Genomic DNA, 1,153,433 nt, shown 5'->3' on the forward strand with positions numbered 1-1,153,433 from the left:
CCCGCAACTGCTGGCGTTCTTGTGTTTCATTATTTGGTGGGCGGGTAGGACCTTTCTGCCGCCCTGTGGGCGGCCTCCTCCGTCCTCGTCAGGACTACAAAGATGGTAGTGTATGGATGGACCGCTACTTATTTCTCATTGGTTTCCGGACCACCAGCATGTTGGCAGTAGTTACTGCCACCGTTGGAGGGGCGGGGCTTAACACTATGTTCATAATGACCACCATAGTCTGATTGGAACCATTGATATAGCCACTGAACATGTGTTACCATTGGCTATTCTCACTTTTGACGCAGTGAAGGCTTTTGATTAAGTGAATTGGCAATATCTGATGCTGGTACTTTGGCACCAAGGAGTTTGAGGTTCTATGGGGGAAGTGATACAGAGAGTTTATTCCTCCCCCATACCACGAATTCTGGTTAAAGGCTCTTTATCTGTTTCTTTTGACATCCGGAGGGAACTGTGTATGGGTGTCCGCTTTCCCCATGCCACTGGCACAAAGTCTAAGGTTAAATTCTGAGATACTCCCCTTCAGGTATGGGGTCTAATTAGAAAAGTGGTATTATATACACATGAGCTGATTATGTATACCTTGGATGCTACCCAGTCATTACCGTACATAGAACAAGAGTTGGCCTTTTGGGAAATTCTGAGGGTATTGAATTAATGAAGCCAAGACAGAGTTAATGTCTTGGAACATGGGCTGTGACGGAAGAATATTAAAGAAGGAATTAAATATTTGGGAACAAGTATGGTACGGGATCATGATTGTCTTGTTGAAAGGAAGCTGGAAATGCTGAGGAACAAGGAGGATAAGTTGTTGGTTCATTGGTAGTCTTTACCTTGTACAAGTTATGGACAAGATAAACTTGTAAAAATTACAATCATGCCTAAGCATAACTTCTTATTTGATAAAATCCCATTCACCTTTAGGAACAACATTCTCAATAAGATACAAGGGAGATTATGATCTTTTCTTTGGGCTTCCAAAAGTATTTGGTTATCCTGGAACAAACTAAGAAGGAAATTAGACGATGTTGGTTTTAAACTTCCTGATATTCAGTTGTATGTCTGGGCATTTCCGTTAACAAAATTGGGGGCTGTTTTTTTCATTCACCAGATGAGTCCTGTTTGGGGGTCCTTTATAAAGCCATTATTAGAAATGGGGTCTTTGGTTAGCAGTCAGGCTACCCCCTGTCCAAGCAAGAACCCTCTCTCTACTGAGGGTAAGTCACACACAATCCAAATTATCCTGGGCCCACCCTCTGGTAGCTTGGTACTGAGCAGTCAGGCTTAACTTATAAGGCAATGTGTAAAGTATTTGTGCGATAAATCATGCAATAACAGTGCAAACACCACAAAAATACACCGCACGGGTTTAGAATAGTATAGAATATTTATCTGAGTAGATTTAAGATAAAAAAGATCATGATTTGATAACTACAAGTTGAAATATCATTTTTGTAATGATAAATAGAGTCTTTTAGTCCTTAAAAACAAGAATGGTCTCTTGCAAGCGCAAAGTACCTAGTTTGTGTCTAAATTATCTGCACTGGACCCTAGAAAAGGAGATGTGTGCCAAACGGGGAGGTGTGCGTCGGTTTCTGTGGACGTACACAGACAATGCGTTGAGGCTTTTCCACGTAGCAAGGGCTTTGTGTCGATTTTCACCGTGCAGACTTGGATCCTCTTCTGGTTGCGGGGTATTTGGACACCCCGGGGACAATGTGGAGAAATCCTGGGTGTACAGGACAAAGTCACAGGAGCTGCGTCGATCCGGTGGGTGATGCGGGGAAATTATTGCCACACTACAGGCGCAGTGTCGATGCCTCTTGCAGGAATTCAGGCTGTGTCGTTCTGGCTTGGCGATGCGTTGATCCAGTGGGTCATGCGTTGAAGTTCCGGTCGCAATGCTGGCGCTGCGTCAATCTCCAACCAGGGAGCCGGGCTGGGTTGTTCTGGTTCAGCGATGTGATGATTTTCTCACCACCGGACAGGCTGTGCTTCGATTCCGGCAGGATGTGCTTCGATTTTCGTTGCACAAAGAATTCTTTGCAGAGATGAAGTCTTTTTGGCTCTGAGACTTCAGGAAACAGGAGGCAAGCTCTTGGAGGGCACTTCTCAGCAGAGCCAGAGGTCAGCAAGGGAGCAGGGCAACAGCAAGGCAGCAGTCCTTTACAGCAAAGTAGCCAGGTGAGTCCTTTGGGCAGCCAGGCAGCTTCTCTTAGCAGGTTGCAGGTTCTGGTTCAGAGTTTCTTTCCCAGTAGGTATCTTGGCAAGACGTGTCTGAGTTTGTAGGGTCAGAAAAACAGTTTAAATACCCAAATGTGCCTTTGAAGTGGGGGAGACTTGAAAGAGTGGCTTAGAAGTGCACAAGATCCCCTTTCAGTACAATCCTGTCTGCCAGGGTCCCAGTAGGGGGTTTGGCAGTCCATTGTGTGAGTGCAGGCCACTGTCCTTTGAAATGTAAGTGTCAGGTCCTCCACCCTTCCAGCCCAGGAAAACCCATTCAGTATGCTGATGTGTGCAGGTGTAACTGAGCATCATGTGTTTGTGGTTGTCTGGGTGAAATGCACAAGTGAGCTGTCAACAAATGCAGCCCACATGTGGATTGTAGGGCACAGAATGATTTAAGTGTAGAGAAATGCTCACTTCTAAAAGTGGCATTTCTGAAATAGTAATATAAAATCCAACTTCACCAGTCAGCAGGAATTTGTATTAAAATGCTGGCCATACTAAATACAAGCTGTTTACCCCTTTCTAATCAGAATCTACCACTCCAACAGTTTATGAGGGTAGCCTTAATGTTGGCCTATGAAAGGAGCAGGCCTAGTAGAAAATGAATTTGGGAGTTTTACACTACCAGCGCATAAAAACTACATGTACATGTCCTACCTTATACCTACATAGCACCCTGCCTTATGGGTAACCTAGTGCTTACCTTAGGGGTGACTTATATGTAGAAAAAGGGGAGTTTAAGGCTTGGCAAGTACTTTTAAATGGCAAGTCGAATTGGCAGTGAAACTGCACACACAGGCCTTGCAATGGCAGACCTGAGACACGGTTAAGGGGCTACTTATGTGGGTGGCACAATCTGTGCTGCAGGCCCACTAGTAGTATTTAATCTACATACCATGGGCACATGTAATGCAATTTATTAGGGATTTACAAGTATATTAAATATGCCCAATTGGGTATGAGCCAGTGTTACCATGTTTTTAGGGAGAAAGCATATGCACTTTAGCACTGGTTAGCTGTGGGAAAGTGACCAGAGTCCGAAAGCCAGCAAAAATGAGGTCAGAAAAAGAGGAGGAGGAAGGCAACAAGTTTGGGGTGACATTTTAGTGAGAGCCACTTTCCAACAAGAGTGAAAAGCAAGGAGAAAGCATACAAAAATGGTGAAAAAAGAAAGGAGAAAGCAGTGAAAACGAGAGAGAAGGAAGAAGACACAAAATACAGGGGAAACATCAAGGAGAAAGCAGTGAGAACGAGGAAAAAGCAAGGAGAAGGCATACATAAAAAGGGGGGAAACACAAGGAGAAAACAGTGAAAATGAGAGAAAAGCAATGAGAGGGCACACAAAAAAATGGGGGAAAAGCAAGGAGAAAGCAGTGAAAACTAGGGAATAGCATGACGACAGCACACAAACACGGGGGAAAAAGCAAAGCAAAAGCAGTGAGAACCAGGGAGAAGAGAGTACACACAAAAACAGGGGAAAAGCAAGGAGAAAGCAGTGAGACTGAGAGAAAATCAAGAAGAAGGCACTCAAAAAACAGGGGAAAAAAAGGAGGAGACAGTCATAAGAGCGATGCACCAGCAAGGGGACAGCTGGGCCTCGTACCTGTTCAATGGGGTCGCACTGCAGCCTCCATTATGTAGGTCCTTAAAGACCTACTAGGTCCTGAAAGAGAGGTGCAGTGAGGTGGTGATGGGGCTAGGCTTGTGGTGGGAAATAACAAGAGGCAGGTGGGAATGGCAATGACTGAAACGGAGCTAGGAGGGGAGCACCATATGTACTAAGATATGGCGCTGTTGCTCTCTCCTCCAGGGCTTGCGGTCATGTACCACCCATGGTATGCTCATTTGGTGCAAAGTAGGACAAAGGGGCATATAGTGGATATTGCCATTATTTTAGGAATACTTTCAATGCAAACTTAGTTTTGAACTGGAAAAAAATAACAAATCAACACTGTGCAGCTGTTTGCATCACTTTTAATGACACTGCACCATGGCAATGTGTTGATTAATAGGTCCCCAAATATACCAGTGATCCCTTGGACTGGTCACAATCCTAATAGATATGTTCATCTAGTAATTTCAAGTTTCTTACTTTGAAAAGGTTATCAATCAATCAATCAGGGGGTTCTTGTAGAGCGTCAGCTTGTCACCCGGGGGGGGTTTCCAGGTGATGGTATGGATCTTTGAGTCCTGCCTGACTGGCAATGGTGGTTGAACAATCAGGTCTTGAGATGTTTTCTGAAGTCCTTCAGGGAGGGGGATGTGCACAGGTGGTGGGGGAGGTCATTCCTGGATTTGGCGGCAAGGTGGAAGAAGGAATGGCCTCGGAATCGTTTGCGAAGGATGTGGGGAACGCGAGTCTGAGTGAGGGTGGCAGAGTTCTCCGATCAGTTGGTGGAATGTGATGCAGTTGTTGATATTGGTGGGTTCTGCATTGGAGAGGGCCTTGTAGGTCTGCGTGAGGAGTTTGAAGAGGCATCTGTGCTGTACAGTGAGCCAGTGGAGGGCCATGAGGTGGGTAGGGATGTTGGTTCTTCTGGGGAGGTCGAGGATGAGTCCTGCTGTGGCGTTCTGGATGGTCGGGAAGTGGTTCAAGAGCTGCATCATGGTTCGGCATAGAGTGTGTTGCCATAGTCAAGGCAGCTGGAGATGAGGGCCTGGGTGACTGTTTTCCTGGTGGAGATAGCAATCCATTCGAAAATCTTGCAGAGCATGTGGAGGATGTGGAAGCAGGCAGAGGAGACAGCGTTGATGTGGTGCTTCATGGTCAGCTGGGTGTCTAGGATGATCCTGAGGTTGCATGCGTGGTTGGAGGTTGGGGCTGAGGGAGGGGCCCTGGGGAATGCCACAGATAATGGCTTTGGAGGTGGGAGGCAGATCCTCTGTGTTCGGCCGGAGAGGATGGAGGAGATCCAGTCGAGTGCGTTGTCTTGGATGCCAGTGCTGTGGAGGATGAGGGTGCTGTTCCCCTGAGGTTGAGGAGGCATCTGATGTCATTGGTTGCTGCAATCAGGGCGGTCTCGGTGATGTGGTTCGGCCGGAAGCCAGATTGGGATGGGTTGAGCAAGTTGTGTTCAAGGTAGTACGTGAGCTGGTGGTTGATGTCCTTTTCCAGGGCTTTTCCATGGAATGGGAGGATTGAGATGCAGTGATAGTTTTTGAGCTTGTTGGGGTCCACTGAGGGTTTCTTCAGATGGAGTTTGACCTCAGCGTGCTTCCAGGCATTGAGGAAGGTGGCTGTAGCAATGGAGGTGTTGAGAATTTTTGTGAGGGGTGCTCCGAATACTTCTTTTCCTAGGTTGTGGAAGTGGTGCGGGAAGGGGTCTGAAAGGGATCCAGAGTGAATGGAGGTCATGATGGTGATGGTGTCTTTGGTAAGTGGTCATCTGGTGGGGGTGGGTTAGTGGGTGGTAGAGGTCGGTGGGCTTGGGATTGAAGTTGCTGTAGATGTCGGAGATCTTGTGGTGGAAGTAGTCCAATAGCTTGTCACAGAGGGGTTGGGAGGGGTGGATCATGTACTCAGTGGCAGAATGGCAGGAGAATTCAAGGACAATCCTGAAGAGTTCTCTGGCGTGGCTGGCGCTTGCCTCGATGCGGGTGGTGAGTGCTTTTTTCTTGGTCTTCCTGAGTCTGTGGTGGTATATGTTGAGGGTGGACCTGAAGGAGTCAAGGTTTGTGGGGGTTTTGCTGGAGCGCCAGTGTCTCTCTAGTTTCCTGCAGTGGCATTTGAGGTTCCAAAGTTCAGGGGTGAAACATGTGGCTTGCTTGGTGGGTCTCTTTCTGGTAGTGCTTTTCAGGGGGGTGACTGTGTTGACGGCAGTTGAGAGCTAGTCAGAGAGGTTCTGGAAGCAGAGTTCAAGGGTGTCTGTGGTACTGGGTCTGGTGTCCTTTAGGGTGGTGATCCAGAATGTTTTTGTGACTTTGCCCCAGTTGTGGCACAGGAGGGTAGGTCGATATCATTGGGGTGTGGTTAGTTATTTCAATAAAGTTATCCTCCATCATTAATCACTTGGATAAGGAGAATTTGTTGGGGTGTTCCATGAATTACATTAGGAAATATGTTTTTTTCTGTACTAACAGTATTGTGGTAGGTTGTAATATATTTTTTTTCCCTTAGAGTGTGTATCTGGTTTCATTATCATTTGTGGTGTTGGGATACGTCATAAATTGTCATGCTTCATGCAGTTTATATCATTAGTTAAAATATGTACTATATTTTGTCATAGTAAATTATGGATGCGTCATCCTTAAAAATATCACAATAAGACTTAAAATCTATGGAGCAGTGACGGCAATTCCCATCCTCTGGCACTGGAGTGTAATATTCTTTTCTGTTGTAGCTACATTGAAGAAGGAAGGGAGTAGATGAAAACTGTAATAAAAACATAATTAATAGTCAAGAACGTGATGGAAACTTTGGTTATTTCACTAAATTGCTGTCTACTATGCAAGTCTCCTAATTTTTTAACTAGAGCATGTGAAGCAATTCGAGTGTTAAGTGTTAACCAAATGAAAATAGTATTTTCGAATCCCTGAACCTGTGTGTTCATCTAGATATTTGAAACTGTTACAATATTTAGGATGCAATGTAAGTGACCTGTTCAAATGCATTTTTTGCACACAAGCACATTTGTTCTTCAGTACACATCCGTTTGTGGTATCTTTGTGTGCTCCCTGAATAATGATAATGATTATTATAAGTATTTTGGCATTTACTGGGCCTGGCCCTTTTTGCAGGGCCATCCCCAAGCTGTTTGCCCTCCTCCTCCTGTTTTTCTGACCTCTTTTTGTTGGCTCCAGGGCTCTGGGCACGTTATCACTGCTGATCAGTGTTAAAGTGCATGTGCTCTCCCGTGTAAACTTGGTATGATTGGCTTACATCTGATAGGCACATTTAATGTAACTGTAAGTCCCTGGTACGTTGCGATCCATTATGTTCTGGTAGTGAAAAATAGCCTGTTTGGTTTGCCACTGCTATGAGTGCTGCCTCTCTCATAGGTTTGTATTAGGAATGCCCTTGCTTATGTTTAAGTGGTCTTTCCTGATCTATGAGACGCAGCGTGGACACATTTGGTGTGTTTGGAATGGTAGTGAGAAATGTTGCTTATAGGTGTAAGTGGATTTTTTATTACCATTGTAGAAATGCCACTTTTAGAAAGAAGGCATTTCTCTGTGCTTATGACTCTTGTGCTTTGTAGCCTGACTCCAAATCCACGTCTTGGGTAGGGTGACAGCTGGGCTTTGTGCTTACTTTCCAGACAGCCGTTACACAGGGAGGGTGGAGGTGTAACAGGATTACCTCTGCATATTGAATGGTCTTCCTGGCTGGGAGAGGTGGGGAGCACTTACATTTGTATAGGCAGTGTCCTGCCCTCACACTAAAGGCTAATTTACCCCCTATGGATTTCTGGAGCAAGGGAAGGGGTTGAATGAGGGTGTTGTGCACTTCTAAAGGTCCTTTGAAGTGCCCCCTGAGATCAAAAATAAAATATTGACACTGCATGGACCTGGAACCAGATGCTGCCGGAGGGGGACTGTTATGCTACAAGGAACCGCCATTGGACTGACATTGTTGTGCTGACCTGTGGCAAACGTAGCCACAAGAAGGGCCGCCAGTACGCCTGCAAGGACCCTGGTGTGCTGGCCTGCTGCTTGCCCCAACTTTGTGTACCATAGTTGTATCCAGGGGCTGAGTGGTGTGCCCTCATTCCCCCCGTCCTCTAATTTTCTACACCAAGTGGAGCACTTAGCTAGCGCGGAAGAGGCTCTGGAGATTGCCTAAGGGTGGTGGAACCTGAACGTTTCCCTAAACAGCATGTGCTTGGTTTGTTTTCCTGGGCCCCGCCAGCTCATGGCCAAGAGTCCAGGAGGCGCACGCTGGGTGCTGTCCCCTGTATCTTTAGAGGGTTGGAGAGGAGGAACCCCGTGGCAGCCACAAAAAGGTCCTGATGAGCACTGCAGGAGCCACCAGAAGTGTTCTACTGTGCACAGCGAGGGGCACACTCTCTGGTTCACCTGGGGCACAAGCAGGCATCCCCTTTTGGCGCTGGGAGTGCTCTGCAGTATTCTGTGTGCGTGGACACCAGTGGTCCACTTCAGAGCCCAGGCAGGGCGAACAGAAGGAGCACCCTACGCGGGAAACCGCAAGAGATTTCCCCCCTGTGTGGAGGCCAGAGCAGTGCTCTGGAAGGCCCTGGAGGGCTCCAGATGCTACTAGGCAAGACGCCTCCCCCCACTGAGAGGAGCTGCTGCGGATAGAAGCCACACTGCTTGGACATGGGCAACAGGCTTGCCTTTGGGCAGACGCAGGGAGACTAAGAGAGATCTCCCCACCAGCAGAGAAGGTGTGTGGCCCACCACCTGTGGGGACATTGACCGTGCAGATAACAGGACGGGGTGGCGACCCTTGATGGAGGTCCCCAATCCTGTTAGTACTATTTTGAAAAGTATTGCATTGATCATAGTAGGAGCGCGGGAGCTCCAGTCCTGGATAGGGTATGTTGTTGTTTACTCCCCATTGTGTGGGTAGAGCGCAGGAGGATCTGTACTTTATGTGGTGACTTTCCATTTACTGTATACCCTCTAAAAGAAGTGCAGACATGCTGCAACTTTCAGGTGGAAGGTGGTGATGATTCTTGTAGAAACTGCATTTCACCATTGTATTTATGTCCTCCTTGTTATGCTGCATTATTTTATTACCTGATTCCTGTTATATGTTGCACTTGCCATGTTGGGATGACGAACATAGTTTCGGGTCCTACCTCATATGCAGGAGGAGGGTGTGTTTATTATGACATGCTTTACAGGAATGTTTCCTTCTATGTGCATTCATGATGATATTCTGATTAGTGCCTGCTTGGTACTGTATTACTAATTCATGTAGTTTTGGTCTATAATGTTTTGTGCAATACAGTTTATTTTGATATAACTTATTGTGAAGTCTCTTTTGTGGTGTATTTATATTGTCACTTGGTTTGCTGCTCTGGCCAGGCTACCAAAGGGGTGAGCCGGGGTTATCTTGGGTACCCTAACTAGAGTGGTGGTTTCTGCCTGACTGAGCATTTCTTTCTAACAGCATTTCCCTGAATTTTCCAAAGACATCTTATTTCCATTGCTTTCCATACCCAGGAAAAACTGTATTTGTGTCTGACCTCAGACCAAGGCCTTGATTATACACATTGCACCAGTAAGGGTACACTTCCACTCCATCATTTCCGGATTTTGTAGATTGTACTTGTTCAATTTTTACTAACATTTAGGTGCAATAATGAATAATGCAAAATGTCATTTTTATGGACTGACCCGTTTGACAGCAACAATTGCGCAAACCAGAGGTGTAAGATTGCACTAGCATCAGTTTTTGTAATATAAAAAACTGACAACACGGTGCCTTGCATAAAACTGGATTTTGGTGTAAGTACGGGCCCTGGCTGTTTTGTAAGATTACACACTCTCGTATATTCTAATTTCTTAGTCAATAAATACCCATAAAGTGATGGAAAACCCTACATGTCTATTTTAATTCGTTCATTTTTTCTAACTATACTTAGATTTCCCTTCAATGTAAATTTTAAAAATAACCTCAGCGTCTTCCACATGGTGCAAATACAAAGAAAGGGTAAATTGGTCTGCATAATAAATTCACGTCTTCGACGACCTTCCAGTATGAGCAGAGGATGGCCGACTAAACCACTTTACCAATAGTTAGTAACTGAGACTATGGAAAGCCAGGCCTATTCCAGAATTTCACCCTATTGGTGGGATTCCACCTACATTTTTTTCAACTTATACCAATAGCCCATGATAGACGCTTCCAGAAAGGCACGTTAACCCCCAAGTGCTGTTTACAAATATTGTTTACTATTACAGGAACTAGCTGTGGTGAAGCAAAGAGAAATAAGTTTGTCCTGCATGCATTTCTACTTACATTTCCAAGACATTATAGCATTAAACTGACACTGCATAATTTATGCACAAAACATGAATCTTTTATTGCCCCAGATTTCTAAATCAAATGTGCGCAGAGTGTGCTGGGGTCAGAATCTGCTGTAGGATGCGAGCCAGCGAAAGCAGCCAGTCCCTCTGCTTGCTTTTTAGCTCAGCCATTGACAAGATACAAGGATGTTGCTAAGGCGTAAAAGGTAGAGGGGAAGTGTATGAATGAAAGGCGCTTAGAGATCTGCTTCTCTTCACACACACTTTTTATGGTCTTAGGTTAATGCTACTGGATACATTTTACACCTAGAAGTTGCATTACGCAGGTGCCACTATTGCAGGCATTTATATTGACGGACACAAATAGTATTTTTGCAATAGCTCTTTGGCGCTGTTGCTGTTTTTGCACTTGTCAATATTGTTGTAAATTCACACTGTCACCAGTACAATTTACTTAACCCAGAGTTCTAATTTGATTTATAAATATTTATGGGGCGCTTGGTTACACAAAAAAAGGTCTTCCCACCGCTATAGACAGAAGCGATCGAAACTGAATCCGCTTAAGCAGGCACATTGAAACAATCAAGTCTTCCGACTTTTTCTATAGGAAAGTCGTACAAGGAGAGGGAGAGACTTCCAGAACTTAGAGGCCATATAAGAAATACAGGGCACTCCTTGCCTTCATTTGAGAAGGTCGGGAATCAAGGCCAGTTCACGGCTGGAGAATCTCGAGGCTCTGGTAGGGATATAGCCATGGACCAGATATCTCAAAAAGGTAGGTCCATAATTGAAAAAACATTCTGGAAGCTAAGCATAGTGCTCTAAATTGATTGCGTTCACCAGTAGGAAGCCAATGAAGATCAGAATAGTAATTAGAGACTGACCGTCCTTTAGGGATGCAAACTAACATATGCAAAGTTGTATTTAGGCAGAATATCGGAAGCAAAAATATCATGGGGCAAAATATGTATCAAGAATGTCGAAGACAAAAATAGCATGAAGGTAAGTTTGAATAGGTAAGCAGTTTTACTATATATATATATCTCCACATATATATCCCTTGAAGATCTATCTATCTATCTATCTATCTATCTATCTATCTATCTATCTATCTATCTATCTACATTCAAGGTGCGTACATGTGGAGTTAAGAATAGTAAATCTATACTCACCTATTTGCACTTACCTTCACGATATTTTGGGCCTCAATATTTTTGACATGATATTGTGTCCACACAATATTTTTGTTTCCAATATTCTGTCAGAGATCCATGAAAAGTAGAGATGTCAGTGCACGACTGCACTACCTATAGTGCAGTATATTTAATAAGTAGTTTTGTCTAACAAAAATTACCTTTCACATCCAATGAAAAAAATAATAATTGGTAAAGTCAATAGGTATTGACTTTCAATGGCATTAACCAAACTTTTAGCTTTGCCAATGCTTTTTGACATTGCTGTTTCAGCAAAGACATTGTGATGTGGAGGCCATTTTCTTGTAATATGCAAAGACATTGTAATGTGGAGGCCATTTTCTTGTATTATGCAATTGTTCCAAGTTTGCAGATGACCATCTTGGCCCAGCAAATTAAAAAAATATTTAGAAAAGTGAGGTAGGAGCTCTTTTTTAAAGGACCAGGGCAGCAGAAAAATTCAGGGGATTATGCACTGACAAATGGAAAGTTCAGGAGGGAGCAATGAAGGAGCAGGTTGGGGTGGAATGAAATATGAAAAAGTAAGCCAATGAGATTGATGAGAAAAGCCAACCAATGGTACGCATTGGGCTGTCTCATACTCATTGGTACCTTCCACAGTAATTCTTCAACAACAGACAGCGGTCTGTAGGCAAAACCTGAACACTGGAAGAATGCAATTTGCCTGTGAAAGTATTGCCTCACATTCTAAAGTCATGGCAATTATGTGGACCATATAAGAGGTCCCGTAATCAGGATACAGGTAGTTTTTCTGCACAGCACAATGACAAATGCCTCTAGCAATTGCTGGGAGATGTAGTGCTAATAAGAAGGTCCAGCAATTTCACAACTTTCCCGGTAATTATCAGACATTTCTCCTGGAGCTTTAATTGCGACCAGATGCAATCTTTTTAGCAGTTGCTTTATAAATATTTTATCACCTCAAAATATTCATAATGTAGAAAAATGTAATGGCATCCCTGGCATAGGCTTTTCTGCTCATGTGTCACTATGTCCATTGAATGGGCCTGTTTCAACACATTTTTCCTAAATTAGTAAAATTACTGCTCTCTTTCGATCTCCTTGCCAAATTGTTAAGACACACAAGTATCAACCCTTGTGTGATTCACTTACCAATATATTCTTTATTATTTGGAATAAATAACACACTTAAACCAGGTCAAAGGGGTTGCAGGTGAGGCAAAAGAGAGAAACAAACAAAATGGGGAAAGAAAGAGGAAGAGAAACGTAAAAAAGCAGTGACAAAGGCAGAAAGCAGGGATGAAAAAGAAAGTGCAGGAGTAAGTTAAGGAGAAAGTGCCATATGGTAGATTATAGAGGCATAAGATGTAAACAGGGCTTTACAGCCATGGTTATTGACATTCCAATTTTCTATAGGCTGACTGCTTCTGAGAAAAACAATCAGCCCTGTCATTTATTTCACAAATTAAGCACTGACATTACCACCTATTCAACAATATTTTTTCAGTAATGAACTTCTAACCTTGAAGAAACTTGCAAGGAGGTCAAACGATATGTCAAGACTGTGCAGATATATTTGCTGTAAATCCTGACTAAATCATGGGCCTTTGTCTGTGTATAAGCACAATTGTGAGGTGAAAAGAAAAACTATTTTGAAACACAAGGGCAAAACCCAATTGCATGGACCCCTCCCCTTCTCTATGGTCACCCCATATTTGTTGCATTTGATGGACCTGATTTTTACTTGTATTATGACTCTGTGTACTGTGAAACTGAAATTCAGTGCCACAGTGTGTGTGCTCTGTCTCTTAGTGTACTGTTATATATGTTTGGTCCAACTGTGTTTTTTAACTTTCTAGTAAGCCCATGATAAGTAGACACAGAAAATGGAATGAAGGAATGAAAGTTAAATGTAATGTGTGGGCTGCAGTGTATATTTAAAAGTTAGATATGTGGCTCAAGAGAACACAATTGGTTCTGGCTGCAGGCTGCAGTTAAAAAGTACAGCTGTGGCACATAAAGAAATGTTCCTTTGTCATAAAGTCAAGCCTTCTTCTATATATTAGCTAAGTCACCCCTAAAATATGTTTTGTAAGCCCACAGGACTGGATGTTTAATATATAAAGATGTGACTAATGAACAATGGAAAATGTATGTTCCACAGTAAGCAGTTGCCAAAAGTTGTTAATCACTGTGTAAGGGCCACTCACCATGCTCAAGCACCAATTTCGCAAAGGTAGAGAAAGGTTACAATTTTAGGCTGGGCTCCAGGAGATGGGGTCCCCAGGGCTAAGCTTGGTCTGGGGAGAGGGGCCATGTGCCCCCCAAAAATATTCAGGCTGGGCACCATGGTATGGGGTCCCCAGGGCTGAGATCAGCCTGGGGAGGTGGGGCTGTGTGGGGTTGGGTTGTTATAGGGGTTGGTCGAAGGGCCTGGTAGCAGTCCAGCTGCCATCACAATGGTGGCTGGATTAATGTATAGTAATGAAAATAACTTTACATTAAAAAACCCTTAGAAATTTGCTGAAAAAATAAAAGTTACATTTAGGAAAAAGAATTTATAAAAACATAGATATTCACTTAAAAAACCATAGGTTACAGGGATGTTATAGTTAGGCTCATATTTTAAATGTACCAAACCATAGAAATTCATAAGTTATAATTAGAGTTATCTCAAGTAAGTCTAACTCGTGCCCGAAGGTAACTATAACTCGTGCCTTCGCCATGCACTGCTAATTAACCCACAAATTATGGCACTCATGACACCTTTGATGACATCATTGATAATATCAATGTAATATTTGCAGAAAATGTTTTGATGAAAAAACTGTTCATGGCGAGGGCACGATTCTTGTTGCACATGTCAAGCGGGGCCTGAGAAAAAGGGGGCTCAAAAAACTTTGTGTTTCTCATGTTAATTCCCATGGGACCAGCCCAAACCAATGGGCGGAATTACACCAAATTAGGCAGAAAGCTAGCTGCCAGTACATAGATTGTGCTTTTTGTTATTTGGTGTAAATCTGTTCAGTAGTTTAGGAGATATTTAAGGAAATTTGCAAATTTTCATGAATACACGGACAAAATTTGAAAGAAAAACCACAGACTCATTCATACACTAATTCCTTCACTCATACATCCACTCATACATGCACTCAGAGGCTCCAGCGCCCACTCACACACTTACTCAGACACTCATGCACCCACTGAGATCCACTCATAGACTCACACACCCACTTTCACACCCACTCAGACACTCACACATCCACTGACAGAGAAAGGGCCTTTGGCCAACCGGTGCTGCGCATGGCAAAAGGCAGTGCGTGGCGTAGGCTTGGGTGGTTATAAGGACTGGCCTTGTGACCAACTCCCGCCGAAGGCCGAGCACAGTGGGGGGTAGAATAACGTGTAGTAATTAAAATTACTTTATATTAAAAAACATAGAAATTTACTGAAAAAAACAAAGGTTACAGGAACGTTATAGTTAGCTTCTGAATTTACTTGTACAAAACCATAGAAATTCAGCAGTTATACTTGGAGTTCTTTCAAGTAACTATAATTCGTGCCCTAAGATAATTAGATAATTCGCCATGTAGAACTAACTACTCCACATATTATGTAATTGAAGAGATCTTGTATGGCATCTTCAATATCACTGCAACGTTTGCAATAACATAATTGATAAGAAAACTGTGCATGGCAAGGGAGCAAGTTATAGTTATCTTAGGGCGCAAATTATAGTTACTTGAAAGAACTCTAACTATAACTGTTGAATTTCCATGGATTTGTACAACTAAATTCAGAACCTAACGATAACGTCCCTGTAACCTAAACTTTGCCTTTGTTTTTTTTTTTAAGTGTGTGTGTGATTTCATATATATATATAGTGAGAAAAAGCCTCATTTTTACATGGTTAGCTCCCACTTTTTGCCTGATGTTTGATGTAACCTAAAAGTTGCAGTGCCCAGGGCCCCTGCTAACCAGGTTCCCTGGGACAGACCTCTCTTCCTCTAAAACTGTTGTGATGCCTTGGCACAATTGGATACACCCCTAACTACCACTATGAGTCCCTAGTAAATGGGTACCTATGTGCCCAGGGCATGGGGTACTATGGGTAGGCCCCTGAGGGCAGCAGCACCGATTGTGCCACCCTCTAGGGCCATGCATCCAGATGCACCCAGCACTGCCATTGTAGGCTGAGTGTCCTGGTGCAAACCTAAAACAAAAACTCGACATGGCACACTGCCTGTGTGCCCTGTCCACCATACACTGCATTTACTATGGGTAAGGCACTCCTCTGGCAGGCCTTACAACCCTAAGGCAGGGAGCTCCATAATATATGTGAGGGCAGAGCTGCATGAGCAATATGCCTCCACTGTTGGACACTGGTCAACACGAGTTTCCCAGCTACATGATGGCCACTCTGAACCCTGGGTTGTTTGGTATCAAACAACTCAGAATGATAAATCCAAACTGGTACCAGTATTGGATTTATCCCTACATGTGCCCAGGGGTCACCTTAGAGGTGCCCCCTGCAAAAGCTAACTATCCTGGCAAGATTGCTGACTGGTTCTATTCAGCACGCCATCTTCAGTTAGCCAATATACAAACCTTAGGGAAGAGCCCTGTCCCTCTGGTTTGTAAAACAATGCCCTTCATGGGTAGAGGAGCTAACACCCCCTCCCTCAGGACTGTGCACTGCCCTGGTGGTGAGCTCCAAAGGACTGCCACCCTTGAAACTCGACCTCCAGGCCTGCTGCAAGCAGCAGATGTCCTCCCCCTTTGTAAACCCCCACTTTTGGCAGGAGCAAAGGTGGGAGGGTAGGAGGAGTAGTCCCAACTGGCCTGCACCACCCTTAAAGGTGTTGCCTGGGAGATGAACCCTCCATTTCATTTTCTTCCATCTTAGATGGAAGGGAAATAGCCAATTAGGTTTAGGGAAGTGACCCTTCCCACAGGAAGTGGTCACTATATGGATGTAGCCACCCAAAGGCAAGTGTTCCCCTTAAAAAACCCACTAAATTCAGTATTTAGCGAGCCTCCCTGGACAAAGAAATTAGATTCAAAGGACTCAAAGAAGACTAGCCCAAAGAAGATCTAGACCTGAAAACTGTGGACCTGCTGCACAAAGAAAAGGTGCCAAACCCTGCCTGCTGCACCCAGGACCCGACAATCACCGCTGCCAAGGAGCTGGACACTGGGCTGACCTCAAGAAACACAGAAGACCTCCAGGCTTCACCAGTTACCCAAGATCTCCTTCAAGAGTGAATATACCACTCTGCAACAAACCAAGAACCAGCAACCCAGTGAGGGTCACTTCACTGACTGGCTGATATCTCCCAAACCGGAAGTCACAGCCAGACCCAACATCACACTGACGGCCACAAGGACATACACTACAAGTGTGCCAAGTTTGGTGGCACTGTGCCCTCTAGTGGCATATCGTACTAATACCCTGGGTACTGGTCAGCTGACATTGGTCCCCAAGAAAACCAGCTTGCCCAGAGCTGAAAAATGACCCGGAGGAAGCCCTAGTCAGGGGACTTCAGGAACACCCTAGACCTCCCGCCAGAGTGCCCCCGTTGTCCTGTAAGTGACTGACAAAGAGACCTACCTCCAGCTCCAAAGGGCTCCTTTGCGCACAGCCTCTGGCTCACCGATTCGCTCTGCACCTGGCTGCCCTGTGCCCTGCAACCAACTGTGCCCCAAGGGCCCCTCACCGCTGGCGACCTCGACACTTTGTGGTAGTTTATGCTTTTTCAGTATTCACAGACATGCACTTTAATAGTAAGTTTAACAAGTGTGGAGACTCTGCATTCAGGGTAGAGAACTCTGCACATACAACATCCTATCCTATACATGATGTGTGACCAGTTTGGCAGTAGAGCCACTTATCACCAGAGAGAAAGCCCTGAACATCAATTGACAACTCATGATGGTGCACCAATGTCCTCCTCAAACATTCCTAGTTTTTTTCCCTCTGTTCCTTTCTTTCCTCTATCCAGGTCACCTAGTTTTCTTTTTGTTGGTCCCGCTGGCTTTGGAAAGAAAAAGAGAATTACAGAACAAATTTAAAAAACAAGAAAAGAAGAAAAAAAGGTTCTTTTAAGAACTACCTACCTATTTCAAACAAGAAAGAGCTAGTGGTCATTTCAAAAGGTAAATGAACAGAGAATTAGATATGTGATATAGAATTGAGTGCTGTGGTGTACAGTGGAGTGTAGTATTGTAGGCATAAGTGTTTTTAGGTGTGTGATGTGTGATTGTGGGCCATTAAGTGAAGTCCTGTTCAGTGGAGCATGTTTGTAAAGAATGTTAAGAAGCTGAATACAGCAAGTAAAGTGTTTGTGGCTACAATCATGTATAGAAGTAGTGTGTTCCAGTATTCAACACAACTTACAAGAAACCTACACACAACTGTAAAAAGTAACACGTTTATATCACAGTAGCACAGTGAGATCTGATTTTATGTGTTAAAGAGAAATATAGTTTAATCCAATTTTGCTTTTCATATTTATTTGTTTCTCAGATATTAGTTACATGTATGTCATCTTTTATGACTTTTACAGATCAAGATAATCATACATGGTCATCATAAAGTACTGGGGAAAAACAAATCAATTGGATTGTGAAAAAAACACAGAGATTCTGTCCATATTCAATTGGTACACGTATGTATCTAACTAATCCGATATATGGAAGAACATATAATAGAACATTAACTATAGTATATTTCTTCAAATGTCATCAACCATATGAGGCCACATAGTGGTATATTTACTGAATTATGTAAGCCCAATTCAGTTAAACCTTTTTTATTTTTCTTATAACTGTAATATTATGACTCAGAATTAATGGTATTAAAAAAAAGTTGGTAATAGTCTTGCAACTTTTTAGACAGCCTGTGCATAAAAGGAAGAATGGTGTATTCACATTCTGTCTAGCCTGTGTTATTTTTTAAGTAGATAGTATAGCATCCTGATATAGTAGTCTCTCTATGATGAAAAATTGTATTTGTAGTAGTAGTAGTAGTAGTGGTAGTAGTGGTAGTAGTAGTAGAAGCGCATCCTGAAACAGAAATTTGAGAAGCAGTAAAGTTTGAAATACACATTAATTTTTCTGTCATTCTCCCCACATCTTTGAATCATAAAAATTACATATTTTCTTTACAATTGTTAAATGAAGGGTTGAAACTATCTTTGACTTATAGTTTGGACAAAAGTGTGATTGTGCAGCCTTATATATCACATTTTAAATGGAATACATTTACAATTAGGGATTACTATATAGACAGATCTATCAAATAAAGTAACAGTGGAGCTTGAATGTAGGCAATTTATGCATTCATGTTCCCAAGAGTAGTTTACTCAAAAGAGGTTAGAACTTGGTTACATTTCATCAGCTATGATTTGTAGAACAGTCATTCAGAATTACTGAGCATCTTGTTGTTGAATGATAGAAACCCAATAGCACCTATGCAGATATTTACATGGGCTTGATTCACAAATGCAAACTTAGACCAAAAGTCTAAGTTTAGACCAATAGTCTAAACTTAGACCAAAATTTTAATTTTACTTCTCAAAAGTATAAATACTTTTGATCTAAGTTTGGACCTTTGGTCTAAGTTTAGACCAAAAGTCTAAACTTACTCCAAAAGTGTAACTTTACTATGAGTAATGTTGGAAATGGCATTTCTGCAGCATCATCCCCAGAATTTTTGCCTTCCTCCTTCTCTTTTTCTAACCTCATTTTTGCTGGCTGTAGTACTCTGCGCACTTTACCACTGCTAATCAGTGCTAACGTGCATATGCTCTCTTCTTAAAACACAGTGACATTGGCTCATACTCAATTGGACTATTTAATTTACTTATAAGTCCCTAGTAGAGTGCACTATATGTGCCCAGGGCCTGTAGATTAAAACCTACTAATGGGTCTGCAGCACTGGTTGGGCCACCCACTTAAGTAGCTCCTTACCCTTGTCTCAGGCCTGCCATTGCAAGGCCTGTGTGTGCAGTTTCACTGCCAATTCGACTTGGCATTTAAAAGTACTTTCCAAGCCTAAATCACCCCTTTTTGCAACGCATAAGACACCCCTAAGGTATGCCCTAGGTAACCCATAGGGCAGGGTGCTGTGTAGGCAAAAGGCAGGACATGTACCTGTGTAGTTTACATGTCTTAGTAGTGCAAAACTCCTAAATTCATTCTTAGACTGATGTGAGGCCTGCTCCCTTCATAGGCTAACATTGGGGCTGCCCTCATACATTGTTTTGAGTGGTAGCTGCTGATCTGAAAGGAGTAGGATGGTCATATTTAGTATGGCCAGAATGGTGATACAAAATCCTACTGATTGGTGAAGTTGGATTTTATATTACTATTCTAGAAATGCCACTTTTAGAAAGTGAGCATTTCTCTACACTTAAATCCTTCAGTGCCTTCCAATCCACGACTGGCTAGGTTTAGTTGACTGCTCCCTTGTGCATTCACTCAGACTCACCCCAAACACAGGATACTCAGCCTCACTTGCATACATCTGCATTTTGAATGGGTCTTCCTGGGCTGGGAGGGTGGAGGGCTTGACACTTGCATGTCAAAGGACAGGGGCCTGCTCTCACACAAAGGACTGCCACACCCCCTACTGGGACCCTGGCAGACCGGATGTAACTGAAAGGGGACCTTGTGCACTTCTGAGCCACTCTTTGAAGTCTCCCCCACTTCAAAGGCACATTTGGGTATAAAACAGGGCCTCTGCCCTACCTCATCAGACACTTGCTGGAGAAGAAACCTGAACCAGAAACTACATCCTGCCAAGAAGAACTGCCTGGCTGCTCCAAGGACTCACCTGTCTGCTTTCTACAAAGGACTGCTGCCTTGCTGTTGGCCTGCTGCCTTGCTGAACTCTTGTCTGGCTGTGAAAGTGCTCTCCAAGGGCTTGGATAGAGCTTGCCTCCTGTTCCCTGAAGTCTCAGGACCAAAAAGACTTCTCTTTTTCACTTGGACGCTCCGTGCGCCGAAATTTTCGACGCACAGCTTGTTCCGCAGCGAGAAAAACGCCGCACACCGACGCTGATCGAAGCGACGCCTTCGGGACGTCCGGAACTTCGACGCACGGCCTCTCAAGGACAGCGCCGCCCGACCTTCAGAGGAGAAATCGACGCGACGCCTGCCGTGAGAGCAAAACTTCGACGCACAGCCCCGCAGAACGACGCGCAGCCGGAAAACAAGCAGGAGGATCCACGCACAGACCCAGGACATCTGGTAATCCCCGCGATCCACAGAAAGAGACTGTCTGCACGCTGGAAAACGACGAACGACTTCCCCGCGTGAAAAATAACGACGCAAGTCTGTGTGTGCTGGGGAGAAATCGACGCACGTATCTCTTCTTCTGCGGCCCTCTGAGGAGATTTTCCACTGCAAACCAGGTACTTTGTGCTTGAAAGAGACTTTGTTTGCTTTTTAAAGACTTAAGACACTTTATATCACTTTTCAGTGATATCTCTACAAATTCACATTGCAACTTTATTCGTTTTGACCTACAATTATCCTGATAAATATTATATATTTTTCTAAACACTGTGTTGTGTATTTTTGTGGTGCTATATGGTGGTATTGTATGATTTATTGCACGAATACTTTACACATTGCCTTCTAAGTTAAGCCTGACTGCTCGTGCCAAGCTACCAGAGGGTGGGCACAGGCTAATTTTGGATTGTGTGTGACTTACCCTGACTAGAGTGAGGGTTCTTGCTTGGACAGAGGGTAACCTGACAGCCAACCAAAAACCCAATTTCTAACATTGGTGATCAGCGGTGAGGATAGGACTTATATTTGTGCAGTGGCATACAGTAGCTAAGTATTTCACTACCTACCCACAGCTGAAGGTCAACTTGATTTTTATCTCTTTTTGCAAATTCGTTTTTTTCCTGACAATTTTCAAAAACTAAATCCTCACTCAACATGTCTCTGACTGGGTCTCAAATAGGAGACTTTGACCTAGTCCTGTTGGATACATATACGGTCAAACAGCTAAGAGGGTTCTGCAGGGCAATGAGGGTACCCACCCAAGGGGCCTCCAAAAAGGAGGACTTTCAAGTGGCGCTGAGGGCCTGGGCAGAAGCCCATTTAGAAGAGGATGATGAGGAAGAGGAGCCAGAAAATGGCCCCTCAGAGGATTTGTTGCTATCTGTGGATGATGTTACCTCTGCAATTGCGCCCCCTTCCAGACCAGGGAGCAGTGTCTCTGTGCAAAGCCTGACCGCAGAGGAAAGGAGAGAGGAAAGGGAGTTCCAATTGCAAATGGCAAAACTGAAAATTAAGGCTCAACAGGAGGAAAGAAGGGCAGAGAGAGAATCTAAGCAAGCTGAGGCTGAAAGAGCAGCCAAACAGAAACAAGCTGAAGCTGAAAGGGCAGCCAAACAGGTGGAAGCTGAAAGAGCTTTGGCTGAAAAGAAACTATTGTTGGCTCATGAACTGAGTCTCAAGGAGATGGAGATCAAGGAGAGACAGTCTGAATCCAGCAATAATGGTGGCAGCATACAGACAGGACCTGCTGGAGAAAAGAAGGTTCGTATACCCAAAAATGTGGTGCCCAGTTTTGTGGTGGGAGATGACATTGATAAATGGTTAGCTGCTTATGAAGTTGCACTAAGGGCTCATGAGGTTCCTGAAGGGCAATGGGGGGTAGCTATGTGGGGTTATGTGCCGCCATTGGGGAGGGACACACTTCTCACATTGGATCAACCTGACAAAACAAATACCCACTTCAGAAAGCCACTTTACATGCCAAGTTTGGGCTGACCCCTGAGGGATACCGTCAGAGGTTCAGGGACAGCACCAAACAAACCACACAAACATGGGTAGATTTCTTTGACTTTTCCAGTAAGGCACTGAATGGATGGGTGCGGGGCAACAAAGTAGATAATTATAAAGGGCTATATGACTTGATTCTGAGAGAGCATATACTCAATGTTACCTATACAGAGTTGCGCCAGCACTTGGTAGATAGTAAGCTGACCGATCCCAGGAAGCTTGCTGAGGAGGCGGACTTCTGGGTTAGCACCAGAGTGTCCAAAAAGGTACCTGGGGGGGGCACCCACAAAGGTGGTCAGGGTTCCCAACAGAAGAAAGAGGGGGGAGATAAACTTACAGATAAGGAACTCTCAAAAGGCCCCCAAAATAATTCCCAGGGAGGGGGTGGCAACCATTCCTTTTCCAGATTTGGGAAAAAGCCAGGGACATATGATAGGTCAGGGAAATCCAACCCCAAATGCATGGAGTGTTACCAGTATGGTCACTATAAAGGCGACCCCCAGTGCTCCAAGAGGGCACCGTCCACTACCGGACAGACACCTGGGTTGACTAGTGTAGCACTTGGGGGGGAGATGGACCCAGATAGCTTTGGAGAGCAGGTAGAGATTTCCCTAGTGTCCCTGGGAGAAAGAGAAATGGTGCCCAAAGCCCACATGCCCCGAAATACTTCCAAGTACAGGCAGTGGGTCATCATTAATGGGCAGAAGGTGGAGGCTCTGCGTGACACAGGAGCCAGTATGACTACTATCCAGAGTCAGCTGGTGTCAACAGAGCAGATAGTACCTACTACATTCCACCAGGTCATAGTCGCTGACAATCGTGAGAGTCACCTACTGGTGGCTCTGGTTCCCTTAGAGTGGGGGGGGGTCTCTGGTACTCTGAAAGTAGCTGTGAGTCCTGCCATGCCTGTAGATTGTCTGTTAGGCAATGATCTTGAGCATACTGCTTGGAAAGAAGTGGAGCTCAGATCTCACCTGGAGATGTTAGGGTTACCTGAGTGGGTCTGCATGACCACACGGTCCATGGCTGCCCGGGAAGGGAGTCAAGGGCGTCTGGAGCCTGGAAAGATGGCCCAGACAGCTGCCAGAAGGGAGGGCCAGGGGCGCGGGAAACCCGCCTCCAATGTTCCCACGGTGGTAGACGAGGCCCCTGAGGAGGAGGAGGCCCCTGAGCCAACCGGGGAGGACATTGCTGCCCTGGGTAACCTACCTGCACTTGCTGGCTGGCAAGTAGAAGGGGGGCCAACCAGGGAAGCATTCTGCAAGGCGCAGAAAGAATGCCCCACCCTTGAGGGTCTGAGGAAGCAGGCCACAGACCACGCAGCAGGTGACACCTCTGGTGCTCACCATATTTACTGGGAGAATGATCTCCTTTACAGTGAGCGTAGGATTCCAGGTCCTGGGGCACACCGTGTGCTGGTGGTCCCCCAGTGTTACCAGAAATTCCTACTAGGCCTGGCTCACGACATTCCCCTGGCAGGACACCTGGGCCAAGACAAGACCTTTAACAGGCTTGACACCCACTTTCATTGGCCCAGAATGAGGAAAGCCTCAGATAACTTCTGCAGAGCTTGCCTCACCTGCCAGGCTAGTGGGAAGGCAGGGAAACGGCTTAAAGCTCCCCTGCTCCCACTCCCAGTCGTTGGCACCCCCTTTGAAAGGGTGGGCATCGACATTGTTGGTCCTTTGGACTCCAAAACTGCCTTGGGCAGCAGGTTTATCCTGGTTTTGGTGGACCATGCCACCCGCTATCCAGAGGCAATCCCTCTGAGAACAGTGACTGCAAAGGTGGTGACCAGAGCCCTGTTGGGAATATTTTCCCGTGTGGGATTCCCTAAGGAGGTTGTGTCTGACAGGGGCACAAACTTCATGTCTGCATACATGAAGACCCTGTGGGATGAGTGTGGGGTGACCTACTGGTTTACCACCCCTTATCATCCTCAAACCAATGGGCTTGTTGAGAGATTCAACCAGACCCTGAAAGGCATGATTGGTGGCCTGACTGAGGCCATGAGGCGTAAGTGGGACGTCCTCTTACCCTGCCTGCTGTTTGCTTATAGAGAGGTGCCCCAGAAAGGGGTGGGGTTCAGCCCATTTGAGCTTCTCTATGGTCACCCTGTCAGGGGACCCCTAAGCATTGTTAAGGAGGGCTGGGAGAAAGCTCCCCAGGCCCCTCCCCAGGAAGTGGTCACCTACATGCTGGCCCTCCGCAAACAAACCCAACGCTTCTGGAAGCAGGCCCAGAGTAACCTCGAGGCCAGTCAAGAGGTGATGAAGGAGTGGTATGACCAGAAGGCCACTCTAGTTGACTTCTCACCTAGAGACAAAGTTTGGGTGATGGAGCCAGTAGAGCCCAGGGCTTTCCAGGACCGCTGGACTGGCCCCTTTGAGATCAAGGAGCGAAAAGGGGGGGCCACTTACCTAGTGGACCTCAAGGCCCCTAGGCACCCCCTAAGGGTCCTCCGTCACAACCGGATCAAACCTCACTTTGAGAGGTCTGAGGTCAGTATGCTCCTAGTCACAGATGAGGGCAGGGATGAGGAGAGTGAACCTCTCCCCGACCTCCTCGCTGTCAAAGAAGGGGATGGGTCAGTGGGTGGTGTCATTCTCTCTGACGCCCTGACTCCAACCCAGAGAGGGGACTGCTATGAGCTGTTAGAGCAGTTCTCCCCCCTGTTCTCCCTTACTCCTGGACTAACCCACCTCTGTGTGCATGACATTAACACATGTGACAGTTCCCCTGTAAATAATTTTTTTTACAGGTTGTCAGATAAGGTGAAGGCCAGCATCAAGGAGGAGGTCTCCAAGATGTTGACTTTGGGGGTTGTTGAGAAATCCAGTAGTCCCTCGGCCAGCCCTGTGGTATTGGTTCCCAAGGCTACTGCCCCAGGTGCGAAGCCAGAACTCCGGTTCTGTGTGGACTACCGGGGTCTCAATTCAGTCACCCGGACTGATGCTCACCCCATCCCCCGAGCTGATGAGCTCGTTGACAGTCTAGGCGCTGCCAAGTTCCTGAGTACGTTTGATCTTACTTCCGGGTACTGGCAGATTAGCCTGACTGAGGGGGCTAAGGAAAGATCCGCTTTTTCCACCCCTGATGGCAATTACTAATTCCGGGTGATGCCATTTGGGTTGAAAAATGCCCCCGCTACCTTCCAACGGTTGGTTAATGGGGTCCTAGCTGGTGCCTTCTGTGCAGCTTACCAGGACAACATAGCTGTCTACAGTTCCAGTTGGGAGGAACACCTGCTCCACCTCAAGGAGGTGCTTCAGGCTCTGCAACAGGCAGGCCTGACTATCAAGGCTAGTAAATGCCAGATTGGGCAGGGTTCCGTGGTGTACTTGGGACACCTATTAGGTAGTGGCAGGGTGCATCCTCTCCAGGCCAAGATTGAAACTATCAAGGCCTGGCAACCACCGAGAACACAGACTGAGGTGAGAGCCTTTTTGGGCCTCACTGGATACTACTGCAGGTTCGTCAAGGGCTATGGTACCATTGTGTCCCCCTTGACAGAACTCACTTCCAAGAAGTAACCTAGGTTGGTGAATTGGACAGAGGCCTGTCAGAAAGCTTTGATTCTCTGAAGGAAGCCATGTGCACGGCCCCCGTGCTCAAGGCCCCTGACTACTCCCAGGAATTTATTGTGCAGACAGACGCTTCAGAGCATGGCATAGGGGCTGTTCTAGCACAGCTGAATGAGGAGGGCTCAGACCAACCAGTAGTCTTTATTAGCAGAAGACTATTACCACGGGAACAAAGGTGGAGTGCTATTGAGAGAGAAGCATTTGCTGTGGTCTGGGCACTGAAGAAGCTAAGACCCTACCTGTTTGGGACTCACTTCCGGGTTCAGACAGACCACAGGCCCCTCAGATGGCTCATGCAGATGAGGGGTGAGAATCCAAAACTCTTGAGATGGTCCATTTCCCTACAGGGGATGGACTTTACGGTGGAACATCGCCCATGGGTTGACCACACCAATGCTGATGGTCTCTCCAGATACTTCTGCCTTAGCGATGAGAGCTCCCAGGATGTTCGGTAGCTCTCCCCACTTTCAGCTGGGGGGGACACATGTTAGACCTGACATGCCTTAGGGTGGTCACCCCTAACTTTTTGCCTGCCTCCCTCCACTTTTTGGACCCTGTTTTGCTGGCTTTTAGACTCTGCGCACTTTACCACGGCTAACCAGTGCTAAAGTGCATATGCTCTCTCCCTTTTTAAACATGGAAACTTTGGATCATACCTGATTGGACTATTTAATTTACTTATAAGTCCCTAGTAATGTGCACTATATGTGCCTAGGGCCTGTAGATTAAATGCTACTAGTGGGCCTGCAGCACTGGTTGTGCCACCCACTTAAGTAGCCCTCTTAACCTTGTCTCAGGCTTGCCATTGCAAGGCCTGTGTGTGCAGTTTTACTGCCACTTCGACTTGGCATTTAAAAGTACTTGCCAAGCCTAGAACTCCCCTTTTTCTACATACAAGTCACCCCTAATGTGTGCCCTAGGTAACCCCTAGAGCAGGGTGCTGTGTGGGTAAAAGGCAGGACATCTACCTGTGTAGTTTATATGTCCTGGTAGTGTAAAACTCCTAAATTCATTTTTACACTACTGTGAGGCCTGCTCCCTTCATAGGCTAACATTGGGGGTGCCCTCATACATTGTTGAAGTGGCAGCTGCTGATCTGAAAGGAGCAGGAAGGTCATATTTAGTATGGCCAGAATGGTAATACAAAATCCTGCTGACTGGTGAAGTCGGATTTAATATTACTATTGGAGAAATGCCACTTTTAGAAAGTGAGCATTTCTTTGCACTTAAATCTTTCTGTGCCTTGCAATCCACGTCTGGCTGGGCTTGGTTGACAGCTCCTTGTGCATTCACTCAGACACACCCCAAACACAGGGTACTCAGCCTCACTTGCATACATCTGCATTTTGAATGGGTCTTCCTTGGCTGGGAGGGTGGAGGGCTTGCTCTCACACAAAGGACTGCCACACCCCCTACTGGGACCCTGGCAGACAGGATTACAATGAAAGGGGACCTGGTGCACTTCTTAGCCACTCTTTGAAGTCTCCCCCACTTCAAAGGCACATTTGGGTATAAAACAGGGCCTCTGCCCTACCTCATCAGACACTTGCTGGAGAAGAAACCTGAACCAGAAATTACATCCTGCCAAGAAGAACTGCCTGGCTGCTCCAAGGACTCACCTGTCTGCTTTCTACAAAGGACTGCTGTCTTGCTGTTGGCCTGCTGCCTTGCTGAACTCTTGTCTGGCTGTGAAAGTGCTCTCCAAGGGCTTGGATAGAGCTTGCCTCCTGTTCCCTGAAGTCTCAGGACCAAAAAGACTTCTCTTTTTCACTTGGACGCTCCGTGCGCCGAAATTTTCGACGCACATCTTGTTCCGCGGCGAGAAAAACGCCGCACACTGACGCTGATCGACGCGACGCCTTCGGGACGTCCGGAACTTCGACGCATGGCCTCGCAAGGACAACACCGCCCGACCTCCAGAGGAGAAATCGACGCAACGCCTGCTGTGAGAGCGAAACTTCGACGCACAGCCCCGCAGAACGACACGCAGCCGGAAAACAAGCAGGAGAATCCACGCACAGACCCGGGACATCTGGTAATCCTCGCAATCCACAGAAAGAGACTGTCCGCGCGGCGGAAAATGACGCACGACTTCCCCACGTGAAAAATAACGACGCAAGTCCGTGTGTGCTGGGGAGAAATCGACGCACATGCCATTTTTCCACATATCTCTTCTTCTGCGGCCCTCTGAGGAGATTTTCCACTCCAAACCAGGTACTTTGTACTTGAAAGAGACTTTGTTTGCTTTTTCAAGACTTAAGACACTTTGGGGGTCATTCTGACCCCGGCGGTCATGGACCGCCAGGGCCAACGACCGCGGAAGCACCGCCAACAGGCTGGCGGTGCTTCCGGGGGCATTCTGACTGCGGCGGTAAAGCCGCGGTCAGAAAAGGGAAGCCGGCGGTTTCCTGCCGGCTTCCCGCTGCCCCAGGGAATCCTCCACGGCGGCGCTGCAAGCAGCGCCGCCATGGGGATTCCAACCCCCTTCCCGCCAGCCTGGTTCTGGCGGTTTTCACCGCCAGAACCTGGCTGGCGGGAACAGGTGTCGTGGGGCCCCTGGGGGCCCCTGCAGTGCCCATGCCACTGGCATGGGCACTGCAGGGGCCCCCTAACAGGGCCCCACATAGATTTTCAGTGTCTGCGTGGCAGACACTGGAAATCGCGACGGGTGCAACTGCACCCGTCGCACCCCTTCCACTCCGCCGGCTCCATTCGGAGCCGGCATCCTCGTGGAAGGGGGTTTCCCGCTGGGCGGGCGGGCGGCCTTCTGGCGGTCGCCCGCCAGCCCAGCGGGAAACTCAGAATGACCGCTGCGGTCTTTTGACCGCGGTACGGTCTTCTGGCGGTTCCCGCCAGGCCGGCGGCATCCGCCGCCGGTGGGGGTCAGAATGACCCCCTTTATATCACTTTTCAGTGATATCTCTACAAATTCACATTGCAACTTTATTTGTTTTGACCTACAATTATCCTGATAAATATTATATATTTTTCTAAACACTGTGTGGTGTATTTTTGTGGTGCTATATGGTGGTATTGTATGATTTATTGCACAAATACTTTTTACATTGCCTTCTAAGTTAAGCCTGACTGCTCGTGCCAAGCTACCAGAGGGTGGGCACAGGCTAATTTTGGATTGTGTGTGACTTACCCTGACTAGAGTGAGGGTTCTTGCTTGGACAGAGGGTAACCTGACTGCCAACCAAAAACCCCATTTCTAACAACGCTGAACCGGGACGAAGCAGCGCAACTTCGCAAGGAAAAGATCGACACAGCGCCCGCATTGCGACCGTAACTTTGACGCGCGGCCCACCGGATCGACGCACAGCCGACCCAGGACGACACAGCTGAGCTTCCCGAGAGGAATTGACGCAGGGCATGCCGTGCGGGAGAAATTTCCACACAACTGGATCCAAGCAGCGCCTGTGACTTCACTCTGCAAGCCCAGGATTCCACGCACAGACCCCGGGGTGCCAGAAAAACCTGCAACCCGTAGCGGAACCAAGTCGGCGCGCCGGAAATCAACGCAAAGCCTTCCCCTGCGTGGAAAATAATGACACAAGTCCGTGTGTGAAGGGGCGAAACCAACGCACACCTCTCCGTTTTCCATGCATTGCCTCCTCTGCAGTCCCTTGCGGAGATTTTGAACGCGAACCAGGTACTTTGTGTTTGCAAGAGACCTTTATTGTTTTTAAGAGACATTTACTTGTTTTACAAGGACTTCAGACACTTTATATCACTTTTGTAGTGATATCTCAACATCTACTTATTGCATTTTAATCTTTTTGACCTGCATCTTATCAGATAAATATTATACATGTTTCTAAGCACTGTGTGGTGTATTTCTGTGGTGCTATATGGTGTTATTGTATGATTTATTGCACAAATACTTTACACATTGCCTTCTAAGTTAAGCCTGACTGCTCAGTGCAAAGCTGCCAGAGGGTGGGCACAGGATAATTTGTATTGTGTGTGACTAACCATGCGTAGAGTGAGGGTCCTTGCTTGTACAGGGGATAACCTGACTGCCAACCAAAGACCCCATTTCTAACAAGTAATATTAGGCTTTATTTCTAAACCTAGACTTGTGGTCTAAACTTAGGCTTTTGGTCTAAATTTATCTTTGTGGATCAGGCTACATATCTCCAAAGCCACTTAAAGAGTGTCATATTTAGTTGTGTGATGCAATTTGTACATAAAGAGGTCTCAAACGTGCAGAAAGTTTGATGAACATGCTGCTGTATTACGTATTACACTAATGCTAAGTATAAAATCAAATACACAATAATATGGCTATAGAAAATAATCCCATTTTGGTTTTGAAACCGTTCTACCATCATTTCCATGTGGTTATTTTTTTTTTTTTTTTAGGGGGTGGGTGGTCCAACTCTTGTGTGGAATTGTAGGTTGATTTAATTTTGTGTTGAAAAAAAAGCTTTGGTTTTGTAAAAATTCAAATTTGACCAAGATGAGGAACGTATGTGTTTTGCAAAGGATTGGATTTTCACCCACAGCTACTGTCTGTAGTAATTCTGGTGTCATCAAAGTTGATACTATACAATACTGTTATTTTTTTAGCCGAGCCACAGCAACATGTGCAGTTCCCTTTTTGAATATTGTAGATTCAATGTTAATAATTGCATAATCTATGCTTAGTTCTTGTGATTTGTGTATTGTAACCACATAAACCAAATAAAGAGGAAACTGCTCTCTTTGAATATATAAACCTTTCATAAGTAAGAATCCTGCTGTACATCAAGATTGTATTTGCTCTTCAGTGCAGTCAAATTTGACCACAATAAATTCAGTGTCCTTATTCTTTGCGGACATAATAAAGTCCACTACAAGTCCTGTGGCTCCATTGTTGAGTAGTTATTCTACATGTAAATTGTGAATAAAATAATGCAACAGTTTTTACGCAAATGTAAATCCTTCTCTAATCATGCTGTATATTAAACAGAGTTTTCATATTTTTCACTTTGGTAGCTAAACTATTGCGAATAGGTATGTTCAGTCTGTGAGTCAAAACTTTATCCTTGCAAGAGAGATGTGCAATTACTTCGTATTAGAGATGTAGCATTGCATTATTTAATTCAGCACATTCTTGAAGAGTTGGTATAAAACAAACTGCAGGTTGCGATTGGGAAAAAAGAAAATGTACAATGTCAGCAGCTGAATGAATGTCCTGAAAAACAATGACATGTTTCTGTGACAAAGTCCCCCTTTTGGCCCTGATCACCCCCCTTTTTTGACTGATACTTGAGGTTACTGACTCTGATTGTGCCATGGGATTTGCTAGCCAGGCCCAGGGCCAGTGCTCTGTTTAAAAAGTATTTGCAAATTAGAAGTAATTATAATTGGCTCTGATTCCCTACCTGTAAGTCCCTAGCATTTGGTACGGCATTTAGGTTTAGGGACCCCAATGGTGTTACAGCGCTTATAGGTGCACTGCTATGGTGTCTGGATTCATTTTAAAGGCAGCCCTGCCTTGATGACTGCTTTTAAAATAAAATTAAGCTCAAATTCGATTTTGAAATTTAAATGCTTTGTACTACCTAATTTTTACATATAACTCACCACTAAGGTATCCTCTAGATGCCCCAAGGGTAGGGTGCAGGGACATTATAAAAGTTGTTTTATGAGCCCTGGCAAGTGAAAAACTGCCAATTTTGTTTCCCCCATTACAGTGCATGAGCTCCATAGGCTAATAATGGAAGGCAATATTTAAAATGAACAAAGCCTTACTTTTTATAGAAGTGAGATAAAATTATCAATCAAGGTATCAAATTAATGGAATAAATCCAACACCTTGCCAATGTTGGATTTTTTATAACTATTACTGGGAAAGAATTTTAGAACTCTTTCCTAAAGTTAACTAAAATCAGCCCTTTTGTAGGCGGTGGTTCTCAGCATCCCACCCGTCAGGAATGCCTACCTGTTTGACAGCCCAGAAAACTAGATAAAAGTGTAAGAGCTGGCCAGCAGCTCAGGTCCCTGCTGGAAGAAATCAGGAGAAGAAGGCCTGATCTGTTGAACTTCTGGTCTGCACCTTCCTGATTGGTCAGCCTTTGACAAGCTGAGCGAAGCCACCTTAATGAGGTGTGAAGTGGCCTGGGATAAGACAGAGTAACCATATGGTGGGAGGCGAACTTCAGCAGCAAATGCCAGAGCAGAAAGGGAGCTGGGTGGACAAACTGGTCTTCAGAGGAGGGAAAGACTATTGGGATAGGACACAGACCTCCCCCATTTCCTGCACCCCCAGACAGATGTGAGCACCTGTAATTAGATAAGGAGAGGACCTGAAAGGGGAGTATAGTTAAATGTTAGCCTCACTTGTGGTTGGGCTTAGCCAGACCTGAATTTCTAGGAGAGGTTTTCTCCATCTTGAATTTTTGAAAAACACTGCTTTCTGGGATTGAAATAAGTCACACTTCATGGGAAGTAGTCATCATAGAAGGTGGCTCTCTTTATCCCACCTGTCAGGGATGCCCACCTGCTTGAAGGCCCAGAAAACTAGATACAAGTGGAAGAGCTGGTCAGCAGCTCAGATCCCTGCTGCTAGATACCAGGAGAAGAAGGACTGACCTGTTGAACTTCTGGTCTGCTCCTTCCAGATTGGACGGCCTTTGCCAAGCTGAGCCAAGCTACCTTAAAGAGGAGTGAAGTGACCTGGGCCGAGAAAAAGGAACCATCAGGTGGGAGGATAACTGCAGCAGCAGATGGCAGAGCAAGAAGGGGGCTGGGTGGCCAAACTGGTCTTCAAAGGAGGGAAATACTATTGGGATAGAACCCAGACCTCCCCCATTTCCTGCACCCCCAGACATATGGGAGCCCCTGTAATTACATAAAGAGAGGACCTGGAAGGGGATTGTAGGGAAATGTTAACAACACTTGTGGTTGGGTTTAACCAGACCTGAATTTCCAGGAGAGATATTCTCTATCTTGAATTTTTGAAAAACACTGCTTTCTAGGATTGAAATGAGCCACACTTTGTGGGAAGTAAAAAGTGGCTCTTTGCATCCCATGCATCAGGGATGCCCAACTGCTTGACAGCCCAGAAAACTAGATATATGTGGAAGAGCTGGCCAGCAGCTCAGATCCCTGCTGGAAAAAATCAGGAGAAGCAGGACTGACCTGTTAAACTCCTGCTCTACACCAAGAATAACTGCACTCTGAAGGACTTCTCTTGCTGCACACTCTGGCCTTCACCACAAAATGGACTTTGCCATGCTTTTAAAGATCCAGGAGTAGACTCCGTGTTAGAAACCGGCACAAACTAGCTACCAAGAGTCCCCTGTATCAGGTCCTGCAAGAAGAATCCAGCTGACAAACGTCCCGTGGACTTTTAAGGATCTGACAAGGTGCATTGTGGGAATTATAGTCCCAACTCCCAAGAAGCAACTCAGAGCTTCTGGAACCTTGGACTTGGTTTGTGGACACTTCATTAAAGCTTCATAAGGTGATTGACCCATTGTCGAGAGCCAATCCGTCGACACTGAATCCCGACCTGGCCTGAATTTCACGATTGCCCCGCTAAAGCTTCAGAGCTTTTCACTGCTGACAAGACTTCCAGGAGTTGACTGAAGCATCATGGTGAGCCAAGCCACTGTTGTCAAACTGCAAGTCGGCCTGAGGAGGAGGCCCACTAAATGTTGAGAGAAAAAGCTATGAAAAAAAGACAAAGGACCCGATTACAGTGATGGCAGTAAGGGAACAGCCATTGCTTTTCAGCAGTCTTCCCTCCCGCTTCCCTGTCGGTCTGACCACTGGAATCCAAAGTGAGCGGGAAGACCACCTCAAGACCGCTGCTGCCACTGGCATTTGTGCTCCTGTGGCAGGAGAGGTACAAGCGGGACATGGAGACAGTCCCACCATTTTTACTGCCAGCCAGATGACAAACTGCCTTTCTGCTGAACATTCCCTGGAGGGGATACTGCCATGCATAAGTTGGTGGAAAGGCTGCATATGCCCTCTGGGACTTACTCATGGCACCTTGGCACAAGCAAAAGGCCTCTCTCAATGAAAAAGCTCATAGTCATACAAAGATCATAATGGAAGCAAGAGAACAAAGCAGTTACCCCCCCTAAAAAATAAATCACCAAAGCACCAACAATCATTACCTATCATTAAAGGTTAAAATTTAAAAAAACATATTTTGAAGTGGGAAGCCTAAAAGGCACTGGTACACATGTGAAGCACTCCAATACCTGCGGTTTAGGTTTGTTTCACCTCTGACAGCTCTTCACAGAGAACATATGGCCGACTGGCTGGAATCACAATGTGGGCATGTCCAGCAATCAGCTGTCTTGCCATAATTGCATTTTGGCTTGCAGCAACACATACTGCTGTCATTACTCCGCCGCCGTGCACCTGCAAGTCCTGTGGGAAAGTCTTAATGTGGCAGGTGGGGAGGCAGCCTGCTCAGTATAGTACTCGGTCCCACTGTGACGGCATGCGTTAAAGCCACCCAACTCATAAGTGGGCCCTAAAGTCCAAAGGTAAAATTTTGACCAAGGCCTACCCCTCAATGTGTCCAACTTGGGCTTTATCGCTGTCAGCCTTGAACTTTGACTTTGTCCTGGTCAGGCGCAACCATATGGCCATGGGCGGCACTTGTTGCTTTTAAGCAGTAAAAAGCACATTTTTTTATTTAATCTTTAAAAGTTCATATCATCGATCCCCTACATTTGATTTTTGACTTTTGGTGTCATTTTAAAGATAAAACTATGGGGGTCATTCCGACCCTGGTGGTAAAAACCGCCAGGGTCGCGGATGACGGAAGCACCGCCAACAGGCTGGCGGTGCTTCCTGGGCCATTCTGACCGTGGCGGTAAAGCCGCGGTCAGAAAACCGGGTCCGGCGGTTTCCCGCCGGATTTCCCCCGGTTGCCCAAATCCGCCATGGCGGCGCTGCAAGCAGCGCCGCCATGGGGATTCTGACCCCCTTCCCACCACCCTGTTTCTGGCGGTTTTTACTGCCAGGAACAGGATGGCGGGAACGGGTGTCCTGGGGCCCCTGGGGGCCCCTGCACTGCCCATACCAATGCCATGGCATGGGCAGTGCAGGGGCCCCCTAACAGGGCCCCAGCCTGCTTTTTACTGTCTGCCTAGCAGACAGTGAAAAGCACGACGGTGCTACTGCACCCGTCGCACACCTGCAACACCGCCGGCTCCATTCGGAGCCGGCTTCAATGTTGCAGGCCCCTTTCCCGCTGGGCCGGCGGGCGCTAACTTGGCTAGCGCCCGCCGGCCCAGCAGGAAAGTTGAAATGGCCCCAGCGGTCTTTTGACCGGGGAGCGGCCATATGGCGGTTACCATATGGCGGGCGGCTACCGCCGCCCGCCGCGGCTAGAATGAGGGCCTATGTTCTTTAAAAAAAAAAAATTGTTGGATTTTTATTTTTATTGTGTGTTATGTCTTTCTTATTTAGTGTTTTGTTGATATGAAATGCTTTACATCACCTGTCTCCTAAGTTAAGCCTCACTGCTTGTGGGCCAAGCTACCAAAGGTTGAACAAGGCTAATTTACTGAGATCTGGGGACGCGCTAAAGACTTGAGAGGGACTACATATCCCAAGCTGCTTTGAGGCCCCAGGAGGCGGACATTTTCACGAGCACCTGCACCCACTTGACACCAATGAGTGCTATAAAGCGCGTGGAGGCACTTCGCGGCGCGGGACGCGATAAAGCCTTGAGAGGGACTACATATCCCAAGCTGCTTTGAGTCCCCAGGAGGTGGCCATTTTCACTAGCACCGGCACCCACTTGACACCAACGAACGCTACAAAGCGCGTAGGGGCACTTTGCGGCACGGGACGCGCGCGCGGCCCTTGGCCGGGCAAAGCCCGGGCCAAGGGCAGGCCCCGTCCCCACCCATCAGAGCCCAGAAGAGGCTGGTCTGGGCCACCCCCCTAACATTGACCTTTCAAGTAGGCATCACTGACCCTCGCTTTGTTTACTATTTTGTATACTATACCTGCAGGTTGCATTGTTATATTAATACTTTACAGAATATTTTATCACCAACCACAGTCCTAGATGGGTAAAAGGAAAACAATAGAGGCTGGGGCAGGGGCAGCGCTAAAAACTAAGCGGAAAAGGCACAAGCATGCAGCTAGTAACTGCGTTATGGACAGAATTGACACTCTTCTTGATGAATGCGAAGGAATTTTAACCACTTCTCAGGGAAATGACTCTAACAGAATTGGGGTAGAGTGCTCCCCAACCAAGAGGAGGGCAGGCCCAAAGAAAATTGCTGAGATATTTTTAAAACGTGGACAACAGGACACAGCTACAATAGGGCAGGGAGAGGGCAGGAATGTCATCACCCACGCTGTTCCATCTTCAGTGAATAAGCCACTACTGGGCTCTAACGACCCCATCCTGTCAACAACCGCTTTAGCCCTTTAATTAATGCCCCAGACCCACATGATTACCCCGACCCAGGTACCATGGTGGGTGGGCTAGTAGCCACAAACACACACCTAACTCACATAAACACACAGCATATTCAATGCATATAAAAACTAGAAAGGGAGGTATCAGAACTCAAGCTTATGGTTAACTCCTTAAATGCAATAGTAAAGCAGCTAATTCCTCCAGATGCCACGGCCACCATGAACTACACCCAAAGCCCAGTTACAACCCTATCAGGCATCTCAATGAAGTTGCCCAAATTACCAGCACCCAGTTGTGCTGGCCTCCTCTTAGCCGGCGCTAAGACCAAGAACTTCTACCAGCCTCCTTCGCACAACAGCTTAGGCGCAGGAAATGCATTAGACAACTATCACAAAATCCCAAATTCATGAGCGACGCTGCCCCAAAATACCCTGCTCAGCCTGCCATTGATCGGTTTCAATGAGGAAATTTAGTTCTAATGGTCAATGTTCCCAAATTAAACTTACCGACACAAAGGGAAGGGGCAGACTCTATCAGAAACAAGGCAATTGACTGGATCCGCCACGTAAGAGGCTGTCGCTCACTAATACGTGAGGATATAATTAATGTAGCAAAAAGGCCTGACCCGGGGACACATTTTGACATCTTAAAACTGACACTTAGGCACAGGACCATGGTGGACAATTTGGTGACCCTAGATGCAAGAACAAGTCATCCAGGATACTAGCGCATCCAGTTCAAATAACCTAGGCCACCTGAGTACCACGGGGTTTGCCCCAGCCACTGCCTAGCAAACAATTTATCTGCCCTCAGTGAGAACGATTGACTTAAAGTTCAACTGGAATCTATCCTGAAATACCGCGCAACTCACATATATCAACTGTCTCTGGGTCGGCTGCAGTCTTCAACACTGTCATTGCAAGTACTCATTTTCCCCTCATGACATATCCCCCCAGACCTCTGACAACTTACTGTGTTAACACGACAACATTGCATCTCTCACCTTGCAGGAATATTATCCACCAAATCATTAACCAATAGCTAAGCGCGCAAGCACTTCCCCCATCAGGGCTAGGCCAGCTCTACCAGAGGAACATCGCCACTTACCCCAGGTCTCACTGGGCAACAGCAGTATTGATCCCCCTCCCCCCACTCAACTTCACCTGCCAAACCAACCCCTGGTAGCCAATCCTGTAAATACTAGGCCATTGGACAGGGCAGGTCCTCCTCTCACTGGGGTACAACTTGTCTCATGGAACATGGCAGGTTTGAAATCTATCCTCCCTCTTCCATCCTTCACCTCTTTTATCGAAGAACACAACATATGCCTTCTCTCAGGAGACATGGTCAATTGATCCACTTTTTTGAACAGGCTATTCAAATTTCTATATCCCTGCTTTGCCCAGCACCAGGGGCAGGCCTTCTAGGGGCTTGACCACCTGGGTCAGAACATCACTTAACTGTCATATATCACAGTTATCCACTGATTCCTCCGACCTGTTAGGCCTTCGCCTATCATCTGGGCCTGACACTGTTGTGAACATTTTTAACATCTACACTCGAGGGGTCGGGGGGCCAAGTCTCCAAAGCCGTTTGTGTCCTGGCAGCCTTTCTGCAAAACTGTCCCCGCCATCATAAAACCATTGTGGCAGGTGACCTTAATGTCACATTCGAACCTCTATACTGGGACGATCTCAGGTCCACAGACTAGGAGGATCAAGCTTGGTCTATCCCTGCCCTGACTATCCCACCAATCAAGAGATGGACTCGGACCACTGTCCAAGTAAAATCATTGACCATGGAATTTGGGCTCAGTGCATTAAATGGCAGAACCAAATCAGATGCCAAAGGCCTTCACACATTCAACAAAACCAAGTACACCAGTAGAATCGACTACTGTTTAGTCGACATAAGATTATGGTCCCTAGTCATCGACATGACGATCATAGAGAGAACTGAAAGTGACCACAATCCTCTCTCTGTCCATATGCTAGCTCTGGCTAGCTACCCGCCCATGATTAACTCCTCAGCAACAGCACCAGATGGCATTAGTCTGGTTAATGACAAATGTCACTGTAGCCGGTTGTCTGAGAACACGGCTCCGGCATCCGAGTGGCGCTGTTCGCGTGGCCGCGACGTCAGCGTCACTCGTTGCCCTAACAACCGGGAGGTTGGCGCTGGCACCATGACCCCGGACTTCCGGGTCCCGGGGTCGTTAAGAAGTGAGGATGGGCTGCAGGCGCGGTCGGAGGACCCGGAGGCAGAGAATCCGGACGCGGAGGACACAGGCGCGGAAAACAGCACCGAAAGGAAGAAAGAAGACCTGGAAACACAGCTGTTTCCTGGGACGCAGAAGAATCGGAGGACCCGGAACAGAGTGAGGACAAGCTCGGAAGCCGCCACGTCCCAGGAGTGGCGTTGCTAAGCAAGGTACGGTCCTTTCTAAAGGACAACCGTCTGCTAAAACGGGAAAAAGGGGACAGGAGGGGAGAGGGCAGGGACGGTGAGGAGGGGGTTGGAGAGGGGAGCAGCTGGGAGGGGACAGGAAGGTGAAGGGAGAAGAAAGGAATAGGACAAAAGAAACAATTCTATTTAGACATAGAACTACCCTAAACAAGTCTCTAAACGTTTAGTGCTATTCTATAAGGAAAGACACAGAGGGTGACTGTCTTCACTAAAAAAAATCCCTACCTGACCACACTCTCACGCGGGATCTATATCTCTCTCTCTCTCTCTCTCTCTCTCTCACTTCCCCTTCTTATCTATCATTAGTACGATCTATATAAATACATACCCTGACTTACCTTCCCTTTCGTTCCTTTCTGGTTCGTTGGGGAGTCTAACCAGAGGATCGTCGCCAGTCAAGAAGGGAGCTGGCGAGAAGACCGAAGAGAGAGATTACGGACTAAAAGACACTAAAACCCTGTGAACACTATCTGACCTCTAAATAAATACACCCTATCACTCACCTGAGTCTCAGAGGTCTTCTTATCACCTACCCACTGTAACAGTCACCTAAAGTGGGATAAGATTGTGGCTTGGCCCGCACTCATTAATGCAGCTACTAACACCTTAAATACTGCTTTAATGGAACTAGAGGAGGGTCCCGCAATCCCCAACGAGGAAATAAGTTTAACCCACACCTCATGCTTCAGGGACATCGTGGCCGACTTCTCAGTATCCACAGCCTATGATGGCAAGAGACCTAAGGGTAGGAATCGCTGGTTTAATAAAATGTGATGGCCCTCAAACAAGCATTTAATCCAAGCCATCAAATCCAAGAATGTCAACGCAATCCGCTTAGCTAGGAAGTCCTACAAGCTAGCCATACGCAAAGCCAAGCGTGACTAAGATGATAAGTGATGGACAGCACTCAGCGACGCTGCACGCAAAAGGAATTGTAGTGTGTTTTGGTCCCTGGCAGCGCGAGGCCCAGAAAGCAGTGGATGGAACATAACAACTAACATCGCCCCAAAAGACTGGCTAGACCATTTCAGTGGGCTGTACTCCTACGATCATGATAGCCCCATTCCTGATCACATGGACCCTTGCTTAAACATTACTTCAGCACCCACTACTCAAGTGCCTCATCTGTTTTCCCAAAAAGACATAGGCCCTCATTATGACATTGGCGGTAAAAGCTGCTTACCGCCGTGCAGAAGACCACCACCACGCGGCCGCGGAATTTCGCCACAGCTATTATGACCTACAGTTCGGAATCGTCCAAAATTCAGACACCCACACAAGTCCGCCACTCCAAAGGTCAGTGATAAACTGGCGATATCAAAACCTCCACCGTCACGCCAACAGAAATACGCCCACACTATCACGACCCACGAATCCACGCGGCGGTCTTTCAACCGCGGTATTCTATTGGCGGTACACACCAACGCGCTCAAATAAACACACATCTACAAAACACAGCCACATTGAACAATTCGAAATACACACACCTGATACACATACACACACCACTCCCACACACTCAATACAATATAAAACACACACCCACATCACCCACAAACCCTTACGACCACAAATCATGAACAAAAGCCTGAGAGAGACACCACCATCAACAACACTAGCATCCACAGATACACAACACCATCACCCACATAACTTCCATGCACCTCACACAACACACCACTACATATCAGCACACTTATCACCCCACACACCACCCCACACATCACCTACACCACCCCATGGCACGGCAAAGACACCCCAGGTTCTCGGAGGAGGAAATCGTCCAGGTAGAGCCACAGCTATTCGGATCACAGGTGCAGCACACCTCCATTGCAGGGAAGATGGAGCTATGGCGATGAATGGTGGACAGGGGCAACGCAGTGGGACAACACCCAAGAAATCGGGAGGACATCAGGAAGAGGTGGAATGATCTACGGGGGAAGGTGCGTTCTGTGGTCTCCAGACACCACCTGGAGGTTCAGCGGACTGGCGGCGGACCCCCACCTCCTCCCCCACAACTAACAACATGGGAGGAGCAGGTCTTGGCGAATCTGCATCCTGAGGGCCTCGCAGGAGTAGGTGGAGGAATGGACTCTGGTAAGTCAAAGCTTTACTATTACATCCCCCACCCTACCTGCATGCCAGCACATACCACCACCCTCACACTCACCCCATCACTCCTACTCCTCACAAATGTCCCACTATCACAAACCACACATCCCAACACCAAGCCCTGCATGCAACAACAAAGCATGGACACCCATCACTAAAGCATGCCCACTGCACATACCCATACACCCCTCTAAACCATCATCACACAAGGTGCCACACAGGAATGCTAGCACTGGGGTACACGGTCACCCACCCATTGCACACCTTGACACACACAGATACAATAATTATGCTTTTATACCCCTGAAGGACCCCTACCCAACGTCACCGGACAGGAGGGTTCACACATGTCCACACCACCAACAGAATGTGATGACAGCACCTCTGTCCAACTGGATCTAGATGACCAGCCCGGCCCATCGGGGACCTCGGGACAGTCGGTTCCCCACACCCAGTCACAGGCCACTACAGAGCTTCCCCCCTCTGGAAACACCAGCACAGCATCTACCCAGCGGGCCCATACCTCCGTCCCCAGGACACGTCAATCAGCAGTGTGTCCAAAACTACAGGGAACCCAGGCTAGCCCACCACCCCAACAACAACAGGGACCTGGGGGCAGTGGTAGTGGGCACACAGTCCAGGGGACGGAGGCCCAGGAACACAGGGGAACTGGGAGGGCTGCTGTGCGACAGGGGGTGGACAGGCCCAGGGAACCCACTCTCCACGAGGCCCTCTCCTCCATCATGGGAGCATACCAGCACTCCCAGGAGACAATGGCAACGGTACTGGCCAAGTTTCAGGAGACCCAGCGCCTCCAGGAGGAACAGTATATGGGCTTCAGGGAGGAACTCAGAACCATCAATTCCACCCTGGGCAACATAGTAGGGGTGCTGAAGGAAGTACTCAACACCAGGAGGGACACTGTGGCACTACAAGGGGTCCCTGACACTAGCCTGGACGATGAACTGCCCACCACCTCTGCCGGCGCTAGTGGACAGGAGGCACCGCCACAGGACCACCACACCAGCACCCCACCCCCTGCAGATGGAGAACCACCTCGCAAACGGTTCCTGAGATCCAGGACAAAGACAGAGAACGATGCCAAGACCCCCGCCAAGAAATGAGACCACCCTCATAGTCATCCTACAGTCCCACTTTGTCACCCTGTCCATCATCAAACTGACCTAGCTCCACTTCCTATGCCCATTTGGGCAATGCACCTGTGAGACTAATAGACTGGACTCTGCCATGTACATTCCTCCGCCATCACCCCTCACCCCTCACCATTTTACAAACCCCTCCAATACTGAGCACTTAAATAAACACCCTTGAAACACACAAAAATCTGGAGTCTGTATGTGATTTCGGAATACTGTATTAGCAATAACTGTGGCAAAAAGCTTTTTCATTGGTAATGGCAACATACGTATGTCACACAGCTCTAGTCCATGAGGAATCAAAGCAGATGTCACACAGTGGGACCCACATCTGTGAAATCGTAAGGAAAAGTGACAACTCAGTGACCATACACTGTGTGAAAACGACAGACAGTAGAGAGGTGGTAGTGTTTAAGTACATGTAGTAGGCAGGTTTATATTCTTACCTGTGTGTCTCTGGAAATATTGCTGGATCACTGAGTCCCTGTTGTCCATGTCTTCTTCCTCTGCTTCCTCGTCTTCACTGTCCACAGGCTCCACAGCTGCAACAACACCGCCATTTGGACCATCCTCCTGCAGAAAAGGCACCTGTCGTTGCAAAGCCAAGTTGTGAAGCATACAGCAGGCCACTATGATCTGGCACACCTTCTTTGGTGAGTAGAATAGGGATCCACCTGTCATATGGAGGCACCTGAACTTGGCCTTCAGGAGGCCGAAGGTCCTCTCGATCACCCTCCTAGTTTGCCCATGGGCCTCATTGTAGCGTTCCTCTGCCCTTGTCCTGGGATTCCTCGCTGGGGTCAGTAGCCATGACAGGTTGGGGTAACCAGAGTCACCTGCAAATGGCAAGGGACAACTGATAGACACACACTAACCTGGAGGGATATCCCCAGACCCAGACAACCATTCCCACTGACTAGCTTCCAGGTGCTCACCTAATAGCCACACACGGTGCCTCTGGAGTTGACCCATCACATAAGGGATGCTGCTATTCCGCAGGATGTAAGCGTCATGCACTGAGCCAGGGAACATGGCATTCACATGGGAGATGTACTGATCTGCCAAACATACCATCTGTACATTCATCGAATGATAACTCTTCCGGTTTCTGTACACCTGTTCACTCCTGTGGGGGGGGGGACCAAAGCCACATGTGTCCCATCAATGGCACCTATGATGTTGGGGATATGTCCCAGGGCATAGAAATCAACTTTCACTATAGACAAATCCTCCACCTGAGGGAAAACGATGTAGCTCCGCATGTGTTTCAGCAGGGCAGACAACACTCTGGACAACACGTTGGAAAACATAGGCTGGGACATCCCTGATGCTATGGCCACTGTTGTTTGAAATGACCCACTTTCAAGGAAATGGAGCACTGACAACACCTGCACTTGAGGGGGGATTCCTGTGGGATGGCGGATAGCTGACATCAGGTCTGGCTCCAACTGGGTACACAGTTCCTGGATTGTGGCACGGTCAAGCCTGTATGTGATTATCACATGCCTTTCATCCATTGTCGACAAGTCCACCAACGGTCGGTACACCGGAGGTTGCCGCCATCTCCTCACATGTCCCAGCAGACGGTGCCTATGAAGGACAACAGCGAGCACAGAGTCAAACAACTCAGAGGTACGTACCCACAGCTTACACAGAACATCATTCATACTCAAAAAGTGGCCTGTATGTGTGTTGAGTCTAATCCTAGGTATGTGTGGCGCAGTTGAAAATGAAGCCATGTGGGTCCCTGAAATGGCGGCTGCCTGACCTCTAAAGTGGGACAATGGGATGTGAGGTAACTGCGCTGGCGTTGTACACTGTCGCGGTAGGCGGTCGAAGACCGCGGTGCAATACTGCATTGGTTAACATTGGACCCTATGGGTCCCAGGAGCCAATGACGATGTACGCCGCCGGTGACGGTACGCACCACGCGGACGTGACCGCCATTTTCTATCTGTTCAATCAGTCGATACCTGATCTTCGACAGGAGATGACCTACACTGCAAGTGCTTCTGTGACCTCGGTCTGGAAGAGACATTGGCTCGAGTGTCTGGGGAAAGGGCCCCTGCCTTCACATCGGAGGAGTTGGAGAAACTCGTGGACGGGGTCCTCCCCCAGTACACGCTACTCTACGGTCCTCCAGACAAACAGGTAAGTACACTGGGTCATGATGTATGGCTATTCCTGTGTGGAGACGGGTGGATGTAAGAAGGAAGGGGGGGAGTGCGGTGTACATGAAACGTCCCCCCCTTTTTGTGGTCTCCCTGTTTTTGTGTGCATTAGCATCATCAGGCGGAGGAGCAGTGGCACCGGAGCACCAGGGGGCTGCATCCCACATGGCCATGGAGGGCCACACTACGGAATCGGACTTCACCAGTGGGACGGAGGGCGAGGGGAGCTCCACGGCGGGGACAGGAGCTGAGACCAGTGACACGGACTCGTCCTCTGATGGGAGCTCCCTTGTGGTGGCGGCAACATCTGTGCCCCTCCCCATCTACAGGTACAGCCGCCACCCCCCCCTTCCAGCACCGCCCTCCCAGCAGCCCCTCAGCCTTCGCCCCGTGCCCGCTCACCCGGGAGGGTGGACATCACCTTCGCCCCAGGCACCTCATGCCCTGCCCCAGTCACCCCTGCTGCCCTCAGTGAGGAGGGCATTGACCTCCTCAGGTCCCTCACTGTTGGGCAGTCTACCATTTTGAATGCCATCCAGGGTGTAGAAAGGCAGTTGCAACAAACCAATGCATTCCTGGAGGACATTAATTCTGGTCAGGCGGCCCTTCAGCGAGCTTTTCAGACTCTGGCCTCACGCAAGAATCACACACATGCAGACACACCAACATCCACTGCATCCACTGTGTCCCTCTCCTCCTCGTCTCCCTCCTTCCTTCCTCCCTGCACTACCTCTACAGCCACTACATCCCTCTCCAGCACACCCACCACCACACCCCGCTCACGTGCAGTCACCACCCCCACTACCATTCACACGTCCCCTGTGTCCTCTCCCACTGTGTCTGTGACGCCCCATCCCAAGATACACAAAAGCAGGCACACACCCACCCAACAGCCATCCACCTCACAACAGCCTCCAGCGCATGCACCTTCACCCAAAGTCAGCAAACGAACACCTCCTACAACCACAACCTCTTCCTCCACTCCCAAACCCCCTCCAGCTACCCGTCCCAGTGTGTCAAAAAAACTTTTCCTGTCCAACCTTGACCTCTTTCCCACACCTCCCCCACCCCGTCCGTCTCATAGGTCCTGAACTTGCACGTCTGCCACAACATCTCTGGGACCAGCGGTGCCTGTAGTCACCGGAATCTGGAGTGCACCGGCCACCAGGGCAGCCAGTGTGGCACGGAGCCACAGCACAGACAGTCCCCCACCTGTGAAGCATCAGAAGTTGGCCAGTGCCCGGCGGGAGAGGGGGAAGACTCCAGCCACCAAAGCCACTCCCAGGGGTCCCGGTGGGAGTGTGGAGTCAGCTGTGATACCTTCCAAGGTGGGGAAGGGCCTCAAGAAACCCGGCAAGTCTGGGAAGAGCAGCACGGCGTAGATGACCGCAATCATCCCCGCTGCCCAGGAGGCCACCACCAGCACCAGCCCAGCTGCCCAGGAGGCCACCGCCACCACAAGCCCAGCTGCCCAGGAGGACACCGCCAGCACCAGCCCAACTGCCCAGGAGGCCACCGCCAGCACAAGCCCCGCTCGTCCATGAAGGACCATCAGCAAAAGCCCCGCTGGGCCATGAAGGACCGCCAGCAAAAGCCCCACTGGGTCATGAAAGACCGCCAGCAAAAGCCACGCTGGGCCATGAAGGTCCGCCAGCAGCTGAGTCCCTGCAATGGAGACCACTGTCTCAAGCACCGCTGAACAGGGCACCGCCATCTCAAGCACCGCTGAACAGGGCACCGCCGCCTCAAGCACCACTGAACAGGGCACCGCCGCCTCAAGCACCACTGAACAGGGCGCCGCCGCCTCAAGCACCGCTGAACAGGGGACCGCCGTCTCAAGCACCGCTGAACAGGGCACCGCTGTCTCAAGCACCGCTGAACAGGGCACCGCCGCCTCAAGCACCGCTGAACAGGGCACCGCTGTCTCAAGCACCGCTGAACAGAGCACAGCCGTCTCAAGCACCGCTGAACAGGGCACCGCCACCTCAAGCACCGCTGGCCCATGAGCGCCAAGGGCACTGATGCTACTGAGTCCGTCACGGGCAGAATGAATCACTCTGCCCCCTCCAGAACCAGTGGAGAGATCCATCCACTACCTCTGTCCTTAGCAGGATGAAGCACTCTGGGCACCAAGCCCCCTCCAGAACCAGTGGAGAGATCCATCCACTACCTCTGTCCTTAGCAGGATGAAGCATTCTGGGCACCATGCCCCCTCCAGAACCAGTGGAGACTGTTATCCACTTGAGAGATTGTGGCTTTGCACTCCTCAGGATTGAACAGTGGGCAAATCACCCACTGTAGAGACTTGAGAGACTGTGGCTTTGCACTCCCCAGGATGGAACAGTGGGCAACCCACCCACTGTAGAGACTTGAGAGACTGTGGCTTTGCACTCCCCAGGATGGAACAGTGGGCAACCCACCCACTGTAGAGACTTGAGAGACTGTGGCTTTGCACTCCCCAGGATCGAACAGTGGGCATGTGGCCCCCTCGTGGATTTGGCGTTGTGCACTCAACTGGCTGAGGTGCCCCCCTTCCCCTCCCCCTGAGGTGCCTGTTTAGTTGCTCTCTGATGCCCCTGCAGTGTTCTCTCTGTCATTGTCGGGGATCTTGTATGGGCCTCTCCCATACCGTGTGGGCCCAGTGTTCCACTGACTTAATTGGAGCACTACCTGGACTACTATGCTTGGTATATATTTTGTAAATGGTGTATATATATATTTTTGCCTACTTGATTTTAATATATTACAATGGTTACACTCATTTTCTATTGTCTTTGCATTCTTCCAGGGGATTTGGGGGGTGTAACTGTGATGTATTAAAATGCATTAGTGTGTGTGTTGTAGTGGGTGACGGTGGGGGTGGGGTTGTTGCGTGTGTGTGTCCCTATTTTTTCCCTCCCCCCTCCCCTGTGTCGTAGGTGCAGTACTCACTGTGGTCTTCGCCGCCGGCATTCATGCTCCTGGTAGAGGAGCAGGAAGACTATCGCAGGTAGAATTTGGAGTTCCGGGTCCATGGTGTCTTCGTTCCTCGTGGGGTGTGTAGAGGTGAGCGTTTTCCCTTCGGAATTCCTGTTTCCGCCATGTTTTTATCCGTGGTGAATCCGCCCCGGAAAAGGTGGCAGATTGGTGGGTTGTAATAGTGTGGGCGGTACATTGTCTCCCGCCTGTTTGTTGGAGGTGTCCGCCGCGCTGTTTGTTTGTACCGCCGTGGCGGTCGGAGTGTTAAAGTGGCTGTCTTTGTTGGCGGTTTCCACCACGGTCGTAATTGCAAATGTTTTACCGCCGGCCTGTTGGCGGTCTTACCGCCGCTTTAACACCGTCTGCCAGGGTTGTAATGACCACCATAGTATATTCCCTAGGCACTATAAAGCTTGACAGGGCCCCTGGCTTGGATGGTGTTCCAGCAGACCTGTTCTCAACTGATATTTCAACCTGGTCAAAATACATCACCATCATAGCCAATGCAATAGCATCTGGGGCGCCAATCCCTGAGTCTTGGAAATGGGCTATTGTTGTCCTGATCTTTAAAAAGGCCGACAGATCACTCCCCTGCAACTACAGGCCAATCAGTCTAATCGATTGTGCACAAAAAGTGTTCTGCCACTGTCTCTTGGGGAAGATCGAAGACTGGATGACTGAATATGATATCCTTAGTCCCCTCCAAGCTGGTTTCCGGAAAAATATATCTACCACAGAGCAAGCCCTCAGGTTCCTATTTTTATACTGGAAAACAGTGCTCATTGGCAATGGGAGCTTATATGTAGCTTTTGTGGACCTAAAATCTGCATTTGACCTAGTACCCCCGCAACAAACTATGGGATACTCTTTCCCGAATGGGAATTCCCGAGCACATCCTAGCACTATTGATACGGCTTAACGAGGGCAAACTATGCATGCATCAGGTGGGACAACAAGGGGCAACTAACTGATAGAATCCAGGTATCAAGGGGTGTGCGGCAAGGGTGTGTCCTTGCCCCCACCCTCTTCTTCTTGTATATCAATGACGTCCCCTCTCTGCTTAGAGTGGAGGCTGACGCACCATCACTTGGCACACAAAAAATCCCTGTCTTGCTCTTTGCAGACAACACTCTCCTGATATCCAAGACCTCTAGTGGATTAAGGAAACTCCTCACGTGCTTTGAGGAATTCTGCTCCATGCGGGGACTTGAAATCAACCCCTCAAAAACAAAATTAATGACCCTCAATCCCCATAGATCCTTTAGAGGGAAGTTCACACTAGAGGGCACCACGCTTGAGAAGGTGGGCACCTTCAGTTACCTGGGTATAGCATTGACTGATAACATGTCTTGGAAACCACACATGGGAAAGCAAGCTTTAAAACTAAAGCAAACAACGGAGGTACTAATAAAGGATTTTCACCTCTCACATACAAAACCACTTCGCCCAGCAATCCAGATATACGAAGCCCAGGCTGTGACATCAGCGCTTTACAGGGCTGAACTATGGGGCTATGCTAAAAATCAAGATATAACCATCCCTGAAAACAACTTCCTAAGAAACCTTGTGTCCCTCCCACCAAGCGCCACACTGTTCCCTCTTTTTAAGGATCTTGGTATGAAACGCATTGGTCACAAAGCCAGGCTATGCCCTCTTCTGTACTGGCGGCGTCTCTGGACTACCCCAGAGCTCGAATCCTTCACTGCAGCCCTGCAGGTCATTTAAGAAGCTGGCCATCTTCATGGCATCCCCTGGCTTAGATACATCAAGGGGTTACTCTACTCACTTGGGCTTAGAGAACTCTGGAATTCACCAACCACCTACTCCTTTCCCTCAAAAAGCGAACTTAAAAAACTGTATTGGCACATGGTAGACTCCGAAGATCTGGGGGCCGCACTTCATACTACATTATCTTGTGACTTTGTCAACGTAAAAGAGACATGTAAGTACAAGGCTTTCTGGGACATAATCACGGTACCAAGGGAAAGGAAACTGTACTTTCAGTTCCGCATTGGCACGCTATCACAAAGACCTTTTACCAGCCGTTGGTCACACGAAGAATCAACTACTTGCCCAGCCTGCAAAGCCCCCATTGAGAACCTCCCTCATGTCCTATTTGCTTGCCCCACGTACACTGCCTCACGTAGAAAATGGCTGGCCCCGGCATGCAGACTGCTGGGAGTTCACAGTTCTGAAATAGCCCTCCGAATCCTCAGGTCAGACACTTGGCCAACATTAGAGATCGCCGTCGCCAAGTGCTCGGAGCTAGTTGGATTGTTTGTCTGTTTAATTTTTCCAACAAGATTGTTCGATCATACCATGTGAGTGTATTTTATCTTTATTTTATTCTTATTTTATCAGCCATACGTATCTTTATATTTATTTAAATTGTGTATTTATTTGTATTTATTGCTGCTATGTGCTTTTATGGCTCTTGTAGCCAAAATAAAGTTCTTTTGACTGATACTGAGATCTTGACTGGACCTTATTTGTGATTGTGGCTTTATTACTAAGTGTAGGCACCTACCTGCCCTTACTAATAAAACACTTTCCAACAACAGTTAAAACTGTATATTAACAAATAATTATTAAAACTCTCTCAGACTTCTATATCTATACATAGACTTCCATAAAGACTTAACCACAACTTGAAAATTGATAAACTGCTAGAAAACAAATACCACAAGCTAGCAAAAATATTTGTCAGTATACATAAATTATTAAAAAACAATACAATCACCAAAATATTGAGTAAAAATAAACCTAACAACATCAACCACTATGAACTACCAACAATGAAACATTTAAAATCAAACAGAAAAGAAAGCATGTGCTCCACATTAGAATATCCCCAACAGAAAAGCTGCAAAACCATGTAAAACATTACAACAAAATATACATGTAAGTACACAAAATAAAAGTAATTGGACAATTTTGATGTAAATAGTAAACATAGAAACTTTAAAATATTGCATGTATTTATAATTTTACTCTACTTTCAGATACAATGACAGATTAAGAAAAGGTCACAGAAAGGAAAGCAGTTACTTAATCACATGGCCTAAGCCTATAGCCAAGAGAGTTCATCAATAGAAAATATAAATTGAAAATGTATCAAATGTATCAAATATTATTCTAATGCATGCTTTGGGAGGACAGCTTCAAAAGATGATGCTCTAATTCATATAAGAGAGCACAACCCCTCTCCAAATGTGACAGAAATAGAAGTAAGGGAGATATTTCAGGGTATAAGAGAGGAAAACACTAGCTCTCAGGAACTCATAGCCAAAATACGTAAAGATATACTGCCTGAATTCCCCGAACACACAACAGGCCAACATCTACTTATACCCACTTTAAAACATTTAATTGCATGAACTAAAAAAGCTAACCATGATACTCCTCCTACCCTAGAGGATACCAAAACATACACATACCTAAACATTTTATGTTAAATGGCACATTTCCTTTTACATGAAAACTGAAATAATGAGAAACACATTCTAATATCCTCTACATAAAATAACGTACTAAAACCTAGCCATTGTCAAATGTGGATGATGGATGGAGTGTATTGTGAGTAAGCATTGACGATCCCTTTTGATTCCTGATGGACTCTGTAGAACTGTGAAGTAAGTGTTCAGGTGTGATGAATAGATTTCTTGTTTAAAAGGTTGAGTTTCCAGTTACACATAAAGGAATAAAGACATGTAAGACACAGCTCTGCGTGTGGTATGTTCATTTACATGTGCATTGGCTGGGGAGGATGCTACATCTGGTGATGAGGTAGGGGATAAGTATCCCAAAGATTGACTGTGCTCTCCTGGAGAATTTGTCGTGGTCCAGCAAAGTGCTCGAACGTGCTACAAGTGCCTCAGTCGAAGTATATGTTGGCATATGAGGAGCTGAAGCACCACTCCAGCATTGGTAAAGATTTTAAAGATAACAAAAGTTTTAGTCAGAAGTTTACTCATCATGAGCCACAAATGTACTAATAAAGCCATGAAAGAGGTACTGCCCCACTACACAACAGAGAACTATAAGTCATATAGTAAAACAGTTATGGAGTAATGTTAAAGACAGTCCATTGCAAAGAAACGCTACAGGCAGAATCATTCAGGTACAGAAAATTCAGTGACCAGTAAAAGCCAGGTGCAAGAGAACGCTGTGGGCAAAAGCAGGTGAATTCAGAAAAACAATAGAGGTGGTGATCATCAAATATGTAGAAAATGTGATCACTCTTACCAGAACTGAGCCAAAACAGCCATACAACTTCAGCACCAGTTGCCATGACCCAAATGGAAGCACAGGGGTTGTGCTTACCAAGCTGTCAATCCATTAAGAGATACCACCAAAGCTGCCAGTCGGGGCTCAGCACAACTCAAAAGGTCTTCAAAAAGTTGAAAGGCCCCCATGCCCATGAGGAAAGGAGAATGTGCCACACAGCCAGAGAGTGGTTGTGATGACCGTGAAGTCAGAATGTATCAGAGGTGGCTTGTGTGAAGCAGGTCCTAGCGAACAGCAGACAGTGCAGCAAGGGGCTCTATTCTCAACATCAGTAGGATGCACAAATGGCTATAAAGTTGCTTCCTTCTTGAAACCACCTCCTCCTTTTGACACTGCAAAAAAGCAGAATATTGTGAATAGATGGACTGCCTGGATAGAAACTTTTATTAATTTCTTTGAGGCCCTGGAAGAAACAGATAACAAAAAGATTGTCAAATATCTCAAGAATTTTGCCGGTGAAGGAGTAAAAGAAGTAATAAAGAATAAAGAAACTGCCACGAACTGATGAAGGTAAGTGCCAACAAATCAAAGAAGCTTTAATTCTCAAGTTTAATCCAATGTCTAATGTTGATTACGAAAGATATATTTTCGGTCAGGAAAGACCGAAGCCTGGTAAAACAATCGACAGATTTGTTGAGATACTTGATACACTCATCAAACACTCTAAGTTCAATGAATTCAATGATGAAGACGCTATATGGCTACGAGTTATCAATCGATGTTTGTCAGATTCTTGTGGACAATGGCTGCTGGGAGAGACCCTCAGTTTGGAGTGAGTGCTCATGGCTGCCAGAGCTAAGAGATGTACTGAATGACAAGCTGCTGACATGGTGGTCGGAGGTGCCAAAAGTGAATCATAAATGAACCTGAAAAGTAAGCAGAAACACAAGGCTGAAGGACACAAAGTGAAGTTTCTAAAGAAAAAGAAACTGTGCTCCTGATGCAGACTTTTGCTTCCACACAAAGGTAAATGTCCCACCATTGGACAAGTATGCAAAGCCTGTGGGAAAGAGAACCATTTTGTAATGGTCTGCATGGTGAAGAAAAAACTAAGTGCATCATGCTGAGAAAACAAAATAGCCGACTGAAAATTCCAGATGTGGCGCTCTAGTCATGACTACAAGGCCAAGCAGCATCATCAGATCTGGCAAATTTGATACTAAATAAAGTTGATTGTCATCTAAATCTTCATCCAATAATTCTTTAGTTTCCTTGTCAATTGACAGTGAGAAAGACCATTGTGCAATGTCATTGTTTACCTCAGAAACATTTACACATATCAGACTGGCAACATGCAAAGAAGAACATGAGTCAGAAGAAAATGACACAGTGAAATCACACAAGTCATTCAAACACTGGCTAAAAATCACACTATAAGTTAACGGATGCTCCAAACCTTTTGTTATTGACAGCAGTGCGTCCAAAAACATTATGCCTGAGGAGAAATACCATGAGTTATCTCCATTACCCCATCTCACACCGTCAAAGACTAGGGGCCTCATTACGAGTTTGGCGGTCCGTGCACTGCCATGGTGGCGGTGGGGGTCCAACTACCATTGGCTTGGTATAGGGAAAACTGTATTACGATCCTGGCAAGGCTATGGTGCAAAGACCGTCACAGTTCTGCCTGCACCACCAGGCAGCACAGACCAATGTGGTGATGAGGTAGGACAAACAATCGGGTGGAGCCAGAGTTTCTGCCGGACACATTATGATGTTGCACACTGCCAATGTGACCATGGCAGTCCAACCATCACATCCCGGCAGGAGGAAAAAGGAGAGTATAAATAGAGCAACTCACCTGCAGGCAGCGTTACACTTCCGCCATGGAGCCCATCACATATGTCCTGCAGCTGCTGCTGCTCATTGAAGGTGCCCTAAAACCATGCCGCCGTGGATGTAACCGATGGTAAGAACACGCGCCTACCTGTGGCATTAGGCACAACAACAGATCATCATGCCGTCATCCACATGATATGGGGGTCATTTTACAGGCACCAAGTTCATGTGTCAATGTGTCCACAGTCTGTGTCATTCACAAAGAAGGACACTTTCACAGTCATTAAATGCCCCCTTTGGGCAGGTCACTCACACTGCACTGCCACACTACACAAAACCACACATCTGCACATCTAAGGCACAGGGAAAGTGAAATGTACACAACGTTATGTCACACAACAGCAGCAACACAGCAAAATCACATCTACCAATACAACTGACACCTTCACAGTGCACACATGCCATGGACTGTCATCAGTTTCAACACACATATGCATGGATGTGTCATTTAACACAAACTCCACTCCCATTAAACATCCCTATAATGGATCCACACATCACCCACATTGCAACAAAAAGAAAATGGGATGAACAACAGTCAGAAAAACAAATATCTGAAGCTCCCTATGCAAACAACACCTGCCCAATAGTAGTAGGGCATCAGGAGCACTCCGGAAGGTTGCTGCCCTGAGACACATTACACTTTGCACACAACCCTAAAAAACATTTGCATAGAAACTGGCCCTTCATGTATCTCAGGGACAAACAATACTAGAGCCAAGTGAAATGTTTATCTGCATAAAGTGGAAGTGCAAGTCAAGAAAGCACATACAACAGCAACACCATGGGCCACACATCTAGATGAAGTAGCTGCTAGGTACACACAGCAAAATGGACACATGCACAGTAAAATGGAAAGGAAGCTAGCACAACTGAACGCTCTCCAAGTCTGCACGAAGAAAACTCAAGCTGCCACACATGAGACGAATCTACAATCCATATCAGAGGGACACGTCTAACACCATACTTGCTGACATTGGACCACAGAAAATAAAATACTTAACATACCAAAGAGAACACAATGTTATCACACCCCAATTGCACTAACACCCACATATTCATACAATCAACATCAACCTATGTCTTGGGGAACACCAGCACTGCAAACAAAGTCCGCTATTGTAAACAACAGCAAATGGATCAGCAAGCAGGCTGAAACACACACAGCTGTAGGCAGACAACACAAGTTACTCAGGAACAAAAATAAAGTTAGACAAGAAATTGCAGGACAAATGTGTACCCAAGAAAACAACAATTTGGGTTTATTGAAGTAAAATTGCATAATAGCAAAGGCCATTAGCCAGTCCATTTTAAAGTCTTTGCATTTGGGATGGGTGGGTTTGGGAGGGGTGGACTGTTTCTTAGGAGGGGTGGGCTTCTTAGGGTGAGGGGCACGGGTGCTTGCAAGGGGGTAGGCATGACAAGGGAAGAGTTGGATATGGAACGGAAAGGATGTGTTGGTATGTGGGCGGGATCCTCGTGTTTGGGAGTGGGTTTGGAGGTAACAGGGGAAAGAGCAAGGTCGAAAAGGAAACTGTACTTCGGAACACAGGGATGGTCATCAGAAGGGGTTGGGGATTTTGACTATGAGGGAGTGACAGTCTTGTGTGCGGGTGTAGATGTCTTGGATGTATACATGTGTGAGGTATGTTTTTATGTGGGTGGTGTCTGTTGCATGTGTGAGTGTGGGCATTTGCGTGTCTTGTGGGGCTTGGAGGTGAAGGTGCTGGGTGATGTAGGAGTGATGGATATGGTTGTGTCTGTTGAGGTGATGTCTGTGGATATGCTGGATGTTGTAGATGTTTGTGTGTCTGCTGGGGTGGTGTCTGCAGGTATAGTGGATGTGTTAGATGTCTGTGAGTCTGTTTGGGTGGTGTCTGTGGGTATGGTGAATGTGGTGTATGTGGTGGATGTTTGTGTGTCTGTTGTGGGGGTTTCAGCGGGTATGGTGGGTGTGGTGGATGTGTCACTGGCTGTTGTGGTGGTGCTTGTGTGTATGCTGGAATGGTGTATGGGTAGGTGGGGGTAGCGGGCATGTCTGGAGACGTGGTGACTGATATCATGTTTGTGGGTGCATTTTGAGTGCCTGCGTGCCGGTGTGTCTTGTGATGTTTGTATTTATGTGTGTTGCTTATGTGTGTTGAGGTAGGTGCGTGCAGATGTGTCTAAGTGCTTGGGATAGGTAGGGGAATGGGGAATTTTGATTGGGAAAAAGGAGGTGGGGGAGGAGTGTGGGGGCAACTGGCTGCCATCATTGAGGAGACCAGAGCCTGAGAAGATCTGTATAGACCAGACATTGAACTATGAATCCCTTCCAGGAAAGCATTGGTCTGCTGAAGTTGACTGGTGGGCATTCAGAATGGCAGGCTGAACCACAGAGAAGCTCCTCAGGAGGTCAATAGACTCCACACTAAGGGCAGCAGGTGTGACAGGGGCTGGTCCAAACTTGTCTGTGGCAAAGGAGACACCCATCCTCTTGGGTGAGCAGGCATGGCCAACTGGGTGGGGAGCAACATAGAGGATGCTAATAGAACTGGGAGTGGCAGACAAAGATGGTACAGGAGAAGGTCCTGATGGGTCTGCCACCACTAGGAAGTGGCCTCTGCAGGTTGAACCTGGTGATGAGAATGTAGATCTGGCGGCCTCTGTGGCACTGCCTGCACACTCCAGGCCATTTGGTCCCTCCGTGTTGGTGGTGACCTGACCGGAGTTACCATGGCCAGATGCATACTCAGTTGGCTGTGCCCTGTCTTTTTCACTTGTCTGGGATGATGCTGCAAATACAAAAAGGAAAGGGCTCACCACATGTTTATGAATACACTTGAACAACAGCTGTGATTAGCAAACATTACCATGACATCAAGAAGGCCCCAGCAACAAAATGTCTCCTACATGTACCATACCAAATGCATGCATGCCATCTGAACTGTCAACAGTTGCCCACAGGAAAACGACCATTAAACACTACACACATATGTGGCTTCTGAAGGGTAAACTCCTTAGGCCTGAAAGGACTAACACAGTCACACTCTGCAAGATTGTCTCACTGCATAGAATTCCTATATGCAACTTCCATAGTACAGACTTCACTATTACACTTGGGTGACAATGAAGGGGCTGGCAATGTGCAAGGAAATGAGTCATAGTTAGCACATTTTGAAGACGTGAAAAAACACACAATGAGGTAATAATATTGTACATTCCTTCTGGGTTACAGTATACATGAAATCCGAAGATTATATACAAGATACACAAAACAAATGTTCACTAGACTAATATAGAAATGTTCATCAGTCTTATAGAGAAATGTGCAGGTCCTGGGATCAATTAAGGATACCTAGATAGTTGCAAATAGCACAGGATACGCACATTGTAACACCTTCCTTGCCAACACAATGGATACCCAAATGGTACATGGCATATTGTACTCTATGCCAGCAGACATTTGCCACAAACTGAATGCGCTTATTTGCAACCAGAGAAAGAAAGCTTAGCAGTTGTTTGGGCTTGTGATCATTTCCATGTGTTCATCTAGTAACAGATCACCAAGCACTACTCACCATCTTTGACAATCCAAAGGTCAAGATGCCTCCTAGAATTGAACACTGGGGCTTGGGACTACAGGAATATGACTTCACTATCATGCACCAACCAGGGAAGGACTAAAACCCTGCTGATTACTTTTCAGAAGTTCCACTACAATGTCAAGGTACCCCTTCCAAAGCAGCTGAAGCCTGCATTAATTTCATCATAAAGTCGAATACTCCTGCCGCTATTTCTTTGGAACAAATTATTACTGCAACAAGCAAAGGCAGTGATCTGTTTATACTGAAAGACATTATTGAACATCACTCCTGGAAACAGCACACTCAACATCTCACACATGACAATGAGTACCAGAAATTCATAAATGCAAGAGATGAATTGTCCGTTACTCAAGCAGGTATTGCCTTACGAGATTCGAGACTTGACATACCAGAGTATCTGCAACAATAATTAATTGAAATAGCTCATGAAAAACATCATGGAACTGCTGCCACTAAAAAAGCTCTTTGTGACTGAATTTGGTTTCCTCATCTCGAAGGAAGAGTTGAAAGAGAATTGAAAGCCTGCCATTTGTGCAATTATTTACCCTGAAGATAGAAAAAAAAACTGTTGATTTTTTTTGTCCACTTGACAATGGACATCACCTGATAGTGGTTATTGACAAATACTCCTGTTTTCCTTTAGTGGGAGGTCTCTCATCAATTATTAAGGGAAAAGTAATTGAGAGACTAGAACGTATTTTTGCAATATGGGGAGTTCTATAAATTGTAAAGTCTGACAATGGTCAACTTTTCAACAGTCGAGAATTTGGGGATTTTCTTGATTATCTCAATGTGAAGTATCAGAAGAGCACACCTCTTTGGCGACAAGCAAACAACATTGTGGAATGTTTTATGAGCACACGTAAAAAGACTGTTCAGCGTACTAAGTTGGCGAAGCTCAGCCTGAAATCATTTCTACATGCTACTCTTCAAGGTTACTGATCGACACATCATTCAATCACAAGCAAAAGTCCTGCCACCTTGATATGTGAGAGAGTCACGGCGACACAGATGCCCTAATGTACCAACCAGCGATCTACAAAAGATAGTGAACTTCGTCAAAAGGATTTGTGCCTCAAAATAAAGATGGAGATGTATACTGACAAGCATTGACCAGCCTAAAATATTGTGTTCAACAAAGGAGATCGAGTATTGGTGATGCAACAGATGAAATGGAAATCTGATACTCCTTTTAATGTTGAAGCATTTGAAGATATAAACAGTAAGGGACATATAGTGACTGTCCACGGTCCTGGAAAGTAAATCACATTAGATGTTTTGCATTTCCAGCCTTTATCTTGTCATTCACCAGTTCCTGATGTCAGGGATGAGACTGGTTTGAGTGAAACTATAGAACACCCTTTGACTGTTTCTGTCCCTACATCACCAGTGTCAGCCATAGACACCACTATAAGTTCTCCACAGCCCCAAAAGACACAGGGGGTCATTACGACCCTGGCGGTCAGAGACCGCCAGGGGTAATGTGGCGTCCGTACCGCCAACAGGCTGGCGGTACGGAGACCCGTATTACGACTGCGGCGGTAGCGCCGCGGTCGCACCGCCGGGGCCGGCGGTTTCCCGCCGTTTTAGCCCCGGCAGTGATAATCCGCCAGGGCAGCGCTGCAAGCAGCACTGCCCTGGGGATTATGACCCCCCTACCGCCAGCCTGTTTCTGGCGGTTTGCACTGCCAGGAATAGGCTGGCGGTAAGGGTTGTCCTGGGGCCCCTGGGGGCCCCTGCACTGCCCATGCCACTGGCATGGGCAGTGCAGGGGCCCCCTAACAGGGCCCCGGGCAGCTTTTCACTGTCTGCATAGCAGACAGTGAAAAGCGTGACGGGTGCTACTGCACCCATCGCACGGCGGCAACACCGCCGGCTCCATTAGGAGCCGGCTCCTATGTTGCGGCCTCATCCCCGCTGGGCCGGCGGGCGTAAACTTTGTTTGCGCCCGCCGGCCCAGCGGGGATGTTGTAATGGGGTCCGAGGGAGTGCGGGCGCATTGGCGGCCGCACGGCGGTTACCGCCCGCCCGCCAAGCTTGTAATGACCCCCACAGTCTGGGCGCCTAATTAAAGTTCTGTGAAGTCTCATAGAGGAGCTATAATGTGTATAAGTAAAAAGGAAGAAATGTATCTTTTTATTCATCAAAGGGGGAGATGTTGTGTCTTGTGAGTTCACAATGACAGAACACTTTTGGTTCTTGGTGGACTCTGTAGATTTAGGGGGTCATTACAAGTCTGGCGGTCAATAGATTATGGCAATCGTGCCGCGGTCGGACTGCCAGCACCACCAGGATCAGAGATCCCGGTGGTCTGGTGATTGTGGCGGTCCTAATCTGCACTGCCCGGATGATTACGACCTCGTTCTCCTCCAGCAATTTCATGGCAGTAGCACTGTAATGAAAAGGCTGAAGAGAACAAGAGCAGGGGGCTCCAGGGGGGCCCCTGCTCTGCCCACACACCTGGCATGGGCAGTGCAGGTGTCCCCTTGGCCCCTTTGCAGAGAGTAAACATTGTGAGGGGGCTGATGCACCCTACATCCTACAGTATTACCGCCAGGTTGATTATGAGCTGGAGACAATGCTGTAGAGTGCTTCCCGCCAAGCCAGAGGGGCTTATTTATACTTGTTTTGCACCAAATTTGCGTCATTTTTAGAGTCGAGCCTGCGTTGCATGCGCTTCCGCATGCGTATCGCAGCAAGACTCTTTTGTATTTAGAAAAGGGCTCAGAGCCCTGTCAACTTCACATCAGTGTTTTTTATTGGTTCGTGGACTTGCCTAATAAAATCTGCTTCCTTTCATTAGTGGAAGGCAGGCATAACTCATTCCTTTTCAGGTGGCTAGCCCTCCTCGAGCGCAGCGACCAAGTACAGAAAACATGCGAGGCTCGCTGTTTTCCATCAGGTTCGTGGACTTCTTTTTCTCTAATTTACGAGCGCGATCTCGCTTGGCAGAAGTCGAGCGCTTTACAGAGTTAATTTCACTTTTTCGGGTTATGTACATAAATGCACTTTTGCCCGATAGGTGAAAAGTCGGGTTAGGAGTTTACAACCCGATCAGCTCTAACATGAGCAAACGCGAGACCCGTTGCATTGTAAATGCTTGTTTTTTAATGCATATTCAGTGCAAAACTAACTCCATATTTATATTTGGTGCTAGACCAGTCTAGCGCCAACTTTATGGAGTTAAAGTAATTTTTGGGATGTGGAAACCTACTTTGCGTCAATGAGATGCAAAGTAGGCGTTCCCATGCAAAAAATTACTCTATGGCCTTGGCACCATATGTATCCCCGTGCTAAAAAGACACAGGGGAAGAGGAGGGGCCAAATAATGGTGCAAAGCTTGCTTTGCACCATTATTTAATGCCTGGGTCAGGGCAGGCGTTAGGGGGCCTATGGGCCTCTTTTCATGGTGGAACACCATGGAATAAGCCCACAGGTGCCCTCCACAGGCCCCAGAGACACCCCCACCCACACCATAGGGACAGCAGATGATGGGGGACCTCATCCAAGGTAAGTATAGGTAAGTACAGGTAAGTATTTCTTTTTTTTAAGTGCCTTTGGGGGCCCTTAAATGGGCCCCCCTACATGGCACTGGGTGCAGTTGCCATGCCCAGAGGTCCCTGGTCCCCTGTGCTGGCCATTGGGGTGGTGGGCATGACTCTTGTCTTTTCTGAGACAGGCGTCATGTGGTATAGATGGTTTTGCGTCAGAAAATGAAGCTAGGCTGGTTAGAGTCATTTTTTTTTACTCTAACCTGCCTAATGTCATTTTTTGGTGCAAACCCCCTTCTTCCATACCGCCAGCCCTACCCGGCTAACGTCATTTTTTTTTTCCCGCTAGCCTACTCTAGCAGCTACACATAGATGGTAGGTTTCTTAATCCTTTCTTTTCTTGAAAGACAGAATTACAATTCACATAACCCCCAGCAACACTTCAGACCACCGCCTTCTCTCTTCTTCTCTCACCTTCTGCCACTCCCTGGAATCCTAGTTCCCAAAGATTCCACCTTTATCAACATTCCACCTTTACAGTGAGCAAGACCCTACACCTACCCTTTGCACAGGCTTGCACCATTCCATAAATATGGTGCCCGGCTGGTGCCCAGAAATGGTGCAATCCGGTGCTAAACGTTTTGGTGCAAAACTGCATTAGTGCAGTTTTGCACCAATAAGTATAAATCAGGGCCTCAATGGGATGGGCAAGAAGGTAGCCACTATGGCGGCAACCTCCCATCAGAGGTTCAGCAAACAACCTAATCCATCCACCGAACTCGTAATGAGGCCCTAATGTCTAGAATGTTGAGTTTACAGTACACATAGAAGTATAAAGACATGTAAGACATAGCTATGTGTGCGCTCTGTTCATTTACAAGTACCCAGGTGGGGAGGATGCTACAGATGGGACCTTCAAAATGTGTCCCAAAACATTCACTCAATTAGACACAATACATGGTGAGTATCAAAACACAAATATTCTTTTTTATATATTCCCTACTGACAAATAACCAAAGCAACACTTACTATGACCTCCTAAAACATTCAGCATAAACAAATAACTACTACCCCCAAAAAAGCAGCATAGACTTTGAGCAAGTCATGATTCACAGCCATACAAGACTGATATTAACATTTCAATCACAGCATATGAAGATAACTCCAACAATCTGCACTGTGTTGAATATTCTACAAACAGCGAATTTGCATTTGAAATAAAAACAATGATAGCAGTAGCCTATGGTCCTGTCACAGGTAGAAAACCATTAGAATTTACTAATACAAAGCTCTTTCTACCAACAAAATTAAGACAAACTAAGGGCTTCATTGTGATTTTGGCGGTCAGAGTGAACTGAGCGTTAAAGCCGACAGGAGGATGCTGCCGTTATACCAGTGGCCTCCTTCCCAGTCATATTACGATGTTTCCACTGGGCTGACCCAGTGGAAACAGTGCACAACAGTACCCTAAAAATGCACACTGTCTGGTGGTCCGACTGCCACCGCTGGATTGGCGGTCTGAGGACTGCCAGGCTTGTAATAGGGCCCTAAACCACCTAATGAATTATTTTGAAAACCCTTAGGTAGGCAGACTGCATCACCCCAGACACATACGTTAACCCAAGTTTCAAATACAATGGTAGAAAGTCTCTGACAACACCTTAGCACAGGAAACCAAAACAATGCAATGGAAAGATAACACAATGCCTTCCAATCCACAAAAGGCTGAACCTTATCTACACTCTATACATTTATAGAAGCATTACAGAAAGAGCAAAATTACCAACAGCTACGAATAGAGCAATCTGTTAGACAAATTTCCCCTAAACTTAGCAAACAAACCAAAAGAATGTATGACATGCACAATTTAAAATCAAACTCTCCATGAGTAACAACTGAGTACATTACCTAGAAATGATAGACAAGAGCATATTATTATAAAAATATATATTAACCTACAGAAGTCCTAAAATATTACTACACAATCTAAGCCAATACAACTTATCAATTTTAATGTTAAACAAGTAAAAAATGTTGTTAAAAATAGTACTAAATTGTAATGTTACACTAATAAATAGTATACAATATATACAATTATTTAATGTATGCTTAAAAACATATGTTAATGTGATATTGAAAATATGTATATAAAACAATGTAGGACATGTTAAAAATGGAAAATAAAAGGAAAATATACAACATACAATAGTAATGACATAGAATTTATATTTCTAAAGATGTTTTTATTTACTTATATTTATATAAATGTTTATTTATTGGTTGAAATATGTATGTTTAAATTTTTTAAATCAAACAAAAAAGTTTGAAAACATAAACAAATTGTGGAAATTGTGTTATGTCTTTATTCTCTAAAAAATGTACTTAAAGATGTAATTGCCAACAAACATACAACTAATTATTTTTACTACACTTAGAAACTCCAACAATGCCACTAAAATAACACAAAATATTTCTACTACATACAAATAAAAGTAAAATAAAGGATTTCAAAGCAAACTATAAAATGTAACAATCGGACTCCAACATAAACCATTTTTAAACATGTCTTAGACACTAAAAAGGGGTCATTTACTATTCCCACTCAAATATAAACCAATTTCGTGAAGGTGATGAACACTAAAAGACTGACACTTACTATTCACACTCCAATCTAAACCAATTTCGGGAAGGCATTAGACACTAAAATGCTATCATTTACTATTCCCTCTCCAATGTAACCATACTGGGGGAAGGAGTTGAACACTAAAGAGGTGAACTTTACCATATACACGTCAAGCTAAAACATTTTAAGTAAAGTTCTATGTACACAATTAACCCGGACGCCCGCACAGCCTCTCTGGTGCGGATCATGACCAGTGGCTGACACCAGGGAGGGGTTTGAAAAATCCTCCGGTACCTCAGACCAGAGGATTTTTTTCTTATTTAAACCCCCATCGGGAGACAAGGAAGAGCTTCTGTGTCTCCCCTCAGCCCCCTGCCTGCACCTTTGTGAGGTCCGCGCGCTGCAATGTGCGCTGATGTCACACTTGTTTTCCCCACCGGACTAAGAAGCAGCAGGTAAACTGGTGCGGGTCATAACCAGTGGGCGACACCAGGGAGGGGTTTGAAAATGTCTCCTGTGCCTTGCCCCACTAGACAGCAGGGATTTCACTTTGTGGGGGGGGGTCAGCCCCCTTTGACAATGGGCCACTCACCCCCCCCAGGGTCATACTTAAAAAATATAATGTGAATTTACCCCTGGGACAAAAAATTATTTTTTAAAAAAAATAATGAAATTGACAGGTGTTCACCCGTGAGCAGGGCTGACCCCCGTGGGGGCAATTGTTTTAACAGCTTAGTAGTTTCCCTGGGGGCACTATGGCAGTGGGACAATAGCGGGTTAGCACAACCCAGAGAGCAGGTGCCTGCGGTGGCAAGCACAGAGAGAGTGTTCTCCTGGGAGCTCCCCAATTTAGTTTAGCCCCAAATTTCACTGCCCAAATCGTATTGTGGAGACATCAAAATTATCACAAAACAACCTGGTTTTGTAAGGCATGCACCTGTGTTTCTGGTTCTGGGCTCAGTAGATATATAGGGAAACCTACCAAACACAGACCTGGGGGAGTCAACAGAGGTGTGGCTTGTGTGGATTCCCCAAAGTTTTCTTAACATTTCTGTCACACAAACTACAGGAATATGCTGGGATGTACAAAATTCCTACCACCCAGTGTTTCCCCGCCTGTCCTGATAAAAATGCTACCCCACTTGAGTGCCTGTACCTAGTGCCTGCGTCAGGAATGGATCACCTCAGGGTCAACAGTTGCCCTCATGTAAGGACCAACATTGACCGTTGTGTGATCTATTCCTGACACAGGCACTAGGCCTATCCACACAAGTGAGGTACCATTTTTATCAGGAGACTTGGTGGAATGCTGGGTGGAAGGGAATTTGTGGCTCCTCTCAGTTTTCAGAACTTTCTAGCACTGAAATGTGAGGAAAAAGTCTTTTTTGTCAGATTTTGAGATTTGCAAAGGATTCTGGGTAACAGAACCTGGTGAGAGTGTCACAAGTTACCCCATCCTGGGTTCCCCTAGGTGTCTAGTTTTCAGAAATGTCCAGGTTTGCTAGGTTTCCCTAGATGCCAGCTGAGCTAGAGGCCAAAATCCACAGCTAGGCACTTTGCAAAAAACACGTCAGTTTTCTTTGGGAAAGTGATGTGTCCATGTTGTGTTTTGGGGCATTTCCTGATGCGGGCACTAGGCCTACCCACACAGGTGAGGTACCATTTTTATCAGGAGACTTGAGGTAATGCTGGGTGGAAGGAAATTTGTGGCTCCTCTCAGATTCCAGAACTTTCTATCATCGAAATTTGATGAAAAAAGTGTTTTTTGGACAAATGTTGAGGTTTGCAAAGGATTCTGGGTAACAGAAACTGGTGAGCGCCCCACCCTAGATTCCCCTAGATGTCTAGTTTTCAAAAATGCACATGTTTGGTATGTTTCCCTCAGTGCCAGGTGAGCTAGAGGCCAAAATCCATAGCTAGGCACTTTCCAAAAACATGTCACATTTCAATGTCAAAATATGATGTGTCCATGTTGCGTTTCCTGTTGTGGGTAGTAGGCCACACAAATGAGGAACCATTTTTATTGGAAGACTTTGGGGAACACAGAATAGAAGAACAAGTGTTACTGCCCCTTGTCTTTACCCACATTTTTTCCTTCCAAATGTAGGACAGTGTGCAAAAAAGTCAATTTGAGAGATGCTGTGTAATTCACATGCTAGTAGGGGCACCACGGAATTCAGAGATGTGAAAATAACCACTGCTTCTCAACATCTTGTCTTGTGCTCATTTTGGAAATACAAAAGTTTCCTTGATGCCTATTTTTCGTTCGTTATATTTCACCAAATGAATTGCTGCATACCCGGTATACAACAAAACCCCATTGCAAGGTGCAGCTCATTTATTGGCTCTGGGTACCTAGGGGTCTTGATGGACCTATAAGCCCTATATATCCCATCAACTAGAAGAGACTAGGAAATTTAATGGTATTTTGCTTTTTAAAATCTGCCATAGCTGGAAAAAGTTATAGAAGAAAACATTTACAGAAATGGCTCCTTTTTTCACCTTAATTTCAATATTTTTTTTATTTCAGCTGTTACTTTCTGTAGGGAAACCTTGAAGGATCTACATAAATTACCCCTTGCTAAATTCAAAATATTGTCTACTTTTCAGAAATGTTTAGCAGTCTGGGATCCAGCATTGGTTTTAAACCCATTTCTGTCACTAACTAGAAGGAGGCTGAAAGTACAAAAAATAGTAAAAATGGAGAATGTCTCAGCAAAATGCCAAAATTGTGTTGAAAAATTTGGTTTTCCTATTCAAGTCTGCCTGTTCCCGAAAGCTGGGAAGATGGTGATTTTAGCACCATAAACCCTTTGTTGATGCTGTGTTCAAGGGGAAAACCACATGCTTTCTTCTGCAGCTCTTTTTCCAATTTTTCTGAAAAAAACTAAATTTTAGCTGTATTTTGCCTAATTTCTTAGTCTCCTCCAGGGGATCCCACAAACTCTGGGGACCTTTAGAATCCCTAGGATGGTGGAAACAAAGGATGTACATGCGGCATGGATAGGTTATGTGGATAGAAAGTTATGAAGGCTTAAGTGTAAACTACCCCAAATAGCCAAAAAAGGGATCAGCACTGGTGGGGAGGGAGGCCCAGCAGCTAAGGGGTTAATACTTCATACCCACACACAATTTGTAACTATAAAATATAATTAAATATAATCTAATTACCCCAGATATTACACCACCCATGATATTTTCTATGACATCATTGATAATATCACTGTAATATTTGCAGTAAAATTATTGATGAGAAAACTGTGCACTTATCTGAACCTAACTGTATCGTCCTTGTAACCTTTGGTGTGTGTGTGTATATATATATATATATATATATATATATATATATATATAAATATATATATATGTATATGTAGATATATATATATAGATATATATATATATATAGGAAATTAGCCTCTTTCTAGCTTGGTTACCCCCACATTTGGCCTGTTTGTCAATGTGTTTTACTGTGCCTACTGGGATCCTGCTAATCAGGACCCCATTAGTTATGCTCTCTCCCTTAAATTATGGTTGTTGCATACTGGTAACCCAGTATTTCACCCATAATTGGCATACTGGTGCCCTGTTAGAAGTCCCTAGTATATGGTACTGAGGTACCCAGGGCATTGGGGTTCCAGGGGACACCAATGGGCTGCAGCATATCTTTTGCCACCCAAAAGGAGCCCATGCAAAGGCTTCTGCAGGACTGCCATGGCAGCCTGCATGAAAAGGTGCATGCACCCTTTTCACTGCCATTTACATTGCACTAGGTCACTTATAAGTCACCCCTATAGCAGGCCCTCTAGCCCTGAGGGCAGGGTGCAGAGTACCTGTGTGTTCGACACCCCTGCACTAGCAGAGGTGTGCCCATGACCTCCAGGACCATTTTCCCAGACTTGGTGTGTGCGGGGACGCCATTTTATGCATGTACTGGACATAGGTCACTACTTATGTCCAGCTACATAATGGTAACTCCGAACATAGGCATGTATGGAATCAAACATGTTGGAATCATACCCCAAGGCTTTTGCAAACATTGGTTGTATGATTCCATGCACTCTGGGGGCTCCTTAGAGGACCCCCAGTATTGCTATTCCAGCCTTCTGAGGTTTTCCAGGCAGCCCAAGCTGCTTCCACCTCTCAAACAGGTTGCTGCCCTTCTGTTGCATGAGTAGCTCAAGCTCAGAAAGGCAGAACAAAGGATTTCCTTTGGGAGAGGGGTGTGTTACACCCTGTCCCTTTGGAAATAGGTGTTACAGGCTTGGGATGGGTAACCTCCCCAAGCCGCTGGAAATGCTTTAAAGAGTACATTTGGTGTCCTCCTTGCATAATCCAGTCTACACCAGTTCAGGGACCCCCAGTCCCTGCTCTGGCGTGAAACTGGTCAAAGGAAAAAGGAGTGACCACTCCCCTGTCCATCACCATCCCACGGGTGGTGTTCAGAACTCCTCCAGGGGGTCCCTGGGTTTTGCCATCTTGGATTCAAAGCTGGCAGGGAACTCTGGGGGCATCTTAGTGGCCAGTGCCAGCAGGTGACTTGAGGATCCTCCCCTCATAGGTGCTTACTTGTTTAGCTGACCAATCCCCCTTTCAGGGCTATTTAGGGTCTCTCTCTTGGGTGGTTCTTCAGATTTGGATTGCAAGACTCCAGCAGGAATCCTCTGCATCCTTTACTTCACCTTCTCAACGAAGAAACTGCATCTGGACCCTCCAGAAACTCTACAAACTGCAACAAAGAAGCAAAGATGACTTCTGCAACATTGTAACATCAGCTCCTGCCAGCAGCTGCAACTGTTTCCCGGTCGTGCATCCTCATAGGACAGCCTGTCTTCAGCCTGCACCAGAAGAATGAAGGAATCTCCCTTGGAGTGAAGGAGTCACTCCCCTGCTTCAGCAGGCACCTCACTGCATCGACAACAGGCTGCGTGGATCCCCTCTCCTGATGAGCTGCATGGATCCCACTTCATGGGTGGTAGACTGAAGTAGTCCCAATGGTCCTTATGTCCTACTGTCCAACTTTGGTGGAGGTAAGAGCTTGCCTCCCCACGCAAGACAGTACCCCTGTGCACCATGTTTTTTACAGTTGCCAAGGCTTGTTGGCATCCTTCCACAGCGTTCTCCGTGCACCGTGCAGCTCCAGCCCCCAGCACTCTATCCTGCGATGCACATCTTCCTGAGTGGTTCTCTGGCGGCGTGGGAGCTTTTGTCGTAGAGCTGCATGGGCCTCCTTGTGCACCTCCTTTGTCCCTGTGGTGTGGGACTCCTGTGCGCACTGCCTGGTCTTCTGTGTACTCTCTGAGTTACTGAGAGCCCCCTCTGCCTCCCCCTCATGGGTAGAGTCCACCAGGTCCCTCCTGGTCCCGGGCAGCGCCATTTTTCACTAACCAAAAGCTTTGCATGTGGCAAGGCTTGTTGGTGAAATCCAGCAACACAAACCAGACTTCAAACTACCATCCGGCGTGGGACATCATCTGCACCAACAAGGAACCCGCATCTGTCTTCTTGGGTGCAGTACTGACTGTTGTTCTTCAGCAGTGGTTCTTCTTTTGCACCTTCAGCCAGGTTAGCAGGGGCTCCTGTTCTCCCTGGACTCTTCTGTGCTTCTTGGACTTGGTCCCCTTCTTCCACCGGTCTTCAGGAACAGGAATCCACTGTTGGTGTCTTGAAGTCTATTCTGGTTCTTGCATAGTCTACTTTCTCATGTTCATGTGTGCTCTAGGAAAGTTACTGTGTTATACTCCTGCTTTCCTGGGCTCAGGGGTGGGTTCTATAACTTACCTTTGGTGTTTTTTAACACTCCCAGCACCCTTCTACACACTACACTTGCTTAGGTAAGAAACTGACATATACATATATCTATCACTAAAAAACCAAAGGTTACAGGGACATTATGCGTTTTTTCAATTGAGTTTGCAGTGTATATACAACAGAAAAAGAAAACGAACAATGCCATCAGCAATGAACATTTTCATATCTTATAGTACAGTAAATGCGCACATTGATCCAGTTCTCATTGAAAATATTTTATATTAAAACAGGTGAGTCAATCAATTGTCTGCAGAGCAGGTGGAATGATATTGGGATACCCCAACTAATTTCCACTGAAATGAGCCCAAATATCTCTGGGGTGAGAAGTGGCTTGCAGTTCCTCTGTATAGGTTTCCAGGGTATCACTACAGTATGCCATGTCTTGCAACCATCATGCATGTGAGCATTGTCTCCAGTGCAGGGTCACTTGTTTTTCAGTCAGCAAAAGCGCCAGTGCCACAAATCTGCACCCATGTGGTTGAAGTGACATAACCAAGTCCAGCAGCCACATCTGGATTGTGCATTCAACAGAATCTTCTTTCAGAGCGCATAGATCATTTACCACCCACCCCCGGAATCCTTGAAAGTGAGCACAATCCCAAGCAAGGTGTAGGAAATGCTTGTCCACCTGCCCACAATGGATGCAGCAAGCGTCTTCCCTGAGCCCGCTACAGTGCAGCCTGGAGAGTGTGTTATACATCTGATGGAGATATTTCTGTGCAGCCTGGAGATATTTAAAATGTATGATACGCAAGTTGCAGTTTGAAGTGAGGAGCCCAGTCAGTGTACAGCATAATACAGTCTTCCTGTGTCAAGGCTGAGGCCAAGTAAGCATTCCACTGTGCCAGTGCCCTATCCTTCAGTGGTGGGTTGTCGTCCTGTGCAGCCACATACAACTTATTGACCCACTGGTATTGGCTGGATCCAGTTAGCAATGTTTGTAGTGCCTGGAGGTCATGGAGGGCCTTGTAAAATGTGTACAAGGAGCTTTAAGTTAATTCCCTTCTCAATAGGGAGCCAGTGGAGGTCTCCCAGGTGATTGGAGATATGTTTGCAGCGAGGAATGTCCAGGATGAGTCTGGTTAAGGCATTTTGGATGTGCTGTAATTTCTTGAGGTTCTTCTGGGTGGTACTGGTGTAAAAGGCGTTGCCATAGTCGAGTCCGCTGGAAACCAGGGCATGGGCTACGGTTTTGTGGTAGTCCTTTGAGATCCATTTGCAGATCTTCCGGAGAAGTCAGAGTGTGTGGAAGCAGGAGGATGTGGCTGAGTTCACTTGGTGGGTCAATGTGAGCGATGAGTCCAGGATGACGCCGAGGTTGCGTGCGTAGCTATTGAAGTGGGGGGTGCCGAGGGTTGATGGCCACCAGAAATCGTCCCAGCCTGATGTGGATGGTCCCAGTATGAGGATCACAGTCTTGTTGGAGTTGAGCTTAAGGCTGCTATCTTTCACCCAGGCGGCGATGACTTCCATCCCCTTGTGGAAATTCTTCTTAGCAGTAGTGGGGTTATTGGTCAGTGAGATGATTAGCTGGGTATCGTTGGCACAGGAGATGATGTTCAGTCCGTGGTTCCTGATGATGGATGTGAGCGGAGCCATGTAGACGTTGAAGATTGGGGGGTTCAGGGAGGAGCCCTGTGGGATTCCACAGGTGATATTCGTAGGTTCTGACAGAAAAGGAGGGAGTCTGCCTCTCTGTGTTCTGCCAGACAGGAATGATCCTATCCATAGGGCCATTCTGCAGTTGCCGGCTGCGTGGAGCCTGGAGCAGAGGGTGAGGTGTGAGACTGTGTCTGATATGTCCAGTAGGATGACGGCTGCTGTATGGTCACAATCAAGGAGAAAGTGGATGTCGTCTGTGATGGCGAAGAGGGCAGTCTCCATTCTGTGATTGCTACCAAAGTCTGATTGGGAGGTGCTTACGGAGCTGAGCGTTGATGGTGTGCTTAGTCCAGGGTTCGGCAGTCAGTCCTGGAGAGCCGGGTCCATACCAGATTTTTAGCATATCCACATTTATAAAAATGTAGAATTCTGAAACATCTTGTTTCTAAATGTGGATATGCTAAAAATCTGGCATGGACTCGGCTCTCCAGGACCGACTTTGCAGCACCCTGGCTTAGTGTAACCAGTCCATTGGGACAGGCAAGAGGGGGTAAGGCATCAACTGCAAATTTCACGTCTACCAATCAACCTACCGTATGTCCAGTAGTATGCATTAAAATGTCAGGGTCACTCTTTGAACCGTCTTACCGAAATCACCTCCCATCATCCAAGGTCATTGAGCCAGCTCCAGCTATTGATTCATGGAAAGCCCAGCCATCAGCAGTGCCTAAGCCGCAGCAGTCCATAGTGTTGCAGTTGTAGCTCATAGTTAGTCGCAGTATTGTTTTCAGAGATACGGTGTTCCCTGTGTAGTTGAAGTAGTTTGCTGATGTCTTCAGTCGTGGCCTGTGGTGAGTTGAAGAGCTTCATCTTGCCTTGGTGTTCTATCCTTAACCTCGCCAGGTATAGCATGGCCATGGGGGGGCCCTGGGAGGGGGAGGTGCCAGGGTCCTGTGGGCACACTCCACAACCAGCACGGAGGACAGGGCATCAGTCCCAAATATCTTGGTCAATAGATGCTCAACGTATAGCTCCATGCTCTCAGTGTTTGTTGTTTCTGGGACGCTCATGATCCTCAAATTCCTTCACTTTGACCACACCTCCAAATTTTATTTTTGGCCTCGATGATAACCAAAACCTTTTCCATATTGAGGAGCTTGCCAGTCATTGTCTATATGCTATCTTCCATATTAAAGAGCCCCTGTTCTGCCTTTGTTTACCGCATGGCATGTTGTTCTAGCTTGGATGAAATATGGTCCATACAGAGATTGAATTAATCTTTTTACAGTCTCTAATGTGTAGACGCTGCTCCTCTGGAGCATTTCTTGGACTTGAAGATGAGCCTGACCTGTGACTTCTCAACTTTACCAATGGTTTCTATCGGTTATCAACAGTTTGTCTGCTGTGATGTGTCAGGCATCCGTGTGCACCCACACAGAGGGGGAGTCAGTACCACAAGTTTGGGTCACACTTGACAGCATGATCAAGACAGTGCTCCACCATCAAGTCTCCATGGAGTTCCATCCAGTGATGTGTGAGTGGGGGGAGCACTGTGCCTTCATCGCACAGCGATTGCAGATAGTGTCCAAAGCACTTTCCAGCTTCTTCTTAATGTGCACTGAAGAGCAGCATTAGGTGCCAGCACTCGTTTAATCACGCATTTCACCCTCAATCCAGGCACCCACGTCCAGCCCGCCAGATGACTGCCTCAGCTAGGCCTCCCAGCCAGGTCATCCACAGCCTAATGCTCTCGTCTATGCAGCTTGTTGATATTATCAGCTCTAGGGTATCTGTGGCTTCAAGCATGTTGGCACCAGGGCCCAGTTCACCACAGTTTGCATGCTTCTCCCAACTGCATCAGTTCACTTGAGCGATGAGGCTGTCCCTCAGAACCCCGCATCAGCCGGGGAGCAAAAGAATATGCAAGGAGATTCACCTCGTGGCTCCAAGCGATCCCCAGGTACGTGGGCTGTCCACGATCTGCCAATACTTGCCTCATGGGTCTTCCTCAAGGCAAAGACGCAGTCTGCTTCACACTGCCTCTCACTGCTGCTAGACCAATGTGCAAGGGGCCCTCTCTCTCTGGGCAGACCCACAGGCTGTAGAGATTATATAGTGGAGTAAGCCTGTTCTCTCTCACACCAGACCTCCCTGCAACTGCAAGGAGAGCGCGCTAGCTGCTCCACTGTGCCTTTCTTCCTCTCCGCAGTCACCGGTATCCTCCCATTCTGGGGCAGCACACGTTCATTGGCAAAGCCACTCCTCCAGCACGGGGTTCCCCTCCAAGGCCTGTCTGCAGGCTACTCGTTTCGCAGCGGGCCCTGTGGTCTTTTCAGGCATGCTGTTCCAATCACCACGGTGCCAGATCCCTGCCCATCATTTTGTATCCAAGAGTGCAGGCCGTCAGTTCTCATCTTTCAAGCTTGTACCAGAGCTGCGGCACCAGTAGTCACCAAGCATGCATTTAGAGCATACAGTTTGGTATCTCTAGCGCTGACCATGCAAATTATTGAGCGAGAGCCACCAGCTTGTAGGATGATGCCAGATTAATTGCTCACAGCTGGCGGAGCTGCACCACAGCTAAATTTATATGGCTTTGTCTACGTAAAAATGTGAACCTAACTATAACGTCCCTGTAACCTGTGTTCTTTAGTGAATTTCTAAGGCTTTTCTTAAATTGTATTTCCTAACTATAACATCCCCTGCCCCACCCCTCCTTGCCCTCCATAGTCCAAGCCCATGCCCCTGTTTCCTTGTTACTGCCCTGTGTGGCCATTGTTCTGCCACTGCCCTTCCTGCCTGGCCTGAACAGTTAGTTTCTTTCCCTATCCACCTCCGTATCCTCTGTTGTCTGAGTCAATGCACCAGCCCCTTCCCTCCTGCCTTACATGGTCAGATTTGCTGCCACTGCCCTCCATTAAGCTTTATGTCCCTGCCCACTCCTCCTGCTCTCAATTGCCAAATCCTATGCCCCATCATTGACCTCCTGCTTAGCCTCTGTGCTTAGCTTGGTGCCCTAACCCTCCTTACCCCTTCCCTCCAATGTCTCTGTGCTTGACTCTTCTCCCTCCTTTTTGCCCACCATGTTCCATGGGCCTGCCACTTGCCTCCTATCTACTCTGAGCTACTATTGAGCTGCCATTACCTATCCCACCTGCCTAGCATGGTCAGGTGACTGTCACCTGTCCCGCCACCTCCATCCTGCCAGTTTGAGTTCCATCCCCAATTCCCTTCCTCCTGTCCTCCATGGTCCCTTTTTTGCTTCCACTCTCTTCTGCCCTCCATGAAGTGTTGTGCTGTAACTGTTCCTCCTGTCTACCCTGTGAAGGCCTTTCGCTTGCCCTCTCTTGTCTGTGTCCAGCCCCTACCCATCCCTTCTGACCTCCATCGTCTTTTGTGCATGCCCCTGCCCCCTCCCACCATGGCTGTTGTGCTGCCACTAACTCTCCCGCTTGCTTGCATGGCCTTCTCTGCTGCCAAAACCCCTCCCACCTATCCTGTATGGTCAGCTTGCTGCCCCAAGCTCCTCCCATCTTCCATCCATTGTCTTTTTGTATGCCAATTATAGTCATTATAGTATACTGTTGCCCTCCATGGTGTGTTGTGCTTCCAGTGCCCATCCTGCCTACCTTCCATTGTCAGCTTGCTGCTCCAGCCCTGCCCTCTTGAGCCTTGCCCTCTGTTTCCCATGTGCAAGCTCCTTTCACCTTCTACCTGCCTTGTCTGGTCTGTTGTCGTGCCACTGCCCCCTCCCTCCTGCCCTTCATGGTCCATAATGTTGCACCTGTCCCTCCTGCCTGTCCAGTGTGGTCAGCTTGCTTCCCTTGCCTCCTTCCCCTCTGCTCTCTGTTGTCCATGTGCATGGCCCTGTCCCCTCCCTATTGCTCTCCATGGTCCGTTGTGCTGCACTGATGCCCTGCTTGCCCTGCTTGCCCTGTGTGGTGTATTGTGCTACTGCAACCCCTTATGTCTGCCCTGTAAAGTCAGTGTGGTGCCCCTGCCATTCTCATTCCTGCCCTCTCCTATCTGAGTCCATCTCCCTACCCCATTCCTCCTGCCCTCAATGGTCCAATGTATCAAAATTGCAAAATTTTTGAACTTGGTAATTTGGAGATTTTGAAAAACAAACCTGATTTTCCCCTATTGACTTACATTGAAAAACAGGAGATTTTAGGCAGGCAACAAATAAAACAAAGCCCATTTGGGCTTATAAATATCAGGAGTCTTCTGTCTGAATCAGATGTTTTGGCATGCATGGTTGTAATGCCACTACCTCTTCCTTCTGCCCTCAATGGTCTGTTATATTGCCACAGCCTCTCTTACCTGTTCTGCTTGGTTGGTTTGTTGACCCTGCCCCCTTTCCCCTGCCCTCCATTGTCCGTTGTGCTGCCACGGCCCCTCCCACCTGTCCACCATGGTCATCTTGTTGCCTTTTCACCCTCCTCCTTGCCATCAAGTATCCGAGTCCATGCCCCTGATATCTGCCTCCCCACAGTGTTTTAATGAACAACTAATTTGCTATAATTCTATAAGTATTACAAAAGTGTGACATGCCTTACGTCATCTTGATATAATCAAAACTGTAATACCTAAATCATTTTCTTTAGAAATTATAAACATTATAGGGTCTTATTTCCATTGAAATTATGGCTATTGCTCTAAAAAAATAAAATGAGAACATATTTTTTGAGTTCTCAAATAGCGACAAAACGATTTAAAATTATTTGCTACCTTGATTTTTGTATCCAGTTGATCACTTGATTATATGTTACACTTAAGGGACTGAGGCTCTCATTATGTCATTGGCAGTAAAAACCGCCTACCGCTGCGGCGACGGCCGCCAAAAGACCGTTGCCACAGCTACCAGCCGTCCGCCGTATTATGACCACAGCCGGATTTCCGCCAGAAGGATGGTGGAAATCCGGCTGTGGCCATGCTGGGGGATGGCGGTAAGGTGGCGCTGCTGCCAGCAGCAGCGCCACGGCAGTAGACCACTGCGAGCCGTATTATGATCAATAATACGGCCTGGCGGTGTTCTGCTGGTGGACGCTGCTGCTTGAAGCAGCGCCGGTCCCGTCTCCTGCTGGAGGACCCCCTGACTACAGGTAATTTGGGTGCTCCGACAGGGAAGGGGGGTGTTATGTGTGTGTGGGTGTGTGTGTGTATGTCTGTGCATGTGTGTATGCAGGTGTGTGTTGCATGTCATGTGTGTGGATGCATGGATGCATGTCTGCATGTATGTTTGTAAGTGTGTGTGGATGTGTGTGTGAATGGATGTATGCATGCGTGGATGAATGTTGGAATGGGTGTGTGTATGCATGTGTGCATGTGTGAAGGGAGGGGCGTGTATGAAGCTGGGTCTGGAGAAGAAGGGGGGTGGGGGTGAAACCTGGGGAGGGGGCGGGGAAGACTCCATCAGTGACAGGGGAAATATTCCCTGTCACTGATGGTGCCTACCACTATGGTTTTTGTAGCAGTATGGATGCCACGAAAACCATGGCTGTAGGCAGGGTCATAATCCCGCAGGCGGGCAAGTGATGGCTCCACTCTCCAGCCCGGCGGTTGTTATCGCCGTGGCGGTCAGTGTGGTACATTGACGGTTTGGCTTTTGCCAAACCCCCAATATCATAATGTGGAGAAAAGTACCACCAGTCTGTTGGCAGTACTTTCCTCCATATTAACGCCAACCACCAGGGTCATAATGAGGGCCTTGATGTGGTATTATGGTCAGAGCTGCAGACTTTGCAACTGGAAAACCAGGTTTAAGTTTCTGCGTAAGCTCGATATCCTGTGACTCTGGGAAATCACTTAGGCCCTCATTACGACCCTGGCAGACGGCATTATTTTGGAGAAAGGTACTGCCAACAGTCTGGCGGTACCTTTTCCCAAAATACGACATTGGCGGTTCGGCTGAAGTTTCAGTCTCCAGCCAGGCGGGCGTCACAATCCCACCCTTGGAATTATGACCCCTCCCGCCGCCATGGTTTTCGTGGCAATCTTACTGCCATGAAAACCATGGCGGTAGGCACTATCAGTGCCAGGGAGTTCCTTCCCTGGCACTGATAGGGGTCTTCCCCTCCCCCTCCCAAGAGTCCTTCCCCACCCTCCCACTCCCGACAACCCCCGACATACACACAACTACACGCACAGACATACACACGCATGCATACATTCATACACACACACCCTGTCCACCTTGAACTGCCATTGCTTCCCTTCCTATGTCCCCTTGGACAATGCACCTGTGCTACCAATAGACTGGAACTATACCCTGGACTCTCCTCCATCATCACCCTAGCCGAATGCACTTGTCCCTCAACTTCTTAGCACTTAAATAAACACGCTTTGAAAAAATACAAGTATGGAGTATGTCAAATGATTTAAGTATGTATTCGATTAAACAGGTTCAAACATTGCAATTCAAATGTACAGTAATGTTCACATTGGAAAGACCTGTAGTTGGCTGCAGTTATCACACCAGGAGCGATAGTGGGGCACCTACATCTGCAAAATGAGTTACCAAAGGGTACAGTGAGTGGGCATAGAAGTGGGTAATAATAGCATGCCAGTAACAAAGATAAACAAGAAAATCTCAATGAATGATGAAGTAACACCGTCCTAACTGTGTGCCATTGGAAGTATTGTCTGATCACTGCAGTTCTGTTGTCCTCATCCTCATCCTCTGCCTCCTCATCCTCACTGTCCACAGGGTCCACTGCTGCCACACGGCCATCTCCAGCCTCCTCCTGCAGAAAAGGCACATGGCGTGTCAAGGCAAGGTTGTGCAACATGCAGCATACCACGATTATCTGGCAGACCTTCTTGGGTGAGTAGCGCAGGGATCCACCTGTTAGATGGAGGCACTGAAACCTGGCCTTCAGGAGGCCAAAGGAACGTTCTATTATTCTTCTTGTACACCCATGTGCCTCATTGTAACGTTCTTCTGCCCTTGTCCTGGGATTCCTCACAGGGGTCAGTAGCCATGATAGGGTGGGGTAACCTGAGTAACTGGCAGATATGGAGGGGCAACATTTAGCCACACACTATCCCATATGGCCTACACCAAACCCATACACCAACATCCACTGCATGGGAGCTCACGTATTAGCCACACCCTGTGCCTCTGTAGTTGGGCTTGGCGGCCCAACAGAGATCAATCCAGGCTCTGGTCTACTCTCTGATGGCAGCCATTGTCCCTGTTTCCACCCTCCTCCTCCAACTTCCTCTTCCCAATCCCATTCCCCTCAACCCCAACCTATCCCAAGCACACAGGCAGACGAGCATGCACACAGGACAACACACAAGAGTGGTTCAGGCAACCACAAGCACCACACATCATCCCACAGGCACTCACACAAACACCATCCAGATGCAGACATACCAACATCCACTGCCTCCACTGTGTCCCCCTCCTCCTCCTCCACCCCACTCCCAGTTGCATCTGCACTCACACCTGCATGCACTACATCCCAACACACACCTCACTGGCAGACACCACCACAACAGCCAAGCACACGTCCCTGTGTCCTCTCCCACTGTGTCTGCCCCCCCTTCCCAAGGTACACAAACGCAAGCACTCAGACACCCAACAGCCATCCACCTCACAACAGCATCCAGCCCATGCACCTGCACCCAAAATCAGCAGACAGACACCTACCACAACCACTCCCTCTTCCTCCACTCCCAAACCTTCTCCCTCTTCCCACCCCAGTGTCCCTAAGCAGCTTTTCTTCTCCACCATTGACCTCTTCCCTACCCCTCCCCCGTCCTTCAAGGCTGGCCAGGGTGCCAAAAACCCAGGCAAGCACCTCAGCCACCCAGTCCACGGGCCTAGTAGTGACCACACCCACTTGTTTTGGTGCAGGATCCAGGGCACCAGGCTGCCTCAAGGAAAGTGTGCCTGCCCCAGCTGCTGCCCTGAAGGCCAAGGTGCCTTCCCCAGCTGCTGCCAGGAAGGGCAAGGATCCTGCCTCAAGTGCTGCCCTGAAGGGTAAGGTGCCATCCCCAGCTGTTGCCAGGAAGGGCAAGGAGCTTGCCCCAAGTGCTGCCAAGAAGAGCAAGGACCATCCGCAGCTGCTGCCAGGAAAGGCCAGGGGCTTGAACCAGCAGGCAGGAAGGACTAGGGCCCTGGTGCTGGGACACAGTCGGAGCCCCCAACAACAGCCATGGTTGTGCAGCCGTCCAAGGCTGCAGGGGATGGGCACGAGCTTCCCCCCACAGCCACTGCCAGCAGCAGCAGCACCACCAGCAGTGGGCAGCCATTTGAGGATGCAGGGGATGGGCAGGAGCTTGCCTCCACAACCACCATCAGCAGCACCACCACCACCAGCAGTGGGCAGCCGTCCGAGACTGCTGGGGATGGGCTGGAGCCTCCCCCCACCACCACCAGCAGTAGCACTATTACCACCACTGAGCAGCCGCCACTGCTGATGGACGGTCTGTAGACCTGCCTTCATGGGCTGTTGTGCGGCCTGCCCCCTGCAAATCCTGTGGGTATGACACCCAGTTGTGAGACTGTGACCTTGCATTCCACAGGTTCTGAAGCACAGGGCACTCTGCTTCCTCCAAAATCAGTGGGTATGACACCCACTCACCTTACCTCCCCTGGATCTGAAGCACAGGGCACGCTGCCCCCTCCAGCACCAGTGGGTATGACACCCATTTAAGAGACTGTGTCCTTTCACTCCCCTGGACCAAGCACAGGGCATGTTGCCCCTTCCAGAGACAGTGGGGAAGACACCCACTCAAGAGACTGTGGCCTTGGACTCTCCAGGACCAAGCACAGGGCATGTTGCCCCCTCCAGAGCATCTGGGCAAGTCACCCACTTGAGAGACGGTGGCCTTGTACTCCCCAGGACAGAGCAATGGGCTCCTCCATTCCCTGTCCCCCCGAGGTGCCTGCCTATTTTCCAACTGATGCCCCTGCAGTGTTCTCTCTGTGTTGGTGCAGGAGACAAGTGGGGCCTTGGACTTTGTCATGTGGCCCTGTGGCCCACACACATTGAGGACTGGGCAGTGTCCCTTGAACTGTACATATGTATATACCTTTAGACTGAATGTTTGTATTTTTACTGTATTTATATTATTACACTCACTTTCATCTATTTGTTTTGTCCTTGCACTATTCCTGAGGGGACAGGGTCAATATGTTTTCTTACTGCATCTGATTGTGTGTATGGTGTTGAGGGTGGGGTTGTGTGTTGTGCATGTTTGTGTCACTCTCTTTTTCCACCCCCGCTCCCCTGTGTGCTAGGCGGCTGTACTCGCCGTGGTCGTCTTCGCCGTCTATGGTGTTCGTGGTGGAGCAGGATATCAAATATCATAGGAAATATTTGCAGCTCTGGCTCCATGGCGTCGTGGTTGTTCCCTGTGTCTCCAAAGGTGAGTCCTTTCCCTTCTGAGCTCAGTTTCTGCCATGCTTTTGATTTCGTTGGTAACGCCCCAGAAAAGGTGATGGTTTGCAGGGTCTTAATATGGTGGGGGGAACATTGACTTCCGCCTGGCTGTAGGCGGCTGCCGCCGTGGTGGCTGTTGTTTCCGCCCTGTCCGTCATTGGGGTAAAGTGGCTGTCTATCTGAGATCTTTCCGCCATGGTCATAATTTGGCTGTAGTTACTGCCAGCCTGTTGGCGGTATTACCACCACTTTATCACCGACCGCCAGGGTTGTAATGAGGGCCTAGGTGTTTTGCATTCTTCTGTCATTGGGACGCCTTTCGGAGGCAGCCGTACACTTGATAAATGCATTGTATGGCTTTGGGTGATGACTGTGCTACATTTGGGCTCTTTTATCTCTGGTGACCATCTTGGGAGACTTATTGTTATGAAGCTCCCTAATCTCCTCATTTACTGCAGTATCCTCAGTAGAAAATGCTTTCAGTTTTCCACTTTGATTCCATCAAGATGAGAGGGCGGATGTGCCTCGCTTTTGGTATAAATTCAGAATGTTAGCACTCTAGTTGCACATTAGAACACTGCAGTAAACTATCAACCGGGAAGTTAACTGGCAGTCTGCTGCTGGTGTTGACAGTACATGTTTCAGTCAACATTTCCGAATGTTTTAATGCAATAGAAGACGAAAATAATTGAGAACTCACTTAACCCCTTCTGTGCCCAGGACGTAATGGTTACGTCCTGAGGCACAGTGCTGCTGTGCCCAGGACGTAACCATTACGTCCTGTGCACAGAGCCCAGAGGGAGCGCTAGCGCTCCCTCTGTGGGGTTCCTTACACCCCCCCAAGTCAGGGATGGAAGGGGAAGCCCTTCCCCTCCCACCCCTGACCCCCCCAACCCCCCCTGTGACGTCAGCGCGCGAGCGCACGCTGATTAGTTACAGGGTCTCCCCCATCGCGCTGGAAGCAGAGCTTCCAGCGCGATTGAAAGAGAAATGCTTTTGCATTTCTCTTTCAATCCCATGGGGGAGGCCCCGAGAGGCTTCAAAGGGAAGGAAATGTATTTCCTTCCCTTTGAAACCCCACTAGACACCAGGGATTTGTTTTTTTTTTTCAATGAAATTGGCAAAAGGGAGCGACCCCTTGGGCAAGGGTCGCTCCCAGGGGGGGCATTTTTTGGGGAAGGCCTTTTCTCCCCCCCCTGGGGGCAGATTGGCATATTATTAGGCCGATCTGCCCCCAGGGGGGGCAGAAACCTCTAGGCACCAGGGAGCTTTTTTTTTTTTTTGTGATGTTCTCTTTTTTTTTAGGTGGGGAGCGATCCCTTAGGCAAGGGTCGCTCCCCTACGGGGCAATATATATTTAGGCCATTTCTGCCCCCCTTGGGGGCAGATTGGCCTATTTTGATGAGGCCAATCTGCCCCCAAGGGGGGCAGAAACCATTAGACACCAGGGAGTTTTTTTTTTCTCGCAAATTTCACGCAACGGGAGCGACCCCTTGGGCAAGGGTCGCTCCCAGGGGGGGCATTTTTTTGGGAAGGCCTTTTCTGCCCCCCCTGGGGGCAGATCGGCCTATTATTAGGCCGATCTGCCCCCAGGGGGGGCAGAAACCTCTAGGCACCAGGGATCATTTCTTTTATTTTTTATTTTTGTTATGTTTTCTTTTTTTTTTAGGTGGGGAGCGACCCCTTAGGCAAGGGTCGCTCCCCTACGGGGCAAATTATATTTAGGCCATTTCTGCCCCCCTTGGGGGCAGATTGGCCTATTTTGATGAGGCCAATCTGTCCCCAAGGGGGGCAGAAACCATTAGACACCAGGGAGTTTTTTTTTTTGCGTGAATTTCACACAAGGGAAGCGACCCCTTAGGCAAGGGTCGCTCCCTTGGGGGGGGGGATTATTTTAGGCCATTTCTGCCCCCCTGGGGGGTAGATCAGCCTATTTTGATTCAGCTGATCTGCCCCCAAGGGGGGCACAAACCACTAGGCACCAGGGATTTTTTAGTTTTTTTGTTTTACAGATGGGGAGCGACTGCTTGGACAAGGGTCGCTCCCCTGGAGGGGTAAAATGTATTTAGGCCATTTCTGCCCGCTTTGGAGGCAGATCGGCCGATTTTAGGTCAATCTGCCCCCAAGGGGGGCAGAAACAACTAGGCACCAGGGATCTTTTTTTTGCGCCGTCACGCAAGGGGAGCGACCTTGTAGGCAAGGGTTGCTCCCCGGCGGGGGTGGAAGGGGATATGGGGGGGCAAAATTATTTTAGGCCATCTCTGCCCCCCCTGGGGGCAGATCGGCCTATTGGTATTAGGCCGATCTACCCCCAGGGGGGGCAGAAACCTCTAGGCGCCAGGGCAAAATTTTTTTGTGGGTTTTTTTGTTTGTTTTTTTTTTTTTAGAGATTGGGAGCGACCCATCAGGCAAGGGTCGCTCCCCTGGGGGGCAAATTGTATTTAGACCATTTCTGCCCCCCTTGGGGGCAGATTGGTCGATTTTAGGTCAATCTGCCCCAAGGGGACAGAAACCACTAGGCACCAGGGATTTGTTTTTTGTCGCCAATGTCACGCAGGGGGAGCGACCCCGTAGGCAAGGGTCGCTCCCGGGGGGGGGAGGGGTTCGGGGGCAAATTTATTTTAGGCCATTTCTGCCCCCCCTGAGGGCAGATCGGCCTATTATTAGGCCGATCTGCCCCCAGGGGGGGCAGAAACCTGTAGGCGCCAGGGCAATTTTTTTTGTGTGTTTTTTGTTTTTGTTTTTGTTTTTTTAGAGATGGGGAGCGACCCATCAGACAAGGGTCGCTCCCCTGGGGGCAAACTGTGTTTAGACCATTTCAGCCCCCCTTGGGGGCAGATTGGTCGATTTTATGTCAATCTGCCCCCAAGGGGGTAGAAACCACTAGGCACCGGGGATTTGTTTTTTGGTGCCAATGTCACGCAGGGGGAGCGACCCCGTAGGCAAGGGTCGCTCCGAGGGGGGTGGGGGTTGGGGGGGCAAATTTATTTTAGGCCATTTCTGCCCCCCCTGGGGGAAGATCGGCCTATTATTAGGCCGATCTGCCCCCGGGGGGGGCAGAAACCTGTAGGCGCCAGGGCAAATTTGTTTTTTGTGTTTTTTTGTTTGTTTGTTTGTTTTTTTTAGAGATGGGGAGCGACCCATCAGACAAGGGTCGCTCCCCTGGGGGGCAAACTGTGTTTAGACCATTTCTGCCCCCCTTGGGGGCAGATTGGTCAATTTTAGGGCAATCTGCCCCCAAGGGGGCAGAAACCACTAGGCACCGGGGATTTGTTGTTTGGCGCCAATGTCACGCAGGGGGAGCGACCCCGTAGGCAAGGGTCGCTCCTGGGCAGGGGGGGTTTGGGGGGGTGGGGCCGGCTGAGCTAGAGGTCAAAATCCACAGGTAGGCACTTTGCAAAAAACACCTCTGTTTTCTGTGAAAAAATATGTTGTGTCCACGTTGTGTTTTGGGCCATTGCCTTTCGTGGGCGCTAGGCCTACCCACACAAGTGAGGTACCATTTTTATGGAGAGACTTAGGGGAACGCTGGGTGGAAGGAAATTTGTGGCTCCTCTCAGATTCCAGAACTTTCTGTCACCGAAATGAGAGGAAAAAGTGTTTTTGGGCCAAATTTTGATGTTTACAAAGAATTCTGGGTAACAGAACCTGGTCAGAGCCCCGCAAATCACCCCATCTTACATTCCCCTAGGTCTCTAGTTTTCAAAAATGAGCTGGTTTGCTAGGTTTCCCCAGGTGCCGGCTGAGCTAGAGGCCAAAATCCACAGGTAAGCACTGTTTTCAATGAAAAAATTTGATGTGTCCACGTTGTGTTTTGGGCCGTTTCCTATCGCGAGCGCTAGGCCTACCCACACAAGTGAGGTATCATTTTTATCGGGAGACGTGGGGGAACGCTGGGTGGAAGGAAATTTGTGGCTCCTCTCAGATTCCAGAACTTTCTGCCACAGAAATGTGAGGAACATGTGTTTTTTTAGCCAAATTTTGAGGTTTGCAAAGGATTCTGGGTAACAGAACCTGGTCCGAGCCACACAAGTCACCCCATCTTGGATTCCCCTAGGTCTCTAGTTTTCAGAAATGCACAGGTTTGGTAGGTTTCCCTAGGTGGCGGCTGAGCTACAGGCCAAAATCTACAGGTAGGCACTTTGCAAAAAACACCTCTGTTTTCCTTAAAAAATTTGGCTGTGTCCACGTTGCGCTTTGGGGCCTTTCCTGTCGCGGGCGCTAGGCCTACCCACACAAGTGAGGTATCATTTTTATCGGGAGACGTGGGGGAACGCTGGGTGGAAGGAAATTTGTGGCTCCTCTCAGATTCCAGAACTTTCTGCCACAGAAATGTGAGGAACATGTGTTTTTTTAGCCAAATTTTGAGGTTTGCAAAGGATTCTGGGTAACAGAACCTGGTCCGAGCCACACAAGTCACCCCATCTTGGATTCCCCTAGGTCTCTAGGTTTCAGAAATGCACAGGTTTGGTAGGTTTCCCTAGGTGGCGGCTGAGCTACAGGCCAAACTCTACAGGTAGGCACTTTGCAAAAAACACCTCTGTTTTCCTTAAAAAATTTGGCTGTGTCCACGTTGCGCTTTGGGGCGTTTCCTGTCGCGGGCGCTAGGCCTACCCACACGAGTGAGGTATCATTTTTATCGGGAGACGTGGGGGAACGCTGGGTGGAAGGAAATTTGTGGCTCCTCTCAGATTCCAGAACTTTCTGCCACAGAAATGTGAGGAACATGTGTTTTTTTAGCCAAATTTTGAGGTTTGCAAAGGATTCTGGGTAACAGAACCTGGTCCGAGCCACACAAGTCACCCCATCTTGGATTCCCAAATTTGTGGCTCCTCTCAGATTCCAGAACTTTCTGCCACAGAAATGTGAGGAACATGTGTTTTTTTAGCCAAATTTTGAGGTTTGCAAAGGATTCTGGGTAACAGAACCTGGTCCGAGCCACACAAGTCACCCCATCTTGGAACTGAGAGGAGAGTTCTGGCTCCTCTCAGATTCCAGAACTTTGTGCCACAGAAATGTGAGGAACATGTGTTTTTGTAGCCAAATTTTGAGGTTTGCAAAGGATTCTGGGTAACAGAACCTGGTCCGAGCCACACAAGTCACCCCATCTTGGATTCCCCTAGGTCTCTAGTTTTCAGAAATGCACAGGTTTGGTAGGTTTCCCTAGGTGGCGGCTGAGCTACAGGCCAAAATCTACAGGTAGGCACTTTGCAAAAAACACCACTGTTTTCCTTCAAAGATTTGGCTGTGTCCACGTTGCGCTTTGGGGCGTTTCCTGTCGCGGGCGCTAGGCCTACCCACACGAGTGAGGTATCATTTTTATCGGGAGACGTGGGGGAACGCTGGGTGGAAGGAACTTTGTGGCTCCTCTCAGATTCCAGAACTTTCTGCCACAGAAATGTGAGGAACATGTGTTTTTTTAGCCAAATTTTGAGGTTTGCAAAGGATTCTGGGTAACAGAACCTGGTCCGAGCCACACAAGTCACCCCATCTTGGATTCCCAAATTTGTGGCTCCTCTCAGATTCCAGAACTTTCTGCCACAGAAATGTGAGGAACATGTGTTTTTTTAGCCAAATTTTGAGGTTTGCAAAGGATTCTGGGTAACAGAACCTGGTCCGAGCCACACAAGTCACCCCATCTTGTAACTGAGAGGAGAGTTCTGGCTCCTCTCAGATTCCAGAACTTTCTGCCACAGAAATGTGAGGAACATGTGTTTTTTTAGCCAAATTTTGAGGTTTGCAAAGGATTCTGGGTAACAGAACCTGGTCCGAGCCACACAAGTCACCCCATCTTGGATTCCCCTAGGTCTCTAGTTTTCAGAAATGCACAGGTTTGGTAGGTTTCCCTAGGTGGCGGCTGAGCTACAGGCCAAAATCTACAGGTAGGCACTTTGCAAAAAACACCTCTGTTTTCCTTCAAAGATTTAGCTGTGTCCACGTTGCGCTTTGGGGCGTTTCCTGTCGCGGGCGCCAGGCCTACCCACACGAGTGAGGTATCATTTTTATCGGGAGACGTGGGGGAACGCTGGGTGGAAGGAAATTTGTGGCTCCTCTCAGATTCCAGAACTTTCTGCCACAGAAATGTGAGGAACATGTGTTTTTTTAGCCAAATTTTGAGGTTTGCAAAGGATTCTGGGTAACAGAACCTGGTCCGAGCCACACAAGTCACCCCATCTTGGATTCCCCTAGGTCTCTAGGTTTCAGAAATGCACAGGTTTGGTAGGTTTCCCTAGATGGCGGCTGAGCTACAGGCCAAACTCTACAGGTAGGCACTTTGCAAAAAACACCTCTGTTTTCCTTAAAAAATTTGGCTGTGTCCACGTTGCGCTTTGGGGCGTTTCCTGTCGCGGGCGCTAGGCCTACCCACACAAGTGAGGTATCATTTTTATCGGGAGACGTGGGGGAACGCTGGGTGGAAGGAAATTTGTGGCTCCTTTCAGAATCTAGAACTTTCTGCCACAGAAATATGAGGAACATGTGTTTTTTTAGCCAAATTTTGAGGTTTGCAAAGGATTCTGGGAAACAGAACCTGGTCCGAGCCACACAAGTCACCCCATCTTGGATTCCCCTAGGTCTCTAGTTTTCAGAAATGCACAGGTTTGGTAGGTTTCCCTAGGTGGCGGCTGAGCTACAGGCCAAAATCTACAGGTAGGCACTTTGCAAAAAACACCTCTGTTTTCCTTCAAAAATTTGGCTGTGTCCACGTTGCGCTTTGGGGCCTTTCCTGTCGCGGGCGCTAGGCCTACCCACACAACTGAGGTATCATTTTTATCGGGAGACGTGGGGGAACGCTGGGTGGAAGGAAATTTGTGGCTCCTCTCAGATTCCAGAACTTTCTGCCACAGAAATGTGAGGAACATGTGTTTTTTTAACCAAATTTTGAGGTTTGCAAAGGATTCTGGGTAACAGAACCTGGTCCGAGCCACACAAGTCACCCCATCTTGGATTCCCAAATTTGTGGCTCCTCTCAGATTCCAGAACTTTCTGCCACAGAAATGTGAGGAACATGTGTTTTTTTAGCCAAATTTTGAGGTTTGCAAAGGATTCTGGGTAACAGAACCTGGTCCGAGCCACACAAGTCACCCCATCTTGGATTCCCCTAGGTCTCTAGGTTTCAGAAATGCACAGGTTTGGTAGGTTTCCCTAGGTGGCGGCTGAGCTACAGGCCAAACTCTACAGGTAGGCACTTTGCAAAAAACACCTCTGTTTTCCTTCAAAAATTTGGCTGTGTCCACGTTGCGCTTTGGGGCCATTCCTGTTGCGGGCGCTAGGCCTACCCACACAAGTGAGGTATCATTTTTATCGGGAGACGTCGGGGAACGCTGGGTGGAAGGAAATTTGTGGCTCCTCTCAGATTCCAGAACTTTCTGCCACAGAAATGTGAGGAACATGTGTTTTTTTAGCCAAATTTTGAGGTTTGCAAAGGATTCTGGGTAACAGAACCTGGTCCGAGCCACACAAGTCACCCCATCTTGGATTCCCAAATTTGTGGCTCCTCTCAGATTCCAGAACTTTCTGCCACAGAAATGTGAGGAACATGTGTTTTTTTAGCCAAATTTTGAGGTTTGCAAAGGATTCTGGGTAACAGAACCTGGTCCGAGCCACACAAGTCACCCCATCTTGGATTCCCCTAGGTCTCTAGTTTTCAGAAATGCACAGGTTTGGTAGGTTTCCCTAGGTGGCGGCTCAGCTACAGGCCAAAATCAACAGGTAGGCACTTTGCAAAAAACACCTCTGTTTTCCTTCAAAAATTTGGCTGTGTGCACGTTGCGCTTTGGGGCGTTTCCTGTCGCGGGCGCTAGGCCTACCCACACAAGTGAGGTATCATTTTTATAGGGAGACATGGGGGAACGCTGGGTGGAAGGAAATTTGTGACTCCTCTCAGATTCCAGAACTTTCTGCCACAGAAATGTGAGGAACATGTGTTTTTTTAGCCACATTTTGAGGTTTGCAAAGGATTCTGGGTAACAGAACCTGGTCCGAGCCACACAAGTCACCCCATCTTGGATTCCCCTAGGTCTCTAGTTTTCAGAAATGCACAGGTTTGGTAGGTTTCCCTAGGTGGCGGCTGAGCTAGAGGCCAAAATCTACAGGTAGTAACTTTGCTAAAAACAGCTCTGTTTTCTGTGATGTGTCCACGTTGTGTTTTGGGGCATATCCTGTCGCGGGCGCTAGGCCTACCCACACAAGTGAGGTATCATTTTTATCGGGAGACTTGGGGGAACATAGAATAGCAAAACAAGTGTTATTGCCCCTTGTCTTTCTCTAAATTTTTCCCTTCCAAATGTAAGACAGTGTGTAAAAAAGACGTCTATTTGAGAAATGCCCTGTAATTCACATGCTAGTATGGGCACCCCGGAATTCAGAGATGTGCAAATAACCACTGCTTCTCAACACCTTATCTTGTGCCCATTTTGGAAATACAAAGGTTTTCTTGATAGCTATTTTTTACTCTTTATATTTCAGCAAATGAATTGCTGTATACCCGGCATAGAATAAAAACCCACTGCAGGGTGCAGGTCATTTATTGGCTCTGGGTACCTAGAGTTCTTGATGAAACTACAAGCCCTATATGTCCCCGCAACCAGAAGAGTCCAGCAGACGTAACGGTATATTGCTTTCAAAAATCTGACATTGCAGGTAAAAGTTACAGAGTAAAACGTAGAGAAAAAGTGATGTTTTTTTCACCTCAATTTCAATATTTTTCTTTTTCAGTTGTTATTTTCTGTAGGAAACCCTTGTAGGATCTACACAAATTACCCCTTGCTGAATTCAGAATTTTGTCTACTTTTCAGAAATGTTGCGGTTTCTGGGATCCAGCGTTGGTTTCATGCCCATTTCTGTCACTGACTGGAAGGAGGCTGAAAGCACAAAAAATCGCAAAAATGGGGAATGTCCCAGTAAAATGCCAAAATTGTGTTGAAAAATTGGGTTTTCTGATTCAAGTCTGCCTGTTCCTGAAAGCTGGGAAGCTGGTGATTTTAGCACCGCAAACTCTTTGTTGATGCCCTTTTCAGGGGAAAATTCACAAGCCTTCTTCTGCAGCCCATTTTTCCAATTTTTTTGAAAAAACGAAATTTTCACTGTTTTTTGGCTAATTTCTTGGCCTCCTTCTGGGGAACCCACAAAGTCTGGGTACCTCTAGAATCCCTAGGATGTTGGGAAAAAAGGACGCAAATTTGGCGTGGGTAGCTTATGTGAACAAAAAGTTATGAGGATTAAGCGCGAACTGCTCCAAATAGCCAAAAAAGGCTCGGCACAGGAGGAGGAAAAGGCCTGGCAGCGAAGGGGTTAAAACATGGTATAATTTACTTTCTGCAGCACTAACCACAATTAACATGACAAAATGAAACCTGTAATTTTGTTTCTTTCTAAATTAATTGTTTAAGTTGTACCAGTTTGATTCAATCAAGATGGCTTCAGGTGTGCCACACTTTTGTCATATGTCAGACTGTTAGACCTCTAGTTATTCTTTAGAGCACTCTGGGAGGCTGCAGTGAAACACAAGAGAATCAACAGAAAGATCTGTTATCACCCTTTGTGCGTTCTTCTTTTTGTCACCCTCAAAACCCACCATTCACTACAATGTATTTCAATGGGTTGCTAGCATGTGTATTGGTCCTAAGATGGCTGCCATCACTTTCTGGTTGAAGTGCTGACAGCCAATCAGATCTCACCATGAGATCTGTGTCCCAATATACAAATTTATTTTTCCTTTAATTTCTCAAAAACTACTGAATGTATTTACACTAAGTAGCAAAAAGTGTGCTTTCTAGACCAAGAGCTACCTTCCTGCCAAATTTGGTATAATTGCGTTCAGCGGTTTGGGCTGCAGTTGTGTTTAAAATCTATATGGGAATTACATTGACGTCCCCCACTCCTTTTTCTTGGCCCCCACTTGACGCAGCACCGCAAAACTTTCCATGCACCGTTTTTGGAAAATTTCATAAAGGTTCATCAAACAACACCAAAGATATGACCAAGTCAAGTACCGTTTTTCATATGGAAACAAGGTCATAACTATAACTACCTACTGATGACCACTAGTAGGTAATATCTATCTATCTATCTATCTATCTATCTATCTATCTATCTATCTATCTATCTATCTATCTATCTATCTATCTATCTATCTATCTATCTATCTATCTATCCAGACAGTTCCAAAGATGGATCCATGGATCAAAATGCTGTGATTAACTGGCCACAACCGAAATACTTCTCTTGATATCACTATTTCAAGACAAAGGGGATAGTCTCCATGTGTTAAAAATAATAGAGGTCATACAAGGTGGCAGGGTGAGCACACATAACCCCACCACATAAAGAAGGGATCCTCAAATGACCCCCATGGCTTTATATTTAAAAAATCGATTGACAGGGCAGGGTTGATGCATATCTATTGCTCACCCAAGGCACGCTTCACAACCCATTCCAGACAAACCGAAGGTTTGCTAAAATGGCTTCGGATCAGTGAACCCCAGAAGAAGAGGCATAGGTGGGAGAAACATGCGTGATCACACTGCATGCAACTGCTGAAGACTAGGTGCAGGGTTTTGCCACAAGCTGCACATGCCCAAAGGCTGTGAGCTGCAAGTGTTAGTCAACTATGGAGTGTGAGCACATATAAGGAACCCAGATGGCCTCCAGCAGAGTGATGGGCACAAGAGGTTATTGTGATTCTGTTTATTTTTCAGTTCTGAGGAAGGGGTCTGTCTCCGAAACACATACTTGTGTCAAATCATTTAAACTGGAGTGGAACCGACATGTGAATGAGACTTTTTGGTATTCTTATTATTGCCTACTGGAGTACTCAATAAATGTATTTATTTATTTATGAATTTGTAGCGTGCGGCTGATACTCAGAAGACGGTGTCCTGATATTGGGAGACAGCAAGTAGACAGGTTTAATTAGTCACTTGAAAAATCAAAATTTTCAGATCTTTTCTAAAGCGGCGGATATTGGATTGTAGGTGTGTTCTACGTGTTGTCCAGTAGATAGGAAAGGAAGTGACCACCTCTTCTGACACACTTGATGCAAGGGATTACCGCATTTTGGAGGTTGGCTAAAGCACAGTGGAAGCCACAATTTTTGTTGTTTCCTAAAACAGTAGGGTCTGGTATTATAAAGAACACTGTGAGCAAAGCACAGGCTTTTAAAAAGGACACATTTACATACAAGGGCCCAGTGCAAATCCCTAATATAGCCAGAAATCTGGGAGGTTAAGAATAAGGGGTGCAGCTAAATTCTTGATTGTTAGAAGGCACTGAAGGAGATGATCTGATATGCCTCAGTAATCCATTTGTGATATAATCATGCCCTGGAGCATAGTTTTCTTTGCTCAGGGGACAGTCATACTCATTTTATGAGGTATTTTACAAATATCAAAACACATGGCAGCTATTGTAATTATTTGATTGGACATGGTGAGATAATGATCAACAGGTATAGGAGCAGCACCCAAGCTTATGGGCCAGCAGGCAACACATTGTTCATGTTTTGAAATGATTATTGTTTTCAGATTCATTCTAATATTGAAAAGACTAAGGGCCTGATTACAACTTTGGCTGTCCTGGGACCACTATGGTGGCAGCCAGGAATTCCCCCTCCACCACAGTGTTGGTGGTTTGACCACCAGATTACAATGTGTTCAGTTACATAAATGAAAGTCTGCCGCGGGCCAGCCAATACCACCTGCAAATCTAGACAGAAGCATTGGCAAGATAGGCCAATGCATCCGTCGGAGGGTGAACCGTCAGTATAACCACCAGTCCAATTACAAGGTGGCATTCTGCTGACGTAACTGTGGCAGTCCAACCACCACATCTGAACAGGCAAAAAGAGAGGCATATAAGGCTGAAACTCACCTGTGCTCAGCTTCACACATCCGGTGCTGGCATGGAGCCAATCGCACACACACTTCAGCGTCTTGTGCTGTTAGATGAAGCCCAAAACTGATGCTGTTGTAGATGCAACTGATGGTAAGCCAAACACTTACCCATTACCAGCAACTCCACAGCAAATCGATGCCCTGCCATGGGGTACGCGATCCATGGCCCAAACATATTTTGTGTGCCCCTGTTCAGAGTTGTACTCAATGCATGACAAAATCACAGCCCTATGATGCCATCTTTGGCCAGGTCACTTACACTGCACAGCCACACTCTTCTAAATTGTAACTGTGTGCACAACCAATATTCTGGGAAAGTGATGTGTTCGTAACACTGTGTCACACAACAGCAACAGATCGTCAATATCCCACCTACAAATGTAAGTGACAGCTTCACATTGTTCACATGCCAGGGCCTGGTGTGTTATCAAAGATACATTTGTATGGATGTGTCATAAATTCCACCTTCTCTGCTAAACCTCTGTTATGGACTTTCACGTATCACCCACAGTTAAAGATAATGCAAGGTAAATGGGATGCAAAATAATCTGTGTGAGAAAAATTCAAAGGCCATAATGTAAAGAATCCCCGCAGAACAGGAATGCCTCTACCAGGGTGAACCTGGAACACTGGTGCCCTGGCCCACATATCACTTTGCATATCCCTCTAAACCACTATCTGCACAGGAATGGTGGCTTGATGTACATCATGGACAATCAATAGTATAACTAAGTGCCATACATATGTGAGAAATGTGTGAGTGCAGGTCTTGAAAGCAAATACAGCATATGCTCTTTATGTAAATTGTTTGGTTAATTGATTTATCCATGATTGGCATATTTGATTTACTAGTAAGTCCCTAGTAAAGTGCACTAAAAATGCCAGGGCCCGTAAATCAAATGCTACTAGTGGGCCTGCAGCACTGGTTGTGCCACCCACATTAGTAGCTCTGTAATCATGTCTTAGACCTGCACTGCAGTGTCTGTGTGTGCAATTTTCACTCTAAATACGACCTGGCAAGTGTACCCACATACCAGGCCTAAACCTTCCCTTTTCCTACATGTAAGGCACCCCTAAGGCAGGCCCTAGGTAGCCCCAAGGGCAGGGTGCAGTGTATGGTTAAGGTAGGACATATAGTAATGTGTTTTACATGTCCTGACAGTGAAATATTGCTAAATTTGTTTTTTCACTGTTGCAAGGCCTGTCCCTCTCCTAGGTTAACATGGGGGCTACCTTTAAATATGATTAAAGTGTAGATTCCCTTTGGGAGAGGATAGACATGTGGAGGTTGGGATCTCTGAGCTCACAATTTAAAAATACATCTTTTAGTAAAGTTGATTTTAAGATTGTGTGTTTGAAAATGCCACTTTTAGAAAGTGAACATTTTCTTGCTTAATCCATTTCTGTGACTCTGCCTGTTTGTGGATTCCCTGTCTGGGTCAGTTTGACAGTTAGGCTGGTTGCACCTCTCACTAGACAGTGACACAAAGGGAGATGGGGTGTAGTCTGCATTCACTGATGAGCCATCTGTGCTGGGAGGGAGGGGAGGAGTGGTCACTCACACCTGAAAGGGCTGTGCCTGCCCTCACACAATGCAGTCTCAATCAATCAATCAATCACAGACATTTATAGAGCGCGCTACTTACCCGTTAGGGTTCCAAGGCGCTGGGTGGGGGGGACGGTATGGAGACTGCTACTGCTCGAAGAGCCAGGTCTTGAGGAGTCTTCTGAAGGCGAGTAGGTCTTGAGTCTGTCGTAGGTAGGTAGGGAGCGTGTTCCAGGTCTTGGCGGTGAGGTAGGAGAAGGATCTGCCACCGGAGGTGGTTCGTTGGATGCGGGGGACGGTGGCGAGGGCGAGGCTCGCGAATCGCAGTTGGCGGGTCGGCGTGTCGAAATTGAGTCTCTTGTTGAGGTAGGTGGGGCCGGCGTTGTGGAGTGCTTTGTGTGCGTGGGTGAGGAGCTTGAAGGTGACCCTTTTGTCGACGGGAAGCCAGTGGAGCTCTTTGACCCCTTGTATCCAACCCCTTGGTGAGTGTCTGGGGCCTGGCCTGGGCAAGGCAGGATTTCTCAATCAAGAGAGACTTTGCTTTGAAGTAGGCCTCCTTCAATGGAGAAAATGGGTATAAGAAGGGCACCCAAAACCACAGACTTTTGAAAACTTCTGGAAACCAAGAGGAACCTCTGCCTGGAAAAGAGCTGAAGAGCTGAGGAAGAAGAGCTGCCCTACCTGTGACTGTGCATTGTGGAGCTATCCTGCAGTTGCTGCTTCTGTCTGTGCTAGAGGACATAGACTGGACTTTTTGTTGCTTTCCTTCTTGTGAAGATCTCCAAGGGCTTGATTTAGAGCTTGCCTCCTGTTATTTGAAGTCTCAGGGACAGCAAAGACTTCTCTCTGACAGCACCTGGAGCCTCTGGAGAGACTCACACCCTGCCAAGTGGTGTCCATCCAGTTCCTGGGGCCCTGAAAGGAGAAGCTGGCAGCCCAAGAGTAAGAAATCCATGCACAGAACGCCGTGCAGGAAAAAGATTGACGCGACTCCGATCTGCGGCTGAAAAATCGACGTGCCACCGGCTTCGTGGCTGAAAATCAATGCTTACCTGCAACGCGACCAGAACATCGACTCCCGGGGCTGGAGAAACTACGCACAGCATCGCTGACAGAGGCTGGTGAGATCGCAACCCGCGCTGCATGGTTTTCGGATCATCTTGCGGCTGGATTTCCAACGCAAAACTGCAGAGCGTGTAAAAATGATGCACTGCCTGGTAGGACCCGAGAGTGCTGACTGGATCAATGCATCGCTCTCCTGCAGAGAGAAGAAACGACACACGCCGACCCGACCAAAGGAGAAACAACGCAAGGTCTCGCTCATGAGTAATATTGACGCATCACAAGCCCTTTTTGACGCACACTCGCCCGTACATTTTCACGCTAACAGCATTAGTGTGTGTTTAAAATTACATGAAGACTCCTTTTGCATTTTTTGTGATAACTTGACTTGTGCATTGTGGATTCTTGTTGTTTTGGTCTTGTTTTGTTTAGATAAATATTTTCTATTTTTGTAAACCTGTGTTGTGTCATTTTGTAGTGTTTTCATTGAATTACTGTGTGTGTTGGTACAAATACTTTACACCTAGCACTCTGAAGTTAGGCCTACTGCTCGTGCCAAGCTACCAAGGGGGTAAGCAGGGGTTAGCTGAGGGTGATTCTCTTTTACCCTGACTAGAGTGAGGGTCCTTGCTTGGACACAGGGTAACCTGACTGCCAACCAAAGACCCCATTTCTAACAAAAATCAACACATTTTCATTAAAATGTACAAAGTATGACAACTGAACACCCTACATGTGTGGATAAAGAAATCCCTATCTTGGACCCATTAAACAAATGTCTAACCTACATCACAGGGAAAAGGGGAACCCAATTGATATTGACACTGGCCAAGCCAAGATGAAATACTTACCATATGAAATACCACCCAATGCAATGTCTGCCCCAATAAGATTACATCCTACATATCCATCCATTGTACATGTCCCCTTATCCTGGGTGACTCCAGCACTGGTTCCAAGGTCGGATCATACAAACCACATCAATTGTATCATCAATCAGGGTGAAACAAACACAACATTAGTCACACATCCCAAAGTATCCATGAACTTCAAAATGGTAGAAAAGTAATGACAGGACTAATGTTGAAGAAAACTAGCAACCCCTTTTTAAATTTAAACAAATAAACACATATAGGTAAGGCCAATGGCCAGACCAATAGTATTATAGGGGGACCACCACACTGCTGTGCCACTTAACTTGCTCATTGGTTTTTAGATGGGTGGGTTTGGTTTTGGGAGGGTTGGCCCTGAGTTTAGGAGGGAAGTGTTTTTTGGGGGCTTCTTAGGGGCATGACTGGGTTCAGTGGGGGGTCAGGTGTCACACCAGAGGACTTGGATGTGGAATGGATGAGTTGGGGTGTGGCTGTGGTCCCTTTGACTTTGGGTCTGGGGTTGGTTTTTACAGGGGCAAGGGCAAGTACAAAGATTAAACTTTCTTTAGCCAAATGGGTAGGGTGTGTAGGAGGGGTCAGGGGTTGGGAGGTTGAGGAAGTGGAACTGTGTGTTGTTGGTTCTCGTCTGTGTGCCTCATGTATGATGTTTGTGTTTCGTAGGAGTCTGTTGTGTGGGTGAGTCTGGGCATTTTTGAGTTTCTTTGTGGTGTGTGATATGAATGTGTTGGGTATGCTGGGAGTAAGGGATGTGTCTGTTGGTTTGGGTTTGGTGTCTAAGGGTATGGTGGTACTGGTGGATGTGTCTATTGGTGTGGATGTAATTTCTGGGGGTATGGTGGGAGTGGTGCCTGGGTCTGTTGGTGTGGGTGTGGTAAAAGGTACACATACCAACACATGTAGGCACAAATACAGTTGGCAAGAGTGATGTTACCCAACTCATGTATCTGTACATTCCCTGCTTACCAATACAAATTATTGCTTAGTGATTGCACCCAATGCACTATGTGTCATGTCACATGGATAAGGGACACCATCACATTAGACATGGTAGTGAGGTACCAACACTCATGACACACTGAAGACAAGAGGCCTGTTGGGTACAAATGTCACCTACAACATCAAACAACATGAGCAGATTGTTCACTGTACTCAGCCATGTGTCTGCTCAATACAGCAGATTGGTAGTGGACTGGACTCTGTTGTGTACCTCGTCATTTGGACAATACGCATGGCACTTCAGCATGTACCTACTACTAAACCTACACAAACATCAACTCTTCTTGTGCATCGTGCATGGGCCACATCCAGTATTTAGGGGGAGGTGGCTGCTTCCAACACATACATTTGACAATGTAATATGCATGAATCTGCCCAGGACCCACCCCATTGTAGCTGCTGTGGTTCCCTCAAACTCCCATCAGGCTCCAGGTAGGCCACCACCAGTATGCGGGCCATTAGATGGGTCAGGGTTCGGCGTGCCCCAGCTCCACATTGGGAGGACAGCCACAGCTGGACCTCCATGATCTTCCAGGCTCAGCATTTAAGGTCCTCTCAAATGTTCCAATAATGGACATTTGGAGAGCCATTCCACCTTCCGGGGAACAGTTCTCCAGATGACTTGCTTCTTATTGGTGTTGACCTGTATGGATACAAGAGACAAAAGAAGAAATCATAAATGCATAATTTAGGATATGTGTTTGGTTGACATTTTGCAGACATCTAGCACAAGCATTTCTGATATGTTAACACACTACATGCAGAACTTGCACATGCTGATAAGTCCAGGGACATACATACACACTTTTGTAATCATCTGCTGACTCAGTATTTCAATAAAAAAGGGGATTCCTGGTTGGCTTACTTTAAAGGTCCAACTTCATCTGCTGTGTCCTAAACATAGATTTCTGTTCTACTTCCTATGTGTCACATCTTAGCCAGAAACCCACCATTTCTTTGATCCTGTGGCTGATCAGCTGTTCGTGCACAGTAAGCGGCTGGGTTTTCTTGCCCTACTAGTCTCTCTGTACCTTGTTGTCTTGGTTATCTTTTTCTAATTTGTGAGTTGTTTTGTTAAGTTTATCTCAGTCTGTTTTGCGATGTCACCTGGGGTCTTGCACAGTCACTCTTTTTTATCTTTACGCCCTGAAGATGGTGGCCCCCGCAGGTTTGCCCAGGTGTCCCACCGAAACGCGCATTGGCGCAAAACAGTGGACTTGAAGAAGAAGGGCATTCAAATGGACTGGCCTAATGGGCATCTCTATATGAGTGCAATATATTTGTGATGCACCATCATCCATTGGGAAAATAATAGCAGAGGAAAATGATAAATGAGATAAGTATACTTTAAAAGAAAGTTTGGCCATGCATATGCACCCATATTGCACATTAATGGAATATCAATTGCTGCCAAGAAGGCTAGTCCAATGTTGTAATTATGACTGGATGTAAATACCTTGGATCAAATAATTGTTTTTAGGTTTGATGAGTGAGGTTATGGCATTTTAGAGTGATTTGAGGTATGTGTGTAGTGAATGATAGGGCTATTTAGTGTCTGAATGGGTGTGTGCAAGATACCCAGTGAGCTAGGTCACAAACATTCAAATTTGCTTTGCAATATAATGATTTATTGTTTTTTTGGTGATATGTATGAATACTGCTTTGAATGGTGAGCTTTGTATGTGATTGAGTATTATTACATAGCAGCATGATTTATTAAATTCATGTTGAGCATATTGACAAACCATATTGGGTTCATATATTGTTCCATTCCTATCTTGAAGTTGGCCTAAGTGCAGTGCCAGTTTGACCTGCTAAGATAAAGAGTACATTGTTATTTAATGGAAGTGTGGAATCTATATCCAAATATGTATTGTCACAGTGAGTAGAGACCAAGGAAAATGTTAATATGCAGGGTTTCATATTGTGATATATTTCCATGGTATTGTAGTTGTTGATAATATATCTGTGGAGGTTGTAAAACCTATTAGGATTGAACAGCTCAATAGATTTGCTGATAACTTACATTTTAGATTAAGGAAAGAACATGACATCTAATAAACAGGTAAGGCAATACAGTGGAAAAGTAACATGTATTTGATCATTCCAAGGCCTAGTTGTATAAGATACAGTTGAAAACGCAACTTGGTTGTATGTGAAGCAGTAGGCATCATGTGAGCAGTGCAGAGTCAATTGGTTACCTGCCACTTCCAATCGACTGAAGCAGCTTCATACCTTACAACAACTTGATGTACACAGTTAGTAAGGTGTCATTCATGGCATCAATAGTGTCATCTGTAGTTACCAGGACAACATAAAGCTAGGTAGGCATACGCGTCTCTGAGTTAAGAATGATGTGCAGATTGTTCAGTCCATGATAAGTGAACATCAGTTGTGACATGGCTAACAAATATCTTTGTGCAAGTGCACAATGGCTTCTTGTTTGAGTTACAGAAAGAGTACCTCATGGTTGTTGTAGTCATGTCACTTTAAGACTCCCAACCCTAGACAAATGGTGAACTCTATGATGAATGAACATCAGTTGTGACATGGCTAACAAGTATTGTTGTGCAAGTGCACAATGGCCTCTTGTTTTGAGTTACAGAAAGAGGGCCCCATGGTAGTTGTAGTCATGCCATTCTCTCTACTTCCCAACACTTGACAAATGTTTAGTCTGACATACCTGTTGCCACTCTGCAGTTCAGTTGGACCATACATTTAGATTTTGACACATGCCATGTGTCCTGGGATGATCTTTTGATGTTAAAGCAGATTCAGACCCCATTCCAACATATGGCATGTGCTGAAGATTGATACATGTGATGTTATGTACGACAATACACAGGTTAGGAAAGTAGATTAACAACACAATGGCAAAATCTGAGATGTGAGATTAAAGGACATTGATGATTTGTGACAGTATTTGTGGTGTGACTTACCAGACTCCACTACGTCAGTTATTCCTGTCAAGCCCTCAGGATACAAGATGGCCAATAACTTCTTCTCCCAGGGAAAGATTTGCAAAGGTGTGCTGGGAGGGCCACTACCAGTCTTGAAGGACTCCAGGTGTTGCCTTCAGACCAGGGAACGCACTTACCACCTCTGGTCATCCCACCTCTTCCTAATATCTGCCTTTGTGAGCAAAGTGGTATCTACAGCATTCACTTTTTTTACTATCCTTTGCCACATTTCCATTTTCCTACTGAGAGAAGTATGTTGAACTTGAGTTCCAAACAATTGTGACTCTACTCCTATGATTTCATCCACCATGACTCTCAAATCATCCTCTGAAAAACATGGCTTTTTGGGGTGTGACACGATCGAAATTAAAGTGTGTGACAGTAACAAACTAAATAAGACAAGTGATATTTGGGAGAAAAAAATGAAAAATTAGAAGAAGTGTGTGAAAGGTTTCAAATAGGATGGGAGAATGTGTATCGCAGCTAGAGGACAGTGAGATCCCTCGCGGTGAAGAGGTCGTGGGCCTGCAACAGGAAGTAGTCCACCTCCGAGAGTAACAGGACCTTCTTCAGATGGGGGTCGAGGACTTGGAAAATCGCTCAAGGAGACAAAATATTTGTATGCGAGGGGCCCCGGTTGCCGCTGAAAAAGAGGACATTGGGGGCTACGTGGTTGATTTGTTTCGCTCCTTGCTTGGCACAGAAGAGACACAGGAGGTAGTCCTGGACCGGGTGCACCAAGTTGGGCGTGCTGGGGCCCCTGGAGACCGCCCCCCAGACATTTTAGCCTGTCTCCACAATTTTGTCCTTAAAGAAAAGATTCTACAGCGGGCCGTTAACCTCCAGAGTGTACGCTTTCGAGGGCATGAACTCCAGCTCTTTCATGATTTATCTGTGTGGACTTTGCAGAGACGGAGAGAGTTCAGGCGGATCACTTGAGGGCGCACAATGTGTCCTATTCTTGGGGCCATCCGTTCCGCCTGGTCTTCTGCTGGGAGGAACAGCTTCGGCAGGTGAAATCTGTTACGGAGGCTGGCCGCGTCCTGGGCCTTGAGGATATAGGCTAGGAGGCGAGCGAGGGGGCGGTTCTATCCACTGGGGGCCCTCCTCAGTGGCGGAGAAAAGAGAAGAAAAGGAAGCTGCAGCGCCCGACGGCCTCGGAGTTGAGATCAGAGAGAGAAGCCGCTTTGAACAGCGTGGCCACCGGTACTTCAGCCTAGTTTGGACACCCGGGAGCGCCCAGGATTACTACAGGCCGCAGTCGTAATAATATGTTGATTGTCGCAGAGGGTCGAGGCGACGGGGGCAATGGACCGATACACTGATATGCTGGGATATACTGCCCCGTGGAGATTTTTACCTCGCGATGATGTACGATCGAGGACTTTTGTGTCATATGCACCTGTTGTGCTTTTTGGTTGTTTGCTGTTGGTTTTCCCTGCGATGCTGGTCCTTTGAGAAGGCATCCTCAGGCCTGAGTACTCTAGGCGGTCTAGATAATATTTTGGGTGGTAGTCCTATGTTGTGCTCTTGTCTCCTCTGCTTGCTTTCTTCAGTATAGGCTATGACAATCAAATGTATAAGCTTAAATGTTAGGGGGCTAAATAACCCTACTAAGAGGCTAGCCATCCTCTCAGCTTTATAGAGATACAGGAGTCATGTATATCTTTTGCAGGAGACGCACCTTGTCCTTAAAGATACCTACCGCATGTGCTCTAAGTGGTTTCCCAGGCAGTTCTGGTCCTCGCTACCATCAAAGCATGCAGGGGTGGCAATACTTTTATCACGCTCATTCTCGGGGGAAGTGAAATCCAAATTGCATGAGGTTCCGGGGAAGCTCTTGGCCATGAGGATTCGATTGGGGGGTTTCTCCTTCACGATCGCTTCCCTATATGCACCCAATTCCCAACAAGAACCCTTCTTGAGACAGTCTCTGACTCCGCTGCTCCAATCCCCTGATGGTTCTGTATTGCTGGGGGGTGATTTTAATTTGGTGATGGATGGGGACCTGGATCGCTCAGGCCAATGGTATGGTCAGACTGGGTCTTTGACGGATGCAGGGCGGCAGTGGCTGAGTGAGCGTGGTCTGGTGGCTGTGTGGAGGAGTGCGCACCCCACGTTGAGGGAATACTCCTTTTACTCATCAGCAACCAAAACATACGCTAGATTGGACCTTTTTCTGGCATCCCAGGAGCTTCTCCCCAGGGTTAGAGACTCGGCGATTGAGCCACGGGCTTTGTCGGATCATGCTCCGGTAACAGTTGAGATTCACACGGACATGGAGAGGGTCAGTCCATCGGGATGACGATTTAGGGACTCAATGCTTCAGAACGGTGCAACAGTAGAAGCGATCCGAAGGGCAATAATAGATTACCTTAGCTTTAACGACAACGGGACAACAAGCATTGCAACACTGTGGGAGGCACTGAAGGCTGTCTTGAGGGGTGAGGTGATGTTGCTTTCTTCTAGGGACAATAAGGCGAGGACTCGACTCAGGGGGGACTTGGAGCAGCGAGTGAGGGTGTTAGAGCGCTCACATAAACACACCGGTGCTCCTAGAATATGGCGAGAGCTCGAGAAGGTCCGAAAGCAGCTGAGGAGGTTGGATTGGGACAGGGCAGAGTATGTGGTAGTCCGCCTCAAAGAAAAGTATTATGTAGGAAGTAATACGTGTGGCAAGCTACTGGCGCATAGGTTGAGAGCACAGCGTGCAGCATCACTGATAAAAATGGTACGATTCCCCTCTGGGGCGGAGGCGCGCATGAGCGACCAAATAGCACAGGCTTTTGCAGAATTCTATCAAAATCTGTACATGGCTGAGAAGCCCAGTGACTTAGCCCCAGAATCCTTCTTAGAGGACATAGCAATCACTCCTTTGTCTGTGACAGAATCAGCCTCGTTAGACCAACCTATAAGGGCTGAGGAGCTTATATCTGCGATTGCTCGGTTGCAGACCGGGAAGTCACCTGGCCCCAATGGTTTTTCTGCGCTTTTTTATAAATCCTTCTGTGCGGAACTTGTTCCTGTTCTTGTGCGACTTTTTAACTCCTTTAGGCAAACTGGTGTGCTTTCACCTAGTATGTTAGACGCTACTATCGTTGTTATCCCGAAACCGGGGAAGGACCCAGAGGAATGCGCCTCATACAGGCCGACCTCCCTCCTGAATATCGATGCCAAACTGTTCACTGGCATTTTGGCACACCGTCTCAACTATTATATGCCGGGGCTTGTGGACCCCGACCAGTCGGGAATTATACCTCATAGACAGTGCAGCGATAATACCAAGCGATTGCTCCACCTCTTGGACAAAACTGAATGTTCCCGTAGGGCGGCGCTCTTCCTGTCTATTGAAGCTGAGAAAGCCTTTGATAGGGTTCACTGGCCATACCTGTTCAGGGTGCTCGAACGCTTTGGACTGGGTTCAGGATTTATGACATGGATTTGATGCATTTATTAAGAGCCTCGGGCAGCGGTCCGGGTTAATGGGATGCTCTCTTTGCCATTCGCCGTCCAAAGAGGTACCAGGCAGGGGTGTCCGCTTTCGCACCTCCTGTTCGCGCTTTACATGGAGCCACTGGCGCAGAGGCTCCGGGACAACCCTCAGATCACGGGTATGAGGTTTGGGGGGGATGAGCATCTCATTTCGCTATACGCGGACGAGGTCATCCTTACTTTGGCGGAGCCCATGACCTCACTGCCGGCGCTAATGGGTGTTATAGAGGAATTTGGGCAGGTTTTGGGGTTCCGAATGAACATGCTTAAATCGCAGGCTCTGGGCAAGTTTATCACTGCGGAGCATGAAAGGGACCTGAAGGCACGTTTCCACTTTACATGGACCTCTTCGGGGCTCCCATATTTGGGGATTAAGCTAGGCTCCACAGTTGCCAGTACAGCGAAGTTGAACTATTCGAAACTAACGCGAGAGGTGCAGCGCGACTTGGAGTCATGGGGAGGCTTAAATTGTCCTGGCTGGGCAGGGTTGCGGCAGTGAAAATGACCTTCCTACCACGTATACTTTATCTGTTCCAGGTACTCCAGCTGAAACCCCCCCGCGAACAATAGCGTCCATCCAAACGGCGGTCTTAAGATTTATATGGGAAGGGAAGGCGGCGCGAATATCACTGCAGGTTCTGTATCGTCCTAAGAGGGAGGGGGGCTGGCGGTCCCCTGCCTCCTTCGATACTTTCAGGCAGCACAGTTGCGTTTTCTTTTGGAATGGAGCTGACCGTCTTCTGAGAAGCATTGGTGCTTCATGGACCAGGCAGTGGCTGGCTCTCACATATGGAAGGAACCCTGGCTTAGGCGCCGTCACAGGGCACAGGGGTTGTATATATCACCGGTTACGGAGGTTACGATGAGAGCGTGGGATCGGGTGGCCGGCAGGGCGGGTTTGACGACCTTCCCATCCCCAATGACTCCACTGGGCGCGAACCCCGACTTTGGCCCTGGCCTACAGCCGGAAGCACTGCGTTGGTGGTATGAGAGGGGCTTCAAAAGGGTGGGATACTTATTTGATGAGCAGGGGGTTATCCCCTTCGACCAGCTGAGGGAGCAATATGGCCTAATCGAGGCCGACAGGATGATGTACTACTAAATAAGACACTGGGCCCTGCTTCCAGCCAATAGGATATTAATTGATAGGCCGTTAACCCCGTTTGAAAAATGGATTCTAATGAAAAAGGGTGATAAGCGTGTGGTTTCTGAACTCTATGTCCTCTTGCGGGGAGGCCCGTTCAACCAAGACTAAGGGTCAATTGAGATGGGAGAAGGAACTAGAGAGGGAGCTATCGGAAGATGAGTGGGAGAGTGTTTTTTATAGGGCGCACCACACAGCTTATAACTCAGCAGGTACAGAGACAGCCTATAAAGTAGCCTCCTCCTGGTATTACACCCCAAACAGGATCCATGCTTGGAATCATGACAAATCTAGTCTTTGCTGGAGGGGGTGTGGGGGTGGGGACTCGCTTGTGCACTTACTAAGGCATTTTCCCAAATTACACCGGTACTGGAAGGACATAATAGACACTGTGGACAGGGCTTTTGACACTCAGATCCCTAGATTTCCTGCATATACTTTGTTGGGTCTCCCCAACCCGCTCACTTTTCCCCTAAGATCTTTGAAGGGTCGGCAGATGGCCTTAGCCTTGAATGCTGCTGTACAGCTATTGCTATCAGTGTGGGGGACAGAGCAGATCCCGTCAACAGTCTCTTGGCTGCACAAGCTCTGGTTTATCCTCGCTATGGAAAAGCTTACCCTGACTTCACAGCTGCGGAGTGGGGACTTTAGGGAACTTTGGCAACCGTTTTTGTGTATTTTATCTGGGGAGTTTTCAGAGCTGACATGTCCAACTTATCTGAGGGTTCTGAATTTGAATTGATTGCCGGGGAGGTTGCCTACGAGGGGATGTTTATTCTGGACTAGAACTATATTGTAATGGAGCCAGAGATCGTTTGATTAATGCATTGTCAACCACCATTGGGGAAACATAGTTGTGTTAAGAATTTAATCTTCTTCTTTTTTATTGTTTCGCATGGAATAAGCTAACTACGTGCCTTTTGGCAATACGGTGATGTAGCACATGTGCGATGTTCTATAATTTAAAAATGTAATAAACAGATTTGATCCATAAAATAGGATGGGAAAAAAATTCTGACTTATGAAACAAAAATTGCAATAAGTAGCGTTGTCTCCATCTTGCTGTGCTGCAGAGGAGAGGCAAATTATCATGGTCTGGTATGGGGTGTGTTTTATAATGTGATTTGTGGCTGTGTCCACTTGGCCAATGGATGTCAGCTGTGTTGTTTTTGAATTCATCCAATGACTACACTTCTGGTGCTTTGCTGTGAGCATGTGAGCATATTGTGACGGCTGACTGCCGTCAGCTTACTGCAACAAGGTGGCCACCATGTCAACCTTGTTTTTGTAATAGGCTTTGTGATTGGTTACAGCCATGACGGTGATGGAATACTCATCACAAACACTGCAGCCCACCGCACCGCTGGCGGGTAGCAAAATGTCTACGTGGTTGGTGGTTTAACCTGCATACATCGTGATATGGTTGCCTGGAGACCACTGGTGCAGCGGTCCTCTTGGGACTGCCACTGCAGTGGTCTGTCAGTCCGACCACCAAACTTGCAATCGGGCCCCACATAAGTGACTAAGGTGTTGCCATGTTTATGCACTTAAAATCTAAAGAAATTTGCAATATTTTTGACTATCCCTATTTATTGATATTCAATTATAGAATGGTTTCTCCTCAAGCCTTATTCATTTCATCCTGGTGATGACCTTCAAATCACTACAGGGTGAAATGCCATAGTCATATATGGTTAAAAGGCAGATTAAGGTGTTTGATACCAGAGACATTCTAAATGGGCATTTTCTTACCCCAATAACCTCTGCAAACTTTGTAACTGTCTATCATTGTTCTCTTTTTACTGTCAAATGTTTCAACTGATATTTGCAGTCTAGATGCTTCACTGATGTCTCTTTGTTCACAGTACTCTTTGTGGTTCTAATAATTATGCCACATGATTCATTGACTATGCTTAAATGCTATGTCATTGGAGCATTGTGGTATTTTATAAACACATATGACCCTGGTTCCACAACGGGTTTATGGTACTACCCCTGCGCTCTCAACACTCTGGAAACTTAACAGGGTCAGATTCGGGACCACTGCAGAGGTGCTGTTATTATTTGAGACTCCAACCACCAGATAATCAGAACCACACGATAACCACATTTTGTAGACGGCTAGAGTCAGGGGAAGGTTGCTGTTTTCTAAGAGAGCATTGGGCTGTGGGTCCTGGTCTCCCTAAGAAACCTTTACAGTGCTTTTCAGGTGTCAGACCAGAATGACTTCTGTACTCCCTGGAAGATGTGGAACAAAAAAATATCTCAGGAGAGGAACTAGCAGACCAGAAGGACCTGGGGCCGATTTTGAAGACTTGGGTGAGGAGATTGTTTGGGCCTGTATATCACTGCGTTGTGGGTATCCTGGAAGCTTTCTTTAGCAGGTGAGAGCTTAATAAACAGCCAAGAATAAATTATGTGACTTCTGAAAAAGCTAGGGTTGAACATTTGGAAGTGGCCCAAAAGTAGAGGGGTGTTGAAGTTAATCACTCCCTGAATGTTGTGTCCTACGCAACACAGAGAACTCCTGTAAATTAGGAAGCATTTGAGTATACCTTCCTGCCATCTACGTTCCCACACCCTCTCAGCATATGTGAGACATAGTAGTTTGATATAAACTGTTTTGTTTTGTTGGTGCTAGAGGTGCTGCCATAGATTCCTTAAGGTGTTGTACATAGACTAGTACTGAATTGTATCCACTCACTGTATCTTATGAGCATTTTTTACATTTTTTTCCGAAAATCATAAATACTGACCTCCTTTCTGATTTTTGTCATTTTGGTGCTATTTAATTAAATATATTTTATATCAATTAGATTGAGAATTGTGCGCTTTGACTGTATTTCTTGACTATTGTTCAGTTGTCCTTAAATATTTTACTCTAATTTTTCTGAGGAAAGCATGTTGCAAAGACTCATCCCAGTACATCTACTGTGCAAGGCCATGACACGTACATATGTAATAAGAAAGTACTAGGTAAAGCTTTGAATGCCATAGACACATATCAATAGTGTTTAAAAAGTAACTACAATCTTAGGGTGTGAGTAAGAATGAAGGTGTCATTTGTTGCATCCCATAAACAACCATACCTCAGGGTACGTTATTTATTGGGTGCAATAAATAGCACCTATTATGTGTTTTCAGGAGAATGCACTGCATAATACAGTAAATTGACCTGCTAAAATGTAACGAAGGTTGAGGTAGTTAATGCAGCCGATAATCATTGGACATGTTAAATATCTCCCATTTTGTAATTCCAACACATGAACAAGCAGGGGAACACACCAACTCACTCTTATCCTTAGGTCCTTAGGGACGCCCATCTGCCCAGTGACTGTAAAACTTCATTTCAACCACAATGCTGAGATAATATAAGCAACCAGTATTTATTTAAGCATGTTCTAATCTGGCCAAAGTCACACCTGCCATGTGGCTGCATGTGACGTATGACACATTGAGGAAGTGCTAACTTTTTAGCCACAACCTCTTTTCACTCCAGGAAAGAGACTAGTTTCTTTCTGCTTGAACTATATCCTTGCTTCCATTTTGGACCCAAAGCCTCATTTCAAACTAGATAGTGAAACACGCACGTAATTGGAACACCTGAGACGCTCTCCTTCAGGTTGTTTGCTCTGGATCTAAAATGTTGCAGCAACCGATGTGTAATAATTACGCCATGGGGCATGCGGCGTAATTTCGGGAATTACCCTCAACACTATAACGCAAAAATCACAAAATTGCTTGAGCTTGTGTCGGCGTCATGGAAATTTTGGACTGGCCTAATTATGAGTCCGTGCTTATTAATCACCGCCCTCAAAGTGGCGAGGTGTATTTAAAAAGCCAGGTCCTGAAAAGGTGTCTCGCATGACAGCATCGCTGGCCGCTATGATGTGCATGCGATTAATAAATAATAATAATAATAAAATAGTGCTTGCGGTAAACACTCTCTAGTGTTGTTTTTTATCGGCCACAGCCTGGCGAAGTGCATATCTGGAACAACAGCAGCAGGAAAGAAATGTGGTTTTCTCTAAACTGCTGCTGGGGGCAAGTGGTTGAGCGGTAACCGAAGGCAAGAGGAAAGCGAGGCACGCCTAGAGCAGTTGAAGAAAACAACAGAAAGTTTAGACGGGGGCATGTTTGCTGCCTAACATCATGCTCTGGGGCATTTTTGCTTGAAGACGGAAATTTGTTTTTGTAAACGAAAAATGTAAATATTCTAACGTTATTTAAATAGACTGCAGGCTCTATTGTTGCATTTTATTTTAAACGATCCTTAAACACAACAATTGCTGCCTATTTGAGTTACATATGGAGCATAGACAAACTGACTGTTAAGATAATAAATCTACACCATTTTTTGTAGTTTACCCTTTAACGGAAATGTAGTTTGTAAAGTTGAAGCTCTACACGCACGTTTACATTTATGTTTGTTTAAATGCTAATTTCCAAGTTATTTTGAAGCGTTAATTTATAGAAATTTATTTTCATATTACATATAATGTTTACTATTTTGCAAACACTGTTGTAAGCTGCTTCTCCACAGCAATTTCCACAAATCACACCTTTGTAACAAAAGGTTTGAACCTTTCATTTGGGTATTGCCTCTTTAAAGGATGTTCATAGCGAGGCCTCCGATCTTCCTCTTTCACAAGGGAAAGTTGTATACTTACATCTTTACACCTTTTGGCGTTTGGTTGTGTCATGTCGCTAGCAGACACTTGGTATGGCCTATGGCCTTAACGTGCAGTTCATTGTGTCTACCAACACCGCTGACTCATACTTCCCCAACACCATCATCTCACAGGCTTCAGCCACAATATGCATCCTCTATACCTCCTCCGATATACACTCACCATGGCGTATTTCAGTGAATTTAACATTATAAACTCAGACCAAATTTATCAAACTTTTATGCAATGCAATGCAACGCAACAAGGCACCTTACCATGTGAGACTCCTTCAAGAAGGACCCTATCTGGCAGTTTGTGACAGATTGTTTCCTTGAAGAGCGAGGTCAGTGCTGGTTTGCTTAGGCTGGCCTTTGTCTAGAATGGCATGGGTGGCAAAAAAAACATGGAATAGGGCCTGGGTGATAGACAGTGACTTAGACTAATTCAAGCATTTTATCCATCACCTTGTTGTTGTTGCAGCTTATGCCCTAAGTGCGACAAGTATGCCCAGACATGGGTCCTATGGTCACTGTGTCATAGGACTCAAGCTATACATCACTCATGAGATCTAAGTAGGTTGAAACTGGTTTGGGGTTGATTATAGTCCTTTCTTGAGGGGTCCTCACATGGCTGTTCAGGATGGACTTTTCTCATGAGGGATAAAACTATGCGTGGCAGGGGAGCGAGTTATAGTTACCTTACAGCACAAGTTATAGTTACTTGACAATTAATGGTGAATTTCTGTGTTTAGTTACTTTGGGGGTCATTTCAACCCTGGCGGTCAAAGACCGCCAGGGCTAAAGTGGCGCCCGTACTGCCAACAGGCTGGCGGTACGGGGACCCATATTATGACCGCGGCGGTAGCGCCGCGGTCGCACCGCTGGGGCCGGCGGTTTCCCGCCGTTTTAGCCCCGGCGGTAATAATCCGCCAGGGCAGCGCTGCAAGCAGCGCTGCCCTGGGGATTATGACTCCCCTACCGCCAGCCTGTTTCTGGTGGTTTGCACCGCCAGGAAGAGGCTGGCGGTAAGGGGAGTCCTGGGGCCCCTGGGGGCCCCTGCACTGCCCATGCCACTGGCATGGGCAGTGCAGGGGCCCCATAACAGGGCCCCGTGCAGCTTTTCACTGTCTGCATAGCAGACAGTGAAAAGCGCGACGGGTGCTACTGCACCCGTCGCATGGCCGCAACACCGCCGGCTCCCGGCTCCTATGCTGCGGCCGCATCCCCGCTGGGCCAGCGGGTGTAAACTAGGTTTGCGCCCGCCGGCCCAGCGGGGATGTCGTAATGGGGACCACGGGAGTGCGGACGCATTGGCGGCCGCACAGCGGTTACAGAGCCGCCCGCCAATGTTGTAATGACCCCCTTTGTCACTTAAATTTTCACCTAACTATAATGCCACTTTAACCTTTGTTTTTTTATAATGAATATAAATGTAGGTAATGTTAGTTTGACCTTAATAGTTGTGACTGTATGTGCATCAAGCATTGTACACAACAAAACAGAAAATTATGTAATATACAGGGAAGAAACTCAATGTAGAAAAATCTTGAAATGGATACTAAACAACCAATACATTTGCGATCACATGACAACACAACAACATAATCTTTGTTTCTACACTTTGTATGTTTTGGAAAAATCCTCTTATGCAATCAGTCCTTTTACAGATACGGTACTTATGCTAAACATGGTTTACCTGTGTCAAGCAAAGTCAGCGTGCAATGATTATTATACACCAACTGCCATGAATGAATGCAGTTTATAAAGTGCACTGCTACCCACGCTGGCTGTGCTACCAGTAGATGGGACAGGTTAGCAGATTGGTTCAATCACTACTGTAAAATGAAAGGTCTTATGCTTGTTTTTAAATGCTAGTGAACTGCTTTGTTGTCAGAGGTTTGAAAGGTAAATGATTCCATGTCTCAGGTGCGAAATATGCAGATAACCTTCCTACCCTGTGGACACAGCAGAACCTCGGTACCCAATGATGGCAGAATATGAGAGGTGAGCAGAACTAAAGAAGGTTGTTTAAGCATACATGGGTCTAGATAGAGACAATACAGGGCTCAAAGGGAAAGATAGTCTTAAAAAGCACAAGTCAAATGTTATGTTACTTTCTTTTCTCTTGCCCCATTATTTTAACACAAATGTGCAATAGTTTGTCCTCAGTAGAAACACTAAAGCTCAACTGCAACATACCCAAAAAGAATATGGATGAATAAATTGAAGTAAAGTAAGCACAACATATGCCACCAGAGGGACAATGTGCCAGGGAGCTGAGCACTTAGGCAGACGACTATAGGTGAACATGGCTATCATTCAAAGGCAAGATAGTGGTAAGTTACTGTTAGACCTGACAGCCTTAGGGTGGTCACCCCTAACTTTTTGCCTGCCTCCCTCCACTTTTGAGATACTGTTTTTGCTGATTTTTAGACTCTGAACACTTTACCACTGCTAACCAGTGCTAAAGTGCATATGCTCTCTCTCTTTAAACATGGTAACATTGGATCATTCCCAATTGGGCTATTTAATTTACTTAAAAAGTCCCTAGTAGAGTGCACTATATGTGCCCAGGGCCTGTAGGTTAAAAGCTACTAGTGGGCATGCAGCACTGGTTGTGCCACCCACTTCAGCAGCCTCTTAACCTTGTCTCAGGCCTGCCATTGCAAGGCCTGTGTGTGCAGTTTCACTGCCAATTTGACTTGGCATTTAAAAGTACTTGCCAAGCTTAAAACTCCCCTTTTTCTACATATAAGTCACACCTAAGGTGTGCCCTAGGTAACCCCTAGGGCAGGGTGCTGTGTAAGTAAAAGGCAGGATATGTACCCGTGTAGTTTACATGTCCTGATAGTATAAAACTCCAAAATTCGTTTTTACACTACTGTGAGGCCTGCTCCCTTCATAGGCTAACATTGGGGCTGCCCTCATACATTGAGTGGTAGCTGCTGATCTGAAAGGAGTAGGAAGGTCATATTTAGTATGGCCAGCATGGTAATACAAAATCCTGCTGACTGGTGAAGTTGGATTTAATATTTCTATTTTAGAAATGCCACTTTTAGAAAGTGAGCATTTCTCTGCACTTAAATCTTTCTGTGCCTTACAATCCACGTCTGGCTGGGTTTAGTTGACAGCTCCCTTGTGCATTCACTAAGACACACCTCAAACACAGGATAATCAGCTTCACTTGCATACATCTGCATTTTGAATGGGTCTTTCTGAGCTGGGAGGGTGGAGGGCCTGCTCTCACACAAAGAACTGCCACACCCCCTACTGGGACCCTGGCAGACAGGATTGAACTGAAAGGGGACCTGGTGCACTTCAAAGCCACTCTTTGAAGTCTCCCCCACTACAAAGGCACATTTGGGTTTAAAAACAGGGCCTCTGCCCTACCAGCTCAGACACTTCCTGGAGAAGATACCTGAACCAGAACCTGCATCCTGACAAGAAGAACTGCCTGGCTGCCTAAAGGACTCACCTGACTGCTTTCTGTAGAGGACTGCTGCCTTGCTGTTGCCCTGCTGTCTTGATGCTCTCTTGCTTTGCTGCAGAAGTGCTCTCCAAGGGCTTGGATAGAGCTTGCCTCCTGTTCCCTAAGGTCTCAGGACCAAAAAGACTTCTCTCCTGCAACTGGAATCCCCATGCAACGAAAATTCGATGCACCGCCTGCCAAGAACGACACACAGCCTGCTCGTGGTGAAAAATTCACTGCACACCGAGTCCGGAACGACGCAGCCCGTCTTGACAACAGAAGATCGATGCAGCGCCAGCGACGCAACCGGAACTTCGATGCACAGCCCTACTGGATCAACGCAAGCCGACTCAGAACGATGACACCCGACTTCCTGAGAGGAATCGACGCAGCCCCTGTGACTTCTCTCCGCAAGCCCAGGATTCCACGCATCATCCCCGGGGCATCTGAAAACCCTGCAACCCAAAGAGGATCCTAGTCAGCATGCCGGAAATCTTCGCAAAGTCTTTCCCGTGTGGAAAATAACGACGCAATTCTGTGTGCGAAGGTGCGAAACCAACGCAGACTCACCGTTTTCCGCCCATCTCCTCCTCTGCGGTCCCTTGCGAGGATTTTTCAATGCAAACCAGGTACTTTGTCCTGCAAGAGACACTTGTTGTTTCTAGGAGAACTTAAGACACTTTTTATTGCTTTTTACAGTAATACTTTAACTTTAAAGACATTTGATATCACTTTCAGTGATATCCCTACATTTGCTTATTTCATCTTTAATCATTTTGACCTGCATTTACCCAGATAAATATTATATATTTTTCTAAACAATGTGTGGTGGATTTTTGTGGTGTTATATTGGGATATTGTATGATTTATTACACAAATACTTTACGCATTGCCTTCTAAGCCTGACTGCTCAGTGCCAAGCTACCAGAGGGTGGGCACAGGATAATTTGGATTGCGTGTGACTTACCCTGACTAGAGTGAGGGTCCTTGCTTGGACAGGAGATAACCCGACTGGCAACCAAAGACCCAATTTCTAACAGTTACTTTACAAATATGACAGTAATTTTAGATGACTTTCATGAAAAACCCCATTGATATGTGTCAGCACCATGAAAATTGCTTTGCAAAGTTATAGCGGTAGTGTCTTGTAGACTATGCCTTTGCCATCACAAGATAAAAAGCCTATGAGTCATCTTCAACTCAAGAATGAGTGCCAACTCTCAGAAGTGCTATAACTAAAATCTTCAGCCCATGCGCGCAGAGAGTAACCAACTTCGCATCAGAAAAATACCCTTCTATGTGCACCCACTTTCCGTATCAGGGCGTGCCTTTAACATATCCAATGTAAAGTGCTTCATGTTTACTCATAACAAGGTAAGGAGCATTGTATGGCTTTAAACACGTTCTGATATGGAGGAGAGAGTGTGCAGAGAACTGAGAAGAGGAAAGTTTTATTACTGTGTTAATATATTTATGTACCCAGGTGTTCCCTCACATGCATATATTTACTAAATCAGACAAAATACGTATCTCGACTTTTTGTGCTTGTAAAAGGTTAGCTTTACAAATAATATAAGTTAACCTCAATATGTACTGCTATGGACAACGTAGCCAATTCTTAATGCAAAATGCTTGAAAGGTATTCAGTCCTCCCCTGAAACATCTCATCTCTAGATCTACGAACTCATTTCATTCCTTAAGTTTCTTTATTTCATCCTAGCTAATTATGCTCTGGTGGAAAACATCAATGTGTTTGGAAAGGTCACTCTAACCCACTCCAGAAGTGCATATTTAGCACACGTCAGTTCCCTTTAAGACGTTCCTCACTCCCTATTAAACCGAATGTGACATTGAGATGAGTGCTGCAAATGCCCTTAGCAGTTCATTTCTGAAAACTAGACATGTGTTACTTTTCAAAGAAACAGTCTATATTATGTAATTTAAATAGAAGTAAAAAAAAAAAAGGCACTTGGAATAATTGGCGTGCCCAACATCTCAAAGTTTTTCACATTTTTTTACTTGTTTGATCCCCGTATGCTCTTTGGACCAGGAAAGGAAGATTTCGTATAACCAACCCATTGCCCTTCTGGGAGGCTCACTGACATTTAAAGGTTGCTGGTATTTAGTTTAATAAAATCTGAACTAATTAACATTAAAGCTTGAGAGTTAAAATGTATTAATCAGACTTTTAATGAGCTTGTTAGCAGAAGCCTTACTGGTTACAAATAAGATATTAATGTTAATGTAATACATTCTGTTGTTAGCCTTTAAACTTGAGAAGTCTTGACCACTTGTTATCGAAGTTTCTAAATTATTCCGCTTGTTGAGATCTAATAAAGAAACGTATATTTTATTTTGTCTGTTGCTACCCATTTCCTAATCAGAATAAACTTCATGAAATAGTGTGTTGTCATACATGATGCTTTAAATTAGGATTTACTGCATAAGGTAAAGCAGGGTGGGCGAGGAAGGAAACGTAATGGTAATGGAAATGGCACTTGTTTCTGCAGGAATTGTTACCTCAGATTTGGAAAAACATAGCTATGTTTTGGTGCCGTTTGGTCCCTAAAAGAATGGCGAGTACATAGGGATGCCCTATTGGTACGGATGGAGAAGAATATAGAGCAGGAGCCATCTTACTCGTTGTGAGATCAGCAGCATTGTGTTCACTGGAATAGGACATCTGCTACAATTTGCAACTAGTCGAAAACAAGGAAATTGCAAGACAAAATTACCATCATCTGAAAGCTGGTGGTCACCAAGTGCAAGATATAAAAGTGTGAGTGTGTGGAGGGGGGGGAATAATGCCAATTTTCAGAATACCTGCACTCTGTGTTTTGGTGAGGCCAGTGTTCACTCTAGAAGCCCACAGAGCATAAGGAGAGAAAGGCAAAGATTTGTTGGGGCTGTGGGTAGACAGAGGTGTACAAAAACAAAGTACAGATAAAGACCTTCATTATGATTGGCCCAGTAATTGGGCCAGATTTCCGTAGCCCTCCAGAGCTATCAATACCAGGAGTAGCAGTAAATCCAGGGATGGGAAACATCTGGCCCATTAGGCATTGGAATTTGAGGATCCACTAAGCTATGGGTGATCACTAGGGGAATCAGTAACTCTAGGTCCAATTTCACAGGGAACTCGTTATTTCCTCCTACTTTTATGTGGGAACACAGGGCATTAGTTTGAGTTTGGCAGAGGGCGTTACTCCATCACAAATGTCATGGACATCCTGTCTGACATATCACAATCTCATTACAGCCTATGGAGATCATAATACAGTGGATGGGATGGAGTAACCTGTCTGTAAATTCTAAATCAGGCCCTTAGACCATTTTCTCCAGCTGAAATCTTTGAACGAAAGTTAATAGATCTGTGGTGTACCCCCTTATCCCATAATTCACATAGGGCCATTACCTGCTGCTACCAACCCCTTCCGAAACAGGAGGCCTCTCATAATGAGGGCCCATGTAGCAGGCCAAATCTACTACTCACAAATGGTGTGTTTTCCCATCTCCTTGCCTCAGAAAGCTACTAGGGGATAATGGCAACTGCAGGGGAGATATCACAAAGAGCTCTTTCAGATGTTTTGTAATTTTTTGAGCTCCTTGCTGTCCAAAATGTAGTCAATCATATCTTTCACAAGCAGCCTAGCTGATCTTAATGCTAATGTAGAATTATAATGCAGTGCTCAATTCTCTAACATGATTGAATGTGTAGCTGTCACTTGTTGCTGGAAAGGCCTCTACTACAGGGTTATCCCTAAGCATTTTGACTTCCTCCTCCTAGTTTTCTGACCTTCTTTGTGCTGGCTTTAGATCACTGGGCATTTTACCACTTCTAATCGGTGCCAAAGTGCATGTTTTCTCTCCCCTAAAACATGGTATGATTTACTTATACCTGTTTAGCATATTTATTTGACCTGTAAGTCCCTTATAAAGTGGTATACCATATTCCCAGGGCCTGTAAATTAAATGTTTCTAGTGCGCCCCTAGTACTGATTGTGCCACCCAGAAATAGCCTTTCAAACCTATCTCAGACCTAACAGTGGAGGGCCTGAGTGCGCAGTTAACTGCCACCTTGACTTGGCATTTCAAACTTCTTGCCAAGGCCTAAACTCCGCTTTTACTACACCTATATCATCCCCAAGGTAGGCCCTGGGTAGTCCTATGGGCAGGGGGCTGTGAATGTAAACGGTATGACATGTACCATTATCCTTTACATGTCCTAGTAGTGGTAAACAGCCTATTTAATTTTTTACTACTGTGAGGGCAGTTCCTCTCTTACATTAGCATTGGAAATTCCCTTATATATATATTCTAAGTGGTAATTTCTGATCTGAAAGGAGTAGCATTGACATGTTTGTTATGTTAGTTGGAAATCCTGCTTACTGGTGTAGTTGGATTTTACTTTTTTATTTTAGAAATGCCACTTTTAGAAAGTGGGCATTTCTCTGTGCGTATAACTCTATGGCCCTCGTTACAAGCCCTGGCGGTGAGTGATAAAGAGGGGGTAAAACTGCCAACAGGCTGGTGGTAAGTACTGCCAAATTATGACCATGGCAGTGACAACTCCCATAGACAGCCAATGTACCACACCAACCGCCAGGGCGTAAACAACACTTACCATGGCGGAAGCTGTCAACAGCCAGGTGGAAAAAAAAGTACCGCCCACCATATTAAGACACTCAAATCTGCCAACTTTTCCAGAACGGTACCAACGCCAACAAAAGCCTGGCGGAAAAAGAGCTCAGAAATGGAAGGACTCACCATTGGAGACACAGGGAAGAACTACGCAATCATGGAACCCGAACTGCAAATCTTCCCGATTATCTTCTACGTTATGCTCCACCTGGAACACCAATGTCGACGAAGACGACGATGGTGAGTACAGCCACCTAGCACACAAGGGAGGGAGGGAGGAAAACGAGAGTGACACACACATGCACAACACACACCATTTACACACACACCATACACATAACCAGCTGCACACCTAAACCAATGGCACACGACACACGGCACAATAAAACAAGGACCAGATTTCGGAAGTACTGAAAATGTATTAGCATAGCAAAACCCACCACATGAACCAAATATATACAAATGTCCATAAAGAGCCAATGCCCAGTCCAAAGTCATAAGGGCGCACAAGGCCACAGAGCACAGTCCAAGGCCCAACTTGTATCCTGACATAATTCGGAGACAACACTGCAGGGGCATCAGTTTGCAAGTGGGCAGGCACCACAGGGGGATGAGGGGGCACCTCAGCTGAATACGGGAACTTCCCCACTGGTTCTGGAGGGGGCTCCATGCCCATTAGCCTTTGTTGGGGAGTGCAAGGCCACAGTGTCTCAGGTGGGGAACATGCCCACTGGTTCTGGAGGGGGCTCCATGCCCATTATCCTTTGCTGGGGAGTGCAAGGCCACAGTCTCTTGAGTAGAGAACATGCCCTCTGGTTCTGGAGGGGGCTCCATGCCCATTTCTCAGTGCTGGGGAGTGCAAGGTCACATTCTCTGAGCTGGGGAACATGCCCACTGGTTCTGGAGGGGGCTCTATGCCCATTTCTCAGTGCTGGGGAGTGCAAGACCACAGTCTCTGAGCTGGGGAACATGCTCACTGGTTCTGGAGGGGGCCCCTTGTGCAGCAGTCCCTGACGGGTGGCCTCTATGTTCACTGCTGGTGGTGATAGCTGCACTGCCTCAGCTGGTGGGGAGGGCTGCTCTGTGGCAACAGGTGATGGTGCCTCCTGGCCTGCCTCTGCTGGCAGTGAGGGCTCCATGACCACAGGTGGTGGCGGTGGTGGTTGTTATCTGTGGTGGTTTCACCCTCCCAGCCTCTGATGAAGTTGAGGGCTTCATTCCCTCCATGGCAGGAGGTGTGGGCACTTTTCCCTTCCTGGCTGTAGGTGTTGTCGGCTCCTTCCCCTTCCTGGTTGTAGGTGTTGTCGGCTCCTTCCCCTTCCTGGCTGCAGTTGTTGAGGGCTCCTTCCCCTTCCTGGCTGCAGTTATTGTGGGCTCCTTCCCCTTCCTGGGTGTAGTTGTTGTGGGCTACTTCCCCTTCCTGGCTGTAGGTGTTGTGGGCTCCTTCCCCTTTCTGGGTGTTGGAGTGGAATCCCACATAGTCCTGCCTCCATGACTAGGAGGTGCCTCCACTGTCCCTGTGGAGTGTTTGGCTGAGGTGCTGGGCTGGCTGGGTGGCACCCTGGTTCTATGTGCAGGACAGGGGTAGGGGTAGGGAAGAGGTCAAGTTGGGCAAGGAAAAGCTTCTTAGGGACAGTGGGGTGGGAGGATGGAGGAGGGATGGGAGTGGAGGTTGAGGGAGTGGTTGTTGGAGGTGTACATCTGATGGACGTGGGTGCAGGTGCATGGGCAGTGTGCGTGTGTGAGGTGGACGACTGTTGGGTGTCTCAGTGCTTGCGTTTGTGTCCTTTAGGAGGGGGGACAGACATGGTGGGAGAGGACATAGGGTACAAGTGGATGGATGTTGTGGAGGTGTCTGCTAGTGAGGTGTGTGTGCTGCTTGGTGTGGTGATGCTGGTGATGGATGTTGAGGCAGTGCATGCAGGTGTGAGTGTGGACGTGACTGGAAAGGAGGTGGAGGAGGAGGAGGAGGGGGAGACAGTGGAGGTAGTTGATGTGGTTGTGTCTGAAACTGTATTGTGTTTCCGTGAGTGCTTGTGGAATGAAGTGTGGTGCTTGTGTCTGCCTGTGCCACTCTTGGGTGTTGTCTTGCCTGCATGCTCATCTGTATGTGTGCCTGGGATGGGTTGAGGTTGAGGAGAATGGAACTGGGAAATGGTAGTTGGAGGGGGGACGGTAGAGACAGGGACAATGGCTGCCATCAGTGAGGAGGCCAGAGCCTTTATCGATCTTAGTTGGGCTACCAAGCCACCGTGAATGCCAGCCCCTGGATGGCATTCACAATGGTTGATTGCCCTACAGAGATGGATCTCAGGAGGTCAAAAGCCTCCTGACTCAGGCCAGCAGGGCTCACTGGGGCAGGGCCTGAGGTGCCTGGGGCGAAGGAGATGCCCACCCTCCTAGGTGAGCGAGCACAGGCAACTCGCTATGGGGCTACTGGGAGGGCGGTGCTGGTACGGTGGTGGAGGCTGTACCTAAATTTGGGTTGGTCAGAGAGGTGTCTGCCACCACCAGGGAGCTCCCATCGGAGGAGGTATCTGAGTCTGTGTTGTCTCCTCCAGTCTCTGCCGTGGTGCTCCCCTCGCCCTCCGTCCCACTGGTTCCCTCGGCGGATTCTGCCTCCTGGGTCCTGTGGAATGCAGCTCCCTCTGTCGACGGTGCCCCTGCTCCTCCGCCAGATTATGCTAATGCACACAAGGAAAGGATGACAAAACAAGAAAGAGGGGGGAGACAAAGGATATACTTGGTCAATGACTGCACCAACACCACTATTGGCATGCACATCACCGTCACACACAGGAAACAGGCTTAAGCACTATGCATTGTATTACCAGTGATATGGCTAGTCACTAAGGCAAGATGGGGACCACACACTGCCAACTGCAGCACTCCTGGGACCCACGATGCCCTGGCTGAAGTGGACTGCTAACAAGCTAGGTTACCTGTATTTGCCATGCACCCATTACCTTTCATTTGACCCACACTGCAATGTCTGGCCCGGCCTTAGGGGCACCCACTAACACACATCCACCACCCGGGTACCACCCCACCAGCCAAAATATTGTATTGTATTGTGATAGTATTTATATAGCGCTTACTACCCCTGACAAGGCATCGAAGCGCTTTTCAGCGAGTAGCACGCTGCTCTGGTACCCAACAAGAATCAGTGATGGATTAGTATCGGGAAATATTAGTACAATTTTAGTATTATTATGAGTTAATTTGAGCCGCGGATATGAGAGTTTGTTAGTTAGATTGACTGGAGTAATGGAGGGGTGGAGGAGGAAAGAAATCCAGAAGTGTTAATTGGGAGTATATCCCTCATTTACTCAACCCAAAGGCTTGGGATGAGTAAAGAGGGATGGAGGAGGGAAGAGTCTGTGGAAGGGTTAGGGAGATCATAGTAGCAGGGCAAGTATTGATAACTGAGGGAGAATTTAGTAGGGTTATGTGGGAGCTCATGGTAGTAGAGTGAGGTTTGGTGAGTTAGATGTGGAAGCGGAGGGAAGAGCTTAGGCAGAGTTATTTAGGAGATGAAAGTAGCAGAAAGGATTTGGGATGGGTCAGAGTGGGAATGGAGGATAGTTTGATAGAGACATGACATATGATGATGGGTAGATAAGTGTGATAAGATGAGAGCAGGGATTCATAGATATCTAGTATAACAACCCACCCAGGAGCCATGCAATGACCCACGAACATGCCAAGCACAGAAACAACATATACACATACATACATACATATATATATATAAATATATATATATATATACACACACATACACACACACACATACAAACACACATGAATACACACACATATGGACACATATATGTACATACAATACATAATTAGACCATGGGTAAATATACTTAGTCAAACAGATTTAAAGAGCGTGTGTGTGTATTTTATTGTTATGACATAGTAGTGATACATATTTTCTAAAGAACTATACATAACTAGAAATAGACACATAATCAGAAAAAATATTTATCAACATAGGCAAATGCAGTCCATAGTTGTTTGAATATGGTGGTTATGAAGGAAAGAGACAACTCTTGATTAATTTTCTGAAGACAAATAAGTTATCTGTGGCTCTTATAGTTGGGAGTAATGAATTCCATAGTTGTGCTGCTTGAACGTAGAAGGATGTACCACCAATAGTGTTTTTCTTGTATGGTGGTGTTCTAAGGCGGGGTGCCAATCTTGAGCGGTGGTTTCTTTGTTGGATGTATTTGGTTATTTTGTTTCTGATAAAAAGCGGTCCTGTTCCATGTATAGCTTTGTGGGTGATACAAAGCAGCTTGAAAGTGCATCTTCTGGCAACGGGTAACCAGTGTAGTGCTCTCAAGGCAGGGGAGATGTGGGCTTGCGGCTTTACATGTAATAGTAGCCTGGCTGCGGAGTTCTGGATGCGTTGTAGTTTTTTCATAATAGATAGAGATGATCCATGGTAGAGGCCATTGGCATAATCCAGTTTGGATAGTACAAGAGAGATAGTAGCTTGCACCTTGTGTGGAAATCCGAGATGGGGAAAGATGCGTCGTAAAGTCTTCAAGGTGATGAAGCTTGTTCGTGCTAATTTGTCCACTTGGGCATTCATAGTTAACTTGGAATCCATGGTGATTCCAAGGTTTTTAACTTCCTTGGATAATTGAGGAGGTGGTCTGAGATCGTCAGGCCAGACGCACAGAGGGTCATAACTTTTCCAGTCACCACATATGAGTATTTCTGTTTTGGAGGTATTGAGTTTGAGATGGCTCCAGGTCATCGACTAATCAATGGCTCTGAGGCAACTGAAGATTTGTGAGTTTTCAATGTTTTTGGGGCATTCTAATTTAAGTAGTATTTGTGTGTCATCTGCATAGTTGTAGCATGTGAGATGGAAATCATTGATCAGTTCTGGTAAAGATATCATGTAGATGTTGAAAAGCAAAGGTGAGATGATTGATCCTTAGGGGACCCCTGCTTTTGTGAGGTAGGGTTCGGACGAGAAGGGGGGCGAGTGGATGATATTAGATCTTTTTTGAAGATAGGAAGTAATCCAGTCAAGAGCAATCCCTTGTATGCTGGCTTTGTGGAGTCTTTGAATTAGGGTGTCATGGTCAACCATATTAAAGGCAGCCGAGAGGTCCAAGTGGAGTAGTGCAGCAACTCCATTGCGGTGGACTGTGTTTTTAAGATCATCCCAGATTGTTATGAATGCCGATTCAGTGATTCTTCCTGAGCGGAGTCCAGTTTGGAAGTCTGAAAGTATAGAATTGTCTTCAATGAATTGTGACATCTGGGCCAATGCTGCTCTTTCTATCAATTTACCCAGGAAAGGTTCCTTGGTTGTAGATGGAGCATTTTGAATTCTGTCTGAGTATCACCTTTAGCTTTTTTGATTGATGATTTGTATATCATGTTAAGTTTGTGTAGCTGCAGTTTGTCTTGACTGTTGTTTGTTTTGAGCCAGGTCTGCTGCAACTTTCTGATTTGTTGCTTTATCTTTTTAAGTTCTGTGTTCCTCCAAGGTGTTGGTTTTCTGAGTGGTATTAGGATATCAAAAGCTTCCTGTAGCCACTCATAAACTTTTGGCACAGAAGTAATTGTATCTAGATCAGTGTAAGCTGTTAGTTGTGATTCTCAGTCATCCAAATTGAGTTTGCTCCATGATCGATAGGTGCATGTATGTAAGTAGTTGTGGGGTGTGTTGATTTGTGGAGTTCTATGCCGGAAAGTTATCAAATGGTGGTCTGACCAAGTGATTGGCATGATGCTATGAATAGTGACTAGTTCAGGCTTAGCAAAAATGACATCTAGGATTTGTTCAGCGATGTGTGTGGGATTGTGTACAATCTGATGTAGGTTCAATGCGACTAGGCCAGTGGTGATAGCTTTTGGATGGGGCATATTGGGTTTGTCAAACCAAATGTTTAGATCCCCAGGAATGCATAGGTTGGAGTATAGTGTAATAAGGTTTGAGACTGTGTCTAGAAAAGCATCTGGGAATGTGGAGTTGTTAGGTGGCGGTCTGTAAAGGAGGAGAAAGTTACAGGAGGAAGTTGGAGTAGGGTGGTATCTGGTTAGGAGGGCTTCACAACCTTGTATGGAGATGTCTGTTTTACTGAGGTTCATTGCCTATTTGAATATAATAGCTAGTCCACCTCCTCTCTTGCCTATATGGTTTTGTGTGATGGTTTGATAGCCTGGAGGAACGGCTTTGTGCAACACTGGGGCATGTCATCTCCCAATCAGGATTCAGTTATGAATAGTAAGTCAGGTTGTGTGTCTGTGAGCAGGTCGTAGATGTGGTGATTGGTTTTTTTAGAGTGATCAAGCATTTATGAGCTGGCAGTTTAGAAAAGGTGTGTTAGTGGTAGTGTTGTTTTGTTTAGGAGAAGGGTAAGTAGTATAATATGAGCTTGAAGCTGGAGCAGGAGAACTGTTTGAGGATCACAATAGTCTTGCTTTTCAATATAGTGTTCCTCTTCCAGCAGGTTAAGGAGGCATTTTGTTGGGTCTGTGTGTGTGTGTGGTGGACTTGGTGGCTGAGAGAGCCATAAAGAGTGTACTGTTTTTTGTAGGGTAGTCTTATTATGTACTAGACAAGGGGGTGCGAGGTTGCTAAGAGTGTCATGTTTTTTATTTTGTTTGTGTTTGTTTAGTGTGGAGGGAGTATGAGTTAGGGGTGGTGGAGGAGCATGTGGATCATGATGTAAGGCTCTAAATTGTGCAATGGAGGAGAGGCGAGTGAATGAAAGTTGCTGGGTTGGGGTGCTTGTGGTAGGTGTTTGTGAAGAGTGAGAAAGAAGGGGTGAAGATAGGATGGATTTGTATTCTTTGTGTAGTCCTGAGGGTGGGAGGGGGTGTGACGATAAGTGTGATGTAACGTTGTGTTGATTTGATGTGCTGATGTGTGTGGTCTGTATTGTTTTTGTGGAATAGTGAGAGGGGATATTGGTGTAGTTGTTTTTGGGGAGGGATTTGTATGTGAGTTAGTGCTGGTGAGTGGAATTTGAGTGTTAGATGGGGTGTTGATGTGTTTTGGAGATGAATGTACGAGGTGTATAAGAGGTGATTGATGTGTGTCAGGGGAGTTAGTGTTAGTTGTGATGACTGGAAGAGATAATATGTGTGGTGGAGTGAAATGTGGGGATTGTATGGTTGTGTGTAATTGGTGAAGAGAGGGGAAGAGTGTTTGTAGATGGTGTGTTTGATGGTGTGTTTGAAGGCTGGGTTTAGGCATTGCTATGGTGACAGGTGGTCTGTGTGGAGCAAACAGTGGATAGTGTTGTTGGTTAGTATGAGCAGAGAGTGTGTATCTGGAAGGTTGGGAGAAATGTATGCTGCAGTTTTGTGTTGTGTGGGTGAGGGCAGGTTGTTTTAGTGGGAGGGGACAGAGTAGTGTTTGCTGGGAGAATGAAGGTGTTTGACTGTTGTAGTTGTGGAGGATATGTGTATATGTGTTGTATAAAGGGTAGTGTGTTGGGTGATGGGACATTGCAATCTGGATGTGGTCAGTTTGTGATGCATGAGTTGGATGTCTTTACAAGATATGTGTTTGCATGTTGAGGGATGTGTAGGGGCTGAAACCATTTCTGGCCAATTGAGAATTGGGCAGCATTTCTGGCCCTACGTATGATACCCACTGTACTCACCCCCTTGTGGCTGCTGTGATTCCCTCACCACCGCCAGTATGCAAGCCATCAGGGGGGTCAGGGCCCGACGGGCACCCCTTCCTCGTTGGGAGGCCATCCCCAGCTGGGCCTCCACGGTCTTCTGTGCCCAGCATCTCAGGTCCTCCCACTGTTTCCGACAGTGGGTGATCCGCCTGCCGTAGACCCCCAGGGTCCGCACGTCCTTGGCGATGGCATGCCATATTCCCTTCTTTTGATGGGCGCTGACCTGCAGAGGGAATACAGACAGGAGGACACCATTATACAAACTGTCCAGCCTGTCTCACAAATGACCCACGATACTCGTTTCCATAACCATTGGCACACACATAGCCCAGTGCACAACATGTAGACATTTCCCCAACCCCCCTCTTACATGATGCGTGCACACACATCTCCATGCATCCTTCCCACATGCATCGTGCCCAAAGTGTACTCACCTGTTGGTCTGGAGGCCCATACAGCGGTCTGTACTGGGGTAGGACCCCATCCACCAGTTGCTCCAACTCGTCCGAAGTGAAGGGTGGGACCCTTTCCCCGGTCACACGGGCCATGGTACGTTCCAGACACAGGTCACAGCAGCACACGCAGTGTAGGTGTTCTCCTGTTGAAGGTCAGGAAACAAGTGAAGAATCATATAGAAAATGGCGGTCACGTCCGTGGCGGCGTACACCGTCACCGCCGGCGTAGATCCCCATTGGCCACTGTACTCCATAGAGCCCCATATTATCCAATGAGGAATTGCACGGCAGTGCAAGACCACCTTCCGCCATGACGCCCAACGTTAGCGGAATTACCTCACTTCAACCGGTCCCTCCATACAGAACAGGCGGTCGCCATTTCAGGGGGGGGGACAGGCCTATCGACAATTACTGCATCACAGATTAGATTGGCACATACTTCGCCATTTACACTGTCCCAATACATAAGTGCACAATGTGGACTCCAGTTGTGGTTTTGATGTTCCAGTTGTGACACCCTACTCACTCTCGTGTCCATTAGATACCTACCGCTGCGGATGAATAGGAGATGGAGACATACCCCCTTGTACAGTCCTCTGGTGGACTTGGCTACACTGGAGGACAGGCACATAATACTGACCTTTAGACTGGACAGGGCCACAATCACAGAGCTGTGTACCCAGTTGGAGCCTGACCTGATATCAGCTATCCGTTATCCCACTGGGATCCCCTCTCTTGTGCAAGTTCTATCAGTGCTCTATTTCCATGCAACTGGTTCTTTCCAAGTGACAGTGGGCTTGGCAGCAGGCATGTCACAGCCAATGTTTTCTATCGTGTTGGCAAGAGTTTTGTCTGCCCTGGTGAAACACATGTGCAGCTACATAGTTTTCCCCCAGGTGGAAGTTCTGGCCACTGTGAAGGCCGGATTCTATGCAATGGGACATATCCCTACTATTATTGGTGCAATTGAGAGGACACATATTGCGTTTGTCCCCCCGCCAGAATGAACAGGTGTTCAGGAATCGTAAGAGTTTCCACTCAATGAATGTACAATTGGTGTGCCTAGCGGACCAGTACCTCTCCCATGTCAATGCTAAGTATCCTGGGTCGGTGCATGATGCCTTTGCTCTGAGGAATAGCAGCATCCCAAATGTGATGGCCCAACTACAGAGGCACAGGGTGTGGCTAATAGGTGAGCCTTTGTCCCCACCCACTCTATGTTAGTGTATGCCTCTGGTGTCAACCCCATAGGATTGTGTGTGGCTAAATTTTGTCCGTCAATACTTGCAGGTGACTCTGGCTACCCAAACCTATTGTGGCTGCTGACCCCTGTGAGGAATGCCAGGGCAAGGGCTGAAGAACATTATAATGAGGCACATGGGCAAACCAGACGGATCATCGAGAGGTCCTTCGGCCTCCTGAAGGCCAGGTTCCGGTGCCTCCATCTGACAGGTGGATCCCTGTACTACTCACCCGAGAAGGTCTGCCAGATAGTAGTGGCATGCTGCATGTTGCACAACATGGCCCTCTGACGTCATGTACCTTTTCTGCAGGAGGAGGAGACTGGAGATGCCCCTGTGGCAGCAGTGGATCCTGAGGACAATGAGGATGAAGAAGCTGAGGATGAGGACAATAGAACATCAGTAATCCATCAGTACTCCCAATGACACACAGGTGAGGCAGTGCAGATTAACATTTCTATGACTATTGGTGTATTCTGTGTGGCTGTGGCATGATGGCATTCACTTCCTTTTACCTCTACTTACTGTCACCCATGGGTTGCCATTTTGCAGATTTTGGTGGTATACCAACTGTGTACTGATGTGCTGACTACAGCCAGCTACAGGTCATTATTTCTATGCTCTCACAATGTACAGTACATTTGCAATGGATGTAACTGTTTCCAAGAATACACATTTTCAACACATGCCATACAAGTAGTCGAGTTGTGTCCAAGGGTGTTTATTGTAGTGCTAAGAAATTGAGGGGAAAGTGCAATGGAATGGGGTGATGATGGAGGAAAGTCCAGGGTATTGCTCCAGTCTGTTTGTAGCACAGGTCCAAGGGGCCATAGGAAGGGGAGCAACTACAGTTTAAAGTGGACAAGGTGACAGTGTGGGACACAAGGGGGACAATCAGCGGAGTCTCATTTCCTAGCGGTGGTCCTGGTAAGTGTCTCTGGCTTCTGTCTGGGTCGCAGGGAACGTCTGTAGGCTGGTTCACCTTCTGCAGGGGGAGGGATGCTGGTGGCCTGTTGGTCCTGTAGCGGGGCCTCCTTCCCACTAGCGGCAGCAGAAATGGAGGGCTGGTCGATGGACTGGCTAGTGGTAGGGGCCCGCTGGTGTGCTGTTGCCTCCCTCATGATGTTGGCCATCTTTGCTAGCACCCCTGCTATAGAGATCAGGGTGGTGTTGGTGGCCTGCAAGTCCTCCCTGATCCCCTGATACTGTCACTCCTGCAGCTGCCTGTTCTACTGGACGTTTCTAGGATCTGTCCCATCATGTCTTTAGAATGTTGGTAGGCTCCCAGGATCTTGGAGAGTGCCTCCTGGAGAGTCGGTTCCCTGGTCCTGTCCTCCCCCTGGCACACAGCAGTCCTTCCAGTATCCCTGTTGGCCTGTGCCTCTGTCCCCTGCCACTGACCCCAGGTCCCTGATTGTCTGGGGGGTGAGGTGTGGCCTGGGGTCCCTGTACAGGTGGGCACACTGCTGGGGTGTTGGATCCTGATGGGAGAGGTTCTGTGGTGGTCTGTGAGTGGGTTTGTGTGACCGGCTGTCCAGTCGTCCCTGATGGGCCAGGTTGGTCATCCAATTCCAGAAGTCAAGAGTTAATGTCATCGCTAGGGGCATCTTCTGTTTGGGGACTGGATAGTCGTGGTACCTCCTCTCCACTGACATTGGCTGGGGTACCTGTGGGGATATAAGTGATGTATTATGCTTTATGTGCATGACATTTTGTACATCCCTGGATTCCCCTCTGTCGTTGCTGTTGCCCTGCCACCTTTTCTTTGTGTATGGAGATGTCTTGTGTGATTGTTAGTTTCCATGTTTTGTGCATGCTTTTGTGATGGCTGTCCATGCAGGGCTGGGAGGGCTGCCCATGCATTGGTATAGCATGCCGGGCTTGGCATTGGGGTTGGTTATATGTGCAGTGCATGGGATGGAGTGGGGTGATGGGAGTGAGGGTGAGGATGTGAGATGGCATGCACGTATGGGGGGATGATGGGTAGTAAATGTTGCTTACCAGTGTCCAGTCCTCCAGCTACTCCAGCAAGTCCCTCAGGATGCAGTAATGCCAGTGCTTGCTCCTCCCATGCTGTGAGCTGTCGGGGAGGAAGTGGGGATCCACCGCCAGTCCTCTGTATGGCAGCTGGTGCCTTGCTGCAATGGAACGTTCCTTCCCCATAGGACGTTCCACCTCTTCCTGATGTCGTCCCTTGTTCTTGGGTACTGTCCCACGACGTTCACCCTGTCCACGATTCTCCGCCATATCTCCATCTTCCGGGCAATGGAAATCTGCTGTACCTGTGCTCCAAACAGCTGTGGCTCCACCCTGACAGTTTCCTCCACCATGACCCTTAACTCCTCCTCAGTGAAACGGGGGAGCCTAGTGGTGCCATGAGTGTTGTATATTGTGTGTTGGTGAGAGTGTGTTGAGTGATGTGGTGGGGTGTGTGATGTGGGGTGCGTGAGGGATGTATGGGTGTCAGTGCTGTGTGTGTGTAGTTGCCCCTGTGATGTTGGTGGCTAACTCTTGCGGTCTTTTGGTGTTGGCAAAGGGTTGTGGGTACTGTGGGTGTGTGTTTTATAGTGCTTTTGGTGTGTGGGTGTGGTGTGTGTATGAATTTCAGGTGTGTGTCTTTAGTATTGGCCAAAGTGGTGTTGTTTTGTTTGTTGGTGTCCATTCTGAGCGCGGGGGTATGTACCGCCAATGGTTTAGTGCCATTGAATGTCTGCCGTGGTGATTCGTGTGTCATAATGTGGTGGGCGTTGTTTTGTTGGCATAACGGTATGGGTGTTGATACTGACAATTTAGCACTGACCTTTGGACTGGCAGATTTGTGTGTGTGGCAGTATTCTGTCAGATTGGTGTGTGTTTGTCATAATATAGATAACGGATATCCGCTACAGCGGCGGTATGTTGGCGGCCGTCAGCGTGGTGGTAATCGGGATTTACCACCATTGTCATAGTGAGGGCCTATGTGCTCTTCAGCCTGATTCCAATCTATGGATAGGGCAGAGTGACAACTATACTTTGTGCATATTTTCCAGACAGCCACAACACTGGAGGGACTGGGTGTGACAGGAGATACATCTACATTAATCTGCCTACTTAAAGTCATCTTGGACTGGGAGAGGGAGAGATTGTTCAATCCTTACATGTCAACAAGCTGTGACCTGACCTCACACAAAGGGCTGATTTACCCCCTACTGATGTCTGTAGCCAGATTTGGGTTGAAAGGTGTTTGTGTTACACATGAAATGGTTCCTTTGAAGTCACTCCTTACATCAAAGACAATTTTGTCTATAAGTACTGAGGCCCTGTCCCCATGTTTGTAGAGCACTTTTGGAAGTGGGACAGAACCTCTGTCAGAAGGACTGATGCACTGCTTAAAGGACTCATCTGGACTGTTCATCTGCTGTTGCCCTGCTGCCTGCTATGTACTGGGTGGACTAAAGGATTAACTGGATTGCATTTTTTTGTTGCCCTACTGCCAGCTGCTTCCTTACTCTGCTGTGCTGCCAGCAGGAACTGCCATTTGAATCAGTGACTCTTATGTGCTGTCCAGCCTGCCTGCTTGCTTTGTGTCCTACACCTAGTGTTCTTCAGGGGACTGTTGACTGGCCCCTGCTCCCTCAGAGTCTCTGGACCAGAGTGGTTATCCTGGGATTCCGAGGCTGATAATACTGGCCTGGAAAATATCTCATTGTGAGCGCTTTATTTTCTCCCAGCAAGGGGAGAAGTGCTGATTATTGCTAGTGTCCTCTTCAGAGCCCAGCACGTGGTGAGAACTTTGCAAGTCACTTCCTGTTCACCACCAGTGCGTAGTGAGTGCTTTGTTTCCCCCAGCTAGTTGTGAGTACTGCCAATATCTGAAGAGGATGCCGCTGACTCTGCCTGGCCCGGAGAGTATTGTAGTCACGGGCCACATCCTAACTGGCAGCGGCCTCATTGGGAAAGCCCTGGTCTGACCACCACCACTCCGATGGCAGCAGTGCTGCATAGCTGTGTTGGGGCCCCCACTGAGGCATACCTGTAGGAGCAGAGCATGACAGCATTGGAGTTCCCAGATTCGCACCCACTCCCAGCACACCACTAAGTGGCTTTTACCATACTTTCCCTAAAGGGAGTGGTCACAGTCTTTCAGTTCAGAGGAATGGTGCCGCTACTTTCTAGTGTGACACAAGCGGCTCAGGCTTACTGATGATCTCAAAGGCACCGGACCTAGTTTCGTGCAGCCACGGAGTTCCCTCCACTATTATCCTGGTTCTGGTGTGGACCATCTCAGGACTACCGTAACGGCCGTAATAAGAGCACCTGTGCTTTTGTGCTCCACCAAATAGACATGTTTCCTAAAAGAATGACAGAAGTACTGTAACCCCACTAGTAGTAGTGCAGGGGTCCCGGTGTGTATGTCTCAGTGATCTGCTGATGGCAATGTTTTATGCTTGGACTGCTCATTGTGAGTCTTGATGATTTATAGGTTTTCCTTCCTCATCAAATCTGCTACATGACCTGCCTTACTGTTACAGAATTACGTATAATATCAAGGTGACGGCATACAATGCACAATGATTATGGTTCACAAGCTTTACTGATGCATTTATACCTGGATGCTATAAGATATGTCAGTTTGTCATTGTAATTTACATCATCCATTGTCAGGATGATGTAAATTACTCTAGGAGTTGTACATTATGTACAGTATTTATGGTTTATATAATTTTGGCCTTACAATATAGCTACAATATAGCAACATATTTTTAGATCCTCTTTTGTGGTGTATTTGTTGTGCCACCGGTATGAGTGTGTTGTGCAAATGCTTTGCACATTGCCTCTGGGGATAAGCCTGACTGCTGTGTGCCATGCTACCCAGGGGTGAGCACAGGTTGTCTTTGGGGTGTGACTTACTTGCCCTGACTAGAGTGGTGGATTCTGCCTGGCTCAGATGCATACACTAGCCACCCAGAAACCACATTTGTAATGCTTGTGTTTTAATATGCCCACATGCAAGCAATTAGGCCCTCCTTACATGTTAGGTGGGATAGAGTGAGCTATTTAACACGCATGGTAAATACAATTACCCCATAGTAAAGTATTTTCAACATCTGGTAATAAACTCTTTTTCCAAGCTTTAAACTGGCAAATGAGGCATAACTTGCGAAATCAGTATTTAACACACCAAACTATGCATGTTTTTGTTCCTCCGTGAATTTCAACAAGTTTGACCTGTTGAAATCTATAAGGTGAAAAGTGCAAGAGTGTTATAATTATCACACAACTGATTATTCCCATCCCTCAGCAAACAAGTCTCAGTGATCAGAATTTGGCCATGCACTTTTAATGAGGGTATGAATATTTGTACAGAAATCGGAGAAAAAAAAATGATATCCAATTTTTTTTTGCAATCCTGCTTGCATTATCACTGATTTACTGGCAAAATGTATGTGGATTAGGACACAAGCCACCCCCTCACCTTTTTGCAAGCATGAAGAAGGTCTGCCAGGCTGAGCAAAGGTCAATCTAATAGACACTCTTCATGTTTGAGTCAGGCAGCCAGGTGCTGTGCATGAACCAAATGTGCAGGTGCCTGGCTGCCTGAACCAAACTTTAAAGGATTGAAGATTACACAGCCCTGTGGGCATGACTTCCTCAGGCTACTAAAGCACTCAAAGGTCTTCCCCCTCATGACAAATGGGTGTGTCACAGATAGACTCAGACATGGGTGCTTGAGGTTCATGTCCTGAAGTGTCCAGGACCAACTGTCTATCACAAATGCTTCGTCACAGAGTGGGGTGGGGTCAGCAGTCTCACTGATCCCACCCCACTCTGTGGCCCATTGGCTGACCCATAAGAAGGTGAGCCAATAAGAGGAGGCAGCATTCCTGATCTTTTCTGAACTAGAGAGGCTTCCCTTCCGACATCTGAGATCAATGATGCGGCCTGGTAAGTTTTTTTAAATGCTTGGTGTGTGCATGCATGTGTTTACGTATGAATGTATGTTGTATTTGTGCATTTGTGTGTGCATGACGTGAAAGGGTGTGTGAGTGTGTATGTGCTTGTGAATAGTGGGTGTATGTGTGCATGCCCAAGAATGGATGGGTATGAGTGAGTGTGCATGTAGATGGGTGAGCGTATGTGTGTGCGTGTAGCCTGCTGCCAACCTGCTCAAATTACTGCCTGCTATTGTCGCGTCGGCTCTCATTATCCTAATGAGACTACTGGATTTTGAGCGGCAAGATCGTTCACAGTGTGGGGGACTAAGTCTGACCCACAGTGAAGGACACTTGTCACTCTAAATCTGGGTTTTGCTCCGGCTAACTAGCAGTGCCTCATCTCCCCTGTATGGAAGAGACGATTGGGCAGCCGAGCACATGACATCTTAGCACTTCCCAGGGAAGTCGTGGTCACTCAGGTCACAACCGGTTCTCTCATACACAGTACGGTCTCATATATAAATGACAAAGGCAGTTTAAGTTTTAAAGATTGGTTTAATAAAACGACTGCATTTTAGATAGCAAAGCGTGAGCTGCAAGAACCAGAACTACACAACACAGTAGGATACAAATAGTAACAATGTGAGTGAAGCACAAGAATAAGGCTATCATAGTGCCGGTAGATTATTTTCTCTCTTAATTATATTTCGAGCACAGCATGTGAAGCTCTAAGCCTGCCTTTCAGGTTCCCCCGGGAGGACATCAACCCTCATACCTGAGAAATGGCCTGTAATCTCCATCAGCATCTGCAACGGGGCATTCAGCATCTAGTTGTAGGTTCCTGGCCAGAATCTCCCTCTTGACGTGTACTAGGACTAGGAAGTGTTTTTATAACTAACACGCAGATGTTCTAAGAAAAATGTCCGTACGTAAGGATGTCTATTTTCTACGAATACTGGAGGCTAAACTTCTACCACGTTTACCGGCAATGTACCAGACTGTAGCCTTGACTGAAGCCCAGGGCGATCCAGAATGCATTATTTGAGAACACAGTGATGAACTAAGCTAAACAGTGTGATAGAAGAAATTAAAACAAGACCATAAAACTGGTTATTGTAAAATAACAGTGCAAATTTGAATAAAATATATCTAGGGCAAAGTGCACAGCGGCCTAGTATGCTAAACTAACGTGCATGAAGCTATATTAAAAATGGCTACACTACACCCTCCCCTTGTTGGTAGAAAGTGGTTTAAGCCTAAGCTAAAATGCCGAAGCTAAAATATATGTAAAACCCTACTTATTTTAACAACTTAAGAGGACACACAAGCATACTATTTGGCAATTTTAAAATAAGCATGCGGCCAAAAGCCGAATTCAAAGGAAAATGTCAATTTAGGACAGTTCCAAATCAAGCATCAGTCATGGAAAGCAGGAGATTCTCCACCTCGGCAAATGACAAAACCGGTAAATCGATGCCAAAAACTATCAAGGAGCAGGTGTGTTCCAGAGCCCCAGCGTCAACCAAGGAGGCATCCCGTGCAGAGCCTATGAACAAGTTAATGATAACTTCCTCCAGGAAGGGTAGATCGTAATCAGCTTCACTGAGCAAACGCAGCCGCAGCGCGCATGTCTGGGAATGAACCCTCAACGAGAACATCAACAGATCAGCATCAATCACTGAGGGGCGTTGCTGTGAGATAAACTTCCAGTGCATGTTCAAAAGAGCACCAACGGCACCGAAACACGGGCTGCACACAACCCAAAACCGGTCTGTATTACAGAGACCTGTCACACCCCAAATGTTCCAGGAGTGTTGCTACAAAGTGCTGCATCATGCATTCATGACACAGCTGCGCTAATGGGAGCGCCCTCATTTGTCCTTGTTGCGGCGGGACAGCCATTGCGGAAAAACAACAGCAACAGCAAAATGCCGGCTATTAAAGCCAAAGTTATTGGAAATCCCCCCAAAATGCTTCTGAAAATTGAATGAATAGCAGAAGGTGTTAAACCGAATATGGAGGAAAAGGTGTGAACAAAACCAATACCACCAGCTTTAAAAAATGTGCTAATCCAGCCGTGCTGGACGCATTAAATATACGTCCCACGAGTTCACCAAAGTGTCTTGGAAAGTTTGTATTTAACAGGGACTGTATTTCCGCCGATGACCTTGCCACCTGAAGTGCGTAGGTCTTGCGTGCAGATGTAAGGGCCACATGCTTCTGAAACAATAAAGCCTTCAGTCTACTTAACTTGTCACAATTCACCTTGGAAGTAGCAATATGAGGCCAAATATCTGCTACCTCCCTAATTTTAGTGGGGGGAAACAACACGTTCCCGTAGCATGTAACGACCTTAGTGACCGAAACAACGTAAACTATTCCGGCCCGCATGCCACAACAGTCTTCACTATTGAGGAGGACGTAGCTGCCATTTGAAAGTACCTGGAACGTGCGTTTAATCAAGGGGACCGGAACTCCCTCCTGATAGCAAGCCAAGTTCACAACCGAGGCATTACATGCCCCATGCAAGGACAGCTGCTTACAAATCATCGAATGGCTGACTGAAATCTCACATTGACTGCCGCTAAGAAAGACCTCTTTCATGCCATTGAGGCATTTGTACGAGAAGGGAAGCTCCCACACCTCATGGATGTAACTATCTCCCAACTTTTCATATCTGCCTACCGGAACATGTTTCAAACAAGAAGTGAAGTGTGACGTAGAAATAGGCAGATTAATAACCCCGTGTATCAACCACTCTGCTGAAGGAATCTCGGCCATGGTAAAAGGCAATTTTCAATCTTTTCAATGTTAAGCATGACATAATGCGCCTCCTTTTTAGCCATTAGTTGTTGTTGTCGCATTAAATTAAAGGAAAAAAATATTTCCCTGGCACTGATGTGCTGCCACGGAACGCGACCCGCCTTCAATGTCTGAAGTGTCCAACCCAACTGCATAATGGACCTGGTCTGACCCTGTCCATAATATAAAGAAGACATATCAGATTGTATAATGTCTTTGGCAGAAGAAACAATGTTGTTAATTGTATAAATCCGGTCGGACAAGGTGTGAATCCCATTATCCACAACAGCTAATGCCTTTTCCATATTTTCCTGATCCATCTGCCTTAACCTGGCTGCAGCCTCTTGCTGTGAAAGTTCCATATTTCATTGTATACCTCATACAAGAAACGCTTCCTACGTGGTATCTTTGGGCCTGACAAAAAATCTTGTAAGTCAGTGTTGTTAGACAGGAGACTGAGGTGTGTCTTAACCGCATCTAGTGAGGATGATTTTAGCCACTGTTGGCACAATTTTCCTACACTATGGCCCTCATTCCGACCCTGGCGGTCGGTGTTAAAGCGGCGGCCAACCCGCCAACAGGCAGGCGGTAAAAAAAATGGAATTCTGACCCTGGCAGGAACCGCCAACACAGGCCGCCACTTTAACACTCCGACCGCCACGGCGGGGCAAACAAACAGCGCGGCGGTCACCGCCAACAGACAGGCGGCAGACAATGTACCGCCCACCCTATCACGACCCACCAATCCGCCACCTTTTCCGGGGCGGGAGCCCCGCCGATAAAAACACAGCGGAAACAGACCACGAACGGGAAAACGCTCACCTCTATACACTCCACGAGGAATCTGGACAGCATGGAACCTGAATTAAACATCCTACCAGCGATTGTCTACCTGCTCCTCTACCAGGAGCACGAACGCCGCCGCAGGAGACAACGGTGAGTACTGCACCTACGACACAGGGGAGGGGGGAGGAGAAAAGATTACGGGCACACACATACGCGACACCCCCCCCCCCCAAATCCCCACACACCAATGCAGAGCAACAAGACAGATTTACACCCCCCAAACCCCCCGGAATAATTCAAAGACAAAATAAAATGATCATTAAAATAGAAGTATATTAAAGCATATTTGAACTTAAGTGAAATATGAGATTTTTGAAACATATAAATCACAACATGAACAATGTATACATTGTCCAAAAGTCCGGCACATATTGGCTACATGCCATTGTTCGTGGGCCAATGTGCATAAACACATGGGCAAAGCCCACACACGAGACCCGATTCCATTGGAGAGAACACTGCTGGGGCATCAGATAAAAAAAACACAGGCACCTCAGGGGGAAGGGAAGGGGGGGCACCTCAGCCACATGAGTCCACGACGCCAGATCCACGAGGGGCCTCCATGCCCACTGTACCATCCTGGGGAGTGCAAAGCCACAGTCTCACAAGTCTTTTCAGTGGGTGGATTGCCCACTGTACCATCCTGGGGAGCGCAAAGCCACAGTCTCACAAGTCTCTACAGTGGGTGCTTGACAGGAAGGGCCCAGCGGAGCGGTGCTTGAGATGAAGGGCACAGGGGAGCGGTGTTTGAGATGAAGGGCCCAGCGGAGCGGTGCTTGACAGGAAGGGCCCAGCGGAGCGGTGCAGAGACGGCGGGCCCAGCGGAGCGGTGCTTGACAGGAAGGGCCCAGCAAAGCGGTGCAGAGAAGGCGGGGCCCAGCGGAGCGGTGCTTGAGATGAAGGGCCCAGCGGAGCGGTGCTTGAGATGAAGGGCCCAGCGGAGTGGTGCTTGACAGGAAGGGCCCAACGGAGCGGTGCTTGAGATGAAGGGCCCAGCGGAGCGGTGCAGAGACGGCGGGGCCCAGCGGAGCGGTGCTTGACAGGAAGGGCCCAGCGGAGCGGTGCTTGAGATGAAGGGCCCAGCAGAGCGGTGCAGAGACGGCGGGGCCCAGCGGAGCGGTGCTTGACAGGAAGGGCCCGGCGGAGAGGTGCTTGAGATGAAGGGCCCAGCGGAGCGGTGCAGAGACGGCGGGGCCCAGCGGAGCGGTGCTTGACAGGAAGGGCCCAGCGGAGCGGTGCTTGACAGGAAGGGCCCAGCGGAGCGGTGCAGAGACGGAAGGGCCCAGCGGAGCAGTGCTTGACAGGAAGGGCCCAGCGGAGCGGTGCTTGACAGGAAGGGCCCAGCGGAGCGGTGCAGAGACGGAAGGGCCCAGCGGAGCGGTGCTTGACAGGAAGGGCCCAGCGGAGCGGTGCAGAGACGGCGGGGCCCAGCAGAGCGGTGCTTGACAGGAAGGGCCCAGCGGAGTGGTGCTTGACAGGAAGGGCCCAGCGGAGCGGTGCAGAGACGGAAGGGCCCAGCGGAGCGGTGCTTGACAGGAAGGGCCCAGCGGAGCGGTGCTTGACAGGAAGGGCCCAGCGGAGCGGTGCAGAGACGGAAGGGCCCAGCGGAGCGGTGCTTGACAGGAAGGGCCCAGCGGAGCGGTGCAGAGACAGAAGGGCCCAGCGGAGCTTTACAGGAAGGGCCCAGCGGAGCAGTGCAGAGACGGTGGGGCCCAGCGGAGCGGTGCTTGACAGGAAGGGCCCAGCAGAGCGGTGCTTGAGATGAAGGGCCCAGCGGAGCGGTGCAGAGACGGCGGGGCCCAGCGGAGCGGTGCTTGACAGGAAGGGCTCAGCGGAGCGGTGCAGAAATGGAAGGCCCAGCGGAGCGGTGCTTGACAGGAAGAGCCCAGCGGAGCGGTGCTTGACAGGAAGGGCCCAGCGGAGCGGTGCAGAGACGGAAGGGCCCAGCGGAGCGGTGCTTGACAGGAAGGGCCCAGCGGAGTGGTGCAGAGATGGCGGGGCCCAGCGGAGCGGTGCTTCTCACGGCGGGGCCCTGTTCAGCGGTGCTTCTCACGGCGGGGCCCTGTTCAGCGGTGCTTCTCACGGCGGGGCCCTGTTCAGCGGTGCTTCTCACAGCGGGGCCCTGTTCAGCGGTGCTTGTCTTGTGTTCCTAGGGAACCAGCTCTGGGCAATCATTCCCGCTCAGTCACCATCCGACCTATCGCTTGCGGGGCCCTCCTGTGCTGGACTCCTGGGCCCCTGGGTGTCCTCCGTCACACCCCAAATGGGGCTGGTGGGGCCCTCCTGGGCAGCTCGCCTGCTGCCGGACTTCTTCGCCTTGCTGCCCTTGCCCTCCTTGGAAGAATATCTAGGGCCCTTGCCTCCCTTGGAAGAATCTCTGGGGCCCTTGCCCTCCTTGGAAGAATCTCTGGGGCCCTTGCCTCCCTTGGAAGAATCTCTGGGGCCCTTGCCCTCCTTGGAAGAATCTCTGGGGCGCTTGCCTCCCTTGGTGGATGGGCCAGGTGACGGTGCAAGGCTGGTGTCCTTGGGGGCAGCCGTCTCAGGCCTGTGGCGCCGGCCCTTCCCTTTTTTGCTTCTTTTCCCAGGGGGTGGGCTGGCTGTCCCCTTGCTGCTGGCCGATGTTCCTGCCCTAGGAGCTGGTGGACTCCAATAGCCCTGAACGATGGTCCTAGTAGGTGCAGGGCTTGTGGTGGCTGAGGTGCTGGTTGGAGTCTTACGAGATGGAGGGGGTGGGTCAGTTGTTGGAAAGAGGTCAAGGTTGGAAAGGAAAATCAATTTAGAAAGACAGGGACGGGTAGTTGTAGTGGGTATGGGAGTGGAGGAAAAGGATGTGGTTGTAGGAGAGTCAAGTGTGCTGTCTTTGGGTGCAGGTGCTTGTGACGGAGGCTGTCGTGAGGTGGATGGCTGTTGGGTGGGTGGCTGCCTGCGTTTGTGTGGTTTGGAAGAGGGGGTGAAAGACACACTGGGAGAGGACACAGGGGACGTGTAAATGGTAGTGGGGGTGGTGACTGCACGTGTGCGGACTGTTCTGGTGGGTGTGGTGGTGATGGACGTACTGGCTGATGGTGGTGTGCATGCAGGTGTGAGTGGAGACGTCACAGGGAGGGAGGAGGGAGACGAGGAGGAGGGGGACACAGTGGAGGCAGTTGGTGTTGCTGTGTCTGCATGTGGATGTTGCTTGGGTGAATGCTTGTGTGATCTGTGGTGCTTATGTCTGGATGAGCTGCCCTTGGGTGTTGATGTGTGTGCAGGCTGGTCTGTAGGTGTGTCTGGGATAGGCAGAGGAACAGGGGAGTGGGACTGGGTTGAGGAAGTTGGAGGGGGGAGGCTAGACACAGGGACAATTGCTGCCGTCAGTGCTGAGGCCAGAGCGTTGAACGATCGCTGATGGGCAGCCTGACCCGAATGAATGCCCTCCAGGTATGCATTGCTCCGATGCACCTCCCTTTCTACCCCCTGGATGGCATTCAAAAGGGTAGACTGCCCAACAATCAGCGTCTGGAGGAGGTCAATGATCTCCGCACTGAGGGCAGCAGGGGTAACTGGGGCAGGACCTGAGGTGCCAGGGGCGAAGGAGACGGCCGGCTTCCTGGCCGAGCGGGCACGGGGCGAAAGCTGAGGGGCTGCTGGGAGGGCGGAGCTGGTGCGCTGGGTGGCGGCTGTACCTGTTGTTGCGGTGGGCATGGATGTTGCCGCCACCACAAGGGAGCTCCCTTCCGAGGACGTCTCGGTGTCGCTGACGTCTCCACGGGTCCCCGTTGTGGAGCCCCTCTCGCCCTCCGTCTCACTGGTAAACTCGGAGTCGGTTGCAGGGCCCTCCGGGGCCATGTGAGATGCAGCTCCCTTGTGCGCCGATGCCACTTCTCCTCCGCCTGATGATGCTAATGCACACATGAACAGGTAAACCACAAAAAAGGGGGGGGAGAAGAAAGGAAGGCATGTTGAGTGCATGCATTGGCGGCACCGTTGGCAGAGAGGACAGACACAGAAGCCCCCTGCACTACGCCGCGCACTCGGGGTACACTACTCAATGATAGTGACTTGGCCTACAAGTCTATGGAGGACAAATGCACACATAGGTGAGCCCGGGCCATGGATAGCTGTACTTAGCACCCTACAGAGGTGGGGGGCGGGGGCACAGGGCCATGTCTAACGGAGGGGCCTAGCCTACAGAAAACGCCCTGGCCTAGAGAGAGCCACAGCCCTCCTCCCCCACCCAGATGCCTCCAGTGTGCGCTAATATAGCGGAATGTGCTGATACTCACCCCCTTGTGTCTGCTGTGATGTCCTCACGCGCCCATCCAAATCGGGGTAGGCCACCGCCAGGATCGGGGACATCAGGGGGGTCAATTGACGACTGGCACCCCTCCTACGTTGGGAGGCCATCCCCAGCAGAGCCTCGGCGGTCTTTCTGCTCCCACGGCGGATGTCCTCCCACCTCTTGCGGCAGTGGGTGCCCCGTCTGTTGTGGACCCCCAGGGCCCGGACGTCCTTGGCGATGGCACGCCAAATGTCGATCTTCTGATGGGCGCTGACCTATGTGACATGTACAGGGTTGAAAAATAAATATCATCACTTTTCTGCATGGTCGATGTGCGCGGCCCTCCCTCCCCAACCTTGCCATGTGGCACATGCTCTCATCTGTCATGCGTTGCACTCCTCATTCGCTCCCCTCCCACCATCTTACATCCACCCCACTCAACACAGGCATAGCCCATACTAAGTGCTCCCAGTGTACTTACCTGTTGGTCTGGAGGACCGTAGAGTAGCGCATACTTGGGGAGGACCCCATCAACAAGTTTCTCCAATTCCTCAGATGTGAAGGCAGGGGCCCTTTCCCTAGTCGCAGCAGCCATTGTCTCTTCCACACCGAGTTCACAGCAGCACTTGCAGTATAGGTCCTCTCCTGTGGATGATCAGGTCTCGAGTGATTAAGCAAGTAGAAAATGGCGGTCACGCCCGCGGCGGTGCGTACCGCGGCGCACATCGTCATTGGCTCCTGAGACCCATAGGGTTCACTGTTAACCAATGCTGCTTAGCGCCGCGGTCTTCGACCGCCTACCGCCACGGTGTGACACGCCAGCGCATTGACCTCACATCCCATTGTCACACTTCACAGGTCTGGCAGCCGCCATTTCAAGGGCCCACATGGCTGAATTTCTACGGGGTCACACAGGCCTAGGCCTTGCATTGCCACTCATACAAGCCATTCAATGCATAGCGAATCGTGTAATGTGCAAGCTGTGGTTACGTACCTGTGGGTTGATTGACTCTGTGCTCCATTTTTTCCTTCCTAGGCACCGTCCACTGGGACTTGCAAGGAGATGGAGGAATCCTCCCGTGTACAGACCGCTGGTGGACCTGTCGACAATGGAAGAAAGACATGTCATACTTACATACAGACTTGACCGAGCCAATATACAGGAACTGTGTGCCCAGCTGGAGCCAGACCTGATGTCCCCCATTCGCCAACCCACAGGGATTCCCCCTCTGGTGCAGGTTCTGTCAGTACTCCATTTTTTGGCAAGTGGATCATTCCAAACAACAGTGACCATATCATCAGGGATGTCTCAGCCTATGTTTTCTAAGGTTTTGTCCAGAGTGTTGTCTGCCCTGCTCAAACACATGCAGAGATACATCGTTTTCCCTGAGGTGGGGGATTTGCCTACAGTGAAGTGTGATTTCTATGCCCTTGGACATATTCCCAACATCATTGGTGCCACTGATGGGACACATGTGGCTTTGGTACCCCCCCAGAGAAAGTGAACAGGTGTACAGGAACAGAAAAAGTTATCATTCCATGAATGTCCAGGTGGTCTGTTTGGCTGACCAGTACATCTCCCATGTAAATTCCAAGTTCCCTGGGTCAGTGCATGACGCGTACATCATGCGAAATAGCAGCATCCCTTATGTGATGGAACAGCTACAGAGACACCGTGTGTGGCTAATAGGTGACTCTGGTTACCCCAACCTGTCGTGGCTACTGACCCCAGTGAGGAATCCCAGGACAAGGGCAGAGGAACGTTACAATGAGGCCCATGGGCGAACTAGGAGGATTATAGAAAGAACCATCGGCCTCCTGAAGGCCAGGTTTAGGTGCCTGCATATGACAGGTGGATCCCTAATGTACTCACCAAAGAAGGTGTGCCATATCATCGTGGCCTGCTGTATGCTTCACAACCTGGCTTTGCGACGCCAGGTGCCTTTCCTGCAGGAGGATGGTCCAGATGGTGGTGTTGTAGCAGCTGTGGAGCCTGTGGAGAGTGAAGAGGAGGAGGACGACGGGGACGACACAGACAACAGGGACACAGTGATACAACAGTATTTTCAGTAGCACACAGGTACGAATCAACCACGCCATTTTACATTTACTTAAAGTCTCCTGCCTCTCTACTGTCTGAGTTCCCCCCCAGTTCCTGTAAACTGAGTTGTGACTTTCCCTTCTGTTTTCAGAGCTGTGGGCCCCACTGCGTGACCTCTGCTTTGTTTGCCCATGGACTACAGCTGTGTGACAGTGGTATGTTGTCATCTCTATGTAACTGAACATTTTGGCACCGTTATGTCTAATACATTGGTTCAAAATACAAGCAGACTCCAGATTTTTTTAGTGCAAGAAGTGATTTAATTCAAGTGCTAAACTTAAGGAACATGATTGTAAAACGGGGATGGGTGATGGTGGAGTAATGTCCATGGCAGAGTCCAGTTCTCAGTCGCACAGGTGCATTGTCCATATGCCTGTGGAAAGATGGAGCAGGGGCAGTTAAAGGTTGGACAGGGTGACAATGTGGGACAGTGGGATGACATCAGGGGGTATCGTTTGCTGGCGGGGGTCTTGCAATCCTACTCTGTCTTCTTGTGAGATCTCAGGTTCCACTTGCGGGGTGGTTCTTCTTCTGCAGGAGGTGGGGTTCTGGTGGCCTGTCGTTGTGTGGGGGCCTCCTGTCCACTAGCGCCGGCGGAGGTGGTAGGCTGTTCCTGGTCCAGGCTAGTGACAGGGGCCCTTTGTGGTGCCACATGGTCCCGCAATGTGGTGACTATCTGGGTTAGGGCCACGACGATGGTCCCCATTGCGGAACTAATGTTCCTCAGTTCCTCTCTGAACCCCATGTACTGTTGCTCCTGCATGACCTGGATCTCCTGGAACCTGGCCAGTACCGTAGCCATCGTCTCCTGGGAGTGGTGGTATGCTCCCATGATGGAGGAGAGGGCCTCTTGGAGAGTCGGTTCCCTGGGCCTGTCCCCCCCTGTCGCACAGCAGCCCTCCCAGTTCCCCTGTTTCCCTGGGCCTCTGTCCCCTGGACGGTGTGCCCACTACCACTGCCCCCAGGTCCCTGTTGTTGTTGGGGTGGTGGGTCAACCTGGGTGCCCTGTAGTGGTGGACACACCGCTGATTGACGTGTCCTGGAGACAGAGGCATGGGCCTGCTGGGTGGGAGCTGTGCTGGTGTTCCCAGAGGGGGTTAGGTCTGGTGTAGCCTGTAGCTGTCTGTGGGGAACCGACTGTCCCGAGGTCCCCGATGGGCCGGGCTGGTCATCAGGGTCCAGGGAGACAGAGCTGCTGTCATCACTGGGGGTCTCTTCTGGGGGTGGGATGGACATCTCTGGACCCTCCGTGGTGGTGTGGTGGCGTTCGGGTCCTGCAGGGGTATAAGAGTATGGTTATTGCTTCTGTGTGTGGCATTTCGTGTAATGGGTGGGTGGCCGTGTCCCCCAGTGCTGGCATTCCCTTGTGGGGGCTTTTGTGACGGTGGCTTGTGGGGGTGATGGATGTGTGCAGTGGGCATGCTTTGGGGATGGGTGTCCATGCTTTGGGGACGCACGCAGGGCTAGGTTTTGGGATGGGTGGGATGTGATGGTGAGCCATTTGCAAGGAGTTGGTGTGATGGGGGTGGGGGTGAGGGTGGGGGTATGATTTGGCATGCAGGTGGGGTGGGGGGAATGGAGTAGTGAAGATTTGACTTACCAGAGTCCATTCCTCCGCCTACTCCTGCGAGGCCCTCAGGATGCAGGATGTGCAAGACTTCCTCCTCCCATGCTGTGAATTCTGGGGGAGTAGGTGGGGGTCCGCCGCCAGTCCGCTGTACCGCGATGTTATACCTTTATACCATGGAACGCACCTTCCCCCGTAGGTCGTTCCACCGCTTCCTGATGTCGTCCCGATTGCGTGGATGCTGTCCCACGGCGTTGACCCTGTCCACTATTCTGCTCCATAGCTCCATCTTCCTGGCAATGGTGGTGTGCTGCACCTGTGCCCCGAAGAGCTGGGGCTCTACACAAACTATTTCCTCCACCATGACCCTGAGTTCAGCGTAAGAGAACCCGGGGTGTCTTTGGGGTGCCATGGGGTGGTGTGGATGAGGTGAGGGGTGGTGTATGTGTTTTAGAGTGTGGTGAGTGTGGTGGTGTATGGTGTTTTGTGCGTGGAAATTGTGTGGGTGATGTTGTGATTTGCCTCTGTGTGATGGTGTACTCTTTGCTGTGCTCTCTCTCTCTGTCCTTCACTCGCAATTGTGGTCGTAGGGGTTTGTGGGTGATGTGGGTGTGTGTTTTATATTTAATTGGGTGTGTGGGAGTGGTGTGTGTATATGTCTCAGGTGTGTGTATTTTGAATTATCCAATGTGGTAGTGTTTTGTAAAGGTGTGTGTATTTTGAGCGCGGCGGTGTGTACCGCCAATGGAAAACCGCGGTTGAAAGACCGCTGTGGGGATTTGTAGGTCGGAATGGCATGGGCGTATTTCTGTTGGCGTGACGTTGGAGGTTTTGTCATCGCCAGTTTCCCGCTGACCTTTGGTGTGGCGGACTTTTGTGGATGTCAGGTTTTTGGCGGTTTGCCAGTTGCGGGTAAGAATGACCGTGGCGGTTTACCGCGGCCGCGGCGGTGTTATGGCGGCCTTCTGGCCGGCGGTAAGCGACTTTTACCGCCGAGGTCAGAATGACCCCCTATATGTTGTAATTATTTCAGCATGTTCTGGTGATATATAACGAGGGTCTGACCTACTCGTTCGGAAACCCCCCGAGGAGGTGACAAAACGTTGATGACACCCGTTGGTATCTATTGGCCACAATCACCACCCGCCTGGACGTGTCAGTGAAGCATTAATTGTACCATTCTGGACCCACTCATTAAGCTCATTGAAAGTTGCATTCATATATTTTTGCCAGTTATGAAATTTTGCAGGGGCCGGTATACTGGGCATGTTTAATTCTCTAATTGTAGCTAAGCTTAAGCAACTGGTCTGTTGTACTGTTTCATTAAAAAAAATAATTTGAACGGGGATGAGACATGCTCTAAACAATGTTTCTCTACCCTTGGTTTGCCAATTGTTTGTTCCCCAAACACTTTTCAAATCAACATTTTTTGACCAATATTCATAAACTTCAATTGATAACCGGGAAACAAAGGAGTCCGAATATATAAATTTTGTGTTGGTCAACAACATATGTTTATCCCTAGCCGGAGTTATCTTAAAATAATATGACTCAGCATTTTTTTGATGATGCCCAGAAAAATACGCAAATTTTTCAAAATACATTTTTGAACTCCCTTGCGGGGGAGTTGGGCAATGTTCCCATTGTGTATATTCAAATATCGTTTTTGGACTGCTCGCTTTATGTATGAAGTGGTGGCCATAATAATTATAGCAAAACATGTCACCATAATTGTCTTTAAACCGGTAAACATCTTCATTTTCAGAAACAGTATAATATTGCAATTATGTCATCATTGAATGAACCGTTTTAACATCCCAATCATCAGATACAATGCCTGGTATAACTATATCGTTCATGGATAACTTTAACACATACGGTATTTGAATTATTTCAGTGGGACCATATATATCAAACATTACTTTATCCCACACAATTCCATCTGGAATTGGCACTGCAGAAATGTTCACAAAGGACAAGTCTCTTCGAACCTTATGTGATGAAAAATGTGGTTTCAATACCTCCTCCACCTGCTCAACCGCTGATCTCTCGGGAAGAAAATGACCATGTATTAACAGAAAAAAGGTAATGACAAGCCCAATCCAAAGAAAAAAGGCTAGGACAGTCAAGGAAAGCCACACATAGTTCCATGGAAAAATGAAATATGTATCTTTAAGCCAATGTATCAGCTTACGTGCACCTGACAGGTCAGCAGTCGAAGAGGCAAATGAGTCCAATAGACCGTCGTTGTAGTCAGCAAAATAACCAGAGGCAGTTCGTGCAAATGGCGTTGCCATAGTCAATGGAGGAGTTGGTGTTTCCTGTGGTGGTACACAGTAGACAGCACCATCCGTCTCGTATGTAGTCATAGTGACTTGATCAAATGTTTCTAAGTTGCTTGTTGTTAGTGGAACCAATGCATGATCATCATCATCCACCCTCCCCAAGCTCGGAGAGGCATCAGTGTTGGTATAGACAACTTGAAGCGGAACTTCTTCTCCAGTAGTGAGAGGGATTCGGGAACTATTGGACGTTCCTCTCGGTCGACTGTGTAGAATCGGTCACATGTTGTAACTTGACATTGTCAATAGAAACAAAGCAGTTTTCTTTGGCACCTGGCAACGGTGGTAAAATAACAGTTCTGGTTCCGTGTATCCCCAACACAGGGACTGGTGCTCGATAAGAAGGGCCAAATTATTTTTTCACTGTGACCTTTTCACGCACAAGATCCCCCACTCTGGGAATCCAGCTGGTAGGTGTTACTGGCACATCCTTAATTCCTGTGGCGGCGGCACTTTTAGAAGAGTTATCTTCACGGAACTGCTGTAATTCCTGTATAATAGTGACACAATAATTTATGTCAAAAGGTGTTTCCGCCGCCTCCACACCAGGACCATCAAGATCCCGGACAAACATTTGTATTCCGAACAGGCACTCATATGAAGTACGACCCCCTAGGGACCTTCTAGGCAGGTTATTTAGTGCTCTCTGAACTCCATACAGGTGGGTTAGACAACTACGACCCGTACCTAAGACTCTGGCCGTTAAGGATTGCTTTAAATCGCGTTTTAATCGCTCCAAGACAGAATTTCCCTCAGGATGAAATGGAGACGAGTACTGGAGCTGGACCCCCAACTAAGCCATGGTGTCCCTGAATGCCCTTGAGGCAAAAGCAGGGCCCTGGTCCGAATGGTTCTGGTGTGGACCATCTCAGGACTACCGTAACGGCCGTAATAAGAGCACCTGTGCTTTTGTGCTCCACCAAATAGACATGTTTCCTAAAAGAATGACAGAAGTACTGTAACCCCACTAGTAGTAGTGCAGGGGTCCCGGTGTGTATGTCTCAGTGATCTGCTGATGGCAATGTTTTATGCTTGGACTGCTCATTGTGAGTCTTGATGATTTATAGGTTTTCCTTCCTCATCAAATCTGCTACATGACCTGCCTTACTGTTACAGAATTACGTATAATATCAAGGTGACGGCATACAATGCACAATGATTATGGTTCACAAGCTTTACTGATGCATTTATACCTGGATGCTATAAGATATGTCAGTTTGTCATTGTAATTTACATCATCCATTGTCAGGATGATGTAAATTACTCTAGGAGTTGTACATTATGTACAGTATTTATGATTTATATAATTTTGGCCTTACAATATAGCTACAATATAGCAACATATTTTTAGATCCTCTTTTGTGGTGTATTTGTTGTGCCACCGGTATGAGTGTGTTGTGCAAATGCTTTGCACATTGCCTCTGGGGATAAGCCTGACTGCTGTGTGCAATGCTACCCAGGGGTGAGCACAGGTTGTCTTTGGGGTGTGACTTACTTGCCCTGACTAGAGTGGTGGATTCTGCCTGGCTCAGATGCATACACTAGCCACCCAGAAACCACATTTGTAATGCTTGTGTTTTAATATGCCCACATGCAAGCAATTAGGCCCTCCTTACATGTTAGGTGGGATAGAGTGAGCTATTTAACACGCATGGTAAATACAATTACCCCATAGTAAAGTATTTTCAACATCTGGTAATAAACTCTTTTTCCAAGCTTTAAACTGGCAAATGAGGCATAACTTGCGAAATCAGTATTTAACACACCAAACTATGCATGTTTTTGTTCCTCCGTGAATTTCAACAAGTTTGACCTGTTGAAATCTATAAGATGAAAAGTGCAAGAGTGTTATAATTATCACACAACTGATTATTCCCATCCCTCAGCAAACAAGTCTCAGTGATCAGAATTTGGCCATGCACTTTTAATGAGGGCATGAATATTTGTACAGAAATCGGAGAAAAAAAAATGATATCCAATTTCTTTTTGCAATCCTGCTTGCATTATCACTGATTTACTGGCAAAATGTATGTGGATTAGGACACAAGGCACCCCCTCACCTTTTTGCAAGCATGAAGAAGGTCTGCCAGGCTGAGCAAAGGTCAATCTAATAGACACTCTTCATGTTTGAGTCAGGCAGCCAGGTGCTGTGCATGAACCAAATGTATAGGTGCCTGGCTGCCTGAACCAAACTTTAAAGGATTGAAGATTACACAGCCCTGTGGGCATGACTTCCTCAGGCTACTAAAGCACTCAAAGGTCTTCCCCCTCATGACAAATGGGTGTGTCACAGATAGACTCAGACATGGGTGCTTGAGGTTCATGTCCTGAAGTGTCCAGGACCAACTGTCTATCACGAATGCTTCGTCACAGAGTGGGGTGGGGTCAGCAGTCTCACTGATCCCACCCCACTCTGTGGCCCATTGGCTGACCCATAAGAAGGTGAGCCAATAAGAGGAGGCAGCATTCCTGATCTTTTCTGAACTAGAGAGGCTTCCCTTCCGACATCTGAGATCAATGATGCGGCCTGGTAAGTTTTTTTAAATGCTTGGTGTGTGCATGCATGTGTTTACGTATGAATGTATGTTGTATTTGTGCATTTGTGTGTGCATGACGTGAAAGGGCGTGTGAATGTGTATGTGCTTGTGAATAGTGGGTGTATGTGTGCATGCCCAATAATGGATGGGTATGAGTGAGTGTGCATGTAGATGGGTGAGCGTATGTGTGTGCGTGTAGCCTGCTGCCAACCTGCTCAAATTACTGCCTGCTATTGTCGCGTCGGCTCTCATTATCCTAATGAGACTACTGGATTTTGAGCGGCAAGATCGTTCACAGTGTGGGGGACTAAGTCTGACCCACAGTGAAGGACACTTGTCACTCTAAATCTGGGTTTTGCTCCGGCTAACTAGCAGTGCCTCATCTCCCCTGTATGGAAGAGACGATTGGGCAGCCGAGCACATGACATCTTAGCACTTCCCAGGGAAGTCGTGGTCACTCAGGTCACAACCGGTTCTCTCATACACAGTACGGTCTCATATATAAATGACAAAGGCAGTTTAAGTTTTAAAGATTGGTTTAATAAAACGACTGCATTTTAGATAGCAAAGCGTGAGCTGCAAGAACCAGAACTACACAACACAGTAGGATACAAATAGTAACAATGTGAGTGAAGCACAAGAATAAGGCTATCATAGTGCCGGTAGATTATTTTCTCTCTTAATTATATTTCGAGCACAGCATGTGAAGCTCTAAGCCTGCCTTTCAGGTTCCCCCGGGAGGACATCAACCCTCATACCTGAGAAATGGCCTGTAATCTCCATCAGCATCTGCAACGGGGCATTCAGCATCTAGTTGTAGGTTCCTGGCCAGAATCTCCCTCTTGACGTGTACTAGGACTAGGAAGTGTTTTTATAACTAACACGCAGATGTTCTAAGAAAAATGTCCGTACGTAAGGATGTCTATTTTCTACGAATACTGGAGGCTAAACTTCTACCACGTTTACCGGCAATGTACCAGACTGTAGCCTTGACTGAAGCCCAGGGTGATCCAGAATGCATTATTTGAGAACACAGTGATGAACTAAGCTAAACAGTGTGATAGAAGAAATTAAAACAAGACCATAAAACTGGTTATTGTAAAATAACAGTGCAAATTTGAATAAAATATATCTAGGGCAAAGTGCACAGCGGCCTAGTATGCTAAACTAACGTGCATGAAGCTATATTAAAAATGGCTACACTACACCCTCCCCTTGTTGGTAGAAAGTGGTTTAAGCCTAAGCTAAAATGCCGAAGCTAAAATATATGTAAAACCCTACTTATTTTAACAACTTAAGAGGACACACAAGCATACTATTTGGCAATTTTAAAATAAGCATGCGGCCAAAAGCCGAATTCAAAGGAAAATGTCAATTTAGGACAGTTCCAAATCAAGCATCAGTCATGGAAAGCAGGAGATTCTCCACCTCGGCAGATGACAAAACCGGTAAATCCATGCCAAAAACTATCAAGGAGCAGGTGTGTTCCAGAGCCCCAGCGTCAACCAAGGAGGCATCCCGTTCAGAGCCTATGAACAAGTTAATGGTAACTTCCTCCAGGAAGGGTAGATCGTAATCAGCTTCACTGAGCAAACGCAGCCGCAGCGCGCATGTCTGGGAATGAACCCTCAACGAGAACATCAACAGATCAGCATCAATCACTGAGGGGCGTTGCTGTGAGATAAACTTCCAGTGCATGTTCAAAAGAGCACCAACGGCACGGAAACACGGGCTGCACACAATCCAAAACCGGTCTGTATTACAGAGACCTGTCACACCCCAAATGTTCCAGGAGTGTTGCTACAAAGTGCTGCATCATGCATTCATGACACAGCTGCGCTAATGGGAGCGCCCTCATTTGTCCTTGTTGCGGCGGGACAGCCATTGCGGAAAAACAACAGCAACAGCAAAATGCCGGCTATTAAAGCCAAAGTTATTGGAAATCCCCCCAAAATGCTTCTGAAAATTGAATGAATAGCAGAAGGTGTTAAACCGAATATGGAGGAAAAGGTGTGAACAAAACCAATACCACCAGCTTTAAAAAATGTGCTAATCCAGCCGTGCTGGACGCATTAAATATACGTCCCACGAGTTCACCAAAGTGTCTTGGAAAGTTTGTATTTAACAGGGACTGTATTTCCGCCGATGACCTTGCCACCTGAAGTGCGTAGGTCTTGCGTGCAGATGTAAGGGCCACATGCTTCTGAAACAATAAAGCCTTCAGTCTACTTAACTTGTCACAATTCACCTTGGAAGTAGCAATATGAGGCCAAATATCTGCTACCTCCCTAATTTTAGTGGGGGGAAACAACACGTTCCCGTAGCATGTAACGACCTTAGTGACCGAAACAACGTAAACTATTCCGGCCCGCATGCCACAACAGTCTTCACTATTGAGGAGGACGTAGCTGCCATTTGAAAGCACCTGGAACGTGCGTTTAATCAAGGGGACCGGAACTCCCTCCTGATAGCAAGCCAAGTTCACAACCGAGGCATTACATGCCCCATGCAAGGACAGCTGCTTACAAATCATCGAATGGCTGACTGAAATCTCACATTGACTGCCACTAAGAAAGACCTCTTTCATGCCATTGAGGCATTTGTACGAGAAGGGAAGCTCCCACACCTCATGGATGTAACTATCTCCCAACTTTTCATATCTGCCTACCGGAACATGTTTCAAACAAGAAGTGAAGTGTGACGTAGAAATAGGCAGATTAATAACCCCGTGTATCAACCACTCTGCTGAAGGAATCTCGGCCATGGTAAAAGGCAATTTTCAATCTTTTCAATGTTAAGCATGACATAATGCGCCTCCTTTTTAGCCATTAGTTGTTGTTGTCGCATTAAATTAAAGGAAAAAAATATTTCCCTGGCACTGATGTGCTGCCACGGAACGCGACCCGCCTTCAATGTCTGAAGTGTCCAACCCAACTGCATAATGGACCTGGTCTGACCCTGTCCATAATATAAAGAAGACATATCAGATTGTATAATGTCTTTGGCAGAAGAAACAATGTTGTTAATTGTATAAATCCGGTCGGACAAGGTGTGAATCCCATTATCCACAACAGCTAATGCCTTTTCCATATTTTCCTGATCCATCTGCCTTAACCTGGCTGCAGCCTCTTGCTGTGAAAGTTCCATATTTCATTGTATACCTCATACAAGAAACGCTTCCTACGTGGTATCTTTGGGCCTGACAAAAAATCTTGTAAGTCAGTGTTGTTAGACAGGAGACTGAGGTGTGTCTTAACCGCATCTAGTGAGGATGATTTTAGCCACTGTTGGCACAATTTTCCTACACTATGGCCCTCATTCCGACCCTGGCAGTCGGTGTTAAAGCGGCGGCTAACCCGCCAACAGGCAGGCGGTAAAAAAAATGGAATTCTGACCCTGGCGGGAACCGCCAACACAGGCCGCCACTTTAACACTCCGACCGCCACGGCGGGGCAAACAAACAGCGCGGCGGTCACCGCCAACAGACAGGCGGCAGACAATGTACCGCCCACCCTATCACGACCCACCAATCCGCCACCTTTTCCGGGGCGGGAGCCCCGCCGATAAAAACACGGCGGAAACAGACCACGAACGGGAAAACGCTCACCTCTATACACTCCACGAGGAATCTGGACAGCATGGAACCTGAATTAAACATCCTACCAGCGATTGTCTACCTGCTCCTCTACCAGGAGCACGAACGCCGCCGCAGGAGACAACGGTGAGCACTGCACCTACGACACAGGGGAGGGGGGAGGAGAAAAGATTACGGGCACACACATACGCGACACCCCCCCCCCAAATCCCCACACACCAATGCAGAGCAACAAGACAGATTTACACCCCCCAAACCCCCCGGAATAATTCAAAGACAAAATAAAATGATCATTAAAATAGAAGTATATTAAAGAATATTTGAACTTAAGTGAAATATGAGATTTTTGAAACATATAAATCACAACATGAACAATGTATACATAGTCCAAAAGTCCGGCACATATTGGCTACATGCCATTGTTCGTGGGCCAATGTGCATAAACACATGGGCAAAGCCCACACACGAGACCCGATTCCATTGGAGAGAACACTGCTGGGGCATCAGATAAAAAAAACACAGGCACCTCAGGGGGAAGGGAAGGGGGGGCACCTCAGCCACATGAGTCCACGACGCCAGATCCACGAGGGGCCTCCATGCCCACTGTACCATCCTGGGGAGTGCAAAGCCACAGTCTCACAAGTCTTTTCAGTGGGTGGATTGCCCACTGTACCATCCTGGGGAGCGCAAAGCCACAGTCAAACAAGTCTCTACAGTGGGTGCTTGACAGGAAGGGCCCAGCGGAGCGGTGCTTGAGATGAAGGGCACAGGGGAGCGGTGTTTGAGATGAAGGGCCCAGCGGAGCGGTGCTTGACAGGATGGGCCCAGCGGAGCGCTGCAGAGACGGCGGGCCCAGCGGAGCGGTGCTTGACAGGAAGGGCCCAGCGAAGCGGTGCAGAGACGGCGGGTCCCAGCGGAGCGGTGCTTGAGATGAAGGGCCCAGCGGAGCGGTGCTTGAGATGAAGGGCCCAGCGGAGCGGTGCTTGACAGGAAGGGCCCAGCGGAGCGGTGCTTGAGATGAAGGGCCCAGCGGAGCGGTGCAGAGACGGCGGGGCCCAGCGGAGCGGTGCTTGACAGGAAGGGCCCAGCAGAGCGGTGCTTGAGATGAAGGGCCCAGCAGAGCGGTGCAGAGACGGCGGGGCCCAGCGGAGCGGTGCTTGACAGGAAGGGCCCAGCGGAGCGGTGCTTGAGATGAAGGGCCCAGCGGAGCGGTGCAGAGACGGCGGGGCCCAGCGGAGCGGTGCTTGACAGGAAGGGCCCAGCGGAGCGGTGCTTGACAGGAAGGGCCCAGCGGAGCGGTGCAGAGACGGAAGGGCCCAGCGGAGCGGTGCTTGACAGGAAGGGCCCAGCGGAGCGGTGCTTGACAGGAAGGGCCCAGCGGAGCGGTGCAGAGATGGAAGGGCCCAGCGGAGCGGTGCTTGACAGGAAGGGCCCAGCGGAGCGGTGCAGAGACGGCGGGGCCCAGCAGAGCGGTGCTTGACAGGAAGGGCCCAGCGGAGCGGTGCTTGACAGGAAGGGCCCAGCGGAGCGGTGCAGAGACGGAAGGGCCCAGCGGAGCGGTGCTTGACAGGAAGGGCCCAGCGGAGCGGTGCTTGACAGGAAGGGCCCAGCGGAGCGGTGCAGAGACGGAAGGGCCCAGCGGAGCGGTGCTTGACAGGAAGGGCCCAGCGGAGCTGTGCACAGACAGAAGGGCCCAGCGGAGCGGTGCTTTACAGGAAGGGCCCAGCGGAGCAGTGCAGAGACGGTGGGGCCCAGCGGAGCGGTGCTTGACAGGAAGGGCCCAGCGGAGCGGTGCTTGATATGAAGGGCCCAGCGGAGCGGTGCAGAGACGGCGGGGCCCAGCGGAGCGGTGCTTGACAGGAAGGGCTCAGCGGAGCGGTGCAGAAATGGAAGGCCCAGCGGAGCGGTGCTTGACAGGAAGGGCCCAGCGGAGCGGTGCTTGACAGGAAGGGCCCAGCGGGGCGGTGCAGAGACGGAAGGGCCCAGCGGAGCGGTGCTTGACAGGAAGGGCCCAGCGGAGTGGTGCAGAGACGGCGGGGCCCAGCGGAGCGGTGCTTCTCACGGCGGGGCCCTGTTCAGCGGTGCTTCTCACGGCGGGGCCCTGTTCAGCGGTGCTTCTCACGGCGGGGCCCTGTTCAGCGGTGCTTGTCTTGTGTTCCTAGGGAACCAGCTCTGGGCAATCATTCCCGCTCAGTCACCATCCGACCTATCGCTTGCGGGGCCCTCCTGTGCTGGACTCCTGGGCCCCTGGGTGTCCTCTGTCACACCCCAAATGGGGCTGGTGGGGCCCTCCTGGGCATCTCGCCTGCTGCCGGACTTCTTCGCCTTGCTGCCCTTGCCCTCCTTGGAAGAATATCTAGGGCCCTTGCCTCCCTTGGAAGAATCTCTGGGGCCCTTGCCCTCCTTGGAAGAATCTCTGGGGCCCTTGCCTCCCTTGGAAGAATCTCTGGGGCCCTTGCCCTCCTTGGAAGAATCTCTGGGGCGCTTGCCTCCCTTGGTGGATGGGCCAGGTGACGGTGCAAGGCTGGTGTCCTTGGGGGCAGCCGTCTCAGGCCTGTGGCGCCGGCCCTTCCCTTTTTTGCTTCTTTTCCCAGGGGGTGGGCTGGCTGTCCCCTTGCTGCTGGCCGATGTTCCTGCCCTAGGAGCTGGTGGACTCCAATAGCCCTGAACGATGGTCCTAGTAGGTGCAGGGCTTGTGGTGGCTGAGGTGCTGGTTGGAGTCTTACGAGATGGAGGGGGTGGGTCAGTTGTTGGAAAGAGGTCAAGGTTGGAAAGGAAAATCAATTTAGAAAGACAGGGACGGGTAGTTGTAGTGGGTATGGGAGTGGAGGAAGAGGATGTGGTTGTAGGAGAGTCAAGTGTGCTGTCTTTGGGTGCAGGTGCTTGTGACGGAGGCTGTCGTGAGGTGGATGGCTGTTGGGTGGGTGGCTGCCTGCGTTTGTGTGGTTTGGAAGAGGGGGTGAAAGACACACTGGGAGAGGACACAGGGGACGTGTAAATGGTAGTGGGGGTGGTGACTGCACGTGTGCGGACTGTTCTGGTGGGTGTGGTGGTGATGGACGTACTGGCTGATGGTGGTGTGCATGCAGGTGTGAGTGGAGACGTCACAGGGAGGGAGGAGGGAGACGAGGAGGAGGGGGACACAGTGGAGGCAGTGGGTGTTGCTGTGTCTGCATGTGGATGTTGCTTGGGTGAATGCTTGTGTGATCTGTGGTGCTTATGTCTGGATGAGCTGCCCTTGGGTGTTGATGTGTGTGCAGGCTGGTCTGTAGGTGTGTCTGGGATAGGCAGAGGAACAGGGGAGTGGGACTGGGTTGAGGAAGTTGGACGGGGGAGGCTAGACACAGGGACAATTGCTGCCGTCAGTGCTGAGGCCAGAGCGTTGAACGATCGCTGATGGGCAGCCTGACCCGAATGAATGCCCTCCAGGTATGCATTGCTCCGATGCACCTCCCTTTCTACCCCCTGGATGGCATTCAAAAGGGTAGACTGCCCAACAATCAGCGTCTGGAGGAGGTCAATGATCTCCGCACTGATGGCAGCAGGGGTAACTGGGGCAGGACCTGAGGTGCCAGGGGCGAAGGAGACGGCCGGCTTCCTGGCCGGGCGGGCACGGGGCGAAAGCTGAGGGGCTGCTGGGAGGGCGGAGCTGGTGCGCTGGGTGGCGGCTGTACCTGTTGTTGCGGTGGGCATGGATGTTGCCGCCACCACAAGGGAGCTCCCTTCCGAGGACGTCTCGGTGTCGCTGACGTCTCCACGGGTCCCCGTTGTGGAGCCCCCCTCGCCCTCCGTCTCACTGGTAAACTCGGAGTCGGTTGCAGGGCCCTCCGGGGCCATGTGAGATGCAGCTCCCTTGTGCGCCGATGCCACTTCTCCTCCGCCTGATGATGCTAATGCACACATGAACAGGTAAACCACAAAAAAGGGGGGGGAGAAGAAAGGAAGGCATGTTGAGTGCATGCATTGGCGGCACCGTTGGCAGAGAGGACAGACACAGAAGCCCCCTGCACTACGCCGCGCACTCGGGGTACACTACTCAATGATAGTGACTTGGCCTACAAGTCTATGGAGGACAAATGCACACATAGGTGAGCCCGGGCCATGGATAGCTGTACTTAGCACCCTACAGAGGTGGGGGGCGGGGGCACAGGGCCATGTCTAACGGAGGGGCCTAGCCTACAGAAAACGCCCTGGCCTAGAGAGAGCCACAGCCCTCCTCCCCCACCCAGATGCCTCCAGTGTGCGCTAATATAGCAGAATGTGCTGATACTCACCCCCTTGTGTCTGCTGTGATGTCCTCACGCGCCCATCCAAATCAGGGTAGGCCACCGCCAGGATCCGGGACATCAGGGGGGTCAATTGACGACTGGCACCCCTCCTACGTTGGGAGGCCATCCCCAGCAGAGCCTCGGCGGTCTTTCTGCTCCCGCGGCGGATGTCCTCCCACCTCTTGCGGCAGTGGGTGCCCCGTCTGTTGTGGACCCCCAGGGCCCGGACGTCCTTGGCGATGGCACGCCAAATGTCGATCTTCTGATGGGCGCTGACCTATGTGACATGTACAGGGTTGAAAAATAAATATCATCACTTTTCTGCATGGTCGATGTGCGCGGCCCTCCCTCCCCAACCTTGCCATGTGGCACATGCTCTCATCTGTCATGCGTTGCACTCCTCATTCGCTCCCCTCCCACCATCTTACATCCACCCCACTCAACACAGGCATAGCCCATACTAAGTGCTCCCAGTGTACTTACCTGTTGGTCTGGAGGACCGTAGAGTAGCGCATACTTGGGGAGGACCCCATCAACAAGTTTCTCCAATTCCTCAGATGTGAAGGCAGGGGCCCTTTCCCTAGTCGCAGCAGCCATTGTCTCTTCCACACCGAGTTCACAGCAGCACTTGCAGTATAGGTCCTCTCCTGTGGATGATCAGGTCTCGAGTGATTAAGCAAGTAGAAAATGGCGGTCACGCCCGCGGCGGTGCGTACCACGGCGGTGCGTACCACGACCGCCGGCGCACATCGTCATTGGCTCCTGAGACCCATAGGGTTCACTGTTAACCAATGCTGCTTAGCGCCGCGGTCTTCGACCGCCTACCGCCACGGTGTGACACGCCAGCGCATTGACCTCACATCCCATTGTCACACTTCACAGGTCAGGCAGCGCCATTTCAAGGGCCCACATGGCTGAATTTCTACGGGGTCACACAGGCCTAGGCCTTGCATTGCCACTCATACAAGCCATTCAATGCATAGCGAATCGTGTAATGTGCAAGCTGTGGTTACGTACCTGTGGGTTGATTGACTCTGTGCTCCATTTTTTCCTTCCTAGGCACCGTCCACTGGGACTTGCGAGGAGATGGAGGAATCCTCCCGTGTACAGACCGCTGGTGGACCTGTCGACAATGGAAGAAAGACATGTCATACTTACATACAGACTTCACCGAGCCAATATACAGGAACTGTGTGCCCAGCTGGAGCCAGACCTGATGTCCCCCATTCGCCAACCCACAGGGATTCCCCCTCTGGTGCAGGTTCTGTCAGTACTCCATTTTTTGGCAAGTGGATCATTCCAAACAACAGTGGCCATATCATCAGGGATGTCTCAGCCTATGTTTTCTAAGGTTTTGTCCAGAGTGTTGTCTGCCCTGCTCAAACACATGCAGAGATACATCGTTTTCCCTGAGGTGGGGGATTTGCCTACAGTGAAGTGTGATTTCTATGCCCTTGGACATATTCCCAACATCATTGGTGCCATTGATGGGACACATGTGGCTTTGGTACCCCCCCAGAGAAAGTGAACAGGTGTACAGGAACAGAAAAAGTTATCATTCCATGAATGTCCAGGTGGTCTGTTTGGCTGACCAGTACATCTCCCATGTAAATTCCAAGTTCCCTGGGTCAGTGCATGACGCGTACATCATGCGAAATAGCAGCATCCCTTATGTGATGGAACAGCTACAGAGACACCGTGTGTGGCTAATAGGTGACTCTGGTTACCCCAACCTGTCGTGGCTACTGACCCCAGTGAGGAATCCCAGGACAAGGGCAGAGGAACGTTACAATGAGGCCCATGGGCGAACTAGGAGGATTATAGAAAGAACGGCCTCCTGAAGGCCAGGTTTAGGTGCCTGCATATGACAGGTGGATCCCTAATGTACTCACCAAAGAAGGTGTGCCATATCATCGTGGCCTGCTGTATGCTTCACAACCTGGCTTTGCGACGCCAGGTGCCTTTCCTGCAGGAGGATGGTCCAGATGGTGGTGTTGTAGCAGCTGTGGAGCCTGTGGAGAGTGAAGAGGAGGAGGACGACGGGGACGACACAGACAACAGGGACACAGTGATACAACAGTATTTTCAGTAGCACACAGGTACGAATCAACCACGCCATTTTACATTTACTTAAAGTCTCCTGCCTCTCTACTGTCTGAGTTCCCCCCCAGTTCCTGTTAACTGAGTTGTGACTTTCCCTTCTGTTTTCAGAGCTGTGGGCCCCACTGCGTGACCTCTGCTTTGTTTGCCCATGGACTACAGCTGTGTGACAGTGGTATGTTGTCATCTCTATGTAACTGAACATTTTGGCACCGTTATGTCTAATACATTGGTTCAAAATACAAGCAGACTCCAGATTTTTTTAGTGCAAGAAGTGATTTAATTCAAGTGCTAAACTTAAGGAACATGATTGTAAAACGGGGATGGGTGATGGTGGAGTAATGTCCATGGCAGAGTCCAGTTCTCAGTCGCACAGGTGCATTGTCCATATGCCTGTGGAAAGATGGAGCAGGGGCAGTTAAAGGTTGGACAGGGTGACAATGTGGGACAGTGGGATGACATCAGGGGGTATCGTTTGCTGGCGGGGGTCTTGCAATCCTACTCTGTCTTCTTGTGAGATCTCAGGTTCCGCTTGCGGGGTGGTTCTTCTTCTGCAGGAGGTGGGGTTTTGGTGGCCTGTCGTTGTGTGGGGGCCTCCTGTCCACTAGCGCCGGCGGAGGTGGTAGGCTGTTCCTGGTCCAGGCTAGTGACAGGGGCCCTTTGTGGTGCCACATGGTCCCGCAATGTGGTGACTATCTGGGTTAGGGCCACGAACTAATGTTCCTCAGTTCCTCTCTGAACCCCATGTACTGTTGCTCCTGCATGACCTGGATCTCCTGGAACCTGGCCAGTACCGTAGCCATCGTCTCCTGGGAGTGGTGGTATGCTCCCATGATGGAGGAGAGGGCCTCTTGGAGAGTCGGTTCCCTGGGCCTGTCCCCCCCTGTCGCACAGCAGCCCTCCCAGTTCCCCTGTTTCCCTGGGCCTCTGTCCCCTGGACGGTGTGCCCACTACCACTGCCCCCAGGTCCCTGTTGTTGTTGGGGTGGTGGGTCAACCTGGGTGCCCTGTAGTGGTGGACACACCGCTGATTGACGTGTCCTGGAGACAGAGGCATGGGCCTGCTGGGTGGGAGCTGTGCTGGTGTTCCCAGAGGGGGTTAGGTCTGGTGTAGCCTGTGGCTGTCTGTGGGGAACCGACTGTCCCGAGGTCCCCGATGGGCCGGGCTGGTCATGAGGGTCCAGGGAGACAGAGCTGCTGTCATCACTGGGGGTCTCTTCTGGGGGTGGGATGGACATCTCTGGACCCTCCGTGGTGGTGTGGTGGCGTTCGGGTCCTGCAGGGGTATAAGAGTATGGTTATTGCTTCTGTGTGTGGCATTTCGTGTAATGGGTGGGTGGCCGTGTCCCCCAGTGCTGGCATTCCCTTGTGGGGGCTTTTGTGACGGTGGCTTGTGGGGGTGATGGATGTGTGCAGTGGGCATGCTTTGGGGATGGGTGTCCATGCTTTGGGGACGCACGCAGGGCTAGGTTTTGGGATGGGTGGGATGTGATGGTGAGCCATTTGCAAGGAGTTGGTGTGATGGGGGTGGGGGTGAGGGTGGGGGTATGATTTGGCATGCAGGTGGGGTGGGGGGAATGGAGTAGTGAAGATTTGACTTACCAGAGTCCATTCCTCCGCCTACTCCTGCGAGGCCCTCAGGATGCAGGATGTGCAAGACTTCCTCCTCCCATGCTGTGAATTCTGGGGGAGTAGGTGGGGGTCCGCCGCCATTCCGCTGTACCGCGATGTTGTACCTTGATACCATGGAACGCACCTTCCCCCGTAGGTCGTTCCACCGCTTCCTGATGTCGTCCCGATTGCGTGGATGCTGTCCCACGGCGTTGACCCTGTCCACTATTCTGCTCCATAGCTCCATCTTCCTGGCAATGGTGGTGTGCTGCACCTGTGCCCCGAAGAGCTGGGGCTCTACACAAACTATTTCCTCCACCATGACCCTGAGTTCAGCGTAAGAGAACCCGGGGTGTCTTTGGGGTGCCATGGGGTGGTGTGGATGAGGGGAGGGGTGGTGTATGTGTTTTAGAGTGTGGTGAGTGTGGTGGTGTATGGTGTTTTGTGCGTGGAAATTGTGTGGGTGATGTTGTGATTTGCCTCTGTGTGATGGTGTACTCTATGCTGTGCTCTCTCTCTCTGTCCTTCACTCGCAATTGTGGTCGTAGGGGTTTGTGGGTGATGTGGGTGTGTGTTTTTTTTTTAATTGGGTGTGTGGGAGTGGTGTGTGTATATGTCTCAGGTGTGTGTATTTTGAATTATCCAATGTGGTAGTGTTTTGTAAAGGTGTGTGTATTTTGAGCGCGGCGGTGTGTACCGCCAATGGAAAACCGCGGTTGAAAGACCGCTGTGGGGATTTGTGGGTCGGAATGGCATGGGCGTATTTCTGTTGGCGTGACGTTGGAGGTTTTGTCATCGCCAGTTTCCCGCTGACCTTTGGTGTGGCGGACTTTTGTGGATGTCGGGTTTTTGGCGGTTTGCCAGTTGCGGGTCAGAATGACCGTGGCGGTTTACCGCGGCCGCGGCGGTGTTATGGCGGCCTTCTGGCCGGCGGTAAGCGACTTTTACCGCCGAGGTCAGAATGACCCCCTATATGTTGTAATTATTTCAGCATGTTCTGGTGATATATAGCGAGGGTCTGACCTACTCGTTCGGAAACTCCCCGAGGAGGTGACAAAACGTTGATGACACCCGTTGGTATCTATTGGCCACAATCACCACCCGCCTGGACGTGTCAGTGAAGCATTAATTGTACCATTCTGGACCCACTCATTAAGCTCATTGAAAGTTGCATTCGTATATTTTTGCCAGTTATTAAATTTTGCAGGGGCCGGTATACTGGGCATGTTTAATTCTCTAATTGTAGCTAAGCTTAAGCAACTGGTCTGTTGTACTGTTTCATTTAAAAAAATAATTTGAACGGGGATGAGACATGCTCTAAACAATGTTTCTCTACCCTTGGTTTGCCAATTGTTTGTTCCCCAAACACTTTTCAAATCAACATTTTTTGACCAATATTCATAAACTACAATTGATAACCGGGAAACAAAGGAGTCCGAATATATAAATTTTGTGTTGGTCAACAACATATGTTTATCCCTAGCCGGAGTTATCTTAAAATAATATGACTCAGCATTTTTTTGATGATGCCCAGAAAAATACGCAAATTTTTCAAAATACATTTTTGAACTCCCTTGCGGGGGAGTTGGGCTATGTTCCCATTGTGTATATTCAAATATTGTTTTTGGACTGCTCGCTTTATGTATGAAGTGGTGGCCATAATAATTATAGCAAAACATGTCACCATAATTGTCTTTAAACCGGTAAACATCTTCATTTTCAGAGACAGTATAATATTGCAATTATGTCATCATTGAATGAACCGTTTTAACATCTCAATCATCAGATACAATGCCTGGTATAACTATATCGTTCATGGATAACTTTAACACATACGGTATTTGAATTATTTCAGTGGGACCATATATATCAAACATTACTTTATCCCACACAATTCCATCTGGAATTGGCACTGCAGAAATGTTCACAAAGGACAAGTCTCTTCGAACCTTATGTGATGAAAAATGTGGTTTCAATACCTCCTCCACCTGCTCAACCGCTGATCTCTCGGGAAGAAAATGACCATGTATTAACAGAAAAAAGGTAATGACAAGCCCAATCCAAAGAAAAAAGGCTAGGACAGTCAAGGAAAGCCACACATAGTTCCATGGAAAAATGAAATATGTATCTTTAAGCCAATGTATCAGCTTACGTGCACCTGACAGGTCAGCAGTCGAAGAGGCAAATGAGTCCAATAGACCGTCGTTGTAGTCAGCAAAATAACCAGAGGCAGTTCGTGCAAATGGCGTTGCCATAGTCAATGGAGGAGTTGGTGTTTCCTGTGGTGGTACACAGTAGACAGCACCATCCGTCTCGTATGTAGTCATAGTGACTTGATCAAATGTTTCTAAGTTGCTTGTTGTTAGTGGAACCAATGCATGATCATCATCATCCACCCTCCCCAAGCTTGGCGAGGCATCAGTGTTGGTATAGACAACTTGAAGCGGAACTTCTTCTCCAGTAGTGAGAGGGATTCGGGAACTACTGGACGTTCCTCTCGGTCGGCTGTGTAGAATCGGTCACATGTTGTAACTTGACATTGTCAATAGAAACAAAGCAGTTTTCTTTGGCACCTGGCAACGGTGGTAAAATAACAGTTCTGGTTCCGTGTATCCCCAACACAGGGACTGGTGCTCGATAAGAAGGGCCAAATTATTTTTTCACTGTGACCTTTTCACGCACAAGATCCCCCACTCTGGGAATCCAGCTGGTAGGTGTTACTGGCACATCCTTAATTCCTGTGGCGGCGGCACTTTTAGAAGAGTTATCTTCACGGAACTGCTGTAATTCCTGTATAATAGTGACACAATAATTTATGGCAAAAGGTGTTTCCGCCGCCTCCACACCAGGACCATCAAGATCCCGGACAAACATTTGTATTCCGAACAGGCACTCATATGAAGTACGACCCCCCAGGGACCTTCTAGGCAGGTTATTTAGTGCTCTCTGAACTCCATACAGGTGGGTTAGACAACTACGACCCGTACCTAAGACTCTGGCTGTTAAGGATTGCTTTAAATCGCGTTTTAATCGCTCCAAGACAGAATTTCCCTCAGGATGAAATGGAGACGAGTACTGGAGCTGGACCCCCAACTAAGCCATGGTGTCCCTGAATGCCCTTGAGGCAAAAGCAGGGCCCTGGTCCGAATGGAATGCCGCAACTGCATATGTACCAACAAAGACTCGCAAATCTTTAATAACAGTCCGAGCGTCAGCCGAGCGTTGTGGCCACACCCACACAAATCTGGAGCAAGAAGCAACAGCGACTAGTATATATTTGTATGCACTATCAGGTGTTAATGGACCGCAATGATCCAAGTACACACATTGTAATGGTCTATTTGAGATTAAGAGGGGAGTCTGCGGCTGGCGCTTAGCTGTAGGAACTTTAATTTGTTCACAGATGTCACAACTAAGGACATACTGCTTAGTTTCTTTACAGAGACCAGGCCACCAATAACGGGCCTGCGAGAGTGAAATTGTAGCCACCACGCCTGCATGTGCAGATGCCACCCCTTCATGCGCTGCTTTAATCAATTGTGGTCTTACAACTTTATTGGGGATGTCACATACGCCTACGCCTGGAATTTTAACTTCAGCGTTCAGCATACTTCCCATCAAGTATTGATATTTATTAGGAAATCCTTTAGGACAAGGCGTACCATCAACCGTAGCTTTTATGGCAGCCATAATGTCTGTGTCTGGTTTGGAACTCGAACGAGTCACTGCAGCTACAGTGGCAACTGCCACTGCCGACTTTGCGGCTTCATCAGCCAAAGTGTTACCAGCAACGTGTATCCCAACGCACTGGTGTCCAAGTGTATGCACAACATGGACATTGGGTAGCGTCTCTTTCAGGTCTGCTACCTTCCCCCACAGTAGTGTGTGTTTGATGGTGTTACCTTTTGAATCTCTGAACCCATTCAAGCGCCAGCAATGCAAGTATTCATTAAAAGACTGGACGCCACAATATGAATCACAAACAATCAGTGTGAACTGTGTCAGATCTGTATGTTCTAGTGCCATTAGCAGAGCTTTTAGCTCAGCCAATTGTGCTGTACAATCCCCTAAGCTCTGTGTATAGGTATGTTGGGGACAGAATTTCTTCCCCTCCATATTGCCACTCACGACCGCACATGCAGCAGAATATTGATGTTTGGTTCCAATCGCTAGTTGCGCAGAACCATCGGTGTACATGAGTACATGATATTGATCAATAGGCAAGGTGTCAGCGGGAACTGGATATTCTACTTCATATTGAAGAAATTCATGAGTTTGTTGCTTTGGGTCGAAAATGTAGTCTACATCAGTGGCCGTTAAAAACGTAGCCCATTGTATCCAATGTGGATGAAGTGCTTTTGCGTTCGGGACGCTAGCTTTCGTCACAGCCTCAACGTCCGGAATAGTAGAAATGACAATGATGCGTTTTCCTTGGGCAAGAGGTCTTTCTTTAATAACAGCCATCTGTACAGCAGTGAGAATTTCCTCTGTGGGTGCAAAGCGTTGTTTAGCAGCAGGGGTTGTTCAGCAGCACAATACAAGTGTGATTTGTATGCAATAGGGACTGTCTCACCTTCATTAAATGTGACATAAAAAAAACCAATGGCCCCAGCTATCACCCTGATGACCAAATGTGTCTTATTGTCCTGTGTGTGTAAATGTTTTGCTGCTAGCATATACACCTGTAACTCTCGAAGAGTATGTGTATGTTCAATTGTCCAGAATTTGCTTGAAAAATCAGGACGTATTAATTCATATAAAGGTTTTATGCGTGTAGCATAATCAGGAATGTCTGTTCTGCCAAAATTTTGAAAGCCAAACAATGATTGTGGTTTTTTAATCATATTTAGTGGTTGCAATTGTGCAATTTTTTCTAAAAATTGTGGCGCTAGGCTCTTCCCTTCATTCGACAGCTCATATCCCAAAAACAGGACACTGAGGAAGGCAATTTTTTATTTTTTTAAGTTAAATTTGTAGCCGAGGTCGGCAAACCCTACAACAATGCGGGCTACCCGTCTTAAATGTTGTAGTAACTCGTCATCTGTGAGATATATATCGTCCAGATATGACAATGCTTCAGGGTCTATCTCGTGTAAAATAGCAGTCACACAAGCTGAAAACAGTCCTGGGCTGTTCTTATACCCCTGAGGCAAACAACAGAATTTTTCTGGGAGCCTAGTGCGCTAAAGCTTGTTAAGTCTCTGCTTTCAGGCGCTATATTCTGGCAGAGGAATCCATTTGAGATATCCAAAGTCGTTTTATATTTTTTTCGCACACTGTTGCTCATTAGTGCAGTGCTATGCGAATTTTGTATAGCATAAGTACATGTATGTCCGTTTAAATGTCTGTAGTCTAAAACTATTCTGTATGAATGGTCCGGTTTAGCTACAGGGAATAAGGGGTTATTCATCGGTGAGACACAGGGTTCAATCACCGCCTGGTATTCTAATTGCGTAAATATTTCTCTCACCGGTGCCCTCGCTTCATGTTTTATGGGATACTGCGGTTGTGGCTGAGGTTCACCTTTAATGGGAATTACATGATATGGAGAATCCCTATCCCACCCTACGTGATTTCTATATAACGCAGGTGCTTGTGCGAGAGCTCATTCTATAGAATAGGACTCAGCGAGTTCCTCTGGATCAAGGGGCGAGAAGGAAGGTTTAATAACCTCCTACCCAGCTGGGCAGGTGTGGACAAAATCAGGTGGCCAATCTTGTTTGGCCAACAAAATGTCATATATTTTAACTACACGATCTCAGAAGATTGCATGTTCAATGTCTCCTTCCAATTGTAGAGTTACTACTTGTATTAAGTCATCAGTTGCTTTCACCTCCAGATGCTCTAGAAGATTCTGGCGAACTATTGTGACCTCTGCTGCGCTGTCTAGCAGTGCTAGAACCCAGTTCTTGTTCTTCAAGAGAACCCTCTTCCTGAGTGGCATGTCTAACTGAGACATCTGCCACTTTTTTTCTTTTTAAATTGTTGTTTTTGTTGTACTGGTTTCTCTTCCTTCTTAACAGAAATCTCCGAAGAGCGTTGTGATTACTGTCTCGGTTTCACGTACTCTGTCATCCGCTCTTATCGCCCACCTCTCTCATTTCTTTTTTCCGATGAGTCCTAAAAGGAACAAGATTGGCGTGTATCAGTATATTGATATCTATCAGGCGTTTTTATATTCTCTCTATTTCTGAGATTATACCAATTCTGTGGGGTCTCCGTGCGTGGAGATTCTCCCCTTTCTTTTTTAGGTGTTTGTTGTTTTTTCTCCCAGCGTTTCTTATTACCCTCAGGTTGTTGTTTACTATTGTCTTTATTAATTTTACCCTGAAATTGAGTTTTTTTTGGTCTAGCCCCAAGGCTATCTTGACCGATACTGGAATATGTTTCCGCTATTATTTTAGGCAGTTCCCGCTCCTGATCTTGTTGCGGAATGTCACGAAGATGCATGCGCACTGCAAGTGCAACTGCTTCCCTTTAAGTTTCCTTAGGATAATTGAAGAAACTGTGGCAAAGTTGCCCATCAGTTGCATTCCTAAATCTAGGGCCGGGGCAGCCCCGTATTCATCTTGATTTTGTTTAAGCACTTCCGGTAGGTTGGCTAGTGTCGGTGTACCGTGTGCCATTGTATATAGTGCGGCAAATACCGTGCCCCATGTATTACAGTGTTCAACTGTGGGAACCATCCCAAAGGGCAAGCACATAGTTAATATTCTATGTTTATCCTGAGGTCCCGTATGGGGAAATACTGCCTCCAGCGTATTAATTTTTTGTGCTAGCCAAAACGGAGTCTCCTCTCCTTTGGCTGGGACTTTACCCATAATAGAGTGTACAGTCACCAGATTTATACCTGGTGTTACTGCATGTGGTTGTGCTGGACCAGCACGTGCTGGGTTTGTATTTAGTGTCTGCATCACAAATTGTACTAATCGTCTATATATTGCTGTTAATTCAATATATAAGCGTCGAGCCTCAGCTACCGCCATATTCGCAACCGCAGGATGAGGTGTATATGTGGCCAATAAAGGCCAGGTAGGACCATCATTACTTAGTGGACCTAACCTTACTGGTAATATTGTATGGGGTAGGGCGCCAGCAAGCCAATTATTATGTTCTTGATAAGACAGAGGTATCTCTAAGTATGCCTACGCCCTGTACTGCCCAGGTGCGTTCGCAACTGTATATGTATGAAATGTATTTGTGTTCTCATCAACTGCTGGAAATGTGACCCAAGAGTAAAAAAGCTCTGTTCCATAGGCTGCGTGAGCATCCACCACAGTGTGACTGGACCTCCCTGTGCTGTAAGTCCATGTGCTAGTAAATGTGTCGTAAGTGGTTGTCTCTTGTTAAGAGCTATTTGTACAGCCTGGGGATTCGCCATTATATAAGCACCAAGGGTTCAGAGAAAGCACACCAAGACAGGGTTTTTTTTCCTTTTAAGGTTCAAGCTGAAACAACCACCCGCTGTAAAATAGGGTTACCTATACGACGGTGGTGGAAATCCTCAGTACCACGGACGTCTCCGTAAACGGAACTGAGGGGTCATTGTATAAAAATGAGACCGAGATATGCCGGTGGACCTGAAAATTAGAGCCTGACCAAACGTTGGGCGCCATGTCGCGTAGGCTCTCATTATCCTAATGAGACTACTGGATTTTGAGCGGCAAGATCATTCACAGTGTGGGGGACTAAGTCTGACCCACGGTGGAGGAACCTTGTCACTCTAAATCCGGGTTTTGCTCCGGCTAACTAGCAGTGCCTCATCTCTCCCAAATGGAAGAGACAATTGGGCAGCCGAGTGCATGACATCTTAGCACTTCCCAGGGAAGTCGTGGTCACTCAGGTCACAACCGGTTCTCTCATACACAGTACGGTCTCATATATAAATGACAAAGGCAGTTTAAGTTTTAAAGATTGGTTTAATAAACCAACTGCATTTTAGATAGCAAAGCGTGAGCTGCAATAACCAGAACTGCACAACACAGTAGGATAAAAATAGTAATGATGAGAGTGAAGCACAAGAATAATGCTATCATAGTGCCGCTAGATTATTTTCTCTCTGAGTTATATTTCAAGCATAGCATGTGAAGCTCTAAGCCTGCCTTTCAGGTTCCCCCGGAAGGACATCAACCCTCATACCTGAGCAAAGGCCTGTAATCTGCATCAGCATCTGCAACGGGGCATTCAGCATCTAGTTGTAGGTTCCTGGCCGAAATCTCCCTCTTGACGTGTACTAGGACTAGGAAGTGTTTTTATAACTAACACGCAGATGTTGTAAGAAAATTGTCTGTACGTAAGGATGTGTATTTTCTACAAATATTGGAGACTAAACTTCTACCACGTTTACCGTCAATGTACCAGACTGTAGCCCTGACTGAAGCACAGGGCGATCAAGAATGTATTATTTGAGATCACAGTGCTGAACTAAGCTAAACAGTGTGATAGAAGAAATTAAAACAAGAACGTAAAACTGGTTATTGTAAAATAACAGTGCAAAGTTGAATAAAATATATCTATTGCCTTTATGAACAGCTGGTGAGGGGAGATCTTGAAGATAGTTATTGGCTAGGTAAGTTGTCACACAGCCTCATGCATATATACTTCACAGCATGTCTGCACTGCTCAAAAGGTTACAGGTCTTTTCTACAAGCAACAGTCCGTATGCAGTTCACCCATGGATTATGATCCAATTCCATAATTCATGGAGCCCAAGGGAGTACAGATGCAAGATTGCACATAAGTTCACCATATCTGTGACAGAGCAAACACTCGGACTGAGATCATTGCGGTGAATTGCAGCTCATCCCCAGAACCTTCTATAAAAACAGAAACCTGCACAATGTTGTGCAATATAGTAAATATAAATAGCTTGCCACAGGACCCTGAGGATAATGAAGAGAAGGATTCCTCCCTCTCCAGAACAACCTGGACAAAATGCTACTAGGGCCACATGGTGCAAGTGTGAGAAAGTGCTTCTTTTGATATGGTTAGCCCCCACTTTTTGCCTGGTGTATGATGTGGTTTTAAAATCATAAGTGCCCTGGGCCCTGCTTAACAGGTTGCAAGGGTCAGATCGCTTTGCCAAAACTGTTGTGATGCATTGGCACAACTAGCAACATCTTTAGCTGCCACTATAAGTCCCTAGTAAATGGTATTTAGGTACCAAGGGCATGGGGTGGTAAAGGTAGGCTCTGAGGGCAGCAGCACAGATTGTGCCACCGTCAGGGAACCTGCATCCAAGTACACTCAGCAATGCCATTGCAGGCTGAGTGCCCTGGTGCAATCCTAAAAAGCAAACATGACATGGCAAACAGCCTGTGTGACCTGTCCACTACTCACTGCATGCAATAAAGGTAAGCCACCCCTTGGGCAGGCCTTCCAAACTTAAGGCAGGGTGCACTATAATGCAGGTGTGGGCATAGGTGCATGGGCAATATGCCCCTACTGTTTCATTGCCAAACCAGGGACATAGTAAGCGTACAGAGCAGTCATTTTAAATGCATGTGCTAGTCACTGGTCAGTACAAGTTTCAGCTCTACATGATGACCACTCTGAACTCCCTTATCAAACAACTCAGAACAACAAATCCAAACTGGTACCTGTATTGGATTTATTGCAAAATGTACCCAGGGGCCACCTTAGAGGTGACCCCTGCAAAGCTAACTAGCCATGGCATGGTTGCTGGCTGGTCACAACCAGCCTGCCATCACCAGACAAGATGCTGGATCCCTGGGGTGAGGGCCTTTGCACTCTGAGACCAGGAAGCAAAGTCCTTTCTGGTCAGAGTGTTACACCTCCTCCCCCAGAAATGTGTACTGCCCTGCCTGTAAGCTTCAAAGGGTTTGTCGCCCTTGAAACTCAACCGCCAGCACTGCTGCTAGCAGCAGATGGCCGCCCCCATTGCAAACCCCCACATTTGTCGGGAGCAACAGCGGGAAAATGACCAGGAGGAGTGACCACCCCCAACCTGCACCCACCAGGCTCACCTTAAAGTCTGCTTGTGTAGTGCATTTTCCAAGTGAATAGTTGTGTAGGATGTTGTGGTTGTGTCGTGTGTGGGTGAAGTGTCAATAGTGTATGTATGTTGTGTCATGGATGTACGTCAATGTGTGTGTGCGACATGTACGTGTTGTGTGTGGTGGAATGGCAATGGATAATGGTGTGTACGTGGTGTGTTGTGTCGTGTGTGATGCAGGGGGGCACATTTGGTCTAGTTACAGTGTGTGTGTGAGTGTGATTTACCTCTATTCTCATTATCTGATGTTGATGTCCATTGAGTCCTGCGATGTTCTCCCTCTATCAGCAAACTGCCACCATTACACCTCCTGTAGGACTGTAACATATAAATATGGAGAGCCGACCACCGACGACTTGACGCTCATCTTGGGTCTACCACCACGGTGGTTTGGCGGTAACAGCACCAAGATCTAAATCAGGCCCGGAATTATGTCACTCCTGATACTTTCAGGGTTTCCTTCCCCAACCGCTGCTAGAGACAGGCTGCTCATATTTTTTTTAATCATCTTTATTGGCGTTTGCAGTTTTGATTATATTTACAGCGTACAGTCACCCAAACAGAACAAGCTTGAAGGGAAAACAGAAAAAAATAAGGAAGTGTACTCCTGTCACCACTGTCGCAAGGTGGAGTGGCCTTGAGATCCCATAAGTGCCTGTCCCTGATGTTGATACTAGTACCCCACGGGCAGTGAGAAAAACTCAAAAGAAACAGTGTGTAACAAAACCAAGTTAAAATACTGACCACGTGTTCTCGCCTTATGAATTGCAGAAAATGCGCTGGGACCCCTCCAAGTTACTGTTTTCCATAATGTCCATGTCTCCTTCTATCACCCACTATTAGAGGCCTTCCCACGCATATTGACTCGGAACTCCACTGTCATGTGGACTGCCCTCCAATCTGGGGGTATTTCTGGTGACTCCCAACCATTCACCCTCCCATTGGTGCAGCACCTGAGAGGAGGTGTGGAGCTGGATATACCTCTATGACGTGTTTCTCGTGGTTGGTGTTCAGGGTAGTCAGTTACCTAACCTTACCTCCAGTTGAATAACGTACACATCCCATAGCGTTATGTTCTCCACCTGTCCTGCTTGCCACAGGCACACTTGTATGGTTGTGAGGCAGAGCAATACTAATGGGAGGCTGTGAGGCTTCCCATGTCATTGCAATACGGTGTTTATACTGAATCAATGCGAAGTCTTTCATGCAACATTCTAGCTTATCCTTTTTATTCCTAGGCATACATCCCAGGAGTTAAAGGCCTGGGTCTGGAATAAGTCCTGGCTGTGGAATTTGTTCTCTACTTACAAGGTCTGACATATGTGAAATTATTTCGGTCCAGGCCCTCAGTGTGCTCAGGCATTCCCATGCTGTATGGTAAAAAGATGCTTTGGGTGTACTTCACCTATGGTACATTGGTAGCGAGCCTGGGAGCATCTGACTGATGCACCTTGGGGACAAATATGTTTGGTGTGGGTTATGAAACTGCAGGAGTTTAAATCTGCGGTTTCGAAAGATTCACTTGGTGTACCTCTCATCTCTGTCCACTATTTATCCAATATCTTGGTTTGGAAACACTGGGCCCATTTGGCCCTTACTTCGTCACAGGTTTTTGCCAGGTGCTTTTACATAGTGGTGTATGGAAATGTAATGGGCCTGCACCCTCCGCTATGCATCAGCAGGCAATGCAGCGCAGCACTCGTAGGTGGCTTTGACACATGGCAGTCAGTGCATGCACCGATGCACCATACACCTTGAAATGTCCAGGTCTACGACAAAAGTTTTCGATCTAGTGTGTAAGTCTGCATAGCTTGCTTTGCTCATAAAGATCCCGTCAGCTATCGTCTATGGATAGTTGTCGAATTTGGTATCTGGTATTGACCATAACGGAAGTGAAGTGGAATACCAGCTTAGGTCACCTTTGGCCCGCAGATATTACGACCAACTAGCTCTCACAACTGTGTAGATTCTTGGCAGCTGCATCATAGGGCGCCTGACTTTGAAAAGCCACTGCATGATTCAGTCGTACCAGACTGCGTGCATGAGTCTTTTGCATTGCGGGATGTCAAGAGCTTCGAACCAATGCATTGGCCACTGCAGTTGCACTGATGCATAGTAAAACTCATAGTTTGGGGCATCCAATCCTCCCTCCACGAGTGGGAACTGTGTCTTGCAGATTGCCCCTCTCTTGCACCCCAGTTATGGTAAACAAGGAGCATTTCAGTTGGACTGGGAGTGCGGAAAACAGACACAACAGTCGTGGAAGGATAAGAATTTTGGTGATGGCTAACCGCCCCACCAGGGAAAAGGTAGTGCTCACCAAAGATGCAGGGACTGCTTTGATGTCACCAGCACGCTTTCCAGATTATATTGCACCAGTTCATCATTATTGTGATATACGCGTACCCTGAGATACTTAAACGTATCAGTTGCCCATGTCAGCCTAAAAAGTATGTTGGTGGTACTTTGAATAGTATTGTTCTCACCACATCTGGCCAAAGGAACAGCACACTGTAGTCATTACTTAAGCTATAGCATTTATATTTTGCATCATTGCAGGGAAGCCTTCCTAAAAGATATTGTTACTTTGTGGCTGATTTCATACAATGCCTTATGCTGCTCTCCCACAGTCATGGATGGGAATGAGAATTCTCTTTGCGGGGATGCTGCCACAAGTGTGGAGACTCCCCTACAACGGTGGGGACTCCACCATGAGTATGAGGCTCTTTGTGAAATAGGCCCAGCATCTTGGATTCTATTTTTTAAATTTGTTCTAGTGATGCTGTGCTGACAAAAACTCCCTTTGTTTTTATGCTATTGTGAGCGTTTTCTTAATGTCTCCTTGTTGTCAAGGTGTTAAAAAGGATATTGTGCTTCGTTTCACAGTTCATGGGATGGTATGTATTTATATGGTATGAATGTATATGCATGTACATGCTACTTCTATAGCACAAATCACTTGAGTGCTGTACAGAGTCAAACACAATCATAAAACCAATAGAGTTAGAGGATAGGTAGCTAGATTGTAGAAAGTTAATGAATTGTGAATCAATGTCACTTATAGAGGTGAGTTGTCAAAATCTTCGTAATTTAGAGCAGCATTGAGGCAGTCCTCATGAATATAGTGATGTTGCTCCACATCCTGGGGGCATTGATAGAAGAGGCTTTCCAGTAGTGCTGACTTCCACAGTGCCACCTGCTACTGCACCATGGCTCCCTTCTTATATGGAGACAGGATGATGTTGTTTTCTGGCCATGATTCTTACCCTTCTTAAATCCACAAGTGTCATTGCCTCAGATGTGCTCCTTTTTTCCTGTTACCCTTTCACACGCTTTTTAAAAAACATATGCAAAGATATGCTGATATTTTTGTCAATAACAGTACTATGGCCATGGACAGGTGTGTACGTATGCTATACAAATACGCACATCAAAAGTTTACTATTTTTGAATTTCTACATCTTCTTTAAATGGCATGAACTACCGATGTGCCTATCTCCCTTGTAGTACGGACCACATGTACAATGATGCATTGTACTAATAATTACACTTAGGGGCAACCCAGTATTCCCCTAGGAACTGGGTACAGACAATGTCTCACTTAAAAATGCTCCTAGAGGAATTATTTACATATAGTATGCATACATATGTTCCAGAATTCAATTAATGAATAAGACAACTCCGTACTGTTTAAATCCAATATATTACTCAATAGGATTCAGGATGTTCAAAAAAATATACAACAATTCCAACAAATGTCCACTTCATAAACAACAACACTGTATATAACCCCTCTAGATCATAAGATTGAATCACAACTGCAGACCCAGAAAGGGGTTATAACCCTCCTCATGACACAGTTCTGCACAATAATTGCCTGGTTTTCAGTCCCAGTTCAAGCAATATCATGGACTTTCAATTCAGCTTGTCAAATGAGAAGGTAATGTAGGCGTTTCGGCCTGTAGTGGCAGTCAGAGGTCTGTCAGACCATCATCAGGACTCAGTGTTGTTAAATAATACAACAGGTTGCAAAAATAGGCTCTGTAGCAACCTACAAGCCCAAGTAAACAAATCTTTTAAATATGGGACCACTAGTGTCTGTCTCCATCCACATCTGCTCAACACATGCTTGTCAGAATCAGGATTGGACTGGAACATATGTACGAATACCATATCTAAATAATTTCTCTAGGAGCATTTTTAAGTGAGGCATGTATTAATAGTCATCTAAAAATAAACAAAAGCTTGATTTATGATTTGCTGCTGTGGTTTTGCTAAACGCACGCCAAATAATGCATCATACGTTTTACCCACTTGCTGAAATCGGAGTTGTTACAGAAGTTTCTGTCACACCTGATACAGCATCTGGCTGGAAATTTGACTCTGAGTTCCTCGTGAGTTGTGGGCGGGGGATCAACATTCAAGACTTCTAATGTTGTAGAAGCTTCCTTTCTTCTAGTGGCAAGTTATTTTTACTTTACAGAAAGCGTCAAAACTCCTTTTGCGAATCCGTTCCACACTCCTGTTAGTAACACCGACAGCATTGATCCTCTATTGTTTACAGATCCATATCTGTCTTTTTCTCGCCTGAGACACACTTACTGCGGTCTTGCCAAATAAGCTGTCATTTTCAGCTACGCACTCTTCAGTGAAATGTCTAATACCTGATTCATACTGTCATCGTCCTGTGGGTTCTGACTATCCATCGAGCAGGATACAGGAGGATGGCAGCGAATTACAATTGAAAATTTTAGTTGTGCTTGTATTCTGTGCCTTGCTGCTTTCCACCAGACCACCTCCTCATTCACTATTGCACATATTATGAGAAAGAGTGCCATTCACAATTCATGATTATGTTTCACTATTCTGAAATAGAACATTCTTAGACGTCCGTATTTCGAGTCAGGGTTAGTTTGTACGTGGAATTTTGCAATTTCTTATTAGCAAATTGCTATTTCCCTAATAAAGATTCATGTTTTGTACACTAAGCCCTAAATCTCGTGCTGTGAGAGGGGATTGACGTACTAAAGTGGGAATACTTTCTTCTCCTATCTTCTCTGGCTTTGGAAACATATGTTTTATATTGTGAAGGGCAAGAGGAAATTCCTGTCCATATTGGGACTAAGAGGGGACACACCAAAACGTGGGAGGGGTTTCTTCACAGGGAAAAATATGTTCTTCAGTGACAAGAAAGAATAAGAAAAGGTCGGAAATACATAACAAAGGAATGACAGAATATACCAGCACATTAATAATAGGGTTGTGCGAAATATGTGTAATTTGCTTTTGTGAAATGATATAATTTTCAGCAAAAATACGTGAAATTACAGGTAAAGACACCAATTTCAAATCCGTCATTTAGTGCTGTATTTTAATGCAAAAAACATCCTCTTGTCAAATACGCAAGGACGCATATCCCGGTAAAATAGTGGAGTTCTTCCATGGAGCACCATGCACGAGAAAGGTATATAAGATGCAGGCCCACAGGTAGATTTAGGGAACGAGGCTGGTTGCTAAAAGGATGCAGAAACAAGAATTTCTGAGTCAGGCCACTGGCACAGTAAGATACGTGGAAAAACGTTTCATGCCTTGGTGTAGTGTTGGTAGTAGAGAATGCCTATCGTTCTCGAATGCCGTGCGCGGGGAATTCCACACGCGCTTGTATGTGTTTGAGGCATTCGAGAACGGCGGACGGAGCAACTGCACGTCTCCCTTTTTCATGTATCTAAAGAAATAAAGTAATTCCCCAGACTCACTCGGTGTTGGAGATTCTTACAATTGGCGACGAGGGAAGAATTAATCCGATCGCGTCATCGCGATGAGTGTGCTGCACAGTGGAAAGCCACTATTCCGGTGAGTCAGGGGCTGTGAAGCATTTTTGCTGCAGCCGAAGATCGTCTTTTCCACACTGTGAGTCAGGAGCTGGGCAACATGTTTGCAGCAGTCTAAGATCATCGTTGAGTGAAGCAGTGACTGTGTGGGTGTGTACTACTACCGCGACTGCCTCCAACTGATACGTCATTCTGTTTCTGCGGCCATTTTGGATTGGTCAAGACGTGACCATGCATCATTTCTGAGTGGCAGCCATTTTAAGTTGGGACAGTTCTACTAACAGAGTGGCAGCCATTTTAATTTATGCGTCATTTATGCGGCAGCCATTTTAAATTGGGACAGTACGAATGCCTCAAACACATACAAGCTCGTGTGGAATTCCCCGCGCACGGCAGAGTAGGTAGGGGCCCATTGTAAGCAATGGTATGACCCCTTTAAACCCCTGCTCTGTGCAGGCATTAAAAATAGCTGCAAAAAATGGTGCAGTGGAATCTTTTAGATTCCACTGTGCCATTTTTGCGGTCCTCCTAACGGGGGAATGCTCCCCTTGCATACATCATGCCTGGTGCAAGCATAATGTGGCGCAAGGGGTTACAAAGTGGTGCAATGAATGCATTGCACCACTTTCTAAACATGGTGCGGCGTATTTGGCCTCATTGGGCTACATTAGCGTCATAAAAATTGGCGCTAGTGTGGCACAAGGAGGCGGTAGGCCCTCTTAAATCTGGGACGAAGTGTGGTGTAAAATGCCAATTACTCTGTGTGCATACTGAGCTAAGGGTGCAAGGCGGGGCTCAATAATACTCAAGCAGATGAGGTTTTGTATGGTCCCTAACACTCTCGCCTGTGTGAGCATAACTCTGTATGGAAGAGGTAAAGGACGCCTGCTAGTTATCCAAAATAGTACTATTTTTCCTTTGGAGTCTCGAAAATCTCCGTAATTATGAAGTAACATGATAACAACGCAACACATAGAACACACCTACAGACCGACACAAGACAACAAAAGAAAATAACAAAACCTCACTACTACACAACAGTAAAACACAATTATAGAATACTGCAACAGCACAACAAAGCAGAGTAGCAAAATAGCAAACAACAATATCACAGTTACAAAAACACAACATAAAACACAACAAGAAAAGGCAACATGAATCACCACAAAATACAATAACATAATAATTCAAAATAAAACAGTACATCAAAATAGCACCAAACAGCACAACGCAAGGAAAAAAAATAACAACTCAAAATTATAATACATTTTTATAGCAGTCAGATAGCATAACACACCAAGACACACAATACAACTGCACAAAACAATATACCACAAACAAAAACGCAAGCAACACAACAAAGCAAGAGCAAAGTTGGACACGAATACAGCATACAACAAGAAGTACAGTAACACAACAATGTAAGAAAAAACTCCATAAACCTCAACCCTCCATTCTTTCACCTCCAGAACTTCCACTTATCTAGTGTACATTTACTGTTCTAAGCTCCATGACAATACATGCATTGGAACTATTTTAAACACCTTTGTGGACGTGCAACATCTAACTCAGAGAATTCAGAAAAAGACTACATGCCATGAATGAGGCCACCTAAAGAAAAGCATGCCTTTACAGTACGTTATTGAAGAGCAACAATAACTATAATCTGGTCATATTTTAACTTAATAGAAACAGAACTTCCATACGTGATGCAAGTGATCCAGCTCAATGCAAGTGGAGTTGTGCTGCATCTGGTGGTGTTGAACTAGATTAAGGTTTCCAGTGGCTATTTATCTGGCACCTTAAAGGGGCATGTATAGCTGTATAGCATGTCTCTTCAGCATGCTTTGCAACTCTTTATGGTTGAGAGTGAAGAAGTGTGTTTGTGCAGTGCAGTTACAAAGTAAACTGGCCTGGTCTAAGTATGTGTAGGAAGTTGGCTCTGTATGTGCTATTTCAAAGTAAGGAATAGCATGCACAGAGTCCAAGGGTTCCCCTTAGAGGTAAAATAGTGGTAAAAATAGATAATACTAATGCTCTATTTTGTGGTAGTGTGGTCGAGCAGTAGGCTTATCCAAGGAGTAGTGTTAAGCATTTGTTGTACATACACATAGACAATAAATGAGGTACACACACTCAGAGACAAATCCAGCCAATAGGTTTTTGTATAGAAAAATATATTTTCTTAGTTTATTTTAAGAACCACAGGTTCAAATTCTACATGTAATATCTCACTCGAAAGGTATTGCAGGTAAGTACTTTAGGAACTTCAAATCATCAAAATTGCATGTATACTTTTCAAGTTATTCACAAATAGCTGTTTTAAAAGTGGACACAGTGCAATTTTCACAGTTCCTAGGGGAGGTAAGTATTTGTTAGGTTAACCAGGTAAGTAAGACACTTACAGGGCTTAGTTCTTGGTCCAAGGTAGCCCACCGTTGGGGGTTCAGAGCAACCCCAAAGTCACCACACCAGCAGCTCAGGGCCGGTCAGGTGCAGAGTTCAAAGTGGTGCCCAAAACGCATAGGCTAGAATGGAGAGAAGGGGGTGCCCCGGTTCCGGTCTGCTTGCAGGTAAGTACCCGCGTCTTCGGAGGGCAGACCAGGGGGGTTTTGTAGGGCACCGGGGGGGACACAAGCCCACACAGAAATTTCACCCTCAGCGGCGCGGGGGCGGCCGGGTGCAGTGTAGAAACAAGCGTCGGGTTCGCAATGTTAGTCTATGAGAGATCTCGGGATCTCTTCAGCGCTGCAGGCAGGCAAGGGGGGGGTTCCTCGGGGAAACCTCCACTTGGGCAAGGGAGAGGGACTCCTGGGGGTCACTTCTCCAGTGAAAGTCCGGTCCTTCAGGTCCTGGGGGCTGCGGGTGCAGGGTCTCTCCCAGGCGTCGGGACTTAGGATTCAAAGAGTCGCGGTCAGGGGAAGCCTCGGGATTCCCTCTGCAGGCGGCGCTGTGGGGGCTCAGGGGGGACAGGTTTTGGTACTCACAGTCTTAGAGTAGTCCTGGGGTCCCTCCTGAGGTGTTGGATCGCCACCAGCCGAGTCGGGGTCGCCGGGTGCAGTGTTGCAAGTCTCACGCTTCTTGCGGGGAGCTTACAGGGTTCTTTCAAGGCTGCTGGAAACAAAGTTGCAGCCTTTCTTGGAGCAGGTCCGCTGTCCTCGGGAGTTTCTTGTCTTTTCGAAGCAGGGGCAGTCCTCAGAGGATGTCGAGGTCGCTGGTCCCTTTGGAAGGCGTCGCTGGAGCAGGATCTTTGGAAGGCAGGAGACAGGCCGGTGAGTTTCTGGAGCCAAGGCAGTTGTCGTCTTCTGGTCTTCCTCTGCAGGAGTTTTTCAGCTAGGCAGTCCTTCTTCTTGTAGTTGCAGGAATCTAATTTTCTAGGGTTCAGGGTAGCCCTTAAATACTAAATTTAAGGGCGTGTTTAGGTCTGGGGGGTTAGTAGCCAATGGCTACTAGCCCTGAGGGTGGGTACACCCTCTTTGTGCCTCCTCCCAGAGGGAGGGGGTCACATCCCTAATCCTATTGGGGAATCCTCCATCTGCAAGATGGAGGATTTCTAAAAGTTAGAGTCACTTCAGCTCAGGACACCTTAGGGGCTGTCCTGACTGGCCAGTGACTCCTCCTTGTTTTTCTCATTATTTTCTCCGGCCTTGCCGCCAAAAGTGGGGCCTGGCCGGAGGGGGCGGGCAACTCCACTAGCTGGAGTGTCCTGCTGGGTTGGCACAAAGGAGGTGAGCCTTTGAGGCTCACCGCCAGGTGTGACAATTCCTGCCTGGGGGAGGTGTTAGCATCTCCACCCAGTGCAGGCTTTGTTACTGGCCTCAGAGTGACAAAGGCACTCTCCCCATGGGGCCAGCAACATGTCTCGGTTTGTGGCAGGCTGCTAAAACTAGTCAGCCTACACAGATAGTCGGTTAAGTTTCAGGGGGCACCTCTAAGGTGCCCTCTGGGGTGTATTTTACAATAAAATGTACACTGGCATCAGTGTGCATTTATTGTGCTGAGAAGTTTGATACCAAACTTCCCAGTTTTCAGTGTAGCCATTATGGTGCTGTGGAGTTCGTGTTTGACAAACTCCCAGACCATATACTCTTATGGCTACCCTGCACTTACAATGTCTAAGGTTTTGTTTAGACACTGTAGGGGTACCATGCTCATGCACTGGTACCCTCACCTATGGTATAGTGCACCCTGCCTTAGGGCTGTAAGGCCTGCTAGAGGGGTGTCTTACCTATACTGCATAGGCAGTGAGAGGCTGGCATGGCACCCTGAGGGGAGTGCCATGTCGACTTACTCATTTTGTTCTCACTAGCACACACAGGCTTGTAAGCAGTGTGTCTGTGCTGAGTGAGGGGTCTCTAGGGTGGCATAAGACATGCTGCAGCCCTTAGAGACCTTTCCTTGGCATCAGGGCCCTTGGTACTAGAAGTACCAGTTTACAAGGGACTTATCTGAATGCCAGGGTGTGCCAATTGTGGATACAATGGTACATTTTAGGTGAAGGAACACTGGTGCTGGGGCCTGGTTAGCAGGGTCCCAGCACACTTCTCAGTCAAGTCAGCATCAGTATCAGGCAAAAAGTGGGGGGGTAACTGCAACAGGGAGCCATTTCTTTACACAAGCCCCCCCCAGCCTACAGGCCAGGAGACTCAGCCCAAGCTGGGAGAGTCTTCCTAGTCTGTCAGGCGAGGAAGAGTAGGAGAAATAGGCTGGTTAGTTGCAGGGCCTACTCTGCCTTACATCCTTCTGTTCAGGTCATTCCCTTTGGGGAACTGACCCACTTCCACAGTGATAGGACCTAGTCTGAATTGCCTCTTGTCTGCCTCTTCAATGTCTCCACCCATTCTTTCTATTTTGGTCTTAGAGGTGTCCACCTCTGCTAACCTTATCTTGGCCAGGGTCACCCCTAGCTTACCCAGAGAGGTTACCCAGAGCTGGAGTAACCCCACCATGACCAATAGGGTCAGGGGGCCTAACTTGCTATTTGGCATGGGGTCAGACCACCATGCTAAGGATAGTGCAGCCATAAAGGCTAACACCCAGCAGAGGCCACTGACAGCTGTCAGTGCCCAGAACCACACCTTTAGCTCTTCACCTAAAAGGGAAGGGGCTAAGTTACAGGCTTCTTTGGGTTCAGGTTGCCTGTCTGCTGTATTGGAGTGGGGGGTTACCACATCTTGTAGTAAACACCCTTCTTCCACTCTTTCTTCTGTTAGCTGAGGAGCCACCCACTCAGGTTTAACAGTTGCCTGACTAGCCAGGACTTCTTGTGGGTCAGGTTGGACTTTATCAGGGCCATTTTTGGAGTTCTCCCCGACTGGAGCAGAATCTCCTTGGCTTGCTGTAACCTTGGCTAAAGGTTGTCCACCCTTCCTACTCTGTTTTCTTTTCTTCTTCTTCTGGGGCCTGCTTGCATTTACTGCAGAGGCAGGACTTCCAGAATCCTTGGGAGAGGACTGGCACTGGACCAGTTCCTCTCTTGGGCTCTGACTAACCTCTGGGTAGTCATTTCCAAGGAGACAATCAAGGGGGAGGTCTGTACTGACTACTACCCTTCTCCAGCTAAGAGTGCCACCCACTTCTATGGGTACTAAAGCCACAGGCCTCTTAGTGACCCTGTCTAGGCTAACTCTTACCCTGGCAGTCTCACCTGGGATGTACTGGTTTGAGAGCACCAGCCTGTCATGCACAATAGTGTGACTGGCATAAGTGTCTCTAAGGGCAGTGGTTGGGATTCCATTCACCAGTAGGTGGTGGAAGTGTCTACTTCCCTCTGGAATCTCCAACTCACCTGTTGGGCCCTGTTTCCAGTTGAAGGCTAGGAAGACCTCCTCATCTGAGGAGTCATCTCCCATGGCTACACTGGTTACCCCAGGAATTTTGTTCTGGGGTTTGTTTTTGGGACAAGAAGTGTCCTTGGTGTGGTGCCCAGACTGTTTACAGTTGTGGCACCAGGCCTTAGTGGCATCCCAGTTCTTACCCTGGTACCCACCTTTGTTTTGGGTTGTGTCTTGGGGCCCACCCACCTGTTCTGGTTTTTGGGGGCCTACAGAGGACTCTTTTTCTTTGTTTCTAGTGTTACCCACTTTCTCCTGGGGAGTTTTTGTAACCCCTTTCTTTTGGTCACCCCCAGTGGAAGTTTTGGTTACTCTAGTCTTGACCCAGTGGTCTGCCTTCTTTCCCAATTCTTGGGGAGAAATTGGACCTAGGTCTACCAGATACTGATGCAACTTTTCATTGAAGCAGTTACTTAAAATGTGTTCTTTCATAAACAAATTATAAAGCCCAACATAGTCACACACTTCATTTCCAGTTAACCAACCATCTAGTGTTTTTACTGAGTAGTCTACAAAATCAACCCAGGTCTGGCTCGAGGATTTTTGAGCCCCCCTGAATCTAATTCTATACTCCTCAGTGGAGAATCCAAAGCCCTCAATCAGGGTACCCTTCATGAGGTCATAAGATTCTGCATCTTTTCCAGAGAGTGTGAGGAGTCTATCCCTACACTTTCCAGTGAACATTTCCCAAAGGAGAGCACCCCAGTGAGATCTGTTCACTTTTCTGGTTACACAAGCCCTCTCAAAAGCTGTGAACCATTTGGTGATGTCATCACCATCTTCATATTTTGTTACAATCCCTTTGGGGATTTTTAGGATGTCAGGAGAATCTCTGACCCTATTTAAGTTGCTGCCACCATTGATGGGACCTAGGCCCATCTCTTTTCTTTCCCTTTCTATGGCTAGGAGCTGCTTTTCCAAAGCCAATCTTTTGACCATCCTGGCTAACAGGGGGTCATCTTCACTGAGAGCATCCTCAGTGATTTCAGAAATGCTGGACCCTCCTGTGAGGGAAGCAACATTTCTGACTATCATTTTTGGAGACAGGGCTTGAGAGGCCCTGGTCTCCCTATTTAGGACTGGAAGAGGGGAATTGCCCTCCAAGTCACTAATTTCTTCCTCTGTGAAGTCATCCTCAGAGGGGTTGGCTTTTTCAAACTCTGCCAACAGCTCCTGGAGCTGAATTTTGGTAGGTCTGGAGCCAATGGTTATTTTCTTTATATTACAGAGAGACCTTAGCTCCCTCATCTTAAGATGGAGGTAAGGTGTGGTGTCGAGTTCCACCACATTCATCTCTGTATCAGACATTATTTTGCTAAAAGTTGGAAGACTTTTTAAAGAATCTAAAACTGTTTCTAGAATCTAATTTCAAACCTTTAACAAACTTTTAAACTCTAAAAAGACAATGCTAAACAGGGACTTAACACACAAGGCCCTAGCAGGACTTTTAAGAATTTAGAAAAATTTCAAATTGCAAAAATGAATTTCTAATGACAATTTTGGAATTTGTCGTGTGATCAGGTATTGGCTGAGTAGTCCAGCAAATGCAAAGTCTTGTACCCCACCGCTGATCCACCAATGTAGGAAGTTGGCTCTGTATGTGCTATTTCAAAGTAAGGAATAGCATGCACAGATTCCAAGGGTTCCCCTTAGAGGTAAAATAGTGGTAAAAATAGATAATACTAATGCTCTATTTTGTGGTAGTGTGGTCGAGCAGTAGGCTTATCCAAGGAGTAGTGTTAAGCATTTGTTGTACATACACATAGACAATAAATGAGGTACACACACTCAGAGACAAATCCAGCCAATAGGTTTTTGTATAGAAAAATATATTTTCTTAGTTTATTTTAAGAACCACAGGTTCAAATTCTACATGTAATATCTCACTCGAAAGGTATTGCAGGTAAGTACTTTAGGAACTTCAAATCATCAAAATTGCATGTATACTTTTCAAGTTATTCACAAATAGCTGTTTTAAAAGTGGACACAGTGCAATTTTCACAGTTCCTAGGGGAGGTAAGTATTTGTTAGGTTAACCAGGTAAGTAAGACACTTACAGGGCTTAGTTCTTGGTCCAAGGTAGCCCACCGTTGGGGGTTCAGAGCAACCCCAAAGTCACCACACCAGCAGCTCAGGGCCGGTCAGGTGCAGAGTTCAAAGTGGTGCCCAAAACGCATAGGCTAGAATGGAGAGAAGGGGGTGCCCCGGTTCCGGTCTGCTTGCAGGTAAGTACCCGCGTCTTCGGAGGGCAGACCAGGGGGGTTTTGTAGGGCACCGGGGGGGACACAAGCCCACACAGAAATTTCACCCTCAGCGGCGCGGGGGCGGCCGGGTGCAGTGTAGAAACAAGCGTCGGGTTCGCAATGTTAGTCTATGAGAGATCTCGGGATCTCTTCAGCGCTGCAGGCAGGCAAGGGGGGGGTTCCTCGGGGAAACCTCCACTTGGGCAAGGGAGAGGGACTCCTGGGGGTCACTTCTCCAGTGAAAGTCCGGTCCTTCAGGTCCTGGGGGCTGCGGGTGCAGGGTCTCTCCCAGGCGTCGGGACTTAGGATTCAAAGAGTCGCGGTCAGGGGAAGCCTCGGGATTCCCTCTGCAGGCGGCGCTGTGGGGGCTCAGGGGGGACAGGTTTTGGTACTCACAGTCTTAGAGTAGTCCTGGGGTCCCTCCTGAGGTGTTGGATCGCCACCAGCCGAGTCGGGGTCGCCGGGTGCAGTGTTGCAAGTCTCACGCTTCTTGCGGGGAGCTTACAGGGTTCTTTCAAGGCTGCTGGAAACAAAGTTGCAGCCTTTCTTGGAGCAGGTCCGCTGTCCTCGGGAGTTTCTTGTCTTTTCGAAGCAGGGGCAGTCCTCAGAGGATGTCGAGGTCGCTGGTCCCTTTGGAAGGCGTCGCTGGAGCAGGATCTTTGGAAGGCAGGAGACAGGCCGGTGAGTTTCTGGAGCCAAGGCAGTTGTCGTCTTCTGGTCTTCCTCTGCAGGAGTTTTTCAGCTAGGCAGTCCTTCTTCTTGTAGTTGCAGGAATCTAATTTTCTAGGGTTCAGGGTAGCCCTTAAATACTAAATTTAAGGGCGTGTTTAGGTCTGGGGGGTTAGTAGCCAATGGCTACTAGCCCTGAGGGTGGGTACACCCTCTTTGTGCCTCCTCCCAGAGGGAGGGGGTCACATCCCTAATCCTATTGGGGAATCCTCCATCTGCAAGATGGAGGATTTCTAAAAGTTAGAGTCACTTCAGCTCAGGACACCTTAGGGGCTGTCCTGACTGGCCAGTGACTCCTCCTTGTTTTTCTCATTATTTTCTCCGGCCTTGCCGCCAAAAGTGGGGCCTGGCCGGAGGGGGCGGGCAACTCCACTAGCTGGAGTGTCCTGCTGGGTTGGCACAAAGGAGGTGAGCCTTTGAGGCTCACCGCCAGGTGTGACAATTCCTGCCTGGGGGAGGTGTTAGCATCTCCACCCAGTGCAGGCTTTGTTACTGGCCTCAGAGTGACAAAGGCACTCTCCCCATGGGGCCAGCAACATGTCTCGGTTTGTGGCAGGCTGCTAAAACTAGTCAGCCTACACAGATAGTCGGTTAAGTTTCAGGGGGCACCTCTAAGGTGCCCTCTGGGGTGTATTTTACAATAAAATGTACACTGGCATCAGTGTGCATTTATTGTGCTGAGAAGTTTGATACCAAACTTCCCAGTTTTCAGTGTAGCCATTATGGTGCTGTGGAGTTCGTGTTTGACAAACTCCCAGACCATATACTCTTATGGCTACCCTGCACTTACAATGTCTAAGGTTTTGTTTAGACACTGTAGGGGTACCATGCTCATGCACTGGTACCCTCACCTATGGTATAGTGCACCCTGCCTTAGGGCTGTAAGGCCTGCTAGAGGGGTGTCTTACCTATACTGCATAGGCAGTGAGAGGCTGGCATGGCACCCTGAGGGGAGTGCCATGTCGACTTACTCATTTTGTTCTCACTAGCACACACAGGCTTGTAAGCAGTGTGTCTGTGCTGAGTGAGGGGTCTCTAGGGTGGCATAAGACATGCTGCAGCCCTTAGAGACCTTTCCTTGGCATCAGGGCCCTTGGTACTAGAAGTACCAGTTTACAAGGGACTTATCTGAATGCCAGGGTGTGCCAATTGTGGATACAATGGTACATTTTAGGTGAAGGAACACTGGTGCTGGGGCCTGGTTAGCAGGGTCCCAGCACACTTCTCAGTCAAGTCAGCATCAGTATCAGGCAAAAAGTGGGGGGGTAACTGCAACAGGGAGCCATTTCTTTACAGTATGTAAACCTTCCGGCTCCTCTTGTAGCACAGCACCTACCAAGTTGCTTCACGGTCAACTCACTGCACCCTTCACTCACAAAAAATGGTGGGGAAAGAAAGGTAAGAGGAAAAGAAGAAGAGGGCAATGGGTAGAGTGTTTGAATGGTGGACAGAAAGGGAGATGAAGAGGGTTGGAAGACTTAAGGCCTCAATACGACTTTGGTAGTCTGTGGACCCCCATGACAGTGTTGGCAGTCCGGCCTCTGTGAGGTTGGCGTTCGGACCACCATATTATGACTCATGTGGGCCAAAGAGTAAAGACCGCCGCTGTCCTGCCTGCACCGCCAGACAGCACAGACCGCCACAGTCACAAGCCAACACAAACAGGCCAGTGGAGAGTGTTTGCGTCAGACACATTATGAGGTTGCACACTGCCAATGTGACTGTAGCAGTCCAACCACCAGTTCTCAGCAGGTGAAACGGGTTCCACCATGGACCCCATTACACCTGTCTTGCCACTGTTCTTGATCATCAATGAAGCACAAAATCTACACCATCATTGGCATAAGCGACTCTAAGTACACCAACAACACACCAATATCACATCTACAAATACAATTTTCACACTCCCATTCCTTACATTCCATCGACTGTCATCACATTCAACACACATATGTGACGTGGAACACAAACACCACTCCCAGTTAATTGCCCTTCAATGGACACACATATAACCCACATTGCAACACAATGGAAGGACAATGGAATGCACAATAGACAGAGAGACAAATATACAAAGATCACTATTCAAACAATACCTGCATAATAGGGATGGGGCCATCTGGAACACTCATGGAAAGAGGCTGCACTGGGACACATATCACTTTGCACATGCCCCTTAAACAACATTTGCACAGGAACAGGCCCTACATCTATCTCAGGGACAAACAATACATGACCCAAATGACATGCCGATCTGCACAGTGTGGAAGTGCAAGTCTATGAAGCGCGTGCAACTCCAACTGCATGGGACATACCTCTACATGAGATAGTTGCAAGGTACACACAGCTAAATGGGCACATTCACAGCAAAATGCAAACAAAGGTAGCACAATAGAACACACTCCATGGCTGCACAAACAAAACTCAAGCTGCCACATACTATATGAATCCATAATCCATATCAGGGGGACAAGTCTAACACAATACATGCTCACATTGGATAACACAAAATGAAATACTTACCATAACAAACAGAACACAATGCCATGATACCACCATTGCATTTACCCCCACATATCCATACCGTCAACATATACCCTTGTCATTTCTGTGGCAAAGCAGACACCCACCCTCTTGAGTGAGTGGGCACTGCCCACAAAGTCAGATACTGCAAACAACAGCAAATGGAACAGCAATCAGGCTGAAACACACACAAATGTAGGCAGACAACACAAGTCACTCAGGAACAACATAAAGACAGAAAAGGAATTGCAGGACAAATGTATACCCACAACACCCAACTGTTTGGGTTTATTAAATGTAAATTTTGTAAAGTCCAATGCCATTGGCCAGTCCATATGCTTCTGCATAGGGACATCATTGTGCTGTCACTTGACTCCTAACTGCCAGGGAACTTCCACAGGAAGGGGCATCAAGTGGGCAGGCAGGCACCTTGGGGATCATTTTTAGCGGGGGTTCTATTGGGAGCGGTGGGTTTGCTCTTGTGTTTGGGGGGGTTTCTTGAGAGGGATGGACTTCTTCGTGGGAGGAGGGGTATGGGTGCTTGCAGGGGTGCAGTTGTGAGGGGAGGACTTTGAGGTCGAAGGGAGGGTTTGGGAGGTGTGTCTGGGCCTCTTGGATTTGGGATGGGGTGGGGGCAACAGGGGAAAGGTCAAAGCCAAACAAAAAATCTTTCTTAGGTACACAGGGATGGTCAGCAGAAGGGGTGGTGATTTGGAAGTCTAGTGAGTAGTTGTCTGATGTGTCGTGGATGTTGTAGGTGTATGTGTGTGGGGGTATGCTTGTTTTCAGGTGGTGTCTGTTCATGGGTAAGTGTGTGTGTTTGTGTGTCTTGGGGCTGGGAGGTGGAGGTGCTTGGGGATGAAGTAGCAGATGTCTGTGTCTGTTGGGATGGTGTCTTTGGGCATGCTGGATGTGGTGGATGTCTGTGAGTCTGTTTGGGTGGTGTCTGTGGGTATGGTGGGTGTGGTGGATGTCTGTTTGTCTGTTGGGGTGGTGTCTGCCTGTAAGTATGCTTGATGTCTTGTGTGGACTGGTGGGGGTATAGGGTGGTGTCTGGGGAAGTGGTGATTGATGTTGTGTCTGTGGGTGTCTGTTGTTTGCTTGCATGCCGGTGTGGTTTGTGGTGCTGGTGTCTGTGCGTGCTGCTCTTGTGTGTTGAGGTGGGTGCATATGGATTGGTATAGTGTGCTTTGGGTAGGTAGGAGAATGGGGGATTTAGATTGGGAAGAGGGAGTTGGGGGGACAGAAGGTGGCGGGTGACTGGCTACCATCAGTGTGGAGGCCGGAGCCTAAAAAGATCTCTGTAGGCCCGGCATTACACCATGAATGCCTTCTAGGAATGTATCAGTCTGCTGGAGTTGGTTTGCCAATCCCTGCATGGCATTCACAATGGCTAATGACCCACAGAGATACTTCTCTGGAGATCAATAGCCTCCTCACTTAGGGCAGCAGGTGTAACAGGGGCTAGGACAGAGGTGCCTCTGGCAAAGCAGACACCCACCCTCTTGAGTGAGTGGGCACAGCCAACTGGGATGGGCAGCAACAGGGAGGGCAGTGATAGAATGGGTGGTGGCGGAAAAAGATGGTTCAGGGGTATGCCTCGATGGGTCCACCACCACTAGGGAGTGTCCACTGGTGGAAGATTCATATGATGATGTTCTGGTCTCCTCTGTGGCACTCCCTCACCCTCTGGGCCACTGGGTGCCCCTGTGTCTGTGGTGTCTTGACCGAAGGTCCCGTGGCCAGATGCGTCCCCACTTGGCTGTGCCTTGTCTCCTTTGCTTGCCAGAGCACACCTCTGTTACCTGTTGTCATACAATAGTAGGCCAATGCCAACTGCATTTCCACAGATCACACACAAGGCCATGCAGACTTCTATTTGTCAATTACATGATGACCCAACAATAATTTATGATGCTCCAGAATCCTGCCATGTTGCGGAAAGAAATACAATAGCCTGGAGAAGGTGACATGGAAATACTCATGTCACACTGTAGGCAGTAGGCAGTTTCACAATGCACACTTCACCAAGTGATATGTGTGCCAATAAAGTCAGCCAGTCAATCTTTCTTTGTTTGGTAAAAACCATAAAACACAGTACAACATTAAAAAAGTATAAAATCATTTAAAAACATTAAAACACAAATACATTTCATATACAATCATACATTGGTGATAGCAATTACTTCCCTACCAAACCTCTGAGTTTTACAGCAGCAGAAATTAACTTGCAAATAATTCAGACACATATATTTTCAGTCTGTAAAAGCTAAAGATAAAACAAGGTAGTCCTACACCTCCTGAAATTCAGACTTTTTAACAACATTATTAAAAACTTTTTTCTGGGTTCAAAGTATAAAGTGCAAAAGAAGGCAAAGTACAAAATAGACTGAGAGGTGTAAGAATTACAGGTGCAATGATTAAGGGCAGACTCAGAGTATAAATACTTGGATAAGCTACTAACAAATGAGCAATGCCAAACATAAATCTTAGCAGGAAAAACCTTTGGTAAACCTCCAGTGGATACAACAAGTAAGGCTCAATAGAGTCCATGGTAACTCCGGGGATATAGCCCCACTCCTCTTGCCTTACATAGCAGTCACTCTGCGTGCTACAAATCGACCACGTAGATCTTGTTTCAGCTGGTGTCTAGAGACTGAGACCAAATTTGGGGAGAATCAAAACAATCTACTCTACCTCATGTCACAAGGTGTTCCTTCACATAGCTAAGCCAGGGGATTATTTGAGCTTGGTCTAATAGTAAGCAATCTTGAATTACCTCCAGACTGAGAGAAGTCTCCTCTTTGGTTCATACAGAATGTCATAGCATTATAGGAGCCAGCGTAATGCGATCTTCCAAAGGACAAATACCTAGCTCCTTCTGGCACAAATAACCTGGAAGGCTATTAAGGACTGAGAGAAGTCTTCTCAAAAAAACATTTTCTTTCATTTGTAGTTTTGAAACATCCTTATAGCCCCACACACCAGCCCCATAAATAACGGTAGAGCCGCAATGTGCCTCATAGATAGCGGTCAAGGCATCCAAGGACTTAGAGCCTAACTCTTTAGAAAATCTGAAAAGGGCAGCCATAGTTTGTACCAAGCATCTAATATTGATGAGATGACACCAATTAATTTTATTGCCAAAAGGGAGGCCTAAATAAGTGAACGTTTGAACCTCTATACTTTTTTCACCCTGGATATGGTATGACCTCAAACGGGCATCACCTGTGACTATCACTTTGGACTTGACCGAATTCGTCTTCAAGCTCAGATCATCCATAAAGAACACAGATTTATTTAAACGTTTTTGAAGGCCAACTCCTGTTCTAGACATCAATACATAATCAACTGTGTAAAGAAGAGCAGATAATTTCTTAATGCCCACCCTAGAGGAATCTGCTTCTACCTCTTTCAGCCAGCAGTTTAGGACATTATTACAGAGGCAGAATAAAAAAGAAGCAAACACACCCCCTTGCCTTGCATCTTAATAGGGTCTGTGCATTTCCCTTCCTCACCATATCTAATGTGACCTGTGACATCCTTGTGTAACTTTGCAAGGTAAAAAAACAGGGCTTTTTTAATGCCATAGCTAGCATTTTGTTCCAGAGCTTGCACCTATTTACCCAATCAAAAGCAGAAGTCAAGTACATGAAGGCAAGATGTAGGCGATCTTTCTTGACCAAAGTATATTTACTGATAATTAAGTAAAGGTTAAAACACTGCTCCACTGTACCCAGGCCTTTCCTGAAACCGTATTGAACCTCAGAGAGGCAGCCTTGGTCTATCATCCAGGATTCAAGCCGGCTCAACAAAATTCTACCCAAAACTTTACTTGTGGAGTCAATAAGCGATATAGGACGATAGCATTGGGGGTCTGCCCTGCCACCTTTTTTGTATAATGGCACACTTATGGCGCTAGACCAAGGCTTGGGGGGAGGGGCAATGACAACTGCAGAATTTAGTACATTAGTTAATATAGGAGCCCACAAATCAGGTTTATCAACAAAAATGTCAACCAACACACATTCAGGCCCTGGCGCCTTATTTCTTACACACCGCTTCAGGGCACATATGACCTCATAAAGATCAAAGGGGTTTAAGGGGCTTACCTCACCCAAGTTACTCCCATCAAGCATTGAGAAATGTTCCACCCATTTTATCAGGGAGATAGGTGTATTATGAATATCAGAGAAATAAGGAACATTCACCACTTCCCAAAGGAGCCAGGTATACTTTCTTTCAGTTGCAACATTTAGCCTTTCCAAGGCTTCTCTCCTAATCAAGTCCTTCCTCTCGGCAATTGCTAATTTATAATTGGCCCTGCAAGCTCTAACAATCTCAGAAATGAGGTCACTGTGGGCTTTTAAGCACCTTGTGTCGAACCACCTTTGGGGTTTTGGGCCTTGTGACCAACCCTCAGTTGTTAGAGTCGATGAAACAGTGTGTCAGATTCCCTCAGAAGCCTGCAAAACAAGTATAGGATCAGCATCAGAAACATGTCATGAACTCTGCCCTATTCCACTTTAATAGATCTCTCAGGACTGCCTGAAGATCCAGCATTGTCCATTTGCGTAAGATCCCCTTATTCTGCTGAAAGGTAAGTGGGCAAACACTGATGGCATCTTGTTGCCCCTCCCTTTCTTTAGCAAGGGAAATTGACAATGGCGATGATCACTCAAAAAGTTAGTTAAATTAGCAAAATCATAGGCCATAAGCATGTAGTGTAATGGTAAAGCAATAAAATCAATTAAACTGCTCCTCCCCCGGCCAAAGTAAGTGACATCCCCTAAAGTACTTGGACCTGCAAATTCAATTGCAATGAACAGTGACAACTTGTGTAAGATAAAATTAAAAATATCTCCACAGGGTGTATGTTCAAAATGTATAAAATCCTCTGAGTTACAGAAAATTGCCCCACATATGGCACTCTTGGCAATCGAGCATAGTCTGCAATGATAGTCCCCATCCCAGATTATTATATAATCCAAATTGAGTTCACGCACAAGTTTATCAAGTGTATGATCAAGAAAGGCTGGTCACACAATTATGGTGATAAAAATTGATTACAACCAGAGACTCCCCAGAGTTTACTCAAAATCTAACAATTTGAAAATGGGAAGAGTTAAGAAACATTTTAACAATTGTCAAGCTCACAAAAGTTGAAATCAAAGTAAATAATCCCCCTTTGTGATGACCCCCACTAGAGGGCAAGGCCGGGGTATGGATTGAAAGAAACCCATTAATAAATACTGAATCACGTGACCAAGGCCCTCATTACGAGTCTGGCGGTCTTGAGACCGCCAGACTCGCTGTGGCAGTCTGATCACCGCGGAGCCAGTGGTGAAGTCCACCGTATTACAAGTTGTGCGGTTTGGCTGAAGCCAAACCTCCTCAACTCTGACTGGCCTGCCGGTGCGGTTGCACCATCACGGCCTGCGGTGATCCCCTCCAATCTGGCAGCAGGCCTCAGGCTGCCATCTGGGTTATGAGGTTGCACACTGCCAGACTTTCCGTGGTGGTCACCCCGCCACGAAAAGCCTGGCGGTCATGCATCCATTGACAGGAACATTCATTCCTGTCGCCAGCACACACACACGTCACCACACATGCACACATCCCCACCCGTCCATACACTCACAGGCACCTCCCCACCCTTTCACGCACACATGCATTCACACAGCCATTCAGCATACGCATACATGCACTCTGACACACCCACTCACACGCCATCATCCATACAGACACCCTCATACAACTGCACATGCATGCACACACATATAGACATACACTCATAGACACGCACGCATTCAGCACCCCCTCCACAAACACACGCACCCAAACACACCACAGACCCCTCCCTCCCCTTTCGGACTCCCACTTGCCTCTTCCATCGAGGAGGAAGTCCAGGAGGGGATGGGTCCTGGTGGTCTTCTCTCTCTGCCACCACCATGGCAGCAGAAAACTGCTGAACCGTAGTGCGGCTCATAATATGGCACACAGAGTCATGTTGTTGTGGCGGTGCCGGCGAGGGAACAGCCTCTGCACCACCAACTGCCAGAACGAATGATGGCTGCTCTTCACCTCAAAAATGGGAGTGAGCAGCCACGACTCGTAATATGGCGGTCTGCTGACCGACATCACTGGTGGTTGAATGGCGGGTTCAGCTTTGTCATAGTGAGGACCTTAGTCTCCTGTAAACATACAATACTATAATTCAAAATAACATCATGCCATTCATCATTGTCCAATTTTCTAGAAAGCCCAGCCACATTCAAAAACATACAATTATAACTAGCCTTAGAAACAAGGGGGCTATGGGAGAGTGCAAGCATTGACACCACAAAGATGTCCACACCAGTGTCCAAAAGGGCAATGTCAGAATAGGGTGGAACAACCATTCGAAGGGGCAAAGTTTGATCATCAATAGAAGACAGGTACTCAATAAAGTTGCTTCCGTCAGTGGATCACCCTGCTGAAAAGAGTGTGAATCTAAGATTAACTCACTACCTCCTGGGGCAAGAAGATTCAGTACCTGTGCAGATTTACCTTCAGAGAGTCAATTGGTTTCTTCTATATCAGCCAATGGCATAAATCTATTACTAAGGGGTAGGGAAAGATGTATGCAATTAGCTTGGTGAAAATGACTGGGAGCCAAAAGCCAAATACGTCTTAGGGGAGCCTGTAGGATTTATAACAGGTAAAGGCCCCTGGCTTACAGGGGGACAGAGAGGAATTCAAGGCCTTTTGTCTCGGGCAGGAATATGTGAAGAAAAAGCTAAATTAATATTCCTGTTAGGATTATCAGCCATGTCTGGAGTAATAGCCCACCTCCAATTTGTGTCTCCTCTGAATACCACAAGTCTGTGCAGTGCCTTCAGAATATTGTACTGCAGGAGCTAGAGTGGTCTGTCATGTAAGGGGGTCTATGGTCTGACCACAAGCACCTTTACCTAAAGTGCGAGTACTCCCTTGTACAGACTTAACAATTTGGGATAATTTAGATTCAATGGAAGAAAGACGATCATAAACAAACAATAGTTTGGACTCAAAAAGTTCACTTAAAAATTATTTTGTTGAGGGGACCCCACTTGGAGAGACCATAGAAATAGCTGATGTAGGAAAGTTCTCCATTTTGCCCTGGTTAACCCCAAACTTTTTGGACAGGTACTGGTGGTTACTGACTCTTGGCTGTGCCCTAGGTACTGCTTACCATTCCCAGTGCTCTGTGTAAAGTGGATATGTAAATTAGGCAAATTATAATTGGCAACATTAACCTACCTATAAGTCTCTAGTATATGGTAGGGCATGTAGGTTTAGGGACCCCAGCATCGGTAGTGCCCCCATAGGTGCACTGCTGAGGTGCCCAATGTCATTTTAAAGGCAGGCCTGCCTTGCTGGCTGCTTTTAAATTAAAGTTACATGTAAATTTGCCTTTGGAATTAAAAGTAGTTCCAAAGTCTTAAACTACCTTATTTTTACATATATGTCACCCCTACGGTGTGCCCTATGTGCCCATAGGGCTGGGTGCCATGTAACTATAAGCAGGGACCTTATAAAAATAGTTTTATAAGCCCTGGTGAGGTAAAACGGCCAAATTCGTTTTTCCCTCATTTTAGTGAATGTCCTTCATAGGCTAGAATGGTGAGACTTTATTTTAATTTCAAAAGTCCCCTTAAGTAACAGATACAACAAGTTGGTATCAAATTAATTGTTATAATAAATCCTACAACTTCCATTTGTGGGATTTAATATAACTCGTTCAGGTAAGGAGTTTTAAACTTTACCTGAAAAGTTGCCAACTTCAGCCCTGCAGTTTGTTTGCTGATTTGCTCTCATTGGCCAGCCTCTGGCAGCATGGATAGGCTTCCTGGATGAGGTGTGAAGTGGCCTGGGTCAACACAAAGAGATGTGCCTGGGGGAGGAGATCTCCCCTCAGCAGATGGGGAAGTAGGAAGGGCTGCCAAACTGGTCTTCAACGGTAGGGAAGGACATTTGGAGCAATCCAGCAACACACTCACATCCTGCAAACCCAGACAATTAGGTGCCCCTTTGATTAGATTAGGAGAGGGCAGGAGAAGGATGTGTTTAGGATTTTTAGCCACACCAGAGGGTGGGCTCAGATCAATGTAACCTCCAAAAATCACTTTCAGCCATGATGGATTTTTGAGGAATGTTGCTCCCTTGGGTTGATTTTTTTCCACCCTTCCCAGGAAGTGGTCATCACAGGGGGAAGGATGCTGCCCCTGATTAGAGAACCAGGACCTCCCTGTTTTTCACCCAGGAGCAAGGATAAAACTGGCAGACCTGCACCCACACCTCAGATCCCTATCAGACTCCAACAAGGAAGAACTACAGAAGAATAAAGGACTGCCCTGCTGGACCCCTGACCTGCACCTGGACACTGCACACTGGAGGACTGCATCACTTGCACACTTAGGCTTCACCAGAAGAAGGACTTTGCCTGGCTTCAACTGGTTCAAGGAGAGACTCCCTGTTTGCTACAGGTAAAAACGTGCTAACCAGAGTCCCCTGCACCAACTCCTGAAGAAACTGACCAGCTGACCACTGTCCAGTGGCCAAAAAGGAGTTTGCACAAGGTGCATTCTGGAATTTCTAGCCACACCCTCAAGGAGCATCTCAGATCTTCTAGAACCTTGGGGTGAGCTGTGGTCCTCAAAAGAACCTTAAAGGAACATCTGGAAGAAGATCCGGAAGTTTGGAGAACTTTTGTAAAAAAGCTCCATGAAGGGACCGACCCGCTGTAGCAACTCTAGCCAGCTTGCCTCAACAACGAGACGGCCTGACTTGCAGGTTGGTCCCAGTGAAGAAAATCTCTGAAAAAGTGACTAAGTGAGAACATAGGAAGTTGATCAGGACCTCCTAGGCAGTGTATCCGAAGAGGGCTCCAAGGACGTCGGATCATGATCCAGGTTTGCCCCGGTCGAAGGATTTTCACCAAAAAAAAACGACAAAGTCAGAAGGTAAAAATCTCCACCGAGGGCTCCGGCGACGCGTATCCAAGGAAGAGTTCCAGGAGGTCGGATTGGACTGGCGACTTGATCCTGCTGATGAAAATCTCCAGAAAAATGACTAAGTCCTAAGGTAAGCTTTTGACCGAGGACTCCCGCGGGCTGTAGCCGAGTCGGGCTCCATTGCGGGCAGCCTTAAACTTTGACTTTGCCCCGGTCGAGGTGCGACCAGATGACCAGATTGGCGCTTTTTGTTTCTATGCGCTAGAAAGCATTAATTCTTTAAAAATTCATATCTCGGGGTTCCCCTTATCCGATTTTATTCCTTTTTATGTTATTTTAAAGCTAAAAATATTTCCTATTTGTATAAATTGATTTTGGATGTTTAAACTGTTTCTTGTGTTTTATTTAATTACTGTTTTGTGATACTTGAATGCTTTACGCTTTGTCTCCTAAGTTAAGCCTTGTGGCTCGTTGCCAAGCTACCAAGGGTTCAGCTAGGTTTAATTTACTAATACCTAACTGGACCTAAGTGGAGGTTAGTGGCCTATTGCTAAGTGTAGGTACTTACCTGCCCTTGCCAATAAGCCATTTTCCAACAGCTGAGTTATCCATTCTCTCACAAATATTCAAAGAATCCAAGGCATGCACTCCTGAGGCCCCAGAAAAAGGCAAGTTGATCCTGTCTTCTGCTCTGGGGACACAGGTAGAGTTACCATCCACATTAGGGGCAGAGATGGTGATATATGGTGTTCCGTAGTTAATGAAAGATGCCTCTCAGTGAGTTTTATTTCATTAGTCACTAAATCCACTGCCCTCACTAAGAAATTATCAATAGTTGTATGTTGATGTGGGTGCAACTGCTGACTGTCTGAAGCGCTCACCACATTTGCATTCCTTTTATACATGTTGTCTGGGGACATAAATTATAAATACTTAAAGGAAGGAGTTAAACTAAGCATCTAACTTACAGATAGCTCCCTATTTCCTATGAGGAGGAAACAAGGAGAGACAAGGGCAGACAGGCTTACAGCCAAGGGAGTGGACACAGCCCGGCCTCTAAAGAGCTATGACGGGCTAAGACAGGCATGGTTCTTCACCCAGGCATGCAGAGCAGGCCAGCAAATTCCCTTTATGTGACTATGGCATGTGTGGCGATGCTAGGTGGCTCTCCTGCTGCGCCACTCACAGGAGGTGTATTTCTGACCCTCCTGGCATCAATAACAGCGTCCTGTGCAAGGGGGCCAGCACTTTCCTTTTATACGTCTCCAAGCGCATGTGGTGATGTGAAGCGGCCATCATGTTGCGTCGCTCCTGGGAGGTGTACTTCGGCCCCCAGCCTCAATGACAACGTCCCAGCCAGCAGGGCCAGCAAATTCCCATTATGCTCCTCCGGAAACGTGTAGTGATGTGAGGCGGCCCTCCTGCTGTGTCGCTCCTGGGAGGTGTAGTCCCGGCCCCCTCGGCCTCAATGCCCCAATAGAGTCATGGAGGCAGTACTAATAATGCACAGATAGATGAGAGAGATGTCCCCAAAATCCACAACACAATAAATCAGCAAGCCCCAGGGCAATCACCACAAATGTCTGGCACCCCTTACAATGACATACTCTGAGTCATCAGTAGCTGCCATTAGTCCCTTGGATGTTGGAGAGGCCCTGAGATTTGCAAATACTTGTTGAAGGCCCGCAAAATATTGCCCAATTGGAAGCGATATCATTGTCTCCATTATGGTAATGCACCACAGATGTCTGTCTGTGGATGAATGATTGTACCCAAACATGTGATTTCAACAAAACTGTAAGTCAACCCATGATGCATGCCAACAGTCAGGTTACTAATCTTCCCCACTACACATATGCAGTGCACTTTGCTACATGCTGCCACATCAATGGCATAGAAATGCACATTGTGGCTCAAAACTCTAGACCTACCTGCCATGTCCCTCATTTCTACTGCAGTTGTACATGCCAAATGACATGCTGTGATGCATGAGGGAATAAGTCAGCCAATAAACAATTTTGACACTCTCCGGTATGTGGCACAACATGAAATGTAAACCCGATGTAACTGGCTTATTCCACACACAGGTTGCCATGCATTTATATGTGAGGGAATACAGACATCATCCCATCAACATAGGTAGACAAATCATGAAACAGCAGCTTAAAATGTTTTGCTAATGAGAAAGGAACACTCTTGACATGCAGGCACAAGGAATGTTGGCAACTGCAATGTCACATAATTCATGTCAATGGACATTCTCCACTTACCATGGGAAAGTTGATCTGTAGCTGCACCCAAACTACAATATATGCTCTGTCACATGTATGATGGCCAGCTTCACATTACAGGCTGCAGTGAGGCACCAGCACCCATCATACACTGAAGACGACTGGCCTCTGGGTGGCAGATGCCAATATACTCATTTACCTAGACACATGGCTGAGGACAGTGATCCATCACTTCTTTACCTCTGGCCTGTAACAGTAGTAGTGGTCTGTTGCATAGAATTTACACACACAAATAGTCCTTGATTGATTACAGCCATGTCGTACACAGCCATGTCGTCCCTGGAGAGGAAGTGTTTTGTGGATTGATCACAGTTGTATCCTAGGTCCCTGGACCAATAGGAAAGGCACATCAGTATACACCACATGACAAGTCTACAGAAACAATCATTCCTCTACTGTGTTACGCATGGCTGATCCCTAATTGTCAGGGGGAGCTGTCAGAACCTACCACAATCACTTGGCAATGTGACAGGCAGTAATATGCCCTGTACTCACCCCCTTGTGGCTGCTGTGCTGTCCTCAAACGCCCATCAAGGTCTGGGTAGGCCACCACCAGTGACAGGCAACTTGCCCACGTTGGGAGGACAGCCCCAACTGGATCGCTGTGATTTTCTGGGGCCATCGTTTCTGGTCCTCCAACCTTTTCCTGCAGTGGGCCTTCTGCCGGCTGTGAACCTCCCGGGCCTGCACCTTCTTGGCGATGGCTCTCCATAGATTCTTCTTTTGATGGACGTTGACCTGCATGGATGCAAAAGACAAATCAACAGATTATAATCACTAGTTTCACTACATATGGTTGAGTCCCATACATATCAGTAACATTATAGGACTTTTCTATCTGTCAATACTACCGGATTGTGAAACACAATAAGTACAGGGACACGACTAAATATATATTTCCATCTGCAGACTAACCAACTACCCTGCTCAGGGCCTACAATGACTAAGCAATGACTAAGCAAGCTGACTGACATCAGGTAGGTCAAGCTCTGCAACCTTTACTGTGTAGTGAAACGCTACACACCTATGTGGCTTCTGGAAGGTAAACTCCCTAGGCATAAACAGACCAACACATTCACAATCTGTGAGAATGGCACACTGCATGCAGCCACTATAAGCAAATGCCAGATTGCAAACTCCAACATTACACTTGAGTAACAATCAAGGGGCTGGCATGGTGGATACAGAAAGTGTCGACGCAGACTCATGCCACTTCACATCTGCTGTGTACCTGTACCACAGAACAGTCCTTTGGACACTTGTGTCCTTCCTACAGAGATGGTATCCAACAAAGACATGCATTGTACAGTTTCTGCTTTGTGGCCAAGCTACTGGGTCACATATCATGGCCTCCCAGGAATCAACACATTGTCTGCACTGTGGGACTGTCAGTTATGCAATATGCCTGTACAGGACAAATATGATCTGCATGAAGGTGACAACAGAGCTGTGGGAGTAAGGGATACTTCATAAGTCCAAGATACACATTGACAATGATGCTAAATGCATATATGGACTAGATGAATGATTTACCTCTGAATCCATTCCTATTCTAGTCAAAGGAATGAGGCAATCAGGGCAGGTTTTGCCATCAGAGCCTCATACTGGCCACATGACAGGATCTGCTGATGACCATGCAGTGGGCACAGTGCTACATTTGCATACTCACAGCACCTTTCCCATAGCCTAGACTAGATCCCATACTGGGAGAGGCATATAGCAGGCCCTGGTGTTTGCAGGCTAAGCTGACAGAACCAACATGACACTCTATTCCCATCACTTCCATGCATGACAGTACATCATTTAGCCAACATCAATTTGTGGCAATCTGAAGGCCAGAGCCCCTCATGATATGCCTTCCACATTACAGTTTAGCAAGGGCAGATGTGGGTTGAAAGATCTGTGGCACTATACACATTGCTCACATGACTCTCAACTGGCTCATACAGTATGCATACACAGCTCATGCTGTCATGCATATACATGTTGTCTGACATTTACAACAATCATGAGGAAAGATATCCAGTGGATGGCAGTAATATCTCCTTACCTAGTTATGTGCATCCAACACAAGGAAATTCTAGGACCTCAAAACCTCACACAATACAATGCAACTGAATTTAACATATAGCACTGGCCACGAGTATCTGCACATTGTCCATCTGATTGATGCCACACAGACTGTAACAACAGGCACACAAGTAGTCTGACTGGCACATTCTAGACTGTGAGGATGGAAAGGATGGTGAAGTACATATAAAACTGTACACACAAGTACTTTCCTGCTCCTCTGGTGAGCCATTGAGCTGGTCATACAGGGGTAGGACCTCAATAACTAGCCTCTGCAGCTCCTCTGGAGAAAAGGCAGAGGCCACCTGCTGGACATGGCATGTTTGTTCCCAGAGGTGGCACACAGTAGCTGAGGTCATGGAGGTGTTGCTGGCAGCAGTGTCAGGAATCAAGTGAGTGAATCTGCGGAACATGGCGGTCCCGTCCGCCATGTATGCAGTCATCATTGCAAGTGGGCACAGTAAATGCCCATGAACACCACTGGCAACAATGTTAGCCTATGGCTGTGTCTGCTACGGTTGCAACCGCCTACCGCCATGACGACTTCCGCTGGTAGTCACAGGCAATTCCTAATGTCCAGTGGAGTTGGTCAAGCAGCTGCCATTTTGGCAGCCTGAAATGCTGTACTGAGCTATATAAACTGCATCACTCCTGTGCAAATGGAGTTTTGACCTCACAAGCATACTTATCTTCCCTTGTTATGTAGGTCCTAGTATTCAAACACCATTGCAGTTAGTATGTTACAGGACACATATGACATTTAACAGTGGAGCACAGTCCACCACCTGTCATTTTTGTTAGTAGGGATATCCAGTCACATTTCGAAGGACAATTGTGTCGTACATCTTTGAGTTTGGTATATATTTATGTTGTGACCACATGTGTGGAAAACCATGGTGGGCCCTTATGACTCTTGTACTATTTGCAGTCATAATGTGTGCTGGTTGCCATATCTATCCAGACAGAAAAGCCTTGTCACATGATATCATTGACATGCATCTTGTATGTTGGTGTGGACACAGGGGCTAGTGTGAAAAATAATGTCTTGTCATACATAGGTACCCAGGGAGAGGGAGGATGCAACACCCTCCTGTCTACCTTCCACTGCCAGACCTTCAGACCATGGAAGAATGCCACATCAGACTGCTCTACAATCTGAATAGGCAAACAATAGTGGACTTCTGTCGTTAGATGGAGCCAGATCTGATGTCAGCTATTAGTTATCCAACTAGCATACCAACAATTGTACGAGTCATGTCAGTATTGCACTTCCTAGCCACAGGATACTTCCGACCTACAGTGGCCCTATCTGCTGGTATGTCCCAACCTATGTTCAATTTGGTATTGAAGGATGTCCTCTCAGCAATGTTGAAACACCTGGACAGCTATATCCAGTTTCCCTGCCATGAAGATTTAGCCCATGCAAAGGCTCACTGTTATGGTTTTGCACAAAACACACATGTGGTGGGAGCCATTGATGGCACACATGTTGACCTGGTCCTACCGCAGGCCAATGAACAAGTATATCGCAACAGAAAGAATTTCCATTCCATCAAGGTGCAAGTTGTATGTCTGGCGGATCTCTACATTTCACCTGCGTGTGCCCATTATCCGGGTTCAGCCCATGATTCCTTTATAATGCAGAACACCACTATACCACAGCTGATGTCACAACTGTGCCCAGAGAGGGCCTGGCTGGTTGGTAAGTCACATCTGTCCTGTTTATATGTGTGTGCAATGTCAGGTGCTACAATCATTAAGGTGGTGATTCTAACCCTGGCGGTAAAAACCGCCAGGGCGAATGACCGCGGTAGCACCGCCAAGAGGCTGGCGGTGCACCGCTGGGCATTCTGACCGCGGCAGTTCAGCCGCGGCCAGAAACGGAAAGTCGGCGGTGTACCGCCGACTTTCCGCTGCCCTTGAGAATCCTCAACTCCGCCGCCATGGGGATTCTGACACCCCCTACCGCCCTCCTGTTCCTGGCGGGTCTCCCGCCAGGAACAGGATGGCGGTAGGGGGTGCCGCGGAGCCCCTGGGGGCCCCAAAAAGAATTTCAGTGTCTGCCTAGCAGACACTGAAATTCGCGACGGGTGCTACTGCACCCGTCGCACTCCAGCAACTCCGCCGGCTCCATTCGGAGCCGGCTTCATCGTTGCTGGGTCTTTCCCGCTGTGCTGGCGGGCGGCCTTTTGGCGGTCGCCCGCCAGCACAGCGGGAAAGCCAGAATGGCCGCCGCGGTCTTGTGACCGCGGTGCGGTCATTTGGCGGTAACCGCATGGCGGGCGTCGACCGCCGCCCGCCGCGGTTAGAATCACCGCCTAAGTGTGTGACACGTTGCACATGTCACATTACTTAACAGGAGGCCCCCACATATCCAAGCCTTCCTTGGTTGTTGACACAACTAAGGAATCCAACTATGCCAGGGGAAGTCTGCTTCAGTGACGCCCATGGAAGAACAAGGCAGGTAGTGGAGTGTGTTTTTGGGCTCCTGAATGCCAGATTTAGGTACCTTGACCAGACTTGTGGAACCCTTCTCTACGCACCCTAAAAAGTGTGTCAGATCACTGTGGCATGCTGCATGCCCCACAGCATCACCCTGCAGAGGAATATCACATACATCCCAGAGGAGAGGGAGCCTGCAGTGTCACTGAGTGAGAATCCAGAAATGCCAAGTGAGGATGACAGTGGTGAAGAGGAAGGAACTGACTGGGGTGAAGACCTCATCAACAGCTACTTTTCATGAGTGTAAGTGTGTCATGTGATGTAATGACTGTGACTGAACAATGAAGTTGTGAGAATGTGTGGAGTTGCTTGAAGGGCTAGTGTGAGACTTGGAACCCTTGGCGTGGTCTCCCCCAACATTTTGCCTCTGCTTCCCAGGTTGTTTCTGTGTGCTGGTCTCCGTTTTTGCTGAATTGTTTGCTCTGGACACTTTACCACTGCTGACCAGTACTGAAGTGTAAGTGTTCTCTGTATAAATTATATGTGTAAGTTGGCTTATCCATGGTTGGCATATTTGATTTACTAGTAAGTCCCTAGTAAAGTGCATTGGAGGTACCCAGGGCTTGTAAAGCAAATGCTACTAGTGGGTCTGCAGCACTGGCTTTGCCACCCACATAAGTAGCTCTGTAATCATGTCTCAGACCTGCCACTGCAGTATCTATGTGTCCAGTTTTAAACTGTCAATTTGACTTGGCAAGTGTACCCACTTGCCAGGCCTAAACCTTCCCTTTTTATACACGAAAGGCACCCCTAAGGTAGGCCCTGGGTAGCCCCATGGGCCAGGTGAAATGTATGTTAAAGGAGGGACATCTTGTGATGTGTTTTACATGTCCTAACAGTGAAATACTGGCAAATTTGTTTTTCACTGTTGCAAGGCCTATCTCTCTCATAGGTCAACATGTTAACATGGGGGCTGCCTTTAAATATAATTAAAGCTCAGATTCCCTTTGGGAGCAAATCGAAATGTGGAGTTTAGAGTCTCTGAACTCACAATTTAAAAATACATCTTTTGGTAAAGGTAGTTTTTAGATTGTGTGTTTGAAAATGCCACTTTTAGAAAGTAGGCATTTTCTTCCTTAAACCATTCTGTGACTCTGCCTGTTTGTGGATTCCCTGTCTGGGTCAGTTTGACAGTTGGGCTGTTTCCACCTCTCCTCTAGACAGTGGCACAAAGGGAGCTGGGGTGTAGCCTGCATATCCTGATGGGCCATCTGGGCTGGAGTGGTCACTTACAACTGAAAAGGCTGTGCCTGCCCTCACACAATGCAGTCTCCAACCCCCTGTTGTGTGTCTGGGGCCTGGGCAAGGCAGGATCCTGTGAACAAAAGAAACGTCCCTTTGAAGTAGGCCTACTTCAAAGGTAAAAAGGGATATAAGTAGTGGACTGAAAAAACCCTGAAAATCAGATTACTTCAGGAACCAAGAGGAGTCTCTGCCTGGGAGAAAAGCTGGAGAATGAGTACTGCCCCTTTGTCAGTGACCGTGCTTTTCTGAGTTAGCCTGCAGTAGCTGCTTCTGCCTGAGAGAGGACAAAGACTGACTTTTATGTAACTTCCCACTGGTGAGGAATCTCCAAGGGCTTGATCTGAGCTTGCCTCCTGTTGTTAAAGTCTCATGGACATCAAAGACTTCTCTCTGCCAGCACCTGGACTCTCTGCTGAAAGTCCTGCCCTGACAAGAGGTACACTCACCTGTCTCGGGCCCTTTAAAGGTGAAGCTGGTGGAAAAGGACAGAAATCCATGCAAAGACTGCCGTGCGAGGAAACTTTTGACGCACCACCAGCAATGCGGATGTTCAACGACCCACCGCCGGTCTCATGGCTAAAATCGATGCTCCACCTGCATCGCAGCTTGGAGATCGACGCATAGCGGCTGGAGAAACGACACGCAACACCTGCAGCGGCTGCTGTTAATGATGCAAGCCCCACACAGTGTGGTTTTCTGACACCATACGACCAGATTTCAACGCAACATCGCTAGGCCTTAAAAATTAACACAAAGCGTGCCCGGACCCAGGGTGCCCATCTGGGAATCAAAGCATTGCTCTCTTGCGGGAGAGAAGAAATGACACACATTGATCTGACTGAGGAGGAACGACTCAGGGTCTCGCTTGTGAGTGAGAAATCGATGCATCACCTTGCTTCCGAAGTTAAGCTTGCCTGTTTGTGCCAAGGTACCAAGGTAGTGAGCGGGGGTAAACCTAGGGTGAGTCTCCTTTACCCTGACTAGAGTGAGGGTCCTTGCTTGGACAGGGAGTAACCTGACTGCCAACCAAAGACCCTATTTCTAACAGTTAGCCTTTGACTTATTTCCACCTTGATTATGTTGCTTTTCATCACAATGTAATTACATTTCCAGTAGCTTGGAATGTGATTTGTGTAATAGGTATGTTTTCAAGCCTATATTCCTTGTTTAGTCTCTGTACAAGTACCTTCACCATGACATTTTCCTGTGGGCATTTCAAGAATTGTGCCATTGGCAGGTATCTGATGTTGTTCTGACATACAAAGTGGATATGGATTCCAGGTAATGTAGGTCAAAGCTTTGGGATGTATGAGACCTGTGCCAAGGCAGCTTGGGTAGAAGGTCAAAAGTGCAGATTAGACTTGTTTTGTGTGCTGTTTTGGGCCATTTGCATCATGTGTGTCTTCATCTGGCCACGAAATATGTAGTCATCAATTGTGAGCAAGTCATTCATCCGTCACATTGGCTAAACACTATTCTTGTACGACCTGTAGGTAGCTGTAGATGTGTTTCATCATTGCCTGTGCCACAACACTGATGTATGTTTGTGTCATACCACCAGATGCATGGTCATTGGGTTATGATGGGCCTGTGATCAGGAACTGTTGTACTGCTATCTGTCTGTATCTTGGATTATATGATGTTGGATTACTTTGGTGTGGTATGTGATAAGGCTCAAGCTGCTGACATCATCCACTTTAATGTTTGCCTATTCTACAGGACAATGTCTGACAAATCCCTCCCTTCCTTGGTCTGGGGGGCTGTACCCTAGAATATGTACTTTGACTGAGTATGAGTCGCACATTATTATGTCACAAAGGTCCAGACGTATGGACAACCTACTTGCTGTACACTGGAATATAATGTGTGACCAGACACTTGTACGTATGTGTTTGTGTGTAATGGTTGTAATCCTCAGCAGGACACTGTGTACCTTTGACGTATCCCTTCTTGCACAAGTAAGTTTTCTTTATCATATGGTTCATATGGTCTTACATCTCTACGTAGCAAAATGTTGAAATTAAGCAAGCAGACAATGCGTTTGTGATGGGTTAATTAATAACAGTGCTGATGCAGTAAATACAATTTTGACAGAAAAGAAGAAAAAGAATAAAGTGAAGGTCTCAGTTATGGTGAATAAAATCATTGTGGTAGATGCCACACCACTGGGAGTCCAATTAACTGATTGGAACTGATGGGTAGTTCAGGATCAGTCAACAGAGTGAATGTGTGGCACACAAAGTAGTTCATTTAGGAAGAGGTCACTTGCTGGCAGTGGTGGGTATCTTGTCATCTGCACCTCCTGGATTCTTCGCCAGATGTCCCTTCTTTTGCATGGTGGGGGATCTGCTGCTATGGAGACAGGGGTGTCTGGGACTTGTTCCTCTGGCAGGGCCTCCCTTCCAGTGGCTGGCACCGATGAAGAAGCGCTTGGTGTTGATGCACCAAAGGATGGGGTAGAGTTGTGTTATAGAGCCCTGCTCAGGATGGTGTTAATTTCCCTCATCACCCCTATTAGGGAGGCCATGTTGGTATTGTGAGCCTCCCACTGGAGCCTCCCTTGATAGCTGCTGTATTTCCTGGAGTTCAGTTACTATCTGGCCTATCATGTATTGGGAATCCTGATAGACCCCCAAGACATGGCTGATAATGTCCTGGCCGGGGGCACCCCCAGTGGCCTCACCCCACTGGCCCACAGTATTCTTCCTACGCACCCTACCTCTACAGGCCTGTGCCCATGCCACATGGTGCCCTATCCCACTAGGTCCTGGACCTTCATTGTCAGAAGATTTGTGCTGCAACTAGGGATCCAGGACTGGGTGCATGAGATGATAGACACTGTGCATGGGACACAGGTTGGGGGGTGAATGGTTGCCTGTGATTTTGAGGCAACCAGGCTGGGAGGTGTTGATGTGGCCACAGTGAGAATCACTACCGGTGTCTGACCAGGTTGCTTAGATGGGCCAGAACCATTTTCCATGTCCAGATGTCCAGGAGTATCTCCTTCACTGAGGGCTTTATCCATGGGGATAGTGGCAGTCTCTTATGTGGCCTCTGTGTGCCCAGTGGCAGCTTGACCTGTTGATGTAAAAGATACAATGTTACTGGTTGTATTGTGACATCTGCCTCCAACAATTTAGTTCTACATTCAGTATAGACCTCGTTCAAAGTTATTTTGTAGTTAATCTTACGGTGGCATGTAGCCATGATATTGGTTGTATTGATCTGACATTTGTGAAGCATGCCAATTCCATCTAAGTCAAGCAGCTATTAAAATGTGCAGATCATTAGCCATTTGGGGGATGGCCTGTGAATGCCATATTGCCACCAGTGGAGGGAGGACAGTGGCTCAGCAAGATATGCCTTTAGCCATTTTGAGGCCTAATTGATTGTGATGCAGGCAGACCCAGGATTTTGTTGTATACGTGACTGGAGTCGTCATGTGGTCAGTGCATTGTGAATGTGTCTGCTGCCAATACCATTCTGGTGGTGCATCTTGAGGCCTTTGGGATCATTGTTTTGCACACTGGGTAAGCTGTCCTTCCTGTGCCAGACAGTTTCATCTTCGGTTAGCTGGTCAAGATGGAGCTGGGTGGCCAGACACGTCTCTGAGTTGAGCATGATCTATATCTTGGCCCCTCCCAGGTGAATAAACTTCAATTGAGCTTTAGCAGGCAAGGGTATTTGGCAAGTGACCACTGCCTTGTGTTTGGAGTTACTGAAACAGTGCCTCCTGGGAGCTGAAGTCATGTCAATGTCCATGCTACACACACACTTGACAAATGGTATCCTCCCAGGTGAGTGAACTTCAATTGAGAGTTCATAAATAGATAGATTTGGGCACGTGAACATTGTTTTCGTAGTTGCAGTTAAAGACACAGGCCTATTAGGCTTAGCATTCCGGTCACTCCCTCTACTTCCCACCACCAGACACATGTTATCCTCCCAGATGAATAAACTTTATTTGAGGGTTAATAGACTGGCGTATTTGGGCATGAAAACAATGGGCTTGCGTTTAGAATTGGAGAGCCTAACCCTCCTGGCCTTAGCAATCATGTCACTCCCTCTTCTTCATACTCTTGCTAAATGTCATCCCCACAGGTAAGTACACTTCATGTGTGAGTTACTAAACAGGAGTCTTTGGAGAAGAGGACACTGGACTGGTGATTGGAGTGACGGTAAGCGAGCCTCTTGAAAGTTGCAGTCATGTAACTCCCTGTACTACACACACTATACAAATGGTATCCTGCCAGGTGAGTACACTTCAATTGAGCATTCACTAACAAATGTATTGTAGCATGTAACCACTGTGCCAGTGTATGTAGTTACAGGACTAGTGCCTGCTGGGAGTTGTGCTAATGTCAGTGCCTATACTACACACACTATACAAATGTTATCTCCCCTGGTGTGTACCCTTAAATTGATATGTACAAAACTAGGGTATTTGGAGAAATGACCACTGGCCTGGTGTTTGGAGTTATAGAACAGTGCCTGCTGGGAGATGAAGTTATGCCAGTTCCTATACTACACACACTGTGCAAATGCCATCTCCCCAAGCGAGTACACTTCAAATGTGAGATGCACAATAGAGGTCTTTGGACAGGTGAACACTGGGCAGGGGGGTTGAATAACAGTAAAGTAGGCAAAAGGTGAGCTATGAGCATCCATGACATAGCAATTTGGTGACATTTTTAGTGTTGTGATTTACCAGACTCCACTCCCCTAGATATTCCGGTCAAGACCTCAGGATGCAGGATGGGCAAGACCTTCTGCCCAAAGGGAAAGAGATGTAATGGGGAACTGGGAGGACCACCACCAGTCTTCTTGCCCTGCAGCTGGTGCCTGGAGACCAGGGAATGGACATTGTCCCTGAGGTCATTCCACCTCTTCCTAACATCCTCCCTTGTGTGCAGGGTGGTGCCTACAGCATTGACTCCATCAACAGTCCCACATTTCCATTTTCCTACTGAGAAGAGTATGCTGGACTTGTGCTCGAAACAATTATGGTTGTACTCTTATGATTTCATCCACCTGACTCTTAACTCATTTTCTGTGAAATTGAGATGTTTTAAATATGCCATGGAGGAAAAAAAACAAATAGGTGACAATGACTTACTAAAGAGGAGAGGTGTAAAAGGGTGTGACTGGACAAAGGTGTGTGCAGGGTGGTGTATGGGATGGTGAAAAAAGTGGTGCCTAGTATCTGTCTTGTGTGGTAAATAATTTGCTCTCATTTGTGTGTGTTGCAGTGTAAATACAAGGAATTGTGATGTGTGAAGGTGAATGTTTTATAGTGTCCTTTGCATGTGAGTCCAGTGTGGCAATATGTGTCAGCTGTGTTGTTGGTTGACTGCCATGGTTGTCCGTCATGGTGACTGTGTGCTTGTAATAAGGCTAGTGGTTGGTCGCGGTGCTGTCAGCGCTAGAGGCCCACCTATTTCCAGGCCTTTGCACTGCTGTTGGTCTGCCTTTTTGGTTAACAGTCAACGGTTCTGCCTGTATGACTCATAATAGGGCGTTCTGGAAGACCGCCAACATTGTGGTCTTTTCAGGGCTGCCAACATGGCAGTCTGGCAATGCGACCCCCAAACTCATAACTAAGCCCATAGAGAGGAAGAGAAAGAGAATAAACAAGAGGCAAGCAGAAAAGTAAAAAATATCAGAGGAGAAGAGAGAAGTGAAGGAAAAAAGAGTGAAAGATATACAAGAGATAGATGAGAGAAAGGACAGATTGGTAGATGGCGAGACATTGAGAGAGACGGAGAGAGGGAAAGTGAACTAGTTCCCCGAACAAAGAACAAAGATCCCTCTTTTTGGATGTATTATCAACACTGCTGAATTAGAATATTGTTGCAGCACTTTTTTACATTTCTCTCAAGACTCATCCAGAGCTGGCGTTCCTTATGATATTTCTGGGAAATTGTTCTTTGTCACAAACATTTGGTAGAGTGTTCTTTATTTGTGTTTTCTTACCTTGTGGGATCTCCTCCTCACTTCAGTGTCACAGTGTCCTTTCCTTATGATCTGCACTCAGCCGAACAACAGGCCCACCTTCCGACGTCACCAACTCAGAAAGCTAATATAGCACAGAGTTATGGTGAAGCCAGTCGGGGGGAAGGGAATTGGGGTATGGAACAGCAGGGAGAGCGATCTGAAAAGGAAAAATGGTTAAGCATGTATGTATATACTTGTTCATAACAGCATTAACATTCAATTATACATTTAGATAAAGGCGTCTCCGTGAATGCAAGTGTTGAGACCCTTATGGAATAAACAAAGGCGTCTCCGTGAATGCAAGAGTTGAGACCCTTATGGAATAGACAAAGGCGTCTCTGTGGTTGCAAGAGTTGAGACCCTTATGGAATAGACAAAGGCGTCTCCGTGTGTGCAAGAGTTGAGACCCTTATGGAATAGACAAAGGCATCTCCGTGGATGCAAGTGTTGAGACCGTTATGGAATAGACAAAGGTGTCTCTGTGTATGCAAGAGTTGAGACCCTTATGGAATAAACAAAGGCGTCTCCGTGAATGCAAGAGTTGAGACCCTTATGGAATAGACAAAGGCGTCTCCGTGAATGCAAGAGTTGAGACCCTTATGGATTAGACAAAAGTGTCCCCGTGAATGCAAGAGTTGAGGCCCTTATGGAATAGACAAAGGCTTCTCCGTGAATGCAAGAGTTGAGACTCTTATGGAATAAACAAAGGCGTCTTCGTGAATGCAAGAGTTGAGACCCTTATGGAATAGACAAAGGCGTCTCCGTGAATGCAAGAGTTGAGACCCTTATGGAATAGACAAAGGCGTCTCCGTGAATGCAAGAGTTGAGACCCTTATGGATTAGACAAAAGTGTCCCCGTGAATTCAAGAGTTGAGGCCCTTATGGAATAGACAAAGGCTTCTCCGTGTATGCAAGAGTTGAGACCCTTATGGAATAAACAAAGGCGTCTCCGTGAATGCAAGAGTTGAGACCCTTATGGAATAGACAAAGGCGTCTCCGTGAATGCAAGAGTTGAGACCCTTATGGATTAGACAAAAGTGTCCCCGTGAATGCAAGAGTTGAGGCCCTTATGTAATAAACAAAGGCGTCTCCGTGGATGCAAGAGTTGAGACCCTTATGGAATAGACAAAGGCGTCTCTGTGGTTGCAAGAGTTGAGACCCTTATGGAATAGACAAAGGCGTCTCCGTGTGTGCAAGTGTTGAGACCCTTATGGAATAGACAAAGGTGTCTCCATGGATGCAAGTGTTGAGACCGTTATGGAATAGACAAAGGTGTCTGTGTGTATGCAAGAGTTGAGACCCTTATGGAATAAACAAAGGCGTCTCCGTGAATGCAAGAGTTGAGACCCTTATGGAATAGACAAAGGCGTCTCCGTGAATGCAAGAGTTGAGACCCTTATGGAATAGACAAAAGTGTCCCCGTGAATGCAAGAGTTGAGGCCCTTATGGAATGGACAAAGCCGTCTCCGTGAATGCAAGAGTTGAGACTCTTATGGAATATACAAAGGCGTCTCCGTGGATGCAAGAGTTGAGACCCTTATGTAATAAACAAAGGCGTCTCCGTGGATGCAATAGTTGGTAGAATCATGATACTTCAGGATGTCATGAGCATTAGACAAAACTTGGCGTGGCCCTTCTCTGAATCATGGAACAAGAACAATTAGTAAAATCGTGATACTTCAGGATGTCAGGAGCATTAAACAAAACTGGGCGTGGCCCTTCTCTGAATCATGGAACAAGAACAATTAGTAAAATCATGATACCTCAGGATGTCATGAGCAATAAACAAAACTGGGCGTGGCCCTTCTCTGAATCATGGAACAGGAACAATTAATAAAATCATGATACTTCAGGATGTCATGAGCATTAAACAAAACTGGGCGTGGCCCTTCTATGAATCATGAGAACAAGAACAATGAGCAAAATCATGATACCTCAGGATGTCATGAGCAGTAAACAAAACTGGGCGTGGCCCTTCTCTGAATCATGGAACAAGAACAAACTGAGACCTCTGAACCTTGAGAAGGCTAGAGCTTGGACCTTGGACATACTCTGAACATCAATTATGCAATTACTATGAATTAATAAACATAAAACGTTTGGTCTCAGTCTAGAAATTCGCAAAGACTTAAATATGTATCTCACATATCATCAAAGACTTAAATATGTCTCTCACATATTATGCTTCCAAAAACAATGAAACTATGATTTGCTTATCTTTGAGATGTTTTCACATTTGCCACCTAGGCCTAAAAGTTTTAGTCATGTAAACTGAAGCGCTTTGAATGTCGTGCCAAGTACGCTTTACTCCTGTGAACTGAAGCGCTTTGAATACCATGCCAAGTGCGCTTTACTCCTGTGAACTGAAGCGCTTTAAATACCATGCCAAGTGTGCTTTATTCCTGTGAACTGAAGCACTTTAAATCTCGTGCCAAGGGCGCTTTACTCCTGTGAACTGAAGCGCTTTGAATGCTGTGCCAAGGGCACTTTACTATGTGAACTGAAGCGCTTTAAATGTCATGCTCGGGGCGCTTTACCAGTGTGGCCTGAAACGCTTTGCTCATTATGCTAATGGGCGCTTTACCTTTTGGAATTAACGACTTCCTTCAAACTTGGATTCAGCAAGGCCTTACCACTAAGAGTACGACCTACTCATTTTTTAATGCACCATGGAAACAAGGATACTTCAGTTGGATGACACTCTGCCATTCAGGAACTCTGCTCTTCTCCAGAGAAATCCCCACGAGGTCTGGCTGCATCAAAGTCTTCAAAATAGTGAGCAACTTGCTTTGGTGTGGCTGGGCTTTATAGGCCTGCCACACCCCAAGATGGCTGCTGCCTCTAAAAACATGGGAATTGTAGTCCCTTCATGGAATAGCACTGATAAGTGCATCTTGTCCACCAATGACCTCAACCTGCAGCTCTATGAGCTCTGCCACAGAGCAGACGACGTGATGGCCACCTTTGGAGCAAGAGGGGATGACAAGTGGTGTGCAGAAAGTGCTGCAGAGCCGCGCAGCAGAGTTTTGGGCGGGACCTGGACAGCGCATGGTTCTATTCCCGCCATTCAGCTATTCAACAATAACATGGGATTGACAATGATAGTGTTCTTGGACATGCAATATTGTGATGGGTGCTCTGGCAGACTATCATGAAACACAAATATTCTGTGTTACATATTGTGGTGTCAAAAATAATGTGGGACCAAATGTTGCAGGTAGGAATACCTCATTTTACCATTTTTTAATAGTGTTGTTAATAATATCAGTGGTATTTCAATATAACTTACATTGGTTTTAAGTGTATTTGTTTCATGTTATTTTTGTAATAATATATTGCATTTCTTTAACATTTGCAATGTTTTAAAATAATTTGGGGAGAGGTATGTTTGGTGTATAGTTGAAAACAGCTGGAGGAACAAATGCATATAGATTTTTATACGTTTGCTATAACAAACTGCAGTGTGGTTTATTTTTTAATTTTATTTTTTATTTTAAAGTATTATCTATATTTAAATTGATTCTGTTATTCAATGAGTCACTGTAATTTCGATATTAGGTTTAAAAATATATATAAATAGGATTTCATTTTTTTATATTTATATTTAAGTTGTTATAAGGGTATTTGTTCAATTCAGTATATGTTTTAAGTAGTTTCCTGAATACTCTATTAGTATGTTTTTGTGGATTAAAATGTTTAAACACTTTTGTTCCTAGTTATTTACTTCAAAAAATATTTTTATTTTAGTATAATATTTAATTTAGAAACAATTTTATTTCACTAATATATATCATTGTGGTTCATAATAATAATAATAATAATAATGTTTTGGTGATGTAAACTCCAAATTTACATTTTATGCATTTTTTAAATAGATTATTAGAAAAATATTTTTTGTTTTACTTGTTTGGTTTATATGTTTTTAAATTTGTTTTTGTTTAATTTATTGAAACTGTAATATAATTATGTTTATAATGTATTATTAAAAAAAATGTTTTTTGTTAAAACTCCAAAAGTAGCACATTTAGGGGGTCATTACAACATTGGCGGTAAAAGGCGCATACCGCCGTGCAGAAGACCACCAATACACCGCCGCGGCCGCGGTAGACCGCCACAGCTATTATGACACACATCTCGGAATCCGCCGAAATTCAGACACCCACACAACACCGCCACACCAAAGGTCAGTGATAAACTGGCGGAAACAAATCCTCCACCTCCACCTCCACGCCAACAAAAACACGCCCATGCTATTACGACCCACGAATCCACTCGGCGGTCTTTAAACCGCGGTATTCCATTGGCGGTACACACCGCTGCGCTCAAAATACACACACATATACAAAACACTGCCACATTGGACAATTACAAATACACACACCTGATACACATACAAACAACACCCCCTCACACCCACCACTATATAAAACACACACCCACATCACCCACAAACACCTACGACCACAAATTCTGAAAGAAGGCCAGAGAGACAGCACAGCAATTGATAACCCCATCACACAGAGGCACACAACACCATCACCCACACAACTTCCACACACAAAACACCACACACCACTACACTCACCACACTCATCAACACATACACCACCCCACACATCACACACACCACCCCATGGCACGCCAAAGACACCCCCGCTTCTCCGAGGAGGAGCTCAGGGTCATGGTGGAGGAAATCGTACGGGTAGAGCCACAGCTATTTGGCTCACAGGTACAGCACACATTAATAGCCAGGAAGATGGAGTTATGGCGCAGAATAGTTGACAGGGTCAACGCTGTGGGACAGCACCCAAGAAATCGGGAGGACATCAGGAAGAGGTGGAACGACCTACGGGGGAAGGTGCGTTCCACGGTCTCCAGGCACAACATTGCGGTACAGCGGACTGGCGGCGGACCCCCACCTCCTCCCCCACAACTAACAACATGGGAGGAGCAAGTCTTGACCATCTTGCATCCTGAGGGCCTCGCAGGAGTCGGTGGAGGATGGGACACTGGTAAGTCAAATCTCAACTATCAGATCCCCCACCCTACCTGCATGCTATCACACACCCCCACCCTCACACCCTCCCCTATCACTACAACTCATCACTAATGTACCCATAACACAAACCACACATCCCAACACCAAGCCCTGCATGACACAACTAAGCATTCACCAAAGCATGCTCACTGCACATACCCAGAACACCCCCCCAACCATCATCACACAAGCCCCCACACAGGAATGCTTGCACTGGGGTTCACGCACAGCCACCCATTGCACACCATCACACACACACATGCAATAATCATGATCTCATGCCCCTGCAGGAACACGAAGGACCGTCACCACACCAGAGGGTCCAGACAACACCACTCCACCCCCAGAAGAGGCCCACAGTGACAAGAGCATCTCTGCCCTACTGGATCTTGATGACCAGCCCGGACCATCGTGGGCCTCAGGACAGTCGGTTCCCCTTGCACAGGCACAGCCTAACACCGACCTTCCACCCTCTGGTAACACCAGCACAGCACCCACCCAGCGGGCCCAAACCTCCCTACCCAGGACAGGTCAATCAGCAGTGTGTCCACCACTACAGGGCACCCAGGGTAACCCACCCTCCCAACAACAACAGGGACCTGGGGGCAGTGGTAGTGGGCACACGGTCCAGGGGACGGAGGCACAGGAACACAGGGGAACTGGGAGGGCTGCTGTGCGACAGGGGGAGGACAGGCCAAGGGAACCAACTCTCCACAAGGCCCTATCATCCATCATGGGAGCGTACCACCACTCACAGGAGACGATGGCGACGGTCCTGGACAAGTTGCAGGAGACCCTGCGGCTGCAGGAGGAGCAGTATTTGGGGTTCTGCTCCGCCCTGGGCACCATCGTAGGGGTGCTGAAGGACATACAGCAGACCTTGAGGGACACCGTGGCACTCCAAGGGGCCCCTGACACTAGCCAGGACGATGAACTGCCCACCACCTCCACCAGCGCTACTGGACAGGACGCCCAGCCACAGGACCAACACACCAGCACCCCACCCCCTGCAGATGGACAACCACTACGCAAGCGGTCCCTGAGATCCAGGAACAGGACAGAGCAAGATGGCAAGACCCCCGCCAGGAAATGAGACCACCCTGATTGTCCTCCCACTGTCCCACTTTGTTACCCTGTCCATATTCGAACTGCCCCAGCTCCACTTCCTATGCCCAGATGGGCAGTGCACCTGTGAGACTAATAGACTAGACTCTGCCATGGACATTCCTCCACCATCCCCCCTCTCCATTTTACCACCCCCTCCAATAATTAGCACTTAAATAAACACCCTTGAAACACAAAACAATCTGGAGTCAGTCTATGATTTCGTACTTTGTATTATCAATGACAGTGTCATAATGGCTGTACAATTGTAAGGCTAACATACCTATGTCACAAATCACAAGCCCTTGAAGGATGCAAGCAGTTGACACGTAGGTTATCACACCTGTGAAACCATAATGGAAGGGTACAACTCAGTTAACAAATTGTGATTGAAATAGACAAACAGGATAGAGGTAGACGTGTGACAGTGAATGTAATGTAAAATCTGAAAATGTTCTCACCTGTGTGTCACTGGAAATATTGCTGTATGACTGACTCCCTGTTGTCGTTTTCTTCTTCCTCAGCTTCATCCTCATCACTATCCACAGACTCCACAGCTGCTACAACACCGTCATCTGGATCATCCTCCTGCAGAAAAGGCACCTGGCGTCACAAAGCCAAATTATGGAGCATGGAGCAGGCGATGATGATGTCGCACACCTTCTTCAGTGAGTAGAATAGGGATCCACCTGTCATATGGAGGCACCTGAACCTGGCCTTCAGGAGTCCGAAGGTGCGTTTGATCACCCTCCTAGTCCACCCATGGGCATCATTGTACCGTTCCTCTGCCCTGGTCCTGGGATTCCTCGCTGGGGTCAATAGCCAGGACAGGTTGGGGTAACCAGAGTCCCCCAATAGCCATACCCGGTGCCTCTGGAGTTGACCCATCATATCAGGGATGCTACTATTCCGCAGGATGTAGGCGTCATGCACTGAGCCAGGGAACATAGCATTTACCTGCGAGATGTACTGGTCTGCCAAACAGACCATCTGGACATTCATGGAATGATAACTCTTCCTGTTCCTGTACACCTGTTCACTCCTGCGGGGGGGACCAGAGCTACATGGGTCCCATCAATGGCACCTATGACGTTGGGGATATGTCCAAGGGCATAGAAGTCACCCTTCACTGTAGGCAAATCCTCCACCTGAGGGAAAATGATGAATCTCTTTACGTGTTTCAGCAGGGCAGACAACACTCTGGACAGCACGTTGGAAAACATAGGCTGGGACATCCCTGATGACATGGCCACTGTTGTCTGAAAAGACCCACTTGCAAAGAAATGAAGCACTGACAGCACCTGCACATCAGCGGGGATTCCAGTCGGATGGCGGATCGGTGACATCAGGTCTGGCTCCAACTGGGTACATAGTTCCTGGATAGTGGCACAGTCAAACCTGTAGGTGACGATTAAATGTCTTTCTTCCATTGTCAAAAGGTCCACCAGCGGTCAGTACACCGGAGGATTCCCCCATCTTCTCATATGCCCCCGCTGACGGTGCCTACGAAGGACAACAGCGAAGAACCAGTCACTATTCCTCCAAGTATGTACCCACAGTTACACACAAGACTACACCACTCACGAAACCCTTCCTGTATGTGTGTTGAGTGTAGGCCTAGCTATGTGTGACGCAGTAGTAAATGAAGCCATGTGGGCCCCTGAAATGGCGGCTGCCTGACCTCTAAACTGGGACAATGGGATTGTGGGGTAACTGCACTGGCGTTGCACACCGTTGTGGTAGGCGGTTGTAGATGGCTGCGCAATGCTGTATTGGTTAACAGTGGACCCTATGGTTCCCAGGAGCCAATGAACAGGTGCGCCCGCGGTGATGATGCGCACCGCCGCGAACGTCACCGCCACGGTCGTCACCGCCATTTTCTAACTGTTCAATCACTAGATACCTGACCTTCGACAGGAGAGGACCTACACTGCTAGTGCTGCTGTGACCTCGGTCTGGAAGCGACGATGGCTGCTGCGTCTGGGGAAAGGGCCCCTACCTTCACTGCACAGGAGTTGGAGAAACTTGTGGATGGGGTCCTCCCCCAGTACACGCTACTCTATGGTCCTCCAGACCAACAGGTTAGAACACAGGGAGCACGTTGTATGGGCTAGGCCTGGGTGGAGAGGGCTGGGTGGAAGAGGAAAGTGGGCAGAGTTGATTGAACATTAATGCATGCGAATGAATGGGCCACATGGCCAGAGTAGGGAGGGGGCCACTCACAACGACTGTGCAGTTCGTAATGACTGTTCCTCTTCCCTTGTGCATGTCATGTAGGTCAGCGCCCACCAGAAGAGGGACATCTGGCGTGCCATCGCCAAGGAGGTCCGGACCCTGGGGGCCCACCACAGATGGGGCACCCACTGCCGGAAGAGATGGGAGGACATTCGCCGCTGCAGCAAGAAGACGGCGGAGGCTCAGCTGGGGATGGCCTCCCAACGTGGGAGGGGTGCCCGTCGCACCATGACCCCCCCTGATGTTATGGATCCTGGCGGTGGCCTACCCGGAGTTGGATGGGCGCTTGAGGACATCACAGCAGACACAAGGGGGTGAGTACAACCTCATTCTGTGGACTTTGCGTGCAGTGGAGGTGTCTGGGTGGGGAGGTGGGCTGTGGGTGTCCCTAGGCCAGGGCGAGTTAGGTAGGCAAGGCCCCTCCGGTTTGTAGGCCATGTGGCACTCAACCCCACCTCAGCAGAGTGCCAAGTCGAGGTATATTTGCCCCTGTGGCATCCATGTGCGCAGATGTCCACCATTGCCATGTAGGCCATAACCCAAAATTTGCGTGTGCAGGACCACGGCGTAATGCAGGGGGCTGCTGCGTCTGTCTTGTCCGCCAACGGTAGCGGAATACCATGCACTAAAACTCTTGTTCTTCTGTCTCCCCCCCTTTTCCTGCTCTCCCTGTCCTTTTGTACATCAGCATCAACAGTCGGAGGTACAATGGCACCGGAGCATGAGGGAGCTGAATCCCACATGGCCATGGAGGGCCACACTACGGACTCTGAATGCACCAGTGGGACAGAGGGCGAGGGGAGCTTCACGTCGGCCACTGGATCACCAACCAGCGACACGGACTCGTCCGCCGATGGGAGCTCCCCTGTGGTGGTGGCACCATCTGTGCGCACCACTTCTACAGGTACAGCCGCCACCTCCCCTACCAGACCGCCCTCCCAGCAGCCCCTCAGCGCTCGCCCCGTGCCCGCTCACCCAGGAGGGTGGGCATCACCTTCGCCCCAGGCACCTCAGGCCCTGCCCCAGTCACCCCTGCTGCCCTCAGTGAGGAGGCCATTGACCTCCTCAGGTCACTCACTGTTGGGCAGTCTACCATTGTGAATGCCATCCAGGGTGTAGAACGAGAGTTACAACACGGTAATGCATTCCTGGAGGGCATTCATTCTGGTCAGGCTGTCCTTCAGCGAACCCTGCAATCTCTGGCCTCAGCACTGATGGCAGCCATTGTCCCTGTGTCGAGCCTCCCCCCTCCAACTTCCTCCACCCAGACCCAATCCCCTGTACCTCAGCCCATCCCAAGCACACCTACAGACCAGCATGCAGACAAGTCAACACCCAAAAGTAGCTCAAGCAAACATAGGCACCACACATACCACAGGCACTCACACAAGCATCACACCCATACAGATACAGCAACATCAACTGTCTCCACTGTGTCCCACTCCTCCTCTTCTCCCTCCTCCCTCCCAGTCTTGTCTACACACACACCTGCATGCACCACATCTACAGGCACCAGGAATCGCACCAGGACACCCAGCACCACAAGCCACTCACCTGCACTCACCACCTCCACTGCCATTTACACACCCCCTGTGTCCTCTCCCAGTGTGTCTGTGACGCCCCCTCCCAAAGTACCCAAACGCCGGCAATCACTCACCCAACATCCATCCACCTCACGACAGCCTCCTGTACCTGCACCTGCACCCAAAACAGCTAAAGTAACACCTCCTAGAACAACCTCCTCTTCCTCCACTCCCAGACCCCCTCCAGCTACCCATCCCAGTGTTCGTCAGAAACTGTCCCTGTGTAAAATTGACCTTTTTACCCCCAAACCCCCTCCAATTCATCAGTCCCGTCGTAGCGCCTCAGCCAAAAAGCATCCAATACCAGTGGTGCAAGTTCAGGGATTGTGGAGTGCACCGGCCACTAGGGCAGGTAGTAGGACCCGGAGCCAAGGCACTGGCAGCCCACCCCCTGTAAAGGCTCTAAAATTGGAGAGTGGACAACGGGACCGTGTTAAGACTCCTGGTGGGACAACAACTGACCTGGGTTCGGAGGGGATTGGAGAGTCAGCTGTGACTCCACCAAAGGTGGGGAAGGTCCGGAGGAAGTCTTGCCAGCCTGTTGTGAGTGTCACGGCGGAGAAGTGCGCCATCATTTCCGGCGGTCTAGACACAACCGCCAGCACCGTCGTCACTGGTCCAGAGACCACCGCCAGAGTCACAGCCCAGGAGGGCCCAAGTATCGTCACTGGTCCAGAGACCACCGCCAGAGTCACAGCCCAGGAGGGCCCAAGTATCGTCACTGGTCCAGAGACCACCGCCAGAGTCACAGCCCAGGAGGGCCCAAGTATCATCACTGGTCCTGAGTCCACCGCCGGTGTCACAGCCCAGGAGGGCCCCGGGTGCCACAGCCCCTCTGGGCAATGAAGCCACACACCAATGTCCGTACCAGAACCGCCATGGCAAAGCACCGCTGAACAGGGCAAAGACCGCTATGGCAAAGCACCGCTGAACAGGGCAAAGACCGCTATGGCAAAGCACTGCTAAACAGGGCAAGGACCGCCATGGTGAAGACCGCTGAACAGGGCAAAGACTGCTATGGCAAAGCACCGCTGAACAGGGCAAAGACCGCTATGGCAAAGCACCGCTGAACAGGGCAAAGACCGCCATGGTGAAGACCGCTGAACAGGGCAAAGACCGCCATGGTGAAGACCGCTGAACAGGGCAAAGACCGCTATGGCAAAGCAACGCTGCACAGGGCAAAGACCGCCATGGTGAAGACCGCTGAACAGGGCAAAGACCGCTATGTCAAAGCACCGCTGAACAGGGCAAAGACCACTATGGCAAAGCACCGCTAAACAGGGCAAAGACCGCTATGGCAAAGCACCGCTGAACAGGGCAAAGACTGCTATGGCAAAGCACCGCTGAACAGGGGAAAGACCGCCATGGTGAAGACCGCTGAACAGGGCAAAGACCGCTATGGCAAAGCACTGCTGAACAGGGCAGGCACCATGTAGGAATGAATGGACCGCCACATCAGGCATCCTTATCCCATGTGCAGCTGGGACAGTGACAGGACAGGAACTTTCACATGGAGACTCATCCAGTATGGGCACCAGTCCCACCCAGTACCAGTAGAGAACTGCATCTACTTGAGAGACTGTAGCTTTGCACTTCCCAGGATGGCACAGTGGGCAACCCACCCACTGTATAGACTTGAGAGACTGTGGCTTTGCACTCCCCAGGATGGCACAGTGGGCAACCCACCCACTGTAGAGACTTGAGAGACTGTGGCTTTGCACTCCCCAGGATGGCACAGTGGGCAAGCCACCCACTGTAGAGACTTGAGAGACTGTGGCTTTGCACTCCCCAGGATACGTCAATGGGCATGGTGCCCCGTCGTGGATCTGGCTTTGCATTCATCTGGCTGAGGTGCCCCCCCTTCTCATCCCCCTGAGGTGCCTGTAGTATTTCTATCTGATGCCCCGGCAGTGTTCTCTCCGATTGTGGTCAGGTGTCGTTTGTGGACCTCGGCCATGCATTTTTGGACTGTTGGTGCACGGACATTGTTGTGTACATATCTGCACTACTTCTCGTATTGTATATAATTATGAGTGATTTTCTAATATATATCAGTATATTTATGTATGACATGTATATTGGCACATTATAATGTTTGACCGAATTTCGCATTGTGTTTTCATTCTTCCGGGGGGATTGTGGGTTGTTCTTGTGATTTTTGTGAATGCATTGGTGTGTATGTTGTGATATGCGAGGGTGGGGGTGGGGGTGTTTGGTGGGTGTCCCCCTAACTTTTGCCTCCCCCCTCCCCCGTGTCGTAGGTGCAGTACTCACCGGTGTCTTCTGCGCCTACGTAGCTGTTGTTCGTAGAGGAGCAGAAAGATAAGGGCAGGGAGTATTTGCACCTCGGGTTCCATGGAGTCGTCGTTCCTCGTGGGATGTGTTCAGGTGAGCGTTTTCCCATAGCAAAAGCTGTTTAAGCCGTGTTTTTATCCACAGTGAATCCGCCCCGGAAAAGATGGTGGATTGGCGGGTTGTAATAGTGTGGGCGGTATATTGTCTCCCGCCTGTCTGTTGGCGGTAACCGCCGTGCTGTTTGTCTGTACCGCCGTGGCGGTCGGAGTGTTAAAGTGGCTGTCTTTGTTGGCGGTTTCCGCCAGGGTCATAATTCCCTTTTTTTGTCCGCCGGCCTGTTTGCGGTATTCCCGCAGCTTTAACACCGTCCGCCAGGGTTGTAATGACCCCCTTAATGTGTTATTTCTTAGATATGTAGAAATGGATTCATCCAAAGTAATATTTTTAGCAGAATGTGTGTTAGAATTTTATGTGGGCAGGAAGTTATAAACCTTCCGATTTCAACACTTGTCAAGTGTGGATACGTTTGGAATGAGAATAGTAAATTTCAACCCCAATGCTGGTTTGGAGTGGGAATAGTATACCTGACCTGTCCCTGAAAAAAGTCTCACACTTTCCCCAATGTGGTTCTGTTTGGAGTGAGAATTGTAAACCCGACCCTTCTCCATCTTGCAAGTAAATTTGAACCCCCTTAAAGTCCAACACTTTCCCCAACAAGGTTAAGGACCTCATTACAAGGCTGGCGGTACAAGGACCACCAGCCTTGCAGTGACAGTCAGACTGCTACAACTGTGACGGTCCGACAGCCACATTACAACCCTGGTGGGTGGACGAGCCATGAGACCGCTTTCCCACTAGGAGCATTTCTCCTTATGGGGTGACAGCGGGCTGAGTTGTACTCAGCCAGGGCAGCGCTGAACAACTCACCTTACTGCCAGCCTTTTCATGATGGTCACCCTGCGATCGAAAGGCTGGTGGTAAGGGTTTGCTGGGGACCACAGAAGGGCCCCCGCACTGTCCATGCCCCACTGCCCAGCACCCTCGAAATGCACTCTGTTTGTTTTGCAGACAGTGTGCATTCCGAGGGTGCTATGTGCTACTATATTGGCCTCTGCTCCCTTAAAGGAGCTGAGGCAAATATTGTAGCCATGTTCCCGATGATCAGCCCGGTGGGAACGCATATTACAATGTTCCCACCAGTCAGCCCAACAGGAACATTGTAATACACTCGGGGAGGATGCCACTACCATGGCATCCTTCCAGCGATTTTGGTGGTCCGAAGGTGGTACCACCAAACTCATAATTAGGCCCAAAGTTTGGAGTGGAAATCATAAATCTACTCCCCCCCCCCCACACACAAAAAATCCTACACTTCAACATTTTCCACAATGTAGTTACATTTTTAGTGGGAATAGTAAATCTGACATCCCCACTCCTCAAACTCCAACACTTTCCCCAATTTGTTTAAGATTGGAGTGTGATCTGTAAATGTGAACCCCTACAAAATCCAACCATTTCAGCAAAGTTTTTATTGGGAATAGTAAATTTGATATCCATAGTGGTAGCATTTGATTGTATTTTCTTTTTGCACCTTAAAAAGTTATAGTAGTTTATGGTAGAAAAGTTGTCTTTCTTTATAAACCTATTTATGAAAAGTTCACTTTTTATATTTTCATAATATATGCATTGTATAAATACTAATATCTACATATTATCGGTATATTATTTTACAATACAAGATGTTTCTATTTTTTATTAACAAAAAAACATTATTAACTTCAAAATCATTACCATTACACATATGATACATTTATCGTGTACAGAGATTTTCCTTTGTAGTTATACCATTTTTTAAATGTATAGACATTTTTAACAAAGAAATCTTTTTTTCATATTTTTAAATAATATAAGTTTAAAATTAATAGAACATTTTAGTTGTATCAATATTTTATAATATGTAGAAATACATTTTTTGCATGTTTGGCCAACATAGACTGTTTTGGTTAACATTTCAAACATGTTATTTATTGTTTCATAAAATGTAAATAATAAAATACATTTGTAATTACACTATTCCCTTGGAATGTATGTCATTTTTATTTAGATTTTTCCAACTCTTTTCTACCTTTGGGTATGTAGTCTTTCTTTGTCATTTTCAGCTGTTCAGGAGGCTTACTGACACAGTTTTCCATTACTGGTCTCCGGTTCAGGTAAGTCTATTTTCACTTATTTTGTAAGGGTTTAGTGGCAGAGAAAAAATGTAAAATTAATATATATTTTATATATGTAGTCTATGTATTTTTTATTGTTTTTAATTTTTTTCTATTGTGGTGTGTTTTCTATGAGGGCTCTAAGGGCCAGATGTATCAAGGTTTTTTGTATTCGCAAGCGGTGCGAATGCCCATTTGCAAATGCAAAAAGCCAATTCAGAATGTATGAAAGACATTCTGAACGCAATTTTAGGGAATCACAAAAATAGCGATTCCTTAAAATTGTGACCCTGTTTAGAGAGTCGCAAATTGCGGCTCTCTAAATAAGAAATCGCAAATAAGGATTCCTTATTTGCGATTTCTTAGCACATGTATGAAGCCATTCCTAAATGCAATTTGGGCATTTAGGAATCGCTATTTACCACCAGGTTGAACCTGGTGGTAACCATGTGCAAAAATAAAAAATGCATTTAAATTGCATTTTTAAAATGTACATGTAAAGCACTCATGCACTTTTGGCATGTGTGCACCTTACATGTCCCCCCAAAATTTTTTGGGGTGCAGCAGAGGGGGCCTTAGGCCCCCAGCACCCTGGGGTTTTGGATTTCCAAAATTGCAATTTCTGGTTAAGAAATCGCAATTTTGGAAATGCAAAAAATTCGCAGATATGGGCCAACAGGCCCATAGGTGCGAATGGGGACAGATTCTCTATTTGCGATTCGGTAATATCATTTGGGATTTTTAAGAAATCGCTGTTACCGAATCGCAAAAATCATACATACCTTTTTGCATTTCTGAAATAGCGATTTCTTAAAAATCGCTATTTGAGAATCGCAAATCGGTTATATGATACATCTGGCCCCTAAATGTTGCTTGGGAGGGTTAATGTTTTGTACTGTAGAGGGTTTCTTCGGATGTTGGACTTTATTTTTAACCTGGGTTTTATTTTTTCCACTGAAAAATACTTGGTTATTTTTTAGCCAAACTTATTTCCCTTTTTCCTTGATTTTTCAGTTTTCTACTAATGTTTAATTTATTTATTTATCTATTTTTTTCTTATTTTGCATTTTTGGATGGTTCCCCTAGATTACTGGAGTCATGTTGAATGTTCTATTTTTGAATAGTTTATTTTTCTTTTTTTTTTAGGATCTTTTTTAATGAGTACTGTTTGAGATTGTGTTTTATGATCATCTTTTCAATACCAGGTTATCAGGTATGAAATCATATTTTTTTTGTTTTTGTTTTATTTATTTATGTTATTCGTTGGGCAATGATAATTTGTTGATGTTATGTATGTTGATTTATTGTGTCTACCTTTGACTTTTATTGTAATAGGAAATGTGCACAGGAAGGAGTAAAATGTTTGGTTATATAAAATATAGTATGTTACTCTGGGTTGTACATTGTTCTTAACTTTTTATTACTGTAATTTTGATTATTAATCTGAATATTTGCGTTTGGAATTATATATTTATTTAGAGTGGTAGTTTAAAATTATTTTAATATTATTGAAAAGTAAATATCAAAGTGTGAGTTTTCGTGTTTTAGGGAGGTAAAAGGTACTGCTGCTTGGTGTGGTTCTTTGAAAGTAGTAATATTAGTTAGTAGTATTGCTGTATTATAGTGTTGCTGTAGGCTTTTGAACTCTGAGCACTTTACCACTGCTAACCAGTGTTAAAGTGCATATGCTCTCTGTGTAAATTGTATGTAATTGGTTTATCCATGATTGGCATATTTGATTAATAGTAAGCCTCTAGTAAAGTGCACTAGAGGTGCCAGGGCCTGTAAATCAAATGCTACTAGTGGGCCTTCAGCACTGGTTTTGCCACCCACATAAGTAGCTCTGTAATCATGTTTCAGACCTGCCACTGCAGTGTCTGTGTGTGCAGTTTTAACTGTAAATTCGACTTGGCAAGTGTACCCACTTGCCAGGCCCAAACCTTTCCTTTTCTTACATGTAAGGCACCCCTAAGGTAGTCCCTAGGTAGCCCCAAGGGCAGGGTGCAGTGTATGGTTAAGGTGGGACATATAGTAATGTGTTTTATAAGTCCTGACAGTGAAATATTGCTAAATTCGTTTTTCACTGTTGCAAGGCCTGTCCCTCTCGAAGGTTAACATGGGGGCTACCTTTAAATCTGATTAAAGTGTAGGTTCCCTTTGGGAGCAGAGGGACATGTGGAGTTTGTGGTCTCTGAGCTCACAATTTAAAAATACATCTTTTAGTTAAGTTGATTTTAAGATTGTGTGTTTGAAAAAGCCACTTTTAGAAAGTGAACATTTTCTTGCTTATACCATTTCTGTGACTCTGCCTGTTTGTGGATTCCCTGTCTGGGTCAGTTTGACAGTTGGGCTGGTTGCACCTCACACTAGATAGTGACACAAAGGGAGCCGGGGTGTAGTCTGCATTTCCTGATGAGCCATCTGTGCTAGGAGGGAGGGGATGAAAGGGCTGTGCCTGTCCTCACACAATGCAGTCTCCGACCCCCTGGTGAGTGTCTGGGGCCTGGCCTGGGCAAGGCAGGATTTCACATTCAAAAGAGACTTTACTTTGAAGTAGGCCTACTTCAAAGGAGAAATTGGGTATAAGAAGGGCACCCAAAACCACAGACTTTAGAACACTTCTGGAAACAAGAGGAACCTCTGCCTGGAGAAGAGCTGAAGAGCTGAGAAGTGCTGCCCTGCCTGTGACTGTGCTTTGTGGATCTATCCTGCAGTTGCTGCTTCTGCCAGAGTAGGAGGGCAAAGACTGGACTTTGTGTGCCTTCCATCTTGTGAAGAAATCTCCAAGGGCTTGATTTAGAGCTTGCCTCATGTTGTTTGAAGTCTCAGCGACAGCAAAGACTTCTCTCTGCGAACCCCAGGAGTGTCTCTAGAGAGACTCCTGCTCTGACAAGTGGTGCCCTATCCAGTCCCTGGGCCCTTGAAAGGAAAGCTGGTGGAAATCCAAGGAAATCGATTTCGGACGACTTTGGACCGATGCCGCTGCTGAATCCGGTAACGCCGCCTGCAACTGACTCCGTGATCTTCGCTGGAAAGCGACGACCTTCGCAGGCCTGACGCTGCTGCAGCCCCGCTGAAGTCTGGGACTCCATGGAAGTCGCCGCACCACGACGTGACCAACGCCGCTCGAAGTGCACGGATTTAACGTTTCGCACAGACGCCGCGATCCCCGACTTCGCGCATTGACTTGTTTTCACTCCTCACCAAAGGTACTGTACTTGGGGGGTCTACGCAACTCCGTGTCCGGTGCCGCTGGTGTTGGGTTGTTGGGAGCGACTCCGTCACGATGCCATGTTAACACCTCATCGAAGCATTTTGTGTTTCTAAGCACTATTTTTGAGTTTAATCTTTAAAAATTCATGACTTATATATGTCGGATTTTTTTTGTTTTGGTCTTGTTTTGTTTAGATAAATATTTCCTATTTTTCTAAACTGGTGTTGTGTCATTTTGTAGTGTTTTCATTAAGTTACTGTGTGTGTTGGTACAAATACTTTACACCTAACACTCTGAAGTTAAGCCTACTACTCTGCCAAGTTACTAAGGGGGTAAGCAGGGGTTAGATGAGGGTGATTCTCTTTTACCCTGACTAGAGTGAGAGTCCTTGCTTGGACAGGGGGTAACCTTACTGTCAACCAAAGACCCGATTTCTAACAGTTCTATTGTGGACAATTTCACAGGGACAAGCCAAGCATGCATAAAATGGGTAAAGCATGAACGTTTGACAAGGTGATTTGTAGAGCATACGCAGAATTTAACACTTTTCGAACACAGCACTTAGATATTGTTTTTAAATACCTGCCATTTCGCAAAATTAGATAGAGACCAACACATTAATTGGGCCAACAGGCATCTTCTTTCACCATTTTGTATTTGAATTTTGAATAACGGATGTATGAATGGCCTCCCGCTCCCGACAGGGAACATTTCCAACACTCACAGACTTGGCTGCCAGTGGAAACTGATATGAGACTTTATCATGACTGTTTTGACAGTCCAGTCAACCTAATCTATGTATTTGTTCCCTGTGGTTTGTCAATTAAATTGTTTACCATAACACTAGAGCAACACTCGGCGAGCTCTGTCATCTGGTACCCAAGAAATAATGTCAGCAGCTAAACAGGAGAGGTTAGGGAGCCTGGATGGTCTGGGAATAAGAGCTGCGTCTCATTTATGTGAGTTTTTAGAGTTTAGCCTTTCTTAGAATGTATTCAGGTTAGGAGCAATCTGCAATCAATGCAGATAAAACCATCAACGTGCAGTGTGTCTGAAGGGAAGTGCTGCACACATGGTGGGATGTAGAAGTACTTTGGCCCATATTTATACTTTTTTAGCGCCGCATTTGCGTCATTTTTTGACGCAAAAGCGGCACAAAGTTGCAAAATACAATTGTATTTTGTACGTTTTTGCCATTTTTGCGTCAATAAGCGGCGCAAACGCGGCACTAAAAAAGTATAAATATGGGCCTTTATTTCGAGGTACTGTGTAAACGCACGGCCACTGGCACCAGAGTGCAGGGAGCAACTGCAGGCTCCGGAACACTGGCTCAGTATTCCATCTTATTGGAATGTCCACGAGTGGAACATTCCCAACAGGGACTTAGGGCCAGATGTAGGTAGCTGTTTGCATGTCGCAAACTGCGAAAAACGCAGTTTGCGCCATGCAAACAGCCTAACACGATGCTGATCCCCAAATTGCGAGTCGGTACCGACTCGCAATTTGGGGATGCGACTCGCAAATAGGAAGGGGTGTTTCCTTCCTATTTGCGACCGCATCGCCATGCTGAGTTGCTTTGTGACCGCGAATGCGGTCACAAACCAACTCGCAGTTACCACCCACTTGAATGCCGAAAAAAAAAAAAATCAGAGCAGGCAGTGGTCCTATGGACCACTGCCTACTCTGAAAAAAACAAAACCAAATGGTTTCAGAAACTGCTGTATTAAAAAAGCAGTCACAGACATGGAGGTCTGCTGTCTCCAGCAGGCCACCATCCCTGTGAATGCATGGACTCGCTATGGGGTCGCAAACTGCGACCCACCTCATTAATATTCATGAGGTGGGTCTTTGCGACCCCATAGCGAGTCACAGAAGGTGTCTGAGACACCTTTCTGCATATGGTTTTGCGAGTTGCAATTTGCGAGTCGGTCAGACTCGCAAATTGCAAGTCGCAAAATTTTACTTACCTACATCTGGTCCTTAAATTCATATGGTAATTCTGTGCCAAACATTCAACGAGTGTCATTTATTTCACGACTTTACGATTGACGGCATCGAGCCTTCCACGATAAGTACCAGAATGTGCACACTCAACACAGACATGACAGATCTCGTCTCTCAAAAGCGCCAAAAAAATAGCAGCCTGGTTCTGAGCGCTGGGTAGTTGTACAATTACGAGGCACGGATATTTGCTATTCCTTTTACCATAGTCAGGTGAATGAAATAGTGCACAGAAGGTTTTTTAATCCGTCGTAAGAAAACTTTGAAAAAAGAAAATATATAGCTTTAATGACACAGAGAAATGCTCCATTCAATACATAAAAATTATTTTAATGTTTACAAAATATAGACACATTCAACCTTGCAGGAAGAGGGTTGGCGCTCTACGTTCAACCTTTCTGGCCATAGGTCGAAGTAGCTCATTCACAAAATCACCGCATTTTTTATTTCACCCTGTGCCACGTTTGGGTCTTAAAATATCAGTTTAACGTGTTTAAATATTTTAAACAGGATGTCTAGTTCTCTGAATTATAATCAGCTGCTTGTTTTCAGATATTTTGATTTTTAATTTTTTAGGCCATACGTATGTATTACAGTTTATTATTTTTGCTGAAAATGAAAACGACTTTCTGGTACCAGTTAGGCAAGCAGATGTGCAAGGACCAATGCCAAAAACAGGAGCACGACGATTTAAGTCTCTTCCTCCTTTTAGATGCATCTCAGGAGGTCCATAGTGCCAATAGCCTGAAACGGCGCAAGCTCTTATGCGGAAAAAAGCCCAAGAATCTATAGAAACGTTAAACTATCAATGAAAAAGTCTAAAACCTTAAAAAAGCTACTTGACAATTTGTCACTCAACTTCAGCAAAGCTGCGGAGGGAGAGCACAATGAATTAATGAATAGCAACAAATCCCCATGACAACATGTTGGTTCATTAAAATTTTATCAGCATTCTTCCGAAGAAAAAGCAGGCCTTCTGTTCTGTGTTGAGCTTCTCTGTACAGTGGTGTACAGCCAACTCACAGTATGCTGTTGCTTCAGAATTAGTTCCTATGGAGAGTGGGCTAGAGAGAGAGAAGAGAGCATGCATGCTACCCTCCTGGGTGCCACAATGAAGCACTGCCTGCATTTCAGAGCCTTCTATTCCTTAAACATTAATAAAACATTCCCCATTTGCTTTCCTTCGGAATGTGCTAATTAGTAAAAAAGTGAAAACGCCTTAAATTTAATTTTGCTAGTATTGAATTAGTTTTCGACTAAAAGCGCTATAGGCAAAATCCTGTAAGTGCAGCAGGATGTCACATGATGCAGGTTGCACCTTGTTTTGTGACCTGACATTCGCTTGGATGGCGGTCTTATTTGAGATTACGCAGGGGATCTGGTGTTTGTGGGTAGTCTTAGAACATGCATCTCCAGGGGCTGAGATGAAATATGCACAGGTGGGTATTGGAATCTGTTTAGCTGCTCCCGGTGCTGTAAACACACTGCAGCTCCTGAATACTCGAGAATCTCGGAAATCGCAGGCGAAGTTGGCAGGAAATTTGCGTAAGCCTCATAATTTCGCCAGCCTTTATTTGAAATACTTCGCCAGTCTTGCAAATCACAAGTGTAGCAATTGGGCTCCCCTCGTTTGCCCCTCTTGAGTTTTCTGCTTTTCGATGACCCAATTTTGTAATTTTATTGTGAGTCTCACTAGTGGAGTCTCGCTCACTTTAAATTGTATGAAAATGTATTGAGATTGCTAGCACCTAGTGTCCTCCTTTGAAGATAAAATATGCTACTGCGCAGCTGGGCTAGGAAGCTGTGGATGGATTGCATGTGCAGGCTGAGAATGTCACACTACCATGTAGCTCAGCCTAGTATATGCACACAAGTAGACTGTGACAGAAGGGACCCTTCAGGGGTTGGTGCTGAACTGGGGTAGGCTTTATAATGTGAGTGGGCATTCATAGTGTACTTCTGTAGTGATTATTGAAAAGTCTAGGTGCTTCACTGAATTATACATTATGGTCGAAATGTGCACCAACATACAGTTTCACCCTACGTAGGCCTAGAGATTCCTGTGAAGTAACCAACCTAGGGTAAAAATGTACCACAAGTGCAGATAAAATGTCACTTTGGTCTTATGAGCATGCCTTCTCTCATTTCAGTATTTTCCAGAATTCTTTGGCATAGCTCATAGTTAGATTCCAGGCCTACTTACTGGGCCAAGTTAATTACAAGTTAATTACTCTGCTGGCCATCAGAAGGATAAATCTCCTGCAAAAAGGAGAGATTGTGGAGTACTTTATGGACCTTGGAGAGATGATGCTGAAGGAATACACAGTTGGAAGGAGAAGTCAGCAGACTACACTGAAAGGATGGATTAAGGACTGTTGTACTCCAGCTGGCACCCACTGGCTAGGAGATTTTCTCCAGGGCCAATGGTGCTGATCCCCTTGCACCCTCTGAGGAAAAAGCAGAGGAATAAACATGCTGGGGTGAGACCACCGATGATTCCCCTGGAGAACTGTTAAGAGCTAAGAGAATCTTCAGTACCGAAACATATTTTAACACAGTACAGCAAGATATGATGATGAGATTGAAAAGGAGAGGTTACTCTGATGCAACATTAGAAGTTGCCAGAAGAAAAGTGAATTCACGTTCCAGAGATTCCCTTTTATTTAATGCACAAGAAAATAAAAGGAAAAAAGGGGAAGATGGGACTAGGAAGTTATAGGGTTATAACGACATATAATACTGCACATGTACAAGTTAGAAGGATATTGCAAAAACATTGGCATATGTTGAAAAGTTATCCTGTGATAGGTGCACAAATAATGAAAAGACCACAGTTGACTTACAGAAAAGGTAAATCTATGAAAGATGTATTGGTAAAAAGTGATCTTAAACAGTAAACAGGTAACACTTGGCAAAAACAACAAAATGGATTTTACAAATGCTCCAAATGCAAAGCGTGAAAAAATGGAGAGACCATTAAATCAGTGGTGATGGGACAAAAAAACAGCCCATAAGATCAGGGGACGATATACATGTAAAAGTGAATTTGCATATTCTGAGATGTAGCTGGCCTAAAATCTATGAAGGAAGTACCAAGTTACAAACACATAAATGTGTTTTACAACATTTTAGAGCTATCCAAAATAAGGAAGAGACCTATCCAGTTGCACGCCACATCTACGAAACACATGACGGTAAGGTGGATGAGTTAAAATATAGTGTGATTGATGGGATAGCTAACGATATTAGAGGAGGATATAGAGAGAAGAAACTGAGGACCCTGGAATCAAGATACTTAATAGCATTTGATACCAAAGAACCAAATGGACTGAATAGTAGTGAGGAGCTTTATATACATTTGTATTTAAACTAATATATTTTTAGATGAAGTGAGAAGTAGGTAAGCAAATGGATAAAGATTAGAAATTTATTTGGCAATCACCCATTTCACATTTCATATTTTATGTCTCTGGCAAATCAATGTAAATAACTATGTAGTAGGTAATATGATTAAATTAATATCTATTATATTTATGGAAATGCCTTGTGATACCAAACGAAATGGCAAACATATATTAGTATTGAATTTATATAAGATGTGCTGACAGTCAACAAAATACATACTGGTATGTATAGATATTATCATTTATAAATATCGGACACTTTTTTAATAAGCAGAAATATGATAGTGATTAAGGGTATAAATTAAGTTTAGGGAGAAGGATAATAGTCTTGATCTCCATAATACATTTAAGAATATGTTATTGGATAATAAATATTAATTGGTCAGGAAATGATCTCAATGTAAGCAAGAAGGATTTCGAATGGGTATTATGTGGCTGTCAACATTGTTATCTAATTTGTTTGGTTTTTTTACGTATTATATTTTTTGTGGTAAAATGATTGAAAATTAATACAAATGACATAGATATTAATTTAAGGAATATGGAAACTGGCAAAGATTAATGTTTGAGTAAAAATAAAAAGAAAGGCCTCTCCGATATCTGTATTCAACGTCATTGAGTTGAATCAGTCATGTGATATATAAGGAAATGAAACATGGCGACCATCAGGTTGACAAAGGCAGAAATGCCGAAACGGGTTCCTGCGTGTCAATAAATTTGGGGCCAGATGTAGCAAACGTTTGCGACTCGCAAACGGGCCGATTCGCAATTTGCGACAGTGCAAAATCGGAAATGGGATGCCAAAAGCCCATTTCCGACTCGCAAAAAGCGATGGGACCCGTTTGCGAGTCGCATCCGTTGCGACCCCATTTTGCGACCCGCAAATTGCAAGTCGCAATTTGCGAGTCGCAAACCTTATGCAATTGCAACTCGCAAATTGCGACTAGTCGCAAAAAGCCCAGTTTGCAAGTCGCATTTACCACTAACTCAGAGCAGGTGGTAACCATTACCAAAGTATAAAAGGAGACCCAGAAGGCATCTGGGTCACTCAAGATGGCGGACATATACCTGATAGCAGTGAGGAGGAGAGTCTACGCAGCCCAGCAGAGGAGGAGGAGGGGCCACAGACAGGAGAAGATATATAGAACAAGGCAGACCCTTTTCCAGCAAACTGAAGAGGAGATCTATGATAAATACCGCCTTAGCAGCGCTGCCATTCTAGAATTAATAGATTTACTAAAACCACAGCTAGAACACAAGACTCTGCGTGGCTGCGCCATCCCTACGCATGTGCAAGTACTATACGCACTGCACCTCTTGGCCTCAGGGAGCTATCAGGGGGTCATTGCCGTGGCAGGTGGGGTATCCCAAAGTGCAGTGTCAAGGTTCCTCAGGGCATTCCTAGATGCCTTAGTAGCGCACAGGTCTCAGTTCATATACTTACCAAGGAATGAGGCAGAAATTAACAGCACGAAGCTGGACTTTTACCGCATTGCCCACTTCCCCCATGTCACTGGATGTGTAGATGGGACACACATTCAAATATGCCCCCCGCTAATCTGGAACATATTTTCCGCAACAGAAAGTGTACCCACTCACTCAACATACAGGTTGTTTGTGATGCCCATTACGTCATCACGGACATCGTAGCTAAGTTTCCAGGCAGTACCCATGACTCATACATTTTTAGACATAGTGGGATACATCAACGCCTGGAACGTGGGGAGTTTGGAGACGGATACCACCTAGGTAGAGCTGCATACACCTTGCAGACATACACACAGGTCACTGTGCACGACTATCTGGACTTACTAACAGTGTACTTTTGTGCCCAACAGGTGACAGTGCATATGCTCTAAGGCCATGGATCATGACTCCATTTTTAACACCCAGCAATGATTCAGAGAGGCAATACAACAGTGCGCATAAGAGGACCAGGAACCTCATAGAGCGCACCTTCGGACTCCTGAAGGCAAGATTCCGATGCCTCCACCGCAGCGGAGGCGCCCTCCAATACACCCCCATTACCGCTTTCAAAATTGTGGTTGCATGCGCCATCCTCCACAACATAGCCACCCGACGTGGGCTACCTCTCACCCCTGCAGACCCAGATCCTGATGATGAAGAGCAAGAACAACCACATCGCCATCATGGGGATAGGAGTCTAGCTAATCAAGGCAGACTGAGACGGGACAACATTGCAACGCAATATTCTGGACGGTACGTGTCAACTCCCACCATTCTCACCTATTAACCATTTGTTAAGTGGAACAAAAATAACTGTTTTATTAATGTCATGAAGAAACTATATACAAGTTGAAATTGTCCATGGGCAGGAAAATGCCAACCAGTCATGTGGCACATTAACGCCATGTGCCACATGAATCTGTCCTGGCTGTTATCTATGATCTCCTGCCCCTCCTGCCAGCCTGGCTGGTCCCTGCTGCGTCCATGGTGCTGTGCCTACCACTCCTCAGCACCCTACTGTGAGTGGCAGAGACACTGCTCACTGTTGAGCCCTCCTCCCAGGTGTATTTGTTAACTTCCTGGCTGTGATGTCATCATCATGTGCCAGGAAGTGTTTCCAGGGTGTTCTGGTATGCTTTCTGGAGTGTTCTGCTGCATCTGCAAGCAATTTTGAAGGTATTCGCAATTTGCGACACCCACTCGCTAATTGCGAGTTCGTTTTTGCACACTCGCAAACAGCGACCTCGCAAACTGCGGACTCGCACACAGCGTTGCGAGTCCGGCTGCGAGTTGCAAAATCGGATCGCTTTTTTTTCTGGCATTCCAATTTGCGACTCGCATTTTGCGAGTCGCATCAACTCGCAAAATGCGAGTCGCAATTTTAATTTTTGCTACATCTGGCCCCCGGTTTTATAATCCTTTGCATGTGGAGTGCCGTACTTCTTGATGTAAGAAGAAAGTGTGCACATATAGACGCAGTGGCATAGAGAAGTGAATATATATATATATATATATATATATATATATATATATATATATATATATACACACATATATATATATATGTATATATATATATATAATAATAATATTAATGTATATCATTATATATATAATATATAAATAATTATAGACTATATATGTATAGAAACATTCCCATGTGGGAAACTGTATGTTGGCAGCACAATACAAAAGGCTAAAAAGAGGGTTCTTGAACACATCAGAGCAATTCGCAATTTTGATCGAACATACCCAGTGGCAAGGCATTTCCATGACAAACATAATGGGTATGAGAGGTTGTTGAGTTTTGCAGTCATTGATCAGATCAAACCCAGTATTAGAGGAGGTAATAGAGAGAAGAAGATGAGGATTTTGGAATCAAAATTGATTATTAGACTCAACACCCTAAGCCCTGGGGGTTTAAATTCAAGTGAGGAGATGAATGTGCATTTAGGTTAATTGAAGCTGCTGGACATATGTATTTATATATATACTTTTCGTCAGTCATTTTAATCACATTTCATTTATTTATTTTTGTGGGAAACATTTTTTTGTGATAGATGTGACAGTGTGGGTGGTGTTTTGACATGTGGTATGGAGTAAGAGGCACATATTTGTACACATGCATAGGAATTGTTGAATATCAATATAGGGCTGTCAAGGTATACTCATGTACTAAAGTGTATTTATGTGTTTAGGAATACAATGTTATCCGATATATATCATACTTTACAGTCTTGGATTATCTTTTGATATTTATAGCATTTAAAATATTTGAATATTTAATATCTAATATGAAGGTCAGTCAAATGATTATAACAAATGATTATAACTATTCAAAGGTCAATGAGAGAAACTAATGTGGATATTTTAGGAATAGAATGTTATCCAGTGAACATTATGTTCTTTTAAAAATTGTTTAGGACCATTTTGGATAGTAATAATATTTAATATTTTATATTTATATTTAATATCGTATATTTAATGAATGCATAAAATTGTCTTGACCATTTGGGTTACTAATGATACTTAATATTTAATATTTTATATGCAATATGTAGGCTATTTGGAGGATTATATAGGAATTGAATTAATGTACAAAGAGAGTAAATGATGTGGATAATTTTGTAATTGTAAGATCAATTTTGGTACAGCTTATGGGCTATTTTAGACATTCCAAGATGGTGCTGACATTTGCACACTATGTGGTAGCTGGGTGATCTGAAAGTCCTTCTTTTATTTTTGTCCTTATGTGCATGTTGGGTGTGGTATATAGTTGGTTTGTGATACACTCTCAATTGTGACGTGATCAAGGCTATGGCTGAAACGCGTTGTTCTGGGAGGAAGCATTGGTGAATAAAGTGTTTTGGACCTCCACTTGGTGTCCGGGAACTCTCTATATGTAACAGGAGGATTGTTGGTAATAATATGGTCGCAAGGACTGGCCCCATGTCAGGCCCTGCGGACAACCTTCGCTGCACATGGCCAAAGGCTGTGCGCAGTGGTGGTTGGATTTACGTAAAGTAATTAAAATTACTTTTTGTTAAAAAACCCTATAAATTCATTGAAAAAAACAAAGGTTATAGGGACTTTATAGTTAGGAAATAGAATTTTTTTAAAACATAGAAATTCACATTAAAAAAAACTAAAGGTTGCAGGGACTTTATAGTTAGGTTCTGAATTTACTTGCACAAAACCATAGAAATTCAGGAGTTATAGTTATGGTTATCGCAAGTAACTATAACTCGCGCCCTAAGGAAACTATAACTCATGCCACATACAAATATATATATATATATAGATATATGTATATATATATATATATATATATACATATATCTATATATATATATATATATATATATATGGTCATCAAAAGAACCCCGACTTATCGAGGCTCATACACTGCGGTCTTGAAATGGGATCGGGAATCCCATTAATATTTAATCAAATTTTCTTCATCCACTAGGACAAAAGTCAAGACGCAAAACGGACAATTCGAAAAATATATTAGAAGAAAATTTGGTCTTCCTCCCAACGCGTTTCAGCCGTAGCCTTGTTCACGGATGGGGGAGTACTACATACAACAGAAATAAATACACATACATAGACATAAAAGAAGGACTCAAGCCACCATACAAACATATATACAAGTGCAATAATGAGTGCCATCTTGTAACGGTTACCTAGACCATAATATCTCAACAAATATGCATTACAGTTTAATTGACTTTCAATATATGGATACCTAAAATTGTATATTCCATTATTCAATAGGCAACTATGTAACCATATAGACTATACTTGATAATCCTATTAGATTTAATACCTCTATCAAAACTAAATATAGTGAGACCAATAAACACTCACATAAATCTTAGTGTCACAATTAATTTTAAAACCAAATATTTTTACAAAATTAATAAAAAAATATCAAGAAAACTCCAAAGAACCTCAGAAAAATCCAGTAAATCATTTTTTAACTCATAGGTGGGTGTTCATCTCTTCACTCAAATTTAACCCGTTAGGGGACAGAGTCATGAATTTGATAATATATTTCGATTCAAGAACCCGTAACATTTTCTGTCTATCACCACCTCGTGAATTAAGTTTAATCTGATCACAAACCAAATATGTAAGTTGTCTTTCATCACCTTGATGTACTTCATGAAAATGTCGTGCTACCGGGTAGCTCCGATCAAAATTACGTATGGCTCTTACATGTTCTAACATTCTCTTTTTTGCTTTATGGATCGTACTGCCCACGTATATTTTGTCACATGGACATCGTAAGCAGTAGACACAGAAATCTGTGTTACATGTATAAAAGCCCTTGATGACATATTCATCTTGACCAACGCCCCATGTTACAATTTTAGAGTCCTTGCTGTATCTGCATGCTTTACATTGATGACAACAGAGACAACCTGAGATTCCAGATCTTCCACTCTCAGGTTTAATACTGCTAAGCACCATGTTGGGACTGAGATTGTCCCTAAGTGACCTACCCTTACGGAAAGTTAATGCAGGACTATTGCCCACATACTCCTGTAGATCCTGATCTGTTTGGAGAATATGCCAACTCCTGGTAAGTGCTCGCCTAAGATTGAATGTTTGATTGGAGGAGGTCGTAATAAATCTAATCTTCTCGTCAGGTATATTATTTTGTTGTGTACGGTATAGTACTTCAGACCTTACTGTTCCCTCAATTTTCTTTACAGCTTGGCGAATGGTATTATCACTGTATCCTCTTTCACTAAATCTTGCACACATGATCCTACATTCCTGTTGGTACATTTCATTAGTGCTGCATATTCGTCTCGCTCTCAGGAGTTCACCATATGGTATACTCCTGATCAGGTTAGGAGGATGAGCACTCCTAGCATTCAACAGACTGTTGCCTGCTGTTTTTTTCCTATATAATCTGGTTTGTACCAAGTTATTCTCAACATTTAGTTCAACATCAAGGAACTGGATAGATGCACTGCTATGCTGCTCACTCAATTTAAGATTGTATTGATTATCATTCAGAGTTGTCACAAAGTCAAGTGCTGAATCCACATCTCCTCTCCAGATGATGAAAATATCGTCTATATATCGGCACCATAGCACCACATTGTCATCATAATTGGCTATACTGGAGGACACCTGCTCCTCCCACCAGCCCATAAATAAGTTTGCATAACTCGGGGCAAAACATGTACCCATCGCAGTTCCTTGGATCTGTTTGTATATTTGGTGATCAAATAGGAAAAAGTTGTTAGTAAGACAGTACCATATCATATCGCAGATCATTTCAGTGTGCATAAGATATGATAGAGATCTTGCTCTTAGATAATGTCTAACTGCTTTGATACCCAGTTCATGTTGTATACAAGTATATAAACTTGTTACATCCAAAGTCAAGAATAAGTAATCTTCCTCCCAACCCAGACCATCCATCATCCTTATGAATTGGGTGGTATCCTTCACATAAGAAGGTAAACATTCCACAAAGGGTCTAAGAAAGAAATCAATATACCGTGAAGTGTTCTCCAACAACGAACCAATTGCTGACACAATCGGCCTGCCAGGGGGATTTTGTTTGTCTTTATGCAATTTAGGCAAGAGATATAATACTGGGATTCTCGGATGGTCACATTTTAAAAAAAAGGTATTCATTCCATTCCAATAAACCCCTATCTCTCCAATCAACCAGTTTCCCATGGTATTGGAGACTGGACATTTTCAACTCCGCCTGATTGGCATAGATATAACAGTTGTGATCACTCAACTGACGTGTTCCTTCTCCTAAGTATTGCATCTTACTGAGAACAACAACGTTGCCCCCTTTGTCAGATTCCCGGATGACAATATCTGGGTCTTTCCTTAAGCTGTCTAGAGCCATTTTTTGTTTTTTTGAAAGAATGTCATATTCAACATTTTTAGAACCAAATCTCATCTTTCTAAATTGACTTATCATATCTTTTTCAAATACTTGAATATATTCACTCTGAATTGGTGGTAAAAAGATTGATTTCGGTCTAAATGGACTGGGACATGATATTTCTGTTTCTATACCCACATTCAGTAAATTTACATATGGATCATCATGTGCATTAATACCATCATCCAATACAGATAGTGTATGTAACAGGTCAACATCCGAGATACAAAGATTACTGATATTATCAGTTCTTTCCAAACAGGTTTCAGTCATTACTTTATTTTTATACCATTTTTTCAATTTTAATTTTCTTGTAAAATGAAATAGATCAATCCGAGTCTGTACATAGTCAAAATTATTAGTGGGGCAGAAAGACAGACCAAGGGCCAGGAGACTCTCCTCCTCATTAGTTAACATTCTATTGGACAGGTTGACTACAGTCATTGTGGAACTCTGCGCGCTCTTGTAGTCATTGCTGTTGCTATAGGAGCTTCTTTTCTTTCTTCGTGCCTTCGCTGCACGGTTCCTCTTCCTCTGCCTCTCTGTCCCCGTCCCCTGCCCCTGGGTTGGAAATCCTTCCTTTGTTCTGTCCTTCCTTGGTTTAAAAGGCGAAACTGTTTTAAAAAATTCCATCTATTGGTGCTAATATCCACATCCCGATTCTTCTCAACTATGGTCTCGGGTGCATCTGAGAGACTCCCATCAGATACATCACTTTCTTCTGTAAGTCCCAAATTGATACCAGAGTTTCCAGCAGCACTCACAGGTATCGGATCCTTGTAGTCCTCGGTATACATATGATCGTATTTATGATGGAAGGTAAGGATCCTCCCTGACTGGTAGTCTTTGTAATCCCATATGAATTTCCTCTGTTTTTTCATGGTGATCTCTTTCTCAAATTTGCAAAGTTTCTTATCCAAGTTACCCTTTACTTCCTCATAGGCACTTTGTGATACTACAGTGAGAATGGCTTTGATGGTTTTATCAATTTCCTCTATGATTTTTTCCCGGTCTTTCGATGCATATTTGATCAAGATCCTCATCATGTTAAGGGAACTAGTCTTAGAGTTTTCAGCCCATTCCTCCAGTAATTCTGGGTCAGGGTCTTCATATGAGGGAATTGTATAAATACGTAAACCTCTTGGAACACGTTCAACCTCAATATATTGTTGAAGAGACTCAATCTCCCACCATTTTGCAAGTTCTTTCCTCATAAGTTTCTCCAATTTATCATACATGAGTTGTATTTGTAAACCTGAGCCTACATTAGAACCTCCTTGTAAACCATCTCTGTCATAGGTCTGCTGGGTGAAGAACAACTTACTGGATTTTTCCTTTCTTTGAGCTTCTAATGAGGAAGCCATTCTTTCTTGTATATTACCAAGTTTTAGAATTTTGAAAATGTCCGTCTGTGGGCACCAATTAGAATAGAATGAAATATAGTATTCAAAGGCCCACTCCGTACCACACACAATCTGTCTGCACACACAGTAAATATCTCCTAACTTAAAATGTTATAATAAACTAATTTTGTAAGGATTGTCCCAATTTGGAATGTGTGCAAACCTAACAGATGTTTTCTGACACAGTTATTGGCTCTCAGCATCCGATAATAGAATCCTAATAAATCGCCACCCTCAAATAGCAGTCTGTGGATGTCCGTTATAACATATTAGTTTAACTTCATTACCGTTAAGTCCAGGCTTGATGCTCTCCGCTCCTTCGTTGTTTCATATTTCGAGCCGATGATCAGTGATTATAGATGCACCTCCAATTCAAAATAAGCGGTGTCAAGGGATCGGCAGCAGTCGCGTGCCTATCAGCACCAGCAGCCGTAAACCTCTGTGGTTCCCACGTTACCGCTGCACGCTTCTTCCCAATCAGAAGCGCATCCGTTCAGTGACTTCGCCCAAGATGTCATCGGCAACCATAGTTGAGAAGAATCGGGATGTGGATATTAGCACCAATAGATCGAATTTTTTAAAACAGTTTTGCCTTTTAAACCAAGGAAGGACAGAACAAAGGAAGGATTTCCAACCCAGGGGCAGGGGACGGGGACAGAGAGGCAGAGGAAGAGGAACCGTGCAGCGAAGGCACGAAGAAAGAAAAGAAGCTTCTATAGCAGCAGCAATGACTACAAGAGCGCGCAGAGTTCCACAATGACTGTAGTCAACCTGTCCAATAGAATGTTAACTAATGAGGAGGAGAGTCTCCTGGCCCTTGGTCTGTCTTTCTGCCCCACTAATAATTTTGACTATGTACAGACTCGGATTGATCTATTTCATTTTACAAGAAAATTAAAATTTTAAAAATGGTATAAAAATAAAGTAATGACTGAAACCTGTTTGGAAAGAACTGATAATATCAGTAATCTTTGTATCTCGGATGTTGACCTGTTACATACACTATCTGTATTGGATGATGGTATTAATGCACATGATGATCCATATGTAAATTTACTGAATGTGGGTATAGAAACAGAAATATCATGTCCCAGTCCATTTAGACCGAAATCAACCTTTTTACCACCAATTCAGAGTGAAGCCATTCAAGTATTTGATAAAGATATGATAAGTCAATTTAGAAAGATGAGATTTGGTTCTAAAAATGTTGAATATGCCAATCTTTCAAAAAAACAAAAAATGGCTCTAGACAGCTTAAGGAAAGACCCAGATATTGTCATCCGGGAATCTGACAAAGGGGGCAACATTGTTGTTCTCAGTAAGATGCAATACTTAGGGAAGGAACACGTCAGTTGAGTGATGACAACTGTTATGTCTATGCCAATCAGGCGGAGTTGAAAATGTCCAGTCTCCAATACCATGGGAAACTGGTTGATTGGAGAGATAGGGGTTTATTGGAATGGAATGAATACCTTTTTTTAAAATGTGACCATCCGAGAATCCCAGTATTATATCTCTTGCCTAAATTGCATAAAGACAAACAAAATCCCCCTGGCAGGCCGATTGTGTCAGCAATTGGTTCGTTGTTGGAGAACACTTCACGGTATATTGATTTCTTTCTTAGACCCTTTGTGGAATGTTTACCTTCTTATGTGAAGGATACCACACAATTCATAAGGATGATGGATGGTCTGGGTTGGGAGGAAGATTACTTATTCTTGACTTTGGATGTAACAAGTTTATATACTTGTATACAACATGAACTGGGTCTCAAAGCAGTTAGACATTATCTAAGAGCAAGAACTCTATCATATCTTATGCACACTGAAATGATCTGCGATATGATATGGTACTGTCTTACTAACAACTTATTCCTATTTGATGACCAAATATACAAACAGATCCAAGGAACTGCGATGGGTACATGTTTTGCCCCGAGTTATGCGAACTTATTTATGGGCTGGTGGGAGGAGCAGGTGTCCTCCAGTATAGCCAATTATGATGACAATGTGGTGCTATGGTGCCGATATATAGACGATATTTTCATCATCTGGAGAGGAGATGTGGATTCAGCACTTAACTTTGTGACAACTCTGAATGATAATCAATACAATCTTAAGTTGAGTGAGCAGCATAGCAGTGCATCTATCCAGTTCCTTGATGTTGAACTAAATGTTGAGAATAACTTGGTACAAACCAGATTATATAGGAAAAAAACAGCAGGCAACAGTCTGTTGAATGCTAGGAGTGCTCATCCTCCTAACCTGATCAGGAGTATACCATATGGTGAACTCCTGAGAGCGAGACGAATATGCAGCACTAATGAAATGTACCAACAGGAATGTAGGATCATGTGTGCAAGATTTAGTGAAAGAGGATACAGTGATAATACCATTCGCCAAGCTGTAAAGAAAGTTGAGGGAACAGTAAGGTCTGAAGTACTATACCGTACACAACAAAATAATATACCTGACGAGAAGATTAGATTTATTACGACCTACTCCAATCAAACGTTCAATCTTAGGCGAGCACTTACCAGGAGTTGGCATATTCTCCAAACAGATCAGGATCTACAGGAGTATGTGGGCAATAGTCCTGCATTAACTTTCCGTAAGGGTAGGTCACTTAGGGACAATCTCAGCCCAAACATGGTGCTTAGCAGTATTAAACCTGAGAGTGGAAGATCTGGAATCTCAGGTTGTCTCTGTTGTCATCAATGTAAAGCATGCAGATACAGCAAGGACTCTAAAATTGTAACATGGGGCGTTGGTCAAGATGAATATGTCATCAAGGGCTTTTATACATGTAACACAGATTTCTGTGTCTACTGCTTACGATGTCCATGTGACAAAATATACGTGGGCAGTACGATCCATAAAGCAAAAAAGAGAATGTTAGAACATGTAAGAGCCATACGTAATTTTGATCGGAGCTACCCGGTAGCACGACATTTTCATGAAGTACATCAAGGTGATGAAAGACAACTTACATATTTGGTTTGTGATCAGATTAAACTTAATTCACGAGGTGGTGATAGACAGAAAATGTTACGGGTTCTTGAATAGAAATATATTATCAAATTCATGACTCTGTCCCCTAACGGGTTAAATTTGAGTGAAGAGATGAACACCCACCTATGAGTTAAAAAATGATTTACTGGATTTTTCTGAGGTTCTTTGGAGTTTTCTTAGATATTTTTGTATTAATTTTGTAAAAATATTTGGTTTTAAAATTAATTGTGACACTAAGATTTATGGGGGTGTTTATTGGTCTCACTATATTTAGTTTTGATAGAGGTATTAAATCTAATAGGATTATCAAGTATAGTCTGTATGGTTACATAGTTGCCTATTGAATAATGGAATATACAATTTTAGGTATCCATATATTGAAAGTCCATTAAACTGTAATGCATATTTGTTGAGATATTATGGTCTAGGTAACCGTTACAAGATGGCACTCATTATTGCACTTGTATATATGTTTGTATGGTGGCTTGAGTCCTTCTTTTATGTCTATGTATGTGTATTTATTTCTGTTGTATGTAGTACTCCCCCATCCGTGAACAAGGCTACGGCTGAAACGCGTTGGGAGGAAGACCAAATTTTCTTCTAATATATTTTGGAATTGTCCGTTTTGCGTCTTGACTTTTGTCCTAGTGGATGAAGAAAATTTGATTAAATATTAATGGGATTCCCGATCCCATTTCAAGACCGCAGTGCATGAGCCTCGATAAGTCGGGGTTCTTTTGATGACCATATATATATATATATATATATATATATATATATATATATATAGATATATGTATATATATAGATATACATATATCTATATATATATATATATATATATATATTTGTATGTGGCATGAGTTATAGTTTCCTTAGGGCGCGAGTTATAGTTACTTGCGATAACCATAACTATAACTCCTGAATTTCTATGGTTTTGTGCAAGTAAATTCAGAACCTAACTGTAAAGTCCCTGCAACCTTTAGTTTTTTTTAATGTGAATTTCTATGTTTAAAAAAAATTCTATTTCCTAACTATAAAGTCCCTATAACCTTTGTTTTTTTCAATGAATTTATAGGGTTTTAAAAAAAAAAGTAATTTTAATTACTTTACGTAAATCCAACCACCACTGCGCACAGCCTTTGGCCATGTGCAGCGAAGGTTGTCTGCAGGGCCTGACAGGGGGCCAGTCCTTGCGACCAACCCCCTATAGCCACCCAATCCCGCACCACATACAGCTTTTGGCCATGAGTGGTGGGGATTGTCCACAGGGCCTGGCATGTGGCCTGGCCCTGTGGCCTACCCCTATGGCCACCCAAACCCATGCTACACAGGGCCTTTTGCTGTGTGCAGCAGGGGTTGGCCGCTGTGCCTGGCTGTAAAGCCTAGCCTGTGACCAGGCCCCACAGCTTACCCCCTATACCTCCACAACCTCATTCCACTCATCAAGTGCTTCTTTGTTCGGTGGAGATGTGATCATATACCTGTACATCAAGAACATGTCTTTAAAATCGTTGCGAAACATGCACATGGGGCTTTTTAGTAAGCTGTCCAACATCCTGGGAAAATGGCAGAAACATGGTGCATACCACTAATGTATATGGGGTGGGGCCAAAAGGGTGCGGCTTTTAGTCTATTTTTTATACTTGTAAGTTTTAAAAAGGGAGAACACAATCTCTGGTCTCAGCTGCAGATGACAAGAAAGAACCCAGTTGTCAGTCACTACATGAGATGTTGCACTTGAAAAAAGCAAGGTTGCAAACACCTCCATCAATCTTTACAGATAATTTATCTAGATGGGAATGTAGAGAAAAAAACACTTGCTTTGCCTTGACCATGTGCAAGTAATTTGGATGATTAATACTTTACAGAAGTGGAACTTGGGCACCTGCTTTGTTTATATCTGTAAGTGCTTCCAATTGAGGTTTGATTTCTGTGAAATAAGCATCATACCAGAATGGATCTTGCCCTGCATATTTATCCAAGAAGAGCCCACCGTTTTGTGCAGAATGTCTTTTCAACTGGACTACTTTCTGCCGGCTAATTAGAAACTGCTACCTGCTAGGGAAAATGTATAGTGCATCTCCTATACTACAGCTGGTAAAGGATGCAGAGGAAATGTCTCCGGTGCTCTTGTGTGTCTGTAAGCTTGCCAATGTGATGGTTCCTCAAGTGTTTTCTTCAGACAGCTCTTTGAGGTGCAACTGCAGTGAGGAAAACACTGAAGTGTGTTTTCCCTGAAGCTGCACCTCAAAAAGTTTTCTTTTCATTTTTGTCGGGGACTGTTGGTGGAGGCTCAAGCTGCCGTGATCCCAGCCAGCTCTTTGACTCCTGTGGGAGCCGACATTGCTCCCACACACAGGAAGCTGCTGGAAAAGCAGCTCCCTGCATGTGGAAGCAATACTTTCATCTCTTTCCCTGTCCACAAAAAAAGATGAAAACTGCTTCCAGCAAGCAAGAGAATTTTGACAGCTCGTGTTTCCTGGAAGCGGAGTGTTTGCGTTATCTTGGCAGGCGCTGTCACAACTCCAGCAAATGCAAACAGCTACCTCCAGAGGGTGGGCACCTTTGGAGAAAGCAGGAGCCAGTCCTAGGGGGTGGTGGTCCCCAAGGCCATATATGGCTCCAGCAGGAGGCCACGGGCCCCCCTCCTTTGTTATGCAAGTTGCCGGCATTGGGAAGGTAGTGGTCCCTGGGGCCATATATGGCCCAGGAGGGGGTCACATGGCCCCTCTACCTGCTTTAAAATTATATGGCCGCCAGTAGGTAGTCATAGTTAAGGTCTAGTTTCCATGGGAAGAGTGTTTGTTTGACTTGGTTATATCTTGGGTGCCTTTTAATGAATCATTATGACATTTTCCAAAGAAAAGTGTGCCCACGGTATATGGAAAGGTTCAGGGTGATCCATTAAATGGAGGTTGAGAAAAAGGGGGGCAAAAAAGTGTGTTTCCCATTTTAATTCCCACTAGGATTGTGAACACAACTGCAGCCCGATGGTCCAAATTTGGCAGAAAGGTAGCTTTTGGTCCAGAGAGCACACTTTTTATAACTTGTGCCTTCAGATAACTATAACTCATGTCTTCACCATGCACTGCTAATTACCCCAGATGTTACAGCACTCATGACATATTTTATAACATCATTAAATTATCAATGTAACATTAACGGTCAAACTATTGATGAGAAACTTGTCCACTGCTGGGGGGTAGGTGTTTTAGTCACCTTAGGGCATGAGATATAGTGACTTGAGGAAATCATAACTATAACTGCTAAATTTTTATGGTTTTGTGAGAGTAAATTCAGAACCTATCTAGAATGTTTTTAAATATATATATATATATATATATATATATATATATATATATAAAAGCAGCACAAGACAGATTATTTGAAAATGCCTCGAAGTATATAAATTACTTTCTTAAACCAGTAGTACAGAACCTTCCTTCCTATTTACAGGATTCCACTAATTATTTTTAAAGAGGATGTTTGTTGTGGGATTGGGAGGAAGGGGTTTTACTAATAACATTGGATGTAGCATCCTTGTACACGAGTATTCAACATATTGATGGTTTGAGAGCCACAGAATATTTTCTGAGAGTAAGACCAGCAAGATATTTTAGACAAAACAAAATGCTTATAAATATGATGGAGTGGTGCCTCATCCATAAAACTTATTTTTCAACAATGAAGTGTATGAACAGCAACATGAGACACGTACGAGGACCTGCTTAACCCCCAGCTATGCAAATTTGCATTTAGGCTGGTGGGAGGAGCAGGTCCTTACTAGTCCTCACTTGGATAAATAGAACTCACCTATCGTACTTTGGTTACGTTTTATAGACAATATTTTTGTGATTTGGGAAAGTAGTAGGAAGAGTGCTGAAGAGTTTATTGAGGACATTAATAAAAATGTTTCAAATGTGAAATTTTTGGGAAACATCACTGAAGAGGAAGTTGAATTTTTGGATGTACGAGTGACAGTCAGAAATAAGAAAGTAGAGAAAACAGTCAACAGAAAACCGAATGCAATAGCATTGTTCATGCTACAAGCTGTCATCCAAGGACACTTGTCAACAGCATTCCATGTGGTGAGCTGTTGAGGATAAAGCACATTTTTAATACATCAGAGAATTATGAGAAAGCCAAAAATGATGTGATACAATGACTGAGAAGGGAAGGCTATGGGGAGGAAGTGTTAATTGAAGTTTGTAGAAAGGTTGATACAACATCTAGAGAGAGTATATTTTTCGAAAGGAAGAATAGAAGATCAAGTCAAACACCCCAACAGATTCATTATAACATATATTAGTGAACATCAAGGAGTAAGGGCAGCTCTTCAAAAACATTGGCATCTATTAAAGACTGACACAGTAACAGGAGAAGATATAAGCAGACATCTACAGATAACATTCCGTAAGGGGAAATCTATGAAGGATATGTTGGTGAGGAGTGATATAAAACAGAGGAAGAACAAACAAAGAAGATGGATTTGAAACATATACAACGTGTAAATGGTGTAGAAAAGGTGAGAACATTAGGCAGGTTGAGATCAGAGGGAAAGTGATGCACGTGATAGAGGGCCAATACAATTGTAAAAGTGATTATGCGGTGTACATGTTGAAATGTAGCTGCCCCAAAATATGTAGGGAGCACAATATTGCATGTTCACAAGAGCAGTCCAGAAATAATGACCATAGTTACCTGGTCGCATTACATGTCAGTGACGTACATGCAAAGAAGATTGAAAATTTGAGATATAGGTCCTCATTATAACCCTGGCGGTCGGTGTTAAAGCGGCAATAAAACCGCCAACAGGCCGGCGGTAAAAAAAATTGAATCACGACCGTGGCGGAAACCGCCAACATAGACAGCCACTTTAACACTCTGACCGCCACGGCGGTACAAACAAACAGCATGGCGGACACCGCCAACAGACAGACGGAAGACAATGTACCGCTCACAGTATCATGAGAGGCCAATCCGCCACCTTTTCCAGGGCGGATTCACCGCGAACAAAAACACGGCGGAAACAGGACTTGGAAGGGGAAACGCTCACCTCTACACACCCCACGAGGAACCAGGACGCCATGGAGGTGGAACTCCATATTCTACCTGCCATTTTCTTCCTGCTCCTCTACCAGGAGCACGAACGCTGGTGGCGAAGACCACAGTGAGTACTGCACCTATGACACAGGGGAGGGAAAAGAGAGTGACACACACACGCAACATGAAACACCCCCACCCTCACCCACTACAACACACACACAAGTACATGTTGATACATTACATTTACACCTCCCAACCCCCCCTGGAAGAATGCAAGGACAAAAGGAAATGAGTTGAACGATTGTAATTAATAAAAATCCAGTACTCATAAAATATATATATACACATTATTAACAAATATATACACCAAGAAATCAAGTCCATGTACTGCACATACATAGTCTGTGGACCACTGGGCCCAAAATGCATGGGCGAGGCCCACACAAGATACCCGACCAAAACGGAGAGAACACTGCAGGGGCATCAGATTGAAATAAAACAGGCACCTCAGGGGAAAGGGAAGGGGGGCACCTCAGCTGGATGAGTGCACGATGCCAGATCCACAAGGGGGCTCCATAACCATTGATGTATCCTGGGGAGTGCAAAGCCACAGTCTCTCAAGTCTCACAAGTGGGTGGCTTGCCCACTGGACCATCCTGGGGAGTGCAAAGCCACAGTCTCTCAAGTCTCACAAGTGGGTGGCTTGCCCACTGGACCATCCTGGGGAGTGCAAAGCCACAGTCTCTCAAGTCTCTCCAGTGGGTGGTTTGCCCACTGTACCATCCTGGGGAGTGCAAAGCCACAGTCTCTCAAGTCTCTACAGTGGGTGGGTTGCCCACTGCTGTATCCTGGGGAGTGCAAAGCCACAGTCTCTCAAGTGGATAACAGTCTCCACTGGTTCTGGAGGGGGACTGGTGCCCAGAGTGCTTCATCCTGTGCAGGACAGACGGAGTGGATGCAGGTCTCCACTGGTTCTGGAGGGGGACTGGTGCCCAGAGTGCTTCATTCTGTGCAGGACAGACAGAGTGGATGCAGGTCTCCACTGGTTCTGGAGGGGGACTGGTGCCCAGAGTGCTTCATCCTGTGCAGGACAGACGGAGTGGATGCAGGTCTCCACTGGTTCTGGAGGGGGACTGGTGCCCAGAGTGCATCACTCACCCCGTGCCGGTCCCTGTGCGTCACTGCCCCTGCCACTCATGGGCTAGCGGTGCTTGAGTTGGCGGTGCTTGCCCTGTTCAGCAGTGCTTGCCCTGTTCAGCAGTGCTTGCCTTGGCGGTCCTTGCCCTGTTCAGCGGTCCTTGCACTGTTCAGCGGTGCTTGAGTTGGCGGTCCTTGTCCTGTTCAGCGGTGCTTGCCCTGTTCAGCAGTGCTTGCCTTGGTGGTCCTTGCCCTGTTCAGCGGTGCTTGCCCTGTTCAGCGGTGCTTGCCTTGGCGGTCCTTGCCCTGTTCAGCAGTCCTTGCCCTGTTCAACGGTGCTTGAGTTGGCGGTCCTTGCCCTGTTCATCGGTGCTTGCCCTGTTCAGCGGTGCTTGCCTTGGCGGTCCTTGCCCTGTTCAGCGGTGCTTGAGTTGGCGGTCCTTGCCCTGTTCAGTGGTGCTTGAGTTGGCGGTTCTTGCCCTGTTCAGCGGTGATTGAGTTGGTGGTCCTTGCCCTGGTCAGCTGTCCTTGCCCTGTTCAGCGGTGCTTAGGTTGGCGGTCCTTCATTGCCCAGCTGGGCTGTGGCTGGCGGTCCTTTATTGCCAAGCTAGCTGTGGCTGGCGGGGTCCTCCTGGGCAGCTGAGCTGTGGCTGGCGGGGCCCTCCTGGGCAGCTGGGCTGTGGATGGCGTGCCCTCCTGGGTAGCTGGGCTGGTGCTGGCGGGCCCTCCTGGGCAGCGACGATGGGGCTGGTGGGGCCCTCCTGGGCAGCGACGATGGGGCTGGCGGTGGCGTCCTGGGCAACAACAATGGGGCTGGCGGTGGCGTCCTGGGCAGCGGCGATGGGCCTGGCGGTGGCATCCTGGGCAGCGACGATGGGGCTGGTGGTGCCCTCCTGCCCAGCGGGGATGATGGCGGACTTCTCCGCCGTGCTGCTCCTCCCAGACTTTGCGGGTTTCTTCTGCCCCTTCCCCACCTTGGGAGGAGTCACAGATGAGTCCACACTCCCCCCGGGACACCTGGGAGCAGCTTGGGTGGCTGGAGTCTTCCCCCTCTCCCGCCGGGCACTGGCCAACTTCTGGTGCTTCACAGGGGGGGGACTGGCTGTGCTCTGGCTCCGTGATACACTGGCTGGCCTGGTGGCCGGTGCACTCCACATACCTCTGACAACAGGCACCACTGGTCCCGGTGATTTTGTGGCTGAGGTGCTAGTACGGGACAAACAAGATGTCAGGGCACTCATGAATCAAAAGCTCAATCCTTTGTAAATGTTTTTAGTCCAATATTAGTATTTAGTGCCAGTATCAACACAATGAATTTCGCTGTCGGACCGGGATTCGTGAAAGAAACAGAACTCAATTTATTCTTGAGATAGAAAGTTCATCACAGCAACAATAGCCGTCCTTGAAACAAATATCCATGTAGCAACAACAGCCAACACGTGTTTCGTCCTATGAGACATTAATCTCAAAGACTTCATCAGGGCTGAAATAAATGAAAACAGTGACTACAGTTGTAGTACACACTCATCCAAATTTTAAAAGATCAAACCCTTTACACCGTGATACTTGTGTGAACAAAACAATGCAATTTGTGACTTATGTGACAAAAGAAAAAAGATAATTTATAGAACAGGACAGGAGGTCACCATTGAAAAAATATAATTAATTAAACAAAATAAAACATCACCAAGACCTTATGTGGATCATATTCATGATCAAGTGGTTGTCATGATACAAATGTGCATGTCCTCCTTTTAAAATGGTCTAAAGCCGTCCCAAGTGATCAAAGAATAGAAAAAAGAAACGTGAAAGCATACCAAGTAATAATAAACACACCTATAGTGACCATAAAAGAGCCTTAGTTCCTTATACTACGCCTACAGTAACAGCCAAAACATACCTTTGCTAAAACAACTTAACGCTAGTGAGTCCAATCCTTCAACCAATTCGAGTATCTGGAAAGTAATAATATAAACCCACTATAATTCCTACTCAATGTGCACCTCTTGAAATAAAAATGCCAATAAGTGACTTAATTAGAGTGTGGCCATAAGGCCCAGACTAACCTTATTGTGTCAGAATAAATGATAAGCAAGTCGTATTGAGACATAATGTGTAGAGCCACCTAAATAAAAGTAAAACAAAGTAAACGTTAATGTGGTAAAGAATTTGCACCAACATCTTAACTCTATACTTCAAAGCTAACTCGCTGTTTCAATAGAAAAGTTCCAATGACCCTTATAATCCCCATAAAACACTCACCTATCAATCATGAAATTTAAACGATGAGAAACCCGCGTTCAAATAATCGCGCAGCGTTTTGTTGTGTCGGTGTAACAAGTAAAAGCCGACTAACCGGGGAAAGCTCTATTTAAAGCGTCCCCTCGGACGCACTACTTAGAGAAATAGAAAACGGACATCAACCGCCACGCGGGTGCCATCTTGAAGTAGTAAAAGATCATTAACATCGATGGGAAGTTACATAAGCCCTTTTTAAGTGCTGGCACAAAATGTATAAATACCCAACACTCTAATTAAATTATTATCTCCTTAATTCATAAAAGGCAACCTGAATAGATACTCCATTTAATACGTCTGATCAGGCGCTCCTCTCAAAGAAAACAAAAAACGGACATTTAAACGTCACGCGAGCGCCATCTTGAAATAGTAAACAATAGTTGTCAATCGATAAAATTAAGATAAGCACTCCTATGGACTGGCACAAATTGTAAGTATCAAACACACTGCTTATGTAATTGTCACCTTAATTTACAACCGACAACCAAACTAGGAAATCCAATCAAAATATCTACTAGGATGCTTCTTGAGTAGAAATCGAGAAAAACTTAAAGTACGACGCCGGAGACAGAATTAGTAGAGAAAACACTAATGTGTTTGAAATAGAGAGTAATATGAAATGAATTGGGACATGCCACATTTGTGCCATGCACAAACCTTGACCTACAATAAAAATAAAAATAAAATGTCAATAGTAGGGTATCAATATAATGAAAGAGAGGTTCACATAGCTTAATGGATATTGAGTTAAATACAAGAACATAGACATTATATGGGACAAACAGGCATACATAGTTCGTAGAAACTATAGATCTAACATCAATATCTATAGGCAGAATCCAAATATCAATGTAATTAAAATCACAATAGTAATATACAATAACTTCTTGAACTGAAACAAATATTTGGTTCAGTATCCTATAGAACACAAGATAAAAAGCACTTAATAAATCCATAGTTTTATGTAAAGAACAATTTTTGAATAATATAAATATCACATTAATCCCCTAAATAATATTCCATTTCAAAATTGGTGTGAGACCCTCCTCCACCGCTCTAAGTTTTAGGATCCAGTAGCATTCCTTTTTCCTGAGGGCTAACTCTCTATTGCCCCCTCTGGGGTCTTTACCTATGTGATAAAATCCCAAAAATTCGAAGTCACATGTATGATCCTGTTTTGGACATTGTCTCATGTGACTTACTATAGGGTATCTTTCATCATCCTGTCTTAGGGCTCTAAAGTGTTCACTTGTCCTTACCCTAAGTGACCTAATGGTACTGCCTTCACAATAAAGGCCACATTTGCAAATGATCATATAGACAACAAAATTACTGTCGCATGTGATGTTATGGTTGATGTTAAACTGTACTCCGGTAGAACTCATGAACGTAGAGATACCTGATTTGGCCCATCTGCACATGCCGCAATGTCCACATTTATAAAAACCTTTACTATGGCTAGTAAACCAGTTTTCATGTTTTTGTTTAGTGCGATAGCTGGGGCATAGAATATTCTTAAGACTTTTACCCCTTCTAAAGGTAAAAACCGGGGTATCAGGGATCACCTTCCTGAGATTAAGGTCTGCTGTTAATACATGCCAATGTCTATTCATACATTTCCGCAGTAGAGTAGCTGTTTTTGTATAATTGACTATACAGCGGATATTACTATCCCTTGGTCTAGATTTTTGATTCAATGTGTCTGATCTTTTTAAACGCATCACCCTTCTGCGATCTCTGTCAATCACCTGAGAGAGATAACCCCGTAATTTGAATCTGTTACTCATGTCCTCAATGCATTGTACAAAATCCTCTTCTAGGCTACAGTTTCTCCTTGCCCATACCATTTCACCATATGGTATTGAATTGATTTGATGTACTGGATGTGCACTCGGTGCATGTAGAACAGAGTTGCATGACGTACTTTTTCTGTACAAACGAGACTCTACTTTATAATCATGAATGAAAAGTTCCACATCCAGGAAGGCAATACTGGTAACACTGTGTTCTGAGTTGAATTGAATATTAAAGTCATTAGTGTTTAAGTAACTTATGAAATCATTAAGTTTTTGTAAATCACCCGTCCAGATCATCAGACAATCATCTATGTATCGACCCCAAAATAGTATATCCGAAATCCAAGCACTACCCTCTTTACTCCAAATCCTGTTTTGTTCAAAAAATCCCATAAAGAGGTTAGCATAGACTGGTGAGAATCTAGATCCCATTGCCACGCCTTGCTTCTGGCGATACCAGTCATTTTTAAATAGAAAGACATTGTTATTCAAAATCAGATCTACCTTATTCATTAACATGTTAGTGTGACCGTACAGGCTTGCTGGTCTCCTATGAAGAAAATGATGCAAGGCATCCTTTCCTTGCTTATGGTTAATACTGGTATACAGGGAAGTAACATCTAATGTTACTGGGATCATCCCTGATTCCCAAGTAATGTCTGCCAGTATGCTTAGAATATGCTTAGTGTCTTTAATATAGGACGGTAAATTCCCCACAAATGGCTGTAAAAAGATATCCACATACTCCGAGAGTCTCTCCGTAGGGCCACCTATACCTGAAACAATAGGTCTACCTGGTGGGGATATAGGATTTTTATGTATTTTAGGTAATGCATAAATACAAGTGTATGAGTTGGACGGGGGGTGGTGGGAAATAGGTTAAGGGTGGACAGGAAAAGTTGTTTGGAGACACTGGGACGGGTAGCTGGAGGGGGTTTGGGAGTGGAGGAAGAGGAGGTGGTTGTATGAGGTGTAACTTTTGTGGCTTTGGGTGCAGGTGCATGCGCTGGAGGCTGTCGTGAGGTGGATGTATGTTGGGTGGGTGTGTGCCTGCGTTTGTGTATCTTGGGAGGGGGCGTCACAGACACACTGGGAGAGGACACAGGGGACATGTGGATGGTAGCGGGGTTGTGACTGCACGTGAGCGGGGTGTGCTGGTGCGGTACGTAGTGGCTGTAGTGGTAGTGCATGCCGGTGTGAGTGTAGACGAGACTGGAAGGGAGGAGGGAGACGAGGAGGAGGGGGACACAGTGGAGGCAGTGGATGTTGGTGTGTCTGTATGTATGTGATGATTGCGTGAATGCCTGTGGGATGTGTGGTGCTTATGTTTGCCTGAGCTTCCCTTGTGTGGTGAGGTGTGTGCAGGCTGGTCTGATGGTGTGCTTGGGATAGGCAGAGGTACAGGGGATTGGGTCTGGGTGGAGGACGTTGGAGGGGGGGTCTAGACACAGGGACAATGGCTGCCATCAGTGCTGAGGCCAGAGTTTGAACGGTTCGATGAAGGGCAGCCTGACCAGAATGAATGCCCTCCAGGAATGCATTTGTGTGTTGCAACTCCCTTTCTACACCATGGATGGCATTCAAAATGGTAGACTGCCCAACAGTGAGGGACCTGAGGAGGTCAATGGCCTCCTCACTGAGGGCAGCAGAGATGACAGGGGCTGAGGTGCCTGGGGCGAAGGTGATGCCCAGCCTCCTGGGTGAGCGGGCACGGGGTGAATGCTGAGGGGCTGCTGGGAGGGCGGTGCTGGAAGGGGGGATGGCGGCTGTACCTGTTGAAGTGGGGGCACAGATGTTGCCGCCACCACAAGCGAGCTCCCATCGGAGGACGAGTCGTGTCACTGGTTGCAGATCCTGTGACCGCCGTGGTGCTCCCCTCGCCCTCCGTCCCATTGGTGTATTCAGAGTCTGTAGTGTGGGCCCCCATGCCCATTTGGGATGCAGCTCCCTCGTGCTCCGGTGCCACTGCTCCTCCGCCTGATGATGCTAATGCACACAAGAACAGGGAGACCACGAAAAAAGGGGGGGGAAACAGAAGAAAGACATATTGAGTGCATGCATTACCGCTACCGTTGGCGGACAAGACAGACACAGCAGCCCCCTGCACTACGTCGCGCTGTTGGGCTCTACAGTGCAATTCCTGGGAAATGGCCTATAAGGCTATGGACGACATCTGCACACATAGATGACACAGGTGCATGAATAGCTGTACTTGGCACTCTACAGAGGTGGGGTTGGGGGCCACAGAGCCATGCCTTACGAAGGGGCCTAGCCTACGGAACTCGCCCTGGCCTAGGGAAACCCGCAGCCCTCCTCCCCCACCCAGACCCCTCCACTGCGCGCAAAGTCATCTGAATGAGAGTGTACTCACCCCTTGTGTCTGCTGTGATGCCCTCAAGCGCCCATCCAACTCAGGGTAGCCCACCGCCAGGATCCGGAACATCAGGGGGGTCATGGTTCGACAGGCACCCCTCCCACGTTGGGAGGCCATCCCCAGCTGAGCCTCCGCCGTCTTCTTGCTCCAGCGGTGAATGTCCTCCCATCTCTTGCGGCAGTGGGTGCTCCGTCTGTGGTGGACCCCCAGGGTCCGGACGTCCTTGGCGATGGCACGCCAAATATCCTTCTTCTGGTGGGCGCTGACCTACATGAAATGTACAGGGGAAGAAGAGAAGTCATTACCAACTGCGCCGTCAAAGTGAGTGGCCCCCATCCCTACCCTTGCCATGTGGCACATGCACCCACCGTCTTTCATGCATGCAGAACTCTGCCCCCTTCCTTCTTACAACCAGCCCTCTCCACACAGGCATAGCCCATTCAATATGCTCCCTGTGTACTTACCTGTTGGTCTGGAGGACCGTAGAGTAGTGTGCACTGGGGGAGGACCCCGTCGACGAGCTTCTCCAACTCCTCCCCAGTGAAGGCAGGGGCCCTTTCCCCAGACGCACGAGCCATTGTCTCTTCCAGACCGAGGTCACAGCATCACTTGCAGTGTAGGTCCTCTCCTGTCGAAGATCAGGTATCGAGTGATTCAACAGATAGAAAATGGCGGTCACGTCCGCGGCGGTCATGTCCCCGGCGGTGCGTACCATCACCGCCGGCGTACGTCGTCATTGGCTCCTGGGACCCAAAGGGTCCAATGTTAACCAATGCAGCATTGCGCCGCGGACTTCGACCGCCTACCGCAGCTGTGTCCAACGCCAGCCCAGTTACCTCACATCCCATTGTCCTGCTTTAGAGGTCAGGCAGCCGCCATTTCAGGGGCCCACATGGCCTAATTACCAACTGCGTCACACATACCTAGACCTACTCTCAACACACATACAGGCCAGATTTTGTGTATGAATCGTGTTCTGTCTAGACTGTTGGTACATACCTTTGAGTTGTTTGACTCTGTGGTCGCTGTTGTCCTTCATAGGCACCGTCCGCTGGGACAAGTGAGGAGATGGCGGAATCCTCCGGTGTACCGACCGCTGGTGGACCTGTCGACAATGGAGGAAAGAAATTTGATCATCACCTACAGGTTTGACCGTGCAACAATCCAGGAACTGTGTACCCAGTTGGAGCCAGACCTGATGTCAGCAATCCGCCATCCCACAGGAATCCCCCCTCAAGTGCAGGTGCTATCAGTGCTCCTGTGGCCATGGCATCAGGGATGTCCCAGCCTATGTTTTCCAACGTATTGTCCAGAGTGTTGTCTGCCCTGCTGAAACACATGCGGAGCTACATCGTTTTCCCTCAGGTGGAGGACTTGCCTACAGTGAAAGGTGACTTCTATGCCCTTGGACATATCCCCAACATCATAGGTGCCATTGATGGGACCCATGTGGCTTTGGTCCCCCCCCCACAGGAGTGAACAGGTGTACAGGAACCGGAAGAGTTATCATTCCATGAATGTACAGATGGTATGTTTGGCAGACCAGTATATCTCCCATGTGAATGCCATGTTCCCTGGCTCAGTGGATGACGCCTACATCATGCGGAATAGCAGCATCCCTTATGTGATGGGTCAACTCCAGAGGCACTGTGTGTGGCTATTAGGTGACTCTGGATACCCCAACCTGTCATGGCTAATGACCCCAGTAAGGAATCCCAGGACCAGGGCAGAGGAACGCTACAATGAGGCCCATGGACGCACTAGGAGGGTGATCGAACGCACCTTTGGCCTCCTGAAGGCCAGGTTTAGGTGCCTCCATATGACAGGTGGATCCCTATTCTACTCACCAAGAAAGGTGTGCCAGATCATTGTGGCCTGCTGTATTCTTCATAACTTGGCTTTGCGACGACAGGTGCCTTTTCTGCAGGAGGATGGTCCAGATGCCGGTGTTGTGGCAGCTGTGGAGCCTGTGGACAGTGATGAGGAGGAAGCAGAGGAAGAATACATTGACAACAGGGACTCAGTCATCCAGCAATATTTCCAGTGAAACACAGGTGAGAATACATTCCTGCCTACTACAAGTATTTTTACACTTCTACCTCTCTCCTGTCTGTCGATTTCACCCAGTGTATGGTCACTGAGTTGTCACTTTCCCTTACGATTTCACTGGTGTGGGTCCCAACGTGTGTCATCTGCTTAGATTCCTCATGGACTAGAGCTGTGTGACATAGGTATGTTGACATTACTTTTTCCTGGAAATTTTGTCACTGAAATTGCAAATACACTATTTCAAAATCACAGACAGACTCCAGATCTTTTGGTGTTTTAGGTGTGTTTATTTACATACAAAATATTGGAGGGGGAAGTTAAATGGTGAGGGGTGATGGCGGAGGAGTGTCCATGGCAGAGTCCAGTCTATTTGTCTCATAGGTGCATTGCCCATATGGGCATAGGAAGTGGAGCTGGGGCAGTTCCAATATGGACAGGGTGACAAAGTGGGACAGTGGGTTGACAATCAGGGTGGTCTCATTTCTTGGCGGGGGTCTTGGCATCGTGCTCTGTCTTGTTCCTGGATCTCAGGGACCGCTTGCGGGGTGGTTCTCCATCTGCACGGGGTGCTGGTGTGGTGGTCCTGTGGTGGTGCCTCCTGTCCACTAGCGCCGGCGGAGGTGGTGGGCAGTTCATCGTCCATGCTAGTGTCAGGGGCCCCTTGGAGTGCCACAGTGTCCCTCCTGGTGTTGAGTATTTCCTTCAGCACCCCTACGATGGTGCCCAGGGCGGAGCTGATGGTTCTGAGTTCCTCCCTGAACCCCAAATACTGTTCCTCCTGCATGCCCTGGGTCTCCTGAAATTTGGCCAGGACCGTTGCCATCGTCTCCTGGGAGTGGTGGTATGCTCCCATAATGGAGGAGAGGGCATCGTGGAGAATGGGTTCCCTAGGCCTGTCCGCCCCCTGTCGCACAGCAGCCCTCCCAGTTCCCCTGTGTTCCTGGGTCTCCGTCCCCTGGATCGTGTGCCCACTGCCACTGCCCACAGGTCCCTGTTGTTGTTGGGGTGGTGGGTTATCCTGGGTTCCTTGTAGTGGTGGACACACAGCTGATTGACGTGTCCTGGGGACGGAGGTATGAGCCCGCTGGGTGGGTGCTGTGCTGGTGTTACCAGAGGGTGGAAGGTCTGTGGTGGCCTGTGCCTGTGTGAGGGGAACCGACTTTCCCAAGGCCCACGATGGTCCGGGCTGGTCATCTAGATCCAGTTGGACAGAGTTGCTGTCGTCACTGTGGGCCTCTTCTGTGGGTGGGGTGGAGATGTCTGGACCCTCCTGTCTGGTGACGTTGGGTAGTGGTCCTGCAGGGGTGGAAAAGCATAATTATTGCATCTGTGTGTGTCATGGTGTGCAATGGGTGGGTGACTGTGTACCCCAGTGCTGGCATTCCTGTGTGGGGGCTTGTGTGATGATGGTTTAGGGGGGTGTATGGGTATGTGCAGTGGGCATGCTTTAGTGATGGGTGTCCATGCTTTGGTGTTGCATGCAGGGCTTGGTGTTGGGATGTGTGGTCTGTGATATTGGGACATTTGTGAGGAGTTGGAGTGATGGGGGTGAGGGTGAGGGTGGGGGTATGTGATGGCATGCAGATAGGGTATGGGATGTAATAGTTAAGATTTGTCTTATCAGAGTCCATTCCTCCACCGACTCCTGCGAGGCCCATAGGATGCAGAATCGCCAAGACCTGCTCCTCCCATGTTGTTAGTTGTGGGTGAGGAGGTGGGGGTCCGCCGCCAGTCCTCTGAACCGCCTGGTGGTGTCTTGAGACCACAGACCACACCTTCACCCGTAGGTCGTTCCACCTCTTCCTGATGTCGTCCCGATTTCTTGGGTGTTGTCCCACTGCGTTGACCCTGTCGACTATTCTTCGCCATAGCTCCATCTTCCTTGCAATGGAGGTGTGCTGCACCTGTGCTCCAAATAGCTGTGGTTCTACCCGGATGATTTCCTCCACCATGACCCTGAGCTCCTCCTCCGAGAACCCGGGGTGTCTTTGCCGTGCCATGGGGTGGTGTAGGTGATGTTTGGGCTGGTGTGTGTGGTGATAAGTGTGGTGATATGTAGTGGTGTGTGGTGTTTTGTGCGTGGAAGTTGTGTTGGTGATGGTGTTGAGTGCCTGTGGATGCTAGTTTGTGGATGGTGGTGTCTCTCTCTGGGCTTCTTTCGGAATTTTTGGTCGTAGGGGTTTGTGGGTGATGTGGGTGTGTGGTTTATATTGTATTGGGTGTGTGGGCGTGGTGTGTGTATGTGTATCAGGTGTGTGTATTTCGAATTGTCCAATGTGGTGGTGTTTTGTATAAGTGTGTGTATTTTGAGCGCTGCGGTGTGTACCGCCAATGGAATACCGCGGTTGAAAGACCGCTGCGTGGATTCGTGTGTCGTGATAGTGTGGGCGTATTTCTGTTGGCGTGACGGTGGAGATTTTGTTTTCGCCAGTTTAGCACTGACCTTTGGTGTGGCGGACTTGTGTGGGTGTCTGAATTTTGTCGGATTTCGAGATGTGGGTCATAATAGCTGTGGCGGAATTCTGCGGCCGCGGCGGTGTGTTGGCGTCTTCTGCATGGTGGTAAGCGCCTTTTACCGCCAATGTTGTAATGACCCCCTTATTATTCTCAAATAGTGGCCAGGCACTTTTAAATTATTTGATCTCTTTATGTTTTTTCGTCCAGTTGATCTCTTAATTATTTGTTACACTTAGGGGAGAGGATATGGTATTACAGCCAGAGTTGCAGACTTTGTATCTGGGGAACTAGGTTTGAAATTCGGCATCAGCACGACATTGTGTGATTCTCGGAAAATCACTTAATCTCCCCATGCCTAAAACCAAAATTAATGTGTCCTTGTGCAATGTAACTGAGGCTCATATAAAGCACTCCATTAACTTTGGGTAAAGTCTGCAGACACTTCTGTAATTGGGCTATACTTGGGCTACACTTGGGTGATATGTGTGCCACATTTGGGCCCTTAATTCTCTGGTGGCCATCTTGGGAGACTTATTTCCTATGAAGCTCCCTAATTTCCTTCTTTACTGCAGTATCCTCAGTAGAAAATGCTTTCAGTTTTCCAATTTGATTCTATCAAGATGGCGTTCAGATGTGCCCTGTTTCTGGCATAGATTCAGAATTTTAGTATTCAAGTTGCTGATTAGAACACTGTAAGCTGCTGATCACCAGGGTGTTATCTGCCAGTCTGCTGCTGGTTTTTAAAGTGCATGTTTCAGTTCGCATGTCAGGATGTTTTAATGGACTAGAAGAAAAATATATTTGAGAACTCACTTAAAAAATGTTCTATTTTTTCTTTTTACGGCACTAACCATAATTTCTATGACAAAATAAACCCTCTCCTTTTGTTCCTTTCTAAATTAAATATTTTAGGCTTTACCAGTTTGATTCAATCAATATGGCTTCAGGTGTGCCACACTTTGGCATAATTAAGCCTGTTGGTGCTCTATGTGTCCTTTAGAACACTCTAGGAGCCTGCAGTAGAACACAAGGGCATCAAGTGGCAGGCTGCTCCTGTTAGAAGTACAGGTTTTACTGAGCATGTCAGACTTCATTCTCATACGGCTAAGAAAGTTACTGGCAATTTATTGAAAATTTGCTCTCATTTTAGGTTCTGGAGCGCCTTTGATAACCTTTTGAGAAAATCATGAGAAACCATTTTCCTCTGAAGGCTTCTCCACAGGGTAAAATCACCTTAGAACACATCACAATTCCAAAACATGAATATGGTCCCATCAACAAAAGATTTATATTGTAACTAAAATCTCTTGCCACCCTTTATATGTTCCTCATTTTGTGACCCTTAACACCTGCTATTCACAGCAATGCATTTCAATGGGGTCCATGTCCCATTGTCTTGTAATGGCTGTCACAGAATGCTATCTATCTATCTATCTATCTATCTATCTATCTATCTATCTATCTATCTATCTATCTATCTGTCTATCTATCTATCTATCTTCCTATCTATATGTATCCTCCAGGTTCGGTCCTAATATGGACAGCTCTGGCGCCCTTCCGGTGTGCGAGCTCCCTGCAGTGTGACCCAGCTGCAATAATATGTGAAACATGTTGCGGTGAAACCACAAATTAGACTGCAGTCTCACTCCAGCTCTGCAGTTTGTAGTGTGTTTTTTTTTGTTGCTAGCAAAAGATAAAATACCAAATCATCGCATTTCGGTCCAAAAGGTCCTTGTTCACAGAATAATTGTAAACAATCCCACTATCATTTTTTAAAAACCTTGACTACGTCATTTCCAGTTTCCGATAGTGGGAAATGTAGTTTTAGCTATCCCCGCTAACGTAATGTCATTGGCTTTTCCTTCTATTATTCTCTTGATAGTACCCTTCCCATATCAGAAACCTGTTTAAAATACAAACATCATTTTTGATAATAAACGAGGCAAGGATGTTTAAATTAAACATTTGTGCAGATATCCATTGCCAACTTTTGCCCCTTATTATTACTTTTACAATTAATGTTTCTATATTCATCATTGCACATGAGTTACATCGTTGTTATCGACAAGTTGATACTGTCTTTCAATCTTAATTCTTAAATTTGACATCATTGATAAATTAAACCATCATTGTTTTCAAATTCATAATGAGATCAATTTAATGTTCTTCATTGCATTTTTGCCCTCCAGTGGGCTTAAATGAATAATTAATAAATTAAACCACCATTGTTTTCAAATTCATAATGACATCAATTTAAAGTTCCTAATTGCGTTTTTGCCTTCCAGTGGACTGTGCTTTATAAGACCCTAGTGGTCAATTGATCAGGTTCTCCCCTGTAATCATATATATTTACAGGTTCATGGGCTTTGCAAATGGACATGTAGCCTCTCATCTTGATTCAATCCAAGGGGTCCTCATTAACATTATGGGGGTCATTCCGACCCCGGCGGTCAAGGACCGCCGGGGCCAGGGATGCGGGAGCACCGCCAACAGGCTGGCGGTGCCCCGCAGGGCATTCTGACCGCGGCGGTTTGGCTGCGGTCAGAAGAGGAAAACCGGCGGTCTCCCGCCGGTTTTCCGCTGCCCTGGGAATCCCCCATGGCGGCGCAGCTTGCTGCGCCGCCATGGGGGATTCCGACCCCCTCACCGCCATTCTGTTCCTGGCGGCTCCGACCGCCAGGAACAGGATGGCGGTGAGGGGTGTCGTGGGGCCCCTGGGGGCCCCTGCAGTGCTCATGCCAATGGCATGGGCACTGCAGGGGCCCCCGTAAGAGGGCCCCACTTTGTATTTCAGTGTCTGCTTTGCAGACACTGAAATACGCGACGGGTGCCACTGCACCCGTCGCACATACCCACTCCGCCAGCTCCATTCGGAGCCGGCTTCCTCGTGGGGAGGGGTTTCCCGCTGGGCTGGCGGACGGCCTTCTGGCGGTCGCCCACCAGCCTAGCGGGAAAGCCAGAATGGCCTCCGCGGTCTTTCGACCGCGGAGCGGCCATTTGGCGGCTCCCTCCAGGCGGGCGGCGACCGCCGCCCGCCGGGGTCAGAATTACCCCCTATGTATCTCGACTCCCTTTGTCTCAGAGTTTGCTCCCTATTGCCACCACATTCTGATTTCTCTATATGGTCAATGACATACAATTGTTTCCAAACAGTGTCGTGAAATTTCTTCATATGTTTTGCCACTGCATTGTTCCTGTCCTAATATGTTCCAGTATCCGCTTTTTATTTGGCATAAATCTATTCAGTAGTTTTTGAGAAACTAAAGGAAATCAGAATTTGTATATGTAGAAACGCTATATCCCTTGCGAATACTACTTAAAATATCACAGGTCCGTGTGACATAAGGAAGCAATGTGATTGGCTTGTCACAATCTGTGGAGAAAGTTCCACCCACCATCTCCTCAACTAGTGCACGGCCCCAGGGTTAGGAAATAGGGTCTGTAAATAATAAAAAAAGGTTGAGGTAGAAGTAGTTTCACCAATGAGTGTCTGAGGAACCCCTTATGAGTTAGAAAGGGTTCTAAACTCTTTTTTACCCACAATCGTGGAGTCAAGACTCCATCACATCCCCCAGTGTAACACTGCAACGGAGTCGCAAACCCTGGTGAAAATACAAAATGCACATTGATACACACGCATTCGCTGATAGACACACAAAAATAATAGAAATTCACTGAAAAAAAACAAAGGTTCCAGGGACGTTATAGTTAGGAAATAGGAGTTTAAAAAACATAAAAATTCAATGAAAAAAAAAACAAAGGTTACAGGGACATTATAGTTAGGCTCACATTTTAAATGTACAAAACCATAACAATTCACCTGTTATAGTTAGAGTTATCTAAGGTAACTATAACTCATGCCCTAAATTAACTATAACTGCACTCTCACCATGCACTGCTAATTACCCCATAAATTACAGCATTCATGACATCTCTGATAACATCGTTGATATTATCAATGTAATACTTGCAGTAAACTTTTTGACAAAAACTGTGCATGATGGAGGGCAGGGCAATATTAGTAGTGGCTTCCTCTGGGCAGGAGCATTGCCAGCAACCATTGTATGTAGGGAACTGCCTGGGGCCACTTTGGTCATTGGGCTACCCCATGGCCCCCAGCAAGAGTATGGTGGGTACCCCAGGTGGGCACTAGGGCACCCGTCATTTACAAATGTGGTCCCAAGGGATGTGAATCCCAGGGCCAATACTGGCTCAGGGAAGCAAGCTGTTTAGTCCCCTTTCTCATTTTAAGCAATCTTGGCCCCTGGGGCCTTAACAGCCTCAGGGAGGAGAGACGCATGGCCCCATCCCCATCTTATATCATTTTGGCCAGGGGGTTGGCTCTCCAGGATCTTTAGAGGCTCAGCATGTCCCAATGCCACACCATATCAGCTGCCATGATCCACGTCTGGTTCAAGAAGAACGGGCAGCACGTCCAGATTTCCAAACCAATTGTGTTTTATTTAATCTCATTCTCCAGTGCAGGAACAACACGAGTGGCGAGCCTTCGACTGGCCATAGAGTTGCTCTCCCTCCAGAGTATTCATAAAGGAGAAAAATCCCATCCTCCTAACACCGATAAATAACATGCAAAAACATCAGGAAACACCATACAATACCATTTCTAATCAATTCTGCCATATTGGAGAAACCCATAGAATATAAACAACTAGATGTCATTCAAGATTATTATCCAATGTGTTTCCTCTAAATTGTATTACATATTTACCTATCACTCTTAGAAACCTTCCTCTCATTCTTATCATTTACTTCTCTTGATTCCTAATATGTACTTTTCATTTATTTATTTAATTTGATTTTACATGCTCTTATATCTTTATTATCAATTTACATTTTACATTTTAAAACATTTCTGAAATATGAAATCATGTTACCAATCATACCCACTGTTGTTCTCTGTATTCATATCATGTGTACCAGCTTTGACAATCACAGTTGATAAAGTGCATGTGCCAAATATAAGAATGTAGAACTTCATATCTCAATGGGTCATTAGTAATCAATGCATAGGGGCCACCACTAACTTGTGTTTGTAAAGTACCAAATTATTTTGATTTCTCTTAGGGTCAACCCATCATATTACATTCTCTATAACAGATTCACAATTCATGAGCACTCTTTTCTTACTCTTATTCTTTATTTCCTTTGAAAAAAGATCTTTACTACATTCCAATATGCATTAGTTTTGAAATTTGAATGTACACAACTTTAACACCATTTGGGCATCTAAGAACATCAATAACGATATTCATATAAATATTCGTAGGGGACCTAGCACCTTTTGCTTGTAAAGTACACACTTATCTGGTCCCCAACCACCATATTTACTTATTCAGGCATATTAATTATTTATAAGCATGTATACATTTGGCCAATTCAAGACACATCAGAGGAATTTCCTTATGAGGAAACAGGTACTCAATACCCCTAAGAATTGACAACCTCCAAAGTAATATATACAATAAAATGTAAGGCACAAAGAAGCACTAACTTTAACGTTAGAGTGCAATATGCAGTTACGTGCAAATCACACTAATGTGCAATATGCAAATAAGTGCAACTGCAACTAGAAAGTGCAGCAATGCAAGGCATGCTCAAGCCCAGGGCTTTATACATTTTTCCGTTTGATAAATCTGCCCTATGATTTTTGTACATACCTAATTCAAGAATTTGTTATAACATAGTACCACTTAAAGAATCTGATAAAAATCAGATCAGTGAAAAACATAAAATCCTATTTCATCATCTTGTGCTGAAGGCCCTCCCCCCCCTATTTACTGAGGAATTCCCAAAGCTTCATTCTATTAAACTTTCAGGAAATAGAATACCTACTAATGACGTCCTAATAAACTTGCACTCCCTGCAATACTAAAGTTATGTGCAAATCGCAGTCAAGTCCAGTGTGCAAATAAGTGGAGCCACAACCATAAAGTGCAGCAGTGCAAGAACATGTTCAGGCCTTGGGCCTGCTGCTGAGGTCCCTCCTCTGTTCATGTTCTAATAAACTTTCACTACCTACAAAACTGAAGTACAAAATGCAGCTACATGCAAATCATAGTAAAGTACAATGTGCAAATAAGTGCATCCACAACCATAAAGTGCATTGTAGCAGTGCAAGAACATGGTCAGGCCTCATGGTTTACACATGGATCCACCTTGTAAGTCTTCCCTGAACTAGTACACATACCAAATCGAAAAAATGCAAAAGTACCACTTGGACAATCTCATAAACAATCAATTACAAAAAACAATGAGACTCATTTCATCATATCTTCAAGTTAAGTGCACCTGGAGTTCAGCATCTGCATTCAGACCCCAAGGCACTTCTATGCCTATCTTGATGATCCATCTTGACTCTGCTTTTCTTAACGCTAGTTCCTGATTGCCTCCTCTGGGTGATTTCCACATTTTCTGTATTCCATAATAACACAGCTCAGACATATTTCTATCATGAAATTCCCAAATATGTTTGGCCATGGTGTAAGCAAATTCCCTGTTAGTAATTGCTCTCAAATGTTGTATTATACGTAGTTTTAATTTATGAACAGTACTTCCTATGTATCTTTTTCCACACATGCACTCTAGGATGTTATCCTTTCTCTGATCTGCTCAGGTTTTCTGTTGTGCCATGTAAAAGACGTTCTATTTTGCCCATGGTCACATGCTTTGCATCTACAGTTGCACCAAAAACCTTTCTGATTTTCTATCAGACAATTTGAGCCTTTCTTATCCTCATGAAACTGCTCATTAGAAGGTCACCCAGGGACGCTGTCTTTTTATATGTTTTTGAAGGATGTTCTGGCAAAATTTTGTTCAGGTCTTCATCCATCTTAAGAAGTTTCCAGTTCTCCTCGATTAGTCTCTTGATCTCATAACTAGACCCAATGAAGTCCATATTGTACGTAATGTCTGTCTTCTCTTGTTCCTTGTTATTATGCTTGACTTTCGGGACCAAAAGCTCTGTTCTTTTCTGCGGCCTAGCCCTTTTAATACCTCTTCCGGCACTGATATCAGATATCCTCTCCTCAAAAAACTTTGAAACATTTATTCTGCTTCTTTGGGAAATTCATCATTCTCGGAGCAGTTTTGTCTTGCCAATAAGAATTTGCCAAACGGTATACTCCACTTTAATGCATGTGGCTGTCCACTGTTAGCATGTAACAAGCTACTAGAGCTGGTGGGCTTCTTGAGAAGCTTCATACAGATTTTAGTTCCCACAATGTAAACCTTCACATCAAGGAAAGTTATAATACTGATAGCTACTTACAGTTAGGACCATGTTTCCATTGAAAAACCTTGTTTTGACTTGCCTATATCTTTGGCGCAATTTGACAAAACATCATGAAATTTTCAAAAAAAATGTGTTCTCAAAGAATCTTGTTGCACATGGGAAGATTCGGGTTTATCCGTCAAGTGGGGACCAAGAAAAAGGTGGGGTCAAACAATGTGCAGTTCCCATTAGAATTACCATAGGGATTTTAGACATGAATACAGTCCGTACCGCTGGACAGAATTACACCAAATTTGGCAGAAGTTAACTCATGGTCCACAAAGAGTGTCTTTGTTATTTGGTTTAAATCTATTCAGTGGTTTTTGAGCTTTTAAAAGAAAAAGAAATACAGATATCTAGAAGCGCTAAGGATTTGCGAATAATAACAAGCTCATGCAGGGATATGCAGAGCTCTGACTGGCTGCCAATACTTCAACCAGGAAGTGTTGGCAGTCATCTTGGGACTCGGCTTCAGCTGAGTCTGGTTTTGTTCAAGTAAATTCAGAACCTAACTATAACATCCCTGTAACCTTTGGTTTTTCAAGTGAATTTCGAGTGTTTTCGTAATTCTATTCCTAATTATAATATCCATGTAACCGTTGTTTTTTTCAGTGAATTTCTATGTTTTTTTAATGTCAAGTAATTTTCATTACTATATGTTAACTGAACCACGGTCGCACACAGGCTTTGGCTATGCGCAGTGGGGTTTGGCCACAGGGACTGGCCTATGCCTCAGCCCTTGGGCCAACCCTGTATAACCACCCATCCCCATGCTGTGCATGGCCTTCTGGCATGAGCAGTGGTAGTTGGCCAGAGGGCTTGTTGCTCTGGGTTTGAGAATACGTGTGAGAGGATGTCTTTTGGTATGAGAGTGGCTGTGAGAGTGTCTGTCTGGGTGTGAGAGTGGGGGATGAGGGGGTCGATGTGGGCGTGAGAGTGTCTCAATGTGCTCCAATAGATGAAAGATGTGTTCACCTCCACAAAGCATTTCAGATAATTTTTCAATATGGACTTGCATTGTAAACACACTTGCTTTGACTTTGCTAAGTCCAGGAGTTAGGATCTTTTGTCTTTTCTAGAAGTGGAGCTTCTAGAAACTGCTTCCTGTGTGAGGTTTAATTTCTGTGAAATGAGCATCATGGCCCGAATAGAAGCTCCAACAAGAGTTCATAGTTTTTCACAAAATGTCAATCCAACTGGAACACTTTCTACTGGTTAGTTAGTAAGTGCTACCTTGTTGGTTGAATTGCCAGTGTGAGGGTGGGGGGGTCATGCAGCCCTCCCCCCCCAGGTTGATCTCGGGCCTGGGGACCCCATCCCCTGGACCCCAGCCTTCATTAAATGGAGAATTGGGGCCACACAACCCCGCAGTCAATTATAGCCCTGGAGACTCCATCCCCGGGGCCCAGCCTTTTACTTCTGCGCAGCCCCCCTCCCCGGACGATTTTGGCCCCAGGGACGCCATCCACTGGGGCCAAGCCATGTCACCTGGGTGACCCTTAGGGCACCATGCCACCATCGTTGGGGACAGCTGGGGTAGCCTGAATGCCTCCACAGTCCTTGACAGCTTCCCCCTTCCTGTCAGAGCTGATATGGCTGTCACACACAGGGAGCTGCTATACATGCAGCTCCCTGTCTGTGAGAGCAATTGTTTCCTCAGTTTCCCTGCCCCATGTCTGTGGGCAGGGAAACAGAGGAAACCTCCACTCCCAGCAAGCGAGAACTATTTGACACCTCTTGCTTGCTGGAATCGAAGTGTTTGCTCTGCCTTGGCAAGAGCTGTCAAAGCTCCCACCAAGTCAGAGCAAACAGCTATGTCCCAAGAGTGGGCACCCCTGGACATAGCAGGAGCCGGCCCTGGGGGGTGGCAGTCCCCAGAGCCATATATGGCTTCACTTTTGAATTTACCCCATGGAGGTGTGGTCCCTGGGGGCCAGGGTCCATGATGGTCCCCTTCATTATTTCAATTCAACCCCAGGGAGGTGGGGGTCCCCAGGGCTGTGGGAGCTGCACAGCCCCCCTTAATTTGAATGAATAGCCCCAGGGAGGTGGCGGTCCCTAGAGCTGTGGTGGGGCCACACAGTCTCCCTTACTTGTTATTAATTGCACTGGGGAGGTGGTGGTCCCTGAGACCTGGGTCTGCAACGGACCCCTTAATCTTTTTCTTACTGCTCCAGGGAGGTGGCAGTCCCTGAGACTGCAGGGGGGTTACACAGACCCTCCTGCATTAAATCAATATTCAGCCCCAGGGAGGTGGCAATCCCCAGGGCTGTGGGGGGTGCAAGGCCCACCTACTTGCAGTAAATTGCCCCAGTGAAGTAGTGGTCCCCAGGGTGTGTGGGGGCAGCCAGGCCGCCTACATATTATTTAATCAAAGCTGTAGGGAGCTGGTGGTCCCCAGCATATAAATAAGCCCAGCAGGGGGTCCCATGTGCCCCTCCTTTATTTTTTACATGCCCCCGGGTCCTGGCCCACCAGGGGCTTTAATAAAACATGAACAGGAGACAGCACCTTTTTTCTTTTAACACTTTTGCTGCCCTGCGGTCAGGAGCAAAATTTGGATAAGTTGCCTTGTCCGCATCAATGCGGATAGGGAAACAGATCAAGAGTCCGCTCCCTCGGCTGGTATAATTTTTAAGGTTCCCGGCCACTGGGAGCAGACTTGGGGGCATATTTAAGAAAAGTGGAGTTGCACTTTTCCTGCGGCCCTTGGTGCCCCTCAGTTCCCCCTAACGCTGTCGTGTGTGTGCCATATTTAAAAAGGGGCGCACCATGGCGGTAGTTAGGAAACTAGCATCAAAATATTTGATGCTAGTTTGGCGCCTTACAGGATTAGCGTAAAAGTGTTGACGCTGATAATGCGGAACAGCTAAAGGCCCATTTAAAACAATGGAATCCTCATTTTAACACCTGCTCTGAGCAGGTATTAAAAATGCAGGATGTCTTTGTGCCATTTTTTCAGCCCCCCTAATGGGGGAATGCCTCCCTTGCATACAGTATGCCTGCCGCAGGCATAATGTGGCGCAAGGGCTACAAAGTGTTGCAATGCCATGTATTGGGTCATTTTGTAAATATGGCACTGTGGTTTTGGCCATCTAGAGTGAAAAAATGATGCTTATGTGTCATTAGATGGCGCTAGACCCACTGAAATCTGGGCCATGGTGTTTGCTCCAGCTTGGTTGGAGATTAAAACATGCTTCCGCTAAGAGTGAGCAAACACAGGTTTCCATCCCCGTACTGCTGTGGGCAAGGAAACTGCTATCTCCTGTATGTGGGCTCACCAGGACACAACTACTGAGCCAGCCCTGGGGAGGGCAACCCCAGGGCCATTGATAGCTCAGGGAGGGGGGCAGACAGCCCTCCTTCCTTTAAGTAATCATTCCAGGACATGGGCTCCCTGGTCCCTTTCAAGGCTTAGCATGGGGGACCATGCAGCTCCTCCCCATATAAATTAGTTTTGGCCTGAGTGGGGGCTCCCCAGGGCCTTTAGAGGCATGGAGAAGGAGGCTACAGGCCCCCATCCACATGTAAATAAATTGGTCCCAAGGATTGGTTTTCCAGGCCTTTCTGTGCTTAGGGAGGGGGGCCCAACGAGCCCCTGCCATATAAAGTAGTTTCAGCCTTGGGGGTGGTCTCCCCGAGGTCTCTGGACGCTCAAATTTCAGGCTCCGTGAGTGGGCTCCCTGCGGCCTCTGGAGGACATAAACATAATACATGCAGCCAAGCTGTAATTTTCCTTTTTTATCCTGTGGGAGTCCCGTGGAATCGTGGCATTTTTTGCTGATTTTACCTCATCAACATTCTTGCCCTCGATTTTTGGCCATACAATATTTTGATACTAGATATTCTGTCAGAAGACCAAGATTAAAGTTGTAGAGGCTTGAGTCATTCTTCATTCTAGAGTAGTGGACTAATTGATTTGTTTTGCTATCTTCACTCATTGAAAAAGGATTTAAACCAGTCTTTCAGTAAAGATGACTAGTTTGTATGGTAGGATGATGTCAATGTATAAATTGACCTTGTCCCCAGAAGGGCCGGAGGTGGTGTGTGATGAGCAAAATAGATTATAGAGTGACAGAGATTTTGCTGAGTGTAGATAAGTTTAAACTGCCAACATAAATACTGATCTGACAGATAAGTCCTGAATTTCAGATGGGATCTTCTAGTCTGCAGCTCTGGAGTATATTATGGTGAACTGTGATCTTTGCAGTAGAATGCTGGTTCCAGGATACCATAGGCAAAAGAAGGATTAAGGAGGGGGTGGCTCTATGATTCAGCAGTAAAGAAGCCACAATTTTGAAGCTGTAGCTATCTCAGGCACAACTCCTCCGCTAGGGCGGAGGAGTGTCGTCTCCCCGCGAGTAGCAGCAGCTGCAAACCTTTTACCAAAAGAAGATAATAAACTATATTTATTATCATTTTTGGGTAAAAGGGGCGGGCCCACAGACTGTGACAAACACTCGGGCCGGCCAAACACAAATGCGCAGTAGGCTCTCTCCAGCCTGGCACTGTGTTGAAGGGCTGGATAGAGCAGGCACAAGGCTCCCAGTCTGCCTGGGAGTGCCCTGGCTGGGCTCTCCCAGCAAATCCTAATGCTGCTTTGAGCCCTGCAGCCTGTCTGCACAGGAAAGGAGCAGGTCGGTGGTGATGGTGGCGACCGTGACGATTCAGGTAATTTTTTTTTTTTCTTTAATTAATTCCTACCCACCTGTATGCCCTACCTGTATGCCCGCCTCCCCACCCCTCTTTAGCACGGCGAGCCACCCCTAAGCTACATAAATGTTTGTTCTGGTTCCTTAAGCTCATTCAGTTATTTTTATCATTGTTTGTGGACAATCCAGGAGCCTTGGTTTATTATTGACTAAAGTAGAAAATGTAGTTAATCTTACGTTGTGATTTATTTTTCACTTAGAATTATTAGACCGTCTTTCGTACCCTCTTCTCACTTTCAGAACTATTTTCAAACATATTAAATTAACATTAGCTATTATTCTAAACTATGTTATGCTATGCAGCACTATATTTACAGAAACCTATGAGTAGCCCTTCAAACATTCCTAAAGATAACTGTCCAAAGATTATTGTTTGTGCATATGCTGCATTCTATAATTTTCCTGGTTTGTTGACTTCAAAAGAAATGCAATAAAAATGGAAAATCGGTAGTTCCTTTACCCTACTCCCTTTTCTCACAATGAGACCATTTCCTCCTTGCTTTTCTTCATGGTGAAAGTTTTAGGAAGTTACTATGAATTAATAAAACCACTAGCTTGCTTAAGCCAAGCCAGCTTTGAACACGTTTTATTGATCTTTCAGGTGAATCTATTGTGCATATTATGCGCCAAGCCTGGATCACCATCTTCAAACAGAATTGGAGACACCTGTAGAGAGTTCTGCTGGCGGAGAGGCTTTCTGCAAAGCCAGCAGAGCAGAGGTGAAAAAAGGAAGAATAATTAACACTTCAGATATTAGAGACCTGGACTCAAGACAGCTAAAACAATAAAGGATGAAGAGAAACTGACATATGGTGTGCACTTGTGAGCTGTTACGGTAATGAAGGTAATACATATATGTTCTATCATGTGTTTATTACGCACAAATGAGAAAACAGAAGGAATGTACTTGTCGAGCTGTTACCAGAATGTGCAGTTGCTTTATAATATTGTCTTCTCCTTGCATTGGAAGAAATTATTTAAAGAGTTCGATCATACTGTTATAACATGTGGTAAAAAAAAGGCAGTTCCTAAATTGGCCTTTTAAAATGTATGATCTTATTCCAGTGACTAATATTTGGTGCAGAATTAACCACTGCTGCTCTGCTGCATTCTTTTCCCTAATCCTTTCACACAATTGCCAAGTGAGTTAATGTCGGATGTGACAGCTATACACAGCCCTTGCTAATAGCCAAGCGAGCATTGCATTCTGTAACTTGTAGTTTTGTTTTAACATTGCAAGAGTGACCTAAAAAACAGAGAGTTCTAAGTACTTTTGACTGTAAAGGCACAATGGTCATGTTTGGCATAACCCAGTTGCACTTGACTTACAACTGGGTTATGATAGAACAAAGGTGTCCAGTGTAGGTCCAAGAGGGCTGGACCCGTACTTTATTTTCATTACAGTCACTGATGATGTAAAGTGTACCGTTCAGAATAATTATATTTAGAGTTGTCTTAAACAGGGATCCTAAACATCTGATATAGATCTACCCCACTGGGACCCAGGTCTATTTACATTCTCTGGTGTTAGCAATGTTATAATGTTAATGGTAACAACATGGTCATATTGATTCCTGTGAAAAACGTATAGGTTCATCAGGATTTGGATGCTCAATTTACATTTAGGCCTTTTTCTGGAGATACATGTTTTTAAAATAAGAGAATATAGACGTGTTTGGACTAAATGTATGAAAATTGTTGTGATCTGATCAGAACAAAACCGGCACCTGTCTGCAGTGCTCGTGTTTTTGTGCTATGTTTAAGTGTGAGATGCGTTCTTTTGTCCAAAATGGGTACGAGGACGTACTTCATGCCAACATTTAGTGCTAAATGTCGGGTATGCATTTTGAGTAAAAGTGTAATTTTGCAGTAATTTACACAGTTTTAACATAATCACATAAAAGCAAATTATACAAATTTCACACACCCCTATGCAGTTTGCCCTGTCAAGGGTTTTCAGGAACTGGTGAAATTAATTCACATATACATTTTTAACACCTCTGCTAAGTTGCAGCCTACAAAGGGCCAACTGTCTGATATTGCTACACAGCAAATGCATTTTTGTAGTGCATTTCGCGAAATAATAAATACCTGCCTATCCATTTTTGAATGCAGTACATATTCCATGTGGTCAATATAACTGGGTTTTTGTTGAGCAAAAACCACAATCTCTGTCAGAGTGAACCACAAATTTCCTAAATTAACCTGTGCTTACTTCACTGGTAGCTTGCACAAACGTAGTCAGACTTAATATAGTTGCAATATGTGAAGTATTTATTTAGCACTCAAACAGTAATAAATTGAATCAAAAAACACAACACAAGAAAATCCCCACACCAGTTTATAAAAGTAGCATACAAAGAGTACAATTTAATAAATAAAATGAGACCAAAATGGCAAAAATGTAATCATTAGACATGGAGATACGTAATTATAAATATTTAGGCAAGTATAGTGAGAGAGCATAACTTGGCTGTGCCATCATGCATTGCAGAAGTGATATTAAAATGTAATCAACAATATATATAACAGGTGTTCTAATGTATTCATGTTATCGTGGTGCATCAAAAAGTTATATTTCCAAGGTGCACTTATAAGTAGAAAGGTAGAAAACGTGTATGTGTGTTTTGTAATGACACTTATCAGCTGGAAAATAACACATGTATGCATTCATACTCAATATATTTGATTATGCTATCATAGTTAAATGTCATAAAAAATAATTTATTGTACTTATAGAATAGAATTTTTACGTATAGATATGTATTTAAGTGTGGATTGAATTCCATGTTAAATTGACTTGAGTTAAGGCATGAGATGTTTTACTATGTTTAACCTTCAATGTGGAGTTTTGCTAGTGTTGTATATTCTTTATTTGCAAGTGCATCTACGGAAGTCTACAGTTAATAAAAGGCTTGTTATTGGTTTGAGATTAAGAGGCATGGGATTGTATGTTAGCAAGGAGGAGAAGTGCTAACAAAAGGCTATGAAGATGAACTCCTTTCTAAGCTCATGGGCATGGGAGGAATCCAAGGTGGTCCAGATGTGTGGTTTGTGAGGTGAAAGCCTAGTGGGGGTTGTAGGTTTCAGACTGTGTGGAAAAGTACTGGTGATGATGATGTAAACTCTCAAATCTTCTCCAAGGACTAAATCTTTTTTTTGTTAGTTAGGTGAGGCAGACATTTTTACCCTTTGATTAGAGCGGATCCCTAGAAATGTCAGAGGGGTACAGAACTCTCTACTTTACTTTGGATGAAGTGGCTTTGTGCTACACACTTCTCTCTCTTGGAGAACTTCTACTGAGTTTTCTGTTATGCTGATACTTTTGATTAGAATCCTATTGCTTACCTGTCAAGAGAAATCGTCAGGGTTTTCCTTAGCTTAATTAACATATTTAGATGTAATTAGTTTTCAGATGATTAGACAGGAGGATCCTAATTTGGACTCTGATCATCAAGTACATTTCATTATCTTTTGTTGCTGCCACTGAATTATTTGTATGCTGAACATACACTTTGATTCACCTTTGGTAATTCTGTACTTTTACAGTATGCTTTTGAGATTCATTTACAAAAGTCTGCCTTTGAATTTCTAATAAAACCTTTGAACTTTAATTTCCGTCTCTGAGATTCAATGTGTGACTGAATAGGTTACATTGTATATTGGCTGAACATATTGTTATGTTTCTCCTTACTCCTCGGAACTCCTAAAAAGATTAATCAGAACTAGAAAAACTAAAAAATGGGCCAGATGCATTTTCAATAGCATCTAAAAGCACAAAAAGCCACTGGTGGTTATCTGGTTGTGCTAGTCTAAAAGAAAGTTGTAAGTTTAGGCCAAATGTGATGGAGTACAGGCTGGATACAGGGAACAGGTTAGCCCAGCTGAACAAGTTACCGCCTCAAAATCGGACTCAAAGAGTCCAGTTTGTGGTGAAGGGGGCTGCAAGCAACCGGGAGATCAGTGTGGATAGTTGTCACTTTAGTGCGAAGAGATGGCCGGGGGTTGTGGATGGTCATTGCTGATGCATGAAGATCCTGTTGGACGTCACAGGAAGTTGATGCTGGACCTTGGTGTTGGCGGTCAACATGTGCTGCCAATCATGTAGAACAAAGTGCAGATGTCACGTTTCAAGTCTTCGCTGGCAGTCGCTGTAGTATGAACAGTCGAGTCTACCTGAGCTTGGCATTGGTGGTCATCGTGGGAGGCAAGATCCCAGCCTCAATGGGCACATTCTCAGTCACAAAGAGACCAACACTTCAGGATTTCCCATTTCTCTTCAGAGGAATGCACTCTTATGGCAACCAAGGGCCCAGGACCTGGGGAGGCTCCTCTTGGGCATCAAGGACTCACTCTAGCAGAGACCAGCAGGGCTCAGGCAGGATCAGTTGAAGCAGGTCATCTGGGTAGTTGTAGGGAGCCTCTGGAGCATGTTATGTCTCTGTAGCTCACAACAGGTAAGCCTGCTGACCTTGGAGTCACTCTGCCTGGGCTGAAGGAAGAAGGTCCAGTCTTCCTTCACAGAAAAGCAGGCAGGGCAGAGCTCAAGCAGTAGAGCAGCAATCTGGCTAAAGGGCAGTCCTTCTTCTATAGTATCCACAGGTCCACAACTCACTGAAGAGTAGGTCTGAGGGTGCTATTTTTATACTTGGTGCCATCTTTGAAATGGAAGAAACATCTGGAATCTTTCCCAACAGATGGTTCTGGAATTGCCTTCCTACCTGTCCTGGTCCCAATATGTCTTGGGTGACAAACAGCTAGTTGGAAGAGCTTTATGCCTGTGCTAAGGCTGTGCATAGCTCTGCCTTCTTATCCTGGCAGGATCACACATTCTGCCAACCCCTAGTCCCCATTTGTGTTAGTGTCTGGAAGAACAAAATCCAACTGCCAACTCATGTGACTTAGAATACAGGCTGCAGACACCAAATTATTAAGAAATTAAAAAGTCAACTTTCTAAAAGTGCCTTTTTCAGGACTGTGACTTAAAAATCAACTTTACCAGTATAGAGGATTTTAAATTAGAATTTTCTAGGCTCCAAACCTAAAATTCCTACATGCTCCCTAACAAAAGTTGTCAATATTATCCCATGGGAGAGGTAGGCCTCACAGTAGTGAAAAATGAACTTGTGAGTTCTTTACTACCAGGACATGTAAAACCTAAAAGTACATGTCCAACCTTTTAAATACAAAACACCCTTTCCTGTGGGCAATTTAGTGCCTAGTTTAGAGGTAACTTTTATGTATTAAAAAGAAAGGCTTAGCCCTGTGAAAGGTTTACTTTTCAAAGTCAAAATGGTAGCTTAGAACTGTTAACACAGGCTGCACAGTCAGGCCTGAGACATGTTTCAACGGGCTCCTTAAGCAGGCGACACAATAAGTGCTGCAGACCCACTAGTAGCATTTAAATGACAGACCCTGTATATATCACTTTACTAGGGACTTTAAGTAAATTAAATAAGCCAATCAGGTGTAGGTCAATTTTACTGTTTAGAGGAGAGAGCATATGCACTTCAGCACTGGTCAGCAGTGGCACAAAATGGGGGGATAAGGCAAAAGGTTTGGGTGAAGACTACCCTAAGGCTGAAAGGTCCAACATGTGTCCCCCTAGCTGAAAGTGGGGAGAACTACCCAATATCCTGGGAGTTACCATCACTAAGGGTGTAAGAACCTGGAGACCATCAACACTTGCATGGTCTGACCCAGGGCAGTGTTCCACCATAAAGTTCATTACAAGACTACCTCAGCAGCTTAGGAATCTCAACCCTTGTTATCATGAGCCATCTGAGCATCCTGTGGGCTGTCTGAACCTAGAAATAAACCCCAAACAGGTATACTCCCAGCTTCTTCAGTGCCTAGACCACAGCAAAGGCCTACTTCTCAATCGTATTCCACCTCTGTTCCCGGGGAAGAAACCTCCTGCTGATGAAGGCAACAGGTTGGTCTAGGCCCTCCTCATTTAAATGTGCTAAGACAGCCACTGTGGCACAATGAACTCCTTGGAGAAGTCAGGAACCTTGTGTACAGGTGATGTACACATGTCTTCCTTGCAAGAGTCAGATGCTTACTGACAGTCCTTGGTCCAAGTCACCTTTTTGGGCAGTTTCTTAGAAGCCTGCTTAGTTAAGGGAGCAACAGTGGTGCCATAGCCCTTGTTAGAAATGGGGTCTTTGGTTGGCAGTCAGGTTACCCCCTGATCACGCAAGGACCCTCACACCGCAAAAAGAATCAACACACTCCAACCATGTTTGGAATTCCTTCTTCTTATAGGACCTAAACCTATCCTTATACTGATCAAGGCTGCAACCATACCTTGTGAGTAGGGTGTCCTTCATGATAGAGTAAGTGAGCCCTTGAGACTCCCCTAAGGATGTCAGGGTATCCCTCCCCTCTACCTCAAAATTCATCCACAGACCCGCTCCCAATGAGCTTCAGGGACCAGATTAATATGGAGAGCAGACTCATGCCCCTTGAACCACAAGAATATGTTATTCTCCCTTTTGTAATCCTTCACAATGTCCTTAGGAATGTACACCATCCTCTCAGGCTGCACTGTGCTATTGCTGCCACCATCCCTACTGGACTGGCTCCTCTGATCCAGCTCCCTCAAGCTGAGCTCATGAGCCAGCAGTAACTTTATCTCTTCTTTGGCCATCCTCATTTTCTCCAACTGCAACTGGTGAGCCCTCTTTGCCTGTCTGTCCTGTAACTCTTGAGGTGTCAGCCTCTTGAATGAAACACTGATACCAGCCCTGGAGACTCTCTCCCCCTAGACATAACAGGTCCACCCACTACATCATTGTATACACTCTGAACCTCCTCATCCTCCTCATTCTCATCCTCATCCTTTGTATGCCCCCCAGCTTCCTTAGCTGTCACCCAGGCCCTCGGTGCCTTTTGCAGCTCCTCCTTCCTGGTAGAGCTCTTAATGGGACTGGCAAGATCCTTACAGAACTGTTTCAGTTGAGCAACTGTGTAACTCTACAGTTTCCCTAACTCCAAAACAGCTACAGTTGGTGCATTTCCAGATTGGGGCATGATAGCAAGTAAAAAGTGAAAAGTTCCAAAGCAGAAAAAGAGTTCCCAATAGAAAGTTCAATAATCAATAAAAGCACACCAACAAATATGAAAGTAGGAAAAAAGTCTAAAAAGAGAAAAAGAAAAATTGCACAGACAAGTAGTATGTGGCCATGTAATGGTCTGCACTGAAAACAGTAGTGTACACTTAATCACTGTATTTCAAGAACAAATACAAGTCCAATCCCAACCGCTGATCACCATTGTTAGAAATTAGGTTTTTAGTTGGCAGTCAGGTTACCCCCTGCCCAAGCAAGGACCCTCACTCTAGTCAGGGTAAAGGAGAATCATACTCAGTCAACCCCCGCTCACCCCATTGGTAGCTTGGCATGAGCAGGCAGGCTTAACTCAGAGATAATGTGTTAAATATTTGTACAAACACACGGTAATACAGTGAAAACACTAGAAAATGGGCACCGTACCAGTTTAGAAAAATAGGTAATATTTATCTAAATCAAACAAGACCAAAGCAATAAAAATCCAGGATACACAATTCAATATCCTGAATATCCTGAATATATATGATTTTTTTTAAAGAATAAGAGTCTTAGGCCCTCATTATAACATAGGCGGCAAATGCCTCCCATCGCCAAGACGACGGCCGACAACATAACGTCGCCGTGGCTACCGACCGTCCATGGCATTATGACCGTAGACAGAATACCGCCAAAAGGCTGTCAGAATTCCGTCAATGGTCATGATGGCAGACGACGGTAAGGTGGGGCTGCTGCCAGCAGCAGCGCCATGCCAACAAAACACAGCCTACCGAATCATGTTCCATGATACAGCCTGGTGGTGTTTTGCTGGCGGACGGTGCTGCTAGCTGAAGCGCTGCATCCCGTCTCTTGCCGGAGGACCCCCGCAAGCAGGTAAGTTGGGTTCTCCGACAGGAAAGGGGGGTGGTGGGTGTTGTGTGCGTGAGTGGGGGTGTGTGTGACTGTGTGTGAATGCATGCATGCATGTGTAATGCATGTGTTCATGAGTGGGTGTGAGTGTACGTGCATGTTGTGTCGTGAGATTCCGTGTCTGCTGGATGTGTGTTCGTGACTGTTGCTGTGAGTGTGTATGAATGCATGAATGCGTGGGTTAATGTGTGTATTCATGTGTGTATGGGTGTGTATGTATGGGCGTGTATGTGTGTAAATGTTGCAGGGGGGTCAGGAGCGGGTGGGTGAGGATTCTGGATAGGGGGGCGGGGGAGACCCCTATCAGTGCCAGGGAAGGAATTCCCTGGCACTGATAGTGCCTACCGCCATGGTTTCAGTGGCAGTACCAAAACCACTGAAACCATGGTGTTGGGCAGGGTCATAATGCCATGGGTGGCCTAGTGACGGCCTCTGGGCTGGAGAGTAAAGTCTCCAGCCTGGCTGTCATTACCACCGTGGCGGTCAGTGTGGTACATTGGCGGTTTGGCTTTGGTCATAATAGTGTAGGTAGGTACCGCCAGCCTATTGCCGTTAATACCTCCACTATTCCACCGACCTCTAGGGTTCTAATGAGGGCCTTTATCCTTAAAAACTGTGAGGAGGCTGTTGTTACACAGAGTACCTGGTTAGCATTAAAAAAATAAAGCCGCACAGGTGAGCGTGTGTTGAAAAAGACCAGCGATTTTCTATTTCTTACTCCTGAGGCCGTGTGTCATTCTTCCTCCGGTCGGGTCGGCATGCATCGATTCTTCTCTCCAGCAAGAGAGCGATGTGTCGATCCCCAGATGGGCACCTCGGGTCCAGGCAGGCTTTGCGCGGATTTTTCTCGCCGCAGGAAACTGCGCTGCATGGGGCTTGCGTCGTTAGCAGCAGCCACTGCGGGTGTTGCATGTCATTTCTCCAGCCACGATGCATTGATCTCCCAGCCACGATGAAGGTGGAGTGTCTCTTTTAGCTGCGGACAGAGGTGCATCGTTTATCAGCTGTGTTGCGGGTGGTGTGCCAAGAGTTTCCCCGCATGCCTGTCTTTGTATGGATTTCTGTCCTTTTCCACCAGCTTCACCTTTCAAGGGCCCGGAGACAGGTTAGGGCACCACTTGGCAGGGCTCCCAGCAGAAAGGCCAGGTGCTGGCTGAGAGAAGGCTTTGATGTCAACAACAGGAGGCAAGCTCAGTCCAAGCCCTTCTCGAGATTCTTCATCAGTGGGAAGTCACACTAAAGTCAGTCTTTGTCCTCTCTCAGGCAGAAGCAGCTACTGCAGGCCAACCCAGCAAAGCACAGCTACAGGCAAAGGGGCAGTACTCCTCCTCCAGCTCTCCAGCTCTTCTCCCGGGCAGAGTTTCCTCCTGGTTCCAGAAGTAATCTGATTTTCAGGGATTTTCAGTCCACTACTTATACACCTTTCTGCCTTTGAAGTAGGCTTACTTCAAAGGGAAGTCTCTGTTTTTCACAAGATCCTGCCTTGCCCAAGCCTGTCCCCAGACACACAACAGTGGATTGGAGACTGCATTTTGTGAGGGAAGGCACAGCCCTTACAGGTACAAGTGACCACTCCTCTCCTCCCCTCGAGCTCAGATGGCCCATCAGGATATGCAGGCCACACCCATGCTCCTTTTGTGTCACTGTCTGGAGGAGAGGTGCAAACAGCCCTACTGTCAAACTGACCTAGACAGGGAATTCACAAACAGGCAGAGCCACGGAAATGTTTAAGCAAGAAAATGCCTACTTTCTAAAAGTGGCATTTTAAAACACACAATCTAAAAACAACCTTTAGCAAAAGATGTATTTGAGATGTATTCAGAGACCCTAAACTTCAAATTTCTATCTTATCCCAAAGGGAATCTGCGCTTTAATAATATTCAAAGGCAGCCCCCATGTTAACCTATGAGAGTGATAAGCCTTCCAATAGTGAAAACCTAATTTGGACATGTAAAACACATGAGTACATGACCCACTTTTAACATACACTGCACCCCGCCCATGGGGCTACCGAGGGCCTACCTTAGGGGTGTCTTACATGTATAAAAAGGGAAGGTTTAGGCCTGGCAATTGGGTACACTTGCCAAGTTGAATTGGCAGTTTAAAACTGCACACACAGACACTGCAGTTGCAGGTCTGAGCCATGTTTACAGAGCTATTAGTGTGGGTGGCATAGCCAGTGCTGCAGGCCCACTAAAAGCATTTGTTTACAGGCCCAGGGCACCTCCAGAGAACCTTACTAGGGACTTACTAGCAAACCAAATATGCTAATCATGGATAAGCCAATTCACACAGATAATTTATACAGGGAACACTTACACTTTAGCACTGGTCAGCAGTGACAAAGTGCCTAGAGCAAACAACAGAGCAAAAGCAGAGTCCAGCACACAGAAATAACCTGGGAAGCAAAGGCAAAATGTTAGGGGAGACTACGCCAAAGATGCCAAGCCCAACAGCCCTTAAAAAACCTACTGTGGTATGCTGTGATGCCTAGCAAGGCTCTCACCTCAGTCTGAGTTTTAAGAGGTTGCCAGGCGAGGATAATCTCAATCTTGTCCTGGAGGGGCTGCACCTTGCCCTCACTCACCATGTGGCACAGATACACCATGGTACTCTTTCCTAGCTAGCATTTACTAGCCTTGATAGTCAGGCCCACCTGTTGCAGGGCCTGAAGCACCTCCTAGAAGTCGTAAAGGTGTTCCTCCCAACTGGAGCTGAAGAGAGCTATGTCATCTAGGTAGGCACCATGGAATGCCTCCTTCCCAGTGAGGAACCTACTCACTAATCTCTGAAAGGTGTCAGGGGCACTCTTTGAGCAAAAGGGCATCACACTGAACTGGAAGTGTCCCTTTGTCTTCGAGAATACAGACCTTTTGTTTGCTCACTCGGTCAGAGCAATCTGCCAGTACCCTGGTGTGAGATCAAAAGTACTGAGGAATTGCCCAGCCTGTGTATGACTTCATTAGCCCGGGGACGGGCTGACTGTCAGTCTTGGTGACTAAATTGAGTCACCTGTAGTCTACACCTGTAGTCTACACAACCTAAGTTTGAGGAGTGGTCCTGATTCTGGGTACCAGCACCACTGGGCTGGACAAGAGACTTTTGGAGGAATCAATCACTATTAATGCCAGCATCTTGGAGACCTCCGCCTTGATACTGGCAGCCCTCACTTTATTCAACAGCCTGTACATTTTGTTTTTGACAGGCATACTGTCTCCAGTATTTATGTCATGGGTACGCAAATGTGTCAGCCCAGGGCTGAGTGAGAACAGAGATGAAAAGTGCCCAAGTAACTTTCATCAGCCATGCTGCAGTTCTGGAGCTAAAGTTAGGGAGAGGTTAACACCCTCTACTGATCCATCATGCTCCTTGGAAGACAGGCATTTAGGGAGAGGTTCACTTTCCTCTCCCACTCCATCATCTACATGGTATTTTCGGCCCTCTCAAAGTGGGACTTGAGACGGTTTATATGGAGCACCCTTATGAGGTGTCTAAGGGTCTGGAGATCCACCAGGTAGGTGATATCCCCCTTCTGCTCGTTTCCCTCTTGTGGTCCTGTCCAATGATCTTGGAGAGCTCTGGTCTCAACATGTTGCATGACCCACACTTTCTGACCAGGCTGAAACCCCACCAGAGTGGCCTTCTGGTCGCACCAGAGTTTCATGACTTCAAGATGGTCCTTAGCATTTTTCCAGAACCACTGCATCAAGTTACAGAGGACCAGCATGTAGTTGACTACATCTGGATGGAGTTTCTTGGGAGCTTGCTTCCACTCCTCTCTCACAAGGCTGGGAATTCAATTAACTAAACATAGGCTAAACCCAACTCCCCTCTTTGGCATATTCCTGTAAGCAATTCTACAGGAATGGCAAAGGAATGTCCCACTTCTGCCTCATCAGCTTAGGAAGGGCAAAAATCATGTCTTTGAGAGTCTTTTTGAATCTCTCAACAAACCTATTGGTCTGGGAGTGATAGGGTGTGGCGAACTTGTAGGTTACGCCACACTCATCCTGCATGGACTGCATGTAAGCAGACATGAAGTGGGGGCCTCTGTCAGACACTACTTTCTTGGGGAAGCAAAAGCAGGTAAAAATATCCATCTGTCCCTAGCAACCACAACTGCAGTCACTGACCTTAGAGGGATGGCCTCGGGATACTGTGTGGCGTGTTCCACCAAGTCTACAATGAAACTGTTGCCTAATATGTCTTGGAGTCCAAGGAACCAACAATGTTGATGCCCATGCTCTCAAAGAGAGAGCTTATGACAGACAAGGGATTCTTTGAAACCTTAAGATTTTTCCTGCTTTTCTGTTGGTGTTGCTGGTGGGACAAGACATACAGAACATATCTGAGGCTATCTTCATTCGAGATCAATAGAGGTGGTGTGTTTGGACCTCTCATTATGGTCTCATAGCTCCTGTGTCTCTAACAGCCTTCACCCTGTGCCCATTAATGGTTACCCACTACCTATACTTAGAGGTATTTGAAGACATATGAGCTTTTGTCACCATGTCTCCCCGAGCTACCTGGAGCCCCCTCCTCCCAAAGAACTACATTTGCCAACCCAGGTGTCTTCCCAATGGTGGAGGCTGTGCCCTCTTGGGACATTTGATATCTCCCTTTGAGTGGCCATACTTGTAGCACTCAGTACTCTGGGAGATGAGCCTCTCTGTCTGCTTGTCAAAGAATCACATCTTCTTTCAATCAGATTGGGCTAGTTACTATAGATCACTTGGGAATTATTTTGGGGGTCTTCAGAGAACTCCTTATTTTTAAGATTTTCTCCCCCATCTTTCTTCTGGTGACCACTAAAACCTTTTTGGACACTGGTGCTAACTCAGAGATCTGCCTCCTTAGCAAGCTCCCTGGGTTCAGAGAGCTTACTATCAACATGGAGCTGGCACAGCTCTGTAAAAGGGATATTAGAGATATGCTTTCTTAGTATTAGATTACACAACCCAATAAAACTATCAACCTTGCTGTCCTGGACCAAACCATTCAGCGCCTTGCTGGCATAATCCAGAAAATCCACCCAACACTGATTCTGTATGTTTTGGCTATCCCTGAACCTAATGCAGTACTTTTCTGAGGTAAGTCTAAACTTGATGAAAAGGGTGGTTTTCATTGGGATGTACTTTATCTGGTCCCCTACTACTAGTGTAAGCAGGGTATCCCTTCTTTCTGTAGGCATATGTTCCCTGAGTGATGCCGGCCAAAATTCTTCTGAGACCATGTGCATCATAAGCGCCACCTCATAGGCTGAAAACTACTTGTCTATGTCATCCTCTACCACAAAGCTGGGCACTAGATCTTTAGATATGTGGAAATTCTTGTCCCCTTCAGAAACTGGGGGTATGCTGCCACCATAACTGCTGGAATCTGCTTGTCTGGCCTTGATATCCTGCTCTTTGAGGCTTGTTTAATGAACCAGTCACTCCAAGGCCAGTTTCATCTCCATGATCAGTTTCTTTTCCTCCATCTTGAGCTTGACCATCTGCAGCTGAAACTCTCTCTCTGCCTTCCTCGCCCCCAGCTGTTCTGGGGACAGGTCATGTAAAGATACACTGCTTCCCACTCTGTCAAAGGGGTTCCAACCCAGGAGATGAGATAGTCCCCTCCGCTGAGTGCTGCATCTCAGGGCTGGTATCCAAGCCCCACTCCTACTCATCCATACCATCCATATCATCCTCCTCATTCCTTACAGGACTGTTTGAACTCAACCACAGTGTAACTTTCCAGGTTGACCAGCTCAAATTCCACTACTGCTGGTATGGTCACAGACAGTTACATGAAATAAGAGTGGGTTTAGGAAAAAAAAGGAAATCAGGAAGAATGTAAAAGAAACTCAAATGGTCTCAAATTATTTATCTTAAATGTTAGTGTAACACAAAATCACTATATACCCATGCACATACACAGGTCTTGATCTCACCACTGAACCTTAATGTTGGAAACTGGGTTACTGTTTGATGGTGATGAAACCCTACTGAAGCAGTAACCACAATCTCTGTCAAGGTGAAGCACATGCAAACCCTAAATTAATCTATGCTTAAACAGCTGGTATCTTGGCACAAAAGCAGGCAGGCTTAACTTAAAGGCAATGTGTAACATATTTATGCAGCACTTCATACAGTGACAAATGGAAAACACAAAACAAGAAAAATCCCACTTCAATTTAGAAAAATCATTTACAATTTAATAAATCATGTGACACCTAAACAACCAATCAGTAGAACCTGAGATATGTAATTGAAGTGAAAATAGTACCTAGAAGCGCAAAGCACCAATTGTGGTTATCTGGCCTTGCCGGACCATGATAAGTCACAAGTTCAGGTCAAAGGAGATGGAGCCATGACCAAGATGCAGGGATTAGGTTAGGGCCTCTGAATAAAGTATCTTAAACCATGGCAAGATCCTGTTTAAAAGGTGCATCTTGTGGTGGTGGTTCTGAGGTGCAGCGGGGCTGCGGAGCTGCGATGTGAAATACTACATCATCATTGAGAAAGCTCTCAATACAGGGCTTGCAATGTGAAGTCCAGCATCAAAGATGTGTTGTGCACCAGCAGTTCTGGAGAAGCTGCAGGGTTGCAATGTGGAGTCCTGCATCATTGTTGAGGATGCAGTTGATAAGGGGCTTGTGATAAGAAGGCTTGCATTGAGGGTGCATTGTGCAACAGTGGTTCTGATGAGACTGTGGGCTGCAGTGTGAAGTCTGGTGTCAGGGATGCATTGTGCTACAGCAGTTCAGAAGTGGCCACAATGATATGCATCACATTGCATCCATTTTGATCACAGTATTACAGGTGGGCTGGCAGAGCACCCTCAGGCCCTCTTCCAAGTGTGCAGGAATGGGATGGGACCACTGGTGGGAAATACACACAACAATTAGAGTTCAGGTATTGTGTTGAAGGTGGGTGGAGCCTTTTCTGTCCCTGAGGCTCTGGTCAGAAGGCCAGGCAACTATCCCTTGGAGTTGCTCTGTTTGTCCTGGATTCAAGATGAAGGTCCAGATATAATAAGTTGATATAATATTTATTAAATGTAATAAATTGACCCAATATTATCATATGGGAAAGGAAGGGCTCACAGTACTGAAAAATGAATTTAGCAATATTTCACTACCAGGTCATGTAAAAGTTAAAATTACATTTCCAACTTTTTAAATAGACTGCCCCCTCCTCTCTGGGCTACTTAGGGCCTAGCCTAGTGGTGACTTACATGTATTCAAAAGGAAGATTTTTGCCTGGCAAAATGTTTATTCTGCCAGGTGAAAATGGCAGCTTAGAACTGCACTCACAGGTTGCAGTGTCAGGCATGAGACATGTTAAAAGGCTACTTAAGTGGGTGGTACAAAAAGTGCTGCAGACCCACTAGTAGCATTTGATTTAAATGTCATGGGTGCATGAAGTACCACTTTACTAGGTATATAGAAGTAATTAAATGTGCCAATTGGGTGTGAGCTAATTTTACCATATTAAGAGTAAGAAAGCACATGCACTTTGGTACTGGACATCAGTGGTAAAGTGCACAGAGTCCTAAGACCAACAAAAATGAGATCAGCAAAAAATGGTGAAGTGATGTAAAAATATTGGGGGAAGATCACCCTAAGGGCAGCCCCCCGGACAAAAGCTAGTACCAGCTATAAATGTTGGACCTACAAAGCCACTCATCAGAACACTCCTGCACCTGTAGAAGTTACAGAAGAAGAATGGTGCTGCTAACCTTCAACCTAGCGTAACTAGAGTGACTCTAAGAGTTAGTTGGTGGACCTCCTGCATGCGCCACAGAGACATAGCAAGATCCAGAGGCTCACCTACAATTGTCCAGTTGACCTGATACAACTGGACCTGCAAGGGCCCTGCTGTGGCCTCTGACTGGGGTGAGTCCTGATCACCAAGGGGTGCCTTTAGCTGGCATCAAAGTTCACTATGACGTGTCTAACTGTGAGTTCCATCAAGGCGGAAGCAGGACCTTGCATCGCAGCACATCTCAGTTCCTGATCAAAGGTTTTATCAGAAGTGATGCAACTCGACCAAACTCAACATAGGACTTTGCATGACAACACTGCGCTTCTCCTGAGCAGAACATACAGCGAGCGATGTGAAGCCTATCATCAAGGACATAAGGTAAAACTGTCAGCATGACTAACCTGGTCCATGTACCTGACCCGCACTCCATCATGGTCATACTGAACTTGTGAATTTGTCCAGGTCCGCGGCAACCAGATTCTACAATTGTTTGCTTCTTAATGCTAGTTTCACTTAAAACTTTAAAATTCAATATCTCCACTTCTACAGATTAGATGTATGTCATTCTGGAATCACAATAGTTATTAACATTTATTCTACTTTCCAAATCAGTTTGCAGTTTTTCTTGTACTGTGTTTTTACTTTATTACTGTTTGTGTGCTGCATAAATCCTACAAGCATTGCATCTAGGTTAAGCTTGACTGCATTGCTCCAAGCTATCAGAGAGCTGGGAATGGGTTAATTCAGTGACTTTTGCTGTTCACCCAGACACGGATTGTGGTTGTTGCCTGAGTGGTGTTTCCACCCTACTCAACCAATAACCCATTTTTTACAGGTGTTTGGCAGGCAAATTATTTATCCAGGTAAATTCTCATCCAATCTATATGAAGATGTAACATCATGTTGCATAATAATGTTTGGTTAAATGCTGCCATGGCAAAATCAGGTGATTTGCTATGATCCTGCGCTATGCCTTCACATTTACATGAGCTTATAGATGTCAGTTTGCTGATTATAGAACTCCTAACATATGATTTAAAAATATATGTTAGAGTCTTATGACATGGTCAACAGCACTAAATCTGTATTTGGCAGCTTCCAGAAAGTACTGCATCAGAGATTTAGCTTGGTATAACTAAAGTATGAGGTAGTCAAGAAAGCAGTTCAGCTGAAGTTAGGCATAGGTTATCAAAGGTCAGTACCAACTGTAGAGATTCTCCAAAATAAGCTACATTGGTACAGTATTCTTTCCCTTTCATAAACACTCATAGGCATTGACTGAGTGCTGCCAATCTATTAGATTGCAGAGCAGTAAGAAAACTTTGTGGGCTGCATGATCTGGAGTCCACATTTGGAATATCAGCATTATAATAGGGCAAACATAATTTCTTTTTTACCCCTATGAATACTGTTAGGTTTGCAACCATGGACAAAGTGGAAGAAACATTAACCTTTCTATATGATGTATTCACCTTCTTCAGTCACGTAACTGATAAAGACTATTGAAACAGGAGAGGTATTCACAAAAGATGGGTCTTTCATATCTTAGAAGGCTCAAGGCCTTTTGGATGTGATGCATCAGTACTGATGAGGGCAGGACCAGCATCTCAGAATAACTGGGAGTGTCAAGAAAATGTATGATTGGAAGTGGATTGAAGCAGTAAGAGGAAGGAAAATGGGTAAAGTTAGTCATGCGTGGGACACATCAAACGAGGTAAAGCTGAATTGAAATATAAGGAGTGTGATATGTGTAGTGTGGTAAATTGTGATGGGAGGCACCACAAGGAATGTTGGGCAACCCGGGTAACAATTGTTAAATGCTCTGACAATCATAACAAACAAGTCAGGTCAAGTCAGATGTACGAAGATTTGGGTGAAAAGGAAGCATGGAATGGCATGGATAAGCAGTAGAGGGAAGGAGAAAAGCTAGGCAGAAAAAAGGTAGTGAATTCCCTCTTGACTTATGGTGTCTTATCTTATGTCACTTCTACCTACCTCTTCCTTTTTATCCTTCATCACATTTTTTCAGTCTTCATTACATTTTCTATTATATTTTCCATTGTGGTACAGACTGCCTTTCTATACTGGTATCATTTTGATCCTGTACATCTCATTATGTGTCCCTCTGTATACTGTTGTACTGTTACATTTGTTAGTTCGAGATTAAGACCCTGGCCCTAGATGGAGCCCAGTTTAACGTGGCCCAAGATGGAGTGTGAGGATATCTTTTCCCAGACTGTTGCAATGTATTAACTGCATTCCTAGGGCTGGAGGGTGTTTACCCATATACTGAAATAAGGAAGATAGAGCCAGGGCTACCTTTGGAAATTCTATAACAGGCTAGTTGTTAGTCCTTCTGGAGCACTGCCACTTGACAAATGGTATGGGACTGTAGTATCTGTTTTTAAAGTTGAGAAAGTTCCCAAGTAGGGCCTGACTTTTATACATACCTGATTACTGTTCAGTAGGGAAACGATAACCAGGTGTAGAGACATTGCACTTCATAGTCCCAATGTTTAAGTTAATCCTGATTGAAGACAGGCCCATCTCTACCTGCTCATAGGCATCATTTAGACTCTGGAGGGTAGCCAGCTAGCTGACTAGGTCTGGAGTTTCCCAGGCCTCTGTCCCGAAGGTGCAGAACTACCCACCATACCGAGAGATCAAAGACCGCCTGGTAAGGATACTATGGCAACGCGTACTTTCAGCATATCTGCAGAGTGAGCCCCATGTTTTTCTTCTGCCCCCTTCTGCCTTCATTGTTGTTTTTCTAATTAAATGTACGAGAACAATCAAAAAATTAACTCAAGCAACACAATTACAAACGGAAAGTATCACATATGAACCACAGCTAAGTGAATCACACAATGAATGTAGGCAAACACACCGTTCAGATTTTTGTCTCTCAAACGCACACTCATTGACTTACAGACTAACCTTAAAAATAACAAAGGGCCACATGTACAAAGACTTTTTATGGTTGCAAATGGCCAATACACAGAATCGACCCGTTTGCAATTGCAAAAAGACCTTTTTACATGTACAAATGCCTATTTGCGACCCTGTACCCTATCACCAAATCGCAAAGTGGGATTGCAATTCGGTATTAGGAAAGGGCGTGTTTAGGTTGTCCCATCCTAATATCAAACTTTATTGGGTTGTTTTCCTACCAAAATGTGTCAGAAAACAATTGCATTTTACCACCTACTTTAAGTAGTGGTAACCCATTTGCAAATGGGAAGGGGTCCATAGAGGACCCCTTCCTCTTTGTGAATGTTTCTAAAAACACTTTTTAAGATCAGGCAGTGGTCCAATGGACTACTTTTGAAAAATGAAAAAAAAAACTTTTTATTTTTTTAAAAGCATCCTGTTTTCCTTTATGGAAAACTGGCTGCAGTTCTAAAAAAATAGATTTTTAAAAGCCAGCATAGACATGGTGGTCTGCTGACCCTAGCAGGCCACCATCTCAGTGATTTTAGAAATTCTCAAAAGGCCACAAACGGAGACCTAACTCATTAATATTGAATGAATGGCTGAATGAAGGAATGGTTCTTATATGGCATGTGGCTACTCCAAGGGTGTGTAGGTGCGTGGCAATTAAAGAAGGTGAAGAAGTGGCAGGTTCTTCCTGTATCGGATCGCCTAGTCCCTATAGTTTGGATAGATACGTTTTCAGCACTTTTTTGAACCTTGTTCCATCAGTGACTGATCTCTCCTAGCCAGCCATCTGGTTCCACATGATTGCAGCCCTGTCCATGAAAGGTGAGCCACCCCCTCGCCATTGTTTTTAAAAAAAGGGGACTATTAGCAAGCCCTCGTTATTAGAACGCAGCAGCACCCTGGTCTATACTCCTTAATCCTCTCATTCAATTAGAATGGTCCATTGTTGTGGCGGGCCTGATGGGTCAGAGTCAGTGTTTTGAACATGATGTGCTTGTGGGCTGGTAACAAATGCAGTTTTTCTCGAAAATTAGATACAGGAGAGTGTTTGGATAACTTATAGAGTAGGCAGACCTCCATGTCCTGGACCACTTGGAGACACTGAAGTAAGTATTCTGGGAAACCCAAGTACAGAACATTATCACAGTTCAGCCTGGGTAAAATCAGCATCCTGACCACAATGATCTGAGATTCATGAGGCAGAAGGCACAAGAATTTCCTGCACGCTGCTCTAGGGACTATTTGGAAGCATGTATTCATTTAGGGGTTATTTGGTAGAAGTATTCACGAAGTAGGTCTGGTGTCGACCCACTAGGAATCTCAAAATGTGTCAAAGACACATTTATACATTGGTGTCTGTGATTAACAAATAGCGAATCACAAAAATATGCTATTTGGTAATAGCAAACATTTACTTTTGTACATGTGGCCCAAAACCCACAGCAATGAAAATAGCACCACTTAAATAGTCTAGTCTGCTCCAGACGTTAACCAACCCCAACTGAAAAGAAAAAAAAAAGGAATTATGTTGTTAAATAGAATAGCGCAGGCTACAAAAACCTTTTGGTTGAAACTGTTACATGTCACTGCTTTGCGGTGGTAGTATTATGTGCGACATCTGCATATAAAAACTCACTACAATAGTACATATATCACCACAATAATACCACACAACAACACAACATACAAAAATAAGACACCAACACATTGAAGCAAGAGAACAAAAGCACAATAACAAAACACAGTACACCAACATAATATAACAACAAACACTGCAGCAACTAAACCAAAAAAGCTAACCACAAAGCACAATACACCAACAGATAGCCAACAACATAAAACCAAATTCGTAACAAAATAAGAAAATAGTAAGTTACAATATATCAGCATTACCACAAAACACACCAGAATACCAACATAAGACAACACAATGGTTGCAATGGTTAGATTTTACTTTTTGTTGTGAGACACAATTACGGCTCCCAAGATGCCAAAATATAGCTCTTCATCTTTACATTAAACCCATGAGCCTGAACTCGTGTCAAAAGTTAGAACATATCAGGTATACTTTGCTTAATGAGGCCATGTGCACATCATTTTGTAAGTCAATAACACAGACATTCAAGAATCTCTAGAGAACAAAATGTTTCATACTTTTCCAGTGCCAGTGCCAGGTAAATATGTGGCAGATAAACTTCCAGATCAACTACTCATACACATTTATTAACTCTCTGTTTAACAAAATATAATTCCCAGTTGCATGCCATCAGTTCTAACTAAACCAAAGCTCTCTCAGGTTGTAAAAGTGGAATCCATTTCATAAAAACATGTGAGAACTGAGCAGAGAAAACAAGGATTCCAGTAAGAGTATCTCACAATTGAGACGTTTTTGCTGCAATGATGATTTTTTTTCTCCAAAGCTGTCAATTAGTTTTTGGACCCAAGGAAGGAGAGAGACAAGGTCAGTATGTCTTGCAATGGTGTGAGCTACAAAACTCAACCAAATTGGAAGAATATTTTTTTGGATGTTTTAAAATGGAGCCCTAAGAATAAAGTAATACACGTGCAGGGCAGTTCCTTTTAATTCACACATTTTTTCCTTTCCCACTCTTTAGCATTCACCCACACTGCACTGTCACACCAGGGCTCCATATTAAAAAGTCTAAAGAGCTCCTTCCAATTTGGTTGGGAATTCGAGCCCACACCACCGACATAGTTTTTCTGTGATGTGAGGCGGAACCCTATGACGAAGCATACCACCTTTGATGGATGAGGATTTTCGTCCTTAAAAAAGAAGTCTACAAAGACTTCTGCCCTCTTTAATTGCACACATGTAGTACTATAGACCCGTGTTTCTTGTTGTGATTTTGATTATTATTGTGGGGAGCTGATACCCGATGGTCTCAAAATCTCAATTTTCCCTTTTTTTGTTGTAGCTAACTGCTCCACCACTCCATGTTCATGACCTGTGAAATACAAAAATCCTCCATTTTATGAATTCCAGTCTCTAGATTTGAAGGACCAATAAGTGGAGTCCTAAATTTTTGTACATCCCTATGTGTGTCTATAGTTCATTTTAATTATCTTTTCCTTTCAATAAAAAACCTCCCCTAGTTTAGATTATATAATCTCCCTGCTAGTTCATAGGGTAATTATTTTAAAACCTGTTAATATTAATTTTATAATGTAAAAAAAAAAGCATAGTGAGTGCAAAGTTTTCTGTAGTGAGCCTTATGAAATATTACCACATGTAGTATTCTAATTCGTCAAAATCTAGAACAGTGCACTGCAGTTTTATTCCACAGAAACAGCAAACCTTGTACTTGCCAATAATACAAGTGAGTGCTGCTCACAGGCCTCTAAAAAGGGTGCCTCAGCTTGAGCCCTGAAAGAAGCCTTCTCCTCCAAACCCAGTACGAATTCCCCCAATTTCCCATATGGCTAGGTGAGTCTTGGGAGGGTGATGAATTGACATTCCGGAACAAACACCATCACAAGTTTTAAGATTTGATTATCTGGTGTCATGTACGAGAGAAGCACTTTCATAATCATTCAATCGTGGATTCAGAAGTGGGATTTGACTTGATATATGAGTAATGTAAAACAATTCTAAGGAATTTACTATGATTGCAAAGAGTGAAAAACAAAGGTAGACATGTCAAGCAATGAAATGAAATCAAGGCATATCAAACATTAAACGTCCTTGTTGTATTAATCAGGATTGTTATATGAGTATGAGTATGAGCTTATATTTAGAGACTTTAGTTCAAGTAGTCAAGTCTCTAAAAGCTTACTTTCTTACTGAAGAATTGTGGAATTGGTAAAATCTTTTAAATTCCTCTGTGTTTGTCAAATCTTCACCTTAGCTACGTTGAGAAAAGGTTTATTGAGAAATGTTATTCTTCTAATAGAAATTAAGGATCAACATAAAAAAAACATTTAGGAATTGCGATTTCCTAATTGTAATTCTTACTGAATCTCATTTATGAAATCGCAATTCGTAATGTAAGAAAACTCAAAAGTTTCCAATAGCAATTCCTAATAAATCGTATATCAACCCACCTCATGAATATTAATGATGTAGGTCACAATTTGCAACCCATTACGAATAATAGCCATCACAGGAACGGTGGCCTGGTGGAGTAGCAGACCACCATGTCTGTGATTAGTTTTTAATAAAGCAACATTTCTTTTAATACAGCCCATTTTCCTTAAAGGAAAATGGGATGCTTTTAAAATGGAAGCCCAATTGGGCTGTTTCCAACCACAAAAATGGTTTGAACATATGGCCTTAAATATGATACGTGAACACCTTCTAGGTTTTGCTTTTTTTAAATGCTTGCAGAGGATTTTTGATTTCCCATCCAGGTGTATGTTAGTGTTATTTGTAGATTAGCAGTATACAAAACAGTGATGGATGGAATACTTGAATTAATCTCAATCACTGGTAATAACTCAGGGCAACATCCCAATCCATCGTTATTTTGCACACCATGCCACCTCAGTTTGGACCCAGCTATATGCAAATCAGTCTTGATCCTGCTCCAATAGGAACAGTCCAGCCCAAACTGTCAAGCCAGTTCTTCCCTGAACTGGAACACAAGCAGCCCAGAACGGGTGTTACCCTAGTTATGGGTACATCAGCTGGGTACAGCTTGGTTCCAGTGACACAGTGGGTACGAGACCCACGTCTGGGCATACCCGTCTCACTTAAGCTGACACAATAAGTATACAAAATAGTGATGGATGGAGTGCATGTATTAATCACAGCCACTGGTTATCACTCAGGCTGCATCAAAATCCATTGTTATTTTGCACACCATGCACCTTAGTTTGCACCCACCTATATGCATACCTGTCCTGGTAGCCTGTGTTCCGGTTTAGGTACATCAATTAAGATGTTGTGAGGTAGTAATGTAAAGGTTTGTGAATCCTACAAAAAAATGTCAGTAAAAGCTTTTTGGAGTCATGAGCTTTTGAATTATCCACACACAAATACTACAACAGTGAAATCATTTTTATTAAGTTAGGAAATCATTTGTGGTGCTATTCCTGTCATAGCTTTGAAAACGTGTGCAAATTAATTTCTATACATTTGTGAATCTCCAAATTGCCTCCTTTTATTTGCATGGATTACATTTGGCCACTCCATTAACATTTTTGAAGCACAGACGTTTTTTCTATCTGCTTTGCCCACCTTAGAAATCTGTGTTCTTTACCCTTGCTAAAGAGGAGTAGAGTGCCTGTGTTGCCTTTTAAACATGGTTACATTGGCTTATTCCTATATGGTACATTTAATCTTTCTGCAAGCCTTTGTATAGGATGTAAAAATTGCACACAGGGCCTGAAAATTAAATGCCACTTGTGTACTGTAGCACCTATTGGATAATTCACTATAGTGCAAATGTGGTTACAGACCTACCCTGTGCAATATGACTGCTGCAATGTAAAACCTGCAGTGTGACATGTTAAAATAACCCTTTTGACAGGTAATAATTCCCTGTTTAAATGTTAGTAATCACCCTTATTTAAGCTTTGTAGCCCAAAAGACATGGTTACCAAATCCCTACAATGACAAAGGTCCAAAATGCTATGTTCATTCTCATCAACACCTGCCCCCACAGGATCTTCAACCTTGGAAGAAAAGAGATCAGCTGCCAGCTCACCACCATCCTCTACACATCATTAACCATGGCCATATTTCCAGAAGGCTGGAAACATGCAGAGATCAGACCCCTCCTCAAGAAGCCCCTGCAGATCCCTAGCCAGCTCCAGAATTACCACCCAATCTCTCTGCTCCTATTCCCGGCCAAAGACCTGGAGAAGGCCATCAACCTCCAACTCACCGAACACCTGGAGAGAAACAACCTGCTAGACCCCTCCCAATCAGGTTTCAGAGCCAATCACAGCACAGAGGCAGCTCTGATCACTGCAATAGACGACATAAGCACCCTACTTGACAGAGAAGAAGCAGCCGCCCAGATCCTGTGTGACCTCTCTGCTGTCTTTGACACCATTTCCCATCACATGCTTATCAACCGACTATGCCAGATTGGGATCACAGACAATGCAGTCAGATGGATGGCAAAGATTCCGCCTCCTGCCCTTCACCGCACAGGTCAAGCACATCATCTGTGGCATCCCTCATGGCTCCTTCCTAAGCCCAATACTCTTCAACGTCTACATGACACCACTTACAGACATTGTGATATCACACGACATCAACATCATCTCTTATACAGATGAAACACAGCTTGTCCTCTCGCTCTCAACAGACCTCACCCACCAAGATGAAGACCAACTTCCACAACTGTATGAAGAACGTATCTGCCTTGATGAAGGACAACTGCCTGAAGCTCAACACTGACAAAAAGGAGGTTCTAATCTTTGGCAGACACTCGACACTATGAAGCAACACCTGGTGGCCAGCAGAGCTCGGACCGACTCCCACACCGAAAGGTCACACCCACAACCTCAGCATCAATCTCAACAGTAAACTCTCCATGAAAAGCCAGGTAAACGTTGTTTCCCCACTCCGCATGCTTCACAAGATCTTTAGGTGGCTCCCCATTGGCATGAGGAAGACAGTGATGCAGGTCTTCATCACCAGCTGATGTTCTACTGCAATGAACTCTACATAGGCACCAACACCAAAGTCATGCAAAGACTACAGATGATCCAGAATGCAGCTGCCAGACTGCTCCCCAACCTGCCCAACAGAACCCAAATCGCCAGCAGTTGAAGGAACTCCATTGGCTTCCGATCCAGAAGAGATGCCCTCCATAACCAAGGACCTGCCTAGCTGAACCACTGCCTTTACCTCCACCAACCGACCCGGAACCTCCGCTCAGCACACATTGCCCTCGAAAAGAGACTATGCATAGGCCACTGCCGCATTGGAGGACGCTCCTTTTCCCACCTCACTGACAAATCCTTGAACTTAGGTACACTGAAATGAGGGACACAACCATAATTTACATATGGCAATTAAAATCTGCAACATTAACATATGCAACACACAATTTGAACATTTCCAACAGTGTTGAATCTGATATAGGCACAATTGATGTTTTTGGGTTCAAGTCCAATTACAATTGGAAGAAAGCTTTGTGAATCAATGCCTCTGTGCCTTTTCCATGTACCCTTCTATCTGTTTCAAACATCTTCAACAAGAACTGCTTAAACAGACAAATTCACGAACATTCTTACCCTGGATAGGTTTGGAGATTTGCTTCTGTCAAAGGAGGGAGTAACTGTCAATCCATGGAGAAGGGAACAGGCCCAAAACTGGTGGGTATGTACAAAAGAGTTTTGTTTATAGGAACACATTTTTTCACATGGAGGAAAAGATTGAAATACGTCAGAAATCAAAATAGGGGAAGAAGCATTGAATATATAGAGGCAACTGAAAGAAAGATCTCACAATCAATTTTGTTTATTATTCACAGAATTAGAACCAATCAGGGTCCTGATGAGAACCCAAAAGGAATAAAAGGCTAGAAACGCATCGATGGATATACTTGGGGAGTTCTTTTTATGGATGTATGTTGTACAATAGACAACCAAAAACGTTGTACGAATTGTTAAAGTCTATTGTAAAAGGAGAAGTTTAAAATCCCCAATGAACATTGAGAGCAAGAGGAAATGCACTAACACCTGTAGTAATGACATCCTCTTGATTTAATAGTTGGCTGATCATAGGAATAAAAATCGATGTTTGTCATTTTGTGGGGTTTTATGTCTGAATTGTGTTTTTTGAATAATTTGGATGTAGTTCAACAGATATGTGTATGTGTTCAAAGTATTTTTGAATGTCATAAAATAACAAGTGAATACATATACAGGTCAAGAACATTTTTTACTTACATGTTAATATTAAATTGATATTAGTAGATTACAGCCAGGATAATTTGTGTGTTATGAAATTAAGGAAGCCTAACCGGGCTGGATCACATAGGCCCAACCCCTCAATATGTCACTTTCTAAAAGTGGCATTTCTAAAATAGTAATGTTAAATCAGACTTTACCAGTAAAGAGGAATTATCCTTACCATTCAAATGATGTGAAACATGATGTAGCTATTCCCATCTGATCAAGAATTACAGCTTAAAGATATATTAAGGAATTTCCAATACTAGCCTATGAGAGTTTTTCACTACCAGGACATGTAAAACTTAAAAGTATATGTTCTGCATTTTACTTACATAGTACCCTCTCCTATGGGCTACCTAAGGCTTAATTTAGGGATGACTTATATGTAATAAAAGGGGAGTTGAAGGCTTGGCAAGAGGTTTTAAATGCCAAGTCAAAGTGGCAGTGACACTGCATGCACAAGCTCTGCAATAGCAGGTATAAGACATGTTTGAGGGCTACTGGTGTGGATGGCACAATCAGTGCTGCCTTCCCACTAGTAGCATTTAATCTGCAGGCTCTGGGTATATGGTATACCACTTTACAAGGGACTTACAAGTAAACTGGATATACCAATTGTGTATCACCAATATTACCATGTTTAGGGGAGAAGCACATGCACTCTAGCATTGATCAGCAGTGGTAAGGTGCTCAGAGTCCTAAGGCTAACAAAAGGATGGAGCAAAAACAGAAGGTAAATGGCAAAAAGTCTGGGGTAAGACCACCCTAAGGATGCCAGGTGTATCACATATTTAGACTCTTTTGCGGTTTTCTTTTTTTACGTTAATTCCATGTGTATAAACTAATGAAGTCTTTCAGAAATTATGAATGCTTTGATTTGGACTAAGGCTCAGCCTAGGATCAGTAAGAAAGCTAAATTTGATGTGTGAGGAAAGTGGATTATCTCTTCTAGATTGGAGAGGCTACTATTTAGTGGCGTTCCTAATAATTAATTACATGCATCACAGACTCAACAAATCTGAGTCATTCAATAACTTTTTGTTAAAAGAAAGAAAACTGTAAATTGTCTTTACCCGGACTCCCATCAATTTAGTCAAGACTCGTAAATTAGTGAGCTATCCAACACTAGCCATTTTTAAGCAGAAACAGAAACAACTAAGGCGGTTACCTCAGATTCCAGACACTATTGCAGAAACCACCCCTTAAAAGCATATGCCCGGAAGTTTGAGAGAAAGACATAAGCAGATGGGAACATTTTAATTTCGAGAAAGAGGGCGATTGATTAATTAATGACTATCATAGTACTTGGGAAGCCTCGTTCAGGCTAAACTTCCACTACGAAGGACTCAAAATAAAACTTCCTAAAAGTTGTCGTAATCGAACATACAAGGGAAGTAACTTATGTTTTATTTGGTCCTTTTTGCAATGAAACAAAGCTAGGTCAGTGGGTACTGATAACACGTCCCAACTTTGATGATTTACTTACAAGGGGACTCGTTTTAGGCCAATGAACCTTTTGACCCTGATTGGAAACTCCTCAGGACGAGATATCTTTTTAACATCTCAAATGATAGATCAATAGTCTAATCAATATTCGCAATAACTAATCAATCAAACTGATCAACAACATTTATTAAGAATGAAACACACCATGACCTTTCAGCCATGAATAACCACACAAATCTAGTATGATTTTGGATATTTATTCCCTATTAGTTACAATCTACTAGCATATTCATTAGTCTCAATATCAGTAGGCACATCAACAAAACTACGATATGGCAACCCAAATAAGACTTTATCAAAGCATAGATCATGAACGTTAGAACAAAGCACGACGTCAACATGAATCAACTTTTGCAGAGTATCATTAGTACATTATTCAACAAAGCAAAGATTCAGTCATTTGTAAATTTGCACCCGATTTTAGTGAACTCCTTAACTAACCTCTAATTAGCATCAGCATGTTGGGCTTCATGCAAAATAATTTAGCAACATGAATTTGGAAAACATCTAACTATGGTCGGAATCAAAAGAGCAGTTGGTACCTAGAAAGAAAAGGCAAACAGACAATTACAATTTATCATCAGATAGTTACCCATCCAAATAGGGCAGCATACAGTGTCAGTCTTCGTCCTCAGGGCATCAGTCGATTCGCCATCAGCCAGAATAAACAGGTAAGTCTCAGCAGGGTATAGAAAAAGGCTCTTCCCGCAAGTAGGCAGAAATATATATATACACCATGTACAAAATATATACCAAGCATAGTAGTCCAGGTAGTGCTCTAAGAAAGTCCGTGGAACACTGGGACCACACGGTATGGGCGAGGCCCACACAAGATCCCCGACCATGACGGAGAGAACACTGCAGGGGCATCAGAGAGCAACTAAACAGGCAACTCAGGGGGAGGGAAAGGGGGGGCACCTCAGCCGCTTGAGTGCACAATGCCAAAATCACGAGGGGGCCACATGCCCACTGTTCCATCCTGGGGAGTGCAAAGCCACAGTCTCTCAAGTCTCTACAGTGGGTGGGTTGCCCTCTGTCCAATCCTGGGGAGTGCAAAGCCACAGTCTCTCAAGTCTCTACAGTGGGTGGGTTGCCCACTGCCATATCCTGGGGAGTGCAAAGCCACAGTCTCTCAAGTCTCTACAGTGGGTGTGTTGCCCACTGTTCAATCCTGGGGAGTGCAAAGCCACAGTCTCACAAGTGGATGACATTCTCCACTGGTTCTGGAGGGGGCATGGTGCCCAGAGTGCTTCATCCTGCTAAGGACTGAGGTAGTGGATGACAGCCTCCACTGGTTCTGGAGGGGGCATGGTGCCCAGAGTGCTTCATCCTGCTAAGGACAGAGGTAGTGGATGAAAGTCTCCACTGGTTCTGGAGGGGGCATGGTGCCCAGAGTGCTTCATCCTGCTAAGGACAGAGGTAGTGGATATATCTCTACACTGGTTTTGTAGGGGTCATGGTGCCCAGAGTGCTTCATCCTGCTAAGGACAGAGGTAGTGGATGTACCTCCACTGGTTCTGGAGGGGGCATGGTGCCCAGAGTGCTTCATCCTGCTAAGGACAGAGGTAGTGGATGACATTCTCCACTGGTTCTGGAGGGGGCATGGTGCCCAGAGTGCATCATTCACCCCGTGACGGACTCAGTTGCATCAGTGCCCTTGCCGCTCATGGGCTAGCGGTGCTTGAGATGGCGGTGCCCTGTTCAGCGGTGCTTGAGATGGCGGTGCCCTGTGCAGCGGTGCTTGAGACGGCGGTGCCCTGTTCAGCGGTGCTTGAGATGGCGGTGCCCTGTGCAGCGGTGCTTGAGACGGCGGTGCCCTGTTCAGCGGTGCTTGAGATGGCGGTCTCCATTGCAGGGTCTCAGCTGCTGGCGGTCCTTCATAGCCCAGCGGGGCTTTTGCTAGTGGTCCTTCATGGCCCAGCGGGGATAGTGCTGGCGGTACTTCATGGCCCAGCTGGGCTGGTGCTGGGGGTGGCCTCCTGGGCAGGTGGGCTGGTGCTGGCGGTGGCTTCCTGGGCAGCTGGGCTGGTGCTGGCGGTGGCATCCTGGGCAGCTGGGCTGGTGCTGGCCTCCTGGGCAGCTGGGCTGGTGTTGGCGGTGGCCTCCTGGGCTGCTGGGCTGGTGCTTGCGGTGTCCTCCTGGGCAGCTGGGCTGGTGCTGGCGGTGGCCTCCTGGGCTGCTGGGCTGGTGCTGGCAGTGGCCTCCTGGGCATCGGGGATGATGGCGGTCTTCTCCGCCGTGCTGCTCTTCCCAGACTTGCCAGGTTTCTTGTGGCCCTTCCCCACCTTGGAAGGTGTCACAGCTGACTCCACACTCCCACCTGTACCCCTGGGAGCGGCTTTGGTGGCTGGAGTCTTCCCCCTCTCCCGCCGGGCACTGGCCAACTTCTGATGCTTCACAGGTGGGGGACTGTCTGTGCTGTGGCTCCGTGCCACAATGGCTGCCCTGGTGGCCGATGCACTCCAGATTCCGGTGACTACAGGCACCACTGGTCCCGGAGATGTTGTGGCTGAGGTGCTAGTTCGGGACCTATGAGACGGACGGGGTGGGGGAAGTGTGGGAAAGAGGTCAAGGTTGGACAGGTAAAGTTTTTGGGACACACTGGGACGGGTAGCTGGAGGGGGTTTGGGAGTGGAGGAAGAGGTGGTGGTTGTACGAGGTGTACGTTTGGTGACTTTGGGTGAAGCTGCATGCGCTGGAGGCTGTTGTGAGGTGGATGGCTGTTGGGTGGGTGTGTGCCTGCGTTTTTGTAGCTTGGGAGGGGGCGTCACAGACACACTGGGAGAGGACACGTGAGCGGGGTGTGGTGGTGGGTGTGCTGGAGAGGGACGTAGTGGCTGTAGAGGTACTGCATGCAGGTGTGAGTGTAGACGAGACTGGGAGGGAGGAGGGAGACGAGGAGGAGGGGGACACAGTGGAGGCAGTGGATGTTGGTGTGTCTGCATGTGTGTGATGCTTGTGTGAATGCCTGTGGGATGTGTGGTGCTTATGTTTGCTTGAGCTTCCCTTGGGTGTTGACGTGTGTGCATGTTGGTCTGTAGGTGTGCTGGGGATAGGCTGAGGTACAGGGGATTGGGTCGGGGTGGAGGAAGTTGGAGGAGGGAGGCTAGAGACGGGGACAATGGCTGCCATCAGTGCTGAGCCCAGAGTCTGAAAATCTTGCTGAAAGGCCGCCTGACCAGAATAAATGCCCTCCAGGAATGCATTGGTTTGTTGCAACTGCCTTTCTACACCCTGGATGGCACTCAAAATGGTAGACTGCCCAACAGTGAGGGACCTGAGGAGGTCAATGGCCTCCTCACTGAGGGCAGCAGTGGTGACTGGGTCAGGGCCTGAGGTGCCTGGGGCGAAGGTGATGCCCACCCTCTTGGGTGAGCGGGCACGGGGCAAAGGCTGAGGGGCTGCTGGGAGGGCGGTGCTGGTAGGGGGGGTGGCGGCTGTACCTGTAGATGCGGGGGGTACAGATGTTGCCTCCACCACAAGGAAGCTCCCATCAGAGGACGAGTCCGTGTCGCTGGTGTCAGCTCCTGTCCCCGCCGTGGAGCTCCCCTCGCCCTCCGTCCCACTGGTGAATTCAGACTCCATAGTGTCGCCCTCCAGGGCCATGTGGGATGCAGCTCCCTCCTGCTCCGGTGCCACTGCTCCTCCGCCTGATGATGCTAATGCACACAAGAACAGGGAGACACAGAAGCCCCCTGCACTACGCCGCGCTCTTGGGCTCCACTGTTCAATTCCTGGGATATGGCCTACAAGACTATGGACGACATCTGCACACATAGATGACACAGGGGCATTACTAGGTGTACTTGTCACTCTATAGAGGTGGGGTGGGGTGCCACATGGCCTGCCTTACGGAGGGGCCTTGCCTACGGAACTTGCCCTGGCCTAGGGAAACCCACAGCCCACCTCCCCCACCCAGACACCTCCACTGCGCGCAAAGTCAGCAGAATGAGAGTGTACTCACCCCCTTGTGGCTGCTGTGATGCCCTCAAGCGCCCACCCAACTCCGGGTAGGCCACCGCGGGATCCTGAACATCAGGGGGGTCATGGTGCGACGGGCACCCCTCCCACGTTGGGAGGCCATCCCCAGCTGAGCCTCCGCCGTCTTCTTGCTCCAGCGGCGAATGTCCTCCCATCTTTTCCGGCAGTGAGTGCTCCGTCTGTGGTAGACCCCCAGGGTCCGGACGTCCTTGGCGATGGCACGCCAAATCTCTTTTTTCTGGTGGGCGCTGACCTACATGAAATGTACAGGGGAAAAAGAGAAGTTATTACCAACTGCACTGTCAAAGTGATTGGCCCCCATCCCTACCCTTGCCATGTGGCACATGCATTCACCGTCTTTCATGCACGCAGCACTCTCCTCCCTTCCTTCTTACATCCAGCCCTCTCCACACAGGCATAGCCCAGACATCATGCTCCCAGTGTACTTACCTGTTTGTCTGGAGGACCGCAGAGTAGCGTGTACTGGGGGAGGACCCCATCCACGAGCTTCTCCAACTCCTCCGATGTGAAGGCAGGGGCCCTTTCCCCAGACACTCGAGGCATTGTCTCTTCCAGACTGAGGTCACAGCATCACTTGCAGTGTAGGTCCTCTCCTGTCGAAGATCAGGTATCAAGTGATTGAACAGATAGAAAATGGCAGTCACGTCCGCGGCGGTGCGTACCGTCACCGCTGGTGTACATCGTCATTGGCTCCTGGGACCCATAGGGTCCAATGTTAACCAATGCAGCATTGCGCCACGGTCTTCAACCGCCTACCGCGATGGTGTACAACGCCAGCGCAGTTACCTCTCATCCCATTGTCCCACTTTAGAGGTCAGGCAGCCGCCATTTCAGGGCCCCACATGGCTTCATTTCCAACTGCGTCACACATACGTAGGCCTAGACTCAACACACATACAGGCCACCTTTTGTGTATGATTGGTGTTCTGGGTAAACTGTGGGTACGTACCTCTGAGTTGTTTGACTCTGTGCTCGCTGTTGTCCTACATAGGCACCGTCTGCTGGGACATGTGAGGAGATGGCAGCATCCTCCGGTGTACCGACCGTTGGTGGACCTGTCGACAATGGAGGAGCGACATGTGATTATCACATACAGGCTTGACCGTGCCACAATCCAGGAACTGTGTACCCAGTTGGAGCCAGACCTGTTGTCAGCAATCCGCCATCCCACAGGAATCCCCCCTCAAGTGCAGGTGCTGTCAGTGCTCCATTTCCTTGCAAGTGGGTCTTTTCAAACAACAGTGGCCGTAACATCAGGGATGTCCCAGCCTATGTTTTCCAACGTATTGTCCAGAGTGTTGTCTGCCCTTCTGAAACACATGCGGAGCTACATCGTTTTCCCTCAGGTGGAGGATTTGCCTACAGTGAAAGGTGATTTCTCTGCCCTGGGACACATCCCCAACACCATAGATGCCATTGATGGGACCCATGTGGCTTTGGTCCCCCCCCACTGGAGTGAACAGGTGTACAGAAACCGGAAGAGTCATCATTCTATGAATGTACAGATGGTATGTTTGGCAGACCAGTACATCTCCCATGTGAATGCCAAGTTCCCTGGCACAGTGCATGACGCCTACACCCTGCGGAATAGCAGCATCCCTTATGTGATGCGTCAACTCCAGAGGCACCGTGTGTGGCTATTAGGTGAGCACCTGGAGGCAAGTCAGTGGGAATGGTTGTCTGGGTCTGGGGATATCCCTCCAGGTTAGTGCGTGTCTAACAGTTGTCCCTCACCATTTGCAGGTGTCTCTGGTTACCCCAACCTGTCATGGCTACTGACCCCAGTGAGGAATCCCAGGACAAGGGCAGAGGAACACTACAATGAGGCTCATGGGCGAAGTAGGAGGGTGATCGAGCGGACCTTCGGCCTCCTGAAGGTCAGGTTCAGGTGCCTCCATATGACAGGTGGATCCCTATTCTACTCATCAAAGAAGGTGTGCCAGATCATCGTGGCCTGCTGTATGCTTCATAACTTGGCTTTGCGACAACAGGTGCCTTTTCTGCAGGAGGATGGTCCAGATGGCGGTGTTGTTGCAGCTGTGGAGCCTGTGGACAGTGAAGACGAGGAAGCAGAGGAAGAAGACATGAACAACAGGGACTCAGTGGTCCAGCAATATTTCCAGTGAAACACAGGTAAGAGTACAGACCTCCCTACTACATGTACTTTAACACTACTACCTCTCTACTGTCTGTCGTTTTCACCCAGTGTATGGTCACTGAGTTGTCACTTTCCCTTACGATTTCACAAATGTGGGTCCCACTGTGTGACATCTGCTTAGATTCCTCATGGACTAGAGCTGTGTGACATAGGTATGTGGACATTACAATTGAAAGAGCATTTTGTCACTGTAATTGCTGATACACTATTTCGAAATCACAGACAGACTCCAGATTGTTTTGTGCTTTAAGGGTGTTTATTTAAGTGCTCAATATTGGAGGGGGTAGTGAAATGGTGAGGGATGATAACGGAGGAATGTCCATGTCAGAGTCCAGTCTATTAGTCTCACAGGTGCATTGCCCGAATGGGCATATGAAGTGGAGTTGGGGCAGTTTAAATATGGACAGGGTGACAAACTGGGACAGTAGGATGACAATCAGGGTGGTCTCATTTCTTGGAGGGGGTCTTGGCATCGTGCTCTGTCTTTGTTCTGGATCTCAGGGACTGTTTGCGGGGTGGTTCTCCCTCTGCATGGGGTGGGGTGCTGGTGTGGTGGTCCTGTGGCGGGGCGTCCTGTCCACTAGCGCCGGCGGTGGTGGTGGGCAGTTCATTGTCCATGCTAGTGTCAGGGGCCCCTTGTAGTGCCACAGTGTCCCTCCTGGTGTTGAGTACTTCCTTCAGCACCCCTACGATGGTGCTCAGGGTGGAGCTGATGGTTCTGAGTTCCTCCCTGAAGCCCAAATACTGTTCCTCCTGCAGGCGCTGGGTCTCCTGAAACTTGGCCAGTACCGTTGCCATCGTCTCCTGGGAGTGATGGTAGGCTCCCATGATGGAGGAGAGGGCCTCGTGGAGAGTGGGTTCCCTTGGCCTGTCCGCCCCTGTCGCACAGCAGCCCTCCCAGTTCCCCTGTGTTCCTGGGCCTCCGTCCCCTGGACCGTGTGCCCACTACCACTGCCCCAAGGTCCCTGTTGTTGTTGGGGTGGTAGGTTATCCTGGGTTCCCTGTAGTGGTGGACACACAGCTGATTGACGTGTCCTGGGGACGGAGGTATGGGCCCGCTGGGTCGGTGCTGTGCTGGTGTTTCCAGAGGGTGGAAGCTCTTTGGTGGCCTGTGACTGGGTGAGGGGAACCGACTGTCCTGAGGTCCCCAATGGGCCGGGCTGTTCATCTAGATCCAGTTGGACAGAGGTGCTGTCATCACTGTGGGCCTCTTCTGTTGGTGGTGTGGACATGTGTGGACCCTCCTGTCCGGTGACATTGGGTAGGGGTCCTGCAGGGGTATAAAAGGATGGTTACCACATCTGTGTGTGTCATAGTGTGCAATGGGTGGGTGACCGTATACCCCAGTGCTTGCATTCCTGTGTGGGACCTTGTGTGATGATGGTTTAGGGGGTTGTATGGGTATGTGCAGTGGGCATGCTTTAGTGATGGGTGTCCATGCTTTGTAGTTGCATGCAGGGCTTGGTGTTGGGATGTGTGGTTTGTGCTGTTGGGACATATGTGAGGAGTTGGGGTGCTGGGGGTGAGGGTGGGGGTATGTGATAGCATGCAGGTAGGGTGGGGGATGTAATAATTAAGATTTATCTTACCAGAGTCCATTCCTCCACCTACTCCTGCGAGGCCCTCAGGATGCAGAATTGCCAAGACCTACTCCTCCCATGTTGTTAGTTGTGGGTGAGGAGGTGGGGGTCCGCCGCCAGTCCGCTGAACCGCCTGGTGGTGTCTTGAGACCACGGAACGCACCTTCCCCCGTAGGTCGTTCCACCTCTTCCTGATGTCCTCCCGATTTCTTGGGTGCTGTCCCACTGCGTTTACCCTGTCCACTATTCTTCGCCATAGCTCCATCTTCCTTGCAATGGAGGTGTGCTGCACCTGTGCTCCGAACAGCTGTGGCTCTACCCGGAAGATTTCCTCCACCATGACCCTGAGCTCCTCCTCCGAGAACCTGGGGTGTCTTTGCCGTGCCATGGGGTGGTGTAGGTGATGTGTGGGGTGGAGTGTGTGGTGATAAGTGTGCTGATATGTAGTGGTGTGTAGTGTGCGGTGCGTGGAAGTTCTGTGGGTGATGGTGTTGTTTGCCTGTGGATGCTGTTGTTCTTGCTGGTGGTGTCTCTCTCTGGCCTTCTTTCGGAATTTTTGGTCGTGGGGGTTTGTGGGTGATGTGGGTGTGTGTTTTATATTGTAATGGGTGTGTGGGAGTGGTGTGTGTATGTGTATCAGGTGCGTGTATTTCAAATTGTCCAATGTGGCTGTGTTTTGTAAGAGTGTGTGTATTTTGAGCGCGGCGGTGTGTACCGCCAGTGGAATACCGCGGTTAAAAGACCACCGGGTGGATTCGTGTGTCGTGATAGTTTTGGAGTATTTGTTGGCATGATGGTGGAGGTTTTGTTTTCGCCAGTTTTTCACTGACCTTTGGTGTGGCGGACTTGTGGGGGTGTCTGAATTTTGGCGGATTCCGAAATGTGGGTCATAATAGCTGTGGCGGAATTCCGTGACCGCGGCGGTGTGTTGGCGGTCTTCTGCACGGCGGTAAGCGGCTTTTACCGCCAATGTTGTAATGACCGCCAAAGTCTCTCAGAAAGGCTAAGGGTGATGAAGAATGTCTCGATAATGGCAGGATAAGAATAGCAGGATAATGGCTGGCTTCTCCTTGTGTCACGTTGTTATATCAAAGTTGTCGGACAAGTCCCTAATTTCCCATTGGGCAATATTTGGTGCATCGTTATCTCTGTCCAATAATCCATCGCACACCTTACTAGAATTTTCACCTAAGACACTTCTCATGCAGTTTATTGGCTCCTGTGATTGACGTCGTCAACGGGTAGAATGTCAGTTAAGAAAAGTTACACTTGTCGCTCCAGTCAGTAGTTCCATTGTCTTTTACCAGTTTAGGCGACTTTGCACCTGTTGCGAATTACATTGTTGCAACCGACAAGAATGTCTCCTTGAGCAAGTTGGGTCCCATGAGAAAGAATTTACTACAGCTACACACATATCTCTAGCTTCTGGAAAAGTACAGCATTGTGTCCTTCAGGGAAGCAGCACATTGCACGTTAGAAAACACAGTTAATATGAGACCAGGCAGCTAGGCCCAGACCCTTGCTAACTAGGCCAAGTGAGTAATTTAGCAATCCTTAATACATAACTCTTAGTGCTAATACAAAATCATACATGAATACATCATTAATTCCTTATTAGTCAGTTCCATTAGTCATCGTATGTCAGAGTCACCAGATCCTCGGGGTCTGTGCACATTCCCAACACTTCCACGACAAGACAGCTCCAATACTCTGCTTAGATTTATCACAGAGTCTAAGAGAGTCCAAGTGGGGAAAAGGGGATTAGGACGGGAACAGCTGGGAAGGAGACCTGTAGGAAGCAAAAGGTTAAAACATAACATCAAAATTACATCTCATGAATTCAGTACCATGCTACAACTCTAAGATTCGTCTTTTCCAAAAAACATGAACAACCCTAGAATAGTCCTAAAACTGACTAGGCTTTAGATGACCGAATACCTGAGGAGGAAACAGGAAAAGTTAAATAGGACTTTCAGATTCGAGTACTTTCTTTAGCATGAGAATCAGGAAACACTCTGAGCAATTTCTAAACAACCATATGAATCTCCTTTTAAGAATACATATCAGGAACACACAGCATTACATCTAGAATTCTGGTATTGTTGTGTTCATCTCAGAAAAAACATTGGGAAGTGAATTGCGCACATTGCAGATTTTTATATGAGTATTAAACACCATAAAGGATTGTGCACCATGAAATCACACAACGTAGATTCAAGGAATAAATCACGCAACGTGTCAACTTGAAATGCTACCAAGAAAATGTCTTAGAATAGTAGCGCACAGTAATTTACATTATTTATACACGAGGAAAGAATTGCACGTCTTGCCGATTCAAATGCCACCATACAAATATCAAGAAATGGTAGTGCACAATGAACAACATGAAAAGCACTCAGGGAAAGAATTGCGCGTCTTGTCGATTCAAATGCCACCATGCAAATGCCAAGAAATGGTAGCGCACAATGAATAACATGAAAAAACACTCAAGGAAAGAATCGCGCATGTTGCTGATTCGAATGCCACCATGTAAATGCCAGAAAATGGTAGCGCACAATGAACAGCATGAATTACACACGAGAAGTGAATCGCGCGTTTCGCAGATTCGAATGCCACCATGTAAATGTCAAGAAAAGGTAGCGCGCAATGAACAACAAAGTTAAATGCTCATGAAACGAGTTGCACGTCTTGCCAACTCGTAAAACATCATGTAAATGTCAAGAAATATCAGCGCGCAATGAACAACCATGTAATAACGAAGTCAAATCTTTATGGAATAAATTGCGCGTCCTCCCTATTTGCAAACCACCATACAAATGTCAAAAAATGGCAGCGCACAAGTAATCTGTTATTCATTTAAGAATTAAAATCAAGAATACGAAAATTCTTAATTACGGTGTTGGGAAATGTCCAAACACCGTCTTACCGCCTGGAAACAGTGATCACCGATGAGAGATGAGTGCAGAAGACTGGAAAATCCAAATAGGCCGCCGGGACAGGAGCTCAGGAAGAAGCTGCTGCTCTGCACCGGGACCTCTGAATAGTGAGCACTGGGATTTGGGCTGAATCTCTTTTATAGAGTCTTGGCCCCGCCTAGAACCACACCCAGGCATGTTGCAGGGAAAGTCTCTGAAAGGCCCTGGAAAGGGACCACACCCTGCCACACCCTAACTCACTCTGAATGTCTGCAGCAATACATTGCAAATGTACATTATTTATAAGCACCTTAAAAATGAATCTTTTGGATGGAATTCTGCAATGCAAAAGGTTAAACAATAACATATCATCACAATGCATAAATTACATTATCTTGCGAGTGTTGGGTTTTTGCATTCTAGATGCGCGCACTGTCCTGGTGTTGACATCGTATACATTGGTGGCCACTCCCCGTGGGCACATTTCAAACGTGTGCATTTGTATCACATTTATGTGGTTTTATTAGACATTACATTGCAAACTTTTTCATTGTTAATATTGATTATAAAAGTCACACTCCAACAATCCCTCCTCTGATGACTCTTGTCATCCACACAAACCTTTCCTTCACAAGTTATTCATCTTCTGAATTCCTTCATCTCAATTTCTTCCCCCATTTTTTTTGCGTCTAATTTTTCTCTGAACAATTTCTCCCTTTTCTTTTCTTCCCTCCTCTGATTAGTTTTCGCCCTTTTCGATTTAATTATTTCACTAATTTTGCATAACAACCATAATCCAAGTAGGCAAGCCAAAACAATTAATATTCCCTGTATTATTTTTGCCAATATCCCATGTCAAATGTTACTAAACCAGCTTCCCACTTTAGCAAGTCCCTTTCCAACCTTTTGCCAAACACCTGGTTCTTTCAGTTCCTTCAAATCTGAACTATCTCTTGTTAGGTTAGTAAGCATACTTCAGATCTCATTACTATTGTCAGGTATGTAGGCACAACAATGTAGCTCATTAAGCATTTTACAGACTCTGCCATTTTTTGCTAAAAGAATGTCTAAAGCAAGCCGGTTTTGAAGAGTCATAGCCCTCTCCGCAGCAAGTTCAGTATCCATCAGGAGTATAGCCCCTGTAAAATTTGTCAGCAAGTTATCCACAATAGTAGACAACTTTCGAATCTTTATGGAGTTCAAGATAACTCCCAGTGAAGGAATTATTGCTCCAAATATGTCTCCTACTACACCAGCAGCAGTGTCTCTCCTTTGTCTAGTACGATGTAATTCAGACAATTTCAGAAACCTTTACAAATCCTCTAACTGATATATCTTTGGGAAAACTATCCCCAAATAACATGTCCCATACCATCCCTTTGGAAGATGGTAATAAGCATTAAGTCCACAGATATAATAGATCCCAGGGATCGCTGGAACCTGATCATTTAACATGAACGTCCACTTACTCTGAAACAAAAACACATGCTTACATTCCACAAACACATTGTCCTAATATGACTTTGGTCGCGTTATGCAAAGCTTTCCTACGTGTAGTGTATCTAAAGCTAATTTCCCTTGCTCCCTAATTACACTATAGCTCTCACTATTTACAAAAGCCCGCTGCTGCAATCCTTTCTCCAATTTCCCCTTCAACGCCCTTCTTCTATCTTCTGTGTGATCTAAAAAGCTTTTCTCTACAGGTGTAAGCAAACATGTCAGATTATTGTGATGTGCATAAGATGTACTAATTGCTAATGTCGCCTCAAAGAACCCTTTCACTAACTTCATGTTATAGTATTTCGCTACACTATTCAAATCTCTACGATAGGCACATAAGAGAACACAAGATCATTATTAGAATAAAAGTACTGAATCTCTTCCTGGTTATAGAATCGGGTTAGTAGCAAACTACAGCTTATCCCATAAGTTAGAGGCAAACTATGATGGGTAACTCTCTCTTGTACTGAAACAGGAATTTGTGTTCATACATAGAAATCTTTTGCATCCATAGTGTCGACATACTCACTCAGCAAGCAATAGAAAACATTAGTAGATAGTTCCCCTTTTACGTTAGTTCCCTCATGCAAATATTTTGTATCCTGATCGAACCTCTCCCAAGGTGTTAGTGTAGCGGTCTCAGGAATTGTAGCATTGTTAGTTTCATTCTTATCCACCAAAGGCATTTCCAAAATCAGAACTATAATGAATATCACACATACAACGCCCAAAGCAACAACCAAACATTTACAACACCTACTTCCCCTATTATCATCTCTAGTGCTAAGCATGATCTGTAAAGAATCAGAAAGTAAAGTGCTATAAGTGCCAACAACAACCAACTTAGGATGGTAAACGCTTTTTCTTCTTCTTCTTCTATTTTTCCCAGGAAGTTAAAGCAAGCGAAAGTCTTTCTGCAGCAATTATTTACAGCTTCCACATTCACTCCCAGGATCCTTGTCAATTCCGGTTAGCAGCTTGTCAAAATCAGTTTTCAAAAGTCAATTCAGGGTAATAGTGTCACATCCGGCGGTTTTTCATCAGTCTCTTTTCTCGGTTTTCTTTAACTCAACCTTTCACATTAGCACAGTCTCTTTTCTCTGGCAAGACTCAGGTACCATAGTATTGACCTGGGACTTCTCTATCAAAACAGAATGCCTAGAACTCATGCTGCCACTCAGCTGATGTGGCGTATGCCCATTCAGGACCTGCGTACCTTCTGTTTGCTACTCTCTTTCTTTTCAACTTGTGATCACCCTGCAACTCTCCTTCACTCAGATCTTCCTTCCTTGTTGTATCAACTTCTTCCTCTATTGTATCATCGACAACCACTTTTCCTTTTGTCACTTGCGATTCTGGCCACTTATCTCCTTTCAGCGTCTGGTCTGGTCATTGATCTTCCTTGTGGCAGCTTGTTGCCCTCCTCTGACTCTATGGTGTTTTCTCTTGATGGACCTGTAATTTGCTCAGGAGTCTGAACACTCTGACTCTCTTCTGCCTCAACTCCTTCGCATTCTGGGTCTGTCAGGGGCTCTACTTCAATACCACATCTGTTTGCTTCTGGGAGAACCTCTCTCTGGGTCTGTCCTCCTGGCGCCTCAGTTGAGATAGGCCCACCGTCACCCCCCTGGGTCTCGTCTCTTATTGGAGTGACCAAGCCGTCCTCAACGGGCTCTCCTTCTGTCTCAGTTCCCCTTGGATTACTCTCCGGCCCCGAGACTTTTCTGGAGCTGTTATTTTCGACAATTCAATTTCCTCATCAGTTGGACACATCACCTTTTTCGTGTGACTGGCATGGATCCAGTTTGGAATTCCTGCACACTTCACAGCAGTAGTAGTTGTCAGTATTACTTGATATGGCCCCTTCCAACGTGGCTCCAAACACTACTTCCTCACGTGTTTCTTGATGCCAACCCAGTCACCAGCTTTCAGATTGTGACCTGGATCATTTATCGGTGGCAGTGTGGTGGCTTCCACCTGGTGAGAGAAAGAGCGGACCACGTCAGCCAGACCCTTGCAGTAGTCCAACACCATATCATCCGTGATATTCACAAGAGCATTTGCAGGCACTGCGGGCAGTCTCATAGCTCGGCCCATGAGAATTTCATGAGGAGACAGTACTGTCTTCTTGTTGGGTGTATTTCTCATTGACATTAGAACTAAGGGCAACGCATCAGGCCACTTCATATTTGCAGCTGCGCACATTTTTGCCATTCTCAACTTCAGGGTACCATTCATCTGCTCCACTAATCCTGATGCTTCAGGGCGGTAACTACAATGCAACTTCTGTTCAATGTTCAAAGCTGCACACAATAGCTTAACCACCTCGTTGTTGAAGTGACTTCCCCTATCTGATTCTAAAGAGATCGGAAAACCGAAACATGGAATCAATTCCCTAAGCAGCAGCTTTGCTACTGTGAGACTGTCATTTCTGCATGTAGGGTAAGCTTCAATCCAGTGACTAAAGATACACACAATCACCAACACGTATCTCAGACCTCCACACACAGGCATCTCAATAAAGTCCAATTGCATTCTGCTAAATGGACCTCCTGCTCTCCCAATGTGGCTCAAATTCACCACTGTCCCTTTGCCCGCATTCATCTGCTGACAGATGATGCACCTGTGGCAAATCACTTCTGCGGCTTGTCTGAACTTTGGGTTAAACCAATCAATCTTGAACAACCTGTTCATGGCATCTCTCCCAATATGTGCTTGCCCATGTTAAAACCTTGCAAACTGTGACAGAAGACTGTCCCCTTGTCTGAAACCCACAAATCATCTGGTCTCTGTACACATTGCATCTTTAGCCAAGTGCGTTTCTCATCTCTGCTGGCACGTCCCTGCAACAATTTCAATTCCTCCAACGTGTCAACCAACCTTAATGCGTAACCTGTTCATGTCTCATTTTCGGTTTCAGGTAACAATTCCCACTGATCCTTGAATGATATGCAGTTCAATGCGCAAAACGTTGCGACTTGATCCGCATATCCATTTCCCATTGAAACAAAGTTGTGTGATTTCACATGAGAGCTGCATTTCACCATGGCAATTTCATGAGGCAACTGAATCGCCTGCAACAACTCCTTAATTCTTTCTCCATTCTTCACTGGAGAACCAGAAGAGGTCAGGAAACCCCTCTGTGACCACAGCTGACCAAAATCATGAACAATTCCAAATCCCTATCTACTATCAGTATAGATAGTCACTTTCAAATGGGCAGCAGCATGGCAAGCTCTAGTAAGAGCAACCAACTCGGCCACTTGAGCAGAATACACTCTCTATGCCAGGAAGCTCCCAGGATACCAGTGATTGTACACATAGTCTCTCAGCACTCCTACTGAGTCTCTCAAGCATGAGCCATCAACAAAGAGAATGTGGTCATTTTCTTCCAATTGGGTATCTTTAATATCAGGTCTCGGTTTGGTGCACATTTCTGTTACCTCAAGACAATCATGTTCTACATCATCAGCATCTTCAACCTCTGTATTTTCATTTGGAAGCAAAGTTGACGGGTTCTGCACTGTACATCTTTTTAAAGTCACATTTGGTGACCCCAATATAATTGTTTCATATTTTGTCAATCTTGTATTTGTCATGTGCTGCGTTTTGGTACAGGTTAACAAAATCTAAACTGAGTGTGGGACCATAACTGTTAAAGGATGTCCCATCACTATGCCTTCACACTGTGTGAGGCTTTGACCAACTGCTGCTACTGCACGCAGACAACCTGGTAAGGCTGCTGCGACCTGGTCCAAAGTAGCTGAAAAATATGCTACTGGTCAGTTTGCACCTCCATGGACCTGTGCCAGGACAGACAAAAACATGCATCTTGTTCATGCCAAAACAGGACAAAAGGCTTTGTGTAATCAGGCATACCTAAATCTGGAGCCCTGCACATACACTCCCTTAGCTCAATGAGTACCTTCATCTCTTTCCCAGACAAAGTTATGACATCCGGCCCATCCTTAACCTCCTTAACCGTCAGTCTTACTAATGGCTTGGAGATGACTGAGAAGTTCGGGATCCACTGGCGACAGTAGCCCACCATTCCCAGAAACATCGTAACGTCTCTCCGTGTCATTGGGGGACTCATCTGCAATAGGGCGGTCACTCTTTTGTTGGATATTTTCTTTGACCCCTTCTCAATTAGATGACCTAGGTATTTCACCTCTTTCTGACAATATTGCAGCTTCTTTGGGGACACCTTATGCCCATTCTTCCCCAAGTGGTTTAGTAAGGCAATGGTATCATAATTTCAATCATCTCTTGTTTTGGATGCAATCAACAAGTCATCAATGTACTGCACTAGAGTCGATTCAAAAGGCAATTCCAATGACTCCAAATCTTTCTTCAATGTCTGATTGAAGATTGGTGATTCCGAAAACCCTTGAGGAATTTGACACCAACTGTAGACCTTGTCCAAGAATTTGAAACTGAAGAGAAATTGTCTGTCCTCGTGAAGAGGCATAGAAAAGAAGGCTTGGGACAAATCAACGACTGAGAACCATTCTGCATCACATGGAACATGGAACATGATCACAGCTGGATTTGGCACCACTGGGCAACATTTTAGTACTATGTCATTGATTTTCCTCAAGTCTTGTACAATTTGAACTTTCCCACAAGGCTTTCTCAAAGTCAAAGTCAAAAGGAACTTTATTTCGGATACAAGAGCCATAAAAGCACATAGCAACAATAAATACAAATAAATACACAATTTAAATAAATATAACAATACATATGATGATAAAATAGAATAAGGATAAAATACAATCACACAGTGTGATGGAACAGTCTTGTTGGAACCATTGAACAGATAAAAATTACCCTCTAGCAATCCAACTAGCTCCGAGGAACTTGGCAACGGCGATGATTAGCATTGGCCTAGTGTCTGATCTGAGGATTCGGAGGGCTATTTCAGAGCTGCGTACTCCCAGCAATCTGCATGCCGGAGCCAGCCATTTCCTACGTGAGGCAGTGTACGCGGGGCAGGCAAATAGGACATGAGGGAGGTTCTGAATGGGGGCTTTGCAGGCTGGACAAGCGGTTGATTCTTTGTATGACCAGCGGCTGGTAAACAGTCTTAGTGGCAGCGTTCCAATGCGGAACTGAAAGTACAGTTTCCTTTCCCTTGGGACCGTGATTATGTCCCAAAAAGCGTCATACTTGCATGTCTCTTTTAGGTTGACAAAGTCCCAAGATAATGTAGTATGAAGTGCGGCCCCTAGATTTCGTGATCTACCATGTGCCAATACAATTTGTTTAGTTTGCTTCTTGAGGGAAAGGAGGAGGTGGTTGGTGAATTCCAGAGTTCTCTGAGCCCGAGTGAGTAGAGTGACCCCTTGATGTATCGTAGCCAGGGGATGCTGTGAAGATGATCAGCTTTTAAAATAACCTGCAGGGCTGCAGTAAAGGATTCGAGCTCTGGGGTAGTCCAGGGATGCCGCCAGTACGGAAGAGGGCGTAGGCGGGCTTTATGACCAATGCATTTTATACCAAAAAAGGGGGAACAGTGGAGTGCTTGGCGGAAGGGACACAAGGTTTCTTAGGAAGTTGTTTTCAGGGATGGTAATATCTTGGATTTTAGCGTAACCCCATAGGTCAGCCCCGTAAAGCGCTGAGGTCACAGCCTGGGCTTCATATATCTGGATTGCTGGGCGAATTGGTTTTGTTTGTGAGAGGTGAAAGTCTTTTATGTGTACCTCTGTTGTTTGCTTTAGTTTTAAAGCTTGCTTTCCTATGTGTGATTTCCAAGACATGTTGTCAGTCAATGCTATACCCAGGTAGCTGAAAGTGCCCACCTTCTCAAGTGTGGTGCCCTCTAGTATAAACTTCCCTCTAAAAGATCTATGGGGATTGAAGCACGTGAGGAGTTTCCTTAGTCCACTAGGGGTCTTGGATATCAGGAGAGTATCATCTGCAAAGAGCAAGACAGGGATTCTTTGTGTGCCAAGTGATAGTGCGTCAGCCTCCACTCTAAGCAGGGAGGGGACGATGTCATTGCTATACAGGGAGAAGAGGGTTGGGGTAAGGACACACCTTTGCCGCACACCCCTTGATACATGGATTCTATCTCTTAGTTGCCCCTTGTTGTCCCACCTGACTCGTGCGTAGTTGCCCTCGTGAAGCCGTATCAATAGTGCTAGGATGTGCTCCGGGATTCCCATTCGGGAGAGAGTGTCCCATAGTTTGTTGCGAGGTACTAGGTCAAATGCAGACTTTAGATCCACAAAAGCTACATATAGGCTCCCTCTACCAATGAGCACTGTTTTCCAGTATACAAATAGGAACCTGAGGGCTTGGTCAGTGGTAGATATTTGTTTCCGGAAACCAGCTTGGAGGGGACTAAGGATATCATGTTCAGTCATCCAGTCTTCGATCTTTCCCAAGAGACAGTGGCAGAACACTTTTTGCACACAGTCGATTAGACTAATTGGTCAGTAGTTGCAGGGGAGTGATCTGTCGCCCTTTTTAAAGATCGGGACAACAATAGCTCCTTTCCAGGACTCAGGGATAGGTGCCCCAGATGCTATTGTGTTCGCTATGATGGTGAGGTATCTTGACCAGGTTGCAATGTCGGTTGAAAACAGGTCTGCTGGAACAACATCCGAACCGGGTACCCTGCCACATTTTATGGTGCCTAGGGAATATATTATGTCATTTTGAGAAGACAGCTGGGGCACTTCAGTGGTGGGCGCTAAAGTAAAGTTTAGGCAGGGGTCAATGTGAACAGGAGTGGGGCTATCATGGTCGTGGGAGTACAGCCCACTGAAATGGTCTATCCAGTCTTTTGGGGCAATGTTGGTTGTTATGTTCATTCCACTGCTTTCTGGGCCCGCGCTGCCAGGGACCAGAACAGACTACAATTCCTCTTGCACACAGCGCCTCTAAGTGCTGTCCACCACTTATCATCTTGGTCACGCTTGGCTTTTCGTATGGCTAGCTTGTAGGACTTCCTAGCTAAGTGGATGGCGTTGGCATCCTTGGATTTAATAGCTGGGATTAAGTGCTTATTTGAGGACCAGCACATTTTATTGAACCAGCGGTGCCTACCTTTAGGTCTCTTGTCATCATGGGCTGTGGATACTGAGAAGTGGGCTGCGATATCCCTGAAGCATGAGGTGTGGATTAAACTTTTTTCCTCATTGGGGATTGCCGGACCCACCTCTAGGTCCATTAAAGTAGTCTTTAGGGTGTTATTAGCTGCGTTAATGAGTGTGAGCCACAACCTTGTCCTACTTTAGGTGTCGTTTGTCGTTAACCAGACTAATGCCCTCTGGTGCTGCTACTGAGGAGTTAATCGTGGGCGAGTGGTTACCCAAAGCTAACGTATGGACAGAGAGAGGATTATGATCACTTTCAGTTCTCTCAATGATCGTCATGTCGATGACTAGGGGCCATAATCTTATGTCGAATAGACAGTAGCCGATTCTGCTGGTGTGGTTGGTTTTGTTGAATGTGTGACGGCCTTTGGCGTCTGATTTGGTTCTGCCATTTTATGCCCTGAGCCCAAATTCCATGGTCAGTGACTTTACTTGGACAGCGGCCTGTGTACATCTCTTGATGGGTAGAATGGTCAGGGCGGGGATAGACCAAGCTCAATCCTCCTCGTTTGTGGACCTGAGCTCATCCCAGTCTAGAGGTTCGAATGTGACATTAAGGTCACCTGCCATAATGGTTTTATGATGGCGGGGACAGTTTTGCAAAAGGGCTGCCAGGACACAAAGGGTTTTGGAGACTTGCCCCCCCTTGACCCCTTGAGTGTAGATATTGAAGATGTTCACAACTGTGTCAGGCCCGAATGATAGGCGAAGACCTAACAGGTCGGGAGAATCGGTGTGTAACTGTGATATACAATAGTTAAGTGATGTTCTAATCCAGGTGGTCAAGCCCCCAGAAGGCCTGCCCCTGATACTGGGCATGGCAGGGATATAGAAGTTTGAATAGCCTGTTCAAAAAAGTGGCTCAATTGACCATGTCTCCTGAAGAAGGCAAATGTCGTGTTCTTCGATAAAAGAGGTGAAGGATGGAAGAGGGAGAATAGATTTCAAACCTGCCACGTTCCATGAGACAAGTCGTACCCCAGTGAGTAGAGGAGCTATCCTGTCTAATGGCCTAGTATTTACATGATTGGCTGCCAGGGGTTGGTTAGGTAGGTGAGGTTGAGTGGGAGGAGGTGTATCAATGCCAATGTTGGTCAATGAGACCTGGGGTAAGTGGTGATGTTCCTCTGGTAGAGCTGACCTGGCCCTGGTGAGGGAAGTGCTTGCATACTTAGCTATCGATTCTTGATTTGGTGGACAATATTCCTGCAAGGTGAGAGATGCAATATTGTCATGTTTGCAAAGTAAGCCGTCAGAGGTCTGGGGGAATATGTCAGGAGAGGGAAAATAGGTACTTGCACTGACAGTGTTAGGGATTGCAGCTGACCCAGAGTCGATTGATATATGTTGGTTGCGTGGTTTTTCAGCATAGATTTCAGATGAAGCTTTAAGTCAATCGTTCTCACCGAGGGTAGATAAATTGTTTGCTAGGTAGTGCATTTCCTGTGCCTAAGCTGTTGTGCAAAGGAGGCTGGTGGAAGTTCTTGGTCTTAACGCCGGCTGAGAGGACACCATCACAACTGGGTGCTGATAAATTGGGCAGATTCGTTGCGATGCCTGCTAGGGTTGTAATTGGGCTTTGGGTATAGTTCATGGTGGCCGTTAACTGTTTTACTATTGCAATTAAGGAGTTAACCATAAGCTTAAGGTCTAATAATTCCCTTTTTAGTTCTTGTATGCATTGAATGTTCTGTGGGTTTATGTGAGTTGAGTGTGTGTTTGCGGCTACTAGCCCATCCACCCTGGTACCTGGGTTGAGGTCATCATGTGGGTCTGGGGCATTAATTAACGGGTAAAGAGGTTGCTGCACTGGATGGAGTCGTTAGAGCCCAGTGGTGGCTCATTCACTGGAGATGGAGCAACATGGGTGACAACATTCCTGCCCTCTCCCTGCCCTATAGTGGCTGTGTCCTGTTGTCCACGTTTTACAAAAATCTCAGCAATTTTTTTTGGGCCAGTCCTCTGTTTGGTTGGGGAGCACTCCCCCCCAGTACCGTTAAAGTCATTTCCCTGAGAAATAGTTAAAATTCCCTCGCATTCACCAAGAAGAGTGTCAATTCTGTCCATAACGCAGTTACTAGCTGCATGCTTGTGCCTTTTCCGCTTAGTTTTTAGCGCTGCCCTTGCCCCAGCCTCTATTGCTTTTCTTTTACCCATCTGGGACTGTAATAAAATATTCTATAAAGTATTAATATAACAATGCAACCTACAGGGTGGCACAGTATTAGCAATAATGCATAAAGCTAGGGTCAATGATGCCTACTTGAATGGTCAATGTTAGGGGGGTGGGCCAGCCCAGCCTCTTCTGGGCTCCGATGGACATGGATGGGCCCGCCCTTGGCCCAGGCTTCGCCCGGGTGCAGCCTGCGCGCGGCCTGCACAGCGAAGTGCCCCCATGTGCTTTATAGCGCTCATTGGTGTCAAGTGGGTGCAGGTGCAGGTGAAAATCGCTACCTCCTGGGGCCTCACAGCATCTTGGGATATGTAGTCCCTCTCAAGTCTTTAGCGCATCCTGCGCAGCGAAGTGCCCCCACGCGCTTTATAGCGCTCATTGGTGTCAAGTGGGTGCAGGTCCAGGTAAAAATGGCCGCCTCCTGGGGCCTCAAAGCAGCTTGGGATATGTAGTCCCTCTCAAGTCTTTAGCGCGTCCCACGCAGCGAAGTGCCCCCACGTGCTTTATAGCGCTCGTTGGTGTCAAGTGGGTGCAGGTGCAGGTGAAAATGGCCACCTCCTGGGGCCTCAAAGCAGCTTGGGATATGTAGTCCCTCTCAAGTGTTTAGCACGTCCCGCGCAGCAAAGTGCCCCCACGCGCTTTATAGCGCTCGTTGGTGTCAAGTGGGTGCAGGTGCAGGTGAAAATGGCTGCCTCCTGGGGCCTCAAAGCAGCTTGGGATATGTAGTCCCTCTCAAGTCTTTAGCGCGTCCCGCGCAGCGAAGTGCCCCCACGTGCTTTATAGCGCTCGTTGGTGTCAAGTGCGTGCAGGTGCAGGTGAAAATGGCCGCCTCCTGGGGCCTCAAAGCAGCTTGGGATATGTAGTCCCTCTCAAGTCTTTAGCGCGTACCGTGCAGCGAAGTGCCCCCACGTGCTTTATAGCACTCGTTGGTGTCAAGTGGGTGCAGGTGCAGGTGAAAATGGCCGCCTCCTGGGGCCTCAAAGCAGCTTGGGATATGTAGTCCCTCTCAAGTCTTTAGCGCGTCCCGCGCAGCAAGGTGCCCCCACGGGCTTTATAGCGCTAGTTGGTGTCAAGTGGGAGCAGGTGAAAATGGCCGCCTCCTGGGGCCTCAAAGCAGCTTGGGATATGTAGTCCCTCTCAAGTCTTTAGCACGTCCCGCACAGCGAAGTGCCCCCACGGGCTTTATAGCGCTCGTTGGTGTCAAGTGGGTGCAGGTGCAGATGAGAATGGCCGCCTCCTGGGGCCTCAAAGCAGTTTGGGATATGTAGTCCCTCTCAAGTCTTTCACACGTCCCGCGAAGCGAAGTGCCCCCACGCGCTTTATAGCACTCGTTGGTGTCGAGTGGGTGCAGGTGCAGGTGAAAATGGCTGCCTCCTGGGGCCTCAAAGCAGCTTGGGATATGTAGTCCCTCTCAAGTCTTTAGCGCGTCCACAAGGCTTTCTCAGTCCCATTATAGGTGAATTACACGGACTGCTCATCACTTCTTTCAGGACCCCTTCCTTCACAAAGTCTGCAATTATCTGCGTTACCTATATAAGGACATCTTGTGCCATGTGGTACTGCGGTACCTGGGGAAACACAGCATTTGGCTTTACACTGACCTTAACTGGTTCTACTCCTTTTATCAGTCCCACTTCCTTTCCTGTCATGTCCCACACTTTCTCCTTTACTGTCCCCTGTAAATCCGCTGGCAGATCAGTCACTGTGAACATTGGGAAGAACCTTATCAGGGGGTATTCCTCATCTGTGGTCTCCATCTCAGGCTCTAAGATCTGTCCGTCATCCCCTTCATCATCACTGTTTGTCTGCACCTCAATCCCTTCATTGGAACAGGTGATAGAACACCTCGTCTTGCACAATAAGTCTCTTCCCAGTAGGGACACGGGAATTGATTCACAAACCACGAATCGCTGCAATCCCTGAAAGGTGCCAATCTCAACCTGGACTGGATCCGTGATCGGGTTAGTCAAAAGCTGATTTGCTACTCCTACCACCTTTATTGTACATCCCGAAAGGGGCAATTTCGGAACCTCTGCACTTCTGACTGTAGAGCGTGTAGCTCCTGTGTCAACCAAGAATGAAACTTTGTGACCCATCACTTTCCCTTGCACATAGGGCCCTGTTTGATCTACCTCTAGGGACGCAGCAAGTCAACACTCCTCGCCATCTGAACTGTCATCCAACCATTCATCGTTTATTTCATTCTCACCACGCAATGGTAACTGTTGTACTGCATTGTTTTGACTCATTCCTTGACCTGTGACCTGTTGAGGAAGCATCACCTGTTGCTGTCCCATTGGTGCTAAGGGCAACTGCATTTGCTGTCTAGGTACCACGGGAATCTGCTGTTGCACTTGTTGCATCTGCACTGGTTGTACACGTGGCATTTGCACTTGTTGCATGGGCTGGAGACCTTGCATCTGACCCATGTTATTCTGGAAGTTCGGATTTGTACCCCTCATTCTTGGTCCTTTAACATTTTGGAATACATTGACATCATTGCTTTGTTGAACAACACCCTCCTGCACCATTATCGGGCACTCCCGCTTCCAATGTCCAACGCCCCCACAAGCATGACATGGTAACACCTTTTTCATCCCCTGTACATCATTTTGAACCACTATAGTATTCAGATCTGGACCACGATTCACAAAACCTCCTCGACCTTTGCCTCTTACTTGCGTCTGAAACATCCCATTTCCTTGCGGCTGTTGCACCATCTGTTGCAGACCATTTCCCTGCATCCCTGCTTGCGCTGCCTTAATTTGCATCACCATCACCTTCTCCTTCAATTTTCTTTGCTTCAACTCAATCTCATCACTACAGTATTTTGCATACTGCAATACCTCATCAATCGACTTTGCTTGCCAACAGATCAAATGATTCTTAATCCTCTGAATAATTTCTGGTCTCAACACCTCAACAAACCTGAACACAAGGTGATTCATGTCCTTCGCCTCTATAACCTCTGTACCACTGTAGTGCTTGAACACTTTCAACAATCTCTCATAGTAGGTGTGTATCAACTCTTTGGCTTCCTGTGCCGTTCGATCAATCTTTTGCCAATCAATATTTTGCGGCGACACCTTCTGCTTCAAAAACTCAATCACCTTATAGTAGTACCTCATTACATCAGGAGACTGTGCTCCTGTAGCCCTGTCCCTGGCCGGTTCCGCTGTCGGACAATCAACACTTCTCTTGCATTCAATCCACAAAACAGCTGGAACTATAATCTCAAACAGGGTATTCAGGTCTTCCCAAAGACACTTTGCAAGCTTCACAAACCTATCTGTCTGCTGATACCACTCTATCGGCTTCTCTCTCAACCTGGGGAAGTCATTCGTGAATGACAGAATGTCACCTCTAGACCATGGTACATGGACAAGAACCCCTCCAGCTGTCTCTCTCATGGGTAGCATTTTTATTGTACCAGTGTCAGGCACTGATTTCGCCTGCTACTGCTCCGAGCAGTCACTTTTCCTTTTATCTCTTTTCTTGGTGCATCTGCCTTCCCATTTCTCTAAGGCTCCCAAAACCTGTGCGCTCTGCAGTATTTCTTTAAGGTGTGCCTTCATCCCAGTGGACCTCATGTGATCAAAATCTTTAGGCTCAAAGTCTAACCTGTAACTCCTCTTCAAATGTTTAGTATTGTCTAAGTCTATACCGTATTTATCTGCCAAGTTTGCCAACCTCTGGTGCACTTTGCTCACTTCTTTAGTTATCTTTGGGCACAAATACCTCAATTCTGCTTCAGTGTTTGACTCTAGTCTGTTCACTCTCATGCTTCCTTCAACTAGCTCGGCTGCTTCCATGCCCAACCCAACAAAATTCAGGTACTCTTCTCTTTCCGACCACTCTGCTGTCGCAGGGGTAGTCTGTGGTGAATTCAACTTGTCCAACCATTCATTAATTTGCTGCGCTGTCAACCCTTGCAATGAGATATTACCAGCCTGCATCATCGGTGTCTGTGGTACATTCGCACTTGAGATCTGCGGAGTCAGCAGTCCCAAACCTGAGTGTCTCATGGTATCTGGAGGAACCCCTATCTGACTGAAGTCTAAAAATGATGTAGATCTGTCTATTGTCTGTTCCACTGGAGTTATTCCTTGGGGGCTCCCCACGAACCCTCCTCTTGTCATCTCTTGGGTCATTACTCCCTGATCGCATACACCAGACTTCGCCTGTGCATATAATGGTACTGGCGGACCAACTGTAATCGGTAAGGACATGGTGACTGGTGACTGCCTGCTTCCCAAACCCTGTGGAGCATTAACCCCCATATTCTGGTTCATTGTAGGTGCTGTGGTTAACTGTGGTCCCGTGACCGAAGTATAATTTGGAACCATCTGTTGCTGTGCCTGAGGCAGTAAAAGTGGAGTTGGCTCAATATGCACTAATTTTGGTCTTGTATATGCCGGATCCGACGGCACCATCAAGCTCATAGTTGTCTCTAATATTGGAACATAAGGGTAGAGCCTTTGAACTGATGGCGGCTGCAACTGTGTCGGCATCTCTGGAGCAGTAGACACACTATTCTGTACTGGAGCTGGTGTTGAAACTTTATTTACCTGTGCTGTATTTGTTGTTCCCTGGTTCTGTGTCGAATTTACAGGACCTGCACTAGTACTTGGTCTATTATCATCTAGGGCATATGGCGGCTGTCGATTATGTAGCAACTGATTTAGGAACTCATCATCATCGGAGTCATCTGCCTCTGCCCAGGACTTTTTAGTCTCCTTTTCTTTGCTAGACCCCTTATCTGTTTTACAAGTGGCTTTTCTTCCTTGAGTTCCAGCTTCTTGAGTTATTGCCGGAAACATCCAACTCCATCTATTATCTCCCTTCTCCACATTCTGTGTTCACTATCCCACCTAGCCTCCACTAGCATCTTTTCTGCCTTCCTCATTCTCCTCTCAAATTTCTGTTGCCGTTGTTGTATGGCCATCAGTTCCCAAATGGCTAATGCCTCAAACTGTGCTGGCCTCGGAGGTGGCTTTTGCTCATTCAACGCCTTGCGCAAATTTTCCAAAATCATTATATTGAACGATTCATGTTCCAGAAACGCCAAACACCCATCTTTCTCTGTTAATTTGCACCACTGCTTTAGCCAAAGACATGGCGCGACTCCCCTCTCCTCCATTACGGCATAAGCTGGAGTATCCTCTGGCGGTGTAGGCTCCCCCACACTCGCAGTAATGTACACATCTCCCCTCAAAGCGCTCCTTAGAGCTTTGAAAAACTTCATTTTTGCATCTTTTATTTTGTTTACAATTGAATCAGGAAGTGACTTTAATTCCCAGAACTCTCTTCGCCTACCTTCTCAACTAATTGCCTCTCACGGACGGCTGCCAATCCGTGCGCGACCCTTCTCACCAGCCGACCATTGGAGCGTGGCTCCAATGACATCACACTCACAGCGGCTGACAAAGTCTTGCGGCTTGTCTTCCTCACTCTCGATTTGCACAAAACGAATGCAATATATCGCGAGCACTAACAAAACTCAAATTTGCCGGTTTACTACAGGAAGGGTAACACAATCGCTTCAGAACTTTACAGAGATTTTGCTTTTAGCCTCGGCCGCTACTCTCTCCTTCTCAGATCCCCCATTCGCAAGCAAAATTCGACCCGCAAATTTTACTATTGACTTGTCAATGGTTCGTCCTAGTGCACTTTAGAACTCACCAAATCTCCATCAAAAATGTAATTCGCTCACTATGGCTCAAACTTGACTCGTCAACCACGCCCGATTGACCTATTAAACTGCGCAAATTACAACATAAACCATCAATATACTCCGGAGTCTTAGACCACGCAGGGTCCGTACATCACCAACAACCACGTGGTCAATTTTTTAGCACAATGCGCCACACTCACATGAAGTTCGCCGACTTCCCTACTCTTATACTGTAGTGTATGCACACTCCTACTAAAACATTACCTGGCCTAAAATTCTCAAAAACCTCACAATTCACCTGCGGTATGCATAAGCTGTGCAAGCGCAAACCCTATGTCACTCACTCTATTACTAGAATGCCGAGAACATACCCCAACTCACTTCGGCAAACTCCGAGATTCCGGGAAAGTCATTTGGGACTTAGGGGCACATCGTCTCTCCAACTTGCATTATCTCAAAAACAATTTCCAAAAATGGTCCCTCATCCTAGGGCCCCAAAGGGCCTAAACCGTCCTCTGCTACCAGAACTGATAACGCGTCCCAACTTTGATAATTTACTTCCAAGGGGACTCGTTTTAGGCCAATTAACCTTTTGACCCTGATTGGAGACTCCTCAGGACGAGATATCTATTTAACATCTCAAATGATAGATCAATAGTCTAATCAATATTCACAATAACTAATCAATCAAACTGATCAACAACATTTATTAAGAATGAAACACACCATGACCTTTCAGCCATGAATAACCACACAAATATAGTAAGATTTGGGATATTTATTCTCTATTAGTTACAATCTACTAGCACATTCATTAGTCTCAATATCAGTAAGCACATCAACAAAACTACGATATGGCAACTCGAATAAGACTTTATCAAAGCATAGATCATGAACATTAGAACAAAGCACGACGTCAACATGAATCAACTTTAGCAGAGTATCATTAGTACATTATTCAACAAAGCAAAGATTCAGTCAGTTGTCTATTTGTACCCGATTATAGTGAACTCCTTAACTAACCTCTAATTAGCATTAGCATGGTGGGCTTCATGCAAAACAATTTAGCAACATGAATTTGGAAAACATCTAACTATGGTCTCTATCAAAAGAGCAGTTGGTACCTAGAAATAAAAGGCAAACAGACAATTACAATTTATCATCAGAAAGTTACCCATCCAAATAGGGCAGCATACAGTGTCAGTCTTCATCCTCAGGACATCAGTCGATTCGCCATCAGCCAGGATAAACAGGTAAGTCTCAGCAGGGTATAGCAAAAGGATCTTCCCTCATAAGGAGGAGAAGTACATAACAGGCAGGGGGTAAGGCGAGGATGGCTTAAGTAAAAGACAAAGGGGATCATTATGACCCTGGCGGAAGGCGGAGAAGGGGCGGTAAGACAGCCAACAGGCTGACGGTCTTTTTTTGGGAGTTATGACCATGGCGGTTACCGCCATGGTCATCCGCCGGTTCTCCGTTCCACCTGCCAGGGCGGAGACGAACGCCGGGCTGGAGACCTGGGTCTCCAGCCCAGTGGCCGTCACTGTACCGCAGGCGGTATTTTGACCCGGCTTACCGCCGTGGATTTCCTGCGGTTGGAACCACCATGAAATCCATGGCGGTAAGCACTATCAGTGCCAGGGAATTCCTTCCCTGACACTGATAGGGGTCTCCTCCACCCCCCACCCCCACCTCGACTCCCTCCCCTACAACCCCCACCACCCCTGCCACCCCCCAAAAGTGGCAGGGCCCCCCTCCCCACCCCGACCCCCAACATCACAGAACTCACACAGACACGACACGCAGGCACCACCAACACACACACGCACACACACCGACATACATGCCTACATCCACACACACAGTCAGACACGCACACCCACATTCATACATACACGCACACATCCATACAGACATACCCACAGACATACACGCACTCATTCCCAAAACACGCAACACCCCGCAAGCATACACGCATTCACACACCCCCTCTACATACACAGACGCACACCCCCATGCACCCACACAACACCCCTCACCCCCCTACCCTAACTGACGATCGACTTACCTCTCTCCGGGAGGGGATGGGAGCCATGGGGGCTGCTCCGCCGACCCCACACCGCCAACAGAACACCGCCACACCGAATCACAGGACGTGATTCGGTTGGCGGTGTTCTGTTGGCGTGGCAGTGAAGGTGGAGCAACCTCCACTTCCCCGCCGCCCGCCAGTATGGCTGTTGGCGGCTCTCCGTCGGAAAAAGGCCGGAGAGCAGCCAACAGTCATAATACGCCGAGCAGCAAACCGCCACTACTGGCGGTCTTCCGCACGGCGGTCCCTCGGCGGTCTTGTAAAAAGACTGCCGAGGTTGTAATGACCACCAAAGTCTCTCAGAAAGGCTAAGGGTGATGAAGAATGTCTCGATAATGGCCGGATAAGAATGGCAGGATAATGGCTGGCTTCTCCTTGTGTCACGTTGTTATATCAAAGTTGTCGGACAAGTCTCTAATTTCCCATTGGGCAATATTTGGTGCATCGTTATCTCTGTCCAATATTCCATCTCACACCTTACTAGAATTTTCACCTAAGACAGTTCTCATGCAGTTTATTGGTTCCTGTGATTGACGTCTTCAACGGGTAGAATGTCAGGTAAGAAAAGTTACACTTGTCGCTCCAGTCAGTAGTTCCATTGTCTTTTACCAGTTTAGGCAACCTTGCACCTGTTGCGAATTACATTGTTGCATCCGGCAAGAATGTCTCCTTGAGCAAGTCGGGTCCCATGAGAAAGCATTTACTATGGCTACACACACATATCTCTAGCTTCTGGAAAAGTACAGCGTTGTGTTCTTCAGGGAAGCAGCACATTGCACGTTAGAAAACACAGTTAATATGAGACCAGGCAGCTAGGCCCAGACCCTTGCTAACTAAGGCCTAGTGAGTAATTTAGCAAACCTTAATACATAACTCTTAGTGCTAATACAAAATCATACATGAATTCATCATTAATTCCTTATTAGTCAGTTCCATTAGTCATCGTATACATTGGTGGCCACTCCCCATGGGCACATTTCAAACGTGTGCATTTGTATCACATTTATGCGGTTTCATTAGACATTACATTGCAAACTTTTTCATTGGTAATATTGATTATAAAAGTCACACTTCAACAGTATCCTGGCTACAGACTTCGCAGAATAATTTTGAAGATGAATTGTGTGCTATACAGAATAGATGGCTCAAAGAAACACATGCAAATGTGACGCGGAAACAATGGGCAGAAGCCGTCCAACTTATTTGCAGAGGGCTGAGAACGGCAATTGCATTCCCAGTGAATTGGGTGTTATACCCCCTCACGCTGCATTCTGCATAAGTGGAATTCCAATGTGCCAAGTCTGTGTCCCAGGTGCTTGGAGCGCAGCGGCTGAGTTCATATAGTTTGGGTCTGTAATAGGCTAAGGACATTTGTGGGGGGAGGTGGCTTGGCGTGCATGTACCTTTCACTGGGGAGCGAGATCACTTCGGATATGGATGTGATTTTTCCAAGCAGCTCTAAGCATTCGAGGATTCAACCAAGAGGCGTTTGTCTCTGGTGGTTCTTTACAACATTATTAGCACGTTCTGTGGTTACTACCAGTCGGAGGTAATCAGAACCATTGACATTCTGGTCTTGGTTAAGATGTTGAATAATGTTTACACCAAGGAACACTTGTATGCTAAGAGGTTTTCTATGCACTTTATAACTGATTAATATATTGAATATACTGTAGTTTACTCAACATCCCAAATTTGGAGGACTAATTGCTTATACTTACCTTGGCTTTGAACTCAATTAATTATATTCGTTTCTATGAGAGATTTGTTTAAATTATTTATAGCTGGAGACCATCAATAAATATAAAAACAACAGTGAGAGTGTGTTTCATTGCATTGATTGATTCATTCTGGGCAGAATTGTGTGGATGGCGACCAGTCAGCAGTACTGCATGTGGTATATAATCCATTGAGAATGATTATCTATTCTTAGGACCTGCTGCCAACACGCGCACGTTCTGGTGTGTCTACGTCTGCAGAAGAACATGTACTTCAGCTAGCTGAACATAAAACCTGAGCATAAACTTCTACCTTTGGCCATTTTCAGTAGTAGATGTAAAAACTCTAAATGTGATATGGTGTGATCTTAGGCAGGCTGAGAGACCGCAATTGTGAAATGACAAAAAAGTGGGGGACTATTCATTTAATTTGCTAATCAGGTTATTTCTTTTAAATCTCCCACTGACAACATTGTGATTTAAACAGAGATTGGCATCAGCAGATATTTCTTCCTCTGCCGGTATCCCATCTGGTCCAGACCAAACAAACAGAAGATTTATTCTGTCAGTGGGTTCATTTGGCATTCCTTTTAAAGTCTCAGAAGGAGCCTGTACCTGTCAGTCACCAGAGCGCTCGGCTTTTGGTGGCTGGGCTCTGTTGCTCTCTCTGATCTAAGACTTCTAAGGAGGTTTGTGTGCACCCGCTCCACCTGGGAGACCGGTGCCCAAGCCAAGTTCATTTCCATAGTCTTACAAAAATCTCCAGCAGGATTTCAAACATCTGCTCGCAAGGAGAGAAACAGACTTGAGGTGCAGCACGAATGCAGAGAGGGCGACCACATCTGTCATGCAAATAGGAGAGTCAATAAATATCTGGATTCAGAAACTGTGAGGAGATGGAGATGCTAAAAATACTAGTTATTAAGAATGTGCAACCCTTTTAACATTTAGCCTAGTGTGTCAAATATTATCTGGCTCTAAGAGAATTGTTATGCAAATTTCCGCAGAAAGAAGTAGCAAACTCCCTAGGTGAGACGTATATGTTAACCAGCAGGTAGCGATGAAGGCTGTTAATGTCTCATGAATTCAATGTAAGGTATCAATTGAAAGGTGAGAGTTGTCGAGGGATTGTAAATGTCGCCAGAGAATGAGGGTAAATGTGAAATATGCCAGACTCGTTTGCTTATATTTGCATAACAGCTTCTGGCATGTGCCTGGTGCAATGTATTAACACGTCGGTGCCTAGCAGGAGTGATTGTTGGAGTATGAGGTAGCCTGCTACAGTGTGCACCTTGACTATCCACCCCAGAATACTTATGGGACACAATCTTGAGGACAAAGTATTGAAAAAAATATCAACAGTTAAAGCAAGTCTAGATTTTCTATATCTAAATCCTCATATATGTACCTAGGCAGTACATATATCTTCGTGGTGGGTAAATGTGGAGTTAGGAATACTAAATACTTCCCTATATGCACTTACCTTTTAATATTTTTTCCTTTGATATTCTGTCCTTGATATGCTTCTGCGACAATATTCCTGGGGTCAATATTCAGTATCATAAAACCCGGATACATAGGACAAAGCAATAATGTCTACCATTTGTATATTATTCACTGTCACACCAGTGTGAGAGGTGTATTCAGAAACTGTCCAACTGTACGTAATGACTTCTAGGATCAAGTGCAAAAACTTTTCTAAGGTCTTAGGTAAGAAAGGTAAGAAATTTACACATTGATGTTTTCCTCCAATAATTGGAATAGATTTTCGACTTTCCAGAGACCTAAAATATGTTTGAGTGCTCATGGAAATTTATGCAAATATAATCCTGCTGCCCTTCAGGTGGATAATCTGTAAGAGTATATGTGGCATGTAGAAAAGTGGATTATTAGTAGATGGGGGTATTCACTCCAAGTTAGTAATAACACCACAATCACTAAGAGGTTCAGTCAACTCTCAATAAAGTAATCCTTGCTCAACCCTTGGTAGCTTAGCAAACAAGCAGTCAAGCTTAATTTAGGACACAGGAATGTGTAAATCATTTAATAACACCAAAACAGTGAATAAGTAAAAGACACAGCACAATAAAAATCGAAAATCAATTTATAAAATAGAAAATATTTTATCTTTAAAATTACACCAAAACAGTAGAAATGCACCTTACCGAACTGGAGATATGATTTTTTAAAGATCAATTAAGAAATTGTGCATTCTTGCAGCAAAAAGCATGGAGCGCCTCTTGCAGATATCTGGTCGTGCTGGATGGGGACAAACTCAAAGTTTTAGGCTGACTGTGATGGAGCGTAAATCAGATAGTTTGAGCCCCAGATCCCACTCAGAAGTTTACCTTCAGACTTAGCACCTTATTTAGATATTGGTGGATGGATTACTCTGTCACAACAGTGACAGATATCCCTTCAGCTGAAATATAAACCCCATAGAACATAATGGGATTTAGCTTTCAGCGGACAGAATATCCATCACCTTTTGGACCGAGTAACCCTCCCACCAATATTTAAATCAGGCCCTTGGGCCTGATTACGATTTTGGCAGATGGGATACTCCGTCTTAAACATGACGGATATCCCGCCCGCTGTTATACAAGTTCCATAGGATATAATGGAACTTGTAATATGGTGGACGCGATATCTTTCACATTTGTGACGGAGTATCCCATCCGCCAAGGTCGTAATCAGGCCCATAGTCTTTTTCTTGGAGCTTTTCTTTCCATGTCGAGTGCTGCGGTTCCTCGGATAAAGAGTTTGCTTCGACGAGGGTGGCCTGCTGCAGCACAATGGCTCGGTGAACTTCTGGAAGTCTTTGTCCTCAACGCCAATAGTGACGTGCTCCAGAGCTTTCAGTGGGACAAAGCAGCACAGCAGATCAATTTGAGAGTCGATGATTATGGCTTGACTGTTGACATCGAGGCGGTCTCCTCCTGGAACTTTTCAGCAACACTTTGTAGAAAGTTTCCAAACTTTCAGATCTTGGGGGTCATTACGACCCTGGCGGAAGGGGGAGAAGCGGCGGTAAGACCGTCAACAGGCTGGCGGTCTTTTTTTGGGAATTATGACCATGGCGGTTGCCGCCATGGTCATCTGCTGCTTCTCCGTTCTGCCCGCCAGGGCGGAGACGACCGCTGGGCTGGGTCTCCAGCCCGGCGGTCGTCACTATACCGCTGGCGGTATTTTGACCCGGCTGACCACCATGGATTTCATGCGGTTTGGAACCGCCATGAAATCCATGGCGGTAAGCTCTATCAGTGCCAGGGAATCCCTTCCCTGGCACTGATAGGGGTCTCCCCCACCCCCACCCCGACCCCCTCCCATACACCACCCACCACACCTGCCACCCCCCAAAGGTGGCAGGACCCCCCTCCCCACCCGACCCCCAACATCACAGAACTCACACAGACACGACATGCACGCAGGCACCACCAACATACATACACGCACACACACCAACATACATGCCAACATCCACACACACAGTCATACACGCACCCCCACATTCAAACATACACGCACACAACCATATAGACATACCTACAGTCATACACGCACTCATTCCCAACCTCACAACACCACCACAAGCATACACGCACTCACACACCCCCACTACATACACACACGCACACCCCCATGTACCCACACAAGAGCCCCCCACTCCCCCCCTAATGGACAATCGACTTCCCTGGTCCGTCGATCCTCCGGGAGGGGACGGGATCCATGGGGGCTGCTCCGCCGACACCACACCGTCAACACCACCACGCCGAATCACAGGATGTGATTCGGTGGGCGGTGTTCTGTTGATGTGGCGGTGGAGGTGGAGCAACCTCCACTTCCCCGCCGCCCGCCAGTATGGCTGTTGGCGGCTCTCCGTCCGAAAAAGGACGGAGAGCTGCCAACAGTGATAATACGCTGAGCGGCAAACCGTCACCACTGGCGGTCTTCCGCACGGCGGTCCCTCAGCGGTCTTGGCAAAAGACCGCCAAGGTCAAAATGACCCCCCTTGTTCCTTGAGGGTTGCTCTGGAGAGATAAGTATCCAATAGCACCAGTCAAGGGTTCAGAAACTCTGGGTTGCCTCTTGGAGGTTAGGACTCAATCTCCCTCAATGCACCTGTGCAGTCCAGAAAAATCCAGTTGTAGCTGGTCAGCTGGAATAGTCCTCTCTTTGACTGCTGCAGGTGACTTATTCCAGCACGTTTGTACCTGTTGATGCTCATGGAATCCACTTCTTTTCCTTTTCCTTCTTTCTCTGAAATTCTGAAATCTGAAGGGTGCCTGCATCTCTCTCTTATTTATCCTCCATTCTGTGCTGGCAAGAAGGCAGGACACCACAATTAATAAGGGTAAAGTTACCTCCCTCTGCTATGACCACTGCTTGCAAAGTGTGGCATATTTTTGACCCAGAATGCACCATTCTCACAAAATTCAAAATGGAGAAAATCTCTCCTTGGTGTATGTGTCTGTGTAACCCAACCCAGAGGTGTAGCTAACACCTCACTACACTCCCCTTTCAGCCCCTCTCCTAATCTAATTAGGGGGGCTGCCATCTCACTGGGGGGTAAGGAAGAGGGTGGCAGGCCTCGATGCTGTGACATATGTTCTCCTGCCTTTGAAGTCCAACTTATCTCACCAGCCCCCTTCCTCTCCTTGCCTTTTCCAGGAAGCAAATCTCTTCCACCAAATGACTGCATTGGTTCAGCCTGAGCCTTTTCTCACATGCCCAGGGAGCAGCTTGGCTAAGGCTGTAAAAGGCTGACCAATCAGAAGAGGCTACTATAGGGCTGCTTTGTGTAACCTCAGGATAGTAAGTTCTAAAACTACTTTCCTGTAATAGTTATAATCAATCTGACCTTGGCAAGTTGTTGAAGTTATTGTAAGAATTATTTTTATACTTTGAGTGAGAATTCTAGCTAGCTCCAATCAAAAATTTGACTTATTTCTTTTAATGAAGACTTTGAATGTTAGCCTATGGGGCTAGCAGCACTACAATAGGCAAACATGACTGTGCTGTTTTTCTTTACCAGGGCATATAACACATATTTTATGTTGTTCCTGTTGGGAATAGAAAAGTTCTAAATGGGTATTATTGAACTTTAGAAATACTTTTATTTCCAAAGTCCAATTTGGGAAACACGGGCCTGGCTTTAAAATGACACTAGCCAACACAGCAGTGCACATCTAAGCACATTAAGACCACTAGGGTCTCTAACCCTACATGCCCTACAATATACTAGGGAGTTACAGGTAGGTTTCATAGGCTAATCAGGATCATACCAATTACCATGTACCTTTAGAGGAAAGAGCACTGGCCCTGGGACTGGTAAGCAGAGCCCAGGGCACTTTTAGAGCCAGGAACCACCAGCATCAGATAAAAAACTGGTGATGATCGGGGCAAAAAGGTTGACTTTACAACACAACAGAAATATGTGTTAATTCAATAAATCACTTTTGGTCCACGCAGGAGATGGCCTAACTGCAGAAAAATCACCTTTCCTGCTCTCCCATTAAATATTAATGTGTTTTCATGTTTGTGTTGCACTCTTACACCAGTTTTTTTATAACACTACTGCCATGAGTCTTCCTTAGCATATGGAATCTCAATTTGAGAACAAACTGGAGTTGGTACCCAAATTGAGATTACAACATGTGTAAAATCAAAGCATACAGCAGTATTTCCTGACACAATTTTTGCCAGGTTAGACTTAGCATAATTTGATTGGGAAAGTGCAACATTCTGAATTTAGCAAAACAGAATGGACAAAAAATGTGATATTATACAATAAGCTACTATTCCAAAGAATGGAACTCAAAATGGGGAGCGAAGGCCATACCTGGGATTCACCACACCAATGATAGTGTATTTACCGGGTGTGGCAATACCTCCCATAAAAACGAGGACTTCAAAATGCGGCCATAGGTGTGCTGTAGGGCTCAGATTTATTAACGTTTTGCACTGGATTCACATTACTTTTTATGGAAACCAGATGAAAAGTGTTATGCCGGGATATTCTATCCAGCTCAAATCAGGATTTGTGTTGGATAGTTTCCCATAGTGAAGCTAAGTTGTGCAAGGAGATGCTTTGTTTTACTTTGCATCGAGGTGAGGGGACATTGCATGGATGGTACATGGGCAAATCTTTGCCTACAAATATTTGTGGACAAAGATTTATGCCAAAATCTTACATCTTCTTAAGACAGGTTTAATACGGAGAAATGATTTAATTTTCCCTCGTCTTTCCTACTTCGCATGTGTGATGTATTGTGCAGCACACATACAAAGCAGGAAAAGTGTTCAACAATAGTTTTTGTACTGCAAGAATGGCCGTTCAATACAAAAACTATTTCTTACAGACACACGCGCACACACACTACTACTCACTTACCCTCTAACTGATTGCTGCATGCACATCATGCACATGTGTGTTGTTAGGTTACACACATGCCAAGAGGAGCCAAGGAAATGTGTGTGAGACTGCAGGCTTTTTGTAATCAGCACAGAAAAGCTTCTGAGATGAGTAAAGTGGAAAGGGACGCCCTTAACGTTACTAATTACAAATTGAGGGATGTGCTCAAGTGGAACAGAGTGCTTCCAATTTTCCACTAACATAACATGCATTTGTAAAGATCACCTTCACCTCTTGGGGTATCTTAGAACTGAACAACAGGTGTTTATTGTTACTAACTCAATGGTACACATTTTGGGGGGTGGACATAACTTAAATAATTTGCTGTAGCATAATTACATGGAACTACCACAAAATTGCACAAGATTCTGTGGAATTGTGCAAGATGCATTTTGTACTAGGAAAATAGGGCCACAGCAAAATAACATGAACGACAGCATGAGCAGCTGCTTGTTCTATCTAAATTCATTGTTTCTGTGCTTATTTTCCTCCTCAATTACACTTCATAATTAGAGTAGCCACAATTGCATAATTATTGGTAATTCCATGTCAAAGAGTACTGTGAAATTGCCAAAATTATTCCAATTACTCTGGCGTAGTTAAAATTACTTCCAGGTCTACTTATTTTATCAACTTTAGAAGGATGGAGGGCTGAGTAGATCCAGTTGGATTTGAGCCTATGGTCATGAGTTCAAATACAGATTTTTGGAATGGATGAATTAGTCTACAGAGCCACCAATTTTGTAAAGATTCTGGAATGTTGAAATTAAAAATTAATATACGCTTTGATATACTTTTCTTTTTATATTTGGCATTAGTCTAAGACACTGAACATGATTCTTCTCTGTTGAACTCCTTTTCCTCAGACATTTGAAAGTACTTTCATACACTTTAATATGCTTCTTCTGATTTGAAATGCCCTTACATATAGTAGCCACGTGAGATGCATCAGCAAATTGGGAGGATCTGGAGTCCAACATCTCCAGGTGTTCTAGTAGCACTATCCTCTCAATAAGCAGAATTATTCCTCTGTTAAACAGGAAAGGCTCAAGTGCTTGATAATTTTTTATAAAACTGGCCTAAACTCACCAATATTTAAAATATTTTGGCTCCTGCAGTTATGACACCTCATGTCTGAGAGAGTGGTCTCCTTTTAGAGCTGTTGATAGTAACTGGTTTCTTTATGGATCTCCCTGTTTGGTTCCTATGAGAAATCAGGTTGTTGATTGGGGAGCGGGTGAAACCCTACACAAGCAAAGCCACAATCCCTGTCAGGGTGAACCATAAAAAGTCACTAAATAAACCAGTGCTTAACCCTCTGGTAGCTTTGCTACAAAGCAGTCAGGCATAACTTATAGGCAATGTGTAAAGTGTTTATGCAACACACATACAGTAATACAGGGAAAGTACAACGCAAGAAAAGTCCCCTACCAATACAAATAGAGAAAAATGCAATAAAGTTATTTGACACCAACACAATAAAAATCCAATTAGTAGAACCAGACATATGAAATTTCAAAGATTTAAGGTAAAATATAGTGCATAAAATCCCAAAGCCCCACTTGTGATTCTCTGATCATGCAAGACCAGATGCAAGTCACAAATTTAGCCTCACCATGATGGCGTGCAGCCCAGATACAGGGACAAGATTAGTCCTGCTAAAAAAGTTACACTCTAAAGTTTAACGCAAAGAGTTAAGTTCACCGAGGAGGACGCCACGAGGAGCAGGGAAAGAGTCATGGATGGTCAATGTTGTAGTGCAAACAGCAGGTTTGGTGTTGCGGATTGTCATCTATATAGCACGAAGATCTTTTTAGGCATCGCAGGCGGTTGTTGCTGGAGCTTCCCATTGGACACCACTGCGAGTTTTCATTGCTGTAGTGTGAAGTTTGTGTGAAGTTCAGATCTCGCTTTGTCAGTCCTTGCTGGCTGTTGTTCTAGAGCAAAGAGTCAGGTTCACTGGTCTTTGTGTTTGTGGTTGATGAGAGGGGCAAAACCTTAGTGTGAACAAGGCCCATTTCAGTCAGAAAGAAGCCAAAATGTCAGGATCTCTCCTTTTTTTAATGAGGAGCTCTACTGATGCCACACCAAGGGTACTGGACCTGAGCGAGAACTTTTGAGGATCAGGAACTCACTCCAGCAGAGGCCAGAAGGCAGGCCCAGTTGCCAGTCCAGGTAGCTCCAGTGCAGCAAGTCAGCTGGGCAGTTGCAGAAGGAGCTATGGAACGTATTATGTCCCGGAAGCACAGAACAGGAGGTTAGTCAGCTGACCCATGGAGTCACTTAAGGCTGGAATCAGGGGTGCAGGTCCAGTCTTCCTTCTCAGACAGAAGGGTAGACCTCAAGCAGCAGGGTAGTCCTCTGGCTGCAGGATAGTCTTTCTTCTGTAGTATTAACAGGTCCAGTAGTATACTGAATAGTAGGTCTAGGGGCTTCCTTTTATACTTTGTACTCACTTTGAAGTGTAAGAATCTTCTGGAGTTTTCTGCCGACAGACTTGTCTGGAATTTATTGCCTTTCTGCCCTGGTCCCAGACGGTCTGGGAACACAACAGGGTAGTGTAAAGCCCTATGTGTGTGAGCTGAAACAGTGTCTTTCAAGCACTAGTGTGACAGGTGACTTCACCTCCCCTGGTCAAGCCGGGTTCTCATCTTGCCAAAATCTGAACCCTTTATTGTGTGGCTGTCTAGAAGGGATATATAAAGACCAACTGCCAGCAGTACTTAGTCATGTGACTCAGGAGCAGGCGGCAGGTACCAATTGAAAGTGACAACTTTAAAAAAGTGCCACAGTCAGAACTGTGATTTAAAATCTTACTTTATCATTAAAGAATATTTTAAATTATAATTCCAGAGACACCAACCATGGCATTCCTACCTGCTCCCAATCAAAAGGTAACACTTGTTTAATGTAATAAAGAAACCCAATTTTATCCTATAGAAGAGGTATGACTTGCAATAGTGAAAAAACAAATTGAGAGTTTTTCACTACCAGGACATGTGCAACTTTAAAGTACACGTGCAACTTTTTTAATACAATGCACCCTGTCCTATAGACCTTGGGGTGATTTATAGGCATTAAAAAGGAAGGTTTAGGCCTTGAAAAGGGTTTATTTTGTCAGGTCAAAATGGCAGTTTAAAACTGAACACACAGGCTGCAATTGCAGGGCTGTGACAGGTTTTAAAAAGGCCACTTTAATGGGTGGCACATTAGGTTTTGGAGGCACACTTGTAGTATTTAATTTATAAGCCCTGAGTTCATGTATTTTCACTTTACTAGGGTCCTACAAGTAAATTAAAGGTGCTAATTGGGTGTAAGCTGATTTTTCCATGTTTATAGGAGAGAGCACAATCACTTTAGCAGTGGAACATTGAACAGAGGCATAAAGCCAACATAACAGGTTCAGAAAACAGAATGGTTAAAGGCAAAATGTTTGGCGGTGACCCTGCAGGGAAAGCTTATTTTGATCTGCATGTCTCTTACTGCCATAGGCTGCTGTACTTGGAGGGATGCCTGGTTTCTTACTGGTTCTGAACTGGACAAGATAAGGGCGACCCCTTCTAGTAGCCACAGTGCTGCAGAGTGGAAAAAACACCAGGGCAGACCGTACCCTCCAGAAGGAGTCCCAGAGGGAAAACCCAAGTAATGGGAAAAAAGCTCTATCACAGGAACTCCTGAAAAAGAGGAAAAAACAATGAAAAAAGGCAAAAAATAGAAGTCAATTCTGCAGGGAAGAAGCAGGAGCACGTAGTAAACTGGAAACAGGAGCGAGGATCACCACCAAGACGGAAGTGTTTGCAACGCAAGGAAGGAGGGAACTGCAGTGCTTATATATCATGAAACAGGAAGTGACAAAACAGGAAGAACGTACAACACCATCTTGGATTGGGAAAGACCACATAGAAATGAATGAGAAAAAAGACTAAGTAGGAAATGAAAAGGAAGAAGACATGCTGGGAAGACAAACATCAAGGAAGAAGACAATATGGAAGACCAATAAGAAAAAAGACGTGAAGATAGAAAGAAAAGGAGAAAAAAGAAGAAAAAAGATAAAGGACCTAAGTAGGAAGGGAAAGTCAGGGAGGCTGCCAGGGGCAGCAGCGCGACCTGGAGCACGAAATGTGCCTCCTGGGCGACACCACAGCAAAAAACAGCAAACAAGCACAAAACAATGGGCTGCAGCAGTTCTGGCGGCCCAAAATGTGGACTGTCGGTCCGACCGCGGTCCGAAAAAGGAACAGGTCCACCATGACCCCTCTACAGCTTATGGCCATGGTAGGCTAATCAATACATTGATGGGCCTTCCTGATTAGGTGATAGAACATGGATAATAGCCCTTTATTGCATAGGTACTTGTCACTTATAGGCCTTTCTTAACTCAGTTGGATCCATCTGTCTACACTCTCCCGACCTACTGGACTGATCCATGGGAAACTCTTCTCCCCACTTATGGACCCCATCTGTGAAGCTCTGAACTTTAACTTACTCACAGGTGCATTCCAGTAGGCGACCAGTAGCCCCATGACCAGCAAAGTGATGTGGCCCATTCCACTCTTGGATCAGACTTTTGTCCCCAACCCAAGGAGAACTCTCTCCATAAGGACAGCAACCAACATTACCACTGTCAGCTGTCAGTGTGAAGAACCAGGCCTTGGCCATCCAGGTTTCTCTGACCTCTGAGGTTTCTGAGTGGGGTGACAGCAGCCCAGGGTGTTACACACCTTCTTGAGCTCTTTTCCCCAGCAGTCAAGGGGTGGTATCGAAAGACTGACTCTTCAGCTCAGGGCCTGTACAGCTGGCTGAAGTGAGGACAAAGGTGAGCTTTTCCACCCTGGGACACTCCACCTGGGCCTCTAAACCCTATACTTTAGCGTGGTAGCCCCAGTAACTGAGCCTTTAGGGTGCCCTGGGTGGTTCCCCATCCCTGCTCTTTTAACACTGATAACAACTAATTTCCCTGAGTGCAGTCAACAGGCATCTGGGGACAAACTATGATTCTCCTCTGGGTCACCTCGCCACCCCATTCTAGGGATACCAGAGCCATGGATTGAAAAAAGTCCTGTGCCTGGGCCTGACTTACTTTACACTTATGGCAGGTGTACTGCTCTGGAAAAGCCAGCCTTTCCACTACTATGGTCTGGCTAGCTCCGGTGTCTCTCAAGACAGTGACAGGGCTCATTTCACTGTGACCTGGTGGAAGTGATGACCCCCATCCTCAGGGATCACAAGCTCACCCTTTGAATCTATCTCCCAATATAGGGAGACAAGGGCATGTCCTACCACCTGCACCTAGGGACTACTTCTTCCTAAGGCCACATTGGACATCTCTATAGTATCCCCACCACAGGGTGATTTCTTAGGACAGAGCCCCCTTGCTTATGTTCAACTGGGAACACTCACAGCAGTGGGGTTTGAAATGGAGCACTCGGGCCACTGCCCACCAGAACCTCCCCCCTGTTTTTCAGAAGTGGCTTGGGAATAATTTCCCACCACCTTATCTGGGAATGTCTGTATCTCCCTAGACATCACCCTCACTCTGCTGAAGGAGCATGAACCACTCTTCTTGGCATCACTCCCAGGTACCTTCATGTGGACCCTCATGCTGAGTCAGTAAACCACCTCCTCAGCAAGCTTCCTGGGGCCAGTGAGCTTATTATCCACTGGGTGTTGGCACAGCTCTGGATTAAAATAGTGGAATATGTGCTGTCTGGCAAGTAGATTGTGTAGCACCTTGTAATAATACACTTCCCTGCCCTCCACCCAACCATCTGGTGCCTTGCAAAAGTAATCCAGGACTGTTGGGGCAATCTCTGGCTGTCCCTAAACTTTTGCCTGTACTTTTCTGGGGTGAGACTGTATTTCCTAATAATGGGATACCTCACCCTGACCCCCTTTCTCTAGGACCAAGAGTGCTTCCCACCCATCACTGGGAATGTGCCTCCAGAGACTATCCCCCAGTCCTCCTCAGGGACCCTGTGCATCTCCAGGGCAACCTCATAGGCCTCAAACCTCGTATCTATGTAATCCTCTGCAACAAAGTTAGTTACCATGTCCTTGAGGATGTGGACTCTCTTGTCTCCATTAGACACTGTGGGTTTGCTGCCACCATTGCTGCTGGACCCTGTGCTTTGTTTATCTTTGAGATCCAGCTCCCTAAGACTCACTTCAAGAGCCAATAAGATCTTTTTTTCTTCCAAGTCTCTCTCAGCCTATTTTTTCGCTGCAGCTTTTCTTCCAGGGCCAGTTTACTTTACTCTAAGGCCCTTTTAACAACAGCCTCATCCATGTTTAACTTTGTTATCTGCAGGTAGAACTCACTTTCTGTTTTCCTGTCCACCAGTTCCTCTGGGAACAGGCTGCATGCTAAGATACTGCTGTTGTGCTCCGATCTGGCAGAGGCCCCTCTTTCCTCTGGGGACACAAAAGAGGATTGCCATTTCCCTCTTCCATCTCCTAATCCTGCTCCCCTTCAACATCCACCTCTGCATCTTCCTCTTTTGGTGTAGCCTGTAATTGTCAGGCCTCCCACCAGGCCCTGAGGACCTTCTAGAGCTCCTGCTTCTTTGAACTACTGTTTTCTAGAAGCTCCCTCTCCCTGCAGAAGCCCCTGAGCTCAGCCACAGTGTATCTTTTCAGACTGTTTTGCTCAAACTCCATACTTGCAGCAGACAGACTCACAGGTACACAAAGTCAAATAGAATGGAAGTAAATTTGGTGACAGCAAAGGAGATCAAATCAAGTAGAATTTACAAAGAGGTTGACACTGGTAGGAAAAACATTTATAATGGGATTTTAGTGTTACACAAAATCACTGGATGGCACTGTACAAACACAAGTGCTGAATCCCATCACTGAACACCCAGTGTGAGAAATTGGGCTATTGGTTTCTTTAATGTAAATATTTTACATGTGTATGACACTAATTCCTATACACATTGTGTACATATATGTCCTGTTTCTGATATTTCCAGCACTTTTCACACCGGTTTCAGCTTACATATTTGTATGTAAATTAATAGGGAATACCGATAAATGTGTAACTATGTGGTTGTTTGGGTGCTTAAGTATTCATTCATTGCATAAAATACACATTGATATATCTGAGTTATGAACGCCCAGTACGGCTGCTTTTTCAAACTAATGTGAAGTTCATTCTGAATTCTCCTTGACTTAAGTCTCACTTATGCCTGGCAAATATTATTTTTATCCTATTCCTCCGTTTTGAAGATATTATTTAGTGTTGTAATTTTAAAAACATCCATGTATATATAATGTCTTCTTCGTGATGAAACCTGTACTCAATTTGTGCCAGCAGTTGCCAGTGGGCACTATCAGCACTTATTTCAGGGAGCTTCTTGCCACCTACCGCACCGTTCTCGTCTGCAGGTGCCTTATTGTTTTATCAGCAACAGACAGCAAATAAATCTTGATTTTATGTCTACAAAGGTCATTGACACAGAAACAAAAACTTCAATTACAGTAATCCCAAACCATCTAGTGAATTGAACTCCTTTCTTTTATTTCCATAAAATACAATGGAAATAAAAGAATGACTGTCTCTCCCAATCTTGGCTGCTCCCTGACCAGTGTGAGTGTAGTGCCCATGGGTAAGCTATATCAAAGGTTGTCGTAGGTCCGGTGGAAGTTGTTTTGCAGCTGCAGTAAGGAAGGTAAGGCCAGTGCTTAATTTGTAAATACAGAGGTGCCGGTGCCCAAAGTCCTCCTCTTAAACATGCGGCTGCTGTAATTGAGTATGTGAACATTGAATACTGAGGTGGCGTAATCCTGAAGCCATTTCGGGCCTCTTCAATCCATATAAAGGCACTCGGTGCCCCTTCAGCTCACTCTTGCAGCTTTTTACCTTCACCCTTTGTGACGCTTTTTCGTTTTTCTCTTCATCAGTCTTTCCTATATGTGTCTTTTGCTCGCAGCAAATGCTTGAGGCATAAGAAGCAGCACCCGCCCTCAAAAAAAAGTGCCGCTGCTCAGCACCGGAAACAACAAGCACAAATTAAGCACTGGGTATGGCCCACCTCCCTAGCATGCAACCACTTCTTCTTCAGCCTCTCAAGACTTCGGGGGACTGGCACATATTTGTGTACAAATTAGGCACTGGATGAAACTTTAGTACCACGAAATATAATTATAAAAACATTTGTACATGAAAACTACTGATAGGCATATAAAATGTGAATTACCTAATAATACTTCATCTTTGTTCGATCGTGTATTGTTGTTTTGCACTTTATAAAGATGAACTGTAAGTATTTGTCAGAAATATAGCATAAAAAATGCCACCCCTGCCGCCTGTACAACTTCCTAAAATGTAAGTGGTCTGGTGTTAAATGCAGTGACAAAATCAACAAAAGAATTCGAAAAGTATAGTGAGCATTGCAGCTGTCATAAAAGGAAATGGATCCATTGTCATGGTGTCATGAAAGAACCCATCAATGAGAGGGACATCAACCCCAAAATTTAAGCAATTCCAGCAGCAGATAAAAGGAGGTTTACATAAATGCTCGTTCAAAGAAACAGTGAAACAAAATGTAGGACACATCACCACCATGATAGGTCTGTGCCCTAAAGAAATGCAGAATGGCCTGTAATGAGGAAGGTAGCCTGGCGGCAAAGGAGGAACTGCAAAACACAACAATAAAGAGCACCTTGTGGAAAAACAAGGGAAATGACAGCGAACAATAAAAAATGAAATCCCGGCAAATAGAAGGAAATAGACAGTCCACCTTAATGCTTCATGTAAATGGATGTTTCAAAAGATATGTATTTCTTCACATAAATAATTCATTAGTACACATCATTCAAGGCTGTACATTGTGGAACTTTATCAATATTTATAGGGATCTTTCTAAAGAGGATGAGAACATTCAAGCACGGGTTTATCCAAATAGGCCAGATCCTAATAACATGTAATGCTACAGTATAAAAAGTGTTCCTATAATACAAAAGGTATTTGAACTCTGCTGGAGGCTAGTCTTCAAGGCTCTTATTTTTTATCAAACGAGTTTATTTACGTCAGTAAAGTAAGTGATACTACAGAAAGGCTCGTACATAAATGGCCCTATAGATTAGAGTTGGTTATTCATAATATTGCAATGATTGCAAATTAAGTCATGGGCTGCATATCAAAAATTACCGACATGCTAATAATCATGAGGAAATTATATGTAATGTATACGTTGCTTATAATTTACATTTTATGAAAAATAAAATACCGTAGTTTAGTGTAAATTAAAGGTATGAATAATACCTAACTAAATGGTATGCAATTTATTGACCTCAGAAGCCTAAAAGTAGGGATAGGCGTAACTGGTGTAATTCTCTCAAGTGTAAATAATCACAATTACCACAAAATTATTCATTATTATGCATAATTGTGTAAGAAGCTGAAACTGTATCGAACCTTTATTTAGGCATTTAGAAAATAGCACTAAATGCTACAAGACCCAAACAGTTGTAGCCAGCATTGGCTCACTTTCTCTTAGTGTGTTGTTCCTGTGCTCCTTTGGTAGGATTGTTGCCCGAAATCACTCGAAATTACTTACATTGGAGTAGTTGTGTAATTCTGGTAATTTCACATCACAAGACCAATGCGTAATTACTGGAATTACTCCAATTACTCTAGAGTAATTGAAATTTCTCCCAGGCCTAGTTAAAAGGCTAAGCAGACATTGGTGGAATTAGAACTGTGATTTGCAGGGTATGTGAGATGTCAATAGCGAGTACCCAGTTTGCTATGCCATCATTCAGTCCTTAAAACAGCAGTGTATTTTGAAAACTAGATATATAGAGTTTAGGAGGGAGGGGATTGGCAGGTGGCCTACTTGGGTTTCTTGTGGCTGATGTGGCAAGCTGTAGTCAGCAACTATGTTTATATATAGGTGTCGGTATTGGATCTGAAAGAGGTAAGTGACCTACTGTAATACATTTCTAATGTGGCCATGTAAAAGATCCCAGAATTTTGATGACTCAGTTTGACTGTGCATGCTCTTTGGGACATTATTTACATATTTCCTGACAAAGAATCCCCAAGCCAATCTGCTTGTACTAAGAATAATGTACTTTTTCCAATGTTTAGAGTAGAATGGTATGTAATGTGAATTGATCAAATGGGAGGAAAAGACTGTATCCTTATATTTCAATGCAAGTCTATGGAATAGGAACTATCAATGAATCCACATTATGGTCAAAACACAAAGAAATGTAGGAGTCCAATTGTCACCATGTGAGAATACCACCATTATGCTGCTGAACTGGCTATTGCTTACATATGAAGCACTGATAAATTTCTTACATTTGGGACGAATCCTGTTGGCTGGGTGCTGGTGTGTATGAAGAATCTTTGTGAATAAAGAAATTTGAAAAGCTCAGAAGATATTATCATTTGCCTACCTAAAAAGCCTAATGCAGATATTGAATGTCTGAAAAATGTTCGCTCAACCTTGCTACTACCCACCCAGCGAAGATGCTGGAGAAATACATGAATCAAGGACTGGTCAAATATATCACTGAGCATGATCTTCTGGGCCCCTCTCAGAATAGGTTCAGGAGCTGCCATAGTACAGAATCAGCGCTCATTGTTGCAGTTGACTTTATTAGAACCTAAGTAGACCGAGCGTGTCTCTTGTCCTAGTCTTGCTATACTTGTCTCTGGCTTTCATCATAGTCTCATCCACTCATGGTTCAACGTCTACAGCAGGTAGGGGTGGATGCCACAGTGTTAGAACTGTTACATTCTTTTCTCAAGGAGAATCTCCGAATTGTCAGAAGAAACTAGTTTAGTGCTAAGGCTTTTAGTCTACTTTGTGCTGTACTGCAGGGCTCCTCACTTAGCCCCAATCTTTTTAAAATGTATGTTTCCCTTGGGCATCCTGTTAGAAATGGGGTTTCTGGTTGGCTAGGGTATGCACCTAAGCCAGGCAGAACCCACCCACTCTAGTCAGGGCAAGGGAGATACACGTCCAAGATGACCCCTGCTCACCCGCTTGGTAGCTTGGCACGAGCAGTCAGGTCTAACCCGGAGGCAATGTGGAAAGCGTTTGCACAACACACACAACATATGTGACACAAAATGTACACCACAAAGTAAACACGACACTGAGATATGTACAAATAAACTGTATTGCAGAAAACATAATTAGATCAACATTACACATTAGTAATACCATGCTACCTTAGCAGTTGTCAGAACGTTACACAAATTACTAATGCGGTGATCCAGTGGAAGTAGAGGGCGGCTGGTGCCCCAGGGGCGCGCCAATAGGAGCACGCTTGCTCTGCTTTCCTTTTTCTCATGCCCCGGGGGAACTAGGAGGTGAGCGATCCTCGCGCTTTGGGTACAGAGGATGCCCAGGCTGCGGCAGTGATTTGGGGCCCTCAAAGAGCGCTTTTCCAAGCGTGAAGACCAGATCTTCAGCCTGGGCTGCGGTGGTGATTTGTGGCCAGGAAAAACTCTTTAAAAGCGTGCAGGGCACTCAGGAGTGCTCTCCCAGCGCTTCATCATCAAAACAGCCCTTCTTGTGCTAAAAATAATTTTGCAGAGGTCAGGGGCCACAGCACCCTGCCTCTGGAGACAAAAATAATGAAGAAAGGGTACAGGGCTGGGGATCCCAGCTACATGCCAGCACACAAGTGAATGTCTGCAGTGGCAGTTTCTCCTTGTGACCAGGTAGGTCACAGATCTGCACAGCAGCAGCAGTCAAAGGTGGTCCTGGTGAGTCCTCTGTACAGCGTCCTGCGTCCAGCTCCAGGTAAGGTTTCTGGAGCCCCCAAGAATGTCCAAAGATTGTCTAAATTGTGGGGAAGATTCCCCTGTATCTAAATTAGGTTTACAGTGTGTTGTACCAGGGGGAGGAGAAGGGGCTCCAAACAGTTACAACTGGTTCTGGGAGTGCCCCCTCTCTCCTCCAGCACAGCCTCCAAACATCAGTAGGGGGTAAACGACCCTACTGTGCGAGGCCAGGGCACAGCCTTTGCAAATGCAGGTGTGCCCCGCCTTTCCCTTCTCTCAGCCCAGGAAGGCTTTACAATATGTAGATGCACCTCTGTGACACCTCCACCCTCCCTGTGTACAGGCTGTCTGAAAAGTATGCACAAAGCCCCAACTGTCAGTCTGCCCAGACGTGGATTGGAGGCAAGCTGTAAAACACCAGAGTCATCAGTACAGATAAATGCGCACTTTCTAGAAGGGGCATTTCTGTGACAGTAATAAAAAATACACCTACACCAGTAAGCAGCATTTCTCATCACTATAACAACCATACCAAACATACCTACGCTACCCCTCATAAATCAGACAATACCCCTTACACATAAGGCAGGGCATTTCCAATTCAATCCTATGAGAAGGCAGCACTCACAGCAGTGAGTCACCAAGTTAGGCTGTTTGTCCCTACCAGGACAGGCCACGCAACATGGCACATGTCTTGCCTTCTACATACATGGCACCCTGTCCATAGGGCTAGCTAGGGTGTACCTTAGAGGTGACTTACATGTAGTAAAAGGGGAGTTCTGAGCCTGGCAAGTACATTTAGATTCCAGGTCCCTGTGGCACAAAACTGCGCACACAGGCCCTGTGCCTGCAGGCCTGAAATAGGTTTGACAGGCTACTTCAGTGGGTGGCACAAGCAACGCTGCAGGCCCACTAGTAGCATTTAATTCACAGGCCCGGGTTATAGGGATACCACTTTACAAGGACTCATAGGCAAATTAAATATGCCAATTAGGTATAAGCCAATCACACCAATTTGTTAAGGGTTAGCAGTGAAAAAGTGTTCAGAGTCAAAATGTCAGCCAACAAAGGTCATAAAAATAAGGAGGCAAAAATCAAAAAGTCTGGGGAATGACCCTGTAAGAGGGCCAGGTCCAACACACCCCTAGTGAGATCTTTTGGTTTCCAGGTATTACAAATTATTGTGTCTTGTCCTGACAACTCACCTTGGATGGCTGAAAAATTAAAACAATGTACGGTGGAAGTTAGAAGCTCGATGAGCGATAATTAAATGTGGATAAGACCAAAGGTATGGTCTTCGGAGCCCAGCATTCAATTTGGTTATAATTGTGGTGGTCAGAATCACCTGACCCATTTCCCTCTCTGGTGGAATCAGTCAAGATCCTATGGGTTCTGTTTAACCACTTCCTCATTTTCAACTTGCAGGTCAATCACATTAGTAGCACTTGCTTTGTCATTGCAAGAACCCTAAGAAAAATATTTCCATTTATTGGTGAAAACCTTTGCAAATCAGTGACTATCACTTTACTTATCTCATGGCTAGACTAGTGTAATGCTTTGTACCTGAACATTAACAACTCTTCTCTGAATATACTTCAATTAGTACAAAACACAACTGCACATTTCAAACTGAAAATCCCCAAATTATCTTTTGATCAGAGAGGGCCTTCGAAACCTACACTGGTTACCAGTTAGGAAACGGGTAGTCTTTAAGGTGCTCAATACAGTGTATCTAGCTCTACACCATAAGGGCCCACTGGACATCAGGTCATCCTTTCAGTGGTATAGACCAGGCAGGCACTTGAGATCAGCATCCTGAAAAAAAGTAATTGTTCCTAAGTTTTGAAAGGCTAAATGTGGCAGTTGAGCCATTTCCATTGCTGCTGCTAAGCTATGGACTACTCTTTCCAATCATATTGCAGGTAGCATGTCTCTTTTATCTTTTAGAAAACATTTAAAAACTTGGCTATACTCTTCCTAGCTCTGCTTGTAGTATTTTGTCTTTAACAGTTATTTGTATTTTTATTTTTTGTTTTTCTTCTCTCTCCTCTTCTGATCTTGTTTGGGTCTCTGTCTTGGTTAAGTTCTCTCTCTGCTGCAGCGCCTTGGAAACTTCACGTTTAACATGCTTTATAAATTCATTTTTCATCTCATTTAATTTCAAATAGCTCAGGGCACTCACAGAGGGCTTTAAAAAAACTCTGCACCATCAGAAGCAATTAGAAGATATGCAGAGCCAGTGATATATGGGTCTGTGACTGGAGCAGAAGAAGATAAGGTGTTTCTGCTTCCTGGAATGTTTGCCAATAGGTTGGCAAGAATCTGAAAGATTGAAAGAGGCATATTGAGCAAACTCCAGTCTCAAATGGTCTATATTTTGTGGCGGTATCCTGTGTAACGTACCAAGATGGAAAATCCTTATCTTCACAACTTTAGGCACCTGGGACACAGATGAGAGATTCTTATCCCCAATGAAAGTCTGGATTATTACTATAGGTATTGGATGCAAATCATAAAAATTATGGAACTTTTACCATTATATACTGAATCAGCATGAATAGGTGGGCCATAAAAATATTTGAAAAAATATAATTAGGGAAAACAGCCTGTTATTAATCAATTTGCCATGTACAGTGTCGATGACCAATATTGAAGATACAAATGATCACCATTGTGGGACAGGTAAGTTTAAACACGTGTCTTTAGTTAGCTGGATCACTTGATGCTTGTTGACAGAAGGAAAAGTCATAAGGTTTTTCAGCTTCTATTCTGTATCCTAAGGGACACAGAATGATTCTCTTCAAAGGAATCACTACAGAAGGCATGAGTGAATTGTTTTTAAATAGGTTGGCTTGCAAAGGATGCTCTTAAGAGTCAAATAAATCCTTTACTACAGGTTACCAGGGTCTGGAATTGGTCATCATAAGTGTCTGAGAAGCATGTGGAAATCTGAGGTCCATCAGAAGGGGAAGGTACAGGGGTCATTGTTCCCCGTGCCCTTGGCTTTTTCAGGGTCCTGTGCTGCAACATTTTTCTGCAGAGTTTAAAGCAAGTCTATTCTTGAGGCATCTAACATTGCTATTACCACCTGATGGAGAATTTGCTGACCCAGGTCCCACAAACATTTCTGACCTGCATTGGAAAAACTGAAGCCTCCTTTTCCTTATGTGCATCCATCCATCAATCTTTTTCTTTGCACATCTCCTGTGCAAAGGTTACACAGCTATTGGAAAGAGGGGATAGTCAACAAAAAGTCTCTCATCTCTGCAGTGTCTTGTGAGTTAGCGATGATGGGACTCTTATGGTGCCTGACGGACTTCGTAGAACTGTGATTTAAGTGTTCGGGTATGGTGACTAGATTTCATGTTTGGTAACAGTTTGTAAGTGGAAGGAAAAATGAAGTACGTCTCACAGAGAAAACAGATAAACACCTGATCATTCTAGAAGCAAAGTTCTACGAATACCCAAAAGGCCAAGTGGTAACATCACCTGGGGCTAATCGACACTAAACAAAGTTGACCGTCGTCTAAATCTACGTCCAAGAGTTATTCTGTTTCAGTGTCAAGTGACAGTGAGGAAGATGGATGTGTTATGTTGATGTTTACTTCAGAAAAACGTCTGCATGTCGGACTGGCCACATGCAAAGAAAAATACAAACAGAAGAAAATTTGATGAGGAAAATTACAAAAATCATTCAAATATTGTCTGAAAATTACACTAAAGATAAACAGCTGCTCCATACCTTTTATTATTGGCAGTGGTGCATCAATAAACATTATGTCCAAGAAGAAATACAATTACCTATCTCAATTACGCCGTCTCAAAACTTATGTGTATACTTGGACTGCATCAACACCATTAAAGATTCAACGTTCATTTGTAGCAAACATGAAACACAATAAGGCAAAGGTACCACCACACATTCACATACTTCAAAGTACTGCATCAATTGCATGTTTACCCAGTTTTAATACCGCTGCTGAAATGGGACTTATATTTGTGAACTACAGCATGAATGTTCATTACAAAATAATAAATCAGTTCCCTTTCGTTACTTCTTGGATTAGGAAAGCTGAAGACCATGAAAGTGAAACTGTATGCCAGTGAGGACTTTCGTCCTGTTGCTCAAAGACATAGATGAAATGCATTTAATTTACAAGAAGCTGCTGAAAAGGAGTTTAAGCCATTATTAAAGCACAATATCAACGTTCTGGTTTGAACATTGCTGACATGATCACACAGTTAAATGGTGCCAAAAACTTTTCTTGCCTTGATCTGAACAAAAGGGTATCATCAACTTGAACGTGAAGAACATTTCAGGTGCACTACTACCTTTTCTATTCACATTGTTTTATTAAGACATCAAACATTAAGTTTCAGTGTGTCATTGTTAGACCTGACAGCCTTAGGGTGGTCACCCCTAACTTTTTTCCTGCCTCCCTCCACTTTTTAGATACTGGTTTTAAGACTCTGCGCACTTTACTAATGCAAACCAGTGCTAAAGTGCATATGCTCTCTCCCTTTAAACATGGTAACATTGGATCATACGGGTGATTTAATTTACTTATAAGTCCCTAGTAGAGTGCACTATATGGGCCCAGAGCCTTTAGATTAAAAGCTACTAGTCGGTCTGCAGCGCTGATTGTGCCACCCAGAAAAGTAGCTCCTTAACCTTGTCTCAGGCCTGCCATTGCAAGGCCTGTGTGTGCAGTTTCACTGCCAATTCGACTTGGCATTTAAAAGTACTTGCCAAGCCTAAAACACCCCTTTTTCTACATATAAGTCACCCCTAAGGTGTGCCCTAGGTAACCCCTAGAGCAGGGTGATGTCTAGGCAAAAGGCAGGACATGTACCTTTGTAGTTTACATCTCCTGGTAGTGTAAAACAGTCATTAGCTGCAGAACTTTTTCAAGATGACATTTGACATACAATACAGCATGTCATGAATGCTCTCAATTACAGTTATGACATCTTATTTTATAGGGCCACACAAAAAAATGATACAGCTGACAAGTTTGATGATTACTTGGTGATGCAGATCTAACCTTGAATGCAGGGAAGGGTGCATTCCACAACACAAAACTCAAATTCTTTGGCCATATCTTTTTTGATGGTTGTATGACGATGGATCCAGCGAAAGTACAAGTTCAAGTTTTAAGAAAATCAAACATGTAATTGAGAATGCCACTGAAATGTGCTACTTTGATCTGAAGCTACATACAGAGATTGTTGTTGATGCAAAGCCCGGTCAGGCATGATCCTTGCCCAACACAATAGACACCCAAATTCTCAAAAGCGTATTGTGGAATATGCAAGCAGCTGTTTGCCACAAACTGATTATGCCTATTCACAACATGGAAAAGAAAGTTTAGTAGTAGAGTGGCTTGTGAACATTACTACCATAACTTCATTGTAAAGTCAAACACACTTGCCGCTATTTCTTTGGAAGAAATTATTGCTGCAATGAGCAAAGACAGTTACATGTTGATACTGAAGGACATTATTGCACATCAAACCTGGAAACAGCACACTTGACCTCTCACATATGACAGCAAATGTCAGAAGTTTAAGAATGTAAAAGATGATCTTCCCGTTACTCAAGAAGGTATTGTTCTACAAGGTTCAAAAATTGTCATGCCAGAGAGTCTGCAACAAGTAATTGAAATAGCCTATGAACAATATTGTGGAATTGTTATTATTGAATAAGTTCTCCGAGACCTAGTTTGGTTTCCTCATCTTGATGGTAAAGTTGAAAAAGAGTTGAAGGGCTGCAGTTTGTGCAATGGCTTACCTTCCAATATCACTTAACATTCCTTGAACATGCCAGACTTATACAAAACATATATGGGAAGGAATTGCTCTAAACTTCTATGGTCCTCTTGACAATGGACGTCACCTGATGGCGATTGTTGACGAATATTCCCATTTTCCACTAGTAGAAAATCTCTCATCAATTACTCAAGAGAAAGTCATTGAAAGATTTGATGGCATTTTTGCAATATAGGGTGTGCCTTCAATTCTAAAGTTTGACAATGGCCCGCCATTCAACATGTTTGAGAATTCTAAGGCTTTCTTACTCATCTCAATATAAAGCATAAGAAAATCATGCCTCTTTGGCCACAGGCATATGGTGTTGTTGAACCCTTTATAGGCACATCTTAATCTGAAGTGAACTCTCCATGCTATTCTTCAAGCCTATTGGTCAGCTCCTCATTCAACAACAGGTGAAAGTCCTGCCACAGTGATGTTTGGGAGAGCCATGATGGCTAAGTTACCACAATGGTACAACATGAGATCTAAAACAGATGGTGAACTTTGTCAGAAAGACTTGCGTTGTAAACAAAAGATGAAAATACATGCCAACAAGTGTTGTGTGCCAAGAACATTACTTCACTCGAAGGAGATTGAGTATTGGTGTGACAACATCAAGTTGTGACAAGCAAAGGGCACATGGTGACTGCTCACCTTCCTGAAAAGTCCAATACATGAGATTCTTCAAACTTCATACATGTGCCTAGTTATTTGCCAGATTTTTATGTCAGAGATGACACTGGTGCAATTGAGACTACAGACCACTCCTTGACCTCATCCGTCCCTATATCACCAGTGTCAGTCATGAACACTTCTCGTCTCTCTTCCCAGCTTCAGCAGACATGATCTTGGTGTTTGGTCAGAGTTCCAAAATGACTTGTAGAGAAATTGCAGTATCTGTATATGTTGGGAAAAAATTTATTGTTTGTTTAACTAGAGGGGAGATGTAGTGGCTTGTGAGTGTCTTGTGAGTTTTTTTGTGTGTTTCCGATGACGGGACCCTTCTGGTTCGCGATGTACTCCGTAGAACTGTGACATAAGTGTTAGGGTGTAGTGACTAGGCTTCATGTTAAGAATGTTGAGTTTGTGCTTGCAAGCAGGAGGATAAAGACATTTACAAGTACCTAGGCTGGGGAGGATGCTACAACCTCGACAACAGTACTCCAGAAGCCATTATATCTGTGTACATAGTTCTGTGCTTGCAGGTATTTTTTTTTACAGTAAAGAGTACCTGAGAGCAATGATTATATGGATTAATAACTAGATTAATATTGCAGAACATGGACTTGATTTAAACATCGCGTTCACTTTATTGAAGAACAATAAAAACACCACAAACAGTGCGGTTTCTCCCCCTGAAGGCTGGAGACAAGATAAAATGTTATCAAAGGCAAAAGTACACATTCCGGCACAAAGGACAAATTAGCAAGGATCACGCTGTTTGCACCGACCAGGCCAGTCTATGCAAACCAACTTCCCTGTATTTTGAAAACATGAAAAAGAGCAGTAATGTTCTGTGTGAGAAATGCATCACTCTTTTCAAACAAACCACAACAGGTACACATGAGCCATTTTCACGTGATGCACAGCAATAACCAGAGGCATTGGGCACTAAACATTCCAACACACCTGATGACAGCAAAATATTATTCTGCTTAGGGCACTGTTTTTGGTATTTGTATAACCGCATGAAGATGGGGTGAGGGGCAGATGATGTCACGATCATTGTGCTAGATCCTAAAAAGTTCTTCATATATTTGAATTAAGAAGGCAGGTAAAACGTTCACGGACTTTGACACATAATCGAACTGAGAATGAGTGCAGTGTTTATTAACACTTCAATGCATTCAGCAAACAACCTTTTCCGGCAGCGTCATAATGCTATATAAAATCTCTTTTGAAAAAGAGACTGTATCTTTTCTTACTAAGAAAACAGCAATCCAGTAATTGGTGACAAAACGTCAGTCTTAAGGTTGTTAAATAGAAAAGAACATGAAACAGATGCTTAAGAGCACTGGAACATGTTAAGTGTGTAAGATGTTAAGCTATTGCATAGCATTGCCTCAAGCAACAAAATCGTACTTTGGAATATCGACTAAAAGTTCTGAAAGGCAACTTTTGAGTGACTTCAGAGAGAGACTTACTGTGTTGCAAAGGAAGCTTTGTAGGTTTCTTCTTGTGTTGCATTTAATTCATTATTATCGGGACTCTGTAAACAAACGTGGCAGTCACGAGGGCTCCATTAGCCTCGAATACACAACAAGGACAATTTACACGTTTGACCGTAATTTGAAATATGGGCATACTAGCTGAACTGCGCTAACTTTAGCTGCCAGATAAGGTTGCAACATTTGGAGATGCCTCGTAGACGGACAAAGGTACCTCCGTACGTCTTAAAGCTCTGACTCTGTTTGGCATGTATAGCCCTGTGTTTTTTCCCACCAGATCAACTAGACGTGCTCCATGTTTTGCATTCACGTGCACCAGAAGAGCCCAATTGCCTGAGGAACAAAGTACGGCCATGGCGTATCTAACGTATACACGTAAATGGCTGACTCTCACCTCATACAAGTGCAATGGTAGAAACTAATTCCATTGCACGGCTTCGGACGCTTGTCCCTGTAGGGGAGAAGCTCATTTCCAAGAAACCAGTGTTGCTCCTCATGACTGAAGTCCTTCCTTCCCTTGTGGTGTGCTGTGTGCTCTGTGGCTGAAACTGTGTGCAAGATGAACGGCGTACCACGGAGGAAGCAATGAATGCTGCACAAAATAATGGTTTCCCTCTTGACATAATGACCTGTGTTAGTGCGCTTGACCTTAATAAGTAAACTTACAAGGGGACACTAATAGGTCGATGAACCTTTTGACTCTCAATTAAGAAGTTCTTACCATAGCTCCAGTACATAATCAATAATCAATACACGATAATCAACATACATTAGTAATCAATAAAATCAATAATCAATGGAGTCAGTAAATGTCACACACCATGACCTTTCAGTCATGAATAAACACACCTAGTGAAAGTTTAGAATGTTTATTTCCCTATATTAACAACGCTAAGGTCATGTAGATTAATCTCAAAATCAAATGAAACACAAAGACAGAAACAACACTGGTTGTCCAAAGCGGCGGAAAAAACACAATCTAATCAAGCTTGAACTACAACACATTCTAAAGTTACAGTGCAAATCAATAGCAAAGTCTACTGTGTCAACATAATGAAATACATGAAATTCAGCAGAGAAGTTCAGCAAGCATCAGTCCCTGTTATCATAACTCAATTAGTGAGGATCATTGGCTACCATCAGATTAGCATCAGCATGTTGGGCTTCATGCAAAACAATTTAGTAACACAAATTTAGAAAAACATCTAACTATGGCTCCGTCAAAACTGCGCAGTTGGTACCTAGAAAGAAAAAGCAAATATGCATAGTAATCACAATCCAGAATTATAACTATCCACGGTATGGATCAACAAAGCAGAATCACTCTTTATCCTCAGGACATCAGTTGATCAGCAAGGCATCAGGCTTTAGCATTAGAATTAAGAAGGGGCAAAGTCTCTAAGCATTAAAGTTAAACGCGTCTCTAGTAAAGGCGCATAAAAAGTAATAATCTTTCAGTCAGGAAATGTGGGTAATGGCTGTCTTCTCCCAGAATGTCAGAATGAATGTCTCTCTCTTCTCCCTCCCTCCATATTAAAGTCACTTCAACTATCCCCTAATTCCCTATTGGTCAGTTAATCATATGTTCACATTCTGTCCAATAAAACTATTATACCAAATATATGAATTCTAATATTTCTCCGTTCTCATATTGTTGATTGGTTCGTCTTGCGATGCCCTCATCATCCGACTTGTAAGGTAACAATATTGTTGCAGCTTCTACTCTAGTCAATATCTTCATTGTTCTTATCCTGGGAAAGTCAGTCTCACACACATTACACATAAGATGTTGCATTTGCAAGAACATCATCTCCTAGTAGTTGGTTCACACGAAAAGCTTCCATTATGAGCACACTGAACAATACAATAGACATTCACAGTTTAATTCACTTGGTCAGCATTTTTATTAAACAATAAGAAATAAAGCTTTTCATGAGGCCTGGCAAAATAGGCCAAGACACTAGTTAAGTTAGGGCCTACAATTAATAAGGCTAAAGCATACTTCATAACCCTTAATATGACATATTACCGCATTAGTCTAACATATATTCAATATTTCATATTATTAAATCATTGTTTAGTACACTTCGTTAACATTGGTGGCCATTCTTTGTGATCACATTTTCCAATGCGTGCATTATTTTTCTACATTATTTAATTTTCTACATAAACGAAATATTCGAAATACATAAACATTTATTAATAATTTTTATTAAAACACCTGCGCTAGAACCTGCATGCACCTTGGTCTTCTCAGTACTGAGTACACCGAATCACCCGTTTCAGTAAATACGCACTCTTGTTTCTATCTTCACTGATTTTTTGGCTTCTGTTCGTTTTTGTTTTAAATGTGCATATTGCTAGAAGTAGTCAAGCGTCAGAGTGCCCAGGTAGGAAACAACGGTGCAAATTAAAAGACAATCAATATGCAAAACCACAAATCACATAATCAACAGATAAAATCCAGTATTGCTTTCAAATTGTCTTACTCATTAAGGTCCCTTATCATGAGGGGATCAGTAATTGGTGTGTTAATTACTGCACCTCTTGAAATCCGATACCATTGAGTCTGAATTTATTGAGTGCGATAAATATCACCCAGTTATGAGTTTTAGGGAAAAAACGTGCAGATTTTGGTGCCCACCATAGTACAATTCACATGTTCCTGCTGGTACCAGACTTTTCCCATGATAAATATTTGCAGGTGTTGTTTATCCTTTTAAAATTGTGCTCCTGATGTTACTCCCTGGTAAGGACATTTTTTTGCATCCGGCCTTCTACTTGGAGTGTCACTGTGCACAGCCACACTTTCTTTTTTTCGTACTTTTCCAGTACTACTAAAAACAATGAATCCCTTTTAGAATGCTGTCAGATCATTTCAGATGGTTATTCTCCTAAACGATCATCTGTGACAATGGTGCAGATATGCTACAGCGTTGTTCATTCCTTCCTCTTCCACTGGTGGACAGCCATCGCACCTAGGCTCCTGATCCCTTCTGGAATACGCTGTTTGTTGCCTCCTGTCCATGGATCTTTAGAGGGCTAATCCACCTAGTTGGACCTGTTGAGACTAGTTCCTCCTATAGCTTTCAAGAAATCCTGGCGGGAAAGCCAAAAGGTTCCCTCTACTCGGGTTTATGTGAGGTTAAATTATAAAGAAAACTTGTGCCTTGTATTGGCCTAGTTCTGTCCCTAGGCCCTCATAGCAAGATAAACACATACACCATCTAAATAGCATTTATGCTTCATCTGGACTGCATAAAGAAGCTCGGTGCACTATATCAGCGTGATGGTGGATAGTAGCATAATTCTGTGTGTTGCTGTTCCTCCAATGCTGGAGCCTCAGCTAGGACAGCTGTTGTGACCTGCCTTGGACGATGTGAAAGCTTGACTGCTGACATCAGAAGAAGCTGAACGCAGACCGGAAGGACAAGAAGCGAAGCACAGCCAACGAAAGCCTGTGCAGTAATTTTCTCCATCCCCATGGCAGAACGGTGAGCCATCCACCCAGATACAAATCTGGTCCTTAGTCCTCAGAATCTATTAATGACCTTCCAAGCCCTAAAAACATAAGAAATAATTGAAATACAAAGTAATGAAGCAAATTTGTCCTGAGATAATCTAAAGAGCAATCAGTTTTGATGGCCTGTGATAATATGTATAAGAAAATGGTTAAGCTGGCTCGATCTTAACTTTTTAGGAGAAATGTGTTCTATATAGGAATGCAAAGATACATTAAATCCATGCATTCCTAGAATTAAAACAAATCTAAATTACAAATATCCCAAATGCAAAAGCCCCAAACAATATATTGAAAATAATAAAAATCATTTTGAGGCTAAGGGTTAGGTAGGTATACTTAAAATAACAAATAAAGGATAGCAAAGAGTGCAAGTCACTTTTAAATTGGTTTTAAAACAATAATTCAACTAATGTTTGGCTCCTTGAATATCTTATAAATAAAGATGCATGGATCTTTTCTAGCTCAATTAACCACAGTAAAAGAAAATACAGTTTCCACAATATTAATATTAACTCAGTGACCTTGAAATTGTTACAAGCATAATTCTTTCAATGCAGCCACTTCTGATAATTCTAGCTGATTCAATTCTGGCATTACCATTGACACAGAATGCAGCTGAGAAGTCCTTTTCTAAAGGCAATGTCAAACCTTTCACTTCCAGGTTGTTTGTAAACTACTGTACTGGAGCTTTTTTACAAAAAGAAAATACAGCATTCGGATATAGGCTGTATGTACCACATTCCAACTATATTTTGTGGCACACTCTAGCAATACTTTCCAGTGCAAATGCAATTTTGAGCTTGAAAGTGCATTCCAAATAAATATTTTTCACCGGTTTCCATCCCTTTTCTGATGCAAACCAGTGCAAGATGCCAGTAAATCTGCCCACTAAACTGCACAAATAATTATACTGTTTGTCCAGATCACTAAATTGTTCAGTGATAGCCTTGGCATCCTTGGCGTGGTCTCCCCTAACTTTTTGCCTCTGTTTCCCCGATTGCCGATGTATGCTAGACTCTGTTTTTGCTGTTTTTGGTACTCTGGGCACTTTACCAATGCTACCCAAGGCTAAAGTGCAAGTGAAATTTATGTGAAATTGGCTTTCCATGATTGGCATATTTGATTTACTAGTAAATCCCTAGTACAGTGCACTAGAGTTGCCAAGGACCTGTAAATCAAATGCTACTAGTGGGCCTGCAGCACTGGTTGTGCCACCCACATAAGTAGCCCTGAAAACATGTCTCAGACCTGCCACTGCAGTGTCTGCGTGTGCAGTTTTAAACTGCCAATTCGACTTGGTAAGTGTACCCACTTGCCAGGCCTAAACCTTCCCTTTTTATACATGTAAGGCACCCCTAAGGTAGGCCCTAATTAGCCCCATGGGCAGGGTGCAGTGTATGTTAAAGGAGGCACATGTACTTATGTGTTTTACATGTCCTAACAGTGAAATACTGCCAAATTTGGTTTTTGCTGTTGCAAGGCCTATCTCTCTCATAGGTTAACCTGGGGGCTGCCTTTAAACATTATTAAAGTGCAGATTCCCTTAGGAAGCAGATAGAAATATGGAGTTTAGGGACTCTGAGGTCACAATTTAAAAATACACCTTTTAGTGAAGTTGGTTTTTAGATTTTGTGTTTGAAAATGCCATTTTTAGAAAGTAGGCATTTTCTTGCTTAATCCATTCTGTGACTCTGCCTGTTTGTGGATTCCATGTCTGGGTCAGTTTGACAGTTGGGCTGTTTGCACCTCTCTCTAGACAGTGACACAAAGGGAGCTGGGGTGTAGCCTGCATATCCCGATGAGCCATCTGTCACTCACACCTGAAAGAGCTATACCTGACCTCGCACAATGTAGTCTCCAACTCACTGGTGTGTGTCTGAGGCCTGGCCTGGGCAAGGCAGGATCTCACAAACAAGAGAGACTCGCCTTTGAAGTAGGCCTACTTCAAAGGCAGAAAGGGGTATAAGCAGAGCACACAAAACTCCTGAAAATTAGATCACTTTTGGAATCAAGAGGAACCTCTGTCAAGGAGAAGAGCTGAGGAGAAGTACTGCCCCTGCCTGTGACATTGCTTTGTTGGGCTATCCTGCAATTGCTGATATTGCCTGTGAAATGAGATAAAGACTGGACTTTGTTGTGCATTCCTGCTTGAGAAGAATCTCCAAGCGCTTGGAATGAGCTTGCCCCGTTCTGAAGTCTCAGGGCCCCCTACCAGCACCTGGACTCTCTGCTGTGACTCCTGCCCTGACAAGTGGTGATCTATCCTGTCCCTGGGCCCTTGAAAAGAGAAGCTGGTGAAAATTCAAGAAAACCAACTTCGGACTACTATGGACTGACGTTGCTGCCGAATCTTGTGACACCACCTGCAACCGACTCTGGGGTCCTCGCTGGAGTGCGACGACCCTCGCAGGCCCGACATCGCTGCAGCCCCACCGAAGTCTGCCACTCCGTGGAAGTCGCCGCACCACGTTGTGACTGATTCCGCCCAAAGTGTGCGGATTAAATGCTTTGTACCACCGCCACCTCACCTCCACCGTTCCGCAGCAAGGACCCGACACCTCTTCTTGACGTCTCCACTCCTTCGCCCCGCAGCACCAGAACCAACGCCACCTCGGATCCAGTGACGCCGCAATCCCCGACTTTGCGCACCGGCTTGTTTTCACAATTTACTAAGGTACTGTACCCGGGGGTCAGCGTGACTCCGTTCCCGGCGCCGTTGGCATCGGATTGTTGGGAACGACTCCGTCACAACGCCATGTTATCACCTCATCAAAGCATTTTGTGTTTCTAAGAGCTATTTTTGAGTTTAATCTTTAAAAATTCATAACTTGACTTTTGTCGTTTTGGTCTTGTTTTGTTTAGATAAATATTGGCTATTTTCTATACCTCTGTTGAGTCATTTTGTGGTGTTTTTACTGGGTTACTGTGTGTGTTGGTACAAATACTTTACACCTGGTCTCAGAAGTTGAACCTACCTGCTCGTGCCAAGCTACCAAGGGGGTGAGTGGGGATAAACTGAGTGTGACTCTCCTTTACCTTGACTAGAGTGAGGGTCCTTGTTTGGACGGGGGGTAACCTATCTCCCAACCAAAGACCCCATTTCTAACATTCAGAATTTCTTTCTATGGTGGAACAAAAATTTGAGGACCGATATCAAGTTCAGCACTAATATGGAAAGTATAACAGCCCTTACATGAGGTGTCTGTCAGTAGAACATTCTAAACATGCAATTTGTCAGATTTTTAGCACTTTTTTCCAAAAACACTGAAATTTCATTCTTTGTTCCATATGCAAGAAATTTTCCCTGCCAAGGCTTGACCACATCTTTGTTCTTCTTGGTCTCCTGAGTGTGAGATGCCAGACATGTATGGGTGTCTATGGGTATGTGGTGTCCACAGACGTTAAACTAGGTGCAACTCACTTGTGAAATTTGGAAAGCAACCAAATGTTGCAGTGCTTTTGTTCCCCCCAGGGATAGGGTGTGTGTTGTGTGATGGGCATGTGTATGTTGCAGACATGTTGTTGTGATGGTATTGTGTGTTTTTTGTGTTGAAATATGTTTGCTTTTGTGGTGTGTGGCTTTGTATGCTTTGACTGTGTGAGTGTGCATGTATTGTGCATGGATTGATAGGTATGAAATGCTGTGATGTGTGTGTTGATTGCTAAGTTGTATGATTGTGTAATTGTGCGTGTTCATTCCCTGTCGGTTGTACATTGTGTTGTATGTGTGGTAAAACGCTGGCCAGTGTCGGTTGTGAGTGCGTAACAATTTGTTTATGATGATGCGGTTGTGGTGTTGTTGTGACGTGTTAGTATGTTGTATGGGATTATGTGAGATTGGACCTGTGCTGTATTGTTGTGCGTAAGTGTGTGTTCTTGACATGTGGTGTGTGTGTGCTGGATGCAGTGTGTGTGCACAGTGCATGAGTGGGTGTATTTGTTGTTGTATGTGAGTGTGCATGTCAGTGTACTGTTACGTGTGAGTGTTGCCCTCACAGCCCCTCCCTATGGTATGTTATGTAACTGTACAAAATGTCACAATATACATCTGTAAGTGTGTGTACTTACAGTTGCTGTTGTTGTCAGTGGCAAAGATTCCATTGTCTTTCGGTGAGCAGAAGCAGCAGGATGACATCTAGTTGTGGTTCCATGGCGGCTCTGGACGAGTATGGCTTCCTGGAGGTGAATGTCTCCTTTTATACCATTCATTTCCGCCTGGGTTTCCGTGGTGGTCTGACCATGGCAGAAATGTTGGCACTATGCAACATCGTAATAAGTCCGATAGAAACTTGGTCACTGCCGGTCTGCTGGTGCTTTCAATCGTTTGTGAAGGTCTGACCACACTGGCAGTGCTGCCGGTGTTATGGCAGGAGTCTGTATGCATCACCGCCAAAGTCATAATTTGGCGGTTCTCTCCACCAGTCTGTAGGCGGCCTGACCACCACCACCAACATGTCGCTCATCAGACTGCCAAACTCGTAATGAGGCCCTAAGTGATTGAAGTATCACATCTACTCAACAATATTAAAATTTAAGCTAGGAGCAAATTGTCCTATCATGAAAGAAGAGCATGACATCAAGGTAAGAATGTGGCAGAAACTCTGCGTTTAAAAATTCACACTTCCTTACAGTATTGAGGAATCAATAAGTAGTGTCTTTGAATGCAATTACATTGAATGTATTATTTTTGTTATGAAAACATTTAGTTAACTCACAATTACTCATCAAAATGGTTTAAGTAGTCCACTAACAGGAACACAATACCCTTAGTGCTGAACTTTAGGATAAAAAAGACTAATATTTGTTATTGTCTCTAAAACTGATGACATGGTAACTATCTAGGGAAAACCATGTCATCATTAGATAGACTTAACCCCATTGAGGTTTACAGCGTGTCTATGAATCTGAAATAGCAATAACCTTCTGTGGGAAACTGCATGTAACATGATAGATGGCCCAGACTTACCTGGCCCAGACTTACCTGGTCATTAGGAGTTTGGCAGACGATAACATCCATATGTCAAATTCCTGATAAGGAGACCGCTGTGGTGCTGGTGGTCTCCCCACCAGCTCCATTACAACTTTCCGACTGGGCTGACCAGTGGAAACCAAAGTTTCTGCTGGTCAGCCCAGTGGGAAAGGTGCAGCAGCATTGCTCCCAGCACATAATTGAGCCTGCGGCAATGCTGCCGCACACAGAGTGCAAAAACACCCTTCAAATACGCACTGTTTGCAAAGTCATTGGCCAGCCTAGTATAAAAATAATTTTGTGCGCCAAAGGCACTATATGGTGCCCTAACTTGAATCCTGACTGCCTTGTAACATCCACAGGTAGGGGCATCAATGGAGAAAGTAGATAACCTGGGGGTGGTGGGGTTTGAGCTTACACTTCGGAGGGGGGTTGGGCTTTGACTTGAGAGGGGGCTTTGGTTTCGGCTTGGGGAGGGGTGGGTCTTCTTGGAAGGGATCGACTTCTTGGTGGGGGTGCGGCATGGGTACTGTTGGGGGGATAGGGGAGACATTGGAGGTGGAAGCGACAGCCTTGGGGAGGGCAAGGGATCATATAGCAGTGTCACAGGGGGAGGAGTAGGGAAAAGGTCAAACTCCGAGAGGAAAGCTTTTTTGCACAGACAGGGATGGTCATAACAAAAGTGTTTGAGTGTGGAGGGTGGAGGTGGTTGTTAGAGGTGTTGGTGTGGATATTAGGGTGCATGTTTCTGAGAGGTGTGCTTGTGGGTGGTAGGTGTCTGTTGGGTGGGTGAGTGAGGAGGTTTATGTGTCTTGGGCTGAAGGGGGGTGGAGGTGCTTCGGGATGTTGTGGTTGGTGGGTGGCTGTCTGTTGGGGTGGTGACTGCAGGTATGGTGGATGTGCTGCATGTAGGCATGTCAATGGTTGTGGTGTCTGCAGGTGTAGTGACTGGGATGGATGTCTGAGAGTCTGCTGGTGTGATGTCTGCGGGTAGGATAGATGGGGTGGCTGGATCAATGAAATGAATGAATGTTGATGTGGTGTCTGCATGTGTATCAGGTGTTGTGTCTTTAAAACTTGAGCAAAAGCAGCTGTAGCGAGGCGATCAGCAATCAGCACTCAGCCAGGGTCATTTGGCTGGAGTCTCTCTATACCATACATGGGTCAAAGTAGTGTTTTTATAATGAAACATCTGATGTTCCAGAAAAGGATCCCCACAAAAGAGTATGTATGTTTCTGTGAACATTGGAGACAAAGCTTGCCACTTTTGCCAGCGACCTATCTTACTGCAGCCACAGTGAAAGAAATGTCTTGTTTATGAATGCAGTGCTGATCTAGGTGAAGAACAGCTAGATAGAGAAAATAAAACAAGAACGCAAATGTTCGCTAATGTTAAAATAATATAACAAAGCTAAATAAAATATATCTAGGTTAAAGTGCACAGCGGCAGGCCTAATTTGCTAAAGTAACATGTATAAAACTAAAGCTAAAATGGCTACACAACAAAAGTACAGATGGGGATTGTTTTCGTTAAAGCTTTTTCCCTCTACAGAGGTGTTTCTGAAAGTTATTGAAACCAGGAGCCAGTTCAGTCCCTTCGCTCCTGATAGCCAGGGTGGATTTTGGTTTGTGTGCCATTTCTAAGCAGTACCGTAGTACTCCCATAGTGAAAAACAAAAACATGAGCTGCTCCAAATGAAATATTCCAAAAACACAGGCTGATTGGCCTGTGCCCTTAAAACCAAGGCTGTTTTGAGAGTAAGAAAAGGCATAAAAGAGAAATAAGTACTGTAGGAAAGTCCTCCTTTTTGCCCTGGTCACCCCCACACTTTTTGGACAGGTGGAGGTGGTTACTGACTCTTGGCTGTGCCCTAGGTACTGCTTACCAGTCCCAGGGCCAGTGCTCTGTGTAAATTGGATATGCAAATTAGGCTAATTATAATTGGCTAAGTCAACCTACCTATAAGTCCCTAGTATATGGTAGGGCATGTAGGTTCATTTTAAAGACAGGCCTGCCTTGCTGGCTGCTTTTAAATTAATGTTATATGAAATTTGACTTTGGAATTAAAAGTAGTTCCAAAGTCTTAAACTACCTTATTTTTACATATAAGTCAGGCAGAGAACGACATTTGGAGCAACCCAGCAACACCCCCACATCCTGCAACCCCAGAAAACTAGATGCCCCCTTGATTAGATTAGGAGAGGGCAGGAGAGGGGTGTGTTTATGATTTTTAGCCACACCAGTGGGTGGGCTCACCCAGATGTAACCTCTAAAAATCATTTTCCGCCATGACGGATTTTTGAAGAATGTTGCCTCCTGGGATTGATTTTTGCCACACTTCCCAGGAAGTGGTCATCACAGGGGGAAGGACCCTGCACCTGATTGGAGAATCAGGACCCCCAGGAGCAAGGATAAAACTGACAGACCTGCACCCACACCTGAGATCCCCATCAGATTCCAACAAGGAAGAACCAAAGGAGAAGAAGGACTGCCCTGCTGGACCCCTGGCCTGCACCTGGACCAGCTGCACACTTGGGCTTCACCACAAGAAGGACTTTGCCTGGCTTCAACTGGTTCAAGCAGTGACTCCCTGTTTGCTACAGGTGAAAAATTGCTAACCAGAGTCCCCTGCACCAACTCCTGAAGAAATCAACCAGCTGACCACTGCCCAGTGGCCAAAAAGGAGTTTGCGCCAGGTGCATTCTGGGAGTTGTAGTCCACACTCCCAAGGATCATCTCAGAGCTTCTGGACCCTCGGGGTGAGCTGTGGACCCCAAAAGAACCTTAAAGGAACATCTGGGAGAAGATCCAGAAGTTTGGAGAACATTTGAAAAAAGCTCCATAGAGGGACCGACCCGCCGCGGCAACTCTAGCCGGGTTGTCTTAACCACGACCCGGCCTGATTTGCAGGTTCGTCCCGGTGCAGAAAATCTCCCAAAAAAAGACTACGTCCAAACGTACAAAGTTGACCGGGACCTCCCAGCTAGCGTATCCGAGGAGGGCTCCAAGGACGTCGGCTCAAGATCCAGGTTTACCCCGGTCATAGGATTTTCACCTCAAAAAAACGACTAAGTCCGAAGGTAAAAATCTCCACCGAGGGCTCCCGCGAGACGTATCCGGAGAAGAGTTCCAGGAGGTCAGATTGGACTGGCAGGTTCGTCCCGCTGAAGAAAATCTTCAGAAAAACGACTAAGTGTGAAGGTAAACTTTTGACCGAGGCCTCCCGTGGCCTGTAGCCGAGCCGGGCTCCATCGCGGTCGGCCTTAAAATTTGACTTTGCCCTAGTCAAGGTGCAACCAGATGACCCGATTGGCGCTTTTTGTTTCTAGGCGCTAGAAAACAATAATTCTTTAAAAATTCATATCTCCGGTTCCCCTTATCCGATTTTATTCGTTTTTGTGTAATTTCAAAGATAAAAATATAATCTATTTTTATAAATTGGTTTGGATTTTTAAACTGTTTCCTGTGTTTTATTTAATTACTGTTTAGTGATATTTGAATGCTTTACACTCTGTATCCTAAGTTAAGCCTTGTCGCTTGTTGCCAAGCTACCAAGAGTTGAGCTAGGTTTAATTTACTGAGACCAAACTGGACCTAAGTGGAGGTTAGTGGCCTATTGCTAAGTGTAGGTACTTACCTGCCCTTACCAATAGTAAACAACTAATACAAAAATTGAAGTAATACAGTTTCACATAAGCGAGCCGACGGCCGCCATGAGCAGTAGCATGAAGAGACACAAAAGAAAAAAAGAAGTTCGCTCGCAGTCAAACATATCAGCAAAAGAGTAATTTGACATGTAACAGGACGATGGCCAAGGCGGTAACAAAACCACCCTAAGGGGGGACAAACATAAAGCATTTACCAACGAAAAGGAAGGACTTTTGAAAGGCAAGCCCATGAACAAGTGATAGTGATGGGCATGCTTAAAAGCCCCGATACATACCAAAACATCGGAAACGCAGCTCTTGCGCTCTGCTATGCTCAACCTAACAAGGGGATGTGGCGTGCCATCTCCAAGAAAGTGCGGACCCTGAGGGTCCACAACTGGCGGAGCACCCCACTATAGGATGCGGTGGGAGGACCTGAGACGCTAGTCTGAGATTACCCCAGAGGCCCAGCTGGGGATGTCCTCCCAAGAAGGACGGGATGCCCATCAGACCTTGACCCCCCTAATGGCCTGTATATTGGAGTTGGATGGGCATTTGAGAAAAGTGCAGCAACCACAAGGGGGTAAGTACAGACTTGACACATTTTCATCCCTTTACCAGGTTCCAACCTGTGACAATGTTGTAAGAGCAGAGATTTCCAAGGAGCACATTGATGTACATTCCACAACATTTGTACACAGGTGAGCACAATCTAATTTGAATAGGGGCATATTACACTCCTATGTTGTCCCCTCAGTATAGAGACATGTGATGATGCACATGTTACTGTGTCATATGTGTACCAATATAGGCTTTTCATCCCATGGTAGTTGCTCCTTCCCACCTATATGGCAATACTCCCAATATCATGATGGTAAGTTGTCCAGGTCTTTGCCCTCCATCTATTCCAATGTCCCTCAATCCATGTCTATGTGCAACATACAGTCGGACAATATGAAGTAGTTCCTACTTTTCAAAACGTTTCTGTTGAGTGACAGCATCATGTGACGCTGTGATATCCATCAGACAATTCACATGCCATACTTGGAAATCGTATTCAGACCTGCTACAAGGTGAACCCTCTTGGTAACTGAGGGATGTACATAAGCGTCTGTAATGTGTCATCTGAGTGGACATCTGACATGTTAGTAACTATGGAGGTATTGCTACACTCCTATTGGATCACATACATTGGTATCAGGGCTATGAATGTTAGTATCTTGTTTATGTTCTGTAGGTGGGAAGTGGCTACACAGCTATTTCCTTAGCCATAGTGTTGGAGGCATGATAAATAGGCCAGGACATATTATTCACAGTTAGAATCTTCACTTGTCATAATGTGTAAATTGAAAGGTTATGTAATGAATCCACATTGTAATGATTTAAAAACATACTTTCTTTTGCATTTTGGATATGCTTTGAGTCCTTGTTGCATGGAAACCTATTGTTTGTGCTGGCACCAATGTGTTTGACTGTAGTTTTTAAGTGGAAATTGTGTATTTTGTAAGCGCATATTTGCCTTCAGTAAACACAACGTTAGCATGCTTCAATTAAGCTTTGCCCAATTAAGCACTGCTAAATAGCAACATTTTCATTTTGTGCTGCAGATAGAGGAAGAAGGTACATGGAAGTGCTTTAGTTTTATGCAGGGCCACTGGAATTATATGGCAGGAAAAGATGAAATTATGAGGCAAAGTTGACCAATTTATGTGGCAAGAAAAGTCCGGTTATAAATTTACAATGCCAGTATTTCAAACTCCAGAAAATGCAAGGCCTATTGCATTGCAAATGCTTGTTCTAATGAGCGTTGATCTGCATGGATGACACAGAAAAGAAGAGAACGTCATGTCCACATACACTTTACCAATACAAGCAGGATGAAAATACAAGTTAGTGCAACTAGCTATACACAGACTGCCTACAACATCCCCTTCAATGAGGGATGACAATCTGCAGTCAGGCCATGTGTGACAGGCATACACCATGCATATCCAGCACAAGGTGTCAGCTTGAAACATGTGACCAGACCACAAGCATATCTCTAAACATGGTATCTCTTTCCAAATATATTTTTCATACCACCTTCAATGATCATGTATTTCAGTCTGTAGTTGGGTCAGGGTACATACATAACACACTATCTACTATGTCTCAGGACTCAAAATCTATCTGGACACATATGCACATGCGCATCTACCCACACATTTTACCACAATCCTTCATTCGACCACATTTCCGGGACATCATCATACACTTAGCCCTTAAAACTTTGCTATTGCATTGCAATTACCTGCTCTTCTGGTGCACCATCGAGCTTTCCATACAGGGGTAGGACCTCCTCTAAAAGCTTATCAAGCTCCTCTGGGGAGAAGGTAGGAGCCCTACCACCTGTAGGACTTGGCATGATTGCTCCCAGAGGCAGTACACAGCAGCTCAGGTCGTGGAGGTCTTGCTGGCAGCAGTGTTAGGAGTCAAGTGAGAGATCAAGTCTGCAACGCAATATACCATCACTGCCAGCAGACATCGCTATTGGCCTAAGACCTTCAAAGGCAGCAATATGTTCCAATGGCAATGTCCACCATGGTTGTATTCACCTATAGCCATAACGACTTCCGCTGGTGGTCTTAGGCCACTTTCTAATGTCCAGTACAGTAGATCAGACAGCTGCCGCTTTAAGGCTCATATATGAGCAATGATGTGTTGTAAGTGATGTAAATGTAGTGCATAGTCGGCAGAGCAATGACAATCTGACTTATCAATCAATCAATCAGGAATTTTTAAAGCGCACTACTCACCTGTGAGGGTCTCAAGGCGCCGCGCAGGGGGGTGAAGGGGTAAGATGGGAGGGTGCTGCTACTGCTCGAACAGCCAGGTCTTGAGAATTTTCCTGAAGGTCTTTGGTCTGGCGTAGGTGGGTGGGAAGAGTGTTCCATGTTTTGGTGGTGAGGTGCGAGAATGATCTACTGCCGGTTGTAGTTCTGCGGACGCGTGAAATAGTTGGAGGACAAGGTCGGCGGAGCAGAGATGCCGGGTCAGGGTGTAAAAGGAGAGCTGTCTGTTCAGGTATTCTGGTCCGGTATTGTGCAGTGCTTTGTGAGTTTGAAGATGATTTTCTTGTTGACTGGGAGCCAGTGCAGTTTTCTCAGGTGGTCTGTGATGTGGCAGTGTCAGGCGATGTCCGGAACGAGGCGTGCACAGGCGTTCTGGATGCATTACAGCCTCTTCTGGAGTTTGGCAGTGGTTCCTGCGTAGAGGGCATTGCCGTATTCCAGGTTGCTGCTTACAAGGACTTGGGTGACTGTTCTTCTAGTTTCAGTGGGTATCCATTTGTAGATCTTTCGGAGCATGCAGAGGGTGTTGAAGCAGGAGGAGGAGATGGCATTAACTTGCTGGGTCATTGATAATGAGGAGTCCAAGATGAATCCTAGGTTGCATGCATGGTTGGTGGGAGTCGGAGCGGCTCCGAGAGTGGCAGGCCACCAGGAGTCATCCCATGTGTATGGTATATGTGTCCTATATATGTGCAACATGTTAAGAATGTTCATGTCACATAGACTGTCAGAAACATGCTTTTCCATTTCTAAACTATGATAGAGGAAAGGGCATGCAAATGCAGTAATAATCCATTATTTGCCTAGGCATGTTCAGTGCACAATGCTTCAACAGTTTTAAGTGAAATTGAGAGCATTATCTGTGACATGGGTAAGATCATACTTCTGATGTACAGAATGAGTGATACACATACATTCTGCATCTCTCCCAAATAGTTACCATGGCATGAGTAGAGTGAGAGAACCTCCATTGTACTGTCCGCTAGAAGACCTGCAGAGCATGGAGGAGTGACATGTGATTCAGATCTACCACCTGGATAGGCATACAATCATGGATCTCTGTCGTCAGTTGGAGACAGATCTGATGCCTGCCGTTCATAATCCACATAGCATACCACCTATTGTAAAAATCATGTCAGTGCTGCACTTCCTAGCCATAGGCTCCTTTTAAAATACAGTGACCCTAACTGCAGGGATGTCTCAGCCTATTTTCAGTCTGATCTTGAAGGCTGTACTGTGTGCATTGTTGAAACACCTGGACAGCTTCATCAGATTTCCACAACATGAAGATTTGGCCAATGAAAAGGCTGATGTTTATGCTTTGGGACACATTCCACATGTGGTTGGTGCCATCAATAAAACCCAGGTAGCCTTGGTTCCCCAAATGCCAATGAACAGGTGTATCGGAACAGGAAAAACTACTACTCCATTAATGTCCAAGTGGTCTTTTGGCTGACCTCTCAATTTCACAGGTTTGTGCAAGGTACCCGGAGTCAGTCCATGATTCCTTCATCATGCAGAACAGCAACATCCCACTGCTGATGACACGACAATACACAGAGGGCCTGGCTGGTTGGTAAGTCATATATGTCATGTGTGTCTCTCACTTTTAACTGCCAACAAATGTGTGAATGTCCGTTACTTATGTTTGCCTTTCTGAACTCTTCTTTACAGGGTACTCAGGTTATACAAACCATCATTGGTTGTTGCCACTGTTGCGGTACCTAACCATGCCAGTCCACTACAATGAGGCTCGCCGAAGGACAAGGCATGTTGTGGAGCAGACTTTTTGGCATCTGAAGGCAAGATTCAGTAGCATTGATAAATCTGGTGGAGCCCTCCTCTACTCACCCACCAAAGTATGTCAAATTATTGTTGCCTGCCGCATGCTCCACAACCTCGCCCTGAGACGTAAAGTCCCATTTATATCAGATGAGGTGGGGGCAGCAGTTCCAATGGGTGAGAATGCAGATTTGCAAAGTGAGGCTGAGTATGATGAGGATGTAGATGGAGACATCAGGGCAGATCTTATCAACCAGTACTTCACCTGACTTTGAGTATGTGATGTTATGTAATTTAAGTAACTCAGTGGGGCATTGGTGGGATTAGGGATGCTTGAAAAGGGTCTTACTATGACCATCAGACAGGTCATAAGTAGCTTCAAAGCCCATAACTCAGATGTGCATGCAGAATATTACATGGAGTAGTGTAAAGCTGAGTCTGAGTTACCATTGTATATAGGAATTGGCGTATAATGTTTTTGCCTCAATGCAGCCTTTACCTTATGTTTGACAGCTATAATTTGCAGATTCCTCCTCAAGGTCATCCTCATTTGGCAATATCAGACAGTGTCACAGGCAGGTGAGATTTGCAGACTGACAAGTGAAGTGAACATGGATTGAACCAAGTAATTTCAGGCATGAGATTTGTGGTGTGTAAGTTTGATGCCCAGACTGTCAGGACAGTGGGATGGTAGTGTCCTATTCTACTCAATAGACCTGTTTGGCATTGGAGGTGTGTTCAGTGGTGGCATATGTGTGTTCATTTGTCTCTCGCACATGTAATCCTATGCAATCCATACCCTCGACCATCAGAATGGTTTGTATAGGTAATAACTAACTTGCATGTAGCTGTCACTGTGTTTCCTCCCTGCAGGCCACTGTACATGTGCATCAAGACTGCCATAAGTGAGTAGCATGCCTACTGATACATGACCATGGTAAGTGGAAGGGCATTTGTACAGATCTCTCTCTGTATAATGGGGTATGGGCATTTGGGAGCTATGGTATGGGTATATAATAAGGCTTTAGCTGATGAAACAATATGTTTGCCTATTGGGATAGTGAAAGACTGACATGTCCATAAATTCTGTTGTTTGTGGGGTGGTAGTGATTGACACCTATGCAGAAACACTGAAGTGAGCAGCAGTTGTTCACCGTGTGATCACTGGAATTCTCCCAACCTATATGTGGGAACTTACAATGAAAGTGATTTGAGTTATGTCTAACATTATTAATCAAGGCAAAATCTACCTTGATTAAACGGTACATGTGAGATGAAACATAACAAAAGTCTAACATTTGAGATAAATGTTTTTTGAACAAGAGGTGTTATAGATGACAGTTAAATATGATTGATAAATGACTCTCACACGTGATCTGTGGTTAAGTAGTACTTATTGAGGAGTGCACAGAAAAATTAGTGAATTGGACCAAACATAAAACAAAGGAAACAGTGAAGGGTTCTGTCATGGTGGATAAAATCATCAGGGTAGCTGCTATAACATTTGGAGACACAAGTCTAGTGTCCTTGTACCATACGAAAATAGATCTAAATTTCAGAAAAGTCAATAGGGTGTATCTGTGTCACACAAGGGAAACCAATCAGTAGAGGTTCACTTGCTGGCAGTAGTTTTGGTCTTGACACATCTGCTCTTATTGGATGTTTTGGGGGGTGACCACGTTTGCGGGGGATTCTTCAGCTACAGAGGCAGGGGTGCCTAAGGCATGTCCTTCCACTGGGAGGGTCTCCATTCCACTAGCAGCCACAGATGTAGAGGGGGCTGGTGTCTCATTGTTAGTGTAAGGGGCCAGCTGGTGTGTACAAAAAAAAACTCAGTGTGGTGTTCATTTCTCTCAGCACCCCTGGAATGGAAGCCAAGTGGACATTTCAGGCCTGCCACTGCTGCATGACTTCCTGGTAGTTGTCCCTCTGCAGCTGCTCTATATCCCCATCATGATAAGTACCTGCCCCATCATGCCTTGGGATTGTTGGTACGCTCTCCAGACTTGGGAGATGGTGTCTGGGCCAGTTGAATCCCTAGGAACCTCCATCCTCTGGTCCACCACATTCCTCCCACACATCCTTCTCCAACGTGCCTGTGCCCCTGGCACATTTTGCCCACTCCCACTGGTGCCAGGTCCATAATTGTCTGTGTTAACATCAGGAGACTGAGGTACCTGTACCGGGGGGGCACAAGATGGTAGACTCTGTCCTCGGAACACAGGTTTGGAGGCGAATAGTTGACTGTGATGTTGTAGCAACAGGGCTGGGAGGAGTAGATGTGGGCACGGTGAGGCTCACAGTTGTTGACTGACCAGGTGTCCCAGATGGGCCAGCTTTGTCCTCAATGTCCACACATCCAGGGATGTATTCCTCACTGTGGGCTTCATCCAAAGGGGTAGTGGCAGTCTCTGGTGTACTTTCCATGGTGACATTGTAGAAGAGGCGGAACACATAGTTGCTGAAAGTAATGCTACATGTGATATCAAAGTTTGACCATAACACATGCTATGTGACATCCACACAAAGCCTTTATTTGATCCCCTGATATGACAATGACACCTGCTTCCAAATCTGGGCTAGGGCAAAATGGGATGCATAGATTTCAAAATGCATACACCTTGCTACAAGATGTTGGTGTATCTTGGTGGTTAGATGACTGTTCATTGACTCATATCTTGTCTGATTGTTGACTTGACATTTTAAAGTGAGCTCCATGTTAGGTGTATAGCATCATTGAGTCAACTAAGAGCTGCACAATGTACTATGGTAACAGAGCTGGCCAACGGTATAGGTGTACCCATTATACTTGGGCCTCTGTATGGGTGTACGCCTAGTACATCCAGCTTCCTATATTGGTGTCCCCACCAGGTGACTACATAACATTGTTTGGATGGTGATTTAAAGGACAGTTTAGTAGGGAACACAGCTGTAGCTGTGTGGTGCTTGTAATAGTACTGGCAGATGGCCATAGCATTGATGTCATTGCTATGGACTGTCAATAGTGGAGTAGTTAGGTGGGTTGAATTGATTGTTAGCTTCACATGCAAGGCTATTTGACTTGTAGTACTATGTTCTGGTTTCCTTATTGGTAGAACAGTGCATGCTGGGAGTTGTAGTGCTGTCAGATCCTGTTCTTCCCATGCCATACACAGACAATGTACCCCCAGGTAAATTTTAGTTGACATGTGGTATGCCAGAGAGAGGCATTTGGACATTTGGACACAAGGTTGGTAAGTGGGTTAGCTGTTAAGGTGGCCAAAGGTAATCAGTGCGCATGCAGCACATTGCTGTTTGGTGACAGTTGTTGTATTGTGACTTACCCGTCTCCACTTCCCCAGGTATTCCTGTCAAGCTCTGAGGATGCGGGATGTCCGAGACCTTCTCCTCCCATGATGTGAAAGTTAGGGGAAAAGGTGGGGGCCCACCACCAGTCTTGAGAACCACCAGCTGGTGCCGGGTGGCCATGGAACGTACCTTCCCCTGAGGTTGTTCGATCTTTCTTCCTGATGTCCTCCCTTGTGCATCGGTAGCTGCCTATAAAATTGACCATCCACTATTCTTTGCCACAGCTCCATTTTCCTGCCGATAGATGTTTGCTGGACTTGTGCTCCAAATAGGTGTGGGCCTACTCTGATGGTTTTATCCACCATGACCGTCAATTCATCATCTGTGAAATTGATGTTTTTGTGGGGACATAGTATTGGTAGATGAGAAGGTGAGGAAGAATGAAATAATAAGAAAAATCTATTGGTGATGAGGTGTGGGTGCTGTGATGTGGTTTGTTAATTGGCGGTGCTGAATGTGTGGGGTACTAATGTATGCACGGGGTGTGTATGTAGGTGTGGGACGAGTGCTATGTGAAGGGTGTAGGAGTGGCGATTCTATGGTTGGTAAAAAAAAAAATTCCGGCTATCTAGCAGTGTCTGGCATTCTGGTTGCAAAAGATTGTGGGATGTGAAGAGGTGTGTTTTATAATGCAGGTAGTCGGTGTGTCAGGTGTGGGGATGTGTGTCAGGTATGGGGTTTTCAAACTATTGAATGTGTTGTGGTGTATTAATGATGTGACACCCGACCGCTGCAGTTCAACACCATCATTGGTGTTCCACCATGGAAGAACCTCTATAGAAATTTGTGGGTCGTATTATGATCTGAGGTTTTTTGGTGGACTGGCGGTGCCGGTGGTGGGACTGTCTCTTTCCCGCGCTCCACTGTCCTGGTGGTTTTGGAATTTTGGCAGCATTCTGGTGGACTCTGTTGTGTGAGGTGTTTTACAGCGGTTGGATTACTGCCAAAAGACCTTCAAACTCATAATGAGGCCCTTAATGTCATTTGCTTTAGTAAACTGAATCATGTGATATTTGTTTATATTATATATTGACTTTTTCTTATAAGTTTATTTTTTGACTCCTTTTGCCTGCGTCTTACTTTTGCTCTTTGTTCCTTTTTTCATATTGGGTGTATTTCCCTGCCCCACTTTTTTTGGCATAATTGTTGGTTTACTGTATATTTTGTATGTAATCGTTCAATAGAAACTACTCTTTTTAATACTAGGCATGATAAAGCAAGTAGTTTTTAAAAAGTTATTTAGTTACGAAATGTACTGGCTGATCGAGTCTTCATAAAAAATGTCACACACTTCACAAATCTAAAGAGCAACATGATTTCTGTGGCTTTGACCTCAACAGCCACACTGATTGGCTGGCCAGGAGAGTGTGCTAAATGTTACCTTCGTAAGAATTGCAGCATTTGCTTCAAAACAAGGTAATTTGCACATGTCTTCTTCCAGCAGGAACATATTCCAAAAGGTTTGACTCCCAAATGTGTTTTTCAGAGTCTCCTGTTTGTGGGAGTTAAAGATGTGTGGGGTTTCTATGAGTTCTGGGTTGCCACAGGAGATAAAATCGGTGCAGTGCCTTTGGAAAATGTAGTAAGCAAGTAAAAGCAAAACACCAGTTTAGGGATCTTGTGTTTAGGTCGCAAGTGTGACTATTATTCTGTATGGAAACAAACAATACCCATATCTTTTTAAGATCAATGCATTCTATGTATTCTGTCTCTGCATGGCAGACCTTCTTTACCCTGATTGGCTAGATGGAACAATACATTGAACATGACATTTGTTAGATGTTTAGCAACCTTTCCCTGACAAATGGCGATTCCCAGCAGCCTTGGTCCAACATGAAGATATCCCTGCCAAGACTCAACCCACAAGTGAGAGTGCCCCGGTTTCTTGAGTGTGGGGATGCCAGACATGAATGGGTTTTCAATGAGTTTGAGTGGGAATCTACAGACATTGTGGACAATATCAATGATACTTAATATTAATGTCATAATATTGCAGGTACGATAAAAACAATGTTTTGACTATCAATGGTAATTATGTCATTTTTTAGTGTTGAACAATATTGATGGATTAAATATCTAGTAGTTTAATATTATTTTATCAATTCTATTTTTTGTGTTTTGGTAATGTGTCATTTACTTCATTATTGATTTTTAAAATAGCGTGCTATTTTTAAAATTTTGTTTTTCATTGGGTTATTCCATATTTAGCCTAATTTTACAAATTTTAATTAAATTAGTAATTGTTTTTTCTAGGTTCCTGGTATTTAGAAGGATTTGAGTGAATACTGTTTTAATTTAATTTATTTTTAATTATGAAAATATGTTATAATTTTTTATTTCTAACCATTTTTTTATTATTCTGTTTTAAGTTTAATGTTACTTATTTTTCAGGATGATGAGCTTTATCGGTGTGTGGGGAGGAAATATTAAATGTGACATACCTGCCCAGAGTCTAGTGCTGTCCTCAATTTTATTTAGTGTGGATTAGGAATAATAAATTTGACCCCTCCACTTTTCACAATGTTGCTTAGTTTTGAGTTGAATTAGAAAATTTGACTATAGTCTAGTCCGGTACTTTCCCCAATGCTGCATAGTTTGGAGTGGGAATAGTAAATCTATCCACTCCACCCCAATTTTGTTTAGTTGGGTGGTAGAAGTAAATCTGTCCTACTACATCCATGCCCCAAAAGCATTTAAAGCTTTACCCAGTGTTGCTTAGCTTCATGTGGGATGGGAAAAGTATATTTCACTCACTCAGAGTCCACCGCAGTCCCCAGTCTTGCTTAGTTTAGAGTTGGAATAGAAAATATAATCCTCACTCCCCTTGCCCCCAGTGTCCAACAGGTTTCCCAGTGTTGCTTAGTTTGAAGTGTGAATACTATATTTAGCTGCCACAGAGTCCAACACTTTCCCCAATGTTGTTTTGGTTGAAGTAGGAAGAGTAAATCTAAACACTCCAGAGTCAATGCTTTCCCCAGTTTTGTTTCAATTGGAGTAAGAATAGTACATGTTACCCCTCTCACCTCCACCAATGTCTAACATGTTCCTCAATGTTGCTTGGTTTGAGGTGAGGATTGTAAATCTGATGCCCCCATTCTCTCAGAGTCCAACACTTTTCCCATTGTAAGTTAGTCCATGGTGGGAATAGTAAATCTGACTTCTCCAAGGCCCAACCGTTTCTATAATGTTGACTAGTTTGGAGTCAGGATAGTGCATTTGCCCTCCTCTCAAAATTGTCTATGTTTGAGTGGGTGTAGTAAACATGACTCTTCAATAAATATATGTTTATTTTTTAACATTTAAATAGAATAAATGATATATGTTTGTAGATTTATATGCAATTATCCTACATTTATAACATTTAAAAAATGAATGTACTTATAAAGATATTACATTTTAAGTGTATCTTCAGATAAAGTGGTATTTCTAACAAATAGTTATTTAAAAAAAAAGGATTGACGCTTTGTAAATTAAATATTTTTTTTAATCTGGAAGTCATATTTTTATTAATTGTAAAATTAATATAAATATATATATTTGTAAATAATTACAGGATACATTTATTTTAATTATAGAAACCATTTTGTAAATGAATTGAACCATTTTATAGATTAAAATAATTTTAATTATGTACATTTACTATTTTGATAATATATATTATATTTTCTTTAACATTTAGTTTTTTTATATATTTTGTTATTTTTAGGTAAAAGTTAAACCTTAATATTATTGTAATCTATAATTTTGTATTAGATATTTTTACATGTAGAAAAGTTTGAAGATGGATATTTGATATTTTTGTAGTTTTAATTATAAGTATACGGTTATAAATGGTATAGTTTTCTATATTTTGATGTTTACATAGTTGGAGGTCACTGTTCAGTTGAACAATCTTCACAGCCTATACACCCCAGAATATTTTTCATGGGGAAGCTTTCATAGGTGTTATTTGAAGCATTTAAGTCTATTCAATAGGCATCCAGGGAAGCATACCAACTCAAACTATTTCTAAAATGTGGATACCCTGTCAAAGCCAGGAAGCAATTTTGTATATGAAGCTTATAATGGTTGATAACCCAGATCGTTCTGCAAATGATGTGAAATTATTGTTTAAAAAGGCACACTTTCTTCTCTTTTCTGTGACAAAAAACGTCATGGAGAATGGTAGAAGTCACACCATCTAACACTTACACTTCTGATACACATGGAATCCCACATGTGTAATACATACGTAAAATGAATTTACATTTAGATTTAACAAAAAAATATTTATAAAATATATTTTCAAGGTAAATCTTTTCAAAGGGTGGGAATCTCAGCCCCGACTGTGGAGTCTACTTTAGGTAAAGTGTGGAAAAAATGTAAAATGTTTGTTTTTCAAAATATATTTTTATTGGCATTTGAGATCGCAGCCGTAAGAGCATAGTAGACTTATTTCTAGGTCGCAATATACTCATACAGGTCACATGTAAAACGTTTACTGTGTTCAATCAGTAATTACCTGTATCCCCTGGCCCAGCATTTACATCATTCCAATGGACCACAGTGCTAGAAATGTCAGCCTCTGGGTAAGCACACTGTGTCTAAATGGTGTGGAGGCCCCATCTTTTTTTAGATAATGGCCTCTCACTTCTGCTCAGGTGTGATCTTCACCCATTGCATTCGATGTAGGATGTGTTGAACCATTAGTCAATGCCAGCTTAGTAAGCAAGTGACTTAGTAAAATAGTGAACATTGTCTAACGGAAACTTAAACCAAAATACTAACACAAACATAACAAAAGAGGGGGTCTCTGGATGGGTAGTAAAAATAGGGTGGGGGTAGTGTATGGGTTCTCTGCCTTTGGCTAACACCCAGGGCTTTCTTGTGTGTTTATGAGTATCACGTCCCATCAGTAGGATGAAGGTAAAGCTAGTATCACCTTAGTAAATTCCCAGTGCCCAGCGTCCGTCACATTCAGGATTGATAAAATCTTTCCACAGCGTTGTCGAGCCTTGCATGTCCCATCCAACCCCATCTGGTTCAGTTCTCTATTCAGTTGCCTCCTCTTCGCCATCACTGGTGCCACTGTGGTCTGAGCTCCCATCTCTCCAGGACCTCCGCCCATAATCCAGCTATGGGGTACCTCTTGACCCTCCCTGGTATATTCCCGTCTGAGTGTGCTCTCTTCCACCCTGGCCCACAATGTAAGATTTCTAGCCCATGCCTTTACTGTTGGTTCCACCCTGGACTTCCAGGTCAGTATAATTCTGCACCTAGCTAGCGCACGTGTGAGGTCCAAGAATATAGTGCCCACCTTGGGCCCCATTGGTCTAGAAAACTGTCCAAGAAGCATACTCCTACGGAGCAGGGCAGAGAGTGCCCCAGAACCATTTTATATAAAACAATGAAGACAGGGGATAGTCTGTAATTTTATCCAGCAGCACATTATCACAGATCCCACCATGTCTCTACTTTAAGAGTCTTTTCCTCCTGATGGAGGCAAGACCCTATGATGAAACTACTGACTATTACATCAGTGGCAAATTACATACTACTGCTAGATAGAAACAAGTTGTTGAGGGTCACAACATAGTTTTATAAGAGATTCATGTTTTGAGAATGGTGTAAGTTTCACTCCCTTTGTTATTTTCTGGTTCTGTTTGGGAAGCTGAGTGTACCTATCCCTGAATGCTTCTCACTCCCCCTATTGCATTTCTCTAACTGCAGGGTCAATGCAGTCCTTTTTGTGGAGGCAGAACAGAGCCTGCCTCCACACAAAGGACTGTGGGAGGGAGAGCTGGCTGTGCCAAGGTCCCTCTTCCATCCTGTCAGTGATGGCCCATCCAGGCACACCTAAGCACTCTATTGTGTGTGGCTGTCTAGAAGGAATACGGAAAGACCAATATTCAGCTACACCCAGTCATGTGACCGAAAGACAGGCTGCAGGCCCTAAATGGCTAAGGCAGGAAAATGCCAACTTTCTAAAAGTGGTATTTTTAAAATTGTGATTTAAAATCTGACCTCAACATGAGAGAGGAATTTTCATTATAATTCCAAAGGTACTAAACGTGAACTGGTTACCTGTTACCATTTCAAAATAAAGGGCCTAATTATGAGTTTGACGGATGGGATAACCTGTCCACCAAACTCCCGACAGGCTGCTGCCACCATAGCAGCGACAACCCCGCTGGACCTATTAGGAGTTTCCCGCTAGGCTAACAGGTGGAAACCGAGGTTTCCACCCATCAGCTTAGTGGGAAACAGGTGGCAGCATTGTCTCCGGCTTGAAATCGAGCTGGCGGTAATGCTTTTGCCTGCAGGGTGCACTAGCATCCTCGCAATGTTCATTGTCTGCAAAGACGACAGTGAATATTGCGAGGGTGCCCCCTGCACTTCCGATGCCAGGTGCATGGGCAGTGCAGGGACTTCCCTGTAGCCCCCTGCGCCTGTTCTCCGCCAGTCTTTTCATGGTGGTAAAACCACCATGAAAAGGCTGGCAGACAACTCAGTCGTAACCCGCAGGGCAGGGAAGCGCTGCATGCAGCATTGCCCTGGTGAATTGCGACCGCCACCTGTCCGCAATCCATTGGCATCACTAATCCTGGAGGAGACGGCAGAACTCTGGCAGTTTGGCCACCAGGGTCTTAATGGGGTGGTCAGACAGCCATAGCAGAGACCCTAAGGCCCATATTTATACTTTTTTAGTGCTGCATTTGCACCACATTTTCACGCAAAAGCGGCGCAAACTTACAAAATACAATTGTATTTTGTAAGTTTGCTCTGCTTTTGCGTCATAAAATGACGCAAATGCGGTGCTAAAAAGTATAAATATGGGCCTAAATGTTTTAAATGTAATAAGGTAACTCTAATGTTATCCAATGGGAGAGTTAGGCCTTACAATAGTGAAAAATGAATTTAAGAGTTTGTTACTACCTGGCCATGTAAAACTAAAAGGTACATGTCCAACTTTTTAGATACACTGCACCCTGCCATCTCGGCTGTCCAGGGCCTACCCTAGGGGTGACGTGTGTCTATTAAAAAGGATGTTTGGGCTGGCAAAAGGTTTGCCTTGTCAGGTTGAGTTGGGAGGTTAAAACAGCACGCACAGGCGGCAATGGCAGACCTGAGACATGTATAAAGTGCTACTTAAGTGGGAGGCACAACCGGTGCTGCAGGCACACTAGTAGCATTTAATTTACAGATCCTGGGCCCTGGGCGCTGTGCCGCTTGACTATGGACTTACAAGTAAATTAAATATGCCAATTGGGTATAAGCCAATTCCACCATGTTTTAAAGCAAGAGCACAAGCACTTTAGCACTGGTTAGCAGTGTTAAAGTGTGCAGAGTCCTAAAGCCAGAAAAAACGAAGTCAGCAAAATAGGAGGGTTGAAGGCAAAAGGTAAGGGGAAAAACCATGTAAATGATGCCAGGTCTAACAACTTGCTTGCATTAATTGGTCTCATTGCAAATTGCAGTCATAAACCTACCTGCTTAATGTATATTAACTAGGCAGGTCGTATTTAGTGACCTTTGTTATTATCTGTCAATACCTGAATGGAGGCCTGTATGGGACAGCAGTCCTCCTCCCTCCATTTGTATTCTTAGCTGTGATTTGTTTTAATGCAGTCCTGTTTTAAAAGACTTGGGAAGGGAAAGGGACTTATGTACATTGTGAAAAGCTTAAAAGTCTTATTATGTCGTAAATTCTGTCATTTTGTCAACCGCAGGGTTCGCATCCAGAAAGAGCTTTGTACAGCTGAAACTATGGGGCATATTTAAGAGCCCCTAGCACCATATTAACAAAGTAGCGCAATGCCTGCATTGTGTCAGTTTGTAACCATTTGCACTACATTATGCCTGCACCAGGCACAATGTATGCAAAGGGGGTGTTCCCCCGTTAGGTCGGCCGATAAAATGGCACAAGGAAATCTAACAGATTTCCTTGCGTCATTTTTTTAGGTACTTTTAACGCCTGCTCAGAGAAAGGGGCATGCCATTGAATACCATGGGCCCCTATGTACTCTGCGGGAGTAGCACCAACCTTTTGGCGCTACTCCTGCAGAGTACATCAATAGCGTAAAAAAATTGACACTATTGTGCCCTACCCTGCACCATTGTGCGCCGTACTTTAAATATAGCGCACACATGGTGGCAGTAGGGGGACGCTAAAAGGCACAAGAAAAGTGGCGTTGCAATGTGTGCAGCGTCACTTTTCTTAAATATGCCCCTATGTTTTTAATTCGGGTTTAGAACCGCAATAAAATCCACACCAAAAGGATTAAAATGTTGGAGAAAACTTTAGCATTACCACAAAAGGGATTCCTAAAATTCTACTCTCACGACTGAAATAAAAACCAACATAAACCTGAAAAGGACAAAATGACAAGGACTGCAATGGCCGCATACAAATGTTGACAATCGGTGTCTAAACTCCGAAATCGAAACATTGTCAAAAAACATGTTCCTGCAAGGAAATATCTGGGTGTTACTTTTATCAAAGGGTACGAAGTGGATGAAAGGCAAACAGCTCACTTACAAAGAAAATCTCAAACAGGACATCAAAAAGATTAGAGCAAACCCCTGATGCTAGCTGTCCCTTGACTGTGGCCAGTTGAAAAGTATTCGTTGAATCATTTCTTTCTATATTTCTTATCATCCTTTCCTTTATTAATTTATCCGCCACTGTAGTTTTTTTTCAGAATCTTTTGATGCTCAGCTGGATATGTTCACTTTTGATGTTGGTTCGCTTTTCTTTCACATGTTATTTATCTTACCAAAAACCGAGGATCTCCTTCATCATTTATTGATTAATTAGACTTTTTAAAGTGCCCATTTTTCTTCAAAAATCCCTTCTTGCTTTTACTCTTGCTGCAAGATCAGCTATGGCATGGTCGAATGCACCAGCAAGATTGATCCTTGGCAGCACAGTCTTTATTTGAAACAATGGTTCCCTTGGCTAAGTTTCCAAATGATTTATATAAATGCGTTCTAAAACAATTATTCATATGCAATGTACTTAAATTATATAGTTGTATTGCTAAATATCGCCCCTAGAATATCAACCCATAAGATATCTTAGGGGCAAAAAATCGAAAGATGAGTGCTATAGGGAAGAATAGATTTACTATTCCTAACTCCACTTCTACTTACCTTGAAGATATATTAATAATGCCAATGTACATTTATGTGGCAGTAGGTATAGAAAATCTATACCTGTTGATATTTACGTTTACGTATTCTGACCCATTGATATTCTGGTTTCGATATTGAAAGTGCTCAGCTAAGAATAGGCCTGATTTAAGGAATGTGGCGCTGCACTTAGTGCTGCACCACTTTTCTTGCACCCCTTGTTGACCCCCAAACTCCACCATGTGTGTGCTGTATCTAAGATACGGCGCACCATGGCGGTAGTTAGGGGAACTAGCGTCAAAATCTTTGACACTAGTTCGGAGCTTTGCAACATTAGCATAAAAAATGTTGACGCTAATCCTGCAAAGCCCATTGAGGCACATTGTTAACAATGATGTGCCTCCTTTTAACGCCTGCTCTGAGCAGGCGTTAAAAGTGCCGAAAAAATAACGCAAGGAAATCTCTTAGATTTCTTTGTGCCATTTTTTCGGCACCCCTAAATGGGAAACGACCCTTTGCATACATTATGCCTGGTGCAGGAATAATGTAGCGCAAACAGTTACAAAGTGGTGCAATGCATGCACTGCAACACTTTGTAAATCTGGTGTGGCGTTTTGGCCATCTAACACCACATAAGCGTCAAACCAATTGCATTAATGTGTCGTTAGATGGCACAAGAGGCTCTGGGTTAGCTCCGTGGACATCTTCAAGCTAGGAAGATGAAGGGCATTAGGTACACTCTATGTTGTGGTAGGATTTGCTGGTCTGTGAATGAAAAAGATCCGCTGTGGCATAGATGAGCTGCAGGTACCATCAGCTAGAGGAAATTTGTTTGAATCTTTTTGTTGGCAAATCAGAAATAAAACGTCCAGTGATTCCCCTTATACGCAGACATTAAACAGCATAATAAAGGCTAGATCGGACGCTGTAGTGACAAATCAGTATAGGGGGAAAAACTAGGGGGCATCTAGGAGCAAGTAGCCATCTAGTGAGGGTTTTGAGGCCGAGAGGGAGCGATCTAAAGGTCCTATAGGGAGTGACTAAAAGATGTGCCAATCTAGACAGGATATTGAGTATGTAGGAAGGAGTGATAGAAGAAGATAGTCAACTCAAGGCATCTTGTGGGAGACAGGAAAGTCTGTTGTCAGCAGCAGGGGGGAGCTTTCACCAAGGTCATGTGTGCAAAGGCAGACTACAGAGGCAGGGACTGTGGCCATGGACTAGCAAAGGAAGGAGTTCCATATATAATTGAAATAATAATTTTCTCTATCATTCAATCTGTAAATCATTCATTCATTAGCCTCCATCACGGCCACACTCTCAAGGCAGTCGTCGAGAGTTGGAGCCATTGGCGTAGCACACCTGTCCAGGATACACCGTTTAGCTACTGAACAGAGACTAACCAGCAGTTTTCATGGTTATTAATCTAGGTTCTGATGATTGTGTATGACTGCCAATGCTGCCTGCCGTAAGGTGCCTAGGTCATCCATGGCACTCTCTCATCGTACAGCTGACCCTAACTCAGAAGAGTCACAGGGAAGGGTAGGTCCAGAGGATGAGAAGAATGTTGCAGTCAGTCTGATGGTATAATCAGCAATTAGAAGTGGGCAACAACACAGCTCTGTATAATTTAGTAGGGGACCAATGGCAGTCTTCAAGCACCTTAAAGTAACATATCTTCATTCTCTCTTCCTTGAGGCCTTTGTCATGAGTGGCCATTAGTTGCAGTCGCTCCAGCCTTCAGATTCGAAGAAGACATTACAAGGGCTCAGAAAACAGTTTTGCTCTAAGAAGGTCATATTGTCCAGAAATCCATTTTTTTTTTATAATGACCCAATTGCAACAAGTACAAATGCAGTGAAAAGGGGGAAGTTTGATCGTGATTCACAAAGGACACTATTGGCTGTTGTGAAGCAGTGGCAATTGTCACCATCCGTGCTCTGAGCGTAAGCCTTAAACTGCAGCGGCATTGAGCACCAAAGTCAACAATAAGAAAAACTTAAAGTGAAGGGTTTTCACTTTTAGGTTGTAAGAATTTGAATTTTTTATTGAGGGGAGTGACAAGACTTCTCAAGCAACAACCACAAATCTTGTCAGACTGAAAACAATTAATCTGTGCTTAACTAATGGTAGCTTACCACAAAGGTAGTCCGTCTTAACTTTGAAGCACTGTGTCAAGTATTTATACATCACCTAAAGAGCAATGAAGTGAGAATATAGTAAAGGAGATATCCCACACCAATTTAGTAAAATAGAGTAAACCTTAATATATACAAAGAGACCAAAATGACAAATATCCAATTAGTAAAACCAGAGATATGCAATTTAAATGTTTGAGTAAAAGGAGCCCCAAGAAGCAGAAGGCACTAACTGTAGGTATCTGGTTGAGCTAGACTGAGACAAAGTCACACATTAAAGCCAACCATGACTGAGTATGGGCTGGATACAGGGACCAGGTTAGTCCAGCTGAAAAAGTTACCATCTCAAAGCCTGGCAAAAATAGTTCAAAACTTCAGGATTTCAGAGGGGGAGCTCAACAGATCAAGGCCAAGGGTCCAGGACTAGGGAAGCACCTCTTGGGGATCAGCAATTAAGTTGAGCAGAGTCCAGCAGGGCTCAGACAGGCCCAGTTGAAGGACCAGGCAGGGCCCATTGTAGCAAGTCAGCTGGGGAGTTGCAGGGAGGCCTCTTGAACTTGCTGTGTCCCTGTAGCTCAGAATAGGAGGTCAGACAATTAACCCTTGGAATCCCTCTGGTATTCCTGGTGTAAATCAGCAAGGCAGGCCTCAAACAGCAGGGCAGTCTTCTGAGGGTACAAGGTAGGTGTGGCACTGGGTCGAATAGTGTTGACAGCAATTCCAACATGGCCAAAGATAAATGCCTGAGAGCTGCAGAACACAGCTATCTAGTTGTCAAGGGAGACCCATCTATCATGGACGAGTTATCATAATATAAAGGGTGTGTCCAGGAGTCCTGGGGAGAGAAGGGAAATCAACAAAAGCAACTGTGTCAGATAAGAGAGATTACAGAGAGTGCGACCAAAGTGAGAACAGGAAGACACAACAAGTGTGGAAGAGCACCAGCATCAGCAACCTTCCAGAAGGAGGAAAACAGTGAAGGCTAACCCGTCAGCGGAGCCTTATCAGAGGGACTGGAAGGAAACCAGGTGGAGGAGGAGCTGGCAAGCTTATCCAACCGGCCAAGGGAGGAAGGAGTTTGGGTCCCAAGTGCCACGGCTCTTCTCCAGAACTGTGGCTGTAGGCAAGTACCATGTGTTCTTTGTTTCATTGGTGGAAATATTCAGTCACACATTGAGGTCTGATGTATGAAGAGGGTCACGACTGCAGAAAATGTTTGAGGTCTGTCTATAACACACCCATGGGCACAGAAATGTTTGGGTCTTCAAGGGTTTTTCCCTGGTGTTAAACCTGGGTACTATGAAGACCTCTTTCTTTTCTAAACTGGTGATGGTGAAGGGCAGACAATGTGAAAGGCTTCAAACCCGTCACTCAGGGTGTATTATTTTTGTGGTCTCTCGAGGCACACAAGAATCCAAGTATCAAGTCCAGCTGGACAATTTTGAGTTTCATTTTATCGTTTCCTGTTTATACTAATAATAAATAAAAAATGTACCCCTTTTGCCGGGTTGTGACCCTTTCTGATATTTCATTACAGCAGAAGGACAGTCCTCTGGTAGCAGGAGGGAGGTCCTCTGAAGTAGAAAGCAGGCCTCAAGCAGCAGGGCTGTCCTCTGAAGTAAACAGCAGTCCACCTGGCGGGCCTCTGATGGTCCAGGAGTGAACAGATGAATGGCTCAGGAAGTTCAATATTTATACCTGGCGCCACCCTTGGAAGTGGTGGAAACTTCTAGTCCACCCCACACTTGGTCTTAGAAAGTTCCTTCCTTCCCCTTTCTGTCTCTGCCCAGGCTCCAGGTGGTCCAGGGTTACAAAAAACTGGCGTTAAGTTCCATTGTGAGTATGCTGGAGGCAGCCCTTTCAAATGTAAATCGGGCAGGGAGCAGCTCTGCCCCTCCAATCCTGGCAGAATGGAATTCTCCCAGTCTCACCCATGTCCTATCATTCATTTTCTGTCCCAATGTGCAATCCTGATAGGGGAGCAATCAACCCATGCTCAGACAGCTGGAAGCTCCTAGACGACTTCCAAAAGTTTAGGGCAGGAAGGTGCCAACTTTCTAAAAGTGGCATTTTTAAAATTGCAATCTAAAATATGACTTTACCATTAAAGAGGATTTTATATTACAATTCATTTGAGTACAAACATGTCATTTCTACCTGTTAGCAATCAAAACTTTCCAATTTTAAATGTAATAGGGTAAGCCTCACAGTAGTGAAAAATTAATTTGGGAGTTTTTTGCTACCAGGACACGAAAAACTTAAAAACACATGTCCTAAGTTTTAAATACAATACAGCTTGCCCTATGGGTTGTTTAGGGTCTTCTTTAGCGGTGGTTTATATGTATGCATTGCAAAAGGCTTCTTTTGCCAGGTAGAATTGACAGTTTGAAACTACACTACAGGCTGAAATGGCAGCCTGAGACATGTTTGAAAAGGCTACTTTTAGTGGGTAGCACAATGAGTGCAGCTGCTCACTAATAGTGTTTAATTTACAGGCCCTGTGTACCTGTGGTAGCATATATGACTAACTTACAAGTAAATTAAGTGCACCAATCAGGTGTAAGACAATTGTACTAGTTAGCAGTGGTCAAGTACACAGCGCTCTCAAAGCCAACAAAACGGGCGCAGGAAGCACGAGGGGCGAAGGAAAAAGGTTTGGGAGTGATCTAGCAGAGAGGACCAAGTCCAACATAAGTGTTATGGTGCCTGTGTGATTGCTGATTTCCATGTTCTGAGCTAAACAAGGTGGAGCTAGGAAACAAAGGAGAGAAGGATAATGGTTTGGGTTTAAGATGACTATTCAGAGAATAGCTAACACATCCCATTCATTTGTGGAAATTGAGTTCTTCCCTAATAGAACTAACAAGAAGGTTCTTCTAACTCCCAGTACTGTACTTTAGGTTGTCAACAAAATACTTGCATCCACAAGGTAGGAAGTACCTGGTTGCTGTAGTGAATATATCTACAATGGCATGTCATGTGTGATGCCTCAGCTCTGTGTCCCTTACTCTCCCATAATCATAACATTTGCCATGCACCAGCAGCACAGGTTAGAATGAGAGACATCAGGAAAATATATATAACAGTAAGGAAATCCAACCTTTCTTTATGCCTTGCTCCCTAGTTTATGCTGGACATTTTTTTATGCCTTTGCATCAGCCTGGCCTGCTAAATATACATTACCCTCATGTAACCTGTTTAAATATACACCCATTTATATTTCCAAATTGCTATAGCAGTCATTCTGTTGAGATAAATATCTACATACAAGGTGCTTTCAAATGTGCACACGGTACGGGTATGAGTACCAGTAGTGTAAGATGTAGTTTAGAGGCCCTTTTCTATTTTACTCTTTCTAGCATTGGGTTTCAGTGCCACACTGTGTGGCCCTAAATGGTACTGTCAAGTTTGGTTTCACCCAATTTATGTTTTTTGTGAGACCATAGGAGATGGCACAGAAATGATGCCAGTGTCAATGATGTTACATCTATTATGTGGGCAGCAGTGTGTAATCAAACCACCCATACATATGACAAACATATGTGGCTGGCAGGAGCACCACTGTGTGATGGGTGGGATTCAGTTTAAAAGTACTACAGTGGCACAATGGTGCTGTGACACCGTGAAAAGAAAGGTATGACATGTAGGAAAACCTATTTTATTTAATAATATTTCACCTCTACAGTGTGTCCTAATACTTGAAAATGTATAACACTACATATGGGCAAAAGTGTGCCCTCCCAGTTACAAAATATCCAAAAGCTGTTTTCACTGTTTAAGATGAGCTAGGTTCTCCGTGAACAGGCCTAGGTAAAACTGAAACCTATACTTTCTAAGTTCCCGCCAGAAAAAGTTAGACATATTTCTCTGTTATTTCCATTCAGTTTTTAAAAACACATTTAAAGGCAAAATCGTGGTTTTGTTAACTCTAATGGAAAAGTAACTTTTTAAAGATGCACTATGTGCTGCCTGGACAAAACTGGCTTCTAACAGTTTGCAACCCATTTCGACTCTGGATGCTAGGACAATTTCTAGGCTGGAGTTATTAACCCTTCACTGCAAAACCTGTCCCCTATGCCTAGGAATGTAGGGGTACTGTCAATATACTTAACAGGGATTCTTTATCTGGAAAGTGACAGAAACATTAGGTACAACTATGAGGTGTTAATGAGGCATACAGAATATGTTTCCATTTATTACCTGTGCCTGCCTAGACAGGCAGTTTCTAGACCTATCGGAAGCAAAAGCAGTTCTTGGCCATGACAAAGGAAGGAAACCTCAATAGGGGAGAGCTAGAGATACTTCTAAGGGAAGAGGGGGCTAGTCATTTTGGATTTATTGCATCCAGGGAGCTTTACAGTAAAGAAAGAGAATGTGCTGCGAAAGGAGATGGGCACTGGGTGGGAAAGAAACAGGATTGCTAGAAAATATTTTCCAGTGATTGGCTAGTGAACAGTGTGAGACTAGTGTAACGACGAGGGTTCCAGTACCACTATAGATCCTGTGGGCTGGGGCTGTTGTCGGGGTATGGTACTGTTTTTTTCTCTAGTCACTCACAGGTGTGGGCATCCTTATAGCAACACAAAATGTCCTACTAGAAAAATCTAGCATGACAGAGTGTAGAGTCTGTGGTGTATGAGTAACAATGTATGTTTTCTTTGTTTGATCACATTTCCTTACTATAGTGGTTGTGCCAGCCATCCCAGAATTTGGTTTAAAGTCAAGTATGTTTTTTGTGCAGTCAAATATTTCTTGAAGTCATGTGGTGGCTAGTGCACTCCTAAAGTTGCACAAGATTGTAGAAATATCTGTGAACATCTTGGATCTGTACCACAGAGAATCTCCATGCTTTGCATTTGGAGATTTCAAGGTCAGTGGGTTGGTAACATGGTCAGAGATCCCTTTGTTGAAATTGCTATGTGTAGACACCAGAGACCAAGTGCTGGACAGATGTAAATGTCCATCTAACAGACTAGTTACCAGTTCAGTCTTCCCTCCAGAGATCACACTCTACGTTGCTGAGAAAAACAGGTGTGTCCCACTCTGAGGTTTTTGTTGTGCAGAAAATGGGTTCAGTTGCCCCTCGACATGAAGATAGCCATCCTCATGGAGCTATGCCTGGATACAGCATCCAGACTTGTGGTACCGAGGATAGTGGGAATCAGAAATAAACCAGAAAGGAAAACTTTGGACTGTGACAAGGCACAAATCAATTCCAGCCGTGAAGCAACATCTGCTGCCATGAAATCCAGGTTTGTCCTACTCAGAATGTCTGGTGCGCAGTGAACCACTTCAGCTGGTGCTCAACAATGATGTGTTAATCCTATCAGGGCACTTCCAGCTTCAGCGTAGGGCCTTGCACCGATGCACGACTTTGACCTTCATATAAGAAAATAAGGGCCTGATTTAGAGCTTGGCATGCGGGTTACTATGTAACAAACATGATGGATATCCTGTCCACCGTATTACAATCTCCATAGGCTATTATGGAATCATAATATGGCGAAGAAATATCCTTCATGTTTGTGATGGAGTAACCCCTCCACCAATCTCTAAATGGCAAAGAAATATCCTTCATGTTTGTGATGGAGTAACCCCTCCGCCAATCTCTAAATCAGGCCTTAATGGCCTGATTTAGAGTTTGGCGGTATTGGTCCTACTGTCATTTTCCATCAGATAATCCATCTTCCGACTAGGAGGTCCTCCTGCTTTATTTAGATGCTAGTGGGCCCATAGATGAAACTCCGTCTGCACTGTCACCGTCAGAAATTTACACCTGCTCCATAGGCAAAAGTGGCTGGTGAAGGGACCATAGTCAGTTTTACCACCGGGCTAATCCCAATGAGCCTTCCCGCCGACACAACTGTGGTGGCTAAACCTCCACACCTGAGTTGACAGATTCAAAGGCATATCAGGTCGAAACTAGGCCTGGGCGTATTAGTAGCTCACAGTTCCTGAAGTCTGCAAACCTGCATGGAGCAAAGTTCATTCACATGTGAGCTTGAGTTTTGGCGCTCTTACACAAGTGTCACAGTACTCCAGGGCCACTAGCTCCCACGCATGAGATTTTGCGATGTTTCCGTCCACGCGCAAAAGACTTTACATTCACCCACGCTGCTTCCGACCATGAAGGTGCTCAAAACAGACATTATAAATCAAAAAATACACTGTTCCTAATGATAATGAACTATAGAGTGAAAGAAATATCTACAGGAGCAGGAACCCTCATGCACCACAGTGGATGACTGGCTTCATCATTGGGAAAGCTCCTCGTTAGGCCGGTACTGCAATGCCTAACGGGCTCCCCCAGAGGGGGTGCTCTTAACCGGGGTGCTCAGATAGTAGCACTTCCAAAACATTGATTTGATTTGAGTGGGTGCCCAATAGGGAGTACCCAAATGTCAATGGAGTGAAAGAAAAAAGTTAAAATTGGTTAATCACCAGTGATTATCAATCATAGTTTTAATCTGTTTTATCTGATGAAGACCAAGATTAAAAACAAAATCGGAGAGTAATGGGTGATAAATAATGGTCACCTACTCCCAAAAAAGAGGATAGACAATCTATGGTATCTCTCTCTAACAGGTCTACATGTTTCACGTCCAAATGGTCCAATCGGATCCCATGACGCTTCCTCAGGACCGAAAAAAGAAAGTCTACTCCATAATTATTAGAATAAATACTCAGTGGTATCTAAAGATAAGTAGTCACTTACTTAGTTCTACTTGTGAGTTCACCCTAAGAAAATAAGATATAATCATGATCAATTTATATAATAAAATTGCTCAAAACAGTCCAGCTCACAAGCGCAAATGCACCTGGATTAGATTTTCCACTCAAGATACATCTAAATCTAGTCAAAAAGTGTTTTTGAGTGGATGTTCCTCTCCAATGGACCCTTCAAATTGTTTTTTAGATTGAGAAGCCTTTATTCGTTTTTTCAAACAGGAAGGAAACTTCCTGTTCAGTAAGCTCCTCCCAGTGCTTTGTCCATCTCCTCGTAACTTTTCACATAGATTTCAAGGTGGGAGGATCTTGTTTTTGTTTTTGTGAAATCACACAAGTAAGTTCAAAAACTATTGAATAAGGGTGTTGTTTGTTTGCTGGGGCGTGCAGCAGTCTTTCTTTGAGCCTTAATTTGATGTAAAAAAATTATAGTGGCGGGTGGCTTGGAGTTTAAATATGGGCCTAGTCATTTAATTTGCATTTCATTAACAATTCATTATTTGTAAAGGAAAATTGTTGCACAGTTCAGTACCTGCCCTTTTCTACATTATTGCAACATTTGCAATATTATTTTACTATGTGGCATAGATTTCCAAAGGACCACCTAGCTAGTAGGCCCACTACTAGTAGTCATCAGTGCATGAAATAAATATTTCAGTGGTATATGTTTTTAAAACTTCATTTAGGGCAGGGATGGCATTGGGTTAAATTACAAGTATTGGCTATTGTTTGCATTTCATTCTTTTTGCAAAAGGTATATATGTTGAGTGGTAATATTTGATGGCATAGGAGATGTGCACTGTTGTTGTGGAATTTTTATAGCTCTTTTAATGTTAGTCTTTTGCATTGCTAAATTAATGTTAATGTTTTCTTTAGTGTCACTGCCATGCCTCATTGTGGCCAGTGTATGTGTGTTTGTTATTGTCCACCATGTGTCCTTGTTCTCCATGCTGTGTGGCCAGGGGCCATTTTGTGTAGTCTATGTCCATAGTCTTGCATGTGTTCTTTGTTCTCCATGCCTCCTGGTTCACAGTTGGTCTTTGGCCATGTAGCTGGCAGACATTTTCTATATCCAGCCAGTGTAACTTTGTGATAGGCTTTCATGAGTTCTTTGTTTGTCATACCTCCTTGGTTCTTGTTGTTATTTTGCCATGTGGCTGGCAGCCACTTTGAGCATCCAGCCAATGTGTCTTTGCTATTGGCTTACGTGGGTTCTTCTTTGTTCCTCATGCCTTCTTGCTCCTTGTTGTTTGACTATTTTGTCCACCCACCCAGTGCCCCTTTGTCATAGGCCTGCATGCTTTTCTTTGGTTGTCATGCCCGCTTCCTCCTTGTTGTTGTTTTACCATGTGGCTGACAACCATTTTGTGCATCCAGAGAGGGTGCCTTTGCCACATGCTTGCATGAGTTCTTCTTTGTTCCCCATGCCTCCTTGCTCCTTCTTGTTGCTGTCTGACCATGTGGCAGGTGACCATTTTCTCCATCCACCCAGTGCTCCTTTGCAATAGGCTTTCATGTGTTCTTTGTTCCCCATGCCTCCTTGCTCCTTGTTGTTGTGTTATCAGGTAGCTGACAGCCATTGTGTGCATCCAGCCAGTGTGTCTTTGCCTTAGGCTTACATGCAAACATTGCAAATTATCAATTATTTGTTTATTCTAAGTTTATATTAAATTTTTTATTCGATTTAAAATTTTATTTTACCTTTCTATTTTAATTTTTATTCTATTTTTGATTTTTAATTTTCAATTGTATTTTTGATTCCATTATTTTTCTTTCATTTTCATTTTAATATATATTTTTTTAATTATAATTTTTAATTATACTTTTTAATTTCTTATTTTTTATTTAAAATTATATTTTAGTTTTTTAAGTTTGTTTGATTTTTAAAAAATTTTGTTTCATTTTATTTAGTTCTGCATTTCGCTAGATCCATCCATCCACATACATTTTCTCCATCCATCCATCCATCCACCAAAGGCTCAGAGTAGCACTGCTGCATTTGGTTTCTTTAGGTGTATAATAATTCAGTTTCCTCCCGGGCACCCTGTCTGTGGTGCACTACAGACAAATCAGCAGCATAATTATTTTTTTTTAATGAGTTTTCCATTTCCCTTGGACCACCTTGCCGCCATAGGTTTTTTAAGGATTGTTCCATTTACCCATGCACCCCTCTCTGACTTCCACAGGTGTCTCCTTTAAAACAGATTGAGATAAAGCAAAGAGCTATATCTACCAGCTGTGCTGATTTGAAATGAACATTTAAGGTGTGGTAATGGGGTTAGATTTAACAATGTTAGATTAAATTGGTAGTTAATACATAAGTAGCGAACTGTACTAAGATTGCATTTAGCTGTACTATTTCAGCCTGTAACAATGCCTTGTTCATTGAATACATTTTTTTTCTTGCTTAGTTGCTTTAAGGTGCACAAAATAAGAGATGTTGCATCATCCCCAGTACAGCCAAACAGAAGGCCTGAACAGTTAAGTCCTCAAATCTCTTCTGCTTGTGCAGCTTAGTGCCACCGCCAACTGAGAGCTTTAAGATGGCCCCAAAGAAAGTTGTTCCTAAGAAAGTGGTCAGTGAGAAGAAACAGCTTTTCACCAAAGGTGTGCCGACCACAACCTTTTTTCGTAGATGTGCACTTGCCAAACCGGCCTCTGGGAAGGAACCTGGGAACAACACTCCTGCATCTGCAGCACCACCCTAACCTAAGCTCAAGACCATGTCTGTCAGTGAGGCAGCCACTGCAATCATGACGACGCCGACAAGCAGTGACATTGAACAGGATTTGTCCCTTTCACAAAGTAATACCCAAACATTTCAGGAAACAGAGCAAAGGGGACAGCAGCCAGCAATAGTAGATGTTCCCGAAGATGGAGTAGGACAGAGGGTCAAGCTTCCTGCTGAACAAGAACCTCCTCTTTCAGAATCAATGGCTCCCAATCTTCAGAGAGAAAATGGAAGGGTACCACTCCACTATCCTCTCTAAGCACCAATCTGATGACAAAGACAGGGACATGGAGTGGACCCTGGCAGAGTCTGGGAGACACCAGGAGAGACAAGGGAAAAGAACATTTCCAGAAAGCCTTAGAATCATGGAAGGGGATGATGGTGAGAAGGATGTTGAGGAAATTGTGTAAACTGGCACATAGGAGTCTGACATTACTATCCAACCTGCTCCGAGGGATGTGGCACAGGCAGCACTACCAGCTCCCATATTTGTAAGGACCTAGCTGAGACATGCACCAGCCCATCCCTCAGTAGACATATGCACTGTAGAGAGGCAATCATGATACCAACATACCTCTAGTTCTTCAGGCATTGGCAGTGGCTCAGTATGAAAGTACTTCTCCCCAGTTTAGGACTTTTTTACGATTAGCAAACAGGAGGAGAACATTGCAATATGCTTCATTTGCCACACAAGTGTTTGTAGCAGTCAGCTTGGTTCACATAATGGTACTGGAGGCCAGATAACTCATATGAAAAAAACATCACTCAATCCGGTGGAAGGAGCAACTTAAAAAAATAGCTGAAGGTGGTCGTAGTAGTGAAGGTGAGGAGAGCCAGGAATTGACTGTTACAACTGGTCAAATCACAGTGGAAGGTGAGGAAAAATACATTCTAGTGCAAAGCAGCCCTGCCCCCAGCAGTGCACCAGAATCACCTGCCTCACTGACCTCACAATGGCACAGGAAGACTCAGAGTCAGATGAGACACCACTGCATACGGTGGCTACACCACAACACAATATTGAATCTACCACTACCTACATTCCAAAAGTCACCTGTGTCAGTGACACAGAAAAGAAGAAAATCCCGACTACTAGTACGGGCATGTTTAGGCAGGAGGGGTACTATAACTGCAACCATCAAATGGCATGTTTATACAATGGGAAGCTGGCAAAAATGTTAGTGCTGGACCTCCTCCCTTTTTCTTTTGTGGAAGGAGTGTGATTCTTAGAGTTTGCGGCAGCCATCTGTCCAAAATGGAAGGTTCCAAGTCAGACCTATTTTGCTCGAGTTGCTGTTCCAGCACTGCATCATGATGTGCTGCAACTAGTTGGACAAACTTTGCAGCAAAGTGTTGTCCACACTATCCACCTGACAACATGCATGTGGACCAGATGTCAGGCTACTGATTACATGTGCAACAATGCATACAGGATCTCTTTTGCGGGGATAAAGCAAAAGCTACTTACAGGTCTTGTCCCTGAAGAAGTTTTTAAGAGCTTTCGGCAGCATGCAACAGTAGCCATGTTCGTCATGGAGAAATCACATACAGCTGCATATGATTTGGATGAATTTAATAGCAAGGTGTCTGAATGTATGTGACCCAGAGGTCTCCAAATTGGATTAGTTGCCACAGACAATGGCAGTAACATAGTCAAGGCCATGGCAGAAGGTGGCTATTTCAGGGTCCTGTGTTTGGCTCACTGCATAAACCTGGTTGTTTAAGACTTTCTAAAAAAAAAAAAAAAAAAGACATTGGCCCTCATTACAACATTAGCGGTAAATGCCGCTTACCACCGTGCAGAAGACCGCCAACACACAGCTGCAGCCGTGGAATTCCGATACAGCTATTACGACCCACAGCTCGGAATCCTCCAAAATTCAGACACCCACACAAGTCCGCCACACCAAAGGTCAGTGATAAACTGGCAATACCAAAACCTCCACCGTCACGCCAACAGGAATACACCCACACTATCACGACCCACGAATCCACACGGCGGTCTTTCAACCGCGGTATTCCATTGGCAGTACACACTGCTGCGCTCAAAATACACACACATTTACAAAACACAACCACATTGGAATATTCAAAATACACACACCTGATACACATACACACACCACTCCCACATTCTCAAAACAATATAAAACACACACCCACATAACCCACAAACCCTTACGACCAGAATAGCAACAGAAGGCCAGAGAGAGACACCACCATCAACAAACTAGCATCCACAGGCACTCAACACCATCACTTACACAACATCCACGCACCTAACATAACACACACCAACACATCCCCTCACACAACACACCACCTCACACATCACCACACCACCCCATGGCACCGCAAAGACACCCCAGGTTTTCTGAAGAGAAGCTCAGGGTCATGGTGGAGGAAATCATCCGGGTACAGCCACAGCTATTCGGATCACAGGTGCAGCACACCTCCATAGTTAGGAAGATGGAGCTATGGCACAGAATCGTGGACAGGGTCAATGCAGTGGGACAGCACGTAAAAACACGGGATGACATCAGGAAGAGGTGGAATGACCTACCGGGGAAGGTGCGTTCCGTGGTCTCAAGACACCACATTGCAGTTCAGAGGACTGGCGGCGGACCCCCACAATTAACAACATGGGAGGAGCAGGTCTTGGCTATACTGCATCCTGAGGGCCTCACAGGAGTAGCAGGAAGAATGGACTCTGGTGAGGCAAATCTTAACTATTACATCCCCCACCCTACCTGCATGCTATCACATACCCCCACCCTCGCCCTCACCCCATCACTCCAACTCCTCACATATGTCTCATTATCACAAATCACACATCCCAACACCAAGCCCTGCATGCAACACCAAAGCATGGACACCCATCACCAAAGCATGTCCACTACAGATACCAACACAGACCCCAAAACAATTATCACACAAGGCCCTACACAAGAATGGAAGCACTGGGGTACTGGGTCACCCACCCATTGCACACCATGGCACACACAGATACAATAATCATGCTTTTATACCCCTGTAGGACCCCTACCCAACGTCACCGGAGAGGAGGTCCCAGACATGTCCACCCCCCACAGAAGAGGCCCACAGTGATGACAGCAACTCTGTCTAACTGGATCTAGATGGCCAGCCAGGCCCATCTGGGACCTCGGGACAGTCGGTTCCCCTGACACTGGTACAGCCCACCAGCACAGCACCTACCCAGCGGGCCCATACCTCTGTCCCCAGGACACGTCAAGCAGCAGTGTGCCCACCACTACAGGGAACCCAGGCAAACCACCACCCCAAGAACAGCAGAGACCTGGGTGCAGTGGCAGTGGGCACACGGGTCAGGGGACAGAGGCCCAGGAAAACAGGGGAACTGGGAGGTCTGCTGTGCGACAGTGAGAGGACAGGCCCAGGGAACCCACTCTCCACGAGGCCTTCTCCAACATCATGGGAGCGTACCATCATTCCCAGGAGACTATGGCAACGGTACTGGCCAAGTTTCAGGAGACCCAGCGGGTGCAGGAGGAACAGTATTTGGGGTTCAGGAAGGAAATCAAGTCCATCAACACCACCCTGGGCACCATTGTAGGGGTGCTGAAGGACCTTGTGAACACCAGGAGGGACACTGTGGCACAACATGGTGCCCCTGACACTAGCCTGGACGATGAACTGCCCACCACCTTTGCCGGCGCTAGTGTACAGGAGGCACCGCCACAGGACCACGACACCAGCACCCCACCCCATGCAGATGGAGAACCACCTCGCAAACGGTCCCTGAGATCCAGGACAAAGACAGAGAACAATGCCAAGAACCCCACCAAGAAATGAGACTACCCTGATTGTCATCCTTCTGTCCCACTTTGTCACCCTGTCCATCCTTAAACTGCCCTAGCTCCACTTCCTATGCCCCTTTGTACAATCCAGATGTGAGACAAACAGACTGGACTCTGCCATGGACATTCCTCCACCGTCACCCCTGACCACTTTAAAACCACCTCCACTATTTAGCACTTAAATAAACACCCTTGATTCACAAAACAATCTGGAGTCAGTCTGTGCTTTCACAAATGTGTATTTACAATAACTGAGGAAAATACCAATGTCCAATCAACATACCTATGTCACACAGCTCTAGTCCATGAGGTAACATACCAGAGGTCACACAGTGGGACCCACATCTGTGAAATGGAAAGGCAAAGTGACAAGGCAGGGCCCATACACCGGGTGAAAGTGACAGACAGATGATAGGTCTTACAATTTTATCAGATGTAGGAGGCAGTGATGTCTTCTTACCTGTGTGTCTCACTGGAAGTATTGCTGGATCACGTTGTTTCTGTTGTCTATGTCCTCCTCTTCTGCATCCTCTTCTTCACTGTCCACAGGCTCCACAGCTGCCACAAGACCCCCTTCTGGATCATATGGAGGGACCGGAACCTGGCCTTCAGGAGGCCGAAGGTCTTATCTATGACTCTCCTAGTTCACCCATGTGCTTCATTGTAGCGTTCCTCTGCCCTTGTCCTGGGATTTCTCACTGGGGTCAGTAGCCATGACAGTTTTGGGTACCCAGAGTCACCTGCAAATGTTGAGGGACAACTGTTAGACACACACTAACCCTTAGGGACAACCCCAGACCCAGACAACTATTCACAGGGTATAGGGTCCCTGTCCTCACCTATTAGCCACACACAGTGCCTCTAAAGTTGCCCCATCACATAAGGGATGCTGCTATTCCTCAGAATGTAAGCATCAAGCACTGAGCCAGGAAACTTGGCGTTCACATGGGAGATGTACTGGTCTGCCAAACACACCATCTGCACATTCATAGAATGGTAGCTCTTCTGGTTTCTGTACACCTGTTCACTCATGCGTGGGGGGACCAAGGCCACATGTGTCCCATCAATGGCACCTATGATGTTGGGGATATGTCCCAGGGCATAGAAGTCACCTTTCACTGAAGGCAAATCCTCCACCTGAGGGAAAACAATGTAGCTGTGCATGTGTTTCAGCAGGGCAGACAACACTCTGGACAACACGTTGGAGAACATAGGCTGAGACATCCCTGATGCTATGGCCACTGTAGTTCGAAAAGACCCACTTGCCAGGAAATGGAGTACTGACAGGACCTGCACTAGAGGGAGGAATCCTGTGGGATGGCGGATAGCTGATATCAGGTCTGGCTCCAACTGGGCACACAGTTCCTGGATTGTGGCACGATCAAGTCTGTAGGTGACTATTACATGTCTCTCTTCCATTGTCGACAGGTCCAGCAGCAGTCTGTACACCGGAGGATGCCACCATCTCCTCACCTGCCCCAGTGGACGTGCCCTATGGAAGAGAACAGCAAGCAGAGAGTCAGCCACCACTGAGGTAGTAAAAATACAATTTTATTGCACATATTTGTCAATCCGCTATGTGCCTGTCTCTGTGTGTATGCAAGGCCTAGATATGTGTGACGCATTTAAAATTAATGCCATGTGGCCCCCTGAAATGGCGGTTGCCTGACCTGTAATGTGGGACAAGGGGAAATGAGGTAACTGCGCTGGCGTTGTACACCGTCGCGGTATGCGGTCGAAGACCGCGGCGCAATACTGCATTGGTTAACATTGGATGCTATGGGTCCCAGGAGCCAATGACGATGTACACCGGCGGTGACGGTACGCACCGCTGCAGACGGGACCACCATTTTCTGTCTGCTGGTGTTGTATCAGGAGTTGGATGAGCGCCTGAGGGCATCACAGCAGTCACAAGGGGGTGAGTAATATCACATACATCTGACTCTGCGCGCATTGGAGGTGTTTGGGTAGGGGAGCTGGGCAGTGGGTTCCCCTAGACTAGAGCGAGCTTTGTAGGCAAGGACCCTTTGTGAGGCACGCTAAGTGGCACCCCAACCCCACCAGTAGTGAGAGCCATCAACAGCAAGTCAGGCTCCTGTGACTTCAAGGTGTGCAGCAATCGGGCATAGGCCATGTACCACATGTCCCTGTGATTAATTAGGGAACTCTAAGTGCATGGCGTAGTGCAGAGGGCTGCTGTGTCTGTAGTGTCCGCCAACGGTAGCGGTATTGCATGCACTGAACATGTCTTTCTTCTTCCCCCCGCCGCTTTTTGTGGTCTCCCTGTTCTTGTGTGTATTAACATCATCAGGCGGAGGAGCTATGCCACCGGAGCAGGAGGGAGCTGTATCCCACATGGCCCTGGAGGCCAAGACAGCGGAATCAGAATTCACCAGTGGGACGGAGGGCGAGGGGAGCTCCACGGCGGGGACAGGAGCAGAGACCAGCGACACCGACTCCTCCTCTGATGGGAGCTCTCTTGCGGTGGCGGGCCCCTTTCTGCCCCCGTATCTACAGGTACAGCCGCCAGCCCCCCTTCCAGCACCGCCATCCCAGCAGCCCCTCAGCGTGCGTCCCGTGGCCGCTTACCCAGGAGGGTGGGTATCTCCTTCGCCCCAGGCACCTCAGGCCCTGCTGCCCTCAGTGAGGAGCCTATTGACCTCCTGAGATCCTTCACTGTTGGGCAGTCTACCATTCTGAATGCCATCCAGGGTGTAGAGAGGCAGTTGCAACAGACCAATGCCTACCTGGAGGACATTCATTCTGGCCAGGCAGCCCAACAGCGAGCATTTCAGGCTCTGGCCTCTGCACTGATGGCAGCCATTGGCTCTGTGTCCCTGTGTCCAGCCTCCACCCTCCTACTTCCTCCACCCAGACCTAATCCCCTGTACCTCAGCCTATCCCAAGCACACCATCAGACCAGCATGCACACACCTCAACACACAAGGGTGGCTCTGGTAAACATAAGCACCACACATCCCACAGGCACTGACACAAGCATCATACCCATGCAGACATGCCAACATCCACTGCCTCCACTGTGTCCCCCTCCTCCACGTCTCCCTCCTCCCTCCCTGTCACGTCTCCACTCACACATGCATGCACTACATCTTCAGCAACTACCTCCATCACCAGCACACCCATCACCACACACTGCTCACGTGCAGTCACCACACCCACTACCATTCACACATCCCCTGTGTCCTCTCCCAGTGTATCTGTGAGCCCTCCTCCCAAACTACACAAACACAGCCACACACCCACCCAACAGCCATCCACCTCACAACAGCCTCCAGCCCATGCACCTTCACCCAAAATCAGCATATGAACACCTCCTACAACCACTACCTCTTCTTCCACTCCCAAACCCCCTCCATCTACCCGTTCCAGTGTGTCAAAAAAGCTTTTGCTCTCAAATTTTGACCTCTTCCCTACACCTCCCCACCCCGTCCGTCCACTAGGGCCCGCCTTTCCAGGTCCCAACCCAGCACCTCAGCCATCACATCACCAGGCACAGTGGTGCAAGAAATATCCGGATTCTGGAGTGCGCCAAGCAACAGGGTTACCAGTGTCCCAAGGAGCGAGTCCAAGGACATTCCCCCACCTCCAAAACAGAAGAAGTTGCCCACATCCCAGAGGGAGAAGGGCAAAACACCTGCCACCAAGGGCTCAGCCAAGACAACGGTTGGGAGTGGCAAGACAGCTGCGCCACCATCCAAGGTGGGGAAGTGCCTGAACAAGAAAGGCAAGTCAACGTCACTGCCAACCTGCACAGCGGACAAGACTGCCACCGGCACTGCCACAATGCACCACCGCCACGGGCACCGTCGCCAGCACCCAAGATACTAAGCCCTTCACCAGCACCGCAGACACTGTGCCCTTCACCAGCACAGCGGTCAGTGAGCCCGCCACCAGCACCGCCGCTCATGACACCGCCGCCAGCACCGAGGTCAGTGAGTCCGCCACCAGCACCGCCGCTCATGACACTGCCGCCAGCACCGAGGTCAGTGAGCCCCCCACTAGCACTGCTGCTAATGACACCGCCGCCAGTACCGAGGTCAGTGAGCCCCACACCAGCCCTGCCACCCATGACACCGCCACCAGCACCGAGGTCAGTGAGCCTGCCACCAGCACCACTGCCCAATGACCGCCGCAAGCACCGCCTCTACTGAGCCCGCCGCCAGCACCGCCAGCGGCCACGCCACATCCTGATCAAGTGGCACCACCGCAGGCATGGCTGCTATCAACAGTGGTCATTCGTACGAGGCTGGTGGTCAGTTCCAGGGGCCTGGGCAGGTTCCATGTTGCCCCACCGTCAGTGGACTGTCACATCCACTACCTCAGTCCTTGGCAGGATGAAGCACTCTGGGCACAAAGCCCCCTCCAGAACCAGTGGAGAGATACATCCACTACCTGTGTCCTTGGCAGGATGAAGCACTCTGGGCACAAATTCCCCTTCAGAACCAGTGGAGAATCTCATCCACTACCTCTGTCCTTGGCAGGATGAAGCACTCTGGGCACAAAGCCCCCTCCAGAACCAGTGGAGAGATACATCCACTACCTCTGTCCTTGGCAGGATGAAGCACTCTGGGCACAAAGCCCCCTCCAGAACCAGTGGAGAAAGGCATCCACTACCTCTGTCCTTGGCAGGAGGAAGCACTCTGGGCACAAAGCCCCCTCCAGAACCAGAGGAGTATCTCATCCACTACCTCTGTCCTTGGCAGGATGAAGCGCTCTGGGCACAATGCCCCCTCCAGAACCAGTGGAGAGATACATCCACTACCTCTGTCCTTGGCAGGATGAAGCACTGTGGACACAAAGCCCCCTCCAGAACCAGTGGAGACTGTTATCCACTTGAGAGACTGTGGCTTTGCACTCCCCAGGATAAAGCAGTGGGCAAACCACCCACTGGAGAGACTTGAGAGACTATGGCTTTGCACTCCCCAGGATAAAGTAGTGGGCAAACCACCCACTTGAGAGACTTGAGAGTCTGTGGCTTTGCACTCCCCAGGATAAAGCAGTGGGCAACCCACCCACTTAAGAGACTTGAGAGACTGTGGCTTTGCACTCCCCAGGATAAAGCAGTGGGCAAACCTTCCACTGGAGAGACTTGAGAGACTGTGGCTTTGCACTCCCTAGGATAAAGCAGTGGGCAAACCACCCACTGGAGAGACTTGAGAGACTGTGGCTTTGCACTCCCCAGGATACATCAATGGGCATGGGGCCCCCTCGTGGAACTGGCGTCGTGCACTCATCCAGCTGAGGTGCCCCCCTTCCCTTCCCTCTGATGCCCCTGCAGTGTTCTCTCAGTTTCGATCGGGTATCTTGTGTGGGTCTCGCCCATGCATTTTGGGCCCAGTGGTCCACGGACTATATAGGTGCAGTACCTAGACTTGAATTCTTGGTGTACATATTTGTTTATAGTGTATATAAAATTTTGACTAATGGATTTTACATGATTACAATCGTTCAACTCATTTCCTTTTGCCATTGCGTTCTTCCAGGGGAGGGTTGGGGGTGTAAATGTAATGTTTCAGCATGTATTGGTGTGTGTGTTGTGGGCGAGGGTGGGTGTGGGGGTGTTGCGTTTTGCGTGTGTGTCACTCTCTTTTCCCTCCCCCTTCCCCTGTGTTGTAGGTGCAGTACTCACCGTGGTCGTCGCCGCCGTCGGTCGTGCTCCTGGTAGAGGAGCAGGAAGACAATCGCAGGGAGTATTTGAAGTTCATGCTCCATGGCGTTCTGGTTCCTCGTAGAGGGTGTTTCCCTTTCCAAGTCCTGTTTCCGCCGTGTTTTTGTTCGCATTGAATCCGCCCCGGAAAAGGTGGCGGATTGACCTGTTATAATAGCATGGGCAGTACATTGTCTTCCGCCTGACTTTTGGCGGTGACCGCCATGCTGTTTGTCTGTACCGCCGTGGCAGTTGGAGTGTTAAAGTGGCTGTCTCTGTTGGTGGTTTTTGCTGTGGTCGTATTTCCATTTTTTTTCCGCCGGCCTGTTGACGGTCTTACTGCTGCTTTAACACCAACCGCCAGGGTTGTAATGAGGGCCATAGTCAGCAACATATTGACCACCTGCAGATGAATCTGCACTCATTTCAGCCATTCAGCCCAGAAGCAGTAGGAGATTCTTCAGTGTGGTAAGAGAGTACCAGTTAAAGCCCTGATACTGGAGGTGCCAACACATTGGAACTCAACGTATTATATGTTGCAACATCTGTTTGAGCAGTACAGACAGATCAATGACTATGGGGGTCATTACAACCCTGGCGGACGGTGTTTAAGGAGCGGTAAGACCGCCAACAGGCTGGCGGTCTTTTTTTCAGTACCATGGTCATCCGCCGCATCTCCTTTCCGTCCTTCAGGGCGGAGACGACCGCTGGGCTGGAGACCTGGGTCTCCAGCCTGGCGGCCATCACAATACTGCCGCCGGTATTTTGACCCGGCTTACCGCCGTGGATTTCCAGCGGTAGGAACCGCCATGAAATACATGGCGGTAAGCACTATCAGTGCCAGGGAATTCTTTCCCTGGCACTGATAGGGGTCTCCCCCACCCCCACCACCCCTGCCACCCCCCAAAGGTGGCAGGGCCCCCCTCCCCACCCCGACCCCCAACATCACATAACTCACACACACTCGATACGCACGCATACATGCCTACATCCACACACTCAGTCAGACAAGCACACCCATATACAGACACACACGCACACATCCATACAGACATACATACAGACATACACGCACTCATTCCCAAAACACGCAGCACACCCGCAAGCGTACACGCACTCACACACCCCCTCTACATACACGGACGCACAGCCCCATGCACCCTCACAACACACAACACCCCCCCCCCTAACGGACGATCGGCTTACCTGTTCCGTCGATCCTCCAGGAGGGGACGGGAGCCATGGGGGCTGCTCCGCCGACACCACACTGCCAACAGAACACCGCCTCGCCAAATCACAGGACGTGATTCACTGGGCGGTGTTCTGTTGGCGTGGCGGTGGAGGTGAAGCAACATCCACTTCCCCGCCGCCCGCTGGTATGGCTGTTGGCGGCTCTCCGTCGGAAAAAGGACGGAGAGCAGCCAACAGTCATAATACGCCGAGCGGCAAACCGCCAATACTGGCGGTCTTCCGCACGGCGGTCCCTCAGCGATCTTGTAAAAAGACCGCCGAGGTTGTAATGACCCCCTATGTCATTCTAAGAGGGGATGCAATTTGGAAAGCTGTGGCCATAGATGTGGACAAATGGGGACTAGTTAAATGCTTGACACAGATGCTGCTCCCTTTTGAGGTTTCATGACGGAAGTTAGCAAGAAGGACAGTACGATGATCCAAGCTATCCCGTTGTTGCATCTGCTACAGGAGCAGCTAAAGAAGGTGCCTGAAAGGTTCTCATTCTGAGATGTGAACAAACACCCAGAAGCGCATGCCTTAGTTCTGAGCTTAATCCTTCACCCTGGCTTGTAATGCAAAGTTGGAAAATGACTTTATCTCGTCCAAAGAATACATCTGTGCCACCCTACTTGATCCAAACTGCAAAAAAAATCTTCCCACGTTCATTCCTGTTTTTGAAGGGGATGTTTTAAAATACAAGTGGTGGATTGTTGAGAAAGCCAAAGAACTGGAAGTAGGACGGCTGGAACTTAGAGTACCACTCCGCAGTTCTGGGGTGCTACTCTCATCTTCCAGAGAGGGCAATCTCGTCTCATAGCAGACAAAACTGGAAATAAGAAACCTGGCAACAACAGCATCAGAAGAATTGTGGCAAACATCTGCATTGGCTTGGTTTCATGTGGCAGGTCTTAAGACCAGGCCAGAGGCAAAGGCAAAAGAGGTTTAGCAAGTGGCAGCACCAATGACACTTCAGAGGATGTTCTAGGAGCGTCTGGATGACCCAAAAGATGAGTATGTGGATCAAAACCCACTGGGGTGTTGGTATTGAAAGATGCGCCAATGGCTAAAGCTCAGCAGGCTGGCAATAAAGCATCAGGCTTGTCCTGTTGTCAGTCTGTAGGCTGAACGTGTGTTCAATGCAGCTGGTGCAGTTGTTACAGTGAGAATAACCAGTCTCTCACCTCAAAATGTGGAGAGATTAGCCATGATTAAAATGAGTCTACATTTTATATGACCTGCATACACCGTTCCCAAAACATCACAGGAGGAAGAAGAGGATGATTGGTCAGAATCTCAGACTCAAGTGTGTTTGCTGACCAATGTCTGATCCACCTGAGTTTGAGGATGAGCTCTGCTTCCCAGAATGAGTATTCTAGTGCCACCACAGAACTTTTTAATTATTTCTCATTGAACTTCTTTCTTCTTTCTTTCTTTGCAAAAAAAAAAGAAAAATGCTAGTGGAACCTAATGTTTATGTTGGATTTATGCTGAGGCACCATTTGTTAGTCATATATATGGCTGGATTTGAGTTGGACTCATAAGCAGTAAAGATGCCACCACATTCCCTTCAGGACATTGGAGACAATGACTGCCTTCCTCACATTCCATTGCCTATTCTTTCTTTTACATCACCTAGCTGGGCTTCCCCAGAAAATCATTGATTAAAAGACTGCCAGTGCCAACGCCAAATTTGAATGTGTTGAAGGAAGGCAGAAAATGAAATATGGAAATAAAGAGAAAATTAATAAAAATACAAAAAGTCACAAAAACATAACACTTTTTTTGAAAAAAACATAAAATACACTGGCACAAAAACGCACACTATTCAATAAATAAAAATGAGGTGTAGATTAATTAAGGCAGTGGACGATTGACAAGATAATAAAAGGATTCAAACTAGGCTCAGCACAATGAAGAGAGTAAGAAAAACAAGATGGCTGTGCCCCTGCAAACTACTTGGTGCTGTTCTCATGTGATTTTGAACGCGAGAATGTCCGATGCGTTGTGATTGATGTAAAAACACAATGGGAATGTGCGCAATGGGGAACTCTGCCCACCTGCGGAACTCCGCATAGTACGGTGGAGTTTTTGGGCCACTTCATGGACTTCTACATAACATGACTTAGCACACTCCATCCAGACCTAGTCGAAATTTTGCTATTTTCTACTATTCACTTTCCTTGACACCATGAACCCGCTGCTGCTACTTGAACACGTGCTAATTAACCCTGTTGTCGTCGGAACCAAAGGTAAGTACATTTTTTTAACTGTTACCATCGGAATTGTCTGTTTACATTAGCTCTGGACTTGTACATTTCTTATACATACTTACAAGCAATAGTATAATGATGTCCATAGCATATGTATGCAATGTGGTAATTTAGGAAATTTAAACAAACACACCTGTATATTTCATTTACATTTGCCAACCTTGTCCAAGCTACCTTCATGCTAATGGACACCGGCACAAAAAAGTCACATTAATCCCAAATGCAAAATGTGTCCACACAGGTGTGTTTAATCATTTTTGCATAAACTATCAAATTAGATGCATGTGCATTACACATTATTTAAACAATATAATTCTAATAAATGTAGTAATTGCAACAAGTGGGTTTATAAGAAATGTACATGCAATGTCACATCCTAACTTAAATTATTTCATATATGTATTAACGTGACATTTCCCCTTGTCAGGTGCATTTTCTGTATATCATTGCATTTCATTTAACACTAAAGTTTTTTTTATGTGTAACGCATATGTGTTTATTTGTAACATTCAGCATTTTTTTTAATAAGGACTCCTGTTTCAGCCTGCAAAATTAAATTTGATATTTTTAATTTTTGTGTAATTGCCCATTATCATGATGAATGCGTGCACCACATTTATCATGTCTATAATAAACCTTGATCACTAATGTATGCACTATACAAATATGTATAAAATACAATCTCTTGTTCACTGTCGTAAATGAAATTAAATTCATGTTACACACATTTTCATATATAACATTGCCACCAATCAATTACTATTAATTAATAAATATTGTCAGAATTTGTGAAAATAAAATGTTTTATTTTTTAATGAGATCCTTCTCACAATATGTTTTTATTAAGAAATTGTAAAAAACAAAACACAGGATGCACAGTATCAATCTTTGGATTATGCCCAGGAACTTGCCTCCTAATTACCCTGCCAAGGATCAACCTCCTCAGGTAGGGGCATCTACTAGGCAAAGAGTAGGCACTTCAAGGATCCTTCTTGGAAGGGGTGGATTTGGTTTTCACAGCAATCAGGGACAGGTAAGAAGTGAAATCTGGGGGTGGGAGATAATTTAATTTGGGACGTAGAGGGAGCTGGAGTCGGTGATGTGTGTGTGACTGTTTTCCAGGTGCATGTGGGTCTGGTGTATGTTTGGTTGTGTGTTTCTTGGAAGGTGTGTGGTGTTCATGTGAGTGTGTGCATTTGCATTGCGTGGCTGTTGTTGTGGGTGTGCTTTCCTGTGAGTGTGTATGTTTGGATGAGTTTGCTGTTGAGGTGGTTGGTGTGGTTGTGGTGCATGTGTTGTAGAAGAATGTTTATCTGGTGTATGTTTGGCTGTATGTTGTTGTGTACACGTTTTGTATTTGGGTGACTGAGCGTGTGGGTTTGGTGGGTGTTGTTTTGCGTGTAGGTGTGTGTGAGACTGGCTATTTGGATGACTGTGCTGTTGAGTTGGATATTGTGGTTGTGGTGCTTGAGGGTGTGCTAGTGGTTTTTGGAGTGCTTGTTGCTGTGGTGATAATGAGTGTGGTGGTGGTTGTTTGTGTAGTTGTGGATGTTGTGGTGGCAGTGCTTATCTATGTGATAACAATGTGCTGTGGCTGTGGGCGTGATGGTGGTGCTTGTGGGTGTAGTTGTGGGTGGTGACGTTGTAGGTGTTGTGCCTGTGGGTGTAGCATCAGTAGTATATGTATGTTGGATGGATATATGTGTTTCTTAGTGTGTTTGTTTTTATGTGTGGGGGTGGGTGTACTGATTGTGTCTGTTAGAGTCGGTGTGTTCAAAGAAGTGAGTATGCTTGGGATTGGGGTGGGAGTTGGGATTTGGGATAAGGAAGTGACCGGAGTAGGAGCACAAGATTGGGCCAGTTGGGGGGCCATCGGGCAGTGCAGAAGCGATTTTTACAAGCAATAGCTGCATACCACACATCAAACTATGAATGACATTGAGAAATGCAACCATCTGTTGCATTTGGAAACTAAGGTCCTGGATGCCATTCTCGATTGCAATCTGGCCTGGAGGGATTTTGTAACAGATCAATACCCTTTTCACTGAGTGCAGCCGGCACACAGGGGCCGGGGGGAGGTGCCTGCAGTAAAGGAGACCCCAGCCCATTTAGGGGGGCGGGTTTGGCTAACTGGGGTGAGTAAGAGGGAGGGTGGAGATGGGAATCTGGGTGGGGGACAAGGATGAACATGGAAACAAAGACAGGTGGCTGGAGAGTTGGTGCACAAACTCCAAGAGTAATATCATAATAATTAGTCTAAATAGGGTTCAAAGTCCATCCGGGGACTCAGAAAATAGGAAAGTCACCACTTCAGTTGGTATGTCCACCAAAATAAACAACATAAGGTTCCAAGCACTCTGTCACAGTATCACAAGAAATGTTGTTAAGTGTGCTCTTGAATAGCTTTTATTTCTTCATCACAAAGTACTATCATGAATTCTCTTGGTTACATTACCAAATTCTCTTCGATTTGCAATAGTAGCTGCAAAAGTCAATACTGTTGCTCTCTGGCCCTTGCTTGTGTGAAACTGTTATTTTAACTCTAGTCCTGATGGTACATTTTATTTTTGTACTAACAACACGTACTCTAATGTGAATATTGTTGATTAATAACAAAATCACACATGGTGACTTAGGTGATGGTGTGAATTTTGTACTGGACAAAAACTCTTATGGGTCTTGTTCTTTTGATATTTCTAGCCCTGATGAAGTCTGCTAAGCACAACAGTTGTGCGGATATAACCTATGCTGGCTATTGAGGTTGGTATTGTTAATTAATGAGAATTTGGTGATGTAACTGAGAGAATTAATGCCAGTTCTTTCAGGTGAAGAAATAAACGCCGTTGAAGAGCACACGTAACAACATCTCTTATGATACTTTGTTGGAGTGCTTGGAACTTTGTGTTGTTTATTAAGGATGAAGATGGAACAGCTCCTGTAGGGTCCGTCACCACTAGGGACTAGTCGCTTTTGGAGGCCTCCGAAGAAGATGATGGGTTGGTGGCCTCTGTTCCAGTCCCCTCACCCTCCATGCCACTGTGTCCACCGGTGTCTGAGGTCTCACCACCCAACACACAGTGGTCAGCTGCTTCCCCGTCTCATGGCCAATGACTCCTTCTCCTGCTCCATAAGATGTTGAAAAGACAGATGAAACATTGCTATTTGATCTGTGAAAAGAAAAATTATCACAAGTTTTTTTGTTAAGAAAAACATTTCCTAAATTTCATATTTCACCTGCTTCAAGCCTTTCATGCTTAGGTATACTTTACCATTACCCCATGCCTGGAATGAATATCGAAATGACCCACTTATTCACAGTTTTGTAATTTGCCATCATTACTCCCATTTAATTTTTTATCATTTCTCCTTAACATTTCACATTTCTCCTGGAATTGTTTAGCACCTCAGAATGGTACAAATTGGTTGTTTTGAACAGTGAAGTCATGTCACACAAATAAATATGTACCTATGTACCAAAAAATCTTTGTATCATGTACATTGTCCACCCGCAAAAGTCCCTTTCAATAAATCATTTTCATCAATATTAGTTTATTATCTGGACATAATAAAATGTTGTATTTGGATATGTGTTAATTTGTCACCTATATGTACACATTCCTGTCTGTATTATTTAACAATGTTTGCCAACCAAATTCAGGTTTGTGTAAACAGACTGGCTTACATGCACATTTGTGAAGGGGTAAGACTTTATGCCAATCTGCAACTGTGAACATGAACTGACTTGAATTTTGAAGTGAAAACATCATTTTCATATGTTGTTGCAAAAATCTTTGGGTATTGTTCTCATGTTCCTAGTCATTTTGGACCACATGCTCACCATTGTTTGTTTATCATACCAACTCACAAATGTTAAATTTGGAACATCCACTGAATCAGAAACAGATTGTATACTATGTCAACTGTAGAAGGGCCAATAAAACCTCCTCACACTTGTGATGAAGCACCATACCTGACACAATCATGAATTGTGGCCTGTTTAGTAGAACTGTCCCGTACAACATAGACAAAATCTAGTTCCATCTTTTTTTTAGGCAGGCATGTATCTGCTCAAAGCAGTTCTTTGGTAGTGATCATAAATCTAGTAGTAACATTTTCCACAAATCAATACACAAAACACATCTTCATACACCTTGTGCAAAACTTACACCTTCCAGAACTCTTCTTATGCATTGGACGTGTGTTAACCTTTATGTTAATGCCCTAATGCATTGCTGTATCCAACAACAGGTAAGCGACCAATACGAATTCCAAAAAATACATTTCCCTCTTAATGCCGCTGTGGGGCTCCCAACTGCACATCAAACTCAGAGTAGGCAATTGCAAGTATACCGGCCATTGTGGGGGTGGGGGGTCACAGTGCAGCACATGAGCTTCCCACTTTGGAAAGTCTGGCTGAGCTAGACGTGTGATGAGTTCATTGTCCGCCGTCATAGACTCCCACCTCCTTCAACAGTGAATGCTGCACCGCTTGTAGACCCCCATGGTCAGCACTTTCTTGGTGATGGCCTTCCATATGGTCTTCTTCTTATGATGGTGCTAACCTTTATGGATATGAAAGAAAAAAGAAAATGTTTTGTGAGGCTTTGTTTGTTTGTATTTATGTAACACAATTTTGATAAATCTTTCCAAGAATTTCTAATATGTCATGTCCTTATTTTACATATCAAGGCCACTAACATCATCCAGTCCAGGGGTCTGAAATATTTCCTTTAGTAATAGCTACTTCTGATCAGTGCAAACGAACGCAAAACAATTTGTGAATTGTTAGCTCACCCCACCACGCCCAGCTGGATTGGCCTAATGCCTAATGTCCAAAGAGGCAAATACTATGGATGAACCATATACTACGACTATGGGACTATGGAAGGGCTGCCATGTCTGTCAGTGGGTGCATGGTCTTTGATGATGTATGAGCAGGAGTGTGTAGGAATGGTATATTTATGTATGACTATCTAAGAGCATGTGTTGCAAATACTTGCAGCACAAAAAATTCCTTTCACCTTGCGTGGCAGCATTATATGTATAAGACAAACAGACATTCATTATTCAGAAAATAGGATAAATATAAAGGGCAAAAATAATTATTCAGACAAGTTCAAGACTTGTTTTTGTTTCAGCTAATTACATTTCTCTCATTTCGAGATATGGCTGTATTTTCCAATTATGGCACACTGTCTACTACCCACTGGAAGTAAGGGGCATGCAGTTTGTAAATGGAAAACTGTGAAATGTGAGTACATTGAAATAAAAAGTTATCTTAATCATCAAGATAACTTTTCATTTCAATTAACAGACATTTAAACATTGTTAAACATCCTAGTGTTTCTCAGCCAAATTATTGAGTTGACTTCACTCCAATCACAACACTTCACTCCTGAACTAAAAGGGACAATTTAGCCTGTGTTTAAAAAAGGAACCAGTTAGTTAGAAATACATTTTCCTTTCAAACATGTACATGTTCCTCTGGTGTCCCATACAGCTGGCTTTACAGGGACAGGACCTCAGTGGTCAGCAATTTCAACTGCACTGCTGAGAAGTTAGGGGCCCTGTCACCTCCTTTTTCGGGCATAGTGGCGCCCAGGGGTCAGTAATGGCAGCAAAAGTGGAGGAGGTGTTGTTGGCTGCGGTGTTAGGAGGCAAGTGAGCTTTATTTGTAATTCCGCATTCATGTACACACCTTACGCGATCTTCAGTGGAGATGGACACATCCATTGGCTTTTGTATGTTGCTGTCACACAAGTTAGCCTATGTCTGTGCCATTCAAGGAGTGTTACCCACCACACAGTCAACTTCTGCTGATGGATGTCGTATTGCAAATGTCCTGATGACAAGGTCAGGGAGCCTCCATTTTAGAATGTGAACAGTGTACTTTCAAATGTTAAGTGTGTCACCACCACTCAAATAGTGGTTAGTTCATTTACATATATAACATGCAAAAGTTACTGTATTATGTAAAATATAAAAAAGTATAATGTAATGCATTACTGTGGTAAAATGCAATAGTGGTGCGGCTTATTTTATACTTTCATTGATGGAATCTTAGAAGAAAAAATAAAAAAATAATATGTAAATATTATATTTAAAGTGTATTATGTACACATTATTTGAAAAAAAGATCAAACGTAAAAAATGTTAAAATAATTTACAACATCAGTAAACAATGTTGCGTACATATATTTCACAAAAACAAGGAATTTTCCAAAGACCTGAGATGTGTGTTGAATATCAAAGAAATGCTTGGACATTTAAAAAGATACTATTCTTTTTTCTTTAATGGAGACATTTGAACTCCGGGAGAGGTAGAAGACGGCAGCCTCAGGTGTGTTTGCCATTTCCCGACCTTGCCACTATAGAAGAATGGGATATTATTACATAATTCAGATTGAATAGGTGAACTATTATTGATTTATGTAATCAACTGGAGCCAGATCTTCTGCCTCACAATAGAAATCTCACAGCAGTAACACCAATAGTCAAAATCATGACAGTATTCCATTTTGTGGCCACAGGATCCTTTCAATAAACTGTGGCAGAATCTGGTGGCATGTCACAACCAACTTTCAGTGGTGTGCTACAAGAAGGTCCAATGATAAGACACATCAACAGCTTCATACACAACACAAAATCAGGAATTTGCAAATGTGAAGGGAGATGAGTATACTATGGGTTGACTTACATATGTGGTTAAAACAAGTTGATCAGCATGTATTGCCTTGGTGGCAACATTCAACAGAAAACAAGTCTAATGCAGTCTCAAAAACTTCTATTCAACGACTGTGCAAGTTGTCTTTGTACTAGATATGTACATCCAAAGTGTTTGCCTATTAAACCTGATTTTTATGATTATATCCCATTCTTCCATGGTGTCAAAGTCTAGAACTGTAAAAATAAAAATGGGCAGAGTATTTTGGTTATGCATGGGTTTTAAAAAATGTTTGTGTTTTGACAAACAATTCTTACTTAGAAATGTATGAACGTAATGCATTAAGATTTGTTATATTTTTACTTTTTTGCAAATGGGAGAAACGTTACCTAAGTGTAACATGTTTTTTGGGAAAAATCACTTTCATTATTTGCATTTTGAAAATAATGATGGAAGGAAGAAATAAAAAAAGTAAATACCACAAGAAATACAACACCACTATTTGACTTTTTTGGTTTTAGAATTTATTTTACAAACACAAAAAAACTGGTACAGGATGAAAACCAAAAAACAAAGGAAAAAAACAAAACTGTCAATCAAGGTGAATGGAACTGTTATTGTAGCGGAAAAATTGTTCGAAATCCAATGTACAAAATAGAACTAGCATCAAAAAGGTAAATTTGTCCAGTATATGGTCCACAGATGAAAGTTAGTCATACACTGGAGGAAACTAGGACCACATTCAAGGATGGCCTTGCACCATCTAACGCCATATTAGTGTTGCACCATCTAACACCATATAAGTGTCATTTTTCTGGTGCTAATGTGGCATTAGATAGCCAAAAATGCTGCAACGTGGTGCAATGCATGCATTGCTCTGCTTTGCAACACATTGCGCCACCTTACGCATGCGCCATGCATAAAGTATGCAAAGGAGGCCTTCCGGCACAAGGAGGCCCGCAAGAATGGCACAATGAAATCTATAAGACTTAATTGCGACATTTTTGGTGTAATTTTTAATGCCTGCTGAAAGCAATCGCTAAAAGGACGCATCCATTGGAATTAATGGGCCTTCTCGCACTTTGTTGCGCTAGCATCAGAATTTTTTAACTAGTGGAGCAAAGCGCCATAATAGCGTCAAAAATGTTGTTCCTAAAGCAGCCGTTGTGCACCATATCTTAAATATGGTGCACACCTTGTGGCGTTAGGGGGTCCAAGAAAAGTGGCACTTCACAATGTGAAGCACCACCTTTTTTAAATCTGGGCATTAGTTTCTTCTTCTCTTGCTGGTGGTGGTGGATGTCTTTCCATCGTCTTCTGGTGGTCTGGATGAACGTCCCCTCCTGAGGGGTCCACAGTTGCAGGGACTGAGGTGGTTGCAGATGTTTTTGCTTGTGTCAGGGCTTCCCTTTCTGTGGTTGAGGCAGGTGTAGTGGGCCCAGATGTTGTATGGCCAAGTAAAGAGGTAGCTGTTGCTGGAAAGCCCTGCACATCTGGTGGTAAAGTTAGAGTTTCCATCTCCACATTGTGCTCCCTCTCCAATTGCTGAATGTCTCAGAGTTCTGTAAGGACCTGGCTTATCATGTCTTGAGGCTGATGTAGGGAATGCCAAGACTTGGTCAATGGTGGCCTGGGTAACAGTGAACCCAGTGGCGTCACTTGGCTAGCCCACAGATTCCCTCTCACGTACCCTACCCCAACTACCCTGTGCCTTTGAGCCGGGGTACACCATCCCACTGGGTACTGGCTGAACTGTGGTGGTGTTGGCTTAACAGCAGCCAGTACTGGGAGTGGGTTCAAGATTGTGATGTTTCTTTGGACACAGGCAGTGGACATGCCCATTGGCTGAGGTGTTGTAAGAGCTGGAGTGGGAGGTGTAGGCATGGGCTGTGTTAGAAATGGGGTTTCTCGTTGGCTAGGGTATGCACCTCACCCAGGCAGAACCCACCACTCTAGTCAGGGCGAGTAGTTACACACTAAAGATAACCTTTATTCTCCTCCTGGTAGTTTGGCACAGAGCAGTCAGGCTTAACTCTAGAATTCATCAGTAAAGTGTTTGCACAACACACTCACACCATTGACACAAAATACACCACAGACGTCATGCAGGGTTACATCAAAAAATATAATATGTTGTATATAACCTAGACCAGGGCGACTTAAAGCATAATCATTGCCCATATAATACAATGGGTGTAATAGGTCTCAATATTCTGGCAATGCAAGGCAAAACAAGGAAAAAATCAGTATCATAAGGTCAGTAACTACTTGGTCATAAACTGTATCAGGAAAACATAATAATGTCCATATATCATAAAGAAATCCTGGGGTCGGGAAACACATGAAGCATATAATGAGTACATGTAATGCTAGTGACCAGCTCACAGGGTGAAACACTAGACTAGCATATTGCAATCATCTACCTGACAGCATCCTGGCACGAAACATGTAATTAGCGTAGGTGCTGCAAGTGAAAATATAACAAGTGTGGTGATCATATTGAGATAAACCATGGAGTGCAGGCAATGCAAATTATGCCAGGGTTACATCAAAAAATATTATATATCGTCTATAATCTAGACCAGGGCGACTTAAAGCATAATCATTGCACATAAAATACAATGGGTGTAATAGGTCTCAGTATTCTGGCAATGCAAGGCAAAAAAAGGAAAAAAACAATATCATAAGGTCAGTAACTACCTTGGTCATAAACTGTATTAGGAAAACATGATAATGTCCATATCTCATAAAGAGTGACTGGGGTTGGCAAACACATGAAGCATATAATTAGTACACGTAATGCTAGTGACTAGCAAACAGGGTGAAACACTAGACTAGTGTAATGCAAGCATCTACCTGACAGCATCCTGGCATGAAACATATAATTAGCGTAGGTGCTGCAAGTCAAAACATAAACACTGTGGTGATCATATTGCGATAAACCTTGGAGTGCAGGTGATACAAGTTCTGTCAGAGTAAAACACATGAATCACCACCTAACCTCAAAGCACAAAGGGCATGGTGCACCTAATACCTGTACTACAAATACCCTCAGCAATGCCCCCCACGATCCATGGCCTCCACCCAGCCCCTTGTGAGGGAATCACATTGGTGGCTATAGCACGACATAGGAAGAGGAGGCACACACACTGTAAGTTATAGTGGGGGGAGCTCCCGTGGTCTCCCCTGCATGCTGAATCAATCCCGGAAGCTGCTCACGGTAGCTGCTGACACAGTACCCTGTGTCCTGACTGGGACTGCACTGATAGTTCTCTATCAGCAGGACCAGCTCCACTCCCAGCCTCAGGGAGATGGCGGCGGATCTTCAGACAGCTGCAGGACCGGTAATGCAGGTTCAGAGCAGCTGGGGAAGCAGTCTGGCACACCACGCTCGGTCTCTCCAAGCCGGCAAACTCGAGACAAAGCTGGCTACCTTCTCTTTGCTGGAGAAGTGGGGCCTTTTGGGGGGTCACTGTGCGCTTAAAGAAACAAGGCGAATGCCCTCCTCATGAGCCCGATTTGAAAAGTGTTCACCACATGCTTGGGGAAGGAAAAAGAGCTCTCCAGGAACAAGAGGCTACCAAATGGGGAAATTAAGCGCTCATCACTACGCGCTAGATGAACAGTCAGTGACAAGAGTTGCAGTAGACAGTCAGGCCAGCAAATCAGGGTTTTGGTTAACAAAGTGGCAGTTCTCCTTGCAGCCTAGCAGGCCGCAGTTCAGCACAACGTAGCAAGCAACTCCATTGGAGGTTTCTCCTTGTAGCACACAATGTCCTTGCAGAACAGAGTCAGGAAGCAACAAGCAGAAAAGCAATACAGAGAGTTCTTTATTCCACCCACCAGCAGCAGGTTGCAAGGCAACCACAGAAGAGCAGTCCAGATGAGTCCTTTGTGCAGTCCAGCAGTCGTTCTGACTGAGGTTTAGTCCCAGTTCCAAAAGTGCTCTAAAAATCATGGGGCTTATATACCAGGTGCCCAGCTTCTAAAGGTGGGAGAAGGTTCAAGCCAGATCAGACCAGCTCCAAGAACTTCCCTTTCTCCCTTACACTGGCTCCAGACATCAGTAGAGGGTAAACAAGCCCTTTCTGTGAGGGCAAGACACCGCATATTTGAGTGAAAGTTGTGAACGTGCTCAGCCTCTCCAGGCCCAGGAAGACCATCTGTATGTACATGAATGTAGATGTAACCCTGTCACACTTCACTCTCCCTGTTGGATCGCTGAATGAGGAGTTTGCAAACAAACACAAATCATCTGTTCCTTTTGCATTTCTCACCGCAAGTGAGAAGGATATGCCCAGATGTGGGTCCCGTGCTCACTGCAACACTGGATTCAAGCTGGCCTGGCTAATGAAGGGTGATACCCTGAAACCGGTCCTAGGATGCTTGTTTCCGGTCCAGGGAGGACCTGGCTTGGCAGTTCAGGCTGGACTGTTCCCATGAGGAACAGGGTCAAGACTGATTTGCATATGGCTGGGTCCAAACTGGAGTGCCGTGGTGAGCAAAAAAACGATGGCAAGCAAATACAAGAAATGATCAATGAAAACAACACACATAACAACCACACATATTACCTAGCAGTATAAGGAGTGATGGGACCATAATGCTAATTTGATAATGACAAAACATTTGTGATTTTTAAAATTGAGTTTATATGTTTTACAAAGGTATGAAACACATTATCGACAGCTAAGTTAACAGCAAAAATTACATTTCTGTTAATGAGATATTCTAAAGTGCAATATTCCAGTTTCAACTCCGCCCAGGATTCCTGTCAAGCCTTAAGGATGTAAAATCTTCAAAACCTTCATCTCCCTGGGAAAAGGTTGTAATGGGGGGCTGGCAAAATGACCACCATTCCTCTGGGCCTCCAGGTGATGCTTGGAAGCAAGGGAACACACTCTCCCCGCAGGCCATTCCACCTCTTCCTACTTTCCTCCTGGTTATGCAGGTTGTTGTCTCGCGTAGGTCCTCATTGGAGTAATGAGGCTACTGGATTTGGGCAGTAGGATCGCCTAGGGAGTGGGTACTGAGTACAATTCCACACCTGATGACACATGTCGGCCAAATCTAGGGATTCCGGTTAACTAGCAGCGCCCCATCTCTGACCAAGATGATTGTGGCAACCGAGCTCAAGGTAAGATAGACTCCACAAGGAATCGTTGTACATCAGATCGCATCCCGTTCTCTCAGCTACCTAGAACTCACTCAGTCAAAGACAACAGAGGCAGAATATATTTAAATAAGCATTCATTAAAATATCTGCATCTTAGATGAAAGCAGGTGCATAGCAATAACGAGGATAATGAAAGACAATAGGAGCAGGCATGTGACTATAAATGTAAAACACAAGAACAGTCCTACCATGCTGTCTAAACAGGGGAGTGGATTTATAGCCCCTCACCTACGCTAAGTATGAGCATGCCATACTAAGCCTAATCTGCCCTTCGGGTTTCCCCTTAAGAGAACATCATCCCTTATACTTGAAGAAGAGGCCTGAGGTCTAGAGAAACACCATCCCATCCAGTTCAGGGCTCGGCCCTCTAGGCAAGTAGCTGTAGCGAAGCTTGCAGCAATCAGCATACAGTTGTGGTCATCTGGCTGGAATCTCCCTCTAACATGTCTGGGACTAAGGGGTGTTTTATAATAAAACAGCTGACATTCTAAGAAATGGTCCCCACCTAGGAGTGTGTTGTTTTCTGTGAATGCAGGAGACACAGCATAGCATGTTTGTCGGCAACCCTATCTGACTGTAGCTTTGGAGAAAGCACAAAGTGGATTACAAGGACAATAAGATAGAGAGAAGTAAAACAGCACCGCAAATGAAGCTATTGCTCGAAAAACAAAGCAATGCCGTGTAAAATGTAATAGGGTGAAAGTGCACAGTGGCAGGCCTAGTTAGCTAAAACAACGTGTCTAAAACCTAACTAAAATAGCTATACAACCTTGTCGAAGGTGGTTCAAAGCTAATGCAGAAAAAAGGTATACAAGACACCAACAACCAAGGTGTTAATTATGACAAGTTCAGTTAACACAAGCCAGCATTCTTTTCGGTGCCTTTTCCTGAGGATAGCCAATTTCTTCTCAGTTTCAAATTCTTGGACAAGGTTTACAGTTGGTGTCGAAATCCTCAAGGTGAGATTGACTGTCAAGGAGATTCAGGATGGCCCGGGTGCCATAACCATGTCTGAGAAAGAGAAAAAGGCATTCATGGAACTGAGGGAAAGCATGTACAGGGCACCAGCTTTAGGTATGCCTGATTACACAAAGCCTTTTGTATTGTTTTGTCATGAGCGTGATGCTTGTTCTTTGTCTGTCTTGACACAGGTCCATGGAGGTGCAAACTGCCCAGTAGTATATTTTTCAGCTACTTTGGACCCCGTCGCAGCAGCCTTACCGTGTTGTTTGAGTGCAGTTGCAGCAGTTGGTCAAAGCCTCACTCAATGTGAAGGTATAGTGATGGGACATCCTTTAACAGTAATGGTCCCGCATTCAGTTGAAATCCTGTTGACCCGAACAAAGATGCAGCATATGACAAATGCAAGACTAACTAAGTATGAAACAATTATACTGGGGTCACCGAACGTATCCTTGAAAAGATGTACTGTGTTGAACCCTGCAACTTTGCTTCCTATTGAAAATGCAAACATTGATGATGCTGAGGAGGTAGAACATGATTGTCTTGAGGTAACAGATCTGTGCACCAAACCAAGACCCAACATTAAAGATACCCAATTGGAAGAAAATGATTACATTATCTTTGTTGATGGTTCATGCCTGAGAGACTTAGTAGGACTACTGAGAGCTGGATATGCTGTATGTACAATCACTGGTATCTGAGAATCATCCTGGCCCAAAAGAGTAGACTCTGCTCAAGTGGCTGAATTAATTGCTCTTAGTAGGGCATGCCACGCAGCTGAGAACCTGAAAGTCACTATCTATACTGACAGCAGATACGGATTTGGAATTGTACATGATTTTGGCCAACTGTGGTCACAGAGGGGTTTCCTGACCTCTTCTGGTTCACCAGTGAAAAATGGTGAGAAAATTAAGGATTTGTTACATGCGATTCAGTTACCCCTTGAAATTGCCGTGGTGAAATGCAGTGCTCATGTTGAATCACAAGACTTTGTGTCAATGGGAAATGGATATGCAGATCAAGTCACAGGGTTTTGTGCATTGAACTGTATATCGTTTCAAGACCAATGGGAATCGTTACCTGAAACTGAAAATGAAACATGCTCAGGGTATGCATGAAGGGTGGTTGACACACTAGATGAGTTAAAATCGTTGCAGGGACGTGCCAGTAAAGAGGAGAAACGTTCTTGGCTCAAAATGCAATGCGTACAAAGATCTGCTGATTTATGGGTTTCAGAGGAGGAGAAAATGGTTTTGCCAGACAGCCTTTTGCCACAGTTAGGAGGTTTTACAATGGTCAAGCACATGTTGGGAGAGACGCGATGATCAGGTTATTCAAAGTCGACTGGTTCAATCAAAAATTCAGACAAGCTGCAGAAGTCATCTGTCACAGGTGCATCATCTGTCAGCAGATGAATGCGGGAAAAGGGACCGTGGTGAATTTGAGACACATTGGGAGAGCAGGAGGTCCATTAGGCAGAATGCAGATGGATTTCATTGAGATGCCTGGGTGTGGAGGTCTGAGGAACGTGTTGGTAGTTGTGTGCATTTTCAGTCACTGGATTGAAGCTTACCCTACACGTAGAAATGACAGTCTCACAGTAGAGAAGCTGCTGCTTAGGGAGTTAATATCACGTTTTGGGTTTCCGATCTCTTTAGAATCAGATAGGGGAAGACACTTCAACAATGAGGTGATTAAGCTCTTGTGTGCTGCATTCAACGTTGAACAGAAGTTGCACTGTAGCTATCGCCCTGAAGCATCAGGACTAGTGGAGCAGATGAATGGTACCTTGAAATCGAGAATGGCAAAAATGTGCGCAGCTACCAATTTGAAATGGCCACATGCATTGCCCTTAGTGCTGATGTCAATGAGAAACACACCTGACAAGAAAACAGGACTGTCTCCTCATGAAATTCTTATGGGCCGAGCTATGAGATTGCCTGCAATGCCTGCAAATGTTCTTGTGAATATCACGGATGATATGGTGTTGGACTACTGCAAGGGTCTGGCTGACGTGGTCCTCTCTTTCTCTCACCAAGCTACTACTTTGCCACCGATAAGTGATCCAGGTCACACCCTGAAAGCCGGTGACTGGGTTGTTGTCAAGAAACATGTGAGGAAGTCGTGTTTGGAGCCACATTGGCAGGGGCCATATCAAGTAATATTGACAACTACTACTGCTGTGAAATGTTCAGGGCTTCCAAACTGGATCCATGCCAGTCACACAAAGAAGGTGACATGTCCAATTGATGAGGAACTTCAATTGGGTAAAACAACAGCTGCAGAGAAGGAAGTCTCAGGGCCAGAGAGTAATCAAAGGGGAACTGAGACTGAAGGAGAGCCCGTTGAGGATGGCTCAGTCACTCAAACAGCAAACGAGATCCAGAGGCGTGACAGTGAGCCTATCTCAGCCGAGGCATCAGGGGAACCAACGCAAAGAGAGGTTCTCCCAGAAGCAGACGGATACAGGTTTGAAGTTGAGCCTTTGACAGACCCTGAAGACGAAGGAGGTGAGGCAGAAGGAGGGCAAAGTGTTCCGACTACTCCTGAGCCGCTTGCAGGTCCATCAAGAGGAAACACCATAGCACAAGAGGAGGGCACTGTTCAACATCCTGAAAGCCCAAGAGGAAAGAAAACACTTAAAGGAGATAACTGGCCGGAGCCACAAGCTGCAAGGGAGAAAGTGATCCCTAACGAAACAATAGCGGAAGAAGTCGACACAACCAGGAAAGAAGATCTCAGTGAAGGAGAGTTACAGGGTGATCGCGGACTGAAAAGAAAGAGAGTTGCAAACAGGAGGTACGCAGGTCCTGAATGGACGTATGCAGCATCAGCTGAATGGCAACAAGAATTATTGGCTTTCTTTTTTGATCAAGAAATTCAAGGTCAGTACTACGGTACCTGAATTCAGCCACAGAAAGAAACTGTGGTAAAGCTGAAATTAAACAAATAGAGAAAAGAACCTGAGAAAAGAGACTGATAAATTACCGGATGTGACACTGATAACCTGAATTGACTCTGAAAAAACGATTATGACAAGCTGCTAACCTGATTTGACAAAGGGTCCTGGGATTGAGAGAAACGCTGTAAATACTTACTGAGAGAGAGAGAGTTGCACGAAGAAAGCAAAAAGATGCTTTTGTATCATCCTCAAGTTGATTGTTTGCTTTATCTTATTCTGCTCTCTGATTCTTTACAGATCATTAGTAACATTAGAAATAATAGTGACAGGAGTAGGATGTTTGGGTGGTTGAGTGTTATTTTGGGTATTGTATGTGCAATAATAATTATAGGTGTGATTGTGGGAATGCCATTGGTGGATAAGAATGCGACTAACAATGTTTAAACTCCTGAGACTGCTACACTAACACCATGGGAGAGGTTTGAGTAGGATACGAAGTACTTGCATGAGGGAACTAATTCGAAAAGGGAACTATCTACTAATGTCTTCTATCGATTGCTGAATGAGTATGTTGAGACAATGGATGCAAAATATGTGTATGTGTGCCCAAAGATTCCTTCGTCAGTACAAGAAGGGGTTACTTACCATAGTTTGCCGCTTACCTCCGGAATAAGCTGTAGTTTGTTATTAACAAGATTCTATGATCAAGAACATGTCCAATACTTCTATTCTAACCTAGATGTAGTGTTTTCCTTTGTGCCTGTAATAGAGTTTCTAAATAAATTAGCTAAGGAACACAGCTTAAAAATAGTTAGAGGTTTCTTTGAGCCGTCACTGACATTTGGGACAGCTTATGCGCACTTCAATAATCTAACCTGCTTACTAACGCCTGTAGAGAAGATCTTCTTAGATCACACTGATGATAGAAGAAAGGAATTAAAGGAAAGGCTAGAAAATGGATTAAAAAAACTAACATTTGCAAATGATTATGCTTATAGTGCAATAAAAACACAGGGCAAATTAGCTATAGATGCATTACACGTAGGAAATCTTTGTGTATATATAGGCCAAAATCTGATCATGACACTTTATTTGTGGGGACAAGTAAATGCAGACATGTGTTTCTGTTTCAGACTAAATGGACTTTCTTGTTAAATGGACAGGATCCAGCGATCCCTGGGATCTATTATATATGTGGACTTAATGCTTATTACCGTCTTCCAAAGGGATGGTATGGGACATGTTATTTGAGAATAGTTTTCCCAAAGATCTACCAAATTGATGACTTAAAGAAACATCCTAAAATGTCTGAATTACATCATACTAGACAAAAGAGAGAAACAGCGCCTGCTGTCGTAGGTGATATATTTGGAGCCATAATCACTTCAGTAGGGGTTATCTTAAACTCCATAAAGTTTTGAAAGTTGTCTACTATTGTGGATAACATGCCGACAAATTTCACAGGAGCTATACTCCTGATGGATACTGAACTTGCTGTGGAGAGGGCTATGACTCTTCAAAAACGGCTTGCTTTAGACATTCTTTAGCGAAGAGTGGCAGAGTCTGTAAGATGCTTAATGAGCACAACTGTTGTGCATTCATTCCAGACAATAGTAATAAGATTAGGGGTATGCTTACTAACCTAACAAGAGACAAGACAGATTTGAAGGAGCTGAAGGAACCTGGAGTTTGGGAAAATGTTGGAAAGGGAATTGCTAAAGGAGGGAATTGGTTTAGTGGTATTTGGAATGGGATACTTGCGAAAATAATAAGGGGTATATTGATTGTTCTAGCTTGTTTATTTGGACTATGGTTATCATGCTAAATTAGTAAAAGAATTAAAAAAAGATTGGCAAAACGCAATAAAAGGAAAGAGGAAAAGAAAAAGGAGAAAATGTTCAAAGAAATTTGGGAAAAATCAAGGAGGGGAGAAGAATATGAAATGCGCAAACTAAGAAAGTGAAAGGTTGTGAAGGGAAAGGTTTTGTGTGATGACAAGTGTCATCAGAGGAGGGACTGAGGGAGCGCAGCTCTTATATTCAAAATTAACATGAAATGTTTATGAACTAATGCATAATGATTGCCGCATAGAAAATGTATTAATGTGTTATTGCTAAACATGTGCTTGAAATGTGCCCACGGGGAGTGGCCACCAATGTATACCATGACTAATGAAGCTGATTAATAATGAAATAATGATACGTTACTGTATGATTTTACACTAATATTAAGAGTTATATGTTAAGGTTTTGTTAATAAATCATTAGGCCTTAGTTAGCATGAGTCGAGGCCTAGGTGCCCGGTTTCATATTAAATGTGTTTTTCTAACATGCAGTGTGCTGAATTGCTGAAGGACATGTACTCATATTTTTCCAAAGCTAGAAGATGAGTGTAATCGTAGTAGATCAGTTCTCATGAAATTCGACTTGCTCAAGGAAACATTTTCGCCGAATGCAACAGTGTAGACTAGTTACAGGTACAAGGTCACCTAAACCTTTACAGACAATGGACCTACTGACTGAGGATGCGAGAGGACTACAAGAGTATAAAATCATACCGGACATTCTACCCGCTGGAGACGTCAATCACAAGAACCAATAAACTACGTGAGAACTGTTATGGGGTGACAAATTTGATAGCACCCCTGGAAACCCATTGGATGGAGATAGTAGGGTGCCAACCCTACCCAATCAGAAATTAGGGGACTGTACAACAGAAAAGGGATAAAAACCTTTGACACGAGGAGCCATTAGGAGATGCCAATGCAAACTTTTGCTATGACCCAGACACTTTGTCACTCTGCATAGAGACTTTGCTGTTTGGTTCTTCAAACCATCCTTGCCCTTATCTTGCCCGTTCTATACTTCTCTTCCTTATGAGGGAAGTGTCCCTTTTTTACCTGTCTTGCTGAATTGCCTGGCTGATGGCAAATCAACTTATGTCCTGAGGACGAAGACTGACTCTGTATGCTGGCCCATTACTGAGGGTAACTATATGATGATGAAATTGTAATTGTCTGTTTGTCTTTCGTTTCTGGGTACCAACTGCTTCTTTTGACAGAGACCATAGATAGATGTTTTCTAAATTTGTGTTACCAAAATTGTTTTGCATGAAGTCCAACATGCCAATGCTAATTCGAGGTTAGTTAAGGGGTTCACTAAACGGACACAAATAGACAAATGACTAAATCAAGGCTTTGTTGAATGATACACTAATGTTACTCTACTAAGGTTAATTCATGTTGACGTCGTATTATGTTCTAATGTTCGTGATCTTTTCTTTGATGAAATCTTATTCGAGTTGCCATATTATGACAATGCCGATGTGCTTCATGGTTTTGAGACTAATAAACGTCCTAGTAGAATTGTAATCAATAGGGAATAAACCTCACAAAATCATACAAAACTGGTGTTGTTATTCATGACTGAAAGGTCATGGTGGTGTCCGAGTTTTATTGATATAGTTATTGACTTGTTGATTGACATGTTGATTAGTTATCTCGTCCTTGGGTGTCTTCAATCAGGGTCAAAAGATTAATTGGCCTAAAAAAACGAGTCCCAGAGTGAATAAATTAACTAGATTGGGATGCGTTATCGAGACTTTATCCCATACAATCCCATCGGGAATTGGCACTGCTGTAATATTCACTAGGGACAAGTCTCTGCATATTTTATGTGAAGAAAAATGTGGTTTTAAGACTTCATCCACCAGTTCAACTGTAGAGCGATGAGGAAGGTAATGACCATGTATCATTAGAAAGAAAACAATGACAAACCCAATCCAAAGAAGAAAGGCAACCACAGTCAGCGATAACCATAAACAGTTCCAAGGAGGAGTGAGATAGTTAATTTTTAGCCAATGTATTAGCTTACATGCTCTTGACAGTTCAGTCACAGTTGAGGCGGATGGGTCCAAAGAAAAGTCATCAACATCGACAAAGTAATCTTTATCTGTACAAACGCTGGAGGTATATTCGGAGGAGGAGAAATTGCTGAAGATTCCCTCGGTTGTGTGTAGTATGTCACATCATCGGTTTGTGTTGAAGTTGTAGAAGGCTGCTCTTTATCACCATGACTTAATGACGTAGTAGTTGTCAGTGGAACCAAAGAAAGGTCATTGTCCACTCTCCCCAAGCTCAGAGAGGTATCAGCGTTGCTATTGAAAACTTGCAGAGGAACATCCTGGTCTGTAGTGGGAGGGATTCTGGCACTACTCAGGAGTCTTCTAGGTCTGCTGTGCAAGATCGGCCACATGGTGTAGCATGACATTGTCAATGGAGACAAAGCGATTCTCTTTAGAACCAGGCAGCGGTGGTAGCTGGTACCATGTATTCCCAGGACTGGGACCGATGCATGATAAGAAGGACCAAACTCCTTTTTCACAGCAATCTTTTCACGTACTAGATCCCCCAGCTTGGGAATCTAGCCAGTAGATGTTACTGGTACATCCCTAATTCCAGAGGAGGCAGCACTGGCAGATGCCTTGTCATCATGGAATTGCTGTATCCCATGCAAGACAGTGACATGTTCATTTGTGTCACAAGGCGGCTCTGCCGCCTCCATGCCAGGACCATCAAGATCGGGAACATACTTTTGAGTTCCATTCTTGGCAGATTAATAAGTGCTCCCTAAACTCCATACAAGTGTGTAAGCCGACTACGACCCATGCCTATTACTCTTGCTGTAAGGCTTGCTTTAGATTGTGGTTTTGTCGCTCCACTACACTATTTCCCTCTGGATGAAATGGAGACGAGTAATGCAGTTGGACCCCTAACAAAGCCAAGGTATCCCTGTAAGCCCTTGAGGCAAAAGCAGGGCCCTGGTCCGAATGGAAAGCCGCAATAGCATATGTGCCGCCAAAGACTTGCAATCTTTAATAACAGTTTGAGCATCAGTTGAGCATTGTGGCCAGACCCATGGAAATCTGGAGCATGAGCCTACAGCAACTAGAATGTATTTGTATGCATTGTCTGGTGTCGGGGGACCACAGTGGTCCAAGTACACAAATTGTAAAGGTTTGTTGGAAATTATTCAGAGGGGTATCTGTGGTGGGCGCTTAACGCTGGAGCCTTTTATTTGTTGGCAGATGTCACAGCAAAGGACATACTGCTTTGCTTGTTTGTAAAGACCTGGCCACCAATAGCGTGATTGCTCTGTTTTTTCTAACTCAGGTCGCAAGTCTTTGTAGGGAATCACTCGGACTCCCACATCTGGAACCTTTAATTCTGCATCAAACATGCCTCCCATCCGGTAGGAATATTTAGTGGGATAGGCTTTGGGCATAGGTTTGCCTACAGCCGTTGCTCCCATAGCTGCTAATGTTTCATCATCCACTCTTGTTTTAGAGAGTGCTACTGCTGTGACAGAAGCCATTGCTACTGCTGACTTTGCTGCTTCATCAGTCAAAGTGTTCCCTTCAACGTGTATTCCAACATGTTGATGTCCTAGTGTATGTACAACATGGACAGTCTGTAGTTTTTCCTTCAGATTTTCTACCTTCCCCCACAGAACTCTGTGTTTTATGGTATTACCTTTTGAATCTCTGAACCAATTTTGTCACCAATAATGCAAGTATTCATTAAAGGACTGGACACAGTAGTACGAATCACAGACAATCAGAGTCATCTGGTCCGGATCCGTATGTTTCAGTGCCATCACAAAGCCCTAAGCTCTGCAAGTTGTGCTGTACAGTCCCCTAGAGGCTGTGTGTAATTGTGTAATTTTTTTCTGGATGGAACTTTCCATCCTTCATATATCCTCACATGACTGCGCAAGCAGCTGAGTATTGATGTTTCATGCCTATAGCAGGTTGTGCTGAACCAGCAGTGTACAAAATTGTTTTGTATTGTTCAATAGGTAGTATATTTGCTGGAACAGGATATTCAAGTTTGTATTGTAGGAATTCCTGGGTCTGTAATTTGGAATCAAACACATAATCAACATCAGTGGCCATCAGAGATATTGAATCCAAAGTGGATGTAATTCTTTAGCATTCAGCATGCTTGCTTTGGTGACAGTCTCAAGATCTGTTACCGGGGATATGACAATAATGCATTTCCCTTGGGCCAGAGGTCTCTCTTTAAGGACCACCATCTGAAAAGCAGTGAGAATTTTATTTAGTGGTAGCAAAGCGTTGTTTGGCTGTAGAATATAAGTGTGATCTATATGCAATTGGGATGGTCTCACTTTCATTGAATGTCACTTAGGTGAAACCAATGGCAACAACAATTACTTTGATGCCCACTTTTTTTTATTGTCCCTTGTATGTAAATGTTTAGCTTCAGGCATGTCTTTTTGTAGTGCTTTGAGAATGCATGTGTATTTGACTGTCCAGTGTTTGCTGTTAATGTCAGGACGTATTAGGTCATATAATGGTTTAATGCGTTGTGCACAGTCTGTCGTATAAGTACTGCCTAAATTCAGGAAGCCCAACACGGATTGGAGCTTTTTTATTGTATTTGGTGGTTGTAATTGTGCGCATTTTTCTAAAAATTGGGGCGCCAGGCCCTTGCCTTTATCTGACAACTCGTATCCCAGAAAAAGGACAGTGGGAAAGGCTATTTTTTTAAAGTTAAATTTTAACCGATTTCAGCGAATCCTACAACGTGGGCTACCCATTTTAAATTTTGTGGTCATCATCCGTGATGTAAATATCATCCACATAGGACAGCGCCTCAGGGTCTATGTTGTGTAATATTGATTTCACACGAGCTGAGAACCATCCAGGACTGTTCTATAGCCTTGAGGGAGTCGTCAACATTTTTTCTGAGAGCCTAAAGCACTGAAACTTGTTAAGTCCCTACTTTCAGGTGCTATGTTTTGGCAGAAAAACCCATTGGATATATCCAGGGTTGTTTTGTATTTTTTTTGCACAATGTTGTTCATCAATGCTGTACTATGTACATTTTGAATAGCATATGTTTTTGTGTGACTATTTAAATGCCCTTATTCTAGGACTATTCTATATGAGTGGTCAGGTTTGGGGACTGGAAATAATGGATTGTTCATTGATGAGTCAGAGGGTTCAATGACACCCTGGTACTCTAGTTGTGTGAGGATTTCCCTCACTGGGGGCTTTTGCCTCGTATTTTATTGGATATTGAGGTTGGGACTGAGGTGTTTATTTTATTGGTATTATATGGTAGGCAGAATCTTTATCCCAGCCTACATGATTGTGATATAGTGAAGGTGCCTGCACCACTGCCCAAACAATGGCGTATTTTTCAACAAGCTCTTTCGGAACAAGGGGGGAGAAGGATTTTTCAATTGTGTCCTCTCCATATGGGAGATCTCGGACGAATACCGGTGGCCAATCTTTTTCGGCCAGCAGAATATCATAAATAGAGACAACGCGATCCAAAAGATGGCATCTATTATTCGTTCGATGTCCCCTTCTAATTGAATAGTTACTTTATACACTCTATCTGGTGTAGAGACACTCATGCCCGCACTCTCTACTTGTAGATAGTCATCAGTTGCTTTCACCTCCAGATCCTCAAGAAGATCCCGGCAAACTATTGTGACTTCTGCTGCACTGTCTAGCAGTGCTAACGCCCACTTCTTGTTCTTTAGAAAAGCCCTCTTCTTGAGTGGCATGTCGTATCGCAACTGTTGCCACCTTATTCTTTTTAAACTGGTTTCTGTTGTGGATGTTTATCTTCTTTTTTAACAGAAACTTCCAACGAGTGTTGTGAGTCCTTTCTTGGTTTACATACTTGGTCCGCTGATCTGACTGCCCACCTCCCTCACTGCGTTTTTCCAGTGAGTCCTAAAAGGAACAAGATTGGTGTGTATCAGTGTACTGATATCTGTCAGGCGTTTTTATATTATCCCTATTTCTAAGGTTGTATCTATTTTGAGGGGTCACCAAATGCGGAGATTCTCCCCTTTCTTTTCGATGTGTTTGTTTTGTTGTTCCTTATCCCAGCGTTTTTTAGAACCCTCAGGTGTATGTTTGGCAGCATCCTTATTGGATCTACCTTGTACTTGTGGCTTAGTCGGTCTGGCTCTCAAACTATCTCGACCTGATCCTGTGTCGGAATGCCACGGAGCCTCATGCACACTGTCAGTGCAACTGCTTCCCCTTTAATGTTACATAATATGATTGTAGATTCAGTGGCAAAATTACCTATTAATTGCATCCCCAAATCTAGAGCAGGGGCTTCCTCGTATTCATCTTGAATTTGTTTCAACATTTCTGGAAGATTGGCAAGTGTTGGTGTACAGTGTGAGGTTAAGTAGAGCGCAGCAAATACCGTGCCCCATGTATTGCAATTTTCAATTGTGGGAACCATCCCTAAAGGCAAGCACATTGTAAAAATTCTATTTTTACCCTGCGGTCCCATATAGGTAAAGACTGCTTCCAATGCATTTATTTTTTGAGCTACCCAAAATGGAATCTCCTCTCATTTAGCAGGTACTTTACCCATGATAGAATGTACAGTTGCAGGAGTTCTACCTGGCACTGCTGCATGTGCCGGAGCAGCTTGTGCTGGGTTTGTGTTTTAACATCTGCATAACAAATTGTACTAACAATCTATGTGGCTTTGTGACTTCTGTATATAAGCGGCAGACCTCATCTACCGCCATTACTGCTGTGTCAGGATGTGTTGTATATGTGGCCAAGAAAGGCCAGGTCGGGCAAGCATTACTCAATGGACCTAACCTATCAGGTAAATTTGTGTGGGGTATGGCGTCATCAAGCCAATAATTATGGTCCTGATAAGATAAAGTTATCTCTAAGGATGCATAAGCTCTGTATTGTGCAGGAGGATTTGCCGGTGTATATTTATGAAATGTATTTGTGTTCCTTTCTACTGTTGGAAAGGTGACCCAAGAATAAAATGTTTCTGTTCAATAGGCTGAGTGTGCCTCAACAACAAATATAACAGCACCCCCCTGGGCTGTTAAGCCATTTGCCAATAATTGTGCTGTAAGGGTTCCTCTCATTATTACTGCTATTGCTACCCATTGAGGGTTCGCCATATTACTGGTTTATGCATTCAGATATAAGGATACCAACTAGATCAATCCTTTTATAGTTCAAGCTTGAACAACCTACAGCTCAGGATAGGTCTCACCTACCTAGCTGAGGAGGAGATCCTCAATACCACGGACATCTCTGTATGTAGTATTGAGGTGACTTTAGCCTTCAGAGAGACAGAGATTCTTAGGAGGATCTGATTTTTCATGCCTGACCAAACGGTGGTGCCATGTCGTGTAGGTTCTATTTAGGGTAATGATGCTACTGGATTTGGGCAGTAGGATCGCCTAGGTAGTAGGTACTGAATACAATTCCACACCTGGTGACACCTGTCGGCCTAATCCGGGGTTTACGGCTAACTAGCAGCGCCCCATCTCTGACCAAGATGATTGTGGCAACCGAGCTCATGGTAAAATAGACTCCCCAGGGAATCATGGTACATCAGATCGCATCCTGTTCTTTCAGTTACCATGATCTCACTCAGGCAAAGACAACAGAGGCAGAATATATTTAAATAAGCATTTATTAAAATATCTGCATCTTAGATAAAAGCAGGTGCATAACAATAACGAGGATAATGAAAGACAATAAGAGCAGGCATGTGACTATAAATGTAAAACACAAGGACAGTCCTACCATGCTGTCTAAATAGGGGAGTGAATTTATAGCCCCTCACCTATGCTAAGTATGAGCATGGCATACAAACCTAATCTGCCCTTCGGGTTTCCCCCTGAGAGAACACCATCCCTCATACTTGAAGAAGAGGCCTGAGGTCTAGAGAAACACCATCCCCATCCAGTTCAGGGCTCAGCCGTCTAGGCAAGTAGCTGTAGCGAAGCTTGCAGCAATCAGCATACAGTCGGGGTCATCTGGCTGGAATCTCCCTCTAATGTGTCTGGAACTAAGGGGTGTTTTATAATAAAACAGCTGACATTCTAAGAAATGGTCCCCACATATGAGTATGTTGTTTTCTGTGAATACAGGAGTCACAGCATACCACGTGTGTTGGCAACCCTATCTAACTGCAGCCTTGGAGAAAGCACAAAGTGAACTACATGTCTTACAGAGAACACAATGCATTCCTAGATGAAAGGACAATAAGACAGAGAAAAATAAAACAGCACCCTAAATGAAGCTATTGCTAGAAAAACAAAGCAATGCTGTGTAGAATGCAATAGGGTGAAAGTGCACAATGGCAGGCCTAGTTAGCTAAAAGGAATCTAAAACAGCTATACAACAGTTGACTACATCATTCACTCTTTTAACTATTCTGGACCACTTTTACTTTTTCTGAGATATGGTGGTATTTTGTACTTGGGCTCCAAACAATTGGTGGCTCTGCTCTAATGATTTCATCTGCCATGACTAACAATGCACCCTCTGTAAATGGGGTATTCTCCTCCCTGCCATTATGAGTAAATAAAATTGAATTCAGGACCCACAAGTTAAGGAAAAAAATTAAACAAGTTAAAAATTAAGAGAGGGAGAAAAGGGAAATAACCTGATATCTGTGTGACAAATCCAGCTGAAAAATGGTATTGTACAGTGGAATGGCAAAGGATCATGGTCTGAAATGGAGTGTGTTTTATAGTGTGGTATGTAGGTGTTCACAATTGGCCAACAAACATCAGGTGTGTGCTGCTAGCATCGATCCAATAGCCACAACCATAGTACAATGTTGAGCGGGTCTCCCAATGGACTCCTGCTGTCAGGAACCCACCGCTAGTATAATGCCAGCACAACTGTGAAATCTAGATATGCTCGGTGCCACCCTGATGGGGACGGAGTCATGTTAGCCAGAATAGGAGTCCACCGTGTAGGGAACACTCTTACATGACATACTACTTGGTCGACGTGGATGGAGGTTCAGCTGCCTTACATGTAAATGTAGTGATAGGAATTCCCTCAGCTTGACGGAGTACTCGAAACTGCTGCCATGGAGGGATGGCAGAATTCCCATCAAGATCTAAATCAGACCCTAAGACAGAACTTACAAACATTGACTGTGGTGATCTGCCTTGTTTATCTGACTTGCACTCCATCAGAGTGATCCTAAAATTGTGCATAAGAGAAGGTAGTTCAACTAGCTCACAAAGGCCATAAAGAAATAGCCAAGAGCAAAGCCTGATTATGAGAAAATGTTTATTTCCCATAAATGCATGACCTTGCAGAATGAATTATGAGTGAATAAAATTCATCCATGATCCGAAAGAGGTTATCTTCCTTCTCCTTTGATCAAAGAGAAAGTATGCACTATGCCTTTGACTAAAGTCAGCGACTTCTACTTCCTCCCATATGGAAAGTACTTGTTGGTTTCCATGAATGCCTGTATGAAATACTCAAAAGTCAAAAGATCATCTGCAACTCTTGACCTCAGCAGCCAAAACTGGAGAAAATCATTGAGTTACACTGAATTGCCAGAGAACCTGAGACAGAAAATGGGCCTTCTTTTCCAGGAAGCAAATTTCACTCATACTTTCCACAACAGGAATTATGGTATTACTTTTTTGGGTATGCGACCTCTACTCTCACTGCTGCAGGTGCGCTGCCACCATTACTACAGTTGAGCTCTATTTGTGGGGCTTTTATGCCCAATTCCCTGAGGAGTTGCTCATGAGTCATCTTTTTATCTTCTATGGCTAACCTCTTTTCAGCCAGGGCCTGCTCATATTCTAATTTGGAAAGGACCTGCTCTTTTTCCAAGTTTGCAAGGGTTAGGGCCTGCTCCTTGTCCTGTTTGGCAGGTTCTAAATTTAGTGTCTTCTCTTCCCTTCTGTCCTCTAACTCTTCAGGGGAGATGACCCTGGAGAACACACTGCTACCAGTGGCCAAGGAGACCCTCTATCCGGAAAGACAGGGGGTCACCGGTCCACCATTAGTCCATCTGAGACCCCCAGTGCCAGCTCTGGTCCCACCCACACTCATGATCTCTCTCACTGTTCACTTACCTCTATGGGTGTGCCTCTGCCCATGCTCGCTGGGATTTCTGGAGCTCTGCCTTTGTGCACTTTGCCTATCAAGCACCCCTCTCTCCTGGCAGAACCCCTTGAGTTGCTTCACCGTATACAGGTCCAGATCAGCCAACCCAAATGAGTTCCCCATATGTAGGACAAACTATCAGGAGCCGAAAAAGAGATCTACAGGGAACCACAATTCCTGACACCAAGGTCAATCCATCCTTTGGGCACACCTTAGGAATGAGGGAACACTTTTTGCCAAACGTGAAGTTGTGGCGCACAGTTAGTGACTATGTGATGCTGCACAATTTGAAGTTCTATCCCACCGCTTGACCCTCAAGTGTTGGAGGTAGCGCATTCTGGTAGACTGAGGCTGGGCCCTAGCCAGGCAGAACTCACCACTCTCATCAGGGGTGTGTGAATACACTCACTGTAATTCCTGCGCATTCAACACACACATTAATTAACCCCCTGGGTGCTAAGGACGTAATGGTTACGTCCGTGGCTGCAGTGCTGAGGCGCCACAGACGTAAGCATTACATCCTAGTACTGGCCTACCACTTCCCCCAAGGCCATGTCCCCACCCTTCCATGGCAGGGCCGGAAGGGGAATCGCTTCCCCTTCCGCCCCTGACCCCCGTAACTCCCCCACTGACGTCTGATGACGTCAGCACGCAATTGCGTACTGACCTCATCAGAGGTCACCTCCAATTGCGCTAGAACCCCCGCCTCAAATTAATGGGGTCAAAGTTGTTCTGCCACCAGTGGGCAGATAGGGCAATTACCCCCAAACCACACCAAAGGTCTACTAGATGCCAGGGAATTAAAAAAAAAGAAATAGTGTGGTGGAGGCTACCAACCAGTATGGGCATGGTTCTGCCCCCAACACAACTGAAGGGGGTAACAGTGTTTCAGCTCTCCCCCGCACAATAAAACATCTCATCCCATGGGAAGCAAGAGGACATTTGAATATAATGGGTTTTGGTTTTACATTTGGCCCATGAGAGCTTGGAAGTTTCCTTAGCTGCCGACTGAGCTAGAGCCAAAATCCACAGCTAGGCACTTTCCAAAAAACAGCTTTGTTTTCTTTGGGAAAATTTTATGTGTCCACATTGTGTTTTGAGGAATTCCCTGGCGCGGGCACTAGGCCTACCCAGACAAGTGAGGTCCCATTTTTATCATGAGACTTGGAGGAACCCTGGGTCAAAGGAAATGAGTGGCTACTCTCAGATTCCAGAACTTTCTGTCACCAAAATGTGAGGAAAAAGTGTTTTTGGCCCATTTTTGACGTTTGCAAAGGATTCTGGATAACAGAACCTGGTGAGAGCCCTATCCTGGATTCCCCTAAGTATCTAGTTTTCAAAAATGCACATGTTTGGTAGGTTTCCCTAGGTGCTGGCTGAGCTAGAGGCCAAAATCTACAGCTAGGCACTTTGCAAAAAACACGTCAGATTTCAATGTAAAAATGTGATGTGTCCATGTTTCGTTTCCTGTCGCGAGCATTAGGACTACCCTCGCAAGTGAGGCACCATTTTTATCTGGAGACTTGGGGGAACACAGAATAGCAAAACAAGTGTTATTGTCCCTTGTCTTTCTATACATTTGTTTTCCTTCCAAATGTAAGGCAGTGTGTATAAAAGACATCTATTTGAGAAATGCCCTGTAATTCACATGCTTGTATGGGCACTCCGGAATTCAGAGATGTGCAAATAACCACTTGCTCTCCACACCTTATCTTCTGCCCATTTTGTAAATACAAAGGTTTTCTTGATACCTATTTTTCACTCTTTATATTTCAGGAAATGAATTGAGGCATACCCGGTATAGAATGAAAAACAATTGCAAAGTGCAGCTAATTTATTGGCTCTGGGTACCTAGGCTTCTTGATGAACATACAAGGCCTATTTATCCTCGCAACCATAAGATTCCAGCAGGTGTAACGGTATATTGCTTTAAAAAATCAGACATTGCAGGAAAAAGTTACAGAGTAAAACGTGGAGAAAAATGGCTGTTTTTTTCAAATCAATTTCCATATTTTTTTATTTCAGCTGTTATTTTCTGTAGGTAAACCTTGTAGAATCTACACAAGTTACTCCTTGATTAATTCAGAATTTTGTCTACTTTCCAGAAATGTTTACCTTTCTGGGATCCAGCTTTGGTTTCACACCCATTTCTGTCACTAACTGGAAGGAGGCCGAAAGCACAAAAATGGGGTATGTCCCAGAAAAAGGCCAACATTGTGTTGAAAAATGTGGTTTTCTGATTCAAGTCTGCCTGTTCCTGAAAGCTGGGAAGATGGTTATTTTAGCACCACAAACCCTTTGTTGATGCCATTTTAAAGGAAAAAAACACAAGCCTCCTTCTGCAGCCCTTTTTTCCCCAATTGTTTTTAAAAAACAAACTTTTCGCTGTATTTTGATTAATTTCGTGGTCTCCTTCAGGGGAACCCAAAAACTCTGGGTACCTCTAGAATCCCTAGGATGTTGGAAAAAAGGACGCAAATTTGGCGTGGATAGCTTATGTGGACAAAAAGTTATGAGGGCCTAAGCGCGACCAGCCCCAAATAGGCAGAAAAAAGCCTGCCACCTGAGGGGGAAAATGCCTGGCAGCGAAGGGGTTAACACAGCCTGAATAACTCTGGACAGGAATCACCATTTGAAACAACACTAGCAGTACTAGGTGCCACTCTGTTAAAATGACATTTGCAGTATGCACATGTGAGAAAAATAATACATTTCCTCCCAACACCCATTTGAGGGGCCAAACTGTGTCAGCATGACACCCACCCTAGCGATTACCCCAAGTCAGTTATAGACAGTCCTAGGGTGCACCCTGGTTCACAACGGTAGCATCAATATGTACATACAGAGCAATGCAGCACTTTAAGTAAGACCTGTGGCTGGGCCGCAGAGGTGAAACCTTTATTCAACCATGTAAGTCTTCTGGCATGAATTAACATGTATAGCAATACCGTCACTCAGTGTAACAATCACCCGCAATCTCTCCCACACACTCCCTTCGCCCCATCAAACAGTGCCACAGTTATCAGGCGGCTCATAAATTGAGCACTCGCATACACTCACTCCCAGAATCCTAATGTGGTGCACTGATATCCAGCAGGTTAAATGTCACTGCACTCTCAGACCCCTCCTTGAGCCCCAAACCCTTCTTCTACCCTCCAACTGACCCTACTACCCCACATCCCACTAGCTGAAGATGCAAACAGCCTTTTCCCGGGTGCTAGGCCGCAGGAGGCTGGGGTCACTCTTGTTCAGGCACTCAGGGACAATATAGGAGGAAAGAAAGAGATAGCAGAGGAGCAGATAATAATAAACAAATGGAGGTTTGGCCACCATTCAGGAAATTTACTGAGAGGTATGTGCACCTGCCTTCCGGAGCAGACCCAGGTCTGTAAAGCACAGGGGAGGGTCTTTGGGAGACACACTCTGGTTACAGTGGCGCCCAGCTGAGCCAGGCACTCTAATACACAATAGTTACCAAATCCTGCATCTCCCTGGGAGGAGGCCCAACGTCTGGGGCACAATGACTTGAGAAGCCCCAGAAGGTTCCATTGCACATGAAGCGATACCAATCCACAAATCCCTGGATGGAGGCGCTATGTCAGGTGCATGATGACTTGAGGCGCACTGAACGATTCCGATCACAAACACAAAGGCCCATATTTATACTTTTTTAGCATTGCATTTGTGCCGCTTTTTTATGCTAAAGCAGCGCAAACTTACAAAACACAATTATTTTGTAAGTTTGCGCCACTTTTGCATCAACAAATGATGCAAATGCAGTGCTAAAAAGTATAAATATGGGCAAAAGTTCTCAATGCCGTACATCCCTGAAATGAGGCACACCGTCTGGTGCACGATGTCTTGAGTCACACCAGACAGGTTCCGATTGCACACTTGAAGTGCTCAATGTCGTGCCTCCCGGGAATGATGCACCTCGTCTGGTGCTCAATGACTTGAGCCACACCAGACAATCCGGTTAAACACACAAAAAATATTCCATTCCTGCACCTCCCTGAAATGAGGCACAACATCTGGTGCGCAATAACTTGAGGTGCATCAGACACTTCCAATTGCAAAATCAACATGTTCACTGCCGTACCTCCCTGCAATGAGGCACAGTATCTGGGACGCGATGACTTGAGTCACACCAGACAATCCTGATCACCAACATAAAGTGCTCAATGTTGTACCTCCCTAGCATGAGGCACATCTGGTGCATTATGACCTGAGTCACACCAGACAATCCTTGAGCACACACAAAGAGGATTCCAATTCCATGCCTCTCTGGAATGAGGCACAATGTCTGGTGCGCAATGACTTAAGTAGCACAAGACAATTTGACTACACACACATAAAACGGAAGTTCAGCGGGGGCCACACGAGGTAAGATATGGCCCTGTTCCTGGGATGGCCACACCTCCAAGGGTTGTCACCTATGACACGGACACCACATCCAATAAGCATGCAGTCAAGAGTTGCATGCAAGAAATGTGATACATTCGACAAAGGCAGGCCACAAGGGTCCCACACCGGTCAATCTGCTCACAACAAACCAGCTGCTTACGATGCCATGCCCCCACGATGAAGGGTCACACGCCTTGAAATGCAGTCAATACTTTGAAGGCATTGCACCAAGCAAAACCCGTCTCCAGATAGTATACTTGCTTCAGCATTCACACCGCCGCTGCCCGATGAAGTCCAGCCAACGATGCAAGTACTTATGAGGGCACCACTCTCCAGATGACACTGGTAGAAGGTGTATTTCCCTCATGAGAGGTCTATGATGTCCCTGAGATCCCCAGGAGAGAACGGGGGAACACCGTCGTAGTCTTGGAGCACACTTCAGAGTGCAACACTGCAGCAACCAGTTTGCCCAGGCCAACCACAATGTCAATAGTGCGCAGTCCCTTCCTGCAGGCATTAAATACTTCTTGTGTAGAAGAGATTCCTCTGGCAGTGTGCACCACGCAGGCCATTGTCTTTGTCTCACGTTCCTGAAAGCATAGGTGGAAGTTGCTGAAGTGTGGTACTGGTAGATATACTGAAGTGTGCCTTTGATTTCCCCTAAATTTCAGTCCTGTCTGCCATGGGGCTATGGAATGCAGATCATTACCTTTAGTGGGGCCATGATCTGGCTCCCAGAGGCCATGTGTCAAAACCTCTCCCTCCAATCTAGCCCGCCAGGCCCTCAACTAGCAGAGGCAGGTCGTTCTGGGTATATGGTGTACCTTTTTACAGGGCACTCCTGGGTACAGCACCTCAGCCACCCACATAGGTGCTGCTTCCAGCCCTATGTAAGAAGGGAGTGTGCTCTTTCCCGCTGCAGTACAGTGGAGTCCTATGGTCACTCCAAGAGAGTCAACAAAAAGCTGGGAAGAAAAAGCGAAACGTTTTATAGAAATCCCCCCTAACAGGGCCATATCCAGCACACAGAGAATTAAGCAAGTGTGGCAGAGTGGTGCAGGAAGAGGACATCAAATAGACAGTTCACAACTTTCTAGCAGTGTACCACAAGAATTGACATTGTAGCAACCATCAAGTTTGACCCATTAAAGACACCCACTGGAGGTCAACCACCAGTTACACATGGGTTAGTATGAGAGAAAAGAGAAGACCTATTTTGGGGCTAGTCAGAAGTAAAGATCTCATCTTTGAACTCCTGCTGTATGAGATTAGGTGCTCGTCAAAGTCAGACACCTAACTACATTTTGTAGTGTGTTTTGTAGTGCTACAAAACACAGTGCATAATGTTAATGACAAACTTATGTGTGAAGTTTACTCCTCCCCCTTTCATATAAATATATAAATATGCAGCCAAACCCTATAAACACCCAATCCCATGCCACTCACACACTTCGGCTGCGCATGGTGGGGGTTGGGCACAGGCCTGCAGCCTACCCCATATAACTACCCAAACATATGCCACACGTGACCTTTGGCTGTGCACAGCAGGTGTTAGCCGCAGGGCCTGGCATGTCACCAGGCCCTGCTCCCTACCCTCTATAGCCATCCAGCCCCAAACCATGCATGGCCTTTGAATGAGTACAGCAGGAGTTGGCTGAATGGCCTGGCCTGGTGCTAGGCTCTATGGCCAACCTCCCCACAGGCATCCAACCCTGCATGTGCTCAGCAGCAGTTAGCCACAGGGCCTGCTCTGTGGCTACACCCTGCAACTTTCCCCTGTAAGCACCCAACCGCATACCAAACATGTCCTTCCACCGTGTGTGGCAGATGGTTGGCTGCATGGCCTGGCCTGTGGCCTAGCCCCTATAAACACCCAATCCACAATCACACATTGCCTCTGGCTGTATGCAGTGGGGTTTAGTCACAGGGCCTGCAGCCTATCCATATAGCCACACAACCCCACACCTGTTTGGCCTTTGGCCATGTGCAGCAGGAATTTGCTGCACTGCAAGAATACCTCCCCAAAATCAGAGGAAATCAGGCATGGGGGGGCCTTTTATTAAGCTGTCCATCACCCTGGAAAAAGAGTGGAAGACCTTACGTATACTAATGTATATTAGGCAGGGTGAAACAAGCAGGACTTCTAGGTCATTTTACATGTGTGTAGTGTTACTACATAAGATAATACGCTCTAAGAAACAAAGATGAAAACATCTCCATCAAGGATTACAGAAAACTTTTCAAGGTGGAACTGCAGAGAAAAGAGACTTGCTTTGCCGTGGCCTTGTGCAACACGTTAGGATGATTTGTACTTTACAGACGTATATGCTTCTTTGTTTGGTGGAAATGTGATCATGCCCCCCACTTGACAAATCACCCAAAATTTTCTAGACAGCGGCTGGACTAGGTCCTAACTATAACTACCTACTGGTGATTATATAACATTAATAATATATATATATCTCACCTACTACCGATCACCAGTAAAGGTTTTGGCACCATTTAACCAGTCTTCATGAAACTTTCAAAACTAGTACAACAGTAAGTTCAGCTGCTGTGTTGAATGTTTAGGGCAATTTGTCAAGCGAGGGCCAAATAAAAGAGGGGGTCCCAAACCGCTTTTCTCCCATGCACTTTCCATAGGGATTTTTAGACACAACTATAGACTGAAACGCTGGATGGAACTAAACCAATTTGGCAGAAAGGTAGGTTATGTTCCAGAAAGCACCCTTTTGTGATTTGGTGTAAAACATTTCAGTAGTCCTTGAGATAGTAAAAGAAAAAAAATGTATATATGGACAGTGGTTGTTCAGAAATGGTCTGAATGGCCAATTTAAAGGAAACTAGTCAATCCTGATTGGTTGGTGACAACATGAACAATATGTTTTGGCAGCCATTACAAAACTCAAGGACTTGTTCCCTGCGTCCTGAAAAGTAATTCAAAAATATGTGAGTTGGCAGGGTGAGCACACCCAGACCCCAAAGGGCTTATACGGGGGTCCCAAAAGGACCCCCATTTATTGTCTGGCCACAACATGGACATGTGGCAGCACTTACAGGACCCTGAGGAATGGTACTCATTGAAATGAATTTTAGTGAATGACAGGTTTTGAGGGTCACAAAACAGAGAATGTGGAAATGGTGATAACAGATTTTAGTTACAATATAACTCATTTGTTGATGGTACTGTACTCATCTTAGGAATTGTGGTATATTCTAATGTGATTTTATACTGTGAAAAAGCCTTCTGCTGGGATTTCATGAATCATGTTTGAGAGAAAAATGTTTACTTATGATTTTGCCATAGAGGCTAAGGAAGGTGCTCCAGACACTTACATGAGAGCATATTTTCTGTAAAGTCACACTATCGTTCTCAGCCATATGACATTGAAGTCTGACATTCTCAGTAAAACATGTACTTCCAATAGGAGCAGCCTGTCAGCTGATTCCCTTGTGTTCGATGGCAGCCTTACAGAGTGTTCTAAAGAACAACTAGAGCTCTAACAGACACACTTGTGATAGACGCGTAGCACACTTGAAACCATCTTGATTGAATCAAACTGCTAAATCTTAAAACATTTAATATAGAGAGGAACAAAATGAAGGGGTACATTTTGTCACACAAACAACGGTTACTGCTGTGGAAACTAAAATTAGGACATGTTTTAAGTGGGTTCTCAAATTACTTCCTGTTGTACTCCCAGCTGTAGTAGCCTGTCAGTTGATTCCCTTCTGTTCTACTGCAGCCTCCAAGAGTGCTCTAAAGAACAACTACAGCAGTAACTTATGACAAAAGTGTGGCACACCTGAAGCCATCTTGATTAAATCAAACTGGTAAAACTTAGAACATTTAACTTAGAAAGGAACAAAATGTGGGGGTTCATTGTGTCATAGAAATTAAGGTTAGTGCTGTAGAAATAAAAATGAGAACACGTTTTAAGTGAGTTCTCAAATATCTTCCTCTTCTATTTCTTTAAAACATTCTGACATGCATACTGAAACATGCACTTTGAACACCAATGTTAACGCGTTGGACCTTAAAAGGTAAACTTAAAGGGGACGCAAATAGGTTGATAAACCCTTTGACTCATTTAAGATGTTCTTACCATAGCTCCAGGACGGGAACAATAATCAGTACACAATAAACAATAATCATTAGTCAAACTCAATAATCAATGGAGTCAGTAATTATCACGCACCAGGTCCCTTCAGCCATGAATAACCACACCTTTAGTAAAGTTTAGTAAGTTTATTTCCCTTATATTAACAATGCTAAAGTCATGTAGTTTAATCTCAAAATCATATGACATACATTTAAAAACAATACTGGTTGTCCTAAACGACGGAAGAAACACAATCTAATCAAGGCTTGAATCACACCACATTCTGAGGCAATGGTGCAGATAAATAGCAAAGTCACCTGCAATAGTGATATATGATACATAGAATTCAGCAAGATAGCACTTCAAACATTTGTCCCTGTAATCAGTCAGTCGTCATGTGAATAGCCTCAACTAACCCAGATTAGCATCAGCATGTTAGACTTCATGCAAAGTTTCTTGCTAAGAAACTATCAAGACAGCGCAGTTGAAACCTAGAAAGAAAAGGCATAAAAATGCATTACAGTCACATTGTCATATCTACTTATCCACGGTATAGGTCAGCAAACAGAATCAGTCTTCGTCCTCAGGTCATAAATTGATCAGCAAAGCATCAGGCTCTCAGTCAGAGAGTATGAGCCCAATGACAGAATCTCAAATCTCTTCTTCTCCCAAAGTCACTCTAGATCTCTGGTCTCATCGTCTGTCTAATTTCCCTCTGTTGGGTTGTTATATCAAAGTCACCTAACTATCCCCCAATTCCCCATTGGTAAGTTAATAGTCCGTTTATACACTATCCAATAATATTTCTATACCAAATCTATGAATTATAATATTTCGCTCTTCACACGAAGTTGATTGGTCCTCCTCATCTGGCTCGGCAGGTAACAAATTTGTTGCATCGTCGTCTCCAGTCAGTGTCTTTATTGTTTGCGTCTTGGGAAAGTACATCTCACACACATTACACACTTGTTACATTGCTAGGAACATCATCTCCTGTTAGTTAGTTCTCATGGAAAGCTTCGGTTAAGCACTTTTAACAAGACAATGGACCTTTCACAGTTTAGTTCACCCTGTCAGCAATTTTATTAACCGCTAAGGAATACAGCTTCTGCATGAGGTCTGGCAGAACTAGGTCAAAACATTTGCTAAGTTAAGGCCTACAATTAATAAGCTAGAACATACTTCATAACCCTTAATATGACATATTACTACAGTAATCTAAAATATTTTCAATATTTATTAAGTATTAATCATTAATTAGTACATTTCGTGAATATTGGTGGCCATTCGCTGAGGTCACATTTTCCAAGCGCATGCATTATTTCTCTACGTTATTCATTTTCTACATAATTCATTATTCAAAATACATAAACATGCATTAATAATTTCTAATTAAGACACCTACTTCAGCAATCCCTCCCCTGATGACTAATTGTGTCATCACATTATTTTCATCCACAAACTTTTACAATTCAATTTCTTCGAAATGTAGTCTTCTTCTTGAATTTTCCCTGCAAATTATTTCCCTTTTCTTTTCTTCCCTCCTCTGATTATTTCAATTTAATTCTTTTACATAATTTGCATACTCCACATATCCCCAATAGACAACCCACAACGATTAATATTCCCTGTAATATTTTCAATAGTACCCCATTCCAAAAGCTATTAAGCCAATTTCCCACTGAAGGAAACCCCTTGCCAACCTTTTCCCAAACACCTGGTTCTTTTAATTCCTTCAAATCACTACTTGCATTAGTCAGATTAGTAAGTAAGTTGCTTATCTCTTTACTATTGTTAGGAATAGACGAGCAACAATGCCTAGAGTTAATCATTTTACAGACTCCGCCATCCTTTACTAAAAGAATGTCTAAAGTAAGACGATTTTGAAGAGTCATAGTTCTATCCAGAGCTAATTCAGTATCTATGAGGAGTATAGCCCCTGAAAACTTTGCCAGCATGCTATCCACAACAGTAGACAACTTTCGAATCTTAATCGAATTAAGGATGGCTCCCACTACAGGAATCACCGCACAAAATATATCTCCCACTATCGCAGAAGAGGACTCCCTCCTCTGTCTAATATGATGTAATTCAGTCACCTTCAGAAACTTTTTCAAATCCTCCATCTGATAAATCTTTGGGAACACTATCCCCAAATGACATGTCCATACCATCCTCTTGGAAGATGGTAATAAGCATTAAGTCCTCAAATATAAAATATCCCCGGAATCGCAGGGTCCTGCCCATTCAAGATAAATGTCCATTTACTCTGAAACAAAAACAGATGCCTACATTCACTCGTACCCACAAATAAAGTGCCAGTGTGCGACTTTGGCCTATATATACAAAGCTTCCCTACGTGTAGTGCATGTAAAGTTAATTTCCCTTGCGCTTTAATTGCAGCATAAGCATAATCATTCTTGTAAGTCCTTTTCTCTAAGCCTGTTTCTAATGTTTCCTTTAATGCCTTTCTCCTGTCGTCAGTATGAACTAGGAAGCTCTTCTCTAAAGATGTAAGCAAGCATGTTAGGTTGTTCTTATGCGCATAGGCTGTGCCAAAAGTCAATGTTGGTGCAAAGAATCCTCTAACTAATACTATGTCATTATCCTTAGCTACTCTACTCAAATACCTAATGATAGGAACAAAAGAAAATACAAGGTCATGATTAAAGTAAAAGTACTGAATATACTCCAGGTTATAGAACCTTGTTAGTAACCGACTACTACTTATCGCGTAGGTTAGTGGCAGGCTATGATAAGTAACCCCTTCCTCGACTGATGAAGGAATCTGCGTACACCCAAGACAATCTCTTGCATCCATCGTCTCAACATACTCACTCAATAAGCAATAGAAAACATTAGAAGAAATTTCTCCCTGCACATTAGTATAATCATGCAAATACTTCTCATCTAACTTAAACCTCCCTAAAGCTGTTAGTTTAGTCATCTCAAAAGCAGAAGTATGGTTGGCTCCTTTCGCATCAAGAACAGACATATCCACAATCAATACTATAAACAATATCCCACACATAATTGCCAAACCAATGCTTATATATTTACAGCGCCTAGCATCTCTAACTTGCTTGGCAAAGTCAGCCATGATCTATAAAGAATCAGAAAGCAGAAGTAACTTAGAAAACTTGCAGCAAAAATAAAAATAAACAATTCTTCTCTCAACTGTTCAGTTTCACTTCCAGGAACCCTTCTTCCTTGGCAAAATCAGTTAGCAGCTTGTAAAAATCAGGTTTCAAAAGTCAAATCCGGTTATCAGTGCCTTTTCCGGTTACTTTCAACAGTCTCTTTCACAAAAATATTTCTCAGATTTGTTTCTACAGTTCAGTTCATCAATCTTCTTCACGTCACCTCATAATATTGACTTGGAACTTCCCTATCAAAACAAAAGGACATAGGCCCTCATAATGAACACGGCGGTCTAAACCGCCGTGTTCATGCTGGTGGTCTTTTTAGCGACCGCCAGCTCCCCCTAAATACCCGCCGGCTGTATTGTGAACATTCCTCTGGGCTGGTGGGCAGAAACAAACGCTTCCGCCCGCTGGCCCAGAGGAATGCCTGGCCGCGACATTGACGGCATGTCCACATGGAGCCGCCGCCAATGCCTCTGTGCGCCGGGTGCAGCTGCACCCATCGCGCAGATCTCTGCCCGACCTGCACAATGGGGCACTGCACAGGGGCCCCTGCACTGCCCATGCCAAGTGCATGGGCAGTTGAGGGGCCCCCAGGGGTGCCCCTGTGCACCCCTTCCGTCAGCCTTTCCCTGGCGGGGAAACCTGCCAGGGAAAGGCTAGAGGCGAAGGGATCATTATCCAAGGGGCAGCACCGCTGCCCAGTCGGATAATGATACCGACCGCCACGAAGCTGCCTGACGGAGGCAGCCTGGCGGGGAGTGATGGCCATGGGTACATTATGTGGCAGTGTGGCCCGCCATGTTAATAATGACCACCATAAACTCCTGCTGCCATTCATTTGTAGTTGTATACACCTATTCAGGACCGATGTATCTTCGACCTGCTATTGTCTTCCTTTTCAACTTTCAATCGCCATTCAACTCTTCTTCGCTTAATTCTTCTTTTCTCGTTGTATCTACTTCTTCCTTTATAGTTGGTTCAATAACCACCTCTTTACTTTTCTCCACTTGCCATTTCGGCCACTTATCTCCTTTCAGTGAACCTTCTGTTAGTATTCTCTTCAGGATTCAATTCGAACTTTTTTCGTTCTCTGTGGTGTTTTCTCTTGACGGACCTGCAACCGGTTCAGGAGGAGTCAGATCACTTTGACTTTGATCCATCTCAACTCCTTGCCCTTCTGGGTCTGGCAATTGCTCTGTTTGTCCTCAGAACTGTCTGCTTCTGGAAAAAACCCTCCTGATTTGGTTCTCCTGTTGCTTGAGTTGAGATAGGTTCTCTGACCTTCGTCTCTTACAGGAGTAACTGAACCGTCCTCAACAAGCTCAGATGCTTTTCTGGTGCTGTGATTTGTCTCACTGTTGTTGGCACTCTTAACAACCCTTCTTCATGATCCAGTGGACATGCCACTTTCTTCGTGTGACTCGCGTGAATCCATTTCGGGATCCAAGCACACTTTACAGCTGTCGTAGTAGTTAGGACCACCTGGTACGGTCCCTTCCAACGAGTCTCCAAACACATCTTTCGCACATGCTTTCGGACGACAACCCAGTCTCCAACTCTAAAAGTTGTGCCCTGGGTCATAGATCGGTGGCAGTGTGGTGGCCTCCACCTGCTGAGAGAAAGAGCGGACTACATCAGCCTGACCCTTGCAGTAATTCAGCACCATATCATCTGTAATGTTGAGAGGTGCATTTGCTGGTACTGCTGGCAATCTCATTGCTCTGTCCATGAGGATCTCATGGAGTGACAATCCTGTCTTCCTGCCAGGTGTATTTCTCATTGACATCAACACCAAAGGCAATGCATCGGGCCATTTCAAATTCGTAGCTGCCCACATTTTTTCAATTCTTGACTTCAAAGTACCATTCATCTGCTCCACTAGTCCTGATGCTTCAGGGCAATAACTGCAATGCAACTTCTGCTCAATGTTCAGTGCTGCACAAAATAGTTTAATCACCTCATTATTGAAGTGACTTCCTCTATCTGAATCTAAAGAGATCGGAAATCCAAAACACAGTATCAGTTCCCTAAAAAGCAGTTTCGCTACTGTGAGGCTATCATTTCTTCATGTAGGGTATGCTTCAATCCAGTGACTAAAGATGCATTCAATAACCATCACATATCTCAAACCTGTGCACATAGGATCTCAATAAAATCTTACTGCATTATGCTGAATGGACCTGCTGCTCTTCCAATGTGGCTCAAATTAACCACTGTTCCTTTCCCCGCATTTAATTGCTGACAAATGACACAACAATGGCAAACTGTTTCAGCTGCTTGTCTAAACATGGGGTTGAACCAATCAATTTTGAACAGACGAACCAAGGCATCCCTCCCAAAGTGTGCCTGACCATGATAGTACTTCACCATTTGAGACAACAGGCTATTTGGGAAAACCAACTGGCCCGCCTCAGAAACCCACAATTCATCCTGGCTTTTAACACATTTCATTTTACTCCATGAACGTTTCTCTTCTTTGTCGACATTACTCTGCAAAGATTTTAACTCTTCCAAAGTGTCAATCACTTTCAATGCATAACTTGTACATGTTGTGTCCTCTTCAAGTAACAATTCCCACTTTTCTTTGAATGATATAGAGTTTAATGCGCAAAACCTTGTGACTTGATCTGCATATCCATTCCCCAATGACACGTAGTCCTGCATTTCACCACAGCAATTTCTTGGGGCAACTGAATTGCATATACCAGCTCCTTTATTCTCTCACCATTTGTCACTGGTGATCCAGCCGAGGTCAGAAAACCTCACTGCGACCACAATTGACCAAAATCATGAACTATTCCAAATCCATATTGGCTATCCGTGTAGATAGTGACTCTCAATTGAGCAGAAACGTGGCATGCTCTAGTAAGAGCAACCAATTCCACTACCTGAGCAGAATACACTCCTCGAAGCCAGGAAGCTTCTAAGGTACCTGTAATCGTGCCCACAGCATATCCTGCTCTCAGTGTCCCTGTGTTGTCTCTCCGACAAGAACCATAAACAAAAACAATTTGGTCATTTTCTTCCAGTTGCGAATCTCTAATGTCAGGTCTCGGTTTTGTGCACAACTCGGTTACTTCGAGACAATCATGTTCGACATCTTCCTCTTTTTCAATTTAAGTAGTATCACTTGGAGGTAAAGTTGCCGGGTTCAGCACTGTACATCTTTTCAGTGTCACATTTGGTGCTCCCAAACTACTAGTCTTATGCCTAGTTAGCCTAGCATCAGTCAAGTATTGGGTTTTCGTCCGTGTCAGTAAAATCTCAATCAAGTGAGGGACCATTACAGTCAGGGGATATCCCATCACCACGCCTTCACACTGTGAAATACTCTGACCAACTATGGAAACTGCATACAAATAACCTGGTAAGGCTGCTGCAACTGGGTCCAAGGTAGCTGAAAAATATGCAACTGGGCGATGAGCACCTCCATGGACCTGTGTCAAGACAGACAATGAACATGCATCACGCTCATGACAAAACAATGTGAAAGGCTTCGTGTAATCAGGCATACCCAACGCTGGAGCTCTGCACAAACTCTCTCTCAACTCAGTGAATGCTCTCATTTCATCCTGATCTAACACTATGGGATCGGTGACATCCTTATGAGTCAGCTTCTGCAATGGTCTTGAGAACTCTGAAAAATTTGGGATCCATTGACGACAATAGCCCACCATTTCCAGGAACATCCTGACATCTCTCTGTGTAGTCGGGGGACTTATCTGCAGTATCATTGTGATCCTCTCTCTGGATATTTTCCTCAACCCTTTCTCAAATGGTGAGCCAAATACTTCACTACCTTCTGACAATACTGACATTTCAGTGGAGACACTTTATGACCATATTTTCCCAGATGGTTCAACAGGGCAATCAAGTCATGCTTACACTCGTTCCTGGTCTTGGACGCAATCAATAAGTCATCAATGTACTATACCAAGGTTGATTGAAAAGGCAATTCTAATGACTGGTTGAACAAGGAGGGTGATTCTGTGTACCCCTGAAGAAGGCTACACCAGCAGTAAACTCTATCCGGAAATTTGGAACAAAAGAGAAATTGCCTATCCCCATGAAGGGGCACAAAAAAGAACACTTGTGACAAATAAATGACCGTAAACCACTCTGTGTCACATGCAATCCGAAACAGTATCACAGCTGGATTGGGCACTACGGGACAACAATTGACCACAATCTCATTTATTTTTCTCAAATCCTGAACAATCCTTACTTTCCCACATGGCTTCTTCAAACCCATTATCAGTGAATTACATGGACTGCTCAACACCTCCTTCAGAACTCCCGGTTTCACAAAATCTGCAATTATCTGAGCCACCTTCATCAGGACAGCTTGTGTCGTGTTGTACTGTGGAAGCTGAGGGAAAACTGCATTTGGCTTTAAGGTATCCTTGATCAGACCTACTTCTTTCCCTGTCAAATCCCACACATTCTCTTGTACTGTTCCATGAAAATCAGAATGAAGCTCTTTCATTGTGAACATCAGGAAAAACTCAATCAATGGGTACTCCTCATTTGTAGTTTCACACTCTGTTTCTGGAGCCCGGTCCTCCTCATTATCGCTACTTGTCTGAATCTCAATTCTACCATTTGAGCAAGTAATCAAACACTTTGCCTTACACAACAATTCCCTTCCCAGTAGGGATACCGGACTCGAATCACAGACTACAAACTTATGCAGTCCCTGGAAATTGCCAATCTCAACTTGCACTGGATCTGTGATCGGGTTTGTCAGACACTGATTCACTACCTCCACAACCTGAGCTGTTTCTCCTGAAAGGGGCAAATTAGGAGCCTCTGCACTTCTCACTGTAAAATGGGTAGCTCCTGTGTCCACAAAGAATGAAACTCTGTGACCCATCACCTTTCCCCTCGCATAGGGTCCCCTTTGATCTGCTTCTAAAGAAGTCACAAGCACACATGGCTCCTCATCTGAACCGTCACTCGTCCATTCACCATTTATTTCATTCTCACTGTGTAATGGAAATTTGTGCACGGTGTTACTATTTCTGTCTTGTCTCTGACCTGTGACCTGTAGAGAAAGCATCATCTGTTGCTGCTCCATCGGGGCTTGAGGTATTTGCATTTGCTGTCTAGGTACCATAGGAACCTGCTGCTGCATTGGTTGCAACTGTGACACTTGTGCACAGGGCATTTGCACCTGCTGCATGGGCTGAAAATGCAACAATGCCTAGAGTTAATCATCTTGGAGTTAATCATTTTACAGACTCCACCATCCTTTGCTAAAAGAATGTCTATAGTAATTGACTCCCTGGTTATCACCAGCTTTACATGAGTGTTCTAATGAGCAACTAGAGTGATAACATTCTGAATTGATGCCAAAAGTGTTGCACATCTGAACGTCATCTTGATGGAATCGAAGTGGAAAACTGAAAGCATTTTTACTGAGGATACTGCAGTAAATGAGGAAATTAGGGAGCTTCATAACAAATAAGTCTCCTAAAATGGCAAACAGACAAAAAAGAGCCCAAATTTAGCACAAATGTAACCCAAATGTAACCTAAGTATAGCCCATTGACAGAAGTATAAAAAATGTAGGCCCAGATTTAAGAGGGCCTAGCGCCTCCTTGCACCACATTAGCGTAATTTCTTTAATGCTAACGTGGCCCAACAAGGCCAAAATTGTCACGCCATATTTACAAAGCGGTGCAATGCATGCATTGTGTCACTTTGGAACCCATTGCTCCAAATTATGCCTGCGCCAGATTCCTTTAGATTTTTTGCAGCTACCTTTAATATCTGCACAGAGCAGGTGTTAAAGGGCGCACACCATTGCTTTCAATGGGCCCCTATTTACTCTGCAGTATTAGTGTGAAAATGTTGCTGCTAATCCTACACAGTACATCAATAGCATCAAAAATGTCTACGCTATTGCCCCTACCCTGCTCTATGGTGTGCCATATATTAAAAATGGCACACACATGGTGGCGGTATGGGGCACTAAGGGGCACAGGAATAGTGGTGCTGCATTAAATGCAGCACCACTTTTCTTAAATCATGCCCTTAATGTTTTGTTTTTTAGCAGTATTACCTTGTGCAAACTTGACCTGAAGGTACTGGAGTGCTTTACATGAGCATCAGTTACATGGCACAAGGACACATTCATTTTGGTTTTAGGCATGGGGAGATTATTTGATTTGCCCAGAATCACAGGATGTTGAGCTGATGTTGGAAGACAAACTTGGCTTCTCATTTGCAAAGTCTGCAGCTCTGGCTCTGATCAACTGGATAAAAACATAAAGATAGCAAGTAATTTAAAAGTGCTTTGTCGCTATTTGAGAACTCAGAAAAGATGTCCTCATTTTAGTTTTCTCGAGCAATAACCATGATCTATATGGGAATAAGACCCTCTCATTTTTATAATTTCTAAAATAAATGCAGGTATTACAGTTTTGATTACATCAAGATGAAGTAAGAAGTGCAAAACTTGTAATAAATATAGAATGTTACCACTCTAGTTGTTCATTAGAATTCTGTGAAGAGGCAGTTGTGAGAGGAACAGACTTAGACAATTGATGGCAGCAAAACAGACCATGGAGGGAGGGGGAAAGGGGGGCGCGGCAACATACCAACCAGGCAGGACAGGCAAGAGAGGCTGTTGGCAATATAACAGATCATTGAGGGCAGAAGGAAGGGGCAGTAGCAGTACAACCATACATCAACAGACCCGATTGAGGTAGGAGACTCCCAATGTTTATAAGCCTAAAAGGGCTTTATTTTATCTGTCTCCTGACTAAATGATCTTCTTTTTCAGTGTAAATCAATGGGGAAAAGCAATTCCCCAGCTTTTAGGGAGGACCAGTGGTAGTTCCATGGAACATGGCGGGCAGAAAGGATCGAGCAGGTGCATGCACACAGACATCTGAGGGCAGACAAAAGAGGAGTAGAGGCAGCAAGCTAAATTCAAAAGCTAAGCAGGATGGCAATGGTGGGGCATGGATTTGGGCAACAGAGAGCAGGAGCAGTGGACAGGGACATCAAGCAAAATGGAGGGCAGTGGCAGCACATTGGACCATGGAGGGCAGGACAGAGGGGGGGGTGCATGGACTGGGATGACAGAGGGTAGAGGGGAAGTGGATGGGGCAGCAAACTAACTGTTCAGGGTAGGCAGGACTGGCAGTGGCAGAACAATAGCCAGCCAGGCAGGGCTGTAATGAGGGAGTAGAGGCATAGACTTGGACAGCAGATGACAAGGAGGAGGAGAGGCAGGAGAAGCAAGCTTGAGTGGGGACTGCACAATGCCAGGCCAGGCCCTGTGTCCAACCCCCTCCACCTCTAATGTGTATTGCGATGGGCATCTTACCTAATGTTTTTGAAATAAACTAGAAATTTCCTGAAAAACCAAAGGTTACAGGGACTTTAAAGTTAGGAAATACTATAGAAAAAAACCTTAGAAATTCACTAAAAAAACAAAGGTAAACCAAAGGTTACAGAAATGGTATAGTTAGGATCAGATTTCACATGCACAAAGCCATAGAAATTCAGCAGTTATAGTTACCTGAGCTACCTATAACTTACAAACCCACAATGCACTGATTATGACGTCACATAATACATCACTCATGATATGGTCAGTAACATCACTGATGACATCACTGATGGCATCTCAAGTGCCATCACTGATGACATCATCCACAGAACCTTTCACACACCCAACCACTCACACACCTACACAACCACTCACATACCCACTCACAGACCCATACAGCTACTCACACACCCACTTACACACCCATAAAACAATTCGCTCCCAGACAATCACAAACAAAGCCACTAACACACCCATAGAACCACTGACACACCCGTATAACCACTCACGCCAACTCACACACCCACACAGCTATTCAGACAACTGCACACACCCATATAACCTCTCACACCTATACAACCACTCACACACCCACTCACACAATCATACAATGACTAACATAGCCACTCACACACCCAGAAAATCACTCACCGACCCATAAAGCCACTCACATACCCAATGACAGACCTACACTGCCACTCACACAACCATTGACAGATCCATACAGCCACTCAGTCAGTCAGTCATAAATACTTGGGCCCATATTTAAGGAAAATGAAGCACAACTACGCTAGAGCAATAGTGGGTCAACAATATTAACATGAGCTAACAACATTAATTAGCGCCATCCGTGCGCCATATTTAAAAAAAGACACATGATGGCGATAAGGAATGGTTAGAGTCTAGAAAAAAGACGCTAGCCTGTGATGGATGGCATTAGTGAAAATGGCGATAGTAGGTAAAAAATGACGCTAGACAGATTAGCGGCAAAGCTTTTGCTGTTAGTCAGCCTAGCGTAATTTTTTGCCAGACATGGGTCCCATGCTCACTGTGCCCCTGGATTAAAGCTAGCCTGGCTGATGAAGGGTGATACCCAGAAACTGGTCCCAGGATGCTTGTTTCTGGTCCAAGGAGGACCTGGCTTGGCAGTGTGGGCTGGACTGTTCCTATGAGGAACAGGGTCAAGACTGATTTGCATATGGCTGGGTCCAAACTGGGGTGGCATAGTAAGCAAAAGAATGATGGATTAAACCCAGATCTGTGACTGTGGGTGAGTGTTTGCATTGTTCAGCACTCTGTCCACTTTTGTGTTGCAACACACGCATAGTTACCTTGGATGAGCTCCCTCGTACTGTAGTGTCCCTGTAGTGTGGGTGGTGGTGGTGATGCTCGGGGTTGGGGTGGGCATCTATGTGCCCATTATGGTGACTCCATGGCGTTTCCCCATGGAAATCTACCTGCAAGCACTTTTACGCCTGGTCTGACCAGACGTTGAAATTGGATGCCAATCGGTCTTAGCATCATTCTTTAGGTCCGCCTCCTTAGTGTGCGTCATTTTAGCTTTGGGTGGTAAATATGGCCCTGGGGGGTCTAGCGTAATTTTTAGGAAGGGAACACCTACCTTCCATATCATTGTCGCAATTTGACGCAAGGTGGGTTGGCAATTCCTAAAAAGGGCCTTAACTCCGATATTTTGGCGCTAGACGGATCTAGCGTCAAAATATAAATATGGAATTAAGTTAGCACCACTTTAGTGTAAAAATAAATGATACTAAGTTGGCACTAACTTTCCATGAATATGGGCTTTTATTCGGTAACTCAATACCATAAAAGTCCATGAAACCATAAAAATAGGTACACAACAATACATAAAAAGTAAGATTCCAAAGATAAAAAGTTAAAACACAGTATATTAGATAAAAAGGTTCATACAACAAGGGCACCCTATTCACTAAAAAGCTGTTTCTTCAGAGTTAAGGTGCCCGCAAGAAAGCTTGCGACCCCAAAGCAAACCCCAAGCGAAGAAAGCATTTGAAGAAACACCAAGGCTGGTTTTACTTGTACAAAATGGGATTCTTTTATCAGTGGGACAATAAAGCGATGCCTTAGAGACTGATACTGATCACAAAAAACATTAAATGCATAGTGTCCTGCTGGGAAAAATTGCCACAAGGGCAGGGTTGCTGCTCCTCTGCATTACAAAACCTTTTTGGAACAGCTAAAATCCAGGGTCTAAGATTCAACCTGAACCTCTTAAATAAAAACCAGTGGTGGGGAGTATTAACAAATGCCAAATAAGGCTCCCCTGATGAGCTTGTTACCGAAATATATTGTTTTACTGAGGGTTACAAGAGTACCTTCTCCTCCCTATCTGCCATCCTACGTTGGAATAACATATTTCTCATCTCCAGCATATCTCCTTTCCTCAGGTTTTTGGGATTAGTAAAAGGATCTGGGCAACCCACATTCTCCAGCATGTTTTTAACATATCTAAGCCAGGGAATGTGGAGCACCGCTTCCAATGAGCAACAATCCTGTATCACTATCTGATTAAGCGAAAGGGCTGGATTTGCCCACATTCTAAGCCAGCGCATTACCAGGGCCAGGGCAATGAGATACTAGAGATAACCTATACCCAATCCCTCATGTACTACAAAGGCTGGGGTGCAAGCAGGAACTGCAAGAAGCCTAAAAAGGAAATTATTTTTTACTACTTGGAGCTCACTAGCATCTGTATGCACCCACCACAGCCATAATATGCCACTGGGACACACTTCTTGCAGAAAACTTTAACTAGAACCTGCACTAGTTTGGCACCCAATCTCTGAGTGAAGTCCATTGTTGCAGTCACTGCTCTCCTGAGAATGTTCATCTTTCGGTTTACTGCGGGACCCAGGAACCCCAATCATGAAATAAAACCCCCAAGTATGAGAACAAGGCTACTTAGTTAGTTTTGTCCTATTACCCAAGAAAGATTTTACCACTAACTTGCGGAGGCCGAGCGTCATTGTATGCAATTTAGTATAGTTTGTTTGCAAGTCCATTAAGTTGATAAAAGTGTCCACATGACCTTGTAGATCCACAGACATCGTTGCAACCAACACTGCATCGTCAGCTTACAATAGAGCAGGAATAAACTTGGTATCAGCCATAGGAACATCCCTACAGGCAACTAATAAAATCTCATCCATTTAGTTAATTTAGAGTGTAAATGGCAGGGGTGCTAAAATGCACCCTTGTCTTACCCCTGGGTGGACTGCCCATTGAGCTGTCAGACTCCCATCTTCATTGTATCTTACTGAGGCCGAGAGGTTAGAGTGCAAATTATGTAGGAATTCCACTACTTTGGCCTCTACCCCTAATTTGACAAGTGAGGGCCACAGCTTAGATCTAATCTCCAGGTCAAAAGCAGAGGTAAGGTCCATAAAGGCCATATAAAGACACCCCCCTTTGGCTATGGTATATTTCCCGATGATCATCTGTATCTTTCTACACTGATCCAAGGTCCCCCTCCAATGTCTAAAACCATGTTGCATGTTTGAGACTATAGTGGTCATCATGACATTGGTGGTGAGTGATAAAGTGGCGGTAGTACCGCCAACAGGCTGGCGGTAATTACCACCAAATTATGACCATGGTGGTGAGAACTCCTATAGACAGCCAATGTACCACACCATCCGCTAGGGAGTTACCACCACTCACCACAGCGGTAGCAAACAACAGCCAGGCGGAAGACAAAGTACAAGCCACCATTCCATGAACTTGCAATCAACCACGATTTCCGGGGTGGAACCAACGCCATTAAAAGCCTGGTGGAAACACTGCACAGAAGACCAAAAACTTACCATCAGAGACACAGAGGAGAACGCCGCCGCCATGGAACCGGAACTGCAAGTCTTTCCAATGCTCCTCTATGCCATGCTCCACCTGGAACACCAACGCCGATGAAGGCGACGATGGTGAGTACAGCCATCTAGCACACAAGGGAGGGATCGAGGAAAAGGAGAGTGACACATACACGCGCAACACACACAAGACACACAACCAGCTGCAGACGTAAACCAATGGCACACGACACACAGCATAATAATACAGGGACTAGATTTCGGAAGTACCGAAAATATATTAGCAAGGCAAAAGCCATTACATGAACCAGATATGTACAATTGTCCACAAAGGGTCTATCCCCAGTCCAAATTAGTAAGGGCTCACATGGCCACAGGGCACAGTCCAAGTCCCAGCTCGTTTCCTGACAACATCCTCACAGTACTGTGCAGGGGCATCATTATTGAAGTGGGCAGGCACCTCAGAGGGAAGGTGTGTAGGGGGCACCTCAGCCGAAGTCGGGAACTTACCCATTGGTTCTGGAGGGGGCTCCATGCCCATTTCCCTTTGCTGGGGAGTGCAAGGTCACCGTCTCTGAGGTGGGGAACTTTCCCACGGGTTCTCGAGGGGGCTCCATGCCTATTTTCCTTAGCTGGGGAGTGCTAGGTCACAGTCTCTGAGGTGGGGGACTCGCCCACTGCTTCTGGAGGGGGCTCCATGCCCATTTCCCTTTGCCAGGGAGTGAAAGGTCACAGTCTCTGAGGTGGTGAACTTGGACACTGGCTCTGGAGGAGGCTCCTTGCACAGCAGTCCCTTGAGGGTGGCCTACATGTCCGCCGCTGGAGGTGAGGGCAGCACCGTCTCAGCTGCAGGCGAGGGCTCCATGACCATTGGTGGTGATGGTGGTACCCTGCCAGCCTCTGCTGGAGGTGAGGGCTGCTGTGTCTCAGCTGTGGAAGGTGCCTCCTGGGCAGCCTCCATTGGAGGCAAGTGCTGCTGTGTGGCAACTGGAGGTGAGGGCTTTTTCCCTGTCCTGGATGTTGGAGTGGGATCCTTCCCCTTCCTGGCTGTTGGAGTGGCATCCTTCCCTGTCCTGGCTGTTGAAGTGGGATCCTTCCCGTTCCTGGCTGTTGGAATGGGATCCTTCTCCTTCTTGGCTGGTGGATTGGGATCCTTCCCTTTCCTGGCTGGTGGAGTGGGATCCTTACCCTTCTTGGCTGGTGGAGTGGGATCCTTCACTGTCTTGACTCCACGACTAGGAGGTGCCTCCACTGTCCCCATGGACTGTTTGGTTGAGGTGCTGGGCTGGGTCGTTGGGACCCTGCTCTTACGGGTAGGACGGGGGAAGGGAGGGAGAGGGAAGAGGTCAAGATGGGCAAGGAAAAGCTTCTTAGGGACAGTGGGGCAGGATGAGGGAGAAGGGATGGAAGTGGAGTTTGAGGGAGTGGTTTTTGGAAGAGTACGTCTGCTGGGCTTGGGTGCAGGTGCATGGGCAGTGTGCTGATGTGAGGTGGATAGCTGTTGGGTGTCTGAGTGCCTGCGTTTGTGTCCTTTGGGCGGGACAGACAGGGTGGGAGAGGACACAAGGGACTCGTGGATGGATGTTGTGGAGGTGTCTGTGCTGCTTGGTATGAGGATCCTGGTGATGGGTGTTGAAGCACTGCATGCAGGTGTGAGTGTGGACGTGACTGTGAGGGAGGTGGAGGAGGAGTGGGGAGACAGTGGAGGCAGTGGATGTGGTTGTGTGTGCAACTGTCTGGTGTTTGTGGGCTGAAGTGTGGTTCCTGTGTTTGACTGTGCCACTCTTGTGTGATGTCTTCTGTGTATGCTCGTATGTGTGCATGGGATGGTTTGGGGTCGAGGAGACTGGGATTGGAAAGTGGTAGTTGGAGGGGGGATGGTAAGAATAGGGACAATGGCTGCCAACAGAGAGGAGGTCAGAGCCTGAATCAATCTCTATTGGGCTGCCAATCCACCGTGAATGCCATCCAGGAATGCATTGCAGTGCTGCATCTGGGATGCCAGCCCCTGGATGGCATTCTCAACGGTTGACTGCCCTACAGAGATGGATCTCAGGAGGTCAATAGCCTCCTCACTCAGGGCAGCAGGGCTCACTGTGGCAGTGCCTGAGGTGCCTGGGGTGAAGGAGATGCCCACCCTCCTAGGTGAGCTGGCACGGGCAACTCGCTGAGGGGCTATTGAGAGGGTGGTGCTGGTTGGGGGGGGTGGCTGTACCGGCAGCTGGGGTGGTCACAGAGGTGTCCGCCACCACCAGGGAGATTCCATCGGAGGAGGTATCTGAGTCTGTGTTGGCACCTCCTGTCTCCGTCCTTGGTGCTCCCCTCGCCTTCCAACCCACTGGTTCCCTCGGCGTCGGTGGACTCTGCCTCCTGGGTCCTGTGGAATGCAGCTCCCTCTGTCGCTGGTGCCCCTGCTACTCCGCCGATGATGCTAATGCTCACATTGGCAGGATGACAGAAGAAGAAAGGGGGAGAGAGAGAGAAAGGGAACACTGGGTCAATTACAGCACCAACACCACAGTTGGCATACACAGCACCATCACACACTGGGATCAGGATTGAGTACTATGCATTGCACTTGAAATTGATTTGTGTAGATGCCACAGCAAGGTGAGGGCCAACGCACCCCTCCTGGAACCCACAAAGCTCTGACTGACATGGAATGCAAACAAGCGAGGTTACCTGCATTTACCATACACCCATTACCCTTGAGCTGGATCACACTGCATTGTCTGGCCTGGCATTAAGGGGCACCCACTAACTCACACACAGCACCCGGATCCCATGCCACCTATCAATTATTGTAGTGATGCCCACTGTACTCTCCCACTTGTGGCTCCTGTGATACCCTCAAGCGCCCATCCAGCTCTGGGTAGGCCACCGCCAGTATGCAGGCCATCAGGTAGGCCAGGTTGGGAGGCGACCCCCAGCTGGGCCTCGGCAGTCTTCTGTGCTCAGTGTCTCAGGTCCTCCCACCATTTCCTGCAGTGGATGCTCCGCCTGCTGTAGACCCCCAGGGTCTGCACGTCCTTGGTGATGGAATGCCACAATCCCTTCTTTTGATGGGCACTGACCTGCAGAGGAAACATAGACAGGAGGCCACCATTAACCATATAATCCAGCCTGTCACACATATGGCCCACCAATCCCATTTTCATAACCATTGGCACGCACATCATCTGGTGCCCACCATATACACTACCACCAGACATCCCCGATTACATGATGCTTGCATATACAGCCCCATGCATCCTTCCAACATGCACTGTGCCTATGGTGCACTCACCTGTTGGTCTGGAGGCCCAATCAGCACTCAATACTGGGGTAGGACCCCATCCACCAGTCGCTCCAACTCCTATGAAGTGAAGGCATGGGTCCCTTCCCCGGTCACACGGACCATGGTGGGTTCCTGGCACAGGTCACAGCAGCACACGCAGTGTAGGTGTCGTCCTGTGGAAAGTCAGGAAACAAGTGAGGATTTGTATATGAAATGGCGGTCACGTCCAGGTCGGTGTATACTGTCATCGCTGGCGCAGATCCCCATTGGTGACTGTATTCCATAGAGCCCCATCTTAGCCAATGAGGAATTGAACGGCGGTGCAAGATCGCCTTCTGCCACAACACCTAACATCCGCGGAGTTACCTCACTTCCACCTGTTCCAAGATACAGGACAGACGGTCGCCATTTCATGGTGGTAGACAACGATCAGATTAACCATAACTGTGTCATTGCCTACAATAGCACATACATTGCCATTCCCACTGTCCCATCACATTGATGCTCTATGTACAATGAGGTAGTGGTTCTATTGTTCAAATTGTGACAGCCTACTCACTCTTTTGTCCCTTAGATACCTACCACTGAGGATGAATAGGAGGAGGAGACAAATCCCCGTGTACAGACCCCATGTGGACTTGGCTACACTGGAGAACAGGCACATTATACTCACCTATAGACTGGATAGGGCCACAATCACAGAGCTGTGTGCCCAATTGGAACCTGACCTGATATCAGCAATCCGTCATCCCACTGGGATCCCCCCTCTTGTGAAAGTGGTATCAGTGCTCCATATCCTGGCAACTGGTTCTTTCAAAGTGACAGTGGGCTTGGCAGCAGAATGTCACAGCCAATGTTCTCAATTGTGCTGGCAAGGGTTCTGTCTGCCCTGGTGAAACACATGTGCAGCTACATTGTTTTCCCCTGGATGGAAGATTTTGCCACTTTTAAGCAGGATTGTATGCTATGGGTCATATCCCCAATATTATTGGGGCGATTGACTGTACACATATTGTGTTACTCCTCCCCCCTCCCCCCAGAATGAACAGGCGTTCAGGAATCCGAAGAGTTTCCACTCATTAAATGTGAAAATTGTGTGCCTGGCTGACCAGTACATCTCCTACGTCACTGCCAAGTATCCTGGGTCAGTGCATGACGCATTTGTCCTGAGAAATAGCAGCATCCCAAATTTGATGGGCCAACTACAGAGGCACAGGGTGTGGCTAATAGGTGAGCCAGAGACCCCACCCACTGTATGTCAGTGTATGCCTTGAGGTGTTATCCCATAGGATTGTGTAAGGCTAAAGATTGTCCCTCACTATTTGCAGGTGACTCTGGCTAACCAAACCTTTCGTGGCTCCTGACCCCTGTGAGGAATGCCAGGACAGGGGCTGAGAACCATTATAATGAAGCACATGAGTGAACATAGAAGAATAATTGAAAGGACCTTTGGCCTACTGCAGGCCAGGTTCAGGTGCCTCCATCTGACAAGTGGATCTCTCCCAGGAAAGTCTGCCAGATAGTATTGGCACAACCTCGCCCTCGGATGGCATGAGCCTTTTCCGCAGAAGGAGGAAACTGGAGATGCCTCTGTGGCTGCAGTGGACCCTGAGGACAGTGAGGATGAGGAGGCAGAGGATGAGGATGAGGATGTGGACAACAGAACATCAGTTATACATCAATACTTTCAATGACACACAAGTGTGACAGTGGAATTGATAATTCCTCTGAATGTTGATTTCATCTGTGTGACTGTAGCATGATGGCATTTGCTTCCTTTGCATCTAAACTTACTGTCACCTATGGCTTGGCATCTTACAGATGTTGGTGATATGACAACAGTGTCCTGATGTGATTATTACAGACAGATACAGGTCATTAATTGTATGCTATATCAGTGTCCATAGGATTTGCACCAGACGTGACTGTTCCCCTATATGCACATTTTCAACATATAAAATACCTTCAGTCAAGTTGTGTTCAAGGGTGTTTATTGTAGTGCTATAAAATTGAGTGAAAAGTGCAATGGAATGGGGTGATGGTAGAGGAAAGTCCAAGGTATTATTCCAGTCAGTTTGTAGCACAGGTCCAGTGTCCAAGTGGCCCTAGGAAGGGGAGCAAAAGCAGTTCAAAGTGGACAAGGTGACAGGGTGGGATACAAGGGGGACATTCAGGACGGTCTCATTTCCTGGCAGTGGTCTTGGTCTTGGCAAATGTCTCTGGCTTCTGTCTGGGTCGCAGGGAACATTTGCGGGGTGGTTCACCTTCTGCAGGGGGAGGGGTGCTGATGACCTGTGGGTGCTGTGGCGAGGCCTCCTGCCCTCTAACTGCAGCAGGGGTGGGCTGGTCAATAGACTGGCTACTGGTAGGGGCCCACTGGTGTGCTGTTGATTCCCTCATGATGTTGGCCATGTACGCCAGCACCCCTTCTATGGAGATCATGGTGGTGTTGAAAGCCTGCAAGTCCTCCCTGATATCCTGATGGTGTTCCTTCTGCAGCAGCTTGTTCTCCTGCATGTTGTCAAGGATCTGGCCCATTGTGTCCTGGGATTGTTGGTAGGCACCCAGGATCTTGGTGAGTGCCTCCTGGAGAGTCAGTTCCCTGGGCCTGTCCTCCCCTTACGCACGGTCCTCCCAGTGTCCCTGTGCCGCTGTGCCTCTGTCCCCTGAATGGTGTGCCCACTGCCACTGACCCTAGGTCCCTGCTTGTCTTGGGTGTCATGTGTGGACTGGGGTCCCTGTACAGGTGGGCACACTTCTGATTGACGTGTCCTGGGGACAGAGGTGTGGGGATGCTAGGTGGGTGCTGTGGTGTTGGATATTGATGGGGGAGGCTCTGTGGTGGACTGTGAATGGGCTGGGGTGACCAACTGTCCAATGGTCCCTGATGGGCCAGGTTGTTGATCCAGATCCTGAAGTCCAGAGTTACTGTCATAACTGGGGGCATCTTCTGTTGGGGGACTGGTTTATCGTGGCACCTTCTCTCTGCTGACATTGGCTGGGGCACCTGCAGGGAGGTAAGTGATGTATTATGCTTCATGCCTGTGACATACTGTACACCCGTAGCTTCCCCTCTATTGTTGCTGTCTCCCTGCCACCTTGGTTTGTGTATATTGATGTAATGTGGGATTGTTAGTTCCCCTATGCTATGTATGCTTTTGTGATGGGTGTCCATGCAGGGCTGGGAGGGCTGTCCATGCACTGGTATATCATGCAGGGTTTGGTATTGCGGTTAGTCATATGTGTAGGTGCAGTGTGTGGGATGGAATGGAGTGATGGGAGTGAGGGTGAGGGGCTGTGATGGCATGCAGGTATGGGGGGGTGATAAGTAGTAAATATTGACTCACCACTGTCCAGTCCTCAGGAAACTCCAGTGAGTCCCTTGGGATGCAGTATTGCCAAGACTTGGTCCTCCCATGCTGTGAGCTGTGGGGGTCCACCGCCAGTCCTCTGTATGGCGAGCTGGTGCCTTGCTGCTATGGAACGTACCTTCCCCCGTAGGTCATTCCACCTCTTCCTGATGTCTTCCCTTGTTCTTGGAAGCTGTCCCACAGTGTTCACCCTGACCACGATTCTCCGCCATAGCTCCATCTTCCTGGCAATGGATATCTGCTGTACCTGTGCTCCAAACAGCTGTGTCCCTACCCTGACTATTTCCTCCACCATGACCCTCAACTCCTCATCTGTGAAATGGGGGTGCCTTTGTGGGGGCATGGGTGTTATGTAGTGTGTGTAAGTGTGTGGGTGTTAGGTTGTGTTGTTGGGTGTGCGTAGTGGTGTGCGTGAGGGATGTATGGGTAAATGTGTGTGTGTCTAGTTGTCGCAGTGGTCTTGGTGTCAGTCTGGTGGCAATTATGTGTATTCATAAAGGGTTGTGGGTAATGTGGGTGTGTATTTTATAGTGCTGTAGGTGTGTGGGTGTGTGGGTGTGGTGTGTATGAGTGTCAGGTGTGTGTTTTTGGTACTGGCCAATGTTGTGCAGTTTGGTATTTGGGTGTCCATTCTAAGCGCACCAGTGTGTACAGCCAATGGTTTACCGCTGTTGAATATCTGCTGTGGTGATTCATGGGGCATGATGAAGTGGGTGTTGTTTTGTTGGCATAACGGTATGGGTGTTCGTACCGACACTTTAGCACTGACCTTTGGACTGGCGGATTTGTGTATGTGGCAGTATTCTGTCGGATTGGTGTGTGTGTCATATTATGGGGAACGGATGTTCGCCACCGCGGCGTTATGTTGGCAGCCGTTACAGTGGCAGTAAGTGGGATTTACCACCAATGTCATAATGAGGGTCCATATTTTTACTATCAAGTCAGAGTGATAGTTTGCCTAACACAACCCTTCCCATAATCTTTGCCGCAAAATCTATAAGAGATATAGGCCAATAGCAACGTGTGTCGTCCCTTCCTCCTTTCTTAAAAATAGGTAAGATAATAGATTTGGACCAGAATGGGGTAAAACCTTTGCTGCACACCGCATTGAAGACCTGCGCCAATATCCTAGCCCACTTTAAGGGATCAGCTTTGTAAAGGTCTAGGGGGACCCTGTCCAGTCCCGGGGATTCCCCCTTCCATGGAGAGGATGGCCTTGTACACTTCTTCTGGGCTAAAGTGCGAGGGGGCATATTACCAGGCTCTCAGGAGCCATCACGCCTGCTTTAATACCCAGCACTACATATCCCTTGGAAGTGGGACCCCCATCTATCAGGGGCGATATTGCCTTCCACTCCAGAATTCCCTGTATTAGCAAAAAAGGGTCTATTAATAATCTCCCAGAATTTGCACTATTGCCCAACACGCTAGGCTTCAATAACTCTTGCCAGGCCTGATCTTTGATTTCCTTTTTACGATATTGGATCGCCAATTGAAATGCTAGCCTTCAAGCCTGTATCCTAGTCATGTCCCTTGGCATTTGTTTAGGGTAGCATCTCATTTTTTATGTGTCCTGGAGCAATTTCTATCAAAACATTCTCCTTGTGGTTGTCATACATCAATCAGGACATAAGACTGGAAGAATTCTGCACACATAACTTAATAAAACCCATACGAATCTCATCATCAGTCTCATTAACCTCCAAGCATAGGTTAATTTCCACTGCGTTCTTCCTATAAAGATTCTCCAGGAATTCCTCAGGGATCACCTTGCTCCACTTGATTCTCCGCACCTGGTCCCTGGTGCTAATAACTTTGACAGTGGGGCCTTTCATTGAGTTTACAACTATTTCGGGCCCCAAGATCAGGTCCATCACTACAGCATTGTGATAGCTAAAATTATTCATTGTATGCTCATTGCTTTGACAAAGGATACCAAGTGTGCTGATGCTATGATGTGGTCAATTGTGAAGTAACAACACCTCCCATTCAAGAAGGTATAGCTTCAACCCCACTTGTCTGTTCAATACAAATCAGAATATTACTTGCCAATAGATCCTTCAACAAATCACCCTGCTCAGTGCGCTCAAAGTGTATTGCTTGAAGGCTACAGGCAAGTAATCCTTTACCAAGGCCACAACCATGTGAACACAAATGAATGTTGAACTCACCAAGAATCAAGACGTAATACAATCATGACTTCCGTTCGCCATATCTTTGCAGAAAACGTTTCAGGCAAAGGATATGTTCTATTGGTGTGCTTCTAACAAAGGAATTGTAAAAATTAACTACCACCCATGTTGGGCTGCTTTTAAATACCACTTCAACTGCCAACAGATTGGCAGAACCTGTTTCCAGCCAGTGGGAGTGCAGGGGATTTTTAGGGAAACATGAATAAGGAGACCACCCTTGGCACACCAAAAGAGATATCTACATTCCACGTTCCCTGCATAGCCACTATAAGCTTCCCCATAAGCATGTTCATCCATCTCTTGTCCTCCCTTACAGCCACTCAAACGCCCACACAGCCACTCAGACACCCACTCATACACTGATACAGACAGTCACACAGCCACTTAGATTACATATGTTAGAAATAGTATCACTCAGTAGTCTCAAAAGAATAGTAGCTTAACTGGTGCAGTTTATATTTGTAAGTCTCAGAAATGTATTAAACACATTCACTTGAGATGTCATCAGTGATGTCATGAGTGATGCCACTGACTATATCATGAGGGATATAGTATGTGAGGTCACAAGCAGTGCACTGAGGGGGTGTAAGTTATAGTTAGCTCAGGAAATTATAACTGCAGAAGTTACATGGTTTTGTATGAAAAATGTGACCCTAACTATAATGTCCCTCTAACCTTTAGTTTAGTAAGTGAATTTCTAAACTTTTATATTCTGTTTTCTAACTACAACGCTCCTGTAACCTTTGCTTTTTCAGTGACTTTCTAAGTTTTTAAATACGATTTCCTAACTACAAAGTCCCCCTAACCATTAGTTTAGTGAATTTCAAAGGTTTTTTTAATTGTATTTCCCAATTGTAACATGTAACGTTTGAGAGTGGGTGTGTGAGTGGCTTTATAGGTCAGTGAGTGGCTGTATGGATCTGTGAGTGGGTGTGTGAGTGGCTGTAAGCGTCTGTGAGTGGGTGTGTGATTTGTTTTGTGGGTGTAAAAAACGAAACCAGCATTGACAATGCCAAAAGGCTGGCCACCAATGTCATATCGATTGCCTTTGTCAATACCTTTTTTTTGTATGGTGCACATTTTGACACTTCCCTATCCCCTGTTTACTAAAACAGCAGACCACTGGAATTTGGAATCACCTTGTTTCCTCCCACTCCCTCTTGCCCTGGTCAGAGGGTTGATGTGTGTACCTTCTGCAGATCACAGGTTTTAATCTTTAGAATGGTGTTTGGAGTGAATGTACTCACTGCAGAGCTTTGTGTTTACTGGTCAGATGGCATGATAGCTCAGTCTGATAACTCTCTGCTGCTTGGATCTACTTGTGTGGTATGAGATTACACATGCAGCGCTAGATGAGACTTTGAGTTTTCGGATGTTGTTAAAATGAGTAGCAATTACTTTAGTAGTGAATAATACCTACTATGAACCCTTGAAAAACACGTTGTTTTACGTTCTTTTCTTTAGAAATTGTGCAAATTAGTACATTGAATCGGATAGAGCAATAAATACACAACACATAGAGTGAACATCTAATAGCTGTGCTGTGGCTACGTAATTTCCCTAACATGAAGAGAAGAACGCAGAATAACTTGCTGATATTTGTAAAGAATTCCCATGGGGCATATTTTAGTTACTTTTTGTATGGAAACATGTTGCCTTTTCAGAGAGTAAGGGAAAGTACATCCCTTTCATCTCTGTTTTTCTATTTTTCTCATTCAACCATAGGCACTAATTTTCAAGTGTGAGGCTACAGAATGTTGCAAGCTTGATGGGAGGTTTTTGGGTTCCTCTTTCTACAGTCAATTAATGTACAGATTTAATACAGTCCCCACCCTGCAGATCATGAGGCTGCATTAAATGCCAGAAAATCCAAGATAAACCTTGGACAGACCATGGCAGGTCTGATTTTCATCTTTCGCACCCATCACTCCCATCCTGCGCATACCCTCCTTGTCATCCCTCCACACTCTGCCCCTTCCTTCCCTATATTCCATCCTAACACGAGCCACTACCTCCCTCCGTCCCTCTTCCCTCCTCCTACCCCAGCCACACCTTATGAGTGTATCTTCTGTTCTGAGATGTTTTCTGGTTCCAGGTTCCACTCTGTAGACACCTCAAGCCAGGTTGTTCTAACTGTCTGCTCGTGCAGGCAGCATATTCAGATCACTAGTATTCTGTTTACTCCACAGCCTTGAGGTGGCTGACCTTTAGTGTCTGTGACCTTCACAGAGGTGGGATTCATGCAGCCCTTGGCTACTGCTCTACTAACAGAACACAAAGTCAATGTAAGAAGGGACGAGGCATAACCTCAGCGGAATCACGTGTATCATTTTGTACATTTCTGTCTCGCTTGCTACCCCTTGGGCGGTGTTAAAGCGTGCTGCAGATGGGCAGCATGCTACTCCTTGGAGCCCAGGGTTAGTTTGTAGTGTTAGTTGTAATTATTGCAGTTAGTCAACGTTATTGGAGGTGGTTTATCTATTATGTGCATGCAATGTCTAATATGGAGGAAGTTTGTTGGTAATGCTTGTTATTGATGGAGATGCTTCAATGGCTACTCGTAGCACAATTGTTTTTCTGCACAGTTCGACTTTGATATTGGTTGACTAGAGAAGTTTAACCTAAGTAGAAGCACTGCAGAGAATAGGGCAGTGAGGAAAAGTTATAACTTGTGGAATTTAGCCATTATCCTGGGTTCCAATTGGCTCAGTGTGGTGTTACCTGCATTGTATATTAGGTCAATCAAGCAATGTAAAAGTTTATCTTCATTGACGGAGTGGTGCTAAAATGCTATTGTCGCCGACTGACCATTGCATTTGTGGACTGGTGGGTTGGTGCAAATGCTTTCTTCACACTGGTCGGTAAGTGTAAATGTAGGTGCAATAGTATATTGCGCATCTGCAGAGTTCCCTAATCTAGACCTTTGGGTCTGTCTGTATGAAAGTCATTTATGCTCCTCTGCCATGGCACATGGAAGTGTTTCTCGTAATTTAGTCACTGCTGTATTAAACCCACATTTCCACATTAGCAGCCTGTTGTAATGTTATGTGTTCTTAATATGTGACCTTAGGATCCAATAGGGACCCTTGGAATGTTACATAGTTCTATGGTTGTGATAGGAATGTGAAGGTTCTGAAACTGTCAGTTGCTTTGAGCTGGCAAGGACAGACGTCACGTATGATCTTCCTTAATAATTCCTTCCTTTAATATATACAATTAAAGTTGCGACTACTGGGTGATTAACTGCAACATATTTTTGGTGACGACTTGAAGTCAGCTGGAGAGATCAAGGTGTGAACTTCTATATGATCCCAGGCATGCCTCAAGAACCAATACGCCATATAGAGTATTAAACCAGGCTGAGGGTCTATGGGCCAGAGTGACAGCTGATCTCTTATCGACCTGCATCCTTCAGCCGATCGTGGAGAGGAGAGCAGCAGCCATGTGATGCCAGATGGTGTGAGGGTGCAACCGGAGGAAGACAGACCTGCTCCACCCCCGGCTTCCCAGTTACTGCTTCCTAGCTACTATTTGTGTGAGATTCTGTCAAATTAAGCCTACAATGCTAATGGCTTTTCTTTTTATGGTGAAAGGCTCTGGTGTGTCAACATTGCAAAGCATGATAAGTGACACAGCCTTCTGGCTACTTTCGGGTGAGACAGCCAAGGTAAGCCCAGAATGCTCTCAATTATTTTTGTTGTACGCTGAAAGGCTCGGGCGTATTAAAACTGCAAAGTGCGGAGAGCCATAACGTAACGGAACCATTAGCACGTGGCGCGGTAAACACGCAAAGTTATTCGCGAGCTCCAATAGAACCATTAATGTGCAGTGCGCACACATGTGAAGCCAATTACGAGCATTATAACAACTGCCGCCTCACAGCGCACGAGCAGTATTTCAAATAGACTTTAAAAGCTCATGCACTCTTCACCTTAAATAGACTTCCGAACAAGATTGTGTCAAATCCTTAGTCCGGAAGTGAATCCCTGGAGGAACCAGAAGGAAATTGAAGGGTACAGCAGCTTTCTCCTTAAATTATACACAGAGGACTTTCTGTTTTAAAAAAATGTGTATTGTTCATAGAATAGACAATAGGACTAGGGTTGAGCTTGTGGTTTTGTTCCATAGAAGCAGTGTAGACTAGCCTAAATTGGGGAAAGCGTGCTCTGAACAGTGACTCTAGTGCCTTGGTAAAAGACTATTTATAGTATAACCAGTAAATCTTGAAATCTATATAGGAATGGGGACACCAGCTATAACACCACCAGTTGGACAATTATTTAGAAGCATTGGATGGCCAAGGTTTTCATGCAAATCGCAAAAAATCTATTTTGTTGAATGCTTTGCGGAAAAAGGGGAAACACAATTATATTTTGCAATTCAGTAATCTATTTACCAATTGCAAAATAGGTTTGTGTGTCGAGGATGTCCCTTCCAAATAGCGAGTCACAGTGGTATGTAAAAGTGTTTTGCAACCATGAATGCGGTGGCAAAGCAATCACACTTACCACCAACTTCAAGTTGGCTGTAACTGTAGGAAAGTGCCATCTTGCCTGGCATGTTACCCCCATTTTTACTTGTATGTCAGTTTGTTTTTGCCTGTCTCACTGGGATCCTGCTAGCCAGGACCCCAGTGCTCATAGTTGTGCCCTGAATGTGTGTCCCTGTGTAGTGACTAACTGTGTCACTGAAGCTCTGCTAATCAGAACCTCAGTGCTTATGCTCTCTCTGCCTTTAAAAATTGGCCCTATAGGCTAGTGACCATTTTCACCAATTCTAATTGGCACACTGGAACACCCTTATAACCCCTAGTATATGGTACCAAGGTAATCAGGGTATTGGGGTTCCAGGAGATCCCTATGGGCTGCAGAATTTCTTTTGCCACCCATAGTGAGCTGAGACAAATCTTACACAGGACTGCCACTGCAGCCTGAGTGAAATAACGTCCACATTATATCACAGCCATTTTACACTATACTTAAGTAACTTATAAGTCACCTATATGTCTAACCCTCACTTGGTGAAGGTTAGGTGCAAAGTTACTAAGTGTGAGTGCACCCTGGCACTAGGCAAGGTGCCCCAACATAATTCAGGGCAATTTTTCCCGGACTTTGTGAGTGCGGGGATACCATTACACGCGTGCACTACATGTAGGTCAATACCTATATGTAGCTTCACAATGGTAACTCCGAATATGGCCATGTAACATGTCCAAGATCATGGAATTGTCCCCCCTTGCCAAATCTGGTATTGGGGTGCCAATCCCATGCATTGCCGGGGCTCCACCATGGACCCCGGGTACTGCCAAACCAGCTCTCTGGGCTTTTCACTGCAGCTACCGCTGCTGCCAACCCACAGACAGGCTTCTGCCCTCCTGGGGTCTGGGTAGCACAGACCCGAGAAGGCAGAACAAAGAATTTCCTCTGAGAGAGGGTGTTTCAACCTCTCCCTTTGGAAATAGGTGTTAAGGGCTGGGGAGGAGTAGCCTCCCCCAGCCTCTGGAAATGCTTTGAAGGGCACAGATGGTGCCCTCCTTGCATAAGCCAGTCTACACCTGTTCAGGGAACCCCCAGCCCCTGCTCTGGCGCAAAACTGGACAAAGGAATGGGGAGTGACCACTCCCCCACCACCCCAGGGGTGGTGCCCAGAGCTCCTCCAGTGTGTCCCAGACCTCTGCCATCTTGAATCCAGAGGTGTGCTGGCACAATGGAGGCCCCTGAGTGGCCAGTGCCAGCAGGTGACGTCAGAGACCCCTCCTCATAGGTGCTTACTCGACTAGGTGGCCAATCCTCCTCTGAGGGCTAATTAGGGTCTCTCCTGTGGGCTTTTCCTCAGATAACGATTTGCAAGAATTCACCAGACTTCCTCTGCATTTCCCTCTTCAACTTCTGCCAAGGATCGACCGCTGACTCCTCCAAGACACCTGCAAAACTGCAACAAAGTAGCAAGAAGACTACCAGCGACATTGTAGCGCCTAATCCTGCCGGCTTTCTCAACTGTTTCCTGGTGGTGCATGATCTGGGGGCTGTCTGCCTTCACCCTGCACTGGAAGCCAAGAAGAAATCTCCCATGGGTCGACGGTATCTTCCCCCTGCTCCAGCAGGCACCATACCTCAGCGTCACTGGTACTCTGGGACCCCTCTCATCCTGACGAGCATGGCCCCTGGAACACAGGTGGTAGACCCAAGTGACCCAGACTGTCCAGTGGTCCAACTGTCCAAATTTGAAGAAGGTAAGTCCTTGCCTCCCCTCTCCAGACAGTAATCCTGTGTACTGTGTGAACTGCAGCTGCTAGGGCTTCTGTGCACGTTTGCAAGGAATCCTTTGTACACAGCACAGCCCAGGTCCCCAGCACTCTGTCCTGCTTTGCTCAACTTGCTGAGTTGACCACCGGCTTCGTGGGACCCTCTTTTGCAGTGTTGAGGCGACCCCCATGCTCAATTTTCTGGAACCTGTGTTCAAGTACTTCTGCGGGTGCTACCTTCTTGTGCGTGGGCTGTCTGTATTGCTGAGGGCCTCCTCTGTCTCCTCTTCCAAGTGGCGAGCTCCTGGTCCTTCCTGGGCCCAGGCAGCTCCCTTTTTCTTCAAGCACGACCTTTGCAGCTAGCAAGGCTTGTTTGTGGTCTTTCTCCAAAGAAAAAACTCTGCATCCTCCAGCACTTCGTGGGACATCTTCTGTGCAAAGAAGTTTCTGGCATATTTCGTTGTTGCAGAATCTTCAGTTTCTTCCACCCAGAGGCAGCCATTTTGCACCTTCATCCGGGGTTTAGTGGGCTCCTGCCCCCACCCTGGATACTTCCATGACTCTTGGACTTGTTCCCCTTCCTTTACAGGTCCTCAGGTCCAGGAATCCGTCTTCAGTGCTTTGCAGTCTGTTGTGGTCTTTGCAGAATCTCCTATCACGATTTAGTGTGTTTCTGGGGAAGTAGAGTCACTTACCCCACAGGGAATCGCTAAATGTGTCTGAAACACATTAGTACATTTAATTTTTGTGAGTCTCTAATTGCGAGCTGCAAAATTATTGCAATTAGAGACTCGCAAAATGAAATGGTCGTACATCTGGCCCTTTGTCTCCAGGTTGAGGGAATTGTCATTTAATTGTCAATTTGGGCCTGTGACTGATCAAATGATTTGGGATCAGCTTATTGTTCAATGAAGAAGTAGGAAATACAAGAAAGACTGTGGGCAGCAAAAGACCCTACATTGAAAGATGTGATAGAAATAGCAAAGGTGGTGAAGGAATCAGAATATTGCATGAGAAAGATGGACAAGAAGAAGCCAAAGGGTGACGTAGCAACAATAGATCTGAGTGCTAGGGAAGTGGGAGCAATAGCAAAAGCCACTAACTTAGCTAGTAAGTTGCATAAGACTCAACATGTTGACAAACCATCAAGTAAGGTAGGCTGAAAGTGTGGAAGTGCTGCTCACACATCTGAAGCTAAATTTTGTTTTGCCATTGGTAAAGAATGTCAGAAGCTTGGTCGCAAAGGACCCTTTGCATGTATATGTCAGCGTACGATGAAGAGTAAGGTAGCGCTACTATCTGAAGGGAGTGATCAGAACAGTGAGTGTGGGTTACCTGAGTGAGTGTTGTGTGTGGAAGAGAAGAATAATTGTCTAGCGAGGAAACGGAGTCCCAAAGCTGAGTTTGAGGTGAAAAGAAAAAGGGTTGAGCTGATGGTTGACCCAGAAGGATATCAGGACAAAAAGATAGACATCATTGGGTATATGATTGCTGATATATGCTTCAGTGGCAGGAAAATAAATGGTAAATTATATGCATATGAATCAGGACCTCCAATACTGGGATGATTTCATCAGCATGATCTCCAGATAGTTGTTGATCCTCTTGCTCCCAATCAAGTAATGGTGGTGGAGGAATGGTTATTGGATAATATCTTCAAGGATGCTGCAGAGTCTTTTAAAAGGTGTTACACAAAAAATAAAGATAAAGCAAGGTTCAGACCCTGTACAACCCAAAGTTAGGAAGGTACCTGTAGTGATCAGAAACAAAGTCAAGGAATTGTTAGATGAAATGTTTAAAACTGGTGTAAAACAACCTGTTGAAGCGTCAAATTGGATTAGTCCAGTGGTTATCACAACCAAAGTTGATGGTAAGCTGAGATTTTGCATTGAATTAAGGAGTGCAAATCAAAATGTTGTGGCGGACAATTTTCCTCTTCCAAACATAAACAAACTGATAACTCTATTAAGGGCAGGAAGCATTTTCTCCAAGCTTGATTTAAAGCATGCTTATCATCAAGTGAGGCTTCCTGAAGATTCAAAACCCCTCACAGCCTTTATAACAATGAAAGGCACATCCCGATTTACCAGGATGCCGTTTTGGCTATGTTCAGCAGCCAGCATCTTTCAGAAAGTAATGGTGGACATTTTTAAGGGAATGAGCATTATTATACTTTTCCATGTAAAGAGAAGTGTATGTTTCTTACTGTAAAAACTGAAAACTTAGACCATACAATAACGTCAGAAGGCATTAAACTTAAGAAGGACTTACTGGAGGCCTTAAGGTTGGCACTGCCACCTCATGACAAAGATCATCTAAGATTTTTCTTAGGTCTGATAGAGTATTACTTTAAGTTTGCTTCCAAAACTGAAGACCTCAAAAGGTTGCTGAGGAAAGGAATCAATTTCACTGGGGTAAAGCTTTGAGAACATAAAGGTGTGTGAGGCAGGCATTCTTTCACCTTTTGATTCTAACAGCAAATCTAATATCACTGTAGATGCCAGTGCATGTGGGATAGGAGCAGTATTGTCACAGGTTTAGAATACTAAGGAGAAAACTATTGCATTTGCTTCACGCTCATTGACATATGCATTTAATTTCTCAAAAAATAATGAACTGATTTACACCAAATAGCATAAAGAGTGCTTTCTGGACTAAGTACTACCTTTCTGCTAAATGTAGTGAAATTCTGTCCAGCAGTTTGGGCTGTAGTCATGTCTTAAATCTCTACGGGAATTAAAATGGGAAACACACTTTTTATTACCCCACTTTCTCATCACTATTCAGTGATAGAAAGGGAAGCTGTAGCAACAGCATGGGGAATGGAGCATTTTAGAATGTTTGTGTGGGGAAGCCATGTCAAGCTACATACTGAACATAAGCCCCTCAATAAGATTTTGTCCCCAGGCGGTGCTGGTAAAGGCTTGGCTAGACTAGCCAGATTCGCTGCTAGACTACTAGAATTCAGTTGCACTCTGGAGTACACATCAGAGTGGAGGAGTGTTCAGGCAGACTGTCTCTCGTGTTTGTCTCCAGTCTGGGAGATGGTGGACAAGGAGTCGTGAGTAAGAGTGAGAGAGAAGGAGCTGTAGCAAGCATGAACGATGTGGTGCATTAGTTTTCAGGGGCCGTGCACAGTGAGGAAAGGATAGTGGCCATGCAGCAAGATGATGTTCTAAAAGAAGTAATCAGTATGGTAGTAAAGGATGGTAGGAGAGAGAGCATCCTACCTAAGTCATTAGGCACATATGGAAAAATATAAGATCAGATATCTTTAATAGTTGATAAGGTTCTTGTGTGAGGAGAAATAATCATACCACCTGATGGAATATGAAAAAAAATAGTTTTCCATAGCACATGAGGGTCACATAGGGCAGACCATGACGAAGAAGAGATTAACGACAGAAATTTGGTGGCCAGGTATGGATGATGATGTGGTACAGTGGGTTTAAAGGTGTACCAGTTGCAAAGAAGGTGAGTAGTGGTTGTAAGTGGGGAGTCAGACTGTTTTTGGAAACATCAGTGAACCTGGCTAGTGTGGCATACAGTTTGTGGAGACTTTATTGGTCCCATTGCGGGTGTCAAAGCTGGACTGAGATTTGCATTTGTTCTTATAGATGTTCAGTCAAGGTGGTTTATTGTCAAGTTTATGTCAGAGTTTAAAACAGCGTCCACCATAGATGTATCAGCGGAGATCTTCAAGGATGAGGGTTTTCTGAATTGCTTGATAACTGAGAATGGTATGCAATTAACAACATATGAAATTACAGAGGTTTTTGAGAGATTGTGGTTTTAAGCATTCATGTACTGCTTTTTACAATCCACGAGTGTGAAACGTACTGTAACAGATTTCATTTGGATTTATCACACAACTGAAAATTCCAGAATGAATACCTCTCCATTCTTTATCATGCATGGAAGAAAACCCAGTTCCAGGATATTACCGTTTTGGTTAACGACATTGTTAGAGTCAGGTAGGAAAGTCACGAGGAGTACTGGAAACAAAAGTGGGGGAGAAGGTGTCAAGAGTACTCTAAAGAGCAAAAGTAAGATTGAGCCAGGGGATATAGTGAAGATTAAGTCAGGAAGGACAGTCAGAGGTCTAAGAAAATGTAGGGGACCATTCCGTGTCAAGGAAGTACATAGGTGGCATGTAGTACTAGACAATAGAGAAAAGTGGACTAACACAAGAGTTGCAAAGTTTGCTTCAAAAGGTGAAGGGCAGGAGTGTGAGGAGAGTGAGAAAGACAATGAGAGTGGAGGCTATTGGTTTTTGGAGACTAGGGTAAGCAAACCTGGGTCTGGTTCATCACCCGCCCTGAATCAGTTATCAGGTTTGGTACAAGATTCACATGACACTTTGTCAACATTGATAAGTAATGAGGATGGAGAAGTACAAGCCCAAAGGCAGATAAGAGCTCCTGTGTATTTACAGGATTATGTGAGATAATGCATTGTAAAATAAATTTTCATTTGGGACAAGTCTAACTTGCAGCTTGTATTTTTAATGGTGTATTACAAGGTGTTATATATTGCCATTGACTATCTTAGTATGGTGTTAAGGTGTAAAATGCCTTATGAAGAGAGGAGGATATGTTGTAGTGTTACCTATTCTTAATGTGTGACCTTAGGCTCCAATAGGGAGCCTTGAAATGTTATACCGTTCTATGGTTGTGGTAGGATCATGAAGGTTCTGCGATTGTCAGTTGCTTTGAGCTGGCAAGGACCGAAGTCACCTATGATCTTCCTTATTAAATAAATATATACAATTAACATTGTGATTACCGAATGATTAACTGCAACACAGCCTTCCTCAGTCAGAAAGCAATTCCTGTTATAAGAGCTACTTCCTTGTGAAAACTCAAAACTCATTTCCCCTATAGTAATGTATACATTGCAGTGCAAGCCTTTTCCTCCACAACACAGAAGGTTTGATGATGACATCATTTCACACTCTGGTGCCTCTTTCCTACTGGAAGGCATTTCTGCTTTGAGCACATTCCTGAGAGTATAATTTTTGCACATGAAGGGGCGGCCTTCTGGAACTAATTCCTGCTACACACACATGACTTTTTTAAGCCATCTAGGCTCACAGTGGATTCCTAACAGCTGCAGGTTAGCTTGTAGAAACATGTTTTTCTATGTTAAAAAAATACATGCATCTGTGAATGTAATTGTGTACAGGGGAGAGGGTTATTAAATATAAAGCATTGGCAAGAACATTGTAATTATTTGCATATCATTCCGAACAGGTGCCACACATGCTGAACGACTTCTGACAGACGAAGTTGTAAAGTATTTAAGGTATACATTGTAGGGCCATGTTACTAGTGCAAAGCAAACTCTTTAGAGCGGGTCAGTACCCCAGCATCCTGTAATTTGCAGATGCACCACAGACCTCTAGCGGGGGACATCTGGCACCTTCAGAAGAGTGTGTACTCACACACACAAGCACACATCTATAATGTCTTCTTTGTCAGTGCACATGCATCTGCCTTTTCTGAGGCTGCACAGAAGTCTTTGCACACAGTCCCTGCATTACTATGTTGTTGACACATGCACAAGTATAAGTTAACACAGATCCACAAACACCTGGTGCATCAAGACTGCTCATGGGCATCCACTCAAGCAGATGGCATTCTCTCTGGTTCACATTAACATGCCTAAAACACTTGCTTTTCAAGAGTGTATGTGCTTGCAGCATGACGCCTTCGGATTGTTAACAACTGTATGCCTGCACAGGCAACCTGCGTGACCTGTCATAATTGTGTACAGCATTCTTTCAAGTCACTGCCCTAAATACTACTAGAAATGGGAGGAAGGCAGAAATTACAGGGAAGCTTGTGAGTATTAGCCTGTGTGGATTAAACTGTTTATCTGTTGCAGAGTGCTACAAGAAGCAAGCTGTTTATTGGCTGACACGAATTAGGATCTAGAATTGGATTCAGAGTAGGCACACACTCGCCATCCTTGGTTACACAAGAGCAAGTGCCAGAAACCAGGCACCTTGAGTTTTTGTAAGTGAGTTCCTTGGATTTTTCAGGAGATTGTATTCTCAAAGGTGGCATCCAGAGGTGTCTAATAAATGCATATACACATGACTTGCATCCATGTGCTTTTCGTTAGTGTGAGAACACAAGCATCCCATGGGTGTTCAATAATGTGTGCTGACACAGGTGGAATCTAGGGGTACTCCCTGCATACGTCATTAATTCTAGAGTGAATTGCCCAGAGGCAATTAAAACAAGTGTGGGAGACTGCTGAAGCTGAGTCCCAAAATGGCTGCCAACAATTCCTCGTTGAAGTTTGAAGTGTTGGCAGCCAAGCAGACCTCTGCGCAAGATTGGGAATTTTCACAAATTAATTGCGACCCTAGATGTGCAAATATTTTTTTTTTTTATTTCTCAAAAATTAGTGAATGGATTTATACCAAATAGCACAAAGAGTGCTTTCTGGACAAAGGGCGACCTTTCTGCTAAATTTAGTGACATTCCGTCCAGAGATTCGGGCTGTAGTCATGTGTAAAATTGCTACAGGAATTAAAATGGGAAACACACTTTTGTTTATCCCCGTTTTTCTCTGCCCACACTTGACGGATCACTCCAAAACTTTCCTAGCTCAACAAAACCCTAGGGGACACTGTTTTTGGAAAATTATGTGAAGATTTGTCAAACAGTGCCAAAGATATAGCCAAGTACAAAAAATATTTCCTCTGGAACTAGATCCTAACTATGACCATCTACTGCCGACCGCCTCTAGGTGAAAAAAAAATAAAAAAAATATATATATATATTTATATATATATATATATTTTACCTAGTGGTGAACGCCAGTAGGTAGTTATAGTTAGGACCTAGTTTTTTGTTTTGCTAATAATTTTGGCGCAATTGATGAATCGTCATGAAATTTTCCAAAAAAAACAACAGTGGTCACTTCAGCTGCTGTCTGGAAAAGTTTCAGGGTGATCCATCAAGCAGGGCCGAGAAAAAGTGTGGGGGGGGAGTTTATGTATTTATATATATATATATATATATATATATATATATTCCAAACAAAAGGTGCTGCACTCCCCGAGGCTTTAATTTGGCAAATTCCATTTATTCACAGAGGAACATTACAAACACTACAACGCATTTCAACTTTCAGTCTTTCTCAAGTGGTTTCAGTTTGTAGGCACACATTGTTTTCATTAACATGCCTTTTATCATCTTAGAGGCATTCTGGGAATTATAGTACAAGTTGCCTCCTTTCAGAGTCCTTACTCTGCTGTCTCTGGTTAACCATAAATCCACCTCCTGCTGATTTAACTAGCATTTTTTGGGCTAATAACGTTGGTGCTGTTTGATGAATCTTCACAAAATTTAGTAAGAACATATGATGCTCATGTCAGCTGCTGTCTGGAAAGCTTTGGGGTGATCTGTCAAACGGGGACCGAGAAAAAGGGACTGTTCCAAAACCCATTTTCCCAACTCATGTTTCCATAGGGTTTTTGAACAGCAATAGCACCCAAACCATTGGACGGTATTATACCAGATGTCAGAAAGGTAGCTCTTGGTCCAGAGAGAGCCCTCTTTGTTATTTGGTGTAAATCCATTCAGTAGTTTTTGAGAAATTAAAGGAAGTCTTAATTGGAATATATATGGGCGCAAAGGATTCACAACACTTCTCACACTGAGATCTGATTGACAGCTAACACTTCAACAAGGAAGCGTTGGTAGCCATGTTGACAATTATAAAAAAAAACACGGATCCAGTGTGGCTCTCGCGCTTCATAATTCTCAATTGTCTCTGGGCCAATCACATGTCCCCCCCGCAGGCCCGGGGACCACCACCTCCACAGGGCAAACATAAAAAAAAAGAAACGGGGTCTGCTTTGGACCCCCGCAGCCCTGGTGACAACCACCTCTCTGGGGCTATTTTTGTAGGATGGGGGTCCTGCGGCCACCCTGAAGGATCCACTGATGGCCCTACGGATTGTCACCTCCCAGGGCCGGCTCCTTATATGTCCCACGGTGCCTAACCCCGGGACATAGCTGTTTGCTGTGGTTTGGTGGTAGCTTTGACAGCTGCCGCCAAGTCACAGCAAACACTCTGTTTCGATGAAGGGAGAGCTGTCAAACAGCTCTCCCTCCTTTGGAGCTTTAGCAGCTCCCTCTCTGTCACAGCAATGCTTCAGGCTTCCTCCATGATCCCCAAAATTGTGACTGGGTGCGTGGGGGGACACCCAGGTCACATGGCCCGGGCCCAGGGAATTGTGTCTCTGGGGCCAAGGTCAGCCCTGGTGAGGGGGGCCACGTGGCCCCCTCACAAAAAAAACCCAAAAGTAAATTAGGATGGGGAATGAGGTCCCCAGGGCCAAGATCGGCCTTCGGGGGGCCATGTGGCCCCTGAAAAATTAAATATTTGGACTGGGCCCGGTGTCGAGATCAGCCTAGGAGGATGGCCGCCTGGCCCCCCTCATGAAGAAATAATAATAATGTTTAGGCTGGGCCCTTGAGGATGGGGTCCCTGGGGCCAAAATTAGCCTTGGGGCCTGAGTCCCCCAAAAAAGTAATATTTAGCCCAAGCCCTAGGGGCTGGAGTACCCTGGCTGAGATTGGTTGGAGGAGGAGGGCAGCGCAGCTCCCCTCCTCAAAAAAATATTGATCTTTATGCTGGGCCCTGAGGGATGGGGTCCCCGGGCCATGATCGGCCCTGGGGAGGGAAGCCACATGGCCCCTCCCCAAAAAATAAATTATTATTAGGCTGGGTCCCGGGGGAATATTTGGGCTGGGCCCTAGATGATGAGGCCCCTAGAGGTGAGATCAGCCTGGGGAGGGGGCTTGCAAGGATTGGTTGGAGTTAGAAATGGGGTCTTTGGTTGACAGTCAGGTTACCCCCTGTTCAAGCAAGGACCCTCTAGTCAGGGTAAAAGAGAATCACCCTCAGCTAACCCCTGCTTACCCCCTTGGTAGCTTGGCAGAGCAGTAGGCTTAACTTCAGAGTGCTAGGTGTAAAGTATTTGTACCCACACACACAGTAACTTAATGAAAACACTACAAAATGTTTAGAAAAATAGGAAATATTTATCTAAACAAAACAAGACCAAAACAACAAAAATCCACCATACACAAGTCAAGTTATCAATAAAAATGCAAAAAGAGTCATTAAGTAGTTTTAATCACAAACTAGCGCTGCTAGCGTGAAAATGTACCTGGTGCACGTCAAAAATAACCCCGCATGGAGGAGTGTGCGTCAAAAATATCCCCGCACGGCGGTACGTGAGTCGGAAATCCAGCCACACGATAATCCGAAAACCCCGCAGCGCAGGTTGTGATCTCCCAGCCTCCGTCAGCGATGCTGCGCATCATTTCTCCTGCTCCGTGCGTCGATTCTTCGGTCGCGCTTCCTGCGAGCGTCGTTTCTCAGCTGCGGAGCCGGCGGCCATCGTTTTTTCAGCCGCAGATCAGAGTTGAGTCAATCTTTTCCGCGCACTGCGCTCTGTGCATGGATTTCCTTGTCTTTAGGCTGCCAGCTTCTCCTTTCAGGGTCCCAGGAACTGGATAGGCACCACAGGGCAGAGTAGGAGTTTCTCCAGAGACTCCAGGTGCTGGCAGAGAGAAGTCTTTGCTGTCCCTGAGGCTTCAAACAACAGAAGACAACCTCTAGATCAAGCCCTTGGAGATTTCTTCTCAAGATGGAAGGCACACAAAGTCCACACTTTGCCCTCTTAGTCTGGCAGAAGCAGCAACTGCAGGATAGCTCCACAAAGCACAGTCACAGGCAGGGCAGCTCCTCTTCCTCAGCTATTCAGCTCTTCTCCAGGCAGAGGTTCCTCTTGGTTCCAGAAGTGTTTCTAAAGTCTGTGGTATTGGGTGCCCTTCTTATACCCAATTTCTCATTTGAAGTAGGCCTACTTCAAAGTAAAGTCTCTTTTGAATGTGAAATCCTGCCTTGCCCAGGCCAGGCCCCATACACTCACCAGGGGGTTGGAGACTGCATTGTGTGAGGGCAGGCACAGCCATTTCAGGTGTGAGTGACCACTCCTCCCCTCCCTCCTAGCACAGATGGCTCATCAGGATATGCAGACTACACCCCAGCTCCTTTTGTGTCACTGTCTAGTGTGAGGTGCAACCAGCCCAACTGTGAAACTGACCTAGACAGGGAATCCACAAACAGGTCACAGAAATGGTATTAGCAAGAAAATGGCCACTTTCTAAAAGTGGCATTTTCAAACACACAATCTTAAAATCAACTTTACTAAAAGATGTATTTTTAAATTGTGAGCTCAGAGACCCTAAACTCCACATGTCCATCCGCTCCCAAAGGGAATCTACACTTTAATCAGATTTAAAGGTAGCCCCCATGTTAACCTATGAGAGGAACAGGCCTTGCAACAGTGAAAAACAAATTTAGCAATATTTCACTGTCAGGACATATAAACCACCTACCTATATGTCCTACCTTAACCATACACTGCACCCTGCCCTTGGGGCTACCTAGGGCCTACCTTAGGGGTGTCTGACATGTAAGAAAAGGGAAGGTTTAGACCTGGCAAGTGGGTACACTTGCCAAGTCGAATTTACAGTCAAAACTGCACACACAGACACTGCTGTGGTAGGTCTGAGACATGATTACAGAGCTACGTATGTGGGTGGCACAACCAGTGCTGCAGGCCCACTAGTAGCATTTGATTTACAGGCCCTGGAACCTCTAGTGCACTTTACTGGGGCCTTACTAATAAACCAAATATGCCAATCATGGATAAACCAATCACATACAATTTTACACAGAGATAATATGCACTTTAGCACTGGTTAGCAGTGATAAAGTGCTCAGAGTTCAAAAGCCAACAGCAACAGGTCAGAAAAAATAGGAGGCAGGAGGCAAAAAGACTGGGGATGACCCTGCAAAAAGGGCCATTTCCAACAGTTGGTATAGGGGTTGGCCGCAGGGACTGGCTGGGCCCTGCGGCCAACCACCGCCATACTGAAGGCCGTGCGTGGCACTGTTGGATTAATGTATAGCAATGAAAATTTCTTTATGTTAGAAAAACCATAGAAATTCACTGAAAAAAACAAAGATTACAGGGACGTTATAGTTAGGAAATAGAATTTAAAAAAACATATGAATTCACTTAAAAAACTAAAGGTTACTGGGACGTTATAGTTAGGCCCATATTTTAAATGTACAAAACCACAGAAATCCACCAGTTATAGTTAGAGTTATCTCAAGTAAATATAACTCATGCCCTAAGGTAACTTTAACTCGTGCCCCCGCAATGCACTGCTAATTACCCTACAAATTACGTCACTCGTGACATCTTTGATAACATCATTGATAATATCAATGTAATATTTGTAGTAACATTTTTGATGAAAAAACTGTGCACAGTGAGGGCGTGAGTTATAGTTACCTCAGGGCACGAGTTATAGCTATTTGAGATAACTATAACTATAACTGGTGAATGTCTATGGTTCGCATGTTGAAAATGTGAGCCTAACAATAACGTCCCTGTTACCTTTTTTGTTTTAAGTGAATATAGATATAAAGATAGATAGATAGATAGATAGATAGATAGATAGATAGATAGATAGATAGATAGATAGATAGATAGATAGATAGATAGACAAACAGATAGATATTTAGTTACTACAGGCAAAATGGGACCGAAAACAATGGTAAAGTACTCAAGCTGAGAGCTGGATGAAGTCTAGCAACACACATGCCAACTACTGGTGTCACACAACTTCAGCCCCTCCCATAGAAAATAATGGAGGTAGGGACTTAAAATAAAACCCCATAGGAAATTACAATAAAGTCAAATACATTATTTAAAATAGTTAAAAAAGAGAGATAACCATAAATTAATTGTAAATATCATTTAGAAAAATATTACATATTGTATCTAATTATAAAATATTTTAATAACTGTTTAAAATTAAAAAAATGTTTTCAATATACATTTTACTTTAGTCTAACTAGATTCTATGCACCACTTTTCACTTAGTAACAGGTAGGGTAATATGTGAGAACAGTGAGATAACAAATGTTCTTTTAGAAATACCTCAAAAGTTGGGAACAAATCACAGGGGGAAACAAAGTTGAATTCATAGCAAAAGAGCAAGTAATGTAAAAAAAAAAATTTGAAACAAAGCAGAGGGAGAAGAAATTGCAGACAAAAGATACTAAGAGCCAGACTGCAGAGAATGTTGCTGAGTATAGGATGAGATCAGAGGACATAAAAAGATGGAGGCTAGATATTATAGCATTTAAAGACATAACACATAAAGTGGAGTTCGATTCGAGAAGTACAAGGAAACCAATTAAACTGGCACAGGTAGGCAGATGCTGGTAAGTAGAGAGGAATTCAGAGGGTTGATTTACTTAGAAAGCAAAATGTAAACCCCTCCAACTGGATTGGCAATGAAATCTAAAAAGTAAGACTTGCAGTTGCAGAAAACCAGATAATAGCAAACTAGTGCTCCTGTTTTAGCAAGATTTTGATGGTTGTCTTAAAGGACAAGTGGTTTGGAATTTTCCACACAGAGAGAAGGACTTTCCCTTACTGAAAACTTTGCTTATTCGAGGGATCCAAAGAGTGATGGGCAAGACGATCTAATAGGTCACTGTTGATGTAGTGCTTCTGGTGGCAAACTGCAGTCAACAGGAATTTATTGTGAAAGATTTTTTAGGTCTGCCGAAGGGTCTTACCTTAATTCTTTGATCTAGGGTAGCCAGTGAAGGCTTCTTTCTTACAGCTGTGACCCAGTAAAGGGCTTTACCGTTGCAAAGGCTACGTGTAATTCCTTACAGACACTCTGTACAGATGGAAATGAAGATGTTAAATATTTAGACAACCCCTCAAACAGGGATAAACAATAGGTAAAGTGAGAACGATCATATGTAATCACAATTTAGGTGAATTAAAAGCAAATAGAAATGAGTTTGTGTGTAAGAAGGACTACATCCTCCTAGGCGACCTCAACTTCCATCTGGAACAAAACAACGACCCCAACACCACCACCCTGCTCGCCAACCTCGCCAACCTCGGCCTCAAACAACTGGTGAACACCGCCACCCACATCGCCGGACACACGCTCGACCCTATCTTCTCCGCCAGCAAACACGTCTTCTTCAGCCACACCTCTGCCCTACACTGGACCGACCACAGCTGCGTCCACTTCACATTCCGACGCGAGACCTCCCACCTCCGCACTCAACCCATCCCTCGTCGACAGTGGAACAAGATCCCTGAAGAGCAACTCTTCTCCGCTCTCGCCGCCAACCAACCCACCCTCACCACCGACCCCAACGACGCAGCTCTCAACCTCACAAACTGGATCTCCAACTGCGCTGACAACCTTGCTCCCCTCAAACGCACGCATCGACAGACCAACACCAAAAAACCTCTCTGGTTCTCTGACACCCTCAAAGAATCAAAGAAAACTTGTCGTGCCCTTGAGAAGGCCTGGCGCAAGGACCACACCGCTGACAACATGACCGCCCTCAAGAACGCTACACGCGAACACCACCACCTGATCCGCACTGCCAAAAGGAACTTTTTCACCGACAGACTAGACAAAAACAGCCACAACAGCAGAGAACTCTTCAGCATCGTCAAAGAGTTCTCCAACCCCAGCGCCAGCGCCAACGCCGTCACGCCCTCACAGGATTTGTGCGAATCCCTCGCCACTTTCTTCCATCGCAAGATCAGCGACCTCCACGACAGCTTCGGACACCAGACCCAACCATACACCACTGAACCCGCTTCCCCGGACATCACCCTCAACAACTGGACCCACATCAACACGGAAGAAACCAAATCCATCATGAACTCTATCCACTCCGGCGCCCCTTCGGACCCCTGCCCGCACTTCATCTTTAACAAAGCCGACGACATCATCGCCCCGCACCTCCAGACCGTCATCAACTCTTCTTTTTCTTCTGCTACCTTCCCCGAATGCTGGAAGCACGCTGAAGTCAACGCCCTACTAAAGAAACCTACGGCTGACCCAAGCGACCTGAAAAACTTCCGCCCCATCTCTCTTCTACCTTTCCCAGCCAAGGTAATAGAAAAGACCGTCAACAAACAGCTGACCACCTTCCTGGAAGACAACAACCTGCTCGACCCTTCACAAACCGGATTCCGAACCAACCACAGCACGGAAACCGCCCTCATCTCAGTCACAGACGACATCAGAACCCTGATGGACAACGGTGAAACAGTCGCCCTCATTCTCCTCGACCTCTCGGCTGCCTTTGACACCGTCTGTCACCGCACCCTAATCACCCGCCTACGCTCCACCGGGATCCAAGGCCAGGCCCTGGACTGGATCGCCTCCTTCCTCGCTAACCGCTCCCAAAGAGTTTACCTCCCTCCGTTTCGCTCAGAACCCACCAAGATCATCTGCGGCGTACCTCAAGGCTCATCGCTCAGCCCGACACTCTTCAATGTCTACATGAGCCCCCTCGCCGACATCGTACGCAAGCACGACATCATCATCACCTCCTACGCCGACGACACCCAACTTGTACTCTCCCTCACCAAGGACCCCGCCAGCGCCAAGACCAACCTACAAGAGGGTATGAAGGACGTCGCAGATTGGATGAGGCTCAGCCGCCTAAAGCTGAACTCTGAAAAAACGGAAGTCCTCATCCTCGGCAACACCCCGTCCGCCTGGGACGACTCCTGGTGGCCCACGGCCCTCGGCACCGCACCGACCCCCGCAGACCACGCCCGCAACCTCGGCTTCATCTTGGACCCTCTTCTCACCATGACCAAGCAAGTCAACGCCGTGTCCTCCGCCTGCTTCCTCACTCTCCGCATGCTCCGCAAGATCTTCCGCTGGATCCCCGCCGACACCAGAAAAACCGTGACCCACGCCCTTGTCACGAGTCGCCTGGACTACGGCAATACCCTCTACGCCGGGACCACCGCCAAACTCCAAAACCGCCTGCAACGCATCCAAAACGCCTCGGCCCGCCTCATCCTCGACGTACCCCGCAACAGCCACATCTCCGCACACCTGAGACACCTGCATTGGCTCCCAGTCAGCAAAAGGATCACCTTCCGTCTTCTCACCCATGCACACAAAGCCCTCCACAACAAGGGACCGGAATACCTCAACAGACGCCTCAGCTTCTACGTCCCCACCCGCCCCCTCCGCTCCGCTGGCCTCGCACTTGCTGCCGTCCCTCGCACCCGCCGCTCCACGGCGGGTGGGAGATCTTTCTCCTTCCTGGCGGCCAAGACCTGGAACTCCCTCCCCGCCAGCCTCAGGACCACCCAGGACCACTCCGCTTTCCGGAGACTCCTAAAGACTTGGCTGTTCGAGCAGCGATAACCCCCCCTTTCCCCCCTAGCGCCTTGAGACCCGCACGGGTGAGTAGCGCGCTTTATAAATGTTAATGATTTGATTTGATTTGATTTGATAAGTAATGACATCTGTGGGGCAAAATCAAGAGAGAAGGCAAATAGGAAGCCAAGTCAGAAGACCTAGAATAAGGAATTAAAGAGGGAGAGAAAACACAGGAGGTGGAGTGGGATAAGAAGATTAAGCATAAAAAAATAAGTTCTTAGTTTTGCTGGGATTAAGTTTAAGGAAAGGAGAAGCTGTCCATGCCTCACCTAGTATCAGGTTCTCTGAAAGAACTTTCCTGATGAGAAGCAGAAAAACAAAAAAGAATATTTGGGCATCATCTGCACGAATAGGAGAATTGAAGCAATTAGTAGAAGTAAAATAGAATAAAGGCATAGTATAAAGAAAAAATGTAGGTGAAGTCATAAACAAATGCTGTGGAATCCCACACTGTGGGAAAGGGATAGTGGGGTAGAGACAGACTCTTGTGAGAATGAGCAGAGCTGTTTCAGTTGAGTAACAAAGATGAAAGCCAGATTGTAGAGGGGACAGAAGCGTATTGGTGTGACAAAAGAAACAAAATTGAGAGAAACAAATATTTTCAAAAACTATAGAGAGAAATAAAAACGAGGAAATCGGTCTAACAATAGACAGGTCATTAGGATGAAGAGAAGGTTTCTAGAGAAGGTATGGTAGCAGACTTCAAAGAAGATGGATGAATTCCTGACAATAGAAAAACATTAAATAAAAAGACCAGATAAGGTACCAGAAAAGAAAATACCAATGCACCTAGTATAGAAAGGAGATGATGAGAAGGGAAAGTAGTAGGCCTGGCCCTGTGAAAGAGTTTCAAGACTTCTAATAAAAAAAACAATATGAGTCAAAGCACAGGGCAGAAGAGTCGGAAGCTTGTGATGGTACTGGTGCAGACACATAAACAATAATAGGATTCTGAAAGACAGAAGAGGAGGAAATTGTTTCTCAAATATTAGTAGCAAAATAAAGAACATCAATTTTGGATTTTACAATCCACATTGATCCTCAGTTCTCTGCCATACTGTGTTCCATGCATCAAAGGACAGATTCATGTCTTTGACCATATGATGAAGGTCAAATTTAATGAATGTGAACTGAAGGTACTTACAGATGCGGTGTTAAAGGATGAGCTTATGAGCTGTCTTGCTCACTCAACAAAAGTATGAGAAAATTGACATCACAAATAAAGTCAATGTGGTATTCTCGCACCCCCAGACTGTTGAAGTGTGTAATAACACTGAGAATGTATAGCGTTGGTTGTGTCAAAATAGTAAAGTAGAAATGGTACACTGTTCCAAAAAATAGTAATAAGAATGCAGGGTCGAAATCAGTCAATGATATCAGGAGAGTCCTCAAACACCCAATAGGATGCCAAGCTTCATCACTGGGCAATCTCCTCGTCAGACCGGTGCTGCAATGTCTGGCGGACCACCCCTAAAATAGGGATGGTACTGTACCGAAGATTGTTTGCCAAATTTAAATTAGGTCTGAAACGAATACTGACTGTGAAAAGATATACATATATGTAGGAGAGACTGAAAGAGTTAAAATTAGCTCTGAGCCGTAAACATCACTTTAATGAATCAAGGAAAGGTTCAGGCCAAGATTAAAAAGACAAAGGGAGTGAATGCGGGGATAATGTCCCACTATACTCTACACGGAGAAAAAAGGTAGTGTACCTAATCCTATTGGGTGTTTGAGGGCTCTCCTGATATCACTGACTGATTTCGACCCTGCATTCTTATTACTGTTTTTTGGAACAGTGTACCATTTCTAGTTTACAGTAAGCCTTGGGAGACTGTACACTGGACCATCAACCTCCCAGTCCCTCTTCTTTTGTTGATTATGTCAAAATAGCACTGTGATACCTTTGCAATTGGCGGTGGACCCACACCAGAGCTGGAAATGTAAGCCATAGAAGAAGTTGTTCATATAGTAATCCACACAACCCTTAAAAATGGCATTGAAGAAGTAGCTGAGGCTGGAGGCATCAAAGATTAAGGTGAGTCTACCATTGATAGCAACAAATTTCTCTCATATTAATTTTAAATATTGTCTGTTATGATAAATTGTAAAGACAGACTGTAAATCCTTTGTTAATTCCATATGCATATAAATAGGAAAGAACAAGGCTGCCTTAGGTATGTGAAATAGTGTTGCTGCAACATATCCTTCTTACCAGACATAAACGCTTATGTCACTCAGACAGGGCTTGTTGTAAATCATTAGCTTAAGAACAAAAAAAAGGGCTGGTTATGAAAAGCAAGTAATGCTGATGCAATGTACCCATACTCTTGTTTCATAGGGCACAGGTGATTACCCTTAGCTAGTGGCATACCACCAACATCAGGAAGATGGAGAAGTAAGATATTAAAGTCATCATCCTGGACCACTAAATTCACATAATCTCAGTACGATTATTGCCACTGTCAGTATAATCACATACTCTATACCAGCAAGAAACTTGCCATCTACATACAGCTGAATCTGCAGCTAGCCATAGGAATGTATAAATCTGCCTCTGTTTCCAGCAATGCACATCATGTATTGGCCCACATCATATCTTGAAATACCACTCAGCCAGAGATCAAGCAAAGAAGTGTGGATAATCAAAAACTGGGAAACATAAGACTCCCTTGGACATTGCTGCTCCAGACACTAAGGGCCTGATTTAGAGCTTGTCAGATGGGATACTCTGTCACAAATGCACCTGTACACTGTATTACAAGTACATTATATCCTATGCCACTTATAATGCAGCAAACAGGATATTCATTATGTTTGTGACTGAGAATCCCATCCACTGAACTCTAAATCAGGCCTAAGCCATGGAGGTCATTGTTGTAGAAGAGTTGGAGAAGCCCCCAATGCTCACTCCCAACTAGCACTGCTAAATCTGCTGCAAATAATCCAACACATAGCTGCCATGGGAGCCAGACATAACACGCCTCTAGGACAATGCACCCAATCCACAACAGCAATAGTACAACTTGTGGAATGCACTGCTTCAATCAGAAAAAGCTTATCTTTATAACTGATGTCCGCTCTACACATATATTTGTAGCAGCGATGCCATGTCCAGCGACTTGCAGAAAGATGGCCAACAGAAGGGTCATGATGTGCATGGCCCATGCAATCTTTCAGTATATAAGTAACATCATTCAGGGTCTGTTGGGAAATGGATTATTAGTAAGGGCAGGTAAGTACCTACACTTAGCAATAGACCGCTAACCTCCACTTAGGTCCAGTTAGGTCTCAGTAAATTAAACCCAGCTCAACCCTTGGTAGCTTGGCAACGAGCAACAAGGCTAATCTTAGGAGACAGAGGTGGTCATTACAACCCTGGCGGACGGTGTTAAAGCGGCGGTAAGACTGCAAACAGGCCGGCTGTAAACATTTTGGAATTATGACCGTGGCGGAAACCGCCAACAAAGACAGCCACTTTAACACTCCGACCGCCACGGCGGTACAGACAAGCAGCGCGGCAGTCACCGCCAACAGACAGGCGGAAGACAATGTACCACCCATAGTATCACAATCCGCCACCTTTTCCGGGACGGATTCTCCGTGGATAAAAACACGGCAGAAACAGTTTCAGCAATGGGAAAACGCTCACCTGAACACATCCCACGAGGAAGGAGGACCATGGAGCCAGAACTCCAAATCCTACCTGCCCTTGTATTCCTACTCATCTACGAAGACCAACGCCAGCGCCGGCGACGACAACAGTGAGTACTGCACCTATGACATAGGGGAGGGTGGAGGCAAAAGTTAGGGGGACACACACGCAACACCCCCACCCCCACCCCACCCTCGTATATTGCAACACGCACCAAAGCATTCACAAAAATCACATCAACAACCCACAACCCCCCCGGGAGAAAGCAAAGACAAAACTAAATCAGTCACAACATTGTAATGTATCAATATACATGTCTCAAAAATATACAGATATATTAGCAAACCATACAAAAGTATATACATTCCGAGAAGTAGTGCAGATATGCACATATAAATGTCGGTGCACCACTAGTCCAAAAATGCATGGGCGAGGCACGCAAAAGATACCTGTCCACACACGGAGAGAACACTGCCGGGGCATCAGATAGAAATACTACAGACACCTCAGGGGGAAGGGGGGCACCTCATCCAGAGGAGTGCAAAGCCAGATCCACGACGGGGCTCCATGCCCACTGTTCCATCCTGGGGAGTGCAAAGCCACAGTCTCTCAAGTCTCTACAGTGGGTGGGTTGCCCACTGAACCATCCTGGGGAGTGCAAAGCCACAGTCTCTCAAGTCTCTACAGTGGGTGGGTTGCCCACTGAACCATCCTGGGGAGTGCAAAGCCACAGTCTCTCAAGTCTCTACAGTGGGTGGGTTGCCCACTGTACCATCCTGGGGAGTGCAAAGCCACAGTCTCTCAAGTCTCTACAGTGGGTGGCTTGCCCACTATTCCATCCTGGGGAGTGCAAAGCCAAAGTTTCCAAAGTAGCTAACAGCCTCCACTGGTTCTGGAGGGGGACAGGTGCCCAGACTGGATTAGTCTCCCCGTGCAAGTTCCTGTACCGTCCCTGTCCCACCCGCACATGGGATAACGATGCTTGATGTGGCGGACATTTCATTCTTCCCCGGTGCATGCCCTGTTCAGCGGTGCTTTGCCATGGCGGTGTCTGGACTGTTCAGCGGTGCTTTGCCATGGCGGTGTCTGGACTGTTCAACGGTGCTTTGCCATGGCGGTCTCTGGACTGTTCAGCGGTGCTTTGCCATGGCGGTGCATGCCCTGTTCAGCGGTTCTTTGCCATGGCGGTCTCTGGACTATTCAGCGTGCTTTGCCGTGGCGGTGTCTGGACTGTTCAGCGGTGCTTTGCCATGGCAGTCTCTGGACTCTTCAGCGGTGCTTTGCCATGGCGGTGTCTGGACTGTTCAGCGGAGCTTTGCCATGGCGGTCTCTGGACTCTTCAGCGGTGCTTTGCCATGGTGGTGTCTGAACTGTTCAGCGGTGCTTTGCCATGGCGGTCTCTGGACTGTTCAGCGGTGCTCTGCCATGGCGGTGCATGCCCTGTTCAGCGGTTCTTTGCCATGGCGGTCTCTGGACTCTTCAGCGGTGCTTTGCCATGGCGGTGTCCGGACTGTTCAGCGGTGCTTTGCCATGGCAGTCTCTGGACTCTTCAGCGGTGCTTTGCCATGGCGGTGTCTGGACTGTTCAGCGGTGCTTTGCCATGGCGGTCTCTGGACTGTTCAGCGGTGCTTTGCCATGGCGGTGCATGCCCTGTTCAGCGGTTCTTTGCCATGGCGGTCTCTGGACTCTTCAGCGGTGCTTTGCCATGGCGGTGTCCGGACTGTTCAGCGGTGCTTTGCCATGGCAGTCTCTGGACTCTTCAGCAGTGCTTTGCCATGGCGGTGTCTGGACTGTTCAGCGGTGCTTTGCCATGGCGGTGTCTGGACTGTTCAGCGGTGCTTTAACATGCCGGTTCTGGACTGGGTATTGGTGTGTGGCATGGCGTTCTCTGGACTGGGCATTGGTGTGTGGCATGACGTTCTCTGGACTGGGCATTGGTGTGTGGCATGACGTTCCCTCATTGCCCAGCGGGGCTGTGGCAGCCGGGGCCCTCCTGGGCACTGACTCCGGCGGTGGCGGTGGTCTCCTGACCAGTGACGATACTTGGGCCCTCCTGGGCAATGACTCCGGCGGTGGCGGTGGTCTCCTGAACAGTGACGATACTTGGGCCCTCCTGGGCACTGACTCCGGCGGTGGTCTCCTGACCAGTGATGATACTTGGGCCCTCCTGGGCAATGACTCCGGTGGTGGCAGTGGTCTCCTGACCAGTGACGATACTTGGGCCCTCCTGGGCACTGACTCCAGCGGTGACGGTGGTCTCCTGACCAGTGACAATACTTGGGCCCTTCTGGGCACTGACTCTGGCGGTGGTCTCCTGACCAGTGACGATACTTGGGCCCTCCTGGGCAATGACTCCGGCGGTGGCGGTGGTCTCCTAACCAGTGACGATACTTGGGCCCTCCTGGGCACTGACTCCGGCGGTGGCGGTGGTCTCCTGACCAGTGACGATACTTGGGCCCTCCTGGGCACTGAGTCTGGCGGTGGTCTCCTGACCAGTGACGACGGTGCTGGCGGTGGCGTCCCGACCACCGGGAAGGATGCCGCCCTTCTCCGCGGTGCTGCTCACACTAGGCTGTGCAGACTTCCTCTGGCCCTTCCCCACCTTTGGAGGAGTCACAGCTGACTCTGCAACCCCTGGAAACCCTGTGAGTTGTTTTGCCACCAGGAGTCTTCACAGGGTCCCGTCGGCCACTTTCCAATTTCAGAGCCTTTACAGGGGGTGGGCTGCCAGTGCCTTGCCTCCGGGTCACACTGCCAGTCCTGGTGGCCAGTGCACTCCACACACCTTGAACAGGCACCACTGGTATTGGAGGCTTTTTGGCTGAGGCTCTACAATGGGACTGATGAATCGGAGGGGGGGGGGCAAAAAGGTCAACTTTACACAGGGACAGTTTCTGACGAACACTGGGATGGGTAGTTAGAGGGGGTCTGGGAGTGGAGGAAGAGGAGGTGGTTGTAGGAGGTGTCACTTTAGGTGTTTTGGGTACAGGTGCAGGTACTGGAGGCTATTGTGAGGTGGATGGATGTTGGGTGTGTGGGTGCCCGTGTTTGGGAGGGGGCGTTTGGGAGGGGGCGTCACAGACACACTGGGAGAGGACACACAGGACGTGTAAATGGGAGTGGAGGTGGTGAGTGCAGGTGAGAGGGGTGTGGTGCTGGGTGTTGTGGTGCGAGTCCTGGTGCCTGTAGATGTAGTGCATGCAGGTGTGAGTGTAGACGAGACTGGGAGGGAGGAGGGAGACGACGAGGAGGGGGACACAGTGGAGGCAGTGGATGTTGCTGTGTCTGCACGTGGGTGATGCTTGCGTGTGTGCCTGTGGGTTGTGTGGTGCCTATGTTTGCCTGAGCTACTTTTGTGTGTAGAGGTGTGTGCATGCTGGTCTGATGGTGTGCTTGGGATAGGCTGGGGTACAGGGGATTGGGTCTGGGTGGAGGAGGTTGGAGGGGGCAGGCTAGACACAGGGACAATGGCTGCCATCAGTGCTGAGGCCAGAGATTGCAGGGTTCGCTGAAGGGCAGCCTGACCAGAATGTATGCCCTCTAGGAATGCATCACCGTGTTGCAACTCCCTTTCTGCACCCTGGATGGCATTCACAATGGTAGACTGCCCAACAGTGAGGAACCTGAGGAGGTCAATGGCCTCCTCACTGAGGGCAGCAGGGGTGACTGGGGCAGGGCCTGAGGTGCCTGGGGCGAAGGTGATGCCCACCCTCCTGGGTGAGCGGGCACGGGGCGAACGCTGTGGGGCTGCTGGGAGGGCGGTGCTGGTAGGGGAGGTGGCGGCTGTACCTGTAGAAGTGGGGCGCACAGATCGTGCCGCCACCACAAGGGAGCTCCCATCGTCGGACGAGTCCGTGTCGCTGGTTGGTGATCCGGTGGCCGACGTGAAGCTCCCCTCGCCCTCCGTCCCACTGGTGCATTGAGAGTCCGTGGTGTGGCCCTCCAAGGCCATGTGGGATGCAGCTCCCTCGTGCTCCAGTGCCACTGTACCTCCGCCTGATGATGCTGATGCACAAAAGAACATGGAGAGCACAAAAAGGGGGGGGGGAGACAGAAGAAAGACAGATTAAGTGCATGGCATACCCCGACTGTTGGCGGACACTACAGACACAGCAGCCCCCTGCACTATGCCGTGCTCCTGGCCTCTACAGATGCAATTCCTGGGATCTGGCCTACATGGCTATGGTGGACCTCTGCACACATGGATGCCACAGGGGCATCTATACCTGTACTTGGCACTCTACTGTGGCGGGGTAGGGAGCCACATGGCCTGCATTACGGAGGGGCCTAGTCTACCTATGTTTGCCTGGCCTAGGTACACCCACAGGACTCCTCCCCCACCCAGACCCCTCCACTGCACGCTAAGTCTGCAGAATGATGTTGTACTCACCCCCTTGTGTCTGCTGTGATGCCCTCAAGCGCCCATCCAACTCAGGGTAGGCCACTGCCAGGATCCGGAACATCAGGGGGTCATGGGCCGACGGGCACCTCTCCCACGTTGGGAGGCCATCCCCAGCTGAGCCTCCGCCGTCTTCTTGCTCCAGCGGTGAATGTCCTCCCATCGTTTATGGTAGTGGGTGCCCCGTCTCTGGTGGACCCCCAGGGTCCGGACATCCTTGGCGATGGCACGCCAAATGTCCTTCTTCTGGTGGGTGCTGACCTACATGACATGCACAAGGGAAGAAGAGAAGTCATTAACAACCGCACCGTCAATGTGCGTGGCCCCCCTCCCTACCCTAGCCATGTGGCACATTCATTCACATGCATTAATGTTCCCTGAACTCTGCCCCCTTCCCTCTTCCAACCAGCCCTCTCCACCCAGGCCTAGCCCATACAACGTGCTCCCAGTGTACTTACCTGTTGGTCTGGAGGACCGTAGAGTAGCGTGTACTGGGGGAGGACCCCGTCTACCAGTTTCTCCAACTCCTGAGGAGTGAAGGCAGGGGCCCTTTCCGCAGACGCAGCAGCCATCGTCGCTTCCAGACCGAGGTCACAGCAGCACTTGCAGTGTAGGTCCTCTCCTGTCGAAGATCAGGTATCTAGTGATTGAACAGATAGAAAATGGCGGTGACGTCTGCGGCGGTGACGTCCGCGGGCGGTGCGTATCATCACCGCCGGCGCATTTCCTCATTGGCTCCTGGGACCCATAGGGTCCAATGTTAACCAATGCAGCATTGCGCCGCGGTCTACGACTGCCTACCGCGACGGTGTGCAACGCCAACGCAGTTACCCCACAATCCCATTGTCCCTGTTTAGAGGTCAGGCAGCCGCCATTTCAGGGGCCCACATGGCTCCATTTACTTCTGCGTCACACATCGCTAGGCCTACACTCAACACACATACAAGAAGGGTTTTGTGTTTGGTGTCGTGTTCTGTGTAACTGTGGGTGCATACCTGGTAAAAAGTTGACTCGATCCTCGCTGTTGTCCTTCCTAGGCGCCGTCAGCTGGGACAATTGAGAAGATGGCGGAATCCTCCGGTGTACCGACCGCTGGTGGACCTGTTGACAATGGAGGAGCGACATTTAATTGTCACCTACAGGTTTGACCGTGCCACTATCCAGGAACTATGTACCCAGTTGGAGCCAGACCTGATGTCACCAATCCGCCATCCCACTGGAATCCCCCCTGACGTGCAGGTGCTATCAGTGCTCCATTTCCTTGCAAGTGGGTCTTTTCAGACAACAGTGGCCATGGCATCAGGGATGTCCCAGCCTATGTTTTCCAACGTGCTGTCCAGAGTGTTGTCTGCCCTGCTGAAACACGTAAGGAGATACATCATATTCCCTGAGGTGGAAGATTTGGCTACAGTGAAAGGTGACTTCTATGCCCTTGGACATATCCCCAACGTCATAGGTGCTATTGATGGGACACATGTCGCTTTGGTCCCCCCCCACAGGAGTGAACAGGTGTACAGGAACCGGAAGAGTTATCATTCCATGAATGTACAGATGGTCTGTTTGGCAGACCAGTACATCTCGCAGGTAAACGCTATGTTCCCTGGCTCAGTGAATGACGCATGCATCCTGCGGAATAGCAGCATCCCTGATGTGATGGATCAACTCCAGAGGCACCGTGTGTGGCTAATAGGGGACTCTGGTTACCCCAACCTTTCCTGGCTATTAACCCCAGTGAGGAATCCCAGGACCAGGGCAGAGGAACGCTACAATGAGGCCCATGGGCGGGCTAGGAGGGTGATCGAACGCACCTTCGGCCTCCTGAAGGTCAGGTTCAGGTGCCTCCATATGACAGGTGGTTCCCTATTCTACTCACCGAAGAAGGTGTGCCAGATCATCATCGCCTGCTCGATGCTTCACAATCTTGCTTTGCGACGCCAGGTGCCTTTTCTGCAGGAGGATGGTCCACAACGGTGTTGTGGCAGCTGTGGAGCCTGTGGAGCCTGTGGACAGTGATGAGGAGGAAGCTGAGGAAGAAGACAGCGACAACAGGGAGTCAGTCATACAGCAATATTTCCAGTGACACACAGGTGAGAACATTTTCATTTTTAACATTACATTCACTGTCACACGTCTTACTCTATCCAGTGTGTAATTTAATGGGATTATTTGGTAACTGAGTTGTTCCTTTCCATTACGGTTTCACAGGTGTGGTTACCAACGTGTGTCATCTGCATGCATCCTCAAGGACTTGTGATGTGTGACATTGGTATGTTGCCTTAACAACTAAAAAAGCATTTTGACACTGTCATTGATCATACATTTTACAAAATCATAGACTGACTCCAGAATGTTTTGTGGTTCAAGGGTGTTTATTTAAGTGCTCAAAAATGGAGGGGGGTTGTAAAATGGTGATGGTGGAGGAATGACCATGGCAGAGTCCAGTCTATTAGTCTCACAGGTGCACTGCCCATCTGGGCATAGGAAGTAGAGCTGGGGCAGTTTAAGTATGGACAGGGTAACAAAGTGGGACGGTGGGGGGACAATCAGGGTGGTCTCATTTGCTGGCGGGTGTCTTGCCATCTTGCTCTGTCCTGTTCCTGGATCTCAGGGACCGCTTGCGTGGTGGTTGTCCGTCTGCAGGGGGTGGGGTGCTGGTGTGGTGGTCCTGTGGCGGGCGTCTTGTCCACTAGCGCCGGCGGAGGTGGTAGGCAGTTCATCGTCCTGGCTAGTGTCAGGGGCCCCTTGGAGTGCCACGGTGTCCCTCAAGGTCTGCTGTATGTCCTTCAGCACCCCTACGATGGTGCCCAAGGCGGAGCTGATGGTCCTGAGCTCCTCCCTGAAGCCCAAATACTGTTCCTCCTGCAGGTGCTGGGTCTCCTGAAACTTGACCAGGACCGTCGCCATCATCTCCTGGGAGTGGTGGTATGCTCCCATGATGGAGGAGAGGGCCTTGTGGAGAGTGGGTTCCCTGGGCCTGTCCGCCCCCTGTCGCACGGCAGCCCTCCCAGTTCCCCTGTGTTCCTGTGCCTCCGTCCCCTGGACCGTGTGCCCACTACCACTGCCCCCAGGTCCCTGTTGTTGTTGGGGTGGTGGGTTATCCTGGGTTCCCTGTAGTGGTGGACACACAGCTGATTGACCTGTCCTGGGTACGGAGGTTTGGGCCCGCTGGGTGGGTGCTGTGCTGGTGTTACCAGAGGGTGGAAGGTCAGTGTTGGGCTGTGCCTGTGCAAGGGGAACCGACTGTCCCGAGGCCCACGATGGTCCGGGCTGGTCATCAGGCTCCAGTTCGGCAGAGCTGCTATCGTCACTGTGGGCCTCTTCTGTGGGTGGAGTGGAGATGTCTGGACCCTCCGGTGTGGTGACGGTCCTTCGTGATCCTGCAGGGGCATAAGAGCATGATTATTGCATGTGTGTGTGTCATGGTGTGCAATGGGTGGGTGAGCGTGTACCCCAGTGCTAGCATTCCTGTGTGGGGGCTTGTGTGATGATGGTTAGGGGGTTGTTATGGGTATGTGCAGTGAGCATGCTTTGGTGAGGGGTGACCATGCTTAGTTGTGTCATGCAGGGCTTGTTGTTGGGATGTGTGGTTTGTGTTCTTAGTACATTAGTGTGGAGTTGGAGTGATAGGGGAGGGTGTGAGGGTGGGGGTGTGTGATAGCATGCAGGTAGGGTGGGGGATCTGATAGTTAAGATTTGACTTACCAGTGTCCATTCCTCCACCGACTCCTCTGAGGCCCTCTGGATGCATGATGGTCAAGACTTGCTCCTCCCATGTTGTTAGTTGTGGGGGAGGAGGTGGGGGTCCGCCGCCAGTCCGCTGTACCGCGATGTTGTGCCTGGAGACCGCTGAACGCACCTTCCCCCGTAGGTCGTTCCACCTCTTCCTGATGTCCTCCCGATTTCTTGGGTGTTGTCCCACTGCATTGACCCTGTCGACTATTCTACGCCATAGCTCCATCTTCCTGGCTATGGAGGTGTGCTGCACCTGTGAGCCAAATAGCTGTGGCTCTACCCGTAGGATTTCCTCCACCATGACCCTGAGCTCCTCCTCGGAAAAGCGGGGGTGTCTTTGGCATGCCATGGGGTGGTGTGTGTGATGTGTGAGGTGGTGTATGTGGTGATGAGTGTAGTGATGTGTAGTGGTGTGTGGTGTTTTGTGCGTGGATGTTGTGTGGGTGATGGCGTTGTGTGCCTCTGTGTGGTGGTATTGTCTATTCTGTGCTCTCTCTCTGGCCTTCTTTCTGTATTTTTGGTCGTAGGGGTTTGTGGGTGATGTGGGTGTGTGTTTTATATTGTGTTGGGTGTGTGGGAGTGGTGTGTGTATGTGTATCAGGTGTGTGTATTTTGAATTGTCCAATGTGGCGGTGTTTTGGAGATGTGTGTGTATTTTGAGCGCGGCGGTGTGTACCGCCAATGGAATACCGCGGTTAAAAGACCGCCGCGTGGATTCGTGTGTCGTAATAGCATGGGCGTGTTTCTGTTGCCGTGGAGGTGGAGGTTTTGTTTTCGCCAGTTTAACACTGACCTTTGGTGTGGCGGAGTTGTGTGGGTGTCTGAGTTTCGGCGGATTCCGAGATGTGTGTCATAATAGCTGTGGCGGAATTCCGCTGCTGCGGCGGTGTATTGACGGTCTCCTGCACGGCGGTAAGCGGCTTTTACCGCCAATGTTGTAATGACCCCAGAGTGTAAAGCATTCAAATATCACAAAACAGTAATTAAATAAAACACAGGAAACAGTTTAAAAATTCGAAATCAATTTATAAAAATAGATTATATTTTTATCTTTAAAATGACACAAAAACGAATAAAATCGGATAAGGGGAACCATAGATATGTATTTTTAAAGAATTATTGGTTTCTAGCGCCTAGACCTTGACCGGGACAAAGTCAAAGTTTAAGGCCGACCGTGATGAAGCCCTGCTTGGCTACAGCCCGCGGGAGGCCTCGGTCAAAAGTTTACCTTAGCACTTAGTCGTTTTTCTTAAGATTGTCTTCAGCGGGACGAACCTGCCAGTCCAATCCGACCTCCTGGAACTCTTCCTCGGATACGTGTTGCGGGAGCCCTCGGTAGAGATTTTTACCTTCGGACTTAGTTGTTTTTTCGAGGTGAAAATCCTTTGACCAGGGCAAACCTGGAGCTTGATCTGACGTCCTTGGAGTCCTCCTTGGATACCGTCAACTTCCTACGTTCAAAGTTAGTCTCTTTTTTGGAGATTTTCTTCACCGGCAACCTGCAAATCAGGCCGGGTCGCGGTTGAGGCAAGCCAGCTAGAGTTGCCGCGGCGGGTCGGTCCCTCTATGGAGCTTTTTTCTAAAAGCTCTCCAAAGTTCTCCAAACTTCTGGATCTTCTTCCAGATGTTCCTTTAAGGTTATTTTGGGATCCACAGCTCACCCCAAGGTTCCAGAAGCTCTGAGATGCTCCTTGGGGTGTGTGGACTACAACTCCCAGAATGCACCTGGCGCAAACTCTTTTTTGGCCACTGGACAATGGTCAGCTGGTTGGATTCTTCAGGAGTTGGTGCAGGGGACTCTGGTTAGCAATTGTTCACCTGTAGCAAGCAGGGAGTCCCTCCTGGAACCAGTTGAAGCCAGGCAAAGTCCTTCTTGTGGTGAAGCCCAAGTGTGCAGCTGGTGCAGCCCTTCAGAGTGCAGGGCCCGGGTGCAGGCCAGGGGTCCAGCAGGGCAGTCCTTCTTCTTCTGTAGTTTTTTCTGGTAGGGATCTGGTAGGGAATCGAGGTGTGGGTGCAGGTCTGCCAGTTTTATCCTTGCTCCTGGGTGAAAAACAGGGGGGTCCTGGTTCTCCAATCAGGGGCAGGGTCCTTCCCCCCTTGATGACCACTTCCTGGGAAGTGTGGCAAAAATCAATCCCAGGGAGCAACATTCCTCAAAAATCCATCATGGCTGAAAGTGATTTTTGGAGGTTACATCTGGTTGAGCGCACCCACTGGTGTGGCTAAAAATCCTAAACACACCCCTCTCCTGCCCTCTCCTAATCTAATCAAGGGGACACCTAATTGTCTGGGTTTGCAGGATGTGAGGGCATTGCTGGGTTGCTCCAAATGTCCTTCTCTGCCTTTGAAGACCAGTTTGGCAGCCCTCCCCCTTCCTGATTCACCATCTGCTGAGGGGAGATCTCCTCCCACAGGCACATCTTTTTGAGTGGAGCAAGGCCACTTCACACCTCCTCAAGGCAGCCTGGCCAGGCTGCCAGAGGCTTGCCAATCAGAGCACAGCAGCAAAACCACTGCAGGGCTGAAGTTGGCAACTTTTCAGGTAAAGTTTAAAACTCTTTACCTGAACAAGTTATATTAAATCCAACAACTGGAAGTTGTGGGATTTATTATAACAATTAATTTGATACCAAACTTCTAGTATCTGCTACTTAAGGGCACTTTAAAAATTAAAATAAAGTCTCCCCATTCTAGCCTATGGAGGCCATTCACTACAATGACGGAAAAACAAATTTGGCTGTTTTACCTCACCAGGGCTTATAAAACTATTTTTATAAGGTCCCTGCTTATAGTTACATGGCACCCAGCCCTAGGGGCACACCTTGGGGGTGACTTATATGTAAAGATAAGGTAGTTTAAGACTTTGGAAATACTTTTAATTCCAAAGTTGAATTTTCATATAACGTTAGTTTAAAAACTGCCTTTAAAATGACACTGGGCACCTCAGCAGTGCACCTATGGGGGCACTACCTATGCTGGGGTCCCTAAACCTCCATGCCCTACCATATACTAGGGACGTATAGGTAGGTTGACTTAGCCAATTATAATTAGCCTAATTTGCATACTGATTTTACACAGAGCACAGGCCCTGGGGACAAAAAGTTAGAGGGCCTCTGCAATCAGCCCTGTTCTCTCACAGGGTCATATTACAATACTGGACTCCATAGAAGTAAATACATGTACTTAACACCCACATTGATGTCTTCACACGCTCAATCCAGCAGTACTGCAAGCCATTCACTTCCCATTTAATCTTAATAATGTCCAACTCCTCAGAACAAGTGTTAGCCCCCAGACCTCATAGGAAGTCACAGGAGGTCTGCTCATGCTGAAAACTTGAAGGATCAGGCCACACCCCCATTCAAACAGTAGTCCATGAATGTAAATGGTTCAACCTGTAAATAGTAAGGGTTAGTTAGGGAGCGGTAGGAGGGACGGTAGGCCAGCTGGTGTTATCTGAGATTTTGTTGCAGTGTTGTAGTGTTTATTTTTGGATTTCCTCAAAGTTCTATGGAGGTTGTTTATGTTCACGTAAAGATTTTGAGCACTGACAATTGTGTGATTATTTATCATTCATAAGTAGTTATTGTTCACAGTAATTTAACAATGCTCATAGCTGTTTTGTCAGTTTTTTTGTGGAGTTATTATTATGCAGTTTCAATAAAATTAAAAAAGTAAAAATAATCTAAGTATTGAATGTGACAAACGATTGTAGATAGTTGTTGTGTTACTTGATGATTGGAATACTGTGTGACATAGCGTCTTCTCTGTGACATAGAGGTGTTCGATGGAACAGGGAGTCCAGAGGAGAAGTTGCAGCGAATAGAAGGAGAAACAGAGCGGACTGGAGACAGGTGATTATTTAATAATATTTGAGCGGTTATGAACATATAAATCTACACATATCAATAATGTAAAATGGCACAACAGAATTTTGCAACTAATACCCCACAAGCATTTTGGGAGTTAGGATCTGAACCACCAATAATATGGACAGAAGACTATTTTATTAATTATATTGAAGCTGTGGATGAAAAGGGTGCTATGAAAGCAGAACAAAAGAAAAGGATCCTAAGGTGTGCATGGGCATATTAAGGTATACATTTTTCCAATGGAAACAAAACAAAGATGAAACAGTGGACAACTATGTGGTAGAGTTGAAGAAGGTAGCCATTGATTGTAGATTTGGAAATTTACATGACGAGTTGTTAAGGGATCAGTTAGTCATGCACAAACATAATGTCATCACACATGAAAGGTTATGGATCAATGGAGATGCTTCATTGGAGGAGGTGTTAACAATTATTCGAAAAGCTGAAATATCAGGAATATGTGCTTCAGAGCTAAAACGTGTACAAGGTGCAAAGTGTGAAACTCAGGACACAAAGAGATTAGCAAAAATATGTATCAAAAGAATAGAGAATGGGACAGGACAGAAGATGTTATCGGTGTGATAGCAGAGAACATCTTGCATACAGTAAAAATTGCCCTGCAATGAAACAAAGATGCAGCAATTGTGAAATTGTTGGGCATTTTGCTAAGGTGTGTAGAAGGACGGGCAAAAAAGTTAATTGCATTCTGGAAACAAACAATCCTGAAGTAAGTGAAACGGAAGGGGAAAGTTCTAAAGGTGATTGTGTCAACAGTGTACAAGATAATTTTGTATTAAACATAAGAGAAGGAAAGTCCCTTAATAAACTACTGTGCGATATGATAATAGGAGGGGTAGCAATTAAAATGTATGCTGGCTCTGGATCGCCATTTACTATTGTGAGTGAAGATATATGGAACAAAGACTTCAAGAAAAGAATTGGCTCACAATTAACACCGTCGAACATAGCTCCGGAGAGTTCCACTGGTGAACAGATTGACATTCTGGGATACAGATGATTAGACTTCTCCTTTAAGGCAAGAGGAAAGCTGTATGTAGCTAAACAAGGCCCATCAATTCTAGGATGGGTGGATTGGGGAACTTACATAATATTTTAGACCCTAATAGTTCGGAGAAAGTTCTAATACTGGACGATGGAGGTTTGTTAGCTAAAGCTATGATGAACAAGTTTCCGAAGGTATTTACAAAAACATTGGGTTTATTAAGAAATTTGGAGCACAGTGTTGTGCTAAAAGGAAATGCAGTACCAAAGATACATAAAGCAAGGATGATTCCTATAACAATCAGAGAGAGAAGAAGTGGTGAAAGAGTTAGAGAAGTTGTTGGAATGTGATGTAATTGAACCTATTGAAAGATCAGAATGGATTTTGCCTATAGTCATAGCGTGTAAAAGCAATGGGAGCATTCCTCTTTGTGTTGATTTATGCCATGTGAACAGTAACATTGTTATAGATCAGTTTCCTCTTCCAAATATCACGGTAATGGTGGTATCACTAAAAGGAGCTAAATGGTTTTCCATGTTGGACCTGTCGGCGGCTTATCATCAAATACCGGGGGGATTTACAGCATTCATCACACCATTTGGTTGCTATAAATTCAAATGCATGCTGTTTTGATTAGCAACGGTGGCTGTGGTGTTTCAACAGTTGATGAACAAAGAGGAGCATGATGAGAGGTTGACAGCAGTGTTGGAGACACTTGAGTGTGTGGGGTTGACCACTTCATTGAGAAAATGTAAGTTTTCTGAAAAGAGTGTGTGTTATCTAGGTCATGTAATTAGTGAAGAAGGAATCAGACCTAAGCCTTCCTTGGTGGAAATGATTATGGGCAACTTGGCACCAGTAGATAAGGATGAGGTAAGATAAATTTTTGGGAATGGTAGAGTATTGTGCAAAATATATTTCTCGTTTTTCCGACAGGACATATAATATTTGTCAACTGTTAAAGGAAAATGTGAGGTTTGTATGGAACCTGAAATGTGAAATGGAATTCAAGGATGTTAAGGAGGTGTTGACAAAGATACCTGCTTTGGGAGGGTTTGACCCAAATTTGAAATTTACAATCACAACGGATGCTAGTAATAAAGGGTTAGGTGCTATGCTATCACAGGAACACTCTAAAGGGAAAGAGAGAATCATTCTTTTTGCCTCACATACATTGTCACCAACTGAAACAAAATATCCCATTATTTAAAGAGAAGCATTGGCATGTGCGTGGGCATTAGACCATTTTTGGGCATTTAATTTCGGGCTGGTCAGTAATCATAAAGTGTGACCACAAACCATTAGTCAAATTATTGACTACGGAAGGGTGCGTGAATGCTTCAGCAAGAATGGCGAGATTATCCATAAGAATGAAGGACTATGCATACAATATTGTGTATATGCCAGGTAGAGAGAATGTAATGGCCGATTGTTTGTCACGTTTTCCGATGCCATTGGAGGTGTGTGAGAATGACCCTTGGAGTGATCTTTAGGTTGCTTTAGTTCATGATTCTGGGGAGCCAGCAATAAAGATGAAGGAATGGAACAGGAAAATGATGTGATAAAACAAAGGGCGGTGAGATACTTGTGTGAAGATTAGCCTAGGAAAGAACAAATCTCAGAAGAACTTAAACCATTTTGGGAGGTAAGGTCAGAATTGTCTATTGATAATGGAGTAGTTTTAAGAGGCAATAGAGTAGTTTCACCACATGGATTACGATGTAGGATATTGAGCTGGTGCCATGAAGGACATTTTGGTGTAGAAAGGACTAAGGGCCTGATTACGACCTTGGCAGAATAGGTACTCCATCACAAATGTGACGGATATCACATCCGCCATTTTACAAGTTCCATAGGATATAATGGAACTTGAAGTACGGCGGGCGGAATAACCGTCACGTTTGTGACGAAGTATTCATTCCGCCAAAGTCTTAATCAGGTCCTAAGGCAGTAGTAAAAGGAGTGTTCTGGTGGCCAGGAATGGACAAGGCGGTGGAAAGATTTGTAAGGACGTGTGAGCTTTGTTCTAATGCTGACAAATCTTTATGCACTTGAAACCCACTATGAGTAAGTGTCTTATTCCAGAACAGCCTTGGGAATGTGTGGCAGTAGACATATTGGGCCCGGTTGGTGAACTCGAAGAATATGTGACTGTGTTGATAGATTTGTTTACCAAATGGCCAGTGGTAGAAATTGTGAAAAGAATAGACACATTGGAATTTATGGATGGAGTTTTTGTTTCAGAAGGAATTCCAGCTACGGTATTAAGTGATAATGGAGTGCAATTTACTTTGAATATTGCAAATAAATATTTTGAGAGAATAGGGGAGAAGTACAAAACTACTTCACTCTATACTCCCAGTGGAAATGGAACTGTTGAATGATTTAACCGGGTAGTGAAGGGTATTGTTCAAGCGGCAATGCACAAACAATGTAATGGGTATTTGGAGTTACAGAAAGCAGTGTGGGCATACAGGGTTACACGGAACAACACTACAGGATTAGCTTTATTTGTGATGATGAGAGGAAGAAAGGCTAGGTTTAAGTTTAATCCTCTTGGTTACGGAATAGTGAAGTAGAAATGTGGTCTTCGGTGTCAGTACAGGAGAAATTGGAAAGGGTGCATGAGCAGAGTAAAGCATACTATGATAAAAGCAAAGGTGCTTATGAAGTACAAGTTAAAGTTGGAGATTGGGTCAGGGAAGGTACTTTTTTGAGTCACAGAAGGTGGTCGAAGTTTTACGAAATGCTGCCAGTCTTAAGGACGGTAAATTATGGAATTTGAAAAGAGTGGCTTTGAGAAAATAATGGAAGGGAATTAAGGAGGTGATCAAAAGAACTATGTATGGATGGATGTGTTGATGTGACTAGTACTGGGAATGTGGAAGGAAAACAATTTGAAGTGCAGAACGTAGAGAAACAAAGTATGGTGGACAATGTGAACGCGATGGAGAAAAGTAATGAAACAAGTAGTGGAAATGTTGAACAAGAGGTGGAATTGGAGGATGATGTAAGTGATGGAAATGTGGGACAAGAGGAAATGGAGGAATGTGAGGAGATGGTGGAAAGGGAAAGTGGTGCTATTGGTGTTAAAAGGAAAATACTTCTTCCAGGATGGTTAAAGGACTATGTAGTGTAATGGATTTTTGATTAGCATGTTTTATTTTATTTTTATTTTTTAGGTTTTATAGGAATAGTATCATTGTATAGTTAGTTAAGTATTTGGGTATAAAAAAGGAATTAGTGTTTAGGTATGTGGGTATAAATGGGGGATGTGTTGTGTTACTTGATGATTGGAATACTGTGTTAGTGACGTAGCGTGTGTGTTCTGTGACATAATGGTGTTCGGTGGGAGTCGAGAGGAGAAGTTGCAGCGGTTACAGAACAGACCTGTTTCCTGTCTATACCGTTTACCTTAATAAAATATATTTACACAACGTTCGTGGAGGACCTCGTACTTCCGGAAAGGCAGAAGGAGGTACATAACATTGGTCTGTCCAATATCGATCAGGATATTTGAATTATTTCACTAAAACATGTTTTTTTTCATTTATGTTTTTATGTTTACAATACGTAGTATGTACATTTTCACCATCTTTTTACATATCCACACCACCGGCGTTAAGCAGGAGAAGCATTTGAGTGATATTTTCTCCTGCGCCTTTCCCCCAAGGTCTAATTGTGGAAAATGCGGTTTCCGCCTGCGGTATTTCACCAGGATTTACCTCGCCTTACATTTGCAGGCGGAAAGGCCAGGATAGATAGATAGATAGATAGATAGATAGATAGATAGATAGATAGATAGATAGATAGATAGATAGATAGATAGATAGATAGATAGATAGATAGATAGATAGATTTTAAATGGATCGTGCACTTAAGGGTCACCACTTGTGCATTGATGTGTATTTTTTAATGGCAATTAAAATTCGAGCATGAGACAAATTAATAATAACGTACTTCCAACAATTACTGCAATTAGCATCACTCTTAATCATATTGCAAATACATTCAAGAAGGAATCGACTTTCAGCTGCTTTCTCTTTAATTTGATATTGCTCTCACACTGCTGTGTAGGATAGATTTTCACAACCCAACAAATATACAGAAAACATGCTGCTATTTTTCTCCACAGCAGCTGATTATGCAGCCATGTTGTTTAAAAGTCTGCATAATTTAGATGAGTAAGTCTAAGATCTCCAGTGACTTTGTCTTTGAGGGCAGCCATTTGGCCCCAGTGGGCTAAGATTTGATATTCTCTCCGATACATGACTGTTTTTCCCTGTTAATTATAGGCAAGCCTCTCTGACCAAAGACTGCATCTGCACCTGTTTCCTATCTCTGAGCAGCTGCTAATTAAGTTGAAAATGGCGGGATGAGCAAATCAGGCCACCCATGCCTCAGCAGTCTATTGATCGGGCCGGCATGCCTTGCATCCACTAAATATTGTAACATTGAACCAAGTGCTAACTATCTCAAGGAAGAAATGTATTTTATTGTAAAGTGCAATGATTCACAAATATTAGTAAAAATGCAAGTAATATACTTGCATTCCGCAGGGATGCGCCTCATATGCTTGATATTGTAGTCTTAAGTTTATTTTTTTGCATTGTCATGTACCTGTTGGCGCATTTTCTAATAGGACATGTCAGTTATTGTGCATGCCTATTGATGTGTTTCTTTGTTGTATGGAAAGTCTTGGCCAAATGGATTAGATGAAACGCTTCTCCTTTTGACTCTGTGTTCGGTTAGTTTTTGGTTTTCATTTATGCTTTCTTACTCCTTTGCATGTCATTTTTCTTTCGTTTTGGTATATTTTTATCATTCATTCCTTCTGTTGTTTTTAGGTCATAATTCCGTTCCCTTTCGTTCATATTCTCGTTTGCTCTTTCTCGTTCTTCCTTTCCGTATTTTTTTCTTTCTTCATTTCTTTCCAATCAGCTGTTTCTTTTTTCTTTCCATCTTTTTCCTTGTTTGTCTCTCTCATCTTCCTATCTCTGTTTGCCTGTCTTTACTTTACACTTTATTTTTCTTCGATTTGTTACCGCTGGATCCCTCCAAATCTTCTGCTCTTCCTTCCTCTGTTCTTCATCGATAATTTTTATTTTCTACCTTATTTAGTTTTTAAAAAAATCTTATTTAGTTTCCTCCTCCTTTTCTTTCATTCTTTTTAGACGTCGCCAGTGGCAGCTTTAAATGTATGACAAAGTTAATTTGATAGCAAAAAACGAAAGATGGGGAAAACAGTAAGGTGCTTTGAGTACTGATAAACCTATGTATGGCATTTCAGCATATAAATAACCAGGAATATCACTAGTCCACCAAAAGAATGCTAACATTGCAATTAATGGATCTGAGGTGTCTACGCACTGCAATTGAGGCATTCCCCAACACCCCAACTGCAGCATGTGGCAGCAGTACCAGGGCCAGTGCAGTACCCAGTTTTGCTGCCCGGCCAGTGCCAACACCTGCCAGTGCTATCCACCACACATCAGCCAAGGTCAATGAAAGCCATTGAAGACGAGCAATGATTTGATGAATCAAAATCTCCAACCGGTTCAAAGAAGCCATCCTGTTGGCCTGAACGAGTATTCCACTCGCCTAACATGACTGCTTACCCTAGTGTAGTCACTTGGGGATTAACCAAAGAATCTTTCCTCCATCTCAGCAAGAGCTGTGTGGGACACAAGGCTTTTACCAGGAATACCTTATCTCAGCAAAAATTGGAATGCACCCATGGATGTGACCCTCCTATATGTTATCCACTTCTGTCTGAGGCACACTGAAGATTCCTTGTTGCCTGGTGCAGGGGACAGAATGTGAGTTTGGATGTCTGCACACAGCGTGTCCTGGGCCGACCAGGATCCACTCAGCCTGGTTCCCTGTACATGTGAGGACCACTGCAGTAAATGTTATTTCTTTTAATTGGCTGTTGTGAATTCAGTGCATGAGACACCTCTGTGACCACATGTCACAGCAGAAATAGATATGGAGATTGAAAGTCTGAGCTGGAGATTGGGATGTCTTATCCAACGAGAACTGAAGAGTGAGAAGGGCTAGTTCCACTCACTGCTGGAAGAGCCTTGAAGTGAAACATTCCAATACATTCCCTAGTAAGGAGCAGTGGACCCAGGACTACATTGCAGTGAGCTATAATGAGCTAAATGAAGTGGTAAGAGGAAGACAGTTTTCACGGCTGGAGCCAACAATCACAGACAGGAAGCTATGAGTCCAGGAGGAAAAGGGGTATAAGACATACAGTAAATTTTGGCATGTTGCTAAAACCAACAGAACTATTATCAACAATGCAGTGCGCTTGTATGAGGTGTAAAGAATACTGGAAAAGACCTATAATCCTGAAGGTATAGTAGGGATGTTATAGTTAGGTTCTGAATTTACTTACACAAAACCATAGAAATCTGGCAGTTACAGTTATAGTTATTTCAAGTAACTCGTGGCCCAAGGTAACTATAACTCACACCCCACCATGCACAGTTTTCTCTTCAATAATTTGAATGATAATGTTTCATTTATATTTTTAATTTAATTACGGCATAGAAGTTGTCATGAGTGCTGTAATATCTGTATTAAATAGCAGTGCATAGCGAGGGTGCGGATTTGCCATAATGTTCGCCATGATTTAAAAGCAAATACTTCTAAGCCTTGGGGGCTTGTTAAAAAGAAAAGCTACCGCTTGCTGAAAGTGGAGTTTTCATCCCTTTCCCTGCACACAGACTCCCTGCTAGTGGGAGCACTGCTGGCTCCCGCAGGAGACAGGAGCCAGCTGGGACTGTGGGGGACTTGAGGCTCTCCCCGCGGGCCACCAAAATATTTTTACAAAATTAAAAAATTAATTTCAAGGTGGACCTGCACATCTGCAGTTCCACCTTGAATATTATCTGATGAAGACGCTCAAGGAACAATCACATTGCCAATTTTACAAACACATCTCGTCAGTGGAAACATTTAATTAATGTCCTTTACGCAGTTGTAGTGTAGGAGATGCACTATACATTTACCCAACGAGGTACCGCTTACTAATTAGCCAGTAGAAAGTACTCCAGTTGGGGATATATTTTGCACGAAAACGGTGGCTGCTTCTTGGATACATACGCAGAGCAGGATTCATCTGTCACAATGCTCATATTAAACTTCAACTGGAAGCACTTACACACATGAATAAAGCAGGTATACATGTTGGCGATCCACTTCTGTAAAGTACTAATCATTCTAACTTTGTGCACATGGCCAAGGCAAAGAAAGTGTGTTTTCTCTGCATTTCCACTTTGAAAAGTTATGTTTAATCCTTGATGGAGGTATTTGCATCCTAGCCTTTTTCAAATGCATTATTTCATTATGTAACTGTGAAGAGTGGGTTCTTTCTTGTCAACTGGCGCTGAGACCCATCCCCGCCTCACACAGCCAAAGGCCGCACAACACGGGGCTGGGTGATTATAGAGGGTTGGCTGGAGGGCCTAGCCATCGGCCGTGCACAGTGGTGATTGAATTAATGTCCAGGATTTAAAATTACTTTACATTAAAAAAAACATAGAAATTCACTGAAAAAATAAAGGTTGCAAGGACATTATAGTTATGAAATAGAATTTAAAAAAACATGGAAATTCACTTAAAAAACAAACGTTATAGCGAGGTTATAGTTAGGCATGAGTTATAGTTACTTGAAATAACTCTAACAGATGAATTTGTATGGTTTTGTACGTTTACAATGTGAACTATAACTTCCCTGTAACCTTTGTTTTTTAAATTGAATTTCTCAGTTTTTTAAATTATATTTCCTAAATACAAAGTCCCTGCAACCGTTGGCTTTTTCAGTGAATTTCTATGTTTTTTTGTAACATAAACTAATTTTAATTATTATGGGCCTCATTACAAGTGTGGCGGTCTACAGACTGCCACACTTGTGTTGCTGGTCAGGACCGCCGCTGTTGCAGCAGTCTGACTGCCACATTACAACCCTGGCAGTCAGACCCCCAGGGAACTGCCAGCACTGCTAGGATCTATGATCCTAGCGGTCTGGTAGTGGCAGAGATTGTAATCCTCCAGGGAAGTGCTGCATGCAGCGCTGTCCTGCAGATTACAACCTTGTTGTTTGCCAGCCTTTTTATGGTGGTTACATCGCCATGAAATGGCTGTCAGAGAACAGGTGGGGGGGGCCGTGGGGTCCCTTGCACAGTCCATGCACTGAGTATGGGCAGTGCAGGGCCCCCTCGCCCAGCACCATCGCAATGCTCACTGTCTGCAGAACATTGCAAGGGTGCTGGTGCACCCTGGGGGACTACAGCATTGCCATCAGCTCAGTTATGAGCCGAACAATGCGGCAGCCTGTTTCCCTCTAGGCCAGTGGGCAAAAACCTCAGTTTCCACCCGCTGGCCTAGCAGAAACTCTTAATAACTCCAGCATGGTGGTTGACATGAAGGCAGAGGCCACCCTGTCAGAAGTTTGGCGGACGCGCTTTCCCATCCATCAAACTTGTAATAGAGCGCTACATGTTAATCCAACCACTGCTGTGTATGGCCTTTGCTCATGTGCGGCGGGGGTTGGCCGCAGGGTCTGCAGCTAACCCCCTATAACCACACCAACCCCGTGCCAAGCATGTCTTTAGATGTGCACTGCAAGGCTGGTCCCCTTTAATCTCCAAAAATCAAGCCATGCATGCACAGCCTACGCCCTATAAGCAACTGGGGAACAAGGTTCAAGGTTTGGTGTCAGATAGACATCCTGTGATTCTAGGCAAATCACTTAATCTCCACATGCCTGAAGACCAAGAGGAATGTGTCCGTGTGCAATATAACTGATGCGCATGCAAAGCACTCCAATACCTTTGGGTGAAGTCTGCACTATTTAAAACTCCAAAAAAACAATAAAAAGAGTGTTTTGCACACTTCTGTCATTGGGCTATACTTGGGCTACATTTGGGTGACAGTTGTGCTACATTTGGACTCCTTTTTCTCTGATAGCCGTCTTGGGAGTCTCATTTGTTATCAAGCTCCCTAATCTCCTCTTTTACTGCAGTATCCTCAGTTGAAAATGCTTTGAGTTTTCTACTTCAATTCCATCAAGATGGAGGTTAGTTGTGCCACACTTCTGGCATAAATTCTGAATGTTAGTACTCTAGTTGCTCAATAGAACCATGTAGTAACTATAACTGGTGCTCCTGTCATGCACATATTCTCATCAATTTCTTTCCAGAAAATGTTGCAGTGATATTATCAATGATGGTATAAAAGATGTGATGAGTGCTATAGTATCTGTGGTAATTAGGAGTGCATGGCGATGGCGCGAGTTCTAGTTACATTTGGACACAAGTTATAGATAACGTTAACTATAACAGATGGGTTTCTATGGTTTTATATGTTCAAAATGTGAGCGTAACTATAACCTCCCTTTAACATTTGTTTTATTAAGTGAATTTCTCTGTTTTTTTTTCTCCCGCACCCTCTCCTTATATTTATTTAAAGTATCCCCAGGTTGGTGGTTGTCCTCTGGGCGGCCTTGGGGATCCACATAGCAACACCTACAAAATTTTATGATGTAGGCCCCGGGAGGTGGAAGTTCCTGGGGCTCAGGGGGGTTCGCCCAACCCCCCAGCACATTTTTAACATTTAGCACTAGAAAGATGGTGGTCCCTGGGGCCTGAGGAGGTCCATGCAGCCCCCCCATACTTCATTTATGTAGTCCCAGGGAGGTGGTGGTCCCCAGTGCCTGGGGGGGTGGGTTTGCACGGCACCCCTATTAATATTTTGACTTCTGTCCCGGGGTGGTGAGCCCCAAGGGCCCAGGGGGGGTCCATGTGCCCCCCCAATACTATGATGTTCAGCCCTGAGAAGGTGGTGGCCCCAAGACCTAGGATGTGGACTTGTGCACCCCCATCCTTTATTGACTACAAATACCCATGGGACCTGGGCCACCCGAGGGGCAGTATGAACGAGAAGCGCAGAAGCCCACTTATTTTTTTTTAATATCGGGAAAATCAATGGATCCAGCTGCAGATCTCTCTGAGAATTTAAATAAAAAATACGTTTTTAGTTCTTGCAGGGTCCCAGGGGAACCCCTGGACTAAGGCTAGGGGCTCAAGGTAGTCCTACCTTGGCACCTTTTCTTTTCATTTACTTTTTTTTGGGACTTGGCTGAAGCCGAGTTCCAAAATGGCTGCCACCACCTCCTGGTTAAAATGTTGGCAGCTAATCAGATATCAGCAGGATCACTTCCTGGATCTGCAGCCCTAGATATACATATTTCTTTTCCCATTAATATCTTGTAAACTACTGATCAGATTTACACCAATTAACAAAAAGTGTGATCTGTGGTTCAAAAGCTACCTATGGGAATGAAAATGGGAAATGTACTTTTTTACCCCCCCTTTTTCTTCTCGTCCCGTGATTGTTGGAGCGCCCCAAACATTTTCATGCACAACAAGATCGTTGGGCACACTTTTTTGGGGAAAATTATGTGAAGATTTGTCAAACAACGCCAAAGGTATAACCAGGTAAAGAAATGCTTTTTCTATGGAAACAAGATCCTAACTATATATATATATATATATATAAATATATATATATATATTTTTTTATATTTAGACACAAGTCATTACACAGTATTCGAGAGGTAATATTTACCAGCTTCTCGTGGCAAGAATGACGCAGGCACCATCCATCATCCCAAAAGGTATTTTTATTTCTTATTTCATGTGAAGTACAAAGTGCAAAGTGCTATCCAGACAAATATGGCAACGCGTTTCGGCCTGATCCTTTGACTGGCCATAGAGTAGGTTGTGAGATCAGTTTATTTAAGTCATGTGATCACCCAACATTCACCAATTAAAATCCCTGACACTTTTATATCACTTAAAAGGCATTTATATACAACTTTTTTACCCAAATTCAATTCATTTGTCTCAAATGGAAATCAAGTTTATACTACACATGATTTTTACTCATTCAGTTGATGTATGAACCCGATATAAATCAAAGATTACTATCCAATTTTTCAATGTATCAACATATCATTATGTTTTTACTTCCTATGAAGTTTTACTTGTTTAGGTAAAGTACCATTTCTATATTAATTAAAGATACTCATTTATCTAAATTCGTGAGTTCCATTTGAAATGAGGACTATTCTATGAATGCTATATCTTGTTCACATCTCTCCTCATATTGGGTTAATTATACACGGTAAAGTACTTTACCAAAGAGAAACAATTAGAAAAACTATCAAGCATAATTAAAGAGAAAGGGCTATTATAATCTGCAGTTTTATCAGAGAAGATACTCTTTCTGCAAGGATCCTATTTGTTTCATTCATTTCATAACCCCATAGTCTATTACCTTAATCACATCATAATCCAACTAATTCTTCAGAAAGATTCAATATAAATAATCCAGTTCAAAATATGTCTCTTTGTTTCCTATCTTTTATAAGTGTCTATGCAGCTCTGCATCCATGTTCAATCCCATAGCATCTAAGTTCCAATTAGAATGATCCATTTGGATTCCATTCTCCTCAGCCTTTGTTCTCGATCTCCACCTCTGTCATTTTGTTTAATGTGTTGAATACCATAGTATCGCAAGTCTTTTTGTTCACCTTGATGCTGTTCCCAAATATGTTTTGCTATTGAGTATGTCAGATCTTGATTACTTATCGCCCTCATGTGTTGTAAAATTCGTAATTTTAACTTGTTAACTGTACTTCCAACATATTTTTTACCACACACACATTCCGGTACATAAATGACATATGGGGTCTCACAGTCTATTTTTTCCATGATTTTTGTATCCCTCCCGTCAAACGTTGTGAATTGCATCATATTCTTACCATAAGTACATGCTTTGAACTTTGTGCACTTCCAAAGACCTTGCCTTTTGTCGTTTAGACAATTCAATGTTTTTTTCCTTTTTGGGATCATATGACTGCTTGTTAGGTGATCCCCTAATGTTGGCGCTCTTCTGTATGTAATCATCGGATGATTGGGTAATGATTTAGATAGTGTTTCATCCAACAATAATAACCTCCAGTTATCCTTTAGAAGTTTTCTCATCTCCTGACTCCCTGCATCAAATAGCATAATGTATCATATAGCATCAATATTTGAATCGCTGCTTTTCATTCAGGGGATCAGAAGTTCATCTCTTTTGCAGTGCAACGCTCTTCTTAATGCATCATCCAAAACTGAGTTTGGGTATCCCCTTCTGTAAAATCTTTCATACATCTCATTCATTTGAGTTCTCAATTCTACTTCTGCTGTACAATTACGTTGACTCTCAAAAATTCCCCATATGGTACATCCCATTTCAGAGTCTTTGGATGTCCAATGTTTGCATGCAGTAAACTGTTTGCACTAGTAGGTTTTCTGTGCATTTTTTTGCAGATTCTCCCATCTTTTATATATACACCAGTGTCTAGATAGTTGATTTCCAACTAGCTTATTTCATATGTAAAGCTTAGTTGCTGGGGATTATCGTTCAAAGATATGAATTGTTTCAAAGGCTATTTTTCCCCTTCCCATATCCGGAAAAGGTCATCAATATAGCGCACCCATAACACAACATGATTTAGCATTTCCTGATTGTTCTCTTGCTAGACCACCTGTGATTCCCACATCCCCATCAGGTGATTTGCATATGTGGGTGCACATGAAGTCCCCATAGCTGTCCCTTGTTCTTGTAAATAATATTTGCCATCAAACATACATACATTGGGAGTCAGATAGTATTGCAGCATTTCTAGTAACATTTCCGAATGTTCCAATAGACTGATAGAGCTAGATCTAAAGAAATATTTGCAAGCTTCAAATCCATCCTTATGTTTAATGGATGAATGTAGAGAGACAACATCAATTGTAACCATAATATAGATGTTTTTCCATGGTGTATTGTTCATCCTATTTAGGAAATCCATAGAGTCTCTCAGATACGATGGAAGATTTGAGACCTATGGAAACAGAAACATATTGCTGAATCTTGAGGTATTTTCAAGAAGAGACTCTATAGAACTTACAATGGGTGGATTTGAGTTATTTTTATGAATTTTCAGCAAAAAATATATTGTGGAAGTGACCGGATGATCTGTTTTAAGATATCTATATTCTTAATCTTCTAGGAATCCTTTCTTTAACCATTTTTTTAAATTGCAATGGTATTCCACCATATAGGTTCCCATGGGATTGCTTTTTAGTTCTCTATGATTTTCCTTGTGTCCCAATTGTTTTTTGGCTTCCATGATATAGTCATCAGTATTCAACGGTACAATATTGCCCCCTTTATCTGATGGTTTGATGATAATTGTATTGTCATTTCGCAAATCCTTCACTGCACACCAATCCTCTTGTGTCATATTCAGGTTCTCATAACGTTTAGTTTTTTTAGTTTCTTTAGATAATCTCAGGGCTATCCTTGTCGGCCCATCTGTCATTACTTCCTGAAATACATCAATTTTATTTCCAGACGGGAACTGAGGACAAAACTGCGACCTAGGTCTATATTGACTGGAAATTGTTGCATCCATTGGTAACCCCAATGTAGAACATAATTCCTGATCCGAAAGATCTCCATAATTAATGCCTCCAGAGTCTCCTATTGGATCCTGTTCCAGATGTGATAAAGTTCTAAGAGATCCCAAATCTGATACTGTCAGTGGCGAAATCTCCTGGGATCTATTTATCCTTTGTTTCTTAATTTTAGATCCAAATAATTTTTTTAGTTTCAGTTTCCTTGAGAACTTATATAAATCAATTTTCGCTGTTGCTTACTCCATTGATGTTCTAGGACAGAAATTGAGACCTGCATTCAAAAGTTTGAGGTGTTTCTCTTCCAGTTTTTTAGATGAAAGATTAATTATCACGTCCTCATTTATCGTTGTTCCTGATATCTTCCTTATTTCTTTGCTTTTCCTCTTCCTCTGTGATCTCCTTGTTCTCTTTGTGCCATCTTGTTCTGTCACCCTCTTCCACGTCTTCTGGTGTCCATTTAGTGGTTTCCATATAGTACAGCCTCATTTCTCCTGAAAAATCCAATTTCGGTGTCCCCACTGTTCGTGTTTTGTCCCCTGAACTCGTATACGAGCTTTCCATACTTAAGGAAGCTCTCTCTTTTTCAATTGTTCCATCCATATTTTGCTTCATGTAGAAAGAATCAAAACGTTTAGAAAAAATAAAAATTTCTACCTGTAGAATAGTCTATATTATATTTTTTTGCTTTTTTCAATTGTATTTCTTTTTCATGTTTCTCCAATTGTTTTTCCATCTCCTCTATCATTTTTTTCACATCTTCCGTAGTTTGTAAGGATGACATCTTTTCTTGAAGATTCTTAATTTTTAATAGAGATCTTTCCACTTTTCGCTCAGCTTGTATTATCAAGGTTTGCATTAATTTCATAGAACATTCCATTGTGTCCATTTGCTATTGTCTTAATAAGTCTGTGTCCATATCATTCAGGGTTGGTAATACAAAGGTTCTTAAACCTCTCAGGACTCTTCCACTTTCAATGTATTTCTGCAATGTGGCCTTTTCCCACCATTTATTAATCCCCATTATTTTTGCTTGTTCCAATTCCTTCCTAAGTAGGTTGAGGGGTAATTATCGATCCCTTGTTGTTACAATGTTAGATATGGGGGTCTTTGGTTGACAGTCAGGTTACCCCCTGTTCAAGCAAGGACCTTCACTCTAGTCAGGATAAAAGAGAATCACCCTCAGCTAACCCCTGCTTACCCCCTTGGTAGCTTGGCAGAGCAGTAGGCTTAACTTCAGAGTGCTAGGTGTAAAGTATTTGTACAAACACATACAGTAACTTAATGAAAACACTACAAAATGACACAAATCCAGTTCAGAATAATAGGAAATATTTATCTAAATAAAACAAGACCAAAACGACAAAAATCCGACATATACAAGTCAAGTTATGAATTTTTAAAGATGAAACAAAAAAATAGCGCTTAGAAACACAAAATGCTTAGATGAGGTGTTAACACGGCATCGTGACGGAGTTGTTCCCAACAAGCCAACACCAGCGGCGCCGGACACGGAGTCGCGTAGACCCCAAGTACAGTACCTTTGGTGAAGAGTGAAAACAAGTCGATGCACGAAGTCGGAGATCGCGGAGTCGGTGCGAAACATTGAATCCGCGCATATTGAGCGGCATCGGTCACGGACTTCAGCGGGGCTGCAGCGGCGTCGGGCCTGCGAAGGTCGTCGCGTTCCTGCGAAGATCACGGAGTCGGTTGCAGGAGGCATCACCGGATTCAGCAGCGGCGGCGGTCCGAAGTCGTCCGAAGTCGATTTCCTTGGATTTCCACCAGCTTTCCTTTCAAGGGCCCAGGGACTGGATAGGGCACCACTTGTCAGAGCAGGAGTCTCTCCAGAGACTCTAGGTGCTGGCAGAGAGAAGTCTTTGCTGTCCCTGAGACTTCAAACAACAGGAGGCAAACTCTAAATCAAGCCCTTGGGGATTTCTTCACAAGATGGAAGGCACACAAAGTCCAGTCTTTGCCCTCTTACTCTGGCAGAAGCAGCAACTGCAGGATAGCTCCACAAAGCACAGTCACAGGCAGGGCAGCTCTTCTTCCTCAGCTCTTCAGCTCTTCTCCAGGCAGAGGTTCCTCTTGTTTCCAGAAGTGTTCTAAAGTCTGTGGTTTTGGGTGCACTTCTTATACCCAATTTCTCCTTTGAAGTAGGCCTACTTCAAAGTAAAGTCTCTTTTCAATGTGAAATCCTGCCTTGCCCAGGCCAGGCCCCAGACACTCACCAGGGGGCCGGAGACTGCATTGTGTGAGAACAGACACAGCCCTTACAGGTGTAAGTAACCACTCCTCCCCTCCCTCCTATCACAGATGGCTCATCAGGAAATGCAAACTACACCCCAGCTCCTTTTGTGTCACTGTCTACTGTGAGGTGCAACCAGCCCAACTGTCAAACTGACCCAGACAGGGAATCCACAAACAGGCAGAGTCACAGAAATGATATAAGCAAAAAAATGCTCACTTTCTAAAAGTGGCATTTTCAAACACACAATCTTAAAATCAACTTTACTAAAAGATGTATTTTTGAATTGTGAGCTCAGAGACCCCAAACTCCACATGTCCATCCGATCCCAAAGGGAATCTGCACTTTAATCAGATTTAAAGGTAGCCCCCATGTTAACCTATGAGAGGACAGGCCTTGCAACAGTGAAAAACTAATTTAGCAATATTTTACTGTCAGGACATATAAAACACATTACTATATGTCCCACCTAAACCATACACTGCACCCTGCCCTTGGGGCTACCTAGGGCTTACCTTAGGGGTGCCTTACATGTAAGAAAAGGGAAGGTTTAGGCTTGGCAAGTGGGTACACTTGCCAAGTCGAATTTACAGTTAAGACTGCACACACAGACACTGCAGGGGCAGGTCTGAGACATGATTACAGAGCTACTTATGTGGGTGGCACAACCAGTGCTGCAGGCCCACTAGTAGCATTTGATTTACTGGCCCTGGCACCTCTAGTGCGCCTTACTAGGGACTTACTAGTAAATAAAATATGCCACTCATGGATAAACCAATCAACCATACAATTTACACAGAGAGCATATGCACTTTAGCACTGGTTAGCAGTAGTAAAGTGCTCAGAGTTCAAAAGCCAACAGCAACAGGTCAGAAAAAATAGGAGGCAGGAGGCAAAAAGATTGGGTATGACCCTGCATAAGCAAAAAAGTCCTATACTTAATTCCTATATATATATATATATATATATATATATATATATATATATATACTGGTTACCAGTAGGTAGTTAGAGTTAGGACCATTTTTCCATAGAAAAAGTGTTTTTTGACTTGCCTATATCTTTGGCACCAAAATGTTCCCCCCAAAATTGGCCCGGTGATTCTTATTGTCACGGGAAGTTTCAGCGAGGCAGAGAAAAAGGGGCTAAAAAACATTGAGATTCCCATGTTAATTCCTGTAGGACCTCCCAACACGTCTACAGTCCAAACCCCTGGACAGAATCACATCAAGTTTAGCAGAAAGCTAGCTGCCAGTACACACATTGTGCTTTTTGTTATTTGGTGTGAATCTGTTCAAGAGTTTAGGAGATATTTAAGGGCAAATAAATTTGTATATCTAAGTCTGTAAATAATTAGCAAGATTTGTGAATTTTCACGAATATGCATGCAAAAAGAAGTGTTGCAATTGGCTGACCGCAAGCTGACTAGAAAGTTGTATCTGCCATTTTATTTCACAGTACACGGTCCCCAGGGGTGAAAATTCAAATTGAAAGTGGTATAAGGGGTCAGGGTGAAGGTACCCTGATCCCAGGGGGAGTGCGATAGGTGTGTCTTAGTGGCAAATTATAGCATTAATATAATTGTGCATCACAGCACACAATATTCACAAAAATGTATGTATTTTTGTGAATTTCTGCAAATTATTTGCAAAATATTTGCAGTTATGGACAAATTTGAAAGAAAAGCCAGACTCATTCATAAACTAAGTAATTCACTCATACACGCACTCAGAGGCTCAGGCACCCACTCACACACCCACTCAGACACTCATGCACCCACTAAGACCCACTTATAGACTCACACACCCACTTTCAGACCCACTCAGAAACTCTCGCAACCACTCACACATCCACTGACAGAGACAGGCCCTGAGGTCAACCTGTGCCCACGCATGGACAAAGGCCATGCATGAAGGGGGCTTGGGTGATTATAAAGGCTTGGCTTGGCTGCAATACATATTGGATTTTTGTCATTTGAGTGCCATTTTAAGATCAAAATATAATCTATTTTTATAAATTGGAGTTGGATTTTTATTGTGTTTTGGTTTTACATATCTATTGTTTTGTGATTTTTAAATGCTTTACACACCTGTCTCCTAATTTAAGCCTAACTGCTCATTGCCAAACTACAAACAGTTGAGCTAGGGGTTAATTTATTGAGACCTGACTGGACCTAGTGGGGGTTAGTGGCCTATTGCTCAGTGAAGGTACTTACCTGCCCTTATCAATAACCCACTTTCCAACACCCAGTATTCTTTTTTCTGCGTCTGGATAACACCTTTTACGATTGACCCTGGATAATTCCATAGTTAACCAATAATAACTGATTTACTTAGGGGTTTAACATTTTTTAGCCAAGGTGTTCGTGCTTGGAGGTCTATGGATACTAATTCTACAAGATATTTCCTATACAGGGATAGTTCCCCAGACATGTAGACCCTAACCCAGTACAACAGGGGTTTCAAAGAGGTCACATGGTGAATACTATTAAGAGATAAATCATACCTCAGAGGTAAAAGGGCAACACTGATAGGAAGGTTAAAAAGGGTCCTAATAAACTTATTGTCCATCAGCATCAGTACATTTGTGTTAACATAACCCCATATCTCACCCCCATAAATGGCAGCTGTCACAGCTGCAGCTCTATACACTTTTAAAGCAGGTGACCCCAGTCCTCCATTGAATGCCTTATACCTCCTCCCTCTAGCTATTGACCTGCAATAAAGTGTAGTCTTACTTTTCAGAAATTGGGGCCCCCACTGGATTTTTACAGACAACCTTGACCCTAGGTAGTCAATATTGTTAACTTGTTCCAGTGGGACAACACCAATTATCATATTAACTCTAAAAGACTGTTGAGTGTTAATAACCATAAACCAAGACTTTGTTGGATTTAACTCTAATTCCCTTTCAGTGCAAAAATAAGCAAAGGTGTCCAGCTCACACTGAAGGCCCATTTGTGTTCTCTATATAATATCATTCGCAAACATAGGGAGTGGAACAGTTAATCCGTCAAGTTTGGGTGCATAGTGCCTACATCGTAAATAACCAATTCACTGCTCCATTTATAAAAAGGTTAAGCAATATGGGTGCAAGAATGCATCCTTTTCTTTCTCTTCTTTTAATGGGGATCTTAGTCGTAAGGTCCCCCACCAATTCCATCTTACCATGGCATAGGTATCCTTATGTAAAATTCTCAAGTCATAAAAGACCGCTGGGTATCACTGGGTAGATTATACTACAGCTGGGTGAATACTACCAAATGCATGTGCCATTTAAAGGGCAGTTCTGTGGACACACTGCTGGGAGTCTACAGGGGTGACAGTGAACAAATAACACTTACGGAGGACTTCTGAGAGTCTGCAGTACTGACTGGCTGCTGCTAGTGCCAAACTACAAGCTCCCAAGCTTCTCATAGGATCTGTGTGGCAACACCAAATCTAGCCTCTATCACCTACAGCCCACTGAAAAGCTAATTCACTCCCTATGGCTAACTATGTTTATAACTTATGCTTTGGACCCAGCAGCAACTCTGCATACAGGTGCCACCCTGTTTTACCATGGAGCCTCTACATCTGAACCACATCACATGGACCTTCTGCTTAGTCTCACCTACACATTAACATCAACAGAGGTCTACTGAAAACCCTGTCTACTTCACACACTACTTCACACGCTATATCAGAGAGAATGGTCAAGAATTACAGCTGACTGGAAATCGATTTGGAGATAAATGTGGTGTTGTACTCCTTCCCTGACTTTGCTATGCCAAGAATCCCCACACCCTTCAGCACTACATGCCATGCCTTCGTGGTGAGGCCATAAGGAAATAACGGATGGTGCCACAATTTGGGGCGATCACCAGTGCTGTGACACAAATGATTGAAGCAGGGAATGAAACAGGCATGCTGAAAGAATATTAGAGGTTCAAAAATGTTGACACATACAGAGACATGCGAGAGAGAAAAAGAATAGTTAATAGGCTGAATGATGAACTCTAGGCAGATATAATGAAGCAAGTTGGTATTCTCATAATGTAAGTAGATTTCTAGGAAACCACTAAGCCTCAACATAAACAAGCCTGAGATTGAATTGAAAACCAGACATGAAACCTTGGTAACAGTTCCCTCTAACCCTGCTGACAAGATTACCAATATAATTTTTCCAAATTGGGATAAGTAACAGAAATGATGGAGAACGCCAATATTGTGTCCACACCCTTTCTATGAAACCCTTTCATTTGAAACCTACGCATAGACAACTGAGAAGAAGCTTATAAGAATAACTTCGAGCCATCATTGTCAAACATATCAGCAGTTATGCAATTATCTGTGTTACAGAGTTGATGTCATGCAAAGCGCTAAACTACTGCCTAATAAGATCACCCTGTGTAGGAAATAAAAATAAAAATTAGTCCAGAAGCCAGGCGGAAAACATAGAGCAGCGTATGTTTTCAGTTGTTTAACGGTGCTCTCAAGGAGGGCACGACATATGAATGCCTTTCACAAATGAAATCGAACAAATTGTCAAAAAGGCAATCCCATGAACAAATAAAACTGATGGGTGTGACATGGGCGTGGTTAAAAGCCCACAGAGAGATTATAACGGGGACCAGAGCGGTTGCCCGGTCGACCCTAAAAACAGCCATCTATATGTCATAACTACATGAGCACTTAAAAACACACATACATACATAAGATGCCATAAAAGGACATCAACCTTCAACTCTTTCAAGCCCTCATTTTGCCAGCTAAGATCCCTAACTTTTATTAAATGTCTCTACTTTGCCAGACCTGGCCACAAACACCTTCTCTATTTCCCTCACGTAATTCATTTTCTCCCATCAATCCGCAAAGGAGGGTACATGCTTAGACTTCCATCTTTGCAGAATCTGTTTTTCCTTATATGTATAACCACCAAAAAACAGTCTAAATCTGAATTGTTTTCAAATAGACTCCGAGGCACTCAGGCAGACCATGAGTATGGATGAAACAAACATCTCAGACAGATCTTTATGAGACATAATATGCTGTAACAGAAAACAGGCTGAACAATATGTGAATGCGGACTCTACAACATTAGTGTAGTTTAGCATGGTATAGCAATTGAATGTAAATACAACCCATTTATGTTAAGTCTAATGTGATACAGGTATTGAATGCTGCATAAACCTCTTCTTGGAATGAGGGTGAGTACATGATACAAAAAGCTGACTATCCTGGGAATACATTACTTTATAGTTATACAAGATACTTTTGTGAGAGGCTGTTCTGCTGCCAAGTGCCCCACATGGCCACCAGGTCCACTCTGCCTTATGACTGGCTTTTACGTGGCATTAACTAGTGTCTGAGACTTGCAATTTTTAAACAATTTCAACCTTTATAGTGACTTGGTGGCTGTGGAGCTGTGGAGGGCTACCAAGTGATTGAATTTTAAAGTGAGGGAATCGCTCCTGATTGTTGCACTTTTCCAGATACACCACAGAGTTGTCATATTGGTTCAGATGGGCTCTAGTGATTGGAATCGGCCTTCCTTTTTTCTGCATATAAATCGTCCGATACCCTGGATGTGCAGTGGGTGTGCCATAGGCACACCAGAGGTACGACAAAAGCACGTCCGCCTGCACCTGTCCGCATCCGGATCACATCCAGTGCAGGTCATGTTGCCAATGAGGCCTCCTAATGCTCTTCTATACAGTTATATTATAGGGTTGAACTGTTTAATCTTCAAAAGCACCTTGTAACTATCAATTTGATCTTTGCACTGATACCTGCACTACAAAAATGTGTCTCTCTTGTCTTTTCTCCCTGGCTTCTGATGGTTACTATTTAGCTTGTGCTCTTACTACCGATCATACCCAAGTTTTTATGGATGAGAATCAGTTGGCTGTGCTGACGGCCACTACATTTTATTACTGTCTGATTAATTTCATATCTTTACTCAAACAAGCCTTAGATGTTTTTAATTTACTTTTAGAGGCTAAATGGGGCTAATGTTTCTTCCCGAAACTTGGCTGAAGCATTCTTCTGCACCAGATATTGCATTAGCAGTTCCCGGATTTATTTTAATCCAGGGCATTAACCAGCAGGACGAAATAGGGGGAGGAGTAGATGTAATATATTGTTCTACTTTTTCCTGTTCTGTCTTCAAACTGTCAAATATAGGTGCTACTGAAGTTTTAACCTTTTCTATTATTTTTGGAACCTTCCTTTACTCTGCCTGGGGCCATAATTTATATACCGCCTAATGTTCCTAATGACTCCCTCCTTTTACTCACAGCCAATTATCTTTAATTCATTCTAATTTTATAGTTTTAGGTGATTTTAATCCACATGTTAATAAGGCAAATTGCTCAACGAATAATCAGTTTTGACCACTTTAGAAGGATTTACTTTACAGCAATTAATGGACGGCCCAAAGCATAAAGCCAGCCACACCTTGGATCTTTTTTTTTAAACCCTCTGAATATCTCTGTTAGGCCAGCCCTTAAGCTAACTTGGTCCAGTCATTTTTCCTGATCCCCACATCTTTGCAGGAAAAGCAACAGACTAAGGCCCTCATTACAATTTTGGCTGTCTTACTAGAAGACCGCTGAAGCCGCGGGCGCGACTATACCGCCAGTGCTAGCGGTATATGTGGCTCCCTATTATGACTTTTCCACTGGGCCAGCGTACGGAAACAATGTTTCCGTCCGCTGGGCCAGCGGAAAAATCACATCAACATTGCAGCCGGCTCATAATAGAGCCGGCAGCAATGTTGATGTGCAGAGGGTGCAGCAACACCTGTTGCGCATTTCACTGCCCGATATTCGGGCAGTGAAATGAGCGATGGGGCTGTGCCAGAGGGCCCCTGCACTGCCCATGCCAAGTACATTGCCCCCCAGGGGCACCCCGTATCCTTACCGCCAGCCTTTCCATGGCGATGCTCACCGCCATGGACAGGTTGGCAGTTGGGGATTAGGACCGCCAGGCAGAAGCCTGGCGGTATGTTGGAGGGGCCGGTGGTATGGCCGTGGCTAATGCGCCACGTTCATAATCAACTGATGGTACACTGCCAGCCTGTTGGCGGTGTTATCGCTGGTGTACCGCGGGCTGCCAGGGTTGTAATGAGGCCCTAAATCTAAGAAGACCTCAAGAGCATGGCATCAAATCTTAAGACCCACTTTAGTAGAGGCTCTGCAATATATTCCTCTTGAGTTATTGACTCCGTAGGTTTGGATGTAGAAAATCTTCAACTATAAAATCTTTGACTAACGGAAGATCTGCAGCACTAGCTCCTTGGTTTTTGACTGTCTTAAAAGAGAAAAAGTTTCAATGCAAAGATTTAGAATGTTTATGGAGGAAACCATATTGCTCAGAGACCAAACATATTTATAAGACTGCCCTGAAAATGGATTTTAGATCGATTTGTAGATCTACACAAGGAAGCCACTGGAGCTTTTTAAAATTGTAAATTATTTTCTTCCTCCTGTTGCGCTACAGAATAAACCTACCCATCAGCCAACCTATGCAAAAAGCACTCAGGTTTCTTATTTATTTAGATTCAAAACAACTATGATCAGTTTCTTATGCAAAATGTAGATCCTTATGTTGTGGATTTTATTTCTCGTTTTACCCTCATTTCACCAATTTTAACCCCATATCTTTGTAAGATTCATCAGCTGAATTGGCCAATTGCAAATCTGGTCTCCTACCTGATGAATGTCTACCTGACATCTTAAAAATGACTCAACTCTTGCTAATCCTATTATTACCAAAGTGTTTAACTCATCCTTGAAATCAGGGCTTCTTACAAGGAGCTGGAAGCAGGTTCTTGTGCTCCCTTTGCTTAAGCTATCTAACACTAAACTTAGCATTTTAGGTAATTACAGACCCTTTTCTCTTTTGCTGACGGGGCAAAAATGCTTCAGATTTTAGTTAATAGACAACTATCTCATTTTCTGGAATCTAGTAATTCCCTTCATAGTTCACAATCATTGTTCAGGTCAGGATATAGCATGGAATCTTGATCACGGACAAGCTGTATCAGCATTCCTCAGCGATGGAGATGCTACTTGACTTATCCTCAGCATTTGATGTGGTATTTAATGCAGTTCTCCTAAGCAGGCTCAGTAAATTAGGAATTCAAGGTCAGGCTTGGTACTGGATAAAATCTTTTTTTGGAAGACAGGACGCAATGTATTTCGTTGCCTCCTTTGACTTCTGCCTCAAAACCTCTTGATTGTGGAGTTCCTCAGGGCTCTGCTTTGAGTCCCACTCTCTTTGACATTTATCTGGCACCCTTAGCGAGTCTAGTCGAATCCTAGGGTTTGCGGGTGATTTCATGCACTGATGATGCTCAACTCCTTCTCTCCTTTCAGGATACTGACATGGAAGCCCTCAATTCTTTTAAATTTTATCTTGAATCAGTGGACAATTGGATGAGCAATTACTGTCCTAAGCTTAACTCTGAAAAAATTGAGATTATTTTGTATGGAACTAAATCCATTCTAGAGAATCAACAAATGCCACAATTTCAATAAGCAATACGAAGGAGACTCAAGAGTCAGCAACAACATAACAGAGCTTTGACACACACCTGGATGCAGCTCGGTCTACTCAACGTCAAAGATTTATGGATCTTGATGAACAAAGGGACAATTAATGTGCCATCTCATGCATGACATGCGCAATAAGCCCGCTCACTAGAATGCTGGCAGAAGGGCATGTTACCATGCTGAGTTCCATGAATGTACATTCTTGTGCCTTTCAGGAGGGAACATTTAGACCTTCTGAACAGGAGTCTCCCATCAGTTCTTGAAGAAGGTCAGCCCGTATGACAAGTATTCAAGGACATGATACTACTCCTGAATGTACCATAAATTGTAATTTTGAATGTGTTGTTGTACCAGATATATGTTTAGGTTTTTTAATGGTCATTCTTATCCCTTTTTATGTTTATTGCCTGACAATATTTACAGTTCTTTTTTATAGATTTTTTCATTTAAGAAAAAAATAATATCGTTCAGATATTCTTTTAATAAAGGAAAGATTTTGTGAATACATTTAATTCAAATAAAATATTTAAAAAGTGCATATTTTACACACATTTAAAAATAAATAGCTATGAATCTTTTTCTAGTGTCTGTATATTTAATATATGTGTTATCACATATTTACCATTATAAAACAATCAATGTTTACAGAAAATTTCACAATTTAAGTTGTGATAAATTGTAATTTTATTTTTCAAAATGATATATTATTATATTTTAATGATAAAAACATTAGTTTCAACTTGTTTGTTCTGTTGAAAATAACAAGACACCTGTGATTTATGTTTACTATCTGCTCTGGGTGCCTGGTAAATTTAGTTGCTGATTCCTCTAAGGAAAAGCTTTTCCTCACAACTGTATGAACAATGTTCTGTTTCTGCATTTGATTTTACTGTCCAGTAAAATCACATACAGGTTTTCCCCATACATTATCACATGCAATTTTATAGCACAGTAACATTGCAGGCTAAAATATTGAGCACGGAAAACTTATATGAAACAACGCAATACATCATCATCATCATCATCAGATTTTATTGGGAGATTAATTAAAATCATTGCAAAAAGAGAATACAAAATATAAAATACAAGTATAAAATTCAGACTGCATAAAAAGAACAGTTCATGGCTGGAACGAGAAATCTGTTGGTGCATTACAGTGAGAGTTAAGTTTTCCTTGGAAGTACATAGCATACTTCCCAAATTTGGCAAGATCAGCTGGTTCCTTTAAAGAGAAAACCAGCAACCTAGCCTCTGTGCAGGATCCTATGCCATGATGAAGAAACAAAGGTTTTAATAAAACGTGTCGTACATTCAGTAGTGCTGGACAGCAGCACAATAAATGAATAAAAGTCTCGGATTTATAGTCACAAAGCATGCACCCGTGTTGTAATGGAGAGGGATTTCCATTTTGGATTAAACTTATTCTTAGGCCAAGAAGCCTTGCGAAGGCGATTTGGGAAATGCAGTCCTTCCAGTGCAAGTGAGATATGGCTGTGGTGCCAAATTTTGTGTGATGTTTATATAAGATTGTGCCAGTGCATCCAGCGTAGAGGAGCTGTTCAAATTTTTTAAGTCATCTGCTCTAGAAAGCTTTTTTGTCTGTCTTCCCAATATAGATTTTATTGAGGTGGTGACTGGGCTAGCTTGATCAATGCTGCTTGATCAATTTGAAGCTTGGTGATAGCTGTTATAGCTGTTGAGAGATATTGTGACCAATGGTTTGTTTTTGTTTCGAAGATATAGCGCAAGGCTGATTTAAAAGTATTTGTGGGGGGGCATAACTCCTGTGATAGTATTTCAAAAAGTCCCCAATTAGCACAAATTGTTGACTTTCCAGCCCAAATTCTAGCCTGATCAAGTGGCTTCTAATGTATCGTGGAAATTTGAAAACTCTTTTATATATTTTTACCTGGCGCTTATCTAGCAGAATGGTGAATTTTCCGGGGAAGGCTTCATTGCCATACTTCAATGCTGGTAAAAAGGTAGTTTTCAGAATTTAGAGTATTAGGTTTGTTGAGGGGCTTTCTGTTAAATTATACAGTATAGCTGACATATTCTAGTTGTTATGAAGTCAGCCCTTGATTTCAGGTAAAGGAGTTAGGCCGTGGATGTTCCTTTGGCTGATGGCCATGTACCTAGGGAGTTATAAGTGTGAGAAGTGCTAATGGTAAGAGGCCCCAGCTTCCATCGTAGTTGCTGCTCTTTCTTTGACCCACTAAATATTACAACCTTTGTTTTGGTTAAATTTGCTTTCATTTTATTTGTCGTATTATAGCTATGCAGAGCAGTTGAAGCTTTTTGTAGGCCGATTTTGGAGTGGTCCAGCAGAACAATGTCGTTGGCATATTGGAGCAGGGCGATGTTTATTTTTCCAGTTTTTGGTGGTATCAAATTTGCTTGCATAAGCACCAGTGACATGTCTGCTGTATATAGATTGAATCGAGATGGTGCTAAAACACATCCTTGCTTTAATCCATTGGTGGTGGGAATCTCCTTGCAGATGGTACAGTTCGTCAGCTTGACTCGTACCCAGGTGGATGTATACAATGGCATTATGGCCCTTAATAGCTTATTTGGGATTACCTTAATAGCTTATTTGGGATTCCCCAGTTTCTTAGCTTGCTCTATAGGAGATGTCTATCCACGGCATCAAATGCAGCTGAGTAATTCACAAAGCAGGCAAAGAGTGGTAGTGATTTTTTGGCAACGGCCTCTTGGGCTAGGTAAGATGGGGCTATAATGTTGTCAGTGGTTGCAGAGTTGGCCCTAAAACCGGTTTGATTTAAGGAGACAATTTCCTTTGCCTCTGCCCAGGATTGTAGCTCTACTAGGAGGGCTGAGGCAAAGCCTTTCGCCTCAATGTCCAAAAGTGCAATTAACCGGTAGTTAGCTGGATCCTGCCTGTCGCCTTTTTTATAAATTGGGTGAAGTATTGAACCTCCCCAGCTGGTTGGACCAGCCTGTGAAACGAGGCAGGAGCAAACAGTGCGGAGAGCGCTGGTATCCAGAGCTGTTGATCCTCTTTATAGATTTTTGCAGGGATTCCATTTGGACAAGGAGCCCAAATTATTTCATTTTCTGCAGAATTGTGGTGATCTCCTTTGTGGAGGGGGGTGGGATTGTGGTCGGTTCAAGGTCATATATTTCTGGATTTTCCTGTGCTTGTTCCCCGCCAAGTGCTTCAACTGCATATAATTGTTTTACATGTTTTATCCATGTTGCCTCATTTATCACATTACTTTGCTGGTCTCTCTGGCCCATCTTGATTTTAATATATCTCCATAAATCACTGTGATTCTGCTTTCTCATCAGGGAGTAAATATAGATTGATTCATGTTCTTGTTGTTGAAGCTTTAGAGACCAGATCAGCTATCAAAAGGTCCATAGTTTTTGCTAAAGTTCTTCTTAGTCTGCTAAGCTTCTGCTTACTTGCACTTATGGGGTTACATGGGACACTCTTTGCAGAATGGCATTGGTGGGAATTGGTTGCTCCAGCTTGGGCCTGAAGACTGTTGGTAATATCTGGCCATTTGGCTCGAAGTTCTTCTCCAGCCATTGAGAGTAGAGTTGCACCTTCTGAGTTGAACCAAGAGGTATATGCTTGTATTGCGATGGGACCCCATTTTATGCACCTAACTGTTTGTTGATCCTTGTCCCCCTGCGAGTAGCCTATCGACTTGTATCCTGCCATTCACCTTGGGTTCAGCTCAAAGCATGTAATGAGTGGGAGGTGGTCACTGGCATTTAAGTATGGAATTTTAAAGGATGTCAGATGGCTGATGACTCCCTCTGTGGCAAAGATGTAATCTAGGGTGCTATTGCCCTGATAGGTTTCGGGAAACAGTTGTGCAGAGGGGTTTTCTTGTTGAGAATGCTGGATAGAATTGAGTCCCTGCTTTATCAGAAAGTTTTGATGTTGTTGAGTAAACAAGCATGTCGGGTGGTCTTGATCTATGGTTTTACCTAAGATTCTGAGGTTGAAGTTCCTACAGATTGTGATGTTATAACCTGTGTGATCACAGAATACTTCATCCAAGATGTTGATGAGTTGGGCCATGTTTTCTGCTCTTGCTTGGCCAAAAATCTTAAAATATAGGTTGACTAAAAGAGTTTTTGATATGCGGTTGTTTGGAATGGAAATCTCAATCCTTATTATTTGTAGCAGGTGGTTGTATGTATGAACAGTGCTGATCCTAAAGTCTAAATTGACATTTACGTAAACCGATAGGCGGCCGGAAGGTCTCCCAAAAATGTTTCTTTTTATTGCCGGTTGAAGAACTTCATGATAACTTGGGATAGCCAATGGAAGAGTTAGTCAGGTTTCTTTAAGGCATAATATATTTTCCTTTTTAAGAGTTGTTGCGCTACATCAACGTTTAAGAGTATTTTCAAGCCTACGACGTTCCAGGATATAACTATCAAATTTTGGTGTTAGGACACAGATTGGTTGTTGTTATTGTTAGGCATAGTGCAGAGTTGATCTAATGGGGGTAATGGTGCTCATATTTGTGCTGTTTGAACTTCCTTGATTGAGAGTCACTTTCCTGGTGTAGTTTGAAGGGTTTGCATAATGGCAAAATATGGAGAGTTTAGAAAACTTTTCCTCTTGCTTAGGGTGTAGTGACCCCTTTAGGATACTACGGGTGCTGTTTTTTTTAGACTTGGTTTCGTTGGGTGCTTTTAGGGGATAGGGATATTTATGATGTCCTATCGGCCCCACCTTTGATACTCCATTGCTTTATATACCATTTGTTTTTCAAGACCGTTTCCTCTAACGCTCAGAATTTTAGGGTCATTATGGTGGATTTGCGATAGTTACTGTGCTCCGGTAAGACTTTAAATGCTATTCTCTCAATGTCTTCCGATTCTATGTTGCTTGGCTCTCGAGTTGTCTTTAGCAGCTTTAATAGGTTTGATCAATTGAGAGTGTCATGATTGCCTTCGGACCTGTATTGAGGTGTAAAGACTAGCTTAACAGGATGTGCGCTGTTCTAGTGTTCTATTGCTTCCTGGAAGGCTTCCTCTGTATCTTTTGTCACTCTTTGTTTGTTCCCTCTTGTGCTATCTGTTTGTTGTACTTCCAATGATTGAGTCGGTGGCTCTAGATTTTCTGGAGTGGGATGCGAGGGGTCAGCTCCTTCTCCTTCTGGGGTCCCCAGCATAGATTCAGGTGTTATTTCTGTCAACAGCACTGTTAAGGAGCCCCTGATCCTATTTGCAGTTATGCTTGTTGTGCCAAGAGGATATGCTTTAACTTGTGATTGCTTCTATTGGCAAGCAGGGGGGTAGAGGCTACGTTATCATGAGACTCTTTAGCTTTTGTGTTTGCGCTGTCATTATTGGGGGTGCCCTCCTGGGCTGGCAATAGCCTGTTTTGTTTGTCCAGTGATTGCCAACGATTCACCATCTCTTGAATTTTGTTGACTGTCTTCTAATATTTTAAAATAGAATATGTATTTTGCACAATTGAAGTTGTCACCATATGTTCCATTCATTGCGCTGTAATGTCTCTTTTTTTTTTCCCTTTTCATTACTCTTTTTGAGAGTTTTATATTTATTGAATCATTTGGTATTGTTTTGTTTATCTTAATTTCCTTAGCCCATTGAGATAAGGTAGATTGCGGTTCAGAATTATTCTCAGGCTCATTAGGTACCTGTTCACTACCATCTGGAGTGGTAGCCAGATTATCCTGCCCAAGCGACAGGGCCGGAGATGCGCAAAGTTTTTTGTAGTTCTGTTCAGCCAGTGGGGCGTGTCTTGTTTGTACAGAATCTGAATTTGAGGCCCTTGTAGGGTTTAAGGTATTAAGAGCTGCCTTCCATTCGTGATCATCGACTTCAGGACTTCAGGTAGAGAAGATAATTTATCCACTATTTTTTTGCAGAATCATGCTTTTTCTGTGGTGTCAGTGCATGTACCTTTTTGTTCCAAAATTGTGAGCTTCATTTCTATTCTGTTAATGGCATTAGCTAATGCATATATATCAGATCCAGTTGCATTTCAAATTTATCTGATTGCCAGGTATTGCTGCAGTCAGTGTTGAGTTGATTGGTGCCAATAGGTTGCTCTAATCTGTTCTAGTTTGAGTGGCTGAGATTGACGTTGTTGAATTCGCCTGTGCTTCTTATGCATCCACATACTTCAAACTGTGAAACAGGAAATGTAGGGAGTGATAAGAGTCGTTATACCTTCTTGTTTTAGTGTCCACCTGTCTGTTATCCACAGCGTTATGTTTGGCGTGTGGGGGCAGCAATTGACCATGTTGTTCTGCGGTGCAACTGAGATTTGTTCTTTCAGCACTTGTGGGGTCGATCTTTGAAATGTGGGGGGAGTTTTCGTAATTAATCGTCATTACGATTGACGTGCCATCTATGATACTATTCGATTAAAGTTCTGTGCTTGAATCTTCCTTTGGCCGAATCGATCTGTTACGCCACTGGACCCGTTCGATTGCTCTGTCTTGCATAAAGTTTTTACTGGGAGTCGGGTTGACCTCCGAGTTGACTCCCATGAGGGGGTAGTTTGGCAATGGGATTCATTTGTGAGCTTTTGTAAAAAAAAATCAGGACTGTTTTTTGAGTGGGACGCTTGGCTCCCTTGGCTCCCTTTAGTCGCTTGCCAGATGTGTGTATTCTTTTTGTTTTGTCTTTCCCTCTAATTACCTGCAGTCGGTTGTAGGTTTGAGCAGGGCCTGTAGGTGTATCGCCTGATGACTTGCCCATGGTGGTTTTAAGTTGTTTATATTTAAGTTGTTTGCCCTGTTGTAGCATGGTGGGCATATATCCACTGGGGACTCCCAGGTTGAGAGCTGGTGCCAATGTAGGAGTGTGGGCTTATCATCTGGGATGTTCCTTGTCGTATCTCTTGATGTGATACTCTGTGTCATTCATAGCTGGAGGAGCGGGTTTTCCTGATATATCTGACTGGTGGTATTTCCGAGCGTCTGTGGAAAAACAGTGAGTCAGAGATCTTCCACGTGTCCTTCCACATTAGCTGGTGTGATTGTAATTGCTTCTGTTGCCTCCGCCGCTTTAGTGCTTTTAGCCTCGAGTTGAGTTTCATTGAACTCCTTGGGCTCCTTTTTATTTGCCTTGTTCTGTTTTTTGTGACACTATTGGCATTGTACCATCCGGGTGTAGCTGATAAAGCTAAGATGGGGTTTTGGGCGGTTAGTGTGATTTTTTTCGGCCGCTTACGGCAGGGATTACTCAATTGGGTGATAGCGGGAGAGTGATCTGTGGTGAGCTGGGAAAATGTTTGAGGTGGGCTTGCAGTCCGTCTTGATCTTGATCTATTGGTCTGTCTGCAGGTGGACGGGGCGCTGGCTTCCAGCGGGGAGTGCGGCATTGTGGATGCAGTGCTTGGGTGCTATAACTAGCGAGGGTGTGTGTGTCTGCTGGCCCCTCCTGCTGTTGGTCGCTTGGAGGGCCAAGAGGGGCCAGAGTGGGTCCGGTGCGCTCGCTAGATGGCACTGGCGCTTGATGGCACTGACTATCTTGATTATACTGGCTGCTCTTCTGCGCCCAAGACTCCCCAGTCCTTTGAAGCCCCATGCTCTCACTCACCGCAGTCTCCTTGAAGTTGTCTTAATTCTATGCCAGAACTTGGTGCCTGGTGCTGGTCTTATTCATTTTTCTCGGCAGTCGGCAAGTCCGGTCTGGTCTGGTCTGGACCCCTCCTTCCTTGTTGCTTCTTGGCAAACCCGTACAAGAAAGAGGGAAGAGGGAAGGAGGGGATAGTCCTGCAGTGGGCACGCTCCTCCTCACGCCCTCCTCACTTCCTCCACACGTTTTCTGCACGTTTTGTTTCCAGTTTCTCTCCCCCTCTGCACGCCCAGGCCTGTGGCAGCAGGGTGGAGGGGTTTAGGTGGAGGGTTAAGGTACTTTTTAGTGCTCATGTCTCTGTGGCTCCGTGCCGGGTTTCGCGGTTTCCCTTGCGTTTCCCCCTTTCTTGAAACCATGTTGGTAGCTGTGCTGAAGTCTGGGGGGGTAGTGGGGAGCTGAGCCGATCTGCGGGCAGGAGGCTATACCCTTAGAAGCCTCTCAGAGCCCCCAGCAGCCTCCGTACACCACGCCACACTGCTCCAAGCTCTGAGTTTCTGAGCTCTGAGCTCCGTGCCACGCCCCTCATCTCTGCTTCTCCTCTTTCAGCATCCTCCGTAGACTGAATGGCCGTCTCCACTGTATACTGAACGGCCATTCCACTCACTGAGCAGAAACTCGACTCCACTCAGATACAGTTAGCACAAACAGAAAAAAACTGTCTCCTCTTTGCTGTTTTAGTATTTGGGAGTTGGACGTTTAGGGACCAATACAATACCAATACATTGCATTGCTTCCAAAGAAGCATCCTTGCGCTAGCAACAAGTGACCGATAAATAGATAAAGAAATATCTCAGGGCAAATTGAAAAAGAAACATATTTAATTTCTTTCTGAATATGAATTCGGATGGAACTAACTGAAGACTGAGCAGGAGGGAATTCCAGAGCCTGGCTGTTAGATTTCCACCTCTCTTAGCTTTGCAAAACCGGGTAACGTGGAGCAGAGTTAAGCTGTTGGATCTCAATGATCTACTTTGAGAATGGGCCTTGAGTCTCCTCCTTAGGTAAAGGGACATTTATGTTCAAGAGCTTTGAAGGCAAAGGTAAGCAGCTTGAATTTAATCCATTCAGTAATTTGAAGGTGCTGGGTGAGAAATGCCAGAAGGGCCAAATATAGGCTGTTTGTGTAGTCCAATGTCGAAGTCACCAAAGAGTGAACAATAATATTTTGAGTATTCTCTGGCACCAGATGCAAAATCCTCCTTAAGGATTTGAGAGTTGCAAAGCAGCTAGCATATACTGATTGACTTGAGGTTCAAAGGAGAGATCCAAATCAAACATAAGGCTTATTTTCCTAGCAGTCGAGGCAGGGGAAGGCAGAATCCCCAGCTCTGACGGCCACCAGTTACACAAGTCAGGGCACCATTTAGTTCCAAAGAAAATTGGCCCTTCATTCATCAAGATCCATGAATCTTTGATGCTGCGCAGACCGTAAATCATGTTGAAGCTGCATCCGGTGTGTGTCATAGCTCTGCTGTTGCTGACCCTTTGACTCTTGAGTCTCCTTCCTGTTGCTCATTTAAATCGTAGCATTTGTTCATTCTCTAGAATTCATTTAGTTCCAAAAAAATAATCTCCATTTTATCGGAGTTACGTTTAAGACAGTAATTTCTCATCCAATTGCCCATTGATTTAAGATAAAAATGTAAATGGATTGAGGGTTTCCATGTCAGTCTCCTGAAAGGAAAGGATCAGTGCATGAGATCACCCGCAAACCCCAGAATTCGTCTAGACTCACTAAGGGTTCAAGATGAACATTCTCAAAAAGTCTACTGTTATGCAACTTTGCTTCCCCATGACAGAAATTATATGTGATATATGAGCTATAGTGTTTACTCCTGAGATGGCAGTGACAGGATTCAGAATGGCTGCAGCTGTTCTTCCTCACCAGATTTTGACTAATGTATGCCAGCCCCTTCATATGTTTCTTTGATTACCTGTTCTTAGACTTCCCCTTACACCTTGGGCATTAGAACATTGTCAACACTTTGGGGAATGGGTGCTGATAGGAATGGTTAAGAAATTGAGATAATGGTTGTACTACTGCTTTGAGCTGGAGTTTTGGCAGTGCTAACTAATGCTAAGGCAGGCTTGCTTGGTGTCACTGTGCTTGCAGTTATTGAAGGCATGGTGACTGAGGGATCAGGCTGAGGGCCTGATTTAGAATTTGGTGGATAGGGTTGCACAGTCACAAATGTGACTGGAATTTCGTCTGCAGTATTACGATCCCAATATATCCTATCGGAATCGTAATACTGTACAGCGGACGTGATATCCGGCACATTTGTCACAAAGTAACCCGTCTGCCAAACTCTTAATAAGACCAAATTGGTAGGGATGGTGAATCGGCAATGTCAGTGTGGTAGTACGAATTGTGACATTTCCAATCTTTGATAATTTCCTTTATAGTCGCTTTGCAGGTGGTGTTGGTGGAGCACAACCTGTTGAGGCCTGTTCTCTGTCTTCTTCACATTCTTTTCTGCAATTACATATTAAATATATTGTATAATGTTTGGTTATTGGTCAGTATACTAGTTGCTCTTTTATTTGTTTCTGCTATAAGGGATCACAATAAATATGTTATTATGTATATTTCTGTGGAAGTTAATATATGTGCCTTAAATGAGGCTGAGGTGCGGTTGTGAGCATATGTTTATTTCAAGCCTTATAAAATTGTGGGTATCATTATAAGTTTCCTTAAGAGTGCAGATGTTTTTTGGCATTTTTGGTGCAGGGTAGGTTGTGTTGTTTTCTAACAGACCTTACTCCTGTACTAGTCTTTAGAGGCATGTTGTTTCAATTCAATTTTTACTATCCATCAACTATGGTGAGCAATTCAGTCATTATATATAAAAATGTGTGCATCATAAATGAGAGCTATCATACAAATTTAACATTCTGGTTGAAAAACTTTAAATCATTATGCTGCTCTAACGAATGTGAACACATTAATAAATTTAGGACCTTATTATGAGTTGATTTATTTCACCTGATGCTATAACAACAGTTGAGACTACCCCAGTCCTCATTATAAGAGTGCTGCAGAATGGACAATTGGTAAGAAAAGTGCATACCAGGTAATTATGGTCCTGGGCACAAGCGTGATATTCTCCTCAGCCCCACCACCATACCACCTCAACCATTCAATCTGCAGTCCTATAGACACTTTCCACTTACCTAGAATTTTAGTTCCAAACTGGTTACTAACTGCCCACTAAAGCACCCACAAAAACCTGGTCCACACATTTATTTTCCATTTTGAGGTAATTAGTTATAATGATGGGGATTTCCTGCACAGATACCAGATGCTATTTTTAAATCACTCCTACCAGTATCTTCACGACAATGCTGCCTCTTTCAAAATACTAACTCATGACACCAATGCCCCATCCCTAATGCAAAAAACATCATGGTATTTATGAGGAAAACAGCAACATTCCCTTTTTCTCTCTTTGGAATTACCACATTTGCCCCCAATTTGAGGTTCGGAACTCAGAATGAAATGAAAACACCACAACCACTAAATACTGTGTTCAGTGAGTGCAAGAGACCCCCTAACATTTTGCCATTGTTTTGGCATTGGGTATCATTGGCTTGTTTAGGCCTAACCCAGATCTGCTACAATCAAGAATTCTTCCTATGAGAAAATGATTTATAAGCTGGTGTGAATAGAAGTGCACTACAAGTCATAGTCACTATCTCAATCCGTTCGGTCCAAGGTTTCAGCAATTTAGACCTCAGTTCGAACCTTGGCAGCTGTGGCACAGACCAGACAGCCTTAACAGAAATGTGTAAAGCATATAGAAGTATTATAACATGAAAAGTTGAAAACACAACATTTTAAAAATCCCACTCCAACTTATATAAAAAAATGTAATTGTCAAGATGAAAACAAAGCAATCAAAATCCAACAAGGTAAACCAGAGACAATTTTTGTTTATAAATTTAAGCACCAAGGAGAAGTAAAGCACCAATGACAAGGGTTGCCGTAGACCAGGGCCAAAGGGCCATTATTAGATCGACCATGATTGGTGCGTGGTTCAGATTCAAGTGAATTTGGCCCCAGTGAAAGTCTAGAAGTAAAAAAGGTTTTACAAGTGTTTAAGTCCCACTAGTCTGGTTTCCAAAGTTTATAAACTTTCTTCTGCTGCCCAAACAACTACAGGATTACAATTCTAAGGCCACCAGGACATCAGAAGAGGCACTTAGAGACTCACAGGGTGGCAGTCAGAGACCAGCAGCAGGGTTTAGTACAGGCCCAGTTGCTGATGGTCTTCTGGATACTTTAGTAAAGGCCACTTGAAGCTTGCTGTGTCCTAATAGCACAGCAGGAGGTTAGCTAGCTGACCGTAGGAGTCCACTTCTTTGTCCAGGGTACAAGTGGGAGCAGGACCAGGCACACAGATCTCCTCATGGATCTTAAGCAGCTGGTTCAGTGTAAAGAAATGGCTCCCTGTTGCAGTTACCCCCCACTTTTTGCCTGATACTGATGCTGACTTGACTGAGAAGTGTGCTGGGACCCTGCTAACCAGGCCCCAGCACCAGTGTTCCTTCACCTAAAATGTACCATTGTATCCACAGTTGGCACACCCTGGCATTCAGATAAGTCCCTTGTAACTGGTACTTCTAGTACCAAGGGCCCTGATGCCAAGGAAGGTCTCTAAGGGCTGCAGCATGTCTTATGCCACCCTAGAGACCCCTCACTCAGCACAGACACACTGCTTACAAGCCTGTGTGTGCTAGTGAGAACAAAATGAGTAAGTCGACATGGCACTCCCCTCAGGGTGCCATGTCAGCCTCTCACTGCCTATGCAGTATAGGTAAGACACCCCTCTAGCAGGCCTTACAGCCCTAAGGCAGGGTGCACTATACCATAGGTGAGGGTACCAGTGCATGAGCACTGTGCCCCTACAGTGTCTAAGCAAAACCTTAGACGTTGTAAGTGCAGGGTAGCCATAAGAGTATATGGTCTGGGAGTCTGTTTTACACGAACTCCACAGCACCATAATGGCTACACTGAAAACTGGGAAGTTTGGTATCAAACTTCTCAGCACAATAAATGCACACTGATGCCAGTGTACATTTGATTGTAAAATACACCACAGAGGGCACCTTAGAGGTGCCCCCTGAAACTTAACCAACTATCTGTGTAGGCTGACTAGTTCCAGCAGCCTGCCACACTAGAGACATGTTGCTGGCCCCATGGGGAGAGTGCCTTTGTCACTCTGAGGCCAGTAACAAAGCCTGCACTGGGTGGAGATGCTAACACCTCCCCCAGGTAGGAGCTGTGACACCTGGCGGTGAGCCTCAAAGGCTCACCCCTTTGTCACAGCCCAGCAGGGCACTCCAGCTTAGTGGAGTTGCCCGCCCCCTCCGGCCACGGCCCCCACTTTTGGCGGCAAGGCTGGAGGGAACAAAGAAAGCAACAAGGAGGAGTCACTGGCCAGTCAGGACAGCCCCTAAGGTGTCCTGAGCTGAAGTGACTCTAACTTTTAGAAATCCTCCATCTTGCAGATGGAGGATTCCCCCAATAGGGTTAGGATTGTGACCCCCTCCCCTTGGGAGGAGGCACAAAGAGGGTGTACCCACCCTCAGGGCTAGTAGCCATTGGCTACTAACCCCCCAGACCTAAACACGCCCTTAAATTTAGTATTTAAGGGCTACCCTGAACCCTAGAAAATTAGATTCCTGCAACAAGAAGAAGGACTGCCCAGCTGAAAACCCCTGCAGCGGAAGACCAGAAGACGACAACTGCCTTGGCTCCAGAAACTCACCGGCCTGTCTCCTGCCTTCCAAAGATCCTGCTCCAGCGACGCCTTCCGAAGGGACCAGCGACCTCGACATCCTCTGAGGACTGCCCCTGCTTCGAAAAGACAAGAAACTCCCGAGGACAGCGGACCTGCTCCAAGAAAAGCTGCAACTTTGTTTCCAGCAACTTTAAAGAACCCTGCAAGCTCCCCGCAAGAAGCGTGAGACTTGCAACACTGCACCCGGCGACCCCGACTCGGCTGGTGGCGATCCAATACCTCAGGAGGGACCCCAGGACTACTCTGATACTGTGAGTACCAAAACCTGTCCCCCCTGAGCCCCCACAGCGCCGCCTGCAGAGGGAATCCCGAGGCTTCCCCTGACCGCGACTCTTTGAACCTAAAGTCCCGACGCCTGGGAGAGACCCTGCACCCGCAGCCCCCAGGACCTGAAGGACCGGACTTTCACTGGAGAAGTGACCCCCAGGAGTCCCTCGCCCTTGCCCAAGTGGAGGTTTCCCCGAGGAATCCCCCCCTTGCCTGCCTGCAGCGCTGAAGAGATCCCGAGATCTCTCATAGACTAACATTGCGAACCCGACGCTTGTTTCTACACTGCACCCGGCCGCCCCCGCGCTGCTGAGGGTGAAATTTCTGTGTGGACTTGTGTCCCCCCCGGTGCCCTACAAAACCCCCCTGGTCTGCCCTCCGAAGACGCGGGTACTTACCTGCAAGCAGACCGGAACCGGGGCACCCCCTTCTCTCCATTCTAGCCTATGTGTTTTGGGCACCACTTTGAACTCTGCACCTGACCGGCCCTGAGCTGCTGGTGTGGTGACTTTGGGGTTGCTCTGAACCCCCAACGGTGGGCTACCTTGGACCAAGAACTAAGCCCTGTAAGTGTCTTACTTACCTGGTTAACCTAACAAATACTTACCTCCCCTAGGAACTGTGAAAATTGCAGTGTGTCCACTTTTAAAACAGCTATTTGTGAATAACTTGAAAAGTATACATGCAATTTTGACGATTTGAAGTTCCTAAAGTACTTACCTGCAATACCTTTCGAATGAGATATTACATGTAGAATTTGAACCTGTGGTTCTTAAAATAAACTAAGAAAAGATATTTTTCTATATAAAAACCTATTGGCTGGATTTGTCTCTGAGTGTGTGTACCTCATTTATTGTCTATGTGTATGTACAACAAATGCTTAACACTACTCCTTGGATAAGCCTACTGCTCGACCACACTACCACAAAATAGAGCATTAGTATTATCTATTTTTACCACTATTTTACCTCTAAGGGGAACCCTTGGACTCTGTGCATGCTATTCCTTACTTTGAAATAGCACATACAGAGCCAACTTCCTACATTGGTGGATCAGCGGTGGGGTACAAGACTTTGCATTTGCTGGACTACTCAGCCAATACCTGATCACACGACAAATTCCAAAATTGTCATTAGAAATTGATTTTTGCAATTTGAAAAGTTTTCTAAATTCTTAAAAGACCTGCTAGGGCCTTGTGTTAGATCCTGTTTAGCATTTCTTTTAGAGTTTAAAAGTTTGTAAAAGTTTGAATTAGATTCTAGAACCAGTTGTAGATTCTTAAAAAGTATTCCAACTTTTAGAAGCAAAATGTCTAGCACAGATGTGACTGTGGTGGAACTCGACACCACACCTTACCTCCATCTTAAGATGAGGGAGCTAAGGTCACTCTGTAAAATAAAGAAAATAACAATGGGCCCCAAACCTACCAAAATACAGCTCCAGGAGCTTTTGGCAGAGTTTGAAAAGGCCAACCCCTCGGAGGGTGGCAACTCAGAGGAAGAGGATAGTGACTTGGAGGACAATTCCCCCCTACCAGTCCTATCTAGGGAGAACAGGGTCCCTCAAACCCTGACTCCAAAAATAATAGTCAGAGCTGCTGGTTCCCTCACAGGAGAGACCAACACCTCTGAAATCACTGAGGATAACCCCAGTGAAGAGGACATCCAGTTAGCCAGGATGGCCAAAAGATTGGCTTTGGAAAAGCAGCTCCTAGCCATAGAAAGGGAAAGAAAAGAGATGGGCCTAGGTCCCATCAATGGTGGCAGCAACTTAAATAGGGTCAGAGATTCTCCTGACATCCTAAAAATCCCCAAAGGGATTGTAACAAAATATGAAGATGGTGATGACATCACCAAATGGTTCACAGCTTTTGAGAGGGCTTGTGTAACCAGAAAAGTGAACAGATCTCACTGGGGTGCTCTCCTTTGGGAAATGTTCACTGGAAAGTGTAGGGATAGACTCCTCACACTCTCTGGAAAAGATGCAGAATCTTATGACCTCATGAAGGGTACCCTGATTGAGGGCTTTGGATTCTCCACTGAGGAGTATAGAATTAGATTCAGGGGGGCTCAAAAATCCTCGAGCCAGACCTGGGTTGATTTTGTAGACTACTCAGTAAAAACACTAGATGGTTGGTTAACTGGAAATGAAGTGTGTGACTATGTTGGGCTTTATAATTTGTTTATGAAAGAACACATTTTAAGTAACTGCTTCAATGAAAAGTTGCATCAGTATCTGGTAGACCTAGGTCCAATTTCTCCCCAAGAATTGGGAAAGAAGGCAGACCACTGGGTCAAGACTAGGGTAACCAAAACTTCCACTGGGGGTGACCAAAAGAAAGGGGTTACAAAAACTCCCCAGGAGAAAGTGGGTGACACTAGAAACAAAGAAAAAGAGTCCTCTGTAGGCCCCCAAAAACCAGAACAGGTGGGTGGGCCCCAAGACACAACCCAAAACAAAGGTGGGTACCAGGGTAAGAACTGGGATGCCACTAAGGCATGGTGCCACAACTGTAAACAGTCTGGGCACCACACCAAGGACACTTCTTGTCCCAAAAACAAACCCCAGAACAAAATTCCAGGGGTAACCAGTGTAGCCATGGGAGATGACTCCTCAGATGAGGAGGTCTTCCTAGCCTTCAACTGGAAACAGGGCCCAACAGGTGAGTTGGAGATTCCAGAGGGAAGTAGACACTTCCACCACCTACTGGTGAATGGAATCCCAACCACTGCCCTGAGAGACACTTGTGCCAGTCACACTATTGTGCATGACAGGCTGGTGCTCTCAAACCAGTACATCCCAGGTGAGACTGCCAGGGTAAGAGTTAGCCTAGACAGGGTCACTAAGAGGCCTGTGGCTTTAGTGCCCATAGAAGTGGGTGGCACTCTTAGCTGGAGAAGGGTAGTAGTCAGTACAGACCTCCCCCTTGATTGTCTCCTTGGAAATGACTACCCAGAGGTTAGTCAGAGCCCAAGAGAGGAACTGGTCCAGTGCCAGTCCTCTCCCAAGGATTCTGGAAGTCCTGCCTCTGCAGTAAATGCAAGCAGGCCCCAGAAGAAGAAGAAAAGAAAACAGAGTAGGAAGGGTGGACAACCTTTAGCCAAGGTTACAGCAAGCCAAGGAGATTCTGCTCCAGTAGGGGAGAACTCCAAAAATGGCCCTGATAAAGTCCAACCTGACCCACAAGAAGTCCTGGCTAGTCAGGCAACTGTTAAACCTGAGTGGGTGGCTCCTCAGCTAACAGAAGAAAGAGTGGAAGAAGGGTGTTTACTACAAGATGTGGTAACCCCCCACTCCAATACAGCAGACAGGCAACCTGAACCCAAAGAAGCCTGTAACTTAGCCCCTTCCCTTTTAGGTGAAGAGCTAAAGGTGTGGTTCTGGGCACTGACAGCTGTCAGTGGCCTCTGCTGGGTGTTAGCCTTTGTGGCTGCACTATCCTTGGCATGGTGGTCAGACCCCATGCCAAATAGCAAGTTAGGCCCCCTGACCCTGTTGGTCATGGTGGGGTTACTCCAGCTCTGGGTAACCTCTTTGGGTAAGCTAGGGATGACCCTGGCTAAGATAAGATTAGCAGAGGTGGATACCTCTAAACCCAAAATAAAAAGAATGGGTGGAGACATTGAAGAAGCAGACAAGAGGCAATTCAGACTAGGTCCTATCGCTGTGGAAGTGGGTCAGTTCCCCAAAGGGAATGACCTGAACAGAAGGATGTAAGGCAGAGTAGGCCCTGCAACTAACCAGCCTATTTCTCCTACTCTTCCTCGCCTGACAGACTAGGAAGACTCTCCCAGCTTGGGCTGAGTCTCCTGGCCTGTGGGCTGGGGGGGGCTTGTGTAAAGAAATGGCTCCCTGTTGCAGTTACCCCCCACTTTTTGCCTGATACTGATGCTGACTTGACTGAGAAGTGTGCTGGGACCCTGCTAACCAGGCCCCAGCACCAGTGTTCCTTCACCTAAAATGTACCATTGTATCCACAATTGGCACACCCTGGCATTCAGATAAGTCCCTTGTAACTGGTACTTCTAGTACCAAGGGCCCTGATGCCAAGGAAGGTCTCTAAGGGCTGCAGCATGTCTTATGCCACCCTAGAGACCCCTCACTCAGCACAGACACACTGCTTACAAGCCTGTGTGTGCTAGTGAGAACAAAATGAGTAAGTCGACATGGCACTCCCCTCAGGGTGCCATGTCAGCCTCTCACTGCCTATGCAGTATAGGTAAGACACCCCTCTAGCAGGCCTTACAGCCCTAAGGCAGGGTGCACTATACCATAGGTGAGGGTACCAGTGCATGAGCACTGTGCCCCTACAGTGTCTAAGCAAAACCTTAGACGTTGTAAGTGCAGGGTAGCCATAAGAGTATATGGTCTGGGAGTCTGTTTTACACGAACTCCACAGCACCATAATGGCTACACTGAAAACTGGGAAGTTTGGTATCAAACTTCTCAGCACAATAAATGCACACTGATGCCAGTGTACATTTGATTGTAAAATACACCACAGAGGGCACCTTAGAGGTGCCCCCTGAAACTTAACCAACTATCTGTGTAGGCTGACTAGTTCCAGCAGCCTGCCACACTAGAGACATGTTGCTGGCCCCATGGGGAGAGTGCCTTTGTCACTCTGAGGCCAGTAACAAAGCCTGCACTGGGTGGAGATGCTAACACCTCCCCCAGGTAGGAGCTGTGACACCTGGCGGTGAGCCTCAAAGGCTCACCCCTTTGTCACAGCCCAGCAGGGCACTCCAGCTTAGTGGAGTTGCCCGCCCCCTCCGGCCACGGCCCCCACTTTTGGCGGCAAGGCTGGAGGGAACAAAGAAAGCAACAAGGAGGAGTCACTGGCCAGTCAGGACAGCCCCTAAGGTGTCCTGAGCTGAAGTGACTCTAACTTTTAGAAATCCTCCATCTTGCAGATGGAGGATTCCCCCAATAGGGTTAGGATTGTGACCCCCTCCCCTTGGGAGGAGGCACAAAGAGGGTGTACCCACCCTCAGGGCTAGTAGCCATTGGCTACTAACCCCCCAGACCTAAACACGCCCTTAAATTTAGTATTTAAGGGCTACCCTGAACCCTAGAAAATTAGATTCCTGCAACAAGAAGAAGGACTGCCCAGCTGAAAACCCCTGCAGCGGAAGACCAGAAGACGACAACTGCCTTGGCTCCAGAAACTCACCGGCCTGTCTCCTGCCTTCCAAAGATCCTGCTCCAGCGACGCCTTCCGAAGGGACCAGCGACCTCGACATCCTCTGAGGACTGCCCCTGCTTCGAAAAGACAAGAAACTCCCGAGGACAGCGGACCTGCTCCAAGAAAAGCTGCAACTTTGTTTCCAGCAACTTTAAAGAACCCTGCAAGCTCCCCGCAAGAAGCGTGAGACTTGCAACACTGCACCCGGCGACCCCGACTCGGCTGGTGGCGATCCAATACCTCAGGAGGGACCCCAGGACTACTCTGATACTGTGAGTACCAAAACCTGTCCCCCCTGAGCCCCCACAGCGCCGCCTGCAGAGGGAATCCCGAGGCTTCCCCTGACCGCGACTCTTTGAACCTAAAGTCCCGACGCCTGGGAGAGACCCTGCACCCGCAGCCCCCAGGACCTGAAGGACCGGACTTTCACTGGAGAAGTGACCCCCAGGAGTCCCTCGCCCTTGCCCAAGTGGAGGTTTCCCCGAGGAATCCCCCCCTTGCCTGCCTGCAGCGCTGAAGAGATCCCGAGATCTCTCATAGACTAACATTGCGAACCCGACGCTTGTTTCTACACTGCACCCGGCCGCCCCCGCGCTGCTGAGGGTGAAATTTCTGTGTGGACTTGTGTCCCCCCCGGTGCCCTACAAAACCCCCCTGGTCTGCCCTCCGAAGACGCGGGTACTTACCTGCAAGCAGACCGGAACCGGGGCACCCCCTTCTCTCCATTCTAGCCTATGTGTTTTGGGCACCACTTTGAACTCTGCACCTGACCGGCCCTGAGCTGCTGGTGTGGTGACTTTGGGGTTGCTCTGAACCCCCAACGGTGGGCTACCTTGGACCAAGAACTAAGCCCTGTAAGTGTCTTACTTACCTGGTTAACCTAACAAATACTTACCTCCCCTAGGAACTGTGAAAATTGCAGTGTCCACTTTTAAAACAGCTATTTGTGAATAACTTGAAAAGTATACATGCAATTTTGACGATTTGAAGTTCCTAAAGTACTTACCTGCAATACCTTTCGAATGAGATATTACATGTAGAATTTGAACCTGTGGTTCTTAAAATAAACTAAGAAAAGATATTTTTCTATATAAAAACCTATTGGCTGGATTTGTCTCTGAGTGTGTGTACCTCATTTATTGTCTATGTGTATGTACAACAAATGCTTAACACTACTCCTTGGATAAGCCTACTGCTCGACCACACTACCACAAAATAGAGCATTAGTATTATCTATTTTTACCACTATTTTACCTCTAAGGGGAACCCTTGGACTCTGTGCATGCTATTCCTTACTTTGAAATAGCACATACAGAGCCAACTTCCTACATTCAGTTTTTATTCTGTTGTGGCACAGGACCAGAAAGTGTTCTAGGGAGGTGGTTTGTGGTGCCACATTTATGCCTGACACCAGCTAGTGGGTGGGGTTGACTCGTGGACACTCACTAACTAATGAGGTAAAAGGGCCCGGAGGAAATCATCCCCACTTTTTCTGTAGTTCCTCTTTGCTTTACTGCAAACAGTTCCAAAATGCCATTAGCCAGAGGAATGCCAAGATGGCCGAAGTCTTGAGCCAGACTAAACTTGGCCTCTGAAAGCTGGAAGTGTGTAGGGAAGTGAACTACAAAGGTCTGGTAGAACAGAAGAAGAGTCCTTCAGCAACCATACAGGGGACACAAAAGAATTGTCCTGGCATCCTATCTAGACCCTTTAAAGTGTGCGAAAGAGTTACATCTGGCTCAAACAGACCTGTCAGGCAGGATTTGACACTGTGGTAATAAGAGGATGCCAGCCGGCACCCTTTTGCTTATCTTATAGTACTCATCCCTGCCCATTCAGGTTGATCTGTCAATTACAGTGATCTATTGTGGAGCACCCGGGAGAAACTTGTCACCTTAGTCAGGTGAAAAATAGGCTCAGAGACTCTAGGGAGTTAATGTAAATTAGCCTCCAGGAAATTCAGGCAGGGACAATATAACATTTGGAAAGTTATGCTCATTAATATTTATTAAAAATGCAATTTCACATTTGACTTTGTTTTTAAAAACACTTAAAAAGATCTCTCGAATTCTTTTTCTACTAGTTCTGTTCTCAAGATACAGTTTTAGTATTTTAATCGGTACTCTACATAAGACATCAAGGCCTGCTACAGTCAAAACAGCTTTCAGGGTCTTGTCACATTAGATTTCTACATGACCCACTTTCAAATGCCATGCAATCCACCTTGAGAGCTACAAGGCCTACATCGGCATGTTTTACTATTATTTAAGAGGTGGGTGCAATAACCTGTCAAAAAGGGGTATTTTAGAGGTCTCATTGTAGGCTTTGCACTGCACCAGTCAGGCTACAAAGGGAGAACTGAAGCATGTTATCCGTATCACACTAGTGTATGGCAAGGTTAGTGCTGCAGTCCTCAGGTGACATTTAACTTTCCATGCCCAGGGTGTATTTTCTACACACCTCATTCTAGGGTCTTATAGTAGAGTTAAATATGCCAATCGGGGATTATCCCCTTTAGGGTCGGAGCATGTGCATCTGGAACTGGAAACAGTGCCCAAGCGTGCAGAACCTACAAAACTGTCAATAAAATTCAGCCAAAAATGGGAGTGACCACTTGGAACGGGACATTTTCTCACAGTTCCGCTCCTGCAATCTGTGCAGGAGGGGGCCTGTGTGAAGTGAGCCTGTAATTCGTGCCCATTTAAATTAATTATAAACCTCTCTTCTAGTTTATTGGTCTTACAAAACATAAATTCTAAACAATTAGCATGAAACAGAGGCTGCTAGATAGTTAACTGCTTCTGTAGGAGGCTTGTTTTTACGTTTTAGTTAGGACTCAACATTAAAAGCATACCTATTGAGTTTGTCAATGTCTGTCTATCTACTACTTTAACGAATACGACATCCCCACACTACAGTCATGGAAGCTGTCTGACGGCATGCTTTGTTTCACAGTGTCAGGTGGAAAAAAGTCACTGTTCAAAAGAATATGCCAGCACCATCCTGCTTTACTCTTTGAAACACACTTTTAGGAACCTTTCTTTTCTTGAAGTAGCTTTGCATTGCTCCAATAATCTCTATCACATTCATAAATAAAGTTCAATCTTTTATCTTAATATTTTGTCCTTTCCCCGCAGGAAATGTTAATATATGATCAACCCTCATGGGTGAAGCCAAGGCGAACATGTAGTCTGTTGAATCGATACCTGCCATATGGAGCCTGACAAATGATGCTTCTCAAGCTTTCATGCTTAAACAGGCTTTGACAGTATATTGAAGACGCAGCACGCCTTCTGAAGTCAGTTGCTGAACAGTGTCTCCCAAAGCAGTAGAGCTTTTGATGACTTTAAGGAAGCTTGAGATGTCATTGTTGTGATTATTAGTTATTATTAATTCAAATATTGTCTTATGATATAAACATAACACAGAATATACCGAAAATAATGCATGTAAATGCGTTCTGTGAAAAAGAATGACAACTAAATACAAAAGAAGTAAATTATGTATTTTTTCGACAAAAGTTTGTATTACTCAAATGCCTGAGCATGGTTTCAAATGTCCATTTACAACCCCGACGTCCAAGTGTAGCAGAACGTCCCCAGATACAAACTCAAATGCTGAATTAAGGATTAAATAGACACATATAACCTTAATCACACATTATGTGAGGTTTACCATTAAAAGTACAGGCTGAACCTCAAATGCATGAAAAGCACACTGAAGTGCCTAAGCAGAATCTCAACAGGCAAACACAGCTTTTAAAAAACTGGACACAACCTCCTATCCCGAGGCACTCAATCCAGTTAGATGGCACAGTTAGGTATGCACAGCAACAGCATGAGCATTTGAAGCACGGCCACAATATGGCCAGATGCAGGTACATGCACTTAATGCAGCTTCATAACATCATGTGTTAGGTCACATGCCCAGGCATAACCCCATATGGGCACCAGTGAAGCAGGTCCGGTTCTAGACGTAGACCAAGTGGCCCAGGCCCACCCAAGGCCATCTATAACTAAAAAACAAACGTTTTACACCTTAATGTTTGAAATGGGCCTGCATCCCCCTGGGCTCACCCTTAAGGTTTATTTTAATGATTAACACCATTGACATTGGACATTTTCAGGATTGGGGAGACATGTGAAGTCAGCAGAGTTTAGTAGCTGCTATAATGCACAAATCACCAGCACGGATATCCTGAAAACTGAATTGAGATTCTTGCCATATTGCATCGTGTTTTTAAACTTCAATGCTTTGCAAAGTAAAAAGCTGGCAAAGATTTTTAAGAACATGAAAAGCTGTAAAGTGGCCCTGTATGGCAGCAGATACATTTCTGCTGCTGCACATGAGCAGGAGAAACATGTTGCAGTCAAAGTTCTGCATCTTAAAGATCTGACAAGCAGTTTTCCTGCTCTTCCCCAAAGCCAAAGCACATCAGAGAAAGTGAAATATGTAGCTCATTGGGTGCTGATTATTGTGTTAAAAATGTCAAAAGCGGACAGATGTCAATACCTAAACTATCAGATCAATAAATAGATTTTTTGGGCCAGTACCCATTCATTTTCATGGCCATATATGCTTCTTTACTGCCCTCCCAAACAAAAAATTCTAGAGCCGGGCCTGCAGTGAAGTATCATTCTGCATGAGCGTTACATAGTGCAGACACATATGCTCAGTTCAGACCAATATAGTCCAAAAAGCCTCAGTCCATCCTCATGTTACAGTGGACGTCTGCGCACGCCATACAGCCTCATGCTTTTAAGGCAGACCAACTAGTTCACTGCTTGTCCCTATGCAGAGAGCATGTTTTAGTGCAGCTCCCTAAGCAGTCACTCCTCATGCACAGTGCAGCCCCAGTCACAGTGTGAAACATCTCATATATAATGCAGTCACATATCCAGATCTGACACCACCCTCTTACTTGTCCAGCCCTCTGCTTTCCTTTTAAGAGTGCTACCTTTGCAGAGCAGTGTCCAAGTCAAGGAGACAGGCATTGTACGCCTGTGGTGCAAATGTTGTAGACAAAGGTGTCAATTAGCGTAGAAAGAGTAATAGGATTTATCTCACGCATCACTCCCTAAAGCACAGCTGCAGTATAACACACTTCCTGGGGGTTTATGAAATAATAATATTAATCGTGTCCTATTTTATGGCGTCCAGGTTGCATGGTTTTTGACAAATCACCCTGCTTCTACAGCATGCACATTCCACCTAGTAACAAACCACAGAAATATTTGAGCACGAACTATTAAAAATGTTAGCTAGCCATAAGGATTCACTTTTCTCACTTCAAGAAGGTGTGTCAAGCATTGCTAAAACTGGCCTTTCGGTGATACCTTTCCAGAATCAATATGGATTCTCCTTTTCTCCTGCATAAAGGAACCAATGGGTGGCCTGTGGTCCACCTAAGGCAGTCGTCAAAATTACGTTCTCATTGTTTTCAATGGGGCTCATTTCACTTTGCAGGACTAGCATCAAACTTTTTGGCGTTAATCATGCAATGTGCCAAACTAGCATCTAAATTGTTGATGCTAGTCCCCCAATGTGCTCCATCGTGCACTGCATCATAATTATGGCACACACATGGTGGCATTAGGGTGCCGAAGTGGGGTGCAAGAAAAGTGGCACATCATGACATGGTGCACCACTTTTCATAAATTTGCCCCATGGTGTTTTGTTTACCTCTCCAACAGAACTGTTTGAAAATCAGTGTAAATGATGATTCAGTTTAGCTGATGTAATTGACATTTTCGAGGTAGCTGTTCCAGTACAAATATAGGCAGACAAGTCTCAGCTTGCTTGGCGCTACTAGCTTAGAAGCAGAAATGGCTGAAAGCTGGGTCTGTGAAAATGAAGCCATAATATTGTTCAGGCTGTCTGTCAGTCACCACCTTCTGAAGAAACCTATGTTCAGGAACAAGACACAGAGAATGGAGCTCTTCATCTTCTGTGGTTCCAGGACCAGCAAATTTACTTATTATATCCAATCACTATATTCAACATGTCAAAGAGGGTAACTGACTACAAAATCTTCATGCAGTTTTTTCTAGCCCTCGCTGTCAAGAGCGGAAGTCTTTCCAAGACCACAGTCAATGTTCGTTTACTTAACTCAACACACCCCACTTTCTGCAATCGTTGCACCAGAAATATTAGTGACTGTAACTCTCAAACGGTATCTCCATGATTTACACATATTAAAGATTTTGGAAAGCACCACGTGGCCTCACTAATGTAGACCAAACAAATTTAAGACTGATTTTGGTATGGTGTAGGAACAATGGATAGTCTGAAATCCAGACTCAGCCCTGACAAATATATTCACACCAGCCCCACCCCCGAAAAGTAATTAAATGGCTATGGGGTCTTTCATGTCTGAGTCATGTAACCCAGCCTCCTCTTACAGCAGCCCCTAGCCCCTAGCCTGCCACCCGCTGGAAAAATGAGTGGTGGAATGGCCAATCCATCCATGATGGTTTCTGTAGAACAGTTGGCTATTAGTAGGTGGAGGTATGTACCTTTGTCTAGTAATAATACCACAATCCATAACAAGGTACAGTCAAGTCCCAATAAATGAATCCTTGCTCAACCCTTGGTAGCTTGGCAACAAGAAGTCAGGTTTAACTTAGCAGGCAGATAAATGTGAACATTAACTAAGTAAAAGACACAACAAAATAAAAATCCAATAGCAATTTATAAAAAGTAGTGAATATGCCTATCTTTAAAATGACACCAAAATGACATATTTCCAATGTAGGGAACTGGAGATATGAATTTTGAAAGGCTAAATTAAAAAATAAAATGCATTCTAGCGCCAGAAAGCATAAGGCCCTAAGTGCGGCTATACTTGTTGCGCTCCAGTGAGACAAAGTCAAAGTATTAAGCCGACCGCAATGGAGAGCAGATCAGATAGGTTAAGCAGTAGGTCCCGGTCAAGACTTTATCCTTGAACATAGTCAATTTTTTGAAGCTTTTCTTCTCAACGTCGAGCGATCAGGTCCCTGAATCTGGAGTTCACTTGACGACAGTGGCATGTGTCAGCGCGATGCTTTGGTGGGTCTATGGACGTTTTGTCCTTGAGGTCAACAACAGTGAGCTCCGGAGCTTCCAGCAGAGCAAACCAGCGTGGTCAGGTCGACTCTCGGTTCAATGATGGCAGCTTGAGTCGTAACGCTGAGCTGGTCTTCTTTTGGAGCTTTTCACCAAAACTGTGCAAATATTTCCCAAACTTTCAGATCTTCTTCTAAAAGCTTTCCTGTTGGTAAGAAAATGTCCAGCAGTACCAGCCAAGGTCTTAGAAGCTCGGGTTTACCTCTTAGGGTCTGGGATTTAATCTCCCACAATGCACCTGGTCAATCCAAGAAAATCCAGGTGAAGCTGGTCAGCTGGAGTACTCCTTGCATTGGATATTGCAGATGGCCTCTTCCAGCACTTTTCTAATTGTTGCTGCTCAGGGAGTCCACTCCTTATCCTTTATGATAGGAGCAGTACTTTCTTGTGTGGATCCTTGTGAGTGCAGCAGGTGTAGTCCTTCTGAGCACAAGCATTCTGTGGTGCAGTCCAAGGGTCCAGCAGGGCAGTCTATCTTCTCCATCAATCAATCAATCAATCAATCAGTTTTGTAAAGCGCAGCTACTCACCCTTGAGGGTCTCAAGGTGCTGGGGGGGCGGGAGCGGCCTCATCCAAAGAGCCACATCTTGAGGTTCTTCCTGAAGATGGTGAGTGATGGGCTTTGTCTGAGGTGCAGGGGGAGGTTGTACCAGCTCTTTGCTGCAATGTAGGTGAAGGATTGTCCTTCAGCGGTGGTTTTACAACTGCGTGGGATGGTGGCCAGGGCCATCTGGGCAGAGCGAGGGATCAGGCGGGGGTGTGGAAGGAGACGCAGTGGTTCAGGTAGGCTGGTCCTGCATTGTGTATGGCCTTGCACATGTGGGTGATGTTTCAGGCAGGGATCTGAGGAGCTCCTACAGGATTCCCATATTTATCCCCCATTCTAGGCTGGCAAGGGGGCTGGCCAGACTGGGGCTCAAACTGTCACTTTCTATGACCACTTCCTGGCAAGTGTGGCATTATGTGTCCCAGAGAGCACAGTTCTTCAAAAATCAAAATGGAGAATAGATTCTCTCCTTGGAGTGCCGTTCTGCCTAACCCAACCCACAGTTTGGTTAACTTTTTCCTACACTCTTCCTCCAACCCCTCTCCTAAGCTAATTAGATGGCTCCTGTCTAGCTGTGGGTCAAGGAAGTGGAGGGTGGCCTGGGTCCTGTGACATCTGTACTTATACCGTTGAAGACAAGTTTATCTTCCCAGCCCCATTCCTGTCATCGCTTCTCCAGGACACAGATGTCCTCCCACAAAATGGCTGTATTGTTTCCAACCCATGACCCTTTAGACGTACTCAGGGAGCAGTTTGGCTCAGGATGTGAAAAGGCTGACCAATTAGAAGAGGCTGCTACAGGGCTGCTTTAGGTTACTTCATAATGTAAGTTCTAAAAACGACTTTTGTGTAATAGTTATAACAAATAAAACTTTGGCGAGTTGTTGGGTTTGAATCAAGTTGCTAGCTAACTCCAGTCAAACACTATACTTTATTAATGTTTAATAAAGCCTTCCCATGCCCAATGATAGCCTATGAGGCTAGCAGCACTACAGCGGGGAACAACAACTTTGGCTGTAGTCTAAACTTTAGTGATGTCCCTCATGTCACAAAAGTGATCAATATGTGACAGTTTATGCCTTATGTTAATGAAAGCACTAATGTTTTGAATGTAGAAATTGCATGACCCTGTTTTTATTAATGTGCATTTGTTTACACTGTAGAGTATGACATAAGTGGTATTTTAATTAAATCAAATGTTAGATAGTTTAAACTGATAGTATGATATAATTTAGACTCGAGACTAAGAGAATGTATTGAAACGGTATTGACTTTCTAATGGTTAATGATTTAAAAATGTGTGCAAAAATGAATGAAATGTATTTCCCCATTATATTTATTGAAATGCATAATCAAAGTCTTTTGTCCAATTAAAATGAATGTAACACACTTATTAATGAAATATTATTAAAGATTGAGCTCATAAACGATATTTTACATGTGTTTTGTTCAGACGTGTTAATTGGATTTATTGCTGTAATTCTCGTGTGCTAGCCTAAGTGAGGCCTGCTAAGCTTATATTTCATGCCAGTGCAGGAAATGCCGATTCATTCCTTAATGTGCATTTTTTTCAGTTTTCATTCCCATGAGAAGACTAGCTTTCCCTATTGTTTAAACATAGAGAGAAAATGTAAGAGTGCCCTTAGGCATGGTACCTCCTGGAACATGAACTGCCAATGAATACAACTGTATCAAACTTTTGTGGAGTAATAGATGGAAGATGTTCCCATGACAAACTTGGAAAAAGGCATGGATGTTTTAGTTTGGAGCCTTGTGATTGATTTCTACTGGATGAAACCCCTTCAAGGTAATGTGGACTGATATCTTTGGCAAATCAGAATGTCATATGAACTTTAATATACAGATGACTAGTTGAACATGGGTCCCATCTCTGGAATTCCAGAACCCTTGTTGATGAAGAATCCTGGATGCTGTGCCCCTTGGAGAGGTATTTTCCTCTCTATCTTTGTCTTTTTGAGATGTTCCTTTGAGAATTTAAACTTTTTTTAAATCCCCTTCAGAAACTCTTGATCGAGCTTCTGACATGAAGCTTTCCCTTTTTACCTATCTTTTGCTTTCCTTAGTTAGTAGTCTGTTGCCCGAGATTACCTTTTACCAAATTCTTTTTGCCCTTTTTGTTCTTTTTTGTCTGTTGCCCATGTTTTCCCCTGATTTGGTTGATGGTAGGGTTTTCCTCTTATCCAATGGAATTCTAAATCTGCTGATCTATATTGACCTGATGCTTGCAAATCCTGAGCAACACTCGATTTCTGTATCACGGCTAATTTTGTTGGGTCATTGGCAACATGAGTTTCCCTTTAATATTGTGAATAGTCAAGCGCAGAATGTTGGAAGTGCACAGGTGCAAGGCAATAATGAAGTTCAAGCTCAAAGAATTCAGACCCGAGTGCAAAATGTAAATGTGTCCCCAGGACAGCAGATGCAGTTACCACAAGCCATGATGACTCAACAGCAGATGCTTGTTCCCCAACAGAGTATGATTCGGATCGCCAATGCAAATATGAATCAGATAGCATTACAGTTTCCCCTAATGGAGCTGATAGCTCTGATGATGAGGATTGCATTCCAGGTGCATTTTTAGAAGTAGATCAATGTTGTCCCTATGTAAATGTCAATGTTATGGGCCATGATGTGTAATTTTTGGTTGCCACAGGGGCTACACGTTCCACTGTTAGAACAGCAGAAGTGCCAAATTTGCCCCTTCCAGGAAAGAGAAATCAGGTTGTGGGAGTTACAAAAAAAACAGTTGGCCAACCTGATAAAAGAGAATGTCCCTGTAATCAAAGGTTTATTTGAAGATGAACACCAATTTGTGGTTTGAGATTCAAGCCCCATGAGTTTGCTTGGATGGAACCTACTGTCTAAGCTAAACTAAACTGTTCCATTAGCTGCAAACCCCGAGTAATAGCTATTAAGACTAATGATGAAGATGTGCCCTGTAAAATCGTAGAGCAGTATCCGAGTGTCACATTGTTCCCAATGTTGACATGTAATGATTTGTTCAAAGATTTAAAAGACACAGGGGGTCATTCTGACCTTGGCGGTCCATGGCGGGAACGGGTGCCGTGGGGCCCCCTAACAGGGCCCCACAAAGGTTTTCACTGTCTGCATAGCAGACAGTGAACATCGCGACGGGTGCCACTGCACCCGTCGCACCCCTTCAACTCCGCCGGCTCCATTACGAGCCGGCTTCATTGTTGAAGGGTCTGTCCCGCTGGGCCGGCTGGCGGTCTTCTGGCAGTCGCCCGCCAGCCCAGCGGGAAAGCCGGAATGACCGCCGCGGTCTTTAGATCGCGGTGCGGTCTTTCAGCGGGAACCGCTTGGCGGGCGGCGACCGCCGACCGCCGCGGTCAGAATGACCGCCACAGTGACACTTGAGGTTTGAGATTTTTCAGGCAAGTCAATTTGATTCCCCAAAGGAGTTGAGCGTATTAAAATAACAGTGAAATCAAATGCAGCGTTCCCCAAAACTCCCTCATATAACATGACACCCAAAACAATTGCTGGGATTACCCATTTGATGTATAGTATCGTTGCACAAGGTATCCTAAAGGAGATATTAGGAATTCCATGTAATTCTCCCATTTTAGGACTGCGGAAGCCCAACAGAAAGTGCTGCATAGTTCAAGACCTGAAGAAACTGAATGAGATTGTTGTTCCATGGTGTCCTGTAGTACCGAATCCTGTAGTGATTTTATTCCAAATTTCCTGTTAAACAGAATGGTTTACCATGATCGATCTTTGTCAAGCCATTTTCTCCATTCCATTGCATGAGGAAATCCAATTTCTTTTTGCATTCAAATTCGGCAGTCATGTTTTGCCATGGTGCCGAGCTCCACAAGGGTATACTGAACCACCATCCATTTTCAACTAGATCTTGAAAAAGGATATGGAATCCCTTACAAAGCCCTATCGTTCAGTCTTAGTACAGCACATAGATGATTTGCTGATTTGCTGGTTGCTTCAAACACCCAAGAAGCATGCAAATGAGATACAATTGCTCTCTTGAATCATTTAGGAGAGAATCGACATACAGTTTCCAGAGCAAAATTACAGTATTGCAAGAAAGAAGTTCTGTATTTAGATCATGATTATATTAATGCTCATTAGATTGAGTTTTCCCATAGCAAATGAGTCAGAAAAGTTTGCATCCACACTTATCCTGAATTTAGCACATCCCATTGCAGATCAGAATTCATTTTACAACGATGAGAGATATTTACACACTGATGGTTTAAGGGGTGATTTATCAATAAATGTGCATTAGAACTGCTTTACGAATATGTTGACACCATGGAAACTAGAGACTGTTACGTGTACCTACAGTTGCCTTCATCAGTAAGTGAGGGAATCACATATTATAGTTTGCCATTAACCTATGGAATTTCCTGTAGTTTGTTACTAACACTGTTTTATCAGTAGGTGTATTATCAATACTTCTAATCTAATTATGATTTGGTGTTTTCAATAGTCGCCATCATGAAACAGTAGTTTTACAGAAAGGACAAAGATGGGACAAACTCAGCAGCTGTAAATCAAGGATTCCTGGCTACAGATTGGTGATATGTAGAGGAATTATACATATATAGACCTAGATTACAGACTTAGGCCCTCATTACAACCCTGGCGGTCGGTGTTAAAGTGGCGGTAAGACCGCCAACAGGCCGGCAGTAAAAAAAATGGAATTATGACCACGGCAGAAACCGCCAACATAGACAGCCACTTTAACACTCCGACCGCCACGGCGGTACAAACAAACAGCATGGTGGTCACTAACAACAGACAGGCGGAAGACAATGTACCGCCCACACCATTATGAGAGGCCAATCCACAACCTTTTCCGGGGCGGATTCAACGCGAACAAAAACACGGCAGAAACTGGACTTGGAAGGGAAAACTCTCACCTCTACACACCCCACAAGGAACCAGGACGCCACTGAGCCAGAACTCCAAATTTTACCTACGAGTGTCTTCCTGCTCCTCTAGCAGGAGCACAAACGATGGCGGCAACGACGACCACGGTGAGTACTGCACCTACGACACAGGGAAGGGGGGAGGAAAAAGAGAGTGACACACACACACAACACCCTCACCCCCACCCTCACACACAACACACACACCAATACATGCTGAAACATTACAATTACATCCCCCAAGCCCCTTGGAACAACGCAAGGACAAAAGGAAATGAGTTGAACGATTGTAATCAGGAAAAATCCATTAGCCAAAAATATATATACACTATTAACAAATGTGTACACCAAGAATTCAAGTCCATGTACTGCACCTACATAGTCCGTTGACCACTGGGCCCGAAAAGCATGAGCGAGGCCCACACTCAATACCCGATCCAAACGGAGAGAACACTGCAGGGGCATCAGAACGAAATAAAACAGGCACCTCAGGGGGAAGGAAAGGGGGGGCACCTCCGCCGGATGAGTGCACGGCGCCAGCTTCACGAGTGGGCTCCATGCCCCTTGATGTATCCTGGGGAGAGCAAAGCCACAGTCTCTCAAGTCTCTCCAGTGGGTGGTTTACCCACTGATTTATCCTGGGGAGTGCAAACCCACAGTCTCTCAAGTCTCTCCAGTGGGTGGTTTGCCCACTGCTTTATCCTGGGGAGTGCAAAGCCACAGTCTCTCAAGTGGATAACAGTCTCCACTGGTTCTGGAGGGGGCTTTGTGCCCAGAATGCTTCATCCTGACAAGGACAGAGGTAGTGGATGTCATTCTCCACTGGTTCTGGAGGGGGCTTTGTGCCCAGAGTGCTTCATCCTGCCAAGGACTGAGGTAGTGGATGTCATTCTCCATTGGTTCTAGAGGGGGCTTTAGGCCCAGAGTGCTTCATCCTGCCAAGGACTGAGGTAGTGGATCTGATACTCCACTGACGGTGGGGCAACATGGAAGCTGTCCGGGCCCCTGGAACTGACCACCAGCCTCGTACGAATTACCACTGGGGATGGCAGCCATCTCTGCGATGGTGCCACTGGCACAGGATGTGGCATGGCCGCTGGCGGTGCTGGCGGCGGCCTCAGTAGCGGCGGTGCTTGCAGCGCTCATTGGGCAGCGGTGCTGGTGGGGTGCTCACAGAGCGTGCTGCTGGTGGTGGTGTCCTGGGTGGCGGTGCTGGTGGGGGGGGCTCAATGAGCGTGCTGCTGGCGGCGGTGTCCTGGGCGGCAGTGCTGGTGGGGGGCTCACTGAGTGTGCTGCTGGCGGCGGTGTCCTGAGCGGCGTTGCCTGTGGCGGCGGTGCATGTGGCGGTGTCGGTGGCGGTCTTGTCGCCGTGCAGGTTGGCGGCGGCTTCCCGTTCTTTCTCTGGCCCTTCCCCACCTTGGATGGTGGTGCAGCTGTCTTGCCACTCCCAACTGTTGTCCTGGCTGAGCCCTTGGTGGCAGGTGTTTTGGCCTTCTCCCTCCGGGCTGTGGGCAACTTCTTTTGTTTTGGAGGTGGGGGAATGTCCTTGGCCTGGCTCCTTGGGACACTGGCTGTCCTGCTGCTTGGCGCACTCCAGAAGCCGGTTACTGCTGGCACCACTGTTCCCGGTGATGTGGTGGCAGAGGTGCTGGGTGGGACCTGGAAAGGCGGGCCCTAGGGGACGGAAGGGGTGGGGGAGGTGAAGGGAAGAGGTCAAGGTTTGACAGGAAAAGTTTTTTAGACACACTGGGACGGGCAGATGGAGGGGGTTTGGGAGTGGAGGAAGAGGTAGTGGTTGTAGGAGGTTCGTTTGCTGACTTTGGCTGAAGGTGCATTGGCTGGAGGCTGTCGTGAGGTGGATGGCTGTTGGGTGGGTGTGTGACTGCGTTTGTGTACTTTGGGAGGAGGGCTCTCAGACACACTGGGAGAGGACACAGGGGATGTGTGAATGGTAGTTGGGGTGGTGAGTGCACGTGAGCGGTGTGTGGAGATGGGCGTGCTGGTGATAGAGGTAGTGGCTGAAGATGTAGTGCATGCAGGTCTCAGTGGAGACGTGACAGTGAGGGAGGAGGGAGACGTGGAGGAGGGGGACACAGTGGAGGCAATGGCTGTTGGTATGTCTGCATAAGTATGATGCTTGTGTGAGTGCCTGTGGGATGTGTGGTGCTTATGTTTGCCAGAGCTACCCCTGTATGTTGAGGTGTGTGCATGCTGGTCTGATGGTGTGCTTGGGATAGGCTGAGGTACTGGGGTACTGGGGATTGGGTCTGGGTGGAGGAAGTTGGAGGGGGGAGGCTGGACACAGGGACAATGGCTGCCATCAGTGCTGAGCCCAGAGTCTGAAATGCTTGCAGTTGGGCTGCCTGACCAGAATGAATGCCCTCCAGGTATGCATTTGTCTGTTGCAACTGCCTCTCTACACCCTGGATGTCATTCAGAATGGTAGACTGCCCAACAGTGAGGGATCTGAGGAGGTCAATGGCCTCCTCACTGAGGGCAGCAGGGCTGACTGGGGCAGGGGCTGAGGTGCCTGGGGCGAAGGAGATGCCCACCCTCCTGGGTGAGCGGCCAAGGGGCACACGCTGAGGGGCTGCTAAGAGGGCGGTGCTTGTAGGGGGGGTGACGGCTGTACCTGTAGATGCGGTGGGCACAGAGGGGCCCAACACCGCAAGGGAGCTCCCATCAGAGGAGGAGTCGGTGTCACTGGAGCTCCCCTCGCCCTCCGTCCCACTGGTGAATTCTGAGTCCGTAGTCTCGCCCTCCAGGGCCATCTGGGATGCAGCTCCCTCCTGCTCCGGTGGCACAGATCCTCTGCCTGATGATGCTAATGCACACAAAAACAGGGAGACCACAAAAAGGGGGGAAGAAAGAAGAAAGACATGTTCAGTGCATGCAATACCGCTACCGTTGGCGCACACTACAGACAAAGCAGCCCTCTGCACTACGCCATGCACTTAGAGTTCCCTAATTAATCACAGGGACATGGGGTACAAGGCCTATGCCCGATTGCTGCACACATGGAAGTCACAGGAGCCTGACTAGGGGTAGATGGCTCTTAACACTGGTGGGGTGCCACATAGCCTGCCTCAGAAGGGGCCTTGCCTACAAAACTCGCCCTGGCCTAGGGGAACCCACAGCCCACCTCCCCCACCCAGACACCTCCAATGCGCGCTGAATCAGATGGATGTGATGGTACTCACCCCCTTGTGGCTGCTGTGATGCCCTCAAGTGCCCATCCAACTCCAGATACGCCACCGCCAGGATCCCAAACATCAGGGGGGTCATGGAGCGAAGGGCACCCAGCCCACATTGGGAGGCCATCCCCAGCTGGGCCTCCGCCGTCTTCTTGCTCCAGCGGCGAATGTCCTCCCATCTTTTACGGCAGTGGGTGCTCCGTCTGTGGTAGACCACGCCAAATATCCTCCTTCTGGTGGGCGCTGACCTACAGGAATAGTACAGGGGAAAAGGAAAAACTATAACCGTCCGGACCGTCACAGTCATTGGCCCACGTTCCCACCCTTGCACTGACGCACATCCACTCACCGTTGTTTCATGCACGCCTCATTCCACCCCCTATCTCCCATCTACACCACTCCAAACAGGCATTGCCCATACAGCATGCTCACAGTGTACTCACCTGTTTGTCTGGAGGACCGTAGAGTAGCGTGAACTGGGGGAGGACCCCATCCACTAGTTTGTCCAACTCCTCCGATGTGAAGGCAGGGGCCCTTTCCCCAGACACTTGAGCCATTGTCGCTTCCAGACTGAGGTCACAGCAGCACTTGCAGTGTAGGTCCTCTCCTGTCGAAGATCAGGTATCAAGTGAGTGAACAGAGAGAAAATGGCGGTCAAGTCCGCGGCGGTGCGTACAGTCACTGCCGGCGTACATCGTCATTGGCTCCTGGGACCCGTAAAGTCCAATGTTAACCAATGCAGGATTGCACCGCGGTCTTCGACCGCCTACAGCGACAGTGTACAAGCTAGCGCAGTTACCTCATATCCCCTTGTCCCACCTTACAGGTCAGGCAGCCGCCATTTCAGGGGGCCACATGGCATTAATTTTAAATGCGTCACACATATCTAGGCCTTGCATACACACTAAGACAGGCACATAGCGGATTGACAAATGTGTGCAATAAAGTTGTTTATTTCGTACTTCAGTGTTGTCTGACCCTCTGATTGCTGTTCTCATCCATAGCGCACATCCGCTGGGCCAGGTGAGGAGATGGTGGCATCCTCCGGTTTACAGACCGCTGGTGGACCTGTCAACAATGGAAGAGCGACATGTAATAGTCACCTACAGACTTGATCGTGCCACAATCCGGGAATTGTGTTCCCAGTTGGAGCCAGACCTGATGTCAGCTATCCGCCATCCCACAGGAATCCCCCCTCTAGTGCAGGTCCTGTCAGTACTCCATTTCCTGGCAAGTGGGTCCTTTCAAACAACAGTGGCCATTGCATCAGCCATGTCCCAGCCAATGTTCTCTAACGTGTTTTCCAGAGTGTTGTCTGCCCTGCTGAAACACATGCGCAGCTACATCGTGTTAACTCAGGTGGAGGATTTGCCTACAGTGAAAGGTGACTTCTATGCCCTGGGATATATCCCCAACATCATAGGTGCCATTGATGGGACACATTTGGCCTTGGTACCCCCCGCAGGAGTGAACAGGTGTACAGAAACCGGAAGAGTTACCATTCAATGAATGTGCAGATGGTGTGTTTGGCCGACCAGTACATCTCCCATGTGAACGCCAATTATCTTGGCTCAGTGCATGAAGCTTACATTCTAAGGAATAGCAGCATCCCTTATGTGATGGGGCAACTCCAGAGGCACCGTGTGTGGCTATTAGGTGAGGACATGGACCCTATACAGTGAGAATAGTTGTCTGGGGTTGTCCGTAAGGGTTAGTGTGTGTCTAACAGTTGTCCCTCGACATTTGCAGGAGACTCTGGCTACCCCAACCTGTCATGGCTACTGACCCCAGTAAGGAATCCCAGGACAAGGGCACAGGAACGCTACAATGAGGCACATGGGTGAACTAGGAGGGTAATAGAGAGGACCTTCGGCCACCTGAAGGTCAGGTTCAGGTGCCTCCATATGACAGGTGGTTCACTATACTACTCACCAAAGAAGGTGTGCCAGATCATCATGGCCTGCTGTATGCTGCACAACTTGGCTTTGCGACGACAGGTGCCTTTTCTGCAGGAGGATGGTCCGGAAGGTGATGTTTTGGCAGCTGTGGAGCCTGTGGACAGTGAAGAAGAGGAGACAGAAGAAGAGGACATAGACAACAGAAACACTGTGATCCATCAATACTTCCAGTGAGACACAGGTAAGAAGACCTCACTGCCTTCTCCATCTGATAAAATTGTTCGACCTCTCATCTGTCTGTCACTTTCACCCAATGTATGGACCCTGATTTGTCACTTTGCCTTTTGATTTTACAGATGTGGGTCCCACTGTGTGACCTCTGCTATGTTACCTCATTGACTAGAGCTGTGTGACATAGATATGTTGACAATACAATGGACATTGCTACTTCCCTCAGTTATTGCAAATACACAATTGTGAAAGCACAGAATGACTCCAGATTGTTTTGTGATTTAAGGGTGTTTATTTAAGTGCTAAATAGTGGAGGGGGTTGTAAAATGGTCAGGGGTGATGGTGGAGGAATGTCCATGGCAGAGTCCAGTCTATTTGTCTCACAGGTGCATTGTCCAAAGGGGCATAGGAAGTGGAGCTAGGGCAGTTTAAGGATGGACAGGGTGACAAAGTGGGACAGAAGGATGACAATCAGGGTGGTCTCATTTCTTGGCGGGGTCTTGACATTGTTCTCTGTCTTTGTCCTGGATATCAGGGACCGCTTGCGGGGTGGTTCTCCATCTTCAGGGGGTGGGGTGCTGGTGTGGTGGTCCTGTGGTGGGGCGTCCTGTCCACTAGCGCCGGTGGAGGTGGTGGGCAGTTCATCGTCCATGCTAGTGTCAGGGGCCCCTTGTTGTGCCACAGTGTCCCTCCTGGGGTTGAGGACTTCCTTCAGTACCCCTACGATGGAAATGCAGGTTCATTCCTTAACATGAGTTTTCGTTCAGATTTTGTTCCCATGAGAAGACTAGCTTTTGGTAATAGGCCCTATTGTTAGGACATAGAGAGAAAGTGTCCTTGGGTATAGTACATCGTCGAACATGAACTGACATTGTATACAACTGTTTCAAACTTTCATGGAGCCACACAGATGGAAGATATTACCATGAAAGACTTGTGAAAACACATGGATGTTTCAGTTTGGAGTCTTGTGACTGATTTCTACTGGATGATACCCTTTCAACATAATGTGGACTGATACCTCTAGCGAATCAGTATTTCTTATGAACTTTATTATACTGATGACCATTTGGACTTGGGTCAGATCTCTGGAGTTCCAGAACTCTTGTTGATGAAGAGTTCCTGAATGCTGTGACCTTTGGAGAGGTATTTTCCTCTCTGCCGTGTCCCTTTGAGATGCCCCTTTGAGACCTAAAAACCTTTTTTTAATCCCCTTCAGAAGACTCTTGATCGAGCTTCTGACATGCTGACACTTTCCCTTTCTACCTATCTTTTGCTCTCCTTAGTAGTCTGTTGCTTGAGATTAACTTTTACCAATTTTATTTTGCCCTTTTTGTTCTTTTTGTCTGTTGCCCACAAGTGTTCTGCCCCACACATGTGCTTCCCAGATTTGGCTGATGGTAGAGTTTCCTCTTGCGCAACAGAATTATAACTCTGTCGATCTATATTGACTTGATATTTGCAAAGCCTGAGCAACACTTAATTTCTGTATAACAGATTATTCTGTTGATGTTTTGTACTCTTCTTGTTGAATGTTTAGTTTTATTAATGTTAGTTCACCTGAAAATGTTTTGTCGCCTTGAGCAACCCTTTGTGATATTGTATCTTTATAATTTTGTCTTAAGAGTGGTCTATATGACTTTGAGCTTAAGCTTGTAAAAAAAACCTTAACTTTATCCCTGACTGGAGTTTTGCTTGTATGGCCACATTGGTCATACTGTGTAAGTTTATTGGGTTATATTGAAATTGTGCTAATGGTTCTACCACAACCTGTTGTGGGTCCAAAGATTCATCAACCTCAAAGGGCATTGATTCCTGCAGAGGATGAAAATGCTCAGCAGCTGTTTTTCCCCATCAGGTCATATAAAACATATTTTATATTGTCCCTTGTTTTTATAACAAAGCACCCTATCCTTGGGGCATCTAGGGCAGACCTTAGGGGTGACATATGTAATAAAAAGATAGTTGTGGACTTAGAGGTACTTTTAAATCCAAAGTCGAATTTGGACATAGTTTTGTCTTAACACCAGCCTGCAAGGCAGATCTGGCCTTAAAATGACACCACAACAGTGCACACGTAGTGCATCAACTTCACTGGAGTCTCTAAACCTCCCTGCCCTATTATATACTAGGGCTTACAGTATGGTGTCTTGGCCAATTATAATAATAACAAACCCTATACACTTTAAAGGGCAGAGCACTTATAGAGTCAGTAACCACCAGTGTTAGAAATGAGGTCTTTGGTTGGCAGTCAGGTTACCCCCTGTCCAAGCAAGGACCCTAACTCTAGTCAGGGTAAGTCACACACAATCCAAATTATCCTGTGCCCACCTCTGGTAGCTTGGAACTGAGCAGTCAGGCTTAACTTAGAAGGCAATGTGTAAAATATGTGTGCAATAAATCATGCAATAACACAGTAGAACACCACAAAAATACACCATACAGTGTTTAGAAAAATATATAATATTTATCTGATAAGATGCAGGTCAAAATTATTAAAATGCAATAAGCATATGTTGAGATATCACTGTAAGAGTGATATAAAGTGTCTTTAGCCTTATAAAAACAATAAATGTATCTTTCAAGCACAAAGTACCTAGTTTGCGTTCAAAATCTCTGCAAAGAACCACAGAGGAGGAGATGTGTGAAAAACAGGAGGCTGTTGGTTGGATGCAAATAGCCCACACCTGTTGTATATTGGACAGTTGTAAACACCTGCAAAGTGCACAATAAAACACACTCCATTTCAGACCATGATCCTTTGCCATTACACTGCAGCAGACCATTTGAATGCAGGAATTGCCGCACAGAGGCCAGGTTTCTCCCTCTGTTTTCAGTTAATATAATTTATTTGGATTATCCTTCATCTTTTTGGGCACTTGTTGTTTTTAACAATTATTCACTATGGCAGGGAGGAAAAGTCCACGTTTCACAGAGGAAGAGTTGTCTGTCATGGTGGATGAAATCATTAGAGTAGAGCAACAATTGTTTGGAGCACATTTACAAAATACAACAATATCTCAGAAAAGGCAAATGTGGTCCAGAATAGTGGACAGAGTGAATGCTTTATCTAACAACCTGCGCACACAGAAGGAGATTAGGAAGAGGTGGAATGAGCTGCGGGGGAGAGTGCACAGAGGACTGGTGGAGTGTTCCCCCATTCACCCATTACAACTCTTTCTCTGCATGGAGAAAGTCCTGCAGATCCTATATCCTGAAGGCTTGACTGGAATCCCTGGTGGAGTGGTGGAGTGGAGAGTGGTAAGTTGCATTTAGCAATGTCTCGACAATCACAAATTAAGTCATGCCCTTACGTCAGGTGTTTAGAATGGCATGGCACACTTATCAAAACAGACACAACTAAACTTGACTCCACAAAATAGTTTGTTTCATACCAATTACTAGCATCATGGTTGTATCTCTCTTCTTAACAATGTGCAGTATGTTTAGTCAGATTGTGCGGTGTTCCCCATGGATCATCCCTTGCATTTGCCTAGTCCCTTGTCCTCTATTAATGTATGTTTTTTTTTTGTTTTTTTTGTTTTTTTTAGACAGGTCAAAAACTCCCTCCATTTGCAAATTAAGTTATATAGAGTGACCCCTGACCTGTTCTTAAGGTTGGGATTTGCTCCCCACGCCCGCAGCTCCACCAGACTGTGCCCATGCCCTCTACCCCGCCCTCGCTGCTCCTGTGAGTTCGAAGCCTTCCACCACCTGCAGGCACCCGCCTGTGCCTCATCCCTGGTGTATAGAGGTTGCCATAAGTGTTGTGTATCTGTCTTGTAACTGTCTTTTTTTTGTGCCTTTTTCTCTGCTTTATCTCTGTTTTTCTACCTCTTTTCTTCTCTGTTGGCCTTTTTTGCCTTGCGCTCTTATTCCACCCGTTTTTGGCTTCTTCTAAACCGTTCTTTCTGTTCGCCCTTCCCACTGCTGCGTCCCAGCCCCCTCGCGCCCCCATTCTCCCACCGCTCCTGCCTCCCAGATGCTCCTCCCTCCCACCTCCCCTTCATAATGGCGGCCGCGCCGCTGGTGCACCGGAGGCATGCCAGAGGCAAGCACCGTCTATGCCCGTCTGCACCTGGACCTCTCCCAGCGAAAGACCCCCTGGCCCCCGCGTTGCCCACGCCACCGACACTGCTACAATTCCAACGACTTCCACACCCTCAACACAGGCCGCTCTGCCACCTCCAAGCCACCCCGAAGCTCACCCACGGACCCTTCTCCTGCCGGAACTGCATCTTCACCTGCCCTCAAGCCGCCAAACATCACACCAGAACCAAACGCAACTACCTCAGCTGCATCCTCCTCAACACCCGCTCCGTCCACAAGCATGCCGTCGAACTCTGGGACCTACTCATCACCATAGTCCACAAGAACACCGTCAGAATATCGACCAACACCGATAACGCCCTTGACGCCGTCGAACACTTACATTTCCAGATTCACATCAACGCCGACACCACCCTCAGAGGAAGCCTCTTCTACAGGCCCCTTGACCCCCGGCCACAGTTCAAGGACTCCATCGCCAACATAATCAGCACCCACGCCCTTGCCTCTACTGCCTACATCCTCCTCAGTGACCTGAATTTTTACCTCGAGAACGCCAACGACAGCAACTCCACCGCCTTGATCGACAACCTTGCTAACCTCGGTCTCAAACAACTTGTCACAACGCCCACCCACTCCACCAGCCACACGCTTGACCCCGTTTTATCCGGCAGCAGCCACGTCACCTTCAGCCATACCACTGAACTCCACTGGACCGACACTGCTGCGTCCACTTCACCTTTCAGAAACCCACCACACACCACCACCCACAACAGATCCCCCGCCTCAGCTGGAACAAGTTCACTGAAGACCAGCTGACCTCCACCCTTGCCCCGCCACCCATCCCAACCGACCCCAACAGAGCCACCCTCAACCTCAGACAATGGATAGACGAGTGCACCAACACCCTTGCCCCAATCAAGAAACCCTCCAACAACCGCACCAGCACTAAGGCCATCTGGTTCACCGCCGACCTTCAGGCCTCCAAGAAGAAGTGGCGCCACAAACAAACAGAGGAATTCGCCAACCCCAGGTCCTGCCCCATCAACCCCCCTCCTTCGCAAGACCTCTGCGACTCCCTCCCTACCTTCTTCCACAGCAAGATCATGGACATCCATGACAGCTTCAACACCTTGCCCCCCACGACCACGGCAGCCACAACAAACCCTAACGCACCCATCCACACCAACCTCCTTCTCTCCTGGACCCACATCAACGACGAGGACACCATAAAAACCATGAGCACTATCCACTCTGGATCACCCTCCGACCCCTGCCCCTACCATGTCTTCAACAAAGCAAGCCCCATGATTGCCTCCCAACTCCGTATGATCATCAACAGTTCCTTCGAGACTGCCACCTTCCCAGAGAGTTGGAAGTACGCCGAAGTCAACGCCCTGCTAAAGAAACCCAAAGCGGACCCCGGAGATCTCAAGAACTACCGCCCCATCTCCCTCCTCCCCTTCCCTGCGACGGTCATCGAGAAGATCGTCAAAGGGCAACTGACCAGCTTCCTGGAAGACAACAACACGCTGGACACCTCTCGATCTGGATTCCGTAGGAACCACAGCACCAAGACCGCCCTCATTGCCGCAAACGACGACGTCAGGACCATGCTCGACAAAGGCGAAACTGCGGCCCTCATCCTCCTAGACCTCTCGGCTGCCTTCGACACCATCTGTCACCACACCCTTCACACAAACCTCCACAATGCAGGGATACACCACAAAGCCCTGGACTGGATCACATCCTTCCTCTCTGGCAGAACCCAGAGAGTCCCCCTCTCTACCTTCCTTTCTGAAGCCACCAAGACCATCTGTGGCATTCCCCAAGGATCCTCACTCAGCCCAACCCTTTTTAACATCTACATGGCACAGCTCGCAAACATCATCCGATCCCACAACCTCAACATCATCTTCTACTCCGATGACACCCAGCTGATCCTGTCACTCACCAAGGCCCCCGCCACCGCCAAAACCAACGTCCATGACGGAACAAAGGCCATCGCCAACTGGATGGAGAGGCGCAGCCTAAAACTGAACTCAGACAAGATGGAGATCCTCATCCTCTACTCCAACTGCTCCACAAGGAACGACTCCTGGTGGCCAGCCACCCTAGTAACTGCACTGACGCCCACCAACCACGCATGCAACTTAGGTTTCATCCTAGATTCAGTGCTCACCATGACCCAGCAAGTCAACACCTTCTCATCTTCCTACTTCAACACCCTCCACATGCTCCGCAAGATCTTCAGATGTATCCCCACCAAAACCAGAAGCACGGTCACCCACGCCCTCATCAGCAGCAAACTGGACTACGGCTCTCTATGCGGGAACCACGGCAAAGCTCCAGAAAAAACTGCAACGTATACAGGACGCCTCTGCACGCTTCATCCTCAACATCCCATGCTGCAAGCACATCTCAGCCCACCTAACAGACTTACACTGGCTCCCCATCAACAAGAGGATCACCTTTAAACTCCTCATCCACGCTCACAACCACTCCACAATGCTGGCCCTGCCTACCTCAACAAGCGACTCACCTTCCACACTCCCAACCGTCAACTCCGCTCCGCCAACCCCGTCCTCGCCACCGTCCCTCGCATCCAATGAACTACAGCCGGCAGCAGATCTTTCTCCCACCTCGTCGCCAACACCTGGAACTCCCTTCCCTTCCACCTATGACAGACCCAGGACCTGCTGACCTTCAGGAAATGCCTCAAGACCTGGCTGTTCAAGCAGTAGCACTTTCCCCGCCCCACCATCAGCACCTTGAGACCCTAGCGGGTGAGTAGCGGGCTCTACAAATAATTGATTGATTGATTGATTGATTGACTGATTTCAAGTGTATCTTCACCTATTCACATCATACTCATATATGTGTACATGTTGTAAATGTGTTTCATCTCCACTACAGTTATTGAAATAGATATGTGTAACCCACTTCTTAACAACTATTGTCTATGATGTCAACAGATGACTACAACTACCATAATGCCCTGTTTTTGTATCTGCAAAACAATAGTGCAATGTGATGTTGCTCTACCTCCCTCTACTTCAATACATGCACACATCTCAAAAAGGTGTGCATTTGACAGTCACCATATCATAATATGGATAAAATATCAGTTGTTGTGTACCTCACGCATGTTAACACCTTCTCATAGCTACATTGAAGTGATTTAAATGTTCATATAATTTATAGGCTGTTGAATCCAAGATTTCCTACTATGTGGTGTAGCATGCTGAATAGAAGCACTACCCAGGCACAATTTCCTTTGCACTGTCCATGTGATGACCAATGGCTGTTTTACTATTAGGTTGGACCAGTTTGTCTAATGTTTTGTAGCCTGCTCAGTCTTGGAATGGTCCATTACATTAATCTACTGACCACTGTGTTGGGTTGAATGTCTTGTACATCTAATGTACAATTACTGAAATTACATTTTGTATTCCACTACATCTCTACAGCATCATCACTGGAGTTTGCATCTGTGTAAATCAGCCTCCATGTGTAAACAATAAAAGCCACACAAAGGCCTAATCATTCTAGCCGTCTGATTTTTCTTTTTTAAGTTGCCCCAAGACAGTGCACCACCCTCTGCACTCAAGAAACTTCCACTCCAGACCAGGATCAATCCCTCAGTGAGGACTCCACTCCTGCAAGTCCTGATGATCGGGAGCAGTTTGATCCAACTGGTCTGTCTGGCCAGACAGCTTCAGGGACTCAAACTCGGCCCTCACCTACACTTCCCCACCTAGCTGCAACAATACCTCAGTCAATGGATACCTCCACTTCCTGTGTCCAAATGAGCATCACATTATTTTTGTGGCCCCCAGTTCTGGCTGCTGTTGAGACAACACTAACGCCATCTCCAGTTGTGCCAGGACCCAGTGAAATGGGGTACAATGCCTCCAGGGCACAGGGCAGTGGGGTATGCATTGTAGGCGGAATCAGTAGACCAGGGAAGTGAGGCCACTGGGGGCTTTATCAGCCAGACCACTACAGACCGAGGATTGGGAGCAATACAACATTCCTAAGGTGCAATGGGCCAGGCTGTTACTGACCTCCAGGAAATCTAGGAGGTGCAGAGGGAGCTCTTGTTGTACATACATAATCACAACAACAAAATTAGCTCTCTGACTACGGTGCTTTTTGACATCTGCCATTATATGTTTCCTATACTATCTGCCCCTGGAAGAGATCCTTTTACATCTGGACAATGTACACCACTGCCAGCCACAGATAAGGAGGCCCTGTCACAAGATGAGCCTGCTCCTTCTACCCCAGCCCCTGCACCTACGCCCCACTCCCCGGAGGGGACAGTCATCCGGACCACCGGGAAAGGTTGGCAAGACCACCACCTCCAAGAGACACAGATCCTAATTTACCCCAGTGTGTGTCCAGCATTTACTCTTTGGACTATTTCAGAGACATATTGACCTTTTTTGAGTGCAGTTGTATCTTACACATTGGACTCCAAACTGTTTTGAACTTTACTACTAACCTTTCATCCACATTGATAGACTTTTATTTTTGAGTTCATTTTTCCCATTATTTCATACGTCTTTCTGTTCCTTTGTGTCATGCAAATAAATGATTTGAACACAAATTACAAGACTGTTTTTGCATTTATTGTGGTATTTCATTTTTCATCTCTTTTACCATCATTTTGTCAAAATGTTTAAACAATTATTTGCAAAGGAAAATTAGAAATGACAAAGTGGTAATGTGTTACCCATTTCTTTCAAACAAAACAAAGCAAAATTAAAATGTGTTAATAACATACATGTGTAGGTAACAAGTTTTAGATGAAATCTGAGCTGAGTTTCACAAACAGTACTTAACCCCAATAGTCTGTGCCATTCAGGGGTGGACGGTCCACGATCTTGTCACCATGGAAGAAAGGGAATATTGCAAAATAAATAGGCAAGCTATCACTGATGCATGTCCTCATTTGGAACCAAAAGCCCTGCCCAAACAATAGAAATCCTTCATCAATAACGCCAATAGTCTACATCATGACAGTAATACAATTGGAGGTCCCATGACCATTACAGGACAGTGTGACAGCATCTGGTGCAATGACAAAACCACCATTCAGTGATGTGGTAAAAACGTTCTATCAACTATGAGGAGGCACATCAACTACTATCTCTACTGAACACAAATTGAAGAATTAGCCATTGTGAAGGAAGAAACATACGCTAGGGGTTGGCATACACATGTGGTTCAAGCAAGTTAAGTGGCACATATTGCCTTGATGGCACGATCACACAGAAAACAGGTCTGATACAATCTTGTGAACTTCCATTCAATCACAATGCAAGTTATCTCTGTACAAGATCTGTTCATCCCAAGTGGGTGTCTGTCCCAAGATCAACACATGTTCACTTTGTACCTTCCAAACCAACATATCACTTCAAATGCCACAACTTAGAAATTTCCAAATGAAGATGACATGGTGAGGACTCTGTAACACAAAAACAGGGGATAATTCATGATTTCACATACTAAACATTACTCAAACGACAAGTTAGGAGAACACACATACTTAGCAGAAGCAAAGTTAATCTATGTCAATAACCACACTAGTCAAGGAAGGGAAATTCTGATCCACTAACATCTCTCCATTGGACTTTCCTGAACTGACTACTCCTTCCAAATTATCATTGCAGACTGATATACTCCCTATGTCACAAGTTATTCTGACATTGGATGTTACAATATGTAAAGGTAAACTTACACTCAGGTGAAGAAGTGGTCAATCACATCTTGACATAGGTCAGTTCCTTCTTCACCACTGTCATCCTCATTGGGCATGTCAACATCCTCACCTGGTGGCTGTTCACAGTCTCTCCTCCTTTACACTTCTTGGATGTTCCATTGTAGGGTGATGTTATGTATGCAGCAGGCAACCGTGATTTGCCACACATTATCGGGTGAGTTGAAGAAGGCTCCACAGGTCTTGTCCAGGCACCTACGCCTGGCCACAAGGAGCCCAAAAGCCCGCTCCACTGGAGTCCGCGTTCTTCCAGGGACCTCATTGAAATGGACTTCCCCTGGTGTTGTTGGACTCCTCAAAGGCGCTAACAACCATGGTCTGTTAGGATAAGCTGTGTCTCCTACATAGAAGCAACATATCAATAGCTCAATATCATATCAAACTATTGTGCCTTCCTAAACTTGGATTCAAGCTACTTATCCTCAAGTCATATTGTACTTATCAACATGCCAGGCCCACTCCAGTCGAGGATGTGACATCTGCAGGGTATGGTGCTGTTTCTTAGTACAAATGAATCATGTGTTGACCTAGGAAAGTGGACAAATACACACTTGTGATGTATAAATCCGGTAGGCAGACAACTTGCTCATTGATGGAATGGAAGTTCTTCCGATTGCGATAGACCTGTTCACTTGTGTGTGGTGGCATCAAGACAATATGAGTGCCATCAATTGTTCCAACCTCATGGGTGGTCCACCCAAAGCATAAAATTCTCGATTCACTGTGGCCAAATCCTATTGTTGTAGGAACTGGATGGAACTGTTGATGCGTTTCATCAAGGGAGCAAGGACTTCTTGTAGCACACCACTGAAAGTTGGTTGGCACATCCCTGCAGATACTGCCACAGTGTATTGAAAAGAGCCAGTGACCACTAACGAAAGAAGTGCCATAAGTTTCACTATTGGTGTTATTGCTGTTGTATTCCCATTGTGAAGCAGGAGATAGGTTTCAACTGCTCACACAAATCCAGGATAGTTTGCCTATTCAGCCAAAACTTTTTTATTACATCCCTTTCCACCATGGTGGCAAGGTTTGGAAAGGGCCGGAAGAGCTGTGGCCGTCATCTCCTACCCATGCATGCATTCAAAGGTCTGCATGTATGGAGAAAAAAAATATCAGCGTAAATGGTCACACCATACTTTGCTGATCAACAAGTTTTGGTAACTGTAGGAATGGTATGTAATACGCGTACACACACTATTATCAAATGTTTGGAACTTTAAAACTCATTTTTTAATTTTCTCTTTCCTTTAATTATTTGCAAATAATACATCTGAAATGTCTTATTTGCACATATTGTTTTTGTAATGTTTTATTAAAAATAACGTCAACTAAGGTATTATTTCCCCCGCTGCACTATCGATGTCAAACCCAGTCACGGTTCACTTTTTATGTGTCATATCTTACCAAGAAAAGTGTTCTTCTTATCTGACATTTGTAAATACACTAGCCTTCATTTTGAGTGTTGATGACACACTAAGAACTTAAGAACTTAACTAAGAAATGCACAGCTTCACACTCTAAAATGGTGAATGCCTGAACTTCCTATCAGGACATTGGCTCCCTGATGGCCATAAGCGGCAGTTGACCATGTAGTAGATGATACCCTCTAAAACGGACCCTGCCATTGGGTAACGTTTTTGATGCTACGCACGAAAGCCAATGGATGTGTCTTTCTCTGTCATCGATCACATCCACCTTGAATGCAGCGTATTGAAAAAAAGCTCACTTGCCTCCTAACACTGCAGCTAGTACCTCCTCATTTTTTGCTGCTGTTACCAGCCTCTGGAAGCGAGGATGCTGGGCAAAACAGGTGACAGGGCCCCTGCCTTCAGCATGGGGGAGCTGGAGCTCCTTGCCAGGCAGGTCCTGTCCCTGTACAACCAGCCCTATGGGACCCCAGAGGAACAGGTACATGTCTGATTGGGAAAGATTTGACTAACTGGTTCATTTTTTGTCCACATCCTAATGTGTCCCTTTTTGTTCATTGGTGAAGTGTTGGGATTGAAGTGTAGTGAACTGAATAATTTAGCCTGGGAACGTTGTTTACTACTGTTAGAAATGCGTGTGCATGGAAATTTAAAGTCACCTGAACGGATGAGCTGTAATATCTGTCCATATAACTCACAATTCCAGTTTCATCAGAAAAACTGCAGGCTTCTTACTACCAGTGACCAGTAGACAGTGTGCCAGTAGTATGAGTTAAAACATATAGCCAATATCAAAATTATAGTGATGTTAAGTAGAAGAAAATGTTTTAAAGTTATAGAGTTGTCTGATGTTGTCCTGTCAATTGAGATTACAGCCCATATTGTGGAATAGGATGCTCTGTATGGTTTCCTATATGTCAGGGTACCACATACAGGGTAAGCTGTTTCCTGCACTGCAAGTTCAAATGCCACAGACTAGCAACCATCCACACAAGTATCTCCCATTCCTACACACACTTGTTCACACATCCCCCAAACCCCTCCTCTTGTGGACACATAGCTGCCCTTGCATACTGCTCTTTGTTACTGTATGTGTTGCAATCCATGGGTTCTGACTCTTAGGAGTTTAGAAATGAAGCCAATGTAGCTGTGCATGGGGTTATATGCAAGGATTGTACAGCCTGATTAGCCTTTAGTAGCTCACAATGATTGTGAATAATAAGGAGTGGGTCTCATAACAGGAAATGTTTAATAGCCCTAGCCTAGGTGATGTTTTGGGCCTGAATTTGTAACATGAGGAGATAGAAAAACTTTTGGGTGCTCAAACGATCATTGCAAATCTGTATTTCCTAAGACCCTCTAAATGTTTAAGGAATAGATCAAGTTACTGTTTAGTGAATGTATGTAAGTGATGCAACACAAATTGTGTCAATGTATCACAGACACACCAAATCACTCAAAGCTTCTATTCATGTTCTTAATTATCATCCATGCAGGTCAATGCCCATCAAAAGTGGGAAAATTGAAGGCCATAGCTAAGACGTTGCAGACTCTGGGGGTCCATAAAATTCACAGCCTACATTGTCAGAAGAGGTGGGAGGATCTACAATGCTCAACATGGAAGTCTGCAGAAGGGCAGCTCGTGCAGTCCTCCCAACGATCAAATAGGTTTGCTGCACCCTGACTGCCCTAATGGCCTGCATCATTGCAGTGGCTTACCAAGACCTCGATAGGCAGCTGAGGGCCCAAGAGCAGTATCAAGGGTGTAAGTTATTGTCTCTAGCTATTTTTGTTGTTTTTGTTGTTTAGCATCTGCTCCAAAAGGACTAGAAACATGTACAATGGCATCATTCCTTTTCTGACACATGTTTGAAACCTGTTTGTACAGCAAATTTCTAGTCAGTTCATATGGGCAGTAGCAGGTTGGCATGATGCCTTAGTACTTCACAAATGTGCATGTAAACCAGTCTGTGTGAAACAACATGAAATTGTATGCCAAACGATATTGATTGCAAGGAATACACTGGGAAATGTCCACACTGGTGAGAGAATTACATGTCCCCTAAACAACATTTTGGTTCCCTTAGTTCTGTCCAGATGAGAAATCAATGATGCTGAGAAATGTGATGCTTAAAGGGACATTTGCAGATGGAAGGTTTCATCACATCGATGTTGTGGGATCCCATCTTGAGAAGTAAATTTCCCGCCCAACACATGGCACTTTTGGAAATGTGAATATTTTAGCTGTGTACTGCAGTGAGTTAGAAAAGTCTCAAGGCCTATGTTTTTACCCATGCTGTCAAAGCCTTTGTCATGGAGCAGACTACAAGAAGAGAAGAGACAAAGGCATACATGCTGTAGGAAATGGCATGGTGAATTTACCTTCTGTTCTGATGATGATCGGGTGGACTTCCATCTTGGTCCAGGAGCAATAGCAATGGCGGAAATGGTATGACCGGGTTCATAAATAAAAAAACTCAGAAAGGAGGTGATTTTCGCCAATTTATCCCGTCCAATCTGCCAACTTCGGTGTAGAGGTTTAGCCACCACAGTTGTGTCGGCAGTAATGCACATTATGATTAGCTTGGCGGGAAAAGGAGCTGGTGCCCCGCTGCCAGCCGATTTAGCCTATTGCACCGTCGGCATGGGTGGTGATTCTTGGTGGTGACAGTGGACTGTTGTCGGTCTTTCTCCTATACTCCTGCTAACATCTAAATAGGGCGGGTGGACCATCACAGCAGCTGACGGGTTTTCAGTTGAAAAATCAACAGCTGGACAGTTACGACCAAGATCTAAATCAGGCCCTTAGTTACTTTTTCGATCACAAAATCCTCCAGCAGACTTAGGGTGAACGCTGTAGCCAAGCTGGGCATTATATGGCTAGATACCTTCATTATGAGGTACTTATTTATTTACAGACAAATCTAGCTATATTCCCAAGTGAATGTGTGTCCCCCTGGGAATCACCTTATCCAGTTCTGCCAGAGATAGAGTAAATTACTAGGTTCCAAATTCCTCCAACTACTATGAAGATTCCTTTTGGTCACAGCAGGAATATGAAGCAGGCTTCTAGGCACAAGGTTTCTCTCTAGCCATAGCTCATGTATGGTCTACTCCACTATGGTCAGCTGGGTCTTATTGGAGTCAGGAACCCTTCTGTCTTTGTGTCCCTGCAACAAGTATTAGGAGACCATCCACTTAATCTTTGGAGAGAAGTTCCTTTCAGTCTTCGGGTGCCAGCTGGAGTCAGGAGTCCTTTGGTCTTCTGTCTTTCAGTTTTCAGATAGAATCTCTTTTTTCATGATGGTTTCTTCACATGACCAGGAATGGTCTGAAGAGGTGGGTTGATATGACGATCTTATTATGTTTACTAGCCAGTGACTGGACAATTCTTCACACACATTCCTGGCTAATTTATTGCATATTTCTCTCCTGCTCTTTCACAATTCATTCTCAGTTTACTGTAGACCTTCCCAGACTCCCTTATCTAAACTATGCTTAACATTTTTTTTCAACTGCAGGAGCCTATTCCTTTCTTCTAGTCAGACTTCTTTGGAGATGAGGTATTCTTCCTTTTAGGAGTGCTGCAAATAGTTGTCTCTCCCGCTGGTGATACAGACATTTGCTCCTTGTTAGAAATGGGGTTTCTGGTTGGCTAGGGTATACACCTAAGCCAGGCAGAAGCCACCGCTCTAGTCAGGACAAGCAAGTTACACACCAAGGATAACCTGTGCATACCACCAGGTAGCCTGGCATAGCCTCAGATATGTCAGGCGTATCCCCAGAGGTCATTTGTAAGTGTTTGTGCAACACACTCACAACAGGAACACAATAAATAAACCACAAAAGAGACTCCACATATGCTTATAAAAATAGGTTTCTATATTGCATACATATCATAAGACCAAAACATCACAGATCATGAGTATTATGCTTATTATGCAATCACAGTAGTAAGACTCAGTATTGTCATAATGCAAAGCTCTACTGCATCATGTGGTCAGTAAGTACCTTGGTCATAGAAGGCATTAGGTTATAGCCATTGGGCACATACACTACCACAAAGCAACACAGATCATAGGTATTGTGCAAAATATGACAATATTAAAGATGATATATGTTACTCTATGTAATATCATGGTCGCTAGTGACAACATATCATCAGTGGATATCCAGAGCAGGCCTTGTCCTCTGCTACAAAATACACACATGAAAACCTGATATCTGTGCATGTGATGCAAACAACTGAATAGTTCTTATTACTCGCACCAAAAACAACCTCAAATAACCTTTTAGGAGGTGGAATGGGACACAAAATTAGCAGAGTGGACGAAATATCACTACCCTTCAGGAAACCCCAATCAAACTAAGATTATAGGGTGCAGCACTCCTGCACAACGTGATCTGGTAATTAAGCAGGTTTTCACCCCGTGGTGAGGCACAGCTTGCGTTCCCTATGGAGGGCTCAGCCTGCAAGACTAGCCTCAGCAAGAATCGGGGGCCGTAGGTATAGCCCAATGTGTGAGGGCATGCTCACACTGTAGCTGGTGACGTGGAGGCCTGCATGCAAAATTGGCCCTGGGCATCTGTGTGATACCTGCAACCGGACCACTATCACCAGGGCGGGCTCCTCAAACCTGTCATAAGGGAGGTCCATTTCACCACGTTTCCCATGACGCGAGGGGATTCCACTAGTGAGTGGTGAAGGTGAGCAGCCGCTGATACAGGAGAGCCGCCGATGTAATCCGTAGATGTGGCTTCTCTCCCCTTCTGCCCTCGATATGGCAGGAGTGGGTTCAGAAAGGGGCCTCCCTGAGGAGGGTGTCCATCAGCAAGCTCACAAGGTAGATAGGTACGGAGAGGGTGCCTCAGGACGGCAACTCTCTTCAAGGAGTGGCACGTCAAATTCCCCTTGCTGGTTGCGGCACTGGAGGATTTGTTTGTGGCCAACTGAAAAGCGGCAAATTATGTGCTCCTCACATGCTAGGGAGCATGTGGTGTGCTCATCCTGCACTCCTGACTCAAATGATGTAAACATAAAGCGCTGAGGAAATGTTCAGAAAAGTACTCTCCACACACTCAGTTGAATTGGGTTCAGCGCTATGCATGCCCTGAGTAAGAGCGTTGCCACCTCAAGGGAGTATAGAGTTGAAGCGCACAAGGTACCAGGGGCAATAAAAGCACCATAATCCACATGGTCCCATTGAGAACACTGAAGGGAACACAAGGTAGGCAGCAATGGGCAGGGAGGCCAGCACTTAATGGGAGTTCCTCCTGACAGTCCAGCAGTGCCTAGGTAGTCCAGAGTCGGGGAGTAGCTGGCAGCAGGGCTACAAGCAGAAAAGCAATTCAGTGACTCATTTATGCCTCCCAGCAGCAGCAGGTAGTAGGACAACAGCTGAAAAGCAGTCCAGATAAGTCCTTTATGCAGCTTAGCAGTCCTTCTGACAGAGGTTCAGTCCCAGTTCATTGTGCTCAGAATCACTGGGTTAGAGCCCCTGTTCTTATACTAAAAAATATCTTTGTTCAGAGGGACCCTTTCAGGTGTAACACAGCCCTTTCCAACCCAGCCCTGATTCCAGACATCAGTAGGGGGTAATAAGCCCATTGTGTGAGGGCAGGACACAGCCCATTGACATGTAAGTTGTGAACGACCCTTCCTCTCCCCAGCCCATGATGACTATCAGTATGCAGATGCCTCTTCTGTCACACCCAGCCACTCCTGTGCTATGGCTGCCTGGAAAGTATGCACCAAGTGGATCTGACACTCTGCCCTAGACGTGGTTTGGAGTCAGGCTGCAAAGCACTAGAGTTATAAGCACAGAGAAATGCCCACTTCCTAAAATCCAACTATACCAGTAAGCAAGATTTTTCACTACCATTTCAAACATGCCAAAGATGCCCACGCTACTCCTCACAGATCAGATATTACTACTTAGACATAAATAAGGGAACTCCCAATGCAGATCTACGAAAGGAGCAGCAATCACAGTTGTGGAAAACAAAATAGGCTGTTTGTCACTACTCAGACATATAACACAAAAAAGTCTATGTCTAACCTTTTACATACACAGTAGCCTGCCCATATGGCTATCTAGGGCCTACGTAAGGGGTGACAGGTGTAGTGAAAAGGGAGTTTAGGCCTTGGCAAGTAGCTTAACTTGCCAAGTCAATATGGCAGTAGACTGCCACAGCAGGCCCTGCAGTGGCAGGCCTGAGACAAATTTGAAAGGCTACTTCTGTGGGTGGCACAGTTAGCGCTTCAGGCCCACTAGTAGCATTTAATTTACAGGCCCTGGGCATATGGGATACCACTTTACAAAAGACTTACAGGTAAATTAAGTCAGACAGGTTAAGCCAATTATATAATGTTTTAGGGGAGAGAGCACATACACTTTAACATTGTTTAGCAGTGGTAAAGTGCCCAGAGTTCTGAAGTCAACAAAAAGAGGGTCAGAAAAATAGGAAAGTGGCAAAACATTTGGAGATAACTCTGCAGAAAGGGCCCTTTCCAACAGTCCTTTTCACAAACTGCATTTTGCAGAGCTTAAGGTACTCCAGCAGTGCTCCTTACTTACTATAAAATACAATTCACAAATCTATAGGTGGTCATCTCCACCTCAATCTTTCTTATTTTTCTGTGCAGAGATCTCCAAATTCAGTTTTAAGTTTCTTCAATCCTGTTAAATATGCTTTCTATGTCCGTTCTTAGCTCCTTAATATAACCCTTAGTTAAAGTTACACCTAGAAGCATGTAATGGGGATGCACTTTTTTTAATGTGATGGGTGATCATCACCATGTTATGCCACTGATTTGTTAGAGAAATCATCTTCTATCAGTTGTTTTCTTAAGCTTTCTACAGGGAGTGGTGCGATTAGCCATCTTCAATTTTAGGGTACGCAGCCATGCTAGGACTCCTACGGGTACTGTAAAAAAATCGGGTTATTGGTTGAGGGGGGTGGTGGACCCAGTCAGGCAACAATCACAATCTTTAACAGGGTAAACCGCAAATGTTACTAAATTACTCTCTGGTAGCTTGTCACAAAGCAGTCAAGTTAACTTAGAGGCGATGTGAAATGTATTTATGTAGCACACAAACAGTAAGAAAGGGAAAACACAAACAAAGAAAAATCCCTGACCAGTTTACAAAAATAGTATTAATCTTAGTCAATAAAAATATTCCAGAATGACAAACATCCAATCAGTAGAACCAGAGATATATAATTTCAATGTTTTTGGTAATATATAGGGCCATATTTATACTTTTTTTGACGCAAAACTGCGCTAACGCAGTTTTGCGTCAAAAAAATTAGCGCCGGCTAACGCCATTCTGAAGCGCCATGCGGGCGCCGTATCTAATCAATGACGTTAGCCGGCGTTAGCCGCCGGCGCTGCCTGGTGTGCGTGTAAAAAAACGACGTACACCAGGCAGCGCCGGCGTAGGGGGATATGGGGCTTGGGCGTCAAGAAATGGGGCAAGTCAGGTTGAGGCAATTTTTTCGCCTCAACCCGATTTGCGCCATTTTTTTTTACTCCCAACCCCCATAGAAATGACTCCTGTCTTAGCAAAGACAGGTGTCATGCCCCCTTGCCCAATGGCCATGCCCAGGGGACTTATGTCCCCTGGGCATGGTCATTGGGCATAGTGGCATGTAGGGGGGCACAAATCAGGCCCCCCTATGCCACAAAAAAAATGAAAAAAAACACTTACCTGAACTTACCTTAATGTCCCTGGGATGGGTCCCTCCAGCCTTGGGTGTCCTCCTGGGGTGGGCAAAGGTGACAGGGGGTGTCCCTGGGGGCATGGGAGGGCACCTCTGGGCTCCTTCAGAGCCCACAGGTCCCTTAACGCCTGCCTTTTGCAGGCGCTAAAAAACGGTGCAAAAGCGGCCGTACGTCATTTTTTTTGACCCGCCCACTCCCGGGCGTGAATTTTCCCCGGGAGTATAAATCCGACGCACATGCCTCGGAGTCGATTTTTTAGACGTGAACGCCTACCTTGCATCTCATTAACGCAAAGTAGGTGTCCAAGCTAAAAAATGACGCAAACTCCATGGACTTTAGCGCTAGACGCGTCTAACGCCAAAGTATAAATATGGAGTTAGTTTTGCGTCGAAATTGCGTAAAAAAAACGACGCAATTCCGGCGCAAACGGAGTATAAATATGCCCCATAGTGTCTCTGCATCAAGCACCACTCGTGGTCATCTGCTACATCGAGAGAAGGTCACAAGTTCAGGCCGACGACTATTGTGCGTGGGCCTGATGCAGGGACCAGATTAGTCAGGCTGAAAAAGATACCTTCTCAGAGTCCAGCGTGAAGGCTTCCATTTGCACTGAAAAGCAGGGACAGTGGTGTGGATAGTCGTTACAGTAGCACAAAGAGCAGCCTGGGTGGTGCATGCCTTCATCGCTGTAGAGTGAAGAGCTGGTCTGACGTTACGGACTGTGATTGCTTGAGCTTTGTGTTGGCGGTCACCGCGAGCTGTCATTGCTGTAGTGCGAAGTGCAGATTTCACGTTGACGGTTGTCGCTGGTGGTCACTGTAGCGTGAAGAGTCAGGTTTACTGAAGCATTGCATTTGCGGTCATCACGGGAGGCAAAGTCTCAGTGCAAACGGGGCCTTCACAATAGAAGCTCAACTGATGCCAGCTGTGGGTCCAGGACCTGGGGAGGCACCTCATGGGGACCAGGAACCCACTCCAGCAGAGGCCAGCAGGGCCCAGGTAGGTCACATTGCAGGTCCACAAAGGTTCAGTGCAGCAGGTCAGCTGCAGGGAAGCCTCTGGAGCTTTTGTGTCCCTTTAGCTTAGTCAGAAAGTCATTCTTAACAAATTTATGATAGTATTCCACCATCCCCAGAAAACGCTTAAGCTCTTCTTTAGAGGTGGGAGGAACCATGCTTTGAATAGTGCCAATCAAATCTGCTTTGGGTATGACCCCTTCCCCCGTAATGGTGTGGCCAAGATAGTCAATGGTTTCCATGCCAAATTTACATTTCTCAAATTTAACGGTTAAATTGTGATCACACAACCTCCTCAAAACCTGCCGGACTCTTGCATCATGTTCATTCCTGTTACTGCCATTCACTAAAATGTCATCTTGATATACACAAACCCCTTCTAAGGTTGTCAAAACTTTTTCCATGACCCTTTGAAAAACGGAGGCAGCTGAAATCAGCCCAAAAGGGAGGCGAGTGTATCTGAATGTGCCAAAGGGAGTGATGAAGGCGGTTAGATCCATAGACTCTTCATCAAGTTGAATTTGATGACAGGCAGATGCTAAGTCAATGGTACTGAACACCTTGGCATCACCCAACATCATGAGCAGTTGAGAAATGTTGGGTAGAGGGTACTTGTCAACCACAACACATTTATTTAGCTGTCTAAGGTCAATGCATAATCTAAGAGATCCATTAGACTTTCTAGCGGTAACCACAGGGGCCAACCAATTGGTACCTTCCACTTCCTCAATGATACCCTGATCTCTGAGTCTGTTCAGCTCCGTCTGCACTTCCTCTCATAAGTTTACCGGAATACTTCTTACCTTGCTACAAACCGTCACTGAACCTGGACAAATTTTAATTTTGTGCTTATAACCCTTTAAACAGTCCAATTCACTTTTAAATACCTTAGGGATTTCAAAACGTAGGGCTTGTTGTAAGTCCAAATCTGTCTGCTGTGCCACTGTATTGACAGGGGTTATGTCTTTCAACACAATAGGATTATCCAAAGTGGGATCTAACATAATTCCTAAATCCCTTTGGTGCCACCAACTAATAATACTATCGCCCTTCTTTGAAACATAAATCTTGCCGGAGATGTGGCGATCCATATATTGAATTAAGCCTATGAAGTATCCATGCAATGGTATAAGTTCACCTCCATAGGTGCCTGGCTTAATATCAGGCTTTAATAACACAACTATGTCTTTCAAATGAAGGTGGAAAAAATCATTAGAGATAATTGTGATCTTGGCACCAGAATCAAATAAAACTCTGGTTCTTTTGCCTTCAACCTGAATACAATCAAGGGGACCAACACATTTACCAGTTTCTATTTGCAAGACAATTTGCCCACAATCAAAATCTGCAGGGGATACCTCTTCACTGTCTTTGGTACTAATCTCATACCACAACATATTTATTTATGGAGTCAGCTGCGCTGCCATGGAGCGTGTGGTCTCGTTCCTAAGGAGACACTTCACGTACCTGGATTGAATATAAGCAAGCCGTCAACCGTGAAGGGATAATGAGGCACGCGCGCCCGGCTTGAATTAAGATAAGCAGTGAAGCGTGAAGGTAAAATGAGGCCACCCAGAGCGCTAAAAGCTTTGAAATAACATACCGTCTAGAAGCCGGTTGAGAAATAAACACGCATCCGGAAGGGTCTGTTCCTTTGAAAGAGAGAGCGCTCTCCGTAAACAGAAAGGAACGTATTATTAGTTGGTGGCACCAAAGGGATTTAGGAATAATGTTAGATCCCACTTTGGATAATCCTATTATGTTGAAAGACATAACCCCTGTCAATACAGTGGCACAGCAGACAGATTTGGACTTACAACAAGCCCTACGTTTTGAATTCCCTAAGGTATTTAAAAGTGAATCGGGATGTTTAAAGGGTTTTAAACACAAAATTAAAATTTGTCCAGGTTCAGTGCCAGTTTGTAGCAAGGTAAGAAGTATTCTGGTAAACTTATGAGAGGAAGTGCAGACGGAGCTGAACAGACTCAGAGATCAGGGTATCATTGAGGAAGTGGAAGGTACCAATTGGTTGGCCCCTGTGGTTACCGCTAGAAAGTCTAATGGATCTCTCAGATTATGCATTGACCGTAGACAGCTAAATAAATGTGTTCTGGTTGACAAGAACCCTCTACCCAACATTTCTCAACTGCTCATGATGTTGGTAGCCTCAAGGGAGGGTCTACTTCTTCACGGTACGAGGCTGATTCTTCCGGTTAGGCTGAGGTTGGACTTACTCAATATGCTTCATGAGGGTCATATGGGTATCTCTAAGACAAAGGAGAGACTATGGGCTAGCTATTGGTGGCCAGGTATGGATGTACAAGTTGAACGCCTGGTAAGGGAATGTATGCAGTGTGCCATAAGTGAGAAAAGCAGGAAGCCCAAAGTTCAACCGATGGTGATAAGAGATCGCCCAGACAAACCATGGAAAGACATTGCGTTAGATGTTTTAGGGCCCATACTTAATGGGGGGCAAGAAATTTATGTCATTGTTGTAATAGATATGTTTTCACGTTGGCCTGAAATTTGTTTCTCCAGAGGTATTGAAACTGGACTTGTGGTAAAGTTTTTGAAAGATCTGTTTATGAGGGAGGGTATTCCTGAAACATTACTTACTGATAATGGGGTGCAGCTAATTTCTAAAGAAATTGAGTTGTTTCTTGCTGAGTGTGACATACGGCACAAGAAGTGTCCCCTGTATCATCCAGAATCCAATGGAATGATTGAGAGAATCAATAGAGTGCTAAAGGAAACAATTTCCTTGGCGAAGGGTAAGGGTAGGAATTAGCAAGAGGAGGTGATCAAAAGAGTGAGTGTATACAGATTCACACCCCATTTGATCCAAAGAAGAAGTCCATAATTACTACTGATGCCAGCCTCAAAGGCTTGGGCGCAGTCTTACAGCAAGATGGATGTGGCCAAGACAACACCATTATGTTTCTATCTAGAAGTCTCAAAGGTGCTGAATCTAGGTATTCGGTAATTGAAAGAGAAGCTCTCGCAGTACATTGGGCCGTTAAGAAACTTAAAACATTTCTATGGGGTACGAAATTCACAATTAAGACTGATCACAAACCTTTGTGCAAGGTTTTCAATAAGAGAGGCACTGATTCCATATCTTCTAGGATATCCAGATGGGTGATTGACTTGCAGGAGTATAACTTCGAAGTAAGATATATTCCTGGTGTGGAAAATATAATTGCAGATACCTTGTCCAGGTTAGTAGATGAGGAAAAGGGTATTCACACTGATAGTGATATCTTTGAGGACCAGTTTGTTGTGTTTGAACTTGATTACAAAACTATTTCAAAAGATAGATGGCTTGAAGAGGTCGGAGGTGATGTGTCCCTACAAAAGGTCCTTGACCTAATAAGTCACGGTTGGACACACAAGAGTCAAGGAGGAGATCTGTGCAAGGATTTTTGGATGGTGAAGGATCAACTAGCCTCTAGGGAGGGTCTACTTCTTCGTGGTACGAGGCTGATTCCTCCGGTTACGCTGAGGTTGGACTTACTCAATATGGTTCATGAGGGTCATATGGGTATCTCTAAGACAAAGGAGAGACTACGGGCTAGCTATTGGTGGCCAGGTATGGATGTACAAGTTGAACGCCTGGTAAGGGAATGTATGCAGTGTGCCATAAGTAAGAAAAGCAGGAAGCCCAAAGTTCAACCGATGGTGATAAGAGATCGCCCAGACAAACCATGGAAAGACATTGCATTAGACGTTTTAGGGCCCAGATTTAATGAGGGGCAAGAAATTTATGTCATTGTTGTAATAGATATGTTTTCACATTGGCCCGAAATTTGTTTCTCCAGAGGTATTGAAACTGGACATGTTGTAAAGTTTTTGAAAGATTTGTTTATGAGGGAGGGTATTCCTGAAACGTTACTTACTAATAATGGGGTGCAGCTAATTTCTAAAGAAATTGAGTTGTTTCTTGCTGAGTGTAGCATACGGCACAAGAAGTGTGCCCTGTATCATCCAGAATCCAATGGAATGATTGAGAGATTCAATACAGTGCTAAAGGAAACAATTTCCTTGGCGAAGGGTATAGTAGGAATTGGCAAGAGGAGGTGGTCAAAAGAGTGAGTGTATACAGATTCACACCTTTTGAGTTGTTCAGGGGTAGACGCCCCAATACTATACTTGAACCATCGTGGGTTAACGTGTTCTTGGGAAATGACAATCTAACTGTTGATGATGATATCAGGAAGGAAAGAGAAAATGTCAAGGCGAACAGTCGAAAGATTTATTTTTATCATAAACATTCTGGTAAAGTGACCAAGGTGAATGTGGGGGATTGGGTCATGATAAAGCGTCCAGGTTTTCAGTCTGGTGGTAACAGGTTATCGAAACCAATGAAGGTCGTTAAAATCTTCAACAATGCAATCAGAACGGACGCCCATTGTGTATGGAATCTTAACCGTGTGGTCCTGTATAAAGGGAAGGAGTTGCGTAATGCGGGAGAGAATGACAACTCAAGATTAGGAAAAGATAACAGTCCCGCTGGTGGGTCTTTAAGAAGATCTGATCGGAAAACGCGAAGCCCTGCTTATCTAAAAGACTATGGGGGTCATTCCGACCCTGGCGGTCAAAGACCGCCAGGGCCGCGGATGACGGAAGCACTGCCAACAGGCTGGCGGTGCTTCCCTGCCCATTCTGACCGCGGAGGTAAAGCCACGGTCAGAAAACCGGGTCCGGCGGTTTCCCGCCGGATTTCCCCCGGCTGGGCGAATCCGCCATGGCGGCGCTGCAAGCAGCGCCGCCATGGGGATTCTGACCCCCTTCCCGCCAGCCTGTTTCTGGCGGTTTTTACCACCAGGAACAGGATGGCGGGAACGGGTGTCCTGGGGCCCCTGGGGGCCCCTGCACTGCCCATGCCACTGGCATGGGCAGTGCAGGGGCCCCCTAACAGGGCCCCAGCCTGCTTTTCACTGTCTGCCCAGCAGACAGTGAAAAACGCGACGGGTGCAACTGCACCCGTCGCACACCTGCAACACCGCCGGCTCCATTCGGAGCCGGCTTCAATGTTGCAGGCCACCTTCCCGCTGGGCCGGCGGGCGCTAACAATGTTAGCGCCCGCCGGCCCAGCGGGAAGGTCGGAATGGCCCCAGCGGTCTTTCGACCGCAGAGCGGCCATATGGCGGTTCCCGCCAGGCGGGCGGCAACCGCCGCCCGCCGGGGTCGGAATGACCCCCTATATGTAACCTGTGTTTCAATTTATTTGTAAAAGACTATGGGGGTCATTACAACCCTGGCGGACGGTGTTAAAGTGGCGGTAATACCGCAAACAGGCCGGCGGAACAAAAAAGGGAATTATGACTGTGGCGGAAACCACCAACATAGACAGCCACTTTAACACTCCGACCGCCATGGCGGTACAGACAAGCAGCGCGGCGGTCACCGCCAACAGACAGGCGGAAGACAAAGTACCGCCCACAGTATTACAACATGCCAATCCGCCACCTTTTCCGGGGCGGATTCACCGTGGATAAAAACACGGCGGAAACAGCTTTTGCAATGGGAAAACGCTCACCTTAACACACTCCACGAGGAAAGAGGGCACCATGGAGCCGGAACTCCAAATACTTCCTGCGATTGTGTTCCTGCTCCTCTACGAACATCAGCAACGGCGGCGCCGAAGACAACGGTGAGTACTGCACCTACGACATAGGGGAGGGGGAAGGCAAAAGTCAGGGACACACACACGCAACACCCCCACCCCGACCCTCGCACACTAGAACACACACACCAATGTATTTCCAAACATCACAGGAACAACCCCCAAGCCCCCCGGAAGAATGCAAAGACAAAAGGGAATTCAGTACAACCATTGTAATGTATCAAAATACAGTAAGCTCATATATACATAAATATATACACATTCCAAATATATACATCATGATTAGTAGTGCAGGTATGGACATTTCAATGTCCGTGGACCACTGGGGCCAAAATGCATGGGCGAGGCCCAAACACGATACCTGTCCAGAAACGGAGAGAACACTGCAGGGGCATCAGGTAGAAATACAACAGGCACCTCAGGGGGAAGGGAAGGGGGGGCACCTCAGCCAGATGACAGCACCACGCTAGATCCACGACGGGGCTCCATGCCCGTTGATGTATCCTGGGGAGTGCAAAGCCACAGTCTCACAAGTCTTTGCAGTGGGTGGTTTGCCCACTGTACCATCCTGGGGAGTGCAAAGCCACAGTCTCACAAGTCTTTGCAGTGGGTGGTTTGCCCACTGTACCATCCTGGGGAGTGCAAAGCCACAGACTCACAAGTGGATAACAGTCTCCATTGGTTCTGGAGGGGGACTGGTGCCCAGAGTGCTTCATCCTGTTAAGGACTCAGGTAGTGGATGCTGTTCTCCACTTGTTCTGGAGGGGGACTGGTGCCCACAGTGCATCACGCTCCCCGTAACGGTCCCAGTTCCGTCACTGCCCCTGCCGCACATGGGCTAACGATGCTTGAGTTGGCGGTGCTTGCCCTGTTCAGCGGTGCTTGCCCTGTTCAGCGGTGCTTGCCATGGCGTTCTTTGCCCTGTTCAGCACTGCTTGCCCTGTTCAGCGGTGCTTGCCCTGTTCAGCGGTGCTTGACTTTGCTGTCTCTGACCTGTGCAGCGGTGTGTGCCATGGTGGTCCCTCATTGGCCAGCGGGGATGTGGCTGCCGGGGCCCTCCTGGGCACTGACTCTGGCGGTGGTCTCCGGACCAGTGACGATTGTGCTTCCCTCCTGGGCACTGACTCTGGCGGTGATCTCCGGACCAGTGACGATTGTGCTGCCCTCCTGGGCACTGACTCTGGCGGTGGTTTCCGGACCAGTGACGATTGTGCTGCCCTCCTGGGCACTGACTCTGGCGGTGGTCTCCGGACCAGTGACGACTGTGCTGCCCTCCTGGGCACTGACTCTGGCGGTGGTCTCCGGACCAGTGACGATGGGGCTGGAGGTGGCGTCCTGGGCAGCGGGGAGTATGGCGGCCTTCTCCGCCGTGCTGCTCTTCCCAGACTTTGGCGACTTCTTCTGCCCCTTCCCCACCTTGGGAGGAGTCACAGCTGACTCAACACTCCCCCGGGACCCTTGTGAGCGGCTTTGCCGGCAGGAGTCTTCACCCTCTCCCGTCAGGCACTATCCAACTTCTGGTGCTTCACAGGGGGTGGACCGGCAGTGCTTTGGCTTCGTGTCACACTGGCTGCCCTGGTGCCTGGTGCACTCCACATACCTCTAACAGGCACCACTGGTACCGGACATTTTTTGGCTGAGGTGCTAGTACGGGACCTATGAATTGGAGGGGGGGGTGGTGGGACAGAGGTCAAGGTTGTTCAGGAAAAGTTTCTGACGAACACTGGGACGGGTAGCTGGAGGGGGTCTGGGAGTGGAGGAAGAGGAGGTGGTTGTAGGAGGTGTAACTTTTGATGCTTTGGGTGCAGGTGCATGTTCTGGAGGCTGTTGTGAGGTGGATGGATGTTGGGTGTGTGTGTGCCCGTGTTTGTGTACTTTGGGAGGGGGCGTCACAGACACACTGGGAGAGGACACAGGGGACGTGAAAATGGTAGTGGGGGTGGTGAGTGCAGGTGAGTGGGGTGTGGTGCTGGGTGTTCTGGTGCGAGTCCTAGTGGCTGTAGTGGTAGTGCATGCAGGTGAGAGTGTAGACGACACTGGGAGGGAGGAGGGAGACGACGAGGAGGGGGACACAGTGGAGGCAGTGGATGTTGGTGTGTCTGTATGTGGGTGATGCTTGTGTGAGTGCTTGTGGGATGTGTGGTGCCTAAGTTTGCCTGAGCTGCCCTTGTGTGTTGACGTGTGTGCAGGCTGGTCTGATGGTGTGCTTGGGATAGGCTGAGGTACAGGGGATTGGGTCTGGGTGGAGGAAGTTGGAGGGGGGAGGCTAAACACAGGGACAATGGCTGCCATCAGTGCTGAGGCCAGAGATTGCAGGGTTCAATGATGGGCAGCCTGACCAGAATGAATGCCCTCCAGGAATGCATTAGTGTGTTGCAACTCCCTTTCTACACCCTGGATGGCATTCACAATGGTAGACTGCCCAACAGTGAGTGACCTGAGGAGGTCAATGGCCTCCTCACTGAGGGCAGCAGGGGTGACAGGGGCAGGGGCTGAGGTGCCTGGGGCGAAGGTGATGCCCACCCTCCTGGATGAGCGGGCACAGGGCGAAGGCTGAGGGGCTGCTGGGAGGGCGGTGCTGGTAGGGGGGGTGGCGGCTGTACCTGGAGAAGTGGGGGGCACAGATGGTGCCGCCACCACAAGGGAGCTCCCATCGGAGGACGAGTCCGTGCCGCTGGTTGCTGATTCGGTGACCGCTGTGAAGCTCCCCTCGCCCTCCGTCCCACTGGTGTATTCAGAGTCCGTGGTGTGGCCCTCCATGGCCATGTGGGATGCAGCCCCCTCGTGCTCCGGTGCCCCTTTACCTCCGCCTGATGATGCTGATGCACAAAAGAACAGGGAGAGCACAAAAAGGGATGGGGAAACAGAAGAAAGACAGGTTGAGTGCATGGCTTACCGCTACCGTTGGCGGACAATACAGACACAGCAGCCCCCTGCACTACTCCGTGGCCTCTACAGATGCAGTTCCTGGGATATGGCCCACATGGCTATGATGGACATCTGCACACATAGATGACACAGGGGCATGTATACCTGTACTTGGCACTCTACAGAGGTGGGGTGGAGTGCCACATGACCTGCATTATGGAGGGGCCTAGTCTACGGAACTCGCCCTGGCCTAGGGAAACCCACAGCCCTCCTTCCCCACCCAGACCCCTCCACTGCGCGCAAAGTCATGAGAATGTGAGTGTACTCACCCCCTTGTGTCTGCTGTGATGCCCTCATGCGCACATCCGACTCAGGGTAGGCCACCGCCAGGATCCGGAACATCAGGGGGGTCATGGTGCGACGGGCACCCCTCCCACATTCGGAGGCCATCCCCAGCTGAGCCTCCGCCGCCTTCTTGCTCCAGCGGCGAATGTCCTCCCATCTTTTACGGCAGTGGGTGCTCTGTCTCTGGTGGACCCCCAGGGTCCGGACGTCCTTGGCGATGGCACGCCAGATATCCTTCTTCTGGTGGGCGCTGACCTACATGACAAGTACATGGGAAAAAGAGAAGTCCTTACCAACTGCCCCGTCGAAGTGAGTGGCCCACATCCCTGCCCTTGCCATGTGGCACATACATTCACACTCCTTCATGCTCGCAGAACTCTGCCCCCTTCCTACTTACATCCAGCCCTCTCCACCCAGGCAAAGCCCATACAACTTGCACCCTATGTACTCACCTGTTGGTCTGGAGGACCGTAGAGTAGCGTGTACTGGTGGAGGACCCTGTCCAGGAGCTTCTCCAACTCCTGTGCAGTGAAGGCAGGGGCCCTTTCCCCAGACGCACGTGCCATTGTCTCTTCCAGACCGAGGTCACAGCAGCACTTGCAGTGTAGGTCTTTTCCTGTCGAAGAACAGGTATCGAGTGATTGAACAGATAGAAAATGGCGGTCACATCTGCGGCGGTGACGTCCGCGGCGGTGTGTATCATCACCGCCCGCGGCGGTGCGTATCATCACCGCCGGCGCATTTCGTCATTGGCTTCTGGGACCCATAGGGTCCAATGTTAACCAATGCAGCATTGTGCCACGGTCTACGACCACCTACTGGGACGGTGTACAACGCCAGCGCAGTTACCTCACATCCCATTGTCCAACTGCGTCACACATACCTAGGCCTGGAGTCAACACACATACAGAAAGCTTTTTGTATTTTGTGTCGTGTTCTGTGTAGCTGTGGGTACATACTTCATAATTGGTTGACTCTGTGGTCGTTGTTGTCCTTCCTAGGCATCGTCAGCTGGGACATGTGAGGAGATGGCGGAATCCTCCGGTGTACCGATCGCTGGTGGACCTGTTGACAATGGAGGAGCGACATTTAATCATCACCTACAGGTTTGACCGTGCCACAATCCAGGAACTGTGTACCCAGTTGGAGCCAGACCTTATGTCACCAATCCGCCATCCCACAGGAATCCCCCCTCAAGTGCAGGTGCTATCAGTGCTCCATTTCCTAGCAAGTGGTTCATTTCAAACAGGTGGAGGATTTGGCTACAGTTAAAGGTGACTTTGATGGGACCCATGTAGCTCTGGTCCCCCCTCACAGGAGTGAACAGGTGTACAGGAACCGGAAGAGTTATCATTCGATAAATGTACAGATGGTATGTTTGGCAGACCAGTACATATCGCAGGTAAATGCTATGCTCCCTGGCTCAGTGCATGACGCCTACATCCTGTGGAATAGCAGCATCCCTTATGTGATGGGTCAACTACAGAGGCACCGGGTGTGTCTACTAGGGGACTCTGGTTACCCCAACCTGTCATGGCTACTGACCCCAGTGAGGAATCCCAGGACCAGGGCAGAGGAACGCTACAATGAGGCCCATGGGCGGACTAGGAGGGTGATCGAATGCACCTTCGGCCTCCTAAAGGCCATGTTCAGGTGCCTGCATATGACAGGTGGTTCCCTATTCTACTCACCAAGGAAGGTGTGCCAGATCATCATCGCCTGCTCTATGCTTCACAATCTTGCTTTGCAACGCCAGGTGCCTTTTCTGCAGGAGGATGGTCCAGATGACGGTTTTGTGGCAGCTGTGGAGCCTGTGGACAGTGATGAGGAGGAAGCTGAGGAAGAAGACATTGACAACAGGGACTCTGTCATAAAGCAATGGCCCTCATTCTGACCTTGGCGGTCTTTTCGCAAGACCGCCGAGTTACCGTCGCGGTGAAGACCGCCGACCGCGGCGGTATGCCGCTGTGCGCATTCTGACCGCTGGGAGCGTTCCGCCAGAAAACCGCCAGCAGCCACACTGGCAGTCGGCGGGAAAGTGGAGACTGGTCAACCTCCACCGCCACGCCAGCAGAACACCGCCCACAGAATTACGACCCACATTTCTGTGTGGCGGTCTTCTGTTGGCGGTCTTCTGTTGGCGGTCACCTCCCCATGGCTCCCGTCGCCTCCCGGAGGACCAACGCACAAGGTAAGTTGACCGTCCGTGAGGGGAGGGGGTGGGGGGGTGTTGTGTGATGTGGGCGTGCATGGGGGTGTGCGTGTGAGTGTGTAGAGGGGGTGTGTGAGTGCGTGTATGCGGGCGGGGGGTGCTGCTGTGTCTATGGGTAATGTGTGCTGTTCGGCAGGTGCGCATGTCTGCATGTATGTGTGCGGGTATGTGTCCCCGTTGTGTATGTGTGTGTAGGGGGTGTGTATATGTGCATGTTGGGGGTGTGTGCATGTCGGGGTGCATGTATGTGCATGTCGGGGTGGGGGTGGGGAGGGGGTTCGTACCACCTCTGGGGGGTGGCAGGGGGGTGGAGGGTGTGGGGGGAGGACTCGGGTGGGTAGTGGGGGGTGGGGGAGACCCCTATCAGTGCCAGGGAAGGAATTCCCTGGCCCCGATAGTGCTTACCGCCATGGTTCGCACGGCGGTTCCCGCCCGCAAGAAACCGCGGCGGTAGGCAGGGTCATAATACCCTTGGCGTTCTTGGGACGACCACCGGGCCGGAGTGCGCAAACTCCAGCCCCGCGGTCATGACCGCCGTGGCGGTCGGAGTGGAGAAGTGGCGGTCGGTCGCGGCAGGGACCGCCGCGGTCAGAATGCCATTTTTAATACCGCCGGTCTGTTCGCGGTCCGACCGCCGTCTCTCCGCCGACCGCCAGGGTCAGAATGAGGGCCAATATGTCCAGTGACACACAGGTGAGAACAATTTCTTTACTAGTACATTTACTTTCACACTTCTACCTCTATCCTGTCTGTCAATTTGAAGCAGTATTTGGTAACTGAGTTGTACATTTCCATTATGGTTCCACAGGTGTGGTTACCAACGTGTGTCATGTGCTTGCATCCTTCATGGACTTGTGATGTGTGACATAGGTATGTTTACATTACAATTTTCGAAAGGCTTTTGTCATTGTCATAGATAATACACATTTTTTAAATCACAGACTGACTCCAGATTGTTTTGTGGTTCAAGGGTGTTTATTGACGTGCTAATTATTGGAGGGGTGGCAAAATGGTGATGGGTGATGGTGGAGGAATGTCCATGGCAGAGTCCAGTCTATTAGTCTCACAGGTGCACTGCCCATATGGGCATAGGAAGTGGAGCTGGGGCAGTTTGAATATGGACAGGGTAACAAAGTGGAACAGTGGGATGGCAATCAGGGCGGTCTCATTTCTTGGCGGAGGTCTTGCCATTGTGCTCTGTCCTGTTCCTGGATCTCAGGGACCGCTTGCGGGTGGTTCTCCGTCTGCAGGGGGTGGGGTGCTGGTGTGGTGGTCCTGTGGCGGGGCGTCCTGTCCACTAGCGCCGGCGGAGGTGGTGGGAAGTTCATCGTCCAGGCTAGTGTCAGGGGCCCCTTGGAGTGCCACGGTGTCCCTCATGGTGTTCTGTATGTTCTTCAGCACCCCTACGATGGTGCCCAGGGCGGAGCTGATGGTTCTGAGCTCCTCCCTAAACCCCAAATACTGTTCCTCCTGCATGCGCTGGGTCTCCTGAAACTTGGCCAGGACCGTAGCCATCATCTCCTGAGAGTGGTGGTATGCTCCCATGATGGAGGAGAGGGCCTCGTGGAGAGTGGGTTCCCTTGGCCTGTCCACCCCCTGTCGCACAGCAGCTCTCCCAGTTCCCCTGTGTTCCTGGGCCTCCGTCCCCTGGACCGTGTGCCCACTACCACTGCCCCCAGGTCCCTGTTGTTGTTGGGGTGGTGGGTTATCCTGGGTTCCCTGTAGTGGTGGACACACAGCTGATTGACGTGTCCTGGGTACAGAGGTATGGGCCCACAGGATGGGTGCTGGGCTGGTGTTAACAGAGGGTGGAAGGTCAGTGTTGGGCTGTGCCTGTGCGAGGGGAACCAACTGTCCCGAGGCCCACGATGGTCCGGGCTGGTCATCTGGATCCAGTTGGCCAGAGCTGCTGTCATCACTGTGGGCCTCTTCTGTGGATGGGGTAGAGATGTCTGGACCCTCCTGTCTGGTGACGTTAGGTAGTGGTCCTGCAGGGGTATAAAAGCATGATTATTGCATCTGTGTGTGTCATGGTGTGCAATGGGTGGGTGAGTGTGTACCCCAGTGCTAGCATTCCTGTGTGGGGGCTTGTGTGATGATGGTTAGGGGGTGTTATGGGTATGTGCAGTGGGCATGCTTTAGTGATGGGTGTCCATGCTTTGTTGTGTCATGCAGGGCTTGGTGTTGGGATGTGTGGTTTGTGTTATTAGTACATTAGTGAGGAGTTGGGGAGATAGGGGAGGGGGTGAGGGTGGGGGTGTGTGATAGCATGCATGTAGGGTAAGGGATATGATAGTTAAGATTTGACTTACCAGTGTCCATTCCTCCACCGACTCCTCCGAGGCCCTCAGGATGCATAATGGTCAAGACCTGCTCCTCCCATGTTGTTAGTTGTGGGGGAGGAGGTGGGGGTCCGCCGCCAGTCCGCTGAACTGCAATGTTGTGCCCTGAGACCACGGAACGCACCTTCCCCGGTAGATCGTTCCACCTCTTCCTGATGTCCTCCCGATTTCTTGGGTGCTGTCCCACTGCGTTGACCCTGTCCACGATTCTTCATCATAGTTCCACCTTCCTAGCTACAGAGGTGTGCTGCAACTGTGATCCAAATAGCTGTGGCTCTACCCGTACGATTTCCTCCACCATAACCCTGAGCTCCTCCTCCGAAAACCTGGGGTGTCTTTGGTGTGCTATGGGGTGGTGCAGGTGATGTGTGGGGTGGTGTATGTGGTGATGAGTGTGGTGATGTGTAGTGGTGTGGGGTGTTTTGTGCATGGATGTTGTGTGGGTGATGGTGTTGTGTGCCTCTGTGTGGTGGGGTTGTCTATTGCTGTGCTCTCTCTCTGTCGCCTTCGTCTCGTATTTTTGGTCGTAGGGGTTTGTGGGTGATGTGGGTGTGTGTTTTATATTATGTTGGGTGTGTGGGAGGGGTGTTTGTATGTGTATCAGGTGTGTGTATTTTGAATTGTCCAATGTGGCGGTGTTTTGGAGATGTGTGTGTATTTTGAGCGCGGCGGTGTGTACCGCAATGGAATACCGCGGTTGAAAGACCGCCGCGTGGATTCGTGGGTCGTAATAGCATGGGCGTGTTTCTGTTGGCGTGACGGTGGAGGTTTTGTTTTCGCCAGTTTATTACTGACCTTTGGTGTGGCGGACTAGTGTGGGTGTCTGAATTTCGGCGGATTCCGAGATGTGGGTCATAATAGCTGTGGCGGAAATCCGCGGCCGCGGCTGTGTATTGGAGGCCTTCTGCGCAGCAGTAAGCGGCTTTTACCGCCAATGTTGTAATGACCCCCTATATGTAACTTGTGTTTCAATTTATTTTGTACAACTCATTTGACATTATTTTATGTACATAGTTTTTTGTGGTATATAAAGGGAGAGCTGGTGTCCAGTAATCTCTGTATTCCACGGTGATGTCAACATTGACGTTGTGGTGGAATGCAGGAGATTGACGGGCGGAGAGCAGCAAGAGAAGTGGTCTGTGCGGAGCTCTCCACTTTTCTTCCATGTAATGGATGAGCTTTGTTACCCAGTTACTTTGTAACCAAATAAACAAGTCTTCAGCGCTACCCTCGCTCCAGGTCGAACCTTTCTTCACACTGCACTCATTGTACTTTTCCAGCAGACTTGAAACAAGGAAGAGGAAAAAACAATATAAGGCCATGCAGTGTAAAGCGGAAAGGCAAAAGAAACAAATAGTGCACCACAGTAAAGTTTATGGCCGATTGCGCAATCATCCATGTACAGGGTCAGTCTCCAAGGAGGCAACAAAGCAGCCTCAAGGCAGGACAAACACAAAGCATTTGTTGGAAAATGGATTATTGATAAGGGCAGGTAAGTACCTACACTTAGCAATAGGCCACTAACCTCCACTTAGGTCCAGTTAGGTCTCAATAAATTTAACCCAGCTAAACCCTTGGTAGCTTTGCAACGAGCGACAAGGCTTAATTTAGGAGACAAATGTGTAAAGCACTTAAAAATCACAAAACAGTAAATAGGTTAAACACAATAAAAATCCAACACCAATTTATAAAATGGATTATATTTTTATCTTTAAAATGACACCAAACAATTGAAATTGGATAAGGGGAACCGGAGATATGAATTTCTAAAGAATTAGTGCTTTCTAGTCCATAGAGCCAACTGGTGCTCAAAGGGTTAAAAAAAAAGTCACACTGGAAAGGAACAAAGTCCAGAGTTCAGGCCATCCACGAGGCAACACTGTCACACTTACTTTCATAAGTGTTCCTTGATTCAGGGAAGTGGTCCATAGCACCAGCCAAGGGATCAGAGGCTCTGGTTTGCCTTTTTGGGTCTGAGACTACAACTCCCACAATGCACCTCTTCAACTCATGGAGTTGCTCCAAACGTCTCCATACTTCTGGATCTTCTTCCAGATGTCCTTTTTGGGTCCCTGAAGTGTCCACAACTTGATCCAAGGTTCCAGAAGCTCTGAGTTGCTCCTTGGGAGTTGGGACTACATTTCCCAGAATGCATCTGGTCAGAATCCTCGAATGGCCACTGGACGCTGGTCAGCTGGGCTCTGCTTGCAGGACTTGATGCAGGGGACTCTGGGCAGCTCCTTTGTACCTGTAGCAAACAGGGAGTCCCTTCTTGAAGCAGTTGAAGACAAGTAAAGTCCTTTTAGTGGTCAAGCCCAAGTGTGCAGCTGGTGCAGTCCTTCACAGTGCGGTGTTTAGGTGCAGGTCAGGGGTCCAGCAGGTCAGTCCTTCTTCTTCTGATAATCTTCCTTGTTGGGATCTAGTAGGGAACTGAGGTGTGGGTGCAGCTCTGCCATGTTTATCCTTGCTCTTGGGTGAAAAACAGTGGGGTCCTGGTTCACCAATCAGGTGCAGGGTCCTCCCCCCTGTGATGACTACTTCCTGGGAAGCGTGGCAAAAATCAATCCCAGGGAGCAACATTCCTTACAAATCCATCATGGCTGAAACTGGTTATTGGAGGGTACATCTGGCTGAGTCCTGGTGTGGCTAAAAATCTTAAACACACTCTTCTCCTGCCCTCTCCTAATCTAATCAGGGGCCACCTAATTGTCTGGGTTTGCATGATGTGAGGGAGGTGATGGGTTGCTCCAAGTGTCCTTCCCTGCCTTTGAAGACCAGTTTGGCAGCCCTCTCCCCCTTCCTGCTTCTCCATCTGCTGGGGGAAGTTCTCCTCCCCCAGGCACATCTCTTTGTGTTCAGCCCAGCCTACTTCACACCTCATCAAGGCAGCCTGGCTAGGCTGCCAGAGGCTGGCCAATCAGAGCAGAGCACTACAGGGCTGAAGTGGCAACTTTTGAGGTGGAGTTTAAAACTCTTTACCTGAACAAGTTATATTAAATCCAAAAATTGTAGTGTGTGGGATTTATTATAACAATTATTTTGATATTAAACCTGAGGTATCTGACACTTAAGAGGACTTTATAAATTAAAATAAAGTCTCCTGATTCTAGCCTATTGAGGCCATTCACTACAATGAGGGAAAAACTAATCTGGCTGTTTTACTTCACCAGGGCTTTTAAAACTATTTTATAAGGTCCCTGCATATAGTTGTAAGTCTACCAGCTCAGGGGCACAGAGGGTACACGCTAGGGGTGACTTATATGTAAAAAGAAAGGTAGCTTAAGACTTCAGAAGTAATTTTAATTCCAACGTCGAATTTGCATGTTACTTTAAGTAAAAAGCAGCCAGTAAGGCAGGCCTGCCTTTAAAATGACACTGGGCACCTCAGCAGTGCACCTATAGATGCACTTCCTCTGCTGGGGTCCCTAAACCTACATGCCCTACCATATACTAGGGACTTATAGGTAGGTTGACATAGCCAATTATAATTAGCCTAATTTGCATACTTATTTTATACAGAGCGCGGGCCCTGGGGCTGGTTAGCAGCACCCAGGGCACCATTAGAATCAGGAATTTACCAGTAAAAAGTGAAAATGGGGGCAAAAAGTTAGGGGGACTCTGCAATCAGCCCTGTTTTCTCACAGCATTTACCAACCACATCAAGGGAATTTTGAAAGGCAGCCCAAGGAACAAATGAAAGTGATCTGCGTGAAGTGGTCACGATTAAAGCCATTAGATAGATAACAACACGTTGAAAAGCAGCTCTTGTGCGCTGCTATGCTCAACCTAAAAATGACTAAATAAGGAAGTCATCCTATCACAAAATGTTGTGTAGTACAACTTGTTTTTTCTCACCTCATGATTTAGCCAACTCTGCAACATAATTTAGTCCTCCCCTGCCACAAAGAAGGAACGTTAACACCAATCCTCTTATGTATTTTCCTGTGTTGCTTCAACTATTAATAATGGAGAAGGTATAATGCCTAAATGAATACTAAGTAGTTTTCCCAGGTCTTCAATTAAAATAAAAACAGAAGTAATGTTAATAACATTCTAATTTTAAAGCGCTCAGCATAGACAAAGAGTATTCAATTATATAAAAATATTCATTTCACCCAATTAAGAATCGTATTCACTCTATCAACGCAGCAACGAATAAAACCTGATTTCAATCTGCCAGGGTTCAAACTTCAGCCCTGCAGATTCAACATAAACATTCTCTCACTACATTTCTAACCTTTCAAATGAACCTAACCAATCAGAGTGGAAGAACTACACATGACATTTGGCACTGACTATGCATACGTCCCAATAAAGTATAGCAGTCATTTGCAGTAGGGGTGATATTGTCTAATAAACTTATACCAGTCCCATTGAGACATTTTAACACTATCCATGGAAAGTAAATAAGATTGCTTGGAAGCTCCGGTACTTCGAATTAATGTGCAGAAGTCCAGGAGAGAAATGTAGCTTTCCAGTACATATATTGCATCCCCAAAGAAGGGCATTAGTGTGGTGTATGAAAATGAAGGCAGCTTTGCTGAGATGTATTATCGCTATCCCATGAAAGGTGTTTCAATCATACTATGACTTGCCCGATAAGGTGTTTAGACAGAATATCAACACAGAAATATCATGGGACAAATATTGTGTCAAGAATATCGAGGACAAAAATATTTTGATGGTACGTTTCTATAGGTAGACAAAGTTTTACTATGTATAACTCCATATATATACCTTGACTATATATATCTTCGAGGTACATAGATGTGAAGTTAAGAATAGTAAATCAATATGCACCTATTTGCACTTACCTTCTTGATATGTTAGTCCTCAATATTTTTGACACAATGTTCTGTCCACACAATATTTTTGTTGCCAGTATTCTGTTAGTGATCAGCCCAATACATGAATGGCATCCATGCTGAGAAGTGTTAGTACTGGCTTAGAAAAGTATAGAAGCTCTGTATATGTATTGCGATCCTGTCAAATCACAGGTATGGCAGTCTCACAGAGAAGTGGTGGTACTGCCCGAAAAAATGTAAGGAGTACTGCTTAATATTTTATTCATCTTCTATATGAGATGGCAGTCCTCCTGACAAGTGTTGATAGTGCCAACAAATGCATAGGAGCTCTGTTTAATGTTTTGTTATATCATAGAATGTATAGCAACCATTCGAAAATGCGTTTTTACAGAAAATTAGAAGTGTTGCAAACTTGTTGGAAAGTGTTGGTACTAATAGGGCAGACTATTCATAAAGGCAGCATGCCATTTGCTGGATTTCAGGATCCCTCATACGCATGATATATTATCTTTAAGTTCAATTCAGTTTTATGTAAAATTACTGACCTGTTTGGCTTTAAATTACACCATTTGCCACAATTAACCAATTTCCCAGAAATTCCTAGAAGGAATGTTAACTTATATTGGTTTTTAGGGTCGAGCGTGCAAAGCGATCTGTCTCTGTTGTTATCTCTCTATGGGCTTGTAACCATGCACATCAGTTTGGTTGGTTTGTGGGCTTGCCTTTTAAAATTTGCTTGATTAGATTAGTGAAAGGCATGCATATGTTATGCCTTTTCCGGTGTTTAGCCCTTCTTGAGGGCACCGGCCAACTACTGAAAACATAGGAGGCTCGATGTTTTCCGTATGGTTTCTGGATGACTTTTTCTCTTTGTTTCGTAGGTAGCGCTTTGCATGACATCGATCCTGTTACATAGATAATTGCACTTTTGTCGGTCACATGGATAACTGCACATTTGCTGGTGCAATAAAAACTTTTAATGAGTATTTATGTATTCTGAATAAATAAGTTTGTGTAGAAAATAAAATAACGTAGAAAAATAATGCACGGATTTGAAAATGTGATTACGAAGAATGGCCACCAATGTAAACAAAATGTACTAATCAATCATATATGTTTGATTAATGTAGTAATATGTCAGATTAAGGGTTATACAGTAAGCTTTAGCTTTAATTAATTGTAGGCCTTAACTTAGCGAATGTCATGGCCTAATTGCCAGGCCTAATGTCAAAGCTGTATTTCTTAACGCTTAATAAATGACTGCCCTACAGATTTAAACTGTGATTTCTATTGTATTGTTTTAATGTGCTCATAATGGAAGCTTTCTCATGAGAACCGACTGCTAGAAGATGATGTTCGTGCTAGATGTAACGTTTTATGCATGATGTATGTGAGAATGATTTTCTCAGGAGAAGAACAATGGAGATACTGACTGGAGTGGAAGCTACAACAATATTGTTACCTGACAAGCCAGATGTTGAGGACATTGCAAGACAAACCAATCAACGACGTGAACGTAGTAATAGTAGAATTCATAGATCTGGAATTTTTGTTTTATTGGACAAAGTGTAAACATGCGATTAACTGACCAATAGGGATTTGGAAAGTAGTTTTAGCAGTTTTGAGTTAACGGGGCTACACTGAGAAGAGGGAGACCTTCTGCCCTTGCATTTTGCCGTTATTCATTGTCCATTTTCTTCCTGACCAAAAGGTCATTACTTTCTTATGCAACTTGGCAAGAGATGTGCTTAACTTTAAAGCTTAGAGACTTTGCGTTTTCTGAACTTTGATGCTGAATCCTGATGCTTTGCTGATCGACTGATGTCCTGAGGACAAAGACTGACTGTGCTTGCTGAGCCACACTGAGGATAGGTACTATGATTCAGACTGTTGATTGATATGCATTTGCTTTTTCTTTCTAGGTACCAGCTGCACTGTTTTGATAGAGTCCAAGTTAGATGTTTTTCCAAATGTGTGTTACTAAATTGTTTTGCATGAAGCCCAACATGCTGATGCTAATCTAATGTTAGTTAAGAATCCTTACTAATGGATCAAGATCATTGCTAGACTTTAGTCCATGTTCTAGCACTTCCAGATACTATTGCAGGGCCACATGTTAGCCAGAACTTGAAATTATTGACACCACAGACGCCAAATGCAGTTTCACAGCAGGTGCCACCAGTCAAAGCAAGTAACATTTTGTTACAAGCATTGACAGCTCAGCAGTTGACTGAATGGTTAGACAAGCTGAAAACCCCACAGAGTGCCCCAAGGGAGAGGAGCATTTGAATTATACTAGGCTAAGCATGGAAGCAGGTGAACTCATTAAGGGAACAATGGAGGTGAATAGGTTAGAATCCTACACAGAGGCACAGTTGAGATATCTGTGCCCGAAGATTACAAGAGAAGTGAGCAATGTGCATATGAAATTAGCTGACTTGTCAGAGAAGTGCAGTATAGAAATAGAGTAAATGAAGCATTTGAAAAGAAGTTAAAGATTAGCTTTTTAGGCTAAAGATTTTGAACACATGAGATAATGTGGCACACCTCACGGAATTGCTTCAAAGTGCTCAGACCTGGGGAGCATTAAACAAATGGGAAGGCAGCTGGGAAAAGAAAAGAGACAAGATAAAAAAAAGGATTCTTTGGAACTGACTGCAAATGTGCAGCAGGATAAAGTTCCAGTGAAAATTTTACCAATGAGAGAGATTCCAGGGGGGGGTTAGTTAATGTCCCGTGGAACAGAAGTAACATTTTGTTATTTACAAATGATTATCCAAAATTGAGAGAAAAGCCAGTAGAGTGGTATCAGTAGACAGACAGGTTTGTGAAACTTGCAAAGTGTTTGTGGGAAGACTTGAACACATTACTAGAGATAGTAGTTCCAACTGATCTATGGATCAAGTGTAAGAAGAGTGTAGATTGGCCAGCAAGTGAACCTGAGACAGACATAAATACAGGTGCACCATCTCCTGAGGTAATGAAATATTAGTATAAGGTGATAGAAATTTTGAAAACTAGAATTTCACCCAAGAATGTTGATTGGAAAAGGATTGACAGGACAGCTCAGGAAGCAGAGGAGTCCATACATGCATATTATGAGAGATTGTTGCAGACATTCAAGCATTACAGTGGTACGGAAACAATTGAGCCCAAGGACATTTTTCATTTTGTGTTCAAAATTGTGGAAGGATTGAGACCTGAAATAAGCTGGATGATTAAGAATCATTTGATTTTCTGGCAAGCAAACCCGATTGATGAGGTGTTGCAGTATGCAAAATACTGTAGTGATGAGATTGAGTTGAAGCAGAAAAAGTTGAAAGAGAAGGCGATGGTGATGCAGATTAAGGCAGCTCAAACAGGAGTGCAAGTGAATTTTTCACCGCAGTTGCCAAAGCAGCAGCAGGAAACTTGATGTTTTAGCAACAAATAGGAGGTAGAGGTCGTGTAAGCAATATGAATTGTGGTCCAGACTTGTATACTGTAGTGGTTCAGAATGATGTGCAGGGAATGAAGAAGCTATTATCCTGTCATATTTGCCGAGCCGTTGAACATTGGAAACTGGAGTGTCCGATGATGGTGCAGAAAGGTGTTGTTCAGCAGAGTAATTACATCAATTCATTCCAGAATGTGAGAGGACAGAGTGAGAGGTCCTAATCCAAATTTTCAGAATATTGTGAATCAAATGCAGAATTTTCAGCCTCTGCAACAGGTGCAAATGCCCCATGCACAAATGTCACAGTTGCAGGCGATGCAACAGCAGGTTCCCACAGTATCTAGACAGCAAATTCAAATGCCTCAAGCCCTGATGGAGCAGCAACAGATGATGCTTTCTCAACAGGTCACAGGTCAGAGGCATAAACAAAGTAGTAACACAGTGCACCAACTCCTCGTACACAATGAGAATGGAATAAATTATAAATGGACGAATGACAGTTCAAACGAGGACCGTGTGTGCTTGCAACTTCCCTAGAAGTAGATCAAAGAGGACCCTATGTGAAGGGAAAGGTTATGGGCCACAGAGTCATTCTTGGTTGACACAGGAGCTACATGCTCTACAGTGAGAAGTGCAGAAGTTCCAAATTTTCCCCTTTCAGGTAGAACAGTTCAGGTTGTAGGAGTAGCGAACCAGTATCTGACAAACCCGATAACAGATCTAGTTCAAGTTGAGATTGGCAACATCCAGGGATTGCATAAATTTGTAGTCTGCGATTCAAGTCAGGTATCCCTACTGGGAAGAGATTTGCTGTGTAAAACGAGGTGTTTGATTACTTGTTCAAATTATGGACTTGAGATTCAGATGAATAGTGATGATGAAGATTACCAAGCCCCAGAGATAGTACAAAACTACAAATGAGGAGTACCCTTTGATTGAATTCTTCCCGATGTTCACAGTGAAAGAGCTCCATCCTGATTTGCAGGGGGCGGTAAAGAAGAAGGTGTGGTATTTGACAGGAAAAGAAGTAGGTTTGATAAAGGGAGTGGAGCCAGTCAAAAGTATTGTAAAGCCTAATGCAGTTTTCCCTCAACTTCAGCAGTAGCACATGCCATCAGATGTCCTGTTGAAATTGGCTCAGATAATTGCAGATTTTGTAAAGCAAGGGGTTCTGAAAGAACTATTGAGCAGTCCGTGTAACTCACCAATAATGGGTTTGAAGAAGCCCTGTGAGAAGGTTCGGATTGTTCAGGGTTTGAGAAAAATAGATGAGATTGTGGTCAAATGTTGTCCTGTGTTGCCAAACCCAGCTGTTCACTGTTATCGATTTGTCACAAGCATTCTTTTCTGTGCCTCTTCATGAGTATAGTCAATTTCTCTTTTGCTTCAAATTCCTGGATCAAGTCTATTGCTTGTGCAGAATTCCTCAAGGGTATTCAGAGTCCCCTTCCATATTCAATCTGATCTTGAAAAATAATTTGTAGTAGTTGGAATTGCCTTTCCAATCGACCTTAGTGCAGTACAACAATGACTTACTGACTGTGTCCACGACAAGGGACGAGTGCAAGTATGATACGATTGCCCTGTTGAACCATTTCGGAAAGAAAGGACATAAAGGCCCTCATTACAACCCTGGCAGTCGGTGATAAAGTGGCGCTAATATCGGCAACAGCTGGCAGTAAATACCGCCAAATTATGACCATGGCAGAAAGACCTCAGATAGACAGCCACTTTACCACACCGCCCGCCAGGCTGGAAACAACAGCCACCACGGCAGTAGCCGCCTACAGCCAGGTGAAAGTCAATGTTCCGCCCACCGTATAATGACAATCCAATCCACCACCTCTTCGGGAGCGATACCAACGACATCAAAAGCCTGGCGGAAACACTGCACAGAAGGGAAATGACTCAACTTTGGAGACACAGGGAAGAACCACGCCGTCATGGAGCCCGAGCTGCAGATTTTTCCAATGATCTTCTACGTCCTGGCTCCACCACGAATACCAACGACGGCAAAGACGACCACGGTGAGTACACCCGCCTAGCACACAGGGGAGGGGAGAAAAGAGAGTGACACACACACGCAACACACATACACACACCTCCTCACCCCCATCACCATACACACAATATAAAGCAGTAATGTTGGAAATGGCCCTTCTGCAGGGTTATCCCCAGACTTTTTGCCTTTGTCCTTCTCTTTTTCTGACCTCATTTTTGCTGGGTTTTGGACTCTGCGCACTTTACCACTGCTACCCAGTGCTAAAGTGCATATGCTCTCTCCCTTTAAACATGGTAACATTGGATCATACCCAATTGGACTATTTAATTTACCTATAAGTCCCTAGTAAGTTGCACTGTATGTCCCCAGGGCCTGTAGATTAAATGCTACTAGTGGGCCTGCAGCACTGGTTGTGCCACCCACTTTAGTAGCCCTTTTTACCTTGTCTCAGGCCTGCCCTTGCAAGGCCTGTGTGTGCAGTTTCACTGTCACTTCGACTTGGCATTTAAACGTACTTGCCAAGCCTACAACTCCCCTTTTTCTTCACATAAGTCACCCCTAATGTGTGCCCTAGGTAACCCCTAGAGCAGGGTGCTGTGTGGGTAAAAGGCAGGACATGTACCTGTGTAGTTTACATGTCCTGGTAGTGTAAAACTCCTAAATTCGATTTTACACTACTGTGAGGCATGCTCCCTTCATAAGCTAACACTGGGGCTGCCCTCATACATTGTTGAAGTGGTAGCTGCTGATCTGAAAGGAGTAGGAAGGTCATATTCAGTATGGCCAGAATGGTAATACAAAATCCTGCTGACTGGTGAAGTTGGATTTAATATTACTATTTTAGAAATGCCACTTTTAGAAAGTGAGCATTTCTCTGCATTTGAATATTTCTGTGCCTTACAATCCACATCTGGCTGGGTTTAGTTGACAGCTCCCTGTGCATTCACTCAGACACACCCCAAACACAGGGTACTCAGCCTCACTTGCATACATCTGCATTTTGAATGGGTCTTCCTGGGCTGGGAGGGTGGAGGGCCTGCTCTCACACAAAGGACTGCCACACCCCCTACTGGGACCCTGGCAGACAGGATTGAACTGAAAGGGGACCTGGTGCACTTCTAAGCCACTCTTTGAAGTCTCCCCCACTTCAAAGACACATTTGGGTATAAAACAAGGCCAAAGCCCTACCACCTTAGACACTTCCTGGAGAAGAAACTTGTAACCAGAACCTGCATCCTGCCAAGAAAAACTGCCTGGCTGCCCAAAGGACTCACCTGACTGCTTTCTCTGAAGGACTTCTGCCTTGCTGTTGCCCTGCTGCCTTGCTGTTCCCTGGCTGTGGTGAAGAAGTGCTCTCCAAGGGCTTGGATAGAGCTTGCCTCCTGTTCCCTGAAGTCTCAGGACCAAAAAAACTTCTCTCTTGCAGCTGGACTCCTTGTGTGGCGAAAAATTTGACGCACAGCTTGCTTTGCTGTGAAAAATTCACTGCACGCCGACCTGGGACGACGCAGCTCGACTTCGCAAGGAAATGATCGACGTGGCACCTGCGGTGCGACCGGAACTTCGACGCACGGCCCGCCTGGACAATGCTGCCCAACTTCCAGAGGGGAAATCGACGCAGCGCCTGCCGTGAGGAAGAAAATTCCACGCATCGCCCACCGGAACGACGCGCAGCCAGACAACAAGCCCAGGATTCCACGCACAGACCCCGGGGCGTCTGAAAACCCCGCGACCCACAGAGGAGACCTGACGACGCACCGGAAATCGACGCAACGTCTTCCCCGCATGAAAAATAACGACACAAGTCCCTGTGTGAAGGGGCGAAACCAACACACACACCATTTTTCCACACATCTCCTCCTCTGTGGCCCTTTGCGGCGATTTTTCATTTTAAACCAGGTACTTTGTGCTTTAAAGAGACTTTGGCGGTCATTCTGACCGCGGCGGGCGGCGGTCGCCGCCTGCCAAGCGGTTCCCGCCGAAAGACTGCTCCATTCCGGCTTTCCCGCTGGGCCGGCGGGCGACTGCCAGAAGACCGCCGGCCGGCCCAGCGGGACAGCCCCTTCAACAATGAATCCGGCTCGGAATGAAGCCGGCGGAGTTGAAGGGGTGCGACGGGTGCAGTGGCACCCGTCGCGATTTTCACTGTCTGCACAGCAGACAGTGAAAATCTTTGTAGGGCCCTGTTAGGGGACCCCTGCACTGCCCATGCCAGTGGCATGGGCAGTGCAGGGGCCCCCAGGGGCCCCACGGCAGCCGTTCCCGCCATCCTGGTTCCGGCGGTGGACACCGCCACAAACAGGCTGGCGGGAAGGCGCTCGGAATCCCCATGGCGGTGCTGCAAGCAGCGCCGCCATGGCGGATTCCCTGGGCCAGCGGGAAACCGGCGGGAAACCGCCGGCTCCCCTTTTCTGAGCCGCGGTCAGAATCGCCCAGGAAGCACCGCCAGCCTGTTGGCGGTGCTTCTGCCGCACTCCGCCATGGCGGTCATGGACCACCAAGGTCAGAATGACCCCCTTTGTTTGCTTTTTAAAGACTTAAGACACTACATATCACTTTTCAGTGATATCTCTTAAAATTTCTTATTGCATCTTTTATCGTTTTGACCTGCAAATATCCAGATAAATATTATATATTTTTCTAAACACTGTGTGGTGTATTTTTGTGGTGCTATATAGTGTTATTGTATGATTTATTGCACAAATACTTTACACATTGCCTTCTAAGTTAAGCCTGACTGCTCAGTGCCAAGCTACCAGAGGGTGGGCACAGGACAATTTGGATTGTGTATGACTTACCCTGACTAGAGTGAGGGTCCTTGCTTGGACAGGGGGTAACCTGACTGCCAACCAAAGACCCCATTTCCAACATTGGTGATCAGCGGTGAGGATAGGACTTGTATTTGTGCAGTGATATACAGTAGCTAAGTATTTCACTACCTACCCACAGTTGAAGGTCAACTTGATTTTTATATTCTTTCTGCAATTTCATTTTTCCTGACATTTTTTTGACCAAAATCCTCACTCAACGTGTCTCAAGCTGGGTCTCAAGCAGGAGATTTTGACCTAGCCCTGTTGGAGACATACACTGTCAAACAGCTGAAAAGGTTATGCAGGGAGATGGGAGTACCCACCCAAGGTGCCTCCAGAAAGGAGGAATTTCAAAAGGCGCTGAGGGCCTGGGCAGAAGCCCATTCAGAGGAGTGTGCTGAAGAGGAAGGGGAGCCAGAAGATGGCCCCCCAGAGGATGTTTTGCCATCAGTGGATGTTACCACTGCAACTGTGCCCCCTGCAAAACCAGGGAGCAGTGTCTCTGATCAAAGCCTGACCACAGAGGAAAGGAGAGAGGAGAGAGAGTTTCAGTTGCAAATGGCAAGGCTAAAAATTGAGGCTCAACAAGAGAAATGGAGGACAGAGAGAGAAGCCAAGCAAGCTGAGAGCTGAAGCTGCAGCTGAGAGAGCTTTGGCAGAAAATATTGTTGTCTCATGAACTGAGTCTCAAGGAGCTGGAGATCAAGGCAAGACAGTCTGAGTCCAGCAGTAATGGTGGCTGCATACAGACAGGACCTGCTGGAGAAAAGAAGGTTCGTATACCCAAAAATGTGGTGCCCAGTTTTGTGGTGGGAGATGACATAGATAAATGGCTATCTGCTTATGAAGTTGCACTAGAGGCTCCACAGCTATGTGGAGTTATGTACCAGTACTGGGGAGGGACACACTTCTCACACTGGATCCTAAGGATCGAAACACATACCCACTTCAGAAAGCCATTTTACTTGCCAAGTTTGGGCTGACCACTGAGGGATACCGTCAGAGGTTCAGGGACAGCACCAAACAATCCACACAAACATGAGTAGATTTCTTTGACTTTTCCAGTAAGGCAATGAATGGATGGGTGCGGGGCAGCAAAGTAGATGATTACAAAGGGTTATATGACTTGATTCTGAGAGAGCATACGCTCAGTGTTACTTTTACAGAGTTGCGCCAGCACCTAGTAGACAGTAAGCTGACTGATCCCAGGAAGCTTGCTGAGGAGGCGGACCTCTGAACTAGCACCAGAGTGTCCAAAAAGGTATCTGGGAGTGACCCCAAGAAGGGTGGTTCCGGTTCCACCCGACAGAGTGAGGGGGAGGTTAGAGATAACCCAGACAAATCCCAGAATAAGGGGGGAGGAAAGGGTACCCATGCCCCATCTGAGAAACAGGGTGGTGGTTCTGGTGGGCAGTGGCCCAAAGCATCCCATTCCCAACCCCACTGCTTTGAGTGTTCCCAGCTAGGACACAGGAAGGGGGACTCTCTCTGTGTAAAGAAATCACCCAGTATTGGGACCTCTACAGGGGTGGCCCATGTGGCCTCAGGGGAAAGTAGTCCCCAGGGGCAGGTCGTAGACCATGCCTTCATCTCCTTTAGTTGGGAGGTGGATTCAGAGGGTAAACTGGTGATCCTTGAGGGTGGGAGTCGTCACATCCACCAGGTGGGAGTGAATGGGGTCCCAGTCACCGCTCTGAGAGACACAGGGGCTAGTCTTACCATGATAGTGACAAGTGACAAGTAAGAAAACATATATACCCTATACCCTTCAGGAATAATGCAAGGACAACATGAATAGATGAAAGTGAGTGTAATAATATATACGTACATCCAAACGAAAAGTATATTCATACGTACAAATCAAGGGACACTGCCCAGTCCTCAATGTGTGTGGGCCACAGGGCCACATGACAACAAAGACCAAGGCCCCACTTGTCTCCTGCAACAACATGGAGAGAACACTGCCGGGGCATCAGTTGGAAAATAGGCAGGCACCTCAGGGGGAGGGAGACTGGGGGGGCACCTCAGCCGGCAGATGGAACAACACCACTGGTCCTGGAGGGGGAAACATGCCCTCTTCTTGGTCCTGATGAGTGCAAGGCCACGGTCCCTCAAGTGGGTGGTTTTCCCACTGCTTGGTCCTGGGGAGTGCAAGGCCACAGTCTCTCAAGCAGGTGATTTGCCCACTGCTTGGTCCTGGGGAGTGCAAGGGCACAGTCTCTCGGGTGGTTGCCATACCCACTAGTCCTGGAGGAAGGCATCGTGCCCTGTGATCTTCATCCAGGGGAGGATGGGGTGAGTGGGTGCTATACCCACTGGTTCTGCAGGGGGCATCGAGCCCGTGATGCAGATCTTGGGGAGTGCAAGGTCACAGTTTCTCAGGTGGGTGTCATACCCACAGGATTTGCAGTGGGCAGGCCGCACAACAGCCCATGGATGCAGGACTACAGACTGGCCGCCGGTGGTGATGGCTGCTCAGTATTGGTGCTGCTGCTGGTGGTGGTGGGGGAAGCTCCTGCCCATCCCCTGCAGCCTTGGACAGTTGCCCACGGGTGGTAGTGGTGCTGCTGCTGGTGGTGGTGGTGGGGGGGGAAGCTCCTGCCCATTTCCTGCAGCCTCGGATGTCTGCCCACTGGAGGTGGTGGTGGTGCTGCTGCTGCTGGTGGTGGTGGTTGTTGTGGGGGGAACCTCCTGCCTGTCTCCTGCAGCCTCGGACCGCTGCACCACCATGGTTAGTGGCGGGGGCTCTGACTGAGCCTCTTGTCCTTCCTGCCTGCTGGTGCAGGCCCCTTGCCCTTCCTGGTTGCAGCTGGGGATGGCTCCTTGCTCTTCAGGGCAGAAGCAGGTGCAGGCCCCTTGCCCTTCCTGGCAGCAGCTGGGGATGGCTCCTTGCCCTTCCGGGCAGCAGCTTGGTATGGCTCCTTGCCCATCCTGGCAGCAGCTGGGGATGGCTCCTTGCCCTTCTGGCAAGCACTTGGGGCAGGCACCCTTTCGGTGAGGCTGCCTGATGCCCTGGATCTTTTCAAACCACTAGTTGCTGTGGACACTACTGGGCCCGTGCACTGGGTGGCTGAGGTGCTTGCCTGGGTTTTACCCACCCTGGCCAGACGTGAAAGATGGGTGGGGAGGGGTAAGGAAGAGGTCAATGGTGGAGAGAAAAAACTTAGGGACATTGGGGCAGGAAGAGTGAGTGGAGGAAGCGGGAGTGGTTGTAGGAGGTGCCTGTCTGCTATGTTTGGGTGCAGGTGCATGGGCTGGATGCTGTTGTGAGGTGGATGGCTGTTGGGTATCTGAGTGCTTGCGTTTGTGTACCTTGGGGGGGCACAGACACAATGGGAGAGGACACAGGAGAAGTGTGCATGACTGTTGGGGTGGTGTCTGCCAGAGAGGTGTGTTTTCTGATAGGTGTGCTGGTGATGGTGGCAGTGGATGAGGATGTAGTGCATGCAGGTGTGAGTGTAGACACAACTGGGAGGGAGGTGGAGGAGAAGGAGGAGGAGGAACACAGTGGAGGCAGTGGATGTTGGTATGTCTGCATGTGGATGGAGATTGTGTGAGTGTCTGTGGGATGAGGTGTGGTGCTTGTGTTTGCCATGTGCACTCTTGTGTGTTGTGTCCTGTGTGCATCCTGTCTGCCTGTGTGCTTGGGATAGGTTGGGGTTGAGGGGAATGGGATTGGGAAGTGGAAAGTTGGAGAGGGAGGGTGGAAACAGGGACAATGTCTGCCATCTGAGAGGAGGCCAGAGCCTGGATTGATCTCTGTTGGGCTGCCAAGCCAGTGTGAATGCCCTCCAGAAATGCATTGGTTTGTTGCATTTGGGCTGCCAGCCCCTGGATGGCATTCACAATGGTTGACTGCCAACAGAGATGGATCTCAGTAGGTCAATAGCCTCCTCACTCAGGGCAGCAGGGCTAACTGGGGCAGGGCCTGAGGTGCATGGGATGAAGGAGATGCCCACCCTCCTGGGTGAGCGGGCACGGGCAACTCGCTGAGGGGCTGCTGGGAGGGCGGTGCTGGTACGGGGGTGGTGGCTGTACCTGTAGCTGAGGTGGGCACAGAGGTGTCCGCCACCACCAGGGAGCTTCCATCGGAGGAGGTATCTGTGTCCGAATTGTCCACCGTGGTGATCCCATCACCCTCCGTCCCACTGGTGGCCTCACCATCCGTGGACTCTGCCTCCTGGGTCTTGTGGGATTCAGCTCCCTCCGTCACCAGTCCCTCTGCTCCTCCGCCAGATGATGCTAATGCACATAAGGACAGGGTGACAAAACAAAAATGGGGGGAGAGACAAAGGATACACTTGGTCAATGGCTGCACCAACACCACTGTTGGCGTACACAGCACCCTCACACACAGGGAACAGGCCTACGCACTATGCAATGCACTATCAGTAACAATGCCAGGGCATGGGGAGGGACACATACCACCAACTGCAGCATACCTGGGCCCCACACAGCCCTGCCCAGTAGTGGATGCCTACAGGCTAGGTAGGAGGAATATCAAATCAGAACCCTGCCCAACATGAGACCTACTCTGCAATGTCAGGCCTGGCCTAGGGGCACCCACATACACATATCCCCCACCAGGATACCACCCCACTATGCGTAAGTAGTAATGATGGGCACTGTACTCACTCCCTTGTGGCTGATGTGATGCCCTCAAGTGGCCATCCAGCTCCGGATAGGCCACCGCCAGTATGCGGGCCACCAGGGGGGTCAGGGTTTGACGGGCACCCTTTCCTCATTGGGAGGCCATCCCCAGCTGGGCCTCTGCCGTCTTCCGTGCCCAGCGTCTCAGGACCTCCCACCGTTTCCGACAGTGGGTGCTCTGCCTGCCGTAGACCCCCAGGGTCCGCACGTCCTTGGCAATGGCATGCCGTATACCCTTCTTTTGATGGGCGCTTACCTACAGAGGAAATGCACACAGGGAAAGGTATTATTCAGACCGTCCTGCCTGTTACACTCATGGCCCACTATACCCCATCCCATCCCCATTTGCACAAACATGGCCCAGCACACAAGCTGCACGCCGCCAAGGGGACATCCACCAACCCCCCCTACATGAGGCCTTCACACATACCATTCCATGCATTCATGCCCAACGCATTGTGCTAACAGTGTACTCAACTGTTGGTTTGGAGACCAACACAGCAGTCTGTACTGGGGTAGGACCCCATCCACTAGTCACTCCAACTTTGCCGAGGTGAAGGCAGGGGCCCTTTCCCCAGTCACACGGGCCATGGTAGGTTCCTGAAACAGGTCACAGCAGCACATGCAGTGTAGGTCCTCTCCTGTTGAAGGTCAGGTAGCAAGTGAGTGAACAGATAGAAAATGGAGGTGACGTCCGTGACGGTGCATACCGTCACCGCCAGTGAACATCACCATTGGCCACTGTACCGCATAGGGCCCAATATTATCCAATGAGGTGTTGCACGGCGGTTCCCGAACACCTCCTGCAACGGCACACTAAATCTGCGGAATTACCTCACTTCCACTTGTCCCTCTACAGAGGACAGGCAGACTACATTTCAGGTGGGCAGGCCCTGGATAATAACTGTGTCACAGTTCACAATTGTACATACAGGACAAATGCCACTTATACATTTCAAATTAACATCATGCATTTTACTGTTGTGGCTACAATGTACAGTTTATGACCGGCTCCTCACTCTGTTGCCCCATAGATTGCAACTGCTGCAGATGAATAGGAGATGGAGACATACCCCTGTGGACAAAACCCTGGTAGGCTTGGCAACAATGGAGGCCAGGCACATTAACCTCACATACAGATTTGACAGGGCCACAATCACGGAGCTGTGTGCCCAACTGGAGTCTGACCTGATATCTGCTATCCGTCACGCCACTGGGATCCCCCTCTTGTGCAAGTGCTATCTGTGCTCCATTTCTTGGGAACTGGTTCTTTCCAAGTGACAGTGGGCTTGGCCGAAGGAATGTCACAGCAAATGTTCTCAATAGTGCTAACAAAAGTGTTGGCTGCCCTGATTAAAGACATGTGCAGCTACATTGTTCTCCCTCGGGTGGAGGATTTGGTCACAGTGAAGGCTGACTTCTGTGCAATGGGACATATCCCCAACATCGTTGGGGCGATTGATGGAACACATATTGCATTTGTCCCCCACCCAGCAAAATGAACAGGTCTTCAGAAATTGAAAGAGTTTTCACTCAATGAATGTCCAGATGGTGTGCCTGGCAGACCAGTACATCTCCCATGTCAATGCGAAGTATCCTGAGTTTGTGCATGACGCCTTTATCCTGAGGAATAGCAGCATCCCAAATGTGATGACCCAACTACAGAGGCACAGGGTGTGGCTAATAGGTGAGCCCTGGTTCCCATGCAGTGGATGTTGGTGTATGGGTATGGTGTGGGCCATAATGGATAGTGTGTGGCTAAATGTTGTACCTCAGTATTTGCAGGTGACCCTGGTTACCCCAACCTATCATGGCTTCTGACCCCTGTGAGGAATCCCAGGACAAGGTCAGAGGAATGTTACAATGAGGCACAAGGGCGAACAAGAAGGATCATTGAACGTACCTTTGGCCTCCTGAAGGCCAGGTATCGGTGCCTCCATCTAACAGGTGGTTCACTCTGCTACTCACCCAAGAAGGTTTGCCAGATAATCGTGAAATGCTACATGTTGCATAACATTGCCTTGAGACGCTATGTGCCTTTTCTGCAGGAGGAGGAGGCTGGAGATGGCCGTGTGGCAGCAGTGGACCGTGTGGACAGTGAAGATGAGGAGGCAGAGGATGAGGATGAGGACAACAGAACTGCAGTGATTAGCAATACATCCAATGACACACAGGTAAGACAGTGTAACTTCACATTTCATTCTCATTTTTGTGTTTAACATTGTCACTGGCAGGCTGTGATTTCCTACTTCTATGCCCACTCACTGTACCCTTTGGCAACTCTTTTTGCAGATGTTGATGCCCCACAATCGCTCCTGGTGTGTTCACTGCAGCCAACTACAGGTGTATCCTATGTGCACATTACTGTACAGTTGATTTGCGATGTTTGATTTGTGTTAAACAAATACATACTTAAATCATTTGACATACTCCATACTTGTGTTTATTGCAGTGCTAAGAAGAAAAGGGGGAAGTGCAATGGGCTGGGGTGATGATGGAGGAAAGTCCAGGGTATTGTTCCAGTCTATTTGTAGCACAGGTGCATTGTCCAAGGGGGCAGAGGAAGGGGAGCAATGGCAGTTCAAGGTGGACAGGGTGACTGAGTGGACACAAGGGAGACAATCAGGAGAGTCTTATTTCCTGGCAGGGGTCTTGGCAATAGTCTCTGGCTTCTGCCAGGATCGCGGGGAACGTTTTCGGGGTGGTTCTCCTTCCGCAGGGGGAGGGGTGCTGGTGGTCTGTTGGTCCTGTGGCGGGGCATCCTGTCCACTAGCGGCGGCAGAGGTGGAAGGATGTTGAGATGTCTGGCTAGTGGCAGGGGTCCGTTGCTGTAAGTCTGCCTCCCTCATAATGCTGGCCATGTCTGCTAGCCTCCCTGCAATGGAGACCAGGGTGGTGTTAATGGCCTTCAAGTCCTCCCTGATGCCCTGGTACTGTCCCTTCTGCAGCCGCCTGTTCTCCTGCACGTTGTCCAGGATCTAGCCCAGCATATCCTGGGAATGTTGGTATGCTCCCAGGATCTCAGTGAGGGCCTCCTGGGGAGTCGGTTCCGTGGGCCTGTCCTCCCTCTGGCGCACAGCAGTCCTTTCAGCTTCCCTGTTGTCCTGTGCCTCTGTCCCCTGAACTGTGTGCCCACTGACCCGAGGTCCCTGATTGTCTTGGTGGTGAGGTGTGCCCTGGGGTCCCTATAGAGGTGGACACACTGCTGATTGACATGTCCTGAGGACAGAGGTATGGGTATGCTGGGTGGGTGCTGTGGTGGTGTTTCCTGAGGGGGGAGGCTCTGTGGCTGGGTAACCAACTGTCTGGAGGTCCCTGATGGGCCAGGTTGGTCATCCAGATCCAGTTGACCAGAGTCGCTGTCATCACTGTGGGCCTCTTCTGTGGGGAGACTGGATAGTGCTGGCACCTCTTCTCCAGTGACATTGGCTGGGATACCTGTGGGGATGTAAATGTAGTGTTATTGTTTCATTGTGTATGGGTCAGATGCCCTCTTTGTTTGTATTTGCCCTGACAGCTTTAACTTGTGTGAGTTGGTATGTGCATGCTTTAGTGATAGGTGTCCATGCAGGGCTGTGAGTGGTGTCCATGCATTGGCATGGCATGCAGGGCTTGGCATTGGGATGAGTGAGTTGTGATGGTGGGGTGTGTGGGAAGTTGTAGAGTGATGGAAGTGAGGGTGGGGGTATGTGATGACATGCATGTAGGGGGGTGATAGTAGAATAGAGTTGACTTACCAGAGTCCAGTCCTCCTTCTACTCCGGCCAGGCCCTCAGGACGTATGACTGCCAAGACTTGCTCCTCCCATGTTGTTAGTTGTGGGGGAGGAGTTGGGGGTCCACCGCCAGTCCTCTGTACAGCGAGTTGGTGTCTTGCTGCAATGAAACCTACCTTCCCCTGTAGGTGGTTCGACCTCGTCCTGATGTCATCCCTTGTTCTTGGGTGCTCTCCCATGGTGTTGACCCTGTCCACGATCCTCCACCATATCTCCATCGTCCTAGCAATGGATATCTCCTGCACCTATGCTCCAAATAGCTGTGCCTCTAACTGGATGATTTCCTCCGCCATGACCCTTAGCTCCTCCTCAGAGAATCTGGGGTGTTCTTGTGGAGCCATGGGTGTTGTGTGAGTAGTGTGGGTGTGTAGAGTGATGTGTTGGGGTGTGTGTTGTGAGGTGTGTGGGTGGTGTACAGGTGATGGTGGTATGTGGCTCTGGTCTTGTCTGTGGTTGTGGTGTCTATCTCGTGGCAATTATTTGTAGTCGTAAAGGGTTGTGGGTACTGTGGGTGTGTGTTTTATAGTGGTGTGTGGTGTGTGTATGGGTGTCAGGTGTGTGTTATTTAAATTGTCTAATGTGGTGTTGTTTTGTATTTGTGTGTGTATTTTGAGTGCGGCGGTATGTACCACCAATGGTTTACTGCCATTGAATGTCCGCCATGGTGATTCGTGGGTCATAATGTGATGGGTGTTGTTCTGTTAGCATAACGGTGTGGGTTTTGATGCCTCCAGTTTATCACTGACCTTTAGTGTGGCGGACTTGTGTCTGTGGCTGAATAGTGATGGATTGGTGTGTGTGTGTCATAATATGGTGAATGGATATCCACCGCAGCGGCGGTATGTTGGCGGCAGTCAGAATGGCGGGAAGTGGGATTTTCCACCAATGTCATAATGAGGGCCTAAGTGTCTCTGCTGAAATTGCAGTACTGTCAGAAAGTATTGAAGTATTTGGGTCACCAGATTGAGAAGGGTTCAAGAAAGATATCCAGAGAAAGGATTACAACCATATTGCAGATAAATCCCCCGACTACACAGAGAGATGTCAGAATGTTTTGGGGAATGGTGGGTTATTGTCACCAGTGGATTCCGAATTTTTTAGTAATTTCAAGACTACTGCAGAAGCTGACTCATAAGGAAGTCACTGATCCCATAGTGTTAAACCAGGATGAAATGAAATCATTCACTGAATTGAGAGAGAGTTTGTGCAGAGCTCCAGCATTGGGTATGCCTGATTACACAAAACCTTTCACATGGTTTTGTCATGAACATGATGCCTGGTCTTTGTCTGTCCTGACACAGGTCCATGGAGGTGTAAACCGCCCAGTAGCATATTTTTCGGCTACTTTGGACCCAGTCGCAGCAGCCTTACCCAGTTGTTTGCGTGCAGTTGCCGCAGTTGCCCATAGTCCTACACAGTGTGAGGGCATTGTGATGGGACATCCCTTGACTGAAGTGGTCCCACGCTCTATTGAGATTCTACTGACAATTACAAAAACCCAATATTTGACTGGTGCGAGGTTGACCAGATACGAAACAAGTTTTTTGGGGTCACCAAATGTGTAATTGAAAAGATATACAGTGCTGAACCCGGAATCCTTACTTCTGAGTAAAAATGCCGAAATTGAAAAAGAGGAAGAAGTTGAGCATGATTGTCTCGAAGTAACTGATTTGTGCACAAAACTGAGACCTGACATTAGAGATACACGATTGGAAGAAAATTACCAAATTATTTTTGTTGAGACAATACAGGGACACTGAGAGCAGGATATGCTGTGTGTATAATTACAGCTACCTTGGAAGCTTCTTGGCTTCGAGGGATGTATTCTACACAAGTAGCGGAACTGGTAGCCCTTACTAGAGTGTGCCACGTTTCTGTTCAGCTAAAAGTTACAATCTATACGGATAGCCAGTATGGATTTGGAATAGTTCATGATTTTGGTCAGTTATGGTCAAAGAGAGGTTTCCTGACCTCTTCTGGTTCACCAGTAAAAAATGGTGGGAGAATTAAAGAATTGTTCCATGCTATTCAAATGCCTGAGAAGATTGCTGTGGTGAAATGCAGTGCACATCTTAAGTTGCAGGGTATGTGTCATTGGGAAATGGATATGCGGATCAAGTCGAAAGGTTTTGCGCATTGAACTGTATATTGTTCAAAGACAAGTAGGAACTGTTACCTGAAGAAAATGAAACTTGTATAAGCTATGCATTGAAAATAATTGATACTATGGAAGAACTAAAAGCTTCGCAGAACAATGTTGACAGGGAGGAGAAACGTTCATGGAGCAAAATGAAATGTGTGCAAAGACAAGATGAATTGTTGGTTTCCGAGGAGGGTCAGTTGGTTTTGTCAAATAGCCTGTTGTCTCGAATGGTGAGGTACTATCATGGTCAAGCACATATTGGGAGGGATGCCATGGTTCACGTATTCAAACATGATTGGTTCAACCCAACGTTTAGGCAGTTTGCCATCGTTGTGTCATTTGCCAACAACTAAACGCAGGGAAAGGGACAGTGGTTAATTTGAACCATATTGGAAGAGCGGGAGGTCCATTCAGCAGAATGTAAATGGATTTTATTGAGATGCCTGTGTGTGGAGGTTTCAGATATGTGTTGGTGATTGTTTGCATCTTTAGTCATTGGATTGAAGCGTACCCTACACGAAGAAATGATAGTCTCACAGTAGCAAAACTACTGCTTAGGGAACTGATACCACGTTTTGGGTTTCCGATCTCTTTAGAATCAGATAGGGGAAGTCACTTCAACAATTAAGTAATTAAATTACTGTGTGCAGCATTGAACATTGAGCAGAAGTTGCATTGTAGTTACCGTCCTGAAGCATTGGGACTACTGTAGTGGAACAGATGAATGGTACATTGAAGTCAAGAGTTGCAAAGATGTGTGCGGCTACAAATTTGAAATGGCCTGACGCATTGCCTTTATTGTTGATGTCAATGAGAAACACACCTGACAGGAAGACAGGACTGTCGCCACATGAGATCCACATGGGCAGAACAATGAGGTTACCAGCGCTGCCTGTAAATGCACCTGTCAACATTACAGATGATATGGTGTTGGAATACTGACAAAGAGTCCAAGTACAGAAAGGGCAAAAGTTGGTTGTTGAACCAACAATCAAAGAAGTAGATACCACAAGGAAAGAAGATGTAAGTGAAGGAGAGCTGAATGGTGATCGAAAATTGAAAAGAAAGAGAATAGCAAGTCGAAGATACGCAGGTCCTGAATGGGCGTATGCAACTACTAATGAATGGCAGCAAGAGTTTATGCCTTTTTGTTTTGATAGGGAAGTTCCGGGTCAGTATTTTGGCACGTAAAGGAAACTAATAAACTTTTGAAACAATCTGAGAGAGATTTTTTAAAAAGAAACTGTTGAAGTAACCGGAAGAGATATTGATAACCTGATTTGATTTTTGAAACCTGATTTTGACAAAGCTGCTAACCAATTTTGACAAGGGATCCTGCAAGTGAAACTGAACTGCTGAAAGAAGAGTTGTCTATTTTTGATTTTTGCTGCAAGTTTTTCTAATTTTCTTCTGCTACCTGATTCTTTACAGATCATGAGTAACATTGGTCGACAAGGTAGAGATGCTAGGCGCTGTAAATATATGAGCATTGGTTTGACGATTATGTGTGGGACATTGTTTGTGGTGCTGATTGTGGGTATGTCTGTGCTTGATAAGAGAGAAGCCAACCATACTTCTGTTTTTGAGTTGACTACTGCATTAACGGCATTAGTGAAGTTTAGGTTAGATGAGAAATGTTTGCATGAGGATCCTAAAGCTAATGTTTTCTATCGCTTATTGAGTGAGTATGTTGAGATAATGACTGCGAGAATTACTTTATGTGTACGCAGTTCCTTCGTCAGTCGAGGAAGGGGTCACCTATTATAGCTTGCCTTTAACTTACGGGATAAGTTGCAGTCTGTTGCAAACACCATTTTATAACCAGGAGTACATTCAATCATTTTATTCTAACTATGGTGTAGTGTTTTTGTTTGTTCCTATAATTAGAGATTGGAGTAGAGTAGCTAAGGACAATGGCATAATGATAGTTAGAGGTTTCTTTCAACCTACATTGACATTTGGCACAGCTTATGCGCATAGAAATAATTTGACATGCTTGCTTACACCCTTAGAGAAAAGCTTCTTAGATCACACAGATGACAAGAGAAAAGCATTAAAAGAGAAATGAGAAAAAGGCTTAGAGAAAAGGACTTACGAGAATGATTATGCTTAGAGTGCAATTAAAACGGAAGGGAAATTAGCTTTAGATACACAACATGTAGGGAAACTTTGTGTACATAGGCCTAAATCACGCACTGACACTTTATTTGTGGGAACGAGTGAATGTAGGCATGTGTTTTTGTTTCAGAGTAAATGGAAGTTTATGTTGAATGGACAGGACCCTTCTATTCCAGTCATTTACTACATCTGTGGACTTAATGCTTATTACCGTCTTCCAAGAGGATGGTATGGGACATGTTATTTGGGGATAGTTTTCCCAAAGATTTATCAAATGGAGGATCTGAAAAAGTTTCCAAAAGTGACTGAATTACATCATAAGAGACAGAGGAGAGAGTCCTCTTCTGCTATAGTGGGAGATATATTTGGAGCAGTGATTCCTTCAGTGGGAGTCATTTTGATTTCCATAGAGATTCGAAAGTTGTCTACTATTGTGGATAACATGCTGACAAATGTTTCAGGAGCCATACTCCTGATAGATACTGAATTAGCTGTTGATAGAGTTATGACTTTTCAAAATCGTCTTGCTCTAGACATTCTTTTAGCGAAGGATGGTGGAGTCTGTAGAATGATTAATTCTAGGCATTGTTGTTCGTATATTCCAGATAACAGTAAAGAGATAAGAAACTTGCTTACTAATCTGACTAATGCAAGTGCTAATTTGAAAGAACTGGAAGAACCAGTTGTATGGGAAAAGGTTGGTAAAGGGTTTGCTTCAGTGGAAAATTGGCTCAGCAACATTTGGAATGGGATTCCATTGAAAATACTACAAGGGATATTAATTGTTGTGGTTTGTTTATTGGGGATATGGAGATTATGCAAATTATGTAAAATAATTAAAATTAAGAGGTCAAAGAATAATCAGAGAGGGAAGAGAAGAAAAGGGAAAAATATTACAGGGAGAATTCAAAAGGAAAAAAAAATTATGTAGAGATTGAATTGTAAAAATTGAAGATGGTGCAAAACATTTGTGGGTAATAGTGTGATTACACATTTAGGCCCATATTTATACTTTTTTAGAGCCGCATTTGCGACAATTTTTGACGCAAAAATGGCTAAAACTTACAAAATACAATTGTATTTTGCAAGTTTGCGCCGCTTTAGCATAAAAAAATGACGCAAATGCAGCGCTAAAAAGTATAAATATGGGCCTTAGTGCAACATTATGACATTGGTGGCAAATGCCGACTACCGCCATGGCAATGACCGTCAACATACCGTCACCGTGGCTACCGGCCGTCCATGAAAATATGACCGTAGCCGGAATTCCGCCAGAAGGCTGGCAGAATTCCGAGAACAGTCATGGTGGCGGATGGCGGTAAGGTGGGGCTGCTGCCAGCAGCAGCGCCACAGCAGCAAAACACCGCCTACTGTATCATGTTCCATGATACAGCCTGGCGGTGTTTTGCTGGCAGACGCTGCTGCTGGCAGCAGTGCAGCGTGCCGTCTCCTGCCGGAGGACCCCCTGCAAGCAGGTAAGTCGGTTTCTCTGACAGGAGAGGGGGGTGTTGTGTGCATCTGTGAGAGTGTGTGTGACTGCGTGTGAATGCGCTCATGCGGGTGTAATGTGTGTGTGCATAAGTTGGTGTGTGTGTACGTGCATGTTGTGTCGTGTGATTGCGTGTGTGCATGGATTTATGTTCGTCAGTGTTGCTGTGTGTATGAATGTATGCATGCGTGGGTGATTGTGTGTATGTATGTGTGTAAGGGTGTGTATGCATGTGCGTGTATGTGTGTATATGTGGGGGATGGGAGGGAGAAAGGGAGGTTAGGGGATGGCTCTGGGGAGGGGCAAAGGGGGCGACGGAGACCCCTATAAGTGCCAGGGAAGAATCCCTCTTAGTCATCAGAGGAGAGATTGCTACCGCTGGTGCCTTAATCATCATTATTAACGAGAGTTTATGTATTTTGAATAATAGGATTATGTAGAAAATGTAATAACGTAGAGAAATAATGCATACTTTTAAAAATGTGATTATGAAAAATGGACACCAATGTTAACAAAGTGTACTAATCAATGATTTAATAATATGAAATGTTGAATATATGTTAGACTAATGTAGTAATATGTCATATTGAGGGTTAAGCAGTAAGCATTAGCTTTACTAATTGTAGGCCTTAACTTAGCCTACGTGCCAGGTCTCGATAAAAGCTGTATCTCTTAGCGTTTAGTGAAATTGCTGACAAGAGAAGTTAAACTATGAATGTCTATTGTATTGTTTAAATGTGCTCATAACAGAAGCTTTTCATGTGAACCGACTGCTAGGAGAGGATGGTCTTGCTAATGCAACATTTTATGTGTAATGTGTGTGAGACTGACTTTCCCAGGACAAGATTAATGAAGATCCTGAGTAGAGTAGAAGCTGCAACAATATTGTTACCCAACGAGCCGGATGATGAGGACATCGTAAGACGAACCAATCAACAATTCAAGAACGGAGAAATATTAGAATTCATAGATTTGGGATTTTAGTTTTATTCGACAGAGTGTGAACATACGATTAACTGACCAATAGAGGATTAGAGGATAGTTTAGGAAACTTTAATATAACGCCGCTGCACAGTGAGAAGACGGACATTCTGGCTCATTCTGCTCTTGCCTTTATGTAGATTCATTGCCCATTTGCTTGCTGACCAAAAGGTCGATATTTCTTGTGCATCTTTAATAGAGACGTGCTTAACTTTAATGCTAAAGACTTTGCCCTTTCTTAAATTCTGATGCTGAAGCCTGATGCCCTGCTGACCTACTGATGTCCTGAGGACGAAGACTGTTTTTGCTTTGGTGATCCACCCTGAGGATAGGTATATCCAGACTGTGATTATTATGCATATTTGTTTTTTTTTCTAGGTACCAACGGAGCTATTTTGATAGAAGCATAGTTAGATGCTTTCCAAATTTGTGTGAAGCCCAACATGCTGATGCTAATCTGACGATAGTTAAGGAGTCTCGCTACTGACTTACGATAACAAGGACTAATGTTTGATGAATTTCTCTGCTGGATTCCATGTATGTTATAACTTTGATGCAGTTGACTTTGCTATTGATTTGCACCATAACTTTAGAATGTGTTGTAGTTCAAGCTTTGGTTAGTTGCGTTTCTTCTGACGCTTTGGACAACCAGTGTTGTTTCTGTATGTTTCATTTGATTTTGAGATTAATCTACATCGCCTTAGCATTGTTGCTATAGGGAAATAAATATCCTAAACTTTACTAAAGGTGTGGTTATTCATGACTGAAAGGTCATGGTGTGTGATAATTACTGACTCCATTGATTATTGATTTGTTGATTAGAAAAGATTGTTGATTATTGTGTATTGATTATTGATTATGTACTGATCTAGGGTGAGATCATCTTAATTGCCACCCCTTTCCCCCTTGCCCCCCCACCCCCCACTGGCCAACTCACTGGTGCTGCGCCAGACTGCATGCCACTCCCGAGGCATCAGAGAGGAAAACTTTTTTTTAACAAAATAATACAGCGCTTCATCTTACCTAGAGATAAAACACAAAGCCCCACTCTGGACCGGACACCAACAGGCACCAGTAAGGTAGCTTAGTGGATCGACCACATGTTGCAGAGACCTGGGAGGAATCTTCAGGTCTCTGGTTCATACCCACGAGTAGGGCAGCCCCACTCTCAGCCTTCATGCTGTAGATCAACTCCTTGAAGCCACAGCCTTTTCACACCCCGATGTCCTGGTTATATAAAATGCTGAGCTGCTCAAACAGACGTATTGCACAGAGGTTAAATTAAATCGTAAAGACTTTGCATTAATGAAAGTTAAATGAGAGAATGCACTATTTACATACCAGATAGAACTGACAGAGGGCATAATTATAAAATAAATAATAGGGAAGGGTGAATTTATAAAAAGACAGAGCAGTGACTTTATGTCCCGACCACTATTTTCTGGGTGCCATGGCTCTGGTAGAAGAAGCCTTCCCTTTCCGTGCAGCCGGGCATATTAATCTGAACAACGTGGGCGGGGTGATGCCCTCCAATCTTCCTAAAAACCGGATTAGCGCTGAAGCGTTTTAGAGCCCGCATCATACACGTAATGGTTTTTGATCGGTAAGAGAAGAGAAAAAAATGAAAAGTAAAACAGTTGACATAAGCGAGCCAATTCAAAGCACCACGGCCGCCATGAGCGTGAGTGCGAAGGAGAGACACAAAAGGAAAAAGAAGTTTGCTCACAGTCAAATGTATCTGCAAATGTGCAATTATTCTTGTAACAGGGTTGATGGCCAAGAGGTAACCAAACTGCCTCAAGGAGGAACAGACATACAGTAAAGCATTTACCAATGATAACAAAGGATTTTCGAAAGGCAAGCCCAGAAACGAGTGATAGTGATGGGCGTGCTGTGGGCCCACAGATAGATTACAACACATCAGAGGGTTGCACGCTCGACCTAAAAAAAAACTGGGAGAGACCTTGGAAAAGGGACAATGTGTATTAAGGTGTGATGGGCATAAAGGTCTGAATATAATGTGCAGATTCAAAGGTATCGTTCTTGTGGCTGTGAGAAATGCTTTTGCTGTTGTCCTTTACGGTCATTTTACAGAGGTTCACGTATGAGGTTAGACCAATAAATAGTCAATGGACCTAGAATTACACAGTTTATTTACGCTGTTCTAATTTGTCCAACAGTGTTGGAGTATTTTTTGTCCCTCCAGAGACCCCCGAACATATTGACTTGGAGTACTGTTGAATGTTATAATTTTTAAACAGGCGATCGAGATTGAGTTAACTAATAATGTCAAAATTTGTACACTTGAGGGCATATTTATACTCCGTTTGCGCCGAAATTGCGTCGTTTTTTTTTACGCAATTTCGACGCAAAACTAACTCCATATTTATACTTTGGCGTTAGACGCGTCTAGCGCCAAAGTCCATGGAGTTAGCGTCATTTTTTAGCGTGGACACCTACTTTGCGTTAATTATATGCAAGGTAGGCGTTCCCGTCTAAAAAATCGACTCCGAGGCATGTGCGTGGGATTTATACTCCCGGGCAAAAATCACGCCCGGGAGTGGGCGGGTCAAAAAAAATGACGTACGGCCGCTTTTGTGCTGTTTTTTAGCGCCTGCAAAAGGCAGGAGTTAAGGGACCTCTGGGCTCTGAAGGAGCCCAGAGGTGCCCCCCCATACCCCCAGGGACACCCCCTGTCACCCATGCCCACCCCAGGAGGACACCCAAGGCAGGAGGGACCCATCCCAGGGACATTAAGAAGTCCCCTGGGCATGGCCATTGGGCAAGGGGGCATAACTCCTGTCTTTGCTAAGACAGGAGTCATTTCAATAGGGGTTGGGAGTGAAAAAAAAATTGCGCAAATCGGGTTGAGGCGATTTTTTTGCCTCAGCCTGACTTGCACCATTTGTGGACGCCCATACGCCATTTTCCCCCTACGCCGGCGCTGCCTGGTGTACGTCGTTTTTTTTAACGCACACCAGACAGCGCCGACGGCTAACGCCGGCTAACGTCATTCAATAAATACGGCACCCGCATGGCGCTTCAGAATGGCGTTAGCCGGCGCTAATTTTTTTGGCGCAAAACTGCGTTAGCGCAGTTTTGCGTCAAAAAGTATAAATATGGGCCTTGATGTTTTCTAAACTTACAAAGTGCTAATATTGAAGCTAAACCAAAGTAACTATTTCCTGAGTCGAATCCAAGTGCTGAATGTTTTGCCACTCTAAGATCCCTAGGGTGTAGGAATTACACCATTGGAGTTCCTTCCACATTTACCTCCTCCTACGCAAACTGTAGAATATTTCTTTACTGCTCAACTCTATGGAAATCACTCTGATTAGTATAACATTGGCTTATAGCATCCTCTGCAGCTGCCATGAACTAATGTTCAATGAGTGCATTTGTTGCTTGTCTCATACCCCATCTACTTCCTGTTGCACAGCTAATCTCATTCTGTAACTCCCAAAGCATAATGTGTTGAGAGGGGCAAGATACTATCGTGGGAAGATATAGGGCCTTTTTATTGTTCAGTCTCAGAAATTTGCCTATCGCTTTGCGTGCTTTACAACACCCTTATCAATAATTCCCACAAACTCCATAATTCAGATGAACCTAATGAGGAAAGTACTTGGTATTCTCTGTGGCCTTTACTATCTCTCAGCATTCATTTTTATTTGCTATTTCAGTGTCACTTAGTGCAGAATGTTTGGCAAAAAGTCACCGCCTGCTGTTCATGGTTTCCCACAATGCAGTCATAATCTGCATTTCGAATACTGAGTGATCTCTAGGAGGAAAAAGTTTTTTTAGTCTGAAGACATAGATTTTTTACTACACAAAATGTAAATTAAAGTCAGTTTTTGAAGAAAAAAAAAACTACAAGACAAAGTGCAAGTTTAAGTTTAAAGTCATTTAGCAAACTGATTCTGTCAAGAAAGCTTAGTTTCATTCTGTTTGCTGCAACAGCTTTTTTCTCTATATCGCTGCTGTTCTTGTTCTTGTAATACATTTGGGAGGCCTGTCAAGTCTTATCCACTCTGTAAATAGCTTTGGAGATTAAATTTTTAACTCTGCTCCCTTCATGCAGATGTATATTTCTGACAAAGAATTGCGCTGACATGTCAGCTCCCATCTTTCTCACAAGAGAGGAAAAAATCTACGTGCAGGCGCCGCTGGAAACCCACTTCAGAGAAGCCACTTCCTGCGCGCTTGAACCCTGGATACCTTAATTTTTTTCACCCTCACAGCTCCTGCCACAATTACCTTTTTACATCACATGGAGTGAAACCCAACACTTAGATAGCTTATCGTGTGGGAAGAAATATATGTTTTGGTTCTGTAGGCAGTACACAACTGAATAATTGGCCAGATATACTGGCATACAAATGCTTGTTTCCCTCCCCATCCTTATTTAGTAGACCTTTTTTTATGAAATTCACACTTAACGTAGTGGGAGGACTGTACACTGAGTGAAGGGCAAAGAAAAACTCCATCTCAGATAAGAGGGATTATGGATTGTGTTGTATTGTAATTGCAGTTATACAGCGTTTACTAGCCCTGACAAGTTGTTGAAGCGCTTTACGTAGGGAAGCACGCCACAAGCGTTATTGGTTAATCCATGGTAATTGGTTATTGCTGATTATTGGGATTAGTATTTGCTCTCAAAATAACATCCTATGCATTTGCTGATGCTTCTTTGCTGTAGATTAAATTGCAAGGGTTTGCATCTAGCCTCAAATTCATAACTCATCACAACCCATTTTATTATTAGAATATGTATAACTAATTAGCTCTCATTTGTAGCTCTCCTGCAGCTTTTCACACATTTTTGAAGATTTGGACACATCAGTTTTCTCAATCTCTTAACACGCTCGTTTAGTTAAAGTTTGAGGTTCAGGCAAGTTTGTTTTAAGCAGTCAGGTAACTACTAAATTTAGGCAGACATGTTGCAAGGAATACACAGGTGCGATTATAGTTAAAATAGTGCCACAGGTCAACTGCACAGGTGATCACCCCCAGTCTTAATCCTAATCTGCCTGGTGTTTTCCATGCCCTTCACAGCAGGGTGGTCTCCAGCTCAGAGCACCCAAAACAGATGCACCAAGAGGTATGAGTTTTCTGTCATCAGGCCAACCGAACGTGTGATCAAAGAAGACAAGGGCCGGGTCTCACTAAAGGGCCACTTCAACTTGTACAATAAAATCTGCAAATCCACCCTCAATTATACCATCTACTAAGGGCAGTGCTTCAGAATGTTTAATCCGCAGACCCTTACAATCAAAGTATTATTACATTTCTAGAGAGAGCCCAGTCACAATCCCCATTACCTCAGTGTCTGGATCTCCACTTTCTAGCCTCAAAAGAGCAGGCAATACACTTTCTCTTTCTGGGGAACCTTTCCCCACCATCCATCTTGTGCCATACCAAACCAAACAGATCAAAATGGATCCTAAATGGACCCCACTTTGCTTTTGTAATTAATTCTGTGAGACAAACTGGAGGATGAACATGAGGAGGCTTCTGCTCTAGCCTTTCTAATGTTTGCATTTGCTATCTAAACATTTTCTTACATTGTTTGCCTCTTCTTTATTTTCTTTCCTTTCAAATAGTCCTCTCCTTCCCTACCATCCTCTAAATGCCTGCTTTCTCTGAGCACAACCTGAGAACTTACTTCCATCAAATCAACCATAACCTCCATCCGTGAAGGTACCCAAATCCACGTATAGCAAAATGAAATCTCTGAGAACAGAATTATGTGCCTTCCAAACACAATTGGATACCACCAACTAGAAAGTTGGGGCCCTGGAAGACAGACTTAACGTCTCAAGAACCAGCCTGACGTGGGTCAGGAACTATGGATCTGAAGAATAAACTGGTAGATATGGAGGACCAGAGTTGAAGAAATAACATCCTCTTTATGGGTTTTTCTAAAGGAATGGAGTCTGATGATGTGACTGTTTTTCTTACATCTTTTCCAGCACAGCTTAACAGCCTTACATTTTTGCCACCTCTAGAGTTCCACTGTGCTCACCTCATGCACATTGGAATGAATTAGACCCAGTCGGCACCTCGAATGATCATAGCCTTCATTATTCATCACTAACAGGCCAGGTAACAAGTGGTGGTGCAAAGCAACAAAATGGGCCCTTCACTTATAAAGACATATATGTATATATATATATATATATATGTATATATATATATATATATATACATAAAAGCAGACTTCTCCCATGATACCATGGTCTGTAGAAATAAATTATTGGTGATGGAACTCTTACTCAGAAAATTGAGAATACAATATGGGTTCCTGGAACCATCCAAAATGCTGCTCACTGTTAACAGCACACAGATAATTTAGTGATCTGGGGCTCCGGACCTGTTTCCGGACACTCTGGAGGCCCCGGCCATGGACACTTCCCTCCCAAAGGATGTGCTCAATGCTCTAGCTGGAGAAGCAGCGATCGGACCCCAGGCTACAGAGGATCCACAGCAGAGGACTTTCTCTTGGAACACCAGAGACTGGAATCTATACTACAACACTCGGGATACAAAAACAAGAAGGACTTACATGCTATGAACAATAGGGGTAGGAAAATGTCACGATCTTCATGGCAATCCTGATTATGGGTCATAGGACTTAAGAGAATGAATATGAGAAGGGACTTGTGCCATAGAAATCCGTGGGTAAGATCTGTCTTATTTTCTCAGTCACACTGCAGTTCTGGATTCATTGTTTTGGATATGCCTTCCTTCTATTTACTTGGTGTTTATGTAGGGATTCGCCCCCTCCATGAGTACGAACTCCACACCTGCCTGAACAGAGGGAGGAGACAACTCTTCCGCACAAAGAGGTTTGCTAGTAGTTGCTTATTTACTTCCTGTGTTCCTAAACAATGGATTACATATTTATTGCTTGTTTTGCTTTGCTTTTTCTTTTCTTTCATTGTTTATAAACAATTGCTCAACAGAATGTTGCTCAAATGTGAATTTACCTTGAAAAACAAAAGATAAGAGGTGTTTGGCAAAACAGGAACGGTTTGTTTAATTAAACATTTCAGCCTGGAGAACAGTTACAGAAATGAGATCTGAGGACTGTCTCAAAGTACCATTGTTCTGAGCAGTATTTTATACATTTCTCTGGGTAACATAAAATAATTACAATATTCCTTGTTTTGGAGTCATAAATAAGGTCCTGATGACACATGCAGGTGGGCCTTGACATTGCGTGGAAACAATGTAGGCCGTAGGATATTGGAGGGCTGTCCAGATGTCTAGCCTGAGGGGCGCGTGATTGCTGTGTGTTACTGTACGTGATGTGTTCTGATTGGCTGTGTGTTCCTAAATTCATGTGCCATCTGATTTTATGGTGTTTGGGAATGTGCTCATCCATCCGGCCATGTGTAGTTTACTGGGGTCAATCTCTTAGGACCATTGTGGTATTGCTGCATCTATCTTTGGTTGAGTTTCCTGTTCTCACATTTGTATGCCATCTACTTGCTGCCCTACCTGTGACCAGTCCATCAGCAATCTCAGGCTTAGGTCTCAGAGCCTGCCTGACCACGTATCTTGGAGTCGGGTTGATGGACATTTCATGGCGGGTGAATTTGCTAATAATGATGTGATTTAGTTCTTATATATGACATCGACATCGATTTTTTAAAAATTAACAAGAGATCCACAAGGAACAATCATACACAACCACCCAAGCACACCTGTTGCTTCTTGCAACCACCCTCCTTCAGGCTCTCACCTTTTGGTGGCACACTTCCTCCTGTCCATTGGGTCTATACACCACTACTGAGCAACCAATCTCATGTCAAGGTGTTCTCACCCCCCAAAATATCTGTATATTTTCCCTTAATATGAATGGCCTGACACATTACATTAAGCAGAAAAAGTCCTTCACATATCTAATCACTAAATCACCCAGGAACTTGGTCGGCATGGTGACTAGTAGTAGTCTTACAAGTAACAGTGGCGCATTTCCCCAACCACCCCACCTTCTCTCTCACCTAAAAAATGTGATGTAGCAATCCTACTTAGGAAGTTCCTACAATATGAAATGCAAAAGACATGGACTGAAACAATGGGTAGATATGTTTTTGTGAAACTGAAAACCATGGACACCATGATAATAGTAGGTTCCACCGTTCCACCTACGCCTCTAACAGAACAGCATTTTTGCATTTTATTCAAGACTTTCATTACTACTGTCGGAATATGGGCACACCAAGTTGGTGGTGGGTTGCGACTGGAATTTGGCATGGGATCTGGCCCACTTCACAAAGCTAACTTGAAGGACAAGGCAATACTGGGGGACTTATTTGGAGACGACAGTATGGTAGACCCATGGCTCCTGTTACACCTGAGAGATAAGGACTATGCCTTCCCTTCTTGTGTACACAGAATGTGCTCTAGGATTGATTACTGGCTTGTCAACCATTACGCGTTGACCTGATTGTGGGATAGCATGACAATTGAGGGTGGAATATAAGACTATGCTTTGGTGGCTGTAAAAATGAACCTCTGTCACATTACAACTGGTGCTAAGCCTAAACCTGCCCTTCTACAAATCACCAGATGACAAAGGGATACTCACACTGCACCTATGCTGTTATTTAGATGAAAAGGAACACCCGGTCACCTCCCCTCAGGAACTATGGACTGCAGGAAAAGCTGCCATTGGAGGGAACTTTATGCAAGATTTGGCCCTGAGAAAAATGGTCTCACAGGAGAAGATCAAGGACTTGGAATTAAAAATATTCCACACTGACTCAACAATACACAAGACCTAACCCACAACTTCTTCTACAGGTTGAGAATGCAAATTTCACTATCAATTCTCACTTCACCACACTGACAGAATATGCACTCCTGAGGTTGAAATGGCAACACTATGAACAATGGCCAAGGGCTGGCCTACTGCTGGTGGCATAGCTCCACCACAGAGAGGCACAACAAGCCATGCCGGCTTGTTGTGCCTCTATTTCTTACAGCAACCAGAGCAGCTGCTATGTAATGAAAATTCTAGGGGATCCCTCTGCCATTCAGTGAGGAATCAGGATGAGTAATCGTAGAGCCCCAGTCTGCAGCCAACTGAATAAAGGTGAAGTTTTTAGAATTTTTACTTCGTTTTTTGAAGTATTAACTTTTCCGTAGCCATTGTTATTGAACGGTTTAATATTCACAGGGAAGCTGCTCTGCTACACTTAGTTTAGAATTTGGATAACCAACACTGTTTTCTATTTTTTAATCCTCAGAGAAGAACATATTCCTCTGTTGAGAAACCTATTATTCTACACCATAACGTTCTCTTGCTTGGAATGTACCTTTTGCAAGAATAGTTTCATATAATTCGAGAATGGAAAATGCAGTGCTGAATGCTGGCAAATATCCACATTCATATAGGTTTGTCGATAGCCCATGCATTGTTGCTGCCACTCTGTTAAAACCCCATTCCGGTCCCTAACTCTTAATAAGTGCTGCAGAACATCTGCAGTTCTACCACATCTTGTGCAGTACCAAGTTCCACCTGTTGGTATATATTGTCCAGTTCCTGATTATGTGAATCGGCTCAAATAGATGTGTAATTGCATACCTACATCGGTGCACAGAATTATGCAGGTACAACTTTTTTTATAGGGCAATTTAAGAGTCTGCCTTATAGAAGCTAGGCAATTTTGTGTATAGACTTCAATGACTTGCAGCAAGCACATTTTAGCTGGGGGTATGGCTAAGACATTCATGGAGTCAGAAGAGTATGTCCCAAGGTTTCTGGCTCAGAGGCCTGTAGAAAGCATTGAAGAGCTGATCAACAAGGATTTTCCTAACAACGTCTCTGAGAACTTATGTCCAGATGTTGGCGGCTGGAATGCCGGATAAGAAGGCTATAGACTTCAGTGACTTGCAGTAAGCATATTCCAGCTGGGGGTATGGCCAAGATGTTAATGGAGTCACATGAGTAGGACCGAAGCTCCCTGGCCCCAAAGCCCTTAAAAAGCATTTGTTGGTGAGAGCTGATAAAAGAGAATTTACCGAACTGACGTTCCTGAGCTCTTGTGTCAGGATGTTGGCGGCTGCAATCGCAGAAGAGAAGCAGGGCCAGTCCTTCACCTATTGGCCCTCAATGCCCTTCTGACCAAACCAGACCTGAAGAGAAGTCCAGGGGTTTCTGTTTGGCAAAAAGCCTCATTAGCATTAAATTTAATGGAAGCTTGAAGCAACGAAACAACGACTAGGGCACAATGATGTGGCAGCTGATAGCAGAAGGTGAAGTGGCTTGAGAGATGGAAAGAAAGCAGAGGGGGCAACACTGGCCCTAAATCTGACCCTTGTTACTTGTGAGAGAAATCAAATTTTATGAATATATTAGTGGCATAGAAGTTAGCATAAGGTGACTCATGTGGAAAAGTTAAAATGTGCACATTTGAATTATGGTGGACCATGTGGCCGCCATTCATATTTTGACATCATGTTTTACCATGAAAGAAATGTTGCATTAATATTAAATGAACTACTGATATGAGTTAACATAAAGAGTGTTCTTATTGAGATGAATATATAAATGACATTATTAAATAAATTTGAATTAATCGTACCTATATTGATTTAAACGGGTTTAATTAACTTGGGTTACATGTGTGCAGAAAAATAAATGCACATTTATAATAGTTCTAACATGCCATAAATAATGCTTGTAATTAAATAATTTGCTTTGCATGTCGGATTTGAATTGTAAGGTGCGCCATAGGTTTTATTAATGTTTTTATTGTATTAATGTGTATTAAGTCTTTCTAAGCTTGACAATGCCTGAAATAATTAGTTTTGCAGCAGTAGAGGATAATTGCTTGCTTATTCTGTTCCCTCTGACCTAATTTGTTTTTCCTAAGTTGCTGACATGATGTTGAATTTCCTATTGAATTGAAGGTGAAGAACATGTTTCAATGTTAACTATGTAGCAGTATTTATTCTAGCTGTTGATCAAGACAGGAAACATTATGATTCCCATGTGAAATGTGTTTAGTTTAATTTGTGGGCTGTGAGAATGGATTCAACAAGAAAATGTAATATTTTGTCAGAACTGTGTAAAATCACTGAAATGACAATGCACCTTTGCTGAGGAAATCCCGAATAGTTGCATACTTGATGGTGCCATCGACAACTATTGGACGCTTGATCGTACGTGTAAGATGAGCCCACCTGAAGGACCAATCAACGGATCATGAATATTTTTAGTAAGTGAGAAACACTTTAGTTAGTTCCCTCCTGCCTCGAGGCTGTCCAGAACCTTGCCAGAATCCATCTACTCATGTCTTATCTTTGTTGCTGTCACCATCTATTTTCTCAAAGTCTTATGATGAGTTTAATTTTAGTCTTAATTGTCCTATTAGTTTATGCTGTTCAGTACTAATATGCCCACCTAATTCTGAACAGCGGACTTGTCCTATGTGCAACCCGTGGTCTGCACTGTCCTGATGCTGCTGTCAAAGGACGTTGGGAGAAAGTGACTGCTCTACCAGATGAAGTATTGCTGTCTGTTATCCCATGAGAAGAGGTATAAATAAATGTGGTTTCTTGTTTCCTTTTCAGCTTAGAGATTTACACCAGCGTGTTTTATTGTGATTTGCCCTAGTTAGATTATTTTTCCAAATTATTTTTGTCTTTCTCTTTTATTTTTGCCTGCATGTGTTAGCCCGGTCCCACACATGCAAACCCGGCCCTGGAAGGTTATTGATTGTATTTTGATGATTCTCTGATGTCACCATCATCTTCTTTGAAATCTGATACTAATGTGTATATTGTGGTTTTGCTAATTTATGTTATTCTTTTGGAGTTTTTAATAGGGTTAATTTTTAGTAGGTTAAATCTCTTTAGACGTTTCGGTCAGCCTATGGTTTTCATGTATGCTTATACCTTAGTTTTGCACATCACATAGGGTTACATTGATTTTGGGATTGTAATAAAGCTTTAAAACTTTGGAGTCTGATTTATTGTTAAATTGTTCATGGTATCTATAGTTGTTTATGGTATAAAGTCATCAATTTATGATTGAACGAATCTGGCAACTACACTCTTGGCCAAGTCCAAAGATCTAGTCCACCTCTATTGGTGAGAATAGTGATGGTGTCTCACCAGAATGCTTGCGGTTTCTGAACTCGAGGTGGGAAGAAGACCTCTGCGAGTGTACCAGCACTTGAAACTGGCCCTTTACAGTGCCTGTGTGGAGGCTTTCAGGAAACACATTCCAGGCTGCGAAGGAGATGCATTGCAAGAAAGACAGGTTGCTGTACTATGAATATAGCGCTTAAGATGGAGGGGCATATGACTTCAACCCAACCAGCAGTTAGGAGGATGGTCATAGTTGCACAGCTGTAATCTTCTAGATGAATCTGAACCCAGATTAAACCAGAAGCCATAAGTACAGGCTAGGATGTCAGCAGCATTTAAAGGGAGAAACTCACAGGCGCCCATACTGTATAGCGATCAAACATTAGAAAGCTGAACATATGCTAATGAATGAAGACATAAAATTAAGTCTCACTTCCAGAGGTGACAAAACACACTATGCCATTTTCAGTAGAACTTGGCTTGAGTGGGCTGCTTTCAGATGACCATTGTTCCTCTCTTCCCCCAACACCATTGGAGTGGGTGGCAGAACCACAAGAAAGGAGCCAGAGAGTTGAGAAGGGCATCCTTAGAGGACAAAACAGTGGAAAATAAAGAAAGCAACTTAGATTGGAATTAGGATCAGTGATAAACCTACCCCGTTCACCCTCCCTGTACTATCACCAGATAAGGCCCATAGGAGCTTTGACCCCAGCATGATGACAGGGACATAGAATAAGCCTAAAGAAAATATGCACATACGTCACCACCAAAAACTAACTGATTGAGGCAAACCTAACACACACACATCTGCATAAACAGATTTGATGACCAAAGCAGACATGGATAAGTTAGATACAATACTACCAGCAATTACTTCCACAAGGGAGACTTAGAAACTAACACTAACAATGACACAGTTGTGCCTGATTTGAGTTTCCACAGGGATGATCTATGAAAAATGGCTAAAAAAGTGAGCAAGACAGAGGCGACTCTCACTGAGGTGAGACCTAGCCACAGATACCCTGCAGAAACAAATGAGAGACTTGACAGCAAGGATCTGCTACCTAGTGTACAGGGCAGAGGACTCCAAGGGGAAGGCAAGGAGAAAAATAGGGGGCACCAACATGGTACAATTGCTGGAAAGTCGGAATAAACTGGAATTTGCACCTGAAGGCCTATTGCCATGTTTTGTCTTAGCAATAGCACCCAGAGTACCACTAAGATCACCACCGCCAGGTGCCCTCCCCACTCCCCAAGGCCAGTAGTCACAAGACTGTTACTTGATGGTGATTGTTTCCATATAATAATGAATATAGTCTTGCACTGCGCATAACTACTCAGAGTGCACAAGCCAACAGGCCAGGAGGAATACCGATAATTAAATCTGTTTGAAGAGACACGTTTTCAACTGTTTTAAAAGCTGATTGACAGGAGATGACCCGTAGTTTAACAGGAGCTCATTCCAGGCCATAGCCCTTAGAGGAGCAGCTGATATGCCATGAGTTGTAGTCTTCGCAGTCTACGAATCACTACTAGTGATTTATTGGCTGATCTCAGATTGCGGGAAGAACAGTGAAAGCTGAATCTGGATCTCAGATATTCGGCCCCAGAATGGTAAAGGGCCTTGTGTGTCAGCACCTAAGCTTTAAACACAATTCTCTTTCTAATCGCCAGCCAGTCCAACTCACACAGGTACAGTGAGATGTACAGTCTTACCGGTAATCTAAGAAGTAGAAGAGCTGCCGCATTCTGCACCACCTACAGCCTCTCCAAGAGATATTTTGGCATGCCCAAATGAAGCGCATTGCCCTAGTTCAAACTTGATGTTATCAAAGCCTGAATACAGATTTTTTAGCCGAGAAAGACAGAAGATGTAGAAACATTTTCAGTGACAGCAACATCCTAATAAAAGTGCCCACCACTGATTTTATTTGTGTCTTAAAAGATAACTGACCATCAAATTTCACACCTACGTTCTTCACAATGCCTTCCTGAGGGCCTGGAGGAGAAGCATTATTGGGCCAGAAGGATTGCCAGCAGTTAGATGATATGTCACCAAAAACAAGAATTTCTATCATCTCTACGTTAGATTTGAGCTGATGTTTTGCCATCCAGTGAAATACTACCGTCACACACACTTTAATCAAGTTCGTCGGAAGCTCACTGCCCCCACCACCAGAAAACAGAAGCTGAGTATCATCAGCATATGATATTACTTGGGCATCCAGGAATTCTGCTAGTAGAGCAAGAGAGGTCAGATATACATTGAAGAGGGTAGGGCTCAGCACTGAACCATTGGGGACACCTACTAATAGTTCTCGAGATTCAGAAGAATAAGATGTAATCCAAATCTGCTGGTTGCATCCCTCTAGAAAAGAGGAAAGCCATTTCGGGGTCTGACCCATTATTCCCACTGAATGCAGACACTCTAGGAGGCTGGAATGGGGGGCTGTGTAAAAGGCGGCTGATAGGTCTAGCATTATCAGCATCTCCTTTCCACCCATCATCTAATGTGCCTTTGATGTATTTACTAACCTCCAGGAGTGCTGTCTCAGTACTGTATTTGGGTCTAAGGCCGTGACTGACTGGAGTGTAGCAACTTGTTTGATTCAAGATATATGGAATGTTGAAGATTGACATGCTTATCCAGAATCTTAGAAAAAACTGGAAGCACAGAGATTGGTCAATATTTTGATGGGACCTCAGGATCTCCAGAAGGCTTCTTTAAAAGAGGTAGAATTTAGTTTGCTTAAAAGTGTTTGGTACCTTGGCCTACTCAAGAGAGGACTTTAGTACCTTATTTACTAAGGGGTTAGCTGTAGAAGCTGCTAGCACACACACTCTGGGTGGACACTGGTTCAAAGGAGAATCGATTTCAGAGTACTTAATGTCTTTAGAGAGTCGTCCAGTGTTATCAGCTAAAAACATACTGAAGGACATCTCACTAGGCGGTGTCCTAATACTCTGAATAGCGTTCAGAACCTCCTCATTTGGTGGAATATAAGAGGGGAGACTGGCTTGAATTGTCTGTATTTTCAACTAAAAATAGGAAGCAAACTGCTCACGACATGAGGGAGAGGGCTGGTGGGAGTTAGTGGCAACAGTAGGCAGAAGAAACTGTTTAACTACATTAAATATTTCCCTTGATTTATTCCCTGATTCAATGATCTTAGCCTCAAAGAACTCCAGCTTTGCAGTTTTATTGTCAGCATGATGCTTTTTTAGCGCCAAGTTATAGTTTTCTTTGTCTTTCACATTATATCCTTTTCCACGCCGCCTTTCCGAAACTTTGCATGTTTTCTTCCCCATTGACTCGAGAACCAAGGGATAACATGTTTGGTTCTCTTTGATCTGGAAGGGGGAACTGATTTATCCACTGCCTTCTTAATCCAATTCTCTATCATTGAAACATCAGCATCAACATGGCCTACCAAAGGTGGGGGGCACCCTTTTCCAAAACATGGATGAATTCCTCCTGATTAATCTCATGGAAGGCTCACCTGGTGAATGAGTGGTTCAGAGAAAAGGTAGGGGCCTTCACAGAAGTTGCCCATGAGAATCTGATTAAATAGTGATCAGACCAAATTTGCAGCAGAGGGTCTGCCAACGTTGATGACATACTCGAGAATACATGGTCGATTACATGTCCTGCCTTACAAATGGGCTTCAAAATGTGTCAGCTGAGATTAGGGGACATTTTCCGTAGCTTCACCGTTTCACTGTGGCTGAACTTCTCCATATGGATGTTAAAATCACCCTTAACCAGGAATTGGGATTATTTTAAGGCAAGGTCTGCTATTGTGTTTCGTAGAGATTTCAGAAAAGGGCCAGCAGGAGCGCACCTGAAAGGGATTGTTGATGGGACAGGGAGATACAGAAACCCATTTCTTCAGCTCCTACTAAGCTTCCAGTATCAAAAATCTGACAACCAAGGTAGTCTCTCAGAATTACTGCAATGCCTCCACTCCTTCCCATATGACAATGTTTTCTCTAAATTGTATAGCCATTAGGTAGGGCTAAGGAAATAACTGGATTTGAAGATTCTGAAAGACATGTCTCAGTTAAAAACAGTATATCAAGTTTGTCCGGCCCTGCCTCGCTAAGAAGATCGAAAACGTCCGCATGTTTCTTCACAGACCAAGCATTAATCATGGTCGCTGAGAAATGCACCTTATTATTTTTCAAACTCATAGGAAGGGGTGCTACCACATCCCCAACATATGTCCTACATTGAAAATTGCAGACGGGACATGAAAAATAATTAAAACAGGTTCAGCAGTAATGGCGTTTTGTACCAATGTCAGGAACTGACCTAAGACTAAAATGCTTACGTAGGAGGCATAGAACAACAAAAGAGCCATATTGGGATTGAAAATATGAAAGTCATGATATTCCCTGGTTTTCCTGCTGGTGTGCAGCAATAGAGGGGCTCATTTGCAGAAGCTAAGCAGAGAGTGTAACAAATGGGGATTCAATATGTTCCCAACTAAGCTTAACCTAATGACTGAAGAAGGAACTTGTTTCACTACAGACCCTCAAGAAGTATGGGATTGGGCCAAAGAACTAAGTATGGACAGTCAACTGGACTCTAGAAAGCAACATATTGACGGTAGCAGCAATAGTGGCTATGGGACAGAAGACTCTGAACACAACTCCCAGCTCAGCTACAATCACAACAGTATAGAGAGGAGCTTGTCCCTGTCGTTGCCAGCTTGAGAACAGGTTCACACAGACAATAAGAACAACATCCATAGATAGTGATTCCAAAACCAACTCTGGGTCAGAGTTATCAAGAAGATGAACAGTGGTGTCTTAAAGTAACACCATGCACTGCATATATTCTACGCTAAAGCACAGCTTTATTGGAAGTGCAAGTATGCAGATCATACTGCGGCAACTAGCACCCTGACACTCTTGGAAAAACATTATCAGATGGGGCCCCCTCAGGGCCATGGGAAGAACTGGATTAATCTAGTAGTAGTCAACCCCCCCTAATTCACAGATATTAATCATTTACCGCCAAAAGGTGAGCATGGGTAGGGATGTGAAATGGTTAAATGTTGGTGGTTTGGATAAGGAGTCGTTGCTCTTTTGGCCTGAGGGGAAAATGCTGGGGAAATTATTGAACTCATTGTTCACAGAGGTTTTACATGGGGATTTTCATAGACACAATGGGAATAGTAGACACTGGGGCTCCTAAAATAGATACTCTCCTAGAAGAAACCAGGACACCCAGAAAAGAGGAGAAACAGATATACATTACGGAAATTCAACACATCTTGGGTGGCCAACAAAATAAAACCAATAAAGATGTTAACCTGGAATATCCGGTGAATCATTATTGTGTCTGAATGATTTAATGTAAAGGCTTATAAACAGCAGGGCCAATGTTACAAAACTGTACAGATATATTGCACCCAGTATTCAAGCAATTGCATGGCAATAGTAATAGGATTAGGCCGAGGGCTAGTCCTCTTTCAAGTGACAACATAATAAACAACAAAGGTGGGCGATATCTGATAGTAAGTGGCAGATTAGATGGGGAGAGCATCAGCCTGAAAAACATTTAGGACCCTAACACAGAATAGGGCCCATTCCTGTGCTTGTTGAAACACTTGGCCACTTTAACATGGAACCAAATAATAGTGAGAGGTGACTTTAACTGCTTAGGAGATGTGAATAACAATATATCAAGCCCTCATCCCACCAAGCTGCAAGCATTAAAGAAGCTAAATCGCTAACCAGGTAGCTATCACACTGGCTATTAGTAGACAACTAGAGGTTGCACCACCTGGACACCACAGAACATTTATACTTTTACAGCTTGCACAAATTGAATGTCCAACGGGAAATGTTTGTATTTTCCACACAGATACTTGCAAAAGTGACCCACAGTATATCTGACCAGAACCTGCTTAGATCGCAGCCCACTTCTCATGAGAGTAAATAAGCAGAGTCAGAATGGTGATCCCAAATTGGTAACTAGTGGAAAAATGCACGGAGGCACCTGGTGTTCAAGATGGGCATTAACGTGGATATAGAGAATTATTTCAAGGAAACAGAGTCATGACACTACTAGTTAACTGGGAAACCTTGAATGTGTTAATTAGGGAACACTATGGTTGGAGATCAATTGATCTTGTTAAGAAAAATTTATTTACAGGGAAAAACAGTAAGTCAGTATGATATTTGACAAATGAGATGCCTACGCACCCGTAACTCCATCAAAGAAAAAACTGAAAAATTGGCACATGTTAGGAAATATTATGTAATTATGAGCATTGGCATGAGCACAGGATGAGGTCAATCAGACTAGTAGAGCCTACTAAAAGAGGCTCTTCTACACTTAACATGCAGACAACAGAAGGAAGATTGGTTTATTTAAAAAGATGAGATTAATTCTGCTTTTGTAGAGTACTACAAAGGGTTATATATTGCAGTAAATGATTTTCAGACCAATGAATTTCAGGATTGTAAAGCTGAAGTTTATTACACAATATCATACAGGAAAATGGAGAGGCTCTGGGGGATATAACTCAAGATGAAGTAAAAGTGGAAGTAAAGGGCATGGCTATAGGGACTGATGGCCTACCAGTTAAGTTCTATGCCTCCTATATAGACATTTTAGCCCCAATCCTAACTGAGGTATATAGCACTATCAGGAAAGAACATCAACTATCCCCTCACTACTAAAGATGCTATTATCGTATATTTACCAAACAGCGCATGGACATTACTGGCATGGATTTGTATAGACTGCTACTATTACTCAACATAGATAATAAAGTGTTGAGCACAGTTTTAGCTTTTAGAATGCTACCCTATGTGCTGAGGATTGTACACCCAGATCAGAGTGGATGTATCATGGGGGACAACATAACTGTTGCATTAGGACCTTTGAGCAGGGTCTTCCCCAGGCTTTTTACCTTCTGTTGCTGAACCCATTTCTGTTTGCATTAAAATGCCACTTTCAGAACGTTTGCATTTTCTTGTCCTAACCATGTGTGCATAATCTAGCTTTAGAATTCAACATACCTATCATAAAGCAAAATACTGCATTGACATAACATCTAGATCCGGTCATCTGCTATGCCAGCATTCTATATGTGAATGGCTCAGCTGTTGAGAGTTGTGTTTTCCTCCCAGACAGTGACATAAAGGGGAATGGGACATCTTTCTAGAATGGCCCTACCCCACTTAACCTTCAAAGGGCTGTGCCTCCTCCACACAAAAAGGAATCTGACACAAAGCCTTCCCTGTCTTTTGTCACCGAACACAGTTTGAAGCTTTGGTAGGGGAAGGGGGAGAACCTTTCAAAACCAGGTGTGGGGTAGGAGAGGGAATGCCCTCACACAAAGGCTAGCACCAGGTATAAATATTGGACTTCCAGAGCCACTCTTCAGTACACTCCTGAACCTGTGGACATTACAGAGGAAGTACTGCACTGGTGCGAAAGGACTGCCCTGCTGCTATCAGAGGATTGCCCTGCTGCTTGAGGATTAGCTTCCTGTCTGAGAAGGAAGAATGTATGTGCTTACCTTCATCCTATGCTAACCTGAGTGACTCAAAGGGTCAGTTGGCTGCATCCTATTTGAGCTACACGGACAGAACAAGCTCCAGATGCTTTCCTGCAATGTCTCAGCTGACCTGCTACAACTGGAACTGCCTGAGCCCTACTGCTGGCCTCTGCCTGGAGTGAGTCCAGATCCCCAAGAGACACCCCTCCAGGTGCTGCCCCCTTGACTGGCAACAGAGTGCACTCCTTGCTGCCTAACTGTGGCCTCCTGATCGGAACACATGCAGTGCAACACATCTTGATGTAGGACATCGCATTGCAGCTCCTGATTGGATGTCTCATCAGAGCTGATGCAACTCGATGCATTTTGATGCAGGACCTCACATCGCAGCCCTCGCAGCTCCTCATCGGAACTGACACAGCACGACACAACATCTCCCATCAAGGACATAAGGTGCAGTTCTAAGGTGCTGGATTAACCTGGTCCCTGTATCCAGCCAGCACACCACTGAACTCGTGTCTTTGTCCAGGGAATGCGCCTGGACCAGTGCAACCAGATACCTGCAGTTTCTGCTTTGTGCTTCTGAGTGCTATTATTTTCTTTTTACCAAATACTTTGAAACTACACATCTACTATTCTACTGACTGGATTTGTGTTACTCTGGTATCATTTAATTCCTTAATATGTACTCTATTTCTATTTTTGCACTCACCATGGAGCCACTAGCTGCCTCGTTACAAACCAGAGGCCCTGGCTGGGGCATCAGGGTGGGACTCAACTGGCACACCATGTCCCTCTATGCAGACAATGTACTTGTATATCTACGGGAGAATGCTGACACGTTGCCAGACCTTTAAAATCTGCTAGACCGCTTTGGGAAAATGTCTGGTCTTAAAGTCAACTGGGGAAAATCTTGCATCTTTCTACCTATGTTGCATTGAACCAGAGCGCAGGGCGGAGCTGGCTGCGGGGCATCTTCCCTGGTGCTTTGATACCTTTCGGTACCTTCCATTAACATTTATCACTCTGAGAAGGAACTGTTCGATGGTAATCATGGTAGAGTCAGACAGATGGACAGAGCTTCAATTGCCAAGCTGGTGATCCTTCGGAGACTTCTATATTTCTTCAAGGCATTGCCAGTGGTACCACCTAAATCATTTTTTAGAACCATAAGAAGCCTGAAGTCAGACCTGTTTTAGGGACATGCCAGGAAGGGAGTCGCGATAGGTATGCTCCAGCACCCTATGATGGAAGGGGGTCTTGCAGTCCCAGACTTAAAATGACACTTTGAAGCAGCACAATTACAGTGGCCCATTTGATGGCTGGCCGGAGATAGGACAATGAAGGGAGACCTGCCACTGGCAGAGCTGGGGAATACAGACATACTGGAGTGGCTATTTGCAAGCAGAACGACCAACTGGGGCTTGAGCGGGCTTGCCCAAGTGGTTAAATTAATTTGGAACCATTACATCAAACCAACCGCACACTGACCCCTTACCCCTTACGCCCTGCAGCTGCCTTTTTGGTGTGTACCAGACATGAGGACTTTAACAACTACCTATGACACTTCCAAACAGCGAGACAAAGGACTCTCTCGGTTGGAAGATCTCTATACTGATGGAATCCTGATCTCCTTTCAAGGATTACAGGAATGCTACGAGATCAATGCAAGCCTGTTTCTGACTTACTCTGCACACAGGACGACAACAGGGACAATATGGCATCCGTCCTGACGGAACCATTGACCCACCTGGGTCTGCAATGCTTTTTAACACATATAATGGACCGATGCATGGTCTCAGCCCTGTATGTGTCATTGCAAGGAGCAAGCAGTGACTTTACAACTTGAAGTAAGGGCAATGGAACACATGCCTCCATATGGAACTCACTGCCAAGCAATGGACCATGGCATTGGAATGAGTGAAACAGATCCTGTGAATTACCTATTTAAAATTCATCCAATTTAACTTCCTGCATCAAACTCACCTTAAACCACACCGCACCATAAAGATGATCTGGGAATGTCCGCCATTGATGCACATCTTGATCCAGGTACTGGGACATATACCCGCAATAATTGAGGTCCAACACCCCTCACACTCTACTTTGCCAATTGGGAATCACGAAACGCACAAAGCATACTAAGCACTATCTGAAGCTAGGTGACCTGGCACTGGTCCTATTCAGGAGACTGATAGCCATGGCCTGGAAGGCTTCTCAGCCCCTGACGCTCGAATGTTGTCTCTGAGTGACTCACAAATGGACCGTAGCGGAAGCTGACGCTACAACTCATATCTGTCAGACAAGTTGTGGAACTACCACAATCACAATCTGGGAGACATATACAGGCTGCTTGTTTGATAAATTGAACATTTTACCCCCCGCCCTACTATCCATGACAAGGCAGAGGAACTGACACACTGAGCTCTCACAGGACCCGTGTGCTATTGATGATCCCACACATTGACCTACATATGTCAGATTAATGACCTCCATGACCACACCTGGGATAGATTGTGCCCCCCCACCAGCTTCCCGATTGATAGATTATTACCAGACAGGTTCATCCATTTGAAGGGTCACCCCACGCCCCTCACACTCACACCACCTTAGTGACCATATCTATGCACTCCAGCCATAAAACCTTAACTCTTACCGTTTTGTTTGTATTAGTTATTGTTATGAATGTTGATTACAATTATGGCAAGACAAGATGTGATGCTCTGCTGTAGACATGTATCCCACTATTGTTTGATATTGCTCTCTTTTTGTCACCAACTCCAAGACACTGACAGATATGTCATCCAAGTTCCATCAAAGTGGACTGTTTGTGTTTCATTATTCTAATCATGCATAGCCAACTTGGATTGTACCATTTCTTTCAAGATATGATGATTGTAATGAAAACTAAAAAGACATTTCTTTTTTAAACTCTATTTTTCTAAAGTGGTTCAGGATTTTTCTTGTGTTGTATTTTCACAGTATTACTATTTGTGTGCTGCATACATAGTGCCTTTAAGTTGAGCATGACTGCTTTTGTGCCAAGCTCCCTGAGGGTTAAGCACAGGTTAATTTAGTGACCTTTGTGGTTAACCCAGATAATTATTGTCATTGCTTGAGTGGGGTCGCCCCCCCAACCAATAAGTCGGTTTCTTACAGCAATGAAGATAAAGGAGGTTGATACATGCTTTAGATCCCAGCAGACATCCAGTCAGAAACACGTATTCTGTCCTCAGATACCACAGATTTGATTATTTAAGGTGGTTTTTTTGTTGTATGAAACTGTGGGATATATGGGACTTGGGAGCTTCCTACCCTGGACACTACCACTATATACAAATCCCACAGTATGGGTCAGAACTTGCCAGAGGATATTGAGGGTGCAAATTATTGAGTGGGAAGTGAGGCGGGGTGCCCCCCATCTCCAATACTGGATACCTTTCCCAATGAACCATTAGCGTAAGTCGTGAGACTGGAGGGCATATTCAGAGGTATTACACTTGTGGGGTCCCACCATTACATACCTTTGTATGCAGATGCCCTGCTTTAATGCCTGCATGAACACTCAGAAGCAGAACGGGTGGGTGATGAGGGCTTTAGAACAGTCAGATATGTGGGTTCCAAGTAAACTTTGTCGAGTCTAGTATGTACCCGGTATGACCAGACATAGATAACACACAAAACCCCACATTTGCATGAAATCAGAAAGTTCATAGAAGGACCTTTTAGAAGGCAATATAAAATTATCTATAAAAGTAATGAGAATGAGTATTCAGGAGCGGTCTACCACTGTTGCCAATCCTCTAAAAAATTATCGCTCTTCCCCGATTATTATATTACCGCATTACTCTCCCAATAAAAGTTTCCAAGGATATAGTCCAGGAAAAAGATGCAATTATCATTGATTTTATGTGTGGAACCGGCAGGCGAAGATTAGCATTAACTTCCATGACCTCCGGTACAGAAGGGAGGGATGGTAGCCCCTGGCTTTGAACAGTAGTACTTATTAGTACAGCTCCACTGAATAACTAGATGGGTCAACAAGAGACTACAAAAACCCATGGGAAACTAACCTCTCTCACTCCCTCAATAGGTACTTACTTTGATATAATGTTGAAACCCAAAAATGGTCAGAGAGAATAATCTGGTGAAAGTTGTTCACTATAGCTGGACAAGAGCATTGTCTAGAACACATTCTGGCATACCGTATGCCTCAGATCTCCCCCATACCTCTCTAAGCACTAAATAAGGGCAAAGGGTATTGAGAAGGTGAAGCTATTAACATGGGCATCGAGGGATATTCAGATGTAAGAGACTTGTATAGTACAAAGTCACTGAAGAGTTTGCTAGCCATTCATGACAAATATGGAGTACTATTGGGACACTTCCTGCTACATGGTACTGTTAGGAATAGTTCAGTTCAGTTTTCTTAATGATACATGATTACTTAAAACCATTGCAGAGAGAGAAAAGAATAGTAAAAGAGAAAAAAAGAGCTATATAATAATAAAGTACATTCGTGCCATACAGAACATAGGAATTGTCTTTGCTGCTTAACCGGCTGCTGCCACATAAGGTGCGATAAGTGCATACAGATTGGTTTAAAGATAAAAGGGCTCAAGATGCCTGTTTAGTTCTTGGCTAATTTAAACTATTATGTCCCCAACAGGCTAGACATTACCGATTGACTAAATGAAAGACACATAGGGCCCGATTTAAGAGGACCGAGCGCCACTTTAGCGCCGCCATAGCGTAATTTTTTGTATGCTAAGGTGGAGCTAAAGTGGCTTTTTACATGCACCATATTTTCAAATTGGCGCAATGCATGCATTGCACCAGTTTGTAAACCCTTGCACCACATTATGCATGTGCCAGGCATGATGTATGCAAGGGGAGTGTTCCCCCTATAGGGGGATGCTGAAAAATGGCAGAAGGAAATCTAAGAGATTTCCTTCTGCCATTTTTTTCGTCCCTTTTAATGCCTGCTGAAAGCAGACGTTAAAAGGGGGCACACCATTGAATACAATGGGCCCCTATGTACTCTGCAGGAGTAGCTCCAAAATTCTTGTGCTACTCCTGCAGACTACATCAATACCGTCAGGAATTACAATGCTATTGTCCCCTACCCTAGGCCATGGTGTACCGTATTATAAATATGGTGCACACATGGTGGCAGTGGGGGGGGACACCCAGTGCAGTGCTATTTTTCTTAAACCAGCCCCATAGTCTGTTATGAATTTTTGGGTGAAATTCAGGGCCTTATTTTAAGAAAAGGGGTGCTGCACACAGTGAAGCACCACTTTTCTTGCTCCCCTTTGTGCCCCCCCTAGCGCTACTGTGTGTGCACCATATCTAAGATCTGGCGCTCCATGGCCGTAGTTATGGGAACTAGTGTCAACATTTTTTGAGCTAGTTCAGAGCTTTGCAGGATTAGCGTAAAAGATGTTGATGCTAATTCTGCAAAGCCCATTGAGGCCCATTGAAAACAATGGCATGCTCTGAGCATGATGTTTTTACATGTGTGAGGTTTAATGGCCTCAGGGAGGTAGGGCTGAGGTCTTCCCATCAAATATAATGAATTCAGGGGCCATAAGATATCTGATGACTGCAGTGATACTGTGTCTTGCTGAAGTGATACAAGACGCACCTGTTTGTTAATAGCCCTGTTCCATGATAGCAGATCTACTGAGTCAAGTGCCAAGACTGCTGTTTCTGTTTGAAGTGACTGGGTTGCCTTCTGCACATGGCTCTGCCACGGGGACCCTGGTTTCTCAAAAGTGTCTTTCAGGCAAGATTTCAAAGAGTTTGCTGGAGCTCTAATAAGTGAATGTAATAATGTAGAATTTCAGAATGTCTGATGCACATACTACTTGTTGACTTGACAATCCAAATTCCTGACGGACTCTGGATCTTTTCACATACCTAGATAGTTTGAACACTTTTTTGTATCCTAGAGTCTGCAGGTGGTCCAGTCCTCTGGGAATGCCTGGTGCCCGTAATAGGGCACTGGTAAAACACATGCCTTTATAACTTTCAGCACTGGGGTTGCAGAGGCACTTTTCAAGTTCTTGTTCAGAATTACAAGCCCATACGTTATTGCTGCTGCTTTCCTTCTTAATGAAGCTTGTATGCTGTGGGGTTCGATGTTTCAGAAAAACAGACCCCCAAATAGTTATAGTTCTTTGTAGTCTTGATTGTATTAGCCCCTATTCGCCACGTTAATGTTTTCTTTTTCTTGAGATGCACAACTATTATGACCTTAGTCTTGTCCTGGTTGATCTTAAGAAAATTTGTCTCATTGTAGATGTAGAGACTGTTTAATGCATGCTGCAGACCTGTTTTTGTGTGATCCATTAAAATAGTTTCACGTGCATAATGTAGCATTTGTAGGATCTGTCGCTGCAATTTGGGGGTACCAAATTGCTGTTTGCTAAAGCTCTGCCCATGTCAGCCGTGTATAAGTTGAAAAGGGGCAGGGCGATAACGCAGCCCTGTTTCAAGCCGCCCTGGGTTGGAATTCTAGAGGTGACAGTGTGAGAGACAGTTTGAACACAAACCCAAGTCTGGGTGTAGAGGGAGACTATAGCCCGCAGGAGTGTCGGGGATGCCCCACTTGCTTAATTTTCTCCATAACATTGGCACTATAGTCTATGAAACAGCAGAAGAGAGGAAGCTGTCACCACTGGGCTGCTAACTGTCTCAGAGCAGCGAGAGCTATGATGTTATGGTTGATGCCACTGCCCGGAAGCCTGTTTTAAAAGATTGGAGTACATTGCTGTCCTGTACCCAGACTTCTAACTCCCTGAGCAGTAATCGTGCGGAGGCTTTCACCTCAAGGTCTAACCGAACTATTAGTCTGTAGTTAGATGTCACTGCTGGACCTCCTTTTTTGAAGATTGGGTAGAGAATCGAGCCCCTCCAAGCCTGGGATATGTGCAAGCAGAAACGCTTGGTTATAGAAGAGTGTTAACAGCTTGGCCAAGTCCTCTATTGCACATTAGAAGATTCCAGCAGGGAACCCGTTTGGTCCAGGCACGCCTTTGTTTTCCATTTCTTTAATAAGACAGCATACCTGGGTCGTGTTTATGAGAGCTAAATGGATTCTTGCTTGGCATGATGTCCCTTTTCACGTTTTCCCAGTCTACAGGGATCCTCCGGTGGCATGAGTATAGTGCTGTTCCATGCGTCTCCCAGTCTCCTTCCGGAATTCCATGTTCTCTGGTGCAGTATGGGGATTTTATGTTGCTGACATAGTTCCAGAAGCTAGTTAGTCCTCTCCTGCAGCATTCTGTGGACTTTTATCCATTCCTCCTCTACCTTAGATTCCTTCAATCCCCACACTGCCTTTTTATGTGCCTTAAATGCTTCGTTCAGGTGCCTTGCGGTTGTTTTTGTGCAGTGGGATTTATGATTGCGCCATGCCCTCATAGCGTACTTTGTGAGTTTACAATGGTAGGACTGTACCGCCTTGTATCCTGTGGCTTCCTCACTCTCTGTGTGTGGTGATGTGCTCACCCTAAATGCTGGGAGAATATCCATGAGTTCTGTTAAAAGGGTGCCCCACCCGATGTGAGGTTCATGCAGTGGGCTTCTATGGCCCATTGTGATCTTGAGGAGCCATTTGGTTACAGGTGCGGTATCTGCTGTCCTCCATTTCAACCTTCTGATTAGCTTAAATGTTTCAATTTGCATGGAAGATCCCACTGCCGGGTATTTGGCAGCTGCATGTACTCCCAGTTCTACGTTCAGCATCAGTGGAGTGTGGCCGCTTTCGATCATGTTATGTATCTCAAAGTTCATAAAGTTGCTAACCAGGTTTTCTGATTGGAACATATAGTCAATTGTTGAGATACCTCTGAATGTCTGTGGAAGACTTGGTTCAGCTGCTGTGAGCTTTAGCAATTATTCTGCCGAGGCTAGTATGCAGGTGGTCAGTAAGTGTAGGAAAGTACCCTATTTTGGCATGTTACCCCCAATTTCTGCCTGATGCAAGTGATACCAAGTCCCCAGTGCTCTCTCTCCTCTCAAATTTGTCACATACTGGTAACCCAGTATTTCATCCCAAATTGGGATGCACCATTCCACAGCCATTTATAATGCACCAGGTCACTTATAAGTCACCAGTATGAAGGCTAGGTGCAACGTACCTGTGTGTGAGGGGACCCCTGTCCCCACGTCATCCGGGCCCATTTTCGCAGACTTTGTGAGTGCGGGGACGCCATTTTACATGTGCACCGTGCATAGGTCAATACCTATGTCCAGCTGCACAACAGTAGCTCAAACCAGACTGCAATCATCCATCCAGCGTGCAACATGTTCTGCACCAACCAGGAACCCGTATCTGTCTTCTTGGGTGCATAACTGACTTTGGCCCTCATTATGACATTGGCGGTAAGTACCAACATACCGCCGCCGCAGCGGATTACCACTACCCATATCATGACACACACATAGCAATCCGTCACTATACAGCCACACACACAAGTCCGCCAGCCCAAAGGTCAGTAATAAACTGGCGGTAGCAAAACCCACACCCTTACGCCAACAGAACTACGCCAATAGCATTATGACCCACAAATCACTGCGGTGGACATTCAATGGCAGTAAACCATTGGCGGTCCATATCGTTGTGCTCAAAATACACACACACACATACAAAACAACACTACATAGGACAATTTGAATAACACACACCTGACACCCATACACACCACACCCACACCACTATAAAACACCCACCCACATTACCCACAACCCTTTACGACTACAAACAAGTGCCACAAGAGAGATAGCAAGACCACAGACAAGATCACTGACACACATCACCATCACCTATACACCATCCACGCACCTTACATCACACACCCCAACACATCACTCCACACACCCTCACCCACAACACTCACACTACACCCATGGCACCACAATGACACCCCCAGGTTCTCAGATGAGGAGCTAAGGGTCATGGTGGAGGAAATCATCCGGGTAGAGCCACAGCTATTCAGATCACAGATGCAGCAGACATCCATTGCTAGGAAGATGGAGCTATGGTGGAGAAAAGTGGACAGGGTCAACTCCGTGGGACAGCACCCCAGAACAAGGGACGACATCAGGAAGAGGTGGAACGACCTACGGGGGAAGGTGCGTTCCACAGCAGCAAGACACCAAATAGCTGTACAGAGGAATGGCTGTGGACCCCCACCTTCTCCCCCACAACTAACAACATGGGAGGAGCAAGTCTTGGCAATCATGCATCCTGAGGGCCTGGCAGGAGTAGGAGGAGGTCTGGACTCTGGTAAGTCAAATCTCCATTACTATCACCCCCCTACCTGCATGCCATCACAAACCCCCACCCTTACCCTCACTCCCATCACTCCACCACCTCACACACACCTCACCATCACAACCCACCCCTCCCAATACCAAGCCCTGCATGTAACACCAATGCACGGACCCCCATCACAGACCTGCATGGACATCCATCACTAAAGCACGCACACTAGAGAGAATCACCTAGCCCACCAAATAACTACTCACACAAGGCAAAGCTTCCAGGGCAATAACAACCATAGAGGGCAACACACCCATACACAACATGTCACACACAGAAACAATAACACTGCATTTACATCCCCAAAGGTCTCCCACCCAACGTCACCAGAGAGGAGGTGCTGGAAACACCCAGCCCCCCCACCCCCAGAAGAGGCCCACAGTGATGACAGCAGCTCTGGATGCCTGGATCTGGATGACCAACCTGGCCCATCAGGGACCTCCGCACAGTCGGTTACCAAGGCACAGTCCCATACCATCACAGAGCCTCTGCCCTCAGGAAACACCAGCACAGTACCCATCCAGCGGGCCAATACCTCTGTCCCCAGGACATGTCAATCAGCAGTGTGTCCACCACTACAGGGACCTCAGGCCACCCCACAAACACAGGACGATCAGGGACCTGGGGTCAGTGGCAGTGGGCCCACGGTTCAGGGGCCAGAGGCACAGGACAACAGGGAAGCTGGGAGGACTGCTGTGCGACAGGGGGTGGACAGGCCCAGAGAACTGACTCTCCAGGAGGCACTCACCAACATCCTGGGAGCATACCACCATTCCCAGGAGACGATGGGTCAGATACTGGACAAGTTGCAAGAGACCCAGCGGTTGTAGGAGGGAAAGTACCTGGGGATCAGGCAGGACTTGAAGGACATCAACACCACCCTGGTCACCATTGCAGGGGTGCTGGCAGACATGGCTAATGCCATGAGGGAGGCAGTGGCACACCAGCGGGCCCCTGACACTAGCCAAACCGATGAACAGCCTTCCACCTCCGCTGCCGCTAGTGGACAGGAGGCCCCGCCACTGGACCCACAGGCCACCAGCACCCCTCCCCCTGCAGAGGTAGAACCACCACGCAAACGGTCCCTGCAATCCAGGAAGAAGCCAGAGACTATTGCCAAGACCCCTACCAGGAAATAAGACTCTCCTGATTGTCACCCTTGTGTCCCACTCTGTCAACCTGTCCACCTTGAACTGCCGTTGCTCCCCTTCCTATGACCCATTGGACAATGCACCTGTGATACAAATAGACTGGACTCTACTCTGGACTTTCCTCCATCATCACCCCAGCCATTGCACATCCCCCTCTACTTATTAGCACTTAAATAAACACCATTTGAATCAATACAAGTCTGGAGTCTGTCAAATGATTGAACTATGTATTCGGTTAACAAGCTTTAAACACTTCAATACAACTGTACAGTAATGTATACATAGGAATGACCTGTAGTTGCCTGCAATCAACACACCAGGAATGATAGTGGGGCACAAATATCTGAAAATAGAGATGCCAAAGGGTACAGTAAGTGGCCATAGAAGTGGGAAAGCCTGCCTGTGACAATGTCAAACACAAAACTGTCAATTAAAAGTGAAGTTACAGTGTCTTACCTGTTTGTCATTGGATGTATTGTCGTATTATTGTACTTCTGTTGTCCTCATCCTCATCCTCTGCCTCCTCATCTTCACTGTCCACAGGGTCCACTGCTGCAACATCCCCATCTCCAGCCTCATCCTCCTGCAGAAAAGGCACCTGGCGACGTAAGGCAAGGTTGTGCAACATACAGCATGCCACAATGATCTGGCACACCTTCTTGGGTGAGTAGTACAGGGATCCACCTGTTAGATGGAGGCAATGAAACCTGGCCTTCAGAAGGCCGAATGTCCCCTCTATAATTCTTCTTGTTTGCCCATGTGCCTTATTGTAACGTTCCTCTGCCCTTGTCCTGGAATTCCTCACAGGGGTCAGTAGCCATGAGAGGTTGGGGTAACCAGAGTCACCTAAAAATATTGAGGGACAACTGTTAGCCACACACTAACCCTTAGGGCCCACACCATACTCATACACCAACACCTACTGGGTGGGAACCAGGGCTCATCTATTAGCCACACCCTGGGCCTCTGGAGTGGACCCATCACATATGGGATGTTGCTATTCCTCAGGATAAAGGCATCATGCACAGACCCAAGATACTTTGCTTTGGCATGGGAGATGTACTGGTCCGCCAGGCATACTATCTGCACATTCATGGAGTGAACGCTCTTTCGATTGCTGAACACCTGTTAATTTCTCCGGGGGGGGGGTGGACAAATGCAATATGTGTACCATCATTAGCCCCAATAATGTTGGGGATATTTCCCATTGCATAGAAATCAGCTTTCACTGTGGCCAAATCATCCACCTGGGGGAAAACGATGTAGCTGCGCATGTGTGTAATCAGGGCAGACAACACTCTGGTCAGCACTATTGAGAATATTGCCTGAGACATTCCTGCTGCCAAGCCCACTGTCACTTGGAAGGAGCCAGTTGCCAGGAAATGGAGCACAGATAGGACTTGCACAAGAAGGGGGATTCCGGTTGGCTGATGGATAGAAGATATCAGGTCAGGTTCTAATTGGGCACACAGCTCTGTGATTGTGGCCCTGTCCAGTCTATGGGTGAGGATAATGTGCCTGTCCGCCATTGTTGCCAAGTCCACCAGGGGCCTGTACACTGGGGATGTCTACATCTCCTATTCATCCACAGCGGTTGCAATCTAGGGGGCAAACGGTGAGCAGCTGGTCAGTATTCCATATTTCCAAACACTACACTGCATTGCATGTTGTGACTGTAACAGTATATTGTAGGATAGGCCCAAATGGTGCCTATGTGTAATGTAACGCAGTTAGGTGCCATGGCCTCCCCCCCCTGAAATGGCAACTGCCTGTCCTGTATGGAGGGACATGTGGAAATGAGGTAATTGCTTTGACGTTGTGCCCCGTTGTGGGCGGCGGACAAGAACCGTTGTGCAACTCCTCATTGTATACCATTGGGCCTAATGGGTTGCAGTGGCCAATGGTGATGTACGCCGGCGGTGAAGGTACGCACAGCCGCGGATGTGACCACCATTTTCTATCTGTTCACTCACTTGCTACCTTAACTTCAACAGGAGAGGACCTACACTGCAAGTGCTGCTGTGACCTGTGTCTGGAATCGACCATGGCTCGTGTCACTGCCTTCAACGCTGCGGAGTTGGAGAGACTGGTGGATGGGGTCCTACCCCATTACCAAATGCTGTATAGGCCTCCAGACCAACAGGTGAGTACACTGTGAGTACGATGCAAGGGGCATGAATGTATGGAGTGCTGTGTGTGAGGGCCTCATGTGGGGGGGGTTGGTGGAAGGGCACTGGGCAGCGTGCTGCATGTATGGTGGGCAATGTCTGTGCGTAAGGGGATGTGAGGGCTATGGTGGGCCATGAGTGTAACAGGCAGGATGGTCTGACTGATACCTTTTCCTATGTGTATTTCCCTGCAGGTCAGCACCCATTAGAAAAAGGGTATATGGCGTTCCATCGCCAAGGACGTGCGGACCCTGGGTGTCTATGCAGGCGGAGCACCCACTGTCGCAAACGGTGGGAGGACCTGAAACACTGGGTACGGAAGACGGCAGAGGCCCAGCTGGGGATGGCCGTCCAACGAGGAAGGGGTGCCCGTCGAACCCTGACCCCCCTGATGGCCCGCATACTGGCGGTGGCCTATCCAGAGCTGGATGGGCGCTTGGGGGCATCACAGCAGCCACAAGGGGGTGAGTACAGTACCCCAATATACTACTTGGGCGTGGTGGCATCTGGGTGGGGGATGTGGGCCTGTGGGTGCCCCTAGGCCAGGCCCGACATTGCAGGGGAGGGCCCATGTTGGGCAGGGTCTGATGTAAACCTCCTCCAACCAAGCTAGTAGGAATCCACTACTGGGTAGGGGTCTGTGGGTCTCAGATATGCTGCAATTGGTGTTAGGTATCCCTGTCCATGGTTGATGACTAGCATTGTGACTGTTAGTGCATTGCCTAGTGCGTAGGGCTTTTCCCTCTGTGTGTGTGTCATGTATCCAACAGTGGTGTTGTTGCCGCCATTGACCAAGGGCATCCTTTGTCTCTTCCCCCCCTTTTTGTTTTGTCACCCTGTTCTTATGTGCATTAGCATCATCTGGCGGAGGAACAGAGGCACCGGCGACAGAGAGAGCTGCATCCCACAGGGCCCATGAGGCCGAATCCACCGACGGTGAGGACACCAGTGGGACGGAGGGTGAGGGGATCACCATGGCGGAGACTGGAAGGGACAGTTCGGACACAGATAACTCTTCCAATGGAAGCTCCCTGGTGGTGGCGGACACCTCTGTGCCCACCCCAGCTACAGGCACAGTCGCCGTCCTGTACCAGCACCACCCTCCCAGCAGCCCCTCAGCGAGTTGCCGTGCCCGCTCACTCAGGAGTGTGGGCATCTCCTTCGCCCCAGGCACCTCAGGGCCTGCCCCAGTTAGCCCTGCTGCCCTGAATGAGGATGCTATTGCCCTTCTGAGATCCAACTCTGTTGGGCAGTCAACCATTGTGAATGCTATTCAGGGGCTGGCAGCCCAAATGCAACAAACCAATGCATTTCTGGAGGGCATTCACACTGGCTTGGCGGCCCAACAGAGATCAATCAAGGCTCTGGCCTCCTGCAGCCATTGTCCCTGTTTCCATTGTCCCCCCTCCAACTTCTTCTTCTCCGTCCCATTCCCCTCAACCCCAACCTATCCCAAGCACACAGGCAGACCAGCATGCACACAAGACAACACACAGGAGTGGTTCAGGCAAACACAAGCACCACACATCATCCCACAGGCATACACACAAACACCATCCAGATGCAGACATACCAACATCCACTGCCTCCACTGTGTCCCCCTCGTCCTCCTCGTCCAACTCCCTCCCAGTAGCGTCTGCACTCACTTCTGCATGCACTACATCCTCATCCACTACCACCAACACGCCTATCACTACACGCCCCTCACTGGCAGTCACCACCCCCACATCCATGCACACGTTCCCTGTGTCCTCTCCCACTGTGTCTATGCCCCCTCCTCCAAAGTACACAAACGCAAGCCCTCAGACACCCAACAGCCATCCATCTCACAACAGCATCCAGCCCAAGCACCTGCACCCAACCACAAAAGACAGACACATTCTACAACCACTTCCTCTTCCTCCACTCCCAAACCTTTACCCTCTTCCCGCCACAATGTCCCCAAGAAGCTTTTCCTCTCCACCGTTGACCTCTTCCCTATCACTCCCCACCCCACCCCCATCCTTCACGTCAGGCCAGGGTGGTCAGAACCCACACGAGCACCTCAGCCACCCAGTCCACGGTCAAAGTAGTGTCGACAGCTACTGCAGGTGGGAGAGGATCCCGGGCACCAGCCAGCAACACTGAAAGGGTGCCTGCACCAGGTGCATTAATGGAAGGGCAAGGAGGCACACCAGCTGTGACAGGGGAGGACAAGGAGGCACCACCAGCTACGACAGGGAAGGGCAAGGAGGCAGCACCAGTTGCAGGTGTGAAGGGCAAGGGGCAATCCACGGCTGCTTACAGGAAGGGCAAGGGGCCTGCACCAGCAGGCAGGAAGGACAGGAGGCCTGGTGCTGGGACTCATTCTGAGCCCCCACCACCAACCACAGTGGTTCAGCCATCTGAGGCTACAGGGGATGGGCTGGAGCCTCCCCCCACCACTGGCAGCACCGCCACCAGCAGCGTCACCAGCACCACTGCCAGCAGCAGCAGCTCCAGTGGGCAGTGGTCCGAAGCTGCAAGGGATGGGCTGGAGCTTCCCCCCCACCACTGGCAGCACTGCCACCAGCACCGCCACCAGAACCACTGCCAACAGCAGCAGCCCCAGTGGGCAGCCGTCCGAGGCTGCAAGGGAAGGGCTGGAGCCTCCCCCACCACTGGCAGCACCACCACCAGCACCGCCACCATCACCACTGCCAGCAGCAGCAACCCCAGTGGGCAGCCGTCCGAGGCTGAAAGGGATTGGCTGGAGCCTCCCCCCACCACTGTCAGCCCCAACACCAGCCCCGCCACTGCCACCACTGAGCAGCCGTCACCGCCGGCAGACAGCGTGTAGTCCTGCCTCCATGGGCTGTTGTGCATCCTGGACCCTACAAATCCAGTGGGTCTGACACCGAGGTGAGAGACTGTGACCTTGCACTCCCCAAGATCTGTATCACAATGTCACTGGTGCTTTCCACAGGAAAGTGTACTCTATGGCCCTCATTACAATCCCGGCGGTCGGTGATAAATTGACGGTAATACCGCCAACAGGCCAGCAGTAACCAAAATGGAATTATGACCATGGCAGAAACCGCTCAGGCAGACAGCCACTTTAACACACCGACCGCCACGGCGGTATCAACAAGCACCACAGCGGTAACTGCCAACAGCCAGGCGGGCTGCCCAGACCCCAGGAGGGCAGAAACCGGTCTGAGGGTTGGCAGCAGCGGTAGCTGCAGAGAAAACCCCAGAGAGCTAGTTTGGCAGTACCCGGGGTCCATGCTGGAGCACTGGGGATGCATGGGATTGGCACCCCAATATCAGATTTGGCATGGGGTGATAATTCCATGATCTTAGACATGTTACATGGCCATATTAGGAGGTACCATTGTGAAGCTACATATAGGTATTGACCTATATGTAGTGCACGTGTGTAATGGTGTCCCCGCACTCACAAAGTCCAGGGAAATTGCCCTGAACAATGTGGCTAGTGCCAGGGTGCCCTCACACTCAGTAACTTTGCACCTAACAATCACTAAGTGAGGGCTGGACATATAGGTGACTTATAAGTTACTTAAGTGCAGTGTAAAATGGCTGTGAAATAACGTGGACGTTATTTCACTCAGGCTGCAGTGGCAGTCCTGTGTAAGAATTGTCTGAGCTCCCTGTGGGTGGCAAAAGAAATGCTGCAGCCATAGGGGTCTCCTGGAACCCCAATACCCTGGGTACCTAGGTACCATATACTAGGGAATTATAAGGGTGTTCCAGCGTGCCAATCAGAATTAGTAAAAATGGTCACTAGCCTGCAGTAACAATTTTAAAAGCAGAGAGAGCATAAACACTGAAGTTCTGGTTAGCAGAGCCTCAGTGATACAGTTAGGCACCACACAGGGAACACATATTCGCCACATACTATGAGCAGTGGGGTCCTGGCTAGCAGGATCCCAGTGACACAGGCAAAATCAAACTGACACACAAGTAAAAATGGGGGTAACATGCCAGGCAAGATGGTACTTTCCTACAGCAGGATAGTGTCCACAGTCTATTTGTTTCACAGGTGCATTGTCCATGGGGGAATATGAAGGGGAGCAATGGCAGTTTAAGGTGGACAGGGTGACAGAGTGGGACACAAGGGTGACATTCAGGAGAGTTTTATTTCCTGGTGGGGGTCTTGGCAATGTTCTCTGGCTTCTGCCTGGATTGCAGGGACCATTTGCGGCGTGGTTCTTCTTCTGCAGGGGGTGGGGTGCTGTTGGCCTGTTGTTCCTGTGGCAGGGCCTCCTGTCCACTAGTGGCAGCGGAGGTGGGAGGCTGTTCATTGGTTTGGCTAGTGTCAGGGGCCTGGTGGTGTGCCACTGCCTCCCTCACGGTGTTGGCCATGTCTGCCAGCACCCCTGCAGTGGAGACCAGGGTGGTGTTGATGTCCTTCAAGTCCTCCCTGATCCCCAGGTACTGTCCCTCCTGCATCTGCTGGGTCTCAAGCAACTTATCTGGCCCATCGTCTCCTTGGAATGGTGGTATGCTCCTAGGATGTTGGTGAGTGCCTCCTGGAGAGTCGGTTCTCTGGGCCTCTCCTCCCCCTGTCACACAGCAGTCCTCCCAGCTTCCCTGTTGTCCTGTGCCTCTGTCCCCTGAACCATGTGCTTATTGCCACTGGCCCCAGGTCCCTGATCAAACTCTGTTTGTGGGGTGGCCTGGGGTCCCTGTAGTGGTGGACACACTGCTGATTGACATGTCCTGGGGACAGAGGTATGGGCCCACTGGGTGTGTGCTGTGCTGGTGTTTACTGAGGGAGAGACTCTGTGATGATATGGGACTTTGTCTGGGTTACCGACTGTCCGGATATCCCTGATGGGCCAGGTTGGTCGTCCAGATCCAGACATCCAGAGCTGCTGTCATCACTGTGAGCCTCTTCTGGGGGTGGACTGCAACTTGCTGGCACCTCTTCTCTGGTGACGTTGGGTGGGGGACTTGTGGGGATGTAAATGCAGTGTTATTGTTTCTGTGTGCGTCATCTTGTGCATGGGTGTGTTGCCCTGTATGGTTGTTATTGCCCTGGCAGCTTTGCCTTGTGAGTAGGGATATTGTGGGCTAGGTGATTCTCTCTAATGTGCATGCTTTAGTGATGGGTTTCCAAGCATGTCTGTGATGGGGGGCCATTCATTGGTGTTACATACAGGGCTTGGTATTGGGATGAGTGGGTTGTGATGGTGGGGTATGTGGGAGGTGGTGATGGGATGGGAGTGAGGGTGGGGGTTTGTGATGGCATGCAGGTGGGGGGGGGTGAGAAAGTAGTAATAAGTTGACTTACCAGAATCCAGTCCACCTCCTACTCCTGCCAGGCCCTCAGGATGCATGATTGCCAAGACTTGCTCCTCCCATGTTGTTAGTTGTGGGGGAGTATGTGGGGGTCCACCGCCAGTCCTCTGTACAGCTATTTGGTGTCTTGCTGCTGTGGAACGCACCTTCCCCTGTAGGTCGTTCCACCTCTTCCTGATGTCATCCCTTGTTCTGGGGTGCTGTCCCACAGCGTTGACCCTGTCCACGATTCTCCGCCATAGCTCCATCTTCCTAGCAATGTACTGCACCTGTGATCCGAATAGCTGTGGCTCTACCCGGATGATTTCCTCCACCATGACGCTTAGCTCTTCCTAAGAGAACCTGGGATGTCGTTGAGGTGCCATGGGTGTATTGTGAGTGGTGTGGGTGAGGGTGTGTGGGGTGCTGTGTTGGGGTATGTGATGTAGGGTGCGTGGATGGTGTATAGGTGATGGTGGTGTGTCTCTGTGGTCTTGTCTGTGGTCTGGCTATCTCTCTTGTGGCACTTGTTTGCAATGGTAAAGGGTTGTGGGTTATGTGGGTGTGTGTTGTATATTGGTGTGGGAGTGGTGTGTGTATGTATGTCAGGTATGTGTAGTTAGAAGTGTCCAATGTGGTGTTGTTTTGTATGTGTGTGTGTATTTTGATTTGAGTGCGGCGGTATGTATCGCCAGTGGTTTAACACCATTGAATGTCCGCCGCAATGATTCATGGGTCATAATGCTTTGGGCGTAGTTCTGTTAGCTTAACGGTGTGGGTTTTGCTACCGCCAGTTTATCACTGACCTTTGGGCTGGCGGACTTGTGTGTGTGGCTGTATAGTGACGGACTGCTATGTGTGTGTCAAAATATAGGTGGCAGTAATCTGCTGTGGCGGCGGGATGTTGGCAGAAGTCAGCATGGCGGTAAGCGGTACTTACCGCCAATGTCATAATGAGGGCGTGTATCTAGAGCTATACAAAAATATACCTAGTGCAAGATCTAGGTGGTCATTACAACCCTGGCGGTCGGTGTTAAAGCGGCGGTAAAACCGCCAACAGGCCGGGGGTAAAAAATTTGGAATTATGACTGTGGCGGAAACCGCCAACAAAGACAGCCACTTTAACACTCCGACCGCCACGGCGGTACAGACAAACAGCGCGGCGGTCACCGCCAACAGACAGGCGGAGGACAATGTACCGCCCACAGTATCACAACAGGCCAATCCGCCACCTTTTCCGGGGCGGATTAACCGCAGATAAAAACACGGCGGAAACAGCCATTTCAAAGGGAAAACGCTCACCTCTACACACTCCACGAGGAACGACGACACCATGGAGCCGGAACTCCATATTCTCCCTGCGATAGTCTTCCTGCTCCTATAAGAGGATCAACAATGCCGGTGGCGAAGACCACAGTGAGTACTGCACCTACGACATAGGGGAGGGGGAGGGAAAAACACAAGGACACACACAACCAACATCACAACCCCCACCCGACCCTCACCCACTACAACACACACACCAATGCATAACCAAACATTACAGTAACAACCCGCAACCCCCCCAGAAGAATGCAAAGACAAAAGGAAATGAGTTGAACCATTGTAATATATCAAAATACAGTAACCAAATATATACATATATATATATATATATATATATATATACACATTAAACAAAATATACACCACGATTAGTAGTGCAGGTAATGCACCATTCATTGTCTGTGGACCACTGGGCCCAAAATGCATGGGCGAGGCCCACACTAGATACCTGATCAAAACGGAGAGAACACTGCAGGGGCATCAGATAGAAATACAACAGGCACCTCAGGGGGAAGGGAAGGGGGGGCACCTCAGCCGGATGAGTGCACCACGCTAGATCCACGAGGGGGCTCCATGCCCATTGATGTATCCTGGGGAGTGCAAAGCCACAGTCTCTCAAGTCTCTACAGTGGGGGGTTTGCCCCATGTACCATCCTGGGGAGTGCAAAGCCACAGTCTCTCAAGTCTCTACAGTGGGTGGTTTGCCCACTGTACAATCCTGGGGAGTGCAAAGCCACAGTCTCACAAGTCTCTACAGTGGGTGGGTTGCCCACTGTACCATCCTGGGGAGTGCAAAGCCACAGTCTCTCAAGTCTCTACAGTGGGTGGGTTGCCCACTGTACCATCCTGGGGAGTGCAAAGCCACAGTCTCTCAAGTCTCTACAGTGGGTGGTTTGCCCACTGTACCATCCTGGGGAGTGCAAAGCCACAGTCTCTCAAGTCTCTACAGTGGGTGGGTTGCCCACTGTACCATCCTGGGGAGTGCAAAGCCACAGTCTCTCAAGTGGATAACAGTCTCCACTGGTTCTGGAGGGGGACTGGTGCCCAGAGTGCTTCATCCTGTGCAGGACAGACGGAGTGGATGCTTGTCTCCACTGGTTCTGGAGGGGGACTGGTGCCCAGAGTGCTTCATCCTGTGCAGGACAGACGGAGTGGATGCATGTCTCACTGGTTCTGGAGGGGGACTGGTGCCCAGAGTGCAGCACTCACCCCGTGATGGTCCCAGTTGCGTCACTGCCCCTGCCGCTAATGGGCTAGCGTGCTCGCCTTGGCGGTCTTTACCCTGTTCGGCGGTCCTTGCCCTGTACAGCGGTGCTTGCCATGGCGGTCTTTGCCCTGTTCAGCGGTGCATTCCATGGCGGTCTTTGCCTTGTTCAGCGGTGCTTGAGTTGGCATTTTCTGACCTGTTCAGCGGTGCTTGCCCTGTTCAGCGGTGCCTTCCATGGCGGTCTTTGCCCTGTTCAGCGGTGCTTGAGTTGCCAGTTTCTGACCTGTTCAGCGGTGCTTGCCCTGTTCAGCGGTGCATTCCATGGCGGTCTTTGCCCTGTTCAGCGGTGCTTGAGTTGGCAGTTTCTGACCTGTTCAGCGGTGCTTGCCCTGTTCAGCGGTGCATTTCATGGCGCTCTGCCCTGTTCAGCGGTGCTTGAGTTGGCAGTTTATGACCTGTTCAGCGGTGCTTGCCCTGTTCAGTGGTGCATTCCATGGCGGTCTTTGCCTTGTTCAGCGGTCCCTGGCCTGTTCAGCGGTGCTTGCCATGGCGGTCTTTGCCTTGTTCAGCGGTCCCTGGCCTGTTCAGCGGTGCTTGCCAAGGCCGTCCTTCATTGCCCAGCAGGCCTGTGGCTGGTGGTCCTTCATGAGTCAGCTGGGCTGTGGCTTGCGGGGCCCTCCTGGCCAGTGACGATTGGGCTGGCCTCCTCGGCAGTGACTCTGGCGGTGGCCTCCTGGCCAGTGACGATTGGGCTGGCCTCCTGGGCAGTGACTCTGGTGGTGGCCTCCTGGCCAGTGACGACTGGGCAGGCGGTGGCCTCCTGGGCAGCGGGGATGATGGCGGTCTTCTCCGCCATGCTGCCCCTCTCAGACTTTGGAGATTTCTTCTGCCCCTTCCCCACCTTGGGAGGAGTCACAGCTGAGTCGACACTACCCCCGGGGACCCTGGTGAGCAGCTTTGCTGGCTGGAGTCTTCCCCCTCTCCCGCCGGGCACTGTCCAACTTCTGGTGCTTCACAGGGGGGGGACTGGCTGTGCTGTGGCTCCGTGCCACACTGGCTGGCCTGGTGGCCTGTGCACTCCACATACCTGTAACAGGCACCACTGGTCCCGGCGATTTTTTGGCTGAGGTGCTAGTATGGGACCTATGAGTTGGAGGGCGGGGTGGGAAAGAGGTCAAGGTTGGCCAGGAAAAGTTTCTTAGGAACACTGGGACGGGTAGCTGGAGGGGGTTTGGGAGTGGAGGAAGAGGTAGTGGTTGTAGGAGGTGTACGTTTGGTGACTTTGGGTGAAGGTGCATGCGCTGGAGGCTGTCATAAGGTGGATGGCTGTTGGGTGGGTGTGTGTCTGCGTTTTTTTATCTTCGGAGGGGGTGTCACACACACACTGGGAGAGGACACAGGGGACGTGTAAATGGGAGTGGGGGTGGTGAGTGCACGTGAGCGGGGTGTGGTGGTGGGTGTGCTGGTGTGGGACGTAGTGGCTGTAGAGGTAGTGCATGCAGGTGAGAGTGTAGACGAGACTGGGAGGGAGGAGGGAGACGAGGAGGAAGGGGACACAGTGGAGGCAGTGGATGTTGGTATGTCTGCATGTGTATGATGCTTGCGTGAGTGCCTGTGGGATGTGTGGTGCTTATGTTTGTCTGAGATTCCCTTGTGTGGTGAGGTGTGTGCAGGCTGGTCTGATGGTGTGCTTGGGATAGGCTGGGGTACAGGGGATTGGGTCTGGGTGGAGGAAGTTGGAGGGGGGAGGCTAGAGACAGGGAGAATGGCTGCCATCAGTGCTGAGGCCAGAGTTTGAGGGGTTCGATGAAGGGCAGCCTGACCAGAATGAATGCCCTCCAGGAATGCATTTGTGTATTGCAATTCCCTTTCTACACCCTGGATGGCATTCAAAATAGTAGACTGCCCAACAGAGAGTGACCTGAGGAGGTCAATGGCCTCCTCACTGAGGGCAGCAGAGGTGACAGGGGCAGGGGCTGAGGTTCGTGGGGCGAAGGTGATGCCCACCCTCCTGGGTGAGCGGGCATGGGGCGAAGGCTGAGGGGCTGCTGGGAGGGCGGTGCTGGTAGGGGGGGTGGCAGCTGTACCTGCAGAAGTGGGGGGCACAGATTTTGCCGCCACCACAAGGGAGCTCCCATCAGAGGATGAGTCTGTGTCGCTGGTTGCTGATACTGTCCCCGCTGTGAAGCTCCCCTCGCCCTCCGTCCCACTGGTGTATTCCGAGTCAGTGGTGTGGCCCTCCATGGTCATGTGGGATGCAGCTCCCTCGTGCTCCGGTGCCACTGTACCTCCGCCTGATGATGCTGATGCACACAAGAACAGGGAGACCACAAAAAGGGGGGGGGCGACAGAAGAAAGACAGGTTGAGTGCATGGCTTACCGCTACCGTTGGCGGACAATACAGACACAGCAGCCCCCTGCTCTACGTCGCGCTTTTGGGCTCTACAGATGCAATTCCTGCGATATGTCCTACATGGCTATGGTCCACATCTGCACACATAGATGACACAGGGGCATGTATACCTGTACTTGGCACTCTACAGAGGTGGGGTGGGGTGCCACATGGCCTGCATTACGGAGGGGCCTAGCCTACGGAACTCGCCCTGGCCTAGGGAAACCCACAGCCGTCCTCCCCCACCCAGACACCTTCACTGGACGCAAAGCCCGCTGAATGATGTTGTACTCACCCCCTTGTGTCTGCTGTGATGCCCTCAAGCGCCCATCCAACTCAGGGTAGGCCACCGCGAGGATCCGGAACATCAGGGGGGTCATGGTTCGACGGGCACCCCTCCCACGTTGGGAGGCCATCCCCAGCTGAGCCTCCGCCGTCTTCTTGCTCCAGCGGCAAATGTCCTCCCATCTTTTCCGGCAGAGGGTGCTCCGTCTGTGGTGGACCGCAAGAGTCCGGATGTCCTTGGTGATGGCGCGCCAAATATCCTTCTTCTGGTGGGCGCTGACCTACATGACATGTACAGGGGAAGAAGAGAAGTCATTACCAACTGCACTGTCGAAGTGAGTGGCCCACATCCCTACCCTTGCCATGTGGCACATGCATTCACAGTCCTTCATGCACGCAGAACTGTGCCCCCTTCATTCATACAACCAGCCCTCTCCACACAGGCATAGCCCATACAACGTGCTCCCTGTGTACTTACCTGTTGGTCTGGAGGACCGTAGAGTAGCGTGTACTGGGGGAGGACCCCGTCCATGAGCTTCTCCAACTCTTCTGCAGTGAAGGCAGGGGCCCTTTCCCCAGACGCACGAGCCATTGTCTCTTCCAGACCGAGGTCACAGCAGCACTTGCAGTGTAGGTCCTCTCCTGTCGAAGATCAGGTATCGAGTGATTCAACAGATAGAAAATGTCGGTCACGTCCGCAGCGGTGCGTACCATCACCGCCGGCATACATCGTCATTGGCTCCTGGGACCCACAGGGTCCAATGTTAACCAATGCAGCATTGCGCCGCGGTCTTCGACCGCCTACCACAACGGTGTACAACGCCAGGGCAGTTACCTCACATCCCATTGTCCCACTTTAGAGGTCAGGCAGCCGCCATTTCAGGGGCCCACATGGCCTCATTACCAACTGCATCACACAGACCTAGGTCTTGTCACGCAACACAAATACAGGCCAGATTTTGTGTATGAATGGTGTTCTGTGTAGACTGTGGGTACATACCTCTGAGTTGTTTGACTCTGTGGTCGCTGTTGTCATTCCTAGGCACCGTCCGCTGGGACAGGTGATGAGATGGCGGAATCCTCCGGTGTACCGACCGCTGGTGGACCTGTCGACAATGGAGGAAAGACATTTGATCATCACCTACAGGTTTGACCGTGCCACAATCCAGGAACTGTGTGCCCAGTTGGAGCCAGACCTGATGTCAGCAATCCGCCATCCCACAGGGATCCCCCCTCAAGTGCAGGTGCTATCAGTGCTCCATTTCCTTGCAAGTGGGTCATTTCAAACAACAGTGGCCATAGCATCAGGGATGTCCCAGCCTATGTATTCCAACGTGTTGTCGAGAGTGTTGTCTGCCCTGCTGAAACACATGCGGAGCTACATCGTTTTCCCTCAGGTGGAGGATTTGCCTACAGTGAAAGGTGACTTCTATGCCCTTCGACATATCCCCAACATCATAGGTGCCATTGATGGGACCCATGTAGCTCTGGTCCCCCCCCACAGGAGTGAACAGGTGTACAGGAACCGGAAGAGTTATCATTCGAAGAATGTACAGATGGTATGTTTGGCAGACCAGTACATCTCCCAGGTAAATGCTATGTTCCCTGGCTCTGTGCATGACGCCTACATCCTGCGGAATAGCAGCATACCTTATGTGATGGGTCAACTCCAGAGGCACCGGGTGTGGCGATTAGGGGACTCTGGTTACCCCAATCTGTCATGGCTACTGACCCCAGTGAGGAATCCCAGGACCAGGGCAGAGGAACGCTACAATGAGGCCCATGGGCGGACTAGGAGGGTGATCGAACGCACCTTCGGCCTCCTGAAGGCCAGGTTCAGGTGCCTGCATATGACAGGTGGTTCCCTATTCTACTCACCAAGGAAGGTGTGCCAGATCATCGTGGCCTGCTGTATGCTTCACAACTTGGCTTTGCGACGACAGGTGCCTTTTCTGAATGAGGATGGTCCAGATGACGGTGTTGTAGCAGCTGTGGAGCCTGTGGACAGTGATAAGGAGGAAGCAGAGGAAGAAGACATTGACAACAGGGACTCAGTCATCCATCAATATTTCCAGTGACACACAGGTGAGAACACATTCCTGCCTACTACAAGTACTTTCACACTTCTACCTCTATCCTGTCTGTCGATTTCACCCAGTATATGGTAACTGAGTTGTACATTTCCCTTACGGTTTCACAGGTGTGGTTTACAACGTGTGTCATCTGCTTAGATTCCTCATGGACTTGAGATGTGTGACATAGGTATGTTGACATTACATTTGAAAACGCATTTTGTGACTGTCATTGCTAATACACATTTTCGAAATCACAGACTGACTCCAGATTGTTTTGTGGTTCAAGGGTGTTTATTGAAGTGCTCAATATTGGAGGGGGTTGTAAAATGGTGAGGGGTGATGGTGGAGGAATGTCCATGGCAGAGTCCAGTCTATTAGTCTCACATGTGCATTGCCCATATGGGCATAGGAAGTGGAGCTGGGGCAGTTTAAGGATGGACAGGGTTACAAAGTGGGACAGTAGGATGACAATCAGGGTGGTCCCATTTCTTGGTGGGGGTCTTGGCATCGTGCTCTGTCTTGTTCCTGGATCTCACGGACCGTTTGCGGGGTGGTTCTCCGTCTGCAGGGGGTGGGGTGCTGGTGTGGTGGTCCTGTGGCAGGGCGTCCTGTCCACTAGCACCGGCGGAGGTGGTGGGCAGTTCATCGTCCATGCTAGTGTCAGAGGCCCCTTGCAGTGCCACAGTGTCCCTCCTGGTGTTAAGTATCTCCTTCAGCACCCCTACGATGGTGCCCAGGGCGGAGCTGATGGTTCTGAGTTCCTCCCTGAACCCCAAATTCTGTTCCTCCTGCAGCCGCTGGGTCTCCTGAAACTTGGCTAGTACCGTTGCCATCGTCTCCTGGGAGTGGTGGTAGGCTCCCATGATGGAGGAGAGGGCCTCGTGGAGAGTGGGTTCCCTAGGCCTGTCCGTCCCCTGTCGCACAGGAGCCCTCCCAGTTCCCCTGTGTTCCTGTGCCTCTGTCCCCTGGACCGTGTGCCCACTACCACTGCCCCCAGGTCCCTGTTGTTGTTGGGGTGGTGGGTTATCCTGGGTTCCCTGTAGTGGTGGACACACAGCTGATTGACATGTCTTGGGGGCGGAGGTATGGGCCCGCTGGGTGGGTGCTGTGCTGGTGTTACCAGAGGGTGAAAGGTCTGTGGTGGCCTGTGACTGGGTGTGGGGAACCGACTGTCCCGAGGCCCACGATAGTCCGGGCTGGTCATCTGGATCCAGTTGGACAGAGCTGCTGTCATCACTGTGGGCCTCTTCTGTGGGTGGGGTGGAGATGTCTGGACCCTCCTGTCTGGTGACGTTGGGTAGTGGTCCTGCAGGGGTATAAAAGCATGATTATTGCATCTGTGTGTGTCATGGTGGGCAATGGGTGGGTGAGTGTGTACCCCAGTGCTAGCATTCCTGTGTGGGGGCTTGTGTGATGATGGTTGAGGGGGGTGTTATGGGTATGTGCAGTGGGCATTCTTTAGTGATGGGTGTCCATGCTTTGTTGTGTCATGCAGGGCTTGGTGTTGGGATGGGTGGTTTGTGTTATTAGTACATTTGTGAGGAGTTGGAGTAATAGGAGAGGGGGCGAGGGTGGGGGTCTGTGATAGCATGCAGGTAGGGTGGGGGATATGATAGTTAAGATTTGACTTACCAGAGTCCATTCCTCCATCGACTCCTGCGAGGCCCTCAGGATGCAGAATAGTCAAGACCTGCTCCTACCATGTTGTTAGTTGTGGGGGAGGAGGTGGGGGTCTGCCGCCAGTCCGCTGTACCGCGATGTTGTGTCTTGAGACCACGAAAAGCACCTTCCCCCATAGGTCATTCCACCTCTTCCTGATGTCGTACCGATTTCTTGGGTGCTGTCCCACTGCGTTGACCCAGTCGACAATTCTTCGCCATAGCTCCATCTTCCTAGCTATGGAGGTGTGCTGCACCTGTGATCCAAATAGCTGTGGCTCTACCCGTACGATTTCCTCCGCCATGACCCTGAGCTCCTCCTCAGAGAACCTGGGGTGTCTTTGCCGTGCCATGGGGTGGTGTAGGTGATGTGTGGGGTGGTGTATGTGGTGATAAGTGTGGTGATATGTAGTGGTGTGTGGAGTTTTGTGCGTGGAAGTACTGTGGGTGATGGTGTGTGTGCCTGTGGCTGCTAGTTTGTGGATGGTGGTGTCTCTCTCTCGCCTTCTTTCTGATTTTTTTTTCGTAGGGGTTTGTGGGTGATGTCGGTGTGTGTTTTATTTTGTATTGGGTGTGTGGGAGTGGTGTGTGTATGTGTATCAGGTGTGTGTATTTTGAATTGTCCAATGTGGCTGTGCTTTGTAAGAGTGTGTGTATTTTGAGCGCGGTGGTGTGTACCGCCAATGGAATACCGCGGTTGAAAGACCACCGCGTGGATTCGTGGGTCGTGATAGCATGGGCGTATTTCTGTTGGCGTGACGGTGGAGGTTTTATTTTCGCCAGTTTATCACTGACCTTTGGTGTGGCGGACTTGTGTGGGTGTCTGAATTTTGTCGGATTTCGGGATGTGGGTAGTAATTCACTTTCTTTCTAAAGACTAGAGGTTAGGTAGAGTAGGTATTTTTCTTTCCTCTCACTCTACTCTAACTCACTACACTATGTGGGTCAGCCGCCCGCCAAGCGGTAACCGCCGTGCGGCCTCCATTGCAGCTGCACTCCCGCGGCCCCCATTACGCTGGGCCGGCGGGCGCAAACCAAGTTTGCGCCCGCCGGCCCAGCGGGGATGAGGCCGCAACATAGGAGCCGGCTCCTAATGGAGCCGGAGGTGTTGCGGCCGTGCGACGGGTGCAGTTGCACCCGTCGCGCTTTTCACTGTCTGCTATGCAGACAGTGAAAAGCTGGCTGGGCCCTGTTAGGGGGCCCCTGCACTGCCCATGCCAGTGGCATGGACAGTGCAGGGGCCCCCGGGGGCCCCAGGACACCCCTTACCACCAGCCTCTTCCTGACGGTGCAAACCGCCAGAAACAGGCTGGCGGTAGGGATGTCATAATCCCCAGGATTATCACCGCCGGGGCTAAAACGGCAGGAAAACGCCGGCCCCAGCGGTGCGACCGTGGCGCTACCGCCGCGGTCGTAATAAGGGCCTCCGTACCGCCAGCCTGTTGGTGGTACGGACGCTACATTACCCCTGGCGGTCTCCGACCGCTAGGGTCGTAATGACCCCCTATGTCTTCCTCTGAGGCCACCCCTGGAGTCATGGGAACCCCCTATGAGACCATGACTTTCAAAGTACCAAGAGGGCTTTGCTCAGAGAGAAGCTTAGAGGTAGGGAAGAACCCTAATAAAAATGTCCTTTTAAGTCTCCTTCTCCAGGATGACCAGTAGCAGTCTGGTAATCAGAAGGGGGAGAGAGAGGGCAATTCTAACTCTTTGGACTCAGGGGATCAGCCTGAAGATTCAGGGGAGGGCTCTTCACAATCTCTTCCCCAAAGCAAACCATCTAGTGTAGCTGGCAGTGGAAGGGTTCACACACAGGTAGGACCCCCCTTCACACCTAGAGGTCAGGTCATTAGGGTTACCAAGGCTAGGGAAGATCTACCTCTGCACATTCCTATGTCTCCTCAGTTTCGGAGGGGTCCCACACATCCAATGTAGGTGATGACTCCATGGACAGGGAGCTCAGAAAGCTGAGGTTAGAGGGGACCAGGCTGAGGCTGCAGCAGCAACAGCTGGTCCTAGATAGGAATGCCTTAGCTGTGGAAAGGGAAAGGCAGGGGATGGAGTTAGTTCCCCATGGTGGCAGCAGCAGTTTCAGGGCTTGTGGTGTTAGGGAGAATACTTTTGATTCCAGGATCTTGCACAAGATTGTTCCTTCTTACAAGGAGGGGGATAACATCTACAAGTGGTTTGCTGTACTTGAGAGGGCCTGTAAAGTACAGAGGGTCCCTCAGGTACAGTGGGCTGCTATCATGTGGTTGTCCTTTTCTGGCAAGGGGGGAGATAGACTCGTCACTGTCAGGGAAGAAGATTCAGATAATTACAATGTTTTGAAGACAGCAATCTTGGATGGATTTGGCTTAACCACTGAACAATACAGAATTATGTTCATAAAAAACAGAAAAGAGTCTTCACAAGATTGGATAGACTTTGTGGACTGTTCAGTAAAGGCTTTGGAAGGTTGATTACATGGCAGCAAAGTGTCTGACTATAAGGGTCTTTATAATCTGTTTTTGAGAAAGCATATTCTTAACAATTCTGTGTCTGACTTGTTGCACCAGTACTTGGTAGACTCAGATCTGACCTCTTCCCAAGAATTGGGAAAGAAGGCTGACAAATGGGTCAGAACAAGGATGAACAGAAAAGCTCATACAGGGGGTGACAAGGACAAGAAAAAGGATGGTAAGTCGCATGACAAAGGTGGGGACCAAGATAAAATGTCAGAGTCTTCATCAGGCCCACATAAATGCTCTGAGGTGGGCACAAATCATCTTCCAACCAACAGAAAAAGCCTTGGTGTTACCTGTGTAAGAACAAAGGCCATTGGGCAAGTGACCCCACTTGTCCCATGAGGAACACCAAACCTCCCACCACAAAAACCCCCACTGCTTCCACTAGTACCCTAGTAATAGCAGTGGTGGTGGGAAAAACACTACTAATAGCCAACCCAAGGGTGTAGCAGGGCTCACTTTTGGTAATGTAGTGGGGGTTGGTTTAGTTAGGGAAACCTCTGAGGCTGTTTTAGTCTCAGATGGTGGCATTGACCTTGCCATCCTTGTTGCTTGTCCTCTTAGCATGGATAAGTACAAGCAACCACCCCTAATAAATGGTGTTCAGGTTGAGGCCTACAGGGACACAGGTGCCAGTGTCACTATGGTGATGGAAAAACTGGTAGCCCCTGAGCAACACCTCCTTGGTCATCAATACCAAGTGACTGGTGCCCATAATAACACTGTTAGCCACCCCATGGCTGTTGTGAATCTCAACTGAAAGTTGTGGCATCCACTGACCTGCCTGTAGAATGTCAACTGGGCAATGATTTGGAGACTTCAGCTTGGGCTGAAGTTGAATTGGAGGCTCATGCAGCAATGCTGGGCATTCCAGGGCACATGTTTGCTCTCACAAGGACTCAGGCCAAGAAGCAAAGAGGACAGGGAAACTTGGATCCTGGAACAATGGACCAAGTGTTCCCAAAAACTAGGGGTAGAAAGGGTAAACCCTTATCCACTATCCCTCCCTCTCCTGAAGATTCCCCTTTTGATGAGGAGTTTACTCCCTGTGCAGAACCTACACCAGAGGAGCTCCAAGCTGACACAGCTGAGCTTTTGGGTGCAGGGGAATCTGCCAGGGAAGAATTATAGTGTGGCACAACAGACCTGTCGGACACTAGATGATTTGAGACAGCAAGCTGTCAAACAGGAAGCACTGGATGTCAGTGACTCTCACAGAGTGTAGTGGTAAAATAATCTCCTTTATACAAAGGCAAGGGACTCAAAACCTGGTGCTACCAGGAGACTGGTCATTCCCTTGCAGTATAGGGAGTTTCTTCTGACACTAACACATGACATTCCCCTTGCTGGACATTTGGGGCAAAGAAAGACCTGGGGCAGACTAATCCCTCACTTTCACTGGCCTCATATGTCTGAAGACACAAAAGAGTTCTGCTGATATTGAGTCACCTGCCAAGCCAGTGGTAAGACTGGTGGCACCCCAAAGGCCCCTTTGATCCCACCACCTGTAGTTGGGGTGCCCTTTGAAAGGGTAGGGGTTTACATAGTTGCCCCCCTCTTGACCCTCCTACTGCTTCTGGCAATATATTCAGCTTGGTGGTAGTGGACTATGCCACTAGATACCCAGAAGCAATTCCTCTAAGGACCACTACAAATCCTGCAGTGGCAAAGGCCCTCCTGGGAATATTTTCCAGAGTGAGCTTCCCCAAAGAGATATTATCAAACAGAGGTAGTAACTTCATGTCTGCATACTTGAAGGCAACGTGGAAAGAATGTGGTGTAACTTATAAATTCACCACACCTTATCACCCACAAACAAATGGATTGGGTGAGAGGTTTAATAAAACTCTCAAAGGTATGATCATGGGACTATTTGAAAAGTTCAGAAGGAGATGGGATGTCCTATTGCCATGCCTCCTTTTTGCCTACAGGGACGTACCCCAGAAGGGAGTGGGCTACAGCCCATTTTAACTCCTTTTTGGTCACCATGTTAGGGGTCCACCTGAACTTGTAAAGGAGGGGTGGGAGCACCCCTTGAAGCCCCCCAAACAAGATATTGTGGATTATGTACTTGGCCTAAGATCCAGAATGTCTGAGTACATAAAAAAGGCTGCTACAAATCTTCAAGCAAGCCAAGAGTTGCAAAAACGATGGCATGACAAGAAGGCTGTCCTAAATGAGAACCACCCAGGACATAAGGTGTGGGTACTGGAGCCTGTGGCACCCAGGGCATTCTAGGACAAATGGAGTGGCCCACATCTGATATTGGAGAAAAGGGGTGAGGTCACTTATTTAGTGGAACTAGGCACTCCCAGAAGTCCTCTAAAAGTACGTCATGTGAACCGCCTGAAACCCTACTATGATAGGGCAGACTTAACCGTACTCATGGCCACTGATGAGGGACAGGAAGAAGAGAGTAACCCTCTCCCTGACCTCTTCTCCAACACTGCAGCTGATGGCTCAGTGGAAGGAGTTGTCCTTGCAGACTGCCTTACGGAAGAGCAAAAGGTGGACTACAGGAACCTCCTAGGCCAGTTCTCTGAGCTGTTTTCTCTGACACCTGGTCAGACCACTTGGTGTGAACACTCCATAGATCCTGGAGACAGTTTCAGTTTACCTGTCAAAAGAATGCACCTGCCACTTTCCAGAGGCTGGTGAATACAGTCCTCCAAGGTCTGAAAGCTTTTGTCAACACCAGAGCACTATGCGCTCTACTGGCAACAAAAATGCAAAAACCCAGCACTCTCAAAACAACGTAATTTATGCATTGTGCTGATATGTTGTGGTTTAACCTTTTGCATTGCAGAGTTTAATCCTGAAAACTTATTTTTAATATGCTTACAAAATGGTTCCTTTGCAATGCATTCCTGCAGGTTTTCAGAGTGTGTTAGGGTGTGGCCCCTTTCCAGGGCCTTCCAGAGACTTTCCCTGCAACATGCCTGGGCGTGGTTCTGGGCTGGGCCAAGACTCTATAAAAGAGAGCCAGCCCAACTCCCAGTGCTCACTATTCAGAGGTCCCGGTGCAGAGCAGCAGCTTTTTCCTGAGCTCCTGTCCCGGCGGCCTATTTGGATCTTCCAGACTTCTGTACTTCATCCTTCATTGGTGATCATTGTTCCAGGCGGTAAGACGGTGGTTGGACTTTCCCGACACCGTTATTGAGAATTTTCATATTCTTGTTTTAATTCTTAACTGAGTAAAAGATTACTTGTGTGCTACCATTTCTTGACATTTATATGGTAGTTTACAAATAGGCAAGACGGGCGATTTATTTCATAAAGGTTTGACTTTGTTATTCATTGCGTGCTACCATTTCTTGACATTGGCATGGTGGCTTAAGAGTCAGCAAAAGAAGCGATTCGTTTTATGGTGTTTAAACATTGTTGTCCATTGCGCGCCACTATTTCTTGACATTTACATGGTGTTTTACGAATTGGCAAGACGCACAACTCGTTTCATGAGGATTTAACTTTGTTGTTCATTGTGTGCTACCATTTCTTGACATTTACATGGTGGCTTAAGAATCGGCAAAAGAAGCGCGATTCGTTTCATTGTACTTTGATCTTGTTATTTATTGTGAGCTGTTATTTCTTGACATTTACATTGTGTTTTACGAATCGGCAAGACGCACAATTCTCTCCTCGAGTTTAATTCATGTTGTTTATTGTATGCCACTATTCTAAGATATTTATTATGTAATATTCGAGTTGATAAGTTATGTGATTTGTATTCTGAATCCATATTGTGTTATTCATGGTGCACAATCCTTTTATGGTATTTACTATATATATATATGTATATATCTGCAATATGAGCAATTTGTGTTGAAACATTTTAAGAGTACACAGAAGGCCAGAGTTTCTAGATGCAATATTGTATGGTCCTAGTATACATTCTCAAAACAGGATTTATATGACTGGTTTAAAATTTAGTCAGAATGTTTTTCTGATTCTCATGTAAAGGGAAGTACTTGAATAAGAAAGTTTTCGTTTAATTCATCTCGATTCCCCTACAGGTATCCGGCCATCTTGAAACTTAGTCATTTTAAACTTAACTCTTTGATTGTTCATGTTTTCAGAGTGACTAGGTTTAGAATCATAGTCTAGTATTGATTTCAGGAGATATAATTTTCATATTGTGTGTTCTAACCTTTTTCTTACTACAGGTCTCCTTCCCAGCTGTTCCCTTCCTAATCCCCTCTTTCCCTCTTGAACTCTCTCAGTCTCTGTGATTTATCTATCAGAGTCTTGGAGCTGTTCAGTGGTGGACGTGTTGGGAACGTGCACGGACCCCGAGGATCTGGTGACTCTGACAGAATAGTGAGCCCACAAATTATTATCCTCTTGGCTTGTGTATGTTCTCAGCATGGCCACGATAGACGAGTTAGTCAAGGCTATCACCCAGCTCCAAGCAGAGGTGATATCATCCAAAGAATTGACAACTAGCTTAGCAGAGAGAGTGAGTCAGTTGCACGATAACGTAGAGAAGAAGGAACAAAGTCCCACTGGTATGTCTTGGCCAGGGACTTCTTCTCAGGCTTCTGGAAGTAATCCGATTTCCCTAAATGTTCCTTCTGCAATTCCTTTAGCTCCCCCAGAACGTTTCTCAGGTGACCCTTTGAAAGCGCAATCTTTCCTGGTTCAAGGGGAACTACACTTCACCTGCAGACCAAATACTTTCCCCGATGCCCAGTCCAAAGTAGCTTTCTTGTTATCATATCTGTCTATGGATGCAGCTACTTGAGCAATTCCTCTTGTGCGTAAAAATAGTCCCTTGTTGTATAACTGGAGAAATTTTGTTTGTGAATTTGAGAGAGTTTTTGATCGTAGAACTGTAACACAGTCAGCAGATCGTGAATTATTAGATTTACGCCAAAGAAATCAAGACCTAGTGTCGTATTTAGCCAACTTTAACCGGCTGGTTGCCGAGACATCCTGGCCTGAAGAAAAACAAGCGGTCTTGTTTTACAAGGGACTCAAAGAAGAATTAAAAGATATCCTAGCGCAAATCGACCCACAACCTACAGACTGTCAAGAATTAATAAATTTTGTCTTGATACTTGATCATCGTTTAGCAGAACGTAAAGGACTGCGCAAAAAGATTGAAAAATATTCATGGCGCATTCATGATAACAGAGACTGAAGAACTCCGAAAGAAAGAATGCCGGAACCAATGGAAATTGGAACCATCAGAAGACCTTTGACCAATTATGAAAATGACCTACGCAGGAAAAATGGACAATGTCTTTATTGTGGGCAAAAAGGTCATTTTGCCAAAGATTGTCCAATCAAACCAAAGAACAAGCATGGTCCAGTTTCAGAAGGTTGCAGTCAATGCACCAGTTGAGTTGGAAAACTAAAACACCCGAGATGCAGAGAAGGGTTGCTCTTGGGTGTCACCGTGGACCCTTCACAATCTAGACATCTTAAGCTGGAAATAAGAGTTCAGGTAAAAAAAAAGATCTATTTCAAAAAAGCTCTAGTTCATTTCTGGGGCTACTGGGAACTTTGTTGATGTCCAATTGGTTTGTGCATGGGGGATACCATGTATTGAAAAGAAGACCCCAGAAATCATCCAGGCAGTCGATGGAAAACTCTTGACTGGAGGTCCGGTAACTCTTCAGACTATCCCCTTGTCGATGATTTGTGAAGATAAGAATCAAAGAAAGAAACATAAAGAGAAAATCATCCTTGAGGTGATCCATGCTCCCCAATATGGGATTATCCTCGGCTTGCCATGGTTAACTCATCACAATCCGGAGATCAATTGGGCAGAACGGAAAATCGTGCTCTCATCTGCGCTATGTAATGAACAATGTCTCCAAAAGATTCAAGTACCAAAAGTTTGCAAATCTTACATAGCTACTGCAGCGGAGAAAGAAATTCAGCTGCCCAAACAGTATTCATCTTACAAAGATGTATTTGATGAGAAAGGAGCAGAGACTCTACCTCCTCATAGATCTTATGAATGTCAAATTGATCTAGCCCCAGGTGCGATACTTCCCAACTGTCGTGTATATGCCCTGTCAGAACATGAAAATCAACATTTACGAAAATACCTAGATACATTTTTGGAGAATGGCTTCATTCGTCCCTCTAAGTCTCCTGCAGCTTCGCCTTTGTTTTTTGTTCCAAAAGCAAATGGAGAACTTCAACCTTGCATCGACTATAAGGGTTTGAACAAAGTCACCATCAAGAATAAATATCCTTTACCTCTAATTCCGGTCTTATTGGAACAAGTAAAGAGAGCAAAAATCTACACGAAGCTTGACCTTCGAGGTGCTTATCATTTGGTCAGAATGAGAGAGGGTGACGAATGGAAAACAGCGTTCAAGACAGGATATGGCCTTTTTGAATACACCGTCATGCCTTTTGGTCTGTGTAATGCTCCAGCAGCATTTCAATTTTTCTTGAATGACGTTCTTAGAGAGTACCTCGACATATTTGCCATAGTCTACATCAATGACATTTTGATCTACTCAGACAATGAAAACGAACATGTCCAACATGTCAAGAAAATTCTTGCAGCCCTTCGAAAACACCATTTATATTGCAAACTAACCAAGTGTGAGTTTCATGTTACCACAGTTGGGTTTTACCCATCAAGGTATGGTGATGGTAGAAAAGAAAGTAAAAGCCGTATCTGATTGGCCCACCCCAAAGACTGTTTGTGATGTACAATGTTTCCTGGGGTTTGCAAATTTTTACCGGAGGTTCATAAATCATTTCTCCCAGACAGTGGCTCCAATCACTAAGCTACTAAGAAAGAAAGAAAAGTTTGTATGGTCCCCAGAAGCTGATCAAGCCTTCTCGACTTTGAAGGAAGCTTTCTCCACTGCCCCAGTCTTGACTCATCCTGATGCGAATCAACCTTTCATAGTGGAAGCTGATGCTTCAGATGTAGCAATAGGAGCCGTTTTATCACAACGAAATAAAGACACTGGTCAACTTCATCCTGTAGCTTATATGTCTCGGAAGTTGAACGAAGCCGAACAGAACTATGTCATTGCTGAAAAAGAGCTTCTGGCGATTTGTGACGCCTTTAAAGAATGGAGACATCATTTGTTGGGTGCCAAATACACTGTTACAGTATATACTGATCATCGTAATCTTCAATTCATGAGTTGCGCCAGACTTTTGACCCCTCGGCAATTACGCTGGATGCTTTTTTTTGCCGAATTAGATTTTGTGGTAACCTTCCGGCCTGGTAAAGATAATCGCAAGGCTGACGCCTTGTCCCGTCAAGAGTCTACCACGTTGCCTGCATTTCAAGCCTCCAGAGCTATCATTGCTCCTGACAAGGTTCTACGTATCATAAAAACTGAAGATTTCTTTGAAGAAATTCGCAACTCTTTCACTGTTGAAAAATGGCAAACATGGGCCCAAGCAGATCCCAAAAGGTCAATCAAGCAAGGATTACCCTTTCATGACGCTCATTTGTTCGTACCCACTACAAAACTTCGCAAGATAGTGTTTCATTGGTTGCATGTTATACCTACGGCAGGTCACCCAGGTACTCCTAAAACTCTTGAACTGATCCAACGCTATTTTTGGTGGCCTACCCTAACAAAAGATGTAAAAGCAATGGTAAACAACTGTGAAGTTTGTGCTCGCATTAAAACAAGTCCTTCAAAACCAAAAGGGTTGTTACATCCACTTCCAACGCCAAGTCGTCCATGGGAGCCAATTTCTTTAGACTTTATTACCGGTCTGCCAGTGGTTCAACAGCATTCAGTAATTCTGGTGGTAGTAGATAGTCTCACGAAATATGGACATTTCATTGCCTGTAAACAATTGCCCACTTCTAGTGAATTGGCAACTATTTTACTGAACAGAGTGGTTCGTTATCATGGACTGCCAAAGGTTATCCTCTCCGATCGGGGGTCACAATTTTCCTCCAATTTCTGGACATTGGTGTAAAACACTCCAAGTGACATCTACGCTATGTACTAGTCACCATCCTCAAACAGATGGTCAAACGGAGAGACTAAATCAGACTTTGAAACAATACCTACGTGCCTACACTGAAAAGGCACTTCATTCTTGGACATCTATGCTCTGGTTAGCTGAGTTAGCTTACAATAACTCATTCCACACTTCTATTGGCGTTACACCCTTTTTTGGTTTATTTGGCTATCATCATGACACCTTGCCCATCACAATTCCTCAAGAAAGTTCTCTTACTCCAGCTGTGTCAGAAACCATTCAGCATTTACATCAAACCCAGAAACTGATTCAACAGCATTTAGAAAAAGCCAAACAAAAATATAAAAGGCATTATGACAAGAAACATTGTGAGGGACTGCCATATCAACCAGGTGACAAAGTGTGGCTTTCCACAAAACATATAGACTTCAAGAAGAAGCACATGTTTAACCCCAAATTCATAGGTCCTTATACTGTCCTTCAGCAAATCAATCCGGTGACCTATAAACTACAATTGCCCAGCTCCTTATGGATTCATCCAGTGTTCCACACTTCCCCCTTGAAAAAGGCAGTCCAAAAGGTCCACCCACCCTCATCCAGCTCCTGTTCTAGTACAAGGGGAAGAAGAATACGAAGTCAAGAAAGTGTTGGATTCTAAACTGAGAGGGCGTAATCTATGGTACTTAATCTCATGGAAAGGTTATGGTCCTGAAAGTAACTCATGGGTTTCCGCATCCGATGTTCATGCTCCAGTACTTGTGAGACGCTTTCATCGTCTCAATCCAAGCAAACCAGGCCCTAGAACGCGTCTGGGAGAGGGGAGTACTGTCAACACCAGAGCAGTATGCGTTCTACTGGCGACAAAAATGCAAAAACCCAGCACTCTCAAAACAACGTAATTTATGCATTGTGCTGATATCAATCAACCATATTTATACAGCGCGCTACTCACCCGTGAGGGTCTCAAGGCGCTGGGGGGGGTCACTGCTGCTCGAAGAGCCAGGTCTTGAGCCGCCTCCGGAAGGCGAGGTGGTCCTGGGTGGTCCTGAGGTGGGCGGGGAGGGAATTCCACGTCTTGGCTGCCAGGTAGGAGAAGGATTTCCCACCTGCACTGGTTCGGCGGATGCGAGGGATGGCGGCGAGAGCGAGGCTGGTGGATCGAAGTTGACGGGTGGGCATGTAGAAGGTGAGGCGACGGTTGAGGTATTCGGGGCCCTTGTTGTGGAGGGCTTTGTGTGCGTGGGTGAGGAGCCTGAAGGTGATCCTTTTGTTGACGGGTAGCCAGTGCAGGTGTCTCAGGTGGGCGGAGATGTGGCTGTGGCAGGGTACGTCGAGGATGAGGCGTGCAGAGGCGTTTTGTATTCGCTGAAGTCGTTTCTGAAGTTTTGCGGTGATTCCTGCGTATAGGGTGTTTCCGTAGTCCAGGCGGCTTGTGACGAGGGCGCGGGTCACAGTTTTTCTGGTGTGGGCGGGGATCCAGCGGAAGATCTTTCGAAGCATGTGGAGTGTGAGGAAGCAAGAAGACGAGACGTCGTTGACTTGCTTGGTCATGGTGAGAAGGGGGTCCAGGATGAATCCGAGGTTGCGTGCGTGGTCTGAGGGGGTCGGTGCGGTGCCCAGGGCCGTGGGCCACCAGGAATCGTCCCAGGTGGACGGGGAGTTTCCGAGGATGAGGACTTCCGTCTTGTCTGAGTTCAGCTTCAGGCGGCTGAGTTTCATCCATTCTGCGACGTCTTTCATTCCATCCTGCAGGTTGGTTTTGGCAGTGGCTGGGTCTTTGGTGAGGGAGAGTATCAGCTGGGTGTCGTCGGCATAGGAGATGATGTTGATGTTGTGTTTGCGTGCGATGTCGGCGAGGGGGCTCATGTAGACATTGAAGAGAGTAGGGCTGAGTGAGGAGCCCTGTGGGACGCCGCAGATGATCTTGGTGGAATCCGAGCGGAAAGGCGGGAGGTAGACTCTTTGGGAGCGGTCAGAGAGAAAAGAGGTGATCCAGTCCAGGGCCTGTCCTTGGATACCGGTGGAGCGGAGGCGGGTTATTAGGGTGCGGTGGCAGACGGTGTCGAAGGCAGCCGAGAGGTCGAGGAGGATGAGGGCGGCTGTTTCTCCGTTGTCCAGCAGGGTTCGGATGTCGTCGGGGACTGCGATGAGGGCGGTTTCCGTGCTGTGGTTGGCCCGAAAACCGGATTGGGAGGGGTCGAGCAGGTTGTTGTCTTCGAGGAAGTTGGTCAGTTGTTTGTTGACGCCCTTCTCAATGACTTTGGCCGGGAAGGGGAGGAGTGAGATGGGGCGGAAGTTCTTCAGGTCGTTGGGGTCAGCCGTGGGTTTCTTCAGGAGAGTGTTGACTTCCGCGTGTTTCCAGCTCTCGGGGAAGGTGGCAGATGAAAACAAGCTGTTGATGTTGGTCTGGAGATAGGGGGCGATGCTGGCGTCGGCTTTGTTGAAGATGTAATGTGGGCAAGGGTCCGAGGGGGCACCGGAGTGGATGGTGTTCATGGTAGTTTTGGTCTCTTCAGTGCTGATGGGTGTCCAGGCGTTGAGGGTGACGGCTGGGTCTGTGGGTTCCGTGGTGGTCGGCGGGATCTGTGGACCGAAGCTGTCGTGTAGGTCGGTGATCTTTCGATGGAAGAAGGTAGCAAGGGAGTTGCAGAGTTCTTGTGAGGGCGTGATGGAGTTGGAGCTGGCGTTGGGATTGGAGAACTCTTTGACAATGTTGAAGAGTTCTTTGCTGTTGTGGGTGTTCTTGTCCAGTCTCTCTTTGAAGGATGCTCTTTTGGTGGCGCGGATCAGCTGGTGGTGTTTGCGGGTGGCGAGTTTGAGGGCTGACATGTTTTCTACGGTGTGATCTTTGTGCCAGGTTTTCTCGAGGGTACGGCAGGTTTTCTTGGATTCTTTGAGGGCGTCTGTGAACCATTGAGGTTTCTTGGTGTTGGTCTGTCTTGGGAGGCGTCTGAGGGGGGCGAGGTTGTCAGCGCAGTTGGTGATCCACTGTGTGAGGCTGAGGGCTGCGTTGTTGGCGTCAGAGGTGATGGTAGGTTGGTTGTGGTTGAGAGTGGAGAGTAGCTGTTCTGTGGAGATTTTGTTCCAAGGTCTGCGTGAGATCGGTTGTGTGCGGAGGTGGAGAGTCTTGCGTCTGAAGGTGAAGTGGACACATCTGTGGTCGGTCCAGTGTATTTCAGAGGAGTGGCTGAAGGATATGTGGTTGCTGGCGGAGAAGATAGGGTCGAGAGTGTGTCCAGCGATGTGGGTGGGGGTGTTTACCAGTTGCTTGAGGCCGAGGTTGGCGAGCAGGGTGGTGGTGTTGGTGTCGTTGTTCTGCTTCAGGTGGAAGTTCAGGTCTCCGAGGAGGATGTAGTCTGGCGAGGCTAGGGCGTGCGGGAGATGAAGTCTGTGATGGATTCGCTGAATAGGGCGCGTGGTCCAGGGGGCCTGTAGACGAGAGTTCCTCTGAGGGTGGTCCTGGGGTCGGTGTGGATCTGGAAGTGCATGTGTTCGGCGGCGAGGGGGGTGTCTTCGGTGGAGGTAGTGACGTTGATGGAGCTCTTGTATATGATGGCGATTCCTCCTCCGACTTGGTTGGTGCAGTCTTTCCTGGCGATCTTGTAGCCGTTGGGGATGGCTATGGCGATGTCGGGGGCCGATTAAGCGTTCATCCAGGTCTCAGTGATGAAGGCGACGTCCGGTGCGGTAGAATCCAGGAGGTTCCATAGTTCAATGGCGTGCTTGTGGATGGAGCGTGCGTTGATGAGGATGCACTTGAGGTGGTTGTTGGCGCGTGGGCTGGTGACGGGGTGCAGTCGCGGTGGAAGGTATGCTTGCAGGTTTGACAGGCGAAGGGTCCATGAGTGCGTTTCGGGCTGGCTTGATAGCAGGTTGTGGTACGTCCTGGGTTGAGTGCGTGGAGGGAGACGGCGTCGTAGCAGTGCTGGGGGTTTTGGGAGCGCTGGGGGCCAGGGGTTCTGGCGCTGGGCACGGTCCAGGCGCGGACGGGTGCAGACGGGCTTGCCTTTGGCGCGCCTTTGGCACGCCAGCGGCCGCAATAAGAGGGAGGTGGGGGGGAGGGGTCAGCTGGGGGGGAGGGGTCAGCTGGGGGCGGGAGGGAGGGCGACGAAAGGGAGCGGGGGGTGGGCCGCACAGGAGGCAGCGGCGGGAAAGCAGAGGGCGGGGGGCGGGAGGCCAAAAAAAAGGAGAGAAAGTGGGAAGAAAAGGGGAAAACCACAGAAGACAGAAGAAAAACAAGGAGCTGGACAAAGAAGACAGAAGAAAATCGGGGAGCTGGACAAAGAAGACAGAAGAAAAACGAGGAGCTGGACAAAGAAGACAGAGGAAAAACGAGGAGCTGGACAAAGAAGACAGAGGAAAAACGAGGAGCTGGACAAAGAGAGAGAGCACAGAAGACAGAAGAAAAAAACGAGGAGCTGGACAGGGGAGGGCGCAAAGGAGCACTTAAGGTCTGCTGGAGGTGGCAGGGGCCTGGGCAGGTGGAGCTGCAGCGGCGGGGGAAGCGAGCTACCCTAGGGTCAAGGGTCGCCGTCTCTGCCGCGCAGCGGCCGCCATAAGAGGGAGGTGGGGGGGAGGAGGGGTCAGCTGGGGTGGGAGGCGGGAGGGAGGGCGACGAATGGGAGCGGGGGCGGGCCGCACGGGAGGCAGCAGCGGGAAAGCAGAGGGCGGGGCGGGAGGCTGAAAAAAAAGGAGAGAAAGTGGGAAGAAAAGGGGAAATTCACAGAAGACAGAAGAAAAACGGGGAGCTGGACAAAGAAGACAGAAGAAAAACGAGGAGCTGGACAAAGAAGACAGAGGAAAAACGAGGAGCTGGACAAAGAAGACAGAGGAAAAACGAGGAGCTGGGCAAAGAGAGAGAGCACAGAAGACAGAAGAAAAAAACGAGGAGCTGGACAGGGGAGGGCGCAAAGGAGCACTTACGGTCTGCTGGAGGTGGCAGGGGCCTGTGCAGGTGGAGCTGCAGCGGTGGGGGAAGCGACCTACCCTAGGGTCAAGGGTCACTGTCTCTGCCACGCAGCGGCCACCATAAGAGGGAGGTGGGGGGGAGGAGGGGTCAGCTGGGGGCGGGGCCGCACATGAGGCAGCGGCAGGAAAACAGAGGGCAGGAGGCCGAAAAAAGAAGGAGAGAAAGTGGGAAGAAAAGGGGAAAATCATAGAAGACAGAAGAAAAACGAGGAGCTGGACAAAGAAGACAGAAGAAAAATGGGGAGCTGGACAAAGAAGACAGAAGAAAAACGAGGAGCTGGACAAAGAAGACAGAGGAAAAATGAGGAGCTGGACAAAGAAGACAGAGGAAAAACGAGGAGCTGGACAAAGAGAGAGAGCACAGAAGACAGAAGATAAAAACGAGGAGCTAGACAGGGGAGGGCACAAAGGAGCACCTACGGTCTGCTGGAGGTGGCAGGGGCCTGGGCAGGTGGAGCTGGAGCGGCGGGGGAAGCGACCTACCCTAGGGTCAAGGGTCACTGTCTCTGCCGCGCAGCGGCCGCCATAAGAGGGAGGTGGGGGGAGGAGGGGTCAGCTGGGGGCGGGAGGCGGGAGGGAGGGCGACGAATGGGAGCGGGGGCGGGGCCGCACGGGAGGCAGCGGCAGGAAAGCAGAGGGCGGGGGCGGGATGCCGAAAAAAAAGGAGATAAAGTGGGAAGAAAAGGGGAAAATCACAGAAGACAGAAGAAAAACGAGGAGCTGGACAAAGAAGACAGAAGAAAAATGGGGAGCTGGACAAAGAAGACAGAAGAAAAATGAGGAGCTGGACAAAGAAGACAGAGGAAAAACGAGGAGCTGGACAAAGAGAGAGAGCACAGAAGACAGAAGAAAAAAACGAGGAGCTGGACAGGGGAGGGCGCAAAGGAGCACTTACGGTCTGCTGGAGGTGGCAGGGGCCTGGGCAGGTGGAGCTGCAGCGGCGGGGGAAGCGACCTACCCTAGGGTCAACCTAGGGTTGTGGTTTAACCTTTTGCATTGCAGAGTTTAATCCTGAAAACGTATTTTTAATATGCTTACAAAAACTGTTCCTTTGCAATGTATTGCTGCAGGTTTTTAGAGTGTGTTAGGGTGTGGCCCCTTTCCAGGGCCTTCCAGAGACTTTCCCTGAAACATGCCTGGGTGTGGTTCTGGGCTGGGCCAAGACTCTATAAAAGAGAGCCAGCCCAACTCCCAGTGCTCCCTATTCAGAGGTCCCGGTGCAGAGCAGCAGCTTTTTCCTGAGCTCCTGTCCCGGCGGCCTATTTGGATCTTCCAGACTTCTGCACTTCATCCTTCATTGGTGATCATTGTTTCAGGCGGTAAGACGGTGGTTGGACTTTCCCGACACCATTATTGTGAATTTTCATATTCTTGTTTTAATTCTTAAATGAGTAAAAGATTACTTGCCCGCTACCATTTCTTGACATTTATATGGTAGTTTACAAATAGGCAAGACGCGCGATTTATTTCATAAAGGTTTGACTTTGTTATTCATTGCGTGCTACCATTTCTTGACATTGGAATGGTGGCTTAAGAGTAGGCAAAAGAAGCGATTCGTTTTATGGTGTTTAAACATTGTTGTCCATTGCGCGCTACTATTTCTTGACATTTACATGATATTTTACGAATTGGCAAGACGCACAACTCGTTTCATGAGGACTTAACTTTGTTGTTCATTGCGCGCTACCATTTCTTGACATTTACATGGTGGCTTAAGAATCGGCAAAAGAAGCGCGATTCGTTTCATTGTACTTTGATCTTGTTATTTATTGTGGGCTGTTATTTCTTGACATTTACATCGTGTTTTACGAATCAGCAAGACGCGCGATTCGATTAATGATGATTTGACTTTGATATTCATGGCATGCTACCATTTCTTGGTATTTTACATGGTGACACTCGAATCGGAAAGACGCACGATTCTCTCCTCGAGTTTAATTCATGTTGTTTATTGTATGCCACTATTCTAAGATATTTATTATGTAATATTCGAGTTGATAAGTTATGTGATTTGTTTCCTGAATCCATATTGTGTTATTCATGGTGCACAATCCTTTTATGGTATTTACTATATATATATATATATATCTGCATTATGAGCAATTTGTGTTGAAACATTTTAAGATTACACAGAAGGCCAGAGTTTCTAGATGCAACATTGTATGGTCCTAGTATACATTCTCAAAACAGGATTTATATGACTGGTTTAAAATGTTGTCAGAATGTTTTTCTGATTCTCATGTAAAGGAAAGTACTTGAATAAGAAAGTTTTCATTTAATTCATCTTGATTCCCCTACAGGTATCTGGCCATCTTGAAACTTAGTCATTTTAAACTTAACTCTTTGATTGTTCATGTTTTCAGAGTGACTAGGTTTAGAATCAAAGTCTAGTATTGATTTCAGGAGATATAATTTTCATATTGTGTGTTCTAACCTTTTTCTTACTACAGGTCTCCTTCCCAGCTGTTCCCTTCCTAATCCCCTCTTCCGCTCTTGAACTCTCTTAGGCCCGTATTTATACTCCGTTTGCGCCGAATTAGCGTCGTTTTTTTCAACGCAAATTCGGCGCAAAACTAACGCCATATTTATACTTTGGCGTTAGACGCGTCTAGCGCCAAAGTATTGGCAAAGAGCGTCATTTTTTTGCGTGAACGCCTTCCTTGCGTTAATGAGATGCAAGGAAGGCGTTCCCGTCTGAAAAAATGACCGCGACGCAAATGCGTCGTATTTATACTCCCGGGCAAAAATCACGCCCGGGAGGTGGCGGGTCAAAAAACCCCGCATTTGCGCCACATTTTAACGCCTGGGTCAGGGTAGGCGTTAAGGGGCCTGTGGGCTCAAAATGAGCCCACAGGTGCCCTCCCCTGCCCCCAGGGACCCCCCCTGCCACCCCTGCCCACCCCAGGAGGACACCCGAGGATGGAGGGACCCACCCCAGGGACATTCAGGTAAGTTCACGTAAGTATAATTTTTGTTATTTTTCAATTTTTTTTGGGTGGCATAGGGGGGCCTTATTTGTGCCCCCCTACATGCCACTATGCCCAATGACCATGCCCAGGGGACATAAGTCCCCTGGGCATGGCCATTGGGAAAGGGGGCATGACTCCTGTCTTTACTAAGACAGGAGTCATTTAAATGGCGTCTGGGCGTCGAAAAAATGGCGCTAATCGGGTTAAGACGATTTTTTAGCGTCAACCCGACTTGCGCCATTTTAAGACGCCCTAGCGCCATTTTCCCCCTACGCCGGCGCTGCCTGGTCTACGTGGTTTTTTTCCACGCACACCAGGCAGCGCCGGTCTGATTGCGCCGTCTAACGCCATTCCATAAATATGGCGCCCGCATGGCGCTTCAGAATGGCGTTAGACGGCGCAAAATTTTTTGACGCTAAACTGCGTTAGCGCAGTTTAGCGTCAAAAAGTATAAATATGGGCCTTAGTCTCTGTGATTTATCTATCAGAGTCTTGGAGCTGTTCAGTGGTGGACGTGTTGGGAACGTGCACAGACCCCGAGGATCTGGTGACTCTGACAGCTTTCAGTGCAACATTTCTAGATGATATTCCTGAAGTCAGCTCCACCTGGGAGGACCATCTGGTCCACCTATGGAAAGTATTGGAGGCCCAGCAAAATGCAGGCTTCACTATCAAGGCTTCAAAGTGCCAGATAGGGCAGGGGAAAGTGGTTTATCTGGGACACCTATTTGGTGGGGAACAGATTGAACCACTACAGGGGAAGCTCTAGACTATTTTAGACTGGTCTCCCCCTACTACACAGACCAACATCAGAGCCTTTCTTGATCTCACTGGGTACTACAGGAGGTTCATTAAGAACTATGGCTCCACTGTTGCCCCTCTTATTGACCTTACTTCCAAGAAAATGCCTAGAAGGTATGATGGACAGCCAGCTGTCAGAAAGCTTTTGAGGAGCTTAAGCAGGCTGTGTGTACTGCACCTGTCCTAAAAAGCCCAAACTATTCTAAGATGTTTACTGTCCAGACAAATGCTTCACAGTGGGGGTGTGAGGCAGTGCTATCACAACTGAATTCAGAGGGCCAGGATCAAACTGTTGCTTTTGTAAGTCGAAGGTTGACCTCTAGAGAAAAGAGGTGGTCTGCCATAGAGAGGGAGGCCTTTGCTGTGGTCTGGGCCCTGAAGAAGCTAAGACCCTACTTGTTTGGGACTCACTTCATAGTTCAGACAGACCACAAACCTCTCTTATGCTTAAAAAAAATGAAAGGTGAAAACCCTAAATTGTTGAGGTGGTCCATTTCCCTACAGGGGAGGGACTTTACAGTGGAACATAGACCTGGGAGTAACCCCTCCAAAGCAGATGGACTCTCCAGATATTTCCACTTAGACAATGAAGACTCATCTGGGCAAGGTTAGCCTTATTGTCCCTCGTTTGGGGGGTTGTGTATGAAAGTACCCTCTTTTTGGCATGTTACCCCCAATTTCTGCCAGATGTCAGTATGTTTGACTGTTCACTGGAGTCCTGCTAACCCCAGTGCTTATGCTCTCCCTCCTCTCAAATATGTCACTACATACTGGTAACCCAGTATTTCATCCCAAATTGGCATGCTGGTCACCTCTTATAAGTCCCTAATATATGGTAATTAGGTACCCAAGGCATTGGGGTTCCAGGGGATCCCTATGGGCTGCAGCATTACTTTTGCCACCCATAGGGAGCCCATGCAAAGGCTTCTGCAGGACTGCCATTGCAGCCTGCTTGAAATGGTCCATGCACCATTTCACAGCCATTTACAATGCACCAGGTCACTTATAAGTCACATATATGTCAGGCCTTCCAACCTTGAAGGCTAGGTGCAAAGTACCTGTGTGTGTGGGAAGCCCAGCACTGGCAGAAGTGCCCCCACATCATCCAGGCCCATTTTCCCAGACTTCATGAGTGCGGGGATGCCATTTTACGTGTGCACTGGACATAGGTCAATACCTGTGTCCAGCTGCACAATGGTAACTCCGAATATGGCCATGTGAGGTGTCTAACATCTTGGAATTGTACCCCAATACTGATTCTAATATTGGTTGCACAATTCCATGCACTCTGGGGGTTCAACAGTGGACCCCCGATACTGCTATACCAGCCTTCTGAGGTTTTCCAGGCAGCCCCAGCTGCAGCCTCCTACTGTAGAGAATTAATTTTGTCCTGTACCTTAAAATTTCTGCCATCAGCTCCCCTGAATCCCAGACCCTTCTGGCTAAAGTCTCTTGTCAGGAGGATCTAGTGTGTTGGGTGTGTTCCAGGAGAAATGATTCCAAACTGTTACACAGCACCTCTGTCATATATTGTTTTGATTTTTTTGGCATGTTATGATAGCAGTTAATCAGAAGCAGAGGCATTTTCCTGTGGCCAGTTGTCAGCCCTGTGACTGTTGCCGCTGGCAGGGCTTGAGAACTATGCTCAAGAGGCACAGCTTTGATCCTGCCATTCTGTTTGATGAAAATTGAATGGGCTACTGAGGGTCTGCCGAATAGGCAAGAGTTTGTTGCTGACTAAAATCAGCTCATAAGAGCCATGTAAAACTGTTGGCGTTAATGCCCACATTTCCTGCAAGCAAATGATGTCACTTCCGTGCAGAAATGCCACTGCCGATTTGCCATTCAGCACAGTCTTCAGACCTGCCTCATTCCATGAGGTTATTATGAAGTTGGACTCTTTCAGGGTTCTCTGAGTTGGTTTTTGTGCTGCATTGTTTTGGCTAGGGGTGTGTCTCGCGAGTCCCCCTATGGGGCAGGATCTGCTGTTCCGGGTCTCAAATTCACTACCACTTGTGCAAATTACCATTCTTTGATTGTGAGCAATTAGTACTTCCAAGGAATTTGAGGCTTTAGAAACACTAGGCAGCCAATCACAGGTGGCACCCCAAGTCCCATTTAGACATGATCTCTGTGGCCTAGATTCCACATGCTGTAGTAGGACGTGTGGGTATTTGGATGGGCATAGTTTTAAGCGTTCAATCTAAAGGTCCTTGAAGGTCATTGAGTCGTTCAGAATGGCCTCAATGAGATCTGCATTTTGCCACTCAGTGATTGTAGCGTCTGAGGTGCTTTTTTCCTGCAATTGCTGCAAACTTTACTGAAATGATTTAATCAGAAGTTTTTGTGTTCAATACTGGGATGCATTGAAACGGGCGGAGTAGTTTACTTCTGTTTAGTATATATTGGGCCCCGTTTGGGGTATAAGGCGGGATGAACGCAAGTTCAAGCTTATTTGTCACCCCCACTTGGCTAAGACCCCTTTGTCTTATCTCGCCCTCCAGATGTGGATTCTCTGGTTTATGCAGAGGGGGTCTTGCTTGGTCCCAGAGAAACCTGTGTGCTGGATTGATTAACCTGCTAGGTAGTTGCTTTTGGTATGAGAAGCTGTTGGATGGCTTAACCTTATAGCCCCAATCATTAGGTGAACGCACCTGTCATTCATTGTCACTGTTATTCCTGCTGGTCACTTGTCCGCGATATGCGGGATTCCATTCCGTTAAGTGGGACTGTTCTGGAGAGTGAAGGGGCTCCTGGCTTATTGTTCCAAGGGAGGATGTACTTGGTGTGCTGTTATCTTGCGGGTTCAATTACTGGGAGCTGCTTATGTGAGTGGAGGGGCCTTTAGATGCTCCTGGGATTTGTTAGCCCTAAAGGGGCGGTGTGTTAGTACCCATATCAGCCATTTGTTCCCTTTGACCCCTTGGGCCCCTGGTGGGCCTTGTTTATTCCCTCTGGTATGGCTGTGCAAGCGACTGATTGAGCAAATGGATGGTTACTGTCGTCCTTTTCTTGTGACCCTGCCTGCTCAGGGGGCGCTTCATGAGTGCTGGGTGCGATAGTAACTCCATGTGTATACTTATGAGCAGATATTGTCTTGGCACAGGTTACAGTTGCTCTTGTAGGTCCTCTCAAGATGCTGTTGGTCCTCACGGCCTGTGGGGACAGTGGCACTGAGGCCATTACCTTATTTGGGATTCCTTGCACATTGGCAGTTGCCACTGGGCTGACATTTTCTCTGAGTCCCGCTGCCTCTTCATCTGTGGGTTCTGACCCAGTTCCAGGTTCATTGTCTGGTGGTGTCTTCATTGTGACGTTCGTGATTCCCTTGGTTGATTTAGTGGCTAGACTAAATATGGGGAAGAGCTTTAAGGAATCTTTCCCTCAGTTTGGGAGTGATGCAATCCTGGCCTCTGTGATTATGGACCTCCATGTGGCGAGGGGCTCCTTTTTTAATGTTTTCTCAGCCTCTGTTTTGCTCTTCTTGACAGTTTAGGTGGATGGATCAGGTGGGTCGGGTGTGCAGATATTCATGTCCTGGTTCTTTTGTCCGAGGGGGGTGTCTTGTTTGTCTGAGGAGTGTACGTGAGCTGGGTTGTTGTTGTCAGAGACCCCTGCCCCATCACCGATGTGGGCCCTAGTTGGTCTAAGGGGCTTACTGCAGAACGTGATCTGGTGGAGATATTTGTTGTGTTTGTTGTTTGGACCCTACCGGTGGTTGTCATGTTCAATTCATACCTTGGATCCCTAAATGAGTTCTTAACGCTCTCAATGAGTGTCCATAGTATCTCAGATAGAGTGCTTACTTTATCAATCAGTGGCGAGCATGTACAGGGATGATTGACCTCGTCCCACCCGATTACTGATGGAACTGCAGCCTGAAATCTTTGGAAAATGGTCTCAATCAATCTCGCCCTTAACACACATATCGAGGCTTGAAAGTGATATGTTCCACAGCTGGAAAAAATAGAGCGGATTCTCCTGTGTATCAAGTGTTGCTACATCAGTTCAAAGGTTCTCTGGGATTATTGACGTAAACTTGAGAAATGGCCAAAGTAATCCAATTACCAAGGATGACTGGAGTAGATTACTGGGAAGTGCACCATGTATTTTCAGGAATTGCCAATTCAGGTTAGTTATTCTTCCGAACATACCTGGAACTGACCTCGCACCCAAAATAAATAATGATAGCTAACAAAATACCCAGGCTGCTTCTCTTAGACACAGAGAAAAACTCTGATTCCTCCACATAATCTAGATATATCCTGAATTACGTGAATGTTGAGAAAAATTTGTTAACCTAATTAATAAGTCTAGTGCTATGCATATTATTCGACACCCAGACATTTGTATAATAGAGCTTGGCCCACGACTAAATGCCAAAATGTCTACAATTTGGTTCATTGTTCTCACCATACTGCTGGTGAAATGGCACAAAATAATGTATTGGAAGGCCATCGAGGCCCAAAACTTGGAAACTGGCATACAGATGTTTTTAAATCGGCAGGGTTGGAAGGGGTCTTGATACGCAGAGAAGTAAAATGGGGAAAAAAGGAAGCAATATCTTAGCAAATCCTGCGATGTAATAAAGTAATATTGTCTCTCATACAGGTAGTGGTGATAGGGTGATACCAGGTGCCCCTGAATGGTGTGCCCGAGACATGTATGCAGTAATCGATTACTATGATGATGGTCTACCCCGTTCGGATGGACCACAACTGAAACCTCACAGTTGAGTGTTGTAACAAGCTAATCATGATGCCTGGATAGGAAAATGTGCAAAAGATTTAAAACATGATGATTAGTCATATGATGGAAAGTTGAGAGTATTTGAAAGGTAGATACCAACTACTACATCAATCCATGTATTTGTGCTGAGATTTTATATACAATTAATACAAAAATGTTTCAACATTCATGTTCCAGCTGCCAAAGTATAGACTTATCGACTCGGCAGAACACCATTTTTCACAAACGTTTAAATTTTATGTTGTGATGTATACATAGTTTTGGATTAAGAATCTGGAATACGATTGTTATTCGTCAACAGAGATGATTCATCTGGCCAGTTGGAGGCTTACAGCTCAAGTGTGAGGTGTGTTTATTAAAGCTTCAGCTCCAAACGTTCCTCGAAGCGAGAAACTTCTACCTTTTTAAGAAACCGGTTATCAGTCAGTACACTACATGTGGATGGATGACTGTCGTTTTTGGACATCTAGCCAATTTCACATATTTATCCAAGACATATAACTTCTGCAATTAGCTTCTAGTGGAACGCATCGCTGCACTACACGTAGACTGTCGTTATGACGTCTGTTCCAGCTGTGGTGACTACCAGCTGCAGTCCTTAGTCCAAGCGTTGTCAAAGTTCACGCTGAAGTGCAGAACCAGTATACCGGTTGCTCAATTAATATTTTCTTTGATGCAACAGTTGTTGATACAATAACTTATTAGCTACAAGGCACTGTACAATGATAGATTGATAGCACTTTTCTTATTTGAAGATTTGACCAAAGTACATATATATACATAGGAGGAAGGATGAAAGTGGATCATTTTAATGGTATGCAAGCACATCCTCCATCTCAATTAATTACATGTGAACTATGGGAATGTTGATGAAAGGAAAGGAAACTGTCAATGATATTAAACACTCTAAAGGCAGAAAGTTTGAGAATAGTTAGGGTTCTGCCACGTGATCCATTACCTGAACTCAGCAATGATTTGAAAATTGCGTTTCCTAAGCTGTTAAAACGATAAAAAAATAATTAATGAAACTAAATGTAGTTTTTCAAAGGCTTATCCTTTTCCAAAAGGGAGAAAGAAAGTGAAACCGTAAATGAGTGTGTTTTGATGGGATTCATTGTTAACTTTAAATTTACGGGTGACAATTTTGAATACATTATGGATACATTGATGATAGAAACACGTCAACCTGAAAACAGCTTGTGTTTTAACAATCACACACTCCAAAAAAGGGCAATAATCGCCAAAGGAATAGAAACGGGGTTAAAATGTTTAAAGATAATTGTATGAAAAACTGATGGTAAAAGGAGGGCAAAGGAGGGCAAGACAAAAGACAACAAATGTGCACGAAACGTGAGCTGCAAGCAATTCAAGAGGGTGTGCTTCAGGTGTGGAAATTCAGTGTGTGTGCACATTACAAGGAATGCCCTGCTCAAAGTGTGAGTGTGATAAGACGAGGCAAAAAAAGGCATGTTGCTAAAGTTGCTGCAATGCTTGATTCAAAAACAAATAAGATGCATAATTCGGAATTCCGTATCTTCCAAGTTTGGCCAACATGAAGTGACTATTATCCTAGAGATTCTGGGAATGCAGGTGGACAAGGAAAACATACAGGTGATGCAAGAATTAACATAGTTAAAAGACAAAAGTGCATTGCGCAAGGATTCAGGTTATTTGATAATAGAGATTTAAAGTGCATAAACATGTAGTACATGCAAATATTATGTTACTAAAAATGTGTGAACAAGAGTAAGAATTGGCTGTCTTGGATACTTATGATGGAGGGTCACCACCTTTTTGTGATTTGTTTATTGGTTGGTTTCTAATGCAATCAATGGCTAATTAGGGTTCTCATCACCCCAGAGGGTCACAGATATTGACAAAGAATAAATTAAAGGAGAAATTTAAGACACCAAGGGGCATATTTATACTCCGTCTGCGCCGATTGTGCGTCAAAAAGTTTGATGCACAATCAGCGCAAATGTTGCCCCGTATTTAAACTTTGACACCTGACCCCGCGGACGACAAAATTCCGCCGTGTGCGTCATTTTTTGGATGTGGCAACCCTCCTTGCGTTAATTATATGCAAGGTAGGCGTTCCCGTCCAAAAAATGGCTTAAAGGGCCGTGCGTCGTATTTATGCTTTCGGGCAAAAATGACGCACGGCCGGGAGGCGGAGCCAGAAAATGACACACAGCCCGATTTGCATAAAAAATTAACGCCTGGGTCAGGGCAGGCGTTAAAATGGGGCAATCACACCTGTATTTAATCAGAACACACAGAACAAACAGCAGAGCAGCAGAGCAGCAACAGGGAGCCATGGAGGGGATACTAATCCAGCGTGCACACAGACGCAGAGCCTAGCAGCAACAACAGCAGCTACAACAACACCAGCAGGGACCCCAAAGGCAGCGCAGAAGGCAGGAGAGGATATTCCGCCCAAGAACCACCCTTCAGGGCCTCAGGGAACACAACATCATCCAGAGGTACCGGTTGAACTGGCAGGCCATTCAGCAGCTGCTGCGCAACATTGAACAGCAGTTGGCACCCACTTTGGTGACACCCCGCACCATCCCAACAGAAACAAAGCTGCTTGCCGTACTTCACATGCTGGCAAGTGGCTCTTTCCAAACAACTGGTGCCCTGGTTGGCGGACTATCACAACCATCATTCTCCGCCTTTTTGCCCAAAGTACTGGATGCCATAATTCGACTGACACCCCACCATATCTGCTTCCCTAACACACTGCAGAAGCAGCAGGAAACAAAACAGGGGTTCTACCTCATCAGTGGCTTACCACACATCCTTGGTGCAATCGACTGCACACATGTACGCCTTGTGCCACCTGCTGCAACTGAACACCTCTACCGCAACAGGAAGCACACACATTCCATCAACGTGCAGGCCTTAGTCGATCACCAGGGATTGATCACCAACATCGTGGCTAAATATCCTGGGAGTGTACATGACTCATACATCTTCCGTCACTGCACCATCAATGAACACTTCCACGATGGACGGTATGGCAATGGACTACTTGTTGGTAAGTACAAAAACCTACTTATATACACACTGCACAGCAACCCTCTAGGACACACAACACATACACCACAACAGCAACATGTGAACAGGAACACATTGAGGTCGTGACATCGCTAGCCATGCTTTCTAAGTCACCATTGAACCTGTCACACATCGGAAATTACTGTACAGCCTAATGTTAAGACGTCAATGAGTGTGGTTGCCTAAATGTCACCTTGCAAATTGTAAGTGTCCCAATGACCTTTACATTAATCCATTGCATACGTTTAAAGGTATGGGATGTCCAGGGTACATTGATATGAACGTGTTAACAACACTGTCAATTTTAACTCTGCATGGAACTATCATCTCACCCCCAGTGAAGACACACGGACACCTGTATCACAAGTCACAATGCTAGGGAGGGCACACTGTACTGCAAATCCCAAAACATACTGCTGACAAACGTTTAGCAGACAAACACTTGTTCAGCCAAGGAAACAACACAATGTAGATGGTACATCCTACAAGCATAGGATGCGACATTAGTACACAAAAGAGTCACAGACAACACAAGACAGCTACTGCCATGAAAGGTCTTTTCAATAGTGCCAGCTACATCAACATGATCCCAATCATTTTCTCTTGCAGCTGATCAGGGGTATGGCATCCAGCCATGGATCATGACACCATTTGGCAACCCAAGTACTGCTGCAGAGCGTGCCTACAACGACGCCCATAGGAGGACACGCAGCATTGTCGAGCGGACCTTTGGCATCCTCAAGTCAAGGTTCCGCTGCCTCGACATCACTGGTGGTAGCCTCCTATATTCTCCGGAGATGGTCTGTAGGATCATCCTCACATGTGCAATATTGCACAACATTTGTATCAAAAGAAACATTGCCCTCCTGGAACCAGAGCCACACATGCCTGAAGAGGAGGAAGAGGAGGATGCTGGCCTGCAACAGGAGGGGGAACTACAGAACACGGCCGCTGGTATACGCAGGCGGCAACAGATCGTAAATAATTTCTTTTGAATATGATCACCTTCACCACTTTAGTTAACAAATTTAAATAAATACCTATTCTAATCACCATATCATGGTCTGGCTATTCCTTTTTGCACACCATCATCTCTACTTATCAGAATAAGAGTGTTGCCCCATGGAGCATTGCTGAGATACGGAGTAGGACACGGAACATCCCAGAGCTAATGTGATGCCTAACATACAATGGTCACATACACACACACTCTTAATGACATATATCATGTACATATCTCCTTTGAAGGCTAATAGCAGAGGACCACAACTATCTCACACATATATGTTGAAATCAAGGTCCAACGCAGCATATGGCACACAACTAAGACACCATCACTCAATAAGGGTAAAACAAGCCTCATCCATGAGGCAGTCAATGTGCTTTGGCATCAGTAACAGGAATGCCTGACCAGACCCTTGACAGCAGTAAGTCCAACTGCATCCAATCTTTGCAAGGACTATCTGTGACTAGAGTTCCCTAGAAGCAGAACATAGACAGCACAAGTGCCACACATATGACAAGCATTGCGCACATGACATTCCATGTACATGTCAGCCCATTTCCTAACTCCTGACACACCCATGCACCTGGTCACAACCCACCTGTCGGAAGAGGTCCCTGGAATACTAAGATGTGTACCCTGATATTACCTCCTCTACACACACAGACCAACATTAGCAAACCAGTGTGCTACACCCTTTCCTATGGTATGCCATTGTCATAGAACATCTGACTGCAAGGACGTCAGGTCAATTTATACACTGTCTTCTAGTTTCAAAGTCCTGTTAGCACATGTAGATTGCTTCCCCTTGTGAAAATGTCTGTTGGCCCTTAGAATACAAGTCTCACCTACAGGACTGGTGAGAAACAGATGCAGCCCACACCTGTGATCACCTCCATGCACACCACCCATTTCAAAAAGCACTGCCCCTGATGATGCCTGGAACAGCATAGGAGTTGCCAATATGTCAAATACACCGTCAAGCATTGATACTAATTAAGCCGTGTAACACAGCCCTTGGGTTCATTTGTCACCTTCAAAAACACAGGACGTACACAGTTTGACATGTCAACTGTCTAGTTTGTCCTCAAAACAGTCTCAGTCAGACCAATGATTACGTAACTTGTCAAGTAACTGGATCCTGAATCACCTTGCATTCTGCCAGCCTGACTGGCAACTGTCTGTGCGTCACACTAAAGTATCCCTGTGTCTACATATGTACCACACTTGTGTTAGCAAACCTCTCATTCATCAGGGGGCATTGGGCATGGGCTTCTTCCATGCATACCCAAATACATTGTATAGCATCATCTGCCTTTTATCTGTACCATTTGAGTTACATCCTCTTGGAAAAGCAAAATTCATGGCCCATCCCTTGTCTGGGTTGCATTTATGCATGAATGACAAAGTGTGACAGTGTCCCAGGGCCGTAGGCAGGGATTGGGTATGGGGCTTTCAGCACACCCAGCAACCTCTGATAATGTCCATGAATAATACACAAATGTCAGGACCCTGACAGTCCACACACAGCATCACTGTGCGCACAACATAGTGATGGGCCGTGTGTGGTGAATAGCTGCGAGAATAATCAGCACAGAGGCTATGATGCTCCCAGATGCAGTGGGAAGTGCAGAGGCCAACCTGTGTACAAATGTTGTAATGACACCTGCCAGAACATGGCACCTGAGACATTATCTCACTCAGCACACCAAGGTTGCCCTGTTGACTGTCTCATTACACGTCTTTAGTGACAGGGTGGGACCATCCACATGTTAGTTCACATGTCCACATATACTTTACTCACATTGATCAACCAAGGATACTCAGTAGATACAGGAATAGCTGCCACTGACTCATGATGAGTCCTGGACCGAACTGTGACAAATTACACCCCAAACAATCTACAGGATCATCATTGGACCACACACATGAACAAGACACCTATGTGCAATTGATCACTGGAAATAAGTGGACACGTGCTGTCTTGTATGCTGGTCCACCACAGCCACTTGATAGTTGGGGCTCACTTCTATGGCCTCAACTGTGGTGTCATCATACATATGATATTCACCCTTGTCTGTCTGTGCAAACAACATGGTACCCACTTCCTCAATGCATGTGTATGACTCACTGTGGGATTCTCCAAGTAGTGCCTAGGATGCTCTTACCAATACTCTAGGACATAGGATGTAGAAAATGTGGACCATTGACATGAACAAGCATCTGCCATCCATCTGGTGCATGCTATGTCACATGTGGTGTCTACGTGACCCTAAAACTTGGAAGTACACTTTACAGGTGTTGTTACATGTATGACTAACACATGCCCTCGCTCATTTCCAATATGACTTGCATCTAAGGATTGGACACATGGATGTCACATTCATACAACCATATGTACAATTATGCTTCATGTGATACACACACACACTTGGTCAACCAACACATTAGTTGTCAAAGCACACAATTTGAGCCAAAGGCATTTAGGTATTGTACATATGTGCGTCACATTGCTATCCTCTCCTTATGCCAAACATGCCCAATTTGTGCAACAGATATATGTAGGCCACACTTATGACCATCTATTGCGTCAGCCAACTGTAAAAATACTGTGAAGGGAGTAGTGGATCAAGTTCCGCTGCAGTATGATGTCACACATGTGAACATACACCATCAACACCATACTGTCTTCAATTAGCCAATCTCAGATGTGTCCCAAATGTAAAATAAGCAAAAAACAAGTAAAAATGCCCCAAACCAGTTAATGCACTGTAATTTCGACATCCCTAGCGTTGTGCGTCATTTTTTTACAACCAAAACTGTATTTGCGTCATTTATTTTGACGCACAGGACTGAAATTTAGCCCGCATCCAGATATTTGTAGAGTCCATGTATCATTATGTGAATGCGGGTTAATATTCACGTCTGTGCGTAAAAAAAAATGACGCAAATACAGTTTTGGTAAACAAAAAATGACGCATAACGTGAAAAAGGCGGGACTTTTCATACAGGAAGTGATGTAATAGGATATCCTGTTTACAGATCATGTACAGTGGGTGTACTTTCACTTTCACTTTGCAGTCTATGATCCTTCTAGACTGTGTGGCTGTGTAGAGAGTGTTGTCCTGAGATTTTGTGCTGTTTTTGTCCTGTGTGCTATCTATATTGTCAATTTGTGAAATAAATATTGATGGTGGATACTGTACTACTGTGTTTTGTCTACATTTGTCCATTTATCTTGTGTTTTTCTTGTTTGTGGGAGTCTGTTGTGGGTGGTGTTAGTTTGGGGATAGTTGGGCTCTTTTAGTGTTTAGGTTTACTTTTTTTCTGTCTTTGCACCCCTACTTTCCCCCTTTTCCCCTTTCTATTTCTTTTACCCCTATTCCATTTCACTTATAAGTATGTCTGGTAGGCCACGTCTTGGCAGGATTGGGGAAGAGGAGTTGGGGGGGTTCATCTGGCTGGTGACGCATTTCTTGCCACTCATGATCCAGGCAGGGGGCAGGGTGATAAAGGGGTATCCGACAGAGGCGTGCAGAATCCGGTATGGAAAGGTGCTGCATCACCTGCAGCGTGTGTATGCCAGCCAGAGGAGTGACCACCAGCTGAAGCACCGGTGGGCTGACCTCATCACCAGGGAGCAGGATCTCTTGGACCACCTGGGAATAATGATTGGTGGCACTGTTGGTGAGTACGAATTATGTTAATGTGCACGATTAAATGCTCTGTAGTGACATCAGGGGATTAGTACAATGTCTGCCAGCTAACTTGCTGACTGTGTGTAATGCTGGGGAAATATAAGGGGATCATTGATGCACTATGGCAAGGATCACAATTGCTAGCTGTCAGGTAGCACGTGCTCAGCAAACTTACAGGTTAGTTTTCCATGAAGGAAATTGGTGCGGCCTTTTTGTCAGAACAGCTAACAAAATATGAGCCAATCATGTCTGTATAGGGTACTATTGACAGAGAAGTACAGATGTACCAACATTTAGGCCAACTATGTTGACGCAATTGCTAGACTGACTTTAGAATCACTACATGATGCTGAAAATGAGTGCTGCATTCATGTCAATTGATAATAGCAAAGTGGCTCAGACATATGTCTCATGTGAGTCTGGTGAATGTGGAAGGAAAGCGTTCACAGAAGTACTATGAATGTGTGGGATTATTGTGTTCTTTGATCTTTTTGGATACATGTCAGTTCTTGATTTGAAAACATCGTGAAAGGTGTAAGGTGCCCTCAGCTAACATCTTAAGATGTTTGTTGGAATTAGTTGAGCCACAATCCAAATATGGGTGGCAGTCCAAGTGTATGCACATGGCCTCACATCTCCATGGTTGGTGCAAATCACCATAGCTGGGCCACATCAATTGACTATACTGTAACAACAGGATGGCTTACAAAAGTCCCTGCCCCTCCCTCTGTACATTGGGCCTATGTGCAATAAATGTGTCATGGCCACAAGGCATGTTTGACTGGTAATGCAGTCCTCAAGTAACCAGGCTTTGGATGTCTCTCTTGGATGCACATGATGAGACGATTACACTCCATATTTTTTAGTGCTCACCAATTATGGGGCATGTTTGCAACCACATGATAGTTAGGGCCTATGTATGTGTGCAGATATGTGTGTAACTGTCACATGAGACCCATGCTATGTACAAGTTGGCCGTGATATATCAGATGCAGTACCATCATCTCTGAATGGCTGCCATTTCCTCATTCAGCCTACACATTGTAAATGTTTATGAAATTGTTGCACTGTGCACAGATTTTGAGCACATTTCTTCCTTCCATACCTTACAGGTGGACCGGCACCCTACACTGTGGGAGAGGTGGCGACATTTGAGGACGCGACCACTCCAGTAAGTGTTGATATGTCTGTTATGTGTTGTGTTTGCTGGTTATGGACTCGTGTGAGTTGGACGCATACCAAGGTGTGATGCGTTGGGCAAGCTTTTCTCTTGTTCCATGAGTGGGAATGCAGTTCTCACATGTTTTGAGTTTGCCAATGCGTATCTAATGGTATCATGTAGGGATTGTAGGACATCCCTGTAGGCCCCACTTTGAGTACAGGGGTTAGACATGTTATGACACTTGTATCACCAAGAGTCGCAATGGAAGTCAGCCCCAATTTAGTCAGCCTGTCAGACCCACATTCTCTAAGATTGGTACAGCAAATAGCTTTCCAATAGACATCTGCTTCCCTATTTACCTACGTTATTTTGAAACAGTAGGTAGAACCACCTAGCAGCATATACTTCCACATGTAGTGCAACAAGTCTGTGGAACCTGAGTGCAATGGCCTAGGTGTGCATGCAATTCATGATCATGGGTGTTCTAGCAACTCTGTGTCTAATGTAAGTCAGGCCTCACTGGAAGTATATGTTGTCTACCAAGTTCTGCATTTCTTGACATGTGTGGCCCTATGAGTGCTCTAGGGTTTGCTGACTCCTAATTGTAGATAGACCTTACCTGTGGTGTGTCTGTAGAGACAAACATGTGTGGAGTTTCCTATACACTCCTCGGTGTACATGTTGTTGGCAAATTATAGTTGTGTATCCACCGCCCCCCCTCAAACACGGCCATGGGTTTGTGAATGGGGTACCTAGTACTGATGCTACCAGTATGTTACACATACATGTGAATAAGTGACGGCTTGGTTGCATACTAGTATACACACTCAGGTTTGGCACTTGGTACTATACTGGCAAGTCCAGTTACAACTTGCAGACCATGTGGCTTTACTTTTTCTTTCCGTCACTGACATTTGTAGCCCAGGTCTTGGCTGAGGTTATGCAGCATTATTCTTAGATGATAACTGGCAGAACTCAGATTGCAAGTCAAAGCCAGTTATTACCCATCTTGTAGGTTATGGATGTGCTTTGTGTGATGTGACCTTTGTAGTCTGGCCTGCCATATACTTCCTCAGGGACATTCAATGCTCTGTATTGTGATATGAGCTGTTACAAGTACAGTAGATGTAATGTCTGATTAACTTGCTGTGCCATTTCACACAATGCAGTTACTAATGTAGAATATCTGCATTTGTCTTCACAGCTGCTAACATGACTCCAGACCAGGTCCGTGAATTTCACCGCCGGGCCATGCGATATCAGCACATCCTGCTCGTGGAGTCGGGGTTCCGGAGGATGGCCCGGCGATATCGCCATGAACGGGCCTCCGGGGCATGGAGAGTCTTCTCACAGGGTTGGCCTACTTTGCCCACCACAGCCACCACCAGCACAACCACCAATCAGAGCCAGGTGGCCCCACCCACAGCTGTCACTGTTGGTCCAACATCTGCTGGACTTCCTGGCCCCAGCATTGCCACCGGTGCAGGACAGCCCACTAGGCCTGGCACCACACCCACACAGACCTCCTCCACCGGTACCCAGACTGCCACTGCTCCTTCTGTTGACCCTGCAGCCTTCAACCGAATGGAACATAAGATGGACAAAGTGCTGCGCAAGTTGAGCCACCTGAGCCGGGACGTGCGGCACATTAACCGGCGGGTTAAGTCCATTAAGAGGACCCTCCGGAGGGCCAACCTCTAGACACTTTTTTGATGGACATGATTCCCTCCCCTCCCTCCTCTTTCCTTGTTCTTATAGTTAGTGGGCTTAGGGGGCTTAGTGTTAGGTTAGTATAGGCTGTTAGTTTAGTTAGTGTTAGTGGGTGGGGGGTCCTCATTCTTTATATTTTTACTTATTAAGTGTGTGGGTGAGTGGGTGGAGGGCTATGTTGGGGTTCTTGTGTGTTAAAAAAACACACACAAAAAAAATATATATATATATATATATTTGTTTAGGATAGTATAGTATGTGTTTAGGTTAGTATGTGTTGTCATCCATGTGTCCCTTCTCATAAGGGGGTGGGGGGTAGATGTTTAGAACGTTTTGTTACATGTGATAAGTAAGTGTAGCTTAGGTTAGTTAGGGACAGTTGTGGGTAATGAGTAGTCAGGGTAGATTAGGGTAGGTAAGATTTTTCCCTCAGTTTCATCATGTGTGATTAGCATTTAATAAATATTTGGTTAACCCTTAATAATCTGTGTTGAATGGTACTTGATCGTGGGTTTGGATTCAGTGTACATCAATTTGGTACTATAACATCTGTGTCCTATGCTACAAACAAATCCCAACTGAGCTGTACGATTGGTAGCTAACCCAGAGCTACCTTGCAAAGTGTCGACCCTTCGTTGCAACCACCAATCACAGCTAATATGGATCCCAATGTGTTTCTGTTGATAAGTGTGTTTTCAAAGTCACTAACAGTGCTTCCAGACTTGATATTGGGGAAATAGTTTTAGGTCTGACTGCAGTGTGATGATCATGCACACCCTTATAAGATGAGTTCTCATTGGCAATCTTGTATTCTTGTCTTCATGACCCTCATACATCATTTGTGACACAGTTCGGCATGATTACCTATTTGTATGTTAACTCAGACACCTTCATTTGTGCAGTTTTTTTTGTGTTTACTTAGATTAGTGTGGCATGTTTATTGTCTTATTTTTGCATGTTTACAACATTTTGCGGCCACTATTTGATGACTTAGTTATCCCCTGAGGAAGCATTCTTCTGTCCAACACAGCATGGTGGTGTAGGGTTTCTCACTTCATCCGATTTGTCCCTCAGGAAGGGCAGAGTATGATGCAATCATGGGCATTGTGCAGAATACTCTGACTACATATTATCAGGACAGTTGTATTGACAAGCTACGTAATTTGACAGTAGGCACATTTCAGTTATCTACTTCACAGTTGACATGTCACATTACCCAGAGACAGATTTGTTGTGTAAGTGCTATTTATTGAAACGTGCTGTAGTGCTATCTGTACATTGTCCATGATTGTGAGTCCATTATAGTGACATTTTAAATTGGGATCCAACACATGGGGTTATGGAAATGCTTTTGACATGCTGGGGTTGATGTTTCAGACAGTGCAGAGGGACAGGATTTGGCAATGAGTAGGAGAGAGAAAATCACTGGGCTGGGTGACAAGATATACAGTGGTTTGCAGAACAGTGCTCGAGTAAAGTTGTTGCAAGACTGGCAAGTTACAATGCGCAGGACCTTGGTAAATGTGGGCCATGTGGCAGGGACTAGTGCTTCCGGGTACTTTTACTTGTGAATGTGATCTGTTCCATGTCTTCTTCTTCTGATGTGTGTGTTGCCTGCTTTGTCCTTGTTGTTGTTGGTTGTGAAGGGGCACCACACACCACAGTGTTAGAAGACGTGGATTCAGACATCCCGGTCGCTGCTCCCTGTGAAGGTCTTAAGGACAGTACTGCAGCAAGGAGGGCCTGCTGGTTCTTGAGAATAGCAGCCACATCACAATGGTAGGCAGCCAGGTCGGCCCTGAGGGAGTCATGATTGCATTCGTGCATGCAGTGGAAGGTTTGGGGTGCGAGGTGTTGTGGCAACTCCCTTACTGCAGTGGTGAATTCCTTGACAGTTTCTTTTAGTCCTTGCAGTATGGATGTTAGGGCTTGCATAGCTGCTGCCTGATCTGCAGATGACATCATGCACGAACGCATCCCCTCAAGGCTGGCTGCCATAGTTTGCATCCCCACCCGCACCTCCTTGGTCAGCTCCCGCTATACTCCAACTACAGTTCTCTCGAAGCTGGTGCCAGTGTCATCTGAGTCCTCAGCTGTATTGGAGCTGGCAGGTCTTACAGTTGGGGTGGTGGGTGGATCCTCTGCGATGGCTGCTTGTTCTGTGCTCATCCTTGTGACTGAAGGTGGGGTCTGGAGGGTGTCAAGGACCTTTTGGATAGTCTCCTGGGGAATGTTTATCGGCTCGTCATCCATGTCATCAGGGAAATCTGGGACAGGCATATCGGCAGGAGATCCATCTTCCTCTGCAATGAAACAGGGTACAATTAGTGTGTCTGTGTTGTGACAATTTTGATGTGACGTGCCTGCCTTTTGATGAATTCACTCTGTGATCTTGTTTTGTGTTAATTTCTCCAGTCCATCAGATGGGCATTCTTCCAGGCCTATGGCCCACCTGTGTGTCACATGTATGTTATTGAATTATCAGACTTGTCAGCCTCATTGCCTCTAGGTGTTGGTTTATGCCAAATAGTGAATTGCCACCTTCTTTTCCTACTCGACCCTTCGTGTACATCCATTCTCATGGTGAGACCTTTCACTGGCTGTGGGTGTTCTGATGGCCCTGGCAGCACACTTAACAATCTGGACCTGCCCCAATCTCTGATCTTTCACATCCAATTAAATGTAATTGACATGTGGCATATCCTATGCATGGTAATGTTATGATCCGATATGGATGTTGACATTGGTAATGTGTACAGCTGATGTTGGGGAATGTGTGTTACATTGGATTGCCCTGATAATCGTATCAGTGTCCTATTTCCTCCTCTGACTGTGCAGGTGTATTTCAGTGACCAGTTCCATGTGTCCCCCCTCAATGCTGTTGTCTGAGCAGTATGACATTTGGGATGTGTAGGAGGCTGGACTGGCTTGTAGTGAGTACCAAGGGGTACTTGCACCTTGCACCAGGCCCAGTTATCCCTTATTAGTGTATAGGGTGTCTAGCAGCTTAGGCTGATAGATAATGGTAGCTTAGCAGAGCAGCTTAGGCTGAACTAGGAGACGTGTGAAGCTACTACAGTACCACTTAGTGTCATATGCACAATATCATAAGAAAACACAATACACAGTTATACTAAAAATAAAGGTACTTTATTTTTATGACAATATGCCAAAGTATCTTAGAGTGTACCCTCAGTGAGAGGATAGGAAATATACACAAGATATATGTACACAATACCAAAAATATGCAGTATAGTCTTAGAAAACAGTGCAAACAATGTATAGTTACAATAGGATGCAATGGGGACACATAGGGATAGGGGCAACACAAACCATATACTCCAAAAGTGGAATGTGAACCACGAATGGACCCCAAACCTATGTGACCTTGTAGAGGGTCGCTGGGACTATTAGAAAATAGTGAGAGTTAGAAAAATAACCCTCCCCAAGACCCTGAAAAGTGAGTGCAAACTGCACTAAAGTTCCCCTAAGGACAAAGAAGTCGTGTTAGAGGAATAATGCAGGAAAGACACAAACCAACAATGCAACAACGATGGATTTCCAATCTAGGGTACCTGTGGAAAAAGGGGACCAAGTCCAAAAGTCACAAGCAAGTCGGAGATGGGCATATGCCCAGGAAATGCCAGCTGTGGATGCAAAGAAGCTTCTACTGGACAGAAGAAGCAGAGGTTTCTGCAGGAACGAAAAGGGCTAGAGACTTCCCCTTTGGTGGACGGATCCCTATTGCCGTGGAGAGTGGTGCAGAAGTGTTTTCCCGCCGAAAGAACGCCAACAAGCCTTGCTAGCTGCAAATCGTGCGGTTAGCGTTTTTGGATGCTGCTGTGGCCCAGGAGGGACCAGGAGGTCGCAAATTGGACCAGGAGGTAGAGGGGACGTCGAGCAAGAAAAGGAGCCCTCTTAGCAGCAGGTAGCACCCGGAGAAGTGCCAGAAACAGGCACTACGAGGATGCGTGAAACGGTGCTCACCCGAAGTTACACAAAGGAGTCCCACGTCGCCGGAGACCAACTTAGAAAGTCGTGCAATGCAGGTTAGAGTGCCGTGGACCCAGGCTTGGCTGTGCATGAAGGATTTCCGCCGAAAGTGCACAGGGGCCGGAGTAGCTGCAAAAGTCGCGGTTCCCAGCAATGCAGTCTAGCGAGGTGAGGCAAGGACTTACCTCCACCAAACTTGGACTGAAGAGTCACTGGACTGTGGGAGTCACTTGGACAGAGTTGCTCGATTCGAGGGACCTCGCTCGTCGTGCTGAGAGGAGACCCAAGGGACCGGTAATGCAGCTTTTTGGTGCCTGCGGTTGCAGGGGGAAGATTCCGTCGACCCACGGGAGATTTCTTCGGAGCTTCTAGTGCAGAGAGGAGGCAGACTACCCCCACAGCATGCACCACCAGGAAAACAGTCGAGAAGGCGGCAGGATCAGCGTTACAGAGTTGCAGTAGTCGTCTTTGCTACTATGTTGCAGGTTTGCAGGCTTCCAGCACGGTCAGCAGTCGATTCCTTGGCAGAAGGTGAAGAGAGAGATGCAGAGGAACTCGGATGAGCTCTTGCATTCGTTATCTAAAGTTTCCCCAGAGACAGAGACCCTAAATAGCCAGAAAAGAGGGTTTGGCTACCTAGGAGAGAGGATAGGCTAGCAACACCTGAAGGAGCCTATCAGAAGGAGTCTCTGACGTCACCTGGTGGCACTGGCCACTCAGAGCAGTCCAGTGTGCCAGCAGCACCTCTGTTTCCAAGATGGCAGAGGTCTGGAGCACACTGGAGGAGCTCTGTGCACCTCCCAGGGGAGGTGCAGGTCAGGGGAGTGGTCACTCCCCTTTCCTTTGTCCAGTTTCGCGCCAGAGCAGGGCTAAGGGGTCCCCTGAACCGGTGTAGACTGGCTTATGCAGAATTGGGCACATCTGTGCCCAAGAAAGCATTTCCAGAGGCTGGGGGAGGCTACTCCTCCCCTGCCTTCACACCATTTTCCAAAGGGAGAGGGTGTAACACCCTCTCTCAGAGGAAGTCCTTTGTTCTGCCATCCTGGGACAAGCCTGGCTTGACCCCAGGAGGGCAGAAACCTGTCTGAGGGGTTGGCAGCAGCAGCAGCTGCAGTGAAACCCCAGGAGAGGCAGTTTGGCAGTACCAGGGTCTGTGCTACAGACCACTGGGATCATGGGATTGTGCCAACTATGCCAGGATGGCATAGAGGGGGCAATTCCATGATCATAGACATGTTACATGGCCATATTCGGAGTTACCATTGTGAAGCTACATATAGGTAGTGACCTATATGTAGTGCACGCGTGTAATGGTGTCCCCGCACTCACAAAGTCCGGGGAATTGGCCCTGAACAATGTGGGGGCACCTTGGCTAGTGCCAGGGTGCCCTCACACTAAGTAACTTTGCACCTAACCTTTACCAGGTAAAGGTTAGACATATAGGTGACTTATAAGTTACTTAAGTGCAGTGTAAAATGGCTGTGAAATAACGTGGATGTTATTTCACTCAGGCTGCAGTGGCAGGCCTGTCTAAGAATTGTCAGAGCTCCCTATGGGTGGCAAAAGAAATGATGCAGCACATAGGGATCTCCTGGAACCCCAATACCCTGGGTACCTTAGTACCATATACTAGGGAATTATAAGGGTGTTCCAGTAAGCCAATGTAAATTGGTAAAATTGGTCACTAGCCTGTTAGTGACAATTTGAAAGAAATGAGAGAGCATAACCACTGAGGTTCTGATTAGCAGAGCCTCAGTGAGACAGTTAGTCACTACACAGGTAACACATACATATAGGCCACAAACTTATGAGCACTGGGGTCCTGACTAGCAGGGTCCCAGTGACACATAACAAACATCCTGAAAACATAGGGTTTTCACTATGAGCACTGGGCCCTGGCTAGCAGGATCCCATTGAGACAGTGAAAACACCCTGACATACACTCACAAACAGGCCAAAAGTGGGGGTAACAAGGCTAGAAAGAGGCTACTTTCTCACACAGATGTTGCATTGTTACCCAGGCACAGGATGGACCCTGACATATGCAGCATGGGTGTGTCCTTAGTGCTGTGTAGCTCCTATTGATGTTTACATTGGCTGATGTTTGCGACAACTATGGGCATTGACATTTGAGAGTACTGGGGCCTTTGTCTTGTTTCTGGGGATTGTTGCAGTTGTCATCCTCACCCCCTAATTTAGGTGTGTATGATCCATGGGGAGGTTACTGCCATTGGCTACTTGAGCTGCACACAGAGCAGAGGTGGTAGTGGCACCTGTTGTCGCAGTTACATTCCAGTTGTCGGTATGGCTAGAGGTTGTTAATAGGGCCCTAGTTAATGTAGGGGGTATGTTGGCTGACGTGTGCCGGGATGTCAGTTTGACGTAGTGGCCTTCCCTCCTTGCATGGCTTTCCCTTTGCTCCATCGTTGGCATGACAGCATGCCCCCATGGGACTGTTGTTGGTGTTGTGAAATGGTGTGCCCCAGGTCTTCTCAGAATGGGCCATGCCCCCCTGCCATGCCCCTTTACCCATGCCACTCCATGTATTAGATGATTTCCATGCATTTAATGGTCGTTATCCCCCTCGGTTGTAGTTGACATTAGTGCATTTTAATTCCCCATGTGACTTACCCTGCAGGTGCGTTGTCTCCTGGTAGTCTGCGCTGTCCTGTCCTTGAATCCCTGTGACGATCTCCTCAGGGATGACGGCTGCGACCATCTACTCCATGTGGTCCAGGGCCTCCTGGTGTGCTGGACTCCCACCTCCAGTCTGCAGTGCTGCCTTCCTGTTCCTGGCCATCTTTTCCTTGGTCCTGCGCTTGCAGTCACGCCAGCGTTTCTTGCACTCGATGACTGTTCTGCGTACTTCAGCCACACTGTTAATCTTGTCGACAATTTGTTGCCATATAGCTTCTCTCCTACTGATTGGCAACTTTGATGTGACAAACAGTTGGTGCTGGTGTTCCGTCACCTCTTTAACCAGAATTTCCTGCTCCTCTGCACTAAAGCGACACTTTCTTTTCTTCTTAAAAGTGTCCTGGTTCTTGTGTGGGACATCCTGGCTGGTTCCTGGTCTGCTGTCATCTTCCTGGGGTCTGTAGTGGCATCTGGGATCCATTTTGGCTCTCCTCTGGTGAAATGGCTGTGTTCGCTGTTTTTTTTTACGCTATTGCGTCACAAAAATACGGTGCATATCCGGTTTGCGGTGTCGTAAATCGACCCACAGTCATTTCCGCCACGTTAACGTCGTTTTCCTTTACGACTTGATGCCGCGGTGTGCGTAAAAAATAATGACTCCCACCTGTTGTTTGCGCCGCCGTGCGTCAAAGTATAAATATGACACCCGCATGGCTCACCAAAACGGCGTTAGCCGGCGGTAATATTTTTTACGCAAAACTGCGCAGGCGCAGTTTTGCATCAAAAAGTATAAATATGGGCCCAAATATTCATCCCAGGATATCCGGGTCAGTTCCTAGTTTTTTATCAGATAATTCATTGAGTATGTGTGTGGGTCTCTGATATGTAAACTCTGCTAGCTGTGTAGACAGCAATCCTCTAGTAAATCTTGAAGACATACTGATGTTGTTGGCTAAAGCAAACTGGTTTAGTACTATCAATTTCTATGACAATGCCATCACCTTATCACCATACTGAATTGGCGGAGGAGTCAAAGGCCATTCCATAATTTCTTACACTGTTGGGGGTCTTTATCAATGTCAGAAGTTTTCCAACAGGTCAGGGATAATTTAATAAAAAGTGTTAAAGGAATAATGTGCTTCAAAGATAACATTTTGAAAAGTGCAAAAGTGACCACAAAGAATGATTCCATTTGTGTTGGCCACACTAAAAGGAGAGAAGGTTAACAGTCAAAAGAACAAGATTAAACTGAGATCAGTAACAGTTTTGGACATACAATATCAAAGGATGAATTCAAACAAAAGATAAGATGTTAACTGCCTGTGATTATACATGCACCTGCTCTCTCTAACAAGGAAAACACAAACCAGTATTAGAATGTATAGAGTACAGAGTACCAGGCAATGTCTATGCCACTTTTTTCACACAAGACAAGTCTTAGCAGGGAAATGCTAAAACAGGGCATGAAATAGATTTGAAAAAAAGAATGTCAAAGGAAGCTGGAAGAGACCAAGAGGACTGTTAAGTTAATAACCAGTTGTGAGTACTTTTGATGTAAAATGTATAACATATGTAAAAATGGATATCAGTGACGACAGTCTTGGGGCTGGTTTAACACAGCTGCAAAACAGAGAAAAGATTACAACTGCATTAATATCCCATGCTTTGAATGAGGCTCGGAAAATATGTTCTACGGCACACAGAGAGTACTTATCATGCCTGTGGGCTACTATTCATTTAAAATTATCTGTTTGGGGTAAACCATAAGTGACTTATACAGATTATAACCCATTATTAATAAAGGAATCAATGGTGCAACTATAAGGATTGCAAAATGCATAATTTAACTACAAGACTTCAATTTCAAAATAGAACATGCTGCTGGTAGGGATATGTGGTAGGGGAATATTTAGCCAATGATGAGGTCAATGAACCAGTTGATCAGGTGGATATTGTGGATGATATGTATGAGTTCAACGACTCATCAGGAATAGTAAGCGCTACCAAAATAGACTTACAAATATAATTAGAATATGTAAGTGCAGTAAATGCAGCATTTCTGAAGCTGAATGCTGTGCTGCAATGGAAGAGAATGTAGAATTGGTGGAGGCCAGGTTAAATGTAATGGAAGGCTAGCCTCATGAGGTAACAGTGTGTAAGAACTTCAGGTGTGTGAAAAATGAGCTATATGTTAATTTGATAGAAGTTTGGAGTAACAAGATTTTATCTACAGCACATATTAGGAAGAAGATAACTGATAATCTCTGAGAAGAATATGTAGGAAAAAGCATGAAGAATCACTGAATGTAGGAAAAAGCATGAAGTGTCACTGAATGTAGGAAATGTCTTAGTCCCTAGGTATAGATAAATCAATTGAAGATGCTGTTGTGTGGTTATTTTTGCAGCTTTTCATGGGCATGTTATTTTAGCCACGGGCCTGCAGTTTGTGCACTTTACCTCATTAACAATTGATTTGTATTCATTTTATTTTCTAAGCAGACACTTCATTATGTGGTGATGTTTTATTTCTCTTATCTCATACACTTTCAGCCTAGAAATTTTAGTCTGACATTCTTGTTCTGTGCTTTTCTCAAGGCTATACCCGATATTGTTGTCAGTACAAAAACTCCACAATCTCTGCCAGTTCATGAGAAACAAATGTGTTCTTATATGAGGGCAGTTTTCTCACAGCACCAGATGTTTTATTATAAAACACCCTTCTGCCCCCTATACATTAGCGGGAGAGTTCCAGCCAGAAAATTGTCACTGTATGGTGTTGCTTCATTGCAGATGTCTGAGACATGATGTCTTTGTCGGCTACATGAGAGATTACTCTTATTAGACCATCACCCCTCTTCGCTACATCCCATATCTAGGTATGGGGGATGGTGTCTTCCAGGGGATCCGGAAGGGAGGATTAGGGCTAACACTACTGTGCTCTAGTACTGCTTTAGTGCCGTAGGCAGGAATTTCAACACTTAGCATTCTGACACTATGGTGAGACTTTTCTTACGTTTCACTTTCTTTGCCACCACATTGCTATTATTATATTTTATTATCCTAATCATTGGAGTACATGCCATCTTATCTAGAATGCAGTTGATTCAGTAAAATGTATTGAATCAATGTTGGCCTCTATTTGTCTTTGCAAGCGTGAGACAAATATAATTGAGAGAAAAGGGTAAGATCTGTTACACCACGATTTTCCTGCGAAATCAGACTGTCATGCGCAAGACTGACACAAATCACTGCCACTTTCAGGAGTTGGTGAGGAACTGCTAGCTGGCCGGAGGGTTAAGCCAACAGTTTTCACACGGTGTGGAATTGGACTTACTTCCCCACAGTCTGGTGGTGCTGTCGCCCAAATCCAGCAGCCTCATTAGTATAATGAGAGTCAAACCAACAATACAGATAAACATTGTGTTTATCGTATGCCATTAGTCATACGAGAAAAAGTGGTAAAGTGTGCTTGGATCCTTCTGGTTTTCCCACTAAACTGTGACAGCAAGTTGCTTTGGATATACTGGAACCAACAGAATGTTTAGGTAGATCGGTACCCAGTGGTAGTTGTGGGCTAGTCATCTAGTCATCTAAATAATCTTCTTGAGAGAAGGAGTTCCTCAAGTTATCATAAATGATAATGATGCACATTTATCTGTAAAGGTAACTAAATGCAAAGGTGCACCTCTGTGTATTATTCTACAGATAATGTTTCTGTATAAAGTGTGAATAAGATAGTGGTGGAGATGAATGAAATGGTTTGAGAAAAAGGATTTGAAAAATGATGGTTGTGGTGCATCATACTACAGTGCACTAAGTAACTGAAAGTACATGGTTTAAGTTGATGAGTGGTGGGTGTGAAGACAACTATGTTTCTTGCATGCTTCGATCATGAAGATCTAGAGGTCTATCTGGTTAAAACATTGAAAAAGGTGAAAGCTAGTCATGGTATTAGCAGTGAGATGGCAGAAAAAAGCAGAGAAGGAACTTGAAATACAGTGTGAGAGATTATGCAAGAGTTACAAAACTGGATTCTAAATGGCTGGATCCCTGCAGATTGTGAAGGTAGGAAAAAATAATGTGGTTGTGGTGGGGTGGCACTAGTGGAACAAACACAGGTTAGTCAAGGTTACATTTTTTACCATAAGGATTTTTTTGCTCAATATTATTATGCCTAATATTTTATGATGTGTGATGTGACTGTGGGCGATAGGCTTTTTCGGTTCAAAGTGGTCTTGAATTCATTTTATGTGAACTATGTTACTCCGATAATGTTCATAATCTTATCCATATGTCACGTAATAATTTACTGATCAAATTCAAATTAGAGGTGGTTATACTTTGTGATGTATTAACACAGCAATGGATTAAGAATGTGGAATTAGAATGCTGATTGTATAAAGGGATGCTCCTTCTGACCAGCTGAAGGAATATGTTCAAATGTGAGTTGTATTAAAACTTCATCTCAAAATATATCTGGGAGTGTGGTAACTCTAGCTTTTCTCATTGAGAAAATGGCATACAAGTGGAATAGTATTACTTAATATTACTAGTAAAGACTGGTAAGTCACGAGAGACATATAAGGTGAGGAGATAACATAATATTCTACTGATATAATTTCCAGTAGTAAAGGTCTGATACTCTGTCACTTACTTGTGCCTTTATAGGTATTACATATATTACTGATAATTCCCACAGATCTTCACAGTGATAGACTGTGGACATGCAAGAGCCTTCACTGATATAAATGTACTAGTAGGAAAAATACATTGTCTGTGTCTTTCTCCGGCATAAGGCCCATTACCGATTGTCATAGCCCAAGTGCCATCAGTCAGTTACATTTTTGGTAGAGTCAGGACATTTTCTACATTAATAATCAGAACTGTATAAGGTTCAGAAAAGGTGAGAAATAAACTAAAAGGAAATCACATGAAAAGTATGCAGAAAAAAAGTGAATTTAACTAGCAGTTGCATAAAGTGTTAACCAAGGCAAAGGTCTGTAACAGTGATATTTTGTCCATAAATTATTGCTCAAACACCAACTCTTTTTCTGACTTGCTTTTGCCTAACAATTAAATAAACTGAATAGCTCAAATCATCAAAAACATAAGTACAAGCTTCCTTGAACTAGAATTCTGCATACATTATATGATTAAATCACAGAGTTTGTAAATTATTTAGATATTATTTTCTGCAGCTCTAGTGCTAATCAACCTATCCTCCTGTCAACATAAACTGGACCACTTCAAAATATTTTTGTTCACTGTGTTACATTACTTTGGTGGTAAATAGCACAGTGTTTGATTCAAACAACGTTTGACACCTAAGGGAACTCAATCTAGTTTGGAGTATGGAAACCTGTTAATTTGCCCATGGGGCAGCTGGTAGTTGCCAATCACTTTCAAGCTGCGTGCAATCTACCCTAAAATGATAAAAAAGGTTTTGTATTTATATTAACATATTTAATTCCGCTATACATCTATGCAAAACCTTTGAAAAGTTGAACTAAGTTCAACTTTGGGATGCAAGATTGAAAGAGATGTTTTCTCAGAATACTTCTAAAAACATAACTGATGTAATTGGCAACAAGAGGTTGGAACCATATTTTTGTGGTTAGATTGTCATATGTGATAGACACTTTTAAAACGCAGACCACTGGAGTGAGTGTGTGCACAAACATGTTGTTCTAAGGATATGCTACCTACATTTATGTGAATGGGGAAAATATCGACTTCAAGGTTACATTCCAAAATTGAACTGTGTGCAACCCTGTAGAATGTTTGCGAACAGCCATGTGGAACGTTTGTAAACATTTACAGAAAATGTACGAAAGTATTGCAAGTAGAATAAGGGAATACCTTTCCTCATCAAACTAGAAAGTGACAGTTGCCCCACCCCCTTGGAAATGACGTCACATCTGTTCCGCCTGAGAGCCCGTCCAAGAACTGACGTAGGTGTAGGGGTGTCACGTGTGTTATGACATCATGGGGTCACGTGTTAGTCATGTGCCAGGGTCCTAGCCACTGGGTCTAGGTCTATAGGTTGTGTAAAATGGGTGCCTTGCTGGTGTGCACCCTGTTTCTGTGCCTAAGAGTACAAGTCTGGACATGTCAGACATTCAGGACCATATGGTGGCTTGGGTGCCTCCTCACAGGGTGGAGCATTGGAAATGTAAGGCCAAACCTCCACACTGTTGGCTAATCCAAAAAGAGGGGCTGGGTAAATGTTGCAAAGGGTATGACACATGGTTAGCGTTACATGTAACCCCTCAACGTATCAGAGCCATCATGGAGAGCATGTGACCGCTATGTGTTGTAAAGGAGTGCGCCCATTTTGAACCACTGAATACATAGAAGGAGCCGTCTAGAGCTGCATGCCAAACCGTGAACCATAGCTGATATAGGTTGTCAGAGCATTATGAAGAGATACAATCCTCTTATCAGAAAAGCCGCCTCCTCAGGGGCCCAGAACACTATCAATAGATATTATAGGATTCTAACACCTTTGGTGTTGGAGAAAATGCACAGCTGGCTGCCCCTAAAGGTGAGGGTTCTGACGTTACTGGATTTCAAGAGGAACTTTGCCATCGGCTTGAAAAGCTCAGCCTCAAGGATTTGGCGCAACTGTTATCCCCTAATAAGGTTGACAGCAGCAGCAGCAAAGCCTCAAAAGATGAACTAAATGATCGAATCAACTTCATCGACACTGATGAAAAAGGTATACCACCACTGAATTCGCCGGTCTTTGAAGATTTGGGCTTTCAGGAGGACCCTGATCCTGAGACAGTCGTCGTACAGCCAGCAAGTGTAAACTCCAACACTGCTTATACACCAATGGACCTATGCAACTCGCAAGATTTCAGAGCAGCCGTTGAGTGCAGCGAAAATGCTGAGGTTAGTAAAAAAAAAAACTCTATAGACAATTATCATATACGCGCTGATACCATACTTTTAACTAATAGTTTGTCTGTTTCTTTCTGTTTGAACTGTAGAAAACAACCGCAGAAAGAGATGTGCTAGAGGGGTCTGCGCCAAAGGTTATCAATGTAAATTTTTACTGCTTATGCTGTTCCAGACAGTCTGAAAGTATTACAAGCCAGAACATTTAAACAGAACGTTTCAGAAATTACTAAAATAGCACAATGTTAAACATTTTTTAATGCACACTGAGGTAAAAGCTGCTGTTATAGAAAGTTTTAACAGAACCTTAAAGTCTAAGATGTGGAGATATTTTACGGCCTACAACACTTACCGATACATGGATGTTCTACAGGCTTTTATAGACGTTTATAACGCCACTTACCACAGAACCATCAAAACGGCACCCTTAAATGTAACAGCAGATAACTCATTAAAGGTGTGGAGAACTGAGTACGGGAATCGGATCGCCTCAGGTGTAAAGAAGCCGCTTTTAAAAGAAGGCGACCATGTTAGGGTTTCAAAATTAAAAGGGGTCTTTACGAAGGGTTACCAACAGACTTTTAGTGACGAGATATTTATAGTGGAAAGTGTGGAGTTTAAAGAGGGTGCATATAGTTACAGGCTAAAGGACTATGATGGGGAAAAGGTGTCGGGCATCTTTTACAAGGAGGAGCTACAGAAGGTATCTAATGATCCACACAGGGTGTATAGGGATTAAAAGAATCTGAAAAGGAAATGTAGAGGCTCTAACCAGCAGGTTTTTGTGAAATGGCGTGCTTGCCTGAGAAATTTAACAGTTGGGTGTTGCCCAGTTCTGTGCAGATTGTGTGAGTACGATGGTGTGTTGTTGTAGACGCCGAGATGGAGACACCATCATTCTATGTTACGCTGCCGTCCAAAGCCTCAAAGGACATGTTCCCTGACAATCAAATTTCTAATATACAGTTAAATTGGCTAAACGGAAATCCAATACCCCAGAGCATAGAATACTTTTTCAATGCTCGAGGCCAAATTTAATATAAAGCCTGAGCAGGACCCTTTGGGCATCCACGCAGAATTTGCTCAAGGCTATTACACAACCGTTGCCTCAGTGGTCGGCGCCATCAACAAATCTATAGGCAACATTGAAATGTACACAAATGTTCATCTAGTGGTAGATAACGTTAGACGGAAGGTGATTCTTCAAGCTCCAAATCGCGATCCAGTGTTTAAGTGTTCAGGTAAATTAAGAAGGGTTTCAGAGACAATACATCATAACAGAAGTCAAATGAAACGGGACCAGTCGTGCCCGATATTAACGGCGGTTTCTATACACTCTACATGTATAGCGACATCATAGAGTCACAGAGGATAGGCGATAGTTATTCGCCGTTGCTAAGATAGGTCCAGGTACACAGCAAAAATAACACAATAGTTAATATACACTACACCAAACCCGACTACGTTCCAGTTTCTAAAAACTATTTTGACACCATTACAATCATGATCTACGACGATCAGGCTGAGCCGGTGTCCTATTAACGAGTCATCATGGTGATTATGAAAACATACGGTGACCCCTCTATGTATAGGGATTATTACAGAAACCAAGCTGGATATGGAGCCCAACCACTGTACTTTCAACGGGCCGATTTGGGGGTTTCTTCCATTGTTTGTTTAGAAGAGCTATGTCGTTCTTGAGAAGAGGCTTTGAAATTGCAAATTCGCACATCAAAGTGGCTGCTACGAACATTGCGCAGGACGTTGCTGGTTCTATGAGGCCTTCGTTGTCGAACGTATGAATAAACAGTCTCAAGAAGGAGCAGGGTTGTTGTACAAGTCTCGCACACAAGTTTATAGGAAGCGCGGTGTTTCAAAGGGCAGGGGGCCACCTGCCCCTATTAAAAAAGAAACCAGTCTTCAAAAACTGCTCTCAAACGAAGATCCGTAAGTAGGAAGAGAGCTACGAAGAAGAAGAAGAGAAGGGGCACTAACGTAAATATTTTGTAAAAAGCTGAACACTGTTCAAACATGGCCTTTGTACATTGTGTATCGGGTGAATGCGCTAAATCGGAGTTAGACCTGTTTTTCCTAAAACCCACGAAGACTAGCATTGAAAACAGTTTTTTCATGGAGGTATCGCCGCTAGCCGCTTCAACACCTTTGGCACAATAGAGTTTTATGTGTTGGGGTCCACGGATATGTATCTGGATCTCAACAATACGCTGCTGCACCTCATCTGTGAAACTGTAAAAGCGGATGTTTCCAATTTAGAGAACAATGCTAAAGTGGCGACAATCGCTTATCCCGTAGCAACCATGTTTAATCAGGTGGACATCACCCTCCGGGATTGGCTTATCATGCAGAGTGATAACATGTACGCGTATAGGGCATACGTGGAGAGTGTTCTGAAGTACAGCCGTGATGCCCTGGACACTCAGCTTTCAGCAGGACTCTTCTACAAAGATACTTATGGTCATTTTGAAACTACGGCGTTGGATGGCCACAGTCAGGGATTTGTAAAAAGAGCAAACTTCGCCACCGGCAGTAGACAGTTTGACCTCCTAGGCCGCATACCTTAAGACCTTTTCTACCAAGATAAGCTACTCATCAATTATATCAATCTTAAGATGAAACTAACCCACAACAAGGACTCATTCTGTCTCGTCAGTGGGGATGCGGAACAGTATCAACTTGTTATACTGTCCGCCAGTTTGTTTGTAAAGAGAGTGAAAGTGTCACCAAGAATCATACTGGCTCATGCAGAGGCCCTACAGATATCAAACACCAAGTACGCCGTGGAAAGAGTGGCTCTGGAGATATTCAGCATACCCAAAGGTACTCGATTAACCGAACAGCAAAATTTATTTCTGGGTCAACTACCAAAACGTATTATCATAGGGTTTGTCGACAACACCGCTTTTGTGGGCTGTATACCTCAAACCCTTTCAATTTCAAACACTACGACATCAACTACGCGGTGCTGGTACATGAGGGTGCTATGATTCCTGCAAAGCCGTACATGCCGAGTTTTGGAACATCTAATTTTATCAGGAGATATCTCGGCCTGGTGTGGATAACAGGAAAACATATGAGGGACTTGGGAGTCATCGTATCAAGAGAAGGGTATTGGGCAGTTTACACCCTTTTTGTTATTGATCTGACGCCCAACATGGAAGACAGGGATCACTATAATCTGATAAGAAATCTAAAAGCTGAAATACGTTTTAGTCAACCCTTGGCTACCAATGGGAACATGGTTGTATTTGCGGTGTTTGACAGTGTCATTCAAGTCAACCACACTCGGCAGATTATATTTGACTAGCATTAAAACATTGTACAATGGACACTGTACAAATAAGTGAGTTCTTAAGCAGGTATAAATATGCAAAAAAATCCTTTGTAGATGTTTTCTCCAGCGATGGGCTACCCACGGAAATGGGAATAAAAAGACCTCGATCACTAGTGTTTAACACAGATCCACATTACAAGGGTAGAACATACTGGGTGGGAATGTTTTTGGATAACAACAAGGTTACAGTGTTTGACAGTTCAGCAGGTTTCCCACAGTTTAGCATCTATACAAAACATCTATTCAAGTATCTAAAGAAAGCGGCTATTAGAGTCGAGTATAACAAGATGCAGATGCAGGACCCTCTATTCATCACATGTGGGGAGCAATGTATATATTTTATTAGTAAAATGTCTGAGGGTATGACGTTTAGAAATTTTGTAAATTTGTATTTGAACTATCTAGTAAACAATTACAGTATTGTTGTGAAATATCTCAAAGAAAACGTGCTGTCTACATCACGCTCTGTTCAAACAGAATACGCCACTTTTCAAAAGTGTAAGGCCTTGTAATGCATATGTACGTGTAACATTAAGGGGGTGATTCTCACCCTGGTGGGCGGCGGAGGCCGCCCGCCAGAGTTCCCCCCTCCAGAATACCGCACCGCGGTCATTAGACCGCTGCGGGTATTCTGGGTTTTACACTGGGCTGGCAGGCGACCGCCAAAAGGCCGCCCGCCAGCCCAGTGTAAAACAACCTTCCCACGAGGACGCCGGCTCCGAATGGAGCCGGCGGAGTGGGAAGGTGCGACGGGTGCAGTGGCACCCGTCGCGAATTTCACTGTCTGCAATGCAGACAGTGAAATTCTTTGTGGGGCCCTCTTACGGGGGCCCCACGACAACCCATACCGCCATCCTGTTCCTGGCGGGCGAACCGCCAGGAACAGGATGGCGGTATGGGCTGTCAGAATCCCCCATGGCGGCGCAGCGAGCTGCGCCGCCATGGGGGATTCAAATGGGCAGCGGAAAACCGGCGGGAGACCGTCGGTTTTCCACTTCTGACCGCGTTCAAACCGCCGCGGTCAGAATGCCCAGCGGGGCACCGCCAGCCTGTTGGCGGTGCCCCCGTCATTTTAGCCCTGGCGGTCTTGGACCGCCAGGGTTAGAATGACCCCCTAAATGTCTACAATAAAAGAATTTAAGCTCAATGCCAGACTCTACATTTTTATTCAACCGCCAAGACACACATTAACAACAACAACAAAAAATGTTAAAATATGACATAAGAGTGATGAAATGGTTAAAAAGTGTTTATTACACGTAATTTTAGTACAAGCAATAAGTACCGAAACATTCTATTGAAAATAAATGCTGAAAGAAAAGCAATCAATATATTAACGGTTGTAAAACTATACACACAGACATTGTAAAACAAAATACATTGGATCACAAGCATTACACATTTACCCACGATTTCGTTTTTGACAATGACTTTTAACCCCCTGAAGGTAGGGGTGCGTTGTTCTATGAAGGGGATAGTTGGGGATAGAGGCAATGGTTTCAAAACAAACGCTAATGGTGTACTCTGGGGGCTGTAAGTAGGATCTTTCAAGCTTTCAAGCAGCCTACGGTGTTCGGTATTACCAACAAGCGTAGAAGGAACGTTGAGTTCTGCAGCGGCCTGTAGAAACTGATCCTATCCTCTAGGCACTTTCTGAAATGGTAGAGCTTTGGGGTGTATGAAACCCTTGATGAGATCGTACATATGAGACCCCACAACTGGTTGCCCTTTGTAGAGGAATTCACCCCGTTCATTCCAAGAGGTTAGATCTTTAGAAGCAGCCATTGTACTTAGTAACATTTGCGCTGCACCTCTGTACATCTGACTTACATTTTTTAAAAGTTCTTCAACAATGACGTCTGAGGACGGGGATGTTGTGACCGACGGCTGTTGGTGCTGTTGATCCTGAAGCACTGCATGGTCTGGGGGTGGCGGATCAGAATCTTGGAAATACAGAGTCAATGTTTTTTTTTCAGAAGTCCATTGCTTATAGGTTTGTAGGAAGTTTTGAAGAGCTCTGGAGTAAAGATCAGCTTTGTTGTAAAGTTTAAACCAGTCCTGTTTAAAATGTTTTTAATTTCGGCATCTAGGAGTAGTGTTTCATTTTTTCGCATATCCCAAGCGTCGCTCGTAGAAGGGCCCAACTGCTCCAGTTGCTGACGCTGCACCAGGTACATCTTTTGGGCATAACCCATCAGTTCCCGGTTAGGAGGTTTATAATTAATGGTAGCGCTATGCCCAGGAGCGCTTCTATAAAGCCACCCAACTGTTTTACAAGTTTCTTCCTAGAAATGAGGGAAGTCCTTTTATTACTAAGCTTTTTGATAAGTGCACGTCTCTTTTTCAGCATGCGGAACTGACTCTCTGATATAGGGATGTTGCTTTTTAGGGTGTTTAGGGCTATTTCTGAAAGCGCTGACACTAAGTCGTCCAAAGCCGATCAAAGGATAGGTTTTCTTTGTTGGGGGCTAACTGTAACCAGCATTTTAGTAGTGCTAAATTACAGCTTGCACGTGCAGACATGGTCAACACCTTATATTATAAGGTTTAGGAAGTAAATGTTACAAAAGTCTTTTTAGTGATTCTTTTTATACGCCTGGAGTCTGCGTTTAGGGGTGTAAGCTACAGGGAGATCTGGTGGGAAAATATCAGCACATAGTCTGTAGTCTTCTAGAGTCTTGGGTTTTAAGTCTACCAACAGGTACCCGTGAGGTTTAGCGGTGGCGTCGTTAAAGGCGTCAAAGAAAAATGGAGTGTTTCCACGGTACATCTGCTGAGTGATGATCGATATTTGTTGTTTGTCCTTGAGGTTTTTAAATAAAACAAGGTATGAGGAATTCAGAGTTATAGAACGACTGCTCTTACCCTTGTAAAACACGTTCTGCACAATGTGACATATGCTCAGGTTACGATGGTATGAATATTGGGTAAAAGCTTTTTCTATCTATGGATGATCCCCACCCTCATGCAGGAGATTGTCTACATTCACCATGTTAACGAGGTGTGTAGGTAACAGTGCATCATCGTTGAGATTACCAGGTATTCATTCTATAAATTTGATGTGCGGAAACCTTAGGGATAGTTCTGTATAAAGATCTTGCCAGCATGAATAAAGCCATACAATATTGTTTGGGTTTTGGGATAGAACATGGGGTGCATTTTCTAACAACTAATTTATGAAATAACTTTTACCGCAATTTGGGGACCTGCTAGAAAGCAGGAGAACAGATTCTGCAAACAGGTGTCCATAGTCGTGGGGATTCAAGAGTCTAATGCCCTTTTAATAACCATATAGTAGGGTTTTGTAGTCCTCAGTCAGGACCTTTTTATCCAACAGTATACGTAATGTTTTATGTAAAGGCTGGGTTGTGATTTCCCACCGATTTTTGGACCGCACTATCCTAGGCTGATGTACAACAATTGTTTTATTATTTTCACGGGTGTCGGACATAGCATATTCATTCATCGGGTCCTTAAGACTGTCAAAATAGATTTTTACTGTATTGTCAACATTTAAGGTGATACCTTTGACTTTCATACATACAGTATTATTTGAGGTTTTATATGAATAGGTTTTAGGACCTGATGAGGTGAATTCTACTATGTATTCGCTCTTTTGTAGTTTGCTGGTCAAATCCCCTAGATGGTTGCCTAATGGAGGGTCATCATCACCTACTTTACTCACAAATATAACAGAGTCTGTATCATGATACAGACACATATCTTGCAGTTTATCTAACACTCTGTAAAGCTCTGAAAGGGTGTGAGCGGTTGTGAAACATGCTTTGAAGATGTTTAATTGTTACACGTTGTGGGGTACTCTTTAGTGTACTTCCAACACAGAGCGGCTGTCTCATCATCGATAAACTTGCAGCTGGGCACCTCATAACTGGTGGCAAAAAGGTACTTAAACAACTCATCAGGATCTGTTATTATGGTCGTGTTTGACAAGTTCGTATGCTGTGCGAATTTCCCCCAGAAGGAGTTTAGGTGTAGTTTGGCTAACTGGCGGCATGCAGGGTTGACCTCGATCAATTCAGGTCTCAAGCATATACTCCAGTGAGTGTAGTATTCATCTATGTACTTTTGGTTAGAGGCCTCATCAACACACCACTCTGGAAACCCCAAAGCCACCTGTTTGTCTCTTAGAAATAGGTTGATATTGTTAAAAAGAGTTGTGTTGTAGTGCCATATTTCCACTATTTTACCAAGCCTGTATCCTTTCTCTAGAGCTTTTTGTACCTCAATGCTACACCACATACCAGTCAGCATCCTTTGCTCTTCACTGTGACTACACACGCTAGTCTCTTTACTTTCAGTGCATGTACAGCATAGAGGTAACATTAGCTCACAATCGACTCTTTATGAAAGTACCAGAAAGTAAAGACGGCAGGGTAGGTAGATTTGGCTTTTGATGAGCCTAAAGTATTCGCCAATGGGCTTAAAGTTCCTGTATATGATGGTTGGGTGACCTACAGGGTATAACTTCTGCTTGTTCACAAACGGATATAGACTTGTGAAGTCGTAATAGTGTATCTTCTCACCATTGCCCACAGCCCTGTACAGCTGTATAGCATTTGTACGCCCCCCAAATAAGGCATCACGGGGTTCCATAGGCTCTTGTAACTGATGACTCTTAATGAAAGACACGAGCTCAACATTTGTTGATAACATATCAAAGGGTACTCATGACAAAGCCGCAGTTTTTAACATATTGCGCCTTCATCAGAGTGCGATGGTGTAGGTGCTCAAACTTGATGCCCAACAGTCTGTTAAACTCATGGGGTTTGTAAAAATGAGGACAACCGTGGTAAAAACACCCATTGTATTCAAAGGCAGCTGGCACACCATTAATTATGGCATAACCGTCAAGATAATAATGCTCCAAGCGGTATTCACCACCCTGTAACGTGTGCTGAATGGCTATGTTTTCTATGTCCGAGGAATACATGAGCCACTGGATCGAGGGGGTTGAATAGCGCTTCTGTTTACCATTATATAGGTCTAGCGGTAGCAGGGCGATGCTGTACGGTTTCAAAAACATGTGTTTGTAGATAGACATACACATGGAAGGCAACGTGATATTCTGGAAGGGGTCTATGTATTCTACAGTCTTTGTCATCTGGAGCGTGTTGGGCTTCAAAACCTTCACCTTTTTGGTCCTCTCCACCACTACATCTCTGAAAAGGTTGCAGGTTTTTTGCAAGATCATTACATCCGTCTGACAATACGCTTTCAACTCGGTTCGAAAATGAAAGTTATTTTCACTGTTTTCACCGTACCATTGTAGAAAGCTCTCTTTCTCAGCAGGGATCATATACTCGACACCGTAGCTGCATGGGACCCTCATAATTCTGGTTGGCCCATGTGTTGAAAAAGTGGGGGAAATAACCTTTGCAACCTGGGTAACTAAAGGCTTTGAGTAATTTACTCAATTTCATAGGTAGAAAATTTAGGGTATCGATGAACCTTAATTGAAAAGGCACAGCCGTTAACAGCATCAATTTGGTACCCTGGGTAATGAATTCTACAGTCGACTTTTCACCAATCCTGGCCTGTAACATAAAGAAGGAATCGTACGCTTTAGAGTTATGAGCCAGCATAGAATACCCTTTAAATTTAGGCTGCATGAAAGTGGTGAGGAAGTCGCTCATGCAGGTGCACCCTTCAAACTCCCAGTTGTCATCGGAAGTTATATGATGAGCATAAATATAATTAGGCTTGTGTACACCTGTCTCCTGTTTACACTCTATCTCAAACACTAAGTAGTCTTCAGTTTTGGTCTGAGGGAGCCCTTTAACCATGTAATACTTGTGCTCCGCCCCAGCCTGAAAATACACCTTACACCTGGGACATTTCATGCCTTTAGATTTATGCTGATAGAAGGCATAACGCCTGCAAGCCCTACAGTCTATTTTAGGTAAGCAACGCGCAAGTCTGGTGTGTATGCTCAAGCAGTTTTGCGAGCAACAAAACAAATTACACGTGCGACACTGGACCTTCTCCTCAGCGACGTCAATACAACCATCCCTCTGACACATTTTACAGTGCATTTCACACTGATGACTTGTCTGTGTGTTGTAGATATGGTCGCAATTACAGGTTTAAAATACCATAAAAGTGGTTTTCATGATGGAGAACATAAACAGTCTTGTTTTTCACATGCTCCCCTATTATGAAGTACTTCCAGGAACCATTGTGGTAACAAACTTTCACCATAACGGCAAAATAGTTCTCAAAAAGCCCTAGGTCCCCGAAACTGACCAATCTGTTATGTGGTATTTCAAGAGCCCTGTGGGCCTCAACAGCTCTTGACATAATATGAGCATCGGGCATAGTGCGATCCAACAGCAACCCCACTATGCTGGCTGCCAGACAGGTGTTAGTTGCTCCTGTGTTAAAATTGAGCAACCATTGTTGTTTCTTACCAATGATCTGACTGTACAAGATACTCTTTAAAGGTCTGGAAACACCACCCTCGCGGCCCCGGACAATGAGGGCTATGACTCTAAAGGTATTGTATGCTACTATTTTTGACTTGTTCTGCAACAAGTTACAGAGATGCTCTAGAAATTCCATAGCATCAAACACATCCCTGGCGGTTCTACGTGTGAACAAAGGACTGTCAATACCCTGCCACTGGAAACACAGCTGTAAGTAATCATTAGGACCCACATCGTGTAACAAACTTTCTATTAGTGTTTGTACAGCTTGGTGGATGGACACCATGATCAGAGGAATTTATAAGTTCTAGGTTAACAAACTGGAATTCCTTGTAGTGTTCTGTAGTGCTAAACTATTCTATAGTACGACTGTGCCTTCTAGCACTTTCTAAGCTTTCAGCTTGAGGATCACGACTGGCAGGTGTGGTATCTTGAGTGTCATTCTGGGGTAACAGACTACGGATCTGTGCTGGCTTGTTTTTAAGCCTCCTTGTAACACATAGTTTGCCTTTCTTTAATTGTCTTACTAGACACCTACGCAGTCTAGCGCTACTAGCCCACTTCTGCTTATTACAACACCACTTGTTTGTAGGTAAGCGCCCATAGCCTATTTGAACAGCAGGTGTTGTATTTACTGGCTGTGTGCCAGCAACCACTGCTAAGGACCCATCAGGGTGCTGTGGTATTACAGGGCTCTGAACATCCGCCCTTGAGGTCCTAAAACAACCTATGTTTGTGCTGTTCCCTCTAGACTTTGGCACTCATTATGACATTGGCAGTAAATCCCACTTACTGCCACACTGACTACCACCAACTTACCGCCGTTGCAGCGAATATCCGTAAACCATATTATCACACACACACACCAATCCGTCACTATTCAGCAACAGACACAATTCCGCCACACCAAAGGTCAGTGATAAAGTGACGGTATCAAAACCCACACTGTTACGCCAACAGAACAACGCCCATCACATTATGACCCACGAATCACTACGGCGGACATTCAATTGTGGTAAACCATTGGCGGTACATACCGCTGCGCTCAAAATAGACACACTCAAACAAAACACCACCATATTGGACAATTCAAACAACACACACCTGACACCCATACACACACCACACACACCCACTTACACCATTATAAAACGCACACCCACATTACCCAAAACCCTTTACCATTACAAACAACTGCCACCAGAGAGACAGCAAGACCACAGACACAACTAGAGCCACACACTACCTACACCTATACACCACCCACTCACCCCAAATCACACACCCCAACATATTACCCTACACACCCTCACCTACACACCTCACACAACACCCATGGCACCACAAAGACACCCTCGATTCTCAGATGATGAGCTACGGGTCATGGTGGAGGAAATCATCCAGGTAGAGCCACAGCTATTTGGAGCACAGGTGCAGCAGATATCGATAGCTAGGAAGATGAAGCTATGGCGGAGAATCGTGGACAGGGTCACCGTTGTGTGACAGCACCCAAGAACTAGGGATGACATCAGGAAGAGGTGAAACGACCTACGGGGGAAGGTACATTCCATTGCAGCAAGACACCAACTCGCTGTACCGAGGACTGGCGGTGGACCCCCACCTCCTCCCCCACAACTAACAACATGGGAGGAGAAAGTCTTGGCAATCATGCATCCTGAAGGCCTGGACTGAGTAGGAGGAGAACTGGTCTCTGGAAAGTCAACTGTATACTATTATCACCCCCCTACCTGCATGCCATCATATGCCCCCACCCTCACCCTCACTCCCATCACATCACCACGTCCCACATCCCCGCCATCACATGTCACTCATTCCAATGCCAAGCCCTGCATGCCATACCAATGCATGGACACCATTCACAGCCCTGCATGGACACCTATCACTAAAGCATGCACAGCTATCTTACCACATACCAACGTACACAAGTGAAAGCTGCCAGGGCAAATACAACCAAAGAGGGCAAGCCACGGATGCACAATATGACAGACACAGAAACCATAACACATCATTTACATTCCCACAGGAACCCCAGCCAATGTCAGCGGAGAGGAGGGGCCAGCAATATCCAGTCCCCCAACTGAAGAGGCCCACAGTGATGACAGCAACTCTGGTCTTCAGGATCTAGATGACCAACCTGGCCCAACAGGGACCTCTGGACAGCCGGTTACCCAGGCCCAGTCACACAGCACCACAGAGCCTCCCCATCAGAAAAAAAACACAGCACCCACCCAGCGTACCCATACCTCTGTCCCCAGGACACATCAATCAGCAATGTGTCCACCTCTACAGGAAACCCAGGGAACACCTCATACACAAGACAATCAGGGACCTAGGGTCAGTGGCAGTGGGCGCATGGTTCAGGGGACAGAGGCACAGGACAACATGGAAACTGGGAGGAGTGCTGTGCACCAGGGGGAGGACAGGCACAGGGGTCCCAACTCTCCAGGAGGCACTTGCAGAGATCCTGGGAGCCTACCAATATTCCCAGGACACGATGGGCCAGATCCTGGACAATGTGCAGGAGAACAGGCGGCTGCAGGAGAAACAGTACCAGGGGATCATGGAGGACTTGCAGGCCATAAACAACACCCTGGTCTCCACAGCAGGGGTACTGGCAGACATGGCCAATATTATGAGGGAGGCAGTCTGACAACAGAGGGCCCCTGCGACTAGCCAGACATCTAAACTGCCTTCCACCTCTGTTGTCATTAGTGGACAGGAGTCCCTGCCACAGGACCAACAGGCCACCAGCACCCCTCCCGCTGCAGGAGGAGAACCACCCCGCAAACGTTCCCTGCAATCCAGACAAAAGCCAGAGACACTTGCCAAGACCCCTGCCAGGAAATGAGATTCTCCTGATTGTCACCCTTGTGTCCCACACAGTCACCCTGTCCACCTTGAACTGCCATTGCTCACCTTCCTATGTCCCCTTGGACAATGCATCTGTGCTACAAATAGACCGGAACAATACCCTGGACTTTCCTCCATCATCACCCCATCCCATTGCACTTGCCCCTCTTTTTCTTAGCACTTCAATAAACACCCTTGGAAAAAAGTATGGAGTATGTCAAAATTTTCAAATATGTATATATTTAACCAGGTTCAAACATTGCAATTCAACTGTACAGTAAATGAGCATATGTTAATGACCCATAGCTGGCTGCAGTGATCACACCAGGAACTATTGTGAGGCACCAACATCTGTAAAATGAATTGTCAAAGGGTACAGTAAGTGGGCATAGAAGTGGGAATTAACAGCATGCCAGTGCCACAGAAATGGAAAATAATTAAAATGAAATGTGAAGTAAGACTGTCTTACCTGTGTGTCATTGGAAGTATTGTCAGATGACTGCTGTTCTGTTATCCTCATCCTCTGCCTCCTCACTCTCACTGGCCACAGGGTCCACAGCAGCCACACGGGCATCTCCAGCCTCCTCCTCCTGCAGAAAATGCACATAGCATCTCAGGGCAAGGTTGTGCAACATGCAGCATGCCACTATTATCTGGCAGACCTTCTTGGGTGAGTAGCACAGGGATCCACATGTTAGATGGAGGCACATGAACCTGGCCTTCAGGAGGCCAAAGGTCCATTCTGTAATCCTTCTGGGTAGCCCATGTGCCTCATTGTAATGTTCTTCTGCCCTTATACTGGCATTCCTCACAGGGCTCAGCAGCCAAGATAGGCTGAGGTAAACAAAGTCACCTGCAAATATTGAGGGACAACATTTGGCCACACACTATCCCATATGGCCCACACCATACCCGTACACCAACAAATACTGGGTGGTGACCAGGGCTCACCTATTAGCCACACCCTGGGCCTCTGTAGTTGGCCCATCACATTTGGAATGTTGCTATTCCTCAGGACAAAGGCATCATGCACCAACCCTGGATACTTAGCATTGACGTGGGAGATGTACTGGTTCGCTAAACACACCATCTGTACATTCATAGAGTGGAAACTCTTACGATTTCTGAACACCTGTTCATTTTGACGGGGGGGACAAATGCAATATGTGTACCATCAATCGCCCCTATTATGTTGTGGATATGTCCCATTGCAGAGAACTCGGCCTTCACTGTGGACAAATCTTCCACCTGGGAAAACAATGTAGCTGCACATGTGTTTAATCAGGGCAGACAACACTCTTCTCAGCACTATTGAGAACATTGGCTGTGACATTCCTGCTGCCAAAGTCACTGTCACTTGGAAAGAACCATTTGCCAGGAAATGGAGCACAGATAGAACTTGCACAATAGGGGGGATCTCAGTGGGATGACGGATAGCAGATATCAGGTCAGGCTCCAATTGGGCACACAGCTCTGTGATTTTGGCCTTGTCAAGTCTATAGGTGAGTATTATGTGCCTGTCCTCCATTGTTGCCAAGTCCACCAGGGGTCTGTACACAGGGGTATATCTCCATCTCCTATTCATCCGCAGCGGTACCATCTATGGGGCAAAAGAGTGAGGAGCCAGTCACAAACCGAGCAATCGGGCTACAACAGAACATTGCCTGATGTTAACTTGTAATGGGTCAGTGTGAATTGTCCAGTGTGTCCACATTTAAACATTGACACAGCAGTTATCCAGGGCTTACCCCCCCTGAAATGGCATCCGCCTGTCCTGTGTGGAGGGACAGGAGGAAGTGAGGTAATTCCGCTGACGTTGTGCGCTGTAGCGGGAGGCGGTCGGAAACCGCTGTGCAACTCCTCATTGGTTATAATTGGGCCCTTTGGATTACAGTGGCTGATGGTGATCTACGCCGGCGGTGACGGTATGCACCGCCACAGACGTGACAGCCATTTTATATCTGATTCCTCACTTGCTACCGGATCTTCAACAGGAGAGGACCTACACTGCATGTGCTGCTGTGACCTGTGTCTGGAACCTACCATGGCCCATGTGACTGGGGAAAGGGCCCCTACCTTCACTTCAGTGGAGTTGGAGAGACTGGCGGATGGGGTCCTACCCCAGTACAGACTGCTGTATGGGCCTCCAGACCAACAGGTGAGTACACTGTGGGCACAATGCATGTGGCATGAATGCATGGAGTGGTGTGTATGAAGGCCTCGTGTAAGGGGGAAGGGTGGATGTCCTCTGGGCAGCGTATTGGTTGCGTGCTAGGCCATGTGTGTGCAAATGGTGATGTGAAGGGGTTTGGTGGGCCATAAGTGTAACAGGCAGGATTGTCTGACTAATACTATTTTCCTGTGTGTATTTCCTCTGCAGGTCAGCGACCATCAAAAGATGGGTATATGGCGTGCCATCGCCAAGGAAGTGCAGACCCTGGGGGTCTACGGCAGACGGAGTACCCACTGTCGGAAACAGTGGGAGTACCTGAGACACTGGGCACGGAAGACCGCATAGGCACAGCTGGGGATAGCCTACCAACGAGGAAGGGGTGCCCGTCAAACACTGACCCCCCTGATGGCCTGCATACTGGCGGTGGCCTATCCAGGACTGGATGGGCGCTTAAGGGCATCACAGGAGCCACAAGGAGGTGAGTACAGTGCCCATCAATACTACTAATGCCTGGTGAGGTGGTATCCGGGTGGTGGATGTGTGTCAGTGGGTGCCCCTAGGCCAGAGCTGTCATTGCAGCGTAGGTCCCCTAGTGGCTAGGGTTCTGAAGGGATAGTCCTGCTACCTAGCTTTTAGGGATCCACTACTGGTCAGGGCTGCGTGGGTCCCAGGTGTACTGCATTTGCTTGTGTGTGCCCCTCTCCATGCCTTGGTGGCTAGCAATATAACTGGTAGTGCAATGCATAGTGCGTAGGCCTGTTCCCCGTGTGTGACGGTGCTGTGTACACCAACAGTGGTGTTGGTGCAGCCACTGACCGAGTGTATCCTTTGTTTTTCACCCCCTTCTTATTTTGTCACCCTGTCCTGATGTGCATTAGCATCATCTGGCGAAGGAGCAGAGGCACCGGCGACCGAGGGAGCTGCATCCCATAGGACCCAGGAGGCAGAGTCCACCAATGGTGAGGGCACCAGTAAGACGGAGGGCGAGGGGAGCCCTACTGCGGAGACTGGAGGGGACAGTTCTGACACAGATACCTCCTCTGATGGCAGCTCCCTGGTGGTGGTGGTGGACACCTCTGTGACCACCCCAACTACAGGTACAGCCACCACCCTCCATACCATTACCGCCCTCCCAGCAGCCCCTCAGCGAGTTGCCCATGCCCGCTCACCCAGGAGGGTGGGCATCTCCTTCGCCCCAGGCACCTCAGGCCCTGCCCCAGTGAGCCCTGCTGCCCTGAGTGAGGAGGCTATTGACCTCCTGAGATCCATCTCTGTAGGGCAGTCAACCATTGTGAATGCCATCCAGGGGTTGGCAGCCCAGATGCAAGAGACTAATGCATTCCTGGAGGGCTTCACACTGGCTTGGTGGCCCAACAGAGATTGATCGAGGCTCTGGCCTCCTCTCTGATGACAGCCATTGTCCCTGTTTCTACCCCCACTTCCAACTTCCTCTTCCCAATCCCATTCTCCTTAACCCCAACCTATCCCAAGCACACAGTCAGATGAGCATGCACACAAGACAACACACAAGAGTGGCACAGGCAAACACAAGCACCACATTTCATCCCACAGGCACTCACACAAACACCATCCAGATGCACAAACACCAACATCCACAATTTCCACTGTCTCCCACTCCTACTCCTCCCCCACTTCCCTCCCAGTTCCGTCTACACTCACACCTGTATGCACTACACCATCATCCACTACCAACATCACCAACCCGCCTAGCAAAACACACACCTCACTGGCAGACACCTCCACAACAGCCATGCACACGTCCCCTGTGTCCTCTCCTACTGTGTCTGTCCCCCCCAAGGTACACAAACGCAAGCAGACACCCAAGAGCCATCCACCTCACAACAGCATCCAGCCCATGCACCTGCACCCACAATCAGCAGACAGACACCTCCAACAACCACTCCAAAAAACTTTTCCTCTCCACCAATGACCTCTTCCCTACCCCTTCCCCCATGTCCTGCACATCTGGCCAGGGTGGGAAGAACCCAGCCAAGCACCTCAGCCACCCAGTCCACGGGTTCAGTCACACCCACTCGTGGTGGAAAAGGATCCAGGGCACATATCCTGAGGGTGAAGGAGCCTGCCCAGGCTGCTGCCAAGAAGGGAAAGGAGCCTGCCCCAGCTGCTGCCAAGAAGGGAAAGGAGCCTGCCCAAGCTGCTGCCAGATGGGAAAGGAGCCTGCCCAAGCTGCTGCCAAGAAGGGAAAGGAGCCTGCCCCAGCTGCAGCCAGGAAGACTAAGGAGCCTGCCACAGCTGCCAGGAAGATCAAGGAGCCATCACCAGCATGCAGGCAGGGCAAGGGGCCTGGGGCAGGAACTGTGATGGAGCCCACACCACCAACCATGGAGGTACAGCCGTCCGTGGCTGCAGGGGATGGGCAGGAGCCTTCCCCCCATCAGCAGCAGCAGCACCACCACCACCATTGAGCAGCCGGCCAAGGCTGCAGGGGATGGGCAGGAGCCTCCCCCCTCAGCAGCAGCAGCAGTACCACCACCACCATTGAGCAGGCGTCCGAGGCTGCAGGGGATGGGCAGGAGCCTCCCCCCAAAGCAGCAGCAGCACCACCAACACCATTGAGCAGCCATCCAAGGCTGCAGGGGATGGGCAGGAGCCTCCCCCCCAGCAGCAGCAGCAGCACCACCACAACCATTGAGCAGCCGTCACCGCCGGCAGACGGTATGTAATCCTGCATCCATGGGCTGCTGTGCGGCCTGCCCCCTGAAAATCCAGTGGGTATGACACCCACCTGAGAGACTGTGACCTTGCACTCCCCAGGATTAGGAGCACAGGGTACGATGCCCCCTCCAGAACCAGTGGGTAAGACACCCACCTACCCCATCCTCCTCAGGATCAAGAGCACAGGGCACAATTCCCCCTCCAGAACCAGTAGGTAAGACACCCACCTACCCCAGCCTCCCCAGGATCAAGAGCACAGGGCACGATGCCCCTCCAGAACCAGTGGGTAAGACACCCACCTACCCCAGCCTCCCCAGGATCAAGAGCACAGTGCACTATGCTCCCTTCAGAACCAGTGGGTAAGACACCCACTTGAGAGACTGTGGCCTTGCACTCCCCAGGACCAAACACAGGGCATGTTGCCCCCTCCAGAGCATGTGAGCAAGTCACCCACTTAAGAGACTGTGGCCTTGCACTCCCCAGGACCAAGCACAGGGCATGTTGCCCCCTCCAGAGCCAGAGGTCTTGTTCCATCTGCCGGCAGAGGTGCCCCTTCCGTCTCCCATCCCCCTGAGCTGAGGTGCCTGCCTATTTCCAAATTGATGCCCCTGCAGTGTTCTCTCCGTGTTGAGGCAGGTGCCATTTGTGGCCTTGGAATTTGGCCTGTGGCCATGAGAACAATGTATATTGTGGACTGGGCTGTGTCCCTTTTTATGTACATATGTATATATCTATTATCTTGCCTCACTTATTTATCTTGATGTGTTGCTCTCATTACACTCACTTTTTCTAAAACGTTTTGTCCTTGCATTATTCATCCGGGGTAAATATGTTTTAGTAATGCAGCTGATTATGTGTATGGTGTTGGGGGTGTGTGTGTTGTGCGTGTGTGTGTCACTGTCGTTTTCCTCCCTTTCTCCCTTGTGTACTAGGCGGCTGTACTCACCATCGTCGTCTTTGCCGTCGTTGGTGTTCATGGTGGAGCAGCACGTAGAAGAACATGGGGAAGACATGCAGCTCAGGCTCCATGGCGGCATGGTTGTTCCCTGTGTCTCCAATGATGTGTCCTTTCACTTCTGAGCTCTGTTTCCGGCAGGCTTTTGATGTCGTTGGTACTGCCCCGGAAAAGGTGGCTGTTTCCTAGGTCATAACATGGTGGGCGGAACATTGACTTCCGCCTAGCTGTAGGCGGCTACCACCATGGTGGTTGTTGTTTCTGCCCTGGCTGTCGGTGTGGTACATTAGCTGTCTATCATCGAAAACACCGCCATGGTCATAATTTGGCGGTAATTATCACCAGCCTGTTGGCAGTATTACGGCCACTTTTACACCAGCTGCCAGGGTTTTAATGAGGGCCTTTATGTCTTGAGACCTAGCAGGGATCATTTTATATATCAAGGTATTGGATTTTGAGGATTTGTTGGAGGGTTCCACAGACCTTTTGCTCTTGAGTGCTCGTAAGAGCCGTAGAGCCTTAGTGAGTATGTCTAGGGTTTTGTTTTTATATTTAGGCCTATAGACACCCTTATTACAAAAATCGGATCTTACACTCCGTATATTGTCTATGTGTGCCATGGCTGATTCACAAGCTATGACCACCTCCCTTCTACATCTTGCTAACCACAGGATTAACGCTCTCTGGGATGGTCTGGAGGACCCAGTATCGACCCCCAACTTCCCCAGTTTTGAGGTCTTGAGGTTCAGGCGTGATTTTAGTTTCCTAACACCCTGCTGTATTTCTTTCAGATATGTTTCCAAAACCCTGTTGGAGGTCATTGCGCCATATTTTGATCCGCTACGTGTGTCGTTAGCTGTGTGGTGCATATTACCCCTAGCCACCCCTTTGGTATGATCACTGTTAACCTCAATAAGCTCTTTTTGAATGGGTGTGTCGGGATGGGTCAAAAGAACAGGGTCCTAATGTGAACACCCTGGTGCTTCGGAGGCCTGATCCTCGCTAGATGGAGTTTCAAAACTCTGATTTTGTGAACCGCTGCAGCCTGTACTGCTGTCAGGGTATGTTGAGGAGGAGGGTGAAGACCAATGTGCGCATGCACTTGGTGTTAGGCTGGTGGGGTCGTACACCCCTGGGGTGTAATTGGTGACATCAGATATGGGGAAGTTAAATGTTGGTCATAATAACTCAAGGTCTCTGATGCATAGGAAGCGCTGTGGCTATGTGTGGGTGATTGAGACCCTGATGATTGCAACCCTTCTGGGTCACGTTTGAAGGGTCACAGGGCGTTGCTGCTGCTGTGGCTTCAGAACTCTCTACCAAACCCACTAGTGCCTGGAGAAGTCATATGCACCCTGAATAAGGATCCTCTCTGGGGTGATCTGTTTCCAATTGTGTGCCACGTAGACTAGGAGGGCTAGTTGTACAGGGTGTTGGTATTAGGTCGTTGACAGGCCCCGCTACATTAGACTCCTCAAACGTTAAGCATTTAGAACAAGGCGGGTTAGGTGGAACAGTCTGAGCCTTAACAACATTTTTAAAAGACAGGTCTAAAGGCAAGGCTTGTAGCTCAGGGGGCAGCAGCTTCTTCTTGCGGTTCTTTAAGGACAACTGATTTATTTTAGGCTTGTTGCACTGGTTAGGGCCCCAACCATAGGTTCTACATGGTACAGGATTTTGTGTGTCTGAGGCTGTAAGCGCGACGCTGTCAGATTGTCCAAACCCTTGCACATAGGTAGTTGCTGTAGAAGTGTTCACGGTACTGGGCATAGCCTTTATTAATGTTGGTGTGGTGTAGTTAAGGGTTGTACCTGGTCTATGACATCTGTCTGTAGAGCCAGTGCACGGTTTGTCCTTGAGCCCTATGTTGATCACAGATGCTGCTGGTGCCTTGGGGTTTTGAAGGATCATGGTGTTGTCCTTTAAAGGCAGTGCCGCCGGCTTAGCCTGATGGCTGACTCCTCCAGAGCTCTTTTGTGGTGACTCTATGATGTGAAGATAACAAAATACATATTAGGTGTTGCTATAATAGCGATTTCCTAGAGGTGAAAGAGGTATGAGAGACACTAAGGATTGAATTCATCTGGCTCTATAGTTTCTAAAAACACACCTGCTGTGTTCCAATGTGAGGGGCCTTTCTTTATAGCTGGACCTTCCTTAGATGCTGGGGACTTCTTCTTGCAGGCCATCTTTTGTGAGGCCCCCGACTAGATTCTGGGTAGTTACCATGGGAGCCACTTGCACTGCTGGGGGGCCTGGAGAAACAAATAATAAAATGTCACATTTACAATATAATACACAGACTATACATGCTCTCTGAGGGTTCTTTCTATGCTGTTTTTATGGAGCTTTCGTTTTTTTGCCGGGGTCATCTTGAGCCAGGAGAATTTGTTGTAGAGCCCCATCTGCCAGCTGTAGTTCAGTATTGTAGCCTGTAAAAGCACACAAACACAGGATAACACTAATGGATTTTTTTTTTTTAAAAAGATCACACCATCTTTGTTTAGGATGGATGTTGACATGGTTCTCTGAACTATAAATCTCTAGATACATATACCTTGTTGCAAGGCATCCATTTCCTCGGGGGAGATTGTTAGCTCTAGGGGATCCTACGTACAAAAGAGACAAAAAGGACTTTTAAACCCTAATGCTTTTTTCAGCTATATACATAATTGCAAGGTAGCCACGCAGATAAATATTAGTTGAAGCATTACCACTACACATGACTGTAAGCCTGATTAATTATCCGGGTATACACACACTTTTAGAGGTATATACTAATACATTGGCACATTCAATTTACATACACAACTAAGAAAAAATATATATATATATATATGTATATATATATATTTATTTTAAAACAATGATAAGTATCCTCGCAATCCATACAAATTTGAGCAACTACACAGTTCTGAAAGTACAATCCAGAAAAAAAACTAATGTTTACAATTCTCAAAACACCCTGAGCTGTTTATCAAAAAGACCACATTATGGCACTAATGCCCTTTCAATGGGACAATATTTATGTGGCTCCAGAACTTCAAAACATTACTTACATATATTACTGTGTCATTTATAGTCCCTGTAAAACCCCCTCATAATTATAAAATACTATAACACATACCACATAAGAATTTGAAAAAAGAAAATACAGCTAATTTATATATATATATATGTACATTGGATTGGCTACTAGATCCTGGAATCCATTCCTGGTTTTTACCCTAACTCACCATGCTCCTAACCCTGTGAGGGCTGGGGCTATGGGGGCTGCCTTGCTGGGAAGAAGGGTGGAGCCAGCTGGGGCACAGACGGATGTTCCTCCTAAGCATTTGGAGTTAATACCGGTCTCCCCCAGCCCCATGGAGAATGCTAGGCACCCCATGTTTGGAGGCATGGCTTTTGCAGTCCTGCTTCACCCCTTTGAGGGGCCACCGACTATGGTTAAGTTTTTTTGTTTTAATTTTTTTTTTAAACCCCTACTGGGGGGGCAATCAAAACAGCAATTCCTGCGCTGTTCAGAACCCTCCTGGGGGCTGCATGTTTGATTGTGGAGGCTGTGGGCCCCTGGTTCTTGTCCCTGGCCGCCATTACACATTATTGTTAGGACCGCGTGGTCCTAACTGCAATATGTGTAATGGAGGTCGGGGACCCGACCTCCATTGCAGATAAGATTTTTAGGACCACACGGTCCTAACAACAATATGCGTAGTGGAGGTCGGGGACCCGGAGTGTGCATGGCCCGGGTCCCTGACCTCCATTATAGATAATGTTGTTAGGACCATGCGGTCCTAACGCCTATATGTGTACTGCCGGTCGTGGACCCGGGCCGCGCACGGCTTGGGTCCACGACCGGCATTACAGACATCGATTTTAGGGGCCCCTGGTCTCTACCCAGGCCCCAGCCCCAACCACCAATACCGCAGCAAAAACATTGGGAGGCTGGGGTTGAGGCCCCAGAGTCCCCTAACAACACTCATATAATGGTGGCCATTACTAATGTACTGTTAGGGGGGCTGGGGCCCCTGCCCCCATTATAGAAGGACTGTTAGGAGTTCGGCGAGGTCCACACACTGCGGTCCCCATAAAAAATATAGTTCTGCTCTTTGCACCATACATATTATACCCTCTGCGCTACTTTATGGGGAGCCAAAGCACCCTCTAGACATAACTCATGCATGAACATTAATTGCATGAGTTAGCTTGAAATTATAAATGCATCCTAAAGACTATTTTCAGTATGTGTTTTTAAATTGATAGTTCAGGTTGATTAGTTATGATAAGTTATGGCAAACATAGCGTCCCCATGTGGCATATATCACCCCGTTCCACATCAACAGCTACCCTAAAGCAGACACTGCTAATAACCTTTTAAAACATACAGGGTTTGATAAACCTATTTTAAAAACAGCATAGTAGTAAAATTGTACGGGTCTAACTACAATTCTAGGGCTTTCAATATTAAAAACAATGAATTATCATGTATATTGTACTATAAATTTAGGCCCTTCTATTTTTACCACAGTCCCTGTTTTTCCCCTTTAAAAATACGATACACCTCTACAAATTAAACAATGATTTCAACACAATCTAAAAGTATATCGCTGATAAATCTGTGCAAAAACATAGGCATTACAATCTCACGGGGCATAGTTGGAAAGGCGGTAGGGATAACGTCTAGGTTAAACTACAATAGAACATAAACATGTAACACATAGTTACAGACCTTAAGTAGAAGAGGGTTAGCATCACCAGTCTGTGCTCTGCCCTTCATGTTTTCTGTCTTGAGGTCCTGAAGGTACCTGCTCTCCGCAAATTTCAAATCTGTAGTTCAGAAAAAAAAGAGGTCTGTGAATGTGGGGGCTTTTTTACCAGCCTCATTGTGCTAAATATGTCAAGGCTTTGTGGTGGGTGGGGCCAAGAAATAGACATCTGTTTTAGGTGGGCATTGGCTATCCACTGTGTGTTTCAAATTTTTAATTGCATGGTCAGTTTATAATTTGACCTCTACTGAGCCCCTTTGATGCCTGTCCTGGAAAGTCCTGGGGGCAAACATCTGTTTTAGATTTGCAATTCCTGTCATCCTTTGAGCCCAGTCCTGGGAAATCCTGGGAGCATACATCGGTTTTAGATTTGCAATGCCTGTCCTCCTTTGAGTCCAGTCCTGGAAAGTCCTTGGGGCATACATACATTCGGGCAGTGAAAACACAACGGGCTGTCCATGAGGGTCCCTGCACTGCCCATGCCAAGTACATGGGCAGTGCAGGGGCCCCTGTGGGGGCCCCTGGCACCCCCTTTACGCCAGCCTTTGCATGGCAGGGCTACCGCCATGCAAAGGCTGGCAGAAAGGGGACTCGTAATCCCCAGGGCAGCGCTGCAAGCAGATTGAGATCACCGGCACTGCCAGGCTGGCGGCAACCTGGCAGTGTCGGCAGTCCAACTGTGACGGCTCCACCACGGTTGTAATGTGGAGGCCAGACTGCTGCTTTGGCGGCGGCCTGACCTCCACCGCGGCCCTGGTGGTCTCATGACCACCAGGGCCGTAATGAGGCCCTATATGTCAAACATGGGCCACTATTGCAGCACAGATAGTCACAATGTTGCAAGAATGGCCATTAAATGTCAGTAAGGTCACAATTATGCCATTCATAGCACACAGGTTGCTCAGAATGCTCACTGTGTCTTGCAAATGGTCCACTGTTTTGCCATCTATTGCTGAATGTTGTTTGGAATTTACAATATATAAAGGACCACATGAAATTTGTGATTCTATGGCTATGACATTTTACGCATAATATGGGATTGCTGTACTTGGTGCATAATCCATCATCTACCACAAAATGTGCAGCTTTTAACAAAAAGCTAGGTGAAATGGATCAAAAATTATAAAACAAATACTGTTGCTGTGCAGTGGAAGGCCATTTCCAAAGGTTAAGTGATCATTTTTCAGATGCTAATTGCTGTATTAAGGGATTAAGTTTATACTATTGATGTCAAAACTTTTTGCCAGACAGTGTTAGCATGCATAAAGGGAACAAAATCATTCATGCTCTCACAAAATGTGCCGCATTTTGCTGCATAATATGATTTTTATTGCTACTTAATTTAGTTGTCCTTGCCACATAATTTGGTCCGGTCTGCCCCATAATTTAACTGGCCCTGATTTTATGTCAGGTATGGTCATTATTATGAAATGGATAACAAGCCTGTTGCTAACACTGTGTCAGAGAAGGACAACTGTTGTGCCATGGGCAGCCAGAACATTACAAGAATGTGTGCTATCTGTCAATAGTATGCTAGCATTTTGACAGGGATAACACCAAATGCCACCACAAATGCATCGGCATTGTGAGGCATAGCCACTACAGCATTGCAGTGCAAAACAATACTAAGGCCCTCATTCTGACCCTGGCGGTGTCTGACCGCCAGGGCAGAGGGCAGAGGAAGTACCGCCAACAGGCTGGCGGTGCTTCCGTGGCATTCTGACCGCGGCGGTACAGCCGCGGTCAGAAACGGGAAACCGGCGGTGTCCCGCCGGTTTCCCGCTGCCCTGGGGAATCCTCCACGGCGGCGCTGCTAGCAGCGCCGCCATGGGGATTCCGACCCCCTTACCGTCATCCTGTTCCTGCCGGTGTTCGCCGCCAGGAACCGGATGGCGGTAACGGGTGTCGTGGGGCCCCTGGGGGCCCCTGCAGTGCCCATGGCAATGGCATGGGCATTGCAGGGGCCCCCTAACAGGGCCCCACTATGATTTTCAGTGTCTGCCAAGCAGACACTGAAAATCGCGACGGGTGCAACTGCACCCGTCGCACCCCTTCCACTCCGCCGGCTCCATTCGGAGCCGGCATCCTCATGGAAGGGGGTTTCCCGCTGGGCTGGCGTGCGGCCTTCTGGCGGTCGCCCGCCAGCCCAGCGGGAAACTCAGAATAACCGCTGCGGTCTTTTGACCGTGCAGCGGTATTCTGACGGCGGGACTTTGGCGGGCGGCCTCCGCCGCCCGCCAAAGTCAGAATGAGGGCCTATATCTGCATCAGAGAACAATGCAGCTGACAACTTTACATCAACAAATCATTAACACAACAGTACAGCACATGCAATTGTCTTTTGCTTTTTGTCATTTAAAATTGTGTTGGTTTTTGTTGTGTTCTTGTTATGCGTTGTTATTTTGTGTCATTCTACAGTGTCATGGTTGTGTTTTTCTCGTCTTTTGTTGATGTGCCTATGTAATGCATTGGTGCAGTTTTACTTGTGATGAAATATTGTTATAAAATTACTGTTATACTTGTGTCATTGTTCTTGTCATTCCATTTAGTTGTATTTTTGTCTGACTGCTGTGTGGTAACTTGTTGTTAAGTTTTAGGTTAGTATACCTTGTCACAATTGTTTTGCTGTGGTTTTATATTGCGCTGCTCTGTTGATAATAAAGTGTTTTGTCGTTTTGTGCTGTTATTGTAATGGTCGGTGGTTATTTGACATTTTTATTGTGTTGGTAGTCTCTGGTCTCATTTTGGCATTGTTTTGTTGCTATTGTGTTTAACTCCTTTGTAGTTGTGATGTTTTGCTTTGTTGGTATTGGGTTATAGCATGTTTTGTTGCCACATTGTTTTTTGTTCTGCTTTGTGCTTGTTCTATTTTGATTGTGGTGTATATGTGTAATGCATTAATGTGCTGTAATGGTTTTTTATTTTGTTGTGTAGTTCCGTTATAGACTTCAATAAACACTGCTCTTTTTTGCAGACAAAATCGCATCTTTTCATTAAAGTTCCAGTGCAAATTACAGAGGTACTGTTCTACCACTTTGCCAGCAAATAGTGTGAAACCATGTTGCAGGCCACTCTAAATCAGACAAAAGTGTAAGTTAATGAATAAAAAGCGGGAGTGGTACCTGAGAACGCCTGTCATTGTAGGTTAAGTGGCAGAGTTGATAGCGATGGCTTTGCTGCTTGTGGAGATACTCTACATTTGTCAATAGAAGTTACCGTTGTATCAAGTAGGCATATCACTCCTTTTCTGTTCCTGGTATTAATTCCAGTTCATTAGGTAAGAATAGAAGGTATGATGGCATTGCATTAACTGATTCATCTTTTGAAGCAAAAGACATGCATTGTTGTTCAGTGATAACAACCACATGTCTCTTCTTCAGTGATGCAGATGCAGGTGTCAGCATCCCATCTTGCCATCTGTGGCTCTAGTATCTTTTGGGGTGCAAACCAAACAATCCCATTAAAACGACCACCACAGGTGAATGGTCTAGTTAGCAACACACATTTGCCTGACTAACTTCAGCCCTGACTGAGGCCTAGTGGCTCATCTGGCTGAGTGTTTATCCAGTATATCGTTCAAGATTAGCGAGGCCGTGGACAGACCTAGTGCAAGACCAAATTTGCAGGAGCTGCTCCTCCTTCTGGTGCTGGTCCCAGTCTGCAGTGCTTAGACATAGAAAAGAGTCTACAAGCAAACCATTGCTACGAAATCCAGAAACTTTCAAGAGACTGCTTTAATTGTTATGTGTCAAATACTCCCTGTTAATCAAGCCTTTATGGTCCAGGATACCAATACACCTTGAGGAAGGCATAGACTAAAGCAGGCATTAGGAAAAACTGAACCTAAAATCATGGTGTCACTACAATATAGATAATTTTTAAACTATGTAGTCATCTTTGCAACAAATAGTCAAACACTTTAAAGCTGGTGCTTATTCTTTTAAGCAATAGACTTTTAAAAAGTATGTAAATAGTTAGTGTGAGAAAACAGGGCTGATTGCAGAGGCCCCCTAACTTTCTGCCCCCATTTTCCACTTTTGGCTGGTGTTTCCCTGACTCTGATGGTGCCCTTGGTACTGCTAACCAGCCCCAGGGCCTGTGCTCTGTGTAAAATCAATATGCAAATTAGGCTAATTATAATTGGCTATAAGTCCCTAGTATATGGTAGGGCATGTAGGTCTAGGGACCACAGCATAGGTAGTGCACCCGCACTGCTGAGGTACCCAGTGTCATTTTAAAGGCAGGCCTGCCTTGCTGGCTGATTTTAAATTAAAGTTATATGCAAATTCGACTTTGGAATTAGACGTGTTTCCAAAGTCTTAAACTACCGTCTTTTTACATATAAGTCACCCCTAAGGTGTGCCCTATGTGCCCCTAGGGCTGTGTGCCATGTAACTATAAGCATGGACCTTATAAAAATAGTTTTATAAGCCCTGGTGAGGTAAAAACGGCCAAATTTGTTTTTCCCTCATTGTAGTGAATGGCCTTCATAGGCTAGAATGGGGAGACTTTATTTTAATTTTAAAAGTCCCCTTAAGTGACAGATACAAAGGTTTTGCTATCAAATTATTTGTTATAATAAATCCCACAACTTCCAGTTGTTGGATTTAATATAACTTGTTAAAGTAAAGAGTTTTAAACTTTACCTGAAAAGTTGCCAACTTCAGCCCTGCATTGTTTTTGCTGCTGTGCTCTGATTGGCCAGGCTCTGGCAGCCTGGCCAGGCGGCCTTGATGAGGTGTGAAGTGGCCTGGCTTCACACAAAGAGATGTGCATGTGGGAGGGGATCTCCCCTCAGCAGATGGTGAGGCAGGAAGGGGGGGCTGCCAAACTGGTCTTCATGGACATATGGAGCAACCCAGCAACACCCCCACATCCTGCAACCTCAGACAACTAGATGCCCCCTTGATTAGATTAGGAGAGGGCAGGAGAGGGGTGTGTTTATGATTTTTAGCCACACCAGTGGGTGGGCTCATCCGGATGTAACCTCCAAAAATCACTTTCAGCCATGATGGATTTTTGAGGAATGTTGCCTCCTGGGATTGATTTTTGACACACTTCACAGGAAGTGGTCATTACAGGGGGAAGGACCCTGCCCTTGATTGGAGAACCGGGACCCCGCTGTTTTTCACCCAGGAGCAAGGATAAAACTGGCAGACCCTGCACCAACTCCTGAAGAAATCAACCAGCTGATCAATATCCAGTGGCCAAAAAGGAGTTTGTGCCAGGTGCATTCTGGGAGATGTAGTCCACACCCCCAAGGATCATCTCAGAGCTTCTGGAACCTTGGGGTGAGCTGTGGACCCCAAAAGAACCTTAAAGGAACATCTGGAAGAAGATCCAGAAGTTTGGAGAAGTTTGGAGAACTTTTGGAAAAAAGCTCCATAGAGGGACCGACCCGCCGCGTCAACTCTAGCCGGCTTGCCTCAACCGCGACCCGGCCTGACTTGCAGGTTCGTCCCGGTGAAGAAAATCTCCAAAAAAGAGACTAAGTCCAAACGTAGAAAGTTGATCGGGACCTCCCAGCCAGCATATCCGAGGAGGGCTCCAAGGAAGTCGGGTCAAGATTCAGGTTAACCCCAGTCGAAGGATTTTCACCTCAAAAAAACGACTAAGTCAGAAAGTAAAAATCTCCACCGAGGGCACCCGTGACGCATATCCGGAGAAGAGTTCCAGGAGGTCGGATTGAACTGGCTGGTTCGTCCCGCTGAAGAAAATCTTCAGAAAAACGACTAAGTGCGAAGGTAAACTTTTGACCGAGGCCTCCCGCGGCCTGTAGCTGAGCCGGGCTCCATCGCGGTTGGCCTTAAACTTTGACTTTGCCCCGGTCGAGGTGCGACTAGATGACAAGATTGGGGCTTTTTGTTTCTAAGCGCTAGAAAACAATAATTCTTTACAAATTCACATCTCTGGTTCCGCGGATCCGATTGTATTTGTTTTTGTGTCATTTTAAAGATAAAAATATAGTCTATTTTTATAAATTGGTTTTAGATTTTTAAACTGTTTCCTGTGGTTTATTTAGTTACTGTTTTGTGATATTTAAATGCTTTACACTCTGTCTCCTAAATTAAGCCTTAACGCTCCTTGTCAAGCTACCAAGGGTTGAGCTGGGTTTCATTTACTGAGACCTAACTGGACCTAAGTGGAGGTTAGTGGCCTATTGCTAAGTGTAGGTACTTACCTGCCCTTACCAATAACCTATTTTCCAACAGTTAGCAAATGACTGTTATTGGGGACATTTTGTTGCAGTCTTGGGCTTTCATTTGACAAGCAATTGCTTTGTGGGAGATGTGGTCTTGGTTCATGTCTTTTGAATAGATGGAGTATGATCCCCCTGGTGACATCAAGTTATCTGGACATACTTTCTGCAAAAAATGACACACTGCAAAAATATGAAAGAAATCTATGCTGAATCCTGTTATTAAACAACTGAGGGCCAGATGTATGAAATTGTTTTGCAGTTGCAAATACTCCAGTTTTAAGTTTGTGAATAAAAATGTTTTCCCTGTGAACAAAACTAATTATAGGAGTCTGTAAAGTTTTACTAACTTCTAAAATTTGTTTGAGTAGGGATACCGAATCGCAATTTGAAAGTGGCATATTGTCGGTGTACCTTCTAAATTACATTTCCATATCAGATGTATGGATGGTCTATGTCAGGATTTCAGTCAGTAGGCATTTAAAGTCCAAAGTTGGGGTAATAACTTGTCTGCAAAATGAAAGAGGACCACTGCCAACTCTCAATGAAACTTTTAAAACAAGCATTTGCAATGAAATGGGCCTCGCATTTCCTGGAGTTAGAGCTATTAGTGTTGTAAACTCCTAATTGGACTTTTCTTGCCACCTAAGTTGAAAATTAAAAGTAAAACAGTTTCACATAAGTGAGCCGATTCATAGTGCCACTGCCGCCATGAGCATCAGCGTGAAGAAACACACAAAAGGGAAAAGAAGTTTGCTTGCAGTCAAACTTATTGGCAAAAGTGCAATTAGCCATCTAACAGGGGTGATGGCCAAGGAGGGAACAACCCCCCCATTTACCAATGTCATAAAAGAATTTTTGAAGTGCAAGCCCACGAACGAGTGGTAGTGGTGGGCGTGAGGTGGGTGTTGTTAAAAGCCCAGGTACATACCAACACGTCGGAAAAGCAGCGCTTGCGCGCTGCCATACTTGACCTAAAAAGAAATATTTAAAGTAGCCATGAATACCTTAAGGAAAGCAGACTGCTTGAAAAATATGTTTCTTTATTAAAAATCAGTCATAGGCATGCTGATCCTTGGAAGCCACCATCCCCTTGAATGTGGCGTATGATTAATCAGAATAAGTAGCTCTTTACAATCTACCTAATGAACATCAATTACACAATTTGCACTGTAACCACTTCCAAATTGGGATCTGTGGACCGAGCCACTGGTACATAAATTGACACTGATCGCAAAAAGGCTGGTTGTGAATTGCAACAACTTTTTGCTACAAATATCTTTGTATATCTGTCCCATAATTCACATTATAAAGAAATTCTGCGTTGTGTTACCTACACAAGTTTAGAGCTTCACTCCATGGTCCCCAGTAGGAGATCTTAGCACTATTAGGATATATAAATGAGCAATTCCTGTTTTCAAGCACACTGAAGTAGAATGCCCTTATTTCTGCTAAAGTGACACAAATTGGTTTTGACTCAGACTGACAAAAAGATATTAGAACTTGCATCTGCTTATAGACGTCCAGTTTTGGGCACACATTCACCACAGTGACTATCACCTAGTTAATGAAATCGCAACACTGCAATCTTCTTTCACTGTAGTCGATTTGTGCAGGACTGAAGGAACACACATAAACCTTCCAACAAGGCTCCTGCCCGCTGAATAAATGATGGGCGCATTAATAGATAATTTCAAAACTCTGCTGGTGAAAACATGACCTCGGCATTTTCTATGCTTTTAAGATGCACTTGACTTCGTACATCCAGCTTTGGGACTGTGACTAGTTAGATAATGGAAACCAAATTGCTCTAGAAAAAGGTGCAATTATACAGCCCGTAATACGCAAATAAATTGACTTAATGCGGCATTATAATGAAAACTGTGCAAAAAATCTTTCGCACAAGCACAATAAAATAATAAAATGTAATAGAACAGGTAATAGATGTAAAATAAATGCCAAAAAACTAGTTCAAATCATTTTCATACCAGTCAAAAGATAAGGGAAAGGCCGCATCCAATCACAATAAAACACCCGAATGAAACACTTCTAAATAGTAATATAAATTTTTGTGGACACTTCATGTCCCATGATGTGGAATTGACATATAGTTTGATTTTCTTTTTCCTAATGTAAGCCAGAGTTTTACAGTGCTAGTGAAGCCATTTTATTGCCGGGGATGTATTAGACATGGTTCATTTCCCGCCTCAGTATGGCTTTAATTTTCCACATCCATGCCTTGACACAGACCCAAACACCAGACGATGGTTGTCTGCTATAAACTGTTTCGCTTTCTTTGATTGCTTTACAATTTAATCTATATAGTTCATTCCATTAACCCTTTCATTTTTAAAGCTGCCTCAAAGTCTCCCGTATCTTTAATATCGAGATAAACTTTTTTTTTTTAAAGGAACTTCTGCGTCCACCCAGCGATAACAGCATCATTCTTAGGGAAGTTATTGTGCTGAGCTCCCTATGGATTCTTTACTAATTCCACGCACCGCCATTTTACAGTTTTTCGTTTCACTTTCATTTCCGCACACGCAATTCTTTTCCTTAATTTGCTTTGGTCATATTGAATGCTGCAGCCTGGGCCAACAATGTGCCCCCTCACTGCCTGTCTAACTTTTTTCTCTCGGCTTGATCTTTAGTGCTGGGAGAGGGAAACGTATCCTCTCCCCAACCTGCCAGTGTTGTCACATCCGATATACAGTTCCTTCCGGCAGGGAAAGTGTGTCTGGGAGGGGTCACCGGATCAGCAGTCTGCCTCGGGGCTCCTCGCCTGGAGTACAAAAGATTCGACTCAAGTCACGTTAGTCGTGGAGGTGGCCTATCGGTGCTGACGGACCGCCAGCTCGGTCTGTGGGCTGGCTGTCATAACTGCCTTGAAATGCTAAGTGCTTAATTAAAGGCCTTTCATATCAGTTATCGAGGGTTCCATCTCCTATAGCCCAGGGCAGTGTACTTTACCAGAACTCCCTCGGGCCAGAGCCAACTTTATTGCAGTGACATGTAAAATATAACAGAGAAAGAAAGAAACAAGTGGTTTTTAAAGCCTCACAAAAACTCAAAATACCCAAATGTATCCAGACAGCTGAGCCAGCATCAGCACTGTTGCCACTAAATATACATACATGTTTGTTTAGCATTCATTCATAAATGCCAAAATGTGGTCACAGAGAACAGGAGGACGTCGAGGAAATTATTTTTTTCGGTTAACCTTCATTGAAGCCGAAAAACTAGGGTTTCTACGTAGGCCATGTGAATGTAACTACATGCATACAATTTACTTGCCATTCAGAGTTAATAATTTGGGTTCTCACAGATTTGAAAAAGTGTCCGGTGTATTATTTTAAGAGTTGTTTGGTGTTCTGTTTTTTTAACCACTGCCGTGTTTAACCAGCTTCAGAGCACAAAAACGTCTCAATTTCACATTAAGGAACGGAGGTGTCATTGATGGGCAGGCCCTGCACACAGATCTTCTATTGGCAATACTTATGGCTGAGGAGGAGGTTACATCAGGTTAAAACACCAGGGCCCTGATTTACTAATGTGTTGCGTCAGGTTTCTGTTACTCTTTTAACTTAATCCGGACTCGAAGTGTTATAGTGGGATTAACTGTCCAATGCATTGGATAACTTCCCATAGTAACACAAAGTTGCGCTATAAACTGCTTTGTGTCGCTTTGTATCAAAGGGGAGTTCCATGGTTGGACATGGGCTTCCCATGCAACTATCCATGGGTTCTGACTCTCTACTCCCTATCTACAAACATTAGTAGAGAGGGATGTGCACCAACATCTTGCATTTCCTGTAGGCAGGTGTAGCGAGGTGTGCATGCATTGTACTGCACAGACAGAATGCACACACTCTTGCACTATGTCACAAGGGTGTGTGTATTGCCACATGGCAGCCTAAAGTGCGCCACCACAGGGCGAGAGAAAAACGTCGCCATATCGCTTCTGCTATTTCCGTTTTATGCGTTGCTGTGCTGCATTGCATTCATTTGTCATAAATCACCCCCCAGGTGAGGCCTTATTGTTGCAAGGAATGCAGTAGTACAGTCACAGTGATGAAGCACTAGCAAGATGACATCACAGGGCAGATTTATGAAAACATTGTATTGGTGCAAAGTCACAAAATATGATCCCAACAAGCCCAGTGTTGTATACATATTTATTTACAGTACCCATAGAAGTAGTGTAAATAGCGTATTGCGCTACTTTGACTTACTTTGTGTCTCCATGTAAAACATTTATATTCCTACTGATATATAAATAACAGACGTTAGTATACAGTGAGGGGCAAATGTACTAACAATTGGCGCAACACAGCAAGGCAACTTGCTGGCAGGTGTGTTTTTGTGCAGGAAGGGACATGGTGAGATCTAGCATCCTTGGTGTGGTTTCCCCTTAACTTTTTGCCCTCTGAACTCCTGCATTCCCAGCTTCATTTTTGCTGGCTTTAGGATTCTACGCACTTTACCACTGCTAACCAGTGCGAATGTGCAGGTGCCCTGATCTCTAAAATATGGTGATATTGGCGTCTTCACATTTGGCATATTTGATTTACTTGTAAGTTCCTAGTAAAGTGCGCTAGATGTACCCCAGGGCCTGTAAACTAAATGCTACTGGTGGGCCTGCAGCATTGATTGTGCCTCTCTCTGCAAAAGCCCTTTAAACATGTCTCAGGCCTGCCACTGCAGAGCCTATACATGCAGTTTAAACCTCCATATTGACCTGGCAAGTGTACCCACTTGCCAGGCCGAAACCGTCCTTTTTATTACATATGTCACCCCTAAGGTAGGCCCTGGCTAGCCCAAAGGGCAGGGTCCAATGCATATAAAAGGTTGGACATGTACTTTTAAGTTTAACATGTCCTGATAGTGAAGAGCTATTTTATTTATTTTTCACTACTGCAAGGTCTTTCTCTCCCATAGATTAACATTGGGGTTACATTAAAGCAACCTTTAAGTGTGACTTCCAATTCCAATTGGGAAAAAATAGAAATTTGGAGATTGGTGTCTCTGGACTCACAATTTAAATTCATCACTTATGGTGAAGTCGGATTCTAAATTGTAGGTCTGAAAATGCCACTTATAAGAAGTTGGCATTTTCTTACTTTAACCATTCTGTGCAACTGTCTGTCTCTGAATACACGCCTGAGACGGGTGACAGCTGGTCCCTGTGCATTCCATCTAGACAGTCACATCCAAAGGGAGCTGAGGTGTGATATTTGTATTTGAATCCTGTTGGCCCATCACTAAACTGATGGATGTTCCTGGGCTAGATGGGAAAAAAGAGCTGACACACCTGAATAGGGCTGTGCCTCTCCCCACACAAAGGGCTGCATAACCCTCTATAGAGTATCTGGAGCCAGGGAAGGAAGGACAGGGACCTTGTGGACTTCAAAGACCTCTCTTTAAAGTCTCCTTCACATCAAAGGCTCAACTGGGTATAGGTACTGGACCCCAAACCCTGCCAAGTCAGTACCCTTTTGAATCTAAGTACGTTCAGCCAGGGAGAGGACTGCTGTACTGCCAGGATGGACTGTCACTGTGCTCAGCTCCATTGCTGTGTTGGCTACTCCATGCCTGGGAGTGAGAAGGACTGGACTTTTCTCTCTATATCCTCTACAAAACCAAGTGACTCAAAGGGCTTTCTGGCTCTCATCCTGTTCTTGAAGTGTCAGGGACATCAAAGACTGCCTACAGCTCTGCTCCTGCTGCTGCACTCTGCCAAATGTGAGTCCTACATTTGCTTGAGGAGCCAATCCCATCCTAGCCTTAGAAATGGGTTTTGCACCTGCTTCTCCACAAGAATCAACACATCCAAGACCTTGTGCTGCTCTAAACAGACGCAGTGTCCACCGATGCTGACACACTGCCGATTCCACAATGACACGGGACCTGACTGCAAGGTTCGATGACAACGCAGCGCTGACCTGAGGACATCGCTGAGAAGCTTGATGATGATGCATCACATACATCCCAATGGAGTTTGACATGAGATTCAACTGCAAGGCTTGACACCAAGGCATCTACCCGACTGCGTGGATCAGAACGATGCATCGCCTTTGCATTGCTCCTCGACGTCGACACCTGCTCCATCCAATTTACTTTTTCAGCTGGCTCTGTGTAAGTCCTGTAGCCGGCATGCCCTCCATCGCAGTCGGCCTGAACTTTGGACTTACCTCCGGAAAAATTCATATCTTGAGTTCTACTTTTTTGTAATTGTTGGTATTGTTTTACTCAGATAGGTCTTCTCAGTTTTTCTAAAATGTCAACGGTATCCATGTGTGCACATTGCAAGGAGACCTGTACTAGTATATTTGTGCCATCTGTTGTCTGTGTGTGTCAGGACGTGTATGTGTGTGTGTGTATGGATTGCCTGGTTAAGGTGGAGTGAGCCTGAGTGGGTGGTGTGGTTGTGTCTGTATGTGTGTCACATGCATGCAAGATCGATGTTTCTATGTATATTGTGTTGCCATGTGACACATTCAGGTAAGTGTTGTGTGGCAGACATTGTCATGATATGTATAGTTGTGTTTGTGTGTGAGTTATTGTAGATGGGTGTGTACTTGTGTTGGTTGTTGTGGTTGTGTCATGTGTGGGTGCAGTGTCAATGGTGTGTGTATGTTGTGGCAGGAATGTATGTCAATGTGTGTTTTCGGCATGTATGGATTGTGTTGAAATTGTAATGAATGATGGTGTGTATTTAGTCTGTTGTGTAGTGTCTAGTGCAGGGGAACACATATGGCTAGCGGACAGCGTGTGTGTCACTTAGCTCTATTCCATAGCCCATGCCCTTGTACAAAGTCCATTGGGTCCTACCGCCATCTCCCTCTATCAGCAATCCTCTGTCGCCAGTCCACCGCTTGCATGGCTGTAACACCTTAATTGGGCGGGTAGAACACCATTGACTTGGCGGTCTTTTCTGGTCTGCTGCCGACGCGGCTTGGTGGTAACACGGTCAATATCTAAAGAGGCCTTTAATCTTCATAGGATTCCAAGATAGGCCTGCTGTGACAAAAGGATCTTTTATGCAATATTTATTTAGGGGCAAAACTTCAGATTTATCTATACTAAGCTTATGACCTGTTACCTCAGAATACAACCACTTGCTTCAACCAAACTTCTTCCCTGTGAATGGGTCTCTTGGCCCAATTCTTCAGAAGGTAAAACTGCTTTAACACTTGTCTACGACTCTATCCGATCCATGCTCCATTGTGGTTGGCCTGAACTTTTGGATTCAACCCAGTCTACTGCGACCAGATGACCCAAGTTGGCTCTTTGTGTTTCTAAGCACTACAACTAAACTTATTCTTTCAAACTTCATATTTCGACTTCTACTTATTAGATTTTTGTTGTTTAGGTCTTGTTGTGTCCAGAAAATTAAGCTTTATCTTTCTAACAAGGCTGGTATCTTCGTGTGCGGTGCTTTCTCTGTTTTACTGTTTGAAGTGTTGCACAAATACTTAACACATTGCCTCTTAAGTTAAGCCTGACTGCTCTCTGCCAAGCTGCCAGGAGGTGAGCACGGGTTAATTTAATGGGGTGTTGGTGCCTTCCCCTGACTTGGATTGTGGTTCCGCCTTGGACAGGGTGCACACCTCTGCCAACCAGAAACCCAATTTTTTACATTGGTGATCAGTGGTGAGGATGGGACTTGTGTGTGCAATGCCATACAGTAACTTGGTATACACTACCATTCCTCATTTTATCAAGATTGCTTTTTACACATTTATTTCTTCCATATGATGTTCATGGTTGTCTACGTTACATTCTCAGCCCATAGATGTGCCTTTTGCCTCCTCATGGAACTCGGTTGTCCAAGTTACGTTTCATCTGAAGTCAATAGTCAGTATTTTTATACTTTGTGTGAGTCAAATCTCCCTGTTTGGCATATTTTGGCTTTAACAAAGTCATCCTCTCTCAGCCTTCCTGTTGGATCTGTGATTTCACCTGCAAAGATTACATTTGAGCTGATCAACCTGGAGAGCTACACAGTGGCCCAGTTCAAGAAGCTTTGTCAGGAGAGGGGCTGCCTACCTTGAGGAGTATCAAAAAGGCATTGCTCCAAAAGGCTTTACTTGATTGGGTAGATGCCCATCAAACCCACAAAGGAGGAGGAGGTGGATAATGAGGAGAAATTGGACCAGGATTCACAGTATGGTCTTGGACTGCTACCTGCAGAGAAGGGGAGCAACATCATTCCATGATTGGAGACTCTGACTGAGGGCAGTGAGCAGTGAGCAGTGTGTCCTCAAGAGGTCTGCCCCCCACAGGAGCTGGAGGACAGAAGGGAGTTGAGAAAATTCAAGTTGGAGCTTGCTAAATTGGAGAAGGAGCTAGCTCTGGAGGGGAAGGGGCAGGCCATGGAGAAAAAGTGAATGACCTATGAGCTGAGCCCGATTTCTAACTTTGATGATCAGCAGTGAGGAAAGGACTTGTATCCTCAGTCAGCCCGATATCAAAGCCATGCAAGTGGATTCCAGCATTAATGGTGGCAGCATACCAGCAGTGTCTACTGGAGAAGGGAAGGTTCACATACCAAAAGATTTGGTATCCAGTTATGTGGGGGGGATGACATTGATAAATGGTTCTCAGCCTATGAGGTGGCTGTAAGGGTGCACAAAGTTTCTGAGGAGTGTTAAGGGTAGCATATGGAGGTATATGCCAACAGTGGGGAGGGATACACTCCTGATACAAGAGTTAGAGGACCATGAAGGCCTTTCTTACCAATAGGTTTTGGTTAACCCCTGAGAGGTATAGTCAGAGATTCAGCAGCAGCCACAAACTTCCTACACAGACCTGGGTGGACTTCCTAGATTAATTCAGCAAGGCACTGAAGGGCTTGGTGGGGGACAGCCAGGTAGAAGATTATACTGGGCTGTACAACCTAATTGTGAGGGAACACGTGTGATATATGTTTTACAGAGCTGCACCAACACCTGGTTGAAAGGAAGCTAAAGGACCCCAGAAAGCTTTCTGAGGAGGCCAACTTCTGGACCAGCACCACAGTCCCCAATAAAGGAACCGAGGAGTGACCCCAAGAAGAGTGGTTTAGGTTACCCCGAATATATTGAGGGTGTAGTAAAGGAAGACCCAACCAAGTCTCAGGTTAAGGGGAAGGAAAGGCTTTCCATGTCTCTTTTAAGAAGAAGGAACGAGGCTATGATGGCCAGTGGCTTAGGACACCCCATTTCCAACCTCACTGCTTTGAATGTTCCCAGCTAAGACACAAGCAGGGGGACTCTGTCTGTCCAAAGACTCCTCCCACTGGTGGTACCTCTACAGGGGTGGCCAATGTAGCCTTAGGGGCAACTAGTCCCCAGGAGCAGGTCAGACAATCTGCTATGATCTCCCTTATCTGGGAGATAGACTCAGAGGGTGGGTTGGTGATCCCTGAGTGTGGGAGTCATCACGTCCATCAGGTGGAAGTGAATGGGGTTCCAGTCACTGCTCTGAGGGACACGGGGCTAGCCACACCATGATAGTGGAAAGGCTATATATCCCAGAGCAGTACACCCACCAGGTGTGTAGGGTGATCCCTGTCCTTGGGCAGGACTTTTTCTGACCTATGGCCCGGGTATCCCTGGAGTGGGGTGGGAAGGTGACCCAGAAGAGGGCTATAGTTAATCCCCCAGATGCCCATAGACTGCATTCTGTGGAATGAGTTTCCCTCTGTACAAGGAGAACTGAGAAGGGTGGCAGCCCAGGACACCCTTACAGTTCAGTTTTCTGGGAATACCACTCCCAAGTGTAGGGTATGGGAGCCCAGATGTAGGGGAAAGGTGAGGGAGGACTCATCCTTGACCCCTGTTCAGTCTCAGGACACATACTTTTGGCTGGGTGACCCCTGAACTGGTGGAAGGTAGAGTGTAAAAGGGGTGCAAGGTACCTGGGGATACTGCCCCTCAGTGTGAGAAACCTCAGAGGTCAGAGAGCCCTGGATGGCCTGGAACCTGTGGACAGTTTTTTCCTTGGCCTGGGGACAGAAGTCTGATACAAAGGGTGGAATTCGCCACATTACTTTGTTGGCCATGGTGGTGCTGTCTGCCTATTTGGATGCACCTGTGATCAAATAAATGATAGTTGCTGCACAGATGGGTTCACAGGTAAGGAGAATGGTTCCCCATGGGTCAGTCCAGTGGTTCAGGAGTGCATAGACAGATGGATCCAACTGAGTTAACAGAGGTGTAGAACTGACAAGTGTCCCTGCGATAGGGCCATTGTCTACATTCTATGGCCTAAGCTGGTAAGTCCATCAAGGTATTGATTAGTCTCCCCGCGCTTTAAGCTGGAGGGAGGTCATGTTGAAAATAGCCCTCTCTTTATTAAAAAAGAGTCCCTCTTCAGTGTTGGCTCCAGTTGTCTGGGCACTCTCCTTTGTTTAGTGCGCTTTGGTAGGCCTATCCCCAGTGTAGTGTGACAGCTGAGTGAGTGATGCAGATCATTTCTCCTCACCCCTTTCCTGCAGGGTCGGCCCCCAAAGTATTGCCTTTTTCCCACCATTTATTGCTGAATTCATTTTTGTTGGCCTTAGGACTCTATGCACTTTACCACTGCTAACCACTGCTAAAGTGCTTCTGCTGTCTCCTTAAAGCATGCTCGGAACATGCTCTGATTGGCATATGGACAACTGGCATATTTAATTTACTTACATGTTTCTAGTAAAGTGCACATTGTGTGCCCAGGGCCTGTAAATTAAATGCTAATAGTGAGCCTGCAGCACTGCTTGTGCCACCCACCTAAGTAGCACTTTGAAACATGTCCCATTGTAACCTGAATGCAGTATCAAACTTAACTGCCATGTCAACCTGCCAAGATACACCTCTTACCAGGCCTAAACTTTCCTTTTTAATACATATGCCACCCCTAAAGTAGGCCATGGAAAGCCCATGGGCAGGGGGCAGTGTATGTAAAAGGAGGACATTTAATTTTAGGTTTTACATGCCCTGGTAACAAAAATGTTTAAATTAATTTTTCACTTCTGCAAGGCCTTTCTCTCCCATAGGATACCATTGGGATTGCTTCATTACATTCTATACATGTCATTTGCAATTGGGAAGAGATGGGACTGTCAGAGTCACCAGATCCTCAGGGTCTGTGCACGTTCCCAACACTTCCACCCCAAGACAGCTCCAATACTCTGATTAGATTTATCACAGAGTCTAAGAGAGTCCAAGTGGGGAAAAGGGGATTAGGACGGGAACAGCTGGGAAGGAGACCTGTAGGAAGCAAAAGGTTAAAACACAACATCAAAATTACATCTCATGAAATCAGTACCATGCTACAACTCTAAGCTTCGTCTTTTCCGAAAAACATGAACAACCCTAGAATAGTCCTAAAACTGACTAGGCTTTAGATGAGCGAATGCCTGAGGAGGAAACAGGAAAAGTTAAATAGGACTTTCAGATTTGAGTACTTTCTTTAGCATGAGAATCAGGAAACACTCTGAGCAATTTCTAAACAACCATATGAATCTCCTTTTAAGAATATATATCAGGAACACACAGCATTACATCTAGAACTCTGGTATTGTTGTGTTCATCTCAGAAAAAACATTGGGAAGTGAATTGCGCACATTACAGATTTTTATATGAGTATTAAACACAATAAACGATTGTGCACCATGAATCTCACACTAAGTGGATTTAAGGAATAAATCACGCAACGTGTCAACTTGAAATGCTACCAAGAAAATGTCTTAGAATAGTAGCGCACAGTAATTTACATTATTTATACACGAGGAAAGAATTGCGCGTCTTGCTGATTCAAATGCCACCATACAAATGCCAAGAAATGGTGGCGCACAATGAACAACATGAAAAGCACTCAGGGAAAGAATCGCATGTCTTGTCGATTCAAATGCCACCATGCAAATGCCAAGAAATGGTAGCGCACAATGAATAACATGAAAAAACACTCAAGGAAAGAATCGCGCGTGTTGCCGATTCGAATGGCACCATGTAAATGCCAGAAAATGGTAGCGCACAATGAACAGCATGAATTACACACGAGAAGTGAATCGCGCGTTTCGCCGATTCGAATGCCACCATGTAAATGTCAAGAAAAGGTAGCGCGCGCGCAATGAACAACAAAGTTAAATGCTCATGAAACGAGTTGCACGTCTTGCCAACTCATAAAACATCATGTAAATGTCAAGAAATATCAGCGCGCAATGAACAACAATGTAATAACAAAGTCAAATCTTTATGGAATAAATTGCGCGTCCTCCCTGTTTGCAATCCACCATACAAATGTAAAAAAATGGCAGCACACAAGTAATCTGTTATTCATTTAAGAATTAAAATCAAGAACATGAAAATTCTCAATTACGGTGTTGGGAAATGTCCAAACACCGTCTTACCGCCTGGAAACAGTGATCACCAATGAGAGATGAGTGCAGAAGAATGGAAAATCCAAATAGGCCGCCGGGACAGGAGCTCAGGAAGAAGCTGCTGCTCTGCACCGGGACCTCTGAATAGTGAGCACTGGAAGTTGGGCTGACTCTCTTTTATAGAGTCTTGGCCCAGCCTAGAACCACGCCCAGGCATGTTGCAGGGAAAGTCTCTAGAAGGCCCTGGAAAGGGACCACACCCTAACACACTCTGAATGTCTGCAGCAATACATTGCAAATGTACAGTATTTATAAGCACCTTAAAAATGAATCTTTTGGATGGAATTCTGCAATGCAAAAGGTTAAACAATAAAATATCATCACAATGCATAAATTACATTATCTTGCGAGTGTTGGGTTTTTGCATTCTAGATGCCCGTAGAGCGTGCACTGTCCTGGTGTTGACAGGACCCCCAAGTTTGGTGTCTATGGAATCACAATTTTTAGACACAACTAATGGTGAAGTCAGATTTTAAATTGTAATTCTGAAAATGCCACTTTTAGAAAGGTAGCATTTTGTTACACTAACCATGTAGTGACTTCTGCATGTCTTCAATGCAGATCTGGGGTGGGGTGACAGCTCAGCTTGCGCTTTCCTTCAAGACAGCAACACACTAAGGGAGCTTAGGTCTAACTGATGGGCCATTCACATCCTGATGGGCAGAATGGGAGGGAGGGACTGACACTTACACCTGACTGGGCTGTGCCCTGTCCCACACAAAAGGCTGCATATCCGCCTGTAGTTAGTCTGGAGCCAGGACAGGAAGGGAGGACCCTTGTGCACTTCAAAGACCTATCTTTGAAGTCTCCCCCACATCAAAGGCAGAACTGGGTATAGGTACCTGACCTAAGACACCACTGACTCAGTACACTTCTGGACTTGTGGATTCTCTCTTAGGAAGAAGGACTGCTGTGCTGCCACAAGGACTGACACTCTGCTGAGCTGCATCTCTGCTGGACTTCTGCTTCGCTGAGCTAACCTGCTGCCTCCTGACCTCTTTCCTGGGTGTGAGAAGGGAAGTGAGACCCGCACCTCTACATGCCAGAGCCAAAGTGATTCCAAGGGCTTGCTGGCTTGCCTCTTGCTTTCTGAAGTCTCAGGAACAAAAAATACTTCCAACACTCTTGCTACAACTCCTGGACCCATCTTGGAGCCCAAGAGGCACCCATTGAGTCCTGAGCCCTTAAAAGTGGTTTTGGGGATCCTGAGATTCAGCTTTTGGGCTCTTTGTGATGTTGAAAGGGCCTGCATGCATCGTAACTGTGTGGCTTGCATAAAGAATCAGTGCGAGCTGCTGCTAGTTTGACTCTCTCTAATTGCCACTCGTAACAATGATGCTCCAGTCCACCTATCCTTGTCGCTTGGCTGACTCTTTGCACTCATGGACCACCATCATGCTCTCCTTACTCCACAGTAACATCTTTCCTTTGATTTGCACTCATGGCTCAATTCTGAGAAGGTAAAACTGCAGCAGACCTTACCAGGGACTGGATCCAACCCATGCTCCATCAGTAGAACCAAACAAAATGTACTAGCGGAGCACAACAAATTTTTTCTTTCTTTCTTTCTTTTTATCTAAAGTATTGATAATCAAAAAGTCAAAAAAGTCAAATATGACTATATAATTAGTAAATTGTGATAGACTGTCCACAATCCATATACATTCATATATTATTAACCTCAGCTATGTAGGTTCTCATAATTTTATATAATGAAAATATTTCTTTCAAAAATTGGTGGCAATAATAAATAACATACAACACTAAACCCCTACAGTAGACAACCAATCAATATAAAAGACATAGGGGGTCATTCTGACCCCTGCGAGCGGCGGAAGCCGCCCGCCTGGCGGGAACCGCCAGAAGACCGTACCGCGGTCAAAAGACCGCGGCGGTCATTTTTACTTTCCCGCTGGGCTGGTGGGCGATCGCCAAAAGGCCGCCCGCCAGCCCAGCGGGAAAGCCCCAGCAACGATGAAGCCGGCTCCGAATGAAGCTGGCGGAGTTGCTGGTGTGCGACGGGTGCAGTTGCACCCGTCGCGATTTTCAGTGTCTGCTTTGCAGACACTGAAAATCTCAATGGGGCCCTATTAGGGGGCCCCTGCAGTGCCCATGCCAGTGGCATGGGCACTGCAGGGCCCCCCAGGGGCCCCACGACACCCGTTCCCGCCATCCTGTTTCTGGTGGTGAAAACCGCCAGAAACAGGATGGCGGGAAGGGGGTCGGAATCCCCATGGCGGCGCTGCTTGCAACGCCGCCGTGGAGGATTCCCTGGGGCAGGGGAAAACCGGCGGGAAACCGCCGGTTTCCCTTTTCTCACCGCGGCTTTACCGCCGCGGTCAGAATGGCCCCTGAAGCACCACCAGCCTGTTGGCGGTGCTTCCTCCGCCCCCTGCCCTGGCGGTCCATGACCGCCAGGGTAGGAATGACCCCCATAATGTAAATAGATACAATAAAAGTCCATAATCTAACACAGAAATAAACTATGAGTCAAAGGACCGGATGATATTTTGTTGAATCCACATGTAACATCAGCCGACACGTGTTTCGTCCACACATTGGACTTCTTCAAGGCTGACAAATCATAATTCAAAAATATTACATTAATAATTTAAAAATACAAAATCTGAAAAACAACTTCAAAGACTAAAGAAAGGATCACAGTTAGTCAACCTGCACCAAAAGTGTGTTGGAAATAGAAAAAGTGCCATGGAGAACCTACATCCCAAATTAGTCTTTGAGATTAATAAAATAATATAGTAAGTATGAGTGATAGGGATGAAGTTTGATATGAATGTGAAGGTGAGTCACTATTTGTAAGTACAAAAGAGAGACCTATGTAACCCCCAAAAAGAGTTTTGAAGGAAAGGTTCCTTAATCTCTCCATTTACCACTTGTATCTCCAAATTATATTCAAATCTCTCAATGACAGAGAAACAGGGGAAGAGATCCAATCATCAACTGTCAAAATGTAGACCATATGTGTTACCTATATTCAAAATCTGGTACCCCACTAACCTTGGTATTGTCCGCACTAAGCTTGTTCATTGTACAAAAAAAACGCAACTGATTTTCATTTTTTTGATAATATAATTTTAGTTCATCAGCTTATAGTTGGTCCTACAAATAAATGAGAAGAACATGTATGCACATATTAGTAGCTGATACAGGCCATATTATGGCCTTTATTTATCATATCCTTCTTATCAAAGGAACCGTAATCCAATCTAAGCAAAATATCTAAACCGTCACGATAACATGACACCTGGTTTCCTACAAAGCACAATTTAACTCCATATAGGTACATCACGTCACAAATGAAACAAACCTCTATATGTTGTTCAGAGTGCTTGGCCATAACAATGTCAGGCCACAAATAGAAAGTCATATAAGAAAATGTATCGCCGATATTAAATAAAGTCATGATATGAGAGAGAATATTCAAACCTGAATCAATATCAAAGGTATAATAAAGTCAGAAAACCATATCCAAAAGAATATGTCTTGTCCATAATAGTATAAAACAGGAATGTCCCACATAACTATGTGGCCAATGAGTAATGAAAATCAATGGGGCATCCCCAAGGCAAGCTAGCCGTAACGCCTTAAAAACTAACCTGTATCCTCTTAACGTCCGCATAATAGCAATCTGCGTCTCGTGTTGCTTCGTTGCAATACCAACGAAGGTGTGTGGATTGAAGAGAGCACGGATGTCTTCTTAAATCTGGTTGGTGTCGGCAATTTAGCCAATGCCGACCCTGAGTTTCAAACCCACAATTAGAATATTCTTATAGTAGAAAGAGAAAAGGGCCCACTACAAACATCGCGAACATGGCGGCCATCTTAGAATAGTTCGTTTTCATATTACTCAGACCTGTTGTCCTATTGTCAGAGAACCTAATTGATACATACTAATCATCAGGCAGAATATATATAAGTATATTGGGCCAACAAGTGAAGCTCTTATCAAAGACTCTGATCTTTAGATTTAAATAAACCTAAATTGAAAAATCTTCTGTGTAGGTAATAAACCATCCTCAATGTATGGACAGAATAAGGTAACCAACGAGACTCCGAATGATAGGAAGGAGAAAGGAGGAACTGGAAGAAAGATCCTATACATATTAGTCCAATATGTGCACATTATCATAGAAAGTTATATATGATAAAAAGTGATTGGACAGACAGGAGATATCCAATATCGCTCAAAGAGAGGCATCCATCACCATAGTATGTGAGTATACATCAGTTAAACATATAGGCACAACAAACCACTGATCCCAATGTATTATCAGCCTGTAAAGAGATGTATTGGTAATAAAAAGAAAACATATCTTATAATCCACAATCATGTATACATTATTGTAAAAAATGCTATAGTTCATCATCAATATTCATCCCCATTTCTATAGTTCTTATCCTGATAATCCATTTGGCCTCATTTTTGCTTAGCTCCAATGGTCTATTACCTCCTCTAGGGTTAACAGGGGTATGATAAATTCCAATGTATTTAATCGAAGGAATTTCTCTCCCTGGATGTTTGATGTTCATGTGTCGGACTACTGGTGAGATTGTGTCATTGTTTCGCAGGGCACGGATGTGTTCCTGAATGCGTTCTTTCAAGGGCCTGATAGTACTTCCCACGTATATCTGGCCACATTCGCATTCCAAAATATACACAGTGAATTTGGTGTTACAATTTATAAAGGTGGTAATTTTATGTGGTCCGCTTCCATTGTACTCAAATTCCAGGGTTTTATGCATTGTGAAACCACACCTATTACAATGCCTGGTAACCATGTCGGTGTTTCTTCCCTTAAAGGTGGCAAATAACTTTTACATATTACATTTCTAATTGTTTTGCCCCTTTTGTGGATCATTCTCGGTCTTTTAGGTAATATTTTTGCTAGTGTATTGTCCATTTGTAATATGTTCCAATGTTTTTGTAGAATACGATGTATACTGTGGCTATTCTGACTATACTCCGTACAGAAACTCACCATTGTGCCCTGGGACCTTTTCGGAGATGTGCTATGCCTATTCAGCAAGTTTGTCCTACATGTCCTATTGATTTTGTTTCTTGCTCCATCAATAGTTTGTTTGGAATATCCCCTTTGTAGGAATCTTTTTTCCAAAATGTCTAATTCCATATTGCATGTATTTGGCTCACTACAGTTCCTCTTGAGCCTAGTCATTTCCCCAAGAGGAATAGCTGAGATCTTAGTTTTAGGATGAGCACTCTCCGCATGCAATATTGCATTGCAAGCTGTTGGTTTACGGTAAATTTTGGTGTGTATCATGTTATCTTTGATGAATATGTTCAAATCCAGGAAACATACATTTTCCTTACTATATTTATAAGTCATTTGTATATTGTACACATTCAAATTCAAATGATTACAAAATTCCACTAGTTGTTGTTCCGATCCAGTCCAAACTATGATAACATCATCAATATACCTCCCCCAAAAAAAGATATTTTCCGTCAGATGTGGGGGACCGTTCTTCCAAATATAGATTTGTTCAAACCAACCCATATACAAGTTTGCATACGATGGGGAAAATCTAGACCCCATAGCAACTCCTTGCGCTTGTTTGAACCACTGTCCTTCATGTATGAAGACATTATTGTCTAGTGTGAATTCTATCATATGTAATAGCATCTCTGTATGTTCATAGTATGATGCTGATCTTCCTGATAAAAAATGACGTACTGCTTGCAATCCCTTATCCTTAGGTATACAAGTATATAGTGAGCTAACATCTAGTGTAACCCAGATCATTCCTGTTGTCCACACTATATCCTCTAATTTTGCACGAACATATTTTGTATCTTGTAGATACGAGGGTATATTCTTAACAACAGGTTGCAAGTAACTATCGATAAATTCGGAAAGTCTTTCAGTAGGTGCCCCAATTCCTGATATGATGGGTCTACCGGGAGGTGACGTTCTACTTTTATGTAGTTTCGGTAAGATGTAAATACATGGTGATGTGGGGTGTGGGTTAAATATGTATTTGAATTCCGAATCGGAAATCAAACCCTCTTCCCGCCACACTCGTAACCATCTTTTTAAGTTTATTATGATCCTTTGTAAGGGATTGGTCTGTAGTTTAGGATATGCAATACTATCCATAAGCTGTCTGTCTATTTCCTTAACATAATCTGTCCTATTAAGGATAACAGTATTGCCTCCTTTATCCGCCTCTTTGATAACTATGTTTTGATTATCGCTAAGTTCTTTTAAAGCTGATTTTTGTTTAAGAGTCAGATTATGTGATTTGTGACATTGACCTTTTTTAATTTGATTTTCCAATCTATATAGATCCTCTTTGACCATTTTGCCAAAGGTGTCTATCACGTTGTTACTTGGTAGACTGGGAATGAACAAAGACTTTGGCTTGAGGCCACTATTTAGTGTCAAATCTTGTGCAACTTTGAGATCTTCTAATAGTTTCTTTCTATTGAAAATATCTTGATTCATGTTGTCCAAAGTTAATAAAAGTTCAATATCCATAATATCTCCTATGGAATAGGAACTGACAGTAGTGTGATATGTATCTGTAGTCTGTATGCCAGTTTTGTCTGCAAAATATTGTTTGAGTTTGAGTTGTCGTAAAAATTTGAATAAATCTATATGTATTTGTGTCATATTGCAAAAACTGGACACACAGAAACCTAATCCTTTACGTAATACTTTTATTTGTTCATCAGTCAATAGACAGTCAGCTAGATTCACAATAGCGATATCATTGCAATCATGATTGTCAATAACTGTCGACAATTCTGTTAGAGTCAGTTGTTTGGGATTTTGTTCCTGGCTGCCCTAGTTTGCACACCTGAGCCTGTTTGTCCCTTGTTGTCTCCCTCTCCTTTTTCCTCTATGGGTTCTCTTCTTTGATTGGGATGTGGCTGGTTGTGAAAATTCCTTTTGTTGCCTAATCTGTATCTTTTTGCCTCCCGTAAAAAACTAGTGGAAGCCACCTGATCTTCATTAGATATTCTACTTGAATTTTCACTTGATATACTAGTTGTATCAGATTCCTCCGATGTAATAGAGAAATCTGAGCTATTAGTTGTTGTCACTGCCTGCCCCTGTATATTGGTGACATGTACTTTATTAGCAAAATCATCAAATCGTTTTGCAAAAGTATAGACTCTATCATTTTCATATCATTTTCATAGTCCCTGTCGTCCCTCTGTATTTTTGACAACTTTTTGTTTTTAATGTAAAGTTGATGTTTATCCAACATGTCTTTTAGAATTTTATCATTTTTTTCTTTCAATGGGGCATCCCCAAGACAAGCTAGCCGTAACGCCTTCAAAACTAACCTGTATCCTCGTAACGTCCGCATAATAGCAATCTGAAATTGAATTATGTACGATTGGAAAAATTAAGAAAACAAGAATTGTCTCGGTGGTGGGACGCAACTGTTTTGAGAAAATACATTGCAGATAAAAAAGTACCACGAGGTTTGAGAGTAGTCATATTTCCCTCCTTCGATGATCTCTCACCGATACATATGTTAGATTGGGAGCAATTACTCTTTGAAGCATCCAAAGGAATGATGACCATTCTAGTACAACATGCAGAGGAAAAGAGGGAAAGTCTATTGAGGGGAATTAAAGGGCTTGAAACTGAGATCTTAGCCCTCAATCTACCAAAGGGGAAAGAAAAAAATGATAAAATTCTAAAAGACATGTTGGATAAACATCAACTTTACATTAAAAACAAAAAGTTGTCAAAAATACAGAGGGACGACAGGGACTATGAAAATGATAGAGTCTATACTTTTGCAAAACGATTTGATGATTTTGCTAATAAATTACATGTCACCAATATACAGGGGCAGGCAGTGACAACAACTAATAGCTCAGATTTCTCTATTACATCGGAGGAATCTGATACAACGAGTATATCAAGTGAAAATTCAAGTAGAATATCTAATGAAGATCAGGTGGCTTTCACTAGTTTTTTACGGGAGGCAAAAAGATACAGATTAGACAACAAAAGGAATTTTCACAACCAGCCACGTCCCAATCAAAGAAGAGAACCCGTAGAGGAAAAAGGAGAGGGATACAACAAGGGACAAACAGGCTCAGGTGTGCAAACCAGGGCAGCCAGGAACAAAATCCAAAACAACTGACTCTAACAGAATTGTCGACAGTTATTGACAATCATGATTGCAATGATATCTCTATTGTGAATTTATCTGACTGTATATTGACTGATGAACAAATAAAAGTGTTACGTAAAGGATTAGGTTTCTGTGTGTCCAGTTTTTGCATTATGACACAAATACATATAGATGTGTTCACATTTTTACGACAACTCAAACTCAAACAATATTTTGCAGACAAAACTGGCATACAGACCACAGATACATCTCACACTACTGTCAGTTCCTATTCCATAAGAGATATTATGGATATTGAACTTTTATTAACTTTGGACAACATGAATCAAGATATTTTCAATAGAAAGAAACTATTAGAAGATCTCAAAGTTGCACAAGATTTGACACTAAATAGTGGCCTCAAGCCAAAGTCTTTGTTCATTCCCAGTCTACCAAGTAACAACGTGATAGACACCTTTGGCAAAATGGTCAAAGAGGATCTATATAGATTGGAAAATCAAATTAAGAAAGGTCAATGTCACAAATCACATAATCTGACTCTTAAACAAAAATCAGCTTTAAAAGAACTTAGCGATAATCGAAACATAGTTATCAAAGAGGCGGAAAAAGGAGGCAATATTGTTATCCTTAATAGGACAGATCATGTTAAGGAAATAGACAGACAGCTTATGGATAGTATTGCATATCCTAAACTACAGACCAATCCCTTACAAAGGATCATAATAAACTTAGAAAGATGGTTACGAGTGTGGCGGGAAGAGGGTTTGATTTCCGATTCGGAATTCAAGTACATATTTAACCCACACCCCACATCACCATGTATTTACATCTTACCGAAACTACATAAAAGTAGAACGTCACCTCCCGGTAGACCCATCATATCAGGAATAGGGGCACCTACTGAAAGACTTTCCGAATTTATCGATAGTTACTTGCAACCTGTTGTTAAGAATATACCCTCGTATCTACAAGATACAAAATATGTTCTTGCAAAATTAGAGGATATAGGGGGTCATTCCAATGTTGGAGGGTGGCGGAGGCCGCCCGCCAGAATTCCCCCCTCCGAAATACTGCGCCGCGGTCAAAAGACCGCGGCGGGTATTACAAGTTTTCCCCTGGGCTGGCGGGCAGTTGCTGAAAAAACGCCCGCCAGCCCAGGGGAAAACGAACTTCCCACGAGGATGCCGGCTCGTAATCGAGCCGGCGGAGTGGGAAGGTGCGACGGGTGCAGTGGCACCCGTCGCGTATTTCAGTGTCTGCAAAGCAGACACTGAAATACTTTGCGGGGCCCTCTTACGGGGGCCCCGCGACCCCCCCTACCGCCATCCTGTTCATGGCGGCTTTCCCGCCATGAACAGGATGGCGGTAGGGGGGGTCGGAATCCTGATGGCTGCGGAGCGCGCTCCGCAGCCATGGAGGATTCACACGAGCAGCGGAAAGTCGGCGGGAGACCGCTGACTTTCCGCTTCTGACCGCGGCTGAACCGCCGCGGTCAGAATGCTCGTTGGAGCACCGCCAGCCTGTTGGCGGTGCTCCCGTGGTCGGTGGCCCTGGCGGCCACCGGCCGCCAGGGTCAGAATGACCCTCATAGTGTGGACAACAGGAATGATCTGGGTTACACTAGATGTTACCTCACTATATACTTGTATACCTAAGGATAAGGGATTGCAAGCAGTACGTCATTTTGTATCAGGAAGATCAGCATCATACTATGAACATACCGAGATGCTATTACATATGATAGAATTCACACTAGACAATAATGTCTTCATACATGAAGGACAGTGGATCAAACAAGCGCAAGGAGTTGCTATGGGGTCTAGATTTTCCCTATCGTATGCAAACTTGTATATGGGTTGGTTTGAACAAATCCATATTTGGAAGAACGGTCCCCCACATCTGACGGAAAATAACTTTTTTTGCGGGAGGTATATTGATGATGTTATCATGATTTGGACTGGATCGGAACAACAACTAGTGGAATTTTGTAATCATTTGAATTTGAATATGTACAATATACAAATGACTTATGAATATAGTAAGGAAAATATATGTTTCCTGGATTTGAACATATTCATCAAAGATAACATGATACACAACAAAATTTACCGTAAACCAACAGCTTGCAATGCAATATTGCATGCAGAGAGTGCTCATCCTAAAACTCAGATCTCAGCTATTCCTCTTGGGGAAATGACAAGACTCAAGAGGAACTGTAGTGAGCCAAATACATGCACTATGGAATTAGACATTTTGGAAAAAAGATTCCTACAAAGGGGATATTCCAAACAAACTATTGATGTAGCAAGAAACAAAATCAATAGGACATGTAGGACAAACTTGCTGAATAGGCATAGCACATCTCCGAAAAGGTCCCAGGGCACAATGGTGAGTATCTGTACGGAGTATAGTCAGAATAGCCATAGTATACATCGTATTCTACAAAAACATTGGAACATATTACAAATGGACAATACACTAGCAAAAATATTACCTAAAAGACCGAGAATGATCCACAAAAGGGGCAAAACAATTAGAAATGTAATATGTAAAAGTTATTTGCCACCTTTAAGGAAAGAAACACCGACATGGTTACCAGGCAAAATCAATGGTTTTTACAAATGTGGTCATTGTAATATGTGTGGTTTCACAATGCATAAAACCCTGGAATTTGAGTACAATGGAAGCGGACCACATAAAATTACCACCTTTATAAATTTTAACACCAAATTCACTGTGTATATTTTGGAATGCGAATGTGGCCAGATATACGTGGGAAGTACTATCAGGCCCTTGAAAGAACGCATTCAGGAACACATACGTGCCCTGCGAAACAATGACACAATCTCACCAGTAGTCTGACACATGAACATCAAACATCCAGGGAGAGAAATTCCTTCGATTAAATACATTGGAATTTATCATACCCCTGTTAACCCTAGAGGAGGTAATAGAACATTGGAGCTAAGAAAAAATGAGGCGAAATGGATTATCAGGTTAAGAACTATAGAAATGGGGATGAATATTGATGATGAACTATATCATTTTTTACAATAATGTATACATGATTGTGGATTATAAGATATGTTTTCTTTTTATTACCAATACATCTCTTTACAGGCTGATAATACATTGGGATCAGTGGTTTGTTGTGCCTATATGTTTAACTGATGTATACTCACATACTATGGTGATGGATGCCTCTCTTTGAGCGATATTGGATATCTCCTGTCTGTCCAATCACTTTTTATCATATATAACTTTCTATGATAATGTGCACATATTGGACTAATATGTATAGGATCTTTCTTCCAGTTCCTCCTTTCTCCTTCCTATCACTCGGAGTCTTGTTGGTTACCTTATTCTGTTCATACATTGAGGATGGTTTATTACCTACACAGAAGATTTTTCAATTTAGGTTTATTTAAATCTAAAGATCAGAGTATTTGATAAGAGCTTCACTCGTTGGCTCAATATACTTATATATATTCCGCCTGATGATTACTATGTATCAATTAGGTTCTCTGACAATAGGACAACAGGTCTGAGTAATATGAAAACAAACTATTCCAAGATGGCCGCCATGTTCGCGATGTTTGTAGTGGGCCCTTTTCTCTTTCTACTATAAGAATATTCTAATTGTGGGTTTGAAACTCAGGGTCGGCATTGGCTAAATTGCCGACACCAACCAGATTTAAGAAGACATCCGTGCTCTCTTCAATGCACACACCTTCGTTGATATTGCAACGAAGCAACACGGGACGCGGATTGCTATTATGCGGACGTTACGAGGATACAGGTTAGTTTTGAAGGCGTTACGGCTAGCTTGCCTTGGGGATGCCCCATTGATTTTCATTACTCATTGGCCACATAGTTATGTGGGACATTCCTGTTTTATACTATTATGGACAAGACATATTCTTTTGGATATGGTTTTCTGACTTTATTATACCTTTGATATTGATTCAGGTTTGAATATTCTCTCTCATATCATGACTTTATTTAATATCGGCGATACATTTTCTTATGTGACTTTCTATTTGTGGCCTGACATTGTTATGGCCAAGCACTCTGAACAACATATAGAGGTTAGTTTCATTTGTGACGTGATGTATCTATATTGAGTTAGATTGTGCTTTGTAGGAAACCAGGTTTCATGTTATCGTGACAGTTTAGATATTTTGCTTAGATTGGATTACGGTTCCTTTGATAAGAAGGATATGATAAATAAAGGCCATAATATGGCCTGTATCAGCTACTAATATGTGCATACATGTTCTTCTCATTTATTTGTAGGACCAACTATAAGCTGATGAACTAAAATTATATTATCAAAAAAATGAAAATCAGTTGCGTTTTTTTTGTACAATGATTTTGAATATAGGTAACACATATGGTCTACATTTTGACAGTTGATGATTGGATCTCTTCCCCTGTTTCTCTGTCATTGAGAGATTTGAATATCATTTGGAGATACAAGTGGTAAATGGAGAGATTAAGGAACTTTCCCTTCAAAACTCTTTTTGGGGGTTACATAGGTCTCTCTTTTATACTTACAAATAGTGACTCACCTTCACATTCATATCAAACTTCATCCCTATCACTCTTACTTACTATATTATTTTATTAATCTCAAAGACTAATTTGGGATGTAGGTTTTCTATGGCACTTTTTCTATTTCCAACACACGTTTGGTGCAGGTTGACTAACTGTGATCCTTTCTTTAGTCTTTGGAGTTGTTTTTCAGATTTTGTATTTTTAAATTATTAATGTAATATTTTTGAATTATGATTTGTCAGCCTTGAAGAAGTCCAATGTGTGGACGAAACACGTGTCGGCTGATGTTACATGTGGATTCAACAAAATATCATCTGGTCCTTTGACTCATAGTTTATTTCTGTGTTAGATTATGGACTTTTATTGTATCTATTTACATTATGTCTTTTATATTGATTGGTTGTCTACTGTAGGGGTTTAGTGTTGTACGTTATTTATTATTGCCACCAATCTTTGAAATAAATATTTTCATTATATAAAATTATGAGAACCTACATTGCTTGAGGTTAATAATATATGAATGTATATGGATTGTGGACAGTCTATCACAATTTACTAATTATATAGTCATATTTAACTTTTTTGACTTTTTGATTATCAATACTTTAGATAAAAAGAAAGAAAGAAAGAAAAAAATTGTTGTGCTCCGTTAGTAAATTTTGTTTGGTTCTATTGTTACGGTCTTTTCTTTGAAAAACCGGAAAGCACATCAGGGCAACGATGTGCATTAGTGTATGAGCACTACCTAACAGCATTTATACTTGGGTAAATTAGGAAATGTGCATTGATACTGTTGCTTAGTGTTGCCAAATTTGTCATGCTCCATCAGTAGTCGGACTGAACTTTTCGATTTACCCTGGTCTATCCCAACCAGATATCCCCAGTTCGGCCTTTATGTTTTTAAGCACCATCCTGCATTTTATTCTTTAGAAATTCATATCTCAGCTCCTAATTGTTAGATTTTTGTCATTTTGATTTTGTTTTACTCATAAAGCTAAGCTCTATTTTCCTAACCAGGTGTGGTATCTTTTTGTCTGGTGTTTTCACTATTATACTGTTTGAAGTGTTGCACAAATACTTTACACATTTAAGATAAGCCCGACTGCACTGTGCCAAGTTACTAGAGGGTGAACACAGGTTAATTTGGGGGGTGTATCTGATTTACCCTGAATCGGATTGTGGTTCTAGCTTGGACAGAGTGCATATCTCTCAACCAGAAACCCAATTTCTAACAGTTATCTTTTTGGGTTGGGACTCTGGAAATTCTTTTAGAGTTAAAGGCTGCGTCCTCATGAGTATAATGGTGGTGACCCCGTCATCCTGGGTCCACCACAAGGGGAGAAATGACTAAAAGTGGTGCAAAAACAGTTAGGCCCAGCTGGGCATTATGGGACGCTTCTTTGGGAGCAGTGAATATTATAGTATCGGCTCTGAACCAGCTGTGATGGTTTTCTCTTTTGTGTTGTTTCTTTCTTTTTATGGTTGCCCAGTCCCAACCAGGCTCCATGCACTTGGTCATGTTGGGTAACGTCCCAAAGAGCCCACACCTGACCACCCCCATTGGCTCCACACCAGGCAGCACTCTCCCGTGCTGGGCAGGAGTTGTCAAGGTCTGTCTACCTGCCTGCCTCTGTTGGTAGGCGCTAGAGTCCATGGCAGACTTGCACTTTCCCCAGACAAGTGGATCGGGATGGGCTGTCCATGGCTGGAGGGGGTGTGACATGCTGTCCCCCATCGTTTGGCATGAGAGGATCGGGATGGGTTCTGCCACCCCCCCCTAACAGAAGCACGCCAGGGAGATGGGGTCCCTGTAGGTTAAAAGAGTAAAGGGAGGTCCCCCCTCCCTGGAGGATAAATATGGAATATCTTCATGCCAAACCTCGGGCCACCCCGAGGTAAGTTAAGAACCAGCTGTGAAGCCTCAAGTGCTTCGTCATCAGTAAAAGGTAAGAGGTCGTGAAACCTTTAAAAGCCATACGTCAGGTCCCTTGGGCTGATTTGATGAGCTCATTTTACTCCTTGCTACAAGGGACAGTTGCAGCAACCCTCCTCACCTCCAAAGTGCAGCAGTCCTCAAAGAGCTGGTTCTCTTGCTTCCCTGCACCAGTTCTCCACCCAATCTTGGTGCCTAGATGCAGACAAGTCCAGGGCCTTCCCCCAATTGGTTCTCAGAGGATTTAAGGGGGCTAGCCTCACTGGCCCTTATGGAGACCCACTGATCCTGGAGTCAACTGGGCAGAGCCCTTAGTCCTGCGTGCGGGTCAGGAGGTTCCTCCTTCAGTTTCTCCATAGTGGTCTCAGGATCCAGCAACAAAGTGTGAAAAACTCTACAGGCAAGAAAAAGTCTTAAAGGGGAGAGGAAGGTTCCAGAAGTCAGGCACCCTGGCCAATCCTAGAGTCCCACACCACCTCTCCACCCCTGTCCCAACCCTCCTGCATAGCATGCTAGGACTGTTCAAAATGGCATCATCCAGGAGTCACTAGTCACATCAGCTCCTGGGGTCTCAGCTCCACATCTTGCTGACATCACTGCCAGGGACTTGCACACTAGACATTCAAAATGAGCCCCCCTCAGTGTTCGCTCCGGTTGTTTGGACATTCTCATTTGTTCAGTGGGCTTGGGCAGGCCAATCCCCGATGTAGTGTGACAGCTGAGTGATTAATGCAGATCATTTCTCCTCACCCCTTTCCTTCTCCGGCACTGGGAGAAGTACAGTTACTTGCTCCATTTGTGTAGGGCACCCATTGATCCTGCTGCTGGAGACAAATATAAGTAACTGGGCACAGCAGGGTGACAAAAGGCCTGGGCTCCTATCCGGAACTGAGCCAGGAAATATGAAACTCTGGATGACACATAGGGTGTAGAAGATATAGGCCCCCATTATGACATTGGTGGTCCAGCTCTGCCACGCTGGCGGTGGCGGTAACACCGCTGACAGCTTGGTGGTGGTGGACTGCCAGATTATGACCACGGCAGTGAACTGGCTGTAAAGCCCCGCCTGTACCGCCAGGGCGGTCGGACTTCCGGGGCCAAGGTGGACCACCTTGGCCCCGGCAGTCCTCCATAGACCGCCAACGGTATTTGGAGCCTCCTTTCTGCCAGGGATTTCCTGGAGGCAACCCCGCCAAGAAATCCCCGGTGGAAAGGATACTGGCAACAGGAATTTACATTCCCGTCGCCAGTATGTGACTCCTCCCAACCCCCCCACACAGCCACGGTCCCCCTAAGCCCCTAGAGACCCCCCACCCCATCCAAGCATGCACCCACCACACACAGATACACACACATGCAATCATGCATTCACACACTCATACAAGCACACACATACACGCACACAAACACCACCCCCTCCAATCACACAAACGCACACCCCCATGCATGCGCACACCACTCATCACCCCCCTCCCCTATTGGACAGGCACTTACCTTTTCACAGTGGTCGCCCGGGAGGGGACGGGATCCTTGGGGACTGCTCCACCGCCAGCGTCTCATCACCACAACACCGCCACGCCTATTACCAACTCATAATAGGCGTGACGGTGTTGTGATAACGTGGCGCTGCAAGCGGAGCAGCCTCCACTGCAATACCGACCACCAGTATGGCTGCTTGCAGCTCTCCACCCAAATTCTGGTGGAGAGCCGCCAGCAGTCATAATATGGTGGTCGGATGACCGCCATCCCTGGCGGTCTTGTGGCTGGCGGGACTTCGGAGGTCGAAGGCATAATGAGGGCCATAATTTGGGAGTGATTTTCCCACACAGGTTACTCTACAATTCAAAACACCAGTGGTCTCTATAGGCCAAAGGGGAGCAAAACTGCACTCTAAGGCATTCCTCTCCCTTTGTGTATAATGGGGTGCCACTGAAGACAAAAGAGTAAATCACACTGACTTTTCCTATTAGCGTACATGAATAAAGCCTATCCCAGGTGACTACCTACCCCTGCAGAGTCTCCACTGTGCCAGGCTACCTGTGGGCAGTTACCGGGATGTGCACAACATTAGTCTCCCACTAACTATCCCTTACCCTTGCTGCATCATAGTAGCCTTATCTTAAAAGGCAGACATTGGCGGTAAATGTGCTTAACCCATTTGCCATGTGATTACTGCTGCTGAGACACCGGTAGTGAGACTCACCCCCAGTAAATTCCAAAACCTGGTGATCAAAAAGCTAAAAATCCAGGGGTACTGAACAGGCAGAACCACAAGTTTCATAACAGTTAATTTTTATTCTCATGTTTCTCTCATCCCACTATTGATTAAATAGTTCTATATTATGCAGTGATAGTGTTTCACAGTCTTTTGGTCCTTCGTGGGTAAGTCCTGCAAACTGTAGATTGTTGCTAAACCATCCTTCTCTACAGCCAAACCCGTTATCAGGAAATCTCATTATACTGAAATATCAACTGTTTTGAATAGATTTGAAGGTGGTTCTTTTGCTAGGAAACTGCAATAACAACATGTATTTATTTTAGATATTTTATATAGCACAAGATGAGCCCCAAGAAACAGCAAGGGCCTTTGCAGAAATATTTCACTGTAGCGGCAGCATCTCAAATATGGGGTTCTAAGCAGTGCACATTTAGGTACCCAGATAAGAATGGATTACAGATGCATGGATAGGATGGACTGTCTAACAGAGACAGCAACATGAACAGGTATGTTTAGCATATTTAACATTACAGTACTGTTGGAAATGGGTTTGTTAAGCTAAGGAGAAGAGAGGTCACATATTTAATATGAGCTTTGACTGAGCTCCCACACAGCCAAAGGATCTGGCTCCTCTTTTGTCTCTGGTTTCTGTGAGGAATGCCTAGATCACCCCTGGTAAGTGGATGAAGCAGAAAGAATTTCCTCGGAGAAATGTGTGCAATATATTAGCAAGAACTGACCCTAGGAATTGGATAAGTACGGCAACACAAATAAAGGGATTCAGATTTTGGGATTAAACCCTATAGTAATAATTAATCATGAGGTTAGGTTTAGTGGTTAAAGTTAGTTTCAGGGAAGAAGGAAAAATTTAAATGTGCTGCACGCAGCAGGGCAGCAGTTCATTCATGTTTGGCATTGTAGGAAGCAATGCCCCCATCAGACTTTTATTGAGAGAAAAACATTTTTATAATAGTAATGTGTGTTTTAAGCACTTTTGTTCATCTGTATCTGCAAATGTTATTGTCAAAGAGTACCTTGATAGACAATATCTAAATCTTCTGTACTGGTTCCACAGTCGTTATCCATGACATTATCCATGGTTTCTGGTCCCATGGTTCTCCTCATAATTCCTGTTCAGGTCCACTGCCAAACCCCCAGTTATATAAGATCAGTGTATTTTTATTCAGCAGCACTAGCTTTTTGTTGTCCACATGACATTCTCCACTCTCCAAGCACAGAGAAGATGCATGCAGCAAACGTTGCAAAAATAACAAAGAGGTCTATTCACAAACTGTATATTGTAGTACTTTTAGTTGTACTACAATAGTACTACTAACGTACTAAAACTGCTTTTAACAAACCTACAAGTGTAAATCCCCACTTCCACCTCACCTGTCTTTTCTATGGGGAGAGTAGTAAATAGGTAGCTTTATTATTTAGTAGTATATGTGGGAAAGACCAAGGGGAGTGGCTGGAAAAAGGGGCATACTTACTACTAAATGGGAGAGACTTAGAGAAGACTAAGAAGACATTTATAGAGGGTTAGGGAAGGATTTATAAAGGGACCTTCAGCTGCACAAAAGAGTCAGTCCATCGCTTTTGGTAAACTGCACTTCTAAATTTACTTCAGCCAAATATGTACAAGAAATAATAGTGAATTACTCCATCTCAGAGCTGCAGTAAGTCCAGCACCACACTGCGAACCACTGGTACAGCAAAATCCTCTCACAGAAAATAATGTAGGTGGAAATTTTCCTATAAAACCTGATTTGTGATAATGGTAAACAAAATTGCATTATTTGAAGTAGTTAGAAATATAAATGAATGCAGTTTAATGTTAAAAAGGTTGAAAAATAAAACATGATATTTCAACAACCTTTTTTGAATTTATCAATTATGTAATATTCATTTTCATTAAATTATAATTAAAGTACTTTTAATTACATCTATGTATCACTTATAATATTTACTAGTGCATAGTAAAAATGTATGTTTTTTACCTTTGGTTAAAATTTAAAATCATTTTTATTTAGTTTAATATATTTCAATTGAATAAATATTTAATTCAAAAGTAAGATAATAGTGCTGTAGGATTGTTTTTTCTTTTGTTCTACAATAAAAATAAATATATAAAACTAATTTACATTAATGTTTAACATAAAAATATTCTATCATTTTTCTTTAGTTAAATAAACTTTTTTATTTTTGCCTATACTTTACCATAGGGAGACTCTGCAGTTGGCGGGGGGATTTCCTTAAGGTAAAGTATAGGGGAAAATGATAAACGTTCATGATACTTTATTATAAATTATTAAACAATAATTTTATGTTAAATATTATTGTAAATTAGCTAAGTTATTAATGTGGGAGGGGCACCCCCCACAAATGCAAATATCAGTCCCACTCACCCCTGATAGATATGGTACAAGCAGCAGACAACCCCCAGAAAAGTGTTTACTAAGTTCAAACAGTAGAAACAATTTTAACCCCTTCTGTGCCCAGGACGTAATGGTTACTTCCTGAGGCACAGTGCTAGCACTCCCTCTGTGGGGTTAGGCAGGGATGGAAGGGGAAGACCTTCCCCTTCGACCCCCGAACCCCCAGCCCCCCTGTGACGTCAGCGCGTGATCGCACGCTGATTGTCACAGAGGGCCTCCTCCATCGCGCTGGAAGCTCAGCTTCCAGCACGATCGGAAGAGAAATGCAAAGCATTTCTCTTCCGATCACGTGGAGGAGGCAAGAGAGGCTTCAAAGGGAAGGAAAGGAATTTCCCTCCCTTTAAAGTCTCTCTCAGCGTTTCAAAAGCCGGATTGTAAAGCAATCTGGATTTTGAAACGCCCACTAGACACTAGGGATTTATATTTGTAAATGAAACTGGCATGAGGGAGCGACCCCTTGGGCAAGGGTCGCTCCCAGGGGGGGCATTTGTTTTTAAGGCCTTTTCTGCCCTCGGTGGGGGGGCAGAAACCTCCAGTCACCAGGGATAATATTTTTTTGTTTTTGTTTTGTTTTTGATGTTAGAGGTGGGGAGCGACCCCTTAGGCAAGGGTCGCTCCCATAGGGGACAAATTATATTTAGGCCATTTCTGCCCCCCTTGGGGGCAGATTGGCCTATTTTTATGAGGCCAATCTGCCCCCAAGGGGGACAGAAACCACTAGACACTAGGGAGTTTTTTTTTTTTTGTCAATTTCACGCAAGGGAGCGACCCCTTAGGCAAGAGTCGTTCCCCTGGGGGGCAAATTTATTTTAGGCCATTTCTGCCCCCTTGGGGAGCAGATCAGCCTATTTTAATTAGGCCAATCTGCCCCCAAGGGGGGCAGAAACCACTAGGCACCGGGGATTTTTTGTTGTTGTTGTGTTACAGATGGGGAGCTACCCCTTAGGCAAGGGTCGCTCCCCTGGAGGGGCAAATTGTATTTAGGCCATTTCTGCCCGCTTTGGGGACAGATTGGCTGATTTTAGGTCAATCTGCCCCCAAGGGGAGCAGAAACCACTAGGCACCAGGGATTTTTTTTTGCGCCCTCACACAAGGGGAGCGATCCCGTAGGCAAGGGTCGCTCCCTGGGGGGGGGCAAATTTATTTTAGGCCGTTTCTGCCCCCCGGGGGCAGATTGGCTTATTGTTATTAGGCCGATCTGCCCCTAGGGGGGGCAGAAACCTCTAGGCGCCAGGGCTAATTTTTTTGTGTGTTTTTTTTTGTTTGTTTGTTTTTTTAGAGATAGGGAGCGACCCATTAGGCAATGGTCACTTCCCTGGGGGGCAGATCGGCGGATTTTAGGTCAATCTGCCCCCTAGGGGGGCAGAAACAACTAAGCACCGGGGATCTTTTTTTTTGCGCCAATGTCACGCAGGGGGAGCGACCCCGTAGGCAAGGGTCGCTCCCCGGGGAAGTTGGGGGGCACATTTATTTTAGGCCATTTCTGCCCCCCTGGGGCCAACTGATCTAGAGGCCAAAATCCACAGGTAGGCACTTTGCAAAAAACACCTTTGTTTTCTGTGAAAAAATGTGATGTGTCCACGTTGTGTTTTGGGCCATTTTCTTTTGTGGGCGCTAGGCCTACCCACACAAGTTAGGTACCATTTTTATCGGGAGACTTGCGGGAATGCTGGGTGGAAGGAAATCTGTGGCTCCTTTCAGATTCCAGAACTTTCTGTCACCTAAATGAGAGGAAAAAGTGTTTTTTGGCCAAATTGTGAGGTTTGCAAAGGATTCTGGGTAACAGAAACTGGTCAGAGCCCCACAAGTCACCCCATCTTGGATTCCCCTAGGTTTCTAGTTTTCAAAAATGTGCTGGTTTGCTAGGTTTCCCCTGGTGCCAGCTGAGCTAGAGGCCAAAATCCACAGGTAGGCACTGTTTTCTGTGAAAAAATGTGATGTGTCCACGTTGTGTTTTGGGCCAATTCCTTTCATGGGCGCTAGGCCTAACCACACAAGTGAGGTACCATTTTTATCGGGAGACATCGGGGAACGCTGGGTGGAACGAAATTTGTGGCTCCTCTCAGATTCCAGAACTTTCTGTCACCGAAATGAGAGGAAAAAGTGTTTTTTTGGTCAACTTTTGAGGTTTGCAAAGTATTCTGGGTAACAGAACCTGGTCAGAGCCCCCACAAGAAACCCCATCTTGGATTCCCCTAGGTGTCTAGTTTTCAAAAAGGTGCTGGTTTGCTAGGTTTCCCCAGGTGCCCACTGAGCTAGAGGCCAAAATCCACAGGTAGGCACATGGCAAAAAACACCTCTCTTTTCTGCGAAAAAATGTGATGTGTCCACGTTGTGTTTTGAGCCATTTCCTTTCGTGGGCGCTAGGCCTACCCACACAAGTGAGGTACCATTTTTATCGAGAGACTTGGGGGAACGCTGGGTGGAAGAAAATTTGTGGCTCCTCTCAGATTCCAGAACTTTCTGTCACCGAAATGAGAGGAAAAAGTGTTTTCTGGGTCAAAGTTTGAGGTTTGCAAAGGATTCTGGGTCACAGAACCTGGTCAGATCCCCACAAGTCACCCCATCTTGGATTCCCCTAGGTGTCTAGTTCTAAAAAATGCACTGGTTTGCTAGGTTTCCCCAGGTGCCGAATGAGCTAGAGGCCAAAATCCACAGGTAGGCACATGGCAAAAACCCCTCTGTTTTCTGTGAAAAAATGTGATGTGTCCACGTTGTGTTTTGAGCCATTTCCTTTCGTGGGCACTAGGCCTACCCACAAAAGTGAGGTACCATTGTTATCGGGAGACTTGTGGGAACACAGAATAGCAAAACAAGTGTTATTGCCCCTTGTCTTTCTCTACATTTTTTCCTTCCAAATGTAAGGCAGTGTGTAAAAAAGACGTCTATTTGAGAAATGAGAGTTTTCCTTGGGTTGGGGACAGAGAGCTGTGCTTCCCAAAGATCTCATCTGGACTGCTTTTCTAGAAAGACTGCTATCCTGCTTGTTGCCCTGCTGCTTGCTGCCTGCTGCTCCCTGACTCTACTGGAAGGTCTCTGCCTTCCTCCACAAGTGCTCTCCAAGGGCTTGGATTGAGCCTGCCTCCTGTTCTGAAGTCTCAGGTCCAACAAAGACTTCATCTACAAGCTCCTAGCTAGTCCATCGACTTCAGTGACTCCAGAACCGGCACCGCTGTCCAACGCCACACCGCTACCTGCTCGCAATGACAATGAAATGTAATCATACAGCCTGAAATGTAAGCCTGATGTCGGTGTGATGCCGCTGAAGTCTATCGGTGTCATCGCTACACTGTGAAGTTGACACATCACATCTTGACCTGCTGGACTCATCGACCCTGCTGGGTCATAAGAAATGGACGGCTCGCCACTGACGCCGCATCACATCCCCTGCAACTGGATGGAACCGATGCCTTGCCTCTCCTGCGCAGTAGTAAGGAACCAATGCCTCACCTTACCGGCCACAGCCAGGAACCAATGCTGCACCGGCCCCAGCGGCACCTCATCTCCCCGACTCTGTGCTACATCTTTGTCTCCTCATATACCAAAGGTACTGTGCAACTCTGTGACCGGCCCCCACTCTCTCGTGAGTGGCATTGGGCTGTTGGGAAGATGTTTCAATAGCCCCAGTTGGAGCCTCGGCCAGACTCATCCTGGACATCCCCCACTGCAGCCACATCTGCAGTCACCTGAGAGACCTTCACTTGCTCCAGATCAGCAAAAGAATCACCTTCAGACTCCTCATACACATCTACAGGCCCTCCACAATACCGGACCCGCATACCTCAACTACTACCTCACCTTCCACACGCCCACCAGACATCTCATCTTTGTCCAACTGGCCCTCGCCACAACCCAAGGATACGCAAGAACTCACTCGGACGGAGACCCTTCTCTTACCTCACCACAGAGACCTGGAACGCTCTCCCGCTACACCTCTGACAATCACCCTCACTACCTCAACTCAAGAAGGACCTCAAGACTTGGCTCTTCGACTGTACTCCCACTACCCTCCAGTCCCTTGAGGCCCTGACAGTGAGTGATTAGCTGCGCTTTACAAGAACCCTGATTGATTGTTGGATTATTGTGTTTCTAAGCGCTGTACTAAGAGTTTATCTTGCAAAATTCATATCTTTACTTGTGTACATTGGATTCTTGACATTTTGGTCTAATTTTATTCAGATAAATATTATCTATTTTCCTAAACTGGTGCGGAGTACTTTTTGGGGTGTTACTGTATTGTTGCACAAATACTTTATACATTGCCTTCTAAGTTATGAATGCCTGCTTTGCTCTGTGCCAAGCTACTGGAGGGGGAGCACAGGATACTTTAGGTTATGTTGTGACATACCCTGAATAGGATTGTGGTGGCCCCTACTTGGACAGGGTGCATACCTCAGCCAACTAGAGATCCAATTTCTAACAGTAGCCCATAGGGTGCATTTTAAGGTTTTGGCATGTACTTTTTAGTTTTATATGTCCTGGTAGTGACAAATTCCTGAATTGGCTTTTTACCACTGCAAGGCCTACCTGTTCTAAGTCCCATACTTTTAAATTGGGATCAGGTAAGAATTTCATGTTTGGTGTTGGAAAAGGGGTCTTTGGTTCGCAGTCAGGTTACCCCCTGTCCAAGCAAGGACCCTCACTCTAGTCAGGGTAAGTCACACACAATCTAAATTATCCTGTGCCCACCCTCTGGTAGCTTAGCAGTGAGCAGTCAGGCTTAACTTAGAAGGCAATGTGTAATTTGTGCAATAAATCATACAATAACACCATATAGCACCACAAAAATACACCACACAGTGTTTAGAAAAATATATAATATTTATCTGGATATTTGCAGGTCAAAACGATCAAAGATGCAATAAGTAAATGTAGAGATATCACTAAAAAGTGATATAAAGTGTCTTAAGTCTTTTTAAAGCAAACAAAGCCTCTTTTAAGTACAAAGTACCTGGTTTGCGTGACAAATCTCCGCAAAAGGCCACAGAGGAGGAGAAGTATGGAAACAAAGGGGTGTGCGTCGATTTCTTGGGCCGCACACGGCGATGCGCCATTTAGTTTCCACGCAGGGACAGATGTGCGTTGATTTCTGGCGCTCAGTCGTGGATCCTCTTCAGGTTGCGGGGTTTTCAGACGCCCGGGGTCTATACGTGGAAACCTTGGCTTGCGGAGTGAAGACACAAGCGCTGCGTCAATCCGGTGGGCGTTGCGTGGAATTTTCTCCTGCATGGCAGGCGCTGCATAGATTCCCCTCTGGAAGTCGGGCTGCGTCATCCCAGGTTGGCTGTGCGTCGATCCGGTGGGCCGTGCTTCGAAGTTCCGTTGCAACGCAGGCGTCGCGTCGATCTTCTCCTTGCGAGGTCGCGCCAGGCCATTCCGGTTCGGAGTGCGGTGAATTTCTCACCGCGGGGCAGGCTGTGCATCGGTTTTAGCAAGATGAGCATCAAATTTTCGCCCCACAAGGAGTCCAGTTACAAGAGAGAAGTCTTTTTTGGTCCTGAGACTTCAGAGAACAGGAGGCAAGCTCTATCCAAGCCCTTGGAGAGCACTTCTTCACCACAGGCAGAGAGCAACAAGGCAGCAAGGCAACAGCAAAGCAGCAGTCCTTCACAGAAAGCAGTCAGGTGAGTCCTTTGGGCAGCCAGGCAGTTCTTCCTGGCAGGATGCAGGTTCTGGTTCCAGTTTTCTTCACCAGGAAGTGTCTGAGTTATAAGGGGCAGAGGCCCTGTTTATATACCCAAATGTGCCTTTGAAGTGGGGGAGACTTCAAAGAGTGGCTTAGAAGTGCACCAGGTCCTCTTTCAGTTTAATCCTGTCTGCCAGGGTCCCAGTAGGGGGTGTGGCAGTCCTTTGTGTGAGAGCAGGCCCTCCGCCCTCCCAGTCCAGGAAGACCCATTCAAAATGCAGATGTATGCAAGTGAGGCTGAGTATCCTGTGTTTGGGGTGTGTCTGAGTGAATGCACAAGGAGCTGTCAACTAAACCCAGCCAGACGTGGATTGTAAGGCACCTTTCTAAAAGTGGCATTTCTAAAATAGTAATATTAAATTCAACTTCACCAGTCAGCAGGATTTTATATCACCATTCTGGCCATACTAAATATGACCTTCCTACTCCTTTCAGATCAGCAGTTACCCCTCAAACAATGTATGGGGACAGTCCCAGTGTTAGCCTATGAAGGGAGCAGGCCTCACAGCAGTGTAAAAACAAATTTAGGAGTTTTACACTACCAGGACATGTAAACTACATAGGTACATGTCCTGCATTTTGCCTACACAGCACCCTGCCCTATGGGTTACCTAGGGCATAACTTAGGGGTGTCTTATATAAAGAAAAAGGGGAGTTTTAGGCTTGGAAAGTACTTTTAAATGCCAAGTCGAATTTGCGGTGAAACTGCACACACAGGCCTTGCAATGGCAGGCCTAAGACAAGGTTAAGGGGCTACTTAAGTGGGTGGCACAATCAGTGCTGCAGGCCCACTAGTAGCATTTAATCTACAGGCCTTGGGCACATATAGTGCACTCTACTAGAGACTTATAAGTAAATTAAATAGTCAAATTGGGTATGATCCAATGTTACCATGTTTTAAGGATACTTTAGCACTGATTAGCAGTGGTAGAGTGTGCAGACTCCTAAAGCCAGCAAAAATGAGGTCAGAAAAAGAGAAGGAGGAAGGCCAAAAGTCTGGGGATAACCCTGCAGAAAGGCCATTTCCAACATATGGTATCTATATAAATTGTAAACAAAAGTCCTCTTTAATGGTAAATTTGGATTTTTAATTCCAATTTTGAAAATGCCACTTTTAGAAAGTTAGCATTTTCCTTCCTTTAGCCATTTGGTGCCTGCAGCTTGCTCTGGATCACATGACTAGGTGTAACCGACAGTTAGACTTAATTAATTCCTCCCAGACAGTCACACAATAGAGGGATTAGGTGTGCCTGAATGGATCATCTGCAGGCCGGATGGAGGGGGCAAAGCTGGGCACAGCCCCACCTGCAACTGAATAGGCTGTGCTCTGCCTTCTAACAAAGGGCTTGTCACCTTCACATTGTCTCTGCAGCCAGCTTGGAGCCAGGGCAGGGGAGCCAGAAAATTCCAAGCACTTCAAAGAGAAACCTCTATAAACTTCTCCCAACTTCACAGAAGGTACCAGCTATAAAATAAGGCCCTCAGATCCACTCTTCAGTTCACTTTTTGGACCTGGTGAAGGACTCTCAGTGGACTGTCTGGTTCTGTGGTCTGCTTTGTACTCCAAAAGACTACATTGCTGCACCTGGATGGACTTGAGACTGCCTTAAACCTCAAAGGCCAGCTGCACTATTTGAGCGCTCCATTTTCTCCTGAACTCATGACTACTAGAGTGCCTCCAATGGCTAGTTTGATGGACTCCTGTTCAGAGCCACAGGGACATAAAAGGCTCATACCATCCTGAACCCACATTTGAACTCATCCTGATTGAGTCATCTAAGTGCTGTCTCACCAGTCCTGGACCCTAGGTTGTGTTGCGAAAGGTGCTCAGATAGCCAAAATACAGAACTCGCCAAGCTACTGAGGGTTAAGAATGGGGGAATGTAGTGAATTTTTGTGGTTCACCCTGCCGGTGATTGTGGTTGTTGCTTGATCAGAGCACATATCGCAGTCAAACAACAACTGAATGTCTCACAGGATGGCTGGCCTATTCCCAGTTGAAACTGTTTGAGGACAAATAACAACCCTATGAGACAACTGTTCATGCCCAACACAGACCACATAATTTCACTGGAACAGTTCTACTTTAATAAGAAATCATTCTAAATCATAACCTCACCAAGTTCTACAGAAAAAGCATTGATTTGTTTACAAATGCATCTTAACACAAATTATAACACCACCTTATCCCCTAAAACAAACACACAAATGATACAGACTGGAAACAATGATAAATATGTACAAAACACCTAGTAAAAATATGTTTACTATGCTTTTTCTCTTACAATAGATATGCAAAATATATTCCAGATATGGCCATCTTCCATTGTAACAGCTCCCTAACATTACTTTGTAACTCTGAGTGGTAAACTAAATTGTTAATTTCCCACAACACCTTTGGGAATCGTCACTACTAATAAATCCTCCACCTGAACATCAAATTCTTGGACTGAATTGTGTTTGTCAAAATGCATCTTCCTCTTGACTTGACCATTCAATTCTTTGTCCATACTTCTCACAATCACTTCATCACCCAATTCCAGTCCTGTGCTGTCTCTGACCCAAAGGGGGTGACAACATAGTACAGGAGGAAGCTGCGTTGTGGAGAGTTAATATAGTATGATATAGCGTTCTTTTAAGAGTTGAATCTTCAACTCTTATCTAACTGGAGCAGCTCCGGAATGGTGTTCCAGATCATGGGAGGACAGATGTCAAAAGCCTACTGGCTTGTTTTTGTTCGATGTACACTCCTTAGTCTGCACTCTGATGGTGTCCTGGTTGCGGATTTTCTGAGCATCACCAGTGATGGTGAACTTGTTTGCAAGATAAGCATGATGGCTCTCTAAATAATGCAGTTTTGAAGATGGTGTGGGCTGGCCAGGAGAGCCAATGGAGTTCCTTCAGGGTGGAGGTGATGTGATCATATTTATTTAGGCCCTAGAAAAGATGTGCTGTGGTAAGTAGGATGGCCTGAAGGGATGCCATTGTGGAGTCTTGGATGTGCATATCTAATACAAAGCATGCCAAAATTCTGCATGACTGAATAGCACAGAAGGGGATATTCCCAGGAGGGTGTCAGGGAAATTAAATGTCAGGAAACCTACATCAGGTGAAATGAGGTGAATAATCAAGTATTAACTAACAAACTTCCTATATCATTTGCAAGTCTGACACAAACAATTTCCAGATGCAAGAACTGCAGAAAAACATGGGAAAGTGCTTCTGTTTTCACAACTGAAGTATGCAAACATAGACAAAGCCAATAGGTTTTCTTTTTTTGGTGAATGCAGTTCAATGGACAAATGATGGAGAATGGGCAAGTGATTGAGTGAATGGTCCGATTGTTGGATAGATATATAACTGAGTGCATGGGTGGATGGTTAGATGGATCGGTGAGTCTATGAATTGAAGAAGCACAACTGGAAGTGTCAGCACTAGAGGTCTGCCAACTCCAAGTAGCTTCATCCACTCATATTTTTGGCTTAAGAGTCAAAAAGTTGATGCTCTCTTTTCTCAACTGAATATACACGATGACATAACAGTATTCATATATAACTGTTGATTTACAACAAAAATTATTTGAGATTTCTTAATGTACTTTATGACTCTTATAGTTCTGTATTTGTACATACAAGTCATTGTTCCATTGTTTGCACTTCATATTTCGATATACTGGTTGTCACCATTCTCACATCCTACTGTCACTAAATCAAAAGGATAACTAAAATCAGTAAATTAGCTTTTTCTATTTCCCCATCAGGTCTCAGGTAAACACATGTAATTATATATTTAGTGATTTTCTGCCAAAGAGGTTAGCTTGTTAATATAAACAAATGACTCCTTTGGGAATCTTGTTGTTTATTTCAGGCCTAATATGGACATAACATGCTTGTTAAGAGCTACTGTTTCATCAAAGCTTGTTCATAAGAGTCCATCTAATGACAAATGGCAGGCGATATATCCATGTGAGCGGGTTCACTGTTTATGTCGATACCAAGTATGGATTAGTGCATTTGGAAGGAGACCAAAATAGATCATGACCCCATCTAGCTTATTCCAGAGTGCTGGGGTAGGGGGGCATAGTGGGGCTATGTTGTATATGTTGATGTAACTATGCCCCTGGGAAGGACGCCTGAAAGTTAAAGTCATTGTTTGACGCAGGTACATTGATAATGCATTTAGGGCCAGATGTAGCAAGATAGCAAATTGCGACTTGCAATTTGCGAGTCCCTGCCACTCGCAAATTGCAAGTCGCAATTTGCTATGCAGTACGGTGTCTCAGACACCGACTGCGACTCGCTATGGGGTCGCAATGACCCACCTCATTAATATTCATGAGGTGGGTCGCTAATTGCGGCCCCATAGCGAGTCTAGGCACTCGCAAACATGGAGGCCTGCTGACGTCAGCAGACCTCCATGTTCGTGGCTGCTTTTAAATAAAGCAGTTTTTTTTTTTTAAGTGTAGCCCGTTTTCCTTAAAGGAAAACGAGCTGCACTTTGAAAAATAAACCGAAACCTTTTGTTTCGGTATTTTTCAGGGCAGGCAGTGGTCCCTTGGACCACTGCCTGCCCTGAAAAATAATTTTTGGGTCCAGTCACAAAGGGGAAGGGGTCCCATGGCGACCCCTTCCCGTTTGCGACTGGGTTACCATCCACTTCAAGTGGATGGTAACTGCAAGTCCATTTGCGACCGCTTTCGCAGGCGCAAATGGAATTGCATACCAGTGCGACTCGCAAATAGGAAGGGAACACCCCTTCCTATTTGCGACTCTGAAATGCATTTTGCGAGTCGGTCCCGACTCGCAAAATGCATTTCTGCATAGCAAAGAGGCTTTTGCGCCTCGCAAACGGCGATTTTCGCCGTTTGCGAGGCGCAAACCCTTTGCTACATCTGGCCCCAAGTCTGGTGCAGTGATATAGAGTCAGCCCAGTACTTTGCCCGATTGATAAATGCCACAGATACCTTCTTCAAATTTACATATACCTTCAGCAGGCAGACTGTTACTTTTTTGACCTAGAAATTCAAATTACAGAAAACACATTTGTGACAAAGTCTAGGAGAAACCAACAGATAAAAATGGCATACTCAGTTTTGACAGACACCATCCTAGAGCACTTAGAGAAAATCTTCTGTTTGTACACTTTTTACCTGTGAGACATAACTACTCTGACATCTATACATGTAATGAACAAGCAGATAGACTATCTGACAAACTTACAGCTCAGACCTACCCAAAGACAATCATAAAATGAACCAGGAAGTGTACACACAACAACAACACGTAAGCCCTAATGGGGACTTAGGAACAGACTGACAGGCTTACATGTGTGACAACATTCACTCCCATTCGTAATACAGTGAAAAAATTATTTTAAAAAACTTGAAAATTCTTTGAAAAGTTGAAAACGATTGATGCCTTCTGCTGTTTTCATTTAAGAAAGCAATTACAGACGCACAATGATGCAGCCAACAGCATTCGATGTTCTATCAGGTTCTTCAACATGACACAAGGCATGTAGGGTCAGATGTAGGAAAATCCAATTTTGCGACTTGCAAATTGCGAGTCTGACCGACTCGCAATTTGCAGGTCGCAAAATCGGATGCAGAATGGTGTCTCAGACACCTTCTGTGACTCGCTATGGGGTCGCAAAGACCCACCTCATCAATATTCATGAGGTGGGTCGCATTTTGCGACCCCATAGCGAGTCCCTGCACTCACAGGGATGGTGGCCTGCGGTAGTCAGCAGACCTCCATGTCTGTGACTGCTTTATAAATAAAGCAGTTTTTTTTTTCATTTTGCAGCCCGTTTTCCTTAAAGGAAAACGAGTTGAAAAATGAAAAATAAACCGAAAGCATTTGGTTTAGTTTTTTTCAGAGTAGGCAGTGGTCCATAGGACCACTGCCTGCTCTGAAAAAATATTTTTGTTGACATTCACAAAGGGGAAGGGGTCCCATTGGGACCCCTTCCCTTTTGCGAATGAGTTACCACCAGTGTGACACTGGTGGTAACTGTGAGTTGGTTTGCGACTGCATTCGCGGTCACAAAGCAACTCTGAATTGCGATGCAAGTCGCAAATAGGAAGGGAACACCCCTTCCTATTTGCGAGTCGCATTCCCAAATTGCGAGTCGGTACCGACTCGCAATTTGGGAATGAGCATTGCGTCCGGCCGTTTGCATGCCGCAAACTGCGATTTTTGCAGTTTGCGACATGCAAACGGCTTACTACATCTGGCCCGTAATGTATTCCTGACCACTCTTACTCGCCATTGTATCCAGGTATGTCTATTTCGATATGTTTGTGCAGGCAGGATTGCGTATTTTACTACATGGTATGGCTGTATGTAATGTTTCATTGATTTCTTGAATAAAGAATTACAACACAAAAAAAGATAATAAGAAAGCCATTAGGTGGTGAGCGGAGGAATAGGCTGATACACACCCGTTATGGGTCCCGAGTACTAGCACTAAGCAGCCTGAACACTCTGTGGAGCTTACCGCCAATTTACTGTCACTTTCCGTGTGGAAAGGTGTACTCCCTGGCCTTCCACAAAGTATGCAAGGAGATAGACATTGGGACTGATTGCCCATAGGTCATGAAACACCATTCGAATTGCAACAGTGAAAATATTATCCATATGATGACATGCCCATGCCCTTGCTATTTAAGATATAAAGGGGTGATTTCCCACAAGATACGTGTTGAAATAAGTGAACACCAAATTAATATCAGGTGTATAAAGAGCTCCATATGCATGACAAATCATTTCTTGGCGAGAACCACTCTGGTCAAGATGTCTTGTTGGTAGAATTAGAAAAGTTAACAATGGCACCACATAGTAACATGGCTCAGGTACTAAATAGGGAGAAACACTGGGTTTACCACCTGAAGACACACATACATAGTTTGAATGATGATATACCAATGGCCACAGGTTGCCAAATAGGAATGGTCAGCTGGGAACTCTTGCCCTCCATGTTACAAATGGACGCTCACTGTATATTGTAGCACATACACACTTTTATTTAGGCAGCCCTGTCTACCTCCCACAGGGTCTATGAGGTCTCTTGCCTCTGCTGTCCCATTGAACATGGCCCCAGGATGATATTGGTATTCAGAGATAGGGCTAGGTATTATAACTATAAACCTTATTTGTAGCCCCTGTATCGTTCCACACGTTTTTACAGGTATTTAAATATATTGATTCCATTTCTGGATTTATGTCTAAAACAGAGAAGGGTATTGAGATATAATTTAGTATGAACTTCCTTTGCATAAAACACATAGCTGTGCTTGTTTACATGCCTGAATTAATTCCTAATGTGGTGAGGATGACTGGGTAATTACCAATGACCTCAACGCCCTTGCCAGGTGCATAGTTAAGTCATCATACACCACACAGCTATTCCCCAAGAACTCTTGAATAAGCTAGTAGGGGTCATGGTCTATTTTGGTCCTCTTCTGAGTGTACTAATCCATACTGGGCATCAGCATACACAGTGGATCCTCTCATGCGGTATATCCACTGACTACAATTCCCAGTTGCCCGCGCTGGGTGCATAGTGATGTCACTCGGACTCCGCATTGCTACACCTCTGAGTCCTCTGAAATAGCCGATGCAGTCTGGCTCCAGTGATCGCCAGGAGGAGAAAAAACACAAAAGTAGGTTGGAAAACAGGAAGAGACATTTGATGAAGTAAGTGGTTAGATACAAATCTTAATATCCATGTTTAACTACATATATTGCCCTTTCCAGAGTTAGGACACAAACACAACCTTTTCTACAGTATGTGTCTACAAATCTCCCCTCATATCTCCTCCATAATGTTTAAAAATCACATAGTCAGGGTAAGGAACTGAGTGGACTGAATGGCATGGCGTTTACGCACTTATACTGGTGTTCACTCTTGAGAGTGATTTGCAGTGAGAACCCACCATGTTACCTTGTTTGCAGTGTGCTCACATACCCTTGTAGTGCCCACAGAGTTGACACAGCATGTCTATAGGAGGAGACAAGTGTTTCTCCTACTTTTGTTTGTTGGAATGTGCCTTTTGTCATTTATTATTATTTTTGTCTCAATGTCCTCATTTTATTTTCATTATTATGTTTTATATACCAGGGCTTCATGAATCTCCGCTTCCCAGAAGAATATCCTCATTGGTCCTGTACGTATGTATGCTGGTGATGTGTGCATGTAATCAAGGACTCATTCTAGGGAAAGTACAATTCCTGTCCTTGACCCTTGCTGGGCTACAACAACTGCTGAAACATGTTGACCCAGTTGGATGTAAGAACCAGCAAAGTCAAAAGTCAAATACAAGTTTATTTAGTTTCAGAAAATCCATAAAAACGATAAACACCATAAAACATTTCTCCTAAACACACAGAATAAAATTTGATCTTACAAAAAGATAAAATATTGTAAACATAGCAGTTCAACCTAAGCACAAACATCAGCAGCTCTTGTAAATCACATGTACAGACCATAAACTAATCTTTATCTTGCAACAGTTATTACAGCCATTACAAACTTCAATAGGTAGATAAAAACAAACCTCTTCTGTGGCTAAAAATTGCAAATACTAAAACGAAGGCATCACCTGAGTAAATTGCTCAGTTAAAAAAATGGGTTTTATATACTTATGCCTAAGAGAAGTATAAAAAAGGGCATAACAGTACTACATGACATAGGGGGTCATTCCAACCCTGGCGATCGGTGTTAAAGCGGCGGCAAAACCGCCAACAGGCTGGCGGTAAAAAAAATGCAATTCCGAGCCTGGCGGAAACCGCCAACAGAGACCGCCACTTCAACACACCACCCGCCACGGCGGGACAAACAAACAGTGCGGCGGTCACCGCCAACAGACAGGCGGGAGACAATGTACCGCCCACCCTATCACAACCCACCAATCCGCCACCTTTTCCGGGGCGGTAGCCCCGCCGATAAAAACACGGCGGAAACAGCCATTTCAAACGGAAAACGCTTACCTCCATACACCCCACGAGGAATCTGGACAGCATGGAACCCAAACTCCACATCCTCCCAGCGATTGTCTTCCTGCTCCTCTACCAGGAGCACGAACGCCGGCGCAGAAGACAACGGTGAGTACTGCACCTACGACACAGGGGAGGGGGGAAGCAAAAGATTACAGGGACACACATATGCGACACACCCTCCCTCACCCTCACCCACTACAACACACACATCAATGCATAGCAACACATCACAGTTACCCCCCCCAAAACCCCCGGAAGAATGCAAAGACAAAAGGAAATGATTATAAACTATGGAATATATTGTATGAATGAGTATAAAATATATCACACATCTAAAACTTTATATACATAAATTGTCCAGTCCGATATGTGTGTCAGGCATTGTTCGCGGGCCACTGGGCCCAAATCACATGGGTAAAGCCCACACAGGATACCTGACTCCAACGGAGAGAACACTGCAGGGGCATCACATAGGAAAACTACAGGCACCTCAGGGGGAATGGAAGGGGAGGCACCTCAGCCAGATGAGTCCACGACGACAGATCCACGAGGGGCCTCCATGGCCACTGTTCCATCCTGGGGAGTGCAAAGCCACAGTCTCTCAAGTCAATATCAGTGGGTGGGTTGCCCACTGTGCCATCCTGGGGAGTGCAAAGCCACAGTCTCTCAAGTCAATATCAGTGGGTGGGTTGCCCACTGTGCCATCCTGGGGAGTGCAAGGCCACAGTCTCTCAAGTCTCTACAGTGGGTGGCTTGCCCACTGTGCCATCCTGGGGAGTGCAAAGCCACAGTCTCTCAAGTCAATATCAGTCTCCACTGGAACTGGAGGGGGACTAGTGCCCAGAGTGCTTCGTGAAGCCCTGCCCGACACAGATGCGGGCCTGCACCTTCCGCCAATGGGCCAGCGGTGCTTGAGACGGCGGTGCCCAGCGGACCGGTGCTTGAGACGGCGGTGCCCAGCGGAGCGGTGCTTGAGATGAAGGGCCCAGCGGAGCAGTGTTTGAGATGAAGGGCCCAGCGGAGCGGTGCTTGAGATGACATTGGCATTGGCGACACCGTTGGCGGACAGGACAGACACAGAAGCCCCCTGCACTACGCCGCTCACTTGGGGTCAACTACGCAATCCGTGGGACATGGCCTACAAGCCTATGGGCGACCTCTGCTCACATACATGACACAGGGCAATGAATAGCTGTACTTGGCACCCTACAGAGGTGGGGGGCGGGGGCACAGGGCCATGCCTTACGGAGGGGCCTAGCCTACAGATATCGCCCTGGCCTAGGGATACCCACAGCCCTCCTCCCCCACCCAGACCCCTCCACTGCGCGCAAAGTCACCAGGATTTGAGTGTACTCATCCCCTTGTGTCTGCTGTGATGTCCTCATGCGCCCATCCAAATCGGGGTAGGCCACCGCCAGGATCCGGGACATCAGGGGGGTCAAAGTACGACAGGCACCCCTCCCACGTTGGGAGGCCATCCCCAGATGAGCCTCCGCCGTCTTCCTGCTCCAGCGTCGGATGTCCTCCCATCTCTTCCGGCAGTGGGTGCCCCGTCTCTGGTGGACCCCCAGGGTCCGGACGTCCTTGGCGATGGCACGCCAAATATCGATTTTCTGGTGGGCGCTGACCTATGTGACATGTACAGGGAGAGACGAATAATCATCACCTTCTGCATGCTCGATGTGAGTGGCCCCCCCATCCCCACCATGGCACATGCTCTCATCTGTCGTTTGATGCATGCCTCAATCGCTCCCCTCCCCACTGTAGTGTGGTTAGTTTTATGTATCCTTTGCGCATTAGCTTCAGGCTTTAGGCCTTTGTGCAATTTGCCCTGAATGTATTTTAATCATTTGCTGACAGCTTAGAGCCTCTGTGCACTTTGCTCTAAATGCTTTTTATTAGGCTTCGTACTGTTATTTTTCAAATAGCCAGTTCTACGGTGTTGTTTTTTATTCATATCACACTGTTTTGCCTACTTCAGCACTGGAGTTCTCCATAACATATTCACTCTGTGCTTCAGTCAAGGATACAGTCTGGTACATTGCCGATAGACGTGGTAGGAGTTTAGATTTGGCATTCCTGCGTAGGGACATTTTGTGATCACGATGACATGTTAGTTATAAAATCACTTCCTTGTCCCAATACATGCAAGAGGGAGATTCCGACCAGAGACCCACAACTAGACGCTGACTGCCTCGTTGCAGATGCTGAACCAGATCACAGGCCTTTGCTCAGGTATGAGGGCTGATGTCTCCCCAGTGATTCAGAAAGGCAAGCTAGAAGCTTAACATGCTGTGCTCTAAATAGAACAAGCAGAGGGAGAGTAGAAACTGTTAGGCACTATGATAGCTTTGTTCTTATGTTTTACTCTCCTGGTGACTATTTCAATCCTACTATGTTGTATTGTTCTGGTTATTGCGGCTCACGCCTTATTATCTAAAATACAGTCGTTTTATTAAAACATTATATAAAACTTATACTGTCTTTGTCATTTGTATATGAGATCATATTGTAAATGAGAGAGTTGGTTTGGATCTGAGTGACCACGACTTCCCTGAGACGTTCCAAAGATGTCATGCACTCGGCTGCCTAATCATTTCTTCCCCGTGGGAGAAATGAGGCACTGCTAGTTAGCCGGAGCAAAAAACGGATTTAGGGTGACAGAGTTCTTTACAAGTGGGTCAGACTCAGTCCCCCACACCGTTATCGATCCTACTGCCTAGAAATCCAGTAGTCTCATTTAGGATAATGAGAGCCCACGCGACATGGCGCCGCCAACGATTGGTCTGGCTCTAATGTTTAGGTCCGACTGACTCTCTCGGTCTCATATATATTTTGACTCCTCGGTTCCGTACGCGGAGACGTCCGTGGGGCTGAGGGTTTCCGCCACCACGGGATAGGTATGTCCTATTGCTTAGTGGTTGGTTGTTCAAGCTTGAACTTTGAAAGGAAAAACCCCAATATTGGTGTGCCTTCTCTGACCTAGAGCTATTTTTTACAAATGGCGAATCCTAATGTAGTGAATATAGCAATCAATATGCGTCACCCGCTCACAGGACATCTGATAGTACATGGACTGACAGTCCAGGGGGGTCCAGTCACTTTTGTGGTGGACGCCCATGCAGCCTATAGGACAGAACCTTTTTATTCTTGGGTCGTATTTCCAGCAGTTGATGCGGGTACAAATACTTTTCACGAATACACTGTTGCGAATGTCCCTGGACAACACAGGGCTTACGCTTACTTAGAGATACCTCTATCTTATCAAGAACACCATAATTGGCTTGATGGCGCCCTCCCAAATACAGTAGCACAAGTGAGGTTAGGTCCGTTGAGTAATGATGGTCCGACCTGGCCTTTATTGGCTACTAACACACCATATCCTGCGGTTGCAAATTTGGCAGTGGCTGATGTGCGTCGTTTATATATAGACTTAGCAACAACATACAGAAGACTGGTTCAGTTTGTAATGCAGACATTAAATACTAATGCAGCGCGTGCTGCTCCGGCGCACCCACAAGCAGTGCTTCCGGGAATCAATCCGGCCACTGTACACTCAGTTATGGGTAAGGTACCGGCTAAACGTGAGGAGACTCCATTTTGGCTGGCGCAAAAAATTAATAAGCTGGAAGCAGTATTTCCCCATACGGGACCTCAGGATAAACATAGAATTTTGACGATGTGTTTGCCGTATGGGATGGTTCCTCCAGTGGACCTTTGTAATACCTGGGGCACGGTGTTTGCCGCGCTCTACACTACAGCACACGGTACACCGACTTTAGCTAATTTACCGGAAGTGCTTAAACAAATTCAAGATGAATACGGGGCTGCCCCTGCCTTAGATTTGGGCGTGCAGTTAATGGGCAATTTTGCCGTGGTTTCTTCTATTATTTTGAGTAATCTCAAGGGAGAGGCAGTAGCACTAGCAGTGCGAATGCGTCTTCGCGATGTTCCGCAGATTGATCAAGAGCGGGAACTTCTGAGAATAATAGCTGAGACATATTCAAGTATTGGTCGCGATAGCCTAGGGGCTAGACCGCAGAAACCCCAATTGCAGGGAAAAAATAATAAAGATAATGCTAAGCAACAGCAACCTGAGGGTACAAAAAAGCGCTGGGAAAAGAAACAGCAAACACCTAAAAAAGATGGGGGACAGTCTCCGCAACCGGAGACCCCGCAGAATAGGTATAATCTCAGGAATAGGGATAATTTGAAGACGCCTGATAGATATCAATATACTGATACACGCCAATCTCGTTCCTTTCAGGACTCCTCAGAGAAGAGAAGTGAGGGAGGTGGGCGGTCAGAGCGGAGGACAGAGTATGTGAAACCGAGACAGGATTCACAACGCTCAGCGGAGGTTTCTGTTAAACAAGAAGAGAAACCGCTGCAACAAAAACAGCAATTTAAAAGAAGAAAGTGGCAGCAGTCTCAGTTAGACATGCCGCTCGAGAAGAGAGTTCTCTTGACGAACAAGACATGGGTGTTAGCACTGTTAGACAGTGCGGCAGAGGTCACAATAGTTCGCCGGAGTCTTCTAGAGCATCTGGAGGTGAAAGCAACTGATGACTTCATACAAGTCGAAACGGCGGACATGCGAGTGTCTGATCCTGATAGAGTATATCAAGTGACTCTACGATTAGAAGGGGACATTGACCGCATTGTACACGCCATCTTTTGGGACCATGTGGTAAAATCATATGATGTTCTGTTGGCCGAACAGGATTGGCCACCTGACTTTGTTCGCGACTGTCCGGTTGGGGAGGATGTTATAGTACCTTCCTTCTCACCACTTGTTCCGAGAGAGCTAGCGGAGTCCTATGGTAAAACATGAGCTCTAGCACAGGCTCCCGCCCTATATAGAAATAACGTGGGGTGGGATACACAATCACCTTATCATGTAATTCCAATAAAGGGCACACCTCAGCCACAGCCGCAGTATCCTATTAAATTTGAGGCAAGGGCATCGGTTAGGAAAATTCTTACACAATTGGAGTACCAGGGTGTAATTGATCCCTGTGTCTCGCCGATGAATAATCCCTTATTTCCGGTTGCTAAACCGGACCATTCATATAGGATAGTGGTAGATTACAGACATTTGAATAGTCACACACGCACATATGCAATACAGAATTCACATAGCGCAGCGCTTATGAACAATATAGTGCGTAAGAAATACAAAACAATGTTGGATATCTCGAATGGATTTTTCTGCCAAAATATAGCGCCTGAAAGTCGGGACTATACCAGTTTCAGTGCGTTTGGATCTCAGAAATTTTTTTGTCGTTTGCCTCAGTGGTATAAGAATAGCCCATTACTGTTTTCGGCTCGTGTGACTGAAATGCTGCACGAGTTGGACCCTGAAGCGTTATCATATGTTGATGACATATATTTGACAGACGATGAGATTCTGCAACATCTAAGGCGCGTATCGCGCATTGTTGTGGGGTTTGCTGCTATTGGCTATAAGTTTAATTTTAAGAAATCAAAGATTGCCTTCCTCAGCGTCATTTTCCTGGGATATGAGTTGTCGAGTGAGGGCAAGAGCCTAGCGCCACATTTTTTGGAGAAATGTGCTTTATTGCAGCCTCCTAATACGGTTCGGAAGCTCCAGTCATTGTTGGGGTTTCTGAATTTTGGCAGAACTTACATTCCTGATTATGCTACGCGTATAAAACCCTTATACGAACTGATTCGCCCGAATTTTTCGAGTAGATTTTGGACAATTGAGCATACACACATACTGCGAGAGTTACAGACTGATCTCTCAGCAGTTAAACACTTACACACACGGGACAATAAGACACATTTAGGGGGTCATTCTGACCCTGGCGGCCGGTGGCCGCCAGGGCCACCGACCACGGGAGCACCGCCAACAGGCTGGCGGTGCTCCCGAGGGCATTCTGACCGCGGCGGTTCAGCCGCGGTCAGAAAGGGTAAACCGGCGGTCTCCCGCCGGTTTACCACTGCCCGTTGGAATCCTCCAAGGCGGCGCAGCTTGCTGCGCCGCCGAGGGGATTCTGACACCCCCTACCGCCATCCTGTTCCTGGCGGTTCGCCCGCCAGGAACAGGATTGCGGTAGGGGGTGTCGCGGGGCCCCTGGGGGCCCCTGCAGTGCCCATGCCAATGGCATGGGCACTGCAGGGGCCCCTGTAAGAGGGCCCTGCTTGTATTTCACTGTCTGCTTAGCAGACAGTGAAATATGCGACGGGTGCTGTAGCACCCGTCGCACCTTCCTACTCCGCCGGCTCGATTACGAGCCGGCTTCATCGTGGGAAGGACGTTTTCCCCTGGGCTGGCGGGCGGCCTTTTGGAGGCCGCCCGCCAGCCCAGGGGAAACCTCAAAATACCCACCGCGGTCTTCCGACCGCGTTACGGTATTTTGGCGGCTCCCGCCGGGCGCGCGGTGACCGCGCCCGGCGGGAGTCAGAATGACCCCCTTAGTCATCAGGGTGATACCTGGGGCTGTTGGGTTTACGTATGTCACCTTTAATGAGGGTGAGACAGTCCCGATTGCATACAAGTCCCACTTGTATTCTGCTGCAGAACAACGTTTTGCACAGACTGAGAAAATACTCACTGCAGTACAGATGGCTGTGATTAAAGAAAGACCGCTTGCCCAAGGCCAACGCATCATTGTTGTTTCCCCGATTCCGGCCTTAGAGGCTGTTACAAAAGCGAGTGTTCCTAATTCGAAAGCTTTACACCCGCGATGGATAAAATGGGCTACGTCTTTGACAGCCACTGATGTAGATTACATATTTGACCCTAAACTGCAGACTCAAGAATTTCTTCAATATGAAATAGAGTACCCAGTTCCTGCTGGAACATTGCCTATTGACCAATATCAGGTGGTCATGTATACCGATGGCTCTGCGCAACCAGCGGTTGGGACTAAACAACAGTATTCTGCTGCATGTGCGGTGGTGAGCGGCACTATGGAGGGGGAAGTGTTCTGCCCCCGACATACTTATGCTAAAACCTTGGGAGATTGCACGGCGCAGCTGGCTGAGCTCAAAGCTCTATTGTTAGCGTTGGAGCACGCGGATCCGGCGATTTTGACCTTGCTGGTCTGTGACTCCTACTACTGTGTTCAGTCTTTCAATGAATATCTGCACTATTGGAAGTTGAATGGGTTCAGAGATTCTAAAGGCAACACCAATAAACATAAATTGTTGTGGGGTAAGGTTGCGGATCTGAAAGAAACGCTTCCTAAGGTCCATGTTGTGCATACACTTGGACACCAGCGCGTTGGAATACACGTTGCTGGGAATACTTTGGCTGATGAAGCCGCAAAGTCGGCAGTGGCTGTCGCCACTGTGGCCGCAGTGACTCGTTCGAGTTCCAAACCAGACACAGAGATTTCGGCTGCCATAAAAGCTACGGCTTATGGCACGCCGTTTCCTAAAGGATTTCCTTCTAAATATGGTTACTGCTTGAGTAGTGCGCTAAATGCTGTTGTTAATATTCCAGGCATTGGTGTACGTGAACTACCCAATAGAATTGAGAGACCTCGATTAATTTCTGCAGCACATGAGGGGGTGGCATCTGCACATGCTGGTGTGGCTGCCACGATTTCACTTTTACAGGCTCGTTACTGGTGGCCTGGTCTCTATAAAGAGACAAAGCAGTATGTCCTTTGTTGTGACGTCTGTCAACAAATTAAAGCTTCGTCGGCTAGACGCCCGCAGCAGACGCCCCTTCTGATTTCAAACAAACCGTTACAGTGTGTGTACTTGGATCATTGTGGTCCGCTGACACCAGATAGTGCATACAAATATATATTGGTTGCTGTAGATTCGTGCTCCAGGTTTGTGTGGGTATGGCCACAACGCTCAGCTGACGCTCGGACTGTTATTAAAGATTTGCGCATCTTTGTCGATACATTTGCGGCTTTTCATTCGGACCAGGGCCCTGCTTTCGCCTCTAAGGCATTCAGGGACATCATGGCTTCGTTGGGGGTCCAACTCCAATTCTCGTCTCCATTTCATCCCGAGGGAAATTCTGTCGTGGAGCGTTTAAATCGTGATTTAAAGCAATCCTTAGCGGCCAGGGTTATAGGTACGGGTCGTAGTTGGCTAGCCCACCTATATGGAGTACAGAGAGCACTTAATAACTTGCCTAGACGGTCACTGGGGGGTCGTACTTCATATGAGTGCCTGTTTGGAACACGAATGTATGTTCCTGATCTAGATGGTCCTGGTGTGGAGGCGGCAGTTACGCCCTTTGACATAAATGATCGTGTCACTGTTTTGCAGGATTTACAACAATTCCGTGAAGATAACTCTTCTGCAAGTGCTGCCTCCTCAGGAATTAAGGATGAGCCAGTAACACCTACTGGTTGGATACCCAGGATTGGGGATCTAGTGCGTGAAAAGGTCGCAGTAAAGAAAGAATTTGGTCCTTCTTATCGAGCACCTGTCCCTGTGTTAGGGGTGAGAGGCACAAGAACTGTGATTTTACCGCCGCTGCAAGGGGCCAAAGGAAATCGCTTTGTTTCCATTGATAATGTCAAGTTACAACATGTGGCCGATTCTGCACAGCAGACCAAGAGGGACACCCAGTAGTTCCGGCATCCCTCTCACTACTGGGGAAGAAGTCCCGCTGCAGGTGATTTACACCGATGCTGTTTCCTCTCCGAGCTTGGGGAGGGTGGAAGATAATCTTGCGATTGTTCCACAGGCAACGATTAATATGGAATCTTTTGATCAAGTTGCTGTACGTTCTACTGATGTTTCTGAACATGTGGTTTATAGCGTGCCTAGGAGAGAGCCTCCATCTGCTTCTTTGTTCACTATTGCACCTTTTGCAAAAACTGCCTCTGGCTGCTTCAACGACGCTGATGAAGCAGTGTCCAGCTCCTCGTCCTCAATGTCTTTTGTCCGAGGTTCACGTAAGCTGCTGAGTTGGCTTAAACGCACATATTTTGTTTTTCCTTGGAACTATTTGTGGCTTTTTATGGCTGTAATGACTCTTTTTTATGGTTGGGATTTGTGGTTACTTTTTTTCTAGTAATACATGGTCATTTTCTTCCTGATCGATCTGACATTGAGCACGTGGAGGCTGTGTTGAGACCACATTTTTCGTCTCATATGGTTCGAAGAGACTTGTCCAATGTGAACATTTCTGCAATACCGATTCCGGATGGGATTGTGTGGGATAAAGTAATGTTTGATATATATGGTCCCACTGAATTGATTCAAATACCGTATGTCCTCAAGTTATCAATGAATGATATTGTTATACCAGGCATTGTTTCTGATGATTGGGATGTGAAGACAGTAGATTCTATGCTAACAGATTTGCAATATTATACTGTCTATGACGATGAAGATGCTTACCAATTTAGAGATAATCATGGTGACATGTTTTGCTACAACTATTATGGACACCACTTTATTCATAAAGCTAGTAGCCCTAAGTCCATATTTAATTATGTGCAATGGGAACATTGCTCGACTCCTCCACAAGGGAGTTCGAAAACATATTATGATAAATTTGCATATTTTTCTGGGCATGATCAGCGGAATGCTAAGTCTTACTATTTTAAAGTTGCACCGTATTCTAATAAGCAAATTTTATTGACCGATACTAAATTACTATATTCAAATTTGTTTGTATCTAAACTTTCGGTCGAGGGATATGAATACTGGTTAAAGACTGTTGATTTGAAAAGTGTTCGGGGTACGAAAAATTGGCAGATGCAAGGCAGGGATACATTATTTAGAGCATGTATTATCCCTGTGCAGATGATTTTCCTCAATGACACAGTACAACAGACTAGCTGTTTGGGCTTGGCGACAATTAGAGAGTTGAATTTGCCTAGTATACCTGTCCCTTCCAAATTAAACAACTGCCAGCACTATGTGAATGCTACTTTTAGTGAATTTACACATTGGGTCCAGAATGGTACGCTTAACACTTCATCGTTACATCCGGGCGGGTGGTTATTATGGCCTGTAGACGCTAATAAGTGTCATCAACGTTTTGTCACCTCTTCAGGGGGGTTCAGGACTATTAGGGCAGACCCTCGTTACATTTCACCAGAACATGCTGATATTATAACTACGTACAGCGTGGGGAAGCTTTGTCAACAATGGTTGAAGTCATCCATGCTGGATGCAGTTAAGTCACATCTCAAGTTACTGTCTAATGGTACTGATTTACAAGATTTTTTGTCAGGTCCCAAGGTACCACGGAAGAAAAGGTTTTTATACGAAGTTTATAATGAGATTTGGAAACTTTCACAACAGGAGGCTGCATCCCGGTTGAGGCAGATTGATCAGGAAAATCTGCTGCAGACTTTGTCTGTTGTTGATAATGGCATGCATACCCTTTCTGACCGTGTTTACATGATTGACAGCATTGTTTCCTCTGCTATTGACATTATTAAATCGGACATGTCTTCTTTATATCATGGGCAGAGTCAGACGCGGTCCATCATGCAGCTGGGTTGGACTCTTCAAACCTTGAAGGTGGGTCGTGTTCCATGGCAGCACATTCGTGCCAGAGAGATCTTTATCTCCTTCAATTTGACTCGTCAACACCATTTGATGGCTAAAAAGGAAGCAACATACGTTATGTTGAATATTGAGAAATTGGAGAAACTGCCTTTCACGGTGGCTGAGATTCCGTCAGCTGAGTGGTTGATTCATGGGGTTATTAATTTGCCTATCTTCTCTCTGTAATTTACTTCTTGTTTGAAGCACATTCCGGTGGGTAGATATGAACTATTGGGAGACAGTTACATACACGAGGTGTGGGAGCTTCCCTTTCAATACAGATGTGTTAATGGTTTGAGGGAGGTTTTTCTTAGCGGTAGCGAATGCGAAGCTTCTGTCAGCCATTCCATGGTTTGTAAACAGCTGTCCTTGCACGGAGCATGTAACGCTTCAATTGCTAACTTAGCTTGTTATTTGAAGGGTGTTCCAGTCCCGGTTATTAAAAACACTTTCCAGGTGCTTTCTAACGGCAGTTACATTGTTCTTAACAGCGAACGCTGCTGTGGCATGCGTGCCGGAATAGTTTACGTTGTCGTTGTCAACAAGGCCGTTACGTGCTGCGGGAATGTGTTGTTTCCCCCCACTCAAATTAGGGAGGTAGCGGACATCTGGCCTCATATTGCTACTTCCAAGGTTGATTTCGACAAGTTGAGTCGGCTGAAAGCTTTATTGTTTCAAAAGCATGTGGCCCTTACATCTGCTAGCGAGACCTACGCACTTCAGGTGGCAAGGTCATCGGCGGAGATACAGTCCCTTTTGAATACTAACTTTCCAAGTCACTTCGGTGAACTTGTGGGACGTATATTTAATGCATCCAGCACTGCTGGTATTGCTCATTTTTTCAAAGCCGTTGGTGTTGGTTTCGCTCACACCTTCTCTTCCATATTCGGTTTGATACCTTCGGCTATACACTCTATTTTTGGAAGCATTTTTGGGGGTTTCCCGATTACTTTGGCTTTATTGGCTGGAGTCTTGCTATTGTTGCTATTTTTTCGCAATGGCTGTCCCGCCACGACGAGATCCTATATTGCTGCTCCCGTCAGCGCAGCTGTATCGTGAACGCATGATGCAGCATTTTGGAGCTACACTCCTGGGCCATTTGGAGTGTGACTGGTCTCAGTCATTCAGACCGGTTTTGGATTGTGTGCAACCCGTGTTTCGGTGCCTTTGGTGCTCGTTTGAACATGCACTGGCTTTCTGTCTCTCACTGCAGCGCCCTCCAGTGGTCGATCCTGATCTGTTGATGTTCCCGATTAGGGCTCATTCCCAGACTTGTGCACTACGGTTGCGTTTGCTTCGTGAGGCGGTTTATGAGATTCCCTTCCTGGAGGAAGATGGTATTGTCTCTTTCATAGGCCCTGCACGGGGTGCCGCCCTGAATGGTTTTGGGGCTTTGGAACACACCTGCTCCATGGTACTTTGTGGCGTGGATCTTCCGATATTAACATATATCGAAGTGGAGGAGCTCCTACGTTCTATTGCTTCTGTCTGACAATTGGAAATTTTTTTTTTCGCCGGCAAAATTGACACTATATTGAATTTGGCTTTATCGTCACATGTTTCCTAAATTTATGACTTTGTTGTCTTCTTACCTTGTCGAAATATATTGTTTATATTTGGGGCATGCTTTTATATTATTGGAACCACTTGCTACCGACAAGGGGAGGGTGTAGTGTGGTTAGTTTTACGTATCCTTTGCGCATTAGCTTCAGGCTTTAGGCCTTTGTGCACTTTGCCCTGAATGTATTTTATTCATTTGCTGACAGCTTAGAGCCTCTGTGCACTTTGCTCTAAATGCTTTTTATTAGGCTTCGTACTGTTATTTTTCAAATAGCCAGTTCTACGGTGTTGTTTTTTATTCATATCACACTGTTTTGCCTACTTCAGCACTGGAGTTCTCCATAACATATTCCCTCGGTGCTTCAGTCAAGGATACAGTCTGGTACATTGCCGATAGACGTGGTAGGAGTTTAGATTTGGCATTCCTGCGTAGGGACATTTTGTGATCACAATGACATGTTAGTTATAAAATCACTTCCTTGTCCCAATACATGCAAGAGGGAGATTCCGACCAGAGACCCACAACTAGACGCTGACTGCCTCTTTGCAGATGCTGAACCAGATCACATGCCTTTGCTCAGGTATGAGTGCTGATGTCTCCCAAGTGATTCAGAATGGCAAGCTAGAAGCTTAACATGCTGTGCTCTAAATAGAACAAGCAGAGGGAGAGTAGAAACTGTTAGGCACTATGATAGCTTTGTTCTTATGTTTTACTCTCCTGGTGACTATTTCAATCCTACTATGTTGTATTGTTCTGGTTATTGCGGCTCACGCCTTATTATCTAAAATACAGTCGTTTTATTAAAACATTATATAAAACTTATACTGTCTTTGTCATTTGTATATGAGTTCATATTGTAAATGAGAGAGTTGGTTTGGATCTGAGTGACCACGACTTCCCTGAGAAGTTCCAAAGATGTCATGCGCTCGGCTGCCTAATCATTTCTTCCCCGTGGGAGAAATGAGGCACTGCTAGTTAGCCGGAGCAAAAAACGGATTTAGGGTGACAGAGTTCTTTACAAGTGGGTCAGACTCAGTCCCCCACACCGTTATCGATCCTGCTGCCTAGAAATCCAGTAGTCTCATTTAGGATAATGAGAGCCCACGCGACACCACCATCTTTCATCCACCCCACTCAACACAGGCATTGGCCACAAAGCATGGCCCCAGTGTACTTACCTGTTGGTCTGGAGGACCGTAGAGTAGCGCATACTGGGGGAGGACCCCATCCACGAGTTTCTCCAACTCCTGAGCAGTGAAGGCAGGGGCCCTTTCCCCAGTCGCATGAGCCATTGTCTCTTCCAGACCGTGGTCACAGCAGCCCTTGCAGTGTAGGTCCTCTCCTGTCGAAGATCAGGTATCGAGTGATTAAGCAAATAGAAAATGGCGGTCACGCCCGCGGCGGTGTGTACCGCGGCCACCGGCGCACATCGTCATTGGCTCCTGAGACCTATAGGGTTCAATGTTAACCAATGCTGCTTTGCGCCGCTGTCTTCGACCGCCTACCGCCACGGTGTGCCACGCCAGCGCATTGACCTCACATCCCATTGTCGCACTTCACAGGTCAGGCAGCCGCCATTTCAAGGGCCCACATGCCTTATTTTCTACTGCGTCACACATACCTAGGCCTTGCATCGACACTCATACAAGCCATTCAATGCATTGGGAATCGTGTTATGTGCAAGCTGTGGTTACGTACCTGTGGGTAGATTGACTCTGAGCTCGCTGTTGTCCTTCATAGGCACCGTCCGCTGGGACATGCGAGGAGATGGAGAAATCTTCCCATGTACAGACCGCTGGTGGACCTGTCGACAATGGAAGAAAGACATGTCATACTGACATACAGGCTTGACCGAGACACTATACAGGAACTGTGTGCCCAGCTGGAGCCAGACCTGATGTCACCAATCCGCCAACCCACAGGGATCCCCCCTCTAGTGCAGGTGCTGTCAGTAGTCCATTTCCTAGCAAGTGGGTCATTTCAAACAACAGTGGCCATATCATCAGGGATGTCCCAGCCCATGTTTTCCAAGGTGTTGTCCAGAGTGTTGTCTGCCCTGCTCAAACACATGCGGAGCTACATCGTCTTCCCTGAGGTGGGGGATTTGGCTACAGTGAAGGCTGATTTCTATGCCCTTGGACATATACCCAACATCATTGGTGCCATTGATGGGACACATGTTGCTTTGGTCCCCCCCAGCAGGAGTGAACAGGTGTACAGGAACAGGAAGAGTTATCATTCCATGAATGTCCAGATGGTGTGTTTGGCTGACCAGTACATCTCCCATGTTAATGCCAAGTTCCCTGGGTCAGTGCATGACGCCTACATCATGCAGAATAGCAGCATCCCTTACGTGATGGGTCAACTCCAGAGGCACCGTGTGTGGCTATTAGGAGACTCTGGTTACCCCAACCTGTCATGGCTACTGACCCCAGTGAGGAATCCCAGGACAAGGGCAGAGGAACGGTGCAATGAGGCCCATGGGCGAACTAGGAGGGTGATCGAGCGGACCTTCGGCCTCCTGAAGGCCAGGTTTAGGTGCCTCCATGTGACTGGTGGATCCCTAATGTACTCACCAAAGAAGGTGTGCCAGATCATCGTGGCCTGCTGTATGCTTCACAACCTGGCTTTGCGACGCCAGGTGCCTTTTCTGCAGGAGGATGGTCAAGATGGTGGTGTTGTAGCAGCTGTGGAGCCTGTGGAGAGTGAAGAGGAGGAAGGCGAAGAGGACGACATAGAGAACAGGAACACAGTAATACAGCAGTATTTTCAATGACACACAGGTAAGAATCCAAAACGGCATTTTACTTATACTTAACCCCTACTACCTCTCTACTGTCTAACCTTTTCCCCCAGTGTATGGTAACTGAGTTGTGTTTTTCCCTTCCGATTTCAGAAATGTGGCCCCCAGTGTGTGACATCTGCTTTGTTTAACCATGGACTACAGCTGTGTGACATTGGTATGTTGGCATCACAATGTGAATATGCCATTTGGCACGGTAATGTCTAATACATTTGTACAAAATCACAGCCAGACTCCAGATTGTTTTATGCAATAAGTGTGTTTATTACAGTGCTCTAAATTGGTGGGTGGGTGCAAATCGTTGAGGTGTGATGGTGGAGGATTGTCCATGGCAGAGTCCAGACTATCAGTATCACAGGTGCATTGTCCAGATGCCTGTGGAAAGTGGAGCAGGGGCAGTGTAAGGTTGGACAGGGTGTCAATGTGGGACAGTGGGATGACACTCAGGGAGGTATCCTTTCCTGGCTGGGGTATTGGCATCTTACTCTGTCTTCTTCCTGGATCTCAGGGCCCGCTTGCGGGGTGGTTCTCCTTCTGCAGGGGGTGGGGTTCTGGTGGCCTGCTGGTCTTGTGTCGGGGCCTCCTGTCCACTAGCGCCGGCGTAGGTGGTAGGCAGTTCTTGGTCCATGCTAGTGTCAGGGGCCCTTTGTGGTGCAACAGTGTCCCGCAATGTGGTGACTACCTGATTCAGAGCCACTACGATGGTGCCCATGGCGGAACTGATGTTTCTTAGTTCTTCCCTGAACTCCATATACTGTTGCTCCTGCAGAAGCTGGATCTCCTGAAACCTGGCCAGGACCGTGGCCATAGTCTCCTGGGAGTGGTGGTATGCTCCCATGATGTTGGAGAGGGCCTCGTGAAGAGTGGGTTCCCTGGGCCTGTCCCCCCCCCTGTCGCACAGCAGCCCTCCCACTTGCCCTGTTTCCCTGGGCCTCTGTCCCCTGGACCGTGTGCCCACTACCACTGCCCCCAGGGCCCTGTTGTTGTTGGGGTGGTGGGTTAACCTGGGTGCCCTGTAGTGGTGGACACACCGCTGATTGACGTGTCCTGGGGACGGAGATATGGGCCCGCTGTGTGGGTGCTGTGCTGGTGTTCCCAGAGGGGGAAAGGTCTGCTGTGGCCTGTGGCTGTCTGAGGGGAACCGACTGTCCAGAGGTCCCCGATGGGCCGGGCTGGTCATCTAGATCCAGCTGCTGTCATCACTGTGGGCCTCTTCTGGGGGTGGAGTGGACATTTGTGGACCCTCCTGCGCGGTGACGTGGCGTTCGGGTCCTGCAGGGGTATAAACGTATGGTTATTGCTTCTGTGTGTGCCATAGCGTGCAATGGGTGGGTGCCCGTGTACCCCTGTGCTTGCATTCCTGTGTGGGGGCTTTTGTGATGGTGGTTTGGCCAGGGGGGGTGGGTATGTGCAGTGGGCTTGCTTAGGTGATGGGTGTCCATGCTTTGTGGTCGCATGCAGGGCTTGGTGTTGGGATGGGTGGGTTGTGAGGGTGAGACATTTGCAAGGAGTAGGTGCGATGGGGGTGGGGGTGAGGGTGGGGGTATGAGTTGGCATGCTGGTGGGGTGGGGGGGATGAAGTAGTTAAGATTAGACTTACCAGAGTCCATTCCTCCGCCTACTCCTGCGAGGCCCTCAGGATGCAGGATCGCAAAGACCTGCTCCTCCCATGTTGTAAATTCTGGGGGAGGAGGTGGGGGTCCGCCGCCAGTCCGCTGCACCGCGATGTTGTGCCTGGATACCATGGAACGCACCTTCCCCCGTAGGTCGTTCCACCACTTCCTGATGTCGTCCCTATTTCTTGGGTGCTGTCCCACAGCGTTGACCCTGTCCACTATTCTGCTCCATAGCTCCATCTTCCTGGCAATGGTGGTGTGCTGAACCTGTGTCCCGAAGAGCTGTGGCTCTACCCGTACAATTTCCTCCACCATGACCCTGAGTTCAGCCTCAGAAAACCTGGGGTGTCTTTGCAGTGCCATGGGGTGGTTTGGGTGATGTGTGGGGTGGATTGTGTGGTGCTAAGTGTGGTGATGTGTATTGGTGTGTAGTTTGAAGTGAGTGGTAATAATGCTGGGTGACAGTGAATTGCGCGTCAGGGTGCTCGGGTCTCTTATCTCTGTGCGTGTTCACGAATCTCTAGGAGTGGGGGTTTGTGGGTGATGTGGGTGTGTGTTTTATAATGTGTTGGGTGTGTGGGAGTGTTGTTTGTATGTGTATCAGGTGTGTATATTTCGATTTGTCCAATGTGGCTGTGTTTTGTATATGTGTGTGTATTTTGAGCGCGGCGGTGTGTACCGCCAATAGAATACCGCGTTTGAAAGACCGCCGCGTGGATTCGTGTGTCGTGATAGTGTGGGCGTATTTCTGTTGGCGTGACGGTGGAGGTCTGGTCATCGCCAGTTTCTCGCTGGCCTTTGGTGTGGCGGACTTTTGTGGATGTCTGTATTTTGGCGGGTTGCCTGTTGTGGGTCAGAATGACCGTGGCGGTTTGCCGCGGCGGTGTTATGCCGGTATTCTGCACGGCGGTAAGCGCCTTTTACCGCCGAGGTCAGAATGACCCCCATAGTGTCTTTACTAGAGAGCATATCACAAGAACAAGCTGTGAGATCAAAAGCTTTACACTATGTCCCTCCTCGGGCAATCAGCTACTGAAATAGGTCAAGCCTAAAATAAGTATTTAATCTGCGGAGGCCACAGGGCCTATCAATGGAAAGATACGGCTCAAGCCAAGGAACAGTTTTTGTCATAGCAAATTTCCAAAAGGAAATCTTTCGTAGGGCAGAAGCTTCCCTCTCTGCAGCTATGTTCTTAAGAAAAGCATCCCAGCCAAGCAACATCCTGCTTAGTAATGCCCCTAGGATTTAAAAAAGCTCATGCCTCCCAAGGCTTTAAAAGTGTCCTAGACATAAATATACAATGGTATATTTGCCATGCCATCTAGGTGCATGCAATCTCCAATGATTTACCTATTAAGACTTAGGGCCAGATGTAGGTAGGTAGAATTTTGCGACTTGCAATTTGCGAGTCACAGCGACTCGCAAATTGCAACTCGCAAAACCAAATGCATAAAGGTGTCTCAGACACCTTCTGCGACTCGCTATGGGGTCGCAAAGACCCACCTCATGAATATTAATGAGGTGGGTCGCAGTTTGTTTTCTGCAACCCCCAGGGCATCTATGTTCGCACATCCCCATGTGTCACAACCAAAAGTGGAGCATTATAAATCTCCGACAGAGGTCTCAACGGTCTTTGTGGTAATTGTAAAGAGAATTCGCAAACAGGCCCTTTCCATTTTACCTACTTTTTTCTTGATCAGGGGCTGCCAGTTAAGTTTTGAGTCCAGTAAGACCCCCAGATAAGTAAACGTTTCAACCTTACTTAAAATGTGTACTTGACTACAAAAAGTCGCACTTGTGTTTTTTTTTTAGACCCCAAAACCATCAGGTGTGACTTTGTAAAATTAGTTATAAGATAAAGACCAGCCATAACATTCACAAAAATATCTAAAAGCTTTTGCAGACTCTTGGCAGTGTGAGCAATTAAAAAAAGCAATGTCTGCATATAAAATCACTAGGAGGGGCCTCTCAATACTTTTGGCATGTCCAACCCAACCTTCAAAAGTGCACTCTCCAAACAATTAACAGGAAGGGGGCAAGGATACATCCCTGTTGAACTCCACATCCAAGAGAAAAGTGCTTAGTGCATTCCCCTTTAGTACCATAGCAGACGGAGGCCATCAAGCACTTCCACCCCCATAAAGCCCAGCTCTGCCCAGAGTTTCTCTATAATCACATTATCAAATGCAGAGCTGAGGTCCATGATGGCAAGATGCAGTGAACCCCTCTTTGCCCTGAGATACTTATTAACGATAAGGTGAAGGTTCACATTCTGTACTACCATCACCAGGCTGGGCAAACCCATGTTTGATATCAGATAAAATTGTATTCTCTTCTGATATTGTGTTAATTTATTCAAAACAACCTTTCCGATAATCTTTGTCTCAACATCTATTAAGGAAATGGGCCCATAGCATGATGGGTCAATAATAGAAAGATGCCATGAGGGGGGAATAGCCCAACTATTAGCAGCATTCAAATAAAGGGCCAATAAGGAGGCCCATAATTCAATAAATGCCCTGAACACATCCCCAGGGACACCTTTAGCGCCAGGTGCCTTACCCAATGGATAGATCCAATATCATCCCTAACTTCTTTCCATGACAAGGTTATATGAGATTCCTGAAACAAAAGAGGTAAATCTGAAATTAAGTCAGACCCACTATATAGATGGGAAAGGTGGACCTCCTCCTCCTGGGCAGGCACTACAGCGGCCTGCTCATTTACCTTATCATTCTTAAAAAGGGAATGATTAACCACTTTCCAAAATAGTGTGATTGACTTCTGACTACTAGCCTCAAGCCGATCCTCCCATAATTCATTTTTTTAGCTCCAACCTCCTACTTTTTAGCACCTCTTTGTATGCAGCCCTAAGATGTGTTATCTCCCCCTATCCCTCTGTTGATTTTTTAATGCAGAAAGGAGGGTATTTTTAGTCCGTGTACAGTCATTATTGAACCAACAACTGAAAGTCAAAAGAACCGACAGTGCTGGCTTGGTCAAGGCCTCATTAATGTTCCTACGACTCTTGTCATAAGCCACTAAAGTACTCTGATTGGAGGCCTCATCATCTAAACAAATCTGAAATTCCTTTGAGCAAGATGCAACTTGCCTGGTAAAAAACTGCTCCGGGACTATACTACTCCACTTGAGTCTGCACTTCAGATCTGTAGATCTGACTTGGGAAACATAGCGGCTAGTAAAGTTTCTTAGACATCCCATATCCCCTTTTAACATTCTCCTTACTACCGCCTAATAAAGTAGAACATCCTTACGATAGGTGAGCGAGATTTGTATTTCCTAGAAGGATCCTTCACCTCTTTTTCCCTACAAGTACCCTCGATACAGCTGAGGGCTGTCCACCATCAGAGGGTTCTGAGGTGAGCGCAGGATGACTGATGATGGGGCATGACACCCAGAGGGGTGTGTGAGATCATCCTGTATAGGTGTATAAATATCCTATGGTCCTGTATCTTTACATTAGGGTATAAGGGTGTCCTCAAGTAAAGTGGTATTATCCTATAATGGGGACACGGGATTATTCACTCAGCCTCATACTGAATACATTTGCTTGTTGTGATAGCAGTTTACTTAACTGTAGGCATAAAATTACCTTTGTATTGCAGATATTTATATATGTAATCCATGTGTGAGACAATTAGCTGTGAGACAGCTATGTGCACTTTGCACAAATAGACCCTTGTGTATACCAATGGAGGTGGAAGGAAACATCCAAATAGCCAGTAGAAAGGTGGTGAGATTGTACTATTCATTTGGTAATACAAGATGTGACAGACAATATGTCAAGCCAATGGTTGAAGTCTTCTGAGTCAAAGAACTAATGGATGGAGGCAGCTGACCCAAAACCTCCTTCTGTATAGAGAATATTTAGTAAATGCACAAGTTTTATTATGTGTTAAGCATAAAAAGGGAGTCACAAATACTTCTTTGAATTGCACACATTTCTTGACCCTGTCGATGCATGATACCTTATATTTGGATGTGTCACTCAGGACCATCTTAAGTTAAACACATGTTTGAATGCTTTGTAAATTGGATAAACAATGTTAACTTTCAGATGGTGCATTCTGGCACTTGCAAATGAGAATCTTGCCTCAATTTTGTCACCTGAAATGCAGCATTGCAGAGTTGCAGTGATATTTTAATATTGTTGGCAACACTTTTGTAACAGGCCCATAGGTGTGTTAACCTGATATTTGACAGAATGTACACTGTGCATTTTGCATTATACACTTTGTGCATTCTTTAATCTTTTGCTCTCTTAGTAATTGTGTACACTTCTTTTTCTATTTCACATAGCACTGTGAAATGGCCTAATGACAGAGTAAAAGGTGCTATACAAATGTCCTACATAACATAACATCTCTTCTGTCCCCTTCCCCTATCTGTCCCCTTTCTCCTAGCTAATGATAATGCTTTGAAGCTGCTTTGTAGTGACATTTAGTGCTATTCAGGTCCACAGAGAAACATTCTCTTTCAGGGCAACATAAAAAGCTGACTACTGAATCTGTGAGTAAGTAATAGTCTGACTGTTGAATCTCTGACAGCATGAGAATAGTTTACTTTAATTCCTTTTACTCTCTCTGACTGGGCGGAGTATTGCTCCCAGGTCCTACTATCATTAATATTATAACACTATTGGGGTCTTTTTCCTTCCACTGTTAGTCCCAACCTCTGATTTCTAACTTCTGCTCCCTTTTCCCTCTTCTCTTCCACTTTTGCTATCCATTTCCCTCCTACCTTTGGTGCCCCCTTTCATCTCACCAGATATCTAGGGTTAGTCACCCACACCACACCATGTACTTCATGTAATGAGATACATGCACATACTCTGGGAAGGACAATCCATTGAAGAGTCTCCTTTGTTGTAAGAAAGTGGATTACTATTTGCAGTGAGTGTGTGTCCACCACACGTTAAAGGACAACAAACTTTTCAGGGTATCGCAAACACTTAAACCTGGCTCAACCCTGTGATAGCTGTGGCACAAAGCAGACCAACTTTAGCAATAATAAATCAGTTAAAGGTCAAACCACAACACATTAAAAATCCAACAACAAATTTTAATAAATAGAGGAACATCTATTGGGCAAAATGACACCACAGCACCATAAATACAATAAGGGGAGCCAGAGATATAACTTTTTCTAGATTCACGACAGTCAGCACCAAAAAGAAGTAAAGCACCAATTGGTATCAGTAGTCACTGTTGCCGGTTAACCAAATCTAGGTGTAATTTCAGGCTGACTGCAATGGTACATGGGTCGGATACACTAAGTGGGTCATCCTGGTCAAAAATCTTACGTTCTGACTTAGGGCCTGACATACAGTTTGGCAGGGGGGTTACTCTGTCATAAAAATGATGGATATTCAGTTCTCTGTATTACAATTACCATAGGCTATTATAGAGTTGTGATACAGCAGACAGGATATCCGTCACGTTCATGACAGAGTAACCCCATCTGCCAAACTCTAAATCAGGCCTTCAGTCTCAGAAGTGGAAGTCGATTTCTCCAATGGGGCAAAGTTGCAGGGTCTATCTGCTGCAGTTCTCTCAAAGTTGGCTAGCCAGTGCTTTTGGCAGGAAAAGTAGGAGAATTCCTAATTACGCACCACTAAAGTCCTCCTGTCAGGCAGTTTCTTTTCACGCCTTTGCTCCCTCGAGATTTCTACCTTTCGACCATTGGTCCGCTTCACAAACTGCATTATGTAATAGATAAAGTAGTGCTATAGTAGTACTACTTACATAATACAAATTGCTACTTACACACCTTCCGGTGTAAATCTCAAACTACACCTGTTCTCTTTTTTAAGGGGTGACCTAAGGACATGTAGGTTTACTACTAAGTAGTAAATGTGGGAAGAGCCAAGGGGAGTGGAGGGAAAATGGGGACTATCTACTACATAATGTGAGAGATATGAAACAGTAAGCCTATTGGCATCACCAAATTTCTCTTTTAAAGTTATTACAGCCAAAAATGCCACAAAACTGTTGTAAATGTACTCTGGTCCACCCTTGCAGTACCCCCAGCACCACACATGGCTATTCACAGATACTGCAAACCTTGCTATTAAAAATAGAACCTCACAGGAAATGGAGTTAACATTTATTAATTCATTTTGCCTTTTTAAAACTATATGTACATTTAATTTAATGGTAAACAAATTATATACAAATAAAGAAATACAATTACTTTATTATAAAATATTTTAATAGATATTAATATAAACATGAATGTAACTATTTAATAACCAATTACATTAATTTAAATGAATTATATACATAGCTTTTAGTGATTTTTAATATGAAATAAATTAACATAAACATTATACCATAGATGGGGATTTCTTTTTAATGAATCTTTAAAAATATATTTAGTTTAATTAAAAATGTAATTCAAAATGAAATCTAAAGTGTTGTACCATTTTTTATTGTGTTCTACATTTGAAAAAAAGTATGTAAAATGAATTTAAATTGCTCTGTAATTTACTATAAAGAGAGCTCCATCACAATGGCAGAGATTTCTACAAAAGTGGCCGACATCTCCACCAAGGTGGTGAAGATCTCCGCTTAGGTGTGAAAAGTAAAAAGTAGTACCTTTTGAGTCCTAAATATGGCTGCACCCCTAGTTTCAGGGGGAGACATGTAAGTCTGCATTTTGTTGTAAATTTACACTCAGAAATGGTAAACAGGCTAAAGTAGTAAATGCACTACAAAGTGTAAAAGTAAATTTACATGTATAGATTTACTGATGTAAAGGTACATTTGCTTTGTGAACAGGCCTCTTAGACTTTTTTTGAAGCTCCAAATCCTCTATCAGGGCAAGCCAAGAGCTGTAACCAACTAAATCATCTCACAATCTGCCACTGTTACTGCAAGGTCCCACTGAAGCTCCAGAGGTCTGATCATGAAATCCGAAAAATATTGCTAGGTACCACCTTTTTCAAAGTTTCTGGAGTAGCTCCTCTTGATCACTTCTAATGCTCCACCAGAGACCACCTGCAGGGTTCAGTTTAAGTCCAGTTGCTACTGGTCAGCTGGGTACTTCAGGGAAAAGTCCCTTTGCAGCTTGTTGTGTCCCTCTAGCCACACAGAAGGTTAACCAGCTGAGTCCTGGTTACAAGTGGGAGCAGACCCAGACCTTCAGGTATCCATGCAAGTCTCAAACAGAAGGTCTAGTGCTTTTCCGTGCTCCCAACAAGTCCAGAAGGTATTCTGATTGTCATAGAAAGTATAGAAAACCGAGACGGCCTACTTTTGCTAATGCATGGATCAGCAGGAAAAAGTACAGAATTGTCTGTGGTCAAAGATAAACACAGGCCCAAGCTGTTTAAGATGTCATAATAGAGATCAAGGACAGAGGGGAGGACTGGGTAAAAGAGAGAGGCACGAGTTATAATAGATACAATAAATAGTAACACAGCTAAAATAGAAGGTTACAGCATGAATTATAGGCCACGTTGTCTACATGTTTATGAGAAAGAATGTTTATGCAGACTCCAGATGCACAGGGAGGACATGCTGATATGCTTCAGAGCGTGAGACTAGAAGACACTGTGCTTATTAGCAAAAAAAGTATCCTGGGTAGGTGCACAACAGTCAACTTCTTGTTAAGTGTGTTTAGATGTTTTGCAGGAAACAATTGCTTGGTTTTGAAATTAGTAGAGATAACAATGTAGTAAGCAAGTTCCTTGATTATTATGCACGTCAATTAGTAAAAAAGCTTAAATTGTGGTTTGAGTCTAGATAAGACACTGTCTCTAATGTTTCATTTTGAGCGGATTCAGTCAGAGAGCTGATCTGTCCTCCCGGCTGAATTTGATAAAAACCCATACTATACTGCCAACCAGAATTGTGTTGTGTCTTCATTTCTACATCTCAACAACATTTGGTGAGCCAGCCAGGAGCCATTTCTCCTCCACGGACTGCAACTGAAGGAAACACCAAATGCATTGCTTGAATAGAATACTGCGCAGAAAATCAGGTGTGGATTCACCTGCCTTTTCAAACAAGTAGGCAGGATTCCACAGGGTGCCGTCATAAAGGGTGAGGAGAGGTCAGGCTTTATAGCTTATAATTTTAATTGCATGATTCCGTGGCAATCATAGTATGGGGGAAATAAGAAAATGCATGCATGACGTGTTTTTTTCAAATGCAATGTCATGTTACAGAAATGGAATGTGAATTCCCGGTCAGCCTGGAAGACAAGCTAGTGGGTGTTAGAGATGGGGTCTCTGATTGGCAGTTAGTTTGCACTCTGTCCAAGCAGGGACCCTTACTCTAGTCAGGGTAAGGGAGATACATAGCTCAGAAAATCCCTGCTCACCCCCTTGGTAGCTTGGCACAAGCAGTCAGGCTTATCTCAGAGGTAATGTGTAAAGTATTTGTATAGACACGCACAGTAACACAGTAAAAACACCACAAAAGGACTCAACACCAGTTTAGAAAAATAGCCAATATGTGTCTAAATCAAACAAGACCAAAATGACAAAAATCCAACATACACATGCAATGTTTAAAGATTAAACTTGAATATAGTGCTTAGAAACACAAATGCTTCAGAGTTATTGCAGCGTCGTGGCAGAGTTGTTTTCAACGATCCGATGCCAAGGGTGCCAGTCACGGAGTCACATGGACCCGAGGTCCAGTACCTTTGGTAACAAAGAAACAAGCCAGTGCACAGAGTCTGGGAGGAGAGGCAGTGTCCGTTCTAGAGTCGTCCGGAGTTGGCGTGCCTGGATCTTCTTGTTTTTTCTCCAGAACTCACTTCCAAGGGCCCAGGAACTGGACTAACACCACTTGGCAAGTCAGGGTCCTCAATAGGAGTACCCAGGTGCTGGCAGGTGAAGTCTTTGATTTCCCTAAGACTTCTTAATAGGAGGCAAGCTCAGTCCAAGGCCTTGAAGAAACTTCACAAGCAGGATTTCAGAAAGCAAAGTCTAGTCCTTTCCCTCTTAAGGTGGAAGCAGCAGCAGTAGGCCAGCACAGCAAAGCAACAGGCAGAGTGGCAGGTGCTCCTCAGTACCAAGCTGTTCTCCATCGCAGTGGTTCTTCTTCATCCAGAAGTCCTCGAAAAGTCTGGGGTTTTGGGTCCACTACTTATACTCATTTCTGCCTTTGAAGTAGGCAAACTTCAAAGGAAAGTCTCTGTTGTTCACAAGATCCTGCCTTGCCCAGGCCTGGCTCCAGGTGGTTGGGTCTGCATTGTGTGAGGACAGGAACCACCCTTTCAGGTGTAAATGTCAGTACCTCCCTCCCCACTCTAGCCCAGGAGACTCATCAGGATATTCAGGACACTCCACAGCTCCCTTTGTGTCACTGTCTAGTGGGAATTCAAAAACAGCCCAAATGTCAGTCTGACCCAGACGTGGATTACACAAACAGGCAGAGGCACAGAATAGTTAAGCAAGAAAATTCCCAAACAACTTTACCAAAGGATGTATTTTTAAATTGTGAGTTCGGAGACCCCAAACTCCAGATCTCCATCTGCTCCCAATGTGAAACTGCACTCAAAAGATATTTAAAGGCAGTCCCAATGTTAACCCATGGGAGTGATAGGCTTTGCAATAGTGAAAAAATGAATTTGGCACTATTTTACTATCAGGACATGTAAAACACATCAGTACATGTCCCACCTTTTACATACACTGCACCCTGCCCATGGGATTACCTAGTGCCTACCTTAGGGGTGACTTACATGTAGTAAAAGGGAAGGTTTAGGCTTGGAAAGTGGATACACTTGCCAGGCCGAATTGGCAGTGCCAGACTGCACAGACAGACACTGCAATGGCAGGTCTGAGACATGTTTACCGGGCTACTCATGTGGGTGGCACAATCAGTAATGCAGGCCCTTTAGTAGCACTTGATTTACAGGCCCTAGGCACCTCTAGTGCACTTTACTAGGGACTTACTAGTAAATCAAATATGTCAATCATGGATAACCAATCACCAATGCAATTTAGACAGAAAGCACTTGCACTTTAGCACTGGTTAGCAGTGGTAAAGTGCCCAGAGTATCAAAAACAGCCAAAATGAATTACAGCACAGAGTCCAAAAAACAGGAGACCAGAAGCAAAAAGTATAGGAAAACTATGCCAGGATCTGCCAGGTCTAACAATGGGAATCCCCTTTGAAATAAAAGGGAGGAATAACAGGTAATAGTGTATTACCCAGGAGACAACTCCTCAAAGGGACATTCCTTTTGGAGTGGCCAACAGGTATTCCGGTTAGATCTGGAGGGCCAGAGTACAAGTAGTGAGGTGGACCGGATAACTGGTGTGACGTCTGATGTGGCAAAGAGACGGTCACATTACCAGCACCAGCACATCTTGCTCTGAATAAGTCAGACGCCTGGTTCCCAAGTGCCCAGATTTAAGATATCTGGAAGGTGTCTTTAAAGTAGCACTACCAAGGCTGAGGCATCAGTGGGGAGTCTGATGTTTAGGTAAGGGGGCAACCGGATGGTTGGTGTCAATTGACTCTGCCATGAGCATGGTCAGACCCTTGGTTGCAAACCCCCAAAAAGCAGTACTAGCAAGTAGATGTCCCTCATGTGTAATGAGTAAGCAGGGTGACATAAAGAGTACAGTATTTCATAATCACAAGGGTCGAACCATGGAGAAGTGGCAGGGGTCCCCACTACCTTGTATACAGTCTGATAAAAGTGAGGAAGAAAGGGTGCAAGATCTCTGCCTTATTTTTGAATCCCAATTGAGAACTTTAAAGTCCTGGACGTGGGGAAACATTATTGCAGATAAAAACACAGGGAGCAAAAATAAAGCTTCCCAAGTGTAAAGATTAATAATAAATCCCTATGAGTGAGACTGATGCTTCACTGTGGCAAGAAACAGACACCTTTGAATTAAAAATTTCAGTGGGCCCATGAACAACCCCCTTGCCCATGTAATACTCCTCTGTTTGAAATATTAACATAGTCACCTATTATATTATCATCCCTCCTTGATGCATTTCTCATAGACATTCACAATTCAGGATTTTTAAACTATGAACGGTACATCACATCCCCGAGCACCACAAATAGTTATTTACATTCATTATAATGTTATAACATGTATTGCGTCAGGCACCAATCCACTTGGGCCTCCCACAAATGAACCCGCCTCACATATAACCCTAGAAGAAGTGTTATACAGACTAGTGATAAGTATGGCTGATGTTAAACTATTTGGTCTCACAACAATATATGTGAAATTAGGTAAAACTGCATGAAATTAACACACACTTACCACTGCTATAGGTTAGCTATATTGAGAAAGACAAATATATATCAGTAAGGGAGATGAGGTTCAAGAGGGACATAAAATAGTGGAAAAATAAATAAAAGGTACACATAGGAAATACACATCCTTTGGGGACCATGAAGACCTCTCTGGAACACATGATAAAAGCCTTCCCTTCGGACAAGAAAAGGATACAAAAATATTGTAAGCAATGGTACAAAGGAACCAAGGACCATGCCCAGCCATACCTCAAGGAATGGATATTTGACGACAACATAGCTGAACATACACTGGCTCACATTCACTCTAAGTATAAGAAAAGACAGAAAAGGGGAGCCACCCTGTCATTATGGCAGGTATTCCGTGATACAAAAACAAACACAAAGCCAACCGCACCTGAAGAGACAATGACACAGCCCCCAGAGAAGTCCCCAGCGGAGCCTTCAGGCAAGCCCCCTCCTTGTGGCCTTTATCCCATTTTTCCATCTGCAGATTACACGGATCCTGTTAGAGTTGAGCCTAAGGAGGAGAAACAAGAATTACGGGGAGCCAAGTCAACATCAGACCCTGCCCTTACAACCTCTCGGGCCGGTCCAGAACCGGACCAAAGAGAAAGACTAATAAATGAATTACCGCAAATTGTGAGACAGGCAGAAGAATCTAGGAGTGTTGCCCCCCCCTTCGAGTGCAATGAACTACAGGGCCTGTTGTTCTTAGGTTGGGAGACACTTCTGCAGAGACTCTGAGAGATGCAGCTGAGGGATTGGTAATAGAAGAAGAAGGATGGAAAAGGAATGTAGAGACGTCATAATATAATGAACCCCCGACTGGGTTACAGGATGTAGCAGGAGCAGAGGACAATGGAGAGAGGGAAGAAAGGCCTAACGGGTGCAGATGACCAGGAATCTAGAAGGAAATTATATAAATTCCACCTGCATCTTACACCGGGGCTACTAATGAAAGCAAGAGACACCTCAGACATGAAGAGGAAGTCAATCCTAAAAACAAACAGGTCAGTTTTTACACCTATAGAGATAATAGAACAAAAGAAGAGTAGCTACTTTTGCCAACCCTTCTCAGACGGATTGGCAAGGTGGACTAAAAAGAAAGGGAGAAAGCCTTGGCAAGGGTCTTTTCAACCCTTTGACTTGGCAACTGCAGAAGATTGTATACGGCAGGGACAGGGTGACCTAGATTGAAATTATTCCGATATGCAGGAGTGCTTTGCAATCTGGGAGCAGTATGCTCTAGACAAACCAAATGAAGTAATACGAGGTAATAGACCAGACCCGAGATTAGGCCCAAGGCCAGTAAACCCTCAACCAATAACTCAGTTACCCCTCATTTTCAAAGGTGGACAAGTGCCCACATATGTACCATGGCCACAGATGGGTAAAGATAATTTAAAGAGAGCACTACCCCCGCTGCCTGAGGGCGCAGGTAAATGGATAGGATGCTTTGAAAAATACGCTGCTGGAGTGAACCTGACCTTGGGCGATGTTAAAAGCTTTTTAAGTTCTTTAGTGGGAGACAGAGTAAATAGTACTTTGGCCAGAGCAGGGTTCCCTCAAATAACATTTATAAATACGCAGTTTGATGGGGTCCTCCTATAACAATGTCTGCCAATATATTTAGGATGCACTCTAAACCCAGACAGACCACACATTGGAGCGCTTATGGCAGAGAGCATGAAACCGACTGAGGGCATTGCAGAATTAATTACCAGAATGAAAGAACTATGGGTGCAGAAAGTAGGATGTAATTGGGAAAACACTGGAGGTAACGCAATTTAATTTTATAATGTTTTACAATGGGGCCTGCCCATGGATATACAAGCAAGCCTAGATGGAGTAGCGGGAATAGAGGCTAAACCGTGGCCAGAGATACAAGTCAATATAATACATTATTTCAAGCAGAAACAAGAAAAGGATAAAGAGAGGATAGAACAGGCAGAGAGGGCCACAGATAAGGTGGTGTAACAGAAACTTAAGAAACCGAGTACAGAAGGGGCACTTGTGACCACCACCAACAGCAGTCACAACACCAGTGCAGGTGCAGACACCAGGAGGTCAGCCAGCAAGTAACATGGGAAAGGGACAAGGATGTTTTTCAGGGGGTCAAGTGTCAGTGCAGGGAAGGAAACAAGGAGGATAAAGAGTAGGACAGCAGTATTATTATTGTGGCAAGATGGGTCATTTTGCCAGGAATGTAGAACAAGAAAGAACATTGAGCAAGCACAAGGATGGATCATCTTGCAGCGGCAGATGAGGCCCCAACAGATGCAATGGGTGCCCCAACAACAAGTAATACAGGGACTCCCGCAGGCCCCTCAAGTTCATTGGACCACACAACAGGGGCCAGTGCCACAGAGTGTACCCCAGGGTGTCAGTAACACTACAGGAGGACAAACGCAAGTCCAGGTGGGAGTTACGGTGCAAGGAGGTAACCCCTTTTACGCACAACCCCAAATATCCAGAGGGTCACCAACCGACAACTATACTCAATGACAGAACCAACAGACAACCACTATGTGTTCAATACTATTGGTAACCCACAAATCAGATGAGGAACCCACTGTGACAGCAGCCATAGAAGGTCGCCTCTACAGTTTTTTAATTGACACTGGGGCCACCAAATTGTGTATAAAGGAAGGAACATTACCACTTTCTCACAACTCAATGGACACCCAGAAGTTTTCTGGGGCTGTCAGGAGGGTTCCTTTTATTGAATCAGTGAGCATGATTGTGGAAGAGACATAAATTGAAAGACCATTGTTATATTCCCCAGAGTCACCAGTCAACCCTCTCTGAAGAGATCTAATGAGAAAGATGAACATGACCATCTCTTTTCTGGAAGATGGGTAAATGGTATGTTACATATCAGGTGTCACACCAGGTAGGATACTGTCACTCATAGCTCATGAGGAATTGGGACATCAGGTCAGAGCAACTCCTTTTGACGCAGAGTCTTTTTTGCATGATATCTATATGTTTTGACACACCAGCGCTGCTTGGGAAGACAGACCAAATACCAAAAGAACTACTGTTCAGGCCTGACAAGCCTTATGTGATATTTGAAATATCAGCCCTTGAAATAAGGCCAACATATGCATTGTTAATAGCATTTGACAGGAGACAGGAAATGTGGGCATCAATAGTTTTCACAGATCCAAGGGTCAAGTTGAGAGATAAATCAGATGAAGAAATGTTTGATGACAGTGCACCAATTGAGACAGTGGTATTTGAAATGAATATCACCATTAGAGTTCAGCTGCAGTACAGGACAGTGCCAAGACACCCACAAGACAGTACAATAAGAGAAGAAGATTTGGCAAGGGTACCAGAGGGTCTGTGGACAAAGGGGCCACACGATGAGGGATTGATTAAAGGAGCTGAGCCTGTGAAAATTAAACTGAAACCTGGGGCGATACTACATCAGTATCCCTTGTCCAAAGAAGCAGAAGAAGGTCTCTTTCTATAATTTAGGCATTTCTTGAGCATGGAGTAATACTTGAGAGATCGACACCATGCAATACCCCGACTATTCCGATAATAAAGGCCAACGGGAGCACTTGGAGGATGATTCAGGATTTGCGCTCCTTGAGCAATATAGTAATAACAGAATTTCCAGTAGTCCCAGACCCATCAGTCATACTGACAAGCATTCCTATGGACGCCACTTACTTCTTTTCGGTGATCGATTTGAAAAATGTGTTTTTCAGCATTCCATTGAACCCCGATAGACAATATTTAATGGGGTCACATATAAAGACACACACTCAATATGGCCACCGAAGGCTTCCACAAGGCTACTGCGAGTCCCCAAATATCTGTAACAGGACAATGAAAAAGGATTGAGCGAACATAGAATGTAAATGTACCCTTCTACATTATGCGGATGACATCATGGTATGAATACCCACTAAAGACATATGTAGAGAAAACACTATTGGTCGCCTTTGCATGCTTGCAGAAAAAGGCTACAGGGTGGACAAAAATAAATTGCAATATGTGCAGACAGAGGTCCACTATTTGAGGCAGATAATATCCAAAGATGGGAAAAGGGTAATACCAGACAGAGCAGAGAGCATCAGAAACATGCATAAACCCACCACCACAAAACAAATGCAGCAGTTTCTAGGACTCTGCAATTACATGACACAGTGGGTATTTGATTATGCCACCCTGACTGCACCACTTCTGACCGCTCTAAAAGAGTCCCATACCGATGACAACAAAATAAACTGGACTGATGAAAGAGAGGCAGCATTTCTGGAGCTAAAGAAAGCGATCACGAACGCTCCAGTATTAGGTACACCTGACTACAGCAAAAGATTCTACCTCTTCTGTCATTGTGATGGAATGACAATGACAGCAGTACTGACTCTAAAGACATTTATGGGACACAAACCAATTGCCTACTACAGTGGGCTGCTAGATCCTGTCATGAAAGGTCATTATCCATGTGAGCAAGAACTGGCTACAGCAGCATTTGCAGTCCAGAAAAGTATCACTATAGTGATGGAATCACCTTTAGCACTGTATGCAGAGCATGCAGTATTTCCTATCTTGCAAAGAGGCAAGTGCACCGTCACAAATCAGAGAGCATCTGGATGCAAGGTAATACTTTCAATAGCATCACTGCAAGTGGGTCAGTACCACACAGTTAATCCAGCGACATTCTTTGCACACCCAGTTACTGATTGTTAGGCTTTTCATCCTTGGCGTGGTCTCCCTTAACTTTGTGCCTCTGTTCCCCAGGTTGTTGATGTGTGCTGGACTCTGATTTTGCTGTTTTTGTTACTCTGGGCACTTTACCACTGTTAACCAGTGCTAAAGTGCAAGTGCTCCTTTACAAAATGTGTATGTAATTGGCTTATCCATGATTGGCATATTTGATGTACTAGTAAGTCCCTAGTACAGTGCACTGGAGGTGCCAGGGCCTGTAAATCAAATGCTACTAGTGGGTCTGCAGCACTGGTTGTGCCACCCACATAAGTAGCTCTGTAATCATGTCTCAGACCTGCCATTGCAGTGTCTGTGTGTGCAGTTTTTAACTGTAAATTCGACTTGGCAAGTGTACTCACTTGCCAGGCCTAAACCTTTCCTTTTCTTACATGTAAGGCACCCCTAAGGTAGGGCCTAGGTAGCCCCAAGGGCAGGGTGCAGTGTATAGTTAAGGTAGGACATATAGTAATGTGTTTTATATGTCCTAACAGTGAAATATTGCTAAATTCGTTTTTCACTGTTGCAAGGCCTGTCCCTCTCATAGGTTAACATGGGGGCTACCTTTAAATCTGATTAAAGTGTAGATTCCCTTTGGGAGTGGATGGACCTGTGGAGTTTGGGGTCTCCGAGCGCACAATTTAAAAATGCATATTTTAGTAAAGTTGATTTTAAGATTGTGTGTTTAAAAATGCCACTTTTAGAAAGTGAGCATTTTCTTGCTTAGACCATTTCTGTGACTCTGCCTGTTTATGGATTCCCAGTCTGGGTCAGTTTGACAGTTGGGCTAGTTGCACCTCCTCACACTAGACAGTGACACAAAGGAAGCTGGGGTGTAGCCTGCATATCCTGATGAGCCATCTGTGCTAGGAGGGAAAGGAGGAGTGGTCACTCACACCTGAAAGGGCTGTGCCTGCCCTCACACAATGCAGTCTCCGACCCCCTGGTGACTGTCAGGGCCTGGCCTGGGCAAGGAGGATTTCACATTCATAAGAGACTTTGCTTTGAAGTAGGCCTACTTCAAACGAGAAATTGGGTATAAGAAGGGCACCCAAAACCACGGACTTTAGAACACTTCTGGAAACAAGAGGAACCTCTGCCTGGAGAAGAGCTGAAGAGCTGAGGAAGAAGAGATGCCCTGCCTGTGACTGTGCTTTGTGGAGCAATCCTGCAGTTGCTGCTTCTTCCAGAGTAAGAGGGCAAAGACTGGACTTTGTGTGCCTTCCCTCTTGTGAATAAATCTCCAAGTGCCTGATTTAGAGCTTGCCTCCAGTTGTTTGAAGTCTCAGGGAAAGCAAAGACTTCTCTCTACCAGCACCTGGAGTCTCTGGCGAGACTCCTGCTCTGACAAGTGGTGCCCTATCCAGTCCCTGGGCCCTTGAAAGTAAAGCTGGTGAAAATCCAAGGAAATCAACTTCGGACGACTTCGGACTGACGCCGCTGCTGAATCCGGTGACGCCGCCTGCACCCGACTCCGTGATCTTTGCTGAAACGCGACAACCTTTGCAGGCCCTACATCGCTGCAGCCCTTCCGAAGTCCGCGACTCCATGGAAGTCGCCGCACCACGTCGTGACCGAGGCCGCTCGAAGTGCGCGGATTCAACATTTCGCACAGGCGCCGCGATCCCCTACTTCGCGCATCGGCTTGTTTTCATTTCTTCACCAAGGTACTGTACCTGCGAGTCTACGCGACTCCGTGTCTGGCGCCGCTGGTGTCGGATTGTTGGGAATGACTCCCTTACGATGCCGTGTTAACACCTCATCGAAGCATTGTGTGTTTCTATGCGCTATTTTTGAGTTTAATCTTTAAAAATTCAAAACTTGACTTGTGTATGTCGGAGTTTTGTCATTTTGGTCTTGTTTTGTTTAGATAAATATTTCCTATTTTTCTAAAAAGGTGTTGTGTCATTTTGTAGTGTTTTCACTAAGTTACTGTGTGTGTTGGTACAAATACTTTACACCTAGCACTCTGAAGTTAAGCCAACTGCTCTGCCAAGCTACCAAGGGGGTAAGCAGGGGTTAGCTAAGGGTGATTCTCTTTCACCCTGAATAGAGAGAGGGTCCTTGCTTGAACAGGGGGTAACCTGACTGTCAATCAAAGACCCCATTTCTGACACTGATGATGAACAAATACATGACTGCGCTAATTATATAACAGATGAGGGAAGTAAGGTGGGAAAAGATCCCATCCCAGGGAGCATGTTGTTCTTCATTGATGGGTCCTTTTTCATAGATCAGAAACTGGGATTAGACATTCTGGAGCAGTAAGAGCTGAACAGCAGGGATCATCTGATACATTACAGATAATTAGTCAGATACCATTCCCTTCTCATTTTTCAGCACAGGCTGCAGAGTTAGTGGTCTTCATTGAAGCATTGCAGCAGGCTGAAGAATTAGAGGTCACCATTTACTCAGATTCAGCATACGTCACCACCACTGTACATTCTAGCATTCACAGGTGGGAAAAGAGGGGATTTCTTAAATCTGATGGGACCCCTGTAATGCACAAATATTTACTGGCACAATTGATAAAAGCTCTAACCATTACATCCAAAGTAGCAGTGATAAAGTGTGCAGCGCATACCAATCAGTAAGACCTTATCTCCAGAGGTTATGTTCTGGAAGATTAGGCAGCAAAAGAAGCAACTAAAGCATCCCCAAATTATAATTAATATGATGAACATGAATTAGGAATGATGACAAGCAGGCAACGGGATGCTACAGAACTACCACCCCCACATACAGAGACAGCACGATTACATTGATGTGAATTGCAAGAACAAGCACTACCTTATGAAAGGAAGCTGTGGGAACAGTGAGGCTGCACGCAGTCACCAACAGACTTCATTTACAGGCAGGAGAGCATAGGCAAGCCAGTAATGCCACAAGCCCTTTAGAGCAACTACATCTCCCAGCACACACTGGCAAGGAATATCTTCTTGTTACACCACAGGCTGATTGGTTTATTCCACAACTATCTGAAATGATTACTATGTATATTGCAGAATGTTCAGTATGTCAACAATACAGCCCTAAGCGTACACTGAAAGTGATCATCTCAAGAATACCACGCCTAACAGGTCCATTTAAAGATATACATTTAGAATCTTTTGACATGATTGAGAGATGTAACAAATGCAGGTATCTTATCGTAGTTGTCCGCCCCTTTTTCAAGATGGATAGAGGCAGGACCATGTGTACATAATGATGCTAAAGCAGCAGCCAATTTTTACCCAGGTGGGGAATTGCAGAAGTGAATTGCTCAGATAACAGCACACACTTCGTTAATGCAATGTTCCAACACATTTGTACCTCTCTAGGTATAAAACATAAGTTGTCATCTGTTTATCTCCCCCAAAGTAATGGTATTGTGGAGCGCCTTAATAACCTCCTAACAAATAAAATAAGCAAACTGTGTACTATGTTACTGAAGAACTGGTCATACTGCCTCTCTTTAGCTTTATATGCCCTCAGAAAACAACCATGAAATGATCACCATTTGACCCGCACCAGATAGTGACAGGGCGTCCCATGCCAACCCCCTTAATGATAGCACGACAAAAGACAGATGTCCATAAGACAGCTGAGGTTTTGTGGGAAGAAATGAGCTGTTATTTATCTCAGTAGATGAAGTCCACCAATTTCATTTCTAACCAGGTGTTGCAACAGGAGACGTGCACCACTGCAGCCTAGCAGACCAGTCCAATACCCATTCGCCAACAAGTGTACATTCACAATTTTGTAAGGCAATGGAGGGACAGCAAGTTAAAGGGCCCCTACTCAATTACTCAGAGCACACCCATTGCAGTGAAAGTGGAGGGCAGGAATCCATGGATACATCTGTCAGACGTTTGACTGACCCCTGCTTTGTGTCAAGCATCACCATCTTCGGTAGGAGACTTAGAGAAGAAAAAAAGAAAAACAAGAGTAACAACATCTCCATTGAAAGCACGAGTGGAGTATTTTATCGACTCTGCTAGCAGACAGTTATGTAGTTCTGTTTTGTTTTTATATTCATGTCTTCTTATGTTAGCAGCAACATTACAATGGTATTTTATCCCATGTGTGGCATAATGTCAATATATCACGCGCTTGCAGAGAGAAATATATGAGTATAAAAATGTATCTCACAGAATGCATGCTAGCTTATTAGACAATATGTGGTACTAGCATATGACAGAGATTGGCATGCAAACCTCTAACGATTCCTGTTTTGTTTGTTCCTTGATTCCATATGCTAGTGATTCAGACAGGCGACACTCATCTAGAGAAGTACCCCCGAATATCACCCAGTGTCTCTTACACCTTTTCCTTTGTAGAATGCGAGTTCAGATGCAGACCCTGCAGGTAAAACAGGGAACATTCCTAGTAAACACCATGCAATATGAGGAATAGTTAGCAAACAAAATGAACTTCCTGACAGACTGCAAAGAATTAGTGGTGAAGTATGGCCAAGAAAGGTATTATGAGGGACAAGGGTGAAACAAGAGCTAAAATATTGCATGAGGGATTCTTAGGGGTATCCCGACTTACACTTTTTTGTAAGAACTACTCAATCACACCTACACCTCATGTTTGTCAAGAGAGACCACATTTCAGGGTAAATGGACCATTATACGTCCATGGTCACTGACACCATGGCTCTACATTTGGGTGCAGAGCCCTTTCCTTATGGGAAGGAAACCAGAGTGATAACACCACTCAGCAAAAGTGTCATGCTGTGTGGGATGAAAACATATGTAGGCTAGGTTGGGAAGAAATACCTTCAACTCTTTGAGTAGGAAGAACACCCATTATTTTTTCTTTATGTTTCGGGGGAATGAAACATTCCTGGTGGGGAACAACATCAATTGCCTCATCTCAAGGTATAATGCTGACATGCAATGGGGCACCTCCAGTCTGATGGACTACTATTGGCGATACGGAGAGTGGCTATATACGCGACTTCCTTCAGGATGGAGAGGTCTCTGTTCTTTAGTCACTGTGCACACCCCCTCCTTAATGATTCCAGGAGTGGATCTGGAAGTTACATGACCATTCCATGAGCCGTCCAACTACCTTGCTGCACCATCATCGGAGGAAGAGAGCTGCAGATTATTTTAGCACTACAACCTGGAAGGACGTCCTGCAGGAGCACAGGTTGTTCAATGATGACCACCTGTTCTTTGGAGGCATCTTTTCCGCTCTTCCAAACAAAAGTGACTGCACATTGGTTACAAATAACTCACTGGGGATTCATGAAGGCCATCAACCCCACTGAAGATGGCTTTAATGTAGTCAAAGAAGAGTTGGACTCATGCAAAATTAAGGTGAGTGTTAGACCTGACAGCCTTAGGGTGGTCACCCCTAATTTTTTGCCTGCCTCTCTCCACTTTTTAGATACTGTTTTTGCTGGTTTTAAGACTCTGCACACTTACCACTGCTGACCAGTGCTAAAGTGCATATGCTCTCTCCCTTTAAACAGGCTAACATTGGGGCTACCCTCATACACTGTTTTAGTGGCAACTGCTGATCTGAAAGGAGTAGGAAGGTCATATTTAGTATGGCCAGCATGGTGATACAAAATCCTGCTGACTGGTGAAGTTGGATTTAATATTACTATTTTAGAAATGACACTTTTAGAAAGTGAGCATTTCTCTGCACTTAAATTCTTCTGTGCCTTACAATGCACGTCTGGCTGGGTTTAGTTGACAGCTCCCTTGTGCATTCACTCAGACACACCCCAAACACAGGATACTCAGCCTCACTTGCTTACATCTGAATTTTGAATGGGTCTTCCTGGGATGGGAGGGTGCAGGGCCTGCTCTCACATAAAGGACTGCCACACCCGCTACTGGGACCCTTGCAGACAGGATTGAACTGAAAGGGGACCTGGTGCACTTCTAAGCCAGTCTTTGAAGTCTCCCCCACTTCAAAGGCACATTTGGTTATTTAAACAGGGCCTCTGCCCCTACTAATTCAGACACTTCCTGGAGAAGAGAACCTGAACCAGAACCTGCAACCTGCCCAGAACTGCCACCTGCCCAAAGGACTCACCTGTCTGCTTTCTGTGAAGGACTGCTGCCTTGCTCTTGCCCTGCTGCCTTGCTGCTCCCTGGCTGTGGTGAGAAGTGCTCTCCAAGGGCTTGGTTAGAGCTTGCCTCCTGTTCCCTGAAGTCTCAGGACCAAAAAGACTTCATCTCTACAAGAAGGACTCCTTGTGTGGCGAAAATCGACACACAGCCTGCCAGAAATGATGCACAGCCAGCACTGCGGTGAAAATTTAACTGCAAGCCGAACTGAAATGACGCAGCCCGACTTCACAAATGAGAAGATCAACACAGCGCCAGGATAGCGACCGGAAATTCGACGCACGGCCCACTGGATCAATGCACAGCCGAACCGGAACGATGCAGCCCAACTTCCAGAAAGGAATCAACACAGTGCCTGGCGTGCAGTAGAAATTTCCACGCAATGCGCACCAGATCTATGCAGCCCCTGTGACTTTGTCCTGTCATCCTGTCAGCAGCGGAAATCCAGGCATCATCCCCGTGGCATCTGAAAACCCGCAGCCCGAAGAGGATCCACGACCGAGCGCCGTAAATCGACGCACAGCACAGTCGTTCCTGCGTGAAACCTAAACAATGCATCGATGTGTGCGGCCCGAGAAATCAATGCACACCCCCTTTGATTCCACACATCCCCTCCTCTGCGGTTCTTTGTGGAGATTTTGAACGCGAACCAGGTACTTTGTGCTTGAAAGAGACATTTAATGCTTTTTAAAGACTGAAGACATTTTATATCACTCTACAGTGATATCTCAACATATACTTATTGCATTTTAATCGTTTTGACCTGCATTTTATCATATAAATATTATATATTTTTCTAAACCCTGTGTGGTGTATTTTTGTGGTGCTATAATGCGTTAATGCATGATTTATTGCACATATACTTTACACTTTGGCTTCTAAGTTAAGCCTGACTGCTCAGTGCCAAGCTACCAGAGGCTGGGCACAGGATAATTTGGATTGTGTGTGACTTACCCTGACTAGAGTAAAGGCCCTTGCTTGAACAGGGAAAAAGGAAGGTGAGGAAATAGTTGAAAATTGAACTAAAGAGGGAAATGACATAGAAAGTATAGAAAAGAGAGAAGGCCCACTTTTGCTAATGCATGTATCAGCAGGAAAAAGTTCAGAATTGTATGTGGTCAAAGACAAACACAGGCCCAAGCTATTAATGATGTCTGAATAGAGAACAAGGACAGAGTGGGGGACTGGGTGAAAGGCAGGGACATGAGTTATATTACATACAATAACTAGTAACACAGCTAAAATAAAAGCTTACAGCATGAATCATAGGCTGCACTGGCTACATGTTTATGAGAAAGAATGTTTTGCAAGACTCGCAGACGTGTAGGGAGGACATGCTGATATGCTTCAGAACGTGAGACTAGAAGACACTGTGCTTATTAGCAAACAAGTATCCATGGCAGGTGCGCAACAGTCACATTCTTGTAGCATGTGGTTGGATGTTTTGCAGGAGACTATTGATCCATATTGAAATTAGTAGAGATAACAATGTACTAAGCAAGTGCCTTGATTAATATGCATGCCAAGTAGTGAAAAAGCTTACATTGTGGTTTGAGTCTATATAAGACACTTCCTGTTTCAATTTGAGTGCGGATTCAGTCACAGAGTTGATCTGTCCTCCTGGCTGTACTTGATAAAAACCCATACAATATTGCCAACCAGAATTGTGTTGCTTCTTCATTTCTACATCTCGACAACATGATGAACAGTGGGTGAGGTGCCACTGTTGGAGGATTTACTAGCCAGTGGGTGGGATGACACCTGGACTAACTAATGGAGAAGAGATTGCCAGAGGCAAACTTCCCATTTTTGCAACACATCCTGTTTGCCTTACTACAAACTAGCACACAGTTAACTATTCTAAGCAAGGTTTGCCTCCAGGTTGAAAAGCTACAGGATTCAGGCTACACAGGTGGCCCTGAAGCCGTGTTACCTTTGTCACTCTAGTGGATGACCATTAATTGCTGCAGTCCACAAGTGACATTTAACTTTCCATGCCATTGTTGTATTTTCCTGCACTCTATACTGTGGCCTTACTTTAGAGTTAAATACGTCAATTGGGAATTATCCAATTTTACGATATTTTAAGGGTCATAGTACATACACTGGGGCCTGAGCTTCAGTGCCATGGTGCTGAGAGTTCAGTAACCAGCAATACCAGTCAGCAAAAAGTGAGGGTGTAAATGCAAAATGAAGCCCTTTCTCACAGTTGTCATTCCCTCTTTCTTGTTCCTTCCTTTCCCCTCTTCTGACCCCTTCTTTCCATCGTTTCTGTCTTCTATAACAACTTTAAGGCAGTCTTAGGTCAGCATACAAGATTGGGAAAACAACTTATGTAAATAACAGTGTTTGTGCTATAGTCTTCTATAGAATCATGTCTAGCAAATTAACAAAGTTTATGATTTTCTTAATTCCTTAAAACTATGTTATTCATACAATTGCATAATACATGTCTGTACTTTGAAATGAAAAGGTCTGCTGGTACTGTGATAGTGACAGAAGGTGCTAACTGCTACACAAATACTTTTAATATAGAAAGGCCACGACTCAATTGTCGAACTACATTTGCAAATTACATGTTTTGTGATAAGGCTGTTTTATGTAGCTGATTAGACTTTTCACAAAATTACAGCTTTTTACTGACCTAAAAATGTAAAATTTAGGGACAAGTTGTGAAGTGTCAGGTCAGGGGAATTGCAGGGTTGCCTAAGCTGAACTATTTGGCGATTGTAGAATGTATTCTTAGGTATGCCAATGAACAAAGACAAGAATACTCGAATGACACACCTACTTACTTTATGCCATATTACGTTTTTTCATAACTAGACTAGAGTATTGTACCCAGGTCAAGGACAGCTCCTTCCCCAACAGATTTTCAGGATAGTCACTGATTATATAAATGAGTTCTACTTAGATGTATCGCATTTAGATATATCTTATGTGGAAATCCTGAAAAGCTGACATGGATCTAGCGTGGATACCCCAAATTCTAGAGAAAAATACTGATCACTATAATGTCAATGAGACATTAAGATGAACAGCAAACTTATGGGTACGTTTATGCAGGCGCTCGAGTGGCACAACTTAATGCAAACCATTATGCCTGTTTGCTGTATATGGATAATGGCCATGGTCGCGTGTTGTGGTCCTGCACACACGTTTGGAAATATACTCCTTAATGAAAGCTGTAAAACACATGGGAAAGTTACTGTTGCATGATATTTTTGTTTCAAGTATGTGTAATTATGAATTCAGCATCTTTTTAAATTGTGAAAAATTAGGTCAAGATTCTCTGCAATGGATGTATTAGTAAATGATGGTCCCCTAGTGAACTTTAGTATTGCCTGTATGATAATCATGTTTTATGAATAAAGACTTACATTAATTTCCTGACTAACTGTCTAATTATGTAAACGAGCAACAAAAGATTATTTCGAAAGATGTGCGTCGTTTAATCCTCATTATCACGTAATCATAATGGTGAATATAACTCGATTAGTTATAAATAACCCATATAACATGACCTTCTTCTGCAACTAAAAATCCTAAAACACTGAATTCTCCGCAGCAATAGTCTCTATAAATGACATTTTGCTTCAATGCAGTGAAATCATACCTGGCTCTGTCAAGGGGTGAACCATATTTTTTTGCTTAACATGAATGCTTGCAGAAGTAACTAAAAGTGCTTAGATTGACAGGTACCCAAGTACAGCTGTAGATGTGACTGTGGTGGGTAACTGTGCAGTCTTTAGAACTCTATAGTTATGCTCTATCGCCTCTGGGAATTCTGACAGCGTATGAAACAGGAGAACCTCACTAGATTGGCTCACAAAAGGCATGCTGTCTATTCTCGTCTGTATTCCAAGAGGATTTGTGCTCTTTCAAAACAAAGAACAGGCTGCATCACACCAGTGTGTTACCGAGAAAAAAAACAACATTGATAACACATCTGGAGTAAACTAGAAGAAGGCTCCTGGTAGAGAAAACCTGAAACAAAAAAAAGTCTGTTTTTTAATTAGCAAAATAAGGCACAGGACTTAATAAACATTGGTAATGCAATATGTCTGGCTTTAAAGGAATGTTGTATGGTAATGTGACGCTTACACATAAATAGCATGGGAATAGATATTTGTTTGTGTGGAAACAAAGAACTGTAGAAAAATATTGGTGGAGGTTAAAAGGTCATTCAATAGTTGCACTGTCAAGCCAGACCTAAAAATCTGTGAATGTTAGGGACTTCCCTCCTCTCATCGGTACTGCTACAAAAAAAAAAAAAATATATATATATATATATATATATATATATATATATATATATATGTTCTAGTTATATGACACTTTAATAAAATTGTAATGTCATATGTGTGACCCTAAAAGATCAAACTCAGGCAGCTGGTTTCATAGACAAAATGATCACAATGATAACAGCTGTGTGGAGGGCAAGCACTAAAGCACACAACGTCCACCACAATCCAAACATGTGCTCCTGGCTACCCCACATGAGCCAAAGCCCTTCTCCTGTTAATACTCACATAATTGTCTTGGTACAGATGTGTTGTCAGCCAGACCATAAAAAGTGGTCGCATTACGATTTTGTGAAAACTAAGATGCAGAATGATGTAGAATGCTTTCAGATTCCAATGGAATGTATGGACATGTTACTGGCTGAGTCTAGTGGGGTTCTGGATGCAGCTCATAGGTTATGGCCAGAGCCTGTAGGCAGGAGTTTAAGCCACGCCCATTGGATACCATGACCAATTCTACATACAATAAGGCTACTAGTTTTTGGTACTATCATATGGGAATTCAGAAAGTATAAGCATGCACAACTGGACTGTTCTATTCACGATTTCTCTAGTTATCCTTCTCTCGTCTTCTTACTGTCACTCACAGAACGGACTTGCCAATCCCCTATTTCCGTTCCTACCTTCACTTTCTCTCTTTTTCTCCACTCTATACCCTTTCCTTTCTGTACAATGCAATGGAATGTAATAATTATGTACTTTTATGACATGTGTTCACAGTATTACCAACGTCTCACAGATGGACCCATTGTTGAGGCTCTTCATCTCAGAAATAACCCTTTGTTTACCCCATCCCACATTCCGCTAAGGTGAACAACCAATCAATTTATTGGATGGCCTCTCGTGTTGGTCTCCACATTAGGAGCACTGGGTGTCTGGGATCCCCTCCTGTCTTTTGGTGAGGGTGTCCATTTTCCAATACCTCTGCTTGGTCTGCGGTGTTTGGTGTTTCACTCTGCCCTGTTTCATCAGAACTCCTTTCTCTGTTTGGCCTTCCACCTTCTCTACGCAACCTTGCTAAACATGTTCAAGGAAGCATTAGCTGGGAGGTTCTTTTTGCCTGGGTTTTCTTTTGTGCACCAGGCTTATGCTTGTGCACATCAAGTTGCTTCTTACATATCAGGAGTCCTATCACCCCCTTAAAACAAGCTATTATCACCCCTCTGCTGATCCTAATACCAACTCACAGATCTTGGCTAACTACAGGCCCATATCCAGTCAGTGCTTCCTTAGCAACACCCTTGAAATTAAATGGATGTGCAGCTCCAAGTGCACAAAGAACTAAACTTTATCCCACGTGGCCACTACTCTGTGTATTATACCCGCAAGAGCGCAATTGAGAAAACCATAGACAACATAATGAAGGACTTTCTACTCTCAGTGGATGAAGGTGAGAAAACAGCTGTCGCACTCAACCTTCCCTGGGCAGGGGTAGTGGGAATAGCCCTATCCTGGATCCTATCCGTCCTTTCCATCTGCAGTCCAGTTGATTGGTTTGGAACTGCTGAAATTTCCTTTCAGCTAGTAACCTATGGCATGCCCCTTGAGCAGTAGAAATCTATCTTTCAAAGGTATTCAATTGGTAAAAAATAATTTCTGACTATCCTACAAATGCATTAACACCTTTCACCTGGACAATATCCAGAATGAATTTCAATACATGAAAGGAACTAAAACCAAAATGGCATTTGCCAGAAATGGGGTCTCTGGTTGGCAGTCAGTTTGCACTCTGTCCAAGCAGGGACCCTAACTCTAGTCAGGGTAATGGAGATACACACCTAGGATAACCCCTGCTCACCCCTTTTGGTAGCTTGGAACAAGCAGTCAGACTTATCTCAAAGGTAATGTGTAAAGTATTTGTAACAACACACACAGTAATACAGTAAAAACACTACAAAATGGACACAACACCAGTTTAGAAAAATAGCCAATATTTATCTAAATCAAACAAGAACAAAACAACAAAAATACAACATGCACAAGTAAAGTCATGATTGTTTTAATTAAAAAGAATCTTACTCTATAGAAAACAATGGATGCATTGATGTTACACAAGGTACTTGGTTTGCGTCAAAAATAAAGCCGCATTGGTAAGCATGCATCGGAAAAGACATTGATGCTTCGATTCCTTACTCACAAGTGAGGCAGTGCGTCATTTCTTCTCTGGTTGGGCAGGCGATACATAATTTTTCTCTTAGCAAGAGAGCGATGCACTGATTTTTGGAAGGGCAACCTCGAGTCCATGCAGATTCATTGTGGTTTTGACGTTCAGCGACGATGCATGCAAAATCTGGCCACACAGTGATCAAGAGCCGTGCTGCATGGGTGATGTGTTGCTTTTAGCAGCCGCAAGTGGGTGTTGCATCGTTTCTCCAGCCGTGATGCAGGTGGTGCGTTGATTTTGCTGCCGCAATGCATGTGGTGTGTCGATTTTCAAGCTGTGATGTATGTGGTGCATCGTTTTTACAGCCACGTTGCAGGTGGTGTGTTGGTTTTACAGCTGCGCTGCAGGTGGTGCATCGAGTTTTCTCCTGCATGGCTCAGGTGCATGGATTTCTGCCTTGGTTCCACCAGCTTCAACTCTCAAGGTCTCAGGGAGTGGAGTGGGCACCACTTGACAGGGTAGGAGTCTCAGCAAGAGAGTCCAGGTGCTGGCAGAGGAAGTCTTTGATGGCCCTGAGACTTCAAAACAGGGGACAAGCTCAGTCCAAGCCCTTGGAGATACTTCACAAGTCACAGTAAAGTCCAGTCTTTGTCCTCTCTCAGGCAGCAGCAGCAACTGCAGGCCAACCCCGCAAAGCACACTCACAGGCAAAGGGGCAGGACTCCTCCTCCAGCTTTCTTCAGCTATTCACCTCTTCTCCTTGGCAGACGTTCCTCTTGTCTCCAGAAGCAATCTAAAAGTCTGGGGTTTTGGGTCCACTACTTATACCCCTTTCTGCCTTTGAAGTAGGCAGACTTCAAAGGAAACTCTCTGTTGTTCACAAGATCCTGCCTTGCCCAGGCCTGTCCCCAGACACACACCAGGGCGTTGGAGACTGCATCGTGTAAGGACAGGCACAGCCCTTTCAGGTGTAAGCGTCAGTTCCTCCCTCCCCACTCTGGCCCGGGAGACTCATCAGAATATGCTGGCTACACCCCAGCTCCCTTTGTGTCACTGTCTAGTGGGAATTCACAACAGCCCAACTATCATTCTGACCCAGATGAGGAATACACAAATAGGTAGAGGCACAGAATGGTTAAGCAAGAAAATGCCCACATTCTAAAAGTGGCATTTTCAAAGTGACAATCTAAAAAACAACTTTACCAAAACATTTATTTTGTGAGTTCAGAGACCCCAAACTCAACATCTCTATCTGTTCCCAGTGGGAAACTGCACTTAAAAGAGATTAAAAGGCAGTCCCTATGTTAACCTATGACAGAGATAGACCTTGCAATAGAGAAAACTGACTTTGGTAGTATTTAACTGTCAAGACATGTAACACACATCAAAACATGTCCTATCTTTAACATACACTGCACCCTGCCCATGGGGCTACCTAGGGATAGGGAAAGCATGGGCCTGACAAGCGGGTACACTTGCCAGGTCAAAAAGGCAGTTTAAAACTGCACACACAGACACTGCAGTGGGCAGGTCTCATTAATGTGTACAGGACTACTCATGTGGGTGGCACAGTCAGTGCTACAGGCCCACTAGTAGCATTTGATTTACAGACCCGGGGCACCTCTAGTGCACTTTATATAGGCTTATTAGTAAATCAAATATTGCAATCATGGAAAAACCATAATTGAACATGGCCTGGAGCAAAGCAGCTGCATGCAGCCACTCTTGATTGTAGCTGTCAGGAGGTGCAGACTGCTGCAGTACAACACATTCCAGCAGAGCGCCTATCTACCCTGCACCCCCACTAGAGTCACAGTTTATTTCCCTTCCAGTGCTTTCGGAATCCTCCCAGAGAACAATTGTCAGCATTAAACAGTTGAACTGTGGCGGTGGTTGGTACTGACTGGACACCATCAACCCACGTCACCCCTCTGCCGGAAAGAAACCCACTGCACTCGTTAAAATTATTCAATTAGTGTTGCTTCGACAAGCAATCTTTTTTTCAAGTTTTTGTACACAATTTCATACAATTTACACAGAAAACACTTCAGCACTGGTCAGCAGTAGTAAAGTGCCCAACGTACCAAAGCCAGGAAAACAAAGTCCAGCACACAGCAAAAAACAAAGGAAACAGAGGCAAAAAGACAGAGGAAACCACGCCAAGGATGCCGGGTCTAACAGCATTGAAATTTAGGCTTTCCCCTTCGATTATTGTGCAAGCCAAGAACATGGGAGACTCTTTAACTCATAAATGTCATTGATTCCACAAGACAATGCAGTGATGAGTGGAATACATTTCCAGCTCACCTCAGAATCCCACACCAACTACTGTCTGGAGCCTCTTCATATCCAACCTAGACTTCTGCAATATCATTGCCTCCAGCCTTCCCATAATGCTGATTGACAGACTCAAAAACCTAAATAAGCAAGACCACATTAAGTCCACGTTAAAAGCACTCTACTGGCTATCAGTTGAAGCTGCTTTTAGATTCAATATTCTCTTCATCATTTGCAATCCTTACTCAGAAAGGGTGTAAAATACTTGGTAAACCTTTCTCCACGATGCGTAAACACCACAAACCTTCAATTATTAGCTTCTAACGGACCCAGCACCACAGTGCTTAATCTGTAAAAGAGAGTACACAGGTGCCCGAACTGCCGCTCAGATGCCATGGCTGCTGCAGTTTAACGTTGGTGCACTAAATACCAAGGCTAGCAGTCTCAAATCTAGCTCATTCCTCTTTAATCAACTGCCAACTCCCCCTGCTCTTTTGTCGTACTCCTGCAGGGTCATATTTTTCCACTTGTGACGGTTTTGCTATCTTCTCTTCCTTCATCTTTCCGAACTTCCCTTGGAAAATGTCTGATGTGTGAAAATAAGTGCAGGTGGCCCCCACTGGCAACCACCGGCTCAAATTAAGCACTACAGCAAGAATTGTTAAAGTGGATGAAATATGCCCCAAGGCCCGCCCTGTGATCTGAACACAATCACATGTCCTCAGTAAACCCCTCAAAATTGAACAATCAGAACTAAGTAGGTTTTCCAGGCGCCCCAGGGTCATGATCACAGGATATCGGACATGGGCATCGAATCTAACTGATGGGGCGCGTTTCCATAACATATCACATTCTTTAGTTGGAACATTGCTTCTGTCTCCTTTGTACTCTGAAGTAACCAAAAGGTAAAATGTAGCACTTTTATTTTATAGCCACCCTAGAAGCGACTGCTTTCGGTGCCCAGTGTCTCCATATTGTCCAAACACAAGTCGCAGCTCCACCACATGGATCAGGTGGAGAAGGACTCTACAGCTAAATGTGAAGTAGACATCACTGTGCATGGATCAAGTGTTGTGTGATGTTCACATCATTATCTCACATCATCCACGTGTTATGGCTTTTGTTCTCCCACCTTCTCTCTTCAATTTCCTTTTTTTCAGGCTCTCTGACACATTTATGTTTCTCCTTTAGCATAGTGTTCTATCTCTTCAGCTTTTTAGGTCGAGGGCACAAGCACTCTGGCCTTTTGTAATCGATCTGTGGCCTTTTAACCACAGCATGCCCATCACTATCACTCATTCGTGGGCTTGCCTTTCAAAAATCCTTTGTGATCATTGGTAAATGCTTTACGTTTGTCCCGCCTTCGGGCAATTTTGTTACCGCCTTGGACACCGACCCTGTTATATGGATAATTGCACTTTTGCTGATACGTTTGACTGCGAGCAAGCTTCTTTTCCCTTCTGTGTCTCTCATTCGCGCTCATGGCGGCCGTTGCTCTTTGAATCGGCTTGCTTATGTCAACTGTTTTACTTTTCATTTTCAATTTATGTGGCAAGAAAAGTCCAGTTAGGAATTTACAATAGGTCTAACTAAAGCAAATGCGAGACCCATTGCATTGCAAATGCTTGTTATTTTGTGTACTGCTCGAGCACCTTTTCCTTCGCTACGTCTCCTATGCTCGTGCCATCTAACTACCCACAGTCTCTATATGGCTCTTAACTTTTGTCTATTCTGTTTCTCCACAGTTCTCTCCATTCCTCTTCAGCCTCTGCCAGTGACACACTTTCGGAAGCAAAATGCCAGTTTTTCAGAAACAAATGCCACTCATGGTTAGCTTTTCTTTGACTCCCTGTCGCTCTTATCTTCCATTTCCCTCTGGGTCTATTTTGGTGTGTGAATAAGGGTGGAGAAACAGTCAGACCTTGCTATAATTTCCCCACTGATCTGAGGTTTTCTTTTTCTTCTCTAGACAATGCTATTTTTCTGCACTTGGCTACCTCGGGAGATTAATACACTTCGACTGATCATGCTGAGACCGGACTCTAGGGTTTTCCATTCAATACTTTCACGCTGCTACTGCAGCTTTATTCCGTATTGTCTGTGTTTACTGCCACTAATAACCAACGTGAGATTCTGCTAGGACTCCTTAACGAGAACATCCGTGCTACTCATGGGGGCCACGAAAGAATCCCACTCAAAACAACTCAAAGAAGAATAGCCACTCATTAACAGCACAAAAGTTAATTTGTTTTTAATGTGTTAACTTGGGATGCAAGGCTTCCGTGCCCGTAGACAACATAAGCAAGTTTGTGTAAACTGTTTATTTTTTTAATTTATTTATTTATTTTATATTTCTCACATAGACGTAGTTGCAAAAATATGAATACATTTTATTTGTATCAGATTTCAAAAGAAAAATGTTATTACTGTGTACATCTCTATCCCATTTTAAAACTTGGAAATGTTTTTCCTTTTTAAGCAAATTTTAATTTTCAAAGAAAATAAAGAAAGCAATTTACGTTTTTTTTGGCACTCTAGTTTGTTAAAAAGCTAGATGCAAACTGTGTTGTGTAAAATCCACGTAGGAGTATCACTCGTGCTTTGCATACTGTAACATGTAATGAATAGTATTAAAAATAGTAATAATAGTTAATATCGTTATTGGGGTAATATTAATAGTATGCTGAAGAGTGTAATGATAAGAAGAGGACGGGGAGAACATGTTTATATAGTGCTTGCTACCACAGTGTGTCTGCCTCTTAGCACTGTAAGTATTAGGTGATATAAATACCAAGGGTACTTCAAATTCTGAGACCGAAAGCTAGAAAACGCATCCTATTCTCCTAGAATTTCCTATTTTCTGTGTCCTTGGAAGGATTAAAATAGTCACTCCACGTAACAAAAAAAAACTGACAACCCACCACACGGACAAGTTTTGTCTAATCTGATGCTTGTCCCCGAAATGACAATGGTTATTGTTAAAAAAAAAAAACTCAGCAATTATTCAGCAGCAGATATCTTCATGGGTATCCAAAAGTTAGGTGCTTTACCGTGAGCAAAACGTGGAAGCGAGGCAGGCGCAGTTCTAATGGGCTTCCTCGCGCCATTTCCCGCGCTCCCTTAACTGCAGCAGAGGGCTGCGGAGACCCCGGCAGTCTCTTCGCGCTGTCACTTCACAGGCTGCAAGGTGACAGCTTCGCCAGGGACTAATGCGGTCCGACATAATTGAACGTGGCCTGGAGCAAAGCAGCTGCCTGCAGCCACTCTTGATTGTAGCTGTCAGGAGGTGCATCCTGCCGCAGAACCACACATTCCAGCGGAGCGCCGGTCCACCCTGCACCCCCACTAGAGTCATCGTTTATTTCCCTTCCAGTGCTTTCGGATTCCTCCCAGAGAACAATTGTCAGCATTAAACGGTTGAACTGTGGCGGTGGTTGGTACTGACTGGACACCATCACCCCACCTCACTCCTCTGCAGGAAAGAAACCCACTGCACTCTAAAATTATTCAATTAGTGTTGCTTCGACGACCAATCATTTTTTTTCTTTTTTGTTGCAGAGACAGACACACTCTCCCACATAAAAACACTCACCGGCAAGAACGTACACAGCATACATTTAAAAGCATTGTTTTACTCACACCAGCTCTCATGGAAGATCATATTCCAGCTAATTGTATTCCAATTTTATTATACTGACTGAAAAATGAAATAATATTCACTATTAATGAATACAAAATTGACAGAAAACAAGAAGAGGGAGCCTCAACCAGTGGTGAAGCAGATGTTTTTAACAATATTATTAAAGATTATTCATATATTCTGAGTAATGGATTTGCCTAGAAAATGTAATAACTTAGAAAAAAATAATGCACGCATTTGAAAATGTGTCCACGTGAGTGGCCGCCAATGTTCACGAAGTATACTTATTAATGGCTTATTAATATGAAATATGGAGCTTGTATTTGTTTAATGTAGTAATATGTCATATTAAGGGTTATGCATTATGTATTCGATTTAATATTGCAGGCCTTAACTTAACAGAGGTCTTGGCCTAGTTGCATGGACTCATGTCAAGCTGTATTTCTAAACTGATTAATAAAATGTTTGCTTAGATAATTAAATTGTAATATTCCAAATGTACTGGTAGCTAAAAGTCTTTCTCATGAGAATTGCTTGCTAGAAGATGCTGTTCCTGGTGAATGCAACAATGTAAATGTAACGTTTGTAAGACTGACTGTCTGAGGAGGAGAACAATAACCACACTGACTGGAGAATAAACTACAACAATATTGTTACCTGACGAGCCGGATGATGAGAACGGGACAAGAAGAGCCAATCAGCGACATGTGAACCGTGTACTAGTAGAAATGTAGATTTGAAGTTTTAGTTTTATTGGGCAAAGTGTGAACATGCAATCCCTTGACCCATAGGGACTTGGGAACTAGTTTTAGGAAATCTAACTTAGACGGACTGCAACAAGAGGCGATGCGACATTCTCCCCACTCTTCTTAAGGGTTTACCTCTATTCTTCTGAATTGCTTAAAGACTTTGCGTTTTCTGAGCTTTGATGCTGAATCTGATACCTTGCTGACCGAACTGATGTCCTGATGACGAAGACTATTTTAGCTGGCCAATCCACTTGAGGAGAGGTATACCGTTATGAATGTGTTTTGCTACGCCATTTGCTTTTTCTTTTTAGGTACCACTGCACTATTTTGATAGAGCCATAGTTAGATGTTTTCTAAATTTGTGTTGACTAAAATGTTTTGCATGAAGCCCAACATGCAAATGCTAATCTGGTGTTAAATAAGAATCCTCACTAATGAAAATCTGCTAAACGGAGTAAAAGTCGATGTCTTTCCTTTGCTGAATCTAAATGTATGTGATATCTTTTGCACAATTGTTCTTGTTATTGTTATACACCGTAACCTTAGAATGTGTAATTATTCAAGCCTTGATTAGATTATGCGTCTTGCGTCGCTTTAGACAGCCAGTGATGTTTCTGTATGTTTATCATTTGAATTTGAGATTATTTTACGTGACATTAGCATTGTTAATATAGGAAAATAAATACTCTAACATTTACTGAAAGGTGTGCTTATTCATGACTGAAAGGTCATGGTGTGTGATAATTACTGACTCGATTATTGATGTTATTGATTAATTATTTATTATTGATCTGCATGTACTGGATTTATGGTGGAAACATCTTACATACGAGTCAAAAGGTTCATTGACCTATTCGTGTCCCCTTGAAAGTTTACTATTAAGGTCTGACGCTCTAACAGAAGTGGTAGCAGACTGATGGTTTGTCACCTTAAGTGCCCATCATAGATGCCCGGTACAGGTTTTGGATTTATTTTCTCAATGGTACAAGCTGGAGAGATAATGTTCCCTTAAGTTGTGGAATTACTTTCCCAGAATCTTGGAGCACGCCAATGGTTGTTTGAGGATGTTCTCGGCATTCTAGTGATAGTGTGAATTAAGTAGGTTTTGCGCTTGCACAGCTTATGTAAATCGCAGGTGAATTGTGATGTTTGTGAGGATTTAGGGAGTTTGCATACTCCAAATGAAGTTGTAGAAGGAGTATGAGTACTCCGCAGTGTGAGAGTAGGGAAGTAGTTAAACTTCACAAGTGTGTGGCACTTTGTGCTCAAACTTGTCCACGTGGTTGTTGATGTACAGACTCTTTGTGGTCTAAGACTCCGGAGTATATTGAAAAGTGTATGAGACACTTGATTTTGTTGTAATTTGGTTTAGTAGGTCGATCGGGCCTGGTCCACAAGTCAGAGAGTCCTACGTGCACCAGGACAGACACATTGATCAATTAAGAGTCAAATTTGTGGGTCAAATTTTGCTTGTGAATCAGGGAAGCTGAGAAAGAAGGAAGTAGCCGTAAGAGTGGGAACACCCATCAGTGAAAAATCTGCAACATTTCTGAAGCGATTGTGTTACCTTTCCTGTAGTAAACTAGCAGATTTGGGTTTTGATTTTGGGTTTAGTGCTCGCAGTTTTTTGCATTAGTTTTGTGTGAATCGAAGTGTGGGAGGACAAGCTGCAAGACTTTGTCAGCCGCAGTACGTGTGAGTGTGATGTCATTTGAGCTGCTCTGGGATAGGATGGTTAATGAGAAGGGTCACGCATGGATTGGCAGCTGTCTGTGAGGCGCAATTGGTTGAGAAGGTGGGTGAAGAGAATTCTGTGATTAAAAGTCACTTCCTGATTTGATTTTGAGTAATAGAAAGGACAAAAAGATGAATTTTTTGAAAGTTTTAAAGAGTGCTTTAAGGGGAGAAACGTGCATTACCACAAGTATAGGTGAGGCTACACAGAAGGAAGGTACACCAGCTTACATTGTAATGGAAGAGAAGGGTGTCGCGCCATGTCTTTGGCTAAAGCAATGGTGCAAAGTGACAGAGAAAGATGGAAACTTAGCACTTCCTACAAATGAAACGTTCAATTTGAGGGATTTAGAGCATTTAATGATGGTGTTATATGAATCAAAGCCCCTTCCAAGACCAGCAACAGCAACAGAAATTCGAGTGAAGAATGAGAAAAGCGGAAAAGACATTAACAGAGGCTAGGTGGGACAGTGTTCAGAGGCTTTAGAGAAATGCGACTTTACAATGGATTCAAATGTTTCCAGCGATCACACAAGAAACTGAGAAGGAAGGAAGGAAAGCTACTAGAAAGACTAACAGGAGCCCTTCCGAGAATAGGGAGGCTAGAAAATCCTCGACAGTGGAGGAAGAGTCAGACGATGATGAGTTCATCACACAGTTATTGAGAAATCGTCCACCACCATATGCAGCACATGAGAGTTGTCTGAGCACCAGTGGTGATCCTTCAGCTCCGACACAGGTTAATGGAACAGCCAGTCTGGTGCAGTTTAATACTAGCTTGACACAGAGTCTGATGCAGAGTAGTCTTAACACGCCTACTACTCCAGTGGTACAAAATCAGGTGTAACCGCCACCAGTCCAGAGAGTTTACCCTGATGTACTCATTATGGAAACGGCTACAAACTTAATGGTGCCTACGGAAAAGGTTTTCCAAAGACCGATGTTTGTTCAGACAGACCCAACTTGACTTTTACTGCCCTAAATGCAGCCACAATTCATGCCCAGATTCACTCTATTGACAGAGACACAGTCAGATATGTCTTTAATGATGAATCAGAACATGGGAGTTAATCTACCACAGAACATAGGTACCAGACCCACCCCAGATGCTATATCTTTACCTATTACTGTTGGTCCGGCCGTATCCTTATTTGCACAAAAGAAACCTAGTGTATGTGAACATGACACAGAGTGCAATTGGCAGAAAATTGACAGGACAGCTCAGGAACCAAAGGAGTCGATACATGCATACTATGAGAGATTGTTACAGGTGTTCAAGCATTACAGTGGTGCAGAGACAATTGAGGCGAAGGACATGATTCATTTTGTGTTCCGATTTGTGGAAGGATTGAGACCTGAAATTAGCCAGATGATTGAGAGTCATTTGATTTGCTGGCAAGCAAAGCCGATTGATGAGGTGATCCAGTATGCAAAATACTGTAGTGATGAAATAGAGTTGAAACTGAAAAAGCTGAAAGAGAAGGCGATGGTGATGCAGATTAAAGCTGCACAGACAGGCATGCAAGGAATTTTTCCACAACAGTTACCACAGCAGCAGCAGGGAAACATGGTATTTCAGCCCCAGATGAGAGGTAGAGGTTGTGGAGGTAATGTGAATCGTGATCTGGATCTTGGGTACTGTAGTGGTTCAGAATGATGTACAGGGAATGAAGAAATTATTGTTTTGTCACGCTTGCGGAGCCGTCAGACATTGGAAATGGGAGTGCCTGATGTTGGTGCAGGAAGGTGTTGTTCAGCAAACTAATAACATCAATTCATTCCAGAACATGAGAGGACCGAGGATGAGCAGTCCAAATCCAAAATTTCAAAATAATGTGAATCAAATGCAGGATTTGCAACCCATGTAGCAGGTGCAAATGCCAGATGTACAATTAACACAGTTGCAGCCAATGCAACAGCAGGTTCCCATGGTACCTCAACAGCATATTCAAATACCTCAAGCCCCAATGGAACAGCAGCAAATGATGCTTTTTCAACAGGTCACAGGTTAGAAGCTTAAACAAAGTAATAACAGTACACCAATTCCCGTTACACAGTGAGAATGGAATAAACGATGACTGGGTAAGTGAGAGTTTGGATGAGTAGGCATGTGTTCTTGCAACTTCCTTAGAAGTAGATCAGAGAGGTCCTACGTGAAGGGAAAAGACATGGGTCATAGAGTTTCATTCTTGGTTGACACAGGAGCTAAATGCTCTATAGTAAGATCAGTTGAAGTCCCAAATTTGCCCCTTTCAGGAAAGACAGTCCAGATTGTGAGGGTAGCGAATCAGTATTTGACCAACCCGATTACAGAACCAGCTCAGGTTACAATTGACAACTTTCAGGGATTGCACAATTCGTAGTCTGTGATTCAAGTCCAGTGTCCCTATTGGGAAGAGACTTGCCATGTAAAACAAGATGCTCGATTACTTGTCCAAATGATGGACTAGAGATTCAAACGAATAGCGATGATGAAGATGACCAAACCCCAGAGATAGAAAATGAGATATTAAATGAAGAATACCCTCTGATAAAAAAATTCCCAGTGTTAACAGTGAAGGAGCTTCATCCTAATTTACAGGGAACGGTTCAAGAGAAGGTGTGGGATCTGACAGGAAAAGAGATAGGTCTGATAAAGGGAATTGAACCAGTTAAAGTTACTTTAAAGCCAAATGCTATTTTTCCTCATATTCCCCAGTACCACATGCCACAAGATGTCCTTATGAAAGTAGCCTAAATAATTGCAGACTTTGTAAAACAAGGGGTTCTTAAGGAAGTATTGAGCAGCCCATGCAATTCACCGATGATGGGTTTGAAAAAGCCCTGTGGGAAAGTTTGAATTGTCTAAGGTCTGAGAACAGTAATTGATATTGTGGTCAAATGTTGTCCTGTGGTGCCAAATCCAGCTATGATAATGTTCCACATTCCATGTGATGCTGAATGGTTCTCTGTCATTGATTTGTCACAAGCTTTCTTTTCTGTGCCTCTTCACGAGGACAGACAATTTCTCTTTTGTTTTAAATTTTTGGACATAGTTTACTGTTGGTGTTGAATTCCTCAAGGGTTTTCAGAGTCACCTTCCATATTCAATCAGATCTTAAAAAGGAATTTGGAGTCGTTGGAATTGCCTTTCCAATCGACCTTGGTACAGTACACTGATGACTTGCTGATTGCGTCCAAAACAAGGGACGAGTGCAAATATGATAAAAGTGCTTTGCTAAACCATTTGGGAAAGAATGGTCATAAAGTGTTTCCACTTAAATTGCAATGCTGTCAGAGAGAAGTGAAATACTTGTGTCACCAGATTGAGAAAGGATCAAGAAAGATATCCAGAGAAAGGGTTACATACATATTCCAGATGAATCCCCTGACCACACAGAGAGGTGTCAGGATGTTTCTAGGGATGGTAGGCTACTGCCGCCATTGGATTCCCAATTTTTCAGTCATTTCAAGACCATTGCAGAAGCTGTCTCACAAGGATGTCAGTGATCCCATAGTGTTAGACCAGGATGGAATGAAAGTGTTCATTGAACTAAGAGAGAGTCTGTGCAAAGCTCCAGCTTTGGGTATGCCTGACTACACAAAACCTTTCACGTTGTTTTGTCATGAGCGTGATGCATGTTCTTTGTCTGTCTTGACACAAGTCCATGGAGGTGTAAGCCTCCCAGTAGCATTTTTGTTCAGCTACTTTTGACTCAGTTGCAGCACCCTTACCAGGTTGTATGTGTGCAGTTGCAGCGGTTGGACAGAGCCTTACACAGTGTGAGAGCATTGTGATGGGATATCCCTTGACTATAATGGTCCCTCACTCTCTTGAGATCCTGGTTACAAAGATGAAAACCCAATATTTGACTGGCGCAAGATTGACCAGATATGAAATGGGTATTCTAGGGTCACCAAATGTGTCATTGAAAAGATGAACAGTGCTGAACCCGGCAACCTTACTTCCAAATGAGAATGTTGAAATTGAAAAATTGGAAGACATTGAGCATGATTGTCTTGAAGTAACTGACATGCACAAAACCAAGACCTGACATTAGAGACACTAGATTGGAAGAGAATGACCAAATTATCTTTGTTGATGGTTCCTGTCTATGAGACAATACAGGGACACTGAGAGCAGGATATGCAGTGTGCACAATTACTGGTATCCTGAAAGCTTCTTGGCTTCTAGGAGTGTATTCTGCCTAAGTAGCAGAACTGGTAGCCCTTATTAGAGCGTGCCATGTTTCTGCTCAGCTGAAAGTTACCATCTATATGGATAGTCAGTATGGATTTGGAATAGTCCATGATTTTGGCCAGTTGTGGTCACAGAGAGGTTTCAAGACCTCTTCTGGTTCACCAGTGAGAAATGATGAGAGAATTAAAGATCTGTTGCATGCTATCCAAATGCCTGAAAAGATTGCTGTGGTGAAATGCAGTGCACATCTGAAGTCTCAGGACTTTGTGTCAATGGGAAATGGATATGCGGAACAAGTCGCAAGGTTTTGTACATTGAACTGTATATCGTTCAAAGATAAGTGGGAACTGTTACCTGAAGAAGATGAAACGTGTCCAGGTTTTGCACTGAAAGTATTGACACATTGGAGGAATTGAAAATGTTGCAGAATAATGTTGACAGGGAGGAGAAACGTTCATGGAGCAAAATGAAATGTGTACAGCGACAAGACAATTGGTTTTGCTTAATAGTCTGTTGTCTCAAATGGCTAGGTATTATCATGGTCAAGCACATGTTGGGAGGGATGCCATGATTAGTTTGTTCAAACATAATTGGTTCAATCCAAGGTTTGCCATTGTTGCGTCATTTGCCAACAAATGAACGCAGGGAAAGGGACAGTGGTTAACTTGAGCCACACTGGAAGAGTAGGAGGTCCATTCAGCAGAATGCAGATGGATTTTATTGAGATGCCTGTGTGTAGAGGTTTGAGATATGTGTTGGTGATTGTTTGCATCTTTAGTTACTGGATTGAAGCTTACCCTACAAGAAGAAATGACAGCCTCACAGTAGCGAAACTACCACTTAGGGAACGGATACCACATTTTGGGTTTCTGATCTCTTTAGAATCAGATAGGGGAAGTCACTTCAACAATGAAGTGATTAAATTACTGTGTGCAGCATTGAACATTGAACAGAAGTTGCATTGTAGTTATCGCTCTGAAGCATCAGGACCAGTGGAACAAATGAATGGTACTTTGAAGTGAAGAGTTGCAAAGAAGTGTGCATCCACGAATCTGAAATGGCCTGACACACTGCCTTTAGTTCTGATGACAATGAAAAAAACACACCTGACTGAAAGACAGGATTGTCGTCGCATGTGATCCTCAATGGCCGAGCCATGATGTTGCCAGCTGTGCCTTCAAATGCCCTTGGCAGCATTACAGATGATATGGTGTTGGACTACTGCAAAGGTCTGGCTGATTTGGTTCGCCCTTTCTCTCAGCAGGTGGAAGCCGCCACACTGCCGCCGACCCATGACCCAGGGCACAATCTGAGAGCCAGTGACTGGGTTGTGGTCTGGAAACACTTGAGGAAAATGTGTTTGTGTCTTCGGGGTTCTTTCCTCGGGATCTGCACATTGCTGAACAAATGCCCACCTCCCGGTGTCACCAACTCAGAAAGCTATTATAGCACAGAGGTATGGTGAAGCCAGTCAGGTGAAAGGGAATTAGGGAAGGGAACAGCAGGGAGAGAGATCTGAAAAGGAAAGGTTAGAACAATATGCATTTACTCATTCATAGAAAACGTAAATCATTTATAGACTCTTGACTAAATGTGTCTCCGAGATATCAGGTGAAGACCTCTTCTGAAATGCGAGCGAAGCCCCTTGTAAAAACACAACCTCAGATACAAGAGATGGCAAGAATGTTGAATTATGATTTTACACAGAATATTAATCCTGTAACATTTATGTATTCACAACATAAACCTTTGATCATGACTTAGAAAGTCTCAAAGAACAATGAAAACGTTATTGGTTCATCTCCAAAATACTTTCACATTCATAGTAATAAATGTAAAAAAGGTTTTACTCATTAAAACCTAAAGCGCCTTACTTAACAACACCAAGAAGCGCTTTTACTCAAGTTGTCTAAATCACTTAGATCATTGTGCCAAGGAACTTTTCCTTCTGTTAATTGAAGCGCTTTATATCTGGGAACTGAAACGCCTGAATTATCATGCCCAGAGCGCTTTACGTCTAAGAACTGAAGCGCTTGGAATTACTGAGCCAAAAGAGCGCTTTACATCTGTGAACGGAAACACCATGAATTACATGTGCACAAAGCGCGTTATTTCTATGAACTGAAACACTTTGAATCATTGAGCCAAAAGAGCGCTTTACATCTGTGAACGGAAGCACCATGAATTACATGTACACAAACTGCGTTATCTCTATGAACTGAAACGCTTTGAATCACTGAGCCAAAAGAGCACTTTACATCTGTGAACGGAAACACCATGAATTACATGTGCACAAAGCGCGTTATCTCTATGAACTGAAACGCTTTGAATCACTGAGCCAAAAGAGCGCTTTACATCTGTGAACGGAAACACCATACATTATATGTGCACAAAGAGTGTTATCTCTATGAACTGAAATGCTTTGAATCACTGAGCCAAAAGAGCGCTTTACATCTGTGAACAGAAAACACTGTGAATTACATGTGCACAAAGCGCGTTACCCCTTGGAAGTAATAACTTCCCCCCAAACTAGGATTCAGCAAGGCCTTACTGATGCGAGTACGACCTACTCGTTTTTTGGATGCACCGTGGACTTTGGTTAGACGATACTCTGCCATTCAGAAACTCTGGACTTTTCCAGAGAAACCTCCACGAGGTCTGGCTGCATCGAAGTCTTCAAAATAGTGAGCAACGTGTTTGGGTGTTGCTGGGCTTTATAGGCCTGCCACACACCAAGATGGCCCCTGCCTCTAAAAACATGGGAAATGTAGTCCTTTCATAGGATAGCACTGACAAGTACATCTTATCCACCAGTGCCCTGAACCTGCAGCTATGTGAGCTTTACCACAGGGCAGACGACACTGATGGCCATTCTTGGAACAAGCGGGGATGACCAGTGGTGCGCATAAAGCGCCGCAGAGTTGCGCAGTGGAATTGTGGGCAAGATCTGTACCGCGCCTGGCCTTATTCCTGACAGTTTGGAGCCTCGTTGGAAGGGTCCTTACCAGGTAGTTCTGTCAACTACCACAGCTGTGAAGTGCGCTGGAGTTCCAAACTGGATCCATGCCAGTCACACAAAGAAAGTGATATGCCCAACTGATGAAGAAGCAGGGTTGTTGAGAGTACCAACAACAATAGGACCAGGCTCAGGGCCGGAAGGAGAACGAAGGGGAACTGAGACCAAATCTGAGCCCGTTGAGGACAGTTCAGTCACTCCCATGAGAGACGAAGGAGAAGACCTCCAGGAGGGTGACGGTGAGCCCATCTCAATTGGGGCAGCAGGAGAGCCTAGTCAAAGGAGGGTTTCCCAGAAGCAGATGATTTTAAGAAACAAACAGAGCAATTGCCAGACCCCGAGGGGGAAGGAGTTGAGGCTGTTCAAATCACTGTGACCGGACTCCTCCTGAACCAGTTGCAGGTCCAAACACCATAGAACAAGGAGAAATTTCAAGTTCAACACTGAAAAGAACATTGACCAAGGGTCCACTGAAAGGAAATAAGTGGCCGGAGTTGCAAGCAAAGAGAAAGGAAGTAGCTGTTGAAACAACAGTCGAAGAAGAAATAGATACAACAAAGAGAGAAGATTTAAGTGAAGGAGAATTGAATGGGGATCGAAAGTTTAAAAGAAAGAGAATAGAAAGTTGAAGATAGTCAGGTCCTGAATGAGTGTATGCAACTACAAGTGAATGGCAGAAAGACTTTTTATCTTTTTGTTTTGATAGAGACATTGGAGGCCAATATTTTGGCACTTGAAGGAAGCTGATGAACTGAACTATTGAAACAACCTGAGAACATTTTGAAGAAAAAGACTGTTGAAAGTAACCAGAAAGGACTTGGTTACCTGATTTGACCTTTTGAAACCTGATTTTGACAATCTGCTTACCGATTTTTGATATGGGATCCTGGAAGAGAGACTGAGAGCTGTAAATAACTGCTGAAAGGAGGTTTTCGTTTTGATTTTGCTGCACTTTTTCTAAATTTCTTCTTCTGCTTTCTGATTATTTACAGATCATGAATAACATTAGCCAGCAGGATAGGAAAAATAGATGCTGTAAATACATGAGTATTAATTTGGCGATTGTGTGTGGGATATTGTTTATGGTATTGATTGTGGTAATGACTGTTCTTGAGAGCAAAGCCAACCATACTTCTATTTTTGACGCAACTACTGCACTAACAGCAATAGAGAAGTTTAGGTTAAATGTGAACAATTTGCATGAGGGTACTAATGCCCAAGGGGAACTTTATTCAAATGTCTTCTATCGCTTGCTGAGTGAGTATGTTGAGACAATGGATGTGAAGAATTGTTATGTGTGTACGCAGATTCCTTTATCAGTCGAAGAAGGAGTTACTTATCACAGTTTTGCCCCTTACATTCAGGATAAGTTGTAGTCTGTTACTAACAAGATTCTACAACCAAGAGTACATCCAGGACTTTTACTCCAACCATGATGTAATGTTTTCGGTTGTCCCTATAATTAGGTATTTGAGTAGAGTAGCTAAGTATAATGACATAGTATAAGTTAGAGGTTTCTTTGAACCCACATTAACATTTGGCACGGCTTATGCACACTGCAACAACTTGACATGCTTGCTTACTCCTTTAGAGAAGAGATTCTTAGATCACACTAATGACAGGAGAAAGGCATTGAAGGAGCAATTAGATAAAGGCTTAGAACAAATGACTTACAAGAATGATTATGCTTATAGTGCAATTAAAACACAAGTGAAATTAACTCTAGATGCGCAACAAGTAGGGCAACTTTGTATGTATAGGCCTAAAGCATGCAGTGTCACTTTATTTGTTGGAACAAGTGAATGTAGACATGTATTTTTGTTTCAGAGTAAATGTACATTTATGTTGAATGAACAGGAACCAGCGATTCCTGGGATATATTACATCTATGATCCTAATGCTTATTACCGTCTTCCAATAGGATGGTATGGGACATGTTATTTGGGAATAGTTTTCCCAAAGATTTTTCAAATGGATGACTTAAAGAAGTTTCCAAAAGCGACTGAATTACATCATATGATACAGAGGAGAGAGTCTCCTTTTGGTATAGTGGGAGATATATTTGGAGCAATAGTTCCTTCAGTAGGAGTTGTTCTGAATTCAATAAAGATTCAAAATTTGTCTACTATTGTGGATAACATGCTGACAAATATTTCAGGAGCCATACTCCTGATAGATACTGAATTAGCTGCTGAAAGAGCTATGATTCTCCAACATCGCCTTGCTTTAGAAATTCTTTTAGCAAAGGATGGCGGTGTTTGTAGAATGCTTAATTCTAGGCAGTGTTGTTGGCTCATTCCTCATAATAGTAATGAAATTAGAAACTTACTTACTAATCTGACTAATGAAAGTGCTGATTTGAAAGAATTGAAAGAACCAGGTGTTTGGGAGAAAGTTGGTAAAGTTTTGGCTTCAGTGGGAAATTGGCTCAGCAACATTGGGAAAGGAAACTTATTGAAAATTATGCAGGGGATATTCATTATTATGGTTTGCCTACTTGGAATATGAGGAATATGTAAATTGTGTAAAAGAATAACATTGAAGAAGTCAAAGAATAATCAGAGGAGGGAAGAAAAGAAAAGGGAAAAATTGTTTAGGGAAAATTTGAAAAGGAAACAAGGATTTGAATGGATTGCAATGACAGAATTTTAGGTGATGCTAAAATAATTGTGAGTGATAGTTTAGTGTGATGACATATTTAGTCATCAGAGGAGGGATTGCTGAAGCAGATGCTTTTAACAATATTATTAATGATTATTCATATATTCTGAGTAATGGATTTGCCTAGAAAATGTAATAACTAAGAGAAAAATAACGCACATATTTGAAAATGTGTCCACGTGAGTGGCCGCCAATGTTTACGAAGTATACCTATTAACGGCTTATTAATATGAAATATGGAGCTTATCTTTGATTAATGTAGTAATATGTCATATTAAGGGTTAGGCATTATGTATTAGCTTTAATAATTGTAGTCCTTAACTTAGCAGAGGTCTTGGCCTAGTTGCACTGCCTCATGTCAAACTGTTTTTCTAAATTGATTAATAAAATGTTTGCTTAGAGAATTAAATTGTAATGTTCCACTGTGCTGACCAAATGTGCTCGTAACTAAAAGTCTTTCTCATGAGAACTGCTTGCTAGAAGATGCTGTTCCTGGCGAATGCGACAATGTAAATGTAACGTGTGTAAGACTGACTTTCTCTGGAAGAGAACACTAACCACACTGACTGGAGTATAAGCTGCAACAATATTATTACCTTATGAGCCGGATGATGAGAACGGGACAAGAAGAGCCAATCAGCAAAATCTGAACCGGGTTCTAGTATAAATGTAGATTTGAAGTTTTCGTTTTATTGGACAAAGTGTGAACATGCGATCCCTTGACCAATAGGGACTTAGGATGTAGTTTTAGGAAATCTAACTTAGCCGTACTGCAACAAGAGGCGATGCGACATTCTCCCCACTCTTCTTGAGGGTTTACCTCTATTCTTTCGAATTGCTTAAAGGCTTTGCGTTTTCTGAACTTTGATGCTGAATCTGATACCTTGCTGACCGAACAGATGTCCTGATGACAAAGACTATCTTATCCACTTGAGGTGAGGTATACCATTACAAATGTGTTTTGCTATGCCATTTGCTTTTTCTGTCTAGGTACCAACTGCACCATTTTGATAGAGCCATAGTTTAGATATTTTCTACATTTGTGTTGACTAAAATGTTTTGCATGAAGCCCAACATGCAAATGCTAATCTGGTGTTAGATAAGAATCCTCACCAATGAAAATCTGCTATAGGGAGTAAAAGTCAATGTCTTTACTTTGCTGAATCTAAATGTATGTGATATCGTTTGTGCAATTGTTCTTGTTATTGTTATGCACTGTAACCTTAGAATGTGTAATTATTCAAGCCTTGATTAGATTACGTTTCTTTCGTCGCTTTGGACAGCCATTGATGTTTCTGTATGTTTATCATTTGATTATGAGATTATTTTACGTGACATTAGCATTGTTAATATTTTACTGATTACACAAATGTATTGGTGACCAATTTGCAAATGGGAAGGGGTCCCAAGCGAACCCTTTCCCTTTTTCAATTGTGACAATTTTTGTTTTTTTTAAGAAATGTTACTTATTTTTTGTTTGGTTTTAAAGCATCCTGTTTTCCATTAAGGAAAACAGGTTGCATAAAAAAAAAATGTTTTTAAAGCAATCACAGATATGGTGGTGAGCTGACCTCAGCAAGCCACCATCTCCTTGATGGCTGCGATCACAGTTTGTGACCTACCTTATTGATATTCATGAGGTAGGTCAAATTGTGACCCACTACCAATCTGTTTTTTGTGAACCAGCGTACTACGACATATATCGGTTCGCAAAAACAGAATGGATTAGTTAAAGGTTTGGATCAATTTGGGACCTCTTTTATAGAATCCATTCTTAGTACATCTGTCCCTAAATACCAATTAAGCAGGTAACAGATGTAGGCAACCCCATATTACGAGTTGTGACGGAACACATCAGGTGTGGTTCATTTTGCCCAGAGATTCCTGCTCCTGAAAACAGATGGAGAATGAGTGTGAAATACTGGGAGAAATGAGTAATTACTAAGGGGACTGAGACCAGAATTACCAATTCCTCCAGAAATTCTTCAGTTGCAGAGGATCCTAAGAGTACCACCTGTAATCAGTCAGTTTTACACTACCTTCAGTGTCCTGGTACTAGCAACTCTGGGTAGGTGAATGATCTACTGCATTGCCCATGCACTCAGTATAAGATGTAAAAACTTTGTGCATGAGTTGCATGTTTCACAGTTTAACCTGAAACATCAGTCACCTCCCCATCTTTCAATCTGTGCTGTCTGCAGTGCACAATCTTACTTGTAGTTGCGGTGTGAGTATATGTGAGAATTCATTGAACTTGGTAACAAATGCAAGAAAGGGCCCCTCGTGTTCACTATCAAATCAGCACAGCTTGTGTGGTCTTGTTGAGGGTTAGATAGTTACCTGGCATAAGCAGGCTTGTCCTACATCTGTAAATGTAGGCTTCCATATCAGACTCAGTCTGTGAAGTCCATACACAGCAGTATTACACAAAATGATGAGGCTCCCCCTGCAGAATGTGAAGAGGAGCCCCTCAGCCTCCCATATCTCACTGGATTTGGGTTCATTGGGCCTGGTGAAGAGTTGGGCCACCTGTTCACCAAGGGCTGCAGGAGCCTGTGTAATGCTCCTACCCATAGAGAGGTATCATGATGATAAAATGCTTAGGAATGATTTGCTAGATTTCTTCCGGTGACAGGCACACCACAAGCACCATTGATTTACACAAGGCATTCTGTACCGTAGTTACAAAGGATTGCATGGCCACACATTGGACATGGCAGAAGCATTTTTAAAAAGCACTTGAGCAAATTGTTGTGATTCAGTTTTACATCACCAGCTCTAAGCTGCTCCAGGCACCAACAAATTTGCTGCAATGTAGATTATTTGTGGCTGCATTTTCAGACATTAGATGCAAATATGCAACCAACACTTCTTAATTCTTCCAGAGGAAATCTCTATATACCGTGCACTTATAGCCACAGAGGATTACTTCCATGTATTCAGTATCTTAGAGGTATCTACCTCTACTAAGGTAATTTTTGATGGCAGCAGCTGTGTACCCAGCTGCAGGGTAAATAGTGAATGTTTTCTGCTAATTACTCTGCCACTGTCTACATAGTGGAAATGATGTATTATTTGGCCATCAGCCTTGAAAATAGCAGAGAAATTTCACTATTTACCCAGCCGCTGGCTAAATAACAGAGAGTTTGCACTTTTTGGCAGACAGCTGTGAAAATAGCCCAAAAAAATCACTATTTAACCAGCCACTGGCTAACTAGTTAACTAGTTAACTAGTAGAGGCTCTGTACTGATAGGCTGGTGGCCATGCAAATAGCAGAAAAAAATAATTATTTAGTGTTAGAAATAGAGTCTCTACTTGTCAGAGTTATACACCCTTGTCCGAGTAGGGACCACAATCCTAGTCAGTGTAAGTCACGCACAATCCAAATTATCCTGTGTCCACCCTCTGGTAGCTTGGCACAGATCAGTCTTAACTTAGAAGGCAATGTGTAAAGTATTTGAGCAATAAATCATACAGTAACACAGTGAAAACACCACAATGCAATGCAGGCTTCGCATTCATTTCGGCAGATGGTGCAGCCATTCGACACACAAAGAGTTTTCTGAGGAGATTAATTATTTTTGGCCCTGAGACTTCAGAAAACAGGAGGCAAGCTCAATCCAAGACCTTGGAGGGCACCTTTGGGTAAGGCAGAGTCATTTTCACAAAGTCAGAGGCCAGCAGGGCAGCAGTCCTCAGCAAAGCAGCCCAGATGAGTCATTTGGGCAGCCAGGAAGCTCCTCTGACAGGGTGCAGATGCAAGCCCAGAAGTGTCTAGTTTGGTGGGTTCAGAGACCCCGTTTTATACCCCGAAAATGCCTTTGAAGTGGCGGAGACTTCAAAGAGTGGTTTTGAAGTGCACAAGTTCCCCTTTCAGTTCAGCCCTGTCTGCCAGGGTGCCAGTAGGGTGTTTCGCAGTCCATTGTGTGAGGGCAGACCACTGGCCTTTGAAATGCAAGTGTGAGGCCCTCCACCCTTCCAGCCCAGAAAGACTCATTCAGTATGCAGATGAATGCAGGTGTGACTGAGTGTCCTGTGTTTGTGGTTGTCTGGGTGAAATGCACAAGGTCGCTGTCAACCAGCCCAGACCAGACATTGATTGGAGACAGGCTGTAAGGCACAGATGGTTTTAAGTGCAGATAAATGCCCACTTTCTAAAAGTGGCATTTCTAAAATAGCAATATAAAACCCAGCCTCACCAATAAGCAGGATTTTACATTACCATACTGGCCATTCTAAATTGGAACTGGTTAACCCTTTCAGATCAGAATCTATTAATCAAAAAGTATAAGAGGGCAGTACTAATGCTACTATTCTGAAAGTAGCAGGCCTCACAATAGTGAAAAATGAATTTAGGAGTTTTTCAATACCAGGACATATAATTCACATATGTACATTTCCTGCCTTTTACCTACATGCCACCATGCCCTATGGGTTACCTAGGGCCTACCTTAGGGGTGACTTATATGTAGAAAAAGGGGAGTTTAAGACTTGGCAAGTACTTTTAAATGCAAGTCGAAGTGGCAGTGAAACTGCACGCCCAGGCCTTGCACTGACGGGCCTAAGGCATGGTTAAGGGGCTACTTATGTGGGTGGCACAATGAATGCTGTAGGCCCACTAGTAGCATTTAATTTACAGGCCCTGGGCACCTGTAGTGCACTTTACTATGGACTTATAAGTAAATCAAATATGCCAATTGGGGATGCACCAATGTTACCATGTTTAAGGGAGAGAGCATATGCACTTTAGCACTGGTTAGCAGTGAAACCAGCAAAAACTGTGTCAGAAAAGTGGAGGGAGGCAGGCAAAAAGTTGGAGGATGACCACCCTCAGGCTATCAGATCTAATATTTACCTGTTGCTCACTAAGTAGTAGTGATTCTGAACTGTTTGGCTGGTGGCAATGCAAATAGCAGAAAAGCTTAATTATTTATCTAGCCTCCTGCTAAACAGTAGAGATTCTGATCTGTTCGGCTGGTGGCCATACAAATAGCAGAAAAACTCCAGCCACTTGTTAATTAGTAGAGATTCTGCACTGCCCGGCTAGAAGCCTTACAAATATCAGGAAAACTTAAATATTTGCCTGTCTGCTGACTAAAAAGTAGAGATTTTGTGCTGTCTGGCTGACAGCCATGCAAAAAGCAGAAAAACTTCACTTTTTACCCAGCCACTGATTAAGTAGTAAAGATTCTCCACTGTTCACCGGGCAGATGGGCAAATAGCAGGAACACTTAAAAATGTACCTGTTTGCTGGCTGAAAAGTAAAGATTCTGCACTGTTTGGCCAGCAACCATGCACATAACAGAAAAAAACTAATTATTTACTCAGCTTCTTGCTAAACAGAAGAGATTCTGAACTGTTCGTCTGGTGGCAGAAAAACGTCACTATTTACCCGGCAACTGGTTAAAGGGTAGAGTTTCTGCACTGTCTTGGTGGTGGCCGTACAAATTCCAGAAAACATAAATATTTACCTGGCTGCTGATTAAGTGTAGATTTTGTACACTTCACTATTTACCCGGTCACTGTCTAAATAGAAGAGATTCCACACTGCTTGGCCAGCAGTTTTTGGAAAACGTCTGCCCCTTAAGCTGTCAACATCCTGTCCACGAGGGACCCTTTCCCTTTAAAAATAAGTTACCACCCCAATTCGGAGGTCATTAGTTTATCAATGGTTTGTAACAGCAATTGCAGTCACAAATTATCAATAATTTCCTTTCCATATTAGAAAGGGGAAGGAGGAAACCCCTTAAATTCTGAAATGATTACAAAAGTTATTTTATTCGTCTAAAAAATCCAACTCATAAAAAAGGTTTTGTACATAATGATAAGTACTTTTGTGGTAGCAAACCATGTGATTCGCAACATGAGGCCCTTAGTGCTAAATCTGGCTCAGATGCAGACACTAGCTTATAGGTCTAAATGTCCCAAATGTTTGAACGTTTCAAAGCTATTTTGCCAGACATGACACAGAATGCCACTCCATTACACCATGCAAAATCACACAGTGACTTGGGAGGCCGTTTATAGAGCTGTCTTGTGCTCCACAGATACTCCTACTCATGTACATTTACCTATAGATGTAACTAATGATAAAAGATGATTTGAACCTTTGGAAGACCAGTTAAAGCTGTTTACTCTTCTAAAGTTATATGCTCATTCTTACTCCCAGAGCCATGGAAACGTACAAGAACCAGATGGAGGATTACAAAAAGACTCCAAGTTGTGAAAACACCTCTTGTTCTGCAGCAAATGAGTGCATTCTGGAATTATTCATTCTGGTTTAGTTCAAGTAAACAAACCAAACTAGAAAACAATGATTTGTAAAAGTAAAAACCAGAAATGGAAAAGTTGAATCCAAGTTGCATAGAGCCATCTAATATTTAGGATGAAGCTATTAAAATAGAAGCTTAGAACCCCTATGAAGTGGCCAACCTAGTATAATTGAGAGGCTTAATTCCAATCTCATGACAGAAGTAAGAAAAACTATGGGCTTGATTTAGAGTCTTGAGGAGAGAATTATCTCCACCAGGAGGGCAATATCGCTGACATTCTGAGGGACTTCTGCATGTCAAATTTTGAGTTTTCTGCTGGTCTTGTTGACAACTCTCTACATTGACAGGAGTGGCTGTCATGGTGGTTCCTGTCTATGCATGAAACATTGAAAGGACAGGACAGTCAGACATGATGGCCAACTAGAAAAGTTTTAAAAAAAATGTTTTTTAAGACAAACTCTCATATCAGGAGTTTGTTTTTGTAAATCAAAAACACAAATGGTGTCACATGCTCTGAGTTTCCACCCAGAGTGATGGGCTCATTATTATTTTTCCTGTCCCTTACAGCCAGGTTGTACTTTAAATGGTGTACAAGGTATACAACCCTTTCTTCAATGGCTCTTACTTTGCCAAGCCATCAAACAAAGTATTCTGTCGAGAAGCCACAAGCAAAATAATGGAACTATAATTAATTGAACTTAATGTAATTGGAATATGTATGAATTTTCCCAGTAAATCAGAGAAGGACATATAAGCATCAAAGGCACAGGAAAAAGAAACTCAGAGAGAGTTTATTTTATTCATTCACTTTATTACAAATATTTTATGCAGTAAGACACTGGATAAAGAGCCATTTTCTTACATCTATTCTTGTGAAATACTGATCGATCATTTCACAGTTTAATACTCATTTTTCAGACAGGGATGTGGATTAACTATTGAGGTTTCAGAACTGATTTGGGGTGTTCCTCTCTCAAGTATCATTTTCTGACTGACGCTCAGATACAGCCTTTGTGCTAGGTGATGCCTCTCACCACGGTAGCAATAGTGCTGGCCGCCAGCAAAACTATCCAAAACAAGGATACTTTGAAAGATGAGATCTCAGCACCTGGCTGTCATCAGCCTTCCTGAGTAGTCATCAGGCACGAAAAAAGGGCAGCCCTGATAAGAAACTTCCAAACCTTCAACAAGAGAAACCTATGACCTACCCCTTACTTCTACCATGTACCCTATGTCATCACATAGGAAGAACTAACAAGCAGCCATTTGCTACAAAGGACCTGATAGCATTTTTTTGGGTAGATTTTTCTCCATTCTCTCTCACTTCAGTTCTGGGTCTCCACCCTCTATCTACAGGGATACAATCAATACATGCCCACTGTGTAAGAAAGCTACATCTACTCTCCATCATGTCATGCAAAATACATCTCACTGGTCCATGCAGTAGGACTTTCATCACACAAGATATCTTACTACTACACACTTAGATATTGATGGCTGTGAGACACCAGCCACTAGTGCCCCTGTTTTCTGAAATGATCCAGAAGCCAGCATGTGAAATACAGTGAGGTGCTTTGTAATGGGGGGTATGTTGTAGGGAGTTTGCAGCCTTGCTGTGATGTCTGGTGCAATGTGGTTCAGCAGGCATAGAATGGACTGCCGGTTGAGACAGTAAGTCCTGATGATATCTTGCTTCCTGAGGCCAAGGAGGGTTGTCCTCTGCCGAAATATCCTCTCCTGCCTCGCCTTTGTGGGTGCTGTTGTGGTGTTTGGGGTTGCTGTTGTGGAGGTGGAGGGATCAGCTGCCATTATGGACATCTGAGGCGTGTGCCTAGCTGGAGCAGTACAACATCATGTTGTCTTGGAGGTAGCAAATGTTCCTTAGGTGAGTTTTCCTTACATAGTGGTGTATGTGCCTTGTTTTAACACCTGGTCAGACCCTGGCATTAAAAGTTTATGCAAAACGGGGTTAACGTCATTTTTTGGGTCCGCCTCCCACCCGTGCCCCTTTTTTGCATGGATAGGTAAATATATAGCGCTGGGGCATAGAGTCAATTTTGGGACGGGAACACCTACCAGGCATCTCATTCACGCAAAGTGGTTTCACGCATCCAAAAAATGGCTTCTAGATTCAATGGCATGTAGCACGAACTGTATAAGTTTTCCCGTAGATTGTTGTTACAAATTGGGCACAATTCTAGTCAGGGTAAGTCAGATACACAAGAGTCAATGTGTAAAATATTTGTGCAAAACTTCAAACAGTAAAACAGTGAAAACACCACCCAAAAATACACCACACCTGGTTAAAATAATAGAGCTTGAGTTTATAAACTAAACAAGACCAAGGTGACAATAATCAAATAAGTAGAAGTCACTTTTAAAGATTAAAATGCAATATGGTACTTAGAAGTATAAAGCGCCAATCAGGGATATCTGGTCAAGCTACACTGGGTTAAATCTAAGTGTTCAGGCAACCTTGATGGAGCACGGGTCGGATAAAGTCCAAGATGAGTCCTGCTGAAGTGTTACCTTCTCAAGAATTGAGCCAAGAGTCCCTTCCGCAGGGAAAAAGTTAGCTGGGAGCAAGGAGATTTTCACTGGCAGTGGTCTGTGGGTGGAAGAGTTGGCCGGGCATCGTGACAGGTGGGCTGGAGTGTCGCAGTCATGATCAGAGATACTTGCTTTATGAAGAGATGAACTTGCACCAGCTCACGCTGATTCTTCAGGCAAGTGGCTCGGTTCCAGTGCGAGCAGGCCCCTTCCCGTTCATGAAGAGCCCAAAAGCTTGATTTCAGAAGCCAAAAACTAGGACTGGAGAGGTGCCTCTGGGCAGTCAGGAACTGGTTGAAGACGGATCCAGATCTGTAGCAGGTGAGTTGGAAGACTCTTGTGTCCCTGAGACTTCAGAAATCAGGAGGTAAGCCAGCAAGCTCTTGGAGTCACTTTGGTTCTGGTGGGATGTAGAGAGCAGGTCCAGTCTTTTTCACTCCAAGGCGAGAGTGCAACAGGCAGCAGGTCAGCTAAGCAAAGCAGGAGTCCAGCAGAGCAGCCCTGGTAGCAGCACACCAGTCCTTCCTGGCAGAGTATCCACAGGTCCAGAAGAAGTGTACTGAGTTGGTGGTGTCAGAGGTTCAATATGTATAAACAGTTATGCCACTGAAGTAGAAGGGACTTCAAAGAATGGTCTTTGGAGTGCACAGACGTCCTCCATTATTGCCCTGGCTCCAAACTCACTAAATGTGGTATCCAGCCCTTTGTGGGGGGAGGACACTGCACATTCAGGTGTGTCAGTTCTTTTTCTGATAATGCACTGGACTTGTCACTTCTCTGTGGATCCTGGGAGATCTGCTCTATCACCAAACACTTGATGCCCATGTAGGTGTGGTTGAGTCTTTGTAAGTGTTCAACCAGTGGAGCTCCAATCGTGCCACACAATCCAACTTGTGAGGGGTGTATGGGCCTCTTTCTTTTTTAGTTTACCTGACTGAGTTATAATGTAACTCAAGCAATGCATTGACGTTTCACAGAGACAATGCCGCATAGATTATTATTGTGTTGCACAAGGCACAATGGCCTTGCAAGCCGGTGTTTTTTGAGAAGTCCGCCCCTTTGTTTGTTCTGTGAATTTTCTCACAGTGGTTTAGCTAATCGGTTTATATCCTGTGGCTCCATGTTCCTTTTTTTTCTAAAACATTGGAGTAACCTTGAAGGTTTAACCCATCTTAGTTACTGAGTTACTCCTTGCTGATTTATTTGTGGTTTATCATCCATGAGGTGCACCCCATGGCTATGCAACTGCATGTTTTCTTCACTTGCTAACAACATAATATTATGGTATTGAAAGTGCAAACCAGGCATTGCCTCATTTTTTTTTAGCCTGGATAGCCTCCAGAAGGGAATCACACGATGGATCCCCCTTCCATAAATTTGTTTCATACATTACCCAACCAATTGGAGGTGTAGTTTAACTCATTGCCGTGGAATACTAGGTGTATACTTCCCTCTTCAAGACCAAATGTGTGCTACTAACTTTGTAAAAGTGCCATTTGCAGAACTGCAATTTAAAATCTGACTTCACTGTAAGTTGTGATTTTAAATTGTAAGTCCAGAGGCACCAAACATGACAAACGTATCCCTTCCACATTGTGAATTACACTTCTAAGATGTAATAAGGTAATCTCAATGTAATCCTATGGGAGAGAGAAGCCTTGCTCTAGTGAAAAACGACTTTGGCAGTTTTCTACTACCAGGAAATTAAAAACTTAAAAGTACACATCCTGCCTTTTGAATACTATATACCTGGCCCTCAGGGTTGTCTAGGACCTACCTTGGGGTGGCATATGTATAAAAAGGGCTACTTAAGTGGGTGGCACAACCAATGCTGCAGGCCCACAAGTAGCATTTAACTTACATCACCTGGGCACATATAGTACATTTAATTAGGGACTATAAGTAAATTAAATATGCCACTTGGGATTAAACCATTATTACCATGATTTAGAACAGAGAGCACAAGCACTGTAGCACTGGTTAACAGTGGTAAAGTGCACAGAGTCCTAAAGGCTGCAATAAAATGAACTCAGAATAGTAGAGGAGGTAGGTAAAAAGTTGAGGGGAAAACCACTCTAAGGCTGCCAGGTCTATCACATGTCTCCCCAGCTGAAAGTGGGGAACGCTATCCAACCCCTTTAGAGTACTGTTCACTAAGGTGGAAAAACCAGGAAAGACCATCAGCATTGGTGTGGTCTGACCCCTGACGGTGTTCTACCATAAAGTCTGTTCCTTGTGGGGAGATGGACCACCCCAACAGCTTGAGATTTTAACCCCTTATTTGCATGAACCATCTGATGGACATTTGTTCTGATTGAACCAGAAAGTGAGCCCCAAACAGGTATGATCTCAACTTCCTCAGTGCCCAGACCACAGCAAAAGGGTCTCTTTCAATGGCACTCCACCTCTGTTCCTGTAGAAGTAACCTCCTACTAATGAAGTCTACTAGTTGGTCTAGGTCCTTATCATTTAGTTGTGTTAAGACTGCCTCTATGCCATGCTCTGAAACATCTGTTTGACAATTAATATTTTTGAGAAATTAGGTGCCTTGAGCACAGGTGCTGTACACATGGCTTCCTTGAGGGTGTCAACGGCTTTCTAACAAGCCTTTGTCCAGATCACCGATCTGGACTGCTTCTTCGATGACAGGTCAACAATGATGCCATAACTCTTAACAAATCTTCTGCAGTAGCAGGAGAGGCCCAGGAAGGCTCTCACTTCCATGTGGGTTTTAGGTTGTTGCAAGGCCATGATGGTTTCAATCTTGGTCTGGAGAGGCTACACCTTGCCTCAACCTGTCCCAAATACACTGCAGAACCCTGCCCAATCTGACACTGACTGGCATTGATGGTCAAGTCTGTCTATTGCGGGACTGAAGCACCTTGTAGAGGCAGTGCAGATGTGCCTCCCAGCTAGAACTATAGACGGCAATGTCATCTAGGTAGGCGGTACAAAAGGCCTCCTTACCTGCCAGGATCCTTTTAACCAACCTTTAGAAGGTAGCAGGGGCACTTTGCAATCCAAAGGGCATCACTTGATTCTGAAAGTGGCCTTCTGGGGTTGAAAATGCTGATCTCTCAGCAGTACTGTTGTGGTGCCCGCTGGGGCAGCCTTCGGTACTAACACAACAGGGCTGTACCAGAGAATATTAGAGGGCTCAATTACTCCTAAGGCCAGCATCTTAGAGACTTCCTCTTTGATGCTGGTGCTCATCTTTTCTGACAACCTGTAAATGTTGTTCTTTACAGGGGAACTTTCTCCTTTGTCAATATTGTGGATGCATAGATGCGCGAGTCCAGGGGCGAGTAAGAACAGGGCGGCAAACTGTCCCACCAGCTGCTACCAGTCACCCCCCTGTTCTGAGGTCAGAATGGTAGAGAAGTTGACACCCTCCACTGTTCCATCATGTTCTTGTGCAGAGAGGAGCCCAGAGAGAGGTTCACTCTCCTCTTTCACTCCCTCATCTGTCACAAGGAGCATGCTCACTTCAGACTTCCCTAAGTGAGGCTTAAGTCTGTTTACATGGAGCACACTAAGGAGGTTTCCAGTGGACTGGTGATCCACCAGGTAGGTGGTCTCCCCTTGCGTGTCTTAATCTCATATGGGCCAGTCCACCCGTCCTGGAAACCTGTCGCTCTATTGGCTCCATGACCCATACTTTCTGGCCAGGTTGAAACTTCACTAGGGTGGCCCTCTGGTCATATCAGACCTTCATTACTTCCTGGCTGGTCTCAAGATTGCTTTTCACCTTTGTCCAGAAGCGAAGCATCTGGTTGTGGAGGGCCAGCATGTAGCTGACCACATCCTGGGTGGGGGTGTTTTCAGTAGTTTTCTCCCGCTCCTCCTTTTACAAGACTCAGAGGTCCCCTAACAGGATGGCCATAGAAGATTTCAAAGGGACGAATGAACCATACTCCTTTCTATGGCACCTCCCTGTAGGCAAAGAGAAGGCATTGTAAGAGTATGTCCCACTTATGCCTCATGGGCTCAGGCGGGCCCATAATCATGCCATCCAAGGTCTTGTTGAATCTCTCCACAAGACTATTGGCTTTGGGGTGATAAGGTGTGGTGAAATTGTAAGTTGCACCATACTCATCCTTCACGGACTTCCTGTATGCAGACCTAAAGTTTGTGTTTCAGTCTGACACTACCTCTTTGAGCAACCCAAAATGGGTAAAGATAACCATCAGGGCTCTAGCCACCACAGGTGCAGTCACTGACCTCACAGGATTGCCTCTGGGTAGCAGGCGGCATGGTCCACCAAGACCAGGACAAACCTATTGCATAAGGCTTTTTTGGGGTCCAAAGGTCCACATAATGTTGATGCCCTCCCTTTCAAAGGTGGTGCCAATGACAGATAGTGAGGTAAGGGAAGCTTTGTGCTTTTTCCTGACATCCCACTGGCCTGGCAGGTGAGGCAAGACTTGCAGAATGCATCTAAGAATATCCTCTTTCAGGGCCAGTAGAAGATATCCTGCCAAGGGTAGGTTGTGAGCCAAACCCAGTAGGAAGGTCTTGTAATACTGTGGGATGACCAGCACATGGGCTGTCCAGTACCATGAGTCTTAGGCTCACTATAAAAGAGACCATTTTCCCAGTAGATTTGGCATGCCACATCAAGCTCGCAAGAGTGGGACATTCTTTCTGCACTTGGCAGGATTCCTCCATATTAGGCCCACCCTCAGCCTGCCAGCTAGCAAGCTCAGGAAGGTCACCTAGGGTGGCAATGTCTTCTCCATTTGGCTCAGATGCCTCCTCCTCAGAGACCCCATCAACCCCTAAAGCAGGAACTTCAGGGGTTATTTTTCGATGCCCCCTGCCCCTCAACTTGGCAGCTGTCTGGGCCATTGTTCCAGGCTCCAGACTCCCTTGACTCCCTTCCTGAGCAGCAATGGACCGTGCCGTCATACGGAGTCACTCAGGCAATCTCATCATCTGCGAGTGAGACATGAGCTCTACCTCCTTCCAGGCAGTGTGCTCCAGGTCATTGCCAAGCAAATAATCAACAGGCATGGCAGTGCTCACAGCAACTTCAGAGAACCTGAGACACCCTCCACACTCAAAGAGAATGACAGCCACTGGTAAATGGCTCTCAAAATTGTCAGTGACTACGACATGGTGAAATGTGTTCAGTAGGACCTGTTTTGCAGATATCAGCTGACACTTGACAGTTGTCATGCTGACTCCTGTGTCTCACAGAGCCTCCAACCGTTGCCCATTAATGGTGACCCACTGCTTATATTTCGAAGTATTGGAGGGCATGTGGGATTTGGCACAATTTTTCTATTCCTTAGGGAAACTAAGGTCACCTCTGTCTGTCCCCCAGAACTAACTGGGACTACCGCCTCTCCAAGCACTACACTCGCCAACTGAAGTGTCTGCCCACCGGTGAGGGGTTGTGCTGTCTTGGAATGTTTGGAGTCGCCCCTGGTCTGCCTATACTTGTAGCACTCAGTACACTGGGGTACAAACCTCCATATCTTGTGGTCAAAGAACCCCTTCTTCTTAGACTTGTTACCACTACTACCCTGGGGATTATACTGAGGGCCTTTTGAGAACTCCTTGTTTTTAAGTACCCCGCTCTTTATTCTATTGGGAACCCTGACCACATTTGTGGCTGTCCCTTCCAGATAGCTTTTTGGACACTCTGGTGTCAGCTGAGAGGTCCACCTCCTCAGCTTCTTGGGGTCAGTGAGCTGACTGCCAACTAGATGCTGGTACAACTCTGTAAAAGAGATACTGAGCATCTGCTTTCTCATGATCAAATTGTACAACCCAACCCAACTTGTTAACCCTCATCCAGCCATTCAGTGCCTTACTTGAGTAATCAACAAAATCTAACCAGGACTGGTTGGGGAGCTTCTGGCTGTCCCTGAATTTTTGGGGATACTTTTCAGGGGTCAGCCCAAATTTGGCAAGTAAAATAGTTTTCATGGGAACTTATTTGGTTTCGTCCCCAACCTCTAATGTCAGAAGTGTGTCCCTCCCAAGTGTGTGCATTTGTTTCCACAGGCCACCCCTCACCCTGGTGCGCTTCAGGAACCCTGTGAACCTTAAGACCTTCAGTCCCACTTCATAAGCTGCAAACGATTTATCAATGTCATCTCCCACCACATAATTGGTCACCAAACACTTGGTTATACGAACCCTTTTGTCTCCACCAGATACTAGATGTATGCTGCCACTATTGCTGGACTCTGATTGCCTTGCCCTTAGTTTCAGCTCTTTAAGGTTATTCTCATGAGCCTACCCTTCCAAAGCAAGTTTCTCCTCCATTTTTAATTTTGCAATCTGCAGCCTGAATTCTCTCTCCTCGCTGATAGCTCCTCTGGGGAGAGGCTGCAAGAAGAGACACTGCTCCCTGCCCTTGTAAGAAGCTCCAATTCTGGGATCATTTCTTTCCCCTCTGCTAAAGGTGGTTCCTCCGATGGGGACCCTTCAGGGCCATCAACCTCCTCATCCTCTTCTAGAGTCACATTCAAAGCAGCACAAACTTCTGCCCAGGCTCTCAGCACCTTTTGCAGATCCATCTTCGTGGTCACACTCTTTGCAGGAAGCCCAAATCCCTTGTAGGAGTCCTCCAGGTTGGCCAGCTCAAAATCAATTTCTGCAGGTGCAAATGTAGATCCTTTGGTTAGAGACGTGATTTAGGAAAAAATTATAAATGCCAATCAGGGAGAATGGAAAAGAATTCAAATGGGTCTTTTGACATGGATTGGTAGAATACACAAAGTCACTGTGTGGCACTGCCCAAACCCACGTCCTATCCTCACCGCTGATTACCAATGTTAGAAATTGGGTTTCTGGTTAGCAGAAGTATGCACCCTTTACAAGTAGAAACCACAACCCTAGTCAGGTCAGATACACACCATAAATTATCCTGTGCACTCTCTCTCTGGTAGCTTGGCACAGAGCAGTCAAGCTTAACTTAAGAGGCAATGTGTAAATTATTTGTGCAACACTTCAAACAGTAAAACAGTGAAGAACCCTTCAAAAAGGCACCGCCTAGTTAGAGAAATGGAGCTGAACTGAATGAACAGAACAAGACCATAATGATAAACAGCCAATAAATAGAAGTTGAGATATGAATTTTTAAAAGATTAAAATGCAATATAGTGCTTAAAGCATTAAGCTTCAACCGACAACCAGGGATATCTGGTTGCGCTACACCAGGTTAAATCCAAAAGTTCAGGCCGACTGCGATGGAGCGTGCGTCAGTTACAGTACCAGATAAATCCCGCTGAAGTTTTACTTTCTTAAATATTGAGCCAAGAGTTAAGTTTGCTGGGAAAAAGTTCACCGGAACCAGGGAGAGCATTGCTGGCAGTGGTGCGTGGGCACAAAGAGTTATTTGGCAGCATGGACAGGTGGGCTGGAGCCTTTCAGTCATGAGCAGTGATACTTGCGTGTGAAGAGTCAGATATGTGGCAGCTTGCACTGATTCTTCGGGTCAGCGGCATGGTTCTGGGGCGAACGGGCCCATTCGTTCTCAAAAAGAGCCAAAATCATGATTCCAGGAGCCAAGAAACACTCCCCAGGGCCCAGGACTGGAGAGGAGCCTCTTTTGGGTCATGAGTTAGGTTGACGGCAGGTCCAGGAGCTGTAGATGACCCACCTAAGCTCCCTTTGTGTGTAGCTATCTAGAGGGAATGCAAAAGTCCAACTGTCAGCTACACCTGGTCATTTGTCCAGAGACAGGCCACAGGCACTAAATGGCTAAGGCCCAAAAATGCCAACTTTTAAAAAGTGGCATTTGCAGGGCTGCACTTTAAAATCCGACTTCACCATAAGTTGTGATTATAAATTGTGAGTCCAGAGACACCAATCGTGACAAACCTATCTCTTCCAGATTGTGAATTACACTTATACGTTGTAATAAGGTAATCTCAATGTTGTTCTACAGGAGAGAGAGGCCTTGCTGTAGTGAAAAATTACTTTGGGTGGTTTTCCATTCCCAGAACATATAAAACTTAAAAGTACATGCCCTGGCCTTTGAATACATCGCACTCTGTCCCCAAGGTTGTCCATGGACCTACCTTAGGAGTGAGATATATGTATAAAAAGGGAAGTTTTGGGCCTGCGAAAAGGGTTATTTTGCCAAGTTGACATGACAATGTAAAACTGCACACACAGAGTATGCAATGGCAGGCCTGGGGCATGGTTAGAGGACTACTTAAGTGGGTGGCACTACCAGTGCTGCAGGCCCACAAGTAGCATTTAATTTACATGCCCTGGGCACACGTAGTGCAATTTACTAAGGAAATATAAGAAAATTAAATATGCCAATTGGGGTTAAGCCAATGTTACCATGATTTAGGGGAGGGAGCACCAACACTTTAGCACTGGTTAGAAGTGGTAAAGTGCAGAGAGTCCTAAAGCCAGCACAAACAAGATTAGAAAGGTGGAGGAGGGAAGTACAAAGTTGGGAAGGGGGAAGACCACCTTAAGGCTGTCAGTTTTAAAAAGTGTATATTCAAAATCCCTACAACCTCAGCAAGTGCTAATGTCTCAGGATGCAGAAAGGGTGTGTAGCCAGCTAATTCTGGCCATGTATCCCCTTCATTACTAATGGGTCCTAATTGGACATTCCTATGTATGTGTGGTAACCCACCAGAAAACTGGTTTTGGTGCTTTTAGTAAGCTAAAGGGTTTTCCAGATCCTAGTATGCTCTTCAGTGTGCAGCTGGTGCTGCAGTATTATAAGCCTGAAACCACAATGCGTAAAACGTCTCAAAGGTATATGGTGCATGGGCAGCTATTGCAAATATAGCTACCCCCCCCCCAGCAGCAGGGTCACCTCTGGTATTGAGATGCTGAGTAACTTCCACACAGTAATTCACTTCTATTGCAATAGAAGCTGCCATTTCAACCAAATGGGCTTAAGTGCACTGGATTAAAACAATCATGGAACCCCACAGATGGAAACAACCTTTTAAAAAGTAAGCAATTGACAAACCTATGGCAGTAGGTACTCCCTTATTCCCTGTAAGAGGTAATCATGATGACATAGCAACTACAGATCTCTTTGCAATGATGTAATGATGATTTGCTTGTATGTGAATATTAAAAGAAACTACTAAAGGGCCCAAAACAATCCACAACCATATTTTGGCACCAAAATAGGGATGGGTGAAACTCACAGAGTTTTACTCAGCAGAATACTGTGAAGTTACATAAAACTCTGCAAGATTCCACAGAATTCCACCCACCCCGAAATAGGGAGGACACAACCATATAATGTGCTGGCAGGCGACAGGCAGCAATTTATTGTGTAAACAGTGCTGGAACGGTGACGCTGGATAGATGTCAACTGTGTTTTTTTTAGGTTAGTAACATTTATTTTAACAAAACACGTTCGTAGTTCTCAAAAACATTTAGCTGTTTCATTTTAAATGTCATCAAAACAATGCTGGGCAGGAACACCAACCCACTTCTTCTTCCTGCAAAAACTCACCTGTACAGTGTTTCCTCACCATACCTTCAACAAGCTTGAAATACATTTAGCAAGACTTTCTCTTTACATTGTGGGTAACCTACTGTTTCCTCGATTGTTTCTCTCTAAGAGTTGACAGGTTATTTCCTTGTGGTCAATGAGAGGCAGAGGTGGAATAGGTAAAAACTTCCTTCGCTACCAAGTGAGGCACCAAACAAAAAATGAAAACAAATTAAAACACATTTACAATGGGTGCTCTCATTAACTAGCAAATGAAGACACACAGGCTGCAGGATGGCATCAAGCAGCGCAGTTGGTTGAAGTTCCTACTGGCATGGATGCTGTTAACTTAAGTGACCTATCAGGGGAGAGAGTTAGTTGTCACTGACAATTACTCCTCCTATAATCACACTGCTGTCAGCATGGGCAAGGCATGTGATAGGGCTATACTGGATTTCTCTTCGGTGTGTAGTGTTTGGCATGCATATGAGACCCCAGAGTATGTTTCCCATTTCTATCACTGCCTGTATCTAATAGCCAATGATCATCTACTGCCAACCTGGAGTCGCAATATGACCTCAACAGGGAGCTGGGGGTTACCATTGTGAAGAGGGAGATTTGCCCCACCTCAATGGAGTTCCTACTGACAAGCAACCCCAAATAAATGTGGCCAGCCATGGTGCTTGTAATGTTAGACTGCAAGCAATGATTAAATCTGGAGCATTTACACATTAAGCAACATTGTGTCTTCTGCTATTTACATTAAACACAACTACATGTAATTTTTACATCATGGACAAAGTCAGGTTAGGTCCATTATGCAGTTGAGTTTGACTTTACAAGTTCTGAAGGCGAGCCGTGTGCCTTGAAAGCATGTGGACTTTAAAAAGTTGTTTGCTGCATTCAATCTTACTTGCAAACAACTCATATTGGTGAACAAGGAAGCTACTTACATCATGCTTAATATTGAAAAGCTATAAAAGTTGCCTTTTACAGTAGCTGAAACACAATTATCAGTGTGATTAATACATGGGATGATCTCACTGCTGATATCAACATCCAAATTCACTTCTTGTTTGAAACATTTTGAAGTTGACAGGTTTGGACAGTTAGGTGATAGTTATATTCATGATGTGTGGGAACTGCCCTTTGGTTTCAAATGCTTTTGCGGAAGCCCATGTGAGACTTCTGTAAGCAGGTAAGGTTGCATGACATCTGTAGGAAGCTTGGCTTGCTATTTGAAGGATATTCTCACCTCAGTGAGCCACTCGGTATTTCAGTTACTTTTGAATGGGATTTTCTTGATGCTGAGTGATCAAGGCCATTGTGGGATGACAACAGGTGTTGAATATGTGATTAATGTTTCTCAAATAGTGACCTGTTGTGGAAATGCATTTTTCTCACTTTTCAAGAGATAAAAGTAGTGACCATATGGCATCATATTGCTACTTCCAATGTAAATTTTGACAAACTGAGCAGATTTAAGCCATTATTGTTTCAACAAATGTGGTGCTTACTTCTGCCCATGAGACCGATGGTTTACAAGTGGAAGGTCATCAGCTGAAATAAAGTCCTTTTTAGATACATACTTTTAGAGACACTGTGGTGAATTGATCAGTCTCATTTTTAATGCATCTAATACAGCAGGGATTGGGATTGTACTCGTTTTAAATCTGTCGTGTCTGGATTTGTGAGTATGTTCCAGACGGTTTTTGGAATAATACCTTCCACCAGTCATTAATATTTTTGAGTGGTTTGGGAGGTTTTTCGATTGTACTGGCATTACTTGACGGTATATTGCTGTTGCTATTTTTGATTCGCACTGGATGCCCCTTCCCAACCAACAAGCATGATGGGGCTCCCGCCAGCCCAGCGGTGCTGTGAAAGCATGGTACAGGGCTTTGGAGTAGCACGATTGGTAGAACTTGACAAAGAATGGTCACTGTCATTTTGACTTGTATTCTGCTGTGTGCAGCCCATCTTCCACTGTTTATGGTGCACCTCCAAACATGCACTGGAAGTGTGTTTTGTTCAGCAGAATGTACTTTTACTGGACATAAATCTGATGATGTTCTAGATGAGGGTTCATTGCCAGAGTTGTCCAATGACATTGCAGTTGCTCTGTGAAGCCTTCTATGAGCCAGCCTCCCTGGATCAAGTGGCTGTGGCTCTTGGTGCCTTGTTACCTGGCACTACCCTGAATGCTGCCTCCAATTGCTTCAATAAATATTTTGAAATTCCTATTTGCATCTCTTGCCTTGCCTTGGCATGTGTGAGTCTTTGGGTAACAGGGTAAAAGGGGCGCAATCTGTTCACCATGACTTCCCTGAGGAGACAGAGTATCAGGTTTAGGTTGCCACAAATTACTATTACCCTGATTGGGGTGGGTGAGGTACTACAGGCTAGCCAGGAGTTGGGTTGACAGCATCCTTACAGTGTGGGGCTCACTTAGCCTCCCACACATGGTGGTGCTGATGTCCTAAATATGCAGTCTTTTTACCATAATAAGAGCCACGAGAAAAAATCAGGTCACTTCACCTGTGCCAAGATACCCTACACTGTGAGTGCTTAGTGTACACTCCAGCCTGGAGTTTCTGCTATCAGAGCCTCCTACCGCCCCATCAAACACTGTAGCTCCTTCAAACACTCATCCTAGTGCTAGTATGCTATAGGTGAAGTCAGGCACCTCAGCCCCCTGCATTACAGTAGTAAGCACTACATACATATTAAAATATGATAATCCAGTGGCCTTATCCATATGTCATTGGTTTGCATGGATTGCAGAGCTGGTATTGAGCAGCTTATAGCTCACAAAGGAGCAATAATGTCAGTGTAGAGCATGCGGTGTCCTTGAGCCACATCCAACCCTGCAAGAGGACACATGGGAGGTTCTGCATCCTAGAAGCAGCACTTGGGGAAAGCATTTCCATTTTTAACTTATTGATTAAATCTGACCCTTACCAGTTTTTATGATTCATAATGAGCTAGAGGGCCCGGGGGGCACGTGGTTAGGTTTGTATCGCTACATGCCTTTAATCAGTAAATACTGCTGATCGGCCGAGCCAAAGGGAGCCAACCGCTGCCCATCACCCTATACATCTGCAGAGGGCATTTCATTTATTCATGGGCGCATATGGTAGTTGACCTTAGCCGTTTGGTTGTGTAGCCATTTTAGTTAGAGCTCCAAGCACGTTATTTTAGCATACTAGGCCTGCCGCTGTGCACTTTAACCTAGATATAATTTATTCGGCTTCATTTTATTATTGTTATAATAGCCGCTTTACGGTCTTGTTTTATTTATTACTCTCTAACTGTTTTTGCCTAGGCCAGCACTCTGTTCTCAAACAAGACATTCTTGCTCACTCTGTGCTTCTTCCAAGGCTGCAGTAAGATAGGTTGCCGGTGAACGCGGTAAAAGTTTTGTCTCTGACATTCATAGAAAAACACACATCCTTACGTAGGGACATTTTCTCAGAACATCAGGTGTTTTATTATAAAAACACTTCCTTGTCCCTTACACGTTAGAGGGAGATTCCAGCCAGAGAATCACAACTGTATGCTGATTGCTGAACGCTTCACTACAGCTGCTTATGCAGACTTCAGGCCTTTGCTCAGGTAGGGGCGATGATGTCTTCCCAGGGCAACCTGAAGGGCAGAAATAGAGCTTAATACGCTGTGCTCTATCATAGCCTAGGTAGGAATAAGTCTGTTGACTCTAGTGACAATATGGTAGCGTTATTTCTCTGCTTTACTCTTCTTGTCACTATTTTAATTTTGTCATGCTGTATCGTTCTGGTTATTGCAGCCCATGCTTTGCTATCGAAGATGCAGTCGCTTCATTAGAACATTATTGAAACATATACTGCCTCTGTTCGTCATTGTGTATGTGTGACGAATGTAACTGAGAGAAATGGATGAGACCTGAGTGACCACGTTTTCTCTGAGAAATCAATTATGTCATGTGCTCGGCTGCCCAATCATCCCGCCCTTGGGTGGAGATGAGGCACTGCTAGTTAGCCGGAGCAAAACCCGGATTGGAGCGACAGGTGTCACCTGTAGTGGGCCACAATCAGTCCCCCACACCACTGGTGATTCTGCCACTCAAAATCCAGTAGTCACAATAGGATAATGAGAGCCTACGCAACAGTTTTAGTGGCTGGGGCACTTGGTCAGAAGGCACAAAGGGTTGATATTAGAGGAGCAGCACAGGTTGGACAGTTTTGCATCTTTGTAGGCATGTGGGTTAGGAGATGCAGTGACCAATCAGAAAGGGAGGGTAAAGGGGCAATTCAGTGTAAGCGAGACCAGGGGGTGCTGGTCTAGTGTTTGCTTTCACACAGTGGACTGGGCACTGTCATGGCTAAGCTGGGAGTCTAACCCTGCAAAAAACAGTATTTAAAGGGTATGACTTAACTCGGGGTGGAGGTTGGTAAAATCCAGCACACGTTGGATGGGAAGTTTTTACCAAACTCTGCACGCCAAGTGGAGTGCAAATTGGCAAAACTCTGCAAACTCCACTGGTGGAGTGGAGTTTACTGCCACCCTATACAACAATGTTGCATAAACTTAGATTATTGCTTAGTTCTTCTTGTATTGCTTTTATACCCACGGGTGCCACAATTGAACTTAGTTCAATGACCCACCTGTTGAATGTGAAGAAGCGTGTTGTTGTAGCCCCACCCAACCGCACTCAGTTCATAGTTGAAGAGGTGTCTTTTTCTTAGGTTACAAGCAATCCCTAAACAGGGATCCAGAGATGCAGTGGTAATTTGAAAACCCAATTTTATTCTTTACAATATCACACACAAAAACTGCACTAAGACTATGACACTTTATGCCCAAGAGTGTTTATTTCAACAGACCCATCCTGTTGGTTAGCACATCTAAAATAACTACACAAAATTTGATTAAAACCACACCAATGCATGTTGCGAACAATAAGAATAAAATAAACATTGCGACTATAGTTAAAATGTTGAAAGAAGAGTGGCCAGGGCACACCAATAGCATGAATCCTGATCCTGATAATGTTCAAGAATAAATAGAAAGTTTGTTCTTGGAAGATGATGTGTAGATATTTATTATAAGTGCAGGTAGAAAGTAGAAATCTCAATCAAAAGACTGCGTTGTACAAAATGACCATGTGTCCAGAGCAGCCAGATGGTGATAAATGGTCAGAGTTACAATAGGATGTTCGAATGTAACAATAAGTCCATACAGCAAAACAGCCAACACGTGGTTAACACTCTGCCAAAACCCCGACGCGCACGGCACGGGTTTATTCGCTCCACAAATACTTGAGGCTTATCATGGCCATCATTTGCCTATACTATTTGATTTCTCCCAAGGACTCATGACTACCAGCAGCTTGATCTGTGTACCTTTCGTGTTTACATATAATGTTTTATATACATCTGAAGCCTTGATAAAGTCTTGAAGACGAAACACGTTTCGCCACCTTCTTCGCCTGACATAGTTAAAATGTTATCTAGCAACCTAACACCCTAAAAACAAACTACTTCTATACACTCTACTATGAGAGTAGGGAGTAGCATAACTTACATCTAGAGTTTCCTAGGGAGAAATATGCTGTGAACTTGATAATTGCAAACTGCTATAGTTATCAGCAGTCAGGAGAACGTATTACCTCAAAAGGAAAACCCACAATGGCATCAGCTCATCTCCTCTAAGACTTGGCTGGGTATCGGTTTTCAGCACATTATGGGATGTTGTGGCATCAGGGCAGTCTGTTAGCCTCATTCAAGATCTTCTGGAAGTATCTTGCAAGATAATCTGGAGCAATGGACCTCTCCTGACAAGTGGTAGCTTGGTGGGCCTTTTACACCATATCTTATCTTAGATGGGAATTTCTGATGTAATATTAGGAATGTCTGACATAAGCTATGTGCATAAATATGCTAGTCTTAGACGCATTATTATAAACAAGTAGGGCAAAACACATCAATTCAGACTACTCTGTTTATGTTATCGTTATTATTATCTGACTTTGAAATAGAGATAACAGGGTACTTGTCCCAGACTGATGTCACATCAGGTATCCTACAAAGGTCATTGTCTGTGCATCAGTTGTCTTCTCAATGTCATTGTATGAATGACTTGACACTTTCAGAGTTTCTTGGAAAGATAATGACAGACAACATCTGTGTCAAAGGCAAACATGTCAATGATTTTGCAAAAATAGATAAAATGTAGTCCCGGCCTGTTTAGATGGAGTCGGGCCTTATGGACTTTACGTCAAACAGGTTGTTAATAAAATGAAGAACAAAAAACAGGGACAAATTGCCGTGTGGCCTTGAAAGGAAGACAACTGGGGCAACTATTACTATAAGATGTAGTACCACATAGAACAGCAAGTCAACAGAAGTGAATAGGATTTTTGCTAAACCTTGGAGTGTAGTGAAGGGAGAATAATGTGATTGGGAGTGAACTGAGAGTTTGTCATATATTGTAACTCTTAAATCTCTTACAGATTTACCGATAAACAGTGATTTGAAGCCAAAAGAGGAAGGGAACTGGATAAGACTAATGTCAGGGTTCATTTAATGTGACAAATGCAAAGCCTGTAAAATCAGTGAAAGTGTGAAAAAATATAATTCCCCATTGGACAAAGTAAGAAAATTGGTAAACATATCACATGAAGCCCTAACTTTTGTGTTGTAGTGCTTCTGTCGGTTGTAATACGATACAAGCGGTGTTTTTCCAGTAGAAAATGAGTCCTTGGACACCGAAGGTCCATGGCACAAGAATCTTTTTGACCAAATATCCAGATATTTTGCTCCAAAACATTTTTGGGGCATCAACATAGTGCTGCTGCACATGAGTGGCAGCAGGTTGAAGCTTTTTAGAAAAACTGGATCTATGTTCCCATCCAACCTTGGAACCAAGCACTCAAATGAGCTAAACTTGGACAAAGAACTAGGTATTCATATTGATTGAAACTGCAAGTCTTGGAAGCCATCAACTCTGTAAGAATTTGATTGCACATGGGACATTAGAGCCAGTAATATATGAATATTGCAAGTAGAATAAATATTTGTTTTGGTCTCTTTTCAGTTTAGGTACATGCAATTGTATGTGTTTTTAGGAAATCCACCATCATTTGGCATGAATAATTGTAATGGCTTAGAAATGAGTTTAAATATAAGGTTGATGAATTGTAAGTATGCCCCTGGGGCACAATTAATTCCTTTAAGAACTTTAGGATGATGGCAATGGATGAATGAAATCAACATAGTGATGTATCATTGTTTTGTTATTATTGGTATTATCTGCACATCAGGAAAAATGAAGGCTGTAGGGTGGCACAATATATCTCCCAGGCGGCTTCATGATTCATGTTACACATCATGGCCGAAAGTGGGAATGAGTCATCTTTTGCCATTTATAAATACAATCCATACCTTTGAGCAAAGTTGTCTGCTATATGATACGCACCAATACCCCATATAGTCAATATGTGTTAGGAAACTGGTTCAGTGTATTTTATTTATTCTGTTTTCAATATGTGACATTAACATTCATTGATCAATATGCATTTTAGGATCGCACTGAAATTTCTGAAAATGAAATTACTTGGGATTTATGAAATTTGCCTAAATTTGCTATTGTGAAATTTACATTAACTTTTAGAAGAGTTACAGAACATTAATTCAATTCTGTCATTTATGGTATATTTTAGTGTGGAATGCATTATAGCATAAATGTTTGACAGGAGCCTGCATTTTGTGCTTAAAAAAACACAATTGTCACTTACAACATCCATCCATACTGGTTGTTTGTGTTTTTCCTGCTTAGTTTTGGCATCATTGTGGGAATTTCCAGTAACAGGCATAATGCAAATTTCTTGAAATTACCCCAGCATAATTTATATTTTGCCCAAGCCTAGAAATTACTTTGTGCAGTTGGGGCAGGGAAAAGTAAATAATATTTGCCATTTAGAAGACATACTAGCATAACGTCTCTATAATGCCGGGATGTAGTCCATTTGTAAGTGTCCTTTATCAATGTTTGTGGCACACAATAAAGGTTGCATGGGTTAAGAAGGGTGATACTGCAGAAATGAGTCACCATCAAATGACTTCCTCATCTCTACATCTTAGGGCCTGATTACGGTCTTGGCCGATGGGATACTCCATCACAAACATGACGGAGATCCTGTCCGCCATATTAGAAGTTCCATTATGTTCTAAGGAACTTGTAAAACGGCAGGCGGAATATCTGTCACATTTGTGATGGAGTATCCCATCCACCAAGGTTGTAATCAGGGCCATATTGTGAATAGAGTTCTTCAAGTTTGGAGGTTGAACTAATATTTGTGTGAGAATGTGAATCATTGAATGTGGTGTACGGTAGTCCACCGCAAGTAATAAAGTCACTGATCAGTTAGGTCCACACAAAGGTTTTAATATTTTAAGCCTAATCTTAAACCCTTGGTAGTTATGGCACATAACAAACAGGCTTAATTTATAGAAGATAATTTGTAAACATTTAGAAGCATATTCTTGCAGCCCTTAGCGCCCCCCTAACGCCACCATGTGTGCACTGCATTTAAAATATGGTGCACCATGGTGGTAGTTAGGGGACTAGCATCAGAATGTTTGACATTAGTCCAGCGCTTTGCAGGATTAGCGTAAAAAAAATTGAAGCTAATCCTGCGAAGCACACAGAGGCCCATTGTAACCAATGGAAGCCTCCTTGTAACACCTGCTGTGAGCAGGCATTAAAAGTGCTGAAAACAATGATGCAAAGAAATCTCTAAGATTTCTTTGACCCACTTTTTTACCCCCTCAAAGAGGGAACACCCCCTTTGCATACATTATGCCTGGCGCAGGCATAATGTAGCACAAAGGGTTACAAAGTGGCACAATGCATGCCTTTTTCTCCTTCTAACGCCACAGTAGAGTAAAAAAAAATGATGCTAATTTGGCATTGGAATGGCACTAGGGGTTTATAAATATGCCTCTTAGTACCAAAATAGTTAAACTCAAAAACAGAGGGCAATAAAAATCCTACTCTAATTTCTAAACATAGAAAGAAATAATGAACAAAATAACACTAATATGAGAAAAATTCAGTACGTAGATCCAAAGGTATGAATTGTTAAATATTTAAGGCAAAAAGCAGCAAGAAAAAAAGTAAAGCGGCAATCAGGAGTCAATCTTCACTGTTGATTGGAACCTAGGTATGATTTCAGACCAACCTCAATGGAGATTGGCTCCGATACGTCAAGCAGATTCAGCCTGGTCAAAGACTTTATCATTAAGCCGGATAGGCACTGGTCAAGGTCCAGCTGAAGTAGCTGGTGTTGGCAGAAAAAACTCAGAAGAAGAGAAATTCGAATTTCATGGCTGACTATGTCCTTGCATTGGATGGATACTTTTTATGCCGTTACCTAGTCAAGATTTCAATCTTTAATGGAGCTCAGAATCCTCCAGTGGCGGACTTTAGTTATTATTTTTTTTATGGTGCTCCAGCGGTTCAAATCAGAAACTGGATCTGATGAAATGGCATCAAAATTGGGCACCTTGTCTAGGGTCGCCTTGGAAACTTTGGGCATTTTCTAATTCCCAGATTTTCAGAAATTGTTGGAGAAGTCCAGCTAGATCACTAAATAAAGCCAACCTTGGTTGCAACTAGGTAGTTATAGTTAGGACCATGTGTCCATAGAAAAAGCACTTTTAACTTGCCTATATATTATGCACCGTTTGACGAATCTTCGTGAAATTTTCCCCAAAAAAGTGTCCCGGTGATTGTTGTTGCACACAGGAACTTTTGGGGTGATCCGTCAAACAGGGGCCCAGAAAAAGGGAGCTCAAAAAATGTTGTGTTTCCCATACTAATTCCCATGGGACCTGTCAACACGTCTACAGCTTGAACCACTAGATGGAAAAACACCCACATTGGCAGAAAGCTAGCTGCCAGTACACAGATTGTGCTTTTTGTTATCTGGTGTAAATCTGTTCAGTAGTTTAGGAGATATTAAAGGACAAATACATTTGTATAATTCTGGCTGCGAATAGTTCATGAAATGTGTTAATTTTTGTGAACACGCGTGCAAAAAGAAGCGTTGCAATTTGTCTGACCGCAACCTGACTAGAAAGTTGTGACCGCCATTTTATTTCACGGGACATGGTCCCTGGGTGTGAAAATTCAAATTGAAAGTGGCATAAGGAGTCAGAGTGAAGTTACCCTGAACCCAGGGGTGTGATATAGGTGTGTTTTAGGGGCAAAATATAGGTGTCACCAGCTCCCGGGTCTCGGCCTGCTGCCATAGACCTTCAAGGGTAGGGCACTCCATCTGCATCTGCAGAACTCCTCTCCCCTTTCCTTTCACCAGTTGGTCAGCTCAGGTAGGTTCCCCGGGGTGGCAATGTCCTCTCCTGCAGGTTGCAGATCGTTGCCATTAGCCTCAGCCTCCTTCCAGACCATGGGATTTTCAGGAACATGTTTCGTATTTCCCTTGCCCTTCCTTACCTTGGCAGGCACCTATGCCATTCTTTCAAGCTCCAGCTCCTCTTTACTACCCTCTCAGACGGCCATGGACTGTGTGGTCAAACACATCCACTCAGGCAACCCCAGGCACCCCAGGCAACCTGAGCTCCATCTCCTTGTAGCTGGTGGTCTTTAGCTCATTGTCAAGCAGACAATCCACAAGCATATATGGACTACTCACAGCTACCTTCAAGGAACCTGAGACCCACCCCACTCAAAGGGAACCAGATTCACTGGGTGGTTACTCTCATGGTTGTCGGTTGCAAAAACCAGGTAGAATGTATTAGGTACGACCTGTTCTGAGGTCACCAGATGTTATCTGACATTTTTCATGTTAGCTCCAATGTCTCTAAGAGCCTTCATCCTCTGCCCATAGATGGTAAACCACTGTCTGGATTTCCTAATGTTACAAAGCATATCATCCCTCTGCACCATCTCTCCATCACACAGGGACAACTCTACACTATCACCATACTATCTGGGGCACTTTGCATCCCCAAGCACTACTCTCATCAACCCAGGTTGATTGCCCACCATTGGAGGGGTTTGCCTGCTTGGAGCATTTGGCATCCCCTTTTAGTGCCCAAACCGTTGTCACTCATAACCCTTAAGGGGTGCCTTCCCTGAGAACTTATTATCAGGGAACCACTTCTTTTTCAGCTCAGGCGAGAATTGGGAATCCTGACTCTTGAAACTACTTTGGGGACCGTTAAATAACTCCTTGTTTTATGTTTATCTTCCCTCTCCTTCTGATGGGTACCCTACCACCTTTAAAAAAAAAAATATTGAGCAGGGTGAGAGATAACACAGAAAAATCATTGCAGCGATCATTGCCATCTTTGCAATACATTATCTAAAGCAAAATTGGACCATCTCCCCCCAAGCAATTAACAATAGCAGCAAAATCCTACTATTAAAGTGCAACAGTGCAATACGTGCAGATTACAACAAAATGAAGCACATTTCATATTTCCCTATTCATAACAGCCCAGATAAGAAGATCCCTAAACCAGATGAAAAAAGAAATGGACATTCACTCAAATAGCAGCATCTCTAATATTAAAGTGTTTCAGTGCAATCAGTGCATGTCGAAAACAAAGTGCATTTCGTGCCAAGGTGCATTGCTTGATGAATAAAAACATTAAAAACATTAAACCTTTACAGATCCAAGGAGTTCTGTACATCTGACCAGCAGCATTGCCCTCTTGATTTATGCGATAATACCGTTAACATTTAGCTAAGAACAAAAGCTATTAACGATCCAGAATGTGCATGAGTGCTAAGCAGTGTGCAGGTGAATGACACAGGGCAGTATGAGCAAAGGCAATAGAGAGCCAATTCATATTGCATTAAATTTCTTCAGGGCCCCTGCCCTCTTGGCAAAGGCCCCTTCAAATGCTTGTGTCCTTGTCTTTTTAGTAAGCCATTGATGATAACACTGAGCCACTGCAGTTTTCTACCCCTGTAAAATCAGGGAAGGGGCCACTGCGACAGCTATTGATACAAAGTACTGCTGATATCTTCACAAGTGACACACCTCATATGAAAGACCAAACAGCAGCGGTATTGGTGTAGGGGAGATCTTGGTCATAATACTGCCACTAATTGCATCAAAGACCTCACACCAAAATAGCTGTAGCCTATGCCAGTCAAAAAAAGGGTGGACCCATCCACCATTACCAATAGCCTTACACATAGAGCACTGGCGGGAAGAGATGCACTATAAACCAGGGAGGCTCACTCATTGCCATGTAGTTATTCTTTAAAAAGCTACTAATTTGAATGAAGCTAAAACATAATGAAGAGCTCTGATTACCCAGTTGCTGAATTAGGCAATCCCATGTTAACAAATTTGTCCTATTGCAAAAATCTCCTAGTTTCGTGAACCCCAGTGGGTCCCAATCCTTTAAAATTTGGATAATGACACCCCCAGATCTCACAGCCTTGCAATGTAATACAGGCATGCCCCCCGGGACAAAGCAAGATGTTTAAAAACGCCTAATGTGTGATTAAAAAACAGGTACTAATTTACACCTTATTTTTTGGGGAAGCTTTACTGTACGTAAAAAGACTGGTAATTTATTTTGACTTCCAATGATCATTGAATTCAGCTAGAAATTGGCGTAAACTGGGAATGCTGCTACTAACTGAACAATAAAATCGACTAAGGGGGCCTTGTAATATGTCTGCAAATGTGGTAGTGCTAGGCCCCCTGGGCAACGTCAAGTTCTAACACTGACATTTTCACTCTGGGCTGTTAGACCATTTAAAAGTTCTAATAACACTGTTTCCTTCATCAAAATAAGCGCTAGGAATTCTAAGGGGGAGATTTGAAAATAGAAATAGGAATATTGGGAGGATAGACATCTTTATTAACGCATCCCTGCCAATTAGCAGGGGTAGAGGAGTCCTTCTCTCTAACAACCTTTTAGTCTTAATCAGCCTGGCCCCATAATTTAACTCAAATAGTTGAGAGACGTTGTTTGTCACAGGAATTTCTAAATATCTAATGGGATGGTTTTGAAACTGCGAGGGCAGGTGGGGAGTTCAGAACTAGCTGCATTGAACAAAAGGAGCTCCATTTTTGCTTGGTTGACTTTATATCCCCCTATGTGTGTAAAACAAGTAATTTCATTAATGGCATTTTGAATATTGACCCCGCTGGCCTTCAAATATAAAATCGTATCATCAGCGAACAACTTCATCTTTGCCATCTCATCTCTGTGAGATGCAATCAATGGATTAGTAGGGATCCTGACCGCAAGGAGCTTCATGAAAAAGACAGAGAGTAAAGGAGTACCCGGATGACTGCCACACTTTAGCCTTACAACCCCTGCCTGTTTGGTGTTGATAATGATCTTGGCCCCTGCCCCACTATAGAGTTCTTTACGCATGTTAATAATTGTAATCGGAAAAACACATTTTCCCAAGATGAAAAACAAAGGGGCATATTTACAAGCCCCTAGTGCCAGCACAGTATCACTTTTTTGTGATGTTCCAGTGGCGATGTACACTGCGCTGTATTTACAAGGCAGGGCAATAAGCCACTTTTTGTGGCTTAATGCCACCATGTAAATATGGCCCCTAACACGTAGTACTTTGCGTGTATGGGGCGTGCATTGGGTGTTGCTTTGGGCGTTCCACAGCAACACCCTCTGAATTTTGACGCTGGCCCAGATTTATGAGCTTTTGTAAACCTGAGGCAGCGCCAAGATCTAATGCCACCCAACAGGGTGGCATTAGAATGGCGCAAAGAGGAGAGATGCTTTAATTTCTCCTAGTTTTTCACTCTTTCTATGTGTGCTGCATTTCTATGTGTGCTGTGTTCTGCAGCACACATAGAAGGAGCAAATCACCATTAAAGATTGTTTTTGTGTAGGAAGGTGTCCCTTCCTGCACAAAAACATCTCCCCTGCAAAGCAGCCATCCTTGCACCATGGCACAAGAGTGGCTGCATTGGTGCTCAGCAGCTAATTTAGCACCGGCACAGGGAAAAACACAGGGATGCACTGTATTCTTTTAAATATGGCACAACCCTTCATTTTAGAAGTGACACAACATGGCGCTGCCAATTTTGGCACAGAGGCTGCGCTGTGCCACTTCTAGTAAATGTGTCCCAAAGCTTTCCAATTAACAAGGTCGAACGCCTTTTAATGTTGGTGCCTTCTCCCTGTTAAATGTGAAATAATCAATGGCTTGAATCAAAAAATAGTTATTAACAGCCATTACTCTCTTAGGCAGAAATCCATTTTTGTTGTAATGGATTATACTTTGAGCACAATGTACCATTCGCTCGGCTCAGACTTTCATGAATAATTTATAATCTATGTTCAACAAACTTATAGGGCAATAAGAATTGGGATATATGGGGCCCTCCTTATCTTTTTCAGGAAGTTCACTACCAATGATTCTTGTAATGGATGCTGCTTCCTTTATGTGATTAAAAAAATTGCAAAAAAGGGGATCAGCTGTACCTCAAAAGTCTTGTAGACATCAGTGGGAATGCAGTAGCCCCTGCTATCTTTACCATTTGCCATGATTTTGAGAGCAGGAACAATTTCACCAGGCTCTACTTTTTTCAGCAATACTTTTTTTTTATGTTGGAGACTTGTGGTAGCCACACTGAAGTGAAATACTCAGATAGCTCAACTGCCGTAACTACCTCATTTTCTTCATAAATCCACCTATAATGGTGAAGAAATATCTCCTCTATCTCCATGACCCCACTGGCGGGATCTTCAATTTGAGTAATAAGTTGCCTACTCTTCTGAGTTTTTGTCGACCATGCCAAGTACTTCCCCACATGCTGCCTTTCCTCAGAAAGCATCTGCTGGAAAGCTTTGCTTCCTGCAATCAAATCTAATGGAAACAAAAAAGTCCCTACGCCCGTGCTTAGCTCTATCAAGCTGATCTTGTGGTAACTGACAAGCTGTTAAAGAATGGGGACGATCTAATAGCTTTGTGGATTCCCTCATAGTGATCTCTACTGCAGCTTGAAGACTCTGGATTTTATGAGATTGGGTCCTAGCTAAATTGGCTTTGTAGGATATCACCTGCCCCCTATATGTCTCCTTAAACTCTTCCCATGCCATAAAGATGGGAGCAGTGTTGAAATTTATCTTACAGAATTTGCTAAAACTGTCTCATTTCATTTAACCAAGTTTGATCAGAGAGCAAGGATGTATCTAATTGCCATCCTGGCCAATTCGCCTCTGCAGCTTGCCAAATTACGTCTAGTGAGACTATACCATGACCTGAAAAGGGTTTGCCAGTGTCTCTATTCTTCCTCTTTCCAATAACTTTATAAGAAGAAAAAATTCTATTCATGAAGCTAACCGAATCCTAGCAGAATAACAAGTATATTGTGTAAATTCAGGGCATCTGAGGCTCCATGGATCCACCAATGTCAGGTCTGCTTAGTTATATTCAGGAGTTTGGCTGTCTTAGGTTTAAGCTGCTGCTTGATTTTATTAGAGGTGCCTACAGACAATTCTTGTAGGAAATTAAAATCAACCCTGAACACTAATGGTCCCTCCACCTGAATAGACTATAAACGTGTTCCAAGGCCTCTGTTTCATCCATTATAAGACCATAATAGTTCATAAAATTGTAAAACCTTATCAGCTAATCTGGCCTTTATTCAAATCCACCTCCCTTTGCTGTCCCAGAAGATTTGCTTTATCTCCCAATATATTGTATTTGAGAATAATACAGTCACTCCCTCCATCGCCACCCCCTCCGAGGTGAAGAATGACTGCAAATATTTCACAGGAATAGATATTTTAGGGGAGTTACTCCTAAAATGAGTTTCCTGTACAAAAATAATAGCTCAGGATCAAGATAAGCCAGCCATTTTAGCAAGGCACCACAATTTTGTTTGATCAAAACGCCATTCCCATTGCAAGTGATGATTTTTATACGCTGTACCAATATCAACCTACTACGTTAAGCTACACCACTTTCGGTCCCTCCAATACATAATTTCTATGGCTGCTGTCCCCCTCGGGTACCAGGGAGTGCTCAACATTGCAGCTTAAGAACACAAAAAAATGTTTACTCTTAAACAAAATCTTCCTGGCAATGTGAACCCCTTACCCACCCCACTCATTTTTACTGCACCCAATCCCCCCCGTGCTACCCACCAGACCCACAACAACCCTGTCCCCAACCAGAGCCTAATACCACCCTTGAGGCTGGTGATTACTCACCATCCCCCCCTCAAACCCTCCCTTCAAAATTGTGTGCCATGACTTGACTCTGGGTGCTCCAGGTGTGACTCTCCCCCTCGTCACCTTATCCTTTACCCATTTTTGACAATGGGACCTGCACCTCTTCTACTGACATGAAAAAAATGAAACTGTCCATCTACAAGGGTTGTCAATTTACACTGCTGTTTTCCAGGGAAGCTTGCCCACCAAGAAGTTTAAATTCTCTGACCAACCCTTGGAAGGACCTACGGCGATGTGTCATTCCAACTGACATATCAGAAAACACACTCATATGTACATTATAGGCAATAGTAAAGGATTTTTTATGAACTACCGCAGCCCAGATCTGTTCCTTTATACGAAAGTCAGAGAAGTTCACCAAAATTGTCTAAGTGTATCTTGCTTCGACTGACCAGTGGGAAGGGACCCTATGTGCTCTCATAATTGTTAGGTCTGAAGCTGGGCCTTTTAAAATGAACTTCTTGATCAGAGAGTTCATTAACTATGGAACATTCTGTCAATCAATCATCAACTAGGTGTTTTAAAACGCACTACTCACTCGTAGGGTCACAATGCGCTGAGGGGTGTGTCCTCAGAGATCAGTTGTAGAGCCAGGTCTTGAGGTCCTTCCTGAACTGAGGCAGCAATGTCGTTTTGGTAAATGAGTAAAGAGTTCCTCCATCTTGGCTAGCCTTTGGTGGAGTATCTGAATTTCTAAGGCTTATTGAACCTTTAAACCTCTGACCTCCGCTAACATGGTTTCCAGCAATAGCTTTAAAGACTCTGGTTGCTGAGCAGCAAACAGGTGAGCAGGATTGTTGTCTGCCTGATCTTGTGTCATCTGTTCAACACGCCCATTACGGCTAAATCTTGAGTCTGAACTTGAACAAAGTCTTGCTCTAACCCAGTCTGAGATATGGATGGTACTTTTGCCAAATCAATACTGCCATTCATGGCCCGACCCTCCTGCATCATCTGAACTTGAGTGTGAACTTGGGCTCGAACTTGGGTGGGGGCTTGGTTTGACCCATCTAAAGATAGAAAAGATGGGTTTATGGATATGATATCATGGTTTTTCCCAGCAGGAAAGGTCTGTGAACTCCCCTCCTGCTCTTCGTCCATAGAATCATTAAAGACATGGTCTCCTGTATTCTGAGTCTGCGGTATTTTAGAGGACGACTTCTGAAACAGAGGATAGTCCTCGGGTCTAATGCAGTCATTGGGGGAGTTCAGTCCAGCTTCCACCATTGCAGACTCTAGCCGATGGATCTCCCTTTATTGAGCACTAATAAGTTGAGATGGGCTAGAAAACAAGGAAATAATGGGTTGCTCACCTTGCGATTCCTGACACTGGAAATATGCACTGCCTTGAATCGGAGGTAACCAAAGCAATGGTAGTAAGACTTCTTTTACTGCAGCCCACCTGACAACTTTGAGGCACCCTTTTCTTTAGCTGGGGAACTAGGTGCATGGGCTGAGAGCTTAGATCAGTGCTGCTGCATAGTATAAGGACAGGTAGAAGTACGCAGCTATTGGGGCCTCTTGGTTTGTGCTCCCACCCCCGACTCCTTGTAATAGATGACACCTACCTTGGGGCCCTTGCCTAGCTGCCTGCTCGCCTCCAGTCCTCCCTGGGGCATAGTCTCCGTTACGCCTCCTTGCATATTTTCCTGCGCTTATGGTGCACTCTTAGTTCTCCTCTTGACATGTTCTCAGCTCTCCACTTGCTCATGTCCTCAAGTCTCTGGATGGCCAGAAATCAGGGCCAGACTACGGCTCCATGTGGCTGTCTTTGAGTGCAAGAGTGTAAGAGCTGATGTAGGACAAAAGCTTTCTCCAGTAATCCAATACAGGGGTTATGAAGCTGTCAACTCCATTGGGTCAAGCTGCAGCCGAGCAAGCACCAGCAGAGTATGACATGCACAAGGGTGGAGTCACATGTGAGCACTACCAGCAAGCCATGTGGGCTCTGCCTGCCATCGGGAACTTCCACCTTCTTCTTCTGACCATACCACCTTTGTGGAACCACCTCAAAAGATACCTTCTTGTGCACACTAGTGCTGAGCCAGTGGTACACCTCCTTAGGGGCTAGTGAGCCTACAATCAGTATTGTGTTGGAGCAGATCTGTAAAGAAAAGACTGAACATGTTCTCTTTCGCAGTCAAATTGTACAACCCCTGGTAATCCTTTACTTCACATCTCTTCCTCCAACTATTCAGTGCCTTGCAAAAGGAATGCACACTAACCACCCAGAACTGCTGGTCTAGCTTTCAGCTGTCCCTAATCTTCTGACTGCACTTTACAGTGGTGAGGACATATTTCATTACAAGGGTTTCCTTCATGGATCGATATGTCATCCTGTCCTTTTCTAGGGCCAGTAGAGTGTCCCTCCCTTCAATAGGTATATGCTTCCAGAGCCTAGGCCACCAATCTTCCTCAGACCACTTGCCAATGTTGTCCCCCACAACAAAGTCAGACACCAGACCTTTAGGGGCGGAGACCATCTTGTCTCTAAGGGCATTGTAGGTACGCTGCCACCAATATTACTGGGCTCTGCTTGCCTGCCTCTTATGTTCAGCTTTCTGAGGCTCCTGTTGTGAGCCATTTTTCTTTCCCCTGCTACCATGGCCAGTCTCTTTTCCTCCAAGCCAGTTTATTTTCCTTCATGGCCCTCTCAGCCTCTTTGGACAGTTTCCTTGCTCTGCTTCAATTTTCAATTGGCCATCTGCAGTCTAAACTACCTCTCAGCTTTCCTGTCTGCCAGCTCCTCTGGGGACTGGCCTCAAGAAGACATTGTTCTCTACTCTGGCAGGGAGTTCCACCTCCGGGGTGAAGTCATGTCCCTCAGTTGAATGCGGCATTCCAGGGCTGGTATCCAGGCCCTGCTCGGGCCCCTCAACATCATCCCTTCTATCCTTATAATTTGTTGTAACTAGCAACTGGTGGGCCACTGCCCATGCCTATAAAGCCTTGAGGAGTTCTGCCTTCCAGGGGCTACTTTTGGCGGGCAGCCCCTTCCCCTAGCAACATTTCTTCAGCTTATCCACAGTGTAACTCTTCAGGTTGAGGAGTTCAAATTCATCTTTGCTGGTGAAGCCACAAGCACAAACAGTCGGGTAGAGTAAGGGTGAATAAGGAAAAATCAAAAAGCCCAATTAAGGATAATTTAAAGCTCAAGTTGGTCTCAGATTATTTATTTGGGATTTTCAGTGTAACACAAAATCACTGTATAGCACTGCACAAACACAAGTCCTAATCCTCACCCCTGATTGCCAATGTAAGAAATCGGGTTACAGGTTGAGTGAGTGAGACCCACTCAAGCAGCATCCACTTGTCTTTGTCAGAGTGAGATGCAAGCAAATCTCAAATTAACCTGTGATTAACCCTCCTGTAGAATAGCACAGAGCAGTCGGGCTCAATTTAGAGGTAATGTATAAAGTATTTATACAGCACTTCAAACAGTAATAAATTGAAAGTCCAACACAAGTAAAATCTCCCACTAATTTAGAAAAGTAGACCAAAATTTAAAAATGTAATTAAGATCAAAAAGACAAAAATCAAATCAGTAAAACTGAGATGTGGAATTTTAAAGGTTTAGGTGAAAAAAGTGCAAAAAAAAACAATACGTCACTCACGACCATCTAGTGAGACCAGGAGAAAGTAACACGTTCATGCTGAAAACAATGGAGTGCTGGTAGCAGACAGGGACCAGGTTAGTCCCCCTGAAAAGTTACATTCTCAGTTCAGTGCAAAGATGCACATTAGCGGTGGAGAGGGCTGCAAGGAGCAGGTCTGGCATTGCGGACGGTTATCGCTGTAACATTAAGATTCTGTTGATGTTGCGAGCTGGCTGAACCTTCGCAGTGGCACTCCCCACTAGCAGCCGATGCTGCAGTGAGAAGAGTCAAGCTGATGGAACTTCATATTGGTGGGCTGAGTGAGTGACAAGGGTTCAACACCAACTGACCTGTTTGAGGTTGTGAAAAAATTCAATTCAGTCTCTCTGAGGCCATACCAAGAGTTAAAGACCTGAGGCACCACTTGGGAGACAGGGGCTTGCTCCAGTTGGACCTGGGTGCTGGTGCAGGAGGTTGAGAGCCTGTTATGTCCTGTGGCTCTGAAGGGGAGGCCAGCAGACTAGCACTCATAGTCACTCTCGGAGTCCTGGTTTCAGGTGCAGGTCCAATTTCCTGTGACTCATTCAGGGGGCAGCAGAGCAGCGGAGCAGAAGTCCAGCAATGTACCTGTCCAGCATGGCGGTAGACCAGCAGGGCAGCAGAGTGGCACTCCTTTCAGCAGGACAGCAGTCCTTCCTGGCAGAGTCTCTTCAGTTCTAGAAGTGTACTGAGAAGTTGATGTCTGAGGTCCACTATTTATTCCTTGGCCTTCCTTTAAAGTGGGAGAAGCTTACAAAGGTTTTCCTTTGACGTATGCAGGCTTCCCTACTCCCTTGCCCTGGCTCCAGACTACTAGAGAGGATATGCAGCCCTTTGTGTTGAGGCAGGACCCAGCCTGTTCAAGTGGAAGTAGGGCTGTGCACAGCTCCTTTCTCCCACCCTGCCAGTGATGACTCATCGATGCATACCTAAGCTATCTATTGTGTGTGGCTGCCTAGGCAGAATAAACAAATCCCAGTTGTCAGCTACACCCAGTCATGTGTACCCAGTGACGGGCTGCACTCACTAAATGGCTAAGCCAGGAAAATGCCAACTTTCTAAAAGGGGTATTTTCAAAATTGTAATTTAAAATCTGACTTTACCATGAGAGGCTTTTTATTACAATTCCAAAGACACCAAATATGAATTGGTGAACTGCTCCTGTTTGAAAACTATCACTTATTAAATGTAATAAAGAAACTCCAATGTTATCTCATGGGAGAGGTAGGCCTTTCAGTAGTGCAAAACAAATTTAGGAGTTTTTCACTACCAAGACATGTAACGTTTCAAGGTTAATGTCCTACTTTTTAAATGCACTGCGCCCTGCCCTCTGGGCTGTTCAGGGCCTACCGTAGGGGTGACATATGTATTGAAAAGTAAGGTTTGGGCCTAGCTAAAAAGGTTTATTTGGCTAAGATGGTCCGGGCACCGGAATTACACGGTGCCCCTGACACTTTCGCTTCAGGATGGTTAACCCCGGCTCGGCGGGAAGGCCCGGATGTTTGTTGCAGACAGAGTGACGGAGACTGCATACGTACCATCTTTCTGAGCAGCGTACATTGAGTACAAAATCAATTTCAGAGAAAGGAGTGTTCTAAAGTGGCAATTTAAACAAGCACTGTATATGAGTAATAAACCTATAAAAATTATTTGTTAGATACATTTGGAATCAGTGATATGGATACAGAGTAAAAGGCCATGTGGTCTGCCTTAAGAGAATATGTAATGTTTTGACCCCTTTAGAGTTGATCCCCTGGACGGAACCTCTCTTTCTGGAAATATTTGAACTTGCTGTGGACATTTTATTGGTGCCTTGAAGAAGGTGGGTGACCTTTTGGTCACATTGCACCGAAACATACGTCGGCAATGTAGGCAACTACGAAGAGCTTAAAAAGAGCTGGACAGTGCACTTGTAGCATCAGATGTCTACAATGTATGTAATCAAAGTTTATTGAAAGAGGAAATAATATAAGAGCCTTCAGAAGAACTGGAAGATCGATAGCAGCTTCTAGGCTACCATAAGATATGAGATAATAAATTAATGACTTCATGTATAAATAACATTTGATATATAGTGTTGATATGATTTTGAATATTGATGCACCTATGTACTGTTTCAGTTATTTGCCTATGCCATTTAGGTTTTATTTTTGTATGTATATGTGAGGTATATATGAGTCTGAGTGGTGAGGAGTGAGAGTTTTCCAGTTTGTTTTGAGAGTGTCCGTCTGTAACTTTATACATGTATATGCCATATATTTATATGTTATTATTAAAAATAAACATTATCGGTACTATTTAGGTTTTGTAGCTCAACGCTTTAGTTTTATTATTTTGGTTGGATTCCCTGTGGAACGCAGATAGGAGGTGGGTTTTGCTTTTCTCTTTATCTGGCTAAGCCAACATGGCAGTTTAAAATACCACACAGAGGCTGCAATGACGCCTGAGAAATATTTAAAGGGCTACCCAAGTGAATGGCACAATCAGTGTTGCAGGCCTACTAGTAGCATTTAAACTACAGGCCCCAGATACCTGTAGTGCCACTTTACTAGGGACTTACATGTAAATTAAATATGTCAATTGGTTATAAGCCAGTTCTCCTGAGCTTTAAGGAGAGAGCACAAGCACTTGACCAACAATGGATGAACTTTTTGAACAGCACCAAGGTCAGAAACACAATAAGAAGCTCTTCCTATGGAAACTCTGACCTAGCTATAAGTAAACATAGGCAATAGCCACTGAAATATATCCTTGTTTCTGCAAATTTACACATCTGTTAAAACATGTTTCCCTAATATGTGAAGCTCTCTGGCACCTTTGGCAAAGATCAAAACAGCCCGGTACGAGAACTAAACGTATACGGTAAAAATATTTACACATACTTGTATCAAAGGTATTTCAAGTGAACCGAGACAATATTCTAATGTCCTTGTTTTGTATTTTAAAACAGCATATGGGTTGATTTGTATCAAACACCTGTATAAAACTAGCAAAAAATGTGTTAAGATAAGTGCCATGAGACATTTATGCGCTCACACCTGTGTTGCTGCCGGCAAACAATGACATACCGGATGGATATATTTACAAAAATTTCAGAGGTGACTATCCATGCAGCATAAGTGGACGTTTGCAAATCGTTCTGAATGGAGAACATACTCACATCCTGCAGAGAGTTTAGATATATACAGTTCTTGTCTTCTGCATGTTAAATGTGCAGACAAGGCACATTAAGATGGTTAGAAAATAGCACGAGCTATGCTCACTACAGAAGATAACTGTGTATATTCTCAAGTTTGATTGTATGTGCGAACTATATTTTGCAGCGCCCCTCATTTGTCCCAGTGTTTTTCAAGGAGGTGTCCACTTGGTAACTGAGAATTAAATCAAAACGCCTCTTGCCTTCAAAAGTCTCAGAACGCGGCATTTGTCTCTTTCTCCTTTTACTGGTGCTCCCTCTTGTGGCCTTTTAGCCAAATTACACAAATATGTTTACGTGCTTACAGTTAGACGTCTTGGTTTCTTCGCTAACGTTTTGTCAATCAAAATAAAAATATTTATGTCAGCCAGAAATAGGAATATATTTTATCACGGAATTGTATTCAAGCGAAGGGTTTATCCAAAAATAAAACACTTCACAGCAGAGCCAACTCAGAAAAACATATCCGACGCATAGTACAACCACTGGATTGCGAATTTTAGTTTTCACTAACCGACGTACTTGACACAACTTTATCAAGCTTAATTTTTCAGATTTTTATGAAGGAAACGATGTACTTCCTTTGTTTTCATTGCTTGCAGCCCGCACAAGATATTGCTGTTCTTAATACTGATTGGCAGCATTCATTGTACAAAAGTTTTCTGGTGCTAGACGCGTCTCATTCTGCTAGGATCTCTGTCAACCTCTCTTCTGCATTTAATGTTCCTCCCCAGTGCTAGCCCGAGGGTGCTTTCACTAAACAATTAATGTGAGGCCCCTCCTGGGACCCGAATGGCTATTTAGCAATGAATTCACTTCCTGTGACTTGTATAATGTGATATTTTGACAACTGGATACCGTGAGGTTCCTGAAAGGTGAAGTCCTCACCCAAGAAGTGCTGAAACTGCTTTTTTTTATTTTAGAACGACGATCGCGTGGTTGGGCATTTAATTCGTGTTCGGATGTTGTGTGAATGCTTTAAGGGCTCAAATTAGCCTCCTAATTAAGGAGAAACAATAAACTCGCTGCAATTACATATTTATATCGTCAAATGCCAATTCTAAACAAATGCACAATGGGTTAGATGGCTTTATTGAGATTACATGTTTATATGTAGAAACGCTAAGAGGTTAAAATAATGTATATATTTCCATGTAGGTCAACTGGAAATGACATGGTAGGGCATGTAAAGGAGGCACATTATGTGCACCTGCAGGTAGAAACATAGGCCCGTATTATTATTTTTTTTTTTGGAGAGCCGCAATTGTGCCGCTTTTTGACGCAAAAGCGTCGCAAACTTACAAAATACAATTGTATTTTGTAAGTTTGCGTCGCTTTTGAGTCAGAAAACGACGCAAATGCAGCCCTAAAAAAGTATAAATAAGGGCCAATTGTATTTTGTAAGTTTGCGCCACTTTTGCTTCAAAAAAGGGCGCAAATGCAGCGCTAAAATGTATAAATATGGACCATAGATTACAAAATATCTGTGAACTTCGAATTACAGAAGCAATTTAGCGTGTCCTTATTTGTAATATAGAATTCGTCAATTATTTGGCTACAATACATACTAAATGAATGACAAAATATGCTTACTTAAGTGTTAGTTTTCCGTCTTTGCAGAGCCAGGCCCATATTTATACTTTTTTAGCGCCACATTTGCGCCGCTTTTTGACGCAAAAACGGCGCAAACGTACAAAATACAATTGGGGTATATTTATACTCTGTTTGCACCGAATTAGTGTCATTTTTTTTAACTCTAATTCGGTGCAAAACTAACTCCATATTTATACTTTGGTGCTAGACCCCTCTAGCACCAAATTTATGCAGTTTAAGTCATTTTTTGAAAGTGGAGACCTACTTTGCCTTAATGAGATGCAAGGTAGGCGTTCCCGTGCAAAAAATGACTCTATGGCCTTAACGCCATATTTAGGGGCATATTTATACTCTGCGGCATATTTATACTCTGTTTGCACCGAATTAGCATCATTTTTTTCACTCTTATTCGGTGCAAATCTAACTCCATATTTATACTTTGGTGCTAGACCTATCTAGCACCAAGGCCCTGATTTATACTTTTTTTGCACTGCATTAACGTCATTTTTTGACGCAAAAGTGGCGCAAACGTACAAAATATTGGCCCTTATTTATACTTTTTGCTGCAAAACTGCACTAACTCAGTTTTGCACCAAAAAGTTTAGCACCGGCTTGCACCATTTCTGTGCACCAGCCGGGCATCATATTTATGGAATGGTGCAAGCCGGTGCAAAGGGTAGGCTAGAGTTTAAAAAAAATACTTTAGTCGGGTGGGGCTGGCAGTATAGAAGAAGAGGGTTTAGCACCAAAAAATGGCTTTAGGCAGGTTAGAGTAAAAAAAAAATGACTCTAACCAGATTAGCGTCATTTTATGGTGCTAAACCTACCATGCCACATGACTCCTGCCTTAGAAAAGGCAGGAGTCATGCCCACCACCCCAATGGCCAGCACAGAGGACAGGGGTCCCCTGGGCATGGCCATTGCACCCTGTGCCATGTATGGGGGCCCATTTCAGGACCCCCTATGGCACTTTCAAAAATAAAATGCACTTACCTGTAGTTACCTGGGATTCGGTCGCCCATCCGCGCAGTCCCTCTAGTGTGGGTGGGGCTACCCCTGGGGCCTAGGGAGGGCACCTCTGGGCTTATTCCATGGTGTTCCACTATGGAAATAGGCCAACACGTCCCCTAACGCCTGCCCTGACCCAGGTCTTAAAAAATGGGGCAAAGCAAGCTTTGCCCCATTTTTTGACCCCTCCTCCCTCCCTTGCACCATTTTTGCATGGGAGTATAAACATGGCGTTAAGGCCATAGAGTCATTTTTTGCACGGGAACGCCTACCTTGCATCTCATTAAGGCAAGGTAGGTTTCCACTTCCAAAAAATGACTTTAACTCTATAAATTTGGCGCTAGACGGGTTAGCACCAAAGTATAAATATGGAGTTAGTTTTGCACTGAATAAGAGTAAAAAAAAAATGATGCTAATTCAGTGCAAACAGAGTATAAATATGCCCCTTAGCGTCAAAAAATTATGCTAATCTGGTCAGAATCATTTATTTTGACTCAAACCTGCCTAACGTGATTTTTTTTTAAGCTAGCCTACCCTTTGCACCGGCTTGCACCATTCCATAAATATGGTGCCCAGCTGGTGCTAAAAAATGGTGCAAGCCGGAGCAAAACATTTTGGTGCAAAACTGCGTTAGTGCAGTTTTGCACCAAAAAGTATAAATAAGGCCCAATTGTATTTTGCAAGTTTGCGCCGTTTTTACGTCAAAAAATGGAGCAAATGCAGCGCTAAAAAGTATAAATATGGACCTTAGTAACATTTAGACTGGCGCGCAAAACAACTGTAGTAAATTATTGTATTCAACTAATTGTACAGCACCAAGCATGAAGCTGCTAGGTTTTACCACGCTGGGCGAGTTGTCTCTTGGCCCTTTGAGCTATCTTACATGCTCGATTTTTGTGCAAAAGCTTTCAATCAGATTTAAGGGCTTTCTATAGCATCAGGAACCTTCAATTGTTATTTAGTAACTTGAAAGCAAAACATTGCATTTTAAGACACTGAGAAAGTTATTTTTTAGAAGGCAATGGCTGTCACTGAAAAGGATGCACGTGTCCTCTTGAACTTGTCCCCAAAGACAAACTAAAATGTATAGGCGCTGCCCATCCCTCATATGTTTGACTTTTTATGTGACAAAACTTGCCACAGATTCATTGGTACTAGTAGCACGAGCCCATTAGAAGCAATCAAAAATGGAAAAAAGTCACCTTTAATCGCTGATTATTTTTGCGTTTTACTATGTAGTGTGGGACAGAGCATGCAAACGTGCGCCAAGAAAGTTCACGTAAGGAACACACGATTACTTGCAGTAGGAGGCACTGAGATCAATTACAGCAGAGCTTGAATTTACAAAGTTACTCAATGGTTATCATTAAGCATTCAGTACGTAGGGCTTTCAATCACCAGCTGTGCGCTTTCTGCTCCCATCATGTCATCTCAAAAAGCTGTTGTAGTTAGGGCAAGTAAGGCCTCGGACACAGGGGCGTGGCGTAGTTTTCTATGGCAAATCCTTCCTATTGCAGTTTTTAGGTTTACCTTCAGTGAAGGCCTTTTCAATTTACTCTAATTATTCACCTGATGTACTTACAGGGGCTTTCAGCCAGCCCTCTTTTTCCATTGGTCTGTTGTTGCATCCTTCGCGTGTTTCTTCTGCCTGCCTACAGCATGTGACAACTTCACTGTGAATGATCCCATTCTACCTTTTCAGAAGGAGCTCATCCACACACAAAGTAGTTCCATTCACTGACAGAAATTGCTAAAGCAATATGTGTTCATTTAGACCAAAAATGTAGCATTTTTTAAAAATATATTCATGAGGATCTGACATCTCCCTCAACAATAAAGTTTTGCAAAAATCATATAAAAGCAAAACAAGCTTTGACAAAGCTAAAAGGCTGGTTGCCAATGCTACTGACTTTGGCTTTGCCAGTTCTTTTTTTCTGTTTCTATTCACTTAGCTTATGGGTGATGAGCATCTGCCCCCGCATTTAAAGAGGAAGGGCTTTGAAGGCATCACTCATGTTCTGAAATGATCCAGCAAGGGTTCTTCTGGGAGCATCCTGATCCTGGTGTGTAGGAGATCGAATCGACACAACATAGCAGGTAATCAGCAGAATTACAGGTAGAGCCTTGCATTTCTGAATGTCATGGCGCGGCCAAGGAATTCCAGGGAATTCCAGGAGGAGAATTCAAGGAACAATCTTACAAAACTATGACATTCATAGCTTGTAGGAGTAATCACGTGTAAAATTCATGAATGCCACCAGGCAGTAACATATTCAATTGTTTTTGGAGAGAAGGGGTGGCTCGCCAAGGGAAAAATGTATATTCATACCCAGTATGCCAATACAACATTACATTTTTGGTTATTCACTATATAGTCCCACCCTGGAAGCACACTCACTTCAGCGCATGACCACAGTAAGTTTGTGTATTTTTCAGGCTGCATAACTACTGGAAGGGTTCTGTGAATACTCAAAGTTTGTGTATGTTGACCTGCTTTTGATGGTAGACCCTCATAGGAATTCAGACAAACCCATAAAAACCCATTTTTCTGAATGCAGAAATTCCACTACATTGGAGGAATTTTCGCATCAACAAATGACGTTTGTGTAAAGTTGTGACATTTTACACATACTATTTGAGTTTTGCTGTGCAAATAGCTCTATGAATCATGCATTTGTATAAAAGTTTGACAAAGACATACATATATATATCTGTTCATTTTAACCATCTGTATCTGGGCCCATCAGCTGCTCCTTCTTATTGCCCTAGGTCAATCTAGTTTCTGCTCTGTTTCATGTGCTAGTGTATATATACATATATAGTGTATATACATATATAGTGTATATACATATATATATATATGTATATATACACTAGTTGTACATGAAACATAGCAGAAACTAGACTGATCTAGGGCAATAAGAAGGAGCAGATAGATTGACAGGAGCACAGCACAGGCTGTCTTGGGAGCACGATCATTTGCAAACATGTTTATGTAAATTAAATGTCATTATACCTAACAAAGCAAACTTATCATGAGTGCTCCTCAGTAATTAGAAAAATAAGAAAAGAAACATACAAAAATGTACAAAAATATAATGTGTTTTGCAAACCTATTCATTCCTGTGCTTTCCAATGCCTTCACTGGAAGAAAGCAGCATGGGTTCGAGGGATCTTGTGAGACTGAGTAGAACCAGGAAATGGGCTCATCGGTGTAGAAGCTAACATAGGGAACGTCTTCTGCACCCTGTTAATCCGCAGAGGACACCCACTTTACCCTTAGTTAACAATTTACACACAAAGGTAATAAATATCAGGAGAATATCTTGATAGGAATTCCCTCATAAAGCTATGTCCATAAGCTTGTCTTTTATTGAAACAAGTATCACCTGCAAAAATATAGAGTATACTTACAAGCCCCTTGCGTCACATTAGCAGCATTAATGGTGCGTTAGGTAGACATTTCCAAAGAACCATATTTACACAGTGGCACAATGCTTGCATTGCACCACTTTGTAACCCCTTGCGCCACATTATGCCTGCACCAGGCATAATGCATGCAAGGGGGGCGTTCGGGCGCTAGGAGGCCCGAAAAAATGGCGCAGTGAAATTTAGAAAAAAACCAGGTATTAAAATGATGATCCCGTTATGGGTTCAATGGGCCTTCCTGTGCCATTGCTGCACTAGTGTCAACATTTTTGACGCTAGTTTAGCAACGCGCCATAATAGGGTCAAAGGTTTTGAAGCTATTGTGCAAACGACCGGCATGGTGCACCGTATGATAAATACGGCACAACTATGGTGTCGTTAGGTGCTGGTAAGGGGACGCACGAAAAGTTCTGCGTCATCTATGATGTGCCACTTTCTTGTAAATATGTCCCTATATGTGCTGTATCACCGCAGTCCTTATAGCGACAACAAGAATGTTTCATAAACATATGATTTTCTTTTGTAGATTTTTCACTGAGGTTTTGATGATGAATGCCCCAAATTCCTCATTTCATATGAATGTAGTTCAAGTACATGACTTAAATATTTGTTCTTGAGGCATTTAAAAATGTACTTTTTTTGCACAAAAAGATACACGAGTCGATGAATGGGAGCTATGGTAAAGAATTGTCAAAATGCTTCTTTCCTGTATATATGTATTAAGTTTCGGTTACTTGTGAAACGGCTGCTTCCAAAACTCCTTCATTTAAGTAATGCATACATTGTTGAAAAAATAGACAAGAACAGCAAGTATATATTTCTGTGAAACACAACAATGTGTGTTTAGTATGAAAATAAATAGATCGAACTGTACTTAAAAAATCGGTATTAAAACACATTTACTTTGTCAACTAAACATGTTCCTCTCACCCACAAATAAATGAGCAGTAGAGAAACAATAATGTATTTCACCGATTTACAGAGGCCAACATGTCGATTTTTATTAAATGTAGTTTGATAAATTTTAACAATTTAGCAGTGATCGTCACTTGTGAAATAATATTCAGGGGTAAAGGCAGAAGGGAAATATAACAGACTGAAATACTTTTGCTGGTTTTGAGATTTAAAGTTTAAAATAACTGCTTTCATACTATTTTTTAATTTACGCGAGTTACACAATTTTCTAAATAACAAACTAGGCTGTGAAAGGTGCAAGCAGGCAAAAGCAACAAAGGGGTTTTGTGTCATTAAACAAAATTCACATTTGGAGAAATATCAGCCTTCCTCAGATTTCTGGATGCAGGTGACTTCTAAAGTGTGGTTTTAACTACAGACCAATGAGTGCCGCCCAGGAGCAGGACTTGACAATTACATAAAGGTTTATAAACAACAGGAAAACCAACAGAAGAGGTTGCGGGGGTAATGCTGATCAGGACAGTGTGGTTGACAGTATGGACTTGGACAGCAGGAGAAGGGGAGTACGGTGACATGGTAGCCATTATGGAGCAAGGTATTCATTTAAAAAAAATGGGTCTTGGCTCCTTCTCGAAAGGAAGAATGGATGAAGCCTGCTCATTATAAACATGAATTGAGTTATTTAGCAGGGAAAGACTTCCTTCATTTTCTGGTTTCAAGCTTGCCATTGCCTTTCTTGCAGTTGTCAACTGTGATAGAGCGTTCCGTACTAATAATTTACCTGTACTTGGACGCTGTTTCGGCCGATGAATCTTTTGGCTAAGTGGGTCTCTCTTCACCCGAGATCAGTCAATTTAATCAAATCAATAATCAATAACGAACATAAGCAATGCCCTGATCAACATAACACTTAACAATTAATCCAGAATACATTTCGGCGAACCATGACCTTTCGGTCATGAATAACCACACCAGTTTATTCAAAGTTAATGAATTTATTTCCCTATATTAACAAAGCTAGCACAATATAGATGTGTCTCAACACCAAATGATAAACGTAAATGAACATTAATAGCTGTCCATAACGACGAAACAGGTGCAATCTATGCAGCATTTGAATAACAAGGTATTCGATGATAGCAATGCAAATCACTAAAACTATAATCTGTAATGAGCTAATTGCATACATTTAGTCAGCATAACAAGGTCTCAAATTGCATCGTGCAACAAAAGGAATCCTCATCTAACCTCAAATTAGCATCGGCATGTGGGACTTCATGCAAAAACAATTTAGCAACATTAATTTAGAAAAACTCCTAACTAGGGCTCTTATAACAGTTCTCAAGCTTTTACTTAAGCATACATTATCCTTGGAGACGGGTACGCAAGTTGCAACATTTTATACCAATGAACTCATTTTCAGAGCTTCCATTGTCCGCACCTGCAGATTGACCTTGGAGCAAAGAGAAAAATGCCAGGCTGGCACGAAACCTTAAGATAAGCATGTGAACGATCTCAGTGGAAAAGTACAGCTTCAAGCAGAAATACACGTTTATTAGCACATTGGAAAAATACGAGCATCTAAATCGTGAGACAAGGCAACTAGGCCGAAGCCTCCATTAAAGTAATGCTAAGCTAAAACATTTCAAACAAGCAAATCATAGCACACGTTTACGATTATGTCGGATTAGTGCACTTCTAATACATCACGTTATATAAAGCACGCTTATAAATGTTGGCAAACTACTCTGAGGGCACATTTTGTCCCCGTACAATCTTTATTAGTTCGATTAAAGTCACACTCGATTATTGCAGCACTACGTTTATGCGCTAATAAATGTAAAACCTTTATTTCTGCGTCATCAACTGCAACAAACAACAAGCTGATGGATGGAATGCTTGAATTAATTTCAGCCAATGACCATCACTTGGCCCACATTCTGTGATTTTTTGCCAACTATGCTGACGGAAACAGTCCATACAAAAGTGCCAAGTGAGGCACCTCTAAAAGGGACCACAAGCAACCCCACACCAGTTTCTGCCTATTTACCATCAGTAGGGGGTAAGGTGAGTCCTGAGGCACTGTAAGCATGGGCCCAACATCTAGGCATACCTCTCACACTTAGGGCATCAACTGCAAAAAGCAAGAAGTTTACGTGGAAAATGTTTGATTTAGTCTCAGCCACTGGCAATCACTCTGGTTGCTGCACGTGCTGCATGATCCCCTAAAGGTCTGTTGGGATGTTAGATTACACCACATTATAGATGAATGGGTAGGCAAGGGAAGCAATGGAACCCATGGAGATCTCTGAGAGTTTGATTATTCTTCCCAAGACCTTTAAACAGTTGGGCTGTTGCATAGAAAATGACTTTAGGCAAGGTCAAATGAATGTCACTGATAGCTGGCCATTGCTAATGGAATGGTCGGTTTGACATTGAAGTTACTTATGAAATTGGGGTTTGGTCTTCACTTTTGACAGAAAAGACAGAAAATTCTTTGGCTGTTGATGACGCAGAAATGAAGGTTTTACATTTATTAGCGCATAAAACGTAGTGCTGCAATAATCAAGTGTGACTTTAACCAAACTAATAAAGATTGTACGGGGACAAATGTGCCCTCAGAGTAGTTCGCCAACATTTATAAGTGTGCTTTATATAACGTGATGTATTAGAATTGTACTAATCTGACATAACCGTAAACGTGTGCCATGATTTGCTTGTTTGAAATGTTTTAACTTAGCATAACTTTAGTGGAGGCTTCGGCCTAGTTGCCTTGTCTCACGGTTTAGATGCTCGTGTTTTTCTAATGTGCTAATAAAACGTGTATTCTTGCTTGAAGCTGTACTTTTCCAGTGAGATCGGTTCACATGCTTTTCTTTAAGGTTTCGTGCCAGCCTGGCATCTTCTTCTTTGCTCCAAGGTCAATCTGCAGGTGCAGACAATGGAAGCTCTGAAAGTGAGTTAATTGGTAAAATATGTTGCAACTTACGTTCCCGACTCCAAGGATAATGTATGCCTAGGTAGAAGCTTGTGAATTGTTGTTTTTGATTGGACAATTTGAAGCCAACCTATGAACCCTCCAATGGAAGACCCTACTGGATTTGAACTGTTGATTATTTAAACCTGGTGCACAAGAAGAAAGCAGCCATTACTAGCCATTACCCGCCATTTGCAGGACATTGCAGCCATTATGGCCCATCTTGCCGACCTCGTCATTTTGCCATCTTCTACGATGCCAATTGATGTTCGACGCCATTTTGAATGAGACTTCGATGCTTTCTCTAATCGAGAGAAAGAGACTTTAAGTAATTCTCACCCTAGAGACTTTAACTTTGATTTGCCCCTTTGCATAAAGTAGTAGTTTTGTCCTTTTATCTTGCCGCTGTGAGGCAATTGCCCCGTCCACCCTGCCCCCTTTGCCCCCGTCCCATGCTGATCGAAACCGGTACCTGTGAGACGAAGACTTCCTTGAATGCTGATTGAATTTGGTAAATATGAAAGGAAAATGTACAATTGCATTGTGTTTCTTTTTAGGTAACCAACTGCTGATTTTTGATAAGAGCCCTAGTTAGGAGTTTTCCAAATCAATGTTGCTAAATTGTTTTTGCATGAAGTCCCACATGCAGATGCTAATTTGAGGTTAGATGAGGATTCATTTGTTGCACGATGCAATTTTGAGACCTTGTTATGCTGACTAATGTATGCAATTAGCCCATTACAGATTATAGTTTTAGTGGTTTGCGTTGCTATTATCGAATGCATTGTTATTCAAATGCTGTATAGATTGCATCTTTTTCGCCGTTATGGACAGCTATTAATGTTCATTTACATATATCATTTGGTGTTGAGACACATTTATATCGTGCTAGCTTTGTTAATATAGGGAAATAAATTCATTAACTTTGAATGAACTGGTGTGGTTATTCATGGCCGGAAGGTCATGGTTCGCCGAAATGTTTTCTGGATTAATTGTGAAGTGTTATGTTGATCAGGGCATTGCTTATGTTCGTTATTGATTATTGATTTGATTAAATTGACTAATCTCGGGTGAAGAGAGCCCCACTTGGTCAAAAGATTCATCGACCCAAGAGCGTCCAAATACAGGTAATTTATTAGGACGGAACGCTCTATCAGTAGATGGTAGCAGAGGACGGTTTCGCCCTTTGGGACCCCACTCGAGAGGTAACGGTTTCGCCCTTTGGGACCCCACTCGAGAGGTAACGGTTTCGCCCTTTGGGACCCCACTCGAGAGGTAACGGTTTCGCCCTTTGGGACCCCACTTGAGAGGTATATGGTGTTGAATTGAAGGTTTCGCCCTTTGGGACCCCACTCAAGAAGTATATGGTGTTGAATTAGATTTTTCTTGGGTAAAACAGATTGAGAGAATGATGATGCCCTAAGTCCCCCGCGACTTTCCCGGGATCTCGGAGCTTGCGAATGGAGAGAATGGAGGTGTGAAATCGGCGTTGGCGGTACTAGTGACGGTATGAGTGAAGTCAGGATTTTGCGCTTGCACAGCTTATTGCCGCAGATTGTTTGAAAAGGTTGCGAGGATTTTAGAGAATAGCGGAGGTGCGACTCCGAGTGTGAGAGTAGGGAAGTCGTCGAACTTCATGTGCATTTGGCGCTTTGTGCAGAAAAAGGTCCACATGGTTGTTGTTGTTGAGACGGGCCCTGCGAGGTCAAGAGACTCCGGAGTATGTTGAAAAGTGTATGAGACACTTGTTTTATGTTGTGGTCTGGTCGGTTTAATAGGTTGACCGGGCGTGGTCAACGAGTCGGTACGTGTGTTAAGGGAGTGGAAGAAAACTTCGACTTCGGGCTTTGACAAATTCTAAGTGCACTAGAATAGATCATTGACAAGTTGAGAGCAGAGTCTGCGGGTCAGGATTTGCTTGCGAAAGTGGGGACCGAGAAAGATGGAATAACTGCCGAGGCTAGTGAAAAATCCCTAAGGTCCTGAAGCGATTGTGTTACCCTTCCTGTAGTAAACCGACAGATCTGTTTTATTATTATTTGGTTGCTCGCGATACATGCCAGAAGTTGTTACGAGAGGAGCTGAGTGAAGGAGGACAAGCCGCGAGGCTTGGTCAGCCGCAGTGTGTGTGAGTGTGACGTCACTAGGAGCCGCGCTGGGATAGGTTGGTTGCAGAGAAGGGTCGCGCACGGATTGGACGCAGTCCGTGGGGCTCGATTGGAAGGGGAAAGGCAAGCGAAGAGTATTCCGGGAATTAAAGTCACTTATTGATTACAAACTTTGTGAAATAAAAGACGAGAAAATGAAATTTTTTAAAGCATTAAAGAGTGCGATGAAGGGGGAGTCTTACATTAAAGCGAGCGTAGGAGAGGAGACGCCACCCGAAGGTACACCAGCTTACATTGTAATGGAGGAAAGGGGGGTAGCTCCGTGCCTTTGGCTAAAGCAATGGCACAAGCTGACAGAGAGACATGGGAGCGTAGCGTTCCCGATCCATGGGACATTCAATATAAGGATCCTAGAGAATTTGAGATTCGCGATGTACGACATGAAGGTACCTCCAAGGCCAGCACAGTTTGAGGCTCTAGCGATTTGGGAACTAATGGCTAGACAGCAACAGCAAAAGAAGTTCGAGACCAGGATAAGAAAGGTAGAAAAGACACTAGCGGATGCTAGGTGGGATAATGCACAGAAGGTGTGGAGGTCAGATATATTGCAGGGGATAAAGTTGTTTCCCGCAATTGCTAAGGAAGAAGAGGCGACAGGCAAGAAAGCTACCTGTAAGACAAACAGGAGGTGTTCCAAAGATAGAGAGGACGAGGAAAAGTTAAGGAGAGAAGACGAGTCAGAGGATGAGGAGTTCATCATGCAATTGCTGAACGACCGTCCACCACCTTATGCAGAGAGTGAACAGGGTCCAAGTACCAGTTCTGCCCCTCCGGCACCGGTACAGAATAATGAAACTCCGAATTCAGAAACGCCATCGGGATCTAAGGACCCGAGTTTACTGTTCACCCCGCAGATACCGCAGGTTAGGAGAATATATCCAGATGTGCCTATATTGAAAACAGCAGAAAATTATCAGCCGCAGGTCCCAAGGTACTACAGCAGTGACAACAGTACGGGAATGATTCTAGATCCAACCGTAATGGGAGTACAGAATGGTCGCAACCCAACATTGGCACAAGCAGAATCAACCCAGTTTTTGATGCCTCAAAAGCAGATGCAGGGGGGAACCGCACATGCTCAGATGACGGGGAGTCAGACGGGCATGCCGGCAATGATGACCCATAGTGTGGGAATGAACATGCCTCAGAACCTGGGGAATGGACAGAACCCAGATGCGATATCCCTACCCATTACTGTAGGTCCACCGGTACCTTTGTACATTCAGCCTAACTCAGGTATGAGCGGTCAAGGATCAGTGGTGCAGAGTGGGACGGAAAGGAGGTGCATAGAAAACACTCCAGAGACAACTCCGATAGCGGCTCTGCCAACTGGATCTGGGTCCTTGATGGAGTTTAGTCCCATATGTGCTCAGTCAACAGTGGTGAGGTCGAGTCCCCCACTGATGATACCGCTATCATCGAACACTGAAAAGTTGCCGCAACCATCAATGGCAGTCGATGTGAATGCTACACTGATGGGGTTGAATGCGCAACAGCTGACACAGTGGTTCAACAATCTGAATTCCACACAAAGCTCAGCCAGTGGGAAGGGAGAAGACTATCTGAATAGGGTCAGGTTGAACATGGAAGCAGAAGAATTGGTGGAAGGGACTATGGGTTTGAATAGGTTAGAGTCCTACTCGGAAGAAGAGCTGAGGTATCTATGTCCCAGGATTACGAGAGAAGTGAACAAGGTACATAGAAGGTTGCAAGAAATAGCTGACAAAAACGGGGTTGAGATAGACAAGACAAAACACTTGAGCAGGAGCTATAGATTGGATTTCGGGACCACAGACTTTGAACACATGAGGTCAGCAGGCATGAAAACGCACCTTAGAGAATTGCTGCAGAGTGCACAATTGTGGAGGTGCTTAGACAAATGGGAAAGTAGATGGGCAAAGAAAAAGGAAAAGAAGAAAGATAGTGTCCCAGAGCATAAGGAGAAAAGACCACAGAGTAGTGATGCAATAACCATGTTACCAATGAGGGAGACAGCAGGGGGAAAATTAATACATGTACCGTGGCACAGAAGCGACATTCAGTCTTTTACGGATGATTTTCCCAAACTGAGAGAGAAACCGATTGAATGGTATCAACAGACTGATAGGTTTGTGAAGCTTGCAAAATGTCTTTGGGAAGACCTGAACACCCTCTTTGAGATTGTGGTTCCGGCAGACTTGTGGGAAGACTGCAAAAGGGCTGTAGGTTGGCCGACAAGTGAACCAGAGAGAGACAGGGATACGGGTGCACCATCACCTATGGTGATGAGCTTGTACTATAAGGTGATTGAGCATTTGAAGACGAAGGTTGCCGCGAAAAATGTGGATTGGCAGAAGATTGATCGAACTGCCCAAGAGGCTAAAGAGTCGATTCATGGTTACTATGAGAGGTTGTTGAAGGCGTTCAAGAACTACAGTGGCACGGAAACAATAGAGGCGAAGGACATGCTTCATTTTGTGTTTAGATTGTGGAAGGGCTGAGACCAGAGATAAGTCAGATGATAAAGACGCATTTGATTTGTTGGCAGTCGAAACCGATTGATGAGGTGTTGAATTATGCGAAATACTGTAGCGACGAAATTGAAGTGAAACAGAAAAGGTTGAAAGAGAAAGTGATGGTGATGCAACTTAAAGCAGCTCAGACAGGTTTGCAAGGGTTGCAAGGGTTCCAACAGCAGATGCCGCAGCCGCAGCCGCAGCCGCAGCCGCAGGGAAACATGGTGTTTCAGCCACAGGCGAGAGGCAGAGGCAGAGGAGGCTTTGGGAGTAATGGTCCGGATTTGAACACTGTTGCGATTCCGAATGGTGTGCAGGCATTGAAAAGGGTGATGCCGTGTCACGTGTGCGGGATCGTCGGGCATTGGAAACGCGAGTGCCCGATGGTGGTGCAGGAAGGTGCAGGTGTTGGTCAGCAAAACAATGATGTCAATGCATTCCAGACAATGAGGGGACCGAAAATGAGAGGTCCAAACCCAAATTTTCAGACCATAAATCAGCTGCAGCGATTACAGCCCATGCAGCCGCAGCAGATGCAGATGCCCCGTATGCAGATGACGCAAATGCAGCCAATGCAACAGCAGTTTCCCATGGTACCTAATCAGCAAATGCAAATACCTTTGGCACCAGTGAGTCAGCAGCAAGTGATGGTTCCTCCACAGGTCTCGGGTCAGGTGATGAATACAAATGGCACAGTACAACAGTTCCCATTACACAGTGAGAATGGAATAAACAATGTATGGGAGAGTGAAAGTTCAGATGAGGAGGGAAATTGTGTGCTTGCAGCATCCTTGGAAGTTGATCAAAAGGGTCCATATGTGGAGGGAAGAGTTATGGGTCATCGTGTTTCATTCTTGGTTGACACAGGAGCCACACGTTCAACTGTTAGGAGCATTGAAGTACCAAATTTGCCACTCTCAGGGAGAACAGTTCAAGTAGTGGGAGTAGCAAACAGGCACCTGACGAACCCAATCACAGATCCAGTACAAGTCAGAATTGGTAACTATCAAGGGTCACATAATTTTGTGGTATGTGACTCAAGCCCGATAGCACTGTTAGGGAGAGACCTATTGTGCAAATTGGGATGTTCGATTATGTGTTCGAACGATGGAATTAGAATTCAGACGAGCAGTGATGGGGAAGAAGAGGACAGTGTAGAAGGGGATGAGATGGAAATTGTCGATGAAGAATATCCTCTGATTAACCTTTTTCCGATGATAACTGAAGCAGATATTCCAGCTGAATTACGGGAAACAGTCGGAAAGGAAGTGTGGGATATGACAGGAAAAGAGGTGGGATTGGTGAAAGGAGTGGAACCAGTGAAAGTGACCGTAAAACCCAATGTAACCTTTCCCCAGACCCCACAATACCACATGGCACAAGACACCCTCATGAAAGTCGCCCAACTCATTGACGAGTTTGTAAAACAGGGAGTACTGAAAGAAGTGTTAAGCAGTCCATGTAATTCACCAATCATGGGACTAATAAAGCCGAGTGGAAAGGTCCGAATAGTGCAGGACTTGAGGAAAATAAATGACATCATAATTAAATGCTGCCCTGTAGTACCGAATCCAGCTGTGATAATGTTTCAAGTCCCTTGCGATGCCGAGTGGTTCTCAGTCATTGACTTGTCACAAGCATTCTTTTTGGTGCCTCTTCATGAGGACAGCCAATTTCTCTTTTGTTTCAAATTCTTAGACAGAGTTTACAGTTAGTGTCGGATTCCTCAAGGGTTTTCTGAGTCACCGTCAATTTTCAATCAGATTCTAAAGAAAGACTTGGAAGAGTTAGAATTGCCATTCGAGTCAACCCTAGTACAGTACATTGATGACTTACTGATTGCATCTAAAACAGAAAGTGGCTGCACAGCCGACACCATTGCCCTATTGAACCATTTGGGAAGGAATGGACACAAGGTGTCTCCTTCAAAGTTGCAGTTCTGTCAGAAGAAAGTAAAATACTTGGGTCATCAAATAGAGAAAGGGTCACGGAGAATAATGAAGGAAAGAATAACAAGTGTACTTCAAATGAGTCCACCAAAGACGAGGAGGGAGGTGAGGAAGTTTTTGGGGATGGTGAGCTACTGTCGCCAGTGGATTCCCAACTTCTCAACTCTAGCAAAGCCTTTACTGAAACTGACCCAGAAGGATGCCTTGGATGAAATTGAGCTGAAAGGAGATGAGATGGATGCTTTTATTGAATTGAAAGAATGCATGTGCAGGGCTCCAGCTTTAGGTATGCCTGATTACACAAAGCCTTTCACATTGTTTTGTCATGAACGTGATGCATGTTCTTTGTCTGTCTTGACCCAAGCCCATGGTGGCATAAACAGACCAGTAGCGTATTTTTCAGCTACTTTGGATCCGGTCGCAGCAGCACTGCCAGGGTGTTTGCGCGCCGTAGCAGCAGTTGGTATCAGCCTCACTCAGAGTGAAGGAATAGTGATGGGACACCCATTAACAGTCATGGTCCCTCACTCAGTTGAGATACTTTTGACCCGCTCCCGAATGCAACACATGACTGGAGCAAGACTCACAAGGTATGAAACAATAATTCTGGGCTCACCGAATGTGCAGCTGAAAAGGTGCACTACGTTGAATCCAGCAACCTTGCTTCCCAGTGAAAATGCTGAAATTGAGAACGCTGAAGACGTCGAGCACGACTGCCTTCAGGTGACTGAATTTTGCACAAAACCCCGACCTGATATTAGGGATACTAAGCTTGATGAAAATGACCATATTATTTTTGTTGATGGTTCATGTCTAAGAGATGGGTTGGGAATTTTGAAAGCAGGATATGCTGTATGTACTGTAACAGGTGTCTTGGAAGCATCCTGGCTTCAAGGAGTCTATTCCGCACAAGTAGCAGAGCTTGTAGCCCTTACAAGAGCATGCCAACTGTCTACATTGATGAAGGTTACCATTTACACTGACAGTCAGTACGGGTTTGGAATTGTGCACGACTTTGGGCAATTATGGTCACAGAGAGGTTTCCTGACCTCTTCAGGGTCCCCAGTGAAAAACGGGGAGAGAATAAGGGAATTGTTACACGCCATTCAGATGCCAGCCGAAATTGCAGTGGTAAAGTGTAGTGCTCATACAAAAGGACAGGACTATGTTTCCCTGGGAAATGCATATGCGGATCAAGTCGCAAGATTTTGTGCCTTGAACTGTATATTGCTCAGGGATGAATGGAATTTGATAAGTGAGCCAGAGCTCGAACCAGCTGAAGCATTTGCCTTGAAGGTCGTGGATACAATGGATGAACTAAAAGCATTACAGAATAGCGTCAGGGAGGATGAAAGAGCTTCCTGGATTAAGTCACAATGTACAAGGAGACCAGATGAGTTATGGGTTTCAAATGAAGGAAAATTTGTTTTACCAAATAGTCTCTTATCGCAGCTAGCGCGGTTCTATCATGGGCAGGCTCACCTAGGGAGAGATGCCATGATAAGATTGTTCAAAACTGATTGGTTTAACCCCAGATTCCGTCAAGTTGCAGAAGCAGTTTGCCATCGTTGTGTCATTTGTCAGCAGATGAACCCAGGAAAGGGAACGGTTGTGAACATGAGCCACATTGGCAGGGTGAGTGGCCCGTTCAGCAGAATGCAGATGGACTTTATTGAGATGCCTGTGCATGGAGGTCTGAAGTATGTGTTGGTGATTGTGTGCATTTTTAGTCACTGGATTGAAGCATACCCCACACGTAGAAATGACAGCCTTACAGTTGCAAAACTATTGTTGAGGGAGTTGATACCACGTTTCGGATTCCCGATCTCTTTAGAATCAGATAGAGGAAGTCACTTCAATAACGAGGTGATAAAGTTACTTTGCGCAGCGCTGAACATTGAGCAAAAACTGCATTGTAGCTATCGCCCTGAAGCCTCAGGACTGGTGGAACAAATGAATGGTACACTGAAATCAAGAATGGCGAAAATATGTGCATCGACAAATTTGAAATGGCCTGGCGCATTGCCTTTGGTGTTAATGTCAATGAGAAACACCCCTGACAGAAAGACTGGATTGTCCCCGCACGAAATTCTCATGGGCAGGGCCATGAGACTTCCTGCAGTTCCCGCAAACGCGCTTTTGAATATTACAGATGATATCGTGTTAGACTACTGCAAAGGTCTGGCTGACGTGGTTCGCTCTTTCTCTCACCAGGTGGAAGCAACCACCTTGCCACCGATCCAAGGTCCAGGACACACACTGAAAGCAGGTGACTGGGTCGTGATAAAGAAGCACGTGAGGAAGTCGTGTCTGGAACCCCGTTGGAAAGGCCCTTTCCAAGTGATCCTGACGACCACTACCGCTGTGAAGTGTGCGGGAGTTCCCAACTGGATTCACGCCAGTCATACAAAGAAAGTGTTGTGTCCTACAGATGAGGAAGTTGAAGCGCTGAAACTGCCAGTACCTGATAACAAAGTGCCGAGCGCTGAGACAGAGCAAAACAGAACTAGAAGCGAACAGGCAGAAATAGAGGAGAGAGAAATATTCTCTGAGGACGAAACAACCGATTCACTTGGGGAAGACCAAGGAGAAACCTCAGACAGCGACGAAGCAGCTGAAGGTAACAAAGAGCCTGAAGCAGCTGAAAGTGACAAAGAGCCTGAAGAAAGTAACGGTGACAAAGGGCTCGAAAGAGGTGAAGAAGCAGGAGAGCCTGATCAGAGGAGGGCTTTCCCAGAAGCAGACGGTACAGAAAAAGAAAAGGAAAACCTGATTGACTCCCCAGAAGGAGGGGACAAGGCAGAACAGAACGAAACTGTTCAAACTTCCTCAGAAGAGATCGCAGGTCCATCAAGTGGACACAGTACAAAGAGAAGACCAAGTATATCACCAGTAAAACTAAGAACTAGAGAAACGTTGAACGACAGTGAAGGGCCAAGAGTGAAAGAGAAAAGAAAGGAAGTGTCTGTCGTGGTACTAACATCAAGTGAAGAAAAAGACTTGGCCAAAGAGGAAAGTACCAGTGAGGCAGAATCAAAGAGAGATGCAAAATTGAAAAGGAAAAGGATACCAAACAGGAGATATTCCGGTCCAGAATGGGCATATGTAGTCAAAGACGATTGGACCGACGAATTTGTATCTCTTAGCCTCGAGAACGAAGAAGAAGAGATACCAATAGAAAAGAAAAGTTTTATGGACACTATTGATTGAAAAGGTGATAAATGACATTGCTTGCTATAATCTAACGTGATACAACCAGCTGAGACATTGCTAAACCGGATGAGACATTTGCTAACTTGATAAGACTTTGATAACCTGATTGACTCTTAAACCCGATTTGAGACAACGTTGCTAACTGATAAAAGACTGAGTTATTGCCGAATTGAGACAAATGCTGCTAACCGATAAGTGACTGGGCTCCTGAAGAAAAATGTGTGAACATTGCGCTCGTTCAGCTTTGTAACAAATTGCTAAATCGTTTCTTTATAGGTGCTTCTAGCTCTCTGATTCTATACAGATCATGACTAAGTACGCTACTCAAAACAGTACAGTGAAATATTGTTAATATGCGTGTATAGGCTTGATAACTGCATGTGTACTAATAATAATGGCAATAATGCTTGCAACGCGTGTTAAGGGTAAAAATGAGAAAATTGATGCTTCTACTTCTGCTCCTGTTACTGTCACTGAACTAACCGCATTGAAAAGACTAGAATTAGATGAGAGACACTTGCATGATAAGAAGGAACTTTCGTACAATGTTTTCTATCGCCTACTAACAGAATATGTTGAGACTATGGATGCGAAAGATTGTTATGTGTGTACACAGATACCGACATCGGTAACGGAAGGGGTGACTTATCACCACATGCCTCTTACATATGGGGTTACATGTAGTTTAGTAACTTCTAGATTTTATGGTCAAACTAACATACAGTATTTTTATTCAAATTATGATGTTACCTTTGCATATGTTCCTATAATAACGCAACTAAGCCAGATTGCTAAAGATTGGGATGCTAAAATAATGAGGGAATTTTTCGAGCCAATGCAACCTTTTGAAACAGCTCACGCTCATAGGGAAAACCTTACCTGCTCGCTCTCTGCAGTAGAAATAAGCTTTTTAGATCGCACAGATGATAGAAGGGCACAAATGAATGCGAAATTAGAAAAGGAGCTAAGTAAGAGGACTTCAGTAGATAATTATGCTTTTGTCGCAATAAAAACACAAGGAAAAATAGCTTTAGACGCTTGGCATGTAGGGAAATTTTGTATATATCGTGGTGAGTCTTATTATGATAACATTTTCGTGGGAGCAAGTGAATGTAAACATACGTTTATCTTTAAGGCCAAATGGACATTCATGCTGAACGGACTTGACCCTGTCATACCTGGTGTATATTACATTTGTGGGCATAATGCCTATTATCGTCTTCCAAAGGGATGGTGGGGGAGATGTTATTTGGGTATAGTGTTCCCAAAGGTTTATCAACTGGATGACCTATCAGTGATTCCAAAGACGCCTGGATCTCATCGTATCCAGAAAAGAGAGACCGCAGCTGCTGTGGTAGGAGATATATTTGGAGCCATGATTCCTTCATTGGGAGTTGTGTTGAATTCCATCAAAATAAGAAAGTTGTCTACTATAGTGGATAACATGTTGACAACGTTTTCAGGTGCTATAATCCTGATGGATGCTGAACTTGCAGCAGAAAGAGCTATGACTCTTCAAAACAGGCTTGCCCTAGACATTCTTTTAGCAAAGGATGGCGGCGTTTGCAAAATGCTTGGTGCGCGTCACTGTTGCACGTATATACCAGACAACAGTGTGAAGATTAAAACAATGCTTGCAAATCTAACAAAAGAGAGTGCAGACTTGAAGGAATTGAAAGAACCAGGAGTTTGGGAGAAGGTTGGAAAGGGAGTTGCTTCAGTGGGAAATTGGCTTGGTGGCATTTGGAATGGAATATTACTAAAAATAATACAGGGAATACTAATAGTACTAATTTGCATCTTTGGGATTTGGGGAATAAAGAGGGGAATACTAATGATCATGGCAAGAATTAAGAGAAGGAAGGAAGAGAAAATGATGAAAAGAATGGCAGAAGAATACAAGGCAAGAACAAGGGGAACTAAAAGGCAAAGAGAACTGACAGAATTTTAATGGAATAAAATTTGTGGGAATAGTTTTGTGTGATGACAAATAGTCATCAGAGGAGGGATTGATGACGCAGAAATGAAGGTTTTACATTTATTAGCGCATAAAACGTAGTGCTGCAATAATCAAGTGTGACTTTAACCGAACTAATAAAGATTGTACGGGGACAAATGTGCCCTCAGAGTAGTTCGCCAACATTTATAAGCGTGCTTTATATAACGTGATGTATTAGAATTGTACTAATCTGACATAACCGTAAACGTGTGCCATGATTTGCTTGTTTGAAATGTTTTAACTTAGCATAACTTTAGTGGAGGCTTCGGCCTAGTTGCCTTGTCTCACGTTTTAGATGCTCGTGTTTTTCTAATGTGCTAATAAAACGTGTATTCTTGCTTGAAGCTGTACTTTTCCAGTGAGATCGGTTCACATGCTTATCTTTAAGGTTTCGTGCCAGCCTGGCATCTTCTTCTTTGCTCCAAGGTCAATCTGCAGGTGCAGACAATGGAAGCTCTGAAAGTGAGTTAATTGGTAAAATATGTTGCAACTTACGTTCCCGACTCCAAGGATAATGTATGCCTAGGTAGAAGCTTGTGAATTGTTGTTTTTGATTGGACAATTTAAAGCCAACCTATGAACCCTCCAATGGAAGACCCTACTGGATTTGAACTGTTGATTATTTAAACCTGGTGCACAAGAAGAAAGCAGCCATTACTAGCCATTACCCGCCATTTGCAGGACATTGCAGCCATTATGGCCCATATTGCCGACCTCGTCATTTTGCCATCTTCTACGATGCCAATTGATGTTCGACGCCATTTTGAATGAGACTTTGATGCTTTCTCTAATCGAGAGAAAGAGACTTTAAGTAATTCTCACCCTAGAGACTTTAACTTTGATTTGCCCCTTTGCATAAAGTAGTAGTTTTGTCCTTTTATCTTGCCGCTGTGAGGCAATTGCCCCGTCCACCCTGCCCCCTTTGCCCCCGTCCCATGCTGATCGAAACCGGTACCTGTGAGACGAAGACTTCCTTGAATGCTGATTGAATTTGGTAAATATGAAAGGAAAATGTACAATTGCATTGTGTTTCTTTTTAGGTAACCAACTGCTGATTTTTTATAAGAGCCCTAGTTAGGAGTTTTCCAAATCAATGTTGCTAAATTGTTTTTGAATGAAGTCCCACATGCAGATGCTAATTTGAGGTTAGATGAGGATTCATTTGTTGCACGATGCAATTTTGAGACCTTGTTATGCTGACTAATGTATGCAATTAGCCCATTACAGATTATAGTTTTAGTGGTTTGCGTTGCTATTATCGAATGCATTGTTATTCAAATGCTGCATATATTGCATCTTTTTCGCCGTTATGGACAGCTATTAATGTTCATTTACATATATCATTTGGTGTTGAGACACATTTATATCGTGCTAGCTTTGTTAATATAGGGAAATAAATTCATTAACTTTGAATGAACTGGTGTGGTTATTCATGGCCGGAAGGTCATGGTTCGCCGAAATGTTTTCTGGATTAATTGTGAAGTGTTATGTTGATCAGGGCATTGCTTATGTTCGTTATTGATTATTGATTTGATTAAATTGACTAATCTCGGGTGAAGAGAGCCCCACTTGGTCAAAAGATTCATCGACCCAAGAGCGTCCAAATACAGGTAATTTATTAGGACGGAACGCTCTATCACTGTCATGTGACTCCTGAAGATCAGGATGAGATCCTGGGGGTGAGGTATACATATCTTGTTAAAATACTTTTGCAGTAAAAGAAGAATGCAAATGATAAAATGGTACACATTCTAATAATATTCAGATCTTAAAGTCAGCAGGTTGGAGTTTCAAAGTCGTATCTTGTGTCTTAATTATTTAAAAAACAGTAGTTGTCATTACATTGATTGGGCAGCACATAAATGAGCATAATAGCAAAAAACATCTACTTTTTTATGCCTTTCCCTCTCAATTTGATATTACAGAAGAGGGCATAAAGTCACTTCTGTTGTAAAGATTGTCTCTGCACTTGTCCTGCGAAGGAAAAGGGTACTAGACAAGAAAGTAAATGAAACTGCAAAGTGCCTGACATAGCAGATGGTGCCTTAAGACACTACTCAGATTATCAGAGGTAAGACTACATTAACACTGATTGGAGCACACATTAGGTGAGTATTCCAAGTCTCTGTCTCTCGGCGGAGACCCATTTGTCCTACACCCAACACAGAATTACACTGTTCACAACTTTTGTGATACAGCCCATTGTATTTTACTAAGGCCCTGATTTCTATTGGTTCGATGTTTTCTGACCCCTGTGTGCATATTAAGCTGAGCTACTCAACCTCTATATACGCTGTTGCCTGAACAAAGTGTGTTTCCTACCTTCTCTCTTAGGCCCATATTTATACTTTTTTAGCGCTGCATTTGCGCTGCTTTTTGACGCAAAAGTGGCGCAAACTTGCAAAATACAATTGTATTTTGTAAGTTTGCGCCATTTTTACATCAAAAAGTGGCGCAAATGCGGTGCTAAAAAAGTATAAATATGGGCCTATATTTTATAAGTTTGCGTTGCTTTTGCGTAAAAAAGCGGCGCAAATGCGGCAATAAAAAAGTATAAATATAAGCCTATATTTTGTAAGTTTGCGCCACTTTTGCATCAAAAAGCGGCGCAAATGCGGCGCTAAAAAGTATAAATATTGGCCTCAGTCTTCTGGAAGGCATTCCAGAAAAAGTCTCCTTGCAATCTCAAAGAAATACCCAACCATTTCTGACATTTATATTTGAGGGTTGTACGAAGACTCGGAAAGCAGAATGTAAAGTTCTTTCACTTTTATATTTTCAGTTTTGTTTTCCTCAGAAGAGTAGGTCGTGCATTATAGAATATTCAATTTGCGATATATATGTTCATACTTTTTTAGACCACCAATCATTGGGCCATTATTAACACATTGCAGGTTTTTAAGCATTTTTTTCATAAAGCTTATCCACAGTCTTTTGGTCTAAAGACCCTGCAGGAGATCAGGATTGTCCTCATGGTACAGGGGCTATAAATGTAGAGATGATAATGCTCAATAAAGATTTAATAGACAACAAACGAGGGACAAAAAGAGATTACGACAAACTGTGGATGGTTGATCGAGTTACAGACCCAACTCAAGACTGCAGCTCGTATCCTAGTAATTTCTCGCTTAGGTCCTCATTACTCAAGGACCTATGGTGGGCGAAATTGCATATTATTCTTCCATAAAAGGTAGCAAAATTACACTTTCAGAAGTGACTGTAGTTTGTTTGTATCTTGCATGGCTTTTTCACTCAGAAGCACAATTCAGTTAACAAGCTTTAGCAACGCCAATAGGTCTGGCTTTAAAGCAATGTTGTAGGGTAATGTGAAGAGTTACAGGTATGTGTGGAAGCAAAGAAACTATAGAATAATATTGGTGAAGGGTAAAAGGCTAGTTGGCAGTAATACTGTCAAGCAAATCCTGTAAATCCATGTAGGTTAATGACTACTCTCCTTTCATCTGTGATGTTTTGCATGATGTCACTGCTGTGGCAGGATGATCATGTCATAGGCACTGAAGGCTAGCCTCCTCCAGTGGCGTAGCGTGGGGGGTGCAGGGGGGGCCAGCCGCACCGTGCGCAACATCTTGGAAGAGACTAAATCCACGGGTTAGGGGGCGCAAATTACTTGCCTTGCCCCGGGTTAGGGGGCGCAAATTACTTGCCTTGCCCCAGGTGCTGACAACCCACGCTACGCCACTGGCCTCCTCACTAGCGGCAGCAAAATTATGTATCCTGTGGCGTTGGTGTCCAGTCCCTTTACCCACATTAGGTGAGTGGCAATTAGAGTTTCAGCAGATAGCCTCATCTAACTACATTAGTTATGAAATCAGAGATCTTCTAGGACTATGCGACAATGTGTGGGCCCCTTTAGGACAGAGCTCCAAGATGATGAGCATTAGTCTCCCTCTCGCACTGCTCCCCTGCCTACACTGCTTATGATTCTATGCCCAATGTTTCTAGTACATATGCAGGTTTATGCTTCCCTCCCCCATATGGAATCACACCTTCTTTTCATACCATACACTGCTATCATGCTTCATGAGACAGGCCCACTGAAAGCAGAGTGCTCTGCCTAGCTTCTTTCAACCTCCAACCGGTATCCTGTCTTATTGCTTACCTCTTTGGACGTCATGCTCAAAATGTCACTATCCAACATTGTGTCCCTTCCCAGTGACCTAGTTGTCACAGGGGGAGTTTCTCCCTAATGATCATGCATGTACTCATGCCAGATGATAGAGAACACTATAATACACATACATACTGATTGTGGGCATCTTGTAACCCTTCTGTCCAATGACTTAATGATGAAGGGCAGGTCATTAGTTGTGTGGCCTGTACAAGTAATGGGTCCGCACTCGACCACTACTGGGAACCAAACACCCCATTGTAGCCCTTGACTCTCATAGGGTAGCGTTGCAGAGCAGTCCAACACTTACTCAATGGAGGTGGTGTGGGTTAGTAATCACCATTCACTAGCACACAAGAATAGAACTCAAGAAATAATTGTCCAGTCTGTGTTTTTTTTTTTGATAAAATAAAAGTACATTTATTACACGCACACTACTCAATACTATGCAAGAATTTACAAATATACACAATCTGATGGAATTACTTTAGGATGACATTGCGTAATTATTCTTGTCTCTCCCAGCGGGAAATATAAACCAACAACCCACAGGGCAGAACATTCACTTGTATTCCAATGCAATATTTGACTACAACTTGGGTTGAGAGCACCTAGTACTGCCAATAAAGTACATCTGCTATGATAACTAGTGGCTGTCATTCTCCTTACTCAAATAAGCATCAACAAAGAGCATGTCTAGGTAGGTTGGAGCGGTTTGCACAGTTAGGATTACCCTCAGCATGAGCTACACACTCTGCCCACACCCCTAAAGGGTGTGGGCCAAGGTTAATCACATTCCACATTGAAACATTCAACATAAAAATGATGTACATTTGACACAGTTCCTAAAGGACATCACTTGGTTGTTAATCATTATGTAATACCATCTTTCACCCCAGAGGGTGCCTATTCATATGACCCTACAGAAGTCATGCCATACATTTTGAATCACATTTAGCATAAATGCTACCATTTTAGCCATAGTCCCTAAAGAGCTCAATTTCTGTAACAACACATCTTAGAGGATGTTTACCATTGTAACAATCCATTGTTTGCACTATTCAGGCCACAAGGACTGCAGCCATGATCTTCACCCCTGTAGAGCACAGTTTCACCACCGTGAAACAAAACTTCCAGCCGGCACAGAGCTTGGAAATTCATATGAACCCTTGAGGGGTTATCCTTTCCATGTCCCCTGAAACTGAGTGTGGGGACATTTGATAAATTCCTGGAGGAAGGCTGCACTCCTCCTGCAGCTCCCCCACAGATGGTGAGGATATTGGTGGTGACACCACTCTCCTAGGGGTAACCCCTGTGCCAGAACACTCTCTTCTGGGCCTCCCTGACTCCATTCTTCTCTGGGGCAGCACCCGGACAGTGGCCCATCCCTAGGGCAACATTGGAATTGGAGGCTGAGTTCCATGTGCTTCGCTGCTGGTCCCCCGTGTGGGTCAAAGGTCACACACCTTCCCTCAGGGATATCTCAGTCCCGCGTGGACCAATTGCACCGATCCTCAGCTCATTTTGCTTCTGGTGGTGAGTCCTAGCCACCTGGAGCATTTTCCTTAGGCCTCCTAGCCTAGAAGGCCCCCAAGCCAGAAAGGAGCTGTCCCACTGACTCCCTGTGCCAGCCTTTCATTTGGGTGCCTTCCAATCTTCTGCCAACTGGTCCTGAGGAGGTCTAAGGGGACCAGCGTACCTGGTCCTGGAGTGTGCTCCACTAGGTTTGGGGTCATTCAGGGGCACAGACCTGGCCCCAATGGGCAGTCAGGATTTTTTATTTTCCAGCTGTTTATGATGCCCGTCTTCAGTCCCAGCCAGTGTTTACAGAGAATCACAGCCAAGAGAGAGACCCCTCCCCTGTGCAAGACCTTTAAAGTGGGGGCAAAAGTGTTCAGTGGGGCTACACCTCTGGCCTATCCTGATGTGCCACCTCAGTTCTCCGTCCTGTCCCAACCTTCTGCACAGTCTTCTGGGCAAGCTCAAAATGGCATCGTCCATGAGTCAGTTGCCACCTGTGCACTAAGAGACTCAGCCCCTCCTTCCTGACTTTCCTGCCAGGGCCTCTCCCAGCAATTCCTCCAAAGAGCTCCTTCTTGCTGAGGCCCGGTTCCTGGCAGGAATGACGGCTGGCTGATTGATGCAAGGCCCTGCTCCTGCAGCTTGACAGAGGAGTAATTGGCCCTAATATTGAGATGAGTCAGAAAAGATGACACCTGTGGATGACGCATAAGCTGTACAAATATGCTTTTGTATCCTACTGCATTATTCTTCTCATACAGGTTACAGTGTACATTGGTGCGACCCTGGAGTCTGCAGACCCTAGGGAACATTTCCATTGGCATATAATGGAGTGTCACTACAATCAAGACAGCTAGCACACTGACTATCCTCCACACGTGTACACCCATCTCCAGGTCACCACCCACTCTGCATCGTCCCTTCTCCACCAGGCTACCTAAGCGCTGTTCTTGTGCTGTGAATGCCAGGAATCCTCACTGCGCAGTCCTCACATGGGTTTACACACACGTGCACACATGATCATGTGTAACCAGGCCTGCACCTTCTACCCTTGGTTCATCACAGAAGCATTCGCTTAACAAGGCGGCACCAGCAGTATACACATGCAGTCCATTTTACCATGAGTTTACTGTGGGTGAGTCCCAAACTATGAGGCTCCCTCACAGAAAAAAGGTCAAAAAGCAGGTGATCAAAAAGCAAACAAGCATTTGCAATGCAACGGGTCTCGCGTTTGCTCATGTTAGAGCTGATCGTGTTGTAAACTCCTAACCCGACTTTTCATCTATCGGCAAAAGTGCTTTTAAGAATGTAACCTGAAAAAGTGAAATTAACTGTGTAAAGCGCTCGACTTCTGCCAAGTGAAATCGCGCTAAGAAAATAGAGAAAAAGTAGTCCACGATCCGACAGAAAACAGCGAGCCTGGCATGTTTTCTGTACTTGGTCGCTGCGCTCAAGGAGGGCTAACCACCGGAAAAGGCATGACATGGGCATGCCTTCCACTAATGAAAGCAAGCAGATTTTACTAGGCAAGCTGATGAACCAATGAAACACACTGACGTGACGTCGACAGGGCTCCGAGCCCTTTTCTAATAACTAAAGCAAGCGCATGCAACGCAGGCTCGACCCTAAAAAATCAGGGCAGACCAGATAGTCAAACTGTCTTCTCACACTTCAGCAACATCTCCATTACTGGAGTAGTAGTGAGAATCCGTTCTCCAAGTTTTTGGTGGATAGCTCTCAACACATGGCCATGTAATAATCTAAACACGACTAACCATCCAGCCACCAAAACATGTAACTAGAGGTTAGGACATGTATTATGCAGCAATCTGACAGACCTCCTCTATGCTATCTGGGAACAATACAAGTACACTAAATTTGAATTGTCCTAAAAGGAATACTCTTCTTTGTTTGACCTGCCAATGTTATTTAGATAAGCATGTATCAACAGCGGTTTCATAAGCCCACAATAAATAATGACTGTGGTTATTCCTACCAGGGTCCTGATTATGAGTTAGGCGTAGTGGCAATTACCTCATGCAGGGATAAATAGCACATGACTTTAAGAACTTGTCTGATCATGAGTATTGGTCTTTGTAAGCATTGGTATCTGTAAACCACTCTTATGGGTTTACAATAAACATTGGTCCCTGCAAAGGCAGATGTTTGGTTTAAGAGTTCTTTACTGGAGCACATCCAGGTTTGCAGGTCTGACAGTCAGGTACTGCCTGTGCCTCTGTTTCTGCACATGGTGCGTCTTCTCCATTGCAGCTAACTACCATTCCTGCCCTTTCTCTAATTGCTGCTTTGACCTGGACATTTATTGCAGATGTCTATTCACCATACTTATTTGTTCTATTTGCAGGGTCAGGAGCGATGATGGTCCTCTCCAAGCCACCAAACACAGGCAACATCACAGACATGTCATCTGACACGTTATCAATATGGACTGTAGATGTTTGGCCTCTGTGCTGTCTGTGTGTACTGCCCTCCACTGTTGTGGGGTCCCTGCCCTGCGATTGTCCCTCATCACTGCCCACAAACTTTGGCAGTGGTGAGATGGTTGCTCTCCTGGCAGTTGGAGGTGGAATGATGGGCTGAGTGGATGCTGCTGTGTGTCTTTAATTTCAACATGAGTGTCAGTAGCCCCTTTTGCTGCAGTATGTCATGACACGTCCAGGCTGTGATCTGTGGAAATGCATGTATATAGCTAGTGTAAATAAATGGTTAATATTTGTCTACATAATTGTTGTAATTGGGAGTCATGTGTTTGTGACATGTTCATGATGTACAGATTTGTTTGATGCAGTAATCAGCACACAGTACAACAGACAACTGATGTGTACTACGACTCCCATGATGCATTGCCAGGCTGTGGGAAGCATCTCAACGGAGTTATTCCTATTGTGAAGTATGATATATGGAATTTCTAACAATATGTTGTGTTAGGTCAGTAAAGGGAAAATGGCTTACCCTGGCTGGTGCCTACAGTATTGGAGGTGTCAATATCAGACACTCCAGCTACACTGTCTGGTTCTAAGGTCTCTTCGGTTAGTGTCTCCATTGGAGTGGGAGGAGGTGTTTTGAAGGTCCATCACCTATTCTACCGCCCTCAGCCATCCTGCTGACCACCTTCTCCTTCGTGCAGGACTTCAGGTTGTACCATCTTTTGCATATCTCTTGCATGGTCCTCTAGGTGACTCATAGGGAGCTCATCTTCTCCAGGATACTGGTCCAGATTCTGGTTTTCTGGCTCTCTGGGACTGTGAAGGAGGTCGTCCCAAACAGTTGGTCCATATGGGAGATGCATTCTTCTGTAAGGAGTACCAGACCTGCTCCTTCTCTGAGAACTTGACTTTTCTCTTCCTGTGCCCTGAATCCTTGTTCCCATCTTCTGTGGACAAGTTCTGCCCCGGGAATGGTTTGATGCAATGGCAGTAATGATGCAGGAGCACTTCTTACTTCCAGCGCCTTTCTAGCCTTCTGGTTAGTGTCCATGCCTTATATTTGTAAACTTCCTGGTCTGACATCATCTTTCTGCATCAAAAATGCAACTTTTCCTAACTTGCGATTTCTTATTAGGAAATCGCAAATTTGTGATTTCTGAAATTGCAATTTCCTAATTGCAAATATGAATCCATTGGAATCGCTATTAGTGGAATAGGGCAGTTACATACATACTGTTTTGCGATTCCCAAATGGCGATTTCTAAGGATTTGCAATTTGGAAATTGCTAATTTTATTTTGTATTTGTGGCCCTTAGAGATCATGCATTTTACAGATATTCCATATGGGAATGCATTAAACACGATATTACTGTCTAAAAATGTGGTATTTGTACAAGACTACAAGTCCACAAAGGCTAATCCATCCTTGTCCTTCAAGAGAGCTGGAAGTTACAGACACATTGATGTTATGATGCTCACATCAGATCTTGTGCCAGCTCTAAATGAGTCTGAGTTGCTGGTAAGTTGTACAAATGATCATAACCCATGCACCCTACACCTCAACATTGATCTTGTCAATAAAGTAGCACAGATTTCAACTAGGAACATTGTCTACTCGATGAACAAAGAGGTCCAAATCAAATGGGATAAGATGTACAATGGTCAGGTTATGTGGGATTTTGTGAAAAAAACAGCTTCCACTTACATTCAGTGCTCAATAGGGGCAAGTCCCACATGTTGTTATTAATGCATAGAATTTCTTATGTGCTTACATTCCAGCAGTGTTCACAACATGCAAATCCCCTTGTCCAAGATAACCGGGTTGGTTCAATCGTACCTGCTCCCTAGGGGGGAGCACCCATATGCCAAGAAAAAGGAAATCTCAGCCAGACAGGTTTATAAATTGTCAGTGGCAGCAAGGAAGGTAGAAATTAGGAACAAATCCTGGGAAGACCTTGCATCTGCAGGATAGCTGAAGGACAGCAGTGGTTTCAGGAGAGTAGTTAATCATCCATTCTACTCAAGTTCTGACAGACCACAGATTGACACAGTAATCCCAGTACAAGCATGGGTTGACCACTTTTCAAGATCTTTGACCCAAGTAACCAGGATCAGCGCCAAGTAACCTTGTAGGAGATCATCTATGAAAAAGAGGATGTCATTTGCCTAAGCGAATCTATTGATGTAAAAGATGTGGTCCTGGCAATCAACAGCAGCCCCTTAAGTAAAGCACTCGGCCCAGTTGGAAACCACATGGATCTACTTAAAAAATAGCTCCCATTCTGGGCCCCTAAAATCACAAATGTCTTGGAAGCTGCTATTGCAAGTCCACTTGTTCCAACTTGGCAGGAGGCAGTAGTTATCCAAAGCTTCAAGAAGGGGGACAAAGGCCTCCTGAGCTTTTATTGCCCTATTTCCCTGCTAGAAAGCACTGCTCAGGTCCTGGGTAGGGTGATACTCTCAAGACTTGAGTAACAGGCACTTGAGGACAAGTCACTGTCGAATGTGCAGTTTGGGTTCTGTCCTAAGCTGGGCACCCTGGATCAGTGCCTCAATGCACAACTAATTACTCAAAATATGCCAGGGCAAAGAAAGAATATATTCATCTAGCCCTTATGGACCTTATCTGTGCCTTCAACAGAGTGTGGTGCCCTAAACTTTAGGACATAATGGAGGGCATGGGCACTGATAGATTTGCCTTGCCAGCTACATTGGCACATCTCAGCGAAGATTTGCTTTAGTAACAAGGCTGAATTTTCTCCTGAATTAAACTCCACTGTAGGGGAAAGACAGGGTTGTTTATGGTCCCCTTCTCATTTCTACTCTATGGCCATGGCTTAGGGCGATTTCTGTGCTCAAAGAGGAAAGATCTGCCCAAATTAGACTCCTGCAATGTTCCAGTATTATTGTACACAGACGAAGTGGTGCTATTTGTTAGAAATGCCAATGAGATCCAGGTCCTCCGCAATGCTTTTTTGTATTTTCACGAATCACCTGGGGCTGAAAACTAATCTCTCAAAATCATTTGTAATGAAATGTAGGCCAAAACACTACAAAGCCAAGAAATTTACTTTGTCTGGGAAAGAGGTGTTTAGAGTCCAGACTTTTACCTACTTGGGAATACCGATGGATACAAAAAAGTAACTGGACGTTTTTTCAAAAAATTAGGTCTCTCGAATTTCAGAGGTCATTTGACTCCTTTTTTTGTTTTGCTAAAGACTGATAACAAGCAAGTGAAGGATTTATTTTACAACTTTAAGAGAAAGTGCCTTTCAGTAGGCACCTACGGTGACGGACTTTGAAGGTAAGTAGATGTTCACCACATACAAAAGATCGAAAATAAACATTTTCATGCAGACCTCTGGCTCTGCACAGTCCTCAACCTTGATTTTATGTCATGCAGAGGTTGGCTTGGGATTCGTGGAGAATTAAATCCTCATTGCATTTCTGTGGTTGCGAGTGTGGAGAAACCCAATAGCTCATTTTATTGGAGCTGTAATATACAATTGTATTGCTCTGGACTATGCATCTCACATTCCTTGACTGGTTTATATTAAGCAAACATCCAGTGACTTCACAATGATAAACAAGACACTCTACATTATACCACTTTTATATCCAGTCTTCTTCTCCTTTTAAGGTAACATCATACCAGTAAGGACCGCATTCCTGGTTGGATGATAATCACAAACTGCAGTTTGCTGTCAAGTCAGGATTATAACTCAGGAGGAAAGGGAGGAGTCACAGGTTTTTGCTCACACTTGTTTTGCCAGGGAAAAGCTGCCACAAATCGTGCGGATAACAGTGCACATTCTGAGCTTGTGCACAATGAAAAGTTTAATAATACATACTATTACATTGTTATCACCGGATTTGAAGGGACTAAATCAGAATGCAATACACGTTTGGTGTATTTATTAAATCCAGCATCTCTGTATTTATTCGTTGAGCTGGAGAAAGTGCACTTTGAGAGTCACACTACGTAGGAAATCTGTCTTTTTTGTGTGGTTACCCACAATTTTTCACCTTTTTCTTGACTTTTTCTAGACTCTATTTTCTCTGTACTTAGAACTTTCAACACTTTACGCCTGCTAAATAGGAGTAACGTGTCTGTGCTCACCCATTAAGCAGGTCGATATTGGTTTAAACCAAATTGGCGCAATTAGTATTCCTCTAAAGCCAAAGCATATGGTGTATATATTCATAACTGGCATGGATAGTTAGTGGACCACAGTCTATCCCCGCAGCTTCCATTTTCTTTTTTATATGGGTCACACCACAATTTTTTTTTCTCCTGTACTTACTAACTAGCCAAATACACTTAATCATCTTGCCTCATCATCGTGTCTCTTTTTTTCAGGACTTACCAAGGTCCTCTGATCCGTCGCTTACCTGGGACGGCACTACCCATTATACGTTGGGCGATATACACTAACTCAGAGTTTCCATACTCGTGTTGGATACTGAAAGGGCGGACCTCCTTATTCATCAAATAAGGACACAGGTAGTCCTAGCTTTCGATACGTGCTTTTTGTACACCCATCCTCTTAGGGTTCATTTACCAGATCGCTTATTTCTCTTTATATTCTTTCTCTCTTCTCTCCTCTCTCTTTTCAGTCCCCACAGCATTATCCTACCTCGTCTCTCCTAATTGGATATTCCATCTACTCATTTCCAGTCGAGGTAGGCCTTTTCAACCAAACTACTCTACATTATCGTTTTACTCAGAAGTTACTGACACATGTGGTATCGTAATCACTCGCTTTTAAATACACTTCATGCTACTCATCCCAGAAATCCTACTGAGCTTCTTTGATTAATACTCACGGTTCATTATTTGCTATTCCATTCTCCACTCTCTCTCACCCTTGGATCAACTCTTACTATCATTGCATACGTTTTGGTACCTCACGCTTACACACTCAGTCACTTTTTCCATGTCTGTAAATTCACTAATCTGCTCTTTTCCTTTATGTATACTGTTTCAGTATAAATACATTTAGTCAAACCTCTGTATTGTATATTTCTTACAGCCTTGATAAAGTCACTGTGTGACGAAACACGTGTTGGCTGTGCTTGATTGACTGTATTTCTGGACACGACACTATTGGTCCGAATAAACAAATCTCTGGAACACTAAGAAGAGTAATGTACTATTCATCAACGGATTTGCTACATCTAAGCTTGTACCCATACTCTGCTACTTCATATGTTTTGTCTGCTGTGGTCGCATTTGTTTAAAGTTAAACGACACGTCGACTGCAGCACCTCTTATGCTATTCACCACAGTGAAAGTGAAAACATGGCTGCAGACCTATCCTGTGTAGCCTAAAAGCAGCAGCTTGAACTCTGCTGCTCAGAACTGTCAAAATCACCCTTTTGACAGATAGGAAAACTTGATTTTAAATATTAAAAATGTCATCCCTAAGCACACCTTGCTGCCCAGAAGGTAGGGTGCATAATACATAAAAGTGGATCATGTTTGACCTTAGAAATGGCACAGTTCCCCCAGTGACTAGGTCCAAAATGACATTGTCACTGGTCAAGCTGTAACTAACGCACAGGAAAAGTCAAAGTATAGCTTACATGCTTTAATCTTTATATTTTGGCATGTGCTAGCTACAGACTCCATCCAAATGTGTATTTTATATTTTATATTTAATAAAATCAAAGAAAATGGTGGAGTAAGATTTTTATAAAATATATTGGAAGTGTAATTTTTTTAGAAAGTTACATTTACCCTGCCAAAAGGTAATGGAGGCTAATTCCAACTGCAACTCCAGCAACTGCCCAGCCTGTGCTTGGTCTGAACTAGGTGCAAAAACAGCTCCCAGAGCAGAAACAATGGCCTGAGAGGGGAGATATGGCTTCTTCCCCTGGAAGTTGGGATGGGCACAGGAATTTATCTTACTTCAAGGGGACCTGGCCTATCACAAGGAAATGGTGGACCCGGGAAAGTCCCAGCTTTTGTCCACACAGGGTGGCACCAAACCCAATGGGAGGGAAGATACCACTTAGAGTCGGTTTTGAGTGGCCTTGGAGGAGGGGACTGCTCTTTACCCTGGCCAAACATCGGGGTGGGCACACAGGCATTGCACAGAAGGAAAAGGGTTCCTGAAGTTTCAGAGTAAGGTTCTCTGTGTGCAACCTGGAACTGCTATAGAAGTGGGTAGGTATACCCAGGGAACTTTTATCTCATTCCTTGAAAACTGGACTTGCTTCCCATTTTACCCAGGAGAAAGAAGTGGACTCCAAGAGTCATTTGTCTGACCTCTTCTGTGAGTACAAGCTGCAAGAGTCTTTTCCCTTGAAGTGCTCAACTGACTAGGGAAACTGAACCTGGAATAGACCCTTCCTGAGACCCTTTAGGTTACTAAGTAACTCCCCTGAGGTCTTGGGGGCCTTATAAATGTACTCATGTGGTTGTTGGGTCACCAGAAGAAAGTTTGAAAAATGTTCAAACTTTTGCTCCAGAGATTTATGGGGATCTACTGTGAAAAGTATCTGACCAGCAGGTGTATGGTGTTGGACAAAATTCAACTTTGTCCCAGAGGAGCCTCCAGGCATCTCTGAAAAAAACAATTAAGTCCCATTCTGCCTTGGGACTTGGAAAAGTTTTAACAAAAAACCTCCAAAGTTCCATAGCTCCAGCTTCAAGCATCTGTCATTTGGTTCCACAGCAGCAGTTACAATTTCTGCAGCAGCCTGCATAGGGAAGATTTTTCTTCTAAAAAAAGAGACAAAGGGGGTCATTATGAACACATCGGTAAACACCATCGAAGGCCGTGGCGACAGTGAACAGAAGATCGCCATTGGCGGTGAACAGAAACCCGCCATATAAAGATGCACAAATCCGAATCCTCCCAAAAAAAAACAGCCACCAGTCACCGCCAGGACCTTGTTGGTGGAAATGCAGGACCTTTCACCCCACCACCGCCGAGTACACAAACTCCCCGCCCTCCAAATAATGATGCACAAATCACTGCAGCGGTCAGTGGAAGCTGAACGACCATTGGCGGTACAGACCGCCGTGGCCAGCAAGTGGACCCAACAGTAAGAAATGCACACATTGGCAAGTCTGAAACCCACACACCTGATACACATCCACAACACTATAAAACACTCACAGACACACCCCACAATCCTATGCAACAACATTAGGACAACTGATACAGAGAACCCCAGAAGCAGACACTGAACGCCACAATACATGATACATACACCCAACCACACAAGAGCACCCTCACGTAGATCCACACAACACACCACTCACAACACACACCATGGCACCCCCAAACACCCACGCTTCACAGAAAGGGAGCTAAGGGCCATGGTGGACGAGATACTGAAGGTCGACCCACAATTATTCGGGGCACAGGTCCAGCACACACCCATCGCCAGGAAGATGAAGCAATGGCAGACAATAGTGAACAAAGTCAATGCAGTGGGACACCATCCACGCACGAGAGACGACATCCGCAAGAGATGGAACAACCTGCGTGGGAAGATGAGGTCCATAGCATCCCTGCTCATCATTGCAGTCCAGAAGACTGGAGGAGGACCTCCACCAACACCAACTGACTACACTGACTGTGAGGAAAAAGTACTGGCCATCCTGAGGGACTCACTGGACTCACTGGAGGAATGGACTCGGGTAAGTTGTCTACAATTACCCCATATCCATGACACCTGTAATGCATGCACCACCCCACCCCTCCAACAGCCACCAGGGCCACTACCCCACCCAGGCCACATTCACAACATCCAGTCACCCTGCATGCCCACAAACCCACTAACAGGCCCACATCCCTTCCCCTGTGCACAGTCACCTGCCCCTGCAAGGAATAACAAAGGCACTACACCACCCACAATGCACCTCCACATCCTAAGCAAAATGCAATGGCAACCTCACAAAGGCACCCTGCATGGCCCAAAAGCGGAAAAACCTGCACAAAACAGCCCAGACCTGTGCACCCCATCCAATCATGCAATGGTAACAGACATGTCCATTCCCCCCAACAGGCACCACTACCCATGCCACCCTGATGGACAGGACAAGGAGTGGCAGTGCTCCACAGGGAGACAGAGGCACCACCCACGACACTGGAGAGGGAACCCTGGACATTGACGAATACCCTGGCCCCTCACACAGTCCTGGACTGTCACCATCCAGCAGCCCCACCCAGGACACCACTAACACCCTGTTTTGCTTTCACTAATGACCGAGCTGACAAAAATCTCTGGAATGCACTTCTTAGTTTAAAGAAGACATTTATTATTACTTCACCACGAGGTTCCTGAGAGAGGAGATTAGTAGGTTGGAGGCACACATTTAAAAATAGTCACAGCAATGAAAAGAAAATATATCAAAGTGATTCTCAACTGCAATTACACAGCAAATATATGTGATTATGTTATAGCATAACTGCCAAGCAAAGAATAAAGTCAAAATTCATCACCATAGGGCTTATCACTGCTCTTCATCTTTCTCATGCCAGCAAGTTGATGACCCCTGTTCAACTGCGAGAAAGAGTTTTTCCACCCTCACGGGAGGTCAGGCAGTTGACGTCCACTCCTGACTGAAGTCTCTGAAAATTCCCCTCGCTGCTGCCCAGGTACACCTTTATAGATTAAATAATTGAATATTCAAAACATGCTTGCTACTGTAGGTCAGAGTTGGAAGAAACAAAGTTGAAAGTTGGCCAAGTTTTCAAGGCTCTCTCTCCCAAGGCCGAGTCCTTCCCTGCACTAGAGAAAAACACAAAATATGTGCTTCCTTATCATGCTATCGTGTTCGGTAAGAGAACATACGAAAAACACAAGCTTAGTTTACCATGTGGAAAAACACAGCTCATCTGCAATGTCTCAACTGCAATGTCTAACGCCACGATAAAGCCAATAGGCAGCTAAACTGAATACAAAATGTAATGTCTAATGCCACGTTAAAGCCAATGGGCAGTTAATGGAATACAAAATGTAATGTGCTACTGGTGAACATTGAACAACTAATATGTACAGTGGTGAAACACAAAGTCAGTGGTCAAACATACTTAATTTCATAACACACCCCTACCACCCAGCAAACAACATCAACCCAGGGCAACCGGCCCCACACCTGTGTATCCAGGCCACAGTCTGGTGGAACACATGGAAAGAGGCCACAGTCACCCCCTACCAACAGGCAGGAAGACGATGGCCCCAGTACAAGTGGTACCGCCAGAGCTGTGCAGGGGACACAGGAACAGGGGGCTAGGCCCAGTGGGAGGGCATCAGTGGCCCAGGGGGGAGGCTGCTGGATGGATGCTGCAGCCCAGGACGTGATATCTGAGGTCATGGGAGTATACTACCATACCCAGGACAGATTGGCCCAGATAGTTTCCACCCTGGAGCTGAGTCAAAGGATGCAGGTAGCACACCACCAAGAGGCCATGGAGCAATGGAAACTGCACAATGCCACCATGGCCACCATAGCTGGTGCGCTGCTGCACCTTGTCCCAACACAGCCTGAGGCCCCCACAGACCAGGAAGCCCTAGCTACAGGCCAAGATACAGACCGGGCAACAACATCAGCAGCAGCAACTGGACTTGTGCCACCATCTCAGGAAACACAGGAGACCTGCATCTCAACCCGTACAGGCCAAAACCAGGCACCCAAACGGTCCCTCAGGCCCAGATATGGGACAGGAACACCTGCCAAGACCAAGGCCCCTCAAAGAAGTGACTCTGGCAAGAACTGTCCTCCAAGTGTGCCACTGAACCAACGTCCACACCATGTAAAAACAACCCCAAAAACTGGAAATGATAGATGGACATACCACTACTGCCAACAAACGCTGCGACCATGTAGCCATATTGGACAACCACCAGTAGCACACTACCAACACTGTAAACTGCACAATGTAATCCCTTCACCAAATAAAACACCAGTTCACCAATTACAATGTCCCCTGTCATTATGTGGAAACAAATGGTGGATGCAATTGTCTTATAAATCATTTATTCTTATCTGAGTAGCAGGAATTGCACCCCACGCATAACATGTGGTTGTGCCAACAGAATTGTTAAACAATGTTACCATAATGTTACATGTCCTATGCAAACCTGGTCACAGTGACAATGTCTATAGACCCAACAACCCCCTAGATGAAAAGGCACACTAACAGTATGCTGCAAAGACAGCAATCTAATTGAGTAGTCCCACATAGTTACTGGAAGTAGAGTTGTATCAGGCTCATAGGCCACGTATCCACCAGGGATATGTAGGCAACGGAATCTTGCCTTCAGGAGACCTATTGTGCGCTCTATCACCCTCCTAGTCCGTCCATGGGCCTCATTGTAATTCCTCTCTGCAACTGTCCTAGGATTCCTCACTGGTGTCAGGAGCCAACACATGTTGGGGTAGCCAGATTCACCTGAGAAGGGGGGCAAAACAGGACTGTCACTGACAACCCTCAGTGGCATACAGCCTGGCTGTCTGCTTTGTGCCAAAACGTGTCAGTCACACCTACCTATGATCCATCCTCTGTCCCCTTGTAGTTGTTCCATCTTTTGTGGCACACTACTGTTCCTCAGCAGAAAGGAATCATGGACGGATCCAGGGAACATGGCATTCACATGTGAGATGTACTGGTCTGCAGTACACACCAATTGAATGCTCATGGAGTGAAAGTTCTTCCTGTTTCTGTACACCTGTTCACTAACTCTTGGGGGGATGAGAGCAATGTGGGTTCCATCGATGGCACCTATCACATGGGGTATGTTGGCAAAGTCTTAGAAGTCTGACTTGATGGCAGGGAGGTCAGCACTTTGGGGAAACCTCACATAGGACTGCAGGTGTCGTACAAATGCATTCAGGAATCTGGACAGTGTAATCCTAAACATTGGCTGTGAAAAACCTGCACCCATGCCAACTGTCACTTGAAATGAGCCTGTGGCCAGGAAATGGAGTGCAGAGGGCACCTGCACTTCAGTAGAAAGGGCATGCTGATTATGATTAGCCGGTCTCAGTGCTGGATCCAGTAATGCACAAAGTTCAAGAATAGAAGCACAAGTGTGTCTGTAATTGATAATGATGTGATGCTCCACCATGGTCCGCAAATTAACAGGTGTTCTGTACACTGATGGGGCCCTCCCTCGCCACAAGGGTCTGTACCTAGGAGGAGTATAGAACACATGTGAGGAACACACATACATCTTCCCACAATGTTTCCTATTCAGCACAGCTGGCATGATTGTCGACGACACATATGCATAGTAGGTGTGACACTGTAGTAACATGTCCTCAATGATACATCAGGACTATTCAGGTGAGTAAATGTATATTTGTTTATGCCTATGGGGGTTTGGGGACAATAGGACCTGCATGGAGCAGATGAGGATTTAACAACTGCGTAGTTAAGGCCAAAATGTCTGCCCCCTGTAATCCAGAAATGTTGTAGTGGAAGTGACCTCATACCGGTAGTGGTTGACGTAATAGCGTAAGGCGGTGTTTACCGCCGTGCGCCAATTCATTGAATAACATGGTTGTCAATGGGGACTACTAGCGTATCATAATCGCCGCCGGCGGTGATGGTGCACACCGCCGCGGTGTGTACGCTAACTCGTCACCCCAACTTCACTTGACTCCCGGATCTCGTGCATGCAGGTACTCCATTGAGTGTGCTGCTGTGTCCTGCCTCTGGTCATCTAAATGGCACATGTGGTAGAGAAGAGGTCCCCGGCCTTCACCAGCGAGGAATTGGAGAAGCTCGTGGGCAGGGTCCTGCCCCTGTACGGCAAGCTCTACGGTCAACCAGAGGTACAGGTGAGTAGGAGGATTGGGGGGCATGAATGTGTGTAATGGTGGTAGATGGCTGTAAACATGTGTGCACGTTTGACACTGTATAGTCCAGGGATCCTGCCATGCTGCATGTGTGTGTGTTGTTATGCTGTTATAAATGTTCGTTCCATAATGGACATATAGTCAGCTGAATGTAATGGCCATTGTCTGATCTCTGTGTTCCTTTTTCTGTGTGTCCCATAGAGGTCAGCGCCCATCAGAAGAGGGGACTATGGCAGGCCATCGCCAGGGAGGTGCGAGCACCCATTGCAGGAAGCTGTGGGAGGACCTGCGGTGCTGGGCGAGGAAGATCTGCGAGGCCCAGCTGGGGAAGTCCTCCCAACGAGGAAGGGGTGCCCGTCAGGCACTGACCCCCCTTATGCGACGCATTCTGGCGGTGGTGTACCGGGACCTGGATGGGCACTTGAAGGCTGCACAGCAGTCACAAGGGGGTGAGTACAGAAACCATAGTATGGCTCCTTGATGGATGTGTGAGTGTGCGGTGGTATGTATGCTGTCTAGTGGGAGGGACTGTGACTGATGTCCATTTACATAATGGCCCCTGTGGGGAGTAGGGTTATAAGGGTCAGGTCTGCAGTACTTCAGGCCCTTCAGTGCTGTGGGGGATGGCTGTAGAGCAGGGTTGTGGCCACTAGTCAGGGGTATAGCCATGTGTTTAGTGGCAGGTGCTGTGTGGTCTAAAAGTTGCAGGGTGGGTGTATGTGTGAACCACTTATGTACCTCCATTCAGCTATTTACAATAGTCTCTCCTGTTTTGTCTCCCCCATCCCTGTTCTCTTGTGTTGCCTGTGTACATCAGCATCATCTGGCGAAGGAGCTGAGCCACTGGCGAGTGGGGATGCAGCGGCCCACGGTTCCACGGAGGCAGAGTCATCCGACACCAAGGGGACCAGCGGGTTGGAGGGCGTGGGGAGTACCACGGGGGAGGCAACTACCACTGGTGATAGTGACTCTGATACCTCCTCCGATGGCAGCTCCCTGGCGGTGGTGGACCCTAGTGGGCCCACCCATTCTGTGTCATCTTCCGCCACCCCATACCATCACCGACCTCCCATTTGCTCCCCACTGAGTTGCCCGTGCCCGCTCACCCAGAAGGGTGGGCATCTCATTCACCCCAGGCACCTCCTCCCCTGCCCCAGTCAGCCCTGGTGCCCTCACGGAAGAGGCCACTGACCTCCTGAGGACCATCTCTGTAGGGCAGACAACCATCATCAATGCCATCCAGGGGCTAGCATCAGAGGTGCAGCAGACCAATGCCTATCTGGATGGCATTCACGGTGCCGTGTCCGGCCTACAGAGATCTTTATAGGCTCTGGCCTCCTCTTTGACAGCAGCCAGTGTCCATGGTCATTCCGTCCCCCCTCCAACCACTTCTACCCCTTCCAGCACCCCACTCCCTTCACCGATCCAAAGCACACATTCTGGCATGCAGGCACACCCCTCAACACAGAAGAAGCGCACTTCAAAAGAGAAGCACCACACCTCCCACCACAGACATACACACAGCCATTATACACAGGCACACACACCAACATCCACATCCCCCAGATGTGTCCACATCTTCTGCCTCCCTGTCTGTCCCCTCTACATGCACACCCACAGGCACTGCACCCTCATTCAATGTTGCTGACCCTATTCTTGCAGTCACCACAAAATCAGACATCCATTCATGCACACCAGACACTACACCTGCACTCACCACAACGACTTTAGTTGACACATGCAGCACACTCACCAAACTTGCAGACACACAGACAACAGACATTTACACTGCCAGCCTGTCTTGTCCCACTTTGCCCACCCCCTCCTCCCAAAACACTCAAACGCACCAAAACACCCACACATCCACTACATCTCAGCATACTGTCCAGTCACCTGCAGCCATGCCACGCACACCTACACCGGTCACGACCACTCCCTCTACCTCCACTCCCACTCCTTCCTCCAGGTCCACCCCAGTTGCCCCTAAAAAACGTTTCCTATCCCGTGTTGACCTATTCGAACCCACTGGCCCACCCCATCTCGTCCCTAAACGTGCCCATCTCCTTGCCCTGTCCACTTCTCCAATGTCACAACAATCCCCTGTCCCCCCTTCCCATTCCCCGTGCTGGCCCTGGAACATCTGCCGCACCCCAGGCCAAGTCCGCTCCACCTGCTTCAAGGTCCAGATCCAAGCCTCCTCCACCTTCGAAAGTAAGGACAAGCCCCCCCTCCCAGTCATAAGTCCCCACCCCCACGATACCCTGCCCCTGTTCCCTGAGGTGCCTAGATGCCCCATTGTTACCCCTATGAGGTGGAGTACCTTTGCACTTGTGGGAGTTAAGTTGGGGCCAATTTGGCCCATCGGACTACATACTCTGGACTGGCCATTGGCCTTATGTTGCACTTATGTTGCTCACTGAGCTGAATTAAAAATCATGTGTGGCCAGTGTTGTTTATGGCACACTCAGGATCCGTGGGTCATCGTTTCTTTGGTTGGGGGTGTTGGAGACATGTGTGTACTTTGAGCAGGTTGGATTTGTCTTGTGTCGGGTAAGTACCTCATGCTGTGGGGTGTATGGCGTGTGCTGTTGTGAAGGGTTGTGGGTGCATTGCGGGGTGGGTGGAGTGGGGGGGTATGTAACTGTGCCCTTTCTTCCCTTGTTTAGTAGGTTGCGGTACTTACCGCGTCGTCTTCGTCGGTGGTCTTGGTCGTGGAGATATATGGCAAGGAGCAGCGCTGGCATGATCTGCAACTCTCTGTCCATGTCTGCTTCAGCGTGTTGTGTGTTCCTCTGGTGCATGTTTCCTTTTATTTGGTTCGTTTCTGCCTGGCTCTGCGTGGCGGTGGTTCCCGCCCCGGAATTGACGGCAGTCTAGTGCTTCATTATTTGATCGACGGGTAGGGCCTTTCCGTTGGCCTGTGGGTGGGCTTTGCTGTCGTTGTAGCCACTCCTCTGCTGGCGGTGAGTGGTTTTCAGGCTGCCTGTTTTTAAGGTGGTTCATAATTTGGCGGTCCAGACCACACGACTGTTGGCGGTTGTTACCGCCACCACCGACGGTGCAGTGTTTACTGCTGTGTTCATAATGAGGGCCAAAGTCTCTTTCTGTGTTGGGACTTGGAATTTTTTTTAACACTTTTCTCTAAAAAAAGGACAAAGTCCCTTTCTGAAATGGGACTTTGAAAATGTTTTTAACCTTTTAACTGCCATACTTTTCACTGGAACCAACCCACTTGTAGTATCTGCCCAGAGCTCCACTGAAGTTAACCAGAAATCCACCAACACAGACATCCGCAGGGTAGAGATTTTAAATCTAGGGGGGGAATAAAAATAAGTTCCACTGAGTTGGTGTTAGACCTAACATCCATGTCATGGAATTTCACCAATATTTTTCTCTTCACCCCTTCTGTTTTGTTGAATTCATTTTCATTTGCTTTAGGACTCTGTGCACTTTACCAATGCTAATAATGCTGTTTCCAACAACCAATTTTAAACTGTACTATACTAATTGGTGTATTTCATGTACTAGTAAGACCCTAGAAAATGGCACTACCTGTACCCAGGGCCTGTATATTAAATGCTCCTAGTGAGCCTTCAGCACATTAAGTAGCCTTTTAAAACATGTCTCACTGCCATCTCGACTGGGAAAAATAAACATTTTGCCAGGCCTGAACCTTAACAGCACTAAGGTAAACCCTAAATGCTAAGAGCTCGGTGTGCATTGTATTTAAAAAGTAAGAACGTGTGCTTAAGTTGTAGATGCCCTAACAGTAAAAACCTCCTGATTTTTTACACTGTTGTAATGTCTATCTCTACCACTAACTAACACTGAGTTACCTTATTACATCTAATAATTGATAACTTTGGATTGGGAGTAGAATGAGATATACCCACATGAATTGTAACTTTGAAGCCACTTTGATGGTGAAATCAGATTTTAAGTTACAATTCTGAAAATCCATATTTAGAAAGTTGGCATTTTCTTGTTCTTACCATTTGAGCTTTCTTTCAATGTCATGGGTCACATGACTGTGAATGGCTTTGCTTTTGGGTTTGTATTCCTTCCAGACAGTGACACTAAGATGGCTTTGGTATGGATAGGAAGAGCCATCCTGGTGGGATGATTGGGCAGGAGCTTATCCAACCCCACTTCAAATGATCTTACTTCACACACAAACACACATACACCAGCGCCAGCTGCCACATATGTCAAGAACGGGAGCAGTGGGGATGTGGGGGAAACGACATTTAAAAAAAGAAAACACTTACCTTGCGTCACACTTCTCCCGCCGGCGTGTCCTGCTGCCTTGCTCCTCTTGTGTTGTCCCATTATTCGCTGAGACCCAGCACGTGCTCCCCAGCAATCCTGGTGCTGCTTACATGCTAAACATAGCATGTAAGCAGTATCATTATTGGTCTGAGGTGCTGTCACTGCTGCTCAGACACAAGCCTGGGGTCTGTGCTGTTTCTCAAGCCCAGCTGTGAAACACATCAGGGCTTGAGAAACCTAAGTGTGCATGTGTGTTTGGCCGGCCTCAGATTGCCGGCCAAACACACATGCGCTTTTAGGGCACTCTCCCCTCCCACCTCCCCATGGCCCAGCCCGGTCCCTCCCTGCACCTGCTGGCTGAGCCAGCAGATGAAAAATTAAAAATAAAATGATGGCAAGCTATTGTTTTATTTTTAATTTGCTGGCTCAGCTGGGGGGGCATCGCCCCTCCGCTATTGTGTAGGAGCCACCCCTGACATACACACACACACACAAAGGAATATGACACTAGGCCAGCCTGCCTTTTATCATCCCCAGACATCTCCAGACAGTTTGGAGCTTTGACAGGGGAAATAGAAGAACTTTTTAGAACCAGATGTGAGGGTAAGACAGGGTGTCCCCACACACAAAGACTGGTACCAGGTAAATTTTGGACCTTCAAAGTTACCCTTCAGAGGAAAGGAAGGACCGCCCTTCTGCCAGAGGGCTGCCCTGTTGTTTGAGGACTGCCTTGCTGTCTGCGGTCTGAAACTGAAGACTAGACCTGTTTACCTACAATCTCAAGCTAACTGAGGAATACTCCTAGAGTCACTTTGGTTTAACTCCTGTATGAGTGACAGGGACACAACAAGCTGAAGAGGACTCCCTGTAACTGCCCAGCTGACCTACTGCAAATGGGCCAACCTGAGCCCTGCTGGAGTGAGTTCCTGATGCCCAAGAGGTGCCTTTCCAGGCCCTGAACCCTTGTTTGACATCAGAGTGTTTTCCTCCTCAATAAAATGGGAAAAACCTGAAGTTTGGGCTCCTCATAACTGTGAATGGTCCCATTCGCACCAAGACTGCCACCCATGCTGACCACTAATGCGAAGCTTCAGTGAGACCTATGTTTTGTGCTACAGCAACCATCAGCGAAGACCGGCAATGTGAGAGCTACACTTCTTCCTACAGCAGCAACAGCCTTTGGTGACCGCTAAAGCAATGCTACAGCAAAGACTGTCTCTAGCGCCCAACTTTCTCTTCATACTACAGCCTGTGATGCCCGGCCTGCTCTTCATGGTACAGTGATGAAAATCCGTGATGCACTCTCGGCCTTCAGCAGCCTCCTCTAACTGTATATGGCCTGCACTCCATCGCAGTCAGCCTGAACTTGAGACTTTCCCCGGGTCTAGCATGACCAGATGCCCATGAGTGGCACTTTGTGCTTTTAGGTGCCATTTTCACTTAAAACTTCAAAATTGCATTTCTCTGGTTCTACTGATTGGATTTTTCTTGTTATGGTATCACTTATTTATTATATGTACTTTTTAATCATAATGTAGTTAATTAAAACCTTTACATGACAAAAAAGAGCAAGATACAAATATAAAAACTGATTAAAGACAATTCATCAGCAAAATAATGCTTTAGAGCGTATCTAAAAATACTAGATGTTCAAACCAATGCCATGGTGCACTCCAGAGCCAATAGTCCATTTCAGTATTGTCTTTAATAGTGCAAAACCTGCAAGGCTATTTCCAGGGTCAGTTCGTTCCAGCTTAACCAACTGCAAGTTAAGTCTTGAAGGCCTTTATTGTTCCTCTGGGCAATATATTCATTGTTGTTGATCTCTACCATTAGAGGCTGATTGTCACTTTCTTGGTGGTCTTCTACTATAAACTTTGTGGCCCTGTGTAATACGTGAAAGGAGACAAATACATAATCCAGCATTGACTCTGCTGACTTGGATTTTGAAGTCGCCGCCATATGAGTCCCAAGGCTTCAAATGTAGATAGATAGCAGCTGTAAAGTCTGTAAATAGCTTTATTATGCATAATTAATTAAATCCTTTGCCTATACAATCACAGCTTTAAAATCGAAAATAGTATATGAAATAAAAGTAAAACACTGTTTTATGCTATCAAGTGCAAAGTGCAATTGCAGTGTATTTCGCCATCCTGTCCGGGCTCCTTTTAGTCACAAGAATTGGTTAAGCAAAACTGCACATCTCATAGAGTTCGCCTCCCTCCTTTCCGGTCTACAGCCACCAAGATCATCTGTGGGGTCCCCCAAGGATCCTCCATCAGCCCCACCCTCTTCAACATCTACATGGCTCCTCTCGCCAACATCCTCCGCCCACACGGCATCACCATCATTTCATACGCTGACGACACCCAGCTCATCATCTCCCTCACTAGGAACCCAGGAACTGCCAAGAATAACCTGCACACCGGACTCCTCGACATCGCCAACTGGATGACAGCAAGCCACCTCAAATTGAACTCAGACAAAACAGAGATCATCATCTTCGGCCCCAACAAGGCAGCATGGAACGACTCTTGGTGGCCCACCACCCTCGGACCACCCTCAACACCCACCACCCACGCACGCAACCTTGGCATCATACTGGACTCGTCTCTCTCCATGACCCAGCAAATCAACGCCATATCATCCTCCTGCTTCAACACCCTTCGCATGCTACGCAAGACTTTCAAATGGATCCCTTTAGAAACAAGAAGAACAAGAAGAACAGTCACCCACGCCCTCATAGGCAGCAGACTGGACTACGGCAACGCCCTCTATGCAAGGACCACAGCCAAGCTTCAAAGAAAACTACAGAGAATCCAGAACGCAGCTGCACATCTCATCCTCAACCTCCCTCGCCACAAACACATATCCACCCACCTCAGATCCCTACACTGGCTGCCCATCAACAAAAGGATCATTTTCAAAATCCTTGTCCACGCTCACAAAGCCCTCCACGACACTGGACCGGCCTACCTCAACGACTGAGTCAACTTCCACATACCAACTCAACAGCTCCGCTCCGCCGACCTCGCCCTCGCTACAGTCCCCCGCATCCAACGCACCACCTCCGGCGGCAGATCCTTTTCCCACCTCGCCACCAAGACCTGGAACTCCCTCCCCACCAACCTACGCAAGACCCAGGACCTCCTAACCTTCAGAAAGCACCTAAAAACATGGCTTTTAGAGCAGTGACCCCATCCCCTTCTCCTCCCAGTGCCTTGAGACACTACCGGGTGAGTAGTGCCCTTAAGAAATTATTTGATTGATTGATTGATTGATTTATCTGATTTGGGTCAAGGAAGTCTGGATGGGCAGAGTGCACTAATCAACTTCTTTTGAAACATAAGATGGAGGCTTCCCAGAATTAGCCTGTTTAAATAGGTCAGTTTTTCCCAGATGCCTGAGCGAGTGTTTTCATCTGTCTGTTCAGCACCGACTTGATGGCAATACGATATTGTGCCAGTTTGATTAGTTCTGCTTGGTCTATTTGAAGGGAGGCTAAAGCTGTTTTTAAATATTGTGACCTGGGGTTAATTTTTGCATCAAAGATAGAGTAAAGAGCTGATTTCAGAGTGTTTGGTGGGACCATAATAGTCCTGTGATAGTATTTCAGGTAGGCACCCATGTGGGCCCAGTTCTGGATTCCCAGGCCAAATTCTAGTCTTATCAAGCAGCTCCTTGTGTTTGGATAGTTTAAACACTCTTTTGTATGCTTTGACTTGGAGCTTTTCCACCAATGTGGTGAGCTGACCTGGAAAGGCTTCATGGCCATAATTTAGGGCTGGAAGAAGACAGGCTCTAAGCACTTGAAGGATCAGCCTTAGCGTAGGACTTACCAATCGATTATTTAACTGGCATGATCTGGTTATTATGAATTCAGCCTTTGATTTAAGATGATGCAGATGGACTATAGGGTTTCCCTTTGCAGATAACCACACACCCAAATAATTGTACAAATCTGTTTTGTTAATTGTGAGAGGGCCTATATTCCAACAACAGCTTTGATATTTCCGTGACCCTCCAAATATGATTACTTTGGTCTTCGAAGCATTCACCTTCATTTTATTTTTCATGTTGTTACCATGAAGGGTGGTTAGTCCTTTTTGGACCCCAGTTCTTGAGTGGTCCTGCAACACAATATCGTCTGCATATTGTAGGAGGGTAATTTTAGTGTTTCGGAACTTTCGGTGGAATCAAGTTAGTGTGTCTTAAGGCCTGGGACATGCCTGCTGTGTAGAGATTAAATAAAAAGAGGTGCTAGCACACATCCTTGTTTTAGCCCAATGGTGGTAGAGATCTCCCTGCTGATGGCAGAGCTTGATCCTTACCCAGGTATATGAATACAATAGAGTTATTGCCCTTAGTAACTTGTTTGGAATGCCCCAGCCTTGAAGCTTTCGCCATAGCAAGTTCCTGTCCACTGCATCGAAGGCGGCGGAATAATCCACAAAGCAGGCATAGAGAGGAGGTGACTTCTTAGCGGCTGCCTGGTGTATTAAAAAGGAAAGGGCATGTTGTCATCTGTAGTTGCAGAATTTGTCCTGAAGCCGGTTTGACAGAAGGTGACAATTCCCTTAGCTTCCGCTAAGTTCTCCAGCTGATTTAGAAGGACTAGGCCAAAGCCTTTAGCTTTGATGTCCAAAAGGGCAATGAGTTGATAGTCAGCAGGATCCTGTCTGTTCCCTTTTTTATAAATAGGGTGTAGTATGGACCCCTCCAGCTAGCTGGTACCTTCTGAGTCGCCAAGCAGGCGCAGTAGAGCGCAGAGAGAATTGTTGACCAATGCTTCATGTCTTATTTAAAGACTTGTGCTGGAATGCTATTGGGACAGGGAGCCCCTGTCGCCCTCATGCCACGCAAGATGATGGTGATTGCACCCAGTGAGGGTGTGAGTTCCGGTTCTGGTTAGGTGTCATCGTGCATACAGGCTTTGACTCTCCGTCCTCTAAGGAAGATTGATCGGTTGTATATAGTTAATGTGTTTTATCCAGGAATCTTCATCTATTGCATTGGTTTTTGGCCCTTCCTGGCTCATCTCATTTTTAATGTATCGCCGTCAGTCTCCATGATGTATTTTGTTTAGAAAGAAGTAGTTATGGAGGCACTCCTTCTCTGCCTGTTTACGTTTTATGGACCAGACCAATTGCTTATGCTGCTTAGTGTGAGCCTGGAGCTTCGATGCTAGCCCCAGCTTTGTTGAGGAATTCCTTGTTTTGCCACATATCGAAAGTAAACAATTAGTCAGAAGAAAAATTGCTGTGAAGAAAGAATAATGCACTTCTCGGGTTAAATCCCTTGCAACAGATGGTGCTGGACTAAAACACCAGGACTTTATCGTAAGGATCCGTTGCAAGGAATTTAACCCGAGACTTGCATTTTTCTTCCTTCACAGCAATTTGTCTTCTGACCGGTTGCTTACTTTGATCCTCTAAATGTCTTCTTGGAAACCAAAATTTGTTTTTGATACTTGGATAGCATTAAGAAAGCCTCAGGTAGATATACCCTAGGGGACGAAACACGTGTCGGCTGTTGTTTTTCAAGTGTGTTATAATAAACATTCACTGGACTCATTGACTTGACTCAGCTCATTAATCAAAAAACTGTTTGACAGTGTTAAGATTTGAACATATATACTAGATCTATGGTGGGCCTACCAATCTCTTTTTTTGCAGTCTTAAGAATCTCCATTGAGGTAAATTGGTCCATACCTCATTTGGTATCCCACAATTGAATATAAAGGACATTCCATTGGATGACATGGCTGGACCATTGGAGCATTGTTTTCAGATTTTATGTTGCTTTGCCCTTGACCAGTGCTAGAGACAGCGGGATAAACAACATAAGGCCAATTTGACTTTTGCACTTGTGTGGAACGCCTCTCTAGGTCCACTTTTATGAAGCTGGTTTGTGCCAATAGCAAAACAGTGTTTGTGTTGAAAACTTGAATGGGCTGATACATTTTATTAGAAGGAACATGAGTGTTTGAGTATTGCAAATTTTGATTTTGGCCTTCATGTTGGGTCTCCTCAAGGTGTGCTGGTGTACTATAGTTGCTCTCCCGTAGGTTATGAGTCATAAAATTATTGTTTGGACCCATGCCCTGGTCTAATGCTGTTGGAGACCAGATAGCTACTCCCTTTCCTGTTTTCTTATTTCCCACGTGGGAAGCTGTGATTCCAAGTGGGCTGATGCCTGAAGTCGGTAAGGCTGGCTGAGTGTTGCTTTGCTTACCCCTATTTTTCAGGGGGGTAGATACTTGCTCTTTAGGTCTTGTGGCAGGTGTCTCTTCCCTCTGTTGTTTAGGGGCAAATGTTTTTTAGATACTTGCAAATTCAGATCTAAATTAATGGTGCACTCTGTGTTCACGTGTTCCTGTGATCCAATGCACAGGGGCCCTTGTTTTGGAGACTGCAAAACTTGTTTTGCCACACTATTCCCTGCGTTGCTCTGTGCACTGTGTTGTGAAAGTATCTTCACTTGCTCCGGTGAATGGCCATCAGTTTTAATATTTTGAACATGTCTGAAAAGTGGATAGGTTTGCGGGCCTTTTAACAACCAGGATGATGATTTTTTGTTATGTTTTATCAGTCTTTCTTTATTTTTTCTTGAGAGCACAGGTTGAACATGATTACCCAGTTACATTCTCATGAGAGGGTTCAAGATTTTCTAAATCTGTTTCCTTTGAATTTGAGATTGGATTATTTTGAGATGTATTATCCGTTAGTCCTGAGTAGTCTTTTTTACCCTGCTTCTCCTGCTTGCAATGGTAGCTCCTGGCACAAAGGGGGACAAGCTTTTATCGAATAGACGGTTATAGTGTGTCTTTGACATCATTGTTCTTCCCTTGTTGAAAGCGTCAGGCATTTAATATACCTTCTTTTTTCCTGAGCAGATACTGCTCTTTTTATTTCCACTATCATTTGTTTCATGATTTAGGTAGTTCACATATTTTTTTTTACTAATGGGCTGCAACTGCAGTACTGTCCTCCCTCACAGGGTTACTTTGAGCTCTTGTTATCAGGGAGTTCAAACTTTCTTGTTTAGCATCAATTGACATTGTGCATGACACCAATGTTGTAGGACTGATATTTGTATATCCAGTTTGGCAGTATTCATGGTGGTTGCAAATGTTATTGTGGTTAGCGTTCTGGAAAAGCTGCTGCAATCTAATTCATTAACATTGATTTTCTCATTTCGACTATGCGACCAAGACTCATTTTTTTTGTCAGAGGCCAGGCTTTTACGTATAGGCCTGAGAAGCTCAGGTGTGATTTGGTGCCTTGACTGGGCTGGCTGAATTACTTCTGATCTGCACCTTTGCCCCTTGTTTGCCATATCCTGTGCTTCTTCTCCATTCCTTGAATGAACTGGTGCAGTTATAGTAAGTGTTGCTTGCCTCACCTGCTCCAATATGAGACCTTAGTGGTGATGATTATGCATACTAGTCAGGGAATGAGGAGTGAAGTGAATATCTCTAAATGGTGGTGGAGTGCCGTTTGGTTGATATACCCAAGGGTTTAATTTGTGCACTGAGTCACAAGCACATTGATTGGTGCCGAAGAGATGTGCTTTTGCCTCAGGGACTTTATTAGCTTGATTTCAGGGGACAACTTTGTCTTTGGGAGCATGAAAGGGGAGAGGAGTCAAGGCCGCTGAGGTCTTTAATGGACTCTAGCTCGGGCAAAGATCCTTGCTGTTGGAGCACCAAATAAAAGTTTTCACTTTCCATATTCAACATGATTGCACTGCCGCTTATGGATCTTGTGGCTAAACAATCTGAAGGTACATCCTAAAGGTGCACCACTGTAGGGTTTTGACTGTCCTGTTTGTTGTTAAGCGTTAGAAATGGGGTCTTTGGTTGACAGTCAGGTTACTCCCTGTTCAAGCAAGGATCCTCACTCTAGTCAGGGTAGAAAAGAATCACCCTCAGCTAACTCCTGCTTACCCCATTGGTAGCTTGGCAGAGCAGTAGGCTTAACTTCAGAGTGCTAGTTGTAAAGTATTTGCACCAACACACACAGTAACTTAATGAAAACACTACAAAATGACACAACACCAGTTTAGAACAATAGGAAATATTTATCTAAACAAAACAAGACCAAAACGACAAAAATCTGACATACACAAGTCAAGTTATGAATTTTAAAAGATTAAACTCAAAAATAGCACTTAGAAACACAAAATGCTTCGATGAGGTGTTAACACGTCATCGTGACGGAGCCGTTCCCAACAAGATGACACCAGTGGCGCCGGACACGGAGTCACGTAGACCCCCAAGTACAGTACCTTTGGTAAAGAGTGAAAACAAGTCGATGCTCGAAGCCGGGGATCGCGTCTGTGCGAAACGTTGAATCCGTGCACTTCGAGCGGCGTCGGTCACGACATGGTGCGATGACTTCCACGGAGTCGTGGACTTCAGCGGGGCTGCAGAGGCGTCGGGCCTGCGAAGGTCGTCGCGTTCCAGCGAAGATCACGGAGTCGGTTGCAGGCGGCGTCACCGGATTCAGCAGCGCGTCGGTCCGAAGTCGTCCGAAGTTGATTTTCTTGGATTTCCACCAGCTTTCCTTTCAAAGGCCCAGACACTGGATAGGGCACTACTTGTCAGAGCAGGAGTCTTTCCAGGGACTCCAGGTGCTGGCAGAGAGAAGTCTTTGCTGTCCCTGAGACTTCAAACAACAGGAGGCAAGCTCTAAATCAAGCCCTTGGAGATTTCTTCACAAGATGGAAAGCACACAAAGTCCAGTCTTCGCCCTCTTACTCTGGCAGAAGCAGCAACTGCAGGATAGCTCCACAAAGCACAGTCACTGGCAGGGCAGCTCTTCGTCCTCAACTCTTCAGCTCTTCTCCAGGCAGAGGTTCCTCTTGTTTCCAGAAGTGTCCTAAAGTCTGTGGTTTTTGGGTGCCCTTCTTATACCCAGTTTCTCCTTTGAAGTACGCCTACTTCAAAGTAAAGTCTCTTTTGAATGTGAAATCCTGCCTTTCCCAGGCCAGGCCCCAGACACTCACCAGGGGGTGGCAGATGGCATTGTGTGAGGACAGGCACAGCCCTTTCAGGTGTAAGTGGCCACTCCTCCCCTCCCTCCTAGCACAGATGGCTCATCAGGAAATGCAGACTACACCCCAGCTCCCTTTGTGTCACTGTCTAGTGTGAGGTGCAACCAGCCCAACTGTCAAACTGACCCAGACAGGGAATCCACAAACAGGCAGAGTCACAGAAATGGTATAAGCAAGAAAATGCTCACTTTCTAAAAGTGGCATTTTCAAACACACAATCTTAAAATCAACTTTACTAAAAGATGTATTTTAAATTGTGAGCTCAGAGACCCCAAACTCCACATGTCCATCCGTTCCCAAAGGGAATCTACACTTTAATCAGATTTAAAGGTAGCCCCCATGTTAACCTACGAGAGGGACAGGCCTTGCAACAGTGAAAAACGAATTTAGCAATATTTCACTGTCAGGACATATAAAACACATTACTATATGTCCCACCTTAACCATACACTGCACCCTGCCCATGGGGCTACCCAGGGCCTACCTTAGGGGTGTCTTACATGTAAGAAAAGGGAAGGTTTAGGCCTCGCAAGTGGGTACACTTGCCAAGTCGAATTTACAGTTAAAACTGCACACACAAACACTGCAACAGCAGGTCTGAGACATGATTACAGAGCTACTCATGTGGGTGGCAAAACCAGTGCTGCAGGCCCACTAGTAGCATTTGATTTACAGGCCCTGGCCCCTCCAGTGCACTTTACTAGGGACTTACTAGTAAATCAAATATGCCAATCATGGATAAACCAATCAACAATACAATTTACACAGAGAGCATATGCACTTTAGCACTGGTTAGCAGTGGTAAAGTGCTCAGAGTTCAAAAGCCAACAGCGACAGGTCAGAAAAAATAGGAGTCAGGAGGCAAAAAGATTGAGGATGACCCTGCGTAAGCAAAAAAGTCCAACACGACCCCCTACCAGCCTAAAGCCAGGGGAGAACAATCAATACCTTGATGTACTTCCCTGATTGGGGCGATAGAACAAGGACCCAGGCCCACAACAGCAGGTGCATGTTCCAGTTCTACGCCTTCCTGACTCCAGTCGGATCCCTCTGTCCATACTCTCAAGGCCCACTAAGTTAACCCATGGGGAACCCTTCTCCACATCTGCAGATACCATCTGTGCAGCACCTAACTTTACTTTGCTCACAGATGTATCCCAATGGGCAGATAGCACCACCAGGGCCAACACAGTGGTATTCGCCACTCCACGCCTGGGGTGTGACTCTCGTCCCCCGCCAGGGGCAACTCTGTCCACCAGGACAGCAAGCCACAGTAGCCCCGGACAACTGTCAGAGATGAGAGCCCGACCTCAGGACTCTCCAACCACTGTGACTGTGGAGAGTGGGGGGCGGTAGCCCCAGGTGCCTGACACCCTTTGACCACTCTCTCTTCCACCAGGTCAGGGATGACAACCTGACCCTGGTCCTCCCCCCTGGGGGTCTGTAACCTCCCTGCAGGAGCGGCACCCCCAGAGTCCAAAATTGTCAGGGTGCTTGTAGAACCAGTCCTGCACAATTCTCCCACCAGTACAGGGATGTAAACCTGCAACTGGTCCTCCAGCCTGGGGTCTGTACCTTCGGGTTGACCAGGGCCAGGGGAGAGGCTTCCCTCCCCCTGCCCTCCCTTCTGGGGTCCTGCACCCCCCCCGAACAAGGAGTGCCCACCCCAGGAGATAACATGGTAGGGGCACTGTTAGCAGTAGCCCCTTCCTCCAGGTCAGGGGGGACACCCTGAACATGGCCTTCAAATCCAGGGTCTGTACCCTTAGATTGCACTGGGGCCAGGTGTGAGCCCATCTGACAGAGTCTGGATTCCCCCCAACCCAGAAATGGTCTCACCAAGGTCATTCCTGGGGGGCTCTGCTCTCAGAGGTCCCTGACCCTCCAGGTTCTCCACAGGGATCCGCAACCCCCTTTCAACCCTCTGTCTGGACTTCTGCACCCCATCACTAGGAGTGGTACTGCCAAACACCAGAACTGGTGGGACGCTGGCTACAGCTGCCCCCCCCAAGTTCTCCTGACACTGTGGGATCTCCCTCTACAGATGGCCCTACGGTACAGGCTAGGCTCCCCTCCTGGTGTTCCCTCATGGAACCCTCCAGAAGCTGGGACCGGATCTCGAGCACCTTGGGCCTCAGCCCATTCCCTCTCCTCGGAGACTGGACATGGGGTCCCTCACCCATCCCACTACACTGGGACCTACCTGGGACACTACAATCCTTTCCTACCTCACCTGGTTGGGAAATACCTAGAACACTCCTCTCAGGAGCACCTCCAAATGTCTCTTCAGACTCTCTGGTACTCACCCAGAGGTTTGCCTCCAGTGTAAGTTACCTGGGGTCAGAGAACTCACACTCCACCTGGTGTTGGTGTAGCTCTGGAAAATAAGGACTAGACATATGCTCTCCAGCAATTACATCACTCAGCCCCTCACATGAATTAACCAAAGTACCCTTCACCCAACCATCCAGTGACTCTGCTTTGAAAAAGCATCCTACATCACCCTCCTGATACTGGTGAGACAGTACTTGACTGTCCCTGACACTCAACCCACACTCTTCTGGGATGTCTTCGCACTCCATAAGCAGGACTTCTACCTGGGGGGAACCCCTCTCCCTGTCACTCTCACCTAGAGTCAATAGAGTGTCCCTCCCCACCAGTAGGAATATGACTCCCAAAGCCAGTTCCCCAATCCACCTCAGGGACCTTGTGCATCACTGGGGTTACCTCATACCACTTAACCTCCTGGTGTGTGTTAACTCCCTCCTTCAAGTAGGGCACCATGTCTCTGGGCATGTGCACTTCTTCTTCAGCACTGGATGTAAAATAGTTGCTGCCACCATTCCAGCTGGACTCAGCCCTCATGACTTCCAGCTCCTTCATTTTGAGCTCATAAGCCCAAATCCTCTTTTTGATCTCTAAGTCCCTCCTCCTTCCTTCCAACTCCTTCTCCCTTTGCATCCTCAATTCCTTGAACTTCAACCGGTGAGCCCTCTCTGCCTGTCTGTCCTGTAACTCTTCAGGAGTCAGACCCTTGGGTGACACCCTGCTACCCCTCCTGGGAACCCTCCTCCCAGGCGTAACAGGTACCTCCACTAGACCACTCTGTATCCTCTGCACTTCCCCACCCACATCCTCCTCCTCTGTGTGCCCTCCAGCCTCCTTGACTGTCACCCAGGCCCTCTGTGCCTTTTGCAGCTCCCACTCCCTGGTGGAGCTCTCAGTGGGACAGTCAAGATCTTTAAGTAACTGTTTCAATTGAGCAACTGAGTACTCCTTCAGTTTCTCTATTTCAAACACAGCTCCAGCTGTTGCATCTCCAGATTGAGACATGATGGTCACAAGTGCAAAGTTCCAAAGGCAGAAAATAAGTTCCCAATGAAGTAAAAAGAATTTGTCAAGGGATCAGAAAAATCATGGAAGTAGATCAAAAAGGAGTCCTTAAGAGAAAAAGCAAAAGATCACCAAACAAGTAGTATGTGGTCACGTAGTGGTCTGCACTCAAAATAATAGTGTACACTTAATCACTGTATGTCAAGTACAAATACAATTCCAAATCCCAACCACTGATCACCAATGTTAGAAATGGGGTCTTTGGTTGACAGTCAGGTTACCCCCTGTTCAAGCAAGGACCCTCACTGTAGTCAGGGTAAAAGAGAATCATCCTCAGCTAACCCCTGCTTACCCCCTTGGTAGCTTGGCAGAGCAGTAGGCTTACCTTCAGAGTGCTAGGTGTAAAGTATTTGTACCAACACACCATGTAACTTAATGAAAACACTACAAAATAACACAACACCAGCTTAGAAAAATAGGAAATATTTATCTAAAAACAAGACCAAAACGACCAAGATCCGACATACACAAGTCACGTTATGAATTTTTAAAGATTAAACTCAAAAAGAGCACTTAGAAACACAAAATGCTTCGATGAGGTGTTAACACAGCGTCGTGACGGAGTCGTTCCCAACAAGCCGGCACCAGCGGTGCCGGACACGGAGTTGCGTAGACCCCAAGTACAGTACCTTTGGTGAAGAGTGGAAACAAGTCGATGTGCAAAATAGGGGATCGCGGCATCTGTGCGAAACGTTGAATCCGCGCACTTCGAGCGGCATCGGTCACGACGTGGTGCAGCGACTTCCACGGAGTCGCGGACTTCAGCGGGGCTGCAGCGGCGTCGGGCCTGCGAAGGTCATCGCATTCCAGCGAAGATCACGGAGTCGGTTGCAGGCGGCGTCACCGGATTCAGCAGCTGCGTCTGTCTGAAGTCGTCCGAAGTCGATTTCCTTGGATTTCCACCAACTTTCCTTTCAAGGGCCCAGGGACTGGAGAGGGCACCACTTGTCAGAGCAGGAGTCTCTCCAGAGACTCCAGGTGCTGGCAGAGAGAAGTCGTTGCTGTCCCTGAGACTTCAAACAACAGGAGGCAAGCTCTAAATCAAGCCCTTGGAGATTTCTTCACAAGATGGAAGGCACACAAAGTCCAGTCTTTGCCCTCTTACTCTGGCAGAAGCACCAACTGCAGGATAGCTCCACAAAGCACAGTCACAGGCAGGGCAGCTCTTCCTCTTCAGCTCTTCTCCAGGCAGAGGTACCTCTTGTTTCCAGAAGTGTTCTAAAGTCTGTGGATTTGGGTGTCCTTCTTATACCCAGTTTCTCCTTTGCAGTAGGCCAACTTCAAAGTAAAGTCTCTTTTGAATGTGAAATCCTGCCTTTCCCAGGCCAGGCCCCAAACACTCACCAGGGGGTCGCAGACGGCATTGTGTTAGGACAGCCACAGCGCTTTCAGGTGTAAGTGACCACTCCTCCCCTCCCTCCTAGCACAGATGGCTCATCAGGAAATGCAGACTACACCCCAGCTCCCTTTGTGTCACTGTCTAGTGTGAGGTGCAACCAGCCCAACTGGCAAACTAACAGGGAATCCACAAACAGGCAGAGTCACAGAAATGGTATAAGCAAGAAAATGCTAATTTTCTAAAAGTGGCATTTTCAAACACACAATCTTAAAATCAACTTTACTAAAAGATGTATTTTAAATTGTGAGCTCAGAGACCCCAAACTCCACATGTCCATCCGCTCCCAAAGGGAATCTACACTTTAATCAGATTTAAAGGTAGCCCCCATGTTAACCTATAAGAGGGACAGGCCTTGCAACAGTGAAAAACGAATTTAGCAATATATCACTGTCAGGACATATAAAACACATTACTATATGTCCCACCTTAACCATACACTGCACCCTGCCCTTGGGGCTACCTAGGGCCTACCTTAGGGGTGTCTTACACATAAGAAAAGGGAAGGTTTAGGCCTGGCAAGTGGGTACACTTGCCAAGTCGAACTTACAGTTAAAACTGCACACACAGACACTGCAACGGCAGGTCTGAGACATGATTACAGAGCTACTCATGTGGGTGGCACAACCAGTGCTGCAGGCCCACTAGTAGCATTTGATTTACAGGCCCTGGCACCTCCAGTGCACTTTACTAGGGACTTACTAGTAAATCAAATATGCCAATCATGGATCAACAATACAGTTTACACAGAGAGCATATGCACTTTAGCACTGGTTAGCAGTGGTAAAGTGCTCAGAGTTCAAAAGCCAACAGCAACAGGTCAGATAAAATAGGAGGCAGGAGGCAAAAAGATTGGGTATGACCCTGCATAAGCAAAAAAGTCAAACACTAAGGCAGCAAAAGCATTCTTGTATTGTTGTTTTCATTTTTATTTGAATTTGTTCAGTCATTGTAGCTGTTGCTTTGCCTTCAGTTTGACGTTTTGAAACGTGTGTGGATTTGCTCTCTTGACTTGTGTTGTAGTCAGTGGTTGTTGGCAGACTCTTGTTCCTCTTTTTTTATTTTTTGTTTTGAGCTAAAAGGTTCCTTAGTTTTTTAATACATTTTTCCTAAACATGATTTGCACTCAGTGATGCACCATTAACGAAAGACAGCGGAAGGGTCCTCATTTTGGAGAACTTAAAAGTTTGTACGCAGGTGCCCGGTGGGAAAGTAAGAAAAACAAAGCTTTAGATTTTTGGGTCTTGTCTGTGTGCCTTTTGTTCGATTGTGGGCCACGTTGGTGCTCTTCCCCTGGTTTTCCATTGTTTGCAGAATTTTGGCTCAAGTTTGGATATAAACTCTTTGAATTTTTTTGGCTGGAGAAGATTAAGGGCCAGATGTAGGAAACTACAATTTTGCGTCTTGCAAATTGCGAGTCTGACCAACTCGCAATTTGCAACTCGCATAACTGTATGCAGAAAGGTGTCTCAGACACCTTCTGCGACTCGCTATGGGGTCGCAAAGACCCACCTCATCAATATTCATGAGGTGGGTCGCAGTTTGCGACCCCATAGCGAGTCCCTGCACTCACAGGGATGGTGGCCTGCTGTAGTCAGCAGACCTCCATGTCTGTGACTGCTTTGTAAATAAAGCAGTGTTTTTTTTTCATTTTGCAGCCCGTTTTCCTTAAAGGAAAACGAGCTGCAAAATGAAAACTAAACCGAAACCATTTGGTTTCGTTTTTTTCAGAGTAGGCAGGGTCCATAGGGCCACTGCCTGCTCTGAAAAAATATTTTTTTCGGCATTCACAAAGGGGAAGGGGTCCCATCGGGACCCCTTCCCTTTTGCGAATGAGTTACCACCAGTGTGACACTGGTGGTAACTGCAAGTTGGTTTGCGACCGCATTCGCGGTCACAAAGCAACTCTGAATGGCGATGCGGTCGCAAATAGGAAGGGAACACCCCTTCCTATTTGCGAGTCGCATCCCCAAATTGCGAGTCGGTACCGACTCGCAATTTGGGGATGAGCATCGCGTTCGGCCTTTTGCATGCCGCAAACTGCGTTTTTCGCAGTTTGCGACATGCAAAAGGCTTCGTACATCTGGCCCTACGTGTGATTATGTGTGATCGTCACTAACTTTTTTGGGCCAGGGACTCTGGCATTCTTGCTTCCATGTGCGCTTTAGCTGAAAGTTAAGTATATGTTTAATTTATGTATAATGGTAGCATGGTTACTATACTATACAGGTGCCACTGGGAAAGTACAGCCCTGCCCTAGCTTTGATACTACCTCATTAAATTATGCATTTTGTGTCAGTTATATGCCAGAATTTGAGGCTTAGAGCTTCTCCCAGCGGTATGGAAAACTTTACTCAAGGTGGAATCGGATTGGATCAAGTATATGAATGTATTTATAGCCTGTTGAAAGTCATCCCCTTTTGTTTCCGGGGGGGTGTCCCTGCTCATCCTGCTGGGTCTCTCTGCTCCCCACTTTCAGCCTTTCAGCTTCCTTCCATCCTCCTCCAGGTGCTCTAAATTCAAACGCCTCTGCACCAATAGCTTGCTGCCTTTAGCTGCAGCCAGCAGGCATCAGGAGGGCTACAGGGGAGGGGTTCGTTGAGGTCAGAGTGGGAACACACTGAGCAACCCTGCAAGCTGCACCTAGACCTAGCTGTGTCGCTTCCGTAAGGCCCGGGGCTCTCTCTCTGGCAGCTGATTAAAGCCGCCACACTTGCCCTCACAGATCACCTGACTTAGCACCTTGCAGTTGGAGTACCAAAGGGGCAGCGGGTTGGCGTCTGGTGCTTTCGGCGACCGACACGGTCACAGAGGCCGACTCCGTCTATGCCTCAGAACACAACAGTACACAACCTACGGACTATAATTTACTATATTTTTCTAAATTGGTTTGGAATTTTTCCTGTGTTGTGCCTTCACTTTGCTACTGTTTGTGTGCTGCATAAATATTTTACACATTGCCTCCAAGTACATCTGTTGTGCCAATCACCAGTGGATTAAGCACAAATTAATTTAGTGACTTTTGTGGTTCACACTGACAAGGATTGTGTGTGTTTCCTGCATGGGGCTTCCAACCCCTTCAACCAATAACCCTAATTTCTTGCAGTTGGGAAATGACATCTATAATTTAGTTAATAAATAAGCAGTTTACTCTAGTCCTCTTTGTTAATGAAAAAAGTATTGCAGTAGAATTAGGATGCGAGGCATAGTTGTGAATCTAGTCCTGTGTGAGTTTCCTAAAATTCAGTAGCTAAACCTGAATTTGTAAAGACAGAGTTATATGTAAAACACGGGAGAAACATATAAAAGAAGGTAAATCTGCAGTTTGTACAGGATTTTTTCGGATGATAACGTGAGAGCTTCCAGTTTGTTTCTCAGTTACTGTATCATTTATATCAGGCATCATGTAGTTGTGGCTTCCAGCTGGCGAACCTAGAACATTTTTGATGTTAGGGAAAAAACCCGGAGTGCATACTGTTCAGCCATGTCTGCTGTCACTTACTGCACTGCAGCACGTAGCAGGTGGCCTTGCAGCTGCAGTCACTGCTCTGTGACAGCTGTTGGCTAATTAGGTGTCTGAGGACCTGCGTGCTTGCCCGGTGGCTGAACTCTGACAACGCGCTCTCGCGGGCCAATAATGAAATCAGAGGACTGCATGATTTATCAAAATACAGTCATGATTCGGCTATGGAGACAAGTTGTCCTGCCGAATAATGGATTTGCTTTGCCAATGATAGTGCAGTTACAGCTGCGGCTGTTGTCAAAATACACAGGACCCTGTAAGTCTTCAGCTATGTTCTGTAAAAGATAAATTATTCTTTCAGGCTAATGTTTTAAATTGTAAAACTGTGGATCACAATAAAAGATTTAAGATCATTTATACAAGCGTGGAAAGGAAGCCATGATCACCAACTGTGGTGTGGCCCAGATCACTTCTTTTCACTCAAACCTTCCTTATTTTGGTGAAGAAACCGTAGCCCAGATTTTCTACTTAGATGGGTGCTCGTGTGATGTGGCACACGGCGGTGGCACCATTAATCAACGTTCTTATTAAAATATGTGAACTAAAAGGTTAATGCGAGCACAATGTCAAATGACTTTCCATCTGATAGAGGTGAAAACATGATAATGAATTGAAGGAGGGCATAATTGGGCTGGCAATGCACAAACAGTCCGCTGATTTCACTCAAAGTCAGAGCTATTGAAATAGCACGATAGCAAGTAAAAACAATGTTCATGCAGCTAATCCCAGCCCCAAATGTAACATGTAATTTCTGTAATATTGAGGCGTGGCTCGCGGGATGGAAAAAGGGTCAGGGTGGTGCCGCACGTGGCTGGACCCAGCCCCCAAAATGTTTGTAAAAAAATAAAACGTACCTTTTCTCCGTGCCGCGCTGTTCCAACCACTCTGCTTCGCTCTGGAGGGGCCCGCGGAGAGAGAGACCCGGTCTAGTCTCTCCGCGGGCCGTTCGGGACGCAGGAAGTGGCGCAGGAGGCGCCCTATTGGTAGCCAGGTAAGTGGGGGAGGGCTTAGGACAGGGTTTAAAAGGGGGGTGGAGGGGTGGGGTCGGTCTCTGTCCGCGCCAACGGTGGGAGTTAGGCGTAGGCGTTTCTTGGAGAGTCCAGTTACGGCAGGAGGTGCGCGAGGCAATTCGGAGGGAAGGTAGGCCAGGCAGGGCAATAGCAACCCCGCGGCCATTGTCGGAAGGCGGCGCCGGCGGTTTGAGCCCCCGCGGGGAGCTGTACGCAGCTCAGGTAGCGGGAAGCCAACAGTTGCGAGCGGCCACGTGGGGCACGCTCGCAAACCGCGGAAGCGCGGTTTTCACGGCAGCAGGGGACCGGGCTCCCGCTCGGTAGGCCGGCGAAGGGGCCGGGGGGGCCCAGGACACGTGCAGCCGGCAACAGGCCAGGGAGGCACAAAAAATATATATATATATAGATATATAAAGGACAAATTACATATTGATAATAGGGTAACCTGAACAATTCAGGTTGGGATCTAGCGTGAGGCATTGACTACTGGACACAGCACCAATCTCAGGTTGAGGAAAAGGGCACTTCAAAAAAAAAAAAAAAAAAAAAAAAAAATTTTTCCTTTTGCTGTTATACTTAACAGAGACAAGGGGCCTTTTAAAAAAAAAAAAAAAAAAAAAAAAAAAATAATAATAAGAATAAAATATAGAACAGGAGAATTCTTGCGATAAGGCTGCCATGGCAACCAGTCATGATGCAGAGGCGGTCAGGGCGGCGCTACGCGTTCTTGGGGAGGCTGGCCGGGCGGACCTGCTTAGGCCAGGGGTTTTAGATCAGGCATGGGTGGGAATGTCACGTCCGACGAGGGCCGCGTCCAGCCGGGTTGCGGCGGCAATTGCGGCATGCGAGTCGCAGGACTCGGACGGGGATCCAGCGGACCCCGGCGACGTGGTAGGTACCCACCAAAAGCTCCGCAGCATGCATAGCCCATTGATGTTTAGTGGGGAGGCGCAAGGCACACAAGATCCACGGCCAGGGGACGCAGAAGCAGGCGGCGCACCATTAGGGGCGGCACTTCAGGGAGAGGCAGGGCTGACCCCCGACAAGGGGGAACAGGGACGCGGGGGAGTAGATTCTGAGCAGCCCCGGCCCGGCCCTAGCGGAGAGGCCGCGCCATTAGATTTGTCATTCCACAAGGATGAGGGCCACAGCTTGGGGGCCTCAGGGGCCCCAGCAAGGAAAAAAGGTAAATACGCGGGAAAGGTAAAAGGGGGGGTGGCCAGAGCCAAGACAGCCACCCGTCAGGCCAGAAGTGCACAAAACACGGTAACAGACGGGGCGGGGCCCACAGGGGCCCCCGACCCACCCTCACAAGGACAATGGGACCAGGCGGAGGCCTGGGACCTGGAGGCCAGGTTCCGAGAACAGCGCAGGGCTGTTTTGGAGACAGAGGCCAGGTGGGCACAGCTGTGCAGGGAAAGAGAAGAGGAGAGCGCGCGCAGTGAAGCGGGCATAAGGGCCAATACATTTAGGGAAGAAAAACGGGCACAACCGCCAGGGGCAGCTGGGGGCACCTGGGTTTGGGTTCCGCAGGTAGAAACGAATCAGAGACAAGAGGCTGGTGCGGCCGAGGGGATAGTTGGCGCGGGGAACCCTGGTGACGCACACGGTCATGGGGACAGCAGAAACACAATGCCAGCGACGGAGGTTGGCAGAAAAAGGGCCACGCCAACTGGGCGCAGCACGGCCCAATCACGTTGGAACGAAGCACTGGAAGGGTCAGCAGCGGCCTTTTCCACCCCGGGGGAGCGCGGGAGACGCGGAATTGGTGTGCGCCATGCGGGCACGGAGGAGTCAGAAACGGCTCCGACCAAAACTAGAGGCTACGCCCAACATTCGGGCTACTGGGGAGGAGATGATTGCTTGGAACTGGATTACGAGGATGAAGGGGATGAATGGGAGGATGGTGAGATTCGGGATACGGTGAGCGCCATCCCGAGAGGGGGAGGGCGAGGGCGCAGAGGCGGCGCAACCTCTTCTTCGTTTTATGCTTTACAGGAGACGATCATAACTGATGGGCCTACGGGAGGTCGGCAAGCCGCACCGCGGGGTAGGAACCCAAGGAGAGTTCCGAGGAGCATTGGAGAGAATGCAGGAGGTAAGAAATGGTGGTCAGTATGGGGGGAGGCTGGGGGGACGCCAAAGGAGACAAGTACGAGTAGATCTATTGGCGTAGGGGAAGGTTCAGTTTTAGACACACCACCTCCTATACCAGGTCAAGGAACGGGGGATAGCACAGGAAAAGGAAGCGCTGCGCCAGTTGACACAACAGATAGCAGCAAGACGGCGGGGGCGGAAGCAGCAGCAGAAAAGGAAGGGGGAGGGCTCAAGAAACGCCTTCCATATATGGGGTTAGCTATGCCACTTGGGTCACACATATCCGAAAAAACAAAAACTAAGATATGGAAACACGAATACGTAGACGTTTTCAAACTGCTGCATAGGGATATACAGGCCAAGGAGGGCTCCAAGGAGGAGGAATGGGAATTGGCGCGCAGGCCCAGGGTCCCCATCACGATGGACAATTGGACGTCCGCCTTTTTGATATTCGCCAGTATTTACTGCGAAAAATACCCGGATAGGGCAATCGCACTTTTTAAGTACATGGACATTATCAGAAAGGCTCAAATGCATTTTGGAGGTTTTGCATGGCTCAGTTACGATGAGGAGTTTAGAGCCCGGGTGAGTGTAAATCCCGAAAAGCCCTGGGGGGATGTAGACTCAGAGCTGTGGATGCAATGGATGGCATCGGCTCAGACGGCGGCTTCCACGCATACGGCGAGCGGTTTACCAGTTCTATATAAACCCTTTCAGGCGCGCCCCGTCCCGGGGGGGGCGGGTGCAAACACAAAACATACAGGTTCAACTTCTGGGGCATGCTGGAATTTCAACAAAGGTTTTTGCTCCAGAGCGCAGTGTAGGTTTAAGCATGACTGCTCCAAGTGTGGGGGCCGTCACCCGGTTATACAATGCTTCACCCTCTCTAGCCCCGCAGAACAGTGGAGAGCGTCAAGAGGCAGGGGATCGCATGGCGCTCCTGCGCCAAAAGGGTCCTACACCAGTTAAACTGGATTTCTTGCTGCCCTGGTTGCGCATATATCCAGACACGGACAAAGCGCGAATATTAGAGTGGGGTTTTAGGGAAGGTTTTAGAGTAGGTTATCAGGGTCCTAGAGAAAGAAGGTGGGCAGACAACTTGCGGTCTGCCAGAGAACAGCCTCAGATAGTGCGCGACAAATTGGCGAAAGAGGTAGGCCTGGGTAGAATAGCCGGCCCATTTTTCGAATGGCCAAGCGACTCGCTGATGATATCTCCTTTAGGAGTGGTGCCCAAGAAAGCGCAGGGAGAGTTTCGTCTGATTCACCACCTGTCATGGCCCGAAGGCACGTCAGTTAACGATTTCATTGCACAAGAGGATTCACGGGTAGAATATGCGTCAGTAGACGATGCAGTGAAGTTAGTACTGAAGTGCGGACGAAATGCAGAATTGGGAAAATGCGACATCCAATCAGCTTTCAGACTGCTTCCTATCCACCCAGCGGATTTCGACCTGCTGGGCATGCAGCTCGATGGTGCCATATATGTGGATAGGGTTTTACCCATGGGTTGTGCGATATCCTGCGCGCTTTTTGAGACTTTCAGTACGTTTTTACAATGGGTTTTCGTACGATCAAGTGGGCATCGTTTGGTGACTCACTATTTGGACGATTTTCTATTTGTGGGAACAGCCTCCTCAGGGCAGTGCGAGCAGGCTTTAGGCAGTTTTCAGAAATTGACCCAGCAGGCAGGAGTACCTTTGGCCCCAGAGAAGACTGAAGGTCCGCTGCAGACCTTGACATTTTTGGGCATAGAATTGGATACAAGGGAGTTGGTGGCCAGATTACCTGTATCAAAGGTGAAGGAAATATTGGCTTTCCTAGCTGAGGTGCGGACACTACGTAAGATAGATTTACGGACGGCGCAAAGGCTCCTAGGATATCTCAATTTTGCGTGTAGAGTAGTGAGGGGAGGTAGGATTTTTTGTAGGCGTTTGGGGCTGGCCATGTCTGGTGCAGTGCTTCCACACCATAGAATTCGGGTATCGCTAGCCTTGCGGGAGGACATCAGAATTTGGGAGACATTTTTGAAGGATTTCAATGGGGTGCCAATGTCTTTCGGCGAGCAAGACACGGTGTGGCAGGTGCAAATTTTTTCAGATGCAGCGGGAGCAACAGGTTTCGGGCTATACTGGGATGGGAGGTGGTGTGCGGAGACATGGCCGGTAAGTTGGCTGCAACAGGGGAGAAGTATCGCATTTCTGGAATTCTTTCCTCTGCTAGTGGCACTGGCGGTGTGGGGACAGGAACTAGTCAACAGGACGGTGATATTTCAAATCGACAACATGGCTGTGGTGGAGCTAGTCAACAGACAGAGAGCGAGGGATCTTAGAGTTTTGCGCTTGTTGCGCCAGTTTATGTTGAAATGTTTATCCTTGAATGTTATATTTAAAGCGGTGCATATTCTTGGGGTTCACAACGAGATTGCAGACTCCCTATCTCGTTCACAGTGGCAGCGTTTTCGCGAACTGGCACCTGGAGCGGAACGGAGCAAGACCATGGTCCCGGCAGACATTTGGGAGTGGGGGGCATGATGATCACAGGGCTGGTGGAGATGTCATTAGCGGTGTCTACACGGAGAAGTTACAGGCTGGCATGGTTGGAGTTTCAATCTTTTGAGCCGTGTGGAGTGAATTTCTGGGCGCAGGGTTCGCAGGTTTTAGAAGCAAGGGCGTTACGTTTTGTGCTTTTTTTGATCAAGGAGGGTTTATCTCCGGCTACTATAGGGGGAAAACTAGCAGGCGTTTCTTTTTATGGGAAACTGTTTTTTGGTTTTGATCCTGCAAGGAATGATTTGTTGGGGAAAATGTTGAAAGGTTGGGGCAGGTTTAGGTCCGGCGGGAATAGACCAGCGAGAGCACCCATCACATTCGAAATATTGCTGGAACTGCTACAGGTGCTACCGGTGTGTTGCACGGACGAGTATGAAGGGGGTTTGTTTCGTTTGTGCATGGTGTGGATGTTTTTCGGCGCTTTTCGAGTTTCGGAACTGTTGGGGGTGGGAAAAGAGATTGGAGTGAGAAGGAAGGAGGTGTGCTTGCATAAGGACAGGCTGGGGATATGGCTCAGAAGGTCAAAAACGGATCAGCTTGGCAAGGGCAAGTGGGTATGGCTGGAAAAAGGGGGCGTGGAAGTGGCATGCCCGGTAGTGGAATGGATCAGTTTCAAGTCAAGATGCCCCGGGGCAGGTGAGTCAGGGGTTTTCAGTCATGCATCAGGGCGGAAGATGACCAGCTATCAGCTGCTGCAAGTGATGAGAACGGCACTTGGACGGATAGGGCGGTGTTCAGGGGAATATGGTACGCATTCATTTAGGATTGGCGCGGCGACGGCGGCAGCTCATTTAGGTTGGGATTGGGCCAAGATTAAGGCAATAGGGAGATGGAAATCTAGGTGCTGTGAGAGGTATGTCAGGCCCTGAAGATAACAGGGCAGAGGGTGGGAGGGGTGTGCTAGCGCAACAATACAGTTTTTACAGTGTTTTTTCCTTGCAGGGTGTGTGGCTGGGCCGCAAGCGGACAAGATGACGACGTGGTTGGTCGGCCATTCGTTCATTCATTGGGCGGCAAAATTTGCGGAGAAGCAAGTTTACGGCAGATCATTGGGACTGCCCAGCAGACAGCATGAAGTGCTTTGGTGGGGCAAGAGTGGTATGAGATGGGGCAGTCTGCTACCATTTATCACAGGTAACTTGCCGCAGTGGGGATGCCCGGACCTTTTGTTGATCCATCTGGGCGAGAATGACTTAGTGAAGCTATCGGGGCTCACTCTGATTCAGATGATGCAGAGAGATTTGGAACTCTTGAAACAGAAACTATGTGGAACATGCTTGGTATGGACGGAATTTGTGCCAAGAAGGGCTTGGAGAGGGGCTATTAACCACGGAGCCATTGAGCGGGCTCGGAAGAAGTTAAATAGAGCCATGAGAGTTTTCTGTTGGGCACAGGGGATAAAGGTTTTAAGGCATGAGGACATAAAAGAGCAAGAGAAGGCCTTGTTTCGTGACGATGGGGTTCATTTATCCCAGATAGGGAATGCTTTCTACATAACAGAGCTGAGGATGATCTTAGAAAGTGTGTGGGGGGTGAATTTGAGCATTAGACAACAAAATTAAGAAATGATGGAAGAAGGAGTTTAAAGGGGGATGTAGAAGTGCATAGGGTAGGGATATAAGTTTTTCTTTGGGGGGGTGGGGGCAGCAAAACGCCTCATGGGTTTTGCTGGGTGGCAGGAGATGGGGGAGGGTGGAGAGCCAGATGCGGGCTTGTCCACCCTTCCAGGGGGAAAAACAAGGAGTTGAAGGATCAGAACGGGGGGGTAGGTTTACAAGCTAGGAAGGATTGGGAGGAATAAGGGAGCGTATACGGTAGGAGAATTGAAGGGAACTATTTGAGGAAAGAATGAAGGGAAAGGAGTACAAGTTAAGGTCTGGTTAAAAGTTTGATGTGCAGTTAAAATGTTAATTGATGTTTGTGTTTAAATCCTGTCCTAAATAAATGACCTTTTACACTAAAAAGGAGTGTCACTGTATGTTTGTCCCGATGGAGGGGCCCGCGGAGAGAGAGACCCGGTCTAGTCTCTCCGCGGGCCGTTCGGGACGCAGGAAGTGGCGCAGGAGGCGCCCTATTGGTAGCCAGGTAAGTGGGGGAGGGCTTAGGACAGGGTTTAAAAGGGGGGTGGAGGGGTGGGGTCGGTCTCTGTCCGCGCCAACGGTGGGAGTTAGGCGTAGGCGTTTCTTGACCACCCACCCACCCAGCTGAGAAGAAAAGGGGTTTTGGGATGGCATATATTAGCTTCAAGGTAGAATAGGGGGGTAGTTTTGGGTTTTTAGTTGTCATTTAGGGCAGGTGAGGTAGGTTGTGTGGTGGCAGGAGATGGGGGAGGGTGGAGAGCCAGATGCGGGCTTGTCCACCCTTCCAGGGGGAAAAACAAGGAGTTGAAGGATCAGAACGGGGGGGGTAGGTTTACAAGCTAGGAAGGATTGGGAGGAATAAGGGAGCGTATACGGTAGGAGAATTGAAGGGAACTATTTGAGGAAAGAATGAAGGGAAAGGAGTACAAGTTAAGGTCTGGTTAAAAGTTTGATGTGCAGTTAAAATGTTAATTGATGTTTGTGTTTAAATCCTGTCCTAAATAAATGACCTTTTACACTAAAAAGGAGTGTCACTGTATGTTTGTCCCGATGTCTTACAGGCACAGGCTCTCTGCCTGCGCCTCGTCTAATCATACTGCTGCTTTCATGCTGTTGGCGATACGATTGGACGGAGATCCCAGCCAGGGCACCCCCAGGAAGACTGCTCTCCCCAATCCGGCACTGCATTGCTGGGTTGGTCAGAGCCTACTGCGTATGTATGTTTGGCCGCCCTGAGATGGCCGGTCAAACATACATGCACACTGAGGGGGGACTCCGCCCCTGGTAATATTACTCATCCTAACTTTTGCAATTGTTTCATTTTTTTTCTTGATTACAAAGATAGCGTCTGTACACCTTTTCCCTCTTTCTCTTTTTAATGTTGTTCTCTTTGACTACTTAGGGTTATTTGCTAGTTTTCTTTTCCTCCTTCCCTTTTTTTAGTGGGAATGTTTCTTTTAGGTCTGACTAGAGAGAACTTCAGCTCTTTGCAGACCTCAAATTCGGAAGATGACTTTGAGTCAGCCCTCTTCAGCCATTAACTTGTTTACATTTTGCCCCCTTCTAACATTGGTTTCATTCATTGTCAGTGATGTTTTGGTTGCAGCCCACAGCATTTCACATACCTGTACATTTTTGCTGCAGTTCTAACTTAAACTGGGGGTAGTGCAAAAACGTTTGTTTTTTTCTTTATTTTGATATATTTCCTTTTTTAAGTACAAACAATTGTTTTATAAAAATGCAGGGTGGTTGCTGCTCTTTCCAATGATAAAGGTATGCTGATGTCACATCAAATGAAAATCAGACTGTATCATTAAGTATTGGGCATTGCATCCACCACAAAATGGAGGAAGTAGTCTTTTTGACCCATGGAGGGTCGGGTGCATGAAGTCCACTGTACATTGGGGAAAATAGCTAAAAAAAAAGAAGTGGAGGGGCAGCCCACCTAGTCATTGGTTTGTGTTCACAATTCAGAACAGGTGCAACACTCCTTCTATCCTCCCAACCTCCGGCGGTGGATAGGCTGTGTTTATTCCCATTCTCCCCACATGGTGCAGAACGCCCACTAGACACCAGGGAAAAATGGTAAAGAAAATGAATGTGAGAGAACAACACATCCAGGCATTGTGTGATGTCCCCCACCCAAGAATTGGCCCAATAGTCTTCCTGCCCCCTCACCTCCCCAGGAAGCAGATTAGGGGTTTGCCCTCAATATGCCCACTGGGGAAAAAGCTAGCTATTTACAAGGGAAATACGGTCCAAAAAGAGAGTAGGTGGGTGCGGCACACCTAGGCATCGTACCTTTCTCCAGAATCGGCCCAAAACATTCTTTCTGCCCGCCAGGTGAGTTACCTCCAAAATGCCCACGGTGGGGACAAAAACCCAATAAACACCAGGGTCTATTTTTTATTTTTATTTTTTTATATGAGGTGGGATGTCCTGGCCTGGCATTGAGCCTAAACCCCGCTCCTAAAGCCCAGATGTTCTGCTTTCCTGGAGGCTAACACATCCCCATGCCAATAGCAAGTGAAAGGAAATTTAGATTTTTCTTAGCAAGTTGTAACATATGGGCCAACAAAGTGCTGACAAATCAGAGTTTCCTCTCACTTGTATGTTGAATGACTGCACTATTAAGGCTCTAGTTCAGCCGTCAACCAGGGAACATTACAACCTTGGTGATTTGTGAAACCTAGGCACAAATCCAGAGTGCTGTGGCTTACATGTATCCCGCTAATTTTTCTTACCCAGATTGCCCTAAGAACCTCCAATACTGGCTAAAAGCTCATGTTTATGTGCAGAAAATTCCAGAATGTGTAAGGACCTATAAAATACCTAACACCAAATGTTTCAACAGTTCTCCCGATTAACACAAGTCCTCACTTGTGGCAGGTGCTAGGCCCACCCACATAAGTGGGGGAATATATTTATTGGGAGAAAAGTGGGAATGCTCTATCATAGGATTATTTGTGGTTTCCCTCAGATTCCAGAACTTTTCCTCACAGAAATGTGAGTAAAATGCATAGTTTTAGCCAATTGGCCATATTTAGAGTTTGGTGGCTGGGATAATCTGTCGAAATGTGGTAGATATCCAGTCTGCCATATGACTAGTGCCTGAGACTATAATGCACTTCTAAAAAGGTAGACAGGACAGCTGCTAACTTTGTGACAGAGTACCCTGTCTGACAAACCATAAATCAAGTTAAATGTTGGAGATTTGCAGGGCTTTGAGGGTAAGAAAACATAGTGGGATCTGCACAAGTCACACCACAGTGGACTCCCCTGCATGTCTAGTTTGCTAAAATGTCTATGTTTCATAGGTTTCATGTGGGTAGCTGCCAAGTCAGATGCCAATTCTGCAGCTATCCACATTGCCAAAATGGCCAATTTTTCATGCCAAAAATTTGATGGGTCAGCATCGCTCTTTGGGACCTTTCCTTTCTAGGCCCAAGAAACAAGTAAATAATCATTTTTATCTGGACAAGAGCAGGGACATAGAGTAGGTGAAGATGTATTATTACCAACTGGATTTCTCTCCATTTTTGCCTTCCAAATGCAAGCCAGTGTACAGGAAGAACACATTTTTCAAAATGCCCTCTGAATCACATGGTATTGCTAACCCAAATTCAGAGGTATACAAATAACCACTGTTCCTAAAGTAAGGCCCATATTTATAGGAAAATGACGGAGCGTGACGCTGTGCCAAAATTGGCAGCGCTGCGTTCCGTCATTTTCACAACGCAGGTATGTGCATATTTAATTGAATATGGCGCATTCCTGTGTTGTCCCCTGCTCTGACGCTAAATTAAGCTGCCAGCGCTAACGCAGGCATCCTTGCACCATCCTGCAATGATGTCTGCATTGAGGGGTGTGATTGTTTATGTGTGGGAAGGTCACTAATGGTGATGTGGCACTTGTGTGTGTGCTGCAAAATGCAGCACACACAGAAGTGCAATAGCGTAATTTTCAAGTGGTTGTTTATGTGCAGGAGGGGACACCTCGCACATGAACAATTGTATCTGGCATTTTGCTCTTTCTATGCGTGCTGCAGAATGCAGTTCAGATAAACAAATCAAAAAACGAGGAGGAATAAAAGTTTTCCTCCTTGTTGGGCCTTGCTAATGCTACCCCGGGGGTGGCGTTAGGTTTGGCACTGCCTCAGGTTTACAAAAATGTGTGAATTTGAGGCAGCTGCAAAATGCAATGTGTGTTGCTGTGGCACGCCCATAGCAATACCCATTGCACGCCCGTTCCACGCAAAGGGCTGCATGTGAAGGGGTAGTATTTACAAGGTGGTGTTAAGCCACAAAAAGTGGCTTAACGCAACCTTGTAAATACTGTGCAAGGCATAGTGCCACCGTAGCATCACGAAAAGTGAAGCTCCAGTGGCGCTAGGGGCTCATAAATATGCCCCTTAGTATCTCTTTCATATTTCAAAGATACATAGGTTTCCTTCAGACCCATTTTTCATTCATCAGATTTTGCAATGAAAACTTATTACAAGCTACAGCTCGGTTGTTGGCTCTGGATATTATTGGACAACCAACAAACACTATGGGCCTAATTTACGTGGCCTGTGGTGCAGGCCACCCTGCACTCCTGGGAAACAGCAGAAAGGTGCAGTATCTACAAGATTTAATGCATTTCTGTCCTCTTTTCCTGCGCTGACATACAAATTGCTGCCTCGTGCCAATATAGGCACTCTTGCAACATGGTGCTTGTGTGTGAACACCCCAAGCAACACCCATGGAATGCCCCTTTCACGCAGTGTAATCCATGAAATGGATCCATATTTCAAGGCTATGAAAAGCCGTGCAGGGTGGCTTTGCGTGGCCTTTTAAATATGGGCTGGCACACTGCATCACCAGAGCTTCACTCTCCGGTAGCGCAGGGTGCCTCTGAGGCCTTATATATTCATGTGACCAGAACGGTCTTATGGATGTAATCGTATCTTTTTTTTGTAAGTAAGACAATAGAACAATGAAATTACAGATGAAGGTATTGGCACTGTTAGAAATGGGGTCTTTGGTTGGCAGTCAGGTTACCCCTGTCCAAGCAAGGATCCTCACTCTAGTCAAAGTAAGTCACACACAATCCAAATTATCCTGTGCCCACCCGCTGGTAGCTTGGCACTGAGCAGTCAGGCTTAACTTAGAAGGCAATGTGTAAAGTATTTGTGAAATAAATCATGCAATATCACAGTATAGAACCACAAAAATACACCACACAGTGTTCAGAAAAGTATATAATAATTATCTGGTTAAATGCAAGTCAAAACTATCAAGATTTGATAAGTACACATTTTGAAATATCACTTCAGAAAATAATAAAAAGAGTCTTTAGTCTTCAAAAACCAACAAGTGTCTCTTGGAAGCACAAAGTACCTGGCTTGCGTTCAAATTCTCCGCAAGGGACAGCAGAGGGGGGAGACGCGTGGAAAACGGGGTGGTGTGCGTTGGTTTCTCTGGGAGCACACAGACGATGCGTTGATAATTTTCCATGCAGGGAAGGCTTTGCGTTGATTTCTGGGGCGCTGACTTGGATCCTCTTTGGGTTGCGGGGTATTTAATATGCCCCGGGGACAATGCAGAGAAATCCTGGGCGTGCAGGATGAAGTCACAGGAGCTGCGTCGATCCGGTGGGCGATGCAGGAAAATATCTGTCACACAGCAGGTGCTGTGTCGATTCTTCTAGCAGGAAGTTGGGCTGCGTCATTCTGGCTTGGCTATGCGTCAATGCAGAGGGTCTTGCGTCAAAGCACTGGTGCTGCATTGATCTCCTCTCGGGGAGCCGGGCTGCGTCATTCCGGTTCGGCTTTCAGTGAGTTTCTCACTGCGATGCAGTCTGTGCATCGTTTCTGGCAGGCTGTGCATTGAATTTTCGCTGCACAAGGACTTCTTTGCAGGATGAAGTCTTTTTGGTCCTGAGACTTCAAGGAACAGGAGGCAAGCTCTATCCAAGCCCTTGGAGAGCACTTCTCAGCAGAGCCAGAGGGCAGCCATGCAGCAGGGCAACAGCAGGGCAACAGCAGGGCAGCAGTCCTTTGCAGAAAAGCAGTCAGGTGAGTCCTTTGGGCAGCCAGGCAGTTCCTCTTGGCAGGTTGCAGGTTCTGGTTCAGAGTTTCCTCACCAGTGGTATCTTGTCCAGAAGTGTCTGAGTTGGTAGGGTCAGAGGCCCTCTTTAAATACCCAAATCTGCCTTTGAAATGGGGGAGACTTCAAAGAGTGGCTTAGAAGTACACAAGGTCCCATTTCAGTTCCATTCTGTCTGCCAGGGTCCCAGTAGGGGGCTTGGCAGTCCATTGTGTGGTGGGCAGGCCACTGTCCTTTCAAATGTAAGTGTCAGGCCCTCCACCCTGCCAGCCCAGGAAGACCCATTCAGTATGTAGATGTGTGCAGGATTGACTGAGCAGCCTGTGTTTGGGGTTGTCTGGGTGAAATGCACAAGAGAGCTGTCAACTAACCTAGCCAGACGTGGATTGTTAGGCACAGGAGGATTTAAATGCAGAAAAATGCTCACTTTCTAAAAGTGGCATTTCTAAAATAGTAATATTAAATCCAACTTCACCAATGAGCAGGATTTTATATTACCATTCTGGCCATACTAAATATGACCTTGTTACTCCTTTCAGATCAGAATCTACCACTCAAACTGTATATGAGGGTAGCCCTAATGTTAGCCTATGAAAGGAGCAGGCCTCACAGCAGTGTACAATGAATTTAGGAGCTCTACACTACCAGGACATATATACTACACATGTATATGTCCTGCCTTTTACCTACATAGCACCCTGCCCTATTGGTTGCCTAGGGCCTAGCTTAGGGGTGACTTATATGAAGATGAAGGGGTGTTTAAGGCTTGGCAAGTACTTTTAAATGCCAAGTCGAATTGGCAGTGAAACTGCACACACAGGCCTTGCAATGGCAGGCCTGAGACATGGTTAAGGGGCTACTTATGTTGGTGGCACAATCAGTTCTGCAAGCCCACTAGTGGCATTTAATCTACAGGCCCTGGCACTATAGTGCACTTTACTGGAGACTTACAAGTAGATTAAATAAGCCAATTGGGTATGAACCAATGCCACCATGTTTTAAGGGAGAGGGCATATGCACTTTAGCACTGGTTAACAGTGGTAAAGTGTGCAGAGTCCTAAAACCAGCAAAACAGTGTCCAAAAAGTGGAGGAAGGCAGGCAAAAAGTTAGGGGTGACCACCCTAAGGCTGTGAGTTCTAACAGGCACCGACAGTTATTATTCACTATATATTTTCAATTTTTTAAATTTCAACACTTACTTTCTTGCTGAATTCAGAATTTTGTCTACTTTTCGGAAATGTGTAGATTTCTGGGTTCACTCATGAGTTTCACACCTGTGTCCACTGCAAATTGCAAGTAGGCTGAAATGAAAAACACAATGGGCAACCAGATAAAAAATGTTTTAAAAAGGAAACGAATATTTTAAGAAATTGCTTTCTATTACAAGTCTGCTTATTCCTGAAAGCTGGGAGCATTGTGATCTCACCGCAGAAAATTGCTTTTTTGATCTTATTTTTAGAAAAAAAACATGCTTTCTTGCACAGCCATTTTTTCCACTATCCCTACGCCCCAAATAAAAATGTTGCTATATTCTGTTTCGGTTGTTTTCGTGTTTCCTTTCAGGGGAATTTACAACCCTGCGATACCTTTAAAATCTCCAAGATGTGGGAAAAAAGGACACAAATTTGACTAAGGTGCATTTTGTGGGAAAAAAAGTTATTAAAGTTTAAGCGCTAAGGGCCCGATGTAGCAATCTTCCAAATTGCGACTTGCAATTTGCGAGTCCCAGTGACTCGCAAATTGCAACTCGCAATTTGGAATGCAGAAAGGTGTCTCAGACACATTCTGCGAGTCGCTATGGGGTCGCAAAGACCCACCTCATTAATATTAATGAGGTGGGTCGCAATTTGCGACCCCATAGCGATACAGGGCACTCACGGGGATGGTGGTCTGCTGGGAACAGCAGACCACCATGTCCGTGACTGCTTTTAAATAAAGCAGTTTTTTTTTTTTCAAAGTGCAACCCGTTTTCCTTAAAGGAAAACGAGCTGCACTTTGAAAAAAAAAACGAAACCTTTAGTTTCGGTATTTTTCAGGGCAGGCAGTGGTCCATTGGACCACTGCCTGCCCTGAAAAATTATTTTTTGTGCCAGACACAAAGGGGAAGGGGTCCCATGGGGACCCCTTCCCGTTTGCGCCTGGGTTACCATCCACTTCAAGTGGATGGTAACTGCGCTTTCATTTGCGACCGCAATCGCGGTCGCAATTGAAAATGCATACCATTTCGACTCGCAAATAAGAAGGGAACACCCCTTTCTATTTGCGACTCGGAAATGCATTTTGCGAGTCGGTTCCGACTCGCAAAATGCATTTCTACATTGCAAAGTGGCTTTAGCGACTCGCAAACGGCGATTTTCGCCGTTTGCGAGTCGCTAAACCTTTGCTACATCTGGCCCTAAGTGCCCTAAACATCAATAAAATGATTCTGCACTGGGGAGGGAAGGGCTTCAGGAGCTAAGGGGTTAAAGGATATCACTAACCCTCCTTTGTCCTGCACATTATGCTTTAAGGTCCTTGTAATCCAACCTTGTCCCCTCCTATAATCTTTTACTGATATTTTTCATTTAAACGCAAATGTGACTCCACTATTGAAAATCAAGGACTTTGCTACCCTTGCAGCTAAGGCTACTCTTTATAATACCTCTAATAAAGAAAGAAAATAAGCATTTCTTGTCACACTGCTTTGATTATTGACACTGCATTTTTTGATGCAAAAGCGTCGCAAACTTGCAAATTACAATTGTATTTTTGTAAGTTTGTGCTGTTATTGCATCAAAAGGAGGAGCAAATGTGGTGCTAAAAAAGTATAAATATGGGACTTGGTTCTTTATTCCCATTATAAGTTCTAAAATCCGCACACATTGAAGATCACTTTATTAATTTGCCCAAATTAATAAAAAAGTAGGCGGTAAATAATTTGCACCCAAAGTGGCTTGTTGAATCATGGCCATAGGCTTTTAGAGGAAAATTTTGAATGCACGCTAGTCAAATTCTTTCTGCAAGTGTTCTCTGAGGTACAACGTCAAAAAATCCAACGTAATTTTTGCAGACAGTTGCGGCAGCTATCATGTACATAATTACATTTAATATTTTAAATCCTTGATTAACAGTGCCTTGAGAATAAGGAAAGTTGATGCCATCCAGGAAACCTGGGTTTGATTATTGGCACAGCAGATTGATACATTTTCATTGCACCTTGTGGAAAACTAATCAGAATTCACAGAATGGTAGGCTTTTCAATGTTAATAAGTTGGGAGATAACACCCCCTTCAAGTCTCAGATATTAGATCAATTTTCTTAAGTCCCAGAGATGTACACATTAGCACAAAGGGTGGGTTGTTCAGCACCATTATAGGTGATAAAATAGTGGGTTTAAAGGGAGGGCTTTTGCAAGATGCACAAATTCCCAAAGAGTAGGGGCCCAAATTACAAAATACCTTTGTGGTCCCAATGCCTGCAAGTTGCAAAATAAAACGTCGGACCCCTCCCGTTTACCCTACCATGCATACCTGTCCAGGAGCATCAGGTAGAATTGCCACAATGATCTGGAACATTGTGGATATTTCCATGGCACCAGTAATAACCATTTGCAAAAGGATGCAAACAGGTATTCAGCACTTGTCCCAACATTGACAAGATTTGATCAAGGAAGAGAGACTAGTTTAGCAAGAAAAAAAGAAATAGGAACCGTTAAACCAGCATGAAGGAGCTTATGGGTTAACAGCATCCTATTAACACTGGTCTTATGAATGGGCTTCAAATAGGACCATCACCTTAATAACTATAAAAAAACGTATTCTTATTAAGTGTTAAGAACAGAGTAGAAAGTATGCAGAAAGTCTTTTGTTAGACTTGATATCCACACTCAAGATTCTCTGTTAACTAGCGAGGTTTGCTAGAATGTCTTTAGATCATTGATTTCCTTTTATTGCCTAAACTTCAGATTCATTTTTTTTTTTTTCAAAAATAAGATTTTGATTTTGAAAATAATAAAAATAATGATCTGCCTCACCATGGCGTGCGGGTCATTTTCGCTTTTTTCACTGCCTCTTACCACCAGATTTGCCTTGGCAGTGACGGAAAGTGAAAAAATTGCATATGTTTGCCCACTCTAACTGGAGGAGTGGACATATGGTAAAACCTCGAATGAGCCTTAAACTGTCGGGCCATCGGAGGTGTATGTCAGCAGCAGAGCTAGAGTAATTGACATACTGAAAAATTGTATGATTCTTAATGAGCTGGGCAGAGGCTCCTAAATATTGATCATTAATGTGCTTGGTAGTGTTTTTTGGTGTACACATACATTTCTAGATCAGAAATTATCCAAACAAGGTGGTATTATGCACTTGATGACTTGCTTAGATACGTTAATATTTTATCCAAAATTCAATGGTATTATTTAAAAACACCAACAGAAAAGGGGGTATTTTAGGTGCAGAGCAGGATAACACATTTGGGTTAATAACTTAGGATAATAACTTAGGATGATCACCTCCTGAATTGACAACAATCTTATGACAATGGTTAAAAATTAAAATGAAGTACTGTCTCCACTGAAGACACCATCAAGGGGGGGGTCCTTCAGATGGAAAGGTGACTTTTCTAGAGGCAGAGCCAGAATGCTGTGTAGGTGGTGGACACTCCGCTGGTCTCACATGCCACCCCAGTCTGCAAGTATCCAGCGATAGTGCATGTATGACCCAAAGAGTTTCTTTCATTAATCAAAATAATAATATTTGTATCTAGCAATTCAAACCATAGAAGCTCTATTAATGAGAGCTTTGAATAACAGATGTTATTATTATCTCGTTTAGTGGTACCTAATTCACTTACCTTGGAGGCTATCTTGCAGGAATTTGAATTCAAGACCTACAGAGTACTGCAAATCTCTGAGAAGCGAGCAACATTCCTAGCAATTACTTTAAAAGTAATGTTTTACACACGTTATTAGTATGAGATTTTAAAATACGTTGCAAAGCAGATCATTTTAAAGGCTGTGCACTGGATGATTTGAATCCAAGGAAGCTCCCATTGCGATGCTGGGATGTGATCTAACTTCAAAGCCCCAGACACACTGCCATGTATTGAAATCTCTGTAGGTTGGAGATGCTCAGAGATGGCAGTACGATCTGTTGCAAAAGCTTTAACTGAAAAAACATGAAGATCTCTTGAATTGACGTGGACAACTAATGAAAAATGACTGTCCTAAAATTTAAATGTTTTACTTCAATTTCCGGGCCCACGTGATCCCATGATCACAGGCCACAGCCAATGATTCCACAGGGAGTTTTTCCCTTCAATCAAGGCAAATCAGGTTATGTGGTCTCAGTGGAGCAATGACTGTTGTCAGCATGAGAATTACTTCAGGACAGGTAGGTGCAGAACAGCTCATTCCATCACATGTCCATCCTTAAAATGACCTCTGATGGGCTGCAAGAAGGACATTTCACGTCTGTGTCAATCTCCAAGCTTTCAAACCCATTTCTACATCAAATTCAAACTAATACACTCTTAAAAATGGAACATATACAGGTATCTGGCATTTTAATTAAATATGCCCGGTGATAGGACACAGCATACCACAAATAGAGACTTTCAGTAAGTATCTGAAATGTGGCATCTTCTACCAGGTTCATACAAATACCCGGATTGCAAGTATGCTAGTAAGCATGATTTATGTGCTAACTCCCATTTTCTGCCTGAAACAGTATTTGAAGTCTGGTGCAAACTGTTCCCAGTGCTGAAATTTGCATCCACAATTTGTGGTGGATAAAACCAGTATACTAGTCCAGTGTGTTTTACTGCTAATGAGTACATTCATATGAAAACTCTAAGGCCTCGATTACGAGCATGGTGCTAAAAACCACCAAACTTGCACATATGGTAAATATTGATTCCACGGGGTTCCCTAAATAAAACGTGTAAAATAACACTGATTATAAAAGTTTATCGTGAACCACAGAATCGTTATTTAGTGCATGTGTTACATACAGAATGCATGTTATTTATGTTGGTAGGTTAATGAAAGGAGGCTTTTTTGTTAATGCAAGCCTGGTCTAACTAACTTAGTAGCTCAAACTTTGCATCAAAAACTAAGGTTGTTTGCGGGTGATCCTCCCATTTCACACCCATGTAAGGCCACCTCCTGCAAAGTGGTGAAAAGTAGCACAAAGTGCTATTGGCACTGAAAAAAGGATATTTTTCCAGTGAAAAATACTTTTTGCGCTGGAAAGTAAATACCCTTCCAATAGTTTGCACCACTTCATGTCAATTTGTAAGACTTTGTGCTGGGGCAGTGTTAATATATTTGCTCTGTGGTTCAGGGGTGGCTCCTCCCTTATGGTGGAGGAGGCCCCCACTAATGAAAATGCCCCTAGATGAAAAATAAAATGGTAAGAAACTTTATTACCATTTTATTTTTCATTAACTCTGCAATCCTGCATCCTGAGCTGAGTGTCAGGACGGGTGGGGCCTGCTGAGTTATGTAGCAGCAGCAGGGAGGAGTGGTGGGCTGCCTGTGCTCTTTGTTTAACCCCTTAGCTGCTGGGCCTTTTCCCCCCCAGTGCTGAGCCCTTTTTTAGCTATTTGGGGTAGTTCGCGCTTAGGCCTTCATAACTTTTTGTCCACATAAGCTAACCACGCCAAATTTGCGTCCTTTTTTTCCAACATCCTAGGGATTCTAATGGTACCCAGAGTTTGTGGTTTCCCCTGGAGGAGACCAAGAAAATAGCCAAAATACAGTTAAAATTTCGTTTTGTCCCAAAAAATGGGAAAAAAGGGCTGCAGAAGAAGGCTTTTGGTTTTTTCCCTGAAAATGCCATCAACAAAGGGTTTCTGGTGCTGAAATCACTATCTTCCCACCTTTCAGGAACGGGCAGACTTGAATCAGAAAACCACATTTTTCAACACAAATTTGGCATTTTACTGGGACATACCCCATTTTTACTATTTTTGGTGCTTTCAGCCTCCTTCCAGTTAGTGACAGGAATGGGTGTGAAACCAATGCTGGATCCCGGAATGCTAAACATTTCTGAAAACTAAAAAAAATTCTGAATTCAGCAAGGGGTCATTTGTGCAGATCCTACAAGGTTTTCCTACAGAAAATAACAGCTGAAATAAACAAATATTGAAATTGAGCTGAAAACAACAGCCATTTTTCTTTATGTTTTACTCTGTAACTTTTTCCTGCGATGTCAGATTTCCAAAAGCAATATACCGTTTTGTCTGCTGGACTCTTCTGGTTGCGGGGATATAAAGGGCTTGTAGGTTCATCAAGAACCCTAGGTACCCAGAGCCAATAAATGAGCTGCACCCTGCAGTTGGTTTTCATTCTATACTGGGTATACAGCAATTCATTTGCTGAAATATGAAGAGTGAAAAATAGGTATCAAGAAAACCTTTGCATTTCCAAAATGGGCTCAAGATAAGGTTTTGAGGAGCAGTAGTTATTTGCACATCTCTGAATTCCGGGGTGCCCATACTAGCATGTGAATTGCAGGGCATTTCTCAAACAGACGTTTTTTTACACACTCTCTTATATTTGGAAGGAAAAAATGTAGAGAAAGATAAGGGCAATAACACTTGTTTTGCTATTCTATGTTCCCCCAAGTCTCCCGATAAAAATGATACCTCACTTGTGTGGGTAGGCCTAGCGCCCGCAACAGGAAATGCCCCAAAACACAACGTGGACACATCCCATTTTTTTGACAGAAAACAGAGCTGTTTTTTGCAAAGTGCCTACCTGTAGATTTTGGCCTCTAGCTCAGCCGGCACCTAGGGAAACCTACCAACCCTATGCATTTTTGAAAACTAGAGACCTAGGGGAATCCAAGAGGGGGTGACTTGTGGGGCTCTGACCAGGTTCTGTTACCCAGAATCCTTTGCAAACCTCAAAACGTGGCTAAAAAAACAAATTTTCCTTTCATTTCGGTGACAGAAAGTTCTGGAATCTGAGAGGAGCCACAAATTTCCTTCCACCCAGCGTTCCCCCAAGTCTCCCGATAAAAATGATACCTCACTTGTGTGGGTAGGCCTAGCGCCCGCGACAGGAGATGCCCCAAAACACAACGTGGACACATCAAATTTTTTGACAGAATACAGAGCTGTTTTTTGCAAAGTGCCTACCTGTAGATTTTGGCCTCTAGCTCAGCCGGCACATAGGAAACCTACCAAACCTGTGCATTTTTTAAAACTAGAGACCTAGGGGAATCCAAGATGGGGTGACTTGTGGGGCTCTGACCAGGTTCTGTTACCCAGAATCCTTTGCAAACCTCAAAAAGTGGCTAAAAAAACAAGTTTTCCTCACATTTCGGTGACAGAAAGTTCTGGAATCTGGGAGGAGCCACAAATTTCCTTCCACCCAGCGTTCCCCCAAGTCTCCCGATAAAAATGACACCTCACTTGTGTGGGTAGGCCTAGCGCCCGCGACAGGAAATGCCCCAAAACACAACGTGGTCACATTTTTTGACAGAATTCAGAGCTGTTTTTTGCAAAGTGCCTACCTGTAGATTTTGGCCTCTAGCTCAGCCGGCACATAGGAAACCTACCAAACCTGTGCATTTTTTAAAACTAGAGACCTAGGGGAATCCAAGATGGGGTGACTTGTGGGGCTCTGACCAGGTTCTGTTACCCAGAATCCTTTGCAAACCTCAAAAAGTGGCTAAAAAAACAAGTTTTCCTCACATTTCGGTGACAGAAAGTTCTGGAATCTGAGAGGAGCCACAAATTTCCTTCCACCCAGCGTTCCCCCAAGTCTCCCGATAAAAATGATACCTCACTTGTGTGGGTAGGCCTAGTGCCCGCGACAGGAAATGCCCCAAAACACAACGTGGACACATCACATTTTTTGACAGAATACAGAGCTGTTTTTTGCAAAGTGCCTACCTGTAGATTTTGGCCTCTAGCTCAGCCGGCACATAGGGAAACCTACCAAACCAGCGCATTTTTGAAAACTAGAAACCCAGGGGAATCCAAGATGAGGTGACTTGTGGGGCTCTGACCAGGTTCTGTTACCCAGAATCCTTTGCAAACCTCAAAATGTGGCAAAAATAACACGTTTTCCTCACATTTCGGTGACAGAAAGTTCTGGAATCTGAGAGGAGCCACAAATTTCCTTCCACCCAGCGTTCCCCCAAGTCTCCCGATAAATATGATACCTCACTTGTGTGGGTAGGCCTGGTGCCCGCGACAGGAATAGATCACACAACGGTCAATGTTGGTCCTTACGTGAGGCAGCTGTTGACCCTGGGCTGATCCATTCCTGACGCAGGCACTAGGTGTAGGCACTCAAGTGGGGTAGTGTTTTTATCAGGACAGGTGAGGAATCACTGGGTGGTAGGAATTTTGTGGATCCCAGCATATTCCTGTAGTTTGTGTGACAGAAATGCGAGAAAAATAGAGTTTTTATTCAACATTTCAGCTTTGCAGGGTATTCTGGGTAAGAAAACTTTGGGGAATCCCCACAAGTCACACCTCTGTGGACTCCCCCGAATGTCTAGTTTCCAGAAATGTTTGGGTTTAGTGTGTTTCTCTATATGGCCGCCGAATCCAGGACCAAAAACACAGGTGCCTGCCTTACAAAACCAGTTTGTTTTGCCATAGATAATTTTGATGTCTCCACAATATGATTTGGGTGGTGGAATTTGGGGCTGAACTAAATTGGGGAGCTCCCAAGAGTGCGCTCTCTCTCTCTCTGCTTGCCGCCGCATTCACCTGCTCTCGGGGTTGGGCTAACCCACTATTACCCAGTTGCACAAACAGCTTGCGAAGGGACAGCAGGACTCTCCTCATCAACTCCCTCATAATGCACTGGAAGAGGAGTTATCGAATGGGACTCCTCCGACTGAAAAATCACTCCCAGAGTCTGCGCCATTGTCCTATCCATCAGATGCTGTCTCAGTATCTGATGTCTCAGTCTCTGATCCTATGTCAGAGCGGTCCTCTGTAACCCGAGTGCAGGCAGCAGTCATCCATCAAGATGCCATCTCTGCTATTGGCTAAACTGTTGCTCTAAAACACTAGCCTACGTAGACAGTCACAAAATCGATGGTGTGTGTGAGATACGTGCAACAGTAGAGGCCACCTTACCTGCGCTTCTTCCCTCAATCAGCACGTTCTTTCAAGACACTCAAAAAACACCTTGTCACATACCATTCATCACAGTCTTTAGCACCTCCTGCGCCCAGTCCAACAATCATTATTGGTTCTCCCACTCCCTCCTCCTAGGATTCCCTCATTACCACCCAGCAAAAGTGCCCTTCATCTCTCCATAGCCTCCCTCCACCCCGCACATACATTTCATTGGTATTATAGCACAGGTAATGGCTGACTTTACTAATGTACTCAGCTATTTACATAAAATACAGATTTGCTCTTTGCAGTAGGCATATAAACCTTCTGCGCTTCTTTATGGCACTAAAACTGCCACTAGACAAGTCTGACCCTTTTCCCCCCAGGGAAACCACACACATATTGACAAAAGTGATATATATATGACAGCCAACCACCTGAAACTCAACTCAAGCAAAACCGAAATAATCCTCTTTGGCCCACACAAAAACACCTGGGACCCCTCATGGTGGCCCACCACGCTAGGCCCTGCACCCACCCCCGCCAACCACGCACGCAACCTCGGCATCATCCTAGACTCCTCCCTCTCGATGACCCAACAAAGCAACGCTCTCACCTCCTCATGCTTCCACACACTCCGTATACTGAAAAAAACATTCAAATGGATCCCCACAGAGACCAGAAAAACTGTCACTCACGCACTCATCAGCAGCAGACTTGATTACGGAAATGCCGGCACCACTCTAAAACTCAAGCGCAAACTACACGCATCCAGAACTCAGCAGCACGACTCATTCTCGACCTCCCCGGACACGAAGACATCTCTCCACACCTCAAATCCCTCCACTGGCTCCCCATTGACAAAAGGATCACCTTCAAGATCCTCATCCTCGCACACAAATCACTCCACAACACAGGCCCTGCCTACCTCAACGAGAGTCACCTTCCACACCCCTACACGAAACCTCCGCTCAGCTGACTTCTCTCTCGCCTCTGTCCCCCGCATCAAACACACCACCACCGGGGGCAGATCCTTCTCCTACCTTGCACCCAAAACCTGGAACGCCCTCCCAACCCACCTTCGCAAGACCCAAAACCTACTTCTTTTCAGGAAGGGCCTCAAAACCTGGCTTTTCGAACAGTGAACCTCCCAGCCCCTTTCCCTCCCCCTGCACCCCCCCAGCGCCTTGAGACCCTCACGGGTGAGTAGCGCGCTTTATAAATCTCTTTGATTGATTGATATATATAGATCTATCTATATATATATATATATATATATTCACTATAGCAATGCTCACAGCTGGGCTCCTGGAGGCCCGAGAGAGGTGGTGCGTAGAGAACCGGCAGAGCACTCCGGTTAAAAATAGAAACAATGAAGAAGCTTCCAAGGAAGAACGCACACTCGGGAAATCCCAGAACTCAAATAGAGTAATTTATTTCACACACTACGCGTTTCGGCTGTCTAGCAGCCTTGATCACGTGTAACATACCACCAGTGTACATTTAGTTAAATACCCCTTGAATATAAACATAGAAATAGGACTACACATTACAAAAGTTATACAAACAGTGGAAATAAAAAAGGGGAGTAAATAATTCATACATTAAGACCATTGCAGGAATAAATATATTAATAAAGCAGTACTTTTTCATATATTAAAATAATTGCAATATTTCATAAGTAATAAGTAAAGGAATGATAATAATAAGAAAACATTCGGTTTTCAACCAAGTGCATTAACATTGCCTAACTGGCTCCCAATTAGTACTCAATAAATAACATAAATAAATAAATATATATAAATCTAAGTTATTATATGTATCCGTTTTAACAAATTAACCGCATAGATATTATTTAATACATCTTACAATATTTTATTTTAATGAATTTAATATTCTTAATAGTTGTAGATGTCTAGAATTATACACGATCAATTGTATCGGCATACTCAATTGCATATAAATGTCTTCACAGTTACATATAAATATATAAATATAAGTATAAATATAAATATAAGTAAGAATATAAGTATAGATAAGAGCCAGTCAATTTTTACGTTGTAAATTTCAAGTTACATCTATTCCGCACTTCCAAATGTACTTCTTCAATGCACTAGCATCTAAAGTTATTCATTTAACATTCCTTAAATTACTCCCTAAGATGATTCTAACCATATTTTCTCCCAATCTACATAACCACATGTTCTACACAAGTTTTCAAATATCCGATATCCCTGACACCTCGTGACTGAATACATGCACTTAGTATTCCAAAATCGGGAATCCGTCCGGACTCCTCCATTCTGAAAGAATAAAATAGAATTGAAAAATAGAAAATTGGTTAAATATTAAAAGTATTAAAAATACATACTTTCAATGAAAAGCTACCACTCAAATACGAGCATTAATCCAAATAACTAAAAGCTCCCATCCCATGTAATAATCCTAAAAATAATCATCAAAAAAGATGAGTGGTAAGCTCTTCACTCATATTCAATCCATGAGGTGTCTTAGTTTCTAAATCAAGAATATATTTGGATTCTTTTATACGTAAGGTCAACTCTCTATTACCTCCTCTATGATACGCGGGTATATGTTCAATACCAAAGTAGGTCAACACAGTAGCATCAGAATTATGATACTCCTCAAAATGTCTTGCTACCGGATAATGGGGATTTTTTGATGTAATAGCCCGCATATGTTCAAGAATACGCTTCTTCACTACATGTTTTGTACTTCCCACATACCACAAATGACACGGGCATTCCAATACATAAATCGTAAAAGGAGTACTGCAAGTGAGAAACTGCTTAATGGGTCTATTTGTCCCTGGTCTTTTTATGGGGTACTCTTTTCTTGCCACACTATTACGACAGGCTTTACAATGACCACAGGGAAAAAATCCCTGTAAATTATGCTCCTTAACATGAGATAACGGAGAAATATCATTAGATCTCAACATATCATGAAGATTACGGCCTCTTCTGTATGTAATCGAAGGCCATCTCTGAATCTCCTTACCAATAACAGGATCACTTTTCAAAATGTTCCATTGTTTGGAGATAATCTTTTTAATCTTTGTGGTGTCCTCATTAAAAGTTAAAATTAATCGAGTATCATCCTTCTCCTGTTTTTCAGTTACTGCCGTATTATCAAAGAGAGTCTGAATTCTCTCAACTTTCTTGATTTTTTCTGTGGCCTTTTTAATTATCCACCCCGGGTAACCTCTTTGTTTGAATCTTCTAATCATCTCTACCTGTTCTCGTTCAAATGCCTCATCTGTGTTACTTATTCTTTTAGCCCTCAGTAGTTCTCCATACGGAATACTCCATTTAAGTTTATCTGGATGTCCACTAGCAGCATGCAATAAACTGTTTCCTGCTGTAGCCTTACGAAAGAGTTCAGTATATATCATCCCATTCTTAATCTCAATCTTTGTATCTAGAAATTCAATATACACCTTACTAATATTGTAAGTTAAACTAATATTGAGATTATTATCATTAAGTTTAGTGATAAACTTAATAGCCTCTTTCTCAGAACCTTTCCAGATAATAAATAAATCATCAATATATCTGAGCCACTGTATAGCCTGATGTATTTCAGGATACTTCTCTTCATCCTTGAAAACATGTTCTTCCCAAAGGCCCAAAAATAAACAGGCAAAACTGGGGGCAAAACAAGTTCCCATAGCAGTCCCCAAAATTTGTTTGTATAGTTGACCATTGAATAAAAAAATATTATTAGTCAGACAGTACGTAATCATTTCAATGATCATATCCGTATGTGCCAGGTATCTTAACGATCTAGTATGTAAAAAATGTCTGCATGCCTGTATGCCTTTCTCATGATCAATAATGGTATAAAGGGAATTTACATCAAGAGATATAAGTAAAAAATCTTCTTCCCAAATAATACCCTCCAATTTGCCTAAAAAGTCCTTTGTATCCTGGACATAAGAGGGTAAATTCATGACAAAATCTCTTAGAAAAAAATCCACATATTTGGATATATTTTCCAGAGCATTACCACAAGATGATACTATAGGTCTTCCCGGAGGGTTGAGTCTATCCTTATGAATTTTCGGGAGAATATACAATACAGGTAACTTGGGAAAATCCTTTTTCAGGAAACAGTACTCCTCCCACACTAATAGACCCTTATCCTTCCACTCTGTTAGGAGACGCCATATATTAGTGATACTATTAGAATATACTTCTTTAGTTACAACTTTATAAAAGTGTGTATTACTCAATTGACGCATAACTTCGTCAATATATTTCTGCCTTTTCCAGAGTACTATATTGCCTCCTTTATCTGCTGGACAAATAATAGTATCACTGTCTTCCACTAATAATCTAATGGTCTCACTCTGATTAAATGTCATATTGTTATTATTTCTTGGTCTGAACCATGTTCGATGCCGGAAATGTGTCAGACCACGCACTGTCATGTCATAAAAAGTATCTATATTATCATGCATCATATTTGGCAAAAATGTCGATTTGGGTTTGAAACCGGAAGGAACTACTCGATCATAAACAACACCCAGCTCTTCCAAATTTTGATATAGATTCTTTTCATTAATTGGTGTTATACAGTCCTGTTCCAACTCATGCAGAATTAACAATGTATCCACATCGCTAATAGATAGAACATGTTTGTCACTATCCTTATTCACATCAGGTTCCAAACTATTGCAAATGTTCCCTTTCAGTTTAAACCATTTTTTTAGTTTTAATTTTCTAACAAATTTAAACAGGTCAATTCGGGTTTCAGCATAATTAAAACGTGTAGTTGGACAAAAAGAGAGACCCAAACTCAATGTTCTTTTATCATCTTCAGTTAAAAAGTGATCTGATAGATTAACAATAGTTTTATTCACCGTTTCCATATCCATTAGATCACCATGTTGAAGCCACTTGTTATTTTTCTCAATTACTCTTAATTTGGGTCTCTTCTTAGTCCGGTCTCTAATTCTCTGTCTCCTCTTTTGACTCCTGCTCGTCTTCCTCGTCGTCCTGTTGATCTGCCCCTGTAATTTTGTCCCTCTCCCTTCTGTTTGTATGGTACTTGCCTGCCACGACGCAGCAGGCGATACTCGTCTAAAAAAGTAGCCGGTTTGTTGGTAACTTCGACACTAGACGGTTCACTTTCCGTTGAACTTAAAGAGTCAATCTCTTGTACACTTTCCAGTTCACTTTCAGAGGTTGAGGGCTGGGCCATAGATATTGGGGAATTGCTACCTGATTTGTACAGATGATCGTATTTTCTACTAAAAGTTAGAATTCTACCGCTTTCATAATCTCCAATGTCTCTATGGAGTTTTTGTTGTTTCTTAATTTTTATATCGTCTTCATATTTCTTCAATTTAACCTTCATAAGTTCAAAAAAGCGAGAGATACTTTCTTTGTCTGTTTCAGATCTGCTGGTCAAATCATCTTTTATTTTTTTAATGTCCAATAACAGGATCTCACGATCACGCCAAGCATATTTGACCAAAATTTCCAACATATGTTTAGAACTAATTGCAGAATTATCCGCCCATTCTTTTAACATTTCAGGATTTGGAGACTCATAGACTGGTGTAATAAAGATTCTTAGTCCTCTTGGGACCATATCCTGATCAATATAATTTTGTAAAGAAGTGGCTTCCCACCATTTCGAAATTTCCTGTTTACACAATTTTTCCAGCTTATGTAGGGATGTATTCAGATCATTATTACCACCCTGATCAATCACAGACAATTTATTTCTTATGGCAGTTTTAGAGAATAATACCTGAGCAGCCATTTTCCTTTCACTATCAATGTCATCATCCATCTTGTTGACTAGAGTATACGAATCCAAATATATACAAAAAGACACTACTATTACTAAGATATAAATACTCTATTGAGACTGAGAAGACCCCTGGAAAAATACCAGTTCCTCTTGCCGGAACCTTACAAGCATTGAAGAAGTACATTTGGAAGTGCGGAATAGATGTAACTTGAAATTTACAACGTAAAAATTGACTGGCTCTTATCTATACTTATATTCTTACTTATATTTATATTTATACTTATATTTATATATTTATATGTAACTGTGAAGACATTTATATGCAATTGAGTATGCCGATACAATTGATCGTGTATAATTCTAGACATCTACAACTATTAAGAATATTAAATTCATTAAAATAAAATATTGTAAGATGTATTAAATAATATCTATGCGGTTAATTTGTTAAAACGGATACATATAATAACTTAGATTTATATATATTTATTTATTTATGTTATTTATTGAGTACTAATTGGGAGCCAGTTAGGCAATGTTAATGCACTTGGTTGAAAACCGAATGTTTTCTTATTATTATCATTCCTTTACTTATTACTTATGAAATATTGCAATTATTTTAATATATGAAAAAGTACTGCTTTATTAATATATTTATTCCTGCAATGGTCTTAATGTATGAATTATTTACTCCCCTTTTTTATTTCCACTGTTTGTATAACTTTTGTAATGTGTAGTCCTATTTCTATGTTTATATTCAAGGGGTATTTAACTAAATGTACACTGGTGGTATGTTACACGTGATCAAGGCTGCTAGACAGCCGAAACGCGTAGTGTGTGAAATAAATTACTCTATTTGAGTTCTGGGATTTCCCGAGTGTGCGTTCTTCCTTGGAAGCTTCTTCATTGTTTCTATTTTTAACCGGAGTGCTCTGCCGGTTCTCTACGCACCACCTCTCTCGGGCCTCCAGGAGCCCAGCTGTGAGCATTGCTATAGTGAATGGATTGTTTGGGGCTCCATTTGGCCGGCCGTTAACCTACTTTGGATCGCTGTATTTTTCACGGCATTGGAGAGCTGCTTTCTGCAGTTTGGAATGAATATGATGTAACTGCAACTCCCGTTGATGACTCTTTTGTTTTTGTTTTGTTTTTTCACTGTTCTTGAAATCGACTGAAAACAAATGCACTTGGATCGGATGTCCATTACGATGTTAAAGTAGCGGAGCGGCTACACAAACGGTAATGGTGTTTATATTACTAACCGGAGTTTTGTGCCGACCTGTCTCGCATTATTCATCTCGGGCATTCAGGAGCCCAGCTGCGAGTATCGGTGCAATTAATGGATTGTTTGAGGCTCTCTCTGGCCGGCCGTTAACCCGGTTTGAATCGCAGTATTTTTTATGATACTGAAGAGCTGCTTTCTGCGTTTTGGAACGAACACAGTGCAATTACAAGTCTTATTGGTGAATTTTTGACTTTTCTACTGCTCTTGAAATTGACTAACAATACATGTATTTGGATTAAATATTCACTACGATGCTAGAGCAGCATAGCGTCTTCACAAAAGGTACTTCGTTTGTTGACTGCACAGCCTAATTAAGTTGGTGTACCAACGCTGAGATTCTGTTTATTCATTCTGAATTGTTTCAGCTGCTTCTGACACAGGACCGGGTAACGAATTGAGAGTTTCTAGTTCTTTGATGACATGGAGATATTTAAAACATTGCAATTATAAACGGCGTATTTTGCAAACGATGTTTTTTTTTTAAATAATTGGTCATCGATAAAGGAAAAACTTCATCACCAATTCTCTCATTTTCTCATCTATTTTATTTATCTCCTGAACGTATTTCTCCTCCCTTACAACGGAGTTTTTTGCTCATGGTCGGGAATTATTGAACTGTGTAACCAGCTGTATGACAGTTACGGAGTAACGTGGGATTATTGTGCAACTGTAGGAGTACCATATTGTTTTCACAACATTCCTATTTTTATATTGGGAGTCCAAATTCGAAATTATATCTCAATCGAATTGAAATGTGAAGTGCTATGAAGCCGTATATAGTGGCATTGGAATATATTATCTAAAATGAACATATTTTGAGTCCCTCCAGGAATTGCGGTACTGTTTAAAGTACTCCATTAACGTGATACAGAAAATTGATATTTTTGGTCCTTTTTTCTTGTGCATGATATTTTTTATGCTTGTAAGGTTCCGGCAAGAGGAACTGGTATTTTTCCAGGGGTCTTCTCAGTCTCAATAGAGTATTTATATCTTAGTAATAGTAGTGTCTTTTTGTATATATTTGGATTCGTATACTCTAGTCAACAAGATGGATGATGACATTGATAGTGAAAGGAAAATGGCTGCTCAGGTATTATTCTCTAAAACTGCCATAAGAAATAAATTGTCTGTGATTGATCAGGGTGGTAATAATGATCTGAATACATCCCTACATAAGCTGGAAAAATTGTGTAAACAGGAAATTTCGAAATGGTGGGAAGCCACTTCTTTACAAAATTATATTGATCAGGATATGGTCCCAAGAGGACTAAGAATCTTTATTACACCAGTCTATGAGTCTCCAAATCCTGAAATGTTAAAAGAATGGGCGGATAATTCTGCAATTAGTTCTAAACATATGTTGGAAATTTTGGTCAAATATGCTTGGCGTGATCGTGAGATCCTGTTATTGGACATTAAAAAAATAAAAGATGATTTGACCAGCAGATCTGAAACAGACAAAGAAAGTATCTCTCGCTTTTTTGAACTTATGAAGGTTAAATTGAAGAAATATGAAGACGATATAAAAATTAAGAAACAACAAAAACTCCATAGAGACATTGGAGATTATGAAAGCGGTAGAATTCTAACTTTTAGTAGAAAATACGATCATCTGTACAAATCAGGTAGCAATTCCCCAATATCTATGGCCCAGCCCTCAACCTCTGAAAGTGAACTGGAAAGTGTACAAGAGATTGACTCTTTAAGTTCAACGGAAAGTGAACCGTCTAGTGTCGAAGTTACCAACAAACCGGCTACTTTTTTAGACGAGTATCGCCTGCTGCGTCGTGGCAGGCAAGTACCATACAAACAGAAGGGAGAGGGACAAAATTACAGGGGCAGATCAACAGGACGACGAGGAAGACGAGCAGGAGTCAAAAGAGGAGACAGAGAATTAGAGACCGGACTAAGAAGAGACCCAAATTAAGAGTAATTGAGAAAAATAACAAGTGGCTTCAACATGGTGATCTAATGGATATGGAAACGGTGAATAAAACTATTGTTAATCTATCAGATCACTTTTTAACTGAAGATGATAAAAGAACATTGAGTTTGGGTCTCTCTTTTTGTCCAACTACACGTTTTAATTATGCTGAAACCCGAATTGACCTGTTTAAATTTGTTAGAAAATTAAAACTAAAAAAATGGTTTAAACTGAAAGGGAACATTTGCAATAGTTTGGAACCTGATGTGAATAAGGATAGTGACAAACATGTTCTATCTATTAGCGATGTGGATACATTGTTAATTCTGCATGAGTTGGAACAGGACTGTATAACACCAATTAATGAAAAGAATCTATATCAAAATTTGGAAGAGCTGGGTGTTGTTTATGATCGAGTAGTTCCTTCCGGTTTCAAACCCAAATCGACATTTTTGCCAAATATGATGCATGATAATATAGATACTTTTTATGACATGACAGTGCGTGGTCTGACACATTTCCGGCATCGAACATGGTTCAGACCAAGAAATAATAACAATATGACATTTAATCAGAGTGAGACCATTAGATTATTAGTGGAAGACAGTGATACTATTATTTGTCCAGCAGATAAAGGAGGCAATATAGTACTCTGGAAAAGGCAGAAATATATTGACGAAGTTATGCGTCAATTGAGTAATACACACTTTTATAAAGTTGTAACTAAAGAAGTATATTCTAATAGTATCACTAATATATGGCGTCTCCTAACAGAGTGGAAGGATAAGGGTCTATTAGTGTGGGAGGAGTACTGTTTCCTGAAAAAGGATTTTCCCAAGTTACCTGTATTGTATATTCTCCCGAAAATTCATAAGGATAGACTCAACCCTCCGGGAAGACCTATAGTATCATCTTGTGGTAATGCTCTGGAAAATATATCCAAATATGTGGATTTTTTTCTAAGAGATTTTGTCATGAATTTACCCTCTTATGTCCAGGATACAAAGGACTTTTTAGGCAAATTGGAGGGTATTATTTGGGAAGAAGATTTTTTACTTATATCTCTTGATGTAAATTCCCTTTATACCATTATTGATCATGAGAAAGGCATACAGGCATGCAGACATTTTTTACATACTAGATCGTTAAGATACCTGGCACATACGGATATGATCATTGAAATGATTACGTACTGTCTGACTAATAATATTTTTTTATTCAATGGTCAACTATACAAACAAATTTTGGGGACTGCTATGGGAACTTGTTTTGCCCCCAGTTTTGCCTGTTTATTTTTGGGCCTTTGGGAAGAACATGTTTTCAAGGATGAAGAGAAGTATCCTGAAATACATCAGGCTATACAGTGGCTCAGATATATTGATGATTTATTTATTATCTGGAAAGGTTCTGAGAAAGAGGCTATTAAGTTTATCACTAAACTTAATGATAATAATCTCAATATTAGTTTAACTTACAATATTAGTAAGGTGTATATTGAATTTCTAGATACAAAGATTGAGATTAAGAATGGGATGATATATACTGAACTCTTTCGTAAGGCTACAGCAGGAAACAGTTTATTGCATGCTGCTAGTGGACATCCAGATAAACTTAAATGGAGTATTCCGTATGGAGAACTACTGAGGGCTAAAAGAATAAGTAACACAGATGAGGCATTTGAACGAGAACAGGTAGAGATGATTAGAAGATTCAAACAAAGAGGTTACCCGGGATGGATAATTAAAAAGGCCACAGAAAAAATCAAGAAAGTTGAGAGAATTCAGACTCTCTTTGATAATACGGCAGTAACTGAAAAACAGGAGAAGGATGATACTCGATTAATTTTAACTTTTAATGAGGACACCACAAAGATTAAAAAGATTATCTCCAAACAATGGAACATTTTGAAAAGTGATCCTGTTATTGGTAAGGAGATTCAGAGATGGCCTTCGATTACATACAGAAGAGGCCGTAATCTTCATGATATGTTGAGATCTAATGATATTTCTCCGTTATCTCATGTTAAGGAGCATAATTTACAGGGATTTTTTCCCTGTGGTCATTGTAAAGCCTGTCGTAATAGTGTGGCAAGAAAAGAGTACCCCATAAAAAGACCAGGGACAAATAGACCCATTAAGCAGTTTCTCACTTGCAGTACTCCTTTTACGATTTATGTATTGGAATGCCCGTGTCATTTGTGGTATGTGGGAAGTACAAAACATGTAGTGAAGAAGCGTATTCTTGAACATATGCGGGCTATTACATCAAAAAATCCCCATTATCCGGTAGCAAGACATTTTGAGGAGTATCATAATTCTGATGCTACTGTGTTGACCTACTTTGGTATTGAACATATACCCGCGTATCATAGAGGAGGTAATAGAGAGTTGACCTTACGTATAAAAGAATCCAAATATATTCTTGATTTAGAAACTAAGACACCTCATGGATTGAATATGAGTGAAGAGCTTACCACTCATCTTTTTTGATGATTATTTTTAGGATTATTACATGGGATGGGAGCTTTTAGTTATTTGGATTAATGCTCGTATTTGAGTGGTAGCTTTTCATTGAAAGTATGTATTTTTAATACTTTTAATATTTAACCAATTTTCTATTTTTCAATTCTATTTTATTCTTTCAGAATGGAGGAGTCCGGACGGATTCCCGATTTTGGAATACTAAGTGCATGTATTCAGTCACGAGGTGTCAGGGATATCGGATATTTGAAAACTTGTGTAGAACATGTGGTTATGTAGATTGGGAGAAAATATGGTTAGAATCATCTTAGGGAGTAATTTAAGGAATGTTAAATGAATAACTTTAGATGCTAGTGCATTGAAGAAGTACATTTGGAAGTGCGGAATAGATGTAACTTGAAATTTACAACGTAAAAATTGACTGGCTCTTATCTATACTTATATTCTTACTTATATTTATATTTATACTTATATTTATATATTTATATGTAACTGTGAAGACATTTATATGCAATTGAGTATGCCGATACAATTGATCGTGTATAATTCTAGACATCTACAACTATTAAGAATATTAAATTCATTAAAATAAAATATTGTAAGATGTATTAAATAATATCTATGCGGTTAATTTGTTAAAACGGATACATATAATAACTTAGATTTATATATATTTATTTATTTATGTTATTTATTGAGTACTAATTGGGAGCCAGTTAGGCAATGTTAATGCACTTGGTTGAAAACCGAATGTTTTCTTATTATTATCATTCCTTTACTTATTACTTATGAAATATTGCAATTATTTTAATATATGAAAAAGTACTGCTTTATTAATATATTTATTCCTGCAATGGTCTTAATGTATGAATTATTTACTCCCCTTTTTTATTTCCACTGTTTGTATAACTTTTGTAATGTGTAGTCCTATTTCTATGTTTATATTCAAGGGGTATTTAACTAAATGTACACTGGTGGTATGTTACACGTGATCAAGGCTGCTAGACAGCCGAAACGCGTAGTGTGTGAAATAAATTACTCTATTTGAGTTCTGGGATTTCCCGAGTGTGCGTTCTTCCTTGGAAGCTTCTTCATTGTTTCTATATATATATATATTTATACATAGATATATCTATAGATATATCCATGTACATAGATATATCTACATAGATATATCTATATATATAGATCTATATATAGTTCTATATTTTTTTAGTTGTTGTATGGTTTCTTGGGGGGCAAAATGGCCCCCAATGAAACCCTACAACATCTAAAAAAAAAATATCGCCCCCACAGGGGGTCACCCTGCCCACGGGCGACCCCCTGTCTTTTTATTTTATTCATTTTTTTTTTTTTTTTTTAAATCCCCTGGGGGGGGGGGGGGGTGCAATCGCATCCTCCCCCCCCCCCCCCCAGGGGGCACCTACCTTTTTTTTTTTTTAATTATGCCCCGGGGGGGGGGGGGTGGCCCGTTTTCTGAGGGGGCCGACCCCCCCAAGTGAAATCCCTGGCGTCTAGTGGTGTTTCCTGGCCCCTGATCGCAGCACGGCGCGCTGACGTCACAAAGGGGTGGGTGGGGGGCGGGGGGGAGACTCGGAAGCTTCCGTGTCTCCCGGGGAATGGAAAAAAAAATAATAATCCTCGGGTGCGACGCACCCGAGGATTTATTAATACCCTTCCTGTTGTCGGCCACTGGTCGTGACCCGCACCAGGGAGGGAGTGTGGTCGTCGGCCAGTGGCCGACGCCCGCACTAAAAAGGTTAAAGTGCACATGTACCTTTGGCCAGCTGTCTTGCGACGGCCAGCCCAGTATCTGTGTTGTGTTATAGTCGCGTGCTTCACATCTACACGCGAATAGCAATATAATGGTGGGGGCAAAACGTAAGGGAGAATGTTGAATGTAAATGGCAGATAGCCATTAGCTGGGAAAGCATTGAGATGGGCACTGGAGAGGACACAGGGGACGTGTGAATGGTAGCGGGGGTGGTGAGTGTACGTGAGCGGGTGTGCTGGTGGGTGTGCTGGTGCGGGACATAGTGGCTGTAGAGGTAGTGCATGCAGGTGTGAGTGTAGACGGGACAGGGAGGGAGGAGGGAGACGAGGAGGAGGAGGACACAGTGGAGGCAGTGGATGTTGGTGTGTCTGTATGTGTGTGATGCTTGCGTGAGTGCCTGTGGGATGTGTGGTGCTTATGTTTGCCTGAGCTTCCCTTGTGTGGTGAGGTGTGTGCAGGCTGGTCTGATGGTGTGCTTGGGATAGGCAGAGGTACAGGGGACTGGGTCTGGGTGGAGGAAGTTAGAGGGGGGAGGCTAGACACAGGGACAATGGCTGCCATCAGTGCTGAGGCCAGAGTTTGAAAGGTTTGGTGAAGGGAAGCCTGACCAGAATGAATACCCTCCAGGAATGCATTGGTTTGTTGCAACTCCCTTTCTACACCCTGGATGGCATTCAAAATGGTAGACTGCCCAACAGTGAGGGACCTGAGGAGGTCAATGGCCTCCTCACTGAGGGCAGCAGAGGTGACAGGGGCAGGGGCTGAGGTGCCTGGGGCGAAGGTGATGCCCACCCTCCCGGGTGAGCGGGCACGGGGCGATGGCCGAGGGGCTGCTGGGAGGGCGGTGCTGGTAGGGGGGTGGTGGCTGTACCTGTAGAAGTGGGGGGCACAGATGTTGCTGCCACCACAAGGGAGCTCCCATCGGAGGACGAGTCCGTGTCGCTGGTTTCAGCTCCTGTCACCGCCGAGGTGCTCCCCTCTCCCTCCGTCCCACTGGTGTATTCAGAGTCTGTAGTGTGGCCCTCCATGGCCATGTGGGATGCAGCTCGCTCATGCTCCGGTGCCACTGCTCCTCCGCCTGATGATGCTAATGCACACAAGAACAGGGAGACCACAAAACGGGGGGGGAACAGAAGGAAGATATGTTGAGTGCATGGCTTACCGCTACCGTTGGCGGACAAGACAGACACAGAAGCCCCCTGCACTACGTCACGCTGTTGGGCTCTACAGTGCAATTCCTGGGAAATGGCCTACAAGGCTATGGACGACATCTGCACACATAGATGACACAGGTGCATGAATAGCTGTACTTTGCTCTCTACAGAGGTGGGGTGGGGGGCCACAGGGCCATGCCTTACGAAGGGGCCTACCCTACGGAACTCGCCCTGGCCTAGGGAAACCCACAGCCCTCCTCCCCCACCCAGACACCTCCACTGCGCGCAAAGTCAGCTGAATGAGAGTGTACTCACCGCCTTGTGTCTGCTGTGATGCCTTCAAGCGCCCATCCAACTCCGGGTAGGCCACCGCCAGGATCCGGAACATCAGGGGGGTCATGGTTCGACGGGCACCCCTCCCACGTTGGGAGGCCATCCCCAGTTGAGCCTCCGCCGTCTTCTTGCTCCAGCGGCGAATGTCCTCCCATCTTTTCCAGCAGTGGGTGCTCCGTCTGTGGTGGACCCCCAGGGTCCGGATGTCCTTGGCGATGGCACACCAAATATCCTTCTTCTGGTGGATGCTGACCTACATGAAATATACAGGGGAAGAAGAGAAGTCAATACCAACTGCGACGTCAAAGTGAGTGGCCCCCATCCCTACCCTTGGCATGTGGCACATGCACCCAGCGTCTTTCATGCACTTAGAACTCTGCCCCCTTCCTTCTTACAACCAGCCCTCTCTACACAAGCATAGCCCATACAACATGCTCCCTGTGTACTTACCTGTTGGTCTGGAGGACCGGAAAGTAGCGTGTACTGGGGGAGGACCCCATCCACGAGCTTCTCCAACTCCTCCGATGTGAAGGCAGGGGCCCTTTCCCCAGAAGCACGAGCCATTGTCTCTTCCAGACCGAGGTCACAGCAGCACTTGCAGTGTAGGTCCTCTCCTGTCGAAGATCAGGTATCGAGTGATTCAACAGATAGAAAATGGCGGTCACGTCCCCGGAGGTGCGTACCGTCACCGCCGGCGTACATCGCCATTGGCTCCTGGGACCCATAGGGTCCAATGTTAACCAATGCAGCATTGCGCCGCGGTCTTTGACCACCTACCGCGACGGTGTACAACGCCAGCGCAGTTACCTCACATCCCATTGTCCCACTTTACAGGTCAGGCAGCCGCCATTTCAGGGGCCCACATGGCCTAATTACCAACTGTGTCACACATACCTAGGCCTACTCTCAACACACATACAGGCCACATTTTGTGTATGAATGGTGTTCTGTGTAGACAGTGGGTACATACCTCTGAGTTGTTAGACTCTATGCTCGCTGTTGTCCTTCATAGGCACCGTCCGCTGGGACATGTGAGGAGATGGTGGAATCCTCCGGTGTACCGACCGCTGGTGGACCTGTCGACAATGGAGGAAAGAAATTAGATTATTACCTACAGCTTTGACCGTGCCACAATCCAGGAACTGTGTACACAGTTGGAGCCTGACCTGATGTCAGCAATCCGCCATCCCACAGGAATCGCCCCTCAAGTGCAGGTGCTATCAGTGCTCCATTTCCTTGCAAGTGGGTCATTTCAAACAACTGTGGCCATGGCATCAGGGATGTCCCAGCCTATGTTTTCCAACGTATTGTCCAGAGTGTTGTCTGCCCTGCTGAAACACATGCAGAGCTACATCGTTTTCCCTCATGTGGAGGATTTGCCTACAGTGAAAGGTGACTTCCATGCCCTGGGACATATCCCCAACATCATAGGTGCCATTGATGGGACCCATGTGGCTTTGGTCCCCCCCCACAGGAGTGAACAGGTGTACAGAAACCAGAAGAGTTATCATTCCATGAATGTACAGATGGTGTGTTTGGCAGACCAGTACATCTCCCATGTGAATGCCATGTTCCCTGGCTCAGTGCATGACGCCTACATCCTGCGGAATAGCAGCATCCCTTATGTGATGGGTCAACTCCAGAGGCACCGTGTGTGGCTATTAGGTGACTCTGGTTACCCCAACCTGTCATGGCTACTGACCCCAGTGAGGAATCCCAGGACAAGGGCAGAGGAACGCTACAATGAGGCACATGGGCGAACTAGGAGGGTGATCGAGAGGACCTTCGGCCTCCTGAAGGCCAGGTTCCGGTGCCTCCATATGACAGGTGGATCCCTATTCTACTCACCAAAGAAGGTGTGCCAGATCATCGTGGCCTGCTGTATGCTTCATAACTTGGCTTTGCGACGACAGGTGCCTTTTCTGCAGGAGGATGGTCCAGATGGTGGTGTTGTGGCAGCTGTGGAGCCTGTGGACAGTGATGAGGAGGAAGCAGAGGAAGAAGACATGCAGAACAGGGACTCAGTCATCCAGCAATATTTCCAGTGACACACAGGTGAGAATACATTCCTGCCTACTACATGTACTTTTACACTTCTACCTCTATCCTGTCTGTCGTTTTCACCCACTGTATGGTCACTGAGTTGTCACTTTCCCTTACGGTTTCACAGGTGTGGGTCCCAACGTGTGTCATCTGCTTAGATTCCACAGGGACTAGAGCTGTGTGACATAGGTATGTTGGCATTACTATTTCCTGAACATTTTGTCACTGTAATTGAAAATACACTATTTCGAAATCACAGACAGACTCCAGATCTTTTGGTGCTTTAGGTGTGTTTATTTAAATACAATATATTGGAGGGGGAAGTTAAATGGTGAGGGGTGATGGCGAAGGAAAGTCCATGGCAGAGTCCAGTCTATTAGTCTCACAGGTGCATTGCCCATATGGGCATAGGAAGTGGAGCTGGGGCAGTTTCAATATGGACAGGGTGACAAAGTGGGACAGTGGGATGACAATCAGGGTGGTCTCATTTCTTGGCGGGGGTCTTGGCATCGTGCTCTGTCTTGTTCCTGGATCTCAGGGACCGTTTGCGGGGTGGTTCTCCGTCTGCAGGGGGTGGGGCGCTGGTGTGGTGGTCCTGTGGTGGTGCCTCCTGTACACTAGCGCCGGCAGAGGTGGTGGGCAGTTCATCGTCCATGCTAGTGTCAGGGGCCCCTTGTAGTGCCACAGTGTCCCTCCTGGTGTTGAGTACTTCCTTCACCACCCCTACGATGGTGCCCAGGGCGGAGCTGATGGTTCTGAGTTCCTCCCTGAACCCCAAATACTGTTCCTCCTGCATGCGCTGGGTCTCCTGAAACTTGGCCAGTACCGTTGCCATCGTCTCCTGGGAGTGGTGGTATGCTCCCATGATCGAGGAGAGGGACTCGTGGAGAGTGGGTTCCCATGGCCTGTCCGCCCCCTGTCGCACAGCAGCCCTCCCAGTTCCCCTGTGTTCCTGGGCCTTGGTCCCCTGAACCGTGTGCCCACTGCCACTGCCCCCAGGTCCCTGTTGTTGTTGGGGTGGTGGGTTATCCTGGGTTCCCTGTAGTGGTGGACACACAGCTGATTGAAGTGTCCTGGGGACGGAGGTATGGGCCCGCTGGGGGGGTGCTGTGCTGGTGTTTCCAGAGGGGGTAAGGTCTGTGGTGGCCTGTGCCTGTGTGAGGGGAACCGACTGTCCCGAGGCCCCGATGGTCCGGGCTGGTCATCTAGATCCAGGTGGACAGAGGTGCTGTCATCACTGTGGGCCTCTTCTGTGGGTGAAGTGGAGATGTCTGGACCCTCCTGTCTGGTGACGTTGGGTAGTGGTCCTGCAGGGGTGTAAAGGCATGATTATTGCATCTGTGTGTGTCATGGTGTGCAATGGGTGGGTGAGCGTGTACCCCAGTGCTGGCATTCCTGTGTGGGGGCTTGTGTGATGATGGTTTAGGGGGGTGTATGGGTATGTGCAGTGGGCATGCTTTAGTGATGGGTGTCCATGCGTTGGTGTTGCATGCAGGGCTAGGTGTTGGGATGTGTGGTTTGTGATATTGGTACATTTGTGAGGAGTTGGAGTGATAGGGGTGGGGGCGAGGGTGGGGGTATGTGATAGCATGCAGGTAGGGTGGGGGATATGGTAGTTAAAGCTTTGACTTACCAGAGTCCATTCCTCCACCGACTCCTGCGAGGCCCTCAGGATGCAGAATGGCCAAGACCTGCTCCTCCCATTCTGTTAGTTGTGGGTGAGGAGGTGGGGGTCTGCCGCCAGTCCGCTGAACTGCCTGGTGGTGTCTTGAGACCACAGAACGCACCTTCCCCCGTAGGTCGTTCCACCTCTTCCTGATGTTCTCCCGATTTCTTGGGTGTTGTCCCACTGAGTTGACCCTGTCGACTATTCTTCGCATCTTCCTTGCAATTGAGGTGTGCTGCACCTGTGCTCCAAATAGCTGTGGCTCTACCCGGACAATTTCCTCCACCATGACCCTGAGCTCCTCCTCCGAGAACCTGGGGTGTCTTTGCCGTGCCATGGGGTGGTGTAGGTGATGTGTGGGGTGGTGTGTGTGGTGATAAGTGTGGTGATATGTAGTGGTGTGTGGTGTTTTGTGCATGGAAGTTGTGTGGGTGATTGTGTTTGTGGATGTTGGTGTCTCTCTCTGGCCTTCTCTCTGTAATACTGGTCGTAGGGGTTTGTGGGTGATGTGGGTGTGTGTTTTATATTGTATTGGGTGTGTGGGAGTGGTGTGTGTATGTGTATCAGGTGTGTGTATTTTGAATTGTCCAATGTGGCTGTGTTTTGTAAGTGTGTGTGTATTTTGAGCGCGGCGGTGTGTACCGCCAATGGAATACCGCGGTTGAAAGACCGCCGCGTGGATTCATGTGTCGTGATAGTGTGGGCGTATTTCTGTTGGCGTGACGGTGGAGGTTTTGTTTTCGCCAGTTTATCACTGACCTTTGGTGTGGCAGACTTGTGTGGGTGTTTGAATTTTTTCGGATTCCGAGATGTGGGTCATAATAGCTGTGGCGGATTTCCGCGGCCGCGGCGGTGTGTTGGCGGTCTTCTGCACGGCGGTAAGCGGCTTTTACCGCCAATGTTGTGATGAGGGCCAATGTTTTCAAAGAGCAGGTTTTGTAAGGACCTGCACTGCTTTGATTGGAAAGAGAATGTACCTGGTCAGCGCTGTTGAATACTTTTGAGTGGAGAGTAGTGCTTCATTTGTGCTTGTTGTTTTCCGGTGCAGAGAACCAGCACTTATTTTTGAGGGCTCGGCGCTTAATTTTCAGCCTCAAGCATTTATTGCGAGCAAAAGACACATTTGGGAAAGACGAAGGAAGAGAAAAACGAAAAAGCGTCACAAAGCGAGAGAGCAGAAAGCTGCAAGAGTGAGCTGAAGGGGTAAGGAGTGGCTGTAAATGGATTGAAGAGGCCCAAGATGGCTTCAAGATTACGCTGCCTCAGTATTCCGGGTTCGCCCATTTAATTGCAGCAGCCGCATATTTAAGAGGAGGGCTTTGGGCACCATCACGTTTTTATTTACAAATTAAGCACTGGGAGAGTAGCACAAATTCTTAATAATAACAAGTACTCTGGGATAGTGAGTGGAAGCATGTCAGCATTTCCACTTAAAGTACAGCTTTAAGAGAACCAGTGCATTTATTTTGGAAATTGGCACATCTAAAATATAAATGACCTGAAGACTAATGCCCTGGAGCAAGCAGCACTTTTTCTAATATTCACCCACCTCGAATGAGCCATGCAGACAAATGTCACTCACTCCCTTCTTTTGCCTGCAGCTCTGCAGTATTTTCGAAGAGGTGTCATGAGAAGGCAGCAGCACAGACACCATGCCTGTTGTATGCTGTAGCCAGCCTCAGCCTTTGTCTGCAGCTCCAGATATGCTGCTAGTGTTTTGCCTCCGACCTCCGGAGGCTGAGCGCAGCCCTTGTCACCTTTCCTCTGAGGCAGGCCTTTAAGCAGGATCTGGAGATACGAGCAAAGGAGTGGCGACTCGTCGCTCAGGCTTGGTCATAGAGTTGCTGCCAAACTTGAACCTCGATTCTCCTCAAGAGAACTAATCTCCTAACTCACTGGAGGATTGGAAACACACTGGGCCTGGGCACCGGGGAAAAACACACACACAGGGCACATCCCAGCCCAAAAATCGGTCACCTGCAACGTTGTTTTGTTCCCGCACAAATGGGAAAAATGTCGCCCATTTGTGCGGGAAGCAGCCCAATCTGGCAACACTGGTGCTGGCTGGTGACGTAGTACTTCTCAGCGTCACAGTAATAGAAACAAAGGCAGGACTGCAACAGCAGCCATATTTGAGTCAGGCAGCATCACAGTAAGGGAAACTAAGAAAGGCTGTAAACGGAGTCCATATTTAAGTCAGGCAATTGTAATTCAAACATTTGGCGGCCATATTTAAGTCAGGCAATTGTAATTAAAACATTTGGCGGCCATATTTAAGTCAGGCAATTGTTGTTAAGTCAATTGGAAGATTGCCACCATATCAGACTTTATGAACATAGTAACTACTAAGAGATTTTTTATGTTATCAAAAAAAGAAAAAAAAAAAAGAAAATAGATTATTTTCCAAGCTATATTTCTGGTTATATTTTTCAGCATTATTTTTGTTGGTGATAAATATTTCCACAGTTCGAGGAAGGAATCTTATTATTTGTTTGGGAAATGTGTGCACAATCGTTTTCGCTCACCCCTCCAGTTCCCTTTCTACCTAAGGCTGGGGAACCTAATATGAAATGGAATGACTGGAAAGACTATTTTTTAAATTACATTGCTGCAATAGAAGATGAAAGTTAAGAGGAGTTCTCTTTTGTTTGGAAAAAATGCATTCTGTTACATTGTTTGGGACCTGAAGGACAGAGAGTATTCACCCAAATGGAAAAAAAACAGAGGGCGAGTGAAGACACGGATGTCTTCAGGCACGCTTTGGAAGACTTAAATGCAAATTATCAACAGGTTATGTGTGCAGTTGTGGACAGATACAATTTTTTTCAACGCAAGCAAAGTAAATATGAGTCAGTAGAAGATTATGCATTTGCTTAAAGAAACTAGCAATAACGTGCAAGTTTGAACAGCTACATGATGAACTGATCCGAGATCAAATCATTATACATTCTAATAATGCTGGAGTACAAGAGAAACTGTGGGTGTGTGGTGATGCTCCTTTGAATGAGATTATTGCTATTGTCAAGAAAGCAGAGTTATCCAGACGATGTGCTAAAGCAGCTTTAAGTAATGGGAAGGATAGTGATGTGGTTTGTAAAGTGATGCAGGAAGAAAAAAAGAAATATTTCAGTAACAATGGTTCTACATATAAATTGGGCTCCAAGAAAAGTCAACAAGGGAAGGTTACCTGTTATAGATGTGGTAACAAAGGACATTATGTGAGGGACAAGTGCTGTCCAGCGTCCAACTCGAAGTGTGCAGTTTGTGGAGTTGTAGGGAATTTTGCCAAAGTGTGCAGAAGGAAGATGAATGAATCTACTGTGAAAAGTGTGGATTTTGAATAAGAAAACCATACTGATGGATGTGAGTCTGATGATGGTGATTGTACTCTAAGTATAGACAATTTCATTTTAGGTACCTATGAACTACATAGCAAGTCAGTCTGTGATATCAAAATTGGTGCTATCCAGATACAAGCAGTGGCAGATTCTGTGTCACCTTTCACAATTATCTGTAATTAAGTTTGGAAGGAAATATTTGCTGATTTATATGGAAGTGTTCTGTCACCATTGTGTGTGCAACCTGTTACCTTTAGAGGAGAAAAAATTCCCACGGTGGGTTCAGTGGAGTTGATGTTTGAGTTTAAAGGCAGGAAGACACCTGGTACCTTGTTGGTGACAGAGAAGGGACCTTCCATCTTAGGATGGAAAGACCAAGAACAATAAGCTTTGGGAGTCGTATTAAACCCTAATAGTGTCACACAAGTACTTTCTTTAGAAGAACCAGGTAAACTCTTAGAAGTAGAGTTATTGAAAAAATTGCCTCAAGTGTTTTCTGGTAAAGTAGGAGAATTGTTGAAGTTTAAGCACAAAATTGTACTTAAAGATGGGGTTATCCTTGTTTCCCACAAAGTAAGAAACATACCTTTAAGTGTAAGAGAAGCTGTCATGAATGAATTAGATAGATTGGAGAGGGATGGTATAATAGAGTCTATTGAGAGTGCGGAGTGGTTAGCACCCTTAGTGGCAGCTGGTAAGGCCAGTGCACAGATTAGGCTCTGTGTGGATTTGAGGGAGCTTAACAAGTGCATTGTAATTGATAAATTCCCTTTACCCAAAATTGAAGAGCTTTTATCCAAATCGAAGGGTTGTCAATGGTTTTCTACCATAGACCTCAAGTCAGCGTACCATCAAATCTGTTTACATCAGTCTAGTAAGAAATTGACATAATTTATAACACCTTTTGGGTGTTATAGATTAGTTTGCATGGCATTTGGTTTGGCTTCTGCTGCAGCAGTGTTCCAACCACTTATGCACAGGTTATTAGGAGACATGGTAGGGGTTACTTATTTCCAAGATGACATACTCATCGTGGGGAAAGATAGGTGTGAACATGATACAAGACTGATGTTGGTTATGGAAAGGCTGGCAGAGAATGGGGTTACGGCTGAATTGAGCAAGTGGAATATTGCTAAAGAATCTGTTACGTATTTAGGACATGTTGTAAGTAAACAAGGCATCCTTCCAAAGGATAGTATACTATCAGTGATTAGAGATGCTCCAGCTCCAAAGTCCAAGGATGATGTCAGATCCTTTTTAGGTTTAGTTGAGTTCTACGCGAGATTTGTGGAACATTTTTCTACTAAGACCTATCATTTGAGACAAATGATAAAGGAGAGACAAGAATTTGTGTGGAATTCTGAATTGAATGAGGACTTTGAGCAAATAAAAAGAGAAATTTGTTCAGCTCTTCCCTTGCAACGATTTGACAGCAAAGAGAAGAGCATTCTCACGGTTGATGCTAGTTGAAAATGCCTTGGGGTGGCGTTAACACAAGTGTCAGCTAAAGGGTCTGAAAATGTCATTGCCTTTAACTCGCGTGCCTTATCCCCTTCAGAAGAGAAATTCTCTGTTATTGAAAATAAAGTACTGGCAGTAGTTTGGCGTATGGAGAAATTTAGGCATTACTTGTGGGGAACGGATTTTGTATTGAGGACGGATCATAAACCTTTGGTGAAATTTCTGACTTCAAATGGCATTCCTAAAGCGACACCTCACATAGTTAGATAATCATTACAATTATTGGATTATGTTTATGAAGTAGAATACCTACTTTGCATAAGGAATAAGGTGGCTGATTACCTAAGCCGTTCTCTACTACTGTTAGAAATGGGGTCTTTGGTTGGCAGTCAGGTTACCCCCTGTCCAAGCAAGGACCCTCACTCTAGTCAGGGTAAGTCACACACAATCCAAATTATCCTGTGCCCACCCTCTGGTAGCTTGGCACTGAGCAGTCAGGCTTAACTTAGAAGGCAATGTGTAAAGTATTTGTGCAATAAAACATACAATAACACAATATAGCACCACAAAAATACACCACACAGTGTTTAGAAAAATATATAATATTTATCTGGATATTTGCAGGTCAAAACGATAAAAGATGCAATAAGAAATTGTAGAGATATCACTGAAAAGTGATATGAAGTGTCTTAAGTCTTTAAAAAGCAAACAAGGTCTCTTTCAAGCACAAAGTATCTGGTTTGGAGTGAAAAATCTCCGCAAAGGGCCGCAGAGGAGGAGATGCGTGGAAAATGGTGTGTGTGTCGGTTTCGCCCCCTCACACACGGACTTGCATTGTTATTTTTCACGCGGGGAAGTCGTTGTGTCGATTTGCGGCGCGCGGACAGTCTCCTCTGTGGGTCGCGGGGTTTTCAGACGCCCCGGGGTCTGTGCGTGGAATCCTGGGCTTGTTGTCCGGCTGCGCATCGTTCCGGTGGGCTGTGCGTGGAATTTTCTCCCTCGCGGCAGGTGCTGCATCGATTTCCTCTCTGGAAGTCAGGCGGCGTTGTCCAGACGGGCCGTGCGTCGAATTTTCGGTCACACCGCAGGCGCCGTGTCGATCTTTTCCGTGCAAAGTCGAGCGGCATCGCCCCGGGTCGGTGTGCAGTGAATTTTTCATCGCGGAGCAAGCTGTGCGTCTAATTTTTCACCGCACAAGGAGTCTAGTTGAAAGAGAGAAGTCTTTTTGGTCCTGAGACTTCAGGGAACAGGAGGCAAGCTCTATCCAAGCCCTTGGAGAGCACTTCTGCAGCAGGGCAAGAGTTCAGCAAGGCAGCAGGGCAACAGCAAGGCAGCAGTCCTCTGTAGAAAGCAGTCAGGTGAATCCTTTAGGCAGCCAGGCAGTTCTTCTTGTCAGGGTGCAGGTTCTGGATCAGGTTTCTTCTCCAGCAAGTGTCTGAGGTGGTAGGGCAGAGGCCCTATTTTATACCCAAATGTGCCTTTGAAGTGGGGGAGACTTCAAAGAGTGGCTTAGAAGTGCACCAAGTCCCCTTTCAGTTCAATCCTGTCTGCCAGGGTCCCAGTAGGGGGTGTGGCAGTCCTTTGTGTGAGAGCAGGCCCTCCACCCTCCCAGCCCAGGAAGACCCATTCAAAATGCAGATGTATGCAAGTTAGGCTGAGTACCCTGTGTTTGGGGTGTGTCTGAGTGAATGCACAAGGAGCTGTCAACTAAACCCAGCCAGACGTGGATTGTAAGGCACAGAAAGATTTAAGTGCAGAGAAATGCTCACTTTCTAAAAGTGGCATTTCTAAAATAGTAATATTAAATCCAACTTCACCAGTCAGCAGGAGTTTTCATTACCATTCTGGCCATACTAAATATGACCTTCCTACTCCTTTCAGATCAGCAGCTACCACTTCAACAATGTATGAGGGCAGCCCCAATGTTAGCCTATGAAGGGAGCAGGCCTCACAGTAGTGTAAAAATGAATTTAGGAGTTTTACACTACCAGGACATGTAAACTACACAGGTACATGTCCTGCCTTTTACCCACACAGCACCCTGCTCTAGGGGTTACCTAGGGCACACATTAGAGGTGACTTGTATGTAGAAAAAGGGGAGTTTTAGGCTTGGCAAGTACTTTTAAATGCCAAGTCGAAGTGGCAGTGAAACTGCACACACAGGCCTTGCAATGGCAGTCCTGAGACAAGGTGAAGGGGCTACTAAAGTGGGTGGCACAACCAGTGCTGCAGGCCCACTAGTAGCATTTAATCTACAGGCCCCAGGCACATATAGTGCGCTCTACTAGGGTCTTACAAGTAAATCAAATAGCCAATCATGGATAAACCAATCAACAGTGCAATTTACACAGTGCGCATATGCACTTTAACACTGGTTAGAAGTGGTAAAGTGCCTAGAGTTCAAAAGCCAACAACAACAGGTAAAAGAAATAGGAGGAAGGAGGCAAAAAGTTTGGGGATGACCCTGTAAAAAGGCCAGGTCCAACAGCTACCATTTCAAGCGACGGACAATTGCGAATGGAATGAGTATAGTGTTGCTATTGCTAATATTGTTGAAGATGATCAAGCTGAATGGGAGGGTAATGTCATTATTGAGATGGAATGGATTTCCGCTTACAATAATGATGAGGTTTTGCAAAAAATTATGGGGTGTGTCCGTAATGAGTGGCCTTGCAAGAACAAAATGACTCAAAATCTTGTCGAATGGTGAGAGTTCTGGGATGAGTTGACCAATAATGATGACAATTTTCTCATGAGAGGGGAAAAAATGGTACCACCTGAAGTGCTTCATGAAAATATTCTAGCAATAACACATGAAGGTCATCTAGGAATTGTTAAGTCAAAGAAAAGGGTGAAAATGTCATTTTGGTGGCCTGGTATAGATGCAGAAGTGGAAAGAATGATGCGAAATTGCAGCACGTGTGCTAATGCAGACAAATACTTAAAAACTTTCAGACCAGATTTAGGAATGAATTCATGCCGGAGAATCCGTGGGAGGATGTTGCGATTTACATTTTGGGTCCTACATCTAAATCCTTAAATAACCACTATAACGAAACTAAGTATGTAATAGTTTTGTTAGATCTTTAATCTGAGTGGCCTGAATACAAAGTGTGTGAGAAGTGTGACTCATCCACTGTGATTTCTTCTTTCGAGTGTGTTTTTTAGGGAAGGTATACCCAGATCTATTTTGAGTGACAATGGGCCGCAATTTGTGTCTGAGAAGTGGAAGGAGTTTCTAACCAGGAATGGTGTTAAAGAGAAACATACTCCTGTATATCATCCAGCAGGAAATGGTGCTGTGGAACGCTTCACCCGGTTGATAATGGGTTCTATTCAAGCAGCCATAAGTGCAGGAAAGGATTGGGAAAAGGAGCATGCATGCATGATGTGAGCTTATAGAATCACACCAACGGTTACAGGATATAATAGGTGGTCATTCTGACCTCGGCGGTAAAAGGCGCCTACCGCCGGTCAGAAATCCTCCATAATCCCGCTGCGGTCGCGGAAACCCGCCACGGTCATTCTGACCCGCAGAAGGCAAACCTCCGAAAATCCGACAGCCACAACAGACCGCCAGACCAGCGGTCGGCGGAAAAGTGGAGGTGACAAAACCTCCACCGTCACGCCAACAGAAATACGCCCATGCCATTACGACCCACGAATCCACGCGGCGGTCTTTCAAACGCGGTATTCCATTGGCGGGACACACCGCCGCGGTCAGAATACACACAAACGAACAAAACTCAGCCACATTGGCCGATTTGAATACCACACACCTGATACACATACACACACCACTCCCACACACACAATACAATATAAAACACACACCCACATCACCCACAAACCCCTACGACCAAAAATTCTGAAAGAAGGCCAGAGCGAGACACCACCATCCACAAACTAGCAGCCACAGCCACTCCACACCATCACCCACACACTATCCACACACAAAACAACACACACCACCACACTCAACACACTTAACTACACATACTCCACCCCACACATCATACACACCACCCCATGGCACCCCAAAGACACCCCCGCTTCTCAGACGAAGAACTCAGGGTCATGGTGGAGGAAATCGTTCGGGTAGAGCCCCAGCTGTTCGGCACACAGATCCAATACACCAGCATTGCCCGGAGGACGGAGCTATGGCAGAGGATTGTCGACAGGGTCAACGCTGTGGGACAGCACCCCAGAAATCGGGAAGACATCAGGAAGCGATGGAACGACCTACGGGGGAAGGTGCGTTCCATGGTATCCAGGCACAACATCGCCGTGCAGAAGACTGGCGGAGGACCCCCACCTCAACCCCCACAATTTACAACATGGGAGGAGGAAGTCTTGAACATCCTGCATCCTGACGGCCTCGCAGGAGTCGGCGGAGGAATGGATACTGGTAAGTTGAAGCTTCACTACTGCTTCCCCCCCACCTGCATGCCAAATCATACCCCAACCCTCACCCCCATCCTCGAACCCCACCCTCACCCCCACCCCCATCCTCACCCCCACCCTCACCCCCACCCCCATCCTCACCCCCACCCCCATCCTCACCCCCACCACCATCCTCACCCCCACCCCCAGCACACCTATTCCCTGCCAATGTCTCACCATCACAACCCACACATCCAAAAACCTAGGCCTGCATGCGTCCACTAAGCATGGACACCCATCACCAAAGCATGCCCAATGCATATACACATCCCCCCCACAAGCCACCCTCACCAAAGCACCCACACACGAATGCCAGCACTTGGGGACACGGGAACCCACAGATACACCCATATGCCACACATTGAAACTATAACCATACCTCTATACCCCTGCAGGACCCGACCGTCAACACACCGCCGCGGAGGGCCCAGAATTCTCCACACCCCCCACCCAAGAGGCCGTCAGCGATGACAGCAGCTCTGTCGACCTGGACACCGATGACCAGCCCGGACCATCGGGGACCTCTGGACAGTCGGTTCCCCTCACACAGGCCCAGGCCACTACAGACCCAAACCCCTCTGGGAACACCAGCACAGCTCCCACCCAGCGGGCCCATGCCTCTGTCTCCAGGGCGCGTCAATCTGCGGTGTGTCTACCACTACAGGGCACCCAGGATAACCCACCACCCCAACAACAACAGGGACCTGGGGGCAGTGGTAGTGGGCACACCGGCCAGGGGGCAGAGGCCCAGGGAAACAGGGCAACTCGGAGGGCAGCTGTGCGACAGGGGGGGGACGGGCCCAGGGAACCCACTCTCCACGAGGCCCTCACCACCATCATGGGAGCATACAACCGCTCCCAGGAGACGATGGCAACGGTACTGGCCCGGTTCCAGGAGATCCAGGTACTGCAGGAGGAACACTATCGGGGGTACAGGGAGGACATCAGAGCCCTCACCTCCACCCTGGTTACCATGGTAGGGCTGCTGCAGGACCTCATCAACACCAGGACGGACACTCAACAACACCCAAGGGCCCCTGCCACTAACCTGGACCAAGAACAGCCAACCACCTCCGCCGGCGCTAGTGGACAGGAGGCCCCCGCACAGCAGCAGCCCACCAGACCCCCACCTCCTGCAGGAGAAGAACCACCCCGCAAGAGGGCCCTGAGATCTCGCAAGAAGACAGAGTAGGATGTCAAGACCCCCGCCAGCAAAGGATACCACCTGATGTCATCCCACTGTCCCACATTGTCACCCTGTCCATCCTTCAACTGCCCATGCTCCATCTCTCCACAGGCCTCTGGACAATGCACCTGTGTGACTGTTACTCTGGACTCTGCCATGGACATTCCTTCACCATAGCCCCCACCCACTTGAAACCACCCATCCCATTTTGAGCACTTAAATAAACACCTATTTTGCACAAAACTATCTGGAGTCTGGCTGTGATTTCAATATATTGTAATTGACATGACAGTGCAAATATGTCCTTGTACATAGTGAAGTCAACAAACAGCTGCCACAAAGCTGTAGTCCATGGGGAAACGAAGCACAGGACTCGTAGTGGGGACCCCAGATCTGAAATAGGGAGGGAAAAGCCACAACTCAGTCATCATACACTGGGGCAAATAGACAGGCAGCAGAGATGCAGGAGAGTAGTTCACATTTACTAAATTATCTTTGAATTGTTACCTGTGTCCTATTGGAAGTACTGTTCAATGATTCTGTCCCTGTTGTCTGTTTCAGCCCCGTCGTCTTCCTCCTCGTCACTCTCCTCAGGTTCCACCGCTGCCACAACACCACCGTCTCGACCATCCTCCTGCAGGAAAGGCACCTGGCGGCGCAAAGCCAGGTTGTGAAGCATGCAGCAGGCCACGATGATGTGACACACCTTCTTAGGTGAGTACATTAGGGATCCACCTGTCATATGCAGGCACCGAAACCTGGCCTTTAGGAGGCCAAAGGTGCGTTCGATCACCCTCCTAGTACGCCCATGGGCCTCATTGTACCGTTCCTCTGCCCTGGTCCGGGGATTCCTTACTGGGGTCAGTAGCCACGACAGGTTGGGGTACCCAGAGTCCCCCAATAGCCATACACGGTGTCTCTCTAGCTGTTCCATCACGTAAGGGATGCTGCTATTCCTCAGGATGTAGGCGTCATGCACTGACCCTGGGAATTTGGCATTTACATGCGAGATGTACTGGTCAGCCAAACACACCACCTGGATGTTCATTGAATGGTAACTTTTTCTGTTCCTGTACACCTGCTCCCTGTCTCTTGGGGGAACCAAAGCCACATGGGTCCCATCAATGGCACCAATGACGTTGGGAATATGTCCAAGGGTGTAGAAATCACCCTTCACTGCAGCCAATTCGCCCACCTCAGGGAAAATGATGTAGCTCCTCACGTATTTCATCAGGGCAGACAACACTCTGGATAACACCTTCGAAAACATGGGCTGAGACATCCCAGAAGCAATTCCCACTGTTGTCTGAAATGAACCACTTGCCAAGAAATGGAGTACTGACAGGACCTGCACCAGAGGGGGAATCCCTGTGGGTTGGCGGATGGGGGACATCAGGTCGGGCTCCATCTGGGCACACAGTTCATGTATAGTGGCACGGTTAAGACGGTAGGTCAGGATAATGTGGCGTTCTTCCATTGTCGACAGGTCCACCAGCGGTCGGTACACGGGAGGATTCATCCGTCTCCTCGCCAAACCCAGCGGACGGTGCCTAGGAAGGACAACATGGAGCACACAGTCAAGCAACCCACAGGTACGTACTCACAGCTAGCACAGTAAACGATTCCCTATGCAGTGAATGGCGTGTCTGAGTGGCTATGCAAGGCCTAGGCCTGTGTGACGCAGTTGAAATTGAGCCATGTGGACCCTCGAAATGGCGGCTGCCTGACCTGTGAAGTGTGACAATGGGATGTGAGGTCAATGCGCTGGCGTGGCACACCGCGGCGGGCGGCGGGTGAAGACCGCGGCGCGAAGCCGCATTGGTTAACATTGAAGCCTATGGGTTTCAGGAGCCAATGGCGAAGGGCGCCGGCGGTGGCGGTACGCACCGCCGCGGTACGCACCGCCGCGGACGTGACCGCCATTTTCTATCTACTTATCCACTTGCGACTTGAACTTTCACAGGAGAGGACCTATACTGCAAGTGTTGCTGTGACCTTGGTCTGGAAGGGACAATGGCTGCTGCGCCTGGGGAAAGGGCCCCTGCCTTCACTGGAGAGGAGTTGGAGAAACTTGTGGATGGGGTCCTCCCCCAGTATGCGCTACTCTACGGTCCTCCAGACCAACAAGTGAGTTTAATTCAATCTGGATTTGGGGCCACTGGCTGGCTTGGGGGCCTGGCGGGGGGCCTGGCGGGGAATGTTGGGGCTGGCGGGGGGCCTGGTGGGGATGGGGGGCATGTTGGGGCTGGCGTGGGGCCTGGCGGGGGGCCTGGCGGGGATGGGGGGCATGTTGGGGCTGGCGGGGGGCCTGGCGGGGGGCCTGGCGGGGATGGGGGGCATGTTGGGGCTGGCGGGGGGCCTGGCGGGGGGCCTGGCGGGGATGGGGGGCATGTTGGGCCTGGTGGGGGGCCTGGCGGGGGGCCTGGCGGGGATGGGGGGCATGTTGGGGCTGGCGGGGGGCATGGCGGGGGGCCTGGCGGGGATGGGGGGCATGTTGGGGCTGGCGGGGGGCATGGCGGGGGGCCTGGCGGGGATGGGGGGCATGTTGGGGCTGGCGGGGGGCCTGGCGGGGATGGGGGGGCATGTTGGGGCTGGCGGGGGGCCTGGCGGGGATGGGGGGGCATGTTGGGGCTGGCGGGGGGCCTGGCGGGGGGCCTGGCGGGGATGGGGGGCATGTTGGGCCTGGTGGGGGGCCTGGCGGGGGGCCTGGCGGGGATGGGGGGCATGTTGGGGCTGGCGGGGATGGGGGGCATGTTGGGGCTGGCGGGGGGCCTGGCGGGAATGGGGGGGCATGTTGGGGCTGGCGGGGGGCCTGGCGGGGATGGGGGGCATGTTGGGGCTGGCGGGGGGCCTGGCGGGGATGGGGGGGCATGTTGGGCCTGGTGGGGGGCATGGCGGGGGGCCTGGCGGGGATAGGGGGCGTTGGGCCACTGGCAACGAAAATGCAGACAAACTTGAACGTGGTATTTCTCCCTCCCTGTACGTGTCACATAGGTCCGCGCCCATGAGAAGATCGGGATTTGGCGTGCCATCGCCAAGGAAGTCCGGACCCTGGGGGTCCACCATCGACGGGGCACCCACTGCCGCAAGAGGTGGGAGGACATCCGCCGCGGGACCAAGAAGACCGCCGAGTCTCTGGTGGGGATGGCCTCCCAACTTAGGCGGGGTGCCTGCCGTCAACTGACCCCCCTGATGTTCCGGATGCTGGCGGTGGCCTACCCTGATTTGGATGGGCGCGTGAGGGCAGCACAGCAGACACAATGGGGTGAGTACAAGCATTATCTACTCTGTTGTCGCGCAGTGGAGGTGTCTGGGTGGGGGAGGAGGGCTGTGGGTCCCCCTAGGCCAGGGCGATATCTGTAGGCTGGGCACCCCCGTAAGCCCCTGTGTCCCCAGCCACCACCCTCAGTAGTTTGTCAGTACAGCCATCCCTGGGCCGTGTCATCCATGGGTGCAGTTGTCAACTCTAGGCGTGTAGGGCATGTTCCACGGAATGCGTAGCGGACCCCAAGTGCGCAACTTAGTGCAGGGGGCATCTGTGTCTGTCATGTCCGCTAACTGTACCGGAGATCCATGTACTCAATATCCCTTTATTTCTCTCTCCCCCCCCCTTTTTGTTTGTCTTTCTGTGCTTGTGTGCATCAGCATCATCAGGCGGAGGAGAAGTGGCATCAGGGCAGGAGGGAGCTGCATCTCACATGGCCCAGGAGGGCCATGCCACAGAGTCAGACTGGACCAGTGAGACGGAGGGCGAGGGGAGCTCCACAACGGGGACGACTGGACCCTGCAGCGACACGGACACGTCCTCGGAAGGGAGCTCCCTTGCGGGGGTGGCACCATCCGTGCCCCCCGCCATTACAGGTACAGCCGCCACCCAGCGCACCATCTCCGCCCTCCCAGCAGCCCCTCAGCGTTCGCCCCGTGCCCGCTCTGCCAGGAAGCCGGGCATCTCCTTCGCCCCAGGCACCTCAGGCCCTGCCCCTGTTACCCCCGCTGCCCTCAGTGAGGAGGTCATTGACCTCCTCCGAACGCTCATTGTTGGGCAGACTACCCTTTTGAATGCCATCCAGGGGGTGGAGAGGGAGGTTCATCGCAGCAATGCGTACCTGGAGGGCATTCATTCGGGTCAGGCTGCCCATCAGCGATCGTTCCAGGCTCTGGCCTCAGCACTGACGGCAGCCATTGTCCCTGTCTCCTGCCTCCCTCTACTAACTCCCTCCTCCCAGTCTCCTGTTCCTCTGCCTGTCCCACCCACACCATCAGACCAGCCTGCACACACCTCAACACCCAAGAGAAGCTCATCCAAACATAAGCACCACAGATCACGCAGACATTCACACACGCAACATTCCGATGCAGACATGCCAACAGTCACTACCACCTCTGTGACCCCCACCTCCTCGTCTCCCTCCTCCCTCCCTGTGACGTCTACACTCACACCTCCATTCACCTCACCATCAGCCAGTGTTTCCATCACCAGCACACCCTCCAGTCCAGTCCGCACACGTGCAGTCACCACCCCCACTGCCATTTACACGTCCCCTGTGTCCTCTCCCACTGTGTCTGTCACCCCCTCTTCCACACCACACAAACGCAGCCACCCACCCACCCGACAGCCATCCACCTCACGACAGCCTATCCCTCCTGCACCTGCACCCAAAGACAGCAAACGTGACTCACCTACAACCACATCCTCTCCCTCCACTCCCATTCCCACTGTACCTACCACTCTCCATTGTCCCAAGAAACTCTTCCTCGCCACTGCTAACTTCTTTCCTGACCCTGAGCCCCCCCCTCCTTCTCGTCGGGGTAAGAAGAGCACCTCAGCCACCACCAGCCCTGCAGCCCCCTTGACAAGGGTGCAGGGGTATTGGAGCCCACCAGCCCGCATGTCTGGATCTTCACCCAGCAGCAAGGGGACAGCCAGCCCACCCCCTGGGAAGAGGAGCAGAAGGCGGAAGGGGCGCCGCAGGAGCCCGGCTTCTACATCCCCCCCGGACACCACCCAGAGACAGTCACCAGCCACAGCTCCAAAGGGAGGAAAGGGCCACAGACTCCCGACTAAGGAGGGCAAGGGCAGCAAGTCGGAGAGGTCAGGCAGCAGGCCTGCTGCCCAGGAGGAGCCCACCACCCCCATAGCCGCTGCCCAGGGAGGACCCAGCCCAGCTGGCCAGGAGGGCCCCACCATCCACAGCCCAGGTGGGCATTGAAGGAGCACCATCCCCGCTGCCCAGGAGGGCACCACCAGGCAATGAGCAGTTGGCCATAGACCGGCCGCCGTCTCAAGCCCCGCTGAACTGGGCCCCGCCGTCTCAAGACCCGCTAAACTGGGCCCCGCCGTCTCAAGAACCGCTGAACTGGGCCCCGCCGTCTCAAGAACCGCTGAACTGGGCCCCGCCGTCTCCAGCACCGCTCCGCTGGGCCCCGCCGTCTCAAGAACCGCTGAACTGGGCCCCGCCGTCTCAAGAACCGCTGAACTGGGCCCCGCCGTCTCAAGCACCGCTCCGCTGGGCCCCACCGTCTCAAGAACCGCTGAACTGGGCCCGCCGTCTCAAGAACCGCTGAACTGGGCCCCGCCGTCTCAAGCACCGCTCCGCTGGGCCCCGCCGTCTCAAGAACCGCTGAACTGGGCCCCGCCGTCTCAAGAACCGCTGAACTGGGCCCCGCCGTCTCCAGCACCGCTCCGCTGGGCCCCGCCGTCTCAAGAACCGCTGAACTGGGCCCCGCCGTCTCAAGAACCGCTGAACTGGGCCCCGCCGTCTCCAGCACCGCTCCGCTGGGCCCCGCCGTCTCAAGAACCGCTGAACTGGGCCCCGCCGTCTCAAGCACCGCTCCGCTGGGCCCCGCCGTCTCAAGAACCGCTGAACTGGGCCCCGCCGTCTCAAGAACCGCTGAACTGGGCCCCGCCGTCTCCAGCACCGCTCCGCTGGGCCCCGCCGTCTCAAGAACCGCTGAACTGGGCCCCGCCGTCTCAAGAACCGCTGAACTGGGCCCCGCCGTCTCCAGCACCGCTCCGCTGGGCCCCGCCGTCTCAAGAACCGCTGAACTGGGCCCTGGCCGTCTCCAGCACCGCTCCGCTGGGCCCCGCCGTCTCAAGAACCGCTGAACTGGGCCCCGCCGTCTCAAGCACCGCTCCGCTGGGCCCCGCCGTCTCAAGAACCGCTGAACTGGGCCCCGCCGTCTCAAGAACCGCTGAACTGGGCCCCGCCGTCTCCAGCACCGCTCCGCTGGGCCCCGCCGTCTCAAGAACCGCTGAACTGGGCCCCGCCGTCTCAAGAACCGCTGAACTGGGCCCCGCCGTCTCAAGCACCGCTCCGCTGGGCCCCGCCGTCTCCAGCACCGCTGAACTGGGCCCGCCGTCTCAGGAACCGCTGAACTGGGCCCCGCCGTCTCCAGCACCGCTGAACTGGGCCCCGCCGTCTCAAGAACCGCTGAACTGGGCCCCGCCGTCTCAAGAAGTGCTGAACTGGGCCCCGCCGTCTCCAGCACCGCTCCGCTGGGCCCGCCGTCTCCAGCACCGCTCCGCTGGGCCCGCCGTCTCAAGAACCGCTGAACTGGGCCCCGCCGTCTCCAGCACCGCTCCGCTGGGCCCCGCCGTCTCAAGAACCGCTGAACTGGGCCCTTCAAGGCAAGACCCGCTGAACTGGGCCCTTCAAGGCAAGAAGCGCTGAACTGGGCCCTTCAAGGCAAGAAGCGCTGAACTGGGCCCTTCCAGGCAAGAACCGCTGGCCTTTTGGCAGACGTGGCAGGGCAGGATCTGTCTCGGGCAGGGCTGCAGGATGTCCTCTGGCCAACATGCCTCCTCCAGTGGCAGTGGGGTCTGTATGGACTGTGGCTTTGCACTCCCCAGGATGGCCCAGTGGGCAGGCCACCCACTGTATGGACTGTATGGACTGTGGCTTTGCACTCCCCAGGATGGCCCAGTGGACAGGCCACCCACTGTATGGACTGTATGGACTGTGGCTTTGCACTCCCCAGGATGGCCCAGTGGGCAGGCCACCCACTGTATGGACTGTATGGACTGTGGCTTTGCACTCCCCAGGATGGCCCAGTGGTCATGGAGTCCCCTCGTGGATCTGGCGTCGTGTACTCAAGTGGCTGAGGTGCCCCCCATTCCCTTCCCCCTGAGGTGCCTGTCCAATTTTCTTTCTGATGCCCCTGCAGTGTTCTCTCCGTGGAGTTCTTGTCGTGGGACTGGGCCTTGCCCCTTTGCACAGGACCCCTGTGGTCCACGGACAGTGGTTGGACTACATTTAGTAGCTGTATATATTTTGTACATAGTTTATTTATTTATTGGGATTACTGGTGTCCATATTTCAATATATCTGCCCGTTTATGATCTCTTCTTTTGGTCTTTGCATTATTTCGGGGGGGGGGGGGTTTGTGGGTTGTGACAGTGATCTGTGGGAATGCATTGATGTGTGTGTTGTAGTGGGTATGGGTGGGTGGGTGTGTGCCGGTAATCTTTTCCCTCCCCTGTGTCGTAGGTGCAGTACTCACCGATGTCTTCCGCGCCGCCGGGCGTGCTCCTGGTACATGAGCAGGTATAGGAGTGCGGGGATGACCTGCAACTCGGGTTCCATACTGCCGGAATCTCGCGTGGAGTGCGTAGAGGTGAGCGTTTTCCCGTTCGTAGTCTGTTTCCGCCGTGTTTTTATCGGCGGTGCTCCCGCCCCGGAAAAGGTGGCGGATTGGTGGGTCGTGATAGGGTGGGCGGTACATTGTCTGCCGCCTGGCTGTTGGCGGGGACCGCCGCGCTGTTTGTTTGTTCCGCCGTGGCGGGCGGAGTGTTAATGCGGCGGGCTGTGTTGGCGGTTCCCGCCAGGGTCAGAATTGCATATTTTGGACTGCCGGCCTGTTGGCGGCTTGGCCGCCGCATTATCACCGACCGCCAGGGTCAGAATGAGGGCCATAGTCCTTTCAAAATATTAAGAGGCAGAGGACCGTTCACTAAAGATAACTGAGCCTGGTTAAAATTTAAGATTCAGAGTAAGTGGCCTCCTGCCATGGTCAAATGCAATATTTTGAAAGCACGTGAAGCATATAGTAAATATTATGATCATAGTCACATGGCTGTGGAAGTCAAACTAAAACAGGGAGACTGGGTCAAGGTAAAATTAATGTGTAAAACACGGAAAGGAGACAGCAAATTCTCTGAACCACTCCAAGTAAAAAAAAATATTCAAGTATTCCGCGTTATTGAGTGATGGGAAGATATGGCATTGTAGTAAGTTGGCCAAGTGTAGTGACAGGATGAAGTGTTCTGGTGTGAGTGCATGGAAAAAACCTTATGCTGATTTAGACTTGTTTGGGTCAAAGGTGGAAAATAATTATCAGAGTAATTATGAACATCTGCAATCAGCACAAGAACAGGGATGATAGATGTGGGCTCTCTTCAATTTCTACATCCTCAGTAACCCAAAATGAGTTGTCACCTGCACTTGGAGCACAAGAACAAGTACCAAACAGGTCTTGTGATAATAATCATAAAGAAATTGCCTCAAGTGGCTATGCTTAGTGGAAGAGTAGTAGAATTGCCAAAGAAATTTCAGGATTTTGTGTTGGACTCATAATGGACAATATTGTATTTTTTATGATCTATAATTGTCAAGCTGAATTTAAGTTTGTTACATATATTTGTTGTTATTAAAGGGGAAGGGTGTGTTGTGTTATAGTCGGGTGCTTGATGTCTGCACAGGACTAGGAATAGAATGGTGGGGGCAGAACGTAGGGGAGAATGTCGAATGTAAATGGCAGATTGCCATTAGCTGGGAAAGCATTGAGACGGGCACTGACTTACCTGGAATAAAGGTCATGCTTAACACTACTTGGACTATGGGGGTCATTTTGACCTCGGCGGTCTTTTTTCAAGACCGCAGAGGGACTGCCGTGCGGAAGACCGCCAGTGGTGGCGGTTTGCCGCTCGGCCTATTATGACCGTTGGCAGCTCTCCGTCCTTTTACAGACGGAGAGCCGCCAACAGCCATACTGGCGGGCGGTGGGGAAGTGGAGGTTGCGGTGCTCTGTTGGCGGTGTGGTGTCGGCGGAGCAGCCCCCATGGCTCCCGTCTCCTCCCGGAGGACCGTCGGACCAGGTAAGTCGATCGTCCGTGAGGGGAGGGGGGTGGGGGGGTGTTGTGTGTTTTGTGCGTGCATCGGGGTGTGCGTGTGTGTATGTAGAGGGGGTGTGAGAGTGCGTGTATGCTTGCAGGGGTGTTGTGTGTATGGGAATGAGTACGTGTATGTCTGAATGTGGGTGTGCGTGTCTGACTGTGTGTGTGGATGTTGGCATGTATGTCGGTGTGTGTGCGTTTATGTGTGTTGGTGGTGCCTGCATGCGTGTCGTGTGTGTATGAGTGATGTTATGTTGGGGGTCGGGGTGGGGAGGGGGTCCTGCCACCTTTGGGGGTGGCAAGGGGGTAGGGGAGGGAGTCGGGTGGAGGTGGGGGGTGGGGAGACCCCTATCAGTGCCAGGGAAGGAATTCCCTGGCACTGATAGTGCTTACCGCCATGGATTTCACGGCGGTTCAAACCGCATGAAATCCATGGCGGTCAGCCGGGTCCAAATACCGCTGGCGGTATAGTGGCGGCCGCCGGGCTGGAGACCCTGGTCTCCAGCCCGGCGGTCATCTCCGCCCTGGCGGTCGGAACAGAGAACCGGCGGTTGACCATGGCGGTAACCGCCATGGTCATGATACACACGGTAAAGACTGCCAGCCTGTTGGCGGTCTTACCGCTGCTTCTCCGCCGTCCGCCAGGGTCGTAATGACCCCCTAAGTCTTTATTACAATGTGCACTTTAAACCTCTCAACCCAGCTGTCTTTGACAGCTGGGTTGAGAGCGAGCACAGGCACCCTGTGCCCTTTGGAGCGCTGAGGGAGCCAGCTGCAACCAGTCTTCGTGCTGCTCTCATGAAATGAGAGCAGTGTTAAGATTGGTTAGTGGAGTTGGCTGTGCCCAGGCTGGAGAAGCCAACATCGAACTGGAGCGATGAAGAGCAGCAAGGTAAGCTACTTTTCTTTTCTTTTAAATATATTTTATATGCGTTTATAATTTGTATGTATGCCCTTAATCACTGACATTCATTACATTACCATTTTAAAGTTAAATATTTTAACTTTAAAACGACAGTGTAATGCATGTCGGCATGCATGTGGTAACATAATTTGCCTACCCCACAACTCTCCATCCCCGGCAGCCCCCAGTACAGTGGTATCATCATTCTTCACAAATAGTGGGGGCCGGGCGGTACTCTTGTGCTCGGTGTATGTGTCTGAGCTAAATCATTGTTGCACTGTCTAACCACATAGAGGGGCATATTTATACTCCGTTTGCGCCGAATTTGCGTCGTTTTTTTCGACGCAAATTTGACGCAAAACTAACTCCATATTTATACTTTGGCGTTAGACGCGTCTAGCGCCAAAGTTCATGGAGTTAGCGTCATTTTTTGCGTGAACACCTTCCTTGCGTTAATGATATGCAAGGTAGGCGTTCCCGTCTTAAAAAATGACTCCGATGCATATGCGTCGTATTTATACTCCCGGGCAAAAATGGCGCCCGGGAGTGGGCGGGTCTAAAAAACCCGCATTAGTGCCGGATTTTAGCGCCTGGGTCAGGGCAGGCGTTAAGGGACCTGTGGGCTCAGAATGAGCCCAGAGGTGCCCTCCCCTGCCCCCAGGGACACCCCCTGCCACCCTTGCCCACCCCAGGAGGACACCCAAGGATGGAGGGACCCACCCCAGGGACATTAAGGTAAGTTCAGGTAAGTATTTTTTAAAAAAAAAAATTGTGGCATAGGGGGGCCTGATTTGTGCCCCCCTACATGCCACTATGCCCAATGACCATGCCCAGGGGACATATGTCCCCTGGGCATGGCCATTGGGCAAGGGGGCATGACTCCTGTCTTTGCTAAGACAGGAGTCATTTCAATGGGGGTTGGGAGTCGTAAAAAAATGGCGCAAATCGGGTTGAGGCGATTTTTTTGCCTCAGCCTGACTTGCACCATTTGTGGACGCCCATACTCCATTTTCCCCCTACGCCGGCGCTGCCTGGTGTACGTAGTTTTTTTTAACGCACACCAGACAGCGCCGGCGGCTAACGCCGGCTAACGTCATTCAATAAATAAGGCGCCCGCATGGCGCTTCAGAATGGCGTTAGCCGGCGCAAATTTTTTGGGCGCAAAACTGCGTTGGCGCAGTTTTGCGTCAAAAAGTATAAATATGGCCCTAAATGACATCTCATGAAACATTTATCCATCTCCGAATCCGATCACGTGCCCTGGGTTTGTTCTTTAAAGAGTTGCAAAATTAAGTTTAATTAGACGAATTATGTTATAATATTTTAGCTCCTCAGACAAAGCAATTTGGAGGAACTATTTCAAAGAAATCCTGAATGTAACTTCAGTATTCTACCTCACGTGAAGCCAGAGCTACAACCTCTAACGAAATACCAAATTAAAGGATATTCTCAAAAGCCACTGGATTTTGCGTTCCACCTGTTGAGATCTATGCATAGGAACCGTTTTTGGCAGACACTGCGGTGCCTGTTCTGCTCTGCTCTTCCTTGAACTCCCAGAAATCCCTTAATGTGACTTTAATTAACATAGTAGGCATTTTGCTACTGACGACTTTAGAAGTGCAACATAAAAGGCAGTCAAAATGTGATTGTACTAAACACATCTGATTGTAACCTTAACTAGGAACACGTTATTGCTGACTCCATAATAAAATACACATTTTAAAAATGCATACTTTTTATCTGCATTAAAATTGTATGCTTCTGAGTATATTTCTGTTTGTTGTAAACGTGTATGCTAACATGTACTCCCAAGATTCCCAGTTTGAGCACTCAAAATAGCTGCAGGACAAACCTATGCACTGCTTGTTGGTAAATCACCCGAATTCATTCACACTCGATAAAATACTCTTTTTAATTCTGTAGAAAACAAGGCATCGGAAAGACAAAACAGGATTCTGGTGAGACATGATGGTAAATGAATCAAAATGATGTATCTAAACAACTTATATTAGTTGTCAAACAAGAGGAGAGAAAACCACAGGTTTGTTTTCCATAATTTATTACGTGTTGTGAAATCCTAGGAGGGCTGCCAGCTAAAGGGGCTGTGTCAGCTACAGAAAGAGGTGTTTCTTGATTAAAAGAAAAAATATGAATATTAATCAAAATTAAACCAGAGAATTGCTAAAGAAATGCCTGCAAGCTCAATTTACTCACACTTAGGAATTTTACATGAGTTATCGTTCAGCCCTATTCACTATGCATGAATATTTACCAGCCTATCAATCGTTTTACATCAGATTCATAAATACTGCATGCATCCGTAGCTTTGTTCAAAGGAAATAGTTTTCATACACATCAGTACAGCAGAATGCATGCAGTTATGTTTTTACTAGTAGTGTATCTATTGCTTTAATCAGAGTTATAGAAATCTGAAGGTTATGAGTGGAAGTTGTGGAAGGCTGAGGAGATTTAAGGTGAAGATGCAAATCTTTGAATTAAACAAAAGTATGAAATAATGCAGTATGCAAGAACAAGGCTGCAATTACAATCCAGAGATGAATTGGGAAGCGTGAACACGTTTCCCTTCTCTTATGAAATTCAATTTAATTGTTACCTGTATTTGACTTTTGCTTTAGCTCTCCAATATGTCATTTATTTTTTCGCTAAAAGGGTGCAAAGTTAACTCCATATTTATATCTTTACACTAGACCAGTCTAGCATCAAAATATAGGGCTTATCGCTATATTGTGGATGCGACAAACTACCATGCGCTAATTAGATGCAAGGTAGGCGTTACCGTCCACAATATCACGCTAACCCCCTAACGCCTTATTTATACTCTGGTGCAAAAATGACGCGCACGGAGCAGGCGGACCCAAATAATGGTGTGAAGCACCATTATTTAATACCTGGGTCTGACCAGGCGTTAGAGGACCTGTGGACCCATTTCCATGGCTAAACACCAAGGAATGGGCCCACAGGTGCCCATCCCAAGGAACATCCCCCCACCCACACCAGAGGGATGCCATAGGATGGGGGACCCCATCCTGGGTAAGTAGAGGTAAGAATGTATATATATATCTATATATATATATATTTCAAGTGCCATTGGGGGCCCCTTACATGGGGTCCCCTGCCTGGCACTGGGTATGATGGCCATGACCAGGGGACACTAGTCCCCTATGCTGCCCATTGGGGTGATGGGCTACTTAGACAGGAATCATGTTTGGGTGGTAGTGCATTTGGAAATTACGCTAGGCTGGTTAGCGGAATATTTATTGCTGCTAACCAGCCTAGCGTCATTCATGGCCCACTAACACCTTTTCACCTCCCACCATCTTCCCCCAACTAGCTTCTTTTCTGTAGATGATAGCCTGTCCTTTGCGCCACCGTGCGAAATTCCATAAATATAGAGCCTGGCAGGAGCTCTGGAATGGCGCTAGCAGGCGCTATGAGTTTTGATGCAAGACTGCGCTAACACAGTCTTGCGTTAAAATCCATAACTATGGATCTTGGTATTCTACACAAAACAAGATTCACCAAGATGCGGCTGATACACAACTCGGTTTGAAAGACTCCACTGGGCCAGACATCCAATGCCTCAAACACTGCCCGGATGCAATCCAGATCTGGATGTGCCCTGCAAACCTAAGGCTCAGCCCAACCAAACAGAATTTCTGTTATTTGTCAAGAACAAAAGCCAGTTCAAACCTGTCTCAATGACATGAACAATCCTCATGGAACTGCCCTTGCTGCTCTGCACTATCTTCAAAACCAGCTGCATCATTTGCAAAGCAATTATGACCAGCACCCATGCTTATCTTGCAGACAAGCTCATCATCTCTGGTGATTCTCTGTAGACCCACAGCCTGGCACTATCAGACTGCAGACTCAAAGATGTAAAAAAAGAACAAACCTGGGAGAATGCCTTTTCCATCTATGCCACCAAGATCTAAAACAACATCCTCATATCCATCATTACTGCCCCAATGCTGCTCCATTTTAGGAGAGGTGAAGACACATGACTTTAAAGAACACCACATCAAAATGCATTAACAATCGACAAACCATCTTCCTCTTCTATCACTCGCTTACCTTTGACCCTCTATAGCGGTCTGTTGCCTTCTGGCTAATTTTGCACTATAGGAATATATAAATCCATGCATTCCATTACCTTTGCTTAAGTTCCTGTAGCCTAGAAAGAGACTTTAATCGTGCCTTTATTAACAAAATCTCACTTTGGATTCCTCTTCCTTAAATAACTATCTTCCCATTCCTCTACTATCTTTTCTCTCCATAATCTTGGAAAAGCATATCAATACTCAGACCACAGTGTACTTTGTAGCAAACAACTGTCTTGATTTGGTCCAAACCAAGTTTTGCCTGCTCCATAGTACAAACTTCGCTCTTCTGTTCTTCTGTAATGGGCTTTAATCACAGGTGGATCTGGGCAGAAGGGCTAACCTATTGATCCTGGATCTCTCTCAGTGTTTAATGGGGTGGATCACCCTCCCCTTTTCCCTCACCTTGCTGCTAACATTTCAGGCCATGTTCTCCTTTAGTTTCCTCAAAATGCCATTCATCTAGAAGATTAAATTCCAAAGTTAGTGCTCATGTGTGTAGAGTAATTGGGCATGATGTCAAAAGACGCCAATCTAAAGTTTTTACTACTTCTGTTTTTTCCATAGTTGTAGAGTTTTTGCAAGGTAAGTACCTATAAAGTTTCCTGTAACTCAAGAATGTATTAGAGCCACAGTAGAGTTAATTGTATCATGTCCTAGAAGCAACCTCATTTCAGTCTTGAAATGAAACACATTATCATTAGGTTGAGAACTGATTGAAGAGGTTCTTCAAAAGTTCAAAAAGTTCACTTACTTTCCTTTTGAACCTTCTAGTTTACCACAGGGCTTTCTATTGTGTTGACAATCTTACCAGCTCCTTTCCGCACTATGCATTTATTCTTAGGCTTAAATGGACATTCCTTAACAAAATGCCCCTCTTTTCAACAGTAGGGGTACTGACTGGTCCAACGTCGAAGTTCCTTCTCTTCTTTGATTAGGGATGAGCAAATGAACCCTATCTCCATGAGTTCACCAGGTTGTTCCATGGTTGAGACTCGTGCTAAGACTTTCAGCCTGTCAAACCTAGAATTAGGCTGCTCAGTGCATTGCAGATCTCCCTTTCTTTCGGTTAGTCTATGATCTAGTTGTAAAATCAAATGTATTAACTCAGACCAAGTTTTGGACTGAGAGTCAATTTGAGCTAGGATATCCTTAAGTTCCTCTTTTAGATCTTGATAAAATACAGCAGTTTTTTTTTACTTCTGTCCAAGCAGTTTTGGTGACCAGATGATTGACCTGCATCAAATATGTAACGAAATCCTTATTACCTTGTTTTAGTTCTAAGAGCTGTCTATCTGCTGAACGAGTTGCTGGTCTCTGGTCAAAAACATTTTCGAATTCTCTGATGAATACTTTCTAATTTTGTAGAGGCAATTAGAAAGGAAGGCAATATAGGATTGCAGATCAGGGAAAGCTGCTGGCCTAAAGGTAAAATGTAATTCCACTTATGTTGAGGAGATTTGCACCTTAGCTGTATCCCTGGAAAATGTTTCTGGCGCTGCTAACAAAATCTGCAGTGGTACGGTAACTGAGATGTTAGAGGGAGAGGCCACTGCAACCCCTGGGGGTCGCACCCTGTCCTGTGGCTGTGGTTTGTACTAATCTAGGAAACATCCCTAAATGAATGCCAAATTCCTATTTGGAGTCCCTCCATGTTACTATACCTTGTGTTCCAACTGAGCAACTTGATTTGCGAGTGTGGAACAGTTGCCTTGGACTCTTCCAATTCTCTTCGTTCTTGAACTAACCCTTTCATGATGTCATCTAGAGTGACAATTCTGAGTGTTGTACTAGATGGGAGGAACACAATCTGTGTGCTTATTATTCTTTCATGATACTTGTGGAGTTCCTCAGGGTTTGTACAAAATTAAGGAAGTCCTCATCCAGGCACCTTTAAATCTGAATACCTTAATGGCACAGACTATTCGAGTGGCCAGGTGAGGGTAGGGGTTTGGGGAAAGGAACAGTGAGGAGGACTATCTTGAAGAGTAAACTGAAAATGATCCACAATTGATTCTACCTTACCCATCCCTCTTTAATCTCTATAAGAGCCTATCTTTCTCAACCATCTGTGTTGGAACCTCCAAGCTGATGTTATGCGTGGAAATCAAGTAAAATGAGCTTCAGTGATTAAACATGAATACAAGGTTTTACAATCAATGGCACCATCTGCTTACATTTATTAACTCAGTGAAATTCAAGAACAAAGTACATGCCGCAAATATAGTCCTTGGTATTCGTGAGATCTGAGTTTGCAGTTCTGGAACAGTGGTGAATATCACCCTGTTGAGTTTAGAGTTTTGTTATAGGGTTTTCAACATAGTCTTTGTGAGGGTTGGGCTTAAACACAGAGGATAGTTTTTTAGTTTCCCCACAAAGTTCAAGGAAAGGGTTGCTTATTTGTCTTTCCCACATTTTAAAGTTTACTCCCAAAATTCAAGGAGTGATTGAGAACAATTTCAGGCCTCAAATGAAATCATCCTCCCAGAAGGAACATCAAAGAAAGCAGTCAAACTTACTCGTGCTAATGCGCGATTATACTGAGATCGGGCCAATGTCTCGGAGAAGACCACAAATCCCAAGAGTCTGATAGCGCCACCAAGTGCTCAGAGAAATCACTGGAGGAGTTCAGGAGGAGATGCACCTCAGTCACAGTCTCTAGAATAATAAGCGTGTGGCTCTGGGTGGGACTCCCTTTGTACTAGAAACCCCAACCAAGAGGGCCACCACCTGAGGCTGCTGGGACTTGAAGTCCCAAAGGAGCACAAGGCCTCTGGAAGACACAAAAAGGGGATATCTTATTATGGGCGGCAATGTACAGCAACAGCAACACACTGCACAATACTAAATGTTGAACATCTAGCACCACAGCAAATGTTTTGAGATCTAGCCCATCAGCTACATTGAAAACACTTTAGCTAACACTTTTCACCAGTGCTTCGGCTGTGCATCTTGCCACAGTACCAGCTCCTGCCCCGCCACTGTGCATAATAGCAGTACCTATCTCATAGTCCTAGCGACGCTCTTGGCGACCATGGCAGAACCAAAGCAGCACGACACAACCCAACGCAGGACCTCATATTGCATCCCTTTACAGCTCCTCATCAGAACAAATGCTGCATGATGCAACACTCTGCATCAAGGACATAAAGTACTATTCTCAGTAGGACTAACTCGGATCCTGTATCTGGCCTGCACTCCATTGCAGTTGGCCTGAATTTGTGACTATGTCCTGGTCTGGCATGACCAGATAACCACAGTTATTTGATTCTGCTACTTTTGCATACACATTTAAAATTCAATATGTCCAGTTCTACCAATTGGATTTTTGTTTTGGTGTCAAATAATGTATTTAATTTTACTCTATTTTTTATATTGGTGTGGGGTTTTTCTTGCGATGCATTTTCATTTTATTGCTTTTTGTGTGCTGCATAAATACTTTACATATTGCCTCAAAGTTAATCCTGGCTGCTTTTTGTTCCAAGCTATCCTAGGTTAAGCACAGGGGAATTTAGTGACTTTTTGCAGTTCAGCCTGCAAGGGATTGTGTCTGTTACTTGACCAGGTTTCACACTCCGGAGAACCAACAACCCATCTTCTCACAACAACCCTTTCTCTAAACTTTGTGGGGAAACTGGAAAACTATCCCATATGTTTAAGCCCAGCAGCTGCAAAGGCTATAGTGCAAACCCTATTACAAAACTCTATTCTCAATAGGATGATATTAACCACTGTTCCAGAACTATAAACTTGGATCTCATGATTATCATGTACTATATTTGTGGTATGTACTATGTTATTGATTATCACTGAATTAACACATGTGAGCAGATGCATTTGATTGTAATAGAATTTAACCTTGTCTTCTTGTTAATCACTGAAGCTCAACTCCTTGATCTCTGTGCATAACATCAGCTTGGAGGTTCCAACACAGCTGAGAATCATTCTCTGTTTTCTCTTCCAGATCTCCCTTCCTGCAGTTCCTTTCTCCAAACCCTTTACCTAACCTCTCCACTCTAGTAGTCTGTTCATTTAAGGTATTCGGACATGGTGGTGGCTGGAAGTGGACATCATACAAGCCCAGAGGAGCTCTACGAGCATTGTGACAGGTTGTGATGAGGAGCTGCGAGGGGTGTGATATGAGGTACTGTGTCGAGGTTTTATCGCACTGCATTGGATTCAATGAGACCGATGATCAGGGTCTGCGAGGTGTTGTTATGTGATGTCCTGTGTCACTCTGCATCAAGTTATATTGCACTACGTCATATCTGAAGAAAATCAGAATTGGGCCAGAAGGAGAACACTCCGATGTCAGTCAAGAGTCTAGGACCTGGGGAGGCACCTCTTGGGGGCACCCCTTGGGGATCAAGACTCACTCCAGCACCATGGCATAGGCAGGCTAGGTCAGGTCTGGTTGAGTCTGGCCATTTGGGCAGATGCAGTACAGGTCTCTGGAGCTTGCTATGTCCTGTAGCTCAGAATAGGAGGCCAGTCAGCTAGCCCTTGGAGTCTGGTAGTTCTGGGTTCAAGGAGCAGGTCTAGTCTTCCTTCCTCAGGCACTTGGATAGCAGAGTGGTCCTTCTTACAGTAAGGCAGCACAGCAGTCTTTCCAGTAGCAGGGTCGTAGAGCAGTCCCTCTTCTGAGTCTTCCACAGGTCCAGGAGTAATCTGAAGAATAATTTTGTAGGGGGCTATGTTTATACATGGTCCTAGCTTTGAAATGGGAGAAGCTCTTGGAGCTTTCCCCCCACAGAGATGTTTGGAATTTCCTGCCTCCCAGTTCTGGTCTCAGTCTGTCTGTAGTCACAGCAGGCTAATGTGAAGTTATTTGTGTGTGAGCTGAGACAGTGGCTTTGAAGTGCAAGCGGGGTTGTGCATAGCTTCACCTCCCATTCTGCCGTGTATGGCCCATCCTGCCAACACCCTGGCTCTCTATTATGTGGCTGTCTGGGAGGAATACACAAAGGACAACTGCCACCTACACGGAGTCATGTGATCAAGGAAACAGGCTACAGGCACCCAATGGTTACAATAGGAAAATGCCAACTTTCTAAAAGTGGCATTTTCTGAATTATGATGTTAAATCAGAATTTTCAAGTCCTCAGACACCAAACATAATATTCCTTCCTACTCCCAATCAAACGTTATAACTCATTGAATGTAATAAGGTAACACAATGTTATCCTATGGAGGAGGTAGGCAGCTCAGTACTGAAAAAAATAATTTTGTAAGTGTTAAACCTGACATCATTGGTGTGTTTTTCCCCTAACTTTTTGCCTTTACCCCACCTGTTTGCTGTGTTAGATTTTGCTGGCTTTAGGAATCTACACTCTGACCAGTGGTAAAGTGCTTGTGCTTTCTCCTTAAAACATGGTAGAATTGGCTCATACCTAATTGACATATTTAATTTACTTGTAATTCCCTAGGAAAGTGGTACTACCTGTGTCCAGTGCTTGTAAATTGAATGCTACTAGTGGGCCTGCAGCACTGATTATGCCACCCACTTAAGTAGCACTTTAAACGTGTCTCAGGGCTACATGTGCAGTTTTAAACTGCCACTTTGACCTGGTAACAAATATTTTGCGAAGTCCAAACCTTCCTTTTTAATACATATGTTGCCCCTATGGTATGCCCTGGATAGCCCGAAGGCAGGGTGCAATGTATTTAAAAACGTACTGTTAAGTTACACAAATCCTGACATTAAAAAACTCTAAATTCTTTTTTCATTACTACAAGTTCTTCCTCTCCAGTAGGATAACTTTGGAATGATTTATTACATTTAATAAATGTAATTTCCAAATAGGAACAGGTAACCAGTTCATGTTTGTTGTTTTTTGGAATCGCAATGAAAAATCTTAACGTATGGTGGATTTGGATATGAAATTACAATTTGAAAATGCAACCTTTAGAAAGTTGGCATTTTCCTGCCTTAGTCATTTGGGGCCTGCCACCTTTCTCTGGGTCACATGATTGGGTGTAGTTGATAGTTGGGCTTTGTGTATTCCTCCTAGACAGCCACACACAATAGGGACCTTAGATGTGCCTGAATGGCCATCACTGGCATGATGGGAGGGAGGAGCTGGGCTCAGCCTCACTTAATCTTGAGCTGTGTCCTGTCTCCACACAAAGGTCGGCATACCCCCTGTAGTTAGTCTGGAGCCAGCACCAGGAAGGCAGGGCACATGCACACTTCGATGGTTTGCCTCTAGAAGCTTCTCCTCCCTTCCAAGGCGCAACGGAGTGTAAATACTGGAACTTGGACATCAACTCTTCAGAACACCTCTGTACCTGTAGATATTCTGCAAGGAAGAAGGACTGCTGGGCTGCTGAAAGGGCTGCCACTATGCTGGACCACTGCTCTGAAGGCCTGCTGCACTTCTGTGCTGACCTGCTGCCCTCTTGTCTGCTTGAGAAGGACCTGCATCTCTTAACGCAGAACCCCTGAGTGTCTCCAACAGCTAGGTGACTGGACAACTGATCTGAACCTCAGGAACGCACAGGCCCCCAACAACCTTATACATGCACCTGGACTCTGTGAGTCTACCCTGCCAAGTGGTACCACCCAATCATGGATCCTTGCACACACATACAACACGCAACACACACCCGCATACACGCATGCACAGACATACACACTCCTACAAACACACACACAGCACCCCCCACCCCCTCCCCTGACGGAGCACCCGACTTACCTGGTGTCAGGGGGTCCTCCGGCATGAGACGGGATGGGGCGTTGCTGCCAGCAGCAGCGTCCGCCAGCAGAACATCGCCAGGCCATATCATGTGTCATTATACGGTCTGCGGCATTCTACTGGCGTAGCGCTGCTGCTGGCAGCAGCGCCACCTTACCACCATCTGCTGGCATGGCCACAGCCAGATTTCCGCCAACCTTCTGGCGGAAAACCGGCTGTGGTCATAATAGGGCAGTCTGGTAGCCGCAGCAACGGTCTTTTGGCATCCGTGGCCGTAAGCGGTTTTTACCCCTGGGGTCGTAATGTGCCCCTATGTTTCTAACTTGCTCTGGCTTTGTTTTTGTGTGGTGTTTTCACTTTATTACTGTTTGAAGTGAGGCATAAACACTTTACACATTGTCTCTAAGTTAATCCGTGCCAAGCTACCAGAGGGCTAAGCACAAGTTCATTTAGGATTGGCTGGTGCCTCACCCTGACAATGATTGTGGTTGCTGCTTGGCCAGGGCTCACACCCAATTCAACCAACAGCCCAATATTGTACGGTGCGTTTTTCACTACCAGGACATGCAAAGCCTAAAACTACATGTCCAACCTTTTAAATACGATGCATCCTGCCCTGCCATAGGGGAGACGTGTATTACAAAGAGAGTTTCAGGCTTGGCATAAAGTTTATTTTACCAAGTCAAATTGGCAGTTTAAAACTGCATACAGGCTGCAATGGCAGACCTGACACATGTTTAAGAAGGCTACTTAAGTGGGTGGCCCAATATAAGTGTCATAGGCCCACTATTAACATTTCATTTACAGGTCCTGGGTACATGTTGTGCCACATTACTAGAGAGCTATAAGTAAATTGAATGTGTTAATTGTTTAGAGGAGAGAGCACAAGCAATACAGGACTGGTTAGCAGTGGTAAAGTTCACAGAGTCCTAAGGCCATCAAAAATGAATTGAGCAAAACAGAAGTGAAGGCAAAATGTTGGGGGTTGAGTCTACAGAGAAGGCCAGGTCCAACAACATCTCTTCCCCTTTGACCACTCATTCTTTGCACGATTGATCACTTAATCAGGAGTTCCTCCTCATTTTATAGTGCCAGGACACCTTCTGGGCAGCAGAGCCTAGTATAATTCCAATTTCCTTCATTCATTCACTACACTCAACATATGGGTTTATTTACCTCACTGACATGTTTCTGTGTGAATAAACAGGAAGAGAAATGCCACCATTTTTAAAAGGCACCAACAAAAGCAGAAATTTAGCATAAACCATTCAGCATGCTTTGCTGTCAAACCAATCAGCCTGAGGGAATTTTGACTTGTATCAATACATTCTTTGGGTTGCAAAGAATGAGAATATATATATATTTGTATATTTGTGTTGGACCTGGCCTTTTTTGCAGGGTTATCTCCAAACGTTTTGCCTTCTTCCTCCTACTTTCTCTGACCTGTTTTTGTTGGCTTTGTAGGATTCTAGGCACTTTACCACTGCTAATCAGTGCTAAAGTGCATGTGCTCTCTGTCTAAAATGTATTGGTGATTGAGTGTTCCATGATTGCCATATTTGATTTACTAGTATGTCCCTCATAGCGTGCACAGTGTGTGCCCAGGGCCTGGATATCAAATACTACTAGTGGGCCTGCAGCACTGATTGTGCCACCCACATGAATAGTAATGTAAACATGTCTCAGACCTGCCTCTGCAGTGTCTATGTGTGCAGGTTTAAACTGCCATTTCAACCTGGAAAGTGTACCCACTTGCCAGGCCCAAACCTTCCCTTTTACTACATGTGAGTCACCCCTAAAGTAGGCCCAAGACAGCCCTGTGGGCAGGATGCAGTGTAGTTACAAGGTAGGACAGGTTGTGGTGTGTTTTACATGTCTTGATAGTGAAATACTGCTAAGTTCATTTTTCACTATAGCAAGGACTATCTCTCCCATAGGGTAACATGGGGATTGGCTTGAAATATCTTTTAACTGTAACTTACCATTGGGAGCAGCTAGAGATACTGGGATTGGGGGTCTCTGAACTCACAATTTGAAAATACATATTTTGGTGAAGTTGGTTTTTGAACTGTAAGTTTGAAGATGCTACATTTAGAAGGTGGGCATTTTCTTGCTTAACCATTCTGTGCCTCTGCCTGTCTGCCGAATACATGTCTGCATCACGGTGACAGTCGAGCTGTTTGTGTATTCACTCTAGACAATCACACAAAGGAAGCTGAGTTGTGCCCTATATACCCTGATAGGTCTTCCTGAGCTAGAGTGTTGGAAGGAGCTGATACCTGCACCTGAATAGGGCTGTGCCTGTCCTTACCCAAAGCAGTCTCCAACCCCCTGGAGTTTGTCTGGGATCAGGGCAGGAAACGCAGGATCTTGTGCACTACAAACACTTTTCTTTGAAGTTTGTCTACCTCAAAGGATGAAATGGGTATAAGTACTTGACCTCAGACCCCACGAAGTAAGAATCCTTCTGGACTGAGGACATTCTGCCCGGAAGAAGAGCTAGATGCTTTAGGAGGGACTGCCACTTTGCATGCTGCTTTGCTGTGCTGGCCTGATGCTTGCTGCTTCAGTCCTGGGAATGAAAGGATGGGACTGTGCTTTCTACATCCTGCTTCCAAAGGCTCTCCAAGGGCTTGGACTGAGCTTGCCTCCTGTTAAGAAGTCTCAGGGACATCAAAGACTTCATCTGCCAGCACCTGGGCTCTCCTGCTGAGAGTCCTCACTTGCCAAGTGGTGCCAAATCCAGTTCCTGGGCCTTTGGCAGTGAGTTCTAATGCAACAAGAAAGAAACTAGTGCATCGGCTTCCAGAACAACTTTGGAGCCGCCACCTCTCTCTGACCCCATGCCACTCCCTCCACCAAAGCCATGTTTCCTGCTGAGTGCAATGATCGTGACCTACAATGCAGGCCCGACGCCACTGCAGCACTGCTGAATTCACCACCACAGTGTGGGTCCAGAGTCCCGTGGCACCAACGTCTGTGGCACCTGACTCCACCGCAGCACCTGTGGCCCCCTGTTGCAATTGTGACACAGTGAAGTTGGCACCTCACGTCTTGACCTGCTGAATTCATCGACCCCGCCTTGTTGTAAGGAGCCGCCGCCTTGCCGTCAGCGCTGCAACATTTGCTCTGCAACCAAAAGGAACCAATGCCACACCTCCCCGTCTAGCAGTAAGAAACCACCACCTGACCTCCCTGTGGCAGTAAGGAACCATCACTGCATCAACTCCAGGGAAGCCTCACCTCCCTGACTCCATGAAATGTCTTTGTTTCCTCATCATTTTCCAAAGTACTGTTATTGGGGTCTACACGATTCTGTAGCTGGCCGCACTCCGTCCCGGGCAGCACTGGACTGTTGGAAGCAACTTCGTCAAGCCATTTTGATAGCCCCGGTTTGAGCTATTTTGTTTCTAAGGGCCAGATGTATGACCCAGAGTTTTGCGACCCGCAATTTGCAAATCATTTGTGAGTTGCAAAACCTAATGTGCAACGGTGTACCATACACTGTTTGCGATTCCCAATGGGTTGCAAATGACCTACCTCATTAATATTCACAAAGTAGGTTGCAATTTGTGACCCCATTGCAAATGGCTGTATTCATAGGGATGGTGGCCTGCTGGGGACAGCAGACCACCATGTCTGTGACTGCTTTTAAATAAAGCAGTTTTTTTTATATGAAGCACATTTTCCTGAAAGGAAACCGGGCTGCATTTCAAACAAAAAAATTAACATGATTTGTTTTCATTTTTTCAGTGCAGGTTCTGAAAAAATATTTTTGCATCCATTCACAAAGAGTAAGGGGTCCCTTGGGGACCCCTTCCAGTTTGCGAATGGGTTACCAACCAATTTGAAATTGGTGGTAACTGCGATTGTTTTGCGATCACAATTATGGTCACAAAACAATCATACATTCCCTGCGACTCGCAATTAGGAAGGAAAGCCTTTGGGATGCCCCTTCCTAATTGCGAGTCGCAAATCCCTATTTTGTGACTGACTCACAAAATAGAGATGGTACATTGTACCTGCCTGTTTTGAGGTTTCAAACAGTGATTTTTACCGTTTGAGACTGTTAAAGGCCATCGTACATTGGGCCACAAGTGATACACTACACTTAGGGCCATATTTATACTTTTTGACGCAAAACTGCGCAAACGCAGTTTTGCGTCAAAAGATTTAACGCGGGCTAACCCCATTCCAACGCGCCAGCCGGGCGTCATATTTATGGAATGACGCTAGCCGGCACTGCTGCCTGGTGAACGTAAAAAAAAATGACGCGAACCGGGCAGCGCTGGCGTAGGGAATAATGGGGGTTGTGCGTCAAAAAATGTTGCAAGTCAGGTTAGAGTCAAAAATGTTGACGCTAACCTGACTCGCGTCATTTTATGACGCACAACCACCATGGAAATGACTCTTGTCTTAGCAAAGACAGGAGTCATGCCCCACTGCCCGATGGCCATGCCTAGGGGACTTCTGTCCCCTGGGCATGGCCATTGGGCACAGTGGCATGTAGGGGGGCCCAAATTAGGCCCCCCTATGCCACTTAAATATTTTTAAAAAATACTTACCTCTACTTACCTGTACTTACCTGAGATGGGTCCCCCCATCCATGGGTGTCCTCCAGGGGTGGGCGAGGGTGGCATGGGAGGGCACCTCTGGGCTCCTTCCGAGCCCACAGATCCCTTAACGCCTGCCCTGACCAGTCATTTAAAAATGACGCAAATGCGGCTGCGGCTCATTTTTTAAGGCCAGCCCCCTCCCGTGCGTCATTTTTGCACGGGAGTTTAAATAAGGCGCAAAGGCCTAAGAGTCATTTTTAGTGTGGAAACGCCTACCCTGCATCTCATTAAAGCAAGGTAGGTGTCCACGCTAAAAAATGACGCAAACTCCAAGAATTTTGATGCTAGACGGGTCTAGCGTCAAAGTATAAATATGGAGTTAGCTTTGCATCGGATTTGCGTAAAAAAAAACGATGCAAATCCGGCGCAAACAGAGTATAAATATGCCCCTTAATCTTTGAAAATTCATATCTTTAATTGTGTATGTTGGATTTTTGTCATTTTGTTCTTGTTTTACTCAGATAAATATTGGTTAGTTTTCTAAACTGGTGTGGAGTACTTTTGTGGTGTCTTCACTGTGGTACGGTGTGTGTGTGTGTACAAATAAGTTGCAAATTTCCTTGGAGATAAACTTAACTGCTTGAGTCAAGCTACCAAGGGGGTGAGCAGGGATTATCTTAGCTGTGTGACTCCCTTACCCTGACTAGAGTGAGGTTCTCTATTTGGACAGGATGCAAACAACTGCCAACGAGAGACCCAATTTCTAACAACCGCACACAAACACAAAGCATGGATTTACCGCTTGTTAAGTCCTGAAAAACTGCTCTATATGGAATTTCCTTTTCCATATAGTTTAACTCGTAATTGCACAGTAATGGGTGTATTGATGGCACAGTAATGGTAAATCCTCATGTGTATTTTCAATGGGGTAAATCTGCCTCAGTACTTTGTAACTATAGCCTAAGTACTATGCAATTGTGGCCTTAGGGGCACGTTAATCAATCTTCTATGCAGCGCTTTACAGCAAGCCACTGTGCTCCACTGTGCCACATGAAAGGGAAAGGGAAGGAATGCACCATATTAAACACTATAAAGAGCATTCCTATAATTTCCTTGTGCCCGTGCAGTATTGACGGCCTAGCGCCTACACAGGCACCCTTGTGTCATGGTGCAATGGTTCCTGGGTTGCAAAGAGGATTGTTTTTGTGAAGGAATTGACACCTTTCTGCACAAAACAATCCTCAGAGGCATTTCCTCTTCCTTTGTGTGCTTCAGAATGCAGCAGACCTAGAAGAGGAAAGAACGAGGAGAAATAAAGATACTTCTCCTTATTACGCCTCCCCTTGGGAGGTATAGCATTTTGACACGTTCCCAGGTTAACCACTGATAGTAAATCTGGGAATGCGGCAAAATCAATGGATGGATGCTTGAGAATACCCATGCTGCATCCATGGAAAGCCTCTCTGGGGCAGGGTAACAGAAGACAGCGATTTGAGCTGTCTTGTGTTACTCCAGAATTATCAAGCCATGCAGGCCCATGCAAGGTAGTACTGATAAATCTGACTGTAGTGTTGCGTCGCCCTTGTGCTTCCTTGTGTGGTGCAAGGGTGACGCAACACTATGACAAACATGCTAATTAGGGGCATATTTACAAGAAAGTAGTGCATCAGCTCTGATGCTCCACTTTTTTCGCTTCATCCTGCACCCCCTAACGTAACCATGGTAGCGCTCTATTTACTATACCTCGCACCATGGTGCACGTTAGCACAATAGCCTCATAAGTTATGACACAATTGTGGAGCTTTGCTGGATTAGCGCCATAAATGGTGGCGCTAGTCCAGCAAAGCACAGGGAGGCCCATAGTTCATTATGGGAGCGTCACTTTAATGCCTGCACTTAGCAGGCGTTAAAAATTACAGAAAAAATGGCGCAGTGAAATCTTGTACATTTCACTGCACTATTTCTTTGGGCTTCCGTTCGTGGGAACACCCCACTTGCATACATTATACCTGGAGCAGGTATGATGTGGCACAAGGGGTTACAAAGTGGCGCAATGCATGTTTTGTAAACATGGTTCACGGTGGGGCCTCCTTAACGCCTCCTTAGCGTAACAAAAATGACACTAGGGAGGTGCAAGGAGACTCAACAGGCTTGTAAATATCCCCGTAGTGTCTTAAATATATGTGATAACAGTAGTGGCAAGAATTATGAGCAATGCATTTAGCTTGCAGGATAAGATTGAATGTATTTTTAAGGTGAACAGGGACCTTGCCCAAAATATATATAAACTAGAATAACTGTTTTGCAATATCTTTTGTTGGCTAAAAGGACAACAACATAGTCTCTTTAAAGTAAGTCTTATATTGTCACAAATCAGTACGCTAATGAATGATCTACCAGTTAGTACTGAATTTTTTTGATGATATTAACAATTTGTTTTGAGGTTTGCATTGAGACTGTAGATTATCAAGCAGGGTCTTCGGTTTACATTCATTAATTCTGTTTTTTTCTAAGCAAACTCCTTTTCTTCAATTCTTATAGCATTGCAATGTTAATAGATGGAGGCTCCATAAACCGTAGCTATACCTAAAAAAGTGAAAATAATTGGGTGTCAGCAGCATAATTATAGAAGCAGACTTCAAATCTTTCCAATACACCTCCTAAGAGGCTCAAATAGTTATTAAAGATTATCAGGTGACAAAGTAACCTCAAACAAGTCAGAGTAGTGGACTAGTCTTCATAAGATCCAATTCCAGTGAGTCGTAGGACTGTTAAGACTGCTTGGTTTCGGGCGGCAGCACCACAGCTTGCGGGTGACTGAATCAGTCCCACACCGACTAGAAGCTGTCGCCCTGACCTTCTTGGTTAGCTAGCAGCACCTCACCCAAACCTAGAAAGTAAAGGGGATTTGTGGCAGCCTAAACATGTGACACCCTGACTCCTCCGACTTCTCAGGGAAGTTGTTGTGGAACAGATCTTACCCCTTTCTCTTACCCATGAGAAGGGAGACAAAGAGATGCAGGATAAGATTAAATACATTTATTGAAAAGACTGCATTTTATGATAAAAGGCATGAGCTGTGATTATTAGGAAGATGAAACATAACACAGCAATGATTGTGACCGATAGAGAAAAACATATAAACAGTCCCAGCATCCTGACATAATCATTAGTCTAAAAATTCCTACCTACACTTCTAGCATCCAACATGTGAGCACAGCAGTGTTAGCCCTTTTTGCCTGTACTATTCCATGGAAGGAGACCTCGACCCCATACCTGGAGAGAAGCAGGGGTCTGCCTGTTTGTCTTCTAGCAGTCCTCCCAGTTGGCTGGAAAGACAAGGCCAAGATCAGCAAAGCTGTGACGAAGTGGCACACAGTGCAAGATGGCTGGCTGGAATGTCCCCTCTACCCTTCTTCTGCTTGTGTGGTGTTTATATAACAAAATGGATTGAGTCCTGAGAACAGGCCTGACATGATTATATGTCTGTGGCAATAAAGTTGACTCCGTAACTCTTGGACTGGCAATACCAAGTGAACTATTGTGTGCAATGACAGCCTTAAGCAGGGTACAGAGCGAAATGTTGTGCAAAGAAACTAACAACAATCCTTTCACAGAAAGGCAGCTGATAGGAATATAAAAACAACCCTGCTGAAAAGCAAGCTGTGCTAAAAGATAAAAAAATGAATAAACAAATAAAGGCCCATATTTATGAAAAATGGCGCACACCTGCGCTAATGCAATTGTGTGTACATTTTTTTAACTTGGGCTAACGCCATTCACTAACTCCATTCGTGCGCCATATTAAAAAAATTATGCACAATGGCGCTAAGGAATGGCTAGCGTCTCAAAAAAGTTGCTAATCCGTGAGGGATGGCGTTAGGGGAAATGGCGATAGTAGGTCAGAAATTGCGTTAGGATGGTTAGCTGCAAAATATCTGCCGCTAGTCAGCCTAGCATCATTTTTGATGCACAAGCAGCCAAAAATGACTCCTGTCTTAGTATAGACAGGAGTTATACCCCCTAGGCCAATGCCCACCACATGGGACCAGTGTACCCTGGGCAAGCCCTATATACACAGTGCCAGGCAGGGGGGCCCTTGTAAGGGGCCCTCAATTGCACACTACACACATACACATACACTTTCCTGCAACTTACTTGGGATGGGCTCCCTCCTCCTGTAGTGTGGTTGGTGGTGTTGCTGGGGATTGGGGTGGGCATCTTTGTGCCTATTCCATGGTGTCCTTCCATGGAAATGGGCCTACCTGCACATTAACGCCTGGTCTGACCAGGCATTAATTAATGGTGCTAAATGTGCTTAGCACCATTATCTAGGCCTGCCTCCTCACTGCGCGTTGTTCTGAGTTGGTATTTAAATAAGGCACTGGGGTCTAGCGTCATTTTTGGGAAGGGAATGCCTACCTTGAATCTCATTAGCGCAAGGTGGGTTGGCACTTCCTAAAGATGGAGCTAACTCCAATATTTTGACGGTCAAAGTATAAATATGGAGTTAAATTAGCACCGCTTTAGCACCAACATAAATGGCGCTGAGGCAACGCTAATCTCCCATAAATATGGACCAAAATGTGTATATAGGTAAAAGGGAAAAGGTTGCAGGCCTAAAGCTAAAATAAAGATGCCCAATCTGAGTGCTAAAAGGAACCCACAACACCCTCCCCAGTATTAGTGCAAGAGTGCAAGGATCAAGCTCTTAAACTGACTATGCTAATACTACTTAAAAGAAGGCTAAAAATGTACATAAAAGAAATAAAACTGTTGACAAGTAGACCAGTCCGAGACGAGCAGCCAAATTAAAAACAGAACACTTCAAGGATTTTAGAAAAATATTCAAAGTCCAAATCAACAGTAATCATGATCTCGCAGGAGGGTTCCAAGCATATCGATGGAAGGGGAATCCAGGATGGACCCCATTTTGGCTGGCAATAAATCCATTAGCTCGTCAGCTAAGAGGAGGAAGGAGCACATATGGTCCATTGCCTCAGCCACAGGTCTGGCCGAGGAAGCAGCGTTTCACGCAGTGCCAAATGCTGAAACAACAGGAGCCAATAAACCCATGAAGGGCTACTCATAGAAGGCATCCCGCATCAACCATATTCTCATTGGACAATTTCGGCAAAGAACCCTCATCGAGAACATCAACAGATTCACATCCATAGATGGTACATGTTGTAAGGCAAGGCACAACTTTAGTGCAGTTTCAAAAGAGCAGCACAGGCAGGGAAAGATGGGCTGCACACAATTGAGAACGGGTAAAAATGACAGTGACCAGTTCCTGTCTAGCTCTTCCAAGAGTGATGCTCCAAAGTACTGCATCATGCGTTAATGACACAGGTTGGCTGGTGGGAGCTCCATCATGTCTCATTGTTGAGATGGGGCAGCCACTGTGAATCAAAAATAGCAACAGCAGGATGGTGATAACAGAACATTTCCCCATAGCATGCAGTGTTCATATAAACATCCTCACTTTCAAATACAGTATAATATTCAAGCTCCGAAAGCATAGAATCAACTGTTTTTACATCCCAGTCTTCAGAACCAACTCCCGGTGTAATAATATCACTCATTGATAGTATAAAAACATATGGGATTTGAAGCATTGATATAGAGCCAAAGATATCAAATGGTACTTTATCCCAAACAATCCCATCTGGAACTGGAACAGCTGGTATGTTTACAAAGGACAAGCCTTTTTGGACCTTATGTGAGGATAAGTAAGATTTTAAAACCTCATCACCAGTTCAAAAGCTGCCCCCCACCCTCATCCCCCTGAGGTGCCTGCCAACTTGCAAACTGATACCCCTGCAGAGTTCTATCCTGATGAAGTCAGGATTCAAGTTGGGCCTTGGACTGTGCCCTGTGGCCATGTGGGCCTTTAGTACTTTGGACTGGGCATTGGCCCTCTGTGTACATTTGTACATATCTGTTTTTCATACAACTGGTTCTTTTGGTAGCTGTTTACAATCAATACATTCTCATTACTGCATTCTTGTTGTCCTTGCATTATTCTGCTGTGTATCGTGTGCCATTGTTTTTCATCTGCAGCTGGTTGTGTGTATGGTGTGGGTGGGGTGTGTGTCATGCATGTGCGTGTGTGTCACTCTCGTTTTCCTCCCTTGTGTGCTAGGCGGCTGTTCTCACCATCGTCGTCTTCGTCGGCGTTGGTTTTCCAGGTAGAGCAGACTTGCAGTTCCGGTTCCATGGAGGCATTGTTCTTCCCTGTGTCTCCGATTGTGAGTCTTTGCTCTTCTGTGTTCTGTTCCCGCCAGGCTTTTGATGGCGTTGGTACCGCCCAGGAAATCCAAGGTCAAATATGGTGGGCAGTTCTTTGTCTTCTGCCTGGCTGTTGTTGGCTACGGCCGTGGTCAGTGGCCTTAACGCCCTGGCGGTTTGTGTGGTACATTGGCTGTCTATGGGAGTTATCTCTGCCATGGCCATAATTTGATGGTAATTACCACTAGCCTATTTGGGGTATTACCACCACTTTATCACTCACCGCCAGGGTCATAATAAGGGCCTAAGTCTAAAAAGAAGGGTCTTGTCCTTTTAGTGAGCTTGCAGGAGTAATTGATTCCTGAGATTCTGGGGGCAACTTGCAATAGTTTGTTTAAAATAGTTGCCAAGTTGCTTCTGGATAAAGCATTCTAGTTCTTAAAAAAGTCCCAAGCTTGGTACCAGTTCCTTAGACAGTTGTCTCCACACACGTTCAGTTTGATTTGACAGAATCACTAAAACCTAAACTCAGTAGCTGCTAATGCTGGTCTAATCTGTGCATGAACATTGGGAGAACATAGTTGTAGTGTCTTGCAAATTTTAGGACATAAACCTTTTGGCTCCAAACAAACTTCATAGCAGTGTGACATAATCACTAGAAAAGAATGTTATGAAAGGTTGGTTTAGAATGTGGGGGTTCACAGGTACACACAGAGGAGTAAAGACGTAATTTACTGCTGTGTGTGTATTGTAGTCATTGGTGGGTTCAAGGCTAGGTGGATCCACTGAAATGTAACAAAATAGGGCATAAGTAACTTGAACAAGGACAGTGTTCTCCCAGAGAGTTTGCTGTGGTGTAAGCAAACTGCTCATGCGAGCCTTCATTAAAGTGCTAAGTCAATGTTTGGCATATGTGAAGTGAAAGCGCATCTCCAGCCAGTGTGAAGCATTTGAAGATAAAGAAATCTTCCTTAGAATTCTATACATCATTTGTCAAGAAACTACAACCAAGGCTGTTGGCCTTTTTTTTGCTTATGCAGGGTCATCCCCAATCTTTTTGCCTCCTGCCTCCTATTTTTTCTGACTTGTTGCTGTTGGCTTTTGAACTCTGAGCACTTTACCACTGCTAACTAGTGCTAAAGTGCCTATGCTCTCTGTGTAAATTGTATGGTTGATTGGTTTATCCATGATTGGCATATTTGATTTACTAGTAAGTCCCTAGTAAGGTACACTATAGGTGCCAGGGCCTGTAAACCAAATGCTAGTAGTGGGCCTGCAGCACTGGTTGTGCCACCCACCTATGTAGCTCTGTGATCATGTCTCAGACCTGCCACTGCAGTGTCTGTGTGCGCAGTTATAACTGTAAATTCGACTTGGCTAGTGTACCCACTTGCCAGGCCTAAACCGGCAGCCCTAAGGTAGGCCCTAGGTAGCCCCAAGGGCAGGGTGCAGTGTATGGTTAAGGTAGGACATATAGGGCCTGATTACGACTTTGGAGGACGGTGTTAAACCGCCCCAAAAGTGGCAGATATACCACCTACCGTATTACGAGTCCATTATTTCCTATGGAACTCGTAATACGGTAGGTGGTATATCCGTCACTTTTGGGACGGTTTAACACCGTCCTCCAAAGTTGTAATCAGGCCCATAGTAATGTGTTTTATATGTCCTAAAAGTGAAATATTGCTAAATGTGTTTTTCACTGTTGCAAGGCCTGTCCCTCTCATAGGTTAACATGGGGGCTACCTTTAAATATGATTAAAGTGTAGATTCCCTTTGGGAGCGGATGGATATGTGGAGTTTGGGGTCTCTGAGCTCACAATTTAAAAATACATCTTTTAATGTAGTTGATTTTAAGATTGTTTGTTTGAAAACGCCACTTTTACAAAGTGAGCATTTTCTTGCTTAAACCATTTCTGTGACTCTGCCTGTTTGTGGATTCCCTTTCTGGGTCAGTTTGACAGTTGGGCTGGTTGCACCTCTCACTAGACAGTGACACAAACGGAGCTGGGGTGTAGTCTGCATTTCCTGATGAGCCGTCTGTGCTAGGAGGGAGGGGAGGAGTGGTCACTCACACCTGAAAGGACTGTGCCTGCCCTCACACAATGCAGTCTCCAGGCCCCTGGTGAGTGTCTGGGGCCTGGCCTGGGCAAGGCAGGATTTCACATTCAAGAGAGACTTTGCTTTGAAGTAGGCCTACTTCAAAGGAGAAATTGTGTATTTGAAGGGCACCCGAAACCACAGACTTTAGAACACTTCAGGAAACCAAGAGGAACCTATGCCTGGAGAAGAGCTGAAGAGCTGAGGAAGAAGAGCTGCCCTGCCTGTGACTGTGCTTTGTGGAGCTATCCTGCAGTTGCTGCTTCTGCCAGAATAAGAGGACAAAGACTGGACTTTGTGTGCCTTCCATCTTGTGAAGAAATCTCCAAGGGCTTGATTTAGAGCTTGCCTCTTGTTGTTTGAAGTCTCAGGGACAGCAAAGACTTCTCTCTGCCAGCTCCTGGAGTCTCTGGAGAGACTCCTGCTCTGCCCTGTGGTTCCCATCCAGTTCCTGGGACCCTGAAAGGAGAAGCTGGCAGCCTAAGAGGAGGAAATCCACAGACAGAGCGTCTTGCGGGGAAAAGATCGGCACGACTCCGATCTGAGGCTGAAGAAATGACGCGCCGCCGGCTCTGCGGCTAAAAATCGACACTCGTCGGAAACGCGACCGAAGAATTGACGCACTGAGCTGGGGAAAGGACGCGCAGCATCGCTGACGGAGTCCCGGAGATCGAAACCTGCGCTGCTTGGTTTTTGAATCATCGTGTGGCTGGACTTCCGACGCAAGTACCGCTGGGCGTCTAAAAACAACGCAAGAGGTGCCCAGACCTGAGAGTGCTGACCGAATCGACGCATTGCTCTCCTGCGGAGAGAAGAAATGACGCGCCCCGACTCGGCGAAAGAAGAAACAACGCAAGGTCCCGCTCATGAGTGGAATCGACGCATCACAAGCCCTTTTTGACGCACCCTCGCCCGTGCAGAGTTATTTTTGACGCACCCAAGGTACATTTTCACACTAACAATGTTAGTGTGTGTTTTAAACTACAGAAATACTATTTTTGCTTTTTAATTGATAACTTGACTTGTGTATAGTGGATTTTTGACATTTTGGTCTTGTTTTGTTTAGATAAATATTTCCTATTTTTCTAAATCTGTGTTGTGTCATTTTGTAGTGTTTTCATTAAGTTACTGTGTTTGTTGGTACAAATACTTTACACCTAACACTCGGAAGTTAAGCCTACTGCTCTGCCAAGCTACCAAGGGGGTAGGCAGGGGTTAGCTGAGAGTGATTCTCTTCTACCCTGACTAGAGTGAGGATCCTTGCTTGAAGAGGGGGTAGCCTGACTATCAACCAAAGACCCCATTTCTAACATGGGCCATACTACAAGGTACTGCTCTGCCATGCAAAATAAAGTTATACATAGTACGGAGCATTAACACTGAAGGCGATACAATCAGGTTTACAAAGCGCAGTCAAAGACAAATATAATTTGCAAAAGACAGTTACAAATAGAAGTGCTGGCTGACAGAACAAAGGGAAGCATATTGTTTTACACTTACCAAAATCTTTATAAGTGGAGTGTTATGACCTCAGCACTGGGCAGGGAGATCCAAAAAGAAGCACTGGGGGTTGTGCTTACTGAGCTGTCCAATATCCAAAGTGGCACACCACCAAAGCTCTGATGGAGCGCAAGAAGAAGGTCAAAACCCCAAAGACTGTCCTGGATGACTTGGAATCCAATCCATCACTGTTTGTTTGAGAGAGCAATGACAACCAAGTTACCTCAATAGACCACCGAAAAAGACCAGAGTGAGAAAATTATCCATTCAAGGGACTTAGTTAACAAGCAGAAATCGGAAACTTATGCTGACCAGAGGTGACGTGAAGAATACCACATTTAAAAAAGGTGATTGGGTGAATGCCCAATAGATGTGCAAAAGAAAATCTGATGCTTCATATGATGCTGAATCATTCGAAGTGGTGTCAACTAAAGGACACATGGTGACTGCCCAGCAGCCTGGAAAGTCTGTTACTATAGACTCTTCTCACTTCAGGCCTATGATTTATCAGTCTTCAACTCATAATGGTGAAAGAAAGACTGACCCTGAAAACTCAGTGACTGCTGCTACATCTTCACCATCCTTAACAATCTCTGACACTGAAGTTGACAGCTCACAGATTCCAGAAACCAGATCGCTTCAAATGATCAAAGTGCAAGAATGTTAATTGATGATATGCAGTTGTGCATGTTTCTTCATATATGTAATGAAAACAAGGTTTAGAATGTGGGAGTTAACAGTTACATGTAGAGGAATAAAGATGTTTGATATACAGCTCTGTGTGTGTCGTAGTCATTGGTGGGTACCAAGGCTGAGGAGGATGCTACAGTAGTTGTACTTATTTCAAAATACAATATGACCAAACCCACTGTAGTCAAACGAATCTCCAACCAAACACCTAGACCTCCAGCATCCCTTAAAGTAGTAAGTTAATAGTGAAAGTTGATGGAGTTCTGGTCTATTGGAACCTTTCTGTTAGCACAAATCCATCAGTGAATTAGCTGGCCATGAAATCTAAGGAAATATTTTAGTAGTAGACAGGCTATCTGGCAATGACGCAGGCGCAAGTAAAAAGGGAGTCACTGCATTGCTGGAAGCCACTATAAAAATCTTCTTTGTGCTCGGACCCTGCACTATTTCCCTAATTATTTGATATATTTACGTTAGTGGTACAGTAGGGCAATTTCACAGCCCTTTAGATGGCTCTGGGGGTCAAATGTACTTAATTAGTTTGCACACTTAAGCCCTTCACAAAAGCATAGGGTTTGTGAATGTGGATTGGTGTTTGACCATGTGCTGAATCCCTTTTGCAAGCTGGAAAAGTCTTACTGACCCACACAAAGGTCTTGTAAATCATTACGAATCACAAACAAAAGTGGGCATGAAATGGGTGTCCTCTCATAATTGTGATTTACAATGGTTTGCGAGCTGTCTAAATATATTCATTAGAAAGGTACATTTTATGACTCTCTGGAAATGTGCAAATAGTGATGCAACAGATTGGTACACAGATCGCACCACAAGTTGCATACCCATCTACAAACAAATTGATGTGCTAATTGCATATCTCGTTTGATAATGAATCCTAGTACATTCGGCCTTTATTCCCCAACTTGGCACAGATCATTTTAATTTCACTCTGTTGAGCATGAACACAAATACAGACTTCAAGTACTGTATATGTAAAGTGCAAACCTTTTGGCTACAAAAGTATAGTGGACCAAAATATAATTAAATAGAAAAGTATATTTACCAATATAATAAATTAAAACAAATACTACATTAAAAATATATATTCATAGAGGAAAAATAGCAATGCATTGGATAGCTTAAAAATATATAAAAGTATATACTTTAAAACAAAATGTAAAAAAAAGTGAACATTATATGGAAATAAATATTATTAAATAAACATGAATAATAAAATACAAATACTAATAATAAATAAGAATAATTAAAACACTATGGCCCAGATTTATGCTGGCCTTGCGCCATTCCAATGCCACATTAACATAATTTTTTTAACACTAATGTGGCATTGGAAGGGCAGAAACGCTGTGCCATAATTACAAAGTGGCGCAATGCTTGCATTGCACCACTTTGTATCCCCTTGCGTCACATGATGCCTGCACCAGGCATAATTTATGCAAGGTGGGGCATTCCACCATTTTTATCGGCATTTTTTAATGCTTGCTAAGTGCAGGTATTAAAAAGAGGCTCTCATTGCTTACAACGGAACTCTGGGTACTTTGCAAAAAAAATTATGACGCTAGTCACTCTAACTACCGCCATGGTGCGCGGGGGCGCTAATGGGCACAGGAAAAGTGGCGCTGCACTAGGTGAAGCACCAATTTTCATAAATCTGCCTCCTATACATTAAAATTATAACATCATTAAAAATAAAAACACAAATACAAATATCAATAATATTGCTCCAATAAATAAAATAAAAATAAAGAGAGGTCAAATTCGCTATTTCCACACCAAACGAAGCAACAGCAGGGAAAATGTTAACCCTGGGAAGGATCAGATTTAATATTCCCTCTCAGACCCAACAATATCAGCTAGATCAATTGTAATTTGAAGAGACTGTTGTACACTTCAGAGTTTCTGATCTGAGTGTTGTCATTCCACAGAAGTGCACAGGAAGGAAACTCAGAGAAGGCGCTGAAGAAATAATAGTCTGAATTACTGAGCAATATCTTGAATACCCGCCGAGCACTATTTTATGCTCTAGTGAGCTATCTAATAAAGCGACAGATACTCAGCACTACATTAGTTATAGGCAGTTACGATTGTCAAAGTTTTTAATCTGCATACAAGGCGACGCCATGAGGTTGCCAGCCATGATGGCTGACCCACAAGGCAGAGCTATGATGCCTTGCAGGGCTCTCGTATGCTAATAAGGGTGTGAATCCTTATTTTCCTTTCTATTGTTGCTCAGGATTTTTACCTCTGTAGAATGCATTAGGGAAGAAAAAAACAAAGTGTACTACCGGATACTATTTTATACACACGAAAATACCTTTGTAGATAGGCCTAGAGGTCTTTAAATAAAAAATGTGCAGAAATCAGCAATTGGTATTACACCTAGGCATAACAACTGTATTCCTTCCTGTTGTTTTTTTAAATAATTCCTGTCTCATTCGGCCACAGAGGGGTACTGTTCTGGGCAACAGTCTTCACATGTAAAGAACAGAATAAACTTCATATGTATTGCAAATAGACTGCATGGTGATCACAGCAAAAACTGTGTTATCAGACACAAATGATAAGATAACATTTCTGAGTGAAAATATATATAATTACAGTAAAAGGCTAGGGGCCTGATTTAGATATTGGAGGACAGGTGACTCTGTCACAACAGTGACATATTCAATTCGCTGAAATCTAAATCTAATAGGGTATAATGGGATATAGATTGTGGTGGATGGAATATCCATCACTGGTGTGACAGAGTAACCTGTCTGCCAATATCTAAATTAGGCCCTAAAACTGGTTGGATATTCCATCCACCACAATCTATATCCCATTATACCCTATTAGATTTAGATTTCAGTGAATTGAACATGTCACTGTTGTCAATAATGGGTAAGGTTCCCACCAAACATGAAGAAATTCAGTTTTGGATAGCACAAATTACAAATCAGGTGTAAGCAGTGTTTCCCCATACGGGACCCTAAGACCCTAAGATAAACATTGAATTCTCACAATGTGCCTGCCACTTGGAATAGTTTCCTCTATTGATGACTGTGTCACTTGAGGAAGAGTTTTGCTGCAATTTTTACTACTATGCATCGTACACCAACACCTGCGAATCTTCCGGAAGTGTTAAAAAAAATAAAAAACGAGCACGGGACTGCCCCTGCCCTTGATTTGGGTAGGACATGAATAGGTAATTTTGGTGTTGTCTCTTCAATTATACTAAATAATATTAAAGGGAAAGCAGCAGCCGCATTGGCAATATGCCAGTGGTTCAGAGATGTTCCCCAAACAGACCAGGAACACAAGCTGTCACAATTTTCGCTTGGACTTATACTAGTATAGGTCAGGATAGTTTGGGGCCAGACCAAGAAAGCCACAGCTTCAAGGTAATTCTGATAAGGATAATACCAAGCAAGTACAGTAGGGTTTTAAAAACACTTAGATAGACAAAAAATAATAAATATAAAATAAAACAAAGAGGCGAATGTCCACGTTCGGAGACCTCAGAGAAACAATATAGCCTTAGAAATTGTGACAATTTGAAACCTCCTGACAGATATCAGTATACTGATGCACCTCCATCTCATGCCCTTAAGGACTCATCTGACAAACTGACAGCGAGAGATGAGTGGTCAGAGCTCTGAAATGAGTAAGTGAAACCAAAAAAGGACTCACAACTCTCCACTATAAAAAAGGAAGAAAAACTTCCACAACACAGACTTCAATTTAAAAAGAAGAAGGTTGCAGCACTTTTGGCTATGTATGCCACACATATTGAGAACATTACTAATGAACAGGACACGGACAGTGACTCTGCTAGACAGCGTGGCATAGGCCACAATAGTTCACCAGAATATTCAGGAGCTTCTGGAGGTGACACCAACTAATGACTACCTTGAATTCAAAACCCCAGATAGGCGAGTCGCCCCGCAGGGTATATAAATTAAAAATAAAAATTGAGAGGGACATTAAGCACACAATTAAAATAATATTCTGGGAAAGATTAACGCTAAGCTACGACATTCTACTGGCAGAAAAACATTGGCTGCCAGAGTTTGTCCAGATGCTCCCACAAGGGAAGATGTCATTTTGCCTTCTTTCTCAGTCCTTGTTCCTGATCCAGTAAAAGAAGCCAATGCCCCAGATTGGGCTCTTGCTCAGGCTCCTGCACTGTACCGCAACCATGGTGGTTGGGATAGGGACTCTCCCTATCATGTCATACCAATATGGTTCAATCACAAATACAACCTCAATATCCAATAAAGCATGAGGCCAAAGCCCCAGTGAGGAAGGTTTTCTCACAACTTGAGTACCAGGGCGTGATTGAATCCTATGTATCCCCTGACTAACCCCTTGTTTCCTGTTGCATAGCCGGACTATTCCTGTACAATAGTCTTAGGGTCTAATTTAAAACTCCGCGAATGGGTTACTCCATCACAACTGTGACTGATATATCGCCACCGAAATCTAAATCCCATTATATTCAATGAGATTTAGATTTCAGTGGCAGGTTACTGTCACAATGGTGACAAATATCACATCCGCTGAAATCAAAATCCTATTATATTCGACGAGATTTAGATTTTAGTGGATGCGATATCCATTACCGTTGTGACGAAGTAACCATCCACTGAGTTCTAGATCAGGCCCTTAAGTTATAGACATTTAAACTGTCATACACACACATATGCTATTCAAAATTCACATATCACAGTACTTATGCCACATTCACTGAAGGTGACACAGTTCCAATAACATACAAATTACACCTATGCTCCAATACAGAAATGTGTTTTGCACCAACAGAAAAAATACTGACGGCAATTAGGATTGCGGTCACCAAGGAGAGGCCACTGACCAAAGGAAACCTCATTATTGTTGTGACCCCAATAACAGCCCTTGAGGCTGCTACCAAAGCCAGTGTTACTAACACAAAAGCATTACATCTATGTTGGATACAGTGGGCTTCCTCCTTGACTGCCACTGATGTAGATTATGTTTTTGATCCAAATTTATAGACCGAAGGATTTCTCCAGTATGAACTTGAAAATCCCATGCCCACTAATGTCATGCCTTTGCCAGTAGAAAATCATCATTTACCCTGATGGTTCAGCTCAACCAGCTGGAGGTACCAAACACCAATACTCCATGGCTTGTGCAGCTGTTTGTGGAATTATGAGGGATGGTAAATTCCACCCTCAACAGACTTACATGCAGTGCCTAAGGGATTGCACAGCACATCTATCAGAGCTTAAAGCATTGATTTTCACACTGGAACACACGAATCCTGAACTCCCAACACTTATCATATGCGATTTGTATTATTGTGTCCAGTCCTTTTATGAACATTTACACTACTGGCACCTTAATGGGTTCAGAGATTCAAAAGGAAACACCATAAAACACAACTTCTTGTGGGGGAAGGTGTTTGGTCTCAAAGACGAACTGCTACGGGCTCATGTCATACATACATTGGGCCACCAATGTGTTGGAATGCACATTGTAGGAAACTCACTGGCTGATGAAGCAACCAAGTCTGCAGTCGCTACGGGTTCTGTTTCTGTGATAGCCCATTCTCATATGAGGGTGAATGACGACATCTTGGCTGGCGTGAATGCTTTGGCTGATTACAAGCTGTTGGACCTGGCCCTTTTACAGGGTCCTTACCCAGACTTTTTGCCTTTTGCCTCCTTATTTTTCTGACCTTTGTTGGCTGACGTTATGACTCTGAGCACTTTTTCACTGCTAATCAGTACTAAAGTGCATGTGCTCTCCCGTGTAAAATTGGAATGATTGGCATATTAACTGTACCTATAAGTCCCTTGTAAAGTGGTACCCCTATACCCAGGGCCTGTAAAATAAAATGGTACTAGTGGGCCTGCAGCACCGCTTGCGCCACCCACTGCAGTAGCCTTTCAGACCTATCTCAGGCCTGCTAGCGCAGGGCCTGTGTGCACAGTTTTCTGCCACAGTGACCTGGCATCTAAATTTACTTGCCAGGCACAGAACTCCCTCTTTTCTACATGTAAGTCACCCCTAAGGTACGCCCTAGGTAGCCCTGTGGGAAGGGTTCCATGTATGTAGAAGGCAGGACATGTGCCAGGTTACGTGGCCTGTCCTGGTAGTGACAAACAGTCTAACTTGGTGACTCACTGCTGTGAGTGCTGCCTTCTCATAGGATTGCATTAGCAACGTCCTGCCTTATGTGTAAGGGGTATTGTCTGATTTTGAGGGGTAGTGTAGGCATGTTTGGTATGGTTGTAAAGGTGGTAAGAAATGCTGCTTACTGATGTAGGTGTATTTTTTATTACTATTACAGAAATGCCACTTCTAGAAAGTGAGCATTTCTCTGTGCTTATGACTCTGGTGTTTTTTTCAGCTTGACTCCAATCCACGTCTGGGCAGACTGACAGATGGGGCTTTGTGCATACTTTTCAGACAGCCTGTACACAGGGAGGGTGGAGGTGTCACAGAGGTGCATCTACATATTGTATGGTCTTCCTGGGCTGAGAGAAGGGAGAGGCGGGGCACACCTGCATTTCTAAAGGCTGTGCCCTGGCCTCACACAATAGGGTTGTTTACCGCCCACTGATGTTTGGAGCCTGTGCTGGAGGAAAGAAGGGGCACTCCCAGAACCAGTTGTAACTGGTTGGAACCCCCTCTCCTCCTCATTGTAAGAGAGACAGCAAACTGAGTATAAGTACAGGGGAATTTTCCCCATGATTTGGACATTCTTGAGGACTGAAGAGCCTTACCTGAAACTGGACCCTGGACGCTGCTGAGAGGACTCACCAGGACCCACCTTGGACTGCTGCTGCTGTGCTGACCTGTGACCTGCCTGGTCACTAGGAGGAACTGCCACCATCTGCAACCCTTGTGCTGGACTGTAGCTGAGTTCGCCAGCCCTGTGCTCCTTTTTCATTCCTGTCCCCACGGGCAGGGTGCCGTGGCCCCTGTCCTCTGCCATTGACTCCTTCATGAGGAGGGCTGCTTGTAAAAAGAAAGAGCCTAGAAGAGTGCTTCCTTGGGCCCCCTTGCACCTCCACAGTTGCCGGGGAAAAAGAATCACCGCCGCAGCCCGGGATCGCGCAGTGCTGCCCGAATCACCGCCGCAGCCTGGGTGCTGTGGAATCACCACCACAGCCTGAGTGTACCTTTAATTGTCGGAGCACGTTGCGCTCTATCCAGTGCCCCCGGGCACCAAAAGAAGCTTATAGACGTGCCCCTGGGGCACCAGCAGGCACCGTCCTTCGTGCCTGCTCGCGAGAAACGCCAAGCAAGACAGGAGAGTGTCTCGCGCACCATGTCGGGTGCGGCCGCCCTCCAGAGCAGGAGGAAAGCCTCATCGGAGGCCCCTGCTCCAACTTACCTTTTGTTTTGGACAGCCGCCCGAGGACGCGGGCGACGTCTACCAGCTGCTGAGCACAGGGAGCGGAACGGGAGTTCCATTCCCCCAGCCCCTGCCTTAGGGGTGTGATCGCCCCAGTAACTTACCTTTGGCCATTTTTGGGAGGCCTCCCCTTACAGGTAGGGGCAGTGGAGGCCCAGGGGGACCCCCAAAAATCACAGGCCCCAGGAGAAGGCAGTCAAGTGCATCAGAGAGGGTGCCAACCGACCTTCTCCCCTAGGAGCCAAGCGTGGACCCCTTTGAGCGCATAGGAGTGCCGGGGGCCACTACATCGATCTTCCAGGCACTACGAGTGCCTTGTTCTACAGAATAAGGTACTTATGGGGACACTGGGAGGGTGGTGTGCTCCAGGGTTATTTTCCTAAGGATATATATATATTTCATGTCTTGCCATATGTAATAATGTTCCTTTATAGGCATGTATGAGGTATTTATGACAAGTGCATTTATTTACTGTGATTCCTGACTACTGCTTATGTTGCAGACTCCTGAGTACTTATGTGTTCTAATGTGACAACTGCTTATTCTTGCAGAGTATTAGTAACTTGTGTAACATTCTCACAACTGCTAAGGTAGCAGGGTATTACTGACGTGTAATGTTTGGTCTAATTATGTTCTGTGCAATACAGTTTATATTTACATAGCTCAGTGTTGTGTTTACTTTGTGTTGTATATTTTGTGTAACGTGCTGAGTGTGTTGTGTAAATGCTTTACACATTGCCTCCGGGTTAGGCCTGACTGCTCGTGCCACGCTACCAAGGGGGTGAGCAGGGGTTATCTTGGACGTGTAACTCCCTTACCCTGACTAGAGTGGGTAGGTTCTGCCTGGCTTAGGTGCATACCCTAGCCAACCAGAAACCCCATTTCAAACACAAGCCTTTACCAAAAGCATACCCTCCCAAATATTTCTACCGTTTAAGAGCCCAATATAATGCCTTTGTTACAATACCAGGGACGAGTGATCGTATGATACCCAACCAAGATCCGAATAAAGCATTACGTGAGGGTGTTGGGTCTGTCAATGCTGGTGTGGTGGCTACCATTTCCCTTCATCAAAAGCGCTATTGGTGACCTGGTCTATACAAGCAGACCAAGCAGTATGTCCTTAGCTGTGACCTCGGCCAACAAATTCCAGGTTCTCCAATTAAAGGCCCACCACAGACACCCCTCTTAATATCAAATAAGTCTTTGCAGTGTGTGTACCTTTACTATTGCAGCCCTTTAAATTCTGATGGTGCATGCAAATACATTCTACTTACTGAAGATTCTTGCCCCAGATTCCTATGGGTGTGGCCACAACAATTGACTGATACTCACAATGTCATTAAAGATTTGCATTGGGGCATATGCTGTCACATTAGGTGAAATTCTTAGATGGAGAAACTTGCCTTCATTTTAAGTGCAAAACTACCTTTGTGAATTTGCGGTTAGAAGTTCTGTTAGGTCTTTGGATCTTGTACAGATTGTCTTCACATTTGCATCGGATGCTGAATTTGGCTATAACTGATAAGGAGTATTTTATTCTACATGCAACATATATTCTCGGTAGTGGATATATATGGTGGCATCCTGACAGGACCCTATTAATAGTTGTTTCTGCCAATGCTATGCTTCACCTTAAACTTGTGTTCCAGATTTCATTCAAGTACTGAGTTTTGTAGGTACTTACAATCTGCACATTATTTTCTCCTGAAAACTCCATGAGAACCAGGGATACATAATATTAATTAAGTAATCTGCAACAAGAGACCTCGTTCCATAGGGAGCTTGTGTATACATGGCTAATAGGTCTTACTCAGGGTAGATTAGGGTACTCATCATCGGCCTTGAAGAATTGAGATTAACTCATTTGAGCACATTAGGCAAGAAGCATGTTGGCATTTCCATTAGACCCTAAGGTTTATTGTCTTCCTTACTGATTTGCAATTTAAAAAAAATCTTGGCATGAGTTCCCTGCATGATTATGGGATATAATGGAACTTGTAATATGGCGGGCAGGACGTTTGTGACGACATATCCCATCTGCCAAGGTCGTAATCAGGCCCATAATAATTGATAACCCATACCCATTTTTAATCACTCTCCCTATCTACCATACCACCTCCAGAACTTAGTGAAGGGCATCACTCTACTGCTCAACCATCAACGGTCAGAGTAAATAAAAGATCTCCCCAATAGGCCCCCCTTCAGAGGCACTCTGGGCTTTGTAGCAGGGCTAAATGATGAAGCATGCCACTTCGGTGGGTGAGGGCCAGTGCATCCTATAAAGGACGCCCCCACTGTCTGATCTTAAAATTCTCATTGACACCAGTGAAGTCTTGATGGATTAACGAAGCAGCACACCTTTAATGCAGAATATGTATTCAGTGTACAGCCTGTGAGCTAGCAGAGGGGTCTGTATTAATGATGCAGCAATATATGCAATGAATTTCAATCTAAAGGTATGAGCGCAAGACTCTCAGAGGACCAATTACTGAGAATGTGAGACATGGCTGGTAGATAGGTTGCCAGAAGGGAGAAGTGAATGGGAGGCAGATAAAATTAATGGTTGTTTGGGATTGCTTATTATTCCAAAGGATAAGCCTCAGAGCATCAAGGAACGACCAACTGATTTATTTTCATCATCATTATAAATAGGCCTACATCCCAATGCCATAATGGAACAAAATGCACACATCCTTTACTCTCTTGGAGATTTAAGGGGTAATGACCAGTTATTTGGTTCTTCATTACGGTAATGCACATGCGCACACAGATGTATCAACACATTTATGCTCAAAGTCCAAGTTTATATTGAAACAAGTACAGTTCAAGTTCCCTATTCCAAAATTGAATGCTAAAAGAAGACGTGACTGGTCAATTCGTAGTATGTGATGTCTTGATGTGCTTGCCTCTTCTGTGCTCTTTTGTGTTCCTTTTAACCTGTCCCATTTTTGCGTCCTGCGTGACCTTATCCCAGCATCAGAAAAAGACAATGCAGGGGAAGAGGTTCCTAATTTCCTACTGTTTAGTGAAGAAGTCTGAAGCAACACCTCCAGAACCAGTGTTGGAAAATGGGTAAAACTCCTGAGCAACATGAATCTGCAAGCAGACTTGCTGTTTGAATTGAACCAATGTTTTAGTTGCAAGTCTGTAGATGAGGAAATAATAGGTTGGTACGAGGAGAGAAAATAAAAACAAGCATTTGTAATGCAATCAGTCTCGCATTTGCTGGAGTCAGAGCTATTGGCGTTGTAAATGGCAATGTCTTTTATCCATGTGTTGTGGTTTGAAATGGAGCGGATGTATGTGGTGTGGTGTGGAATTATGTTATGCTATGTTGTGTTATGCTATCTTGCCTTATGTTATTTTATGCTATGCTACTTTGTGTATGTTATGATATGTTGTGTTATGTTATGATATGCTATGTTGTGTTATGTTATGCTATGCTATGTTGTGTTATGTTATGCTATGCTATTTGGTGTTATGTTGTGTTATATTATGCTTTGCTATGTTATTTTATGCTATGTTGGGTTATTTTATGCTATGTTGTGTTATGTTATGCTATGCAATGTTGTGTTATGTTATATTATTCTATCTTGTGTTATTTATGCTATGCTGTGTTGTGCTATATTATGCTATGATATGTTGGGTAAGGTTGTGTTATGTTATGCTACGTTATGTTGTATTACATTGTGTCATCCTATGTTGTGTTATGTTGTCTTATGTCACGCTGTGCTATGTAGTTTAATGTTATGCTATGGTATGTTGTGTTATATTGTGATGTGTTATGTTATGTTATGCCATGTTGTGTTAAGTTACAGTATGCTATATTGTGTTATATTGTGTTATGTAATGCTATGTTGTGTTATGTAATGCTATGCTATGTTGTGTTATATTGTGTTATGTTTTGGTATTCTATGCTATGCTATGTTATGTTATGGTATGCTATGTTGTGTTATGTTGTGTTGTTTTATGCTATGCTATGTTGTGTTATATTGTGTTATATTGTGCTATGCTATGTTTTGTTATGTTGTGTTATTTTATGCTATGCTATGTTGTGTTATGCTATGCTATATTGTGTTATATTGTGTTGTGTTATGTTATGCTATCCTATGTTGTGTTATTATATGCAATGTTATTGTTGTGTTATGTTGTGTTCTGTTATGCTATGCTATGTTGTGTCATGCTATGTTGTGTTATATTGTGTTATGTTATGCTATGTTGTGTTATGTAATGCTATGCTATGTTGTGTTATATTGTGTTATGTTTTGGTATTCTATGCTATGCTATGTTATGTTATGCTATGCTATGTTGTGTTATGTTGTGTTGTTTTATGCTATGCTATGTTGTGTTATATTGTGTTATATTGTGCTATGCTATGTTTTGTTATGTTGTGTTATTTTATGCTATGCTATGTTGTGTTATGCTATGCTATATTGTGTTATATTGTGTTGTGTTATGCTATGTTATGTTGTGTTATTATATGCTATGTTATTGTTGTGTTATGTTGTGTTATGTTATGCTATGTTATATTGTGTTATGTCATGCTATGATATGTTCTGTTATGTTATGCTATGCTATGTTGTGTTATATTGTGCTATGCTATGCTATGTTGAGCTATGATGTGTTATGTTATGCTATGTTGTGTTATGTTATGCTATGTTGAGTTATGTTCTGCTGTTGGAAAATGGGTTATTGGTAAGGGCGGGTAAGTACCTACACTTAGCAATAAGCTACTAACCTCCATTTAGGTCCAGTTAGTCTCAATAAATTAAACCCAGCTCAACACTTGGTAGCTTCGCAACGAGCGACAAGGCTTAACTTAGGAGACAAAGCGTAAAGCATTCAAACATCACAAATCAGTAATTAAATAAAACACAGGAAACAGTTTAAAAATCCAAAACTAATTTATAAACATAGGAAATATGTTTTGCTTTAAAATTGCACCAAAACAAATAAAATCAGATAAAGGAAACCTGAGATATAAATTCTTAAAGCATTAGTGCTTTTTAGCGCTTTGAAATTAATAGCGCCAATCTGGTCATCTGGTCGCACCTCGACTGGGGCAAAGTCAAAGTTTAAGGCCGACCGCGATGGAGCCCTGCTTGGCTACAGTCCGCTGGAGGCCTCTGTCAAAAGTTTACCTTTGGATTTAGTTGTTTTCTTGAAGATTTTCCTTTGTGGGACCGTCGCCAGTCCAATCTGACCTCCTGGAACTTTTCCTCGGATACGCGTCGCGGGAGCCCTTAGTGGAGAATTTTACCTTCGGACTTAGGGGGTCATTCCGACCCTGGCGGTCCATGACCGCCATGGCGAAGGGCAGCGGAAGCACCGCCAACAGGCTGGCGGTGCTTCCTGGGCTATTCTGACCGCAGCGGTAAACCCGCTGTCAGAAAAGGGGAACCGGCGGTTTCCCACCGGTTTTCCCCTGGCCCAGGAAATCCGCCATGGCGGCGCTGCTTGCAGCACCGCCACGGGGATTCCGACCCCCTTCCCGCCAGCCTGTTTCTGGCAGTTGTCACCGCCAGAACCAGGATGGCGGGAACGGGTGTCGTGGGGCCCCTGGGGGCCCCTGCACTGCCCATGCCACTCGCATGGGCAGTGCAGGGGCCCCCTCACAGGGCCCCATACAGATTTTCACTGTCTGCTCAGCAGACAGTGAATATCGCGACGGGTGCCACTGCACCCGTCGCACCCCTGCAACTCCGCCGGCTCCATTCGGAGCCGGCTTCCTTGTTGCAGGGGCTTTCCCGCTGGGCCAGCGGGCGGCCTTTTGGCGGTCGCCCGCCGGCCCAGTGAGAAAGTTGGAATGACCGCCGCGGTCTTTTGACCGCGGGGCGGTCATTTGGCGGTAACCGCATGGCGGGCGGCGACCGCCGCCCGCCGCGGTCAGAATGACCGCCTTAGTCATTTTTCGAGATGAAAATTCTTCGACCGGGGCAAACCTGAATCTTGATCCAACGTCCTTGGAGCTCTCCTCAAATACACTGCCTGGGAGGTCAGGGTCAACTTTCTACGTTCGGACTTAGTCACTTTTTCTGAGATTTTCTTCACCGGAACGAACCTGCAAGTGAGGCCGGGTCGTGGTTGAGGCAAGCCGGCTAGAGTTGCCGCAGTGGGCCGGTCCCTTTATGGAGCCTTTTTCAAAAAGTTCTCCAAACTTCTCCAAACTTCTGGAACTTTTCCCAGATGTTCTTTTAAGGTTCTTTTGAGGTCCACAGCTCACCCCAAGGTCGCAGAAGCTCTGATATGCTCCTTAAGGGTGCGGACTACAACTCCCAGAATGCACCTGGCGCAAACTCCAAATTGGCCACTGGACAGTGGTCAGCTGGTCAGTTTCTTCAGAAGTTGGTGCAGAGGACTCTGGTTAGCAATCTTTCACCTGTAGCAAACAGGGAGTCCCTCCTTGAACCAGTTGAAGCCAGGCAAAGTCCTTCTTGTGGTAAATCTCAAGTGTGCAGATGGTGCAGTCCTCCAGTGTGCAGTGTCCAGGTACAGGACAGGGGTCCAGCAGGGCAGTCCTTCTTCTCCTGTAATTCTTCTGTGTAGGGACCTGAGGTGTGGGTGCAGGTCTGCCAGTTTTAGTCTTGCTCCTGGGTGAAAAACAGGGGGATCCTTGTTCTCCAATCAGGTGCAGGGTCCTTCCCCCTGTGACTACCACTTCCTGGGAAGTGTGGCAAAAATCAATCCCAGGGAGCAACATTCCTCAAAAATCCATCATGGCTGAAAATTATTTTTGGAGGTTACATCTGGCTGAGCCCACCCACTAAAAATCCTAAACACACCCTTCTGCTGCCCTCTCCTAATCTAATCAAGGGGGCACCTAATTGCCTGGGTTTGCAGGATGTGAGGGAGGTGCTGGGTTGCTCCAAATGTCCTTTCCTGCCTTTGAAGACCAGTTTGGCAGCCCTCCCCCTTCCTGCTTCTCCATCTGCAGAGGGAAGTTCTCCTCCCCCCCGGCACATCTCTTTGTGTTCAGCCCAGGCTACTTCACATCTCATCAAGGCAGCCTGGTCAGGCTGCCAGAGGCTGGCCAATCAGAGCAGAGCACTACAAGGCTGAAGCTGGCAACTTATTAGGTAGAGTTTAAAACTCTTTACCTGAACAAGTTATATTAAATCCAAAAATTGTAAGTTGTGGGATTTATTATAATAATTCACTTGATATCAAAATGGTTGTATCTGACATTTAAGGGAACTTTATAAATTAAAATAAAGTATCCCCATTCTAGCCTACTGAGGCATTCACTACAATGAGAGAAAAACTAATTTGGCTGTTTTACCTCACCAGGGCTTATAAAACTACATTTATAAGGTCCCTGCTTATAGTTACATGGCATCCAACCCTAGGGGAACATAGGACACACGCTAGGGGTGACTTATATGTAAAAATAAGGTAGCTTAAGACTTTGGAAAGTACTTTTAATTCCAAAGTCGAATTTGCATGCCACCTTAATTTAAAAGCAGCCAGCAAGGCAGGCCTGCCTTTAAAATGACACTGGACACCTCAACAGTGTACCTATGGGTGCACTATCTATGCTGGGGTCTCTAAACCTACATGCCCTAACATATACTAGGGACTTATAGGTAGGTTAATATTGCCAATTATAATTAGCCTAATTTGCATACCCACTTTACACAGAGCACTGGCCCTGGGATTGGTAAGCACTCATCAGGGCACAGCCAAGAGTCAGTAACCTCCAGCATCTGTCCAAAACTTTTGGGGGTGACCAGGGCAAAAAGGAGGACTTTCCTTCATCAGCCATGTTGTGTTATGTTATGCTATGCTATTTTGTGTTATGGTAGTTATTTTATGTTATGTTTTACTGTGTTATGCTATGTTATGTTGTGTTATGTTGTGTTATGTTGTTTTATGTTATGCTATGTTGTGTTATGGTATGTTATGCTATGTTGTGATATTTTATTTTATGCTATGTTATGTTGTGTTATGCTGTGTTGTGTGATGTTATGCTATGTGGTGTTATGTTGTGTTATGCTATACTATGTATTGTTATGTTATGATATGATATGTTGTGTTATGTTGTGTTATCTTATTCTATGCTATGCTATGTTGTTATGTTATGTTGCATTATGCTATGTTGTGTTATGTCATGCTATGTTGTGTTATGCTATGCTTTATGTTATGCTGTGTTATGTTATGCTATGTTGTGTTATGTTATGCTGTGCTATGTTGTGTTATACTGTGTTATGCTATGTTTTGTTATGTAATGCTATGTTATGTTATAGTGTGTTATGTTATGCTATGCTATGTTGTGCTATGTTATGCTATGCTATGTTGTGTTATGTAATACTATGCTATGTTGTGTTATGTTATGCTATGCTGTGTTATGTTGTATTATGCTATGTTATGTTGTGTTATGTTAAGTTGTGCTGTTATGCTGTGTTATGTTGTGTTATGTTAGGAAGTGGAGAAGAGAGAGTGAGAGAAGAAAGAGAGAGAGTTAGATGAGTTAGAGATACAAAAAGAGAGAGGAGGAAGAGAGACAGAAAGAGAGAAATAGAGGAAGAGAGTAAAAAATTGAGAAATTGGAAAGCTATAGAGAGAAAGAGAGTGAAAGAATGAGAAAGAGAGAGAGGAAGAGAAACTGAGGTAGAGGAAGGTGATAGAGAGAGAGAGAAATAGAAAAATACTGAATGAGATATATAGAGAGAGTTAGTTGAAGATAAAAAGATAAATAAGTATATAAAGAAATGAAGTGTTTGAAAAAAGGGAGTGAAATAAAGAGAGCAAGATAATGAAAGAGAGAGAAAGAATGAGAAAGAGGGGAAGGAGAGAGATAGAGAAAAAATATTAGAGAAATAAAGTGAGGAAGAGAAATATAGTTAAAGATTAATAGAAAGAGGGAGAGATTAGAATAAGAAACAGACAGGAGATACAGTACAGGCAGCAATGCAAGCCTTACTGACATAAAGAGGAGATAGACCATAGGCATTAGCAATGCAGGCTTCCCTCACATTTAGCAGATAGGGTAAAGTAGCAGTGCAAGCGTCCCTCTCATGCAGGGCAGATACAACAAATGTGCAGTGCATGCTTCCCTCACACAGGCAGATACAGCACAGGCAGCAGCATTGGAAGCTTCCTTCACATATAGCAGATACAGCACAGCAGCAATGAAAGCTTCTTTTACAGATAGCAGATACAGGATAGACAAGAGCAATGCAAGCTTTCCTCACACACAGGAGATACAGCACAGAAGCAATGCAAGCTTCGTTATACACACAGGAGCTACAGCACAGCAGCAATGCAAGCTTCTTTATACAGACTTATTTATACAGGCAACAGGAGTGCAAGCTTCACCCACACACAGCAGATGTAGCACAATAGCAGTGCAAGCTTCCCTCACATACAGCATGTATGTCACAACAACAATGCAAGCTTCCCTTACACAGTTAATAACAGCAGCAGTGCAAGCTTCTCTGAGACACAGTAGATGCAGCACAGGAGCTGTGCAAGTGCCCCTGACACAGCGCAGATGCAGCAGAGGAGCAGTGAAAGCTTCCCTTACAGAGTAGATACAACACACACAACCGATAAAAGTGACAGGTATTGATGTGAATAAAAAGGAACAGTTAAAAAGCACCAGTGATGAGAAACTTTTTTAGTAAATGTATTATAGTGCCAGAAGTATGTAATCTGAATTAAGTAAATATAGATTCATTTAGGAATGAAAAGTTGTGATAAAGAATTAAAAGGTACTTATTTTAAGTAATAAAAAGAGTATTAATAGGTATTTTTGGCAACTTGTGGTTTGTAAATGTTAACAGCTTAAAATAAAAAAGAAAGTGTTACTAAATTGTATTAATAAAACATGAGAAATAATAGTACAGCATAATGTGAATTAGAACAAACTACTTTGGTTTTGTATTTTTTTTAATTGTAATTCAAATGTAATACTTATACTGGTGTTATACATTGCTTATAAAACACACTAAATAGTGTATGCAATTAATTTTAGGGAGATAATGACACAGAGAGAAAGAAAGAGAGGGAGAGAAAGACAGAGAAAGGAGGGTGAAGAAAGAAAGAGGAAGGAGAGCAACGGAGAATTAGAAAGAGAAAGATGACATGATGTAGAAAGAGAGAGAGAAAGATAAAGAGTAGAGAGAGAAGGAGAGAGAGAGAGAGAGAGAGATAGAAGATAAAGGGAGATAGAAAGAGATTCATATCGAGAGAAGAGAGGGAAAGACATAGACAAAGAAAAAAGAAATAGTGAAAGTGAGAGAGGTTGAGATAAAGAAAGAGAGACAGAGAAAGACAAAGTGAGATAGTGAAAGAGAAAGCAATTGATAAAGAGAGAGAAAGAAGGAAAGTGAAAAAATATCTAGAGAAAGAAAGTAACAGAAAGAGAGAGAAAAAGAGAAAGGAGGAAGAGCGAGGAAGAAGAGAATATGAGATAGAGAAGAAGAGAGAGCTGAGAGAACATGTTTATGGAGGAATTGAGATAGAGGAGAGAGAGAGACACACAGAAAGAGAGATAGAGGAAAAGAGAGAAAAAGAGAGAGAGATAGATGGAAAGAAAAAGAGAAAGAGAGAGAAAGAGTGAAAAGACAGAAAGAAAGAGAGAGAGAACGAAAGTGTGTGAGATATAGAGATAGAGCTGATAATAGAGCAAGAAAAAGAGAAAGTACAAAAGAGAGGCATAAAGAAAGAGAAAGAGGAAAACGAGAGAGGGGAGAGAGAGGGAGAGAGAAAGTAGAAAAAGAGAGGGGAGCAAAAGAGAGAGGAGGGAGGGATACAAAGACATAAAGAGTGAGAAATAGATAAAGAGAGGGAGAAAGAGAGAGACATAGGAAGAGAAAGTGAGAGAGTGAAACAGAAAGAGAAATACAGAGGGTAAGAAAGAGAAAGAGAGAGAAAGATCACAATAAGAGAGGGAGAGAGAGAAAAGTGAGAGTGTGGAGGAGAGAGAAAGGAGGGAGGTAAATACAAAGATAGAGGAAGAGACGAAAAGAGAGGAGAGAGAGAGTTAGCGGAGGGATAGAGACAGAAGGGAAGGAGAGAGATGAAAGAGAGACAATGAAATAGAGGACGAGAGAAAGAGTAAGAAAAATAGAGAAAGGGATAGAAAGAAAGAGCGAAAGAATGAGAAAGAGAGAGAAAGTGTGATAGAACAGAGGGCGATAGAGAGAGTGAGTGAGATAGCGACAGAAAGAGTGAGGGACAGAAAAAATGAGTGAGACAGAGAAATAGAGAGAAAGAGAGCGATAGGGTGAGATGGAGAGAGAGAAGGAAGATAGATAAAGTGAGAGAGGGAGAAAAGAGAGGAAGAAAAGAAAAACGACCAAGAGGAGAGAGAGATTTAGATGAGGTAGAGAGGTACAAAGAGAGAATAGGTTGAGAAAGAGAGAGATAGATGAACAGAAAGAAAAAAGATTTAAATAGAGAACTGAGGCAGCCTAATTGTAAAGACATTTTGGGCCTCTTTATTCCATTAACAGCCCTTGCATATGACATATCACCTTCCCAGCAGTAAAGTTGTAATATTGCACTCAAATAAATAACTCATTATTCGTGGAGGCCTAAAATGAAGAACATCTTCAAAGTAGAAATAATCTTTTAAGCGCTCTGCAATAACACCGCTCTACATGTAAATAGGAAATCACTACATACTGAGGCAACGTAATTTTAAAGCAATTGCAGGCCACTTGATTTTATTTCCAACTACTCCGGCCCCGCCGGCTCACTTTTACAGTGTTTTTTCACATTTCTGATACTTTTCAAAGAAATTAAAACAGCAACTAAATACAAGTCAAAGGTGCTCGAGTATATTACATATTAAGCCACACAATCTCCATCAAAAACAAAGCCAAAAAGTGAAGTCACTTCTAAAAAAAATAAAACACGTTTTTGATCAAATAAAAAAATAAAACAATTGCGTTGGGAGAAATGCCTCATTATTATTGCAGATCTAAAACAAAAAAAAATAAACAACAGATTAAAAGCACAAAGAACAAATACCAAAACAAAGTAATTTGTGCTCAATAAAGAGTGTTATTCCTGTAGCTTACCCAACAACACGCCCCCGCCGCCATGATTTTTTTTTTTAAAGCACACAAGTTACCACATTATTTTCAAAGAGGGCAACAAGCCTCTTATCTTTTATCCTAACAAGGGGTCTGGGCCTGGAGAGAGTCAGACATGGCATACTGCTGTGAAACAAGTTCAAAGGCTTAACACTTCTGTTAAGATGTTATAGTGGGTACAATCTGCATATTTTTAAAGAGACACTAAGGCCCGAATTTATACCTTTTGGTGCAAAACTGCAGAAATGCTGTTTTGGACCAAAAGGTATAGCACCGACTTGCGCCATTTAACAACTCCAGCCTGGCGCTGTATTAATAGTAAGATGTTAGCTGGGTAGGGGTGGCATTAGGTAAGGAGGGTGTTGTGCATCAGAAAATGACGCAAGCCTTGTTAGAGGCAAAAAAATGCTTTTAATCAGACTAGCACCATTTTCTGGCGCACAACACCAAAAACATGATTCCTGTCTTAAGAAAGACAGGAGTCATGCCCACCACCCCAAAGGCCAGCAAAGGGAACAAGTGTCCCCTGGGCATGGACATTGCACCCTGTGCCATGCAGGGGGCCCCAAGTTAGGGCCCCGATGGCAAAAATTAAAATTAAAAAATACTGACCTGGACTTACCTGGGATGGGGTTCCCCATCCTCTGGTGTCCCTCTGGTGTGGGTGTTCCTGGGGCTTGGGGAGGGCACCTGTGGACCCATTCCATGGTGGTTAACCATGGAATGGGTCCACAGGTCCCCTAACGCCTGGTCTGACCCAGGCGTTAAGCAATGGTGCTAAGCAAGCTTAGCACCATTATTTATCCCCTCCTCACACCCATGAGTCATTTTGGCACAAAGTGATAAATATGGGGCAATAGGGATAGAACCATTTTTTAGATGGGAATGCCTACCTTGCATCTCATTGACGCAAGTTAGGTTCACTCATCCAAAAAATGGTACAAACGACTATATTTTGAAATTAGACATGTCTAACATGAAAATATAATATGGAGTTAGGTTTACATTGAATTTGCGTAAAAAAATGACACAAATTCGGTGCAAAAGGAGTATGAATGTAGGCCTAAATATTCCAGAGCAATAAACCACCTTCTGTTGCTTTCTAAAGTAGTATTATATACAACCTACCTGGCCCAAACAAAGAATCAAGCAACTTCTGCTTTGCTGTGTAAGTTAACAGAAATTCATGTGTTTACAAAACATAAGTTGCTGATAGAATGTAGTTTATAATTTGTAACCAAACTGAGTTTAGCAGAAATAGCCTTGTGGCTTGGACACTGTGTTTTATTTCTAATGAAAGTCACCTCAGGGCTCTTTATTCCATTTCCAGGCAGTCCGCGCCCCTTATGGTCACTGTTATATCAGTCTGCTTTCTACATTTGCCCAAAAAAACGAACATCTTTTAGGCAGAAAGTAGCTTTAAAGCGCTATACAGTAAGATGGTTGCTTCAGGTAAATATGAAGGCACTAGATACTGGGTCAGCGTAATTTTAAAGCCATATTGGTCCACTTTATTCCATTAACAGCTACTTCCGGCCCCTCAGCTCAATCTTACAGCTGGGTTTATTTTTCCCATTTTCACACCCTTTAGGAGAGCCATCTCACATAGTGTCAATGGTTCTCAGTCAGTCTTCAACATAAATATTAGTTATCAAATATTGCCTATTATGCAACTTAATCGAGCGTAAGCTTTCTTTAAGGTTACTTTTAAAAACACATGCAGAGGCAGCTGAAGTTTCACATTCTCAAACTAGTGTAGTTCATTTAGTTAGGTTTCTACTCTGTATAAACAGCCTGTATCGTGTTATCAAAATAAAACTACGAGTCCCAGGATGCAAAGCAGAAATCTAAACTAAAGGAATAAATTACGCCTCCAACTATGGAGCTGGAAAGCTTTACAAATAGTACTCCAAGGACTGGCTTCGAACATTGGGAATACCCTCTTAAATATTGGCGTATCACAGTAAAAACAGGGCAAAGCCAAGATTACAGCACCTTAACTGAAAGTTTTCTTCATAGACTGCAGCTGCAGTTAATAAGCTGGGGTTGGCTGCCTGACGGCTTTCAAATTGGACTCATAACACATATTTGAATAGTATTTTGTAAATTATTTCTGTAAAATTGTATTACGGAAATAAATACCTCATTATTCCAAAATCCTCATTATTCCAAAATCCCAAGAAGCTTTCAAAGCAAAAAGTAGCTTTAATGCGGGATGCAGTAACAGGGTTGCTGCATGTAACGGTGAAATCACTAGTTACTGAGGCAGTGCAATTGTAAAGCCATCTCGGGCCTCTATATTCCAATAACAGCCCTTGCGTATGACGTCACCTTCCCCACAGTAAAGTTGTAATATTGCACTCAAATAACTTATAAATTCATGGAGGCCCACAGAAAGAACATCTTCAGCTCATTTTTTTCACATTTCTGACCACAGTTTGCACCCCTTTGCGTGTGACCTGCCACCCTCCCCTCAGCAGCGCCCCTTACTTCACATATGCCCCATGCCCCTGTTCACGCAGTGGTGTGATGTTTTAATTTTTGTTGAAAGGCTGACAAGTGAAGTGTAATGGCCTCACTTCAATGCGCTGGCGTAATGTGCATTTTTTTTCATAGTTCATAGAGTTCATATGAAATATGTCTGAAAGCAGGGGGCGCGGAGAAGGCAGTGGCAAGAAAAAAATACCTTACAGGCCATGAAAGGTTTAAGCAAATTGCATGTCAGCTTAGCTGCTTTCCATACCACCATAACACGTAAAGAGAGATAGAAAGAGAGGGAGAGAGACGTAGAGAAAAATAGAGAGAAAGAGAGTGGGAGAAATATAGAGATATAGCTAAAGAGAGAGAAAGAACGAAAGAGAGACACAAAGAAAGAAAAAAGAGAGGAGGAGAAAGGGAATGAGAGATAGAGAGGAGGAAAAGAGTGAGAGGGGAGTAAAAGAGAGAGGAGGGAAAGAGATAAAGAAATAGAAAGTGAGAAATAGACAAAGAGAAAGGGAGGAAGAGAAGGAGAGAGACAGAGAGAAAAAGTGAGCGTGAAAGAGAGAAAGAAAGAGATAGAGAGGGCTAGAAAGAGAAAGAAAGATTGCGATAGAGAGGGAGAGAGAAAAGTAAGATTGTGGAGGGAGTAAGAGAGATATAGAAAGAGAAGAAGAGAAGAAGAAAGAGGAGAGAGTTAGAGGAAGGAGAGAGATCGAGCATAGGGCGAGATAGAGGAAGAGAGAGAAATAAATAGAGGAAGAGAAGGTGAAAAAGATAGAAAGAAATAGTGAAAGAGCGAGAAAGAAAGAGAGACAGAATGAGAAAGAGAGAAAAAGTCTAATATAATGGAGGGAAATAGGGAGAGAGTGACAGAGACAGAAACAGTGAGAGAGAAACAGAAAGAGTGAGAGAGAAATAGATAAAGAGTGAAAAAGAAAGCTAGAGATAAAGAAAGAAAGAAAGAATGAAAGAAAGAAAGAAACAAGAAAGAAAGAAAGAAAGAAAGAGAGAAGGAAATAAAAAAGGTGAGAAGAAAGAGAGAGTTGAAGGAGACAGACAAAGAACTAGAAATAGAAGAGAAAGTGAAGGAGAGAGAAAGAGAAAGAGAGAGTAAGAAAGATACAAGAAAGATAGAGAGAGAGAAGAGAGAATGATAGAGAGAGAGAAAAAGAAAAGAAAGAAATAGAGAGACTGATAGAGGCAGAGATAGAGAAAGAAAGCGGGAAACAGAGAACGAGAGTGAGAGAGTGAAAGAAACAAACAAACAGAAAAACATGAATGAAAGATAAAGAGAGAACAAAATAAAACATGTATATATATATATATATATGTATATATATATATATATATAGAGCAAGAGAGAGAGAGTGAGAGAGAGAGAGAGAGAGAGAGAGGAAAAGAGAGAGTGTTAGAAATGGGGTCTTTGGTTGACAGTCAGGTTACCCCCTGTTCAAGCAAGGACCCTCACTCTAGTCAGGGTAAGAGAATCACCCTCAGCTAACCCTGCTTACTCCCTTGGTAGCTTGGCAGAGCAGTAGGCTTAACTTCAGAGTGCAAGATGTAAAGTATTTGTACCAACACACACAGTAACTTAATGAAAACACTACAAAATGACACAACACCAGTTTAGAAAAATAGGACATATTTATCTAAACAAAACAAGACCAAAACGACAAAAATCCGACATACACATGTTATGAATTTTTAAAGATTAAAATAAAAAATAGCGCTTAGAAACACAAAATGCTTCAATGAGGTGTTAACACGGCGTCATGACGGAGTCGTTCCCAACAATCCGACACCAGCGGTGCCGGACATGGAGTCACATAGATCCCCAGGTATAGTACCTTTGGCGATGATTGAAAACAAGCCGATGCGCGAAGTAGGGGATCACGGCGTCTGTGCGAAATGTTGAATCCGTGCACTTCGAGCGGCGTCGGTCACGACGCGGTGCGGCAACTTCCACAGAGTCTCAGACTTCAGCGGGGATGCAGCGGTGTTGTGCCTGCGGAGGTCGTCGCGTTCCAGCGAAGATCACAGAGTCGATTGCAGGCGGCGTCAGCGGATTCAGCAGTGGCGTCGGTCCGAAGTCGTCCGAAGTCGATTTCCTTGGATTTCCACCATCTTTCCTTTAAAGGGCCCCGGGACAGGATAGGGCACCACTTGCCAGAGCAGGAGTCTCTCCAGAGACTCCAGGTGCAGGCAGAGAGAAGTCTTTGCTGTCCCTGAGACTTCAAACAACAGGAGGCAATCTCTAAATCAAGCCCTTGGAGATTTCTTCACAAGATGGAAAGCACACAAAGTCCAGTCTTTGCCCTCTTACTCTGGCAGATGCAGCAACTGCAGGATAGCTCCACAAAGCACAGTCACAGGCAGGGCAGCACTTTTCCTCAGCTCTTCAGCTCTTCTCCAGGCAGACGTTCCTCTTGATGTCCAGAAGTGATCTAAGGTCTGTGGTTTTGGGTGCCCTTCCTCTACCCAATTTCTCCTTTGAAGTAGGCCTACTTCAAAGTAAACTCTCTTTTGAATATGAAATCCTGCCTTTCCCAGGCCAGGCCCCAGACACTCACCAGGAAGTCAGAGACGGCATTGTGTGAGGACAGGCACAGCCCTTTCAGGTGTAAGTGACCACTCCTCCCCTCCCTCCTAGCACAGATGGCTCATCAGGAAATGCATACTACACCCCAGCTCCCTTTGTGTCACTGTCTTGTGTGAGGTGCAACCAGCCCAACTGTCAAACTGACCCAGACAGGGAATCCACAAACAGGCAGAGTCACAGAAATGGTATAAGCAAGAAAATGCCCACTTTCTAAAAGTGGCATTTTCAAACACGCAATCTTAAAATCAACTTTACTAAAAGATGTATTTTTAAATTGTGAGCTCAGAGACCCCAAACTCCACATGTCCATCCGCTCCCAAAGGGAATCTACACTTTAATCAGATTTAAAGGTAGCCCCCATGTTAACCTATGAGAGGGACAGGCCTTGCAACAGTGAAAAACGAATTTAGTAATATTTCACTGTCAGGACATATAAAACACATTACTATATGTCCTACCTTAACCATACACTGCACCCAGCCCTTGGGGCTACCTTAGGGGTGCCTTACATGTAAGAAAAGGGAAGGTTTAGGCCTGGCAAGTGGGTACACTTGCCTAGTCGAATTTATAGTTAAAGCTGCACACACAGACACTGCAGTGGCAGGTCTGAGACGTGATTACAGAGCTACTTATGTGTGTGGCACAACCAGTGCTGCAGGCCCACTAGTAGCATTTGATTTACAGGCCCTGTCACCTCTAGTGCACTTTACTAGGGACTTACTAGTAAATCAAATATGCCAATCATGGATAAACCAATCACATACAATTTACACAGAGAGCATATGCACTTTAGAACTGGTTAGCAGTGGTAAAGTGCTCAGAGTTTAAAAGCCAACAGCAACAGGTCAGAAAAAACAGGAGGCAGGAGGCAAAAAGATTGGGGATGACCCCGCATAAGCAAAAAAGTCCAACACAACCCCCTACCAGCCTAAAGCCAGGGGAAAACAATCAATACCTTCATGTATTTCCCTGATTGGGGCGATAGAACAAGGACCCAGGCCCACAACAGCAGGTGCATGTCCCAGTTCTACTCCTTCCTGACTCCAGTTGGATCCCTCTGTCCATACTCTCAGGGCCCACTAAGCTAGCCCATGGGGAACCCTTCTCCATATCTGCAGATACCATCTGTGCAGCACCTAACTTTACTTTGCTCACAGATGTATCCCAATGGGCAGATAGCACCACAGGGCCAACACAGTGGTGTTGCCCACTCCACCCCCGGGGTGTGACTCTCGCTCCCCCCCCCAGGGGCAACTCTGTCCACCAGGACAGCAAGCCACAGTGGCCCGAACAACTGTCAGGGATGAGAGCCCGACCTCAAGCCTCTCCAAACACTGTGCGGAGAGTGGGGGGCGGTAGCCCCAGGTGCCTGGCACCCTTTGACCACTTTCTCTTCCACCAGGTCAGGGAAGACAACCTGACCCTGGTCCTCCCCTCTGGGGCTCTGTATCCTCCCTGCAGGAGCGGCACCCCCGAAGTCCAAAATTGTCAGGGTGCTTGTAGAAGCAGTCCTGCCCAATTCTTCCACCAGTACAGGGATGTAAACCTGCAACTGGTCCTCCAACCTGCGGTCTGTACCTTCAGGTTGGACCAGGGATGGGGTGAGGCCTCCCTCCCCCTGCCCTCCCTTCTGGGGTCGTGCACCCCCCAACAAGGAGTGCCCCCTCCCCTGAAGACAACATGGTAGGGGCACTGTTAGCAGTAGCCCCTTCCTCCAGGTCAGGGGGACACCCTGAACCTGGCCTTCCAATCCAGGGTCTGTACCCTTAGATTGCACCAAGGCCAGGGGTGAAGCTCTCTCTTCCCTGCCCCTGCTCTCAGGGTCCTGCACCCACCCCCCTCAGGGAGAATACCCCTTAAAATCACACCGAGGGGGGGAATTGGGCAAATCACCCCCCCCTTCAGGTCAGGGTTTACCCCCTGCACCTGATCCTCCAGTCCAGGGTCTGTACCCACAGACTGGACCACCGCCTGGAAACCCAGGACTTCCTGGGGGGCATACCTACCCCCCACCAGGTCAGAGTTTACCCTCTGAACCTGGTCATCCAACCCAAAGTCACCACCCTGCGGTTGAACCACTGCCTGGCGCACCAGGACTTCCTTGGGAGCACACTTACCACCCATCAGGTCAGAGTTTACCCCCTGAACCTGATCATTCAACCCAGAGTCACCACTCTGCAGTTGAACCATTGCCTGGCACACCAGGACTTCCAGGGGGACACACTTACCCCCCTCAAGGGACACACCGTCCCCAAGGGCCACACAAGAGTCCAGCTGGTGCAGGTCTCCTGACCTCTGCTCATCTGACACAGTCTGGATTCCCCCCAACCCAGAAATGGTCTCACCAAGGTCATTCCTGTGGGGCTCTGCTCTCAGAGCTGACCCCTGACCCTCCAGTTTCTCCACTGGGGTCCGCAACCCCCTCTCAACCCTCTGTCTGGACTTCTGCACCCCCTCACTAGGAGTGGTATTGCCAGACACCCGAACTGGTGGGACATTGGCTACAGCCACCCCCCAAGCTCTCCTGACACCGTGGGGTCTCCCTCAACAGATGGCCCTATGGTACAGGCTAGGCTCCCCTCCTGGTGTTCCCTCATGAAACCCTCCAGGACCTGGGACAGGATCTCGGGCACCTTGGGCCTCAACCCATCCCCATTCCCTCTCCTCTGAGACTGGACATGGGGTCCCTCACCCATCCCACTACCCTGGGACTTACCTGGGACACTGGAATCCTTCCCTACCTCACCTGTTTGGGAACTATCAGGACCACTCCTCTCAGGAGTACCCCCAAATGCCTCTTCAGACTCTCTGGTACTCACCCAAAGGTCTGCCTCCAGTGTAAGTTTCCTGGGGTCAGAGAACTCACACTCCACCGGGTGTTGGAGTAGCTCTTGAAATTAAGGACTAGACATATGCTCTCCAGCAATTACATCACTCAGCCTCTCACACTAATTAACCAAAGTACCCTTCACCCAACCATTCAGTGACTCTGCTTTGAAAAAGCATCCCACAGCACCCTCCTGAGACTGGTGAGAGAGTACCTGACTGTCCCTGACACTCAACCCACACTCTTCTGGGATGTCTTCACACTCAATAACCAGCGCTTCTACCTGGGGAACCCCTCTCCCTGTCGCTCTCACCTAGGGTCAGTAGAGTGTCCCTCCCACCAGTAGGAATATGACTCCTCAAGCCAGTTCCCCAGTCCACCTCAGGGACCCTGTGCATCACTGGAGCTACCTCATACCCCTGAACCTCCTGGCATGTGTTAACTCGCTCCTTCAAGTAGGGCATCACATCTCTGGGCATGTGCACTTCTTCAGCAGCACTGGATATAAAATTGTTGCTGCCACCATTCCAGCTGGACTCAGCCCTCCTGACTGACAGCTCTTCCAGTTTTAGCTCATAAGCCAAAATTATAGTTTCTATCTCGAAGTCCCTTTTCCACTCGTCGTACTCCCTTTGCATCCTCAACTTTTCTGCCTCCAACCGGCGAGCCCTTTCTGCCTGTCTGTCCTGCACATCTTTAGGAGTCAGACCCTTAGAGGACCTACTGCTACCACTCCTGGAGACCCTCCCCCAGGTGTAATAGGTACCTCTACTACACCACGGTGTAGACTCTGCACTTTCCCATCCATATCTTCTGTGTGCCCCCCAGCTTCCTTGGCTGTCACGCAGGCCCTCAATGCCTCTTGCAGCTCCTCATTCCTGGCGAAGCTCTTAACGGGAGAGGCAAGATCTTCACAGAACTGTTTCACTTGAGCAACTGAGTACCTCTTCAGTTTCCCTAATTCGAACACAGCTCCAGCTGTTGCTTCTCCAGACTGAGACATGATGGCAACAAGTGCAAAGTTCCAATGGCAGAAAACAAGTTCCCAATGAAGTAAAAAGAATCAGTCAAGAGATCAGCAAAAACATGGAAGTAGAACAAAAAGGTGTCCTTTAGAGAAAAATGAAAGATCACCAAACAAGTAGTATGTGGTCACGTAGTGGTCTGAGATCAAAACAGTAGTGTACACTTAATAACTGTATGTCAAGTACAAATACAAGTCCAAATCCCACCGCTGCCACCAATGTTAGAAATGGGGTCTTTGGTTGACAGTCAGGTTACCCCCTGTTCAAGCAAGGACCCTCACTCTAGTCAGGATAAAAGAGAATCACCCTCAGCTAACTCCTGCTTACCCCCTTGGTAGCTTGGCAGAGCAGTAGGCTTAACTTCAGAGTGCTAGGTGTAAAGTATTTGTACCAACACACACAGGGGGTTATTCTAACTTTGGAGGAGTGTTAATCCGTCCCAAAAGTGACGGTAAAGTGACGGATATACCACCAGCCGTATTACGAGTTCCATAGGATATAATGGACTCGTAATACGGCTGGTGGTAAATCCGTCACTTTTCCGTCACTTTTGGGACGGATTAACACCTCCTCCAAAATTAGAATAACCCCCACAGTATCTTAATGAAAACACTACAAAATGACACAACACCAGTTTGGAAAAATAGGAAATATTTATCTAAACAAAACAAGACCAAAACAACAAAAATCCGATATACATAAGTCAAGTTAGGAATTTTTAAAGATTAAACTAAAAAATAGCACTTGGAAACACAAAATGCTTCAATGAGGTGTTAACACGGCGTTGTGACGGAGTCGTTCCCAACAATTCGACACCAGCGGCACCGGACATGGAGTCACGTAGTCCCACAAGTACAGTACTTTTGGCAAAGAGTGAAAATAAGCCGATGCGTGAAGTCGGGGATCACGGCGTTTGTGTGAAACGTTGAATCCGTGCACTTCGAGCGGCATCGGTCACGATGTGGTGTGGCAACTTCCACGGAGTTGCAGACTTCAGCGGGGCTGCAGCAGCGTCAGGCCTGCGAAGGTCGTCGCGTTCCAGCAAAGATCACGGAGTCAATTGCAGGCGGCCTCACCTGATTCAGCAGCAGCGTTTGTCCGAAGTCGTCCGAAGTCGATTTCCTTGGATTTCCACCAGCTTTCCTTTAAAGGGCCCAGGGACTGGATAGGGCACCACTTGTCAGAACAGGAGTCTCTCCAGAGACTCCAGGTGCTGGCAGAGAGAAGTCTTTGCTGTCCCTGAGACTTCAAACAACAGGAGGCAAGCTCTAAATCAAGCCCTTGGAGATTTCTTCACAAGATGGAAGGCACACAAAGTCCAGTCTTTGCTCTCTTACTCTGGCAGAAGCAGCAACTGCAGGATAGCTCCACAAAGCACAGTCACAGGCCGGGCAGCACTTCTCCTTAGCTCTTCAGCTCTTCTCCAGGCAGAGGTTCCTCTTGATGTCCAGAAGTGATCTAAAGTCTGTGGTTTTGGGTGCCCTTCTTATACCCAATTTCTCCTTTGAAGTAGCCCTACTTCAAAGTAAACTCTCTTTTGAATATGAAATCCTGCCTTTCCCAGGCCAGGCCCCAGACATTCACCAGGAAGTCGGAGACGGCATTGTGTGAGGACAGGCAGGTATAAGTGACCACTCCTCCCCTCCCTCCTAGCACAGATGGCTCATCAGGAAATGCATACTACATCCCAGCTCCCTTTGTGTCACTGTCTTGTGTGAGGTGCAACCAGCCCAACTGTCAAACTGACCCAGACAGGGAATACACAAACAGGCAGAGTCACAGAAATGGTATAAGCAAGAAAATGCCCACTTTCTAAAAGTGGCATTTTCAAACACGCAATCTTAAAATCAACTTTACTAAAAGATGTATTTTTAAATTGTGAGCTCAGAGAACCCAAACTCCACATGTCCATCCACTCCCAAAGATAATCTACACTTTAATCAGATTTAAAGGTAGCCCCCATGTTAACCTATGAGAGGGACAGGCCTTGCAACAGTGAAAAACGAATTTAGCAATATTTCACTGTCAGGACATATAAAACACATTACTATATGTCCTACCTTAACCATACACTGCACCCTGCCCTTGGGGCTACCTAGGGCCTAACTTAGGGGTGCCTTACATGTAAGAAAAGGGAAGGTTTAGGCCTGCCAAGTAGGTACACTTGCCAAGTCGAATTTACAGTTAAAGCTGCACACACAGACACTACAGTGGCAGGTATGAGACATGATTACAGAGCTACTTATGTGGGTGGCACAACCAGTGCTGCAGGACCGCTAGTAGCATTTGATTTACAGGCCCTAGCACCTCTAGTGCACTTTACTAGGGGCTTACTAGTAAATCAAATATGCCAGTCATGGATAAACCAATCACATACAATTTACACATAGTATATGCACTTTAGCACTGGTTAGCAGTGGTAAAGTGCTCAGAGTTTAAAAGCCAACAGCAACAGGTCAGAAAAAATAGGAGGCAGGAAGCAAAAAGATTGGGGATGACCCTGCATAAGCAAAAAAGTCCAACAGAGAGGATGAAGATTGTTAGAAATTGGGTCTTTGGTTGGCAGTCAGGTTGGCCTCTGTCCAAGCAAGGACACTCACTCTAGTCAGGATAAAGGAGAAACTAATCTGATTAACTCCACTCACCCCCTTGGTAGCTTGGCACGAGCAGAAAGGCTGAACCCAGAGGCAATGTGTAAAGTATTTGTACCAAAACACACAGTAATACAGAGAGATACTACAAACTGGACACCACACAGGTTTAGAAAAATAGTATATATTTATCTAAATAAAACAAGACCAAGTATGATACAAATCCACAATACACAATTGAAAATATGATTTTAGCAATTAAGAACAAAAAAATAGTTCCTAGAGGCACGAATGTTGCAATCTGATGTTAAAGCGGCTTTGTGACGGAGCCATTTCCCACAATGCGATGCCACTGGCGCAGTTTACGGAGTCACACCGTCCCCCACGTACAGTACCTTAGCAAAACATGTGGAAAAGAGGCCGGTGTCCGGAGTCGGGGAGCGAGGCGTTGCTGGATCCAATGCGGTGTCGGTTCCTGTGCTGCGGGGCATGGAGCGAAGGCATCACGAGGAGGCGTCGGGTCCTTGCTGCGGAGCAGTGGAGGTGAGGCGGCATTGGTTGTAAGGAGTCGGTCCTATGCAACAAAGTCAAAATCTGGCAAAGTCACAATGCTGCAGGGAGAGCTCACGGGGTCGCTATCACGTCACAGGTTCACAGGTGCTGTGATGGAGTCGGGTGTCACGAAAGTCGGGTGTACGACACTCCAACTCATGAGTTTGTGTGGATGTCAGAAGCTGCAGCGATGTTGAGCCTATGTTGATGATGGGGTGATCACGCCATGGGGAGGTCCGCAGATCCAGGTGTAGGACTGCGTCACAGGCTTTGTGCTGCAGCATCCTTAGTAAAGTCGCACAGAGTCGTCCGGCATAATTTTACAAGATTTTCACCAGAAATGTACTTCCAGTGGCCCAGGAAGTGGACTGGCACCCTCTGGCAAACTAGAGTCCACAGCATGCAGACGCAGAGACTGGTTGGTGAAGCCCTTGCTGTCCCTGAGGCTTCAAAACAGGAGGCAAGCTCAGTCCAAGCCGTTGGAGATACCTCTCAAGCAGGAATGCACAACAAAGTCCAGTCTTTGTCCCCTTTCACAGGCATAAGCAGAAACTGCAGGATAGCCCAACAAAGCACAGTCAAAGGCAGGGGCAGCACATCTGCTCAGCTCTTCAGCTCTTCTCTTGGCAGAGGTTCCTATTGAATCCTTAAAGTAATCAAAAGTCTGGGTTTTTGGGTCCAATACACATACCTCTTTCTGCCTTTGAGGTTGCCCAACTTCAGAGGAAGATTTCTGTTGTTTACAGGATCCTGCCTTGCCCAGACCTCCAGACACACACCAGAGGGTTGGAAACTGCTTTGTGTGAGGGCAGGCACAGCCCTTGCAGGTGTAAGTGACTACTCTTCCCTCCAGCTTAGCCCAGATGGCCCATCAGGATATGCAGGTTACACCCCAGCACCCTTTGTGTCGCTTTCTAGTGGAGATGCACAAACAGCCCAACTGTCTGTCTGACCCAGACAAGGAATCCACAAACAGGCAGAGTCACAGAATGGTTTAAGCAAGAAAATTCCCACTTTCTAAAAGTGGCACTTTCAAACTAACAATCTAAAAACCACCTTCACTAAAACATGTATTTTTAAATTGCTAGTTCAGAAACCCCAAACTCCACATTTCTATCTGCTCTCAAATGGAAACTGCACTTTAAGAATATCTAAAGGTATCCCCCATATTAACCTGTGAGAGAGATAGAATTTGGCAGTCTTTCACTGTTTGGACATGTAAAACACACCAGTACATATCCTACCTTTAACTACACTGAACCCTGCCCATGGCGCTACCTAGGTCATACCTTAGGAGTGCCTTACTTGTATAAAAAGGGAAGGTTCAGACCTGGCAAGTGGGTACACTTGCCAAATCGAATTGACAGTTTAAAAACTGCACTCACAGACACTGCAGTGGCAGGACTGAGCCACGTTGTCAGGGCTACTCGTGTGGGTGGCACAATCAGTGCTGCAGACCTACTAGTAGCATTTGATTTACTGGGCCTGGGCACATCAAGTGCACTTTACTAGGGACTTCCGAGTAAATCAAATATGCCAATCAAGGATAAAGCAATCACCAATTCAGTTTACACAGATTACACAGAGAGCATATGCACTTTAGCACTGGTTAGCAATGGTAAAGTGCCCAGAGTCCCAAAGCCAACAAAAACTGGTCAGAAAAAATAGGAAGAAGGAGGCAAAAAGTTTGTGGATGACCCTGCAAAAAGGGCCAGGTCCAACAAAGATAATATGAAAGAGGTAGAGAAGAAGAGAGAGTAAACATGTTAGAGGAGGGAGAGAGACAGTGAGAATGGAGGGGAAGTGGGAAAGGAAGAAAAAGAGAGATAGAGGAACAAAGAGAAAAAAGAGAGAAAAAGAGATAGTAAGAAAGAGAGAATGGGAGAAAGAATGAAAAACATTGAAAGAGAGAGAGAAAGAAAGAGAGGAAGAGAATGAGAGAGAGAGAGAGAGAGAGGGAGAGAGATCGAGAAATAGCTCAAGAGAGAGAAAGAACAAAAGTGAGAAAAAGTGAAAAGAGAGGGAGGGAGAGAGCGTGAGAGTGAGAGAATGAGAGCAATAGAGAGGGAGGAAGAGGGGGAGAGGAGGAAGATAAATAAAGTGAGAGAGTAAGAGAAAAAAACGAGCAAGTTGAGCGACAGAGAGTTAAATAAATAAGGTAGAGAGATACAAAGAGAGAGAATAGGATGAAAGAGAAAAAAGAGAGATAGGTGAAGAGAGAGAAAAAAGATTGAAATTGAGAACGGAGGCAGTGTAATTGGAAAGCCATCTTGGCGTCTTTATTCCGTTAACAGCCCTTGCATATGACATGTTACCCTTCCGGCAGTATAGTTGTAATATTGCACTCAAATAAATAACTCATTATTGGTGGAGGCCCAAAATGAAGAACATCTTCAAAGTAGAAATAATCTTTTAAGCGCTCTACAATAACACTGCTCTGCATGTAAATAGGAAATCACTTCATACTAAGGTAACATAATTGTAAAGCAATCTCAAGCCACTTTTTATCATTTCCAGCTACTCCTGGCCCCTTCAGCTCACCCTAAGAGCGTTTTTTTCACATTTCTAACGCTTTTTAAAGTAATGAAAGGACAAACTAAATAAAAGTCCAAAGCGTTTGTGAAAAAAATAAAAATATCCCTTTCAAAACAGCAAACAATCTGAGCAATAGAGCAGCCTATGATATAAAGGCCCGTATTTATACTTTTTGACGCTAAACTGCGCTAACGCAGTTTAGCGTCAAAAAGTTTTGCGCCGGCTAACGCCATTCTGAAGCGCCATGCGGGCGCCGTATTTATTGAATGGCATTAGCCGGCGCAAGCAGACCGGCGCTGCCTGGTGTGCGTGGAAAAAATCCACGTACACCAGGCAGCGCCGGCGTAGGGAAAAATGGCGTTAGGGCGTCTTAAAAATGGCGCAAGTCAGGTTGACGCAAAAAAAACATCTAAACCCGATTTGCGCCATTTTAAACGACGCCCTAGCGCCATTTACATGACTCCTGTCTTAGTAAAGACAGGAGTCATGCCCCCTTGCCCAATGGCCATGCCCAGGGGACTTATGTCCCCTGGGCATGGTTATTGGGCATTGAGGCATGTAGGGGGGCACAAATCAGGCCCCCCTATGCCAAAAATAAATATTTACAAAAATAAAAATGATACTTACCTGAACTTACCTGAATGTCCCTGGGGTGGGTCCCTCCATCCTTGGGTGTCCTCCTGGGGTGGGCAAGGGTGGCAGGGGGGTTCCCTGGGGGCATGGGAGGGCAGCTGTGGGCTCATTTTGAGGCCACAGGTCCCTTAACGCCTGCCCTGACCCAGCCGTTAAAAAGTGGCGCAAATGCGGGGTTTTCTGCCCCGCCAACTCCCGGGCGTGATTTTTGCCCGGGAGTATAAATACGACGCATTTGCGGCGCTGTCATTTTTTTGGACGGGAACGCCTACCTTGCATCTCATTAACGCAAGGAAGGCGTTCACGCTAAAAAATGACGCTCTTTCCACATACTTTGGCGCTAGACGCGTCTAGCGCCAAAGTATAAATATGGCGTTAGTTTTGCGCCGAATTTGCGTCGAAAAAAACGACGCTAATTCGGCGCAAACGGAGTATAAATATGCCCCAAAATGCTTTAACACAAATTAGTAGTAATACAAAGCAAGCAAGAATAATTGTGTTGTTCTTCCAAAGCCATGATTTCAGCACTTACCTAGCTATTTTCTTTATGGACTGCAGCTGCAGCTTATAAACTAGCGGTGCCAAGCCTTTTTATGGCTATTTGGGGTACTTCGCGCCTAGTCCCTCAACTTTTTGTCCACATAAGCTACCCATGCCAAATTTGCATCTTATTTTCCAAAATCCTAGGGATTCTAGAGGTACCCAGAGTTTTTTTCAAACAAATGAGAAAAAAGAGCTGCAGAAGAAAGCATGTGTTTATTTCCCTGAAAATGGCATCAACAAAGGGTTTGCGCTGCTAAAATCAGCATCTTCCCAGCTTTCAGGAATAGGCAGACTTGAATCAGAAAACTACATTTTTCAACACAATTTTGGCATTTTACTGGGACATACCCTATTGTTAGTGTTTTTTGTGCTTTCAGCCTCCTTCCATTTAGTGACAGAAATGGGTGTGAAAGGAATGCTGGATCTAGGACAGCTAAATATATCTGTATAATAGACAAAATTCTGAATTCAGCAAGGGGTCATTTGTGTAGATCCTTCAAGGTTTCCCTACAGAAAGTAAAAGCCAAAATTAAAAACAATATTGAAATTGAGATGGAAAACAGAGCCATTTCTGTCCACATTTTGTTCTATAACCATTTCCAGCTATAGATTTTTTAAAGCAATATCTGTTATGTCTGCTGGACTCTTCTGGTTGCGGGGATACATAGGGCTTGTAGGTTCATGGAGAACCCTAGGTACCCGAAGCCAATAAATGAGCTGCACTTTGCAATGGGTTTTCATTGTATACTGGGTATATAGCAGTTCATTTGGTGAAATGTAAAGACTGAAAAATAGGTATTGAGGAAAGCTTTGTATTTCCAAAATGGCAACATGATAAGGTGTTGAGAAGCAGTGGTTTTTTTGCACATCTCTGAGTTCCCAGGTCCCTATACTAGCATGTGAAATACAGGGCATTTCTCAAATCAACGTCTTTTTTACACACTGTCTTAAACTTGGAAGGAAAAAATGTAGAGAAAGACAAGGGGCAATAACACTTGTTCTTCTATTCTGTATTCCCCCAAGTCTCCCGATAAAAATGGTACCTCACTTATGAGGGTAGGCCTAGTGCCTGCAACCGGAAACACAACATGGACAAATCACATTTTTACATTGAAATCTGACGTGTTTTTTGGAAAGTGCCCAGCTCTGGATTTTGGCCTCTAGCTCAGCCGGCACCCAGGGAACCCTAGCAAACCTGTGCTATTTTCAAAACTAGACACCTAGGGGAATCCAGGATAGGGTGACTTGTGGGACTCTCATCAGGATGTTACCCAGAATCCTTTGCAACCCCCAAAATTTGGCAAAAAAATACTTTTTCTCACATTTCGGTGATAGAAAGTTCTGGAATCTGAGAGAAGCCACAAATGTCCTTCCACCCAGCATTCCTCAAAGACTCCGATAAAAATGGTACCTAACTTGTGTTGGAAACGCCCCAAACCCAACATGGACACATCACATTTTTATGTTGACAACTGATGTCTTTTTTGGAAAGTGCCTTGCTGTGGATTTTGGTCTCTAGCTCAGCCGGCACCTAGGAAACCCTACCAAATCTGTGCATTTTTGAAAACTAAACACCTAGGGGAATGCAGGATGGGGTAACTGGTGGCGCTTTCACCAGGTTCTGTTACCATCTGCAACCCTCAAAACTTGGCAAAAAAACTATTTTTCCTCACATTTCGGTGATAGTAAGTTCTGTAATCTGCGAGGAGCCACAAATTTCCTTCCACCCAGCATTCCCCCAGGTCTCCTGATAAAAATGGTACCTCACTTGTGTGGGTAGACCTAGTGCACGTGACGGGAAATGCCCCAAAACACAACATGGACACATCACATTTTCCCAAAGAAAACTGACATGTTTTTTGCAAAGTGCCTAGCAGGGAAACCCAGGATGAGGTAACTTTTGGCACTCTCACCAGGTTCTGTTACCCAGAATCCTTAGCAAACCTCAAAATTTGGCAACAAAAAAAACACTTTTTCCTCACATTTCAGTGCTGCAAAGTTCTAGAATCTGAGGGGAGCAACTGACTTCCTTCTACCCAGCATTCCCCCACATCTCCTGATAAAAATGGTTCCTCACTTGTGTGGGTAGGCCTAGTGCCCGCAATAGGAAATGCCCCAAAACACTCCGTGGACACATCAAAATAATCAATGTCAAAACCACCTGTTTTTGCGGGGGGCTACATTTTTGGTCCTGTGCTCAGTAGCCATTGGGGGAAACCTACCAAACCCAGACATTTCTGAAAACTAAATACCCAAGGGAGTCCAGGGAGGTGTGACTTGCGTGGATCCCCCAGTGTTTTCTTACCCAGAGTCCTCAGCAAACCTCAAATTTAGCTAAAAAATCACATTTTCCCCCACATTTCTGTGTGGGATCACCGCAGCGGCACAGAGTTCCTACCACTCAACGTTCCCCTCAGTCTCCCAATAAAACTGATACCTCACTTGTGTAGGTGGGCCAATTGCCTGTGACAGGAAAGAGCCCAAAACATGTTGAAATTGAGGGGGAACCAAAGCAGGTCCAAAAGGGCAGTTTGGGAAAAAAGTTTTTAGGCTGACAAGTGGGGAAGAATTTTTATTGGTATAGATGCGACAATGCTGGGTGGTAGGACATTTGTGGATTACTGCAGATTCCAGAAGGTTCCATCACAAACATGTGAGTAAAATGTGTGATTTCAAGCAAAGTTAGTGGTTTGCAGGGCATAGTGGCTAAGAAAATGGTGTGGGGTACACATGAAGCACACCACCCTGGACTTACCTAGATGTTTAGTTTTCAGATGTGTCTAGTTCTCGTAGATTTTTCTACATGGCAGCGTCCCAAATTCCAAAAAGTGCAGCCCTCACCATTCCAAGTGAGACTATTTTGAGAGTTAGACAAGCTCTCATGGCTGAAATGTAAAACCAAAACCCAAAATAATCACATGTCCTCTTGCTTGCCGTTGGGATAAGGTCTTTTAGTGTGCAGGGGGAGAGCTGAAAGACTGTTACCCCCTTTGGTTGGGGTGGGGGCATAACTATACACATACTGGTTGGTAGCCACCACCCCACTATTTGTTTTTATTCCCTGGCTTCTAGTAGGCTTTCTGTTCCCCTGGGGAGTGCATTGGGGTAATTGCCCCATCTACCCACTGGTGGACGGAACAACTTTGTCCTCTTTATTTGGGATGGGGTATGGCCATACCCCCCGCCCTCTTTAAAAAAAAAAAAAAATCTTCCATGGTGTCTGGTGGGTTTTCTGGCCCTCTTGGGGCAGATGGGCCTTACAAAAATAGGCTGATCTTGCCCCAAGGGAGTCAGAAATGGCTAACAGTAATGTCATAACACACACACCAGTCCCTGGTGCCTAAAATGGCCTAAAGTAAATTCCCACCCCTGGGGAGCAACCCTTGCCTAAGGGGTCTCTCCCATTTTGTGAAATTGTCATAAACAAATCCCTGGTGTCTAGTGGTTTCTGCTCCCCTTGGGGGCAGATTCGCCTAATCAAAATATGCCGATCTGCCCCCAAGGGGGGCACAAATGGCCTGAGATAAATTTTCCCCTTAGGGGAGCGACCCTTGCCTAAGGGGTCGCTTCCCACTTGTAAAAATGTATATTTTTAAATTATCCCTGGTGCCGCCTGGATTCTGCCCCCGTGCGGCCTAATTAAAATAGGCCAATCTGCCCCCGGGAGGGCAGAAAAGGCCTAATAAAAAAAGAACCCCCTTGGGGTGTGGCCCTTGCCCAAGGGACCGCTCCCCTTCTTTGTTTACATAGTGTAAACAAAGTCCCTGGTGTCTAGGGGACATTCCTGCAGCTTGCAGCCCGATCACTGTGGAGGGGTGTGGGTGCAGAAAGTAACAGTTATGTCCTCTGCAGCTGAGCGGTACAGCCAAGGACATAACTGTTACGTCCTGGGCACCCAAATACCCCTTCCAAAACAGCAAACAATCAGAGCAACATAACAGACTATAATAGAAAATACTTTAACACAGATTAGTAATACAAACCAAGCAGGAATAATTGTGTTGTTCTCCAAGTACGATATTAAGCCACACGATCTCCATCAAAAGCAAAGGCAGAAAAAGACAAAGTCCCTCATTGCGAGTTTGGCGGTTTTCGGGCAAGACCACCGCGCAAATTGGCGCCACAATACCGACAGTGATGGCGGTATAGCGACTGCCGGATTACGAGATACAAAACACAAACCGCTCAAATACAGACACAAAACCAACACTGCCAGGCCAACCCACGGTGAAAGAGTGACTGATCAACCGCCGGCCTTGCCACGCTGACACCATTCCGACCGTCATATTATGAGACAACCTCCAGCACAATGGAACATGCACGCCGGACACCGTTGGCTGTTCGCACAGCGACGGAACAAAAAGGCACAGCAGAAAGTAGCCAACACCACATTGGCTAGTTCAAATATCCCACACCTCATAACCATACACACATCACGCACACCTGACCACGCCACCATACAACATCCCCTCACCTACAATCCCTTGCAACAAATACGAGCAGCCACAGCCACACTCAAGACGAAGCACACCCCAAACGCATGCAAACAATTTTCACACAGCATACATTGCACAAATTAACACCACAGCTCACCCGCACACACAGCCAAACACCTCCATATCACCATACACCCTGCACTGTGCCTGACACGCATACCACATACCCACCCCACAACATGTCACGCCAGAAGCACCCGGGTTAACCAACAATGAGTTGTGGGTCATGGTGGATGATATCATCAGAGTAAAGCCACAGCTCATGGGAGTCCAGACACAGCAAACATACATAACCAAAAAGACAAAGTTATGGCAGAGGTCATCAACAGGGTTAACACAGTCGGCACATTCCCACACACAAGGAACGACATCAGTAAGAGGTGGAAGGGCCTCAGGGGGAAGGTCCATTCCATGGCGTCCAGGCAGAGGATAGTAACAAGACCGGCTGTGGGCCCCCACCTCCTCCCCTACAAGTTGACATCCTGGGAGGAGAAGGTCCTGGACATCATGTATCTCGAGGGCCTAACTGGCATCAGCGGCGGGCTCGACTCTGGTAAGTCAGCAATACCCCCAAGCACCAACCACCCATGTCCAGCATGCCTCCCCACCACTCTCCATCCTATTGCAACCCACCCTACTGAAAGCCTCCCAAAAACCCTAAGCCCCTCCTCTGCGTTCCACACCACCCCACTCCCACCATACCTACTCACACACCCTGAATGCACGGATGTCCACCACAATGTGAAGAACCACAGCTCCCTCAACCCAATCCAAATCAATGTCTGCACTGCAGCAGCTGTCATTGCTATCACTGGGAAGCAAGTTGAGCCACTGCATGCATCACAACAGGGAAGCAACAACTACAGTCACACAACTAACATCTACCATATCCATCCACAGGTAACCCTGCCATTGACACCCTGCAGAGGATGCCAGGCTCAGACAGCCCTCCCCAGGATGAAGGCCCCACTGGATGTGTGGATGAGGACAACTTGCCGGGGCCACTGGACAGTCGACCAACGGCACACCCACACTGGACACACCGGATGCCCCTACTCATGTGGCAACAACACCACAGCCAAACCCTGAACCCCAAACGTGTACCCCCGGGACCCATCAATCACAGGTGTGCCCCATAGCACAAGGGCCAGAGTCAAGGGCACCCACCCCAGACAATGTAGGCGCTGCTGTTACTGGGCACACTGTGCCAGGGGCACAGGCACAGGGCGACGGGGCAGTGGGAGAGGAACCGTGGCCCAAGGTGCCACACCAACTGACTACCCAGGAGGGCCTCAACCAAGTCCTGGGTATATATCAGCACACCCAGGACACAGTGGCCCAGATCCTCGCTACTGTGCAGGAGACCCAGCAACTACAGGGGAAATACCATCAGGAGGCCATGCGACAGTGGGAGGCCCACAATACCACCATGACCTCCATATTAGGGGTGCTCAAGGACCTGACCACTGTCATGCGCGAGTCCACACCCACCAGCAGGCCCCTACCACTGTCCAAATCCCATCACAGCCCTCCATGTCAGCGGAAACCAGTGGCATGGAGGCCCTGCCACAGGACTCGCAGGACACCAGCACCCCGACACCAGTAACTGTGGATCCCCCACACAAGTGAGGACGTCCAATTAGACATCCAGACTGACATGATGGCCAGACCACAACCACCACCAGGAAGTGACCCTCTCTTGAAAACTCTCCCTTGTGTATGACTGTGGCACCCTGTCGACTGTCCACACCCAGATCTCCATCTACCCATAGCTAGCAGACTGAACCTGGACTACCTACAGCTGGCCTCACCACTCGGATGACCTCCTCCGGCATGACCTCACTCATCACCCCTTACACTTGTACATCCCAAATAAACAACAATTGAGCACAGTCCATGGCTATGTATTTATTTGCCATGAGTACGTATAGAACTGCCAATATGTGTACAAGTGGCAACCCATCGCCCAGCACATTCATGGGAGGGTGATAGAAGGGGGAAGCAAAATGCTGATCGGTCGATCGTGGAGCAGGCAGTGGCTGGAGATATGTATCAATGGAGGCAACAGCCCAGCAGGGAGCACAGAACACCACAACATTGTCCTGAAAGTAGAGTAAGACAGGGACAACAATCACTGTGGGAGTCACAGATGCCAACTCCACACAAATGCACTGTAGGAACAGGTAACCAAGGCAGACATTGCAGTCAGGTCCACAACCATATGGCCAGTACCAAAACACATAAACAACACATACCAATCCAATGGTCCCACCCTCACAGTACCCAGCGTCGGACCTGACCCCATACCCCCTGCCACCAACAACAATGTAGCACTGTCAGCCAATGTCAACTCCCAGGATAGATGTTGAACACATGCAACAACCCTGTGTGGCACACACATAGCACTTGAAATGGCAACTCAGGGAACATTGTACATTCACATTGATGTAACTAGTGCACCAGCACAACACCTGACTGACTATTAGCCTGATCTGTGCACTGTGACTACCTCGGTGATGGGCACATGAGACACCCCCAACCCACCCAGAGTCAGAGCTACAACCAATACCGTCAGTGGGCACAGACAACAGGGGCATCAGGCACAAGGCAGACAGTTGTGGAGGACACATACCGTATAGTATACACATACCTGCATCTCAGCTGAAGTAATATCGAATCAGCTCTGCCCTGGAGTCAGCTGCATCCTCATCATCCTCCTCTTCATCACTCCCCATCTCCCCTTCATCAGCCACTGGCACAGCTACCCTCTCCTCTGCATCCAGCAAAGGGATGTGACGCCTCAGGACCATATTGTGCAGCATGCAGCAGCCCACAATGATCTGGCACACCTTCTGTGGGTTGTAGAGCAGGGCACCCCCAGAGACATGCAAACAGTGGAACCTGGCTTTCAGCAGGCCGAAGCATCTCTCAGTGACCCACCTGGTACCACCGTGGGCCTCATTGTAACGGTCCTCTGCAGCTGAGGTTAGACGCCTCATCTGTGTCAGGAGCCAGGTCAGGTTGGGATAGCCAGTCACCTTTGTGCATGGAGGGAAGAGGCATGTCAAGACCAGGAGGGCAATAGGGCAGGGACACAAGGGTGCAGTGAGCTGAGGGGCACACATATTCAGGGGTACATATTGATGAACCAGGCCCGGTCCCTCCTGAGTGGTGCCATCATGTGTGGGACGCTGCTGTTCCGCAGAATGTAGGAATCAGGCACAGAGCCTGGGTACCTGGCTGTCACCTGGGAGGTGTACTGGTCCGCAAGACACACCACCTGCACATTGACAGAATGAAAGCTTTTACGGTTTCTGTACATCTGTTCATTCCTCCTGGGTCGCACCAGGGCAATGTGGTTGCCATCAACGGCCCCAATGACACATGGGACATGTGCCACAGAATAGAACGCTGCCTTAACAGTGGGCAATGCTGCACGTATGGGGAATCGGATGTAGCTGACCATATGTTTTATCAGGGCACACAGTACATCCCTCAGGACGTTGCTGAACATGGGCTGTGACATCTCCCTTGCAAGGCCCACTGTGACCTGGAAGGAGCCTGAGGCAAGTTAGTGGAGGACTAACAACACCTGTAATGTGGGAGGGATGGCATTGGGATAGCGGATGGCAGGCAACAGATCCGGCTCTAACTGGGCCACTAGTTCCATTAAGGTCACACGGTTCAGGCGATAGGTCTGGATGATGTGGCGCTCCTACAGGGTGGCAAGGTCTACTAGGGGCCTGTGTTGATGGTGTTGATGTGGGCAAAGGCCAGCATATGTCACCCATGACCCACTTACTTTCACACACACTACACTTTGGATATGTTAAATGGTAGCCGCCTTTCTGAATCCATGCAACAGGTGGAAGTGAGAATATCTCACCGGCGTAACACGTCATGGCGGTAGGCGGTTACGACCACTGTGCAACTCACCATTGGTTAACACTGTTGCCTATGTGAGGCAGAAGCCAAAGGTGATCGCCGCCGGCGGTGACGTCCACAGGGGCCGTGACCGCCATTTCATGTGCCCCTGCTTACTTGACTCCTGAACCTCGTGCACTGAAGACCACCACTGCATGTGCTGCTGTGTTCTGACTATGGTAGCCAAGATGCTACGTCCTGCAGGAGACAGGGCTCTAGCCTTCACCCAGGAAGAGTTGGAGCGGCTCGTGGACGGCGTCCTGCACCTGTATGGGCAGTTTTGTGGGGCACCAGAACAGTAGGTGAGCCCTATGTCATTGTTCGGTATGTGATTTGTGTGCATAGGGATGGGGAGGCTTGGTAGGTGGCAGTGTGTATAGAGCATGGACATGTGTGAGGGGCCTAAGGCTACTTTGGGTGACGACGTGTGGGTGTGGAAGTGTGTAGTGTGCTGTCCACTACTGTCCCAGGGATGCCACTCTACATGTCTGTGTCCATCTGTCTGTGTCACCCATGCAGGTCAGCGCCCATCAGAAGAAGGGGATTTGGCGTGCCATTGCCAAGCAAGTGCGGACCCTGGGGGTCCATGTTAGGTGGAGCACCCACTGCAGAAAACGGTGGGAGGACCTGAGACGCTGGGCCTGGAAGACCGCAGAGGCCCAGCTGGGGACATCCTCCCAATGAGGAGGGGTTCCTGTCGGAACCTGACCCCCCTAATGGCCTGAGGTGGATAGGAGCTTGAGGGAAGCCACATGGAGGTAAGTACTCACTCTCACTTGCAACATGTGTTGGCATGGTGGGTCTGGGTAGGCACCATTGGGTGGCTGTGGCGTGGATGCTAGGTACAATGATGTCCACTATGGGTTGTGTCCATCTGGGCATGATTGGCATCACAGGTGTAGGTAATTCCATGCAATCAGCAGTAGGAGGGCAGACTCCTCCCGTGTTGAAACTGTGTAGCCACGTACTAGCTAGATGTGCTTACCAGCTTATGGCTGGTTAGACCTGGGGTGTCAGGGCATTGTAATTGGTCCTGGCCAGCCACTGTGCCAGGGGTGGATCCATGACCTCATTCAGCTGGAAGGCACTGCATGTGTAGTGGAGTGGGTGCACCAAGTGGTAACAGTGCTACTTGACAATAGCCAAGTAGGCTGCCAACTAGCCGTGTAGGATCCTATTGGGTTTGCAGTCCTCTACATGCCTGTCTCACTGGCCATGGGTAGTGGGCAGGTACTGGACAGGTGTGGTGGGTATGACACTCCTTATGTATATGTTTGCATCAGTCAGACCATCAGCTGTTGACATGTGCATAGCTGCAGTTTCCCCCATGGTGTTCCCTAGTTGTAGGATGTTCAGAGGTAGGCATAGTGTGTCGTGGCATGGCATCAAATGCTGATGTTCTACCCTGTATGACTGTTGTGCTGGCATTGATCCATTGAACCCTGTCTCTCTTTATGTCCCTCCCTGTCCTCCTCTTTCTTTGTGTGCATCAGCATCATCTGGCCAAGGAGAAGGGACACCGGCGAGTGGGGAAGCTGCAGCCCACAGAACCCAGGAGGCTGATACCAGTGGAGCCTAGAGAACCAGTGGGACGGAGGGCGAGGGGAGTGCCACTGTGGAGACCAGATCGATGACTACATGTTCTGATTCATCCTTTGATGGATGCTTCCTGGCAGTGGCAGACCCATCCGGGACCATCCCAGCACCATCCTAGTCCGCCACCCCCTTACCAGCATCACCCTCCCCGTAGCTCCCTACACAGTTCTTCTTCACCGTAGGCACCTCTGCCCCTGGCCCAGTCAGCCCTGCTGCCCTCAATGAGGAGGCTATTGACCTCCTGAGATCCACCTATGTGGGGCAGACAACTATTCTGAATGCCATCCAGGGACTGGCATCCCAGATGCAACAGTGCAATGCTTTCATGGAATGCATTCACAGTGCCTTGTTTGACCTGCAGAGATCGTTTCAGGCTCTGGCCTCCTCCTTGATGGCAGCAAGTGTCCCTTCTATTTCCGTACCCCCTCAAGCTACCTGTTCTCATACCCACATCCCACTCCCCTCACCCATCCAGGGCACACCTACTGACACACATGTAGCCACATCAACAGACACGGTAAGGACAGTCATAAGCACCACAGATGCCACCACCACCATGCACACACTCAACAAACACAAACATATGCAGACATGACAACATTCACACCTTGCACCGACTCCCCGTCACAGTCGACACACCACTCACACCTGCAGTCAGCACCACATCAGCCACTGATCCTGCCACATCTGCCCTCACTGCCACTGTCACCACATCCTCTGACCTACATTCATCAACCCCATACACCACTGGCACAGACACAACAAATGTCAACACCCCCACATGCAGCACATCCACCCTACCTGCAGACACCACCCCAACATACGCTCGCACGTCCCCCCTGCCAACTCCCTGCATCTCCTCCCCACCTCTTCCCAGTACATCTAAACACCTGCACTCACCCACCCAACAGTCCCACAACACACACTATCATCCACCCACACACCTGCACCCAAAGCACCTACACACCTCACAACCATACCCACTCCCTTCACTCCCAAAAGTCCTTTCCTTGACCTCACATGTGTCCCCAAAAATGTTTCCTTCGTGAGTTTTCCCTGTTCCCACCACTAAACAAGTCCCTGTTCCCCCAAGAACCCTGCCACCCTTCTAATGCCCCTGCCTTCAGCCTCTTAGTCTGCCACTGCCCCTGCCCATGCACCTCTGCCACCTTCCACTTCCTCACCTGTCACGTCCACTGCTCCTGCTGCCAAACCCAAGCCCACTCCCTCCACTTCCAAGGCCAAGCCCACTCCATCCACTTCCCAGGCCAACCCCACTCCCTCCACTTCCAAGGCCAAGCCCACTCCCTCCACTTCCAAAGCCAAGCCCAAATCCACCACCTGGCTAAACCCCCCTCTCCAAGGGCATGTCCAAGGACCCTCCATCCAAGTCCACCCCTATAGATCCCTCTCCAAGCCCAGACGAAAGGACCCCCCCTCCACTGGACTGTAGGAGTCACTTGGACAGAGTTGCTGAGTTCCAGGGACCACGCTCGTCACGCTGAGTGGGGACCCAGAGGACCGGTGATGCAGTCTTTTGGTGCCTGCAGTTGCAGGGGGAAGATTCCGTCGACCCACGGGAGATTTCTTCTGAGCTTCTAGTGCAGAGAGGAGGCAGACTACCCCCACAGCATGCACCACCAGGAAAACAGTCGAGAAGGCAGCCGGATCAGCGTTACAAGGTCGCAGAAGTCGTCTTTGCTACTTTGTTGCAGTTTTGCAGGCGTCCAGAGCAGTCAGCGGTCGATTCCTTGGCAGAAGGTGAAGAGAGAGATGCAGAGGAACTCTGATGAGCTCTTGCATTCGTTATCTAAAGAATTCCCCAAAGCAGAGACCCTAAATAGCAAGAAAAGGAGGTTTGGCTACTTAGGAAGGAGGATAGGCTAGCAACACAGGTAAGAGCCTATCAGAAGGAGTCTCTGACGTCACCTGCTGGCACTGGCCACTCAGAGCAGTCCAGTGTGCCAGCAGCACCTCTGTTTCCAAGATGGCAGAGGTCTGGAGCACACTGGAGGAGCTCTGGACACCTCCCAGGGGAGGTGCAGGTCAGGGGAGTGGTCACTCCCCTTTCCTTTGTCCAGTTTCGCGCCAGAGCAGGACTGGGGGATCCCTGAACCGGTGTAGACTGGCTTATGCAGAGATGGGCACCATCTGTGCCCATCAAAGCATTTCCAGAGGCTGGGGTAGGCTACTCCTCCCCAGCCCTGACACCTTTTTCCAAAGGGAGAGGGTGTAACACCCTCTCTCTGAGGAAGTCCCTTGTTCTGCCTTCCTGGGCCAAGCCTGGCTGGACCCCAGGAGGGCAGAAACCTGTCTGAGGGGTTGGCAGCAGCAGCAGCTGCAGTGAAACCCCGGGAAAGGTAGTTTGGCAGTACCTGGGTCTGTGCTAGAGACTCGGGGGATCATGGAATTGTCTCCCCAATGCCAGAATGGCATTGGGGTGACAATTCCATGATCTTAGACATGTTACATGGCCATGTTCGGAGCTACCATTGTGACGCTATACATAGGTAGCGACCTATGTATAGTGCGCGTGTGTAATTGTGTCCCCGCACTCACAAAGTCCGGGGAATTTGCCCTGAACAATGTGGGGGCACCTTGGCTAGTGCCAGGGTGCCCACACACTAAGTAACTTAGCACCCAACCTTTACCAGGTAAAGGTTAGACATATAGGTGACTTATAAGTTACTTAAGTGCAGTGGTAAATGGCTGTGAAATAACGTGGACGTTATTTCACTCAGGCTGCAGTGGCAGGCCTGTGTAAGAATTGTCAGAGCTCCCTATGGGTGGCAAAAGAAATGCTGCAGCCCATAGGGATCTCCTGGAACCCCAATACCCTGGGTACCACAGTACCATATACTAGGGAATTATAAGGGTTTTCCAGTATGCCAATGTGAATTGGTGAAATTGGTCACTAGCCTGTTAGTGACAATTTGTAAAGAGAGAGCATAACCACTGAGGTTCTGGTTAGCAGAGCCTCAGTGAGACAGTTAGGCATCACACAGGGAACACATACATATAGGCCACAAACTTATGAGCACTGGGGTCCTGGCTAGCAGGGTCCCAGTGACACATAACAAACATACTGAAAATATAGGGTTTTCACTATGAGCACTGGGCCCTGGCTAGCAGGATCCCAGTGAGACAGTGAAAACACCCTGACATATCCTCACAAACAGGCCAAAAATGGGGGTAACAAGGCTAGAAAGAGGCTGCTTTCTCACAGGTACCTACTTTGTCCTGGCTGTCCTTCCACATGTATGTGTGGTGGTTGTAGGTATTATCATGTATGCATGTTTGTATGTGTCTGTGTATGTGTTGGTACGGTGTTTGCTTGCATGTGTGTGTGGGCATGGCTTCCTGTGTCATGTGTGTATTGTGTGTACTAATGTTGTTCCCTTCAGGGTGTACTAGGCTTGTGTACATACAGTTGATGTTGTGGTCACTGCCGCAGGTCCGGGAGTTGCAGGACCAGGTAGAGTATTGGGAGGAGTTGCAATTCGCATGCCATGGCACCTACGGGCGTGCCTGTGTTCCTGAATTTAGGTGTTCCCTTTAATATTGTTTGTTTCCGCCAGGCTTTTGGTGGCAGTGGTTTCGCCCCAGAAATCCTGGCAGTGTGCAACCTTGTAATGTGGTTGTGGCATACTGCCTGATTGCCAGGCTTAAGATTTCTTGTGCAAGGTGTGCCAGCCTTACCACTGTTGCGGGCCGAACGTTGACCTGGCTGTGTTCTGCAGGTGCCTTCCCAGTACTTGTGATATGGCGGTCTTCACTGCCGGGCCCGCAGCGATGCATCCGCCAACTGCACCGCAGCAATACACTGACCACCAGACTCGTAATGAGGGCCAAAGTCCCGTCAAAAGAAAAATATCTAAGTGTTTGGTGACAAAAAAAATCAAAAAAGCACAGCTTTTAAGCACAAAGCAACAAATAACATAAAAGTGGTTTGTGCTGAACAAAGTGCATTCTTCTCGTAGTTCGACCAGCAATCCAAATAAAAAAACAGGAACACAAGTCACCACATTCTTTTAAAATACGATAACAAGCCTCTAGAAGTACACCCCTGTTGGGTCTTAAAATGATAGGGAAGGCAGTTGAAAACAAGAGGATAACTATCATAGCTCAAAAACTAAATGAAACAGGAAAAAAACCTTATTATCAAGGAAGTTTGTTCCTCTCCTGGCTTCAAAAGAAAGAGTGCTGACAAAGTAACATAAATAACATCAAGAGTAAGGACACATGTATCAGGGACAGTCCTTATGGGAAGTTACAGAAAGGAAAAAGGAGAGATTAAAAAGCATTTGCACCATTGTAAACCAAGCATTTAGCAAAGACAGTCAAACAACCCAATTACAAATATGAACTGTACTTAAAGCCTGTATTCTAAACAACATTCCTCAAAGAGACAGCACAAGAGCCGCCTAGGCGATATCTAAAAAGGGCACGTTGCTATCAAGAAGATAGGAACAATGTCTATGTTAGAAATGGGGTTTTTGGTTGACAGTCATGTTACCCCCTGTTCAAGCAAGGACCCTCACTCTAGTCAGGGTAAAAGAGAATCACCCTCAGCTAACCCCTGCTTACCCCCTTGGTAGCTTGGCAGAGCAGTAGGCTTAACTTCAGAGTGCTAGGTGTAAAGTGTTTGTACCAACACACACAGTAACTTAATGAAAACACTACAAAATGCCACAACACAGGTTTAGAATAATAGGAAATATGTATCTAAACAAAACAAGACCAAAATGACAAACATCCACAATACACAAGTCAAGTTATCAATTAAAAAGCAAAGAGTCTTTCTGTAGTTTAAAACACACACTAACACTGTTAGCGTGAAAATGTACCTTGGGTGCGTCAAAAATAACCCGCACAGGCGAGTGTGCGTCAAAAAGGGCTTGCAATGTGTCGATTCCACTCACGAGTGGGAATTTGCGTCATTTCTCGTTTTGTCAGGTAGGGGCGTGTTGTTCCTTCTCGCCACAGGAGAGCGATGCATTGATCCGGTCAGGACTCTCGGGTCCGGGCAGGCCTTCCATTGTTTTTACACGCCCAGCGGTGTTTGCGTCAGAAATCCAGCTGCACAATGATCGGAAAATCACGCAGCGCAGGGTGCGATCTCCCAGCCTCCGTCTACGATGCTGCGCGTCGTTTCTCCAGCTCCGTGCATCGATTATTTGGTCGCGTTGCAGGCGAGCGTCGATTTTCTGCCACGGAGCCGATGGCGCGTAGTTTCTTCAGCCGCAGATCGGAGTCGCATCAATCTTTTCTCCGCACATCGCTCTGTGTGTGGATTTCCTCCTCTTAGGCTGCCAGCTTCTCCTTTCAGGGTCCCAGGAACTGGATGGGCACCACAGGGCAGAGTAGGAGTCTCTCCAGGTGCTGGCAGAGAGAAGTCTTTGCTGACCCTGAGACTTCAAACAACAGGAGGCAAGCTCTAAATCAAGCCCTTGGAGATCTTCACAAGATGGAAGGCACACAAAGTCCAGTCTTTGCCCTCTTACTCTGGCAGAAGCAGCAACTGCAGGGTAGCTCCACAAAGCACAGTCACAGGCAGGGCAGCTCTTCTTCCTCAGCTCTTCTCCAGGCAGAGGTTCCTCTTGTTTCCAGAAGTGTTCTAAAGTCTGTAGTTTTGAGTGCCCTTCTTATACCCAATTTCTCCTTTAAAGTAGGCCTACTTTAAAGTAAAGTCTCTTTTGAATGTGAAATCTTGCCTTGCCCAGGCCAGGCCCCAGACACTCACCAGGGGGTTGGAGATTGCATTGTGCGAGGGCAGGCACAGCCCTTTCAAGTGTAAGTGACCACTCTTCCCCTCCCTCCTAGCACAGATGGTTCATCGGGAAATGCAGACTATACCCCAGCTCCCTTTGTGTCACTGTCTAGTGTGAGGTGCAACCAGCCCAACTGTCAAACTGACCCAGACAGGGAATCCACACACAGGCAGAGTCACAGAAATGATAGAAGCAAGAAAATGCTCACTTTCTAAAAGTGGCATTTTCAAACACACAATCTTAAAATCAACTTTACTAAACGATATATTTTTAAATTGTGAGCTCAGAGACCCCAAACTCCAAATGTTAATTTGCTCCCAAAGGGAATCTACACTTTAATCAGATTTAAAGGTGGCCCCCATGTTAACCTACAAGAGGGACAGGCCTTGCAACAGTGAAAAACAAATTTAGCAATATTTCACTGTCAGGACATATAAAACACATTACTATATGTCCTACCTTAACCATACACTGCACCTTGCCCTTGGGGCTACCTAGTGCCTATCTTAGGGGTGTCTGCCATGAAAGAAAAGGGAAGGTTTAGGTCTGGCAAGTGGGTACACTTACCAAGTCGAATTTACAGTTAAAACTGCACACTCAGACATTGCAATGGCAGGTATGAGACATGATTACAGAGCTACTTATGTGGGTGGCACAACCAGTGCTGCAGGCCCACTAGTAGCATTTGATGTACAGGCCCTGGCACCTCTAGTGCACTTTAATAGGGACTTATTAGTAAAACAAATATGCCAATCACAGATAAGCCAATCACATACACATTTTGTAAAGGGGCTGTGGTGCGTAGATCGAATGTGGAAGGTTGAAATTCGATCCACGAGACGGGGGTTCGGGAGGTGGCAGTTGGGAGAAACGGAGCGGTTCCGAGAGCGGTTCCGACATTGCTCCTGTAATGTTCCCGCATGAACTGGAAATAAAGTGATTTACCTATTACTGCCGGTCTCCGTCTTCACAGTGGCGACGAGGCGGGCAGGAGCGATGTCGGAAGTGAGGATTTGATCTTGCTTTTACTTTTGGCGATCGTGTGGCTGCTGGTGCTTCCATAACTTGAGGGGCGGCGCATTAAGTACCCTCTTGATGGTTCTGAGGGAGTAGAATTGGCGAGATTCCTGCTTCGATATAACAAAAAAAAAATCTGCAACTATGCCAGGAATTATGGGTTGGAGTGTGCCCAAATTCCTCTAGACAGCGAACAACATCGTTTGTGGCAGCCATTTTGAAGTGGTTTGAAGATCCTTTTAATCCTTATTGAGGAACACGGTGATAGGCACACCTGTGTGCCTACAAATAGCAAATTAGCAGCCATCTTGAAGGAGGCTAATCCTTATTATGAAACACGGTGATAGACACACCTTGTGCCTGCAAATATTGTGTACAATTACAAGGAACTGGGCACGTTTAGTGTGCAATAAATACAATTACAAGGAATTTGGCATGTTTAATTTGGAATACGGTGATAGGCACACCTTGTGCTTATAATTACAAAAAGAACCTTTATCTACACATTTGACTTGTTGGATGTGCCGGAATTTATTGTGACTGGACTCTGTTCTTAAAAAAAAAAAAAAATGTATGCATTTTACACCTATATTGTTCAACTGCATTCAGTATTTATTCATATTGGACATTGTTAATTACAGAATGTCTAGTATTCAACCTCCACCATTTTTTTTGAATGAACCAGGAGATCCACCCATTCAGTGGGAATTGTGGTTGGATTTATTTGAAGCATATGTAGATGTGTTGGAAGAGGGCGAATGTTCACCTGATAGGCACCTGTCATTGCTTAAACATCGTTTGGGCGCTGTAGGGTTAAGGGAATTTAAAAATTTACCACATGTAGATAATGTGCATGGGGTAGATGTGTCTAAATGTGCTTTACAACAGTTACAGGATAGGTATGGCCGGAAAATAAATGTAGTCATGGAAAGATACAAATTTTACTCCAGGGAACAGAAGGCTGATGAATCCATAGACCAGTATATGGCAGTGTTAAGAAGCTTAGCGGTTACATGTGCTTTTGACAATATGACATATGACCAAGTTTTAAGGGACCAATTATTAATGAAGACTAAATCAAAAAAAATACAGGAGAAACTTTGGTCTTCTGGGGAAATATCTTTAAAAACGGCTGTTGAAGTAGCGAGGAGCATTGAGATTACCGAAGATCGCATACAAACTATGAGGAGGGAAGTCAAAGATTATGACAACGTTTGTACCATAAGCAAAGACAGGGAATGCATGGACAAAAAGAAAAAAATAGTTTCCCGGTCTGGTAGTGGGGACAACAGATCTGGGGATAACAAGTCTAGCATGAACAACAATACTAAAGTGTGCTTTAGATGCGGTGCCAGTTGGTATTTTGCAAATTTTAATGGTTGTCCGGCGATTGGGAAAAATTGCAGTGCATGTTAAAAAAAGGGACATTTTGCACGCGTCTGCAGAAGTTTAGAAAAAAAATGAGTTGTGTTGTGGAGAATGTGGATGATGATGAGGTTGAGGGAGGAATTCAGAATTTGGTATTAAGCATTCAAGAGCGTAACATTAAGGGAAGAGAGCTTCAATTTCCTAAGTGTTATGTAAATATTTGTGGTGCACGAGTGGAAGTTATGGTGGACTTGTGTGCGTTGTACACTATAATAGGCAAATCTCTATTTAATCGGCTGTGGCCTGGAAGGAGTTTACAAAAGACAAAAAACAGTCCTTGTAGTTATTCTGGTCATAAAATTGCAATTGTAGGAAAAATGCAGGCAGAAATCGAATATGCTGAAAAGAAGTGTTCAGGTGAAATTCCTGTGGCAGAAGGTGGGGCAACTATTCTGGGTTGGCCACATATATGTCAATTGGGGTTAAGGGTGGACCCTAGTGCTACTCCGCCAGTGTACACTGTGAGTATGGATACGTTGCAGAATGACTTGTATCGTGATATAAAGGGACTATTTCCTACCGTGTTTAGTGGTCGTTTGGGGAGTATGAAAAACTTCCAACATACAATTGTATTAAAGGAGAAGGCTATTCCTGTAAGGCAGAAGTTGAGGAATGTTCCCTTGAATTATAGAGAAAAATTGAAGGAAATGTTAAAGGATTTGTGTGATAATGATATTATTGAACCAATTTAGTGGTCCGATTGGGTTTCTCCGATTGTAATTTCGGTAAAATCCAGTGGGGACCTCAGGTTGTGTGTTGACCTGCGGGCACTCAATGATGCAATTTGGATAGATGCATTTCCTTTGCCAAATTTACAGGAATTGATGTTGTCTATTGGAGATGCTACTGTATTTTCAACCATCGACTTGGTGATTGCATATCACCAGATACATTTAAGTCCTGAGTCTAAACATTGTACAGCTTTTATTACACCGGAAGGGATATTCCAGTATAAAAGGATGCCATTTGGATTGGCTAGTACGTCTGCAGTTTTCCAGAGGGAATTGTCCAAAATACTTTCGAATGTTAAGGGGGCAAAGGTATTCCAGGATGATATTTTAGTATATGGTTGTGACAGAATTGAGCATGACCGAAACTTAAAGGCAGTATTGCAAGCACTGAGTGACTATGGATTAACTGCTAAGGATCAAAAGTGCAAATTTTGGAGAGAGCCACGTTGAATATTTAGGTCATATCATTTCTAAGGATGGTATTCGACCTAAGGTTAATCACATCAAAGCTATTAGTGAGGCTCCAGAACCAAGGTGCAAGGAACAATTGTTATCATTTTTAGGCCAGCAGAGTTTTATTCTCGTTTTGTGGAAAACTTTGCATCCAAGGTGGAGAACCTCCGTGCCTTGCTGAGGAAAAATGCGACGTTCTGCTGGACAGAGATACATTCCAAGGAGTTTTCGACCATAAAGGAAGAAATTGTTAATGCATCTTGTCTCAAATCGTTTGATGAAACTGCTGAATGTACTATAGCAGTAGATGCTTCCGCATATGTTATTGGGGCAGTTTTGTCTCAGAAGAAGAAAGGAGACTCATGGGTGGTCGCATATGCCTCTCGTACTCTGTCTCAAGCAGAGAGGAACTATTCTGTAGTTGAGAAGGAGTTATTGGCCGCTATGTGGGCTGTGCAACAATTTAGGATGTACATATGGGGGCGCAAATTAAAAATTTGTACGGATAACAAACCTTTGATTAATATTTTGAGCACGGGAGGGAGAAGGAACCTTACTCCTAGGTTGGCAAGGTTGGCTTCGAAATTACAAATGTATCACTTTTAAATTTTGCATCTTCCAGGGAAAAGTAAATGTGTGGCAGATGGGTTGTTTCGGTTAGTAGTTCTGAGGAAATTGATGATGGAGAGTGCGATGTTGCGTTCACTTATAATGATGTTATGTTCCTGCAAAATGGGAATGTGCATGACAATTTATCTGAATGTGTGTGGATGAGAGAAATGCAGAAGGATGAGGTCTTGTTGAAGGTTTAATTTGACAGGATGACCATCAGAACGTAGTTTACGGGGCGAGAGTAGTACATTTTGGAAGATTAAAGAGGAATTGTCTGTGTCGAATGACCTTATATTAAGAGGTGATAAAATTGTGCCTCCCTATGGTATGCGTTATACCATTGTTAAGTTGGGACATGAAGGTCATGGTGGCATGGCGAGTACCAGGAAGAAGATCAAAGAAGTTTTTTGGTGGCCGGGGTTAGATGGTATGGTAGATCGTTGGGTAAGAGAGTGTGGTAAGTGTGTATTGAGTGACAAGTCTGTGAAACCATTAGTGGTACCTCTACAGTTGGTTGAGTTGCCAGGTGGCCTGTGGCGCAAAGTTCCAATCGATTTTATGGGTCCGTTTGTTAACTTACCTGCTAAGGAAGGGTATGTGATTGTCCTAGTTGATTATTTTTCCAAATGGCCAGAGGTTCGTATGGTTGGCATTATAACTACTGATACTGTGATCGAATTCTTAAAAGATGTATTTACGAGGGAAGGTATTCCTGAAACTATTGTTTCGGATAATGGTGTTCAACTTACCTCTGTTAAGATGAGTTCCTTTTTGAAGAGTTGTGGGGTAAATCATGTGAGGGTATCATTATACCATCCTGAAGGTAATGGTCAGGTTGAAAGGTTCAATAAGGTTATCAAGGACACTACACAATTAGCTTTGGAATCTAATTTGTCCTGGAAGGAGGCCATCCAAAGTATGTTGTTATCTTACAGAATTACTCCACATTCAGTCACTGGAAAAACACCTTTTGAGTTATTGAGGGGTCGGAAACCATCTTCTAAACTAATCCCTTGGTGGTTGATGAACCGAAGGCGAGGAAGTTCTGGTGGGTTAGACTTTAGCTCTGCGAGAAAACGGGTGCAAGAGTATCAAAACAAAGTATTAAATAAAATCAACAGTGGAAAAACTATGCCAAACTTAGTAGTTGGACAGTACGTACGTGTGAAAAATCTTGGGTTAATAAATTAAGGGAATGCGAGATGGTCACGCCCTATGAAAGTGGTGAAGGTATTGAATGGTGAAGTTCAGCTTGAGGATAGAAGAGTACGTAACTTGCGGCATGTGAGTTTGTTTAAAGCAAGTAACCTTTCCCAGGAATCGGTGTGTGAAGATCTTGATGAAGAGAGTGGATATTTGTGGGGATACGAGGGTGCGCGGTCAGACAGAGGTGAAGGAGGTGGTGAATCCCAAGGTCTTGAATCCAGGAATCGGGAGGATGACATGATACCTATTCGTAAAAGTCTGAGAGAAAAGAAATTACCAAGGCATTTCACTGAATTTGTGATGGAAAGTTAATTAAAAGTGGGAATGCTTCCAATGCAATGTAAAAATAATTTTTTATAGGTACATGTATTATGTATTTTTTTATATATGTATTTTTCCGATCTTAAATATGTTATTTGTTTTGTTGTTGTTGATAAGAGGGGAAGATGTGTGGTGTGTAGATCGAATGTGGAAGGTTGACATTCGATCTACGAGACAGGAGTTCGGGAGGTGGCAGTTGGGAGAAACGGAGCGGTTCCGGGAGCGGTTCCAACATTGCTCCTGTAATGTTCCCGCATGAACTGGAAATAAAGTGATTTACCTATTACTGCCGGTCTTCGTCTTTACAGGGGCACTTGCACTTTAGCACTGGTTAGCAGTGGTAAAGTGCACAGAGTAACAAAAACAGCAAAATCGGAGTCCAGCACACATCAACAACCTGCAAACAGAGGCAAAATGTTTAGGGAGACCACGCCAAGGATGAAAAGTCTAACAGTCTACATTAATATGTATCTATAATAGACAGCATGTTAAAGGCTGGACGTAGGGATCAGTTTTTTACCTTTTTGGACCGAGACTATTACAGTGAATGTGCTGTGGCTGCAAAAGATATTGTTTACATACAGTGGGCTTAGAGTCTGCCCATTGCTTATCATCGTTTGGCTTCTTTGTCACTCTCATTTGCATACTTCTATGTGGTCAGCACTTTCCAGTGTCACTTTTTTGGTCTGCTTAACTCTCCCATGGAGCATGGTCCAAGTACTTGTGTCCTTCCAGTGCTTTAGTACTGAGAGCTACTTTTTTCTTTACCCTCCGTCATTGAGAGTGCACATTTTGCCCGCATACTGAGTTTTATCTTTTTTCGATATTGCTAATTTACTTTAGAATTTCAAATGCATTTATTTTTGGGGTTGAATGCGCAAAGCGCTCCGTCCCTGTTGTAATCTCTCTTTGGGCTTTCAAGCACACCCATGTCACGCCTGTCACTTTCATTGGTTCGCGGCCTTGCCTTTTATAATCCACTTGATTTCTTTAGTGAAAGTGCATAAGTCATGCCTTTTCTGGTGTTTAGCCCTCCTCAAGCGCACCGACCAATTACTGAAAATATATGAGGCTCCATGTTTTCCGTATGGTTTCCGGACTACTTTTTCTCTTTATTTCACAGGCAGCGCGATCTTACTGGGCAGTAGTCGTGCGCATCGACCCTGTTAAATGGTTAATTGCACTTTTGCTAGTTACATGAATAATTGCACTTTTGCCAGTTACATGGGTAAGTGCACTTTTGCCGATACTTTCACTTCCAGCGAACTTCTGTTTCCTTTGTGTGTTTCTGTCACGCTTCATTGGGGGCATTGGCTTGCTTATGTGAAACTGTTTTACTTTTCAGTTTATGTGGCAAGAAAAGTCCAGTTAGGAGTTTAAAACGGGAATAGCTAAAACTCAAGCAAACATGAGACCCTTGTTTTCTCTGCCTTCCTCCTCCCTTTCTCTCCTAAGGACACCCAGCCCTTCCTGCTGCAGTTATCTCAGGCAAGGTCTACGCCCTGTTAACAATAAAGCGTTTGAAAAGGCGTCGCGTTTCTAAAAGCTTATTCTTTCAGAATTTAACATGTTAAATGCAACTGAAAACAGAAAACGTGCTCCAGAAACCACAAGTTAGTGCTGCTCTGGTATTCGTTTTTGCTGACACAGACCTCACTGTAGGGTAACTTAGTGGGTTAATGTACTTGCTGCAGAAAGCTAGTGTAATCTGCTGGTTTATCAGTATGAATTATCATAACATGGTTTAAAAGGTTATGGTGCCTGTAATTAAGCTGCAGGTTCAGTGGTTAATTATGCTGTTGCAGAGGTCCTTGTGTAACAAGTTACAGCCATTATAAGACAGGTCATTGGGTTATGCACCTGCTGCAGATACTTCAATGTAATTTGCAAGGCTAAAGCTTGACTTATTAAAGGTTTTAAATCAGTATTTCTTTGTTTTATTTCCTAAAGGGGTACTAATGAGATAAATAACTCTTTTCAATAAGTGCCTTGGAGTAAATCTGTATTGTATGCTATTTAAAGGCCAGCGTTAGCATAATTTCATGCACTGATTTACAGTGCATTTCTCGGTTCGTGTCTTGGCCATGTGCTGGAGTGACAGGCACTGACTGCTGAGTCTGGGGACGGTGCAGCAGGGCTCTCCTACAGTCCATTCTGCTTCTGACACTTGCCCTTAGCCAGGACATTCTGACAAAATAAACTGCTGACTGCCCCTGCAGTGAGGTTTTTGTAGTCCTCACAGTCGTGGGAAAAAAGAGATTCTAATTTCTGACCGGCTCCTCTACCATGGTACGGCACACAATGAATGTTCCGGGGTACCACTTTCCCACATCTGTTAGGGCAGTGGTTCCCAACCTGTGGCCTGGGGACCCCGGGGAGTCCGCAAAGCCTCCTCAGGGGGTCCGTGACTGTTTAGAAAAAATAAAATAATATTAACAGATTAGGTCCCAGCAGTCAGTGGAGGGGATCCCTGGATTCTTATAATAATTCATTGGGGGTCCCGGGGTTCCAGTAATGATAAAGTGGGGGTCCACAGAAATCAAAAGGGTGGGAACCACTGTGTTAGTGCATGTACAGGGCACCTGGGCACACGAGGGATGGATGATTCACTGGGTCTGGATCCTTGCTATGGCATATGAATGGCAGGCGGAGTCCTGCTGACTACCAGTCTGCACCCAATACCGCTAAAATGTTCTCAAAATGTGTTTTGCTAACATGGCAGTCATAATTGTGAAACAGAAGTTTTAACTTTGAAGTCAACAGGAAAAATACACCCAGCTTCTGTTTTTGCTTCGTGGCCTGGTGGTAACTGGTTATAATAGAAAGTGTTAGGTGCTCATCGCAGTAAATTGGTGAACAGCTCTCTTCTCTCTTGCATGTTTAGAATCAGAACAGTCCAAATAGTTTCTTCAAGTACCGTTTAATTCATGTATAAATGTAACGCGCATTTTAATAGCTGAAACGCAGACTGTTGGGCATCATTTGGTGAACACAAAATATGGCATCCTTTCACTCATTGGTTAGATCGCAGGAAGGTTAGGAGGTGTCATTGGCAAAAATGTATACTACTTTGGCTGAGTTAATTAGGTCCTGATGGGTCAAAGTGGCAGACCAGTTAAGCCCTAAAACCAGGGGCACTGACATTAGGTGATTCTGCGGCTTATTGCACATTATTAAAGTTTTACTACATAGCACATCATCTGCTGCATTATGCATACAAGCAAATCATTTATGTTGTTTATAGCGCAAACCTGATAAAAAGTTATTGAAAAAGGCAGCCGCACGTGTTACCCGTAGTAGAAGGCCGTTTGTAAATGTTGGCTGGTCATTTTCACTAGCTTATTGCTGAATTTGGGTGTGAAAGTGATAACAATGAGGTGAAACCTTCAAAAGGGCGGTGTTAACATAGTTAAAATAACATAAGGAAGTAGCTTCATGCCAAACTGTGCCACATTAGTCCACATATTTTAGTCAGCCTTGCTGTATTCCTCTCCTGCCACATAGTTCCAATGGCCTTGCCTAAAACCTAGATAAAATAGTCTGGGCATTCTTGCCAGTCCAGTGTTCCAACCCTTCTGGTAAGCATAATGCCTTAGTATTCTGACAGGCTTGTGTTCTTCTGCCACCTTGTGGCTGAATCTAGGGCGATCCGTTATAAACTTTAATAAAAGGTCATAAGTGCAAGTGTGTGTATTGGGTTCGGAAATTATGTAGTTATGCTGCAGTTTTTAGTTCCAGCGCGCAAGCGCTGTGACCTGTTGTAAGTATTGTGGGCTTTTAACTGCGCCCACCGCATGCCCATCACTTTCACGTGGGCTTGCCTTTCAAAAATCGTTTATCTTTATTGGTAAATGCTTCACCTTTGTCCCTCCTTGGGGCGGTTTTATAACAACCTACATGATTGCCGATAGGTTTGGCTGTGAACCACCTTCTTTTCCCTTTTGTGTCACTCCTTCTCTCTCATGCTCATGAAGGCCATGGCGCTTTGAATCGGCTCCCTTATGTCAACTGTTTTACTTTTCATTTTCAATTTATGTGGCAAGAAAAGTCCAGCTAGGAATTTACAATGCTAATAGCTCTAACTCTAGCAAATGCGAAACCCATTGCATTGCAAATGCTTGTTTACATTACTTTTGCTGTTTTTGCTAATGGTTAAGCACGCATTTATGTACATAATTTTCATTAGAATATAAAACACATTTCATTATGTTGTTCCCCCCCTCTTGCTTAACCCCATCCCTTGTACATTTTTCTCCATTCTGCCCTCCTATACCGCATCCATACCAAGCATTCACACACACACTTTCATGCGATACTGCGTGGCGAGCTTCCTTCTTCCATTTCATGCGTTCGGTGTTGTTGCTCTTCCTTCTCCCTCCCAACCCTTTTTTAAATCTAATCCCACTGCCTTGCTCCTTCAGTCCACCAACTACAGGACACTCTCCATGGGTAAACAGACAACATAAGCCCTTCACTTTTTATAGATCATAGGTGTCCATCAATGGCCCAAGAAGGCATACGTCCAAATCAGATTTCTTAACATCAAATTCATAATCACAATCATTTTTAAATTCATCAACATGCACTTTTGCATGCAACAAATGACAAGGTACAACATTCACTTGCTTTAAGTCAACTGGTGTCCAACATTCGCCCATGAGGGTGTTGTGAAAAGTTTAATTCCGAGCTAACAAAACATGCTTCTCACCATCCTTCGACTTTAAATGTCATGCGAGAGATCCGCTTTGTGTTGTATGCATGAGCACATTAAGGGGGTCATTATGAGTTTGGCGGATGGAAAAGGCCATCCGCCAAACTCCAGCAGTCAGGTTACTGCCAGTGTGGTCCCCTTCCTGTGGGCCCCATTACGGGTGTCCCGCTGGGTCAGTGGGAAAGAGCCCACAACATTGGTGCCGGCTCATAATTGAGCCAGTGGCAATGCTGCTGTGCATAGGGTGACCAGCACCCATCGTGCACCCATCGTGGTTTTCACTGTCTGCAAAGCAGACAGTGAAAAGTAAGACAGGGCTGGTCATGAGGCCCCCTGCACTCCGTCTCCGCCAGCCTTCACATGGTGGGGCTACCACCATGTAATCGCCGGCGGAGAATGGATTTATAGCGCTACCCTGGTGGATTAGAACTGCCAGCACTGCCACCCCCTCCAGTGGAGAAGTGGCGGTGCTAGCAGTCCGACCATGGCAGTTGCGCCACGGTCATAATGTGGCTGTCGAACCGGTCCAAACGCCACTAAGACCACCAGGGTTGTATTGAGGCCCTAAGTGATTTGCACAGAATAACAGGACCTGATTTCTCAGCTTAAAAGTCGCCAGCCCTGGCCATGACAAAATTCATAACAATTCAATTATATAAGGATGTTTTTGCCTTACAACATTTCGACTTTCAATTGCAAAGTATAGCGTGAAAGCCTGGAAGAGGGTTGTGACACAGCTCTTAGATACACTGATAAGCTTGCCTTCATTTTCTATTGGAAGGTTGTTTGTTTAAACGTCTGCCTTCCGATCTTACTGATGGGGCCTTCCCTGTGTTCCCTTGCTCTCTGGCCTCCGGGATGTGGTCAGCACCTTTGTTCAACGTTAACCTTCAGAAAAAAGATTTGGTCCATAAAAGTTTTTACTCCTTTAACATATACAAATGTAAACGTATTTACAGAAATTCTTTTAATTTTTCACCTTGAATTCTTTTATGCTTGTTTTGTTTGCTCTCTGCAAATTGATCGCCTTCCTCTGAGGTTTACGTATGCATTCTTTCTTATCATTCCCTTCATTTTCTGTTGGGATCCTTTATATTACCCTATTTACTCCTTTCATTTTTATGTACATTTTAAAAGTGGTCATGCCTGCCCACTGTGCTTAAAAAAAGGCAATGTATTTTTTCATGTCTCAGTCATATATACTTCTGACTTGATAAAAACACTGAGCGCCTGATTTAAGAGGTCCTAGCACCATCGCGTAATTTTTTTGACACTAAGGTGGTGCTAAAGTGGCTTTTTACACGCGCCATGTTTACAAAGTGGCGCAATACATGCATTGTGCCACTTTGTAAACCCTTGCACTACATTATGTCTGCGCCAGGGATAATATGCAAGGGGTGTATTGCCCCGCTGTGGGGGGGGGGAAAAGTGTTGCATGGAAATCTGAGTGATTTCCTTGCACCATTTTGTTCGCCACTTTTAATGCCTGCTTAAAGCAGGTGTTAAAAGGGGGCACACCGTTGTTTACAATGAGCCCCTACGTACTCTGCAGGAGTAGCACCAAAATGTTGGATCTACTCCTGCAGAGTACATCAATAGAGTCAGGAATTCTGAGGCTATTGCCCCCTACCCTGCGTCATGGTGCACTGTATTTTAAATACGGCGCACACATGGTTGCGGGAGGGGGGTGCTAAGGGGCGCAAGGAAAGTGGCGCTGCACTGGGTGCAGCCCCACTTTTCTTAAATCAGCCCCTGAGAAAGTACTACTTGCACTTCCTTTAACCCATGATTGGTCCACAAGACCAATTGTCAAAACCATGCTAATAATAGGATAAAAACCCTTGCTCTTTGGGCTTCTTCCTCTATAAATATTTAACAATATATTCAGACTCTTTCGATTGTTTATGCAGTCAAATTAATTCCTCTTGCAGGCAAATTAATTCCTCTTGCAGTCAAAGGGAACGCATTTATTGTTCTTTTAAGAGTACATTTCTTCATAGTGCCAAACACGCTTGTGAAACAAATGTGTCAGCAACTACACTTTTTATCATAACTTCATTAACATACATCTATACAACACTCACCCATTCCCTACCTCAGAAATGCACAATTAATGTAACTGCTAGTCCCACTTTGGAGTTTAAAACTTCCATATTTGCCATTTCCTAATTTTTCATTTTAGGCTGACCATAGCAGCACACAAGAGCTGCTTTTCTGACATGTTGTTATCTATTTGGGCTTTTAACCACCTCCACCTCACGCCCATCCCTATCACTCGTTTATGGGTTTGCCCTTCAAAAATCCTTTGTTATCATTGGTAAATGCTTTATATTTGTCCCTCCATGGGGCGGTTTGGTTACCGCCTTGGACATCGACCCTGTTACATGGCTAATTGCACTTTTGCTGATACATTTGACTGCAAGAGAACTTCCTTTTCCTTTTGTGTCTCTCCTTCGCGCTCATGCTCATGGCACTCATGGTGCTTTTAATCGCGTTGATAAGGTGAAATTGTTTTACTTTTCATTTTCAATTTATGTTACAAGAAAAGTCCTGTGAGGAGTTTACAACGTTTATAGCTCTAACTCAAGCAAATGCAAGACCCATTCCATTGGAAATGCTTGTTATAAAGTGCAAACTCGACCTCAAAGTATTGGATCCCTTTACATAAGCAACAGTTGCAATAAAGAAAGTCACATTTGTTAGGTCTCACCTGCCCAGGAATGGCTTTAGCACTGGTGGCACCCTGTGTGACAATCATTTTTGGCACGCCCACCATGACTTAGTCTCAGATTCCCGCACTACCACCCTGTAAAAATGCCCCTCAGCTTTCTATAGCCCCTCTCTCACATACATTTAATTTGTCTTAAAGCTCTGATAAAAGCAAGCTTTACTAATCAACTCAGCTATCCACATAAAATACAGATCTGTTCTTTGCAGCAAGCAAATTAACCCCCTGAGCTACTTTATGGTGAGTAAAAACTGCCACTGGACAAAAAGCCTGTCTCTGTCAGGAACATTAATCATAAGAGTTATCTTGATATTTATTTTGTTGCCTGACAGCTGGTGCATATGGAACTTTCTTACAGGTGCTTTTGAATTGTAAGTTATTGCTAAACACAGCACCCCCTCCACTGAGGTCAGCGCCCCCGATCGAGGTCAGTGTCCAGTGTGGCCGAAAGGTCATACCCCCCTAAAGCCGGCCCTGCGACAGCACATGCTAAGCATGCACCCTGGCTTGCAAAAGATATTGGGGGTCATTTTGACCCTGGCAGAAGGCGGAGAAGCGGCGGTAAGACCGCCAACAGGCTGGCGGTCTTTTTTTTGGAATTATGACCATGGCGGTTACCGCCATGGTCATCCGCCGGTTCTCCATTCCGGCCGCCGGGCTGGAGACCTGGGTCTCCAGCCCGGCAGTCGTCACTATACCGCCGGCGGTATTTGGACCCGGCTGACCGCCATGGATTTCATGCGGTTTGAAACCGCCATGAAATCCATTGCAGTAAGCACTATCAGTGCCAGGGAATTCCTTCCCTGGCACTGATAGGGGTCTCCTCCACCCCCCCATCCTGACCCCCTCCCCTACAACCCCCACCACCCCTGCCACCCCCCAAAGGTGGCAGGACCCCCCTCCCCACCCCGACCCCCAACATCACATCACTCATACACACACGACACGCACGCAGGCACCACCAACACACATACACGCACACACACTGACATACATGCCAACATCCACACACACAGTCAGACACGCACACCCACATTCAAACATACACGCACACAACCATATAGACATACCTACAGTCATACACGCACTCACACACCCCCACTACATACACACACGCACACCTCCATGCATGCACACAACACACAACACCCCCCCACCCCCCTCCCCTAACGGACGATCGACTTACCTGGTCCGTCGATCCTCCGGGAGGGGACGGGATCCATGGGGGCTGCTCCGCCGACACCACACCATCAACAGAACACCGCCACGCCGAATCACAGGACGTGATTCGGTGGGCGGTGTTCTGTTGGCGTGGGGGTGGAGGTGGAGCAACCTCCACTTCCCCGCCGCCCGCCAGTATGGCTGTTGGCAGCTCTCCGTCCGAAAAGGGCTGAAGAGCTGCCAATGGTCATAATACGCCGAGTGGCAAACCGCCACCACTGGCGGTCTTCTGCACGGCGGTCCCTCGGCGGTCTTGGCAAAAGACCGTCGAGGTCAAAATGACCCCCATTGTTTTCTACAAGGTGCTTGGAGCCCGCCCACAGCTTATTATTCTTTGGCTTCATTCTCATTTGATTTTTCGCAATTTGGCAACTCATGCTGACTTCACTTCTACTTTGTGTGAAGGAAGCATCGACCAAGAACTGTTTGCTTCATTGTAAATAGTGTCCTTCCACTTCAAGTGCTGTGATTGGGTATTATTGGTTATTCCCTCCCTCCTTCTCCTCATCTTCACATTACCAGTGTTGTCCCCAACCCGCCTTAAGAAATAGAAGCGATATGACATATCATAGCACTTTTTTCCTAGCTTTTTTCTCTTAACAGTCATATTGATAGCAGTGGAAGGCAGGCAATGAAAGGTTGAGCTGTTGATTCTATTTCTGGTGTCTGGGTCACTTTCTGCTGCATCACTTACAGTGTGCACTCAGTGGGGCTCTAAATTTCAGAGTTGTAGAGGCCAGTAATCAAATGTGCAGTGTGCAGTGCTTTACCAGAGTAAGGGTGCATATTGTACGGTAAACAGACTGAAATGCTGCACATGCTGTTCTACACAATGCTCAAGTCTTAAATGCAATCCAGTCTTTCCCGCCCTTACAATCCTTTGGTAAGGCCACAAGCCCTACCTCAACTTTGCATAGCTCAGAAATCGATGGTAAGCTACCTGGAGCGAGGGCTTCTTAAAGATACTTTGGCACCTTAGCCGAATAACATTATTTTTGCCACCCTGCCCCTTTTATGGGACCCATGTCGCTATACTCTTTTTCACCTGTGGATCTATCAGTGACACTCTTCTACTTTTCTCCTGTGTGAATTTTGCATAGAAATCACCTTGTATACCACCCAAATGTATACAGATGCCCACTTGTCTTCCACCCAAACATTCATACACGGATGTAGCAACGGTGCAAAAAAGCAAAATGAGCCCCACAACTAACCCCTGGTTAGGTAGTAAAACAAAATGGCCAAAAATGGCTGTGGTGGCTCCTTAACAAGACATGTCCCTGGTACTACTGAACCAGCTGCGCTGATGAGAATTATAATCCTGCTCCCCTGTATCTATTCAAACCTCCATACCCATGCATTTTCCCATGATTATGTCCAACCCCTTCTTCTCTCTTCCTTTTCATCCATTTCATGGTGCTTTACGCATTTCATTCTCCACACTCTCCTACCATTTTTAAATATTACCCCTTTACATTCACTACTCAGGATTCCAATCTGTGTATCTCTCCCCCCTCCCTTTTTTGATGGTCTCTTGTAATTTGAATCTCCCTCCCCTGTCCCTGAAACGTCCCCAATTGCTCAACATTATTCAGTGATCTCTGCATCCTTCCTTGTACAACCTTCTCTGTCCCATCTTCTCATTTCCTTTGTATCTCTCTATTTCTAACCTTCACTCTCCCCAATTCCAACCACGGGCTCTCTGCTTTTTGCTCACCCCTCTCCATTCTTTATTGATATTTCCATTTGTACAGTATCGCACACTTTCTCACCTCATTTTTTTCTCTTATAATATTGTTTTATTTCCCCTCTTTTCGCCCCTTCTTTTCACTTTCACCTGTTTTTGCCATTCTTCACTGTATCTCTGTGTTTTGTAGCTGCCTACTTCTCGACATTCAGTTGCTCTCAACCTTCGCTATGGGCCTTATTATGAGTGTGGTGGTCTGGACCACTGCCAATGCAGCGGTACGACCGCCACATTACAACCCTGGTGGTCCACCAGCTCTGCCACAATCTTGGATCCTGGCAGTCTGGCGGTGGCGGAGAGCCTAAACCACCAGGGCAGTGCTGCCGTGGGGATTACGACCTTGATCTCCGCCAGTGGTTTCATGGCGGTAGCCATGAAATGGCTGGCAGAGAACTGGTGCAGGGGGCACAGGGGGCCCCTGCACAGCCCATGCACTTGGAACGGGCAGTGCAGGCCCCCCCTGGCCAGCACCCTCGCAATGTTAATTTTCTACTTTTGCAGACAGTGAACATTGCAAGGGTGCTAATGCACCCTGCAGACGACAGCTTTGCCGCCGGCTCGATTATGAGCCGGAGACAATGCTGTATCCTGTTTCCCGCCGATCTAGCAGGGAACTCATAATAGCTTCGGCGGCCACCCTGTCCAGAAGTTGGTGGATGGAGTTTTCCATCCGCAAACTCCTAATAGGGCCCAAAATCTCTGAACTCTTGCTCCAGGCCCCAGGTAGGCAGTAGCAAAAAATGTGTGGGAGCGGCATATTTAATAAATGGCAGCTGCTGCACTGCAGGTTGCGTTCCCTGCACTCTAAGCTCAAATGCTACTGCACCAGCTTCACCACTGATAGCCATGCCCTAGATGTATAGACCATTGATTTATATCTGTCTCCCCTACAGCTCAAACTTTAATCTTTCATTTATATACTATACCAAAGGCACTTACCCCTGCACTGGACTTGAACATATCTATCTGCTTCAGCGTACATACACTTAAACAACAGCCACATGTCTCTCTGCTTTTTTAGGTCTGACGTTAGCCAAGACCATTTGATTTTACCAAAATGATATGTACAATATACTTACATATGGGGGCTTTCAGCCACCTCTGTTCATCCATTGGTGTGTTCTTGTGTCATTCACATTGCTTCCGCCCACTACAGCATCCAGCATGGGACAATGGGTCAGCCTATTTCAGTCACAGGTTAACTTCACTTTGACTGACTGCATTTGCATTTTACAAGAGCACATCCCCACACAAGGTAGCTCCCTTTAGTGCCAGTGTTTTTGTTTTTACTTTTATTATTACCTTAGTATTACTTTTGTTCATAGAGCCTGATGTGATAGCAGGGGACTTTCTTCCAGCTGAGAACACAGGGTACATTCAAGCTTTATGAGTTCCTGCCTCCTGCCAATGCTTTTGTAAATTTCTGATGCGTAGGTGACTGCTGCTTTTCCACTCCATACCAGTAGCTCACATGTGAATATAAGCTCATGAGGGTGCTCTATCTTTGCAACCCTTCCTTCCTTCCTTGCTCCCTCCCTCTCCCCCTCTCTCCCTTCCCTCCCTTCTTCCTCTGTGATGAAGGTGCTAAATATTACTCCGTATGGCCTTTATCGTAACTTTTCATAATGAAAAATCAGGCATATGGCCTTTATCATTGGCATGTGACCATAATCAACTCAATCTCATTCTTAGTATGAGTATCTCTTCTAAGAGAGCCTAACAAGGATGATTGTAGTGCATATTTTCTATCCCCACAATTTGTTCCAGTGGATCACCAATGCCAAAACGCTTGGCTACTACAGTAATGTGTGAAATTCCATGTAACAAAATACTTGTCTACAGGCATTCGCAAAGAGTAATAACAATCCATTCTCAAAACCCTATTGGGCCTAGTGGGGCCTAGTGGGGCTTCACAAAGGTGACTTATACATTTGAGAACGTTTACCAATAGAGGACGTTTAGTACTTTTTAGTATTCATAAACTGCACTTTTGTAGCAAGCTACACTTTATTAGTAACTTTCACTTTTGTAATATGTCTAGCACTTCACATAACCAACAAATGGCACTGCAACTCCCTCCCATCAAAAATAATGAAGGTAGGTATTGTCATATTAAATTATTTAAAATAGGTAAAAATATAAGTAAATATAAATCAATGTTAAAAAAGTATATAAAATTAGTAGATATTTAGGGGGTGATTCTAACCCTGGCGGTCGGTGATAAAGCGGCGGCCAACAGAGACCGCCACTTTAACACTCCGACCGCCACGGCAGTACAGACAAACAGCGCGGCAGTCACTGCCAACAGACAGGCGGCAGACAATGTACCGCCCACAGTATCATAACTCACCAATCCGCCACCTTTTCCGGGGCGGGAGCCCCGCCGATAAAAACACGGCGGAAACAGACTACGAACGGGAAAACGCTCACCTCTACGCACTCCACGAGGAAGGAGGACAGCATGGAACCCGAATTAAACATCCTACCTGCTCTCGTCTACCTGCTCATCTACCACGAGTACGAACGCCGGCGCAGACGACAACGGTGAGTACTGCACCTACGACACACGGGAGGGGGGAGGAGGAAAGCTTACGGCACACACATATGCGACCCCCACTCCCCCAAACTATGTACACACCAATGCAGAGCAACAAGTCACAGTGACACCACCCAAACCCCCCTGAAAAATGCAAAGACATAATTAAATTGTGAATCAAAATTTATGTACAAAATAGGCTCTGAAAAGTATTGGTCAACTATCCAAAAAATCAATATCAAAATAATTCTATATACATTGCAATGGATAACCGAGGCAATTAGTCCTGCACATCAAAAGAAAATCGAAGTGTCCGTGGGCCAAAGTGTAACAACACAAGGGCAAAGCCCACACAGGAGACCTGAGTCCTTTGGAGAGAACACTGCAGGGGCATCTGATGAAAAAACTACAGGCACCTCAGGGGGAAGGGAAGGGGGGGCACCACAGCCAGATGAGTCCACGACGCCAGATCCACGAAGGGGCCACCATGCCTACTGTGCCATCCTGGGGAGTGCAAAGCCACAGTCTCTCAAGTCTCTACAGTAGGTGGGTTGCCCACTGTGCCATCCTGGGGAGTGCAAAGCCACAGTCTCTCAAGTCTCTACAGTTGGTGGTTTGCCCACTGTGCCATCCTGGGGAGTGCAAAGCCACAGTCTCTCAAGTCTATACAGTAGGTGGGTTGCCCACTGTTCCATCCTGGGGAGTGCAAAGCCACAGTCCATCAGGTGGATTACAGTCTCCACTGGTCAAGGAGGAGGCATGGTGGGCACAGTGAACCGTTAACAGTGCATGCAGGAAGGGCCCAGCGGAGCGGTGCTTGACAGGAAGGGCCCAGCGGAGCGTTGCTTGACAGGAAGGGCCCAGCGGAGCTTTGCTTGAGACGGCGGTGCCCAGTGGAGCGGTGCTTGACAGGAAGGGCCCAGCGGAGCGGTGCTTGAGACGGCGGTGCCCAGCGGAGCGGTGCTTGACAGGAAGGGCCCAGCGGAGCAGTGCTTGACAGGAAGGGCCCAGCGGAGCGGTGCTTGAGACGGCGGTGCCCAACGGAGCGGTGCTTGACAGGAAGGGCCCAGCGGAGCAGTGCTTGACAGGAAGGGCCCAGCGGAGCGGTGCTTGACAGGAAGGGCCGAGCGGAGCGGTGCTTGAGACGGCGGGGCCCAGCGGAGCGGTGCTTGAGATGAAGGGCCCAGCGGAGCGGTGCTTGAGACGGCGGTGCCCAGCGGAGCGGTGCTTGACAGGAAGGGCCCAGCAGAGCAGTGCTTGAGAGGAAGGGCCCAGCGGAGCGTTGCTTGACAGGAAGGGCCCAGCGGAGCGGTGCTTGAGACGGCGGTGCCCAGCGGAGCGGTGCTTGACAGGAAGGGCCCAGCGGAGCGGTGCTTGACAGGAAGGGCCCAGCGGAGCGGTGCTTGACAGGAAGGGCCCAGCGGAGCGGTGCTTGACAGGAAGGGCCCAGCGGAGCGGTGCTTGAGACGGCGGTGCCCAGCGGAGCAGTGCTTGACAGGAAGGGCCCAGCGGAGCGGTGCTTGACAGGAAGGGCCCAGCGGAGCAGTGCTTGACAGGAAGGGCCCAGCAGAGCGGTGCTTGAGACAGCGGTGCCCAGCGGAGCGGTGCATGACAGGAAGGTGCTCTTCTGCACGGCGGGGCCCTCTTCAGCGGTGCTCTTCTGCACGGCGGGGCCCTGTTCAGCGGTGCTCTTCTGCACGGCGGGGCCCTGTTCAGCGGTGCTCTTCTGCACGGCGGGGCCCTCTTCAGCGGTGCTCTTCTGCACGGCGGGGCCCTGTTCAGCGGTGCTCTTCTGCACGGCGGGGCCCTCTTCAGCGGTGCTCTTCTGCAAGGCGGGGCCCTCTTCAGCGGTGCTCTTCTGCACTGCGGGGCCCTCTTCAGCAGTGCTCTTCTGCACGGCGGGCCCTCTTCAGCGGTGCTCTTCTGCACGGCGGGGCCCTGTTCAGCGGTGCTCTTCTGCACGGCGGGGCCCTCTTCAGCGGTGCTCTTCTGCACGGCAGGCCCTCTTCAGCACGGCGGGGCCCTCTTCAGCGGTGCTCTTCTGCACAGCGGGGCCCTCTTCAGCGGTGCTCTTCTGCACGGCGGGGCCCTCTTCAGCGGTGCTCGTCCAGTAAGTCAAGGGAGCCAGACCTGGCCTGGACTCCCTGCTCAGTCGCCCTCCGACCGTGCTGTTGCTGGACCCTTCGGTGACGGAGTCCTGGGCCCTTTGGTGTCCTCCCTAACACCCGGGATGGGGCTTGTGGGGCCCTCCTGCTCCGCGCTCCTGCTGGCTGACTTCTCCGCCCTGCTGCCCTTTCGCTCCTTAGATGGGGCTCTCGGGCCCTTGCCTCCCCTAGATGTTGTGGCTGGTGAAGTGGGCGAACTTAGCTCCTTGGGGGCAGCCGTGTCAGTCCTCTCACGGCGGCCCTTTAGTTTCCTGGTCCTCTTGCCTGGGGGGGGGGGCTGGCTGTCCCCTTGCTGCTGATTGAAGTGTCACTGCTGGCAAAGGGTGGACTCCAGAACCCATGCACCACAGTGACACTCGAAGCTGGGCTGGTGGTGGCTGAGGTGCTCTTGGGACTCTTTGCAGATGGAGGGGGTGGGTCAGGGGAGGGAAAGAGGTTAAGATTAGCGAGGAAAAGTTTTTTAGGACCAAGGTAAAGGGTAGGAGTAGTGGTGATGGGAGTGGAGGAAGAGGATGTGGTTGTAGGAGAGTCAGGTGTGCTGTCTTTGGGTGCAGGTGCTTGTGCTGGAGGCTGTCGTGAGGTGGATGTCTGTTGGGTGGGTGTCTGCCTGCGTTTGTGTGTCTTGGAAGAGGGGGGGACAGACACAGTGGGAGAGGACACAGGGGACGTGTAAATGGTAGTGGGGGTGGTAACTGCACGTGTGCGGACTGTACTGGAGGGTGTGCTGGTGATGGAAGCACTGGCTGATGGTGGTGTGCATGCAGGTGTGAGTGTAGACGTCACAGGGAGGGAGGAGGGAGACGAGGAGGAGGGGGACACAGAGGTGGTAGTGACTGTTGGAATGTCTGCATCTGGGTGTTGCTTGGGTGAATGCTTGTGGGTTCTGTGGTGCTTGTGTCTGGATGAGCTGCCCTTGGGTGTTGAGGTGTGTGCAGGCTGGTCTGATGGTGTGGATGGGATAGACTGAGGAACAGGAGACAGAGACAGGGTGGAGGCAGTCAGAAGAGGGAGGCTGGAAACAGGGACAATGGCTGCCGTCAGTGCTGAGGCCAGAGCATTGAACGATCGTTGATGGGCAGCCTGACCCGAATGAATGCCCTCCAGGTAGGCATTGCTCCGATGCACCTCCCTTTCTACCCCCTGGATGGCATTCAAAAGGGTAGTCTGCCCAACAATGATGGTCTGAAGGAGGTCAATGACCTCCTCACTGAGGGCAGCAGGGGTGACAGGGCCAGGGGCTGAGGTGCCTGGGGCGAAGGAGACGCCCGCCTTCCTGGGCGAGCGGGCACGGAGCGTAGGCTGAGGGGCTGCTGGGAGGGCGGGGCTGGTGCGCTGCGTGGCGGCTGTACCTGTAGAGGCGGGGGGCCCGGATGTTGCCGCCACCGCTAGGGAGCTCCCATCCGAGGACGTGTCGGTGTCGCTGGTGTCACCACCGGTCCCCGTTGTGGTGCTCCCCTCGCCCTCCGGATCACTGGTGCCCTCGGTGTCTGTTCCTGGGCCCACCGGGGCCTTGTGACTTGCAGCTCCCTCGTGCTCCGATGCCAATTCTCCTCCGCCTGATGATGCTAATGCACACATGCACAAGAAGATGAAGAAGAAGGGTGGGGGGAGAAAAACGAAGACCAGGTTGAGTGCATGCAATGTCAACACCGTTGGCCGAGAGGACAGACACAGGAGCCTCATGCACTAAGCCGCGCATTCGGGGTACACTACTCAGTACTTCTGACTAGGACAACAGGTCTAGAGACGACAAACGCGCACATGTGTGATGCTGGACCATCGATAGCTGTACTTGTCACCCTACAGAGGTGGGGGCCGGGAGCACTGGGCCATGCCTAAAGGAGAGGACTACACTACAGAAAGCGCCCTGGCCTAATGTCACCCACAACCCTCCTCCCCCACCCAGACGCCTCCACTGCGCAGAAAGATAGCAGAATGTGCTGATACTCACCCCCTTGTGTCTGCTGTGATGTCCTCAAGCGCCCATCCAAATCAGGGTAGGCCACCGCCAGGATCCGGGACATCAGGGGGGTCAGGGTACGACTGGCACCCCTCCTAGGTTGGGAGGCCATCCCCAGCAGTGACTCGGCGGTCTTCCTGGTCCCGCGGCGGATGTCCTCCCACCTCTTGCGGCAGTGGGTGCCCCGTCTGACGTGGACCCCCAGGGCCCGGACTTCCTTGGCGATGGCACGCCAAATGTCCACTTTCTGATGGGCGCTGACCTATTTGACATGTACAGGGTGGGAAGGAAAAATTCATCAATTTTCTGCATGTTAGATGTGATTGGCCCCCCCTCCCCAACCTTGCCATATGGCACATGCTCTCATCTGTCGTGCGTTGCACTCCTCATTCGCCCCCCACCAACTTACATCCACCCCACTCCACACAGGCATAGCCCATTCAATGTGCACCCAGTGTACTTACCTGTTGGTCTGGAGGACCGTAGAGTAACGCATACTGGGGGAGGACCCCATCCACAAGTTTCTCCAACTCCTCAGACGTGAAGGCAGGGGCCCTTTCCCCAGTCGCAGCAGCCATTGTCACTTCCAGACCGAGGTCACAGCAGCACTTGCAGTATAGGTCCTCTCCTGTGGATGATCAGGTCTCGAGTGATTAAGCAGATAGAAAATGGCGGTCACGCCCGCGGCGGTGCGTACCGCAACCGCCGGCGCACCTCGTCATTGGCTCCTGAAACCCATAGGCTTCAATGTTAACCAAAGCGGCTTCGTATAGCGGTCTTCAACCGCCTACCGCCACGGTGTGCCACGCCAGCGCATTGACCTCACATCCCATTGTCCCACTTCACAGGTCAGGCAGCCGCCATTTCAAGGGCCCACATGGCATAATTTGTACTACGTCACACAGGCCTAGGCCTTGCATTGCCACACATACATGCCTTTCAATACATGGATAATCGTGTGCTAGGCATGCTGTGGTGAACGTACCTGTGATTTGCTTGACTCTGTGCTCCATGTTGTCCTTCCTAGGCACCGTCCGCTGGGACTTGCGAGGAGATGGATGAATCCTCGCGTGTACCGACCGCTGGTGGACCTGTCGACAATGGAAGAACGCCATATCATACTACGATACCGACTTGACCGAGCCACTATACATGAACTGTGTGCCCAGCTGGAGCCAGCCCTGATGTCCCCCATCCGCCAACCCACAGGAATTCCCCCTCTAGTGCAGGTTCTGTCAGTCCTCCATTTTTTGGCAAGTGGCTCATTCCAGACAACAGTGGCCATGTCATCTGGAATGTCTCAGCCTATGTTTTCAAAATTTTTGTCTAGAGTGTTGTCTGCCCTGACGAAACACATGCGGAGCTACATTGTATTCCCTGAGGAGGTTGATTTGGCCACTGTGAAGGGTGATTTTTATGCCCTGGGACATATCCCCAACATAATTGGTGCCATTGATGGGACCCATGTGGCTTTAGTACCCCCAAAAGACGATGAGCAGGTGTACAGAAACAGGAAAAGTTACCATTCTATGAACGTCCAGGTGGTCTGTTTGGCTGACCAGTACATCTCCCATGTGAATGCAAAGTTCCCTGGGTCAGTGCATGACGCGTATGTGATGCGTAATAGCAGCATCCCTTATGTGATGGAACAGCTACAGAGCCAACGTGTGTGGCTAATTGGTGACTCTGGTTACCCCAACCTGCCTTGGCTATTGACCCCAGTGAGGAATCCCCGGACCAGGGCAGAGGAACGGTACAATGAGGCCCATGGGCGAACTAGGAGGATCATAGAAAGAACCTTTGGCCTCCTGAAGGCCAGGTTTAGGTGCCTGCATATGACAGGGGGATCCCTGATGTACTCACCAAAGAAGGTGTGCCAGATCATCGTGGCCTGCTGTATGCTTCACAATCTGGCATTGAGACGTCAGGTGCCTTTCCTGCAGGAGGATGGTCCAGATGGTGGTGTTGAAGCAGCTGTGGAGCCTGCGGAGAGTGAAGAGGAGGAAGACGAAGAGGACGACACAGACAACAGGGACAGAGTTATCCAACAGTATTTTCAGTAGCACACAGGTAAGAATCACCCACGCCATTTAACATTTACTGAAAGCCCCCTGCATCTTTACTTTGTGTATTTCCCCCCAGTTCTTTTAAACTGATGTTTGATTTTCCCTTCCCTTTTCAGTGCTGTATGACCCACTGCGTGACTTCTGCTTGGTTAGCCCATGGACTAATGCTTATTGACATCGGTATGTTGTCATCACAAAAATAACAGAACATTATTGATCAGTAATGTGTTATACATTTGTAAATAATACAGGCTGACTCCTGAATGATTTCAGTGCAATGAGTGATTTATTTTTAGTGCTAGATATTGGTACATGATATTAAAACGGTGATGGGTGAGGGTGGAGTTATGTCCATGGCAGAGCCCAGTTCTCAGTTTCACAGGTGCATTTTCCATATGCCTGTGGAAGGATGGAGCAGGGGCAGTTCAAGGTTGGACAGGGTGACACTGTGGGACAGTGGGATGACATCAGGGGGTATCTTATGCTGGCGGGGGTCTTGGCATCCTACTCTGTCTTCCTGTGAGATCTCAGGTTCCTCTTGCGGGGTGGTTGTTCTTCAGCAGGAGGTGGGGTTCTGGTAGGCCGTCGTTCTGTGGGGGCCTCCTGACCACTAGCGCCGGCGGAGGTGGTAGGCTGTTCCTGGCTAGTGACAGGGGCCCTTTGTGGTGCCACATGGTCCCGCAATGTGGTTTCTATCCAGTTGAGGGCCTGGACTATGGTCCCCATAGCGGTCGCGATGTTCCTGAGTTCATTGCTGAACCCCATGTACCGTTCCTCCTGCTGTGCCTGGATCTCGGTGAACCTGGCCAGTACCGTCGCCATCGTCTCCTGGGAGTGATGGTATGCTCCCATGATGGTGGTGAGGGCCTCTTGGAGAGTGGGTTCCCTGGGCCTGTCCTCCCCCCCATGTCGCACAGCAGCCCTCCCAGTTGCCCTGTTTTCCCGGGCCTCTGTCCCCTGGACGGTGTGCCCACTACCACTGCCCCCAGGTCCCTGTTGTTGTTGGGGTGTTGGGTCAGCCTGGGTGCCCTGTAGTGGCGGACACACCGCTGCTTGACACGTCCTGGAGACAGAGGCATGGGCCCGCTGGGTGGGAGCTGTGCTGGTGTTCCCAGAGGGGCTTGGGTGTGCTGTGGCCTGTGTCTGTGTGTGGGGAACCGACTGTCCAGAGGTCCCCGATGGTCCGGGCTGGTCATCAGGTTCTAGGTCGACAGAGCTGCTGTCCTCGCTGGGGGCCTGTTCTGGGGGTGGGATGGACAAATCTGGACCCTCCGTGGCGGTGTGTTGGCGTTCGGGCCCTGCAGGGGTAAAGGAGTATGGTTATTGTTCCTGTGTGTGCCATGGCGTGCATTTTGAGTGCCCTTGTCCCCCAGTGCTGGCATTCCCTTGTGGGAGGTGTTGTGAGGGTGGTGGGGGGGGGGTGTATGGGTATGTGCAATGGTCATGCTTTGGTGGTGGCTGTCTATGGTTTGTGTTGGCATTCAGGGGTTGGTGTTGTTTAGGGTGGGTTGTGCTGGTGAGACATTGGCAGGGAGGTTGTGTGCTGGGGGGTTGAGATTGGGGGTGAGGGGAGGGGGGTTGGCATGCTGGTGGTTGGGGGGGGGTGAAGTAGTTGAGATTCGACTTACCAGAGTCCATTCCTCCGTGTACTCCAGCGAGGCCATCAGGATGCAGGATGTTTACTACCTCTTGCTCCCATGCTGTGAATTGGGGTGGAGTGGGTGGGGGTCCGCCGCCAGTCTTCTGCACAGCGATGTTGTGTCACGACACCATCAAGCGCACCTTCCCCCGTAGGTCGTTCCATCACTTTCTGATATCTTCCCGATTTCTGGGATGCTGTCCCACAGCGTTGACCCTGTCTATGATCCTTTGCCATAGCTCAGCCTTCCTTGCTATAGTGGTGTGCTGCACCTGTGTGCCGAAGAGCTGGGGCTCAACCCTTATAATTTCCTCCACCATGACCCTGAGTTCTTGGTCCGAGAACCTGGGGTGTCTTTGGGGTGCCATGGGGTGGTGTGGATGAGGTGTGGGGTGGTGTTTGTGGCGATGTGCGTGGTGATATGTGGTGATGTGTGCGTAAATGTGGTGTGGGTGATGAAGTTGGGTTCCTGTGTGTGTTGGGGTTTTCGATTGCTGTGCTCGCTCTCTCTATCTCTATCTCTATCGCCTTCTCTCCGATTTCCAACTAGTGGGGGTTTGTGGGTGATGTGGGTGTGTGTTTTATAGTTGATTGGATGTGTGGGAGTGTTGTTTGTATGTGTCTCAGGTGTGTGTATTTCAAATTGTCCAATGTGGCTGTGTTTTGGAGCTGTGTGTGTATTTTGAGCGCGGCGGTGTGTACCGCCAATGGAATACCGCGGTTGAAAGACTGCCGCGTGGATTCGTGGGTCAGAATGGCATGGGCGTGTTTGTGTTGCCGTGACGGTGGAGGTTTGGTCATCTCCAGTTTTCCGCGGCCCGCTGATGAGGCGGCCTTCCTTGGATGTCGGGTTTTTGGCGGTTTCACAGTTGGTGGTCAGAATGACCGTGGCGGTTTACCGCGGCCGCGGCGGTAGAATGGCGGACTTCTGACCGGCGGTAAGGGCCTTTTACCGCCGAGGTCAGAATGACCCCCTTAGTGTGTGGTGCTGGACTTCCTACCAAAGTGTAAGTTACTTCAAAAGTGTAAGTCACTGCAAAAGTGCAGTTTATGAATACTGAATAGTAGCACACTTACTCAAAAGTGTAAACTTACTCAAGAGCACAGTTTGTGAATCAGGCCCATTTTCTTTAATGCATACTTTTCACAATAAGCAGGTCAGGCCTACTAGCTTTTGTCATAAAGTTTCCTAATAAGCAGATCAAACCTTTGAAACCTGGCATGACTTTTCCTAACAAAACAATGTATTATTTGCCCTTTAACATAGGCTTTAAACTTTACCCAACATCAGCCTATTCAAGTGTACATAAACTGGCAGACATCATGCATTACATGACAATTATGAAGAACAATTCAGGGTTTCAAGCAATATGCCACCTGTCTCAACATGTCTCATCACAGTTAAAGGCTTCAAGGTTTGTCAGAGTGGCCAGTGCCATGATCGTTGCCTATTACCATAATCTACAAGATTACGTGTAATAGAATACCTGTCTATAGCCTGTAACACAAAGTGATAACAACCAGTTATTAAAGGCTTACTGGCTTTAACATATGCTTTTCACAATTAATACACTAGACCAGCTGCATTTGTCCTAATGATTCATAATAACCAGGCAAGACCTGTTGCATGGGACATAATATTTGTACTGCTTCTATCAGGCCTATAGCTTGTCACCATAGCTACCTCAGGCCTACAGCTTTGAGCGTAAACTTTCCCACAGAACAACTATCAGACACAGTCATAAAATTAGAAAGGTAAACAAAAATTACAGTTGACTCAGCAAAATATTTTTGCTCCTGAAATGGCCTAACGAGATCCCACAGAGCAAACTTTCTTTATCTATGATTTGTCACACTGGGTGACCAGCACCAAACCGTTACTGGCTACAGAAATCTATGAGATTCAGTGTAGCAAAATAGGTATTTGCCAGCTTTCAAGTAGAGTAATACCAATCCACAATTAACTGCCTATCAAATTTTAACAGATGCTTGTCGAAATAAATACTTCAGACCTAGTGCCTTTATCATAAAATTCCACAATGAACAGATCAGGCCTATAGCCATGACCCTTAGTTTGTCATCATAATCAACTCAATTCTGCTACATCAAGTATAAACTTTGGCACAAGCCAAAAACTGCAATACAAGTAGTCATTTCAGTAGAAGCCAACAAATTCGGCTAATCAAATCCTGTACTTATGGAGGCCATCGTATGGGTGAAACCTATGTGCTTCTTTTAGTAGGACTCTGAAAGATCTTTTCATTGATCACATAAGGTCAAGTGACAAATCCATGTAGATTAATGCAGTCTTGGGTTCTCAAACACAAAACTAGTCTATGAAGTCTAAAGTTAACGACAGCCCTCCACCCATCTGTTCTGCTGTTAAAGAGAAACAACCACTGTACTTTATCTAATTATCTAAGACACTTAGGCCCTCATTCCGACCCTGGCGGTTTCAAACCGCCAGGGTGGAGGGCAGAGGAAGCACCGCCAACAGGCTGGCGGTGCTTCCCGGGCCATTCTGACCGCGGCGGTAAAGCCGCGGTCAGAAAAGGGGAACCAGCAGTTTCCCGCCGGTTTTCCCCTGGCCCAGGGAATCCTCCATGGCGGCGCTGCTTGCAGCGCCGCCATTGGCTTCCGACACCCTTCCCGCCAGCCTGTTCCTGGCGGTTTACACCGCCAGGAAGAGGCTGGCGGGAACGGGTGTCGTGGGGCCCCCACTGCCCATGCCACTGGCATGGGCAGTGCAGGGGCCCCCTACCAGGGCCCCACAAAGATTTTCACTGTCTGCTTAGCAGACAGTGAAAATCACGACGGGTGCTACTGCACCCGTCGCTCCCCTGCAAATCCGCCAGCTCCATTCGGAGCCGGCTTCCTCTTTGCAGGGGCTTTCCCGCTGGGCCGGCGGGCGATCTTCTGGAGATTGCCCGCCGGCCCAGCGGGAAAGTTAAAATGACCCCCGCGGTCATTTGACCGCGGTGCGGTCTTTGGGCGGTTTCCGCCCGGCGGGCGGCGCCCACCGCCTGCTGGGGTCGGAATGACCCCCTTAGTATTAGAATGTCATGTGTGTACTCTTGATAGCTCGAGCTCAGACATACTGCTGCTGGCTCAGGCAGCTGGATACACAAACAAAATTATCACAGCTAGGTGAAGCGGAAGCACTATTTGTGTGGAAGCGCAAAATGTCTACCCAATCAAAATATGCCTGTGGGCAGAGTCAATGACCTTCTCCTTGTAAAGCTTCTTTAAGCCCTTTTTTGGGTTAATCACATACTGTCTGGCAACAGCTGTGCTGTCAAACCAGACATAATGAACCTAAAGAAACCACAAAGTTCTTCTTCACTTGACAGGAACAGTGAGACAGACCTAAGCAAATCTGCACAGGTATGTTGTTCTTGATATAGTGCTTGGTTGACCGTAGCATTGTAAAGAAAATCTCAAGGACCCGTGACAGATGAAAGGCAATCACGCCTGCTGTCAGAACTGACAATGTCAGTACATGAATCAGCAGCAAGCTATAGGAATTATAGAATCTCTATGCATGTTTCAACTCATTCTGAACTAGTCTTTTTTTTTTGTTGACATCTGACCTGTAGTAAACTGCTTCTAATATCTTTTTGCAGCGAATATCTAACAGCTTTTTGGTGAATTTATTTTGCACTACAGAGTCTACTTTTATCTATACTATCTGCAAACGATCACATGAAATAGGGGATCATTAAGACCCTGGTGGTCTTTTGACCTCCAGGGTTAATGTGGCGGTATCACCGCCAAGTGGCTGGCGGTGTATACCGCCACATTAGAAGTGCCAACCCACCACATCACCACTCATACCACCATGGCGGTATGAACTGTCGGGCCGGAGATATTCATCCCCGACCCGGAGGCCCACAGAGTACCGCCAGCGGCATTATGAGCCAGCCTTCCACCATGGTTTCCATTGCATTAGCAACGCCACGAAAACCATGGCGATAGGGCCTACCGGTGACAGGGAATTCCTTCCCTGTCATCGATAGGGGGTTCCCCCCACCCCCAGCAAGCACCTATCCCCCACCCACCCCCATCCAAACTCACTCCTCCACCCCCGATTAAAACACACACCCTGATTCAAACACCCTCACCCCCGATTCATCCACAAACACCCCCATACATGCACACACCTGCAGACACGACACCCATTCATGCACACACAGACACGCACCCACCACACAACTGCCAGGGCACCACCGTCTGCCAGCATGGCTGCTGCAGGATTTCCACCCTTATTTTGGCAGAAATCCTGCAGTGTCCATGATATGGTGGGTGGAAGACCGCCAGCACTGGCGGTCTTCTGGCACCCTTGGCATCAGCGGTATTCTAGGAATACCGCCGATGTCATAATGAGGGCTAAAGTTACAGACCAGAAGAAGAAAGTCATGTTTTTTTTTTTCTGTTTAAACTGGAGCTATAGTTATGCTTTGTGACCTGCCTTTTCACCCTAGATAATGGCTTAGGCAGCAGGCATAATGACCGCAGTACTCAACTGGAATAAATTATTACAGTTGGGCACCTACATCACAAGTTGCATGTAATAAGGTAATTAGAGACCTTTTATGCAGGGATTGCATCATCCCATGTATTATAAGGCTATTAACAACCACTTATGTGGTCTTGCCTACAAACGTAGTAGACCCATCTCCCACATAGTGTGACATGCTCGTGTTTAGGGCTGGAGAAACAGTCTATGGTCACACAGGTGTTAGAATCCTCACCAACAGCATGGCACGCTCCATCAAGTAGGGCGCCCATCCAGCACTGGGGAAACAACAAGTGGGCTTCAATGCTCCCCCTACATCAGTTATTTAGCAATCTTGTGATGGATGCACAAAGGTATGGTCGTATAGTTCACCTTTAAACATTTTACATTTTTTTTATGTGGTCCTATAATGTTACACTGGGCATCAAGTAACAGGAGTCTTTTGGATTAGGACCTCAATTAAATGGCTTTCATGACTGCAATAGGAGGCCTTTCCACAGTCCTAGATTAAGAGCATGACACTATTTAAGCAAGGGAGCTGCTACATGTGTGACAGTGGCAGCTAGTGATATTTAAAAGTGCTGAGGCATAATCCTTGGCTCATCTAGTAAGCAATCCTTAATTCTTCTCAGAGGGCTTGGGCGATTCACTCACCCTCACTTGCACTTAGTCTTTCCCTTTTACTGATTCTCAGTCACATTGACTTACTATCATTCACAACTGTACTCAATTTTACCTATTCTGACTCACTCAGTATAGCTGACTCACTCAATCTAACTTAGTCTCACTTGAACACACTCAGTCTCACTCAGTCTGAAATACTCTTTCTCAGTCTCAATGATTATGATTCACTCAGTCTCACTCTGACTCAGTTTCTCTCAGTCCCACTCATTCTCATTCCCTCAATATCACTGTAAATCACTCCTTGATACTTAGCTTCACTTAGTTACACTCAGTTTCACTCAGCCTCACTCTGACTCACTCATTCTCAACTCCGTCCCACTCTTTATCACTCAGTCTTCCTCTGACTTACTCAGTCACCCCTCTTCCTTGAGCCCACTCTTTCCAATTCACTCACTCTCTCACACTGACACACTTGCTGTCAGACACACGCTTTCTGTCTCACTCCCACTCATTTTCAATCATTCTGACTCACTCAGTCTCAGTCTCACTCACTCGCGTTTACTCATCCACTATTATTCTGTTTCACTCAACATCACTCTGACTCACTCACACTTATTGAGTCTTGCTTATTCACATCCATTCTCACTCTAACTCACACATGCTTACTCAGTCACTCAGTCTCACTCACTCAGTCTTTCTCTGCCTCACCTAGTCTCACACAGTCTCACTCACTCCTACTCAAGCAGTCTCACTTATTGTCTAACTCACTAAGACTCACACTCTTTCACAGACGCACACACTATCACGCATATACACACACACAACATTTGTACTTCTTTTAATGCCTGTACAGGTTCTGTTTGGACTCCTGCTGCTTCTTTCTGCTTCCAGTGTTGGGGCATGAAAACGAAACCTTGAACCTGCGCAGTTACAGATTCAAGGTTTCAGCCTCTGCTCTTTAACCCCACCCTTTAAAAACTTTGGGAGGAGTTAGGAAAGAGTGGCATGACTAGCTGATTGTGGTGTAGCCACTGGCACTGCAGGGAGTAAGCCTGCAGTAAGCATTTCTACCTTTAGCTGTGATTCTTTAGCACAGCTGGGTATGCACTGAGGTCTGTCAAGGCCCTGACCCCAGGGCTGGGTTTCACAAACCTTGGATTATCTCTCTGACTGATGGTGCAATCCCGACCTCCAAGTGTTGTGCCTGAGGTCCTGCAACCCTTGACTGTGTCTACCTGGACTTCTCCTAACAACTCAGAAAAGATGGAATTTTTGGACTTCAAGAGCTATGGAGGACTGGAATAAAACACACAAGCCAATCTAACCAAGGCACAACTTCACTGAGATGAAGAAACAGGTTTCTCCTACTTTGAGCTTCTCCCCAGCAGCAAATCTATTTCAACTGACATTTAGCAAGAAGGTATCTGGCTTTATGGAACTCATCATCGTATACTGCCTGTAACCTTGTCCTACTGGAGGACTCTGAGGACTGAGGAAGAGACTACGTTTGTTTTCTTCTGTCTTTTCATTATCTTTTGCTCTTTCCTCTTTAAATCTATGCTCTTCTATCTTCAACTGCATTCATTTCTTCAGCCTCCTCTTCCATAACCCCAATTTACTGCTGTGTTCTGTGATTGTGACGATAACGTTTTTTCTGCTATTTTTACAAAGTGTTATCTTTTTGGAAATTGGGTTAATGGTTGAGGATGTGAAACCCCATTCAAGCTGCTACCACAATTTTTGTCAGGGTGAAATACAAGCAAACCCCAAATACCTGTGCTTAACCTTCTGGTAGCGTGGCAAAGAAAGCAGTCAGTGTCAACTTAGAGGCAATGTGTAAAGTAGTTATGTAGTAACTCAAACAGTAGTAAGGTGAAAACACATCACAAAAACACTCCCACACCAATTTAGAAAAATAGAGTAATCTTTAATAAATTATTTGAGACCAAAATGACTAAAAGCAATCAGTAGCACCAGGGATATGCAATTTTAAAGATTTCTGGTAAGTATAGTGTGTAACAGCACATTGCCACTTGTGGTTATCTGGTTGTGCAAGAACGGGTGAAAGTGACAAGTTCAGGCTCACCACAATAGTACAGGCTTCATTCAGGGGCCAGGTTAGTACTGCTGAGTTACCTTCAAAAGTCCAAAGTGAAAAGTTCTGTTCATGGTGGAGGAGTCTATGAGGAGCAGTGAAAACGTTGTGTATGGTCATCGCTGTGCCGGAAGGAGTAGTCTGGGTGTTGTGGACCATCCTTGCTGTAGTGCAAAGATCCTTCAGGGATCATGGATGGTCGTTGCTGGAGATTTACATTGGTGGTCACTGTAGGTTGTCCATGCTGCAGAGCAAAGTGCAGATCTTATGTTGCCAGCTGTGGAGTGAAAAGTTGAGTTACCTTGAGTTTTGCATTGGCGCTCACACAGGCAGCAAGTTCTTGGCATGAACATGCACATTTGCTGTCACAAAGAGTCCAAAACATCAGGATTTCTCTTTTTCTTGCAGCTCAATTAATTCCACACCAAGGGTTCAGGATCTGAGGGGCACCTCTTTGGGACCAGGATCTCACTCCAACAGAGGCCACAGGGCTCAGGCATGTCCAATTGCAAGTCCAGTTGTAAGTCAAGGCAGATAGGCAGCTGGGCAGATGTAAGGAGGCCTCTGGAGCTTGTCATGTCCCTCTAGCTCAGAACAGGAGATCAGTCAGCTGACCCTTGGAGTCACTTCAGCCTGGGATGAAGGGTGTGGGTCTAGTCATCCTTCTCAGCAAGCAGGGCAGCAGACAGCAATTCAGTAGAGTAACAGCACAGCTGGGTAGCAGTCCTTCTGGCAGCAGAGCAGCACAGCAGTAGTACTTTTTTAGTTTCCCAGGTCCATAGGTGTACTGAAGTGTTGGGTCTGAGGGTTCACTATTTATACTTTGTTAGAAATTGGGTCTTTGGTTGGCAATCAGGGTACCCCATGTCCAAGAAAGGTCCCTCACTCTAGTCAGGACAAGGGAGTTAAACTCCTAAGTCAACCCCTTCTTACCCTCTTGGTAGGTTGGCACAAGCAGTCAGGCTTATCTCAAAGGCATTGTGTAAAGTATTTGTAGCAACACACAAAGGAATACAGTGAAAACACTACAAAATGGACACCATACCAGTTTAGAAAAATAGGTAATATTTATCTAAATCAAACAAGACCAAACCGATAAAAATGCAACATACACAAGTCAAAAGAATAAGGGTCTTACTCCATAGAAAACAATGGAAACGTTGTTGCTAAACAAAGTACCTGGGTTATGTAAAAAAATAAAGCCCCAGACACCTCGGATCCGTGCAGGTTCACGATGACTTTGACGCCCAGCGATGATGCGTGTAAAATCCAGTCGCACAGTGTTGGAAAACCATGCTGCGTGGGGTTTACGTGGTTATCAGTAGCCACAAGTGGGAGTTGTGTCATTTCTCTAGCTGTGATGTGTTGATTTCCCAGCTGCAATGCAGGTGGAGCGTCGATTTTAGCTGCAAAGCAGGTGGTGTGTCGTTTATCAACCGCGTTGCAGGTGGTGCATTGAAAATTTACCTGCACAGTGTTCTGTGCATGGATTTCAGTCCTTGTTCTGCCAACTTCACCTTTCAAGGGCCCAGGGACTGACTGGGGTACCACTTGGCAGGGCAGGAGTCTCAGCAGAGAGTTCAAGTTCTGGCAGTGGAAGTCTTTGATGGCCCTGAGACTTCAAAACAGGAGGCAAGCTCAGTCCAAGCCCTTTTGAGATTCTTCTCAAGCAGGAATGCACAACAAAGTCCAGTCTTTGTCCCCTTTCACAGGCATAAGCAGCAACTGCAGGATAGCCCAACAAACCACAGTCACAGGCAGGGGCAGCACTTCTCCTCAGCTCTTCAGCTCTTCTCCTTGGCAGAGGTTCCTCTTGAATCCAGAAGTGATCTTGAAGAAATCTAAAGTTTGGGATTTTGGGTCCACTACTTATACCACTTCCTGCTCTTGAAGTAGGCAAACTTCAAAGGAAAGTATCTGCTGTTTACAGGATCCTGCCTTTCCCAGACCAGGCCACAGACACACGCCAGGGGGTTGGAAACTGCATTGCGTGAGGGCAGGCACGGCCCATTCAGGTTGAGTGACAACTCCTCCCTCAACTCGAGCCCAGATGGCTCATCAGGATATGCAGGCTACACCCCAGCTCCCTTTGTGTCTCTGTCTAGAGGAGATTCACAAACAGCCCAACTGTCAGTTTGACCCAGACAAGGAATCCACAAACAGGCAGAATCACCGAATGGTTTCAGCAGGAAAATGCCTACTTTATAAAGTGGCATTTTCAAACTAACAATCTAAAAAACAACTTCACTAACAGATGTATTTTTAAATTGTGAGTTCAGAGAACTCAAACTGTTCTCAAAGGGAAACTGCACTTTAAGAATATTTAAAGGCAGCCCCCATATTAACCTATGAGAGATATAGGCCTGCAACAGTAAAAATCGAATTTGGCAGTATTTCACTGTTAGGACATGTAGAACATGTCAGTACATGTCCCACCTTTAACACACACTGCACCCTGACCATAGGGTTACCTAGGTCCTCCCTTAGGGGTGACTTACATGTATAAAAAGGGACATTTTGGCATGGCAAGTGGGTACACTTGCCAGGTTGAATTGGCAGTTTAAGGCTGCACACACAGACACTGCAGTGGCAGGACCTGAGCCATCTTTACTGGGTTACTGAGGTGGGTGACACAATCAGTGCTACAGGCCCATTGGAAGCATTTGATGTACAGGCCCTAGGCACCTCTAGTGCACTTTTATAAGGACTTACTAGTAAATGAAACATGCCAATTATGGAAAAGCCAATTACGTAAACAATTTCACATAGGGAGCACTTGCACTGTAGCACTGATCAGCAATGGTAAAGTGCCCTGTGCAACAAAAACAGCACAAACAAAGTCCAGCACACAGCAACATCCTGGGAAGTAGAGGCAAAAAGTTAGGGGAGGCCATGCAAAGGCTGTCAGGTCTAACACGTGTCCTCCCCAGCTGAAAGTGGGGAGAACTATCCAACTCATATGAGTTCTCATCACTAAGGTGGAAGAATCTGGACAGACCATCAGCTTTGTCATGTTCTGTTCCAGGGCGGTGTTCCACCATAAAGTCCATCCCCTGTGGGGAAGTGGACCACCTCAAAGGTTTTGGATTCTCACCCCTCATCTGCATTAACCATCTGGGGGGGCTGTGGTCTGTATGAACCCGGAAGTGAGTCCCAAACAAGTAGGGTCTTAGCTTCTTCAGTTCTCAGACCACAGCAAATGTTTAGTGCCAGCTTTGAAGTAGGAGAAGCTTATAGAGGTTTCCTCCCACACAGGTTCTTGGAATATCCTTCCACCCAGCTCTGTCCCCAGCTTACCTGGAATTACAAAAGACTAGTGTCAAATCCTTTGAGTGTGCTCAGGCAGAATCTTTGTGCTGTGCAAGTATGGTAGGGAACAGCTCCACCCCCTATCAAATCAGAGATTGCCCATTCTGCCAATATCTATTCATTCTTTGTATCACTGTTTGAGAGCAATGCACAAAAGCCAGCTGCCATCTCCACCTAGTCATGTGACCCAGGATACAGGCACCAAATGTTTGGGAGGTGAAAATGCCAACTTTCTAAAAGTGACATTTTTGGCATTGTGATGATCATTAAAGAGGGTTCTAAATTACAGTTATTTATACACCAAACACAATATTCCTATCTGCTACAGATTGAAAGTTATCACTTATTAAATGAAATAAGGTAAGCTACTGTTATCATATGGGAGAGGTAGGCCTTGCGGTAGTGAAAAATGAATGTATGAGTTTTTCACTACGAGGGCATGTAAAAGTTAAAAGTACATATCAGAATTTTTAAATATACTGCAACCTTCCCTCTAGGCTCCCTAGGACCTACCCTAGGGGTGACATATGTCTTAAGGAAGGTTAAGCCCTTGCAAAAGATTTCTTTTGCAAGTCAAAATGGCACTTTAAAACTGCACACTCAGTCTGAAATGGTAGGCCTGAGACATGTTTGAAAATGCTTCTTAAGTGGGTGGCACAATAAGTGCTGGAGGCCCACTAGTAGCATTTAATTCACAGGCCCTAAGTACTTGTAGTACCACTTTACTAGAGACTTACAAGTAACTTATATGTGCCAATTGGATGTCAGCCAATTTTACCATATTCAATGGACAGGGCACAAGCATGTTAGCATTGGTTATCAGTAGTAAATTGGGCAGAGGCCTAATAGCCACCAAAATCGGGTTTAGAAAACAGGAAGGTAAAGACAAAAAGTTTTGGCATAGCCATGCAGAAAGGGCCAAGTCCAACACTTCTGTGTTCCTGTCATCATATATAACCTTGTGTGTTCTGGGTAACTTTGTTTCTTGGAACATCCAGGGCCCACGAAGACTAAAAAAAAGGAATCAAAGGACAAAAAGTACTCTCCCATCTTTCCAGAATAAAAAAAACACATTGGACCTCATTGTGACCCTGGCCGTCACAAGACTGCCAGAGTCACGGTCGGACTCCTGCCAAAGTGGCGGTCTGGCGTGGCATTATGACCGTGGTGGAGCCGCCACGATCAAACCGTCGACACCGCCAGGCTGCCGCCAGCCTGCAGCCTGGCAATCCCAGCGGTGGTAATCCGCCAGAGTAGTGCTGCAAGCGGTGCTGCCCTGGGGATTCCGAGTCCCCATCCACCATGGAAAGGCCATGAAAAGGCTGGCGGAATGGGGAACTCGGGGACCTCCTGGGGGCCCCTGCACTGCCCATGCAATTGGCAGGGGCCTCATGCACAACACCGTTGCACATTCCACTGCCTGAATTATGGGCAGTAGAATGTGCAACGGGTGCTGCTGCACCTGCCGCACCGCCACATTGCAGCCGGCTCCATTAGGAGCCGGCTGCAATGTTAAGGCCCTGTTCACCGCAGGACCGGTGGGCAGAAATTCGATTTCTGCCCGCCGGCCCTGCAGTGAACTCCTAATAGGGCTGGTGGGGTTCAGGCTGCACAGGAGGCCTGATGGCAGGAAGAGTTTGGTAGGCAGCCTCTGCCGCCCACCAAACTCATAATGAGGCACATTATGGGGGTGATTCTGATTCTGGCGGGCGGCGGAGGCCGCCCGCCAGAATTCCGCCCCCATTATACCGCTCCGCGGTCAGAAGACCGCGGAGGGTATTATGAGTTTTTCCCTGGGCTGGCGGGCGGTCTCCAAAAGACCGCCCGCCAGCCCAGGGAAAAACTCCCTTCCCACGAGGATGCCGGCTCGTAATCGAGCCGGCGGAGTGGGAAGGTGCGACGGGTGCAGTGGCACCCGTCGCGTATTTCAGTGTCTGCAAGGCAGACACTGAAATACTTTGCGGGGCCCTCTTACGGGGGCCCCTGCCGTGCCCATGCCATTGGCATGGGCACGGCAGGGGCCCCCAGGGGCCCCGCGACCCCCCCTACCGCCATCCTGTTCATGGCGGCTTTCCCGCCATGAACAGGATGGCGGTAGGGGGGTCAGAATCCTCATGGCGGCGGAGCGCGCTCCACCGCCATGAAGGATTCCCCCGAGCAGCGGTAAGTCGGCGGGGGCCCGCCGACTTGCCGCTTCTGACCGCAGCTGAACCGCCGCGGTCAGAATGCTCGTGGGAGCACCGCCAGCCTGTTGGCGGTGCTCCCGTGGTCGGTGGCCCTGGCGGCCACCGGCCGCCAGGGTCAGAATGACCCCCTATGTTTTTACATGAAACATAAGATAAATCTTCAAAACTAAAGGGGAATTGAGTTGATATTTTTTTCTTCTCACCTTCAATCACAAGGGGGTGGGAGATAGCAATTTAGTGCAATAAATCTTTAAAATTTGTGTTTTTAACTCAAAAATGTAATTATGATTGTCGCCGGGTATTGGACAACATCAAATTAGTTGAATTGCCTTTAGCCCTATTTAAAGTGTATGGACCACTTCAATCTAATCATTTTTTTGGAATTGTATAAAAACTATGGGTATCTTTTAAATTAGCCTGTATGAGTCTCTTGCCAAATTTAGAGACAAGAATTTCATATGCTTTTTGTTGATGGCTTCTTCCAATTGCCTGATGGAGTATGGGCTGCCAGACGAAGAGCATTCCCTACTCCCCACCACTCCCTACTTAGGATGGATGGTGTAATGTCCTTTGAATTATGTCCTCCACCACCAGATAACACCTTACAGTGAGAGACAGAATAAAACAAATAATAACTCCCACATAGTGAGAGAATAATCCCAAGGTGCAGGGGGTCATTAGATTTTTGTTTTTGAATAACAAACTTCTGTGTTGGAAGTTTGATAGAGGTTTAAAAGTCTGGTGAACATCTGTCAATACCAACAGCGGCTATCCACCAAATTGTTTGTACCTTTCAAGGTCATCTCTAAATTTAGCAGACAGTACTCCATGAGATGTCTTCTGACACCCTGATAGATGGAGAACCAACTGTGAAAGGCTAAATCAGGCCCTAAGTTAGCTATTCTTTCAACTCTAATATCATCTTTCAAGGGGATTTCAATCAGTTAATTGACTCATTTTTAGATTTCAAATAAACATTTAAGTTTATACCCAAAACATCTCATGAAGCCTTCAAGGCAGCAGTGTCCTCCTGTCCATTGCTTGATATACATAGAACCTACAATTCAGAATCAGTTATATAATTTTTTTATTCAACTGCACATGGTTCCCTTTCAAGAATTTAATTCCTAAACTTTTATTACAATGTCTAAAATCAGTAGATTTTTGTGCTACTTTATTGAGTCATGCTCCTGGTTTTTCATACATAGAAATCTCTGAGGTTAATATAAATTATAGTGGATGAGATTTAAAACCCATCTTTTAGCAGACAATGGATTTATAAATTGATTATTCGCTTTAAGAAATCTAGTGATACCGCCTTACTTAATAATTAGGGGATGCCTTTAAGATTTCCCTACAAGACTTTGTTTTATCTTTTGTGGCAACAAGAAAGAAGAAAGCAAATTCTCAATATAAGCAGCATTAAAGCTCTCAAAACATACTTATTTACTTCAAGAAGGATTATTCTGCTAAAAGACTGTATTAAAGCTATAAATGGATTCAATAAAACTGCTACTATAGTTGCGTGTAATGTCCTACTGCATCCCAAATCTAAATTTTATGGTGGGGCAAAATACATCTTGCAAGATGTTAGCCAAATATTCAAACAGTTAAAAGTGAGAGCATGTTAATTCGTAATATCATTAATTAACTTGATCGTTCTAGTGCTGGCTATAATGTTATTTCCTCCTCATTTAAAAAAAAACTTCTAAGCACATACACACAGATCGTATTAATTCTTTATTTCAATAATTTGATACATTTTTCTCTGGTATCCCCATACCTGTCTTACAAGGTAGTGATTATTATAGCCTTGAAATACATATTCCTTTACAGGAGTCGTTAAACTCTTTAAATGCTAAAGCACCTGGCCTATATGTATTTCACTTGAGTTTATTATTCATTTTACATCATGTTTTGCCACTAAATCAGTGGAGTTATATACCTCATTAATTCATAGTTCATTTGCTCAGGGAAGTTTCCTAGATGCGCTCATAGTAATACCTAATTAAGATAAGAATCAAAAATATTGCAAAAACCATAGGACCATTTCAATCATTAATTATGATTGTTAAATGTGTGAAAACAGAGTAGTCACACATTTCTTATTTACTATAGAATACTTCTAATAAGCCTATCTTTTAGGTGTGTTATTCCTGTAGAAATGAAGACGGCATATTGCTTCACGTGTTTTTTTTTTGTAAACATGCTAATTATTTTTGGATCATGAGACAGTCTAAATGTGCAAATCAAATCAAATCATTAACATTTATAAAGCGCGCTACTCACCCGTGCGGGTCTCAAGGCGCTAGGGGAAAAGGGGGGGTTATCGCTGCTCGAACAGCCAGGTCTTTAGGAGTCTCCGGAAAGCGGAGTGGTCCTGGGTGGTCCTGAGGCTGGTGGGGAGGGAGTTCCAGGTCTTGGCCGCCAGGAAGGAGAAAGATCTCCCACCCGCCGTGGAGCGGCGGATGCGAGGGACAGCAGCGAGTGCGAGGCCAGAGGAGCGGAGGAGGCGGGTGGGGACGTAGAAGCTGAGGCGTCTGTTGAGGTATTCCGGTCCCTTGTCGTGGAGGGCTTTGTGTGCGTGGGTGAGAAGTCGGAAGGTGATCCTTTTGCTGACTGGGAGCCAATGCAGGTGTCTCAGGTGTGCGGAGATGTGGCTGCTGCGGGGTACGTCGAGGATGAGGCGGGCCGAGGCGTTTTGAATGCGTTGCAGGCGATTTTGGAGTTTGGCTGTGGTCCCGGCGTAGAGGGTGTTGCCGTAGTCCAGGCGGCTCGTGACGAGGGCGTGGGTCACGTTTTTTCTGGTGTCGGCGGGGATCCAGCGGAAGATCTTACGGAGCATGCGGAGGGTGAGGAAGCAGGCAGAGGACACGGCGTTGACTTGCTTGGTCATGGTGAGAAGAGGGTCCAAGGTGAAGCCGAGGTTGCGGGCGTGGTCTGTGGGGGTCGGTGCGGTGCCGAGGGCCGTGGGCCACCAGGAGTCGTCCCAGGCGGACGGGGTGTTGCCAAGGATGGGGACTTCCGTTTTTTCAGAGTTCAGCTTTAGGCGGCTGAGCCTCATCCAATCTGCGACGTCCTTCATACCCTCTTGTAGGTTGGTCTTGGCGCTGGCGGGGTCCTTGGTGAGGGAGAGTATAAGTTGGGTGTCGTCGGCGTAGGAGGTGATGATGATGTTGTGCTTGCGTACGATGTTGGCGAGGGGGCTCATGTAGACATTGAAGAGTGTTGGGCTGAGCGATGAGCCTTGAGGTACGCCGCAGATGATCTCGGTGGGTTCTGAGCGAAACGGAGGGAGGTAAACGCTTTGGGAACGGTTTGCGAGGAAGGAGGCGATCCAGTCCAGGGCCTGGCCTTGGATCCCGGTGGAGCGGAGGCGGGTGATTAGGGTGCGGTGACAGACGGTGTCAAAGGCAGCTGAGAGGTCGAGAAGAATGAGGCCGACTGTTTCACCGTTGTCCATCAGGGTTCTGATGTCGTCTGTGACTGAGATGAGGGCGGTTTCAGTGCTGTGGTTGGTTCGGAATCCGGTTTGTGAGGGGTC

Source organism: Pleurodeles waltl, chromosome 5, assembly GCF_031143425.1.
Source record: "Pleurodeles waltl isolate 20211129_DDA chromosome 5, aPleWal1.hap1.20221129, whole genome shotgun sequence".
NCBI lineage: Eukaryota > Metazoa > Chordata > Amphibia > Caudata > Salamandridae > Pleurodeles > Pleurodeles waltl.